This window comes from Anabrus simplex, chromosome X (assembly GCF_040414725.1).
Source record: "Anabrus simplex isolate iqAnaSimp1 chromosome X, ASM4041472v1, whole genome shotgun sequence".
Lineage (NCBI taxonomy): Eukaryota > Metazoa > Arthropoda > Insecta > Orthoptera > Tettigoniidae > Anabrus > Anabrus simplex.
This window is the reverse complement of record NC_090279.1, coordinates 106,032,407-106,950,981: the sequence shown is the minus strand read 5'-3', so window position 1 is coordinate 106,950,981 and position 918,575 is coordinate 106,032,407. Positions and strand designations below refer to the sequence as shown.

General features: G+C 38.9%; 3 protein-coding genes across 5 annotated transcripts; 1 reads left to right on the top strand and 2 right to left on the bottom strand.

Moving 5' to 3' along the window:
* Positions 1-4,907: 4,907 nt before the first annotated feature.
* Positions 4,908-20,811, bottom strand: LOC136885974 (peptidyl-tRNA hydrolase 2, mitochondrial). The gene is made up of 3 exons (XM_067158681.2): positions 20,635-20,811; positions 20,320-20,406; positions 4,908-5,324 (listed from the first exon to the last, which is right to left on the bottom strand). Exons 1-3 carry the CDS (start codon positions 20,800-20,802, stop codon positions 5,040-5,042), a joined length of 540 nt encoding a protein of 179 aa, XP_067014782.1. The 5' UTR covers positions 20,803-20,811; the 3' UTR covers positions 4,908-5,039.
* A 46,230-nt stretch (positions 20,812-67,041) lies between these two features.
* Nipsnap (protein nipsnap) lies at positions 67,042-116,509 on the top strand. Its single transcript, XM_067159325.2, has 5 exons — positions 67,042-67,301; positions 67,445-67,627; positions 67,704-67,866; positions 97,427-97,694; positions 116,253-116,509. The coding sequence occupies exons 1-5, from the start codon at positions 67,228-67,230 to the stop codon at positions 116,399-116,401; spliced, it is 837 nt and encodes a 278-aa protein (XP_067015426.2). The 5' UTR covers positions 67,042-67,227; the 3' UTR covers positions 116,402-116,509.
* A 39,580-nt stretch (positions 116,510-156,089) lies between these two features.
* Positions 156,090-705,380, bottom strand: Tao (Serine/threonine-protein kinase Tao). 3 transcript variants are annotated; one of them, XM_067158891.2, is made up of 16 exons: positions 705,148-705,380; positions 704,522-704,705; positions 639,277-639,565; positions 626,627-626,822; positions 626,389-626,541; positions 564,821-564,996; positions 496,941-497,103; positions 415,458-415,621; positions 358,908-359,075; positions 337,027-337,343; positions 304,297-304,447; positions 285,718-285,957; positions 274,191-274,403; positions 231,566-231,748; positions 190,751-190,869; positions 156,090-160,516 (listed from the first exon to the last, which is right to left on the bottom strand). In XM_067158891.2, the coding sequence occupies exons 2-16, from the start codon at positions 704,536-704,538 to the stop codon at positions 160,396-160,398; spliced, it is 2,670 nt and encodes an 889-aa protein (XP_067014992.1). In that variant the 5' UTR covers positions 704,539-704,705; positions 705,148-705,380; the 3' UTR covers positions 156,090-160,395. The 3 variants fall into 3 exon arrangements, with proteins under 3 accessions (XP_067014992.1, XP_067014995.1, XP_067014993.1); XM_067158894.2 differs by having other exon boundaries at positions 415,476-415,621; XM_067158892.2 differs by lacking the exon at positions 705,148-705,380 and adding an exon at positions 704,845-705,094.
* Positions 705,381-918,575: the final 213,195 nt, after the last annotated feature.

Genomic DNA, 918,575 nt, shown 5'->3' with positions numbered 1-918,575 from the left:
CTGGATGACTGTATTGTAGTGTTTCAATTTGGTTGCTATTGAGAGACACTTTATTATATGTATTCTTGGTAACATGCTGTGCTGTAACCAGTTTATCTATTCTATTTTGCCATGCTGGTTTCTCGTTCAGGTTGCATATGATTATTTCACCTAAACATTTAATTTTTTCACCAATTTTTATTTCTTAGTCTGCCAGCTTAATTTTGTTTGCAAGCGGAAGTTGAGTTGGCATAATTTCTGTTTTTTCAAATGAAATTTTCAGACCAGTATTTTGAGTTTTTTCCTGTAAAGATTTTATTTGTTGTTTTGTTTCCTGAATACCGTTGGCCAGAAGAGCTAGATCATCAGCAAATCCTAGACAGTTTGAATGTATGTTATATGTACCATTCCCTCATAACGTACTCTAAAAGAAAAGGTGACAAACCATCAGCCTGTCTTAATTAAACCAGTTGTTACCAAGAATGGTTCAGAAAGTTTTCCTCTGAACTTAATTTTAGAAATTGTATTAGTTACAGTAGGTTCAATGAATTTGATTAGCTTTGGGTTAAGTCCGAAATGTCTTAAAATTTTTAATAATGATGGTCTGTAGATGGAGTCGTAAGCTTTCTTGATATCTATAAACGTTATTGAAAGGGGCTTGTTTTTTTTTCTGTAATATGCCATGACTAGCTTCAAAGTTATTATTTTTTCAGAGCAACTTGTCCAAGGTCTCAAGCCTCCCTGGTATTCACCTAACTCTTGATCAAGTTGTTCTTTAATCCGATTATATAGTATCTTAGAGAAAATCTTACATGTGCAATCAAGGATGGAAATCAAATGGGTATAATGCACTATTATCAAGAAAATCATCAACACAACTAAAAGACGTCTTTCTACTTTGAACAGAGAATCAGTAGACAACAGAAGTATTCCTCCTTCACATTCAATAATATAAACATATACCAAATTACTAATATTTCAAGAAACATAACCAACAAATAGCTTTTAAAACTAATAACCATTTTTCCAATTTCTTTACTACACGTACTGTCAATCTCCTCCTCTGCGAACCATGTGACCTTGCCGCGGTGGGGAGGCTTGCGTGTCCCAATGATGCAGATAGCCGAGCCGCAGGTGCAACCATATCGGATGGGTATCTGTTGAGAGACCAGACTAACGAATGGTTCATCGAAAGAGGGGTAGCAGCCTTCCGGTAGTTGCAAGGGTGGCAGTCTAGATGATTGACTAACACGGCCTTGTAATAATACTCAACATGCCTTGGCTGTGTTGATACTGCTACACGGCTGAAAGCAACGGGAAACTACAGCCGTAACTACCTCCCGAGGACATGCAGCTCTCTCTGTATGAATGATGTACTGATGATGGCTTCCTCCCGGGTAAAGTATTCCGGAGGTAAACTAGTCCCCCATTTGGATCTCCGGGTGGGGACTACACTGTTGAGAAGTGCATCAGAAAGATGGATACCGACATTTTGCGAGTCGGAGCGTGGAATGTTAGAAGTTTGAATCATTGTGGTAGGTTAGAGAATCTGAAAAGGGAGATGGGTAGGCTAAAGTTAGATGTAGTTGGTATAAATGAAGTACGTTGGCAGGAAGAACAAGATTTTTGGTCAGGCGACTACCGAATTATCAACACGAAATCAAACAGGGGAAATGCAGGAGTTGGTTTAATAATGAATAAGAAAATAGGGCAGCGGGTAAGCTACTACGACCAGCATAGTGAAAGAATTATTGTCGCCAAGATAGACACCAAACCAATGCCCACCACAATAGTGCAGGTCCATATGCCTACTAGTTCAGCGGATGATGATGAAATCGAAAGAATATATGAAGAGATTGAAGATTTAATACAATATGTAAAAGGTGACGAGAATCTAATTGTGATGCAAGACTGGAATGCAGCGGTAGGCCAAAGAAGAGAAGGTAGTACAGTAGGAGAATTTGGATTGGGACAAAGGAATGAAAGTGGAAGTCGGCTGGTTGAATTCTGCACTGATCATAATTTAGTCCTTGCCAATACTTGGTTCAAACACCACAAACGACGGCTGTATACGTGGACGAGACCCGGAGACACTGGAAGGTATCAAATAGACTTAATTATGATTAGGCAGAAATTCAGAAACCACGTGTTGGATTGCAAAACTTTCCCAGGAGCAGACGTGGACTCTGACCACAACTTGTTGGTCATGAAATGCCTTCTGAAGTTGAAGAAATTGAAGGAAGGAAAGAATACAAAAAGATGGGATCTAGACAAGTTGAATGAAAAGAGTGTGAGGGATTGTTTCAAGGAACATGTGGTACAAGGGCTAAATGAAAAGGCTGAAGGAAACACTATAGAGGAAAAATGAAATCAGCAGGGCTGCTGAAGAAATGTTAGGAAGGAAGAAAAAAATCAACTAAGAATCAGTGGATAACTCAGGAGATACTAGACCTGATTGATGAACGACGAAAATACAAGAATGCTAGAAATGAAGAGGGCAGAATAGAATACAGGCGATTAAAGAATCAAGTGGATAGAAAGTGCAAGGTACCTAAGGAAGAATGGCTGAAGGAGAAGTGCAAGGATGTTGAAGGCTGTATGGTCCTGGGAAAGGTAGATGCTGCATACAGGAAAATCAAGGAAACCTTTGGAGAAAGGAAATCTAGGTGTATGAATATTAAGAGCTCAGATGGAAAGCCACTTCTAGGGAAAGAAGACAAAGCAGAAAGATGGCAGGAACATATCCAACAGTTGTATCAAGGTAAAGAGGTAGATAATTTGGTTCAGGAACATAAAGAGGCTGTTGATGCTGATGAAATGGGTGACCCAATTTTGAGGTCAGAGTATGACAGAGCTGTGAGTGACCTAAATAAGAACAAGGCACCTGGAATTGATGACATTCCCTCTGAATTACTGACTGCCTTAGGAGAAACCAGCATGGCAAGGTTATTTGATTTAGTGTGCAAGATGTATGAGACAGGAGAAGTCCCATCCGATTTTCGGCAGAATGTTGTTATACCTATTCCCAAGAAAGCTGGTGCTGACAGGTGTGAAAACTACCGCACCATTAGTTTAGTATCTCATACCTGCAAAATTTTAACACGTATTATTTACAGAAGAATGGAAAAACAAGTTGAAGCTGAGTTGGGAGAAGATCAATTTGGCTTCAGAAGAAATGTAGGAACACGTGAAGCAATCCTGACTTTACGTCTGATCTTGGAGGATCGAATCAAGAAGGACAAGCCCACGTACATGGCATTCATAGATCTACAGTAGAAAAGGCATTCGATAATGTTGATTGGACCAAGCTATTTATGATTCTGAAGATGATAGGGATCAGATACCGAGAACGAAGAATTATCTACAATCTGTATAAAAATCAGTCTGCAGTGATAAGAATCGTGGGCTTTGAAAAAGAAGCAGCAATCCAGAAAGGAGTGAGGCAAGGCTACAGTTTGTCCTCTCTCCTTTTCAATGTTTACATAGAACAGGCAGTAAAGGAAATCAAAGAGAAATTTGGAAAGGGAATCACAATCCAAGGAGAGGAAATCAAAACCTTGAGATTTGCCGATGATATTGTTATTTTATCTGAGACTGCAGAATGGTATGGATGAAGTCTTGGGTAAGGAGTATAAGATGAAAATAAATAAGTCCAAAACAAAAGTAATGGAGTGCAGTTGAACGAAGGCAGGTGATGTAGGAAATATTAGATTAGGAAATGAAGTCTTAAAGGAAGTAGATGAATATTGTTATTTGGGTAGTAAAATAACTAACGATGGCAGAAGTAAGGAGGACATAAAATGCAGACTAGCACAAGCAAGGAAGTGGCATGAAAACATTGGAGTTGGTACAGAGAGGGGTATTAGTTCATTGAAAACAAATTCATATCACCTTTCATACAAGTTGAGTTGAAGCGTCGTAGGCTGGAATCTCCAGACTCCGGTATGGTTGCTGGGCACGGCCTGGACAGGAACCACGCCCGTCCTGGATGTGAAGTTCTCGACGTTCTAGAATTTATAATACCAATATAATGGTCCGTTATTGGACATTATAAATTTTCCAGCTAACTCATTCTTGGTTGCCTGCGTTTCGCCCTCATGTGCTAAGTTAGGCTCGTCAGTTGGGACTTAGCACACCACCCAAGACGCAAGGCTAGTGCATACCGTGGAGGCCACTGCATAGTCTATTTGAAGCCACCAGCAGTGCCAATGCACTATGAGAGCTATGTCTCATTTCCAAAAATAGATGCCTGCCTGGCCATCAAATGATCTAGATGTTGATTCCCATAGTGGGTGGTGTGCTAAGTCCCAACTGACGAGCCTAACTTAGCACATGAGGGCGAAACGCAGGCAACCAAGAATGAGTTAGCTGGAAAATTTATAATGTCCAATAACGGACCATTATATTGGTATTATAAATTTACTCATTCAGGACAAATATTTTAGGTTCCCTATGGGAATCAACATCTATATCATTTGATATAGGGAATTTCAATCTCAAGTCATACTACGATCTTCATATGACTAATTAAATTTCCTTGAAACCACCTAATTCAAGAGAATAAGCATCAACTCACATAGACAGCATAAACATTGCATAGATTTCACTTAACCCAGATGTAAATAGGCTGGACTATACAACATTGCATGAAACTCTACAACGGAATTGCCGGAATTTAAAGAATTTTATACCACAGCATTTCAATTGTACCATAATTTTAACTCATCTCGTGTATCATTATAGATGCTAGTAATGTATTTTATAATGTGTTAAATTTTGTTTTAGGTATGTATATGTAATTGTTCAATTTGCATCTAGGGCTGATGATGGCATATTACAGATGCCGAAACTAGTACCTTTGTGATGTGATTGAATCACAATAAAAATGTTATTGTACTGAATAGGTGGTAAAAAACTTTCCAAGAATCTTACAGAAATATATAATTTTATTTCAATGTGAAGCGGCTATAATAATTTAATGTTATCATCGTAGAACACGTAGTAATTTAAAGACCAGGAAATTGTATACATCAATGAAACATACTAGGAAACTGTCATGGTCAATACAATTTAAGATGACCCGTCACTTTGTCCACGAGGTCGGCCGGCCCAGGACCGATACCTAGCACTGTCTTTGAGTTGGGCGCTATTTGTGTTCGGCCCGCATCCGTGATGAGACTAATGACGAGACCCATAGAACGTGCTTCCCTCGCCAGCTGCACCAGTTCTTGTTCAGTTTCAGTTTTCACCACGATCTTGGGCTGTCCGCATTCCTCCCACGCCCGGAGGATCTTGGGGCATTTTTCCTTTGCCTGGCGGTAGGCACCCACTGCTGCATGCGAGCACTGAAACATAAATGCATCAGTTTATATCAATCACTGTTACCAACGCTAGCAGCGAGTGCGATAATGGGCATCCCTTCTTTTGCTCAGGTCAGTAAATAACACATAACATACAGGGTGTTCCAAAAAAAGTAATTTAACAGTGCCACAGTACACCCCCAAGAAACGTGCAAGAAACATTATTTCCGTAACTGTGGGGCAGGTATTACTGGTATCTGCAGCAACCATTTCCAGAGACCCGCACCATCATATAAAACTGTCGTGTTCTGGCAAAAAGGATCTGTTGTAGTCATAAATCAGGATGTTCTGACAGAGTCTGCAGCACTAGGCATTTGACAATATCAGGCACGTTATAGATTACGCCCTGTAATCGCAAAACAAGAGTGTCTGGCGCATTTCCCAGGAATGCATTTGGAAACCACCACTTCCTTGTGAAGAAGTCATCATGTGGACAGTGAAAGACAGCACTTCATTCACGATAACAGTGCAAACATCAGAATTGAGTCTTTATCCCCTTCCATTGTGATCTACAGACCTTTTCTGATAATGATTTGTATGGGTGGGAACAGTGGCAGGAAAGTACTTGGAATGAGGAGATAAAGGCTAAGTTGGTGATAAGCACAATGTACAAAATGGTAGAATGAAGCCACTTCGGTAGTGGGGTGAGGTGTGGCAAATGCAGGATAATGGAAATGGTTCTGGACAGTAAGAGAAGTAGAGTCAGTGTTTAATACGGATAGTGACCATGTTAGAAGTGCATAGCACAGAGCCTCTCAAATGCAGAGCAAAGACGCAATTAAATATAACCAATGATGGTCAAGTTTCTCCTGAATTCATGAATTTTATTTACACCATTCAGTAGTTTGTAATGAAATCTATCTTTGTTAAATGCTGGGAGTTATGTTAATTTAACACAACAGCTGAGGTACTTGCTGTGGAAAGCACGGAAATAGGTGCATGATTTATATTATGTTATAAAAGTAAAACTATTAGAATGTAAGAGTTTTCCGTGGATTTTACGATGATACAGACCACTATCTGATCTGTAGTGAACTAAGTATCTCTAGGCCTAGGGAAGAGAAAGTAAAATCTGTCTGCAAATGAAAAAGGACGATGAAATTAGACAGAAGTACATGGATATGATTACTGAGAAGTTTCTAACAGTGGATAGTAAGCAGGTTCAGAATATAGAAAGTGAATGGGTGGCATACAGGGATGCTGTGGTAAAAACAGCAAGGGAATGCCTAAGAACAACCGTGTGTAAAGATTGGAAAAGGCGAACATCTTGTTGGAATGAAGTGAGAGCAACTTGTAAATGTAAAAAGAAGGCTTATCAGAAATGGCTCCGAACAAGGACCCAGGCAGACAGGGATTTGCACGTAGATGAAAGAAACAGAGTGAAACAAATAGTTGTTGAATCCAAAAAGAAGTCATGGGAAGATTTTGGTAATAACCTGGAAAGGCTAGGTCAAGCAGCAGGGAAACCTTTCTGGACAGTAATAAAGAATCTTAGGAAGGGAGCGAAAAAGGAAATGAACAGTGTTTTGAGTAATTGAGGTGAACTCATAATAGATCCCAGCGAATCACTTGACAGGTGGAGGGAATATTTTGAACATCTTCTCAGCATAAAAGAAAATCTTCCTTGTGGAGTTGCGAAAAACTAAACTCATGGGAAGGAGGAAAATGATGTTGGTGAAATTATGCGTGAGGAAGTGGAAAGGATGGTAAATAAACTCCACTGTCATAAAGCAGCAGGAATAGATGAAATTAGACCTGAAATGGTGAAGTATAGTGGGAAGGCAGGGATGAAATGGCTTCATAGAGTAGTAAATTAACATAGTGTTTACACTTTACAATGGCGAAAAATGAGGGTATCCTCCTATTCAATACATCATATATTCCAGATCAAAAATTAGGTGTATGGCTTTTCAGGCGTTTGCTCTATTAACCAGCATTTCGTCTTAGGTCTTGATCTGATTTTTGATATGCTCTATTGGTGGAAAAATATCTAATTCCCTCCATGGGAATTTAGAATTACCATCATATATTCCGTCATTAGACGGAGCAAACAAATTCAGACATGTTTCGGCTCGCTTGAGCCATCTTCAGTGAAAAAAATTAGGGGGTTGGAATAATTTACATAATATAAGTTGAAAAAATGCTAAAAACATAATGAAAGAGTAAACAAAAAAACAAAAGAGAGCTTAGACGGAAAACAAAATTAGCACAAATATACACTATTTACATCAATATGCAGAGCAAAAAACTTATTGCGACAAAATTCAGTGAAGCAGGTGTTAATTTGAAATAATAATTGATACTAAAAACTGCGTTAACCTAAGAAACAAGGGAATGAGAAAACAAATGATGCAGATGGAAACAAATAATAGTAGTGCATGGTGAGGTTGTGGACCTCATAGTTTACAAATTATTGGTTTAAAAATGACAAAACATAATTAGCATAGTGTTGGTAAGGTACCTTCAGATTGGACAAAAGCAGCAATTGCACCTATCTATAAGCAAGGGAACAGGAAGGATTGCAACAACTATCGAGGTATCTCAATGATTAGTATACCAGGCAAAGTATTCACTGGCCTCTTGAAAGGGAGGGTGGATAAAAACCAGTGTGGTTTCAGACCACAGAGGGGCTGTCAGGATCAGATTTTCAGTTTGCGCCATGTAATTGAAAAATTCTAGAAGAGGAATAGGTAGCTTTGTTTATGTTTCATAGATCTAGAGAGAGCATATGATAGGGTACCAAGGAAAAAGATGTTCGCCATGGAATTAAAGGTAGATTATTAAAGTCAGTCAAAGGCATTTATGTTGACAAATGGGCTTCAGTGAGAATTGATGGTAGAATGAGTTTTATTCAGGGTACTTTCAGGGGTTAGACAAGGTTGTAATCTTTCACCTTTGTTGTTCGCAGTTTACATGGATCATCTGCTGAAAGGTATAAAGTGGCAGGGAGGGATTCAGTTAAGTGGAAATGTAGTAAGCAGTCTGGTCTATGCTGACTACTTGGTCTTAATGGCAGATTGTGCTGAAAGCCAGCAGTCTAATATCTTGGAACATGAAAGTAGGTAAGAAATTCAACAGAATTGAATGTCAGATTGGTGATACAAAGCTGGAACAGGTAGATCATTTCAGGTATTTGGGTTGTGCGTTCTCCCAGGATGGTAATATAGTAAGTGAGATTGAATCAAGGTGTAGTAAAGCTAATGCAGTGAGCTTGCAGTTCCAATCAACAGTATTCTGTAAGAAGGAAATCAGCTCCCGGGTGAAACCATCTTTACGTCGGTCTATTTTCAGACCAACTTTGCTTTACAGGAGCGAAAGCTGGGTGGACTCAGGATATGTTATTCATAAGTTAGAAGTAACAGACATGTAAATAGTGAGAATGATCTGGTACAAACAGGTGGGAACAATGCCAGGAGGGTACTCAGAATGATTAGATAAATGAATGAACTCGATGGACGAAGCTGTACGCATAAACTAGCTTCGGTGGTAGGGTCATGTGAGGCGAATGGAGGGGGTTTCCTAGGAGAATAATGGACTCTGTTATAGAGGGCAAGAGAGGTAGGGGGAGACCAAGATGACGATGGTTAGACTTAGTTTCTAATGATTTAAAGATAAAGAGATATAGAACTAAACGAGGCCACAGAGCTAGTTACTAATAGAGAATTGTGACGTCATTTAGTAAATTCACAGTGGCTTGCAGACTGACTGCTGAAAGGCATAACAGTCTATAATGATGTATGTATGCGCAGATAAACCCCGTTATACGCGGATTCGTTATCAGCAATTTCGCATATAGCAATTTTGGGTTTAAGTCTAGTGCTGCCATCTGTTAACAGTACGTGGAAGCTGTAATGCTTTAATGCGTGCTGAAATCTGTAACGTACCCTAGGGCGTGCACCAAGGTTAAACGAAGCAAGCGCATCTTCTGCTGAGTTTGTCAAGACGTAAATCGTCAGTTTCGGTCAGTAGAGCTGCGAAACAGGTTTCGTATTTACGATGCCGGGTAAAAGGAAATATAGTGTGCCTGTCAAAGGAAAGAAGCGTGTACCAAAGTCGTATTCATTACAAACACAGAAGTTTTGGATCGCTATGAGAAAGGTGAGCGTATTGTTGACATTCAGCGTGCTTTGGGACTTAATGAATCCACTGTGAGGACTATTTGTGACAATGCAGAATCAGTTTGAAAAACTGCTCAATCTTCTACTAACTTAAGTGTGATTAGAGTGACCAAATCTCGCTAGCAAGCGATGGATAGAAAGGATTGGATTTAGCATCACACATGCCTCTCCCTCGAGCTGCTATTCAAGCTAAAGCCAAGAGCTTAGTTTATTATTGTGTGTATTCAGTGTTAAATTTTTAAGTGTATCGAGTTTGCATTAAAATGAGTTTCACAAACATGGTAATGGTTATTTTCTGTCATATTAAGAATATCTGCTATTTTAAACTTAATATGTTAAAGGGAATCTAACCCTATATTTTACATATAAAATGACACTCGGTTTACAAGAGTTTGGTATGCGCGGCAATGACGTGGAACGTAACTATTGCGTATAACGAGGTCTACCTCTATGTATAAAAGTAAATATATTTCTAAGGACGGGCTGATGGGTCCCTAGCATTTGTGAAGAACGCATCACTCTCCTACTAGTATTGCAAGGTAGGATGTACTTCATTTACCCTTCGCTACAATGTAATTTATGCTGCAGAGCCCTTCTGCTGATATTGGGTACTTGCAAGGGGGTAAAAATGTTATAGAGGAAGGTAGGTGGCAGTTAGCAGCAAATGGCAATAAGATGACAGGGAGTTGAACTCTCAAAAGCCTAAATACTCTTATAAGCATATGAGGAGATCTGTAAAGTTTATTTATAATCCTGTTTATATGATTACCCCATACAGTAACTTACAGTGATCCTTATCTGTGATTCCAGTTCTTCCATCATATCACATAAAGGTCAAATAATACTGCACTGTGGAACCCTCTTAGTCATTAGAGGATCACCTACTCTAATACTCCGAGTTCCATTTTTATCTAGAAATTTAGCCACATATTCACACACTCTGTCCTACAGCTCTCATTTTTGTCCGCAGTCTTCCATGATCTACCCTATCAAAAATCTTGGACCTCTCCCCGTGCAAGCCCCACCCCACTCGCAAGTTTGTAATCACAAAAAAAAATTATGTTTTTACAATACCTGAAGTAGCAGAGATGCTTGTATAGGATCCACCAATCCGTCCCAAAACGTATTCTTACTTATACAGAAGGATTAAAAGTGAGACATTGTAAAGCAGGAAATTGCAATGCTACACGTCGCACCATGTATGACCACAGGCCAATCTCTGTGGACAGGCGTCTGTAAGATTGCCCAGAAACAGAAGACTGCGATGCATACAGTCATTCAGTAGCTGTGTATAATGCCATGCTGGATCTCTAAGAGTACCACACAATACCTGAGAGAGAAGTGTAATGCCAACAATTACCAATTTATTCCAATAATAGCAAACATACAACAATGCAGTCAACAACCCTCGACCAATCAACGAAGCCAGATTTAAAACTACTTTACCCACAAGCAGAAACATTTGAATCTTGTTCTATGCAATCTGTTTTCCTTTCTGCTAGTAGATTTACTACTGCACCAACACACAAGTTATTGGCAACACAAGAATAGGAATCGGCTAGGATTGGCCTCAAGTATTGGCTTGTTGAGGAAAATGGGAAAGCATGGAAAACAATCTTCAGGACTACTGATAGTAAAATTCGAAACTACCATCCTTCAAATGCAACCTCCCAGCACAGCGTATACAAGAAAAGTGTGACAGCTTCTTCGCTCGCCCGTAAACTTGTTATTGTCTACGGCAGGTACCACAGCGTCTGGCATGGCAATTGCTAGTTAATACCTCCTATTGCATGTCGAAGTTCAGTTTATTTTTAACGTTCGTGGACCTGTGAAAGTTCATGTAACATTCCCTTGATTCGGACCTCCACAGAGAATAAAATGAAGGTAATCCAAAGGTCATTGTTGTATTGTTTATGCATTTTGAAAAGCTGAAACGCCAACTCACCACTCAAAAACCTCCAGGTTTTTCAATAATGGTAATGAATAATTCTTATCTCTAGGGCCGGTATTCATAGCTGGCGACTTATTTCTCTAATAAGAACGACTTAACAAAGCTGTACTTATTCACGAACTCGACTTAAACATTTCTCTTATTCATAGTCGTAGGTCAAGTTCTACTTTGTCAAGCTAGACTTCATAAAGCGTTACTTATATGCAGATGCTCTGCACAATTAAGTCGAACTTTATAGTATGAGAAATAGCAAAGCCATCATCACAACAGTTGAAAACGCGAGTCATCCTTCAGACACAGCCAACTAGATCTACGCTGAGCACCTTATTCCGAATGTATTTGTTTATCCTTTTACCCGTCCCTGTTGTAACCTCCTCTGGGGCTTAAATTTTAGGTACTTTCTCTTAAATGGATACAAAAAAAACCGATGCAAGCATTTTACTTCAATTGAAAAGGAAGTTTTCAAGGATATATTACTGAAACATTCTTGAATTATAGAGAATAAGAAGACGGACGTGGTATCTTCTAAGGGAAAGGAAGAGTATTGCTGAAGAATTCAATTCCTCAATACATACTGTAGATAGAAAACTCTCCTGTGTATAATTTATATGTTATCTCAGTTCAATATGGACCAACAAATGAAGTTCATAACCCTTGTCACAAAATATATACACTAAAACTTCTCCACACTCGATCATGTTTGGCACTTGAATATACAGAATGTATATCACATGTGAATCACCAGTGAAAGCAGGAGTGTATCAGCACAAGAAAAGTTATAACACAAGGTTACAATCATCAATAAACTTATTGATCACAGCTATCATATCTGGGGTAGGATAATATAACAAACAAGAAACCCTTGTAGGGAAAAGTTGTTTGAGTTTTACTAGATGTTGCAGAAACTTCTTTCGAAAAAATAAATGATCGATGTCTCCGTCCCCCTCACCACAAGTGCAGTGGGCCGAGTCAGCAAGGTGAAACCTATACTTATATTGGGGTGTAAGAGCATGATTGAAGCATAAACAAATTATGTTAGTGATATGGCGACAAGAATAAGACCCTTTCATAAACCATGATTTCTGTGTAATACAAGGTTGTAAATTACAATAATATTATCCTTTGGTTTTAGCTGTATTTTGCCACTCCTCTTGCCAATCATGATATGCCTCGGCTTTTATGATTGTAATAAAATCGGTTGGGGGAGTTGCAACATTAATGGGAGATGGAGAAGTCCTAGCACCATTGGTTGCTAAACAGCCTGCCTTTTCATTTCCAGGTATTCCAGCATGCCCAGGCACCCAAACAAAGATAAACCCCTGATTGATCCAACCTGTACATAAGTTGTTTAACATTATAGAAGTACCAATTCGGAGAAAGGGGCAGGAAGGATAGGGATTTTAAGACACTTAATGCAACCGTCTGAATGGTAAACTTATGATAAGCGTGGTCTTTTAGCAAATAACAGAGCCTGTCATATGGCAAATAATTATTCTGCATTGAAAATGGAGAATGTATTTGGTAACCTATGTTGTTCAGTGACGTTGATGTTAGACGCAAATAATGCAACTCCAACATCATTCTTGGTCTTGGAGCCATCCATATAAATGTCTATATCTTGATCCAAATGGGTGAACCTCATTTTTTTTAGTAACCATCCCTGTATGTACCGTAGCACTTCCAGCTCGGATATAATTATTAACGGAAGGAATAATGATGTGGGGAGTGTAGAAGAGTATGGGGAAAGAAAAGGTGTAAGAAAGTAATGTGAAACTCTTTAATATTGAGTCCCGATACGAATGTAGCGAATCATACCCGAAGTGTAATGCTGGCATTCGGCTTGATCTACGTTGGTGTGCAGAGGTATATTCATGAAGTAACTGCAATTTGGGCAAAAGCATATTGGAAGTAAGGGTAAATCTTTTCAGAAGATTTTTTTTTTGGCCAAAGTTATTCGTTGTATAGATAACGAAGGTTCACTCGATTCCACCAATAGAGCATTTGTAGGAGTGGTTTTCAGCACTTGCAAACAAATGCATAGAGCCTGGTACTGTACAGTATTTAGTTGAGCCAGATTGGATACTGAAGCTGTGTCAAAAAGGTGCGCCCCATAATCTAGGTACGCGTGAATTGTTGCCTTATACAGAGAGATGCAAACAACTGGATTCGCGCCCCATTGCCATCGGATAACAGTTTCTAAGACATTGTTATATTTTGACTAATGTTTTTTCCAATTCAGTTTATTCTGAAGAATTAAACCTAGCTACGTATGGTGCGTACAAATTGATATTTTGAAGTTATCAAATTGAATAGGAGAATTATTATGGTTCCGATGATGGGTAAAAATAATTGATGAACATTTATGGATCAAAAGTTGTAGACCATGTGCATCTAACCACGCACATGCTTCGCACATTACTTTGGAAAGATGTTTTCGAGAGGTATCTAGGCAGGCATGAGAATAATAAATGACAAAGTTGAGAGATTTGTCAAATGTTTTCCAAGTTGTTCTCCTTTTTTGTATTAAAGACTTGTCAGGAGTAGGCTACGTGTTTTTTAAGCCTAAAATAATTGGCTGGAGTGAGAGTCTATAAGCTCTGAAAAGCCATTTTCTAATTTGTATTAATGTATGGCATTCTCTGTCCCACCAATGTATTTTTTGGGGATGGGGTAAAGGATTCTTTGAGGGGATGATACATGTTTAGGTAGTCTAGAAGTATCGTGAGTAAGGATGAATAAGTTAGTTTATTTACAGGTAGGAGATTAAGTTGATTGGTAATATAATGACTATAATTTGGTACATCAAAGTTTCGTAACGATCGAACATTACTCTGGCCATCGCCCTCTAGTATACCTCTCAGCCTTCCCACTTCGCTCGGCTTGCGTGTTTCTTTGCGAACATCACGTAGGGACTACTTTGGCCGCTGTGGCGCTAGAAGCGTGGACGAGACCCGCGCTGAAGGCACGTTAGGAACAAGGAAGAGGGAGTAAGTACAGACTATTTATTTCATCATAAGAAGGTATGTAATGGTTGTAATTTATTAAAAAAAGTAATTACAAGGCATGCTTAAATCTCGCGCACCATTCGAGTTTCTCATACCCTTTTAATCTAATTTCTTACTTCACTGAAGGCTATCGTAACGTATTTGATTTAATTAGTTATTGCTTACGATCTTGCCATAGGCTACATGAACTTGGCATATTAATGTCATATTGCAGGTTTCTATCTATCAATAGCAATGGTGTATTGCTGCGTGCCTTGCTGCACAAGCCGGAGTAGTAAAGTGAAAGGAGTATCATTTCACGAATTTCCCAACCGAACTGACCTCAGAGAACAATGGCTTAAAGCTATATCAAGAGCAGACTTCAGGCCCAATTTAAATTCTAGATCTTCTGCGGTATGTAGCCTTCATTTGCGTGAGTCTCCTGACTATCGACCTGGATTGAAAATTAAGAAACTGCAGGATGCGGCTGTTCCCTCTGTTTTCCCTTCTTATCCATCTTACAAAGTCCAACAGATCAAAGCAGAACATGACCAATTATAAAACATTCAGTCATTGCCAAAGGTAAGAAACGGAAATATGAATCAACTGAGCCAAGCTGTGACAAAAGTAATTCTTCAGGTGTTTCCCTGCACGAGTGTCCCGCAAATCCTGACTTTCATCGTTCTGTTGATGTCCAGTGCGACATTTTAGACGAGAATCTACTCAAAATAGAAACAATTGCGACTAAACTGTGGAGAGCGCGGGCTAAACTTTCACGTCTTGAAAACTAACTGAATAAAACTAATCAGGAGTTGGAGATTTATAACAATAATTATCATAAAGCCTTGTCACGAATAATTAAAGCAGCCGATCCCTCAAATGCCAAGTCTTCATTCCTTCTTGAGCAAACAGCGAATTTTGAGAAATGCTCTCCGAGATGGACAGAATCCACGGTAAAACACAGTATAGTTTGGGAATGCATATCGCCCAAAAGTTATAGGTATGCTGGGAAAAATATACTAAAGTTGCCTTCTAAGAGCACATTGTCCAGGTATTTGGGTGATACTTCATGCGACACAGGAGTTACGAACCTTGTGAAAGAGAGATTAACCTTAGAATCTGAACGTTTGAATGAGGCTGAAAGAGTATGATGCTTGATAGTGGATGAAATGGCAATAAAACAACAACTGCAATATGACAAAAAGCTAGATACTTTTTCTGGTCACAAAACCACATCTGTTCCAGATAATACTATATCCGAAATTAAAAACGTCAAGAATGTGAGGGAATCTGAAATTCTCGCCAATAATTTGCTTTGTTTTATGATAGCGGGGTTATGCACTAAGTACAGACTTCCAGCCGCGTACTTCTTTACCAAACGAATCTCAGGCAAGGAACTGTATAATCTGACACTGTCTGTTAACAAAGATTGAGGCTTGTGGATTTCTTGTAATACATCTAGTTTCCGATAATCATAAAACCAATGTTAATATGATGAGACGACTTTCCAATAGCAAGATTTTGAAGCCACAAATTACTCACCCAAATGACCCGAACCGACCCTTATTTCTTGCATTTTACCAATGTCACATTTTAAAGAACGTAAGAAACACATTTTTAGAGAAGACCATGTTTGATGGAGAAGACACAATAAGTGGCTCTCATCTGAAGAATTTATATGAACTGCAAGCAAGTCAAGTGGTAAAACATGTTCACTTTCTGACTCGAAAATATGTAAGCTCAAACAAGATAGAAAAAATTAATGTGAAACAAGCGAAGGACACATTTTCTACACCAGTAATAACAGCTCTGGAATATCTCGAAAAACATTCTGGACATCCAAAAGCCCACTTGTTCCAAGACTGCACAGCGACTATATACTTCATGAAAATGATTCAGAAATGGTTCAATATCCATGATGTTAGCAGTCACAACAACGCTAAGTTTTGCCCTGACAAGGTCCATTTTTTCAACACAGATGATGACAGGCTTCACTGGCTGGAGAGTGAGTTTCTGGTATATCTTGAGGATGTAAAGGAAGTATGCCATGAGCAAGGAGCGAGTTTTCTCAGCTATTTGGCTAACTACGTGTTCTACAGTTCTCTGTATCCGATACTTATTGTTGTCTGGCTTTCATTTTGTGTTAACTAGAGTATTTAACAGCGATTCCCTAGAAATGTTCTTTAGCATTTTGAGGAGAACTTCAGGCAATAATGACATGCTGGATTCAAGGGCTGCAGTACTTGCCCTCAACAAAGTTTTGAAGATAGGAATTCCTTTGAAACGGCGAAATCAACATACTCGTGAGATGAATGTTATTAGCTTTGTCAAGTCATTTCAATCAGTCCCAACGGAAGTGATCCCTAACATTCCAGGAACAGGGACAGAAATCCTGCAAAATCTTCACAAGCTGCATTGTACGTATACTCACTTTTACAAAATTTATTTACTGTTGTTTATTAGATAACAGTATTCTAAATTTTTTGCTAGGGGCTTTACGTCGCACCGACTCAGATAGGTCTTATGGCGACGATGGGATAGGAAAGGCCTAGGAGTTGGAAGGAAGCGGCCGTGGCCTTAATTAAGGTACAGCCCCAGCATTTGCCTGGCGTGAAAATGGGAAACCACGGAAAACCATTTTCAGGGCTGCCGATAGTGGGATTCGAACCTACTATCTCCCGGATGCAAGCTCACAGCCGTGCGCCTCTACACGCACGGCCAACTCGCCCGGTAGTATTCTAAATAATAACCATACTGTTATTATGCAGTAAACTTAATACCTTTATTTCTTTTACAGGTCTGGAGGCAGTGTCTATTAAACTTGCATCGCTTGCTTTCCTCAGTGGTTTTGTTGTGAAGGAAATAAGAAAAGAAGTAACTTGTGAATCATGCCATAGCCTAATTCAACAAGAAAAATGCAGTTCTCCACTAATGGACATAATTTTTAAGCAAGATAGGTGTAATGTCTTCTTCTATCCATCAGAACGGTTGGTGTGGATTATAAACATTGTTAATGATTTTGTGTGTGAAGCTGCAAAATTTGTTAATACAGGAGCTTGTACGACTTTAACTACCATACTGCCTGTTTTGAAGTGTTCGGAGGTTTAAATGTGCGACTTAAATGACAGTTCTAATCATGCTGAGAAATTAGGTCAGGTAATCTGCAAAACTCTTATCCCGAGTATCTTAGAAAACATTGGAGATGAAGTGACTGAACGTTTTGAGAGGGTGAAATACTTAAACAGTAAGGCAATCAACAGGAAAATCATCAGAATGGTGGCCTAAGAGCTGTGGGGAACTGTGTGCCGCTTGTTCTGACTGGCCACGCTTGCAGCGCTCCGGTGGAGAAAGTGAGTACTTCTTGATGTTCGCATGTATTCTTAAAGTGGGGAGGCTGATGTATACTAGAGGGCGATGCTCTGGCAAGCTGGGGTGGTACTAGATAAGTTAGGCCTATCTACTCCAAAAGTAATTAATATTGGAAAATGATAATTGAAATATGTGTCAGATAATGTGTGCCAAGTAGTAAGATGGACCTTATTTCTCCTCCAAATGGTTAAATTGACAGCACAGGGGGGGTTTGAGGCAGAGTTAATCTAATAGGTGAGCCATCATTAAGGAGGATCAAATCGTTATCATGTAGGCTACCGCAGAAAGGAGACGAGAGCCTTTAACTGTGTCAGAATTACCTCCCCAGGTGGTATGGTGGACGTCATAATCTCCAAGGATAATGAGATACTGCGATGAATCAAACTGATGCCAAAAAAAAAAAAACAACCATTGATGTTTAGTGATAAAGAAGGGTACACAATCCCGCTATCTCCAGTTCACTTGTAGGCGCCGGCATATGCTATTAGATATGTTCATTAGGGTACAAGGAAAGAGTAGAGGTGCGAAAATACTAGGTTTTTGTACTATTACTTGACATATAGAACACACTATCGAAGCAATCTCTGGTTTTCTTTTTTTGTTATTAAATTCCAGTATTTTAATGGTTCATTGTGATTTATATGGTGACTTTTATATCATCAGTATGCAATATGTGATGTGAAGTGCTCATTTTCTGTTGTAATCCATGGGATGCTTAGTTGGTGTTTGTATGTAGCCTACATTTAAACGTCAGATGTTGGCTCGTGACATCATAATTTCATCATGGCTGACCTTCCACAGGTTGAAGAGATGAACTATAACGTCATAAACATGGCTACCCTGACAAGAGAGTCGTAGCGCTTGGCACATATTGGCATTTAATTATTACTTACAAATTGCAAAAAAATCATAATTTTTGCATCTAAGTTTCTTTTTTGGACATTGTAGAATTCGCCCTTTAGTTTAAAAAATTTCTGCAATCTGAATTGGAGATAGTGTGTAGTAGTTGCATTAATTTTTAAAACTAATTTGTGTTCTTTACTTAATACACTCCTAGCATTCCACGGAGTGACCCTGATCATACAATGACAGAATACTGTATATACTATCTCTTAAGTGATAAATCACATTCGTCATTGAGTGTTATTACCCAAGAGTTGAATAAGTTGCACTGATATATTCTGTGCCCTTTGGCATTGTAGGTTACCAGCCGATGGAGGTTTGGAAACACAGCCGGACATATCCTCCAGGAGGTGAATTAGAAGAAGTACCTAACAGAAATAGATGATTGTTGGGGCTTAGGACTTGCGAGTAGTTACAAGCAATATTCCGTCAATAGATTGACATAACCTTCCCCATCACACCCTGGAGAAAAAAAAGGTCATGGCCTCTGCATTATAACTTGGGTAAATTTTATTTTGCGATGGTTTTCAATTGGAGAAGGGGCAGAAATTGCTGAGGATGCATGTCTGGTTGATATTCAGGGGGAAGTAGTTTTCTAGCTGCTTTTTGGTATGATGCATTATCAGTACTCATGATTTTTTAAATCAAAGTTTGTTGCTGTTGCGTAGGACAATTTAGGGATCCCGTAACGTGGCGCCCTTGGCAGTACACACACTTATGTTTCTGAGCAATCTGTCCTTAAATGTTGTAACGAGCAGAGTCCACAGCGAGGAGCTTTGGTGCGACAATTTTTATCGGTATGGCCATACCGTTGGCATTTTTTTGCACAGATTAGATTAAGGGTTGCACATTCAAAAACACACGATATAGTGAAACTTGCTGGGGTAAGCATTGAGCTCTGAACACCACCTTAATGGAACCTGTGGGCACACATTCTACATGGTCATCAATAGATACTTTTCAATTTAACCTCTGAATAGATTTGACCGGAACTGGTGATTCAAGATTGTTGAGAAGGTCAGCGTCTGTTAGAGTTTTTTCAACTCTGCAAATAATACCCACTCGGAACACATGGGAGCTGGGTATAAAAGCTTTAAGTTGTAATATCTTTAGAATAGGGTGACTCAAAAACTTGTGGGCTTGCACTGTGTAATTGAAATCCACCTGTACTCTATTTTGTACTCTACGTGAAATAGATTTGAAACCAACAATTTGCTGCTCAAAGAAGATTCAACCTAGGGCCACTCGATGTAGGTTACCAATATTTTTTTAATTAGTGGATTCTACATAAATGACATATGGCCCATAATGTACTTCTGATCAACTTGTGAATTATGAGTAGCCAGATTAACATCACTAGATTCAACAGGAGATTGAATCCCAAGATTAGTTGGAACTCATATCCCCTACCATTAGAACAATCTCCTCCCAAATAACGGGAATGTTTTGAGGGCCAGGCGCCATATCACTCAAAAAACACTAAGTTTATAAGAACAGTGAAACACAATCCTTCGTACACAACACCGAGAGACACTGGCATATTCGCACACACTAGTAACACACAAGTACTCGAAAGAAGATTCTCCCCTATTATATTCAATTTCATCCAGTATCTACACAACAGTTATTATAAGAGACTTGCACATAAAATTTACCTGAGCGGCTACCTTTCCTTTTCCCATTTTTAGATCGTTACGTACTACAAGTATCATCTTATGTTCTCCTTCTGCGTGATTTGCCACCTAAAACAAAACAAGAGTGAACAATTTTATAGTATTTTTAACGGTCGTCATAACCTCATATGTTCCCCTACCTTTCAATAAATACATTTTAGAAAGAAATTACACAAAAATAACAAAGAAATCCACAAAGATACATTGAGAAAACTACAAAAGTACGTCCCTCCTGCTCAAATTCGCTAGATAAATAAACCGGGGTTCTACACGCGTGGTAGTCATGTCAAAACTTACCGACTCTGGTACAGGGTCATCAACGTCCTTAAATCCCATTCCTGTCCCAGTAGATTTCATGACAGCCCATGCAACACAAAAGCCGCAACCAATCCCTATTCCAGTAAAGAACATGGGATTAAATCCCTGTTTATCTAACAACCATGACATTAACCCACCATCCTCCATGTTTTGCTGGTGGCCAAAACAAGCAAAGAGAATATGAAAACAAGAGACTAGCTCCTGAGGGAGCAATAGTTTCATGCACCGCCGTCTCGATCGGCGGTCATTTCATGTTTCGCCACATAGCGCTATATGAAAATAATGGGCGTGTATCTGTCAAAGGTTGCCACCAGAGTGCAGCATAACCACAACAGGTCCTATACGTAATGCGGCTTCTTCTTCTTGGTTAGTTTTTGGACATCGTCGTAAGACGCTACGTCCAGTCACTGGTTTGCGGGAGAAGTAATGTCTGGGAGAGGTACCAACATTAGAAGAAAGTAGTACACTACGAGATAGTAGGGTTAGCTATGTAATGAAGCTAATTACAGCCGGCAATAATGAAACGGAGGAAAGGACCAAGAATATGGAGGCTAAACTATCAAGGCATAACACAAAAAACACTGGGACACAGGGTTCTAAGGCTTCACGTCTGTGTGGTCTGCCACGACGTCTTACTACAAACAAAGTATGAAGTCTACAACGCAAAAGTCGGTTGAAACACTAAACACGAAACATTTAAAGGCAGTTGGTAACCCGCAGGAAGAAATTTAGCTATGAATTCGCGACGGTGATGTTCATATGTCTGACACTGAAAAAAGATATGATTGACAGCACCTACTGCCCGACCGCATGGACATAAGGTACTTTCGAGAAGATTAAGACGATAGAGATGAGCAGGCGTACACACATGATTGAAGCGAAGCCGTATGATTAAAGTAATAGGACGCCGAGTGTACTTACCAAAGGCGAACCACGGTTAATTAGGAATATCAGGCATAAGCGTGAATAAGTGCTTACCTTTCAACTGGGAAGTTCAGCGCCATTCTGCACACCACTGATCATGGATGAAGTGACGACAGTGTTCCCATAAGTCTGTGTGTGAAACTGCGATATAGGAGTCCAATCCAATACCCTGGGCGGCCTCTTTAGATAGGATATCCGCTGTGACGTTACCGTGTATTCCAGAATGGCCCGGAATCTATGCGAATAATACGTGAACATGACAGAGGGACAAGTCATAACTTAATTGGCGTAAATTGTGAATGTACCAATGATTGGTATGTTCGGGATTGGCTAAAGCCATTAAGGTGCTTAAGGAGTTAGTACAAATGAGAGTTATTAATATTCCAGAATATGTTACGATATTTCTTATTTAATATGCTCCGACAATTCCATTGCAGTATCCGCATGTTTTACTTGGCAGTAGGGGAAAATCCCACGGATCGAAAAAACTCATCATATACTAATTTTAACTTATGCTTCCATGGGTCATTTGGGCCCATGTCTGCGAGTACATCTGCAAGGTCTTTAAGGGCGTTTCGACACTGTTCATCAGAAATAACGTTTGATTTACAATATAAAGCCATGACAGAGGGAGATGCCGATATTGGCTCGTGGGGAGCTGACGGTTGCCCTTGAGGACTTGGCTTCCGTGATGTAGATGCAGGCTCGTTAGAAGTGGCAGGTATCAAACGCACGACTGGAGTGCCAGAATGTTCTGGAACCGTCTTCGGATTACTGATCAAATTAAGATATGATGCCCTGTCATAACCTGGTTTAACGGGTGGGCGGGAAGGGTTACTAACCACCATAGTAAATTTACGCTTTCGAGGGAGAGTTTCGTCCGATTGAGATGGTCGATTGGGTAAAGGAGGAAAATGTTGGGGCATCAGAAGGGGGTTAGATAGGGACTGTAATGGGGCAAAATAGTTTTTCACTTCGAAATATGATTTGTTTTCAACACTCATAATGCGTTTAATTTCTTTTTGTTGTTTGTGGATGTCACAATGTTCTGCTCCCGCAGGATGATTTCCGCCACAGTTAGCGCATTTAACGACTTGGTGATTGCAATCTTCAGTAGAATGATTAAGGGAACACTTTCCACATCTCGGCTCCCGGGAACGACAATTAGTAGCGGTATGTCCATACCGCTGACATCGTTTGCATAATAAAGGAGAGAATATAAAGGCCTGAACCTCTAAAATGACTTTAAAAATGGACACACTTTTCGGAAGTTGTTGACTTTCGAATAAAACCTTCACAGTACCTGTAGGGATATATTCAATTTTTCCTTCTTTGGATGAACGTCTATTTAGACGTTGTACTTTCACTACAGGATAGGGTGAGTCTAAATAGGTGAGAATGTCGGATTCGGAAATAGTAGTGTCTACTCCCCGTATGACCCCTACTCGCTGAATATTCGAAGACGGAATAAAAGCTGTCAATTTCTTTTCTGTAAGAATGGGATGAGAAAGAAAGGCGTTTGCAGCCTTACTAGACATGAAAGTAACTTGAATTCTATTTCTTCCCTTCCTATGGATGGCCTTGACGTCACCAATTTGCCTCTCGTAGAAAATCCGACCCAGAGTCATAGGGTGAATATGTCCTATTTTATTTTGAGATGCAACGACAAAAACTATGTAAGGGCCAAGATGAGTGTTAGAATAGGTAGGTACAGGAACGTGCGAACGCTGATCCATGTCACGTATGGTATTTTGAGAACTGTCTCGTTGGGTATCAGTATTACTAGTGTCCATGTGTAAATCCTTACTCACGGCATCTTTACCAATATCAGGAGGTCGTCCTAACGGGCCCCCGCCACTATCTACAGACATAGTAGTCCAAAAGGGGATTACACTATACTAGCTCCGAAACAAACACAAAAGAAAAATGACTAGGATACAAACACAAACATAAAACACTCTACTTATCTACAGACAGGAAAAAGCCGCTGCACCAGTGACCGGAGCGAGACGTGTGCACTGCACAACAGCCGAACACCGAATGACGTAATGCGGCTAATAGCGAATGTTGTCTTGTCTTGCGGATATTTATTTGGGAACCAATATATTCTTTCCCAGTCATGAGCCCAATGAAATTTTTCACTTGTATCACAACAGTACACGTTTACATCATTAATAACCAGTTTTAGCACGATTACACTTAGATAAATAAACTGAAAGAAGCACTATGATATCGTGTATATGTAAGTTCATAAAAGTAGTAAACTATCTGCACTGGTCGAATACACAGATAACCTATTAATCTTGAGCAATAGAAACGTGTTGCACTGTACAAGATTGGAGAGTAATAAAACACTTGGCCCGAGATCCACTCACCCGGAACATATAGAAATGCCACTTCACCAACATGTCGGAAAAAACAACTGAAAATCTAGATCGTAATTACAATTTGATGTGAGTGTTATCAAGTTATTCGTTAAAGATAGCAATGATCTTAGGCGAAGGTTGATACAACAAAGCTGAAAGTCGTGTAGGGAAAGGTACGTGGACATTAATTAATTTCTGCATTAAAATGGCCTGTTGGCGTGCATATTGGGGGCAATGAAAAAACAAATGGTCACTATCGCCCTGAGGTTCGCCACAGGAACAAGTTGGATCGTTCGTAATTTGAAATCGAGATAAATATACCGGGGTTAAGGCATGATTAAAACGTAGTCTGATGATGTTCGTAATGTGACGTCGTGTATACGTACCATTTTCAAACCACGGAAGTGTGGGAATATTCGGTTGAATTTGATAGTAATAATGGTCTTTCGTACTAGCTGATAAACGCCATTTTGTACACCATGTGTGTTGAGCTTCATTTTTGATATATGGAAAGAAGTCAGAAATCGGGATTTTGATTTGTAATAAGTTCGCGGTATCTGCACTGGCTTCTTTTGCTGCTATATCGGCCATATCGTTGCCTGCGTGCCGGTTATGCCCTTTAATCCATATTAACGTTATAACAAAACCGGATGTTTCGAGTTGTAAAATAAGGTGTTTAACTTCGTAGACATATGTATTTTGGCTATGGGCGAAGGATCCTGGTAGTTTCTACTAGTAAAGCGTTAGTTGGTGTTGTTCGGAGGGCACCCACACTGATACGTAGTGCTGAAAATTGAAGACGATCCAAAGCTAGTAAACTGTGTTTAGCGGTTAAATCAATAATATGGGCGCTATACTCAAGTATGGACCGAATGGTTTCACGATATAGTTGTATTGCTGACAAGGGGTCAGCACCCCATGCACGTTTCGTTACCGTTCGTAAGATAGTAATATAACGATCAGATTTCCGAATTAAATACCGTATTTGGGGTTGCCATGTAAGTCTTTGGTCGATATATATGCCTAAATATAAGTTTTGTGGGACAAAGGGGATGCTATAGGCATCAAAGTTAATAGGGCTTTTATCAAAGGTTCGTTTATTTGTAAAGATCATCGCTGCACATTTAGCGATTGAAAGTGAAAGACCATGGGTTGTTAGCCACCGAAGGACTAAACTTAAAACGCGAGATATTGTGGTTCTACAATGATCAATGTTGGAGTGAGAACAATAAATAACATAATCATCCGCGTAAGCTAGAATTCGAGCGTGTGGAGTCACAATAGATTCGAGATCTTTCATATAAAGGGCAAACAAAATTCCACTTAGTATCGAACCCTGTGGTAATCCATTTGATGTTTAGCGGCTTTCAATTGTGTGTTGAGTTGATTTAATGGTTAACCGGCGATTGGTAAATAGTTGATTTAAAATAGAAAGGAATTTGATGGGAAATCCATCAATAAATAATTTCTCCCAGAGAATATGCAATAACACAGCATCATAGGCACCTTTAATATCCAAAAAGACTGCCACGGTAGATTGTTTCCGCCATTTTGCCAATAAGATGTCGAGTAGGAAAATAATGATAGGTTCCTGTGTACTATTACCACGTCTAAAAGCGAACTGATACTTAGGTAATAGCGAGTGGTATTCCAATAACCACGCCATTCGTTTCATGAGGATTTTACAGAAGACTTTCCGCATACATGATCCCAAAACTATGCCACGAAAATTTGCAGGTTCGGTAGGTCGTTTTGTCGGTTTCAATATAGGAGTTATGAAAAAATCGTTCCATGTTGTTGGTACGTGTAATGTCTCAAGAATACTATTATAATGTTGTAGTAAAGAATTTGGACGTGAAGGGGTAGGGCCCTGAGCATGAGATAAGTAAATGCATCAGGTCCTGGGGACTAGCTATTAACGGTACATAATACAGATTGTAGTTCGTTATATGTAATTGGCTTTAATAATGAAGTAAAAGAACGTGAATTGTCCTGTGAGGTGGGTAGAAATGGCGGGTTTACTGATAATGGGGTGAGGGTATATAAAAAATCTTCTAAAACTTGTCGCGGATAGGAATAATAAGTTTGGTATTGGAATGTTCGCGTTATCATGCGGATCACGTTCCAAAATTTCGCTGCTGGTAATTGAGGAGTTAATGTAGAAATAAAAGACTGCCAAGCTTTTCGTTTTTTTTGCATAAAGACAAGCTTTGTTTTTGCAATATGCTTTCGCAATAGGAAATTATGCTGCTGAGTCATTGATTGGCGGTATTGTTTAAATATTTTTTTCGCTGTTGAATGAGATCATGACATTCTTTATCCCACCATTTTGTTTCGTATTTATGTGGGTGGGTCGTCACGTTAAGCGGTCGACACGGATGAAACATATTTAATATTGGGTTAAATAAGGGGGTAAGGTTGGAAAGGTAATCGGTGATTCGTGTTCCTGCTGCAAGATAGGATTGAGATATGATTGATAGTTTGAAATATTGAAATTTTTATAAGATCGGACATTACGTATACATGAAGGTGTCTTAAATTGGGAAATTATTGGGCGATTACCATATGTTATGATGATGGGGAAGTGGTCACTGATGTAGGTATCAGATAATGTGTGCCAGGTGGTGACAGGGGCCATGGTTGGACGACATAAGGTAAGGTCAACGGCACTGGGTGGAGATCCAGGCGGAGTTAAACGGGTCGGAGAAACATCGTTTAAAATAAACAGATTCTGATGATTTGAGGTAGCAAGTAAATTGGATCCTTTTATTGTATCTATGATATACCCCCATTCAGTGTGATGCCAATTGAAATCTCCGAGAATGAAAAGGTGTTGGAATGTTGCAAATTGTTGGAAAAATTGCGTCCATTGATTCTGAGTAATGTAAATGTGGGGGGGGGGCAATATATATTTTTAAAACAAGTATTATGGGCTAATATCCCTACTGCATAAGTGTGTGGAATGAAATATTGCAAAGGGAATTGTGTAAAGGGTAATGAAGTTTGTACACATGTGGCGACTCCATCAAAACCGTTACCATCGTATCGGAATACTTGATAACCTCGTAATCTGAAAATGAAATGTGGTTGAAACCACGTTTCTTGTAAGCAAATAATATTAGCTTGCGTTTCGTTTATTAATATTTGTAATTCATGTCGTTTAGAGGTGGCACTTCGACAATTCCATTGGAGTATTGTAATCATGCAAGGATGTTCATGATACAGTAGAATCTCGTAGTTTATATAATACATGGTGAATCTGAGGCTCGTGGCTCATACTTTGGATTAACATTACCAGCAATTGCTGGATTTCTTGTTGAAGCCGTTCCTTGGTAGGAGGATAGCTTATGTCTTGGGGGGCTGCGAAAGGTTGCTGCCCATTAGATGGTGACGAACTTGATGGGTATGATAAGTGCAGAGGTTGTTGCATGGCACTCGTTGACGGGAATGAATTTACTGGAACCGAAGGTTCATTTCGCAGGATGGCCATGTATCCTTGCCGATCAAAGCCTGGCTCGGGTGTAGGAGGGGGAGATTGCATGATGACTTGAGTAAACTTACGTTTACGGGGGTTTGGTGTCGGAGGAGATGAGGGATTCGATGGTAGTGGAGGGAACTGATGTTCTTGTTGTTCGGAATGGTAAATTGGAAGGGCAATGCGAGATTTAGCCACGGGAAAAGACAGGTATTCAGTACTCATTAACCTTTTTAATGTTAACTTGATACTTGTGTTCAGGACAAGTTGAGGAACCCGTAACATGATTTTTCGTACAGTAGGCGCACTGCGTGAATTGCTCAGTACAAGCCTGGGTTTCATGTTGCTGCGAACATTTCCCACAACGGGCGAATTGTATGTCCATAGCGCTGGCTTTTACGACTGCGAATAAGTGAAAAGATGTAAGGTTCAACTGCCATATACACCTTATATAAGGCTACATGGGATGGGATCGTTTGAGCCCTGAAAACTATTTTTATAGAACCTGTAGGAAGGTATTGGGTTTCTCCATCTTGAATTGCACGACGATTAAGACGTTGCACGCTTTTAACCGGTGCCTCAGATTCCAGATACTGTAAAATTTCATCATTCGATAGGCCTTTTTCAACTCCACGAATAATTCCTACTCGTAACACTTGTGAAGATGGTATATAGGCTTTAATTTTGAGGGTTTCAAGCGTGGGGTTACTCAAAAAGGCATTGGCTTGAGAAGCCGTATGGAAAGTGACTTGTAGTCTATTGCGTCCCTTACGTTGGATAGATTTGACGTTGAGCTTAGTTTCATAGAATCGGCGACCAAGTGCCATAGGGTTTAAGCTGCCTATGTTTTGATCGTTAATGGATTCAACGAATACAAAGAAGGATCCATGATGAAAGCGATTATAATATTCCGGGGGAGAAGTTACTGGGGACACCTCGGATTGATTGTTAAGTTGTTCTGGATTAGAACGGTCTGCCACTTCCGTACTACGCTTATGTTCAGTAGTCTCAGATACCTGAGAACCTTGCTGTTGTGTCGTATGACTGTGAATCCGTTATGGATTCCTCATCCATGGGGACGACAATCTCACGCTCCACTCGTAGGTTATGCCCGGCTACTTTCAACGTTCCGCCACTGTCGGTCTCCATGACTTCTCACTCCCTCACCACACATAAGCAAAACACAAGTGATTACCACTACCGCGCACCACTGACTCGCACAACTAAGGTAGTGTACCGTACAACGATCACTGCGTGACTGAATAGCGAATGTTAAGTAAGTTTTATAGTTCATGACATTTACAAGCGTGAATAATGCCAAGTACGTGCTGCTCTGTACCACTGTGTAAAAACAGAGGAGGGCATATGTTATATCCCAGTAGAATGCGCGCATGTCGACCACAGCATTTATATAGAAACTGTGTTATTCTTTGTAGAGGTTCCTTTATGTCAGTGTATCACGAGACACTTTTCAATACAGTGTTTGTGTAAGCAAGGTGTTCATGTTTAATTATAAATGTCATTCGTGTATGGTCATAACAATTGGCGAATACAAACATGTTCTGCGATTAGTGACTGAACGGGAATACGTATACGTGTTACCTATATAACCTCAACTACGTAAATGCCATATTCCTAACCTTTAATTATTTTTGTGGGAGACATACCTCAATCATTTCTCCATGGATGCAGACCAGTTTAAGCAATTTTTGGCAGCAATGCATGCCAATCAACAGGCACTCTTAGATCAACTGAGAACTCAAGCACCAGTTCAATCTACTCAACCTATTATTAATTCCAATACATTTCTAATTCCACCCTTTGAATGTTTCAACCCACAAGCAGAGAACTTTCGAAATTACCGGCAACGTTTCGAAAACTATCTACAATTGAAAAATGTGTTCACCAACAAGAAATACGCCGCTCAGATGCTACTTAATTCGATTGGATCTACGAGTTATAACACATTATCTGCATTAGTGGCACCAAAAACACCTAGTGATTTCGATTATGACAATTTAATTGAAACCCTAGAAAAACATCTTTGCCCTAAGAAGAATGTTCTGGTAGCCCAACATAGGTTTTTATCCACTTACCAGCTTGAAAATCAACCTATTGCTGACTATGTTGCTACATTAAGGCGTGCTACAATTGATTGCGACTTTAATTCTACATGTGAATGTAAGGTAAACATTGCAGATGTATTTCTAAGAGCACAGTTCATTAGGGAAATTTATGACAGTTCAATTCGTGAACAATTACTCCAGGCAAATGTTCAAGAATTTAACGAAATTGTAACAAAAGTTATCGCTCTTGAAACATGTAAGTTAGACAGCAAGGGACTATCACCATCAGCTGTATTCAAGGGTACATTTAATGATTCTGTTCAAAAAAATCAATCACAAATCAAGACAGGACGTATCTCACGATGATCAAAGCCAAGCAACACCTGTAAGCAAGGCCAGGTCAAAAATTGACTACAAGGAATTGGAAATTCAAAATATGTGTTCACGTTGTGTTAGAGACAATCATCTAGCGAAGGACTGTAGGACTGATTTTAACAATCTGAAATGCAGTTCATGTGGGAAATTCGGCCACATTAAGAAAGTGTGTATACGTACTTTGTTAGCAACGAGAAGGAATTCCAAAATCGACTCTCATTTTCTCCAGGAAGAAGATATTACTCAAACATTACGTGTTAGCCATATAATAGACATTTTTCAATATCACGAATATCTAAATGCGAAGAAATTTTATGCTCCAGTTCTTATAGAAGGAATACCCCAGAGATTTGAAGTAGATTCTGGAGCCGGTTTTACCTTGCTATCACGTTCTAGTTTCAAAGCGCTTGACTTACGTGTACAACTCCAGAAAGCAGATGTTGCATTTCGTTCTTATACTAAGAATGTGTTTTTACCTGATGGCAAGGTTAAGTTACTGTTTCTTATCAGAATAGAACTTCATCTGAAGAGTTATATGTAGTACCGGACGATTTCGAACCGCTTCTGGGGATTGTCTGGATCCGTCACCTTGGTATTAACCTTCAAGAAATTGACCGCGAAGAGGAATCAAATACTAGTCATATCGATATAGTCAGTCGGTAGTATTACTGAGATAATCAAGAGATTTCCAGAAATTTTCGAAGAAAAGATAGGGTGTGTGCCAAATTTGAAAGAGTTTCTTCAGCTCCGAAAGGATGCCAAGGCAGTCTTTCATAAAGAACGTGATGTTCCATATGCCTTACCGGAGAAAGTAGAAAAAGAATTAGACGATTTAGAAGCAGGTGGGATAAATTCAAAAATCAATTACAGTGATTGGGGTTCGCCACTAGTAGTGATTCCAAAGTCCGATGGCGGAGTTCGACTTTGCGTTGATTACAAGATAGGCGTCAATGACAAATTAGTAGCAGCAAACTACCCAATTCGGAAAGTGGATGACATCCTAAATAGCTTGAAGAACTCGAGGTACTTTTGCCGAGTGGACATATATAAAGGATATCTTCATCTCCAGGTTGATGATGAGAGCAGCAAGATCCAAACCATATCAACACATCGAGGTACATATCGCAAGCATCGTCTTTCCTTTGGTATAAAAACAGCTCCGTGCGAATTTAATAGAATCATAGATCAAGTTTTATCTGGACTATCAAAAACTCATTCATATTTTGATGACATTATTATTCATGGTTTTACAAAAACAGAATGTCAACAAAACCTATTTGCCTACCTTCAAAGGCTCAAAGAATTCGACTTACATCTAAATCAAAGGAAGTGTGCTTTCTTTGAAACCATCATCGAATATATGGGCTATGTTATTGAATATAATAAAATCATGAAGTCACCAGCCAAAGTTAAAGCAATACTTGAAATGCCTCGTCCGGTCAATACAGATGATGTTCGAAGATTTCTTGGAATGATAACATATTATTCAAGATTCATTCCAAATACTTCAACTATGACCTAACCCTTGAGGCAGCTTCTCCGCAAGAATAAGGAGTTTCATTGGACTAGTTCTTGTGAATCAGCATTTGCCAGACTAAAGGACGAGATCGCAAGTGATCGAGTGCAGATACCTTATAATGCAGATCTACCACTGGTTCTAGCTTGTGACGCCAGTCCAACAGGTATTGCTGGAGTCCTGTCACACATTCTTGATGATGTTGAAAAGCCTATCGCATTTGCTTCAAGGTCCTTGTCTTCATCTGAACGTAACTACAGCCAGCTGGATCGCGAAGCTCTAGCAATTATGCTCGCTGTCAACTATTTTATATGTACACTGACTGACAGAGCAAATGCAACACCAAGAAGGAGTGGTTCGAAAGGGATGAAAGTTGAGGAAAAAACAGAGACGGCACGGACGAATAATTTATGTTTATTTCAAACCGATATGCAGGTTACACAATGCGCATGGCATCGACTCAGTAGGATGTAGGACCACCGCGAGCGGCGATGCACGCAGAAACACGTCGAGGTACAGAGTCAATAAGAGTGCGGATGGTGTCCTGAGGGATGGTTCTCCATTCTCTGTCAACCATTTGCCACAGTTGGTTGTCCGTACGAGGCTGGGGCAGAGTTTGCAAACGGCGTCCAATGAGATCCCACACGTGTTCGATTGGTCTGAGATCCGGAGAGTACGCTGGCCACGGAAGCATCTGTACACCTCGTAGAGCCTGTTGGGAGATGCGAGCAGTGTGTGGGCGGGCATTATCCTGCTGAAACAGAGCATTGGGCAGCCCCTGAAGGTACGGGAGTCCAACCGGCCGCAGCACATTCTGCACGTAGCGGTGGGCATTTAACGTGACTTGAATACGCAATAGAGGTGACGTGGAATCATACGCAATAGCGCCCCAAACCATGATGCCGCGTTGTCTAGCGGTAGGGCGCTCCACAGTTACTGCCGGATTTGACCTTTCTCCACGCCGACGCCACACTCGTCTGCGGTGACTATCACTGACAGAACAGAAGCGTGACTCATCGGAGAACACGACGTTCCGCCATTCCCTCATCCAAGTCGCTCTAGCCCGGCACCATGCCAGGCGTGCACGTCTATGCTGTGGAGTCAATGGTAGTCTTCTGAGCGGACGCCGGGAGTGCAGGCCTCCTTCAACCAATCGACGGGAAATTGTTCTGGTCGATATTGGAACAGCCAGGGTGTCTTGCACATGCTGAAGAATGGCGGTTGACGTGGCGTGCGGGGCTGCCACCGCTTGGCGGCGGATGCGCCGATCCTCGCGTGCTGACGTCACTCGGGCTGCGCCTGGACCCCTCGCACGTGCCACATGTCCCTGCGCCAACCATCTTCGCCACAGTCGCTGCACCGTGGACACATCCCTATGGGTATCGGCTGCGATTTGACGAAGCGACCAACCTGCCCTTCTCAGCCCGATCACCATACCCCTCGTAAAGTCGTCTGTCTGCTGGAAATGCCTCCGTTGACGGCGGCCTGGCATTCTTAGCTATACACGTGTCCTGTGGCACACGACAACACGTTCTACAATGACTGTCGGCTGAGAAATCACGGTACGAAGTGGGCCATTCGCCAACGCCGTGTCCCATTTATCGTTCGCTACGTGCGCAGCAGAGCGGCGCATTTCACATAATGAGCATACCTCAGTGACGTCAGTCTACCCTGCAATTGGCATAAAGTTCTGACCACTCTTTCTTGGTGTTGCATTTGCTCTGTCAGTGAGTGTATCTAGTTAGATGCAAGTTTAAGTTGATAACAGACAATAGCCCACTTACCAGAATCTTCCATCAGAATTCAAGATTACCAGCTATGACTTCTGCTAGATTATTAAGATATGCTTCATTTCTTTCGGGATTTGACTATGAAGTTGTATATAAAAAAGGTTCAGAACATACCAACGTTGACTGCTTGTCAAGAGCAGCGATCATTCAATCACACATTTCAAAGGATATAGTGTTCAGTGACGAAGTTCATAAACTCTGTTATTCAACCATCGCTGAAATAGCAACCAGGGAATTAAATCCTGACAGTATTCGAATTTCAACAGAAAACGATGAATTGTTATCAAAAATCAAAGCAGAGCTCATGTCATCTGAATCCATAGACAATGAATTCACGCTAGATGATGGAATCTTATTCAAAGGTCAAAGAGTCGTCATTCCGTCAAAACTCCAGCCATTAGTCCTGAAGGAATTACATAGCACACACATATGGATTACAAAAATGAAACAATTAGCAAGGCGTTATTGCTACTGGAAGAATATTGATAAGGATATTGAGAAAATGGTAAAATCTTGTCAGGCCTGCGCTGACATTCGATCCTCTCCAGCGAAAGCACCGATTCACCATTGGGACGTCACTACAGACAACTGGAGCCGCGTCCACATGGATTATGCAGGTCCATTTCAAGGTTTCTACTTCCTTCTAATTGTTGATGCAAAATCCAGGTGGGCAGAAATCAAAGTAATTCGAGAAGCTCCGACATCTGTGAAGACAATTGAGCTATTAAGAGAAATATTTTCATTTCATGGATTCCCAATAGCGATAGTCTCTGATAACGCTACAATATTTGTAAGTGACCTATTCAAATCGTTCTGTAGCGAACATGGTATATTCCAAAAATTCACAGCTCCTGGACATCCCGCAACTAATGGAATGGCTGAACGAAACATCCAGACTCTAAAACGTCGACTAAAAGCCATGTCGAATGAGCCCTTGTCTATATCCATAAAAGTGCAAGAGATCCTTCTGAAATATTGTGCCACCCCTCTAGAGTGTGGAAAATCACCAGCTGAACTGTACCTGAACAGACCATTACGGATCAAACTAGACGTTATTCGCCCAATCAAACAGGAAGGAAATCAAGAGGAGACTCATGCACATCGCAATCTAAGCGTGGGAGACAGAGTCCAAGTGAAATTCTATGAAGGGAATAAAATGTCATGGAAGTATCGAGTAGGCATTGGAAAGTTCGGTCATTTACATTACCAGATTCAGCTAGACGATGGTTATAGCCTCAAAAGACACATTGACCAAATACTTAGAACGGGGGTTCCGAAGAAGACAGGTACAATCACTGATCAACAATTAGGCCCAAGTCAACAAAAACAACATCCTGAATATAAACAACCTTTCATCTTCACTGACTGGATGAATGAGCCAATCCCCGGGAGTAATCAAAGTCTCGAGGCAGAAGAAGACATGCAAAATCGAAGACTTGAAGCAGAAGAAAATGGGCCTCCACCCCCAAACCTAACCTACCGACCAGATAGGACACGCCGTCCGCCGCAATACCTTAAGGACTATGTTACTTAAATAATCACCAAAAACTCTTCTTCAAAATTAAGCGTGGGAGACTGTTATATCCCAGTATAATGCGCGCATGTCGAGCACAGCATTTATATAGAAACTGTGTTATTCTTTGTAGAGGTTGCTGTATGTCAGTGTATCTCAAGACACTTTTCAATACAGTGTTTGTGTAAGCAAGGTGTTCATGTTTAATTATAAATGTCATTCGTGTATGGTCATAACAGCATAGGTTTCCAAAGGATCCCAGTTTGAGAAAACAATGGATAAAACAAATTGAGCGGATTAAATGGAATAAAACTCGGAGCAGTGTTGTTTGTTTCGAACATTTCGCACCCTAGGATTATATAAGCTCTACTTGGCGAGGTAGGACATGTAATTCAATCATCAGTAACATAGTTTAGAAACTAATGGTCCCTTAAATGCCTGATTGTTACTTAATTAATTGCCTCAGGATTTTCCTATTTAATTCTAACCTTTAATCCTGTACATATAACAGGAATGTGCAGTAGGCCTATAGTTATTGCCCTTTATGTTAGAAAGATCTCCAGAAGTCATAGCTACTCTTAACTTATTTACATTAAATCTTAATCCCAAAATACGACCTGCAATTCCATAACATACCACAATGTGTTCATTTTCAGGAGGCAATATACCTCTTAAGAAGACCTTGCAAAAGACAGCTGTGCCTTCAGTATTTGCATGGACAGAAGCAAAGGAGGGCAGTGAAACAGCAAAGAAACGAAAAGAGAGACATGGCAAGAGACGGTTACTGTTAGTCCAAGAAGGCAAAGATAGCAGTGTCTGTGTACCTCCTGCTAGTAGCCAGAATGATTTTAAGGTTATTGACGACATTTGTCTCTTTCCAATTGGTGAATAATTAGAGGTTTCTACTACTAATCATCCCCCTAACCAAAATATAGCAAGGCTACAATCTACGAGTACAAGTACTGTAACACAGACTGAAGAAATAGGCCTACAGTTAAAAAGTGAAATTTCTAGAGAATCTCACTTCACCCAAACTAAAAGCAAATTTGTCCCATACACTATAAATAATGTTGAAGGAAATGACAACATGCTGCACTATTACACTGGTTTAGAAAGTTATGTGAAATTTATGTTCTAGATTTATTCGTTTTGACTATGACGATTCTAAGAAGGAATTTACCGGTACCCTACAAAGGGGTGAGTTTCATGTTTTCTACTTCTGTCTCTCAAGCCTCAAACATTTTTAACACTTGGATAAGATTCATGTATCTCCAGTGGCAAGAGGTAGATTTATGGCCTTCAAAACAGCTGGTGAGGTATCATATGCCAACTGATTTTAAAATTAAGTATCCAACCACACGCTTGATCATAGACTCAACTGAATGCCCCATCTCTTCCAACAGCTCAACAAGCAACATTCACCACTTACAAAAATAGAAACACAATAAAAGTTTTAGTTGGTTCAAGACCAGGTGGATTGATTTCATATATTTCACAATGCTATGGAGGCGCAACTAGTGATACACAGATGATGAAAAGAAGTGACATTCTGAAAAAAAATCACTTTGGTGATTCCATTATGGCTGATAAGGGATTTGATATAGGCCTACCGTACAAGATATGCTTGTTCCTCATGGTGTCCCTGTTAACATCCCATGATTTTTTAAGATAATGGATAGGCTTCCAAGTGAAACTTTAAGAAGAGACAGAAAATAGCCAGTAAAAGGGAACATATTGCAAGACTAATAAGCTTGGGTAAAACATATAAAATACTGCAATCTCCAATGAGTCACTCACATACTTCCTTGTCATCAGAAATCATATTTATTTGTTACATGCCCTGCAATTTTAGAAGAAATATTGTTGGAAAGGATGCTTGATTAGTAACAGTGAACTCAGTTTTAAGTAACTTTTAAAATACAATACCTATAAAAAACAGAACTTCTAGTGATGTGTAGCAATTTCATTATACTTGTAATCAGTTATAGGCTTACAACCTTTTAGGATATGAGCACAGGTGCTTATTATTTTAGGAATTAAGTTTTAAGAACAGAAATTATGTAACAAGATAAATTAAATGTATTAAATTGTGATTTCATTTAAGTTAAGTAATGTTGCAGCATTAAGATTACAGAACATTCCTTGTGTTATACAATGTTCATGAACTCATCTATTATTCACTGCCTAAGTGATATATGATATATGATTTGTGATAGTTATTGTGAATGTGTTTTAGTGAAGAAATCATGTTTAATAAATTCTTCATTCCTATGAACAAAGATAACTTTCATGTCCCTGAAGGTGTATGTTACAAGTCTACAAAGACTCCTGTCGGCACAGTACAGCTGCACTTGTATCTGCTAGTAGGATGAGTGATCAGTTTTCAAGCCAGGTTTCCTGATGCATCGCAATGATACAAGTATTCCACAGTTTCACAGGAAACCATTTCATCTCTGCATGAGTATGGACACTTGATTTCAAGAAGTTCATTCTCATCCAGAACTCGGTCAGGTGAAGCACACAAGTATGGATGTTCTTTGCTTATAAACAATCTACACTCATGTGCCTTCATAGAATAAAGTTCCTCAAAAACTTTTACTGCTACAGCTTCATACTTTTTTCCATGAACAATAGCAGGTGTAGACAATTCATGACTTGATGTTAGTTGAGCTAAGAATTGTTTTGTGTCAGTCCTCTCGGTAAGGTGACAAACACGTTTAAACAATGAGATAGGTATTCTGATGGAGCGTTCTGTGAACCAAAGTGGATTTGCACTCTGTCCCCTAGTTTTATATTCCACATCAGTACAGTCCCCTGGAGAAACATCTTTCAACTTTCTAGATAGTAAAAATTTCTCCTCACCAGATCCAAAATAATCAATATCATTATAAACAGCTTTAAGATGTGCAGAGGGACACAACTGTACGATTGGCATGGGATTTGGGAATGGGTAATTTGCAGTGAAGTTTACGCATACATTTCTGAAGTACTCATTGTATGAAGAAGTATTTCGGAACTGGTGTGGCCGGGGATCATGACTTCTCATATCTTGAACAGATGACTTGACGTGGACTGTCTTTAAAACTAGTGCATTAGCCTTAACTGGGGAGGCTTTAAATTTTTTGCACTTGTGGAAAGATTGTAGCTGGCTAGTACAGGTTTCCTGGCAGATGAAGGTCTTGCTGGTATTGAAATCTAACAAAGCATGTAATGTAGTACGTACATGTTTCCAGTGAGCAAATGGTCCCATACAAGCACTACATTCACACCGGCACCCCTCAGTTAGGAAGTCTGCTATTTTTAAGTCTACATGGTATACCACATTTTTCCTATACACTGATGCAACTCTGCCTTTTAAAAATTTAAAATCGCCTTGCTCTTCCCAACACAAGCACAACCCATCTTTGTACATTTTACTACCCACACCTGAATCACGTTGCTCATAGTTCTTTAAATACCTTGAAAAACACTGCGCTGTCACAGTTGGAAGGTCAGTGCTTTCATTAACGTCCTTGTGTACCACTGCACTTGGTACTTTCATCATGAAAATATCCTCCTCCTCATCCTGCCGATTTTCCACATTAAATGTGGCATCATAATCTTGGAGCCTATAAAGGATAAAATACGAAATATTACGCCGATATTGACGATTAAAGCATCCATAAAATTGACATTGTACTAGGCCTAGGCCTATGTCAGGTTAAGAAAATATACAGCAGCTATAATCCAAACAACAATATCTCTTTATAAGTTCACTCTTCCTTCCATGAATTTTCGCATTTCTTCTTCTGAGTTCCACCTTCAACTGAAATAAATTCCAGTTCCCATAATTATTTTTTCACTCATTTCTATGCCTGACAGAACAGCTGATTGCATTAGAAAGAATGAAGCATGTCCGCCCATTCGTATGCGCCAGGACCCCTTCGGTCCGTACTGCACTCTTGTGGCGGCAACACGAAGTTCGCCAAGAACACTCCCATTCCTTTTGTATCACAAGTTAAGAATCTCGGTTTTATCATGGACAAACGCATGACATGGTCTCCACATGTCTTACATATCTGTCAAAAAGTTTACTCAGCATTATATTCTTTATATAAATATAAATATATATTTCCAATAAAGCTTAAAAAGAAATTAATTTAAGCTCTCGTAATGCCACATTTTGACTATTGTGATGTTGTTTTCAATGAAGTGCGGCCGCAATTATCCCTAAGGCTACAGCGCGCTCAAAATGCATGTGTGATATATATATGCAATTTAAGAAAATATGACCACGTGTCACCATATTTCTTAAAATTAGAGTGGTCGAGAATCCATGTTCGTCGTAACCATCATATTTTGTCTCTCCTCCATCGAGTTCTTAATACATCTTCCCCATATTACCTTTCTTCGCGTTTCCATTACTTCTCAAATGTTCATGACAGACATACAAGGGCTCAAACATCCAACCTGCTCATCATCTCTCACCATCGAACTGCCGCATATAACAGCTCATTCTCGGTGTTTGCCGCACGAGAATGGAATCGTTTACCGGACGACGTCAGAGGAATAATAACTACAGTGTCAGGTACAGCACGATGCCAGTGAGTAGTATAATTGGATGGTTCGGCAGCCGCCTCCCGCGGGAAATTTGAATTGTGGCGGGAAATTTGAATTTTGGCGCGAGATTTGAATTTGTAAACAAAGCCACGTGCTTTTTGACAGCTGTCATCGACAACAACGCATCGCTAACCTCACTGCTGCCATCTTGACGGGCTTAAACCTCAGTGATACCAACTTAACCTAACTAGCGCGAAGTAAACAAATCCACGTGTTTTTGACAGCCACGTGCTTTGTTATAGACAACAACGCATCGCTAACCTCAGTACTGCCATCTTGACGGGCCTAAACCTCAGTAGTACCAACTTAACCTCACCAGCGCGAGATTTGAATTGGTAAACCAATCCACGTGTTTTTTGACAGCCACGTGCTTTTTGACAGACAACAACGCATCGCTAACCTCAGTACTGCCATCTTGACGGGCCTAAACCTCAGTGGTACCAACTTAACCTAACTAGCGCGAGATAAAAAAAGCCACGTGCTTTTTGAGAGCCACGTGCTTTTTTGACAGCTGCCATCCGCCATCTTTAAACTACAGAGCACTGTCTGCCCTCTTTATCGCAGTAGCTGCAAATTCGTCACCTGTCATCTGCAGTGCTGCCATCTTAACGGGTCTAAACCTTAGTGCTATCAACTTAACCTCACTAGCGCGAGATTTGAATCAGTAAACAAATCCACGTGCTTTCTTGACAGCTGTCAGTCGCTATCTTTAATCTATAGAGCACAGTACTGCCCTCTTTAGCTACTTACCTTTGAAATGTGGTGGCGGTTAATTTGAAAAATGCTTTTTGACAGCAGCCATCTTTAATCTAGAGATTACCGTGCTACCCTCTTTAGCTAGATACCTTTGAAATGTATTGGCAGGCAATTCCACATGACAGCAGCCACCTTTAATCAAGGGAGCACCGTGCTGCCCTCTATGTGGTGGCGGCAATTTGAAAATTCTACATGCTCTTGTTTGGAAACAAACTCACGCGCTTTTTTGACAGCCGTCATCCGCCATCTTTAATCAACAGAACACAGTGCTGCCCTCTTTAGCTAGATACCTTTGAAATGTGGTGGCGGCAAATTCCACGTGCTCTTGTTTGGAAACAAAGCCATGTGCTTGTTTGACAGCTGTCATTCGCCATCTTTAATCAACAGAGCACCGTGCTGCTATCATGCGGGCAATTTCGTCAGCTGCCATCCGCCATCTTTAATCCACAGATCACCGTGCTGCCCTCTTTATGGCTACTACCTAAAGCACGTAGTAGCGGGCAATTTGAAAAGTTCTGTTAGCTATCATCCGCCCTCTTTAATCAAGAGAGCACCGCGCTGCCATCCTTAGCTAGATACATTTGAAATGTGGTGGCGGCAAATTGAAAAATTCCACGTGCTCTTGTTTGAAAACAAACTCACGTGCTTTTTTGACAGCTACCATCCGCCATCTTTAATCAACAGAGCATAGTGCTGCCCTCTTTAGTTAGATACCTTTGAAATGTAGTGGCGGCAAATTCCACGTGCTCTTGTTTGGAAACAAAGCCATGTGCTTTCTTGACAGGTGTCATCTGCCATCTTTAATCAACAGAGCACCGTGCTGCTATCATGCGGGTAATTTCGTCAGCTGTCATACGCCATCTTTAATCTACAGAGCACCGTGATGCCCTCTGTAGTAGAGGGCAATTTGAAAAGTTCTGTTAGCTGTCATCCGCCATCTTTAATCAAGAGAGAACCGTGCTGCCATCTTTAGCTAGATACCTTTGAAATGTGGTGGTGGAAAATTTAAAAAGAAAAATTCTACAGCAGCCATCTCTCGACGCTAATTGCATAAGATGGTGGCTATACATGACTCCTTAAGTGTGCTTACGCAAGATGGCTGCTATACATAGGTTCTTATGAGACTCCCTTGGGATGCTTGCGCAAGATGGCAGTTATGCATGACTCCTTATGAGATGCCCTAGGGATGCTTGCTCAAGATAGCGGCAGCTCTTATAGGACAGCTTAAGGGTCCTTGCACAAGATGGCTTGAGACCCCCTAAGGATGCTTGCGCAACGTGGCGGACACAAGATGGCGGCTATACACAACTCCTTATGAGACGCTTTAAGGGTGCTTGCGCAAGATGGCTGCCACTCTTATGAAGAAAGCTAGCTTAGAGGCTAATGTGTCGTGCCAGTTCGATTCATTAAATTTAGGGCTTAAATGCAAAATGTTAAACATCTCGAAAACGGTGCACCGTAGAGCAAAACGGACAAAATTTTTCTGCCCAATACCTAGGTTCGCTGAATGAGGAACAAGAAAACCATAGTCTAATGATGGGATCAACGGTTCGGTTCGTGCTTAGGCCCTTTGGCATATGCTCTGTTTTAGCTTGTATTGAAGCGAGTCTTCGTAACATGATCAGGTCTAGCTATGGCAGAGAGTATAACGTACCGTGCTGGTTCGATTCATTAAATTTGGAGGCTTAAATGCAAAATGTGAAATATCCCGAAAACGGTGCATCGTAGAGCAAAACGGACAAAATATTTCCGCCTAATACGTAGGTTCGTAGTATCAGGAACGAGAAAAACATAGTCTAATGATGAGATCAACGGTTCGATTCCTACTTAAGCCCTTTGGCATTGGCAGCTATCTATTTCTAGAAGATGGTGGCTGCTCTTATGAGACACAAGAAGACTTGAGACGTCCTAGGGATGCTTACGCAAGATGGCGGACACAAAATGGTGACTATACATAGCTCCATATGAGACAGCCTAGGGGTGCTCGCACAAGATGGCGGCTACTCTTATGAAGAAAGCTAGGTTAGAGGCTACTGCGCAAGATAACAGCTGCTGTTATGCATGCGGTGGAGGGCAATTTGAATTCTATGTGCTTAATCAACAGACCACCATGCTGCCCTCTTTAGCTGAAATGTGGTGGCGGATAATTTGAAAAATTCTTTTGACATCTGTCATCTTTAAACATTGGCGACTATACATAGGCTGTTAAGGCCTTATCATTCTCCTCCTCCTCCTTTTCCTCCTCCTCCTCCTCCTTCTCTACCTCCTCCTTATCCTCCGCCTCTTATGTCAAGGCATAGCTTTATATCGAACAAGTTTAAACCTGCATCCCGAAGGCAAGCGTTTGCAGCAATAACATTATTGTGCATGTTTAGACTTTCGAAACATAAGAAGAGTAGAATCAAACGCTGTACTCGATACAACATGTGATCAGAACATTGATTGATGTGTTCAGAACGGAATGAAATGAAATGAAGCAATGTTAACGCAGATTGGTAAAAGTTGCGGTATGGTTGATTGGAAAGCAATGACGGAATAAGATGGCCGGTTTGGTATGCAATCATGTAATGGCTGGTTTGGAATGCAACCTGGTAATGCTGCTGTGGCAGCTTATGCTGGAGTAGGTCAGGGAACAATAGAGGTGACGAAAATGCTGAAGTAAGAAGGTTGCGTACGTGAGAGTGATAACAAGCATGGAGTTGTAACACCAGCAGTAGAATGTAAACATTGACCAGGCTGTTGTGAATTGATGTAGATGGAGCTGGTTCTGGTATAAAACCGGGACGGTATTGTTCATTTCATTGTATGTTATTTAGTATATAGTGGAGAGGGGTGGCTCAGGTTGGACTATTCTTATTAATCTTATTAGTTATTTATTATTATTATTGTGAACAATGTATTCGGGGCTGAACGCCTGTTTTGTTCACTAATAAATACAAATACAGATGTGTTCAGAAAACAAAATAAGTGATCAAGACAAGAATCGAACACTGTACTCAATACATCATGTGTTTAGAATATGTCAGGGGATACCCTTGTTCCAAGAAGATCAGATTGAAACATAACAAGACTAGAATAGAACACTGTAATCGATGTTGTTAACTTCAACATGTGATCAGAACATTAATTGATGTGTTCAGAACACAAAATTAGTGATCATGACTAGAATCGAGCACTGTACTCGATTCAACATGTGATCAGAACATTGATCGATGTGTTCAGAACACAAAATAAGTGATCAAGACTAAAATCGAACACTGTACTCAATACAACATGTGTCTAGAACATCTTAGGGTGTACCCTTGTTCTAAGAAGATCAGAATGAAACATAACAAGAATAGAATTGAACACTGTAATTGATGTTGTTAACTTCAACATATGATCAGAACATTGTTTGATGTGTTCAGAGCAAAAGTACAATTTTGATGATTTGCTTAGTGTAAAGTCAAAAACTATGGAAACACACTGTGCACATATCGCGTAGCTAACTCGCTCAGTAAGCAATATTGCAAAACTACAACTTCAATGATTTGCCTAGTGTAAAAATCAAAAACACACTGTAACCATACTGCGCAGCTAACTCGCTCGGTAAACGATATAGCAAAAGTACAACTTCAAATTATTTACCTTCCATCATTCGTCTTGTGTGAAAATCAGTTGAACAAGTTATCGCATAAACATGTAACGTGAAATATCAGTCAATCTGTTGGCATGGGTTACAAGCATGTAGCTTATGCGGGAAGTAAAATTAAACAGAACGCTAGTGCTATAAGGAATACTGTGCTTACATTTAAGTCCCTAGCTGTTGAACAAGTTATTACATAAATATGTAACATGAAATATCGGTTCGGAAACATATTGTTTCAATCTGTTGACATGGATTACAAGCATGTAGCTTGTGCAGGCGAGGGCTACTATGCAAAATTCTGAGCCGAAAAAAAAATCGTGATAGGGTATGGAACCCAGGGGTTACATCTTATCAGAAGGGCAAAAAGGATGAAAGGACTCTTCCTCCTCCTTACCGCACATTCCTTGTAGAGCTAATTGGCCAAAGGGCTAATGGGCTAAAGGGCTAATGGGCAAAAGGGCTAATGGGCTAAAGGGCTAATGGGCTAAAGGGCTAAAGGAGCAACAACCTCATCGACCGCTATCAGCAAGAACGCTTGTACTTTGTTAAGTGAAGAGAATTAATCTTTATTGGTAAATGGTTTTATGTTCAGAACAAGGAATGGAACCAAGGGGTTACGTCTTACCTAATAAAATCCCCGAGGTGCGATGAGTTACGTTTTTCTAACTAGTGTTTGGAACACTGAACTTTTCAAGATGATAGCAGAGAGGTTAGCAATGTTCTGTTGTTGGATTTTAAATTCTACGCTATAACATGCATAAGGTGGCAGCCTTGAGGTTTACCACCGCAAAGGTGGCAGCAGTGAGGTTAGCGACGCTCTATTGTCCTCCAAAGTGAGGTTAGAGTTCGTCAAGGAGACAGCTCTCAAAAAAACGTGGCTATGTTTACCAAACAAGAGCAAGTGGCTGTGACGTCACGGTCACGTAGTATGCTGCTTCAGCATGCAAAGTTCAATGTCTACACCTACGTAGTTAACACTCTGCTATGTTCACAAGATTTTTACACATAACTATTCTTTATGTTTTAAGTTCGTGCACATAGATCATGTTAAGATAGCAGCACACGTACAAGCGATGGTCGCACGCTCGCGAAGAAGTTGTTTAGTACGATAGTTGATGTATGCATTATCAAAAGGTGATATGTACACGCTTTTAAACCTTGCTATTCTTAATGCTACTATGTTCTCAAGATTTTTAAACATCGCTATTCTTTGTGCTTTAAGTTCATGTGCATAGGTCATGCTAAAGTAGCAGCGCAAACACATGTGAACGTTGTACATTCTAGCGGAATGTGTTTGGTATAATAGCTGATGCATGCAAAGTCGATAGGTGATGTGTACACGCTTTGAAACTTAACTATTCTTCGTGCTTTATGTTCGTGTACGTAGGTTATGCTATGATAGCAGCACACTCTAGCGGGAGAAGTTTAGTACTCTAGTTTATTCATGTATAATCGATAGGCAATGCGTACACGCTTTTAAAACATTGCTATTCTTACTGCTGCTGCTATGTTCACAGGATTTTTATACATCGCTATTCTTTATGCTTTAAGTTCATGCGTATAAGTTATACTAAGTTAGCAGCATGGTTATAAGTTTGTCGCACGCTCTAGTGCAAGAAGTTTAATACGAAAGTCTATGCATGCAAAATCCATAGGAGATGTGTACACGCTTTGAACTTGGCTATTCTTTGTGCTTTAAGTTCCTGCACATAGGTTATGTTAAGACTGCAGCACACACAAGCGATGATTGCACGCTGTTGTAGAAGAAGTTTAGTACGATAGTCGATGCATACATCATCGATAGGTGATGTGTACACGCTTTAGAACATAGCTCTTCCTTGTGCTTTAAGTTCGTGCACATGGGTTAGGGATACACAAAAGCAATTGCTACATGCACTAGCGGGAGAAGCCTAGTACGATAGTCGGCGCGTGCAACATAGATACGTGATGTGTACACGCTATTCTTTATGCTTTAAATTCACGCACATAGGTAGCAGCACACAATTGTGATCGTTGTACACTCTAGCGGGAGAAGTTTAACTTTATACACATACGTTAGCAATACACATATGCGATCGTTGTACGAAAGTCGATGCATGCAAAATCGATAGGTGATGTGTACACGCTTTGAACTTAGCAATTCTTTGTAGTGTAAGTTCATGCGTATAGGTTATGCTAAGATAGCAGTACAATCTAACGGAAGAAGTTTAGTATGAGAGTCGATGCATGCAAAATCGATAGGTAATGTGTGCACGCTGTGAAACATAGCTATTCCTTGTACTTTTAGTTCATACGTATAGGTTATGCTAAGATAGCAGCACAATCTAAAGGAAGAAGTTTAGTATGATATTCGATGCATGCAAAATCGATAGGTAATGTGTACACGCTGTGAAACATGACTATTCTTTGTACTTTAAGTTCATGCGTATAGGTTATGCTAAGATAGCAGTACAATCTAGTGAAAAAAGTTTACTATGATAGTCGATTCATGTAAAATCAATAGGTAATGTGTGCACGCTTTAAACATGGCTATTCTCTGTACCTTAAGTTCATACGTATAGGTTATGCTAAGATAGCAGTACAATCTAGTGAAAAAAGTTTAGTATGATATTCGATTCTTGCAAAATCAATAGTGAGTGAAATGGTAGTGTAGGGGAGGGCCTAAAAATAATTCTCAATTATTTATATTATTAGTGGTCCTATCGATAAATACTACATAACTAAAGTTATATTGAATTATTTTTCCGATCATTTATGTCATACATTGTTACCGTACGGCCTTTTATAACACATATATTCATGAATTTGTATTTTTGTTGCCAAGTCCACATCAATGCCGAGCCACGAGAAAATGGGTTAACAGAATTTAATGAAAGTCGGTATATAGAGTTGGGGAATAAGATAATACAGACTATGTTATAAACAATTTTGTTCGCCCTATATGAAATTGTAGTTCAGGGGAAGGAACCTAAAATTTAATTTTTAAATACCTATGTTATTGGGCCTACCGAAAAGTACCGCATAACAAAAGTTTTAGATAATTCAATTTCCGACCATTTATGTTTTATTCAATTTCACCGTACCGACTATGATAAGAGTGGTATTTCAGAGTCGGAAGAAAACTAAATGTGAAGGCCTACAATATTGAAAGTGCATAACATTGATCAACAGCAACATTACATTGACCATTGTTTGTGGTGATGTTCTTTGTCTCTTATGCTGCCCTTCAACTCGGTTAGATGGAATTACTACTGCGTACCGAGTATAACAGCCTGACTAAATACTGGCGGGAAATAGCTGGGGAGTTAGAAAACTTTCTTCTTTAGCGTGTCATTCCTCTGGTTCATACATATTCTGATACCGTTCTACTGTTACGTAACTTACTGGTTCATCATAGTATTCCAGCCATTCGATCCCTGCTCTGACATGCTGGTTTGAATGAACAGTGTGCAATATTAAGGCAAAGGATCACGTAGTAGTAGTAGTAGTAGTAGTAGTAGTAGTAGTAGTAGTATGACCTGGACTAGAATTACAATTTAGGCATATTCCAAATTATAGCACCACAATTCACAAAGTAACTCAAAATTCAACCCTGAAGAAACCGTTTGTTAAAAAACAGCTTCTTCCTATTCACTTTTATTAAATTCTACTTTCATTTTATTCAAAATTAGTATTGAAGAGGGGGTTTCTCCTCTGGCTTGGAGGAAAAATTTGCCTCCAAGTCAGATAGATTTTTCCGCCGCCAGTGTAGTGAATTGAGATTTTCCGACTCATCGGGTACTCCTAGGATACAGATTAGTAAAAGGACATAATTTTTGCCCTGGGAATCTTCACTATTCGACCGCCCCGAAAAAGAGACTAAGAGGGTTCACGTATCACGGCTGTCTGCGGCCTGGCCATTTCAGCTCTGAAACTTTGGACTGTTACATCGGCAGCGTAGTATTGCTTGTTAAAAATGAGAAGATGTGTGGTTTCTCATTTGACCGAGTATTTCATGTGAAATCATTGCTTTAACTCGCGCCATTCCTACTGACGTCATTGTTCATTTCAGTTGTGAAAACCACTAAGACAATCTTTCTGTGGATGTAGAAAGGAAGATGGAGTGTGTGTGACATTTAATGAAAACTCCCAAACCTAATCGTTAATGATGGTAGGCAAGCTATGCAATTTAATACAGTCTTGCTCACAACGTGTGCTCTACCTAACCTACAACTCTGCATACAATGTAGAATACCATAGCGTAGCACGGGTACATCAGCTAGTTGTATATAAACATTCTACTTGGTATTCTTCGTCTAATAAACTATTCTATTCCTGGGTCGTAGGTTACTAATGCATCTTGTTGCTGTAGATTAAATCTATAATCTGGCGTTATTGTCTTCATATATTTATATTAGAACAAAATATAAATAATGTAATTGGTACGTTTGGCGTACTTTCCACTTTTCTATAAAATTCACTTTTGACGGTTTTACCTAAAATGGGTAATTTTGGGGGAAAGTAAGCAATTTTTTGGAGGCTGCCGCGAGTGGAATTGCAGAAAATGGAAAATACGGTGAACCTACCCACTTACTACTAACAGGTTACCCACAACGACTGGCTTGTGGTCATTGGCTATTCGAGGGTAACGTCACACAGGTACCTACTCCCTGATCGCGGGAGCGCTTTCCAAAGGAATGTAGTGATTTCGATATGTTTAAACTAAATAATTATTGGCTCGTGTGTCCCCTATACCTGCGAAAACTGACTTTGTAAATAGTAGATAACGATCACATGTTCATGTTCATGTCATTGGCATATAATTGTAAAATTATAAAGAAGTAATATTATATTATGAGAAGGCGGATGTATGCTGTAATCCCGCTTGCTAAATTTAAAAGTCCAATAGCGCAAGTGTCGATTTTGGCGGATTTTGCACCAGAACGGAGGCAATGCAATCTTCCACTCTAGACAGAGAAGTGTGCGACAGAGCTACACAAGATTACGTTGGCAGGACTTCTCAACCAGCGAATCGCAAGGGAGTGCGCGAGGAGCGAAGTGAGGTAACATCAGTGACAACAATATGAATGCCCTGTAATTAGTTGAAATCCACAAGAAAATATTATATGAATGAATGAGGTCTACATGGTTAGAAAATTGAACTGAAATATCCTGGTGAAACAGGTGAGGGGATTCCCCGGATGCTGCGCCAAGATATGAAGAAGACATCTTAGGAACGCGGACCTGAGCATAATCCGCCGCGATTATTCCCATAACGGAATTCGCTACTCAAATCATCATAAATTTGAAATATTAAGTAGCAAGCGCCGATAACCTGTTTGTCGTGCAGATATAAACGTGACTCTAAGTGAAGTTTCGGGACGTGTTTTGAGTGCAGCTTGGTGTGGAGTTGCGGATATTAACCAGTGACCATCTATAGACGTTACAGTAGATATTTTGAATTTGTTCATCGATAAGCGATTTTATTTGACAGGCTAATAGTATGTACTGCTAGTTACGTTATATCTTTTATATACTTCGTCAGGTAATCTGTTTCGAGCTTAGTTTTGGGATTAGGCACTTGAATACTAAAAACGCTAGTAGCAGGCAATGAATCAAGGATAATATGAAACGAGAGATCATTAAGAATATTGAAGGCAAAGAAATTAAGTGTTCTTGGAGTAAGATAATATAAATCCTGGTGAGATTCGAACCAGTGGATATATGGATTATATGCTAAACGCTAAATAACGTGTGTAAAGGAATAATTGAGATTATAAGCTAGTAGAGGCTACGTTATGTGGAGTACGATTTGAGAGGTATTATTTTAAGTTGAGTTGACAGATATACCGCTGGAGACGCGAATAAAATAAATTAGCTCGTGTTTCAATATAAGATATTTTTACTGCTCTGCGTTCGTGTTAAAGAACAAATTCCGTTGGAATAGGGTCACCAAGAGATTGTTATGATGTCATTTATTATTTATTTCAGAGAGAATACTTAGGTAACAGCACATAGAAATTTAAAGATTTAATATTATTTACAATGTTTCAATTAAAGTTAGGAATTTTCAGAGCACTGTAATGTCACGGTCCTGATGGTTGTCACTTCGACTCTCGACCAGCTCAATGGACTTGGTATTTCCTCATGGTTATTATGCATGAATGAATTTATTTTGTTGGCATATGCGAATTGTTTTATTGTATATCTTGGCAACGCAATTTCTGATTTTCATGTACTGTTTTTATTGATGGATTTTATTTCAGGTGGTTGTCATATTTTGAAGCAGAGGTTTTGCCCTACTGCAGTAGACTCAGTGTAGATAGTAGCTTTTAGTGAGACATTGTATTAGTTGTAGGGCCATTCGCTACGAGATTGTTTTCGTGTTTAGTGTAAAATGTAAATAGTTCATTCATTCATTCATTCATTCATTCATTCATTCATTTATTTATTTCAATTAATTCCAACGAGCCTGCAAGCTCATACATAGGAATTGTACAGGACATTACATAATGGCGGGCACTTACACATCAAAATATAGTTTGTGGATTATTAGTAAATGGTTGAGTATATAAACACATACAATATATAAAATATGTACATCATCAATTTGAGGATTACAGAGACTTATTTATGACTGTATTAACATTTACATAACATGAAAGTTGTAAAGGTACAAGAATAGATTACAGAGTATTTTCATTTACATAAGATAAGAGTTGCTGACGTAGAATAATTAATTACAGAGTATTTACAGTACATATACATTACACAGAGTTGCAGAGGTACAAGAACAGATTACAGAGTATTTACATTTACATAACATAAAAGTTGCAGAGGTACAAGAATAATTCCGGACAGTTTGCAAGATTGTTTGGGAGAACGACTTAAATGACAACTGATATTTTGATTTAAAGAGCACTGTACCTTTCCCAAAAATAATGTTGACTCTTTGTTTGAATTTTGCTAAAGTTGGTGCTGTTTTTACCTCTACAGGGATGTTATTAAATAACTGGATCGTAGAGAACTTCAAGCTGTTTATACCAAATTTATAAGAGCGAACATTGTATAAGGCAAAGTCATTTGCGTGCCTAGTACTATATGGATGGTTGTCAGAATTCAGAGTATATGTAGTGTTGTTGTGTATAAATTTATGTTTTATTTTATACATGAATACAGCTGTATTGAATTCTGTACTCATGCCTAGGGGTGGTATTTTAGCACTTAGGTATAGATATTTTATTGGTGTTAAGTAGGGAAGATTAAGTATATTTCTAACAGCTCTATTTTGTACTACCATTATCTCATTCAAGTCAGACTGCTTACAGCGCATCCAGATTACAGTGCATTCAAACATTGTAGGTGAATATGAATTAAAGAGTAGTAGATCTGTTTTAGAAGATGTTGTGGGATAAGATAAATAAGTTTCTTTAAAATTCCTGCAACAGGTGTGATCATTTTAGTAATGTATTCAACATGGTCTATCCAGTTCAAGTTCCTATCAGTCGCCAACCCAAGATATCTGACAGTACTAACTAGTTTTATTTCAGTATTCTGGATATATATTTTACTGTGTGGGATTTCATTCTGACCTTGTTTTGTTATTATCATATAATTAGTCTTTTGCACATTAATTGTTAATTTATTTGCTTGAAACCAAAAGCACAGAGTATTGAGGTCTTCCTGCATATCTTTAACAATGTAGTCTATATTCCAACCACTATAGAACAAGTTTGTGTCGTCGGCATATAGTGTGATACGTCCTTTTAAACGGCAAGTTGCAATGTCGTTGATGTAGTCTAGAAAGAATATCGGCCCTAATACCGACCCATGTGGAACGCCATGTGATACCCTAATTGCTGAGCTCCTACCGTTATTCAGCACTACATACTGTTTTCTATCAGACAGATAATTATCTAACCAAATCAAAGCAACAACACGAACTCCTGCTCTCTTTAATTTAGCTAAAAGTCTTTAATGGTCCACTGTATCAAAGGCCTTCTTTAGGTCTATAAACAAGCCACCAGAAAAATTATTAAAATTTATTGACTCTTGCAGCAGATTTATGAGATCTACGGTTGCTATTTCAGTGTTAGAGTTCTCACGAAATCCATATTGTGCATTGTAAAAGAAATTATTTGTTGTTGAAAAAAGTGAGTAGTCTGTTATTAACTGTAGTTTCTAATATTTTGGAGATTATGGAGAGAATGCAGATAGGCCTATAGTTACTAGGATTCTTCCCATACCCACCCTTGAAGACAGGAACTACTTTTGCTACTTTTAGCTCACTAGGTCATGTACCAGATGCCAAGGATTCGTTAATGATCTCTATTAGCATCCCGCTTAAAGAATCCTGGAAATCTTAGTTGATTATGTATGTGTGGAGTTAAATCTGAATGATATTCTCGTGTATTAGTGTTCGAAGGTACTCATCGTTCTGAATTCGTTTTTCGTTAGTTGTTTGTTGATGGGAGGTAAAGCCACAAGGAAGGATAATAATGCAATATCGATGTAATAATTCACGTATAGAAGTACTGTGGTTCGGATTGAAATGTCACTCTAAATTAAGTTGTGGTATATAACCTGGGTCAATGATATATTTTTGAAATGTTAATGAGTAAGTAATTATGAAACCCGATAAGTGATAATTAAATGGATGAGTTAATTAATTTCATGCCGGCGGTATTTGTTATAACGGAGTTGTCAATACAAATTTGTTAAGTGATAACATATTCCAACTTAAAAATGCATGTATTTGAACTTGGAGTTTACGAAGGAAGATTGTTATTTTTGTTAACAAATTTATGAGTAAAATGGAATTAAACTGAAATTAACCCGACTTGTGAAATTCAATAAATGAACGCATTGGTGCTTACTTGGAATAAATAATAAGTAGACCTGATACATTTTATGATATTAAATAATTAGTAAGTGTTTCAGTTGACCTAGTGTGCGAGTAACAAATTTATATATCGAGGTGTTGTTCATGTTTTAAAGGATGTTTTTCGTATTTTACTTTGCGGAAGTTTCTTTCGTTTTTCTTTAACAAATTAGTTTGCATCAAAAGTTCTCATTCATAACCTTTTTTTTCGTCTCTCACCCTTCCTGCTCAGTCATTTAAGATTGGTTATTTTACTCGAAGGTAACTCTTGGTCTTACTCGTGTACAACCCTGGGATTTTTCTGGCGCTATATTTCAAAGGTTGGAAGGGTAGAGGGTTGAATACAATACAAGAGCTAATCGTGTCACAAGGCCGTGGTTATTGCCAATAGGATTTTAGTGGCCACACTACGCTACTGAAATGCAATAAAGTATTCTGAGTTAAACAAGACTGAGCATTAAATATGACCAACAAACCAGCAAGCGAAGAAAATAACGAACAAACAGTTCTATTATAATAAAGTGAATCTTACTTTAACTGGTAAGTTTCTTCATTTTCTGTATCTTCCTGACTTTCACCTCCATAACGTCGACAAGTTTGCTCCCACTTTTTCGTTTTTCCTCACGTTTGTCTAAACATTATATACGAGCATGTCCTCGTTTTCAGAAATGTGGCTACCAGATCACCAATTAAAGTAGGATCACTTGTACATATTAAAGAAAGTAGATTCTGTATTACTCCCATCCCTCCTCGGACTGTAAGTCCGTGATAAGAACACCAACGTTTCTCCATATCCCGTACACTTTGTGACCACTCAGCTGTGAGCTATGTAAAACCTCCGTATAACAGACATCGAACCCAGGACCCCGAACAATACGTACTGCCGTATATTTGGGAACCTGGGTATGGATGAGTGCTTTCGTGTTTTAGCCATACAACCAGCAATACAATTCAAACCTTCCACCTCCATTTCAGTGTCAGTTTCACCGGCAAATGTTAGAACAGTATCATATTTGCCGTCTTCAAAATAGCTTTCAGCAGGAGGATATTCTAACTCACGGCACGTTTTCCTCATCACTTGTGATGAGAGATCTTCATCAGAGGTTTCTGTTCGCGTTTTCTTGTGTTCTCTATTTTACCGATATTATTTCCGATAATGATCACCCGAAGACGGTAAAGAGCGTTCGGATGTGTAGGGTGGTCGTATAATCCTCCTCGAGAACGGATCTGGGAAAACAAATTCTCGAGTGAATCTTAGTTCAGTCGGTGGGTTAAAATACACTTCATTATTAGATTCTGAACTTCTGAGATCAGATGTTTCAAGGAGGACATATTTACAAGGATAGCTTTTTGGAACACTTGCCTAACACTTTTACACTTGCAGGTCATACTGCTAATAAGGCCACACATTTTATCTAAAATTTCGCCTAGTTTTAACTGAAGAACTTACGCATTTTAGCTAGGGACTTTAGAAATTGCCTGACTGCAGGAATTCACGAGATTGTACCAAATATTAACAGTTTCAATGAATTCAATCCTGCTTTCAGACACAGTTGCATCATCTCCTAATTTGAAATGACGTAATGCTGTAGCTGCATTGTGTGATATTAATTCTGCAGCTTTTCTATATTCATCATCTCTGTGCCCCTACAGTTTAGATGAACGACATCGATTTTTTCCATTCCTTAATTTCGTGGCTGTCATTCTTAACCAGAGCTTCCAAAAGTTGCTTCGAGACAACTTTACCATCAGAAAATTCGAAACCGATGTCGAGAAACCAGTTCCTAATTCCTTTCAACAGGTGAGGGGTATCTGCAAAGAAGTACACTTCTTGACGTCCGTAGGTTCAAAAACCATATTTTTGTTTCATTGATTCCACATGCTTTCCACAAGCCTTGATTTGCTGCGCTCATGCCACTGATTACTCCGATTGCTATTTCCGAAAGATGAGAAACCAAATTGTCTAGTTTGTCTTTTGTCATCTTTTTATCGAAATCGGCGTAAATTACTTGCTTCGAATTCTTGAACAGTCATCTCAGCATCACAACTTGCAATTATGAACTGGGGCATGTAATTTCATCATTGAGGGGGTTATATTCGAAAGCACTTTTAAGGCGCATTTCATAAAATTTCAGTCGTCTTTATAAGAGACAGCAGCAATCTGCATCATACGCAGAATATCTGCCGGGACATGGATATGGCAGTGGATTCCGTTTCGCAAGTCAATTTTTGAAGTGCATTTTTCTAGCGTGGATTGTCCAGGCAGATATTAATGCAGTATTCGTCTCATATAAATGTAAGTTTTCCCTAGATACCTTAAAGTGAAAGCCACCGATATGTCCTCATCAGTACAATTGCCGCGTTTTTTCTCTTTGTGAATATCGTCATTTGATTTTCAGTAAACTTACCTTTCAAACCGTTCGACAGTTTTGTATGATTGATCTGAACCGAACCTCCTACATTTAATTATCTCCTTACTCAAATTACTCACAGATACGCGGCTTTGTTGTAATTTGCTTCGCACTGTGTCTAATTTCAGTTTAAGGACGTCGTTACTTTTTCTTTCGTCGTCTGTTTTTTAATCTTTCAATTTCTTCAATCAGGGCCATAGTGTTATCACAGACTTGGGTAGGTGCAGTGGCTGGAGGTGGTGGTAAACTTGCAATAATCGTGTTATGTTTTGAATCCCTTAACAATTCGTCAACCATTTCCCTGTTGCCCTTCTTTTCCTTCCTTCTTAAACTATCATGTGACACTTATTGTATGCTACGCAAAACACCCGGATTTCCAGAGGGAACAGCGTCTTTGTAAAGGCCGCGTTAGGGATGAAGCCCTAACAATTCGCCCTTTAGATCCCTTTAAAAATCGCTATCAGAAAAATGTTCGGAACACACCCGGCACGAATCTGCGTTCCACTTTACATCACGCCTACATCTTAGGATCCTCTTCTTCCTTAGTCCCTAATTTGTTGGGAAACTGAAAGTATTTTATATGTCTTTGGAGGGATATTTCCTGGTTTTCACCCAGCTGTTCGTGCACACAGCAACCGTACACCTCGTACCAAGCACGTTTATATGCAAAACGAGACAAATAAATCAAACACAAAATAACACTGGCTTATTCACTACAAGGACTAGGAGCACGGAACTTGCACAATCTACTGGCATACAGTATTACTAAACAGACTTTTAGCGAGACTGGCGGTCAAGTTTACTAACCTTGGCGATGGGTAACTGGCTGACGTCATAACCGAGCTTAGCCAAAGCACTCCGAACGCTGAAACCCGTGTTATATGCTGACCCTGGGGATGTTTTGTTCATATGTTGTATTCCTTTCCTCATGTACCTCATTGGGTTATGTTTGCGATGTCTCGAATCTGATTGTCGGATCTTTTATAAAGTCCTTTCGGTTGTCTTTGAATGCTATTATGTCAATTCGAAGGGTACTGTCTGTAACAGAGAGGCCGCGAACCTCCCCAAAGTCTGCAAGGCCTAAGTCCCTTAAGGAATGACAGGTCGTCTTTTATGATGTTTGTTGACCTTCTCCATGCCAGGACGTGAACCAGAGTTTCTACAACGTTCTGGCAGCGCAGACTTTTATCGAGCAGCAGCTTTTCGTATCACATGTATAAAAATGTAAATATTCGAAGAACTTGAAAAAGGGAGCAGCCAAGTTAGAAATAGCTTAAATTATTGCACACATCACGAGTGAAACGTTCACATTTGTCTTGAGGCAGTTCTGATCATTATGGACTGTTCTCATCACAAAATCAGTTTCAGAATTAATCTTAGTGTATATCAGAAAAAGTATGGTACTCTTGAGGTATCAGTGCCTTCATTTGCTGTATGTCCAGACATTTGTCCCTTATTTACGAGTACAAACGTGCGTTGTAAAGATTTTTCCACTTCCACTGTTCTTTCTTTGTCGTTGAAGAATTCTCCGCAGAACGAAACATATAGCAGAATTTTACAATGGACAAAATATTATACAGAAATAATATAAATATATTTAACCCAAATGAAACGCACCTTTGAAATCCGTCTTCATCCTTACTTACAAGTCTGGATGGGAGTGATGCTGTAGAGGCAAGTAACAGAAGGATATCTTTTTTGACCTGGAAGAAACTCTCTTCACGGAACTGTAGTCCTCAGAGAAGGATGTGCCGTTGTATGGTTTGGGTTTGAATCTTGCAAATTTATTTGCTGATGTACTGTATATGATGTAGGTATATATGTTTATGCCTCATTTTTTCATTTGGAGTGCACTGAATCCCACTCTATTTGAATGTGTCATTTAGCGAGGAACTTTGGAGTGATGGTGATGGTTTTCTCATGTAATAACCGAAACGAATTTGCCAGTATACAGTTTTCATAGCCACAGGCGTTTCATGATTTTTAAGCAACATTTTTCAATATGGAGACACACACTCAGTATCCCCTTTGAATTGTTAACTACACCATTTACCTTCGTGTTCTTCGACAGTCGAAATTACTATCTATAAAGTAATCGGAAACGTTACATTTTCCAGATTTTATACGGCATTTGGATGGAATCATATCGCTGCTTGGAGTTGTACTCTTGAAAAATCTATGTATAACTGTCCAAAATCATGGGGAGGTTCATCTGTGCTAGTGTGACTGAGAAGGAGGAAATAGAACGAACACTTTCTTCCTGAAGCTGAGCCCATCTGATCTGCATGAACGATATTTTTGTTTGGCTTCCGCAGGTTCAGTCTCAGTGTTTGTAAAGAAGTTCCTCAAACCAATACTTTACAGTCATGCAAAAATATTACAAATGACACAGATTTCGTGAAGAACTTCATTGCAAAACCTCTAAGTCGTAAACTGCTAAAATTATGATTACCATTATGCAGCAGATTATTTACTGGTTTTAACGTCTATTATTAAAACAGTTACTTATAAAATGGTGAAGTTAATGTTTCCTTATTCCCATAAATGCGTAATATGCATTAATTCAATTCAAATTTAGTTTATTACGTATCCCCACTTAATAAAACCGTACGGCTGAACAGGTCTAAACAATTGCAGTCTAGCGGTGCATTCTCAAACAACACCGAGCCGCTTTTCAAAACGGCTCTTTGATGGTGGTGGTGGTGGTGGTGATTATTGTTTTAAGAGGAAGTACAACTAGGCAACCATCCTCTATATAACACTAATCAGAGGGAAAAATAGAAGGGATCCGACACTTCGATAAATGAAGGTGTCGGCCAAAGGAAGACAATGACCACGAAGGGCGTGAAAATGAAGGACTCCCTAGGCCTCCATACGTAATACCTTCGGGGTCGGAAAAGAATAAGAGTTGACCAAGGGAGGTCGAATAGGATAGATGAAAGTGAGAAGCCTGGCACAAGTAAGTGGAAGCAATGCTAGGACTCAACTAAGGACCCTGTAATCGCCAACCCACGCTCCAAAGTTCAGAGCCACTGGGCCCCTTTTAGTCACCTCTTACGAAGGCAGGGGATACCGCGGGTGTTATTCTACCTCCCCAACCCACAAGGGGTTCTTTTATGGCCTTGTGAGTGTATAACGTAGGCAACGGTCATAGTTACCTCCATCTGCGGCATACAGGATGAGCATTTAATAAAACATGAAGGCCTAATGCAATTCAATAAATGTTGACCCGTTCCTAAGCTCGAGCTAATAGTTGCTGCATTTAAGACAGAATATGTGATTTCATAATCACTAACAAAATCATCAATTTCTGACAATAACTTCAATACAGAAGAGAACTGCACAACTAGCCACTGATTAACTTAAAATAAACTAATAACGAAAATAATATTCAGAAAACAAACACATGAATACATAAAGCAGCAACAACTAACACAATAACACTCCGAATAATATCACAAACGTGATGGAGAGCAAGCCAACCCACGTGCTGATAGTATCTTTACATGGGGCATCGTTGTCATCGTTCCCATAGCAACAGACCATTTTCGAGAAGCGTTAGTCAACTTTTTGTCGCAACATTCCATTCGTGGGCCTTAATATAGTCGAGACAGAAATTTTTTTGTCTGTAATTCAACGGATGTGCAATATATACCCCGGTCCGCTTCCTTTAATTTGGCCGGTCTAAAAATCTCCTTCTCGCCTGGTTTTGTTTCAGGTTGTTTACACAAAACTCCATGAGTATCATAGAGTTAGTAAATAATACACCGTGTGCGAGAGACTCACTGTGGCGCGCGGAGCAGCTGTTTGGCAAAAAGCTCACTCCGCTGTAAATAGGGGACTTGTAAAACTGTATGGATATAGGTATGGATTAAAATTCTTACATGTAAACATTCTCAGGTACTACAGTATAGTTTCCATGGTTCTCCCCAGTAAAAAGGAAAGCCCAAAAAGAAAAGCGTGATAAAAGAGGACGTTGTTCAGATGCAGTTCGTATTAAGTGTTCTAACAACATACGTTTAGAAGCAAGGTACATATATTTCGTTATCTTTTGTGTAAATGACCAGGATTTTGGTATAGTTATGTCCTACGACCGACAATGTCCTCTTTCGTACGAAGCGAACGAGCGACTTTTTGGTCTAAAAGCGTTGGTGAGATTTTGGGATAAGTTGATGAAATATTGTCATCGCCGGTTTAGACGTTGTCCCTCTGAGCCAAGTTGGCTGGTTCAAGGCAGGCTCAGTCCGGTGATACTTGAAGGTGCTCAAATGTGTCATCCTATTTACCGACACATGAAAGAACTCCTGTGGGGGAAAATCCGACACCTCGGTGTCTCCGAAACCCGTGTAAGTAGTTAGTGGTACGCAAAGCCATTATTATTATTATTATTATTATTATTATTATTATTATTATTATTATTATTATTATTATTATTATTATTATTATTATTATTATTATCGATGCTTTCTAAACGCGATTACAAGTAGAAATATGACACTCGGTTGTGGTTTCAGCTTATTATGGTGTTTTTATTTAGCTTTTCCTGAAATTTATTGTTTGCTTTAAGATTCTAACTTGTAAAATGATTTCCGTTAATGGAAAGGGAGAATGGGAAATTACATAACTGAAGAGAACTGATAAAATACTTACAATATTTTTTACAGTTTGCCTTACATGGCACCTACGCGACGATGGGATAGGAAAGGACTAGGATTGGTAAAAAAGCGCCGGTGGAATTAATTAATTAAGGTACAACCCCGGCATTTGTCTGGTTTGAAAATGGGAAACCACGGAAAATCATCTTCGGGGCTGCCGACGGTGGGGTTTGAACCCACTATTTTCCGAAAGCAAGTTTACAGCTGCGCGGCCCTTATCGACGGCCAGCTCGTTCGGTTAATAATTGATTATGCTTGTATATGAATGACATTTAAAGGAATAATGATATTTACGACAGTAAAGGTCTCAGATGTGCACACGGTGTAGCACATTTAGTTTCTAAATTGTAAAAGTTGGTAAGGTATGAATGGGGGACTGCTGCACGTATTGTACGAAGGGAAAGCAACGAACTGTATATGCTGGAAATACATTCAATAGCTTTTATTACTATAAATACACACAAAAAGTGAAAAACGGAACACAATTCCAGGCTATCGTGCATATATTTTCTTATTTTCCTTTTTGTACCCATTTGCTTTACCGACACAGATAGGTCTTACGGTGGCTAAGGGACGGAAAAGGGCTAGGAGTGGGAAGGAGACGACTGTAGCCTTAATTAAGGTACAATTTGCCTGGTGTAAAAATTGGAAACCATCTTCAGGCTGTCCACAGTGGGGTTCAAACCCACTATCTCCTGAATGCAAGCTGACAGCTACGTGACCTAAAGCCTGCAGCCACTCGCTCGTTATGATGCACACGGCCATTGTCTTATATTTGGCCTTATATTTCCTAAAACATTAATTTCAGTCTTCAAGGTAAGATCCAAAGAAACTGATTCACGCCGACAGGGGAATCGGTCGCGGAGTCAGCCCAGTTCACATGACAATAAGCGTCACGCAGAATATTACTCCCGCACGGAAATGAATTTCAAGGAAACATATCCACGAAATGATACGCCATTGCCCTTTATGAAAATCTCCTTGCAGCCATGAGCTGCACAGGAGACTGGCATTTTCGTTCAGAGAAGTACATACTTCAATATATCGGGAAGCACCAGTAGTGACTGTGCCAAACAGCACCAAAGGGCGCGCTCGCTCAACTTCGCACGCGACTGCAGCGCCAGTGCTACCTCTAGTGTATTATCTACTAACTGTATGATAAGTATCACCTCTGGATCTTCTTGCTTTATCTTTTCACTTCTCTGTACTTTATATGCCGCAGACTGTAGCCGCCTTTTAAAGCAGTTTCTTTCTCCTTCAGTGCTAACTGAACTTCCGCATTGTATCACCAATTTTCTATTTTGATGAATCTCCATCTGCAGTAGCTGCTGGGTGCACCGTGTAGTTCGGTAATCATTGTCGCCGGGCGTCAGCGAGGAAAACTTCTTTTCAAATGAAATGCAGATAGCCCGTTAAGAAAACATCAAAATATTATTATTGCTCAGGTGCAGAGCTGGTTTTAGAATGAACTAAGTACCCCAATCTTTTCTTTTGAAACTCGAAAACGGCCTCAAGCTTTTGGTCGCTTGTAATATTGTGTTTGCAACAATTAAAACGTAGTGCTAAAACCTTTTCGGCGATTTGATTTAAATGCGAACGTAAAACTTTAAGCTCTTCCTGAGGCAGTTCACGAACACGATTGGTTTGTCTGTGTACCAAACTCATACGATAGGGAAGAGGAAAATATTGATTGAATGTTTGTGATATACAAGGCGTCATACTTACGATTAAACATCAAAAAGCCTTTAATGAGTTCAGAATTTGACATGCCCTGATTTAAATATACTTTCCTACTAATTTTATAATGATGTGAAGTGCACCGACTAAAGAATTTGTGAATTCAATGTGACAGGCTATCACTCACTGACGAGTATGAACGTTACTGGTAAGTCTGTGAGTTCTGAGGTGGTTGTGGAGGCCAATCCTCTTCCACAGCGTTGAGGGTTATTCATCCTGAAGAACGCCCGCTCTTTCCGAGCAATTCTAGTCTCAGTTTCAAATCTCTGGCGTTGTTGTTCCAAGTTCTTACAACCTTTGTGGATAAAACGACGCAATGCCTGGCGGTTAGCTGCTTTTGTTTCCCAGTTAGTGGTGTCGACGGCCACCCTTCAGTTGCTTTGGGTGGCGAAAATCAGGCATATGAACGACAAGCTTCTTCCAGTATGACGAGAGAGATAATCCGCCACAATTAGAGAATCAAAAGATGGGCCTAATAATCAGTTCATATGAATAATATTAATGTTATATAATGTTTGGATTAAGCAGGGCTCGAGTCATAACTCACCACCATCAGGCAGATTGTCTCTTTCAGATTTTATTTGTGAAAGAAAATCCAATACATGATTCTTCAGGTTAGGTATTACAAGTTGTGTCTCACAATCGCCAATGAATTAATCAACGCTGAGTCCGCTATGTCTGGATAGTAGTGTCCAGAATTTTGCTTATTCTTAAGAAGTTCAGTCATTAAATCTGAATATGTTTAAATTGTAAATATTTCCAATTTTAAATTATTTTACGTTGATTATTTTATGGTGTGGGCCCCTGGTGAACCAATTCCTACATCCGAATCTGCTCAGTTGTTTTGAAAAATACGAATCCCAACAGCTTCAAACGAGGTTAGTAACAGGACCAGCGGAAAGCGTTAGGATATCAGTCCCCCGGCCGAGACAAGACTGTGATGATGATCTGGAGGGTAACACCCAAGAAAATTAAGACAACCAATATTGAGCCTAGACGTTCAGCCAACTTCACGAAGATATAGGGATGTAGCGTTGGAGAAGAAAGAGAAAGATGCGAGCTGTTCCTTGTAATAGGGCTGCCATGACCTGACCACATCTTTTCAAAAAAGAAATCAGAAAATGATATCATTATGATAAAATAGAGTTTGAGGGATGTTACACCATTCAACACATTGTAAAATATATTAAATTTATTTGGTGAAGACCGGTTTCGACTCCCTTGGAGTCATCATCAGTTCTTGTTGAATATCAAATCAAGAGGAATCTGATAACAATCATCGTTAGCGTTGCCTATATACAGCTCGATCGATTGACTTCATAATAAATAATTATGTATATAAAGGTGAAAACACATCAATGGTTTGCAAAACATCTTGAAATGTAACGTACACTTGGAATTTAAAAAGTTCTTACTTCTGGCTTAAACTTTCGTGTGTTAATGGAACACGGAAACACTGGAAATATAGCACTGGTTGGAAATACACACAAATACGACAAGAAACACTTACAATGATACGAAACACATAGCCCTTTAACAATGTTCTTGGACTTGATAGTCTTGTTTCTATCTGAATAAACTGGATGAAATATATATACATTAAAATTAAATGTACAAAGACTTACACTACTTGGCACTTAAAGACTTCTTGGTTTTGGTTTAAAAAAGTGTCGTGTGTTCGTGGAGCACGGAATATACCAGCAATTTCTAAATGTTCCATTGTCAAACGTATTTCATTTCAACTATGCCATATATTCACGTTGATGGAAACAGGACCGACAATTATTTTCCGAACATACGGCAATAATCTTAAATCAGATTCAAGAACTTTCTTAAAATACCAAGCATTTCAATCTAATGTATAATTTCAGCTGATTCATGTATACATGTAGATGAAACGTCCAACAAGTCTATTCCGCATCTTCATACACACGTGCAATGTTTTAGCCCAGATCCAAGAACTTTCAAAAACTCCCAAACGTTTCATGTGATTGTGTGGTATAATTAGTCATTAAGTTTAGTTTCGAAAGGTTCACAGGTTTCAGATGATTGTGGCAAGACCGATTGATAAGTCTATGCCGAGTTGTACAACATACGACAGTATATATTTTTTTACCCAAATCCAAGAACAAGTGCCATGTGTTTTACATCAATGTATAATTTTTCGTCAATGTGTATATTCTCAACTATGATAGGGCATTTGTTTCCAATAGACTGAAACAAGACCAACAAGTATATTCCGTGTTCCACGAACACACGACACTTTTTTTAAACCAAAACCAAGAACTTTTTAAGTGCCAAGTAGTTTAAGTCTTTTTACATTTAATTTCAATGTACATATATTTCATCCCCCTACAATCTAGGCTATAAATCATTTTATTCATGCTGAGTGAAATGGTAGTTTAGGGGAAGGCCTTAAATTTAATAATCGAATATATATATATATATATTATTAGCGGCCCTATCGATAAATACTATATAACTAATGTTATATAGAATTCAATTTCCAGTCATTTATGTCTTATACATTTTTACCGTACCGGCTCTGATAACACAGATATTAATTAATTTGTATTTTTGTTGCTAAGTCCATATCAACGCCGAGCCACGAGAAAAAAGGTTAACAGAATTTAATGAAAACTGCTATATAGAGTCCGGGATAAGAGAAAACAGTTTAGGCAGTAAATAATTTTATTTTCCCCGAGATGAAATGGTAGTTTAGGGGAAGGCGCCTAAAATTTAATTTTAAATACCGATACCTATGTTATTGGTGGTATAGAAAAGTACGGCACTACATAACAAAAGTTATAGACAATACAATTTCCGATCATTTATGTTTCATTCAGTTTTACTGTGCCGACTATGATAAGAGTGGTATTTCAGAAGGCCAACAATATCCAAAGCGCTTAACACTGATCAACAATTACTTTACATTGACCATTGTTTGTTGTGATGTTCTTCTTAACTCCGATAGATGGGATTACTACTGCGTACCGAGTATAACAGCCTGACTGAACATTGGCGGGAAATAGCTGGGGAGTTGGGAAACTTTCTTCTTTAGCATGCCATTCCTCTGGTTCATACATTTTCTGATACTGCAGGAACGTAACACACTGGTTCATCATAGCATTCATGTAAAGGAGCATGTAAAGGAGAGTGCATATAAGTCTCTGGTAAGACCCCAACTAGAGTATGGTTCCAGTGTATGGGACCCTCACCAGGATTACCTGATTCAAGAACTGGAAAAAATCCAAAGAAAAGCAGCTCGATTTGTTCTTGGTGATTTCCGACAAAAGAGTAGCGTTGCAAAAATGTTGCAATGTTTGGGTTGGGAAGAATTGAGAGAAAGAAGAAGAGCTGCTCGACTAAGTGGTATGTTCCGAGCTGTCAGCGGAGAGATGGCGTGGAATGACATTAGTAGACGAATAAGTTTGAATGGCGTTTATAAAAGTAGGAAAGATCACAATATGAAGATAAAGTTGGAATTCAAGAGGACAAACTGGGGCAAATATTCATTTATAGGAAGGGGAGTTAGGGATTGGAATAACTTACCAAGGGAGATTTTCAATAAATTTCCAATTTCTTTGAAATCATTTAGGAAAAGGCTAGGAAAGCAACAGATAGGGAATCTGCCACCTGGGCGACTGCCCTAAATGTAGATCAGTATTGATTGATTGATTGATTCACCAGTATCCAGTAATCGCGAGATAGTGGGTTCGGGCCCCACTGTCGGCAGCCCTGAAAATGGTTTCCGTGGTTTCCCATTTTCACACCAGGCAAATGCCGGGATTGTACCTTAATTAAGGCCACGGCCGCTTCCTTCCACTTCCTAGGCCTTTCCTAACCCATCGTCGCCATAAGACATATCTGTGTCGGTGCGACGTAAAGCAAAAAAAAAAAAAAAAAAAAAAGAAAGAAAAAAGGAAAGAAAAAAAAAGCATCTTAGTATTCGAGCTATTCAATCCCTACTCTGAGGCACTGATTGGAATGAGTAGTGTGCATTTTTTTTAACGGAATAATGACAGAGGAGTGTTCATGGCAGTCTGCGACCTGGTTGTTCCAGCTCTGGAACTTTGGACTGTTAGATCGGCACCGTAGTACTGTTCGTTGAAAGTAAGAAAGTGTGCGGTTTTTCATTTGATCGAGTATTTTATATGATAACATTGCTTTCAATCGCTAAATTCCTACTGACGTTTTTGTAATGATCTATGTTGAATTCAGTTAGGAAAACCACCAAGTCAGTCTTTCTGAGAATCCCGTAGCGAAGCACGGGTACATCAGCTAGTCAAACTATAAATCATCTTTAGCTGAGGAGAACGGAAAAAGTGGGGAAAATCTGGGGAACAGTGGATCAATGGTGCGCGAAAGAGCATGGCTAGAAGATAGACAGAGGTTTTGGAGAGCTATGGGTTGTAAAAAAAAAAAAAAAAAAACTACTGTAGTGACGAAAACTCCTAAAAACGAAAGTGCTAAATGCCGTTGAGTATGGTGATGATTTTTATTGCAGGACAGAAGCTCTGCAGACGTCTGCAGCATGGAAACGATGAAACTGTGCATACTTGACTTATTGCAGCAAGATAATGAGAAATACAATTACGAAAATGTTGCAAGTTAATCATGCACACATTACTCCGGCGGTTTTTAATTTAAAAAGAAAGAAATTCAGACAGAACGAAAGGCATATGAATAAGTATGCTTATTGGTGTAACTAATCTTGGCTCCGTATTTCAAACCGTCTGTTTTTTTAGTCTTCAGCTTAACAGCTGTGCCATCATCTGTCATAGGTGGCATTGAAGACGCGTACTAGGACAGTGAAGAGAGAGGTAATGCCCTGTTGCTTTCCTAGCCGAGCCAGAAAGTGCTATTACTTAAGAGTCTCTTAAATTCACACAGCAAGCGGCACTATGAGCGATGGGCTGTATAAAGTGTGGCATCGCTCACTTTGACAGTGTCAAGGACTGAGACAATTAACAAAGAGGACACAGGTAGCGTCTCACCAAAAGTGGATCTCCGAATTTAGCGACACTCTCGGACATGCTGTGCTCTAAAATTAAATCAAGCAAAGCAGTGTTGTACTTCTTGATGCTAGGTTAATACATATGCCATCTTTTAATCTCATAGGAATTAGAAAGATGTTTCTGAAGACTTACATCTGAGGCGTAGCATTGTATGGAAGTGAAACATGGACGATAACTAGCTCAGAAAGAAAGGAAGCTTTTGAAATGTGGTGTTGCAGAAGAATGTTTAAGGTGATATGGATGGATCGAATCACGAATGAAGAGATGCTGAATCGAATTGGCGAAAGGAGATCTGTTTGGCTAAATCTGACGAGAAGAAGAGATAGAATGATAGGACACTTTCCAAGGCACCCAGGACTGGTTCAGTTGGTTTATGAAGGAAGTTAGGTGGTAAGAACGGTAGGGGTAGACCAAGGTATAAATATGACAAGCGATTAGAGCAGATATAGGATGCAATAGTTATGTAGAAATGAAAAGGTTAGCACAAGATAGGGTGGCATGGAACGCTGCATCAAACCAGTCTATGGACTGATGTCTCAAACTACATGATTATGACAATACTGGATCCGGATTTGTTATAATTAAACACTTTCTCCGATGATGAAAATGAAATACGTTGTTTATTACAGAATTCTCTCCGGAGGAACTGCTTGATGGTTATTAACAGTATTGAACTATAATTGTCAAGGAGCAGTAGGCGTAACTTTTCACAAACAAATCCTTCAGTGATTAAAACGATATGACGGAGAAGTTGTCAGCTAATCTTACTTTGTAAGGTAGTTTCAAACTGAGAAGCGTAATATCTGCAAGTGTGACTGCAGGACCTGTGGAACCGTGATGCCATCACCATCATTTTTTAACCAGACCAACACTTTGGTCCAACATGGCGGCAACGTTGGCCAAGTTGAGGAGCTTGTATACTTCCAAACCTGCCTCTTTTACTCCATTATCTATTAGGTATGAAGTTTATAGTAATTATATTAATTAATGTGTTAAATTTTCCGAGCATAACACTTTAATTTAACTGATTTTGATATTTCACCTTGTACTGGGAGGAAGGTCAAAAGGTAGGCCTAACTACTGCCATTGTGACCAATTAGGTTATTGTCAACAAGTTCAGCACTTCAAGACACTCATGAAGGGTGGTTTTCCAAACTGCTGGTTCGTCGAATCGAACCCACGAAAGAGTCCCACTCTCGATTATTGTCGGACAAGGAGGTCATCTACGAACTTCAGACTCACAATGTGAGGCCGGATTCGGTTGATAATTACTTGGAGAACTAGTGAGTATCAAATAGTATGGTTATTTTTGTCCGATTGCTATACATTTCACACTCTGTAGTTCTCTTTCTGATTTAGCAAGGAAAATGTCAAGTTGATTACATCAAGGGACTTGCATTGTGAATTGGTGGGCAGTTGGACCGTGCAAGTTGGAGACTTGGACCAGGCTTTGCATTTGTGGCGGTACACAGGGGGCTTTGCTAGCATCGACAATGCCACAAGAACTCTCTCTCAAGATAAGGTGAGTGTTCCATTGTATTTGTCCTTGTTATGTGTTCATTCGTTACCAAGAGAGGAGTAAGTGAGATTTGAGAGCTGTTCCAGGTTTTGTAGGAATCTTTGTTTGAGATAGGTGTTATTTTTACATTCTCACATTATTAAAATGTCAATTATTGACTGTACCTCTGTAATACTCCCAAGTGGTGAGTGCTTTTGGCTACCACTGCTAACTAACAGTGATATTTAGGTAAAGCTTTTGTTGAACCTTCGCAGAAGATAGTCTAGAGATCCCAATATGGCATGGCTCAGATATCACTGAGCACTACACAAGGCTGCCAAATTAGAACTTAGGTCTGGATTGGTTAGGCCTGGTTAGTGACAAGACCATTGGGCTGGGGGGCAAGCAAAGGGGGCCCTACGTTATAGCTGTGAAGCGGCCAACAGGCCTCTAGTATCCTCTAGAGTCCTGCTAAAATGTTGCATAAAATAAGATGTTGGGTGTACGCATGACAACTTGAAATTGTGACGTTTTCTTATTTTCAACTCTAACACATGATGTGGGCTCCATCAGAAACAATAGACAACTGACACAAACTGGCCAATAGCAAAACAGAAAATGGTCGCTCACACAGTCTCAGTTTTAATTCTTCTAGGGTGGTTCCCTGGAAAGCATAAAGGAAGGATTTGTTCTCTGCACTACTTCAGGTATCATTTCACACAATTTTTATATTATTTCTCATCCACATAGGTTCATCAGAAATATCACCACCAATACACAGTCATTTGAGTTCATTGTAAGCAATCATAGATGTACCTGTGAACAGAGCAGTTGTTGGCCTGACCAAGTGAAGTCTTATTTTAAACGTAGTAAGCCAACCAGTGGCAGAAAACACCGTCTAAGGGTTTCATGAACAAGACTTTGACTTACACTTAGACTTAGAAGGCGGTAAGTCGCCATTTCCATTTTATAATTGCTACTTGGAGGTAAGTAAACTTGAATGGCGACTTTACTCCCAAATCGCCGATGTTCCGTACTTAAGTAGACTCTGAGATCAGAAAAATAATAGAATGGCCGATATTACTGATGTAGTTAATTTTGTAGACGAAATTGAAGAGATCCAGGAAATTATTCAGTACGTTGTGCCTAATCCTCGGCGTATTATAAGAGATGCACGGAACCCAGTTGAATTTTATACAGAAAATGAGTTCAGAAAAAGATATAGATTCGACAAACGTCCAGTATTAGATGTACCAATGATGTTTTAAGGTGAATTACAGAAATATAATAATAATCGAGGATCACCCATACCTTCAATAATACAGGTGCTAATTTTATTTTGTTTGTTTGTTGCTATTTGCTTTATGTCACATCGACACAGATGGGCGACGATGGGATAGGAAAGGCTAGTGTGAAAATGGGAAACCACGGAAAATCATCTTCAGGGCTGCCGACAGTGGGGTTCGAACCCACTATCTCTCGGATGCAAGCTCACAGCCGCGCGCCCTAACCGCACAGACAACTCGCCCGGTCGTTAAGATATTATGCTACAGGTAAGAGTAAAATTATTGTTACTATAGCGCAAAGTTTTTGCACTTTCTACTCATTGTATTATCTGGTTAGGTTAAGGGATGATCAGTACAGATCAATGTATTCTTATGGTAAATACAATAACCTTTAACACTTCCTTGGTTTTCAGGTAACTTCCAAATTGATTCTGCTGATTTACGAGGAGTATGTAGAATAATCAGAAGAATATAGATTCTGACTGCCTGAAAGAGACCACAGTTTGTTTCGTTCCCAAATTAAGTGTGTATGAAAGATCCCGATTACCTGGAGTGGTTGGAGTTATTGATTGCACCCATGTACCAATAATAAGTCCAGGTGGCAACCATGCTAAAGTTTTCCGTAATAGGAAAGGAATTTTTAGTTTCAATAGTCGGGGCATATTCAACAACGAGATGAAGTTTATTGATTTCGTTTTCAATTATATCTTTCCCCTCTTTCACTAGTTCTAGTAACATCTCCCTTTCATAGTTGTTGAAGGTTGGCAATTTTTTCCTTCCATCCATCGTCGAGAAATAGAAATTAACTGTATTAACTGGATTGGATTGAGTTTAGAATTCAATGCGATCTATAATGCAGGAAGCAGCTGAATTTCTTCTTCTTCTGCCCCTTTATTAATAAAAAACATTGAGTGATGGGAGATGCTACACTGCTCTTCCATTGTTTTCATTGCCAACTTCATATCTAATTCTTCACATTGTAACTTACCAAAGTCTACTTACGCCAGAGTCTACTTTGTAAAAGTTGTGTCTATGAAATAGACTTCCACAAAACTCAACTTACGTAAGTCGAAGTCAAAGTCAAAGTCTCGTTCATGAATACGACCCTAAGCTCTTATTCTTTCCTTATACTCTCAAAGGAGACCAATAGTTTTGATGGCAGCATTACCCAGCACCCACCTTCAGAGAGTTTTACTGCTTTGTCTATACAATAAATGAGTTTTTATGGCAGATGTATACACTAACCGTCTTACTAATAAACGGTGTATAACTTTTATACAAGGTTTATACGCCGTTTATGTGAAATTCGTTACTACTAAACCGTGTTTAAGCCTCCTGTGTATACATCTGTTATAGTTATTCATTGGATTGCTTATACAGACCAGGACCCTTGTATAAGCGTTGTATAGCAGCGAGTAGTGGAAAAAGAAACGAGTGAGCAGTTTATTTTTGTGGTACTTATTGTCTAAAGTAATATAATCGTGGTGAAATATTCGACTTATCCATTTAACATTGAAAGAAAGGACGATAACGTTGACGATCTTCACGATATTTTAAACACAGAAGACATACACCGTTCAGAGGTTATGGACGCTAGACATCTTCGTAAAGTAAAACACTTTAAAGAGACGGAATGGCAATGAATAACTATAAAATAAATTATGGTTGGGCGTATTTTTGTGTAATAATGTGTTACTGCTTAATAGACTTTTTATATTGCGAGTTTATTATACATTATCTGCCACTACAAAGATCTTTCTCAAATTTGAGTACCTATAAAATGGGACATATTCCTCGAGATAAAAAATGGCATAACTTGAAAACCATACGTAATATGATTTCCATACTTTGTAGTTGAATACTCAGAAATATGATGTAAAAATGCCTAATAGAAACGTTTTTGATCAAACCTTTCTTTTAAGCTACAAAACTGTTTTTCTTTTCTCCTAAAAAGTAAGGATTTTGGAATGTGTAACCTTTTCAACTCGCCGATTCAATTACAGTTGCTTACGTTTTCCGTACTACCCCAGTTAGGAGCTTTTGATCTTAGCTTTTCCATTTCTTTTTTGGCGTTCATTACACAAGCAAGCTGAAGAAATGTTGATATCAATATAAGTCAATTTCCAGCTGTCTCATGGAATGACAATGAATAAGTTATAAAAGAAATGATGGTTGGGCGTATATTTGTGTAATAATGTATTAACTGCTTAATAGACTTTTGAAATTGCGAGTTTATTATACATTATCTGCCCCTACAAAGATCTTTCTCAAATTTGAGTACCTATAAAATGGGACACATTCCTCGAGATAAAAAATGGCATAACTTGAAAACCATACGTAATATGATTTCCATACTTTGTAGTTGAATACACAGAAATATGTTGTATAAATGCCTAATAGAAACGTTTTTGATCAAACCTTTCGTTTAGCTACAAAACAGGTTTTCCTTTCTCCTGTAAAGCAAGGATTTTGGAATGTGTACCCTTTTCAACTCGCCGATTCAATTACAGTTGCTTACGTTTTCCATACTACCCCAGTTAGGAGCTTTTGATCTTAGCTTTTCCATTTCTTTTTTGGCGTTCATTACACAAGCAAGCTGAAGAAATGTTGATGTCGATATAAGTCAATTTCCAGCTGTCTCATGGAATGACAATGAATAACTAAGTTATAAAAGAAATGATGGTTGGGCGAATGTTTGTGTAATAATGTATTAACTGCTTAATAGACTTTTGAAGTTGCGAGTTTATTATACATTATCTGCCCCTACAAAGATCTTTCTCAAATTTGAGTACCTATAAAATGGGACACATTCCTCGAGATAAATGGCATAACTTGAAAACGATACGTAATATGATTTCCATACTTTGTAGTTGAATACGCAGAAATATGATGTATAAATGCCTGATAGAAACTTTTTTGATCAAACCTTTCGTTTAGCTACAAAACAGGTTTTCCTTTCTCCTGAAAAGTAAGGATTTTGGAATGTGTACCCTTTTCAACTCGCCGATTCAATTACAATTGTTTGCGTTTTCCGTACTATCCCAGTTAGAAGCTTTTGATGTTTTCTTAAGCCTTTCCATTTCTTTTTCTGGCGTTCATTACACAAGCAAGCCGAAGGAATGTTGATATCAGTATAAGCCAATTTCCAGCTGTCTCACTTCGTGTTGCCACTGCCTTTTCGATATGCCGTGCTACTGTGCGACTTTCCGGAAAGTTTTGCTCGTAGATAACCAGCAGAATCGATCATAAAGGCGGTGAACGTGCGAAATACGTCGGTGAACTGCAGGAAGAGATTCCTACGCCTTGGAACGAGTGTATACGTGCTGTATAGTAATACAATGCGTATACCTCGTTTATTAGTAAGAAAAATGTAAAACGCTTATACAGGGTTTATTCACTGTTTAACTAAACAAGAGTTAAACAACTGTATAAGGACTTTTTATTAGTAAGACGGTAAAATGATTCTAAACTTAAAAAACCAGGACCGATTGCAGAAACGGTATTTAGACAATGTTCACGGTTAAACAACACCAAAGTATAGCTGCCACATTGCAAAGACGTTATTTATGAGCGAGACACTGTCTGTTTAACATCACATTTTACGAGTGGATCAGAATTAGAGGTTATGTACCATGAAACATATGACACAAGGGACAGTCCGGTAACTGTCAACTTGACTACAGTTCTTGGCAACCAATGTATTTTATTATCATACGTGTCACGATCGTCAGAGGACTGTTACATATATCAGCTGGGAGGGATTACACATAATAGTGACATTAAAAAGTAGGTTGTCTGTGCTTTTTTTTTTTTTTTTTGCGGATAATCTTCGCGCTAATTCAGGTAAGTTTTTGGGAACTATGAGATAGGAAAATGCAAGGATTGGGAAGGAAGAGCTGTGACCATAACAACCCCAGTATTTGCCTGCTGTAAAAATGGGAAAATTATGGAAACAATCTTCAGGGCTGTCAATGGTATGTTTCAAACATATGATCTCTAGAATGCACGCTACATCTATATGGCCCATACATCTCCTTTGGTTACACAATAATATAGTTTCATTTTCCCTTCCCAGAAGCTATTTCGATTACACTGACCGTAACAACACTATAATCAAAGCTACACTTCCTTGTACAGTGACATGTCACTTGAGTGTCCATAATATGAGATTTAATTTCCACCGAAAGCGATATTCTTATCTGTGGGCAAGTCGTGCTCATGCTTAGTCATATTCCAGTAGTGTGTAGGAAGACACAAGCTGACTAACGTTTGGCGCGCGCACCGATGAGTTTATGAGTTTGGGAGATAGGTGAAATTATTTCTTTCCAATATGTGATGGAACCGCACAAAATAATGAAAAGTGTACTCATATTTCCCATGTGTTATTAACAAACATATTCACATACAATATATGTTAAAAAATCTGCCATCATAATTTAAAACATAAAAACGTCTTTGCATTTTTTCTGTCTTTTGCATATCACAATAATTCTTGTTTTCCGAAGCCTCACTCTTGCATGGTAAAACGTTGACTGATTTAAAAAGTAAGAAACAGAAGTTATAACTTGAGACAGTTGCTTGGTGTGGACGGGCTGCTATGTGACCCGAAGCACACAGCCTCAGATATACTCCAGTCATTTCCTAATACATCAAAGTAGCCTCATTAATTAAACAAAGAAACCTTTGACTAGTTTGGTTCGCACAGCTCATGTAAACACATGCTGTGAGCTGCTTGCTGATTGAGGTTAATCTTTCATTCATTTTGGAATTGTGATGCAGTTAAAAGAACACAGGTAAATAAGAAGTGACTGAAAGTAAAAAGGATTGAGTTGAATGGACCTTTGGCCATAGGTGTGTTCTCTTACTCTATTGCAGTAGAACCTCGATTATACATTCCCGGAAGCTACGTTTTCCCATATCATCCATTCAAATTAAGTGGTCCCGCGAGCATCCTAATTAAATCACGTTGTAAAAATCGTGCATTATCCATTCCTCAAAGAAACGATTTCCCGTATCAACTGTTCAGAATTTCAGTCCCATCAACGCTAAATCCTCGATCATGCATTTTTCAAGAAACTGTATTTCACGAAAAGACGGCAACGCATACTTGCGGATCTTGGTGTAATTGCGGTAATTTGAGGAAGCGTAAAAGCGGTCGGCGGTGAACTTGCATAAGGGACTATCTTAGCATCGCATTCGGGTGGTATTGTTTCGAGAATCGAAATCACAAAGCAGAGAGTGTCCACAACAATTGGAATGAGACAGAATGCATTTCGACAGCTCTACTTGAAGATGGAACGAGTTTTGTCAAATGTTCGTACTTGCAAAGCGTCTACATTATGTCCAGGGTAAGATGTTTACTTTTTTTTCCCGAGTGTATCGCTGAACAGGTTTTCGGCACTTCCCTCAGGACAATGTATAGTCACTGAGCTTTCAGGCAGGAATCGAAACTGCTCCTTCTTAAGTAACATAAATTTAGTATTTTAATATTATCGCATACAATTACGTTATCGAGACCAGAACAGATGTTTGCACCTTCTTACATACATAAAGCCATGGGAGATTTTGGGATTGCCTATTACTGTTTTGGTCCTAATGTAAGATTAGGAATTTAACGTTATTGTGCTAAAATGTTAAAACCGCAGTCTTTTTATTTGCGCACGTTACATGTAAAAACTTTTGCATCATTTCACACTCATACCGATTTGGACAGCGAGCGTGTTTTCCAGCTGAGGTCAAGGTCGCAAATAACCGTAAATTCGGAAGTTTTGATGATATTTTTTTTCTCTTTCCAATTTAATCGTGATTAGTGACGGACATAATTGAATATAATGCATTCGAAAACTTGAGAATTGATACTTACATTCCAAACAATATTCTCGAGTTCAACATAACCTTTAAAAGTCGATGTAGGCCGTAGGCCTAATTTGCGCAGTACAAGATTTCCACAAACTGACTACGAACAGTATAGCCTACCGGTGACCAAATTACAATGGAAGATTTAAAGAAAAAGAGATTTCACCATTATGTTGAGCGCTTTTGTATCCAATGTACTTTATTTTCTTAGATTAGAGAATTAAAAACTACTTGTGGTCGATTGTTTGGCTTGATGTTATTAGGTTTTCCGAACAGTTTGACCGATCAAAGTTGCTGAACTGAAAGAAGTTCTCAGAGGAAACTGACGAAGTTTCCCCAGTAAAACTGAATATAAAGTTTCTAGACTTTTAAGTTGCGTACCGGTAATTAATGTTTGAAGCGGGCCCCGCGGTCGAACTTGCCTGCCTCTCACCCGGAGGACCCAGGTTCGATTCCCAGCCTGGTCAGGCATTGTTACCTGGCTATGAGGGCTGGTTCCAGGTTCACTCATTCTATGATTACCTTTAATTGAGGCGCTATTTAATGGTGAGATGGCGACCCCGGTCTAGAGAGCCAGGAATAACGGCTGAGAGGATTAGTCACACTGACCATGCGTCACCTCGTAACCTGCAGGCGTTCGGACCGAGCAGCGGTCGCTTGGTAGGCGGAAGGCCCTTTGGGGCTGTAGTTTGGTTTGTTTTATGGGTGTTTGTAAGATTTTAAGTCTTTTTTGTGATGTTTAGCCAAATTGTTCATGGTTCATTGATTCCCGGATTTTCCGTTTTCCCGTGTTGTACTTTTTTTTTTCGGTGGTCCCTCCAAAAACGGAGAATTGAGGTTCCACTGTACACGCTCCACCAGTGGCTGTGAAACCCCTGTGCTTCACTTCTTGAAGTCACTTTATGAACGGTTATCTGTTCTCGTAGGTGAGCAGCTGTTTCTTGACTTACTTAATTTCTGTTCTTCCTTGTGGAACATAGGGCATCAACGAAGCATCTCCATCTGAACCTGTTGCCAGCCAACCTCTTCGCCTCTCTCCAGGTCTTGCCTTCTTCCATTGCCTACATGTGTACAGATCTTCGCCATGTTTGTTTGGGCCTTCCTCTCCTCCTTTTACCCTGCGGGTTCCAGTCCAGTGTCTCTCTCTGAATGGCTTCATTCCCTTTCCTCAACATATGCCCTATCCATTTCCGCAGTTTATCTGTATGGCCATCTCGGTTTTACTCGTCCTTCTCCATAGTTCAGGATTGGAGATTACGTCTGGCCAGGAGATGTTTAGAATTTTCCTTAAACAGCGGTTGACAAAGGTCTGCAACTTGTAGGTAATCACTTTAGTCACTTTCCAGGTCTCGGACCCATATAATAGAACAGCCTTGACATTACTTCGGATAATGAAAAGTTTGGTCCTGATAGATATTTTGTTGTTCTTCCATACGGGATAGAGCCGAACAAAGGCACCATTTGCTTTTTGTATACGTTGAGAGAAGACCTGTACTGCTCCTCCATCTTTGGTAACTACACTGCCCAAAAGGTAAAACTATCCACATCCTCTATAGGTTAATCACTGAAGACAAATGGGTCTAGTTTCTTGGCCTTGGTCTTCTTTGAGTTGATCATGCCCAGCTACATTATATACTATTTTTCTGGCTTGTCCCCTTAATGGCTACCAGACTTCAAAGTTGCAGTCATAACTGAATTCAAATCAGTAGAATAAAAACCAGTAAAGTAAAAGCTATGTGAGAAGGGATTATAGGATAAAGAAAGAAAATGTACGTAAAACCAACAAAACGGCAACAAAACGCTGTGTCACAGTGGCCAGATGTCGCCCAATGTGCAGGTTTATAGCTCCTTGGTCTTCGGTTCGGAGGCCCCCTGGTTCAAGGACATGTTCCTCTGTGAGGCTGTAAAGCGCTCCTTACCACAGACACAGTATGTGACAGTGAGCACTTCCATAACAACTCGCTCATGCTGCAGCACAAACCTGGTTTGTATTCACGTGTGTATCTTGGTTGTAGCACTGGCAGGGAGTGGTTTTCAGAGCTAAACATTCGTAGTACTGTATTTGTGGTACCGACACAAAACAGTAATGAAGACTCATTTACGGTGGAGTGCTTTACCATCGCATGAACTCTGAGAGGTTTTTGCCTACGTAGGTTTGGGGAGGAAGTGGTTGTGGCCTTGATTAAGGAACAGACCAGCATTTGCCTGGTTTTAAAATAAGAGATGATGGAAAATCATTTTAAGGGCTGCTAATGGGGAGGTCTGAACTCGCGATCTCCCAAGTGTAAGCTGTTTTGGCAGACTGAACCTTGGGGACACGCAATGATCATCTGAAATAAGGAAATCAATATAAATAACAAAATTTTGATAAAGAACAATCAACTGAAATAGAAAAAAAAAGTGATTACAAGAAATCAATCAGAACATTAAATTCAGTATTATGGAATAGGGCACAACATTAGTACCATGCGCCACCACTTGAATTAAAAAAAAATTATTATCAAATACATCCCAAATGGGAAATATCCCTGTGGAAATGGTCACTTTGAAGAGCTAAGAATAGTCAGCAGGTGGGGAACTAGTGAGAGGAAGTAAAAGAAGCTATACGGAAAGTAAATAAGAATTACCTACTGTCTGATAAAAAGACAAAAAAGAAGAAGTGGATGATGGACTTAATGGAAGAACGCAGAAAAGCTAAGAACAATAAGGCTCAATACTGTCAGATACATGGTCGAATTAAAAGAGAAATTAGGAAGGCAAAACAAAATTGGATGATTGAAAACTGCAGAAACATCGAAAATTTGGAAGAAAAACACGATACCTTCAATATGCACAAAATTATGAAAGAAGTAACTGGAACTTTCAGAAGAAAGATGCCTCTTATTCTAGAAGATAATTCAAGGAAAGATAATATACATCATTTTGACAAAATTAGGATATGGGAAGAATATATAGAAGAACTCTTCTATGATAATGGACCGACATTAAATGAAAATCATGAATGCTCAAATGGACCGAGCATTTTGAAATCAGAAGTAATTCATGCAATAAGACAATTAAAAGATAGGAAAGCTTTAGGCCCAGATGAAATTCCAACTGAAGTTATTAAACTTATCAATGAAGAACAAATTAATAAGATAGTGGACCTTTTTAATAACATCTATAACTCCGGAAAATTACCTTAAGATTGGCTGACCTCTACTTTCATTCCCCTTCCAAAGAAAACAACCTCAAAAAAATGTGAATATCGTCTCATCAGCCTAATGAGCCATTTGTTAAAATCTTTCTTGAAAGTTATCCATGCTCAAATAATAACGAAATGTGAGGAAAAGGTCGATGATGATACAACGGACTACATAGAAATCCGACGAGGAGTTTGTCAAGGCTGTGTTTTGTCTCCGTTATTGTTTAACATCTGTTCAGATGCCATATTTAAGGCAGCATCAGGTGATTTGGAAGTAGGAATTAAAGTAAATGGACAACTGATAAGTAATTTGCGATATACAGATGACACAGTAATTCTTGTTAATAGTGTTGAAAGTTTGCAACTATTCCTGGACAAAATTAATGTAGTTGGGGAAGAGATGGGTCTAAACAACAACATAAAAAAAAACACCTAATGGTTTTCAGCAGAGGAAGAAATAACGCTGCTCTGAAACTCAAAGACCAACACATTCAACAAGTAAATAAACTTATATATCTTGGTTGTTGGGTAACGGATGATTTAAACCCAGACCTAGAAATTAAGCTGAATAGAAATTGCAAGATCAACATTCAGAAAGATGAAGATATTGTTGTGTGATGATTTATTAAATTTAAAACTTCGGCAGCCTATGGTGAAATGTTATATTTGGTCTACTCTCCTTTATGCGGTTGAAGCTTGGACGTTAAAAGAGGCCACCATCAAAAGGCTGGAAGCCTTAGAACTTTGGCTTCATAGAAGAATGCTTAGAGTCTCGTGGATTGACCATGCTACCAATGAACAAGTATTACAGAGAGCAAAATACAAAGAATAACTGGTAACCACCATCAAATGCAGAAAAATTGCATATCTAGGGCATGTTTTGTGTGGTGAAAAATACGCAGTTTTACATCTAATTTTGAAAGGCAAAATTGAAGGGCGCCAAGCAATAGGCTGAAGGAGAACTGGACAGGCACCGAAGAACTGTACCGTGTTGCAGAAGACAGAAAAGCACTCTCCACATTGATCGCCAATGTCCGGGAGACTGGGCAAGGCACATAGAAGAAGAGAAGAATGGTCACTTACAGTAGTGTAATAATAATAATAATAATAATAATAATAATAATAATAATAAAGTTAACATAATTACCAAACAAACAAACAAACAAACAAACAAGAGTACAACAAGCAAATAAATGGGAAGAAAATATTACAAGATATACTAATAGTTTAACATTCTAAATCCAGCAGCATATACAAATTCACACACAGCTTAAGTATTTCCAGTACTTAACCATACGGCTTACTACACTACAAGTGACAGTAAAGTAAAGTTGAAAACACAACTACCCAACAACTACAACAACATCATCATCATTTCCCGGGTGTGGTGTACAAGTGCTCGCCACCTCCTTTTCCAGTATATCCTGCCATTTGTATCCTCTCTTCCACATCTGATCTTACAGTCTCTATCCAATGTTTTTTTGGTCTTCCCTGTGGTCTTCTTCCTACAAGATGGTCAAAATATTTTCTGGCTGGTCTTTCCCTGTTCATTCTCATTACGTGCCCATACCACTGAAGTCTGCTTTTCTTTATGACACTTATAATAGGAACCTCAATACCAGCTACTTTCCTATTCACTTCATTTCTGATCTTGTCCTTTCTGGTAGTTTGGTTCATGGTTCTAGTGAATCTCATTTCAGTTGCTTGGATTCTACTGAAGTCTTTGTTTAGTAGGGTACATGTCTCTAAACCGTATGTGGTATATTATTGTTTTCGCTTTTTGTGGTATTTTGCAGTCCGAGTGGAGATTCCTGACTTCACTGTAGAAGTTTGGTGCTTTCTGTGTCCTACTGAGTATTTCCTGCCTAACAGTGTTATCTTTCGAGATTGTGCTTCTGAGGTACTTGAAGTGGGAAGCTGATTCGATTTTTGCTCCTTCCAGAAATATATTTGAGCTTGTTCCTTCCCTGTTGATGGTCATTTCCACTGTCTTTGTTTTGCTCATCTTCAGTCCAAAATTTTTGAATGTGTTGTTCCATTCATTAAGTTTCTTCTGAACTTCAGCTTATGTCTCTCCCCATAAAAGCACATCATCAACAAATACCAGGGTGTTTGGTTCACTGTCCATTTTCTTGATAGATTTGATGACCTTGTCCTTTACTATTATGAACAGGAGTGGTGACAGAGCACTTCCTTGTTGGACACCTCTCTTTGTTTCAGACCATTTTGATCGTCCGTTGCCTATCTGGACCCAGCTGTAGCACTTCTGGTATAGCATCTTGACTTTGTCAGTTAAGTACTTTGGCACCTTTAGGTCTTCCAGACATTCCCATATCTTCTAGGAACACTATCATATGCTTTTTCAATGTGCACAAATGCAATCACAAGATTTTTTCCGTTTTCGCGGTACTTTTCTGTCAGCATCTTTACTACTATACTCCGCACGGCCTTACAGCGCGCTACGCCTGCGAGAACAGCTGATGCAATATGACCGCGGTAAACAGCCCTTTAAAATTGTAATACAGTACTCAGAAAAACGAATGAATATGGATTGAAAACAAATTCACAAGAACTACACTTTCTAACAATATCTGGCACTATAAGAGAATATATTATTAACAATAAAAGAGAATGAGGAAATAACACATCATTAACGGCTAATGGCTGGCACAGAAAGGAGGTTATGGCCTACAAAGGGACACTCTACTGATCTCAGAGTCGCTGGAACCCTCCAACAATATGAAAAACGCACTAAATATTGAAGGAAAATACAAAAGATCGCGAACCGTACCGAATACCAAACACGCTGAGCGAGATAGGTTAACCACGTGGCGAATGTAAATATTAGAGTTGGCAACTAAGTTTCGAGATCGTGCTCTGCCGATATAAATCGATATGAATGGCAGCTTGGGATTGGTTGGATGTCTATGCTTCGGCACATAACCACCAGACAGAGCCAAAATCTGCTAAAACGTCAATTTAGAAGTAGAGCCGTACGGAGTATAAGATAAGATCCACACCTTTCCTGAACCCGTGTTGTTCTTCCTCAAGCAAAGGTTCCACTATCTTCCTAAGTCTCATTTCTATGATCTTTTCCAGCAGCTTCAGTGAGTGTGACAACAGTGTGATGCCTCTGTAATTTCCACATTTCCGTTGATTGCCCTTTTTGAACAGTGGGATGATGACTCCTTTACTCCAGTCTTCTGGAATTTTGTTACTTTCCCAAATCACTGATAACACTCTATTTAGCCAATTCAAGCCTGGTATTCCAGCTGCCTTTATCATGTCTGAGCTGAGATCATCAAAGCTTGGGACTTCACATTTCGCATGCTCTTTAGTGCTGTTTTTACCTCAAGCCATGTTAATGGGTTTAATGCTGTCTTCACTCGGTCATTCCACCAAGGTGTTTCCTTCTCTTTTGGTGTGGCACTTGTTTTTCCCACAAATTTCCGTGGTTTCTTTTACAAGGGTTTCTTTGAATAAGGACCATTCTTCTTCTACCCCTTTCTCAGTTTTGGGTAATTTAGCTGTTATTGCTTCATAGTTTCCTTTCTTCTCCATGTCCTTCAACAGCCATGTCTTAACCTTTGGCATTTTCTTTTGTTTAATTTTGGGCATATGAACATCTTTTAGGTCAGCGATTAATAGCCGATGGTCGCTATCTAGGCACTCGCTGGGTATGACTTTAACATCTGTAACATACTGACCTGCTTTTCTATCAGTGATGATGAAGTCGATCATAGTCTTGAGCTTTCCATTCCAGCTGTATCTCGTTATTTTATGGCTGTCCCTCTTCTGATACCATGTGTTCTGGATGGTTAAGTTGTTTCGCACACAGAAATCAATCAGGTTCTCTCCTTCAGAGTTTCTGTTACCATAGCCATGGGGGCTAACTATCTAGTCTAGTCTTTCTTTACCAACTTGGGCATTCAGATCGCCCATAATGATTGTGTTCTCCTCTGTTATTTGTTCCTCAAGTTCGATAAGGAATTTCTCTTTCTCTTCTGTGGTACATCCTATCTGTAGTGCATATACACTGAAGAAAATGGAAATTGCAACACCCAGAAGGAGTGGTGCTACATTGCTGCAATTGAACATTCAGGGCGAGTGTTTGGTTGTGATTCGATGATTACACTTTCAGGTTCCTCTGTCCGCAAGTTTGAATAACAATCAATACAGGATGTGCCCACCATGAGCTGAAATACATTGATGAATTCATCGAGACATGGAGTCAATAAGGCCCTGGATCGCTTCTTGAGGAATTGTGGCCCATGCTTGCTGCACTGCATGGGCCAGTTGTTCCAGAGTTGTGGGTGTGGCTGAGGACGGTTGGCCAGTTGTCGACCCATCATGTCCCACGCATGCTCAATAGGACTGAGATCCGGGGATCTGGTGGGCCATTCTAAGGTTGTGATGTCGTGGAGAGCTTCTCTGGAGATGCGTGCAGTGTGAACCCAGGCATTGTCCTGCTGAAACATCCCATTAGCAATGTTCGCGATCATAGGGACAACCACTGGATTGAGTACCCTGTCAACGTACTGTCGAGCAGTCATAGTGCTCTCAACAAGCACTAATTGTGATTTCACATTGAAACCAATAGCTCCCCAGACCATAATGCTTGGTGTTGGCCCTGTGTGCCTCTCGACAATAAGATGTGGGCGGCCCCTCTCCCCGGTACGTCGGCGCACACGATTCCGGTGATTACTGCGGGCAAGACAGAAGCGTGATTGATCACTAAAGACAACCCTATGCCATTCGTCGACCCATGTCGATCTTTCTCGACACCAGGACAGCCTTACACGTCGCTGTTGTGGGGTCAATGGAACACCTTCTTCAGGGACACGGTCTTGTAAGCCAGCTGCACGCAGGCAATTACCAACTGTTTATTGTGTAACGTGGGGTCCCACCGCTGCTCGAGTTTGCGCTGCTGTTGTATGGGGTTCCATCCGGGCCATCCGAATGATGCGGTGATCCTCTCTCACAGTTGTCCGTCGCGCTGAGCCTGTGCCTGGTCTACGAGTGTGGGTACCTTCATTTGACCACTGCTGCCATACACGTACCGTAGATGCCTGTCGGTCAACACGTGCAGCGACAGTCCTTAGTGATAATCCAGACTCGCACAGCCCAATTATCCGAGCCCTCTCAAACGGTGACAGTTGTTGATAGCGTGCTCTTCTCTGTCGTCGAGACATGTTTGACGGGGAACACTTCACTGCACAGACTGCAAGTCAACTACGCTACACCAGAGTCCGTATACTGGAGTTGATTCCTCCGCGACGAATCACGTGGGGAGACCTGTAGCAACATTCCAATGGGTCTGAAACTTTGAGCGTCTACATACCTACATAGCATCGTTCCATATCTTGAAAATCAACACAAACTACCAATGCCTTCATGGTGTTGCAATTTCCATTTTCTTAAGTGTACTTGCAGGAGAGCATTACCAACACTAGATGATCGTATCACTGACATATTTGACATCTGTTTGCGTGTCTATATCTTTATGAAGGAGGAAGCGAACTTCATTTTTGGATTCATCATTGTTCCCACTCCAGTACAGCACATATCCATTTCTCAAGGGCTTCTTCCCATATCCTTTCCATTTTGTCTCAACCCCAACTTGAGCTTACGCCTCTCCATAAGATTCACAAGTTGGTGAGAGTAAGGATATTTTCAGTAGCTCCTTCATGTCTTCTGGTATCTCCGACTACAACAACGCGAGTACAACAAGAGAATACCACTAATTTCACAATCTAAACCAAGCAGAAAATCACAAATTCAGTGTCCGTAATTTACAACTTTCACTTTTCACTTCATACTAGCACTAATGGTCTTCTTAGGGCCGGTTGCGTAAACCGTTTGATCTTGGATCAGAGACGAAATTGATCTCAGTTCACGCTGAGCTCGGATTTTTTGTTGTATAAACTTTAATCTGAGATCAATTCGCACTGAACTAGGATTATCTTTGGCTGGAGAAATTTCTCCGATTAAACTCTTTGATCTCAGTTTAAGGAGTTGTTTTCTTTTCAAGATACAAGAGCAGCTGATTGTGAACATTACCTGTGTTGTAAAGATATATCATAAGAAAATACTCGAAAGACTAAGCTAATACATTGTTAGCTATAGTCGTTGTCTGTATATAAGCTATATTACGCTTTGTATAACGCTGTGAAACATAATTCTACAACATAACCTCTATGAATTGCTTACTCTATGTTTGTGTTTTACAGATGTCTGATTACCGAAATATATAGGGTTATTAAGCTAAGTTGTTAGTTGTCCATCTCAAATAACATTATGGACCGTTCAAGGTAGAATGGCGTCAATATCCTCTGAGATAATGCTATTAACTTTGTTTCTAAAATGGAACTGCACTGTTTTTACACTTAGCCTTAAATCTACAAAAATTACAAGTTCAGCACTGTGATTATTTTGAAAATCAATCCAAGTATTTCTCGAGAAAATGTCATGTATTCAAACGTGCTGGGAACTGCTCTGTTCGATTTGCGCTGTGTATTGGCTTGCAGAGTTCCTGACAGCTATGTATTTGCTCTGCTGTGCTCATAAAAGCACTATGACCAAATTTATGATTTAAAATCTCTTTAATATCGCCGTAGCTAACAGGTACTGTAAAGGAGAAATGAACAAGCGACGGGTTCTATGTGACAACATTTTTATCCTGGTGTGATATTAAAGCACACAAGACCAAACAAGCCCTAGTGCAACATGTTAACACTAATAGATTCTTCAAAAAATGAATAAAATAATAAATGTCCATGAAGGTCATGAAAATGAAAGCCTCACTAGGCTTCACAAACCCAATACGGTATCAGAAAAACAAAAACAAGGGTTGACTGAGGGAAGTCGGATATCATTCATGTGTGTTCGCTGCAAGAAAAGCATATGAAGAAATTCCAGTACATGCTGCAAATGATGTGCATTTGTCGACAGTGAAGGCCATTAATTCAATAATTATTATTACAGCTCAGTTAACGTAAGAATTTTTTTTTGTCCATAATGATTGTATTACAGCTCAATTCAATCTGTATTATCCAAGGGGCAAAGCAATTTCGTATTTCATTTGTTGACAGTCACGGCCAGGTCAATCCCACCATTTAAGTATTATCCAAGGAGCAAAGCAATTTTGTATCTCATTTGTTTTGTGGTGTTGCAACCAAGTTAGTTTTGTACAACACGACGAAGTTATAATCTCAGTTCATTTTCAGAACTAAGTTCTAAATTGATCTCCGGTCAGAGGTCTTTATGCAACCGCACCTTAAATGACTTGATACCAGATGGAAATCTATCAAAGACTCATCATCATCATCATCATCATCATCGGTTTGCCCTTCCAGCGAGCCGGGTAGGGTGTTTGAAAACGAGCGTCTTCCAAAGTTGCCTATTCAGAAACACATATCAAAGACTGATGCAGGTAATTTATTCAAATCCCTTATGATCCTGTTTACGAAGAAAAATTTGCCCACGTCTGTATGCTGGTTTTTGGCCCTAATTTTATGCTTATGATCATTTCTCGATAAGTATGAGGGAGGTTCCAACCTATTTCTAATAATATTCCAGGCAGCCCTTCCTGTATAGCTCTTATAAAGACCACACAGGCGAGCTCTAGTTCTTCTATTTTCAAGACTATCCCAATTAATGTTATTCCTTCTATTCCCGGTTACGAAATGCATTGCTCTTCGTTGCACTTTTTCTATGGAATTTCTTAAACCCACCCTGTACGGATCCCAGCATGCAGATCCATATTCGAGAATCTGTCTTAACCAAGCATTTATAAGCTTTACTTTTGGCATCAGAATTAGCTTTCTTGATATTCCGCATAATAAAATGTAACGATCTCCAGGGTTTCATAACTACATTTTCCACTTGCTTTGACCAGTTTGTCTTTTCTAATAGTAACACCTAAGTACTTACAGCTATCAACTTCAACACTTTCCCCTCCAATTTTGTAATCCCTCATTCCTGTCATTTTTTTTTTTTTTTTTTTTTACTGAAACACAATTTCTCGCTTTTTCCGCTGTGGATTTTCATTCGATTTTCACGTGCCCATTTTTCAATCGTATCTAAATCCTGCTGAAGCAATAGTTCATCCTCCTCTGTCTTTATCTCCCGATACATGATGCAGTCATTGGCAAAGAGGCGCACTTCCGATTTTATTGAATCAGGCGTATCATTTATGAAAAGTATGAAAAGAATTGGCCCAGTAATGCTACCGTAAGCCACACCAGACGTAATACTTATTGAGGAAGATAGCGTTTCTCCCACGTGCATCCTCCGAGTTCTTCCATTGAGGAGTTCTCGTATCTATTTCACAACTCTGATGTCAATGCCCGTACACGATAACTTGTTAAAGAGGATGTCATGTGGCACAAGATTGAATGCCTTTGCAAAATTAATTACTATTGCATCAATCCTTGACTCACTGTCGAGCTTATCCGATATATCTTGACATATGGAGCAGAGCTGACTTTCACAGGAGAAGCCTTCCCTAAAGCCATGCATCCCCTTAAATATCATTCCAGAAGAGTCCCATTTTAGCCTCAAATAATCAAATAATAATTGCTCCATTTGTTTGCATACAATTGACGTCAAACTTACCGGTCTGTGGTTGTTCAAGTCGCTCTTGTCGCCCCCTTTGTGAATAGGAACTACAATGGCCAATCTCCAATCTGGAACCTTCATATTGTTCAGTGATACATTAAAGATTCTTATTAAATATGGTAGGATGCTTCACTGCTGAGTTTAAGTGCCTCTCCGTAAATAGAATCTGGCCTACAAGATTTACTTCTTCTGAGTTTAGAAAGACCTCTACGCAATAAAGAAGGTTTAATTTGGAAATCATTATTCGTTTTTGGAAAACTGTGCCGCCGGATTAAAAACCTTTCCGTAGTGCTTATTTAATGCTTCTGCTTTATATCTGTTGTCGCCAATAAATCCCCTCCTATACAAAGAGAAGGAACTGAATTGTTCTCTCCCTTCAGTCTTCCTATAAATTTAAAAAAAGGGTTCCAGGAATTTCAATTTTCATTTAGGATATCGTCAAGATATTTCTCTTCAGCCACTTTCTTTTCTGCTAGCAAAAGCTTTACCAAACTTCTATACTCTGCTTTGCACGCATCGTTATTTCTTCTGTTGACCACTCTCCTAAGCTTACGGTTAAGCTTCCTGATAGTCGCGGTGTAGTACGGCGGATCTGAATTTTCCTAATTATCCTTTTGGGAACAAATTTATTCAGTCCATTATTTAAAATGGTTTTGAAGTTCTCCCAAATGTCGTCCATCCCTTTGCCCTCCTTAAACCAGTTAGTATAGCACAACCTACGGAGTCTCCCCTCGCATAGCACCTGCCACATGCCTCGTATTACAAGTTTCAAAAAGTTGCAAACAACTAGGTGCGGTTTGACTGTTTGTTTGTTTGTTTGTTTGTTTGTTTGTTTGTTTGTTTGTTTGTTTGTTTGTTTGTTTCTTTCTTTCTTTCTTTTTTGTGTACGACTTGATAGTGTGTGTACAAGGCTGGGACAAGACGATTGCTGTACATTGTTAGGTGCAAAATGACCTTTTATCTTCCTGTGTGTGGTGGTATGCGCCGCGGCCTTTTGAAGGGATGGTGGTGGTGGTGGTGGTAATGATTACTGTTTTAAGAGGAAGTACAACTAGGCAACCATCCTCTATGTAACACTAATCAGAGAGAAAAAATGAAAAGGATCCGACACTTCAGAAAATGAACGTATCGGCCAAAGAAAGATAAGGGTCTCAAAGACTCCCTTAGCCCTCGGAAACCTATTAGCGTCGGGGTCGGAAAAGAGCAAGAGTTAACCAAGGGAAGTTGGATAGGATAGATGAAAGTGAGGAGCCTGGCACAAGTAAGTGGAAGCAATACCAGGACTCAGCGAAGAGCCCCGTGGTTGCCAATCCACGCTCCAAAGTTCAGAGCCCTTGGGGCCCCTTTTAGTCACCTCTTACGACAGGCAGGGGAGACCGTGGGTCTTAATTCTACCGCCCCCACCCACAGGGGGACTTTTGAAGGGAATGTGGCCCCAAAGAGGGCACTGTTCCCATGACAGAGACAGGTCTGGATGTGTATACACCACAAGAAAAATGACAAAAAGATTTTTACACCATTTCACTATTTAAGGGACCGGTTTGAACGCAATAATCCTAAACATTGGCAAGTTATACAATGTATGTACAATCATTAAAATCCTTTACGGTATACATTATGATAAAACATGAAACACATATAAAAGACACTTAAAACACCAGATGTGAAATTCAAATAAAAGTCTTGGTAAATTAACCACTTCTAAAAAAGTTCTGTTTGACTGGAAGTTATTCAGTCTCCTCCATATATCAAAGTGTTGGCAATCTGAGGGGTGCTGCGCTGAATTGCTGGTTGAGCTTTTAATTAACCACATCACTTCGGCCAACATTTTAAAACATTATTTAAGAAGATAAAGTTTTAACTTTGTGTAAACTGGTACTATCAACACATGGGAACACAACACAAGGAATAGATACTTATTTATTGAACATTGAACAATACAGGTGATCAGCCCTATACATAATAATAATAATAATAATAATAATAATAATAATAATAATAATAATAATAATAATAATAATTGGATACCCTAAATAAAACTAATCTAGCCCTTCTCTATCCTTACATTCTACACACAGCAATTACAACAGATCGTTGCTGTGAACCGCCGACTTCACGTTTCAACAACTTCAGCACTTCCTACACAAGGAATAAATGTGAACTGTATAACTTGCCAATAAGGCTGAGGATGACCCCTGGTTCCTTAAATAGTGAAATGTTGTTTTACTTGTAGTGTACTGAAAGGAGCATTCTCCTGATTAGATGTCAGTATGGATCATGGAAATTCTTAACTTACGTGCAAAGATAGATTACTGCTACTAAATGACCTTTTTTCTTGCCCTGGAGACAGTGTGCGCCATGGCCATAGAAAAGAGCCTTTACTTGTGTTTTTATTCTGTGCAGGTTGGTAACGGAAGCTGTGAGTTTTGATTTCTGAGAACGACGTCATGTCAGACAGTTGTAAGAAACAAATTTTGTTGTTAACCCGTATTGTCTCGTGTTATTAGGATCGGCCTGAGCACTGTGGTGATAAGGCCGGCACTGGTCTGTGCATTTTTTAAGACAAGTTCCTCGTACAGCTCACAATATTTAACACATTCACGCCCATCATCTGAGCGGCTATTTAGTGTTTCACTAATAATTTTATTTTTGAAGCACACTTGGCACCTTCTTCAGGGGAACTTGACTATATTTTATGGTGGAAACTTCAAGTGAATATGCTCTTGGTGTTCCTTTAGATCTTTTGGTACACCCCTATTTGACCTATTGTTCCAGCGCTCTGTTCCCATAATTGTTTCACGAGTCCAACGCTATTTGTAATAATTGTCCATATAAACTGTATACCCATGGCCAAGATAATTTTCAAGCAGCTGAAAAACTGTGCTTTGTAAATTCGCATCACTTGCATCATTTATATTGTCCCTACACGCCATGGTTACACTTCAGAACGCAATTATACACACGCTTGTGCAATCACAATCCAACTACGCAGCTAGTTGTGCCAGCGCTAGGCTACCTTCAGAAACAAAACAAAGAAAGTGCATTGGGAGGGAAAATCGCCGTGGCCATGTGGCTACAGGTGAGTAGAAGCATTCATACTTTCATCTCTCTCGCACATATTTGTGACCAAAATAGATCCCAGCTGCCTAGGAACGGCTCCAGTTCAAGGTTGCGCTTATCCGGGCTAAAGATTCACAATTAATTTTTAATTAAAAATTGCCTTAAGCAATCATTGTATCGACTAGGTGGAAAATAAATAAATACTTAATTGTGAATCTATTGAAGTGCGATAAGCTGATTTTATGTTATCCGGGCTAACTCGGATACGGTCCACAGCATGGTCATGCGCTATAGGCAATAACTCGGATATGGGCGTGAATGTGTTAATAGAATCAGCCTTCAGCTAAAAAGGAACTCAAATTTTTCAAAGATCAACACACCAAGAACTCGCTCACTCGTAACACTTGCATAATCCAAACATCATCAGTTTGCTTTTAGTCTCTAAGTTTTCTAAATGCGTGTTTGGGAAACGATTTCTGTATCCAGCTTTACATATTTGAACTTATTTTGCACCGGGCTGAGTGGCTCAGACGGTTGAGGTGCTGGCCTGGCGAGTTGGCCGTGTGGTTAGGGGCGTGCAGCTGTGAGCTTGCATCGAGGAGATAGTGGGTTCGAACCCCACTGTCAGCAGCCCTGAAGATGGTTTTCCATGGTTTTTCCATTTTCACACCAGGCAAATTAAGGCCTTAGCCGCTTCCTTCTCACTCATAGCCCTTTCCTATCCCATTGTCGCTGTAAGGCCTATCTGTGTTGGTGCAACGTAAAGCAAATTTAAAGAAAACTTATTTTGCACGTTTAGCATATTAAAAGCAGCTGATGTCCTTTAATTGGCATCTTGACAGATTCGTTAGCAGAATCGCCCAGTGTCTCTTTTAACTGTTTAAATGTTCCTTGTTTCAATTTGTCTTTTAACTGTGGCAACGGTCTGTCAACAAGGATGAGCCCAGGACCAAGCGAAGTGGCTTTGCTCCAGCTGATGATGAGAGTTGAATCGTGGCTGACAGTCGATATTATGGATGCGGAACTGGAGTGTATAGGAGTGGGAGGGGAATTTGTAAGCTGTAGAAAAGTTAAGGATGAGAAATATAAAATTATATTTGTAATGCTCATGTCTAAAGATAAATAGGCAGATGATGTTTTCGGGGCGTGTAATCCTGCAAGGGGTGATGCAGATGCAGAAGTTAATATTAGAGATAGTGAGGCATAGTACTAGAAGGGGAGATTGAAGGAACTTATTAGAACATTTAATTTAGAAGAAAGAAAAAAAGAAAAGAAAGAAAGAAAAAGAAATCGTCTAAATATAACGTGTTTGCAAGCATAATTTGCACTCGTGTGAATTTTAATGAAAATTGGAAGGAGATGTTGAGGTACTTTAAGGCAGAAACAGGTTATTAATGAACAAGTGGAGTGTATAGACGAGGATTTTGTAATTATGTTAAGTATTGGAAAGGAACAAAGGCAGAACAAGAAAATGAACCCCTAATAGGATGAACAAAATTGCAAGTCCCTTGAATCGAGTATGTCTCATACTAGCCAAGTAGTGAAGTTGAGCTATGATAATAAAGATACAAGAAAGCCTCCGTGGCTCAGGCGGCAGTGCATTGGCCTCTCACCACTGGGTTCTGTGGTTCAAATCCCAGTCACTCCATGTGAGATTTGTGCGGGACAGGTTTTTCTCCGGGTACTCCGATTTTCTGTGTCATCTTTCATTCTAGCAACACTCTCCAATATCATTTCATTTCATCTGTCAGTCATTAATCATTACCCCAGAGGCTTTGGCAGCCGGCACAATTCCTGTCCTCACCGCAACATGACTGGAAAACAGGTTGTAGATACAAGCAGGGGATATACTAAAGGCAGTGCATTTATTCATTGATTTATCCAATGATGAACATAACAATGTTCACAATACACAGTGCAGTTAGTTACAGTACTAAACATTAACTGGGAAAAAAGAAAAGAATACAATGAATACCTAAACAATTCAAAGGTTGGTAATACAATAAAAAATATACAGTTACTACATTAATAATTATTTTACAGTGGTGCCTAACACAAAGTTACACATTCAGTTATACAGTCTTAGTCTTAAAACATGACACATTATGCAAAATAATATTCTAAAAAGAGAAATAAAGTGTTTAATTTGTAGGTCATTTGAAAACTGTGAATTCAAATAGAAGAAGAGAAATAAAAGAACATCTGTAAGAATGAAGTAGGACATGTACAGAAAGCGGAGTATGTGTATTATAGGAAAGTATCACACGCCAATTCAAAGTTGATTTGATTCATGAAAATGATATCCAAATTATATATATTTAATTTATATAAAGTTTCAGAATTTTATTAAGAGGAGAATTCTTATGGATTTCTGTGTGGCATTTCTTAATGTAAAATAAATTCTTGAACCTGCCAAACTTCCGAGGAACGTAAAATGGTATAATTCCAAGTAACTCTTCATCATTAATTTTAATATTTAACCCGTTAACGCCGTGCGTGTCCATATGATCACGGCCTGCATTCCTTCATTTAGACTGCTCTCAGTGCTTTGTATAGCACTGGAATTGATTGCTGACTGTGTAGATCAATTCAAGAAGATTGTGGCAACTGTGTGCGAGCATATTATTACGTGATACATATCGACTCATTGTTTCGGTGCACTTTCGTTTCGTGTCATTGCCACAGCAGCTGAATCATGATGGCGCGCTTCAAGTAAGTTTGATATTTCACATATATTTATGTTTAGATTACACAACTAATATGCTTAACAAGTTTGGGAGTGATCTATGTTCACATTATGATGCAGTTAATTTACATTTAACAGTAAATATTACTCCCGTAGGCACTTAAAACATTGCGTGATCGTATGATCACGCTAGGCGCTTGTGTTAGCTATTCACCCTGTGCGTGTATTTGATGGTGGACGTTATGCTACCTGTTACTATTACTGTTATACATCAATTTTCATTGAACAACTTTATTCAATTTACGGTCATCTATTCTACATTTAAATAAATTGCGACTTGTTAACATATATGCAGCTACAAAACCTTGTTTCCCTTTTTACAGGGACATTACGCTCCAAGAAGTATCAGATATTCTTGAATCGGACGAACCAATTGGAGAGGTTAACAGCATTTTTATTGAACCTCCGGAAGCTAATATTCACTCCGACGAAGATTCAGGAGATGAAGATGTTGGTGGTTTGGTTGATAACCTCACAGGTCGCCAGCTTTCAAGTAAGGTAGAAATTGTACTTTCTGGCAACGATCATATAGGAGGCGCAGCCGATGATCCCGTTTCAGCAGGAACAGATAGGATGGACCAGAATGTGTCGTACTACAGAGTAGGCATACGTGGAAAGAAATGGTGGTGGTCGCTATTCACATGTCTCCTGGACGTATCCATTCACAATTCATGGTTACTGCTAAGGAGGTCTGGATGTGATTTGTCACATCTAGAATTTCGTCGCCACATTGTGCAAACATATCTACATAAGTTCAAAATAACGCCAGTAGAAAGAGGCCGCCCTATCACCTCGAGATACAGTATCCAGCAGAGTAGTGTCACTGATGATGTACGACTTGACGGTATTGGGCACCTCGTAGCACCCTGCAATCGACGACGCTCTGCTGGAAAGGAATGCTCCAGTAATGTTCGCACCGAGTGCACAAAATGTAATGTTGGACTCTGTGTTCCATGCTTTGTCCTATTTCATACAGTATGAAGCATACAGTTCTTATATTTGTTCCTATTCGGTAATTTCTGTGAATTAGATAACTTGAATGTAATATATTACGAATATCTTGAGATTTTTATTGCTTTATTTATGTATGTACATATTGTAATTAATGTATATTCTTCATAAATTATCATCTTTAGTTTATTTTAGTGTATTTTGTTCATAATTTATCAATATCAATACATAAAATCTATAAATACCAAAGAAATGCTATACAGAATGAAATGCTAACCCATCCGCCTAGCGTGATCATATGAACACGGCACCTAATGACGAAACCGTGAAAAGTATGAGCTTAATATTTTGTAGTTATGTTATACTATGGACCTGGGGCCTGTTCCACAAAAGTATGGTCTTGTACATTACAAGTAAATTCTCTAGTAACTTGTACAAATACCAGAGTTTCCGTTCCACAAAAGAATTTTCTACAGTTGTACTTTACTACTCCATACTTACAAATTACTAGTGAATTTTTATAGGCGTGTTCCACAAAAGTACTAGTACTTGTAACTTACTAGCGAATTGAGAAGAATTCTCTACCAGTGAAAGGACAATAATATATAAATGTACTAGTGCTATTTAAATACGCTTATTTTGGATACATTTTGATAAATATGTGGTCTAGCAGTAGTGATAGTGATGGTGATGAAAATGAAAACTATCGTCTGTACAGGGAAAGAATAAACTTCCAGTTTAACACTGTATTTGAATACAATGAACGTTTTAGGTTAAGCACAATATAGTGGAAGAACTTTTGATAGATATTGGCCATAGCTTAAAATATCCTACGAACAGAAATAAAACTCTCTCTGCTAAACAACATTTACTAACAACATTACATTGGCTTGGGATGGCAAAATATTCGGTCTGTGGTAGCTGCAATAAATGATATAAAATTTCCTCAAATTGTTTGTTGGCCTGAAAATACTGAAAAAAAAACATATGCCAAGAAGGACATTCCTGGAATCATTAATGAGCAGAATATCTCTTACATACGTCCAACTTTTCCCCTCAAAAGCTCCATGAGCTTTTCCCAAGTCAAATATTTCCATCCAACCATTTATTTTGTCTTGTTTTTTCAGACTCTCGCTGAATCCACCGAAACGAATATCTTTCCTACCTTCTATTTCCTTCAAAATGAATAACTGTGTTTCTCTTGACATCATTTTAACAATTCATGCAGAGTTTGCAATTTCGTAACAATTAAGTTTGGCGGCCGAATATCGTTATTAGCGGCATCTGATTCCTAATGACAGACCAAGGTAGGTATGTTAGACTCTCGTAGAACATACGCGAGGATCGCGGAAGAACAGAATGGGTGATAATAACGGAGTAATTTCCTATCATCAAAGAAATAAACTGAAAATTAACATCGTAGCATTAAAAAATTCACAGGAATATTAGTTCTTTCAATCTTTGCTGCATAAGTTACAGTAAAATACGATATTACGATAAATGAGGCAAGCATAACCTAATTCAACGAACGGAATACGAAGATAAACAGCTGATTCGTGCTATGACGTAGTATGTTTATTGATATGTCGTCACTTGTAAAACTTGTAACAATTCACTGGTAATATACAAGAGACTATCAATCTTTTGTGGAACAGAAATGTACAACTCCATACATTACAAGAACCCACACTAGTAACTTGTAATGTACAAGACCATACTTTTGTGGAATAGGCCCCTGAAGTGATTTAGACGAATTTCAAAGAAAACGGACGAAAAAAATAATTTCAGCGTTAAAGGGTTAATATCTATATATGTAAAAGCAAGTCGGTCTGGAGCGATGTATATATAAATACGTAAAAATGAAAATAGACATGAATTAATGAGGCACTTCCAGAAATCTCAGAAATATGAAACTCGATACCGGAGAAGCTGATGACCCCAGGATACCCCCCCCAAAAAAATCCAAAATTCTCAAAATGCCCTGAAGGGGGGCATGCTGTGGGGCTTCAAATTTTGGGCTCAGCGTCAGAACGCAGTCATATAATTTATCCAAAGCGACAACCTACAGGTTTTATGGGCTTAAAAAATATTAAGGAATTTCCTAATTTTTATCCCCTTTCCCCCAAATCAGTATGGTGGCACAATGTGTCAGGCGAGCTAGAAAATGGAAAATTTGACAAAATTATAGCTTTTAGCCTCCAACCGACGGAAACATTCCATGATGTTCCAATTTTTCACTTTTTACCCCCAAAGATATCGAAACATGGAGGCAATTTTAATCTCTGTGCAGACATTCCTTTTGAGGTATTTGTTGGCTAAATGGTAAGTCTTATCACAAAACACATGGCACAATTTCAGTTCAGTTTGGAGTGATCTACAACTTTGGTCCTATGACTTTTTGTCGTATCTCTTTCCCTTAAACGTTAGATTTGGCTGTATTTCTGGATTGGTCGTACTTTGGTGATATTTACAGGTATATTTTATTGTTTGACACTTATAGGACAGATAGAGACATCGAAGGTTAAATGTGGACGAAATTTCATGATTCTTGCTTATGCATAAGTACGCAAAAAGTGATGTAAAGCATTAAAAATGTACCCAAATTTCACTCTCTTCAAATTTTCGAACTCAGTTTAACCCATAAATGTGGGAGATGCGAGGAAATGGTTTAGAAACAAACATCTAGAAGGATAAAAAGGGGTTTGGGCCGATGACCTTCGATGTTAGGCCCCTTAAGACAACAAGCAACAACAGGATAAAAGGGGCGTCTGATGGCGCAAACTGTTTAATATCATGTAGCGTTTAGGAGTAGTGAATCTCGATGTGGAGGTCTGCAGTTTTAAACGTGCTCATGTTTATCCGTCATCTATATAAATAAAATCGTAACGAACGTGTGTCTGTAATACGGTAATACAGTTTTAGGGATTTTTATTTGTCTTAGTTCCACAATCAGTAATCTATGATCACCTTCCATAGTTTCACTGGGGATTATCTTCCCCATTCTCGGTCTGTTATTATAAAATCGGTGAGTGTTTCATACTGTCCATCCCAACTATATCTTGATAAACCATGTGTTCTTTATTATCAGGTTATTTCTGATACAACAGTTTCTCTCACCATATCCATGTGGGCCAAGAACATTCTCATATCCCACATGAGAATTGTCATAATCCCATCTCCTACAATGTGTGTTTCTTTCCTCCACGCTATATCCTGTCTGTGGAGCATATTATCTTCAGTACATGTGTGTGTATTATTTTAATTCTTTCATTTACATACTCATTGGTTCAACATTCTGATTCACTACAAATTTCACTCCATTTCTTTTCTCTTTACTGTTACCCATCCAGTACTAGGTGTACCCCTTAATTCCTTTCCCTTTCCATTTTACTTCACTTAATCCCAGGATGTTGAGTTTTCATCTCTCCATTAGGTCAATCAATTCATTTTCCTTCCCGTTCATTGTTAAATATTTATTGATCCAAATCGGGTTTTGTTCTCTGATCTAACATCAGCATTACCATCATACTGTGCAACTGTAGCCAGAGACTTGTCAATTCCATTTCCATTTTTAAACTTCCACCCGAGGCTTGTATTCTAGTTGAAACCAAATACAAATTTACTTCCTTAGCCTTTGAAGATCCCTCTTCTTCACAAGGCAGTGGTTTCCTCTTCTCATCTTCCCCAGAGAGGACGGGTTGCCTCATCTACCATCTTCACCATTCCGAAGGTGTCCTTCTTTGCCTAAGACGCTGTTAAAGTTGAACATGTGGGTTTTTATTGTCATCACTACTCTGTGTTAATTGTTTTTATCACATTCTTTTCAGCTTACCAACAAGTGTTCAGTATTAACACCATTGATTTTCAAAATTCTGTTTTTAGGATTTTAGAAAACTTCAACTGGAGCGGGGTAAGATGCTCCGATCACGACACTTGCAGTACCTGCTCGCGTTCAGCTATTGGCCAGCCATCCAGCAACGGTCCGGGCACAACATCTACGAGATCCGCAGTTACCGTTTGAAACCGGGCACCATGATCGAGTGGGGCAACAATTGGGCTCGCGCCATCAACTACAGACGGAACAACGATGAGCCGTTTGCTGGCTTCTTCTCTCAGATTGGTCGCCTCTACAACGTGCATCACATGTGGTGTAAGTATTCCACCGTATCAACAACAGTTGGCTGGTGGCAGTGACGTGTTCTACAAGTACAGAGGTCCTGCCAACATCCTAATTGAACCATATTTTAAAAATCCTGTATTATCTGTCCCTTGAAGAAACAATTTCCCACATCATCCATCCGGAATGTTAAATCCTCCTTCAAGTGTCTTTCAAGAGCGGCGGTATCGAATATACATTCAACAATTTGTGAATGTCTAAACCATATTCTCGAGTTCAGCATGACATGACCTTTAAAAGTCAAGTATTACTAAAGGCAATTTATGCGGTACAAGACTGACAAAACTACTACAAATAACGGTGACCAAATAACGGTGACCAAATAACAAGGGATGGATGAACATAGGATATGATTTGATCCGTATTGAATTGTGATCACAATAGTAATTATTGAATTAATGTCGTAATGGTCCACCTTTTCAATACTATAATATGCAATATTTTTTAATTACATTATTAAACTAGGGACTAGTTTCGGCCTTGGCTGGCCATCTTCAGTCTTAATGTAATACATCTAATAACTAAACAAATGTACACACACACACACACACCTGACAACTGGGATGAACTATGTGTAAAATTTGAAAAATAAATTAGGCTCTAAATTCTTAGCATCCAGACTCTTTCTTGCATTAATATTCATAGAATTGTTAGTTCCATCATTACAATTTGAATTGCTTGACGGGAACTGGTAAATGTTGATTCTGTAGTCAGATCACGAAATCTACTTGAGTGGTGTTAGCTGTAAACAACCACCAGCTGACGCACAACTGCTAGATGGTGCTTGTTAAAACCATGCTGAAATGCTGTTGGACATTGTCAGGACGGCACATGAAGATACTGACACATTCTTAATTTGTGGCTGGTAAAAATTCGCAATTAGCAGGCCCCGTGGTGTAGGGGTAGCGTGCTTACCTCTTACCCGGAGGCCCTGGGTTCGATTTCCGGCCAGGTCAGGGATTTTTACCTAGACCTGAGGGCTGGTTCGAGGTCCACTCAGCCTACATGATTAGAATTGAGGAGCTATCTGACGGTGAGATAGTGGCCCCGGTCTAGAAAGCCAAGAATAACGGCCGAGAGGATACGTCGTGCTGACCCTTATTGCTCGGCATGGCGTTACTTAGTAGCATATTTTTTGACGAACTTGGCTGATTAAAGATACGGACTTGAAATTGACCTAGTTTCCTTACTAGAACTGATTTAAAGTATCAAGATTTTAACTCATGTAATTTATGTAGGAGTTTTTGTAAGATTGTTGATGGTTTTAATTTGTTCCCGGAATTTTCGTTTTCCCGTATTGTATTTCTTTTTTTTTTCCCTGTGGTTCCTCCGAAAATGGTGAATGGAGGTTCCAAACTCTGTATGGCAAATAGTGAACATTTGAGAAAATTGAGGTGCGACATACGGACGGTCAGAATTTCAAAGAGTCAAAAATTACAAATGTTGAACATCATGAGATGCTGGAGCCCCAGTGGTCACACTCTGTGGTACATACAGTAAAAGGTCCTGCAGGGGACAAGGGTATGTACGGGTACAGTAAAAGACATAATCTATCTACCATTTCTAAAGAGTATTAACCCTCAGCGGACGACTGTCGGGCATTTCCTGACATCCTACTTTCCTGTTCTGGACGTATGTTGGGATATACCTGCCAGCTGTTTCCATGGTAAATATATACATGTGTGAAGCAATTATGCGTGCTGCTGCTACCTATAGTTATTGTATAGAACCTTTAGGAATGTCACAGCCTTCTAGATGCATTAAAACTTTGTTTCACGAGTTTTACAGGTAAAGAACGAGCTGTCGTTTACATTACTTAGCTGTGAAAATTGCGGCGCACAGACAGGGTAGTGCTGCTTCGTATAAGGTGGCCATAGAATTTTTTTTTCGAGATCTTACTAACTTACATATTATTGAAAAATCAATGAACGCCATACAATTCAACCAGATATTCAAAGACTGGCATATAAGGAGTGTATGATTCTTACCTGCTAAAGTAACAGGTGATCTGCAGTACACACCTGAGTGGAGGTTGAAGGATCATTTCTTTTGTTGAGGACTGTAGTTGCTCAAACATCGCGACAAAACACGTGTGAATGAGATTTTGAGGAACGCAGTAAACAGGGCTATTCTTTCGAGTATTCCTCCCTAAATTTTTGAACTATTTTTAGTTTATTACTAGCGTCACCACACGTATTTTCCCGCACAAGAAATCGCTTCATTATTTCAAACCTTTTGCATTTTGTAACGCACGATTAGCATATATCCTAGAAGAGCAATATATGTAAATTTGGCAACCAAAATCGCAATAAATACTTCTTCAACAGTCACGCACACAGTATCCACAATGAAACAGAATTAGTCACCACTTTACCGCCAAAACAAAGACAAAAGAACTCGCATACTTGCATGGAAGTCGGGTCATGTGATGAACAGACAACAACTCCGCAAGATATACCACTTCACCGAGCCTATTTTTCCGGTACTGGAAGCACACACTGTGTTCGGCGCGTGAAAACTTGAAATATTCTTAAATGAGGGACAGGAAAGGGGTATAAATTATTACTGAGAAATTTGAAAATAATATTCTGAGAATTCAAGTTGTAATGGCATTCCTTGTGTTTACTTTTGAACACTTCATACACTTAGATTTAAAAATCAACAAAAAATTATAATTTGTGATGTGTGATTCGTAAAGGCGTATTGTGATGGGTGATTCATAATTATTACGATTGAATCGTAAAAGTTGGCATCTGTGTTCATTTCACAATAAATGGCCACGTTGTGGCTGCCAGTAGTTTGAGCATACCTGTCACACAAAATATGCATAAAATACTAACTACTGAAGATAATTCACTCAAATTTCACATTCCTGCCATTGAAAATTATGACTTGCCCATACTTCATGTACTCTAAAAACATCACAGTTCGGATGGTGGGCGGAATGTAAATATATTGTATTTCTGAAATGCTGTTGTATCCACAAAATGGATATATATCAAGATTGTTGTCTTAATTCTCCAATTTTCAGTCACTAAGATTCTTTTGCGTCACTGGCCGCGTGTGTTTAGAAGGACCTGGCACGGCACTCTCACTTTCTTCAGTGCCCTTCGCATTCGAGTAACTGTCCCTGTCGCTATCACTACCCTCGAAAACATACAGCATCGTTTGCCAGTTCATGCCTTACGGTGTGAGTTGAACTTGTCATTTGATTTATGCGCCAAACACCGCACATGACCACAGTTTCTCAGTTGATGCGAAGGGGTGAAAAGGCATGAGAAAGGCGAGAGGAATAAATACAAAAATAATTTCCACTGGAGCTTATTAAATAACAACAGTGTAAAACACCAAACAAGTATCTAAACATTTGTACTGGTGCACATAAAAGTAATATCTGCTATTATTCTAAAACAGGTGAAGCCTTGTATTTCGGACTAGCGGGTTATTTAACACACTCTTTGAGGATGAATTATTTGGAGGTTAAACTCGGTCATGTGCAAGAGAATGACTTTGCCCCTTATCTTGAATGTGACAACACTTTGATCGACTTGAGTCAAAACTCAAAGGTGCGAGTTTCAATATATGTGCCACCGCTGAAAGATGCGGATGCATGTCTTCATTAGTAAGTGATTTCACGGTTTTTGCAGTATCCACAACTGGGCTACATCACGCTAGTTAGCTATGTTTCTAATCCGTAGGTAGGCTATCAGAATTAATTTCTGACTTCTGAATGGAATGCGAAATACAAGCACAAACAGGCAGCAATATCACTGAAAACTGGCAAACGAAATTGAACATTCCTGATGCTTGCTCCCCGAATGTGTAAGTTCGGGAATTCAAGGTGTTTTCCCGTTTTCGTGCTTGCCTTCTGTGGTGAGGGCTCTCATTCCTTTCATAAAGGATGACAAAAGAACATTTTCACGGCTAGGACCTACCATGTGGTACATACTCTAGATGGAATCTCAGAAACAGCCCCAATGCGGCAGGAGGCCAACTAACTGATGAGGCTGCAAAATGCTGATTATTTCATGATTCACCGGGCGAGTTGGCCGTGAGCTCGCATCCGGGAGATAGTGGGTTCGAACCCCATTGCCGGCAGCCCTGAAGATGGTTTTCCGTGATTTCCCATTTTCACACCAGGCAAATGCTGGGGCTGTACCTTAATTAAGGCCACGGTCGGTTCCTTTCCATTCCTAGGCCTTTCCTGTCCCATCGTCGCCACAAGACCTATCTGTGTCGGTGCGACGTAAAGCAACTAGCAAAAAAAAAAAAAAAAAAAATTCATGATTCAAGGACATGACACAATACTGCACAAATCTACAAGAAAATTATCTTTACAATGAAAATATCGTAAGAAGTCAGTAAACCGCACTACACCTTGTTCTTAAAGATTCCATTCTTCAGCTGGGATATCACCTGCACCAGGGGCTTTCCCATGCTTCATTTTGTAGATGACCGTCGGAGAGGATGATTACATAGTTGTGAAAACCAAAACCAAACCCCATGGCACTACTGCCCTTGAAGGGCCTTGGCCTACCAAGCGACCACTGCTCAGCCTGAAGGCCTGTAGATTACGAGGTGTCATGTGGTGAGCACGACTAATCCTCTCGGACGTTATTCTTAGCTTTCTAGACCTGGGCTGCTATCTCACTGTGAGATAGCTCCTCAATTCTAATCATGTAGGCTGAGTGGACCTCGAGCCAGCTCTCAGGTCTAGATAAAAATCCCTGACCTGGCCAGGAATCAAACCCAGGGCCTCCGGGTAAGAGGCAGGCATGCTACCCCTACACCACGGGGCTGGCGATTACATAGTTGTACTTCCTCTTAAAAACAAAAACCACCACCACCACCACCACCACAGCGGACACTTCTTCCGTTGTGATAGTGTGCACTGGGCCGTAAATGGGATCAGCTGTAGGTAGAGGTGGATGAGGAAACTCCTTATTGCATGTCTGATAATTAATTGTCGAAATTCCAATATGAAGATAATGAGAAAATAGTATGTGTTAATAATATAAGTTTTAGGTGTCAAGTCCTGGATTGAAATGAAAAATTTCGAATAACAGCACAAAAACAATAAAATAAATTAAAAATGAATTACAGAGAAGTTTACTCAGTAACCTCAAATAAAGAATAAAGTATTAGACTAGAATTAAATTCTCAAACCTGAGAAGATGACTGATTGCTTCTCATGACACACTAACCGACTCATAGATACTGCTACAGTAATAATAATTTCGTAGCAACAACAACAATTCAACTAGATCAAACTTTAAGAAGATTTGTATGGATGTGATGTGTAAAAATAACAACTTGAACCACATTACAAGAAATTAGAATCATTCTCTATTGACGGTTTTCACTTTACAAGGTAAAATTAAGTGTATCCTCCTAATTCAATACATCATATAATTCCATCATTAGATCCAGTAACCAAATTCAAACATGTTTCGGCTCATTTGAGCCATCTTCAGTGAAAAAAGGGAGGGGTTGAACTATTTACATAACACAAGCTAAAAATGTCCCAAAAACACAATGAAGGAACAAATGAAAAAACAAAACAGAGACATGACGGAAATAAAAACAACCCAGTTTACAATATTTACATCATGTGGAGCAAAAAACAACTTGCTGCGTTAAAATTCAGTGAAAACGGGTTAATACAAAAAACAATTGAATCTAAAAACTGTGTTACCTAAGCAGAGATGCCAGCTATTACGATTTAATCGTAATAATTACGAATTACCCATCATAATTACGCCTTTAGAGAATCACACACCACAAATTACGATTTTTTGTTGATTTTTAAATCTAAGTTATGAAGTGTTCAAAAGTAAACACAAGGAATGCCATTACAACATGAATTCTCAGAATATTATTTTCGGATTTCTCAGTAATAATTTATACCCCTTTCCTGTTCCTCGTTTAAGAATGTTTCGAGTTTTCACGCGCCGAACGCAGTGTATGCTTCCAGTTCCGGAAATATAGGCACCTGTGAAGTGGTATATCTTGCGGAGTTGTTGTCTTTGTTCGTCACATAATCAGACTTCCATGCAAGTATGCGAGTTCTTTTGTCTTTGTTTTGGCGGTAAAGTGGTGACAAACTCTGTTTAATTGTGAATACTGTGTGCGTGACTGTTGAAGATATATTTATTGCCATTTTGGTTGCCAAATTTACATATATTGCTCTTCTAGGATATATGCTAATAATTGTGTGTTACGAAATGCGAAAGGTTTGAAATAATGAAGCGATTTCTTGTGCAGGAAAATACGTGTGATTACGTTACCGTGATTAGTGACGCTAGTAATAAATATACCGTAGTTGAAAAATTTAGGGAGGTATACTCGAAAGAATGGCCTTGTTTAATGCATTCCTCAAAATCTCATTCACACGTGTTTTGTAGTGTGTGTAGCCGCGATGTTTCGGATGCGCATGATGAAGAAGAACAAGACTGAATTTCGTGCTAATATGAACTCCAAACTGTTAAGTGCTCTGTTAGTGCAGAGGATGCACGTGATATGAAAAGAAAAAGCTTGTCACCAGTGTACGTTTACCAAACAAGCTTTAAATTAAATGATAGGTAAGTTAGTAAGATTACGGAAAGAAAAAAAAAAATCAGCGACCCCCCCCCCCCCCCCCCTTGCACTAACGGCTGCATTACGAATTACCTTTCTTGAAAGTTGGCATCTCTGCCTAAGAAGAAAAGAAAGTGCACATACCTCTGAGTTTTCGACACAGTTATTTCATCCTGTTTTGAATTGTTATAAAACCAAATTTTGTAAACTAACAGGTCCGCAACCTTGCTATGTGTTCGTTTCCATCTGTATCATTTGCAGATGTGCCAACTCTCCCAATTTAAGCAGGAGACTGCCGATTTTTCATCATTCTTTCTGATCTCCCGATCGCCCAGACTAATCCCCCGATTTTCAGATCAGTTTCAGTAATTTTTGTATTATTTTAAACTCCCGTGCGTTTCCTTGTTTTGAGTATGGTTGGATGGCAGTATGGGGCACGGTGGCCAGCCATGTGCTCCTCTTTGGTCTATAATACAGTCAAATTGCTTAATAATAGGAAGTGGAAGTCGCAAGCGAGTAACCTAACCTTATAAGTAGCACGCCATAAGTGCTCGTGTTACGTCATGTAGTAGTGCTTCTCGGTTGTACGTCTTAATATTTGTTTTGGTCAAAATGTCAAAAAGAAATATGATGCAGTGCTTTAAATCACTTATAGGGAAGAGTTCCCGTGTTTCTGTGAATCCAGGAAGGGACCAACGTTCACATTCTGTACGATATGTAAGTGTAATTTTTCAGTTGCGCACGGCAGGAAGTGCAATATACCCAAACATGCAAATGAAAAAACTGAACTTTTCATGCAAAAACCAAGATGTAAATCCTGTGACGAATGCCAAGGCTTTATATATATGCCATTTATCGTAGACCATAACCTGCCTGTAAATTGTGCCAACTACGTGGGGCCTTTGTTTCGCAAAATGTTTCCAGACTCGGAAATCGCTAAACGATATGGGCGTGCTAGAATGAAAACAGCGGATATCATTACAGAAATGTGCATGGAAGAAAGGGCGAAAATTGTATCACTTTTGCAGGTGAATGCATTTTCTGTTGCTACTTATGGTAGCAATATAAGCGACTTGAAAATATATCCTATTGTTGTAATATTTTTAGGCCTGAACTCAACAAAATTCTGAGTTGTCTACTCTCTGTGCCTAATTTAGAAGAGGAATGCTACTCGAGCTGACATTGGCAATGTTTTCAGGAATTCTGCATTCCATCAAAAAAAATCTCTCTAGCTCTTGGTGCTGATAATGCTCCGGTAATGGTAGGATTAAAGAATGGTGTGGGAGGATGTTTGAAGCGGGAAAATACTAATATAATCATCGTAGGCTGCTCTTGTCACCTAATTAATCTTGTTGCAGACAAGGGTGCGGCGTGCTCGCCTGTTAATTTAAATGAAATGAATTGATATATTTTATTACGTGGAAAGGAGAGCAAAGAGGAAAGAAAAGTTCAGAGAATTTCAGACTTTACACAACACAGACATCATTAAAATTCTGAAGCATGTGCGTACTCGATGGTTATCACTAAGAAGGTGTTTAGATAGGATTTTGCTGCCGTGGGACCCTTTGATTACTTTATTCAGGAGCGAAGTTGTGAGTAAGGTTTCTCAGATGGGAACTTTGAAGACTTACAAAGTTCCTAAGCACAGTCTAAGTGCAGCTGTGTCTGAAATGGTGAAGCATTGTCATAACATTTCGCCACACTCAGTTAAAAGAAATGAAACTATTGATGACACTAAGAGCCATGCTTTGTCACGTGAAGAACGACTGTTCACGTTCCTTTCATCAAATTTACATAAATCTTTTTGCCCTTTCCCCTCAAGTTTTATGGATATCTTTGAGAATCCAAATGTAGCTCTTCAGTCAAGTATGCCGCACATCCACTTACTGAGGTCAGTTTTGGAGGAACTATTGAAGAATGTGAAACCACGCGTTATTAAAAGCTCCTAGTCTCTCCTTGATGTAGATTATCATACTCCAGCAAATCAAAAGGATGATTGTGATTTGATGATAGGGAACTCCATGTTTGTTTTGGTGAGCACTTTAAAGTATGAGGAAGAGTGCGTATTCTGTTAGAAAGTGTGACTACATGGTACACAGATTTCCATACATAGATGAAGTTTTAATGAATGCAGAAGTTTCAAATAAATAAGGCATCATTTTCTAGCCCTTTTCATTTTTCATTAACAAGTTTCCGAACATTCTGACTAGTAAAACGGAACATCTAGATAAAGAAATTGATATTCAGCACTCCTAGTTCTGTAACTTTCAGCTCGAAGAAACAGTCCTGGCAAAATTGGTAGGTCAGATGAAATCAGCTGATGTTGTACTTAAATATGACAGACTGTCTAAGGTGATGCTTGCTATTTTATCAATTTCACATAGCAATGCAGAATGTCAAAGGAGTTTTAGCAGTCAGTTCAGATCCTTGCTGTCTGAACAAATTTTGGAGAAACTTTTAACCTTAAAATCAGTTCAGCAAGGCAAGTTCTTTGAGAAAAAATTTAGTTCCGAGTTTGAAAAAGTCTGGTCCTGCAACAATCGAGCAAACGTCTTCTGCCCTGGCGGCACATACATGGTATGTATACGACGACGATCATATCAGTGCAACCTATAAGGGTATTAACTTCAAATTGGACGTTAAGATGGTAGATTGCTAGTGGCATTGACAAGGTACATGTTACCAGTGGCTGACTCAGCTAATTGTTCCATCCAGGGTGATGATACACGTTGTAAGAGTGTAAAGGATAGGAGGAATGAGTGGACAATTCCATGTCTTAACAGGCATTATTATACAAAAACAGCAATGTGTACATAGTGTTGAGGTTAAACAGCAAAATGCTTAATGTTAATGAGATGAGATGTTGTATCTTGAGCCTTGGATAAGCTAGATTTTGATGTAAATACGCTGACAAAGGGCTCCTGAAACATGTATGTATAAATTATTCAAATACTAATATATTGACAGGGCGGACCAAACAATCACCTGTTGTACATTATTATTTCTGAATAGGGCTAAGTCCCTGGTCTAAGGAGTTGGACAGCCAAAGTAGGGGACTGCCTGTAGGGGTGAAGTACAGTGGGGACTTCGAGGGCCCTGGGACCGCTACGGTAGCTGTGAAGGCCCTTCAGGAACTCTGAAAAGTGGTGGCAAAAGGGGCTCTGGTTAAGACGCAGCAGGTCGTTATGCAACTTAGGTTCCAGAATGGGTTAAAAAAAAAAAAAAAAGTAAATAAATGCAATGCAAAGTTTAATCTTATACCAGTTGTATAGTATCATTTGAAGTAATTCCACATACTGTATATCAGTTGACTATATTTGTAAGTAGTACAGGAGATATTATAAGTAGAATTTTGTAAACAATATAAATTTGTTAGGGATGAGCTGTGTGTTTAATAGAAAAAATTGTTAGCGTAAATTGTATTGTATTGTAGGAAAATTTTCTTCTCTTGTTAATTTAATATTTAGTGCTTGACAATAATGTATTTTAGTGTACCATTTGCCACCGAGGTAGACACCTCATTTGCAAATAAAGAGATTTTTATTTGATTTGATTTGAAGTCAGCTACAGGTGTATTGAACATCAAATAGTCATAATGTGTTCAGCATGTCACATGTTCTTAAAGTTCAGATATGTCCATGATTTAGTATTCACATATTATATATATGTAGGCCGAACAGAGTTGTTAATATATTGAATTATAATGAATTAGTACATGTTCTGCCATCAGTGATGTATCCTAATACGTCGCGATTCCCTGTCAAATTTCTCTTGTTTTTTTACTTTCAAAAGTTTTCATTTCTTTTCTTCTTAGGTAACACAGTTTTTAGATTCAATTATGTTTTGTATTATCCCGTTTTCACTGAATTTTAACGCAGCAAGTTGTTTTTTGCTCCACACAATGTAAATATTGTACACTGGGTTGTTTTTATTTCCGTCATGTCTCTGTTTTGTTTTTTCCTTTGTTCCTTCATTGTGTTTTTGGGCACATTTTTAGCTTGTATTATGTAAATAGTTCAACCCCTCCCTTTTTTCACTGAAGATGGCTCAAATGAGCCGAAACATGTTTGAATTTGATTACTGGATCTAATGATGGAATTATATGATGTATTGAATTAGGAGGATACACTTAATTTTATCTTTGTAAACTGAATCACATAGCTGAAAACTAGTAACTGCTTAATCCAAACATCATATAAAATATTATTCATATAAAGTGCTTGGGCCGATATTTTGATTCCCTCGTAGGGGCGGCTATTATGTGGATTATCTCTTTAAGTTTGAACCTTCGCCGTCACCAATTCGTAAAAGTAAATTTTACGCATTTAGAGCAACATTTATTTATTGACATTTTAAAGCATCAGCGGCACAGTGACAAGTGTGCCATCGGACTCTTCTTTTGTACTCAGTACAGTATTTGTATAACAATGTGACGAATCGGAGAGCAAATTGTTGTGTAGAAATCCGGTAAACAGGCAACGTGGGTGTGAGACTGCCATGGCCCCGGTGTTTTTGATGTTAATCTTTACATTTTTAAGTTAATATGCGGTGGAAAATTGCTAGTGAAATGGCATGGAAGAAAAATATATTTTAGGGCCATGAAGGAAAAACTCAAGTTTTTGCTCGGCGCTCAACATGTTAATTCTTTCATGAATTTTCAAAATGCATAATTTCTTCCAAAATGCAGTATGGTTTATCTCAAGGCCCTACAACAAACGCAACTACATTTATAACATATCGTATAGCTGTTGCGTTCTGAAACCTCACATGGACAACTGTGTAGCCTAGCTGAGGTAAAGACACTTTCAGTGTCACTAAGAAACGGTTAACATTTTTGCAACCTGTTCTGTCTTGCGAAATTAGAGCGAGCGGTCGCGTAGCTGTCAGCTTCCATTCAACAGCCCTGAAGATGGTTTTCTATGGTTTCCCATTTTTGCACCAGGCAATTTCTAGGGGTGTACCTTAATTAAGGCCACAGATGCTTCTTTCCCATTCAAAGCCCTTTTCTATTCCATCATCGCCACAAGACCTATCTGCATCAGTGCAACATATGAAACAAATGGTAAAAACAAAAAAGTCTTGCGTAAAACTCAGAGTATGAAGTTTATATCATAACATCTCTCTCCTTTATTTAACTGAAATAACAAGTACACTCTCCTTTCCAGACAATCCGCCAGGGCAGAATGTAGATCACTAGCCACAAATTGGAAAAGAAATCATTTAAGCTTTTGTTTTATATGTATCTAGTTCAGCTGCAATGGTGTGGTGACACAGCCTTAGAACTCTCTTTACTGTAAAAATTGCCAGTTTTAAAATTAAAAAATGAACACCATTACCGTTGCTTCTGTGTGCAATGCTAAATTCTTATTTATCGGGACTGGTCCCAACCAAAAGTAAGTTTCTGCTTGTTAACATGTTTGCTTCTTTCTCGATCCACAATATGCAAGATTAAATAATAATAATTAACAATCATATGGTCTCAGTTGCCATGGCCTGCCTACCAATTTTGACATCCTGATTGCATCGTATGGCTTTTAGTGCTGCGAGTGTCCGAAGACATGTTCGGCCCGCCTAGTGCAGGTCTTTCAATTTGACTCCTCTGGGCGACCTGCACGTCTGGATGTGGGATGATGATAAGGTAGGGAGAGGGTAAAACCCGGTATCGGCATGTAACCTACTCCTGTCGAATAACACCAAGGGCTCTGCTCAAAGCTTTACGTCCCCATCCAATGGACGAATCATTACCATCAATAGCGTCATATGCCCTCACTCCATATGAGCACTGCGTAGAAGTTAGGAATTTAATCCAGGCTTTTGGCACGCAATCTATTGGTCAGAAATTGTTACCAACACATTCACTAACCCACCGACCAACATTCTGATCGTAAAAATCTTTTCGACCAACGGGATTTGAAGTGGCTAACAGTGGTGTCAGACCAGATAGACTTCTACGCCTTGACAATCACGACCACTGGACGGGCGGTGGTGCAACGCTGCATCCTCCAGCGGTGTGTCAACAGTGGCTTGTTGATGCCAGAGGTTAATAATAGAGGCTGTCGTGCATTGTTTGGAGTTACGTTGCTGATGACGACGCCAGTGTTTCGCTGCACATGGCACTGCGGAATCGTACCCCGGTGCTGACTGCACTTCACCGAAAGCACAAAGATTCGTGGTTCATCACATTGACGGCTGAGTGCATATAGGTACGCAGATTTCCTATGGCACGTGTTTGCACAGTCGAGCCGAGACAGGCTGTTGGACACCCTGGGGCCCATCATTCCGGTCCACCAATCAGCTATCCGGTATCTGCACATTATTGGGAACGTGTCAACAGTGTTCACGAACAGCCACACTGCCTGCATTGTGAAAGAATATACAAATTTCCCGCAGCGCACATCTCTAGGAGTTTCTCCCCATAGCTGTTGATAATTTTATCCTCACTACTACTACTTTTCAACATACACCTTCCATCCTCCCTACCATATACTGGGCTCTGTTCCCCTATTCTAGCATTCCAGTCTCCGAATAACAACATATCCTCTTCTCCTGCAAACTTCTCTCTTATCATACTAATATCCACCAATAAATCTTCAAAAAGATACTTATTTGCATATGGTGAACTACTAGGATGGCAATATACGAACGCTAGATTTATTTTCTTCTCCCTTCTCTCTACCCCTCCCATATTCAATCTCTTTCTTTCATATCTTTCATATCTGTCTCTATATCCTCTACCAGTTCACTGATTTCTTCCCTAATTAATACTATCATCCCTCCTGGTGCGCGTCCCTTAGTCCTCTCCTTTCTTCTATATTTATATTTAATCACAAACCCATTCCCATGAGATCTCCCTCCCTGTTTCTAGCCAGGTCTCCAAGAGTGCCACAGCATCGAAAGTTTCTATTACTTCCCGAACTTTATTTCCTAATTTGTTCATTTGTATATTCTGAATGGATGGATGAATGGATGGAGTACGACAGTACGGGGAAATTGACCTATATTACTGAGAAGGGAGGTAGTGTGATAGATATGGTTTTAAGCTCGGAAGGAGTGTTGGAGAACAGTGTAAGGATGGAAGTAGGCGACTGGATGGAAACACACCATTTCCCTTGTGTGGGTTATGTTGAAAAGGGGGGAAGAGACGCATATAAGGAAGGAAGTTGAGATGAAGGATAAACTAGGGAGTGGATATAACGAGTACAAATGGTCAGAGAAAGTGGGACGGGATTGGGATAGGGTAGTAATAGAGGAATTACAATTTCTGAAATATGGTTGGGAAGGTGCATTAGAGGAGAATAATAGTGATAAAGCCTTGGAATTGATGCTACATCCAATAAAGATGATAGCACAGAAGGTAGAATGTAGAAGGAAGAAAAAGAAAGAGGGTGAAGAATGGTTTAATAGAGAGTGTGAAGGAATGCGGAGGAGGGTGCTGGGTGCGTTACAAGAGTATAGAAAGAAAGGTGGGAGTGCAGAAAGAGAGGTTTTCTGTAAGTTGAGGAAGGAGTATAAAAAGAAAATTTGTGAGGTAAAAAAGGTGTGGTTAGAGGAACAAATTGAAGCCATAAATAAAGAATGTAAGACTAACAGCATTGAAAAGGTTTGGGAAAGGATTAACAGAATAATAAAGGGTGGAAGGAGTCTAGAGGTAAAGAGCATTGAAGATGTACAGTGGGTGAGCTACTTTGGTGAATTACTCGGGGGTAAGGAGGAAGAATGCTGGAGGAAGATGGGGGATGAAGTGATTTGGAGAAATAGAAGAGTGGCAATTTACAATCTGGACAAGGAAATTATGAGGGAGGAAACCTTAAGAGTGATAAAAAGAATCAGGGGCAGGTTGGCAGAGGGTTGTAATGGGATCAATAATAAGTTTTGGAAAGAAATTAGCAAAAATGAGACAATGATAGAGGGCATAGTGAAACTATTTAATAAGATCTTTGAGCAGGGGAAGTACCCGAAGGAATGGGAAAGAGGAATTGTATGTCCAATATATAAGGGGAAGGGTAATAAAAACAGTTTGAATAATTATAAAGGAATATCTCTGTTAGATTCCTTAAGTAAAATTTATACAAGGGTGTCGGCGAACAGGTTGAGTGAATGGGCAGAAAAGAATGAAGTATTGTCTGATTTCCAAGGAGGATTTAGAAGAAAGAAAAGAACAGTGGATAATATAATGATAATGATGACCGTTCTGGAAAAGTATAGGAGCCTGTCAAGAAGGAAGGTGTATGTGGCGGCAATCGATTTTGAAAAGGCGTTTGATAAGGTGGATAGGAAAGCTCTATTAGAGAAACTGGGAAGGTTGGGGGTTTTGGGAAAGATGATGAGGGCAGTAGAGGGGATATATAGAGTAGTCAGGTTCTGTGTAAAATTGGGAGACGATAGGTTGAGCAGACCATTAGAGTCCATGGTGGGCTTAAAGCAGGAGTGCAAATTATCGCCAATTTTGTTTATTTTATTTATTAACAATATCTTGGAGGGGCATGGGGAAAGCAATTGGGCAGTGCCGGTAATTAATGGGGTGGAGGTCCCAGGATTGATTTTTGCTGATGATGTGATTTTGATGACTCTAACCCCAGGAGGGATGCAGAAGGCTTTAAATGCAGTGTCGGATTTTGCGAAGAAATGGGCCTTGAAAATTAATGGGAATAAATCTAAAATGCTAATAGCCCAGGCACACAAAGGAGGAAGGGATGACGGGAAATGGGTTGTGCAGGGAGAAAGGTTGGAACTGGTAAGCAAGTTAGAATATCTAGGAGTCATTATTAATAGTAAAGGCACCTGCAATGATCATATTAGGAGAGCGAGGAACAGAGGGTGGGCCGCCCTAGCCTCAGTCAAAAACTTGCTAGCGTAATATCCGGGTATCAGTTATAAAACACTGATGTTAGTTCTAATATCGGTGATTTTTGGGAGGGCATTGTATGGCGCGGAAGTATGGGGGTTGGATGACAAAAGAGTTGAGTTAAGACGAATCATTACTAATTTCGGTAAGATGGTGATGGGGCTCCCGATGTGCACAGCCAATGCAGGTGTGGAATTAATGTGTGGGGAGGATTTGGAATCTGAGTGTGTGAAAAGAATAGTAAGATACTGGATGAATTTGAAAAGACAGGAAGGAGGGTATTACAGACCGCGTACGAACAACAACGGAAGAGTATGTATAAGGGATGCTGGCTAGATAAAATTAAGGGATACTTGGAGATGATAGGCCTGGGGTACATGTGGGAAGAGGTGGCGACGGAGATAGAAGCTAGAGGGATGAAGGTACTGGTAAGGAGGATTAGAGATCCGGGTCGGCAGAAATTATTGGCCGAAAGTAGATTAAGAAGTTCCCTTAGTGTTTTTAATAAAGTTGAGGAAGTAACGGGGATAAATATTAGATACGTTGATAGGTTGAGAAGGAGAGGGTTGGTATGGTCGTTGTTGGGGCTACATAAAAATACGGGGTGACTAAGAGGTAGAGATAAGGCGGTATGTATACTTTGTGGGGCGGAGAACGGTGATTTTCACTTATTAGGTAAGTGTGAAGAAACAAATAAGATTAGAAATAGTTTACTGAGTGCCAAACATCGCAAAATTTTAGATAAAGGGAATGAGCAGGGTATTATAAGGTGGGTTATTAAGGAATGGGAAAACGGAGGAGAACTGAACGGGTATTTCTGTGCGGTGAAAAATTCCTGTGTGAAAAAAATAGAAGAGGAAGGGGCATAGGACGATATGTCAGGATGTAAGGGAGAAGTGGTTAAGAGTATGAGGATATTCAGTCGTTGGGGTTTGTTGGAAAATTTAGAAGGTAGTGAAGTGTGGGTGATGTGGATATAGTGAAGTAGTTTGAATTCGAGCCTGGAGGCTAAGTAAGACCAAGTGATAACAAAGGTTGTTGAGGTGGTGAGGTAGTGAGTGAGTGAATGTTTTGGTATTTTGGAATGTAGATGCCTTACCGATTGCGATATTTTCATTGTATGTTTTTCATTATTTCTTCACATTTGCTTTTATTATTATTAATAACATTGTGAAAGAAGAACTGGTTCGAGAAACTTGATAGAATATTTGTTATAATGCCGTGTGCATTGAGACGTTCATGAGCACAATGTAGCTGTGGAGTTGTCTGTCCTATTTGAACACACTGGTTTCTCAGTGTCTCCCTTTCTTCAGTTTATCTTGGAATGTGCTTACAAGAATGACATCATGTTTATCTTTCCACTTCATGTGTTTCTTTCGATACCTTTGAACTCTCATCAGTCTGTAATTTTGCCTTCTTCACTTTCGGATAGTCTCATGGTCCCGACATCAGGTCTTCGGTCAAAAAGCTGAACTAATTTATCGATTATGAAGCAACAAACGGTATTCTCTATCCGGTAGATCATTATTGAGCTCGGCTGTTATTTTTGCTATTGTACTCTCTCCTGGATATACCGAATCCTCGCCAGTATACACGATGAATTTCCAAAGATCTCCAGAATTGCACTTGAACAATTTTGTAGAGTTTCATGCCAACTTGTCCTCTTCAGAGGACTTAGCAGTTTAGTTGTAGGAAGATGGCTGTATTTTGCTCATTTTCTTATTATGCATTGAAGGATCAAACAATTATCTGGAAAAGGTGGAATCACTTTTCAAACATAATTTTAGAGAAATATGGAAGAGCTATGTTTTGTGAAATAGAGACGATTTCCTGGTGTTTGCATAATGTCTTGTAAAAGCAAATCTTGGCCTTCTACACCATTCAGAATGAATTGACGTGGCTGACGTACTTGCTGAGCCACTCCACTTACTGTACATTTAAAGGATCATCTATGTCAGGACCTAATAAACAAAAATACTCATCCCTGTCCACATCTAAAATTGTCAAAATACCTGTATAATCAAACTGATCTAATTTACCTATGGAAGCCATGTTCCACAACATTTAAACTGCTTTGCAGGAATTTTATGCGGTGCAACAAAAATATGGAGTTTAGAAGGTCATGACTGCCTGTTGTGCCAAATAATACGCGTGTCATGATCTCGTGGAAAACATTGACTAATACAATAGACTCTATAGCGACATTCCACCCCATCATCCCTGAAGTCCACAATAAATTTAATAATCAGGTTATGCCGTCATACACACGAGATGTTGCCATTGGTTGTTCGTTTCTCTGTGAAACTTAAAGAATTTCACCTGATTTTCTTGACACGGCATTTGGGGCAACACTCCTGTTTCTTTTGTCCAGAGTTCTGCCAGCTGGAAACATGTAGGTGGATTGGGGCACTCATTCATTGTGTCCTCTCTCATTCACATGGCATCATCTATCCACGAGACGAGTTGTAAGTAAAATAATGAGACAGCCAAAGAGCTGGGTGACCAGGGCCACTGCTTCCAGTGCTCCTATCCAACCTCTTGTGGTCAACTCTTGTTCTTTTCCAACCCCAATGGTATTAGATGTAGAGGCCTAGGGAGACTTTACTTTTGACGCCCTTTGTGGCACTTGTCTTTAACTGATACCTTCCTTTCTTTAAGTGTCAGGCCTCTTCCATTTTTTCCCTCTGATTAGTGTTAATAGGGAATGGTTGCCTAGTTTGTAGCTTCTCTGAAAACAATAACCACCACTGCCATCACCACCATAGAGCCAGGTAATTGATGGTTACACCTACAAATGAAACACTATATTCAGAAGGAAATGGGTGCAAATCTTGCTGTCAAAGGCCCTCAAGATGTTTTTCAATGGCTGTTCATTTTCTCGCCAGGTAAATGCCAAGAGTTGTTAAGAGCACGACCATTACCTTTCCTGTCCCATTGTTATGAAAAGCTGGATGTGATAAAACAATGTTAAATAAATCAAAACGACTGCTAATAATATTTATGGAATTCTGCCCTTGTAAAGACTTCCTATATCCTAATTCACTACGAAACAACCCCACGTGCATGCAGATACAGGTTCCTATTAATGTTGTCAACTTGTGTCATTACAGGTTACAAGGACCTTCAGACCCGCAAGGAGACGCGTGAAGCAGCCTGGAGACTGCCGGGCTGGGACGAGTGCGTGGCATACACCGTCCCTCTGATTCGCGAGATGCACACGCGCATCCTCCTGCCCACGGAATTCTCCCCCACACAGTGACGGATATGTTAAGATAAACTTGTACATACGTTTTTACTGCCCTGTCTTATTATTTACAGGTTCTAGTCTTCAGTTGTGGGAAGTGTCAATATACTTGCTGTTTGGTAATTCTCTATTATTATTGTCCTACTTCACATCCTTGATCCTCTTTCATTTTCAGCCATTCCGATGGAAGAAACACAAAAATACTTGAGATGTAGTGCCCAAATGAGGACGAGCAGTTTTATTTCCAACCTGTGTCTGTGTTGGTACATTTTAGACATTGAAAACAATATTTTATACCACCCAGAAAGTTTCTATTTTACCATGAAACCTTTGAAAGAACTGCAAACACCTGGAACACACCAGATAATGGTGCTTTATTCTAGTTTTGTGGACAAACTTGGGGTTGCATGTTATTTTCTGCAATGATGAATGAAGTTTAGGTTATAGTAATAAGTGCGTTGCAATGAGCAAGTGGCTGTCTGGTTTGGGTCGTGCAGCTATCGGCTTGGGGTTCGAACCCCACTGTCGGCAGCCCTCAAGATGGTTTTTCGTGGTTTCCCATTTTGACACCAAGCTGTACCTTAAACCCACGGTTGCTTCCTTCCAACTCCTAGTCCTTTACTATCCCATTGTCGTCTTAAGACCTATCTATGTTGGTGTGACATAAAAAAATATATTTAAAAAAACTTGGATTCTTTCAGCATGTTACAGAAGGGCAGTGGCAGGTTTCTAGCGCATCAAAAACCAGCACAAATCCCGATTGAATGGCGCAGTAATAAGGTCTTTTCCACACATAATCCTCGACAGAATATTGGCCCACGTCCCAGTTTGGGATATGGTGCACAAAATCGTACGGAGGTTTTAGTATTTTATCATTGTTGTAACTTGAGAAAATAGATTTTGGTTGATGTACCCATCAAAGTGAACCGTATGTTACAGAAGAAATCTGGGTGTGCAAATGTCGTAGCCGGTAATACTCATTTTGCTGAGACACTGTGCAACTTGAATGCAGTATTCAAATCCACCCAGCTCTTTAAACGTCCACCAAATAGACCTATTGCTCAAACCAAGTTTCACTGATGTTTATCGTAGAGTACGATTTGGAGACTGTCCATGATAGTCGTTTGTGGTGATGGTCCTGGAGGCCTCTTCCCTTGACACAAGACTGATCCCAGACCATGGAACTTTTCGCTGACAGCTAACGTTGTATTACTCTTTAAATTTGTGCAAGCTCGGTCCATTCTGACACCCCAGTCCATGTGACCAGAAATACAGTTAACCTTAGCCAAGCGTTACCGGTGTTTATCTGGAACTCGTCTGCTCCCACGAGAGCGATAGACTATTCGGATTTTTTTGCGTTTGTATGTTTTAGATTATGCTTGTAATATTAGGCATGGATGTCCTGGTAGAGAGTCTAAAATTCTTATACGATTTGTTTTTAAAATCGAATTTTATGTATTGTCTCTTTTCTTTTTTTTAGATGTAGGATATTAGTTTTAAGAATTTATCCTTTTAATATATCTGATTTATTTCATCTTAATGTAATCTCACCATCCTTGTGTTATTATTAATTTACTTTGTATTAGATCTAGTTATTGTAAGTAATACAATGTAATATATGTATATTTCAGTTCCTGGTTAGATGGAAGAGAAGGCCTGAAGGGCTTAATCTTGCCAGGTAAAATAAAACATTACTAAACTAAACTAAACACAAAGATTTGAAATGAAAAATTAGAGAATTTTGCTAAACACGATTTCCATGGTGATGTTCTTTTCAGAAGTTTGTAGACATTGCAAACGTTCATGTTTTAGCTACTATAGACATATCCCGAAAAGGAATTCAAAATGAGTCTGAAATAGAATCATAATTACTAGATAGGTACTGATGATTACTCAAAAATGAGTAATAATGGGTGAAAAAGTGAAAATGATGAAGTGAGTGTGAGAACAACACAAGTGACAGGACAGATTCAGATGGTAAGCACTAAGGTATTATCGTTGGAATTAATCATCAGAATTTGACACAAAATCAATAATAGTGATAAGGAAAGAATAGAATGGCATAAGGTCACAAATCAGGATCCAGTTCTACTTTACAACATAAATAAAGTTTCAGCTTGCTTCTCATTTCGACACATGTAATTCATCATCATCAATGTCCCACTCCAGTCACCCAGGTTTGGTTAACAAGCCTCCTCCACTCATTTCTGTCCTTCCACTTTTCCTGCTCCATTACTTCCGCCACATCCAATACAGCTTTTCTAATGTCCTTCCAAATCTGATCCATCCACCTTCTTCTCGGTCTTCCAACTGGTCTCTCTCCCTTCACTTCTTTTTCCAATTCCCTTCTTGCTACCCATTCCTTTCCCATTCTTTTTACATGTTCGAACTTTCTCAGTCTTGCTTTCTGTATGTTCTGTACTAACAGTTCTATTATTTAGCTCTTCTCTGATTTTAAATATTTTCAATTCTGTTGACTTGATAAAATGTTGAACCTTTACTTAGTCTGTTATTAATTTCAGGGTTGATTTTATTACTTCCATTAATAATGCTATCCAGATATGTAAATAGTTCATTCTCTATTTTTTGCTATTTACTTTACGTCGCACCGACACAGATAGGTCTTATGGCGACGATGGGGCAGGAAAGGCCTAGGAATGGGTAGGAAGTGGCCGTGGCCTTAATTAAGGTACAGCCCCAACATTTGCCTGGTGTGAAAATGGGAAACCACGGAAAACCATCTTCAGGGCTGCCGACAGTGGGGTTCAAACCCACTATCTACTGGATGCGAGCTCATGGCTGTGCGCTCCTAACCGCACGGCCAACTCGCCCAGTACATTCTCTATCTCTTCTCTGTCTATGTTCACTTGGCTTCTCTTTTCCACAGTGCATCACTACAGTTTTCTTTTTACTAATTACCATTCCAAACTCCTTCAGATTTTCATTCCAAATGTCTAGTCTCCTTTGTACTTCCATTTCTCCCTTTCTCCAAATCACCACGTCATCTGCTAATACCGAAGCATTCACTTCATCACTACTGATACTCTGATTATTTCATCCATCAATATAATAAACAATAAACTTCCTTTTTTGAGCCTTTCTTTTTGTAGAGATCAGGCCACTAGGAAGACAGGCGGTGAGGGGAAGTATGCGAGTGAGAAAGCAGAGCCGTGGGAGCGAGAACGCTGACTTCCCCTTCTTGCTCGGTGCTGTGGCGATGTACAGTTGACATGTAACCCTCCGCAGATTTTCAGTTAGTGGAATTCCCTTCCAGTTGTAAATTACAAACATATCTAGCCGAAATGAATGAATTTAGAAGTGTTACAGATGATATGTAGATTTACGGAGTTAGAACATAATTTAACTTCTTATTGCTGTCAAAATCTTTTTCGTGTATCAATTTGTGTAGCCATCGTTTAAAATTATAATTAGATGTAAAATTAACTTCGTGACACTACAGATGTATGTGGTTTGGTATAACAACAGGCTTCATAACCTGAGTGACATGAAGAATGATAATAATTACTTTTGCTACAAGGCGAGAAAGCAGGGTTAGACTGTATGATCATTTGACCTTAGCCCCTTAAGGCCAAGATTTTGTTTTCTCTTGTAAAATAAGAAGTGTGATATAATGATATAATGGTTCTCAGGTACAGAAACAAAATATAATTCATAAAAAGAAACACCATAACGTCTCTACATATGCTGAGTAAAAGGCAACAACGTATGTATACAGAGTAAATAACACTTGAAATAATTATTTATTTGGCGCATGATGAATAATGACAACCTATAAACTATTTACACAATCAGTGAACGGTAAGTAAAAAGTAAATACAAATTATCATATCTATACAGTCAAAGCAATTTACAAAGTTTGAAAGAACAAAGAAAACACAATATATTTACATCACTATCCACCTATCAACTCTGACAGTTCATATATACACATTGAGTGCGAGTGATGTGAATGTCCAAACCCGCCACCCACTTCACTGCTTCGGGTGTTACTGAGTTGAGGTCTTCCATGGTGCCGGTGAAAGCACAGAGTGGACATTCCTGCACTACAGGTTTCATTGTTTGGTGAACCTCCCCACAGTCACAGTATGGTGGTGTGTAAAGTAGATGCTATTCTACCTATTCCGCATCTCATGCGATTTAGTCTACTCCAGGTGCAGCCTGCCAGTTTTGTCCACTATTGCCCGAGGTGGGGATAAAGACCACTCTGGTGGAGTTGAAGTCGCTGGCGAAACTGTCTTATATCCTCATGAACAGGTAGATGTTCATTTTTCATCATTCTGGTTGTTGGTGACACGATCTGAGTCTGATACATGTTCTTTGGATTGTCATTTATTTTATTTGCATCTTGTTATTCTTATGTTTTTTATGTAAAAATAAACACGGCTCTGCACAAGCATTTTTTGGTCCTCGAAAGGCCGGATTGTTCCGGAATTTGGTTAGAATTTGGAGTTCGGAGATAATTTTTAACGGTATGTGGATAGTGTTATTTGCTATAGACTGTAAGCATCAATATTTGCGAGTGCTTATTGATAAACTACTAATTCTTTCATGATTCGTGTGTGCAATGCATCTTCAAGAGACTGAATCATTGTGTGACATCAGCCTGTGATACAATCATATATCTCAATATATCAATACAGTTCTCTGGATACAATCAACGACCTCTAGTGCGGATTGGACCCATTAGCCAAAGAGTACTATAGAACTATACGAGAAAACGTTTGAATGAGCCTACGCAGAGCCATCTGTATCGGACATCCAAAGCTGTTGTATTAGCACTAAATACTTACGTGAGTTAATGTGGTTTATTCCTTGTTTTTCAGCACTCCTTCCTTTCTACAATGGAAGAAGCTCAGAAGAGAGCTCTTATAAAAAGACGAGCTACCATCAAGGCCCGTGTAACTAGTATAGCTACATTTGTTAATAATTTCTCTATGGGCTCTAATCTTAACGATATAAAAGTAAGACAGAAACACTTACAGACTAGTATAGAGGAATACAACGAGATTCAGACACAATTAGAAGTTAATGACCCCAATGAACCTCATGATTTAGATCGAGAGGGATTTGAAGAATTCTATTTCGAGTTGCAGTCAAAGATGGAAACATTATTAGAGGTTAAAAAGCTGTCATCTATTAGTGAAAGTAGTGACATAACGATGGCTTTCTTTTAAAACCTCGTATGTCCAAATGTTCTTCCTACCCATTATATTCCCTAAGCCTGGTCACGCCTCCCGGTCATATATTTGGACCTTACCGTACCGTATTGTAGGGATGTTGATTGCATGGCAAATTTACACACTCCTACAGTATAATGTATTTAAGGTTCATTTTCCTTTACAAATTGGCAGAGGAAAATGACCATAACGAAAATTATTCTTTTGGACTCCATATAAATATGAGACTGGGAGGCGTGACCAGTCTTAAGGAATATAATGGATAGGAAGAGTATTCGGACTTACAAGGTTTTTAAAGAAAGCCATCGATAAGCCATAACAATAATAGTGATTTGAAATTGCCTGCCATTTCACTTCCTAAATTTAATGGGCCACTGTCAGAGTTCATGCATTATCATGATACGTTTAAAAGTTTAGTAATTCATAACGATGCCCTGACAGATATTCAGAGGTACCACTATTTACTGTTGTGCTCATCAGATGAGCCACATAAGTTGATAGAGAATTTACCAGTTACACAGAATAACTTCAAATTAGCATGGGAATTGATCTGTAACCGATACAACAATCCTAGGTCGATTCTGGATATGCATGTTAGACAGTTGTTATCGTTGCCCTCTGCCAAGAGTGATCATCCAACGGAGCTGAGGGCATTAATAAACCAAACGTGCAGTAATTTAAGTGCCATTGAAGTAATGAAAGTTCAAACCCCTTTACATGAAATTATAATGTCTCATTTCATTTTAGAACGAATCAGTGTTAAGTCTTAGAAAACAATGGGAGGTCAAAACCTCAGGCCAACCATATCCTAGATTGAAACAACTAATATCATTCCTTGAAAGTAGTTGTCAAACTTTAGAGCTAGTCAGCACTAATAAACTAACGAATGAAAGACAACCTCAAGGAACCAGATACAGCAGTAGTAAGAAGGAAAGTGTAGGCCAAGCCTTTTGACCACATCATCAACGTGTAACCTCTGTGACGCTCCCCATGTCTTATTGCAGTGCTTAAAATTTAGGGATATGGGAATTAATGACAAATTAGAGTATGTAAAACGGCATAAGCTTTGTTACAATTGCTTGAAGAGTGGTCATCAAACCAGCCACTGTTCCTCTCGAAACTGCAAACTGTGCAACAAAAAGCATCATACATTACTACACAAGGATACCGGTAACGTTTCCCAACAACAATCATATTGTTCTTTAAAGGGAAAATACCACACCTGTGAAGTGTTGCTATCAACTGCAATCATTAGGGTTACCGACAGCCAAGGTCGCACTCATGACTGTCGCACTCTTCTGGATAGTGCCTCACAGATGAACTTCATGTCGAAAAAGCTTGCTGATAAATTAGGATTAGCTCTCAGTCAACTCCACGTTCCTATTCAAGGAATTAGCAACTCAAGTGCTGTAGAGTCGTCACACATTTGCCAAATTCACATTTCATCTAGGATGCATGATTATTAGAGCCACCATATTGTTCAGTTTTGCCCACAATTACTGGACAGCTTCCTTCTTCTTACATCGGCTGTACAGATTGCCATTTACCCCCTGACATTAGCTTGGCAGATCCAATATTCAGCGAACCAGGAGAAATCGACCTACTGCTAGGAGCGAGCGTATTTCAAGAAGTTTTGCATCCAGGCCAGTTCACCCAAGGACATCCTACGATCCAGAATACAGTATTTGGTTGGGTGCTGGTAGGTTGCATACCTACAACAAACATAAGTCAGAAAAGATCTGCTGCCATAAGCTGTGTAGCAACTCATGACTCTCTTCAATGTTTCTAGCAACAAGAAGAGTTTCAAGGCCCTCCACTCTCTCAGGAGGAGAAACTTCGCAAAGAACATTTTATGAAACACACGATTCAATACGAAACGGGAAGATATACGGTGAAATTGCCTTTTTGAACCCAGCCAGAGCAAGTTGGAGATTCCTTCAACAATGCCATGCATTGTTTCAAAAATATGGAAAGGAGACTGAAGCCCCAATCATCCATGAGGAAATCCTATGTTGAGTTCATGGATGAATATGCTGCATTAGGTCACATGGAACCGTTGAAGAATTTGGCCGAGTCAATCATCGTACTACATGCCACATCACGCTGTTATCAAGGAAGGTAGTACCACCACAAAACTTCGTGTGGTATTCAGTATGTCAGCTAAATATACTAATTCCCTCTCATTAAATGACATTCTGATAGTGGGCCCAACAGTACAAGAAGACCTGTTGTCCATTATTTTAAAATTTAGAATGCATAGATATGCTCTCACTGCAGACATTGAAAAAATGTACAGAGGAATAAAGGTGCATCCAGAAGATCAAGATCTGCAAAGAATGATTTGGAGAAGCTCATATCAAGAACCTATCAAAATCTATAAATTGAACACCGTGACATACGGTACTGCAGCAGCACCTTTTCTGGCAACCAGGTGTCTTGTGCAGCTGGCTCGTGACGAACAAGAAGTATATCCTCGGGCTGCAGAAATCCTGAAGAGAGACTTTTACGTGGACGACCTACTTACAGGAGTGGACACAATTCAAAACGCAGTTGAGCTGCAAAAGGAGTTGGTGAGATTGCTTCACAGCGGGGGTTTCACACTTAGAAAATGGTGTGCCAACCACCCCAAGATCATTGAAGCCATCCCTAAGGAATTTCAAGAAACTAGACTTCCATGGAGTCTTGACAGTAAAGAAGAATGGCACCCATCGAGTGATCAAATCCAGTTTGTCGCCTCTAAGCATACAAAAAAAAAAAATTGGACAAAACGGAAAATACTGGCCAGTGTAGCTGCAGTATATGACCCACTTGGCTTACTAGTTCCTGTCATAGTAAGATGCAAGATAATTCTTCAACATTTGTGGGAATTACGAGTAAATTGGGATGAAACATTGTTATGAGCTCCAAGAACAGTGGCAGCAAATACACAACACACTTTCATCTCTTAAGGATATACACATTCCTCGTCATGTTCTCGGAAGTAGTAATAGCACTCGTACAGAGCTTCATGGATTTTCAGATGCTTCAGAGCAAGCCTATGGTGCTTGCATTTACTTGCGATGTGTACACACCAAAGGAAACACAATTGTTTCATTGTTAACTGCAAAATCTCAAATAGCACCACTGAAAAAAGTATCCTTGCCACGTCTTGAGCTGTGTGGTGCCTTACTCCTAGCTAGGCTAATGAAGAAAGTGAGAACTGCTATCAAAGACAGAGCAGAACGTGAATTCTATTGGACTGATTCTAATATAGTCTTAGCTTGGATAGCTGGACCACCTAACTCATGGAAGACATGTGGGAAATTGTGTTTCTGAAATACAAGAGCTGTCTGATACAAAGAATTGGAGACATGTTCCTACTCAAGATAACCCTGCCGACATCATTTCAAGAGGAGTTATCCTCAAAATTTGAAGCTAACTCGGCTGTGGTGGGCGGGACCTTCATGGCTTAAGGAACCTCAAACCACTTGGCCAGAATTACAAGAAAATGAAGCGAAGGAAGTACCAGAAAGAAAACATGCTAGCATCAGTCTACTTACATGTTATAAATCTCATATTATGTTCCGTTTTGAAATGTACTTAAAATCAAATAATAATATTAGATTAAAAATTCCACCTGTTCAATACATAAGTGTTTTTTATTTAAATTTAAGATATAGTTCTTAAGATATTACATACAGGGACATGTTTCACCCATGTTGAGGGCATCATCAGCCTAAAAAATCTCAAACCTAAAAGAAAGATAGATCAGGATCCTGATTGTTTTTATACTTAAGTAAGATGTACAGTTTGTATAGATTTTTGCGAATGTCTTGTTTTTTAAAATGTGGTAACAAGTGGTTGGTTAGAAGTTTAAAAATAATACGTAAAATTGCTGCGCTGAATTAAAATTTGGTAAAATATGGTGCCTTATTCTGGAGATGGCAAAAGTAGCTTATAATAGCTTAATAAATTAGGAATAAAAAACACTCTTAGTGGTAGTAAGTTGTTCAAGTGCTTAGGAGCGAAGACAGGTTAGCTGGTAGATAAAATTGCTGCGCTGAAATAGAATTTGGTAAAATATGGTGCCTTATTCTGGAGATGGCAAAAGTAGCTTATAATAGCTTAATAAATTAGGAATAAAAGTCACTCTTAGGCCCGGTTTCACAGTATACGCTTAAGCCTTGGATCGGGCTTAAGCGGGAGCTTAAACTCTGGACGAGTTTCACAGTGGGGAATGCAAGTGGTAAGCCGAGCTTATCTGTGACTGGCTTAAGCTGTATGAAACTGAGGTTTCAGCTAAGGATTCAGTTCAGATGGTAGAGCGCTGGCCTTCTTATAGCCCAACTTGGCAGGTTCGATCCTGTCTCAGTCCTGTGGTGAAGGTGCTCAAATTCATAGTTAGTGGGACGTAAAACCAATAACATTAAGATTAAATAACTTATATTTCTGAATATATTTCGAGGCTCGTGAAATAATACAGTTTCCGTGTTCCGATATACAGTAAAAGAGACAAAAATGTCAGTCGGTCACTTGCTTTCTTGGCTTACGCTGCGTGAACCATCAACGATAGACCCCAAGTGTAAGTGTACGAATTGTAGAGCACAGAAACCTCTACAAAAAAGTCCGCGATGATATATACCTATTTCCAACCGTTTGCCCTTTAGAAGCGATTTTATGCTATACTCAGCGGTAAAAATATAACTCCTTAACATTAAACAAATATTTCGATATTATCCTCGAATTCCTCATCGAAATAAATTGTTTGACCTCCTCCAGTATTTTATAAGGATTACAATAACCTTGTCAGGACATTATTTGCATGAATGGTTCAGAAGTTATGGCCATTTTAGACTGTAGTGGTACTACGTGTCAGCAGGACGGGCGAGTGACCTTTTTTTAAACTTTATTTTTGTTACTATTATTGGAATCACATTTTTCGTTCATTCTTCTAAATTATCTCAGCTGATAAACGATGTATAACCTACAAGTCAATCAATCATAGGCTACGGATGTCAAAGAACTTGGAATACTCTAGTACGGATGTAAACAAAGATGAGAACTGAATCATTGCGCATGCGCAAGCATTACCAACTTCGGAGATGTTCAGCTTAGTAAAGCTGCACATGGTCCCCCTACTGTGAAACTCGTAGTGTTTAAGCCAAAGAGTAAGCCTTGCTTAAGCGGCGTGCGTGGCTTACTAAAGCTTCGGCTTAAACTCAAACTGTGAAACCGGGCCTTAGTGGTTGTTCAAGTGCTTAGGAGTGATGACAGGTTAGCTGGTAGATAAAATTGCTGCGCTGAAATAAAATTTGGTAAAATACGGTGCCTTATTCTGGAGATGGCATAAGTAGCTTATAATAGCTTAATAAATTAGGACCGAGCTCGATAGCTGCAGTCGCTTAAGTGCGGCCAGTATCCAGTAATCGGGAGATAGTAGGTTCGAACCCCACTGTCGGCAGCCCTGAAAATGGTTTTCCGTGGTTTCCCATTTTCACACCAGGCAAATGCTGGGGCTGTACCTTAAGGCCACGGCCGCTTCCTTCCCACTCCTAGCCCTTCCCTGTCCCATCGTCGCCATAAGACCTATGTGTGTCGGTGCGACGTAAAGCAACTAGCAAAAAAATAAAAATAAATTAGGAATAAAAGTCACTCTTAGTAGTAGTAAGTTGTTCATGTGCTTAGGAGCGATGACAGGTATTCGTCGAAAAACGTAGCTATATTTATAATAAAATTAGCTGGTAGATGTGGTTGTAGCTTCTTGTATTAAAAGTCAAAAGGAAACTATATGAGGTTGTGTAGACCTTGAGGTGTTATGTTTCTTTGACAGTTGTGATGTGAGTTAAAGAAAACATGTAGTGTGTGAATACAATCTGTATGCTTTCCCAACAATGTCATCAACATGACCCTTCCAGTGCAAATTACAGAAAAATATGGCCAACTGGACACCAGTGGGATCCGAACCCACAATCTCCCGAGTTCGCGTTGGTAGCTCTACCAATTGAGCTATGGTGGCCTCGTTCTTTTTTGCTCTGTTGGAAATGATCTAAGCTACAGGCTCTATCCTCTACAACCCTCAGTGACTTCTTGTCTTCGCATACAAAAGTAGCCAAACTCCTATGCAACTTATTTTTTTCCTGCACTGTCTCATCCATACGTAGGAATGGAATTACTTTCACGATGTGCAACTGTATTTGTCCCATGTCCTTACGATACGCCCGTTTTATGTGATTCCATAAATTTGACGTTCCTCCACCTGTACAATAGATTTGATTGCAAATTTTAGAAGTAGCGGATTTTCTACCTGGACTGCTAGTAAAATACTGCCATGCTTGGGAGGACTGTCATGGCATTATTGCTTCTTTCTTATTACAAATATCGGTAGAAAATATAGCGCAACAACTTTAAACAAAGGCATATGTAGTATAAGGAAATACAAATAGAACAGACGTCTCAGTCTGGAGTCTGAACAACAGCACAGTGGTGTTGCGAGTCTAGCCTGGCTGGAAGGTTTACTGAAACACCCGCAGTGCTATACGGAGTATTCGAGTTGAATCGGTGTTCCGCTGTGACGTCACGAAAACCTGAAGAACCGAGTTACTCTCCAGTTCTACTTGCTCCGTCCCCACCTCTATGTATGATCTGTGAGTGCTTGACGTCTCTGATCCAATATGGCAGCCTCCTTGTTTGTTTATGTCTGCGTGTTGTGATTTTAAAAAATAATTTTACATTCTAATTCACGCATTTGAGTTATTTATCATAATATACTGAGTTTACTATTATTTATACTGTAGTTATAGTTACATAGCAATTTATTTAGGTCATAAAGTTGTAAATAGTACATTTATCACAACAAGGCATGTCGTCATGTAGGCCTATTTCGGGAGAAGAAATTGAGGAACTTTTGGCTTGCTTTGAAGATGTAAGCGACTGTAATTTTAGTAAAAGTGATGATTATGATGTTTCAGAGTCTTCAGAGAATGATGGAGCCAAGCGACTGGCTAATGAGCTTACAACATTTCGTGCAATGTCAAAGAGTTATAGTGACAGTGCTAATGAAAATGACAGTGACAGTGTATCAGATGTTTGTTGGACTGAATGCATATTCCCTGAAAGTAATGTTGTCCATCCCCACCATATTTATGAAATCCCGGGGCCAAAACATGTAGGCCTACCTCGACCTGATGCTCCACCCATTAGAATATTTCAATCTGTTCTTAACACTTTCATTCCTGACATTATTAGTTGTTGTTCTGATCTTCTGAACTGTTCTGTAGTAACAAATACTGCTACTGGACACACTTTTCTCAAATAATTACTATTACTCCCCCAAAATTCATAAAATATCCAATCATTGACAGGTTACACTGTTGGTGTCTTTCTCTCCACATGCTCAATGTTTTTGGAAATTAGTTTATAAATTGGAAAGTAGACGTACATTAACAATTTAAATTGGTATATATGACCCCAGATAACAGTTAAGATTAAATATCTTCACTTAGTCACTTTGTATTTAGTGTAAAATGTGCTAATTAATTTCAGATTATGATTGTTCCTTTTAAAAAATAAAAAAGAATAATATTTTTTGCACAGTATTCCAAGAAATTTTGTTTTTCGAAACGCAAGTCACATGTTTATTTCCTTGGAGTATATCAAGCTCACATACCAAATTTCACCTCCATATCTTTTAAACTGAGACATAAATATTTTTTTTAATACAGTGATGCAAAATCCATTGAAACATGCTTGGCATTCTATGCATATGATACCCTATTATGGGTCGGCATCCAAAGGGTCAAGTTCATTTGCTGTGATGTCGTGACTGACTGTAGGGTGGATTTTACTACTAGCATTTGACTTTTTGCTACTATAATCACGGACAATTGTTCCTGCTCTAATTCCGTAATCTTGCCTTCGTAATATATGGCATCGTTCTCATCCATCGTACTGAATAATGTTTTTGTGATGGTACCTATTGCATTTATCAATCCACGTTTTTCATTTCCTGTTGTCTTCCGGCGTTTCGATCCTAGTAGTTTTTCTAATCAGGTCATTGATCCCTTGGATTCTTTGAAATTGATGTTCTACCAACATTATTTCGTGTTCGCATTTAATGTGTAGGTCTCTTTCTATTTGTACACATAGGGTTTTGGTCCTTTGTAAGGCTACAGAGAACAGATCTGCTAAACGTGTTAGGTTAATATAAGTGATCGACTTCCACTCTATAGTATACAATTGTGCTTCTCCTTGATGCGATGATCAAAATATACGCTGGGTGTGTTTTCATAATGAATCATCTTGAAATCCATCTGGCTGGTGAATGTGGACATCCACTGTAATATTACAGCGAAGGTCAATGCTCTCCACATCGTGCGGTACACCATCCTTTCTGTCTGGTCCACTCACCTGGCTGCAAGGTTAAACAACAACCTTCACTTTCCATTCTGCGACCTTCACACACTTTACTGTTAAGTGTTTATGAAACCCTCATTCAACTGTTTGTCTGTACCTGGCTATGCACTCAGTGTTAACTCACTGTCTTACTGTAATCACTTCGGTCATCCACCCGTACTGTTCACTGGTTATGCATCTTGTTTTAACAAGACAGTTACTTTGACTTACACAGTAGGCTGTCCACCTGTCCTTAGGGAATTATCTCTACCACTAGTCTGTTAGTATTCTCTTGAATACTCGGCTACAACACGAATTCGCTCTCGTGAACTTGCACATCTGTGAGACTTCACTTTCTGGGCAGATCTAACAAGTTCTTGGAGCTATTGCTAGCCCGCTTAAAAATTTTTCTTTCTGTGTGACGTTCCTGCGTCACTCCTCCTTGCCTGACGGCTATATGGAAAACGTCATTGACACTTAATCCCACGTGCACTGAGGTAACAAGGTCTGTACTAAGGGTCTGTAGTAAGGTGTTAAGAAATTCTAAATGCACCTGTTAAAGTCTGTAGAAGATTTGCCAGAAGGAATGGACACAGAAGTTCAAACACAGGTGTGGATCGACTGAGGTGACCGCTGTATCGTTGTATCACAATGAGATGACTTCTCTGAGATTGTACCAGTACCCTCGGGGTCACATCTCGTGGGATGGTCCTCAACCTAGCGAGAACACCCCTTTCAGCGGATTCCGTTCCCAAGGGAATCACACCGTTTTGGGTAACCACCGGCTCAATGGTGATATACCCCAGGTAGGATCCATCCCACGGGAATCCATGCCTCACCCAGGGCGCCTGTACCAGCGCATGAAGGGCTAAATACAAGGCCATTCCCTGAGTGGATCCTTTAGTCACCTATGACAGACTGGATCGTGTCATGGTGTTATTCTGGATGTGTAACTGTATGGGATGGAAAAGTATCAAAATGTAAGTATTGTTTGCGTCAATCCCCGACACCACACAGAGTTTTCCTCAAAACAACGTCCCATGACCAACTGTTGTCACCTGGATCGTGTAAATATGTCCACATGTGAGAGATTACGCTGTACAAATGAATGGGTTTCATCTGAGTGCACTTACGCCTCTTTTATAGTAATTACAAGCAGATCTTATTCATTTCATTATTCAGCGCTACCTTAAATTGCCTATCTCATTTTCTAGTGACAGTAGTGAAAGTTTCCCTAAAACGTGCACAACGTATTTGCAGATAATTTTAATCCTTACTTAAGAATCCAAACTCTATGCTCAGTTCCGACACTGGGGTTCCTCTCTGACGAGTTGACATCTGGACATACAGTCTCGTCACCTGTAGTCTCTCTGATGGGTACGTAGGATGTACTCGCAATGGTACTCCCGTACCAAAATTCCTTGGTTCCTCAATCACTCAGGTTGAAATTTCTATTACTTTTCTAATTTAGCACATGACCTGATGGAGTATTTCAGCTAACTCCATCAGCGGCCATCGATAATCCACAATGCCATTAGAGTGAGGGAAAGTGTAACTCACTGCGGCCGAAATAGGAACCGATTCTCACACCTTCTTCTTTAATTGACTTACATCTTCAATCTATTCTTATGAACCCTGATTTGTTTCCCACGCTTATTTACCTGTAGCATGCAATTTACTCCCGATACATTAGCTATCTTATAGGGGCCGTGATAGGGTGGGGAAAGTTTTTTGAACGACCCTTCCGTTGGGCATCATTGCGTAATAACACAAGATTTCCACTTTACAATGGCGAAAAATGAGAGTATCCTCCTATTCAATACATCATATATTCCGTCATTAGACGGAGCAAACAAATTCAAACATGTTTCGGCTCGCTTTAGCCATCTTCAGTGAAAAAATTAGGGGGAGTTGGAATAATTTACATAATATAAGTTGAAAAAAATGCTAAGAAACATAATGAAAGAGCAAATGAAAAAACAAAAAACAAAAGAAAGCCTAGACGGAAGCAAAATTAGCACAAATATACAATATTTACATCAATATGCAGAGCAAAAAACAACTTATTGCGACAAAATTCAGTGAAACAGGTGTTAATTTAAAATAATAATTGAAACTAAAAACTGTGTTAACCTAAGGAACAAGGGAATGAGAAAACAAATGATGCAGATGGAAATGCATAATAGTAGCACATGGTGAGGTTGTGGACCTCATAGTTTGCAAATTATTGGTTTAGTGAAAATGACAAAACAGTTTGAAATTGCTGTCAAAATCATCCTAGTGGAAACCCATCACATCAAATTGGTCAGGAGGAGAGCGGGAGCAAACATTTTTGAGAAACGAAGCCTGATATAACCTGCAGGCGAAAAGCCTGTGACAAGGAAAAAACACCAATGAAATTTAAGGTTTTAGAAATAGCAGCATTCTCAATATCTTCTCAATTTAGCGGTCCCTTTCTTCATTATTGTTTCATAATGTTGGCTGGTGTCTTGCCTTATTATAAAGGGGTCGGAAGGGTCGTGTATTAAAATTGAGAAGCTGTGTTAGGTAGAAAACAGATGCACAGTAAACTGTAAGTAATCTAGTGGAAACCGTCAATGAAGTTCTAATTTGTAATGGCAAAAAATGAGGTTGTATGAGAAACATGGGTTGATAAGTAAAAAGTGTGGAATGGTTGTGAAGAAAGCTTAAACTTACGGTGTGCAGTAGGTGGTTGTCCTTATCATAGTATTCCTTGTCTCTCTCTTTAGTTCTAAATCAATGTTTTCCTAGCTATCTCGTGGCTCTCTTGCAGTTGTCTGGTTAATTGTTCCAAGACATTTTGACATTCTAGACATGACGGTGTATAGGCTTTTGGGCTTATGCCGTGTCAAGAAAATAAGGTGAAATTCTTTACGTTTCGCAGGGAACTGTGCCCTGGATCCTCAGAAGAAATCTTGACTATCCACAAGAAAGGCTTCCTAAACAATGACTCTTTAAAATTTTAGACGTTATAATAGAAGTGGAAATGGTACATTCAGTCGCCACCAGATGGCTCCCAGGACGTGGCACAATGCTAGCGTTCGAAGCGGAAGCTGACTGAACCATTAGACTAAGCGGTTCACATAACATGTGTACGTAACATATGACATTGACACAAGCCTGGAATGAATCATCCGGTGATGAGGAACCTACGAATTTGGAAAACACCGAGACGAAATAACAATAGAGAAGGGACAGGGAAGGGAACTACCTACGTAAATGCTTAATGGCTGGCAACCAGGTATTACTTTATCGATATTACTTAATCCCTGTTGAAATTGGTAGGATTTCTACGTATTTTCACAGCTTCCGGTATAATCCTGGACCTGTAGTGTCTAGTGTGGGTAAGAGCTTGAGCATCTTGGAACGTGATAGAGCGTGCTCAGCTATTGCCGATTTGTCTGGTTGGTCGAGATGAATATTACGTTCGTGTTCTTTGATACAGGTACCAATAGACAGGCATGTTTGGCCGATGTATATCTTACCGTAAGTACAGGGAATTTCGTATACCCCAGGATGTAAAAGTGGGGACAATTTGTCCTTGGTTTTACTCAGACTGTGAGCAATTTTAGTGGCGGTGCCAAACACGGTTTTTATATTGTGTTTGCAAAGGACCTTGGCAATTCGATCTGTGGTATTGTGAATGCAAGGCAAGTAGGCATTTCCCTTCACTACTTCTTTCTGTGAGCTTTGCTTGGTCGTTTCTCTGGGATGTAGGGCTCTATGAATCTGCAAATCGCTGTAACCATTACCATTGAATGCGACTTTGAGCATCTTGCCCTCTTGGCGAGTGTCGTGAGAATGCCTTGTTTTTGTGCTGGATGGTGGTGAGAATCTGCATGAAGATAGCGATTGTGTGGGTAGGCTTACGATAGATGGTATGTCCTAAGGAGCCGTCCGGTTTCTTTCTTACTTACATCCAAGAAAGGAAGGCATCCGTCCGACTCCATCTGCATATTTAAATCTAAGAATTTCATTTTTGTCCGTATTGAACTGAGTATGGAAGATAGGATACAAATAAATGTTATAGTTTATTTACAACATATATTTATTTACACTTGGAACTAGTTTCGACGCTGTTTGGCGTCATCTTCAGCCAAAATGTGGGAAATAGGCTAGCATGTAGACATTTATATTACACATGGTGTTACATCAGTGTGAATAAATGAGGTAACATGAAGACGCAAAGTGCAATGTCAGTTTCAAAGTGGTCATGAAGGGTGAGTCAAAATTGTATAAACATGAGATAACATAATCACTTAAACAATAAACATATAAACTGTAACAAAACCATGCGGAAGTACGAGATGATTGGTATTGGAGATTCAAATTATTTCAGACACTCTTCCATTGAATGTTGCCTGCCGCGAGTGTAGTACAAAACATCGGTTATATTTCAGTAAACACAATCTTCTCAAAAATGCACATAACATTATAAAATATTTGGGTTGAGATGAAATTTGGCAGTTAGGGATTGAAATCACTTATTCAATAAGCGTCAATTCAAAAAACAGCTGTGAAGGGTTAGACAAGAATTGCACAAGCGTGAGTTTGGACTCGATAAATGCAAAAAACACATGAAACACACTCGAAAATGTAGGTTCGCGATGGATTTGGCACAAAAGGTCTGCGTTTAATCATTCATTGAATGGCACCGGTGCGAGTGTAGTTCAAATGTGAGGTAGGATTTAACAGCTTCTTAGAATTGCACGTGACATCTGAACTCATGGTGCGAGATGAACTTGGCAGTGAAGGTTCGAATTGTAGATATTCAGTAATGTCAATTCAAAACAGCGTCAAAACTAGTTCCAAGTGTAAATATATGTTGTAAATAAACTATAACATTTATTTGTATTGAAAAGGTGGACCCCTTTTAAGTTTCCTATCTTCCATCTGCATAGTGAATTTTATTGAAGGATGTTGCTGATTAGGTGGTTTAGAAATAGATGAAGTTTCTCAGGACCTTCTGTCCAGACCAGAAATGCATCATCAACATACCTTTTACATATCATAGGTTTGACGGGCGCCGAAGCAATAGCCTCCTCCTCAAAATGCTCCATAAAGAAATTAGCCACTACGGGCGAAAGTGGACTTCCCATAGCCACTCCTTCCGTCTGTTTGTGAAAATTCCCACCCCACAAGAAATAGCTGGAAGTCGTGCAGTTGAAAAATAGCTTAGTAATGTCCACAGGGAACAGGTATTCAATGAGAGACATGACCGAGTCAATCGGCACTTCAGTGAACAAGGACTCCACACGGAAACTCACCAAAAGTGCATTAGGTTGAGGGGTTATGGTTGACAGCTTTTTGACGAAATACCGAGAGTCCCTGACGTATGATTCAGTACGTCCTGTGTGTGGATGAAGCAATTTGCTTAGGTATTTAGCCAGAGCATACATAGGAGAATCTATCGCACTAAAAATAGGTCTGAGAGGAACATCTTTTTTATGGATCTTAGGCACTGCATCCCTCTGAGCCAGATGTTTACCCTCCTCTTTTGGAATTGAAGATTGCCTAAGAGCTTCACGGTGGCGTTGGACACACGACTGGTGGGGTCACGTGAGCTCAGTCTGTAAACAGGCCCTGACAATATAGCCGAGATCTTATTCTTATACTCGTCAGTGTCCATAACCACTGTCGCATTACCCTTATCAGCTGAGAGAATGATCAGTTCAGAATCATCTCTAAGTTCCTTCAGAGCTCTCCTTTTGCCTCTTGTTAAATTGGGCGCGGGTACAACAGCAGACCTTATGAATCTCACACATTTCTGTCTTAACTCCTCAGCCTCATCCGCAGGTAGTTTGTGGATGGCTGCCTCAACGGAAGTAATTAACTCCTCAATGGGAATTTTAGAGGGAGCGAGAGCGAAATTAAGACCCCTAGCTAGAACTGCCGTTTGGTTCTCGTCCAAGGATTTTTTTTGGAAAGATTGACGACAGTTTTACTAGCATTCGCGTTCGTGCGAGAGACCGCCTGTTTCTGAGGTAGATGGAGGAACTTTGATTTTCGTCTGATGAATTTTCGTTCAGCCTGTATAGCAGTAATGCGATCGAAAGTCAACCACAATTCCCGCGAGAGAGTGTAGCTTAACAGCAGGTGTAAACGAAACAACTCTCGGGAGACTGAATCCAGTTCCTGACGAGTGTTATGCACTCTCTCGATCACAAGAGTCTTGCTAGCACGTTGATATATTCTCCTGGCCTTCGGTGTATTTAACATTTATTTGTTTATTTATTTATTTATTTATTGTCTTGTTTTATATGGCGGGACTCAGGCTATGAAGCCTGCTATTCTGTCCGACCATACATACACCTACACGAAGAGTTAAATGCACACTAAATTATCTACAGTTTAATATCTTAAGGTAGCAATTAAATGTTTTAATTAATCTAGCTATGATCTACTCCTACTATGTTATAAGAAATCATTATTATTTATTAACCAGGTTTGACAGAGTTTCTTAAAGCGGAGGTGGTTTGACACGCTCCTAATTTCAGCGGGTAGGGAATTCCAAATTCGGCTGGCGGCGACTATAAATGATCTACTGTAGCCAGTTGAGCGGTGAATGGGAATGCTTAGTACTGTGGTGGATGATGATCTGGTAGGAATACTAGAAGGTGATGCTAGGTAATGGAATTGTGTGGCAAGGTATTCAGGTGTGTTAAGGTTCAGTATACGATGTAACAGGGAAAGAGTGTGTAAATTTTGTCGCTCTCTTAAGCGTAGCCATGAAAGCCTGTGCTTCAGCTTCACACAGTTGGGAATGATGTCATGGCAACATTCTGACATTCGTTATAATTCGGTTCAGGTTTCCTTTGGAGCACACCTGGGATATTTGCCTTGCGTCCAAATATTAATTCAAATGGTGTATAACCTGTGCTAGTGTGTTTGGTCGTGTTATACATCGCCATGGGGAGATAATTATCCCAGTCATCTTGGGAACTACTCACATAATGTGTGAGAGCGCTCCAGACTACCGGTAGACTGCAGCTGCAATGCTGCCGTGTGGATTTTCTTAATCCGTAATATTCTACACAATTTCTTAAAAGCATCTGACATAAAATTTGCACCCTAATCCGTTAATACGACGTTTGGTATTCCGAAAATGCTAATTATTCTATTAATCAGAGTTCGTGCTATAGTTTCGGCACTTTGGTCTGGAGTAGCACTTTTAATTAAGTACTTGGATAGCTGATCTTGGCAGGCGAGTATATATTTGCTCTCTGCTTCGGTTACATGTAGAGGGCCCACTACATCTACAGCAACTTTCTCGAAAATTGCATTCACTGTGTCAGTAATTGTCAGTGGTGCCCTCACTTCTAGCCTGGTAATCTTATTCTTTTGACATGATGGGCACGAGCGAATATACTTTTCTATGTCCTTTTGCATCCCTTCCCACTGGATGTGGTCCTTCATCCGGGCATATGTTCTTGCAATGTCCTGGTGGCCTGACACGTGACTCATGACATTCTTTAATAATTTCTAACTTTTCTTGTTCCGTTAGCTCTGTGCTAGTGTTCCTAGCTTCTTCAGGTGGGTCCTCCCTATCATCAACTACCTCATTCTCGCTCTGAGGCTCTGATACCTCTGCCGTAGCGTCCTCGGATTCAGAGCTGAGTCCCTGTGTTCGCGCATTATCACCTGGGCTAACGGGTGAAACTAGTGTCCTACTGGCATTACGTTCCTCATTCCTAGTCTCCTGGTTAGTATCATCAGACCTAACCATTCGCACTTCCTGTTCAGGTGCATCGTTCCTAACCGGAACGCTTGTCTTCTTTGTACACTATCTCAAAATCATACTCGGCTAATTTTAACCGGAATTTAATCAATCTAGATGATGGGTCTTGGACATTAAATACCCACTTCAAGGGTTTGTAAAATGTCGCCCGAACAGATACGGACTGAAATACTTCACACTCCAGACAATCGCTAGTAATTCTTTTTGGCCTTATTTAAGGTCCTACTAGTGTAAGCTTTTGGTAAATCCTTACCTATCTGTCCTGATAACACGGCCTCATTACTTGCGTCTGTTGTTAATATAAAACGTTTCTCCTCAAAATCCGGGTACTGCAGTACTGTTAGCATTTGAAAGGCATGCTCTTGTCTTTCCGTCCACTCGTATGGTACTTCTTTCTTAAGTAGCTCATACAGTAGTTTCGCTATCTTACTGTAGTTTGGAATGAATCTACGATAATAGCCTACAAGCCTAGAAATCCTTTCAGCTGTTTCGTAGTGGTTGGCTGAGGATATTTGCTTATTGCTTGAACCTTCCGGTCATCGGGCTGAACACCATCTTTAGTAATTACATGTCCTAAGAATGCCACTTCTGTTCTTAGAAATTCACACTTGTCTGGACCTAATTTGAGATATACTTCTCTCCATCTTTGGAAAACATCACGCAGTTTCTGGTTGTGATCCTCTACAGAGCTACCATACACGATCAGATCATCCAGATATGCCAAACATTTAATACCTTCTAACCGTGTTAATGCTGTCTTCATTAAGCGCGTAAAAGTTGCCGGGTGTCCCTCAAGCGCATAGCCGTCCTTTTGTACTGATAATGCTTACCTAGGACAGAGAATGCAGTCTTTTCTCTGTCCTCAGGTTTTAACAGCACCTGATGGTATCCACTAACCAGATCCATGCCAGAAAAATACTTCACCTTCCCTAGGGCATCTAATATTTCAGAAATTAACGGAATAGGGTCCGTAGTCCCTATGGTAAAGTCATTGAGAAGACGGAAGTCAACTACCACGCGCCATTTTTGCTTGCCAGACGCGCCCATTTTCTTTGGAACTAATAAGATAGGACTCGACCATGGGAGTCGAAGGAGTTATAATATCGTCCTCCAACATTTTATTTATCTGCCGACCTATCTCTTCTTTCTGGGCCTCAGGTACCCTGTACATGTATGTACATGTTCCCTACGTCCACTAACTTGATAACAGAGCTTCGCAAATGCCACTCCTTGTCAGTGGTGTTTAACATGCTAACGAGAGCGACATAATCTTTGGCTCTTGTTAAACATTCAGCCAGGTACACGCCTGGTTTTACCTCTTGCCGTTCTATCAAGCCTTCTGCTGCTTGCTTGTCTACTTCTACTGCCACTACCTTCTCTACTCTCGGTTCGAGTACTACCCACATAGCTTCCTTCGCTCCCAGTGGGTATTTTTTACCAGGCATCACAGCATAGCCCTCTTTATAATTTAGGACGCTATCTCTTTCCGATAATTCCGTCCTGTTCCAGGTTAAAATCATTGCCCACTACATGAAAGTATGGGCATCTACCTCCAACAGGGATTCGGACCTTTCCCTTGGTACGCCTCGATACTTTAGTAATTCTTTTCAATTCAAGAATTTCCTTTCGATTAATCCATGCGCCATAAAAACACTACCTTCCTTAATAAGAGATACGTCACTACCTGTGTCAATTGAGAATCTTAGGGCATCTCTACGCCCTGTTACCGCTACCAGCACGGTCCCCTCTTGCTGCCTAACCTTACTGGGACTGATGGTCCTTGGAGGAGCCCCAAGCGTCCCTGTCTTGTGGCTCTGGGCTAATTTAAATCCTCTCTTTTGGCATTGAACCAACACTTCTTAGCTGAATGTGACCATCTTTTACAGATTTTACACTGCGCCTTCTCACGTGCCTTATCACAGGGTTTATTCTTCTTCTTATTATTATTCTGGGTGTCCCTGTACCGACCTCTCGGCGAGCTCCCCGCCCTGCACTTAGGCTTGCTATCGTATTTGGTACGGCACTGCCATTGCAGGTGGCCAACTTTGCCGCAGGCATAACACCGCCTGGGCTTTGACTTCGGACCTCTCTGCGGGCACTCCACTTTTTTGTGTCCTCTCTCTTTGCGCTTAAAACATTTCGGCTCCTTACAATTCGCACGCTGTTGGTAACCAGAGGTGCGCACGATATTCACCTCGGTACCTGCAGCCTTATTCCTGTCCTGGTCAGCTAATCTCTTTTTACACCTCCGTGCCCAATGGCCAAGCTTACCACAGTAATTGTACCTAGTTTCTTCCCTGGAGTTTCCTTTACTCCTCGGGCCTTCTTTCGCGTCTGAGCTCCGCTTTTGAGTCTACAATCCTTGGCCATGTGGCCCTCTTTTTTACAATTAAAGCATATCAATAATACTTTATTGTTTTGGGGAGGCTTACCTAGTTTTTGTGTTCCCTGTGTGGCCTTGCCTTGCCACTGACTTCGTGTGGCTCACCGGCTGACTATACCAGCCCCCCTTTCTCAGAGCTGAACTATTCTGGAGAAGTGCCTCTCTCTCCTTTCTGAGAATTGATTAAGGCCTCTTCTTGTCGAGCAATCGCAACAGCTGCCTCGAAAGTTTGAGGGCTGCAATCTTGCACTTTACTCTGAATTCGCGCTGTGTGTATCCCCCGGATGAATCCCGCTATCGCTATTTTCACTAGAATTCTGCGCTGACCTGTTCGATACTCCACCGGTTCATTTTCCAGAATTGAATTTCGAAACAATACCGCTGTTTGTTCAATCCTATGTGCCCATTGTGCTATTGTTTCTTTCGGACCTCGGCTTTTCTGAAATAAATGACACAAATACAAATCAAACGTGCCCTGTTTACCATAATATTAGCTCTTTCCCAGCTAATTATATTGCCCCAGGACAGTAACTTTTCGCGAGCAGAACCTGTCATTTTCGTCAGGATATATTTATAAAACAATGGTTGGTCCCTATCTCTAATCATACTCTGTGCGGCATCCACATTGGCGATAAACTCACGTAACTGTTCTGAATTACTACCATTGAACTCATGACCAATTAGGCAATATCCTTCAGTGACCGACACATATAAATGTCCATCGTGCGCGTCTTCCACACTACCATAATCAGACACATTTTCTGGTACATCATTAGGAACATTTGAATCTGCCATATTCACAACACTTTATGGGTACTTACCACTGCCCGAATATCTGCAATCTTCTCCTCGCAACCAGATGCTGATGCTACTCCAAGTGCTGTCCGCTTCTGGGTTGCTTCTTTGTCCTGGTGTCTGCTACCTCCTGCATCGGCTGGAACAGTAGGCCTCTCGACAGATGCTCTGGAACGGCTCTACGACAACTTCTTGCTTGAACTAGCCTCTTCTGCGGGGCTCTTAAAAATCTGCCTCTTCACTGAGGTGAAATCGAACCCAGTACCCCATATCTGACACCAAACAAGTTGGTGGTCTGGTGTAACACTGGTTATTCATGATGTAGAGTGTTACTAAGATTGCTCCCCGAGCGGTTTGGGAGGTTAATTCTATGGGCCTGGGTGATCTGCTATGCGTGAAGAGAACTGAAGTCCACAGCTTCCCTTTACCACATTTAATACCGATAGTTGATGATATGTACAGTACATACAAGCGTCTCCACAACCTCAAAATGATATCTACTTCGAAGACCTGGCGTGGTCGACTCTCAGTGGTATACTTCTAAGTCCCAACTTGAAGAGCTTTACGTTATTATTATTATTATTATTATTATGTGACGATCTCAAAGTGCTGGCGACAGAGATTCGGCTTAGAACTGCCCGGTAGATTTGATCCAAAGACCCCGTTTAGGGTGTGCCCCCTGGCTTTATACCTTCTCCTCGACACGCCTGAGCTTCCAGAAGGGAATCGAAATTCTCCCCTCTGTGGAAACTGAGTTCAGTCAATCAGAGGGCTAAAACTCCCGTGTTCGTTCAACGAGACTTGTACTTTCTGGAATACAATCTACGCACCTGGGAGGGTGCGGTACCCTGCCTACGTTCGACCAAGCCATTTCCTCTTATTGTACAACTATGCTGCCTTTCTACACTTCATACTCTAAAACCTTATGATCTCTCCTCTAATATTATTCATACTATTTTTTGTATCATTACCATTATATAGGTATAAATATATACACATATTCTCCCCTTTAATACCTGGTCATGTCTCAGTGACACCATTCCTCCTACGTTCCTGAACACAGGTTCGATCCTCGGAAGAGTTGTGATCCTGAACTCAAGTCTGGGGTAGACACGACACTTAATGACTCCCAGCGGTTGTTAGATTCAGCTTTTTTTTTTTTAACAGATGTGGTTCAACATTTGGAAATGCTAAACATATACGTTTTTCTCTTCCTTGAAGTATTTTGAAAATCTTAATAATGAGGATGACTGCTTGGAGGAAGAAGGAGATAAGAAGATGGAGAAAAAAGAAAAGCAATAAAGCAAGTGGAAAAGACGAATTCAGTGCTGATATGATAAAGGCAAGGAAGAGAAAAACGTATTTGTGATTTGGCCCAGACTGTATTTAGCTTTCATAGCAAGTTAAAGCTTTTTGGGAAAAACTTTCAGACTAAAGCATTTGCTCACTTCAAATGTTTGAAGAAAATTACTGAAAGCTTTTGTGACGTTCAGGTGGAAACTGAAGATTAAATGAGTAAAACATCTGGCCTTGCTGAAGAAATCAATGGCAGATTTAATGATTTGAGATCACTTAAAACTGGAAAATCCTTTTGCTGTTGATATTGCGGGCGATGTCTGTCCTGTTTCAAAGGATACAGCAGCTGTAGAGTTGGAGCTACTAGAACTGCAAGAGACGAAGGACTAAAAGGACTCAAATGAAGTGGCATTTCTACCATAGAATTTTGGAAGAATGTTCCAGGAGAAAAATATTCACTAACAAAAGAGTGTGCCAAGAGACTTATCTCAATCTTTGGGACTACTTATGTGTGTGAATTACAGTACTCAACACTTAAATCCGTGTTGTGTGGAAAATAAATTTTCCTTAATTTGTTATGAAATCAAAAACTTTTCTTCCTTTTGTAAACCATTTTTCAAATACACTTCCAATTTTTTCTCTTAAATTTTGTGGCTCCCAAAATTAAGGTTTGTGGCCACCCCTCGTCTATAACGTTTGAGATTGCTGCACGAGTCTGATTCTTTAGTACCTTACGATACAGGCTACTTTTGAAGCATTCATTACTGTCACAGATAGGCTTACCACCATTAACCACAGTTACTACACAACGCGACAGCTGAGTGTAAACTTGTAGCAGGAGCTCTGTTAGGAGGGGATGCGCTACGCTGGTTCGTCCTAACTGGCCCAATCTCTCTAAAATGTTTCAGAGTCAGCACTCCCCACTTGTACACTGCTTTTTTCTCATGATACATTTTTATCTTGTTAGTTAATGATTTTGGTACAATCTTTTTCAGTAGGCATTCTCATAAATGTTTTCTCTTAACTGTATCATAAGCTTTTTCCAAATCCAAAAATATGAAGATGATTTCCTTGTTCTTTTTCAAATGTTATTCCATTATCGTTCGCACTGTAAATATTAAGTCTATTGTTGATCTTTCTGGTCTAAAGTCATACTGTTCTTCCTCTAACTGTGTTTCTATTATATCCCTCAGTCTTTAGTCTATGACTTTCTCCAGTATTTTTAGCCCATGTGATAATATAATTTTCACATTTCTTCCTGTTTCCTTTTTTTGAACAGCAGTGCAATACTTCCTTGTTGCCAATCTTCAGGTATCCTTTCATTCTTCCATATGACATTGAGGGTCTGGAAAGCCCTTCCAATGCTTTCTGCTGCCTTTATCATATCAGCACTGAATTCGTCTTTTCCACTTGCTTTATTGCTTTTCTTTTTTCTCCATCTTCTTATCTCCTTCTTCCTCCAAGCAGTCATCCTCATTATTAAGATTTTCAAAATACTTTGCCATCACCTTCTGAAGACCCTTTTCGTCATGTACTATGAATCCATCTTCCCTCTCTAATGCCTTGTGTTTTTCTTGATTTATTCTTTTCGATTTTATTACTCTGTATAATAGTTTCTGATTTCCTCGACTATTTTGCTCAATTTTGTTGGTAAACTCTTCCCAACATTTCTTCTTTTCTTCCTTGCCTCATCCACCATCTTTGCCATTCCAAAGGTCTCCTCTGCCTAAGATGCTGTTAAGGTCTTCACCGCTAACCCTGGGCATGGGTTCCACGTTATACCCTGGGTCCCTGCCTGAACTTAGCTCTCCTTTACACCGGCCTACTCACCCACCCCCACACCATGGATGCGCCAGACAAGAATTACTGAAGTGAAGGATAGGGAAGATGACCCTATCTTGAGCCGGGTTAAAAAAATAAAATAAAAAGCTATTTGTTCGGGGCATCGACGTATAGAGATCTTTTGCCCCTTGATCCGTGTTAATGGTTGTGTATGATGCCACAACCAATGGCCAATAAATTATGCTGTAGTATTAGTGACAAGTAGGCAAGAAAGTGAATTATAACCAAGCTTTGTGGACGTAAAATAAAAATAGTGTTTTGTGAAGTTATTAAAAACTACTGTATAGCATGCCTTATGTCACTTTTGCACGAAAACAAGAAGTTGAGCATGTATTTCTTTGAGAATAAATGATACCTGCATTAAATGAGGCTTATTTTATGCAAAACTACTTATATTTTCAGAGAGTTTCTGTCAACAACAAAAATAAAATCATGGGAATTCTTGAAAGAACATTATCAGATAACCCTTTGTAAATTTTACGACGGTAGGTAGCAGAAAGGCCTGCCGCCATTTTGTGTAGCTGATTTTTTCGATCAGTTATTGATTGTGGCATGTGCGATTGTCGATATCTTTGCTCATTCTTGTAATACGTGGGTGTGTGTCGGTTAGTGATAGTGTGAATTCTTGGGATCTCACAACTACTCTGTTTTTAACTGATTTAAAGGTACGTACGTTATTATCACGATTTAAATGGTCACTTACGGTTTCTTAAGTATATACGTATTGTTTTTAAGTCACTATCAACCCTGTGTCTGTTATAATAGCGCATTGCAGAGAGCAATCTGAAGATGAAATGGCTACCAGAATACTAGAGAAAATAATTGGAGAAGACTAAATAAACCGAGGAAGATGAGGATGTTTTCCAGTGCATACCCGAGTTGTATAAAAATGTATTTTCAGAGGCATGTAAACAAATTAGAACTACATTTATACTTATTTATTTTCTTTGTGGTTTTGGTTTCTTTGCAATGTAAATAACCCACATTCATAATTTTGAGGGTTTATTTGAATATGTTGTGTTATAAAATTCATTTCTTATAAAACGTGTTCATTTAATATTTTTTGTGTGTCAAGTTTTCTATATTTAATAAATAATCACCTAAAATTATTTAATACCGGGCGAGTTGGCCGTGTGCGTTGAGGCGTTCCTATCCCATCGTCGCCATAAGACCTATCTGTGTCGGAGCGACGTAAAGCCCCTAGGAAAAAAAAAAATTAAAATTATTTAATATCTACGTATTTTGATTCATGTTAAGTTCACAACACTCTAGGAACTCTAAATAACCAAAATCTTGCTAAATGTAAGCTGTTACGTAGAAAATATAACAATTATAAATGGTAATGTGTGGCAAAATAGGGTTAAATTCATGTTTGAAAGTTATAACTTCTCTCAGTGAAGTGCTCTCTCATTAAACTGACAAGGAGAGAGGACGTACTACTGAGCACTTCACTGAAGGCCATGATGGACTGTACTTTATGTCAAGATAATAGTAGAAACTTAAAACATGACCAGCTCACTTGCATGTCATCACGACAAGAGGAGAGAGCAATTAACTTCAATTGTTTCTCTAAACCGCAAATCTGATATCAGATTTGTAGTCAGCCTGATAAACTTTTAGGAGATGTGAGTTCACCCTGTGTTTCTGCATCAGAGGGTTGGTATGTCCCTGGTCTGAGATTCATGAAGGTTAAGCATTACGCCACACATCGCGCTGTCAGAAATGCCAGGAGGGAGGGGTAGTGCAATGTCCACTGCCGCCATGTCACCGCGGCCTCAGCCATCCAGTTGGAAAAGTTTCGCTGCAAGTGATCTTTAAATAGCTTGTTCACCAACACGTCCCAAGGTTGCAAGATTGATGTAAGATGATGATGATGCTTGTTTTAAGGGGCCTAACATCGCAGGTCATCGGCCCCGATTGATGTAAGACCACTTGAAATTGCAGCAAGAATGGTTTTATTAGCTTTGAGCTCTTGCTTCACAGCACCAACAAGGTGGCCACCATGTACGGTCTGCATTGGGAGCAGCGTGCAAGGTCTTCGCTGCCACACACACTGTATCCAACCTTCAACCTGAGCACGTTTGTGAATATCAGTTGAGGATGTGATTTTCTTCAGTACTGTCCTGCCCAGGGGATGACCTGGGGGAGTCATTAAATTAACCTTGTGACTCTGGCTAATAAATGGAGGTGAGATGCGAATACAAGAACTCAACAAGAGAGTTCTCTTAGCCTCTCTCTCACCCTAATTCTCCACAATTCTACCTACACGTGTTCCCCCTGTTAAGCTGAGCAACCCAGCGGAAGGTTGGGTATCAACCCCGGCGTGAATCTGGGTCAGCGAGCCGACAGGACGTGGAGGACGGTGGAAGGCAACGGGAAACCACCACTGGCAGTATCTCCCAAGACGTTCACGAGATGGACCTCTTTGTACAAGATTCCGGAGGTAAAGATCCGCCTCATTCGGATCTCTGGGAGGGGTGTAAGGTTTTTAAAATATGGAAGGAAGGAGGATAAGAAAGAGAATTATTGTGGATAGGGATGTGGGATGTTCTAACCCTTTCACAGGAAGGAAAATTAGAAAACGCTAAATATGAGATGAAGAGAAATAATTTGGATGTACTTGGAATGTGTGAAGTGAGATGGGGTGGATGTGGAGAACTAGAAAGAGGTGACTTTCAAATGTACTATTCCGGTGAAGATAAAAATGGATTGTATGGAGTGGAAATACTGATTGGAAAACGACTGAAGAACAAACTTATGAAGGTTGAATATATCAATGGTAGGATTATGATAAAACTGAAAGGGAAAAGAAAAGACTTAGTGATCATTCAAGTTTATATGCCGACCTGTAATCATTCTGATGAAGAGGTAGAAGAGTGTTATGAGAAGACAGATCAACTCATTGAGAAAGAGGAAAAGAATGCATGTATTGTTGTAATGGGTGATTGGAATGTGGTTGTTGGTGAAGGATCAGATGGTAAGACCGTTGGTAAATTTGGATTGGGAGACCGAAATGAGAGGGGAGAAAGGTTGGTTGAATTCTGTTATGAAAATTGCATGGTGGTTGGAAACACTTTCTTTGACAACCACAAAATGAGAAGGTATACTTGGATATCTCGATTAGATGACAAGAAATATCAAATTGATAATATAATGATACAACAACGGTACAGAAACTGCCTAAAGAATGCTAAATGTTACCCAGGAGCAGACATTTATTCTGACCATATATTAGTTGTAGCAGAGGTACTGATCAAATTGAAAATAGTATGGAAAGGAAAGAAGAGAGAAGAAATTAATATTGAGAAACTGAAAGACAAAGACAAGTGTAGAGAACTAGAGGATGAGTACTGTAACAGTAATACGTTAGGAAATGAAGCAGAAAATGTAGAAAGGAGATGGGAAACTTTTAAAAATGGGATAAAAGAAGCAGCTAAGAAAACGCTTGGAGTCAAGGAGGGGAAAAGGACAAAGAAGGAATGGATAACATCAGAAATGATAAGTAAAATGGAGGAATGTAGGAAATGGAAAACAGTAAATACAGAAGAAGGAAAGCATAACTGCAGGAAGTTAAATAATGAATTAAGAAGAGAAACAGAAAAAGCAAAGAAGAAATAGTTGACAGAAAGGTGTGATGAGATAGAGCAACTGGAGAAAGAAGAGAAATATGACTTGGGGCCATTTTCTCCAAATCGAGTTTAACCTGGTATAAATTAAACCCGTTTAACTTTAGTACCTAGTTTAAACTTGCATCCGTTTTCTCCACCAATTTCTGACACTCGTTTAGTTTAAACGGGCGAGCTGTCGTTGGCGCTAACGTTGGCTGCACTGAAGGAATAGTCGAAGGCATGGTCGATTGGAATTGGCCAATCAGAGCCAAGTAATTCAATGACCGACATTTTTGTAATAATATCAGCTGTTTGTGGCGAATTAATGCTATCGTGCGTAGTGAATAAAGAACAAATTCGGAGGGATATTAGCTTTACTGATAAATAAATTGTTTACATTTGTGCGAAGTGCTGTGTCATATAATTTTGCCTATTGCTGTCTACAATTTCTTGCTTAAAGTAAATACAAATTTTTAATATTCCACCTTCTCAATACTAAAAAATCATTTGATGTTTTTACAAAAACATTACAATGATATTAAAAGGTACTAGTTTCGGTCCGCTGTGGACCATCATCAGCCTAGCCAAATTACAACAGTAAAAGACATAGTGATAAAAATAGTGTGGAGAAATGAGAGAGGATCTAGAAGGATGGGATGGTGGTGGAATGACAGATAAAAGTGAAAAACTGTATTTGCGAATAATGATAAAAGTAACAGAAGTGTTCACAATGACAAGTAAAATCTTGTGAAGTCACGTAAAAACTCTTGATGAAATAGTCTTTGGTTAGCAGTTACTCCTGTGTTGCACGATTGACATATATAACTACGTATATGCGTCTAGAAAGTTGTAGATGTAAGTTCCACTTTTGCGTAGAGGGAAGAATTGTCCGATGAGACCAGCACAAGATTAAAAATTGACAAAGTTGAACCTGTTCTATGGTGGAATGAAAGGCTTTCTGTGTTAAACAGAAGTAGTCTCAGTTCAATCGGGACCTCAATGAACCTGGGGAAAGAAGATAGTATTAACGCGGGTAATCGGATAGAGAACAAGCGAGGCACCGGAAAATATAAACGATGACTCACCTTGCGCTGCGTGGAACAAACTTGCTGTATTGAATGCAACTTACGGAGTGAGCATAGCGCGGAGTAGATCAGCAGGAAAGGGGTAGGTGAATACGGAGGGGAGGAATGACGTAAGTAGTGGGGGGTGGGAGGGATGGGAAAGGTTCAAGGCGGGGTGGACGGGAGAGGAAGTGATGGTGTTTGTATTGTCGGGGGACCCTTAATTAACTTAGAGAAAGAATTTTGAACGACCGATTTGTTTTTTCTGTAATAAGTAATGAAAAGGTCAAATAAAATATTGGGTTTCTCAAAGGTTATAGTTGGCATTAAAGTATTGATCTAAATGAATGTAAAAGTTCTCTATTATATTGAGTAGAGGTCCTTTCTTAGCTATTTTGAGAATGTCCATGTCTGTTTCAATATTCGTGAATTTGTGGTTATAGTCGACCATATGTTGGCCGATAGCTGAAAATTTGTTGTATCTGACTGCATTGAAATGTTCTAAATATCTAATGTTGAAGCTCCGGCCGGTTTGCCCCACATAAGAAATATTAGAGCATGTATTACATTTAATCCTGTAGACGCCTGTGGTGTGTTATGTAAGATTTGTGTGTTGTTGTTGTTGTTGGTTTTAAAGGCTATTTTCATACCCTTTTTTCTTTAAAACATTGGTGATCTTGTGAATTCCATTGACGTAAGTGAAGATGGAAAAAGAATCATGTTTAGGCGGTTCTTTTTTAAGTGTGGTCTTGGGGCGAAATTTATGTTTGTTAATGATGTTTTCTATGAAATGGCTATTGAAGCCATTGAATCTGGCAATGTAGCGGATAGTATTCAATTCGGTATGAAGATCTTTTTTATTCATAGGAACGTTGAATGCTCTATGTACAAGACTGTTATATGTTGCTTTTTTATGGGGGAGGGGGTGAGCTGAATCTTGTCGGATTGTGACGGCCGATTGGGTGGGCTTTCTGTAGATCTTGTAGGTTAAAGATTCCTGTTGTCTAGTGATCGTAAGATCCAGAAAATTGATTTTTTGATCTACTTCCGACTCCAGTGTGAATTTAATATGCGGATCGATGTTATTAAGTGTTTGAAGTGTGGTGTGAGCATCTTCCAAGTTCTCGTTGATAACTACTAGGACATCGGCGACGTACCTAGCCCAAAGGAGAATATTGTCGATTTTAGTATTCTCGAGAAAGTCCAGATAGATTTCTGCGAGAATGCCTGATGCAGGTGAACCCATTGCCAGACCGTTTTGTTGATAGATGGTACCATTAAACGTAAAAAAGTTGTTATTTACGACTAATTTCAACAATGTAATGAAATGAAATCTTGAATTTCCAATTTACTCAAATGACTGTTTTCGTGTAAGTTACTTTTGATGATGGGAATTAACACAGAAAGCCTTTCATTCCACCATAGAACAGGTTCAACTTTGTCAATTTTTAATCTTGTCGCTGGTCTCATCGGACAATTCTTCCCTCTACGCAAAAGTGGAACTTACATCTACAACTTTCTAGACGCATATACGTAGTTATATATGTCAATCGTGCAACACAGGAGTAACTGCTAACCAAAGACTATTTCATCAAGAGTTTTTACGTGACTTCACAAGATTTTACTTGTCATTGTGAACACTTCTGTTACTTTTATCATTATTCGCCAATACGGTTTTTCACTTTTGTCATTCCACCACCATCCCATCCTTCTAGATCCTCTCTCATTTCTCCACACTATTTTTATCACTATGTCTTTTACTGTTGTAATTTGGCTAGGCTGATGATGGTCCACAGCGGACCGAAACTAGTACCTTTTAATATCATTGTAATGTTTTTGTAAAAACATCAAATGATTTTTTAGTATTGAGAAGGTGGAATATTAAAATTTTGTATTTACTTTAAGCATAGTCTCAACTCAATACGGAACCTAACAATGAAGTTTATTACAATTTCTTGGAACGCACTTTTATACCGGCATCTTATTTTTCTCTGTCATGCTTTACCATAAACAAGTACCGTGGGCCTAATACGTGTCTTTTGATGTCTGTATTGTCTTACGGAATACACGGGAACATTGAAATATTAAAATCCTGGTCTTTCAGCAATAGACCTACGGTATTCCTTTCTTCAGAAGATCAACATTTATGTGAATTTCAAGTAAACAAATTCCAAGCATGCTCGGGATCTATCTCCTATTAAAATGCATCGCCCTCGGCCGGGATCAATCTCACAAACCTTGGATCCAGCAGACAGACCACTGAGGATGTATTATTTGGAGATGTATTACTTGATTCCATATTTGTTTATAACATAACCAAGTTTGCGATATGCCGTACTGTATGCATAATCCTCTTCTCCCTATAGCATTAATATTTCTATTGCTGGTATGCTGGCAATAGTTACGATGAAACATTCTTAACCATAATTTATTCTATTACAAGTTTACTAGCAAGCACGAAACACTTTATGGTTTTCCTGATCCTATAAGTATATAATCTACCGGTAGCGATTAGAAATTGTATACCACCGCCTCTCCTACCGTGCCGGTCAACATTCTGATGGTAAAAATATTTTCGACAAACTGGATTCAAACCGTCTAGTCACGGATTCGGACGATGCTGACCTAATGATTTAGCGACCACACCCACCAGGCACCGCATGAAGAGCGGACGTATTACACGACTTATGTAGGAATATTTTTATGCTTCACATTACAGTATTCATACCACCAACAGTATTTTACAGTATATAATATTATAAGGAGACTGCAGTTTAAGGTCTGTGGTCCCTGTTTTTTAGTATGTTTTCTAGTAAAGTGCTGCAGTACTGGTAGTCAAAACTAACCCTTCTAGGCTACTAGGAAAATCACAGATACGTTAATAAAATGTCAAGAAGGTTGAATATAAACAGCAGTTTAAACCAACAATATAGAAGGTTTAACTTTGAACCAAGTTTAAACTTGATACAAAGTTTAAACCAATATGGAGAAAATGAATGTTAGTTTAAACTCAAGACTTAAACCAGATTAAAATAAACCTGGTTTAAACTCATTTGGGGAAAACGGCCCTTGATGTACAAAGAAGCAACAAGTATAGTATTCAAAGGAAAGAGAAGGAACAACAGCAATAAGGAAATAGAGGCTACAGATAGCACAATGATATATGAATCCCAAGAAATAATGAAAAGATGGGAAGAATACATAGAATGGCGATATGATCGGGACAATTGACCAAATGAAGAACAACTTGAATTAGACGAGGAAGATATAGTTAAAGGGGAAACCATACTGAGAAGAGAGATCGAAACATCACTGAACGAAATGAAAAATAGAAAAGCAGTGGGAATAGATGAGATTCCTGTTGAACTGTTAAAAGCATTAAATAACAAATGAAGAAAGGAGTTGATTGGATTATGTAATCAAATATACATGACAGGAAAATGGCCAAAGGACTTCAGTGAAATCATCTTACAATAATCCCTTTGGAAAAGAAAAAAAAAAACAGCAAAAAATGTTAAGAACATAGGACATTGAGTCTAATTTCACACACAGCCAAAGTCTTACTGTGGACGCTCAACAGAAGGATATATGGAAAGCTGAATAACTTTATAGGTGAAGAACAGTTTGGTTTCAGGAGAGAGGTACATAGAGAAAAACAGGAAGGTTTATGCTGAATTTATTGACCTTGAGAAGGCTTTTGACTGTCAGATGGGACAAACTGATGACAATCCTGAAGAAACATGGAGTTGATTAGAGGGATAGAAGGCTAATAAAGAATTTGTATTTAAACCAGAGAGCAAGAGTGAGAATAGGAGATGAGTGAAGAAATTGAATTAGGAAGAGGTGTAAGACAGGGCTGCTTTTTATCACCGATACTGTTCAACATCTATCTCGAAGAAATAATCAATGAAAGTTTTAATGGAAAAAGTGGAGTTTGTGTTGGAGGTACAAGGGTAGAATGTATAAGATTTGCAGATGATATGGTTGTGTTGGGAGAAAGCGAACGTGAAATGATACAAATGTTAGATAAACTCAACATGAAACTAGAAGAATATGGAATGAGAATTAATAAGAAGACCAAAAGTATGATAATTGGAGGAAAAGGTAGAAGTTGTCATATTAGTATAGGGGGAGAAGAAATAGAGCAAGTCAGTAACTTAAAGTATTTGGGAAGTATGATCAGAGATGATATGCATTGCACGACAAAAATTAAGAAAATAATTGCCATAGCAAAAGAAGACTTTAAGAAAAAATCAAAATTACTTTGTGGACCACTAAACAAAGATTTGAGGAAAAGACTTGCTAAGTGTTATATTTGGAGCAGAGCGTTGTATGGCACAGAGACTTGGACATTGAGAAAGAAGGATGAGAGAAGATTGGAGGCACTAGAGATGTGGGTATGGAGGAGAATAGAACGAGTGAAATGGGAAGACCGGGTAAGGAATGAGGAGGTATAACGAAGAGTTGGAGAAGAACTAAGTATGTTGCAAATCATTAGAAGGAGAAAAATGAACTGGATCGGACATTGTTTGAGGAGGGACTGTTTACTGAAAGAGGGAATAGAAGGAATGGTGAAAGGCAAACGAGGAAGAGAAAGGAAAAAATGTCAAATGTTGGACAAAATCCAAGGAAATAAATATTCGGACATGAAAAACTTGGCGCAGGATAGGCAACAGTGGAAAAGGTTCATCCCATGACAAGACCTGCCATAAGGCAGAATACCTAGATGATGATGCCCTGCCTTTACATATAACGAACCAAAGTAGTTTACGGGTATCAGCAGCAATTGCCAACATGTAACTTTTTGTTGCCAGTAGTTCTCTGTTCTCACATACAGTAGTGTACAGAGGGTTTGGTAACCATTGCTGATCTGTGAGAGGTGGTACAAGTTCTGCTGCCCTAACCTGATCACATATTTGTGGAACTCTTAACTTATTGGTGCAGTCTTTAAGCAGTTTTTGGCACAAATGTTTTCTGATGCAATGAACAGTTATTATGCTGCATAAATAGTCACCCAACTGTGACTTGCCTTGAAAAAGTTTCCATGAATATTGTGGGAATGTGCAATTTCCCCTGTGGGAAACACCGCAACAAGAGCAGCAATTGTCAACATGTAACTTTAGTTGCCAGTAGTTCTCCCTTCTCACATACAGTACGGGTTTGGGTAACTCTCCCGTTCCAGTATTACTTCCTGAACACCTGGGAACTTGCAACGTTCTGGGCCAGGAAAAGTATGCCTGGATGAAATAGTGCTTTTTAATTCCGCTTGCTGCTTTCTCCTATTCCTAACTTTTTTTTTTTTTTGCGAACAGAAAACTCGCAACCTGTTACTGATTGAATTTTCTTCTGCAAATATCACAACTTTTAGTTTGAATGAAGCTGTTTAGCGGTTAGTTTTTCCCACAACATACATTTGCTAACAAGCCCGTGAAATGGATGTGTGGCTCTTACCCGGGGTAAATATTTTGGTCAAAAATTAGGGATGCAGCTGACATGGGAGTAAACTGGTAAGACTGAAGATTCCTGCTGAAGCCTTTTAGTGAATGGAGGAAGAACTAAATTAAGAGGCCAAGGACCTGGATGTTGGGTGTCTTTAACACTGCAGTGGTCGCGCCTCGTAGCATTACGTGAATGGTCGTGCGTTCTACTATTGTAAACTTGTTAAAATAACTTTACCAATTATTTTGGACTTGGGTGTGTAAAATATATGATGAATTATATATTATGAATTATAACTTTTTCTTTTTATCACATATAATTAAACAAAATTACACGATAAGTGTTTTTTAAGTCATATCAGCATTATTTTTACTTAATACAACTAAAAGGTCCAAAGATATCCAAAATTTAAAAATAAACCTTTCTTTGTAATGCTACTTTGAGGAGCATCTTATTGCAGGTTCCATCAATTAAATGCCAAATCATTCAGAAAATTGCCTACGACTTATATTTGCATCGTTCTTGTTGGCTTTGTAAATGTTGATAGCGTTCACACCCGCAACATTCATAACATGAAAAAAGTCTGTTAGCGGCCACCTGCGGGAATTCCTGGACACATCAAAATGTCTACTTATTTTATCTGAAATGTCCACTCCATGCTAAACATAGATCTTGCGTCTGTATGTATTGCTCCAACAGCGGGCTGTATTGGCACGGGTTCTTCATCCTCTTCTTCTACTATTGGTACTGGTGTGTCCTCCGTATCACTGTGTTCTTCAGTTTCTTCTACAAAATCCTTCTCTAGTTCGTCTTCATCCTGAATGCCGAGCACACTTTCATTATCACTTTCAGCCTCCTCCAACCACATTCGCACTTGCTCCCTGCCATGTTCCGACATTTTCAATTTTATATAATCACTCAATTGTCAAAAAGGACATGGAGAGAAAAAACTACACGTGAGAACTACGAAACACAAATGGTACGCGAGTGGTCGCGTGATCTACAATAGTAGAACACTACATTGTTGTTCAGCTTAAGCTGAGTACGTGACAGCTAGACGCGCGAAACTGCACTTGGGTACGTGGAAGGGTGTGGGGGGGAAGGTATATTGACCGTCAAGGCCACAGGTGTTGCCAACCACTCAGGGCTGGAAAAGATATTGACCTGTTCTACAATAGTAGAACGCGCGACCACTGCAGTGTTAAACAACATGCAGCACCTAAATTAAGTTGAACACAAAGTGTTTTGTAACAATTCCGAGGAGTAGCATGCTGAACACAGAAACTCAAGGGGTTATAAAAGCCCTTGAAGCAGCTCAGGTTCCTTGGCTTAACTGAACTAAATTATTTGTCAATTTACAGGTGTTGCAAGTTATAAATCTCATTCGGTATTGACGGTTGTCACTTTACAAAATCCTTGTTACCAATACAAATCAACTCTCTTTGTACCGCAATAAGTTTTAAATTCATTAATCATGATCACTGTCATTTCACTTCAAGATTTTAAATTTGTTTGTGTTATGTAATAACTGTTCTGCTACTGAAGATGGCCTTGAGAATAGGCTGAAACATGTATAGACTTTGTTCCATCTAACAGACAAGGATTTTATAAATATTTTTATTGGAAGGGTCAGGGAAAAAAAGCAGGAGAGTCAATATTTGTACAACTTGAGGAAAAGCAACTTTTGTGCTAGACTTCCCTAGTTCTTTCCCCTAACAGCGAAACTTTGAGTGTTAATTTCTCCCGACTCGCCTGATTTTTTTCCATTTCCGACCACTCAATAGATGCGCATGATCACTCTGAAGCGGGCTGTAACAATATCTCAATTTCGATGAAAAAGTGGCTTACCTGGTTTTTTCCCCCCCGACCCTTCATTTGTAAATTTACAGGTGTAAACAGGTATTTTTGGAGTTAAGGAATGGAGGGGATACAAGACAAACAAAAACAGCTCAGTTTTAGATGATTTATATCTTTTTGCAATTATCAATATTATTACACAAAATGTACAAACAAAAGAACTGCAATCATCTGTTCAAATCACTCTCGTCTGCCTTCCTTTTTATAAACGATGGGAAAAAAGGAAAACAAAGAAAGAAACAAATTTGTATAATCATTCACACTACTTCCTCATAATATATTTATAAGATAGTTATACATTAATACATTTGTAGTCTATTGTTTACGATAAAAAAAGGTTTCATCAGCTTCCTCAAGTTTTTTTGGTAATTTTCTGTTTTCTTCACCATATTACAAAGTTTTATTTTTTTGCAAGTTAGTTTATAATACCTATTTTTTCTCAACCTATTGTTGGTTTGGTTTTGTAAAATCAGTATTAACAGTAGTTCCTGATGTCACCTGAAGTCTTGTGAACATACAACAAGCAAACTTTACCTCAAGTTTCCCTCTAGATTGGAAGTCGAGAAACCCAAGAGAAGTAACAATGGCCCAGCTGCTTCAGGCTCAAGGACACATTTCTTTGTACCACTCACTAAAAGCCATTTGTAGTTTAGAGAGGCACTTTGTTTGACAGCAATTGGCAAAAAGAGTGGTCCGTTATAGCCTGAGCAGTAACTTTCACCTCATCGTCCAGTCTTCCTCTCTCATCGCTAGTGGGACATAACAGTACTTAAGTGGTCATTGGTATTGTTTTTGAACAAGTTCTGCTAAACAGCAGTCATGTTGTTAAAATATATACAGAACAAATTTTGGATCTAATAAGAAACACAATATTCAAGTCTGGAGACCTATTCTCTAAACTTCACAGACATATTCCAATGAAATAAAGATTTTATCTCCTGCTTCCGAGTTCACTTTTACTTGCTGTTACCATAACAGCAGCCTGGGAGTTGTTTCCTCAATGTCAGGTCTTAAAGCCTGAGTGGGCCATACATCTGTATGAAAGAAGCACAGTTTGATATAACCATATTCATACCTCATTATCTGCCATCGGTCTTATAGCGGAATAGTGTTCCACAAAGCTTCTTCACATTAAACTGTTTCACTGTTGTGATTGAGTTAACTTTATTTACTTGAAACATGCTTGTATGCTGCTGCAACGTTTTCAATTACCTAGTGATGCTGGTGATGATTGTTTAAAGGGGCCTAACATCTAGGCCATCGGCCCAACTACATAGTTTCTTTGTTTATAGATAAATGACTGTGTAATAAATACTTTTATCTGTTACCTGAAACACCAACACACTGCTCCGCACCATGGCTTCCGTGTGCGACCATAGTAAGCGCCCTGATAAAATTATTTCATTCTCGGAAGAATTTAATTTGGATGCTAATTTCAATTGTGGTGAAGTGATGAGGGGATGCTGGGGAAGTTTTAGAAAGTAGGAGGAATGACGAAGTAGGGAAAGAAGTAGTCCTGATGTTAATGATGTGCCTTTTACATGGTCTCATGGCGAGTTTAATGTAACAAATTTTAATGCGACTTAAAAAATACTCTAGTTATGGGGATTCTGAACTTTTGGTAAACGAGAACATAGTAATATAGAACATGGTGACCGACGGTACATGGATTTGGGCTATTAGCTACGGTACAATATGAAGAATACGAGGTCTAGTCATTTACCTTCCAGACTGAACTTCCTGCTCTGTAGTTTGTGTGCATTACATTCACAACTGCGTGCTCTCAGTGAATGTGGACAGTGTGTTTGCATCAAATTCTGCTTCAGGGTAAGGAAAAGAGCTTTCAGAATAACATTCCCAAACAGTGAGAGGTTTTGCCACTTTAAATGCCGCAATGTTGAAGGCAATGAGGGTCAATCTGCACTCAACATGAAGCAAGTGATCTTAAAATCAAAATGGCAATCTCCTCAGACCAACATCAATTGACAAACATCTGCACCTTTGATTAGAATGGAAGTTACAGTGTGCCAAGAGGCCAAATGAACACCCTCTCTACATTCAGCAGATGCAATCCTAAAACCTTAAAGGAGTTTCTGTCTGTGTGGTTACAACCTCTGGCTCGCAAGTGTAGACAACCTGCGATGATGCTCAGGAAATTTGCAGAAATTGGGATACCTAGGCAATAACAATTACTATAATATGTACATCTTACTCCTGTAACCAGCACTTTGCAACTAGCTCAGTGTCATTCTTTGGATTTCTATTATTTTTTCTCTGTACATAAAAACTTTACCTTAGTAAATATATAATGTAATGTGTTTCATTATGCTGCAATGTTCCGATACAAATACAGAAATAAATGGCTTCATAACGTACACCAGAAGAGACATGGTACAAGCTACACCAGACCAGTCACTGTGACGGCTCATTCAAGGCCAGATGTAGTAGCAACACCACAGACTCGTACAGAATTCTTCAGATAAACATGGCTTGTACGAACCTTCAAAAAAGAACAAAAGCAGAAATATGGAATATGAATACCAACAAATATTCAAATAGGGATTCAAAAAGAAAAAAACTGAGAGCAGCTGGTGACCACTTGTAAACACGGATGAACATAAAATCTTCTATTTCACAGTTTTCAGCGATATGTATCAGCGTGCACAGTTAAATAACAAGCGGTATGGAGGTAGCACTCCTCTGCAAAGAAAAGTGCCACTGCTTGTAAAAACAATTTACATTCACTCTGGACTGGACAATGAGGTGACAGTATGGGCCATATTAATACTGAACTAGAACAACATAAAGCTCTCTCTACCATCACAATAAGATCAAAATAAACAACACAACATTCTTATAGAGAAGAGAGACAAAGACACGTTGGGTTAGAGATGCAGGGTACTTCATTTGGTGTCGTATGAAAAAGTTTCTACATTATAACACAGTAGATTCTTTCCAAAATCAAGAAATAAATAGCTTTAAGTATGGATAAACTAAGAAGCTTTATAAAACGCATCTTCAAAGTGTCTTTATGTATATTATTTACTTATTTATATATTTATATATAGCAGTGATCAACCTCGGACGGCAGCGACAGACATTCAAAGACACGAGTGACACATCCTCCAGAACTTTCACAACTTCAAAATTGAATTAATTTTTACATTAAAAAAAAAAGTCAATTATGGGTAGTTGATTTGACGACCGCTATCCTTCGGAGATCTACTTTTTACTACTGAGCTGTAATTAGAGACAAAAATGTATTTTTAAATTCCTTCACAACTAAGGAAATTAAAAATCAACACACACAAGCACAACTATTCTGTCACCTTCAGAGCATTCAGAGACATTTACTGCGGTCTGTAAATGTTGGATTTTCAATTTCCTTCATGTAGGAATTTCCCCTAAGTACAGTGCCAGTCGATACTGTGTCATTCACTCAGTCTCTTGGGTTGATGGAGTGGTCTATATAACACATGACTAGTATAAGCAACATTGGCCAAATGATTCTCCATGTCCCAGACGACAAAACTGAACAGGAACTACACAAGCCCGTGTCGAGAATGTCCACCCAGACGTCCGTCACACTGAGGCCGTATGGAACGGATGGAGTTCCACAAAAATGTGATTGAGCGTTTCAAAAATAGACCTACGTTTAGCAGTTAAAGAAGAAGCTAGGAATAAAGATTATTTGGGGGATGCTATCAATCGGGTGGGGTTGGGAATATATATAATATATATATAATATGTACATAGCAACGGGCATTTGGTATAAAACATGGAGGAGCGGAGAATACAAGACACAACAAAGCAACAAATAAATAATATTCTTTAAAAAAATAAAAGTAATAAAGAACGTTCATCACTAACAGCATATGATCGACAAGGGCAAGCTGGCAATAATTCTACTCCCAATACACGAGCCTTACCCTAAAGGATCTCACCGAAGAGTGTGTTCTACAGGTATTTCAAAATAATGAATGGATGATGATGTTCACAGTATTGATGTATTAGATCAACAGAACACTGTCACTCTGTTTACTTAGATCACAAAACTTGGTGGAATATCAGAAACTGGAAGACAGGTTTCTTCCCATCAAACTTTCTGGTGATGGGAAGTTGTTAGATAATTGTGGGATATTATGTTCACCATAACAGCCCAGACTTCTCTAACAAGAGCTCTAGTTCCTTCATCAACAATCTTCGGGGAAACAAGGAGTAAAATTAATGCCAGTTTTTACTCTGGGTCGCTAGAGGAACGAATGTTCACTGTGATGAAGGAGAAAGGGCCCAAGGACTGGTGGGCAGCAGAGGTAAAAAAAAAGCGGAACGACGCGGGCGGGAGGGGGGTACGACGCAGCCCCCTCCATCGAACACACTATGCGACTACGGCGAGGGCTAAAGACTGCCTGGAGGGAACGACGTCGAACTGTTGCTGTGGGCCAGGCTGAGCATGCTGCCCGACAAGCTCTCTTCGTCCGGGTAGGCCTCCTTGGGAGCCTCCGCGATCGCCAGAGCACTAGAAGCAAACAAGAAACAGGTTAATTAGGTTAAATATTTTCACTGACGTTCACGCCTGAAAATGAAAGAGCACGCAAATAGTTATAGTAACATTTTACTGTAACTACAGCTAGTATCTCCAGTCTTTCCAAACAAATGAAATAATTTGCAGCCGATTGAGCAAAATTCTAGCAACAATAATATACCCTGAACAAACACCTTTTTGGAAGATATAACTAGTAGCATTTTTAAGGTCATGAGGTATTTCTCAGGTTTGCCAGATTAAGAGTATAAGCATATGAAGTCTGGTCTTTATAGAGGCAGGCCTCTGCTTTGAATCAATTCCAGAGGAATGTTATCTGGGCCAGGAGCCTTGCCAGGTTTCAGTTAAATTTCTTGAATGTTGGTGGGAGAGCCGTCTATGGTTGTAGGGGATGTCGAGGCACATCCTTGAGAAAGAAAGTCTTCAGCTGCATTTGAACTCCGATTGAGAAGGGTGGAGAAATGTTCTTTCCAATGCCCTAGGATTTCTTGACTGACAGTAATAGTGGTAGCATCATCAGCAGCTTTCAGTGTCCCGGAGGAGGAGCGAGTTGGCCATATAACTCTTTTATTCCTGCACAGAAGTTACACAGGTCTTGGGCATCAGAAATACTTTGCAGTGGTTGAGTTTTCTGCTGTCACCCAGTTGTTCTTTATCTCCCTTATTTGCCTCTGACATTTACGGTTGAGTTGGAGAAAGTGCATTTTCTTTGAGCCTGAGGATGGATCTTGAAGAAGGGATACACGGGCTTCTCATTTAGCATTGATGACACACAAAATTTCTTTGTTGTCATCAAACCAGCCTTGCCTTACCTTTTTCTTAAAACCAATGGTTTTCTCAGCTGATTCTGTGATTACTTTCCGCAATGTCGCCCATTCCTGTTCTATGTTTTTTGTGTCAACTGGAGCATTTGCCTGGATGTCAGATCATGTTGTGGAAATTCATGGCAGTGGGACTATCCCCAAGTTTAGATGCATCATATTTCTGCCTGGACGGGGCTCGAAAATGCCTGGGTGGTTTATGGCGAAGACTGATCCTAAGTCGAGAGAATAGTAGCTTGTGATCCATCCAGCAATCATCGATACTTCTAGCTGTCCTGGTGATAAGGACATCCTTCTTATCACACTGTCGAGTGATGATATAATCAAGGATGTAATGATGCTTAGAGCGCATCCATGCATCCATGGAGGGTGGAGAGTGTTGTATTCATGGTGTTGAATGTGCCATCCCAACTGCAATTAGTGAGACTTATGAATGACTCATCTCTGCTTATGCTTCTACATCAGATGCTGATGAAGATGTTAATCTCCACAATGATCTCAATCTCCAACGTACCAACTAAAGACTGCATCCATGTGGTCTTGGAGCGATTAGGTAGGCGAAACTGTGTAATGAAAAGTTCATGTTCAATACATAGACCGACAAGCAGCAATCTGTTGGCATTGCAAATACCGAGTCCGTGTTTGCTCATCACAGTTTCCCATAACAGATTATCCTTCCCGACAATAGCATTGAAGTCCCCTAGCTGTCTCACTAATTGCAGTTGGGATGGCAAATTCAACACCATGAATACAACGCTCTCCACTCTCCATGGTATATCCTGAACTTCGCCTCAGCTGGATGATCTTTTTTCAGTCAATATTCAATCTAGAAAGCCTGTGGGCAGGCCTGTCACTCCGGACAAAAATGTGGCATTCGATGTTTAGCCCACTTTTTCTAGGGCCTTGTCCATTTGGGGTGGGAAGCAGTGATCCTGAATAGGCCTGCCCAAACACAGGTGCAGGTCCAAATTCCCAAGTGGTCACAATTCTGAGAAAGATGACCATACACACCTGCTGCCAGGCTTCCAGTTTCACCCAAGAACCTACCTGCACCATCTTTATCCCATTGCTGCTGGACTTGGAGGGGAAAGTGACAGCTGGTGAAAGTGCCACTCGCATGGATTTGTTTAAGGTGGATCGCAGCTTGCCAGGAAGTGACCCATACACCATGGGCCGATTGCAGAAACAATATTTAGACGATGTCTATGGTTAAACAATGCCTAAGTATGGTTGCCGCATTGCAGAGACGTTATTTAACACTTAGACACCGCCTAAAACCGATGTTCAACCGGTCATGTTTCAACACTGCCGAGAGCACTGTTTAACCTCAAATGAGAGGAGTGAATCACAATCAGAGGTTATGTACCATGAAATATGTAATTTGTATTTTCATGTTGAGACGATTCCGGGCAGAAAGGTTAGTGTGGGTCGCCCGCTGCTAAATCGCAGCAATTCGTTTGACATGCACGGGGAGATAAACTTAAAATAAGGTTTTGCTTTACGAGAGACTTGTTTCTTGAGAGTGCCAAAGGGACAGTCCGGTAATTGTCAATTTGAATACAATTATTGGAAACCGATATATTTTATTATATACATGGGGTAATTTCTATGGAATTATATGTCACTTCGAGTACATACATATCCAGAGTTACGTGTCCCGATCGTCAGAGGGCTGTCACATACATCAACCAGGAGAGATTCACTTATATTTACTGCCAAGTAAATACATATAATAGTGAAAACTAAAGAGTAGGTTGTATGGGTTTTTTATATATATATTTTCGTATAAGTTTTCGGCAACTATCAGATAGGAAAAGGCAAGTGGTGGTGATTATTGTTTAAAGAGGACTGGGGAAGAAGATCCACGGCCATAATAACAGCACTAGTATTTGTCTCATGTAAAAAATAGGGAAACTATGGAAAACAATCTTCAAGGCTGCCGATGATGCCCGTACAACACACTCGGTTACACATTACTACTGTTTCATCTTCCTTTCATCGAAGCTACCGTATTTATGAGTAGATTACACTCACTGGTAACAATACAGTGGCGTGTCGCGATACTCTTACTTGTGAGCAAGTCATACTCATACTTAGCCATATTTGAGTTATGTGTAGCATTCGGCGTGCGCACCGATGAATTTCATTGGTTGTGAAAGCAAAGATACTTCTATCTCCATTTTCAAACCAATATTGAAACTTTAAGCATTGTCTAGTTAAACATCGAAGGAACATTGTTTATGCAATGGAAGACGTTGTTTAGGTAGATGTTGTACTAGTCATCGTTTCTGCAATCGGCCCTATGATTTCAGAATCATTCACAACACAAATGCACGAGATGTGTGGTGTCAAACACCAAAACTGCAACGGACTGCCGGACTCGAGAAAAAATGAGCAGCACCTCCATAGTCAGTCTGTCTGGCATTTTCTCTTCCGCTTTACTCGCTGTACCAAAGCCCGTCTTCTCCACTGAGTAAACCATTGAGTAATGGTATTTCAGTAACCTCTATACAGGGACCATCAGCCCTCCTAAAGATCCTCTTCTGCCCAAAGCCACTGGCTTCTTTATACTGTACTCTTATTTATCACCGAGTCCAGGGCTGCTTCTTCCACCATCTCCATCTTCTCCGCTGTAGGCACCGTTCATGTCTTCACTCATAACCCTGAGCTGGGACCCTTAACAGATGATACACACAATTTTTTGTGGCGACAAAGCCCACAGAGCACTTTTCACCATTTTTTGACACCAAAATTTTGACATAATTCACCAGGAAACAGTAATTCAGGAAAAAAAAAAAAAAAAAAAAAAAAGGAAACAGGCAACACCTCCAACTAGAAGTTGTAGAATCAAAGACAGGGTCATCTCAGACACTATCTGATATAAGGGCATAATAACTTAATTGTTGAATGATTCTTACGCCTTTTATGCATTAACATGCTGCCGCAAAAAAAAAAAAAAAAAAAAAAAAACAACCAACTCTATAATATCCTATGCACCTCTGCGATGGTGTACATCCAATTTGTGTGCAAGTTTATAGCTAGTGTTCAGTGAGTTTTAATTTGCCACATTCACCCGCATAGGGTTAAAAAATGTGTAGACCTTTCCTTGCAATGCAAATGCCTGGCTAACAACTGCAATATATCTGAGCAATATTTACATGTGATGGATGCTCAGAACAGGAAGATTTCGCTGTATGTTGACCAATGTGCAGCACATCGCACTGACATGGTCGGTTTTCCCCCATTAGTTAACTTGATCAGGGAGTCATCAAATGCGCAAAACAAAATGCCTCGTTCAGAAGCTGTTGGCATCTCTTGAAACAACAGCACTGGACGCGACGCAAATTGTAAAATCTGCTTGGGATTCAGTTGAACTGAACACCCATCCACACGGGCAGTTTCTGTGTGGTGTTGGAGGGGACTTCATGCACGTAGACGGAAACCTTGTGACGACTGATGAAGGGCGACTTGTAGCAAGCGAAGACTACAACACAAGTTATGATGCTTATATAGACTGTGATGACATGGTCTGTCAGTCTATGACAGACAAAATTCTTGATCAGCAGGTGGCAGGAAGAAAGTGAACCCACATTATTGCCTACACTTTCAAAAGTGCTAGAAGCAATGGACAGTGCGACGATGTCGGAAGTTTTGTTGTTGTTGATGACAACATGGCTTTAATGTCGAAGATGGAATTCGTTCTATGTAAACTTGGACAAAAGGAAAGGTTGTCCACTCTGGATACGTGTTTCAAAGCTGTGTGATGTGCAGTAGTTGGAATACAGTAATTCATTTTCACTTTTAACAATGTTATTTATTCCCTGTGTTTATGTTCTGACTGTAGTAGTGCTTGTTCTCTGCATGTATATGAATAATAATTTTTTTTCCAAACTCTAACCTTATGTCTACTACTCAGGATCCTTGTGGTCACATAGTATGTGTATTAAAAAAAGTATAATTTAAAATCCTTGTACTTTTGGAAAAAGTATTATTTGATATCAAGAGATAATATCGGCACATGGACAATATCAGCATTTGAATGGGAATTGGAAGTGGATTACAGGTTTCAATGAGAAGTATTCACACATTTAATGCGGCAAGTTAAAATGATATTTTCCTATGCAAGTGCGCAGCAGTAACGTCAAGTTGAGAGAGAACGAGGAATATTCTGAATTTCTTGTACGGTACAGTTCCTGGTCCGAAGTTGTGTGAAATTCTCTGTGGTTTTCACGTTGCACATCGTATCTCTGACCATTGCCGTGGCGCTCTGATTATACCTCCCATATCCGTCATATTGAAAAGAGTAAAATAGCTACAGTGAAACCTCATTAACACGTTAGTACGTCGTAAAATTGAAGTCCCGACGCCCATCGTATTAAATCTGTATAAGAAATACCTAACTTAACGTGTCACGATTTTTTGCCTTTACCGCTTAGTACGATCATATATTCCCGGGACCTGAAAATGATCTTTGTCATCCCTTGTGTACGGAATGTGATTTCCAAGAGAGATAAGAGCCCTTGCCACGGATCGGTCGGAGAAAGTTGTGCGATAAGAGGACCTTGAATTCTTGAACACCGAGTATATTGTGCATTCGAGGGGCAAGCTCTTAGCTTAGGTAAAGTTGAGTTTTGTGTCACTGATTGACAGCAAAGATTTTACACTAGAACAAGACAAGACAGTGCTAAGTTAAAGCACAGTAATACATTCCACTGCAGCTAGGAGTGCTGAATTCAGTTTTCACACGTTTTTTTCTTTCAAAGCTGTCCTGCTGACATTGGTAGGAGTCATCCGAAATTATGCGTCACGGAAGTTACCGCCACAAAATGTGTAACAGAAGTGTAACACTAGCAACTGTGCAGCCCCTGGTGGATGGTCATGACCAAGATCATTTCTCAAAGCGAAAAGTGGTTTATTTTTTGGTCTATGTTCTTTCATCATCATCATTTAACTTTATCCAGCTGTAGCTGGGTAGCAGGTAGGGACCCTCTTCGGAGGCAGCCCTACCCAGGGAGTGGCGCCCCTGCCTATGTGAGTCCCAGAGCACACTGACCCGGTGTGTAACATCTGGTATGGGTCCCAGCTCAGGGTTACGAGTGAAGACCTCAACGGCATCTACGGCGGAGAAGGTGGACTTCGGTACGGCGGAGATGGCATACCCATAGCGTCTGTACTCCAGAGGAGCCGCTACGAAAGGCGTCTGTCTCCATGTTAGGGGCGGCCTAATTTTGAACCTGGCAGTAGGTATAAAATGCCTTTGGGTGTGACGAGCCCATCGTAACAATAGCCTATATGGACAAAGCAGATATGGTGCCTCGGAAAAGGTTAGGGCGTCCCCTGCTAAAAGCGACGCGCAGCTCTTCAGGTGCTGGGGGAACTGTGAAAAATTGGCAACCAGCACCAAACTACATCAAAATTGCAACAGTTAATGTACTGACACTGACAGGAAAGACAGAAGAACTGGTTGACTTCTATGTTCTTTGCTCTATGGAAAGGTCTGTGTCAAAAATAAGAAACAATGTTAGGTCCAATGGTCCACCCAATCAATATACCTCACTTTACAAGCAAAATTATTTAATATAAAAACATATTAAACATATCCTGGAACATGTTTTGTCTCATTTGAGATTTCAACCATAACAGGATGGCTGGTACGTCATGTTTCAAGAAGTGAGGACAATTTGTGTAAATAATGTGTATATTTTATCTTTATTATAAACGTTTCATGGCGGTATAATTTAAAAGGGACTTGTATAACTACTGCCATCTATGACTGTTAGTATGTGTGTAACAGTGTTGCCAACATAGCGGATTTTCTGCTAAATTTGGCGGAATTAGAAGACTGTTGGCGGAGAAATATACCATTTAGCGGACAGCTGAATTTTTGGCGGAATTCTAGATTTATTATAGCGGAATTTAGCATTTTATCCATTTTACAAAAAAAAAAAAAAAAAAAAAAAAAAAAAAAAAAAAAAAAAAAAAAAAAAAAAAATGTACTCCAGTCTGTCTATGAGCTATTCTGTATTTTTTGTGAGGAACTAGCAGTCACATGAGGAAAACATGTTCTTTGGATTTGATGTTATGAGATCATGGTATCATAAATTTGTAATGCATGGGGAGAGATTACTTATGTCTTAGTTGACGAATGACGAGAGATAATGAAACTGTGAGTCAGTAGCATTTATATTTATGCTATGAAGGAAGACCATTTAATGAACTGGCCTGTTCTGTGTGTGGCCCTTGAGGTAGGGGATTCACCTAGTTTGCACCCGGCACTAAAACGCCTACAAGGTTTAGATTTCTGTAAAATATTTTCACCGCCTTGTCAATACTTATACATTTTATTTTATTTAATTACCGTACATGTACGGTGCCAAACATTAATTGATCCTTGGACTATGGTACAATGGTATAATATAACAAGTATATATGAATTTTGAAAATTGTTACAACAATTTCTCTTAGTTTCACCTTTCCTATTTACCATGTCATTTGTTACAGATTTTACTGGACATTTCCTAACTAACGTAATCTATTAAATTAATCTCTATATGTTAATGTATGTCCTTATTTACATCTTAAAGAATAATTATTTCTTCTTGTCTAAATTTAACATTTACTTGTCATTTAGTGGAAATCCTTAAATAAATCAATTTGTAAAATAATAGATAACATCTATAAATAGTCTTTATCCTAAAATTGTAAAATCATACATAATAAATATCAATTCGTAAAATAATAAATAACATCTATAAAATTAGTTATCCTTTAAAATGATTCTGCTCTCTTCTTTCTTCTTAAAGTCTGCTATAATTTTCTAGACCTCTCATATCAGAATATCTTCCCTTAATCTCGTCCAATTCCTTAAATAAATAAACCAAACAAACTAACTTTAAAGACCTTTTGCGAAAAAAGACGGTTACTCAGATGTCTGGAGAAATTATTTAGGCCTGCTTACTTCATTCCATCTAATTTATCCAAAAATTAAAATGATGTGATATTGGTCAGAACCCAAATAATATGTCCTCCTTCCTTCCTTGTTGTCAATCTGTTACTCTGCTACTGGTCACGCGATGACCATGCTGGTCGCTTTCTAACCGTCAAACTCCTTAAAATAATAATAAATCAAAACTAATCTTTAGCGATGTGTTTATAAAAGAACGATATCTCGGATATTTAGAGAAATTTGTATTTACTTACTTCAGCTCGACTGGTTGCCAAAATTTAACCTTGACCGAAGTATTGTTGTACTAGTTTGAATAACATATGAATAGTAACAGTAAGGTTTCCACCTATTCAGTACTAATATGTATTTACAATGTTATAAATTACATGGAACTAGTTTCGACCCGCCTAGGGGTCATCATCAGCCATATTAAAGCATACATAAGTATTTTGTCGAATTCTAAAACATGTTATTTTTAACTGTATTAATCGTATGGATTTTATAATTTATAAAGTGAAGTTTGGTAATGAGATGAGAAATGTTAGTATGGTACAGGTGAGTAGTAAATAATAATATATATACAAACGAGTTTGGAACAAAGTACTAGTGGGGTGCTTAGAGTTGTAAAATATAACCTCGTGGATGTCAGTAGTCCTCGTACTAAAGAAACAATGTAAGATAACACATATAAACATATATACAAGTATGTACAAAGTCTGGAGAGTAAAGAGTGATACTCTTTTAATGTCGAGTTGGCTTGACACTGATCACTTAAGCGGAGAAATTAGGTATTTGGTGTATTAAAGCTGTGTTGGTCAGATGCGTTGTTGATTGTTGGACGTGAAGTTGTTTTTGAATTTCTGGTTGAGAAGAAGGTGGAAACTGCGCGTGGATATATTGATTCTCAGTTCTTAGCGGAAACCAAATTGGACCTGTTTAAATGGAGAAAGTCAGTAAAAACAAAAAATGGAGATAGGAAAAGGTTAACATAAAGTGAAAGGACGCTTACCTCGCGCTGCGGTGTGTGTAGTATAGCTGATGGTGTGCGTTTGGTGGCGGGGAGAGAAGTGTGGGCAAGGAGGAGGGCAGGCGCGTGCGGGTTAGGAAGAGTGGGGGTGGCTTGGGGTGAGGTGGGGGTGGGGAGCTTTTAAGGCGGGGCTGAAGGGTGCGGGAAAAAGGGTAATTGTCTCGGAAAAGTACCTTTGATTAGACTTAGGATTGAGTTTTGGTTGGCTGCATTATTGTTTCTGAGGAAAGTGATGAATAGATCGAAGAGTATGTTGGGTTTCTCTGAGATTTCATTAAGATTGTGACTGGCGTTGAAGTATTGGTCTAGGTGTATGTAGTAATTTTCCATTATGTTGAGTAAAGGGCCCTTGTTTGCTAATTCGAGGATGTCCATGTCCTGTTCGATATTGGTGAAATTATGGTTATAATCATGCATGTGTTGGCCGATGGCTGAAAACCTGTTGTATTTTATTGCATTAGTGTGTTCGTGGTATCTGGTATTGAAGTTTCTACCGGTTTGTCCGATGTAGGATTTTTCACAGGTGTTGCATTTGATCCTGTAAACTCCTGAATTTACAAAACTGCTGGTCTTGTTGATGTGTGAAGTATTGTGTAAGACGTTCGTGTTCTTATTGTTGGTTTTGAAGGCTATTTTAACGCCTTGTTTCTTGAAGATATTGGTTAACTTGTGGATATCATTGTTGAACGTGAAGGTGGAAAATGTTAGAGGTTTAGTCACTTCTTTTTTGAGGGTAGTTTTAGGGCGATGTTTGTGTTTATTGATTATCCTTTCTATAAAATGATTGCTGAAGCCGTTGTATTTTGCAATTCCGCGAATTGTGTTAAGTTCGTTCTTTAGATCTTTCTTGGACATAGGTATGCTGAAGGCTCGGTGAACTAGGTTGTTGTATGTGGCTCGTTTGTGGGACTGGGTGCACTGAATCTTGGCGAATGGTGGAGGCTGTTTGAGTAGGTTTTCTGAATATTTTATAACTGAAAGAGTCTAAGTTTCTAGTGATAGTTAAATCTAGGAAGTTGATTTTTTGATTTGATTCGGATTCTAGTGTGAATTTGATATGAGAATCAATAGTGTTGAGTTTTAAGAGGGTGGTGGAGGCATTAATTGATTGCTCATTCATGATTACGAAGACATCGTCAACATATCTGGCCCAAAAGAGAATGTTTCCAAATTCATTGTCAATTTTGGTGTGTTCGAGGAAGTCCAGGTATATTTCTGTCAAGATGCCTGAGGCCGGTGGCCCCATTGCCAAACCATCTTGTTGATATATAACATTGTCGAAAGTGAAGAAGTTGTTGTTGATGATTAGTTTTAATACTGTGATAAAGTCTTGTGTTATATTTTACAACTCTAAGCGCTCCACTAGTACTTTGTTCCAAACTCGTTTGTATATATATTATTATTTACTACTCACCTGTACCATACTAACATTTCTCATCTCATTACCAAACTTCACTTTATAAATTATAAAATCCATACGATTAATACAGTTAAAAATAACATGTTTTAGGATTCGACAAAATACTTATGTATGCTTTAATATGGCTGATGATGACCCCTAGGCGGGTCGAAACTAGTTCCATGTAATTTATAACATTGTAAATACATATTAGTACTGAATAGGTGGAAACCTTACTGTTACTATTCATATGTTATTCTCAGTTCAGTACGGACCAACAACATGAAATTCATAGTTTGAATAAACAAACGTGTTCTGCTCTCTGCTGTCAATGACCTTGTTAGGCTCGCTGCTACCTGTCGTTGTGCTGCCGGTTATGTAATGTATGGGATGGAGGGGGCGCGTACTTGTGACCGGAACTATTTCTTTCGCTCCCTCTTTCTCTCCCTTCTTATATGATTGTATGCCAATTGGTACATTGCATTTTCTTCATTCAGTGGTTCGTTTAAGTTATTTTCATTATCGTTTCTCTGATCAATATATGTATTTATTTTCTCTAAAGCATCCATTAATTTTCCTTTTGTTGTCGTGTGCAATATTTCCATATCTTTGTCTATTTCCGTAAAATTATGTTTGCGTTCTTCCATGTGTTCTCCCATTGCTGAGAATCTCCTGTGTCTCACCGCATTCACGTGCTCCTTGTATCTCTTCTCTAAACTCCTCCCTGATTGTCCAATGTATTTTTCCCCACAATTTTGGCATTTGATGCAATATACTCCTGATTTATTAAACCTGTCGGATCTATTAACCTTATGCGAATTAAATAAAATGATCTTATTATTAAATGTTAAATTTAGACAAGAAGAAATAATTATTCTTTAAGATGTAAATAAGGACATACATTAACATATAGAGATTAATTTAATAGATTACATTAGTTAGGAAATGTCCAGTAAAATCTGTAACAAATGACATGGTAAATAGGAAAGGTGAAACTAAGAGAAATTGTTGTAACAATTTTCAAAATTCATATATACTTGTTATATACCATTGTACCATAGTCCAAGGATCAATTAATGTTTGGCACCGTACATGTACGGTAATTAAATAAAATAAAATGTATAAGTATTGACAAGGCGGTGAAAATATTTCACAAAAATTTGAATATAAGTCAATACTGACCAACATGGTGAAAATAATCAATTACAAGTTTTAGCTCGCCGGCAGGGGGTCAATCCCAGTGAAACTCACAGATCAGGTGAGTGCAGACATTTATTATTATTATTATTATTATTATTATTATTATGTGCGTATTGACCCAATGGATCACGCAATGCTCTAATGATTCTGTTTTCTGAGTTGCCGAACAACTCTCATCCTTTCTCCGTGTATTATTTTTCGTTCTTCTGTCCACTTTGCTCCAGTCTTCTTTTTCACTTCGTTCTCTGGTTGCACTTTCCATCCATTATTTTTTTTCCTATAGAGGTTTTTGTCCGCGGTGTCATTTGAGGTCATCTGGGCTTTTTCCAGATCCTTCTTCACTTCCAGTACCCATGGAATATTTTTTTAGATGTTCTATGTAGGTGAGAATCTTGTGTGTCAGTCTACTTGCCGGCAGTCTGCGGACGTGCCCATAACATTTCAGACATCTTTCGCGGATGTCTGCTGCAATGTTGGAAAGCTCTTCTGTCATTTTGCGTGACCTCAGTCTATATCCATCTTCTGTTTTTCGGGGGCCGAGAATTTTCCTCAGATTATTATTGCTCATTATTTGAGATCGTATTTCTTGGCGGAATTTTAGCGGATTTTTAGTAGTATTGAGCCGATCTTGAAAATATAAGTTGGCAACACTGGTGTGGAATTTAAAATTTATCATTTAACAATGTGCCATGAACTGCTAAACAGCAATTGGCTGCAATTTGTTAATTGTGGTACATCTTATATCTTGATTATTCCTTGTGTGAGTCAATTATCGACGTGCGTTGACTTGTGGTCCTACTCTGTGAACGGGGAGTCTGCATCCGATTGTCTCCAACGTGGCCATGTTTGAAGAGACACTGTCTAGCCATCACGGCTAGGGGAAATGATTACCGTCCACCCTCATTAAGGTGGAGCCTTTATTTATCTGAACCTACCTTGCTGAGTCATCTGCACTCTTAAAGTGGCTGATTAGTGTTGTGTAGTATCAATTCCTTCTGTAAACTAACAGTGTGTAGGAGTGCTAAATGCGCCGAAAATGATTATTTATGGACCTCTTCATCGGTAAGTTATGTAAACTTGGACAAGGTAGCTCGTCTACCATGACTGTGTTAACACAGGGAGTTTCCACGAATTTAAACATGTCTGACTGAAATATTTGGTATACAGTGCTTTGGTGATACGTTAATATTACCTGGGCTATTGTGTGAAAATGGTATTCATTGGCAGAAATAATATTTGTAGCAGTTTAAAAGTGTTCCCCTCTAAATTTCAAGGTGATATCCAGTATGTTCTTTGACGGCCTTAAAACTAAAACAACATTGTGGTCTCCATAATTACAGTAAGTATTCTACAAGTAACTAATCTCATTTTGTTCTGTATTGAAGATACAATAAGTAAAATTCTTTCAAGAATAAAATTACTGTGTCCACCTATTCAATACAATTATATTTAGTAGTGATTAAATCCTATATGAATTATAAACACTAGTTAGGGACATGTTTCATCGTAATTTTGGGCATCTTCAGCCTAATACTAATCTTAAGGTCAAGTCTTAAATCTAATAAACATTGGAACTTAATACTAAATACAATGGTCTTATGCTAATTTTTTTTTTTTTTTTTTTTACAAAAGTTATGGTTTAGGTGATATTTACATAGTTTACAATATGTACATTAATTAAAAGCCAGAATTTGTGAATAAGGAAGCAACTAAATTATTTTATTTTATAATGACTAGACAATGTCCAAAGTGTAAATTAAGATTTCTCCTACTGTATGGAAGAAAGTTTATGCAGATGTGTTCATATTGACTAGAGATTGATCACAGCATGAATTGGAGTTTCTCCAACTGTATGGATGAACATTAGGTTGAAGGTTTTACAGTTGGTTCGTTTAAAGGTGGTTATGGTCACCTATGTCTTGAGTATATTCTTACAAAACCGGAACCGTGGTATAAATCCGATCATGTTGTGTTTGAATATTCCTTTAGAAAGAAGCATGGTTGGACGGTAATATTTTATAGGTTAAAACATGTATGTTGGAAACATATTGTTGATATCATTCATCAGTGCTCATCTGATAACATTGTTTGGAATATTGTGCCATTCTTGTCGATTAACGTTCCCGTTGGTGCATTGTTCAGCCTTGGGAGGAATTATGAGTTGTCTGTAACTGAATAAGAGAAAAAAAGGATTTAGAATGATGAAGCCCAATATAATAATTGTAAAGTGAAAGTTTTTACCCCATAAAAGTGGACGAACTTACTTGTCCTGTCAGATGTTAGCTGGAACCACTTGTTCCGGTTATGTCTGAACGACTAACCTTGTTACTTCTAGTGAAGTATTGATGCGGTAACCTAGGGGTGGAGCGTAGAGGAGAAGGGGGAGTGAGTTTCAATTTGTGCGTCTGTGGTATTGCTTGAGAAGCGTTACTCGAATTGGATTGGGCGGGCCCAGCCTTAGGCATGGCAACTGGAATGCATGCGTGCTGTGAATTAAACATACTGAGGACTTTATTCTTATTTATGGCCTGGATTAACCTCGGAGTTGCCTCATATAACAGATTTTTGTTGTCAATGACGTTGTTAAGATTGATGTACAAGTTTTCCGTCTCGCTCAATAACTTCCCCTTACCTAGGCTTGTAACGATTGTCAAATCTTTCTCTATCGAGGTGAATTTATGGCCTGTTTCACTCATATGCTGGCTCATGGCTGAATACTTGTTATGCTTGGAACTATTGTAATGTTTCAGATACCTTGTGTAAAAGCTCCTCCTGGTTTGACCAAAAAACGTGAACCCACATTGTGTACATTTTAACCTATAAACACCAGATCCTGAGTAAACATTATTATTGACGCTACTGTGGTTGAGGAATATGTTCCGGTTATTATTTACTGTCCTGAAGGCTATGTTGATGTGTTTTTTAATAACATTAGTAATGTGATGGATAGCCGGGCTGTTATACATAAATATGTCGTAGCCATTTTTCTTTGATTTCTCTGGGACTAGGTTGGAAAATTTTTATCTTACTAATTAACCGATTGATTATATTTATTTTAAAGCCATTGAACTGAGCTAACTGCCTTATGTAATTCATCTCTATTTCCAAACTTTTTGGCAAAAGAGGAATTTTTAGTGCTCTATATATTAGACTATGATAGGCAGCTACTTTTTGGGTCTTAGGATGCACGGATGAATCTTTAATAGTTATGGGTGAATGAGTAGTGTACCAGGAAGGCATAGGCCCTGGCACATGAGTAATAAAATCTTTATTTATGAGCGAACGGCTAAGTTACGACGTACGAACACCTGTGCGAGAGAATGTTCTTGTCCCTACTGCACTGCGTGAGAAAGACAGCATGAGAGGGGCAAAGTCGAGTGACGTCAGCACTGCTTGTAGCTTACCTCCCCGCAGAACAGTCTCGAAACTATTGTTAAAGCTTCTCAACGACTGGACAATAAATATGAGACTACACCAAATTGTAGCTCACATTTAAAAAGTACAACCCTGAAAATTTGAGACTAATCTGTCCAGTGGTTTCAAAGATATGACGAGTTGAAGTTTGGGAAGTATTATTACCCCTCCGTCACCTGACTTACCACTCCGTCACCTGACTCAGAGTGCGGCTCCCAGCCAGATATAAATAGGTCAACGAACCGAGGGTACAGTCAGTGTATCTTAAACTCTACGATCATAACAAGACGTCAGTATGCTCCGTCGCGCTTCGCGAGAGACATAAAAGTTACACTCTAGAACTTTTGAAATTATGCGAGGACGTCACAAGTGAAGTTTCAGCCGCGTTGAGGCGTGAAAAATGTTATAAAATTTTCTCCGACTAAATCGTCATTGTATAAAATTTACGAGTGTCTTAACTAAATGAATTTACGATAGAGAATGTGCATAAGATAATTGGGAATTCAAGTGTTTAGTTTACCAGTTGGCGGTATTGTGGACTTTGTCAATCTCTCGTAATTTTGAACTTTGTCACTGACCGTAACAGCATACGAGGACATTGTGTGTGATAAACTGAACTTCCAATTTATGACAATTTAATTGATTCTGAGATGCATTTCTCGTATACTAGTACGATTGTGATCTGTGTGAAATACCATTCCACTAAATGTTCAACAAATGACAGGACTAAATGTGACTATTTTATCACGTATTTTCTCGAACTTTCGATTATTACCCTGAAAAACTAACTGAATGTTATGGACTTTTTATGGCAATATTAGGTCATACGAACTCGTGTCATGCAAATTCAGCCATAAAAACTTCTTAATCTATGAACATTACTATTCCAGAGACTGTTATAGGAGTGATATTAATGGCATTTTCTCGAGTGTTTCGTGGACTGTAATGATTATTTTACGATTGAACCTAAGACATAATCAGTGACTGTTATGAACTGTGACAGTGTTCAATTTTTATTCTATAAACTGTGAGTGAAAGACTGCGTTTTCCATTTTGAGAACAACTGTAGGTCATTACTGCATTAACTTGACTTATGGATCGTACTATAGCATAGACTGTGATATTCTGAGTCACGTATTTAACATCGTAAAACAAAAAGCGACAATACGAACTTGTGTCAATGTAAAATACCAATCGTAATGATAATTAAGAGTTCTACAAACCATTATATTGTGCCAATTGAACTTTCCGCGTTTCAACATTTCTCTTTGAAAAGAACATCGGAAATCTTGGCGAAGTGTCGTGATATTACACTGCGTAGAACATCATTTCCAGCGTGGGATTAAACGTGGTTTCTTCAATCATGGTATCCAGCGAGGGAATAATTGTGATTTCGACGAGGGATAATAACGTGGCGTCTTCATTGAACGGACGTGTCACGCTGCTGGTAATGAGTTCGAGTCTTGGCTGCACGCTGCAGATAGTTCCAGTCACCAAGCCGCAGGACAGTACTTCATCAATTCTTACAAGCAGATTACAGGTGATATTAGTGTTTTCATATATTTTTGAGTGAGTAATTCTACTTAGACACTAACTAACTTTTAACAAAGCACTAAATCATTTATAGTGCTACATTCGTCAACAGAAAAGTGCTTCGTGTGAATTTTACTATTCCTAATAATTCAAAAAGACTCTATGTCTTGTTTTGAACTGTAGATTTCCTTTAAAATCTTTTATAAATTAGAGCCATTTCACTTAGACGAACTATAGGGTTTGCCATAAAGCAAGTGCACCATTTTATTTTCTTATAAAATTGATTTAGATGGACTGTAGGAGTATACAGCAAGTGACTGAAAACTTTTACTTGAACTATCAGATTATTAATAGAAGTGTGTGTTAATATTATGTTTAAAAATCTTAGAAAAACTGTAGGTTTGCATCACAAGTGATGGACTTGGGTTTTTACGAAATTTGGTTAAATGAAGTACTATGTGCAAAGTGTTATTTTAGAATTTAAAGCTATACAAGAGATCCTAGACCTGCCTCCGTGGCTCAGATGGCAGCGCGTCGACCTCTCACCGCTGGATACCGTGGTTCAAATCCCGGTCACTCCATGTGAGATTTGTGCTGGACAAAGCGGAGGCGGGGCAGGTTATTCTCCGGGTACTCCGGTTTTCCCTGTCATCTTTCATTCCAGCAACACTTTCCATTCTAATTTCATAGCATCTATCACTCATTAATATAAATCACTTTGGGAGTGGCGACCCCATCGTAATAACAGCCTATATACGATTCATTCATCACATCCCTGACCCGGTCAAAGACTGGAAAACAGGTTGTAGGTTTTCATTTTCATTTTCAAGAGATCCTAGATGAACTGTAGGGTATGATCTCAGAAAATTTGTATTCCTTTTGGACATTTTTAACATCAAGTGGATGTCTCAGAATATAACAGTGCCGATATTTCATTTTTGCATTTTGAAAAGATTGACTGAAAATTTAATTTTGACAATTCAACTGCAGGGTGATTTACATGAAAATTTCAATAAATATTGTCAAAAAGATTTTACCATCTATTATTCGCCCTGCAAAAATATCCTTCTCTGTACCTGCTCCAATAAATAACCACACACTACCCGAGATCCTTCCCTGCTCTGGCCCCATAATCATTTCCCGGTACAGTAGGTTTCTTAAAAATTTGAAATTCAAAAGTAATATTCAAGCGTGTAACTGTTAAATCTAAAAAATGTAAAGAATTATTAACCTCATCTTCTTTGGTAAATTAGTGAAACTAATATATTGTCACTGTCAGTAATGTCCTTATTGATGATCACAAAAGTATCGTCAACAAATCTTAGCCACAAACAAATACCCTTTATTTGTGAAATGATTTTTGTATGTTCTATCGAATCCATGTAAATATCTGCTAGAATGCCAGAAAGAGGGTCTCCTTTCTGCTGATAATATTTACCATTAAAGGAACGAAATTCAATATTTTCAAGAATTCTTCAATTTCCATCTTACCAAGGACGTTGTGTTTATTGATGTTATCATGGATAATTTTAATGGTTTCTTTAGTAGGAATGCTTGGAAACATGTTTGTGACATCGTAAGAACATAAAATATGGTTGGGTTGCAGTTCAAATTTTTTCAATATTTTGCAGAAATTAATTGAATTTCTTAAGGGGGATTTGTTGTTGAAAACATAATGCTTTCTTAAAAACCTATGAATGAATTTTGATACTTTATAGGTAGAGCTATTCCTACAATTTATAATGGGACGCATTGGGGTGTCCTTCTTATGAATCTTCGGCAAAGCTCTGGCGGTAGGGATATTGGGGTTCATGTTGAAAGTCTTTGTTGCTCTTGTTTGTTGAAAAGAAAATTAGAACTTTTTATTAAAGTTTTTAAATTTTGTGTAATTCTTACAGTGGGATCTTTGTTAACTATCGAATAACTTGTACAATTAAAAAATACTTCTGTTTTTTGAGTGTAAAACTGTTTGTCTAAGAGGGCCATGGAACCTCATTTATCTGCCTTTGTAACAATAATGTTATTGTCATCTATTTTTGTTTTTCATTTCTGAATTTGTTTTTTATGATTGAAATCAAAATTAACATTTATCTCTTCAGCCAGTTTAGGTAATTTCTTTTTTACTTCAAATCTAACATCGTTATGAATCTCAATGGGGAGTTTCGAAATACTGGTTTCTATCTCTGCTACAGTATTGATGACATCTGTTGTTTTATTTCAGCTACACCAATTATACTTTAGGCCCTTATTCAACATTCCATCCTCAGAAAACTGAACGTTCGTCAAATTGACTACTGTGGATGTGTTATCGTGTGGGAGATCGTATCTTAGACTGTACTAGTTGGGAGAGATTTTTATCAAGTGTTGCTTGTTTCTAATGCAATATTCAATTTATAGTCTATATGTAGTTGGAATGAATTCCATTCCAACTGAGACAACTTTTGGGCCAAAAATAAATGATTTAAGATTTAAGAGAGCTTTCTTTTTGTACGCTGCTTTAATTTAATTTCTTATCCAAATCTCATTGACCTTGTTCTGAATTCTATTCGTATTGGTTATATCTTCCCATTGCATGGGTCTTAGAAATTTTGGAAACAATTTTTGCTCTAGACATTGTTTTAAATACGGTATATCTTTTGTTAAATTGCCTATTTTGACCTTAAGATTCAAATATCTGTTTAAACGATAATTTGCCTGGTTGGCTATAAAGTTACAAGTAACTAATCTCATTTTGTTCCGTATTGAAGATACAATAAGTAAAATTCTTTCAAGAATAAAATTACTGTGTCCACCTATCCAATACAATTATGTTTTGTAGTGATTAAATCCTACATGAATTATAAACACTAGTTAGAAACATGTCTCACCCTAATTTTGGGCAACTTAAGATTTAAGACTTGACTTTAAGATTAGTATATTGAGAAAGTCATTGAGGAATGTAAAGAGGAAATGGAAGGGATAAAGATAAGTGGAGTAGAAATAAAAATGATAAGATTTGCTGATGACATAGCTGTCATAGAAGAGAACGAGGAGATACGAAGTGCATTAATAAGAATGAATAAGATATTGAGAGATCAGTATAACATGAAAATTAATACAAAAAAGACCGAAATTATGGTATGCAACCGCCAGCATATTGCAGTCAACATCAGAATTAGTGATATACCACTAAGGTAAGTAAATGTCTTTACCTACTTAGGAAGTAAAATCACTCCAGATGGCAAAAGTTCAGTCGACATAAAGAGCAGAATTTCCCAAGCAAAAATTGCTTTTTACAAGAAAAGGATACTACTTACATCAGGGACTTTAAATGTGGAGACCAAGAAGAAATTTATTAAGCGCTATGTCTGGAGTGTGGCCTTGTATGGTTCAGAAACGTGGACTATTAGTGCACGTGATAAACGTTTGGAAGCATTTGAGATGTGGTGCTGGAGGAGGATGGAAAAGATCTCATGGACAGAAAAACTCACCAATGTAGAAGTTCTTCGACGAATAGGCGAAAAAAGATCCTTTTTAGCAACATACCTGCCAACTTTAGAAAACCAAAAATCAGGAGATTTTGATTTGAAAATCAGGATAAATCAGGAGAAATCAGGAGATAAAATTGGTCAAAATTGCTTATTCTTCATGTCTTGCGCAACACAGTACTACGATATATTTAAAAGACTTATTGTCTCAAAGCCCAACTGTTGCTATACGAGACTACAAGGCTAAAAATTACACATCTCTATTCCCTCACAGGAAGTACGTGAGTGGGATAATCGGTCTCTGATAAGCCTACCGAAAATAGTATGAACTCATGCTCCACATGTGTGAATCAGTCATGCACTTAGATGCCATTACTTCTGTCTGTCTGTTAGGTCATCAGCCCAGAGGCTGGTTGGATCCTCAAATAGCACCACCAAAGGTTATGCAGTTATAAGGAAACTCCAAAAACCAATGGCAGCACCAAAATGAGGCGTACTAGGCAAGATGAGGAGTGAGGTAGTTTCCCATTGCTTTCCTCACTGGATCAGAAAGTACTATTGCAGCACGACTGACCCTATAAGCAGCACCTTTCATAACACTCAGATGCACCAGTCGTGCTTTGAATGTCATTACTCAGCACTACCCATACCCCAGCAACTTCCATATTGTCACAGCCATGGATGTTGACTGGGACTGCGGTGGAAGCTACACTTTACTCTGGCCTGTGCCAAGAGATGGATGCAAAAGTACTGTATCCATCAAGAAATGACAGCAGGCAGGGCCATTACTTAGAAATGCAAAAATTAATATATTGCATCAAGTGCCCGCGCAACTATGTGAAGCGCAATGCTATTTGGATCAAATAACTAGCTGATGTTCCCGTGTTTCGCTATGGAATTCTCAGAAAGACTGTCCTTATAGTTTTCCCAACTGAAGTCAACATGTCATTACGATGATGCCAGTATGAATGTCGTGATTAAAAGCAATGCTTTCATACGAAATATTCGATAAAATGAAAACAGCACATTTTCTCACTTTTAGCGAAAAGTACTGCAGTGTCAATCTATCAGTTCAAAGTTTCAGAGCTAGAATGACCAGGCTGCAGACAGCCATGAACATTCCTGTGTAATTATTCTGTTTAAGTGTGCACACTGCTCATTCAAATCACTACCTCAGAGTAGGGATCGAATAGCTGGAATACTATGATGATCCAGTGTGTTACGTACCAGTAGTATCGGAAAATTTATGAACCAGAAGAATGGCATGCTAAACAAGAGAGAGATCTAACTCCCCACTCCCCAGCTTCTTCCCGCCAATATTCAAACAGGCTGTTATACTTGAAACGCAGCAGTAATCCCGTCTATCGTAGATAAATGGCAGCAGAATACACAAAGCACATCACAACAAACAATGGTCAATGTAATTGTTGATCAATTTTATGAGCTTTCTATATTGGAAGCCTTCACATTTAGTTTTCTTCCGAATCTGTGATATTAGAGCATCTAATGTAAAGCGAGTCGTCCTTTCTTTCATGACTTCCTCTTGTGTTATTATTCAAGCGATCGTTCCTTCATGACTTTCCTCATTTTTATAATCTTCAAAATTTAATCACCATCACCACCAATATTATTGTAGTCGGAACGGTAAAACTGAATAAGCAAATTATCACAAAAATAATTTATTCCATTATTACCACCTATTCAATACAAGCCACGTGCTACGTGGATGAAATCTACGTAATACTATATACACTTCTCAGGGACATTTTTCGCCCTTTGTTAAGGGCAGCATCAACCTTTAGGTAACCTTAAGGTCACATATCTGAAACATTATCTATTCATACATGGATTACAATGAAAAGTATGTTTCAGATTTGAACTTAAGGTTTCCTAAAGGTTGATGATGCCCTTAACAAGGGGCAAAAAATGTCCCTGAGGAGTGTATATAGTATTATGTAGATTTCATTCACGTAGTACGTAGCTTGTATTGAATAAGTGGTGATAATAGAGTATATTTTTGTGATAATTTGCTTAAGTCAGTTTCAATACGAATCAATCATGAGAATTGTCTCTCGCAAAACTGAATAAGACAAATAATCAGAAATTGCATTCTCTGTAACTTTTGTTATGTAGTACAATATGACCACTAAGATAGGTAATTAAAAATTAAATTTTTGGCACCTTCCCCTCAACTACCATTTCGAACAGAGTGAATAAAATTATTTATAGCATAGACTGTAGTTCCTTATTCCCTGACTACTTAAAATTGTGTTCACCCATTTTCTTGTACCTCGGCGCTGATACGGACTTAGGAAAAAAAATCCAAATTCATGAATATCTCCGTTATCACAGCCGGTACGGTAAAAATGCATAAGACATAAATCATAGGAAATTTAATAATATATAACTTTAGTTATGTAGTATTTATCACTAGGGCCAATAATAACATAAATATTTGTGAATTAAATTTTGGGCCTTCCCCTAAACTACCATTTCACTCAGCGTGAATAAAATTATTTATGGGCTAGATTGTAGCGACTTATTCCCCGACGTTATATACCGATTTTCATTAAATTCTCTTCAGCCGTTTTCTCGTGATGAGCCTGCGTACGTACAGACATACATACATACAGACAGAAATTACGGAAAATTAAAACGTGTATTTCCCCCTTGTTACTATGGTCACGACCGGTACGGAAATATCATTCTTTTTAAATTCTGAGCAATGTACAGACAAAACATTTTATTTATACTGAGATAAATTACAATTAGTCAGAATTGTCTCCAAATGGCTCCTAAAATCTCTAGAAAAGTCACTAGTCGTTATCATTGAAATTATGTCACTAAATTACTAAGAAAGCGACTAGTCTCTAGAATCGACCAAAGAGGATGGAATCGAGTAGACTGATGTGAACGAACACGAACATAGCAAGTGAGAACGAGAGATTGACAATCGATATACGCGTCGCGATATACAGGTTTCAATAAACATCGCACATTCGGGCACATTTCTCCCATTAATAAACTTCGATATTTCGTTTGAAAGCGGCCAATGAGCGAAGGACTTCCGGCCACTGGCGTAAAAAAGCTGAAATGGCGGGATCTGAAATCAAATGTTTGAAGTTCACCAAAAAATAAGCTAAAATCGGGAGAAAAGATAAAATAATCGGGAGGCGGGAAAAACTGTCGAAAATCGGGAGTCTCCCGCCTAAATCGGGAAAGTTGGCAGGTATGTAGCAACAATAAGGAAAAGAAGAGACCAATTAATTAGCCATTTCTATAGGCACAATGCTTTCATAGTTAATGTCATGGAAGGAATGATTCAAGGTAAAAGAGGAAGAGGAAGACCTAGACTGCAATATTCAAGACAGATCAGAGATGATGTAGGAACAGGCTCATATGTGGAAATGAAGAGATTAGCGGATTACAGAGAAGAGCGGAGAAGACGAATTGCTGCCAACCAATCTTAGGATTGAGAATTAAGAAGAAGAATACTTCAAGTTGTTGTTCTCAGATGTGTTCTACTTAACTTAATTTTCTTGGGTTATTATTATTATTAGGTCTTCTTGGAACTCATTTATTTTCTATATAATACTGAAGGTTCTTATCCTTTTGGAGCCTTAATTTGCTTTAACGTTACGGATGTATTCTACGTCTGCTACGCTTAATTCTTGCTATGGTTGTTGTTGCTCCATCTTACAATGGTTATGTCATTGTTATGTGGGTATTGATAAGATATGACATAATTTAATAAGCATTACATCCCCGTTATGAGTTGATTGTGGATCAGATGCTTGTATGGTGTAGAGGTGATGACTGTGGTTTATTGTACCTCATATTAAATCACATCAGCGATGTGATGTAAGGAATGTGATCGCTACAATATTTCTACTGTTTAATGTGTGATGTGATTTTGTGAAAATTATTTTTGGTGTGAATATATCGTGGTTTGACATGTCGCTGACTTGTGAATTTTTCTAGTTCCTACTTTGCCTTCTACCACTTGTGGTATTTTGAATTAGTATATTGGGATGCGTTTTCTTCCCTTCTGGGTTATCCTCTTAATTTTATTTCTTGTGTGACCGTTAAATGGTGGTGTTTTTTAAAAATGCTCTTCAATATTGTAGTAGGAAAATTTGGTCTACTAAAAGGGGTCCCTGTTCTTTTATTATGAAGTTAGCTGAGAGCTCTCAACCCAAAATAGTCATATGACCACTGATCTAAAGGTTTCCCTTTAAAAAAGGAACTGCAGTTCGTGAGTAAAATATACATTTTTTAAAGGTATTACACGATTTGTGATTTAATATGATTCCAGTGAATGAATTAATTTTTTCCTCTTCATACTTAGTTTATTTAGTTACATGATGTATTTTTAAAAAATTTATGGATTATTTATTGGTGTTACTCTCCTCCTAAAAATATTTATTAAACTGTCTTGTGGTTAAAATGATTTAGTGTTTTAGGGTATTTCACATGAATTGCTCTATCCTTTTCACCTGGATCCACCCTCTGTTGAAGTTCCTTTTTGACCTTTGGTTCTGCCAAGATACCATTGCTTCCCAGTCCTGGGTGCGAGTTTTTATCGAGGCCTACCCCAAGTAGTTGGCGTGATTTCGCGCTGGGATGGCCTCTTGTCTCTTTGGTGGTTGGGCTAGCAATCAAAGACCTGGGCTGCGGTGTTGTGCCTTCATTTATTTGATTTTCCTTTTCTTCGGTTGTTGGTATGCCACAGTTTGTTATACACGGTCTTTGGAAAGACCTAGGGCTGATTGCAGAAATGGTATTTAGACGATGTCTACGGTTAAACAATGCCTAAGTATGGCTGCCGCATTGCAAAGACGTTATTTACCACTTAGACACTGACTAAACCTGATGTTCAACCGGTCATGTTTAAACACTGCCGAGAACACTGTTTAACCTAAAATGAGAGGAGTGAATCACAATCAGAGGTTATGTACTATGAAACCCGTAATTTATATTATCATGTTGAGACAATTCCAGGAAGAAAGGTGCATCGCCCGCTGCGAAATCGCAGCAATTCATTTGAAATGTACGGGAAAGTAGAGCTTAATATACGATTTCGCTTGTTTCTTGAGACTGACAAAGGGACAGTCCGGTAAATGTCAACTTTAATACAATTCTTGGCAACCGATATATTTTATTATACATGGGGTAATTTCAATGGAAATATAGGTCACTTCAAGTACATACATGTCAGAATTACTTGTCCCAATTGTCATAGGGCTGTCACATACATCAACAGGGAGGGATTCACTTATATTTACTGCCAAGTAAGTACACATAATAGTGAAAACTAAAGTAGGTTGCATGTGGTTTTTATGTATATAATCGTCGCGCAAATTGAGATGTTTTCGACAACTACGAGATAGAAAATGGCAACTGGTGGTGATGGCGGTGATTGCTGTTTAACCCATCCGCTTACCTTATAAACATCAGTTCTGGATCTTTAAATTACCATTTAAACGCTGGTGTTTATAAGGTCCATGCAAGACTGCGCTTAAATGATATCACTGCAACTACTGGCTCAAACGTTGTCTAACTTTCATAGAAATACTAAAAAATAATCATTTCAATTGAATGTGCTACATTACAGTGAGAAAAAACCTCTGCACTATAAACTCGCCTAGAAATTCTTACGGTGCGTCGGAACATTTACGTTCGTAATATTTACATCTGCTTCTTGACTCTTATTACTACCACTAACTTCACTAAGCACAGATAATGTATCCACATCACTAGATTCACAGGTAGAACTTTCCGATATATTATAATCTCCTTCACAATCACTATTCAGTAAAATATCCACGACTTCTCGCTCGGCAATAGCCTCGCACGGGCTCATCTTTACTCACTGAACACCCGTGACATCAGCTCAATGCTATCTTCAATTTATGCGGTTAATCTCCTTCTTCTTCGTTTTGCCTCATGGCTGAGGCGTCGCGACTATCATAATATTCAGCCCTAAACAGGACTCAAATACAGCGGAAGAGACTTCCTTCAGATATGAAGAATTATTGTAAAACCATCTGTTGAGTTTTTAACGTACTACCCAAAGAGGATAGAATAGAAAAGAGATGTAACTCAATGATAAATTTCAGTACCAAGCCGCTAGGCGCTAGTAGTTTCAGTCCCCGATGAGAGATAGCTCCACAGTGCGCATTTTGTGCAATACCTTACTGCTATTATCAACAGATAGCACAGAGAAGTAGCATCCGGCGCAGTGACGCACATCCGGTTATGCTTACAGCACCCCCTCCCTTCCCCTGCCCCCCCACCCCCACACCCACCCGTCAATAATAAAGCAGTTCTACTACTTCCATGCCCAATACATTGTAATTCATAAATTTTTATTTCCAAGTACTATGTTGTAAATAATGATTTGATACCCCTAGTTTATATGGCATACAGTAGAGTCTCGCTCATCCGACCTTCGCTTATCCGACACTCCGTGTTATCCGACACTGGTAAACTTAATTTGAACTTTTGGTGGAGACTAAATTCAGGGACACCCAGTGTGGAAGGTTCGACCATGGGACAAGCACTGGCCTGACCGCTGGTGGTAGGACCATTTTTTCTCAAGGACAGGTGCAGTGAGTCTTCAGTCATTGTTCATTGTAGTATTGGTTGGATGCGGATATTATAGTTTTCATATCATCTGTGAGTATGGAGAGTAAATGGAAGAAAGTGATTGTTTCTATGGAAGACAATTTTAGTGCTTTAAAGAGACTGGACAAAGGGGAAACTCTTCAGATTATGGTTCAGATTATGGTGCTGGACGTGTTACATTGGGAGACTAAAAAAAAAAAAGAGGGAAGAAATTGAAAAGTGGTGCTCTACCAGAGCAGAGAAAAACAATGAAAAATGTGAGTATGAAAAGTAAGTGAAGCACTATTTCTTTGGTTCACTGAACACCGGGGAAAGGGCCGGCCAATATCTAGCCCCATTCTGCAAGAAAAGGCTGTGTATTTCCAGGAGTTTAATGAAGGGGGTCCTAATTTTACTGCCAGTGCTGGGTGACATGATCAGTGGAAAAAAACGGTACGGCATTAGGCAGCTTAATATCTGTGGTGAAAAACTGTCAGCTAAATCCGATGAGGTTGTGAAATTTAAAAAGGAATTTCATGAAATAATTCTTGCTGAAGGGTTAACCGGTGATCAGATTTTTAATAGTCATGGGACTGGGCTAAATTTCAAGATGCTGCCATCAAAAACTCTCGCAGCCGAAGCCGAGACGTGTACTGTACCGTAAAACACGTCATTGTTTGTTTCAGTTCATTTTCAAAGTTATTCTGCATCATCCGACGTACTCCAGGTCCCGTTTAGGTCGGATAATCGAGACTCTACTGTACTATGTTACTGAGAACATAACTTTAAATGAATGATTGACACATTAACACAAAGCTGATATTATAACAAATAAGAAATACCTTTAAAACAAAGACAGCAGAGCACACCATATGCAATCATACGCAAGAGAATGGGGTATCACATCAATATCCAAGTATGCACTGAGACAGGAAACACATAGAACTACATTAATATAACCATTCAGCTTTCAGCCCCTGAGGTGTACTCAAAAATGAAATACAGGATTTCAGGAGAACTGGGAAAGATATATTTCTAATAAACAAGCACAAGGAACAAAGTTTTACAGCACAAGCACATGAATTCAAACAACACAAATACTGTAGCATCATGGGAACTATCGCTTAAAATCGATATAAGTTCAATGCAATCCAGCAATATTATCTCCATAATACTTGACGTGATACCACTAATTCTTTGTTAGAAGGGCCCACTGACTTGAAATACTTATTTCGAGACAAACTGCCTTTAATTAATAATATCACTCATTTCATGCCTACTTGCGTGCCATCTACAGAACCTGTATACAACTATCTACACGTTATGAATGACCTCCAGCGCTATCTAAAACCTGAAGCTAGTTACAGATTGGAACCACAAGCCCCATTAAACTTTCACCGGGGTGGTACTACCTTCACTTTACCATCGATAAAGCAGGACGCTGCACTATCCCATCGATTCGACGGTTAGATAAGCCGATGATGAGTTTTAAACCTACGATCTCCAGAATGCAAGCTACATCTATATGGCCCATACAACACATTCAGTTACACTTTACTATTGTTTCATCTTCCCTTTGTCGAAGCTATTTATGAGTAGATTACACTCGCTGTAACAACGCTATAATCAAAGCTACACTTCCCTGTATAGTGTTGATAATATTACGAGATTTAATTTCCACCAAAAGCGATATTTTTATCTGTGGGCAAGTCATGCTCATGCTTAGCCATATTTCAGTAATGTGTAGGAAGACAAAAGCTGACTGGTGTTCAGCGCGCACATCAACAAATTTCACTGGATGCGACAAGCGGAGAGTTATTACAAGTGATTATTTTCATTTTGACCGTATTGAAAATCAATTATTAAATGTTGAACATTAATTTATTGAAACCACCTATTCAATACTGGTTAAGTCTTTGAGTTGCATGAAAGATACTTCTATCTCCATTTTCAAACCAATATTGAAACTTTAAACGATGTCTAGTTAAACACAGGATGAATATTGTTTATGCAATGGAAGATCGTGTTCAATTTAGACGTTGTCTACGGCTTAAAACTAGTAATCATTTCTGCAATCGGCCCCTAATGTTTATAAGCTATAAATTTCATTTTTGTTCTGTACTGAAGTGCAATTATAAGAAATAAATTGACAAGAGGGTCATGGAGGGCAGGGGGAGACCAAGACAATGACGATTCGACAGAGTTTTCAGGGATTTAAAGGTCAGATCCACCTTTGGAGTGGTGGGTAGAATAACACCCACAGTATCTCCTGCCTGTCATAAGAGGCAACTAAAAGCGTCCCTAGGGCTCCAAACTTGGGAGCGTGGGTTGGCGACCACAGGGCCCTTAGCTGAGTACTGACATTGCATCCACTTTCATCTATTCTATCCGACCTCCCTTGGTCAAATCTTGTTCTTTTCGACCCCGACGGTACTAGGTTGCGAATCCTAGAGTGTCTTTCATTTTCATGGCCCTTGTCTTCCTTTGGCTGATATCTACACCTTTTGAAAATCGGACCTCTTCCATTTTTTGGTGATGATGATGCTTGTTGTTTCTATTTTTTCTCCCTGATTAGTGTTATGTAGAGGATGGTTGCTTAGTTGTACTTCTTCTTAAAACAATAATCGCCACCAGCACCACTTAAAGGTCAGAGGTGTAGAACTAAATGAAACCAAAGAGCTAGTTGGGAAAAGAGGGCTTTGAGTAGACATAGTTAACTCACAGAGGATTGTAGAAGGGCATAACCATTTATAATGAAGATACATGTATTTTATTGATGCTTTTACTTCCATGGTACTGTATTGTCTCCATTAACTGACAAAGGCCTAGGCAATTTTAAGACTTATGTGGTGGTAAACATTGTTTGTGTACATTGTAATGAAACTACCAGCTCGGCGCACAGCCCTAAATGCAGATCTTCTTTCATGTACATATCCTCTCTCTGAAGGGAAGATCAGTTTCATCTGCTTGTCCTGTTGACATTTATAATGTTTTCAATGTATTAATTTCCATTAACTTCAACAAACTTGCAGCCAGACCACTAGGAGCACTGCGGTCATCTTTGTTTCCAATCTCTAACATGGACTGTGCACTTCTGTCATATATTGGTGTTCTGTGATGTATCCATTCAATTTTAGACTGGCCTCTGGACCTTTGAACATCACAGAGAATGTGTAAGCAATGTTAAAATGAAGGTAGTTCGATGTGTAAACAAATGCAGATGAGTCTGGGAAGATCTCATCCAGGACGAGGACTATTTCTGCAACAGGGTTCCAAGCTGCAGAGAATCCAAAGAACTTGGGAAGTCCAAGGAAACATTTGCATGCCAGTATATTATGCTTAATGTTCTTTTCCTCTTTATTTTGGGTAAGGAAGACAGATTTACCATCCAAATATTAATGTTCTTTTGTGTTGCTTTCGTCTGTGCCACAGATCTAAAACTAACCCAAGGAGTTGTTAGATACAAATACTTACCCACTTCTTTCCTACATTGCTATCAGGACGATTGAAAGAAGGCAACTATACTGTTATACGGAAATAAAATTCTTAAAGAAGGGAGAAGGGTTCAAACTTGCTTCCTTCTATGTGAAAGAAGTAAGTTCCAGATGCCTGTGCTATGGCTCAGGTATTACCAGTTCTTCAAGTAATTTTACAGTGTGTATACCAAAATCGTCTGCAGCATTACTGAAACATGAACTATGGGAATTCTGCGACTATACCATTACACATTTCTACTGCTGCACATGGTCAACTTCAAAAACAAGAACATGAATAGTTCTAGGATAAAGGATAGATACCTGAAACCAAGCCGAGCCGACTCCTCGTCAAATTGCTCGAGCTCTCGTTCCTGTCGTTCGTTCAGCAGGCGGATCCGCTCTGATCGCTCCTGCAGGAACTGCTGCGTCTCGTTCTCCATCTGGAAAGATAAGAACAACAGTAAGACTGGAGGTGCAACTTACTCAGATCCTGCTGATGTACAAAGAAGTAAGAAGAACAAATTTTCTCATTAAAGGAATAGTGGTCACTTAAATTTCAGTTATCCAGTGGAAGTAAGAAAAAGCTGTTTATGCTGATGAAATGGGAGGCACAAGTGAAAGATCAGAATATGACAGGAACAAGCGGGGACAAGACACCTGGAATTGATGATCCACACTCAGAATTGAGAGAAACTGGCATGGCAAAAGTACTCCAATTAGTATTTAAGACCTACGATACACAGCTGCTATTTAACTCTGTGCAGACACGTAAGAAAACTACTGCATTATTTGTTTAGTATCTCATGCTTGCTTAATTTTAACTCACACAATTTACAGAAGATTGGAGAAAAGTTGAAGCCAAGTTAGGTGAGTGTAAATATGGCTTCAGAAGAAACGTACAAATTAGCAAAGGACATACACACACACTCACACACGGCTTACCAACGTCAGTACATTTAATAATAACAATAATTTATTTACACCGCTTACGCCCACATTGGTGCAGCAAAATCAACCTTATACAATAAAATCTTTAAAATCTTTAAAAGTTGATAATTTCTTCTTTTCCTAAAACTTCCTCATTCTAGACAATCTTGCAGACCGTTCTTCTGCTAATATACTGCTTACGTTTTGATGTTTCAAGTGGTAATTTGTATATTTGTTTTTTTTAGAATCTTCATCTCTTCTCTATTTTCAATTTACTCTGTAGAAATTTTCAATTCATACAAATCCATTTGTATTTCTTTAAATCAAGTATCTATTTTTACTATTCCAAAAGAAATCAAAAAGCTGTTTTAGGAGTCTAAAATTTGGCAAACGGTATATGTGCCCAAAAAAGACAATCCTCCATTTCCTCATCGTGTCAATAAATGATTCCCTTTCCTTGTAAATTATGGCTCGATGCCGTAAAGTAACAGTCAGAGAACATCTTGAGGCAAACAAACTTCACAATCTCATTTATCACCTTTCCAGATCACATCTGGAATTGCAAACCCTGACCATAGTCAGACACCTGATCATTGATCAATCAACCTAATATTAATAGTTCATGGTGTGGGTTACTGTAGTCACGTCCTAGTTCGTGAACCATGGGCAACGGCTGAGTGGCCTAGTGAGTGGTTCTGAGTGTCGGGATACCAGTTGTTATGGAATGATGTGAGCATCTCGGAAATATTCTGAGTCATGGCCCTCCTTGTGCTCAGGCGGCTAGGACTATACAATAACCCGTTAAAGGAGGGATCCTCACTTGGACTATGTTGTAAGTAGGGTAGCATCCTGCTTCATGAATTTACCGAGCTCAGAACATTTTTAGCAAGCCTCGGACCTATAAAAGTAACGGAGTCCCACTCCAATTTGACAGGCGAGGGACTTCTTGAAAACAACTTGAACAAAATGAAATTTGATGGGGAGCTATCAATTTTAATGGGGCTTGTGGAAGAAAGAAAGTAGAACTGGCTGAGTCAGCAAAGATGCATCTGGATGTGCTAGGAGTAAGTGATATTAGGGTAAGGGGAGACAATAAGGAAGAGAGGAGATTATCAAGTGTACCTGATGGGTGTTAAAAAGGGAAGTGCAGTCTTTGGTAGGACTGTTCATAAGGAATGCTATTGCACACAACATAGTTTCTGTTAGGCATGTAAACGAGTGAATGATGTGGACAGATTTGGCAGCTGGAGGAATTAGGACGAGAACTGTCACAGTGTATTCGCAATATGAGGGTGCAGATGAGGATGAAATTGACAAGTTTTATAAAGCATTGAGTGACATAGTAGTCAGGATAGTGCTAATGGGAGATTTCAATGTGAGAGTTGGAAATAGAACTGAAGGATACGAAAGGGTGATTGGTAAATGTTGGGAAGATATGGAAGCTAATGGGAAGAGTTTGCTGAACTTCTTGGCTAGTATTGGTTTAGCAGTTATGAATACGTTCAAGCATGGGAGGCTAGAGGTACCAGATACATAATAGACTATATCTTAACCGACTTCGAATTCAAGAAGTCTGTTAAGAATGTATGAGGTTTTTTTTGGATTTTTTGATGATACAGACCACTATCTGATCTGTAATGAACTAAGTATCTCTAGGACTAGGGTAGAGAACATAAAATATGTCTGCAAACGAAGACATCTTGGTGGAATGATAAAGTGAGAGCAGCTTGCAAACATAAAAAGAGGGCTTATCAGAAATGGCTCCAAACAAGAGCCGATGCAGTCAGGGAATTGTACGTAGATAAAAGAAACAGAGAGAAACAAACAGTTGTTGAATCCAAAAAGAAGTCATGGAAAGATTTTGGTAATAACCTGGAAAGGCTAGGTCAAGCAGCAGGGAAACCTTTCAGGACAGCAATAAAGAATCTTAGGAAGGGACAAAAAAGGAAATGAACAAAGTTTTAGGTAATTCAGGTGAACTCATAATAGATCCCAGGGAATCACTGGACAGGTGGAGGGAATATTTTGAAAATCTCAACGTAAAAGGAAATCTTCCTGGTGGTGTCGCGAATAACCAAGCTCATGGGCAGGAGGAAAATGATATTGGTGAAATTACGTTTGAGGATTTGGAAAGGATGGTAGATAAACTCCACTGTCATAAAGCAGCACAAACAGATGAAATTAGACCTGAAATGGTGAAGTATAGTGGGAAGGTAGGGAATAAATGGCTTCATAGAGTAGTAAGATTAGCATGAGCATTGGTAAGTAACCTTCAGATTGAATAAAAGCAGTAATTGCACCTATCTATAAGCAAGGGAACAGGAAGGATTGCAACAACTATCGAGGTATCTCATTGATTAGTACACCAGCCAAAGTATTCACTGGCATCTTGGACGGGAGGGTGCAATCAGTGGTTGAGAGAAAGTTTTATGAAAACCAGTGTGGTTTCAGACCACAGAGGGGCTGTCAGGATCACATTATCAGTATGCGCCAGGCCACTGAAGAATTCCCTATGGGAATCAACATCTATATCATCTGATGGCCAAACAGGCATCAATTTTTGTTAATGAGACAGTCTCTTATAGTGCACTGGCACTGCCAGTGGCTACACTTAGCCTACGCAGTGGCCTCCACGGTATGCACTAGCCATGCGTCTTGGTAGGTGTGCTAGGTACCAACTGATGAGCCCAGCCTAGCACACGGGGGCGAAATGCTGGCAACCAGGAATGAGTTAGCTGGAAAATTTATCATGTCCAATAACGGACCATTTATATTGGTATTATAAATTTACTCATTCGGAACAAATATTTCAGATTCCCTATGGGAATCAACATCTATATCAACTGAAGAATGTTACGAAAAGAAAAGACAGTTATGTTTGTGTTCTGTAGATCTAGAGAAAGCATATGACAGGGTACCAAGGGAAAAGATGTTCACCATGCTGGGGGACTATGGAATTAAGGGTAGATTATTAAAACGAATCAAAGGCATTTATGTTGACAATTGGGCTTCAGTGAGAATTGATGGTAGAATGAATTCTTGGTTCAGGGTACTTACAGGGATTAGACACCTTTGCTGTTCGTAGTTTACATGGATCAGCTGCTGAAAGGTATAAAGTGGCAGGGAGGGATTCAGTTATGCGGAAATGTGGTAAGCAGTCTGGCCTATGCGGCCAGCTTGTTCTTAATGGCAGATTGTGCCGAAAGCCTGCAGTCTAATATATTATAACTTGAAATAGATGCAATCAGTATGGTATGAAAATTAACCTTTCGAAGACTAAATAATGATGTCAATAGGTAAGAAATTCAAAGAAATTCAACAGAATTGAACGTCAGATTGTGATACAAAGCTGGAATAGGTAGATAATTTCAAGTAGTTAGGATGTGTGTTCTCCCAGGATGGTAATAGATCAAGCGAGTATGAATCCAGGAGTATTAAAGCTAATGCAGCGAGATTGTAGTTGCGATCAACAGTGTTCTGTAAGAAGGAAGTCAGCTCCTGGACGAAACTATTTTTTACATAGGTCTGTTTTCAGACCAACTTTGCTTTACGGAAGCGAAGGCTGTGTGCACTCAGGATATCTTAATCATAAGTTAGAAGTAATAGACATGAAAGTAGCGAGACTGATTGCTGGTACAAACTAGTGGGAACAATGTCAGGAGTGTACTTGGAACGAGGACATAAAGGCTAAGTTAGGAATGAACTCGATGGATGAAGCTGTACGCATAAACCGGCTTTGGTGGTGGGGTTATGTGAGGCAAATTTAGGACGATACATTACCTAGGAGAATAATGGACTCTGTCATGGAGGGTAAGAGAAGTAGAGGAAGACCAAGATGATGATGGTTAGACTCAATTTCTTACAATTTAAAGATAAGAGATATTGAACTAAATGAGGCCACTGCACTAGTTGTAAATAGAGGATTGTGGCAACGTTTAGTAAATTCACAGAGGCTTGCAGACTGAATGCTGAAAGGCATAACTGTCTATAATGATAATGTATGTCATCATCATCATCATTGTCCCACTCCAGTCACCCAGGTGAGGTTATGTATGTACGTATAATAATAATAATAATAATAATAATAATAATAATAATAATAATAATAATAATAATAATAATAATACCCAACGCTGCGCATTTAAACCTTGCGCCTAAAACAACTCCTCTACTGGAGAAACCGTGAAACTGAAACTAGACAAACTTATAAATTTACTCAGAAGATGTCACCACAGAAATCTGATGTAATTTTGTTATTGTGAAGTTTCCTGAACTGACTGTATTTCTACTTGTTTTGTTTGCCATTCATCAAGAAGTTTGGACTTTCTTCCATAGATGTCACTACAAAAAACTATGATCATGCACCCTGGTGCGAAGTGAAAGAACTTTTGATTTAAAGAAGTTTTGTATTCATAAGTTTTTTTACTAATTGATGTTCATTTATTTTTGGGTTGGCAATATTTATATTTTCTTTCCGCCAGTTTTGAATCTAGCCAATCCCCAATTTCTGTAATTAATTTTCTACCAATCACAGTCTTCTTCTTCTTCTTCGATCCTGAGAGTTACTTCTGAAATCTACCAATGAACTTCTGTGGGCGTGTCTTGATTATTCATGAATGATCTCGAACTTTCCCCGAGGGTTTATAAACTGCGGATTTTCTCGTCTCTTGGCCACTTGATCGTCATCTTATTGAGTGTGTGTGTCAAAGCAGGAGGCCTCTTTCATCAGGCAGCTGTTCTTCGACAAGGTAATGGCCACATAACATCTTTATTTCTTGCTAGTTCCACAGTTTAACCTGAGGGAAAGGTCCGAATCATTAACTATGTAACCTAGTTTTCCTAAAAATGTAACTTTCTGCTGGCTAATGTAGAAACTTCATAAAATCTTTAACTGTAAATCGGGGATACAGTGTGATGTACCCTCTCGAGCTCCCCTTCATCTTGGTTTGAGACGACTACGTTTGTAACTGGCTTTCTTCCTTTCCGTTATGCATTAATTTATCATTATACGAGTCACCTCAGTAGTTTGGGAATAGCCCATATTTCACCAGCTTAGTGCCCTTTAGGTTTTAAGTGCTCATATCTAGGAGTGCAAGCATTCACCTCCATTCATTTTGTGTTCGGGCCATTTATTTAACCGTTTTTCCTTTTTACATCATGGCCCAATAGGTTGGGTATTAAATACCCCTGTATAATCATTTTCCTATTGTGAATTGTGCCTTCAGAGGCCAGAATTTGTAAGTTGATGTTGCCTTGAATATGCTTGGAAAACTGAGAGCCTGTCAGCTCTTTTTCAAAGTAAGATTACTGTATGCCTCTTGAAGGCTAGATGATGTATTTTGGGAGCAATTGCTCCATGTATCGAGGGATTTCTGCACTTGAGTCAATTTGTGCTCTTTTGTAAATTTGAGCTAGGAGCTCAAGAATTGTAAAGCGAGGGGCTTGAAGCCCAGATTTTAAACTGTCACTAAATTTTGAATTATCTTGTCTTGTCTAAAATTGGTCATTGTACCTGACATTTCATTGTTATGAAAATTTGCTAAGGTTGAATTTAAAAAAATATAACCTTTAGTTTAAGTTTTTAAATTCTTTTCTTGACATTGTAGTTAGACCCATTCACCCTGGCACCTTCTTTCACCTCTGCAGTCCACAAATACCCCGGAACGACGACAACAACAACAACAACAACAACAACAACAACAATAATAATAATAATAATAATAATAATAATAATAATAATAATAATAATAATAATAATAATAATAATAATAATAATAATAATGTAGTACCATCCAACACCACTCCTGGAGAACGAGTCGATTAAGTTTTATTGGGACACTGCTGTAGTGATAGACAAAAGAGTCAACCATAACAGACCAGACTTCATACTGGTAAACAAGAAATCTGGGACAACTTTCATTATTGACATTGCAATCCACAATGACACCAACACTGATAGGAAGTACCATGAAAAAATCTACAAGTACAAAGAACTTGCAGAAGAGATCAAGAGGATCTGGAAGATGAAACTGGATAGTCCCTGTGATTCTGTCAGTCAACACCCTCATTCCGCACACACTTTACAAGAGTCTGCAAGAACTGGGTCTTCCACCGAACATCTACAAAATTATTCAACAATCTGGCCTCCTGTCAACGTGCAACATTGTGTGATCGTTCCTCTCAGAAGAATGAAGATCCCACGATCTAGAGTTTTGTATATACCTGTACATCAATGTTTGTATTATAATGTGTATATACTTTAATTATGTAAGCACTTGGTGCATCTCGTGTCCCGTTACTGCCCATATTTCCTGTTGAGAAGTACATGAATAAAATAATAATATTAAATATATAAAATAAATAATGAAAAAGTACTAACATATAAAAAATAAATAAATGTTCACACTCAACATAAACTCACTAATGACACTTGGCAAACTGAAACATTTAACACATATAATGGATCAACATAAAATTTTAATAACAGCGCTTCAGGAACCTAGGAATACAGATCAAGATCCAATAGAATCTGGTGGATATCGCCTTTACAAAGGCCCTCCAGGAAAGAGAGTACTGTCCATAACAGTATAATACACTCGATCAAGGACTTCTCATCAACCTCTCCAAGATTAGCAACATTAACAATTAAAGGAGGAATAAAATTTATACTCTGATAAATGTCCATGCTCCAACGAATGACCAACGACAAAAATGCCAAGGAAAACGAAGAAACGGATAAATTTTGGGAAGAACAGGACCCTCTATTATTAAACATCCCTGATGTAAACATTAAACTGTTGCTTGGAGATTTCAATGTAGAAATAAGGCAAGAGAGAAAATATCGTACATTAGTGGGAAGATGGCGAGCTCATAAATCCACAAACAAAAATGGGCAAAGATTAATTGAACTTTGTGAGGATCATGGACTTGCCACAAGATTTAAGAGACAACACAAATGAATGGCTTAGAAATGTCTTAATGTAAAATTGGGGGAGTTTCAAACTGACCCTGTAGCCATAGATAGAAATTACTACAAAGAAGTTTATGATGTGAAAGTCCTCGGGGGAGGGGAATCGACATTGATTCAGATCATGATATATCAAAAATAAAGTTAGCACCTAAACAGAGACAAAAGAAATCTCAATGCACTAGGCAAAGAAATTATGATCTCAGTTAATAAATAATAAAATATATATGGAGATATCGAAAACACCCCTCAGTGACAAATTGGGGACGATAATTAAGAGACAGACAACTGTAGCTGAGGAAATTGCTCCCATTAAACGGAGAAAGAAACATGCCTGGTGGAGTCGCCGGTGGTGGGACGGAGAACTGGAACTAAGCATTGTATGTTGAGAAAGTAATTACTGAGTTTGGAAACGTAAATTACTAGTTACCCTTTATTTGAAAATCATTGATTATAGTGTTTCTTAATATGTGCACCATTTTATTATTGGACAGAATGAACATTGCAAGATGCAAGAAGTATTTTGCAGTGAGTTTTGTATTCAAATTTTATGTAACTAGAAAATAAATATAATTTAGGGAAAAGACAGAAGGCAGGTTTTATCGGTCAAAAAATCCATTTTTTGTTTTATGTCTTAAATGATTCGTCGTACTTTTCTCTACAAGCCTATATATTTTTTTGGTTGTATTTATCCGTTTAAATGGCATACGTTGGGTTTCCTCATTCCGGTGTCTTGTTCTCTCGGTATATTTTCTCTTTGAACATTTCACTTCTCACATAATACATGTATGGTAAATGAACATTTTCTGTGTTGGTACTGGCCTTATGTACAGATGATAGTGAAGGCTGCATTTGTTTAGTTACATGTAGTTATTGTTTGTTTTGATTCCATAGAAACGTGTGCTGAAGACTTATATTTCTTTTATGCAAAACGTATACGTTTATCCGTACTCTGTGTTACTATTCTATTGTTTTTGTGATGGGTAGAACAAAGAGGTTTGGTAAACGAAAATTTTACGGCAATTTATACATTAAAAAATCAGGCAGTAGTACTGATAGAGATGTAAACAATAGCTCTAACCTCACTCCAGTAAGTTGTTCATCTGAAACAGTGTATTAATTTGTTTGAAGACACTACAAGTAGAAAGGGACTGGCCACTAAGTTAACTATAATCTGTAGTTCATGTAGGGCTTCAGCTTCATCTATGACATCAAATAAAGTGGATAGAGTATCAGGTGCATAGGAAAAGGTGGTAAGTCAGCTAAGACTCTTTGGGCTATGATGGATTTGCCACTTCCACCAAGATTCTCTCTTTTTACTGACATACTTCACAAGGCACTAAAGGAGGTAGCAGAGGACTCTATGCTTAGCGCAGTGACTGAAGCAGTAGCCCTGAATGATGACTGTAAAGATATGGCTGTTGCCTTGGATGGTTCTTGGCAAAAGCGTGGTCATACATCACTGAATGGTGTGGTCACTGCAACTGCTTTAGAGACTGGGAAAGTGATTGATGTTGAATGCTTGACCAAATATTGTCATAACTGTACAAGGGATAAGGAACATAATCACAACTGTGTCAAAAACTAAGATGGGTACAGTGGGGGCATGGAGAGTGAGGGTGCAATGAGAATATTTCAGAGATCAGAGACCACACGTGGTGTCAGGTACATACACTATCTGGGGGATGGTGACTCCAAGGGCTTTGTAAGGGTGAGTGAGGCAAATATATATGGCCCAGAGGTGAAAATTACCAAACTTGAATGCTGTGGCCATGTTCAGAAACGAATGGGAGCAAGACTGCGAAAGCTGCGCAAAGACATGCAAGGGGAAAAATTATCGGACGGGAAATCACTGTCTGGACGGGGTCGACTAACTGATGCGCAGATTGATCTGCTGCAACAGTATTATAGAATGATAATAAGGAGGCACACAGGGTGTACAGATGAACGTGAAATGAGGGAGGCAGTATGGGCTACTTATTTTCATAAGTTATCGACTGATAGTAACCCAAAGCATTATCTTTGCCCAAAAGGTGCTGACTCTTGGTGTGGCTACCAAAAGTCAAAAGTGACAGGAATGGAATACCATCATGAACATTCTCTGCCATTAGCTGTAAGGGAAGCAATCAAGCCAGTGTACAGGAATCTAAGTGATAGGGACCTTCTTCAAAAGTGCTAGCATGGGAATACCCAAAACCCAAATGAAAGTTTTAATCATTGTATCTGGGAAAGGGTACCCAAAACAGTATTTGTTGGACTGAATACTCTAAAAATAGGTGTACTGGATGCAGTTATTTGCTTTAATGATGGAACTGCAGCCAGAAAAACTGTGTTGAGGAAGTTAGGCATAAATCCTGGAGAAAACTTGACAACAGCTCTTCACGCCATTGATAAACGACTCATAAAGGAGGAAAAAGATGCTCAGGCCCTGACTAAGCAATCAAGGACCAGGAAAAGGATGCAGAGAAAGAAGAAAGAAGAAGAAGAAAGCTGAATACATGGCAGGAATGTTCTAGATACTTGTCAGTGATCTTTTTTTTTTATTTCTTCATTTACTCAAACATTGAGTTTTCAGACATTCAGGCGCACATTTCTCAGTAACTACTGAAGGTAAAGATCTGATTTTTTTCTATGTTGTACCTTGGAACCACCCTTAGAGAGGTGAACATAAAATTATGCTACTGTAATCAAAAATATTTGAAATATATATAAAAAAAGAGTAATTTTTTATGGTAAATTAAATTGTGTACTTTAAATTTTTTAAAAAATAAACAGTTGGTCACTTTAAAAATAATTTTGTGTTTAGTATATCAAATTTCTTGTATTATATCCTATCAAAAAATTAGGTACCTGTAAGAGTTTTACTTTTAGAGAAAAGTGCACCCAAAGACGAGAATGCGTGAAACAAAATGAATTTCATATGTTTTCAAAATAAATCGATTATGAGTGATCAAATTAATTCAGGATTTTGAAATTGTACAATAACAGTCAGAAAGACACTACAAATATGTGGTATAAATGTAATTAGTATGTTATGACTAGGATCCTGGCTGTATTCGTTTAAAATTTGCCCAGAATAGACTGCCAAATGGTGATTACCTGCCTTCTGTCCTTGTGTACCATTTTATTATTGGACAGAATGAACATTGCAAGAAGTATTTTGGAGTGTTTTGTATTCAAATTTTATGTAACTAGAAAAGAAATATAATTTAGGGAAACCTCAAGAATGGGACCTATAAACTTTATTGTTAACATTGCAAGAGTGATTAAGTGATGTGTATATCAACAATTGCAACTTTGGAACATTTGAAAAATTTTGTAAGGTGCTTTAATTTTGAGGCATCCTATACCGCACGTGCAGTTACCACTGTTGAAACAGGTGTCGCAATAGGAATATTCGAGAAATTGCTGTCTTAATATGACCATATATGGTCATGCAATTGGACGGGTGAAAAGAACAGGAATCTAGTGGAATGTGTATCGTATTGGCTGTTTGTGATTTGTCAATTTACGGCCTTCTGCCGCTTCGCGTGTGTTATGCGATTTGGCCGCGTCTGTTCCATCTGACCATTCTCGAGAGCGGACGCGCTCGAGGGCTCCCCTCGGGAACCCTTCTCCTTTTATCGGTAAGTGCTATTTCTATGCTATTTCCATGTTTAATGTAATTTTCAATGTTTTAAATTCAACGTGTCTGAGTTTGCCCTAGATTCCCATCGTGACTAATTTCACTTATGTTTTCGAAAGACAGTCACCGATTGACAAGATTTTGTAATTCAGTATAAACTTACGATGTTAAATTTTTGGTTTTACAAATTTACTGAAGTATCCTGATTATGTTTTCATTTTGTTTAGTGGATCTGTATCTGTCGTTTAAGGTCTAGTTAAACATCCTTCATTTGTGACTTTAGTATCAGTTGTTATGTTATATAACTTGTTTCTTGTAATTTTTCATTTCTTATTTTCAATATATTAAGTCAAGGGTGATTCATCGTAAAACCTTTTCTTCCCCATAACTAGAGGCATGATTTTTTTCGCATTAATTTTTGAACGATTTCGGGAGAAGGATACTTATTTTCATGTTATTTCGCGAAAGAGACATTACTGTATCGCTTTAATTTCGCTTTAATGAAATTCTAAATTTAATCATTGTTTCCTTAGTTGGTTGGCTGTGGGAAGGTTTCGAAATCCTAACCAATAGAAAAAAAGAAAAATCTTCATCAGAAAGAGGTCTTAGAAAACCTAGTCTTACTATCACTGATCGTTGATTGTGGAGGTTTAATTGATGGACTGTATATACCTGGTACATACTTTTGAAGCCATTTCCGGACTGCAGAGTCGTCTACCTTCTCCAGCGGGATGTTGGCTTTGAGTAGCATCGCTGCTGTTTCGTGAATAAATTCTATTTTTTCACTCTTAGCTTTCTTCTGCATATCTAATGGGAGTTCTATTGTGGCCTGCCGTTTCACTGTTGGAGTGCTAAATTTACGTTCTGATGTTCCTTATTTTTAAAACAATGTTTTGAGACAGTATCTCTTTTCTCCCACTCGCTACGAACATTACAAAATCTACACATTAAAATATTGCTTTCCGAAACGCATAAACCTTCACTCGCAAACTGTTTAGCTCTGCTGTGCACCGTAACACTTGTTGAGCGACCCTCTTCGCTACTGTCTGTGATCACTTTCTTACTTTTACCTGACCACGAAGTTGAATTATACCAGTCAATTGTGCTGCTTGTAAACGTCATTAGGGATTACAGACTTGCACAATGCCGTGAGGAGTCAGGCTGGGGTGGGATTACCAGCCCCCACAAGAACAACATTCCAAACATTTCGTTTGGCAGAAGCCTGGACCCAAGCCGTTTTCTTTGAAGCCATATCTTAAAGAGATTATCCAGAACATTAATGATAACATCTTTCCTGTTGATGAATCTTTGTTCGCTCTTCCTTTTCTTTTCATACATAATCTTGAAACAAAATGTCAAGTTTGTTATTCACTACAGATTTCGCTGCAATATCGCGCTTATCGCGAAATAATTGAATTTCGCTTTAAAATGGCCTTATCGCTTTAATTCGCGAACATAATATCCATATTTTCTTAACCAGAAACATATGATTCATAAAGATATCACAAAGTCGTTTCAAAATATTTTTTGTCGTGTTTATCGTTAATGCGAAAAAATCATGCCTCTACCCATAACGCATACCTTCCTGCGGACCTCAATAGGGCTCCTGCATGTTCCACATTCCTGTCCTTAGTCGTCGTTTATTAGGCCTGTAAGTTTTCCTTTGCATATGGTTTGACTTTTACGTTTTTATTATCTACTGTCGTATTTCCAACTTTTGATGTGTAACCACTGCTACTGTGTCACTTCGCTATTTCCCTATTCATATTATTAAGTGTCAATATTAATATTATTTTCGGTTTTGTATTATTATTATTATTTTGTGTGGGCGTATATCTCGTCTAACGCTACATTTGGTAGCATATCGTGTGTTATGGAATAACGGAAGGTTCACGACAATCATTCTCGGCTAACCTTGTAAAATTATTTTAGATCCTAATTTTGAATATATTCCTAACACGTTTCTTTTATAGGATGTAATTGTTACGTGTGTATTCTTAATTCCTGGTTTTTGTTTTTCATGATTCTTGCTTGAGTTCGTGTTGCTGTGTTTCACCTTGTAATTAACAGCGGGAGGAAATGATAAGTCACTACCTGTAACAAGTTTTTTTCTGATTCCTTGTTAATTTTCATTATAATTTCTTTGGTGGCAAGCCTTCTGCTTCTTAAGGTTATAGTATGACATTGCGTGTGCCGTGTTCTAAATTAAGTCTTCGGTGATCAATTTTAATGTTTGGTTGTTAACTTACAGTAGTTTCTTCGATCCGCGTTCCGATTGGAACATCTGTGTAATTCCCGGTTGCTTTAAACTACGTCGTGAAATCATGCTTGTCTGACTGCATGTTATTTTTCAAACAGCTGGTGTGCTTATCTGTTGAAGACAGATGATTGCTTGACCTACCCCAAGATTATGAGCGTTCAATTCAATCTTATAAAAGTTACTTGTGTCGTGCTGATCTTGTTCTTCTTCCAGATGACGTAAATTGTGTGTGTTATAATGATCATTGTGTTCTGGTCAAGTTTTAGCACGATATCTCATTAAGTTTTCTGAAATTTCTGTTTCCGCAAATTTTCAGCAATAATTTTGAGGTTAAAGTTCATAATTTTTGTCTATTTTTCAAGTGTTTTCTGTTTGCAAATTCCGTGTTTCGGCGAAGTATTATCAAAATTTTGTTTCTTGTTACCTGTTGTGTTTTATTTGGCAGTATTCTATGTGTGTGATCTTCTAAAATTAATTTTTGTCACATTTTAGCTCGGTATATATTTAAATTTCCGGTCATGTGGTATTGTGTTTGGTCTTTTGCTGTATCTGGGTTCGTTTCCGAGTAGATATGGGACTATTTGGAGTGATTCCCAGTCAGTTGGTAAATTTGCCAATCAGATTACAGAATCTCTTAATTTGAGTGAAAATTTCCTAGTTTGTCTTATTGAGCTTTTCCATCGTGTGTCTGTTCCCTTGTCACGTATATTTACTTACCCGTGTGTTCCTATACTTGGTAGGGAGGGTCTACATTTACTGTGATAGTCTTGTAGGGTGAAACGTGCTCACCACATTAATAGTCCAGCGTTTGCTGAGGCCATTTTGGCAAATTTGATCTGCACTTGTGCTTATGACATGTTTGAAATCTGGTGCGTCTGGTATGAGATTCCTTGTAATCTTTTTCTTGGTATTAGGTGGCTAGATGGAAAATGATGTCCCTTGGTACAGAAAATTTTACTACAAATGTTCATTTCAGTGTTATGCTGAGCTATTAATTTATGTTAAATTGGTAGTCGGTCTGCAGGTCATCAAGATTTTCGTTTCGGTTATGTTAAATTTGTCACTAGTGAAATTTTGGAGGTGTTACGATTTAGCTACGCCAGTCAAATAATTTTTCTGCTTGTTTTGTTTTAGTCGATTTTATCGATGTTAACATTTCTTGCATTACAGGTTTCGTGTCTTCTAAATCTATTTACACAGTTTGCGGGAGTGTGGTATCTAGTCGACTGAGTAAGGTTCTAAATTTGTAGCCATGCTGTATCTGTCCTACTTTCATAAATAATTGTGTGTTTGTCTTGGGTGCCTTGGGAAGGCATATAAGTGTGTATACTAAGACTTAGGGCTTAAGATGCTGAGAGGCCATTCCTCTCATGGGAGTATGATATTGGCCCTAAGAGTCTCACTGTTGTGTGATAAGTTTGAGTGTACTTGAGGTCATATTCTGCCATTTGTGGTCATGTTTTGTCCTTTGTCTTTCTGGGTACTACTTGATGTGTCATTGCACGGGTGTTTGATGTGTGTGTGTACTGTGTTCTTGTGATGCTGGGTGATGGAGTCAGTATTGAGGTTGGTTGTGCCTTTTACCATTGGTTGGTTATGCTGATTCAGAGGTCATCACACTTGTCTTGTGTGTGTTTTGGTGGTGTTGTGTGTATCAAAGGACAGATAGGCTCGGTAGTCTTGTGTGTCGTGCTGTTATCTGATAATCTCTGGTATGAAGGTGTTACTTGTGCCTTTTTATTTCTTATATCAGCAAATTGGATTTCTGTATGCACACTCGTGAATTATTTTATGGTTTCATTTGGGATTTTCTGTTCATGGGCAAAGTAATGTGATTTCGATTTTTTATTCCTGGCTTAACCCTTAGCCCTCTTTTTCTTCTGAACACTCCTGCCTCTCCAGCTCCATTTAAGAATCTGCTTGCAGAGGGATAACAAAGACCACAAACATACTGACAGCATATTTATAAAAATCAGCTAAAGCAAACACAAAATGAATATAATACAAGTAGAATACAGTATTCAGGTGCAATGTTTAGCATTTTCAAACCTGAAATTATCTCAGTCAGTCACTTTTTGTCTGTAATAGTGCATTGTGTGAAACCTCCCAGAACACTCACTGGGATGTAATCCAGGCATTTTTCTGCAAGTATTTGCTGGGGAAAAAAAAACACCACACTCTCTCGCATCGTAATTTAGGCTTGCTCTTCAACGCCATAATTAGGACTACGCCTAAAAATGTTTCGAATTCAGGAAAAGTAACATCTATCCACGACCTCCTAATAGACTCGCGTGCGAGGGGCGTAACCTTTTGAATGTTTACACTAGCATACCAGTTAGTTTAAATCTAAGAATTTCATTTTTGTCCGTATTGAACTGAGAATGGAAGATAGGAAACTTAAAAGGGTCCACCTTTTCAATACAAATAAATGTTATAGTTTATTTACAACATATATTTACACTTGGAACTAGTTTCGACGCTGCTTGGCGTCATCTTCAGCCAAAATGTGGGAAATAGGCTAGCATGTAGACATTTATATTACACAAGGTGTTACATCAGTGTGAATAAATGAGGGAACATGAAGACGCAAAGTACAATGTCAGTTTTAAGTGGTCATGAAGAGTGAGTCAAAATTGTATAAACATGAGATAACATAATCACTTAAACAATAAACATATAAACTGTAACAAAACCATGCGGAAGTACTTCATGACCACTTTGAAACTGACATTGCACTTTGCGTCTTCATGTTCCCTCATTTATTCACACTGATGTAACACCTTGTGTAATATAAATGTCTACATGCTAGCCTATTTCCCACATTTTGGCTGAAGATGACGCCAAACAGCGTCGAAACTAGTTCCAAGTGTAAATATATGTTGTAAATAAACTATAACATTTATTTGTCTTGAAAAGGTGGACCCTTTTAAGTTTCCTATCTTCCATACCAGTTAGTCTCGCACACAATTTCCGACAATAACTCGTCAGTCAATAGTAATAATTGGAAAAAGTCAAGTTCATTCAACCTTGCGGTGGTTTATAACCTGATGTACCTGTGAATGAGCTTTTGAAATCCAAGTCAGTGTCACGGTATTTCCTCCATCCATTTAGCATAATTTTCTCATCGGGATTTTTACTACTCAACTCACCAACACCATCTCATTCCGCAATATCTTCCTCACCACTTAATTGAAAATCACTCCCACTATCGCTGAAATCAACGTCACTTTCACCCGGAACAGCCGTCTGAGGACGTCTACATTAAAATGCTGGACACACTGAAAAATAAACTTTCGGTTGAACTTTCAATTCTTGATGTGGATCGCTGCCACAGGCTAGGCCGCCGAAATAGAACGTCTGCTGAAGTGGTCTCACAGGGAAATCGGCCTATCATTATAAAGTTCCTACGATACCATGATCGTGATCGAGTGTGGCGTGCGAAGCGAGCTTTGAAGGGCAGTGGGCTCATGCTAACTGAGTCCCTCACAAGTGCGAGAAAACATATACTTAATCAGGCAAGGGATTTATGGGGACTGCAGAAATGCTGCACTCAAGATGGACGCATTTGTGTATTAAGAGAAGATGAACCAAATCTCAAATATCCACGATGGCACAGTTAAAAAACATTGCAGGGAGTAGGATGAACTCGTGAAAATGAGAGAAAGAAATTATGTGTGTAGTACCGATAATTAATTTATATTTGTGTGTGTGTGTGCTTGTGAAAGTCAGTGAATCTACTCATCAGGTTGCTGAGGTAAGCTTATTTTACATCTTACTTAACTTTTGTTTTTCATACTGCTTACTTTCATATGATTGTTGACCAGCACAACGGTAATACTATTGACCTGCATTCCTCTCCACAGCCCACACCCTCCCCTTCTCTTTCGTCCCTACCACCTTCAACAGGACTTGTGTTGCAAGAGCAGCTCAGTAGCCACCCGCGATCGTTACATTGTTGTCACCTAAATGGCCAGTCATTATTAGCTCATATAGAAGAGGTTCAGGCTATTTTTGAAGTGAACAATGTACATATTATTGGAATCAGTGAAAGCTGGATGCGTACAGACATGCCGTCATCGGCAGCTAACCCTGACAGATACTCAATATTACGCCACGACCGCATTGACAAAATAGGCGGTGGACTTCTACTTTATTACAGAAATGACCTGAAATGTAAGACAATTTCAATTTCCACTTCTGACCCACGACTTACACTGCGACCGGAATTTATGTTTGTAGAATTAGACTGCCATAAAAGGATATTGATAGGGATTGTATACAAGCCGCCTAAAATAAGACAGACTGATGATTTTGAAGAGGCATTAGCAAATCTTATCTCGGCATACGACATTATAATCATGGGCGACTTTAACACTGACCTTTTGAAGCAGACTAGTGTCGCGAACAATCTACTGAATTTATTTATAGCTACAAACATGACAATTTTACCCCTCAACGCTACTAATCATGTTCATTACTCTGACCGGACAAGTCATACCTTAATAGATCTTGTGACAAATCAACCTCAAAAAGTAATTAAGCACGGACAGATCCCCGCTCCTGGCATCTCTTCACATGACCTATTGTACGTGTGTTATTCTACTCGAATACCGAAGTACAAACCACGCTACATTACAATACGGGACTTACGACATATGGACCGGAATAAACTACGCTACGATGCATATAACTTGCCTTGGGATAGTATACGTAATTTTCAGAACATTAACTCTAAAGTAAACAAATTCAATTCACTGGTACTGGAAATATTTGACAAGCACACATCAAAGAAACAGGTAAGAATCACCCGCCATTCTTCCTCTTGGCTAACGGCCGAGATAAGGTCTGCTATGGCCGGTCGTGACAAACTGTACAGACAATACAGACAGACGCATGACACACATGATTTCCAGCGATACAAGATTCTGAGAAACAGAACCAAGCAGTTAATTAGGAATTATAAATACAAATACTTTCAGGAACTGATGAACAATAACAGCCTGAGACAAAAATGGAATAAATTACGCACGTAAGGTATAGGTAAAGCCGTAGAGCAACATGTGCCAAGCATATCGCTAGATGTTTTAAATGATCATTTCACGCGGCCAAGAATGGCCTCTACTTCCTTCCCAGAAAATTCACTACCCTTGTTACAAGAGCAGTCTGTATATGAGCAATTCTCTTTTAGAAAGGTCAGCTCGAATGAAGTTAAACGTGTGATATACGCTATAACATCTAATGCCACAACAGGTAATGATGACATTCCTATATCGCTTATTAAGGATATCTTAGGAGCTGTTCTGCCAATACTAACTCATATATTTAATGTTTGGAAAGATGCACTAATTAGACCCATCCCGAAGAGCTCCAAGTTGGATTCTCCTTCAGATTATCGTCCAGTATCCATTCTACCACCCTTATCCAAGGTGCTTGAATGTCTAGTTACTGAATACCTTACCAAGCATTCCCTCTTTAATCCCTTTCAATCCGGCTTCAGGAAAGGACACAGCACTGCGACAGCTTTACTACGAGTGACAGATGATATCAGACGTGCAATGGACCAATGGGACGTGACTGTATTGACATTATTAGATCTCAGTAGTGCCTTCGAAACTGTTAATCCTCGGTTACTACTGCAGAAACTTCGAGAGCTAAATTTTAATAGTGTATCACTTCATTTCTTTTTATCTTATCTTGAAAATCGCTGGCAACGTGTAACAGTTGGAAATTTGAGTTCAGGATGGCAAAGGAAGACCCTCGGCGTCCCTCAGGGGTCGGTTCTCAGACCACTGCTATTTATCATCCAAATTAATGATATATCAAAAGCTCTTAAATTCTGCAAATTGCAAGTGTACGCGGATGATATACAGATTTACTATCATTCAAAACCGAGTGATATTGATACTGCAATTACTAAAATAAATTCTGACCTTCAACATCTTAGTGACTATGCAAATAAAAATAGTTTATTAATGAATCCAAATAAGACTCAAGTTATTATTATTGGTACCAGTAAAAACCTTTATTCCCTCAAGCAACAGAACATCCCCCCAATAATTTTAAACAATAAAATCATACCCTACTCTACTTCAGTGACCAACTTAGGAATTATCATGACTGAGACTCAACAGGTGATAAGCACATGCAATAAAGTACATAAATGCTTATATCCCCTGAAACGGTTCGGTAATATATTCTCTGTTCGACTTAAAGTACAAATAATTCGCTCTCTCATACTACCTATATTTGACTACTGTGACACTGTGTTGACTGGAATAACCTGGGACAGTAACAAGAAACTGGACCGGAGCCTGAACAGCTGCATAAGATATATCTTTAATCTGTGATATGATGCTCATATATCACCTTATTATAAGGAGCTGTCGTGGCTTCGAGTGCACCAGCACCGTGAACTTCACATGCTATCACTTCTGCACAAAGTTCTTTGCACTGATACTCCTGACTATCTGTCTTCATCTTTTTCTTACCTCTCGTCCTATCATGAACACAATACAAGATCTGGTTCCTGTCTTGCCATACCTGTAAACCGCATTGCTGTGTACAACCGCTCCTTCATAATCTCTGTGTCTAGATCATGGAATTCGCTACCTGCGAACATTAGAGAAAATCCTTCTCATCGCAAGTTTAAAGTGGCTTGCCGGGAGCATTTGCTGGGTAGATCCCGCTGACTTGCTGGATAATTGTTGAGTGAGTGGTGGTGATGGTGGTGGTGGTGATTATTGTTTTAAGAGGAAGTACAACTAGGCAACCATCCTCTTTATAACACTAATCAGAAGGAAAAATGGAAGGGATCCGACACATCGAAAAATGAAGATATCGGTCAAAGGAAGACAAGGGCCACGAAGGGCGTGAAAATGAAAGACTCTCTAGCCCTCGCAAACCTAATAGCGGCGGGGTCGGAAAAGAACAAGAGTTGACCAAGGGTGGTCGGACAGGATAGATGAAAGTGAGGAGCCTGGCACAAGTAAGTAGAAGCAATGCCAGGACTCAGCTGAGGGCCCCGTGGTCGCCAACCCACGCTCCAAAGTTCAGAGCCCCTGGGGCAATTGTTGAGTGAATGAAGGAATGAATGGAATGAATTAATGGATTACTGCAGTTACATAATTTAAGTGTACGTTATTTTGTGTATTTTAAAATTAAGGATTCTTTCATTATTATTATTATTATTATTATTATTATTGCTATTGGTATTATTTGTTTTATTTGTATTCAAAATTATAAGTTATGTATATGTATACTCATCTAGTGGTTAAGTGTAAGAGAGGGCCTCGAGCCCTAACTTCGCCACCAATAAAGGCATTATCTATCTATCTATCTATCTAAACTACCCCTCCTTCATCTCCCTATCTTATCCTTCCTCAACACCATTTAACTTCAATTTCTTTTATTCTTTATTCCACTATTCCTCTTCCTCTATTAATTTATTCTATCTTTTCTTAAAAAATAAATCAATTCCACCTTCATTTCGGTTCTCATTCATATTCAACTCCTGCCTTGCGCCGATTTCGACTACTTCAAAAATGACTGAATTTTTTACGTTTTTAAAAAATGCACACTGTGCATATACGTTTTCATTTGTTTCCGGTATTGCTCTTTTTACTATATTTTTTTCTCTTCACAATTGTGTTTTTCACGTCAACTGTTCTAAGAATTCTATAGGAGCACAATTACTTATTCAATTATATTATATTTATCTATATACTTACTTTCCCGCAACCAAAGAAAATTACTGGATCATCAAGCTATTCTCCATTTTACTTTGGTGTTTGAAACAACATTGCCTAATGTTAAATATATCGCGCTGATCACCTGGAGCTGGCAAGTTACTTCAATAGATCTACTCATCTTCAACTCCTGCACGATTATGGATCTTCGTATGTGTTTGATTATGATATGACTTTGTGCCTGACAGTGTTTAAAAATTAGCTCATTTAACCGTTCTCCACTATTCATAAACATTATAAGACTTTGCCTAACACTGCGTGTGCCATGCTGCCGCTCAGAAAATTACGCACTGTTTTCTTTTAAGTGACTTACAATTTACTTCTTCTGAATTTTACAGTGTCTACCCCTGTTCATTTTTATATAGCCTCTTCTACTGATCCGGAGTGTACCTGATCTTTTATTTCCTTTTCCTATGCATTGTTTTTCATGTTTTAATCGGCTGATGATGACCCTGACTAGGGTTGAAACCGGTACCACTTCTACTTATTATTAAATAAGAATGTAATTTACTACATTTCTTATTCTTTTGGACTGAATAGGTTGAATCTCTTTATCAATTATTTCAATTTTAACTGTAATATTCTTCAATACGGAACAATGTAATTTTTAACTTTAAATCTAAAAGTCTCACGCTGCTCGAACGACGCCATGTTGCTAAGCAACGTTTGTTTACAAACTCTCATGGTCTGCAAAGAATGTGCATAAAACCTGATTTCAAAGTGATTATAGCTATACACTGCTTCAAATTTTCGAAGAAGGTTTGCAGTAGCTTACAGTACCTGTAATTCATGCACGCGTTACCCGACAAAGGAGCTATATAGGGAAGAAAATCGTATGCCCAACATAGGATCTATGCGAGATACTCTCGCTGTCGGGCATGGCCCGCCGCATGAGTGCTAAGGGTTAATTGCGTTTTAATTGGACTGGTGCGGCACGTGATACATAATGTGAGTTTTATCTATTGTATGTTAAAACTTTTATGAGTACATGACATGGTAGAATAGTGACTTACTAACCTCAATTAATTGAATATTGTAGTAAAGTTGCAAGCTAACGTAAACGAATAGTTATTTCCCTGTTTATTTTGCTAAATGCCAGGAAATTAAGAATGGACACAGTAACTTAATTTAGTATAAGCAAATTTTCTTTTGAATAAAAGGCTGGCAGGCAATTTCCTGGATTTTATAGTTCAATTAGGAGTATTAGTTGTAATAAGGTTGGTCGTTGTGACCATGCTAGGTACATTCTAATATAATGTGTTCTGGGGTAAGATTAGAATATGTTATTAATGTGCGTAGTCGGGATTTTTGGTAAAGTTTTGGTACTAGGGTAAACTCAGGCAGATTTTCATTTAGTATTTGAATATTTTCCTAAATTTTGAAATAGCATTTTCCAATGGGGCTGGGGTATCCCAGAACTATGGAATGGGACCTCCCTAAGGAGTGTTGTTATTTGTTACAAAAAAGCAATTAAAAAACCCACCCGTGAAACTCAACCTTTAGTTCGATAGTTCAGGCCAGTGCCTTATTTCTTCAGTTCGACGTTTTCTGCTGTGCCTGCTTATGTTCCAGTGACCGCAATACCACAGCCCCTGTTCAACGTATGGAGTCTGCTTGGAGCCTGCAATGTACCTACTGGCCACTAACATCCGATGGTGGAATGGGAAGGTGTTTCTGATGGCGGCAGTCGGCAGTGCTGCGCCAGCATCCTTCGCCAGTTATGGGTCAGTTCACTAAGCTGGTGGGCTGTGCTGAGGCTGCAAAAGAGCAAAGGTGGGACTGCAATATTGATGGAGATCGTGGCCAGCGCCTTCGTTTGGCAGCGATACCAATGCTCTACTTGTGATGGTTTTTACCTGTACAGACGTTCCTGAAGAGAACGAAGATAAAAATTTGTGGTGTGGTGCAACTGTGGTGTTGCGAGAGTCTTCAGATCTCTATTAAAACCTCCATTTAATATCATTTGTGTTTATCGAGCAGAGCTCGAAATTGGGAAGCGGAGGATGTCGCCGGTGGTGGGACGGAGAACTGGAACTAAGCATTGCGTGTTGTGAAAGTAATTATTGAGTTTGGAAATGTAAATTACTAGAAGTATTTTGGTGTGAGTTTTGTATTGAAATTTTATGTAACTAGAAAAAAAAATGTAATTTAGGGAAACCTCAAGAATGGGACGTATAAACTTTGTTAACACTGCAAGAGTGATTAAGTGATCTGTCTATCAAGAATTGTAATTTTGGAACATTTAAAAAATTTTGTAAGGTGCTTTAATTTTGAGGCATCCTATACCGCACGTGCGGTTACCACTGTTGAAACAGGTGTCGCAATAGGAATATTCGAGAAATTGCCGTCTTAATATGACCATATATGGTCATGCAATTTAAAAAGAACAGGAATCTAGTGGAATTTGTATCGTATTGGCTGTTTGTGATTTGTCAATTTACGGCCTTCGCCGCTTCGCGTGTGTTATGCGATTTGGCCGCGTCTGTTCCATCTGACCATTCTCGAGAGCGGACGCGCTCGAGGGCTCCCCTCGGGAACCCTTCTCCTTTTATTGGTAAGTGCTATTTCTATGCTATTTCCACGTTTAATGTAATTTTCAATGTTTTAAATTCAACGTGTCTGAGTTTGCCCTAGATTCCCATCGTTACTAATTTCACTTTCTGAATGACTATGTTTTCGAAAGACAGTCACCGATTGACAAGATTTTGTAATTCAGTATAAACTTACGATGTTAAATTTCCATCTAATGATGGAATATATGATGTATTTAATTAGGAGGATACACTCAATTTTTTACCCTTATAAAGTGAAAAATGTCAATACGGAATGATTCTAATATCTTGTGAAAGAGAATCAATTTGTAGCAGAACTATGGAAGAATGCAAATAAACAAACCCTTCAAAATTTACATAAATATATCACAGACATCTGGAATACTGAAGAAATTCCTGAGGAATGGACTACAGCAATAATCCAGCCATTGTACAAAAAAGGTGATAGAGCAGATCCCAGTAATTATTGGGGTATATCTCTCCTTGATGTTACTTATAACATTTTATCTACAACAAGTATAGACTACCCTACACAACGGTTGTATTATGAGCCTTGGTTAAATGTTGGGGGTACAGCCCATCAGAACCCCTAGAATTTATATAACTCCTGCTGCATAACGGAAGAACGGACTAGAACTCGCTTCCTAGTAACTAAATTAATTTGCACTCTAACTTATTACTGTACAAGGGCCATGAAGGGCATGAAAATGAAAGACTCCCTAGGCCTCCATACGTAATACTGTCGGGGTCTGAAAGAACAAGAATTGACCGAGGGAGGTCGGATAGGATAGATGAAAGTGAGGAGCCTGGCACAAGTAAGTGGAAGCAATGCCAGGACTCAGCTCAGGGCCCCATGGTCGCCAACCCACGCTCCAAAGTTCAGAGCCCCTGAGGCCCCTTTTAGTTGCCTCTTACGACAGGCAGAGGATACCGTGGGTGTTATTCTACCGCCCCCACCAACAGGGGGATCTTAGGTGAAAACCTGTGCCCACCTATGACATTTTAGATCTTTGTTTGCCATGGATTTGGCTGGGCATCGCACACATGAACACAGATAGATAGACAAGACATCATGGATTGAAGGAAAATGGCTTCCTATTCCACGGACTTACAATGGCATCCTGACTGATATATGTATTAGTCCTTGTTTATTAATATCGTCTATCTTGTGTCATATATGTTTCCTCCAAATGTATACGTGTCCAACCCTTATCCCCTTTCTCTACGGGGTTTGGGTACGAAGTGAGATGAATCTTCGTAGTGAGTTTTTACGACCGGATGACTTTCATAACGTCAACCTAATCCGATAAGTTAATGAGATGAAATGAATGGCATTACATATGATAGTAAGAATGAAGAGGATGAAACCCGGCACCAGCACATAGCCTACTCCTCTCGAATTGCTCAAGACTTTACGTCCCGATCTGGCGGACGAATCACCATCAACACCGTCATATGCCCTCACACCTTATAAGACCAAAAACGGTTTCCTACGCCATGGATGTAAAATGGCTCCTTGAATATTGTGTTCTCTACCTATCTTATGTACGTTGCCTAGCGACAGCGACTCTTATGCATTTAATCTTGGTGACGGCACGTTGGATTGTCATATTTCAATGCAAGTTTTCCTATGGTTTTTCGTTCATAACTCACCAACGAAAGCGAAAATGAAAATTCCGGCTTCGAGGTGCATTCGGACCCCTTTCCATCTGCCGATGTTCAAATTTCAGATCTCAGTGTGCTTTTGCTGGGCATCGCAGTCAGACAGACAGACAGACAGACAGACAGACAGACAGACAGACAGACAGACAGACAGACAGACAGACAGACAGACAGACACTTCGTTTTATTATTATAGATTATACTACAAGAATCAGGAACAACTTGACCAGGAACTGGGAGAATATAAGGGAGGATTTCGACAAGGACGAAGCTGTCCCGATCAAATCATTCTTAATTGGATCATGAAACACCACAGAGGTGAAAACAATTGAGTGTATCCTCCTAATTCAATACATCATATATTCCATCATTAATAATACTTTATTAACGGTAATACCATTTTACATAACAGCAGAGATGAATAAACAAAACAAAACACACTAAAAAGAAAGTTCAATGGAGTATAAGTAGAAAAATATGTACAGATATATACACAGGTTATATTACAAGTAATCACAGGAAAGAAATAGTCAATTCTGGAGATTATGTAAGTGATTTCTCAATTTTGACAGCGAGCAGTTAAATATATCAATATCCAGTTTGTTTAGAGATCTTGACATTCGTTCAATTGGCCCATTGAATGCATAGTTAGTTCTATGCCAATTTGTAGACAATGCATTCTTGAACCTTGTGCGTCTGTCTGGTACATGTATGTTAATTTTTGCAAGGAATTGTGGACAATTCACCAAGGAATGAAGCAATTTAAAAATGAAGAGTGTATCCAATAATTCACGGGTTGTGACAGGCTATGCATATTTAAGGACTGTTGTAAGGATGTATAATCAACATTATCATATGAGAATCCTGCTCTAAATGAATATAAACGAAGAAATTTATGTTGTACTGAATCTAATCTATGGATAGAGGTCTGATGAGAAGGGTTCCAAACAGGTGTACAGTATTCTAGTATAGGGCATACCATAGACACATACAGCAATCGATAGGTAGCTAAGTTTGAAAATTCTCTAGAATAACTAGTAATGCAACCCAATCTTTGAAATGCTTTCTTACAAATATTTTCCCTCCTCTGCGAACCATGTGACCTTGCCGTGGTGGGGAGGCTTGCGTGTCCCAATGATGCAGATAGCCGAGCCGCAGGTGCAACCATATCGGATGGGTATCTGTTGAGAGACCAGACTAACGAAGGGTTCATCGAAAGGGGGGGTAGCAGCCTTTCGGTAGTTGCAAGGGCGGCAGTCTAGATGATTGACTGATACGGCCTTGTAATAATACTCAACATGGCTTAGCTGTGTTGATACTGCTACACGGCTGAAAGCAACGGGAAACTACAGCCGTAACTAACTCCCGAGGACATGCAGCTCTCTCTGTATGAATGATGTACTGATGATGGCTTCCTCCCGGGTAAAATATTCCGGAGGTAAACTAGTCCCCCATTCGGATCTCCGGGTGGGGACTACACGAGAGGGGGCGATCATCAGGAAGATGGATACCGACATTCTGCGAGTCGGAGCGTGGAATGTTAGAAGTTTGAATCGTTGTGGTAGGTTAGAGAATCTGAAAAGGGAGATGGATAGGCTAAAGTTAGATGTAGTTGGCATAAGTGAAGTACGTTGGCAGGAAGAACAAGATTTTTGGTCAGGCGACTACCGAATTATCAACACAAAATCAAACAGAGGAAATGCAGGAGTTGGTTTAATAATGAATAAGAAAATAGGGCAGCGGGTAAGCTACTACGACCAGCATGGTGAAAGAATTATTGTCGTCAAGATAGACACCAAACCAATGCCCACCACAATAGTGCAGGTCTATATGCCTACTAGTTCAGCGGATGAAGAAATCGAAAGAATATATGAGGAGATAGAAGATTTAATACAATATGTAAAAGGTGACGAGAATCTAATTGTGATGGGAGACTGGAATGCAGTGGTAGGCCAAGGAAGAGAAGATAGTACAGTAGGAGAATTTGGATTGGGACAAAGGAACGAAAGAGGAAGTCGGCTGGTTGAATTCTGCACTGATCATAATTTAGTCCTTGCCAATACTTGGTTCAAACACCACAAACGATGGCTGTATACGTGGACGAGACCTGGAGACACTGGAAGGTATCAAATAGACTTCATTATGATTAGGCAGAAATTCAGAAACCACGTGTTGGATTGCAAAACTTTCCCAGGAGCAGACGTGGACTCTGACCACAACTTGTTGGTCATGAAATGCCATCTGAAGTTGAAGAAATTGAAGAAAGGAAAGAATGCAAAAAGATGGGATCTAGACAAGTTGAAAGAAAAGAGTGTGAGGGATTGTTTCAAGGAACATGTTACACAAGGACTAAATGAAAAGGCTGAAGGAAACACTATAGAGGAAGAGTGGAGAGTCATGAAAAATGAAGTCAGTAGGGCTGCTGAAGAAATGTTAGGAAGGAAGAAAAGATCAACTAAGAATCAGTGGATAACTCAGGGGATACTAGACCTGATTGATGAACGACGAAAATACAAGAATGCTAGAAATGAAGAGGGCAGAAAAGAATACAGGCGATTAAAGAATCAAGTGGATAGAAAGTGCAAGATAGCTAAGGAAGAATGGCTGAAGGAGAAGTGCAAGGATGTCGAAGGCTGTATGGTCCTGGGAAAGGTAGATGCTGCATACAGGAAAATCAAGGAAACCTTTGGAGAAAGGAAATCTAGGTGTATGAATATTAAGAGCTCAGATGGAAAACCACTTCTAGGGAAAGAAGACAAAGCAGAAGGATGGCAGGAGCATATCCAACAGTTGTATCAAGGTAAAGAGGTAGATAATTTGGTTCTGGAACATGAAGAGGCTGTTGATGCTGATGAAATGGGAGACCCAATTTTGAGGTCAGAGTTTGACAGAGCTGTGAGTGACCTAAATAGGAACAAGGCACCTGGAATTGATGACATTCCCTCTGAATTACTGACTGCCTTAGGAGAAACCAGCATGGTAAGGTTATTTCATTTAGTGTGCAAGATGTATGAGACAGGAGAAGTCCCATCCGATTTTCGGCAGAATGTTGTTATACCTATTCCCAAGAAAGCTGGTGCTGACAGGTGTGAAAACTACCGCACCATTAGTTTAGTATCTCATGCCTGCAAAATTTTAACACGTATTATTTACAGAAGAATGGAAAAACAAGTTGAAGCTGAGTTGGAAGAAGATCAATTTGGCTTCAGAAGAAATGTAGGAACACGTGAAGCAATCCTGACTTTACGTCTGATCTTAGAGGATCGAATCAAGAAGGACAAGCCCACGTACATGGCATTCGTAGATCTAGAAAAGGCATTCGATAATGTTGATTGGACCAAGCTATTTATGATTCTGAAGATGATGGGGATCAGATACTGAGAACGAAGAATTATCTACAATCTGTATAAAAATCAGTCTGCAGTGATAAGAATCAAGGGCTTTGAAAAAGAAGCAGCAATCCAGAAAGGAGTGAGGCAAGGCTGCAGTTTGTCCCCTCTCCTTTTCAATGTTTACATAGAACAGGCAGTAAGGGAAATCAAAGAGAAATTTGGAAAGGGAATCACAGTCCAAGGAGAAGAAATCAAAACCTTGAGATTTGCCGATGATATTGTTATTTTATCTGAGACTGCAGAAGATCTCGAGAAGTTGCTGAATGGTATGGATGAAGTCTTGGGTAAGGAGTACAAGATGAAAATAAATAAGTCCAAAACAAAAGTAATGGAGTGCAGTCGAACGAATGCAGGTGTTGCAGGAAATATTAGATTAGGAAATGAAGTCTTAAAGGAAGTAGATGAATATTGTTACTTGTGTAGTAAAATAACTAACGAAGGCAGAAGTAAGGAGGACATAAAATGCAGACTAGCACAAGCAAGGAAGAGCTTTCTTAAGAAAAGAAATTTGCTCACTTCAAACATTGATATCAGAATTAGAAAGATGTTTTTGAAGACTTTCGTGTGGAGCGTGGCATTGTATGGAAGTGAAACATGGACAATAACTGGCTCAGAAAGAAAGAGAATAGAAGCTTTTGAAATGTGGTGTTACAGAAGAATGCTGAAGGTGAGATGGATAGATCGAATCACGAATGAAGAGATACTGAATCGAATTGGTGAGAGGAGATCAATCTGGCTAAATTTGACGAGAAGAAGAGTTAGAATGATAGGACACATCTTACGACACCCAGGACTTGTTCAGTTGGTTTTTGAAGGAAGTGTAGGGGGTAAGAACGGTAGGGGTAGGCCAAGGTATGAATATGACAAGCAGATTAGAGCAGACGTAGGATGCAATAGTTACGTAGAAAGGAAAAGGTTAGCACAGGATAGGGTGGCTTGGAGGGCTGCATTAAACCAGTCTATGGACTGATGACTCAAACAACAACAACAAATATTTTCAATATGTTCATGAAACGATAGGTTATAACTGAATAAAACACCAAGGTCATTAACTTGTGAAATAGGAGTTAGAACGTTATTACTAAATTTGTACTGAAATGATATTTTCTTCTCGTTTTTAAAAAACGATATTATTTTACATTTCTCATGATTAAGTTTCAACCCATTTTGAATGCAATACTTTTCCAGATGTAAATTTTCTTGAAGTTTTAAACAATCAAGTGGACAATTAATTTGCATAACATTTTTTGCATCGTCAGCAAACAAAAGCAATTCAGAATTCTTCAGTATATTTTTAATGTCATTTATGTAGAGAGTAAAAAGTAAGGGCGCAAGGTGAGACCCTTGAGGAACTCCACTGGTAACAATAATAGGTGCAGAAAAATGATTCCTTATTTTAACAATCTGCAGGCGGTTTTTAAGATATGATTCAAACCTCGAGAGAAGAGGCCCATTAATTCCGTAGCCTGTTAGTTTTTGCAGCAAGATATCGTGGTCGACAGTGTCAAAAGCTTTTCAGAAGTCTGTATAAATGCAGTCCACTTGGGAGTGGTTCTCTATTGTATCCAAGAGGAACTGATAGAATAAAAGAAGATTACTATAGGTTGACTCTCCTGAAAAGAATCCATGTTGCTCATCAATGATGATGTTTCTAAAGAGAGGTGTGATTTTGTCAAGAATTATTGAGTCAAAAATTTTGGAAATATGAGAAGAAATTATAACTGGTCTATAACTAGACAGCTCGTTTGAGCCATCTTCATTGAAAAAAAGGGGGGGGTGGGGTTGAAATAATTTACCTAATACAAGATACAAAATGCCAAAAAAATAATGAAGGAACAAATGAAAAAACAAAAGAGAGCCTAGACGGAAACAAAATTAGTACAATATACAATATTTACATAATCACGTGGAGCAAAAAACCCCTCACTGCAATAAAATTCAGTGAAACAGGGGTTAATGCAAAACATCATTGAAACTAAAAACTGTATTAACCCTTTTCTGCCTGAATTTGTATAAAAATAGTATCAAAGGCTGTTATGGTGCGTTTCTACAATATTTTAATGAAATTATTTTAATATGCAATGTAATGCCATATATGGCATGCTAGGCAGATTATACAATATAAATATGTCAAACAAATTACGACACTGAATTCTTTATCTTTAGTTTGTTTACCACAGTTGCCCTATTGGGTGTGGAATGGTACAAAACATTCTATACACAGAACTATTGCACATTTCATGCACATGGTACAACCTTGACAGGTTTCCGTTTCTTATCAGGAACCATGGCAACTAGATGGTTTCTCCCATCATATCTGATGTCTTCTTTGATGCAGATGGATCCTGAAGAGCTTGCAGTATGACCTGGCCCTCTCGGTAGCATTGGGTTGGATGTCAGGTAGCACTGCACAATATGTCTTCTAAACTGCAGCTGGGGAAGATTATTCCCCGTTTTCCAGTAGAGGACCCACACATTGTGAATGGACACATCTATTAACCACGTAAATATAGGCCACCACCACTTTTTCCCTCGGATGTGTATTTTATACAGTGCGGTGTTTTCGTCCATTCGATTAGTTCCACCCATATACTGGTTATATTTTCCAAATGCACATAGGCGAGGGAAAATGATGTTCTTTTTATGCTGTTTCGAGTACCGAGACACACCAGAAGCTGGCCGAACTCCATGCATTGTTGAAGCAATAGTGACAGAAGAGTTGTCCAGCCACCACTCTCCTTGCTACTCCTGTACTCATAGTAGCCCCTCTCTTTCTTCCTAATCATTTGCTTAGAAGGGATCAGTTCACAGTTTTTGGGGATGCGCTTTTCGCGGACTGTTCCTGTACCACCATAGCCACGTTCTCGTAAGTGTGTTAGTAAGGCACCAGACGTAAATAAGTTGTCAAAATAAAAAAAAATCTCGAAGGTTTCACTTCCTCCGGAAACTTGTCAATCACTTGAATGAAAGGTGCTGTAGCCTTACTGAAAGCCTTCTCATACTGTTCATTTTTATGAGGATTTTGGCCTTGGTACACTTCAAAATTTACAAGGTACCCTTGTACACTATTCAAGCACCATACCTTATACCCAAATCTAACAGGTTTGCCTTTTAGGAATTGTTTGTAGCCATGTCTGCCATAGTATTTTATCATGCATACTTCATAGGACAGGTTTTGCTCAGGGTGGATATTTGAAATAAATTTCTTTTTCAGTCTGTAAGTGACTGGAGTTTCCACATTTTATCACAATCGTTTATTTTTGTATTATCACATGCGTGCAAAAACCTCATAATAGTGTGGAAACGGTCTCTTCTCATGGCGCAGTACTCAAGTTCATTTCTCATGTCAGCACTTGAATCCCAGTAGCTCCTGCTATTCGGAAGGGGACTGTGCTCAGACAGAGTAAGGATACCAATGAAACATCTCATCCACTGATATCTTTGGATCAGCACAGTTTTTAAAGAGAGCATAATTAGAAGCCTCTGTTATCAAAAACTCTGTAAGCTCTATATCCCAAAACAATTCAAATAATTCAACAGGAGATAAGTTTCTATAGGTTGTGTAGTCACTAACGGGGAATACCGGGCTTGTTTCTTTGAGATCCTCTACTTTCCAGTCACTGCATGTCTTCTTATCAACAGCAACAGGCGGATGAGAACTCTGATTGCGTACTTGTGGGTCAGCAGATATGAGAGAAGGTGATGAATCATCGCCTAGGCGTTCCTTGTTCCTGAATACTGCTTCTTCTCCCGCCTGTAGTTGACGAGGTCCAAGATTATTTAGCAGTCCACCACAATCCTTGTCTGCCGAGTCCTCATCTGACTCAATACTTGGGTCAGGAGGTTCTATGAAGATGGCATCCACCTCAATTGCATCCTCGTCTTCTTCTAGTATTGACAAAACTTCATGGACAGTCATCCTAAACCAATCCAGAAGTAAACATGAGTAATCTGCCTAGTGTGCCATATATGGCACTGCAATGTACTTTTGTAAATAGCTTGGTCAATTATAAACAATCAGAAAAATCATTACAATGCACCTAAACTATGGCCTTTACAGTACATTATCATGAGAAAAAATTTCTGCAGAATGGTTCATATTGTTCATAAATAATTGCATACCTTTCTCGTGCATTCATTTCCTCTCATCAAGGCACACATCTCACTTCAATAATGCACGTAGCTGTTGAGTCACAGAGTATGTGCAACCAACAAGGGAAAATGAAAATTATCTTCATTCCTAGTGACAATCATACCAAAATTACACTGTGCCATACATGGCACTCTAACCCCTGTTTCACTGAATTTTATTGCAGTGAGGTGTTTTTTATTCCACATGATGATGTAAATATTGTATATTGTATTAATTTTGTTTCCGTATAGGCTCTCTTTTGTTTTTTCATTTGTTCCTTCATTATGTTTTTTGGCATTTTTTAGCTTTTGTTATGTAGATTATTTCAACCGCCCCATTTTTCACTAAAGATGGCTCAAACGAGCCAAAACATGTTTGAATTTGATTACTCCGTCTAATGATGGAACATATGATGTATTGAATTAGGAGGATTCACTCAAATTTTTTTCACCTTTGTAAAGTGAAAACCGTCAACACGGAATGATTCTAATATCTTGTAACACCACAGAGTTTGGAACAAGAGATTAATCATCACTTTTGTTGACTTCAAAACAGCTTATGACAGTATTCATCGTGAGTCACTACTAAAAGTCCTTAAAGAATTTGATTAACACCAAAAACTCATCAATCTTACTGGAATCATTCTTAAGAATACTAAGTCGAAAGTCAACTTGAGAGGTGAACTGTCTGAGCCATTTGAAATCTACACTGGACTTCGACAGGGAGATGGACTCTTGCCATTATTATTTAACTGTGTTCTGGAGAAAGTAGTGCGAGAATGGGTAAAGAAATGTCATTCAAACATCCAGATAGGCAGAAATATTAAACTTAATTGCCTAGCATTTGCAGACGATCTTACATTACTAGCAAGTAGTATGGAAGAAGCTATATTTCAAATTGAAGAACTCAAGAAAATTGCTGCAAGAATCGGAGTGCAAATCTCGTTTGAAAAGACTGAAATGATGCCGACCTTCAGAATTGAAACACCAGCCATTCACCTCGACAATGTCAAATAAATTAAGATTGCGAATAAGTTAAAATATTTTGGGGAAATTATAACTTGTAATACAAAAGAGATAACATTGATTGACAGCAGAACATCTAAACTGAAAACAGCACTGCGAATTACCCAGCCAACTTATTAAAAAAAAATCTCTCTCCATGAATGCTAAATTTTGACATTACATTACAGTTATAAAACCCGAACCAAATTATTCTAGTGAAAAACTCTTCAAGTTGAACACTAAATCAACAACCGATAAATTGCAGAAAGTAGACAGAAGAATCATCAGGACAATCATCAATAAGAAACTCCAAGTTGATGGCCAATGGAGATTATTACCTAATAAAGTGGTATATCGTGAAAGCGAATCTATAATAGATACAATGCGGAAAAGGAGAATTGCCTTTTTTTTGTTGTCAAATATTCAGACTGCCAGAAACTCAACTAGTGAAGCAGTTATTTAGTTACTTCTGGAAAAATAATACAAAGAACACTTGCTTCACAGAGATCATGAATGATTTAGAAGAATAAAATTTATCAATGATCCAAACTGAAGTCAAAGAAGAGAAGAGGATTCTAAGGAATAAACACCTACGATTCAAACTCATAACATTTGAATGAAAGAAGTACACCATTACTGACAACCAATGGGCGGCCAGGTCCAACAGAATGAAGCAGTTTTCGGAGTGGAAAAAGAAGAAGAAGCTGAAAAGCCGACTATTTAATACTATTAGACTTTAATGTATATGACTGATTAAAGTGCTCCAATGGGGGCGTAAACTATGTTAAATAAAATAAATAATCATAAATAAATAATAAAATAAATAAATGAGCCTCTGTGGCTCAGGCGGCAGTGCACTGGCCTCTCACCTCTGGGTTCTGTGGTTCAAATCCTGGTCACTCCATGTGAGATTTGTGCTGGACAAAGCAGAGGTGGGACAGCCTTTTCTCCGGGTACTCCAGTTTTCCCTGTCATCTTTCATTCCAGCAACACTCTCCAATATCATTTCATTTGTCAGTCATTAATCATTGCCCCAGAGGAGTGTGACAGGCTTCAGTAGCCAGCACAATTTCGATCCTCACCACTAGATTGGGGCTTCATTCATTCCATTCCTGACCCGGTAAAACGACTGGAAACAGGCTGTGGATTTTCATTCAAAATGAATAAATAATAATAATAATAATAATAATAATAATAATAATAATAATAATAATAATAATAATAATAATGGGACTACTCGGCTAGGGTATGGCAACCCTGACAGAAAAGCCTCTGACCCTCCAAGTTGGGGGTCGCACAAAGGGTTAACGGCTCTGTTGCGTAAAAAATTGGTCGTTACGAATATCTCACATTTGCCTCAGATGAATAAGAATGGATATCAAAATATGACGACCCTGCAATGGAAATCGGCTTTACGAATAGGAACTTGTAATACAAGAACCCTGTAAAAACTTGGATCCTTCAAAATACTCAGTCAACAGTTGGAGAAGTAGAATGGGAATTGTTGCAATTCAAGAGACTAGATTATTTAGGTAATGGTATACAGGACATGGAAAAGTATACACTTTTAAAGAGAGGTAAAGAAACTGGATCCACGAATTTGGTACTACATTTTGTGTCCAAAATTCACTAGTATTATCAGTGCTGTCCTTTGAACATGTGAATGAAAGACTATGCTATTTGAGGGTACATTCCAAATGGCTTAACATATCACTGGTGAACCGTCATGCCCCTACGAACTACAAGGATGCTTACGATAAAGACTAGTTTTATGAGGATTTGTTAGAACTGTGGAATAAATTACCCAAACATGTCAAAATGATTTTGGGTGATTTCAATGCAAAAGTTGGAAGAGAGAAACTTTTGTGCCAACAATAGGAAGGTAAAATCTATATGACGAAAGCAATGATAATGCCATTAGACTAATCAATTTTGCTACATCCACAAACATGAATGAGCGGGGTACCACTTTCCTACATAAACAAATACATAAGGAAACATGGTATTCGTGTGACGGAGAGAATGCTAAACAGATAGATCATGTACTAATTGATAACAGGCATAAAAGCTCCATAACTGCTATCAGAGCTTACAGAAGAGCTCTGAGGTAGGATTTGATCACAATATGATAATTGCTTCTGTTAAAATTAAATTGAAAACCTCTTGTAAATCACAGACTGAGGAAATATGCAAAGTTGACACTGAGAAACTGAAGCAGGAGGATGAAAGAATAAAGTATAATGTGGAAATTGCAAACTCTGGGAGAAGATCCTACAGAAGACATTGATGAAACAAATGACAAAGTTTGTGAACAAATGTGGAATAACGCAAAACAAATCATGACAACAGTAGTAATGAAAGTGATACTAAAAGGTGTTAGTAAGAAAATGAAAAGGTTTGATTAGGCATGTCAAGATACGGTTAATGAAGTGGTAATAAGTGGTTGCAGAGTAATAAGAATATAGATGTTGAGGAAATATACAGAGAAAAACAGAAAGAATGAAGTAAATTAATTTGTAGAAAGAAAAAAAGTCTACCTGAGACAACAAACAGAATCAATCTAAGATGACTACAGAAATGGGAACATCTGCAAGATGTATGGAACTGTCAACACAATTAAAGAAGGATTTCAACCAAGATCGAGTATTATGAGAGATAAGTCTGGAAATTGAATTGCTGATCAGGACAAATTATTAAATTACTGTAAGCAATACTTCGATTCCTTGCTGAATTGTGAAGATCCAGAAACCTGTATTGGTGATTTGGGGAAAGGGAAAAAAGGAAGTACAAAGGAGACTGGACATTTGGAAAGAAAATCTGAAGGAGTTTGGAATGGTAATTAGTAAAAAGAAAACTGTAGTCATGCACTGTGGAAAAGAGAAGCCAAGTGAACATAGACGGAGAGCTTTTATGGGATGACAAAGTACCCAAGAGAACGAAATTAACATTATATAAACAGTATTTCATACCAATTGTAACAAACGACTAAAAACACTGGTAACTAATAAGAGACAAGATAGTTAGATCCAAGCAGTAGAAATGAAACTTTTAAGAACATCGGTTAAAAAGACAAGAAGAGATAGAATTCAAAATATTAAAATCACAGAAGAGCTAAATATAGAACCGTCAGTACAGAACATACAGAAAGCAAGACTGAGATGGTTCGGACATGTAAAAAGAATGGGAAAGGAACGGGAAGCAAGAAGGGAATTGGAAAGAGAAGGTAAGGGAAAGAGACCAGTTGGAAAACTGAGAAGAAGGTGGATTGATCAGATTTGGAAGAACTTTAGAGAAGTCGGATTGGATGTGGCGGAAGTAATGGAGCAGGAAAAGTGGACAGACAGAATGGAGCGGAGGAGGCTTGTTCACCACACCTGGGCGACTGGAGTGGGACATTGATGATGATGATGATGATGATGATGATAATGAGTGTGGAATTTGTAACAAAAGAATTAAGAGAACATGTCCTTTTGGATGTGGGTTTTGATGCTTCAAATAAAGGAAACCAAAAATGTTTCCCAATAGCTGTGAGGTATTTCGACAAAAAACTAAGTATTTGTAACAGAATTATAGCCACAAATACTTATAAAGTTTTTAGAACACCTATTTAAACAAAACAACGTTGCCCGAATGTATTACAACATATTACATTTGTTCTGGTGATAGCGTGATCGACATAATTTAAACCTTACTTCAACATGTATGGCATATCAAATGAAATTTAGTTCATAATAGGCACTATTTAACTCAATAATGGCACACGCAATTCTTCACAACAACATCTGTACATCAAGATAACTTCATCACCTGCATACTAGCAGTAGTCAAGGAAAATTGGAACGAATGAAAAACAATTATAAGCCTCAACTTCAGCATACATACACCGTGTACTTACCATTTTACAAGTACAATGCAGTAACAACAAACAGTACAAATTAGAACAAAAATTGGACCCATTTTATTTGTTTTTACCATTTCATCCATTTTTAACCGGCCTGTTACATCGGGTGTAAAACATTTTATGTATACATATTTTTAAAGACGATAAATGCTGTAAATATGTAACAATTTTACAAACACCAGTGTAAACAAGTGTAAACTTCATTTGATGTTCATTAGATTAGGCACAATGAGGTGATATGCCTCACATAACAAGTACTTTTTAAGCCAATGAAAAAAGATCCATTTTCTATTTTAATAAGCAACTTTTTAATGTTTGGTTTAATTGGGTCAGTTGTATGAAAGTGTAATGTCTTACATGTGATGTTTTTGAAACCAATTTAATGTGTGTCAGCTGAGGATGACCCCATAGGGGTCGAAACCAGTACTGAATTTACTGCATTATAGTAAATAAATATTGTATTGATAAGGTGGAGGCTTCTAAATTATTTTTATGTTGTAGTAGCAACCAATACGGAAATTAAGCTAATAGATTATGATAGCTCTACTTGAAGACGGAACGAGTTTTGTCAAATGTTCGTACTTGCAAAATGTCTACATTATGTCCAGGTTTACTTTTTGTACCCTCGAGTGTACCGCCGAACAGGTTTTTGGCATTTCCCTCAGGGCACTGTATAGTCACTGGGCTTTCAGGCAGGAATCAAAACTGCTCCTTCTAAGGTAACACAAATTTAATATTTTAATATTATCGTATACGATTATGTTACTGGGACCAGAACAGATGTTGTACCTTACATACATAAAGCCATGGGAGATTTTGGGATTTCCTATTACTGTTTTCGTTGTAATATAAGACTGGGAATTTCATGTTTATGTTAAAATGTTATAAAAACTGCAGTAGTTTAATTTGCGCACGTTACATTTAGAAACTATGTATCTTAGCAGTCGTACCGATTTGTACAGTGAGCACGCTTTCCAATTGAGCTCAAGGTCGCAAAGAACTGTAATTTCAGAAGTGTCAATGCTATTCTTTCTCTTCCCAATTTGCTTGTGACTATTGACAGATAGAATTGAATATAATGCACTTGAGAACCTGATGATTGATACTTACATTCAAAACCATATTGTAGAGTTCAACATAATTTTTAAAAGTCGATGTAGGCCTAATTTACGCGGTACAAGATTTCCATAAACTGACTACGAACAGTATACCGGTGACCAAATTTCAATGGAAGATTTTAAAAAAAAGAGAGAGATTTCGCCATCATGTTGGGCGCTTTGGTATCTAATGCGCTTTATTTTATTAGATTAGAGAATGAAAAACTACTTGTGGTCGATTGATGTTTGGCTTGGCGTTACGGGTATTAGATTTTTCAAACAATTGGGCCGATCAAAGTTGCTGAACTGAAAGAAGTTTTCAGAGGAAACCGACAAAGTTTTCCCTATAAAATTGAATGTAAAGTTTCAAGATTTTTAAGTCGCGCACCGGTAATTAATGTTTGAAGCCGGCCCCGCGGTCCAACTTGCCTGCCTCTCACCTGGAGGGCCCGGGTTTGATTCCCGGCCAGGTCAGGCATTTTTACCTGGATATGAGGGCTGGTTTCAGGTTCACTCATTCTACGATTACCTTTAATTGGGGAGCTATTTAATGGTGAGATGTCGACCCCGGTCTAGAGAGCCAAAATAACGGCCGAGAGGATTAGTCACACTGACCATGCATCACCTCGTAATCTGCAGGCCTTCGGAAGGCCCACTGTGGTTCAACCCGTGGATCTGGGTGTTTTAACAACGTTTAAGAGCTACTATCTCCACAGAATGTTCATGCAACTAGTTGAAGAAACAAATGGAAACAAAACTAGTGTCACATAACTTTGAAAGAATTTCACCATCAAGAATGCAACATTGGATATGCATCAGCAGAAGTTAAAGAATCTTGTATGAAGGGAATTTGGAAGAAGATTTAGTCTCATAGTGCCAATTCTTTTGATTTTGATCCTGAACCCGAACTTACCAGCTCAACACATGAGGACGTAGCCGAGGTAAACATGGATTAACTTCTCCAGTCCCACTCAGCAGAACTCACTAGTGAAGAGCTTCTTGAATGGTGAAGAGGAAGAGGCTCAACTTTGTGAACCTATTAAACAGCATTATAACAAGACAAATGGTCGAATTTTTAAATCACATTCATAAGGCAATCAAAATTATTGAAGAGAATGACCCTAACGTGGACAGAAGTGTTAAAGTTGCCAGCGAGATTCAGAATTCTGTACCTTGCTACAAAGAATTCTACAGGGAGAAGTATCAATCCTTAAATTGCTGTCCCACGACAGAACCAGAGACTCACCAGACCTAGTCATTTAATCATCAGACAGAAGACTCAAAGTTAAGAATATACATACTGTACTGAAGGCATTAATAATAAAATCTTGTACATATTGTAATAAGGGCATGAATAAAAAATCTTGCACTTGTTTAAAACTCATAGGTTTTTTATTTTTTACTTGATAAGTCCCTCTCCTATCTAACCCATTTTATAATACAGTCACTTTACACGTTTTCGTATTATGTGATGATTACTCAGAATGAATTAATCGCATAAAGCGAGGGATACCTGTACTATATACAGTATGTACTAAACTCTGTTGCTGCTGATATTTTCTTCCTGCAATATTTACTTCTGTACTGTACGTAATATGGATGAAACAGTAGTATCACTTTCAAGGAACAAAGGTCTATGGCATTCCGACTCAGCAAGCAATGACGGCTTTGGAGCAAGTTTTCACAAAACTTGCGAAATTGAACTTGACCATTGTTCGGAGTTAGTCTTCAATTCAAAATTGCTCTTGTGCAAAGCCAGGGCATGAGGCTAGTTACGTTATTCAGATTTTAAAAAACTTTCACTTTTAAATAATATCACGCCACTTAAAATAACAGCAGAAATGATTATTAGCTAATGTAGTCATTACTCACCTTCTGCTCTAAGAGTGCACGTCGCACAGAAACCCGGTCTTCCAGCTCCTTGCGCTCACGATTCCGCTGAGCCTCTGCCTGCATTTTGTTCTTTGACTGGTAGGCCATAAGGATCTCCAATTCATAGTGAAGTCTCTCCTTCAAGTGATGGCACTCCAACTCTTGCGACTCATCCAGACGAATCTGCAACACAGACAGTATAGTATTAACTATTTCTGTTTGAAGAGGAATGGGATAGTTTAAAATACACTCTTGGTAGTGGGGGTAAACACTGCATACATACTTCATTACAGACTGGGTATTATGCCTTATTGCATTCAGTTGCAAGCGCCTGCCTCCACAAATCTCCATTTGCAACTAGCTATGTGGCCATGTTTAGTTCCACACCTCTTATCATTAAGGGCCAGTGCTACTGCAGTTTTGCTATCTGGAAGATAAATCTTTACTGGTGTTCTACTAGGGTTTTGTACTAATTTTACTGCACTGGTTAGCCCACTGTTATACCCATTGATTGTACAATGATCCCAAGCAAATGGCAATTTTCTATCTCAAAATCTTTTACGTTCCAAGCTGAATTTAAGCATTTCTTAAAAATATATTTTATGAAATTCTGATAAAGAGAAAGAGAGAGAGAGAGAGATAGATTTATTAAAGAAATAAATCATCCGTCCTCCAATGAGGATGACCATTTGGATCCGGAATACAGTTTCAATTTCAATGGAGTTTAAAAATATCAAGAAATGAAAGGCAAGCATGGAACATAAATAGCTTGCTTTTCTAGGTCCACATCCCGAGCCTGATCCAGGTCCCTTTCAAAGCAAATGGTGGGATCTAAGATCACTGCTTCAATGTCCTCTCTGTTGATGGCTACGATGTCCGCCCTCCGATTAGGGTCATTGGTAGAGACGTAATGAACCTACTCGTGCACCTCCCATCCATGCTGTCTCAAGCCTTGAGCAATCGACGATCTTACACAGTGGTGGCGGTGGTTGCACATTAGTTCAGTGCTCTGGCAGAATCCCAGCACATGTCCAAGGGTTTCTGTCTCGTTGCAGCCATTTTGGCGACAACGGGTTGTGTTAAATGACTCCGGGAACCGACCTGACTGCGGTGAGGTTGCATGTCATCTTCACTGCATTTATGTATTCAGAGGACAGAGGTGATTGATGAGTCATCCAGGAGTTTGCTTTCGGGCAGTCTGAATATAACACTACTCCTTTTCCTTTATGTGGTAGCTGACACCACGACTGAAAGGATCGATATCTCCTACTTTTGCGTAGTTTTCTTCCGTCAATCTTTGGGGGGGACACTTTCCTCTTTTATGTCAAGTCTGTGGAGTGCCATACCTTGTTCTTCAGGTAACTTCCTTACGTATGGTAGGTGAACATCCTGAACATGGAGTAAGCGATTACAAATATTGTAATGCTGTATATTAGCTTCTCATTCTGCGCAAATTATTCCCATCCCTCTGAGGCACTATACAGCATCGAGTTTGGAGTATCATCAGGCAGCATCATTATTTCTTTTACAGAACTTCTTATAATTTTGTCCAGATCTTTAAGAAAAGTGTTTGATAGTTGTGTCAGACAAATTATTTACAAATGTACTAGCTTTATTTTGTGCAATGATATATCAGAATAAAATTCCTGAAACGTCATATCCCAGAGCATGTAGATACTCATAATTTCCCCATTATCCTTGTATTGCTAATAATAGGGAACATTGGTGATCGCAACCATCACTGCCTTATTTAAACACCTGGGGAATACTTGTAAATCCTATAGTGACTTTGGGTCAGGAGGTAAATGTGCTTGCCCTACACTCTCAATGATGCAATGCTCCTTCTCTGATGCTTGGCCTTACATTTTCCCCAATCTGAAGCATGTCCGCAGTACCTCTAAAGTACCTATGGTCAAGTATAACTCTCTTCTGCATCTCCTTTCCTATGCTATGTGTATATGAACTCTTAGTAAATGAGTTTGGGTTTCTTCCTTTCAGTAGTCGTCAGCCTTGGCCGATCCATTCACTGATAATATGCTCATTTGTACACTTTGAATTTAGAAACAACAATACTGTAACCATGACGAATAGAATACCGCTCTCTTAATGTTGTCCCCTGCCGGAGTGTGGACCTACAACAACACGTGCCCCTAATTGCTGACGTAAGTAATAGCGTGTGTGAAGTCATGGTAACAATTTTTAATGCCTATGGAGGGAATTTGTTTGTTTTGATATTTTCTGAAGCCTGCACTAATAACAGCGCAGTGCTTTTTGTGTGCAATCAATTAGTTTTATATTATTTACAGACAATGTCGTACTGTTCCGTTCCTGGTTGTAAATTAGGTTACGGAAGGAAGCCTGATGTAGACGATTTTTATACTGCCAGAAGAAAATAATCTGTTTGCAAAGTCGACGAGAGTTTTTCTGTGGAAAGATAAAGCAATTGTCAGCCAAAAGCAGAATATGTGACCTGCATTTTTTGGTAGATTTAATTAACTTAAAAGGGCGGACAGTTACGTTGAGAGCGGTAAAAACGTTGAACTTCCTTGTGCGAGGTGGAAATTTAAACCAGGAGGGGTGCCTAATATTTTTCCAAATTTACCGAAGTATCTATCCCCTGAGGTAAAATCGCAAAAGGCACCCAGCAGGAAAAGGAATGAAGACAGTATCAAGAATCACGAAGTGAGTGAAGCAGTGATGGCAACAGTGAACGATAACGTTCAAGGTCAGCCTAGTTGTAGTCAAATTCACGGCCAGTCTAGTTCTCTTACTGATGTCCAAAAGCCAAGGCAACTAATGTATGCAACTCATAATGCGAGCTAAATGTCATTTTCCTCAGTCAAAGCTAGGATTAATTTCCTACAGGGGGAGATTAAAAACATGGAATTTTTAATGTTTTATGGGTTCTGTTATTTTTTTATTTTTTGGGTGTTGTATTTGAGAATTTGCGTACTAGTGTGACCTTCACAAAAACAGCTGACCATGCAGTGTTGGTGTTAGGCTCCATTAGCGTGCTCTGGGGGAGGGAACTTGAACTCTGCGAGTGATCTCACTAGGTATTCTATTCGTCATGCTGTAACTGTACATTTGGTCAAATCCATCTATTCAATGCAATTTATGTAAACAATTTTTATGAGTACAGGCTTCACACCGTTTTGTGTCTCCTTCAGCTAATAATCATAGAGTTAATAGTTTGAAAAAAACTTTTTTTTTTATGAACAAGTCCTAACGTGCAAACTCCACTATCTTAAAAAGTCCTTTATTTAATTTAAAATACACATCACAATAACATCATCCATAAAAGTTACGAATTCATCATTAAAATTACTTAAACACCACAGAAAAGAAGATAATTAAAATACAGTCAACTGCCCTAAATGCAGGCCAGAATCAAATGACATCGATTGATTGAGGACATACAACGGTGATCAATGTGATTTGTCCATCGAATGGAGATGTTAAGGGGGTTGTCACACTGGATCGATTGAACGATTGCGACCAATATAATATAATCTAACCTAACAATCATCTTACAAAAATAATTATTGAAACTAATAATTTCATAAACAGAAGGTTTGTGTCCAGAGTAAAATTTAGCTCCAATTTAGAAGGATTCCAATAATGTGTTGTTCATTTTTTTCAGTTCTGTAACAAACACACCTATGGAAGTGGCACCTGGTGTAGGAGAGCCTTCTCATCAAGCTGAAATGGAGGAAGATGAGGAGGCAGAAATAGAGTTTGTGCTGGAGGGGTCTAACTCCTGCAGTTCAAATATTATTGAAGGGACTTCAACTTCCAGTCCAGTGACTTCTGCTTCTACAAAAAACTCAGCCAGAAGTTCAAGAAAGGAAATTTGAAAGTGACAGTGATATGTTAAGTAAATATTTAGAAAAGATACTGAATACAGGAAAGAAAACATAATGCTATTTTTAGAGTGTCTTCATGATGACAGGGAAAGACTGAGTTGAAGTTCAGGAACTGTTGTATACAATGTTAGATCAAGAAAGAATCTAATAAAATATATGTCCTTGAGAAATGTTCTCCTTTTTTAGTTAAATCTGTTTTCCTTCTACTTGTCTGGTGGTGGTGATGATTTTTGTTTTAAGAGGAAGTACAACGAGGTAATCATCCTCTCTGAACAAATTAGTGGAAAAGAAATTTAAAATAAAAACAAAATTATTTATTCAACAAAGGAATTTGAAAACACAGTACAAAATAAAACAAAAATTTATTGAATTAGGCCGAAAAATTACTAACAAATCAAAAGGGAATGTGCGTTCCTTGGGTAACAGTACATTTGTAATTTATATACCCTTGATTAATCCACTATCATGCATAAAGAGGATGACAAGATCAGCAGTAGTTGCGTTATCGGCTAGTATGTGTTCAGGTGTTTCCTGCAGACCGAGGTTCCATCTTAGGCCAGAGAGATCGGCGCACTCTGTGATGATGTGGGCCACGGAGAAGTCAGCACCACAAGAACACACTGGGGGGTCTTCCCTCTTTAGGAGATAGGAGTGCGTAGATCGTAAATGACCTATCCTCTGAGCCTAAACAATACTGTGGCCTCTCTCCGTGAAGGTCGGAAAGAGGACCGCCACACGGTAGTTGTCTTCTGAATTGATCTCAGATTGTTGGGAGTTCGGATAACTAGCCATTCTGATTCCCAGGACGCCAAGATGGTTCAACGTAGCTGAGAACAAATATATTTAGCAGGTACATTGACAGGTCTTGGGGGTAAAATTACCGCTTCCTTTGCAGCTTCATCCACAAGTTCGTTTCCCGCAATCCCAACATGGCTTGGAAGCCACGTAAAAGTGATTCTGGTGCCAGCATCCCTTAACCTGGCTAGAAGGTCACAAATCTGCTGCACCAGTGGGAGTTACGAGAAACAGGCTTCAATAGACTGTCGAGAGCTGAACGAGTCCATACACATAAAGTGGCTTCTTTCGTCACCCAGTGCAAACTGCAGAGCCTCTAAGATGGCATAAAGCTCCACAGTATACATGCTACATAACCAGGAAGCGAGATCTTCGTCCTCATATCATCGGTGACGAAAGAGCAACCAACATTATCTCCGATTTTAGAACCATCCGTGAAGATCTGAGGCCGGATATTGGTGAACTAAGTCCGATAAACGGATGAATCCGTGTTCACCTTGGGTCCACAGAATATATCTAAACATATATCCAGTCGCGGAACTAACCACCGAGGTACCTCGCTAAAAGCGTGTTCGAGACAACTACCAATATCAATATTCAAATCACGACACAAACTCTCAATTTGAAACGCAACCGGTCGTGTGGCATTCGGCCGGTCTTGGTACCTCTGGTGGTATTGGGTAATAAAGATGCATTGATAACTTGGATGTAGCAGCATTTCACGAATTTTGGCAGCGTACGTGAGGAGTAACTGCTGCCTCCTTATCCATAAAGGTGGAACTCCCACTCCAGCAAGTAGGCTGGGAATGGGGCTAGTATGGAAAACTTCCGTTGCCAGCCTAACCCAACTATGGTGAATACTGCCTAAAAGGCTCAGCGTAGATTTTGATGCTGAGCTATAAGCTGCAATTCCATAGTCAAGTCGGGAGAGGTATTAAATTTTTTTCTATTTGCTTTACATCGTACCGACACAGATATGTCTTACGGCGACGATGGGATAGGAAAGGTCTAGGAATTGCAAGGAAGCGGCCGTGGCCTTAATTAAGGCACAGCCCCGGCATTTCACTGGTGTGAAAATGGGAAACCACGGAAAACCATCTTCAGGGCTGCCGACAGTGGGGCTCAAACCCACTATCTCCCGATTACTGGATACTGGCCGCACTTAAGCGACTGCAGCTATCGAGCTCGGTATATTCAATGTTGCTTACTATACTGCCATCCTGGGAGAATACACATTCTAAATACTTACTTGAAATTATCTACCTGTTCCAGTTTTGTATTCCCAACCTGACATTCAGTTCTCTTTAGGTGTCCTCCCTACTGCCATCACTTAGTCTTGAAAAGACTAATTTTTATAGCCATTGCATTTTTTTTTTTAAAGTTGCAAGATATTAGATTGCACAGTTTCAGTAGACCAAGTCGTCCGCATAGGACAAACTGCTTACTACAGTTCTACCTAAGTGAATCCTTCCGTGCCACCTTATACCTTCGTAACTTAGCCTTTATCTCCTCATTCCAAGTAACCTCCTGCCATTGATCATACCTGTTCGTACCAGCAATCATTCTCACTACTTTCATGTCTGTTACTTATAACTTATTAATAACATATAGGCCTACTGAGGGCATCAAGGTAGACCCATTCTTCTATTTCTTGTGCTGTAGATCCATGTAAACAATGAAAAACAAAGGTGAAAAATTCATTTGTAACTAATTTGACAGGTGTTTCTACCAAAGTTTTGTAGATTTCAAACTAAAAATTAAAAAACTGCATTTTGTGTGATGTGATATAAAGGGAATATGATGGCAGAAAATGTATTTATTAACCCTCGAACCAGTAGCTGATGACAGATTGGCAGGTGTGCGCTTATCTCAACCGCTGCTGACGATAGATCGTCAGGTCTACTTTACCAGTAAATATAGCTAGAAGAATTTGTGAATATTTCCGTTAGATGGCAGCATTCACCAGGCATGTTTCCTCCTTGGAATGTGGAATGTTTCGGTGTTAAATACATCCATTTATGTGTGTAAAAGTAAAGAAGAACTCTTAAGGTTTCACTTTACTTTTTCCTGCCTGCTGGCTCTTCAGAAATGTGTGCGCGTGCGTTTTGTATTCAGGAATCATTCAAGGTGAATATTTTCGCACTGCAAGATGTGTGGTTAAGGTTATTTTTAATATTTATAACTTTTGCTTTCTCAACGATTCATTTGTTTCTACATTCGTCCCTGTTTTTATCTCCTCGTAAGATGTGTATTGTTTAATGTAACGCCTTGTGTAATATAAATGTCTACATGCTAGCCTATTTCCCACATTTTGGCTGAAGATGACGCCAAACAGCGTCGAAACTAGTTCCAAGTGTAAATATATGTTGTAAATAAACTACAACATTTTTGTATTGAAAAGGTGGACCCTTTTAAGTTTCCTATCTTCCAACCCGATTTATTTCAATGTGTTATTCTGTCCTTGTCTTTTTTGTGCTTTTTCTTGAATATTTTACGGCTGATGATATCTACAAGTTAGACGAAACATGTCCTGTCATATTTTAAATAATGTTGTTTAAATAATTAGACAATAAACTTTTGGTATTGTAAAGGTGGAATATTGACTTAACCTTAAAGTATACATACAACAATACGGACTTTACAATGAAATTTATTTTATGTAATAATTCTAAATCTGTACGATGTAGACATGTAAGAATCACCAATGTCCCGAAACCAGTAGGCCTAAAGAAATATATTTCCACTGTTAATTGCAGTACCTTCAAATTATAAATTCAAATTTATGTACATAAATGCATCCATTATTTTCAGTCCTTTTTTCATCAATACTTTATCAGCACCCTGTAGAATGCAAAGAGATGTACTTGCCACTAATATCTTATTTGATATATTTTGCCATGGGGCAAAGTTGTTTCGGAGGTGAACATCACTTCTGTTACAAGTGAACTATGTAGGATGAGTGGAATGTAATTTTTTTAAAGACTTTATTGGCGAAGTACCATATAATGTTTTATTTATCATGACCTAATCTGTACTGTTATTTGTAGAGCATAAGATAATTTAATGACCTAACCTGTACTGTATAATGTTGTAACATAGGCATTTGTAAATAGTAGAATTCTGTCTATAGTTCCTGGAAAGATCTAGAAAGTTACATAACTTTTGTACTGGGTGTGTTACTTTGTTGGTATGTCTTCTAGAAAGTGTGTTCTGTTTATTCTGGAAAAATACGACTTTCACGATCGTGCGTATTCTAGAATGTTAGGCAAAGTTCACAATCGAAAGTAAGATTGTGATTGGTGAGTCTAGGTGGCGATAGGGAATACGTGCACGCTGATATTAAACTATAATATACATATTTTAGTGAAACAAACGGGAATGCCTCGGAAAACGAACAGGTAAGTCTAGCAGAAAAACTAAGGCGTCATAAGTAACTAATTTGGTGAATCTAGGCGAGGTTAGGGCAGACTCCTGTATGAAAACCAAATCGGAACATTAGGGAATTTTTAGCAGGAACGGAATTCAAGAGTGCTTACCCAAGGAGTGTGCCATCCCGAAAACCGAGAGACGTCATCCAGATAGCCTGCTCGCAGACAGATAAACCGAGACCGACAGAAATCAGGATACAGAATCTATTCGAACACTACCTCGCTCACTATATATAGGAAATACTGGCCTTGGAGGCAACCAATCAGCGTGCACGTATTCCCTATCGCCACCTAGACTCACCAATCACAATCTTACTTTCGATTGTGAACTTTGCCTAACATTCTAGAATACGCACGATCGCGAAAGTCGTATTTTTCCAGAATAAACAGAACACACTTTCTAGAAGACATACCAACAAAGTAACACACCCAGTACAAAAGTTATGTAACTTTCTAGATCTTTCCAGGAACTATTGACAGAATTCTACTATTTACAAATGCCTATGTTACAACATTATACAGTACAGGTTAGGTCATTAAATTATCTTATGCTCTACAAATAACAGTACAGATTAGGTCATGATAAATAAAACATTATATGGTACTTCGCCAATAAAGTCTTAAAAAAAATTACATTCCACTCATCCTACATAGTTCACTTGTAACAACTTCTAACTTTAAACCTTAAAAAATCATTGTGAATAATGAGTTTAACAATACTGTCAGCCTTTCCTGAATTTGTTCCTGTAATTTGTTTGCCTGATGTCTGTTAGTGACTTCATTTTTTTCCATCAATTCCCTGTAAGTATTGAAGTGGAATTCTCCAAGGCTGTCACGTTTAAGGAAAATTTGCCTTGGCTACTGCGATCATCTGGTTCTTTCCTTTCTCCTAATAAATTCATACATTAGAATAATATATTTTCCCGAATTATCACTTTCACAACACATTCTTTTCCGCTCGTGAATATGAATAATGGCAGTTGGTTGCACCTGACTGTTCGATGCTCTGTGTGTACCTCATGCAGACGTGCAAGTGTCAAATAGAAAGACCTGCACATGTCCTCTATCTCGGCACGATACCCTAAGGTACAGTTTGATCGAGTGCCCTAGTATCACTAGCCCTCCAGGTAGATCTGTGAACTCTGGAGTTAACATTTAATAAAACAAAGTTGATACACCATCCACCTCGCAGCAAGAAAAATCTTTTCTGTTCTGAATGCCACATATCCTGTACAGGCTCACCTATCACTAAACATGGTTCAAGGTGGTACTGCAGCCAACTTACTGAACACACGTCTTCCTTGGAGCACAAATGACAATACTGCACAATCTGATTCAGTAGAAACTTGGAAGAAACATGAAGCTATGAGTAGACAGACGGGAATGAAAACATTACTAAAAGACTTGAAACAGATGGCTGGAGAAAAGAAAAAACCATGGCACTACAGCTCTTGAAGGGCCTTGGCCCACCACGCGACTGCTGCTCAGCCCAAAGTTTTGCAGATTATGAGGTGTCATGTGGTCAGCACGACGAATCCTCTCGGCCGTTATTCTCGGCTTTCTTGACCGGGGTCGCTATCTCACCGTCAGATAGCTCCTCAATTCTAATCACACAGGCTGAGTGGACCTCGAACCAGCCCTCAGGTCCAGGTAAAAATTCCTGACCTGGCTGAGAATCGCACACGGGGCCTCCGGGTAAGAGTTAGGCACGCTACCCCTACACCACGGGGTGGGCCTGAAAAGAACACTGGTCTTCAATATGAGCTAATAGATTTAATTTCCTTCTGTATGTGGCATCACAATTTGAAGTTGTAACTACTCCTACAATATACTTTAACTTGGTTGAGCGCCAGTTGCTGTAATAAGCAACAAAATTCGGAGAGCATACTTCTTATCTAAATTATTCTCAAGGCGTGAGGTGATAAACTCACACATCTGGCAATAACAAAGAATATGGATCAGGACAATTGCAGATTATTGTTGCATTTCCACAACTGAGGATTGTACTTGGAAATACAAGTGCAATTTATTATTATACAAAGAAAACTGAATTCATGACTATAGTTTAGATCACAATGATCTTGCATTGCCATACTTCAACACTAAAAAATATACCCTGTGAGATTTGTTGCTACATAAAAATTGATCTAAATTTAAAAAGCTGTCATCATTCAGCATGAATTAATTGTGAGATCGCCGCTGATTATATTCTTCTTCACGTTATTTTATGCATAACATGTCTAATGCTGTAATTACCTGATGTCGGCACACACCACTGTTGAACTTTAAATTCCTGAAAAACCCTAGGGTAAAAGTCTGAAGCCGTCTGCTGTTATCTTCTTATGTAACCTGGAGCTGACCTACTTTCCCCTCTCCGAGTGTAGTAAGTTCCAATGCGGTTACGTCCAGTCAGTATTTATTGTAAGAAATTGGAAAACGCTACAGAAAAACCTGTAATATTCAGGCATACTATCTAGTTTCACACGTCTTGATAGCTAATATAGAGACTGTTGAAGTAATTACAACAGTTCTATGCGATATTAGATGTACCTACATTAGATTCAATTCTCGAACATAAGTTCGCGAATTACATAGTAGAATTCAATAAAGAATTCGAAGTACCATGATGACTTAACTGAATATATCAGTTAAATTCAATATATATTTCCTATACCTCTGCAGACCACGGTGAATCTATTGAAATAAACTTACATAGCAAAGTCCTACCTCGCAATTAGATGCTGCTGCTTCACTATCAGCCCAGTACAAGTCTCTACTCAGATCAGACCACCACTCATACCTCTTTGACGATTCTTAGACCACCCCTTAGCTCACACAACTATCCTTACATCGACTTATATAAACTCGTGATGACACCTCATCTCCCTAGTATCTGGTTATCCCTTCCACATCGACACACGGTAGCTGGCGAATATGTACACACTATCGAACCACGTGGTCACGCACTCTACAAAAGTAGTCGTGTCTTAATAGCTTCCCCACACATACAAACGATGACTAGCTAGATGTGTCAGCAGAAAATTTACTTGCCTAATACAGTCTCGGTTAAACATAGCCTTGGTTGCAAAATATCATGCCAGCTCATTTGCCCACAGTTACAAATTACAGTATAACTACTTCAAATCAACAAATCTCACTCATTCATGTACAGAATAATTTTTTTTAAAAATTTCCTTATCCAATGATTAAATGGCATAATATGCACGATACCTAATTATATTACAGTCTAAATGATAAAATCTAATGAATCGGGTTAATTAATGCTGAATGAAATCTGTAACCATGTTGTACAAACTAGACAGCCTTGCAAGTAGAGTTTTTGTTTCTGTGTTAGAAAAGAGGTGTTGTTTGCATGTATGTTGTGGGCTGCGTCTTGCATCTTACAAGTGGATAAAAAGGAGGGAATATTCAACATCTCAGAGCAAATTTGTTAAGACTTCCTTTCCAGTGTAACACCACCATGTCCATCAATGCTGCTGCTTTAAGTTCCTAAAACAAAATGAAAACGCTAACCTTGCAGTTTTATAGTGTTTCACATGCACAGGAATGTAAATTCTCCCTTGCTAAGAAGCCAATGTCTTGAATACCAGACATGTACCTTAGTGGACTCCCAGGATTAAGGAAATGTATCCAGCTATTTCTAATTACAAGAGACATACATTTAAGTTAAACAAAGACAACAGTTACCTGTATTTCCTATATCCATGGGTCAGACATGTCAAATGACAGCCATTAAACAACTTACATGACATGCACCATCAAGGACCAAATACAATTTAACGTATGAGGGTCCTTCGTGGCTCTCAGCACATGTTTATACATATAAACATGTTACAGAGAAGCTATTCCAGTTCCTCATACAAACATCACATCAATGACATGAACTTTATACTTAGAGAGAACGCTTCTGGTCAATACAGTGCACGCGCATTCGGCGCAGCAGTCTGCTCGCACCATGCAGCAGAATGATGCAAGTGTGGAATTAGAGAGTGGGTGAACTGCATCTACAGAAGATTTTCACTGAAATATTATTTTCAGAGTATTTTCAATGTGTGTAATCATAACAACATCAGCAGTAATATAATTCATACCTGAATAAAATATGTACTACTGTAATATATATATTACAATTTAATCCAGAACTAGGTACAACTTTCTAATTTTGATACATAAGAGAATATAACTCTCATCCCTGTTTACACTACACCCAAATCACAGTTGCACTCTCATCATCTACACAAATAATGATGACTTTTGGTGGTATAACAGTGCACCCAGGGCTGCACGAATACCGTATAATCCCAAATACCACCCGCACTTTCCCCCCAAAATATTGGTTCTAAATCTTGGGCGTGGGTCGTATTCAAGCTGTTCATTCTTGTAAATATTTACTACGTTCACATGGAGTATTGAAAGAGATTTGAATATGGTTACTGTACTCAATATACCGCATGTAAACGGGCATTCAGGTCTTATTGTGTTTTAGTTGTGTTCTAGAAAACAAGATCGATTTTTCCTCAATACGGTTACAGTGGCATGTAAAAGCAAAATGTAAGGTAATGAAATATGGTAAATCAATGAAAATGGGTAAATATGCGGTAAATATGAAAGCTGCTGCTGCGGATGCTCGATCATCATCTGTTTCACAAGTGTTGCTGGCATGCTGGGGCGCGAATAGCTGATCTTGCGGGATATCGTACTTTGCAAGAGTCGAGACTGTTGGTTACGGAAGACTACCTCGCTCACATTCGAGTTCCGTATCTGTCCCATAAAAGTGCTGTCTCGATAGTAAGCGATGGATTCAAAACGGCGTCTGCGGTCATTTACTGTGAGTGAGAAACTTATTGTAAGCGAAACTGAAATATACGGAAATCGTGTCGTTAGCAGAAAGTACGATATTGATGAATCGTGTATTCGTGATTGGTGGAAGAAGAAAAACTTCTCAAAAGAACTCAAAACACAGGGTTTTACTGCAAGCCATGGATGGATCCAAAACTTTTATCAGAGAAAGGGATTGTGCATTCGGAGACGTACACCTATTTCACGACGTCTCCCCGGGGCGTATGAAGAAAAATTAATGGCCTTTCAGCATCACATTATTCATTTGAGGAAGCAAAATTCTTATTTGCTGTCGCAAATTGGGAATGCTCACCAGACACCTGTTCATTTTGAAATGCTGTTGGAAAATGCAGTGGATACGAAGGGTTCTAGAAGTGTAACCATAAGAACAGGTGGTAACGAAAAGCAACGATGCACGGTAATGTTGTGCTTATTAGCGGATGGAACCAAACTCCCTCCATATGTGGTTCTGAAAAGGAAAACACTTTCGAAAGGAAACTTGCCGTCTGGAGTTATTGTTAGAACACACGAGTCCGGCTGGATGGATAGTGCATTAGTTGAGGACTGGGTGAAGTGCGTTTGGCAATGTCGCCTGGGAGCTTTGTTACAAAAATGAAACAGGCTTGTGTTGGACAGTTACCGAGGACATACAACTGACGCTGTACAAGATATGAGGAGGAAAGGAAAAACCGATCTTGCGATGATTCCCGGAGGACTCACTTCTATTCTACAGCCGTTGGACGTGTGCGAAAATAGGCCTTTCAAAACTGCAATGAAATAGTTGTACACCGATGGTGATAGTGATTACGCGCTAACACCAACCGGATGAGTGAAGAGGCCTGAAGTGAGACTAATATGCAGCTGGATCAAGACCGCATGGGTGCGCATTCCCAATGATCTAGTGACCAAAAGATTTAAGAAATGTGGAATTTCAATTCAGTGGACGGTAGTGAGGATGACTATTTGTGGAAAGATGCCAGTGTTGAAAATTCCTATGGTGAAACTTCAGATGACGACGGTGAACTGTGAACAAACTAAGTATTGGACCAATTTTATTTACGATTTTTGTGATTTATTAAGTGTATGCTGTTTGAATTTATATTTGTGGTATATATGAAGAAAATTAAATAGGTAAGTAAGTTATTTGATTTATTTTTTCCGTATTTTGTAGTCTCAAACTGCCCAAATTATTTTATTTGAATTTTTCTGTAATGTTTTGGGATAAGTAACTTCAAATGGATCTAAAACAACTTAAAAATAAGTTATTTAAAACATTTATTGCACAGAATTGGTGAAATTGAATGTGTCCATATGGACACACTGGGCACTTAGTCACTCTATCATGTTAATCATGATTTACCCTGGACTGATTCTAAGTATCATACAGATTTCCTGGTATAAATTTATCACACGAGATTGTGAAAATAATGCACCAGAGAGACACTGTTGGCAGAAACAATCGATTTTAACTGTATTCTGAGAGTTCCTTATTATTGTAAAATCAAATAAACTGATAGAAGATATTAGTTAACTTCTTGCTGCCTGCATTGAAGATCTGTCATACATACAGTCAGTCCATTGGCATTCGTGGTAGTTCGCGAAACATTCCACACAGAGTCCAACTTTACCACAGCCGATGATTTTTTTTTTTGCACAGCACGCTCCTACACACCTTCCCTTCTTTTCATTCTTTACAATGTAGTGTTTGTAGCCATCGTACCTGATGTCGCTTGGAACTCGCTTCTTAGATGTGGAATGTAAGCCAGCAGATGGCCTTCCTGTTGCACTGATGAGATTCTTGTATCGATTCAAGTAAGTTAGTACAATTTCTCGCCTGAAATCTAGTTGGTTTAGTCTGATTCCTCCTTGCCTTTCCAACTGTCAAGCATTATGGACCGATACAGCAATAAGCCATAACAGAATCTGCCAGTACCATTTCTTATTTCTAATGTTTATCCTGTATGTGCCAGTATTCTGATCCATTCGGTCCACGCCACCCATAAACTTGTTGTATCCTCCAACCATATCAGGACGTTCAATGCAGATAAACTGTTTATCTTTTACCGAATATCTCTTTACTGAAGACAATGGATGTACACCAGCGCAGGTTGATGCCACGGCAACAACAGAGTTATCCACCCATTTTACTACCAGAGCCCCATCGTCCTTACACAGAGACTGTTCAAAATGTCCCCTCTCTTTCTTGATCATACTTTTATTGGGAGGTAAAGGACAGGTTTTGGGAATCTTGTTTTCCCTAATTGTACCTGTTCCAACATATCCTCCTTCACATAGAAATGACGACAAGTCAAAACCTGTAAACAGGTTATCAAAGAAAAACAGGAAGGGCAACCTTTTCATTTCAATACTGAAGTCATCGATCATTTGAATCAACAGCATGGCTGCCTTTCCAAAGTGGGTCTCATATTCGCTGTTGGGATGGTGACATTTTCCTTGATAGATAGAAAAATTAACCAAGTATCCAGACATTGGGCATAAACACCATGCCTTGTACCCAAACCGGATTGGTTTGCCCCTAATAAATTGTTTGAGAGAATGTCTCCCAAAATATTTTATCACTGATTTATCATAAGACAGCTGCTGTTCAGGGACAAAGTGTTCTCTGCATTTTAGTAGTATTTTGTCAAGGAGAGGTCGAAGTTTCCACAGCTTGTCATTTAGATCAATTTTGTTGCTGTCTATACAGTGGAGGAACCGAAGGATTTGTTCAAATCGGCTTCTTCTCATAGCATTCGTTACAAGCTCGTAACTCATAAGATAATATAATCTTTTACTAGGGATAGGGTTGTAACCACTTAAAATAAGGATACCAAGGAAGCAATGCATTTCTTCACAAGTTATCAACGAATTTGGACAGTTTTTGAAAACAGCATATTTGTTTGACTCTTCAACCAATAATTTAACAATATCATCATCGACGAATTCTTCAAAAATATGAACTCTAGTTTTTGCACAATAAATACTAAAGTCAGGATCAGGAAATGTCCTAAGATTACACTCGAAATCACCATTTACCCACTGTTTTTGCCTGTGTTTGGTCAAGTAATCAAGGTTTCGTGGCTCAGTTTCCACTTCCTTGTCAACTAGTCTCACTTCTGCTTGAGAACGAAGTTGCCGAGAATTTAGGTTGTCAGGTATACCTGCAGCCTAATCGCCTGAATCTTCATCCGTCAAAATTGCTTGATCAGGAGGTGCTATGAACACTGTATCTGTTTCTGGGGTACTGTCATCTTCTTTGAAGAGAATGTCGAGAGCCTCCTGAACTGTTAGATCAGAATTTAATATCCTTGACAGCGACCTATGGAGATAATAGAACAGTAGTACAGTACTTCGGTAGTACTCCGTCATGTTCGTGATAATAGTAATAATAAAATTTATATTATTATATGTGCTGTTATATTTATGACTGAATACATATTATGCAATTAACACAACTGCAATGAATAGAATTTGTGACTCTACATCTGCCCACCGTGTCCAGGACATGGTAGGATAAACGAGGTCCTGAACACTAGACTAATTGATAATTTTCCATTTAGGCACATAGCCTGTAATAACTACAATGTTTTATACTGCCACAAATAACTAAATAAGAAACTTAAACAAATATGAACTAAGAAAGCTACTTACTCTGTGTCAATGTCCATCATTTCCACATCAAAGTTTAAACTCCCAACTCAGAAGCTCATAACTGCCACTCAACAATGAACCAGCAACAGAAAATGAAACATTAGATAGATTAAACTTTCCCTTTCCAGTGTGAATTGTTACCAACCCAAATTGTGAAAGACAAAAATTACAAATGAAGAATTAGGATGATATTACATACATGTCCATATGGACATGCAGGGAATTCAAGAGTTAATTTGGTGGCGGGTGGTATTCTGGATTATACGGTAATATATTCGTCCTTAGTTTCATCCATTATGCGTATTCTTTCGCTACTCATAATAGTGACTTCTCGTTCCTCAGTAATGTGCTGCCTTTAGTATTGACTTCATCACTAACATCTTGTGAACCATGTGACTATGCAACAATGGGGAGGCTTGTGCGTCTCAAGACGCAGATAGCAGAGCGATAGATGCAACCAAACATAAGAAATAAACATGAGAAATGCAGGAGTTGGCTGAATACAGAGATGCCAACAGTTAAAGGTGGTCACCAGTAGTGAGAATCTCAGAAGGGATGGTGAGGAAAGCGACATCTCTCGAAAATTATAATAAGCAATTTTAAACAATGTCAGCATGTTTTTCTATTCCTACGCGTTACAGATACTAACATAATTAAGTTAGTTTTCTTGCAGCCCCTTCACAGTTGCTTCTTTTGCCTCAGATTCTTCTCAGAAAACTGCTTTTAATAGCAGATCTCATTACAAAATATCCACTTCATGTCCATACCGATACAACAATCTGACAATCAAAGAAATATTTAGCCACCTAATCGATACTTTTACGCATATTTGCCTTCAGCAATTTTATAAAATCATTAATAGTACATGTTTTGCAGTCATCATCAGCTATATTTACATAAGTTTAGGTGTAAATAAGGTAAAAGTATGCACATTATATGTTCTCGTATTAGCCTTGATAATTTCAAATGGGAAAATTAAAAGTTTTTGTCTATTAGGGGAGGATGGTTGTGGTATGGGGGTGTTAAAAATTTCTCCTCTTACAATTAGAAGGTAAAAACATCTTTTAAGTCTCTTTTTTAGCTTCTGCTTGGAAACATATTTGAAAAACACTGATTATCTTTTCACCAACTAACTACTTAAGATGATGTTAAAGTGTAATTAAAACTTATTCTAAATTAAAATATTAACAAATACATATGCCCGCTTCCAATCAAGGAGTTAAAATCGTCTTTTTAAGTCCTATTCATATTTGTGTTTGCAGGCTTGTGGAAAAAGCTGATCAACCTGCTTTTCTTATTGCCAAAGAAAGATTGCATCTCAGTGTTGGGACATGTTCAGAAGTTATTATGTCCACAGACCATATAATTAAGCTGCTGGTAACATGATCTGCAACCGGCAGAAAATAGGTGAAAATAATTTAAAATTTCATTTTCGAAAGTGTTGCATTTAGATCTCTTAGGAAAAAAGAGAGGGTAGTGTTTTGAAAAATCCTATCTTACCCCTGTCTGGATTCTGTGTCCTCCGTCCTCGATCTGGTATAGTAGCGATGTGTTGTAGCCTGCTTGCTAGCACGGTTCGGCGGGGAGAGGGGAGACAAGGGCATGTTGTCATGTTGTTGTTTCTCGACAGAAGGGGGTTGCTAACTGTGACTTAGAGATGTCATACTTGTTCGGTTTATTTGCTAAGCTTGTCTGCTTCCTTTCTAATAATTCCATACATCTTAAGTACTGTATGTGTTCATGTAGAAGGTTTCTTTGTTAGTTTGTATCAATTAAATTCTGATCCTTATTCGTTAACTTATCAAGAAGGATGTTTATGTTTCTAAATTATTCATAAGTCTTCCCTTGTTTATCCTGTCTTCAAGGTCCTGTTTAATGTTGATGAATTTATGTCCAGTTTCCTTCATGTGAGCCCCCATTGTGGAGAACCTTCTATATTTCTCTGTGCTGACATGCTCCTGATACATGTTTGCGAAATTAATAACTGGTTTGACAGAAGGCAGTTTGGGTTTAGGAAAGGTTATTCCACTGAAGCTCAGCTTGTAGGATTTAAGCAAGATATAGCACATATCCTGGATTCAGGAGGCCAATTGGACTGTATTGCGATTGGCCTATCTAAGGCATTTGACAGGGTAGATCATGGAAGACTACTGGGAAAAATGAGTGCTATTGGACTAGAAAAAAGAGAGACTGAATGGGCTGCTATATTTCTAGAAAATAGAACTCAGAGAATTAGAGTAGGCGAAACTTTATCTGACCCTGTAATAATTAAGAGAGGAATTCCTCAAGGCAGTATTATTGGACCTTTATGTTTTCTTATATATATATCAATAATATGTGTAAAGAAGTGGAATCAGAGATAAGGCTGTTTGCAGATGATGTTATTCTGTACAGATTAATAAGTAAGTTACAAGATTGTGAGTGGCTGCAGGGTGACCTCGATAGTGTTGTGAGATGGACGGTGGGCAATGGTATGATGATAAACGGGAAGTCAGGTTGTGAGTTTCACAAATAGGAAAAGTCCTCTTAGTTTTAATTACTGTGTTGATGGGGTGAAAGTTCCCTTTTTTTTTTTTTTTTTTTTGCTAGGGGCTTTACGTCGCGCCGACACAGATAGGTCTTATGGCGACGATGGGATAGGAAAGGCCTAGGAGTTAATTAAGGTACAGCCCCAGCATTTGCCTGGTGTGAAAATGGGAAACCACGGAAAACCATTTTCAGGGCTGCCGATAGTGGGATTCGAACCTACTATCTCCCGGATGCAAGCTCACAGCCGCGCGCCTCTACACGCACGGCCAACTCGCCCGGTGAAAGTTCCTTTTGGGGATCACTGTAAGTACCTAGGTGTTAATATAAGAAATGACCTTCATTGGGGTAACTGCATAAATATGATTGTTAATAAAGGGTACAGATGTCTGCACATGGTTATGCGGGTATTTAGCGGTTATAGTAAGGATGTAAAGGAGAGGGCTTATAAGTCTTTGGTAAAACCCCAACTAGAGTATGGTTCCAGTGTATGGGACCCTCATCAGGATTACTTGATTCAAGGACAGGAAAAAATGCAAAGAAAAGCAGCTCGATTTGTTCTGGGTGATTTCCGACAAAAGAGTAGTGTTCCAAAAATGTTGCAATGTTTGGGCTGGGAAGACTTGGGAGAACGGAGACGGGCTGCTCGATTAAGTGGTATGTTACAAGTAACAACTCTCATTATTGTTCTGTATTGAAGATGACGTTAGGCATAGAATTTCAAGGATAATTTAATAAAAACCACCTATTCAATACTTTATTTGCTAAGCTCGTTTGCTTCCTTTGAATAGGGTTTAAAAAAAATTAAATTATCCTTGAAATTCTATGCCTAAGTGGTATGTTCCGAGCTGTCAGTGGAGAGATGCGTGGGAGGACATAAGTATACGAATAAATTTGAGCGGTGTCTTTAAAAGTAGGAAAGATAACAATATGAAGATAAAGTTGGAATTCAAGACGACAAATTGGGGCAAATATTTGTTTATAGGAAGGGGAGTTAGGCATTGGAATAATTTACCAAGGGAATTGTTCAATAATTTTCCAATTTCTTTGCGATCATTTAAGAAAACACTAGGAAAACAACAGATAGGGAATCTGCCACCTGGCGACTGCCCTAAATGCAGATCAGTAGCGACTGATTGATCTTATTGAAAAATTTCATCCGGACTGTCTGACATATGAAACCTTGTATTGGGAACAAGTCAACTACTACTACTACTACTACTACTACTACTACTACTACTACTGCTGCTGCTGCTGCTGCTACTACTACTTCTTCTTATTAATATTATTATGAGAATATTACACAATGTGCATGCATACAGACTTATGTACACAGTTGAACTAAAATTAATATTAAAATTAATATAAGATTGACAACATTAAAACAAACAAGAAAACTCAAGAGAAAATATCCTAATGAATATTCCTTTCTTTATAATTCATAAAAAAAGGTCAATTTATAAATTAAAAACTATGCAATTTATAAGGAATTGTCGAAATGAAGAAATCCAGATATCACAGTGTGGCTCTTATTCCTCTTGGGAATCAGAGAGCCTCGTTAATGTTCTCCAGCAGACACTTGATAGCAGGTGTGGTTGACGCCCTTTTTGGAAGCCAAATTGCTCGTCAGGTATCATTGAGTCCATTAAAATTGATAGGCGGTTAAATATTAATTTGGATAGAATTTTGAGCCCTTATTCTCCAAAGCTATTCCTCGATAAGAATTTGGGTCATCTGTCTTGCCTTTGCATGTCAAGACATTAACCTTGTGAGCGGCAGATCAGGAGGGGAGAAGGCATTTAAATATCGAATCCGGTCCCATGTTGAATAAATGTTGTGAATAACATCTTTACAACACGTAATTAGTATTGAATAGGTTGAACTTTATAAATAACTCATCTCTGTGACCTCAGTTCAATACGGAAACAAGAATGAAACTCACATCTTTGAATAACGAAGCTTACCAGGCAAAACTCAAGGCCTATCATTATAGGAACCTTAAAATAAAAATTGCAAAAATGGGCACGGACATTCATTTCTTAAAACAGTGCTTAGAACATAACCTAACGCCTAACTTCCTCGAAGCGAACACCAAAAGACAACAAAAATCACCTCAACACAAGAGTACACAAAATAAAGTTACAGTGAAACCTCGTTAATTCGAAGTCGTTGGGACTAAAAAATCGGACTTTGAATTACGTGATTTCGAATTAACCGCCAATTCGCAATTCAGAAGTACCAACCCTTGCCGCGATACAAAATATTCTAAGGCCCGTTACTGCATGCAGTTAACCTTAATTCACAGTTCATACCTTTCAAATGCCATGAAAAAAGAACTACAGTGAAACTCTTAAGAAGTTTTTCAAGGGACTGCAAAAAAAAACACTTCTTAAGCAGGAAACTTCTTAAAAGGGGTAATGCCCAAAAACTTATTATGTACTTTGAAATACATGTGAAACACACAACCAACAGATTTCCTTGTTTGTGAACAATATCGAAATAGGCTGATATATAAGAGCTACTAACAGAAAGCTACAATATAAAAATTCGATTATCATGACAATATTTTTAGAGATAAAGTAAAATAATTGAACATACCGTATTATAAATATATTTGATAAGAGAAGGGAACATATTAAGTTATATAAAAACATTGCAAGGTTTGCTAATTTTAGCAGGCAGAACCATTTTCTTCCACGCTTTCCTTTCCTCCGCACTTACAGTCTCTGCTTCGCAACAAATTGTTTTGTAAATGATGCGGCCTCGATTTTTAAAGCCACCCGTTCGACGCGGTAAAAGGTACCCTTAATTTGCGTGTGGCTTTCTCCTGCACAATACTCCCACTGAAAGGTATGTTTAAACTTCGCTGCTGTTTAAACCACATTAGCAGAGCTTGTTCTATTTCATCGTACTTTTCAGATTTAACTTCCTTACAATTTGCTGAAGTATTCCCTGCAGAAGAAGAGATCTCTTTTTTCTTCGCTATAATACCGTTCAAAGTAGACGGCGGCATCCCCAGCTCCTTTGCCAAAGCAACACGGGAAAGTGTAGATGACTCCACTTTCCTTATAATCTCCACTTTGTCTTTTATTTTTAGTGCCTTTCGCTTGATCTCTTTCCTCTGAATCCCACTCATTTTCACTTGAAAAGTTTGTACGTTGATATTACAAGTACAACTAACTTCACCGACTCCTATTCATACTAATTACGATGCTACACTATGCTTGGCAATCCGTAGCTTAGGCTTACAAGACGCAAAGACAAGACGTGTACTATAGTTTGTTAGCTTGTGCTTTCTATCTTCCTCACACCCCTGACACCTGCTTCAAGGATAACGACAGCAAATGGGAAATCTAGCAACTTATTCTTAAAGATCTTAGAACCTAGGCCTAAATCGCCCCTGCATGCCTACTGGTTGTCACGGCAACGGGCGTAGTTTCTGGCTGTTTCACAAGTATCGCATGGCCAAGCCAGTATCAAATTTATTTTCCCGCTTCAATCCTCTTCATGCTATAGGTAATGAAGAAAAGAAACACAGGTTCGAAATTGCAAAAATGAGTGCATGGAAAAGTATCTGGGGTATTACGTGGGAGTGATAAAGGCGCAGTAGCAACGCTAGCACATCGAAACGTAAACAGTTTATTTCCCCGCGAGAATTTTATTTCATGTCTCCTCATCCTTGTACTACGTTCTAATAATGCAATGTAATAATTATGAGTGACACGATAATACAATGTTTAGCTCGTATAAACATAAAATCAAAAATAACTTTCAATTTTATGCCAACACGTGGTATTGCAATGCGTCTGTGTGCCTCCCACCAACACCCAGTTGGCTATCAACATTCGTTCAACTTCGTAAATGATCGGGATCTTTCGACTGGCTGTGGCGGCATGTGTAACAGCTGGCAAGTCGGCTGTTTCCTGCATAGAGTCGGGAAGTTGTTTTTATTCACCTCACTAATGATGGACATGGAAAATCTTATCAGTTTAGTTCAAAAACGTAATTTCCTCTACGGCAAGACCCATAAGTATTATTGCAACAACAATGTAAGAGAGAATGCCTGGAAGGAAATAAGCAAGGGAATGAAAAATCAAACAGGGTAGAATATTCAATTTTGTGGTAGATTAACAGTAATGTTGTGGACAAATACACTTTACGGTTTTTAATTAATGTTTAGGCCACCTCAGTTAATGACTTCACCCTGTCGCAGCCCGCAAATTACTGCATTAAAGATTTTTCGAACCATCCATTGCGTGCTTTATGTTTCCCACGTAGAATCCCGTTCGATTCTATTCCGCAAGATGGAACGGTGGATTGGAAATTTCGATTGATGGATTCGATTCCACAAGGTGAGAGTGAGCATCTGCTGTCCAAGACCAACAAAGACCAACTACAATATTGTAATTGTAGTTGGTCTTGTGCTGTCCGTTTTGTCATAGCGTGACGTCATATGGCCTTGGCAGGCCCGCACATGTTCCGTGACACCAGACACACACCGCGAGCCCCCGCGAACAGTCTAACACAGGGTGCAACTTGCGCGGAGACTGGAGGATTCTAACTATGGGCTGCTTTGAGCGGACGTTTTCTATCTCAAGGGGCTCTAAAATCTGAACTGTTTAACCGGGAAATATATTTACAACAGAACACTTTAAACGGGAAAAATATACATATATCTTAATGCAACTGATCAAGGGACCAAGAATATATCACTTCTTAGGCGGGAACTTCTTAACCGAATTTCACTGTATTCCCAAAATGTATCCAAGAAGGTGCATTTACAGTATTCAAATAATGCACTCGGATATCTCACTGGTAAACATAACCTCACGCAACGAAAGAAAAAAAAGCATGATTCAAAGCCGAGGAGAAATCTATGCTGGCTCCCATGTGCAAGTGCTTTATTAATTGGATTACTATACTGTATGCATTTTAGATGCCTTGTATTTACACAAAACGTACCCGATGCCCTTAAAATAGAACTTTCCTAAGACTCTATCCTTGTACGATTTCCCGCCATGGCACTTACCTCGTACTTCAGAAATGTAAACACTTGCCGCGTCACAAAGTAAGGTATTCTAAAACCCATTCATACATGCAATCACCTCGATTCACAGTTTAAACCTTTCAAATGCAATGGAAAAGTACAATTTCCGAAATGTATCCAACAAGGTGCATTTACAATGTTCATATAATACACTTGGATAAATCACTGAAAACATAACCTCGTGCAACGAAAGAAAAAAAATCACACAATTCAAAGACGATAAATTATGCTGGTTCCCCTGTGCAAATGCAGTTTTTTGGATTTCTGTACTGTTTGCATTTTTAGATGCTTTGTACTGGCATGGAAAGTGCCCGACGCCCTTAAAACATTTGGCTTATAGAACTTTCCTATGACGAGGGGATAAAGTTTCTCGCTTCCATGTGCATTGTAACGCACTACAATTACTCCCATCTCCCACCCTTGTATGATTCCCCGGCTAGCACTTTCTCCTTTAAAACCATAAGACTGTTTGGGCTCGCATTAAAATAAAGCAATGCAGTTTCGTCAGCAATGACGATATTGTTCGGTGACTACGAATTTATTATATGAGCCACGTTTTTCTGTCAACTGTCGGCATGCCAGTGTTCGCGGATTCTGTATTCCCGCACACTGCCTGTTGCGTGATATTATGGCGTTCCTTAAAAGGTTGAATACAAAAGAATTCCGATTTCATTCGACTTATCGTAATCTATAATTTTCATTTCCGTATTGACAATTGCACAATTAAAAATAGGAGAGGATTTCCACCAATCAATACTTATTTATTGTATATATTAAATTACAGGACCGGTTTCGACCTCATATTCAAGGTCATCTTCAGCTGAACCATACATACATATTTATATAATGAAGCTTTGATTAAGGTTGTGGTGTTGAAGGAATGCCATATGATGATGATGTACATTTAGTTACATACAAATGGGGCACGTCTTAGCGTGAACTGGCGTATATGTCATTCTGTACAATATTGCAACTGTATGTCTAAAATGTTGAAGGTCTTAAAACTAGTGTATCATATGGCATTCCTTCAACACCACAACCTTAATCAAAGCTTCATTATATAAATATGTATGTATGGTTCAGCTGAAGATGACCTTGAATATGAGGTCGAAACCGGTCCTGTAATTTAATATATACAATAAATAAGTATTGATTGGTGGAAATCCTCTCCTATTTTTAATTGTTCATTCGACTTAGCAATCATGAAGCGCACTGTAGACCCACCGAAGTGTGTGTAAGTGCGGAAAGCTACCCCTCCACGTTCCGGAACGTGCGTTCTATTATGACGCGGAGCGGATAAATTTCGAATTGAAATTACTCTGTAACATACTATTGTTTTAAAATGTAGAGGCAGTTTCGAATTAAAAGTCTGAATTTCGGTAATGGGGCCGACATTGTACTTCGAATTATGAATTATCCGTATTTCGAATTAAACAACAAAATAACATGCAAAATTGTATCTCATGTTTCCGGGAACGAGAGCTGCTTCGAATTAGGTGGGATTTTGAATTAACCGATTTCGAATTATCGAGGTTCTACTGTAATAAGATATGGATTGAAACGAAATTAAATTCTTATATTAGAAAAAATCTTTTCTAAATAACCAACTGTACGCGACGCACCTTGAAGCAGCGTGCCTCCTTTCTGAAGCTCAATGGAACATTTTCCTTGACGAGATTAATAGTAAACTGTTTGAAGAGTTACCTCAAAAGCAGCTCATATTAGACAAGAAGCTCAACACACTTAAGGCTAACGCGACGAAAAACCGTAATACAAAAAGAGAAACAAAAACTCAAAACAACTTAAACAACTTGATTGTAGAATTTCACCCTCCCGTTATAAATCTGTCAAAAATCAAAATCTCTTTATTTGCAAATGAAGTGTCTACCTCGGTGGCAAATGGTACACTAAAATACATTATTGTCAAGCACTAATATTAAATTAACAAGAGAAGAAAATTTTCCTATAATACAATATTATATAATTTATGCTAACAATGTTTTCTATTAAACACACAGCTCATCCTTAATAAATTTATATTGTTTACAAAATTCTACTTATAATATCTCCTGTACTACTTACAAATATAGTCAACTGATATACAGTACGTGGAATTACTTCAAATGATACTATACAACTGGTATAAGATTAATATTTACATTGCATTTATTTATTTACTTTTTTTTTTTTTTTTTACCCGTTCTGGATCCTAAGTAGCATAACGACCTGCTGCGTCTTAACCAGAGCCCCTTTTGCCACCACTTTTCAGAGTTCCTGAAGGGCCTCACAGCTACCGTAGCGGTCCCAGGGCCCTCGAAGTCCCCACTGTACTTCACCCCTACAGGCAGTCCCCTACTTTGGCTGTCCAAACTCCTTAGACCAGGGGATGGAATTAATTTATTCACGCACATTTTTTAAATTTACAATAACCTCCACTGGTCGAATGCCCTCTAACACTTCATTTATTTTCTCTGTTGCTGTTTATTCTCTTCTTGAATATCTGTACAGATTTTGGAAAAGGATCAAACACTACCCCTGGTAAACTGTTCCACTCCTTCACACCCTTCCCAATGAATGAAAATTTACCCCAATCGCTTCTGCTAAAATTCCTTCTAATTTTATATTTGTGGTCAGTCCTGCCGATATAATTATTTTCCAACTGAAGCCTCTCACGGATATCTCCCCATGCTTCTCCTGTATAGGCTCTATATAATCCTATAAGTCTAGTTTTCTCCCTTCTCTTACTTAAAGTTACCCACCCAAGTTCCTTTAACATTTCTGATACACTACTCTTTCTCCTGAAATCCCCTGTTACAAATCTTGCTGCTTTCCTCTGCACACTATCTATTTCTTTTATTAGGTATTCTTGGCGAGGATCCCAAATACTGTTTGCATATTCCAATAATGGACGAACCATACTCAAGTAACTTTTTTCTTTTAATTCTTTGTTGCATCCTCTAAGTTCCCTCATTATGACATGTAACGATCTGTATGCTTTCCCAACAATGTCATCAATATGACCCTTCCAGTGCAAATTACTTTCAAATCTCACACCTAAGTATTTGCACTTGCCATCTTTTGGGACAACTACCTCATCCAAAGTATATTCAAATTCGGTTTTAAAGCTCCTGTTTGTAAAAGTTGTAACAGTTGATTTGCCTCCATTAACCTTCATAATATTTTCTTCAACCCATTGTTGGATACTTTCAAGGTCCCTTTGTAATTCTGAACAATCCTCAATGTTGTTTATTTCCCTATAAACAATTATATCATCTGCATACAATCTTATTTTTGATGTTATATTGTTCCCTAAATCATTTGCGTATATTAAGAAAAGTAACGGACCGATTATACTACCCTGTGCAATTCCCTTCCAAACTTTCTCTTCCTGAGATACATTATTTCCTACTTTGACTTTCTGAACCCTTGAATTTAGAAATGTTTTTATCCAACGTGTAACCCTTACGTCCAATCCTATTCCCTCCAATTTCTTTAATAATATTCCATGTTCCACTCTATCAAAGGCTTTGGAAAGATCTATGGCTATGCAATCTAACTGACCTCCTGAATCCAACTCATCTGATATGTCCTGCTGAAATCCCACGAGTTGTGCCTCACAAGAAAAGTTCTTTCTAAATCCATACTGGCTCCTCATGAACCAATTTTTATCATCACATATCCCTCTGATGTACTTCGATATTAAACTCTCCAGTATTTTACAAACTATACTGGTCAGGCTGATTGGTCTGTAGTTCTCTGGTTTCCTTTTATCACCCTTTCCTTTATAAATTGGTATTATTATAGATTCCTTCCATTCCTTCGGTATTACACTATTATTTATGACATAGTCAAAGAGAAATTTTAAATAAGGCACTATGTACCACCCCATTGTCTTTAATACCTCCCCAGTAATTGGATCACTTCCTGCTGCTTTTCCTTGCTGAAGCAGTTGGATTTCTCTGAAAATATCTTAGTTTGTGAATGAGAAGCTTCTTGTTTCCCTCTGTCTCTCTCCCTCTCTATCTTCTGTTTCGGTTTCCAACTCTTGACAATCATCTACTGAATCTCTAAATTCCCTACTAAATAGGTTTGCTTTCTCAGTATCTGTTAAATAGTGTTCACCCCCTTCTCCCACCATTGTAGGAATTTGGATTCCTTTTCCTTTTTGATTCCTGATATATGAATACAGCTTTTTCCATTTCCCTTTGTGGTCATTACCCTCTTGAGGTATGCCATTCATATAATTCTCTTTTGCTTCCTTTTTCACTCTATTCAGTTCCCTCATTAACTGTTTTCTAGTTTCTCTACTCTCCCTACCCTCTTTGATTTTCCTGTTTACTATTCTACATTTTCTTTTTAATTTTCTTATTTCCCTTATATAATAAACAGGGTCTGAGGTCATTTTACCCTTCTTAACAGGTACAAATCTCTTCTCTCCTTCCCAAATGATTCCTTTAAATTTAGCCCAAAGTGTATCCACGTTACTCCCTTCACTTATCCAACAACTGAATTGTGATTTAAGGTAAGTCCCAAATTCATCAACTTTAGTTTTTCTGTACAATTTCTTGTCTTGTGTAACCCTCTTATTAAGCCTTTTTGGTACGAGTCCTACATCCATTATTACAGCCTTATGGTCCCCTATTCCTTCAATTACCTCAGTTTTATCAACAATTTCCCATGGTTTAAACAAGAATACATCTAGTAAATTATTGAGACGAGTCGGTTCTTGTACTACTTGTGTAAATCCTCCCTCCCAAATTAACTTATTTGCCAGTTTCTGTTCATGGGCTTCACTTGCAGCTCCTTTCCATTCAACTTCAGGCAAATTTAGATCTCCCCCAATTATTACCATATCATTATTATTGTTTTTACGAGTATAATCTATTATTTGCTCAAAGATTTCCATGTCTCTTTCCTCTCTTCCAGGCCTGTATGTTCCTATAATTCCCACCTCCTCCATATTATCACAAACTAATTTTATCCCTAATATTTCATCCCTTTCATCAGTAAACCATTCATGTGAACAGTAAGTTTCCTTCACCAGAATAAACACCCCCCCTCCCTTTTTATCTCCTCGGTCTCTACGATAGACTGTGTACCCTTCTGGAAATACTTCTCTATTACCCACCCCTTCTTTCAACCACGATTCCACTCCTATCACCACATCAGTCTCATAAGATTCCATCAATGTACCGAATTTTAATTGTTTATTTACTACACTTTGACAGTTTACCAAGAGCAATCTCAGACCCCCTTCCTCCCTAAAACTTGACTGTTGCAATTGGGTAACTTGAAAGTCCTTACTATCCTAAGTTTCTTTTTCTAGTTGACTGAGCCAGCTTGAAGTACAGCTGGCTCTTTCTACTAGTTTTCCTGGTCAGTATTATAACTCAAGGGAGTTGCCTGTTTTACAGTACATATCTTAAGATTAATAAAATCTAGAACAATATTTGCTATCTTTCGTTTATCTGAATTGTTTAGATGGAGGCCATGTTTTGTATAACAGTATCTCTCAAAACTGCTGCATTCAATAACCTGAGTATTCCGAAAATGTTTACAAATTTTAACAATATCTGTATTGACCTTGTCCACTTCAATGTTCACACACGAGTCTCTACGCAAATCATGCCTGTAGGGCACGTTCACTACAAAGACGTTAGTGTGGGTCAGCTTCCCTAGTGTATGTTTAAGTTGTGATCTTACATTCTTGGCGTCGTCGTGAGCTACGTCGTTCGTCCCACCGATGATAAGCACTGCATCGCTGCTCCCGAAGTTCCTAGTTGCTGCTTCTACGTTTTCCACAACACTGCTGATAGAAGCTCCTGGATATATTTCTCCGGTTGCTGCTATATTCTCGTCAATCACTCCCGCAATTCCCCTTCCTTGGCTATCACCAAACACAGCTACCTTCGCTGATTTAGGCCTAACTGGGTCTTGCATCTGAATTCTAGGCCTAAATTTTAAACTCGGCACGGCAATGGCAGCGGATCGCGATGATTTGGTTTCACGCGCGCGATCACTTTCTTCCAGAATTAAATTATTTAGGGCAGAAAACCTATTTCTGATGTTTATTTCCGGAAATTCAGTTGTAGATTTCTTCTTAGCCGGCCATCCACGAACTACTTGACACCACGTGCTCGAGTTTGTTACTTGTACTGGTATATCACTCGAAGAATGGTCAGTCCCAAATTCTAGCGATCGCAGTCTTTCTTTTAATTCTTGATTTTCAACTTTAAGAGTCTCATTGTCCTTTTTTAGAATGTTTATAATTTCTAATGCACTTTTATATTCCTCATCGACTGTTTTCGGTGCTTTGTCAACGCCGTCCCCAACAACAACATTCCGAACACACTGCTCACAAATCCAGTCAACACTTTCATTCGTTTTTACGTCTCTAGGGCAATTTCCGCACTTATAATGCCACCATCGATCACATGAATCACACAACATTCTATTTTTCACTAATCTTCGATATTTTCCGCACTTTTCGTCACATTTTACGGTTAATTTACTTGGAGAATAAAACACTACGTCGTCATTACCGGGTGCCATTTTGAAAAAAAAAGACAGTACTAACAGAGCAGGACAACAAGATTCTAGAAAGAGGTCCGAAACACAATTGGCCGAACACTAACATAATCAATGCCACTACCAAATTAATTATTGAATCATAAGTAGCTGTTAATAAAATGCCCCTGGAAATACAAGATGAGGTCAGATTTGATATTACGAGGAAACTGAATAAAACCCATGCATCAAATAGAAAACCACTACTTAACTATAGAAACCAAGGATATTCTGTAGAAAGGGAACAGATAATTAACGTCAAAAAGAAAATTAAAGATATGAACCTTATTGTCACTAGGGCAGATAAAGGGAACACAACAGTAATAATGGATAAAACTGATTACAATGGAAAAAAAAAAAACCTGAAGAATTTTTCATCAAGAATAGCTCTTTTTTGGTGATAAAAAAAGATTGAAATAATAACATTAATTTATTTATTAGACCACCTAATCAATACAAAATCGTCTTGGATGATTTACATAAATTTGTTAACTATGTAAATTTGTTAACTATGTAAATCATCCAAGATGATTTTGTATTGATTAGGTGGTCTAATAAATAACTTAATGTTATTATTTCAATCAAATATCATCAATACGGACCAAAAATGATATTTATTACATGTAAGTTTAAAAAGATCGGACCCAAAAATTACAACATCTCCTGAAAGCAACCCTAAAAATTATGTAACTTTTATTAACAGAACAAGAAACGACGAAACTAATAACCATGAACCCAGGACTACCAGTATCAAAAGCTTTACCCAAGATCCATAAGACCAGCGTCCCCATATGCCCCATCATAAATTATAAGCCAAATCCATTATATAAGCAATCACAATTCATCCAGAAATTTCTATAAAAGAACTATAATTTTCTTTCAAATACCATTGAGTTAGTTAAAAAACTAGATGACTTTGAAATGCAGCCTTTCCACTCAATGCATTCTTTTGACATAACAAATATGTATCCGAGCATCAATACTAAGAAACTTTTTCCAATAATCCAAAACAATCTAAATAAATATAGCAACCTCAGTAAACTTAAGATCCAAGATTTCATGAAAATTTTGAAACTAGTAGTTAAGAATAATTTCTTCAGTTTCAATAATTACATATACCAACAGGATGGCTTAGCTATGGAATCACCGGCTTCAGGGATATTATCCGAGATATATATTGACCATTTAGAGCATACAGCAATTAACAACAATAGTGACTTCGCGAACATAAAATTTTGGGCCAGGTTTATGGATGACACACTTGTTGTCCTTGACGAAAGAATTACTGATGCAGCTACCACTCTTAGCAATTTAAATAATATTGATCCGCAGATGAAGTTCACTCAGGAATCTGAGTTGAACAGAAGCATAAATTTTGTGGATCTCACGTTAAACGGACTTCATCAATAGAATACAAAATTTACAGGAAACCGACACAGACAGCCATAACAATGAAGAAAAATTATTTTCATCCCAAAGCATACAAGAATGCTTCCTACGACAGTATGGTACACAGGGCATTCAGTGTACCACTTAATACAGTAAATCTAAATAAAGAATTGAATACAATCTGCATTATAGCCAAATATAACGGTTATGACAATGCGTTTATAGAGTGCATTATCAACAAACGAAAATATCGCCTAAATTCAACTCTAACTAGAGAGAAAACTAAACCTGATTATTATTATACCTTCACGTTCAACGAAGATATTTACAGTGTTACAAATATTCTGAAGAAACACAACACCAAATTCGCACATCAAACTAACAATAGAAATATGGATATCATATATAACACCAGTTCAATTAACAAGACTAACATTTACCAAAAATCGGGAATCTACAGATTCCAATGTCAAAACTGTCAATCCTCATACATTGGTCAAACAGGGAGGAACTTCAAAATCAGACACCTGGAGCATGTAAATGCTACAAGATACAATAGATACTTGGCAGTTGGCCAGCACATTCAAGATTCAAAGCATATCTTCAGTAACATACAACAAGATATAGAGGTGCTCATGAATATGGACAACGGGCCTATTCTTGACATCACAGAAAATTGCTTCATTCACTTAAACCAGTTCTTTAACTCCAATTCGAACCTGAATGAAATCTCAGAAAGAAACCAACATTCTTTTTGATTTTTAAATTAAAGTCTTTAGGTGTGTTGATCTTTCGAGTAGGCAGTCAATATTAAGCGCGATACACAATACCCTATCAAGTTACAGACCCCCACCACACTGTTCACAAGACCCACCTTAAACCCACTACTCCCCCAACACGATTCTTCCCCCATCCCCCCGCCCCCACCTCCACCTTCACCCCTCCTCATCTACTGCTCACAAGGTTAACGTCTCAACATGCTGTTCCAAAGCCGATAGATTTCTTCCAAATTGAACTGAGAAATTTTTTTTGATCATCTGTACTGTAAGAAAAATACTGAAGGACAATCTATTACCACTGACTATTACTTATAATTTCATATACATCAGTGTAAATTTTAACAGTTAATTGTATACCAAATACCAAGTGATTCCAATAAGTTCTTGACGTTTTGTTTGACACACAGCGTAATATGGACATTTTAATGACTTTTAACTTTGGAAGTGTGTCGGAGCCTTCTATTGACTTAGATTGGTAAGAGGACCATGTAAATATCTCAGTGTGTCATTACGCCGGATCTGATTATTGTGGTTTAATTAACACGGGATGTGAATGGGTGTACAAAAACTTCTGTGCTATGACAACATATCAAGTAACCTTCTTTTAATCTTTGAATAGTGAGAGGCTATGTACATACTTCAATGTGTCACTGCGCCAGTTTTATTATGCCGTTGCTCTTTTGTTTTGACGGTTTGTTTGACACATGGTGTGAATGGACGTGTAAAGACTTTTAATTTACATATTTCAATGTGTCACTGTACCAGTCTTAATTAATGTGTCCTTGCTCATTTGTTTGTGATTTGTTTTATGGCAGATAATGACATTTAAATGTCGAAACCGGTCCCATGTTGAATAAATGTTGTGAATAACATCTATACAACATGTAATTAGTATTGAATAGGTTGAACCTTATAAATAACTCATCTCTGTCCTTTATGAGTTGTTTTGATATCTAGAAAGTTGAGGGAACATTCTCCTCCTTCTTCTTATTCTTCTTCCACTGTAAACTTTATATTTAGGTCCAAAGTGATTAAGATATTTAGAAAATTATGACTATTGTTAAATTTCTCATTTATTTATAGCGTGTAACCAAAAATCTAGCCCTTTAATGTGACCTAAGATCCGAGAATGTTCGAAGTGGTCCAGGTATATACTGGCTAGAATGCCTGAGGCTAGAGCTCCCATGGGGAGGCTGTTCTGCTGGTATATTTGGTTGTTAAAAGAAAAATAGTTATGGTTAAGCACAAATTTTAGGATAATCATAAAATCCTCCATTTCTGGTACACTACTCCGTATGTTCTAATCAGTTTGTTGTAATGATCTCTATAGCTTCTTCTATGGGGATGTTGGTATTCATGACTTTGATGTCGAAAGAATATGTAACATGCGAAGGAGCTAGTTTGAAATCCTTAACTGCCTTACAAAAATCAATCGAACTTCTAAAATAAATTCATCAATATTAAACAGGACCTTGAAGACAGGATAAACAAGGGAAGACTTATGAATAATTTAGAAACATCCTTCTTGATAAGTTAACGAATAAGGATCGAAATTTAAATGATACAAACTAACAAAGAAACACATACAGTACTTAAGATGTATGGAATTATTAGAAAGGAAGCAAACAAGCTTAGCAAATAAACCGAACAAGTCACAGTTAGCAACATGACAACATGCCCTTGTCTCCCCTCAACACATCGCTGACACAATCCAGACAGGGGTAAGATAGGATTTTTCAAAAAAATATTTTAATTATTTTCACCTATTTTTGGCCGGTTGCAGATCGTCTTACAAGCTGCTTAATTATATGGTCTGTGGACATAATAACTTCTGAACACATCCCAACATTGAGATGCAAGGGCATTCTAAGAATCTACCTTTGGCAATAAGAAAAGCAGGTTAAAGAGCTTTTTTCACAAGCCTTCAAGCACAAATATGAATGGGACTTAAAAAGAAGATTTTAACTCCTCGACTGGAAGCAGACATATTGTTGAGTCATCAGTCCACAGAGTGGTTTGATATAGCTCACCATGCCATCCTATCCTGAGCTAATCTTTTCATTTCTACATAACTGCTGCATCCTACATCTGCTCTAATCTGCTTGTCATATTCATACCTTGGTTTACCCCTGCCGTTCTTACCCCCTACACTTCTCTCAAGAACCAACTGCACAAGTCCTGGGTGTCTTAAGATGTGTTCTATCATTCTATCTCTTCTTCTCGTCAAATTTAGCCACAGCGACCTCCTCACACCAATTCAATTCAGTACCTCTTCATTCGTGATGTGATCTATCCATCTCACCTTCAGCATCCTTCTCTAACACCACATTTCAAAAACTTCTATTCTCTTCCTTTCTGAGCGAGTTAGTTATTGTCCATGTTTCACTTCCATACAATGACACGTTCCAAACGAAAGTCTTCAAAAACATTTTTCTAATTCCTGGCTGAAGAGTCTTGATATCCATTTTTAATTTTAGTTTATTACGTGCATATTTGTGTTAAATAATGTAGATTTATTTATTTATTTATTTATTTATTCATTCACGAAGTACAAGATACAGCTACACTGAGCAAATTTCACTTGCACTGTCAACAGACTATTTAACAAACGTAAACTTTCATAATAAAATATAATAAACATAACAAAATATAACAAGATAATTTGTTCCATATGGAATATATATATTCCTATATCAATGTTTGAAATGAGCAAGTTTATTTTCTTAAGAAAGGCCTTCCTTCCTTCCTTCCTTCCTTCCTTCCTTACTTCTGCCATTGTTAGTTATTTTACTACCCAAGTAACAAAATTCATCTTCTTCCTTTAAGACTTCATTTCCTAATCTAATATTTCCTGCATCATCTCCCTTCGTTTGACTGCACTCCATTACGTTTGTTTTGGACTTATTTATTTTCATCTTGTACTCCTCACCCAAGACTCCGTCCATACCATTCAGCAGCTTCTCCAGATCTTCTGCAGGCTCAGATAAAATAACCACATCTTCGGCAACTCTCCGAGTTTTGATTTCCTCTCCTTGGATTGTGATTCCCTTTCCAAATTCTTCTTTGATTTCCTTTAGTGCCTGTTCTATATAAACACTGACGAGGTGGGGGGAAAAACACTAACTGCAGCCTTGCCTCACCCCTTTCTGTATTGCTGCTTCTTTTTCATAGCCCTTGAATCTTATCACCGCAGACTGATTTTTATATAGATTGTAGATAATTCTTTTCTCTGTACCTGACCTCGATTACCTTCAGAATCTCAAATAGCTTGGTCCAATCAACATTATCAAATGCATTTTCTAGATTTACGAACGCCATGTATGTGAGCTTGTCCTCCTTACTTTGATCCTCTATGATCAGGAATAAAGTCACGAATGCTTCACGTGTTCCTACATTTCTTCTGAAGCCAAACTGATCTTCTCCCAACTCGGTTTCAACTTGTCTTTCCATTCATCTGTAAATAATAAGTGTTAAAATTTTGCAGGCGTGAGATACTAAATTAATGGTGTGGTAGTTTTCACACTTGTCAGCACCTGCTTTCTTGGGAATAGGTATAACAACATTCTGCTGAAAATCAGATGGCACTTCCCCTGTCTCATACATCTTGCACACTAAATGGAATAACCTCGCCATGCTGGTTTCTCCTAAAGCAGTCAGTAATTCAGAGGGAATGTCATCAATTCCAGGTGCTTTGTTCCTATATAGGTCTCTCAAAGCTCTGTCGAATTCTGACCTCAAAATTGGGTCACCCATTTCATCAGCATCAACAGCCCCTTCTTGTTCCAGAACCATATCATCTACGTCCTTACCTTGACACAACTGTTGGATATGTTCCTGCCATCTTTCTGAGTTGTCTTCTTTCCCTAGAAGTGGCTTTCCATCTGAGCTCTTAACATTCATACACCTAGTTTTACTTTCTTCGAAGGTTTCCTTGATTTTCCTGTATGCAACATCTACCTTTCCTAGGAACATACTACTTTCAACATCCTTGCACTTATTCAGCTATTTCTTAGCAGCCCTGCACTTCCTAGCCACTTCATTCTTTAATCGCCGTATTCTTTTCTACCTTCTTCATTTCTTGCATTCTTGTATTTTCGACGTTGATCGATCAGGTCTAGTATATCTTGAGTTATCCATTGATTCTTAGTTGCTCTTTCCTTTCTTCCAACATCTCTTCAGCAGCCCTACTGACTTCATTCTTCACGACTGTCCATTTTTCTTCTACTGTGTTTCCTTCAGCCTTTCTATTTAGTCCTTGTGCAACATGTTCCTTGAAATAGTCCTCCACACTCTTTTCTTTCAACTTGTCTAGATCCCATCTCACTAGATTCCTTCCCTTCTTCAATTTCTTCAACGTCAGATGGCATTTCATGACAAACAAGTTGTGATCGGAGTCCACGTCTGATCCTGGCAAAGTTTTGCAATACAACACCTGGTTTCTGAATCTCTGCCTAATCATAATGAAGTTATTTGATACCTTCCAGTGTTTAAAGATAAAAATTTCATTGTTCCGTATTGAAAGTATTAACGTTAAAAATTAAATAATTGAAAAAGAGGTTCAACCTATTCAATACATAAGAGAAAGAAATGTAGTGATTACATTCTTATTTAATAGTAATTAGAAATGGGACTGGTTTCGACCCTAGTCCAGGTCATCGTCAGCCGTTCAAAACATAAAAAACATGAACAATGCATATGAGAAAGAAAAACATTAAGTGAACTCTGGGTCGGTATAAGATGAAATATAAATTGAGGTAGAAATTGTGAGTCACTTAAAAGAAAACAGTACGTAATATTATGAATGGTAGTACGGCACACGCAATGATAGGTAAAGTCTCACAATGTTTATGAATAGTGGAGAACGGTCAAATGGGTCAGTTTTTACACTCTGTTAGGTACAAAGTCACAACACTATCAAACAACATATGAAGATCCATAAATATGTTGAAGTCGCAGATGAATAGATTTATAGAAGCAAATTGCCAGCTCCCGGTGATCAGCGCGGCACTTTCAAGGTCATGCGCTGTGGTCTCAAACGCCAAAATAGAATGGAAAATATCCTGAAGATCCAGTATTTGCCTCGGTTGCGGGAAGTTAAGTACGTATATATAGAAATATACAACGCGATTCATTATAATTGAATGAGATTCCTCACACCCACAATCACATAAATGTGCCACTTACAACGGTATGGTTAACCACGCTTTCAAAATACCTTTATCTAAAGAAAATTTAAATAAAGAACTTAATATTATACGTTCCATCGCTAAATTTAATGATTACAGCAGATTTTTTATTGAACGAATAATCAATAAATTTAAACACCGAATAAACACAACACTATCAAATGACAATCCTAAACTAGCAGCATACTCTACCTTCACTTTCAATGAAAACGTCTACTGCATTGCCAATATCTTCAAAAAACATAATTCCAAAATTTCCTTTCGAACTAACAACAGAAACATGGATATAATGTATAACTCCAAATCTATAAACAGAACTAATATATTTTCAAAATCTGGCGTATACCGTTTTAAATGCAACACCTGTGATTCTTCTTACACTGGAGAAACTGGACGCAGCTTCAAAATTAGATATTCAGAACATGTTAACGCGATAAGATACAATAAATTCTCAGCAATAGGACAACACATGCAAGACGTAAAACATCATTTCACTACATTAGACCAAGACATTGAAATTATCAGTACCCTAAACAAAGGCCCTCTTCTTGATATCACTGAAAATTGTTTAATACACCTTGATCAATATTTTAATCCTAACCAAAACCTTAACGATTTGTCTGAGAAACCGAACATTCTTTTTGACTTCCTTATTTTAGTTTTTAAAAGCTTCAAGTTGACCAGTAGGCATTCAATCTTCCACGTAATACACAACACCTTCTCACGCTACTTGCTCTTACTACAACACCCCCCTGACCCACCTTAACTACTCCCCTTACTCCCTTACCCCCTCCTATCCCCTACCTATATTCAATTTTCGGTTCTTACTTCCTCTTGTATTTCATGACAAGGCTAAATTAAATGTCAACCTCATAATAATACTTACCTTACCATTTTCACTTTTCTATTTCTTATTTCTTTCCTTTCCTTAGATATCAAAAAATCCATATCAGTACTAATAGTCTCATATTTTTATATATACCACTATCCTCCTTTTGAAGTACTAAAACAAAATTATATCATTTGTTACCTAGCAACCAAAATTTTATTCCTTGAATAACAACAATTGTGAACTATACTACATCTTTTTAACCTCAAGATCAGCAAGAGCGCTCAAGAACCTCTACATGAACTTCTATTTTTAATTCAAGAAAAGTGTCATAAGTGCTACGATGGTGTTAACTTCTTGCCATTTTTTTGTGTAGGCTGATGAAGACATGGACAGATGTTGAAACCAGTCCCTTAATAAATTAAATATGTTGCTACATTGATTCGTGCAACAGTGTTATTGTATTGAAAAGGTGGAACATTTTTCCTTTTTAAACATTGTTACTATTTGTTCAATACAGATCAGTTATGAAGTTTTTAACTTTAAATATAGGATGGAGAAGGCCAGAGGGAAACCACTTCATTAAAGATCCACTGGATATCCCTTGTTATGCAGCAATGATGGTGGGCTTTGGAACTAAATGTAATTCCGCAGGTAAAATAGACCCCAATTCGGATCTCCGGCTGGGGTCAGGGACAAAGCGTGGAAGAAACACAAGAAATATTATCCTAGGAACTTGGAATACACGATCTCTCAACATTTGTGGTAAGCTAGAGAACTTAAAAAAGGAGATGGCTAAACACGACATAGACATATTAGGAGTGAGTGAAATAAAGTGGCCTGAGAAGGGGGAGTTTTGGAGTGATAACTTTAGAATTATATACTCTCCAGAAAAAGGAAGCCGTGCAGGTGTAGGAATAGTATTAAGTAAAAACGTAGGTGTATGCGTTCAGAGCTATGTACAATACAGTGATAGAATAATTATGGTGAGAACAGAAAATGAACAACTTGACATGATAATAATACAGGTGTACATGCTAACAACGAATCGTTCAGATGAAGAAGTGGAGCAGGTATATGATCAGTTAGAGGAGATGATGGATACGATTAAGGACAACGAAAATCTTATTTTTCTTGGAGACTGGAACGCTTCTGTTGGTGAAGGAGAAGATGGGAAGACTGTAGGTCAGTATGGTCTTGGAGTAAGAAACATCTAATAGACTTTTGTAAAGCAAAAGGACTAATAATTACAAACACCTTGTTCAAACAGCTCAAGAGAAGATATAACTGGACTCCACTTGGAGATAAAGCGAGATACCAAATAGATTATATTATGGTAAGGGGAAAATACCATAACCAAGTCAAACAATGCAAAAGTTATCCAGGAGCTGATGTGGCGAGTGACCACAACCTAGTATTGTTAAAATCTGATTTAAGACTAAGAAAGAAGAGGAAGAACACAGAAAAATATTGCAGATATACTGTCAGGAAACTAAAACAAGACAGAATCAAGGAAAACGATCACACACTGGTGAAATAGAACGTCGCAGATATACCCAATGGCACAATAAATGAGAAATGGAAAACACACTATCATAGAAGCTGCAAATCAAGTAATAGGGAAAACGATGAAACAAGCACAAGAACTATGGGTTACAGATTATGTGCTTGAACTAATGAAGGAAAGGAGGAAATTTAAAAACTCAAAGAGTGAAGAAGGAATCAGAAACTATAAAAGAATCCGAAACCTAGTCAACAGAGAAGCAAACAAGGCTAAGGAAGAATATATAATGAGACAATGCAAAGAAATAGAAGAAAGAATGGAGAAAGGAAACATGGAAACTGCTTATGAATTGATTAAGAAACAATTCAGAACAGTCACTGGCCATAGTAACAATATATTAGGTGAAAATGGGAAACTGTTGCCTGAGAGCAAAGAAGTGGGAGAAAGATGGGAGCGATACATAGAAACATTATATGAAGATCCTACCGACATAAATGACCTTGAAAATGAAGACAAGATAACAAGTGATCAACTGGGACCCTCTTTAACAAAAGAAGAATATCTTAAGGCTGTGAAAGAATTGAAACCTAATAAAGCGCCAGGATGCTATGAAATAACTGGAGAAATGATACAGAGACTGGATGATGAAACACACAGCTATATTTTTAAACTGATCACGGAAATATATGAAACTGGAGAAATTCCAGAAGATTTTAAAAAGTCTCTCATAATCCCTGTACCAAAGAAACCTGGAACTCTAAAATGATGAAGAACATCGCACCTTGAGTCTATTGTCGCACATGTCAAAAATATTGATAAGAATAGTATATAACTGAATAAGCAATAAAACTGAACCACATTTGGCTGAAGATCAGTTTGGATTTAGACGAAATAGAGGCACACGAGAAGCTATTCTAACGTTACGACAGGTTATAGACAAAATGCTAGACGTAAGAAAACGTTTGTTTATTGCATTCGTGGATTTAGAAAAAGCTTTTGATAATGTGAACTGGAATATGTTAATGAAGATTATGACTACTGTTGGTCTAGATTTTAGAGATAGACAAATAGTATATGAACTCTATAACAACCAAAGAGGCATCATAAACATAAATGGTGAAGTATGGGAGGCTTATATAAAGAAAGGAGTACGACAGGGATGTAATTTGTCACCAGTGCTTTTCAACCTATATAATGAGAAAGGTATTGAGGAATGTAAAGAGGATATGGAAGGGATAAAGATAAATGGAGTAGAAATCAAAATGATAAGATTTGCTGATGACATAGCTGTCATAGAGGAGAACGAAGAGAAACTACAAAGTGCATTAATAAGAATGAATACGATATTGAGAGATAAGTATAACATGAAAATTAATACAAAAAAGACCTAAATTATGGTATGCAACCGCCAGCATATTGCAGTAGACATCAGAATTAGTGATATACCACTAAGGTTAATGTCTTTACCTACTTAGGAAGTAAAATCACTCCAGATGGCAAAAGTTCAGTCGACATAAAGAGCAGAATTTCCCAAGCAAAGGTTGCGTTTTACAAGAAAAGGATACAAAGGTTCCGAAAGAGAGCCGCCTGTAGTTGTCGCAAGAGGAAATTCCTAATAAACCTGTCACTGTACGGAGTCTGGCCTATGGTATTATGTTACCAGATCTATCCGTTTCAATACCTTGGGTGTAATATAGTTAAATATTTTACAATATCCACGTATAACCATTCGCGGATGCTGGTAATATTTTGTATTGTGACACTTTTAGGAGGATCGCACACACCATACTTTCTCCTGAATGCCCTTTGCACGGCTATGATGGAGTTTGTTACTGCATCTTGAATGAATGTGCAGCAAAACAACAAGCAAAATTGAGGAAATAATTTATGCCTAACAAAGAATAACTTGTGTATTGCTGGTAAATCTCCCAGAGTTTCTTCACATTTAGAAAGCAATCACATCTTCCTATCTGCTATCAGACAGAAATCACCCCGTAGCGGAGCCAAATGCTAGACAATGTGGAAATTAGGAAGTGCTTTTAACTACAGGGTAAGAAACCTGCTGTGGAGTAAAGGTAATCCCAGTGACTTGGCCTATGGAACATAGCCCAGAAGACAATCAGGAACTAGGCTGGACACACCATACGGATGAGCCCCAATCTAGGATGAACTGGAGAACTGTTCACATGTATACTCACCGACTGTTTCTGCAACATCTCTGCAATGCTCTGCTCATACTGATCTCCCAGAAGAGCCAGTTTACGTCGTTGCTCCTCCTTCAGCTTCTTGATCACTGCTTTCTGCTCATCTTTGGCGGTTGTCTGCAGGATCTGGGCCTTAAGAGCCTTGTATTGCCTGGTTTGGATCTTGCATGTCTCCCGAAACTGTTTCCTGATTAACATCTCCTTTTGCTGCAACAAACGAATCATCATAACGATGAACAATGATACATACACTCAATGAATATTTAGTTTTCACAACTGCAGTGTACTCGAAATAAACTTTCAATGCATCAGTTTGTGTTCAGTACATATCGAAAAGATGTTAACTGTTTTTAAAAGTTTTTAAACTATGTTTTATGTCACACTGGTACAGATAGGTCTTATGTCGCCATGGGATAGGAAAGGACTAAGAGCTGGAAGGAAGTGGCCGTGGCCTTAAGGTACAGCACCGGAATTTGCCTGGTGTGAAAATGGTAAACTATGGAAAACCACCTTCAAGTACCAAGTGTATATATGTGACACTTGCAACGGTGCAAAATATGGGTTATAATATTCAATGTGAGATTCCAATTACAATCTATATTTACAATAGCCATCTCTTAGTAAGGCAGAGTACTGTTTAAATGGAAATGTTTACAAGTTCTGTGTAATGAATGACAGATAACAACCAGAATAGAGTTACTGTTCCAATGCATGAGCTCACTGCTAGTATTACCTAGGATGAGCGATGTCCATCATCACCATCAAGGGATCGTTCCAGCGGGCCGGGTAGAATTCGAGTGGACGATATGCCTCCATTAACCCTTACCCCTCGAAAAGTTCTCTGTGCTGTCTCTACTACTCTTATTTTAAATGTAAATTTTTATCTAATATGACCTGTATTCATATTTCACGATTTTGGAGATAGCACTTGCTTTTAAATGATGTAGTTAGGCTACACATGTTTACAGCAAGCTATACTGGAGCAAATGAAAGCAATATGTGGAATTTAAGAAAAAATATTTTGCATTTTTATTATTATTATTATCATCATCATCATCGTTATTGCATACCGATTGGTTTCTTTAATAATTTCAGTGTACAAATTATCACTAAAAAGCAATTGAAAAACTCTATTCAGTCTCTGGTTTCATATCTCGCGGTAGTTTGTAGGCTGAAACCACTGTAAACGGCGATTTCTTGAAATCTGGATCTGTTGATTTATAATTGTGCCAGCCGTCAGCATCAGGTACATGTTGGGTTACGGTACACAACCTGACCATCGTCAATTCACTTTTAGGCATCGTGAAATGCTATTAGATATATTCATTAGGAGCAGAGGTGCGATAATACTGTGGTTTTGTGTGTTGCCTGACATATACAACATATATGACTAGAAGAGCACATGGCAACCAGGTTTGTTTACAATCGCTCAAGTTTTCGTGTGCGTTAGTGGACAGCTGATGGCTACACTGCCATTTAAATAATAAATGTTTGACTGACTGTCAAATAGTATCTGGATTCTACAAAGTTCCACGTAGAACCAAAAGATGGCAGGGCAGTATATCATTGTGTGTATTGTGGGCTAAGAGACGGCAGACGAGCGGTGGGCGATACGGAACGGGAATATCACAATGTCAGGCCTCACCCAACAAACGAGTGGTAAGGGTTAAACTATAGACTTCCCCTCCTTTCATATCTTTTAATACTGATAATCTTGTTAGAAGACGATCTTTAATTTGGTCAATCCACTTTCTTCTGGGACATCTAACGGGTCTTTTTCCTGGCACCTTCCTTTCCAAGTACTATCTGGGAATCCTTTGTACAGGGCCAAACCATTTCAGCCTTTCTTCCTTTGTTAACCATTTGGGATCCAATTGATTTCCTGCCTGCATCCTACACAGGTCCAATTTAACATTAGGCAAGTAGGGAAGGAAATACAGAAGTAAAAAGCTGAATTTTTACATTAAAAATATGAACTGCAAGTTTATTCATTATCAGTCAGTTAAACACATTATCAGCAATATTTTTTCACAGTAGGGTACTTCAGGAAGCACTTGTTTGGGTGTAGTCCTGGGTTAACTGGACAGTTCTCACAAAAAAAGGATGTCTCCTTTCTGCCTCCTTTCGCTTTCCTGTTGGAACACAACACAGTCCTTGGTTATTTTGTCCTCATGAGCATCTATGATGTGTAGATTACCGTTCAGTTGAAATTCTTCGTCACAGCTACCCCGTTGGCCTCGTTTATGGGCATTTTTGTTCCTAATGTCCCCAATAAGCCCCATGATAACCTGGTCCCTGAAAGTCTTGCGATTCACCTTGGGCTTATATTCTGCATTTTGTTGCAAATTATATATTCATGAAAATTATTCACCAAACCTTGCTCCAGCACCCAGAAGTACAATTTCCTCCACCACTTCAAGCTTTTCACTACAAAACCGTAAGATGAACAAACAGCACGACATTACCGCTTTCAGCACTATTTTCCACCTCAATATCCTCCTCCTCTCACTCGAAATACCATTCTCAGATTCGGGAATACTAATGTCACTATCAGAATCCGTCAACATCGCCAATGTCACGTAACTGTTCGTAAATATTGCCAGGCTCAACACCGCGCCATGTTGATAACGAAAGTAAACACAGCAATGACAGTGAGGAACCATCTCCAAAGAAAGAACAATTCAGCTGATGGCAGTAGGTAAGAGAGAAATGCCACGGCTGTATACTGCATAAAGCTTGACGCCATTTCTGCTCCAGCGTACGAAATATATAACCTTAAAGTTGTATAGGACCGGAACTGAAAATCAACAATGTCGGACTGAGCCCTATGCAAGATATGATTCACGATACACTCAATGGGCTGATAATCTCACTGATTTTAATCACTACCCACATATAATGAACAAACAATACTACAGGCGACTGGATAGCCGTTAATCTTTTGCAGTCTGGGAATGTCAGCAACATATGGTACAAGCAGCTCGCACATTAGCACTAGCCTATTCTTGATGTTGACCCTTACTATGATGTCACACAGTGCCTCATCCTCATCTGCACCCTCACATAGCGAATACACTGAGACAATTCTCATCCTAATTCCTCCAACTACCCACATCATTCACTCATTTACGTGTGTAACGGAAACTGTACTCCACAATCTTTACAATCTCTTCCTTGTTACCTCCCCTACCCCGAATATCATTAACTCCTAACATGTCTAGGGTGACTCGGCCAGTTCTACTTTCTCCCATACGCCTTGATAGCTCCCCATTGAATTTCATTTCACTCACCAAGTTGTTCCTTGCCTGTCAAATGGGAGTAGGACTCCGTCACTCCCATAGGTGAGTGAGTGAGCTTGGTGAATATTCTGGGAAGCAGGAGGCTACCCTTACTTACACATACTCACGGTGAGGATCTCTCCTCTAATAGGTTAGGGACCACAGTGGATTGCATAGTCCTAACCGCCTGAGCACAAGGAGAACCATAACTCAGAATATGTCCGAGATGCCCACCTGGTATCCCGACTCTCACGACCACTTACTAGGCCACTCAGAAGTTGCCCATGGTTCACGAACTAGGACGAGAAAACAGTAACCCATACCACTTCATTCATCTGTGCAATTATTCCTGGTTAACTAGGGGTTTGAAGGTCAACTGCATTTTCCAACCAATTTTAAATTAGGCTATGAAGTCCAGTAATCTTTAAAACCTTTTTAGGACAGGGATCCCTAGTCTATTAATTTTACTTTTAAAAATTTTTCAGTGATTTATTCTTTTATCACCCTAATGCCAGTTAGTGAAATTGCATTAAAATTCCCAATTTATTGCTGTAATCAATTTTTCTTATCTAATTATATTCTTATTAAAAGAAATGTATTGTTTTCATTTATGCATTTTAAACAAGGCATTTCCTTTACATTTTTGCCATGCCCTCTTGGGTTTACTCCTTGGGAATGGGTCTGTTTCAATATTGCTTCAGTTGGAATTGCCTTTCGTGATGATTCTTGTAAAGGCTATTTTTCTTGTTTTTAAAGATTTATTACGGTTATGTTTTTGCTTCTTTGTATGTTGGTTCTGTTTTGATTTGTTTCCCTTCTCTAGCTCTAAAATACAAATTAATACTACTAATCACACTCAGTACTAATAAGGGGTAGCTTAGCCCTTGGTGCTGGGGTGATGCAAAATATACACGCAATCTCCCCAGAGTGGCGACAGTAGTGTAATGTTGTCACCACATAATGTACATAGACTATCAAGAACAGATGCAGGAAAAGGATAAGTAACATAAGCAGCATATACGTCAGGATATCTCAACACACTAATTCTATTCCAATATTATTCAGTGAAGTCATAAAGAATTGTAAATGTTTCACTTGTACCTCATGTATCCAGACGATCTACCTATAATGAAGGAGAAAAGGATGGATCTGCAAGCTAAGCTGAAGTACCAGAAGGACGAGAATATATGATTTTAAAATATAGAAATTCACTCTCAGTACAAGGTTTCATCTTTTGCATAATGAGACAGGGGAAGTGTTCTTTGTGTGCAGTTGAGCAGGTGGTATAGTGAACAATGTAAGCAGCAGACAGTGATTAACGCCGTGGATCCTCTTCTCGTGTAGAGGTGACGTAACTCAAAATTGGCTGCTCTTCATTCATCATTGTTCATGGCGGGAGTAGTAAAGAAGTCTGGGCCTATTTCTGCAGTTTTCTGGAGCTGTTCATCTAGGAAGCTTTTGGTAACTGGGGTTGGTGTCAGATTATAAGTTGTCATCAGGTCTTCTATGAAGGAGGATATTCCTGTTTGGTGGTCGATTTGGTGAAAACTTTGAAATGCCGAATGCTCTCTTTAGTTCTGTCCAAAAGTTCTCAGATTTCTGTATGAAATCTGGCTATGTTATCTCCTCGTTCAAATTTCAGCTTGAATAATGACACTGCTATTTTTTGTGAAAGGGGTTGGAGATTGCAAAATCTCCATCGCAGCCACTGATCTATCTTCAATGTGCCTTGTGAAAGTGAATCCAGTGTCTTATAGAGTAACCCCTAAATATTTGAAAATTTTGATTATTTTAATTTTTTTGTTTCAGCAGGTAAATATATCCATTGATGATAGTTCCCCTCCTTTTCAGAACTTCATGACCTTCGTCTTACTCTGGTTTATATGCAGACCATTCCACTAGTCTATTAAGCGCTTCCTGTAATGAGCTCTTGTTGTTGCTCAATATAACCATATCATCAGCATGTCTCCAGCTACTATTTAAAAAAAATTTAATTATTTAATTATTAGATGCAGCCTATGGAGGGCCATTTTAAACTAATAATAAAAACTTTAAGTATAAAAGATTGTGAGAGAGAATCTGGAAAAGGGAATGGATGAAGAAGTAGTATAAAAGATAATAATCGGTATAAACAACAATATTAAGTATCAACAATAAATTATTAAATTATTATGAACTAAAAATTACAGTGGTAGACCTAAGAAACAAAACTGACAAAATCAGGAAACTCACAGACAAGAAAACCAGACTGCAAACCAGAATCAACAAACAGACAATAGGAAGGGTGATTTCCAATGAAGAAAGGAGGATAAGATCAGAGAGAATGAAGTACTGGGCTGACAGGAAACTGAAAAATTCTTTGTATAAAGTCGGCTAGAGTGGTCCAATGAAAGCCATAAAATGTAAATAATAATAATTGTACCGGGAGGTACACCTCAACTCTGCACATTCAAAAGAAGCGCCTTATGAACGCCTCTATTGACCAAAACCTGAAATTGCTACTACAGGAAGTTGGAACTTTTATCAGAAGATGCCACTACTGAAGTTTTAAGTAATTGTGTTATTGTGAAGTTTCCTAAACTGATTGGATTTCTTTTGGTTTTGTTTTTGCTGTACATCAAGAAGTTTGGACACTTTTCCACAGATGTCACTACCAAAAAAACTATGGTCATGCACTCTGCTGCAAGATAAAGGAAGTTGTTATTGAAAGAAATTTTTTGTTCATGGGTTTTCTTTTGTAAATTAACTTTCATTTGTTTTTCTGATATATTTCAAGGTTTGTAACACTTACTTCTCAGTCCGCCAGATTTGAAGTTAGCCAATTGGAATTTTTTGTAATTATTTTTCAGCCTATCACAGGCTTCTTTTTGGTTCTTTGGGTGTAGCTTTTGTGTCTGCCAATATAATTGAGAGGCTGTGTCCGGACTAGTCCAGAATCCTCGCCGCAACTTATCCAAGGGGAAGGTCTGAATTTCTAAGTATGTAACTAACCTTTTCTAAAATGTAAATTTTTGTTCGGCTAACGTAAAAATTTCATAAAATCTTTAACTGTAATTCGGGGACAGAAAGTACGTTACCCTCTCGAGTTCCCCTTTAACTTGGTTCGAGGTGACTACGATTTTGGAACTGTTTTTCTTCTTTTCTGTAATGCCTTAAAGTAACTTTCATTCGAGTCACCTCAGTAGATTGGGATTAGCCCCTGTATCACAGGGCCGATAGCTCTGTTAGGATTTTATTTTTCATTGAGGAGTGCAAGGATACGCCTCCATCCATTTTGTGCTCGGGCCATTAATTCAATCTGTTATTCCTTTTCCACAAAGACCCAGTCAGTTGGGTGCTAGATACCCCTGTGTAAAACTATTTCCATCGTAAATTGTGCCTTGAGGGGACAGAGATTGTAAAATATTGATGCAATGTTGCCTTGAGTAGGCTGTAAGAAATTGAGAGCATGTGAGCTCTTTTCTAAGTTTTTGTTATAGTGAGGGGTGCCTCTGGAAGGCTAAAAATGTAAATTTTGGAGCATGTGCTCTTAAATTGGGATATTTCCGTCCCTTGTCTGAACACTGAGGTTTCGCAACCTTGTAAACTGGATCCAGTATCTCAGAATTTGTAAACTAAGGGCTTGAAGCCCCAAATCTGTAAATATTCACTTGTCTTGGATTGTTTCAAAATTGCTATTTTGTACCTGAGATTTCATTGTTATTTCACCTAGTGAAAATTTGTTAAGTTTTTTTTTGCAAGAAGTATAACCTTTATTTAAAGTTTTAACTCAAATTTCTGATATCGTAGTTAGACCCATTCAACACTCGCACCTTCTTTCACCTCTTTCTGCGACCCACCAAAACACGGTAATAATAATAATAATAATAATAATAATAATAATAATAATAATAACAACAACAATAGCAATGTTACAACAATGGCAACAATAACTGTCAAGTGTCGGTTACAGAATTAGGAAGAAGAAAGGTCGAGGGTTGGATGGACGGAAGAAACTGGAAACCTGGAGAGGACTTAAAAGGAATCTTTTAATTTTTTGTTTGAAGGATGCGAAAGATGTGAATATGTTGATAACTGATAGTGAATTACCAAGAGTACGGAGACTGTGGAAGACAGAGCATTGTTGTAAGGTTAGGCGTGGATGGGACACATGATGAGCGCGCCGGTTGCGTGTTGGGCGGAGAGGAACGTGAATAGGGAAGTTCGAGGGAAGAGTATTACATTTGGCGTAGCCATTGATTATTTTATGAAGGTAACACAGATCGGAGAGCTGTAAACAGCTTCTCAGGTCAAGTATACCCAGATAGTTCAAAATGTCAGATTTAGTTTTATTCTTAAAAAAAGGATTGCGAGTGAAAAAATTAAAAATGCTATTTAATTGAGATATGTTTGTGACAGCAGATGAGGACTAAATAAGGGAACAAAAGTCAATAATGGGGAGAACATACGAGACAAAGTATAATTTTAAGGCGTTAATATTATTAATTTCAGTGAACCTGTAAAGAATGCCTAGGGTATGCATAGCATGGGATTTTATTAACTGAATATGAGCAGAGACCGAGAGGAGTTTGACAGGCTTCGGCAGCCAGCACAATTACTAATCCTCGCCGCTAGATGGGGGCTTCATTCATTCCATTCCTGATCCAATCGAATGACTAGAAATAGGCTGTGGATTTTCATTATGAGCAGAGAAGGTTAGTTTACAGTCTATTATAACACCTAGGTCTCTTACCTGAGAAGCTGATTGCTATGTGTTTCCCTGGATGATATAGGCAGTGTTCATTCCTTGCTTTAGCAATGAAAAGGAGATTGTATTATACTTCTTAACATTGGGAGAAAGACTCCATTCCTTAAACCAGTCACCACACAAATTGAGAACAGTCTGTAATTCATTACAATCGTCCGACTCGTTGGCTGAACGGTCAGCGTACTGGCCTTCGGTTCAGAGGGTCCCGGGTTCGATTCCCGGCCGGGTCGGGGATTTTAACCTTAATTGGTTAATTCCAATGGCACGGGGGCTGGGTGTATGTGTTGTCTTCATCATCATTTCATCCTCATCACGACGCACAGGTCACCTACGGGTGTCAAACAGAAAGACCTGCACCTGGCGAGCCGAACCCTTCCTGGCACTAAAAGCCATACGACATTTCATTTCATCAGTCGTAAACACTTCCCTTAAGATTTTCAGGTCGGTGTACAAGAAAAGGGAACACCGACTCTTTTGGGTGCAAAGAATTATGACATCGATATAGAGAACAAAGAGTAGGGGCCCAGAATACTGCCCTGAGATACACCCGATAACACAGATAACCATGATGAGGCAGATTCAGGGACCATGGATATTAAATCTGGTAGCGAGCTTATGAAGAAGTAGTGCAGGATCCACCGAGTTGAATGCTTTGGCCAGATCTACAGTGGAACCTTGATTCTCCGTTTTTGGAGGGACCAAAAAAAAAAAAAAATCTCTCGGTTGTGTTCGTAGTATTTTTCCATTAACTGACGGACTGTAAAGATTAAATCAGTTGTTGATCTCCCTTTCCTGAATCCATACTGTTCTTCGAAGAGGTTCTCTTCAATAAGGGGTCTGATTTTATGCTCTATAATTCTTTCATAAAGTTTACCAACTTCAGATGTTAAAGTGATGCCTCTATAGTTGAAACATTTCTTTCTATCTCCTTTCTTGAAAATTGGAATTATGATGCCTGTTATCCAATAGAGTGGTATGTCCCCTTCTTTCCAGATCTTATGAAAGAGTCTGTAGATCCAATGTTTCCCAGAAATGCCCGTAGCCTTTATCGTTTCTCCATTAATTTCATCAGCACGAGCTGATTTTCCAGTTTTGATGTATTTCCAGGCATATTCTATATCAGTCCATGTTAAGTCCAGCCCGCTGACAGAGGCAGACCTGCATGAGGTAGTACCGGGTACTGTCTTTTTTGTGTAGGCTGCATGCAATTCACATTTAGCAATTCATCAAAGTAATTCCTCCAAGTCTCTTTGATCTTCTCATCTTCAGTGATCAGATTTTCATTATCATCTGTTAGGTATTTGGAGTGTTCTTTCTCTTTTTCATTATCCCATATAACATTTTCTTATTACCATTAACATCCTCTTTCAATTCATCACTCCACTAGTTCAACCACTTCTCTCGTTCTTCTGTAACAACTTTGTTTGCTTGTTTTTTTAGTAACACTGTATAGTTCCTTATTATGGTCAGCCCGGTCCTTGAAATATTTTCTGAACATGTTGTTCATGTTCAGGACAGCAATTCTTGTTCTGTCATTCCATCATGGAGTTTCCTTCCATCTTCTTGTGCCACTGGTTCATCCACATAACTTCTCAGTTATCATTACTAGATTTTCTTTCAGATCCTTCCATTCCTCCTCAACTGTTCTTTCATCTGTCTTTGGTCTTACTGTTTTGATGTTTTCTTGGAACTCTATTATTCTATCATTGTCCTTCAGCTTCCAAGTCTTGAGTCTCTTTACCTATGTGGTTCTTACTTTTTAACTTCTTAAACTTGAAAGTATCCAATGAGGAGTCTACCCCTTTTCTCGATCAAAAAGTGATCTATAAGAGATTCACTTTTTCCATCCCATCCATATCTTGTGACCTTATGGCTTTTTTGTTTTTGATACCATGAGTTCCCCATTACAAGGTTGTTCCTCAGACAGAGATAAAGTAGTTTAGTTCCTTCTGCGTTTCGTGGACCCCATCCATGTGCTCCTAGAATACTTTCATATCCATCTCTCATAGTTCCTACTAGAGCATTCATATCCCCACTTAAAACATACATCAAATATAATATTTAAAAAATTGGTTCAACTCTTTTTTTGGTTATCGTCATTTGGCGTAATATTCCGATAGGAGATTTTTCATACAATTTACAAACTTCTTCGTACAGATGCATATTGATACAGTTAAAACTAAAAAACACTATTAGGTTTTGGTCCATCCAATCATTCACGTCACTTTACAAGTGAACTATTCAATTAAAAACATATTTAAAACATTTAGGGATTTGTTTCGTCTCTATTCGAGACTTCATCAGCCATAAAATCACGTGGCAGATTACAAAACTCAAATCAGAAACTGAACAAAATGTAAATACGGAAGAACTCAATATCTTTTAAAGACTATTTGGGAAATGCAAAAATATAAATATATATACATTATTTACACAAATTGACCTCACTTCTTGCAAAAAACTTTTGTCTTCAATGTTAGAAATGAAATTAATTACAAATTGACAAGCCTGCCATAACGTCTCGTATGGAATAAATGTCCATTGTTGCTGTTCGTATTTGAAATGGAAGTTCCATTTTTAAACTATTGAGAAAACATAGAACAAATTACATAGAGGTAACTTAAAACTCTTGCAAACAATCTTACAGCTGAGTTACATATGAACGATCTTACTTGAAAAACTTTGCAAACATTGTTAGAATCTGGTAGTTTCAGTGTGTTGACTGGGGAGATCGAAATTCTGGCCTTGGAAATGATTGGTACTAAATCCATGCCAGAACAATTAAAAGCATAGACGTATAGAAAATTCATTCAAAATTTAGTTAATTTGGTAGAAGAAATCTGAAGCGTTATGAGATTGCCTGTCGTATGGCAAAGACCAGCACTGCATGACCACCATATTCGTGGCTTAAATTCTATGAATAATCCTTTTAGAAGGTCGTAAATGACACTCCCTATAGCTGGTTTAGAATGAGCCTCGCTCTGACTTGCTTCTCGCCATGCTACTGCGTGTGTTGTAGTTGTGTTTTCTTTGTTCCCCCGGGCAAAAGAGGGAGGGAGGATGTAGTGTTTGATCAGCCAATGTGGGAACGAATTAGTCCAATAGAGTCCACATCATTTTGAACAGTGAAGGAGGCACAAATCTGACAGAAGAGAAAGATCACTTCCAAAATTGGTTTCTTCAGCCATCTACGAACAAGGGTGCCTAGTTGTACTTCCTCTTAAAACGTTAATCACCACCTCATCAGAAAAAAAAGGAATGATGATGTCTACGTAAACCTTTATTTGACGACAATATCAGCAGAAAACTAGGTTTAGAGTGCTGGTCACTTATGTTGCACTAACATACAGGCTTTTGGTGCCAATGAGAAGGGCAGGACTAAGAATGGGAAGATTAGAGCCTGGAGTGAAAATAGGAAACCAGAGAAATCTATCTCCCGAACTACCAAGTATCTGCTAACAACAAGCACTGATAAGTTTGAGAGCACGATGCTTACCTTGAGACTCTTTGGCTGTTGTTTCAGCTCCAGGGCGTGCTTTTTGCGCAGCTCCCTTTCTGAGCGCTGCATGTAGTCCTGCTGGTTTTGCAACTCTGTCGAATGTTGCCGCTGGATCTGATCCTCTCGCAGCTGGTGCACGGCCTTTTGTTGCCGATACTCCAGCTCCTGAGTTTTTTCGTGATGTCTCAACAGCATTGCATGCGCTTGCTCCAGCTGCTGCTGACGTTTGTTTAATTCCTGTAAGCACCACAACTGAGTTAGAAAACATATGCAAAACACCTTTAAGCTGAGCTTCCATAGGATGCCAATGATCTGAGCATCTTTTGCACAAATAATGAAAATAATGAGCTTCAAGATAAAGGTTATCTCTACTCAAGTGAAACAATTAGGTTACAATGAATGAAGGCGGGAATAAATAAATAAATAAATAAATAAATAAATAAATAAATAAATAAATAAATAAATAAATAAATAAATAAATAAATCATCGAGTATGGTGATCTATATTCAGAAAACTAACCATTCTTTAACTCTAGAAATGGCAGCATAAAATACTGTGGCGGCCATGTTTTATATGTTCATCATCATCATTGACCAACTCCAGTTTCTCAGGTGTGGCATACGAGCCCCTTCCATTTTGTTCGGTCCATGAACCATTCTTTGTTCACAATCTACTTCCAATCCTGACCTCTCTCCTCTACATCCTTCTTCATTAAGTCTGTCAATTTTTCTCTAGGTCTGCCCACTGGTCTCTTTCCCCTTATTTCTCTTTCATACTCCTTTCTTACAGACCTATTGGCATTCATTCTTTTCACATGACCAAACCACTTCAGTCTTGCCTTTTGGATATTCTGGAGTAAGGAGTCTTCTAGTCCTATGTCTAAGAAGACATTTAATTTCTTTTCATTCCTGATTTTATCCCTCCAGGTCTTCTGGATCATTGTGCGTAGGAACTTCATTTCTGCTGCTTGGAGTTTCGAGTTGTCCTTTCTTGTTAATGTAGTGGTTTCCAGGCTGTATGGGAGGATAGGGGTGTAGTATGATTTATACAGTGTCATCTTGGTTTTGAGCGGTACTTATTTCTCCCATAGTAGCTGTCTTAGTTGGAAGTAAAAATGTATTGCTTTGCTGATTCGACTGTTTACTTCATATTTAGCTAAGTTATCCTTGGACATTATACTACCCAAGTACTTAAATTCTGTGACACTGTCCAGCTTAGTGCCATTTACCATGATTTCTGGCTCTTCTGTACCTTCCAACACCACCGTTTTAGCCTTGTTGATGTTTAATCCATATCACTCAAACTCTTGACTCCAACCCTGCAGTCTCTCTTCCACATCTTTCTCCGAGTTACCCCAAATTATTACATCATCTGCAAATGCAAATGCTTTTAAGTCTTGTTGCCCCTTTTCTTTTGGCACCTTTAATATGGTATCCATTACAATGATAAATAATAGGGGCGACAAAGCACTATCTTGTTGTACTCCCTTTTTTGTCTCAAACCAGTCTGACAGTCCAGAACCAACTTGTACACAACGTCTGGTTTTCTTGTAAAGCACCTTAACTTTTGAAATTAGACTTTCTTGAACTTTGACCTTTCTTACACACTCCCAAATAAGCTCCCTTGGTATGATGTCATAGGCCTTTTTGATGTCGAGGAACAGTAGATAAACAGGCTTCTCTTTTTCCCAATGTTTTTCCATTAACATCCTGACAGCAAATATAAGATCTGTTGATCTTCCAGGCCTAAAGCCATATTGTTCCTCTTCTAAAAGTGGTTCTACAATTCCTTGTGATCTTCTACTTCTTCATCCATTCCCTTTTCCAGATTCTCTCTGGGTAGGGTAGTGTGCCAAAGCCCTCCACCTTACTTGATCTTTCCACCATTCCTCTTCTAGTACTTTATTGCTATCGACTCCTCTATTTGCAATACAGTCCACAACAGAGCTCCGCCATCTCATTCTAGGACATCTCCTTGGCCTCTTTCCAGTCTCTGTATCCATGAATGTTCTCTTTGGTATTCTCTCTCCTGGCATTCTCATTATGTGTCCAAACCATTTTAGCTTTGCTATATCAATCTCTTCTTGAAGTTTACATACTCCCATGTTTCTCCTTATTTCCTCATTTCATATTCAATCTTGTCTTTCCCTATATGCTCCTCAAGAACCTCATTTCAGCTGCTTGTATCTCACTTTGGTTTCACTTAGTTAACGTCTAGGCTGCTGAAGCATAGGTTTATAATAGGACGAGTATCAAACCTTCTTGCAATTCATTGGCACATCTTTGTTCCATACAATGTCTCTCACACAATGGTAGAAACTTGCAGATGCTGTATTTTAAATCAATTTCTCCATCCAAATTCCCATCTTGTGATATCACGCTGCCCAAATATTAAAAATTTTTCACTACTTCAAGAGGTTCATTTCCTATTTTCATCACTCCTCTGGATTTTCTGTTACCTCTTGTCATGATCATTGCAGTACTAATCTTCATTCCAAAATTTCTTATCTCCTCATTCCATAAATCAACTTGTGTCTGTACTTCCTCTTCATTATCTCCCCAAACTACAATGTCATCAGCAAAAGAGCATAGACTATTTGCTCGTCCATCATCTTCTCCTTGATATTATGTAGAATTCTATCCATGATGATAATGAAGAGTAAGGGAGACAATGCACTTCCCTGTCTTAAGCCTGTCTCAACTCTGAACCATTCAGTTTGACCCATTTTGGTTCTAACATAGCTTTTGCAATTTCAATACAATGGTACTACCATCTGCATTGTTTCATTCCCAATCTGTGCCTCTCTCAATGTTTTCCATACCAAATTCCTTGGGACATTGTCATATGCCTTTTCAATATCTAGAAATGTTACTACCATCTCCTTTCCATATTCCCAATACCTTTCATTCATTTGATGCAATGTAAATATTGGGTCAAATGTGGACCTGCCTCTTCTGAATCCATACTGGTGTTCTACTCTGTCTCTTATTCATCTATCCAAGATCTTTCAAGGATCTTAGCTGTATGAGGTATCAGTGTCACTCCCTCTGTAATTTTCACATTGCTTCCTGTCTTTCTTGAAAATTGGTATAATGACCCCTTTTGTCCACTCTTCTGGAACATTATTTTCTCTCCATATCACTCTGAAGAGTCTATACAACCACTGTAGACCATCTGCTCCTGCTGCTATTATCATTTCTATGGTGACCTCGTCAATTCCAACTGCCTTACCTCATTTCATTCTTTTAGTGGCCCACTCAATCTCTGCCGTGGACACCTCGTTTTCCTTTTCTTCCATCTGCACTAAATCTGGTTCTTCGATTTCTCCTTGTACCGAGGTATTTTGCACGTTGTAAAGCTGTTCAAAGTATTTTTCCCACCTGTGCAATATATCCTGCTTGTGTGTCATCACTTCCTCCTGTTCATTTTTAATGAAGTTAGCACCCTTACCTGGGTTTTTCTTTTTCTTAATCCACTGGAATAAGATCTTTTTGCTTCTGGTTGTATCTTCTTGCAGAGATTCAGTGAATTTTTGCCAGCATTTCTTTTTCTCTTATTGAACCACCTTGGAGCACTCCTCCTTGCAGTGCCTGTATTCTGTTTTGCATTCTATTGTTCAGTTTCTCAGCCATCTTTTCAAAGCTTGTTTCTTCCCTTTGAATATATCTTTTAGCCTGTCTTTCCACCAGGGCGTTTCATGATCTTTCTTCCTTCCTGATACTCTTCTACAGGTCTTTTCTGCAGACTCGACCATGACTGTTTTAAAGTATGCCCATTCTTCTTAGACCCTTCCGATGTCATCCTTAGGTATACTCATTTTAATGTCTGTATGGAACTCTTCATTTATTTCCTTCTCTTCATTTATTTCCTTCCCCTGCAATTTCTGCACCCTTAGCTTTCTCTGCCTAATCCCAGTCATCTTTTGTATCTTTTCCATCTGTAACTCCTTCCGGTCTAACTGCGAGCAGTGGCCGAAATTATGCTCAGGCTACGCTGCGGGCATAGCCCATAGTAAGGTTTGACAAGTCACTAAAAATCGAGAACGAGCTATGCACGCATTCTGCTGGTTACATCGTGTTTCTTCATGTATTAGTTACAAGAGTATTTAAGCAAATGGCAGTATTATATGTCTAAGTCAGAGAATTTACAATATTTTCAATGAGCATGCATCAGTAGATGATGTCACTCAGTGAGCTCTAAGACGCGGCTTCTCGCAGCAAACATGTGCTTGACGAAAGTGATATTTTCGATATTTTATGATATACTATAAGTTTATGCGCAAATGAACATATTATTGACATACGAATTCGAAACAACTTCTTACATTTCATTATGATTGAAGTTTGTTTTACAGCCTAGCGCATGTTCCCGCGTATTTCATATTTGCACGAATACGCAAGATTGTCTACATATTAGTGAAGTTGTATGTTTAGAAGACTGTATTTTCTCTTCCTCAGAAGTCTTTTGTGGTAAATGGAACAATAATTTTACATCTGAGTAACTTTGCACAAAATTTATCAATTAAAATAAAATTTCGTAAGAGCTCCCATTTTCATTATTGTCATTATTACTATTATTATTGAAAAATTATTTTTTATATCGCACTCTTCTTCTTCTTCTTCTTCTTCTTCTTCTTGAGTTCCGGCCTTCTAAGGACCATGTTAAAATTTCAATTCTTCCTCCTTAGTTCTTTCCTTTTCTTCCAGTATTCTTTCATTATTTCACTGTGCTTCTTTTTCCTGTCTTCAGTCCACTTTGTGCCTGTTTTCTTTTCCTTCCTCCCTTGAAATCCTTCCATTTGTAAGACTTTCTTCCTAAACACCTTTCTTTCCAATAATTCTTCTTCTCATATGTTGTTCCTTTCCAGATCTTTCTTGACTTCTTGAATTCAGGTGGTAGTTGATTTCTTTTCCCAAAGGTACTTGAAGATTCGTTTAGTTAGTCTATTGTCATCCATTCTGTAAATGTGTCCAAGAAATGGCAAGCTCCTTTTTCCTTGTTGTTTCTGATATGTTTTCTATGTTCTGGTAAATTTCATTGTTACTTCTTAATTTCCAAAACTCTGCAATTCTTAGAGGACTTAATATTTCCCTTATAATTCTTCTTTCTAATATTTCTAATTTATCGAGCTTGTAGTTCAGGGCTAGACATTCGCTGGCATAAAGGCATTCTGGTTTCACTACTGTGTTGTAGTGCTTTATTTTAAGTTTTCTTGATAAGCACTTTTTGTTGTAAGTATTTTTAGTTATACCGTAAGCTCTTTCCATCTTTTGTATCCTCTCCTCTATAGCAGATTTTTTAAAACCATTTTCTTGAATTGTCTCACCCAAATATTTGAATTTCTTTACCTTTTCTATCTGACCAATATCCGTTACTAAAAACTTTGGGGCACCTTTTATATTCGTCAAAAATTTTGTTTTCTCGGCAGAGGTTCTCAAGCCTGTCATGTTGGCTGTCTTTTCAAGGAGATTGATGTGCATTGCTGCATCTGTAAGGCTTTCTGAAAGTATGGCAAAGTCATCTGCAAATGCTAGGCAATTTATTGCAACACCTTTGTTCTTCTTCCCCAGCATGAGTGGCAATATTTTGGATTCTTTCAGTTTTTCATTCCAAATTCTTACAATTTTCTCCATGACACAATTGAAAAGGAGTGGAGATAGACCATCGCCCTGCCTGACACCTGTATTTATTTTGAAAGGTCGAGATATTTCACCCATAAATTTTACTTTCGAGATAGTGTCTAAGTGTTTCACGAATTAGGTTCGCCAATATAGTTTTAACTCCAAATTCCCGGATTACTTTATCTAGGGTTTCCCTTTCAACAGAGTCAAAAGCTTGTAAAAATTATTGTTGTTGTTTAGTAATTGTAATGCTCATTTTATATTAGCAAAATAGGGTAAATATAACAGTATTTCAGAGAACTGTACTGGCTTAGTTATCCGTCAGACCTTTTTTCCATTTGCAAAGCACAGTATAATGTATAAACAATTTTAAAATCTCAAGTGATACTTGACATGATACAGAGTTTTCCAAAACTAGATGCTCAAACAAGCACAAAGAAAAAAGAATCATGCAAATATCTCCTACAGGTACAGAAATATGTTTTAAAAATCCTTAGAAATGCCCAGTCCAGCACGTTTGTTAGGGATATTAAGGCCCAGACTGGAATGGGTTAACTTACCTATCACAACTCTGTGATCTCCTTCGAAAGATTCACTTGGGAGGGCTGTTATGTTTACCAACATTTTCCTGTTACCTTTCTCGACCAAAATGTAATCTATCAGAGTTTTGATTTTGTTATCCCAACTTTATATTTTTATCTTCTGACTGTTTTTCTTTCAAAACCATGTGTTACCAATGATCAGCTCATTTCTACAAAAGTCTACCAAAATATCTCCGGCCTTGTTTCCCTTCCCATATCCAAGTGGACCTATTATCTCTTCATGTCCTTTTCTTTCCTGACCTACTTGGGCATTCATGTCTCCTATGATCACAACCTGTTTGTCCTGTATATGGCCTTCCAGATATTCAAGGTATTCCTCTAGATCCGTATCTGTATTTCCTGTTTGTGGAAAATACCCTTGAATTATATCTATAACACCAGTTTCAAGTCTCAATCTGACCCTAATCAATCTGTCATTTATGTTTTCCACCAATTCTAGGTATTCCTTTAGGTCTTTTCTAATTATGAGACCTACTGTACACCATTTTTGGCTTCTCTTCCTCCACTATAGTATAAGGTGAATCCTTTCTTAAGTTTCCCCTCACCTTTTCCTTTTCATTTGGTCTCACCGATTCCCAGCAATGCTATATCTTTGTCAACCATAAAATCTTCTCGTAATCTATCCTCTATAATTTTTCCCAGAATTTTTAGTCCATGGGAGAGTAGTGATGCCACGGTAGTTGGTACATTTCCGTCTGCTGTCTTTCTTGAATATAGGTACAATTATACCTTTCTTCCAGTCTTCTGGGATGGTATATTGCTGTCATACTACATTTAGGAATCTATATAGCCATTGGATTGCTCTCAACACTTAACTCATCTATTCTTGCAGCTTACCCTTTCTTCATACTTTTAAGTCTCTTCTCAATCCCCAGCCATGTGATTGGTGGCTCCATATTTTCACTGGTCTCGTCACCTTTTCAAGATTCTTCTCTGTTTTGAATCACATTTGATGCCTCTCCATTCAGGAGCTTGTCAAAGAAGGTCTTGAATTCTCTCCTGATTCCACCTTCCTCTCGTACTACTGATCCATTGTACCGCTGTATTACCTTGATGTTTTCTACGTTATTTCACTTGTTTTTAATTACTCTGTAAAGAAGTTTGTTTCCTCTGCTGTCCTCTTCCAAATCTTCCACAAACTCATTCCATTTTTTCTCTTTCTCTTCTTTTACTATCCTCTTAGCTGTAAGTTTTTTGCCCTGTGGAGTTCCTGTAGTTTAGTCATTTCTTGGCCACCTGAATCGAGTGCATCTCTACTTTTCTCTGTCTAGCACTTTTTTTGCCCAATTTCTCTCTTTTATAGCCAATGTGACTGTCATCCCACCAAGGTGTCTCTTTTTCTTTCATGGTCGATCCTGTTACTCCACTTCGGTCTTTAGTTTCACCCACCAAAGTTCTTTAAACATTTTCCATTCTACTGTATTCATTTTCCCTTTTGGTAAGTGTCTCTGTATCCTTATTTTATATTCTTCCTTCAGCTTGGTTTCTTCTAATTTTCAAGTCTTCACTTTACATTTCCTTTTTCTTTTCTTCGGGGTTGTGTTAGCCACATAATTTAGGTCTGCACTCAATCTATGATCACTGTCCATACTCTCACTGATAACTTTGACATCAGTTACATATTCCCCTCCTCCTTTGTTGATGATATAGTCAATGAGACAATTATGTTTTCCATCCCAGTTATATCTTGTTATCTTGTGGCTTGGAATAAGGTATTTTTGATGATCAATCTATTTCTTCTGCACAAATCAAGCAGTTGTTCACCTTCTGCATTCCTGTTCCCAAACCCATGCGGTCCAATGATTTCTTCATAACCAAGTCTGTCTGTCCCAACTGGTGCATTTAAGTCCCCAATGATGATGACATTTTCTTTCCATTCTTCTTCTACTGTATTCATTTCCCCTTCTAGATCTTGACAGAATTGTTTCTTTTCTTGAGCACTACATCCAACCTGTGGCGCATATACCTGCACTACTATGTAATTTGTGGACTCCAGCTGCATAGATAATTTAATAATAATAATAATAATAATAATAATAATAATAATAATAATATTTGCTTTACATCCCACTAACTACTTTTAAGGTTTTCAGAGACGCCGAGGTGCCGGAATTTAGTCCCGTACTTCTTTTACGTGTCAGTAAATCTACTGACAAGAGGCTGACGTATTTGAGGACCTTCAAATACCACCGGACTGAGCCAGGATCGAACCTGCCAAGTTCCTCAGCCCAGCCATAGATAATTTAATGATCCTATCATTCTTATAGAATACTTCAGTAATGGTGTCCATGTCTTCTGTTATCAGGAAAGCTACACCATTGCTGGCCTCTTCCTCGTGTCCACTCCATACTAATTTGTAACCATCTCTGAGAATCTTACTACCTGCCTTTCTCCATTTTGTTTCACTCATTCCCAATATGGATAGATTTTTCCCCTTCATTCTATCAATAAGTTCTTCAGTTTTTCCAGTCAGGGTCAAAATATTCATAGTCCCAATTCTTACATTGTTCTTCGCACATATCTGTCTTTCATCGGAACCATGTTGGCCGTCATACCTGCCAGATCTGCTCGAAGACTTCGTCAATTTCTGTATTATTTTTGATCTCCATCCGAGGCTCGTTTGATTGTTGTAAGTAATTCAAAGATGCTACCACCGGCTTGCTAGGCCTACCATGGATCTTCGCGTCGATATTTTGTTATGCACTAGATGGTCGGTGGCTGACATGCATTTCCTCATGTCAGTTAAGTCTATGGTTTACCCGCAATACTCAGGAGGCTGAATGCAGTGGCTGCCCACTGGGCGATGGGGTCACCACATCTCAATGTTTTATATGTTAGAAGTTAAAAAACAAATCTGTTATATTCTGAAGGGTCTATTAAAAAGCTAAAACAATGAGGAGTGTCATGTTCTTACCAAATATTAATATTAATTAACCTAAAAATGCAAGAACCTAAATTAAAAATAAATGACAAAATCAGATTATATGTAAACAAATGTGAAGCACATTAAGAATAAACCAAGATATACTAAATTTCAATAACGTATCTGAAATGAGCTATACAAAACTTTCTGCTGTCTCGCTTAAACTATCAGGGAAGTGAAGTAGCACTAGTCCTTCAACGTGGAGATGTATATTTTGAATCCAAATTATTACCAATTTGTAATAAAATAATGCACAAATAATGAAAATAGTAATTCAAACAAACAACTCACACACAAACTGTTAACTAAGATGCATGATGCTAAACAAGCAGCTAAGCACAGAATATGATTTGTTTACAAACAAAGCCAGCAATGGCACTAACTGGCATAAGAGAAAATAAGATGACACTTCTAACATGCACAAAAAAAGTTAAGGAAAGAAGCTGCAGGGTTACATATCAGGAGGACAAATGGACTCTCATATAACAATTAATATTGCACCTTTCATACATAAAGGCATGGGAGGTCATGAGATTGCCTATTACTGTTTTGGTCCTAATGTAAGACTGGGAATTTATGTTCTGTGTTAAAATGTCATAAAAACTACAGTTGTTTTATATGTGCAAAGTTGCATTTCCCACTAGTACTGACTTGTGCAGCAAGCACACTTTCCAGCTGAGCTCAAGGTCACCAATAACAGCAATTTCTGAAGTTTTGATGATATTTTTTCTCTTTCCAATTTGATTGTGACGAGTGATGGGCAGAATTGAATATAATGCATTCGAGAACTTTGAATCCAAAGAAATTCTCAAAACAATTTCACTGAAGAAAAAAGGAGATAGGTATTCCTGTACATTTTACTGTACCTTAATTTAATCATTTTTGAAGAATAAGTATGAATAATGTAATTCCCAATCAGTAATAATAATAATAATAATAATAATAATAATAATAATAATAATAATAATAATAATAATAATAATAATCATCATCATCATCATCATCATCAATGTCCCATTCAAGTCGCCCGGGTGTTGTTAACAAGCCTCCCCCTACTCCTTTCTGTCCTTCCACTTTTCCTGCTCCATTACTTCCGTCACATCTAATACAGCTTCTCTAATGTCCTTCCAGATCTCCTCCATCCACCTTCTTCTCGGTCTTTCAACTGGCCTCTTTCCCTTAACTTCTCTTTCAAATCTCCTTCTTGCTACCCGTTCCTTTCCCATTCTTTTTACATGTCCGAACCATCTCAGTCTTGTTTTCTGTATCTTCTGTACCAACGGTTCTATATTTAGCTCTTCTCTGATTTTAATATTTTGAATTCTATCTCTTCTGGGTTTTTTAACTGATGTTCTTAAAAGTTTCATTTCATTTTTTTTTTTTTTTTTGCTAGTTGCTTTACGTCGCACCGACACAGATAGGTCTTATGGCGACGATGGGACAGGGAAGGGCTAGGAGTGGGAAGGAAGCGGCCGTGGCCTTAATTAAGGTATAGCCCCAGCATTTGCCTGGTGTGAAAATGGGAAACCACGGAAAACCATTTTCAGGGCTGCCGACAGTGGGGTTCGAACCTACTATCTCCCGAATACTGGATACTGGCCGCACTTAAGCGACTGCAGCTATCGAGCTCGGTAAGTTTCATTTCTACTGCTTGGATCTTACTATCTTGTCTCTTATTAGTTACCAGCGTTTCTAGCCATATGTTACAATTGGTATGAAATACTGTTTATATAATGTTAATTTCGTTCTCTTGGGTACTTTGTCATCCCATAAAAGCTCTCTGACTTGATGATAAAATGTTGTACCTTTACTTAGTCTGTTATTAATTTCAGGGTTGATTTCATTACTTCCAGTAATAATGCTACCCAGATATGTAAATTGCTCTACATTCTCTAACCGTTCTCCGTCTATGTTCACTTGGCTTCTCTTTTCCACAGTGCATGACTACAGTTTTCTTTTTACTAATTACCATTCCAAACTCCTTCAGATTTTCATTCCAAATGTGCAGTCTCTTTTGTACTTCCTTTTCTCCCTTTCCCCAAATTACCACTTCATCTGCATTCACTTCATCACTACTGATATTCTGTTTTACACGTTTTATGATTTCATCCATCAATATAATAATGGCAACAGTGCACTTCCTTGCTTGAGGCCTTTTTTTGTATAAAATGTTTCAGAGTCCACTTGTACACTGCTTTCACTCTCATGATACAACATTTGTACCTTGTTATTTCATGATTTTGGTACATTCCTTTTCTGTAGGCATTCCTATACATGATTTCTCTTAGAGGCACCTGTTTGTGTTGAAAATGTTTGCCTAATTTAGTAGACTTTTAGCTACTTTTATTTTATTTCATCGAAAATTTCGCTAAGTTCCATTTCCACTATTCAACAACAAACGGTAAACCAATAACTTAGTTAATAGCATATTTGCAGTATAACAATGTTGTATTTTTCCACCAGTATATAAATACATGAATTATGCTTCTGCTTAAAGCACACACAGTATTACAAATAGTGGAACCTCGATTCTCCATTTTCGGCGGGACCACGGGAAAAAAACGTACAACACGGGAAAACGGAAAATCCGGGAATGAATGATTCATCAACAATTTGGCTAAACATCACCAAAATGAAATATGTATACTTATCTTACAAACACCCCTAAACCAAACCAAACTATAGCCCCAATGAGCCTTCCGCCTACCAAGCGACCGCCCTTGGTCCGAAGGCCTGCAGATTACGAGGTTACGCATGGTCAGTGTGACAAATCCTCTCGGCCGTTATTCCTGTCTCTACAGACCGGTTCGCCATCTCACCATTAAATAGCTCTGCAATTAAAGGTAACTGTAGAATGAGTGAACCTGGAACCAGCCCTCATATCCAGATAAAAATACCTGACCTGGCCGGTAATCATACCCGGGCCCTCCGGGTGAGGGGCCGGCAAGTCAGACCGCGGGGCCAGCTTCAAACATTAATTACTGGTACGAGACTTTAAAATCTTGAAATTTAACATTCAGTTTTACTGGGGAAACTTCGTCAGTTCAGCAACTTTGATCAGCCAAACTCTTCGAAAAATCTAATACCCATAACGCCAAGCCAAACAACAATCAAACAAGTAGTTTTTTATTCTTTAAGTTAATAAAATGAAGTACATTAGATACAAAAGTGCCCAAAATGATGGCAAAATACTTTCTTATTTTAAAATTCTTCCATTGTAATTTGGTCACTAGTATACTGTTCACAGACAGTTTATAGAAATCGCCATCGACTTTTAAAGGTTATGTTGAAATCGAAAATACAATTTCAAATGTAAGTACCAATCCTCAAGTTCTCGGATGCATTATATTAAATTCTGCCCGTCTTTAATCACAATCAAATTGAAAAGAGAAAAAAAATATCATTAACACTTCCGAAATGACGATTATTTGCGACCTTGAGCTCAGCTGGAAAGCGCGTTCGCTGTACAAGTTGGTACGAGTGCGAAATTATACAAAGTTTTAAAATGTAACATGTGCAAATAAAACGGCTGCGATATTGATAACATTTTAACACAAAAACGTGAAATTCTCAGTCTTATATTAGGACAAAAACCTCCCACGGCTTTATGCATGCAAGCTTCTGGTCTCGATAACATAATCGTATACTGTTGATAGGTTAAAATGATTGTTTGATCCGTATCGACTAGTTTGAATGTAGTACAGAATCAAATAATTTTCTTTCCTTAGTAAGTGTATTGATAAGGCTGATTCAAATGTAACTATTTTAAATATTTCAGTACTACATAATCGTATACAGTAATACTAAAATACTAAATTTGTGTTATTGTACTTAAGAAGGAGCAGTTTTGTTTCCTGTCAAAAAGCCCAGTGACTATTCACTGCCCTGAGGGAAATTCCAAAAACCTGTTCGGTGACACAATCGAAAAAAGTAAAAAAATTAACATCTAATACTGGACATAATGTAGACATTTGGCAAGTCTTTCCGTCTTCATGCAGAGCTATGGAAATCCTATGGGAATCAACATCTATATCATTCGTGCAGAGCTGTTGAAATGTGCTCTGTCTCCTTCCAATTGTTGTGGACACTCTCTGCTTTAAGATTTCCGAGGATTCTCTAAGCAATACCACCCGAACGCGATGCTAAGATGGTTCCTCATGCAAGTTCACCATCGATCGCATTTTCAGTACAGTATTTTCTCAAATTAGCGCAATGACTGGATGTTAACACCAAGATCCGTAAGTATGCCGTAGCCGTCCTTTTGTGAGATACAGTTTCTTGAAAAACATCATCATTGAGGATTTAGCGTTGATGGGACTGAAATTACTGGGCGGTTGATCCGGGAAATTGTTTCTCCGAAGAACGGATAATGCGGGATTTTTACAACGTGATTTAATTAGAATGCTCGCGGGACCACGTAATTTGAACGAATAATACGGGAAGATGTAGTTTCCGAGAAAGTATATCAAGGTTGTACTGTATATCAAAGCATGGACGACTGGTATCGGCTGTCACTCTAACAAGTATACAAGTATACAATCTACATATCAGCCTGAAAAAAAGACAGAGATACAAGTTCCATATTACTGGGAGTCAGAGCTGTTCTCCTGTCAGACATTACATTACAATAAGTTGAGAATAATACCAATAGAAATGGTCCATTATTGGACATTATAAATTTTCCAGCTAACTCAATCCTGGTTGCCAGCGTTTTGCCCCAGTGTGCTAAGTTGGGCTTATCAGTTGGTAAATAGCACACCCACCAAGACGCATGGGTAGTGCATACTGTGGAGGCAACTGATGAGCCCAAGTTAGCACACTGGGGTGAAATGCTGGCAACCAGGAATGAGTTAGCTGGAAAATTTATAATGTCCAATAAGGGACCATTTATATCGGTATCATAAATTTACTCATTCGGGACAAATATTTCAGATTCCCTATGGGAATCAACGTCTATATACGTTGAGAATGCCGTCTCACAATCAACATTACTGACTGGGATCCATAAGGCTTTCACTGCTTGTATTCTGGTTTCAGGGAAAGAAGAATGGCAATCATATCAATATCTCTACCTGCTCTACATGATCCCTAAACACTACTTCCATTATGCTTCTTGGATAAAAAACTTTACCAAGAGAAGAAATGACAAACTCTATTAAATGGTTCAGCTTTTTCAGGCTTGCTCTACCTACAGATTGAAACAAAGATGTTAAATGCATCTGCATTTGTTTTGGTAGTTTGGAAAGTTTATCCAAGGTTGTCTAAAACAAAAATGCATCATCTACTAATTTAAAAGCCCTTTGAAAGGTCACTAAGCTTAGATTTAATTATGTGAATTAATGGCATGTTGGAACACTGTAATGTGAGCAGCAAGATACAACATTTTGAGCAATGCTCAACAAGAAAAATAGCTACGTAATGAATTTTTGTTACTTCATTTGGGGTCAAGGCTTTCAAATAGTTCACAGCAACACTCTCACCTTCAATATCTTCAATAGAGTCTACTAGATCATGACGATATTCTCCGAGGTACTCAACACTTTTAAAATCATGAGTTCCACTAGGTGATCACAGGAATAGGGAAGAGTTTAGCTTTAGTGGGTTCGTCTTCATATTTCTGTTTCAGGAACTGAATGTATGCATGCTTTCGGAAGATGTGTTTTGCCTTTACAATGTTACACTGCCCACCAAATTCAGTTTATGAACCCTTCTGAAACTAGAACCCTAATTGCGTTTATACACTTGCCCATGGAACATGCTGAATCTGAAGTTATAGAAACTACCTTCTGGTACTGAATTTCAAGTTTGTGAATTACACTCATAATTGCTTGTGAACATTTCTGTAGCATTAGCATTTGCAACAAGTTTCACTCCCCCCTACAAATAACTTGAGAACTGTACCGTCGCCACAACTAGCACTTTTATCAGAAACATAAAATACACATTGCCCTTTTTTATCAGTCGATTCATCACAAAGAATTGAAACTCTCTCAACTTTCATAGCTTCTTTTAATCCTTCCTCCTCTCTGATGATTCGAGGTACAGAACCTTCCCGCAGTCTTCCAGATGTGGGCAAGTCACCAGCATCTTTAAAAAATCAATAGGCCTAATATTAGAGGGCTCTTTAACATCATTTGAATGAATTAAATGATTTATAATTGTAAGTAAAGGAGGGATTCAGCATGCATTATCTAGGCGTAAATGTCATTAAACGAGGAAACTAGCATAAGCTCACATCTCTTCCTGTATAGTATTGCACAAACCTGGTCCACTCTCTCAGCTCTCTTTGCCGCTGAACTGTGAGACTAGCTTGTGTTATGATGCCTTGTCCTTGTTCTTGTTATGTGAAACTCTGTCCCTTCTCTGCTCCTCAATTTGCAAATTGCAGTATCTTTCTAGTTTTATCAAACACGTAAAATCTTTCCAATGCAAATTCTTTTTCTTGATCAAACACTGTCGCAACCATTTAAATAAACGGAGCACACAATAGGAAATTAAACACAATGATCAGCGGCAATTTTCAACAGGCAAGAGGATATATACCATCACGTTACACACAATTATGAAAACTTAGTACGATAAATTTCTCATTTCACAGGAAGCTAATTTAGCGATGATCGATATACTACATCTTAGCTTTCGGTATATATCGAAAGGGTTATGAACTTCATGTTGTTGGTCAGTACTGAACTGAGATAACATATAAATTATAAACAGGAGAGTTTTCCAGCTATTCAATACATAGTTGTATTTAAAATGTTATTTACATTACATGGGACTAGTTTCAACCCTACTCGGGGTTATCATCAGCCACATTAAAACATACACAATATTTGGCGAAATCCTAAAACATGTTTAAAGCAGTAAGAACCTTATGAATATATAATTTACAATATGTGTGGTTGAAATTAGGTAAGGGGATATGGCGCTCAAAATGTTGCAAATGGAAGTGAAATATTTCGAGTGACATAGGTGAGCAATCCATAATGCAAATACACTAAACTTGCTAAAAAGACTGGGTACGAAAGTGCATTTTCTCATCTCTTTCTTCCTCCGAGCAGTCATCCTCATTATAAAGTTTTTCAAAATATTTGATATCACCTTCTGAAGACCCCTTTCGTCGTACTATGTATCCATCTCCTCTCTCTAATGCCTTGATTTTTTCTTGATTTATTCTTTTCGATTTTATGACTCTGTATAATAGTTTTTGATTTCCTCGACTATCTTGCTCGATTTTGTTAGTAAACTCTCTCCAACATTTCTCCTTTTCTTCCTTGGTACTCCTCTTTACTGGTATTTTCAATCTTTTGTATTCCACATGTAACCTTTCTATCTAATTGTCATCCCTCTGATAATTTGTTGCTTTTCCTTATCCATTTCTTTCTTCAGCTTGTTTATATTGTCTGTCTACCACTGTGTCTCCTTTCCCTGAACCTTTTCCTTTGCATACCTCAATTGCTGCTTCCACAAATGCCTGTCTTAAATTGTCCCACTCTTCTACTCCACTTTGTATTTCTGTGTAAAGCAACTTCCTTTTTATCCGATTTTGGAATGCCATTCTTATATCCTCCTCTTCATCCTCCTCCAATTCCCAAATTCTGATCTTTGGTTTCTTCTTCAGTACAATTTTAGGGATTTTTACTTGTTTTAATTCCACAATTAATAATCTATGATCACCTTCCATACTTTCACTGGGGATTATCTTTGTATTCATGACGTATCTTCCCCATTCTCGGTCTGTTATTATAAAATCAATTAGTGTTCCATACTGTCCATCCCAACTATATTGGCTGATCTTATGGCTATTCCTCTTCATAAATCATGTGTTCTTTATTACCAGGTATAATAACAGTAATAATACAGACTATTCTGTAAACAAGTAACAATGTCCTGTGTTGCAGTAGGTGCCATTTAGTTTAGGACGCACGTTTTTGTGGGACCACAACCACACTCTATTTGTGATTTCGAACGTAGGAAACCTGTTTCTGAACAATGCTCCTGCATGATTAGCTGCACTCAATGGCATGTTGTGTTCCACTAAAAATTAAGTAAACAAATAATTGGCCTTGATTACATCGTAAACATAATCTCCCACTTCAGCAGAAATTTTTTTTTTTTCTGATTTTCTCCCTTAGATATCAAATTACCAAGATATTTAACACATTTGACATGATTAGTCAGGTCGTTCTTACCGCCATGTGCTATGTTAATATCACACGAGCAAATTTCCCTAATTTCCTAGATTTCAGTATAACGGGAAACCCAAAGAACAGGTTTCCATAAACACCTGATGATAATGCTTTCCGTATATTTACTCATGACTACCGAAAAACAACACGATCATAAGACAAGATTAGCAACAAACATAATTCATGTTACTTCAACTACACAAGTTCAGCTCCGCAACATGTGGCAATACATATGAAGCCCATTAAGTCACAAACATAATTCACATGTTATTCTGAAACTACAATACAATGTATGCTTTGTAAACTGTGGTGAAGAACAAAAGAACTATCCTTTATACTGGACGGTAAAGATTATCCAACAAATGAACTCATTAAAGTGAACAGTCATCCATTCAACACAAACAAATTGACATCAATGGTCTAGGATTCAAGACGCATCTCGTATTTGCAATCAAAGACTTTAGCAATCAGACGAATATACTGTAAATTAGAGCAATGTATCACACGTTCGCTGGTCGCACAACAAGTATCGACAGCCTGCAGAAGCTTGTTCTGGTGCAAATTTTAAAAAGATGATCTTGGTAGTTAAAATTGTAAGATAATATAGTTCATCCATAAAACCATAAAATACACTGCCTTTCTGAAAAGTTCACGGAGAAACCGTAAAGGATAACAGGTATAAAGTTCAGAGGGCCATGGGAAGGGCCACAAATTAATTAAATAAATACTGATTATCAATTAAAATAGTTTGATCAGAGAGAGAGAAGAATTTTCAATGATCCTAGGTGTGGTACTGGAAGATGAGTACCAGAGTTGTCACAATTCAGAGCTCTACTCCCATGAAAACATGTGGCAAAATCATACCCCAACAGACTGACCAACTAACCGTTCATCTTCTGGAGAAACAAGAAAGTCCATACCACCTGGACGACGGAGACTTGAGGAGGACATAAAAGATCTGGGGCTGACACCCTGCTGAAAGTCTGACCACAGAAGAAAGGAGCTGCACTGGAAGACGATGCGACAATACTGGCCCAACGGTTAATAATAATTGATGCTCAATTTGTCCTAAGCATATGCAGAGTCATTCTACATCAAAACTGAAAATGTGTTCTAAGGGTAATCTCTAAAGGATCATTATGCAGACTTCCTTGTCGCCATATCTACAAGAGAACAATGACAGAGATAACCATTTGGAAGGTTTTGTATTAGAACAGGACTTGGTAGTAAAAGCACTCACCTCCCGCAACAGTTCTTGTTCGAGGTTATGATAAATGAGCATCTTTTTTCTGCGGAACTTGCGAATCTCTAGGTCAAGGTATTCCTTTTGGCCACGGATCAATCGCTGTTCTTCCTGGGCCTCTATGAGCTTCATGTTGTCCTTCTGGCTCCTGGAACACACCAAACATTAAGAAAGTCAAGGTCCTAAATAAGAATGATGGTGGTGGTGGTTATTGTTTTAAGAGCAAATAGAACTTGGCAGCCATCTCAAGGAGAGAAAAATATTGAAGGGGACCGACACTTTGAAAAATGACTGTATTGGCCAAAGAATAGCGTGAAAATGAAAGATTTCCTAGGCCTCGGAAACCTACTACCGCTGGGGTTGGAAAAGAAGAAGAGTTGACCGAGGGGGGCTGGATAGGAGAGATGAAGTGAGGAGCCTCATTCAAGTAAGTGGAATCAATGCCAGGACTCAGCTAAGGGCCCCATGGTCGTCAAACCACACACCCTAGTTTACAGTCCCTGATGCCCCTTTTAGTTGCCTCTTGCGACAGGCAGGGGATACTGTATGTGTGTTATTCTACTACCCCCCACCCACACGGGGCTAAATAAAAATGAGATGAAAAGGTTGGATTGCTGTGACGAAAACATGTATCATTTTTAACGTTGTCTCTTAATCACTCACTCGCTCCGTAGGCTTCTGAGGGACGTGAAGTTCCTGTGCCGATCTAACAATCCTCTTCCATTCTTTTCGATATTGAGCCTGCTCTTCCCAGTTATCAATTTGGAGGGTCTGGCATACCTTGTTGATCTTCTTCCAGGTACTTCGGGGTCTTCCTGAAGGTCTTTTCCCATTAAGAAATCCCTTGTATAGATCTACTGGTGCTCTGCTATCCTGCATCCTCAGTACATGTCCAGCCCAGCATAGTCTGTTGGATTCTATCACACCCATTATAGTGTGTTGTTGAGAGAGGGTGTAAATCTCATAATATTAGATCTTTTCTGCCAGTTTTGAGAGATAGGATCGAACCATGGGCCAAGTATTTTTGTATAAACTTTATTCTCAAAGGCTTGCAACTGCTGCTGCTCTTTCTTGGTCATACTCCACATCTCGGAACCATACAGAAGTACTGGTCGAATGATTGTATTGTGGATAATCATTTTTGCATTCCTTGTTAAAAACTTGGAGCCTAATATAGGGCTCAGAGTAAAATGCATTATTTGCATTCTTAATTCTAGCTTGGGGTTCTTGTTGCCTTCGGTTTTGCCCATCAATTAATACACCAAGGAATTTAAACTCCTCTGTTCTTTTAAATATATATTTCCCCATCTTCAAAGGCAATCTGTCAACCTCCTCATGATTCGGTCTCTGTACAACCATGTAATATGTCTTTTTATCATTTACCCGTAAGCCAATTTTTGCTGCCATTTCCTCTAGTTCCCCAAATAACTGCCTAATTTCTAATTAATTCATTGCGGCCAATAAGAACAATATCATCCGCATTTGCAAGGACTTTATGTTGTCTCCCCGATATGATGCCAGCAGGTACAAGAGCTAATTTCCTGATAATCTTCTCCAGTGCAAGTATCCCCTTGTCTCAGACCAGTTTTATTCTGGAAGGAACTTGCTTTTCTGCCCTTCAGCAAAACACAGCTAACATTACCATCCATGGATTGAATCATATGCCTTGCTAAAATTCAAAGTGCAGGCAAGACTGCTTCACAATCTCCTGTAGATTAAACACGAATAGCTCCCTCTGTGGATCAGTGGTAGATGTGGATTCAAACCAGCAGACTCCATTCAACGCATCAAATTAAAATGTCTGCACATGGTAGCTGAGGGCAGTAACCACATTGCCGGTGTTTCCAGTCTTCAGAGTGGGTTGCGTTCTTGTACATCCCAATCTGCTGTAGGTCCAAGTTGGCTAGGTCTTCTGATCTTTAAAATAGCTAACGATCTGGTTCAATAATCCTGTGGGTTTCATTCTTAGCAAGTGGCCATAAAACGCAATTCTCCACAATTCTTCTGGACATGAATATACAGCTCATGGTCAACGCAAAACTCAGACATTGTAGCACTGTCATAAGACCAGGTGCCTTGCTATGAACAAGAAAGGCCTGATAGATATTTATAGGTAGTGCTCAGAAATCTAGCATAAAGCTCTATTTCAGTAGAAAATCTCATTCCAAATGTTATAGAGGAAGGATTCTCCTTGCTTTCTAAATTTCTTCATTTCCCAGATTCCGACAAAATTGAGAAACAAAAGAATATCTAGAAAGTAATGCCTGTAGTACAACATTTTAAGAATCAGTTTCTATGGAGAGGGCTTTCTGTGCTCAAGTCTATTATAATGGAAAGGAAGACCGTCTTGGCAACAGTTTTTGCCACTAAAAAGCATACAATCTGGTATAAAACTGTTTGAACTACGTTATAGCACCACTGAGTATCCCTGTTGTAACCCGTAGTGGGTGACACAGTACCTGAGCTGCAGGAAAACGTTCAAGTTTCTATTCTGGATGAATAGAACTATTGGACGGCGATCTCAAGAGTGTTTTCTATACATCAAGAAATAGTAATTTTATTTTGATTTCTCAGTGAAAATTTATTTGTAAATTATGTTATAAAAAAATGTAGTCACTTGGTGTTTCAATGAAGAAGGTTGTGTGAAAATGTTTTGTGTATCTCGAGAAATTGTTTTTCTTTCTTGGCAAAGACTATCCGAAAATTATTTCGAAAGAAAATTATTGGATAAGACTGTTAAAGAACCTTTTAAAAATTTATTTGATTGTTTCAATTATTCCAGTGATATCTAGAAAACTTGAAGATTGTATAATTTGGTCTTGCTGATTTTATGTTTTAAAATTTTGGTCCAGTTTGAAAATGAACTCCCTATACTGACACGTGTAAGAAATTGATGGATCAATTATTACGTCAGCAATTTCTTCATGGCTTGTCGTTTGCTTGATGCCCATATAAGGTCAGGGTTTTTGTAATTGGTTGTAATTAGAAGTGTTGTAATTGGTTTTACATGGAGGTGTTTTCCGATTGGCGGTTTGATATCGAACGATTTCCCGTATGATGTGATGTACGCGTGTGCTTCCGTTTTCTTGCGGCTTTTCGTTTTCGATCTTTGAAGGGGTCGGATGCGTGGTGCGCGCGGTCCGGACCTACAGGGCCAACCTACCCTAAGGTCAACATCATCATCGGTTTGCCCTTCCAGCGAGCCAGGTAGGGTGTTTGAAAACGAGCGTCTTCCAAAGTTGCCTATTCAAAAACATTTCGTTGTCCAAGACAGATTCCCAATTCCATCCTCTTCTCTCCATGTCTTCCCTCACTTGGTCCATCCATCTTCTTCTTGGTCTTCCAGCTGGTCTTCTACCAGTTATTCTCTCTTCCAAATAAGCACATGGTAACCTTGTGCTATTCATTCGTTTAACATGCCCAAACCATTTAAGTCTAGATGACCTAAGTCTTTCCTCCATCGATTCATTTAGACCTAGGTTAGATCGGATCTCATCATTTTTCACATGATCAAGTCGGGTCTTTCGGAGGGCAGTTCTAAGAAATTTCATTTCACAGGCTTGAATCCTACTATAATCCTTTGATGTTAGTATGCAGGTTTCCAGAGAATATGTAAGGATAGGAATGAAATATGACTTGTACAGGGTCATTTTTGTTCTTTGTGGGACTTTCTGATCCCATAGTAGGTGTCTAATGATACTGTAAAAGTTAGAGCCTTTGGTTACTCTGTTTGTTATTTCTCTCTCAGCTCTGTTATTACTAGCGATTACGCTTCCTAAATAACTGAATTGGTGTACTACTTCAACTTGGTGGTCCTGTATTTTTATGTTGCATTCTGTATGTCTGCTGATTTTTAATGCTACTGTTTTTGATGGGTTCAATTTCATTCCATAGTCATCAAACTTCTTATACCTTACCCTAAGGTAAGCACCTTTAATTATCTTAATATTTTGTAACATGTGATTTTTTTTTCCTCTTTCTAAATTTAACTTTCGTGTTTTTCGGCCTTTCTTCTTAAATTTAAAAAAATGTAAATGTTCTTATCCTGCCAGGAAATCACCTCGGATCTTAGTTTGGGCAACTTCCTTTATGCCTATGTGTCACACGAGGCCACCTTTTGTTTGGAGGTTTTCCTGTTTTAAAATTTCTTTTATCCTTAATGTTGCAATGTGTTAATTTTCCGTCAGGTTGCCTCCAGTAGCTCTGTGTAAAGAAATTATGAGAAAAGTTTGTAGTCGTCCTATGATGGACCATCCAGAAGATTGTCTGTTATATCCTATCTGGTTTATGGTTCGAGATTCAAGTTGCAGTTGTATTTCTGTTCCTTTTTTCACGATCTGTTTTCTATACGTTTCTTTCTTTTCTTGGTTTCTCTAATTAGATTTTATACGAAGGGTATGGGCGAGTACGTTCTTTTCCTTACAACATCCTACGACCTTACAGCCTCACAGGGTCCAAGTCCGCTTTCCACACTATTCCTGTATGTAGTTGTCATTTAGAACCTTAAGTTTTTAAGTATCCTAATCCGCATCTTTTATGTTATTTACGATTTTATTTTTAATGTATGTAGCCATCCTTATCCTTGCTTCCGTTGTTTTGATAACTTGCGCGATACCGTTAATACCGTATTGCTGGTATCGGGATGATGGTGATGATTATTTTTTTTATTATTATTACTTCGACGTTCACATTTTATGCATCTTTTTGGCCACGAAAATTAATCCAGGTAACACTGTAATTTCAACATTTATACAGGCGCTGGAATGTGATCTGACAAAGCCTGAGGATCCACTATCCACTAAAGTTGTGTTGTGCCTGGCTAAATAATTATTAGATGTAGGAAGATGTATTTAAACGCATAGTTTTTACAGTAACCGTGATCTGTTTATGCAGTCAATTGAAAACCGCACTGACACTGCAAGGACTGTAAAGGTTTCAAGAAAGAACATGCCACAGAAATTGAGTGTTCAAGAAGGGAAGTTGATAGCATGAAATGGATGGACAAGCTTGAGGTTGCAATCGTAACTACGTGCAATGTGGACACACCACTCTATCAAGGTATGTGGGGTGGGGAAACGAGGAGGTAGAGAAACCTATTTGTTTAGGGGTGGGGTACATCTTAAGGATCAAGTTTCAGAGGCATTCATTCCTTTTGGAAAAGAAACAAACTAAAGTTTAGAACAAAAACTCTTCCGATATTTCATGAATGGACTGATACTTAATACCTACATTATGTATCATAAAGCAGGACTCAAAAGTACACACTTCAATTCAGAATAACATCGGTAGACCAAATGATCGCAAAATACTTGCACAGCAATGTTGGGAAAAATCAGGCAAACCATCTGATGTGGACCATGATTTGACCCGACTTATGTGACATTTTCCGGCTGAAAACCATGGAACTACAGTAGAAGTCCGTTATAGCAAGAATTAATAACAGCGAAAAATTTACTCGCTATAACGGACTGTCGTTATATCCGATTTCGTATAAAAGTCGGAAAACCCCCCATGCACATTAAAATCAGTATGAAACAGCAATCAGTTTGTTCAAAACTTGCGTTTCCGCAGATATTATAGATACTACAGCTTACTTGTATGTTATATTTCGAAATCCGATATTACGTGAAAGTGTATGTTTAATTTCATCCTGAAATAAATATAGTACCGTATTTCTCCGAATCCAAGATGAACCCCACTTTTTCCTTCAAAATTTAAATGAAGCTCAAAAAGTACTTTGTAAAATCATATGAATGCCTTGTTGTACAGTAGGCCTACGCATTTTTAGACGCCGACCATTGACTTTCGACATGCCGTATTTCTTTTTTCGGCTGCATAATTATTCTTTATTTCCATGGGTTTAATGACCATTAACTTAAAATTGGCATCATAATACCGAAGAGAACCCGTTGAAAATTTGCCGGTAATACCCATTCCAAGTGTGTCTACAATACGACGATCCATCAGGTAATTATTCTTGCTGTCTATAAAACTGTTACTTTTACTTAGCGTCAGATATAACTGGCTACCGTTATTCGCACGTCTCGCTTGCCGGGTTCGGCCAAATTCAGCGGCTCGAGGTATAGGCCTAATCGCGGACGTTGAAGGTCAACGAATGAGTTTATTGCGCCACGGTATGTCCATTCCGCCCTTAAACTTTTCGTGCACATACCTTACAATTTCATCTTCGACTTCTTTAAAGCGTCCTTGTTGCGGACTACTGAATGCATTTTTTGTACAGTACGCATTTTTTAGCTCTTTGTCTTCACGCTAACGCCAAATATTGGCTTTAGTTAGGTCTATACCGTATTTTCTTGCGGCTGCACAATTATTCTACATTTCCGAGTGTTTAATAACCATTAACTTAAAATTGGCATCATAATATCGACTAGAACCCGTTGAAAATTTGGCGGCAATATCTTTTCCATCTTTACAATACGACTATCCATCACGAAAATATTCCTGCTGTCTATAAAAACTTAATTTTACTAAGCGTCAACTACAATAGATGCGTTATAAGTCTGCCAATGAGTAGCCATGGCCTTTCTAAGAATTCGAAGGGTCGCATGTTTTGATGCCATTCTGCAGATTTGAGAAACGTTTTTGTAAGAGGCTAATAGAACACCATTCTCTCTTAACTATTTCCTGAGATCCAGCGACGTTACACACCGGCACTGTACAATAGGTTGTCGCGGCAAGCGATGTATAGTAAAGAAGCGGTCGTTTATTGTCAACGAGTTCTGTGCGCGGGTGGAAAGAAGCAGCGTGGTTAGCGCGGTAGTTGCCAGTGTATCCATTAACTTACTGTTTTCGCATGAGATTCTGAGAAGAAAAAAGTACTGGATTCGTAGAAATACGGTATCACTCCAGAGGTCACAGTGGCAAACACCTCAGCTTTCTTCTTCAAACAGCGTCACCTAACCTAACCGTATATGTACGGTATCATGAAAACATATTTGAAACGCATGTAGAGAAATGATAACCTCCTCGCGAAAAATTTACAAGTAAATAGCCTTTCCGAAATTTAACTAGGCACGAGAAGATATGAAATATCCTCTGAAATCAGTGATGTACTCTGCCATATCTTGAGGTATATCACATTCTTACTTAATTTCCGTATATAACATTAAAATTAAGATATTGTTTACTTCAGTCTTTATTTTTAACGAGTTAACAACTGCTATCGGCCATGTTACTTACGCATTTACTACGAAAACGTGTTATCCTCTTTCATTTGGAATTTTCTTTAGAGAACAGCAGTTGAAGGGTATTACCAATCAACTCCAACATAGCCTTTGAATGTCAACGAGAGAGCTCACAAATGCACAAAGTGAGAAAACTATACTGTATCGAAGATGATCGATTGCATTTCGTTGCAAACGTTTCATTTTCTTATTCAAACACGGTCACCTATCCTAACTTAACCGTATTGTGCATATGATGAAAACATACTTCAAGCGCCAATAGAGAAATGTTAACCTCGCTATAAATTTTCATTATAGCCTTTCCGTAATTTAACCAGACGTGACAAAATATAAATTAACCTCTGAAATCAATTAAGCACTCTGCCATATCTCAAGGTGTATCCCATTCTTATGCCTATTCTTCTTCTTCTTCTTCTTCTTTCTTCTTTTCTAGCCTATTTCAATCCACTGCTGGATATAGGCCTCTTCCATGTGCTTCCATCGTCTTCGGTCTTGAGCCATTTGGAACCAGCGTGTTCCAGCCAACAGCTTTATGTCGTCGAGCCATCTCTTCAGGGGTCTTCCAATGCCTCTCTTATGTCCCCATGGTCTCCAGTGAACAATCCTAGAGGTCCACCTGTTGTAGTCTTGTCGAGCTACGTGTCCTACCCATTGCCATTTTAGTCTTGCTACTATCTCTAGAATGTCTGTTACATTAGTTCTTCTCCGGATGTCCTCTGGACGGATCTTATCCCTAAGGCTGATCCCTAGCATCTGTCGCTCCATGGCTCGTTGTGTTTGCTGAAGCTTACGAGCACTTTCCTTCGTCAGAGTAATCGTTTCCAGACCGTAAGTTGTAACTGGCAGCACGCACGTATTATAAACCTTGGTCTTCAGGTTAATTGGAACATCCTTGTTGGTGAGGATGAATCTTAGTTTTCGGAATGTAGTCCAACTCATGCCTATTCTGCGAGGAATTTCTGCACGTTGGTTGTCTTTTCCAAGTTTTATCTTGTGTCCAAGATAGATGTACTCATCGACAGCTTCTATATATTGGTTTCCCATTTTAAGTGGTCGACTCTCTGGGCTTAGAATTTTCGTTTTATTAATGTTCATTTCCAAACCAATCTTAGCAGAAGCAGATTCTAGCTCATCTAGATTTTCACTTATGAGCACAATGTCATCGGCAAAACGGAGGTGGCTCAAATATAACCCGTTTATTTTTATTCCTTTATTATCCCAATGAAGGGTTTTGAATACATCTTCCAAGGCAAGGGTAAACAGCTTTGGAGAGATTGTGTCACCTTGTCGAACTCCTTTGCCAACTGGGATTTTATTGGTGATGAGGTCTTCGTCCACTCTGACTACCATTGTTGCTTGATCATAAATGTTTTCCAGAAGCTTTATATACCTTGAGTTTATCATGGCATTTTGAAGTGCCTTCATGATTGCCCAGATCTCCACTGAGTCAAAAGCTTTTTTATAATCAATGAAGGCCAGATGAATCTTGATGTTGTACTCAGTGGTTTTCTCAAGAAGACGACGAATAGTCTGGATGTGTTCAACAGTTGAGAAACCTTTACGAAATCCCGCTTGCTCGGCAGGTTGATAAAAATCCAGTTCTCTTGTGAGGCGGTTGGTTACAATTTTAGTCAGGAGCTTGTAAAGATGTGATAAACTCACAGGACGATAGTTCTCTAAATTTTCCTTATCACCTTTCTTGAAGAGAAGTATCACTTCAGCATTTTTCCAATTTTCTGGTATTCTTCCAGAGTTAATACACTTGTTCATGAGTATTCTCACGGCTTCTAGCAGATCTCTTCCACCTAATTTCAGCATTTCATTCGTTATTTTATCCTTCCCAGGGGATTTTTTATTCCTTAGTTGTTTAAGAGCATTTTCAATCTCAGCAGTGGTTACTTCCGGTGTTACTTCATGTGTATAATTCTGGGCTAGTTGTTCATCACTGGATGGTTTATTAATGGTTGATGTATACAGCTTGTAGTAGAAATCTCTAATAACTTCAGTAATGTTTTGCCTATCTGAGACTATTTCTCCATTTTGGTTCTTAAGTTTTGTAATTTTTGGTCTTCCTGTAGACATGCTGTTCTTTAAAATCTTCATGTTTTTATTTTCTTCAATTGTCTGCATGATCATGTTATTATTAAATTTCCTTAGATCTTTTCTTATTTCCTTGCGAATGGTCTTGTTAAGATTTTTGTATTCTGCCGTATCCCTGTCCATTGTCTTCCTGTCCTTAATGAGCTGCATGGTATTGAGTGAAAGTCGGCTCTTCTTATTAGTTTTCTTCAATGGGATCTCCTTTGCTGCATTTTGAATACTGACTAATTTTCTCATTAAGTTCGTTCACGCCCAAGTATTTCAAATCTTCTGTTGGGTTAAGTTTTTTGGTAAGAGCTTGTTGAAATGATGATTGATGTGTTTCTAAGTCCTCTACTCTTGGAAAAGTGCACCCCCTTGTCATTTTGGACCGTTCAAGTTTGAGGTCAAATGTAAAGGTTGCTCGAACTAGCCTATGGTCGCTTACTGCATCAAATCTATTGAGAACAGTAACATCTGTACAATATTTCTTCTTGTTGGTCAGGATAAAATCTATCTCATTCTTGGTTTGTCCATCGGGGCTCTTCCATGTCCATTTTCGTTGGATGGGCTTTTTAAAGAAAGTATTCATGCAATAGAGATTTTCGGCTGCGAGATATTCTAGCAATCTTTCTCCTCTTTCGTTTCGATCGCCTAGTCCAAATGTACCACGTTCTCTGGGTCTCCTATTTCCTTTTGACCCACTTTTGCATTGAAGTCTCCAATGATGATACAGAGTTGTGTCTTTTCTGAATTTTTCGCTTTGGTGATATCTTCATACAGCTGTTCCACTGCCTCTTTGTCAGAAGTACTGGTTGGAGCATAGACATGTATGACTTGTATGGAGAATTTACTATTCAATTTGAGGACGATATATATCACTCTGAAAGAGACACAAATCATCTTGTGTATGAATTCTTTGATATTTTTATTGACAAGAATAGCAACCCCATGTGTAGAAGCATCCCCGTTATTACGTAAGATGACATGACCTGATGGAAGGGTCTCAGATTTTTCTCCTTGAAGGCGAGTCTCACAAATACCCAGAATATCCCATTTTATGTCATGCAGTTCTTGTTCTAGCCTTTCAAGGTCTTCAGCTAGTCTCATAGTTCTTATATTGTATGTGGCTATTCTTACTTTTTTAGTCGTTCTTTTCGAATTTTTGCCTCCCCCAGAATCCTTGAGGCAGACTGACGTATTGTCAGTGTGAGATTCTTGAGTCTTTCACTCTACTCACCTGGGGTAGTTTCGTTTGAAAATTCGAAGTCATAGGAGTTTATGGAAGGTGTTCGGCAATAAAACACCACGCTTGCCAGACGTGTTGGTGAGTTGCGATTCAGCCGCCCCTAACATGGGGAACAGACGCTGTCGAGGTACCGTGCCTATTGCTCACGGTAAAATGATTCGTAAAATTTGTGGTACAATTAATTTTATAAAAATTTGGTGAAAACAAGTTGTGTTACTCATGGTAAAATTATTTTATAAAATCCATGGAAACATCGGGATTACCACCTATGAACTCACTTCGGAAACAAGATGTATATGTGCTGCCATCTATCGATAAACTTATAAACCAAGAATCAGCTGTTCAACTTACAGTGTGTTTGAGAGTATGGCTCCAATAAACAAAGCAAAACTTGCTGCTTTAGCTGCAATTATATGTTGTACGGTGTTAAAAAGGAAGAAAAGAAATGCCAGGAAATGCTGGACTCGGGATTGGATCAAAAGAAGAGAAGAAGGTAGAGGATTGCTGTCGTTGGTCGAAAATTAGTTGAGGTTAGAAGACCGGCATTCATATAGGAATTTGGCGATTGTGTTTTCTGCCTCTCTTCTTGCATTTTTATTGTCGTAATGTGGCGTTTTAACTTTGTACAAATATGGATGTTTCTGGTATTCGTCCAGTAAAACACTAACAGCTTCCTTAGTCCACCCGGGTCCTGCCATTTTACAAAGAAGTGTTTGTTTACAATCAAGCTTCACAATCTTCTCACGACGTAGCGCCAGCATCATCGTGATGTCAGCTTCGCTGATTGGTTCGTTTCGTAAAATTAATTTTACGGAATAGAACATGTCCTCCTCCTCATCATCATCATCATCATCATCATCTTCATTTCCCTTTATCCAGCTGTAGCCGGGTAGGGCCAAATATGGTTCCTCTCCACTTTCTTCGGTCTTTCCACCACTCCTCCTCCAACACTGTGTCCCAGTCCAGGTTTCTTTCTATAATGCTGCGTTGGATGGTATCCTTCCATCTCAATCGAGGTCGTCCACGGCCTCTCCTTCCTTGGATTTGCATTTCCATCACCTTTTTTGGCATTCTTTCGTCGCTCATTCGCTTTATGTGCCCAAACCATCTTAGTCGGCTCTTCTCTATTCTATCATTCATTTTTTCCACTCCAATTTCTTCCCGGATTTTCTCGTTCCTTATTTTGTCTCGTCTACTCTTCTGTATCATACTCCTCAAGAATTTCATTTCGGCTGCCTGTATTCGACTCTCATCCTTCTTTGTCATTGTCCAAGTTTCTGCTCCGTAAGTTGTTATGGGTACGTAATACATCTTGTACATAGTATCCTTTGCTTCCATTGGCACATCTTTGTCCCATAACATATTTCTTACACTATGATAGAAACAACTTCCAGCTTGAATCCTTTTACTAATCTCAGCATCCAGTCGAGCATTCTCCATTAATTCACTCCCCAGGTATTTAAACGTTTCCACTACTTCCAGGGGCTTGTCTGCAAGTCTAATCTGACCTTTCCCTTCTTTCTCCCCTCTCGTCATAACAAGAGTTTTACTCTTTTCTACACTTATTTTCAATCCACATTCTTCAATCTTCCCATTCACCACATTCAACTGTTCTTGAACCTTCCTGTCGTCTTCTCCCCAAATCACAATATCATCTGCAAATAACATCATGTTCATTTTTCTTCCTCCATATGCTGCTTTTGCTGTTCTCATGATGTCATCCATTACTATTGTAAACAGGATTGGTGATAGAACACTTCCCTGTCTCAGCCCACTAGTTATTTTGAACCAACTTGTGTTTGCACGCAACTACAACATTCCTTATACAATGCCATGATCATTTTTATTAATCCCTGTCCAATTCCTTTTTGCACCAGACTGTCCCAAACTTTCGTCCTAGGGACACTGTCATATGCCTTTTCAATATCAATGAATGTCATCACCATATCATTCCCGTACTCCCAATGCTTTTCCATTAGTTGTCTCATAATGAAAATGGGCTCTATTGTTGATCTTCCACTTCTGAAACCAAACTGATTTTCCTGTATCTGCTTCTCAAGCCTCAACCTTATTCTACTTTCCAGTATTCTTTCCATTATCTTAGCAACATGGGATATTAGAGTAATTCCCCTGTAGTTCTTCAAAACTTTCTTATCACCTTTCTTGAAAATTGGGATGATTATTCCTTTTTGCCAATCCTCAGGGACCTCATTCTCCCAGACATTCCTGAGAACCCGATATGTCCACTGCAGGCCTACAGCTCCAGCTGCCTTTATCATCTCCACTGAAATTTCATCTATTCCAGCAGTTTTTCCATTCTTCATCTTTCTTACTGCCAATTCAATTTCATTCATTGTAATTTCTTTATCCATTTCTTCGTCAACTAATTGTCTTTCCTGGTCGTCCATTGAATGACTGTCATCCGTTCTTATGTTCAGCAGCTTCTGAAAATACTCTCTCCATCTATTTCTTATTTCTTCTGGCTTTGTTAAAATTATGCCACCTTCATCCTTCACAAATCTGGTGTTTACTTGATCTCTCTTTTTGTTTCTTAAGATACCATACAGTAATTTCTTGCTGCCCTGCGTATCATCTCTCAATTTCTGTGTGAATAAGGCCCAGCTTTTCCTCTTTTCTTCCTCCACTACTTTCTTGGCCAAATTCTTTGCCTCCACATATTTTCTACTTTCTTCAGTCTTAGATGTTTTCCATGCCTTCCATGCCATTTTCTTTTCCTTCACTTTAATCTTTACCCTATCATTCCACCAGTGTGTTTCTTTGTCTTTCACATTTCCTGATGTTCTACCACACACCTTTTCTGCACATCCAACTAGTGCTTCCTTAAATCTTTTCCATTCCTCTTCAACATTCCCCACCTCTGTCCTGGGTACCAAGGGTATTATTTCCCTTTGAAATTCTTCTTGTACGCTTTTCTCCTTCAACTTCCATACTTTAATTCTTTTCTCTCTTCTTAATTGGGGTTTTTCAATCTTTCCAACTTTCAATTTTCCTATCACAACTCTATGATCTTCACCAAAGGCTTCTTCAGGCATGGCTGTTACATCTACAAGGTTCTTCCGGTGTTCTTTCTCTACGATTATATAATCAATCATGGTCTTTGTTCGTCTGTCTCCCCAGCCATACTGTTCTTCTTCCTAAACCAGGTGTTTTCAACAATCATTTGATTCCTCATGCAAAAATCCACCAACAACTCGCCTTCTGGATTTACATTTCCATATCCAAAGGGCCCTACAACATCTTCCTTACCTTGTCTTTCCATTCCAACTTGTGCATTTAGATCTCCCATCAATAGTACTTCCTTATCTTCTATCTGTCTCTCCACTTCCTATGAAAAGTTTTATCAAAGGTTTCATAAAACTTGAATTTGACCGTGAGCAACAGAAATTTTATAAAATTAAATTATTGTACAATAAATTTGACAGAAAATTTTACCGCGAGCAACAGGCATTACTTAATTGCAGTACAGGTAAACCCTGTTATACGCAGATTCGTTATCCGCGATTTTGGTTTGAAGTCTATTGCTGCCATCTGTTAACAGTACGTGGAAGCTGCAATGTCTTAAGGTTGGTACACACATGCGTGCCGAACTCTGTACGTATCGTACACTACATCGCGCGCCAAGGTTAAACACGGCAAGCGTATATCTACGCGCATCTTCTGTCGTTCTTGTCGAGACATGAATCGTCAGTTCCGGTCAGTAGAGCTGTGAAGTTGCACTTTACAGGTTTCGTATTTAAAACGCTGGGTAAAAGGGAAGAAAGTGCGCCAGTTGAAGGAAAGAAGCGTGTACCAAAGTCATATTCATTAGAAACAAAGTTAGAATTTTTGGATCGCTATGAGAAAGGTGAGCGTATTGTCGACATTCAGCGTGCTTTGGGACTTTGTGAATCCAATGTGAGAACTATTCATGACCGTGCGGAATCAATTCAAAAGACTGCTCAATTTTCTACTAGAGTGACCAAATCTCGCTCGGAAGCGATGGAAAGCATGGATTGGATTGAGCATCACAGCCAACAACACATGCCTCTCTCTGGAGCTGCTATCCAAGCTAAAGCCAAGAACTTGTATGCAGAGTTTAGTTAAATTATTGTGTGTTTCAGAGTTACATTTTTAAGTGTATAAAGTTCGCATTTATATGCATTTCAGAGACATGATAATGGTTATTTTTTGTAAAAATACTAAGAATTTCTGCTATTTAAAACTTAATATCGGACACATAAACGCATTTATTACGAAAATATGTTCTCTTTAATTTTGAATTTTCTTTACGGAACAGCTGTCGATGGGTATTACTAATTGACTCCGACATCGCCTTCGAATGTCTACGAGAGAACTCGCTATTGCACATAGCGAGGAAACGATGCCGAAGGTAATCGATCGCATGCAATAACATCACTGGGGTGCATAAATATCGGTAACGGAAAAAATCGTCCGCGCTTAATCGCTCATAATAACGGATGCGTCAGTGATAGGGCTCTCGCTGTAACCGAAGGACGATACACAGTTTAATATGGGAATTTTGAAGGGACAGAAAAAAATCATAACTATAACGGAGTTCTCGTTATATGCCGTACACGCTATAGCGGACTTCTAATGTACGTACAAATCCATTGGGAGGAAGATATGTGTAGTGTGTACAAAGAAGGGACAGAGAAAGGACACCAAAAACTGCCCAGGACAACCACGGCTTTGTGTGGACCTGTGCTTTGAAATGTATCACACAAAGTTCTAGTATTGATGTGCAGCTGTCCAGGGATAACCAGGTTAGTATATGTTTATAATATTGTGTAACACGTCATTGTTGTGTTTCTCTTTGATAATTTTTCGCCCACCCGTTTGGAAATTATAGCAAATTTCATACAATACTGCGGTCAGCTAGAATTAACGCATGCTGTGGGTGGAGCAAGGAGTTTTACAATGTCACACTTAAGGGGTTAAGGCTTTCACACACACTGTGTGGTAGTGGTACTAGTTCGTTGCTAAACTCCAACATTCATTGGGACAAACAAAAAGAATTACTGTATCATTTTCAGATCCCATTTCGAGTTCCTTCTTTGTTTTTAAATTTGCTTTACATCGTGCCGACACATATCTTATGACAATGATGGAATACAAAAAGGCTAAGAGTGCGAAGGAAGCGGCCGTAGCAGTAATTAAGGTACAGCGCCAACATTCGCCTGGTGTAAAAACGGAAAGCTACGGAAAACCATCTTCAGAGCTGCCCACTATCTCCCAAGTGGAAGCCGACAGCTACGCGACCTGAAACAGCGCAAACACTCGTTCGATTTTCCAGTTCTCTCCTGGATCAGGTTATCAATCAAGATTCGTCTCTCCATGGCTCTTTTCCAGCTTCCAATATTTCTTCTATCTTTCCTCCTGTCTATACTCCCCTCCACCTCTTTCGAAGCCTTCCTTGTGGACTCTCTCCTGCAAATATTTTCTTTGGATCTCTGTCTTTTCCCATTCACATCATGTTCATACTGTCCAGTAGTTCTGTCATCTCATCCACCTGAACTCTACTCTCACTTTGCTCTTTCTACTCTCCTCAGTTATCTTCCACATCGGACTGTGATGAACTGTTTCCACTGTTCCTCCGTACTGTGATGCTAATACCCCGGACTTAACCTTGCATATTCATTTCAAAACTACCTTCTTCCGTCCTTGTTCTTCGCAATCAGCTGACTCTCCCGCTCCCCTGACGTCAATTCTACTTCTCGTAACTTCTCAAATGAACTCGCCACCGGGCCTAACCTGGCAGGTTACCTGGTGGATGTATGAGCACACGATCTTTCTCTGCTTCATGGACTGTAATAATTTTCCAGGTGAGACATAGAGAGCAAGTAATGTGAGATATCTTCCTTTGTTATCATATTTGTCATTCTTGATGGAGTTGGAGGAGTCATCAAAGTATATAGTTCAGTTCTTATGAGATTCGACTTGACATCTGAGCGCTGCCTTTTGGCGAAGGCTAAGTGAATTAATAAACAGCCAATCGCTCCGATAGTGCGCGTTAGACTCTAGTTCCGATTGCCAGTGTTGTCTGTCTGTTGATTTCTGTAACCACGTGCTGTGTATACTGTGTATTGTATTGTGTTCAATTCTTTCCGCAGTCATTGTCAGTTCATCATTATTTATAAGTTTCATTTCCGTATTGATTGGATGCACGTACATAGAGACAAGAAAGATGTTCCACCTATGAATACTATTTATTATGAACAGATTCACACCAGTACATACCGGTTTCGACTATTTATAGTCATCATCAGCTGATCTATTACATATAATAAAATTCTTCCGGGCTGTTATGCCGTGGTCCACTCCTCTCGCTTCTCCCAGACGTTTCGACTACTGCTGCGGTAGTCATCTTCTGCCAGGATCCCGCCAGGATACAGGAGAGCGTATCTACACGACGCCACAGAAGATGACTACCGCAGCAGTAATCGAAACGTCTGGGAGAAGCGAGAGGAGTGGACCACGGCATAACAGCCCGGAAGAATTTTATTATATTGACACCGGCCGTGAAAGCCTTCATACTTTAATGATCTATTACAATTTTACAACCATAAGACACTGGTATGTGCCACAAAGATGTTATGGTTCATTAGAGCATCCAGATGTCTAATGGGGTTGTGATATTATTTGTGACTGTGCGGTTAAAATTGTGTATAAAACCAATATAGCAGTAAAAAGATGAAGTAAACCAAAAACAATTTGTATGGATACATTAATAACATTAATAAATACATGAAACATATATATAAAACACCTGAGTTTGAACACATTAAAATATAAAACATGTATGTAAAAAACACTTGCTGAGTTTAAAAGTTTATGTTTTGTGAAGTTCTTTCTTCAGGCTTCCATGTTGGTTCCTGTACATCTATATTTACGTTGTTTGGTTACATAAAATAATCCTTCAGATGTTCTATTTGACTAGTACATGTCATATGTGTTCGCAGTGAAACCCATGTCGTAGGATGGTTAAGTAATATTGTAGTTCAGCTATTGATGTATTTTGGTGAGCTTTTGAAGCAGACTGTAGTGTCTTGAATATTTAAAATTCAATTAATAGTTCGTTGGTAGCAACCTCCCTCTTGTCTGTATTTGTGTTTCGAGCTGCTATTATCTGTAAAGATAAATTAGTATGAGTGCAGTGCGAGTTTGAAGGAATGCCTGAAGTTGTGTGTGGAAGTGAAATAGGTACTTACTGCTGTTGTTGTTGTTGTTGTGGTCGTGCGGCGTTGTGTTTAAGAGCTTGTTACGTACTGCTACGAGTATGTCTGGGACTTGTGATCGCTGTAGTGAGGGGGATGGACAAAGACACAATTTTAACCCCACATAGTCACAAATAATATCACAACCCCGTTAGACATCCGGATGCTCTAATGAACAATAACAAATACCAATGTCTAATGGTTGTAAAATTGTAATTTATCAGCTGATGATGACTATAAATAGTCGAAACCGGTACTGATGTGAATCTGTTCATAATAAATAGTATTGACAGGTGGAACATCTTTCTTGTCTCTATATACATTGTCAGTTCACTCGCTCATTGTTGACAAAGCACTAACACTAGCGGCTAGAAATGAGTTAATTAAGGAGCACGTTTGCAGTAACAAAGACTTTTTTTTTGCTAGGGGCTTTACGCCGCACCGACACAGATAGGTCTTATGGAGACGATGGGATAGGAAAGGCCTACGAGTTGGAAGCGGCCGTGGCCTTAATTAAGGTACAGCCTCAGCATTTGCCTGGTGTGAAAATGGGAAACCACGGAAAACCATCTTCAGGGCTGCCGATAGTGGGATTCGAACCTACTATCTCCCGGATGCAAGCTCACAGCCGCGCGCCTCTACGCGCACGGCCAACTCGCCTGGTGTAACAAAGACTTGTGAAACAAAACGCCCTAGTAGGTGGTGGATGAAATAGCCAGGAGAGCGAAACCTCAACAGGCGATGACAATGCCAACAGTGACTCGGATATGAGTAGAGAAATCTAATCTCTCAGCAACGCAAGCTCTTCAAGATGGTGAGTAGAGATTTCATTTCACTTTCTCGCATTTTATCTCTTCAAACATTGTTTTTTTTTTTAAAATCTTATACCCTTATCCTAAATATGTTATGTGTTATTGTTATCTTATGTGAGTTATGCATTTTACTACAAAGAATAATTGATGCTGGACTTATATTCAAGTATATACATTTCCATTTGTGTTGTGTGTTGGGAATCAGCTGTTTGTACTCGTAACAATTTGGCACCAATATCTGACTCCGGTTAACTGTCAAGTCGAAACACATAGGAACGGAACTATATGAGAGTATCTTTTTTCTGTGTCAACGAACTACGGACTTTGAATGACTCTAGGGGTCATATCCTGATTCAGTGGACTCGAACTGTTCTAACCTTGAATCTATTCTCGTGTGTTTTGGTTCCCACTTCGGAGCCTCCGCCTCCATCGTCCGATGCGTGATCCTCGGCTAAAAAATGCTGAGTGAGAGCTTGCATGCTCACTGCCAACTAATTCACCACAGCCAACAATTCTTGGAGAGTCAGTGGCTGGTCTTGAGGCGGCTGTACTGGTGGTTGTTGTGGCTGATGTTCCTACTTCTAGTGTAGTATCGATCTTGAGAATGAAATGACATCCACGTCTTCATGAAGCATTTTCTGGTTACACAAAATTGTTGTCTGACCTACCTTCTTTTATTTGGGTAATTTTAGCAGCATTTTCAGCAAATTCTTTGATGTTTTTTAGCGCTTCTCGACATAGTATAATTTTTATCCAATTTCTAAAGCATCTTAATCTATACTGCCTCCAATTCGACTACGTATTTTCATCCTAATTTTAAATACTGGACTCCAACCTGATCAAATACTGTATCTTTTAACTGTATTGTTCTTATCCTGTGAAGCCTTGGTTTTGATATTCTGTTCTCCAAGCGTGATATATATTGTTCAAGCCTTTTATAAAAAAGATCCATTTCAGAGTCAGACATGGATTATTTTTTTAAAAAACAATGTGTGACAATTACTTTTAGATGAACAATTTTTCAAAGTGATTTTAGTATAAGTTCTGTTTTATTCAATATTTTTGTGCTGTAATCATTATGTAACCACAGTATCAACACCTGTAAATGTTCATCAACACGTTTTATGTAAATTATTAAGATTCCTCAGATCAGTGTGTGCTTTAAGATTGAATGAGGCTGATGATGCCCAATAAATAGTGGGCGACACATGTACCTTTAAAATTCTGGTAATTTCTATGTGTATTTGACCACACAATAGTGGAATAAATTGTATTGAATAGGTGGTATTAAAATTACTCCTTGTGTAAACTTTGTGATCGAAAAATTACTCCTCGTGTAAACTTTGTGATCGAAGAACAATGTCGGTCCCATTACCGAAATTCAGAATTTTAGCTCAAAACCACCTTTACATTAAAAAATTAGTATTTTACAGAGTAACTTAAATTCAAAATTTATCCACGCCATGATAGAACATGTCTTCCGGAACGTGCTCGGGTAGTTTTCTGTACTTTCACTCACTTCCGCGTCTATAGTGCGCTTCATATTTGCTAGGTTTGAGTAAACTCTTAACTCTTTTGTATATAGTGTTTTAAGGAATGCCACAATATCACGTAGCAGGCAGTTTGCGGAGAAGCAAAACTGGTGATGCTGACAGTTGGTGGAAAAGCGTGACTCATATAATGAATTCGTATGCACTGAACAATATATCAAATCAAAATCTCTTTATTTGCAAATGAGGTGTCTACCTCGGTGGCAAATGGTACACTAAAATACATTATTGTCAAGCACTAAATATTAAATTAACAAGAGAAGAAATACAATATTATACAATTTACGCCAACAATTTTTTCTATTAAACACACAGCTCATCCGCAATAAATTTATATTGTTTACAAAATTCTACTTATAATATCTCCTGTACTACTTACAAATATAGTCAAATGATATATAGTATGTGGAATTACTTCAAATTATACTATACAACTGGTATAAGATTAAACTTTACATTGCATTTACAGTGGAACCTCGATTATCCGTTCCCGGAATATGCATTCAAATTACGTGGTCCCGCGAGCATTGTAATTAAATCACGTTGTAAAAGTCCCGCATTATCCACTCCTCGAAGAAAAGATTTCCCGGATCAACCGTCCAGAAATTCCAGTCCCATCAACGCTAAATCCTCGATAAATCATTTTTTTAATAAACTGTACCTCACGAAAGGACGGCTATGGCATATTTATGGATCTTGGCGTTAATGCCCCGTCACAATGATAATTAAAGCAAGTACTGTACCGGTCCTGGAAAAGCGATCGGCGTTGAACTTGCATAACGGACCACCTTAGCATCGCATTCGGGTGGTATTGTTTAGAGAATCTCGGAAAATCATAAAGCAGAAAGTGGCCACAACAATAATTGCAAGGAGACACGGCGCATTTCAACAGCTCTGCTTGAAGACGGAACGAGTTTCGTCGAATGTTCGTACTTATAAAACGTCCATATTATGTCCAGGGTTAGATGTTTATATTTTTACATTTTTTCGTTTGTACTGCTGAAGAAGTTTTCGGCACTTTGCTCAGCGCACTGCAGAGTAACTGGGCTTTCAGACAGGAATCGAAACTGCTCCTTCTTAAAACAAATTCAGTATTTTTTATATTATCGTACATGATTATGTTAGCGAGACCAAAACATTCAAAAAACAGAAAGCCATGGGAGGTTTTGGGATTGCCTATTACTGTAAGACTGGAAATTTTACGTTTTCGTGTTAAAATACCAAAAACCACAGTCGTTTTATTTGCGCACGTTACATTTTAAATGGTCGGTATCATTTCAAACTTGTACTGACATGTGCAGCGAGCGCGCTTTACAGATGACCTCAAGGTCACGAATAACCGTAATTTCTGAAGTTTTGATATTTTTTTTTTTATCTTTCCAATTTGATTGGATTTGTGACGCGCAGAACTGAATATAATGCATTCGAGAACTTTTAAGAATCGGTACTTACATTTGAAACCATGTTTTCGAGTTCAACATAACCTTTAAAAGTCGATGTAGGCCTAATTTGCGCGGTACGATAATTTCAGAAACTGACTACGAACAATATACCGGGGACCAAATTACAATGAAAGATTAAGAAATGAATGGATTTCGCCATCATTTTGGGTGCTTTTGTATCTAATGTGCTTTATTTTATTAGATGAGAGAATTAAATAAAAACTACTTGTGGTCGATTGTCGTTTGGCTTGGCGTTATTAGATTTTTCAAAGAGTTTGGCTAGCCTAATCAAAGTTGCTGAACTGAAAGAAGTTTTCACGGGAAACTGACGAAGATTCCCCTGTAAAACTGAATATAAAGTCTCGAGATATTGAACTCTCGTACCGGTAATTAATGCGGTTTCGCGGTCTAACATGCCCACCTCTCATCCAGAGGGCCCGGGTTCGACTGCGACCAGCTCAGGCAATTTTACCTGGATATAAGTCTGGTTCCAGGTCCACTCAGCCTACGTGATTACCTTTAATTGTGGAACTATCTAATGGTGAGATGGCGACCCCGATCTACAGAGCCAGGAATATCGGTCGAGAGGATTCGTCGCACCTCGTAATCTGCAGGCCTTCGGGCTGAGCAGCGGTCGCTTGGCAGGCAAAGTCCCACTGGGGCTATAGTTTGGTTTGGTTTGGTTTGGTTTAGGAGTTTTTGTAAGATTATAATTATACATATTTCATTTTTGTGATGTTTAGCCAAATTGTTGATGGTTTTCATTCATTCCCAGATGTTCCGTTTTCCCGTGTTGTACGTTTTATTTTCAGGGTCCCTCGAAAAACGGAGAATCGATTTTTCACTGTATTTACTTTTTTTTTCTTTTCTTTTTTACCTATTCTGGAACCTAAGTAGCATAACGATATTGTCAATGCCGATTGAAATGCACTGTTTTTTTTAATGCTGAGCCCAAACGGACTTATGGTTTTAAAGGAGAGAAGTGATAGCCGAGGTTGGGGCGGGGGGGTCAACATACTGTGTTGCAATACACACGGAAGCAAGAAAGTTCCTCCCGTCATAGGGAAGTTTGATAAGCCATGAAGTTTTAATGGTGTCCGACACTTTCCGTGCAAGTACAAGGCACCTGAAAATGGAGAGCATTTGCACAGGGGAGCCAGCATAATTTGTTCTCGTCTTTGAATCGTGTGTGTTTTCCCTTTCGTTACGCGAGATTACTTTTTTCTGCTAGTTGCTTTACGTCGCACCAACACAGATAGGTCTTATGGCGACGATGGGACAGGAAAGGCCTAGGAATTGGAAGGAAGCGGCCATGGCCTTGATTAAGGTACAGCCCCAGCATTCGCCTGGTGTGAAAATGGAAAACCACGGAAAACCTTCTTCAGGGCTGCCGACAGTGGGGTTCGAACCCACTATCTCCCGGATGCGAGCTCACAGCTGAGTGCTCCTAACTGCACGGCCAACTCGCCCGGTCGAGGTTATCTTAGCCTGTGATTTGTCCATGTGCATTATTTGAATAATGTAAATGCACCTTGTTGAATACATTTCAGAAATAGCTTTTCCATGGCATTTGAAAGGTTTAAACTGTGAATGAAGGTGACTGCAAGCATTAATGGGTGTTAGAATACTTTGTGACGCGGCAAGTGTTGTCATTTCTGAATTACGAGAGAAGTGCCAAGGTGGGAAATTGTACAAGGATAGAGTCACTGTACTGTGTTGTAATGCAGAAGGAAGAGAGAGACTTTCTCACCCCGTCATAGGAAAGTTTGGTAAGGCACGGTGTTTTAAGGGCATCGGGTACTTTCTGTGCAAGTGGAGGGCATCTAAAATGCATACAGTACAGTGAACCAATAAATACAAGACTTGCACAGGGGAGCCAACAATGATATCTCCTCATCTTTGAATCATGCATTTTTCTTTCGTTGTGTGAGATTATGTTTGTCAGTGTCGAAGTACATTATTTGAATTTTTCTGTAAATGCACCTTGTTAGATACATTTTGGAATTTTTCTTTTCCATGGCATCTGAAATGTTTAAACTGTGAAACAAGGTTAATTGAATGCAGTAACGGGTTTTAGAATATTTTGTGACGCAACAAGGGTTGGCATTTCTGAATTAAAAGTTGGCGGTTAATTCAAAATCACGTAATTCGAAAATCATTTTTGTGTCTCAACGACTTTGGATAAATGAGGTTTTACTGTAGATATGAAATAAAGCCTAGACTTGTTCTACAGACCCTGACTGATACACACTCCAAAGTTAAATTCAGAGGCAACATGTTGGAAAGCTTCGAGATCAAAACAAGAGTCGAAGTGAATGATTTCCCACTCTTGTTCAACTGTGTCCCACAAAAAGTTGTGAGGGAATGGCACAAAGAACTGGTCAACTTGGGTGTCCAGAGTGAGGTCTACCTGGGTCACAGGAGGGGAGGTCTGAGAGTAGATTACCTGACCCTTGCAGAAAAGGCACTGATCGTCGATTCTCTGGAAATAGCAGTGAACCAGGTCAACTGTCTCCAAACACAAAAAGCCAAAGTGGGACTCCAAATGTCACCGGAGAAGATTAAGTACTTGACGAACATCAAAGAGGCTAATGGAGAGATGTCACTAGAAGAGGGTAATAGAGAAATCTACTTCAGCTGTCTTCTCCAGAAGATTTAACAAGCTGGAATTGGGCTAGTGACCGACTCAAAACATGCACACCAAGCAATCCATGTCATGCAATATGAAGGCGACACACTACAAAACAGATTCTTCTCTTTTTAGAATTTTGCTGTACGTTGCACTGACATAGACATGTCTTATGGCGACGATGGGATAGGAGAGAGCTACGAGCGGGTAGGAAGCGACTCTTGACTTATACTCCGCATGGCCTTACTTCTAAATTGAAGTTTCGCAAAACAAATGAGCATTGCCTTTCCCCTCCTGCCAGCATGCTACGCCCACGAGAACAGCTGATGCAATACGACCGCGGTAAACAGCCCTTCTAAAATGTAATACCGTACTCAGAAAAACTAATGAATATGGATCGAAAACAAATTCACAAAAACTACACTTTCTAACAACATTTGACACTAAAATAGAATATTTTATTAAGAATGAAAGAGAATGAGGAAATAACACATCACTCACCGCTAATGGCTGGCACAGGAAGGTTGTTATGGCCTACAAAGGGAACACACTACTGATCTCAGGGACACTGGAACCCTCCAGCAATATGAAAAACACACTAATTACTGAAGGAAAATGGGAAAGATCGCGAACCGCATCGAATAGCATACAGTGAGATAGTGTAACCACGTGGTGAATGTAAATATTAGAGGTGACAACTAGTGAATTGAGGTGGGATAGGAATGTAGAAGAGTTTGAATTGAGTGAATTAGGATATGTACAAGGTTTAGGTAGGATAGCACGAGGAATGTAGTGGACTGTAGGTATAGGATACGAGGTAGGTAGCCGGTTCATATCACTGGATTCCTGTGGAATTATTAACAAGATATAGTTACACACTTAAATACACAATGCAGGAACACTCGCTACACATATGTAACTTCACATAAACTCCGAATGTGCTAGTTGCATTGACTACTATGTCATCGTCCTCACTACGCGACAGCCTGTCCGTATCCCCTTCATCTCACTCACTCGCCGAGTCTCGTCCCCGGAAGTGGCAGGTAGTCTACCGCATCCTGGTGGCAATACAAATAGCATTGTCATCTGACCTCTGGCGAGGGCTTGCTAAATTAGGGCTAAATTAGAGTGGAAGCAAACAGGCAAATTTGAGTCTGGTGATCAAACATGCCGCCCACCAAAAAAGGGTTAAACACTTTTTTTCACACAGAAAGCACAAAAGGAACAATTATAAAGGAAACTACAGTACAACACACAATGTTCAGATATAGTCTCCTTGAGAAGTGGGAAGTAGACAAAGTTTTGAAATGGGCCTTTTAAATACTCCAGAAGAAGTACGGATAGTGGTGATGCGTACTAGTCCATCAGCACCAGGGTAGACCTGATCAATTACTGCGAGCTTCAAACACAGTGTCGTCTTCCTTGACAATTACTAGTGTAAAATGCTTACAATACAGTAATTATTTCAATCCACCTATTCAATACAATTTTGAATACAATAATACAATACAATTTTGAATAGGTGGATTGAAATAATTACTATATTGTAAGCATTTATAGCAAATTTCAACACGGGCCTAATCATGAGATTAGTTACGTGTAATTACTAATGTGACAGGTTGCACATCATTGTTTGATAGTGTCCATTTACTCCGCTGCTGCAGATGGGAGAGGTAGTCTGTTGACCACGTCTTCCAGAATCCCTGGAGCTGCCGTTGTAGTTGTTGCCATCTAGACAGTACATTGAGGCGTACATTACTCAGATCTGGTTCGGGAAGGGTAGTGATAGGTCTTCCAATAAGAAAGTGACTGGGAGTGATAGCAACTAGATCGTCAGGATCATCGGATAGGGGGACTAGAGGCCTAGAGTTAAGACGTGCTTCGATTTGTGATTTGAGTGTTGCCAGTTCTTCAAAGGTAAGGTATGCCGTTCCCGTCACTCGTCGAAGATGATGCTTGAATGATTTGACACCAGCCTCCCAAATGCCTCCAAAGTGTGGAGCCTGAGGCGGAATGAAGTGCCACTGAATGCCTTTAGTGCTAGCGAAGGTTGAGATCTCTCGATGATATTCTTCGTCGAACAATCTCTGCAGTTCCCGAAGTTCCTTGTCGGCGCCTACAAAGTTTCTGCCATTGTCCGAATATATGTGCGCAGGTCTCCCTCGTCGTGAGATGAAGCATTTGAGAGCAGCAAGAAAGGCCTGGGTAGTCATGTTGCTAACAATTTCCAAGTGAATAGCCCTAGTAGCCAAACATACAAAAACTGATACATAACATTTCAGCTTTGCACTGTTTGTACAAGAGCCTGATTTCATACACGGTGGGCCAGTGTAGTCAGTCCTGCAGTGTAGGAATGGATTGGCAGGTGACACTCTGTAGCTTGGCAACTGCCTCATTAGTTGCTGGGCATTTTTTGCCTTGAGCTTATGGCAGATAAGACAAGGGTGTATGATTTTCCGAATGGTATTCCTTCCGTTTGTTATCCAGTATTGCTGTCGAAGAGAAGAAAGTAGCAATTGACACCCAGCGTGTGACATTCATCAATGTTCGTTCTCGATAATCAATTTAGTTAGATGGTGACTTGGGGGTAAGATTATTTGATGCTGTTGGTTGCAATGGAGCTCCGATCGTTGTAATCTGCCCCCAACTCGAAGAAGTCCTTGCTCGCAGACAAATGGATTACGGGATATAAGCTTGCTCTTCTTACTAATCGCCTTTGTAGTCCGAAGGGCATCAATCTCTCCACCATATGCTGATGCTTGGCCACTCTTGATACATGCATATAGTCCACAACGTAACTCTTGAAGGTCTAATTCGCCAGTCTTCCTTTCCGCAGGACGAAGTTTGGCGTTGGCGGCAAATCTGAGGCAGTATGCTGTCACCCTCTGCAGTCGTGCAAGCTCAGAGAATCGCTTCATGAACTCATCTTCAGGTTGAAGCGCTAAGAGACTGACCACTGGCTTCCGCTGTTCTGGGATGTCCTGAGTCTCCGCAGAAGGGATTGAATCAGGCCATGACAGAGTATCCTCCACAAGCCACGGTGGTCCATTCCACCAGAGTGATTTAGCGATAAGGGTGTCTGGGGTGAGTACTCGTGAAATCAGATCCGCAGGATTATCTCCTGAAGCAACATGCTTCCAATCAGCAATTGATGTGCTGTCTTGTATCTCTGCAACTCTGTTGGCAATAAAAGTTTTCCACCGTGTAGGCGATGCTGCAATCCACGAAAGAACTATAGTCGAATCTGTCCATAAATGGATGCTGCTAATAGACAAATTTAAGATTGATGTCACCTTCTTGAGAAGATGAGCTAGAAGCAATGCTCCACATAACTCTAGACAAGGAAGGGAGACCTTTTTCAATGGAGCGACCTTTCACTTAGCACACAGTAGCCTTGTGATACACTCACCCTGTTGATTAACCCTTCTCAGATGCATCCGAAAACCCATGCAATTGAATGTTAGTGACAATGCCCTCCGCCAACACTAGTCTGTCGATTTGAATTCGACTATCAAGATGAAACTGATTTTGCAGTTGCTCCCAGAAATGAAGTAGTTCTGTCAGTAGCTTCTCATCCCAACCTAAGCACAGTTGCCAGAGTTGCTGCAGGAAATATTTGCAGGAGATGATGAATGGACCCATCAGTCCCAACGGATCGTGTATTGATGCTATGACTGCAAGTACCTTTCTTTTTGTAACAGGTCCGTTGACGTCAGTATACCCAGTACCATTCACAATCTGCAGTTGATCAGTGGCAGGATGCCACAAGAGTCCTAAAGTTTTGACATTATTGCCGTTATCGAGTTGAAGGGGCAACTGAGCTTCTCTGTATTCCGGAGGAACAGCTTCGAGTAGTCGTGGATGATTGAAACACCACTTTCAAAGTTGGCAACCTCCCCTTTGAAGGAGATCGATGAGTTGTTCTTGCATTCGTACAGCTTCCTCAAGGGTTTCTGGCCCAGACATGCAGTCGTCCACATAGAAATCTCTCTGGAGAATTTCTGCTGCCTTGGTTAGACTGATAAGACTCCTCAATAGCGAGCTGGTGAAGGCACCTAATAGCGAGAAAGGGTGCTGAAGCTGTTCCGTACGTGACTGTTTTCAGCTAAAATTTTCATTTTACTGTAATCCCAGTTCAATACAGAACAAAATGAAGTTTATAACTTTCACTGTTTTCAGCTGCTAATGTCTTATAGGTTCTTCCGGTGATCGGCGCCATACGATTCTCTGAAGGTTGCAGTCACGACTATCAACATTTACTTGACGATACATCTGGCGAATGTCGGCTGTAAAGCACACTTGGTGAGTGTGGAATCTTGTAATGATGGACCAGATATCTTGCTGGATAGTCGGCCCAATTCGGAGGATGTTGTTGAGTGATTTCCCACTAGCAGTGGTGGCAGAAGCATCAAATACAACTCTCGTCTTCGTAGTAGAGCTTGCCTCTTTAAGAACCGGGCGATGGGGCACGTAGTAGCTATGTTCATTAAGTTGCGACATGTCGATGGCTTCCATATGTCCCAGAGCTTCATATTTCTCTAAGAAGTTCACGTAGTCTTTCTCGAGTTGGGTGTTCCTCTTCAGTCATCTCTCAAGATGATGAAGCCATGACCTAGCAATTGTGAGCGAGTTACCAACTTCTGTTGAATCCTCGCGAAGTGGAAGCCGTACAGTGAATCTTCCCTCAGCATCTCGCCTGGTGTTGGCAGTAAAATGTTTCTCACACTCCAGATCACCCTGTGATCTGATTGGCTGATCGATGTCCTCTAATTCCCAGAAACGTTGAACCAGATGGTCAAGGGAATTGTCACTCGTGGCGAAGAAGGTCTGTATGGTCTGTGGAGGTGCTTTAGCCGTTCTGTTTAACTGAAACCGCCCTGCAAGTATCCACCCAAGTTACGTGTTCTGGAGAACAGGATAGTCACCTCGTCTCACCCGTCTCTCCGGTCGAAGAAGCTGAAAGAATACCTCTGCACCAATTAGCATGTCAATACGCCCAGGTTGGTTGAAAGTCGTGTCGGCTAGAGGGAGCTCTTCCGGTATACACCAGTCAGCAAAGTTAATATACGATCCTGGGAGATCAGCCGAAATTCTTGGCAACACAGCACAGTTGATTTCCACTTGGTTATCGCTGTGCATGGAGTGAACATTTAACGGTAGCGGTGACGAGATTTTGTAGCAGCGTTACTTATACCTTGTATTGGTATTCGGTTTCGAACCTTCCTTAAGCTGAGATGTTCTGCACAGGCATTTGTAGTGAAGTGTGACTGGCTACATGAATCTAGGAGCGCTCTACAAGTTTGCAATCTTCCATATCCATCACGTACTTTAACCAGGGAAGTGGAAAGTAATGGGTTTGAGGTTTTGCCTTTAACGAACAATACGTTGTTGTAACAGTTCGTTGCTGGTCGACATCAGCGCTGCTGTGTCTTCCAGGCAGGGCTTCAAGTTGCCTTCGCGGGACTGGTTGATTGGCTCGATGAAGTAGAGTGTGATATTTCAAGCCACATGAATAACAGGAGCCTGAAGAACAGTTACTAACGATGTGTCCAGGCCTAAGACAATTTGAACACAATCTATGCTGTTAGACAAAGTCCATTCTTTGTTGGACATTGCTGCTAGAAAAATCTAAACATTTGTAAAGTGGATGAACACCATCACAAAATAAACAACTATTGCCAGTAGAGACATAAGCCTGTCTTACTGCTTTGGTGTGTTTGATGTCAGTAGCATGCCGTAAGTGGATGTCTGATCTGATTTAATGAGTTAAAGAGCATGGCACCTGTCTTCTAAGAATAGACATAATTCGTCTAATCTCGCAAATTTCAATTTTGATGACAGCTCCCATTGTTTTCTGCTGGTCTAATAAATTTGTTGCAGAATCAACTGTGATATGAAAATTTCATGCAAAGGAATATCAAGTTCAAGTGCCTCAAGTGCATTTAGATGACTTGAAACTTGATTCAGAAGTGACCGTAGATCCGTCGATGACTCTTTACTTACAGATGGAAGGTTTAGCAGGTTCTTAATGTGAGATGTTGCAATAAGTTTGGGGTTATTGTATCTTTGAAACACTGTTTGCCACGCAATCTTAAAATCTGTGGTGGTTATGGGAAGATTCTTAATTTGGTTATGTGCTTCACCAGTAAGTGAGGATAGCAAATAATGGTGTATATCTTCAAGCGAGTCATTGTTTATAACTGAACTGGTAAAAGTATCAGAAAAATGACGAAAATCAATAATATTGCCCCCAAATGATGGCAATTTAATAGTTGGAAGAGCTAGTTCTCTCTTGGATGAACCAGAGTGAATATCACTTGTTGCACCAGAAAAGTTGCCTTGTTTCAACCGTGCTTCTGCACTCTCTTCTATTAATGTTGTAATTTGATCTACTACGGCATAGTACGATTCTAAATTATCACGATCTTCACTATGATCTTCAGTTTCATCCTCCAGTTCTCTTTTATCTTGGGCATTTTCATACCTTTCTCGTATTCTGGGTAGATCGTCTAGTTTTGCCTTGATTGCATTTATACTTGACCCTGCTTTAAAGTTAACTACGAAGTTGTGCACACGTGTAATACTGGCTTTCGCTAGGCCTCTAGTCTTAACAAGGAGTTGTTTTTCTTTGGAATCCATAGTGGGAAAGAATAGGAATCAGAAACTGAGTTTGTACTTACAGTAGCTGCGTAGGGTACTGCATCGAAGTTGGTCTGCGTGGCTGTCGCATTTCCTCTGGCGCTGACAGATCACTGGTTGACATAAACTGGACCAAAGATGGCAACGTCCGAAGTGGAAATCACAATGGCGGACAAACTGACCGGAGTTGGAACAAACATGGTTGCAAATATGGCTGCTATCAGGAGCAGTTGTATTCTTTGCCAAGATGGCTGCTATGACGCTTCGGTCCCGCCACAAACACGCGTGTTGCACGTTGACGAAGAACCCAGTGAAATCCGGTCTACGAGGACCATGAATTGAGGTGGGATAGGAATGTAGACGAGTTTGAATTGAGTGAATTAGGATATGTACAAGGTTTAGGTAGGATAGCACGAGGAATGTAGTGGATTGTAGGTATAGGACACGAGGTAGGTAGCCGGTTCATATCACTGGAGATCTGGATCTGTGGAATTATTAACAAGATATATTTACACAGTTAAATATACAATGCAGGAACACTCGCTACACATATTTAACTTCACATAAACTCCGAATGTGCTAGTTTCATTGACTATGTCATCGTCCTCACTACACGACAGCCTGTCCGTATCCGCTTCATCTCACTCACTCGCCGAGTCTCGTCCCCGGAAGTGGCAGGTAGTCTACCGCATCCTGGTGGCAATACAAATAGCACTGTCAAATTGTCACTGCTAAATTAGGGCTAAATTAGAGTGGAAGCAAACAGGCAAATTGGAGTCTGGTGATCAAACAACTAGGTTTTGAAATCATGCTCTGACGATATAAATCGATATGAATGGCAGCTTGGAATTGGTTGGATGTCCATGCTTCAGTGCATAACCACCACACAGAGCCAAAATCTGAGAAAACGTCAATTTTGAAGTAGAGCCGTATGGAGTATAATTGAGGTACAGCCCCAGCATCTACCTGGTGTGAAAATGGAAAACCATGGAAAAACCATCCTCAGGGATGCCGACAGTGGGATTCGAACCCACTACCTTCCGAATACAAGCTGATAGCTTGCTTGGTCTACTAAACAGATATCCGTCCTGAAGCCCTGTGTGCCATGGAGCGTCTGTCACTAAATTGTAAAGGCTTGACTGAAAACTTGTAGTCAGGAAGAGAAGAATTCTCCATGATCCTGGGCCTGGTACTGGAAGGTGGGGAATACCAGACATGTTATAATTGTAGACAGAGAGGTTCTGACTGCAGCAGGAAAAGGAAAGTAGCCTGTTCACTTTCTGGCAAAACAAAATTCATACCACATGGCTGATGGACACTGAGAAGGACATAACTGTGGAACAGATGCTGAAGAAACTATATGGTCTTCAGGAAAAAGAAACACTGAGGAAGAAAGGAGTTCTACTGGGAGAAGATCAGACAGTTGAACAAGCCTGGTTCGAAGTAGGACTATTCAAAAGAAGAAAAATGTCAGAGTCTCCAGTACAGACCCCCCATGATCGAGGTGGTGAGATACTGCATACAACCTAGTAGTGACGTACAGTACATTGTCATGTTCTATGGCTATGCAGTGTGTCACAACCTTAAATTAACGAGAAACTATTTTGTTCCTACGGTGTTTGCTCCCATTATATTTCTGGCAGACTGCTGATGTATTTACATGTCTTTTAGAGAATATGTACAGTTTTTGATGCAGAAAATATACTTCGTTTGTGAATCATACTTGGATTGTTGTGTGTTGCGGAAACTTGTCTTTTAAATGGTGCTACAAAATGTCAAAGACCCTGTACTACAGAAACTATAAATAACAAGAGAACAAAGAAGATCATAGGCTGGGAAGTTCAACACAAATGAATTAATTAGTAGAATGAAACACAGACTACTCACTGTAAGGTGGCATCGCGCTGTCTCTTCGGCGTCGACTCATCGAGGCTGAGCTCTCTCTTCCAGCGCTCCTTGTTTGCCTTGTACTCCTTCTTCTTCTGTGCCTCGAATGCCTTGCGGTCCTGCTCCTGCCTGCTGGTGATCTCCTTCTGTAGCTTCTTCTCGGCAGCCATGTTGTGTTTCAGCTTGCGCTCCAGCTCTTGCTGATGCCTCAACTGAAGCTTCTCCAGCTCCTTACTGAATTGCTGAAGCAATGACTCGTACTCTTTGTCCAGCAACTGCTTATGGCTCTCCATCTCCACTTTGCACCGCTCCTCCAACTGACAAGCACAAAAACACCACCATAAAACAACAAAAATCTTCCAACATAAAAATTTAGTATTTTGATGGAACTCAAGGTTTCTCCCATAACTTCAAACAGTGTGCCCTGATCTCAACTCTGGAAAAGATGCCTGCAGTAGAATGACTTGCATGGCAGTCTCGGGAAGACAGGCAATCTACTGTACAAGCCTTTAGTTATCTCCAAAGAGTTGAGAACAAAGTTTTAAAAAGAAATTACTTCAAACATACAGGATATTTCATAACTCCCGACAAACTCCCCCAGACAGTCCCACGTGACGCTCAGAAATCAAATAATCTATCAGTGATAACTTAAAACTTTTACAATCTTTTATTGTCAGCTAAATGCCGTACATGTTTCAAGAACCTATATGTTCTCTTCTTCAGCGGCTGTATAATCTACTAAGCATTCCCAAGACTTGCTAATATCTTGCCTTACAAATAAACTAGGAAGACACAGTTTGATACACTAGTAAATAACAACTGTGAGAGCTGCAAAGTTTGACAATTGAGTTTGACACACACTGTATTTGGTACAGTATAGCTTTCGTGCTATGTGCATTTGCGAGCTCTCTCGTCAACATTCGAAGCCGATACTGGAGTCAATTAGTAATACCCGTCGACTGCTGTACTCAAAAGAAAATTTGAAATGAAAGAGGACAAGACGTTTTCGCAATAAATGCATAAATAACATGGCCGATAGCAGTTGTTAACTCGTTAAAAATAAAGGGTGAAGTAAAGGATCTCTTAATTTTAATGGTATACGTATACTGAAATTAAGTAAGAAAGTGATACACCTCAAGATATGGCAGGGTACTATCACTGATTTCAGAGGGTAGTTTATATTTTCTCACGTCTAGTTAAATTTTTAGTAAGGTTATAATTTCTCTACATGCGTTTAAAAAAGGTTTCCATGATACATACACGGTTAGGTTAGGTGAGCCGTTTGAAAAAGGAAACTGAAATGTTTGCCACAGAAACCTCTGGAGTGATACCGTATTTCTTCGAATCCAAGACGACGTTTTCTTCTCAGAATCTCGTGTGAAAAATCAAAGGTTGTTTTGCATTCGTGATCTGATTAGTAATGAACACTAGTGCTGGCAAGCGAAGGCGGTTCTCCGTTGATTGAATCAGAGATACGATTGAAATGCCCCATCCGTTTACCTCCGGTACTACCGACGAACGGCGAGCATATTTACGGAGGGGAACGGAGAGCGGTGGTAGTAAGAAGGGTTGGAGAGGTAAGGGCATCCGGAGGCGAGTCATACGATTCGTCACTAGCCAGTGCTCGGAGACAGGTTTGCGAAATATAGACCAAGTAACTTACAGCTGGGCACGACAGTAAACAGTAGAACGGATTCGTGCAATCGCTCGTTGTGTTAAAGGTACATCTGGCATTTTCCAATGCTAAAACGGAAATCGGAGGTATGGCATTTCTTTGAAAGAGAAGTCAGTAGAAAACAGGCAAAATGTTCTTTACGAGGTCGGTTATATGCGACAGGTGGGGGAACATCGAATCTTCTGGACCATTTAAGACTTTTCCATAAGGAAAATATTGAAGCAAATGCTGATAATGATAGTGGTAACACCGTAGTGATGTACTGCGAAGATAGCGAGGAAAAGAAAAAAGATTGACAAAATGCTAAGGAGATTCATTGTAACTGATATGTTGCCATCTATTCTGGGTTAAGGAAAATACATCGAAAGGTCTAAGTGACGTAGCCCTCTGGTATCTTCCTATTCCAGTCACCTCTGTACCTGCCGAAAGAATTTTTTCAATGGCTGGGCTGATCATAATGGATCGGCGAAATGCACTCTCTCCAGAATCAGCTAATAAGTTTTATTTTTCTGAACGGGAACAAAACGTATTTAACCGAAAAATGCACACAGTTCGTTTGACTTATGCACACACCTAGGCCCATGCTTATTTAATTTTTCAAAGTCAGCAGTAATGTTGACATAACATTATTTTTTAATTCACTGTGATCTGTATGTAAGCTACTTGGCCATCTTGTAATTCAGAAATGCCAACCCTCACAAGTTTTTGTGGATTCTGCTTTTCCGCGTACTGCCTGCTACGTGATATTGTGGCTTTCCTTAAAATGCTGAATACAAAAGAATTACGATTTCACTCTATTTTCAACTGTGAAACACACTATAGACACACCGAAGGAGTGAAAGTGCGGAAAGCTACCCCTGCACATTCCGGAAGACGTGTTCTATCGTGACGTGGAGAAATTTTGAATTTAAATTACTCTTAAACTACACTACTATTTTAAAAAAATGTAAAGTCAGTTTAGAATTAAAAGTCTGAATTGTTTTCTGTTTAAATATGACATATGGGTACAGTTTTCTTCCATCTACACTTGCACAAAGCATAACTGTACACTCGGCATCGAAAACTAGGTGAGCCAGGAGCGTGTTGGCAACCTTGATACAAATAAAACCCGCACCCCAATTTCGTGCCTCGAATTTTTTTAAAAAATATGCGGGGATTATTCGCGTAAATACGGCATTAATACATCTAAAACAAGTAGTTTCAATGGCTACAGTATTTCCCAGATCTTGTAAAAATTATGTCTGAAAATTTTCTGCATAATAGTTGCATAATAGTTGGGACCTTAAAAATGGCATAAAAAGTCTGCCAATATGCGAGTAAATACGGTATTTTATTATATTATATATGATTTTATATTAAACTAGCTGATGTACCCGTGCTTCACTACGGAATTCTACACTGTATACAGAATTGTAGGTTAGGTAGAGAACACGTTGTGAGCAAGACTGTATTAAATTGCATAGCTCTTAACGTTACCCTGGAAACACGCCGGAGAAATCACCAAATGTCTTTTCTCATATGAAGACTGTGTTAGGGAATTTTCATTCTAATGGTAGGTCCGCCTGCCTACTATCAGTCACAATTAGGTTGGAGAATTGCATGATAATGACAGACACTCACTCTTCACCTGCCTTTTTACATCCTCAGAAAGACTGTCTTAGTGGTTTTCCCAACCGAAATGAACATAGGTCATTACAGCGACGTCAGTAGGAATGGCGCGAGTAAAAGCAATGATTTCACATGAAATTATGCAACAAATGATAAACCACACATTTCCTCACTTTTAACGAACAGTAGTACGCTGCCGATCTAACAGTCCAAAATTCCACAGCTGGAATGACCAGGCCGCAGACAGCCGTGATCCGTGAACATTCTTAGTCTTTTTTTCGGAGGGGAGGGGGTCGAATAGTGGAGATTCCCAGGGTAAAAACTATGCCCTTTTACTAATCTGTTTCCTAGGAGTACCCGATGAGTCGGAAAATCTCAATTCACTACAATGGCGGTGGAAAAGCTACCTAACTTGGAGGCAATTTTTTCCTCCAAGCCAGAGGAGAAATCCCCTTTTCACTGCTAATTTTGAATAAAATGAATGTAGAATTTAAGAAAAGTGAAGAGGAAGAAGCTCTTTATAAGAAACGGTTCTTTTCAGGGTTGAATTTTGAGTTTTTTAGTGAATTGTGATGTTATAATTTGGAATATGCCTAAATTGTAATTCTAGACCAGGTCATACTACTACTACTACTACTACTACTACTACTACTACTACTACTAAGTGAGCTCTGCCTTTGCACACTGCTCATTCAGCGCGTCAGAGTAGGGATAGAATACCTGGAATACTATGATGAACCAGTGAGTTATGTAACATTAGTACGGTATCAGAAAATGTATGAACCAGAGGAATGACATGCTAAAGAAGAAAGTTTTCTAACTCTCCACCTATTTCCCGCCAATATTCAGGCAGGCAGTTATTCTCGGTACGCAGCAGTACGGTAACCTTATCTATCGGAATTGAGCGGCAGCATAAGAGACAAAGAACATCACCTCAAACAATGGTCAATGTAAGGTTTTTGTTGATCAATGTTATGTGCTTTCAATTTGTAGGCCTTCACATTCAGTTTTCTTAAATACCACTCTTATCATAGTCGGTACGGTAAAATTGAATAAAACATAAATGGTCAGAAATTGTATTCTCTATAACTTTTGTTATGTAGTACTTTTCGATACGACCAATAACATGGGTATTTAAAATTTAAATTTTAGGCCCCTTCCCCTAAACTACAATTTCATACCGGGCAAATAAAATTGCTTATAACTTAGACTGTAGTTTCTTATTCCCTGACTCTATACACCGACTTTCATTAAATTCTGTTAACCCATTTTCTCGTGGCTCGGCGTTGATATGGACATGGCAACAAAAATACAAATTCATGAATATCTGTGTTATTAAAGCCGGTACGGTAACAATGTATGACACAAATGATCGGAAATTTAATTGTAAATATCATTATTTAAGTAGTATTTGTTGGTAGGACCACTAATAATATAAATATTTGAGAATTCAATTTTAGGCCTTCCCCTAAACCACCATTTCACTCAGCGTGCGTTAAACTATTTATATCCTAGATTGTAGAGGCTCATCCCCCGACTTCACATACCGATTTTTATTAAATTCTCTTCAGCCGTTTTCTCGTGATGCGTGTACATACAGACATACAGACAGACAGACATACATTACGGAAAAGTAAAAATTGCATTTCCTTGTTACTATGAACATAACCAATACAGAAATACCATTCTTTTCAAATTCTGAGCAATGTACAGACAAAACTCTTATTTTATATATATAGATATGGTATTTTATGGCATTATTAATAGAAGTAAATCAACCCTGAAATTAACAGACTAAGTAAGGTACAACATTTTATTATCAAGTCAGAGAGCATTTATGGGATGACAAAGTACCCAAGAAAACAAAATTAACATTATATAAAGCATATTTCATACCAGTTGTAACATATGGACTAGAAACTCTGGTAACTAATAAGAGACAAGATAATAAGATCCAAGCAGTAGAAATAAAATTTTTAAGAACATCGGTTAAAAAGACAGGAAGAGAGAGAATTCAAAATATTAAAATATAGAACCGTCAGTACAGTACATACAGAAAGCAAGACTGAGATGGTTCGGATATGTAAAAAGAATGGGAGGGGAACGGGTAACAAGAAGGGAATTGGAAAGAGAAGTTAAGGGAAAGAGACCAGTTGAAAGACCGAGAAGAAGGTGGATGGATCAGATTTGGAAGGACATTAGAGAAGCTGGATTGGATGTGGCGGAAGTAATGGAGCAGGAAAAGTGGAAGGACATAAAGGAGTGGAGGAGGCTTGTTAAAAACACCCAGGTGACTGGAGTGGGACACTGATGATGACGACAATGATATTGAGACTGGAAATTGGAACACAAGACCATATAATAACTTCCAATAATTTTTATTAAACTGACATATAATAATGTTATTTCTTATGAGTTATGATAAAATATATTTTATTTAAAATGACAAATAATTTGTCATTTATTTGTATGGCAAGAAAAGATAGTGATGTTAACAAGTCCTGGGAAAGCTTGGTAGATTACAAGCCGCTGAAGAAGAGAACATATCGTCATGCCAATACAAAAAGCACAAATGTGCAAAATTTGAGATTTTCACTTAAGTGCATCTTGAGAATTCTTAAGGTTAGTAGATTCTAATGCCAAAGTCACAAATGTGGAACTATATACAATTTCCACGCTGCCTGTGTAACATACAGACGACCGGGCGAGTTGGCCATGCAGTTAGAGGTGTACGGCTGGGAGCTTGCATCCAGGAGATAGTGGGTTCGAACCCCACTGTCGGCAACTCTTAAGATTGTTTTACGTGGTTTCCCATTTTCACACCAGGCCAGCCACTTCCTCCCCATTCCTATCCCATCGTCATGTTGGTGCGGCTTAAAACAAATATCAATAATCAATAACACACAGACAAATCATGCATTGGCAAAACCACCAATATGTTACATTCATGTTTTTGGTATTGGTAACTTTATTAATAATGCCGTGGCAAAATAACCGATGTGTCACTTTAATGATTTTGCTATGTGGATATTACGAAGGTTGTGGAAGTGATGGTAATAGAGCAATCTGTTTACTTCATTACCGAGCAGATGGTGACTATGGAATAATTTTCCCTGTCCCCTGTGATATAAACTAAGGCTGGGCCGCTCTGCATATTACTGATGTGTTAAGTGGTGCAATCGTCATCCAACAACTAAAACAACGGGACGCACTTGATGCTAGACTTCTTTATACACTTTCTCACCAAGTTGCTCTCTTGTAAATATGTATATAAGCTGTGATTTCTCAACTGTTCAATTTGAATTGCAAAATTACTGTATAGTTACCCTGTCAACCTGTAATCGTTCAACCAACGGCAGTAATTAATGTTACGAACATTCACGCCAGATACTTATACCCTTTCTCCCCCGACTGTCTCAATGTAAATATTTGTATAAACTTTATAATTTCCAACGATTTTCTAACGAATGTGTCAATTATTCTTCGGAACACCACTGCTGGACTCTGCTAAAATACCCAGCGATTTTACGCATTGGTGCCGACTACTAAGTCTATAAACAATTGTTTAACTGTATCACCAGTGAACAAAATTTTTTCTTGGTTGCTTAATTTTGCCCATTGTAATGTATCTTAATGTTTATAGTTTTATCACTAATCAGGTACCTGATTTTTGCCTTGAGGAAGTAATTTGACTGATGATGCCCTCAATGAAGGGCGAAACATGTCTCAAATGGAATTAATAATAAATTCCTAATGTTTAAAAATTTATATGTATTGAATAGGTGACACATTAAACCCTTTTAGCATCCTACATTTTCTTTTTATGTCGATCATAGCAATGAAGTTGCTATTTTTCCGAACTAGAAAAAGAATCTATTAAAGAAACTATTATAGTTTTATTTTGAGTCCACCTTGTCAATACACCTTAATGATAGAAAATTATTAATTTAACATACATGTTCTGGGAAAATCATCCATTACCTTCATCAGTGATGTCAGTTCAAGGAATAAAACATATAACACTAACTTTTGTTTTTCTTACAATTTAAAGAACTTCCTCATTTCACCATAGCAATGAATAAAGAATATAATGAAATATTATAAAATGATCATTACATAAAATTTAATATTTTGTTGAACTGAATGAGAATACCTAAATACATTTTTTAAGATCTTCAAGTTTTCCTTCTTTTTTTATTCTTTTTCTTCCTTAAAAGATCAAACGCTAGTTTGTACAATGGGTTTCTCTTCTGGACTCAAGGTCATTTTTTGTGCCATATAAATTTCTAAACTTTCCAAAACATTCATGCTTTTTTCCTTTTGGGCCGAATGTATTAACTCCATGTCATTAGAAATGCCTGTAAATTTATAAATCTTCCCAACCATATGCTCTCCCATTGCCGAATGCATTAACATGTTCTTTGTACCTTATAGCCAAACTTCTTCCAGACTGTCCACATGTTTGGCATGTCAATTTGTATATTCCTGATTTTTTAAATATACATTTATTCTTGATTTTATCTGAATTGAAAATTATCTTATTAGTATTATTATCAGTCTTGTATGGACATTGATGTTGTTTCTGATAATAGTATCTGTCACTTGTTTCTTACTGCTCATCTCTTCAGTGACCAGTTTGAAAGCATTGAGCACTTTACAAACTTGCTTAATCTTTTCAATGTCATGTTAGCTGCAGCAGATCAGGGTAGTTTAAGGCAATTGTTGAAATTAGAGTTCCTTGGACCTCAATAATCCTCTCGAGCATAACGAAGGTGGAATTCCACCTCGTTACCACATCTTGTTTAATACTTAAGACTGGTTCACCCAACTCTTCCTGCATTTTTCACAGTTTGCCTTCAGCTTGTGAGCTGCGTTTGAAAAAGTCCACATTTTTTTTATGTCTTGAATACAGTGGAGTCCGCACTTCACAACTAAATTTAAATAATGGGCAAAACATGAGATATGCCTCCAGGCTGTCTGATGTATTGCAGCCACAATATTTGCAGCGTTATCGCTAACAATACACACGATTTTAGTCTTCACTTTCCACTCACAAGCAACTCTTATGAGTTCTTCAGCCAAGTTTTGAGCCGTGTGCTTCTCGTCGTATTTAAAACATTCCAGTAGAACAGATACCAACTCGACTCCCTTGATGAAATGAGCCGTCACGGACAAGTAGGAATCGTTGTTCATAGAAGTCCAACCATCAGTAGTTAATGTCACATAGACTGCGGACTCCAATTGTTCTTTGACAAATTCTTTCGTCATATTATACAAATGCGGAAGAATTACTTGCGAAAGAGTTTTTCTTGTGGGCAAGTTATAAGCATTATTGAGTTTATGAATCAGTGTCCTAAATTTTTTACTTTCAACGACGTGGAATGGCAAGTAATTTTCCACAATTGTCTCCAAAACTAAAAAATCAATTTCTCTATTCCTTTTGTTGGAAAGAGGTCGGTGCATGTAGGAACTAATGCACGTCTGACCTGAATTCCGGTGCGGCGTTCCACTTTGCTCAGCTGATGCTGGTGTGACTGCACAATCATCTCCATTAGAAGTTGCAATCGAAGCCATTCCTGACCTACAATCATCCGAAATTTCTTCTGAAGAGGGAAGAGCGGGCGTAAGCCATTCTGTAGATAACAACATAATAGGATGTAAATTTCAAACATGGCGTGAGAGATTGAATGTACTGCCACTTTTATACGAAATCTGTTTTGAGCAAAAATTGCACTTTGCTTTCCCATCGCCTAAATCTTTTAAAAAATTCCAAATGTCACTCTTTTTCTTTTGCCTTAAAGCCATGGTTTCCACTGAGCACTGTAGACAAAACTGACCATAGACCGATATTCGACAAACTCCAGTTCACAATGGATCATTGGTGCCAATGAATAAAACGGAAAAAGCAGATAATGCTGTCTACTCAAAATTTTGACACATTCGTTTTAGTATAAAATAATTAAAGAAAGACAAAGGAATTTGTCGCGTTATGGAAGTGATCACATTCTGCAGAAGGGAAATGACTAATTTTTTCAGTGTACACGGGAATTATGAGAATTAATTTATTAATAAATGGTTTATGGGTTGAGTTGGTCATAATGCCTTTATTGCAGGGGTAGGTACACTGAGAGTGACACATCTAGTTAACAGATGTTGATACCCTGTCTCTTCCTGTGTATGTGTTTCTCACAATTTGTCGGGTTTCCAAGAAAGATATTCTTCGAGAAGAACCATATTGCAATGGCTATTTGATGAATTACTTCCTAAACACAGTTTGTAGTAAGGGGTGGGGGTGAACAAGGGTACAGCCTACCAACACAGATTGTTTGTCGTCTTTATTTTAAAAATATTTAACAGGAAAAAATATTATTCTTGGAATTATATCATTCTAATATTCTATGCAAGGACATACTTTAGAATGTATTTATTAATGATATAGATTTTCAACCATTTCCTTCCTATCCTTCTCACAATGTTGTTGGCAGCAGTGGCACAGACGCACAGATCTTTAAATAAGAGAAGCAAGAGCGATACAATGCTTGGAGCATGTCGAAGGAGCGAGTGAATGAGGGGTGGGGTTGTGGAAGAGGCTAGGCTCCTCGAGCCGTGCGATGCTTGGAGCAAACCGCTCCTTCGAACGACTCCCCGGAGCTGACTCCATCTGGAGAGCGGAGCAAAGGAGCGCGCTCCTTTCTTTGAACGACTCCGACCCAACTCTAAGTACAACGCTATCCAATAGGATAGAACATACGGTCAAGAACCATAAGGAGTTGAATAAGAATATTAAATTATTGAAGAAGAAGATAGATAATAATAATAATAATAATAATAATAATAATAATAATAATAATAATAATAATAATTATTATTATTATTATTATAATATTGTTGTGACAAAAGCTGATAAAGGTAATACGATTGTGCTGACAGAAAGACAAGATTATATTGAAAAGACTAAGAATCTTAACTGAACCAAAAAGTTCTCTATTGACTGGTAATCGGGCTGCTGCTTTTTGTGCACAAATGTGTATGAGATGACATGAACAACCTGGGACATAAACAGAAAAATGCCCGTTCTTCACAAATTTGGCAACACCTTTATTTGCCCCTATCACTGTGTATGTATTGTCAGATGAAAAAGAAATGCAATTTTACCACCCTAAAGAAGACAATTCACTATTAACAACAGAGAAAACCATTGCTTACGGCACATTATAAATATCAGATAGCCTGAAATTATATCCAATGACGAGCTATGGAGAACAACAAACTGTGACCGTAAGTAGGTCACAGCTGACTGTGTATGTGTTGGTGTGCGGCCCGAGTTCACTTGTCGGCGAGGAAGCGCGTGCGGCCTCGACTCGGTGACAGAGAACTGGTTTCTGACGTGAAGAGGGTGGCAGTACGGCCGATAAAAAAAAAAAAAAAAAAAAAAAAATAATAATAATAATAATAATAATAATAAAGGTGGACGAGAGATAAAAAGCAACTAGCGCGTGTCACCTGTAATTACATGCAACAAAATGAATGAAATGTTTATAATATCTTGGTGGCGTAACATGTATAACTATGGAATGCTCATGGATCATATTATAATAAACTGGATTAGTAATTGCACGTGTAGATAATATAAATTAAAAACTAAAATTTTTGAATTAATTTCCACGACATTTGGCTAAAATGATGATAAAAATGATATAATCATACCGCAGAAGAATTCAGTACTTAAGTTGACGTCACTTCCGTTCATGAGCGCCAGACACGATATTTAAGTCAAGTCATACGAGTACATACACACACATGCTGATGTGTTACTGAACTATTATCATCAGTCACTTCGGAGACCTTGCCAGCGGATTTTCAACGCAGAACACCTTGGAATACTATCATCAGGGATAGTGGCTTCGTTCCTGTGCTCTACACTTCCTACGATTATGTTAACCTACGACTTGGAATAGTGCTGTGATCAGACGTCGAATGTGCAGATATTAATTCCTAATGTACGTGTTATTTCCAACATACAATTACGTGGTTGTTTAGAATTTATTGTAACACACTTTATGTAAGTTTCAGCAATTTCACGAGTGAACGTGAAGGAGGACCTCTACGTATCATCTCCAGGAAAAGATGGAATGGATGTGAAGACATCTCCTAAGTTAAGTCAATTACGTCTTATTTATATCTGTTCTATGTAGCTTTATTCCATTCTTTCTTTCTTCTTAGATTTGCCCTTCATTATCTAGTAATTTATTTTCTAGACATTTTTCTGGTTGTCTCTTCCGATGGGATATGTCGTAAAATTAGCACACTTGGCTGATTAATGACCACGTGGCAATAAGTTTGACAGCAAGGGTTCTGATAGAGTTATCCATGTGTTATCGAAACCATCCTTGCTTATGGTGTGAATTTTGTTACGAATGTGAGCTAATCTATGTCTGGCGACTTCGATGAGGTAATATTTTGATAATATTTTCGACATTTTCATGGAAATAGGACTTCTACTTGTACCTCACATTACATGTATGAATGTAATTAAGAGTACGTGCATTGGAGCATGTGATAATTAATTGGATCAGTTAATCATCGAGACGCACTTAAGGAGAATATTACGTATTTTTAGGACGATGATGGGTCCTTATGTTCGCGACTACACATGTGTGATATTGGGATACAACAAGTTAGAGTCGTCATTGTGATGTACTGTACGTGTAAATTAGGTGGAATAGTTGCGTATGATATGAATCTTCGTGAAACTGAGTTTTTCACACGTTAATGTTGTAATACTGTTGTGCCTGATGCTGATCAGGATGTAATGAAAATATGGAATCTTCGAGACGTTATGCAGTGTAGTTAAGATGATAGTGTCTTCAGATGATAAAATAAAGTCCATGTTACTCGATGTACTCCCAAATTCATGATAATATTCCAATCGTGTTTAGGAAATGTAATAATTTCGAGTTAAGGTATGGGTTGATGTTCATGAAGACCTTAGGTCTGGAGAACAGATCTTCAATTAAATATTTTAATAATATTCGGTTCGTAACCAGGCATGCTCATTCTTCAAAGTAGTATTTCGCACTCATGTGGTAACTCGATCTTGTTGGAACATAATGGAATGTGTTAACAGGAGAGTGATAAGATTGATCGACACTCGACGATGTGTAAATATTGTATATATTTTCTTCTTGATAATTTCAGTAGTTAGTAGTAGATGTAGTGATTTTCTAGTTGTAAGATAATTATTTTCTATGTGTTTTGATGTGCTGATGTGTGACACTTTGACAGTATTGATGGATTGTGGATGGGATTTCCACACTGATGATATTTCTCCATTTATTAATTTTCGCAAGCTCCTAAGGCGTGTCATGTTGTTCAGTTAATAACCAAATGATCATAAGTTCTGTATTAGTTCTCACGAAAAGAGATGTGAGACGACATGAACAGATATATCCGACGTCACGGATTAACTTAGAAAAATAAAGGCAAATTCAACTTTTCATATTTTTTTTATGTCAACCAAAATTTTGATAAAACGAATTTCAATCTTATATTGCCATGAAAGTAAAAACTAATGAATCTAGGATATTTCTTTTACACACGTTATTGAAATTAATGCATTTTTCCAGATTGTTCGAGGAATGTTTGGTCAAGACCTCATTTTTTTAAATAACAAATTTCAATTCGACTTTAAATTACTAATTTAATAACATTAAATCAAAGAAAAGAATACACTAATGTAAAATACTCTGTTAGAATGGTAGGGAAAACAACTTACCTGTACCATCCCATTTGTTTGCATTTGATTTTGTTACATCAAGAGCCACAGTAAATTACGTAAAGTAGTGATCATATCCATTATCACAGATTGCAGGATGGCTAATATCTCATTTTATTCAATAAAAGTGTCATATTTGTTCTACATTTTGAACATGCTTATTTTTCGAACCCTATGTAAATCCTGCCACATTCATTTATTTTTATAAGCCTACAGCCATCGAACTGAGCACCCCTGGGGTGTCTCGTGTTCGCTGACTGACTCGTCGGGGACAAACCCAAGATCCAGTCGCAGTGGAAATCAAGAGGAGGAAATGGAAATGGATAGGTCATATTTTGAGGAAGCCAGCGGGATCTATAGAACTCGCAGGATTGGAATGGAATCTGCAAGGGGCACGGAGAAGAGGTCGTCCTAGGAAGACCTGGAAGAGGACTGTAGAGGAGGAGGTTCTTGAAGCAGGGAAGACTTGGAAGGAAGTTAAAGCATTGGCAAGTCGACGACCATAATGGAGACGTTTAACGCATGCCCTATGTTCCAGTGGGAACGAGAGCAATTAAGTGAAGTGAAGTAAGTAACGGAGAAAACAATTCACAATTAATAACAGAGACAATTCTCTCACCTGTATTGTCGGTACTCTCTAACAATGACAATAGAAGAGTCGATATTTGGCCTCTCTGAGCATTAAAGATAGAGACAACTATAGGATAAAGTTTAACTGCTTTTGAATCCGTACTACCATCAGTAGCCAAAGAAAAAGGAGTTATTTGCAAAATTTAACTTATTTCCTTTTTTGCCTCAGATGCCGCGTATTGAACTAAAGCAGAGATATTTTAGAGTCGGGGAACATTGATCTGAACAAATTTCCAGCGTGATCTGAAACTGACAACGGAATATTTTTCTCCAAAAGAAATTATGTGAACAGCAATTCGGCATTCGTCATCGCAGTTTCATTACCTTTTACGAAGAACGAAGAAACAGACTGGTTTCAGAATTTTGATTCACCGTATGTGTGATGTTTCTTGGATTCTGTGTGTTGTGTGCAATCATCAGTCCACCGTGAGCCACGAACACACACACTGCAGAACACGTGGTTTTCACTAACACGAGAAGCAAGTAGGCATGACCATTCCTTTGTGTAACCGTCTTGATACTTCTGTAACACTGCTGTCTTCTTAGAAGAAGATGCAATTTGACAATTGCTCCGCTTCATTTTACAAAACCAATCACTTCTTTTCGAATCAACAACTAGGATAATTAGAACTGAAATGCGCTAAATATACCACTCGTTCTACGCACACAAGACAGAGAGCCGAATGCGCGCACCGGAGAACCAAAGAGAATAGGGAACATGCATGATCCGGGGTTTTAATTATAAATATGCTAATCTGATTCAAAATTGCATGCAGAATTCAAAAATGTGATCAGAATGTACAAATAATAACTCCAAATATGATAAAAATCTACGAAAATGTCACGTCACGCAAGTACGCGATCTCATTGGCCTGACGTCATCGTACAGGTTGACTGAATTAGCAGACGAAATAACACATAGTGTGCTGTGAGAAGCAGGATACACTTCGCGTATTTCTACTTTACGTTAGTGTCTAGTATGGTTAAATTCGAGGTCTATACATTGGATAATAATCTGAGTGGTATATTTTAGACTTAAAATGAATCCTGCGCAGACAGTGAGGCAGAAAACTTATAAATGGTGTAGAGTTCCGATGTGCAATAGCACTTCGCATACCATACCAAACAAGTTGTTTATAAACGTTCCAAAGACGCTAAAACTAGGGAGAAATGGATTTTGGCGAGCTGGATAAATGCTGGTGATATATCGGAAAAGTCTACAGTTTATTTTTTTGGAAGATTTTAACGTAAGATGAATTTGTTTGAATTTTCAAATCACTTTTCCATGTCAGCTGTTCTAGTGGTAAAACTTTAAATTTTAATGTATGATGCTTTATTTAAATGCTTCAATTACATCTTGGAATATGAAAGTAATAAACAGTGCATTAAATAATGCTGATTATTAAAGTATTCTCCAAACCTAACCTATGTTTTGGGTGATCCATGTCAAGATAATAAATCAAAGGGGTTATGAACCATTTTGACAGCTCTAATTCTACCAATATATCTTGGCATGGGACAGTTATGTATGTCTTTATTGAAGAGCTTAATTGGTAAAGAAATTTAGGCTATATCTAAATACTCTATAATGTAACAAAGAATAGGCGTGTACATCATGAAATGAAACAACGTGAATTTAACAAATGTATAACTCCACACAAAACCAATGCTTGTCTGTTGGGGTCTTATAAGTTAACAATGCTCAATTATAATAATTATCATAATATTAATGAAATAAATAACATAATTGCACACAGGTGAAAATAGTGATGTAGGTGTTTAAAATATTATCCAACTTAGCCTAAGTTTTAGGTTATACAAGCCAAGTCAATAAACCGAAGGGTAAAAATACCGCGCGAGTTGGCCGTGCGGTTAGGAGCGCGCAGCTGTGAGCTCGCATCCGGAAGAGAGTGGGTTTTGAACCCCACTGCCGGCAGCCCTGAAGATGGTTTTCCGTGGTTTCCCATTTTCACACCAGGCAAATGCTGAGGCTGTACCTAAGGCCACGGCCGCTTTGTTCCCATTCCTAGGCCTTTCCTGTCCCATCGTCGCCACAAGACCTATATGTGACGGTGTGACGTAAAGCAAACAGCAGAAAAAAAAAAAGTCACAGCACCCACCACAGACATTCCTGTATTGAGCGACTAAAATGTCACCAGGACACTTTACTTTCCTGGTATGCTCAGCTTGTTAAAAGCCAAATGTAATTAATGTTACTGGCTTCACGCCCCGCTAACTACTTCTACGATTTTCGGAGACGCCGATGTGCAGGAATGTAGTCCTGCAGGAGTTATTTTACGTGCCAGTAAATCTACCGACACGAGGCTGACGTATTTGAGCACCTTCAACTACCACCGGAATGAACCAGGATCGAACCTGCCAAGTTGGGGTCAGAAGGCCAGCACCTCAACAGTCTGAACCACTCAGCCCGACTTGTGAAAACTAGATGAAGTCATATTTATCTTTATCATGTTTAACTTTTTCCCTCCACAAAGATATTTAATTCTCTTTCATGGGCCCCGGAAGTGGGTAGGCCAGTTGTCCCAACCATAAATATATATTTTCTGGGGAATGATAGATTATAGCCCTATAGTACTATGATCTTTCTTTCCTTCTTTCTTTCTTTCTTTCTTTCTTTCTTAATCAGTTTATCCTTCAGGGTTGGTTTTTTCTCGGACTGAGCGAGGGATTTCACCTCTACCACTTCAAGGGCAGTGTCCTGGAACGTGAGACTTTGAGTATGGTGATGAAACTGGTGAGGAGGGCCATTACCTCACCCAGGCGGCCTCACCTGTTATGCTCAACAGGGGCCTTGTTGGAGGATGGGAGGATCGGAAGGGATAGACAAGGAAGAGGGAAGGAAACGGCCGTGGCCTTAGGTGCCTGGAGGAGAAGTAGGAAAATACGAAAAACCACTTCGAGGATGGCTGAGGTGGGATTCGAAACCCTTCTACTCAGTTGACCTCCCGAGGCTGAGTAGACCCCATTCCAGCCCTCGTACTATTTGTTTTCAACTTTCATGGCAGAGCCGGGAATCGAAACCGGGCCTCCGGGAGTGGCACACATTAACCACTACACCACAGAAGCGGACTAGTACTATAATGCTACCTATATGTTTATGTTTAGTGCTGAAATCCGATTTCTTACTTTACTAATGCTGAAAGCCCGAAAATGTAATGTTATTCTTTAATAGGGGAATCAGTCTAGAAGGAAATGTTGAAAGTGATGTGATATCTATCCAGGTTCGTTGTTATCCTAATACTATGGGTTACAGTACATTGCACGTATATAAAAGACGCCACTTACAAACTTGCTTGTTATCCGCGAATTTCTGCGGCCACAAAAGTCACTATTTTTCAAGAATGATGACATTTACACATGATAGATTGTCTGATTGTGCTGTTTTGAACCTTTCTTCTGTCATTTTGAAGTTATTCGCGATCATGAATAATAAACAATCGGCTTTTAGCAACGGCTGATGCACAACGGCTGGTAGAGCTCCATGCGGTACTGGATCGTGACGTCACAGCGCGCCGCTTACGTCAGAGGCCGTTTCGCTCGCCTTGCGGAAAGGCACTATTAAATATTTTTTTAATGGTAGAAAACAAGACAACATACCACAATCTAATACGTTTACGTACTATTTCATTGGTGTACTTTTCAAAAAAAATATTTCTGAAAATGATGCATGTTCCCAATTGCAGCAGAGCAAGGAGTAGTGAGTAGCAAGGAGTAGAGCCTACATCACGGCCGACTTGATGCGTCATTCTAGCTAAGAGAGCAGTGTATATCTATGTAGCTGGCCGTGATTTCACAACGCTCGCGGAAAACAAAAGGAAGTGATGACCAAATAACTCCCAAATATGTTTAGTTGCCAACTTACAAACACTGAAATGAGGAGGGTTGACCAGTAATGCTCTAAGGGATTGAACATTTTTTACTTCCTTCCTTTTTTTTTTTCATTAAAATTAATTTTTATCGTGACAATGTTGCTTTTCCGCAATAATTTCCCCTTCGACTGTAATGCCGTAATCATGAAGTGAAATTCGTAATCATTACGGACAACCTGTAATAGTTGGCATAGTCCTTAACGAACAAGAAACCACAAAGCTGACTATAATGAACCCCAAACTGCCGTATGCGAAAGTCTACCCTAAAATCCACAAAGACGAAGTACCCATGAGACCGGTCATAAATTATAGATCAAGCCCAGCGTACAAATTATCATGCTTCACACAAACATTTCTCAAAAAACACTACACACTGCCACTGCGTAGACTACTTGGAGCCACTGGAGCCACCAACTTAGCACACGGGGGTGAAACGCTGGCAACCAGGAATGAGTTCGCTGGAAAATTTATAATGTCCAACAACGGACCATTAATATTGGTAGTACTGGCAATTGGAACTGAGCATCTGCGGTGTGGTGCCGTCAGTTGTTTCGTCGCCCTTGTGTTTGATTGTCAGTACATCACAATATTGGAGATGCTTTAAGAGAATTGATAAGGAAAAACTGATCTGTCAATAATTCCTGGAGGGCTGACCTCTATGCTACAGCCATTGAATGATTGTGTGAACTGGCCTCTCAAAACTGCATTGAAACAGCTCTACACCGAGTAGATGGCATTGGCTGGCGATCACGCACAGACACCAAATGGACGACTGAAACGACCTGAAGTGGAACTCCTATGCAAATGGATAAAGACTGCATTTGATCGCATCTCCGATGACTTGGTGTTTCCAGAAATGTGAAATTTCAAATTATCTGGATGGTAGTGAGGACGACTGTATGGGAAGATGACACTGATCGAAGTTCTGATTGTGTTCTGATGTTGAATCGTGACTGATTTGTACATTGAACTCATTTTATATCTCACTGTGGTGTTTTTAGTGTTTCTATTACTTGTAGTGTTTTAAATTAGCAATTCTGTTAAAATGAACGAAAGGTACCCAATGCAGACACTTGGACATGTCTTAGGATTCTGTAAAAGAGGAACATTACTATGTAAATCACGCCATCACCTGGCGAGGCCTAAGAGGTGTGTTTTTTTTTTTTACAATTTGCTTTACATCACACCAACACAGGTCTTACGGCGATGATGGGATAGGAAAGGGAAAGGATTGGGAAGGAAGTGGCCGTGGCCGCAATTGAAGTGCAGCCCCAGCATTTGCCTGGTGTTAAAATGGAAAACCATCTTCAGGGCTGATGACAGTGGGGTTTGAACAGGCCTAAGATGACTAATGCTTTCCAACAGAAAGGGTGGCAAGAAATCCCATAGGTGTATATTCTAACACCTCTATGCATGGCATAATAATTTACCCTTCCAACTTAAGGTGTTTTGTCATTGTTGTCTTCAGGCCCCATCACAAGTGACAGTACCAGGTTTACTCTAACATATGATAGCTTTTGTTTTTATTATTGGAAGAAAATGCATCGCTACATTTGTATATCACAAAAAACAACCACCAAGAATCATCCTAGAATAAAATGAGAGATGACTCACTGTTTCACACAATGAAAGTACAATACAGCTGTTTACAGTACATGTTTCCAAACATTTCTTAGCACAAAGGTATTTTCTTTAAATTTCTAGCAGTTATGTCTTTCTACAAGGCAGCTCGTAACTCATTGTCTCCACTTACATGTGAAAGGTTTGTTCCTAGCTCAAGTTGTTTGAGGTCTACAGTTTGATATTGGGCTGGATTGTGGATTATTGATCGCCATCTCGACCATCTTTCCACCATTATTTATCAAAGATGTCTTGAAAGTTTGCCGCTCTGATTATTTCCTCAGTCTACCTCTTGGTCTATTACCCTCGAACCTCCAGTTCAAGCACACTGACTTTGTGATTTTCATTCCTCTCATTCTTTTCATTACCACCTCAGTCTCGTTCATTCTGCTCTCCATCCCAATCCGCATATACCTACCATCTCTTGGTCCTGTCTTACTTCTTACGGCTCTGTTCTGGTTGTTACCCAAGTTTCCTAAACACTCTGCTAAAACCCTCCCTTTAAAACAATGGCTGTTACAATTGCACCAAAATACAGTAGAGACAATACGCGACACTTACGGATTTAGCCTTGTTAAAATGGGAGACAATTCGATGATGGCGCTCCTAGTGACTTGACCTGAAAAGTCGCGCTAAATTCAAATATCAATGGAAATGCATATATGAAAATGGATAAATAAATTAGTCTGGAAAGAAAGTATTATTGAGATATTAACTTCGAAGTTGCTAAAGCAATTCTGGACAAATGAATGAAGAATTATTTAAAAGGTTATTATTTAAAGACTGAAATTAGACGTATAAACAAGATGTGAAATTGGATTGCTGTGAAATGGCTTGATCTTTCATTTATACATTACACTTTTTGCTTTAGCTTTCCTCCCTGAACTTTTACGGTTAGATTTGTCTTTTTTCTCATTTAAAAAACATTGTATCATCACATTAAGACACTTGTCATTAAAAATATCGGCACATTCCTTACACACATGATGCAATGAATTAACATTTAAGAGCTGGACAATTTTCCTCTTAACACAATGCTGTCCGCTCACGTATCAATACGTGTTTCCAAGCACGGCGCTCTGCAGCCGATCACGTATAAATACGTGTTTGTGCAAGTCTGCTTTCTGATGCCATCTAGCGGTTATTGAGGAACTATTTGGAGATTATCGTTGATGTGCCTAAATGGTAGAAAAACTATGCTTCTTTTAGTACTGGTTTTGCCCGTTTTAGTGCGTCAGTTGCATTTGTTTTTGCCTTCGAATATCTTCCGTGTATCTATCAATGCTAGTAAACAAAAATGGCAGCCCCCGTAAACAAAAACACTGGACTGACTCCTGGTGATATTATACATGAATTATACGCTGATAATTTGTCATATGTTTGGCGTCATTTTGAGGAGAGTGAAGATGAATTGTCTTATGATAATTCTAGTGCTAGTGTCATGCATTTATGTGGAAGTGATGCGTTGAATGACACGTTTATTGCATCATGTGAGCAATGACCTGATGCTTCAGATAGCAAAGATGGTCTAGATGTAAGTACTGTTGATAATATTCTCCCTATTTCTGGCAGTGAGTGGCCTAACAGGATATTATACTGTTTTGGGAGTCTTTCTTGTGGACGCCTGGCGTTAACATTTCGCCGCGTGAACCTGAAAATATACGTAGTGATGTCAAGTTGTTCATTTGTAATGATTTGTTGGCATATATGGTGGAGGAATCAAACAGATATCAATACCAGAATGAACCGAAATATCAAATCTCACCAAAAACTTTAAAGTGGACAGATATAACTGTGAATGAACCTGCAATTATTAAATTATTATACCCTGCAATAACTCCACGTCTCTGCCAAAACCTTCCGGCCACAGGGGCCAGTTATACGTCAGATGGGCCGGACAGCAATGTGTTAACATAAAGCCTACTAACAGAAAGGAAATCTATAAAATCCCGGCTTTAATCTGAAAAGAGGGATAAGAGAAAGAAAAGTATGAAAATGTTGTCGATAGTGATGCTTTGAGGAATATTTATGTACAATTAGAGTAAAAATGTAGCATACCCTTGGCTGTATAATTGAGGATTTTAAAAGTTGCTGGCCTGGAAATGATCTGAACAGATCTTATAATTCTTATATAAGTGTAACGTCCCTTCTTTCTTGTACACCTTATCCAAATAATTTCTGTGACATTTCAAAACCCACAGATCACACCTACACCACATCGGTGTCGAAGGTTAACAGCTGCACTATACAATAAAATATGCGTATTATATTTTAAGCCAGTTAAAATATGGGTCGAGCAGGTCAGAAGATCATGAAGTACTATAAAAATCTCTTTGTCAATGGAAGAATACGTATGCAAACACAATATTACTTACATTTTCTTGTCACGAGGGAGGCGAAAGAAAGACCGTGTATTATTCTCTACTTCATAGTTATTGCAGCCAAACACAGCACATACCTTTCTCCTCATGTTGAGAGGAGATATCAAGGAATGACACACGCTACTATTTAATTATGTCAACTCACTGAAAACAAATAAATAACACCAAAAATTTCACACACAAATACACGTGCTCTTATGACAGAATCAGTAGTTCTCGGGTCTAGAGAGAGCTCTAATAGCTGTCCCTCGATATCTCGCTGAGTGTCACATATTGTCTCTACTGCATTTGATTGCACTCACCTTGAGGAGAGCAGCCTGATGCTCCCGACGCATACGCTTGTAGCCTGTCATCTGTTCGTGCATTTCCTCCTGCATATGTTCCTTCTGCTGCTTGGTCACGATGGATGTGGTTCGGATCGTAGCAAAGTTGTTTGGGCCATGATCAGCGATTGCATTAGAGTTCATAGGCTGGAAATAGAGAGAAATGTACAAGTTAGGGAGAAGTTAAAATAGCTGTCAGTACAGTTGGTCTATAATAAAACAAGAAATGTAATTGCTACTAGAGACATGTATGAGATGGTGGAGGTACATGTCATATGCTGAGTGCAAGTTGCAGAGACAGATCCCGAACCATAGAAATTAACCATCTGTGCTTAAATACCTACAGAAACCCAGGACCCCTTGGATTCAGTTATGGGGCAGGGCATGATCCAAAGTGGCATGCACTCAAAGCTGTGGCCGAATTCCCTATCAGACAAACTGCACAGCAAACCACATAACAATTACAATTAGATTATTAAGGAAGGTTCAACCTTTTCAATACAAAACGTGTTGTATAAGATGTTCACAACATATTATTTATTATATTATTAGAACCGGTTTAGACGCTTATTGCGTCATCACCAGCTACAAAAATCACAAATGGGCAAAGTACATATCATAAAAATTGCATAAATGACTCTTGCATGGCTGAATACAAATGATGGACTGCTTTTCTCCTTAAAGGCTAGAAGAAAATGAGTAAAATATGATGATGTGATGCGACACTTAAGAAAGTTCGGAGTTAAATTGTATAATAAACATTGTTTTAAGAAGCGAATGTCCTTGCCCAGTTTTGCAATCTTTATTCTTAGGCCCATGTATCGATGGACTTTAAATTTTGCTTGGTTAGCTTTGTCATTATGAGTTAAAAACTTCATTTTCCCATATTGAACTGAGATTCACAATTAGATTATTAAGGAAGGTTCAACCTTTTCATCAGCTGATGATGATGCAATAAGCGTCGAAACCGGTTCTAATAATATAATAAATAATATGTTATACTACACGTTTCGTATTGAAAAATCTGACGTAAGTTTGGCTCAGGCAGTTGCTGTAGCGCAGAGTCTTAGTTTATACGAGAGACCCTGTATGCCTTCTTCAATGATTGCCTTTCCAGTAGACAGTAACAGACTCCGTTATCTGCCTTTCCAGTAGACAGTTCCTCTCTGGCTTTATTCTTGACAACGTAGTGCTTGGGGTCCATCTTGGATCGAGATACTTCTAGAACCTCAAAGACCTTGAATGTAATGCCCTAAGAAATTCCGGTTCACCAGTCCACACCTGTTAAGTCGATCTATATTTTAAGAACACTAGCAAAGACGGAACATTATGTGTATGAATACTGCACAAGAACATTATATAATGAAATAAGAATTTCATTCTATTCAAACCCCAAAACAGAGTGAACCTGTAATCAATTCTAACAAGGAACTGTTTTGCCCACTAAAAAATCTTTACTCAAGGGACCTATATAATGGACAAATAATGTTTTAAAGTCTAAAATAATATCAGCCGAACTATCATTTTACTCGATTTGCTGTTAAATAACCAAACTGCATTAACGGAAGATATTGAGTTACCAAAGATTTATACTGTAACATATCTCTACACCTAGTACAAATAGGTTACTGTTTCCAATTTGTTAATGGGTGAACTAATTTTAATACATGTCATTTTTAGGTATTTTTGACCAAAATGCACAATTACATTTAAACGCCTAGTAGTTATAAAAACTGTCATCAAAGATTCAAAATTTTTTTTTTTAACTGGATGCTAAATCAGCATTTTGTAATATTTAAAGAACCTGACAAAGCTTTAACTTTAGTAAAAAATCGTATAGAAGTAATAAGTCATAATACCACAACAGCAGATGGCGCCGATCGCAATGAACTGTTCAACAGGTATTTCTTCTCCAACTTCTCCCCTCCCTTACAAAACCAACCGCTCCCTCCCGTTGGTACAGCTTCAAACAGAACGCTATCAAGCATAACTACCACACCAAGTGAAGTTCATAACCTTCTTCAAACTCTTCGTACCAACAAAGCTACCGGTGCCGACACTATAGGTCCTCTTTTCCTAAAAAATACTGCCAGCACTCTTTGCGTCCCTCTCTCTAAATTATTTAACAGATGTTTTGCCGCGGGCTATTTTCCTATTACCTGGAAACAGGCAAATATTGTTCCACTTCTCAAATCAGGCAACAAATTTAATGTTTCATCTTACCGACTAATCTCTATTTTCCCCACACTATCCTTTATCTTAGAAAAAATTATACACCAGCGTCTCCTCGCATTCACTTTGCCGTATATCTCAACCAAGCAGCATGGTTTTCTACCAGGTGGCTCTTGTCTAACAAACCTGGCCACTCTGCATAGCTTTGCATCACACGCCATTGCAGCTAAATCGCAGCTGGATATCTGCTACGTAGACATTTCGAAAGCTTTTGATTCTGTTGACCATACTCTGTTGCTCCATAAACTCTCCGAACGATTTAATATACATGGCAGTCTACTGACCCTTCTTGCTGGCTTCCTACATAACCATTGGCAGAGAGTGGTAATATCAGGCACTTCATCCTCATGGTTACCAGTCACCTCCGGTGTCCCACAAGGCAGTACTCTTGGCCCCTTGCTGTTTTCTTTGTTTATGGACGATCTGCCATCCGAACTCAACAAAACAGCGAATACCCTACTCTTTGCTGATGACTGCAAGATATTTAGGGAGATCAGGAATCCAGCAGATGCAGCTCTGCTACAGTCATCGCTTAATGCCCTCTCGAACTGGTGCCGTACTTGGAAACTTATCCAAGTGATAAAAATCATTGTTATCCGTATTGAAGATACTGAATGTAGGATGCTAAAAGGTTTGTTTTTTCCCACCTATTCAATACATATAAATTTTATAAATTAGGAATTTATTATTGATTCCACTTGAGACATGTTTCGCCCTTCATTGAGGGCATCATCAGTCAAAATATCACCTCAAGGTAAAAAATCAGGTAACTGGTTAGTAGTTGACATGTACAAATGAATACATATTATTAATACACATACAAAAATTAAGTATGGGAAATAGTTGTACAAAAGTGATGGTTGAACATGTAGGTTTATAGATGAAAAGTCAGCACCAATGCCTAAAATTAACATAGTAGAGTTCGGCAGTGGTGCTCTGGAGAAACAGTTGACGCAATCATAGGAAAATAAAAAGTTTAAAAATATTTACATATAACAATTAAGGGAGAAAAGGTGTAGTGTTCGGCGTCAATGTTTGTAACCAAAAATTAATGTCAAAGGTTGGTAACTATACAGTATTTACATTGTTCAATTGAACAGTTGAGATAAAGTTTTAAAAATATTTACATTATAACATTCAGCGTAAATGTTTGTAATAAAAACTAATGTCAATGGTTGTTAACTATATAGTAATTACATTATCTAATTGAATAGTTGAGAATTTACAATTATATACATAATTACACAAGAGCAGCTGGTGCGCAAGGATAAAAAACTTTAGTAGCAAGTGCGTCCTGATGTTTTAGAGGTTGGAAGAAGGAATTAGCATTGACATTTCAGAAATATGTAGAGCAGTTTATTTTAGTTAAAAACACCGGGGGTAGGGAAATATTTCATAGCCAAATGAGGTTTTATAGGCATCAAGCTGAAAGTTTTCCAGTTGGAGCGCCGAGATCGGTACGGAGACTGGTTAGTGTGGATGGAGATTCATGGGTATTCCGTGCGTTTGAACGGCAACAATGGTGACAGTTATTAGTGGGTAATTGCTAATTAGGAAAATGTTGCGGGTTGAAACTTTCGCTTGTTCTTTTAGTTGACTTCTGTAGCATCGAATGTGATGTGAAGACATCGGTGTGAAATGCCGGTGAGACAAATTGATATTGTTCCGTGGAAAAAAGTATGGCGGACTTCGGGATGAAGTTATTGTTCTTTACTGGTCTGGTGAGATAGAATAGAGTTGCTTGTGTTGTGAACTGCTGTGGAGAGATTAGAATGTATACGGCAACTGCAGATTCAGAGCGTTAAAGCTGGGGTGAGGCATCTTCTCATTCTGACTGCGAAGAGGAGCCGTAGTGGCACGCCATATTTGTGCCGATGTGCGCTGGGTTCCGGCGTGTTGTTGAAAGTTGTATTGTATGAAGTGGAAGTTATCTGTAATTGAGATGTTAATAGTATTAGTTGGTGTGTAAGAAAGGTTTATGGTAAGTAATGAAGAGTGAATGTTATGTTACATACCTGATGTGTCGCTGAGAGGTAATTGTTGATGAGTATTGGTGGACTATGAAGGAGGCTCAGTCGGTAATACGCACATGCGGTTAGCAATGGCGGCGGGAGGGGTGGAGAGCTTTGGGAGGGAGGGGCATGGGCGGAGTCATGCGCAAAGGTGAGCTGTCAGAATGGAGGAAGGTAGAGTGGAGGGGCGAGCTTGTTGTGTATTGGGAGTGCAGGTTGACGTAGTATTGGTTTATAAAAAGAGGGGGGGTATAAGGAACCGAAAGTTACGCGGATAATATTGATGCCTTTTTGTTAATGTGATGAATGTTAATTGCTTGTGTTGGGTGTTGTATTGTTTTTGAAGGTCGAGTGGTTCTTATTTCTCGTGTTGTATCGGTGGGGTCGTGGTGGAGGGGGAGGTGCTTGGGTGGGAGGATGTGTGGGCTTGCTGTCGTGTGTGGGGGAATTGATCGGAAAGGGGGAGGTGGGGGCTAGGGGGGTAATTGTCGACGTGCTGGGTGAGTTAGTTAATGTGGTATTGAAGATTTTAGACAAGTTGTTGCCTTGAAAATTTATTTTTTGTAGTAAGGTGGGAATTTGTTCATAAAGGGGGTTTTTTAAATCTATTATCTCGTTGAGGTTTTTATCCTTGTTGAAGTGTTGGTCTAGATAGATGTATAGGTTCTCAAACTCAGTCATTAGTTTGCCTTTCTCGACTTTTTTTAGGATTGTTAAGTCTTGTTCTATTGTGGTGAAGTGGTGGCCAGTGTCCGTCATGTGGGTGCTCATTGCGGAAAATTTATTATGTTTTTGGGCATTGTAGTGTTCTAAATAACGGGTTTGGAAGCTTCGGCCAGTTTGTCCGATGTACGAGGAGTTGCATTGTGAACAGGTGAGTCTGTAAATACCTGAGTCCGCGTAGTGGTTTCTTCTTGGGTTGACAGAGTTCTGGTTGAAAAATATGTTCTGGTTCGTGTTCTGCGTTTTGAAAGCAATGTTGACCTCGTGCTTTTTTAGGGGGTTGGCTATCTGGTGGATGACTGGATTAGTGTATGTGAAAGTTGCGTATTTGTGTTTATTGGGTAAAAAAAAAGGTAAAAATCGGCAAAATTTCAAGAGACATTAATTTCCTTAACCCCTCAGCGCCGACCTCTATACGTGGTATAGACCCATACAGGGTTTCACATTTACGGCTATAGCACGAAGAGTTTTGGAGTTACTGATATGCAAATTATTTTGTTTCCAAGAAGACATTTTCGGCTTTATCGGTGTTGTAAATAAGAAGTGAAAAATCGTTATAATGTAGTTGTTTTTGCAAGGATAATTATTTGTCAAATAAGTCTGAGCACTAATCTCTTGTTCTTTTTAAAGTCCGTTTGCTTCATTTTTTCCCACTGAATAAAATAAAGAAATGATGATCTGAGAAGTTTGTCTTTTCGTGTGATGTTCTTTGCTCTATTTGTACATTGGGAGTGCGATTTATTTATTATATTTTTCTTTATTTTTCAGCTTGTAATATTTTCGTAATTCTCCACGAGCGCTCTGTGTAGGCATCAATCAGTTAGTGTTGCTTTCTGTCATACGATACGAGAACCAGTTGTTCATGGTATATATCTCGTTTGAAAGACGTTGTCTCGACCTTTTATCTGAAATATGTATCGAGTTGGTTTGTTTCGTCATAAATGTTATTCCCCTCATTCAGTTTCGTCCTGTTGCTTTCGGTCTCACTGCAGCTTCATCAGTCCGTGTCACGCACGGCGCTCAGCTGTGGTATGACTGACAGTAACGTGCTTGAAATATTGTATAATTCAGATGAAAGTTTAGTCGGAAGTAGTAGTGATAGTATAAGCAGCAGTGATAATGAAATAGATGATGTACCAGTGGTAAATGATGAGAGTGACGATGAGGAGGAAACAGTACTTGAAAATTTCGTGTAAGAGACTATAGATAATTATACAGGTCAAACAGAAGTTTTCAACGGTGAATACTGATTGCTAAATTCTCTAATAATACTCACACAGGTCACAGAGACAAATATTGAGCAATTACCTTATCGGGTTCAGCTGGTGAAAGGTTTGTTTACAAAATACGCTCGCTCGGGAGGGGAACGAAATATTTAAGGCCGACGCGCATCAGATAATACAGTTCCAAGGTTGCAGGAAAGATATTTTATCAGGAAATTGCACCCAAGAGTTGGAAATCCAAACCTCAGAGACATTGTATCCTGTGTTCAAAACACGGCGAAAAGAAGACGTCAGTGTACTGCTGCCAGGAGTGTGACTTGAGTCCCTGTCTCAAAGAGTGCTTCGAACTCTATCACACGGAACTAAATTACTAAGGAAATGTGAAACAATTATGTAATTATCTGCATGTACATAGTTCTGTCATAACGAATTCCAAATTTCGTGAAAATCGGGCTACTCTTATACTTGCAGTAACGCTTTAAGTGAATCGATGTATTTCAGTCGCGCGTACTTGAAATCTTATCCGGCCGCGGGGTAGGAAGCTATTTAAATGGCTGCGACGCTGAGGGGTTAAAGAATGTGTTAAGCTAAATTTAGTACCCAAATTCTTGAGACCACTGCAAAGGAAAAGCATTCCGTTTCAAAACTCGACTATCACCCAAAACAAAGTCAACAACATCTGGTTGAAGGACGAGATTAAACAACTATACAGGAAAAAATCATTCTTAAATTTACAGCTTTATCGAACACATTTAACCCTTGCACAACACTTATCCCCTCTTGAATGGCAATCTTTCCTAAGACATACTGACAATAAATTAACCAACGTACTAGAAAAGAAACAAGATACATTAAACCTCAAACTAGCCCATCTGAAGGGAACCAAACCAAGCACATCAAACCACAATAAGAACAATAATACTACATCCATTATTTCAAACAACACCCCTACTACCATCAATTTGACACCACCTTCTCTGACATAGATGTGAACCTCCTAAACAGAGGCCTAAAACACAATTGGCCTAACCCCAATACTATCGATGACCTAACCACCACTATTGCAGAAGTAGAATCCAACATTAGTAAACAGATCACCATAGAGAAACAAAATGACGTCAGACACGAAATAAAAAAGAAACTGCCCTCCCCAGTCAATGAGTTAAAAACCAACAAAAACACTACCCTCTCAAAACAAATCCATGCTTTAAAGACCAAAATCAACACCAATAACGTTATAGTAACAAAAGCCGACAAAGGTAACACAACTGTACTCATGAACAAACAGGACTACATCAAAAAAACTGAAGAATTCTTTTCTGACACAACCTACACCACCATCAACAAGGATACTATATCAAAAGTACAACGCAACTTGAAATCCCTTCTCAAAAATTCAACTTTCCTCTTAAATGACCATGAAATCTTTAAACTAGTCAACATGAATCCAACTTTACCCACAGCCAAGTCCTTACCCAAAACCCACAAAAAAGACATCCCCATCCGACCAATTATCAACAGTAGAGGCAGTCCAACATACAAAACTTCAAGATTTCTACACTACATTCTCAAAAAACACTACAAATTCAACAACAAAAACCCCATTAAGAACTCAATTGACCTATGTCAAACCCTGAATAAATTTACACTGCAACCAAACCACATTCTATGTTCCTTTGACATCACCAACATGTATCCGAACATCCCAGTTCTCGAAACCATCAACATCATAAAAAACAACCTCTCCAAACACAGTGGACTAAGCAAAATAGAAATTGATGAGTTCATTAAAATATTAACCTTTATATTGAACAATAATTACTTCACGTTCAACAACAAGATTTACCATCAAAAGGGCTTAGCTATGGGAGACCCTATTTCTGGCATTCTAGCGAACATCTATATGGACAACTTAGAACACAATAAAATTATAAATTCCATCAATGGTATTCATCTTTGGCTCCGCTATGTCGACGACACACTAGTGATCATCGATAAACAGTGCAACAACAGCGACAACATCCTCACATTCCTAAACACTTTAGACAACAACATAAAATTCACAAAAGAAGATGAGGACAACGGCTCCATCAATTTTTTTAGACATCAACATCACATGAATGGACAACGCTTTTGAGTTTCGAATACACAGAAAACCCTCCTTCACCCCACTAACAATAAACAATAATTCCTTACACCCAAACTCCCATAAACAAGCCCCTTACTACAGTTTAATATACAGAGCTTTAAAAATTCCCCTTTCACCTACCAATCTGAAAAAAGAACTTGATTACATAACAGATATTGCCAAGTTCAATGGCTTCAACACCAACATGATCAACAAGATCATCAACAAAGTAAAACTAAAATTAATAACAAATCTTTCCCCAATAAAACCCAATAAACACAAATACGCAACTTTCACATACACTAATCCAGTCATCCACCAGATAGCCAACCCCCTAAAAAAGCAAGAAGTCAACATTGCTTTCAAAACGCAGAACACGAACCAGAACATATTTTTCAACCAGAACTCTGTCAACCCAAGAAGAAACCACTACGCGGGCTCAGGTATTTACAGACTCACCTGTTCACAATGCAACTCCTCGTACATCGGACAAACTGGCCGAAGCTTCCAAACCCGTTATTTAGAACACTACAATGCCCAAAAACATAATAAATTTTCCGCAATGAGCACCCACATGACGGACACTGGCCACCACTTCACCACAATAGAACAAGACTTAACAATCCTAAAAAAAGTCGAGAAAGGCAAACTAATGACTGAGTTTGAGAACCTATACATCTATCTAGACCAACACTTCAACAAGGATAAAAACCTCAACGAGATAATAGATTTAAAAAACCCCCTTTATGAACAAATTCCCACCTTACTACAAAAAATAAATTTTCAAGGCAACAACTTGTCTAAAATCTTCAATACCACATTAACTAACTCACCCAGCACGTCGACAATTACCCCCCTAGCCCCCACCTCCCCCTTTCCGATCAATTCCCCCACACACGACAGCAAGCCCACACATCCTCCCACCCAAGCACCTCCCCCTCCACCACGACCCCACCGATACAACACGAGAAATAAGAACCACTCGACCTTCAAAAACAATACAACACCCAACACAAGCAATTAACATTCATCACATTAACAAAAAGGCATCAATATTATCCGCGTAACTTTCGGTTCCTTATACCCCCCCTCTTTTTATAAACCAATACTACGTCAACCTGCACTCCCAATACACAACAAGCTCGCCCCTCCACTCTACCTTCCTCCATTCTGACAGCTCACCTTTGCGCATGACTCCGCCCATGCCCCTCCCTCCCAAAGCTCTCCACCCCTCCCGCCGCCATTGCTAACCGCATGTGCGTATTACCGACTGAGCCTCCTTCATAGTCCACCAATACTCATCAACAATTACCTCTCAGCGACACATCAGGTATGTAACATAACATTCACTCTTCATTACTTACCATAAACCTTTCTTACACACCAACTAATACTATTAACATCTCAATTACAGATAACTTCCACTTCATACAATACAACTTTCAACAACACGCCGGAACCCAGTGCACATCGGCACAAATATGGCGTGCCACTACGGCTCCTCTTCGCAGTCAGAATGAGAAGATGCCTCACCCCAGCTTTAACGCTCTGAATCTGCAGTTGCCGTATACATTCTAATCTCTCCACAGCAGTTCACAACACAAGCAACTCTATTCTATCTCACCAGACCAGTAAAGAACAATAACTTCATTCCGAAGTCCGCCATACTTTTTTCCACGGAACAATATCAATTTGTCTCACCGGCATTACACACCGATGTCTTCACATCACATTCGATGCTACAGAAGTCAACTAAAAGAACAAGCGAAAGTTTCAACTCGCAACATTTTCCTAATTAGCAATTACCCACTAATAACTGTCACCATTGTTGCCGTTCAAACGCACGGAATACCCATGAATCTCCATCCACACTAACCAGTCTCCGTACCGATCTCGGCGCTGCAACTGGAAAACTTTCAGCTTGATGCCCATAAAACCTCATTTGGCTATGAAATATTTCCCTACCCCCGGTGTTTTTAACTAAAATAAACTGCTCTACATATTTCTGAAATGTCAATGCTAATTCCTTCTTCCAACCTCTAGAACATCAGGACGCACTTGGTACTAAAATTTTTTATCCTTGCGCACCAGCTGCTCTTGTGTAATTAAGTATATAATTGTAAATTCTCAACTATTCAATTAGATAATGTAATTACTATATAGTTACCAACCATTGACATTAGTTTTTATTACAAACATTTACGCTGAATGTTATAATGTAAATATTTTTAAAACTTTATCTCAACTGTTCAATTGAACAATGTAAATACTGTATAGTTACCAACCTTTGACATTAATTTTTGGTTACAAACATTGACGCCGAACACTACACCTTTTCTCCCTTAATTGTTATATGTAAATATTTTTAAACCTTTTATTTTCCTATGATTGCGTCAACTGTTTCTCCAGAGCACCACTACCGAACTCTACTATGTTAATTTTAGGCATTGGTGCTGACTTTTCATCTATAAACCTGTATGTTCAACCATCACTTATGTACAACTATTTCCGATACTTAATTTTTGTATGTGTATTAATAATATGTATTCATTTGTACATGTCAACTACTAACCAGTTACCTGATTTTTTACCTTGAGGTGATATTTTGACTGATGATGCCCTCAATGAAGGGCGAAACATGTCTCAAGTGGAATCAATAATAAATTCCTAATTTATAAAATTTATATGTATTGAATAGGTGGGAAAAAACAAACCTTTTAGCATCCAACTTATCCCCAATCCACAAAAATGCAGCCACATGACCATAACACTGCGTAAATCTCCTCTACCGACATCATATTACCTACTCGACACGCCCATCACCGTGGTTACGCAACAGCGTGACCTAGGTGTAATATTCGATACAAAATTACAATTTAAGACCCATATAGAAACATATACAACCAAGGCTATGAAATTACTAGGCATTCTCTATCGCTTCACCGAAATTTCTGACCCCGTTGCTCTTCGCCACTGCTTCCTCACGATCGTTCAACCTCTCTTAAACTACTGCTCTCCGATTCAACAGCCGCCCCCTCCAATATCAAGCAGTTAGACAGAGCAGTGTCCTTCTTTGCTGCAATTGTAAGGAACAGAAACCCCAAGCTCAGAAATCTGTCTACGCAGCAGATATTAATGGCAATTAATGTGTCACCGCTGCACATCAGGCGACAGGTAGCTGACCTGAGTTTCCTCCACGAGATCTTAAATGGACATTACCGCTCGGAACATCTTGTTTCTCTCTTCTCTCTCCGCGTTCCTTCCCGCTCCACCAGAACCAAAGACCTTCTCCACATTCCCCACACTCAGCACTCAATACTTCAACAATCTTTCCTAATCCGCCTCCCAACACTCTTTAACAATATTAATAGGAGACAAGAGCTTGATATAGCATCAAATAAAAGTGTATTCGAGACGTGTGTAAATAGTATCTTAAAGATAAGTTGATGTGAAGGGATTATACCGCCATCTTGACCCACGACGACTTGGCTATGAACATGGACATTCTCATGGTTTTCGATTTGGACAGTTATTAGTAGGATGTGTACCTGATCTTGTAATATTTTGTTATGTTTGTTATATTTTATTATGAAAGTTTACGTTTGTTAAATTGTCTGTTGACAGTGCAAGTGAAATTTGCTCAGTGTAGCTGTATCTTGTGCTTCGTGAATAAATAAATAAATAATATGCTACCAATTTTAATCTTAAGTTTTAAGGACTACACCAAAAATTTTTAATAGTAGTGTAAGAATATGGTCAATTTTTATATATATTTATGTTGTATGTTATGTTAATATTGTACTTAAGCCTTGTCACAAAGTTTCCTATGGCTGATGATGGCATACAAATAATGCCGAAACCGGTCCCAATTTTTTGAAAGGTAAGAAATTCGTGATGTGTTAATGACGTCACATTGTATTTGTATTGAAAAGGTGGACATAATTATCCTCGATTTACAGGTTTGGCTGGAAGTTGAATCCCTCTACCTTCTTTGTAGGATCTTCAACCAGGTGAGCATTGTTGGGTGGATGTGCGTTCCAACGTTGTTGCCATTTGGAGGTCATGTCGAAAGAATTGATACCTTCTAAATCAATCCAGGGTGGCTTTCATGATTTCAAACGCTTTGTTGGTGGATCTTGCAGCGCATCATACAATGGAGGGTTCTTATGAGAGGTGATCTTCTTGAGCAAGCTTACCTCAGCTGCTTTCCTCCTTAGATCTTGCGGAGCGATATTAGCTAGGACTGGGAGTAGATCTAACAGTACCAGTAATAACCCTCATGGTCTCATTGAGTTGCACATCAATCTTAGTGGTATGAGCGCTGTCTTAACATACAGCGGCACAATATTCACCAGCAGAATACACAAGAGCGAGTGCAGCAGAACGTAGAGTATTAGCGTCTGCACCCCAGCTGCTTCCAGCAATCTTGCAGAGTAGATTCACTCTTGAGCCAAGTTTCTTTGATAACTTGATGCACTATTGTTTGAATGCCAAAGACCGATCCAGAATAATTCCAAGATATATTCAATTGTAGTTATGGGGTACTTTGATTCCGTCAAAAGTCACATGTAGCTTCCTTTCATCATCATCATCATCATCATCATCATCATTATCCAAAGGCTTTGCCTTGTTGCTGCAACCACTGATCTTTTCTCTCTGCGATCCTTTTCATCTCTCCATAACCTTGGCATCCCATCATCTCAACTACCTCTTCAATGATCTCCTTCCGGGTCAGGAGAAGTAATTATTGTTTAGAACGATGTCACGATGTTTCCAAGCATTCCTACTAAAGAAACCATTAAAATTATCCATGACAACATCAATAAACACAGCAGCCTTAGTAAAATGGAAATTGAAGAATTCATGAAGATATTGAATTTCGTTCTAAACAATAATTACTTCTCCTTTAATGGTAAATATTATCAGCAGAAAGGCCTAGCTATGGGAGACCTTCTTTCTGGCATTCTAGCAGATATTTACATGGACTCTATAGAACAGGGATGGCGAACCTATGCCATGCGTCACCTAGTGACACGCGAACACGATTTCGGTGGCACACCACATGAACATAATATTTTATATATACGTCTTGCACTGCAGAAAATACACATAAAGCTTCACGTGTAAGAAATAAATATCGAAGATCTAAATACTAGTTCCATTCGGACGTGCAATATTGCAACAATGCTACACTGATAGGTCCGAAAGTCAAGTGAAATAGTGTCGTTTTCTGATGGTTTTGTATACAGACATCGCAAACATGTTTTCGGTGCCGAAAAGAGCAAAAACATTACGATGGTTTTCCGTGGTTTCCTATTTTCACACCAGGCAAATGCTGGGGCTGTACCTTAATTAAGGCCACGGCCGCTTCCTTCCCACTCCTAGCCCTTCCCTGTCCCATCGTCGCCATAAGACCTATCTGTGTCGGTGAGACGCAAAGCAACTAGCAAAAAAAAAACAAGGTGGTGACCATATTTTTCAAGAACTCTGGCCAAGGGAATTCGAACTGATAAAAAGATGGGTTGCCTGTGTTCGAAAACAATTGTATCCTCCACATTTAATGTAAAGCGCAACTTCGAGACTGATCATTCCAATATTTGTTCCATTTCAAATGAAGAAAGAAGAGAGTTTGTTTTTACAAAATATCGAACATTGCACAAAACAAACTAATTCTTTTGTATCATCTTTTCGGCCAAGGAATAATATCAGTGCGGCTGTTTCCATCTGTCTCACTGCATAGTACAGCATGCATGGGAAACTGATTTCTGACGGTGAGTTGTTGAAACAAAGTTTCTTATTGATGTCCGACACATTAAAGGAATGCCAGCCAGCTGAACTGCTGTCAAGGATAGAATATTAAAAATGAGTGAAGAAGTTTCGGAGCAGTTGAAAGCTAATTTGGATAACTCCCACATGTATGCAGTATGTTTTGATGAAAGCAGAATGTGACCTTACTAAAAAGGATACCTGTGTTTTTTAATTTTAGATTTCTTATGGAAATGTGATGAGGGAGAAATTAGTTTAATTGTTGAGCATACAAACTACAACATGGAATGATAATGAAGCTAATGGAGGAAGTTAAGTCCATTCGCAATATTAGTACTTTTGGATTTTGTATCTAATAACTATTTTTTTACAATTTGTTTTATGTCGCACCGACATAGATAGGTCTTGAGGCGAAAATGGGATTGGCGTACAAGTGAGAAGGAAACCGCCGTGGCCATAATTGAGGCACAGCCCCACGGAACATGCAATCAAATGTATTTACCAGATATATGTATAATAGATAAATAAATAAATCTGTAAATGAATAAATAAATGACATATTATGAAACATAATCAGGAATTTATCAAGGAAGTGCGGGGGGGTTTGTAGGTTGTAGACATCCCGTAATGGAAAATAACAAGTGGCACAGTCAACAGATGATAGTAATAAACCAGACTTAAAATGGGACACTAGTTGGAAAAGGTTCGCTATCCCTGCTATAGAACATACAAAAATTATTTCACAAGTAAAGGGCATTTGTTTGTGGCTAAGATTTGTTGACGATACTTTTGTGATCATCAATAAGGACATTACTGACAGTGACGATATATTAGTTTCACTAAACGAAATAGATCCTACCATCAAATTTACCAAAGAAGATGAAGTCAATAATTCTTTAAATTTTTCAGATATAACGGTCACACGTTTGGATAACGCTTTTGAATTTCAAATTTTTAGGAAACCTACTCACATTCACCCATAACTATTAAAGATTCATCCTTGCATCCTAAGACCCCCAAACTAGCTACCCATCCTAGTGTAATATATAGGGCACTAAAAATTCCTCTTTTGCCAAAAAGTTTAGAAATAGAGCTGAATTGCATAAGGCAGTTAACTCAGTTCAATGGCTTTAAAATAAATGTAATCAATCAGTTAATTAATATCAAAACTAGGCTATCTTCCGACCTAACCCCAGAGAAATCAAAGAAAAACAGCTACACCACATTTACGTATAATAGTCCGGCTATGCGTCAGATCACTAATGTTAAAAAAAAAAAAAAAAAACCACAACATCAACATAGCCTTTAGGACAGTTAATAATAACCAGAACATATTCCTCAACCACAACAGAGTCAATAATAATAATAATAATAATAATAATAATAATAATAATAATAATAATAATAATAATAATAATAATAATAACAACGTTTAAATCGCAGCACGCATGCGCTCCAATTGCAACGCCTAATGTTGGGCCCGCCCAATCCAATTCGAGTAACGCCTCTCAAGCAACAACACAGACACACAAATTGAAACTCACTCCCCCTTCCCCTCTATGCTCCGCCTCGCCATTACCGCATCAATACTTCACTAGGAGTAGTAAGGTTAATCCTTCAGACGCAACCGGAACAGATGGTGCCAGCTAACATCGACAAGACAAGTAAGTTTGTCCACTTTTATGCGGGAAACACTTTCACTTTACATTTATGATTATATTGGGCTCTACATTCACATTCTAAATTCCCTTTTTTCTCTTATTCAGTTACAGACATCTCATAATTCCTCCCAAGGTTGAACAATGCACCAATGGGAATGTTGTTATTATTTTATAAGTTTCATATTCCGTATTGACTGAATTCAATGTAATAGACAAGAAAAATGTTCCACCGATCAATACATTTATTGTGAATGAATTATTGCACTAGTACCGGTTTTGGCCTATCTTGGCCATCATCAGCTAGCACACAAATTTACAGTCATTAGACAAAATTACAAAGATGTTATGTTAGAGCATCCGGATGTCTAATGAAAAATGGAAGTAAAATATATTGCAGTATGTTGCGTTTAAATATCTCTGATTAAAAGTGGTGATGGTTATAATAAACTAAAACCTATTGATTGAGCATGGACATGAGTACATAAACACATTAAAATATATATGCCACATCATAAGACACTAAAAAATATAGCACATTAAACACATTAAAACAGGGTATATTTTAAAAAAGTCTATTAAAATTTGAGTTTATGTTGCGTTGCATTCATTCTTCAATCCTCTTGTATTTCTTGTGTTGATTAAGTTGTATTAGGTGAATATCGAGAATGTTCTATGGCTGATATACTTTGTATTGGTATGTTATAAGAACTCTTGTCATTAAAATTTGAAAATTGAGTACTGTGCAATTTAACTGTTGATGTAGTCCGGTTGTGTACCTCCACAGCAACAACAATAACAACAATATAACGTGCATAGACGAGAGAGGTGTCACCACCAACTGCTCTAAAATTAAACCCTATCTTACTGTATATATAAATCTTACCTGACTACATCAACAGTTGAATTGCACAGTACTCAATCTTCAAATTTTAATGACAAGAGTTCTTATAACATACCAATAAAAAGTATATCAGCCATAGAACACTCTCGATATTCACCTAACACAACTTAATCAACACAAGAAATACAAGAGGATTGAAGAATGAATGCAACGGTGGAACATTTTTCTTGTCTATTACAATGGGAACGTTAATCGACAAGAATGGCACAATATTCAAAACATTTTTATCAGATGAGCATCAATGAACAATACCAACAATATGTTTCCAACATGCTTTAACCTATTAAACATTACCGTCCAACCATGCTTCTTTCTAAAGGAATATTCAAATCCAACATGATCGACTTTAACCACAGTTCCGGTTTTGCAGCAATATACTTATGGTAATGGCCATAACCACCTTTGAATGAACCAGTTGTAAAACCTTCAACCTAATGTTCATCCATAAAATAGGAGAAACCCCAATTCACGCTGGGATCAATCTCTAGTCAAACAGTTGGAGAAACTCCAATTCACGCTGTGATCAATCTCTAGCCAATACGTACACATTTACATAAACGTTCATCCAGATGTTTTAGACGTTTTCTAGTCATTGTAAAATAAAATATTTTATTGTGTCCTTGTTCACAAATTCTGGCATTTAGTTAATGTACATGTAAAGTATGTAAATATCACCTAAAACTTTGTAATAAGCATAAGACCATTGTATTTAGTATTTGATATTAATTTAAGTTTAGTATTAAGTTCCAATGTTAATAGATTTAAGACTTGACTTTAAGATTAGTATTAGGCTGAAGATGCCCAAAACTAGGGTGAAACATGTCCCTATCTAGTGTTTATATTTCATGTAGAATTTAATCACTACAAAATATAATTGTATTGAATAGGTGGACACAGTAATTTTATTCAAGAAAGAATTTTACCTCATGGATATGGTGGAAGGAATATAGAAGGTGAACATCTCCTTGACTTCAGTATGCGGAATGGGTTGGTGGTGAAAAACTGACAGAGCCATAAGATAACACGATATAGTTGGGATGGACTTCAAAAGATTGTAATTGATTATGTCATCTAAGATGAGGAAAGGAGCAGAATGGTAACAGATGTCAGTAATACCCAGCGAGAGTCTTGACAGTGACTGCCGACTATTAGTAGCGGACCTGAGAAAATTCTATGTGCCAAAAGTACAGAACAGGAAAATGCCAAACATCAAAGTATGGGAACTACAGAAAACATAAGAGAACTGAGTATCAGAACCAGATAAAAACCCTGTTACCAAGAGATGAAAGGAAAAATGGAGAGGCAGAATGGACCAGACTAAGGGACACATTGGTTAAGGAAGCAACCGAAGTTTGTGGAAAGAAAAGTATGAAAACAAGGGAGAAGGAAACATCTTGGTTGAATGAAAGAGAGAGAGCAGCAATCAGGGAAAGAAATCTCTTGTGGAAAGAAAGGGATCGGGAGAAAAATAAACCAGACCTTACTAGAGGCAAGGCAAAAATCAGAAACCTCGAACAATTATACCGAAACAAGAAACTGAATGTTAAAAGAACAGTTAAGATGAAAAGACCAAGGAATGGAATATATTCACTCAGAAACTGGAGGAAGACAGCAGAGGCAATAAGAAACTTCTGTACAGTGTTATCAGAGGTAAAAGGAAACCAGGGAATACTATAAAGGCACTTGGAGATGAAAATGGAAATGAAATAGCGTATGGCTTTTAGTGCCGGGAGTGTCCGAGGACATATACGGCTTGCCAGGTGCAGGTCTATTTGATATGACGCCTGTAGGTGGCCTTTCGCGTCGTAATGAGGATGAAATGATGATGACGACAACACACACACCCAGCCCCCGTGTCAGTGTAATTAACCAATGATGGTTAAAACTCCCGACCCTGCTGGGTATCGAACCCCGGACCCCTGTGACCAAATGTCAGCAAGCTGATCATTTAACCACGTAGCCGGACATGAAAATGGAAATCTGGTTAGGACAGAAAGTGACATGAGAGAAGTCAGGAAGAACCATTTCGACTGCCTACTGAATAAACCAGTTCAAGAACAAAATACAGAACTGGAAATCTAAGCCTACAATGAGAACCTCCAAATACCTGGACAGAAAATGAGACCGTATTAAAATCTATGCCTAAAGGAAAATCTTCAGGAGCATATGAAGTGAATGCAGACATGATAAAGGCAGCAGGCATCCAGGGTGTACAATGGCTGCACAGAGTATGGTACACAAACCTTTTCTTGATCCCAATTTCCCATTCAGCACTATGGAGCTCAGGGATCAAGAAAAGGTTCGCTTACTATACTAAATGCCGCATGGACAGACAACAAAATGTCAGCAGATTGGAGCAAGGGAATTATAATTCCCAGCGCGCCGGCCTCTCACCACTGGGTTCCGTGGTTCAAATCCCAGTCACTCCATGTGAGATTTGTGCTGGACAAAGCGGAGGTGGGACAGGTTTTTCTCTGGGTACTCTGATTTTCCCTGTCATCTTTAATTCCAGGAACACTCTCCAATATTATTTCATTTCATCTGTCATTCATTAATCATTGCCCCAGGGGTCTGAGACATGCTTTGGCAGCCAGCACAATTCCTATCCTTGCCGCTAGATGGGGGCTTCATTCATTCCATTCCTAAACCGGTCAAATGACTGGAAACAGGCTGTGGATTTTCATTTTAAGAAAGGCAGCAGGTGGAAACCCACCAACTATAGAGGAATAACACTGCTGTCTCATGGGCTAAAAATTCTAGACAAGATCATAAAAAAGAAGATCGAGAACCAACACTGAACCACAGTTAAAGGAGGACCAATATGGATTCAGAAATAACAGATCAACAATGGATCTAATTTTTAGCACCCACATGCTGAGAAAGGCAAGAACCTGGTCATTGTATTTTCGGATATAAAAAAGACCTATGACAGTGTTATAAGAGACAAGATCTGGGAGTGCGTGAGGAAAAGAAGTGTGCCTGAAGGACTGGTAAGGAAAATTCAGATGTTGTGCAAAGACTGTACTAGCTGGGAAGGTTTGAGCCCAAGGAAGTGTACACTGTCCCCACCACTACTCATCACTGTTATGAAGAACGTCAAGGAAAAGTTAGGTGAACTGAATGCAGTGGCCTTTGCTGACATCATGATTTGGGGTGAAACAGAAGAAGTACAGACCAGAATCAACGTATAAGTGAGCGAGACCAAGACAAGGGTGATGGCAGTCAACAGAGAAGAGAGTCCAGGAAGTGTAAAACTAGGATACCATGAGCTAGAGTGTGTGGATAGTTTTCCTTACCTTGGAAGTGTAACCTCCAGTGATAATTTGGTCAGAAAGGAAATTACAAACAGAGTGCAAAAGGGATCAGAATTCTACCAAGTAACAACACTTTTATGGGATGTCACGATTCCAGAACCGGCCAAGCTGATGATTAGCAATTATTTCATACCAATATTGACCTATGGTATTGAAGCATGCACCCTCACAAAAAGAGATTCATCAAGACTGCAAGCATCAAGGATGAAATTTCCCTACACCCAGCATCCAGAAGACCAAGATGGACAAGTTAAGAAATGAGCAGGTGACGAAAAAAGCCGGAATAAAGACATCCCTATCAGACTGAATCGGCACATCCAGACAACGGTACGGGCATGCGATGAGGATGGAGCCTACAAGAACAGCCAGAATAAATTTGGAAAGACAGCTGGAGGGGAAAAGACCTGCAGGAAGACCTAAACCCCGATCAATGGACATGATCAAGATTGATCTAGTTACCACAGGATAGAAGTGGAATAGGCTCATTAACAGTACCTGGGAAACTGGAATTGTACAATGATTGATGATGACACCTGGATTTGCCATAAATGGAATTATACTAGATCATGCAGTATTTTCAGGCTTTCCTGCATGAATATAGGTATGTTCTGCATCTCCAACCACCACCACCACAAGGAAAAAAAAAATTTTCTTTGCTTTCAGTCCCATGAACTACTTTTACAGTTTTCGGAGATGTCGAGGTTCTGAATTTAGTCCTGCAGAAGTTCTTTTCAGTGCCAGTAAATCTACCAATATGAGGATGATGTATTTGAGCACCTTCAAACACCACCAGACTGAGCCAGGATCGAACCTGCCAAGTTGGGGTCAGAACGCCAGCACCTCACCCGTCTGAACCACTCAGCCCGCAATAACATACGTACACACATTCATACATTATCATTATAGAATGTTATGCCTTTCAGCGTTCAGTTTGCAAGCCTCTGTAAATTTACTAAACGTCACCACAATCCTCCATTTGCAACTAGTGTTGTGGCCTCATTTAGTTCTATACCTTTTATCTTTAAATCATTAGAAACTGAGTCCAACCATCGTCGTTTTGGTCTACCTCTACTTCTCTTACCCTCCATAGCAGAGTCCATTATTCTCCTAGGTAACCTATCCTCTTCCATTCACCTCACATGACCCCACCACCGAAGCCGGTTTATGCGTACAGCTTCATCCATCGAGTTCATTCCTAAATTAGCCTTTATCTCCCCATTCCGAGTACCCTCCTGTCATTGTTCCCATCTGTTCGTACCAGGAATCATTCTTGCTACTTTCATGTCTCTTACTTCTAACTTACTACTAATAAGATATCCTGCGTCCACCCAGCTTTCGCTACCGTGAAGCAAAGTTGGTCTGAAAACAGACCGAAGTAAAGATAGTTTCGTCTGGGAGCTGACTTCCTTCTTACAAAATACTGTTGATCGCAACTGCGAACTCACTGCATTAGCTTTACAACACCCTGATTCAATCTCACTATATTACCATCCTGGGAGAACACACAACTTAAATATTTAAAATTATCGACCTGTTCTAGCTTTGTATCACCAACCTGACATTCAATTCTGTTTAATTATCAGATACCACGAGCACACTAACGCAATAAAATACAACAAGTTTTCAGCCATCGGCCAACACATGCAGGATTACAACCATAATTTCACCAATATTGAACAAGACATGGACATCCTCGTATTAGCAAACAAGGGCCCTTTACTCAACATAATGGAAAATTACTACATACACCTAGACCAATACTTTAATGCCAGTCACAATCTCAATGAAATCTCAGAGAAACCCAACATACTCTTCGATCTATTTATCACTTTCCTCAGAAACAATAATGCAGCCAACCTAAACTCAATCCTAAATTTAATCAAAGGTATTTTTCCAAGACAATTACACTTTCTCCCGCACCCTTCAGCCCCACCTTAAGCCCTCTTCCTAAGCCATATGTAATTTTATATATGTCATTTCAATACAAGAACTTACTGATTTCCATGATTATAATTTTTACAACATCCCATTTAGACTTTATTCTTTGTTAAAAACCTCCTAGTATGTATATTCCTTGTATTATTAACTTTTACCACAATATCTCATTTCACTAGTTATTCTTTAAAATAACATTCTCTTAGGATTTCACCAAAAGTGATCTTTGCTCCAATACGGCTGATGATGACCTCTAGATGGGTCGAAACTAGTACCGTGTAATTTATAATTTTGTGAATATATTTTGGTATTGAAAAGGTGGAAACGTTTACGTTGTTATTATTATTACTTGTATATTATTCTCAGTTCAATACGGACCAAAAACATGAAATTCATAACCATCAATAATTTCTTACCTACTGACATCAATTTAGTCTTCGAGAGGCTAATTTTCATACCATACTCATTGCACCTATTTTCAAGTTCCAAGATATTACACTGCAGGCTTCCGGCACAATCTGCCATTAAGACTAAGTCATCAGCATAGGCCAGACTGCTTACTACATTTCCACCTAACTGAATCCCTCCCTGCCATTTTATACCTTTCAGCAGATGATCCATGTAAACTACGAACAGCAAAGGTGAAAGATTACAGCCTTGTCTAACTCCTGTAAGTACCCTGAACCAAGAACTCATTCTACCATTAATTCTCAATGAAGCCCAATTGTCAACATAAATGCCATTGACTGATTTTAATAATCTACCTTTAATTCCATAGTCCCCCAGTATGGCGAACATCTTTTCCCTCGGTACCCCGTCATATGCTTTCTATAGATCTACGAAACAAACACAACTGCCTATTCCTCTCGTAGCATTTTTCACTTACCTGGCACATACTGAAAATCTGATCCTGACAGCCTCTGTGGTCTGAAACCACACTGGGTTTCATCCAACTTCCTCTCAACGACTGATTGCACCCTCCCTTCCAAGATGCCAGTGAATACTTTGCCTGGTATACTAATCAATGAGATACCTCGATAGTTGTTGCAATCCTTCCTATTTCCTTGCTTATAGATCGGTGCAATTACTTCTTTTGTCCAATCTGAAGGTACCTTACCAACACTCCATGCTAATTTTACTACTCTATGAAGCCATTTCATCCCTGCCTTCCCACTATACTTCACCATTTCAGGTCTAATTTCATCTATTCCTGCTGCCTTATGACAATGGAGTTTATTTACCATCCTTTCCACTTCCTCAAGCATAATTTTACCAACATCATTTTCCTCCTCCCCATGAGCTTGGCTGTTTGCAACACCACCAGGATGATTTCCTTTTACACTGAGAGGATGTTCAAAATATTCCCTCCACCTCTCCAGTGATTCCCTGCGATCTATTATGAGTTCACCTGAATTACTCAAAACACTAACCATATCCCTCTCTCCCTTCCTAAGATTCTTTACTACTGTCCAGAAAGGTTTCCCTGCTGCTTGATCTAGCCTTTCCAGGATCTCTCCTCTAACGGGTTATGGACCACCGGTGAATTTTAAAGTCCTAGCCGCCCGAGCACAAGGAGGTCCATGACTGAGAATATGTCAGAGATGCCCACTCCCATTCCATAGCAACTGGTATCCCGACTCTCAGGACCACTTACTAGGCCATTCAGCCGTCGCCCATGGTTCACGAACTAGGATGTGACTACAGTAACTCACAAACATGAACCATGCCCGGCAATAATAATAATAATAATAATAATAATAATAATAATAATAATAATAATAATAATAGCAACACCACCAGGCGAGTCAGCCGTGCGGTTAGGGGAACACAGCTGTGAGCTTGCATCTGAGAGATAGTGGGTTCGAATCCCACTGTCGGCAGCCCTGAAGCTGGTTTTTCGTGGTTTCCCATTTTTTCACACCAGGCAAGTACTGGGGTTGTACTTTAAGGCCACGGCCGCTTCCTTCCAACTCCTAGGCCTTCCCTATCCCGTCGTCGCCATAAGACCTCTGTGTCGGTGCGACGTAAAGCCACTAGCAAAACAATTCAAAATAAAATAATAATGTTATTGGCTTTACGTCTCACTAACTACATTCACGGTTTCCAGAGACGCTAAGGTGCCAGAATTCAGTCCCGCAGGAGTTCTTTAACATGCTAGTGAATCTACTGGCACCTTCAAATACCACAGGACGGAGCCAGGATCAAACCTGCCAAGTTGGGGTCAGAAGGCCAGCACCTCAACAGCCTGAGCCAGTCAGCCCGGCCATCATCACTGTTTCTTCATTGTGGACCCAACATAAACTATTTTAAATAGTTTAATAGATTCATGGATCTTCTTCACTTTCACTATAAATACCAACATGATCATCATCCAAAGAATCATTCAATTCATTACTACTACTATCAGAAATGCTAATATTATTTAGAAACTCATATTCCATGTGTTAATATCTCCATTTCTTACTCACTATTTCCGTTTACCTTGTCAACTAACCAGAGATCGATCATCTATAAAGGAGAGAAGATGAGGCATGTTTTAGGCCAAAGGCTGCATGAATTCAACTGGGAACCCTCCTGCCATCTGTTCAGAATGCTGGTCAACATTTTCGAAAGAGATTAAAAAACCCATGGAAATTTTGGGCGATCACGAAATGATCACTGCAACTAAACAAAATTTCAGGGGCGGTCACGTTATGGGCAAGCTCACGCCGCCCGACATTTTATCAGGTGTGCCGCTGAAGAGGTTAATCGCCTTAATTATCTCTAGGTTGCTGATGGTACCGATAACCTTTGTCTGGTAGAACCTAATTGCCCGTTCTATTGTAGGTATTTAAAGTCAATTGCTTCCAAAGATTCATTCTTTGTGTCTTTAGCTCTTATCTTTTAATATTATCAATCTTTGTTTAAAACTTCACCGCTTGTTCCATCAAGTGTTCTTTCCATACTAAATCTTTCGATTAACCTGATGAGCTGTATATAGGATAATATCTTATGTTTATTTCCACCTATTCAATGCAATATAAGATGTTGGCATTTGTGTTGAAACATTTTTCAAATGAGACATGTTTCGCCTCCTACTGTGAGGCATCTTCAGTCATTATTATCAAAAAACCTTATTATTTTACCAGGCATCTGGTTAAAGATATTCTAAAATGTGTTTGATGATTATAAGAGAGATAAGATTTACATTTGTTATAAACATGTTCATGAAATAACTAAAAAACTAATATAGTGATAAAAACATATGTAGTTCTTTCGAAACAGACTTTCAACGTATTAAGTCGTGTTACGTACATGTAGTACGTGTTGAAGAGATGTTAAGTACAGAACAAAAATGGCCAGCCGGACACCAGTGGGATCCGACGCGAAATCGGGAGGTTGTGGGTTCGGATCCCACTGGTGTCCGGCTGGCCATTTTTGTTCTGTACTTAACATCTCTTCAACACGTACTACATGTACGTAACACGACCTAGTACGTTGAAAGTCTGTTTCGATTACAATGCGGTCGTGAAAATTCAAGATTCATATGTAGTTCTTTGTTGAATAGGACGTCGTATGATTGTACGGCTTGAAGCCGTAGTCATTAATAGATGTCTAATACATAGTGGAAGGCATATGAAATCAGTTCAATGAGAATATATAATACAATCAAATGATACATAAAAACTGGCAGATTCATAAGCAGTACATTTAAAAATGGAGGCGTTATGTGACTAAAATGACAGTTGTCAACTAGAAAAAGAAACTCAGGATAGTAAGGAATTTCAAGTTACCCAATTGCAACAGTCAAGTTTTAGGGAGGAAGGGGGTCTGAGATTGCTCTTGGTAAACTGTCAAAGTGTAGTAAATAAACAATTAAAATTCGGTACATTGATGGAATCTTATGAGACTGATGTGGTAATGAAATGGTGTATGGCTTTTAGTGCCGGGAGTGTCCGTAGACAAGTTCGGCTCGCCACGTGCAGGTCTTTCTATTCGACACCCGTAGGTGACCTGCGCGTCGTGATGAGGATGAAATGATGATGAAGACAGCACATACACCCAGCCCCCGAGCCACTGGAATTAACCAATTAAGGTTAAAATCCCCGACCTGGCCGGGAATCGAACCCGGGACCCTCTGGACCGAAGGCCAGTACGCTGACCGTCCAGCCAACGAGTCAGACCACTGATGTGGTGATAGGAGTGGAATCGTGGTTGAAAGAAGGGGTGGGTAATAGAGAAGTATTTCCAGAAGGGTACACAGTCCATCGTAGAGACCGAGGAGATAAAAAGGGAGGAGGGGTGTTTATTCTGGTGAAGGAAACTTACTGTTCACATGAATGGTTTACTGATGAAAGGGATGAAATATTAGGGATAAAATTAGTTTGTCATAATATGAAGGAGGTGGGAATTATAGGAACATACATACAGGCCTGGAAGGGAGGAAAGAGACATGGAAATCTTTGAGAAAATAATAGATTATACCCGTAAAAACAATAATAATGATATGGTAATAATTGGAGGAGATCTCAATTTGCCTGAAGTTGAATGGAATGGAGCTGCAAGTGAAGCCCATGAACAGAAACTGGCAAATAAGTTAATTTGGGAGGGAGGATTTACACAAGTAGTACAAGAACCGACTCGTCTCAATAACTTACTAGATGTATTCTTGGTTAAACCATGGGAAATTGTTGATAAAACTGAGGTAATTGAAGGAATACGAGACCCTAAGGCTGTAATAATGGATGTAAGACTCGTACCAAAAAGGCTTAATAAGAGGGTTACACAAGACAAGAAATTGTACAGAAAAACTAAAGTTGATGAATTTGGGACTTACCTTAAATCACAATTCAGTTGTTGGATAAGTGAAGGGAGTAATGTGGATACACTTTGGGCTAAATTTAAAGGAATCATTTGGGAAGGAGAGAAAAGATTTGTACCTGTTAAGAAGGGTAAAATGACCTCAGACCATGTTTATTATACAAGGGAAATAAGAAAATTAAAAAGAAAATGTAGAATAGTAAACAGGAAAATCAAAGAGGGTAGGGAGAGTAGAGAAACTAGAAAACAGCTAATGAGGGAACTGAATAGAGTAAAAAAGGAAGCAAAAGAGAATTATATGAATGGCATACTTCAAGAGGGTAATGACCACAAAGGGAAATGGAAAAAGCTGTATTCATATATCAGGAATCAAAAAGGAAAAGGAATCCAAATTCCTACAATGGTGGGAGAAGGGGGTGAACACTATTTAACAGATACTGAGAAAGCAAACCTATTTAGTAGGGAATTTAGAGATTCAGTAGATGATTGTCAAGAGTTGGAAACCGAAACAGAAGATACAGAGGGAGAGAGACAGAGGGAAACAAGAAGCTTCTCATTCACAAACTAAGATATTTTCAGAGAAATCCAATTGCTTCAGCAAGGAAAAGCAGCAGGAAGTGATCCAATTACTGGGGAGGTATTAAAGACAATGGGGTGGTACATAGTGCCTTATTTAAAATTTCTCTTTGACTATGTCATAAATAATAGTGTAATACCGAAGGAATGGAAGGAATCTATAATAATACCAATTTATAAAGGAAAGGGTGATAAAAGGAAACCAGAGAACTACAGACCAATCAGCCTGACCAGTATAGTTTGTAAAATACTGGAGAGTTTAATAGCGAAGTACATCAGAGGGATATGTGATGATAAAAATTGGTTCATGAGGAGCCAGTATGGATTTAGAAAGAAATTTTCTTGTGAGGCACAACTCGTGGGATTTTAGCAGGACATATCAGATGAGTTGGATTCAGGAGGTCAGTTAGATTGCATAGCCATAGATCTTTCCAAAGCCTTTGATAGAGTGGAACATGGAATATTATTAAAGAAATTGGAGGGAATAGGATTGGACGTAAGGGTTACACGTTGGATAAAAACATTTCTAAATTCAAGGGTTCAGAAAGTCAAAGTAGGAAATAATGTATCTCAGGAAGAGAAAGTTTGGAAGGGAACTGCACAGGGTAGTATAATCGGTCCGTTACTTTTCTTAATATACGCAAATGATTTAGGGAACAATATAACATCAAAAATAAGATTGTATGCAGATGACATAATTGTTTATAGGGAAATAAACAATATTGAGGATTGTTCAGAATTACAAAGGGACCTTGAAAGTATCCAACAATGGGTTGAAGAAAATAATATGAAGGTTAATGGAGGCAAATCAACTGTTACAACTTTTACAAACAGGAGCTTTAAAACTGAATTTGAATATACTTTGGATGGGGTAGTTATCCCAAAAGACGGCAAGTGCAAATACTTAGGTGTGAGATTTGAAAGTAATTTGCACTGGAAGGGTCATATTGATGACATTGTTGGGAAAGCATACAGATCGTTACATGTCATAATGAGGCTACTTAAAGGATGCAACAAAGAATTAAAAGAAAAAAGTTACTTGAATATGGTTCGTCCATTATTGGAATATGCAAACAGTGTTTGGGATCCTCACCAAGAATACCTAATAAAAGAAATAGATAGTGTGCAGAGGAAAGCAGCAAGATTTGTAACAGGGGATTTCAGGAGAAAGAGTAGTGTATCAGAAATTTTAAAGGAACTTGGGTGGGAAACTTTAAGTAAGAGAAGGGAGAAAACTAGACTTATAGGATTATAATAGAGCCTATACAGGAGAAGCATGGGGAGATATCCGTGAGAGGCTTCAGTTGGAAAATAATTATATCGGCAGGACTGACCACAAATATAAAATTAGAAGGAATTTTAGCAGAAGCGATTGGGGTAAATTTTCATTCATTGGGAAGGGTGTGAAGGAGTGGAACAGTTTACCAGGGGTAGTGTTTGATCCTTTTCCAAAATCTCTCCAGATATTCAAGAAGAGAATAAACAGCAACAGAGAAAATAAATGAAGTGTTAGAGGGCATTCGACCAGTGCAGGTTACTGTAAATAATAAAAAATGTGTGTGAATAAATAAATTCCATCCCCTGGTCTAAGGAGTTTGGAAAGCTAAAGTAGGGGACTGCCTGTAGGGGTGAAGTACAGTGGGGACTTCGAGGGCCCTGGGACCGCTACGGTAGCTGTGAAGGCCCTTCAGGAACTCTGAAAAGTGGTGGCAAAAGGGGCTCTGGTTAAGACGCAGCAGGTCGTTATGCTACTTAGGATCCAGAATGGGTAAAAAAAAAAAAAAAAAAAAAAAAGAAGTAAATAAATAAATGCAATGTAAATATTAATCTTATACCAGTTGTATAGTATCATTTGAAGTAATTCCACATACTGTATATCAGATGACTATATTTGTAAGTAGTACAGGAGATATTATAAGTAGAATTTTGTAAACAATATAAATTTATTAAGGATGAGCTGTGTGTTTAATAGAAAACATTGTTAGCGTAAATTGTATAATATTGTATTATACGAAAATTTAATATTAAGTGCTTGACAATAATGTATTTTAGTGTACCATTTGCCACAGAGGTAGACACCTCATTTGCAAATAAAGAGATTTTTGATTTGATTTTCGTTGGCTTAAAGCCGTACTCAATGTTTGAAGTATAGGTCAAATAACTGCTAATATATGGTAAAAAGATATAAGTCAAAATATAAAGCTTAGTATAAAAATATGAAGGAAAAACATTCCAATTGCTTGACAAAAGTTACTTGACGTTAGCGTGCATTTGTCCGTGATATTTATTGGTCAACAGTTCATAGGTTATTTTAGATTTATTCGGCAAGATTGCGTTGAGAAGAAGTTCACCAGATGTTTATAGTTGGCCTAATTTGTATTAATTCATCAAGAAAGTTGCAGAGATGATGATGGGCTGAAATTCTCAACGTTGGTATGGTTTTTTGCTGTGAAGGTTGGAGAACTGTTGTTTTCTTCTTCGATGACAATATATTATGGAAGTTTGATGGGGCTGTTGAATTATTGTTGTTATAGATTGGTTCTATGGCGTTGTAGGCCCGTTTGACATGCTGTGTGAGGCGCTGTTAGGATACCGACCATTTAGCCAAATTTTCAACTGTGTTTTGGAAGTCAAAGTGTTCAGAATTAACGGATATTCCAATTTTAGTATAGTCATTCCTATTGTTAAACTATCAATGTGTTCACAAAGTCCTATGTTTATGTATTTTTCTAATTAATTTTAGAATTACAATTAAGCACAAATTTGTCAAAGCAAATTAAATATGACAGATGATTACATAAGCTGAGGATGCTTGAAATCAAGCAAAACTTGATGCTAAAAAATAGTGTTGTAGCATTATGATTTTCTAACTCCACAAAATCAATTGTATTGAAAACGTGGAATAAAAAAAAATAATATTGTAAGCATATTATAGCAAATTTCAATACGGGTCTAAACAAGAGATTAGTTATATGTAATGGCTTTTTGAGTGCCAATTCGATCTCTGACAAGTTCTGCTATCTGTTTGGCATTATGTAGAACTAATTGATCAGAGATTAGAGCTTCGGGAAGTACCTTACAGAGCTTTTTGTGGAGTTCATCTGTGATGTGAACAAACATGGTAAAACAACAATCTAGTTGCTCTTGCAGTGATGTTATTTTGGATCACAGAATCTTTCAGTTATTAACCACAGCAGAAAATGATAATGGAGATGATGATTTTAATGAATTGTTAAGCGATGTTGAAAGTGAGAGTGATAGAGTGCCAAAAATATTGTATGTGAGAGAGAAACAGAGCCTCCTTCTAAAGGAAAGAAGAAAAACAGGGCGAGTACAAAAACTATTTTATCACTATTTTCATAGCGGACGGATTACTTTCCAGTAACTGTGACAGGCTCTGAGGGCCAAGTAGTGTTTGATGACAACCCGAAAATCATTGATTTTTTAAAAACTTTTGTGCCAGTGGAGTTGGTGCAGATAGTTGAACAAATCAGCATCACAAACAACCAATAGAAAACATTTAACTATCACAACATTCCAGGTTCAGATAGTATTTTAAAATATCAACTTAAATACTTCTAAGAAATGACATGTATTACTTGCCTACAGATTTTAGGAAATAATGTTATTTTGGGTTCTTTACTTTATATAAAGATAATGGACACATGCGCACGTAAGTGTAATTTTGTTTTCTCTCAAAATAATATTGAACATAAGTGTAAGATTTTCCATTTGCATTTAGATTTATAAACAACCAACATTTATAAACATTTTAAGTTAATAACCCCACTGATAAGTAAAAAATTGAGGCTTCTACAATTTTTTTAAAAAAATTGAGGCTTCTACAATTTTTTTTACATCATCATCATCATCATCATTTCCCTTTATCCAGCTGTAGCCGGGTAGGGGCAAATATGGTTCCTATCCATTTTCTTCGGTCTTTCAACCACTCCTCCTCCAACACTGTGTCCCAGTCCAGGTTTCTTCCTATAATACTGCATTGGATTGTGTCCGTCCATCTCAATCGTGGTCAACCACGGCCCCTCCTTCCTTGCATTTGCATTTCCTTCACCTTTTTTTGGCATTCTTTCATCACTCATTCGCTTTACGTGCCCAAACCATTTTAGTCGGCTCTTCTCAATTCTATCATTCATTTTTTCCACTCCAATATCTTCCCGGATTTTCTCATTCCTTATTTTGTCTCTTCTACACTTCTGTAACATACTCCTCAAAAACTTAATTTCGGCTGCCTGTATTCGACTCTCATCCTTCTTTGTCACTGTCCAAGCTTCTGCCCCATAAGTAGTTATGGGTACGTAATACAACTTGTACATAGTTTCTATTGCTTCCACTGGCACATCTTTGTCCCATAACATGTTTCTTACACTATGATAGAAACAGCTTCCAGCTTGAATTTCAGCATCCAGTCAGGCATTCTCCATTAATTCACTCCCCAGGTATTTAAATGTTTCCACTACTTCCAGGGGCTTGTGTGCAAGTCTAATTTGACTTTTCCCTTCTTTCTCCCACTTCTCTACACTTATTTTCAACCCACATTCTTCTATTTTCCCATTCACCACATCCAACTGTTCTTGAACCTTCCTGTCGTCTTCTCCCCAAATCACAATAGCATCTGCAAATAACATCATGTTCATTTCTCTTCCTCCATATGCTGCATTTGCTGTTCTCATGACGTCATCCATTACTATTGTAAACAGGATTGGTGATAGAACACTTCCCTGCCTCAGCCCACTAGTTATTTTGAACCAACTTGTCCTGCCAACTTGTGTTTGCACGCAACTACAACATTCCTCGTACGTTGCCATGATCATTTTTATTAATCCCTGTCCAATTCCTTTTTGCACCAGACTGTCCCAAACTTTAGTCCTGTCATATGCCTTTTCAATGTCGATGAATGTCATCACTGTATCATTCCCGTACTCCCATTGCTTTTCCATTAGCTGTCTCATAATGGAAATGGGCTCTATTGTTGACGTTCCACTTCTGTCAACTGGTAACTCAGCACTTAAAAGGTTAATGATAAGGATAACACACACCCACATCAATTCTGTTGTCATTCAGAAATGTAGTTTACTTCTCAAAGATCCTTCCGTTTTCATTAAAACCAACATCAATAAATAAATGAATATAATCATTCCAACATCTCGCTGCCACGAGTGGTCGCTATACGAGATTTTCTCTCACATTTTTTATTGTGAAATTACTTCACAGTGATGAAAGGGAGGTGACTGTTCCCTCTTCAAGCTGAGTTTATAACTGTCGTGAGTAGAACGATTCACACTTGAAGGGTAAGCACCCCCTCCCCTAGTCAGGACAAAGGTCCCCTCCCCTAGTCAGAACAAAGGTTCCTATATGTCCGTGCGCGCTGCACGAGAGTTTCTCTCATTGTACGACTAATGATGTTGGTGTTATGCTGAAGTGGAGCAGGAAACTTACTCCTGTTGTACGTGTTAGTATTTGTATTATGAGCACTTCTTGTTTTGTAGCGGTATAATTATGAGGACTATGTGGAATTACCACTACACCGGAAATTTGTTTGTGTGGAATTTAAAAGAAAAGGTGAAAGGAAACTATTTAACTTTGCCCAATGTAACGCAACTCTGCGAATACTAATTGTCATACATTTAAGGTTCTCATTGGTGTAAATTGTAATATAACGGTGGGCCGAGTCGTCACCATTGGATATTCCGTGGAGCTTTGTTGTTATGAAGTTGGTATTGGTTAGTGCGCCACTTGACTGTTTTCCACAGCGCCCCCTGCGAGTACCGTGTTGTTGTGGGCCAGATTCGCTTGAGGAAAGATGGCTTGAGTGAGGATTCCTGCTACAATGGCCAGCAAACAGTCTGTGTGTGTATTCGTCGCAAGTTGAATTAATATTAGTGGTGGGTGGTTGATGCACATTTTTCGTGGGCAGTCCTTATTTTAAAGGTTTTAATGTGACCGTTCGTTTCACCATCGAAGCTTGCCGTAATACATGGATATAACGTCGCTACGGTTGTAAGTTTTAAAATCTGTACATTGTGAAAAGGCCTCAGCACCGTGGGTAAGTCCAACCTTGTATACCATATATTTTTCCGCGACACTTCGTCATTATGCTGGTGTAAGCAATCCAACATGTCTGCTCGCCATGTGATAATTTTTTCTTTCTTTCTGGGTGGACTGAAGAACCATTCGCACTTACGACCGCGTTAAGGCATTGGAACTGAAGTTTTTGGTGGTTAAAATTGTTGAATTCCACCTATTTAGATATGCTCAACCTGTTATGCTATATTTGAACAAGTGAGTAATTTAAATTGAAAGGACATACTTCTACGTCACGAGAACCGTGTGGTTTTAAAATGACCTGCTCTTTTAACAGGAGCTGTGACAAGTCAAATTGTGTGAGTCTGTTGGTATAATTAGCCTCATAAAGGCGACTGAATATTTAAAATTAATGTAACATCTGCTGATTTTAAACCCAAGTGAATACTGAATTAAATTAAATTGAATTAAACTGAATTAAATTTTATTCCATTTTCTTCTATTGTTATTGTTATTAATAATAATAATAATAATAATAATAATAATAATAATAATAATATTATTATTATTATTATTACTACTAAATTTTTTCTTTCTTTAAATTTTGGTTTATGGCTACGGTTTCTGAAGCTACACTCCATTTAATTGCATTGTCTTTTTTTTTTATTACACCGGTTTGATTAGCTTGCATAATCGCGGCGTAGTTAGTGTTGTAACAATACTTGAGATGTTCTGACGCTCGTGTTGTGTGGTATACTTATGCCGTTGGTGTGATGAACTGGGTCACGAGATGAGTTTTAATTGCTTCAGCATTATTGTGTTTCCTTATTATTGATTTCTTTCAATCATTTATTGTTTCTCTTTTGTCGTGAGCTCTTTCTGAATTTTATTTTAGCCTACCTTTTGTTACTTGTGGACATTGTCGTTCTGTTGGGGAAGTGGGGACGGGGGGACGCAGATAGATGTTATCATTTGAAACGCTTTCATGTTCACTGAGGTATCTCAAACCATGTACTTTAAAAAAAAATTGCATTAATGCCTGTTGGCTTTTAATTGTTTATTAACAATTCCAAAAATTGTAAATGAGAAAATTAATAGGGGCGCACACATACCCAGAATGGTGCATCTAAGGTAGAAATGACATTTAAGAAATGAAACATTATATCTTCTTTTAAAGTGAAGGGGTTCACTTCACAGTAATTTATTATGAACTTTATGGTAAACTCAAGTTAATTTCTTCTGGAAAATATTATCGAACCTTTTAAAATGGTTGAGATTGTAGGTATTCTAGCCTGGTGACCCCGCTTGGTGGTAATTCTTTGAAATGAGCCTTGTCATTAGTTTTCCTTTTAAATTTAATTGATTGTCTTATATTGTATTAAATTTTGGTCCTTTAAGTGTGAGGGTGATTGTCATTCTTGTGAATTGCTCTAGCCCTTACTCCTTCCACCCTCTGTTATGGTCATCGACCTATTGGTTCTGCCCAGATTCCATCACTTCCCTATCCTGTGTTTGCGTTTTTTTTTTTTTTAAATCGAGGCCGTTCCCTCCGTAACTGGCGTGATTCTATGCTGGGAGGCGACACTTATCTCTTTGGTGGTTGTGCTAACAGTCGAAGACTTCGGCTGCGGTACTTTGACTTCAGTTTTTTTTATTGTCCCCTTCTTCGATTGTTGGTGTGCCACAGTTTTTGAAAATGTTATTCTCTTCAGAAACCTCGCTTGTGCATAAATATTACTAGATATAATACATGTGTGAGATTTTATTTTTTACAACTTCAGGACGGAAGTTATTTTTATGTACAGTGCACATGTTATTTTAAGTAGTAATTTGTGTCTTTAATAAACAACTTATCATTTTATTTTAATCTAAAATATATAAGGTAGAACTTGCGTTTCATATCAGTAGTAAATTTCAGCCTTTCACCAAACTGTGAAAAATGTCAATTATTTTAATGTGAGAGAAAGTCTCACACGCGACCAGTCACGTTACATTTCGGCTAGCGACTACTCGCGGGTTAAGAATGTGTACCCTTTACAATTTTCTGCGGATGACTATAAATATTTACGTAACAAGCTTACAGATATCCAATACATTGCACGTTGATCACTCTGGAAATAGCCTAAATTTCTTCAAGATGAGCTACAATGGATTGCTAGATTCTAGGGTTACTGACAGCTAATATCCATGGACGCTACGTGTGATGGGCAAGAGGGTGTTGTGGTGAGGAATAGAAGAGGGTATAAGCTCGTCTACTAACATGTGAAAATATCTAAACTAATAATGCAAACATGAAATAAGCTTTGCTTACCTGACCACTCCACTGAATAATCCACTGACTTACAAGTACAAAAAACAGATACAGGAATGTTAGAAAATGGGCTCATCCAAGTTCATGCTAAATGAAGCACAACCCAGGGTCTGCAGTTATCCCCTACTAGATTCCACAAAAGTTCTCTACATACACTTTTTCTACAAGTGCACAAGTGTGATGATATTAAAAACATTAGGACCAATGTGCTGTACAAATTGAAAAAATTCTAGTGGTTGAGTACTGTACTCATTTCCTAAGTAATAACTTGTCTCTATTTTCTCTCGTCTCTCTGAAAAAAATATCAGTCCTAGGCCCTTCTTAACAGACAGACCAAAAATTAATTCACACTCTTTGCTCTTCACAAGAATTCACCATGAACTTACATCATGAAATATTGCCAATGCTGTGCAAATAAGCATTTGCTATGAACAGATAGAGAATACATTGGCAGTGCAGGAATTTAACAGCTATCATATAACTAACTGCACTCACAGCCCTAACTGTAAAAAGAAGAAACATCATCCATGTGAAATCCCAATGCCGGCAGCCCTGAAGATGGTTTTCCATGGTTTCCCATTTTCGCACCAGGCAAATGCTGGGACTGTGCCTTAATTAAGGCCACGGCTGCTTCCTTCTCATTGTCGCCATTAAGACCTATCTGTGTCGGTGCGACGCAAAGCCAATAGAAAAACAGATTATTCTCTCACCCATCTTGTGAAGACAATGCCAACCTCCAAAGAAGCTATGAAAACTCTCCAGCCAACAAGATCAGGATCTTAGGTTATTCAGGAAAGTGAATGTACTTTTAGGACCAACTCACTTGACAAACAGGAAATCCAGGTTGACATTATGGTACCCACTATCTGTGTTGTCAACAAAGGTTGATAAAATATAAACAGGATTTTTGTCACTGTACATCAACAGTTGGTAGAACTGGCCCCGCGCTTCTGCTATGCTAAGGCAGGACCGTTAGGAGTGGGGAGAGTGTGCTCTTAGAAATTTCCCATCGCGTGAGTTGGCTGTGTGGTTCGGAATGCGCAGCTGTTAGCTTGCATCCAGGAGATAGTGGGTTCAAACCCCATTGTTGGAAGCCCTGAAGATGGTTTTCCGTGGTTTCCCATTTTCACACCAGGCAAATGCTGGGGCTGTACCTTAAGGCCAGAGCCGCTTCCTTCCCATTCCTAGCCCTTTCCTATCCCATCGTTGCCATAAGACCTATCTGTCAGTGCGACGTTAAGTAAAAGAAAAAAAAAGAAATTTCCCACCGTTTCGTCAATAATGCTCACAATGTTAGAGCAATAGTGCACCTCCCCACTGCGCAATGCATAATTATAAAATTTCTTGCTCGTGAAAGAATTACAGCGACAGAAATTTGACAAAGATTGACTGCACAGTTTGGTGATCAAACATTGTCAAGGATGCACGTGTTTGCCTCGCATAGTTCAAGGAAGTATCATAATCTATAATCTTCATTTCCGTATTGACGAATTACACAATTAGAAATAGGAAAGGATTTCCACCTATCAATACTTATTTATTGCACTTAATATGCTGAACCATACATTCACATCTCTATCATGAAGCTATGATTAAGATTACATTGTCTAGGGAATACCATATGATGATAAACATTTGATCACATCCAAATGGGGCATGTGATCTGGCGTGTATGTCACTATGTGCGACAATGCAATTGTATGTCTAAAATGATATGTTTTAGGTCATAAAATTAGTTTATAAAACACACATATATACTAGCTGATGTACCCGTGCTTCGCTATGGGATTCTAAGAAAGACCGAGTTTGTGGATTTCATAACTTAAGTCAACGTAGGTCATTACAAAATATGTCAGTAGGAATGTAGCCATTAAAAGCAAAGTTATCATATAAAATACTCGATCAAATGAAAAACCGCACATTTTCTCACTTTTAATGAACAGTACTACGGTGCCGATCTAACAGTCCAAAGTTCGAGAGTTGGAGTGACCAGGCCGCAGACAACCGTTAACACTCCTCTGCTATTATTCCGTTAAATATGCACACTGCTCATTCGAATCAGTGCTTCAGAGTAGGGATTCACAATAGCTTAAATACTATCATGAACCAGTGTGTTACGTAACAATAGTATCAGAAAATTTATGAACCAGAGGAATGGCATGCAAAAGAAAAAAGTTATCTAACTCCCCAGCTACTTCCCGCCAATATTCAGGCACGCTGTTACACTCTGTATGACTGGGCGAGTTGGCCGTGTGGTTAGGGACGCGCAGCTGTGAGGTTGCATCCGGAAGATAGTGGATTTGAACCCCAGTGTCAGCAGCCATGAAGGTGGTAATCCTTGGTTTCCCATTTTCACACCAGGCAAATGTTGCGGCTGTACCTTATTTAAGGACAAAGGCCGCTTCCTTCACACTCCCAGCCCTTTCCTATCCCATCGTTGCAATAAGACACCGGTGTCGGTGCGACGTAAAGCAAATAAAAAGAAATACTCGGTACGCAGCAGTAATCCTATCTATCGGAGATGAGTGGAAATAGAAAACAAAAAGCACATCACAACAAACAATGGGCAATGTAATGTTATTCTTGATAAGTTTTATGAGCTTCTATATTCTAGGCCTTCACATTAAGTTTTCTTTCGACTCTGTGATATTAAGGTGAATTATAAAATTATTTATAGCATAGACCGTAGTTCCTTATTCTCCGACTTTACATACAGATTTTCATTAAATTCTGTATACCCATTTTCTCGTGACTGGGCGCTGATGAGGACTTGGTTACTAAAATTCAAATTCATGAATATCTCTGTGATCATAGCTGGTAAGGTAACAATGTATAAGACATAAATGATCGGAAATGTAATACTATATAACTTCAGTTATGTAGTATTTATCGATATGACCACTAACATAAATATTTGAGAATTAAACTTTAGGCCTTCCCCTAACAACCATTTCACTCAGCATGAATAAAATTATTCACAGCCTAGATTATAGTGACTTATTCTCCAACTCTGAATACCGATTTTCATTAAGATAGTATCACTAATAACAAATATTTGAGTGTAAAACTTTAGGCCTTCCCCATAACTACAACTTTTCGCAGCGTGAATACAATTATTCATAGACTAGATCGTAGCAACTTATTCCCCGACTTTGTGTACCGATTTTCATTAAGATACGACCACTAATATTTGAGAATGAAATTTTAGGCCTTCCCCTAAACTACCATTTCACTCAGCGTGAATAAAATTATTTATGGCCTAGATTGTAGCGACTTATTCCCCGACTTTGCATACTGATTTTCATTAAATTCTCTTCAGCCGTTTTCTCGTGATGCGTGTACATACATACATACATACATACATACATACATTACTGAAAATTAAAAAAGTACATTTCCTTGTTACTGTGGGCACGACTGATACAGAAATACCATCTTTTTTAAATTCTGAGCAATGTACAGACAAAACTCTTATTTTATATATATAGATTATAAGATGAATACAATGTATATATAGGAACAATTCGTGCTCATGAACGTTCGTGTCTTGCGTGTTGTTCAATTCATCGGTTGACTTCTTTGTTCAAGTCTTATTTACATAGTTGTACACTTGCTTGCTATTCTGGGAGATGAAATGATATGATTTGCTTGTAAAATTGTCACATTGTATGGATAAAAGATTTTATCTTCAATTTTTAAAAAGGTGCCAGACATATGGATAGAATTAGGTTAAAATATGTTCAGCTCTGTTGTGTGTTGAATCTTGTTGCTATATGTTAAAATCGAATATGTTGTCCTGTAGTGTCCATAAAATTTGGGTGACATTGGGTTCAAAGTAGTGGCTCCTTTCCCATTTGTAGCTGTGCAGTGATGTTATATTATCTGTGGAAGATAAGATTGAGCTATGAGTGATATTTTATGCTGGAGGAATGTCTAAGGGTTGTGTGCACTAATTTGAATATGTACGGTACTTACTGTTACTGGTGTGGCTGAGTTGTGTTTGATATGCGAGCTTGTTGTGTACTACTTCGTGTTCTTCTTGGGCTCATACTAGCTGCTGTGTGGGGAAGGGAAGCAGTGGTAGGGAGGGTTGCTGGGGTGGGGGTGGAGCTAGGTGTGCTGTTTGATGTTTCTCTGTCGCGTGTCATGTTCTGTTTATTGATTATCTTGACTATTTAGATTGGATTCAATAGATTTTTGTTATAGAACGAAAGGATTAAAGATTGAACTATACCACATTCTCGCACCATTTGACATAATAAACATGTACCCCAACATCCCCACAAAACGAACAATAGAAATCATTGAATCCAATATAAAAAGTCACAGCACTCTAAGCACTTTCAAAATAGAAGAATTCATTAAATTACTTGATTTTGCCATTAGTAACAACCACTTTAAATTTCACGATACTATTTATCAGCAACAAGGGATACTGATGGGATCTCCCGCTTCTTATATACTCGCCAAAATTTACATAGACCATTTAGAGCACACATCAATTAGTAAAATATACAATATATTTTATTTGGTGTAGATTTGTTGATGACATTTTCGTCATCATCGACAATAGATCCACAAATGAAACCGATATATTAGATAAACTCAACACAATAGACCCCCATATAAAATTTACCACGGAAACTGAAAACAATCGCAATCTGAACTACTTGGACATAACGATAACCAGACATGAAGATCACCTTTCTTACAAAATATTCAGAAAACCCACGCATACTTCAAATACAATCAAAAGAGATTCCGTCCCCCCAACACACACAAAAGAGCAGCTTACTACAGCATGATACACAGAGCATTCAATATACCGTTAACAAAAGAGGATTTAAACAAAGAATTACAACTAATTCATGACTTAGCTAAAAACAATGGATACAAAAAAGAAATGGTCAACAAAATCATTCACAAAATAAAATCCCAACCCAAAACCAAATTAACAAAAGCAGACAAATCCAAGGAAGATTACGCACTATTCACCTTCAATAATGTACACATATACCCCATAACTAACGTTAAAAAAAAAAAAAAAAAAAACCTTAAGAATAGCATTTAAACGTACACACAACAGTACCAACATCATACACAACGCCAGGACAATCGACAGCAAAAACAAATACAACCACTCAGGGGTATACCGTATCAAATGCAATAACTGTGAGACAAGCTATGTCCGACGTACTGGTAGAAACTTCCTAACCCGATATAATGAACACACAGATGCGGTATAACACAATCATTTTTCCTCAATAGGCCAACATGTCGAAGACTATAAACACAGTTTCACGAACATCGAGAATGATATGCAAATCCTGAACATAAATCCCAAGGCCCCCTGCTCAACATAACAGAAGAATTTTACATCACTCTAGATCAGTATACCAATCCAAATTATAACATAAATTAAATAACAGAAAAAACTAACATCATTTTCCGCCCTAAAAAACTCTTACCTTAAGATAATCAATAAACAGAACATGACACGCGACAGAGAAACATCAAACAACACACCTAGCTCCACCCCCACCCCAGCAACCCTCCCTACCACTGCTTCCCTTCCCCACACAGCAGCTAGTATGAGCCCAAGAAGAACACGAAGTAGTACACAACAAGCTCGCATATCAAACACAACTCAGCCACACCAGTAACAGTAAGTACCGTACATATTCAAATTAGTGCACACAACCCTTAGACATTCCTCCAGCATAAAATATCACTTATAGCCCAATCTTATCTTCCACAGATAACATCACTGCACAGCTACAAATGGGAAAGGAGCCACTACTTTGAACCCAATGTCACCCAAATTTTATGGACACTACAGGACAACATATTCGATTTTAACATAAAGCAACAAGATTCAACACACAGCAGAGCTGAACAATTTTACAAGCAAATCATATAATTTCAACTCCAGGAATAGCAACCAAGTGTACAACTATGTAAATAAGACTTGAACACAGAAGTCAACCGATGAATTGAACAACATGCAAGACACGAACGTTTATGTGCACGAAATGTTCCTATATATATAGTATTTGTCTTATAATATATATGTTAGTTTTAAGTAGAGATATGTTTTATAAACTAATTTTTTAAGACCTAAAACATATCATTTTAGACATACAATTGCATTGACGCACATAGTGACATACACGCCAGATCACATGCCCCATTTGGATGTCATCAAATGTTTATTGTCATGTGGCATTCCCTAGACTATGTAATCTTAATCATAGCTTCATGACAGAGATGTGAATGTATCGTTCAGCTGAAAATGACTATGTAAGGGGTCGAAACCAGTCCAGTAGCATATTAAGTGCAATAAGTAAGTATTGATAGGTGGATATCCTTTACTATTTCTAATTGTGTAGTTCAAGGAAGGACGAGAACGTGTGGAAAATCAGCAACATGATCGCCGTCCTCGGACCAGCATTACAGACGAAAACATTTGTGCGGTCAATGACACATTACAGATGAAAACATTTGTGCGGTCAATGACATTGTTTCTCCGTGGCTCAGGCAGCAGCGCACCGGCCTCCCACCGCTGGATACCATGGTTCAAATCCCGGTCAATCCATGTGAGCTTTGGGCTAGACAAGGAGGAGGCAGGACAGGTTTACAGGTTTTTCTCCAAGTACTCAGGTTGTCCCTGTTATCTTTCATTCGAGCAACACTTTCCAATATCATTTCATTTCATTAATCATTCATTAATCATTGCCCCAGAGGAGTGTGACAGGCTTCGGCAGCCAGCACATTTCCTATCCTCGCCACTAGATGACAGCTTCATCCACTCCATTCCTGTGACCTGGTTGAATGACTGGAAACAGGCTGTGGATTTTTATTTTCAACGACATTGACGATCGACAGGTGAGAGTATCTGAAGTTAAGACGTTTGGAGGCCTGTCAGACGCTTACAGCAAGGTTTGACGAAGAAGGTGATATATTTTTGAGTCGGATTGTCACCCGCGATGAAACATGGGTCCACCACATCGCTCCCGAATCCAAACAAGCCATCAAGGAGTGACGGAGGAAAGGGGAGGCAACACCAATGAAGGCCAAGTCTCGACTGTCAGGTGGCAAGGTTTTTCCAACTGTTTTTTCGATCGGGGAGACATTTTGCTGATTGATTTTTTGCATGAGCGACGCACAATCAATGCTGCTTACTAGTGCGAGCTGTTGAGCAAGGCGAGGGTTGCATATCGCCGCAAAAGATGAGACCAACCGATTCAACAGGTCATCCTCCTCCACGACAACGCGCGGCCCCACACTACAGTTCTGTCTCCAAGCTAAAAAGCACTGGAGTATACTTGATCACCCTCATTACAGCCCGGAATTATCGCCCTCTGATTTCAATTTTTTTTCTGGACCGCTTACAGATGCTCTAGGAGGGCAACGATTTGAAGATGACGAGAGTGTGGAAGACTGTTGATAAACTTAACCATAATAGGTTACTGGCTGGTGACACGACCCTGTTCTTTGTACGATGAGGGCATCAAAAAGCTGTCCATACGCTGGGACAAATGCATTTCCAAAGCACGAAACTATGCGGAAAAATAAATAGTAATTGCCTTGGTTTTTTCAATATCATCATCATCATTTCCCCTTATCCAGCTCCTGCCGGGTTGGGGTTCTTATGGTACTTCCCCATCTTCCTCTTTCCTTCCATCATTCCTCTTCCACGATTTTGTCCCAGTCTAAATTTTGTCTTCTTATACCGCTCTTCACCAATTCAATCCATCTTGTTCTAGCTCTTCCCCTTCCTCTCAAGCCCTCGCACTTTGCCTCCAGCATCTGTCTTAGAATTCTATTCTCCCCCATCCTTTTACATGTCCAATCCACCGTAGTTTATTCTTTTCGACTCTCATTTCACTTTCCTATCCCAACTTCCTTCCTAACATCTTCATTTCTCAATCTGTCTTTCCTTGTTTTTCCTATCATACTTCTCAGGAATTTCCTCTCATTGGCTTGCTCTCTTTCCTGCTAGTCAGAGTCCAAATCTCAGCTGCATAAGTACATGGGTACATAGTACATTTTGTACATTATCTCTTTACTTTTCCTTGGTACTTCTTTGCTCCGAACAAGTTTTTCTTACACTTTGGTAGAATGCATTACCCTGCTGTACCCTCCTGCTAATCTCCATGTCCACCCTAGCATTTTACATTAACTCACTTCAAAGATATTTAAAGCTGTCCACAATTTCCAGACTCTGACTTCCAATTTTCACAGTGTCCTTTCCTTGCCTTTCCCCTCTCGACATCACCATAGCCTTGCTTTTCTCTGTACTGATTATCATGCCATACTTCTCATTTTTTTTTTTTTTTTTTTTTTTTTTTTTTTTTTTTTTTTTTTTTTTTTTTTCTGTTCAGTACATCTAGTAGTTGTTGCACTTCTTTGCTGTCTTTTCTCCACATCACATCATCTGCAAATAGTATCTTCATCTCTTTAACTCCATAGGCTTCCTTTGTTTCCTTTACAATTTTGTCCATGACCGTCATAAACGAAAGAGGTGACAGCACACTTCCCCTGTCTTAGTCCAGTCTTATTCCTAAACCATTCTGTCTTACCAACTGGGACCAGCACTCTGCTTACACAGTTGCAGTTTTTCAATAAATGAACTTAAATAAAAAATAAAATCCCCTTTATATATGATCCGCCCTCATCTATGCTCATACCACCTGCTTATTTGTATAGCATTGTCAACAAATTTTCATTTCATGATGTTGGCTTCACCGATGGTGTGCCGCGATGTGAGTTCATCATGTGAAGCTCAAAGAGTGTGTCTGTCGAGAAAGTTCCCTATTGATATTTTTTCAACGAGATAAGAGAAAGTACAGACAAGATATTACTAAGTACTCATTTAACCACTGGAAACTACTTGAAAATGTATCTGGCAATCTGTACATCACATAGGTCTTAATCGCAGGGTTCACTTTCATGTGCAAATGAGTTGCAGAAACAGAAACAAAAAGTGTGTCACTAAGGCTGTTGAATATGGAGGATGCTGGAGTACAGTAAGTTCATTTTATGCTGAAAACTGAAGCAATATTCCAGCCTTATAAAACAGGTGAGTTGGTGAGCAGCAGAAGGGCTTCTTCAGCCCACCAATCTGTTTAAACTAGTCAGATGCTATAGCAAAGGCCCGCCAGTAAATCCAAGGAATCATGAATGAAATCCTTGTGAATCAATCATTTTCATCCGTATTACAGCTATTTCTCAGTCTTTCTGCACCTTACCGTCCATTTCACCCTATTAGCAGCATAGGATGAGAACAGACAATGCTTGGGGTCGCTGTCTACAGCGCCAAGTTCAAGCACTTCTGGCTATGTGTCCAAAACATCTCGACTGGTATCCTTTCTCCCTCACGTCCCTTTATTACAAGTCAGTATTGCACCATATACAGTGGAACCTCTATTATCCGTTCCCGGAAAATATGTTTTCCCGAAATATGCATTAAAATGACGTGGTCCCGCGAGCATTGTAATTATATCACTTGTAAAAGTCCCGCATTATCCGTTCCTCGACGAAACAATTTCCCAGATCAACCGTCCAGAAATTCCAGTCCGATCAATGCTAAATCCTCGATCAATCATTTTTTAATAAACTGTATCTCTCGAAAGGACACCTATGGCATATTTATGGATCTTGGCGTTAACGCCCCGTGTTTGCGATAATTAAAGCAAGTACTGTACCGGTACTGGAAAAGCGATCGGCAGTGAACTTGCATAAGGGACCATCTTAGCATCGCATTCGGGTGGTATTGTTTAGGGAATGTCGGAAAATCATAAAGCAGAGAGTGGCCACAACAATTTCAAGGAGACACGGCGCATTTCGACAGCTCTGTTTGAAGTCTGAACGAGTTTCGTCAAATGTTCGCACTTATAAAACGTCCTTATTACGTCCAGGGTTAGATGTATATATGTTTACATTTTTCGATCGTACTGCCGAACAGGTTTTCGGCACTTTGCTCAGGGCAATGTAGAGTAGTGATGGGTCGAACTAGCTCTTTTGTGGGAGCTAGTTCATTCGCTCCCGCTCCAAACTGAGAGTCGTTCAAAAGAGTCGACTCTTGAGAGCGGGTAGGTTGGAGCGAGCCGAGGAAGTCTGTGCTCTCCGCCTCCAGGTTTGTTCGTTGATTCGTCCTTCCGGTTTAGGACAGACGGCTCTTTATGACTTCCGATCACTCTTCACGACTTCCGGCCGCTCTGTATGACTTCCAGGAACGAATGAGATAGCGCAAATAGTATACACTTCCCATACGAGATGGCAACAAAATGACCAGTTTAGAACGCTACTCTTGAAATAAAACAAATGACAACTAATATATGCACCACTGGCAACATTGGCAATTAATCTAACGATAAAGCTTTATATACAGTAACGAAGAAATGTATCACAAATATACAGTATTAATGGATGACATCTAATATTACTTTACCTAAGTTCCATTCTTCTTAAAATGATGTCTTTCAAGACTGAATGCACCGTAACGAGACATATTTTCGAGATATTGGCACTACTTACACGTTAATAAATAATTGTTTAAAAATGTAATGCGATGTAAGTTGCTATAGTTTATACTAAGGCTGAGTTATTTATTCATGATAACCCAAAAAGTGTTATTTTTACATTTTCTAGATTGCTCATGACTTCCGTTTTTATTTGTAGGAACGAGATAGCGCGAGATAGTTCACCTTTCGCACAAGAGATGGCAACACGATGTCCAGTTTTGAATGCTGCTCCTCTGGAAATAAAACAAATGATATATACACTGCTACCTTGGACAGCTAAAATGACCAATAGACGTTTTGCACCGTATGAACAAAGAACCAGAAATTCTCACTACCATCAAGAGAAGGAAACTAGAATACTTTGGTCGTATGATGCGGAACTCTAAATACCACCTTTTGCAAGTAATACTCCAAGGGAAAATTAATGGAAAACGTGGTCCGGGGAGAAGTAGGACATCATGGCTCGGCAACTTGAGCCAGTGGTTTGGGGTGACAAAGCTTACTCTGTTCAGAACAGCTATGAACAAACAACAGATCATGCTACTGATCGCCAACGTTCTGCGAGGACATGGCACATGAAGAAGAAGATATACACTGCTGGCAACATTGGCAATTCATCCAATATTAAATCTTTGTATACAGTAACGAAGAAACGTATCACAAATATACAGTGTTAATGGATAACATTAATAACACTTTGCCCAAGTTCCATTCTTCTTAAAATGATGTCTTGCAAGATGGAATGCACCGTATAATGGGACGTATGGTCGAGATATTGGCCTTACTTACATTCGATCCCGGCAGTCTATTAAGACGAGTCTCTATTCCTGTTCACGTAGTTTACATTTCACTCAACAGATGTCATCAGAATATCCTCTATCGACTGGAGCTACAGAAAGTTTTTCGCTCGCGTTGGAACAACAGATTCTTTCATTCAATAACGCAGCGTAGAAAATATAACTGATTACATGCGATCACAAATACAATCAGCACAAATTTACATATCACCATGTATAAAATCTCTTAGTACGGTAAGCACCGTATTTTTATCCTTTTTCACTTACAGTATGTCACACTCTCTTCTATTTTTTTTTTTTTCAAGAACGATTACACAGTATATATTAACACTCCTTACACGATTACACTATTACACTATTTCTTCTTCTACCGCTTTTCCCACACTTGTGGGGTCGCGGCTGCGAACTGTTTCGCACATGTGGATTTGGCCCTGTTTTATAATATATAATGATCTTATTGGCTTTACGTCCCACTAACTACTTTTACGGTTTTTGGGGGTGCCGAGGTGCCGGAATTTAGCCCCGCAGGAGTTATTTTACGTGACAGTAAATCTACCAACACGAGGCTAACGTATTTCAGCAACTTCAAATACTACCGGACTAAGCCAGGATTGAGCCTGCCAGTTGGGGTCAGTAGACCAGTGCCTCAAGCACCTGAGCCACTCAGCCCGGCCGGCCCTGTTTTACGGCCGGATGCCCTTCCTGACGCTAACCTCATGCGGAGGGATGTAATCAATATTGCGTGTTTCTGTGGTGGTTGGTAGTGTGGTGTGTTGTCTGAATATGAAAAGGAGAGTTTTGGGGCAAACACAAACATTTGGCCGAGAATCGAATCCAGGACCCTCTGCACCGAAGGACTCGATGCTGACCATCCACCTAAGGAGTCGGGCTCCTTACACAACTACACGTTAATAAATAATTATTTGAAAATATACTACGGTATACACTTTGGCACGAGTTATTTAGCCTATATTTTACAGCCAAAATTAGCGTTATTTTCTATTTCCCTTCATTCGATTTAAAACTGCGGTATATCATTGTATCCACTGTCCCGTAAAACCGAATAATTTTGGTAATATGTTGATTCATAACTACGAAACAGGTGAGGATTTGTCAGAGTATTTCTCAATCATTTCAGACAGAATAAAACTACGCCGTTTTTACTTGCCGCGTGGTATATTCAGTATTCTGGATAGTGACTGTTGTTCATGTTTTAGTTGAGGATAGTTAACCTGAAATTGGTGTCGTTTATTTGCTCTTAAAACCTACTGGATCTACAGTACATCCTTCATAAATTGTGGGTGCATACATGAAGTGAACTGGTACGTATTGCTCTATAACATGTTGTTTATTTCATTTTATTGTTTCAGCACGTTGCCAAAAGTATGGAAAAATAACGTACCTAACAGACACACCAGACACCACAACCACTGCACTCAGTGCACCGACTGACAGTGCGGGAAGAGGCTGGACGAAAGCGGTTTCTGTATGTCACGTGATTATCTGAAGCATGGTATTGGCCAGAAATGAACGAGAGTCGATGTGATGAGCTAGCTCTTTCTTGGAGTCGCACCTGATAAAAGAGTCGGCTCGTACCAGCTCTCAAGGAGCAGGAAGGGAGCTAGCTCATACAAGAGTCGACTCGTAATTGAACGACTAGCTCTCGAGGAGCTAGCTCTTACAAGAGTCGACTCTCAATGAGAGCTCTCTCCAATGAGTCGTTCAAAAGAGTCAGTTCATTCATGAACGACCCATCACTACTGTAGAGTAACTGGGCTTTCAGGCAGGAATCGAAACTGCTCCTTCTTAACACAAATTCAGTATTTTTGATATTATCGTACATGATTATGTTAGCGAGACCAGAACAGATGTTGCACCTTACATTTAAGAAAAAAAAAAAAAAAAAAAAAAAGCAATGGGAGGTCTTGGGATTGCCTATTACTGTTTAGGTCCTAATGTAAGACTGGGAATTTTACGTTTTCGTGTTAAAACACCAAAAACCGCAGTCGTTTTATTTGCGCACATTAATTTAAATGGTTGGTATCATTTCCAACTCGTACCGACATGTGCAGCGAGCGCGCTTTCCAGATGACCTCAAGGTCACGAATAACCATAATTTCTAAAGTTTTGATGATATTTCTTTTATCTTTCCAATTTGACTGGATTTGTGACACGCAGAACTGAATATAATGCATTCGAGAACTTTCAAGAAACAATACTTACAATCGAAACCATGTTTTCAAGTTCAACATAACCTTTAAAAGTCGATGTAGGCCTAATTTATGCGGTAACGGTACAAGATTTCCAGAAACTGCCTACGAACAGTATACCGGAGACCAAATTACAATGAAAGATTACGAAAAGAAGGGATTTCGCCATCATGTTGAGCTTTTTTGTATCTAATGTGCTTTATTTTATTAGATGAGAGAATTAAAAACTATTTGTGGTCGATTGTCGTTTGGCTTGGTGTTATTAGATTTTTCAAAGAGTTTGGCTAATCAAAGTTGCTGAACTGAAAGAAGTTTTCACGGGAAACTGACAAAGATTCCCCTGTAAAAATGAATACAAAGTATCAACATTTTGAACTCACGTACTGGTAATTAATGCGGTTTCGCGGTCTAACATGCCTGCCTCTCCTCCAGAGGGCCCGGGTTCGATTCCGACCAGATCAGGCAGTTTTACCTGGATATAAGTCTGGTTCCAGGGCCACTCAGCCTACGTGATTACCTTTAGTTGGGGAGCTATCTAATGGTGAGATGGCGACCCCGATCTACAGAGCCAGGAATATCGGCCGAGAGGATTCGTCGCACTGACGAAGCGCCCTCGTAATCTGCAGGCCTTCGGGCTGAGCAGCGGTCGCTTGGCAGGCGAAGTCCCAATGGGGCTGTAGTTTGGTTTGGTTTAGTCGTTTTTGTAAGATTATAATTATACACATTTCATTTTTGTGATGTTTAGCCAAATTGTTGATGGTTTTCATTCAATCCCGGATTTTCCGTTTTCCCGTGTTGTACGTTTTATTTTCATGGTCCCTTGAAAAACGGAGAATCGAGGTTTCACTGTAGTGTGATACACTTTAGATTTAGGAATCACACACCTGTTAACCAATGTCACTTTAATTGTCCAGCGTTAAATCTTGCCCTCTGAATCAAAAAATGTAGTGAGCATATAAGTCATTTGCACTTTCATTGGCCTCATCTCATCACTTCAGTAGTAGACTCAGTCTGGAAATTCAGAAAGAAATGGTAATTTTCTCCCTTTTCAATCAAGCTGTTGCAGATGCTTACAAGGTATACCTTTCTATTCGGCATCTGCCAGCCCCGTGGTGTAGCCTGCCTGCCTCTCGCCCGGAGACCCCGGGTTCGATTCCCGGCCAGGTCAGGGATTTTTCTCTGGACCTGAGGGCTGGTTCGAGGTCCATTCAGCCTACGTGATCAGAATTGAGGAGCTATCTGACGGTAAGATGGCGGCCCCGGTCTCGAAAGCCAAGAATGATGGCCGAGAGGATGCCTTGTGCTGACCACACGACCCCTTGTAATCAGCAGGCCTTCGGACTGAGCAGCAGTCGCTTGGCAGGCCAAGGCCCTTTCAAGGACATTAAGTGCCGTGGGGTTTGGTTTTTGTGGAGAATCTATTTCCTTTCCCACTCCTGTTCAAACACCTCTTCCACATCTCTCGGTCGTCTCCCTTATTTTTGTTTCAAATGCTTGCCTTGGTGTTCCCTTGCGCAGATGTTTTAGGGATGACCATTCTGCAAGATAAACAAAAGTAGGTCAGGATGGAGAGAGACTAAGGAGGCAAAAAATGAACATGTTGAGACTGCACTTCTCCTTTCGTGTTGCCACATTTGTCCTCACCTTTTTATCCCAAGTTTGTCTCTTGAGAGTGATCATAGGCTCCTTGTTACTTGTTTCAGGTTTAAAAAGTTCAAGGAAATAAGAACCATCCACGACAAGAAATTAAAGGTATGGAAATTGAAGGATAAAGAGAAAGTCACAGAATATCAAGAAAAAATCCAGCAGCGAATACCAAAACAGACACTGGAACAGTTGAAGAAGAATGGAAAAATTTCAAGGAATGCTTAAATAAGAAGATGTACAATATTATAGGGAAGGATCCACCTTTCAATACTCCGTAGTAAAAAGTAGTTACAACCTGTTTAATGGGACCGGTTTCAACACATTTAGAGTGTCATCATCAGCCAATTAGCGAAGATCTTAAAATAACTAACATATTGAACACAGGCAAAATATTAACATTGTATCGAGACAACAGAGGAGGCATGTGGAAGAACAAGTGGCAAAAGGAAATGGAAAGAGACACCATGGTGGAATGATAAAACAAGAGACACAGTCCTTAAAAAGAACAATACCTACAGAAAATATTTCAAAAGTCAAACAAATACGGACAAAGAACTCCATAAGTTGGCGAAAAAAGAATCTAAGCGAATTGTCAGAGCAGAAAGAGAAAAATGGTTGAATGAATGGAGTGATAAAGTAAATTGAGATGTAGATGGCAACAAAAATGTTGTATGGAATGACGAAGAATAGGAGGAAGGACAAAGAAAAGAATAATTATCAGACTAGTGGTATTCATTACACATGCCAGAGATCGAAGAAGAATTTTGATAAGCTGTTAAATGTGAATTATATCACAAACATTCCATTAGTTAATGATGAAAGACACAATAACAGATCTGACATGGAATGAAATAGAATACGCATAGAACTACATCAAAACAGGAAAATCTCCAGGCATTGTTGAAGTGTGTGGTGAAATGAACAGGTCTATGGGTGATGCAGGAAAGCAGTGGATGTACAGACTTTTTTACAAGGTATGGCAGAATGGGCAGATATCAGCAGATTGGAAAAAGGTATCATTCCACTCTTTAAGAAAGATGACAGGAAGAAAGGAAAATAAGACCACTGATAGAATTAAAGTTATCAGAGGAACAATACAGATTCCAGAAAGGATGATCAACAGTTGATCTAATATTTGGACTGCGTCAGCTAATGGAGAAGTATTATGAACATAATAAGGTCCTTTGGCTGGCTTTCCTGAATATCAAGAAGGCCTTTGATGCTGTAAACAGGGACAAAGTCTGGGAAGTGTTGAGAAACAGTGGATCAATAATGACATAATAAAACAAATTGTGAATTTATATGAAGACTTCAACAGTCGCATCAAAACACCATCAGGAGTGACGGAACCCTTTAGAATAACTACAGGCCTAAGACAAGGAGGAGTTCTGTCACCTCTTCTCTTTATTACTGTGATGAATGAGATTCAACAACAAGTATGCCAAAACGTTGGTGACAACGAAATGAAAGTCATGCTGTTTGCTGATGACATCTGTATATGGGGAGATTCCAAGGAGGAACTTCAGGATCAGATCATTGCATGGACAGTAACAGCTAACAGGTACGGCCTAAGATTTAGTCAGGAAAAACGTGAAGTGTTGGTTATGCAGAGAAATGGTCAACCTGAAAGTTACATTGAAATAGAGGGTAGACAACTCAAGATATCCAACAACTTCAAATATCTAGGAAGCATGATATCAGCAACAGGCTCCACTGAAGAGGAACTTACTAGCAGAATTCAAGCTGGAGGATCATTCTATTATTATTATTATTATTATTATATTATTATTATTATTATTATAATAATATAATAATAATAATAATAATAATTGTATGGCCTCAGCTACCATGTGCAGATGTTTCAAGCTAACGCCATCTGGCTGTCTGCTCGTCAATTTCGACGTTCCGTTTTACTCTAGGCCACTAGATGGCAGACCGAGTAAACTCTCTTGGGCGTCTATGGCTGAAATTGAACGAATTTTGTCGGATAAACACCAAATGTGTCACCAGGGATCTTTTACATGCCGACATCGTATGACATGAGAGTGTCGAATGGACTTTTTTCTGCCCTTCAAAAATCCGACTACCTCTGCCAGGTTTGAACTCGCTATCTTGGGATCCGAAGGCCGACATTCTACCACTGATCCACAGAGGCAGCTGGAACATTCTATAGAGTTGTCAGAGACCTAATATGGAACCCAAAAGTACCACTGAAATGCAAGCGAGCAATTTATCCGACTTATTACATGCCAATTTTGACGTATGGAAGTGATACCTGGACCATGAGGAAAAAGGATGAAGCAAGAATTCAGGCAGCTGAAATGAGATTCTTCCGAGCGATGGTTGGCAAAACAAGATGAGATAAAATACGTAATGAGAGCATCAGGGACATGGCTCAGGTTGGCAGAATGCAGGATAACATAACTCTGCGTAGACTCAAATGGTATGGTTACATGTGAAGGATGGATCCTGATCGCATACCCTGCAAAATGTATGATCGGCAGTTAAAATATTCAAAACCAAGAAGGCGGCCAAGAAAGCGATAATAAATAATAATAATAATCGTATGGCCTCAGCTACCGTGTGCAGACATTTCGATTTGACGCCATCTGGCTGTCTGCTCGTCAATTCCGACGTTTCGTTTTACTCTAGGTCCGCTAGATGGCAGAGTAAACCGGATCTCTCTTGGGCGTCTATGGCTGAGATTTAATTAATTTTGTCAGGTAAATACCAAATGTATCACCAGAGATCTTTTACATGCCGACATCGTACGACATGGAGTGTCGAATGGACTTTCTTCCACCCTTCAAAAATCCGACTACCTCTGCCGGGTTTGAACCCGCTATCTTGGGATTCGGAGGCCGACACTCTACCACGGATCCACAGAGGCAGCTAAGAAAGCGATACACAGACATGATGAAAAACGACATTCAGCAACGAGGAGGGGACTGGGACAGCACTGAAGGAGAAAAGTATAAAAAAAGATGTTGGTGGAGGGGCTTCATTCGCCGACCCATCATATAGATGGAATGACGTGGAATATGTATGTATGTTTTATAGCTCCCTTTTGCTGACCTGGCATTGAGTTTCTTTTTTATTTATGAGTTACTGTTCCCTTTCCAGCACTTACATTCTGTTAGAGTAGAACGCAGCCGGGAAGGCGGTTAGAGGAGGGTTGCGGAGTAACATTCGTGCGCTTTGTAGTATGACGTATTTTCCACTGAGCCAATAGAATCATTTCAGTAAGAGGTGCCTGTTTGTGAGGATACAAGTGACATTATTGAGTTTTATTTGTAAAAATCATAATCAACAAATTTAGGGAATTATTTGTATTTGTAAGATGGGTCTAGTCCAGCCCCGCGGTGTAGGGGGCAACGCGTCCGCCTGTCACCCGGCGACCCCGGGTTCGATTCCCAGCTGGGTCAGGGGTTTTTAGTTGTAAATGATTAATATCCCTGGCCTGGGGACTGGGTGTTTGTGTCATCCTTAACATTCCTTTCCTTACATTCAACACACTACACATCCTCCATTCCCATTACACGCAGATTCATATCACCTGGTGCAAGTAAGGGCAAAAGATCTCTATAGGTCAAAGCCCCGAACAAATAGCACATTAAAAAAAAAAAAGATGGGTTCAGGAAGAGCAAAAAGACAAGTATTGCATCGACAGGCAATGGAAATAGTATTTAGAGTGTATTTGTATTTTGTAAGCATGCAGCAGCAGGTGTTCAGAGGCAGTGAAGGTGAGGAACGCGATGATGCCACGCCTCAAAAGAAGACAGCACTCGCATGTGGTATTGGCCTGCGAACAGTATAGAGGATAACAAGCTACGGAAATAAAAATAATGCAATGTTCAGGTCGCCAGCAAAGAACCCCAAGAGGAAGAAGCCAGTGACGGACCTGCGTACAACAATATATGATATGTATAAAAATGGCGAATATCCTACAGCATTGAAACTGGCCTGAAAAATGAAGGCAGCAGTGGGATTTAAAGGGAGTAGAGATTCTATACTGCAGATTCTGAAAAACATGCAATGACGGGAGGAAATTCCTAATGGAAAAGGTTGACATTTTTGCAGCTAGAATAACCTGCTTGAGAACAATTCATAGAATAAGAGAAGCAGGAAAGTCTTTAATATTCTATCTAGACGAGACGTGGGTGAATCAGAATCACACCAAAAGTGCCGGTATGAAAATGAGTGATGGCTCTGGAGGATTGAGGGTGCCCGTTGGTAAGGGGGGATGCCTCATTGTGTGCCATGCTGGTGCATCTGCTACGGATTCATCCCACAGTGCAAATTAATATTCCACTCAAAATCCAAGACGAGAAATTCATACTACCATAAAGATATGAACTATTCACTTTTCAAGAAATGGTTTGTGGAAAAAATATTGCCAAACCACAATAATAATGGACAATGCCAAAAATCGACCGAGCTCCATGCACAAATACTCGGAAAGCTGACATACTGCCTTGGCCTTTGAGGTGCAATATTCTTCGCATTTCTTCCTTGAAAAGAGAAGAATTACTCACTGTGGTAAAATTATTGAAATCAAAAACAGTATCGTATGAAATAGACAGCATTGCCGAACAACAAAGCCACCACCACCACTGCCATTATCATCCAACTGAGCTAATTTGGGCCCAAATGAAATTATATGTTGCCGACAAAAACAGCACTTTTTAAATCGCCCACGTTGAGAGACTGGCACATGAGGCTATTGCAAGCATATCAACTGAGGCATGGGAAAAATGTGTGCGGCACGCAGAGGAATTACAAGAGGAAGATTATGCATGAGAGATTCCTAGGGATGAGGTAATGGAGTGAAGACGACTATGCCGGATGTGACGATTTTGGCGGTATCTCTGCTTCTAATTAATGCTCAGGTAATTTTTGTATTTATTAATTTAATTTGTTATGTTTTAATTTCGTTTTAATATTTACCAGTACTGTTGTTTTCATTCTGTGTTTATTGTTAACTTTTCTTCTAGATTTCAGTAAGGTATAGATAAAGGTGTGTAGCTCACGCAAGTTAGTTTCGTAATTGCATATTCATTAATTTCTACACGACTTGTGTACTGTGTTTTGCTTGAGATCCCTAAATTTGAAACCCCCCCAACTCGGCCTGCTTAGTGACTGTGGGGAGTTTTTTATTTTTCCAGTGATCGTGGACGTATCAGCTTCTCAACTTTCATTTACCTTCCTTAATATTTCAAAAATTTCCCTCAACACTTTCTCCGGGTTTGATGTTAAAAATTAATTTCGACTTGCAGGAAACGTTCAAGCCCCCGATAAATATAGGTCATAGCTTTGGAATTCAAGATATAACTGGAGGAAAAAATGTTTACCCTTGCGTGCTGTTATGAGTAACCAAATTGGCATCACCGCACCTCATACTTCTGTCACTCTCTGCGCAGTCAAAGATACAAAACCACCTTCCCTGCTGCGTTCTACTCTGGTAAGATGGCGACCAGTGGTCCTGAGCTAACAAATTCTTTCCACACTCACATTCTTTGAATATTTAGTACTACCCACATTCAAAGGTGATGAACAGTTCTCACTGTAAACAATTTCGACTTATGTTTCTGTTTCACTGAAATTTAAAGTTAAATTTGATTACAACTTCTTAACACCACAAGAAATACAAACTGAACTACGACAAGCAATTGATCCACTCACCTCGTGAACAACGCCTCCGGTTTCAACTACTCTCTCTACTCACCTTATGGCGATTGCGTACCGAGTCATTGCCGTCTACAGCAGGTGGAAGACTGTTGGTGGAGCTGCTCTGTGATGAGGCCGTATTCCCTATCGAATGGATTGAATGATCTGATGTGATGCTATTGCTCTTACTACTGTCACCACCAGTCTGCTCGTCTGGAGTGTCTACAAAAATTCAACATGACAAAATTATTCAGCTTTTAACAATTTAAAGCATTTACGAATAAATTACACAGGCATGGATTAAATAAAAATTAAAATATCCCAGAGTAACAGAATTAAGTGATATTGTTCACTGCAAACAAACTTGACGGTTTACCCCACACACGAGAGAAGAGTAAAAATTCTGATCATTCAAAGAACGGACTTGAATTACAAGTACAAAGCTTTGATCAAACACATTTTGTAAACAAATACAATATGATTGAAATAAAGATTTTATTTCATATGTATTGCTGTGAACCATCAACCAAGAAAAAGATACCAGTAATCAATATTTTGGCAGCTCTTATTCATGACTCTTCGTCTTTTCATAAATGAAGGTAGCAATGAGGCTGCTGATATATATGGTACCTAGCACCAGTTTGCCCAAGGTGTGCTTGTTATTCCTTGTTGTTTATATGGACCTTTCCTTTCTGGAAAACTGATAAGTTAGACATCTAACATGCCTTATAAAACTTCATTATTTATGAAACAGTATTTATTCATTATCTCTAAAGAAAGATTTTATTAGTACTAAGACTAATAACAGTAACGGGTGTGCCCAAGAATTCAAGAAAACTCGCTCTACTACACTGAGATTAATTTTTAGTGACACCACAGTAAATTTTCTTTCCAAGACTGAACATATAAGATCCATTGTCTCAAAACTTATCTCCCTGACTCTAAAGACTTTTGGCAATTTAACTGCATGGCACAACGTGATGCACACACACTGTAAATGAAATAATTGTCAAACCAACAACAAAAGACGACAATAAGAAGGTAACTCCCATAGAACACTTGCACTATAGAGTAGGAATCAATTTCTATGACTTGACTGCATAACACCACAAGCTGATACATTGAAAACCAAATATATAGACTGTTTCTTCACGATTGATTGATGGATGATGACCTTTGATATTTCACAAATTTCACAAATTGTCCAAAACCACAAGAAGAATGAAGTACATATATTTTTGCACAAAGCTACATAAAAATTCATGAACAAATGGGAAAACAACAAATTCGCAGTACTTCATGACTGTACAACATTCGCAAATGGTGCAGTAGACATCAAAACACTCTTAGCTACCGTACAATTAGTAAGAATTCAAAATCCTTTCTGAAATGACCAATCCCGCTGTGGAACACATTCCTCTACAATGATAATGATAATGAGATCATTTGCAGCTGTGTATTGAAGCTGGGAGTGTGATTCTCTAATTATCAATTCATTCATACTACTTTTATAAGGGCTGGAAACCTAATGAGAAGTCATGTTTTCAAATCTATCCTAAAAACAATTACAATGTAATTAAAGTTAATTAAAATATACATAAGGAAAAGGGCATTGGGTGGCGGTATATAAGCCGACTAACACTTTGGGCGGAAGGTGGGAGCTGATAGCCCAACAGGCAACATCTGTTCTCCAGGTTAGGGATGACAACATGAAAATCTTGCAGTTAGGTACAAAATACCTTTGACTGTGGTGAACCCACTGTAATAATAGCCTGTATGAAGCGTCAACTTGGATGAAGGCAAGGAGAGAGTGAAATAGAGGTCAATGAGCCACTGCCCAATCCGGGAGCCCTCTGGACAAGAGTGATGGAAGAGGAAATACTGCTAACACCAGTAAAACTAAAACCGTTCACAATCACTTTTCCAATTAACGTGGAACTTAAGCTGTACATAACTGGTTCATTTGCCCAGTACCACACTACTTGTGATAAAAAAGACGCATGGCAGATGGCTGCTGGATGTCATACTTGAAGAATAAAAACATTAGAAACTTCTTCAAGATCATTCTAATAGCAGTCAAGATGTTATGGACACGTAGCCAAAGCTGATGAAGTGCTTGGTAGACAGCGGCCCTAAGGATGTGGACGGATTATCTGTGACGTGCAGGTGTTCGCTCATCCTACACTGCAGACGAGGTGAAATGGAAGGTAAGGTGGAGAATGACTCGCCCACAAACTGATGGAGTAATAGCTGTTATGAAGATGCAAAAGGCCTGATTCACAGGAAATTGCTGTTGGGCCTTCACTACCGGATCTGACTAGTTCAGACTGGTAAGCTGTGAAAGACTTTCTGCTGCACACCAACTCACCTGTTTACACAACTGGAATTGTGCTTCAGTTTTCAATGTAAACTCAAATTTCTGTACTGCAGAGTCGGTAAGAAGTGCTTTTGGATACAATGCCTGTATAACCCAGAAAGGACAACACTTCCAGCATCTTTTATAAGAAGTTTTGTATTGTACAGACAGTATTTGAAGCAGGGAGTTTAAGAATTCACGCTGCATGCAACATGTGATAACAGGGAAGTGGACAAATTGGTCAAGTGTTAAAGCCTTCTATATTGTATAAATTATGCACAGGAAAGTTTTCCACCTATTCAATACCAGGTTGTATTTACAATGTTATTTACATTACAAGGGACTAGTTTCAACCCTACTTGGGGTCATCCTCAGCCATATTAAACATACACAATATTTGGCGAAATTCTAAAACATGTTTCTAAGCAGTAAGAATCTAATGAATATATAATCTACAATATGAAATGTGGATGAATTAGGCAAGGGCTATGGCGCTCAAAATGTTGCAAATGAAAATGAAATCTTACGTGTGACGTAGGTGAGTAATAAATAATACAAGTACACTAAAAAGTCTGTAATAAAATTATGAATGAGGTGCTCTGTGTTGCAGGTTAAACAATTTTGGTATGATTATAGACTCATGGAATTCAGTAGGTCCTGGTAATACATAACTGTTGTGGACCAAAGAATGAACACAGTGTAAACTGACACACACACACCAAGTGCCAAATTTTCCGCTTAAGCTGATACAGTGTATAGTCGACTCTTCTTCTAGAGAGTATCAACTACATATTTTGTTACTCAGACATTGTACATACTTGTATATTTTTATGTATGTGTCAGTTTACATTTTCATTCTTAGTACCATAGCACTCGGTCCACAACCATTATGTATTACCAGGACTTACTGGATTCCACGAGTCTATAATCATACCAAAAATTTTTAACTTACAACACCGAGCACCTCATTTGTACTTTTATTCCTGACTTTTTAGCATGTTGTTTAGTGTACTTGTATTATTTATTACTCACCTACGTCACACGTAAGATTTCATTTTCATTTCCAACATTTTGAGCGCCATAGCCCTTGCCTAATTCAACCACACTTCATATTTTATATTATATATTCATAAGATTCTTACTGCTTAGAAACATCTTTTAGGATTTCACCAAATATTGTGTATGTTTAATATGGCTAATGACGACCAGGAGTAGGTTGAAACTAGTCCCTTGTAATGTAAATAACATTGTAAATACAACCTGGTATTGAATAGGTGGAAAACTCTCCTGTGCATAATTTATATGTTATGTCAGTTCAGTACGGTCCAACAACATGAAGTTCATAACCCTTCTATATTGTAACGAGTTGGCGGGGTAGTAAGTAAATTAATACTAGATTGGTAGCTTCTATAGTAAAATTTATTAACTAATGCTAATTATCACTTACACCTCGGTACACAGTCAGGATTCACGACCAACATACTTCTCTAGATCTTTCTCTTGACACAATTTTTTTTTTACCATTCCGCTCCGACACTTTCTACTGTTCTTTTTCTTCTCTCTGTTTTACCGATCACGGAGTCTAAGAGTAAACGAGTGGACCAGATGGTGACGTCGCCAGACTCTCTCAAATTCCAACATGGACACGATAACCATTACACTATATATATATATATATATACTTTATTATACTTACTGTGCATTAACCCGATGAGTGCTACACCCGCCTATAGACGGGCTGACGCGGACGGTCCACCAGTGCTACGTCCGTCTATAGACGGTGCACGAGAAATTTAATATCCTTGAGTTTCCCGGTTCACTTTCGAGTGCGAATTTGATCTCTGGCATGTTCTGCCACCTGTTGGGCATTTTGTAGAACCAACTGATCAGAGATTAAATTTTTGATCTGACAGAGATTATAGCTTCGGGAAGTAACTTACAGAGCCTTTTGTAGACGTCTGTGGAGTTCATCTGTGATGTAAACAAACATGGCAGATCAACAATCTATTTGCTCTTGCAGCGATGTTATTTCCGATCACAGAATCTTTCAGTTATTAACCACAGCGGAAAGTGATGATGGAGATTATCATTGTAAGGAACTGTTAAGCGATTTCAAAAGTGAGAGTGATAGAAAGAGTGCCGAAAATATTGTATGTAAGAGAGAAACAGAGCCTCCTTATAAACGAAAGACGAAAAACACAGTGAGTACAAAAGTTATATTATCACTATTTTCGTAGCGGACGGATTACTTTTCTTCACCAGAGTTTCAAGTAACTGTGATTGGCTTTGAGGGCCAAGTAGTGTTTGATGACTACCCAAAAATCATTGATTTTTAGAAACTTTTTTGCCAGTGGAGTTGGTGCAGATAGTTGAACAAATCGGCATCACAATAAACCAGTAGAAAACACAACTATCACCCAATTCCAGGTTTGGAAAGTATTTTAAAACATCAACTTATATGCTTCTAAGAAGTTACAGTAGAAGTCCGATAGTCCAGCACGTTCGGGACTGGCCCGGTGCCGGGTTACAGATAATGCCGGACTATCGGGCGGTACCTCTTACTACGATATAGGTTAAGGTGTACAGCGAAAACAGCTGTAACATGGCGTTTTGCAGTAAAATGTTGATCAGCAGAATCATTAGTTTAATAACACACTCCTATTTTCAAACGTATAGTTTCTTATTGCCATTCCATAATAATGCCGGAGTTCATCAATGTCTTTATCTGTAAGTCTTCCTTTACCATTTAGAGTCTTTCCAACTACAACTTCTCTTTTCCTCCTGCCTGCTTCAGTTTTTGAAGGCATGTTCCCGTCCGTTTTTGAACGTGGCCCATACAATCAATTTTTGAAACCTGTTCTTTTATTATATGGTTGGCTTTCCAGTACTCAGTATAGCACACAGCGTGAATATTTCCAGAGAAGTCAATGCATAACAAATGGATTGTATCAGATACATTTCCACTATTAACTTTGAAATAATAAAAAATACACTTCAATTGGTTTCGACAAATAATGCATCAAATTGTTCACGAGAGATCATTATTAAGAGATAATAACATAAAAAATCCTGGAATGGTTCCGGACCATCGGGCGTTCCGGACTGTTGGAATTCTACTGCAGATTTTAGGAAATAATATTATTATGGGCTCTTTACTTTGTATAAAGATAATGCACACAGGGGCACATAAGTGTAATTTTGTTTTCTCGCAAAATAATAAACATAAGTGTAGAATTTCCTATTTGCATTTAGATTTATAATCAACCAACATTTATAAACATTTTAAGTTAATCACCCCACTGATAAGTTAAAAATTGAGGCTTCTACAAAAAAAATTTACATACGAATGAAAAAACTCAGCACTGAGGTACCAAACAGTCAACTGGTAACTCAGCACTTAAAAGGTTAAATGCCATACGACAATAATGTGCACTATCTGTCCTGTGTGGCTATATATTGCATGTGTTGTGTACTTTCAACACTGTGAGTATACAGTGATGCTGTTATATCAGTGATTTTAATCCATGACATGATGTTAATTTTTTATGAAAAGCATAGCAGTAAATGAAATGCCAGGCGAGTTGGTAATCTAGTTTGGTTAATGTAGATGTCAGCTTGCATTTGGGAGATAGTGGGTTTGAACTTCACTATTGGTAGCCATGATGGTGGTTTTTTGTGGTTTCCATGCAGGTGCTTGTACTCTACCCAAGATATGGCCACGACTGCTTCCTTCCCTTTTCTATCCGTCATTACGATACGATCTGTCTGTCAGTACGACATAAATGGCAAATGACTGTGCGATACACTTTCGATTTTAGGTAGGCCTACAGAGAAATCTACTGGTTGTGAACCAATGTCACTTTAATCATCCAGCGTTAAATCTTGCCCTCTGCATAACAAAATTAATGAACATTCAAGTCATATGCACTTCTATTGGCCTCATCACTGCCTATCCATTTGGCACTTTTGCCTTCAGTAGTAAACTCATTCTGAAAATGCTATAATGTTTCTGATCTCATTCGTAATGTCTTCTTTTAGCTTTTCCAATGTATGAGAATTTGTTTGATAAACCTTCTCTTTCAGTCAACTCCACAAGTAAAAATCACACACTATTAGATCTGGGAAGGGGTAAAGAGACCAACACTGATCACCCTGTTTGCAAACACTTCCAAGATTTCAAGAAGTGATTCCTCCGTGCAGTGGCTGAATCTTGTTGAAACCATCCAAGTGATTTTTCTTCTTCCATCAACTGATTAAAGAACTGTATCAAAATGTAAAAAAACCATGCAGATTTTCAGCACTCCAATGAGCTAGGAAACAGGCTTTTATGTAAATATGTTTTTGCTTATAGATAAAAGACTAACTACAACAAAAATTCTGAACTTAAACATTGTAATCTGTATATGAAATTTCCCCCCCCAAAACAAACCCTTCATATTTTATATATTTTTTGTATTACTAAACAAGCAATGCGAATTAATTTTGTAAACTTGTTGCGTAGTGAATGACTAACCTTGAATGGACATCTTTAAGAAACAAGGCGTTAAAATAGCCTTCAAAACCAACAATAAGAACATGAATGTTTTATACAATACTTCACACATCAACAAGACTAGCAGTTTTTTAAAATCAGGAGTTTATAGGATCAAATGTACCACCTGTAAAAAAACCTACATCGGGCAAACCGGGAGAAACTTCATTATCAGATACCACGAGCACACTAACGCAATAAAATACAACAAGTTTTCAGCCATCGGCCAACACATGCAAGATTATAACCATAATTTCACCAATATTGAACAAGACATGGACATCCTCGTATTAGCAAACAAGGGCCCTTTACTGAACATAATGGAAAATTACTACATACACCTAGACCAATACTTTAATGCCAGTCACAATCTCAATGAAATCTCAGAGAAACCCAACATACTCTTCGATCTATTTATCACTTTCCTCAGAAACAATAATGCAGCCAACCTAAACTCAATCCTAAATTTAATCAAAGGTACTTTTCCAAGACAATTACACTTTCTCCCGCACCCTTCAGCCCCACCTTAAGCCCTCTTCCTAAGCCATATTTCATTTCAATACAAGAACTTACTGATTTCCATGATTATAATTTTTACAACACCCCATTTATACTTTATTCTTTGTTAAAAACCTCTTATTATGTATATTCCTTGTATTATTAACTATTACCATAACATCTCATTTCACTTGTTATTCTTTAAAATAATATTGTCTTAGGATTTCACCACAAATGATCTTTGCTCCAATACGGCTGATGATGACCCCTAGATGGGTCGAAACTAGTACCGTATAATTTTGTAATCTTGTGAATATATTGTATTGAAAAGGTGGAAACATTTAAGTTATTATTGTTATTACTTGAATGGACATGCTGGCTTCCTTTGTCAAAGGGGAATCCCTCATGAGGTGCTGCAGTGTTCTTCAGTTCAGTCAGTCACTGCCCTCGGCAAGTTTGAACCACACCATAGTACCGGTATATTAAGTGAAGTGCAAAGCGATTGTGGTATAATGCCGAAAGGAAAGTCTAGTATATGTAGCTTCATTTAGCTTTACCCCTGTTAAAATTGTTCATTTGTGTTTGCATTTCCTGTTTTCCACAAATTTATTTACAAGACTGTATTGCACCATATCTGCTTTATCCGTATTGGCTATTGTTAGGATGGGCTCGCCACACCCATAGGCATTTTATACCTACTGCCAGGTTCAAAATTAGGCTGCCCGTAATATGGAGACAGACGTCTTACGTAGCCGCTCCTCTGGAGTACAGACGCTACGGGTTTGTCCCTTCCGCCATCTCCACCGTACCGAAGTTCATTTTCTCCGCCGTAGACGCCGTCGAGGACTTCCCCCATAACCTCCGGAGATAGGGTATCCCAGTATTTTTAAAGCTCCCCGGAATTGGGCTACCTGTTGGTCTGTGGGTTGTATTGGATATTTCAACCAGCCCTACATACTGCAAGGGCCCCCTACCTGCCACCTGGGGATGCGCTCTGTAGGGGTCAGGTTCCCCTGGTTACTTTCGTAAGTTAACCTCACCCACAAAGGCTGAGACAACTAATAAAAAACAACGGGAGTATAGGAATGATATGGTTATGACATTCATTGATATTGAAAAGGCATTTGACAGTGTCCCCAGGACTAAAGTTTGGGACAGTCTGGTGCGAAAAAGGAATTGGACAGGGATTAATAAAAATGATCATCACAATGTACAAGGAATGTTACAGTTTCGTGCAAATGCAAGTTGGCAGGACAAGTTGGTTCACAATAACTAGTGGGCTGAGGCAGGGAAGTGTTCTATCACCAATCCTGTTTACAATTGTAATGGATGACATCATGAGAACAGCAAAAGCACAATATGGAGGAAGAGAAATGAACACCATGTTATTTGCAGATGATATTGTGATATGGGGAGAAGAGGACATGAAGGTTCAAAAACAGTTGGATGTGGTAAGTGGGAAGATCGAAGAATGTAGACTGAAAATAAGTGTAGAAAAGAGTAAAACTCTTGTTATGACTACAGGGGAGAAAGAAGGGAAAAGTCAGATTAGACTTTCAGACAAGCCGCTGGAAGCACTGGAGACGTTCAAATACCTGGGGAGTGAATTAATGGAGAATGCTCAACTGAATGCTGAAATTAGTAAGAGTATTCAAGCTGGAAAATAGCAGGAATAGTTTGGAAGGATAGGCGCCTCTCGTACTAAATTTGTACAGAATGCAGAGCACTGATTTAGAAATCAATAGGACAAAGAAAAATGCCAAAATAAGAAGAGGAGTTAGGCAAGGATGTCCACATTCTCCTTATCTCTTCAATATGTTCATCGAAGAAGCCATCACGGTCATGAAGGAGAAAACAACTGGGACCAAACTTAATGGTAAACAAGAACATTATAACATTTGCTGATGATATGCCATACTAGAGGAAATAAGCAAAAGTATGCAGAGAATGATCAACAAATTAGCAGAAACTTTAGGCAAATGGAACCTCAAAATTAATACAAGAAAAACAAGAACCATGACAACATGTATATACAAGAAAACACTTATAATAACACACTTCAAAATTGGCCATGATAAAACTGAACAAGTGAACCAGTTTTGCTACCTAGGAACCATAATCACGAGAGATATTTTATAGACAAGCTTATAAATAATAATCACGAGTGATAATCGAAGCATATCAAAAGTCGTGAAAAGGATAGCAATGGCAAAGAGAGCCTTCTGCTGGCCCACAAACATATTCAAAAGTTGGAAGGCCTTTGTATGGAGTGTGCTTCTGTATGGTTGCAAAAGCTGGAAATTAGGAATGCAAGAAAAGAAAAAACTAGAGGCAATTGAAATGTGGATCTGGAGCACAGGATAAGTTGGACTGAAATGAAGTTCAATACTGAAGTCCTTACAGAGATAGGAGAAAAACTGAATCTGATAACTGAAATTGAAAATAAAATTTATTAGTCACATTCTGCGGTTGGAGGAGTTCCTTTGTAACATCACTGAAGGAAGAATCATTGAGGAAGAGGACGACCCAGAATGTCTTATTTCAAGAACCTGCTTCTGAGGATGAACTGCAAGACCTACACAGATTTGAAAAGACTGGCTCAAGATAGACAAGGCTTAGCCTTTAGAATATGATTATGATGATTCAAGCTGGAAGCTGTTTCTATCATAGTGTAAGAAACATGTTATGGGACAAAGATGTGCCAATGGAGGCAAAGGAAACTACAGTATGTACAGCATACCCATAACAACTTACGGAGAAGAAAGCTACTCAGAGTATGCCAAATCGAAGTTATACTCCATCTGTAGGCGTAGCCATGCATTAAACTGTCAGGTGACCCCTCAAAACAAAGTGAATAGCGGTGCATCCATGAGGTACACAGACTACTACGATCATCTGAGCACGTTGTACATCAGCCAGCACATTCCATGAGACATCTTAACGAGGTTCAAGTCGCAAGGCAGTGACAACCCCACAGGATATCCGACCATCTGTGCACTGTGGCATCGTTCAGCAACTGCCAGAGAACAGCAACAAGACCACAGGAGGGTCACTGGAGTCACGGTTTCTGACCAGACAGTAAGAAACAGGTTAAGAGAAGTTCCTTATACCCAGACATCCTGTTTGAATGCCCCGTTTAACGCAGCAACAACCCGCAGCTCGCCGTCTGCCTGTACCCACGTCAACTGGTAACTTCGCCAATTGAGATCTGTGTTCTTCACAGAAGAGTCCAGCTTTCCTGACACAGCGTGATGGACGTCAACGTGTATGGAGACACCGTGGTGAGCAGTGGAAGCCAAATGTCGTCCAGGAAGGCAACCGATAAAGACAAGGTTCTGTGATGTGGTGGGGTGGCATCAATACTGATGGCCGTATGGATCTTGTCGTCCGTGGTAATCTTACCACTGCGGGATACATCAAGCAGATACTGCTACAGCATGCGTTGGTTGCTGCATATGGTGTTGGCCCTGAATTCGTACTCATGCACGACAATGCCAGGGCTCATGTAGTGCGCATCACCAGAGCTGCCTTGCGAGAACAGGACACTGAAGAGAGGGAATGGCCAGCAGTGAGTCCCAACCTTAATCCTATCGAGCATGAGTGTGATAGGCTTAACAGAAGTGTACGTTGGCGTCCTGTTCCAGCACAGACTCTCCCAAGACCTCGAACGGTTCTCGAAGAATGGGACCTGATACCGCAACGTGACCTCTGTCAACTTATACGGAGCATGCCACGTAGGTGTCAAACTGTGATAAATGCTCGTTGAGGACATACACCATACTGAAGCTCTCCAAATGTGATAAAAATCCACCAAGGAGGACTGTTATCACTTTGATTTCGCCCCTACTTGGATATTTCTGTTTGTGTTCTGAAAATGAACGCAAATCCATCGATGTTCTTTTGTATACTTCAACGGTAAAGAATAAAGGTTTCGTTGGTAATATGCACGGGAGTAAGGTAATTGTTTTGTGGAGCATGGTATACACTAAAAAACATGTTCCCCTAACTTTTTTGAACTGTGTATTAGGTCATTTATTTCATCTAACTCCTTGATGAGCTTGACATCAGGAAGAGCTTCCTGTCATAAAATCTTACTTCATACTCAAACCCGTAGAGAAAAGGGACATACAATTTTATTGTATTATGCAATATTATCACGTAGACACTTAGTACAGACTTGCAGAAAGAACAATGACAGGCATAAGAGTTACAGTATAATGAGAGAGACTGTACACATACGTTTATTTTAAATACCACAGCTTCCATTTGTCTTTTTACGTGTGGACAGTATGATCAGCAGGGGCTGGAGGCAGCCTTGCCTGTGTGAGGTAAGGATCCCAGCTCAGAGTTACGAGTGAAGACCTAAACGAAATATACAGCGGGGAACATGGACTTTGGAACGGTGGAGATTGTGGAAAAGGCAGCCCAGTACTCAGGAAATAGTACGAGTACACTATTCACCAGCAGTATTTGTGCAGCATGTTAGGGGAGGCCGCATGGGTGTTGGTTCCCCACGTAAGGGGCAGCTTGAATAATTGCTGGCAGTAGCTCTAAAATGCCTTTGGGAGTGGTGATTCCATCGTAACCATAGCCTAAAAATGAGCGATGGTATACCATCAACACCCCGACCAGACAGGAGCTGGACAAGGGGAAATAAAAACGATGATGGCCGTAAAAGAATTTAATGGCCAGTCATTTGTCTCTGGCAGTTGAGCAGTTGAATTGTGCTGCCAATTTCCCTGCTACCGGCATAGTCATCCCAAATGACATTAACTTCAGTGCAATCAAGAAAATCTTTGAGAAACTTTCAAAAATAGCTTTGTTCCCCATTACAGAATCCAAACATTGAGAATCTATTTGCAAACGGTTTCTAGAGATCGTCTCTGTATTTTCCCAGTTAGTGTATGTGTAGCAGAAGTCACCCCTTCTGAGTAAAGCTGTGCTGTAGAAAGCATGGCAACCCACCAGTTGATCACTAGCAAATTTTACAAGTTGCATTTCTGAATGTAATACAGTGACCGGAACTTGAGATAACTGCAGCTGTTGAAAATTCTTTATTTTTAAGTGTATTTCATGTTTGTTCTGAATGTTTATCTCACAGAAACAGCTATAATTGAGATAGAGAGACTGCATCGTTTAAGTTCCACGATGAAAAAAAAACCATAATTATCCATATTTATGAATAATCTAAGTGTGGAGGTGAGCATTTTATTATCATAACTAGCTGATGTGCCCGTGCTTCGCTACGGAATTCTACATTGTTTACAGAATTGTAGGTTAGGTAGAATACACGCTGTGAGCAAGACTATATTAAATTGCGTAGCTCTTAACGTTACCCTGGAAACTCGACTAAGTTAGGGAATTTTCATTGTAATGGTAGGCCTGCTTGCCTACCAACAGTCACAATCAGGTTGGGGAATTACATTATAATGGCACACACTCACTCTCCACCTGCCTTTTTACATCCTCACAAAGACTGTCTTAGTGGTTTTCCCAATTGAAATGCACATGTCATTACAATGACGTCAGTAGGAATGGGGCGATTAAAAGCAATGATTTCACACGAAATACTTGATCAAATGAAAAACCACATATTTTCTCACTTTTAACGAACAGTACCACGCTGATGATCTAACAGTCCAAAGTTCCAGAGCGGGAATGACCAGGCCGCAGACAGCCGTGATCCGTGAACGCTCTTAGTCTTTTTTTTGGGGGGGGGGGGGGACAAATAGCGGAGCGTCCCGGGGCAAAATCTATGCCCTTTTACTAATCTGTTTCTTAGGAGTACCCGATAAGTTGGAAAATCTCAATTCACTACACTGGCGGCGGAAAAATCTAACTTGGAGGCAAATTTTTCCTCCAAGCCAAAGGAGAAATCCCCTCTTCACTGCTAATTTTGAATAAAATGAACGTATTTAATAAAAGTGAAGAGGAAGAAGCTCGTTTTAAGAAACGGCTCTTTTCAGGGTTGAATTTTGAGTTATTTAGTGAATTGTGGTGCTATAATTTGGAATATGCCTAAATCTTAATTCTAGACCAGGTCATACTACTGTACTACTACTATACTCCGCACAGCCTTACTTCTAAATTGAAGTTTTGCAAAACAAATGAGCATCACTTTTCTTCTGTGGCCAGCGCGCTACGCCTGCGAGAACAGCTGATGCAATACGACCGTGGTAAACCGCCATATATAGTAAAATGTAATACCGTATTCAGAAAAACGAATACATGTGGATTGAAAACAAATTCATAAAATCTACACTTGCTAACAACATCTGACACTAATAAGAGAATATATTATTAAGAATAAAAGAGAATGAGGAAATAACACATCACTCACCGCCAATGGCTGGCACAGGAAGGAGGTTATGGCCTACAAAGGGAATACTCCACTGATCTCAGAGTCACTGGAACTCTCATTATCACCAGCTCCCAAAGATATTATTAAACTTTCGACGGAGTTCTCCAGTACATCTTCATTTTCCCATGCCTCAAGTATTAATCTTTGTGTATTTCGCACAACTTTCCTCATCGGCACTGACATTCGCCACAGCTTCGGCTAACAGGTTTTCCACCTCGGGTACAGTAAAACGCTTATTTTTGTTGCAACATAACCGTTAACCTGAGCCCAAATCTTCTCTATTGCATTGAAATGGCAATGATAAGGTGGAACTCGAATAACTTTATGTCCATGACGTCTTGCAATTTCGTCCACGACATACACAGGAAATTGTGGCTTGTTTTCTTTCACAAGCTGCAACAGTTCACCTTTCTTCATGCCGTCCCGCACAGCAACGTTGTGCCACCGTAACCACTCAGCAAGAATCGACTTCTTTCCTGCCATTGTCGGAACTTTGTCTTGAATTACGGAATGGTAGGGGGCATTGTCCATTATTATTGTACAATTTTCAGACAGATTATTCATTAGTGTGTATTCAAACCAGTTCTTAAAAATTGAAACTATTCTTCTCCTCGTGGTATTAGCCAGTCTTCTTAGACCTCGGAACATATAAACAGTTAGGTATAAATCCATTTGCGGTACCGGCATGCAGCACAATAATTCTTCCCCCCCTTTCCAATGGGCCATTGTACCTTTCACAGAATCATCTTCCAGCCTTTTCCTACAGTATGGTTTTTATTAATCCATGTTTCATCTAACCACACAATCAAACCAAAATCTTCCTTCATAACGTCCCTTAAAAACCGGCAGCGCCACATCACAATATCACTTCTCTCCATTAACACTCAGCGACCGTTTAATTTCTTGTAACAGAATTCCAGTTCCTTTACCACAACATTCAGTGAAGTCTTGCTTCCATTAAATAGTTTGCTTTCCTTCAGAGACTCACGTAGCTTTGCAAGAGTAGGGTGGTCTTTTCTGCGGTAGTAGTCATAAATATGACGACGAATGGCATGTTTCTAGAAACTGTCCAAGTTCGTCACTGGTTTGGCCCCGATTCCTTTTCTTACCCGGCGTTTGAAATTTGGAGGATCCAGAAGATTGTTCCTCAGCATGGTATTTCTCCTTTCCAACTGCCACTTCTGTGTATTTACATACTTTGGTAGCGTCGGCAGTTCTCTGTAAGCTTGTGCTAAAGAAAGCAATGTAGCACCGTTCTCCTTTTCTTTCTCAAAGTACTCACGCACGTTGGACACAATTTCACGGGCCTGGCTTCTCAAGGTCGTGCCTTGTCCCACACCTCTCGATTTCTTGCCGCTTGTCTTTCCCGAACTACACTGAGACATGGTAAACACGACGAACTAAGTACACTGATACATGCACGTAAATAAAACTACAGCTATTTAATAATTAAACCTATACTGTACTTATGCTATGCTAAACTGTAAACTACGCTATACTATACTATACTAGAGAGATAAAACTTGTATGAAAAAACACTAATTACTGGAGGAAAATGCAAATGATCGCCAACCGTACCGAATACCATTCACGTTGAGCGAGATAGGTTAACAACGTGGTGAATGTAAATATCAGACTTGGCAACTAGGTTTTGAGATCGTGCTCTGCCGATATAAATCTATATAAATGGAAGGTTGGGATTGGTTGGATGTCTATGCTTGGGTGCACAACCACCAGACAGAGCCAAAATCGGCCTAAACGTCAATTTAGAAGTAGAGCCGTGTGGAGTATACTCCCACTACTACAAAGTGAGCCTCTGCCTTAAGAGTGCACACTGCTCATTCAAAACAGCACATCAAAGTACGGATCGAATAGCTGTAATACTATGATGAACCAGTGAGTTATGTACCAGCAGTACGGTATCAGAAAATGTATGAATGAGAGGAATGACATGCTAAAGAAGAAAGTTTTTCAGCTCCCCAGCTATTTCCCGCCAATATTCAGTCAGGCAGTTATACTCGGTACGCAGCAGTAATCCCATCTATCGGAGTTGAGCGGCAGCATAAGAGACAAAGAACATCACCGCAAACAAGGGTCAATGTAATGTTATTGTTGATCAATGTTATGCGCTTTCAATATTGTAGGCCTTCACATTTAGTTTTCTTCCGACTCTGAAATACCACTCTTATCACAGTCGGTATAGTAAAATTTAATAAAACATAAATGGTCGGAAATTGAATTCTCTATAAATTTTCTTATGTAGTACTTTTCGATAGGACCAATAACATAGGTATTTAAAAATTAAATTTTACGTGAATTCCCCTAAACTACAATTTCATACAGGGTGAATAAAATTGTTTATAACTTAGACTGTAGTTTCTTATTCCCCGACTCTATCTACCGACTTTCATTAAATTCTGTTAACCCATTTTCTCGTGGCTTGGCGTTGATATGGACTTGGCAACAAAAATACAAATTCATAAATATCTGTGTTATCAAAGCTGGTACAGTAACAATGTATGACAAACGATCGGAAATTTACTTTTATATAACTTTACTTGTGTAGTAATTATCGATAGGACCACTAATAATATAAATATTTGAGAATTCAATTTTAGGCCTTCCCCATAACTACCATTTCATTCAGCGTGAGTAAAATGATTTATGGCCTACATTGTAGTGGCTCATTCCCAGACTTCACATACCGATTTTCATTAAATTCTCTTGAGCCGTTTTCTCATGATGCATGTACATACATACATACAGACAGAAATTACGGAAAAGTAAGAGGTGCATTTCCTTGTTACTATTGACATGACCGATACAGAAATGCCATTCTTTTCAATTTCGGAGCAATGTGCGTACAAAACTCTTATTTTATATATATATTTTTTAATTTTGTACGTTCAAGGTCCCCATGTTTTTATGATTTGTTTGGTATCTCCAAAAACCATAAAAGTAGCTAGTGGGACATAAAAAATACAATTTGCTTTACGTCACACCTACACAGATAGCTCTAAAGGCGAAAGGCCTAGGAGCGGTAAGTGGACATGACCATCTTCAACACTGCCGACAGTGATGTTCGAACTCGCTATCTCCCGAATGTACGCTCATAGCTGTGCACCCCTAAACGCACAGCCAACTCACTCAGTATAAAAATACTATGGGCCGGTTGCAGAAACGGTGTTTAGACTATGTCTATGGTTAAACAATGCCTAAGTATGGCTGCCGCATTGCAGAGACGTTATTTATCACTTAGACACTGTCTAAAACTGACCGGTCATGTTTAAACACTTCGAATTATTATCATGTTGAGATGATTCCAGGAAGAAAGGTTAGTCCGACGGCCCCTCTGTGCGTCGCCCGCTGCTAAATCGCAGCAATTCATTTGACATGTACGGGGAGATAGATCTTAAAATGTTTCGGGGAAACGGGATGGCCTAGGGAGCGGTGATAAGGGAACAGGGAACTGGAAATCAAGTAGGGATGACATAAAATTGTTAGTGTTGAAATGTAGAAGTATTGTAAGGAAAGGAATAGAATTGAGTAATTTAATAGATATATATTTACCAGATATTGTAATAGGAGTTGAATCATGGCTGAGAAATGATATAATGGATGCAGAAAGTTTCTCACGGCACTGGAGTGTGTATCGTAGAGATAGAATAGGAAGGGTGGGAGGGGGAGTGTTCATTCTGGTGAAAGAAGAATTTGTAAGCTACGAAAAAGTTAAAGATGAGACACATGAAATTCTAGGCGTAAGGCTCATTTCTAAAGATAATAGGCAACTTGATATATTTGGAGTGTACAGATCGGGAAAGGGTAGCACTGACGCAGATTCGGAATTATTTGATAGGATAGTCAGTTATGTGGGAAACGACATGGAAAGAAATGTGATTGTAGCGGGCGATCTGAATTTGCCAGATGTCAATTGGGAAGGAAATGCAAACGACAGGAAGCATGACCAACAAATGGCAAATAAGTTAATATGGGAAGGACAGCTGATTCAGAAAGTGATGGAACCAACCAGAGGGAAAAATATCCTGGATGTCGTGCTGATAAAACCAGATGAGCTTTATAGGGAAACTGAAGTAATAGATGGCATTAGTGATCATGAAGCTGTTTTTGTGGTAGTTAAAAATAAATGTGAGAGAAAGGAAGGTCTTAAAAGTAGGACCGTTAGGCAGTACCATATGGCTGATAAAGCAGGCATGAGGCAGTTTCTAAAAAGTAATTATGATCGGTGGAAAACGGAAAATAAAAATGTAAACAGACTCTGGGATGGGTTTAAAGAAATTGTTGATTGAGGAATGCGAAAACAGGTTTGTACCATTAAGGGTGGTAAGGAATGGTAAAGACCCACCTTATTATAATAGAGAAATAAAGAGACTAAGAAGGAGGTGCAGACTGGAAAGAAATAGAGTTAGAAATGGCTGCGGAAGTAAGGAGAAATTGAAGGAACTTACTAGAAAATTGAATCTAGCAAAGAAGGCAGCTAAGGATAACATGATGGCAAGCATAATTGGCAGTCATACGAATTTTAGTGAAAAATGGAAGGGTATGTATAGGTATTTTAAGGCAGAAACAGGTTCCAAGAAGGACATTCCAGGAATAATTTATGAACAAGGGGAGTGTGTATGCGAGGATCTTCAAAAGGCAGAAGTATTCAGTCAGCAGTATGTAAAGATTGTTGGTTACAAGGATGATGTCGAGATAGAGGTGGAGACTAAGGCCAAAGAAGTAATAAAATTTACATATGATAACAATGACATTTACAATAAGATACAAAAGTTGAAAACTAGAAAAGCAGCTGGAATTGATCAGATTTCTGGGGATATACTAAAGACACTGGGTTGGGATATAGTACCATATCTGAAGTACTTATTTGATTATTGTTTGGTCGGAGGAGCTATACCAGATGAATGGAGAGTTGCTATAGTAGCCCCTGTGTATAAAGGAAAGGGTGATAGACATAAAGCTGAAAATTACAGGCCAGTAAGTTTGACATGCATTGTATGTAAGCTTTGGGAAGGCATTCTTTCTGATTATATTAGACATGTTTGTGAAATTAATAACTGGCTCGATACAAGGCAGTTCGGTTTTAGGAAAGGTTATTCCACTGAAGCTCAACTTGTAGGATTTCAGCAAGATATAGCAGATATCTTGGATTCTGGAGGTCATATGGACTGTATCACGATTGACCTGTCTAAAGCATTTGATAGGGTGGATCATGGGAGACTACTGGCAAAAATGAGTGCAATTGGACTAGACAAAAGAGTGACTGAATGGGTTGCTATGTTTCTAGAAAATAGATCTCAGAGAATTAGAGTAGGCAAAGCTTTATCTGACCCTGTAATAATTAAGAGGGGAATTCCTCAAGGCAGTATTATTGGACCTTTATGTTTTCTTATATATATAAATGATATGAGTAAAGGAGTGGAATCGGAGGTAAGGCTTTTTGCGGATGATGTTATTCTCTATAGAATGATAAATAAGTTACAAGATTGTGAGCAACTGCAACGTGACCTCGATAATGTTGTGAGATGGACAGCAGGCAATGGTATGTTGATAAACGGGGTTAAAAGTCAGGTTGTGAGTTTCACAAATAGGAAAAGTCCTCTCAGTTTTAATTACTGCGTTGATGGGGTGAAAGTTCCTTTTGGGGGATCATTGTAAGTATCTAGGTGTTAATATAAGGAAAGATCTTCATTGGGGTAATCACATAAATGAGATTGTAAATAAAGGGTACAGATCTCTGCACATGGTTATGAGGGTGTTTAGAGGTTGTAGTAAGGATGGAAAGGAGAGTGCATATAAGTCTCTGGTAAGACCCCAACTAGAGTATGGTTCCAGTGTATGGGACCCTCACCAGGATTACCCGATTCAAGAACTGGAAAAAATCCAAAGAAAAGCAGCTCGATTTGTTCTGGGTGATTTCCGACAAAAGAGTAGCATTACAAAAATGTTGCAATGTTTGGGTTGGGAAGAATTGAGTGAAAGAAGAAGAGCTGCTCGACTAAGTGGTATGTAATACCAATATAATGGTCCATTACTGGACATTATAAATTTTCCAGCTAACTCATTCTTGGTTGCCTGCGTTTCGCCCTTGTGTGCTAAGTTAGGCTCATCAGTTGGGACTTAGCACACCACCCAAGACGCAAGGCTAGTGCATACCGTGGAGGCCACTGCATAGGCTATTTGAAGCCACCAGCAGTGGCACTGTTTGGAAAAGATGTTTATTCTGCGCGGTCTAGAGGGTCTGTCTTTGAGCGCGACCTGGTGAAGTAACGATGTGATACAGTTTGACAGTTCATGGAAAGCTCTGGAGAGAAGGGAAGTAGAGTTTTATCGTCATCTAAAATAACATGTGAGGGAGGAGGGAGATTGGGCTGTGCTTCTGCGATGTCGTGTTTGATTATATCTCTTGTTCGTCTAGTCTGTTTCATTTCTACCCATTCTAAGTATTTGCTAATATTCTCATATAAGATGTTTTTATGCTCGTGGTCGAAACATGTCCTGTAAGTTTTAATTTTATTCAATTTTGCCTGAGGCATTAATAAAGTATCAATTAGGTGGTTATTTATACTTCTTGATTAAACATCGATACGGTCATGAAATGGACAACTTGTAAATAGATGTAACCTATTCAAAGACTGGCATATAAAGAGCATATGATTCTTACCTGCTACAAGGTAACAGGTGATCTGCAGTACATATCTGAGTGGAGGTTGAAGGATCACTTCTTTTGTTGAGTACTGTAGTTGCTCCCTTAGCAGCTTGTAGTTCCTGTTTGCTAAACGTACACTGGTGACATGCTTTTTCTGTTCATATCACGTGCATCCTCTGCACTAACAGAGCACTTAACAGTTCGATGTTCATATTAGCATGGAATTCAGTCTAGTTCTTCCTCATCATGCGCATCTCAAAAATCGCGGCTACACATACTACAAAACGTGTGAATGAGATTTTGAGGAACGCAGTAAACAGAGCCATCCTTTTGAGTATTCCTCCCTAAATTTTTGAACTATTTTTTGTTTATATTACTAGCGTCACTAGTCACGGTAACATCACACATATTTTCCTGCACAAGAAATCATTTCATTATTTCAAACCTTTCGCATTTCATAACACATGATTAGCATATATCCTAGTAAATTCGGCAACCAAAATCACAATAAATATTTCAACAGTCACGCACACATTATTCACAATAAAACTGAGTTTTTCATTACTTTGCCACCAAAACAAAGACAAAAGAACTTGCATACCTGCATGGAAGTCTGATCATGTGACGAACAAAGACAACTCCGCAAGATATACCACTTCACAGGTGCCTATTTTTCCGGTACTGGAAGCACACACTGCGTTCGGCGCGTGAAAACTCGAAATATTCTTAAATGAGGGAAAAAGGGGGTATAAATGATTAATGAGAAATCTGAAAATAATATTCTCAGAATTCAAGCTGTAATGGGCATTCCTTGTGTATCCTTTTGAACACTTCAACACTTAGATTTAAAAATCAACAAAAAACAATTTGTGGTGTGTGATTCGTAAAGGCGTAATTATGATGGGTAGTTAGTAATTAGTAATTATTACAACTGAATCGTAATAGTTGGCATCTCTGCGGTAACTGTCAACTTGAATACAATTCTTTGCAACAGATATATTTTATTATACCGTATTTACTCGTGTATTAGACCCCCTGACTTTTCCAGACGAAGAAAATGAAGAAAAATAAAAAATCTCGCGTATAAGACCCAAAACGTAATTCGTCAGAGAAGAACGATTCCATTTCTAAGCAGGTACAAGTCTTATTGCAGCTCTGATGACATCACACAAATTTGCGAATAGTTTCGTCCGTAGAACCTACGCAATGAAAACACATCGAATCCATGCGGTACATCTGTGTTTCATAGTTAAGAAATGTCGGCCTCTGTAGCGTAGGTCTACTGCAGCTCCGATGGCGTAGCACAAATAGGTGAATAAGCCTAGCTTCATGTCCGACCCGTGCATTGCAAGCATACATCAGTCGTGCTATATGGCTGTGTTTTGTAGTTAATAATGTCCGTCAGCGTATTGGTTAGCACAATTAGTTGCTGTTCTCGGGAGTCTGACTTTGCTTCCTGGTACCGTACTGCCAAAGATTTACGAATGGCAGGAAGGTTCATGTGCAGTAAAAGCGGTGTAACTCCCCCCTCAATTGGGGGTGTGTGTAAAATGAGCTGTACCACCTGGGGATGAGGAAACGAGTTTACTTTAGTTGAGAAATATTCGTGGTGTTGCTATTTATATAGCAGGCGAGATCATTAACAAAGTGGTCATTTAATATCTCGTAACCCGGGCCTATATAGGTATATATTTGGAGAGAAGTAAGTTTAAGTAAGTTTAAAACGATTGTTTCTCCCCAAAATACCCAACAAATAATAATAATAATAATAATAATTTTATGTCCCTACGTACTTTAAACAATTTTTGGAGACGCCAAACAAAACATACTAGGGTGTGCATTAATAAAAAAAAAGAGACAATGAACGTTCGAAATTAAACATTATGATAATAAAACGCATTACCGCGACACCTGTGCATATCCATAAATGCGGTATATTTTCCTGTTATTTATTTTTATTCTTTCCGTCGAGGAACTTTTGGCACTATCAGGGCGATAAATTACCTAACCTAAACAATGTGGTCTGTCTTATCTCATGGACAGCTGTTTATGTAAATCCTGATGTGATAAATGTAGAGAACAAGCACGAAATGTACTTAAAAATAAGGGTCTGTGTTTCAACAGCCGCAGTTATTACAGTTATTACCATGTATTACTGTATATTCGGAAGTACAACCCGTAACATACGCTAGTTATCAGCTGATAGTTTGCCATGCCTTCTACAGCACGGCTTTATTCAGGAGTGGCTTCTGCTACACATATACCAACTGGGAATATCAGAGACCATCTCCAGAAACCATTTGGGAATAGATTCATACTGTTTAGACTCTATAGTCGGGAATGAAATTATTTTTAAAAGGTTCAAAAAGACGGGACCTCATATGCTCTCGATTGCAGTGCATGGGTCAAGGAGAGTGAAGGATGGCTGACAGGACTGATGAGACGGCAGTGAAGATGACGTCACTCGGAATGCCGACACGCCGGTAGCAGGGCAGGGAAGTTGGCGGCGCAAGGCAATAATTCAAATGAAAGCAGTGATCAGGTTTACTGTGTGGTAAGCCTACTGCTGAAATGAGAGAGACAAATGACTGGCCATTAAATTCTTTTGCATCAATATTTAATTATGACAACACGATACCCTTATCCCTTTTTTTCTACGGGGTCGAGTATAAAGAGAGATGAATCTTTGTAGCGAGTTTTTACAGCCATATGCCCTTCTTGACGTCAACCTCACCAGAGGAATTAATGAGATGTAACGAATGACGTGATATGAGCAACTAAAACGGACTTTTATATGTACCGTAGGCCTAAAAGTCGTGTTCGCCATTTATTGTCTTTTTACGTTTAGAAATACTGCCTTCCGACGAAAATAGCAGTATAACTTAAATACATTCTTAGTTTGTTAAATAATAGTATAGAATGTTTACACGTACAATTTATAGCTCTTAACCCTTTCCGGCCCTTAGCGCCCGAAAGCGCCCGGCTGCATTATCTGCATTCGTCTGCGATCTGTGCGATAGTTTTCTTATTTTTCTCATCAGTGAAGTGTTTATAAGGCATTTATGAACACGCAGTGCAATCTACAAGTCTTAGGGAATAAAGGAAGAGAGATAATCTGTCTTGACGTTGCCTAGGCAACGGTCTTGAACTTCCGCAAGCGCGGGTCAGCTGTTTCGTTCGTGAACATGGCGGAATTGAATATCGCGTATATTGAAACTGAGCTGAATATGGGCGAAAAAAGTGACACAGAATCCCTGAGTAGGGGTGCAGGTGAATTTTTAATGAGTGAATAATGTATCAACGAAGATAATTTTAGTGATAACAGTGATATGAATTAAAACGAATATCGATAAATCGGACCTGATGGCGATGCCATGGCAATTCAGGTAACACAAATATTACGTTTAGTTACTCCGAATGATTAAATGGATGATGTTGAACCTGTGCATAATTCGGAAAGAGTATTAGGGGAAAGAGATTGTTTTTTACGTATGTTAGGAGGAGAAAAACTATTCAGTGACATAGCCTATTGCGCATATAACAATGCAGTCTTCAAACAGTCGCATTCCGGTAAGATAAAAACAGATTGGGAAGACCCTTGCCCAGAAGAAATAAAATCTTATATACATGGGCATCATTCCACTTCCAAAATCACGTGAGAGTATTGGTTTTGAGAGATTCAGACAACATGGGAATGTGACAAATGCAGACTCTCTCTGTGTCGAGTATCACGAGGAGGGGATGGGGTGAAAAACACATTATGACTCAATAAACAGAGAAATGGATGTGATGGTATATTTTCTGATGTTATTGAAAATTTGAATTCATTGTGATCAATAGTTTTTACTGTATTTAACTTTCTCTGAAACAATACAGTCTGTTTCAGTTTTTGCTAAATAATAGGTTGAAACCTGGGGATAAGCGGAGTGAAAATGCGGGCAGGAAAGGGTTAATAGGCTAGAAGACGTGTTCGCTGCACAAAATTTCGAGGTTTTCGCACAGTCGATCCCCTTTACTATTTTTGGCTGTAAAATGGGGGGGAAAAAGGTCTAAAACGCGAGTAAATACGGTATACATGGGGTAATTTCCATGGAATTATAGGTCACTTCGACTACATACATATCAGAATTATGTGTCGCGATCATCAGAGGGCTGTCACATGCATCAACCCAGAGTGATTCACTTATATTTACTGCCAAGTAAACACACATAATAGTGAAAACTAGAAAGTAGGCTGTATGTGGTTTTTATATAAATATAATCGTATAAGTTTTCGGTAACTACCAGATAGGAAAAGGCAAGTGGTGGTGATGGTGATTATTGTTTAAAGAGGCGGACTGGGGAAGAAGAGCCGTGGCCATTTTAACAGCCCTAGTATTTACCTGGTGTAAAAATAGGGAAACTATGGAAAACAATCTTCAGGGCTGCCGATGATACGTTTCGAACCTACAAGCTCCAGAATGCAAGCTATATCCATATGGCCCGTACAATATACTCGGTTACATTAGACATTACTATTGCTTCATCTTCCCTTCGTAGAAGCTAATGTATTTATGAGTAGATTACACTCACTGTAACAACGCTATAATCAAAGCTATACTTCCCTGTACGGTGGTGTATCGCTTTAGTGTCGATAATATTATGAGATTTAAATTCCACCGAAAGCGATACTCTTATCTGTGGGCAAGTCATGCTCATGCTTAGCCATATTTAAGTATTTTGTTGGAAGACAAACAGCTGACTGGCGTTTGGCACATGCACCGATGAATTTCATTGGTTGCGACAAGCAAAGAGATGCGTGAAAGATACTTCTATCTGCATTTTTTAAACAAATATTGAAACTTTCAACGATGTCTAGTTAAACATCAGCTGAACGTTGTTTATGCAATGGAAGATCGTGCTCGATTTACACGTTGGTTAAGTAGAAGTTGTCTAAGGCCTAAAACTAGTCATCATTTCTGCAATCGACCCTATAATATTATTATTATTTGCATATGGACCCTGTTGGTTCATGCATTACATTTATGATTTGCCTTTCTAACAGACCATATTGCTTTCATTCTTTCACTGTGTACCTGTTTCCTTTCTTCTGACCACTCAGTCTCCGATCTTTTAGGGACTTCATTCTCTGGCTTTACAACGCAACTATTTATCCTGTGATGTTAAATGTTGCTGTCTACTATTTCTGAAGGTTCTATCTGGGCGTTTTCCAGATCATTTTTAACATCTTGTATCCATGGTACATTCTTCGGTTTTTCAGTATATATCAAAATCTTGTGGGTTAGCCTTGACGACAATAGTCTGTGAACGTGTCCATAGAATTTCAGTCTTCGTTTCCTGATGTCTGCGGCAAGGTTGGACAGTCTTTCCGTAGCTTTGCGTATTACCAGAGTAATAATTTATACCCTCTCTGTAAACACTTTAATACTGGCCGCATGGCCATTGAAATTCGTGTCTTTAATATATTTACTCCTACGTTACTCATCTAGTGATTCATGGTCACATAAACAACGGTTTTCAATATTTATAAACATGAACTTCTGCCTGCTTAAAAGTTATTAATGTGCCCATCTGTGGTGTATGGCTAGGCAGTGCCTTTTTCAGTATTCTCCTGCATTCTAGTGTTGTTGGTATGAACTATCTCGCCACAGGCCCCCACTCCACCGAGCGAGTATGCACACGAAAACATTGCGAGTGTGGTCCGACTTGTAGGTTTCTGGGTAGTCGCCATTAACGTTTTGCCAGTGAGCTGTGATGGAAGGACGGCGTGCTTCTCCTCTTGGGGGGGATGGATAGAGTGATTATCATGGACCCTGGGTGAAGTTGGCTTGATAGGGCTAACGCCCTCGTGACCTTTGAATGTACTTTTTAAATTTATTATCATTTCATGTACCTCGCCTGGAATTTTGAGTGCACTCTAAGGATTACCTTTACCATATGTAAGTAAGGATACGATGCTGAAGCGAACTCATGACTATGGCAAGATACTACACTGTAAGGGTTTTTTCAACTCATCTTTAACTTATTCCAACTGGCGAACTGAATATTTCAAAATGTGAAGTGCGTACCACGACAGGATGTAACTTTGCATCAACTAAATTCTACGTTTTAGTCTTGTGGTGTTTGAACATTTTTCGAGTAAAAAAAACCAACTTATTTGTAAACCACTTTTGTTTCCTGGGGACTTGCGTCTGCTGTGAATTAATATTAATTCTTATTCTTGGAAATTGTAAATTTAATACTTAATGTTTGGTAGTGGCTTTCTCACCCTAATAATTAGGGATTAACGCAATGTTTTGGTAGGTTACTGACCAAGCGAGTTGCTACAAGGGTGTGGAATTTACGTTCGTTTTCCATCTTAACTTTCCTTCATTTCCTTCTTCTGGATTATATTTTTAAATTAATTTGTTTGGTATTTTCGTGATCTTTCAGCGTCCTGTTTTTCCTTTGTCTCTTAACCCCTTAACTGGGTATGACGTCTTTAGACGTTTTCACGCGGGGCTTCTACCGTGGGTATGACTGCATTAGTTGATCGTAAAATTTATCACGTATTTATATTGAGTGTGAAGGCATATGGCGTTGCCATGGAATCTATCGCATTAGTTGATATGTTTTCCACAAGATCACGCTGTGTATTGTTTTTAGAGCCGTCACAGCTTCGTGAAATGGATTTGTTTTGGCGCCTTGAAGTTCCCGCGCAGCCATTTATGAACCGAAGCATGGCTTCCAAACGAAAAGTAGATTGGCTTGATTGTGCGTGTATTTCGACAGTTTTAGAAATGGAGGAAATCTATTGGTATTTAAAAGATATCTTAGATCTCAAGAGGCGTTTCAGAATGTATGTAGTCTTTGTTAAGTTATTAATTTTTTCCACCCCCTCCTGATGTTACTTCATACAATGTTTCGAAACAAATTATACTACAAGCTTCAGAAAAGACTGCTGATTTCAGTGGTGTAACTATTTTCCATATAAACCATTTTAAATAATTATTAAAAATAAAATCTTGAACGAGTAAATTTAAATCCGTAGGATCATGTATTGAAAATTTCAGTAAGCGGCCAAGTTTTTATTTCTTCAGCCAATAAAATTTTGTCTGCGGGAAAAATGTAAAAAAATCGCCTGACTTATATTTTTTATCTGAAGCATATTTCTGTGAGTCTTATAATTTTCCTGGAAAATAGCTGGGAAAGCAATCATGTAAATATCGCTAGCTGAGGCAGCTCGGGGCGTACACACTAGCACAGGCTGCAGGACGCCGTAATTACTTACGGATTACAGATTAATCTGTATCAGTTTTATTACATTATAACTTTAAATATTTGAATACTGTATATCGTACTGAGTGATATAGAAAAAGAACTACTTAAAAGAATAGGTTTACATTAATTTACAATGAAGTAAGAATCGGTCTCTAGCTTCAAGGCAGTCTAAGATTTCTTAGTCACTGTCATCACTCATCTCACTATCTGCCAAGTCGTCTTTTACACTGATGATGATGAATGGCTCCATTCTTTCGTCCCTTACTATTTCCTTGGCCCAATCGTCTGTTTGAAGATTTTCCGCACGATTGAGGCACTTTTCCCAGTCTGCAACAGTCACACGGTCTATGGTTTCTGACTGAGTTTTTCTACGTCCTTTATTTTGAATGTCTTGTTCCTCTCTGCCCCTTCTCTCTTGACTTGAGCCCAAATCAATTCACATTCACTATCCATCTTTAACTGCACTTACGGTGCAAGCTCAACAGCTGCATGACAGGGAATGACTCGGGTACCCCCTGGAGTGGATGGGCTTCAGCTAGACAGCACTGCACGATCAGCGTTGCCAATCCGTGCCCGGAGGTAAGTGACTCTTGACCATCTGTCGCTTCGCCGTTCCCATATCTGACGACAGCGCAGTTTTCCTCACCCGCCTAATTTGGTGGCCGCGACAATAGTGCAATTCTTGTTGGTGAATTTATCAGCTGGGTATTTGCCTACGGTCTTTTGGTATTCTTTTCCCCTACCAATCTATGTATTGATGATGATGATGATGCTTGTTGTTTAAGGGGCCTAACATCTAGGTCATCCGCCCCTGATGGTACGAAATGAGACGAAATGCAATGACAAAATAAAAATCCAAAATCCTCCACCGACCAGAATTCAAAGCGTGAGGACGAAAAATGAACGGTTGGATATGAAGTTAAAAACAATCAGTGGAGCAGACCCGCAATGCCTCAGTCTTAGAAACTGAGAAAACAATAGTAATACTGAATTGATGATGCTTGCAAGCTAAAGGTGTCCAAAATATAGGTCATCGGCCTCTCATAATGGTACTTATCAGTTGGAAAGTAGAACCGTGGTATTTGACATGGCGCGGCACTAATCAAAAGTATTGTAGACTCGTGGTATTCCACACATTATGGTACTACTCTCAGGTAATGAAATTCGCACATGTAATACAGACCTATGGTGTTTCACACATAGTGGCGCCATTTACAGGCAACGCAAACATATGGTTTTCATCACATAAGTGCACTAACCACAGGGACTCGTACTATCCCGTGGTGTTTCTTATATAGTGGGTACTAATCATAGGCAAGCCAGAACCCTGGTGCCGCTCATTTAGTGCTACTAATCACAGGTACCGTAAACCCCTGACCACACGGTGCTCCTGATTGCTACTAATCACAAACCTATTTGGTACCTAACATAGTGGTACTACGCGCAAGTAATAACGACCCATGGTGTTCCCCGCGTGGTGGTACTAATTACAAGTAGTTTCATGGTTCTAATCCAATCATTCCCTGGTTGCCCCTTTTAGTAGCCTCTTACAACAGGCAGGTGATACCATGGGTCTATTCTTCGTCTGCGTCCCCCACCCACAGGGTGTTGTGTGTTTGGTCCGCGAGAGGTATTTTATTTCCCTCAAGTCCGCCGGCAAGCCGGTTAGGACCCCCCTATCTGCCACCTGCGACGCGCCACGTGGAAGTATTACCTCTCCCCCTGCTACGCCAGCATAGTAGGTTCGTGGTCTGTGTATTGAAATCACCTAGCAATATCTTTGTAACTTCTCTGGGGACTGTTGCCAAGATTTTTATTCGAGATTAGACCAGAATTGTTCTACTGTACTTTCTGCAAGTCCTTCTTGTTTTCAATGTTCGTGGGGGCATGTACATTAATTATTGTTTATTTTTTGTTCGCACATTGTACGCGCATAGTCATTACTCTATTACATATGGGAGTGACTTCTTCTATAGAATCAACTATGCTTTTGTGAACTACAAAAGCCATACCCAAAAGAGGGGTGCCACCTCTTCCTATTAGTTTGTCTGTTTTACTTTTGAAAATTTGATAATTAAGATAGTCTAGTGTGTTTTCATCCGTAAGGAGTGTTTCCTGAAGAGCTAGTAACTGTATCCTTTGTCGATTTAGTTCTGATGTTAAGGTGTGTAGTTTGCCATTATTATTATTATTATTATTATTATTACTATTATTATTATTATTATTATTATTATTATTGGCATATTGCAACAAGTTAGATACATATAAACAAGTACACACTATTTACAAATATACACAGACAATAACATGTTTCTTGGGAGCAAGGTTTGGTTATAGTAGAATGTCCAGCTGGCTGATCCACTGTATGGCTTCATCTGTTGGTTCCAAAACCTCACTCGGGCTACCTGTGTAGGAACATCGTACACATTCACTTACAATATGGGAGATCGTCTGCCGAGAGCCACCTCAGTTGCACTCTGGTGATGAAATGTACTTCCACTTATAAAGGAAAGCCCGTAACATTGATCAACAATAACATTACACTGACCGCTGTTTATTGTAATGTTCTTTGTCTCTTATGCTGACATTCAACTCCGATAGATGGGATTACTGCTGCGTACCGAGTATAACAGCCTGACTGAATATTGGCGGGAAATAGCTGAGGAGTTTAGATAACTTTCTTCTTTAGCACGCCATTTCTCTGGTTCATACATTTTCTGATACTGTTGGTACGTAACACACTGGTTCATCATAGTATGCTACCTCTTCGATACCTACTCTGACGCGCTGTTGTGAATGAGAAGTGTGCGCACTAAAGTCAGAGGCTCAGTTAGTAGTAGTAGTAGTAGTAGTAGTAGTAGTAGTATGAACTGGTCTAGAATTACAATTTAGGCCTATTTCAAGTTATAATACCACAATTCACTAAATAACTCAAAATTCAACCCTGAAAAGAGCCGTTTCTTAATAAAAGCTTCTTCTTCTTCACTTTTATTAAATCTACATTAATTTTATTCCAAATTAGCAGCGAAGATGTGGTTTCTTCTCTGGCTTGGAAGAAAAATTGCCTCCACGTCAGATAGTTCTTTCCCTCGCCAGTGTAGTAAATTGAGATTTTCCGACTCATCAAGTACTCCCAGGAAACAGATAAGTAAACGGGCATAGTTTTTATCCTGGGACTATCCACTACTCGATAGCCCACCCCCTCCCCCCGGCCATAAAAAGGGCGAAGATTGTTCACGGAACACGGATGTCTGTGTCTTGGTCATTCCAGCTCTGTAGATTTGGACTGTTAGTTCGGCTACATAGTACAGTTCATTAAAAGTGAGAAAATGTGTGGTTTTTCATTTGATCGAGTATTTCGTATGGAAAGCATTGCTTTTAATCGCGCCATTCCTACTGACATCATTGTAATGACCCATGTTCATTTCAGTTGGGAAAACCACTAAGAGAGTCTTTCTGAGAATCTATAAAGGCAGGCAGAGAGTGAGTGTCTGCCATTATAATGAAAACTCCCCAACCTGATTGTGACTGACGGAAGGCAAGATGGCCTACCATTACAATGAAAATTCCCTAACCCAGTCTTCATGTGAGGAAAGACGTTGGCGACTTCCCCGTCGTGTTTCTAGGGCAACGTTAAGAGCTATGCAGCTTAATAGAATCTTGCTCGCAACGTTTACACTACCTAACCTAGAATTCTGTATAAAATTTAGAATTCCGTAGCAAAGCACGGGTACATCAGCTAGTTGGGTTCCCTGTGGGAATCAACATCTTTATCATCTTCTTGAATCAGGCGGCATTATATCGGACAGAATTGGGAGCCAATACAGGGGTGTGGGCTGGATAGTACCAGATATTAACCACATGTTAGCATTCAGTTGAGTATCAATAAGTCTTATATATGGGCTATTCAGCCAAACGAGTGCACAGTACTCAGAACAGGAGAAAACCAGTCCCAAAACAGAAGATCTTAACAGTCATTGCTGAGAAACTCAACATGGGCCACACAATTTCTGAAGGATATTACATGTTTTTTTTGAAGTCTCTGTGGCTCAGGCGGCAGCCTCTCACCGCTGGGTTCCGTGGTTCGAATCCCAGTCACTCCATGTGAGATTTGTGCTGGACAAAGTGGAGGCGGGACAGATTTTTCTCCGGGTACTCCGGTTTTTCCTGTCATCTTTCATTCCAGCAACACTCTCCCATATCATTTATTTTATCTGTCAGTCATTAATCATTGCCCCAGAGGAATGAGACAGGCTTTGGCAGCCGGTACAATTCCTATCCTCGTCGCTAGATGGTGGCTTCATTCATTCCATTCCTGACCCGGTCAAATGACTGGAAACAGGCTGTGGATTATCATTATTACGTGTTTTGAGCTTTTCGGACAGATTCATAAGATGTTGGTTGTAAGATAGTGTGCGATCAAGTGTAATGCCCAAATATTTTGGATACCAGCTGTGCCGAAGTTCACAATGACAAAAACTAATATTAAATTTAATGCCAGCTTGACAAAGGTAAATTGAATTTAAGGGTTCCACCTTTTCAATACAATACAATTCTATTGCACAGGATTATGTTACGACATGTTTATTGTGGTACCGATTTTGACACATTTTTTAGTGTTATCATCAGCCTATCGCATAAACCGAGCAAGAGGACAAAAAAATATATATATACATACAACAATATACACACATTGATACAATTTATGTAATGAAAGTTCACACTTAAAAGTAAAAATTATATGTAAAATACGTAGCAGTGTTTACAATGCGTTAGCGGCATAATAGTTTTATGTAATCTTGATGTAGGTGTTGAAATCACTCATTCTAATGTTGAGTTTATGATTGAATGCGAGTTAAAAACTTGATAAACATATTAAAATCTTGATGGATGACTCATTGTGACATGGTAAAATGAGTCTCAAAGAGGGATGCAACTTTTGTACTGTTGTTGTGACAGAGTCTTCTAAGCTTATGTTGTACCGGCACGTCAAAAGGTGGATAGCTGTACACATGTGGATCCTATGTTCGTGTGGAGGACCAAGGTTTCTCAGTCCGATGCGGCACGTGAGGCCTAAAGAAAGAAGGAGACCTAATTTAGTATGCAGAAGGCTCAAAGAGGCAAGACAAAATAAAGCAAAAATAGTATGAAGCTCACCTTTCACAGCGTGCCATGAAGCTTAACGTGTAGAGAGGAGTTGAGAACTGGAGCAAGTGTGTATGCAAGGACGGAGCAGAGGTATAGGTAGGAGGGGAAAGGGGAATATGGGAATGAGGGGGAAGGTGTTTAAGGCGGGTCTGGAGGGCGATGTGGTAGGGGCATGTAGCGCGAGAGGGTGTTGTGTATGGCATGAAAGATCGAATGCCTATTTGTGAACTTGATGCTTTTAAAAACCGTGATGAGAAAGTCAAAGAGGATGTTAAGTTTCTCCGAGATTTTGTTTAGGTTGGAATTAAAAAACTGATCAAGGTGTATAAAACAGTTTTCAGTGGCACCAACAAGACGGACTTTTCCAAAAGCCCTGAGAAATTCTAAGTCTTAGTCCATAGTGGTGAAACAGTGTTTTACGTCATGTGTATGTTGCCCCATCGTCAAAAACCTATTGTATTTAATCGTATTAACGTGTTCAATGTACCTTATTTTTATGCTGCGTCCGGTCTGCCCTATCTAAGAAGAATTGCAGTCAGTGCATTTAAATAGGTAGACACCTGACCTTGAAAAGACGTTAGTTTTGTTCACTGAATTGGAGTTATGTACCATTTCCACATTCCTATTATTGGTTCGGAAGGAAATCTTAGTATTATGTTACTTGAAGATGTTAGTAATACTGTAGACGTCTCTATTGAAAGTGACGGTGGAATAAGTGGCAGGGTTTGAATTTTCTTTTAGTAGTGTTGTTTTTGGTCGGTGTTTAAATTTATTAGTTATTCTTTCTATAAAAAAGTCGTATCCATTAATCTGGCAATGTAACGGATGATATTTAATTTTTTATTTAAGTTATATTTGGACAACGGTATTTTAAAAGTGCAGTCAACCAAGCTATTATAAGTGCATGTGGGTGTGATGAATCCTGTCTTATGGTGGATGCTCTCTGTGTGGGTTTTCCATATACAGTGAAACTCTGTTAAGTTTTTCAAGGGACCACAGAAAAAAACTTCTTAAAAGGGGTAATGCCCAAAAACTTATTCTGTACTTTGAAATACATGTGAAACACACAACCAACAGATTTCTTTGTCTGTGAACAATACCGAAATAGGTCGATATACAAGAGCTGCTAAAAAAAAAAGCCACAATATAAAAATTTGATTATCATGACATGTATTTTTAGAGATAAAGTAAAATAATTGAACATATCGTATTATAAATATATTTCATAACAGAAGGGAACATATTATATAAAACCTTGCCCAAGAGATAAGAAGAAATACTAAGAACATTAAAACGGTAGATGGTAACCGTACATTATGTAAATTCTGTACTGCATTAGACATTAAATACATTTTTAAACACAAAAGTCTAGGCTCTTGCTTGAAAAAAGAAATTGTCCAGGGTTGACTGTTTCAAGCTTTTACTGCTTTCTTGAAGTACAAACTTCTCTATTTCCCACATGGCCTTTCATGTGTTCTGAGGCACACTGGCTGAACGTTCCATAAACCGCCTCAGTTTTTCAAGGCAGTACCTTGCCTCACTGCAATATGGTCCGACTCGTTGGCTGAATGGTCAGCGTACTGGCCTTCGGTTCAAGGGGTCCCGGGTTCGATTCCCGGTCAGGTCGGGGATTTTAACCTTCATTGGTCAATTCCAATGGCCCGGGGGCTGGGTGTTTGTGCTGTCCCCAACATCCCTGCAACTCACACACCACACATAACACTATCCTCCACCACAATAACATGCAGTTACCTACACATCGCAGATGCCACCCACACTCATCGGAGGGTCTGCACTCAGCTAGAAATAGCCACACGAAATTATTATTACTGCAACACAGTCTTGGAGGATCCTCTTGTGTACACGCATGGAAAAGTCCTGACTTTTTGAAACAAAGTGGCTTCCTAAACTTTCCTATCATCAGTAGAGGCAGCTTTTCAGTTCCTTCCATATTAGCACCAACCAATACCGTAACTCGCACTTTACTTAATTTTACCTTGTGGAAGATTCTCCCTTCAAAACTAGAGACTTATCAGGGATAAGCTGGTAAAAAGTGCCAATTCGAGATTGAAAACATTGCAAGGTTTGTAACTGCTTATTTTAGCAGGCAGTACTGTTTCCTTCCACGCTCCTATTTCCTCTGCACCTACACATTCTGCTTCACCACAAATTGTTTTGTAAACGATGCCGGGTCGATTTTTAAAGCGGTCCAGCCACCCGTTCGACGCAGTAAAAGGTAATGTAGTGCATTGGTACATAGTTCATTGGCTTCAAGTAGCCTATGCAGTGGCCTCTACGATATGCACTAGCCTTGTGTCTTGGTAGATGTGCTAAGTACCAACTGATGAGCCCAACTTAGCATATGAGGGCGAAACGCAGGCAACCAAGAATAAGTTACTTGGAAAATTTATAATGTCCAATAACTGACCATTATATTGGTATTATAAATTTACTCATTCAGGACAAATATTTAAAGTTCCCTATGGGAATCAACATCTATATCATCTGATGGCCAGGCTGGCATCAATGTTTGGAAATGAGACATAGCTCTCATAGTGCATTGGCACTGCTGGTGGCCTCCATGGTATGCACTAGCCTTGCGTCTTGGGAGGTGTGCTAAGTCCCAACTGACGAGCCCAACTTAGCACACGAGGGCGAAATGCAGGCAACCAGGAACGAGTTAGCTGGAATTTTTTTTTTGCTAGTTGTTTTACGTCGCACCAACACAGATAGGTCTTACGGCGACGAGGAAATTTTTTTTCTAGGGGCTTTACGTCGCACCTACACAGATAGGTCTTATTGTGACGATGGGATAGGAAAGGCCTAGGAGTTGGAAGGAATCTGTCGTGGCCTTAATTAAGGTACAGCTGCAGCATTTGCCTGGTGTGAAAATGGGAAACCACGGAAAACCATTTTCAGGGCTGCCGATAGTGGGATTCGAACCTACTATCTCCCGGATGCAAGCTCACAGTCGCGCGCCTCTACGCGCACGGCCAACTCGCCCGGTAGGAAAATTTATAATGTCCAATAACGGACCATTATATTGGCAGTAAAAGGTATTTAAAGATAAAAATTTCATGATGTTCGGTATTGAACTGTATCACAATTAAATTGAAATAAATAACATAGTTCAACCTATTCAATACAAGTAAATAAGAAATGTAGTGTTACATTCCTATTTAATTATAAGCGGAAGTGTTACCGGTTTCGACCCCAATCTGGGTCATCATCAGCTTAATAATATGCAAAAACAATGCATAGGTAAATAAGAAATTAAAGAATGAGTCTTTTACAAAAACAGTTGAAGAAGCAATATAAGATAACTGGGATTGGCACTGTGCGATTTTAAATTGTAAAATCTAGAAGTAGAAGGTCAGTCACTTATATGAAGTAAGGCACAATCTTCTGAATAGTAGCACAACACACGCAAAGTTCGGCACTGTGTCTCAAAATGTTTATGAGAAGAGTTGAAGAGTTAAGTGAGCCAGCCGGCATTTGAAAGCACAGTGCCGGATACTGAGTATGTTGCTCTGATCTTCAGGAGCTAGCAATTTGCTTCAATCAAGCGACTTGTCTTCTACACAGTTTTGGGACTTCATATTTATTAAATTGTGTTGTGACTTCACGCCTGATAGTATATGCAGGCTGGCTCACTTAACTGTTCACCTCTTCTCGTAAACATTTTGAGACACAGTGCCGAACTTTGCGTGTGTTGTGCTACTATTCGGAAGATTGCGCCTTACTTCATATAAGTGACTGACCTACTTCTTCTAGATTTTACAATTTAAAATCGCACAGTGCCAATCCCCATTATCTTATATTGCTTCTTCAACTGTTTTTTGAGAAAGACTCATTCTTTAATTTCTTATTTACCTATGCATTGTTTTTGCATTTTATTAGGCTGATGATGACCCATATTGGGGTCAAAACCGGTAATGCTTCGGCTTATAATTAAATAGGAATGTAACACTACATTTCTTATTAACTTGTATTAAATAGGTTGAACTACGTTATTTGTTATTCAATTTAATTGCAGTAAAAGGTACCTTTAATTTGCATCCAATTTCTTCCGCTTTCTCCTTCACAATAGTCCCACTCAAAGGTATGTTTAAACTTTGCTGCTGTTTAAACCATATTAGCAGAGGTTGTTCTACTTCATCGTACTTTCCAGATTTAACTTTCTTGCAATTTGCTGAAGTATTCCCTGCAGAAGCCAAATTTCTTCTTTCTTCGCTATAATGCCATTCAAAGTAGAGGGCGGCATCCCCAGATCCTTTGCCAAAGCAACATGGGGAAATGTAGACTCCTCTTTCCTTATAATCTCCACTTTGTCTTTTACTGTTAGTGCTTTTCGCTTGACCTCTTTCATCTGAGTTCTGCTCATTTTCACTTAAAACGTTCGTACGTTGATATTACAAGTACAACTAACTTAACCTACTCCTATTCACACTAATTACGACGCTATACTACGCTTGGCAATCCGTAGCTTAGGCTTACAAGACGTAAAGACAAGATGTGTACTACAGTTTGTTAGCATATGCTTTCTATCTTCCTCAACCCCCCCCCCCACCACACCTACTTCAAGGTTAACGGCAGCAAATGGGAAATCTGGCAACTTATTCTTAGAACCTAGGCCTAAATCGCCCCTGCATCTCCTACTGGTTGTCACGGCGACGGGCGTAGTTTCTGTCTGTTACGCAAGTAGCGCATGGCCAAGCCAGTATTGAGTTTATTTTCCCGCTTCAATGCTCTTCATGCTAAGGTAATGAAGAAAAGAAACACAGGTTCAAAGTTGCAGGAATGAGTGCATGGAAAAGTATTGGGGGCATTTCGTGGGAGTGAAAAAAAACAGTAGCAACACTAGCACATCTTAACGTAAGCAGTTTCTTTTCCCGCGAGAATTTTATTTCATGTCTCCCCATGCTTGTGCTATGTTCTAATAATAAGATGTAATGAAAAAAATGAATGAAATAGGAGACCCAATTTTGAGGTCAGAGTTTGACAGAGCTGTGAGCGACCTCAATAGGAACAAGGCACCTGGAATTGATGACATTTCCTCTGAATTACTGACTGCCTTAGGAGAAACCAGCATGGCAAGGTTATTTCATTTAGTGTGCAAGATGTATGAGACAGGAGAAGTCCCATCCAATTTTCGGCAGAATGTTGTTATACCTATTCCCAAGAAAGCCGGTGCTGACAGGTGTGAAAACTACCGCACTATTAGTTTAGTATCTCATGCCTGCAAAATTTTAACACGTATTATTTACAGAAGAATGGAAAAACAAGTTGAAGCTGAGTTGGGAGAAGATCAGTTTGGCTTCAGAAGAAATGTAGGAACACGTGAAGCAATCGAATCAAGAAGGACAAGCCCACGTACATGGCATTCGTAGATCTAGAAAAGGCATTCGATAATGTTGATTGGAACAAGCTATTTATGATTCTGAAGATGATAGGGATCAGATACCGAGAACGAAGAATTATCTACAACCTGTATAAAAATCAGTCTGCAGTGATAAGAATCGAGGGCTTTGAAAAAGAAGCAGCAATCCCGAAAGGAGTGAGGCAAGGCTGCAGTTTGTCCCCTCTCCTTTTCAATGTTTACATAGAACAGGCAGTAAAGGAAATCAAAGAGAAATTTGGAAAGGGAATCACAGTCCAAGGAGAGGAAATCAAAACCTTGAGATTTGCCGATGATATTGTTATTTTATCTGAGACTGCAGAAGATCTCGAAGTTGCTGAATGGTATGGATGAAGTCTTGGGTAAGGACTACAAGATGAAAATAAATAAGTCCAAAACAAGAGTAATGGAGTGCAGTCGAACGAAGACAGGTGATGTAGGAAATATTAGATTAGGAAACGAAGTCTTAAAGGAAGTAGATGAATACTGTTACTTGGGTAGTAAAATAACTAACGATGGCAGAAGTAAGGAGGACATAACATGCAGACTAGCACAAGCAAGGAAGAGCTTTCTTAAGAAAAGAAATTTGCTCACTTCAAACATTGATATCGGAATTAGAAAGATGTTTTTGAAGACTTTTGTGTGGAGTGTGGCATTGTATGGAAGTGAAACATGGACGATAACTAGCTCAGAAAGAAAGAGAATAGAAGCTTTTGAAATGTGATGTTACAGAAGAATGCTGAAGGTGAGATGGATAGATCGAATCACGAATGAAGAGATACTGAATCGAATTGGTGAGAGGAGATTGATTTGGCTAAATTTGACGAGAAGAAGAGATAGAATGATAGGACACATCTTAAGACACCCAGGACTTGTTCAGTTGGTTTTAGAAGGAAGTGTAGGTGGTAAGAACGGTAGGGGTAGACCAAGGTATGAATATGACTAGCAGATTAGAGCAGATGTAGGATGCAATAGTTACGTAGAAATGAAAAGGTTAGCATAGGATAGGGTGGCATGGAGGGTTGCATCAAACCAGTCTATGGACTGATGACTCAAACACAACAAACACAATGAAAAAAATGAAATGGCGTATGGCTTTTAGTGCCGGGATGTGTCCGAGGACTTCGGCTTGCCAGGTGCAGGTCTTTTGATTTGACGCCGTAGGCGACCTGCGCGTCGTGATGAGGATGAAATGATGATGAAGACGACACATACACCCAGTCCCCGTGGCAGGGGAATTAACCAATTATGGTTAAATTTCCCGACCCTGCCGGGAATCGAACCCGGGACTCCTGTGACCAAAGGCCAGCATGCTAACCATTTAGCCATGGAGCCGCAACACCCAGTTGGTTATCAATATTCGTTCAACTTCGTAGATGATCGGGATCTTTAGGCCGGCTGTTTGGCGGCATGTGTATCAGCTGGCAAGGCGGCTGTTTCCTGCATAGAGTAGGAAAGTTGTTTTTCTTCACCTCACTAATAATCGACATGGAAATTCTTCAGTTTAGTTCAAAAACATAATTTTCTCTACGACAAGACCCATAAGTATTATTGCAACAACAATGTAAAAGAGAATGCCTGGAAGGAAATAAGCTTACTTACTTACTTACTTACTTACCGGTCGGCGCTACAGTCCATGCCTCCCGGTCTTCGGCTTTCGTTCTCCAGCATTTAACTCCCATCTTTCTAAGGTCATCCTCAACATCATCAACCCATCTCTTTCCGGGCCTTCCTCACCTCCTTCTTCCTTCCGGTTTTCTTATAAAGACTTTTTTGACAGTACTGGTTTATCCCATTCTCTGAACGTGACCAGCCCAACAAATTCTTCCCTATTTAATTTTAACAACAATATCGGGCTGGCCAAACAATCCTTGCAGCTCTACATTTGTCCTCATTCTCCATCCATCCTGATCTCTAACTGCTCCAAATACCTTCCTCAATGTCTTCCTTTCTCACCGTAACAACCACTGTTCTTCTCTAGTAGTCATCACCCAGCATTCTGAGGCATACATCACTACAGGTCTTAGTTCTGTTGTGTATATTTTTATTTTAGTATTCCTACCAACATTCTTGGATTTAAACATATTTTGCAAGGAATAAAAGCATCGGTTCCCACTTGTTATCCTTTCCTGTATTTCCATACAGGTTTCATTGCCTGCAGTTATTATTGAGCCTAGATATTTGAAAGTTGTAACTCTGATATTCCTTCCCGTGAATTCTCACTGTGGTCCTTTCTCTTGCTCCCTCCGTCTCTCCCATCTTCATATATTTTGTTTTATTTATATTCACTTCTAGCCCTAAGTTCTGGCTTTCTCTTCTAACAAAACACAGTTCTCTTCAAGAGCTCTTTCGTTTTGTGCAATAATTGCCACATCATCAGCATATGCTATCACTTGTACTAATCTGTTCAGGATGGTTCCCCCTGGGTTAATAGGTAGTTGGCGTATTACTTTTTCCAGTGCTAAATTGAATAGTAGTGTGGAGAGAACATCCCCCTGTCTCAGCCCCTTTACAACTAAAAATCTCTGACAGATCCTGTTCCACTCTCACCTTGCATACTGTTGTTTTCAAGGTCATTTGTCAACCTAACCAATTTCTTTGGGATTCCAAACTCTCTCATAATTTTATAAATTTTGCCCCTATCTAAACTGCTGTATGCCTCTTTAAAATCAAGATACAGCTGGTGCAGATGCTTGTCATACTCATAAAACTTCTCCAGTAATTGTCGCAATATAAAAATCTGATCCAGTGTAGAGTGATTTTTTTTAAAACCTGCTTAGTAATCCCCTAGGATCCTTTCCATCTATGGTTCCGGTCTTCAGGCTAATATCTTACTGAAAACCTTGTAAGTTCCATCCAGCAAAGTAATCCCTTGGTAATTTCTGCATAATGCCTTATCTCCTTTCTTATGTATTGGACATATGCCCAATGTCCAATCCTTGGGCATTTCCTCCTTCATCCAAACCTCCTTTATCAACTCATGAACAGCCTTCTCTACTCCTTCTTCCCCATATCTCAACAGTTCTGTCTCCATCCCATCTTCACCTGGGGCTTTGTTATTCTTTACTGCTTTAATTGCTATCCTGACCTCTTCTAAATCTGGCTGCTCTATTAACTCTTCATTCAATTCTCCTTCTTCCCCATCATCACTGATGTTTTCCTCTTCTCTATCATCCTCATTATTTCCATTGAGTACCTTGTAAAAATACTCCTGCCATATTTCGAGCACTTTGCTTTTGTCACCAATGAGGTTTCCATCCTCGTCCTTAAAGAAAACAGCTCTTGGTTGAAATCGTCTCAAGAACTTTTGTTCTCTCATAAAACTTTCGTACCTCACTTCTATCCATTTCATCCAGTCCTTCGATTCCCTTTCTCTCAAAAGCTCTCTTTTTGGATCTACATATCTTATTGGCTCTTCTCCGCTTCTCACTGTACTCTTCCACTGCTTGCCTTGTCCTGCTTTGAAGCATTCTTTTCTTGGCTTCATTCCTCTGAATTAGTGTTAAGCATTCTTCATCAAACCATTCTGCTCTCTTTACATGTTCCTTCCTCCCCAAAGTATCATCTGCAACTTCACTGATATCTGTTCTCAGTCTCCCCCCACTTACTTTCCACTTCTCCTTTCTCCCATAACTCCTTTCTTATTTCCAAAGATTCTGCTATTTTCTTCTTGTATTTTTCTTGCAATTCCTCGTTTTTCAGACCCTCTACATTATGTTTTGTCTTTCTTCTTACTTTTCCCATTCCTGCCAAGTCTATTTTTGTCTGTATTTTATTCATACAAGATAATGGTCTGAATCAGCATCAGCACCTCCACTACTTCTAACATCCATGATGTCTGATGCATGCCGCCTGTCTATGATAACATGATCTATTTGATTTCTTGCTGCACCATCTGGTGATATCCATGTCTCCTTCTTTATGTTTTTCCGCAGGTGCCAAGTACTATTGATTATCATCTGCTTCCCACATGCAAAGTAAGTAAGTCTTAAACCATTACCATTACTGACTTCGTGCAAGCTTTCTTTCCCTACTATGTGTTTATACACCTCTTCTCTTCCAATCTTTGCAAGGAACATTTTCACATCATATCTTTGAACTTTGTTAATTTCATCCTCCAATTTGGTGTAAAAATGCATCTTTTTCCTCCTCTTCTGTAGGGGCATACACACAAAACACTGAAGAACTTTGCTCGAACTCTGACAGAGCACATCCCATTGTTGATCACGCTTTGCTTTACAGACTTTTGTATGAGGAATCCTGTGCCATTACTGCCTTCTCCTCCACTGGTGACCAGACATTATCATCCCTTTCCCCTTCCATTTTAGCTCCTGCAGTGCTGCTATTTTCATTCCATACTTATCCAGTTCATTCCTTAATTCCTTCAACTTGCCAGGTCTCTTTAATGTCCTTATATTCCATGTTGCTACTATGATATTTTTCCTTCTCTTAAGCCGTTTTTCTCACCGGGTCATCACCAAGTTATCCGCTTTTCCTGTAGTATGTCTTGAGGTATCTATAACATTTGTCTTTCAACAAGCTAGGGGAGGACCGGGGTACCACTCTTAGTCTGTCCGGCTTGGGATGCCCTACCAGGAGCATGTGCTCCCGCCGACATAGCCCTAAGGATCATTTGAACACGCAAGCCTCCAAACACCCGGCAAAATATATTCTGTCTTCGCCAAGGTGATGATACCTTCGGGAGGGAAGGGAATAAGCAAGGGAATGAAAAATCAAACAGGTTAGAATATTCAATTTAATGGCAGATTAAGCCTATATGGTATTTGGTTTATTTCGCAATTATTGGTGACCTTATTTCAGAATCATATTATCATGTTGGAGTCCACATACACTATGGTATGTCAGTACAATAATTGGCATTGGTTGGAATGTACAATCTTTAAGTGTTCATTATAATTTTTTTAAGTTGCATTCCATAGGTTTGTCATACGTGTATCCCTAACAAACAGTAATGTTGTGGACAAATACATTTTACAGTTTTTAATTAATGTTCAGGCCACCTCGATTAATGACTTCACCCTGTCGTGGCACGCAACTTACCGCATTACAGTTTTACCAAACCATCCATTGCGTGCTTTATGTTTCCCGCGTAGAATTCCGTTCGATTCTATTCCCCTAGATGGAACGGTGGAGTGGAAATTTCGACTGATGGGTTCAATTCGATTCCACAAGGCGAGAGTGAGCATCTGGTGTCCGTGTTGTCATAGCGTGACGTCGTAAGGCCTTGGCAAGCCTGGACAGGTTCCGTTACACCAGACACACACCGCAAGCACGCGAACGGTCTAACACAGGGTGAAACTTGCACAGAGACTGGAGGGTTCTAACCACTGGCTGCTTTGAGCGGATGTTGTCTATCTCAAGGGGCTCTAAAACCTGAACTGTTTAACCGGGAAATATATTTACAACAGAACACTTTAAATGGAAAAAATATACATACAGTAGAACCTCGATAATTCAAAATCAGTTAATTCAAAATCCCGCCTAATTTGAAGAAGCTCTCGATCCCGGAAACATGAGATACGGCTTTGCATGTTATTTAAATTGTTTAATTCAAAATACAGATAATTCGTAATTCGAAGTACGTCAGCCCCATTACCGAAATTCAGACTTTTAATTCGAAACTGCCTTTACATTTTAAAACAACAGTATGTTACAGAGTAATTTAAATTCAAAATTTATCCACGTCATGATACAACGCATGTTCCGGAACGTGGAAGGGTAGCTTTCTGCACTTACACTCACTTTGGTGTGTCTACAGTGTGCTTCATAATGGCTGAGTTGAATGAAATCGGAATTCTTTTGTATTCAACCTTTTAAGGAATGCCAAAATATCACACAGCAGGCAGTGTGCGGAAAAACAGAATCTGCGAATACTGGTGGTGCCGACAGTTGACGAAAAAGTGTGGCTCATATAATCAATTCGTAGGCACCGAACAATATCATCATCGCCGATGAAACTGCATTGCTTTCTTTTAATCCCAAGCCTAAACGGTCTTATGGTTTTAAAGGAGAAAGTGCCAGCCGGAGAATCGTACAAGGGTGGGGCTCATTGTACTGTGTTGCAATACACACGGAAGTGAGAAACTTTATCCCCTCGTAATAGGAAAGTTCGATAAGGGCCTCGGGCACTTTCCGTACAAGTACGAGGCATCTAAAAATGCAAAGAGTACAGAAATCCAAAAAATAATGCATTTGCACAGGAGAAACAGCATAATTTGTCTTTGAATTGTGTGATTTTTTTCTTTTGTTGCGTAAGGTTATGTTTGTCAGTGTTTTCTCCAAGTGCATTATTTGAACATTGTTGGATACATCTCGGAAATAGTTTTTTCCATAGCATACGAAAGGTTTAAACTGTGAATCAAGGTGATTGCATGCATTAATGGGTCTTAGAATACTTTAACGCGGCAAGTGTTTACATTTCTGAAGTACGAGAGAAGTGCCATGGCAGGAAATTGTACAAGGATAGAGTCATAGGAAAGTTCGATTTGCCACGATGTTTTAAGGGCATTGGGTACTTTCTGCATAAGTACAAGGCATCTAAGATGCATACAGTACAGTAATCCAATGAATAAAGCACTTGCACATGGGAGCAAGCATAGATTTCTCCTCGCCTTTGAATCGTGCATTTTTTTTTTTTTTCCCCCTTCCTATCTTTCGTTGCGTGAGGTTATGTTTGTCAGTGAGTTATCCAAGTGCATTATTTGAATACTGAAAATGCACCTTCTTGGAAACATTTTGGAAATAGTTGTTTTTTCATGGCATTTGAAAGGTTAACTGTGAATTGAAGGTTAACTGCGTGCAGTAACTAGCCTTAGAATATTTAATAACCCGGCAAGGCTTGGCACTTCTGAATTACAAATTGGCAGTTAATTCGAAATCACGTAATTCAAAGTGCCATTTTTGAATCCCAATGACTTTGAATTAATGAGGTTTTACTGTATATCTTAATGCAGCTGATCAAGGGACCAAGAATATCACACCTCTTATGCGGGAACTTCTTAACCGAGTTTTACTGTATCTTATACGATAATGAGGATGAGAGCCTGCTTATCATAAGATCTAAAAAGTTAATTGATTTGGTGGACTCAGATTCAAGAGTGAATTTACTATGGGGATCAATATTGTTAAGGTTAATAAGAGTGGAGGCCGCATTAATGGTTCTGTCATCAAGGATTTCCACAGTGTCATCGACATACCTAGCCCAAAAGAGTATATTCGCAGAAGTGTCGTTGTCGATTACAGTGTGTTCTAAAAAGTCTAGATAGATTTCCGCTAAGATCCCCGAGGCCGGTGACCCCATTGCCAAGCCATCCTGTTGATATGTGATATTGTCAAAGAAAAAAAAAAAAAAAAAAAAATGTTATTTTAGGACAGTCATAAAATCCTGAATCTCAAGTTTGAGTTTTTAACTCACATTCAATCATAAACTCAACATTAGAATGAGTGATTTCAACACCTAGATCAAGATTACATAAGACTATTACGCCGCTAACACGTTAACTCTCTACTACCTATTTTAGATATAATTTTTACTTTTGTGTGAACTTTCGTTACATGAATTGTATCAGTGTGTGTATATATTTGTCCTCTTGCTCGATTTATGTGATAGGCTGATGATGACACTAAAAAATGTTAAAACATGTTGAAACCAGTACCACAATAAACATATTGTAACATAATCCTGTGCAACAGAATTGTATTGTACTGAAAAGGTGGACCCTCAAATTCAATTTACCTTTGTGATTCTCAGTTCAATACGGAACAACTATGAAGTTTTTAACTTTGAATAATGCCAGCTTGGTGATTATTCAGATGAAAACATGATACTTCTGTTTCGTTAGGGTTAGGATTCAGTCACCGTTTCTTAAAGTACATTTCAAGTGCAATCATGTCTCTTTGCAGCTCTTCTTCTGTCACACTAAGGTCTCGATGTTTGAGTGGCTAGTGTTATATCATCAGCATTACAGAATTTTCGTGATGATGTTTCTGGGAGATCGGACATATACAAATTGAACAGTAGGGGAGACAGTACCGATCCTTGAGGTAATCCATTCTTGAGCTTCCTTACTGTACTCGTTCTCTTTCCGATACACACTTGGAATCTTCTGTCATTGAGCATATTATTTATAAGCTGCATGATGGTCCTACAGGGTACACATTGGAGAAGATTGTAAATTAATCCTTCCCTCCAGACTGTGTCAAAAGCTGCAAGATCAATATATGCGGTTGAGGTCTTGAGTTGTTTCTGGAAACCTGCTTCAATGTGGGATGTCAGTGAAAGCACTTGATCGCAGCAGCTGTGATTTGGCCTGAATCTGGCTTGATCAACTGGGTATATGCTGAAAAATAGTTGCGCTGATTCTGTTGTAGATAAGCCTCTAAAAAGCTTATAACAGCGACTGAGAATGGCAATTAGTCTATAACTGCTCAGGTCATCGACAGGCTTACCTGGTTTCAAGACAGAAATCACTTTTGTTCATTTGAATTCTGCCAGCAGTTGTCCATTCTGTAAAAGGTCGGTAGAAAACCTTGTCGGCCAACTTCTTGCATTCTACCCTGCATGAGTGAGAAATTCTGGATGAATTCCATCAAAACCTGGAGCTTTATTTGGTTTAACATCTTTGAGAGCAGCATTAACGTCTTGCACTACAAACGGTTGTAAATAGCTTGATGTGGGTGGTGTTCTTGATTTCAGAGTTTGGAGCTGGCACCGTATGTATTCAGTATGTTTCTTATCTGATGGAGTTTGGGAAGTTGACACAATATGAGATGCTACTTCATCCAGAGTAACTACAGGTAGTTGCTTCACCAAAGGTGTGCTTCCTCCAAGTTTTCTGAGGAGCCTCTAGCTCTACTGGAATGAGTTAGGTCGATATTCTCTACTGTTTCAATGCACTGTTCTTTCCGGGTACTATCCATGCTGGAAAGAAGTTCATCAGCAATGTCTTCACCGCCACTCTGCAGATTTTCATTATAGATTGCATCAATCTCAACATTCCAACCAGTAATGTATTCTTTTTTATGCACTCTAAGCATACTCTTCTTAGCCACCATCATAACCGCGCCTACGAAACTCTTGTAATTGTTGTGCTTGGGAGGAATATACTGAATGTATTTATCCAGTTCAGTGGTGAATGTTGACCAATTTGCTTTTCTGAAATTCCACCGAGCATGAAGTATTGCCCATTCAACAGGAATTTTGATATCAATATCCACTATAATGGGGCGATGTTTACTGTGGGGAAAATGTCTTAACACTTTGAGACTGGTACGTAAGAGCTGCCCTCCCTCATTGCAGCTAACAAAACACAGGCCAGGATAGGAATCCATATTCCAGGCAGCTGATTGGAAAGTACCAAGATCTGAGTCCAAAATCATATGGAGATTGTTCATTTCTGTCCATTATATGAGTTCCGTTCCACATTCATTGTAATTCGAGTACTTCCATAGTTCGTGATGGCTGTTGAATAGCCTATATAAACAGCAGGGTGTTATTTATTTATTTATTCACGAAGCACAAGATACAGCTACACTGAGCAAATTTCACTTGCACTGTCAACAGACTATTTAACAAACGTAAACGTTCATAATAAAATATAAGTAGGTAGAATAAGTAAGTAGAATAGTGCAGTGGTGGAAATATTTATTGCATCACCATGAATTACTTTGTCTTTTGTTTTTTTGCAGCTGTTTGCTTCAGTTTATACCAGTCCCATCATTGTTAAACATTGTTGACGTATTTTTGCCTTCGTAGTTAGACTACTTCTCAATTATGTTCCAACAATACACAACTCTTTGTTGTTGTTGTTGTTGTTGTTGTTTGTTTTTAGAATGAAGCCAGTGTTTATACAGTCATTCTGAGTTGAGACTTTGCAGCGAGAAGATGGGCGGGTCAGTAGAATTAACGCCACAAAAGAAACCTGCAATATTTGCTTATTCGTCTGTTAGCACGAGAGAGATAGCCTCTAATCAGTATACGATTTCGAGGTTACTGAAAAAATACAGGGAAAAAGGAAATGTTGATCGCGAGAAAGGAAGAGGTCGAAAAAGGGCGTCTACTGCCGAACAGGACAGGGTATTGAAAAGGCTTTCGCTAAACAATCGTCGCCTGTCATCAACTGAACTAAAGCAAGACTGGAAAGAAATGTGTGCCATCTCAGTAACCAGTAGAACTGTAAGAAATAGACTACTGAAAGCTGGACTCTCAGCCTGTCGTCCTAGAAAGAAGCCTTTATTGACCAAGACAATGCAACAACAGCGGCTAAAATGAGCAAAAGCACATGCGACATGGACACCAGAGATGTGGAATAGAGTGATCTTTTCAGACGAATCCAAATTTAATCTGCATGGCTAAGATGGAAAAGTGTTTGCGCGTCGAAGGAAAGGTGAAGAATTTTTACCATCATGTGCAACACATACAGTCAAACACCCACAAGGACACATGGTCTGGGGGTGCATTTCCAGTCACGGAGTAGGTCGTCTGGACTTCATAAATGGCACTGTCAACACGGATGCCTACATAAACATCCTTGGAAGGAAGCTTATGCCAATGATAAGAGACCAGTTTGGAGATGTTTCCAGTTGCATTTTTCAGGATGACTCTGCTCCTTGCCACAGAGCTTTGAAGGCGAGTCCTATGATTAATATTTGTACCAAGCAGGAAGCAGATGATGTTAATGGTTATTAATCATGTATTTCTACATTTCAGGTAAAATTCTTCCTTAGACAAAATGAGGTTCGAGTGTTAGAGTGATCTGAAAATAGCCCTGATCTCAATCCTAATGAGAAGTGTTGGAAGGTTATGGGAAATGCTACCAGCAAAAAAAGCCACGGAATAAACGGGAACTGTTGGAGACCCTTGTGCGTATGTGGTTTCATGAACTGAATGAGGAGTATATTAAAAAGTTAATTCTTTCAATGCCTTCACGATGCGAAGCGGTGACTAAGGCGTGCGGAGGAACAACAAAGTAATAAATGGCAACAGTGCATTTGTATGAGGCAATTGTGTATTTACAAACACTAAAATCAACCAGTGTTATGTTCGAACATTACTGTGCAGTGTTTCTTTCAACAATAATATTCATATTTCAGAAGAGCAAACAGAATAGTTAGCATATCCACTTAAACCCATTTTCAAGAAAGTGTTAAATTTAAAAAACAAAGACCTTTTTATAGAAACAAAACTGAAGAATAATATAAAATAGATAAAAATTATTGTGTATGTTCATTTCTGATAGAAGTAGAGAGAAATCAGGCCAATTTAGCTCAGTTATTCAATGATTATAACAAAAAGTGTTAATTATAGAAGGTGATGCAATAAATATTTCCACCACTGTACTTGGCCACTGTGCGTTTGGGGAGTTATAGATGTTAAAAATACAGTGGAACCTTGATTCTCCGTTTTTGGAGGGACCACAGGAAAAAATGTACCACATGGGAAAACGGAAAATTCGGGAACGAATGAATCAACAATTTGGCTAACAAAAAAGTGTATACTTATAATCTTACAAATACCCCTAAACCAAACCAAACCACAGCCCCAATGGTCCTTCCACCCACCAAGACACTGCTGCTTGGTCCGAAGGCCTGCAGATTACGAGGTGACACATGGTCAGTGTCACGAATCCTCTCGGCCGTTATTCCTGGCTCTCTAGACCGGGGTCGCCATCTCACCATGAAATAGCTATTCATTTAAAGGTAATCATAGAATGAATGAACCTGGAACCAGCCCTCATATCCAGGTAAAAATGCCTGACCTGGCCGGCAATCGAACCCGGGCCCTTTAGATGACAGGCAGGCAAGTTCGACCATGAGGCCGGCTTCAAGCGGTACGCGACTTAAAAATCTTGAAACTTTACATTCAGTTTTACCGGGGAAACTTCGTCAGTTTCCTCTGAAAACTTCTTTCAGTTCAACAACTTTGATCTGCCAAGCCAAACAACAATCGACCACAAGTTGTTTTTAATTCGCTAATCTAATGAAATAAAGCAAAATCCCATTTTTTAAAAATCTTCCATTGTAATTTGGTCACCGGTATACTGTTTGTAGTCATTTTATGAAAATCTTATACTGCGTAATTTAGGCCTACATCGACTTTTAAAGGTTATGTTGAACTCGAGAATATGGTTTCAAAAGTATCAATCCTCAAGTTATGGAATGCATTATATTCAATTCTGCCTGTCACTAACCACAATCAAATTGGAAAGAGAAAAAATAACATCAAAACTTCCGAAACTACGGTTATTGGCGACCTTAAGCTCACCTGGAAAGCGCGCTCACTGTACAAGTCAGTACGAGTGCAAAATGACACAAAGTCTTTAAATGTAACGTGCGCAAATAAAACGACTGCGGTTTTTATAACATTTTAACACACAAACATGAAATTTCCCATCTTATCATAGGACCAAAACAGTAACAGGCAATCCCAAAACCTCCCAACCTCCCATGGCTTTATGTATTGTACCGTTTTCATCGTCCTAATGTCGGAATGAAGGTCGTCATACGAAGTTATAAGTTTGCCATGCACGGTAATGATCGCGAATATTACGTAATTGGGCCATACGTCACAAAGGAATGCATATATTAAGTAAATTAGGCCGTGATTTCGAAGTGTATACATTTTACGAGCGTGTATATATTCAAGAAGGCCGTGCACGTGACGGCAAAGATATTTATTTGATGAATTAAAGATGCCTAGATCACGGACCGAGACGGAAAATTGTCAAGGATCCATGCGGCCGTGATAAAATAATAGAAGGTTTTTCAATATTGTTAAAACAAGAACAAGAAGCTGAACAATAAAAAAAAATCCGCAACGTAAAATCGAAATAAATTTATCCTCAAGAAATATAGCCAGTCTTCGTGTGAATAGAAAGGAGATATTATACAAGTTACCGAGTGGAGAAATCGCGAAGTGAGAGAATAAATTGGAAAACAAACATTCACAAAGGAATATCGTGAAGAGAGTTAGGAAATACCCTAACAGTAGTCGAAGTGGATATTCAAGTCCGTACAAGCAACCAAGTTAAATATTACGAAGTATAAATTGATGAGCCGAACAGAAAGGAGAATATTTACAGAAATAACTTGCAATAATTTAACTGTCAAATTGCTACTAAAGATTAATATTGAAGTATTGTTTTAAAAAACTGACATTAATTACAAGCCTGATATTTATTCCTGAGAGTATGGATATGAAACTAATTCATGGTTTGGAAATGTTTCTTTCTGTTATGATTGACTGCAACATCATGATGCAAGGCTAAACTGGATATGGAGCCGGCTGTCTGACGGATACCGCCCAGCTGTAACTGCTATTCCGAGTCCCGAGTCACAACCTGATGGTGACGTAGCAGAGGATGAAGCTGTTCGACGCAATCCCTAGATGACAACATCCAGTCTGAAGCCGACCATCTAACGTCAGTGATCACAAGATAAGTTCCAAAGAGATATTTTATTTTCTTGAAATTGATATGTAGTAAATTTGTAATGATATTATAGTGTATATTTGGTACGTTGTTTAACCTAGTTCTTCGTGATAAAATCACAGACGTTGTTATCTTCGAAATGAAATTGTCCATGTTGAGCTATTATTACTAACAGGGGAATAGGTACTTCTTCCAGATTCTACAATCTATGCCATAAGATAGGAATGGGTAAAACTAAACCAGGAGAGTTTTGGAATGTAATTTCTAACCAGTATGGGATAAAAACTTCGTATTTAAAGTGACGTAACCTTAAATATATTCTTGAAGAAGATAGTTGGTTTACGAATAACCTGAATGTGTTTACCGATACGACGCAATGAAATGTGAGTAGATATTAACTTATTTGATTTATATATGCATTTCATTTTTAAGCTAACGTGTTTACGCGTATGATATATGAATTTTAACCCAAAAGAGTACCATTGTAGTAAAGTAATGTGATGTTGGAATGATTTGCCGTCATGTTGGTGATGATATATGTTTACAGAGAGAATTTATGATTTGAATGGCATGTTTATGTGCAAATGTGAATAATTATTCGTCGTGATATGTTTATGAGATTGAATTATATGATATGATGGTAATTAATCGTAGTAGACGGAGAGATAGATATATTTATGAGTAATTTTGGCGGTAAATACGACGTAATATGGGCCGATGGTGATGATTACCATTTGCGGCAAAATAATAAAATGGTTATGAGTGGTATATAGGGTTAATGGTATACGCGTACGATGTAATACACCGCATATTTCGTATATTTAGGTTACCATACACTGTCTTCGGAAGAAATATCCAAATAGGAAATAAATGATGGGAAACTTGTCGTCTTCATAGTTAATTTATACCAACGTTGTACTAAATATTACTGGAAGTTTGTTGTCAAGAATGAATTTGATTCAAATAATAATCCCATAATTTAAAATCTTTACCGCAATTACATATAAGAGTTAACCAAATGCATTCCTACGGAATCAGTGATACCCGATTAATTAATGCTAAACCCTAAAACATGTTTGGTACAATTTCTATTAGAAATACAATGATAATTAAACTTTGAACGATACCTACATTTATTTAAGATGTTATCTGAATATTTTAATCTAATGATACTTTCGAGGAGACCAATATTTTTCAATTTAAGAACAAAATATATTTGAAATAGCCATTTTTGGGCCAAAATAATTTGGAACTTACTTGTGATTACTAACGTTAAGACGCCGAAAAGAGTGAATAATGAAATAATGTTGAAATGATAATGACGAAAATAAGCATTTTTTTTTTAAAATCATTTTTCTTTATTATTTTTTTAATTACCAGTTGATTATGTATAAAAGTAACAAGAACTGTTGGACTTAAACTAAATAATGTTATTAAGAAATTTAATTAGGATTAGGGACTCAGACTTATTTTTCAACCAAAAGATTTCTTTATTATAGAAGAAGAAGAAGATAATTGATAATGATAAATATTATTTTCTTTTGTGATTCCGGAATCAAGAAATAAAATATAGATTTTCTAATTTAGAGGTTATTATTTTAGGAGATAGGCTGATATTATTAAGATTTAGGTAATTTTTGAATTAATCCATTAAAAATATTTTTTTTTTTTTTCACTTATATTCGGATGACTGGACTTGGAAAACATAATAATGATTTTGGATGATGAATGGTACCGAGAATAATTTGTTGATATGGAAATGTGGTGCTTCAGTTGACCTCACGTTAATATAGTATTTTTCGAAAAAGTAATTTAATTATCCCTGAGAGGTGTCACGAGGCAAAGTAAGGATTACCACATCATATATTCTGATGGGAGAATTCTAAGTTACGATTTCGCTAGAATTTTATGAGGCGATAACTGCGTATTTGATGAATATTTAAAGCGAACTTAGCCAACGACACTTTGCATCAACTTTATTATGCATTCATCCATTAAATGAACTATTAGAGTGATGGGAGATTGAGGGGAAAATAGCCGGAGCAATCGTTACCCAAGTTAATGTTCATATTAAAAATGATCGTCCAATATGGTGCAAGGATGAAACTACCCCTCAGGATGGTGCAGTATGTAACGTGCAACATCTGTTCTGGTCTCGATAACAATCGTATACCGTACGATAATACTAAAATACTAAATTTGTGTTAAGGAGCAGTTTCGATTCCTGCCTGAAAGCTCAGTGACTATACAGTGCCCTGAGGGAAGTGCCGAAAACCTGTTCAGCGATACACTCGAAAAAATAAGAAAATAAACATGTAACCCTGGACAATAATGTAGACGTTTTGCAAGTACGAACATTTAACAAAACTCATTCCGTGTTCAAGTAGAGCTGTCGAAATGCGCTCTGTCTCCTTCCAATTGTTGTGGACACTATGATTTTGATTCTCTAAAACAATACCACCTAAATGCACTGATCACTTTTCCGGTATAGTACTTTCTCAAATTTCTGCAATGTTTCCAGGAACATATAATCAAGGTTCTACTATAGTAACATCTGCCACTCACACAGCAACACAATGGATGCCTTCGCCTTCAGTTTGAAAGAGCAGTGAGGCATCTTGGATATTATTACGGACGTAAGTAGCTGTAAAATATGCACTGTGATATGTTGCACCAACAACTGTGTGTGTAACCATTAATGCGGCCCCTTTTCCGAAACTCTTTTTCGTTGGCTGTATGGGTTTCCCGTATAGTCACAACATCTATATTATTATCCAGGAGAACTTTGGATAGATAGTCACATTTAGCTCTGCTGATGCTTTCTACGTTAAGCTGGAAGACACGGATGAAAGGTCCACTGTTTCTTGTCTGGTAGCTCTGAGAAAAGTAATTTCCATGAAATAATCTTGTCATTGCTGGGAGATCTTTAAAAGATAGGTCCAGCAGCCACAGTTATTGCTTTCTTAGCACCACCCGGGGGTCATGTGTAGGGCACTTCGAGGTTAAACCTACGGACATGAATCAAAATGTGATGGTAATATATACGCCCCTGCTGAATATTATATATAGCTGATGGGCCAGGATCAACATTACTCATATCTGTCCAGGCAGAGCCAGGTAAATGTGCACTATTGTCTGGATGGTCACTTGTGTTGTTCTCGCTTTCACTAAACGTTGCCAGAAAACCTCTCAGGAGACTGACCTTCACCATCACTAAATGACAATTGTGATTCTTCGCTAACACTTTAATTAACTCTCTCATCACTTGTGATTAGTTTTCTTTTAAACATTTTGCCAAAAATGCTGGGAAAAATAAAAAATGTGAAACAATATTCTGCAATCATGCACAGTCAACAAACTCAGCTCACAAAGAAATGTGCCTAACATAAACGTAATACCACAATCCAACTTTAAAATGCTTGGGAGAACAGCTTATGTCATCTGTTCACTATTAGTGTAAATATTTGAACTCAGAGAGCCATTAACATTTGCAAGTATTGGGTTTCTGCGCGCAAGAATATGGACAGGTAACCCATATACGAGTTTTCACTGGGTAAGGCAAGGAAGACAAGGAGGGAGAGAGTAAGAAATATTGAGGTCAAAAAAGAGATAGCAGTAGAAAAACTAAGTGATAGGATGGAGAAGAATAAATTAAGATGGTTTATTTGGACTTGTTATAAGGATGGAGGAGGGAAGGATACCAAAAAAGTGTTTGAGGTTAAGATAGAAGGAAAGAGCGCAAGAGGAAGACCCAGAACAAAAACAGTATAACAAAGACGATTGGACTGGACTACAATTACTGAAGAGTGATGACAGGAAAGGCAATGGTGGAGAAGTGCCATCAACACCCCGACCTGGCAGGAGCTGGACAAGGGGAAATGAAAATGATGATGATGGTTAATGTTATTTTTTTCTTGCTAGTGGCTTTACGTCGCACCGACACAAATAGGTCTTATGGCGGTGATGTGACAGGAAAGAGCTAGGAATGGGAAGGAATCTGTCGAGGCCTTAATTAAGGTATAGCCGCAGCATTTGCCTGGTGTGAAAATGGGAAACCAAGGAAAACCATCTTCAGGGCTGCTGACAGTGGGGTTCGAACCTACTATCTCCCGAATACTGGATACTGGTCGCACTTAAGCGATTGCAGCTATCAAGCTTGGTCCTGTAAGTATGTAAACAACGTAATGAGTGTATAAATACTACTATAATAGAATTAGGACACTATGCTGTATGGTGTCAATGTAATAAAACATTAAATTTGTTTTAAGATTGATACATAAATTTTATGTTTGGTACTATATTTCTCTGAATCCAAGAAGACATTTTTCTCTCAGAATTTCATGTGAAAATTCAAGGGTCACCTTTCATTCACGACCTACCAGTAATAAACAACACCGCTGGCAGCAACCACGACAACCACGCTGCTTGCCTTCATCCCCCAGAGCACGCATGCAACTTGTTGACCTTCGAAGTGAGAGCCTTTATTATACACCACAGCCAGCAAACAAGACATGTCTAGGGGCAACCAGTTGTAAAAGTAACATTTATATAGACAGCAGGGATATTTTCATGATGTATTGTATTGTAGACACATGTGGAACAGATATTACAAGCAAGTTTTCAACTTGTTCATACCTATATTATGATGTCAATTTTAAGTTAATCATTATTATTATTATATACATATGGTGGGAGTGAGGACGTGTGTGAATAGTGCTCCAGGACAAATGTGTTATTTTTGCTGATTGTGCTGGTTTCTTGACTTGGAGGCGTGTCTACCGATGTAGTAAGTTTCAACAAACAGTAATAACACTTAAGATTTGCTGGTAGATAGCCGTAATACTGGTTTAATTTGTATTCTTTATAAAGGATATTGTATGTAAACATTGGGCGGTCAGTGTTACAAACCCAACAAATTCAAAACACCGGAGTACGTTCGACCTTGCCTACACTTGCGATGAGCATCTGTTTGGAGTGTGGAAAATTCCCGTATCCAGGCAGGATACCACTGCTAAAATACAGTGTTCTAATTGCAGTAAATGGTTTCATTCTAAATGTGTGAATCTCCAAGACAGAGACTTGAAGTTACTCTCATCTAGTGATCGTAAATGCAGGTGCAAAGCTTGTCATAGTAAAAAACGATCGAGCGCTGTGAGTGATGAAATGTCAGTAGCTGAGATGCCATCTGTTGGTGACATCTATGAACTTCTGGTTACTCTGAAGGAGGATATGACAGCTCTAAGAAAATCTACTACTGATATTGAAAGACAGCTAGGTAACTCAATGTCTGCCACTAGACATTAGATAAGCATCAGAAACTTCTTGATAACAGCAAGTAATAATCACAAGACAGCAAACTATAATCGACAATCTGCTATCCGAAAATCAGCGGCTCCAGAAAAAAGTAAATGAACTTTCGATCCGATGTGATGAGAGTGAACAATATTCTAGGGTAAATACTCTTGAAATATATAGTGTTCCCGAGGTTCCCAACGAAAACGTTGTTCAGACAGTCATAAAGTTGCTAGGGTCTTAGATGTTGAGCTCAAAGAGGACATGATTGATTCTTGTCATAGATTGAAAAAGGTCAACAATCGTCCAACTGCAGGCATTATTGTGAATTTCGTTCGCAGATGTCATACGGAAGAGCTCCTTGAGAGGCAAAAAATCAAAAGAAACTTATCCACTTCTCACCTGGGCTTTACAGTTGCTAATCCCGTGTACATTAATCACTCCTTATCCCCAGGGAGGAGAATTCTGTTCGCTAAAGCAAAACAGCTGCAGCGCGAGAAGGATTATAAACATCTGTGGGTTAACAACAGTGGAAAAATAATTATCAGGAAAGAAGACGGAAGTCCTGTTCATGTCCTTCGTAGTGTCGAAGATTCTTTTATTTTCAAAATCTTCCTCCACTTGGAGGCTGCGAAAGACAAAGAATACACAAACAATTTCGTTCAAAAATAAAATAAGTAAATTATGTCTCAATCTGGCGACTCTCAGTCTGGCGAGAAAAGGTGGTGTCTAAGTATCAAAAGAGATCCCCTGAGCGCTTTCAGCCCCCAGTCAATGAACTCCTTGGTACTGATGTTGAAGGTCTTCATCAGTTCTATTGTCTTCTTAGAGATTGTCCCTCTCGCACCGATCATGAGACCCCTCACTTCTATGTCACCCAGTTCGTATTTGTTCTTATAATACGGCACTGTAGGCTGGTAGATAGACTTCTTTTCTTGGTCCACTTCGTCTGGTTGGTTGCAGTGTGTTTCGAACCTTACTGTGGGGTCTAATATATATCCTTTCTTCCCTTTGACTGTGATCATATCAATCCTTCTCGTGCTGCCATTTACTCCGATGCCATGGACTTCCACATGCACTTGATATCCTTTCTCACGGAGCATCTGTGCTATGGATGACCTGATTTTGTGATGTCTAGTGTTTCGAAGAGCGTCACCGAAGGCACAGGAACCCAAGATGTGAGGTAATATTTCAGTCTCACTACATCTTCTGCGTACCGGGTGAGTTGGCCGTGCGCATAGAGGCACGCGGCTGTGAGCTTGCATCCGGGAGATAGTAGGTTCGAAACCCACTATCGGCAGCCCTGAAGATGGTTTTCCGTGGTTTCCCATTTTCACACCAGGCAAATGCTGGGGCTGTACATTAATTCAGGCCACGGCCGCTTCCTTCCCACTCCTAGGCCTTTCCTATCCCATCGTCGCCATAAGACCTATGTGTGTCGATGCGACGTAAAGCTCCTAGAAAAAAAAAAAGAAAAAAAAACCAAAACCATATTCTGCAGCGGTTACCATCAACGGACCTTCCTAGTACAGCTCTTACAGGTGCAACGTTACATGCCATTTTCAGCGCATCTCTCTACTCTGTGCTAGAAAGGCCATCACGGTTTCTGACCCAGCGGTTTGCAGGAGGGAACTCCTTGTACAGATACACTCCCTGACCTTTACTTCTCAGCTGGCACCATTTTTCAAATTCAGATTCTCGTAGTTTGTTTCAGAGTTTCTTGGTGTCATGCTCACCGTGTCTGTTCTTCATATCCTCAGTTTTACCATTTACGTTTAACTCAGTTAAATATCTGTTAATTTCTTCGTCTAGGTTTCTGGTGGCTTCAATATATTGGTTCTCCTCCCATTTCAGAATGTTGCAGCTGTTTATATTCTGAATCAAGGCTTTCCAGCTTGCTCTAAAAACACCTAACCCTTTGTAGCGTTTATCTGAATAAATCATACAATCCGGAGTGTCAGTAGGAAGGGATAAGATCTCCTTTAGTGTATTCTTAACGAGTTTATCAGCGTCTTCCAGAAATCGCCGTGGTATTTTACTTGCAGGAACGCAGAGGAACTGGTAAGTCAATGTAGGGCAGACTGAAGAATTTGGTAAACTGTAATGCGTTTTGGTTTCCTTTACTACCCTTAATGTATGAATATTTTCCAATGATCAGTCATTTGAAAACTTCTACATTTATTTAACATTTTTATTGCCTTTTAAACGTCTGAACAATTTGTCAATTTATTACCAAAACGTCAGAGGACTTTGAACCAAGTGTGAGTTATTTCTTCAAAATCTCCTTTGCTGTTCAGTGTTAACTGAAACTTCTTGGTGAATGGTGTATTTGATAGTGAATTATTTGATGTTCGATATGTAGTATTTAGAAATGATAGGTACACATCACTAACAGGAAAGTCACGTGGAGGTGGAGTATTAATAGCTTTTAAAAAGGGATACCGTGTAAAGCTATCCTCTGTTTACAATAGTCAACAATGTGAATCTCTTACTCTTCAAATTCTCGGTAACAAGCGAAAGTTATTTATAAATGTTGTCTATATAACTCCTCCTTATGGCTACTCTGTATATCAGGATTACATTAACTATGAAGTCAAATATATAATAAAGTTTAATTATTTATTTGACTTCATTGTACATTTCAATATGGACCAAAATATGAGAATTATAACATGTTACATTAACTATGTCGAAAACATTGATCACCTTATAATGCATCATTATGGGTGGTTTTAATTTAGCTGAAATGAATGATGTAAATTATAATTTTACTGAAGGATCAAAGGCCAGTCCTAGTCTAGCAAATTTCATGTCGTATTTAGGATTGAAATCATATAACAACGTTCTCAATTTTAACTCTAGAACACTAGACTTGGTTTTGGCCAACATACCAATTAATATAAAACATGAATTCGTACTGGTACCAGAAGATTTGCATCATCCCGCACTTTCTTTATTATCGTTACCAACCAGAAAACTTCCCATTTTTAAGAACATATGTCGTGAATATTATGACTTCAAAAATGCAGATTTTAAGAAACTTTACTGTGAAGTGCGTGATTTTGACTGGAACCCGTTGTATTCTTTTGAGAACGTTGACCTTGCAGTGGATTTCTTTTACACCTCACTCTACAAATGTTTTGATGTATGCATTCCCAAGAGGAATCTCATTCAAAAATCCAAATATCCCGTATGGTTTACACAGGATATTATCCAAACTCTAAAGCGAAAAAAGAAATGTGCTAGGAAGAGAGAGTTTTCAAAAAATTATGACAATCGATTTAGGCAGCTTAGAAGTGAACTAAAATCTAAAATTAACATTGCATATAAAATATATATTCACAACTTAGAAAATGGAATAAAACACAATATTAATAATTTCTGGACATTTACTAGTAGTAAAAGAGTAACGCAAATAGGTGATAATGCCTATTTCTATAAAGACAACAGGTATGAAACTGGAAATATTTCTCATTGGTGTATACCATCCCGGACTTTAATTATAATAAGCAATAACATGGACTTGGATGAGATTCCTGTATTACCAACTATGGATGTGCTCAATATTACTTCTATATCAGAACAGGAGGAAAAAAGAGTCATTAATAGAAAACTAAAACCCAAAAAGGCTAGCGATCCAGATAACATTCCACCTTATATAATTAAAGGATATGCAGAATTACTGGTTCCAAATCTAACCTTCATTTTCAACCTTGCATTAAAAAAGTCTTGCTTCCCTGAAAGGTGGAAAATATAAAAAATTACACCAGTTCCGAAGGCAGGCATTCATGAAAATATATCTAACTACCGCCCTGTTTCCATTATTGACCCTTTAAAAAGCATATGAACATATACTATATTTTAAGATCTATAATCACATTAAGGCAGGTATTTCAGAATTTCAGCATGGATTTTTACCTAATAGATCTGTTATTACAAATCTTGTAGGATTTACGCAGACACTGTTTGATGTATTGGATAACAACGGAAGAACGGATGTTGTCTATACACTTCGAAAAATCATTCGACAAGGTAGATCATAAAAATCTTGTCCAAAAAATGCACCAGTTTGGGTTCTCGAAACCACTACTTTGAATGTTATGTACTTACCTGAAAGATCGACATCAGTTTGTATCTTTTAAAGGCGAAATCCCAGACAACTTCATCAGTTACTCCGGTGTTCCTCAAGGATCTAATTTGGGTCCCCCTCTATTATTAATTTTGATTAATGACTTGCCGAATAATCTTAGTCATGCCAGTTGTTTGCTGTTTGCTGACGATGTAAAACTATTTAAAGTTATACATAACAAGAAGGATGAGGATGAGCTACAGCAGGACATTGATCGTGTTGTACAATGGTGCGATATGAATCATATGTCTCCTAATGTGAAGAAATCTAAATTAGTAACTTTTACCAGGAAAAAGAAAGGTACGATTGCGGCGTACTATATAAAAGATACCAAACTAGAAACAGTTTCGGCAATAAGATACTAAGGAGTAATATTTGATGAAAAATTAACATTCAATGCCCATATTACAAAAATAACGAACGATGCCAACCGTACGCTCAAGTTTATAATAAGGAGTTCTAAATTATTTACTCAATCATCGATTGTTATTCAGTTATTTACTAGCCTTGTTAGGAGTAAAGTAGAATGTTTGTTGTGTTTGAGTCATCAGTCCATAGACTGGTTGGATGCAGCTCTCCATGCCACCCTATCCTGTGCTAACCTTTTCATTTCTACGTAACTATTGCATCCTACATCTGCTCTAATCTGCTAGTCATATTCATACCTTGGTCTACCCCTACCGTTCTTACCACCTACACTTCCTTTTAAAACCAACTGAACAAGTCCTGGGTGTCTTAAGATGTGTCCTATCATTCTATCTCTTCTTCTCGTCAAATTTAGCCAAATCAATCTCCTCTCACCAATTCAATTCAGTATCTCTTCATTCGTGATTCGATCTATCCATCTCACCTTCAGCATTCTTCTGTAACACCACATTTCAAAAGCTTCTATTCTCTTTCTTTCTGAGCTAGTTATCGTCCATGTTTCACTTCCATACAATGCCACGCTCCACACAAAAGTCTTCAAAAACATCTTTCTAATTCCGATATCAATGTTTGAAGTGAGCAAATTTCTTTTCTTAAGAAAGCTCTTCCTTGCTTGTGCTAGTCTGCATGTTATGTCCTCCTTACTTCTGCCATTGTTAGTTATTTTACTACCCAAGTAACAATATTCATCTACTTCCTTTAAGACTTTGTTTCCTAATCTAATATTTCCTACATCACCTGTCTTCGTTCGACTGCACTCCATTACTCTTGTTTTGGACTTATTTATTTTCATCTTGTAGTCCTTACCCAAGACTTCATCCATACCATTCAGCAACTTCGAGATCTTCTGCAGTCTCAGATAAAATAACAATATCATCGGCAAATCTCAAGGTTTTGATTTCCTCTCCTTGGACTGTGATTCCCTTTCCAAATTTCTCTTTGATTTCCTTTACTGTCTGTTCTATGTAAACATTGAAAAGGAGAGGGGACAAACTGCAGCCTTGCCTCACTCCTTTCGGGATTGCTGCTTCTTTTTCAAAGCCCTCGATTCTTATCACTGCAGACTGATTTTTATACAGGTTGTAGATAATTCTTCGTTCTCGGTATCTGATCCCTATCATCTTCAGAATCATAAATAGCTTGTTCCAATCAACATTATCGAATGCCTTTTCTAGATCCACGAATGCCATGTACGTGGGCTTGTCCTTCTTGATTCGATCCTCTAAGATCAAACGTAAATTCAGGATTGCTTCACGTGTTCCTACATTTCTTCTGAACCCAAATTGATCTTCTCCCAACTCAGCTTCAACTTGTTTTTCTATTCTTCTGTAAATAATACGTGTTAAAATTTTGCAGGCATGAGATACTAAACTAATGGTGCGGTAGTTTTCACACCTGTCAGCACCGGCTTTCTTGGGAATAGGTATAACAACATTCTGCCGAAAATCGGATGGGACTTCTCCTGTCTCATACATCCTCCACACTAAATGAAATAACCTTACCATGCTGGTTTCTCCTAAGGCAGTCAGTAATTCAGAGGGAATATCATCAATTCCAGGTGCCTTGTTCCTATTTAGGTCACTCACAGCTCTGTCAAACTCTGACCTCAAAATTGGGTCTCCCATTTCATCAGCATCAACAACCTCTTCATGTTCCAGAACCAAATTATCTACATCGTTACCTTGATACAACTGTTGGATATGCTCCTGCCATCTTTCTGCTTTGTCTTCTTTCCCTAGAAGTGGCTTTCCATCTGAGCTCTTAATATTCATGCACCTAGATTTCCTTTCCCCAAAGGTTTCCTTGATTTTCCTGTATGCAGCATCTACCTTTCCCAGGAACATACAGCCTTCGACATCCTTGCACTTCTCCTATAGCCCTTCTTCCTTAGCTATCTTGCACTTTCTATCCACTTGATTCTTTAATCGCCTGTATTCTTTTCTGCCTTCTTCATTTCTAGCATTCTTGTATTTTCGTCGTTCATCAATCAGGTCTAGTATCTCCTGAGTTATCCACTGATTCTTAGTTGATCTTTTCTTCCTTCCTAACATTTCTACAGCAGCCCTACTGACTTCATTTTTCAAGACTCTCCACTCTTCCTATATTGTGTTTCCTTCAGCCTTTTCATTTAGTCCTTGTGCAACATGTTCCTTGAAACAATCCCTCACACTCTTTTCTTTCAACTTGTCTAGATCCCATCTTTTTGCATTCTTTCCTTTCTTCAATTTCTTCAACTTCAGATGGCATTTCATGACCAACAAGTTGTGCTCAGAGTCCACGTCTGCTCCTGGGAAAGTTTTGCAATCCAACACCTGATTTCTGAATCTCTGCCTAATCATAATGAAGTCTATTTGATACCTTCCAGTGTCTCCAGGTCTCGTCCACGTATACAGCAGTCGTTTGTGGTGTTTGAACCAAGTATTGGCAAGGACTAAATTATGATCAGTGCAGAATTCAACCAGCTGACTTCCTCTTTCGTTCCTTTGTCCCAATCCAAATTCTCCTACTGTACTACCTTCTCCTCCTTGGCCTACCACTGCATTCCAGTCTCCCATCACAATTAGATTCTCGTCACCTTTTACATATTGCATACCTGCCAACTTTACAAAACCAAAAATCAGGAGATTTTGATTTTAAAATCAGGAAAAATCAGGAGAAATCAGGAGATACAATTGGTCAAAATTGCTTATTCTACATGTCTTGCGCAACACAGTACTACGATATATTTATAACACTTATTGTCTCAAAGCCCGACTGTTGCTATACGAGGCTACAAGGCTAAAAATTACACATCTCTATTCCCTCACAGGAAGTGCGTGAGTGGGATGATCGGTCTCTGATAAGCCTACCGAAAATAGTATGAACTCATGCTCCAAATGTGTGAATCAGTCATGCACTTTGTAGATGCCATTACTTAGCAAATGCATAGATTAATATATTGCATCAAGCACCCGCGCAATTATGCCAAGCGCAATGCTATTTGGATCAAATAACTAGCTGATGTACCCGTGCTTCACTACGGAATTCTCAGGAAGACTGTCCTTATAGTTTTCCCAACTGAAGTCAACATCTCATTACAACGACGCCAGTATGAATGTCGTGATTAAAAGCAATGATTTCATACGAAATATTCGATAAAATGAAAACAGCACATTTTCTTACTTTTAGCGAAAGGTACTACGGTGTCAATCTAACAGTTCAAAGTTTTAGAGCTAGAATGACCAAGCTGCAGACAGCCGCAAACACTCTTGTGTAATTATTCTGTTTAAGTGTGCACACTGCTCATTCAAATCACTACCTCCGAGTAGGGATCGAATAGCTGGAATACTATGATGATCCAGTGTGTAACGTACCAGTAGTATCAGAAAATTTATGAACCAGAAGAATGGCATGCTAAAGAAGAGAGATCTAACTCCCCACTCCCCAGCTTCTTCCCGCCAGTATTCAGGCAGGCTGTTATACTTGAAACCCAGCAGTAATCCCGTCTATCGTAGATAAATGGCAGCAGAATACACAAAGCACATCACAACAAACAATGGTCAATGCAATGCTATTGTTGATCAATTTTGTGAGCTTTCTATATTGGAGGCCTTCACATTTAGTTTTCTTCCGAATCTGTGATATTAGAGCATCTAATGTAAAGTGAGTCATCCTTTCTTTCACGACTCCCTCTTGTGGTATTATTCAAGCGATCGTTCCTTCATGACTTTCTTCGTTATTATAATCTTCAAAATTTTATCACCATCACCACCAATATTATTGTAGTCAGAACAGTAAAACTGAATAAGCAAATTATCACAAAAATAATGTATTCTATTATTACCACCTATTCAATACAAGCCACGTGCTACGTGGATGAAATCTACATAATACTATATACACTTCTCAGGGACATGTTTCGCCCCTTGCTAACGGCATCATCAGCCTGTAGGTAACCTTAAGGTCAAATGTCTGAAACATTATCTATTCATATATGGATTACAAAGAAAAGTATGTTACACATTAATCCATGTATGAATAGATAATGTTTCAGACATATGAACTTAAGGTTACCTATAGGTTGATGATGCCCTTAACAAGGGGCAAAAAATGTCCCTGAGAAGTGCAAGTTATACGAATCAATCATGAGAAGTGTCTCTTGCAAAACTGAATAAGACAAATAATCGGAAATTTCATTCTCTGTAACTTTTGTTATGTAGTATTTTTCAATATGACCGCTAAGATAGGTAATTTTTAAAAAAATTTTGGCACCTTCCCCTAAACTACCATTTCGAACAGAGTGAATAAAATTATTTATACCATAGACTGTAGTTCCTTATTCCCTGACTTTACATACAATTCTGTTCACCCATTTTCTCGTACATCGGCGCTGATATGGACTTAGCAAAAAAAAAATTTTAAAAAAATTAAAAAAATCTAAATTCATGAATATCTCTGTTATCACAGCCGGTACGGTAAAAATGTATAAGACATAAATGATAGGAAATTTAATAATATATAACTTTAGTTATGTAGTATTTATCATTAGGGCCAATAATAACAAATATTTGAGAATTAAATTTTAGGCCTTCCCCTAAACTACCATTTCACTCAGCGCGAATAACATTATTTATGGCCTAGATTGTAGCAACTTATTCCCCGACGTCATATACCGATTTTCATTAAATTCTCTTCAGCCGTTTTCTCGCGATGAGCCTGCGCACGTACAGACAGACAGACAGACAGACAGACAGACAGAAATTACGGAAAATTAAAACTTATTTCTCCTTGTTAATATGGCCACGACCGGTACGGAAATATCATTCTTTTTAAATTCTGAGCAATGTACAGACAAAACATTTTATTTATATTGAGATAAATTAAAATTAGTCAGAATTGTCTCCAAATGGCTTCTAAAATCTCTAGAAAAGTCACCCGTCGTTATCATTGAAATTATGTCACTATATTACTAAGAAAGCGACTAGTCTCTAGAATCGACCAAAGAGGATGGAATCGACTAGACTGACATGAACGAACACGAACCTAGCACGCGAGAACGAGAGATTGACAATCGATATGTGCGTCGCGATATACAGGTTTCAATAAACATTGCACATTCGCGCACATTTCTCGCATTAATAAACTTCGATATTTCGTTTGAAAGCGGCCATTGAGCGAAGGACTTCCGGCCACTGACGTAAAAAAAGCTGAAATGGAGAGATTTGAAAACAAATGTTTGAAGTTCACCAAAAAACCGGGAGAAAAGATAGAATATTCGGGAGGCGGGAAAAACTGTCGAAAATCGGGAGTCTCCCGCCTGAATCGGGAAAGTTGGCAGGTATGATATTGTATTAAATCTTCTATCTCCTCATATATTCTTTCAATTCTTCATCATCCGCTGAACTAGTAGGCATATAGACCTGCACTATTGTGGTCGGCATTGGTTTGGTGTCTATCTTGAAGACAATAATTCTTTCACTATACTGGTCGTAGTAGCTTATCCGCTGCCCTATTTTCTTATTCATTATTAAACCAACTCCTGCATTTCCCCTGTTTGATTTCATGTTGATAATTCGGTAGTCGCCTGACCAAAAATCCTGTTCTTCCTGCCAACGTACTTCACTTATACCAACTACATCTAACTTTAGCCTATCCATCTCCCTTTTCAGATTCTCTAACCTACCACAACAATTCAAATTTCCAACATTCCACGCTCCGACTCGCAGAATGTCAGTATCCATCTTCCTGATGATCACCCCCTCTCGTGTAGTCCCCACCCGGAGATCCGAATGGGGGACTAGTTTACCTCCGGAATATTTTAACCGGGAGGAAGCCATCATCAGTACATCATTCATACAGAGAGAGCTGCATGTCCTCGGGAGCTAGTTACGGCTGTAGTTTCCCGTTGCTTTCAGCCGGGTAGCAGTATCAACACAGCTAAGCCATGTTGAGTATTATTACAAGGCCGTATCAGTCAATCATCTAGACTGCCGCCCTTGCAACTACCGAAAGGCTGCTACCCCCCTTTCGATGAACCATTCGTTAGTCTGGTCTCTCAACAGATACCCATCCGATATGGTTGCACCTGCAGCTCGGCTATCTGCATCATTGGAACACGCAAGCCTCCCCACCGCGGCAAGGTCACATGGTTCGCAGAGGAGGTAAAGTAGAATATGCATCTGTAATTTGGGACCCGTGTTCTAAAGAACAAATACATACTATTGAAGTTGTTCAAAACAAGTTTTTGCGGTATCTGTATTATAAAACAAACAAACATTTTGCCCTTTTGATACATCAATACGGTATTTAAGAAGTAACTTTAACCTCACGTCGTTGCACAACAGAAGAATCGTTATTTCTCTAAAAACGTTAAATAAAATCTTAAGAAATAAATTTATTTCCATAGAACTGCTCAATTTTATCTCCTTTCATGTTCCACGAGCTGGAGCTCGCATGAACACATTATTTCAAGTTCCAAGGTCTAGAACATCTCATCACTTGAACTCGCCATTTATTAAAATGCTACGATTTTATAACACATTTGCTGCAGGAATAGATTTATTTTCAGAATCACACACTGTCATTAATACACATTTAAAGGCCCGTGTTTTCTAATTTATTAATTCAGACTCCTTTTTCTATATAATAGGTGCTCTTTAATGTATTTATTATTATAGTCACTTACTACTCTAGTTATATCCTTGTTTCAATTCCAGTATTTTTCGTGGTGTAGAAATAATCATTGCTGTACTCTGGATTGTCATTTTCTCTGTATATGTGTTTTCCATTCATTCTTCTTCCTTGTCTTTATTATCTTCAACATTATTATTATTATGTATTATCTTTACTTACATGTATGCATTATAAGTACTGTTGTGTTAAGAAGGTACTGTATTGGGCCTATTGCCTGTGTACTTTCAAAAAGACAGCGGTGGCATAAAGACAAAGATCAGTTAAGAAATGTCTACAAGGAAGGCATGCGACAAGGACGCTTTACAGAAGTTGAAGGTAAAATTGTGAGGTATGTGCGCAAAAAAGCACAAGGACGGAATGACCGTAACACGAGATGTGATACGAATGCGGGCTCACAATGGGGCGTAACAAGGAAAATTTCCCAGACCTACAAAGGCAGTATCAGATACCTCTCATAGCACTTTTTTAAGTCCGATTACATTTTTCGAAGGAAAAAGGGGTGGGTGTGGGGGGGGCAGTCTTGCATTCAGGGCTGTCTTGGATTCGGAGACATACAGTATTTAATAAAATACAGGCAGTCAGCCTATTACTGTCAGAAATTGAAAGGCCATACTATAGTGGTAAATATTATTGCTCTATATGCCAGAAAGCAAAATCGACCATGTTTTATACCAACTTCATTCCAATTCTCACCTATGGACTCGAAACATGTACCCTGCATAACGAGGCAAATAGTAAAATCCAGTCAACAGAAATGAAAGTCACCAGAATAATGAACCAAAAGATAAGATTAGAAATGAAACAAACAGGAAGGAGGCTGGCATCAAAATACCTGTTATCGAGCTTTTAGGAAGACGCAGGCTACAATTGTTTGGACATGTCATGAGGATGGACAGAACAAGAACAGCATATTTTGCATTTATCACAGAGAAGTGAAAGGGAAGAGACCAGTAGGGAGGACATAGAGGAACACTAACTATACTTTGACAGGAAGAAGTGGCGAGCGCTTGTACACCACACATGGGAAACTGGAGATGGAAAATGTTGGTGGTGATGATGCGTTATATCTGCAGGAATGCTGAAGAAAGTAAACTGATATACGAAGTCTTGTTTACACTTCTGCTTTGGAAAGCACTCTCCATGAATTACTTAATGGCATCTTACATCTGGTGATGCTGGATTCTGCATGTCATCACACTCTTTCTCAGACCCCAATAAAAATAATAAAAATCACTACAACCAAAACAATTATCCAGATAATCCATATCATCATTAGACTCTGTGGTTATTGCAATAAATGCGAAATATGTTGAAACTTTGTCAGTGTATGTGCCTTCGTCTTATATGACCCCTACGAGTGGTTTTTACAGATTTCGAATTAGCGATAAAATGCAAAATTGGTTCAAAATGCAAAATTATACAATTTATGCTAAATGAATGCAAAATTCTCAATTTAATGCAAAATAAACATATCCTTTTAAAAACTAGGAATTTTTCTCAAAAATAAGCTAGGTGCTTTATTTATTTCATGGGAAAGAATTATTACGGTGCCTTAAATCTTTCATTGTGTGGAATATCTTTCAACAGCCAAAGAGCAGTGCAAAGAACAACCAACCAAACAGCTTATTACACTTTCAAGCACACGTGTTCATTCACTTTGTGTTGACCCTTGATCATAGTCTGTTTATTCTTGACATAGGCGCTGAGAAGTAGTTCTCTAGTATCGATTTGTTGTCTGGGTAGAAGCGAAGTGACGATCAAACAGCATGCCGAGAGTTACAAATCGGAAGCGATATAGATATATTGATGTATCTATTTTTCAATAAAAGACTTGAAGGAGAAAGATGTTTCGGATAAACACTGCATGTGCTACTAAAGGCAAGATTTTTTTCTCAACCAGCATGTAAACAGCATGACATTAAGCCACAACATCAGAAATGGATAGAAAGGCAAAAAGCGAGAAACAAACGTTCATTGAGGATTCTGTGAAGATGTGCTTGCAGACTAATATCCCCATCCACAAGCTGGACCATCCTGCTTTCCGAGAATACCTTGAAAAGTAAGTGCCGATTTCAGAAATATTTTTGGGCGTTATTTATATTTGTGTTTAAAATACATTTCTACCATCTTGAGTGATGTAGGCTAACTTGCTGTGAAATATTCATAAACCAGCCTATATCAAACCCCCACTATCCCCCAAAAGGACCCCGTGGATACGTTTCCTAATATGACAACTTCACATGGAATTTTAGGTTAGGGTTTTCAACTTTTCGACCAAAAAAAAAAAAAAAAAACTGGACGGACGTTATTTTCAAATGTTACCATTTAATAGATGTAAAATAATCGCTTGTTTTCATGTACATAAATGAAAGTTCGGAAAAAGCTTCAAACCACGTTCAGTGATTTGCTAGACCAGCATGTATAAGTATTTCTCCTTATGTCTAAACTTTTTTAAAATTATTATTATTATTATTTAACAAAATTTTTTGGCCCCACAGGTTCGTTTCAGGATCGGGAGATCTGCCTCAAGGTAGTACTCTTAACAGAGATTATGTTCCACATTGCAGAGATTCAGCAACTGCAGAGGTGAATGTTGCATTGGGCAGGAAGGCCATTGCAGTAATCGCAGACGAAAAGTCGGACAACTGAGGCAGATGTGTCTTTGCTGTTCTATTCTGGACGATCATGCCAACTGCAGAACAAGAAGTTTATTTGGCAAGCTGTGCAGTTTTGGATGCTGCCAACGGGACAACATGCAGCCGAGCCATCATTGATGCTCTCAACGACTACAATACTGATTATGAAAACTTGCTGGGTTTAGTGTCAGACTCTGCCAGATACATGGGTACATGTTTCCAGGCATTACAGACGATAATTGGAGATCATTTTCTTCACTTCTAGTGTTTGCACATAAGTTGCATCTTGTGGCGATGTTATTCTCAAGGAACTGTCACAGTTGAACAATTTGGTTTCAAAACTTAAGATGGCTTTTCTCCACTGCAAGAAGTTGAACTCCTATCTAAATTTTTTGCAAGATAATTTCCCTGTTGTTCCCAGCTCTTGGTTTTGCTCATTCCAGTACTTTGAAGGTACTTCACAGCCCTGGTAGAATTGTTCAGCTATCTTGATGAGAATTCCCCAAATAGCAGTGTTGGATATGTTTAGATATGTTTGCCGAAAGTTCAGATCAAGTTTGTTTCACAGACATCTGTGAAAATGAATGCAGCACTCACAGTACTGGAGGGATTGTCCTACCCGTATGCTCACAGGTTGTGATATGATCTTTTGCACTATTTATTTATTGTATGGCATATATATATACATACATACATACATACATACATACATACACACACAGAAACGAGAAAGCAAGTACATTATATTTTAATGTCCAAAGTTGTTATCCATTCTAGAGGCCCTGTATTGGCCTCTAGAAAATCAAACCAATCTCCAGGGTAGGCTCTTCTGATACACTCCTTTACAATGTGTTAGATGGTTTGAAAAGGAGCACCACAGTCACACTCGTGGGATTGTATCTTTCCCCATTTATACAGGGACACAGTACAGACACCATGACCACATCGAATCCTATTAAGGATGGTCCAAGTTCTTCTTGGGAGATCAGACCTTGAATTAGGTGGGAAGAAAGGCCAGATATGTTCACCTGTTTTTGAGATCAATCTTCCTTCCATTGGGGATAGGGGTCGAAATTGACTTCTGTGAGCTTCTGAGCGAACTTAACTGGCGGATGTCTAGATTTCAATCGGTTCCTCTGAAGGTCAGGAATATTGGAGTGGATGGGCAAGTCAGGGTTCTCATTTATCTTGGAGTATTCTCTCAACAGTGCTTGTGCTCTATGGAATGACGGAGGCATGATGTTGCTCAAGACAGGAAGCCAGTGGGTAAGAGTTGATCTTATTACGCCTGAAATAATCCTCATTGTGTTGTTGAGTTGAGTGTCCACAAGTTTCACATGGCAGCTGTTGATCGACACAGGAGCACAATATTATGCCACAGAGAAAACTAAACCAAGGGCAGAACATCTCCAGGTAGTTGCAGAAGCACCCCAGGTTGTACCACACAACTTCTGCAGAATGTCGTTACGACTCCGAATCTTTGCTGCTGTATTTACTAGATGTTGCCTGAAGGAGAGTGTCCAATCTAATGTTATACCTAAGTACTTTCGGTAATTATTGCGTCTGAGGACCTTACCATTAAAAGACGCTTGGAGAGTACAGTTTGCCATTTTTTTTATTTAGATGAAAGCAGGATACCCCAGTTTTGCTGGTGTTAGGTTGGAGTCTCCATTTCCGAAAATAGTCACTAAGAATGGAAAGGTCATCAGTTAAAATGTTCTCCGTTTCTTTCAGGTTACTATGACTTGTAGCTAAAGCTATATCATCAGCATAGCAAAATTTTCTAGATTTCGTTGGTGGCAAATCTGATACATACAGATTGAACAGGAGAGGAGCCACGACTGATCTTTGAGGGAGACCATTGTTCAATCTTCTCAGCTTGCTAGTCCTATTTAAAGTTAAAAACTTCATCACTGATCCGTATTGAACTAATAATTACAATGCTAAAAAGAAAAAGATGTTCCACCTATTCAATACAATAATTTTGTCGCACGAATTAATGTAGCAACACATTTAATATGTTATGGGACCGGTTTCGACATATGTCCATGTCATCATCAGCCGACACAAAAATGGCAAGAAGTCAACACAATTGTAACACTTATGACACTTTTCTTGAATTAAAAATGAGGTTATTAACCTCAAGATCTACAGCAAGAGTGTTCAAGAACCTCTACATGAACTTCTTTTATTAATTCAAGACAAGTGTCATAAGTGTTACAATTGTGTTGACTTCTTGCCATTTTTGTGTCGGCTGATGACATGGACACATGTCGAAACCGGTCCCATAAGATATTAAATATGTTGCTACATTAATTCATGCAACAAAATTATTGTAATCAAATAGGTGGAACATCTTTTTCTTTTTAGCATTGCTAGTCCTATTCCCTAAAACAACCTGAGTCTATTATTAAACATATTTCCAATTAATTGTACTGTGGTTTTGCATGGTAATACGAGAAGAAGTTTATACAGCAGCCATTCTCTCCAAACCGTGTCATAAGCAGCAGAATAATCCAGAAAAACAGCAGAGGTTTTCAACTGTTGCTGAAAACCTGCTTCAATGCATGTTGTGAGTGCAAAGACTTGGTCACAACAGCTACGATTCTGCCTAAAACCAGCTTGGTCGATAGGAATATGTTGATTAATTACAATGCTAATTCTGTTGCATAGTAGTCTTTCAAGGAGTTTATAGCAACAACTGAGGAGAGCGATTGGTCTATAGCTTTGTGGTGTATCTTTTGGTTTACCAGGTTTCAATATGGCAAGGATTTTAGTCTCCTTAAACTCCTTAGGAAGAATACCTATCTGAAGTATGTGAGTAAAGAAGCACGTCAACCAACTTCTCACATTCTGTCCCATATTTACGATAAATTCAAGATATATTCCATAAAAACCTGGTGCCTTACCAACTTTCATGTCCTTTAATGCTGTGTCAACCTCATCAATTGTGAAGGCTTCAGAATACTCGTAAGAAGTTGGAGAGGTACGTTTAAGCATCCTTAGGTTCTTTTTCCACCATTTTTGTATGTATACTGTTGCTTCACGTCCGTAGGTTAAACCTTAAAAAGGCCTACACAACCCCTGAGTAGTGCTAAGGAAGCAACAACGTTGGCTGCTGGACCTATCTTCTAAAGATCTCCCAGCAAATATGCAAACTGTACGAAGTAATCTTTCCACTATTTGTGGAGAATTGAAGAGGTGTGCTGACGGATTGTTTCCATTGGAAACAAGTGATCTGTTGCAGAAACAATATAAAGAAAGAGGAAATTAAGGTGCAATTTAAGCAGTGTATGCATATCACAAACAGATGCTGCAGAACACTGACACTCTCCAAATGCTGATGGCACTTAGGTTAAAGAATACTTCCTTTGCCTCAGCAGCAGTGCAGTGCATTTGGGCCTCTAAGAACAGTGTCACCGGGCGAGTTGGCCGTGCGCATAGAGGCGTGCGGCTGTGAGCTTGCATCCGGGAGATAGTAGGTTCGAATCCCACTATCGGCATCCCTGAAGATGGTTTTCCGTGGTTTCCCATTTTCACACCAGGCAAATGCTGGGGCTGTACCTTAATTAAGGCCATGGCCGATTCTTTTCAACTCCTAGGCCTTTCCTATCCCATCGTCGCCATAAGACCTATCTGTGTCGGTGCGACGTAAAGCCCCTAGCAAAAAAAAAAAGAACAGTGTCGATGCAGAGAGGTATTTTAGCAAGTACAACAAGATTGTAACTGATAGGTAGAGTTTGTGGGGTTTTTAGCGTTTGCAATAAATGCGAAATATGTTTAAGCTTTGTCAGTGTATGTGCCTTCACCTTATATGACCCCTGCGAGTGGTTTTTAGAGATTTCAAATTAGCGATAAAATGCGAAATTAGTTCAAAATGCGAAATTACACGATTTATGCGAAACAGATGCGAAATTCTCGGTTTTATCGAAAATAAACACATATCTTTTTTTTTTAAATGAGGCATTTTTCTTAAAAATAAGATATATGTGTATTTATTTCAGTGAAATGAATTATTACGGCGTCGTAAATCTTTTAATGTGTGGACTATCTTTCAACGGCCAAAGAGCGATGCAAAGAACAAACAATCGCACAGCTTAATGCAGTACACGCGGCAATACCTACTCGATTCATAGTTTGTGTTTCAAAGGTTGCCAATGCGAATCTCGAAGATAACCGAGGTCTACCGATTCAGCACTAGCGAACCTAGGTATCACATTCAAGCACACGCGTTCACTCACTTCGTGTTGACTCTTGATCATAGTTGGTTATTCCTGACATAGGTGCTGAGTAGTAGTCCTGCTTTAAAGTACGGTAGCGATTTATTGTCTGTTAGCCATGTGTAGAAACAAAGTGACGATCAAACAGCGTGCCGAGAGTTGCAAATTGGAACATTTTTATATATGCGATAGATATATTGATGTGCTGACTTGGCAATCAAAGACTTGAATGGAAGAAGAAAGATGTTTTGGATAAACACTGCAAGAGCAAAAACCATGTGCTACTAAAGGAGCAATTTTTATCTCAACCAGCATGTGAACAGCGTGGAGTCAAGCGGCAAGCCACAATAGTAGAAATGGATAGAAAGGCAAAACAAGCAAAAGCCGAGAAACAAACGTTCATTGAGGATACTGTGAAGCTGTGCCTGCAGACTAATATCCCCATCCACAAGGTGGACCATCCTGCTTTCCGAGACTACCTTGAAAAGTAAGTGTCGATTTCAAACATATTTTTGGGCATTATTTATATTTGTGTTAATACATTTACACCATCTTGAGTGGTATAGCCTACCTGACTGTGCAATATTAATAAACTAGCCTATATTCCTCATCCCCCCACATGCGGATGGTTGTTTTGAAGTATTGCTATACAGCGTTGTTGAATTTTAGATTAGGTAAACTTTTTTTTTTTTTTTTTTGCTAGGGGCTTTACGTCGCGCCGACACAGATAGGTCTTATGGCGACGATGGGACAGGAAAGGCCTAGGAGTTGGAAGGAAGCGGCCGTGGCCTTAATTAAGGTACAGCCCCAGCATTTGCCTGGTGTGAAAATGGGAAACCACGGAAAACCATTTTCAGGGCTGGCGATAGTGGGATTCGAACCTATCTCCCGGATGCAAGCTCACAGCCGCGCGCCTCTACGCGCACGGCCAACTCGCCCGGTAGGTAAACTTTGAACCAAAAACCACGTAGATGCACGTTTTCGAATATGACGATTTCACGTGGAATTTTAGGTTAGGTTATTCAAATTTTCAACCAAAAAACCAAACAAACTTGGATGGACATTATTTTTAAATGTTTCAATTTAATAGAGAGGCTGCCTGGCCGAGGCGGTAAAGGCGTGCTCGGCTCGCCCGGAAGGACGTGGGTTCGAATCTCCGTCAGGAAGTCGTAAAATTTAAGAAACGAGATTTCCACTTCCGGAGGTTCATATGGCCCTGATGTTCACTCAGCCTACACCAAAAATTAGCACCAGGTTAATTCCTGGGGGCAAGGGCGGCCGGGCGTAGAGCTAACCACTCTACCCCATCACGTGCCGAGGTTAACAGTGATGGAAGCCTTTACCTTCCACTCCTCCAAGGGCCTTCATGGTCTGTACGGAGGTGACTTTGCTTTGCTTTGCTTTGCAATTTAATAGACCATCTAGGATGTAAAATAATAGCTAACCACTCTACCCCATCACGTGCCGAGGTTAACAGTGATGGAAGCCTTTACCTTCCACTCCTCCAAGGGCCTTCATGGTCTGTACGGAGGTGACTTTGCTTTGCTTTGCTTTGCAATTTAATAGACCATCTAGGATGTAAAATAATAGCTAACCACTCTACCCCATCACGTGCCGAGGTTAACAGTGATGGAAGCCTTTACCTTCCACTCCTCCAAGGGCCTTCATGGTCTGTACGGAGGTGACTTTGCTTTGCTTTGCAATTTAATAGACCATCTAGGATGTAAAATAATAGCTTGTTTTCATGTACATAAATGGAAGTTCATAGGGAAAAGCTTTAAAACTCATTCAGTGATTCGCTAGGCCAGCACTACACCAAATCTTTTAAATAAAATTTGGTTAATTGGATAAAATTGGATTCCACGGAATTTATTATTTGCAGTAAAGGGGAGAAGAAGAAGAATTGCAATAGATAGTACTAATGCAATTACTCCACCCAACTTATTAGGGACAGATCGTAAAATTGCGTATGCAAAAAGGAAATATCATTCGGGTTGAATATAGACAAGTATTTGTCCTTACCTCTAAACTTTTTTATTATTATTATTATTATTATTAGCATGTTTAACGAAATGTTATTGGCCCCATAGGTACATTCCAGGATCAGGAGATCTGCCTCAAGTCAGTATCCTTAGCAGAGATTACGTTCCACGTTGCGGAGATTCAGCAAAGGCAGAGGTGAATGCTGCATTGGACGGGAAGCCCATTGTAGTAATCGCGGACGAGACGTCGGGACAGCCGAGGCAGATGTGTCTTTGCTGTTCTATTCAGGACGATCACGCCAACTGCAGTACAACAAGTTTATTTGGCAAGCTGTTCATTTTTGGATACCGCCAACGGGACATCATGCAGCCGAGCCATCGCTGATGCTCTCAAAGACTATAATATTGATTATGAAAACTTGCTGGGTTTAGTGTCAGACTCTGCCAGATACATGGGTACGTGTTTCCAGGCATTACAGACGATTATTGGGTACCATCTTCTTCACTTCCAGTGCTTTGCACATAAGTTGCATCTTGTGGGGGATGTTATTCTCAAGGAACTGTCACAGTTGAACAATTTAGTTTCAAACTTAAGATGGCTTTTCTACACTGCAAGAAGTTGAAGAACTCCTATCTAAATTTTTTGCAAGATAATTTCCCTGATTTGAATGCACTGTTGTTCCCAGCTCCTACCATCACCCAGTCCAGTATCTTGACAAGTACCTCACACCCCTGGTAGAGTTCTTTAGCTCTCTTGATGAGAATTCCCTAAATAGCAGTCGCCATTCAGTGTTAGATCAGGATATGCTTCTGTTGCTAAAAGTTCAAATAAAGTCTGTTTCACAGATATCTGTAAAAATTAATGCAGCACTCACAGTACTGGAGGGATCATCTTACCCGTATGCTCACTGGGATGATCTTACCACTATTTGTGCAGAATTGAAGAGGTGTGCTGACGGATGGTTTCCGTTGGAAACAAGTAACCTGCTGGAGAGTTTCAGAAACAGTACGAAGAAAGAGGAAATTGAGGTGCAGTCTAAGCAGTGTATGCTTAAATGCATAACTAAGCCCTCGAAGCACATGGGCGTCAGTGATAATACTAATGTGTTTTTCAAAGAAATGTGCAATTTATTTAATCCTGCAGTTGCAGGGCAAAACAGTGCTCTGGAACCCAAATCACTTGTGTCTTTGAAGCATAAGTTGCCATTTCTTAGAAGTGTCACTGTTGATCAGTTTGTCGAGGGCTGTGAGGCATATCGCCAACAGATGCTGCAGAACATTAGAGTGGACAAAACCACTGACACTCTTCAAATGTTGATGGCACTAAGTTAAAGTTTCCTTCCCTTGCCTCGGCAGCACTGCAGTGCATTTGGACCACTACGAACAGTGTCGATGTAGAGCAGTTTTTTAGCAAGTACAACATGATTGTAACTGATAGGCGGACTCGATTGAAGGAGGAAAACATTCAAACAATTGGCATGCTGTACTTCAATCATCTTCCTTGTAGGACTGTTGTACTGTGATAAATGAATACGTTCAGAATAGTATTTTTCATTTTGAAATTGTGTTTGGAAATGTGTAAATATGCATATTTGCATGTGTGTTAATACTTCTTGCAGTCTTATGTTGATGTTTGTCTTATTTTCCACAGAGTATTCAAAATTCCATGACAAGCAAAATGTGATTAAAAAGTATTACTGTATTTTACTCCCAACTGTTGTGTGTGCAATTTTGCTAATTATGGATATTTTTTACCAATTTGCTACAAAACTCTAAATTTGAGAAGTTTAGATGCTACAAAATGCTACATCTCCGATTTTTAAATGCTATAAACCATAAACATCAAGCTGTACCCCATGTAACTACTGTTCAAAACACTTAGCCCAAAATATACACTATCATTACCATGTAACAACAAATATCAGCTGCTACCAAATAAGACCTGCACCCAGAATTTCTAATGAAAAAATTTGGCAGGGGGATCACATGCTTCCTGACCTATTTTCTTAAATTTCAGAAAATGGGTCACAAAATTTCTCATTTCAAATTCTTTACAAAAAGAAACCACCAAATACTGTAGGCTTTTTTAAAGCCTCTCAAAAATTCGTAAATTAACCTGTGAAATATAATATGGTTACAATGAGAATCAATCCATCTGTCCGTCCATCACTTTAGCAGTGATCATAGAACACCAAGTGATTGAGAGTGCATTTTTTTAAAACCAATATTTATACACTCCAGCATTTAAATTGAATACGATTATCTTCCATCTCGATTTCAGGCTAGTGCTCTTGCCAACATTTGAAAGCACTCACAACACTGCAAGCAGACGGGCAGGCGATGTGTGTAAGCTATTCAGCCAAGGTGACCTTATAGTTACGCCAGAGGCCGTGAAGGCCCAGTCACTGGCGATACCAGTGTTACAAAATAATGAAATAAAGCAGAAATCCGAGTCATTTTATGCTGTAAGAAAGAAGTTAAAATGTGACAACCTCTACAGTTTTAAGAGGCCTTTTAGAAACATTTCCAATATGGAGTTCAGGAGGTTTAAATTATGTGATAAACTCACGAACTGGGAATAACATCAGTAAGGTACAGCACAAGCAGCAAATACTACATTAGTCGCGACAAACTGAAAGAGATGCCTGTACTTACAGTAAATGTGTAACTAAAGTGATTTGGAACTTCGTAGCAGCACCTTAGTTCTCAAGAATCACCGCGTACGGAACCAATGTTGAGATTGGCGCATGTTCACCCTCCGCACCCCTTACCCTGACAACCATAGTAGATGCATTTGCAATGTTCTTGTACTTGAATCTTGTATAGTAAATACTTATGTCCTCACTCGTGATGAAACTCCCTGGCCATTTAAAGGCTAGCTACTATCATCGGACGCCTTATAAGTTTCAAATACTATTTTAAGATATTCAGTGAAAAGGGAAAGTCACATAACACTGAAACATTGTGCAAAATCAAGCAGTAAACTTCCTGAATTTTGTAAATATATTTTTTGCTGAATAAATAACAGGAATGTTTAAAAAAGTGGAAATACTGGCATTCCCATCCAAGGAATGGTAAATCATAGCCTGTACACTTAAACCCTGTATCTTTGTAAACTGTAACATAAAGTGTTAGTTTGTATGAATATAAGAAAATAAAACTGACTGTTTATATTGAACACAGTATAAATCACTGCAATATCTTGAAAAGGTCAGTTTCCTTGCTGTTAGAGTGTGCCCCAATCAACATTTTGCTGAGCAGTGGAGGAGAGTTTCGTAGTTACAATCGGACTTCCGTGCAAAGTGTGATCACTCACTCGCTTCACTGTGACGTATATTTGCTACGTCACGCCAGCCCGGCTGAGCACCTCTGCTCTAGACTCACCACTCCGACTTTTTAAAAGAAGAAAATACTCTTTTTGGAGCATTCATTTGAAGTTCAAAACGAGAGGAAAGAACATTTTCACAAATGCATAAATAACATGGCTGATAGTTGTTAAAGGCTGAAATACATGACCCCTGAATTTTGACAGCAGGTACTGAAATTAAATAAGAATGTGATACGTCAAGATACGAGAGTGTGCATACCTCATTTCAGAAGTTGGCACATCTGGTTGAATTTCAGAAAGACTGTTCTGCATAAATTAGCAGCAAAAGTGTTACCATAACTCTACTGGGGCTTGAAATTAGTTTTCATGATACAGGCACGGTCAAGTTAGATTAGACGGCACTATTTGAGTAAGAAAAGTGAAACTTTGCTACAGAAATCTACTAATGTATTTTAATTTTTAAGAATGAAAATTGAAGATAGAGTCAGAATTAGAAAATAACAAGCAAGCTGCAGTAGGTAATTTATCCACAAAATTTTAAACAAACTGACCTGACATTTCATTCCAAACCTTGTATCTTTTCTCACTATTACAAAGAAGTGCGGAAGTATCACTGTTGCACATACTGAACAGCAAATGTATATATCATCATGATATGAAACGCATCCGATTTTCAGAAGCAATATTTTTGCGGGAAAAATGTGTGGATGGTATTTGGGTTTATTCATCTACTGAACGATCAACTAAACTATACCTAATCTGACCAAAATAACCATGTAAATTACTGAAAAAGTTGTCAATAAATCAACAGAAACACATGAATGTTTACTGCCATTCACAGTGTGAACAAAATGACAAGCGCATGTTTCAAGTTCAAAGAAAATGTACAAAAACAAGCTGTCTGAAAATCCTATCGAGCATAAAGACAGAACTCCTTGCAAACTCGAGCCAACTAGCAAGTTAATACTGAACTAATTCAATGGCAGAGTAATGACCGATTGTTAGTTTCTGCATGAAACAGGGATAATGGCAGATTGCTACCTCGAAAGTGGAAGAGTGAAAGCTGGCAATCATTCAATGTTGATGTCTATTATGTTTCAACTTATTTATCTACCGAACTATCAACTAAACTATATATCTGACCGAAGAAACTATGTAAATTACTGCAAAAATTGTCCACTGCACCTACCGTCAGCGTCTGCCACCACACTATCGTTCTCATACGCCTCTACCATGAGAATTTTCTTCATCTTGCGGTAATTCAGGTTGTCGAGTTCCCGTACGGCCGCTTTGGTCCTCTGGATCAGGTCGATTAGCACGTGTGGAGACCGTGGTCGGGTCACCATTTGGTGCTGCAATCATACAACACCAAAGTAACAAGCTAGGACAGAAACTGAAAGACATTTGAAACTGAAAGGCGTTGGTGGAGAGTGGTTCAATGAACAACATGCAAATATATCAAGTCAGAAATATTTCTGCATTAACTCAGTAAAATTTACTAGTTCCATACCCTTCAACAACATGACAGACTCATAACTTTACAACAACTTGCAGTTTTACACAACTGCTGATCATGGCCATGAGCCTGGATATGACTTTTAATTTCAAATATCTCACATTTATTAACAAGGATTTGAACTGCAATTCCTGTAACAATGCCACTCAGATATCAGGCCCCAAACAGAAACTACACATACTTGCCACAGAATAGACTGAAAAGAAAATGCATTTCAAGCATTATAGGATACCTACCGTATTTCACGGCATAATCGTCGCCACCGCGTAATCGTCGCATCCTTTATTTTCAATACAAAAATCGGACTTTAAACCTGTAATTACATAATCGTCGCACGTCCAAATTTTGTTCACTAATCTGGTTAAAAGGTAAATGGAACTGCAACGTAAGTTGCACATGAATGCGCAATTTAAATACGTGTATGGTTTATGGGCAATTTGGCAACACAGTCACGTTTGCGACATGTTGCACAACGTATAAATAAATAATACCGGTATACTGTATGTACGACGCATGGCTTACCGGTAGACTATCGGCAGTTTGACAACGTGGTCGCGAGACAGTGTACTATTTATTAACCACCTACATATTATGAGTTCCCATTTGAAATACGTAAGGCTGTAAGATATCGCTTATCGGCAACGTCGCCAGGAAATACCGGCTAGGTAGGTGAATGGACCTCGAACCAGCCCTCAGAAACAGGTAAAATTCCCTGACCCGGCCGTGAATTGAACCCGAGGCCTCCGTGTAAGAGGCAAGCACGCTATCCCTACACCATGGGGCCGGCTCCTGTGTTATTGCGCACGAAGTGAAATCCAAGACGATAACGCAGATTTCCACGGAATTATTCAGCCGAATTATTTACGATGTCTCGGTTGTCATCGCTAGACTCTTATCTTACTACTACGTCATAAGTGTCCGGGCATGGGATGAAAACTTTTATCCAAGCAGTCAAGATGATTATTATCCAATGCTATTAAAGTTTTATTTTATAAACTCGTAGTAATGTAATGTAAAATCATCAATAACTGGGAAGAAATATTAACCTAATTACCGTATGTTTAAAAGAAATTGAAAAAAATGAATGTTTGTTACTGACGTCTCGGAATACAGTCAACTATACAGTAGATCTACACCGCGCTAGCTAGAGCTCCGGTTTGCGAGGTTTGCGCAAGCGCAGTAGTGTGTCGCAACCAACGAGCTAAACTGATAAATTGTTGCATGCTTCCTTGCTGCCTAACAGTATTGGCTGCTCTGGAATGGACAGATCACAGGTGCATTTATTTGTTTCAGATTTACGTGATTACTGTAGACATGTGTGCGTGAGAATTTAAGTTTTTAATTTGTGTTTTGGGTGTTTGCAGAAATAATTTGTTTTAATAGTGAACAATTACGGAAAGTCATTTATATCGCAAAACATTAACGTGTGAAGCATTTATAAGCGATTATGGATAAATATAGAAACTATTCTGCGGGCTTCAAGCTAAGCGTAATTGCCTTCGCTGAACAGCACGGGAACAGAGCTGCAGAAAGAAAATTTTCTGTGAGTGACAAGTTGGTGCGTGACTGGCGGAAAGTAAAAAACAAGCTAAAAAGCACAAACCCTTCTAGACGCGCGTTTAGAGGTCCTAAAACAGGGAAGTTTCCTATAATTGACGAAGAAGTGTTCAGGTACGTCAGTGAAATACGTAACAATGGCTGCAGTGTATCATATGAAATGTTACAAATTAAGGGACAGGAGGTAGCGCGCAAACACAACATACCGGTAACTCAGTTTAAGGCGACTCGTGGGTGGATTAAGGGGTTCATGCGACGACACAATCTGTCAGTGCGAAGGAGAACAACACTAAGCCAAAAGTTGCCTGCTGATTACACGGACAAGATTGTAAATTTTCACCGATTTGTCATACGTTTGCGCAAGGAAACTTCGTACTTGCTTTCTCAAATCGGTAATGCCGATCAGACTTCAATCTTTTTTGATATGCCTCGCAACAGCACTATTGCGCTAAAAGGATCACGGAGTGTATTAATGAAAACCAGCGGTAGTGAGAAGTTGCGATGCACGGCAATGCTAGCCATTACAGCTGACGGGAGAAAGTTGCCGCCTTACATCATTTTCAAGAGGAAAACGATGCCTAAGAATATACAGTTTCCCCGTGGAATTCATGTACGAGTGCAACCAAAGGGTTGGATGGACGTAGAACTCATGCTGGATTGGGTTAAAACTGTGTGGAATAGAAGACCTGATGCACTACTAAAACAACCAGCTCTGCTTGTTTTAGATAGTTTCCGAGGTCACCTCGTGAACGAAGTGAAGCAAATTCTCACTACAAATAAGACACGACAGATAGTCATTCCTGGTGGCCTAACATCTGCGTTGCAGCCACTAGACGTATGTGTTAATAAACCCTTTAAAGACCGTTTACGTCGATTTTACAACGAGTGGATGATGAGCGGCGATCAGCAATTGACGCCCGCCGGCAATATCAGGCGTCCACCCTTGGACTTGTTATGCTCGTGGGATCTTATACCACCTGAACTAGTCTCCAAGAGCTTCAAAAGGACTGGGATTTCGAATGCACTAGACGGTTCCGAAGATGACGCAGTGTGGCAGGGAAACGAAGAATCTGATACTGGTATTAACAGAGGCGAAGACGGCGCATCAGATAGCGAAACCTGCGATAGCGACACCGAAGATTTGGAATAAATTGCGTACCGGTAAGTCCGCATTTCACAACAAAGCGATAATTTTTTGCAAGTGTAATATTTTAACTTTAATACTCAAATTAATGACAAATTAACTTAATACGTTAATTTTTATTTTCAGGTTGGAAAAACGTTTGCCGAATTGTTGCGAAAAATTATGAATTTTGTTTTAGACTATTTTAATTATTTTGATGTATAAACGCGAGTATTATGTGCATCTTAAATTTGTATCAAATACAATTTAGTTATAAATACATTTTTTGAGTAATACAAATACTGGTATTAAATATTCATCGTATAATGGTCGCACCCTACAATTTTTTTCGAAAATTTTGGTATAAAAAGTGCGACGATTATGCCGTGAAATACGGTAATTTAAAAAAAAAAAAAAAAAAAAACACCACCACCACTAGTACCATTATATTTTCATAAACTGCACAAGTCATTAATAATAATAATAATAATAATAATAATAATAATAATCGTATGGCCTCAGCTACCGTTTGCAGACATTTCGATTTGACGCCATCTGGCTGTCTGCTCGTCAATTTCGACGTTCCGGTTTACTCTGTCTGCCATCTAGTGGACCTAGAGTAAACCGGATCTCTCTTGGGCGTCTATGGCTGAGATTTAATTAATTTTGTCGGGTAAATACCAAATGTATCACCAGAGTTCTTTTACATGCCGACATCGTACGACATGGAGTGTCGAATGGACTTTTTTCCGCCCTTCAAAAATCCGACTACCTCTGCCGGGTTTGAACCCGCTATCTTGGGATCCGGAGGCCGACACTCTACCACGGATCCACAGAGGCAGCTACAAGTCATTAAAGTTCCTAGAGAATGTATGTCCAACCCTTGACCCATTACTCTGGGGGGGTCGAGTATGAAGCGAGATGAATCTTCAATGTTGATAAACTTGACCATAATATGTGCTGTATTTATTCGTGTATTGACTTGTCTAAACCTATAAAAATTATTTAAAATAGCATTAAGATTGTCATTAAAAACTGTACAACACAAACAATATGTCATATCTGATGAAGAAAGGGCAGCCAGGTCAGCCAGAATGAAGAGGTTTTGGGAAAGGAAGAAGATGATGCAAGCTAAATCTTCAGTTAATTCTTTGTTAACGTAAATGTATTTGAGTTTGATTTAGGTGCTCCAATGTGGGCGTAAACTATGTAAATAAATAATAAGGTTGAATCCGCCTTGTCAATACACTTTTTATTCCCGACGTCAACCTCATCAGAGGAGTTAACGAGATGAAATGAGTAGTATAATTGGACAGTTCGGCCGCCACCTCTACCTCCGGCTCCCAGGGGCCCGCTCCACCTCCGCAGCCAGAGGCTTCTTCCAGTGCTGCCAACTTAACCTTACTAGCGGAAATTTGAATTGGTCTACAAGGCCATGTGCTTTTTTTGATAGCCACCTGCTTTTTGACACACAACAACGCATCGCTAACCTCAGTACTGCCATCTTAACGGACCTAAACCTCAATGCTGCCAACTTGACCTCACTAGCGCGAGATTTGAATCGGTAAACAAAGCTGCCATCCACCATCTTTAATCAAGCGAGCACCGTGCTGCACTCATTAGCTGAAATGTGGTGGTGGCAATTTGAAAAATTCCACATTCTCTTGTTTGGAAACAAACTCATGAGTTTTTTTGACAGCTGTCATCCACCATCTTGCATCACAAACCTCAGTGCTGCACGCTTTAGCTACATACCTTTGAAATGTGGTGGTGGCAAATTCTACGTGCTCTTGTTTGGAAACAAACTCACGTGACGTCTCAACCACGTGCTCTTGTTGGTAAACAAAGCCACGTGCTTTTTTGACAGCTGTCTTCTTGACGGACTCTAACCTCACTCTGAAGGACAATAGAGCATCGCTAACCTCACTGTTGCCATCTTTACGGCGGTAAACCTCAACGCTACCACCTTATGCATGTTGTAGCGCGGAATTTAAAATCCAACAACAGAACATCGCTAACCTCACTGCTGTCATCTTTAGAGCACTAAACGTCAAAGCTGCCACCTTTTGCATGTCGTAGCGTGGAATTTAAAATCCAACAACAGAACACTGCTAACCTCACTGCTGCCTTCTTGAAAAGTTCAGTGTTCCAAACACTAAAAACAATTAAGCAGATACTGATTTCTGTTAGAAAAACGCAACTCATCGCACCTCGGGGATTCTATTAGGTAATTCTCATAAGACGTGGCCCTCGGATTCCATTCCCTGTTATGTGTAGTATAAATGCCTTCGGTTCTGAACACAAAAAATTATTTACCAATAAAGATTAATTTGCTACACTTAAAGTAAATGCGTTCTTGCTGTTAATCGATGAGGGTGTTAAAAATGTACCAACTTCAGGTAACTCTTTCCGGAAGAAGGAGAGTGTGGTGAGGTGGTGGAGGAGCCCTTTAGCCTATTAGCTCTAGGAGGAGGAGGACGCAGTCAGGAGGAAGAGGTGGAGGAAACGTCCTTTTGTTCTGAACACATCAATCAATGTTCTAATCACATGTTGAAGTTAACGACATCGAGAACAGTGTTTGATTCTAGTCTTAATTACTTCTTTTGTAATCCAATCATCTTAGAACAAAAGCATCCCCTGATATGTTCCAAACACATGTTGTATCGAGTACAGTGTTCTATTCTAGTCTTGATCACTTATTTAGTGTTCTGAACACATCAAGCAATGTTCTAAACATATGTTGTATCGTTCCGCATGAGCTACACGCTTGTAACCCATGTCAACAGATTGACTAATATTTCATGTTACATGTTTATGCGATAACTTGTTCGACTGCTAGGGACTTAAATGTAACCAATGTATTTCTTATAGCACCAATCGTTCTGTTTAATTTTACTCTCCGCGTTTGCGATAATAGAACAGGGTTTGAATCTAGGTTTCTTCTATTGTAACTAAATCAGATTATTGTTTACCGAGCAAGTTGGCTACGCAGTATAGCTTTTTCTGTAGTTTTATATTTTCGCAAAAGACGAATGATAGAAGGTAAATCATTTGAAGTTGTACTTTTGCTATATCGTTTACCGAGCGAGTGGGTTACGCAGTATGTGCACAGTGTGTTTTTTATTTTTTACACTAGGCGAATCATCACTTTTGCAATATCGTTTACTGAGAGTTAGCTACGCAATATGTGCACAGTGTGTTTTCGATTTTTACACTAGGTAAATCATTGAAGTTGTACTTTTGCAATATTGTTTACTAAGCGAATTAGCTACGCGATATGCGCACAGTGTGTTTTTTATTTTTTACAGTAAACAAATCATTGAAATTGTACTTTTGCTCTGAACACATCAAACAATGTTCTGATCACATGTTGAAGTTAACATCGATTACAGTGTTCGATTGTAGTCTTGTCATGTTTCAATCTCAACTTCTTAGAACAAAGGTATCCCCTAACATGTTCTAAACACATGTTGTATCGAGTACAGTGTTCGATTCTAGTCTTAATCACTTATGTAGTGTTCTGAACACATCAATCGATGTTCTGATCACATGTTGAGGTTAACGATATCGAGTACAGTGTTTAATTCCAGTCTTGTTATGTTTCGCAAGTCCACATATGCACAATGATGTTATCGCTGCACACACTTGCCTTCGTGATGCTGGTTTAAACTTGTTCGATAAAGCTATTCCTTGATATAGGAGGCAGAGGAGGAGGAGGAGGAGGAGAATGATGAGGCCTTAACAGCCTATGTATAGCCACTATTGTTTAAAGATGACAGCGGTTAAAATAATTTTTCAAATTGCCGCCACCACATTTCAAAGGTATGTGGTTTAGTACTATAAAGATACCTGCACGATGCTCTGTTGAATAAAGATGAGAGCTGTAAAAAAACAGCACATGGAATTTTCCATACGAGAGCACGTAGAATTTCAAATTGCCCTCTTACCGTACGTATAACAGCAGCCGCCATCTTTCGCAGTAGCCTCCAAACTAGTTTTCTTCATCAGAGCAGCCACCATCTTGTGTAAGCACCCCTAGGCCATATCATAAGGAGCTATGGATAGCCGCCATCTTGTAGAATTAGATAGCTGCCAATGCCAAAGTGCCTAAGTAGGAATCGAACCGTTGATCTCATCATTAGACTACTTTTTTATTATGCTATCATGTTCCTGATACTGCGAACCTAGGTATTAGGCAGAAAATTTTTGTATGTTTTGCTCTACGATGCACCATTTGAGATACTTAACATTTTGCATTTAAGCCCCAAATTTAATTAATCGAACCAGCATAGCATGTTATACTCTCTACTATAGCTAGACCTGATCATGTTACAAAAACTTGCTCCAAAAGAAGCTTAAACAGAGTAAATGCCAAAGGGCCTAAGTAGGAACCGAACCGTTGATCTCATCATTAGACTATGTTTTACTTATGTTATCATGTTCCTCAAACTGCGAACCTCGGTACTGGGCAGAAAAATTTTGTTCATTTTGCTCTACAACGCACCGTTTGAGATATTTAACATTTTGCATTTAAGCCCCAAATTTAATGAATCGAACTAGCATGGCACGTTAGGCTCTAAGTTAGCTTTCTTCATAAGAGCAGCAGCCATCTTGCGCAAGCACCCATAAAGCATCTCATAAGGAGTCGTGTATAGCCGCCATCTTGTGTCCGCCATCTTGCGCAAGCATCCTTAGGGCGTCTCAAGCCTTCTTGTGCAAGAACCCTTAAGGCGTCTCATAAGAGCAGCCGCCATCTTGCGCAAGCATCCCAAGGGCGTCTCATAAGAACCTATGTATAACAGCCATCTTGAGTAAGCACCCTTAAGGAGTCATGTATAGCCACCATCTTGTGCAATTAGCGTCGAGAGATGGCTGCTGTAGAATTTTTTTAAAATTATCCGCCACCATATTTCAAAGGTAAGTAGCTAAAGAGTGCAGCACTGAGGTTTGTGATGCAGCTGTCAAAAAAGCACGTGAGTTTGTTTCTAAACAAGAGCACGTGGAATTTGCCGTCACCATATTTCAAAAGGTAGAAGCTAAAGAGTGCAGCACGGTGCTCTGTTGATTAAAAATGGTGGATGACAGCTAACGGAACTTTTCAAATTGCCCGCTACTATGTGCTTAAGGTAGTGGCCATAAAGAGGGCAGCACGATGTTCTGTTGATAGCTGACGAAATTGCTCACAAGATAGTAGCACGGTGCTCTGTTGATTAAAGATGGCAGATGACAGCTGTCAAAAAAGCACGTGGGTTTGTTTCCAAACAAGAGCACATGGAATTTGCCGCCACCACATTTCAAAGGTATGTAGCTAAAGAGTGCAGCACTGAGGTTTGTGATGCAACATGGCAGATGACAGCTGTCAAAAAAAAGCACACGAGTTTGTTTCTAAACAAGAGAACGTGGAATTTTTCAAATTGCCGCCACCACATTTCAACTAAAGAGGGCAGCACGGTGCTCTCTTGATTAAAGATGGCTGCTGTCACGTGGAATTACCTGCCACCACAATTCAACCAACGAGTGCAGCATTGCGCTCTGTCGATTAAAGATGGCTGCTGTCAAAAAGCATTTTTCAAATTATCCGCCACCACATTTCAAAAGTATTTAGCTAAAGAGGGCAGCACGGTGCTCTGTTGATTAAAGATGGTGGATGAGAGCTGTCAAAAAAGCATGTGGCTTTGTTTACCGATTCAAATCTCATGCCAGTAAGGTTAAGTTGACAGCACTGAGGTTTAGGCCCATCAAGATAGCAGCACTGACGTTAGCAATGCGTTATTGTCTGTCAAAAAAGCACGTGGATTTGTTTACCGATTCAAATCTCGCGCTAGTGAGGTTAAGTTGGCAGCATTGAGGTTTAGGTCAGTCAAGATGGCAGTACTGAGGTTAGCGATGCGTTGTTGTCTGTCAAAAAGCACGTAGCTTAGTTTATGAATTCAAATTTCGCGGTAGTAAGGTTAAGTTGGCAGCACTGGAAGAGGCCTCTCACTGTGGAGGAGCGGGCCCCGGGGAAGACCCCTTGGGAGGAGGAGGTGGAGCAGGCCCCTGGGAGCCAGAGGTGGAGGCCGAACTGTCCAATTATACTACTGAAATGAAAGACGCGATATATATGATACGAACGGACAGGGTGAAACCGGGTGCCGACACTTAGCCTACTCTTGTCGAATAGCACCAAGGGGTCTGCTCAAGACTTTACGTCTCCATCTGATGGACGAATCGCCACCAACAGCATCATATGCCCTCGATCGACTTGAGCACTGCGGAAAAGTATAGAATTGAATCCATGCTTTTGGCACGCAATCTAGTGATTAGCAATTGTATAGTGCCACCACTTCTTTGAATGATTTGGCACCACGTTTTGTGTGGTCTGCCTAACTTCTCTGCCTGCCTCTGGGTGGCTCCGAATATCGACTGTCTGATAAGCAAAGAATATGGCCTCCTAGATGCATGTGACGTTCTGCCACACTATCTTGCGATTTCCTGGAGCTACTCTGTCTCAAAATATCCTCACTGGTGACTGTCACGGCAAGACATACCCAAAATTTTGTGTAAACAAATTAGGTAGAACATGCTGAATTTCCATGCTGTCTACGCCTTAACTTTTCCACGTTTCACTGGTGTAGATAGCTGTTGGCATGACAAGTGTTTTAATTAGTTTGAGTTTCATCTTTTTACCGACTTCTTAAGTGGACCACATGAATCACAAGCAATGAAAGACTGCGAAGGCTCAGACAAATCTGTAGCCGACACTGTCATCGTGTGATGAAATGCATAACAAAATCAATGGTAAGGATAAACAGCAAAGGAGATAAAATAGTCCTGTCCGACACGTATCAATAATGAAATTTGCTATCCTACTACTGGCCCTCACGCAACAGGTGTTATGATACAGGTTTTTGAAGGCATTGACAAATCTGGGATACCACAGCTTCTTATGATGGATGTTCTATGAGTACCAATGTATGCTATCAAAAGTTTTCTTGAAATTGACAAAATTGAGAGTAAATATCTTTTTTGGAACTCCATACTTGGCGCCAGTTATTGCAGGTACTAAATTTGACTTTCTTGGGGATATTTCCATAAACACCTTTCTGCCAATTGTCAGGGCACGTCATGTGCACCTAGTCTGGTATACTACCACATCTTCTCCCACCAGCCTTCAAGAATTTTGCTGGAATCTGGTCTCTGCCTGCAGCTTTATTGTTCTTCGGAGCTCTGATAGCACATCTTGATTTCATTGGTTTCAAACATTCTCAACTCAACGTTCAATGGTGCAGTGGTGTCCGCAGTGCTGAAGTCTCGGGTCACGCCTGGGGCTGGTTGGTTTAAACCTACTAGAAATGCTTCACCCACCTCCCCTCCTGTTTTCAATCAATCAATCACTCACTCACTCACTCACTCACTCACTACTGATCTGCATTTACGGCAGTCGCCCAGGTGGCAGATTCCCTATCTGTTGTTTTCCTAGAAACTGGAAATTTATTGAACATCTCCCCTGGTAAGTTATTCCAATCCCTAACTCCCCTTCCTATAAATGAGTATTTGCCCCAGTTAGTCCTCTCAAATTCCAACTTTATCTTCATATTGTGATCTTCCTACTTTTAAAGACACCACTCAAACTTATTCGTCTACTGATGTCCTCCCACGCCATCTCTCCACTGACAGCTCGGAAAATACCACTTAAGCATAAAATCACAAGGATAATTTAATAAAACCACCTATTCAATACTTTCCATGTTTAATGTGGTTTGAATCTACATTAATTTATGTAGACTTATCAGGTACACGTTTCACCCATTATTTGGGCATCTTCAGCCTGTATACAACCTTTAGGTCGAGGTTCAGGACCTTATTTAACCATATATAGTATAATATATGAATGTTAATTATCTCTTAAGACTAACATGCGAGGATAATAATTTTAAAAATGAGAACAATACATAAATGTAACATAAATTAATGGTGTTTTAACACAAAACTTGTCGGTCCTATTCTATCTAACTTAAAAATATGTCCAAAACTAAAATGGATCTCCTCTAACATAAGTCTTGGGTAAAGAGGATTTGACCCACCTATATCATTTTCATGTTCTTGACGTAACCAATGTTGAAATGTGTTGTCAACCACAAGTGGAGATTTAAAACTGATTGTTATATGTAGACTCAAGATTGTTGTTGTGAATGAAACTATAAGCGTCTTAGCTTCGGATCTTATGTGACAACAAGGAATTTTAAAGAGTACAGTCTTAGGCTGTTTCTTAATTTTAGGCTGCTGCTTAATTGGGAAGGAACATCCTAGAAACTTAATACAGTCTTGTATGAATATCAGAATGATGTGTTGCTTGGCCTTTGGGAGGGATCTTAAGATTATCTGTAATGAAGTAAAAAAAAAAAAAAAAATTAATCGACAATTTAGAGCACGTATTCATACCTGCCAACTTTTAGAACCCAAAAATAGGAAGATTTTTTTAATTCTTGGATTTCATCACGTATATTTCACCAGTCAACGTGAAAAATAGGTCAGGATAAAAAGCATACATATCTACAGTTACAACGCGAATTGATCATTAAATTTAAAATCTTAAACTATGAAAACATAAAAAATGGTTACAAGAAAATGTACCTAATCACTCTCATTTATGACACATACGAATAATAATATTTATGTCACACCGGCACACACAACAAAATCCATAATACCATATTTTCTCGCGTAATTAACGCACTTTTTTTGACGAAAAATACAGGCGAAAACTGTGGATGCGTAAATTATTCAAGGAATTCCGATCTTTACAAATTATTTATAATTCATTTACATTTAAAAGATACATCAAATATAATATAATAACAATTGGTTCAACTCATTTGCAATTATCGTCATACAGCGTAAAATTCCGGCGTGAGATTTTTTCTGAAAAGTCAAATAGGGTACATTAGGTAAGTTAGACACGTGGGTTTGAAGTACCGACACTAGAAAATATTCTTCTCATTACGAGCTGAAAATACGACCTGAATGGCATACTGAAAAAAAAAAAGAAAGAAAACTATCCAACACGAGAAGGACCGGGCATCGAAGGAGGGACCCTGCTACATTACCCCAAACCGTTCGTATCCAATCTTGTACGAGTGACGTGTCCATCCACCCTTTCTGTTGAATACGAACGTGGATCACTCGCGGAAATTTTGCTTTAGGCATTGTTTTTCGTTTTAGAACAATGTAAGGTGTAAGCTTTCTGCCATCAGCAAGCATTGCAGTACATCATTGTTTTGGGCTTCCGATAGCGCGTACGATAACACCATATGTTCCTTTCTTATCGATTGTTTGACTTTGTGGCGTACGGAAACTGATTGGCGTCTGACGTGCGCTTCCTATAAAGGGAGATCAAATATTCCTTCATTTCACGCTTCTTAATCACAAAGCGATGGCAATGGTTGAAATCATTCGTCATTTTTTGGCATAATGTTGTTCTTCGTCGAAGAGAAAGTTTATTTCTCTTCAGAAAATTAATGAAGCCTCGGCTAACCTTCAAATCTGAGATACTGATTCCATGTGCCGCGGCTATTTCTCATTCTTTAAAACACAGCATTTCGTGAGAAACGGCTTATCCAACATTGCGCAACAAAATCATATATTTAAGCAGATAATCCTCTACTTGCAGAAACTTGCCGCTTTTTGGTCCGCGAAATGCTTTGGGAGACTTGTTGGCCACGTGAAGTGCACTTCTGTTACCGCGGTAGCGCACGTTTCATTTGGACACTGAATACTTGCTGCCCGCTGCTCTATTTCCGTATGTTTCGACGTAAATGATCACCGAGAGTTTGTATGATGCAGTATTACTGGAATACTGTGGACTGAAACAATTTTGAGATCACAGAATGTCCCGTACCCGAAACACTCGTAAAACTAGTGCAGTGGGATTTCCTGACGGCTACAACACGTTGCCCTGTGTGTGGAATGCCTGTTTCGCGATAGGAAGCCTGCTACTTGAGTAGTTGGCATCTTTATTCGAAACGCATCCGGAGCTGAGTGATGGATGTTCGAAGTTGTGGGTGCGTCAAATACGTGGAACATTTCTTTTTCTCCACTTTGGACCCAAAATGATTGGGATGCGTAAATTATGTAAAGGCGTTAATTACGCGAAAAATACGGTAGTTTCCCTTAAACGGTAAAATGAACGGAAATTTATAGGTATCTCTGAACACTTGGAGATAACGTTTGTTATATTTTTTGGCCATAACGAGAAAAGAAAATGCCAGAAACTGTCATCGACAAGAACCCCCTTAAAAACATTCAATTCATTAAAATTATGCACTTAAATACGCGAAACTACCACATGCAAAATAATTCAATATGTCCCATACATTATTAACAAACGACTTTGACAGAGGGGGGAAAAAACACGTGGCCTACCATTCCGACGAAACTGCGCACAGAAACGCTGTCAACAGCGCGCGAACAGCACAATAAACTCGTTCTTTCGTCCCGATTAACTGAGTCGCTAGCGCGCGATAGCCTCTTGCTTGCAGGACGATTGCCGCCCCGAATCCCCAGCTGCATAAAGCGCACACGCTGTTGTGGTGAGCGGGAAACACGATATACGAAGGCGACGGACGAAACACTCACGAAATAAAGCAACAAATAAATACGCTTGAAAATACGGTTTAGTAAATTACACAAGTACGTAAGAATTTATCCTTTATCGAAGGGGAAGAGTATTGGCGGTACTAGAGGTTATATTAGTCAAAAATCGGAAGAAGTAAAAATAAATCGGAAAATCGGAAGACGAGTTAAAACCGGAAAGTTTCCGGGTAAATCGGAAGGGTTGGCAGGTATGCGTATTGTAACAAAACCTATTAAACTAACACATCATAACTGCAAAGTGACTTCAATTCATACCAGGTGGACCTGTCTGTTCTGGCAGCGCCTGCTTTACTAACATTTCTACTCCTGGTGTTATATCGGTGCGGTAATGGAGGGGCGGGGCATGGAGAGAGAGTGGGGGTAGGCTGGTCTATGGGCGTAAGTGCTTTTGCTGGAGGGGAGTTTCTAGAAGCGGTATGGATGGGCTTAACGTTTGGCATGGTGGATGAAGCATTTGAGTGTGGAGATTTAAATAAATGAGGGATTTTGTTCTGATTTGAATTCAGGATATTAATTTAGGTGTTAATTGGTACAAAGGATTTTAAATTTCATTGACATCATTGAGATTTTGATTTTTTATTATAGGTCTGGTCCAAAAAAAATTTGTAGATTTTCCACTTCATTCATTAATTTACCTATATTTCTAATGATGGTAAGATCTTTCTCTATGGATGTAAAGTGATGACCCGTTCCTCTCATATTATGTTTTATGTTTTTAAGCGTTATAATGTTCCAAATATCTCGTGTGAAAGCTCCGACCAGTTTGACCTATATAAGAAAATCATACTTGTAACATACCACTTAGTCGAGCAGCTCGTCTCCTTTCTCCCAAGTCTTCCCAGCCCAAACTTTGCAACATTTTTGTAACATTACTCTTTCATTGGAAATCACCCAGAACAAATCGAGCTGCTTTTCTTCCTATGCCAAGAAGATTTTGCCATTCTTGTTCATAATGGGAACATGTGAGCTGCTTCTTTCATTGGTTAATTTGTGAACAATACAACAGAGCGTCTTGGTGCCATTCCCATAGGTTGCCTCTTGTGCTTCGGCACCCTCCTCCTCCATCCGCGTGCTCATGTCAGCCCAGCAGCTCTCCTTGACCCACCAGTTAAGTTTCGGTATTCATCCGCTGCTACTATTCCTTTGAATAATGTCTCTGTTTTCATCTCTCCGACATATCAAGCCCTCAATTAAAAATAGGAAAGAATTTCCACCAATCAATACTTGTTTATTGCTTATATTAAGCCACAGGACCGGTTTCGACCCCATATACAAGGTCATCTTCAGCTGAACCATGAATACATATTTATATGATGAAGCTTTGATTAAATTGCATTGTCAAAGGAATTTCATACGATGATGTGCATTTAGTCATATACAAATGGGGCATGTCTTTACGTGAATTGGCATATATGTCAGTATGTACAATATTGCAACTGTATGTCTAAAATATTATGTTGAGGTCCTAAAATTAGTGTATAAAACATATCTTCACTTAAACTAACATATATATATGTACAGGATAAAATACAATATATAAAAAACATTTCGTGCACATGAACATTCGTGTCTTGCTTGTTGGTCAATTCATCAACTCTCGTATTTAAGTCCCATTTGCAGTTGTACACTCAGCTGCTGTTCTTGGAGTTTAAAAGATATGGTTGTAAAATTGCATGAGTAAAAGATTTAGTCTTCAAGTGGGATAAAACAGTTTCCAATTTAAAAAAAAAAAAAGTTGCCAGATGTATGCATAAAATTCTGCTAAAATATGTTCAGCTCTGCTATGTATGTTGCCTTATGTTAGAATCAAAACTTGTTGTCCTGTGGCGTCCGTAAAATTGGGTTCAAAGTAATGGCTCCTTTCCCATTTGTAGCTGTGCAATGGCGTTATGTTTATCTGTGGAAGATAAGATTGAGCTATGAGAGATATTATGTTGGAGGAATGTCTAAAGGTTATGGGTGTAAATTTGAATATGTACTTACTATTGTTGGTGTAGCCGAGTTGCGTTTGACGTGCGAGCTTGTAGTGTACTACTTCGTGTTCTTGGGCTCATACTAGCTGCTGTGAGGGGAAGGGAAGGAGGGGTAGGGAGAGTTGTTGTTGTTGTCGGGGTAGGGGTGGAGCTGGGTGTGTTGTTTGATGTTTTTCTGTTACGTGTCGCATTCTGTTTGTCAATTAACTTAAGGTAAGAGTTTTTTAGAGCGGGGATAACTGTATTGAAGATGATGTTAGTTTTTTCTGTGATTTCATTTGTTGTAATTTGGATTGGTGTACTGATCTAGAGTAATGTAGTTTTTGTCATCATCCATAATAGGTCCACAAATGAAACTGATATATTAGATAAACTCAACACAATAGATTCCCATATAAAATTTACCATGGAAACCGAAAACAATCGCAATCTGAACTACCTGGACATAACGACAACTAGACTTGATGACCACCTTTCTTACAGAATACACAGAAAACCCACGCAAACCTCAAATACAATTAAAATGGATTCCGTTCACCCCAATACACACAAAAGAGCAGCCTACTATAGCATGATACACAGAGCATTCAATATACCGTTAACAAAAGAAGATCTAAACAAAAAATTACAACTAATTCATGACATAGCTAAGAACAATGGATACAAGAAAGAAATGGTTAACAAAATCATTCACAAAATAAAATCCCAACCCAAAACCAAACTAACAAAAGTAGACGAGTCCAAGAAAGATTATGCACTATTCACCTTCAATAATGCACACATATACCCCATAACCAACATTTTTAAAAAACATAACCTAAGAATAGCTTTCAGAACTACACACGATAGTACCAACATCATACACAACGTCAGAACAATCAATAGCAACAACAAATACAACCACTCAGGGGTATACCGTATCAAATGTAATAATTGCGAGACAAGCTATGTCGGACGCACCGGTAGAAACTTCCTAACCCGATATAACGAACACATAAATGCGGTAAAACACAATCATTTTTCCTCAATAGGACATGTCGCAGACTATAAACACAGTTTTACAAAGATCGATAACGACATGCAAATCCTAAACATAAACCCCAAAGGCCCCCTGCTCAACATAACAGAAGAATTTTACATTACTCTAGATCAGTACACCAATCCAAATTACAACAAATGAAATCACAGAAAAAACTAACATCATCTTCAATACAGTTATCCCCGCTCTAAAAAACTCTTACCTTAAGTTAATTGACAAACAGAATGCGACACGTAACAGAAAAACATCAAACAACACACCCAGCTCCACCCCTACCCCCACAACAACAACTCTCCCTACCCCTCCTTCCCTTCCCCTCACAGCAGCTAGTATGAGCCCAAGAAGAACACGAAGTAGTACACTACAAGCTCGCACGTCAAACGCAACTCTGCTACACCAACAATAGTAAGTACATATTCAAATTTACACACATAACCTTTAGACATTCCTCCAACATAATATCTCTCATAGCTCAATCTTATCTTCCACAGATAAACATAACACCATTGCACAGCTACAAATGGGAAAGGAGCCATTACTTTGAACCCAATTTTACGGACGCCACAGGACAACAAGTTTTGATTCTAACATAAGGCAACATACATAGCAGAGCTGAACATATTTTAGCAGAATTTTATGCATACATCTGGCAACTTTTTTTTTTTTTTTTTTTTTTAATTGGAAAGTGTTTTATCCCACTTGAAGACTAAATCTTTTACTCATGCAATTTTACAACCATATCTTTTAAACTCCAAGAACAGCAGCTGAGTGTACAACTGCAAATGGGACTTAAATACGACAGTTGATGAATTGACCAACAAGCAAGACACGAATGTTCATGTGCACGAAATGTTTTTTATATATTGTATTTTATCCTGTACATATATATATATAAGTTAGTTTAAGTGAAGATATGTTTTATACACTAATTTTAGGACCTCAACATAATATTTTAGACATACAGTTGCAATGTTGTACATACTGACATATATGCCAATTCACGTTAAGACATGCCCCATTTGTATATGACTAAATGCACATCATCATATGACATTCCTTTGACAATGCAATTTAATCAAAGCTTCATCATATAAATATGTATTCATGGTTCAGCTGAAGATGACCTTGTATATGGGGTCGAAACCGGTCCTGTGGCTTAATATAAGCAATAAACAAGTATTGATTGGTGGAAATTCTTTCCTATTTTTAATTGTGTAATTCGTCAATACAGAAATGAAGATTATAGATTACGATATCAAGCCCTGTAATTGTCAATAAGTTTCCGTCATCTTGAATCCATTATTCCCTATTTGTGTCTCGCCTTCAACCAACAGCTTCCTCAACAATGGCTCGTTTGAAGTCCATCCATTGACCCCTGATCCTGCAGCGTTGGATGAAAATGTTTGGTTACTTTGAATTGGAACTGATTAAGAACAGCAGGATCCTTTATTTCCCCGACGGTGAAGGGACATACTGATTGGTGTTGTACCTTCTTTGGCCTGAAGCAAAATGTAGTAGTGACTAGATAGTATCGTCAGCCAGTCTCCCTTTGATGATACAAATGGCCAGTCGAACAGTTGATCTTGTCTGTGTGTTGTAAGTGTTGAACAGCGATTTATATATTGAGACTTACATAATTGTGTTATAATACATTTATGTTATTATAGTGCTACTTTGTATTACTATTATGGAACCCTGCCGGAAGAAAGGAAAGTCTATCCACAGCGAAGCTAGGGAGGTTATCAGACATGTTATCCAAGAATGTGATGAAGAGGCACGAGAAGGGAAACTGTTTTGTGTGTCACCAAGAAAAGTGACATAGGGACACAAGGATTGATGAAGCTAATTTAGGCCTACATACTATTGTTTTAATGTTATTTTATTTCATAGTTTTGTCTATCAAAAAAAGTGACATAGGGGCACAAGGATTGATGAAGCTAATTTAGGCCTACAGACTATCGTTTTAAATGTTATTTTATTTCATAGTTTTGTCTATCAAGAAAAGTGACATAGGGACACAAGGATTGATGAAGCTAATTTAGGCCTACAGCCTATTGTTTTAATGTTATTTTATTTCATAGCTTTGTGTGCTACTAAAAAAAAGTGACATAGAAACACAAGGATTGATGAAGCTAATTTAGGCCTACAGACTATTGTTTTAATGTTATTTTATTTCATAGTTTTGCCTATCAAGAAAAGTGACATAGGGACACAAGGATTGATGAAGCTCATTTAGGCCTACAGACTATTGTTTTAATGTTATTTTATTTTACAGTTTTGTGTGCTACCAAAAAAAAGTGACATAGAAACACAAGGATTGATGAAGCTAATTTAGGCCTACAGACTATTGTTTTAATGTTATTTTATTTCATAGTTTTGCCTATCAAGAAAAGGAAGTAAGATGGCGACTACTGTGTGGGAGTCTGTGATATCCGTAGTAGATAATGGTGTAAGATGCAGTGAAAAATGTGGCAAATGCAGAAGAGTAGTTAAAAATGGGATTCTATGTCGTAAGTGTGATGAATGGTACCATTTTCGTTGTGCAAATATTGTAAATAGGACTGATATTGAAGAAAGTGAGTGGCTGTGTCCCGAGTGTAAACAAACCGATAGTGAGGCAGAACAACAAGAACGAGAGACATATGAAACTATAATTAAGATTTTAGGAGTGCTACAAGAAGATTTATGCGCTCTGAAACATGAAAATGAAAGCTTAAAGGACAGAATAAAGAAACTGGAAGATAAAGAAGACATTGGAGAAGAAAGATCGCCATGGACGGAAGTGACGCATAGCCATTTTAGGCCTAATGTTAAACATATGGGAGAAACTACGTACAACTTAAAACCGGGAAAAAACTCTTTGCAGTGCCAAAATAGATTTCAGTTACTTCAGCAAGTTCCAGAAGAAGACATACCAAGTTTTCCAAATAATTTTAAATCCAGTGGAGGTAACCTACAGAAGAAGAAAACCAACCGATAGTCAAGATCGCCAAAGATTCATCTCTACGCAGACAGTCAAGGGCGGGGTATGGCAGAAGGCATCAAGGATGAGCTGCAGAATCCAGAAACTGAGGTTTTAGGACTAATAAAACCAGGTGCCAAAACTGAAGACGTCCTTTCAAGTTGTGATCCTGTGTTAGAGAAGGACAATTATGTGGTAATTGTGAGTGGTACAAATGACATTGCTGCAAATGAAGGTGAGGAACTAATTATGACTCTCAGAGGTAAGATTTCCAAACTACCTGACTCAAAAGTAATTGTAGTTAATGTGCCACCTAGGTATGAGGACTCATGTGTGAACAAAGCTGTACATGATGTAAATATAAAAATCAAGAGATTATGTAAGAGTTTTAGAAATGTCTATGTAGTAGATACTTTAGGTCTTGGCAGGCAAATGTTTACTAGGCATGGGTTACATCTGAATGGTAATGGAAAAGCAAATCTCTGTAGACAAATTGCTACAATTATCAACAGAGATTTGCAAACTAATCTGTACTTAAGAAAACCCATACCACTAAACTGGCACATACAGGGAAACTTGCCAGAAAACCCAGACCCTTAAATCAAGATCTATGTACAAGGATCTGCGTTCCAGGGACGTTCTCAACTCATGAGTCAAATGTTACCCAATTGCAACAGTCAAGTTTTAGGGAGGAAGGAGGTCTGAGATTGCTCTTGGTAAACTGTCAGAGTGTAATAAATAAACAATTAAAATTCGGTACATTGATGGAATCTTATGAGACTGATATGGTGATAGGAGTAGAATCCTGGTTGAGAGAAGGGGTGGGTAATAGAGAAGTATTTCCAGAAGGGTACACAGTCTATTGTAGAGACCGAGGAGATAAAAAGGGAGGGGGGGAGGGTGTTTATTCTGGTGAAGGAAACTTATTGTTCACATGAATGGTTTACTGATGAAAGGGATGAAATATTAGGGATAAAATTAGTTTGTCATAATATGAAGGAGGTGGGAATTATAGGAACATACAGGCCTGGAAGAGAGGAAAGAGACATGGAAATGTTTGAGAAAATAATAGATTATACTCATAAAAACAATAATAATGATATGGTAATAATTGGGGGAGATCTAAACTTGCCTGAAGTTGAATGGAATGGAGCTGCAAGTGAAGCCCATGAACAGAAACTGGCAAATAAGTTAATTTGGGAGGGAGGATTTACACAAGTAGTACAAGAACCGACTCGTCTCAATAACTTACTTGATGTATTCTTGGTTAAACCATGGGAAATTGTTGATAAAACTGAGGTAATTGAAGGAATAGGTGACCATAAGGCTGTAATAATGGATGTAGGACTGGTACCAAAAAGGCTTAATAAGAGGGTCACACAAGACAAGAAATTATACAGAAAAACTAAAGATGATGAATTTGGGACTTACCTTAAATCACAATTCAGTTGTTGGATAAGTGAAGGGAGTAATGTGGATACACTTTGGGCTAAATTTAAAGGAATCATTTGGGAAGGAGAGAAGAGATTTGTACCTGTTAAGGGTAAAATGACCTCAGACCCTGTTTATTATACAAGGGAAATAAGAAAATTAAAAAGAAAATGTAGAATAGTAAACAGGAAAATCAAAGAGGGTAGGGAGAATAGAGAAACTAGAAAACAGCTAATGAGGGAACTGAATAGAGTGAAAAAGGAAGCAAAAGAGAATTATATGAATGGCATTCTTCAAGAGGGTAATGACCACAAAGGGAAATGGAAAAAGCTGCATTCATATATTACGAATCAAAAAGGAAAAGGAATCCAAATTCCTACAATGGTGGGAGAAGGGGGTGAACACTATTTAACAGATACTGAGAAAGCAAACCTCTTCAGTAGGGAATTCAGAGATTCAGTAGAAGATTGTCAGGACTTGGAAACCATAACAGAAGATAGAGAGGGAGAGACACATAGGGAAACAAGAAGCTTCTCATTCACAAATGAAGATATTTTCAGAGAAATCCAACTGCTTCAGCAAGGAAAAGCAGCAGGAAGTGATCAAATTACTGGGGAGGTATTAAAGACAATGGGGTGGTATATAGTGCCTTATTTAAAATTTCTCTTTGACTATGTCATAAATAATAGTGTAATACCAAAGGAATGGAAGGAATCTATAATAATACCAATTTATAAAGGAAAGGGTGATAAAAGGAAACCAGAGAACTACAGACCAATCAGCCTGACCAGTATAGTTTGTAAAATACTAGAGAGTTTAATATCAAAGTACATCAGAGGGATATGTGATGATAAAAATTGGTTCATGAGGAGCCAGTATGGATTTTGAAAGAAATTTTCTTGTGAGGCACAACTGGTGGGATTTCAGCAGGACATATCAGATTAGTTGGATTCAGGAGGCCAGTTAGATTGCATAGCCATAGATCTTTCCAAAGCCTATGATAGAGTGGAACATGGAATATTATTAAAGAAATTGGAGGGAATAGGATTGGACGTAAGGGTTATACGTTGGATAAGAACATTTCTAAATTCAAGGGTTCAGAAAGTCAAAGTAGGAAATTATATATCACAGGAAGAGAAAGTTTGGAAGGGAATTGCACAGGGTAGTATAATAAGTCCGTTACTTTTCTTAATATACGCAAATGATTTAGGGAACAATATAACATCGAAAATAAGATTGTATGCAGATGGCATAATTGTTTATAGGGAAATAAATAACACTGAGGATTGTTCAGAATTACAAAGGAACATTGAGAGTATCCAAGAATGGGTTGAAGAAAATAATATGAAGGTTAATGGAGGCAAATCAACTGTTACAACATTTACAAACAGGAGCTTTAAAACTGAATTTGAATATACTTAGGATGAGGTAGTTATCCCTAAAGATGGCAAGTGCAAATACTTAGGTGTGAGATTTGAAAGTAATTTGCACTGGAAGGGTCATGTTGATGACATTGTTGGGAAAGCATACAGATCGTTACATGCCATAATGAGGCTACTTACAGGATGCAACAAAGAATTAAAAGAAAAAAGTTACTTAAGTATGGTTCGTCCATTATTGGAATATGCAAACAGTGTTTGGGATCCTCACCAAGAATACCTAATAAAAGAACTAGATGGTGTGCAGAGGAAAGCAGCAAGGTTTGTAACAGGGGATTTCAGGAGAAAGAGTAGTGTATCAGAAATGTTAAAGGAACTTGGTTGGGAACCTTTAAGTAAGAGAAGGGAGAAAACTAGACTTATAGGATTATATAGAGCCTATACAGGAGAAGAAGCATGGAGAGATATCCGTGAGAGGCTTCAGTTGGAAAATAATTATATTGGTAGAACTGACCACAAGTACAAAATTAGAAGGAATTTTAGCAGAAGCGATTGGGGTAAATTTTCATTCATTGGGAAGGGCGTGAAGGAGTGGAACAGTTTACCAGGGGTAGTGTTTGATCCTTTACCAAAATCTGTACAGATATTCAAGAAGAGAATAAACAACAACAGAGAAAATAAATGAAATATATTTGAGGGCATTCGACCAGTGCAGGATATTGTAAATAAAAAATGTGTGTGATTAAATTAATTCCATCCCCTGGTCTATGGAGTTTGGACAGCCCAAGTAGGGGACTGCCTGTAGGGGTGAAGTACAGTGGGGACTTCGAGGGCCCTGGGACCGCTACGGTAGCTGTGAAGGCCCTTCAGGAACTCTGAAAAGTGGCAGCAAAAGGGGCTCTGGTTAAGACGCAGCAGGTCGTTATGCTACTTATGTTCCAAAATGGGTAAAATATAAATATGTAAATAAATTCAATGTTAATTTTAATCTTATACCAGTTGTATATTATTATTAGAAGTAATTTCACATACTGTATATGAGTTGACTATGTTTGTAAGATATTATAAGTAGAATTTTGTAAACAATATAAATTTATTAAGGATGATGTATGTGTTTAATAGAACAAATTGTTGTTGTTTGAGTCATCAGTCCATAGACTGGTTTGATGCAGCTCTCCATGCCACCCTACCCTGTGCTAACCTTTTCATTTCTACGTAACTATTGCATCCTACGTCTGCTCTAATCTGCTTGTCATATTCATACCTTGGCCTACCCCTACCGTTCTTACCCCCTACTCTTCCTTCAAAAACCAACTGAACAACTCCTGAGTGTCTTAAGATGTGTCCTATCATTCTAACTCCTCTTCTCGTCAAATTTAGCCAAATAGATCTCCTCTCACCAATTCGATTCAGTATCTCTTCATTCGTGATTCGATCTATCCATCTCACCTTCAGCATTCTTCTGTAACACCACATTTCAAAAGCTTCTATTCTCTTTCTTTCTGAGCCAGTTATTGTCCATGTTTCACTTCCATACAATGCCACGCTCCACACGAACGTCTTCAAAAACATCTTTCTAATTCCGATATCAATGTTTGAAGTGAGCAAATTTCTTTTCTTAAGAAAACTCTTCCTTGCTTGTGCCAGTCTGCATTTTATATCCTCCTTACTTCTGCCATCGTTAGTTATTTTACTACCCAAGTAAAAATATTCATCTACTTCCTTTAAGACTTCATTTCCTAATCTAATATTTCCCGCATCACCTGCCTTCGTTCGACTGCACTCCATTACTTTTGTTTTGGACTTATTTATTTTCATCTTGTACTCCTTACCCAAGACTTCATCCATACCATTCAGCAACTTCGAGATCTTCTGCAGTCTCAGATAAAATAACAATATCATCGGCAAATCTCAAGGTTTTGATTTCTTCTCCTTGGACTGTGATTCCCTTTCCAAATTTCTCTTTGATTTCCCTTACTGCCTGTTCTATGTAAACATTGAAAAGGAGAGGGGACAAACTGCAGCCTTGCCTCACTCCTTTCTGGATTGCTGCTTCTTTTTCAAAGCCCTCGATTCTTATCACTGCAGACTGATTTTTATACAGATTGTAGATAATTCTTCGTTCTCGGTATCTGATCCCCATCATCTTCAGAATCGTAAATAGCTTGGTCCAATCAACAAATTATTAGCGTAAATTGTATAATATTGTATTCTAGGAAAATTTTCTTTGTCTCTTGTTAATTTAAAATTTAGTGCTTGACAATAATGTATTTTAGTGTACCATTTGCCACCGAGGTAGACACCTCATTTGCAAATAAAGAGATTTTGATTAGATTTGATTTGATTTGAAGTGACAGAGACACAAGGATTGATGAAGCTATTGTTTTAATGTTATTTTATTTCATAGTTTTATGTGCTACCAAAAAAAAGTGACATAGAAACACAAGGATTGATGAAGCTAATTTAGGCCTACGGTCTACTGTTTTAAATGTTATTTTATTTCATAGTTTTGCCTATCAAGAAAAATAACATAGGTACCCAAGGATTGATGAAGCTAATTTAGGCCTACAGACTACTGTTTTAATTTTATTTTATTTCATAGTTTTGTGTGTCGCCAAGAAAAGTGACATAGGGACACAAGGATTGATGAAGCTAATTTAGGCCTACAGACTATTGTTTTAATGTTATTTTATTTCATAATTTTGTGTGTCACCCAGAAAAGTGACATAGGGACACAAGGATTGATGAAGCTAATTTAGGCCTACAGCCTGTTGTATTAAATGTTATTTTATTTCATAGTTTTGTGTGTCACCAAGAAAAGTGACATAGGGACACAAGGATTGATGAAGGTAATTTAGGCCTACAGTCTATTGTTTCAAATGTTATTTTATTTCATAGTTTTGCCTACCAAGAAAAGTGACATAGAAACACAAGGATGTATGAAGATAATTAGGCCTACAGTATTTTAAAATATTTTGTGATTAAATAAAATTCTATAAAATTGAGTTCGTCAGTAAACTAACTCGTCGAATAATGAATAAATTCCCTCCCCTCTCACCCATTTCAGATGGTACAGCACTGGATTTCTGAGCGTACAATATGTCTGTGGGTTCGACCTCGGCTAAGTGCAATGGTATCTGAAGGTGCTGAACTATGTCAGCGTCGTGTCGACAGCTTTATCGACACATAAAATAACCCTTGCGGCACAGAATTCGTGACGCACAAGCGAGAACATTGTTATACAGAATAGTAGAATAAAAATAAAATAATCCCATCCCCTAGTTCCGGATCTCCTGGAACTGGGGACAGAGTAATCACTTATTGCTATTTTTTCATATGAATGCTCTTCTTATATCTATTAGTACTTTAAACATCATAATTACTCCTAATCACTATTTAGCCTACACCCAATCTCTAAATTGTAGTTTTTTAAAATTTTATTTCTTTTTGTCCTAGACATTAACAGTGTTATATTGTCTAGGACAACACGTATCTTACCGGTACTCCTATTATTAATTAGTGTAATTTGTTTTAAGAGTCCGAACATATTTCTCCTTAGCTTACAATAGACATTATATATTGTCTGAATGAGTGAATGACTAACTGCATGTCTGGATGAGTTGAATGATTGGATCGTAATCATAAAATTGTTATACGTGCACATATTCAATCTGGTTCATTATTATTATTATTATTATTATTATTATTATTATTTTCTTCACGTAACGAACACACCGGGACATATGTTTGAGAGAGAATGCATTCGTAACTCGGCACACTGATGAACGAAATTGACCTGCCTTTAGTTCACTTCATGAAACTAACTTACATCTGAAATACAGGAAATAAATATCGTCTTCTTCTAGTAATGTAACCGTCATCGGAAGTTGGCGATCATTTTGTAAAAATATGTAAAAAGTATTATAATAATTAATACAGTATAGATATTAAAATAAAAAATAATAACAGAAGCTCTTTCGATTCGCACCTTGAGGATGGACTCTGCCCGTGATAAAATCTAATTCTGAAGATGGCATAAATTCCCAGTGTCACTGGAAAATAACCTAGATTATTATTAGTTGGAAACTGCCTTGTCTTAATATTTTGCTGGTCAGATGTAGTCTATTAATAGATGAATAATTTTGCCCACCTGCGGTATACAAAAATACATCAAGTGCCTTGCAGGAAGAGACCACCTGAGGACACTGCAACTGCGAGGGCGAACGTTTCCAGAAACGCAAGTACATACACCAGCTTGGTGACGATAAGCCAGGGACGAGGGGAGAAGCGAGGGCTAATGCATTCCCGGCCACATTCCTAGTGAAACTCTTCTCTTGAGCTCCCATCTATACAATATTTATATTTGCCATGCACGGTAATGAGATTACAGAGATTATATATTTGAGCCATACATCTGAAAAAGATACGGATATATCGAGTTAATTAGGCCGTGATTTCATAATAATAAAAATACGGACGTATAAAGTCAAAGAAGCCATGTATATGTCGGTAAGGATGCTAATTTGGCGGATCAAGTAAGCCTTGGTCACGAAGTTAGACATACAGGCATGTAGGATCCATGCGGCCGTGATAAAAAAAAAAAGTAGAATGTCTCTAAATTGTTAAAAGAGCAAGTGAACAATTTAAAAAAATTTGACGCTGAACATCAAAGCAAGATTATCCACGAAACAGAAGTCGTCACGAGAAGAAGAAAGGAGTTATTTGCGGAGCAAGAGCTGAAGATTCAGTACATCGAGGAATTTTAAAGATTATGCCGATATCCAACCAAATATCGAGACGGATAAGCAAAAGAAATTGAAAATATTTGATCAGTAGCCGAAGCACAAAATGAAAGTCGTCGTGAAACGTTAAATGAAATAAGACATCCCATACGTTGAATATTTGGAAAAAAAACTAAGAACTAACTAGATTATTTATTTTTAAAGTCTGTTACGAAGAGTTAGCATAGAATCTCTGCTAGAAAAACCTGCCACAGAACAATAATTTAGATACTGCATAGTATATTTTGAAGGCTATGTTCGTGATACTAATGACGATGCTGGAAGTGTTTCTTTCACATGTAATCAACCGCTACAACATGAGAGACCAAGTCCGACATAGGGCTGTCATCCGATGGAAATTGCTCAGCTGATTCTGCTAGCCCATATCTGGAGACCATTGCCTATCGATGACGCAGCAGATGCTTGGAGGCCATAGATGACCGCATCGAAGCCTAGCCCAGTCCAGTAACATCAACAGTTGCAAGTTAAGTTCCAAGATTTATTTTATATTCACGGTATTTATGAATTTTAGATGTAGTGCATAAATATTAGCGATAAAATTTCTGTGTGAGGGTTGTTACAAAGGTCTTCGTGATGAATTTTCAATTGGTAGTATCTTCGCAATGAGATTATTCTAGTTGATTTATAAACACGGAGGTAGGTAATCTTCAAATATGTAAATCAATGCCATGACATAGGAATGCTTAAAGTTAATTATGGTGAGATGTGAGATGATGTTTCCAATGATTATCAAAGTAAAACGACGTACTTAATATAATATAATCCAGCTGCAATGCAAAAAGAAGATAATTGTTTTCTGAATTATTAAGACTTGGTTACCGCTAAACTACGACTACATGTGAGTAAATATGAACTTATTTTGCTTATACGTGTTTCCTTTTTCAGAACAATTACGAGTGAAATTTAACCCAAAAGTGCACCGTTGTAGTTTGTTAATGAAATGTTGACATGATTTGCCGCGTAGGTGGAAGTGATTAATATTTATGTAGGAAAGTAAGGATTTGAACGACATGTTGATGAGGTTATATGTATAAATATTCGTTGAGATATATTTATGGTTATGAATGACGCGATATTATAACCTTTAATTACTAAATATGGAGAGATAGATATACATATGAATTACTGGTAGTAAATACGATGTGTTACTAACCATGAAAGTTATTTGACGTGTGCAGCATGGTTTTTAAATAACAATATCAGATATGTTGGGTTAATCATACATTTATACAATGAAATGCGTCACAGAATTCGTAGATTGGTAGCCGTATACAGTCTTCAGATTAAAATCCCCAAATGAGGAATAAATAAGGGTAAACTAAATATCTTCTCGGAGAATTTCCAAAGTTGTAATGAGTGTTGTTTGGTCTCAAAGCCATATTTTGATGGATAAAAGCGACTTCTCAATTTAAATCTCTGCCATAATTAAATGAATAGTATCACCAAATATATTCCTAAGAATTTTATGGTATTTAATCGAACATAGATGCAATCACGAATCATGATAAATATAATTCCTGATAGAATAATGATAAGAACTGATCATTAGACGATACCTACATTTATTTTTAGGATGTAATATGGTTATATTTATCAAATGACATGGTGAAAATATTTTTATTGTAACGATCAAAATATATTCAAAGTAGCCAATTAGAGCTATTATATTTGGAGCTTCACTTGCACTGCTGACGTTACAATTTTGGAAAATAAGCATTTTTTTATTATTATTAACAAAAGCCGAGGGACATTAATTAAGCACATTTACTTTACATTTCCTAAGGCTTAGGGACTTTTTATTAACAAATGTTAATTTATTTGCTAATTAACTTATCATTTCAACTAATGTGATAATTTCAACGAATATCTGACAAGATCTTTATCAAATGTGACTGATATCTACGTCTTATGAAGTTATGAGAATTTTTCTTTGCTTTTATGTTGCGGATAACATAATTATTTGACAAGAAGACTGAGTCGAATCATAAATAATTTTGGTTTATATTTTCAAAAAAATGAGTGTTATATTATATATATATATATATATATATATAATTCATGAATCGTGAATAAAAGTGGGGATTTATATAATTAAGATAGCATTTTTGGAATTAATTTACGTAATTATAGCAGATAAGTTTATCTTGAGATATTTAAAAAATATATATATATATTTTTTCTTCTTTTGAATGTATGGATGTGGATGATGACTTAGCATCGGTTCCTATGGATGAATGATATTGTTGTTAATTATGCGAAGGAAATGCGGGTTCCCAGCTGACCTCACGTTAAAAAATAATCTTTACAGATGCATGTTAATTATTCCTGAGAGGTGTTGTGTGGCAATTTGGAGAGTATTTCGACGGGAAATGTAACACGTGGAATGGAGATAGCTGCGTTATTTGAAACTTATTTTGGCGCAGCGAGTTATTTATTGACTGATTAGCAGAAGCAAGAATAGCTACCGACACTTAGCATTGTTTTATTAAATGCATTGATCCATTCAATTGATCCAAAGAGGTGATAGTCGGAGGAGGGGAAATAGCCGGAGCATTAGATAGGTTGCCCACGATGGTGCAAGAAAACGATTCCCCGCAGGATGGTGCACTTGCATCACTAGAATCCTATCCTAAATTATTTTCAAATTCGTCACACTCCACGTCTGAAACACTTTTCACACGGTCTCTCTTTTCGGATATTAAAATGCCCAGTGGTGGATAATTATTTTCGTGAAATGTAAACACTTGGAGACACACGGGCAAACACTAATGTTAGTTTTGCGATACAGTAACACCTCGTTAATTCAAAAACTTCTGAACGCAAACATCCGACTTCAAATTACATGATTTAGAATTAACTTCCAACCCGAGCTTCAGAAATGCCAACCCTTGCCGCATTACAAAATATTCAAGATTCGTTACTGCATACAACTAACATTGATTCACAGTTTAAACCTTTCAAATGCCATGGATTTTTTTTTTTTTTCCAAAATGTATCCAACAAGGTGCATTTACAGTATTCAAATAATGTACTTGGATAACTCAGTGACTAACATAACCTCACGCAACGAAAGAAAAAAAGTAACACGATTGAAAGACGACAAATTATGCTGGCCCCCCTGTGCAAGTGCTTTTTTTTTTCTTTTTTCTTTTGGATTACTGAGCTGTTTGCATTTTTAGATGCCTTGTACTTGCATGGAAAGTATGCAACGCCCTTAAAACATCATGGCCTAACGAGTTTCCCTATGGCGAGGGGAGGAAGTCTTTCACTTCCGTCTGCATTGCAACACAGTACAGTGACCCCATCTCCTTTAAAAACGTCCACTTTGCCTAGGGATGAAAAAAATGCAGTTTCGTTAGCATTTACAGTATTGTTCGGTGCGTACAAATTGATTATAATTATCAGCCACGCTTTTTCGCCAACTGTCAGCATCGCCAGTGTTCACGGATCCTGCCTTTTCACACACTGCCTGTTACATGACATTGTGGGGTTCCTTAAGACGGTGAATACAAAAGAATTAAGATTTCACTCGAACATAGCAACTACAAAACACTGTCGACACACCGAAGTGAAAGACAGTGCAGAAAGCTACCCCTGTACATTCCGGAAGACTTCTATTGTGACACAGAGAAATTTTGAATTTAAATTACTCTGTAACATACTATTTTTAAGAAATATAAATGCAGTTTTAAATTAAAAGTCTGAATTGTTTTCCACTTAAATATGACATATCGGGGCAGTTTTCTTCCACGTGCGGTTATACAAAGCTTAACTGTACATGCAGCATTGAAAACTTGCGAACCTTGATGCAAATAAAACCCGCACCCCTATTTCATGCCTCAATTTCTTTTTAAAAGTATGCAGGGATTATTCGCGTAAATACGGTATTGTACCGGAAGCTACACCTGCCCCATTGATTTAAATTAAGTGCCTTGGAGAACGCTATCTATTATTTAACATTCGCAACAACTAATAGAAGAAATCTGGACACTTCTCTACAGATGTCTCTACTATAAATTTACGTTATGCCCTCTGGTGTGAAGATTGACTACTAAAATTATAAAGTAATTTTGTATTCCAAGCAGGTCCCGATTTCAAGTAGTTAGCGCCCTGGGCAAACAATATTTACCCCCCAACCACTTGTTTTTCTGTTCCTCTAAAAAATAATTGTTTACAAATTAAAATTTACAGTTTTCAATATTATGAGTTTTAAAACAGTACATTGTGCACATTCTCATAATTAAATTTATCAAGCCAAATAAGATTCAGGCTGTTTTTATTTTTATTTAAAAAGCTGTTGGTTCAGTTTGACAGTTTGTTTGTCTGCAAGTAAATAATTTTAGAAATAAGACACATATACATTATTCATTTCTTGTAATTAATTTTGATCACATTTAAAAATACAAGTTTTGTTTATAGGCCACTTGTATATAATATTTTTCCTAGCAAACTCTTGAACAATTTCATGAAAGTTGGTTTTCAAATATACGAGGTGCATTCAAATTCTAAGGCCTCCGATTATTTTTCTAACTAACTACTCACCCGAAAACGATGAAACTGGCGTTACTTCTCGACGTAATCACCCTGCAGACGTACACATTTTTCACAACGTCGACGCCATGATTCCATGGCAGCGGCGAAGGCTTCTTTAGGAGTATGTTTTGACCACTGGAAAAACGCTGAGGCAATAGCAGCACGGCTGGTGAATGTGTGGCCACGGAGAGTGTCTTTCATTGTTGGAAAAAGCCAAAAGTCACTAGGAGCCAGGTCAGGTGAGTAGGGAGCATGAGGGATCACTTCAAAGTTGTTTTCAGGAAGAAACGTTTGCGTAACGTTAGCTCGATGTGCGGGTGCGTTGTCTTGGTGAAACAGCACACGTGCAGCCTTTCTCGGACGTTTTTGTTGCAGTGCAAGAAGGAACTTGTTCTTCAAAACATTTTCGTACGATGCACCTGTTACTGTAGTGCCCTTTGGAACGCAATGGGTAAGGATTACGCCCACGCTGTCCCAGAACATGGACACCATCATTTTATCAGCACTGGCGGTTACCCAAAATATTTTTGATGGCGGTGAATCTGTGTGCTTCCATTGAGCTGACTGGCGCTTTGTTTCTGGATTGAAAAATGGCATCCACGTCTCATCCATTGTCACAATCGACGAAAATAAAGTCCCATTCATGCTGTCGTTGCGCGTCAACATTGCTTGGCAACATGCCACACGGGCAGCCTTGTGGTCGTCCGTCAGCATTCGTGGCACCCACCTGGATGACACTTTTCGCATTTTCAGGTCGTCATGCAGGATTGTGTGCACAGAACCCACGGAAATGCCAACACTGGAGGCGATCTGTTCAAGAGTCATTCGGCGATCCCCCAAAACAATTCTCTCCACTTTCTCGATCATGTCGTCAGACCGGCTTGTGCGAGCTCGAGGTTGTTTCGGCTTGTTGTCACACAATGTTCTGCCTTCATTAAACTGTCGCACCCACGAACGCACCTTCAACACATCCATAACTCCATCACCACGTCTCCTTCAACTGTCGATGAATTTCAATTGGTGTCACACCACGCAAATTCAAAAAACGAATGATTGCACGCTGTTCACGTAAGGAAAACGTCGCCATTTTAAGTATCTAAAACAGTTCTCATTCTCGCGGCTGGCGCTAAAAATCCATCTGTCGTATAGTGCTGCCATCTCTGTGACGTTTTGACAACGAACGCGGGCTCCTTTTAAAACAATGCACATGTTTCTATTTCTTTCCAGTCCGGAGAAAAAAAAACCGGAGGCCTTAGAACTTGAATGCACATCGTAAATCTTTTTCAGTGCACATAAAGACTAACGAGCTTAACTTTCCATTAATAAGAGTTGCCCTCTTGGCATTTTTTACTCTGCATAAAACTGAAAAACCCCTTTCTGCAGTACAGTTGGTTATTGGTAAGGTCAAACACATCCTAACACCAATTTCAAGGTTGGAAAAAGTACTTGACAAATTGTTTTACTTAATGTAAGAATACACTTTAGGCAAGTTTTGGAATCCCTGAAGTTCAACATACATTTGAAAGTGTACACACTCTTTTACAAAATCTTGAATGATGTCTTCAGGGCACAGCAAACTAAGCTTCAAAACAGCATTCTTCACCTCTGATGATTCGGATGAGAAAATCAGTAGTAGAGGTAACACTTAAAATCTGGAAGCTTCAACTTCATATGCTTCTTTCCTTCTTGGTAAGTTTCCTGTAAGTGTGTCCATTATTTTAAGGAACACATTATTTTTGAAATTTGTTCTTGCATCTAGGTCTCCTTCAATCCCACGCGTTTCATCCACGAATACTTTCCATTTTCTTAATCTTGAGTAGCTTGGAACACCTATTTTCGAAGCAGATTGCTCATCTATATCAAACTCATCCCTTTTCGCTTTGATGAATCTTTCCAGGGTTTTCAATTGTTTTTAGAACACTTACCAACTCTTTCCAAAATGTAATTCCACACAACTAACAGAAAAGTGGTCTCGAAATTCTGAAATTTAGCTTCAAGGTTTTGTGCCTCAAGTCACAAGCAGGCTTTACACTGGAGTCTTCAGATAGCTACCTCAATGACTGTCATATTTCTTCATAAGCTTTTACCAAAGCTCTGACAGCGTCTGCTCTTGGAGACCATCTGGTTTCCGATAAAGATTTTACCACTGGCGTACTGTTTTTTGCCAAGAATTGCTTCAAAATATTCCACCTGTACGTTGACACAGAAAAGTAATTATACAACTCCTGGACGAAGCCAACGAAAACTACTGTGGAAGCGCAGCACTCTGTGGCAGCCGAACCAACAAGATTTAATGAATGTGCTGCACACGGTATGTATTCAGCAAGGGGACTTTGCTGCTTTATTCGGGTCTGAAGACCTGAGTAAGCACCTGACATATTGGAAGCATTATCATAACTTTGGCAGCTACAATTCTTGATGTTGATTTTGAAACTCACAAGACACTCAACTACAACATTTTTTTAGTCCAGCAGATGTATGTGATATTCCAGGCAGAAGCTTAATGAGTCGTTCTACAGGCTTTGGCTCTGTTTGAGGTACATAAAAAATAATAGCCAACTGATCAGTGTGAGAGCAATCAGGTGTCGAATCTACAATGAGAGAGTAGTATCTAGCTTCTTTTACTTCATCAATTACAATTTTAAGCACACAATTCCCCATAACTTCAATAAATTCATTACATATCTGAGAAAACAGGTATGAGGTGTGCCTTTGACCTTTATTATCATATTTCCCGGTGTGCTGGGCAAGGAAAGGGTCATATTCACTGATTAACTCAAGACATCCAAGATATAAACCATTTGAAGTTGATCCAAAATCCTCATTGTCTCCTTGGAAAGGTAAACCCCTAACTGCCAAAAATCATAGAACAGAAGCTATTCTTGAGATTATACTTTGTCAGTATTTCACCTCTTTTTCATACTGTATAAACAGAATTTTATCAACATTAACTGTTTTTGTCTAGTGATGTACGTAAGAACATTATGCCCTTGGTCAAGAGAATGTTCATGATGTTTCAGTAGTTCGTAGCTGTGCTTCCAGTCATTGAAACTGGTAGAAAAATGTGTTTTTGAATTGTCTGGTTGAAATAAACAGCACTGAATACAGAATACTTTCCCAGTTGACTGTGAATACAATAACCAATCTCTTAAAACAACGTCTCCATTAGGAAGAGTACTCTTAAACATGTTTTGAGACAATGTTCTTTTACCATCATTATAAGTTCGCGGAGATTTTGAAAACTCCACCTATCGTCGCCATAGGATCTATCTGTGTCGGTGCGACGTAAAGCAAAATAGAAACAACAAAAAAATCCACCATTACGTTTTGTTTTGGACAATGTTTAATAACATTCTCAACTACTGAATTTAACTTTACATTACAAGTAGCAGGATCATCTATAAAAAATGAATTAGGTACCGGTAAGGTTATCTTAGGTTGTGATTGTGAAACAGTTCCAAACGGCTGCTGGACAACTTCAGGCTCATCATTCAATTTAATACTAACACAGGACTTATCAGTCTGTATATATCTAGGCCTTGTAAGTCTTCTTGTGTAAAATTAAATGAGACTGGCAATGAGTATTCTAAGTTCCTTGATCTTGGCATTCCGATTCAGAGGTTGGAGTTGAACGAGTCAAAGTAAAGGAATTTCCCATTTTAAGCACTTTCTAAGTAGTTCAAGTTCGTCACTCTGCTTTTCAGCAGCGCGTTTTTTGTATTCAGCACCACTTCAGTTTTTATTCATGGTTAAATACTGAAAAACATGCAAGAATTACACGAGACAATGAGTTGGCTAGGTGAGGTTATCAGGTTGATGGCGAGCGGATGTAAACAACAATGTAAAAGTTTTAAACAAATTTATTAAAAAACCACCATTCCAATACTTTACAATTTAACGTAAGAATTTCATTCTTCAGGTTCCGTATTGAATCAAGATTCACAATAAAGAAAGAAAAAGATAATATCCACCCTTTCAATACTATATATTACGTGAAAATTTTACATTTTTGTTAAATCATCACGTTTTTTGTACAGGTGGATATTATCTTTTTCTTTCTTTATTGTGAATACTTTACAACCTTTAAGATTAAGATACAAATATTATATATATGTTAAAATGGGACATGTTTCGCTTAGGCTTTGTAAGCATCTTCAGCCACATTTAATCTAAAGCTAAGTCAGGGCCCTGAACTGGGTTCCTCATTCAAGTATAATACAAGATAAAACAGTCATAAAAATCTAGTCTATGGAGAAAGCGATTCTTAAAAGCAACTAAAATTCAATAATGAATTTGTCATAGTATTATATGTACAAGAAATGAATACTAGTGTTTGTCTAAAAAAGTACAAGTTGGTTATTTGTAGAACTGTAATTCTACGTACCTGATTCTCAATCAACAACGTTCTCTCTTTTTTTTTTTTTTTTGCTAGGGGCTTTACGTCGCACCGACACAGATAGGTCTTATGGCGATGATGGGATAGGAAAGGTCTAGGAGTTGGAAGGAAGCGGCCGTGGCCTTAATTAAGGTACAGCCCCAGCATTTGCCTGGTGTGAAAATGGGAAACCACGGAAAACCATCTTCAGGGCTGCCGATAGTGGGATTCGAACCTACTATCTCCCGGATGCAAGCTCACAGCCGCGCCTCTACGCGCACGGCCAACTCGCCCGGTCAACAACGTTCTAAGATTTATTTTTTGAAATTTTAATTAATCCACGCTGCATTAATATCAAATAATATGTACAATTCAAATGTATGTCAGATCATTGTAACTATGTCTCGTTTTGGGAAAAACCAGAGGGTTCTTGCCTGCTTGTCATATATTTTTATACTAAATATGGAAGGTCCTAAACTGATTTTTCTAACAAAATTAGCTATATGTTGCACAGGAAATTCAAGGTTGTTCAACATAAAAGGCCAACAATTGAACAAAAATCGAACTAATAATTAAAAATAACAGTAAAAAGCTCAACTTACATGTTTCAGTGGCTACAGGTGGTCCTAGCTGTCCACTTCCAAGCACCAATATATAACTAAACTGAAGACAATAACTTCAGGGGTGTCTAAAATGAGTAAAAATGTATCTAAATTTTATGGTAAAATATTATTCAAGATAAAACACTGAAAATGTATTAAAAATTCCTACACACCTTGGTTTGATATCAAAATAAAAAATGGTCCAGACCAGTTAATCAAGGGTTGTAAATAACTGGTAATTCCAAAACTATGGGTAGCCTACATTTTTTCAAATCACATGTCTTCTTTGGAAGTGTTCATTCGCACGAAAGAAGTCCATCTCCTTCAGTACCTTACTAGGGTATGGTAGTTTCCGAAGCAGGGGTGTACACAGAGTCCACCGTCGCATTTTTCACACATATATCTACTTTCTTTCCTCTTTTTCTCAACAAGCGTGGTGTTTGCACACACATGGCAGTACCTGGCAGGAAATCTCTTCTTCGGGGTGGGTGGCACAGGGGAAGGAAAATGTCTCTCCGTCAGTCTAAGAAGTTTGTCCCCGGCTGGTTGGACAACTTCTGTACTTTCATTATAATTGGTGTCATCACTATCATCATTATTCTCGAAATCACTGAAATCGGAATATTCATCTTCCGATTTTAATGTGGATAGCACTCTTACAACCTTGGATTCGGTAAGACCGCACGCTTTACTGGCGGTCGACATACTGTAGCTTGCTCATCCCTGACGCGGACCTCACTGCTAGATTGCACGCCGGGCATACCGCAGAGCAGCTCGTAAAGCAGAGTATCGTATTTATCTCAATAACTCATGAATGAATCAACAGATTGTCATTACATAACCTCCTATCTACTGCAGAGAGATGCCTGTATCTGCCCACGGAGTTTGAATGACTTCTTATGTCAACATTGGGAGTATTGCGTTGATAAAGTCAGAGGAACGTCACACTTGCAATATTACGGTTAAGTATGGCTGAAGATGCTTACAAAGCCTAAGCGAAACCTGTCCCATTTTAACATATATGTAATATTTGTATCTTGGAATGGTAGTTTTTTTATAAATTTGTTTGAAACTTTTACATTCTGTACTCCAATACGGCTATCATAATGAGACTCATAACATGTAATGTAAACAACAATACGCACACAAACCGTCTCGAGCCAATGACATACAGGGCAGTGGCTGTCGAGACTAACAGTGTTGCCAAGCCACCAACTACAATTGCCCACTCAGCACCCGCATGAGTTAAATAATACCTTTCTTATTGTATAGTTATTTAATAATTTTTATAAAATTTAAACATATAGATTAAATTCAGGTTTTAAAATTAGAAGAGTTTGAAGTGTTTTATATAGGCTAATAAAATAATTGGAATAATTTGTGGAAATTAAGAGGCTACTATGTAGTGTAATGAATTTAAGACGTAATTCACGCAGGCCATAATTACTCTATCCGCCGGCCGCCGCTCCTAAAAAACTGGCACCCTGGGCAAATGCCCAGTCCGCCCATTTGTAAATCGGGGCCTGATTCCAAGGTTTAATAAACTGAGTTGATTATTCTTTGTTTTTGTTGTGTTAAAGTTTACAACACTTATATCTATTCCCACGAGCTTAAGATGTTGGCCAATAGAAAATTGTGTATATTTATTTTTCAGCCAATGAAACTGTGTCTAGTATTTAATCACCCAATCAAAATTGGGGGCGTGTCGGGCCTTAGTCCAGAGTTTTTCGAACTTCCCTCTCGGGTATAAAAGCTGGCACATTTTCGACCAGGTTCTCTTATTCATCTCACCAGTCTAGTGTGTGTGTTTGTGAAGAGGGGCGGAGAGTGCCTCGTCCATCATCGAGAAATCCATCAGTTCAAGGTAATGGCAGTCCTGGTTTAACTAGTTGATAGTCTTTGAAAGCTAGCTCAAGGGGAAGGTTTCCAATTTTTAATAATGTAACTTTAATTTTCTAAAATGTAAATTTCAAACAAGCTAAAGGGAACTTAACCATAATCAGGGAATAGAGAGTGAGCGACCCACTCACGTTCCGTATAAACTTAATTTTGAGGCGACTATGATTTTGTGTCCTTTTTCAGTTTGTTATCTTTGTAACTTAAATATTTTCTCCATTTAGTCACCTCAGTAGCATAGGCTTAGCGTCTGTAACTTCGGGCCATAAGCCCAAATAGGGTTTTATACTTTTCAATTTTCAAGAGTGCAAGTGTCCGCCTCCTGTGACAGTAACTTTAACCTGTTGTTTTTCACAAAGGACCGGTAGAATGGGTATTTGATACCCCTGTGAAATTCTATTTCATTCCTTTTATGTAAAGAAGTTACACTGTTGAGCATATTGCTTAAATTTGTAAAATGTAGGCTGTGCCTTTGATAGGCCTGGAAATTTCTGGAAATAAGATTCCTGACTGTAAATTTTATAGAGCAAAGACACTCTTTCTATTAACCCGATGAGTGCTACGCCCGTCTATAGACGGTGCGCGAGAATTTTAATTTTTTTGCATTTCCTGGTTCACTTTTGAGTGCGAATTTGATCTCTGACATGTTCTGCCATCTGTTAGGCAATATGTAGAACTAACTGATCAGAGATTATAGCTTCGGGAAGTAACTTCCAGAGCTTTTTGTAGACGTCTGTGGAGTTCATCTGTGATGTAAACAAACATGGCGGAACAACAATTTATTTGCTCTTTCAGCGATGTTATTTCGGATCACAGAATCTTTCAGTTATTAACCACAGCGGAAAGTGATGGAGATAATCATTAAGGAATTGTTAAGCGATTTTGAAAGTGAGAGTGATACAGAGAGTGCTGAAAATATTGTATGTGAGAGAGAAACAGAGCCTCCTTCTAAACTAAGGAAGAAAAACACGGCGAGTACAAAAGCTATTTTATCACTAATTTCGTGGCGGATGGATTACTTTTCTTCACCCGAGTTTCAGGCAACTGTGACAGGCTCTGAGCGCCAAGTAGTGTTTGATGAAAACTAGAAAATCATTGATTTTTTAGAAACTTTTGTGGCAGTGAAGTTGGTGCAAATAGTTGAACAAATCGGCATCACAAACAACCAGTAGAAAACAATTAACTATCACCACATTCCAGGTTTGGAAAGTATTTTAAAATATCAACTTACACACTTCTAAGAATTTACATGTTTTAGTTGCCTACAAATTTTAGGAAATAATATTATTTTGGGCTCTTTACTTTGTATAAATATAATGTACGCATGGGCACATGAGTGTAATTTTGTTTTCTCTCAAAATATTATTGAACATAAGTGTAGGATTTTCCATTTGCATTTAGATTTATAAACAACCAACATTAATAAACATTTTAAGCTAATCATCCCACTGATAAGTTAAAAATTGAGGCTTCTACAATTTTTTTTTACATACGAATGAAAAAACTCAGCACTGAGGTACCAAACAGTCAACTGGTAACTCAGCACTTAAAAGGTTAATGTAAAGGTGCCTTTGGAAGGCTGTAATGTCATAAGGTAGAACAAAGATGCACTCACTATGGTGTTAACGAAATTGGGAGATCCATCTCCTTGATTATGGAGTGAATGGAGAAGTAGTACTCAAGACACATTTGTAAATTGGGAGCTTTAAGCTCAGACTGTTAACTGGCAATTTGTTGACCATTCTGACTTTTCCTACATTGTACCTTAAACTAACGAGCTAATTCTGTACTTGAAAAACATCTGAAAAGAAACAAAAAAATAGCAGAGAAAGAAATATAGCTCTAATTTTAAAGTTTTAAATCTTCTAATTGTCTGGAATGTCAGATTGGTGATACAAAGCTGGAACAGGTCGATAATTTCCAAGTATTTAGGTCGTGTATTCTCCCAGGATGGTAATATAGTGAGACTGAATCAAGGTGTAGTAAAGCTAATGCAGTGAGCTCGCAGTTGCGAGCAGTCGTATTCTGTAAGAAGGAAGTCAGCTCCCAGACGAAACTATCTTTACATCTTTGCTTTACGGGAGCGAAAGCTGGGCGGACTCAGGATATCTTATTCATAAGTTAGAAGTAACAGACATGAAAGTGTCACAGGTGTAGAATGTATTGGAAGTGGAAAGTGTTTATTGAAGACTTTATTTGTAAACCTTCCGTAGTACTTACTGTATGATCTGAAGTGTGGTGATATGTTTTATTTGTATTCCATGTAACGACCTAACCTGTACAGTGTAATATTTTGGTAACATATGGTATTTGTAAATAGCAGATTTCAGTTCTATATTTACTGGAAGTATCCAGAAAGTTGTTACATGAATTTTTGAACAGGGTGTGTTGCCTTTTGTTGGTTATGTATACTAGAATGTATTTTCTGACTGTTCTGGAAATGGAAGATTCACGATCGTGCGTATTCGAGAAAATTATTTAAAGTTCGCGACTGAAGTAGGAGTTGTGATTGGTGAATCTGGGTGGCGATAGGCGGGCTCATGCTTTCTGATTGGCTACTCCAAGGCCAGGGTTTACCTTTTAAAGAAAGCGAGGCAGCATTTCGTGGACTTGGTCTGTCTGTGGTCTGTGAACTGTCTGTCTGGTTGTCCGAAGTTTTGACGTCGTCTCGCTACCGGGATGGGCCATTTAGGAGTAAGCACTTTTGATTTCTGTTCCAGCTTAAATTTCCTGTAATGTTCGCTTGCTTTTCATGTAGGAGTCTGCCCTAACCTCACCTAGATTCACCACTTAATTATTTATGATGCCTTAGCTTTTCAGCTGGGCTTGCCTGTTAGTTTTCGAGGCATTCCCCGTTCCTTGATTCGCTAAATATGTAAATTGTAGTTTAATATATTAACCTTGGGGTTTTGCCTCTGGTAGTTCCATGTCACTTGATGTACGCCAGAGTTTTCAAAAGTACGTTTAACTTCACTGTAAATTGTAATAGCGTATTACTTTTCTTCTTACCTACTAAATTGCATTGTACAACTGGATTTGTAACTAGATGTATCGTTTGTTTGAATCTTTGAACTTATAGGAAGCTATTGTCAAAGAAAGTGTATTAATAATTGGTGTGTCTCAGCAGAACATGTAGGAAGCATTTTACTATCTTTGCGTGTTGGTATCTTCCGCATGGCTTTTATTTGTGAAGTCCATTTGTAAATAATGTTTTGAAAATTAAGGATCACGGTTGATTATTTCTGAAACTGCAACCTAAGCCATATCCATGCCCTTGGTAGGTTCCCAGCTCCTTCCCACCTTCCTGGTTAATAATAATAATCGTATGGCCTCAGCTACCGTGTGCAGACATTTCGATTTGACACCATCTGGCTGTCTGCTCGTCAATTTCGACGTTCCGTTTTACTCTAGGTCCGCTAGATGGCAGACAGAGTAAACCGGATCTCTCTTGGGCGTCTATGGCTGAGATTTAATTAATTTTGTCGGGTAAATACCAAATGTATCACCAGAGATCTTTTACATGCCGACATCGTACGACATGGAGTGTCGAATGGACTTTTTTCCGCCCTTCAAAAATCCGACTACCTCTGCCGGGTTTGAACCCGCTATCTTGGGATTCGGAGGCCGACACTCTACAACGGATCCACAGACCTGGTTTATTGTCATCTAGTTGGTCCTACTGATATTTACTAATATTGTTATCGGCGGAGCTCCACGTCGTTTCAGCTGATCTTTCACTGAGTGTGTAGTGGTTTTTGGTACTGTGTAATTGCACTTAATTTCCTTCCTTTACTGCGTTTAGAGTTTTGTTTAGTGTAACCACTGTAGTAACAGTTACAGAAAGTAACAAGAATGATTGCTGGTACAAACAGGTGGGAACAATGGCAGTAGGGTATTCGGAATGAAGAGATAAAGGCTAATTAAGAAATGAACTCGATGGATGAAGCTGTACGCATAAACCGGCTTCGGTGGTGGGGTCATGTGAGGCGAATGGAGGAGGATAGGTTACCTAGGAGAATAATGTACTCTGCTATGAAGGGTAAGATAAGTAGAGGGAGACCAAGACGACGATGGTTACACTCGGTTTCTAACGATTTAAAGATAAGAGGTATAGAACTAAATGAGGCCACAACACTAGTTGCAAATCGAGGATTGTGGCGACGTTTAGTAAATTCACAGAGGCTTCCAAACTGAACGCTGAAAGGCATAACAGTCTATAATGATAATGTATGCATTGTCTTATATCGACCCATTCATGCCCGCATCTTCTTTCACCTCTCTGCTCCACAAAAACACGGTAACATATAATATTAAAAGAATGTTTTCTTATTTCATGTCAAGTTTACTAAAAATTTACTGCCACTGAACTACATTGCTATACAGTACAGTCTCGATTATCCGACTTAAACAGGACCTGGAGTACGTCGGATCACCGAAAATGTCAAATAATACAGAATAACTTTGAAAATGAACTAAAACAAACAGGAAGGCTATACTGTATTACGTACTATGTTTTACGGGACTCTATTTATTGACTTATTAATTCAATTGTACAGTAGATGCAGTACTCTTTTCTTACTACGCCTGTAGTCAGGTGCAGACGTCTTGGCTAGGGCTGCAAGAGTTTTGATGTCATCATCTTGAAATTCAGCCCAGTCTCATCACAACTAAAAATCTGATCACTGGTTAATCCTTCAGCAAGAATTATTTCTTAAAATTGTCTTTTAAATTTCACAACCTCATCGGATTTAGCTGACAGTTTTTCTCCACAGATATTAAGCAGCCCAATGCCGTACCGTTTTTTCCACCGATCAAGCCACCCAGCACTGGCAGTAAAATTAGGGACCCTTTATTAAACTCCTGCTGAATATATACCACCATTTCTTGCAGAATGGGGCCAAATATTGACAAGCCCTTTTCCTGGTTTTTAGTGAACCAAAGAAATAGTGCTTCACTTTTTCGTACTCACATTTTCCATTTTTTCTTTCTAATTTTCAGTGCATCACTTGTTGCTCTGGTAGAGCACCAGTAGTATAATACAGGGATTCTGCGGCCTCCTCCTCCTCCCGCGGGAAATTTGAATTTTGGCGGGAAATTTGAATTTTGGGGCGAGATTTAAATTTGTAAACAAAGCCACGTGCTTTTTGACAGCTGTAATCGACAACAACGCATCGCTAACCTCACTGCTGCCATCTTGGCAGGACTAAACCTCAGTAGTACCAACTTAACTTCACAAGCGCGACATAAACAAATCCACGTGTTTTTTGACAGCCACGTGCTTTTTTGACAGCTGTCATCTGCCATCTTTAAACTACAGAGCACCGTGCTTGCCCTCTTTATCGCAGTAGCTGCAAATTCATCACCTGTCATCGGCAGTGCTGCCATCTTGGCGGGCCTAAACCATAGTGCTACCAACTTAACCTCACTAGCGTGAGATAAACAAATCCACGTGCTTCTTTGAAAGCTGCCATCCGCCATCTTTAATCCATAGAGCACCATGCTGCCCTCTTTAGCTACTTACCTTTGAAATGAGGTAGCGGATAATTTGAAAAATGCTTTTGACAGCAGCTGAGCACCGTGCTGCACTCTTTAGCTAGATACCTTTGAAATGTGGTGGCGGCAATTTGAAAAATTCTATGTGCTCTTGTTTGGAAACAAAGCCACGTGCTTTTTTGGCAGCTGTCGTCCGCCATCTTTAATCTAGAGAGGACCGTGCTGCCCTCTATGTGGTGGTGGCAAATTCCACATGCTCTTGTTTGAAAACAAATCCACGTGCTTTATTTTGACAGCTGTCATCCGCCATCTTTAATCAAGAGAGCACCGTGCTGCACTCTTTAGCTACTTACCTTTGAAATGTGGTGACGGTAAAGTCCACGTGCTCTTGTTTGGAAACAAATCTACTTGCCTTATTTTTTTTTTTTTTTTGACAGCTGTTAGCCGCCATCCTTAATCAACAGACCATCGTGCTGCCCTCTTTAGCTAATTACAGTTGAGGCGAGCAATTTAAAACAAAATTCTATTTGACAAGCTGCCATCTTTAACCTACAGAGCACCGTGCTGCCCTCTTTAGCTACATACCTTTGAAATGCGGTGGCGGACAATTTGAAAAATTCTATTTGACAAGTTGTCATCTTTAATCAACAAAGCATCGTGCCGCACTCTTTAGGTACATACATTTAACATGTGGTAGTGGATAATTTTGAAAAATTCCGTCAGCTGTTATCTGCCATCTTGCATCGCTTACCTCAGTGCTGCTATCTTTACGGTACTAAACCTTATCGTGGTGGCGGTGGTGGGAAATTTAAAATCTACATGCTTTTTTGACAGCTGACAACCGCCATCTTTAATCACGAGAGAACCGTGCTGGTATCTTGCGGGTAATTCTGTCTACTGTCATCTGCCATCTTTAATCAACAAAGCATCGTACTGCTATCTTTAGCTACATATATTTAATATGTGGTGGCAGATAATTTGGAAAAAAAACTTCCGTTAGCTATCATCCGCCATCTTTATTCAACAGAGCATCGTGCTGCTATCTCTAGCTACATACATTTAACATGTGGTGGCGGTAATTTGAAATTCTATCTAGATGCCATCTTTAATCAACAGAGCACCGTGCTGCTATCCCTTTGAATTGTGGTGACGGATAATTTGAAATTCCGTTAGCTATCATCATTAAACATTAGTGCATTCGCTAACCTAACCTCTCATCTACTATCTTGAAGGAGACTATACGAAACCTCCTCTACCTCCTGCTCTTCCTCCTCCCCTACCACCTCCGCCTCCTCTGTCAAGGCATAGCTTTATCGAACACGCATCGCGAAGGCAAGAGTGTGCAGCGATAACATTATTATGCACGTTCAGACTTGCGGATTACGAAAGAAACATAACAAGACTAAAATCGATGTCGTTAACTTCAACATGTGATTAAAACATTGTCTGGTGTGTTCAGAACACTACATAAGTGATCAAGATTAGAATCGAACGCTGTACTTAATACAACATGTTAGGGGATACCTTTGTTCTAAGAAGATCAGATTGAAACATAACAAGACTAGAATTGAACACTGCACTCGATGTCGTTAACCTTAACATGTGATCAGAACACTACATAAGTGATTCAGAACATTGATTGATGTGTTCAGATCACTAAACAACTAGAATCGAACACTGTTCTCGATGTTATTAACTTCAACATGTGATTAGAACATTGTCTGATGTGTTCAGATCACTAAACAACTAGAATTGAACACGGTACTCAATACAACACGTCAGGGGATAACTTTGTTCTAAGAAGATCAAATTGAAACATAACAAGACTAGAATCGAACACTGCACTCGATGTTGTTAACCTCAACATGTGATCAGAAGATTAATTGATGTGTTCAGATCACTAAACAAGTAGAACCGAACACTGTACTCGATACAACATGTTAGGGGATACCTTTGTTCAAAGAAGATCAGATTGAAACATAACAAGACTAGAATTGAACACTGCACTCGATGTCGTTAACCTTAACATGTGATCAGAACATTGATTGATGTGTTCGGATCACTAAACAAGTAGAACCGAACAATGTACTCGATACAACATGTTAGGGGATACCTTTGTTCTAAGAAAATTAGATTGAAACATAACAAGACTAGAATCGAACACTGCACTCGATACAACATGTGATCAGAACATTGATTGATGTGTTCAGATCACTAAACAACTAGAACTGAACACGGTACTCGATACAACATGTCAGGGGATACCTTTGTTCAAAGAAAATTAGATTGAAACATAACAAGACTAGAATCGAACACTACACTCTATGTCGTTAACCTCAACATGTGATCCGATACAACATGTTAGGGGATACCTTTGTTCTGAGAACATTAGATTGAAACATAGCAAGACTAGAATCGAAAACTGTACTCGATACAACATGTGATTAGAACATTGTTTGATGTGTTCAGAGCAAAAGTACAACTTCAATGATTTACCTAGTGTGAAAATCAAAAACACACTGTGCACATATCGCGTAGCTATCTCGCTTAGTAAACGATACAACTTTAATGATTTGCCTAGTATGAAAATCAAAAACACACTGTGCACATATCGCATAGCTAACTCGGCAACACTTCAAATGGTTTGCTTAGTACGAAAATTTAAAAAATCTATACCGCGTAGCTAACTCGTTCACCGCACTGCTAAGACGCTTAGTAATTGCAAATACACTGATGTATGTCATGCGAAAATCAAGAAAGCACACTGCGTAGCCAACTCGCTCGGTCACACTGCAAATACATTACGATAGGTTACTCTTTTTTTCTCGGAACACACACACACGGATAAGAATGTTCCGAGATACTACATACTTACATGTTAAAAAAAATTGGGGGAGAAAAAATCATAAATTATATGTAGACATGTTGTCTCCTCCAAGTTGTAAGACGAAATGGACGCAGTACTGCGAGTTTCCGCTATAGCTGGCGAACGGAAGTACCATGATATCTCAGCAAAAAAATACGCGTGAGCTTGCATACACGCAAGTCAGACACAATGATGGATACCGCGATTCAAATCCTAGCAACTTATGCCGTCAGGAAGGGCATCCGGCTAGATCATGTAATTACACGTTATGACGATCGCGCAGGTCCCTCGCCTAGCATTTGCTATTTTTACAGCTTCCGACAGTAGGAGTTCGAACCCGCTATCTCCAGAAGAAGCAAGAATGATTGCGGGTACAAGAGTGTTGATTGTGATTCATCTGTCGGATGGAGGTGATAAACCTTGTGCAGGCTCTTTCGGCAGGAGTAGGCTATGTACCGACACCAGGACATCTAGTTATAAAACCCGCTACAACAGATTTGTCGTGTATACTGCGATTTAAAATCCTAGTCCTTTAACGTCAGGAATGGTAACCGGCCGTAAAACTATGGTGTATGATGTAAGAGGCTAGATACTAATAGTTTATGCGTCAAGAAGGGCATCTAGCTATTAAACAGTAGTTTGTGGTGTGGGACACAAGATACTACAATTTAAAATCTTGTTTCTCTCATCAAAAATAACACCCGGCTGTAAAATTAATTCTTGTGATTTAAAATCTTAGTTCTCACGTTAGGAAGGGTATCCAGCAGTAAAACAGATTCTCGCGAGTTAAAATCTTAGTCCTCGCGTCAAGGAGGGTAAATAGCCGTAAAACTATGGTGTATGATGTAAGAGGCTAGATACTGTAATTTATAATCTTATTTCTTGCATCACGAAAGGTAACTAGTCTTGAAACAAATTCTTGCGATTTAAAATCTTAGTTTTGCGTCAGGAAGGGCATCCGGCCGTAAAACAATAGTTCGTGATACAGCTATTTAAAATCTTAGTTCCTGCACCAAGAAGAGCATCTAGCTGTAAAACCCCGATTCTCGTGTTAGAAAGGGCAACTAGTTGTAAAACAGATTCTTATTCCCAGTTCTTTGACGTCAGGATGGGCAACTGGTCGTAAAACAGTAGTTCATGACGTGTAACACTAGATACTGCGATTTAAAATCTAAGAAGTGCATCTAGCCGTAAAACCCCGATTCTCGTGTCAAAAAGAGCATCTAGTTGTAAAACAGATTCTCAATCCGTTCTTTGACGTCAGGAAGGGCAACCGACCGTTAAACAATTGTGTATGATGTAAGAGGCTAGGTGCTGCTAGTTTTGTGTCAGGAAGGGCAACCAGTCGTAAAACAGTAGTTCATGACGTGTAACACTAGATACTGCGGTTTAAAATCTAAGAAGTGCATCTAGCCGTAAAACCCCGATTCTCGTGTCAAAAAGAGCATCTAGTTGTAAAACAGATTCTTAATCCGTTCTTTGACGTCAGGAAGGGCAACCGACCGTAAAACAATAGTGTATGATGTAGGAGGCTAGATACTGGAATTTTGTGTCAGGAAGGGCAACCATTCGTAAAACAATAGTTCGTGAAGTGTAACACTAGATACTGTGATTTAAAATCTAAGAAGTGCATCTAGCTGTAAAACCCCGAATCTCGTGTTAAAAGGAGCATCTAGTTGTAAAACAGATTCTTAATCCCAGTTCTTTGACGTCAGGAAGGGCAACCGACAGTAAAACAATAGTGTATGATGTAAGAGGCTAGATACTGCTATTTAAAATCCCAGAAGGGTATCCAGTTGTAAAACAGATTCTTGTGATTTAAAATCTCGCGTCAGGAAGGGCAACCGGCCGTAAAACAGATTCTTGCGATTTAAAATCTCTTGTTAGGAAGGGGCACTCGGCTGTAAAACATATTTTTAATCCCGGCCCTGTTACGTTAGGAACAACATCTAGCTGTAAAAACAGGAATTCCAAACATTTACAGTGTTAAGCTTTAGTAGCAGGCTATGTGCTCACACCGGGTTACATTTTTTTTTGTTCCGCCGCATAGAACACTGTCTTTGAAGTTGCACCTGTGTAGTCAGAGCGAGGTGAAGAATGCATGCGTTGACTGAAATTGTACACTCGTCTTCCGGCTGTACTAACCTTGAACGAGGACACTGCGTGCTGATAAGCTACTTGTAACTCACGGAACATTTTCTTAGCCGTGTAGCATTTAGCTGGTGTAAGTTCCTAACATAAAATATTATGATTGTATGGAGAGGTTAAAACACAGTGCCAGCACATAGCCCACTCCTATCGAAAGAGCTTACACGGCGCTGTCACATAGGCTACTCCTGTTGAAGGAGTCTGTACAAGGTTTAACACCCCCATCAACAGCCCTTACTTAATGCTGGCTTTTTCCACACCCTCTGGTTATTCGAAACTGCCTAAGAATGTAATATACAACAGTAGGGAGAGGGTAAAACACGGTGCCGGCACATAGCCTACTCCTGCTGAAAGAGCCTGCACAAGGCTTAACACCTCCATCCGACAGATGAATCACCATCAACATCTTGTACCCGCAATCAGTTTCGGAGAAGCCTGCACAAGGTTTAACATCCCCATCAACAGCCCTTACTTAATGCTGGCTTTTTGCACACCCTCTGGTTATTCGAAACTTCCTAAGAATGTAATATACCACATTAGGGAGAGGGTAAAACCCGGTGCCGGCATACAGCCTACTCCTGCTGAAAGAGCCTGCACAAGGCTTAACGCCTCCATCCGACAGATGAATCACCATCAACACACTTGTACCCGCAATCATTCTCGCTACTTCGGGAGATAGCGGGTTCGAACTCCTACTGTCGGAAGCCGTAAAAATAGCAAATGCTAGGCGAGGGACCTGCGTGATCGTCATAACGAGTAATTACATGACCTAGCCGGATGCCCTTCCTGACGGCGTAAGTTGATAGGATTTGAATCGCGGTATCCATCATTGTGTCTGACTTGCGTGTATGCAAGCTCACACGTATTTTTTTGCTGAGATATCATGCTACTTCTGTTCGCCAGCAATAGCGGAAACTCGCAGTACTGCGTCTATTTCGTCTTACAACTTGGAGGAGACGACATGTGTACATATAACTTATGATTTTTCCCCCCCCCTATTTTTTTAACATGTAAGTATGTAGTATCTAGCAACATTCTTATCCGTGTGTGTGTTCCGAGAAAAAAAGAGTAACGTATCGTAATGTATTTGCAGTGTGACCGAGCGAGTTGGCTACGCAATGTGCTTTCTTGATTTTCGCATGACATACATCAGTGTATTTGCAATTACTAAGCGTCTTAGCAGTGCGGTGAACGAGTTAGCTACGCGGTATAGATTTTTTAAATTTTCATACTAAGCAAATCATTTGAAGTGTTGCCGAGTTAGCTATGCGATATGTGCACAGTGTGTTTTTGATTTTCATACTAGGCAAATCATTAAAGTTGTATCGTTTACTAAGCAAGATAGCTACGCGATATGTGCGCAGTGTGTTTTTGATTTTCACACTAGGTAAATCATTGAAGTTGTACTTTTGCTCTTAACACACCAAACAATGTTCTAATCACATGTATCGAGTACAGTGTTCGATTCTAGTCTTGCTATGTTTCAATCTAATGTTCTCAGAACAAAGGTATCCCCTAACATGATGTATCGGATCACATGTTGAGGTTAACGACATCGAGTGTAGTGTTCGATTCTAGTCTTGTTATCTTTCAATCTAATTTTCTTTGAACAAAGGTATCCCCTGACATGTTGTATCGAGTACAGTGTTCGGTTCTACTTGTTTAGTGATTCGAACACATCAATCAATGTTCTGATCACATGTTAAGGTTAACGACATCGAGTGCAGTGTTCAATTCTAGTCTTGTTATGTTTCAATCTGATCTTCTTAGAACAAAGGTATCCCCTAACATGTTGTATTAAGTACAGCGTTCGATTCTAGTTGTTTAGTGTTCTGAACACACCAAACAATGTTTTAATCACATGCTGAAGTTAACGACATCGAGTACCGTGTTCGATTCAAGTCTCGTTATGTTTCAATCTGATCTTCTTAGAACAAAGGTATCCCCTAACATGTTGTATCAAATACAGTGTTCAGTTCTACTTGTTTAGTGATCTGAACACATCAGACAATGTTCTAATCACATGTTGAAGTTAACAACATCGATTTTAGTCTTGTTATGTTTCTTTCGTAATCCGCAAGTCCAAACATGCATAATAATGTTATCGCTGCACACTCTTGCCTTCGCGATGCGTGTTCGATAAAGCTATGCCTTGACAGAGGAGGTGGAGGCGGAGGTGGTAAGGGAGGAGAAGGAGGAAGAGCAGGAGGTAGAGGAGGTGTCGTATAGTCTCCTTCAAGATAGTAGATGAGAGGTTAGGTTAACGAATGCACTAATGTTTAATGATGATAGCTAACGGAATTTCAAATTATCCGTCACCACAATTCAAAGGGATAGCAGCACGGTGCTCTGTTGATTAAAGATGGCATCTAGATAGAATTTCAAATTACCGCCACCACATGTTAAATGTATGTAGCTAGAGATAGCAGCACGATGCTCTGTTGAATAAAGATGGCGGATGATAGCTAACGGAAGGTTTTTTTTTCCAAATTATCCGCCACCACATATTAAATATATGTAGCTAAAGATAGCAGTACGATGCTTTGTTGATTAAAGATGGCAGATGATAGTAGACGGAATTACCCACAAGATACCAGCACGGTTCTCTCATGATTAAAGATGGCGGTTGTCAGCTGTCAAAAAAGCATGTAGATTTTAAATTTCCCACCACCGCCACCACGATAAGGTTTAGTACCGTAAAGATAGCAGCACTGAGGTAAGCGATGCAAGATGGCAGATAACAGCTGACGGAATTTTTCAAAATTATCCACTACCACATGTTAAATGTATGTACCTAAAGAGTGCGGCACGATGCTTTGTTGGTTAAAGATGACAACTTGTCAAATAGAATTTTTCAAATTGTCTGCCACCGCATTTCAAAGGTAAGTAGCTAAAGAGTGCAGCACGGTGCTCTCTTGATTAAAGATGGCAGATGACAGCTGTCAAAATAAAGTACGTGGATTTGTTTTCAAACAAGAGCATGTGGAATTTGCCACCACCACATAGAGGGCAGCACGGTTCTCTCTAGATTAAAGATGGCGGACGACAGCTGTCAAAAAAGCACGTGGCTTTGTTTCCAAACAAGAGCACATAGAATTTTTCAAATTGCCGCCACCACATTTCAAAGGTATCTAGCTAAAGAGTGCAGCACGGTGCTCAAAGATGGCTGCTGTCAAAAGGCATTTTTCAAATTATCCGCCACCACATTTCAAAGGTAAGTAGCTAAAGAGGGCAGCACGGTGCTCTATGGATTAAAGATGGCGGATGGCAGCTGTCAAAAAAGCACGTGGATTTGTTTATCTCGCGCTAGTGAGGTTAGGTTGGTAGCACTAAGGTTTAGGCCCGCCAAGATGGCAGCACTGCCGATGACAGGTGACGAGTTTGCAGCTACTGCGATAAAGAGGGCAGCACGGTGCTCTGTAGTTTAAAGATGGCAGATGACAGCTGTCAAAAAAGCACGTGGCTGTCAAAAAACACATGGATTTGTTTATGTCGCGCTTGTGAAGTTAAGTTGGTACTACTGCGGTTTAGGCCCGTCAAGATGGCAGCAGTGAGGTTAGCGATGCGTTGTTATCTGTCGAAAAGCACATGGCTGTCAAAAAATACGTGGCTTTGTTTACCGATTCAAATCTCGCGCTAGTTAGGTTAAGTTGGTAGCACTGAGGTTTAGGCCCGCCAAGATGGCAGTAGTGAGGTTAGCGATGCGTTGTTGTCGATGACAGCTGTCAAAAAGCACGTGGGTTTGTTTACAAATTCAAATCTCGCGCCAAAATTCAAATTTCCCGCGGGAGGAGGAGACCGCAGAATCCCTGTATTATACTACTAGCACCACTTTTCAATTTATTCCCTCGTATGTTTCCAGTCTCCCACTGTAACACGTCCAACACCATAATCTGAAGCCATTTTTGGAGAGTTTCCCCTTTGTTCAGTCTCTTTAATCCACTCTACTTCTCTTCCACAGAAACAATCACTTTCTTACGTTTACTCGCCATACTCACAGAGGATATGAAAACTATAACATCCGCACCCAACCAATACTACATTGAACAATCCTACCGCATGACTGCCAGTGCTTGTCCCACAGTCGCACCCTCCACACCCCGTGTCCCAGAATTGCATCCACCTAAAGTTCAAATTAAGCCTACCAGTGTCGGATAACATGAAGTGTCGGATAAGCGAAGTCGGTTGAGCAAGACTCTATACTGTACTTGCAAAACAATTGTCGAAGATGGCCAGGAGGCAGTGACTTTAATGCAGGAGGAAGCTGATAGCATAAATGCAGCCTGTAAACTTACCTTGAATCTAATGACTATGAACAAAAGCTTGAAAAACATTATGGTGCGAAATGTTATAATATCTCGTGAAAGTGGAAAGGCTGACATCATAAGATTAAGAGACTGTGCTGATCAAATTCTTAGATCATACCATGCAAAGTCAAAAGACTGATCCTGAATTACAAGAAAATACATGTAGTAGAGGCAACTGCGAGACTAATCAAGAGTTATGTGAAAGCTTATGAACTGGCAAAGATGCATAGCCATCAACAGATTTTTCCCACAACGCAAAGAACCCTGGATTTCCTTTGTTGCAGCTTAAGGTTCCTCTGTGTAAAACTGTATGTGGGGACAAATGTCTCAAAGTTGGTGCAATTGGCCAGAGTGTTGTGCAAGCTACAAGCCCGAAAGCTTTAATATGCTCATTGCAGATAGGAGACTCACTACAAACACTTTGTCATCGAATGTTAGTGGAAAAAGTTGCAGCAGCTAAAATATTTGTAGCACTGCATACTGGCCACCTACAGATTTAACAGCAAAGTTCCACAGTTTTCGTACGTACTACCAGATCAGTGTTTGAAACAGTTAACTGCTACAGAATATGGTTGGTTTGTTAAGGGAAACTCTTATACCCTACAGTGTCCGACGTACCACCAGCGCTAGAGTTGTTACAGGAAATCATTCATTCTTTTTTAAGACCAATGCCCAAGAATGCAATGTGGATGCAAAGAGAATGAGTTGCCTCTTGTGGAGAGTGTCAAGTCACGGATGTTGTAACAGAAAAGGATTGTGATTAAGATGCCTAGTTTTGATAGGATCACTTATTTAATCACATCACCCTTGATAAGTCTCACAGCTGCTTCTGTTATGTGTATTTTTTGTAATTCAAGACCAGTCTTTTGACTTTGCATAGTGGATCTAAGAATTTGATCAGCACACTCTCTGAATCTCATGGTGTCAGCCTTTCCACCTTCATGAGATAATGTTCATGTGACTTCGATCATATATGCTTAAAGATACTCTTCCAGTTGAGGAATAAGATCCACAATGAGTGAGTAACTGTTTGTCATCAGATTCAAGGTAAGTACATGCCACCAGGAAAGTGTCTTGTTGCTCTTCACTGATTGGCCGCTCTTGTTTGCCTCTTTGAGGACGGTTCGACACGTGCATACTCCTGAGGAATATTTTCCCCACTATGAAAGTTTGCACTGGCATGTGTGGTGGTACACGCAATTGGCAGCAAGCAGATCTGAAAAGAAATATGCAGTGTGTCCTTTTACCACAAAAAATTAAAAAAATGAATAAAAAAATAAACCAACACATTCAACGCCAGCATTTCTCACAGCATTTTTTGATGGTCTCAGCAAATTTGGATGTATGTACCTTGCAGAAAAATCCACATTAGTTCCACAAAACAAGCAGCCAGTTTGAGCAAAAAAGCGTCCTTCAGTTAGACAGAGACTTTTCTTTCCAATGCATCTATTAGTTGTTGATTGTGTTTGTTCCATGTATCAATCCTTTTCTTATCAATGTACGTTCTTATGCATAACACATGAACTCCGCTGCCAGCACTTACAATCACATCGCTTCCACAGAATATACTGACTGCATTTATGCCATCAGCGTCCTTTTGCACTGAAGTCACTGCCTTCTGGCCATCTTCGACAATTGTTTTGCAAATACAACAATGTTATCCAGTCGCAGCCATTTTAGTAAACTTCCTAAAACAAGAAAAATGTTCTTTTAACATTATACAGTCCCTGGCCAAATTATTAGGCCACTCTGAGATTTAGAAAAAACAAATATATCTTGTTTTATATTTTAATTTTCTTATCTTAAGTGTACAAATAACATTTGTAAACATTTATGAACATTACACATTACAGTTTTAAAGTGATTACACCATGTTGAGACTAACAGCCGCCTTTTGCTGTAATTACTTCTTGAATTCGTCGAGGCATGCTGTCTATATTGTTTACAGCCATTTGTACCAAATGTTCATTTGAATTCCAATTCCAAGTGATTCTCTCAACCAATGTCACTCTGCGGTTCTTTCTTTGCCAATTTGACGCTTTAGCAGCTCCCAGACGTTCTCAATGGGGTTTAGATCAGGTGAGTTGCCAGGCCAGTCTAGTAACGGTATTTTATTGTCAGCCAGAAACTTTTTCACAGATTTTGCAGTATGACATGGGGCGATATCTTGCATAAATATTATTTCTTCATCATTTGGATACCAATCGTGCAGCTGAGGGAGGAGTTGTGTTTCAAGCACCTTTTTATATTGCACTTGATTCATCATCCCTTCCACCACGTAAAGGCGTCCAAGTCCCTTAGCACTTATCACTGACCAAATCATTACAGATAGAGGATGTTTCACAGTTTGTACAATACAGTCTTCATTATATTTTTCATTAGGCCTGCGTTTCACATACTGTTTCCTGTCAGACAATACCTCGAAAGTCAATTCATCGCTGAAGCACACCTGCAAAACAAATTACAGAGCATGCTAGACTTAGCTATAATCAATATATTAATGTGAAAATAGTTTCCCGAACTGATACTCACCTTCCTCCAGTCATCAGCAGTGAAGTTCCTGTACTTTTTGGCCCACTGGAACCTTTGATTCTTCATCCTTTCTTTGCTGGCCTGCAGTTCTTGATGCCAAGCTTCTTCAATGTTCGCCGAACTGTTCTTTCAGATGCTGGAATTCCCACCTCATTTAAACTATCCACCACATCTTTATTCGTTGCAGTTCTATTTTCTTTAATTATTTTTATTAATTTACGTTCACCTCTTGGCGAAATGATCTTTTTCCAACCACAGGAACCTTTCCTCTTAGCGCTCAAAGTCAAGCCCTTTTCTAACTTCTCCTTTATTCTTCGGATTGACTGTTGCGAAACATTGCATTTTCGGGATATTTCTATTATTATTATTATTATTATTATTATTATTATAGTACTCTTTTGTTAAAAGATGAGTTATTACAGCTTTTTGTTCATCTGTTAGGTCTTTGGGCTTGCCCATGTCAATATTCAGAAATTCCTCTGAAAATTTTGTCCTAGTGAGGGAACTGCCAAAACTTATTTGAAAGAAATTGAAAGAAACTGCGCCAATGAACTAAATCACAATAATTTCACCAAAGCCAACTTCACAGACCGCACTGATACGCTGACACTCAGCTAAATGATACTAAACAATGAACAGAACATTTTCAGGGAATAGATATGTCTAGACTACTTTGTTAATTTGTTACATTACTGGCAGTTTAAGAACTGGTCAACAGTCAGGATTACATATTATTGGCCAACAATAAATGAGTGATGTATTCCAAGTGTTAAATGACCATAAACTTGACAAGAAATATGGAAACTAAAAGCATACTGTATATTTTACATCTTTTCTTGGAGGTGGCCTAATAATTTGGCCAGGGACTGTATCTATTAAAATTACGCATTAGAAAACATTTCATCTTATAATAGCAAACAAATACAATAATTTAGGGAAAAATCAGCCATTTTGAATTTGAATTTTAGGTACTTTCCCATGTTCAAGATTTTGGCAGATTTTGGATATGTTAAAAAGCAAAATTTGTTGACTTGAATATGAATTGAATTGTTTCTGAAGTAATTTTGCCCAGGTTTATGGGTCATTTTAGTTTGACAAACTAATGAGGATGTCGCCAGCCATATAAACAAAGCCAAGGATGCCTTCATGATGCATAGTGTCCAATGCGAAACTCTAGGAATGATCACATCAACTACTGATCAACCAGCAGATCAAAAGAAGGCAATGGTAGAGGATTGGACAAATATTGCGAAGATCTACAGTGGAATCCCTAAGGGCGGAAGAGAAGAGGAAGATCTATAAGGACATGAAGGAGAGTCTACAGATGGGTTATGGTTGAAGAGGCCTAAACCTCTGTAGTTTAGATGGCGAAACCTGGCTTCAGCCCTATGCTCCTCCCAAGAATTTAAAGGAAATAAATATCTGTTTCTTAATCTGAACAACTGCAGCACTCATAAAACTAACAGCACAAATATAAATCTTGAATTAGTTCCGACAACTGGAAGACAGAACAACAAAATGGCATCCTATTTAATAAACAAGCTTTTAGTTTTACGACTGTGAACAGTATGTCCTGGAATTGTCCAGATGTTTGAATATTATGAACAGTGTATCAAACATCCTCCAGCTTCACAATGAGGAAAACTTTTGGAAAGATACAGGAAAGGACAGCAGGTTGGGTTGAAAGTGAAAATGTCGGCGATCTTGTTGTGCACCTTAATTCCTATCTGGTAATGAGACATGTCATGAGAATTAATTCCTAGAGCTCCATCATGACAATGTTGGTTATAAATGAATATCCACCCTATTCACCCGACCTAGCCTCCGTGCACTGAAAGGGCAATTTCAGTAAACTGAAGAGATCAGACAAATCACAGGGAACCACACTGCTTTTAGGTATAAACATCTCAAGGATAATTTGATAAAACCACCTATTCAATACATTCCACGTTTAATGTGGCTTGAATCTACAAGAATTTATATAGACTTATCACGTACATATTTCACCCTTTTTGGGCATCTTCAGCCTGTGGACAAACTTAAGGTCAAGGTCCGGGATGTTATTTAACCATCTATAGTGTGAAATATGAACATGCCATAACAATATTTAAGAAAATGTGAACAATACATAAAAGTGAGATACCTAAATTGATGATGTTATTAACACAATTAAAACTTGTCAGTCTTATTCTATCTAATTTTTAAAAATGTCCAAAACTAATTAGGTGAAGAGTATATTCATCCGGGGGCTCATTTGACCCACATAAATCATTTACTTGACGATACTAAACGTTGAGAGACCAAGAAGAGATTTATTAAGTGCTATGTCTGGAGTGTGGCCTTGTATGGTTCAGAAACGTGGACTATTAGTGCACGTGATAAGAAACGTTTGGAAGCATTTGAAATGTGGTGCTGGAGGACGATGGAAAAGATCTCATGGACAGAAAAAATTAACCAATGAAGAAGTTCTTCGACGAATAGGCGAAAAAAGATCCTTTTTAGCAACAATAAGGAAAAGAAGAGACCAATTAATTGGCCATCTCTATAGGCACAATGGTTTCATAGTTAATGTCATGGAAGGAATGATTCAAGGTAAAAGAGGAAGAGGAAGACCTAGACTGCAATATTCAAGACAGATCCAGAGATAAGATGTACAATATTATAGGTTAGGATCCACCTTTCAATACTCCGTAATAAGATGGTAAAAAGTAGTTACAACCTGTTTAATGGGACCGGTTTCAACACATTTTAAGTGTCATCATCAGCCAATTTGCGAAGATCTTAAAACAACTAGCACATTGAATACAGGCAAAAAATTAACATTGTATCATAACGTAGCAATTCAGTAAATGTTCAAAACACAATAATTATTAATAATTAATGTGTTGAAACCGGTCCCATTAAACAGGTTGTAACTACTTTTTACCATCTTATTACGGAGTATTGAAAGGTGGATCCTAACCTATAATATTGTACATCTTATTTCTCTATTCAATACGGAACAATAATGAAGTTTTTAACTTTAAAAAAAAAAAAAAAAAACAAGATCCAGAGATGCCGTAGGAACAGGCTCATATGTGGAAATGAAGAGATTAGCGGATTACAGAGAAGAGTGGAGTTGACGAATTGCTGCCAACCAATCTTAGGATTGAGAATTAAGAAGAAGACCAATGTTGAAATGTGTAGTCAGCCACAAGCAGAGACTTAAACCAATTGTTATATGTACTGGATAAGATTGTTCAACACTACATTAAATTTTGTTGTGAATGAAAATATAAGCATCTTGGTTTCCTGTCATATGTGATGACAATGAATTATGAAGAGAAAAATGTTGTAGAGCCCTCTGGATATGGAAAGATAAATCCAGAAGGCGAGTTGGTGGTGGATTTTTACATGAGGAACCAAATGAATGCAGGAAACACCTGATTTAGGAAGAACAACAGTCAGAAGATTGCAAGGTATGGTTGGGGAGATAGACAAACAAAAGACCATGATTGATTATATAATCATAGAGAAAGAACACTGAGAGAACCTTTTAGATGTTACAGCCATGTCTGAAGAAGCCTTTGGTGGAGATCATAGAGTTGTGATAGGAAAATTGAAAGTGGGAAAGATTGAAAAACCCCCTTTAAGAAGAGAGAAAAGAATTAAAGTATAGGAGTTGAAGGAGAAAAGCATACAAGAATTTCAAAGGGAAATAATACCCTTGGTACCCAGGACAGTGATGGGGAGTGTTGAAGATGAATGGAAAAGATTTAAGGAAGAGCTGGTTGGATGTGCAGAAAAGGTATGTGGTAGAACATACGGAAATATGGAAGACAAAGAGACATACGGGTGGAATGATAGGGTAAAGATTAAAGTGAAGGAAAAGAAAATGGCATAGAAAGCATGGAAAACATCTAAGACTGAAGAAAGTAGAAGAAAATATGTGGAGGCAAAGAATTTGACCAAGAAGGTAGTGGAGGAAGAAAAGAGGAAAAGCTGGACCTTATTCACACAGAAATTGAGAGATGATATGCAGGGGAGCAAGAAATTACTGTATGGTATCTTAATAAACAAAAAGGGAGATCAAGTAAACAGCAGCTTTGTGAAGAAAGCCAGAAGAAATAAGAAATATATGGAGAGAGTATTTTCAGAAGGTGCTGAACATAAAAACTGATGACAGTCATTCAATGGATGACCGGGAAAGGCAATTAGTTGATGAAGAAATGGATAAAGAAATTACAATGAATGAAACTGAAATGGCAGTAAGAAAGATGAAGAATGGAAAAACTGCTGGAATAGATGAAATTTCAGTGGAGATGATAAAGGCAGCTGGAGCTGTTGGCCTGCAGTGGACACGTCGAGTTCTCAGGATTGTCTGGGAGAATAAGGAGGTCCCTGTGGATTGGCGAAAAGGAATACAGTAGAACTTCGATAATTCGAAATCGGTTAATTCAAAATCCCGCCTAATTCGAAGGAGGTCTCATTCCCGTAAACATGAGATACAGTTTTGCATGTTATTTAAATTATTTAATTCGAAATACGGATAATTTGTAATTCGAAGTACAATGTCGGCCCCATTACCAAAATTTAGACTTTTACTTCGAAACTGCCTTTACATTTTAAAACAGTGGTATGTTACAGAGTAATTTCGACTCAAAATTTATCCGCGTCATAATAGAACGCGTGTTCCAGAACGTGGAGTGGTACCGTAGCTTTCCGCATTTACACTCACTTCGGTGGATCTACGGTGCGCTTCATGATTACTAAGTTGAATGAAATCGGAATTCTTTTGTATTAAAACTTTTAAGGAACGCCGTAATATCACGCAACGGGCAGTGTGCGAGAAAACAGAATCCGCGAACACTGGCGATGCCGCCAGTTGACGGAGGAAAAAAAAAAAAAGTGGCTCATATAATAAATTTGTAGGCAACGAACAATATTGTCATTGCCGATGAAACTGCACAACTTTATTTTAATGCAAGCCCAAGCGATCATATGGTTTTAAAGGAGAAAGTGCTAGCCGGGGAATCGTACAAGTGTGAGGGATGGGGGTCATTGTAGTGTGTTGCAATCGCAATGCACATGGAAGCAAGAAACTTTATCCCTTCGTCATAGGAAAGATCAATAAGCCACAATGTTATGGGCGTCGGGCACTTTCCATGCCAGTACAAAGCATCTAAAAATGCAAACAGTACAGAAATCCAAAAAATAATGCATTTGCACAGGGGAACCAACATAATTTATCCTCATCTTTGAATTGAGTGATATTTTTCTTTCGTTGCGTGAGGTTATGTTTGTAAGTGATTTATCCAAGTGCATTATTTGAACATTGTAAATGCACCTTGTTGGATACATGTTGGAAATAGTTTTTCCCATGGCATTTGAAAGGTTTAAACCGTGAATCGAGGTGATTGCATGTATTAATGGGCAAATGTTTACATTTCTGAAGTACAAGAGAAGTGTCATGGCGGGAAATCGTACAAGGATAGTCATAGGAAAGTTCGATTTTAAGGACATCGGGCACTTTCTGTGTAAATTCAAGGTTTCTAAAATGCTTACAGTATAGTAATTCAATGAATAAAGTACTTGCACATGGGAGTCAGCATAGATTTCTCTTCTCTGAATCATGTTTTTTTCTTTCTTTCTTTCTTTCTTTCTTTCTTTCTTTCGTTGTGTGGGGTTATGTTTGCCAGTGAGATATCCAAGTGCATTATTTGAATACTGTAAATGCACTTTCTTGGATACATTTTGGAAATAGTTCTCTTTTCATGGCATTTGAAAGGTATAAACTGTGATTCAAGGTTAACTGCATGCAGTAACAGGCCTTAGAATATTTTGTAACGCAGCAAGGGTTGGTACTTCTGAATTGCGAATTGGCGGTTAATTCGAAATCACGTAATTCGAAGTCCGATTTTTTAGTCCCAACGACTTCAAATTAACGAGGTTTTACTGTAATCATCCGAATTTTCAAGAAAGGCGATAAGAAAGTACTGAAGAAGTACAGGGGAATTACTCTAATGTCCCATGTTGCTAAGATGATGGAAAGGATACTGGAAATAGGATTAGGTTGAAGGCTGAAAATCAGATACAGGAAAATCAGTTTGGTTTCAGAAGTGGAAGGTCAACAATAGAGCCCATTTTCATTATGAGACAACTAATGGAAAAGCAATGGGAGTATGGGAATGATATGGTGATGACATTCATTGACAATGAAAAGGCATATGACAGTATCCCCAGGACTAAAGTTTGGGACAGTCTGGTGCAAAAAGGAATTGGACAGGAATTTAAAAAAAATGATCACCACAATGTACAAGGAATGTTGTAGTTGTGTGCAAACATAAGTTGGCAGGACAAGTTGGTTCACAATAACTAGTGGGCTGAGAAAGGGAAGTGTTTTATCACCAATCCTGTTTACAATAGTAATGGATGACATCATGAGAACAGCAAAAGCAACATATGGAGAAAGAGAAATGAACATGTTTTTTGTAGATGATATTGTGATTTAGGGAGAAGAGAACATGAAGGTTCAAGAACAGTTGGATGTGGTAAGTGGGAAGATCGAAGAATGTGGATTGAAAAAAAGTGTACAGAAGAGTAAAACTCTTGTTATGACTAAAGGGGAGAAAGGGGAAGGTCAGATTAGACTTGCACACAAGCCCCTGGAAGTAGTGGTGATGTTCAAATACCTGGGGAGTGAATTAATGGAGAATGCTAGACTGGATGCTGAGATTAGTAAGAAGATTCAAGCTGGAAGCTGTTCCTATCATAGTGTAAGAAACATGTTATGGGACAAAGATGTGCCAATAGAAGTAAAGGAAACTATGTACACAATGTATTACGTACCCATAACAACTTACGAAGGAATAGAGAAGCTTGGTGGAAACTGGACATTACATGGCAAGGCAAACGACTTGAACATTGTCCAACACCTGTGTATCTAAGTATTACTCTTGAACACTGTCCTTCAAGAAACATTGCCACAACACCAGGCTGAAAGTTAGTTCACGGAACAATATTTTCAGAAACCTCACAGCCACCACTAGGGGAGCAAGCCCTCGCTCTTGCTTTGTGTGTGTCCGCTGCAGAGTACGCTTCACCTGTGTGGAGTGCATCCAATCACACCAAGCAGGTTGACATTGCAATCAACGAGACCGTACGAATCTTGTCGGGATGTCTGAAGTTGACAAACTCTACCCGATTGTTGGAATAGATCCCCCCACTATCAGAAGGGTTGTTGCTGCTGGTGCAGAGAGGATGAAGCAGACTAATGATTCTCACCATCCACTGCATGATCACCAGGCTGTAGTCTGTCGACTGAAGTCGAGAAAGAGCTTCATCATCAGGACTCAACCACTGGCAGGAACATCGGAATCTAACCACAGCATCAGGTGGAAGAGCATGCTGCCATCTGATACCCCTGCAAAGGAAGAGCTAGCTCCAGAAAATGACCTGCCCTACCCTATTTGGAGATCACTTAATCGTCTTAGGGTGGGCGTCCCTCTTTGCAATACCAACATGCAAAAATGGGGCATACTTCCAGCTGATGAAGAAGCATCCTGCGAGTGTGGTGTAAGATCCGAACCACTTAACAACCCTGCACTACACGGGACCTGTTCGAGGCGAACAACAACGCCATTGGAGTTGCTACATTTTGGAAATGTTGACCGGACACGGAATGATGATGGTGAACAACTTACGGAGCAGTAACTTTGACAATGACAACGAAGGATGAGAGTCGAATACAGGCAGCCGAAATGAAGTTCTTGAGGAGTATGATACCGAAGAGTAGAAGAAGCAAAATAAGGAATAAGAAAATCCGGGAAGAATTTCTAGTGGAAAAAAAATGAATGATAGAATAGAGAAGAGCCGACTATGGTGGTTTGAGCACAGAGTGACGAAAGAATGCCAAAAAAAGTGATGGAAAAGCAAACACAAGGAAGGAGACGCCGTGGACGACCACGATTGAGATCAAGGGTTATGAATTTCATGTTGTTGGTCCGTATTGAACTGAGATTATATATAAATTATAAACATAAAATTTTTCCACCTATTCAAAACATAGTTATATTTACATTATACGGGACTAGTTTCAACCCTACTCGGGGTCATCATCAGCCATATTTAAACTCTACACAATATTTGACGAAATCCTAAAACATGCTTCTAAGTATGTAAGAACAGTATGAAACAAATATATTATTAACACTATGATGTATGGTTGAACTAGGTGAAGTTCTATGGTGTTAAAAATGTTGCATATGAAAGTGAAATATTACGAGTGACAATAGGTGAGCAATATAATACAAGTACACAAATACGCTAAAAAGTCTGGGTATAAAAGTACAAATGAGATGCTCTATGTTGTTGATCAACTTGAGTCAAATTTTTTAGACACATGGTGTTTCAGATAGAATGCAGTAGGTCCTCGCAATGCATTACGATTGTGGGCCGAGTGTTATGGTACTAAGACTGAACACAATACGTGACACTTATAATAAAAGTATACAAGTAACAAATGTGTAGATGATACTCTCTAGAAGAATCTGTGAGGAGTTGATTATACACTGTACCAGCTTAAGCAGAAATTTTGCTACTTGCTGTATTAGGTAACCAAGCACTAGAAGGATGTCACATTTACATTCCTTACACAAATCAGCCAATAAGGTCTCTTTGGCACACGAAAAACCCTGGATGTTTATCGAGACTATAACAAGTGGTCATAAAAAAGACCCTTTAGGAGGATTACTATTTCTGTGTTGAGCGGTAGTGGAAGAATCCGCCGCTGCTAATTTGCAACGTTGCTCAGGGTGCGCCCGATTGTACCGATTTTTCATGGCGTAATTTATACAATCTTCGGGGAGGCTTCTTCCGTGCGAGTGTGGTGTAACACAAGAACCGAACCACCTGCTCATCTGTCCTTTGCTAGAACATCCCTGCACTGATCGAGGCGAACAAGGCCATCGGAGTTGCTACATTTTGGAAATGCTGACCGAACATGGAATGATGATGAGGTAACCATGCTATGTTGACATGGCTGCAGGATAGATTGTTGGAACTGTGCAGACTGAATATGAAGTTTTAGAATTCTTCTGGAGTTGTAAGGAGACACTGTGCGTGGTGATATTAATGGGTGGAACTCTCAGTTCATAGCAGAACAAATGGGACCTATTAAAATTGAGAAAAAGCCAGTAAAAATGCATAGTACGTGAAAAAAATAGATAACAACAAAGATAATAGACACTCACCTTGCACGGCAGTGTGTGCAGCTTAGCTGGTAGTGTGCGACTGTTGGTGGAAGGAGATATACGGGAGGGGAAGAAGGTGAGGGGCAGGCGCATGCGGGTTGGACAAAGTGTAATGGCTTGGAAGGGAATGTTGGTTTGGTGGGGGGGAGTGGAAGAGGGGGGAATTTAAGACAGAGCAAGAGGTTGTGGGAGAACGGGTAATTGTTTTGAAAAAGTACCTTTAATTAAACTTAGGATCGAATTTCTGGTTGGCTGAATTATTGTTTCTGAGAAATGTGATGAATAAATCAAAAAGGATGTTGGGTTTCTCTGAAATTTCATTAAGATTGTAATTGGCATTTAAATATTGGTCTAGGTGTATGTAGGAATTTTCCATTATGTTGAGTAAAGTACCCTTATTTGCTAATTCAAGAATGTCCATATCTTGTTTGATATCTGTGAAATTATGGTTATAATCTTGCACGTGTTGGCCGATAGCTGAAAATTTATATTTTATTGTATTAGTGTGCTCGTGGTATCTTATATTGAAGTCGTTTTATTTTTTGCTATTGGCTTTACGTCACACCGACACAGACAGGTCTTATGGCGACGATGGGACAGGAAAGGGATAGGGCTGGAGAGGAAGTGGCCGTGGCCTTATTTAAGGTACAGCCCCAGCATTTGCCTGGTGTGAAAATGGGAAACCACGGAAAACCATCTTCAGGGCTGCCGACAGTGGGGTTCGAACCCAACTATCTCCCGAATACTGCATACTGACCACACTTAAGCGACTGCAGCTATCGAGCTCGGTATTGAAGTTTCTTTGGGTCTGCCCAATGTACGACTTGTCACAAGCATTGCATTTGATCCTACAAACTCCTGATTTTAAATAACTGCTGATCTTGTTGATACTGTGTATTGTGTAAAATGTTCATGTTCTTATTGTTGGTTTTGAAAGCTATTTTAACGCCTTGTTTCTTACGTGAAGGTGGAAAATGTTAGAGGTTTAGTTATTTCTTTTTTGAAGGTAGTTTCAGGGCGATGTTTGTGTTTACTGATTGTACTTTCTATAAAATGATTGCTGAAACCGTTGGATTTTGCAATTCCGCGGATTGTATTTAGTTCATTCTTTAGATCCTTGTTGGACATAGGAAAGCTGAAAGCTCGATGAACTAGGTTATTGTATGTAGCTCGTTTGTAGGACTGGGGGTGCATTGAATCTTAGGAGGGTGGTGGAAGCGTTAATTGATTTTTAGTCAATAATTACGAATACATGTCAACATACCTGGCCCAAAAGTGATTATTTTCAATTTTGGTGTATTTGAGGAAGCCTAGGTATATTTCTGCTAAGATGCCTGAGGCTGGTGATCCCATTGCCAAACCGTCCTGCTGGTATGTGACATTGTTGAAAGTGAAAAAGTTATTGTTTACAACTAGATTTAATACTGTGATGAAATCTTTATCTCTAGTTTGTTCAAGTGGCTGTTTTTGGTTAAATCGTTTTCGATTATCGGAACTAATTTTGATACTCGTATGTTTAGGTACATATCTACAATATTGAAGGAGTGAATAGAGTAATCAGGTTGCATATTGAACTTGTTTAGTTTATCTACTAGCTCTGATGTGCTTTTAATAGACTTTTTAGATAAAAGTTGATAGTTGTTTTCTTAAGAAACTTTGGATGAATTGTGATATTTTGTATAAGGGACTTTGTCTACAGTTGATGATTGGGTGAATGGCAACGATTGAGATGGAAGGACACAACCCAACGCAGTATTATAGAAAGAAATCTGGACTAGGACACAGTGTTGGAGGAGGACTGATGGAAAGACAAACAAAAGGGGAGAGGAACCATATTTGCCCCTACCCGGCTACAGCTGGATAAAGGGAAATAATGATGATGATGATAATCTTAGGCTGCTTCTTAGTTTTTAGGCTGCTGCATAATTGGGAAGGAATGTCTTAGATATGAATTATCATACCCATTGACATGTTACTTGGCCTTGGGAGGGATCTTAAGATTATATGTAATAAAGTAAAAAAGAAATTTTAATTGACAATTTAGAGCATGGACTCATGTTAGATGAAGAAGATCCATTTTAGTTTTGGACATTTTTAAAAATTAGATAGAATACGACTGACAAGTTTTAACTGTGTTAATAACATCATCAATATATGTCACTCACTTTTATATATTGTTCACATTTAAAAAAATATTGTTATGGCATGTTAAGTTTAAGAGGTTATCAATGAGCAACATCAACGTTCATATTTCATACTATAGATGGTTAAATAAGGTCCCGGACCTTGACCTTAAGGTTGTCCACTGGCTGAAAATGGCCAAAAAGGGTGAAACGTGTACCTGATAAGTCTATATAAATTTAAGTAGATTCAAACCACATTAAACGTGGAATGTATTGAATAGGTGGTTTTATTAAATTATCCTTGAGATATTTATGTCTAAGGTCATCTTCAATACGGAACAATAATGAGAGTTGTTTCTTGTAACCACACTGCTTACCAGGACTGATTTCATAAGTGGAAATGGTGTTGGAGCACTTCAAAGAAGGCTGCAGGTGAACCCCAAAAGACATTTTTTGAGCGAGTCTCATAATCGGTTACCAACATGGTACTGCAATACCTATACGAATTATCAATAAGTATACCTGTTTGGAGTCTGAAGACACTCACCGATAACAATTTGCCAGAAGTGGGCCTTTCGTTGGGGTTCTTCTGCAGACATGACTCCACAAAATGTCGAAACACATCCGACCATTCGGATGCGCTCAGTACTGGGGTATCATTCTGGGCGATGTGGTAAAGGGCACTCATTGCATTCATGTTGAAGTAGGGTGGCTTCCGTTCAGCTGTAAATCAAACAAATACACCATGTGAATTGCTCTGTGTGCCCTTCATCTCCACAATTCTTCAAGGCCAAGCACATGTTTAAAATGAAACAATGGAACCCTCTCTCTTATAATTTACACTAATGAGCCATCCTGATGATAGGCCTTATTCCACAGATAGTGCCCCAAGAGCAAAGGTATGGAAAGTCAAGGAACAGAGAGAATTTGTGTATGTGTAAGTAATGTACAACAATCGTTACAGCACTGTCCAGATCCCGGCGGGTAGAACAGAATGGTTTTGAAATGTAAGTAGATTAAGAGAAGGAAGTTTGCAGTGACCATTGTTGTCCATGATGGTAATGGATGGAATTGTAAAAGACACAAAGAAAAAATATGGGGATAGAAAGCAGAATGTGATCTTCGCAGATGACACTGTGGTACATACATATCCCACATCGTTCCATCTGTACGATGGGTCGGCGAATAAAGCCCCTCCACCAACTTCTTTGTACTTTTCTCCTTCTTCAATGTTGTCCCAGTCCCCTCCTCGTTGCTGAATGTAGTTTTTCACCATGTCTGTATATCATATTCTTGGCCGCCCTCCTGGTCTTGAATATTTTAACTGCAGTTCATACATTTTTCCGGGTATGCGATCAGGATCCATCCTTTGCACGTAACCATACTGTTTGAGTCTACGCAGAGTTATGTTATCCTGCATTCTGCCAACCTGAGCCATGTCCCTGATGCTCTCATTACGAATTTTATCTCATCTTGTTTTGCCAAACATCGCTCGGACGAATCTCATTTCAGCTGCCTGAATTCTTGCTTCATCTTTTTTCCTCATGGTCCAGGTATCACTTCCATATGTCAAAATTGGCATGTAATAAGTCGGATAAATTGCTCGCTTGCATTTCAATGGTACTTTTGGGTTCCATATTATGTCTCTGACAACTCTATAGAATGTTCCTCCAGCTTAAATCCTGCTGGTAAGTTCCTCTTCAATGGAACCTGTTGCTGATATCATGCTTCCTAGTGTACCATCTCATTGCCCTGGTAATTTCCAATGGTGGTGTTAAAATCAGTTTTGCCGTGAATAGCGATAAAGTGTCGGAAATCATGCGGCAGAAAATACGAATTATAATATACAGGCATATAGAATCAAACAGGCCGTAAATGTGAAGTAAGAAAGTACAGACCAACGGAATCCAAATGGCCATGATTTAGGTGAATGCAGCGACTTTTAATTGGAAGAACCAACAATAGGAACAGGGGAACATCGCATGAAGTTACCAGAAAAAGATTTACGAGTGGATTGATATGCAACAAGAACAGAAGATTTAAAAGGGATACTTCCTCAATTGTGTAGAAACCAGATTGCGTTATAAAGTTATAACAATACATCTTGCGTTGCCGTAACAGAAATCCCAAGCGGAGTATCAAAAAAAAAAAAAGAAGTAAATAGTGGAGCGCAGATCACTGGAGATGTCGTAAATTGATCAATTAATATATCTAATCAAAACAGGGCAACATTTAAGATACCTCTTAGATCACTCAAATTAAAATATTGACGTTTGTCACGTCATAACCTACTCAGCTCAACATAAGTATAGTTCAAGGAAGATCTACAAGTAGCATGATTGTCAAACTAATGACATTTTCAAATATGTGTTTTATGCATGTCTTCGAGAGCTACACGATGACCGACTAAACTGAAGATGGGATTGAAGTCAGACGGCAACCTACCAACCATTCCTACGGACCCAAGGATCGAGACCGCAGCCCAGTCGTGATGCAGCCATCCTAGTCCAGAAACGCAGACAGATTAGGTTAAGTTTCACAAAGTTCTTTTCTTAAATTTTAGTTATATGTATTTTATTTGATATCAAGTTGTCAATGGTGTTTGTACAAGAGCTAGGTCGATATGTCTTCGAGAGATGAGTTTCAGCGCGAATGAACTAATACTGAAGTTTAACTGATGGATTTAGGTAATCTTCCAAAACTTATAATCACTCCCATGTGTAGGAAAGATAACACTCGCAAATGATGTGCTTTGCTAGCAATATTCAGGTTTCTTTCAAAGAATATTGCCGTACATAATGTGATCTTAGATATTTGAAATGAGAATATGTAGCACATTGAATTGTAGGTTATCGAGCGGATACGACGTCAACTTTTTGCCAAATGTAAATAGATACAGGCTTAATATGTTCGTACTTTGATAAAAGAAGTGTGCGTCGATATAAATGATAGTTGTGGATCCATATAATATAAATTGGGTTGAGATATTGAATCTATTGAATTGAGCGGTACTTTGAACAGAGTTAATAATGTTTATATTATCAGTGAGGTCATATACATCAGAAATATTGAGGTAAGATTTGTGAATGTTATAAATGATATATGCATTGAGATATTAGGCGTGGAATTATGACTAATACGACGAATAATTAGGAAGGAATTCAGAGTATGGCTAATTAATGTCAATTTCAAGCAGTTATGGATCAGGATATATTTGACGCTTATAGCGACATGTAATATGGCTTGTCTTATTATATGAGTTATTGACAGTTGGTTAGTGAACTTGCAGATTAATAATAAAATACGATCTTCAAAAATAACCCTAGATAACCTATAGTAGAGTATAATGACGGCATTTTTATTTTAGAAAATTTTACCGGTTACTCAATATTAAAAATGGCGTAAGTAGGAACAGCAAATCATTGACGGTAGTGTCTTCATACTGTTATGTTACTGCTATTTGCGAGTGTGGAAGTTTCATCTACGGTAGTCCTTGACCATTAGCATTCAGTTGATTGGATTTATAAAGCATTACGACCTTAATTTAACCCAGACATAAACTTGTTGAGATTTTATTGAAGAATTATTACATACTTCTTTGGGAATATTTTCAACATGTTCAAGTATGATAATATATATATATTTTTTTAAAGTTCATTGGTATATCAGCTTAGGTAGCAATTGAAAGGTACACATGTGAAACATTGCTTACTCTGTCTACGTTATTGATGATAGAGTCATAAATATGAAATAATGTTAGGATGAGACACCAAAAAGAAGCATTCTTTAAATGCATGATTGAACAAACCTTTCAATAATTATGTACATATGTAAAACATATTATGTAATCATTTAATATCTTGATAGAACTTAACAAGTTACGATTTGATATTTAAGGAGAATTTGAGAGTTCTATTCCCGGATAATTTCATTTTAGTTTATTCTTAATATAACAGTTCGTTAATTTTGAGTTAGCCAGAAGGAATGATGGAATTATTTATGTTAGTTTAGTGGATTGAACATTTTAATTTTCTTTTATATGAGACTGAGGAGATGTAGAAGGTAATCCACGTCAGGTCAGGAGAGCTTCCTGAAATAATACAATTCCGCAGAGAAATTGAGGAAGGTAATTGTTTATGGGAGTAGATGAGACCGTGGATGTTGAGAAAAATATTGATAATGTGAAATGGAAACTAATAATTAGCATGATAACTTCAAGGCAATCACATTTTTTAAATTTTTGATAAAATACCTACATGTACATAAGAATTATTTCAATGACAACTTATCCTTCGTAAAAAAATAATTTTGAATAAAATTACTATTTAAGAATTTAACTTATTAATATTATTATTTATAGGTTATAAGATTAATTTAAGATAATTTCGTAATGGAAATAGTTGAATTTAAGATTGATCGCATTTTTGATTTATTGACCTGTTAGTCATGCAGATATGATGACTATATTAGAGGCACATATCTCAGTCAGATTCATGTAAAAACAAAACAAAAAAAGAAACAACAATAATTTAGTTTGATATAGGATAATCCCCGAGTTGTACAGCATAGCTAGCTGGAGATTTTCTTGAACGCTGGCGTGTAGTTAAGTGGAAGAAAGAATACGTCCCATACGTGGGACAAGAAAAGAAGAAAGCCGCCGCGGCACTCAAAACGTGGTTGCAAAAATTAGTGTTGAGTTCAAGAAAATTGTCGGCCCAACTTGGTTCAAAAAAAAAAAAAAAACTGTCTTCGACAGTGGGGCTTGAATAGGAAATTAATACCGCAGTCAAGAGCAAGGCAGTTCACTAGATATTTGAATTTGTTGGACGTCTTGAGTTGTTTACCCTCTGCAGTAAAACTCTGTTAAGAAGTTTTTCAAAGGTCCACAGAAACGAAAACCTCTTAAAAGGGGTAATGCCCAAAAACTTATTCTGTACTTTGAAATACACGTGAAACACACAACCAACAGATTTCTTTGTTTGTGAACAATACCGAAATATGCTAATATATAAGAGCTGCTAAAAGAAAGCCACAATATAAATATTTGATTATTATGACACGTATTTTTAAAGATAAAGTAAAATAGTTGAACATACTGTATTATTAAAACACTTGATAAGAGAAGGGAACACATTATATAAAACCTTGCACAAGACATAAGAAATACTAAGAACATTAAAATGGTAGATGGTAACTGTACATTATGTAAATTCCGTACTATATTAGACAAATACATTTCCAAACACAAAAGTCTAGGCTCTTACTTGGAAAAGAAATTGTCCAGGGTTGACTGTTTTAGGTTTTTACTGCTTTCTTGAAGTACAAACCTCTCTATTTCCCACATTGTCTTCCATGTGTTCTGAGGCACACTTCCATAAACCGCCTCAGTTTTTCAAGATACATGCTTGCCTCACTGCAAGATGGTCTTAGGGAATTCCCTTCCTCCACTTCTTCTTCTTCTTCTACGGGAATTTCCTTGCAGATCTCATCGATGGTCTGCTCCTCGCAAGTCGTTACCTTATCATCAACGGCAGTGAAGTCGAAACTACTGGTAATCTCCAGCTTCTACTGTATAGTTTTCCAGCACCCTGGCTCTTCATCACCAACTTCCATAACAATGCTGTTTGTACCACCACCGAAGCCTGCTTTCTTGAAGCAATTTGCTATTATTACAGGCTCCACTGAATCCCATGAAAAGGCAATGAAATGCATTGTGTCCAAAAGAGATGTTTTGTAGATGGGTTTGCCTTCTTCCATGCATAGCAGCATATGGCCCACAACTGATTTTCGGTACCTCTGCTTCAATACCTTCTTGATTCCTTGGTCCATGCGCTCTAGTACCGATGTAGTATTTGGTGGAAAAAATTCTACCTTGATGTTCCTTATATGGGGCCACTCCTTGAGATGAGCAGGGCAGTGGTCGATGAACACCACAATCTAATGCCTGGATATACTTTTCAAACAGGGAACTTGTCATCCAAGCTGACTTGTTGCTGGTGTACTTGCATGGTAAAGTCCTAACCTTTTTGAAATAACGTGGCTTCCTAGACTTCCCTATCAGTAGAGGTAGTTTTTCAGTTCCTTCCATATTAGCACAACCAATACCGTAACTCGCACTTTACTGAATTTTCCCCTGTGGCAAGAGTCTCCCTTCAAAACTAGAGACCGGGCGAGTTGGCCGTGCGCGTAGAGGCGCGCGGCTGTGAGCTTGCATCCGGGAGATAGTAGGTTCGAATCCCACTATCGGCAGCCCTGAAAATGGTTTTCCGTGGTTTCCCATTTTCACACCAGGCAAATGCTGGGGCTGTACCTTAATTAAGGCCACGGCCGCTTCCTTCCAACTCCTAGGCATTTCCTATCCCATCGTCGCCATAAGACCTATCTGTGTCGGCGCGACGTAAAGCCCCTAGCAAAAAAAAAAAAAAAAAAACTAGAGATTTAGAGATAAGCTGGTAAAAAGTGCCAATTCGAGATTAAAAACAACGCAAGGTTTGTAACTGCTTATTTTAACAGGGAGTACCGTTTCCTTCCATGCTCCCGTTTCCTCCGCACTTACACTCTCTGCTTCGCCACAAATTGTTTTGTAAACAATGCTGACTTGATTTTTAAAGCAGCCCAACCACCCGTTCGACGCGGTAAAAGGTACCTTCAATTTGCATCCAATTTCTTCCGCTTTCTCCTTCACAATAGTCCCACTCAAAGGTATGTTTAAACTTCACTGCTGTTTAAACCATATTAGCAGAGCTTGTTCTATTTCATCATACTTTCCAGATTTAACTTTCTTGCAATTTGCTGAAGTATTTCCAGCAGAAGCCAAATTTCTTCTTTCTTCGCTATAATGTCATTCAAAGTAGATGGCGGTATTCCCAGATCCTTCACCATAGCAACACAGGATAGTGTAGATCGTTCCACTTTCCTTATCTCCACTTTAATTATTAGTGCCTTTCGCTTGAACTCTTTCCGAGTTCTGCTCATTTTCACTTAAAACGTTCGTGCGTTGATATTACAAGTACAACTAACTTCACTGACTCCTATTCGCACTAATTTCGACGCTACACTACGCTTGGCAATCTGTAGCTTAGGCTTACAAGACGCAAAGACAAGAAGTGTACTACAGTTCATTAGCATGTGCTTTCAATGTTTCTCACCCCCCCCCCCCCCCCGATACCTGCTTCAAGGTTAACGGCAGCAAATGGGAAATCCGGCAACTTACTCTTAGCGATTCTTAAAACCTAGGCCTATATCGCCCCTGTATTCCTACTGGTTGTCACGGCACCGGGAGTAGTTTCTGGCTGTTTTGCAAGTATCACATGGCCAAGCCGGTATTGAGTTTATTTTCCCGCTTTAATCCTCCTCATACTATAGGTAATGAAGCAAAGAAACACAGGTTCAAAGATGCAGACATGAGTGCATGGGAAAGTATCTGGGGTATTACGTTCTAGTGATAAAGGCGCAGTAGCAACACTAGTACATCTAAACGTAAACAATTTCTTTGAACTGACCACTGATGAAGGGAATGGTTGACTTCCCGAAACATGTAAGGTTAAATAAATAGTTTTCTTTCATTAATAAGTGTATTGACAAGGCGAATTCAAGTAAGTCTATTTTAAATAGTTCTGTAATACATTCAGACTAGTCAATATGAATCAAACAACCATATTAACCTATCATAGTTAAGTTTATCAACAATTTCTTTCCACATGAGAATTTTATTTCATGTCTCCTCATCCTTGCGGTACGTTCTAATAATGCAATGTAATAATTACGAGTGACACGAGAATACAATGTTTAGCTCATATAAAGGTAAAAGTAATTTTCAATTTTATGCCAACACGTAGTATCACAACGCCTCTGTGTGCGTGTGTCAGGCCTCCTCCAAAAAACACCCAGTTAGTTATTGGGATCCTTCGACCGGCTGTTTGGCGGCATAATGTGTAACAGCTGGCAAGCCAGCTGTTTCCTGCATAGAGTCGAGAAGTTTTTGTTTCGTTAATAGTTTATTCACCTCACTCATAATGGACACGGAAAATCCTATCAGTTTAGTTCAAAAACGTAATTTCCTGTATGACAAGACCCATAAGTATTATTGCAAGAACGTAAGGGAGAATGTCTGAAAGGAAATAAGCAAGGGAATGAAAAATCAAACAGGTTAGAATATTCAATTTTGTGGTAGATTAGGCCTACATGGTACTTCGTTTATTTTGCAAATATTGTTGACCTTACCTTTAAGTGTTTATTATACAGTATTTACTTTGAACAATTTTATAAGTGGCATTTCCTATGTTTGTCGTATATGTATTCCTAACAAACAGTAATGCATAAGGAGCTGCTCTGTTGTGGACAAATACGTTTTATGGTTTGTTTACCGGTAATGTTGAGGCCACCTCGCTTAATGACTTAACCCTGTCGCAGCACGCAACTTACTACATCAATGTTTTATCGAACTGTCCTCTGCGTGCTTTGTTTCCCGCATAGAATTCCGTTTGATTGTATTCTGGGGAGCCGATGACCTAGATGTTAGGCCCCTTTAAACAACAAGCAGCGATTCTATTCCGCTAGATGTGAATGGTGGAATGCAAATTTCGACTTATGGGTTCAATTCTATTCCACATGGTGAGAGTGAACATTTGGTATTCATGTTGTTATAGCATGATGTCGTATGGCCTTGGCAAGTCTGGACAGGCTCCGTGACACCAGAGGGTGCAACTTGCATGGAAACTAGAGGGTTCTAACCATAAACTGCATTGAGTGGACATTTAATATCTCAAGGGGCTCTAAAATCTGAACTGTTTAACCCGGAATTATATTTACTACAGAACACTTTAAATGGGAAAAATATACATATATCTTAATGCAACCAATCAAGGGACCAAGAATATCACACTTCTCAAGCGGGAACTTCTTAACAGAGTTTCACTGTATTTCAATGTACCCTTCAGGTGGACCATTTCTCTGCATAACCAACACTTCACCTTTTTACTGACAGAATCTTAGGCCGTACCCTTTAACTGTTACTGTCCATGCATTGATCTGATCCTGAAGTTCCTCCTTGGAATCTCCCCATATACAGATGTAAGCAGCAAATGGCATGACTTTCATCTTGTTGTCACCAACGTTTTGGCATACTTGTTGAATTTTGATCATCACAGTAATAAAGAGAAGAGGCGACAGAACTCCACCCCGTCTTAAACCTGTAGTTATTCTAAAGGGTTCCATCATTCCTGATGGTGTTTTGACACAACTACTGATGTCTTCATATAAATTCCCTATTCGTTATATAATTATTGATTCCACTGTTTCTCAGCACTTCCCAGACTTTGTCCCTGCTTGCAGCATCAAAGACCTTTATGATATCCAGGAAGGCCAGCCAAAGGACCTTATTATGTTCATAATACTTCTCCATTAGCTGACGCAGTCCGAATATTAGATCAACTGTTGATCTGCCTTTCCAGAATCTGTATTATTCCTCTGATAACTTTAATTCTATCAATGGTATTATTTTCCTTTCTAAAATTCTTTCGTACAACTTTCCCACTTGGGAAGTTAATGTAATTCCTCTGTAATTGGAACATTTCTTCCTGTCACCTTTCTTAAAGAGTGGAATGATACCTTTTTTCCAATCTGCTGGTATGTCCCCATCCTTCCATATCTTGTGAAAAAGTCTATACATCCACTCCTTTCCTGCATCTCCGATAGACCTGATCATTTCACCACACACTTCATAAATGCCTGGAGATTTTCCTGTTTTGATTTACTTCCATGCATATTCTACATCATTCCATGTCAGATCTGTTATAGTGTCTTCCATCCTTCCAACATTAACTAATCTATCTAACGGAATGTTTGTGATATCATTCACATTTAACAGCTTATCAAAATAATTCTTCTTTGATCTCTCTGTCATCTGTAATGAGATACCCACTATCACTAGTCTGTTCTTTGTGCCTCCTCCTATTCTTCGTCATTCCGTACATTTTTCTGTTGCCATCTACACTGACTGAGCAAACATCATGGGATAGCGGAGGACTGATGCGCAGGTGTGTTGTCTGCGCACCACACACCCCCTGTGCCAGCGGCAGTTGTATACGAGACCTTGTGAGCAGTGGCTGTGCATGTAACATGGAACGTTGTCACGAGCTGACAGCGTTCGAATGGAGTATGGTGGTCGGTCCCCGAAGGATGGGAAGTGCGATTTCGGAAGTGGTGCGGGAATTCAGCTTTATACGATCAACCGTGTCCTGGGTGTATTGTGAATGGTTGAATGCGGGTGTCACCGTCCAGAACAGACGAACGACCGGCCTTCCTGCCACCCTCGATGACCGTGACCGGCGACATCCGAGACGGATTATTAATAGTGACAGATGGGCAACCATGCAACAAATCACGGCTCAATTCAACACAGGCTGCACTACACACGTTTCCCAGTGGACAATCTGTAGGAACATAGGTTCTATGGGGTATGGGAGCCGGCACCGCACATGGGTGCCACTGTTAACCCAACGTCATCGGGCACAACGACGCGCATTTGTCGCCAGTCACCAGGGATGGACACTGGAACAATGGCATAACGTGATATGGTCGGACGAATCACGATTTCAACTGCACCAAGCCGATGGGAGGCACCGTGTATGGCGCAGACCACATGAAGCGATGGATACCGCCTGCCTCGAAGGTGTGGTCCAGGGCGCTGGTGTCTCTGTTATGGTCTGGGGTGTATTTTCCTGGTTGTTCTGGAAGAGACTTTGAATGGTACGCAGTATGTTGAGCTGCTCAGAGACCATTTCCACCCATTTTTGGCCTTTCAGCGCTCAGACGGTTCTGCGGTGTTTCAAGATGATAACGCGCCGCCACATCGCTCCCATGTTGCCCGGGAATGGTTCCAGGAACATGTAGTGGAGGTCCCAACGACTGCCATGGCCACCCAGGAGCCCCAATAGGAACCCTATCGAGCATATATCTGGGATGTTCTGGAACGCAGCCTCCGTGTCATGGATCCTGCACCCACGAACAGACCAGCATTGGCGGCCGCTCTGCAAACGATTTGGCGTCCAGAGGACTACCAGGGACTTGTCGACTCACTTCCACGGCGTCTCACTGCAGTTCGCAGGGCAGAGGAGGCCCCACACGCTATTAGGTGACTATCCCATGACATCTGCTAAGTCAGTGTACATCTCCATTTACTTTATCACTCCATTCATTCAACCATTTTTCTCTTTCTGCTCTGATAACCTGCTTGGATTCTTTTTTTTTTTTTTTTTTTTGCCAACTTGTAGAGTTCTTCGTCCTTTATCTGTTTGACTTTTGAAATATTTTCTGTAGGCATTGTTCTTTTTAAGGACTGTGTCTCATGTGTTATCATTCCACCATCGTGTCTCTTTCCATTTCCTTTTGCCAATTGTTCTTCCACATGCCTCCTCTGTTGTCTTTACCAAGCATTCCTTGAAATTTTTCCATTATTCTTCAACTGTTCCAATGTTTTTGGTACTTGCTGCTGGATTTTTTCTTGACATTCTGTGACTTTCTCTTTATCCTTCAATTTCCATACCTTTAATTTCTTGTCGTGGATGGTTCTTATTTCCTTCAACTTTTTAAACCTGAAACAAGTAACAAGGAGTCTATGACCACTGTGAAGAGACACACTTGGGATTACTTTCACATCCAGCAACATTTCTTGTATATGTTTATCTAACATAATATAATCAATGGTGGACTCCTGTTGCCCATTCCATCCAGATCTGGTGATTTTGTGACTTTTCTGTTTGTGATACCAGGTATTACCAATAAGTGTGTTATTTCTCAGACACTGTCACTGTGGTATGGAGTAAACTGGAGAGGAAGTAAAACATTAAATGGACACATTGGCAAGTATATTTGTAATTGTGGAACTACACTTTGTACACTTCTGTTTAAGCTTTCACTAATACCATGATGAATATAAGAACCAAGTGTGATGACTCAACTGTTATAGCGTGGTAGTTTGTGGACCCGCCACTGAGAGCACTGCAAACGTCGGTGTCCAACACGTGCTTCAGTAGACAGGCAAACCATGTGTTGAAAAGTGCAGGAGACGTTGTTGTGCGAGATATTTCAAGTCAACAAGTTGAATTTCCTTTGCTTTTAGTTCCTAAACTTTGTTCATTGTGTGTTGTGCACTTAAAGCACGTGTGTTATGTGGCCTGATTAAATTAATAGTTCAACATACCGTACTGTTTTGTGCCTGGCTGTAAGACTATGGTAGAGTAGTTAATGGTATAAGATTCTTTTCACCACCGAAGGATAGAAATAAATTTGAAAAATGGGCCAGAGCTATTCCACGAAAGGATACTGTGTTAACGCGTAATAGTAGAATTTGTCAACTTCATTTCTCTGATGATTTGATAGTAAAATCAGACAACTTTATAGTGAATGGTGAAAAAGTGGTTATGCCTCGTGACAGATGGAAATTACGTCCACGAGCAGTGCCTCACATTATCCCTAATTTGCCGAAATACCTTTCAAGTGAGATTAAGTCCCGTGAAACTCCCAACAGGAAAAAGAATCTAGACACCTCTAGGAGAAGAAGAAAGAAGATTGAAGACGGGAGTGTAGCAGCGAATGGAGAATTAAAAGGTCAGTCTAATGTTGATCAAAATTTGGGTTATTCTAGTGTGCTTTCTGATGCCGAAAAGACAATATTATCGCTCAAAAGGCGCCTAAAAAATGCTAATCGAAATTTAATTCGAGCTAGATCCAGTCTAAACTCAGCAAAATCGAGAATTAATTTACTGGAGAAGCAGGTTAGAAATACACAGGAATTTAATTATAGAGATAACGAACACCTTAGTAAGAAGGAAAAGATTATAATTAATACCATGCTTAAGAAATGCCAGGTGAAATCTTCTAATGGAATGAGGTATAGCAATGAATTCATTTCAGAAGTTTATTGTTGAGAATAAAATCACCGAAAGGATTCCGTCATTGTCGGTGACATAACCTCTTGCCTCTGCCCTCAGAAAGTCACTTGAGAAAACTTTGTAAAGGGCTTAAGTGCCCTTATGGAGTTAATTCGCATAGCATAAATGCTATTTCAGATTTTCTTAAGAATGAAAATGATAATTCACGTTATGGTGTTGTTATTTTTGATGAGGTTAAGCTAAGAGAAGAAATCCAATTCAATAGTTTTTCCCATAAAGTAGATGGATTAGGTGATTTAGGTGAACACACGCCAGACCTCCAGAAGAACTTGCTTGCAAATCATGCTCTAGTGTTCATGTTCGTACCTTTTATGCATAACTGGGTGCAACCAGTTGCTGTTTATGCATGCAGAAATGCTACTCCAGGAGACATTCTCGCAAAAATTCTAATACAAGTGATTTTGCAGTTAGAAGAGGCTGGGGCGAGGGTAGTTGGATTTACTTGTGATGGTAGTCAGACCAATAAAAAGGCCTGGAAATCGTTAGGAATCAGTGGCAAGACTAGTTCTCTACAACCTCACATCATTAATCCTGCAGATGTTAAGAGAAAGATCTGGGCTTTCTCAGACTTCGTGCATGTATTGAAATGTATAAGAAACCACTTTCATGATAAAGTAGAACTTCACTATAACGACGAAATCATTAATTTCTATTTCTATAGGGAACTGTTCAAAGAAGATCTATCAGGATATGCTGGGCTTAGAGCCTGCCCCAAGCTGACACTTGCTCATTTAGACCCATCATCGTTCCAGAGAATGAATGCTAGACTTGCCTTCCAACTTTTTAGTGACAGAGTTGCCAAAGGTATGAAATTTTATCGCGAAATGGGACTGGCAGGATTACAAGGTAGTGAGGACACTGAAACATTTACCAGTGATATAAATATTGTTGCTGATGCACTCAGGCTCTTCGTAGAGGTTCACCTTCCCATACAGCTCTTGTTAATTTTCTTCAAATTGTGAGATCTACTAATAACACCTCTGCCTCCAACAGAATCCTACAGAGTACTTTGGAAATGTGTGAATGGCTTTGGGAAAGAGGTTATAAGTATGTGTTAACAGGAAAGCTCACCCAGGATCCCTTGGAACGGCACTTCGGAATTATGCGTTCTTTCAGTTCAGATGATCATCCATCGACAATAGATTTCCTTCATTTGCATCTACTTCAATGTGTCTACGTCCCTATAAAGCAGGCTTTAAATGTAGGAGGAAATGGGAGACGATCTTGACCTCGTATGTTAATCAGATGCGTATGTTAGTCTGGAATGTGGAAATGCATAATGAGACAGTGAAACAATCAGTGGAAACTTCCATTAAGCAAAAAATCGTGGTTCAAGATGCAGTAAATATTGAAGACTGGGAAAGCTCTGTACCTGAATTTGATAGCGCTGTTCGAAACTCTTCGATTGAGAAGTGTTTAGTGTACCATTTGGCTGGGTACGTTGTTAAGCACTCTTCTAAATTTATTAAGTGTTCGCCCTGTGCCCATTCTCGACGTGATAATAATCAAAGTACATTTTCAGTTCTCTCCGAAATAAAAGACTACGGTTCAAGCAATAATGAAGTGTTTTTAACGCGCCCTTCGAAAAGTATATGTGACATTCTTTTCCAGGCCGAGAAAGTAGTTAGTGAAAAACAGAACTCAAAATCGATGTGGAGCGAAATATTTTTTGATTGTATCGATTCTATAGACAAAATTTCAGTTGATCCTTCAGGTGCTGGCTGTTGTCTTCAACATGTTATGGATATAATTCCCAGACTTGTTTATCATTATCTGAAGTGCTGATTTTTCTTCAGAATGAAAGAAATCCGGCGAGATTTAGAATCTCGAACATCCGCCAAAGCTTCACGCAAGCTTTTGAAAGTCCAGTAACTGACAAACTGAGATGGTAGGTAGAGTATTATCTTTAAATAGTTCATGGGTGTTTTTTTAATATGCTATGTACGCACGAGTGACTTGTGCTTTTCTCGACATGTGATGAAGGTCGTAGGTGTTATTTCCGTGTATGATATTTTTCCATTGTTCTCTGCCGTGGTATTTTAATTGTAACCTCTCATTTTTTTATAAAAGACAGTGTATATACTTATCAGTTACGGAGTAATATGTTTCCTGTGTCACCATTCCTAAGACCAGCTGATCGGTATTGTGGAGCTACCACACTCTAGCGATGCCTGGCGGGGCGCGCCTGAACTCGATGAGTCACCACACTTGGTTCTTATATTCGTCATGCTAATACTATTTTCACTGGTTGCTAACTTGAAGACGTACTTCTATCTCTTAATTTCAAAACATCAGGTTCACTGCAACTTCTTTAAATACGGTCCAATTCAACACAATTTTACCTAGTTCGCCTGTGCCTACCGAGATTATAAAGCAAATTTGGACCTTATTCGAGCCTCATGTTGTCACGCCAATTGTGTCTTTTTAACAATGACTTAAAATGTAAAGTTAATTGTAACTCGCTTGAAACTACTATTAACATCTCTCTACCTGAAGGGAATTAATGATAAGAAAATTAAACATACAAATATTTACCCCCCTCTCCTTCTCCCAGGTCGACGATCACATGCCGATGAGTTTGCAAATTTGCTTAGAACCTTACCAGACACTTATCTGGGTAGAATGCCAGGTTTTCATTCCACCAATAAAATATCATGTATAAGCTGAATATGATTCCAAGGTAATCGAAACCCATACTTATTCAGAGATGCCAACTATTACAATTCATATGAATAATAACACAGTAAAGGTTTCCACCTATTCAATACTAAGATGTATTTACAATATTTTAAATTACATGGAACTAGTTTCGACCCACCTAGGGGTCATCATCAGCCATATTAAAGCATAAACAACTCTTGGCGAAATCCTAAAACATGTTATTTTAACGGTAAGAATCTTATGGATTTATAATTTATAAAGTGAAGTGTGGTAGATGAAATGAGAGATGTTAGTATGGTACAGGTGAGTAATAGTTAATTATTATACAAGGAATATACATACTAAGAAGTTTGGAACAAAGTACAAATGGGGTGCTTAGTGTTGTAAAAATTATACACTCATGGAAATCAGTAAGTTCTCGTAATGAGAATACAATGTAAAATGACACACATAAAAAATATAAAAATATATACAAGTATGTACAAAGTCCGGAGAGTAAAAAGTGATACTCTTTATATGCCGAGTCGGCTTGACACTGATCAGCTTAAGCAGAGAAATTAGGCAGTTGGTGTATTAAAGCTGTGTTGACGGGCAGCATTGTTGATTGTTGGATGTGAATTATTTTTGAATTTCTGGTTAAGAAGAAAGTGGACGCTGCGCGTGGAGATATTAATTCTCAGTTCTTAGCGGAAACCAAATTGGTGTGTAGTTTAGCTAGTAGGGTAATATAAAGGCAGTTAAGCCTAAGTGCAAATCAACGTCAGATCCAAGGACTTGCTCTACATGCCAACGGATAAAGAAAACCCGGGCAGAAATAATTTATTTTCACCTGTTGCGAGTGTGGTAAAATTATGAGATTAACATCTAAATAAGTTTCATGAAAATCGGTCTATTGGACGCGAAATTAGCAGATTACGTAATCAAGCTTAGTGGTGTGAGTAGCGTCACTCCTAAGACTATAAAAGAAACCCCCCTCTGTATATTTCTCAGTGTCGGTCTGGGTTCTGAAGCAGCGGAAGCTTACGCCCGTCGTCAGCAGAAAATTGTATAAGATTAATCTACAAATAACTTAGTACATGTTCGTAGCTGAGGTCCATATCTTCTCTTAGAAAGGGAAGGTGATAGAAATATTTCTGAACTTTTGCCGACAAACTGTGAAAGCATAGACGTCTGTTAAAGTACATAGCAGATTTTATTGTATCATCTCATGTGTGTTGGAAAGTGCTAAGGGAGTTGGGAAGCTAGTCAGAGTAGTTCTGATTTCGTTATCTGTTGAACACCTGTTGTATTAGGGTGACAAAGCCGACTCTGGGGAGAAGGTAGACAGTCGCAGTCGACTGCAGAACGAAGGTGGTTTGCTGTACAAATTATAACGAAGAAAGTGCGTGATTTGTGCTGTCATTTAATAACATGTGAAAAGGCAGTATTTGTAAGATTGATATGTTTGAGAAGATGATGTTCTTTGTACCAATGTGCGGCTAAGCACGAGGTCAGCTGGCGAAAATGTAGCGAGAATACTGGAGATGACGTCAATGCAGGTCTGTCTATATTTTGTATTATGTTGTAGTTAGACTTTTTTGTTTGTCCCAACCAATTTTTTTTAAGACGTGTGTCGGGTTGATATTTGTAATTACCAGGCGAGAAGTGTTATAATTTCGGTCAGCGTGTGAAAATTTTAGTTTTGCAAATTTCACGTCAAGAAACTGTAAAATGCGACGTTTAAATCTGGTGTTAATGTTCTATGAGATAGTGTCCAAAGTGAGGAAAATTAGGAAAGCAATAATGGTAAAGTAGTCATGGCGAATGTCTTAATTTCAAATATCGTTTGAATTCAGAAATTTTTGTCGAAATTAATAATAATAATAATAATAATAATAATAATAATAATAATAATAATAATAATAATAATAATAATATCTACCGCGGGATAAAATTTTCCTATGTTGAAAGTGCATTTAACAAGTATGTTTTACAAGGATCGCAGGCACTTAGAAATTTCCAGTGAAATTCGATATAGTTATGTTTTATTCATGGGAAGTAAAATTTTGTGACATCGTGTATGTCGATGATATGGAAAATCGCGGTGTGTTCTTGTATTCTCGAGGTCCGAAAGTTGTAGTAACAGTAAAATAAAGAGGTGTATTTTATAATAGTTATTGTTTTCACAAGAGGATTGAAATACGAAAAGGGTCTTGGAAATATAAGAAAGATGGATTGAGAGCGAAGAATTTATATATGTGGAGATGAGAGTGATAGGAATACTGAAGGTGAAAGGGAGCCTGGATTTTAAGTAATACCGCTGGGATAAGGCGAGGAGAATGAGTTTTTAGACAGGCTATGTTTGCCGAGGAAGGATTTGTGTGACAGGCTGTATTGTGGCAGACTGTAGTGTTTTCCGCTAACAATCCGAAAATTGAGACGACTACTGTGTGAGGCACTGTAGGTTTCTAGTAAGATCCCAAGCGAAAACGATTCTAGTAAAGATTAAAAGTCTTGGTAGTAAAAGTCAAGTGACTAGTTACGTAAAGTCAGTATGAATATTAAGATAATGTGACCTCAAGGATAAAAGAGCATTTAGAATACACGGTCGGTATTGTATTGAATTTCGTTTCACTGGATAGTCATAGATATAAATATTTGAAATTGACGGTAGGCGATTTGAGGGTTTCCAATGCGGTAGTGATGATTATTATTTTTGAATACATCCACTAAATGGTAGACGTGTGTTGGGAATTATTATATTTCTTCCCTAAAACTTCACTGCGCATGCTAAGATCGTGTTTGAGTTGTGGGATTGTTCGTCATGCATATTTATTTTCGAGCTCACGTTTTGTAACGAGATAGAGACTTACTGCATTTTCCGACTTGCGTTTGTTTAATAGTAAGAGACGTTGTTCCGTTATGTGTTATTAGTCTGACCAGGTTTACAACTGAAATGTCCGAGTTTGTTTGAAATTGCTGGTTCGCCTGATATACCAGGGAAAGCGTAATACGACCCATTTTTCCGCCCGACAATAGATTTAGGACGTCACATGCTATCCTTGGAGTATACTGATGATGAGACGTCCTAGTACACGCTCGACGACAGAATTAGGAAGCTAACGTGTACATAGAGATTAGTGTTAGGATGTACAGATTTTAAATAAGCCCGACGATAGGTCTGGGATGTCAGCTGTACATACTCAAGTCTCAGATTAAATGTTTTTTTGTTTTTGCGAAGTGACCTGGGCGAAGGTAGCATCTACAGTAAAATATGAAATATGGAGAGGGTTAGATCGGTAATAATGAGGCCAACTTGTGCGCAGATGCTGGAAGGTGCTCCCTAAGATATGGGACCGTTATCGGTGAATGAGGGTTCCCCAACATTGGATTTCTTCTAAATGGTGAAGGAACAGTTTACTGTAATTCTCCATGCGTGTTGAGTTTTAATGACTTCGATATGTTATTTTATTTTACGGACTTAATTGTTTTGTCGTTCTGACGTCCGTTTCGTTTTGATAGTGTGCATATTGACACTCAATGTATTAGTGTGAGACTTGAGCTGTGAATGTGGTTTCGATTCGTCAGCCGGTAATATTATTTTTGTTTTCAATCTTTGTCGTTCTTTCATTCTTATACGTACTTGAGTTCGATTAAGTGCTAACTTTGTAGGTAGGGTGTTGGGACACACAATAAGTAGATGGATCTGTAATGGTAATCATTGTTTTAAAAGGAAAGAATTCCTTAAGTTTGTTGTATTTTTCAATGTGGACTGATATTTTTATTAAGCGTAACATAACAATTTCTAACCTGAAAATCGGTTTGATAATACTTTTCAAGTGATTTACCACTTTTTAATTAACTTCAGTGTTTGGCATTTCTTCTAAATGCGTGATGAATAAGTGTTTCCTGCATTTCGCAGTTTTGTTCCTTCAGAACGACATAACGTAAGATCCTCGTGGATCATGTTGTTGTTGGTTCCTTCCGAACAGTTGTTTGGGGTGATGCACATTTAGCATCGGGATTATTTTATCACTTAAGGGTGTCATAAATGACAAATACATGGTGGAATTTTATTTCAATTGTGAATGATGCTGTTAACTCGTAGTGAACACCATGCTTTCCCATAATATTTCCTAAACTATCCAAAGCAACTGATAGTCAATTTGGTTCGATTAAGGGTCCATTCGGCGGGTGTTCCGTATCCGTAAGGGTATTCGACTGGTGGATAACCTTAATTGAGAGGAAATCAGGCGTTTTACTTGTTGAATGTCAGATTTTCCACGGATCGTGTGGATTAATTCTCTGTTCTCGTTTGGAGTAATAGGTGCCCGGTTTTCAGGTCTTTCCTTTTTCAGTTTCGCTATCCACTATTTTATTACTTTCTCCAAAGCAACTCTTCGATATTGTGAGAAATAAAATCAACGCTATGCAATGTGACTGCGTTTGAAACATTCAATAATAAATGATTTATAATTTTTTTTATTTCAAGGATTTATATTAAAATAACAATGTTGCCATGCCATTTCAAATTTAATAAAAGTTAGTAAGCACATATTTGCTCCTCATTTCAAGTAGTTAGGCTCTCTTCTGAACCCCATCGTTTGGTTAAGATCGTGACCGAATTTCTTCCCGCAACGACCCATGATTTAAGAGTTCTATATTGCTCTGCCGTAGCAGCTGTGGCCGACCAAAGATGGAATGGTAAGTTCAAGGGCTCAATACCTCGATTTCTCAGAAAACACAAAAATTGACAATAATAATAATTTCTCTAATATCCTCTTTTGGGCCAGATGTGTTGACGACACATTAGTAATCTTAAATGAAGAATCAACCCATGCAGCCTCTACAGTTCTTATTCTCAACAACATTGACTCTAACATTAAATTCATCCTTGAATCAGAACACAACAAAACTCTTAGTTTTCTAGACTTACCTATAATGAGACATCCTTCTTCTTTAACTTATAAAATTTTCAGAAAACCAACCCAAACAGCAACCACAATACGGCAAGATTCTTCACATCCTCAAGCACATAAATGTGCTATAGCTGAGACGAACTACGCGTACCCAGCGGCATTCAAAGAGTTCATTAAGGGTTATAAATTTCATGTTGTAGGTCCGTATTGAACTGAGAATAACATATGAGTAACAACACAGTAAAGGTTTCCACCTATTCAATACAAATATATTCACAATATTTTAAAATTACATAGAACTCGTTTCGACCCATCTAGGGGTCATCATCAACTACATCAAAGCAAAGCCGTTGAATTTTGCGATTCCGCGGATTGTGTTGAGTTCGTTCTTTAGATCATTATTGGACATGCATATCTATGCCAACGGCTTCAGTAACCATTTTATAGACAGGATAATCAACAAACATAAATATCGCCCAAAAACTACCCTCAAAAAAAGAAACAACTAAACCTCTAACATTTTCCACCTTCACGTTCAACAATGATATCTGCCAGTTAACCAATATCTTTAAGAAACAAGGCGTTAAAATAGCCTTCAAAACCAACTATAAGAACATGAACGTTTTACACAATACTTCACACATCAACAGGACCAGCAGTTTTTTAAAATCAGGAGTTTATAAGATCAAATGTAACACCTGTGGAAAATCCTACATCGGGCAAACCGGTAGAAACTTCAATATCAGATACCGCGAGCACACTAACGCAATAAAATACAAGTTTTCAGCCCTCAGCCAACACATGCAAGATTATAACCATAATTTCACCAATATCAGATACCGCGAGCACACTAACGCAATAAAATACAAGTTTTCAGCCCTCAGCCAACACATGCAAGATTATAACCATAATTTCACCAATATCGAACAAGACATGGACATCCTCGTATTAGCAAACAAGGGCCCTTTACTCGACATAATGGAAAATTACTACATACACCTAGACCAATACTTTAACACCAGTCACAATCTCAATGATATCTCAGAGAAACCCAACATACTCTTCGATCTATTTATCACTTTCCTCAGAAACAATAATGCAGCCAACCAAAACTCAATCCTAAATTTAATCAAAGGTACTTTTCCGAGACAATTACCCTTTCTCCCGCACCCTTCAGCTCCACCTTAAGCCCTCTTCCCCTCCTAAACCACTTCCACTCTTCCTAAGCCATATATAATTTCATGTGTGTCATTTCACATTGCATTCTTCATTATAAAAACTTACTATTTTCCATGATTATATAATTTTTACAACACTAAGCCCCCTTTTATACTTTGTTCCAAACTTCTTATGTATATTCCTTGTATATTTATTAGCTATTACTCACCTGTCCCATACTAACATCTCTTTTCATTTACCACATTCACTTGTTATTCCATAGTAATTTTACTGTTATAATTAACATGTTCTTAGGTTTTCGTCAAGAGTGATCTTTGCTTTGATGTAGCTGATGATGACCCCTAGATGGGTCGAAACTAGTTCTATGTAATTTTAAAACATTGTGAATATATTTGTACTGAATAGGTGGAAACCTTTACTGTGTTGTTACTCACATGTTATTCAAAGAGTTCGGCAAATGTTTGATCTCCCTGGCCACTCACTTGCCTAGTAGAGGGTGATTTATGACTAGGGTCCTTATTTTTTGGTGAAATAAAACGGTTGATTTCGGTGTTAAGGGTTATGAATTTCATGTTGTTGGTCCGTACTGAACTGAGAATAACACAGTAAGGTTTCCGCCTATTCAGTACTAATATGTATTTACAATGTTATAAATTAAATGGAACTAGTTTCGACCCGCTTAGGGGTCATCATCAGCCATATTAAAGCATACATAAGTATTTTGTCGAATCCTAAAACATGTTATTTTTAACTGTAATAATCGTATGGATTTTATAACTGACACTATTTCGGTATGTATTTTGTGAAATCATTTGTTATACTGATCAATGTTTCTTGTGAAATCTTTCTTGTAGTAGCGTATGGGGTAGATGTAACTAACTTTGTGATAAGGGGTTTGAAAGTAAACTTTTGTAATGTATCATTGTTTTAAATCTTAGAAAACCCAATTACGCAAATTGTTATAGAAACAAATACATTACTCACTGACACTTCGAAGTGAAGTTAGGTGATCTGCCCTGTGGTATGTATTTATACATAGCCTACATTTTTAGACTTCGAATTACTTGTTTCTAAAGTACAAACTAAGCATGGTTTCAACATCAGGATGCAGGGTTGTGCGATAGTCAGAAAGTGCCTTTGTGTAAGCAGAGAAGCTCCTCTCGTTGACCACATTACACGTCGGAAACCATAATGCTTGCGAACATTTTGATGCAAATTCACTGTGGTCTTTTATAAAACCTCCTAAAACTTTGCTAACACTGTCTTCTTTCACTTCCTCAACCAGATGTGCTTTCATTGCATTTTGCAGTCATATAGCTCTGGAAGATGTTCATGGATATGCTCTTTTTCCCCGCTCGTGGATGAGTAGCTCAGATGGTTAACCCCAATTTGGCAGGTTCGATCTTGGCTCAGTCCGGTGGTATTTGAAGGAGTTCAAATAAGTCAGCCTCGTGTCACTAGTTTACTTGCACGTAAAAGAAATCCTGCGGGACAACATTCCGGTATCTCGACGTCTCCGGAAAGCAAAAAATTGGTTAGTGGGACATAAAAACAATAACATTATTACTACTCAAACAGGCGATTTATTTACAATAGGCATACCAATACAGTCATATTTTACAGTAAAGACAGTATTATTTATCTTTCCTTTTATATTCATTCTTTTCCTCATGCCAGGATTATCCTATTTTTCTAGAACAATGTTGGTTTGCATGAATGCTTTTTTTTGGTGTCTATTACAAATTGCTCTCTATAATTTTTCAACGCCTTTACGATCTGTAAAGTATCACCGATTGTTATTTACCACTTATAATTAAATTCATTTGTTTCATTCTGAATCTCTGCAGTGTACATCGCACGTTTCAACTTTACGAATATTACCGGTACACTACTGATACATTAGAATCTTTCTTGCAGCATCAGATACATAGAATCCCTCACTGTTGTATTCTTCGGCCCTCAAAAAATCTGTTGTGACTTCAGTTTTCGGCATTTTAATACCTAAATGTTGGACATGTGCCGATAAATGTCGGCAAGTAACGAACTCTCATTGCGCACTGCTGTATCTACGACCGGCCTTGTATCTTGTTACGACCACAACGCTACTTGCTGTAATCGATAACAGAGATTGATTTTTATCGACTGCCTTAAAGAGCAATATATAAGTAATAATAATAACAACGTAAACGTTTCCACCTTTTCAATACTAAAATATATTCACAAAATTATAAATTACACGGTACTAGTTTCGACCCATCTAGGGGTCATCATCAGCCGTATTGGAGCAAAGATCACTTTTGGCGAAATCCTAAGAAAATGTTATTTTAAAGAATAACAAGTGAAATGAGATGTTATTATGGTAATAGTTAATAATACAAGGAATATACATACTAAGAGGTTTTTAACAAAGAATAAAGTATAAATGGGGTGTTGTAAAAATTATAATCATGGAAATCAGTAAGTTCTTGTATTGAAATGACATATGGCTTAGGAAGAGGGCTTAAGGTGGGGCTGAAGGGTGCGGGAGAAAGGGTAATTGTCTTGGAAAAGTACCTTTGATTAAATTTAGGATTGAGTTTAGGTTGGCTGCATTATTGTTTCTGAGGAAAGTGATAAATAGATCGAAGAGTATGTTGGGTTTCTCTGAAATTTCATTGAGATTGTGACTGGCATTAAAGTATTGGTCTAGGTGTATGTAGTAATTTTCCATTATGTTGAGTAAAGGGCCCTTGTTTGCTAATACGAGGATGTCCATGTCTTGTTCAATATTGGTTAAATTATGGTTATAATCTTGCATGTGTTGGCCGATGGCTGAAAACCTGTTGTATTTTATTGCGTTAGTGTGCTCGTGGTATCTGATAATGAAGTTTCTCCCGGTTTGCCCGATGTACCACCTGTAAAAAAAATGTACATTTGATCCTATAAACTCCTGATTTTAAAAAACTGCTGGTCTTGTTGATGTGTGAAGTATTGTATAAAACGTTCATGTTCTTATTGTTGGTTTTGAAGGCTATTTTAACGCCTTGTTTCTTAAAGATGTTGGTTAACTTGTAGATATCATTGTTGAACGTGAAGGTGGAAAATGTTATCGAGGTTTGGTTATTTCTTTTTTGAGGGTAGTTTTTGGGCGATGTTTGTGTTTATTGATTATCCTTTCTATAAAATGATTGCTGAAGCCGTTGAATTTTGCGATTCCGCGGATTGTGTTGAGTTCGTTTTTTAGATCTTTATTGGACATAGGTATGCTGAAGGCTCGGTGAACTAGGCTGTTGTATGTGGCTCGTTTGTGGGACTGGGGGTGCACTGAATCTTGGCGAATGGTGGAGGCCGTTTGAGTGGGTTTTCTGAAAATTTTATAACTGAAAGAATCTGAGTTTCTAGTGATGGTTAAATCTAGAAAGTTGATTTTTTGATTTGATTCAGATTCTAGTGTGAATTTGATATGAGGATCAATATTGTTGAGTCTTAAGAGGGTGGTGGGTGTGTTAATTGATTTCTCATTCATGATTACAAAGACATCGTCGACATATCTGGCCCAAAAGAGAATGTTTTCGATTCGTTGTCAATTTTGGTGTATTCGAGGAAGTCCAGGTATATTTCTGCTAAGATACCTGAGGCCGGTGACCCCATTGCCAAACCATTTTGTTGATATATGACATTGTCAAAAGTGAAGAAGTTATTGTAGATGATAAGTTTTAATATTGTGATAAAGTCTTGTATCTCTAGTTTGCTTAAGTGGCTGTTTTTGTTTAAACTGTTTATAATTATCGGAATTAATTTTGATACTTGTATGCTTGGGTACATGTTTACAATATCGAAAGAGTGGATGGAGTGATCCGGTTGCAAATTGAACTTGTTTAGTTTTTCTACTAGCTCAGATGTGTTTTTAATAGACTTTTTGGATAAGAATTGATAATTTTTTCTTAAGAAACATTGGATGAATTGTGATATTTTGTATAAGGGACTCGGTCTATAGTTGATAATTGGCCGGATGGGAATTCCGGTTTTGTGAATTTTGGGAAGAGCTTTAGCAGTGGGGAGTCCTGGGTTCATATGTATGAGTTTGAATTTTTCCTGTTCGGTAAATAAAAATGAAGTGTTTTTAAGAGTTTGTTTAAGTAGTTTTTGAATTTTTTCAGTGGGGACTTTTTTGATTATGGAAAATGAGCTGTCTGTGAAAAAGTTTTTTGTTTTTTCAATATATACTTTTTTATCCATGATAACAGTTGCATTGCCTTTGTCAGCTTTGGTTATGATGAGTTCGTTGTCTTTCATTTTCTTCTTGAGGGCGTATATGCGCTTTTGTTCAGCAATTTTTTCTCTATTATTGAGGTTATTTGCGGGGTTGGTTAAATTGGGGAGGATATCAGTCAGTTTCCTTTTAACATCGGTTCTAACGATGTCTTTGTAATCATGAATGAGAAATCAATTAATGCACCCACCACCCTCTTAAGACTCAAGAATATTGATCCTCATATCAAATTCACACTAGAATCCGAATCAAATCAAAAAATCAACTTTCTAGATTTAACCATCACTAGAAACTCAGATTCTTTCAGTTATAACATTTTCAGAAAACCCACTCAAACAGCCTCCACCATTCGCCAAGATTCAGTGCACCCCCAGTCCCACAAACGAGCCACATACAACAGCCTAGTTCACCGAGCCTTCAGCATACCTATGTCCAATAAAGATCTAAAAAACGAACTCAACACAATCCGCGGAATCGCAAAATTCAACGGCTTCAGCCATCATTTTATAGAAAGGATAATCAATAAACACAAACATCGCCCAAAAACTACCCTCAAAAAAGAAATAACCAAACCTCGATAACATTTTCCACCTTCACGTTCAACAATGATATCTACAAGTTAACCAACATCTTTAAGAAACAAGGCGTTAAAATAGCCTTCAAAACCAACAATAAGAACATGAACGTTTTATACAATACTTCACACATCAACAAGACCAGCAGTTTTTTAAAATCAGGAGTTTATAGTATCAAATGTACGTTTTTTTACAGGTGGTACATCGGGCAAACCGGGAGAAACTTCATTATCAGATACCACGAGCACACTAACGCAATAAAATACAACAGGTTTTCAGCCATCAGCCAACACATGCAAGATTATAACCATAATTTAACCAATATTGAACAAGACATGGACATCCTCGTATTAGCAAACAAGGGCCCTTTACTCAACATAATGGAAAATTACTACATACACCTAGACCAATACTTTAATGCCAGTCACAATCTCAATGAAATTTCAGAGAAACCCAACATACTCTTCGATCTATTTATCACTTTCCTCAGAAACAATAATGCAGCCAACCTAAACTCAATCCTAAATTTAATCAAAGGTACTTTTCCAAGACAATTACCCTTTCTCCCGCACCCTTCAGCCCCACCTTAAGCCCTCTTCCTAAGCCATATTTCATTTCAATACAAGAACTTACTGATTTCCATGATTATAATTTTTACAACACCCCATTTATACTTTATTCTTTGTTAAAAACCTCTTAGTATGTATATTCCTTGTATTATTAACTATTACCATAATAACATCTCATTTCACTTGTTATTCTTTAAAATAACATTTTCTTAGGATTTCGCCAAAAGTGATCTTTGCTCCAATACGGCTGATGATGACCCCTAGATGGGTCGAAACTAGTACCGTGTAATTTATAATTTTGTGAATATATTTTAGTATTGAAAAGGTGGAAACGTTTACGTTGTTATTATTATTACTTATATATTATTCTCAGTTCAATACGGACCAAAAACATGAAATTCATAACCATTAATGCCTTAAAGAGATCGCGGAACTGATTACACGTACTTTCGATACACAGTGCGTATCGCTTTGTGTGCATCTGTGTGGAGAATATACAGCGCTATCAAGCAAAAGAGAAGGAAACTACGATAGTCAAGTTCTCAGAAGCATTTAAACGTTTCTTGGAGAGCTCTTCCGGTGCCATTTCGCATTTTTCGCACCAAGTGGTATATATTTTGTGATTATTTGCACAATTCACGCAATAAATCAAATTTCGCGATATTTCACGAGTTCATTTTGCTAAAATACGGTATTTTTAGTACCTGGGAAGTCATATATAGACAAGGAAGAAGATATCAAAAAAACTCGTGCATATCGTTGTTACCAAAAAATACGGCCCCTATTTATGACGGCAGTGGGCTTTAAAACGGAAGTTCACATTCCCATTCAGAAATCCTCACAGCTCTGTTGCCAATGCACCTCTTGTTAAATAGACGTCAGTCTCTCTTTTCAGCTCAGACAATTCACACTTGCTTTGTTCGCCGTTTGAAAGTTTTGGATTATTTCTTTGCTTTGTTAATTAATATTTGTGAAGTGTGTTGTTTTTCACTTCGCTTCACGCAGTAATGTGGAGGCCGTGGGAATCACACCTGGAAATTATCGCATCAGAAAATCCTGAATTAAATCTGCCAGTGCAGGGAAACGATCCTCAACTGAGCACCGATAACAGTGATATTCGACCGAGTAGTACTGGTTCCGCGCCCGTGTCCGCAGTGGTTCCGGACCCGCGAGTGATATTCAGCTGAGCAGCAGTGGTTCCGTGTCCGCGAGTTATACTCAGCCGGGTAGCAGTGGCTCTGTGCCCACGGTTGATATTCAGCCGAGCAGCAGTGGTTCCGCGCCCGCGAGTGATACTCAGCCAGGTAGTAGTCGTTCCGCGGAGAAAAGAAAGGCGACTAAAACTTTAAGTAAGCAAAGTCAACGGCTGGTATGTAACACATACGAATACGTTATGAAGAACAACGTTCGCAAGGGTTATATTTCTGAGACAGCTAAAATGTTGAAACTTAACAGGAAAACTGTAAGTAAAATAGTAAAGAGGGGACCTACAACTCGGAAAAAGTGTGGTAATAATAGGGTTATCTTTAATAAAATTGATGATTTTTGCTGTGACTTGGCAAGACGCGAGGTATATGCATTCTTTACTAAAGGTAAGTCACCAACCGTACAGGAACTGTTAAAACATTTGAAAAATGTGTGTGGCTTTCCTTATGAAAAAACTACTCTACAACAGCTGTTGAAAAAACTTGGGTTTTGTTTCCGTATTCTGAAGAAAAAACAGATTGTAATGGAATCTGTTAGAATAGTAGCTTGGCGATATAAATTCATAGACCGTCTCCGGAAGTTGCGATCCGAGGGATGCAGAGTTGTCTATCTAGATGAAACTTGGTACGATACTCATGACATTGTGAAGAAAGGGTGGGATGATGGAACTTGTAATTGCATACTGAAAGCATCAACATCGCGAGGCAAGCGTATTATGGTATTGCATGCTGGAGGCAGTGAGGGCTCGGTTGAGAATTGCCTTTATTTATCGGCTAAAAACATTGGAGACTGCAAAGCTGACAGCCATGACGAAATGACAGCTCAAGTTTTCGAAAACTGGTTTAGGTCTCATCTTCTAGAAAACCTACCATGTGACCGAAAATGTGTAATCGTGATGGACAACGCAAGCTATCATTCGCGGCAGCTGATTAGGTTTCCTTCCATGAACACTAATATTAAGGACATTATTAAGTTTATGGAGTACAATAACATTCCCGTGCAAAAACCTGTACCCATCAAGGCAGTTATGTTGCAGGAAATCAAATCACCCAATATCAGTAAAAGGTACGCTGTAGAGGAGATTGCAGCCTCACATGGATACAAAGTTTTGCGACTCCCTCCATATCACTGTATTTTAAACCCCATAGAAATGATCTGGTTTCAACTGAAGACGTATGTTCCAAACTCTCCAGGATGGCAAGTGATAGAATTTTGTAAGTCACGGGTAGCAAAGATATTCCTCTGTAGTTGTTGATGTTCTTCATGCTGCCTTTTTTGTGTAGTGGATGGATCACAGCTATTTTCCAATCTTCGGGTAGGGTCTCCTTGTTCTAAATTTCTTCTATTTGCTTTTGCAAGATATCAAGTGATTCCTCTGGGGCATATTTCCATAGTTCTGCTACTACTGAGTCTTCACCCGGCGCTTTATTATTTTTGAGACGGGCAATGTGGCGCTTGATTTCATCTCTGTCGGGTGGTCTGGAATCTGGGTACCTGAGTAAGGGTTCCTTGGTCTCAATGGCGCTTTGCGGTTTAGAGCAATTAAGTAAATTCTTGAAGTAATCTGCATGAATGCTGCAATTTTCTTCATTTGACGTCGCCAGTGTGCCGTCCTTTCGCTCAAAACATAGAGATGGTGGTTTATAGCCAGTGAGTTTGCTTTTGAAGGCTCTGTAGTACTCTCTGCTTTCATTCTTCCTAAAGTATTGTTCTATCTTTTCAATGAGAGATTTTTCGTATTTACGTTTCTCCGTTCTGAACACCCTAGCTGCTTGGGCACGTTGGGTTTTGTAGGTTTCCCAATCATTTTCTGATTTCGTAGAGTAGTACTGTTTCCATGCATTGAGTCTTTCTTGGAGGGCTGATTCGCAGGTACCATTCCACCAGGCATGCTTTTTGCTTCTCTTGATTTCTGCAACGTCTTTGGCAGCCTCAACAAGGAGACTTTTGGCATTGTTAAAGACACAGTCATTTGGTCTAGCCTTCTCCTGGAACTCCTCGACCTTTTGCTGAAGTTTATCATTGTCAAAGCATGTGATCTGTTTGGTTGTCTTCCTTGTGTTTGCGGGAATTGGTTTGAATTTGATAAGAGACATATAATGATCTGAGGCCACATTGATGCCTTTCTTTACCTTCACATTCATAATCTCAGGGCTGTTTATCCTGGAGATTGCAACATGATCAATTTGGAACTCTCCGAGAGCTTGGACGGGAGAACGCCAAGTCATTTGCTTTCTGGGTAGATGGCGAAAGTGGGTCGACATGACCTGCAGGTTGTGATTTTCGCAAATGGACACCAGTCTTTTGCCGTTGGAATTGGTTCTTTTGTGAGCAGGGTAATTTCCTATAACTTTCTTGTACTTCTGATCACGACCTAGTTGGGCATTGAAGTCACCCAAACGAAGCTTGACATGGTGTTTGGGGATTTTGTTTAATTTTTTATCCAGTAGGTCCCAGAAATTATCAACTTCGTCTGCATCAGACTTGTTCTTATCGTTTGTAGGAGCATGTGCGTTAACTAGGGCGTAGGTTTTGTTCGCGCATTTAATTGCGAGTATAGACAATCTGTCATTCACAGGTTCGAAATTTGCAACCGATTTAAGGATCTTGGTTCTAACAGCAAACGCGGTTCCAAGCATCACAGCTCCATTGAGGATTCCTCTTTGCGCTTTGCTCTTGAAAAATCGGTAGCCTTCGGATTCAAAAATCTCTTCATCTGGGTACCTTGTTTCCTGTAGGGCCATTATGGATATCTGATTTTCGTGAAGAGCTTTGGTGAGGGTTTTCAGCTTGCCAGTTTGTGTAAGTGAATTTATGTTGAAAGTTGCTAGAAAGGTTTTAGATTTTGGCCTGAGTTTTTGACTCTTCGGGGTACACCGAGATGCTCAGACTCGTCTCTTGCACGATGTCGAGTTTCCCCCAGAATCCGAACGAGACTCGTGCGCCGTGGCATTCACGACGAGGGATTTATCCGAATATTTACCCCCTGGGGTATGTTTCTTGAAATGTTGTGCCATCATGCTTTTTGACTTGACTTTGCTTTGGACGGGTACCCATCCTTTTACAACTAGGGTTGTTAGCCCAAGAGGTTGCCTCAAGATGTTTTCTGGCTTCTGGTCATTTACCAGTCTTCACCATAACCCTGGCAAAGGACCAGTTTTTTTTTCACGGTGGTATTTTATTTCCCTACTACCCTCTGACTCTGCTGGCGGCAGAGCCAGCGAGCTTCCCCAATTCCAATGGGACGCGCCCAATGGAGGTAACCGGTAAATCCCCACACGGGTATTATTGTTGTTATTATTATTATTATTATTAATCTGCTTACCCTCCCAAGGTTGGTTTTTCCCTCTGACTCAGAGGGATCCTACCTTTACCGCCTCAAGGGCAGTGTCCTGAAGCGTGAGACATTTGGTCGGGGGATACTACCGGGAAGAATGACCAGTACCTCGCCCAGGCGGACTCACCTGCTATGCTGAACAGGGGCCTTAGTGGGGGATGGGAAGATTGGAAAGGATAGGCAAGTAAGAGGGAAGGAAGTGGCTGTGGCCTTAAGTTAGGTACCATCCCGGCATTTGCCTGGAGGAGAAGAGGGAAAACACGGAAAACCACTTCCAGGATGGCTGAAGTGGGAATCGAACCCAACTCTACTCAGTTGTCCTCCCGAGGCTGAGTGGACCCCATTTCAGCCCTCCTACCACTTTTCAAATTTCGTGGCAGAGCCACGAATCGAACCCTGGCCTCCGGGGGTGGCAGCTAATCACACTAAACACTACACCAAAGAGGCGGACAATTATTATTATTATTATTATTACTATTATTATTTTTATTATTATTATTATTATTATTATCCCAGTCCCTAGTTCGTGATTTTACTTTTCCTTTGCCAGGCGAGTTGGCCGTGCGGTTAGGGGCGCATAGCTGTAAGCTTGCATCAGGGAGATAATGGGTTCAAGCTCCACTGTCGGCAGCTCTGAAGATGGTTCACCGTGGTTTCCCATTTTCACACCAGGCAAATGCTGGGGAAGTACCTTAATTAAGGCCACGGGCACTTCCTTCCCACTCCTAGACCTTTCCTAGCCCATAGTCGCCATAACACCTATCTGTGTCGGTGTGACATAAAACAAATTGTTAAAAATTGTTGCACTTTTCATTTCTTTACTGAAAGCGAGACACTGATATTAGCAGCATACATACATACATACATACATACATACATAATCATTATAGACTGTTATGCCTTTCAGCGTTCAGTCTGCAAGCCTCTGAGAATTTACTAAATGTCGCCACAATCCTCGATTTGCAACTAGTGTTGTGGCCTCATTTAGTTCTATACCTCTTATCTTTAAATCGTTAGAAACCGAGTCTAACCATCGTTGTCTTGGTCTCCCTCTACTTCTCTTACCATCCATAACAGAGTCCATTATTCTCCTAGGTAACCTATCCTCCTCCATTCACCTCACATGACCCCACCACCGAAGCTGCTTCATGCGTACAGCTTCATCCATCGAGTTCATTCCTAAATTAGCCTTTATCTCCTCATTCTGAGTACCCTCCTGCCATTGTTCCCACCTGTTTGTACCAGCAATCATTCTCGCTACTTTCATGTCTGTTACTTCTAACTTATGAATAAGATATCCTGAGTCCACCCAGCTTTCGCTCCCGTAAAGCAAAGTTGGTCTGAAAACAGACCGATGTAAAGATAGTTTCGTCTGGGAGCTGACTTCCTTCTTACAGAATACTGCTGATCGCAACTGAGAGCTCACTGTATTAGCTTTACTACACCTTGATTCAATCTCACTTCCTATATTACCATCCTGGGAGAACACACAACCTAAATACTTGAAATTATCAACCTGTTCTAGCTTTGTATCACCAATCTGACATTCAATTCTTTTGAATTTCTTACCTACTGACATCAATTTAGTCTTCGAGAGGCTAATTTTCATACCATACTCATTGCACCTATTTTCAAGTTCCAAGATATTAGACTGCAGGCTTTCGGCACAGTCTGCCATTAAGACCAAGTCGTCAGCATAGGCCAAACTGCTTACTACATTTCCACCTAACTGAATCCCTCCCTGTCATTTTATACCTTTCAGCAGATGATCCATGTAAACTATGAACAGCAAAGGTGAAAGATTACAGCCTTGTCTAACTCCTGTAAGTACCCAGAACCAAGAACTCATTCTACCATCAATTCTTACTGAAGCCCAATTGTCAACATAAATGCCTTTGATTGATTTTAATAATCCACCTTTAATTCCATAGTCCCCCCGTATAGCGAACATCTTTTCCCTCGGTACCCTGTCACATGCTTTCTCTAGATCTACGAAACATAAACACAACTGCCTATTCCTCTTGTAGCATTTTTCAATTACCTGGCGCATACTGAAAATCTGATCCCGACAGCCTCTCTGTGGTCTGAAACCACACTGGTTTTCATCCAACTTCCTCTCAACGACTGATCGCACCCTTCCTTCCAGGATGCCAGTGCTTACTTTGCCTGGTTTACTAATCAATGAGATACCTCGATAGTTGTTGCAATCCTTCCTGTTCCCTTGCTTATAGATAGGTGCAATTACTGCTTTTGTCCAACCTGAAGGTACCTTACCAATACTCCACGCTAATTTTACTACTCTATGAAGCCATTTCATCCCTGCCTTCCCACTATACTTCACCATTTCAGGTCTAATTTCATCTATTCCTGCTGCCTTATGACAATGGAGTTTATTTACTATCCTTTCCACTTCCTCAAGCATAATTTCACCAACATCCTTTTCCTCCTCCCTATGAGCTTGGCTGTTTGCAACACCACCATGATGATTTCCCCATAGGTCCGAGGCTTGCTTAAAATGTTCTGAGCTCGGTAAATTCATGAAACAGGATGCTACCCAACTTGCGTCCAAGTGAGGATCTCTCCTCTAACGGATTATGGACCACCGGTGAATTGTACAGTCCTAGCCGCCTGAGCACAACGAGGGCCATGACTCAGAATATGTCCGAGATGCCCACTCCCATTCCACAGCAACTGGTATCCCGACTCTCAGGACCACTTACTAGGCCACTCAGCCGTTGCCCATGATTCACGAACTAGGACATGACTACAGTAACCCACAAACATGAACCATGTAACTAAATTTATATAGTATTAAATTTGCGGTCATTTTTGTCTTATACATTGTTACAGTACCGGCTATTATCACAGAGATATTCTGGAATTTGGATTTTTGTTACTAAGTCTTGAGAAAATCGGTATGAAGTCTGAGAATAAGGAACTACAGTCTACGCTATAAATAATTTTACAAGACGCCCTAATATCACAGAGTCGAAAGAAAACTAAATGTGAAGGCCTACGATATAGAAAGCTTATAAAATTGATCAACAATAAGATTACATTGACCATTGTTTGTTGTGATGTGTTTTGTGTCTTCTGTAGCCACTCATCTTCGATAGATAGGATTACTGCTGCGTACCGATTATTTTTGAAATTTCCTTTACGTTGCACCAAACGATGGCGACGATGGGATAGACCTTAGTTAAGGTACTGCACCCATCATATGAGCCTGATTGGGGAATTTAATTTTTACTTGATATTGGATGGAAGTATTCATGTATGCTATTAAATTTATAAAATTACGGGATACTCAGGAGGCCAATGTATATGAACAAAGAATCATCAGAAGCCCACGCTTCCTTTCTTTTCTGGAAGAAAACACTATCTCTGTAACGTAAACAACTAACATACGGTCTGTTGCGTCAGAAATGGAACTACGCAGTAGAAGCGGAAAATTCCACTGGAAGAGTGAGACAGAAAACTACGAATCTTACTACCAGAATCCCCTTGATTTGGAATGGACTCGTCCATATAAATGAATAGCGAATATATGTGGTCCAATCAGGTTGCACCATTCAAATAATTTTAAAATCAGTGGGACACAATATTTAATTAATCTGCAGTCAAGGCTAATAATTAATATGGATTTTATTACAGCAAGATATTAGTATTGACTAAGTAATTTTTGGACCAAGTCTATGTATTATTGGTAATGAAATATAATAATTGCGCACATAACTTTCGGATAGCAACACAGGTGTGCAATCCCCGCCAACATGAAGTCGGTTCAACAGTGTGTAAGAAGAAGTAATCCAACTAACGCTACCAGTATTATACGAAAAGTTACGAACAACTTTGAAATCACGCAGTACTAGTATGACATGCATTTTGTGGAATTAAGTGAGTAATGCATTTCATCTCTGAAGCATTTTATTAGGAGACGCACTCCGACGGGGATTTTTGTGTGTCAAAAATGATACATCCTTCCGCCAAGAAGTGACTGCCACCACGCAACCCCGATTCTCAACATTCAGTCATCTCAGAAGGGTCGTGACGATGAGACGTGTGTCGGGCAGCGCTCCGTATTTGTGAATACCCACAAAGAAAAAATGTATTTATCTAGGTATTAGTACGAAGCTAAGTTTTAGACACACCAAGTGCCTATGAAAGTGATTTTAAAAATACCAGGGAACTTAATAATGATAAACATACTCTCGGAATCAATTTTACATATCACCGACACGAGATTTTGAGTTATGTAGTAACGGAAACACAGTTGTAATACGGGCTTATGATGCTCACTAGTGTCGGGAATCAGCCATTCTAGCATACGAGGAGACCACTCCAGGCTTGGGAACACTTTCCTTTTTCTGTTGTACTAATTCAGCTGGGGAGGAGATACTTGTGGAAACCTACACTTTCACATTCAATTTACAAAGTATACATTTATTATACACCTATTCAATACCTACAGCCCCACGTTTTGTAGTTACATAATCATAGAAGATTGAAAAGTTGTGGACATATTTCACCCTTCTTATTGGGCATCATCAGCAACATTAGATAATCTTAAAACAAACAATTTTTTTAAACTGAATACACTATTGTTTATGAAAAATTGTAATGAGATATGTTGTGATATTTAAAAAAAATTATCTTTTGGAACAGTAGACCAAAGCTGCTAACAAAACAAGATAGATACTCGCACGGCATTTAATTTAACAACATTCTATCCTGTATATAGGATAATATCTTTTGTTTATTTCCACCTATTCAATACATTACAAGAGTTGGCATTTACTTTAAAACATTATTCAGGTGAGACATGTTTCGCCTCTCACTGTGAGGCATCTTTAGTCATTATCAAAAACCTTATTATATTACCAGGCATCTGGTTAAAGATATTCAAAAATGTGTTTGATGATTATAAGAGAGTTAAGATTTACGTTAGTTATAAACATGTTCATGAAGTAACTAAAAATCTAATATATTGATAAAAACATAAGTAGTTCTTTGTTGAATAGGACTTGTTTGATTGTACTATATAGTAAAAGAAGGTGGCTTGAAGCCGTAGTCATTATTAGATGTCTAATACGTAGTGGAAGGCATAAAATATCAGTTCTATGAGAATACACATTACATTCAAATGATACTAAAAACTAGTGGATTCAAAGGTAGTACATATAAAATGTTCAATGAAATAACTGTAGATCTAATAAAAAGATAAACACATATGTAGTTCTTTGTTAATTAGGACGTTGTAAGATTGTACGGCTTAAAGCCGTAGTCATTAATAGATGTCTAATACATAGTGGAAGGCATATGAAATCAGTTCAATGAGAATATATAATACAAACAATTGGTACATAAAAACTGGTAGATTCATAAGAGGTACATTTAAAAATGAAGGCGTCATGTGACTATAAGAGACAGTTGATGGCTTAAAGCCGTAGTCAAAGTTTGAAATGTAGGTCAAATAACTGCTAAATATATGGTAAAAAGATATAAGTCAGAATATGCAGCTTAGTATAAAAAATATGAAGGAAAAACATTCCAATTGCTTGACAAAAGTTACTTGACGTTGGCATGCGTTTGTCCGTGATATTTATTGGTCAACATTTCGTAGGTTATTTTAGATTTATTCGGCAAGATTGCGTTGACAAGAAGTTCACCAGATGTTTATAGTTGGCCTAATTTGTAAAAAGAAAGATGCAGAGATAATGACGGGTGGAAATTCTCAACGTTGGTATGGTTTTTGGCGTGAAGGTTGGAGAGCTGTTGTGTTCTTCTTCGATGACAATATATTTATAAAACGTTGATTGTAAATAATTTATACTATTGAAGAGTATTTTGGAAGTTTGATGAAGCTGTTGAATTATTGTTGTTATAGAATGGTTCTGAAATGAAGAAAAAACTGTAATTAATTTTTACGAGAATGAAAGAAAACATGGGAAGGTTTTGTTTAAGTGTTGTTAGTGAGAAAATGTTGGTGCTTACCTATGGCGTTGTAGGCCCATTTAACAAGCTGTGTGAGGCGCTATTAGGATACTAATGGTCACTAACGGTTTTTACTCCTTGTGTTGTACGTATTGTCCCCTTCAAAATTGGTAAAAATCATTTATTGGAAAATATTTTATTTCTGCTATGTGTTGAAATATTATTTCGTAAACCAGGAAGGGAGTTGTATCACATCGAGCTGGCTAAGCGAGATACGCCAGGTGGCTGGGAATTCCACTCAAGGACAAACGAGGGGAGAGCGCAGATACAGCTAGCCAAATAACCTTCAAATCAGCCGTGAATGCCACGTGACCAGGCAGAATGTATGTCAAGTGCTCGATCGATAATTGTGAAGGTGCATGACGTCTGACTATGGCAGCCAATCAAGCGATTAATTTGGTGCGAAGTTAATAAATTAACCAATCGCTTATGAGGAAAAGACGCACCCCTGTCTTAAGACAGTGAATAATGGATTTTCCTAGGGAAAATTTACTCAGAAATTTCTACCTCTGAACACGTCGTGTGGAGAATTACTCTAGCTTCAACTACGGACGGAAGAAGACGCACTTCGCTTGCTGAGGGAACTTCGTTATTCAGAGCCTACAACTTGTAACAACGGCAGTTCAGATATTTACGGATCCCACCTATAATTCAACAGATTTCAAAAGTTAAGTTTCTTTACCATCTTATCAAACATCGGTGTGAGTTTTGGGCCTTGTCTTAGACGTGATTTTTAGTTTCAGCTTCACAAGAAATTCCACAGAAGAGATCACCGGTTCGAGTTCAAGTCAGGATGCCAGTCTTCTTTCTTGGTGAATGGTGTGATTTCCAGCGCCCCAGCATGTCTCCAATGCACGAGTAAAATGTAAGGCAGTCCAGGCGGGCATGACCAGGATCGATGGTGCGTAATGTGATAATGCACTAGGTCATCAGCCCGAGTTCTACAGCCGACAGTCACCACCAAGTAATATTTAAACTTTGTTATTCTTTCTTTCCTTTTGTAATGTAATTGTAATGACATAGCCTCTACGTATTTGTTTAGAAATTTTCTATTAGTTAGAATTTTTCATCTCTTCTTTCTTGGTGATGGTAGATTGAGGATGTGTGAGTATTTGAACCTATTAGTTTGTTTGAGTGGATGTCTTCGAGAAGTGTTTCAACTGTCCCGAGTTCATTGTGGCAGGAGAAATAAATGTAAAACGACCTCAACGTTAAACTAGGACTATTTGAATATTTTTAAACTTTAAATGAGATCAAATGGGACAGTAATTTCGTGGATGTCAGAGTTCATTCTTCATTATGCGACGTATGGTTGAATTTGTGTGCTATAGAGTCATCTGAAATATTATTGTGCAGTAGCTTCCGCACGTATGATCTTACGCGGCCAGGGAAAATAATAATAATAATAATAAAAATAATTTAACTAAATTATCGCGTAAAAGAACACCTAAGGTCATGAGCATAATATTAGTTATTATTGAAAATGGTTGATGTGCGCTCATTTATTGTAATTTAGGCCTGGGAAATGGCAGTATCTGACCGATACAATTTTTTATATATTTGCTGTGTTGTGATGATAAGTTGACTGATAGATGGATATTATTGAATTCAGCAGTCGAGCTGTACATCCATTAGTGAGTCAATTTAAGAATGGAATATGTTACTTGATGTAATTTCTTCGTTGTGAGTGCAGATCGATCGAGAATCACAATTATAGTGGAGAAGTAAAAATAAATATCGTAGCTCATGAACCGCGTGCGCGGAATGTTAATTCTGGCCTATGTTTAAGCGATTTTATCGATGATTTTTGGATGATTTTGTGTTCGTAAATTTTCTCTGAACATCGTCGTATAAATGTGTTCCTTAATAAAGTGATAGTCATTGCTCTGTCACATTTCCAGTCGATGAGAGGAGGTCACCATGATAAGGTCATCATGAGAATAATTTCCTAACTTTGTCTAAACATAAAAATTAATAGTCAAGGGCTAGCGTTCGTGTAAATATGTATATAATATTTCCGTGTATCTTTGTGTGAGTGTAGTGTGTGTGATTTGACTGTATTTTGCTTAATGTAAGTTTCCAATCCATATTTGTGATGATGCTCTTCATTACGTCGTGAAATTTTTGGCCTAATTTACGCCGACTTTAGTGGTTCACCATTTGAATGAATTTAAACCTTTAGTGAATTTTATTCATTTTTAAGGAAGAATAGGATCTTATTTAACGAATACACATAAATGAGTATAGGCCATGTCAGTGGATTGAACTCACAAAATTAAATTGTAAGCATCAATTAATTAATTATTTCAATTAATGGATAAACAACGATTGACATGAGGTCAAGTTCCGAGCCATTATGTGAGAAGCAACTACTAAATAATTATAAAGTTGAGTTTATTAATTAATTTAAAGGTCAAGGAAGACGATTTAACCATTATTTTATGAGAGAAAAATTTTTATTTAATTTTCAAAGAGGAATGAAAATGATCATTTTCAAACTTGTTAAAAATCAAATCTATGAAGGAAGGAAGTTTATTTTCAAGTCATTAAATTATCAATGGGAGAGATCATCTCAAATCAATTATTATTAATTATTTAATTAATTTTCCACTAAAATATAAATATTATACTTGCAGATTCAGCCCTTTTGCTGTTCGATTTTTCGATGAAGTGTCTATGTGACTACGACATAAAAGAAGACTAATCATATAAACAAAATACCTAGATTTTGTAAATTATTGTGAAGTTTATGAAGAGCAGTAGTTGTAATAAATGTGTAAAACCTATTTAGTTTCTCTCATTTGCCACTAGTTCATCATCTATCCCTGCACTTTAAAATTTTCGCACAGCCGATAAGCGAACGATCTACACCCTGGAGATCTTCGCTCACCGGCCGAGCTGAGCCCGGCATGACGGGTGCAGTATGTCGTCTGGCTAGAGGGGGGTGGGTAGGAGGGGGCGGAATTGTAGGCTTGTGATTCGTGAACGGGAGGGAGTTGTGAATGGTAGGGGAAGCGGAGGGGCGTGTATCTTTTATTGGTTTGAGAATGGCGCGTGGAGGGGAATTACGTAAGATGGGAGGGGGAGGGGGGTATGATGTATTTGTTGACGTAGGGGTGTTTGTTGATACTGTTTTGAAAATATTAAAAAACTTTTTGTCCTGAAGGTTTACATTATTGAATAATGTTACTATTTGGTCATATAAAGGGCTTCTATTGTCTATTGGATCATTTAAATTCTTATTAGCATTGAATTTTTGGTCCAAAAATATGTATAAATTTTCGAATTCGGTCATAAGTCTACCTTTCTTTATTGTTTTTAAAATTTTAAGGTCCTGTTCAATTGTGGTAAAGTTGTGTCCCGTTTCTTTCATGTGATTGCTCATAGCTGAGTGTTTATTATGTTTCTGCGCATTGAAATGTTCTGTGTACCTAGTTATGAAGCTTCTTCCTGTTTGTCCGATGTATGAGCTGAGGCACTCATTACATTTTAATCTATAGATACCGGAGCCTGAGTATTTATTATTTTCTGAATTTATTGTATTATGGTTGAAGGACATTTTTTGGTTTGAATTTTGAGTTTTGAAAGCTATTTTGATCTCGATTTTTTAAGGTGTTGGTTACTTGGTGTATGATTGGGTTGGTGTATGTAAAGGTTGCGAACTTTGATTTTTCATTTTTTATTGGGGAGAGGTTTGTGGATAGTTTTAATTTAACTTTATTAATTAGTCTGTCTATGATAGAGGGATTATATCCATTAAAAGTGGCTATTTCTTTTATTGTTATTTCTTTTTTCAAATTGGTCGCTGAAAGGGGAATTTTTAGAGCTCTGTACACCATACTATAAAATGAAGACTGTTTGTGTGATTGTGGATGAAGGGAACTTTGTTTAATAGTTATAGGTGTGAATGAGGGTTTTCTGTAAATTTGGAAATCAAACTTATTGGAAGTTCTTGTTATTGTGATGTCAAGAAAATTAATTGATTTGTGGTTCTCGTCCTCTTTAGTGAATTTAATATTGTTATCCAGATTATTTAAATAAGTTAATATGTTTTCACTATTGTTGAGATTTTTGTCAATTATTACTAGCGTGTCATCACATAGCGTAGCCAGAGATTTAATCCATTGATGTTATTTATTATTTTGCTGTTTTCGAGGTTTTCCATATAAATTTCAGCAAGTATTCCGGATAAAGGGTCTCCCATGGCCAGGCCTTCCTGTTTGTATATTTTATTGTTGAAAGTGAAAAAGTTGTTTTGTTAGACAAAGTTTAGTACTTTTAAGAATTCTTCTATTTCTATTTTGCTTAAATTGCTATGTTTGGAAAGATTGTTTTTTATTATTTCTATAGTTTTTTTTAGTAGGAATGTTTGAATACATGTTAATGACGTCGAAAGAGCACAATGTGTGATTAGGTTTTAAGTTAAATTTTTTTAGAGTTTCACATAGTTCTATTGAATTTTTGGGGTGTTTGTTATGGAATTTAAAATGTTTTTTAAGAAATTTCTGGAGGAATTGTGAGGTTTTATATGTCGGGCTATTTTGGCTGTTTATGATTGGTCGAATGGGAACGTCCTTTTTATGTACCTTCGGTAGTGATCTGACGGTAGGTAGTTTGGGGTTCATATTAATGAGACTTTGGTATTCATGTTCATTAAATAAAAATGAAGAGTTTTTATGTACCAATTGTTTGTATTATATATTCTCATTGAAATGATTTCATATGCCTTCCACTATGTATTAGACATCTATTAATGACTACGGCTTTAAGCCGTACAATCTTACAACGTATTAATTAACAAAGAACTACATATGTGTTTATCTTTTTATTAGATCTACAGTTATTTCATTGAACATTTTATATGTACTACCTTTGAATCCACTAGTTTTTAGTATCATTTGAATGTAATGTGTATTCTTATAGAACTGATATTTTATGCCTTCCACTATGTATTAGACATCTAATAATGACTACGGCTTCAAGCCACCTTCTTTTACTATATAGTACAATCAAACAAGTCCTATTCAACAAAGAACTACTTATGTTTTTATCAATATATTAGATTTTTAGTTACTTCATGAACATGTTTATAACTAACGTAAATCTTAACTCTCTTATAATCATCAAACACATTTTTGAATATCTTTAACCAGATGCCTGGTAATATAATAAGGTTTTTGATAATGACTAAAGATGCCTCACAGTGAGAGGCGAAACATGTCTCATCTGAATAATGTTTTAAAGTAAATGCCAACCCTTGTAATGTATTGAATAGGTGGAAATAAACAAAAGATATTATCCTATATACAGTTTATGAAACTTTCAATACGGACGAAAAATGATTTTCATCACTTGTAACATTCTATCCGTCGAGATTCCTACAACATCTGGAAGATTACACTTATATGTGAAAATCAACATAACTTCCAAACATAGTTAAATCTCCAACTTACACTCCATTTCAACGATTACGCCAGAGTGTATCTCAAATCACTTCAACTCAACGAAGGAACACCATTTACTTCTTCATCTAATTTCAACAATTGGAACGTATAATTTAAAACAAAATTAATCCACTGATCTACTTAGCAGCGACCGCGGCAAATATTACTGACTTTCACTAAGAAGAGGATCCATTTCAGTTTCATATACATGCCGATTATAAAAACTTCTTATCATTACAAATAATTTTTTAGACAATATTGTAAAATATACTACAATAATTTTATCATGTGCTCGTACTTTCCATGTCAAATTTCTTTCAAAAGATTTTTTTTAATATCGCAACATATCTCATCACAATTTTTCATAAACAATAGTGTAATCATTCTTAAAAAATTGTTTGTTTTAAGATTATCTAATGTTGCTGATGATGCCCAATAAGAAGGGCGAAACATGTCCACAGCTTTTCAATCTCTTATGATTATGTAACCACAGAAACGTGGTACTGTAGGTATTGAATAGGTGTATAATAAATGTATACTTTGTAAATTGAATGTGATCACTGTTGTCAATAGGACCAAAAAATGAGATTAATGACTTGTAACCTACACTTTCACCGATTAGCTCTCTTCAAGGCCGAGCGCAACCCCATATTTAACTGTTCTTTTGTCAAGATCGAGGGGAAGGCTGGCTACACGAAGTATTTGACTGCGTGTCAATGTAACAAAAGGTACGTCCAAGACGACAAGCAGTAGTAACGATCTTTCGCGATTGAGCATGAAATAGGATGTGTACATATTAAATGATTAGTGTTCTAGTATTTTATATCATCGATACAGTGATAATATTGTGTGAAAGTGTATCTGTGTTAGTTATAAGTAGTTATTAAGCAATATGGATACATCAAGAAAGATGAAGAAACTAAATTGTTGTAGAATGGATTACTAACTTCCTATGGCCGCACCCTCTGATGGGTGACGATGGGTTGCTTGATGTGAGTATTGTTCTCATATTACTATGTAGAATCTAAAACATCTCCTTAATGTAATATAGATAGGTGCGCGAGGCATAGATTTAGACACGAGAGCACAGTCGAAGTATGTAGGGTATTGTTGTCGTATTTAAGTGTTTAGATTTTTATTATTATTATTATTAGTATCAAAATGTTGCTATTTCAGGTTATTTGTAACAATATTTGCGAGTGTATGAAGCACTATTTTAGCCTAGTGTGGTGTCGTAAGCACGTCTATTTTGAGATATTTATAGGATCGTCACCGGAGAATTTATTATTATTAGTTAATTAATAATATTATTTTTGTGTGTGGACCAGTATATCAAATTATGATTTTGGTAACGTAACTAAAGGCTATAATCAGAATTTATGAGAATCACTATCATAATTTCAGTAAAGATGATGGTGATTTTTTTTTTTTTTTTTTAGTAAAATCTTAATAAGTAGTTGGGTGATTAATATTACTATAAAATCTTATTTTCTCTAGTAAGAATTATTTGACATAGAAATGAAAACCAATGTTGAGTGACGATAGCACTCTAAGATTGGGTAAGGTCCGTATGTAACAGTATAGTATGATACGCAACGTTACTCGCAGAGATAAATTCAAAGATTTGTGTGTTAACATGTTGACTGGAAATAAAGAGAAATCAGCGATGCAGCTGAAATGCAGTGAATACCGGCATTATGAGGCCGAGGTTACTTAGTATTGAGAAGTAGATATGACGGTGAACCAGTCGAAATATTAAATATTTGAAAGGACCTAATGATACTTTTATGGGCTAATTGTGACACAACATCGGTTATTGGTATGTAAAGTTTTGTTGAATATGTAGATCGCCACTGAAATACTGTGTTGGCATACTGAACACCCAATTGGTTTATTAAGAATGTCAGATTTTGCTTACCTTCAGGAACTTTTTTTTGTGTGACACTACGTATTATTATTATTATTATTATTATTATTATTATTATTAAAAATATTTATTTTCATTTTCAGCATTTTTGTTTTGTTTGCTACGGTCCTTAATGTTGACACGAACCTAATTTCATGAATTGATATGATGACTGTCATTCTGGGTCAGGCCGAGTAAACCACGAGATTAATTGGTTTATGGCCGTGGTTAACGGTTGTTTCAGTGAATTACTACCATTTGGACACTGAAACTAATCCAAAATTATATAAACAGAAATTTATTAACCTGAGATAATAATTTTTCTTGGAGAATTTTCGTGAATATTCACGTTTAGTGTATATTTTGTACACAATCAATGGTAGTTTGCTGTTCTTAATTTTGGTTGACGTGTTAGGCTATTATATTTGGCTGAGGTTATTAGTTATTTTTAGGACCTATTTTTATTTAAGTGGGAGAGTACATTCTTCTTTGGTGTAATGTAGAATAAGTTAGTGTAAGACTCGCGCACAATATAAGAAAATGTTTTAGATTCTCAAGCAACAACAACAAACCCATGAAAGTAACATGTTACTAAACCAGATGGCCTGAATTAACATTTATGTATTTTAAAAAGTGTATGTTGCGGAAATCAAATTATAGTTAAAAAAGTTCAGTAACCATTTTTTTTTTTTTTTTTTTTTTTTTACATCATTATGCCCTACTTAGGAGCACGGTTGAACTTGCTTAGCTGAAGTGTTGGCCTTCTTTTCCTCCCAAAATCTCTTCATCCTCTCGCTGAGCTTCTTCCTTCGTTCTTCTGTCCAAGTTATAGTAGCTCTAGTGTTGGGTTTGTCTTCAAAGTGGTGATTGTCGATTTTGGTTCTGAATTTACATCTGTCCTGTACAATGTCGTCTGAGATGTTGATTTCCTGGAGATCTGTTTCAATTTCTTAAATAATAATAATGCTATTTACTTTACGTCTCACTAACTACTTTTGCGGTTTTCGGAGACGCCGAGGTGCCGGGATTTTGTCCCGCAGGAGTTCTTTTACGTGCCAGTAAATCTATCGACACAAGGCTGACGTATTTGAGCACCTTCAAATACCACCGGACTGAGCCAGGATTGAACCTGCCACGTTGGGGCCAGAAGGCCAGCGCCTCAACCGTCTGTTTCAATTTCTTGTTCTTGGTTTTAGACGAAAGGGCCAGGTTGAAAATTCTTTTAGTTAGCCTGTTAGTGTTCATTCTGATAATGTGTCCATAAAATTTCAATCGTCTTTTCCAAAAAGTGTGAGAATTTTTTTCAGAATGACAATATATCTCCTGGGATGATTTTTTTCTCCATATTCCATCTATACAAACTGGCCCAAAAATTTTTCGTAAAATTTTCCTTTCTTGTTTCTCAATGTCTTTGGTTAAACATCCACCACCAATGATTAAGGTTTCTGAGGCATATAACGCTTCAGGTTTTATCACTGTATTATAGTGTCTAAGTTTTGCATTCCGAGATACTGATTTTTTTATTATACCTGTTCCAAGTGATCCTGTATGCTTTCTGTAATTTGGAAATTCTTTCTTTATTTGCTTCGCGGTTTAAACCAGAGGGCTGAATAATTTCTCCCAAATATTTAAATTGGTTCACTTGAACAATTTTGCCAAATTTAGTTATCATAGGTTGTCCATCTAAGTATCGTGAGGCTCCTTCCATGTACTGAGTTTTCTCATATGAAATTTGAAGTTCAATTTCATGCAGTTTTTCAATGGAATGAATTGCTTCATGCCTATTATTGGAAAGGATTGCTATGTCATCAGCAAAGGCCAGACATTGCACGTGAATTCTGTCTTTACGTAGTCTTCTAAGGGTTATTCCTTTAGTTTCTTTTTCCCAGGTCCTGATTACTTTCTCAAGTACCAAGTTAAACAGTAACGGCGATAAACCATCCCCTTGACTGACCCCGGTGTTAACAGGAAAAGGCTCAGATATTTCGCCTAGGAATTTAACTTTTGAAGTTGTGCCAGTTAATGTTTGTTTGATTTCAGTAACTATTTAGTTCATCATCATCATCATCATCATCATCATCATCATCATTATTATTATTATTATTATTATTATTATTATTACTTGGAACATATGCTTTAGGCAGTTGATATCTTTTTCTTTACACAGTAGACAGTTTCTTTCTTGTGAGTTGAAACAGGTCATGGTAATTAACATTTAAAACAAAGATTTATCAAATTATAGTATTGAGAGTAAATTGTAATCACCAGAGATGTGATATACTGGAATGTGAATGTTCTGAATTCTAAATTACATATACACAGTGGTAACGAATTATGGTGGACACCAGTGGCTAATTTTTATTATTATGATGATGATTATTATTATTATTATTATTATTATTTTAGTATGCTATCACTATGATTTATATATTATTTTGGAAGGCCTAATGAGGCGTGGTATTAATCATTCAAACCAGTTAATTATGCATTTTAAAATTAATTGTATTTTAATTAATTAAATATTAACATATTTATTTTCATGTAACTTCTGAAATATTTTATAATCGATTTTTATTGAGTTTGGTGGATGATTATTAGTACTTCTGATGACTGATTTTGGTTAGCTACTTTAACTTCATTTAGATAAAAATTATTATTATTATTATTATTATTATTATTATTATTATTATTATTGTCCACTAATCATTACATTTGGACATGGGTATTATTACCATATTACCGTGCTGGTGTGTACATTTACACAGATATTTTATAAATTTTATGAAACAGATCTGAAAATTAATTATAAATTTTTTTTTATAATTAATTATTTCAAGAATTAATCAGTGATGTGGTAACTCATTTTCATTTATAAACAATACTTTTGGACATTGTGATAATGTAATACTATGATTTGAATCTGAATTTACATTACATTAATTAGGATTCGGTTGATTCCATTCTTAATTTTTCTTAATTTTCATAAATAAAATTTTATACACAATTTTTAAAAAACAGTCTGTGTCATAATTTTATGTAGTTAGAAAACTATCCCTAGTGAGCTATACCTATGCATCCATATTCAACGACAGGGACTGATCGCGACTGAGAGGGGTCTCACATCTTTGGTAACTATATTATTTTCAGGGGCAGCTGTGGCAATGTTGGACTTCAAGTCTACACCGAAGAAGCTCAAGAAGGGTGCAGTACAGCCTCAGCATTTTCCTGGTGTTAAAATGGGAAAACACTGATGAATACCATATCAGGGCTCCCAACAGTGGGGTTCGAATCCATTACCTCCCGGATGCAAGCTCACAGCTGCGGCCCCCTAAACACACGGCCAACTCTCCCGGTCGTACAGAGTGTAACAGCCTGCCTGAATATTGGCGGGAAGTAGCTGGGGAATTAGATAACTTTCTTCTTTAGCATGCCATTTCTCTGGTTCATGAATTTTCTGATACTACTGGTACGTAACACACTGGTTCATCATAGCATTCGAGCTATTCAGTCCATACTCTGAGGCACCAATTGGAATGAGAAGTGTGCATATTTAACGGAATAATGGCACAGGAGTGTTCACGGCTGTCAGCGGCCTGGTCCTTCCAGCCCTGGAACTTTGGACTGTTAGATCGGCACTGTAGTACTGTTACACGTAATAAATATCATTTTTGGTCCGTATTGATGATATTTGATTGAAATAATAACATTACGTTATTTATTAGACCACCTAATCAATACAAAATCATCTTGGATGATTTACATAAATTTGTTAACTAATAGTGGTACATGTTTCGCCTTCCTTGAAGGCATCATCAGCCATAGTCTTAACCTTAAATTAAAAATAAGCGTCTAAATAACATGTAATAATGAAATGAATTTTAAAATCTTGAAGAGATTTGAAGTAAAATAACATTAAAAATAACAATGATGGTTTAAAAAAATACAATGTGATGAGATATAATAGTGGAAGTATTAACAAAATTAACATTAGAAGGCTGCTAAAATAAGTGCAATGGATAAAACAACAGATTGTTATACCACAAGTAGTAAGATTGCATAAAAATAAAGTTGATAGTCTGGCGGTTATAATTAGACGATGGCGAAAAATCGTATATAATCAAAGAAAAGAAGAGAGAATAAAAGTCAAAGTTAGTCGAGAGATCAGAAGTTAATCATGATCTTGAAGATAAAAGACGAAAGTCAGAGGTATATGGTGAAGTTGTAGAACACGTTGAGGATATGAAGTTGTAGAATAGAAGTTGAAGAACAGTTTCAAATAGGATCTCTATGGACCATCTCAAAATTTGAAGTAATGCTCAAATGTTGAAAATTGTGAGTTTGTAGATATTCTAGTTGAAAAAGCATATAATAGTGGAATCTGTAAAAGGAAGCAAGAAACGTGGAGTTAATTGTGTGAAAAGATATTTGAAAATATTGAAGTAGAATCGTGTGCACTTACCATTTGACGGTGACAAAGATAGCCCGTAACGTTATGAGTTAGAAGTATTTGCAACAGTAGACTTCTTGCTACGTGTGTTATAGCTGAAGGTTTGTGCTGGAGGGGGATCTGTTTGCGTTGACATAACTATTGGAGGGGGGCTGCTATTGGTGGGAGGGAAGGAAGAGAGCGTATTACTGCACGTGTTGTATCGGTGTAAGGCTATTGGAGGGAGCGATGTTACGGTGGGTGTGGTTATGGGTTTATTGGTTGTATTTGAATTAGTGGTACTAGCGGCGGGGGGAAGGGAAGGGGGTATATTGGCTGTAGGGGAGGTGGGAATGCTAATTGATGTGAGGTTGAAGATTTTTAAGAATATGTTGGTGAGGGGAGTTGATTCTCGTAATAAAAAAAGAATCTGTTCATACAAGGGGCTTTTTTTATCAATAGTGTCATTTTATTAAAATTTTATTAATAAATAACTTAATGTTATTTCAATCAACTGTAGTACTGTTCGTTGAAAGTGAGAAAATGTGCGGCTTTTCATTTGATCGAGTGTTTTATATGAAAACGTTGCTTTTAATCGCTACATTCATACTGACGTTTTTGTAATGACCTGTGTTGACTTCAGTTAGGAAAACCACAAACTCTGTCTTTCTAAGAATCCCGTAGCAAAGCATGGGTACGTCAGCTAGTCCTAACTATAATATAAATGACATTACAAATGAAACCAATATCACACTCGCCCTAAAAAATGATTACCTCAAAATAGTAAATAAACAGAACACTGCACGTTCCAAAAAACCGCTGAATGACAAGCCCAGCTCCACCCCTACCCCACAATAGCCACAATACCCCTCCAAACCATACCCCTCACTACAGCGAACATAAGCCAAAGACGAACGCGTAGCAGTACGCAACGAGCTCTCAAACAGAACATCACCCAAACACAACAACAGCAGTAAGTACAAATTCACTTTCGCACACAACCTTAGGCATTCCTTCAAACTTACAACACTTTACTCATATTAGTTTATCTTTCACAGATAACCATAGCACCAGTACACAAATATAGACAAGGAGGAAGTTACCACCAAAAATCCATAAAACCAAGACTTCATCATCTGCTTCAAAACTTAAAGAACAACTCTACAGCTGAGCAACATATAGCCTTTGTCCACAATACTGGAACATTTAATGATTTGTGTTTTCATTACAAGCTCACATGAATACATCTTTCAGACAAATAGAACATTTTCAAGAATCTATACCACTGTTTACGAGCTCAAAATTAACATAAACATATACGCACAAGACTCTAGGAAGTCCAAAGAAAGAATACGCAAGACATGAACTTTTAAGTCCACCAAGCGTTTTATGTACATGTTTGTAGTGTTTTTTAATGTGTTTAATGTGTATGTACAATTAGTTTTAAGCGTAGGTTAAGTTTTTACTGCCAATCTTAAATCTCAAAACAATTTTACTTTTACAGATTCATTAATGAAATGACGATAATATCCAACTCATATCCTCATTAGATATCCGGTTATACTAATGCATGACATCTTTTTAGATAAGTAACACAAACTAATATTAACAGATATAATACTATGTCAGCTGATGGCCAAATAGGGTCAAAACCGGTACTGATATTTACAATAAACAGTACTGATAAGGTGAAATTTCTTTCTTATCCATATACGCGTAATCAGTCAATATGGACATGAAACTCATAAATAATGAAAATATCCCTACCTAACGACAAGTTAATAAGCTACAATATAATGTTCTACAGTAAAGAATTTTTAAAAAAATTTGCTTTACATAGCACTGGCACAGAGAGGTCTTATGGCGACGATGGGATAGAAAAGGCCTAGGAGTGGGAAGGAAGCAACCGTGGCCTTAAGGTAAACCCCAGCATTTGCATGGTGTGAAAATGGGAAACCATGGAAAACCATCTTCAGGGCTGCTGACAGTGGGGCCTTATAATGGTCATTTTCTGCAGCTTCTATGACAATTAATAGAACCAGGCAATATAAAAAATAACATGAGATAAAAGATGTGTGGCAATGTTCAATCTTCTGAGAAGTATTTTGAGTATGAAAATTACGATGCATCCAGAGAAGACCTTGTGTTCAGGCAAGAGACTCCTTTAAAACATAAATTATCATCGGTCACTTGTGAATTCATTCAGGATATTCATAAAAGCAGGTATGAGCGTACTTCTTTTGGTCTTTAGTTACTAGATGAAACACTGAGGGGAGATGTCCAATTCCATGCTTAGCAGAAGTACTTGGTGTCATGTTTCCACTCGCAAGGACACAACTTCATCCACCTATTTACACAAGCTCAATTAGGAACCAAGTTGTGACCAGAGTTCTGTCCCCAGCTTACAGAGTAGCTGCAAGCTAGGTAGGAACCCCCTGCAGTGGTATTCACAAACTTTTTATTTGCTACAACAGCTATAAATAGCAAGTAAAGTTGTGTATCAAAGCTATAAATGATACATTGAGGCTTCTTCCTCCATAAATGTTAGGTTCTTCAGTTTGTCAAAAACAAATTCAGGATAGAATAAAAATGTAGAAAATTCTTAAAAAAGAAAACATTAAATAACCTGAAGAAAGATAACAAGAAAACAATGAATACTAAGAGATTATGGTATATTTTTTCAGGTAGTTTCTATTTTATCCTGAATCAGTTACCAGCAGAATGAAGAACCTTCTTCCTCTGTTGATGATAGAGCTGGAAGCAGCAACCCTCACAGTTGTCGCCAAAAGAATTCATAGCACAATGGGAAAACGCCACAAACAATTTCAGAAGACTTGAGGCTAAGAATATACCAAAGAAGAGTGCATCTTTAAGTCTAATGAGCTCCTGGAACAACTCATACACTAGCGTCAGAAAGTTTAGATTCGCTATCATTCTGCGATGCAATTTGACGTAAATAAATATCACACAAGAACACGTTCACTACCTTGTATAAATTACTTTTATTTACACGGTAAGTCACAACACACAATTATACATACTAGCAAGTGACACTGCAACTCTTAATAGCGGAGTATCCTGAAGTCGATTCTGACAAGTACAGATATCAACAACGACTTGCGCACTATAACATACTCTCTCTTGAACTCCCCGACTCCACCTCGGAGCCCAACAGTCACTTGTAGTCCATCACTTGCCTTCGAGTCCAACCTGTCTGAGTCCTACACTCACTCCGAGTCCAACACTGACCGAGTCCTGACTTGACTGTCTCACTGACTGACAGCTCGATATATATACTATTCGATCAGCCATCTAGAATTATCGATTTATGGAAGAGTTCTTACAACACTCTAATGGAACACACTCGAAACATTGATCGACCAGCTAGTCTAGTGGAGTACTCCAGGAATGGATCCAACTCGAACTTTCGTTTTCTGTTTACTAATACACATAGAAATCTATACAACATTCCTAATGTCTCTGGATTTATTTATGTATTTATTTATTTATTTATTTATCGTATGGCATATATATGAACAGTACAATAAATTACAGGTTTATATCTACATTATTTACAGAGGTAATCGCCTGTGGTGTCGCCAGGAAAAATTCCCTTGTTTCTCCAATGAAACGTCTCAGTGGGCATTTTTGTGTGATGTGCTTCACAGTTTGCCTCTCAGCACCACAGTCGCAGCAGGATGACTTTTTCTTCCATTTATACAGGACGGACGGACGGGCGCGCACACACGCACACACGCACACACACACACAATGGTTAGTCCGGATCCGGTTTAACTTGCACCATACTTTCCGCGGTTGTTCAAAGCCTGGTACCTTCTGTGTAATGCATGGCATATTTAAGGATTCTGCTGAAGCAAATTGTCTCCACTCATTAGACCATCTCTCAGTCAGATTGAAATGACTGGCTACAAGGTTCTCCGCCGTACAGATGGGTGGACGTCTTGACTTAAGTCTGTCTATATGTAGGTGGATAATAAAACCTTGCAGCAAGTTTCCAGAACCCTTCATATATACCAAATTATAGTACAGTAAGTCTAACATACGAACATTATGGAATTTTCTACCGCTTTCGACTATGTAGATTTTGAGGTAAACTTATACACAATACATATTTGAGGTTATACAAATTTATACTACATATTTACAGGGAAACCATGTACTAGTCATGTTTAACATTTAATAAAAGATAATTTAGCATTAAATAAACTATAATTAGAATATATTAAACATAATAATGGAAGGTTTTACACCAGTTACGATGTCGTACCTATGACATCGCCCATGAATTTTCACCCACCATGAAAGATATTTATTGAAAATCAACATGCAAATACCTATGTTTTTAGAAGTAACTAGTTTTATTACATATTTCACTAGATTTTCCTTTACACTGATCATTCACAGGGAGCTAGAAACACAATCACAACATCTTAAGCAATCACACTGCCTGTTCATCAATGTGTCTACCCTTTGCTTTGATTACTGCTTTAGATGCGTGGCATTCTAGCTGTTGATTTTTCCAAAGTCTCGGTATCTATACATCTCCAGGTTTCAAACAGGCGCCTTTTCTTTCACTTTCCTGTCAAGTTCTCCCCACAAACGTTCAACAGGTGCCAGATTGGGTGATTGAGGAGGCCAAACCATTAATTCCAATTTTCCATCAGCCTGTTTCCTTTCCAGACACTGCTTGCACAAATGAGAGGTGTTTTTAGGATCATTGTCCTGCTGTAGAACAAATCCTTCACCAATCAATCAACTTCATTCCAGATGGCACGGCATTGCGCGAAAGGATACGGTGATGATGTTTCTTTTCCAGTATGCCCTCTACTTTTATCAAATCACCCACCTGATTATTTCCAAAACATCCCCACACCATCACATTTACTCCATGCTTCACAGACTGACTTACGCAGGATTCCATAACCCTTTCGCCGGGGCGGCGACAAACGTATTGGCGACGCTTGAAACCGAATTTTTCAAATTCAGATTCATCTGTCCAAAGCACCCTTTTCCATTGTTCAGCGGTCCGGTCCAGTTAGCATGCATTTTGGCCCACTGTAGCCTTTTCTGCTTGTGTATGGTTTTGAACAATTGTTTCCGTGCTGCTACGCGACCAAACAATCCTGCCTCAAGCAGACGACTTTTCACAGTTGTCGCAGACACAGGCTGTCCTCGTTTTATTTATCTCTGAGCCAATATCTACCACTGTACGCCTTCTGTCACGCTTGCTGAGGATTAAAATACGGTTATCTTCAATTTTAGAAGTCTTCCTTGGATGTCCACTGCGTGGCCGATCCTCATGATACACGTTTCCTCTCTGCATTTCACTGCGAAAGCTGCACTCTGAAATTTTCAATTTCTCACAATTTTTCAGTATGACCACCCAATTTCTTTGTAAGCACAACCATTGGCTCTGTTTCCCCATATTCGATTGTTTGATGTGTGTTGTTACCGGAGTTATGCCCAGATAACAACAATGTAGAAAATAAACAATCTGGTACAGAGATTAATATACAGCTGCACAGGATAACTTCTGTAGGCTAACTGTCGACTTCAAAGACAGCGAGGAAACAAGAAGGACAAGTAATCACCTGAGAGATCTACCGCACCATATCATTTTATGGTACGTTTACTTTTTCTGGTGTCTTCACGTTCCTAGCGAACTCTAGTATCTATGAACTATTACTCTTTCCCATCATGTGTTGTTACCACTATGTAATCCTTCTCTATTCCGACAGAAGGCGTCTTATACGATAGGATAGGTCAAAGCATTTCTTTTTGGCCCGTCTTGTTGGATTATCTTTCTGATGGACTTTTTTGAGATCTTTCGACTTGAGAAGATGGAAGTCGCCTTTATGGCTTATAAAAGGTATTTTAAGAAATTCAAGATGTCTTTGTACACATCTCGACCTTTTGAGTATGCTGGTTGCTTATATAATCGAGGTATTTATTTTTCTTTAATTTTCTTTTAGTTGGGTTAGAAAGGCTTCCCTCATTACGTGTTTTTCTGATTTATTCATGTGTTAACCTTGATTTTCTTTTATTGATCCACTATGTTTATTTTGAGGATAGAAAGTAACACAGATTCATGTGTGTGTATGAGATTGTTTGCTGTGTGCGACCGAGACCTTTTACCCATGTCGCTTTATTAACATTCCGCTTGAGCTCATGTCGTATTATTTTATCGCGTGTTCTGTATATTTGATGTCCACTTCATTGATCTGGTATGAATTCAAGCTAATTACGCGATTTGCCTGCTTCTGTGTGTTTTGGTGTTGGAGACACTCCGTCTCTTTTGATGGACCACTTTCTGGTTCATACTGCCTGAGCTCGAGAGCGGTTGTTTATTTATTATGTACTGTACGTCGACACTCTTATGCGTCCCTTTATTTGCGACAACCTAACCTCTTGGTCTCTGTGTGAGCGTGGGTGGTTCCGACTTTTGATTCGTGATACCTTTTGTGCTTAATTTAGCTGTTTATTGATCGTTTCATATCGCCGTCATTGGCTTTTCTTACTTATTTTCTAGTTTAATATGTTTTATTCCCTGAGGGTTGTCTTTCCATATTTTCTTGTTGTGTTGCGTGAATCCATGGTAACCAACACTTTTCCTTTTTCTGTCTGGTTGAATTTTAAGAGCTCGGTGCATCCTTCCCTCTTCTGCACTTTATGCTCCTTTTACTTAATGTTATTGTATTCTCGGGGGATGTGATTTTTTTATTGTTGAGAGTCTTGATGCCGAATCGAATCAAATGAGAGTATGTTATGATGTGAGGCTATTACTCTCTAATCTTATGACTGCCTTGACCTGACGTGCTATAAAGAAATGTTTTGTACTGTCTAAATTCACATGCTTCAGCTAATTTATATAGATGCCATATCTTTATGCTAAACTTTGCTTCACGTCCTTTACGAAGGTAAACGTTTGTGAAAGTACTATTACCATTGAGTCTGGTGTATTTTAATCACGGTCCACATATTATTTACATTACCCATTTGATTTTTGGCCCCCTTGTTTTACTTACACTATTTTCTTTTGATTTTCTATCCATAATAAATTTATGTTCTTACCCTTATCACCGTTATGTTTTTTTTATTTCTTTGCGTCTCTTATATGTTTCTTTTATCTGTAAGAGGCCCGAGTCCAGTTCCTAGCAGTTTTCTCTTCGCTAGTTTTGACCAAATCCACTACACTGGGTCTTCATCGTATCCTTAGTTTCAGTTCAGAGAGGCATGTTTATTAGCTGGGAAAGGGCCAAAGTTATACAGATAGAAGCAGGCAGTAAAAGCTGGGGACCATAAATCTGTCAACATCTTTGAAAAGATTAAGTAAAATCTTGCAATATGCACTGAAATAGCTTCATAATTTAGACCTAACCGTACTTATGGTCACCAACATGTTTTTAAACACCACTGAAGAGTGGTTCAGACCGACCGACCGTCCGTCCGTCCATCCATCCATCCATCCGGATACCGGAACGTGGCACCCTACTGTCTGAATAAGTCCGTCCGTCCGTCCATCCATCCATCCATCCATCCATCCATCCATTATCTAAAGGCTAAGCGTTGTTGCTGCAGCCACATCCCATGGTCTTCAGCAGTCCTTTTCAACGTGACATAGGAAGCAAAAGCCAACTGAGTGATTATGTTCCTAAGGTATGAGAGACGTAGTCTTCCTCTCGACTTTTTCCCTAGGACCTGTCCTTCGAAGACATTCTGGAGAAAGGTTTCATGTCGTAGGATGCGTCCAAGAAATTTAGCTTTCCTTTGCTCTATTGAATAAATTAAGGTCCGTTTCTCATTAACTTCATTAAAGATTTGGATATTAGCCTTTTTTTCTGTCCAACTCGTCCCTGTCAGTCTTTTCCACAACCACATTTCAGCAGCTTCTTGTCTTGATTGTGCTTGTTTTCCCAAAGTCCAGGTCTCACAACCATAAGTTAGAACACTCCAAACAAATGTTTTGACAAATTTCTTCCTAGTTTCAATTCCTATGTGCTTATTTAACAATATAATTTTCCTGCTCTGAAACACTTGTTTTGCCATAGCAATTCTTCTGTTGACTTCTGTCAGGCACTGATTATCATTGGTAATAACACTACCCAGATACAGTAAAACCTCGTTAATTCGAAGTGGTTGGGACTAAAAAATCGGACTTCGAATTAACCGCCAATCCGCAATTCAGAGGTACCAACCCTTGCCGCGTTACAAAATATTCTAAGGCCCGTTAATGCATGCAGTTAACCTTGATTCACAAGTTATACCTTTCAAATGCCATGAAAAAAAAGAACTATTTCCAAAATGTATCCAAGAAGGTGCATTTACAGTATTCAAATAATGCACTCTGATATCTCACTAGTAAACATAACCTCACACAGCGAAAGAAAGAAAAAAAAGCACGATTCAAAGACGAGGAGAAATCAATGATGGCTCCCATGTGCAAGTGCTTTATTAATTGGATTACTATACTGTATGCATTTTAGATGCCTTGTATTTACACATATAGTACCCGATGCCCTTAAAATCGAACTTTCCTATGACTCTATCCTTGTACGATTTCCCGCCGGCACTTCGCTCGTACTTCAGAAATGTAAGCACTTGCCGCGTCACAAAGTATTCTAAGACCCATTAATACATGCAGTCACCTCGATTCACAGTTTAAACTTTTCAATTGCCATGGAAAAAAACTATTTCCGAAATGTATCCAACAAGGTGCATTTAGAATGTTCAAAAAATGCACTTGGATAAATCACTGAAAAACATAACCTCACGCAACGAAAGAAAAAAAATCGCACAATTCAAAGACGAGGATATATTATGCAAATGCATTATTTTTTGGATTTAAGTACTGTTTGCATTTTTATTATAGATGCTTTGTACTGGCATGGAAAGTGCCTGACGCTCCTAAAACATTGTGGCTTATCAAACTTTCCTATGACGACGGGATAAAGTATCTCGCTTCCATGTGCATTGCAACGCACTACCATGGATCCCTCACACTTGTACGATTTCGCGGCTGGCAATTTCTCCTTTAAAACCATAAGACCGTTTGGGCTTGCATTAAAATAAAGCAGTGCAGTTTCACCGGCAATGACAATATTGTTCGGTGCCTACGAATTTATTATATGAGCCACGGTTTTTCGTCAACTGTCGGCATCGCCAGTGTTCGCGGATTCTATTTTCCCCGCACACTGCCTGTTGCGTGATATTACGGCGTTCCTTAAAAGGTTGAATACAAAAGAATTCCGATTTCATTCAACTTAACAATCATGAAGAGAACTGTAGACCCACCGAAGTGAGTGAAAGTGCAGAAAGCTACCCCTCCACGTTCCGGATCTATTATTTCGAGTTGAAATTACTCTGTAACATACTATTGTTTTAAAGTGTAAAGGCAGTTTCGAATTAAAAGTCTGAATTTCGGTAATGAGGCCGACATTGTACTTCGAATTACGAATTATCCGCATTTCAAATTAAACAATTGAAATAACATGTAAAACTGTATCTCATGTTTCCGGGAACGAGAGCTTCTTCGAATCAGGCGGGATTTTGAATTAACCGATTTTGAATTATCGAGGTTCTACTGTAATAAAATTCTCTAACCTGATCTACGTTTTCACAGCCTAATTTAATATTTGTTTTCAATTCAGTCTTCTTTTGAACGACCATTATTTCTGAACTTCTCTAATGCGTTGTTTAGTATACCGAGCATCCTAGAAATTTTGTGCTCTGAATCAGCTATCAATTCAATACCATCTGCAAAGCGAATACTATGAATTTGTTTACTATTAAATTTTATCCCTTTGGTTGTTTCTTTTACTTTTCTAATAGCAAATTCTATGAAAATATTAAACAGATAAATTGATAAGGGACAGCCTTGCCGCACTTCTCTTCTTATTCTTGCTTCTCTTGTCGTTCCATTGATGTTTATTTCTATGCTTTAGGCTCTACACAGGTTAAAACGCAAACATCTATTCTTCCAATGAAGACTCAATGTTGTCAGAGTTTGAAACAAAAACTTAATGATCTGTGCTTACCTCATTGCTGTTTAATTTGTATATTGCAAATATACACCATACTAGTTTGCTTATGATGATGATCTTGCAACAGTTACCCAACAATCTACTGTAGATAAATAGAGACCTTGGCATTTTATAAGAGTACTGTACTTTGATAAGTGGTGTGTAATTTCAAGCACCAGTAAAACAGAAACCTGTTTCTTCCATCTAAATAACAGACAAGCAAACATTAACTTGAAGTAACTCTCCTCTACCACATAATCCCAACCCAAAGTACCTTGGGCAGAGCCGCTAAACTCACGGCAAGGATCAATATCATTCAAAAACTTTCAGGATCTGCATGGGCAGTCTTGGAATACACTGTGATCTTCAGCAATTGGGTTGTTATATCCTTCAGCTGAGAATTATTGTTCTGTTTGACTGAATGGGTTAAGAAGATTAATACAGTCTGAACCAGACAATGCACAGAGTCAGTGGTGCAGTCAAACCTACTCCACTTTTTTGGCTGCCGTCTCGAGTTACATATCACCTCCAAGAATACAAATCGTGACTTTAGTAAAATATTAACGAACCAAGCTGCCCCCATCCATGAGGACTAGCCTGTTAAGGTTTAAGCGCTTGAAACCAAGATCTCTTTTCATTCATACTGCCAGGGAGTTAGTCAAAAGGTCTTATAATGGATTTCATGAGTGGACACTGGAGTGGTACAAAACAGCTCGAATTGAGCCACAGGCCTTATTTAGTGTTCTGCATAAACCTGCTGGTGTGGCTCTCAATACGGTTCGCACCAATCATGGACGTTGTGAGACCTGGACTTTGGGAAAACAAGCACAATCAACACTACAAGCTGCTGAAATGTGGTTCTGGAAAAGACTGACAGGGACGAGTTGGACAGAAAAGAAGACTAATATCCAAATCTTTAATGAAGTTAAAGTGGGGTACGAGATCCTCCCAAGTGCGACTGCAGTGAGGAAAAGCAGACCATCTGGCATATCACAACTAAATGCCCAAGGAGATCATACTTGGGGCCATTGGAAGACTTTGTGTGAGCTACAGATGAGACTATTCAGTGATTGGACAATTTAGATTTACATTTATGAACTCTCCACGATTTTGCTTGATTTAGTGATTTTTTTTTTCTTTTTTTCAAATACTTTATATTTTAACACTTTATTATTTCTTTAATATTTGTGTGTTCTCCCTAGGACCTTTTTAATGGGTGCTCCGCCCTACCACTTTTGCAGACTGCCTAGCTAGCATAACCTAGTTACGTGCTAGTTACATAATATTAATACATATTTGAGTCATTGGGTGCTGCAAGTTAAAATGTCAATACCATAAAACCGTCTATTTAAATGATAAATCTTCATTAACGTCAGCATAATGCTTAAATGTTTAGCTTGAATATCACATACTGTTGTGCTCATGCCGTGTCTGGATTACCGTGGAATTGCATGCAAGCACTCTATTCCGCGGGTCGTCACAAACCCATATGGCACTCCACACAACCAAGTGGTAAGCCTCGGTGTTACATGATTATGTATGAACAGTAAAACACTAGAAGTTCAAAATACTCTGTTATGTCTTGTTCATGATAACACTAAAATAGTTCAATTTTGCAGTTAATGCTTACCTGCCTGATATTACTGTTAATGCCCTGAGGGAAATTGAAATGTTATCATGTTCATTTATTATGTAGTATTCCCCACCTGGCTACTCATTCCTACCACCTAGCTGACGAAAATTTCTGGGGAGAACACTGATTTGTACATAATTTATAACACTAAATAAATAACTTGAAATCATATAAGAACCCGTCAACAGACCTTTGAAGAAATATGCAAACAGCAGTCACACCAAATTATTTTCATGGACTACAAAATTTTCACCACAGAAGAAACACTTAAGAAATAAAACCTCGTACTTATGTTTCTGACCTTGGAAAGCCATAGCCAACTTCCCAAAAATGGAATGAGGTCACCACCCAGTATTAGTGGCTGGTGGGCAGCGTATTATGACAGTGACACATCACTGTATTTCTGCAAAATAGAACTACCAAGCAAAATTCTGAAAATGGTTGTGAAATCCTTACGCCCTATTGCATTTGCAGGTAAGCAATTTGACTCGGTGCCTATCCACAAGGCCGTATCGACAATGTTGGCTTGAGCGCAATGTGCCCACGTTCAATGTGATTTATTGAAGCTCTGACCTTAATCCACTGAACTATCGTAGCAAAATATTTTAGAGAAGGCCTGTTTTAATACCCACCACATTGTCAAGTCTTTCAAAGCACATTTGGTGAAGGCAGCAACCTCAATGCCGCTAGAACTGGTGCTTGCGAAGATATACAAATGGTCAGATTGCTTCAAGAAGTGTCTAATGACAAACAGTAGATATTTTGACTAATTTGTATAAAGTATACTGTCTGTAGTCGACAATGAATAAATATCATACATGCACTTGTAGTTGTCCACTAGCTGCCTTGTGTGAGGAGCAGAACTTAAAAGCATGACTAGGTTGGAGGAAGTATGACAATCATTTGTACCTTAGGAACTCTTCGGTATATACAAGATTTAATTCAAAAAGCTACTTGCATTTTATTTCCAACAAAGATAATTCATTCTTGATATTTTGTTACCAAGATATGAATGGAGCTCAGAGAACCAATAATGACTCACCAAGTTCAATGCAGGTGATGCCCAAGGACCAGACGTCGACTTTGCCATCGTATTGACCTTCGTCCATGGCCAGTATCACCTCTGGAGCCATCCAGTATGGTGTCCCCACAAAACTATTGGCTGGGCACTTTATACTGGCCGAGCCGAAATCAGCTGCGAACATCGAAAAATGTGTCTTACACTTGTTATTAAGCTGTATGTATGTACAACAGGCAGTAACAAACTGCTGCAGACTTACCAAGTTTAACGGTGCCATTCTCTGTGAGGAGAATGTTGCCCGCTTTGACGTCCCTGTGAATACGCCCCAGCGAGTGCAGATAGTGGAGACCGTGCAACACCCCTTCACAGATGGCAGCAATTTCCTCCTCCTTAAGGGGCCTCTTGTGCACTTCGATGATATCCGAGGCTGACCCTAAGCAGTACTCCATCACTAGCTGCACAAAAATTAAGTAACACTTCAGAACCAACATTCAGAACAGGAATGGGAGCCAGAAGACAATAGATTAAGTAGGCGATTCAGAAAATAAAGAACGCAACCGGTCTCACGTGAGCTGTGTTGAGTGTTATGTACATATCTGCCTAGTGTATTTTCTGGTTTGCAACATATTCCAATGTCGAGTGTACTGATCTGATGAATCCCCGCTGACTGTGGAGTTCAATCAGTGCTAACAAAGTCAGGCCTATTGATATATTCATGGGAGACTTCTTGCAGTCTATCGAGAATTTTAACCTGTTTCCATAGAAGCACGACGACAATGCAAGGATGCAACGGACTGGTTAAAGCAACATGCAGCATCTTTCTGCAACGAGGAACTACTTAGACTGGTCTTCAAGTATGACAAATGTCTAAATGCCACACACAACTACGAGGAAAAGTAGGTTAAGGTACAAGAAAATACTTGTGTATTTAGTTTCTTTCTTCTTTCTTTCTTTCTTGCAAACCGGCCAAACTTAGGACCACGCCAATACCACTTCACTTCCTTCTAATCATCCCTTCTTCCTTCCTCTTTCTCCACAGTGCCTTCATTCTTTCAGAATGTTGCGCTCTTCTCTTCTTTAATATAATAGCAATACAATTTTTTATGGAAACATGTTCTTTATTTTCCGAATCAGCTTAAGATTGAAACTTAGTGAGCTGCAATCGGCACTTCTTTAATGAGAGTGTCAATATCTGAAAAATGGCTAGGTTAATCTTCACGGAATGAACTTAAGCTTAAAGAAAAATAAATTGTATTGAAAAGGTGGACACCTTCTGAGATTGTTTTGAATAAATATCATGCTGAATGTTCGAAACTGTTGCTTGACATCGTACTGGCAGGTTTTTAGAACAATGTTGGGGGATGTTTGACATGTTCAGCGAACTTTATTCCATGTTTTATCACATATCGTACGTTCTGTCCCAGCATCTATAGTCGTGTAACTTAACTTTTTATGCGATTGTGCTACGAATTACGACAACACCCGAGAACTGTTTTCTATTATTGTTTCCTGATAGTGCATTGCACAACTATTCCTTGACAATACATATTATTTTTCTTTTCCCTCACCTCTGCTTTCTGTGGAAACAAACATACACTGGTAGTAAACAAATACACTTTTTTTTTCTTTTCTAGTTGCTTTACGTCGCACCGACACAGATAGGTCTTATGGCGACGATGGGACAGGGAAGGGCTAGGAGCGGCCGTGGCCTTAATTAAGGTACAGTCCCAGCATTTGCCTGGTGTGAAAATGGGAAACCACGGCAAACCATTTTCAGGGCTGCCGACAGTGGGGTTCGAACCTACTATCTCCCGAATACTGGATACTGGCCGCACTTAAGCGACTGCAGCTATTGAGCTCGGTATACATGGTATTACCCAGCCAGCGAATTGTTTCCGGTGGCAGAAGTCGGAACTAATGCGCTCCGCCCAGCCACACGCCTGCGATAGAAATGCAGTTGTTGCTAGCGAAACTTCATCGCATGTCGTGTGAGTGAATGATTCATGCTGGGTCATGCATTGTGTGTTGTAGATTAGTGAACCAGTGTACGTAAGTGAAAACAGTTAATAGACTATATTGTTCGTTGAGCAGTGGAGTAGATGTACTTTAACATATAGTACATAGTACGAATAATAATAATAATAATAATAATAATAATAATAATAATAATAATAATAATAATACGTCCAGGGTGAAATTCAGGGGAGAAATTACGAACGTCTTTGAAATCAAGACTGGTGTTAGGCAAGGGGATGGACTATCACCGCTTCTCTTCAACTGCGCTCTGGAGAAAATCATTCGGGAATGGCGCAAGGAGATGTGCAAGGAAGAGGTTGAGAATGGCCTTAGAATAGGATATAAGAAAGATGATCTTATCATAGACTGCCTAGCTTTTGCAGATGACCTAGCGATCTTTTCTGATTCCCTGGATACTGCTGAAAAACAAATTAACCAACTGAGAATCCAAGCAGAAAAAACTGGCCTCCAAATCTCTTTCCAAAAAAACAGAGTTTATAACCAACATCAAGCCAGCCCCCAGAGAGCTCATTGTGGAACAGGGAAAAATCAAGCAGGTGGAAAAGTTTAAGTACTTAGGCGAGTGGATAGTACCTAACAACTCTGAGAAAGAAGCAATCATGTGCAGAATCAACAAGATGGAGGTGGCATATAAGCTGTCTAGGAATGTCTACAACAAAAGATCAGTGTCCATCAACACCAAGCTTAGGCATTATTGTTCGGTTGTACGCCCGGAAGCACTGTACGCAGCAGAATGCCTTGCAATGGACAGAAAAGGTCTGATGGAGAAGCTAGAAGCTAAAGAAAGAAAAATCCTGAGAAAGATTCTTGGACCAATCAAAGAAAATGGTGAATACAGGAGACGACACAACAGCGATCTGTACCAGCATATGGAGAGGATAACGGACACGATTCGGAAAAGGATTAATTTTTATGGCCATATAGCACGCATGAGTACACAGAGACAAACCAATAGGATCTTTCCCTACTTTCTTAACAAGAAAACCAAGGGACCCTGGTTTATCGAAGTTGAAAAAGACCTTCAAGAAATAGGAATCACACTCGAAGACATCCAGAAACGTGCTCCTCTCCAGAAAAAGCTCCAGGGATACAAGAGGTTCCAAGAAAGGCCAAAGTTGAAAACAGGCAAGAAGTGGACTGATGAAAGGAAGGAGGCTCACAGAACGAGAATGCGTGAGTACTGAGGAAGAATTAAAGCTCAAGGATGCAAACGGTTGAAATAACGTGGTCCACAGCAGGCCGAAACGAAGAAAGAAAAAAAATAATAATAATAATAATAATAATAATAATGGAAACTCCGAAACAGAAAAAGGGGGGAAATGGACTCATTCGGTGGAGAATAAAATGATATAAAATGTTGTGCAGTTTTGTAAGCAAGAGAAAAAAGAGAAAAAAGTAATTATACCTCTTCAAAAAGCAATTTTAAGGGCAGCACATATGGTTGGTAAGTCCTAAAAAAAAAAAAAAAAAAAAAAAAAAAAAACGTAAGAAATATTTTGAAGGACATTGAAAAGGCGGAGCATACCGGCGGAAAGGTTACACCACAAAAAAAAACGGTCTGAAAGAAAAGTGATTTCTATAGATGACTTTGATAAATGTCGTATTCGTAGAACATTCCTAGAGTATTATGAACAAAAATTCCAACACTGCGGAAACTGCTCGTATTTGCAAAACATGAAATACAGTTTAAGGGAGGAAAGGAAACTTTCTGGAAAATTGTAAAAGAAATGGGGTGTTATTTCCAGAAGTGTAAAAATAAACGAACTATCCTCGCGGAAAGGTCAGACATTGTTGCTAGACGTGCGGACTACTTACGAGCTATAAGAAATAACGTGAAGGGTCCAAATAAAAAAGTAGTGTACACGGATGAAATGTGGATTCATACACACTACACTGTAAAACAAGTGTTGGCAACATGAAGACGTCGCAGGGGTTATAATGAATCACAGTCCAGGACAAAGAGCTATTTGTTGTCCACACGGGAGGGAAAATGGGTTTCACAGAGGGAGCAGATTTAATTTAAGACTCAAAATCCAAATCACAATATTACCATGATGATATGAATAGCTGCAAGTATCAGAAATGGGTAGAAGATAAACTTATTCCAAATATTCCAACCGAGAGCATAGTTGTTAACGATAATACGTCCTATCATACTGCGCAAGTCAATAAAGCCCCCACTAATGCATCTCGTAAGGCTGAAATGGTAGTCTGGCTTACTCAGCATAACATATATTGTAATCCCACTTTGAGATGAAATGAACTTTTGAAACTTATAACACGTAATAAGCCAAAACCGGCATATAGAGTGGATACAATGTTAGAACAAAAGGGGTCTTAAGGCTCCCTCCATACCATTGTGACCTTAATCCGATTGAACGTATTTAGAATTTGTTAAAACAAAAGATTGCTGCTAAAAATGTCTCTGCTATTAGCTTAAAAACCCTAAAGGAACTGACCAACACTTCTTTACATGAAATCACTCAACAGGACTGGGCAAAAGCTTGGGAAAAAGTACGAACAATTAAGGAAAGTTATTGGTACAGGGATGGGTTAATGGAGGAAGCCATAGAAAATATCATCATAAATGTTGGCCTTAACAGTGACGAAAGTGATGATGAAAATAAGTGTCGTGACAACACTGAACAAAGTGATATGGATACTGGTACTGCAAGTGAACCTGGTACGGACAACAGTGAGAATAGTGAGACCGACAGGGCTGGTGAAGAATCTGGTATCTATCCTTTGTGTGCAGGACCTTCATCGTCTAGTACAATGTAACTTCAAGCAGGTTAGTGGTACTGTTCTCACTGTATGGCTGTACATGCGTTCCCCCTCTTGCCCCTCTCCCATCCGCGGCAGCCATACCGTGGCGAGCTGACGTAATGTATACACAACAGCCCCGCTCCATGTCTAGCGGTAACAATTCCCTGGTGGAGTAATAAATGGCGGGATCAAGTCGAAGATATGGGCTCGCTACATAAGATATTAGTAATACAAGAGAAGTCCATTATAGCGAGAATTCACAACGGCGAAAAATGTACTCTCTATAGCAGGTTGCCATTATATCAGAGTTTTCGTAAAAAGCTGGGAAAAACCCTATACACATTAAAATGAAACAGTAATCAGTTTGTTCAAAACTTATGTTTTTGTGGACGATATCGTCCCTGCTCTGGCAAACTAACGAATCTGAAAATTGTCAAAAGGTTAGGAGAGCTGAAAGAAGTTGTGATTACTCATGTCAAATCAATTTTTATATTTAATTATTGGTTTCATGTGTTAGGCATACAGAATGAGCTGCAGATGTGAGACTTTGTCAGAGGGTAGACAATATATAAATAACAAAATCTAGACCAGAACTTCAGAACTACAGATTCCTTAGTTTGTCAGTTTCGCTAGTTTGCCAGAGCAGGGACGATATCTACACTACGATTTACTCGTTTGTTATTTTTCAAAATCCGATACGTGAAAATGGATGTTTAATTTCATTCTGAAAAAAATTATAGAATCACTCCAGAGGCCTCTGTAACAAATGTTTCAGTTTTTTTTTTCAAACAACGTCACCTAACCTAACCGTATACGTATCATGAAAATACATTTCAAGTGGACGTAGAGAAATGATAACCTCCTTGCTACAAATTTACATGGGAATATCTTAAATGTAGTACAGAAATATTTAAAATAGTTATATTTGAATCAGCCTTGTCAATACACTTATTAATGAAGGAAAATGATTTATTAAACCAAACATGTTTCAGGAATTCAACCATTCCCTTCATCAGTGGTCAGATCAAAGAATAAAACAACATTAACACAATCTTTTGTTTTTACAAGTCAAACAAGTATTGTGTAATAATACACCATATCGATGAGTGAAGTAAACATATGAAATATTATAAAAATGATTAATACATAAAATGTTGTTGAATTGAATGAGAATACTATATAAAGATCAAGGGAAAAAAAAAACAACTCATTGATATGGTGTATTAGGACAATACTTCTTTGACTTGTAAAAACAAAAGATTGTGTTAACATTGTTTTATTCTTTGATCTGACCACTGATGAAGGGAATGGTTGTTTTCCTGAAACATGTTTGGTTTACTAAATAATTTTCCTTCATTAATAAGTGAATTGACAAGGCTGATTCAAAAATAACTACAGTGGAACCTCGATTCTCCGTTTTTCGAGGGACCATGAAAATAAAATGTACAACACGGGAAAACGGAAAATCCGGGAATGAATTAAAACCATCAACAATTTGGCTAAACATCTTACAAAAACTCCTAAACCAAACCAAACTACAGCCCAATGGGACGTTGCCTGCCAAGCGACCGCTGCTCAGCCCGAAGGCCTGCAGATTATGAGGTGACGCATGGTCAGTGTGACGAATACTCTCGGCCGATATTCCTGGCTCTCTAGATCGAGGTCGCCATGTCACCATCAGATATCTCCTCAATTAAAGGTAATCATGAAGGCTGAGTGGACCTGGAACCAGACTTATAACCAGGTAAATCTGCCTGACCTGGTCGGAATCGAACCCGGGCCCTCTGGATGAGAGGCAGGCATGTTAGACCGCGAAACCGCATTAATTACCGGTACGCGAGTTCAAAATGTTGATACTTTATATTCAATTTTACAGGGGAATCTTCGTCAGTTTCCCTTGAAAACTTCTTTCAGTTCAGCAACTTTGATTAGCCAAACTCTTTGAAAAATCTAATAACGCGAAGACAAACGACAATCGACCACAAATAGTTTTTAATTCTCTCATCTAATAAAATAAAGCACATTAGATACCAAAAGTGCCCAACATGATGGCGAAATCCCTTCTTTTCTTAATCTTTCATTGTAATTTGGTCTCCGGTATACTGTTCGTAGGCAGTTTCTGGAAATCTTGTACCGTTACCGCGTAAATTAGGCCTACATCGACTTTTAAAGGTTATGTTGAACTCGAAAACATGGTTTCGAATGTAAGTATCGATTCTGAAAAGTTTTCGAATTCATTATATTCAATTCTGCCCGTCACTAATCCAATCAAATTGGAAAGATAAAAAGAAATATCATCAAAACTTCAGAAATTACGGTTATTCGTGACCTTGAAGTCATCTGGAAAGCACGCTCGCTGCACGTCACTACGGTATGAGTTGGAAATGATACAAACCATTTAATGTAACGTGCGCAAATAAAACGACTGCGGTTATTGGTATTTTAACACGAAAACATAAAATTCCCAGTCTTACATTAGGACCTAAACAGTAATAAGCAATCCCAAGACCTACCATGGCTTTCTTTTTTAATGTAACGTGCAACATTTGTTCTGGTGTCGCTAACATAATCACGTTCGATAACATTAAAATACTAAATTTGTGTTAAGGAGCAGTTTCGATTCCTGCCTGCTCGGTAGTACGATCGAAAAAATTTTAAAAATATAAACATCTAACCATGGACATAATGTGGACGTCTTATTAGTGCGAACATTTGACGAAACTCGTTCAGTCTTCAAGCAGAGCTGTCAAAATGCGCCGAGTCTCCTTACAATTGTTGTGGCCACACTCTGCTCTACGATTTTCCGAGATTCTCTAAACAATACCACCCGAATGCGATCCTGAGATGGTCCGTTAGGCAAGTTCACCACCGATCGCTTTTCCAGTACTGATACAGTACTTGCTCTAATTATCGCATTGACGGGGCGTAAATGCCAAGATCCATACATATGCCGTAGCCATCCTTTCGTGAGATACAGTTTATTAAAAAACTATTGATCGAGGATTTAGCATTGATGAGATTGGAATTTCTGGACGGTTGATCTGGGAAATCGTTTATTCGAGGAACAGATAATGCAGGATTTTTACAACGTGATTTAATTACGATGCTCGCGGGACCACGTGATTTGAACGCATATTCCGGGAAAACATAGTTTCTGGGAATGGATAATCGAGGTTTCACTGTATTATAAATATTTCTGTACTACATTCAAACTAGTCAATACGGAACTAACATTCATTTTAACCTATCATGGTTAAGTTTATCAACAGTGGGAATATCTTTTCGAAAATTTAACTAGACGCGAGAAAATATAAACTATTCTCTGAAATCAGTGATGTACTCTGCCATATCTTGAAGTGTATCACATTCTTACTTAATTTCAGTACCTAACATAAAAAGCTTTTATATCTAACAAGTTAATAACTGCAATCGGCTAAGTCATTTAAGCATTTATTACAAAAACGTGTTATCCTCTAATTTTCTTTTAGAGAACAACAGTCAACGGGTATTTCCAATTGACTCCAACATCGACTGTTTTCCAAGAACTTAGCAGGAGCACAAATACTCATTCAATTATACTGATTTGCGTTGTATATTTCTATATACACGTACTTAACTTCCCGCAACCGAGACAAATTGTGGACCTTCAGGATATTCTCCATTCTACTTTGGCGTTCGAGACCGCAGCGCATGACCTTGAATGTGCCGCACTGATCACCGGGAGCTGGCGGTTTGCTTCTACAAATCTATTCGTCTGCGACTTCAAATTATTTATGATCTTCATATATTATTTGATAGTGTTGTGACTTTGTGCCTGACAGAGTGTGGAAACTGACCCTTTTGACTGTTTTCCAATATTCATAAACATTGTGAATCTTCGCCTATCATTACGTGTGCCATACTACCATTCTTAATATTACGTATTGTTTCATCTTATACCGATCCAGAGTTTAATTAATCTTTTTCTTTTTCATATGCATTGTTTTACATGTTTTTACGGCTGACGATGACCTGGACTAAGGTCGAAACCGGTCCCATTTATTTTTACTATTAAATAAAATGTAATCACTACATTTCTTTCCTATGTATTGAATAGGTTGAACCTCTTTCAATTATTTAATTTTTAACGTTAATACTTTCAATACGGAAAAATGAAATTTTTATCTTTAAATTTTTATCTTTAAATCACCTCTGAATGTCAACAAGAGAGCTCGCAAGTGCACATAGCAAGAAAATGATAGCGTAGGTGGCATTTTTTGGCAAACACTCGAGTTTTTTTAAATCAAACAGCACCACCTAACCTAACTTAACTGCATGTGTACCATGAAAACATATCAAGCGCCAGTGGATAAGGAGGAAAGCAACAGGAAACGACCTCGCTCCTCATTTCCCTAGTACGCCTCTACAGCGATGCCTAGGCTATCTATGACAGCTGTTGGTGGAACTGTGGAGGATCAAACCAGCCTTCAGGCGGAATACCCAACATACATAGATACACAGCGGAAAAGTGATAACCTTTTCGCTACAAATTTACATGGGAACAGCCTTTCCAAAATTTAACCAGATGCAAGAAAATATCAACTAACCTCTGAATTCAATTATGCACTCTGCCATATCTTGATGTGTATGCCATTCTTACTTAATTACAGTATTTAGCATAAAATTAAGCGATCATTTACTTCAGTCTTTATTTTTAACGAGTTAACAACTGCTATCGGACACATTATTACAATTACAATAATGGCTGGGTGCATAAATATCTGTAACAGAAGAAATCGTGCACGCTTAATCGCGCATAATAACCGATGCGTCGGTAATGGAGGTAACCGAAGGATAATACACAACTTAATATAGGAATTTTGAAGGCACAGACAAAATCCGACGTTATAGCGGGGTTCTCGTTATATGCCTGCAGATTAGGCAATCATTTACTTAAGCCCTTATTTCTAAGGAATTAACTGCTGTCAGTGCACTTATTGCAAAAACATGTTCCCCGAATCAAAGAGAATTTGTAGCTTCGAATGTTTGTTGACACTAGTTGGAGTTGTGATGTATTGACGTCGACACCACGTTTGTGCGTTTGAATGTCTAAGAGCTTTCTCCTTCATATACCAAGGCAAATATTTTCGCACTGCAAGTTGTGTGGTTAAGCTTATTTTTAATATGTATAACTTTTGCTTTCTCAACGTTGCATTTGTTTCTACATTCGTCCCTGTTTTTATCTCCTCGTAAGATGTGTATTGTTTAATGTAACACCTTGTGTAAAAAATGGGGTTAAATGAAGGAGTTATATCATGTTCAAGATCATGTTTTCACGTCTCTGCACAATATTTAAAATGAAATTTACCGTTGGTATTTATAGCTATTGTTGAGAATGAAGGAGAATTTCCTGCTGTGTATGTTTATCAGGAACTCAAGGGAGACTTCATTAGTTAGTCGGAACATAGAAAAAATGATGAACTCTTCTCAGAAGAACTCTTAAGGTTTCACTTTACTTTGTCCTGCCTGCTGGCTCTTCAGAAATGTGTGCGCGTGTGTTTTATATTCAGGAATCATTCAAGAAGAACACTTTCGCACTGCAAGATGTGTGGTTAAGGTTATTTTTAATATGTATAACTTTTGCTTTCTCAATGATTCATTTGTTTCTATATTTGTCCCTGTTTTTATCTCCTTGTAAGATGTGTATTGTTTAATCTAACGCCTTGTGTAATATAAATGCCTACATGCTGGCCTATTTCCCACATTTTGGCTGATGATGACGCAAAACAGCGTTGAAACTAGTTCCAAGTGCAAATACATGTTATAAATAAACTATAACATTTTTGTATTGAAAAGGTGGACCGTTTTAAGTTTTCCTATCATCCATATACCAAGGAATCGATAAGGAAGATGATAGATCGCATTCAATACACATGCCGGAGTAATGTATGAATACTGATAACAGAAAACCTATTGCACCCAAATTTGTTCGTAACAACGGATGAATCAATGAAAGGGTTCTCATTGTAACCAAAAGATACTGCACAGATTAATACAGTAACTTCCGAAGGGCATAACAATATTATCATTACAACAAGGTTACCTTCTACTGTACTATAACGGCCAGTTTAGATGTGTATGCGAGCCTGACATCAAAGCGCCCACGCTCCAAATTCCTCTTCTGACTTGCATCATCCTTATCAAGCCTACGACATCTCTTTCACAGGCTCTTAATGTCCCATAATCACAAATAAATACAGTAAAACCTCGTTAATTCGAAGTCGTTGGGAATTAAAAATCGGACTTCGAATAACGTGATTTCGAATTAACCGCTAATTCGCAATTCAGAAGTACCAACACTTGCCGCGTTATGAAATATTCTAAGGCCCGTTACTGCATGCAGTTAACCTTGATTCACAGTTTATACCTTTCAAATTCCATGAAAAAAGAACTATTTCCAAAATGTATCCAAAAAGGTGCATTTACAGTATTCAAATAATGCACTTGCATATATCACTGGCAAATATAACCTCACGCAACGAAAGAAAGAAAAAAAAAAAAAAAAGATTCAAAGACGAGGAGAAATCTATGCTGGCTCCCTTGTGCAAGTGCGTTATTCATTGGAGTACTACACTGTATGCATTTTAGATGCCTTGTATTTACAAAGAAAGGACCCGATGCCCTTAAAATCAAACTTTCCTATGACTCTATCCTTGTCATGGCACTTCTCTCGTACTTCAAAAATGTTAACACTTGCCGCGTCACAAAGTATTCTACAACCCATTAATACTTGCAATCACCTCGATTCACAGTTTAAACCTTTCCAATGCCATGGAAAAACTATTTCCGAAATGTATCCAACAAGGTGCATTTACAATGTTCAAATAATGCACTTGGATAAATCACTGACGAACATAACCTCACGCAATGAAAGAAAAAAATCACACAATTCAAAGACGAGGATAAATTATGCTGGTTCCCATGTGCAAATGCATTATTTTTTGGATATCTGTACTGTTTGCATTTTTAGATGGAAAGTGCCCGATGCCCTTAAAACATTGTAGCTTATCGAACTTTTCTATGACGAGGGGATAAAGTTTCTCGCTTCCACGCGCACTGCAATTGCAACGCACTACAATGACCCCCATCCCTTACACTTGTACGATTCTCCGGCTGGCACTTTCTCCTTTAAAATCATAAGACCGTTTGGGCTCGCATTAAAATAAAGCAATGCAGTTTCATCGGCAATGACAGTATTGTTCGGTGCCTACGAATTTATTATATGAGCCACGCTTTTTCGTCAACTGTCGGCATTGCTAGTGTTCGCGCATTCTGTTTTCCCACACATTGCCTGTTGCGTGATATTACGGCGTTCCTTAAAAGGTAGAATACAAAAAATTCCGATTTCATTCAACTTGGCAATCATGAAGCGCACTGTAGAGCCACCGAAGTGAGTAAGTGCAGAAAGCTAACCCTCCACGTTCCGGAACACGTGTTCTATTATGACGCGGATAAATTTCGAGTTGAAATTACTCTGTAACATACTATTGTTTTAAAATGTAAAGGCAGTTTCGAATAAAAAGTCTGAATTTCGGTAATGGGGCCGACACTGTACTTCGAATTACGAATTATCCGCATTTCGAATTAAACAATTTAAATAACATGCAAAACTGTATCTCATGTTTCCTGGAACGAGAGCTTCTTCGAATTACGTGGGATTTTGAATAAACCGATTTCGAATTATCAAGGTTCTACTGTCCTTGAGAACTGTAACGTCTCCTTAAGCCAAACGCGGGTTCTGTCCTAATGTGAATTATGTTAAATAGAATATAAAACTTTATGGAATAATTCGTAGGACTTGAAATTTCTTCCGTTACATGTGGGTTTACACTAAATTGAGGTCACGCAAAATTGGGGTTGTACTATATATTTGTATATACTGAATTCTGCACAATACATTAACATGAATTTATATTTTGATTTTGGAATTTTATTTATTAGGTTTTTCACACTTTATTTACTTTCTAGCTGGAATTTAAAATACTATATTCACAATAAAGGCTTTCAAGCACAATTTGTTTAAACAATGAATTTCTGCACGGGCTACAAATTACCTTATAGACTTACCCAGGCCGTATGGTCACGTAGAAAGCAGCCCTTGTACTCTATCGTGTTCGGATGGTTGAGTTGTCTCAGGAACTTTATCTCTTTTATGATATCCTGCCACTTTTCCAGGCTCTGTTTGCCAACGTACGACATCTTCTTAATGGCCACAATCTCCTTCGTGAGCAGGCACCGGGCGTAGTACACGGCACCAAAACTGCCATGACCGATTTCTCGCAAGTCTTCAAAGATTTTCTCGGGGTCATCCTTGTCAAATAATTCTGCAATTTCAGGGTCCTTCAGACTGCCGGGTCTGTCACAAAAGAATAAATTAACACATTAAAGAAATCTAAGAGAAAATAAATTCCACGAGTTACACTTTGTATGTGATATTTGAAACCAACTCAGTGAATTTCCCTGTTAGGTTCTTCAGTCTGTTGAAACTAATTTATCAATAAATAAATTTTGAAACTACCCGAGAAAGAAAACATTTGATAACACAATTATACCTGGAAAAGAAGAAAATTAAAAACAGAATGATTTCATTAACCCTAGAACTGGCAATGTTAAATCTTGTGGTAATAATAATAATCGTATGGCCTCAGCTACCGTGTGCAGACATTTCAATTTGACGCCATCTGGCTGTCTGCTCGTCAATTTCGACGTTCCGTTTAACTCTAGGCCCCCACTAGATGGCAGACCAAGTAAACCGAAACTCTCTTGGGCGTCTATGGCTGAGATTTAATGAATTTTGTCGGGTAAACACCAAATGTGTCACCAGAGATCTTTTACATGCCGACATCGTACGACATGGAGTGTCGAATGGACTTTTTTCCGCCCTTCAAAAATCCGACTACCTCTGCCGGGTTTGAACCCGCTATCTTGGGATCCGGAGGCCGACACTCTGCCACTGATCCACAGAGGCAGCTAATCTTGTGGTGGCAGCCATATTTGGCAGCTTTTACTTGACTAAATAAAATACAAAACATCCACAAAATAAGCAATAAATCTTCAAAGTTTTAGACGTAAAGTTAATACATCGAGGAATGCCCTGGTGACACAAAATTGCATAATTGTTTTCACTAAAAAATGTACAGTCTGTTCAAAAAGTAATTCCTAAATTCAAAATAATAAAATTTTCGTCGTATGTACACAAAACTGAAACATGTCACAAACAGCCTGATATATACTGATTGTCAATAATACAACTGCAATGCACTAGCAAAAGTTTCATCACTTTGAGAGGCATATCCTTCAAAATATTAGGAAAACTGTATTGGCATGCAATCATTTGAAGGCATGATCATAAACCACATTGCTTTATGGGAGGTTCATCATCACTTTCCGATATTTGATGCAAACAAATAGTTGATGAGCATTCCAAATCTAACTCTTAACCTATCCGTTCATTCTCTGTAACCTTCCATCTTCCAAGAAATTTTGCACTACTTCATTACCCATTTTCCATAACGAAGTGAAGATGCCATATTTAGACACACAATGTACTAAGAACAAAGAATGTAAATAATGAGAAGTAAATAAGTCACACCAAATGGAAAATTACAGAACAAAATCACACAGAATAGCAAAGCAGAGAGTTTGTTTACAAACACTACAGAAATGGCGCACAAACAGATCGTCGGAAAACTGCACTCATTTATTTCTGTGAAATTGCGCCCAAAGAGGTTGTAAATATGAATGAAACTGAACTCACAGCTGCTGTGGACATTGGGAATGACAAAAAGTAGACAGTCATGTCATCTGTTGAAGAAATGAGGAAATTACAAGAAGAAATTCGAACATGTGGAATATTTGACAGTTGTCAGTTCTAAATAATAATAATAATATGAGTAGTTCCAAAAGAGGCACTGACATCAATGGAAAATGACATGATGGAAAATTACTAGTAAACCAGGCCATTTGCATTTGCTGGCGAGATGTAGTGTTTACAGTGCACTATGTCTTCTGGTATGGGCTAGAATTAATATGTTACTTTCATTGATCTGTTTCAGTCTTATCCTTGGCTTTGACAATATGAAAGTGACTGAGGTAATGCCATTCCTTATGCAGCCAGTCCCTGTTATGAATGGTATGAAAATATCACTCATAGGGTCAGTTGGTGCATGCATTTCAATAGGGTTGGCAGAATGATATGTAACAGCAACTTCTGACTCAGTGAGGAAAGCAACGGGAAACTACCTCAATTCTCATTCCCCTAGTACGCCTCTTCAGCTATCTACGACAGCTGTTGGTGGAGCTGTGGAGGATCAAACCAGCCTCCGGGCTGAATACCCAACATACATACATACAAACAGCCCACTAAATGCTCATCAAAGAACCTGTACATAATTTTTAAAACAATTAAAATACAATAATAACAATAACAGCTATAGTGATGGGAGGAATAATAAAACCTAAGAGTACAGTTCAGGAGCGTCACATAAACTGGACTCATGCCAGTCTATGCTAGATTAGAAAGGAGTGAGGAACCACTCACTGTTGGGAGGACTCAATTATGATAAGTTCCAACTTCAAGTATTTCTAAATATAGTAATAACGACAACTATAGTGATGGGATAGGAACAAAATAATTGGCGCACCTATTCAATACAAAACAATGCTATAATATTAATTACAACATTTAATTATTTGCTGGGACCGGTTTCAACGCTTATTCCGCGTCATCTTCAACCAGAAAACTTTCAAAAACTGACATTGACATATTTAAAATAAAATAGCAATGCACAGTACACATGAAAATATAAAAATCTTGTGAATGATTAAGTGTGATCTGAAATCATTTCTTACAACACTAGTTTAATATTAACAAAATTGACACCTTTCATTAAATCACTGCTTAGTCCTGATAGTAACTTGATGTTCTTGGTTCACATTTGCATCGCCAAAGTTCAGTGTACAAAAAGAGATTGTGCCAATGTTCGAAGAACAAGCACATGTTTTCTAGACGAAACATACGAAAACAAATAATAAGACCAAATGGCTGTATTGAAAGGTTACGTGCCTTGAAATTTAAAGTAAGTAAGGCCTTATATAATAATGAGTGAAAATAATCTTAAAAGAAATTTCACCAAGTCTTGAATTGTCAGGTAAAAGTTACAATTTTAAGGAACTTAAGTCCAATTTCAAAGTTCATTTTCAAAATACTGAGTATATTCCAGTTTAAAAATATATATTGTGTTCCTTCTTAAAAACACAATGTACCACTTTTAAGCCTAAAAGAACTTAGAGATTCCAAGTTCTACTTTACGTAAAGTGTGAGATGACTTCTGTCAATTTTTGCAGGTAAGAAAAATGTCTTCTCTAAATGAAAAAACTTCAGTTTGACGAACTTTGGCTGAAGTTGGCCTCGATGAAACCTTCTTCTACGAGTTTTAATTTTACTGTAGCCTGTAAGAGTTAGGCAAAAAGGACACCATATTTTGCCCCAGGGTACTAGGTGATATTTTTAGTTCAAATGGGACCTGAAGTAAAATAGAAGAAAAAGAGGAAGTTACAAAAATGGAAAAAAGAAGGAATTCCACTTAGAAGTTTAAGTGAATATGAGACTCACCTCTGGCGGAGTGTGTAGACGTGTTAGGAAAGACACCAAGTGTCGTAAGATACCGAGACCAGTACGTGCTGTGTGTTAGGGTAGAAGGGGGAGGGGAAGGATGAGAATCAGGGGAGGTGATAGGAGGGAATGGGAGTAGGGACAGGGGAGGAGAAGGAAGGAGGAGGGAATTTAGGTGGGGTAATGCGGTGAATGAGCATGGTGTGAAAATGTATTGTGTATGTTTTGAAAAACTGATTTGCTATTGGAAATTTTTCTAATCCTAAAAAATGCAATCAGAAAATCAAATAATATTTTTGGTTTTTCAGAAATATCATTGAGTTTAAACCTGAATTGAAATACTGGTCTAGGAGAATGTAACAACTCTCAGTGATGTGTAGCAAAGGACCTTTGTTGAGAACTTGTAGTACTGTAAAATCTTGTTCGATGTCAGTAACATTATGTTCAAAATCTTTCGTGTGCTGGCCTATTGCTGAAAACGTATTATATCTGACCGCGTTGACATGTTCTGCATATCTAATCCTGAAATTTTGCCCTGTTCGTCCCAGATACGATCTGCTGCAGTCTTGACAGCGGAATCTATATACTCCAGAATTGTGAAAAACATTACTCTTGTTTACCGAGGTAGAGTTGTGAAGACTATTGGTGCTTCTGTCACCAGTTCTGTAGGATATCTTCATATTATATTTTTTTTAAACGTTAGTGATATTGTAAATTTCATTAGTAAAAGTGAAAGTTTAAAAGAACATCCGCTTTAGACTTATTTCTCAGTAGGGTAGTGTTAGGGCGATGTCTGAACTTGTTGATAATTCTCTCAATAAAGGCTTCATTGAATCCACTGTTTTTATTAATTTATTTATTATTCATTCTATGCCTTTGTATGTGGCGAAGTTAGGGCTCATGGCCCTCTCTTACACTTGACCACTACGTACAGTACATATTCACATACTTTGGTAAAATAACATTAGCAGACCCTAGGAGCTACCTAAATTTATGGAGTAATATTATAACAGATTATAATTGTTATTTTTAATGATTAATATCATCTAGCCTATCTACATCTACATCACCTAACAATAGTTCTAAATCACACTTGCAATCATACACACTAACATTCATACAAGCTGGTCACATATTTAAGAGGAAATCTCGACAAGACCGTTTAAATGAGACTATTGAAGTGCTATTACGTATACTGACTGGGAGTGTGTTCCATAGCCTTGCCCCAGACACTTGGAAAGAGTGGCTGTATACAGATGAATGATTAACCGGTATCATAAGGGTAGAAGTCGATTATGTCCATGGAAAGATGAGAGGAAGTTAAAATGTGAGGATAGGTATTCAGGTGTAGATTCGTTCAGAAGTCGAAAAATTAGTGTCGCAGTATGTAAATTCCTTAGTTGATCAATTTTCAGCCAGGATAGCTTCTCATAATAAGGGGAAATGTGTCCTGAAGTTCAAAGAAAATATAAATTGTATGCAAGAGTTCATTGCCCTTTGAACTTTCATAGTTTGTTCTGCAGTTTCTTCGGTTAATACGACATCACAGTAATAAATTATTGGAAAAATGAGAGTTTGAATAAATTTTATTTTCATGCTGTGTGGAAGAATGGATTGTTTCATTTTTAGGGGGTGAAGAGATGCATATACTTTTCTGCAAACACTTATTATATGGTCATTCCAGTTTAATGTGTCATTCATGACAACGCCTAGGTTTTTTACAGACTTCTGAAAAGGTATAGTAGGTTTTTTACAGACTTCTGAAAAGGTATAGTTTCACCACAGAGCATGAGGTTAGGCTGTTGTATGATGTTTAGCGTATTTAAAAGTCTAGATTGTCCTATTATGATTGCTTTCGTTTTCTTCGGGTTAATTAATAGGCAGTTCTCTTTAGCATACGAGCTAATTGAATTTAAAGTCGAGTTCATATGGTGGATTGCTTTGTCAATGTCGGGGACCTTAAAGTGTGAGTATATCTGAAGATCGTCGGCATAAAGATGATAGTTGCAGTCGTTCAGATGAGAAGAAATGTCATTAATATAGATTAAGAATAAAAGAGGTCCAAGAATAGGCCCTTGGGGAATGCCAGATAGCTTAGTCCTCCATTCTGTTTGATACAACTCGTTGTCGTCTGTTTTTGAGGTATGAGTCCAAGAGCTGAATAGCAGGATGAGCCATGTGAAGTTTTTGTAACTTAGCTAACAATATGTCTATATTTACAGTGTCAAACGCACTGCTAAAGTCTAGAAGGATAAGTATAGTCAGTTTTCATTCGTCCATAGCCCATCTAATGTCACCCGTGATTTTGATTAGTGTAGTTGCAGTACTGTGTCCTTTCTTAAAACCAGACTGTAAGGGATCAAGTACAGAATGTTTTTTCCAAGTATTTAACAATTTGTTTATGCATTATCTTCTCCAGAACCTTAGAAAGTGCTGTGAGGATGCAGACAGGTCGGTAGTCAGATGTATTGCTTGCAGGAGAGATTTTTGGGACAGGGACATTGAGTGCATCTTTCCATTTAAATGGGATTTTGCCTGAAGTAAGACAGGTATTAAGTAAATGCGTAAAAATGGGCAGTATTATGTCGATTATGTAAGTCACAAATGAAATGGGAATTTCATCAGCTCCTGTTGCGTGAGATTTTATTGAATTAACTTCGATTCTTACTTCGTGTTCTGTAACGGTATCAAATTCAAATACAGGACGGTCTGGGGATTGTTGCCTTAATATATTGTCAATGGCGTTTTGTACTGTCGTTGTGTCAGGAGTGAGACGTTCCGTGGAGAAACATGTATTTAACTCGTCAAGGGACACCTCAGGATCAGTATGCTTTGCAAGGGGTTTGCCAATACCCAGTGACCGAAGTTGACGCCATGTGGAACCAGTGTTAATGTTTTTGTTTAAATGCTGGAAATAATTAAATTTCTTATTACGAATTACAAGCTTAATTCGGTTTCAAAGAACACTGTACTGCTCATGTACGTCAGCTAGTTGAGTCTGCTTATAGCGTCGGTGTAGTGCGTCTCGTTCTTTCATCAGCAGTCAGCCGAGGGCAGGGTGGACGAGTTACTCTCACAGAACGTTTTGGTGCATGTTTGTTGTACAATTCATGTAAATGGGAATTAAATATTTCCACTTTCTCGTCAATGTCACTCTTCATCATTATGTCATACCAGGGGCAGAGTTGTGCATCTTGTCTCAGTTGTATTAAATTCATCCTTTTAAAGTCTCTAAACGTTACATATTTTGGTCGGTACTTCGGCACGCGAAGAGAGTATGCTAAGTATATGAGGTCATGTTTAGATATGTCATGAACAGATACTTGACCGTGGTGAAGGATTTTTTGAGGGTTAGTTGTTATTACTAGGTCTATGAATGTATCAGCGGAAATAGTGGAAGTATGGACGTGGTGGGTGGGTTTAAGGGGTAATATAGTCATGTCACAGGATTTAAAAATACTTTGTAGTCGTGAGGCGTCGTTGTTCAGAGTTAATAAATTGGTGTTAAAGTCTCCAAAAAGTATCACGTCCTCGTATGATGGTAGCAGTCTCAGTAAGCTGTCTTCTAAGTCATGGAAGTCTCGCACTGCGTCAGGAGGCCTATATACTACACCTACAAGTACTTTTACAGAATTGACAAGCACCTCTACAAACATATATTCAGAAACCGTTTTTACAGCAAGAGTAGACCTGTGAACAACTTTGCTCTTGAGCATTGATTTACAATATAGGGCGACCCCACCACCTCGTCTGTTCGTCCGATCACGTCTGTTAATATCATAGCCCGATATGTCAACCATGCTTGCGGGAATCGAACTACGGAGCCAACTCTCGCTTACAGCAGCGATATGAATTGGACTGTCTTCAAATATCATCTTCAGTTCGTCGAGGTGAGCAACGATGGATTGGCTGTTGACATACACACACAACAGGGCACGATTAAATGACATCAGTTCCTTCTCTAAAATGGTATGGGTAGAATAGGAAGTAGAAAGTGTTAAGGAACGGTCAGTGGCAGGTCGTGTTCTTCCAGACGTATGTTCCGGTGAAAGGGCTGTGGAGGGAGAGTGTTGGGGATCTGTCCTACAGAGGAATGCTGAGGGGTGAGGGAGGGAGCAAGAAGGGGGACTTTCAATAGCACTTCTCAACTCAAGCATGCTAACGGAATATAAAACATGCGGCTTACCTTAATTTCCTCGTATATACAGTGGCCAGCTGATTCACACAAACACACACATTCACAACTATGCACTAAATTAAAAATAAACTACACAGAATGCACATTGTTCATATGTTGCTTTCACTATATTGCCTGATTAGTGATTGTAATTCCGCAAGTGAGTTCACTTGGAATTTCTTGCCGGATACGTGAATGATTATCCTTCCATCTTGGCTGTATGTGTTGCGTAGTCCAAAAGTGTCTTGTGCCTTATTCAAGATGTCCTTTCTCAGCCTAGTGAGGGATTCAGTTATAAGTAGTTTGGAGCCTTTCAGCTATCGCTTAGCGCGCCACACTTGATCCCGCTGGTGGTAGCGGAGGAATTTTATTATGATAGGACGATTACCCTCATTCACTACGTCCGCAGTCGATCTACGCTGGCGTCCCAGTCGATGACAGCGATCGATGGAGTCCATGGACAGTTCGATTTTTAGGTTATCACGGAAAGTTTCAACGACCTTTCCATAGATATCCTCATTAGGCGTCTCACTCACTCCATGCAGAATGAGACAATTACGCCTACTGTACTGTTCCGCTTCGTCACTCCGAGCCTCCTGAATTTCGAGTTCCTTGTTTAAGTTCTTTTTTTGACAAGGGTATTCTTAATGCACGGTCTACCAGGCTGTTCTAAGTAGCAGTTTTGTGAGCTGAGGATGAGAAGAGTCATACCTTATGATATTAGCCATTCGAGTTGGTTTTCTGTAGATGTTATATGTGAAAGAGGAAAGCGATCTAGTAATTGAAAAAAAAAAAATTAATACGATTATTAGTCTCCGATTCTACAGAGAATTTGATATCTCGGTCTAAACTGTTAAGATTGTCAAGGGTAGACTGTGCATTTGTGGAACGTTCGTTAATGATTACAAATGTACCGTCCACATACCTGGCCCAGAGCTGTATATTATTAAGCTTTAGATTGTTATCTATAACAGTGTTTTCCAAGAAATCGAGATAAATCTCGGCCAGAATCCCTGTGTTACTTAAAAGTAGTGGAGGTGCTAGATGTTAATTTAAGATTTTTAAGAATGTAATTTTGTTTTAAATTTAGTGTTTGTAATAATTTGGGTAAACTTTCGTATAATGTGTTTCCTTGTAATAATACTTGAGACAGAATCCCCAAGGCCGGTGACCCCATTGCTAGACCATTCTGCTTGTAAATAACATTATTTAACTTGAAGTAATTGATATTGATTAGCAAGCTTAGAATGTTCATGAAGTTGAGAACTTCTAGATTGCTGGGTTGATTATTGGCGTGTAAATTCTTTTTGATGATAGATAAGAGAATTGGTATGTATACTAGGGTACATGTTAACTATTACACGTTATAATTCTCATGTTAGGTCTGTATTGAAATGTACATAAATACAAAGTATGTTACAAGTGTTATTTTAATAATCACCTATTCAATACCAAGAGATCTAGTAAATTAAGAATTAAAACTTGCCATAAAAAGTTACAAGGGACATATTTCGCACATTTTAAAGGCATCATCATCCCCAAACTCAAACCTGTAAGGTGAATAATCAGGATCCTGTTTGTTCTTACAAATTGTAAAAAGAGGATATCAATGTAGGTGTTTGTCTAACAAAGTTATTAGAATGTCCTTGGTTAAAACCGTAGTATCAAGCTGCATATCACAAGTTCACAACATTACACTCTCCGGAGCGCTGAGTCAGTGCGCCCAAAACCTGTTGAGGGTGGAGCGATAAACAGCTCAATCGTTATAATGAAGTAGAAATGTGTTTCCTTGAATACTCCTAGTAGAGGATAAGAAAAAAGTAAATCTGATAGACTGTTAAAGATGTTAATTTTGTATATTAATATAAGACAACAGCCTTCTTTAAGTAGTTGTAGGAGCAAGGAAAGATATTCGGCTGTCTATAGTCTTATTTATCTGGCTTGAAGGAGCAAAAGCCGAAGGTATATTGACATTGATTAGAGCTTTTTGGTGTAAAGCCTGTAACAAGAGGAGAGTGAATGCTTAGGAAAAGTATTTTTGAAGAGAAGGTGGGTTTAAAAAGAAAAAATGGAGAATGTATAAACACTTACCCTTTCGTCTGTAAAGATGTAAATCAGTTATGGAAAGGTTAGCTGAAGAAGACAACGTTATGTGTATGTTCATTTATCTCCTTGACTGACACTCGCTTCTAGTATTGTATCAATGCGAGATTGGTGGAGGAGGGTGTGGTGGAGGGGAGGGGGTAGGCGGGGCGTTAAGTTTATGTGTTGTTGGTTGCGAGAGATTTGCGTGGTCGAACAGGGAGGGAGTCTTGTTTAGTTGCGGGAGATTTGTGGGGGCAGACATGAAGGGACCTGTGTTACTTAAAAGTAGTGGAGGTGCTAGATGTTAATTTAAGATTTTTAAGAATGTAATTTTGTTTTAAATTTAGTGTTTGTAATAATTTGGGTAAACTTTCGTATAATGGATTTTTGACTTCAATTAAATCATTGAGGTTTAGATTTTTGTTGTAGTAGGGCCTTGGTCCAAAAATATATAGATGGTTTCAAGTTCATTCATCAAATTTCCTTTGTCTACTCTTAATAATTGTGAGGTCTTGTTCCATCGTTGTGAAGTGATGTCCTGTTTCTTTCATATGGGAGCTCATAGCTGACAATTTGTTGAGCTTATTGGCATTATAGTGTTTTAAGTACCTAGTTTCAAAACTCCGGCCTGTTTGACCAATATAAGAGACTAGCTGATGTACCTGTGCTTCGCTACGGAATTCTACATTGTATACAGAATTCTAGGTTAGGTTGTGTACGCCTTGTCAGCAAGGTTGTATTATATTGCATAGCTCTTAACGTTACCCTAGAAAGGCGACGGGGAAGTCACCAAATGTCTTTTCTCATATGAAGACTGGGTTAGGGAATTTTCATTGTGATGGTAAGCCCGCTTGCCTACCATCAGTCACACTCAGGTTGGGGAATTTTCATTCGAATGGCAGACACTCACTCTCCATCTGCTTTTGTACATCCTCAGAAAGACTGTATTAGTGGTTTTCCCAAGTGAAATGAACATAGGTCATTACAATGACGTCAGTAGGAATGGCACAATTAAAAGCAGTATGAAATACTCGATCAAATGAAACACCACGCATTCTCCCACTTAACAAACAGTACTATGGTGCCGATCTAATAGTCCAAAGTTCCAGAGCTGGAATGACCAAGCAACAGACAGCCGTGATCCGTGAATATGTCGTCTTTTTCGGCGGGGGATGGTCAAATAGTGGAGAGTCCCAGGGCAAATCTATGCCCTTTTACTAATCTGTTTCCTAGGAGTACCCGATGAGTGGGAAAATCTCATTTCACTACACTGGTGGCAGGAAAATCTGACTTGGAGGCAAATTTTTCCTTCAAGCCAGAGGAGAAAACACCTCTTCACTGCTAAACTGGAATAAAATGAATGTAGAATTTAATAAAAGTGAAGAGGAAGATGCTTTTCTTAAGAAACAGCTCTTTTCAGGGCTGAATTTTGAATTATTGGTGCTATAATTTGGAATAGGCCTAAACTGTAATTCTAGACCAGGTCATACTACTATTACTAAGTGAGCCTCTGCCAAATGTGCACACTGCTCATTCAAAACAGCCCAGCAGAGTAGGGATCGAACAGCTGGAATACTACGATGAACCAGTGTGTTACGTACCAGCAGTATCAGACAATGTATGAACCAGAGGAATGGCATGCTAAAGAAAAATGTTTTCTAACTCCCCAGTTATTTGCCGCCAATATTCAGTCAGGCTGTTATACTCCATCTATCAGAGTTGATGGCACCGTAATATTCAAAGAACATCACAACAAACAATGGTCAATGTAGTGTTATTGTTGATCAATGTTATGCACTTTCGATAATGTAGGCCTTTACATTTAGTTTTCTTCCGACTCTGAAATACTACTCTTATCATAGTCGGTAAGGTAAAACTGAATAAAACATAAATGATCGGAAATTGTATTCTCTATAACTTTTGTTATGTAGTACTTTTCTATAGGACCAATAACATAGGTATTTATAAATTAAATTTTAGGCGCCTACCCCTAAACTACAATTTCATCCAGAGTCAGTAAAATTATTTATAGCTTAGACGATAGTTTCTTCTTCCCCGACTCTATATACCGACTTTCATTAAATTCTGTTCACCTATTTTCGCGTGGCTCGGCGTTGATATGGACTTAGCAACAAAAATCAAGATCATGAATATCTGTGTTATCATAGCAGATACGGTAAAAATGTATGAGACATAAATGATCGGAAATTTAATTATATGTAACTTTAGTTATGTAGTATTAATCAATAGGACCATTAATAATATAAATATTTGATAATTGAATTTTAGGCCTTCCCCTAAACTACCATTTCACACAGCATGAATAAAAATATTTATAGCCTAGATTATAGTGGCTCATCCCCCGACTTCACATATCGATTTTCATTAAATTCTCTACAGCCGTTTTCTCGTGACGTGTGTACATAAAGACATTTAAAGATAAAAATTTCATTGTTCCGTACTGAAAGTATTAACGTTAAAATTGAATAATTGAAAAAGAGGTTCAACCTATTCAATACATAAGAGAATGAAATGTAGTGATTACATTCTTATTTAATAGTAATTAGAAATGGGACCGGTTTCGACCCTAGTCCAGGTCATCGTCAGCCGTTCAAAACATAAAATGAAAAACAATGCATATGAAAAAGAAAAAGATTAAGTGAACTCTGGATCGGTATAAGATGAAATATAAAATGATGATGGGGGTAGAAACTGTGAGTCACTTAAAAGAAAACAGTACGTAAAATTATGAATGGTAGTACGGCACACGCAATGACAGGTAAAGTCTCACAATGTTTATGAACAGTGGAGAACGGTCAAATGGGTCAGTTTTTACACACCGTCAGGTACAAAGTCACAGCACTATCAAACAACATATGAAGATCCATAAATATGTTGAAGTCAAAGACGAATAGATTAATAGATTTATAGAAGCAAACTGCCAGCTCCCGGTTATCAGCGCGGCATACTCAAGGTCATGCGCTGTGGTCTCGAACGCCAAAGTAGAATGGAGAATATCCTGAAGATCCAGTATTTGCCTCGGTTGCGGGAAGTTAAGTACGTATATATAGATATATACAACACAATTCAGTATAATTGAATGAGTAATTGTGCTCCTGCTGAGTTCTTGGAAAACAGAAATAATTTAAAATACCGGTACTAATATCGAGATCTTTATTGATTATTACGAATGTGTCATCTACATACCGAAGCCACATGCTAAGGCCTTTTATTTTAGTTATTATATTTAGTTATTAGTTATTATTAGTTATTTAGTTATTATGATGTTCTAAAGAATCCAAATAGATGTCAGCTAAGATGCCTGATAAGGGATCTCCCATAGCTAGGCCATCCTGGTGGTAAATTTTACCATTAAAAATGAAATAGTAGTTTTTTAGCACAAAATTTAGGATTGTTATGAAGTCTTCTAATTCAAGTTTGCTGAGGTTGCTGTGTTTTGCGAGGTTTTCTTTGATAATATTTACAGTTTCTTTTCTTGGTACATTAGAATAGATATTAGTAATGACAAAAGAGTACATAATGTGGTTTGGTAGTAAGGTGAATTTTTAAAAATTTCACAGAAGTCTATTCAATTTTTAAAATTTTTTTGTTAAACCTGCAACACCTTTTTAGAAAATAGTGGATATATTTTGAGGTTTTATATATTGGACTATTTCTACAATTGATGATTAGGCGTATGGGTGTTTTTCTTATGTAATTTAGGCAATGCTCTGGCTGTGGGGGTTTTAGGGTTCATAAGGATTAGTTTTTGTTGTTCTTGTTCAATGAGTAAAAATGTGGAATTCTTTAATAGTGTTTTTAAATTTCATTGGATTCTTATTGTGGAGTCTTTATTGACTATTGTGTAAGTCTCATTTGTGAAAAATTCCTGTTTTACAATGTAATCTTATCTATTAGCACAGTAGTCCCTCCTTTATCGGCTTTAGTTCCTATTATGTTATCTTTTATTTTGTTTTTTACTTCTTTAATTTTGTATGCTTGAGAACAGCATTTTAATTTAAGCCTTCAATGAATGTTGGAAGTTTATTTTTTATGTCATATCTAGTGTCATTTTGTAACTCCAGAGGGAGTTTTGAAATATTTGTCTCGACTTATGCTATGGTGGTGATAACATCGTTTTCTTTTTGTATACTAGGCCAATGTGTTTTAAACCTTTACATAAATGATCCATTTCTTTTTCTGAGAAGCTTGTGTTCGATACAATACTAGAAGCACAAGTGTCACGTCATTTCAATGCTACCATAGCAACTGATTATTATTATTATTATTATTATTATTATTATTAATTAGTCCGCCTGGTGGCCATGATCGTTAAGGCGCTGAAGTCTAAAAACGGTCTAACACCGAGGTTAGCCGGTTCGAGTCCCGTTGGTCGAAAAAATGTTCACCATCAGAATGTTGGCCGGCAGGGTAGGAGAGGTGGTGGTATACAATTTCTAATCACTAGATTGCGTGCCAAAAGCCTGGATTAAATTCCAAACCTCTCCGCAGTGCTCATATGGAGTGAGGGCATATGACGCTGTTGATGGTGATTCGTCCGTCGGATGGGGACGTTAAGCCTTGAGCAGACCCCTTGGTGCTATTCGACAGGAGTGGGCTATGTGCCGGCACCGGGTTTCACCCTCTCCCTACTATCATATATCACGTCATTCATTTCATCTCTCATTAACTCCTCTGATGAGGTTGACGTCAGGAAGGGCATCCGGTCATTAAAAAAACCGCCACGACAAATTCATCTCACCTCATACCTGACCCCGTAGGGAAACGGGTTCAAGGGTTGGACAAACAACATTATTATTATTATTATTATTATTATTATGCATATGGAATTTACATAATGGACAAGTATATACCATATTATACACATAACGTTGTTGTCTTCAACTAACCTTTCCGTAACTGATTTATATATTTTTCTTTTTAAACCCACCTTCTCTTCAAAAATACTTTTCCTAAGCATTCACTCTCCTCTTGTTACAGACTTTACACCAAAAAAGTTCTGATCAACATCAATATACCTTCAACTTTTGCTCCTTCAAGCCAGATAAATCAACATCAATATACCTTCAACTATCGCTCCTTCAAGCCAGATAAATAAGACTAGACAGCCGAATACCTTTCCTTGCTCCCACAACTACTTAAAAAAGACTGTTGTCTTATCTTAACATACAAAATTAACATCTTTAACAGTCTATCAGCTTTACTTTTTTCTTATCCTCTACTAGGAGTATTCAAGGAAACATATTTCTACTTCATTATAACGATTGAGCTGTTTATCGCTCCACCCTCAACAGGTTTTGGGCGCACTGACTCAGCGCTCCGGAGAGTGTAATGTTGTGAACTTGTGACATGCAGCTTGATACTACAGTTTTAACCAAGGATATTCTAATAATTTTATGTTAGACAAACGCCTACATTGATATCCTGCTTGTACAATTTGTAAGAACAAACAGGATCCTGATTATTCACCTTACAAGTTCCAAAAAATGAAGAGCCTTTCCAACATCCATGTATTTTGACGTCTTTCAATACCTTATAAAATACGACGTAATCTTCTTCGAATATACAACAGCTAAGAAGAAGCCAGCATTCAACCTACTCTTCTTCTTTATTACATCATTTAGTGCACAGTGGTCTTTTATAATATACGGCGCACCGAACTTTACATAACTTCCGCTCAGTGCTTCGTCAATTGGAAGAGTTATTATTTTTAATATATCTCTACTCAACTTCCCACATGGTATGTACCTTTAAAAAGACTGTACTTGTGTTTACATTGTTTATGTTTTCTTCGATATTTACGCTTTAATTTACTTCAGGCTGATGATGACCTATTACTAGGTCGAAACTAGTCCCTATGTAATTTTAATTTTCATTTTGTATTGAAAAGGTGGACCAATAATAATATATTATTTTACTCTATTGTAATCACAGTTCAATACGGATCTATCATTATGAAACTTATTTCTTTTAATTAGGGATGATGATGCCCTTAAAATGGGCAAAACATGTCCCTTGTAACTTTTTATGATTAGATTTAATTCTTGATTTACTAGATCTCTTGGTATTGAATAGGTGATTATTAAAATAACACTTGTAACATACTTTGTATTTACATGTTAACTATGTTGAAGGAATGTACAGTGTGAAAAGGTTGATTAAAATTGTCCAGCGACATATATCATAGGAAACTCAGAGTATAACCTAGAGATAAGGAAGGCAAAAAGAAAATCTTGGAGACTGTTCTGTGAGGAAGTAGAATCATAGACTGAAACAGCAATGCTCCAGAAGGTTCTTAAAGCAACCCATATAAATCAGGTGGGGACAATGGAGAAACCAGATGGGTCCTTTACCCAGGTGGGGAAGGACAAGCTGGAGATGCTAATGGCGTGTCACTTTCCTCAGGCTGAGGAGATGACAGAAGAAGAAATGGTTGGAACAGGGAGCAGAGCTCGAAGAGCAGACTGGAACTGTGCCAACAGAATAATAAAACACAACCATGCAAAATGGGCAATCAACACGTTTCACCCTATACAGACTCCGGGGCCAGATAAGATACTTCTGATACTCCTACAGTAAGGATGGGAGATACTCGTCAATGCCCTGACGGACCTCTTCAGAGCTAGTCTAGCTTTAGGGTACGTGCCAAAATCATGGTCTGAAGGTAAAGCAGTATTCGTACCCAAGTCCGGAAGGGCAAACTAAGCCCAAGCCAAAGCCAAAGCATACAGACCATTATATCTAACCTCCTTCATGCTGAAAGCAATGGAGAAAATTCTGGATAAATATATCAGAAGAACGGTGCAACTGAACTCAACGTTACATGAAAATCAGTTTGCATATAGACCTAGCAGATCCACTGAAGTAGCACTCCACCAGTTGGTTTGTAAACTAGAGGAAAGCCTAGAATATAAAGAAATTGCACTGGCAACATTTCTAGATATAGAAGGAGCCTTCAGCAATACAACCTATGACTATAATCAAAGCATTGGAAAAGAGCAAGGTGAGTAAAACCGTCATCAAATGGATTAAATCCATGTTAGATGGAAGGAAGATAAAAGTAACCCTGTTTGAAGAAACGTTGACGGTTAGAGCCACCCGAGGCTGTGCTCAGGGAGGAGTTATTTCGCCTCTGCTGTGGTACCTCGTGTTGAACAAAATCATAGCTATGCTCAATGAACAGTGTTTCTATACACAAGGATACGCACATGACATAGTGATTGTGGTACGAGGTAAGGCGAAGAGAGTTATCCAGGACCTCGTGCATAGATCACTCAACCTTGTGGAGAACTGGTGTCGGGAAGAACTATCAGTCAACCTGAACAAGATAACTCTGGTCCCTTTTACAAGAAGGAGAAAATGAGAGGGAAAGAGATCACTGAAGCTCTTTGGGCAAGATATATACATCTGGAAGAACAGGCACTGCACCTAGGTGTAGTGTTAGATAAAAATCTTACCTGGAATCCTCATATAGAAAGGAACATAACCCGGGCTAAGAACTTGCTGTATGCATGTAAAAGAGCCGTTGGGAAGACATGGGGCATAAGACCATCAATGGTAATGAGGATATACACAATGATCATTAGACTGTTGGTGGCCTATGCTGCAATTATCTGATGGCAGAAAGTAAGTCAAGGAAAAGTCGGAAGTAGATTGGATACCCAACAGAATGGCATGCATAGCCATAACTGGGGCAATGAGAACTACACCGAAAGAAGCCTTGGATACTCTACTAGACCTCCCATCACTATGCAATTTCATAAAAGGACAGGCTAAAATGTGTTCATATAGATTGGCACAATCTAGGACACTGTAAAATTAACAGAGTAATAACAGAGGAAGTTCTACACATGCCACAACTTTGAAAAACCGTTTGAGACCCATATAATAAAAAAAGAAGACTGGGATATCAACAAATGGAATACTGAAAAATAAGATATAGTGTGGTGGTTGCCAAATGTAACTAAGAACGAAATATTACTGCACTAGTCTGAATAAACAAACATGTTCTTTCTCTCTGCTGTCAATTGACAGCCCCCTTAAGGTCTGTTGACAGCAAGGAGGACATATTGTTTGGTTCAGTCCAGTATTACATCACTTTAATTTGTGGATAAATTTAGATGAAACAAGCATTGGACGGTTAAAATGGCTAGCATGGTCGGACGGGATTAAGAGGAGGAGATTCCAATTCATGTGAGGTCTCAGAAATTTTTTTTTATTTTGCTAGTTGCTTTACATCACACCGACACAGAGAGGTCTTATGGCGACGATGGGACAGGGAAGGGCTAGGAGTGGGAAGGGAGCGGCCGTGGCCTTAATTAAGGTACAGCCCCAGCATTTGCCTGGTGTGAAAATGGGAAATTACGGAAAACCATTTTCAGGGCTGCCGACAGTGGGGTTCGAACCTACTATCTCCCGAATACTGGATACTGGCCGCATTTAAGCGACTGCAGCTACTGAGCTCGGTGGTCTCAGAATTATCACACACTTAAGGAAGGAAGAAAAAATTTTCAAGAAGAGAGCAGAAAATATTTTAACATAGTGACTAACTTAATATGTGTTATTTATTTATTTTTACAAATTGGAAACTATTTTATTTTTGAAGTGTTTTACTAAAAGCAAAGTAAATATAAATTTAGACACGAAGAAACATTTTATTCTTTTTAGATGTAAATAAGGACATAAAATTAGCATATAGTGATTAATTTAATAGATTTTATTATTTATGCTTTGAAAATTTCTACTTTAAAGTCCATAACAAGTGACATAGTAAGTGAAAGGTGAAACACACAGAAATATTTTAACGATTTCAAGATTTATATAAAATTGTTCTATTTGTACCAATGTACCAAGTTCAAAGATTAACTGATGTTTTGGCACCGCTGAAGAAGGGAGTAGTTGGCTCTCGAAACATGCACGGTAATTAAGTATAATAAAATATGTAAAGTATTGACAAGGCGCAAAAGTGTTCTGTAGAGATTTGAATATAAGTCAATACGGACTAACATGGTGAAAAATAATCAATTCAGAAATGGCCATCAGTAGAATGTCACACAACCTTCAAGAGGAACGCAGAGTTGATGTGAAAAAGCAACTTAAATAAAACCTTCCTGTCTAAAAACTGTACAACAGCCCCCAATACTAACAAAAATAAAGGATTGTCTATGGAAAGAAAGAAGATTCAGAACCCCGGAAAGAAAGTAACTGATAATCATCTCATCAACACGAAAGCCGATAAAGGCAATACAACAGTAGTCATGGACAGAACGGATTACATTCAGAAAAGCAAAAACGTTTTTATTTTCAATCACTAAGAAAGACCCTACATAGTCAATCCAACACCAGTCAAAACAAATATTAAAAAATACATCCTCTCTCTTCACCGAACAAGAAAAACAAAAAACTAATAATTATGAATCCGAGCTTGCCGACTGCTAGATCACCTAGTCCTCTTTAAAAGTTAGCAATTCATTCCGATATTTCTTCAAATAAATCCATTCAGAACATGACGGAACTAATTAAAAGATTAGACAATTTTAATCTTCAACCTTTTCACACTATACATTCCTTCGACATAGTTAACATGTACCCTAGCATAAATACCAATTCTCTGTTACCTATCATCGAAAAGAATTTACTCACCAATAATCAACCCAGAAGCTAGAAGTTCACAACTTCATGAACATTCTAAGCTTGCTAATCAATATCAATTACTTCAAGTTAAATAATGTTATTTACAAGCAGAATGGTCTAGCAATGGGGTCACACGCCTCGGGGATTGTAGATTTATCTCGATTTCTTGGAAAACACTGCTACAGATGACAATCTAAAGTTTAATGACATTCACCTCTGGGCCAGGTATGTGGACGATACATTTGAAGGGTCAGCGAGAAAAGTGCTTTCAGTCCACAACTTACTGTTTTGAGTTTTTGACGCTGGTACATAGCTCAGTACAGTCTCTTTGGACCACAAGACTCGCCATTAGCAAAAACACTCTCGGTCCACAGTAATAGAAGGAGAAAGATGTGGCATAAGCGGGAAGAATGGTTTGAGTCACAGCGCAGATGGAAGAACGATCACAGTCCTAAGAATGTGGTGGAGAGGCGCAGCTTAGCAACAGACAAGCAGTAGCGTGGCTGACCTTGTTCAGACACAGTTCATTCTTTGTGCGTGTATTCACGTTAGAAGTTATTATTGCATTAAATTTACAGTTGTGTTGTGATGGAGAGTGTGTTTGAAAGTGAAGGAACTTCAACCAAAGAAGGTGAAAAGCTCGTTTCAAGAACATCAAAGAGAAAAAGGTACGGTCGTGTCAAAGATGTGATGAAAAAGATTAGGTTAAGCAGTCATACTACAGGCGAAGATTGCAAGTGCCAAAGGTTAAAACGCTTTGAAAATGGTTCATTAGATGACAGACAAAGAATAATACAAGAGTCTAATGAACTAGAGTCATATGATAAACAAAATGCATACTTGGGAGGCCTTATTACAGCTTTGCCTGTGCACAGGCATAGGAACAGGAAACCACACAAAGAAGCAAGGTTTAACCACAGTGGTATTGATGTTTAGACAATATCTTAATCCACTGACTAGTCCTTGAAGATTTTCAATGGTATCAACGACTCCACCTTGCTCAGTATCATGCAAGGATTCTTTGAAGATGTATTCGGCAAAGAGGTTGAATAGGAGTGGTGTAAGTATGCAACCTTGGCGTACTCCTCTTTTGATACTTCATTTCTGAAGTTCTTGTTTGTACAATCTTGATTGTGGCTCGCTGTATGATGAGGATTGAGCCATGTATTTGATATTCTCTCCCCTCCTATACTATTTATTGTGCCTGTTTTAATGCTTTTCAATTTTTGTGCATTATTGTGTTTTTCGCCCGTTGTTGTCCCTTTGGGCAAATAATAATAATAATAATAATAAAATTATTCCTAAAAGATGCTCCCAGGGTAAAGGAACTATTTCCGCCCTGGGAACGGCCCGGCCTGTGCTGCCTCCCCTCTGCCTTCCCTCCCGTACCCCTGCGGATGCCCCGAGCTCTTTACGCAGACTCACCGTGTCGCCTCGCGTCACGGCTACTCTTGGCCAGGCCGTGCGGCCTGGCTGGGAGCAAGTGTCATTCTTGCCTCGCTCTCTGACTTGAGCATCTCACGCACCGCATTCGAACCCCGGACCGCTAGGGGGTATGGGAGGTAAGCATCCAGGACTTGCTTAATAAATATAACACTACGGGAGGACATTATTTGATTGTAAACCACTGAATAGGCGGTAGAGTTGTTTCAAGTTGTTATAAAAGCACAGTTGCCTCTAAGTCGTAAAGTATGCGTGAACCTCTTGGGACCGTTTATTGCAGTCTTACTGCAACTTAATTTATTGGGCGCTTGTGCCCTTAGTGGTTGAAAGTATATATATGCATATGGTATCATGGTATGTCATGTTAAGGAAAAATTGCGCTCCTCCTTGAGCCACCTGAGGTGGCGCTTTACCGAAAAGTCTTATCCAGAATTATCTTTTACACTGTTCTGTAGTGATGAACTGTGAACAGGGGCTGGATCCCTGTAAATTACAATAGGGCACGTGTCGGAGGGACCTGAGTAATGTTGGTGTTTAAATATTTTAATTTTTTTACTTTTCTCGGTGTTTACCTATTTGTTTAATAAACTTTGTTAACCTGATTTCCTCGGCTATCTGTGTTCTTGCCCTCTGGGTTGTGCTATATTCTCGGGAAGTCCAGACCCTATGGAGGCCACACCTTCTGTAGGTTTTGCCAGTGATAAATCACGGTACAAAACTGGTAGCAGAGCGTGGTTGGATCTGGACTTGTTTTCGATTAGCCGAGGAATTTGAGCCCGTAACATTCTTTCCGTTTCCGGGATTTCTCTAGTCGTCGTGTGGTTTATATCAATTCAACCATGTCCATTCGAGACATACCTTATCCGGGTTCCCTGTGGAAGGAGGAGCTTTTGTAAGAACTTGGGATACGTAACTTAGAGTCTAAAGGCACCGTCAAGGCCGATGAAATTTTGTTATGGAATAACTTAAATAGACCGATTACGGTACCCCATTATACTGAAGGTCAGGTCGCTAGCGCGCTGTCCCTTATTCAGGCTAACCTTACTAATATTGCATCTGTGATGGATTTTCTGGAGAATGATGTGGCTTCTCCTCATCAACTCAAGAGACTACAGGGTAGATTAAATCACTATTGTCAACGAGTGGAAGATCTCCTTTCCCTGGAATTGAAGGAAGAGATATCGGGTCAGGTTCTCGAATTAAAGGACACATCAGCTGACCTTTTAGAGAAGGTGGAGGCCTGGTTAGCAGGGCTTTCCATTAAATCTAAGCCCGTTCTTCCCCCACCTGCCCAGGTGGAAGGCGAGTTGAATCAACAGTCTCGTAGCTGTGAGCTTGACGAGGAGAGAGCTTCGCTTCCACCACGGCAGTCTGTTCATTTAAATGCTCCTGCTGATTGTCGCCCGCTGAATCAACAGTCCACTGTGCCACCTTTTTCGAATATGCCTCATCCTTTGAATATGATGTTGAAAGGTGTCCCTCGTTACTCAGTAAACTCGGCAAGCGATGTGGTTTCTTTTCTTCGGTTTCTGGTTGAGTTTTTGGATCATGCCTTAGTCTTTGGGTTAACGCATGCTCAAATTCTACAGATTATTTATCCATACACGGTTGGGGTTTTGTCAAATAAAATAGGAAATGCTATTTCGAGTCAATCCTCACTACATCAGTTTCATGCTCATTTATTGGCTCAGTTCATTCCTCCTAGGGCTCTACATTCGTTAGTCCAGAAATTTTATTTCAGAGTGCAGCGCCTGGATGAGTCTCTATCGGAGTTTATTTCGGATATCAAGTTTTATGCCAAGGTTTTTGCGCTGAATTTCACTGAAGAGCAAATTGTAGCTACAATCGTGGAGGGTATTTCTCCCTTATACCGTTCATGTTTATGCTTCGCGTCCCAGCCTCGTAATTTTGAAGAGTTGGAAGCGATGGTTGTGTCTGCGGAGGGTTTTCGGCATGCTGATTCACTTTGAGTTGAGAATACTTCTTCCTTGTCCTGTGATAATTCCGGTTCTTCGTTGGTTAATAAACCTGCCCCATTAAAAAGATGTTTTGGTTGCGGGGCCTCCGATCATCTTCGAAATAAGTGCCCTGCTCGTTCTACTAGCGCACAGGTGTCGGGTGCCAGTTCGGGCACCAGGGTTCAGTCTAGGCCTTCTAGCGTTGTATGTTTCAGGTGTGGGGTTCCTGGCCACGTGGCGCGGCAGTGTTCGCGTAAGCCAAATGTTAGCTGACTAGATCGGGAAGCGGGAAGTGTTGGCCTCCCAGATCTAGCGCCTGTAGAACCAGGTTATGTTCGCCCTTCTTCCCGCGAATATTCTCTTGGGTGTCCTGATCAGTGTTTAGCCATATTCACCGAGGTCAAGGGATTAGCCCCCTTCGTCAAGGTAGAGATAAATAATGAACCGGTATCGGCCCTTTTGGACTCCGGAAGCGTAGTCTCGTTTATCAGTGAGAAGTGGTTTGCTCTCAATAGTTCTGTTTGTAAATTTTCTGATGTACTGCCTGTACCTCTGTCGTTTGTTGCTGCAAATTCTTCCAGAGTGGAAGTTTTCGGCGTGGTAAAGTGTAAAGTTCGACTGGCTAATTTCTCCTGGAAATTTCCCCTTTATGTAACTAAAAATTTGCCATATCCTATAATCCTCGGTTCTAATTTTTTTGCACATACTGGGCTCCTGTTGGATATGCAGGAGGGCTCCTGTTGGTTTAAATTCTGTAAGGCTACTAAGATACCCTTATTTATGTGTAATTCCTTTTCTTCATGTGTTGCCTCACCTCCTCAGGACCAAATGGCATTAGACCTTAGTCATTTGCCCGAGAATCAAGCTGAAGGTATTAGAGAAATATGTGATGACTTCCCGGACGTTTTCACCGAAGAATTGGGAATGACGAATCTTTTAGAGTACAAGATCGAGGTCACGGACTCGGTTCCGGTTAGGTCACCGCCCTATCGCTTGGCTCCTCCCAAAATGCAACCGTTAAAGGAGATAGGCAATAAAATGTTGGATCAGGGCATTATTCGGCCGTCTACTTCTGCCTACTCCTCCCCCATCTTCCTTGTCCCGAAGCCTCAAGGTGGTTATCGTCCTGTGTTGGACTATAGGGCTTTGAATAAGAAAGTCGTATTGCAGTCAGTTCCTCTCCCTGATCTGCATTTTTGCTTCTCATGGTTCAAGAAGGCTAGATATTTTACAGTTTTAGATTTAAATCAGGCGTATTACCAGATTCCGTTAGCTGAAGAGTCTCGTCACTTGACAGCCTTCGCTACGGACTGGAATCTTTACGAATTTTGCCGTTTGCCTTTCGGTATTTCCACTGGCGCTGCTGTCCTCACTAGGCTGCTCGATCAACTGTTTTCTGACATCAAGTTCAACTATCTTTATCACTACCTGGATGATGTCGTAATTTTTTCCGAAACCTTTGAGGATCATCTCCGCCATTTGAGGGAAGTGTTGTCCCGTCTTCGCAAGGCTGGTCTTACGGTCAAACTTTCTAAGGTATCCTTTGCCAAGCCCCAAATGTCTTTCTTGGGACATATCGTGTCATCCAATGGCGTCTCTGTTGATCATTCTCGTACCGAGGCCATTCGCCAGTTTAAACCTCCTCTGGACGTTAAAGGTGTTGCTCGCTTTGTTGGGATGGTGAATTTTTTTCGAAAATTCATTCCAAATTTTGCCAATCGAGCCGGGCCCCCTAACGCCATCCGACGTAAAGGGGTTAAATTTGAATGGGGGCCCTCCCAACAAGCTGCCTTTGATGATTTAAAGTTGGCCATATCTAACGCTCCGGTGTTGGCTATGCCAGACTTTTCCAAGTCTTTCATTGTTCAGACCGATGCGTCCGCGTCTGCCGTTGCGGCCGTCCTGTTGCAGGAGTCGGAATTGGGGAGACGTCCCATTGCATATGCTTCTAGGACCTTGTCTTCTGTCGAAGCCAAGTATTCTGTATACGAGCTAGAAGGATTGGCGGTATTGTTCGCTTTAGAAAAGTTTCGTATTTACCTAGAGCATGAAAGGTTCGAACTCGAGACCGACAATCAGGCTCTGAGTTGGGTTTTGGGGAAACCTAGGAAAACCGGCCGTCTGGCCCGTTGGGCCATTAGGATTTCAGCTTTCCAGTTCACCGTACGTCATATCCGTGGTTCGGACAACGTAGTCGCCGACTCTCTCAGTCGTATGTTTTCGGATCAGCCTACTCAGGAGGGCGAATCGTCAAGTTCTGAGGTTCCCTTGTCATTACCCTTAGCGGGGGCTATCTTGTCTGATACCCCATTACTGTATCATGACGTTGCTAAGTTTCAAGTGGAGGACCCTATTTTGGGACCGATTGTTCAAGATCTTAAGGAAGGGAAAATTATTGATCCTTATGTGTTAAGGAATGGTGTACTGTGTTGTCCCGCCCGTCACGATCATAAAATGAAGGTCGTTATTCCCTCAGTCCTGGTGCCTATGATTTTTAAATACTTTCATGAAACTCCTCTCGGTGGCCACCTAGGAGTATTTAAGACTAGGGAGAAGATTAGGGAAAATTTTATTTGGAAAGGGTTGGACGCTGAAGTACGGGAGCTTGTTAAAGCATGTAAGGTTTGTGCGCTCAGTAAACCTTCTCCTAACACACATGTAGGCTTGCTGTCTTCTAGCCAAGCTACCTTCCCTATGCAGCGGCTCTATATCGATTATGTAGGTCCCTTGCCGAAAACTAGGACTGATGGTAATAGGTTTGTTTTCGTTTGTGTGGATGGTTTTACCCGTTTTTCCTGGTTGATTCCGACGAGGTTAGCCACTTCTGAGACTACTATTAGATGTTTGAAGTCTATATTTTCGTCCTTTGGTCCTTGCCAGTACTTGGTCTCTGACAACGCCAAGGCCTTTACATCGAACCTGTTTAAGAAATTTTGTTTCAGCTTGTCCATTTCGCATGTAACCACATCCGCCTATTACCCACAACCTTCTTACGCCGAGAGGGTTAACCGAAATTTGCGGTCTGCTCTCATTGCATTTCACCACGACGATGTTTTGAGGTGGGACACGTCGTTGCCTTGGCTTGCATTTGCTTTCAATTCTGCGGTACACGAAGCTCATAAATTTTCCCCTAATTCCCTCGTTTTCTTTCATTCCTAACTCTCCGCTCACCAACTTGTGGAATATAAATGAGTTGTTGCCTGAAAAGATTGATCCCCCTAACATCAGGGCCGTTTGGAGAAAGGCCAAGCAAAATCTGAAGGTCTCATATGAGAAGAAACGGGAGCGCTATGATAAGGGGCGCCGTCCTACCGATCTTGCCGTCGGTGAGAGGGTCTTTGTTAAGAATTTTGTTCCTTCTGGGAAACTCGCTCCTCGATTTCGCGGGCCCTGCAAAATTGATTTCTTGACACCAGTCACCCTGTTGGTGAAAGATCCAGATACGGAGAGAATGTTCCGAGTCCATTTGTCCCAGGTTAAGGCTGCCTAGTGCTATCTAGGTTTTGTGGCATTTTGTTTGCTATGAGTATTTTTTTCTGTCTTTCTTTTCCTTGTGTTTTCCTTCCCTCCGGTTCCCTTGACACGTGTTCTGCCTAAAGAGGAGCTATTTTCTTTGCATTTAAAAATTTTAGTGGTATGTTTAATGATTATGTGAGTCCTCCCGGAGTCCCGTTTCTCCCTTATCACTCCCATACCCCGGTCCGGTTCTTCGAACCATCTCTTGCTTGCATCTCCCCAATGTGCTGGGCATCTATTCGACACAATTGCTGGCGCTTGATTTGTTTTACAGTGTTCTGGAGTGACTATCTTCGCCCGTGCCTGCATGGGAAGGGCCCCCCGTGTGGGCTGCCTTGGCGTGCCTCGTCTCCAGCTCCCGAGCCCTACGACCTTTGCTCTTGTTGGACTATCTACTGCCAGCCTACTGCTGACCTAGTTTGTGCAGGTCGCTACTGCCTTTCGTCACGTGGCGTGTGTCTGCCACGAGAACTGTCCAGCTGTTTGAGAAGATATTTTTGGTTGTATTGGTGATGGTGTGTGAGGCCGGTCTGGTCTCAAAAATTTACTGAGATGTCACTTGGTGAAGCTATTAATTAACTAACTGAATTAAGCTGAAGCTGTTACTTGCCTACATCCCGGGATATTATGACAAGAATTTTCGTCTATTATACTACAAGAATTTTCGTCTATTATACTACAAGAACTGTCGTCTATTATTCAAGAATTTCTTTTATTGTACTCCAAGTAATTTATATAGCTTATTAATTGTAAGGCAAGATTTTTATTATTATTAGCCTATGGGCAAGTGAATGGACTATACTGCAAGAGTATTTTATTTATGAAAATTTGTTGCTCACCCTGGTTGGTGCTTTAGGGGGGGAGATCTGAGCCATGTATTTGATATTCTCTCCCCTCCTATACTATTTATTGTGCCTGTTTTAATGCTTTTCAATTTTTGTGCATTATTGTGTTTTTCGCCCGTTGTTGTCCCTTTGAGCAAATAATAATAATAATAATAAAATTATTCCTAAAAGATGCTCCCAGAGTAAAGGAACTATTTCCGCCCTGGGAACGGCCCGGCCTGTGCTGCCTCCCCTCTGCCTTCCCTCCCGTACCCCTGCGGATGCCCCGAGCTCTTTACGCAGACTCACCGTGTCGCCTCGCGTCACGTGGTCTCGCGTCACGGCTACTCTTGGCCAGGCCGTGCAGCCTGGCTGGGAGCAAGTGTCATTCTTGCCTCGCTCTCTGACTTGAGCATCTCACGCACCGCATTCGAACCCCGGACCGCTAGGGGGTATGGGAGGTAAGCATCCAGGACTTGCTTAATAAATATAACACTACGAGAGGACATTATTTGATTGTAAACCACTGAATAGGCGGTAGAGTTGTTTCAAGTTGTTATAAAAGCACAGTTGCCTCTAAGTCGTAAAGTATGCATGAACCTCTTGGGACCGTTTATTGCAGTCTTACTGCAACTTAATTTATTGGGCGCTTGTGCCCTTAGTGGTTGAAAGTATATATATGTATATGGTATCATGGTATGTCATGTTAAGGAAAAATTGCGCTCCTCCTTGAGCCACCTGAGGTGGCGCTTTACCGAAAAGTCTTATCCAGAATTATCTTTTACACTGTTCTGTAGTGATGAACTGTGAACAGGGGCTGGATCCCTGTAAATTACAATAGGGCACGTGTCGGAGGGACCTGAGTGATGTTGGTGTTTAAATATTTTAATTTTTTTTTACTTTTCTCGGTGTTTACCTATTTGTTTAATAAACTTTGTTAACCTGATTTCCTCGGCTATCTGTGTTTTTGCCCTCTGGGTTGTGCTATATTCTCGGGAAGTCCAGACCCTATGGAGGCCGAACCTTCTGTACGTTTCGCCAGTGATAAATCACGGTACAAGGATGTCTTTTATGCCTAACTGTTTGTGCTGGAGAATCTGTATCAGTTTTTCATGTTTGATTCTGTTGAATAATCAATGAAACATGCAAATACATCTTTATGGTTTCTCAGCATCTCTGAAGGAGAACTGACTAGAATGCCAAACAGCAGAGGTGACAACTGGTAATGTACAAAGCACCAATAGTTTCTCATATAAATATTCAAATCAATTCAGTGCTTCTAAAGTTCATTTTTAAATCTTATACTAGTTATGAATAAGCCTATGTTACTTTCAATTACTCATTTTGACAAATAGTTTAATCTAACAGTAACAGCTGCACCGACAACTGGCAGGTGTCTCTTGACCCTGACACTCGACAGTACAGTATGGTACGTGTGCTAAAACCAGACTGAGTGTACACTGTACTGCAGTGCAGTGCACATTACCGTGAGGGCTGGATGTTTGTGTTCAGCCAACACATCGTAGCAGTAGCACTGCCATAAACAGCTGCCCTTACCAACAATGAACTTACGCGTTGATAAATAACAGTTAGACCATCATACAAATGTAGTACTGTACACTGTTGTTGGTGTACATATTTAACCCATGAGGAGCGCCGCGGTCTTTTCACTGCAGTATTTGTTTGTTCGCCAGTTAAGGGACTGTTGTACAGCTCCCGCACCCTAACCATATCCTATTAGGAGGTATTGGGTAGCACATACAACACTGTTATCCCTCAGTCATGATTGTGTCAATGCGGTAATTGAAAGCGTATATTAGCGGTGCTGATTATTTTCACCATGTTGGTCCGTATTGACTTATATTCAAATTTCTGTAAAAAATATTTTCACCACCTTGTCAATACTTTATACATTTTATTTGATTTAATTACCGTAGATGTACAGGTTTTGAGAGCCACCGCTCCCGAAACGAACATGTACGGTCACGCCCTGTGGCATACCGAGTTTCTGACTTTTATTTTACTGCTTATTCCTGTATTTTCGTTGTTTTATTCAGTTGGCAGATTGCATCTTTGACTTCATAATGGATCAGAAAGAATAGGAAAGAATAAAATTAACTTCTTGTGTGTGTTGAAAAGGAGAGACAGAATGAAGCACTAGCAAGAGAACAGGGCGCATTTCACCGGAGGCCTTTTGAAGATGTTATCAGACAAAATTCTGCGGGTGTTTCAGAAGAGAAAGTAAATGACGAAGATGATGTTTTGAGGCCAGCGATCATAACACGGAAACTGAAATATCAGCTGAATCCAAGGATACCAGTGAAGTGCTCCGAGTAGTCAACCCTGTTGTAGGCCCTCACTACACTGGAAGAGACTGTCAGACAAAGTAGGATATACATAGCACTCCCTCACGTAATTGTACAAGCAGACAACATTGTAACTCACTTTCCAATTCCAAAAAAATCAAGGACGACATGTTACTTTACCTTTACAGTCATGGCAGCTGTTTTTTTTTTTTCAAAAAGAAGCATACAAAACATTGTTTCATACATCAATTTTTGGATTCAAAAAAAGAGAAAGAACTACTTGAGATCTCGTGATGCTATAGACAAGAACAGTGCAAATATAAAAGCAATGATTGGGCTACTCTACTCAGCAGGTGTGCTGAAATCATCACATGTGAATCTAGAAGATCTAGGGTCGACTGATGGAACTGGGATTAACATTTTTCTCTTTTTCTTCTCTTTTAAAATTTGCTTAATGCCACACCAACAGATAGCTCTCGTGCAATGACGGGATAGGAAAGGTCGAGGAGTGGGAAGGAATTGGGCTTAAGGTACAGCTCTGGCATTTGCCTGGTGTGAAAATTTGAAACGACAGAAAACCATCTTCAGGGCTGCCGACATTGGGGTTCAAACTCATTTTTCAAGTCACCATGACCCTAAAAAGGTTCAAGTTTCTTCTTTGTGCTGCATGATTTGACAATATCCATTAACGAAATAACTCTATAGACTTGCTCCAACTTGGGAGCTTTTCAAAGATTTTGTTCAGTGCTGCAAAGATAACCTTTCGCAAGCAGTGTGCGTTTAAACAGTACATTGCCAATAAGCTGGCTAAGTATGTGCTGAAGATTCATGCACTGAATGATGCTAGAACTTCGTATACACTAAATATGGAGATATAATCCAAAGAAAAACCTGAAAGGCCTTTCCGATTAGACAACAGTGGAAAAAGCGTCATGGAAAGGCTAGTTCAACCTATGTCTGGAACTAGGCAAAATGTTAGTCGACAGCTGGTACACTAATGTTGTTCTTGCAGATCACAGACTTACACTTGTGGGTACCATAAGAAGAAATAAAGGAAATCCCAGCAGTCTTTGATGAAACAAAAGGAAGGCCCATAAAAGGCAGTGTGTTTGGCTTTACGAGAACTCTCACACTACTGCCGTACATTACAAGATAAACAAGGTTGTGCTACTATTGTCTAAGCTTCACTACGATGACAGTATTGATGAAAACGCTGGTGATTCAGTGAAACCAGAAATGGTGACATTTTATCATTTAACCTAAGGGGGCCTAGATCTAGTAGATGAAATGAAGGTACCTACTCTGTTTGAAGAGTCAGCAAGAAATGGTCACTCACCCTATTCTACACACAACTGAATATTGCTGGCGTGAACAGTTACATCATTCTTCGAAGCAAATCTGACTTAGCTATGACCCAAGGAAGTTTTTTGAAGGATTTGGGCAGAGAATTGTGACAGGAGTATATGCATTACTAAGTAATACTTGAAAACGTTCCTCAAAAGTTGAAGCAAGGTCCGGAAGTTTCTTGCACTCCAGCCAGAAGCAGCGCTTCCGTCAGCATGAAATAAAGCCCCAGGAAGGTGTGCGTATCGTGACAGAATGAGAAACAGGAAGACCACAACATGTGCGAAGTGCTCTCATTTCATCTGCAGGGAACACACTGTCTTTTGCTGTGTTATTCACGGCACAGGAAAAAATGTGAAGAGGAGGAATTATAAAACCATTATAGTATACATAGTTGTGCATCATGAAGAAAATTATATTCTCTTGTTTTAAATCTTAGATTAACAATAAGTATTTCTAGCACGTAATGTCATATTCAAGGTTGATTTATTTACAGTTTTCACAACTATTAGTAATTTCATTCCATAACTTTTAAGCTGATTATCACCATACAAGACATTGCTATAGTAGTTTGACATACCTGATTGTAAACTTATACAATGCTGCTGAAATAAAAGAAATAATTTGTATGAAACAAAAGAAATAATTCCTCCCCCCCCCCCCCAAAAAAATGTATAAAATGAGAAATATACAACAATATCGACTGCGTGCGCCCTCTCCCAACAAGTGGCCACGTGGTTTGGTTCACACAGCTTCAGCAGCCCTCAAGATGGTTTTCTGTGGTTTTCCGACCTTAAATACAGCTACTCCCAGCCCTTTCCTATCCCATCATCGCCATAAGACCTATCTGTGTCGGAGCAACATTAAGCAAATTATCATCATAACTTATAAGTTTCATTTCCGTCTTAACGTTTGACTTATGTGATAGGAATCAGTCCTTGATGGTTATGAATTTCATGTTTTTGGTCCGTATTGAACAATATATAAGTAATAATAATAATAACTTAAATGTTTCCACCTTTTCAATACAATATATTCACAAAATTACAAAATTATACGGTACTAGTTTCGACCCATTTAGGGGTCATCATCAGCCGTATTGGAGCAAAGATCATTTGTGGCGAAATCCTAAGACAATATTATTATTTTAAAATAATATTGTCTTAGGATTTCGCCACAAATGATCTTTGCTCCAATACGGCTGATGATGACCCCTAAATGGGTCGAAACTAGTACCGTATAATTTTGTAATTTTGTGAATATATTGTATTGAAAAGGTGGAAACATTTAAGTTATTATTATTATTACTTAGGAATCAGTCCACCATTCAACACTTTATATAATGTGCATCATTTATAGCTTTAATAAATGAAGAGTAGATTCAATTCTCTTGGAATAATCATCAGTTCAAACAAATACATATATCAGAAAGGTAACATTCAGACAAATACCTCCTTTTTGTGGTTCTCAACGGTCGTGGAGGTGGATGAGTTCGTGCCAGACGGACTGGCTTAGAGTCTGCGGCATTCCGTTGCAGCCATAGTGCTAGAACTTGCACGTTGCATTTCATTTGTGCCGCAGGATCAACACACATTTTACATAAGATTTGCCTTAAAAATACACTTAAAATGGTGAACATGAGTTGTACATCATTTATAAATGATACACATTAACTCCACCATTGTCCGGTCCCAAGTCCAAAATGGGAAAGAAGGAGGGTTGGCTGACTTGGCAATCGGCTGTAAAAACTGCTAACGTCAAGCGGTGGTAAATAACTCGACCCCCCATAGGGGTCCCTCAGTGTAGGATATGACACTGGAACCCATCATCTGTGTTTATGGCACAATGGCACAATAAACCAAAGGAACCTCCTTTTGTGGTTCTCAACGGTCATGGAGGCGGATGAGGTCATGAATAGAGTAAATTAATATATTATTTTGGGTCCACCTTTTCAATACAAAATGTAAATAGTTTAAATTACAGCAAACTCAAGAAGCCAGCATTCAACTGATAATTCTTCTTTATAACATATTTTAGTGCACACTGGACTTTTAATGCTATACGGCGCACTGAACTTTATTCATAAATAAACAACATAACTTCCGCTCAGTGCTTCGTCAATTGGAAGAGTTATTATTTTTAATATATTGCTGCTCAATATCCCACATGGTATGTACTTTTAAAAAGACTGTACTTGTGTTTACATTGTTTATTTTTTCTTCGATATTTACGCTTTAATTTACTTCAGGCTGATGATGACCTATTACTAGGTCGAAACTAGTCCCTATGTAATTTAAACTATTTACATTTTGTATTGAAAAGGTGGACCCAAAATAATATATTAATTTACTCTATTGTAATCACAGTTCAATATGGATCTATCATTATGAAACTTATTTCTTTTAACGAGGTCATGAAGACGGACTGGCTTAGAGTCTGCGGCAGTCCGTTGCAGTCATAGTACTAGAACTTGCACGTCGCATTTCATTTGTGGCCCAGGGTATAGTGGTAAAATGGATGAATTGTGCTTACCCTCAAGATTGACTGTTAAAATGTGTAGCCTCTGTGTATAATATTTTAAGAAAATTTGGTTGGGTTTTTTTTGTGTGTTTTAAGTGAAAATTTTTTTGTATGTATGTTTTAACGGGAAACATTGATAATTTTAGGGTATTGGTTTTTTGGCAATTTTATTATGTTACAAGTTATAAGTCTCATTGTAAAACTGTATTGGATTTCAGAATAATAAGTTATTATATTAATAAAACCACCTTTCCAATACACAATAGTCCTTTATATTTAGGATAAAACCATTTAATTTATTATGTGTAGATAATTTTTTACGTAAAGGTATATTGTCTTTATTAATTTCAGGCATGGTGTAGTTGCATGAGCAGGGTTTGGTAGGATGCTTCAAGTAATTTCTGGTTGCATCAGAATGGAAATTTCTTGAAGCTACGTCCGGTATGCGGTCATCAGTTTTCTCTGGGCCCTTACTGGCAAAAATAAAATCTTTTTCTATTGGTGAATGTAAGAAATGCAGGTGCGCTAATTGGTTGCTTCATGATTTCACCACTTCCGGCGGCTGGCCGCTTGGCCAGAGCCAAGCTTGTTCCCTCTGTCTTCTCGTTTTGACCAGCAGAGGGAGAAGTTGTCTCCTTCATCTGATGGGTCTCCCAGCCCTCCGAGGTAGGCACTATATACATTTCTTGTTTTGGGTTTTTAAGTTTCAACTGTAATTTTTAATTTGATTTTCTTTAACCTCCGGAGTTCACCCGGGATTTCTCCCATTTGCCAATTTTAATTTCAAATGACTTGGTCTTCGTGGCTAGTCATACTCATTTTGGTTTTAGAGGCATTTCCCTATTATTTTTGGCTTTATTAATTGTGTAGAAATTGTCTAAATTTTCATTCCCCTTTTCTGTTGTTTCTATTGTATAAAAAATGTAAATTTTAAGTTTCCCTCGGGTTGCCACTAAGTAGTTTTGTTTCGTCTTAGCATACTCGCGTTCAGGATAAGCTCCTTACTCGGAAGTGTTTTAGAGAAGGTTGCTTCCTGAGCGGGCTCTCGGTTAAAATTTAATTATTTTCACCTTTTCTTTCCTTCTTTACGTATTAACATGGAGTGATTTGTGAGCGTGTGCTCCTTCTTTTAAATGTATTTGGTTAAAATATTTCTAATTATTTCTGTATGTTATTTTGAACTCACCGCCATGAAGCTTGTACTAATGCGATGGCTCCAATTGTAATGTTTTTAATTATTATTATTTCAGTAAATGTAGTACTTTAATTGAATCACCGCTAATTTCGTTTCACTGGCAATGCCAATACATTCCAACGGCCCAGGTAAGGTCCCAACCGCTTCCCATCTCCATTCCTTTAGGTGTCATGTTGCCTAACCTGGTAGTTACATTCTAATTGCATTATGTTTTCCGGTACTTATCTTGCGTGAGTTTTCAATTTGGTTTGATTGGGTCTGAAAATTATCATTCTCCTTTATTACGTCAATAATAATTATAATTATGTTATAATTTTTGTGTATGTGTACACCGATTTAAGGTTACACAGTGAAGGTAAACTTACAGAGTTCAACTCAAGTTACACAATCTTCTGGAAGGGAAAAGATGAGGGAGAACACCACATTCATGGTGATGGATTCGCTGTGAAGACCACATTGGTGAATGATTGTCAGCTAACTCCAAACACTGTTAGCGAAAGAATTATGACTCTCCGAATCCGACTCTCTGAAGCTAAATCTATGACACTCATCTCCGCATATGCTCCCACCTTGGATGTTGATGTAGAAGCTCAAGACCAAATCTACAACCTGCTGAGCACTACCATCACCAAAGCGCCAACAAGAGACAAGCTGTTGCCATTGATGCTTTCGCGGCCCGTGACTTCCAGATATTTCTTGTGGGGTGGGAATTTTTACGAACAGACGGACGGAGTGGCTATGGGAAGTCCACTTTCGCCCCAAGTGGCTAATTTCTTCATGGAGCGTTTTGAGGACGAGGCTACTGCTTCAGTGCCCATCAAACCTATGATCTGGTGGAGGTATGTTGATACATTTGTGGTCTGGACAGAAGGTCCTGAGAAACTTCATCTATTTCTAAACCACCTAAAACAGCAACATCCTTCAATAAAATTCACTATTGAGATGGGAGTCTGACGATGCCTTCCTTTCTGGGATGTTCTAGCTAGAAAAAAACCTGACAGCTCCATAGGACATACCGTCTATTGTAAGCCTTCCCACACAAATCGCTATCTTCATGCACATTCTCACCATTATCCGGTACAAAAACAAGGCATTCTCATGACACTCCCAAGAGGGGAGACAAATATGTGAGCCATCAAATATCCAGTTGGAGATGGACACACTCAAAGTCACGTTCAAGGGTAATGGTTACAGCAACTTGCAGATTCGTAGAGCCCTGCATCCCAGAGAAACGACCAAGCAAAGCTCACAGAAGGAACAAGTGAAGGGAACTGCCTACCTGCCTTACATTCACAACACTACAGATCGAATTGACAAGGTCCTCCGCAAACACACATAAAAACAATGTTTGGCACCGTCACTAAAATTGCTCACAGTCTGCGTAAAACCAAAGACTTTTACATCCTGGAGTATAGAAAATTCCCAGTAATTGTGGTGAGGTATATATTGGCCAAACATGCCGGTCCATTAGTACTCATATCCAGGAACAAGAACAAAATATTCGTCTCAACCAGCCAGACAAATCAGCACTAGCTGAGCACGCTCTATCACGTTCCAGGATGCTCGAGCTCTTACCCACACTAGACACTACAGGTCCAGGATTATACAGGAAGCTGTGGAAATATAGAAATCCTAACATTTTCAACATAGAAACTGGCTATCAACTAAGTAATACGCGGTTGCCAGCCATTAAGGATTTACGCAGGTAGTTCCCTTCCCTGTCCCTTCATTACTGTTATTTCGTTTTGGTGTTTTTCAAATTCATACGTCCTCATCGCCAGATGTTTCATTCCAGGCTCGTGTAAATGTCATACCTTCAAATGTGCGTACACCTGTTATGTTATATGACCTTCTCAGACTGATTCTGATGGTTCTGTGAGCTTCCGCTTCGAACGCTAGCGCTGTACCGTGTCTGGGGTGCCATCTGGTGACAAATGAACGAACCACTTCCACTTCTATTATAATGTCTAAATTCAAACCTCATTGCTTGAGAAGCCTTTCTCGTGGACAGTCGAGATTTTCTTCTGAAGACGGAGAGCAAAGTTCCCTGCGAAACATAAAGAATTTCACCTTACTTTCTAGACACAGCATAAGCCCTAAAGCCTATATCATGTCTATAAGCTCTTACTACTTGGTAACTTCAACACCAGAGTTGGCAAAGATCACCAATTATGGAGCAATGTGATGGGAAAACATGGACTTGGCAACTGTAACACCAATGGCCTACTGCTCCTTGGTCTATGTGCGGAACATGAACTCTTTATTACTAATACTCGGTTCCGCCTGCCTAATCGCTAATAGACCACTCGGATGCATCCTCGCTCAAAGCACTGGCACATCCTTCACTACATCATCATAAGGCAACTTGATAAAAAAGATAGCCTTGTTACAAGGACCGCAAGAAACGTTTATTACTGCTGCATTTTCGCCGGTTGAGAATCTCAATCTGTCGCAAACCAAGAAGATCCATCCACAACCTGCCAGAAAGAAATTTGATACTTCTAAACTTCAAATTGAATCCATTGCTATAGATTATAGAAATTCAATCTCAAACAAACTGGCTAGTGATCCAGTCAGCAATAATAGTACAAATCAGGAGTGGGTCATGCTTCAGAAGGTCTGAATGATGCCAAACGAGAAGCCCATCTATCCTATATTCAAGATCCGTCTTCCAATGTGAAGAAATCGCATTTCTTGGAACTTAAAGAAAATGTCAGGCACAAATTAGGAAAATCAAGAAGAATTGGTGGGAACAAAGCTGAAGAACTGCAAAGACTATCTGATGCCCGTGACCTGCAAAACTTCTATGCTAGCATAAAGGAGATATATGTGTGCATGCATATGAAAAGGGACCACATGTCGGGTACTGAGATAAAGGTTCTGTCATGTTCCATAATATGAAATTAATAACATATCATTGAACTGAATGCCTCCGAAAGAAATTAAGGCCTTAACCCTTTTGCTCTCAGGCTATTTTCACCAGTCAAGCCCAAAACACTCAGGCCATTTTTCATGATTATGCATGTTAAAATGTAAAAAGTTGCCATATAAAGAAATCCCCAGTTACAAAATTGAAAAAAATCACAGTAGTACACTATTTAATATCGTTTTAGGAAAAAAATATCCCAAAATTGTTCATGGCATATTTTCCTACAAAATAAATTTTGAAATTTGAAAATATATTACGAAAAATAAAAATCGGTTTTCAAATACTAAAAAAGTAATATGTTCTTTAGTGATATTGTTGTTCAGTCATTCTGAAAATAAGAGCATTTAATTCTGTATAACATGATATAATTTTGTTTTCTGTATTCTTATTTACTCATGAGTTATAGCACCTGACGTAAAGAACTGTACACGTACCTTGCGGAGTCAGCATTTGTGTTTTGGAAAACATTCTCCTATCATCAGTACCTGTAAAACCCGAATCACTCTTCTTCTTTATCTACAGCTTTTCCCACACCTGTGGGGTCGCGGGTACGAACTGTGTCGCACATGTGGATTTGGCTCGTGTTTTATGGTCGGATGCCCTTGCTGACGCCAACCCTATATGGGGGGAGGTAATCACTATCGTGTGTTTCCGTGGTAGTTTGTAGTGAAGTGTATTGTCTGAATATGAAGAAGAAAGTGTTGGGACAAACACAAACACCCAGGCCCCAGGTCAGAAGAATTAATCAATGGCGATTAAAATTCCCGACCTGGCCGCGAATCAAACCCGGGCCCTCTGAACCGAAGGCCTCAACGCTGATCATTCAGCCAATGAATAGGACTGAAATACGAATCAATATTGGCTATAACGTCACTGTCATCATCTAAAGCATCTAAATAATCTCAAATATCGGAATTATTTAGCCTAGAACTTGGCCCAGCCATGTAAAAAAATTAGGCCTACTCGTGGCACGAAAATATAATAACACGAAATGTTAAACTAAAATTCACTTGAGAACATTGATAAATGTAGAATTTAAACAAAATATAATAAACAATAATCTATTATTAAAATGGAAACAATAAAACAGAGGAAAACACGTATTTTGAAGCTTAAATGAGACTGTACTCGCAAGCAGCACACTTCAACTCGCCATGCGGTGAACATACGCGGTTTGATAACTTCATTTGTTCCAAACAGGTGAGCTTAGTGTCTCTATCTCTCTAGAAAAGTGAAAACTAAATCCAAAAGCTACTATTGATGTCTTTTCCTGACATCTGGGAGTCCATTAAGGTACTTATACAGCCATCCGAACACAAAGCCGATAGATTGGCACGCTGAGTGTTTTAAGCAATACCACTCGAGCAGATAGATCGGCTCGCTGAGCGTATAAGAGTTAAAAGGCATGTAATGTTACAACATAAGATTTCATAACTTTTTAGTAGAGCTGTTTAAAAATTTGGTTACCTTGTGACACAACCTATTTAGAAGTTACGCTGGCGTTTACATTTTCATGTTCACCAGTATTCTGACAGAATTTTTTTAAACAAAAATTACCAAAATTACACACACCTTAATTATCATTAATCTCAGCCAGCATAAGACAGGTATATCAGTTATTCATGCTGAAGCCTGCGTTTTGGGCATATTATATGCCCTTTCACCATTTGGTCCTGATGTCCTACCTCTCCACAGTAGCTGCAGGTGGGTCAAGACCTCTTCTTTGGGGAGAATTTTCTTGGAGTTGGTGGTTTTTTCTTCTGAGCCTTACTTTTTTAGGTGTTACACTTTTTGAAGATGATGATGATGATGCTGTAATTATTGGCAGAGGAGGAGAAACAGAAGCCAGCTCCATAAGATTTTCACTTGAGGTGGTTGGTGGCGGCGTTGTTGGAACAGGGAAAGATGTTACAGCAGGACATAGTACATATTTCTTATCTTCTGATACGAAGGGTCCAAGTTTTTCATGGAGATACATCTGTCTATCGATGCTAAGTCCTTGAGGTTTTATGACTTTCAGAAGGTCACTGAAGTCAGGTGGTGGATCTTCTGGAAGGATAGTGTAGGGTTTTCTTTGTCAACACTACACCAGGGTACTCTTTCATATACACAAAGTGATGTATCTGGGCTATTTGTGGAATGTTTTTCATTCTAGCACGGAACTTGCTTTCCCAGTCGTAAGTAGGAATTGTTACATTTCCGGATTCTGTGCCAACAGCGACAGGAATAACAGAGCTAGAAATCTGCCAACTTTTACAGGCGGCATTAATTACATCTTCAATAACTTCACTTTCATTTTTCCGGAATGCTCTCTCGAAACAACCAAAATACTAATCAGGTTGAAATTTTGTGTGTCCCACTGGCAAAAGTGAAATTTTACAACTGCTGTTCTTTCCTGTCATAACTCTCCACATGAAGTATCTCATTAAGAAGACTGCATCAGTATCAGAAATGTTTGGAGCAGAGAGGATGTTTATAAAACCTATTACCTTTAATAAAAGTGCCCAGCTAGGGTTTATTTATCTTAAGATAAGATATCTGAGTCATCTTATCTTATGCTCGCGCAGCTATGAGCGGGAGCGACTAAGTGTGTGGACCCTCGCTTACGATGTGAAAAGTGGTCCCTTTTATTAGTATTAAATAAACCTCATGTTTCAGCAGTGATTACTGTCAGAGGGCTTTTAAATTCACGCAGTGAACAGATGACGATCTAAGCAATAGATAGGTATCAAAAATGAAAATTCGACATTTTACTCCCTTGAGTGGTTTTGTACGATTATTTCGTGAACTGTTGACCGAGAAGTGGTCCCTTTTCTTGTGTATGCACACGTATGGTCCAATTTGTTCTTCATCGGGGTCACTGAAGACTGCTAACAACTCATATAATTTTAACTGATAATGGAGAAATTTTAGAGCTTTGGAAGGGACATTTCTCTGCGCTTCTAAATCGTACTTCCAATGTCGCACTTTGTTCGTAATGTCCATCCGCAGCCCCAACAACTATGGATGGCAGTTCCACCCACACACAGAGACTTTACCAAAGCACTCAATGGTCCTGATAACATTCCTCTGGAACTGATACAACATCGAGACCCTTGAAGACTAGACTTTTCACACTCATCCTCTTGATTTGGGAAACTCGAGAAGTACGTGACGACTTGAAGAATGCTACCATCATCACCATCTTCAAGAAAGGCAATAGCAGTGTATGTGGGAACTATCGTGGTATATCGCTTTTGTCGACTGCAGGTAAGATTCTTGCAAGAATTCTATTAATCCGGTTCCAAGTTATCTCAGAGAGGATTTTGCCTGAGTCTCGTTGGCTTCCAAACCTCCAGAGGCACAACAGATATGATCTGTGTTAGACAACTCCAGGAAAAATGCAGAGAGCAACTGCAGCCTCTGTATTTAGTTCTCCATGATCTGGAAAAAGCCTTTAATTCATTACCAAGATCTGCTATGTGGAAAGAATTGAGACATTTTGGATGCCCTAAACGTTATGTGGAATTGGTTCAAGCTCTTTGTGATGGCATGTCTGGACAAGTTCTTCATGGTAACTCAGTATCAGATTTGTTCCCAATCACTCGTGGATTGAAACAAGGCTGTGTGCTTGTTCCTACACTCTTTGCATTGTACATGGCTGCCATGCTGCGTGAATCATCTGCAAACAACTTAGGCATGGAGATTGGAGGCCTTTTCAATCTGGCAAGACTTCGCTCAACAAAGACGTACTCTCGTTACCCGGGCGACAGAACTGCAGTATGCTGATGACACCGCATCTCCTGCTCTAACACCTGCAGAACTACAACAGTCAGTCAACTGTTTTAAAACTGCATGTGATCGCTTTTGTTTTGACATTAATGCGGGGAAAAAATTAAGGTACTTCCACAACCTGCCCCAGGATTAACCTTTCCTGAGTTCAGCATCTCCAACTCAGACACAACACTGGAGCAGATTGATCACTTTTCAGATCTTGGAAGCATCTTGTCTAAACGGTGTACCTGCAAACAAGATGATGATAAAAGAATTGGGGCTGCTCATGCAGCATTTGGACGGTTAATGCACAGTCTTCATGAATAACGACCTAAAACTGCATACCAAACTCATGGTGTATAAAGCGGTTGTCATTTCCACGCTACAATATGGCTGTGAAACCTGGACACACTATCGCCGCGATATCAAAAAACTTGAGCACTTCCAACAAAAAATGAGGTACATCTTGAATATCAAGTGGGCGGACTATGTGAACAACACTGCAGTTCTCGACAAAGTTCAGCTAAATAGCACTGAGGCAACAATCATCGCTAATCAACCGAGATGGTTAAGCCATGTTCACCGCATGAGTGGTACCAGGCTTCTCCGCCAAACTCTTTATGGTGAACTTTGCTCCGGCAGTAGACCTCATGGAGCCCCTCTTAAGCGTTTTAAGGACCAACTGAAACACATCATGAAAACAACTGGTATAAATATACAGATATGGGAAGAATGTGCTGTGGACCGTTCACTGTGGCGGAACACTACATCCACCGCTGTCAACTTGTTCGAAAGAGAACGTCGCAGACATCAAGAGGCCAAGCGACAAGCAAGAAAGCAAGCTCCGTCAATTACAACCCCGCCCTCCTGCATCCATTCAGTGTGAATTGTGTGGGCATATGTTTTATGGCAAGATTGGTCTGTTTAGTCATCACAAACACACCCATAAACTGAGTTGAACTGCTCACTTTATGCAGGAAGAAGTTATATATACTCGGATTGAGTTAACCGACGAAATGAAACATTATATAAAGTGCTGAATGGTGGAACATCCCTCAACTTACTATCATATAAAACAAATTGAAAACCAAAATACCGTATAATCTCGAATACCACCCGGCATCGAATAGATTAATCATTTTTGGAAGAACATCTGATTTGGTTGAACTGGCACTCATTTGAAGATTTTACCTAGGATGTTCTGTGATTACTATTTACGAAGATTTGAAAAAACAGCTACCGGATCCCATTTTCCATCTCTGTCTCAGAATTTCCACTATTTCACCATTAATAATGAAACTAAACTTTGGAAATTTTGGACAAGTTTGGATCCAAAATGCAGATCACAGACGTGACTTTTATAGCAACGGCAGATCACTTTGAGGAATAGCAATGTCATTTTCTATTTGACACTTCATCGTGACCCAACTCGTAACATGGGATATTCACGTGCGGTAGTTATTTGAAACGTATGCCGAAATATTCATCCTACTTCCCCTGTAAGAGAACTCCCATATTTTTCAATTTGCAAAAAAGATACCGCCCGCTGTTTCACATAGGCTAATTACTATTACCACAACAGATCAGAGAATATTTACAAACAAATTGCTGCTTTAAGCTTCCTTGCATTCGTGGTGACGGTAGGATTGCCTATTAACATGCAATTCAGCGAGTCATCACACTAGTCATTTTTATTCTTCCAGGTAATAGGACATTTTGCATACTAATGAAAATGATGAAAATCCACAGCCTGTTTCCAGTCATTCGACCAGGTCAGGAATCGAATGGATGAAGCCCCCATCTAGCGGCGAGGGCAGAACTGTGCCGGCTGCCGAAGCCCGTCGCACTCCTCGGGGGCAATGATTAATGAATGACAGATGAAATGAAATGATACTGGAGAGAGTTGCTGGAATGAAAGATAACAGGGAAAACCGGAGTACCCGGAGAAAAACCTGTCCCGCCTCTGCTTTGTCCAGCACAAATCTCACATGGAGTGACGGGGATTTGAACCATGGAACCCAGCGGTGAGAGGCAGGCACGCTGCCGCCTGACCCACGGAAGCTCTTTTGCGTATTACTACTACCTGAAAATAATGTCTCAACAATCTTATGAAGAATAAGAAACTAAGCTTTGTCGATTACAAGAAATCATCATCATCATCATCATCACCAATGTCCCACTTCAGTTGCCCAGGTGTGGTTAACCCCTCAGCGTCGCAGCCATTTAAAGAGCTACCTACCCCGCGGCCGGATGAGATTTCAACTACGTGCGACTGAAATACATTGATTCACTTAAAGCGTTACTACAAGTATAAGAGTAGCCCGATATTCACGAACTTTGGAATTCCTCATGATAGAACTATGTACATGCAGATAATTACATAATTGTTTCACATTTCTTTAGTTTCATGTGATAGAGTTCAAAGCACTCTTCGAGACAGAGGCCCAAGTCACACTCTCAGCTGCAGTACACCGACATCATCTTTTTGCCGTATATTGAACACACGATACATCATCTCTGAGGTTTAGATTTCTCGCTCTTTGGTGCTAATTTCCTGATGAAATGTCTTTCCTGCAACCTTGGAACTGTGTTATCTGATGCACGCCGGCCTTGAATATTTAAAGATAAAAATTTCATTGTTCTGTATTGAAATTATTGATGTTAAAAATTAAATATTTGTAAACAAACCTTCCATCAGCTGAACCCGATAAGATAACTGCTCAATGTTTGTCCATGTGACTTGTCTGAATATTATTAGAGAATTTAGGAATCAGAATTCACTGTTGAAAACTTCCCTTTACCTGTATAGTTATCTATAGTCTCCTACAAGATATTTCCAAGTACTGGTTCCTCCTCCTCATTTACCACTGCAGCTGCCACAGCCATTTCATTTCATTATCACTGCTGCTAATACTGTCACTACTACTTCCGACTAAACTTTCATCTGAATTATACAATATTTCAAGCACGTAACTGTCAGTCAAACCACGGCTGGAGCTAGCCATTGAGCGCGACGCGTCACAAAAACTGATGAAGCTGCAGCGAGACCGAAAGCAGCAGGATGAAACTGAATGACGGGAATAACATTTATGACTAAACAAACCAACTCGGAACATATTTCAGATAAAAGGTCAAGACCGTCTTCCAAACGAGATATATACCATGAACAGAGATGCCAACTTTCAAGAAAGGTAATTCGTAATACAGCCGTTAGGTAACGGGGGGGGATGTGACTGCGCGGCGGCCGTAGATTTCCCCCCCCCCCGAGATCTTACTAACTTACATATCATTGAAAAATCAATGAACATACATTTCAACCAGAAGTAACATATTCAAAGACTGGCATATAAAGAGTGTAGGACTCTTACCTGAGAAAGTAACAGGTTATCAGCAGTACATATCTGAGTGGAGGTTGAAGGATCATTTCTTTTGTTGAGTACTGTAGTTGCTCCCTTACCAACTCCTGTTTGCTAAACATACACTGGTGACATGCTGCTTCTTTGGATATCATGTGCATCCTTTGCACTAACAGAGCAACTGAGCACTTAACAGTTCGGTGTTCATATTAGCACGGAATTCAGTCTTGTTCTTCCTCGTGCACATCTGAAATATCGTGGTTACACACACTACAAAACACGTGTGAATGAGATTTTGAGAACGCAGTAAACAGGGCCAATTCTTTAGAGTATTCCTCCCTAAATTTTTGAACTATATTTTTTATTACTAGCGTCACTCATGGTAACATCACATGTATTTTCCTGCACAAGAAATCGCTTCATTATTTCAAACCTTTCGCATTTCGTAACACGAATAGCATATATCCTAGTAGAGCAATATATGTAAATTTGTCAACCAAAATCGCAAAAAATACTTCTTCAACAGCCACGCACACAGTATTCACAATGACCAAGCTCGATAGCTGCAGTCGCTTAAGTGCGGCCAGTATCCAGTAATCGGGAGATCGTGGGTTCGAGCCCCACTGTCGGCAGCCCTGAAGATGGTTTTCCATGGTTTCCCATTTTCACACCAGGCAAATGCCGGGGCGGTACCTTAATTAAGGCCACGGCCGCTTCCTTCCAATTCCTAGGCCTTTCCTATCCCATCGTCCCCGTAAGACATATCTGTGTCGGTGCGACGTAAAGCAAATAGCAAAAAAAAGTATTCACAATGAAACTGAGTATGTCACATCTTCGCCGCCAAAACAAAGACAAAAGAACTGGCATACTTGCATGGAAGTTTGATCAAGTGACGAACAAAGACAAGAACTCCGAAAATTATATTCTGAGAATTCAAGCTGCAATGGCATTCCTTGTGTAACCTTTTGAACACTTCATACACTTAGGTTTAAAAATCAACAAAAAATCGTAATTTGTGGTGTGTGATTCGTAAAGGCGTAATTATGATGGGTAATTCGTAATTATTGCGATTGAATCGTAATAGGTGGCATCTCTGCATGAACAACTGGTTCTCGTACCGTATGACAGAAAGCAGCACTAACTCGTGCCTAGACAGAGCGCTCGTAGAAAGTTACAAAAATATTACAAGCTGAGAAATAAAGACAAATATAATAAATAAACTGCACTCTTCATATAAAATTAGCGCAAAGACCAACACGCAAAAAGACAAACTTCTCAGATCATCATTTCTCTTATTCTGTGGGAAAGAACGAAGCAAACCGACTTTAAAAAAAGCAGAGCTTAGTGCTCAGACTTACTTGACAAATATTTATCCTTCCAAAAACAACTACATTTTAACGATTATCAATTCTTATTTACAACACTGATAAACCCGAAAATGTGTTCTTAGAAACAAAACAATTTGCATATCCATACCTTCAAAACTCTTCATGCTATAGCCGTGAATGCGAAACCATGTATGGGTCTATACCACGTATAGAGGTCGGCGGTTAAGGAAGAAAAGAGGGTCTATACCACATATAGAAGTCGGCACTGAGGGGTTAACAAGCCTCCACCACTCCTTTCTGTCCCTCCACTTTTCCTGCTCCATTACTTCTGCCACATCCAATCCAGCTTCTCTAATGTCCTTCCAAATCTGATCCATCCACCTTCTTCTCGGTCTTCCAACAGGTCTCTTTCCCTTAACTTCTCCTTCCAATTCTCTTCTTGCTACCCGTTCCTTTCCCATTCTCTTTTCATGTAAGAACCATCTCAGTCTTGATATCTGTATGTTCTGTACTAATGGTTCTGTATTTAGCTCTTCTCTGATTTTAATACAGTATTTTGAATTCTCTCTCTTCTTGTCTTTTTATCTGGTGTTCTTAAAAGTTTCATTTCTACTGCTTGGATCTAACTATCTTGCCTCTTATTAGTTACCCGTGTTTCTAGTCCATATGTTACAATCGGTATGAAAAATTGTTTATATAATTTTAATTTTGTTCCCCTGGGAACTTGGTCATCCCATAAATGCTCTCTGACTTGATAAAACGTTGTACCTTTACTTAGTCTCTTATTATTTCAGGGCTGATTTCATTACTTCCATTAATAATGTTACTCAGATATGTAAACTGTTCTATATTCTCTAACCGTTCTCACTTATCTTCACTTGGCTTCTCTTTTACGCAGTGCCTGACTACAGTTTTCTTTTTACTAATTACCATTCCAAACTCCTTCAGATTTTCTTTCCAAATGTGCAGTCTCCTTTGTACTTCCTTTTCTCCCTTTCCCCAAATCACCACATCATCTGCAAATACCAAAGCATTCACTTCATCACTACTGATACTCTGTTTTACACGTTTTATGATTTCATCCATCAATATAATAAACAATAATGGCGACAGTGCACTTCCTTGCTTGAAACCTTTTTCTGTATAAAATGCTTCAGAATCACCACTACCCACTTGTACACTGCTTCTACTCTCATGATACAACATTTTTATCTAATTAATTAATGATTTTGGTACATTATTTTTCAGTAGGCATTCCCATACATGTTTTAACTGTATCATAAGCTTTTCCAAATCCAAAAATACGAATATGGTTTCCTTGTTCCTTTTCATATGTTTTTTCAATTTTCGTTTGCACTGTAAATATCAAGTCTATTGTTGATCTATTCGGTCTAAAGCCGTATTGTTCTTCCTCTAACTGTGTTTCTATTACATACCTCAGTCTTTTGTCTATGACTCTCCGTTATTTTTACTCCATGTGATAATAGGGTTATACCTCTATAGTTTTCACATTTCTTCCTATTTCCTTTTTTTGAACAATGGTACAATGCTTCCTCGTTGCCAATCTTCAGGTATCTTTTCATACTTCCATATGGCACTGAGGGGTCCATATAGCCACTTTAGTCCACTGCTTCTTGCTGCTTTAATCATATCAGCATTGAATTCATCTTTTCCACTTGCTTTTTCTTTGGTCATTGCTTTCACTGCCCTTTCAAGTTCCAACCATGTTATCACGTTCTCTTCTTTTTCCCCATCTATTATTTCCATTTTCTCATCGCCTCCTTCCTCCGAGCAGTCATCCTCATTATAAAATTTTTCAAAATACTTTGCCATCACCTTTTCGTCATGTACTATGGATACATCTCTCTCTAATGCCTTGATTTTTTCTTGATTTATTCTTTTTGATTTTATTACTCTGTATAATAGTTTCTGATTTCCTCGACTATCTTGCTCAATTTTGTTGGTAAACTCTACTGAACATTTCTCCTTTTCTTCCTTGATACTCTTCTTGTAGTTTCCATTTTTTTGTATTCCACATGTAACCTTTCTATCTTATTCTCATCCCTCTGATATACGTTTTTTGCTTTTCCTCATCCATTTCTTTCTTCACCTTGTTCCTTTCTTTTATTTCTCTTTTTATTTTGTCTGTCCACCACCGTCTCCTTTCCCTTTACCTTTGCTTTTGTTTTTCCGCATACCTCAATTGTTGCTTCAACAAATGTCTGTCTTAAATTGTCCCACTCTTCTTCTACACTTTGTATTTCCGTGTTAGGCAACTTCCTTTTTATACAATCGTGGAATGCCATTCTTTTATCCTCCTCCTCCAATTCCCAAATCCTGATCTTTGGTTTCTTCTTCAATAAAAATTTTAGGGATTTTAATTTCACAATCGATAAGCTATGATCACCTTTCATAGTTTCACAGGGAATTATCTTCGTAATCATGACGTATCTTCCACATTCTCAGTCTGCTATCTTTGACTGGTCCATACTGTCCATCCCAACTATATCGGCTGATATGGCTATTCCTCTTCATAAACCATGTGCTCTTTATTATCAGGTTATTTCTGATACAAAAGTCCAACAGTTTCTCTCCATCTTCATTTCTATCGTCATAGCCATGTGGGCCCAGAACATTCTCATATCCCATTCTATCAGTTCCCACACGGGCATTCATATCTTCCATTATCATAATCCCATCTCCAACCATGTGTGTTTCCAGTTCATTGAGGAACTCTTCTTTTTCTTCCATGCTACATCCTGTCTGTGGAGCATACACCTGCATTATCTTCAGTAGTTCCCCGTTTACATGTATGTGCATTATTATAATTCTTTCATTTACATTCTCAATTTCTGCTATTGATTCAACATTCTGATTCACAACAAATCCCACTCCATTTCTTTTCTCTTTACTGTGACCCATCCAGTACAAGGTGTACCCCTTTCTTAGTTTCTTTATTCCTTTCCCCTTCCATTTTACTTCACTTAATCCCAGGATGTCGAGTTTTCATCTCTCCATTAGATCAATCAATTCATTTTCCTCCCCATTCATTTTAAAAATATTTATTGTTCCAAATCGTGTTTTGTTCTCTGATCTAACACTTGCACGAACAACAGGATTACCATCATACTGTGCAACTGTAGCCAGAGACTTGCCTATTCCATTTCCATTTTTAAACTTCCATCCAAGGCCTGTATTATATTTGAAAGCTAGTACAAATTTACTCATCTGCTGACCTGCTAAGTCTAACGCATCTGAGGATTTTTTTCAGGGTTTACTCCCTTAGTCTTTGAAGATCCCTCTTCTCCACAAGGCAGTGGTTTTCTCTTCTAATTTTCCCCGAAGAGGATGAGTTGCCTTATCCACCATCTTTGCCAAAGATGTTGTTAAGGTCTTCACCCGTAACCCTGGGCATGGGTTCCACGTTATACCCCGAGAGACTGAGTCCTGCCCGAACTTAGCTCTCCTTCACACTGGCCTACTAATGTGGAGAATCTCCACCCCCGCAACATGGATGCGCCAGACAAGAATTACTCCTCAAGTGAAGGATAGGGAAGATGACCCCATCTCCCTTGAGCCAGGTTAATTAATTTCATTATTACCCATACTGTCAACCTTGAACAAGTGTTAAGGATTATTGGAGGATAAATTCCTCCTTACAATACTTAAAATGATTTTATTCCTTTTCAGACTGGCATAAAAGGGATATGTTTCGTCTTTTTGAAGGAGACATCTTCAGCCAAAGAATAAAAATATAGTAAAGATTGCAAAAATTCAGAACAACTTACATTTTCCAGCGCACGCATCTAGGCGCGATTGCACTGTCATGTGTTTCTCTCTCGCTCACGCCTCGCAAAGGGCTTGATTGTGCGGTGGACAAAGCTGCCAACTGTTCATATAAAGAACTAGTCCTAGTGCAGCGGCGCTCCTTTTGAATTTACAAATCTTGTGACAAAGCCATTGGTCTGGATCAAGCAAAAAGGGTCTGGGGGCATAAGCCCCCAGGTTAGAAGCCACGAAGCGGCGCTAGGCATCTAGTATCCCGCGTGACACCTCCATTGGTCTGGACTGGTTAGACCATTAGTCTGGATCAAACAAAGGGGGTCTGGGAACATAAGCCCCGAGGTTAGAAGCCGCGAAGCGGCGCTGGGCATCTAGTATCCCGCGTGACACCTCCATTGGTCTGGATTGGTTAGGGTAGGTTAGTGACAAAGCCATTGGTCTGGATTGGTTAGGCCGTCAGTCGGCTACTTGGCAGAGTTCCTGTTTAAGACGAACTGTCCTGCTGACACAAGGGTGCACAAGTTTTTTTAAAGCTGCAAGCGTGCTGTACCCTCCCCTACATTAAGGTGAGTTGAATAGAGTTCTTTCTTCACAGATTGCATTCACTTGTGTATTTATTCTGCAGTTGTGTATTTCTTGTGCGCAGGTTGGTAACGGAATTTATTTTACTTCATTGCTGGGAGTGACATCATATTCCATTGTGTCTCACCCAATGGAAATGCTGGTACGTAGTTAGGCGATGGACTATGGCGCATGATAAATTATATTACGTTATAAAAGAAAAATTACTTCTGTGGGACAGCGGGTGGGTTCTTAACTGTCACAGTGAACACATCTCTCCTCTACAAGGTATTTCACTGAAGATTTCGAACATATTACATCCTTATCATGCTATAAAAGTAATGTAAGTCTTACTGAATTTCTACCGTAAAGATACATGATTTTCTAAAAAAAAACTATTTCTTAAATAAAATGTCTAAACTTCTTGAGTTATACACCAAGAACTCTAGTCAAATGCCACAGTTGAGACTCATCTAGGCCTACACAAAATGCCAACACAATAAAATAGAACTTTTCATCCCAGGGCCCAGAAGAAAGAAACTTTTTTTAGTTTAGTTCATAGAGCATATAATATTTCTTTATCGGTGAAAAAAAAGAGAAGAACTCGATTTATAACTTGGCTAGCAAGAACCCATTTAAAAAGGGTTTTACTGATAAAAGGGTGAACAGAATTTTTTTTAAAACCACATTAATTTACCCTTATTACTGAGCACAAAAAGAAAAACGGAAACTATGTCACTTTTCACTTTCAACCATGAAAATATGTATCAGCTCACAAATATATTCAAGTAGCAGAATCTTAATATAGCATTTAAAACAATTAACAGTAACTCTACCATATTTTACAATCATCACAGCATTAATACGTCAAAATTTATGAACTCCAGTCTATAAGTTGAGCTGTACACAATGCCAAGGAAGTTACACAGGTCAAACAGGACACAGTTTTATAACCTGTTGTCAGGAACACACTAATGCCAAAAAACACAACAGATTCTCAGCTATGAGTATCCACAAGTCTGATTTTAATCATTCCTTGTCAACTATAGAACAAGACATTCCCATTCTCAAAATAGCTACTAAAGGTATCCTGTTAAATAACTATCATAACATTTAAAAAAAAATATAAATCAAAGAAGAAACCCGAATGGTATGCGTAGCCTTTCTACTGCCTCTTCCCTTTCAATTTCCCCTCAATCCCTCCCTCTTGCCTCCGCTCACATGTCTGCTACTTCCAGCAGACGATCAGCTAATTTTATTGTACGCAGGTCTACTGAAGTGTAAGTTATGCCACACACAAGTCGGCCAAGCCGAGAGAGAGGGGAGGAAGTAAGTACTCAGATTCTTCAGATTCTTTCCAATTCATTTTTTAGACTTCTCTTACTTCACAAAACACACGGATCCATTAATTAAACCAACCCGGCAATTCAACCATAATATTTCGAGAGAAGTTCCACCTAATTTAAGCCTAACTTCACACTCAGGCCCTAATATTAGAATATCAAGAATAATAAATCATCAGCTAAGTGTTGGACTATCATCCAGTATTTTTAGCTGATCATTTACAGGGTCTGCAAAGAACTATCAATATGATCCAAAAGCAATGCAATCATTTTAACCTTTTAGTTTCAGGTTAACTTTAAAATCTTCTCTGAATTTAATTTTTAAAAATGCTTTTTGATTCCATTGTAAGCTGGTCTACTGAAGTGTAAGTGGCATTTGACTTGAGTTTTTAGGGCCAGTCTCATCAAACTTCATTAAGGGATTGTAAACAGAATGGATGTTTCATCAAACTCTATTAACGCAGCATTACACTCCCCGTAGCACGTTTGTCCTGTTAAGCTGCTTAACGTAGTGTTAAAAATGGCTGGAAGGAACTTTATGTTTCGTGCTCAGTTATTTTATTTACAGACATGCCAACTTTCAAAAGTGAAAAATCAGGAGAAATTTCGCAGCGAATCGCGACGTATTACGAGACATCACTGATGGCAGAACATGTACAAATTCTTTATAATTCAATACATTAACAATTCTATTTGCCCATATATATATTTTTCATCATTTATGTGATTGGTGAAACTAGGTGGGGATGGGCGGACTCATGCATTCTGATTGGCTACTCCAAGGCCAGGGTTTACCTATATATAGAGAGCGAAGCTGCGTTCGTGATAATTCGGTCTGTTTGTCTGTCTGAAGTTTTACGTCGTGTGCGACGCTTCGCTACCGGGATGGGCCACCTTCGGGTAAGCACTCTTAAATTCCGTTCCGGCTAAAATTTCCGTAATGTTCGGTTGCTATTTCGTATAGGAGTCTGCCCTAGCCTAACCTAGATTCGCCAAATTAATTATTTATGACGCCTTAGCTTTTCAGCTGGGCTTGCTTGTTTGTTTTCGAGGCATTCCCATTTCTTATTTCACTAAATATGTAGATTGTAATTTAATATATTTACCTTGGGGTTTGCCTCTGGTAGTTCAGTGTCACTTGATGTACGCTAGAGTTTAGGAGAGTACGTTCACTTCACTGTAAATTGCAATTGCTTTTCACGTTGCTTTTAACCTACTAAATTGCATTGTACAACTCTATTTGTAACTAGATGTACAGTTGGTTTGAAGTTTGAAACTTGTAGTGAAGTCATTATCAAAGAACCTCTAAGATATGTGTATCACGGAGCTTATAGTTCATAAGTTGCAAGTTCGTGGATTTTGTTTCGGAATGTATTTGTAAAATTCCACTTGTAAATAATATTTTTTAAATCTAAGGATCACGGTTGATTCATTTCAGAATCTGCAATCTAAGCCATGTCCATGCCCTCAGTAGGTCCTAGCTGTTTCCATTTTCCTGGTTTATTGCCCACTAGTTGACCCTACTGACATTTACGGATGTTTTGGTCGGTGGAGATCCGCGTAATTTCAGCCAATGTTTCTCTGAGTGTGTAGTGGTTTCTGATATTGTGTAGTTGCTCTTACCTTCCCCCCTTTACTGTTTTAGTGCTTTGTTTTGTGTTACCACTGTAGTAGCGGTTACAATTTACATGTGAATACTAAATACTAGACATACCTGAACTGTAAGAACATGTGACTTCTCATCCTTCAACATGGTGATCCCATTTCGACCAATTGTTCTTCAACACACCAGTAGCTGACTTAGCCCTCTTCAGAAACTCGGAACTAAATTTTTGCTCAAAGCACTTGGCCTTGCTGAACTGATTTCAAGGTTAAAAGTTTCTCCAAAGTTTGTTCAGACAGCAAGGATTGGAACTGTGTTTTTGTCTTTGTGACTCTGCTAAAAATCCTTTCACATTCTGCACTGCTATGTGGAATTGATAAAATAGCAAGCATCACCTTAGAAAGGCTGTCATATTTAAGTACACCATCAGCTGATTTCATCTGACCTACCAATGCCCATTGAACATCAATTCTTCCTTTTGCCAGGTCTGTTTCTTCGAGCTGAAAGTTACAGAACTGGGAGTGCAGAATATCAGTTTCTTTATCCAAATGTTCCATTTCACTAGTCAAAATGTTCGGACACTTGTTAATGAAAAATCTAAGGCTAGAAAATGATGCCTTACTTATAGCAGAAATATTTGCAACTTCTGTATTAATTAATTAAAACTTCATCTTTGAATGGAAATTTGTGTACCATGTAGTCGCACGATGAAGAGAAAACACTTTCAAACGACTTAAATAATATGCACTTTTCCTCAGACTTCAAGGTGTTCACTAAAACAAACGCAGAGTTCCCTATCATCAGATCACAATCATCCTTTTGATTTGCTGGAGTATGATAATCTACATCAAGAAGAGAGAAGGATCTTTTAATAACGTCTAGTTTCACAAACCTTGTCATCACATTCTTCAATAGTTCCTCCAAAACTGACCTCCGTACAAGAATGTGCGGCATACTTGACTGAAGAGCTACATTTGGATTCTCAAAGATATCCATAAAACTTGAGGGGAAAAGGCAAAAAGATTTATGTAAATTTGATGAAAGGAACATGAAAAGTCGTTCTTCACGTGACAATGCATGGCTCTTAGTGTCATAAGTAGTTTCATTTTTTTTAGTGAAACTGATGACTGGGTTTTCTTTTTAACTAAGGAGTGATGTGAAATGTTATGACAATCCTTAACCTTTTCAGACAAACAAGACACATCTGCACTTAAACTGTGCTTAGGAATTTTGTAAGTCTTCAAAGTTCCCATCTGAGAATCCTTACTCACAATTTCGCTCCTGAATAATGTAATCAAAGGGTCCCACTGAAGCAAAATCCTATCTGAACACCTTCTTAGTGATAATCGAGTAGGCACATGCTTCAGAATTTTCCTGATCTCTGTGTTGTGTAAAGTCTGAAATTCTCTGAACTTTTCTTTCCTCTTTGCACTTCTTTCCAGATAAATCATCTACATTTACGGGCAAGAATGCCGCACCCTTCTCGGCAGCAAGATTTAATTAGGTGGCAAGAGCAGCCTACGATGATTATGTTACTATTTTCCCGCTTCAAACATCCATTCATTAATCCTACCATTACTGGAACATTATCAGCACCAAGAGTTAGGCAGTTCTTTAATGGTATGCAGAATTCTCAAAAAGTTGAGAGCAAAAGATTGGCAATGTTAGCTCCAGTAGCATCCCTTTCTAAATTCGGCACAGAGAGTAGACAACTCTGAATTTCATTGAGTTCAGGCCTAAAAAATGTTACAACAATGAGATATATCTTAAAGTCGCTTTTATTGCTACCATCAGTAGGAACAGAAAATGCATTCACCTGCAAAAGTGATACAATTTTCGCACCTTCTTCCATGCACATTTCTGTAATGATAGCCGCTGTTTTCGTTCTAGCACACCCATATCGTTTAGCGATTTCCGAATCAGGAAACATTTTGCGAAACAAAGGTCCCACGTGATCGGCACAATTTACAGACAGGTTATGTTCTACTAAAAATGACGTAAATAACGCCTTGGCATTCGTCACAGGATTTAAATCTTGGTTTTTACATGAAAAGTTCAGTTTCTGGTTTCCTTCTAGACACTGGACACTCTCCTTATGTTTTTTCGTTTTCATATGCTTGAGTATATCGCATTTCCTGCCATGCGCAACTGAAAAATCACACCTACATATAGTACAGAATGTGAACGTTGGTCCCTTTCTGGATTCACTCAAACATGGAAACTCTTCCCTATAAGTAATTTTAAACACTGCATCGTATTTCTTGTTTGACATTTTGGCCAAAACAAATATTAAGGCACAACACAAGCACTTCTGCAGGTCTTGCCCTGGGTAGAATGACTATGGTGAGCTACTTCTGAGGTTAGGTTACTCCAAAGAGAGTGTTACTCGCCTGACTCGCTTGCAAAGAGAATGACTATTATAGATAACAAAACAGCACATGACTGGCCACTGTGCCCCGTACTGCCATCTGGTATCATTAGAACTATCAACCAGCCATACATCGATAGAACGAGGAAATCCGCGGGAGTTTAAAATAAGTAAACTCTTTCAAGATTAAAAATATTGTGTAGAATTTAACCACTAAAAATATATATTTGTATTGAATAGGTGGAGACAATATTTTTAATCTTGAAAGAGTTTACTTATTGTATTTTCAATACGGAACAAAATGAGGTTAGTTACTTGTTACTTGTAAGTTTAAAATAATACGAAAATTACGGATATTGTTCTGAAAATCGGGAGATCGGACCAAGCGATCAGGAGGAATGATGAAAATTCGGGAGTCTCGAGCTCAAATCGGGAGACTTGGCACGTCTGTATTTATTAGACTATTTTCACAATGCTGAGATACAAAAAGTTTTACGCAGAAGTAATAGTATGCTTTACCTCACAAGAAAGCAATTTTCAGAGTGACAGGCTTATAGGTTACAGAAGTCTAGAAAACTGTCTGAAGAGATAAGAGAGAGGTTAGTGTACCCTAAAGAAAGAAATTCACCTCTATCTCCAATGCAGCAATTGCTGATTGCACTGAGAAATTATGCAACGGGGTCATTCAGATCATTATGGGAGATTCATTCATTTATTTATTTATTTATTTATTTATTAGTGCCTTATTCAGAGGAAAAGTTAGGACTCTATACCACCTCTTACACTTAACCACATTTTGATTGCAACCTAAAATAAAATTCAATGCATTAAAGTGTAGAAGAGAGGGAGGTAGACCTATTATCGGCACACTTTATATTGGTGCATTTGTGTACGGGGGTGAGGAGTAAGTAGGGAGCTGTCCCGGTTCCGATAGTGCTGCCAACTGAATGAAAATGAAATCTGAATTGAATCGAGAATATGATCAATCGATATGAAGTTTCTAAACCGTTATTATCTTAAGTCAACAACTATGTCACATATACATTATATAACATTTCTCGATGCGAATCTTGTTCCTAGCATGAATTCTATAGTTTGGCTTTGCTGTGTAAACAACAACAGTACTAGTACGTAAAGTGTACGCCAGATGTCTCACAACGATGCTTAAGCGATTCATAGTTTGTGTTTCAAAGATTGCCAGTACGAATCTCAAAGATTACCGAGGTCGATCAATTCAGCACCAGGGTGTAAATGCACCAAGATAAAGTGTGCCGATAATAATTATACCAATATTCCAGCAACTTATTAATAGAGCCCTGCGCGAATATACAAAATAATATCCGCATCCGCTCCGCATTACTTTAATCCGCACCCGCATCCGCGAATGGTTATCCGCATCCGCAAAAAGGTTATCCGTGGATATTGTAGATATTTAAATGCAGTATATTACACCCAAGATATTGAAACGGATAGATCTGTTAACATCTGGCACCAGAACCCCTACAGTCACAGGTTCATGAGGGACTTCCTCTTGCGAACACTACCGACGTATTGACCTTTGTTCCTTACTTCCATTAACTGAGGAAAGGAGTCAGTTAGGCTTAGGTTAGTTTTTCGGCTTTATGGCCTCAAGGCTCGTTATATATCACTGTTATCCCATACCAGTGTCAAGGGTCACCTAACCACAAGAAAAAATAAGAGTATACCCGAGTGAAAATTAGTAAACGTCATTATTTAGCAATTATCATCAAATTATCTGCACTGCCATACAGTTTGTATCCGCCAAGACATTAACTTTGCGGGTATCCGCATCCGTGCAGGGCTCTACTTATTAACATGTAAGGAAACGCTGCATTTTGTATTGAAATATAAATTCAAAGGAAGGGAGATCATAATCACACCATGCACTGCATAACATGGTAGGCCTAATTTCTAATATGATTGTGCTACTACAGTTTTTAATGACTTTACAGCTTAAAAACCTCCAAATGGTAATATGAAGGAGGCACCTCACACAATAACAATGCCTTAAAACCAAAGCATCATTTCATATAACGATATTTCTAATGTCTCATGATAAAGGAATAAAGGTGACTTGCCGTGATATTCTGTATTACAGTAGACATCATTACAAACAGGCTCAACTTCGTTGCCAATTAATGCAATCATCTTCAAAGTCATCTATTTAAATGCCAGAGTAAATTTACCCCCCCCCCCCTCGTGGACCGCGCCAACATGTCCTTTTTAATTTTTTCATATTTTATTATGCTTCTTTTCGGGTTGACGTCCAGGAAATTTGTTTTGCTGACCGTCTGGTCACATTCAAGTGACTATTGAATTCATTTACTAACTCATTGCATCTCTTTTCTTTTCCCTTTAGGGATGTACCATCCCGATCCGTCTTTTTACATTCTATAATGCTTTATTTTAAAAGTACATTGACAAACTTTTTTCTCCAGTGAAACAAAAATTACTGCAGCGAAGATTTTTCGTCCTGTCTTCTTCCATTATGACTATTTTTCTTCTGTGCATAGTCTAATTTACTATCTCTTCCTATCAACAAACAGTGTTCTCTCTAGGACCTTTTTAATGAGCACACCCCCCTGCTAACCTAACCTAGGTATGTGCTAGTTACATAGTGTGTATGTGTATGTTTAGTCCTCAGCCCGAAGGCTGGTTGGATCCTCAACAGCTCCGCCATCAGCTGTAGTTACATAATATTAAAGCATATTTGAATGATTAGGTGCTTCAAATTAAAACTAAAATACTGTAAAACTGTTCATTTACATGATAGATCTTCATTACTGTCAGCATAATTGTATCAGTTAAATGGAAATTTAAATGTTTAGCTTGACTCTCATGTAGTGTCGTGCGCGAGTAGTGCGTGGAATCGCATGCAAGCATTCGATTCTGCACGACGTCACAAACTCGTTGGCATTTCCCCATGGATATAGGCGGTAGAATAACACTCACGGTATCAATGCCTCTCGTATGAGACAAGTAAAAGAGGCCGCAGGGGCCTTGGGAGCATGGGTTGGCAACCAGGAGCCCATACGCGAGTCCTGGCATTGCTTCCACTTACTTGTACCAGACTCCTCACTTTCATCTATCTTGGTCAACTCTTTTTCGTTTAAGACCCTGACGGTGTTAGGTCTCGAGGTCTAGGGTCTTTTTCATTTTCACGCCCTGTGTGCCCCTTGTCTTTCTTGGGCCGATACTTTCATTTTTTGAAGTGTCGGACCCCTTCCACTTTTTCACTCAGATTAATGTTAATAGAGGATGGTTGCCTGGTTGTAATTCCTCCTAAAACAATGATTACTACCATCACACTCCGCAGCAACCGAGTGGTAAGCCCCAGTGATACACAATTACGAACGAGCAGTAGAACACTAGAAGTTCAATAATAATTATTAGTAATGTTATTTGATTTACGTCCCGTAACTACTTTTACAGATTTCTGAGACACCGAGGTGCCTCAATTTAGTCCCGCAGGAGTTCTTTTGCGTTCCAGTAAATCTACTGATACGAGGCTGACGAATCTGAGCACCTTCATATACCACCCGACTGAGCCAGCGCCTCAGCCTGAGCCACTCAGCCCGGCACTAGAAGTTCAAAATACTCGTATGTCTTGTTCGTGATAACACTAAAATAGTTCAATTTTTCAGTTAATGTTCGCCTGTCCGATATTAATGTTAAAGCCTTGAAAAGAATAAACTGAAATTTTATCATCGTAGTATTTCCCACCCGGATACCGATTCCTGCCACCCGGCTGACCAAAATTTCTGGGGAGAACACTGAACAAGTATCATTGCCGTGAGACCTATCTGTTAAAAGAAATAAGTTTCATAATGATAGATCCGTATTGAACTGTGATTACAATAGAGAAAATTAATATATTATTTTGGGTCCACCTTTTCAATACAAATGTAAATAGTTTAAATTACATAGGGACTAGTTTAAGAGTGCTCAAGGTGGTGGTGGTGGTGGTGATTATTGTTTTAAGAGGAAGTACAACTAGGCAACCATCCTCTATATAACACTAATCAGAGGGAAAAATTGAAGGGATCCGATACTTCGAAAAATGAAGATATCGGCCAAAGGAAGACAAGGGCCACGAAGGGCGTGAAAATGACAGACTCCCTAGCCCTCGCAAACCTAATAGCGTCGGGGTCGGAAAAGAACAAGAGTTGACCAAGAGAGGTCGGATAGGATAGGTGAAAGTGAGGAGCCTGGCACAAGTAAGTGGAAGCAATGCCAAGACACAGCTAAGGGCCCCGTGGTCGCCAATCCACGCTCCAAAGTTCAGAGCTCCTGGGGCCCCTTTTAGTCGCCTCTTACGACAGGCAGGGGATACCGTGGGTGTTATTCTACCGCCTCCACCCACAGGGGGATAAGAGTGCTCAAGAAGCCAGCATTCAACTGATAATTTTTCTTTATAACATCTTTTAGTGCACACTGGACTTTTAATGCTATACGGCGCACTGAACTTTATTCATAAATAAACAACATAACTTCCGCTCAGTGCTTCGTCAATTGGAAGAGTTATTATTTTTAATATATTGCTGCTCAATATCCCATATGGTATGTACTTTTAAAAAGACTGTACTTGTGTTTACATTGTTTATTTTTTCTTTGATATTTACGCTTTAATTTACTTCAGGCTGATGATGACCTATTACTAGGTCGAAACTAGTCCCTATGTAATTTAAACTATTTACACTTGTATTGAAAAGGTGGACCCAAAATAATATATTAATTTACTCTATTGAGACCTATCTGTGTCTGTGTGATGTAAAGCAACTTGTAAAAAAAGAAAAAAGAACTACCAAGTTCAATTTCAAATGGAACCTCTTATTCCATGCAAAAAGCGCACAGGAGAAAGGTGACAAATGAATAAGATTATGATCGGCACCGTTTAGAAAAGCAAAATAATGTCAATGCTACGCACTGCTGACTTGAACGTTAAAGCCACGTTAGTTAATAAGCTTGTTATAGTGTTCTGTTACATGCGATTTCCATAATGCCATGTCAAAAATTTATGCTCCATTAACAAAATTTTAACAGTGGTTGATGAAACTGGCCCTTAGGCATGTTACTTAAGAAATAGTGGAGTGTTTTTAGAAATTCATGTGTATCATTACAATATCTTTATTCTTTGGCTGAAGATATCTCCTACAAACGTGTCCCTTTGATTCTGTCTTGAAAAGGAATTAATTCTAAGTATTGTAAAAGTGAAATTAATCCTCAAAAAAATCCTTAACACTTGTTTAAGATTTGTCGGTTCTGATCAGCTTGTTTGTTTGTCCAGACAAATCACTGGTTGATCCCACTACTTGGTTTGAATTACCTACAAGGTCAAGCTGACAAAATCTGTTTTAGTATAAGACAACAGAAGTCATGTGTCCCAGCGCCTCTTACAACGGTTCTCCAAAAATCACCAAAATAACTAGCTCCGGTCTTTCAACATCATCACACTCTGAAATAGTATTTCCTTCAACTGCCAACATATGACAATTCAAACATGCAAACAGCAGGAATTTTTAGCCTAAAAAAAAGTTTAAACCATTCAAAGGGAAATTTGTGCAAATCTCATGCGCTTTTTTATGTCATGATGATTTAATTTACCATCGAGATCGAAGTTGTGCATACTTCGGTAAACAGGTTACAAGTATCCCAAGATATAGTGTTCTGTTACAGGCAATTTCCATAATGCCATGTCCAGCATGGGTGTCAAGATTTTCACACCTGAGCAACGATTGTCATTTGACTTTCACACAATTGTCATTTGTTTACACGCTCGCGGCCTTCTCAGAAAGGATGTTGTCAAACGGTGCTCAGTGCTGACAACCTCTGCATTCAGGAACTAATGAGCGAGTGGTGCTTCGATAGCTGGAGGGAAATGCAAAGGTTAGAAGCCTCCACTTTTGTGTGGAAATACGATTGGTCTGGACTGGTTCTTGGCATGCTGACGGTTAGGATAGGACCTGGACAATACCACTGGTCTGGAAAGGTTCTTGCCGTGCGGACGGTTAGGATAGGATCTGGACAAGACCAGTAATATAGGGACAAGCAAAGCGGATCTGGGGGGGGGGGGGGGTAAGCACCCAGGTTAAAAGGCATGAAGCGGCCCTGGGCCTCTACTTTCGTGTGGAAGCACGATTGGTCTGGGCTGGTTCTTGCTGTGCGGACGGTTAGGATAAGACCTGGACAAGACCAATGGTTGGGGTTGGTAACGGATTATGATTAACATTATCGACGGGAACGAGATCATGTGCCATTTCACACTGGCCAATAGGAATACAAGTAGCTACTTCAGAAACGAAAATGCTGTGTAACAGTCTTTATTAGGTTATAAAAGCAAATGTACTTCTTCAGGCGGGATGGTGGGTTCCTGAACATTACAATGAACACATCTCTCCTGTGAGATGTTCTCCAAGTAAGATTTCGTTAATTTCCACTTAATATAACATGACTCGGGTCCGGTACACAATCCAGCTATCTCCAATTCTGGTCTCAGAAATTTTTTAACCTAAAGGGCGAATTCTACCATGTCCAAAAAAGAAACTTAGATGCAAAATTTAAGAGTTTTTGCAATTTGTGCGTAATTATTAAATGCCAATATGTGCCAAGCGCTACGACTCTCTTGCCAGGGTAGCCATGTTGATGACGTCATAGTTCATCCCGTCAACCTCTGGAAGGTCAGCCATGATGAAACTATAGGGTCACGAGGCAACATCTTTTAAATGTACATACAAACACAAACTACACATCCCATGGGTTACAGCAGAAAATGAGCACAGCAAATCACAGATATAAAGGTACCGTGTAAAACTGTACATTCCACATCCGAACGTTTATAACAGTACAAGGAAGAGAACACAATGCAAACAGCCGGCATACCTATGATATACATTTACCCACAGCACAAACTTTACCTTCCGCAGCCCACCGGGTATAACATTATACGGACGTGAAACGAATGTACATTGTACGTGGAATTTCTTTTAGAGGAGAGATGTGGGCCTAGGGCCGCTCCGCGGCTTCGACCCAGCTACAGTATATGGCACATGCACAGAGTACCAATAGGAAGTAGTGTGTTCTCACGGTACTCACCGATTAATACAGGCGGTCCTTTTGGTATCCATTGCACGTACGGCCGGCCATTGTCTACGAAGCCAGCTAGCATACGTTAATATAACAGCACTCACGAGGTTCGTTCCATCGCATGTTTCTACACCGTAACACAACTACAACGCACATAAACCGCCATGGAATGTACAAATCAGTCGTTCCGGAGTTAAGTACACGATATCGCACAATGTTTATATATGAGCCATTAAGGACATAAATATCCGAAACGTGCATTGACAGTACTGGCACAGGTTTCACGACCACGTAGTAATGGCGACTGGAGCTCCAGCGAATCACCGCCCCTTCACCTTCGATCTACATGTGATCAGATACGTACCAACCTCAGGAACCTAACCACTTGGCGATAGAGGACATGCCGTCACTACGTATGGAACGGCGGCCTGTTTGAACAGCATTGAAGCAGAATGCACGACATTCACATAATATAAGCAGCGTACTCACCTTCTACTCCTAACAGTACTACTTACCTGTTGATTGGCGAAGAACGGCCATCATATGATTGTTTCCCGAATAGTTTTAGGCCCACATCTCACCTCTACAAGGACTTCCAAGTAAGATTTGCATTATTTCCACTTCCTGATACTGTTATACATGTTGGGCTGGGGAATGTATAGTTTTACTTAAAGTAAATGTATATAATAGGTATGGATTCCCGAATAGTTGTACCTAAACGATTCACATGTATACACCATGATTATGAATTTTCTTTCATATTCCTTTATGTGCCATGGATATGTACATATTTCGATGACCCCACACACATCAGGACAGCTGGTGTTACGCCCCCTTCATTACGCGCGGAAGGGTTGGCGGCCCTGTCTGACGTCACAGCTCTCGTCGCCATTACCATGTCTACCACATGAGTTATCTCTAGAGGAACGGGGGTGTGACGACATAATTGTTTACCAGGGGTAGTGTTTGATCCTTTTCCAAAATCTGTACAGATATTCAAGAAGAGAATAAACAGCAACAGAGAAAATAAATGAAGTGTTAGAGGGCATTCGACCAGTGCAGGTTATTGTAAATAAAAAAAATGTGTGTGAATAAATTAATTCCATCCCCTGGTCGAAGGAGTTTGGACAGCCAAAGTAGGGGACTGCCTGTAGGGGTGAAGTACAGTGAGGACTTCGAGGGCCCTGGGACCGCTACGGTAGCTGTGAAGGCCCTTCAGGAACTCTGAAAAGTGGTGGCAAAAGGGGCTCTGGTTAAGACGCAGCAGGTCGTTATGCTACTTAGGATCCAGAATGGGTAAAAAAAAAAAATAGTAAATAAATAAATGCAATGTAAATATTAATCTTATACCAGTTGTATAGTATCATTTGAAGTAATTCCACATACTGTATATCAGTTGACTATATTTGTAAGTAGTACAGGAGATATTATAAGTAGAATTTTGTAAACAATATAAATTTATTAAGGATGAGCTGTGTGTTTAATAGAAAACATTGTTAGCGTAAATTGTATAATATTGTATTATAGGAAAAATTTTCTTCTCTTGTTAATTTAATATTTAGTGCTTGACAATAATGTATTTTAGTGTACCATTTGCCACCGAGGTAGACACCTTATTTGCAAATAAAGAGATTTTGATTTTGATTTTGAAGTCACGATCGTCCTTCTTGTCCACAGTGAAATGTTAAATAATTAAATCAGGCGCACATGCGCAGTAGCAAAAATTTATCACCCCTCCATCACCAAGTAAACATGGTTGCCATGTGCTCTTACAGTCCTATATAGTGTCCTTTTCAGTGTTCTGTATGGCAGGTAATAATACAAAAACCTTGTATTTTCGCACCTCTACTCCTTCCTTGTACCCTAATGAACATATTTAATAGCATATGACGGCGCCTATGAGTGAACTGGAGATAGCCGGCTTGTGTACCGTAACCCATTACAAATTAGACGACAGCCGGGCTGGAGTAATACCCCAAAGATCTGTAGATCAAACAAGTATGCTCCATAAAAAGTCTTTGTAAAGCTCTTGAATGGTGAGAACCACTGGCTCAACAGTCATAATTAAATATCCATTGTCAAGTCACTGGAGATATAAACAGACCAATGGTGGTGAATTAATATTACATGAAGTCTAGCTCATTATACCTTGAAGGTTGACGACTGTGTTACGCAGCATCTGAATGGTACTACTCACCATCCAAGAGTTTTAACAAAGTTAGCGAAACCGACTTTCAACCTATTAGGTCGTGTTACGTACATTTAGTACGTGTTGGAGCGATGTTAAGTACAGAACAAAAAAATTCATTTTAGCAAAGTCTTCACAAATGAAAGCAGTACCTAAGAAATTAAAACTCGAATTGTATTCCACTTTTACTACACAGTACAATTTAAACCTATATCCATTGTGTGGTGACATTTAGGAATTACATGTTGAAGGTGTTACACATCCTGTGTCATGCTCAATAACTGATTCTGAATCATGCAATTTGTCCACACTCGAGTAACTAAGCTATCTGAAGTCAGGTCAAGTTAAATGTCTCCATACCTTGGCACGGATGGCATAGTAGCCAACTTGACTCCAAGCTTCCCACACTCGTGCACCCGACACTTCCCAACTTGCAGCACTCACTGGTGCAACTAAAATTAGGTCTCCGTCGCATGCAACAAGGTCGAGAAAACTCACTCCAAACTACCTGTGGCCATTGTTTAATATCTTTGGTCTCTATAACCTAGAAGAGAAAGTAACATTTTAATACATTAACTTGGGGTGCAATGAAATTAAAGAAGTAGTACAATAACAATGACATATTGACTTTCTTCCTAGCCTCTCAGTCAGGAAGAAATACATCAGTGCAACAAATCACTTACTTTTGAAAGATACACATTCATTGCAACTAAAGGTAGGAGGCTAGCGACCAATCAGCATATGGTCATCACTGACAACTTCATGAATCACATACAAGTCTCCTTAAACCCTGTCTCAAGGGAAGTGAACAGCTCTCCATACAAAAGCAGAAGACTACAGATATGTAGCGTGGCCGTCTGTATATCCAGGTCACAATTCTCCAAACATGTTAGACAGCAACAGGACTGAGTGTTCAAGTCATAGATATTGTACAACAAATGATACTGAAAGTATATTTTAAATCCGTCAGTAATAATTCCACTTACCATCAAATTTTCACCGTCAAAATGGCGTCTTCTGGGCATGCGCAAAAGTACTTTTTACGTCTGAATGATCTGTATTTTTGGTTTTTAAAGCTTTGCTGTAAAACACTGGACGATAGTTACACATCAGACTGCTCTGGAAGTCCTCTACATGATCCGCAATATCGCATAATCAACAACAGGGAACACATTTATTAATATACGTCAAATTATAAAGGTACAGTGCCTCACCTCCACAAAACTTAATAAACATTGATTACATAATTTGTAGAATACAACTGCACAGAATTTCCTGTCAGATGGAGAAATGACATAATTCACATATTCCACCGCTAGATGCCTCACTCATTCTGCATAGGGACCGTAACAATAGCGTCAACTCTTAAATGTTTGCAACAACCATTGACAAATACAATTACTGAGTACAAGTATACTCAAGGATGTCATCATTGATCTGCATCTAAGACTGCCGCCCAGGTGGCAGATTTCGTATCAGTTGGTTACCTAGCCTTCTCTTAAATGATTTCCAAACAAGTTGCATATTTATAGATCATAGCCCTTGATAAATTATCCCAGTCCCTAACCCCTCCTGCGATAAATAAATATTTGCTCCAATTTACTGCGGTAAATCATTTAGTGAGATAACACTGTCTCTCATTCATCATCCCAAATATCTCGCGATAAAAAAATCGCCTGTAACACATGTGTTTCCTTATTTCTCTGTACTGCCATTTCCTAGGTGATACACGACTCCCACAGTGTTCATATCTTAAAATATGAATTATTATTTCCCCCTTTTACATGTAAGAATCTCAGGTAATCAGACTTAAATACTAAAATATGTAATTGCTATATCTGTGAATGAAATGATAAGAGACGCTGTTACTGTGATTCGTCCATCGGATGGGGACGTAATAGCCTTGGCGTTATTCGAAAGGAGCAAATTATTGGCTACATGAGTGAATTAAATGTGGCCTTGACGCTTCATTTAGTTTAATGGAATTAGGAACGCATGGTGTAAGAAAAGGCAGAAAGAAAGGGCAAGTTCCGTACTGTGTCGTGTTGAAGGGTATTCCAATAGGTACAGAAAGATGGCAAAAATGGATTCAAGCAGTGAATTGTAAAAGAAGTACATTTTGTTCGCTAATTAATAATTTAGAAAGAAATTACAGATCTACACAAAATAATACTTTCTTCTTTTCTTTAACCCAGATGGTTCATGTCGGGAACCAACACCACAGCCATATTCCTCACATTTATGTATCCTAACCAACCTCCTATGGATAACTTTTGTTCTTTTCGGACGCCGACGGTATTAGTTGTCGAGGTCTAGAGAAACTTTCATTTTCACGGCCTCCGTGACCCTTGTCTTTCTTTGACCGATACCTTCATTTTAGAAGTTTCGGATCCCTTCGCCTTTTTCTCTCTTATTAGTGTTAATGGAGAATGTTTGCCTAGTTGTACTTCCTCTTAAAACAATGTTCACCACTTCCATCACTCTTGTACAATTCGGACGAAGGGATAATTGATACGTTGAAGGTCACCTCTTGTTAGAGAGGAGATATGCGCATTACATTTCATTATTTTTCTGGGAAGAGCTCCTCTATTCACTATCCATTTGAATATGTTTCTTTATCAATCTTGGTAACACAAGGTATCACCCGACATTGTAACAGACTAATCTTGGAGAAGGAACATTCTTTGTTAATATAATCAGATACACTTGCTATCTGATCCTCCTCCTCACATAGGACAGGAACATTCCCCACTTAAAACATTGCGTTCCGAATCAATCTAAACAAATTCGAATGAAAATAACAATTAGACGTTTCATATCTACTTATTCAAGCATGTGAAACTGATATTAAAATATACACAATTATACAGTTACCTAGAGTTTACTGTGTACGGTGGTAGTGCGACAGGCTTTTGCCGTATCCTATTTGCAGAAATAGTTGACACAACATCGCTTCTTATTTCCTTCGCTTCATTCGCATTTTCACTTACGCACAAATGTTCACCCTTTGAAAGAGACGCGAAACCTATTTTGTACTTTTGATGAGTATAAGTCCCGCATTCACTGCTCAGAACTATAATTTCTTAATATCACTCAGGAACTTCTCAGTAGACAAAAGTTCCACATTTAATTCGCCTCAGAAACTCTACGCGGCGCCACTAGTTCTACACGTCGACACCGGATCTCTCACCCTCCCTGTATCTTCATCCTTCACAATCAGTCACGGAGATCACCCATTGGCATCAGCTAGAAACACTAGCAACGGACCCCTCCAACTGCTACACAAATAGGGGTTCAGTTGAGCCTGGCATTACTTTGCGAAATTGACCTAAAGGGGATTGCTAAATAATTTGGGTCTAGCTTAACAAAATTCTTAAATTCAAGTTCCTTCATCTACAATTCTATACTACATATGTAACTCATATTCATTCTACGTGTTCTAGTCCCCGTACAGTCGTCTTGTCCGTGTAACATTTCGGACCGAAGTTTCTATTCCGAAGTTTCCTGCAAGGCACACGGTGATTTCTGTTGTTCATATTTTGTTTTGCAGTTCGTAATGGAAGAAAAACTAATGCGAATCCATGCGTGTTCGCGAAGATCTGTATAATACAAGCCACGAAGATTAGGTACTTCAAAAGTAGCTGAAAGAAGTGGGAGAAGTGGCCAAGAAAACCGGCACACGAAGTAGAATTGTGAGCCCAGGTTTCTTCAACTCTGTGTTAAATTTTACTTAAGAAATGTTAACTAACAATTGTTCTTAATATTACATTTCGGTTACCAGTACCCTGTTTCACGAACAATTAGTACTATGGGCTGGACGGTTCTGGATCATGAGTCAGCATTTTTTTGCTGAATTAGCACCCGAGGTCATTGACCCCAACAAAGGCGAATGAGCCCGTGACGTCAAGACCAAGTCCTCTTGTTTGTAAACAAAGCCACGTGATTCGCCACGGAATTTTGACAGTTGTCAACTTGAGAGCTGTCACCTTGACGGACACTAACCTCACATTTCCGGACAAGTGAGCATCGCTAACCTAACTACTGCCATCTTAACAGACCCTAACCTCATTTTTGCCACCTTAAGCATGTGGGGGAGCGGAATTTAAAACCCACGTCTTTTTGATAGCTGTCAAGATGACAGTTCCTAACCACGCGAGCGCCGAATTTAAACTCCATGTGCTTTTTGACAGTTGCCATCTTGACAGGTCCACAACGTGGGCGCGGAATTTAAACAAGTGAACGTAGCTAACCTCACTGCCTTTCGGCAAGTTGCCCTTCCCGACGTGGATTATACATAAGAGTGCATGCCTAACTTCACAGTCGCCTATCCTGGGGAGGTCTAACATCAGTTTTACGTGCAGATGCCCTTCCCGACGTGGACAGTCGCCATCTTGCAGGATCCTAACCTCAGTTTTACAAGCAGATGACCTACCCGACGTAGACAGTCTCTATCTTGGAGGGGACTAAAGTCCCTCCTCCTCAGCAGTCTGCCCTTCCCGACGTCAATTGCACAAGATTGCGGCTATACACGGGCTCTTACGGAGAAATCTGGCCCAGAGGCAACTGCACAAGATGGTGGCTATACTAGGCCTCTTATGGAGAAAGCAGGCACAAGGGAGACATAGGACTTAAGGAGCCGTCCTAGGGGCGATTGTGCAAGATGGCGGCTATACACAGGCTCTTATGGAGAAACCTACCCCAGAGGATACTGCGCAAGATGGCGGCTACACATAGGCTCATATGGAGAAAGCTGGCTCAGGGGAGGCATAGGATTTAGGGAGATGGGCTAAGGGTGATTGCGCAAGATGGCGGATATTCACGGGCTCTTATGAAGAAAGCTGGTGCTGAGGCGGCTGCGCAAGATAGCGGCTATACATAGGCTCTTGTGGAGAAAGCTGGCTCAGGGGAAGACATAGGATATAAGCAGACGGCCTAGGGGCGATTGCGCAAGATGGCGGCTATGTGCCAACTTAAATACGTGAAGCGAGGAATTTAAAATAGACGTGCATTTGACAGCTGCTATCTTGGCAGGTCACAACCAAATGGACGGAGGTCAGCTCAATTCCATCTCCTCCTCACAGTTAGGGAAGTCAGCTCATTCCCCTCCTCCACCTCACAGTTAGAGAGGTCAGCCACGTTCCCCCTCCTGAGAGTTTTACGGAAGTTGCCCTCCCGCACTAGATGACCCTTCTCCCCCTCTACTATCTACACAGTTGCTAAGGCTTTACGTCTCTCTCCGACGCCTGAGCTCTCCTTCTCAACAAGATAAAACATGTTGTTAATCAATCCTGTTACAGAGAACCGGAAAAATTGCATTGTGCTGTGCTACTCTACAAAAGGAAACATTTTATGTTTCGAACATAGTCTGTTATTATCTTACAGTAAAGATTTGGTAATAGTCAGCATGCATTCCCTATCGTATTCTGAACAGAAAAAACACCGTAGTTTTAAGGCAAGTTGCCCTTCTCGACATGACCTTCCCCGGCACTATTATAGAGAAAGGATTAAAGTTTTAAAGCAGGCTGCTCTTCTCGACATAAAGCAAGCTTCCCTTCTCGACGTGGGCCTTGTCCGACACTAGTTTTGGAGAGAGGATCGTAGTTTGAGTAAAGATTTGAATAGACATACATTTCCTATCGTGTTCTGAGCAGAAAACTAACCTTGCTTATAGCGCAAACACAATAGTTACCGCAACAGAATAAAAATATCGTGGGATTCGTACTCTGTTCCCTTTCTATTCAGCATTAATAAAAATCTCAAATATATGCATTATGGGATTCGAACACTAATATCTTTGTTTAAAACATGCCATACACGATAACAAACGCACTTCTTTATGTTATATATGCAATCAGCACACATGCAAAAATATGGATTTGATTGTACGACAAGCAAATGCTGTATGTCTCCATCCGACAAGACAAAACATGTTGACTATTATACATTATACATTTCCTATCGTGTTCTGAACAGATAGGAGGAGGAGGACGTGCGGTATCATAATCTAGTTTTATATAAATAGAAGGAAAAGGAAGACGAATAGAAGTATGATTAGTGTACAGTTGTACTTCCTCTTAAAACAATAATCACTACCACCATGCAAAAAAAATATTTTACTCGTCTAGTTACTACTTAGCAGGATATACCATAAAAAATACCTGTCCTGTCTATAATTCTACACCGTATTCTGTTAAGGAAATGGATTTGTGCGGATTGGAACACTGACACATTGTAACGGTTCAAATCCCGTTACAAGGTGATATCTGCGTTATTATTATTATTATTATTATTATTATTATTATTATTATTATTATTATTATTATTATTATTATTATTATTATTACCGTGGCTTGGTGGATTAGCAGAGGTGAAAGAAGGTGCCGGGGTGAACGGGTCTAACTACAAAATCAATGTTAATTTAAAACTGTAAGAAACGTTATTATTTCTCTCTCTTTAAAAACAACAAGTAACAAAATTTTAAGTCTAGGAAAGACAAGATTGGTGGAATAAACGGAACTTGGTATTCAACCTGAGCTCTCAGCTCACACAACACATATTTACCAAAGGGCAGAAATCCCATCCATACGTCGAGCACTTACACCCAACTTTAAATATCAAGCTTCTCTGAGGCACTTTTACCATAAATAAAAGAGCTGACCCGCTCTCAATTGTCTGAGCCTATTAAAAGCCACAACAGACTTTACCATTAACTGCTCTCAAGGCACACTTACAAGGAAACAGGGGTATCTTGTACCCATCCTACTCGACCTTAGCAGAAAAGAACAGGTTAAGTAAATGGCCCAAAATACAAAGATGAATGGAGACGTGTATTGTACTCCTATATGAGACTTCTTAAAACCGAAGAGGCACTAGGCTGATGAAACAGGGGCTATTCCCAAACTATGGAGGTGACTCGTATAAGAAAAATGTTAAGGTATTACAGAAGGGAAGAAAACTAGTTACAAAACGTAGTCATCTCAAACCAATATGAAGGGAGCTCGAGAGGGTAAAACACTCTCTATCCTCGAATTGCACTTACAGATTTAATGAAGTTTTTACATCAAACGGCAAAAAATTACATGTCGGAAAAATAGTTTACATTTTTGTGGATAACTAGTTAAACTCCAGATTTACAGTGTTTTTGTTGCCGTAGAATGCCAACTACAGAGATGAAAATTTTAACGGCAAGACCAGCCGGCGTTGCCGAAGTCCGTCGAGGTCCCCCGGACCCCTCAAGTACCCTGAGATACCACTCTCCCGCTACTATGAGTGGGGTAGTCGTGGTGAAGGACGCCGCAGATGCGAAGTTTACTTACACTCCCCAGATAAGCTGGCGGGTGGTGCGCCGCACATCAGCCTTAACCGGGATATGGACTCCGGCGCGCCGTACACAGGAAGACATCAGGGGAGTGGTGTGGGCCGTACCCCACCTCGGTGGCGATACGGCGCCGACCGGCTGCTGGGCGCTGAAACAGTAAGATCTCGGCGGAAGAATTTGTTGGTGACTTATGTTTTTAGGGTGCGATCTTGTTGGTGAGGCTGAGGGGCCAGCGGCGTGGAAGGGTTTTTAGCCACTGGTATGGTTTAGCAGGATACGGGAACTTGGTAATGGCCACACAGGAACAGACAGCAAGAAAACCAGAGGGAAAGATCGTACATCAAATACATATTTTTATAACACTTACAATGAATTGGGACAGGAGGCCTCTTAGAAAAAATATAACCTTCACACCATTGCACAACGCAGATGGCTAAGTTAACAATGACATTACACAGGTTACACCTGAGGCAGGTGAACCCTAAAAATCCTCTCGGTGGCTGGATTGCTCACAAATAATTTAACAGGAGTTAGGATATCTAAAATAATGCACGGCCCATGAAATTTGGGGGGCAAGCTTGCCCGGGGGAACAAAGTATTTTAACCATTACTTGATCTCCTACTTTTAAATTGGTGGGCCTCCGTCCACGATCATATTTTTCCCTAACCTTTTCATGCAAAAATTTAAGATTGGCTTTAGCCTTCTTCCAAAAGATCTCTTGTCTCAGGTAGAATATCACTAAGAGACCAAAGGTTAGAGAGCGGCGTGTTGGGTACGAACTTAAACATCAACGAAGTTGGAGTGAACTTATGAGATTCATGAACCGCCGAATTCAAAGCGAAGGCCAACCAATGCAGAGAAGTGTCCCACCTGGAATGGATCATCATGATGATAGGCAATAACAGAGGATCTCAGATTACGTTTGACCCGCTCAGCCAGAGATGGTTGGGGTTAATATTCCGAAATAGTTACGTGACAGATGGGCAGATCAAAACAGAATTTACGGAAGAGATTGCAGGTAAAAGCTTTAGCATTATCAGAAACAATATATTGACACGGACCAAAAGAAGTAAAGATGGAATTTAAACAAAAAATGGTGGATTGAGCGGTACCAAGCTTAGTCGGAAACAAACAGGAGAATCTTGTGAAACCATCTACACACAAGGATGAATTTGTTGGCATTCCCCTTTGATTGGGGGAATGGTCCTACGTAGTCGATACAGAGGCGTTCCATGGGGCGCAACGCTTGATGAGAAGACAATAAATAGTCCTTGCTTAGTTGGCATGGTAGGTTTACTAAGCCAACAAGATTTACAGGCTTTTACCAATTCAAGAATTTCACTGTCCATACTTTTCCAAATGAACATTTCTCGAATCTTTTTCCTGGTATTGAATATGCCTACATGTCCCCCTAATGGGGTCTCATGGTAGTACTTGAAGATCATGGGTACAAGAACAGCTGGAACCACAACTTTCATCTTCTTATCTTGCCCCGACGGGCAACATAAGACCCCATTCCTCAATACATAAGGGACGACATGTTCCCCAGAAGAACGGGTTTCCATAATAGGAGCCAGCAAGGGATCTTCGCGTTGATATTTTTCAATGTCCATAAACAGTATGGGGGCATCAGTTAAAATGGCATTTACCCCAGGAGGTATGGACTCGGGAAGAGAAGACCTGTCTTCCTGTTCAGAGGCCTCTACATCAATCGAAAACATCCGGCTTAGACCGTCCGCCACAACATTTTCAGACCCTCTTATATACCTAGCATCAAACTGGAAGGCAGAAATTCTGATGGCCCAGCGGGCTATACGGCCGGTGCGGCTTGGCCTAGCTAAGACCCTACTTAAGGCTTGGTTATCAGTTTCCAAGTCGAACTTGGCGTGTTCCACATAGAGGCGGAACTTCCCTAGCGCAAATAAGACTGCCAAACCTTCAAGTTCATTGATGGAATTCTTGGCCTCTTGAGCCGATAAAGTCCTAGATGCATAGGCGATGGATCGCCTTCCTAGTTCAGTCTCTTGAAGAAGGACTGCAGCCACCCCCGACGACGACGCGTCGGTTTGGACGATGAATTTCATCGAGAAATCGGGCATAGCAAGGACAGGGGCGTTACAAAGAGCTAATTTGAGGTCTTCGAAAGCGGCGGCTTGTTGAGAAGGCCTCCACGCAAATTTGACGCCTTTCCTACGAATTAAGTTCAAGGTCGCCGCTCTGTTAGCGAAGTTAGGGATAAATTTCCTGAAGAAATTCTCCATGCCTATGAACCTGGCAATACCTTTGATGTTCTTAGGAGGTTTGAAATCACGGATAGCCTGTGTTCTAGAAAGATCCACTGCGACACTATCGGGCGACACAATATGCCCTAGAAATGACCTGGAAGGCTTAGCGAAAGCAACCTTGGATAAAACCACGGTTAACCCTGCCTTACGAAGGCGATTAAGGACCTCTTTCAGATGATCTAGATGTTCTTCAAAGGTTTCAGAAAATGAGACGACATCATCTAGATAATGGTATAAGTACTCAAACTTGATATCGGAGAGACCCTATCTAGCAGCCTCGTAAGCACAGCTGCTCCCGTGGGGAGACCAAAAGGCACGCGGTAGTAGTATAATGGGAGAGTTGTAGCGCCACCTCCGCTTCCGGCTCTCGGGAGAGGCCTCCACCTCCCGCGGGAAATTCGAATTTTGGCGGGAGATTTGAATTTTGGCGCGAGATCTGAATTTGTAAACAGCGCCACGTGCTTTTTGACAGCTGTCATCGACAACAACGCATCGCTAACCTCACTGCTGCCATCTTAATGGGCCTAAACCTCAGTGGTACCAACTTAACCTAACAAGCGCGAGATTTGAATCGGTAAACAAATCCACGTGCTTTTTGACAACCACGTGTTTTTGACAAAAACAACGTACCGCAAACCTCAGGGCTACCACCTTTACGGGCCTAAACCTTAGTGCTGCCAACTTAACCTTACTAAGGCGAGATTTGAATCGGTAAACAAAGCCACGTGCTTTTTCGACAGCTGCCATCCGCCATCTTTAATCGAGAGGGCACCATGCTGCCCTCTTGCAGGTAATTTCGTCAGCTGTCATCCGCTTCTTTAATCTACAGATCACCGTGCTGCCCTCTTTATGGCACGTAGTAGCGGGCAATTTCCTTGGCTGTCATCCGCCATCCCTAATCAGGAGAGCACTGTGCTGCACTATTTAGTTGAAATGTGGTGGTGGCAAATTCCAGTGCTCTTGTTTGGAAAGAAACCCACATGCTTTTTTGACAGCTGTCATCCGCCATCTTTAATCAAGAGAGCACCGTGCCGCACTCTTCAGCTGAAATGTGGTGGCGGTAAATTCTACATGCTCTTGTTTTGGAAACACAGCCACGTGCTTTTTTGTCAGCTGTCATCCGCCATCTTTAATCAACAGAGCATAGTGCTGCTATCATGCGGGCAATTTCGTATGTCGTCATCCGCCATCCTTAATCTAAAGAGCACCGTGCTGCTCTCTATATCGTAGTAGTGGCCAATTTATACGTCACAGCTGTCATCCGCCATCTTTAATAAACAGAGCACCGTGCTGCTATCATGCGGGCAATTTCGTCAGCTGTCATTCGCCATCTTTAAACTACAGAACACCGTGCTGCCCTCTTTATGGCATGTAGTAGCGGGTAATTTCGTCAGCTGTCATCCGCCATCATTAATCTACAGAGCACCGTGCTACCCTCTTGCGGGTAATTTCGTTAGCTGTCATCCGCCATCCTTAATCCACTGAGCACCGTGCAGCACTCTTGCGACCAATTTCGTCAGCTGTCATCCGCCATCTTTAATCAAGAGAGCGCAGTGACGCACTCTTTAGTTGAAATTTGGTGGCGGCATATTCCACATCCGCCATCTTTAATCTACAGAGCACCGTGCCGCACTCTTTAGTTGAAATGTGGTAGCGGACAATTTGAAAGAACATGTCCAGGAATACCTTTGTTCTAAAAGAAAAAATAATAAGACTACAGTTCTGAACAGCTTGCGTAAGATAGCGATTGTTATACCCTCCTTTCCCCCCTGCTCTGTCAAGGCATTGCTTTATCGAACATACAACGCGATCTTATGCATAAGACAGCACACATATCGCGTATCTGCAGTGATGCACGTGTAGACTTGAACACAGACTGCTGTTCAAAACCTATAGTTCGATGTTATTGAACACTGCAATGCATGACTAGAATCAAACACTGTTTAGAAAGAAAAAAAATATCTTCTCAGCATACTTACTAAACTGCTCTTCTTCCTCTGTCAAAGTACATCTCTATCGAACATGCATTACAAAAGCAAGAGTGTACAAGTTTAGACTTGAACACATACTACCGTTTAAAAATATATATACATACTAGAGTTCGATGTTGCTGAACACTGCATTGCAAGACTAGAATCAAACACTGTTCAGAAAAAAACTTTCTCTTCTCAACATACCTACTGAGCTAGAAGATAACATACTTACGAATCTGCTCATCACCTTCTTTCTTGACATACTTACTCTTCTTCCTTTTGCGATATAGTATTGAACAAAACTCTATCTTGCAAATAAGGAGCGGGGGGAAATAATACCTAATCTAAAATAAAAGAATATGCCAATTCTACATTATTTATCTATTTACATCTTGTATGTACAAGTTTTATCTCGAATCATTTTACCGTAGTGATGTTTGCGTACTTTTCCTATTCTCGACGCAATTCTTGTATGTACAAGTTTAAACTTGAATCATTTACCGTACTTCGCTCTCAGCGTACCTCTTACTATCTTTATACAATATGTACAGTGAATTGTGATCTAAGAGAGCTTAACGTATATATTACAAAGTACACACCTCTAGCATAATGTTTACACACACACACACACATATCTGCCTTATGTAAAGTAGTACATATCAATACCACTATGCCCCCAGGCTAGACTGTTGGTAGAATTTGGAATGACAAACCGTTTGCAATCATCTTTATTAAGGGCTACCTTACTAATTAAATGAGTGTACAACTGGTGCTTCTTGCTTCTAATGACAGAAATTTGCTTATGAAAAATAGGTGGATTACTTTTAATACAATTTTTATAATTTTCTATACTTAGCTGATTCTGAACTACATTCTTTTTAATCCCCTTCAATATCTTTATTTTGTGGTTTATTTAAGAGTTTTATGCAATATGACTTGGATTTAGTGCGTACAAATGAATCGATAATATTTCCAACACATACATCTTTCATTTTACCTAGAAGCTTTTTGTTTACTAGCGATAAATGATATTGATTATTTGCAGGACAGTTACTTGTATCGAACCTACCCAGGTCTGGCTTTATATCATTGTAATAGTTATCAGTTTTGATTTGATAAATAATTGAATCGGTATCTGTGTAGAGCAATTGTAGGATTCCAGCAAGATATAGCAGATATCTTGGATTCTGGAGGTCAAATGGACTGTATCGCGATTGACATGTCTAAAGCATTTGATAGGGTGGATCATGGGAGACTACTGGCAAAAATGAGTGCAATTGGACTAGACAAAAGAGTGACTGAATGGGTTGCTATATTTCTAGAAAATAGATCTCAGAGAGTTAGAATAGGTGAAGCTTTGTCTGACCCTGTAATAGTTGAGAGGGGAGTTCCTCAGGGCAGTGTTATCGGACCTTTATATTTTCTTATATATATAAATGATATGAGTAAAGGAGTGGAATCGGAGGTAAGGCTTTTTGCGGATGATGTTATTCTCTATAGAGTGATAAATAAGTTACAAGATTGTGAGCAACTGCAACGTGACCTCGAAAATATTGTGAGATGGACAGCAGGCAATGGTATGTTGATAAACGGGGCTAAAAGTCAGGTTGTGAGTTTTACAAATAGGAAAAGTCCTCTCAGTTTTAATTACTGCGTTGATGGGGGTGAAAGTTCCTTTTGGGGATCATTGTAAGTATCTAGGTGTTAATATAAGGAAAGATCTTCATTGGGGTAATCACATAAATGGGGTTGTAAATAAAGGGTACCGATCTCTGCACAAGGTTATGAGGGTGTTTAGGGGTTGTAGTAAGGATGTAAAGGAGAGTGCATATAAGTCTCTGGTAAGACCCCAACTAGAGTATGGTTCCAGTGTATGGGACCCTCACCAGGATTACCTGATTCAAGAACTGGAAAAATCCGAAGAAAAGCACCTCGATTTGTTCTGGGTGATTTCCGACAAAAGAGTAGCGTTACAAAAATGTTGCAATTTTTTGGGTTGGGAAGAATTGAGAGAAAGAAGAAGAGCTGCTCGACTAAGTGGTATGTTCCGAGCTGTCAGCGGAGAGATGGCGTGGAATGAAATTAGTAGACGAATAAGTTTGAATGGCGTCTATAACAGTAGGAAAGATTACAATATGAAGATAAAGTTGGAATTCAAGAGGACAAACTGGGGCAAATATTCATTTATAGGAAGGGGAGTTAGGGATTGGAATAACTTACTAAGGGAGATGTTCAATAAATTTCCAATTTCTTTGAAATCATTTCGGAAAAGGCTAGGAAAGCAACAGATAGGGAATCAGCCACCTGGGCGACTGCCCTAAATGCAGATCAGTATTGATTGATTGAATTGCGCATTATGAGCGTACTTCTTCATCATATAATCGTAATGGAATTCATACATGACTGTTTTAGCCAATTCAAGTACTGCAAAGCCGACGTACGTAGGTTTGTCGTACTTAACCTTAACACGATTCATCTGTATAATAACTAAATGTTCATGTATGATACTACAGCTGTGGAAATTCGGTTTACTTATTAAATAGTTAGCACCATACCTTTTCTTAATATTTTCCCAGTTTGTAATCAATTTTACATCAACGCGTTTGTCAACATTTTCCATAGTCTTACCAAACACACTGTTATTCATGAGCTTGTAGAAATCTTTCTCAAACCCGTTAACTGCTTTTTGTTCTTAAATTATTATTGAGATCGATATATGGCTTTAGCCACGGTGACTGATTAAATTCTAGTACGCGATGAATTTTTGATAACTTCAAACCATTCTGCAAACACTGTTTTAAATTTCGGTAATGAATGATATACTTAGATTTATCACACAAATTAGCAATTAGCATTTTTGTCGTTGATGTTATGTACCGGGCTTCATACTTTCCGGGCAGAACGGTAAGTCATTATGAGAAGTGTGTAACTCTTTAGGATACTGTAAGTCAACTTCGGGGAAATGGCCTTTATTAGCTTCATCGTCTAGGGCGTGCATCCGTAAATCATCAATTTCACACTGCGTTAGCCAGCGGAAACCACTCACCGGCAGATGCTGACTCATCGCCCACCCATACTGATTGTTAGCATCGAGATAAACAATATACTGCGATTCCTGACTAGAATCGAAACTCGGCATGTACTTATTATTTGCCTGAGAATATCGCCCACTGCACTGACTTATACCGCCTCGAATAGACGATTTTATAAAGTGCACCATATAAATATCAGTTAGCAGTTCCAAATTCACCTGCGTGTATTTTAACATGGCATCCCTACTTAACCCAGGTGCTGTAAAATACTGACATGGATCAAGGCTGTAGGTTTTCTTGCAAACACAGCGAAAATTTTCGAAAACATCGGCTAACAAAAGTACATCCGTCTTTAAATATAAGTCAGAGTATTCACCTAGCGTTTGAATGTGGAACAGCTCCCAGATACGTTGTGCATATAAATAGTCATCATCACTAATATCCGCTGAATTCAGCGAGCTGTAAAATGATTGTTTTGATGGTAAAGCATGTTCTTCGAGGCGTTCTAAGCAGTCAAGATATTCATAACAAAAGACACCCTTACGCCGAAGTAAACTAAACTGCGCTTCTTCAGGAAAAACGCGTCGAATTTCTGTAAATTGTTCTAGCTGCAAATTACTTGAAAGTTTATCGAGGCTACTCGCCATAAAGCGAAACGAGTCAAGGAATCTCAGTTTTATCGAATGCTCCTCATCTACTTTTACACACTTTGTAAATGCAATGTACCGTTCTTTGTTCTGAGGGATTATATCTACTTTTTCATCTGAAGCTCCAAATTGTGAAATGATGAAATGTGAGTCGTAACCAGATAAGTTATGATAATTACAGGAATAAATTTTGGAACTCTGTACTTAAGATTACAGCTATTATGAGCGGGACAACTGTACAAGCCAGTTAAATGATCATGATGGAAAATGTTGGGTCATTTTCGGAAAATTCCCCATCACAAATACTACATTTTGTAGCACGTTCATGTTCATGTAACTGAATTTCGGTGAGCGGTTACATAGGAGCATTAGTATTTAGAATACTGTTAAGTCGTACTGCATCACTTGCAAGCCTTTCTAAAAATACTTTAGCAGCATCAGGTCCTCGATACAGCTCTAACTTGTTAAGAGTACTATCATAACTACACTTGATGTAATACGCGAAGCTATACGGGACATGCATATGTGTAGTATTAGTGAAAGAGTTGTCAGGATTAGGCGAGCATGTGCTGCATGGCTTGAGGATGGCTTCAAAGTCTGCGTAAATCAGGAAAGGTTCCCACATCTGCTTGTTATAATTCGTGAATTTTAAAAAAATATTGCCTGTAGTAGGTATCTCTGTACATACATGATTGCAGTCATTCTTGGAATGATTCGTTAACTGATCTTCAGTTCTAAAATACTGCAAGCATCCATCGCATAGCCACTTTTTGTTACACCTGTTTGACAACTGACTACCAACAAGTCTACTCAAAGGTTTAATCAAACAAAAGTGGCTATTCTCACTGTTTGCGATATAGAGTAAGTTAACATGAGTACTCTGCTTATTACATGTATAATACAGAGGACCCACTACAGACTTTTTGTCTACACCATACACATTAATGCCAATATTATTTAGTTGTTCAAAGCGCTTAATGTCCTTTAACTGCATAGGAAATTCTATACTATCTAACTTTAGTTGTGTTGAATAGTGAGGATACGATGATGTTCTATTCGCTACATTCGATTTCGCAGGATTTAAAGCCGATGCCACAGCCCACGCAAAACACGCCTCGTCAACGTTTTGGATGTTTACAACAGCTTATCTTCGCTGAATCCATGTCGGCAGCTCGATGTGCGAAGATCCTCGCATGGGATTGTACTTATTGATGTTAACTTCCAGATACAAAATTTCAACTAAAGCCCACCCTGATTCCTTTTCCTGAAATTCCTCGTTCTTAGTTGAAATAATGTTCGAGACATCACTAAGTACATCACCAAAATTAGTCGACTCACTTACTACAAAATTATTTGTATTAAATGATTTAATGTCAGTTATTTCGGATTCATCTGTGCTCTTAATATACAACGCAGAAAGTTCGAAATTAACTTTAAAAAAATTATGATTAGACAAAGTTTTGTAAAGATGCTGTTGTACATCCGGTTGAACACAATTTTAAAAAAATTCAGTACTTTGAAACTTCTGACTAGCACGAATTCTGCAACTAGAAATCCTACTTTTAAATGCAGTATTAATTTCCTCGATGTTTGTATTACTACCACTTCTACAGGCATTATTTTTATGCGCATTACTCCGTAAGTGTCCTTGAAAATGTTAAGATGGTACATCAGTGTTACAGTGTTCACAGTGTACAGTTTGAAGTTCTTCATTTTTCGTTGGTTTTTTACTACTACTACTTTCTACATCTACATCCGTATTTACACGCTTTGTTCCTACTACCTGAGGGTTATAGTTGTAAGTAGATACCTGATGTATCTCTACTAAGTGAGCCTGGTATTGCTCCGCATTAGCGAAATACACCACACAAACTTCACATAAAGCAGATGTTATGCTAGGGTGTTTTTTTAAATGTCGTTTGAGGTTATCTTCTCTCATAAATGTTAAGTTACACTGCTCGCAGTGCAACGTATCCATTGCCTCATGTTTGGTTTTTAGATGGCGCGTAAGGCTATCCCGTCTTCCGAATGTTATGTCACACTGCGAGCAGGGAAGCATGTCTTCAAGTTCTGAAAAGAGAACAACCATTTATCAATAGAGATTAGCCTAAAGTTGTAATGTTCGGAAGAAACCAAGTTTCAACCTATAGAGGTCAGACATTGTCGCGAGTTTTGAAAAGCAGACAGAGAGAGATGAATATTCTATATCTAACAAAGTAGAAGCACTCTTGTTGTTAAAATGATAGTAACTCAGTATCCTTCTCTCGAGTCGCAAAGAAAAACGAAAATTCAATTAATAACGATCAACCAGCATGGAGGATTGAAGAGAACAACTATTTATCAATAGAGATTAGCCTAAAGTTGCAATGTGCGGAAGAAACCAAATTTTATCTTATAGAGGTCAGACATTGTCGTGAGTTTTGAAAAGCAGACAGAGAGAGATGAATGTTCTATACCTAACAACGTAGAAGCAGTCTTGTTGTTAAAACTATAGTAACTCAATATCCTTCCCTCGAGTCGCAAAGGAAAAACGAAAATTCAATTACTAACGATCAACCAGTTTGAAGGATTGAAGAGAACAACTATTTATCAATAGAGATTAGCTTAAAGTTGCAATGTTCGGAAGAAACCAACTTTTAACCTATAGAGGTCGGGCATTGTTGTGAGTTCAGAATTACACGATTAGCCTATTCTATGTCTGTGCCTTCTAATTCTCCTATCTTATAATGCTAAAAACAATGTAAACATATAAGATCGATAGAAAATTTCCAAACATACCTTAAAATGTACGCGCTGCAAACTGTTACTCGGATGAATAAAACGTGAACGTTCAAGCCTTAACTCGAACGATAATATTCTTGTTGTACCTAAAAAGAACAGAAAATATATGAATGTGGTGCAGAAGCACTTGTGATGATAGGGTATGAAAGGGTAAGTCAGCTAACCTAGCTATCTTTACACACATACAACTCTCAAAGTTCGAAACATACCTTAAAATGTACGCGCTGCAAACTGCAAACTGTTACTCAGATGAATAAAATGTGCACGTTCAAGCCTGTAACTCGAACGATAATATTCTTGTTGTACCTAAAAAGAACAAAAATATATGAATGTAGTGTAGGGATATGATAGGGTAAGTCTGCCAGCCTAGCTATCTTTACAAACATACAACTCAAAGTTCGAAACATACCTTAAAATGTACACGCTGCAAACTGTTACTCAGACGCTGTATTCGGTAATAATACTTTTGAATTAGAGATGACCTAGCTCGAGCCGGAATGAAATTAGCCAATAGATGGGCGTGGAAGACTTCTATAGAGGATTGATTACCTATGGCTCTTACTATTTTGTTTGAGAGGACACCAATGGAATAGGGATAAATAATCTGAAGAATTTGACACGGGGAAAGATAAAAGACAAGGGCGTGATCCTGGAACTCGACTAAAAATCTTTAAAATGAAATGACATCACTAGTAGAGTTAACGGAAAACTTAGAAATACCCCTAAGCAACATCGCTAAAGGATGAGGCAAACTGCTGAACCCGGGTGACATAGTAGGTAAAGGTCTAGGGGTCGGAGAAGCTGTTTCAGAGAGTGCATTATTCAAAACAAATGGTGGAATGGTTGTACAAGGACCGCACTCGGTTTCTAATGGGGCAGATGTTTGTTGGACTCCTACGGATTTCCTACTTTCTTCCCCCTTGGGGGAATCCTCCTTACTTACGATATTTACCACCGTGGGCTGGTCGGTTTTGGGAGTAGCAGACCCAGATAACAATTGAGTAACCTTACTAGACATTTTAGAAAGGTGTTCAACCAGAGCACTAGCCTCCTTCCCCTGAACGTCATTTAATTTAAGAGACAATAGATCACTAACCCTATGGTAAAAATGAAACAGTCAAGCTTGCACACGTTTAAGTTGATTTGGAGATGGATCACTCACTTCAAAAAAACTAACTACAGATGCTAGCTCAGTAGTATTATCAGTGATAGTCGAGAGAGCCTCATCAATACCTTTCTCTCCCAAAGTTCGGATACTAATTGGCAATGCAAGGAATTGTTTAAGCTTGGTGATATCGGCCGCAACCGTGCCTCCAGATTGAACATATCTAATGGTTAATTCATAAATCAATTCCTCCTTGCGCAAATAGCCGTGGTGGAGGATTTCGCGAGAGCCGGAGGTGATGACAGAAGTTCACAAATTTAGAAAAATATGAAGGGAAATTCCAGCAACAGAGAAAATTGTTAGATTTCAAATTAAATGCAATGTTTAGCTGTCAAAAGGGGCTTAAATGATACCCATTCATCACGCTCTGCTACCTCTAGTTACCGTGGTTTGGTGGATTAGCAGAGGTGAAAGAAGGTGCCGGGGTGAACGGGTCTAACTACAAAATAAAAGTTAACTTAAAACTGTAAGAAAAGTTATATTTTTTCTCTCTTTAAAAAACAACAAGTAACAAAATTTTAAGTATAGGAAAGACAAGATGGTGGAATAAACAGAACTTGGTCTTCAAGCCCTCACTTTACATTTCCTGAGCTCTCAGCTCACACAACACATATTTACCAAAGGGCAGAAATCCCCTCCATACATGGAGCACTTACTCCCAACTTTTAATATCAAGCCTCTCTGAGGCACTTTCACCATAAATAAAAGAGCTGACCCGCTCTCAATTGTCTGAGCTTATTAAAGGCCACAACAGACTTTACCATTAACTGCTCGCAAGGCACACTTACAAGGAAACAGGGGTATCTCGTACCCATCCTACTGGGCCTTAGCAGAAAAGAACAGGTTAAGTAAATGGCCCAAAATACAAAGATGAATGGAGGCGTGTACTTGCACTCCTATATGAAACTTCTTAAAACCTAAGAGGCACCAGGCTGATGAAACAGGGACTATTCCCAAACTATGGAGGTGACTCGTATAAGAAAAATGTTAAGGTATTACAGAAGGGGCGAAAACCAGTTACAAAACGTAGTCATCTCAAACCAATATGAAGGGAGCTCGAGAGGGTAAAGCACTCTCTATCCCCGAATTGCACTTACAGATTTAATGAAGTTTTTACATCAAACGGCAAATAATTACATGTCAAAAAGATAGTTTACATTGTAAAGGGATTCGGACCTTTCCCGAGGGTTAAACTGCTGAGCTAGCAAGAAATAAAGATATTAAATGGCCATTACTTTACTGAAGAGCTGCTGCCTGATGAAAGAGGCGCTTCCCGCCTCCTGCTACTAGTCCATACACTAGGTTAGATGTTGATGAAGTGGCCGAGAGACAAGAAAATCAGCAGTTTTTATACCCTCGGGGAAAATTTGAGACCTTTCATGAATAAAACAGCCACACCCACTCAATTTTATTGGTCAGTGTAGACAGTACACTCAAAATCGAAGAAGAAAGACATGACTGGTCAAAAATTAATTACAGAAATTCTGCATTGGCTCAATTCAAATTAATATTGCCAACCCACAAATTAATGAACGAAATTTAGTAAAGAGAAAACTTATGAATACAAAATTTCTTCAAAAAAGTTCCTTCACTTCGCACCAGGGTGCTTGCTCATAGTTTTTAGTAGACACATCTATAAGAGAATGTCCACACTTCTTGATCAATGGAAAACAAAACAAGTTGAAATCCACACAGTATTGACAACTTCGTAATCACAAAATTTACGGTAGTGACATCTTCTGAGAAACGTATGAGTTAATCCAGTTTTTAAAGTTCGGAGTTTCTCCTGTAGAGGAGGATTTATTGGCGCAAGATTTAAAACTGCGGCGTAGGGGTGTACCGCGCTGTACTTTTATTATTGTTATTACTATTATTGTTGTTGTTGTTGTTGTACAATTCAATTCTGTAATGATTATCGCTTGCACGATTATATGTAATTTATTGTGTATATATATGCGTGTGAATATTAGCATTTAACCATGTAAAATAAGAGTTGCTGCACAATATCAGATATAGATGTATTATGTGAAATAACTTCTGACATTGCAACATTGTGCAATGCTGCTAGCATAACTACCGAGTCATCGCTCTGTAATTGTGTGCATTTAGCGATCAGCTCATTTTTGGAGAAACCTAGAGTACCCGGGCAATTTCAACATAGTATGTACCATTTGCAGTTGGATGGGAGTAACATTATATTTATTTTTGGAGATTGCGTAGGTGTGTCAACTAATGTATATATAAGCTGGCTGTATATTGTAGCGTCAGTCAATTGGAAGATGAGACCTCAGTCGGTCAGTTCAGTTGGAGGGAGATACTTGCCATGAAGTCATTGGGAGATCGAACCTCGCTATACGGAATACTACTGAGATGATAGTAGTCAGTCATCTGGATGGAGAAGCAGCAGTTACATAGATACTTAGTCGCCAGTCACCATATGGAGTAAATATTCGGAGTTTGAATCTAATTTCAAGCCACGCTATATCTCGTCACTGACAAAAAGGATACATCACCAAATTAGGCTTGAGACACCTACAGCAAACACCAACTCAGAGGAATACATCGTAATTACACTCAAAGTGTTGATGGTACAGTCAAGTGAACAGTGAGAGATAAATATCTTGTATAACTTTTAAATATCCGGTCAAGAGGAATTAAAATTTAATGCCCAGTTTCTTTCTGTTGTAATATCATAATTTTATATTTTCATCTGATTTATCGCAGCAAGTCTTACTATTTTCAGATACAATTTTAAAGATTATATTTTGTTCAGTATCAAATTAATTTATCGTTTTATTTTAATGGTAGAAAAAGATAACTTCAAATTTAATGGGGGAACAAGACGCCAATCTCCTTTTCTTAGAACCTCTATGTTATGCCGTCCAAGTAAGCATATTACCTCACACCCTAGAGATATTCAAGACTGTCATTTCTTTATTGCTGCATTGAGTTGTAGTTGGCGCCCATCAAATATTGTATGTGTAAGTAATCACGTGAGAACTAAGTGTGAGTACAAGGTCCAACGATTGAGTTGTTTATTTAGTGAATATTATTTTCATATGCCTGTGCTGGCGAGATGTAGTGTTTACAGTGCAGTATGTCTTCTGGTATGGGCTAGAACATTGACCTGTCTCAGTCTCATCCTTAGCTTTGACAATGTGAAAGTGACTGAGGTATGAGTGATGGCTTATACAGCCAGTCCCTGTTATGAATGGTGTGAAGATATCGCTCATAGGGTCGGTTGGTGCATGCATTTCAGTGGCTTGGCAGACTGATATGTAATAGCAGCGGCTGGCTCGGTGAGGAAAGCAACGGGAAACTACCTCACTCCTCATTGTCCTAGTACGCCTCTTCAGTGACGCCTAGGCTATTTATGACAGCTGTTGGCAGGGGATCAAACCAGCCTTCGGGCTGAATACCCAACATACATATATTATTTTCATATTTTTTCATTATTAATTCAACTTCATATTTTTTATATTTGTAAATAAGTGAGTCTAGTCGAAATGATTCAAAGTGCCACCGCAACGTGGGACTCGAATAAATTCAGAACTTGTTCTGAATGACAGCATAACATAGGTTGATTTTGAGAAGAATATGCACATATAAGCCAACGGAATTATAACCGGTAAATGTGAGGAGTGTAATATTGTGTTACATATTTTTATTTTGGAGGATTAGGAGGATTATCAACGGATTTAAAGAGGGAAATTAATTTATGGCCGCGCACTATTACTAGTGAAACAAAGTTGGACAAGGAGATTATTGCCCCTGCGAACATCCAAGATGGAGTTGAAAATAGTGTGCTGATGAACACGATGGAAGTTTCTGTGGTAATTCAGGAAAGTGCAGAAATTGAGAAGCACACTGAAACTCAAAACGAAGTCCCAGGGGGTATGAACTGAGATTTTTATTTTAATTTGCTGATGGCCAAAATGGACGAGATCAGCGAATGTAATAAACACATTGATAGTAGTTAAGAAAATTTAATGAACTGGTTAACTCTCTAAGTAGCAAAATGGATCAAATAATTTTAATAAACAGGTTATCTCTATAAGTAAACAGATTAACAGTCTCTCTTTCTTAGCATTAATCCCAACTTGCAGGGTCTGCTGCTTTGCTACATCTCCTCCATTTCTGTCTTCTGCAGGTCTTCTTCACTGATACTTATGGTACCTCTGGTTTGGGGGCCACATTCCAGGTATTCTATCTTCTGGATATTGAGGTGCAGTCCATTTTCAGCCAGTCTGTCCTTCCACGTTTGAACCTGATGCTGGAGTTCAGGACGGGTTTCTTGTGCAAGTACCACATCATCGGCATAAAGAAGGGTCCAGGGATGTGAAGTCTGTATGTCAGCTGTTGCCGTATCCATGCAGAGGATGAATAGCAATGGTGCAAGGGCAGAACCTTGATGAACACCCACAGTGATATCGAAAGGCGGAGAGATTCCAGCAGGACTCCGGACAACACTAGTGGAATTGCGATACAGAAGTTGCACCCAGCTTACATTCTCTTCAGGGACGCCATGACAGCGAAGAGCTCGCCAAATAAGTTCGTGTGGGATACGGTCAAAAGCCTTTTCTAGGTCTAGAAATGCCATGTGTACACTCTTCTGTCTCTCTCTGTGCTTTTCCATCAAGAGGCGTGTGGCATGGATTGCATCGATGGTACTGCATGCCTTAACAAATCCACACTGGTTTGGTGTTACAGAGACAATACATCTGAGTCTGCTGTCAAGTACACGTTCAAAGATCTTGAAAGTATGACAGAGGAGTCGTATAGGGCGATAGGTCGAGCAATCACTCACATCTCCTTTTCCCTTCCAGATTGGAACTGTTGTGCTAGTTGTCCATGTGTGTGGAAGCTGTTTCTCGGCGATGATTTGGTTGAAGAGTGAGACAAGGAAATCTGAAGCAGGCTTTCCGAGCATTTTCCAGATTTCCGCTGGTAAGTCATCTGGACCAGTTGCTTTTCCATTTTTCATTTTGCTAATGGCAAGCATTACTTCCTCGGATGTAATTGAGGGAACAGGGCCTACGATAGGATCAGGACTAGAAATTGGTGGATGCGTAAATTCTTTGTTGCTGATGTTATTAAAGTAATCTGCCCAACGCTGGAGAATGGATTGTTGATCTCGTAGCAGTTTGGCGTCGGCTCCCTTGATGTGCATTACGTGTCCAATGTCCTGAGTTGAACGGTGACGGGACTTAGCAAGACGATATATATTGTTTTCTCCAGATGGTGTGTCAAGCTGGTCGTATAGTGACTGGTAATAATGGTCCTTTGCTGCAGCTACAGCTCTTTTTGATGCAGATATCAGGTCGCGATATTCCTGAAGATCAGTATCAAGACGTGAGTTCCACCAAGTCTTGTAGGCTACCTTTTTATCCTTGATTGCTTGCTTGACTTCGTCTGTCCACCACCAGGTTTGTTTATCAATATATTTTCGTCCTGGTATGGTTTTTCCCAACGTTTTTGTCGCCGCCTGATGTATTTGTTCCACAGCATCTTTCCACATGTCTTGAACCGATTGATCGGACTTCACGGAGAATTTTGCCAAGGCTGTCATCAACTCGTTTCGTTGGGCATTCATCCGCCACCACTTAATTCGGTCAGGCCCAGTCTTAGGTTTAGGTTTGGGTTGTGTAACATTGCTACGAATATCGAGGACAAGCAATCGGTGTTGAGGGGCAATGCTGTCATACGGAATTACTTTAGTGTCCGTTACCAGCTTAAAATCTTGTTGACGGATTAGCCAATAATCAATCTGAGTAGCATGACCACCGCTTGTATAAGTAGCCAGATGTGTTGGCCTCTTTTTAAAATATGTGTTGGTAACAATCAGATCATGAGCCTCTCCGCAATCGAGTATCCGACATCCGTCATCGTTTCGCACACCAAACCCATGTCCTCCATGGCATCGCATATATCCTTCTTTGTGAGACCCGACATGTCCATTTAAATCTCCTCCAAGAATAATGGACTCATCCTGGGGAATTGCTGGAAGGAGGGCATCCAGACTGTTCCAAAATTCATCCTTCTCATCCTCAGTGCATCCAGTTTGAGGTGCATAGCAAGATACAATGTGGGCAGTGATGGAAGTTGAGTCAATCTTGATAGACATAATTCTATCTGACACCCTGTAGACACTGGTGACATTGTTGCGGTAGTTCTGGTCGACGACTATTGCTACACCATTTCGTGTACTGGTACCATGATAGATGAGTTTGTAGCCATCTCCGATTTCTTTTGCCTTTGAACCTTTCCACTTGGTTTCCTGGATGCAGGCAATGTTGACACGTCTGTTTTTAAGCATTTCTGCTAGTTCACGATGTCGGCCTGTCAACGTACCAATATTGAGAGTAGCAAATCTCAGTAGTTGTTTGGGTTGAACTACTGTAGCTTCTTTAGCCTACCCCGTCCATGAGTAGGTAACCCTTGCTCATTTATCACGTCACTCGGGCGTAAGTGGCGCGCGTCGCTTTGATGGGACGCCCTAGTACGTTCCGAATTTAGAAGAGACGTAGCCATAGATGCGACAAATGGTTCCTCAACCGACGGGTCGCTTCGTCTGTCGTTGAGGGCATTTTATAGCTACTGCCAGCATATAATTAGGCCGCCCCTAACCTGGAGAACAGACGCCTTTTGCAGCCACCCTTCTGGGGTACAGACGCTGCAGCTCAATGGTATTTCAGCGGCATTTTCTCTGCTGAGGGCCCATTACCCTCCCACAAGAGCTCATCCTCCCGAAGCCGTTGGCTCTTGTGGGGAGTCAGGTTATTTTCCGCCGCCCAACACTCGGCGTCGAGTCCCTGGCTGTACGGTCTACTCGGTTACCGTAGCATGGCAAGCATGGCCAGACAGTTAAGTAAACAGATTAACAGTAACATGGAAAAATTAATTGATAGTAACAATGCGATCATTAGTAATATAGATACTAAGATATCTGAGATAACAGATCAAACATCTGAGTTAGAAAGTAAGTTAGATAGAAAGTGTGTTGAAATTGAAGGTGAAGTGGAGTTGAGTCGAAGCAATCGTCATACTGAGACCGAGCAAGTCAAGGGAACATGTATAGAGGACACAGTAACAATATCGTACAGTTAGGCAATCCGATGTCTAGTAATCGCGAAGAAATTCATGAGGTGGTCGTGAAAAGTTTGGAAAAGATTTACAAGGCAGTTGGAGAAGATGTGAGGGAACAGGTTAGTAGAACTGAGCAGATTGAAAGAAGGCTTTGGGGAGGGGTCAGAGAACTAAGGAAGAAGCAGGAAACGCTATCATAGGAGAGGACGGAGGAAGAAGAAAAATTGCAGGAAGAAATGGGAATAGTGAAAGGGTGTCACGTTGGTGACGAGTTTTAGCTCTCCCTAACCATATTTCGAATCTGCATTCGTGGTATAGAAATTGGTGTTATTCGGAAATTATTTCCGTCTTGTATTCTACTAGTACTTTCTACGTCGCCCTGCCCACTTTATTTATTTGGTACCATCTTCGTCATTGTAGCCATGAGATTATATTGCTTTAATGGTTTCTCCTGGAATCAAAGCTTGGTCTGGTACCATTACGTGCCCTAAGTTGTAGTGTCTCCTTGAGGGCGAGTCTATTACTTTCTCTTTCCGCTCGGTGGGGCCATACTGTTTATTGGTCTGCCTCCATGAGTCGTGCCTTGTGTAAGATGGAGGAAGGACGTGTGTTTGCTCCGCTCTGGGATTTGTTTCCCAAGTACGACATGAAGCCTGGATAGGTGGAATTTGTGTGAGGGCTTGCCCTCAGAAATCTTCTTAACAGTTTTTTCAAACTGAACGTCCTCTTATTTATTTACTTTTCTTCTGGATATGGTAAAGTACTTAGTGCCTCTACGTGAGTAGACGATGGTAACGTGTTTCTGCAGCTTGAACCAACATGTAAGTCTCTTCACAATTCTATTTCTTTTGGCCTCTGGATTCTATGGAAGATGGTGTACAAATCTTCGTGTCTCAGGATTTCGGGTGTGTGAACTTCTAAAAGCATCCATCTTCGCATTATTTTGATTTTAGTTAGGGTATTCTTTAAATCGGGCTCCTTTATTGTATCTTGATTATATCACCTAACTGTTTCTGAAAAGTGAGGGTAGTGAATTTTAAGAAGGTTACTTCCAAATAAGAATTATGATTTCGTATTTCTTATTGTTTGAAAAGGCAAATTGGTTTATACTTATCTAACATTTACGGTATGTGTTTGATGGTAATGAGTTATTTTTGCTGTTGCCATTAATTTTCTTGCCTATGTTTAACTTCTGCTGCTGATAGTCGGTAAGGCGGCAGAGTTTAGTGGTAGCAGCTCTTTGGTTATTTTGTTCGGGTGTTGTAGGATCCATGTAGGTTTGTTGCATCCTCACTTTTGCAATCTGGTCTGTTGGAGGTGTCTGTGCTGATAGTTGATTATTTTGTGTGCCGACTGCTCATATCTACTGTAGGTTGATTGCACCCTTCCTAGGTTCTATATTTATGGTACGGCATTAAGTTGTTGAAGGACTGGCAGAAAAAACAAATATTGTGATATAAAATTGTAAAAAAAGAGTGCAGCGATCTTGTCTAATATCTTATTTGTTTGTTTCGTGTGTCTGTGATATGGAGTCCCCTGTTTTACTTCATCTGCATTTATGCTGGGCTGTATGATTTACCGATTTGCTGGTTATGATTTTGGAACCCTTCTGGTAACTGTGCGGTGTATGCAGCCTCTCTTCTTGGATGCTTTGAGGTGATCTGTAATATTTTCTTCCTTATTCTCGGTGGATTTGATTAGTGACTTAATTATCCTTGTTTGGTGGAAGTTGAAATTAGTGAACAACTTGTTGTTGAGTATGACTTGATTGGCTCAGGGGTACAAGTGTACCACCGTTGGCTACATGTTCGGTATTGTGTGTGCTGGCTGTCAGCTTGGTATTTTTGCTATCTACTTGTGTACTGCATTTGCGATTTCGGTGAGAATTAATTTTATCTTAACTGGGTGTGCTTATCTGATCATTTACGTTTGGGTGGAGTTCTATTTGTTACTATTTGTGGAGTGATAGTCTGCGAGCTGGGAGCATTTTATTGTGTTATCTGTTCTGGCCTTAGTTTTGGCTCCCAGACCTACTGTTGTTATTATTATTATTATTATTATTATTATTATTATTATTATTATTATTATTATTATCATGGTTTCCTATATTGTGCTACGGTGGTGTACATGCTAACCGTTAATTTATCTTCTTCTAAATTATATTTTCAACTGCGTTAGTTCTGGCGTGTCAAACTGATGAATAATTAACCTAACCACTAAGCATGTCCAACTATGTCTATTTATATGTGTAATCGGTTATGTACTGAAGTATATGGTGATTCATGGTACCCTCCCATAGTTACTATCTGTGACCTCCTTGTCCTGTAAACCTTAATGAATTTATGTAGTTGGTGGGTGTTAATTTTACCTGAACTTGTATTTTTCTGGTACTACCAGCTTGTGGCCTAACCGCTTTTATTGTCTTGCCCGTACTGGTTTTTCTGAAATTATTATATCACAACTCTCGTGAATTATTTATGCAGATTATGAATTAAATGTGGCATATGATGTTTTAGTAATCTTTGGCTTGTAACTGTCCCTGTATGGGTTAAACGTATTTACATTACTGCGGTAATTTGTGGTTCGCTCACATAATTATTTGTTCACTTGTGTAATATCTTGACAAGGTGTCGAACTTTAATCAACCTGTTGGTGACTAATCCTGGTGTTATGTGACCTAGCGCTGGCGATATGTTCCCATTTCTGTTCAGCGATTGCTGATTGAAGTTTATCGTGTGGCTCGCTGTTGCTTATTGCATGAATGGTGTTCACATTTTTATCCTGTTTTTACGGTTAATGTCGGTTGGTTTGTTGCTGGGTGGTTGGAGGCATTTCATCTGTTGTCTGGTATTGAGTGGTTCTCGCTTTTTGGGTTGAGCTCTGCTAATCAGTGTTAGTATGGGTGACTTGTCGGCCTCGTGCCTGAACCTTTAGAGTTCTTACTGGTTTTCCCTTTCCTAATTTTTGGTTGCATGTGTTTGACCATTTCTGAGGTTTCGTGGGCCACTTTCTTAGTGTAATCTAACAACTATTGGTAAAGTATTAATCTGATGTCTGGGCTACCTCAATTTTTCCCACTCGTGATTTTCCTGTTGTGTATTCATTAACCTATCTTGTCTTTTCTGAGCTATTGGTTTTGTTTTCATCCTGGTGTAAACGTTACTTGGTGCCTTGGTGTTTTTTTTTGCCTGATTGCTCTCTGCATTGTTGGTATTGTGCACTGCCGTGGTAATAATGAACCTGGAATATGTGTTTAAGAATGCTGCTAACCTATTGTTATTTATCTAATTCCTTTGAGTTGTGGGTTCCATGTTTTCCCTACCATATCTGCTTATTGTGGTCTTGCGTTGTGCAAGTGAGGATCGTTTGCCTGAGGGACGGAATGCCTCTTTGAACCTAAACGGTTTGGCTCTGGTTGTGTGTTAGGTGATTATGTTGTGACGATACCGCGGTTTGTTTCTGTGGATATATTTTGGGTGGCATGGTGACTTCACGGCATGTTTTTGAGGATGGTTTGTGTTCCTTTTATCCCTTTTTGGGGCTAATGCATGTCCGTTGTAGTTTATCATGGTGGTGTTATTTGTATTGTGTAGTGTAATTGGGTGGTGATGGCACCTTGGTATGGGCAAGTGTCTTGTCTTTAACTTACCTCCGTGTCCTGTGGATATGGCCATTTTTCCTTACATGAATTTGCTACTCTCGGAATTAGCTTGTCTCGTTACGAGTAATTCGTTGGTTTCGTGTGTTGTGGTTTCTACTTTTCCTGTCTCCATGCATTTCCTATTTATATGATGTCGTCGTGTCTGTAATGCTTTTTCTGTAAAGCTCATTTTTATTTTATCTGCCACTCTATGGTGTTTTTTTCTCAGTGGATCTTCTAGTGTCTGTTGACATTGTTCGTTGGTCATCCTACCGTTCTGCGGGTTTGCTTGTTGGGTATGGGACTAACCAGTACCCCCCTAGTCGGTACTAGAATCTCACTGCTGTTAGGTTATGGGGTCTATTAGTAGTGTACTGCCTTCTTCATGTTGTTTTGAGCATTTTCCATGGACTTGACTTGTATTCCACCAGTTATGTTTTATTTGCCTGCTCTCCTGGTGGATAGGAGAAGGTGCCTGTTGCCGTAAAGGGACAGTGTGATGTGGACATCACGTATTTATAGACAAGGTAATGCTGAGATCCTAAGGGATAAGCGGTGGTATATGTAGTGTAGGTCATTGCTAGTTATTTTCCTTTTGGATCTTCTAATCTGAGGTTTTTCATTGCCTTTTAATTTGATTGGATGTCCATTGTGGAATGAGTCGTGTTTGTGATTCTGTGTAGTAGGTTAGTTATCAGATTCCAGATTGTGTTCCCTCCTGAGTTTCTCCTATCCCTATTTCTGTACTGTTTATTCCATGGAGCTTATTATGATCCAACGTTGTATTACCATTGATCTGGAAATTTTGATATCTTGGTGTTAGTTGATCTGTTGTTGATGACAAACCTGATTGCGCATCCTCCATCTTGAAATTGTAGAGGTCTCCAACTGATCCTGCCTACTCTTCTCTTGCTATACATTTTTTTACCTTTTAAGCCTTGGATTTTTCATGTTTAATCCCCTATTCCTGGTTACTTGAAGCATGACTTATTAATTGCGTATTGGTTGCTTGTCCTTATTCTTATTCAGTTAGGTGATGTATTGTATATGGGGAGTTGAACCGGTGTTAGTTCAAAATTTATTTAATGTCCTTGTCAGTTTATGTTGGAAATTTTTTGAACGATTAATTATTCACCGTGTCGTAGTCCTGTATCTGCTAAGTTCTAAACATTGAATTTGTTCCTACTTTCTTGGATTATACCTGTGTAATGACTTCTTCTCTGGGAAAATTTTTCCTGATCTACGTCCAAGTGACTTACGTTTATCTGGTTCGGGTCAGACGTTGAACTACCTCGATTGGTATTTCTGTGAGTATCAAGTTAGGACTTCTATGGGGTGTTGCCATCTGGTACGGTGTTAATGGTACCTTGAGTAGTGTTTAATGTTCTCGATAATGGGTTATGGTTTAATGGTAATTTTGAACCTGCGTGTTCGGTTGTTAACTGAACGGAGTGTTGAATTTACAATTACCTTTTAACTGTGGAGATATGAACTTTAATTGTTTGTCCTCTTTCCTTTATTGTAGGTATACCCTGTGCTTTACTCATGCTTCCTCTGGCGATAAACCCTTGTATGTGTGCCTTCGGTGCTCTCTGTGTTTTTGAGTGGTATACTTTGGCCCTGACTCAATCAAGTGTAACAAATCTATGTTAGTAGAGTAAATTCAAGAGTTCTGGACCAGCGCTGCGAGAGAAGAGTTCTGGTCCAGCGGCAGCCACTGCGCATGCCTATGCGCTTCACTCCCTGAAGGGGCCGCTTACTTGCTAAGGCACGTGCGGATGGCGCCTCTCGCTGTCAAGGCTACACACAAGTGTGGAATGTCGCTCCTTGCCGTAGCTTTCTACTGCTATGCCTAGGTGGGTGGGCGTGATAGGTAACATCACTTGTTATAGTGCGTAATTGAGTATCTTTTACTGAAAGGTATAGTAAGAGAAAAACAAGTTCACTATTAACCTTACTCTCCTAGTAGAGATTTTTTTTATAAAAACCTCTATTGAGTGTAATTAACTGCTTAGTTCATTAATTCTTGAAAGGTGTGGGGCAAGGTGCTGTGACTGGATTTGCATTAAAAGGTAACTTGCTGGAGTAGCTTTCATTGGCTAAGGGGATCAACCACATTTAGAATGAGGACAACACACTCAGAGGTCTTTATGTAAGAGGTAATTAATTTTCTTGAAAGGTTACTCTTGTGGCCAAGGTACAGTAAATATGTGGCAACTGGATTCGCTTTAATAGGTCACTTGCTGGTGAAAGCTGAACAGGATGTTAGTTTATGTAAAAAAATTATCCCTCACTCCTCTCTTACTGTGGGTGAGGGGGAAACACTAAGGAGTGCTACAGTGCAGCTGTTACTAGGCAAGATCCGCTTTCTAACTTATTGAAGGTTATCTCCATCACGAACAGGATGTTTATTGTAGGTTGTAATTTAGAGTGAAGGTGAACTAGTGACAAGTCCAGCCTACTGGTGAGGAGTGAAGGTGGTGGCAGGGAGTATTTAAGGAGCAGAGCACAACATGAAAACTATCATCTAGTTGGAAGAGTTCTCTACTACTACTACTACTACTACTACTACTACTACTACTACTACTTTTCTTTCCTCTTCAGTAAGTGTAAGTTTATTTAGTTTGTTAATTTTAAAAAGATATAGCAGCTTCAACAGAATGGATATGTTAATGAAATTAAACAAAATTGCAAAGGCACCACAATTTTATAATAGAAAGTTATGTGAGTTGCAACTTAACCATCCATTTAAGGTTAAAGCGCTGAGAGCAGTGGGAGGAAAATAATCGTTGATATAGAAGGGGAAGATGAGGAGACTGTGAGTGTTTTCCTGCCGGCGCAATTCTCAAAACTTACAGCAGAAGAAATAGAAGAAATAAATTCTTTAAAAAACAACTTGAAAATGATGTACAAAGGCATGGAGAGGGGCTACCATCAAGTGTGCTTCTTACAGTATAATGTCAACAGTTACGACATCTATTTTAACTAAGTAAGTATGCAGAGAGTATTTTCGTTCTTAATGTAACTTTTTTCGCCGTATTTGTATAATTGTTTTGTTAATTGAAAATAGTATGTGCTGCTTCTTTTCAGGTCCGAGGTGTTGCTATGATGAAGTGGAAGAAAGTTGAGATTAAACCAGGAACTGAACATCAAGCATATTACAGAGTCGTCGTCTGCAAGTACATCGTGAGGAGGATGTGGTCGCTACTTCGCAGCCTGTTGAAGACGAAGCGGGACAACTGAGCGCACAACAACAACAATAAGAAGTGAGTGCTAATTGTATTGAACTATGGAACAGAGGGGCTCCTCTTTTTAATTATACAGTATATGTGACGAACCTGAGTAAAGCTTACGAAAGCCAGCAGGAAGTGACAGCTGCTGTAGTGCGATTTCTTTTGAGTGAATTTTCAAGTAATGAACATTTTTTACTATTTCTACATTCGAAGAAATTTATAAAATTGAATTTTCCTTTTCTTCACAAGAATCGAATAAAATTTCCTATTACCGGAATACATTGTTAGGGAAGCTTCAGGACGAGTTTCCAAGCGAAGCTGTACACTGTTCATTTGATGTAGCAGGGAGTGACCTAGCTCGATGGTTATACTGTGTAATGACGGATTGTACATTCTTGATAAGTCGTCGCTACAGCAACTGCTGGACTTGTCTTGAGAACGAAGAAAAATTTAGCACCAAAACGTAATTTTTTTTGTAGTCATGGAGTATCCTTCGAGCAAACGTAGAAAACTAGACATTAATTTACAGACAGATGAAGATGCGGGAAGAATGCAAGCTCATTTTGATAGAGCGTTTGAACGCATTCGCGAGTTTATGAGGGAGGTAAATGGATCAATAATAATTTCATATCTGTTCGAACCTAGCGAGGAGCGTGAAGAAGCTCAGTTCAAGCTGATTGAAAATCTTAGCGAGCTAGAGGAAATGCGTAATCAGATGTTAGAAATTTAATTTCACGCTCGCCCTGTTAATGGACTAACTTTTCAGATAGAAGATTTGTCTGCTTTCCAGTGTAAACAAATCGAGGAAGCTTTTCGGCGCAGAGTGTACACACTAGCGGTGGTAAATGTTAACAATGATTTCTTACTCCCCGAAGAGTTTCTAGATAAAGCTTACGTGTGGTTTAATAAATACGTGAAGGAAGCACTCAAGACACAAGCATTAAAAGTAAATACCGTTCTCTGCACACAACATGTCCTTCACGATAAAATCGATAACAATTATTTTCATTCAAGGAACGCTGAAATTACTGAAGGTACTAAGTTAAGAGAATGGTACAACGAACATGTAACGAAACCGATTCTGAAAAAATTATCAGAGTTCGAGGCTAGTGATTCGGGATGGTCTCTGCTACGAATTCGCGAATTGCGGATAAACATGAATAAAAATGTAGGTTTTCACGTGGGCAAGTCGCCAACTAGTCTAACGTTGCCTACAGCAATTCGAAACAAGAAAGCAGTTATTAATCTGCAGAGCACACAAGATGCTTGCTTTGCGGGGAGTGTAGTTGCTGGCTTAGTTCCAGCTAAACATCATGTAGATCGCATTTCTTCTTATCCACATCATAATGCAATTTTAAATTTAAAAGACATACCAATCCCGATGGAAATGAGATACATGAGAACATTTGAAGATCAAAACGAAATCTCCGTGAATGTATTCGGAGCGCAGTATGACGAGAACAACTGGGTGTGCATAGGACGGAATGATGACAAAAAAGAGTTTACTCTTGTACCTTTGTACATTTCACATAAAACGTGTGAAAAGATCGTAGATCTTCTAATGCTTCAGATTGGCCACAGTGAGAAGTATCACTTTTGTTTGATTAAGAATCTTCCACGTCTTGTGCACTCATCTCTTACGAAGAACCATAATAGAATTTATATTTCCAGACGGTGTTTGTCTTACTTTTCTAATAAGGAAAAATTAGTTTGCATACTAATAACTGTATACAATTTCAGGTGGGCAAAAGTATAATGCCTTCGGATAGGGAACGGCTAGTGTACTTTACCGAGTATAAGGTTAAAGAGACAGTGCCTTTTATTGTGTATGTTGACACAGAATGCATAATGAAACCTGTGTCTACTTGTTTTCCAAGTGATAACACCTCACATTCAACTCCAATTCACGAAAATGTGCCATACAGCGTAGCATATTATTTACACTGTAGTTTTGACAGAGATTTGTGCTCTTTCAAACTCTATCGAGGTAGTGATTGTGTAAAATGGTTCGTAGATGAGATGTATAACTTGGTGGACACGCTTGCGCCCTATTATTTTGAAACGAAACCAATGTTAGTATTAACTGTTGAGCAAGAAAATGAATTTCTCTCGTCTACTTTATGTCACATATGTGAGAAGGAAATTGCAGATAATGAAATTAAAGTTCGCGATCATTGTCATTTAACGGGTGTTTACAGGGGATCAGCACATCAATTGTGTAACTTACAGTATCGTAAAATTTCTATCTTGCCGGTAGCATTCCATAATTTAACAGCCTATGATGGTCATTTCATAATTAGAGAACTGCATAGGAAGGGAGGGGATGTTGTGACAAATCTCAGAACGAACATTAAACTATTAGCAGTGAACATGGAACGATACAAAGGATTTTCAAACTTTATACGTTATAACCAAAGACAATGTGTTGAACTAAGATTTATAGACTCTTACAACTTTATTCCTTTTTCGCTAGACAAAATGTCCCTATTACTTAGTGACTAGTCAAAGCTTGTAACGAGACGGTATTTCACCGATGATTTACAGTTAAAACTCGCTTCTCGGAAAGGGATATTTCCATACGAATATGTTACTAGTATGGAGGTGTTAGACGAAACTAGTTTACCGTCAAGGAGTTCATTCTTTAGCTCTTTAAAGGGTGAAACTCATTCGGAAGAAAACTACGCGTTTACTCAGCTTATTTGGAATAATTTTAACTGTAAATCGTTGGGTGAATATTTTGATCTTTACTTGAAAATCGATACTTTACTCTTGGCCGATGTATTTGAAAACTTTAGATTGAGTGGAAAAGAGACATGGTATTGATGCCGCTCATTTCTACACGGTACCGTCTATGGCATGGAGTGCTATGAAGAAAATAACAGCTGTCCAGCTAGATTTACTTCAAGATGTCGACTTGCTGCAGTTTTTCGAACGCTCCATACGCGGTGGTAATGTGCAATGCGTTACGCGGCATGCAGTAGCAAATAACATGTACATGTTAACATACGATGAGTCCAAACCGAAAACATACATAATGTACTTTGACGTGAACAATTTGTATGGATTCGCTATGCAACAGTTTCTTCCAACGGGCGGCTTTCAATGGGTCGAAAACGTTGAGAATTTAGACATTATGAATGTAGGAGACGAAGCGGATGTTGGGTTTATGGTAGAAGTTGATTTAATCTATCCGCCAGAACTTCATGATAAACATGCCGATTATCCATTGTGTCCTGAAAAATCTACGAAACTAATGAGCACTCTTTACAACAAGGAACGGTATGTTCATCATTATAGGCTATTAAAACAGTGTGTAGAATTAGGTATGAAAGTAGCTCGCATTTACAGAGCGATTCAGTTTAATCAGAGCGCATGGTTAAAATGCTACATTGATTTGAACACAGAGAAACGAAAGTTAGCAAAAAATGAGTTCGAGAAATGTTTCTATAAATTAATGAATAACGCAATTTTTGGTCGTTCATTAATGAACGTAAGGAAGCTGCGCGACGTCAGATGGGTCACACAGTGGGAGGGTCGTTCTGGTGCAGGTACGTTGATCTCAAGAGCAAACTTCAAACATCGTATTATAGTAGACGAAGAGTGTATGGTTATTGAAATGAAGAAACTTCAAATTCTTCACAATCAACCGGTTTACCTCGGTGCTACAATTTTAGATTTGTCAAAAATGAAAATGAACGATTTTCACTACAACGTTATTTTGAGAAACACAGATTCAAACTCACAACTACTATACACTGACACCCACAGTTTGATATACAATTTTTCATTTGATATATATGAGTTTATGAAGGAAAATTCAGTTTTGTTTGATACAGGAAATTATGATGAAAATAATCCTTTCCAAATTGAAAGAAAAAATTCAGGTGAAATAGGTTTGATGAAAGATGAAAACGGTGGAAGTATTGTTGAAGAATTTGTAGGTTTGCGACCAAAGATGTATGCTATTAAGTTGTGTGAAAGAGAGAAACCTACATGTAAAGCTAAGGGTGTCAAAAAATGTTGTCGATCACCTTACAATTGATCAGTATAGACGTTGTCTGTATGAAGGTGAACAAGTAACCAAACTACAAGTGTGCATTACTTCCAATTCTCATTCTGTGTTCACGGTTCTTCAATACAAACTAGCACTCACAGCTAATGATGACAAAAGATACATCACAGATAACAAAATTAATACATTACCATTTGGACATTACAGTCTTGCAGAGAAAAGAAGTATAACTAATGTATAGCTATCTTGCAAAGTAGGTTTGCTTTTTTTGTGAGCACCTCCTCCACTTTGTCATCAGTTTACCCCTCTGTATGTAAAATAATGTAATATTCTCTGAAGGTGAATATTAAGTAATAAGAGGAGAAGCTCCTGTGATTACTTTAATCATTTAATTTTTAGAAACTTTTGTTTCATTCTGTAATTTATTAAAGAAAAAATGTAATCTTATAGAATTGCAAACTAGATAAACATTTCACTCGCTGTTTCTTTTATTCGATGTATTGTACTTTATTTATACTTTTAAAGAACATTGTATACTATTATCTTTATTTAATTATGAAAAAGTAATCTTATAGAATTTCACTCGCTGTTTAAGTACATTTTATACTATTGTACTAACTACTATTGTACCGTAAGTTAACTTTCTATCATTTATATATTAAAGTGCATTGTAAACCTTTATTTAATCTTTTTTCTTTTCGAAAAAATAAAAACTCTACACTAGATGATCAAAAAGTTGATTTTCTTTCAACTATCCTGCGCAGCCTCTCCTTTTATTCCTTGTACTCTAACTAAAGTAGGAGTAGGAGAATGAAAAAAAGAGAACATATTTCTTTTTTGCAATCAAGTTTATTGAATAGGAAACTACAGAGGTTTTTCAAAATATAAACTTTTGATTGAATTTGTAACTGCAACCACGAGGAGAGATCTGCAGAGACTGAATCTTCGACCGCCACCAGAGGAGAGACCTGCAGACGGGGGAAAAAGAAAGAAAAATTAGTTGATAGCAGCATAAAACAGAAAAAGCAAGCAAGAAAAAGGAAACTAATTTTTTCTTTACCTTAATAATTGATGAAATAGTAACTAATATCAAGCTCGGACGTTGTTGTTGTTGCCACTATGAGGAGAGACCTGCAGAAGAGAAAAAAATAAATTAGTTAGTAGCTGAATAAAACTGAAAAAACAAGCAAGGAAAAAAGGATGGTACTATATCTATTTATTCACCTTAATAATTGATGTATTAGTAGATGATATTAAGCTCGGACGATGTCGTTGTTGTTAGCTCCTGAATCCTGACAAGCCTGGTGTAAGTTCGCCTTCAGATGATCTAGTAGATACTGCCAGAGCGCACTTAACTGATGTTGTTCGTAAATAGATAATATGTTTTCAGGTAAGGAAGCCCACTCAAATTTATTGAATCTGCTCACACCTTCTTTCTTAAATTTGTTTATCACTGAACACACTATTCTCATCACACCATCTGACGATTTTAGCCAACTATGAACTGCGTGAACGTTGAACATAGCACAGCTGCCTGAATGTCTTGCAACATGTGGTAAATGGCGCGGACAGTCAACAGGGAAACACTCGTTACGCATTGTTCTTAAATCAGGTACACCTTCTATAGTGTTCAAGTCAATTATGCATGTAGGAGGATACTCTCGCAGTGCTGATAGACGTAACTCATTAACACAGTTGCACACAACCAGATATTGGTATTGTTGTTCACTGAGAAGATTGAAAAACGACGTAAGCGTGAAATCTATATTAGGTACACTCATACTGTGCCCTTCTCAAGGCAACAACTGCGGTGAACTCTTCCTTCTTCTGTGCGCCGGCTGCTCCTGTAATAAATGACATTTAAATGATACTCACCGCTGCATGTAGACTCTTCTTCCTCAGTCGTGACCGTCCGCTATCCCCGAAGAGAGGCCACCCGCCGATCAAGGAGTGAGGGAATGAAAAGATGGGGTAAACTAACTATAAATGACGGTACCCAGAGACTGAATTAAAATTTAAATAAAAGACTGATTTATTTAATAAAATGCAAAATGCCAAAAATGAATGTAAACTGAACTGGTGAAAAATGAACACAACATGAAATAAATGAGATTAAGAAAAATTAAGATTGAGATTCTGCCTTACAATAACACCACTATCTGCCTAATAAACTGACTGAAGGTCAATCACATTAATTAAATATTCCAGACTATGTTAACACTGTCTTCAAGTTGATAATGTGAATCAATTTAAACTCTGGTCAGAAAGACCACCTTCTTTGAACTACAGAATTATATTACGTAAAAAAATATCTCTCAAAATAAATTAAAGTAGTGGAATCATAATAAAGTAATTAGTTACGTCATCAAATCCACTGACTCAGAGGAGTTATCAAATCTTAAACACATGTGGCTCATTTGGGAAAACACCCAACTTAAAAATAATCATGGACTGCACTAACCAAGTGTATCACATAAGGAATAATTCGAAGAAAACAGCCATGAACATCACACTTCATTTACCCCATAACCATTGTCTTATTCAAACACCTCATGATTAAACAAAATAAATTATTGAAACATAAATCTGAGTGTTACAACCACTCATCTAATTTTTTTAAACTTCACTTGCATGTCTGTGATAGACTGGACTTCTTAAAAATAATCCAAAAGATTAGGCCAAGTGCCTCATGTTAACATTTCAAATGACAGCGATCCTTGTACATTAAAATTTCTATTGAATTTGCCGCTAACTGCATTTCATTATCAACTCATTATTTGTGGTACCACCACTAGATGGAGGCAGATGCCATCTTGTTCACCTCATTCATTGCGGCAGTTTTTATACAATTGGTTTACTAAAGATCGCTTCATTTTCTAAATAAAATGTAGTGGATTTTAAAAGGTTTGGTAATTACTAAATCTGGTATGAGCATACCACTACTATGGTTTTGACTGTGATCTAATCGATGATCCATTAACCTAACATCTGAAATCTTATTTACATCATTAAATCTGTTAAATGGAGAAACACTGCTCCGACAAAGAAAATACAGAAATCAAAACTAGCCTATCTACACCTATCTATTTACATCAGATCAAATATAAATAATTCACATACGATCACGTCCTACAACAAAGTACACTCAGAAAGAAAAACAAATAAGCAAAACTAGATCCCACCATCGCGGCCTACTGGAAATTAATAAGGATGGAATGCGCAAAATAAAATTGGAGTCTCCAGAAAAATTATTTACCCCGCTGCGAGTAGCAAAATATAAATATTGTGAATTTGACGGCAATCTCTAACCTCAGACGATAAATGTCTGGACATGATTCCACTTAACCTTTATGGACAATAATTACTGTTATTTCATGTCATCCATGACTTTACATGACTATCGAAAAACACATTGACTCGTCGCTCTGCTCACATTGTACAATGGCTAGCATATTTGCCGAGCATCTACTTTCCCTGGAATTATTTAAACAAATACAGGCTTCTGCCTACAATCATAACCCATGTCGTAACACATTTAACACTCTTGGTTAAATTATTCATTTCACAATTCTATTTACTCATTAATTCTCGACGTCATTATTATTCATTATTCCCACAATACGGCGGGCGAAATATCTGTCGTGCATATCACTATTTCTTACGACAGTTCATGACATGGTCCAAATCTCACATTTCCATTATCAACGTAGATCATCAGGGATATTATTCATCTAGCTCGATCTCTCGATCATTCTCTGCTTCACATATCACAAAATATCAGAGCTGACTCATCAATGGCTTCCTGGCACTCACTGTTTCTTAAAAAAATGACGAGATTGCCTCTCAAAACACAGATATTGAAAGATGTGTAACCGCAACTACACAGAAATAAATACTCGCGTCTACCAAAAATCGTCGCAAAAATACACGGGATAAGTACTACCAGAAACGGTCACCTGAAAGATGATCCCACAACATAAACAAACTGAATGCGCATAAAAAGCAAAAATAAACATTAAAAACAACAATGCGGCGTCTACTAGATCAAAACTCCAACAAAATATGACTCAAAACCAACGATATAATAACATGATGAATATAATTATAAATAAATCGGCGTTACACTCATAGATCAAATAACATAGCTTCCTAAACTGTCAAAGTGACATACTACAGAAATAATCCATGACAACACGCAAACAACATCTACCTCAACGAAATGCACAAATAACTCTAGCTGAAAGTGCGACATTATTATTATTATTATTATTATTATTATTATTATTATTATTATTATTATTATTATTATTATTATTATTATTATTATTATTATTATTATTATTATTATTATTATTATTATTATTATAGTAGTATTATAAAACTGTGAATTATTTACAATCCTACCTAATACTCTAAGCTACATTTTGATCATCGATTAGTCACGGTCCTACATATTTATTTACATTATTTATTGATGCTCATACCTGGGTGATGGAGGCATGCTGGCTCACCCTCCGGACTCGGTCATGGTGAATTAGAATACCATCTTGAAGCTGCTGCGGTATTCCAAATTTTCACACACGCAAATTTGACACATTTTTGTCATGCCGTAACACACGCTTACATTAACATAAAACACTCGCATTTCTCGCACTCCAGTGAAGGTTAGACGATAGCACTGTAGACTCCTGTCGTGAAGTTGGCCGGTCGTCTCCGCTATCTACCTGAAAATCACCTGTTGGTCTGCACTCTGGTCTCTCAGCTTTTGTTTACATAGGGCTTACCGAACATTAACCCCAACGGAACGTAACTGTTTGCTTAAGGTCTACCACTGCGAGCTTCATTAAAGAAAAGTCATTCTCCTCCCTGTCTGCCTTTACTAGTCTCTCCCCGTAAACATCTCGCTTGCCAAACAGTTTATTAAGTGGTAAAAGCAAGCTAAAATAAAGTTTCAAATGTTGTGGAGAAGTTTATGCTGATAACAAATGTGAAACTACCCGTGGGTTAGAGAGGTTTCATGTAATTATGCTGAAAACATGGACTTGTTCCTCTCGACTCATAATGTGAGTTCATTTAAGCCAAGTGTTGAAAGTGTATCTCTTGCCTGTTATTTCTGCATAAATAGTAAAAGTCTGTTAAAGTGTTCTTTTCTGAAATGTTACTCTCCCAAGTAAAATAATACAAGGCTTTCTCAAAATGCCTACAAGTGTCTCTACTCGCTTTCTTACCAGCCAAAAGTAAAGCTGACTAACTGAATTAGCTGTCACCTCTGTCACACTGTCGCTCTGATTCACACTGTCAAACTGAAGTTTCACTGAGAATGCTCAAGAATCACTGAGGAGACTGAAGAAACACACCGAGAATTTTGAAGAATCACACTGAGAGTTCAACCCCCTGGTCGCTGGGTTTTGTAAAGAGTTCTCCCCCCACCTTGAAAATAGTTCTGTGGAAGGGATGTGGCGTAGTGATCTAGCCCTCGGGAGCGCTTTATCGTACATCCGTAGGTTAAAGTTTTCAAAATTTATGTGCAAAACTTCCTAATTTCGGTCTGACTTACATGTAATATTGCGCCGTGGGAAATGATCACAGGATAATCCACACGATGGCGCGCGTCACTGGTGTTATTTTCTTCCGGTGAATGGCTCCATCCCGCCATGACACTTCATTCTTCTGGGCACTATTACCCCTCCGTGTGGAGTTAAATTCTATTAATTAGGCACTTATTAACCACAGATTCGCACTGATAAATTTCCAAATATTATAAAGAAGTCAGGACACTGTTTTTCACCACCACACCGGGCTTCAGATAGCGAAATACTGACTGTAGATTCCCGCTATGACAGTTCATTCAAATTTAGAATTTTGTGATTGGCTGAGACTTTCGCGCTCTTCGTAGCGTGGATGCTTCCATTTCCTCCCAAGGATTGGCGGGTATTGTCGTTGTCCCCTTTGTCCTAGCTAAGTAGGTCAGGCCTCAACGCGTGATTTTCTCGTGAGAACCAAACAGAAAGTCGCCACTCCTAGGCGGTATCATAAAATTTATTGGAAGGAGTACTCAGGGCGGTTTACAAGTTGGTCGTGCTCTAAGAGGAGTTTCGAGGATTCTACTTGCCTTCACACTGGCGCCAGAAAGTTCCTTTGTGACTGCTAGTTTCCCAGCCTCCTGTAGTATCCCATATGCGAAATATTGAACTTTTAATTTGTAAATTAATTAGGTAAATTCGCTTATGGGTGCAATACCTAATAGAGCAGTAGATAACACATTTGTAGACGAATCTATATTACAACAGGCTATCTCGTAACCTCCAGTAGGTAACCTCTGAATGTCAACTATCACTCCTCTGGGTTTTGCACTCATGGTGTGCTTGATATCGAAGAACTGAAGCAGAGAATCTTCACTCTCTCGTTTATATACACTATTAGAAAAAAGGAAGAAAAACTCGCGCAAGATTATTGGAAGAAAAATACTTCATTCGTTAGTGGTATATAATTTATTATGCGATCATGAATAATAATGCAATGCAGAGTAGTGTTGGCTGGAATGGGTTCGTTTGTTTCAATTTCAACGCGAACATCTACAGAGGAAGATTTTATCGATTCAACCTGTTCCATACAATTAATAACAACAATAGGACAATGCGACTGAAATTCACTTCGTGATATGTTCGGTTCGGAACGATTATCATCAAGCTGATAGTACGCATTACGAAACTTGATGAACATATCATACAATTCACTGTAGTCGCCATTGTTAAAATTAGCTACAGCCTTTTCATAGGGATAAAAGTTTGAATTTAAGAATACGGCAACGGATCGAATATTACAGTGATCAAACAGAGAAGAAGAAGCATTAATTTTCTTACGAACGGTTTGGAAAGCAAGCATAAAAACTCTCAGTTTTTCTATTTGTGACGTAGTCATAACAGTCCAATTAATTTTCGTTGAATGTGGAATAGTAGGCAACTCGTGATAACTCCACGATCGAAATGCTACAGGAATAGAAGGATTTTTTGGATTAACTTTATGCGTTTAACTTCTTCCTCGTCGGACAGTATTAGAGTTGGTAGCTTTATATACATTTTTCGTACTTTGACCTTAGCTGTATCTTCCGCGTTGGCTGAAAACAGTGCACATTTGTCATCTCTAGAACGAATAAAGATAAATTCAAGTTTACAGATTATGAATGGTTTCCTGTAGTCTTCAAATAAACCGCAAAGAAGACGCAGTGGGATAATTGCATGGAACACCTTTGTAGTTGCGTGGGCAATATTAGCTTCGTTTGGTGGTGTAGAAATTGATGGAAAATAGCTAGCATTTTGCAGCGCTAACATTTCATTTTAGAATAAGAGGCGAAAGTTTTTATAGCACTAGTCGTGCCTACACGTCGAGTTCTTTCAATCTCTTTCCCATTCAATTCAATACGAATTTCATCGAAGAGATTTGCTGCAAAGTTTTGATCGGGAGCGGCTGTAGCTGAAGGTGTATTATCTGCGCTTGATCTAACTATTTCACCTTCGATGTGAACATCAGCTTCAGAGGGTAAAAAGATATGTTCTTGGTTGTGTACAGGAACTCGAATTTCATCGTTGTTTTCATATTTCGTGCCCGCATATGGATGATAGCTCTTTACTTCCCGCCTGGCAACTCTGTTGTCAAATATAACTTTGTCCGTTACGTTGAACATATTTCTCCTTGATGTTACCGTGATTGTACACAAAAAGAAACTAAAGTAGTTTTTAGTAGAGAAATAGAATTTATATGCTTTATCCTGTGGCAGTCGGTAGCATTGTAAAGTGATTACACACGAAAAGAGAGTAATGTTACCTTGATTACACACGAAAGGAGAGTAAAGTATTTTCCGTAGGAGAAATAGAACTTATAGTAGTCGGTAGCCTAGCGATTGTAAAAAGTCTTTATTGTTTGCGGTTAATTTTTTCTTGTCGCGTACACGATGAGATTGCTTTTTTTAGCTTTACTCTATATTTTACTACTCTAGCTGCTTCCTCTTTTAATCCTCGGTTTTTTGACTGGTTGTTGTAAATTACTACCATGATGTTGTTGTTCAACTGTTCCTTACTCGAATGATAGTACATAAGTGTACGCTTTATGTTATATATGATTACTGTATTTTTACTGGACGAATAATTAACTCTACTGTTACATCCTAATTTTGGAAGTCGATTGGGTTTTCGAACTGATCTCCGAGTACGACGGATATATGTTGAATAACACTAGTGTTTACCGGTAAGAAGCTTATAGTTGACGGTTGAACTACGATAGGATAGCCTGCTGGAACAAGCGGTTTAAAATTGTATAACGAATGTGTTTGTTTACCGTTGAGGTAGGAACCGGAACCTAACAAGAGATTACAACATACACGAATCGAGTTCACGTTATTAATTTTAATAATCTTCCCTGAAATATGTAATTAATTAGCATCATATTTTCGACGTGAAAATCCTAACAAATCAGCAATTAAATCGGAAACATCAAAGTCTACGTCTAGGTTGGAGGACATTTTACAGCGTAGATAGGTCTTTTCATAAGTAATAGTAATAAGTTTACTATCTCCATCTAGAGGGTCATTCTCCTCTTCGAGAATAGGAAAGTTGTTAATTATTGCTTCTTGAACTAGAGCTCCTATTTCCGAAAAAGTGTAACTACCTTCCGGTAATGTGAGTACAGTTGTTTTGTCTCCCTTCAATTTAATACCAATCTGGTTATTTGTGCTATTAACGATCACGTTATCTATTCCATTCAGCTGTGATTCATGGTTAGTATATTTCTCATATACATTTAACAGATAACCTAAGCTAGTACCAACACTGTTCGGTACATTCAAATCAATGTCAAACGGAGAATGCATAGTAGGTTTGTTGTTAATAGTCGAGATAAAAAACTAAGTTTTGGAGTGTACTCTTGCAGAAATAGTTTCACATTTTAATAGTTAGCAAATTTCTATTTTTGCAACGAGACCTTCGAATTCATAAATGCCTTCTGCCACACACAAAATATTTTTTCCATTCAAATATATAGCAAACTTATTATATTTACTAGTGACATTTCGAATACTATTAGATGTAAATAGTGCGGCAAGACCTATTCCATAGAAAGAAGCTCTATTCAAATAAATCGGAGTTTCTAATACTACATCAATTTCGAGCCTCTACCCTCGAGTGTAATCCGTCTTTCATACGGCATCGTGCACACTGAACACAAATACTAAGGTCGTGCTTTATTTATACAGTATAAAAATAGTAAACACAGATGACCAAAAATTGATGAATTAAAAGTTTGATAAAAATGAAATTTATATCGAATGTAACAGTTTCTTAAATATTCTAATACCTCATTAGGGGGACGTAAATTACCAAAACTATCGAAGTAGTAGACATACGCACCTCGTTTACTGAACGCAACCCAGTGCGAACCAGATTTACTTATCTGATCTAAATTCAAAATACAACTCTCAGTTTTACGAGAAATTTTCGGTAACGTATCTCGCATAAACACACCTCTGAAGTAGGGAATTTTTAAACGAAATGCGTAACGATATAGATCTATGTTAGTTAATGCTCTATTCGGAAGGCCTTCCATTATCTTTTGTATGCTGGAGGATTTAAGTAAATGCCTTTCCTTTGTTTCGAGTAGAAAGCCCTTTCCCACGCATCGCTTCTAGCATTCGATTGTGGCGCTTCATTTCTTTTAATTCTTCCTGTGCGGCTTTCGCCTTGTTTACAGCCGATGCTATGCCCGCAGCTCCACTTGCTAGACCGCCCAAGCCCGACAAGGCTGCAAATATCGGAAGGAGTGGAAGAAAACCACCTTTCTTTTTTTACAGCATGTTGTCTTTTTTCGGTTTTACTCGCTCTCTTCGATGTTTTGATTTTCTTCTTAGTCTACCGCCACCTACTTTAGTTCTCGCTTTCATAATACCCGTAACTGCTAGTGCAGCTGCTCTTTCTCCTAATGATGCGTCCTGACAGTTTACACGAGACCAAGCCTTAGACTCTAAGATTTCATCTGGTTCTTTCCTTCTGTTCTGGTCTTTGTATGTAGCGTAGGCGATATCGTGTTCCTTACATGCCTTATCTAATAGATTTATTCCTTGATCACCACGCTTAAGTCGTTTTTCTAACTTTGTCCCAGGTCTACAGAATTCATAACCCGGTATGTGCAATTCTACTGGTAAATTATCTATAGCCTTATTAAGAACTTTGCCTATTATTCCTCCTTTCCATACTCGTTTACATGGATCTGCTACAACGTTGCGTCTTCGACGCAGCATACTCAAATAAGAGCTCCTGCTATCAAGTGTGTTATTATATATGAATTACATTTTTACATGATGTTCAACTGTTGAGTACTAAAAATGTATGTATATTTTTATTCTTTTTTGAAAGGTAGAAAGATATATATATAAATAAGAGAGATATTTTTCTGCTCTCCTCATTTTACAGCGACATGGCGTACATTCCTCGTCCGTTAAATTTAAAATCTGAGGTAGATCGGATAAGGACTTTCGCTAGATGGCGTGTGCCGTGGATAGACCCCGTAAGTTTAGCTAAAGCTGGATTTTACTTCACGGGATACCTAGACGCAGCTAAATGTATTTTTTGCGGAATCGTATTATTTTCGTGGGATAAAGATGATGAACCGTTAACAGAACACAGCAAATGGTCACCTTCTTGTCGGTATATGAGGGGTTGTGAAGTTGGCAACATATTATTAGATCACTATAACAGGACAGCTGTTCCAGCACTTCTTAATACTACGTGTAGTGTGATGCACGAACCATTTTGGAACTAGATAAGTAAAACAGAAGGTAAAAATTTCGTGTTTATTTAGTAATCAACAATAACTTTGATAAAAAAGAAATCCACCGTACGTGTTGCTCCTGTGCACTCGATCGTTGGAAATTATCATCAAAAGAAAGTGATGGTAAAGACAATAAAACAATCGATATCTTTACCTGTTGCAAATCTGAACGACACAAAACGTTCAGTAAGAAAGAAAAATAAACATAGTAAACTGTTGCCGGACACAATATGTTGTCTCATATGCGGTCCATCGAATGCAGGGAAGACTAATGTAATGATTAATTTGTTATTGCAACCGAAAGGGTTACGTTTTGAGAATGTGTATGTTTACCCAAAATCATTGTCGCAGAAGAAATATATTGAGCTAGAGAAGCTTTTAAAATTATTAAAGAAATAAAATGTAAGTTTTACTCTGATCGTGAGCAAGTAATTCCGCCAGAAAAAGCTCAAAGAAATTCCGTTTTTATTTTTGACGATGTAGCAAGCGACAAACAGCAGCACACAAAGACTACTTTAGTAGAGGTCGACACCATATCGTGGATGTTTTTTACTTATGTCAGACCTATTCCTGCATTCCCAAAAAACTTATTAGAGACAACGCTAATTTCATTATTCTGTTTAAACAAGATGCAAGAAATCTTCGTCATGTCTACGACGATCACGTGAACACCGATATGAGTTACAACCAGTTCACTGATTTATGTTATCGTTGTTGGTCGCAGTCGAAATTCAGCTTTCTCGTTATCGATAAGGATAGCGAAATAAGCAAAGGTCGATATCGAAATGGATTCGATATATTTTATGTGATATAAATACGACAGTGTATACATTAACGAACTCATTTTCGAATTGTTAAGTAGGGAAAGAACACCACGATGGCATCAAACAACAGAACCAGTAACGTGTATGTAACGCGGCCATCATCACGACATGATATTGCTACTAAATCATATGTAGATGAAAAAATGATGGTTAATTCAAATTTCGTAAACATCAACATCTGACGGATTCATGGTAAACGTTTAAAGAACGTCGGCAATCCTATAAACATGGAGGATGCTTGTAATAAAAATTATGTGTTAAAAACCGTTAAGGACAGTATTAATAAAGAAGAAATACAACGTGATATTTTAGATCTTAAAAATGAAATACATGACATATGTGAACTTGAAGAGGATGCAGTTGATTTTAAGAACAAAAGGCTGAAAGGAATAGGTCCAGCGATGAATAGAAACGAAGCAGTTTCGCTTGACACAATGCGTACGCAAACTAACCATGTGCAGAAAAATTCAGAAAAACGAGTTAACGACGTTTCTGCACGCATAGAATATGTTGATTCTCTTTTACGTGATATTGTGGATGATCACCTTCCTGTAACTGACAATAACCTCAACATGAAAAACAAGAGAACATCGGGTGTGGCAGATCCTGAAGAGGAACAAGATGCAATTTCGCTTTTACTTTTAGAAAAGTATAAAAAGGTAGACTACTACAACTGAATGACGATGAATCGATAGATGTGCAAAATAAACGAGTAACAAACATCGGCAAACCTATTCATTCGACGGATGCGATTAATAAAGCATACCAAAAAAAACATTCAGCAGCGCATGAAGAACTCGAAAAACTGAAGAATGAAATAAGCAATCAACATAAACTAAACGTTGATGTGGGTGGTATGTTGAGTATGGAAAATAAGCGAATTACTAACGTACATAATCCGTTAAATGAGAAAGATGTTGCAAATAAAATCTTTGTAGAACAGTATGCAGCTACGCGGAGAGGAGTTGACGAGTTAAAACTTGTCATATCTAAACTTCAGGAATATTATCTACCAGTAGAATCTAACGGAGAATTAAATATGAAGAACAAACGAATTACAAATGTTGATTCACCTATCAACGAGCAAGATGTTGTTAACAAACAGTACTTAGAAACGTTTGCTACTGCAAAAGAAGAGTTTGAAGTGATGAAACAGGAACTGCACAAAAAACCAAGAAAAGCACTTTTTCAAATTAACATTCTACCGTCAAATCAGTCACCAATATATATGCTACGAAACTGTCGACTTATGTATAAGCTTCCTTACACGGGTACACTCACACCGTTAACAGTTTCACGTGGTTCTCTGGTATATGCGATGATTAATCACGTGAACAATCCAATCGAATTAGAAGTAAGTACACCAATTGCTGTAAATGAAGGTGATGATATTCAATTCCGCCTAAAAAATCCAGAACAATGGAATACTATCGATCTTCCGCTCCATATACCCTTTGAATATACTATATATGAGTAAAACAATAGACGTTACACTTCAGTTATAAAAATGCAGGCGAACATAGTGGAAAAAAGTCGTGTAAAGTATAAACTAGCAAAATTAAGAAAAGTTGTAAAAATATATAACTCTCTTAAAGCAGATATGGCTTTAAACCACCTAAAGTTAGAAGAAACATTTAAACCAATAACTGCACCATTAAATAAACTACAGCAGCTTGCAGTTAATTCGAATGGATTAAATTCAAAGACAAATCGAAAATTAAATAGTTATATAAGTGATTAAGAAGAAGAAGAATCAGCAGCAGAAGAAGAAGAAGAAGCTCTGGACAGAAAGGTTACAACTCTCCTGCAAAATTATCTTAACCCACAATTGAGACACAAAGTTGATAGAATATTCGGGGTTCGAGTAGTTCATGGAGAACACTATTTAGGGGGTAAAAAAGTACTGTTTCGCGATAACAATCTTATAATTGACAATTTTAACTATCCTTTAACTGAAGGTCTCCTTGAATTAATATTTCAGAAAGATCTGGACGCACAGTTGTATGATAATAAGGATCTGTCAGCTTACAGTCATATATTAAATTACACTAACTGCACAGGAAACGGTATGACGCAGGCAAGCTAATGAGAGGCACGTAATCGCTCAAATTTCAAAAAATTATCAAGCCATTAGTAGAAGATGCAAAAGTGAAAAACGAAGGATCACACCAAAATTTGTAAGTGTACACAAATACAAACGTACAGGAAGAGGATCAAAAGTAGCTAAGTGGAAAAATGAACAAAGAAAGAAGATCGAATTAGTTCATTGGAATGATCCAAACAATCTAGTGGAGAGACTGAAAAAGTTAATAGCATCTAGAAGTGCTGGTCATTCGTCACACGAAAACGAAATCTTGTCAATCGAAGAAGAACTTCGAAAGTCGAGGTACATCGAATAAATGAACACTGCGCGGTGGGGCCGAACTTCCGTTCGCAAATGTATTTAAAGCGGTTAGATTCTCAAAGGATATTTCAGTAATCTATGAAATTGGATGTGAAGACAGAAGAAGCAACTGGCAACAACTGTCTATAGATCGACTGCGATTCAAGAAACGAATAAACGACACAGAACGAATTCTTTTACCTATACTTTATGAACAAAATCAGAGAAGAAATAGCGAAAGAACTCCACGCTCCAGTGCGAAAGAATTTTGAAAGACGGAGCGTTATTAGCCTCGGAAGAGATGATTTACATCAAGCGGATCTTGTTGATATGTCTCTGTTTTCGAAAGTTAATAGTGGATATAAATACATGTTAACTGTTATTGATGTTTATTCAAAGTATGGCTGGGCAGTTCCACTTAAAACAAAAACAGGAAACGAAGTAGTGGAGAATATGGAACGCATCTATTCAAAATGTAAACGCTATCCAAAACATCTGCAAACTGACAGGGGAAAAGAATTTTATAATAAGATTTTTCAACAGTGGATTACAATAAGAAAAATTAAACATTATTCGACAGGGAGCAGCTTGAAGGCAAGCGTAGTTGAACGCTTCAATCGAACACTGTAGCAGTGGATGTGGAGGAAATTCTCGGCGTGTGGATCATACCACTGGCTTCACATGCTACCAAAACTATTAGATGAATATAATAATCGAAAACATCGTACGATTGGTATGAAACCCATAGACGTCACAAATAATCTACAACAACTTGCTACTGTGTACAAATTACGGGAAATGAAGAAAAAGAAGTCTCCTTATGCACCAAAATTTAAAGTAGGTGTCACAGTACGAATAAGTAAAATTAAGCGATATTTTACGAAGGGCTATACTCCTAATTGGAGTAATGAATTATTTACTGTAAGAAAAGTAAAAGAAACATCACCGAGAACTTACATGCTTCACGACTATCAAAATAAACCAATATATGGTGCGTTCTATGAACAAGAACTGCAGGAGACAAAACATCCTAAAATATACCTCATTGATAAAATTTTAAGAAGAAAGAACGACAAGGTTTTCGTATCGTGGCTAGGATTCGACGCCACGCATAATTCATGGATTCGGAAGGAATATGTATTCTAAAAAATCAATAGTAAGTACGCTAGTACAATATATTTTTAATTTTTTACTCTAATGTCTGATAGATTTACCATCTTATAGTGTCCTCTCTCTATTGTTGCAGACTTCCCTTGCTCAAGAAACTGTGCTGTTTGTTTTGTTGATGGCAACGTTGGACATTACCTCAAGCAAGAATATATTTTCACCTCAACTCTGCATAATTAATTCGAAACATTTGTGTAACATGTATCTTAATAAATTATATTAAACAAAATTTAACTAAAGATAACCTCTTATAATTTTTTAAATAAAAAATTAAACTCCCTCCTTTTTCCTACTCCTTTACGTATCTGTGTTAGTGCGATGTAAAAAAATCTCTTTAATTAGATTATCTGTCTAAGAGCAGAAAAGAAAGCAAGATCAATAAAATATATTTTTTGCACTCACCTATAACGGTTCAAATAAATTAAATTCTCCTCCTCCTCCTACTCCAGGCTCTCTCACTTCTTATTCTTCTGCTATATGGAAAGAAAAAGTTAATGTAAAATTAAAATCTTTCGCAATCCTACAATAGACGAAGTCTTGAAATTAAAAAAGTTAAAACTCAACAAAAATATCACCGTCACTTCCGTGATCGTCCATTAACTCTCTAAGCTCAGCTATCATAGCGTTGCAAGGAAAAAAGCTGAATTTGTGAATGAACAATAGAAGAAAGTTCGGACTTTCGCGTCGTAAAAGAATACGAGTATGCACCATAACGAAGAGCCGAAACTCTTCGTTAGTCAATTGTCGTATTCTATTAACAATCGCTCTTTCATGCGCCCTGTACTTCCAATATATTGTTTATTTCACACATTTCTTGCAATCTAACTACTTCCCGCAGCGCTAGAAGATTTTCGTAGAGAGTTTGTTGTACAGGTGGCATTTCAAAAGGTGTTTGAAACTGTAACGTATCTACAGCAAGCGATTCGCAGTATATATACCCGTTCTAACGGCGACATGTAATTTGAAAAAAGTTTCAAAAAACCCTGCTTAGATACAACATCTGCTAGTAAGCTGCGTGGCGTCCCGGACTTCAGTTTACGCATCCTTTTTTGTAGCCTTGACGAAACCGTGGTCAAAGCACGGCCATGACCAGCAATGACCGCGAAAGAAGTAAGGCGTTAACCGCTTTATGCGAAAGCTGCTTGCAGGAAACATCCGGGATAGATATACACTACAAAGCAATGTTCTGCTTCAAACATATGTCTACAAAATAATAATTTTACACACAATAAAGTCGCGTCTGGTAATATAATGTGAGATTATCTTACACCTAGCATTACATTTTTTATATAAAGCAAGTGAATTCGCTCACATATAGATGAGTACAAGTTCGATCCTCCACGTTGGCAATCATAAAATTATTCTCTCTAGTTCGCTATTGTCACACTAGGCAACTGTTAAGGGAAGTATACCTTAAAGCTAACTGGACTATACGCCATATCAGTGTGACGTAACGTAAACTGTAGCACACTATTTAAAAAAGTGTGTGAATAAATATTAGGGTATTGTCCTTGTTGGCAACAGTGTGTGCGTGTCATCAGTCATGGAGCGACAAGTAAAGAATGAGTTTGGTGAGAAGAGAAACCGTAACATCCAGTGTAAATGTGGACTTTGTACACCAAATATTAAGCCTGATCCTTTACGTACAATATATTTCTCACTAGTAAGTGAGGCTATTATATCATACTATACACATGGTAGTTTACTTCGAATGCCACAACATCTAATTCACTATTTACCATCTGGGTTTCTCTCAACATATGCTGCTAAAGATTTAGATGAAGCATGGGAGAAACTTCCCTTCTACACAAGATCGAAAATTGAAATCGCGGTGTGCAGACGATGTGTCAAGCACTATTGCTACAGAGGACAAGATGAAGTTGATGATATTGACAGCCCTAATCCAATGATTAAGGACTGTGAGGGATGCAAGAAAGAATTTAATCATGTATTTTGAACTAACAGGTAAATAAAACAGTGTGATGTTCCACTTATTATTCGAGTTGCTTGTATAATTAATCCTAACATATATATGCATACACATATTTTTTTGTTTTTACACCAACCAAATGCTATAACCTTGAATCCTTTACCAGATTTTATTTTTCTATCATCAAATCACCAACATGTGTAGGTGTGACAAATTATAGCTCTCACTCGCACACTGTCTCAATTCAGAGCTAGATTAAGAAATAATTCGTAATATTTTATTTTAAAAGAAACTATGCTTTACAGTTTTTCAACCAATATTTCGGCTACGTAGCAGCACGTCCTTTTGTTTTGTGAAAACACTGTCTTGTTTGATGTCTTTGTTCACTGAAGTTCTTTGCTGTTGTTTTATGACGTGCCCCTAACTGATTCATTAGACGATTTATTATTTCATCTTCCGTGCTAAACATATATATATATATTCGATATAATTTTTGATGAGATAGCACATCATGTGTTAGCCTAACTAATTTATTAGTTCAGAGATCATAATGCATTTTTTAAACAAAAAATATTTGTGTTAGCCATCTTGGACAAAGATAATAAGAAATCACAGACATGACACTCTCATGTACGGGCTGTTTGACCTCGAAGAGTACAAACAGTTGACGATGTATCCAACAAACAAAAAATGACGAGCTGTTTCTTGTTTTATTCCGTATGTAAAAATTCATACTATCGCGTTCGTAACGACGGAATTTCTTAATCAACCTCTGATTTCAGACTTTATCCGAGTTTTTTATTTGTTTTTACCTTGTACAGTGATATTTCATAGATGTCATTTACTTATGTAAGGTTAGTAAACAATGCGTGAATCTATCGTCAAGAATTACAGCTAGATGTGCGTCCTGTCGAAAAATAATTAAAGGGAAGTAGTCGAGAAAAATATTTTTATTATTGAATTAAACTAAGCACTTTTGTGTCGCCCTTCACTCATCACCAGTTGGCTAGACTCGTTAGTAGCTAACCTTCAACAGACAGCAAAGCAGGAGGAGAGGAGCGATTCTTTTTACAAAAAAACTCATATCCTGTTCACTTTTCGCCAGCAAGTAACCTTGTAAAGCAAATCCAGTTGCTGCAATTATTTTACATGTAGCTGCCTCACCTTGAGCAGTGAGAGGAACTCCAGCAAGTAACTTTTAGAAGCAAATCTACTCACAGAACCTTGCCCAAACACCTTTCAAGAAATATTTACCTCTTACATAAAGACCTCTGGGTAAGTGTAGTTAACATTTCCTACATGCACCCTAACAAGTAAAAGACCTCTGCAAAAAAAATATAAATTTAGTACCATATCTAACATGATGATTTATGTCTAAATGTTTTTCTTGTCACCAACATTAACAATTTATGAGGTAATCACATAGGCAAGTAGGATAGAATTTTTTTGGTAATTGAACTAAGCAGTTAATTACACTCAATAGAGGTTTTTTAAAAAATCTCTACTAGTAGAGTAAGGTTAATAGTGAACTTGTTTTGCTCTTACTATACCTTTCAGTAAAAGATACTCAATTACGCACTATAACAATTGATGTTACCTATCACGCCCACCCACCTAGGCATAGCAGTAGAAAGCTACGGCAAGGAGCGACATTCCACACTTGTGTGTAGCCTTGGCAGCGAGAGGCGCCCTCCGCACGTGCCTTAGCAAGTAAGAGGCCCCTTCAGAGAGTGAAGCTCATGGACATGCGCAGTGGCTGCCGCTGGTCCTGAACTCTTGAATTTACTCTACTTATGTTGATGTAAATTTTAAATTTGGTTATTCCGTAGTTTTCTATCACCAATTGCGCCTCTTGTTGCCCTGCTTTGCGCCTTTGCGTTTCCTTTATCTTTAATCGATGCTAATTGATCTGCCATGAAACAAGATGTTGCGCTCTTTTATCACGGAGACCCGATAGATAGGATTAATATTATGATGGTATGTCGAAGCCTTAAAATGGACGCATGTCGATAAGAAATTTATGATGAAAGAAAGAAGATATAAACTATTGGTGCTGATTTTTAAGGTATATGCAGGACCCGTGTGATGTTAAATTAAAAAGGCGTGGTCCTTCTAACAGCATGTCAGAACTTTTGAATGCCTAGCTGCTGATTACTCTTTTGTTACCTATGGATAACAATTTGGTGTACCTAAGTAATTGAAATCTACTGAACTTTAACACGTAATTTAACATTCATTTGTCACAACAAAATATATCGAACTACAAGGATGTGTATTGTAGAGCTTTCTTAATGGAACTCTATGTTCACAAGGAAAAAGATATTGGTGTGCGATGGGTTCAAAAAAGGGGTTATGTAAATTATGAACTTAAATTACGTCTACAAAGTATGCTGAACATTTGACCTTGTATTACATTGTAAATGGTCTAAGTACGATGAGAATGGTGGTATATTATACATCTTGCAAGCATGAAAAAAACCAATTAGTTCTGTGTTCCTTCTCTCATGTGATTGGTACTACTAAAAGATTTTCTTGATTCTTTAAGCACTGTATGGTAAGAGAATTATGTGAAGATTCGGGAACAGAGGCTGTCACATTGGTGACCAGTTTTAGCTCTCCCTAACCATATTTCGAATCTGCATTCGTGCTATAGAAATTGGTGTTATTCGGAAATTATTTCCGTCTTGTATTCTACTAGTACTTTCTACGTGGCCCTGCCCACATTATTTATTTGATACCATCTTCGTCATTGTAACCATGAGATTATATTGCTTTAATGGTTTCTCCTGGAATCAAAGCTTGGTCTGGTACCATTACGTGCCCTAAGTTGTAGTGTCTCCTTGAGGGCGAGTCTATTACTTTCTCTTTCCGCTCGGTGGGGCCATACTGTTTATTGGTTTGCCTCCATGAGTCGTGCCTTGTGTAAGATGGAGGAAGGACGTGTGTTTGCTCCGCTCTGGGATTTGTTTCCCAAGTACGACATGAAGCCTGGATAGGTGGAATTTGTGTGAGGGCTTGCCCTCAGAAATCTTCTTAACAGTTTTTTCAAACTGAACGTCCTCTTATTTATTTACTTTTCTTCTGGATATGGTAAAGTACTAGTGGCTCTACGTGAGTAGACGATGGTAACGTGTTTCTGCAGCTTGAACCAACATGTAAGTCTCTTCACAATTCTATTTCTTTTGGCCTCTGGATTCTATGGAAGATGGTGTACAAATCTTCGTGTCTCAGGATTTCGGGTGTGTGAACTTCTAAAAGCATCCATCTTCGCATTATTTTGATTTTAGTTAGGGTATTCTTTAAATCGGGCTCCTTTATTGTATCTTGATTATATCGCCTAACTGTTTCTGAAAAGTGAGGGTAGTGATTTTTAAGAAGGTTACTTCCAAATAAGAATTATTATTTCGTATTTCTTATTGTTTGAAAAGGCAAATTGGTTTATACTTATCTAACATTTACGGTATGTGTTTGATGGTAAAGAGTTATTTTTGCTGTTGCCTTTAATTTTCTTGCCTATGTTTAACTTCTGCTGCTGATAGTCAGTAAGGTGGCAGAAGGGAATGCTGTGAGAGTAGCAGAAGTTTTGAGTTGCCAGAGAGTGCAATGGCAGGAATTTAGAGGCCAGACGGCCGGAGAAGTGATAGTGGCGAGTGTTTTGTTCGGTAGGGACCAGGATTTACCCGGGCTTTCTGGAAAACAGTTCAGTCCTATGGAATTTGTAAAACTATTTGAGAAAAGATTTGCAAGTAAGTTGGGGATAATATTATCGAATGGGTATATGTGTGGGAGTTCTTGCCAAATGTTTTAATTGGAAAAAGTAAAATTAGGTTTCATGTATACTGGAATAATATGTTAGAGTTAGGAGAATTTGAAGAGAAGTTCATTGGCAGGCTTTGGGAATTATGTATACAGGATCGCGACAGAGAGCTTATTATGTCTAGTGAAAGTAGTACAGTAGCGGGAGGGGGAAAATGTCAGACAAGTATCATAGGTAAGAGAGTAATCATGATCAGCGGAAGAATAATTGTAATTTTCCTTGGGATAGGGGTCAGCAGAGTTACTAGAGACAATCCGAAAATGGGAGGCGTATGAATTTGAGTTGTCAGAGAGATAATGATAGGCCGAATAGGAATGCTATTCTGGAGTCGTTATCGAGCCAGCTAGAGGGATTTGGTTGTACGGGTGATTAAGATCAAGGACGGTAAAGAACTTGGCTTTCCGAAACCATGAAAAACAAGAGTGAAGATCAGGAAGGGGCACAGATTGTAACACCACCTTACGGTTCAATGCCCTATAATCAATCACAGGCCTGAAGCCACCTTGGGGTTTCGGCACAAGAAAAATGGGCGAAGAACACGCCGACTTCGAAGGTCGAAGATTGATTATTTCCTTAAGGGCCTTCATTTTAGGTGGATATAGCCTATAAGGCGGAAACCTAATCGGAATCGAATCCGTATCCTCAATCTTGTATTCGATTACGTCAGTAACACCAAGAGTCTCAGTAAATACATCCTGAAAAGACTATCACAATTTACGGATACCTTCAGCCTGCTCCTAAGGTAGATGTCTAAGGTCTAACAGCCTCTCATCCTGGGTAGGCGAAACAGATGAACATGACACAGAGTTACACTTTAACAAAGGAATTTTACAATTATTAGCAAATTTGAAGGTGCACAACTTGCTCTGAATGTCGAGCACGAGACCAGTAGAAGACATGAAATCCGCCCACAAAATTACAGGGCAAGACAAGTGTTTAGCCACAAACATTTTTATTTTCCATGTGAGTTTATAAATGCGAATTTTAGCAAAGATGAAACCCAAAATTCGTAATGGAGACGAGTTAGCAGAAACGCATTTGACTGAAGACGAACAAAGGTAAGGAAACTTGCACACAGTTTTTAATGTAGAATACCATTCAGCTAAAATCATGGAAATCCCACTCCCTGAGTTTAATAGAGCCGTGACGTGTTCATTACTCCCTTTCATTATGAGGAATGGCACAAGCGCGATGGTCTCAGCCGCAATTCTGAGGCATTCTTTAGGGCCTTCAAACGATAGATTGGAGGAACCTTTACGCTCACCCGAGCATTCGCTAGGTTCAACAGGGTCTGAGCCTTGTGAAGATGAACATATCGACTCAGCCAATGACACTAGTCACTTCCTATTATTGGTGTTCGGGGAGGTTGCACCAGAAGTTGAGCACGAGGTGGCGCTATTGACATTATTGCACGTCTTGGCGAGGTGAGTAAACAAGCCACATTTGAAAAATACTTGAGATGACCCTGCTCCATTCATTGTCCCACTCGATTTTATCAATGAGCACTTATTGCGCAAATGTTCCGTAGACCCACAAGCATAGCATTTGCGGGTGGTGAAGGTTCGGCGAGGTGGAGGCCGAAAACTATTAGAAGATGGAGGGGGCTCCTTTGCAACTTGTAAAGTGTCGGCATAACTCACTCCTTCTGCTGACACCGCCATAGCCTCTAACTCTGCAAAAGTTTGGGGACGAGACGCAAAACATAGGTAAGACCTATAAGGCGGAGAGACACCTTCCACAATATTTTACACTATTTGGTCTTCCGAAAAGTTGAGTGCGAGCACCCTGGTATAGAATTTAATGTCTTGGTTGAAATCGGCGAGTTTCTCATCCAATCGCAGTACTCTGAAATAAAACTTTTGTATTAAAGATGACATTGCCCTAGCCGGAATGAAATATTCCAAAAGGTGGGCGTGGAAGTCTTCTATGGATGATCTATCGGCTATGGCCTTAACTATTTTGTCTGAAAGAACGCGTACGGAATATGGGTACATAATTTGAAGAATTTGAGAATGAGAGAGGGAAAACACTAGTGCGTTATCTTGAAAATCAAATAAGAACCTTAGAAAATAAATGACTTCGTTAGTGGAGTTTACTGAAAATTTAGACATTCCCTTCAGCAACATAGCCAATGGATGGGGCAAACTACTGAACCAAGGTGACATATGAGGTGACGATATAGACGGTTGAGAGGTGTCTAACACCGCATTGTTCAAAAAGAAAGGTAGAATCTGTTTCGGATGACCAGACTCAGTTTCCAATGTGGCTGATGTTTGTTGAGTTGCCAAAGATTTTCTACTTTCTACCACTTTGGAAGAATCCTCCTCACTTGGTATGTTTATCACAGGGACCTGGTCGGTTTTGGTAACAGCTGCCCCACTCAAAAACTGACTAACCCAATTTGACATTTCTGAAGGATGTTCAACAAGATTACTAGCCTCCTTAGCATGATCTCCTTTTAATTTTAGAGACAATAGGTCCCTAGCCCTGTTATAAAAATGAAACAGTCTAGCCTGTACTCTCTTAATTTGGTTAGCAGATGGAACGCTTACTTCAAAAAACTTACTACAGATGCTAGATCGGTGATTTTGTCAGTGACGGTGGCTAGAACCTAATTAATTTCCTTTTCCCCAAAAACTGAGATACAAATAGGCAATTCTAGGGATTCTTTAAGTTTGGCAATATCTGCCACAACCGTGCCTCCAGATTGGACCTTCCTAATGAATAACTCATAGATCAATTCCTCCTTCCGCAAGTACCCAGGAGCGAGGACTTCGCGAGGGCCAGACATGATGATAGAATACTACAAATTTAGGAAAAATTCCCAGCGACCGAGAAAATTCTTAGAGTTTGGCGCGGATCTATATTTAGCCGTCAAAAGGGGCTTAATTTAGATTCATTCAACCACGCTCTGCTACCACTTGTTCCGCAGTTATCCGTGGAGCAGAAAGAGGTAAAGAAGGTGTTGGGTTTGAATGGGTCTAACTACGATATTAAAGTTTGAATTAAAACTTTAAATAAAGGTTGTAGTTCTTTCAAAAAAACAAATTTTCACTAGGTAAAATAACACTGAAATCTCAGGTACAATGCCAATTCAGTTACAAGTGTGGAACACCCCAGAATAGAGAATTTAACAATTTTGGGCTTCGAGCCCTCAGTTGACACGTTTACAATTTCAGAAGAGGAATTGCTTAGACAAAGATAGAAATCTCCTCAATTCAAGAGCACTTGCTCCAAAAGTTACAATATTTAGACTTCCGGAGGCACCCCTCACTATAACAAAAACTTCTAAAACAGCTTACATGCTCTCAATTTCTTACTGCCTACTCAAGGCCATATTACACAAAATTTTAAGTTCTCTGGCCTTTCTGGGCGCAATTTACAGTTGACAAAGTTAGTATACAGGGGTATCTAGTACCCAAACTACTGGGCCTTCGTGGAAAAAATAACAAGATAAATTATTGGCCCGAACACAAAATGAATGGATGCGTATACTTGCACTCCTAAATGAAGAATAAAATCCTAACGGGGCTCTAGGCCCTGTGATACAGGGTCTAATCCCAAGCTACTGAGGCGACACGAATAAAGGTTAATTTAATGCATTGCGGAAAAGAAGCAAAACAGTTACAAATTCGTAGTCAGCTCTAACCAACTTGAAGGGGATCTCGAGAGGGTAACGCACTCTCTATCCCCGAATTACAGTAAAAGATTTTGTGAAATTTTTACATTAGGCGAACAAAATTTTACATTTTAGAAAAGGTTGGTTGCATAGTTAGAAATTCGAACCTTCCCCTCGGATAAATTCGGGGAGGCAGAAATAAAGATAGAATTTACGTGGCCATTACCTGGCTGTTGTTCTGCCTGCCGAAGAGTGAGGCTCCTCGCCTCCTGCCTTAACACACACACTCAGAAAGACGGCGAACAATAGACAAGGTAGCCAGAAAAGCCTCAGCTTATATACCCGAAGGGGAGGTTCGAGAGGATTCTGGACTAGTCCGGACACACCCTCACAATTTTATTGGTAAATTCAAAAGTTACACCCAAAAAATAGAAAGAAGCCTATGATAGGCTGTAGGCTGAAAAATAAGTACAGAAAATTAGTGATTGGTCACATTCAAAAACTTTCGAATTAGAGAGGCGTTGCAAACCTTGAAATATATAAAAAAAACTAAATGAAAGTTTTAGTTGAGAAAACCTATAAACACACAACTTCCTTCACTAACAAATAGTTCTTCCTTGCACCAGAGTGCATGACCTTTATTTCTGTACTGCCATCAATGGAGAAGTGTTGAACCTTCTTGAAGTAAACAAACACAAAACACCTAAATCCAGTCAGTTTAGGCTACTTCACAATAACACAATTACTCATTACTTCAGTAGAGACATCTTCTGAGAATTTCACCTTTTGGTCGATAGAGGAGTTCATTAATACGCTTTTTTGAATGAGCGGGGTTGAGGTTACCTCCCGGTACACAAACATCTAGTAAGTAGTGTATGCGACCTACAATGTTTGAGATACCAGCCTTGATACTATTCAACTGGTATTTCGATGTTTCAACCGACTTAAAATTATTACAAATTTCACCAATTTCTAACAAAGAGTTCTAAATAAATGTCGTATGCTCCCATATGTCTTTGGGGCTAAGTTCAGGATTAGCAATAGGCGTATCTCCGACACTGGACAGCAATGCAGCATCAGAAGCAATAATACCAGTGCTGCTCAAATTACGGATCTTCAGCTGGTAATCAAGCTCAGCACGCCTCAGCATACGAGGATCTAGTACTGGTCTGGCAGGCATCGTGGATAAATAAGTAACACAAGTTACCAGAACGATAAGCGGGTGCACCCAGCCAGTAAATAAATTTATACAAGATATAAACAGTTACCCACAATGAATTTCCCCACCAAGGTAATGGGTGAGGTAAACACATAGGTTTATTAAACAAGGGTAGTAAGAAAGAGAGAGCGTACCACCTTTTACTGAATTTCGGTGGTGTTCATTTCTCAATGTGAAATGCTGCTCAATTTGGTAGCCATAGCAACCAGCGTAGGTGAAATCACGCGATCACTGCATCCACTTACTCTCTGTGGCGTACCAACAACCTAATACTAGGACAATCGAGGAACTGACGGCACAAGGCCGAAAAACTCGGTTTCGATAGCCATTACTACCACCAAAGAGAAAAGAGGCCATCCCAGCGCAAAAACTCGCCAACTACTGAGAAGTTCTTGACTAACTGACTTAATTTCACAGTATAACATTGTATTTAAATTGAAAAATCTGAAAATTTAGATTCATTAAATAAAATACACAATCGTCGGACCTTGTACTCACACTTACTTCTTACTTGCTTACTTACACAAACGTTATTTGATGGGCGCCAGCTACAACTCAGTGCAGCAATAATAGAGTGAGAATCTTGACTATCTCTAGGGTGTGGGGTAATAAGCTTACTTTTGACAACATACCATATAAGTTCTGGGAAAAGGAGATTGCTGTTCGGTTTCCCCATTAAATGTGAGGTTATGTTATTCTATTTTGGAAATGAAACGCTAAATCAATTTGATCGAACAAAATATATTCTCGAATTAATTTCAATAAAATAGTGAGAACTGCTGCGATTAAAACAGACGAGAATATGAAATTGTGACATTGCAACTGAAAGAAATTAGGCTTGAATTTGAATTTTTCTTGACCGGGCATTTAACAATTTATACGAATTATATCCTTCACTGGTTCACTTGACTGTACCTTCAACACTTTGAGTGTAATTACGACGTATTCCTTAGATCTGGTGTTTACTGTAGATGTGTCACGCCTAATTTTGTGATGTATACATGTGACTGCTTCTTCTCCATATCATGTGACTTCTTGGTAAGCCTGCAGGGTATGACTTCATTGCAAGTGCCCCCTTCTATGACTCCATCACTGTTCACCATCCACTTTACGTCTTCTCTCTTCACCTTCCGTTTAACTAATGACTCCCGTTGACTGACTGAGGCCACTCCACCTTGTTCACTCTCCGACCAACTGTGACCTCTGCTTCCAATTGAATAATGACTGACGCTACACTATGCAGTAGCGTTGGGCAGACCGTAACATTCACTTGTTCCGCAACATTAGGAATTTGAGGCGGAGTATTTCGGTACAGAGTGCCGAGACACGGGACGTGCTGTGCCAAGGCTGCACTAGATAGATTAGTTGGCCTTGGCTGTGTCTGCCTCTCGATACCGGCTGTGTGCCGCCCTGTGTTGGAGTGTCAACATTTTTTCATCCAGTTATATCTTTAATTCCAAAGCGATGACCCGTATTTTTCTTGGGCTTAAATGTTTCCTTAAAGTCCAAATTAATTTTTAACATCAATCCCCGAGAAAGTGTTGAGGGAAATTTTCGAGATATTGAAGAAAGTAAATGGAAGTTGAGAGGGAAGGAATTCGAAGTGCAGAGAGAGCATAAGGCGGGGCGCACATTGGGACGCAGGCGAAGCAGCTAAAGCAGTGCAGCGCAGGGCAGATTTTTGTAATCCACACAAATCATTGCACCATCGCAAGTTGACAGACAGGGCAGGACAGAGCAGAGGAGGCCGGTTCTGCACGTACTTCCACCTACCACGCGATGTTTTCGGAACACAGTTTCCTGCGCACGTGTCACGCAGTTAAGAAATGGAGGAGAAAATTACCACAGCCATTCAGTCTCACCATGTTTTGTAGGTACTATATGAATCATGTGGACTGCAATGCAGTATGTACGTATATATGTATGTATGTATCTATGTATGTATGTATGTATGTATGTATGTATGTATGTATGCATGTATGCATGTATGTATGTTCGTGAGAAAATGGCTGAACAGAATTTAATGAAAATCGGGATGTAAATTCGGGGAATAAGGCACTACAGTCTAGGCTATAAATCATTTTATTCACGCTGCGTAACAAGGTAGTTTAGAGAAAGGCCTAAAATGTAATCCACCGAGCAAGTGGCCGTGCGGTTAGGGTCGCGCATCTGTGAGCTTGCATTCGGGAGATTGTGGGTTCGAACCCCACTGTCGGCAGCCCTGAAGATGGTTTTCCGTGGTTTCCTATTTTCACACTAGGCAAATGCTGGGACTGTGCCTTAATTAAGGCCACGCCCGCTACCTTCCCAATCTTCCACCCTTCTTCCGTCGCCGAAAACCTTCGATATGTTAGTGCGGCGTTAAACAAACAGCAAACAAAAGAATGTTATCCTCATATATCTATGAAACAATCCATGACCCAAGTTCTCGCAACATATAGAATTTAAGACAAAGATCTAATGCTGATTATGGAGAGCATCATCGCGAACTCCGTCGCCGTCATCCATCATCACATTTATGTGAAGAGATAAATACGGAAAATCATTTATCATGTCTTGTCAAATATAAATGCAAACGCGTTCACAACAGATTGTCAATGTTGATTGATTTTAGTATCTTGTGTCTTGTGACAACTAGATGAAAATCTAGCAGTACATTTGTAAAGACATATTATTCCCTCTCCCCCACTGTGATACTATTAATGAATTTACCATGCAAGTTGGTCGTGCGGTTAGGATCGCCTTGCTATGAGCTTGCATTCGGGAGATAGGGGGTTCGAACCCCACTGTCGGCAACCGTGAAGATAGTTTTCCGTGGTTTCCCATTTTCACACCAGGCTAATGCTGGGGGTCTGTACCTTAATTAAGGCCTCGGTCGCTTCCTTCCCATTCCTAGCCCTTTCCTATTCCATCGTTGCCATAAGACCTATCTGTGTCGGTGCGACGTAAAAAATATATAAAATAATCATGAATTAAATTCTTTGCTTAGTCCATATAAACGCCGAACATCGGTAACATAGAAATAGTGTTCAGTCTTGTAAACTGGCGAAGGTGGTTGTTTTTATTGCGATTGTCTTAAGCTAAATAACCGCGTTGCCATCAGCACAAGGGAAATTGTGAAGATGACTAACAAAATGAGAAAAATCGCGAATGCTTGAAGAAAAGAAAAAAGAGCCTCTTTATACTGGATGCCCCAGTATCACAGAGTCTAAAGAAAACATGTTATTTCTGAGAGCCTGCGTGGCAATGTGCGCTCACGTCCACTTCGCAATTTCGTAAGCTGCTCTGCTCTTCCCTGCTCTGCGGCCAACTGCTTCTCAATGTGCGCCCGGCCTAACAGCAGGAAAGTACAATGTATTCATCCAGTTATATTTTTAATTCCAAAGCGACGACCCGTATTTTTCTTGGGCTTAAAAGTTTCCTTAAAGTCCAAATGAATGTCTAACGTCAATCCCCGAGAAAGTGTTAAAGGAAATTTTCGAGATATTAATTACTCACTAATTATTCACAATACAGGCCAATACATTCAACTGGTGAAAATATTCTTGAATTGGTTAATTTTAAACACCTGCACTGCCATTGTAACCGTGTTATGTGTATTTTATATTGACCGGAAAAATCTTAACCTAAAAGCAGCCTTTGAACGTGATTAGTGGGCGCGAATTTCAGTGTTCCGACTGTTCGTTCACGTTCCCTGCAGCTTTATGCTGGACCATGGCCATAACTACACACAGGCACACACCACACAGCACGTTCCGTACAGGCACACTCCCAGTTCCCACTGGCGCGGAGCATGTAATGTTGCCTCTCGAAGTTCTCTCTACACTGCGCAGTTACAGTCCCGCGTCCCGCGCGCCCGCTGCACAGTTCAGCTAGTAGGCGAAGGGCAGTGCATAGTGGCGCTTCTGATGGGACAGCGAGTCAGTGTCTCCGGCTCGCTTGAGAATGTTTCGGAACAATTGACACCCGGTGTTCTGGAACAGCGGAACATAAATGTGCACCGGCACCTTGTGCCGAAACAGGGACATAGTGCCCAACCCTACTATGCAGCCACCATTTATAGACGTTGGTTGACGCACCTACGTAATCTCCAGAAATAACTATGATCTACTCCCACCTCGCGACAATTATTACATGCTATGGCGAAATCGCCGGCGGCTCCCAGTAGGTACCTCCAAGAAGGTGAGCTCAGCGCTAAATACGCACGATGACGTAGCAATGACTTAGCAGTAACTCCAGCAGTATTGCACAATGTAGGAATGTCACATCCACATCTGATATACAGCAACTCTCACTGTACATGTCTTTAGTGTTAATCTACACACACGTATATATGCACACATTTAACTACAATCACGCAAGCGACAAGCATTGCAGAATGGAATTGAATAATAATTATAATACAATAATAGTAACCTCACAGATAAAATAATAATAGTACGGGCATAATAATATTAATAATTGTTACCGTGGTGTGGTGGACTAGCAGACGTAAAAGAAGGTGCGGGGGTGAACAGGTCTCAAAATACGAAATTAAAGTTAAGATAAAATTTAACAAGGTTATATTTTCTTTGCAAAATCAAGAAATAACAAATAGAACAGGTACTCAGTAGCCGAAACACAAATCGATAATGTACAATTACAGAGTTACAGAATTTGGGCTCCGAGAGCCAGACACACAATTCTTGAGCTATAAGCCCAACATTACGATATACAGAATTCAACAAAGGGGCAGAAGACCCCAATCATGCCCAAGAGCACTTGCTCCCAATTACACAGAAAAGCCTCCTGGAGGTGCGCAGAAAACAAAATTTTAGAAAGAGCAACCCGCTCTTAAGTTCAAGCCTATCAAAGGCCACACCAAATTCCACTTTCAAGTTGTCCTCCAAGGACATGAAAACAGGGGTAAAAATACCGAACCTACTGAGGCCTATTAAGTAAAGAAACAGGACAATTACATGGCCTCTAAAATACCAACTTGAGAGGAGGCGTACTTGCACTCCTAATACACTTTATATAAAACCTACTTGTCACTAGGCCGTTACTGCAAGGGCTAATCCCATACTAAAGAGGTGACTTTTAGAAGGAAACAATTTACATTACATTAAGGAAGAAACGGTTGAGAAAATAAGTTCACCTCAACGCAATATGAGTGGGAGCTCGAGAGGGTTAAGCACTCTCTATCCCAATATGTAGTTTAAAAGATAGAATTGATACTACGTGTCTTTACATCTTAGGGGAAAAGTTACATGGTAGAAAGGCTTCGGACCTGCCCCGAGAGTTAAACTGCTGAGCTAGCAAGAAAAGAAGTTATTAAACGGCCATTACCTGGTGGCTGAACTGCTGCCCGAAGAAAGAGGCGCTTCCCGCCCCCTGCTACGTACTTTACACACTGATAGATGTTACTGAAGTGGCGCGGAGACCCGAAAATCAGCAGTTTATATACCCTCGTGGAAAGTTCGAGGCGTTTCAGGAATGAGAACACCCTCCCACAAGAATTTTATTGGCTAACAACGAAAACCCCTACACAAGATGAAGAAGAACCACATTATTGGTGGAAAATTAATTACAGAAATTTCTTATTGGTCAAATTCAAAACTGGCGGAAAGAAAGGGTTAATATTGCCAACTTAAACAATAACTGAAAGAAATTTAACAAAGAACAAACTTATGAATACAAAATTTCTCCAATAAACATAGTTCTTTCACTTCGCACTAGGGTGCATAATTGTAGTTCTTCAGTAGTGGCATCTGGAAGAGAATGTCCACACTTCTTACTACAGGCAAAACAAAAATACATCGAAAACGACCCAGTTCAGAAACTTCAAAATTTACAAGTAGTGACATCTTCTGAGAAACTTGAAAATTAACACAGTAGATGAAGTTCAGACTTCCTCCAGTAGAGGAGTTTCAACTGGCGCAAAGTTTGAATTAGCGGCGTGGGGTGTACCACCCGGTACAATAACAATAATAATAATAATAATAATAATAATAATAATAATAATAATAATAATAATAATAATAATAAAGTACAGATATCACCTTGTAACGGGATTTGAACCGTTACACTAGTTAGGGAACGTCTCGATAAAAACACAGACACAGGACTGAGAAGCGATGGAATCTGGACAGGAAAAGGTCAAAAAGGAATCTCAACAGAGGGTGGATCAGAGGAATAGGATAGAGCAATTCATGTGAAATACCCTGAAACACAAGATCGTTTTAACGACATGAAAATTTATAAATAAGAATATTTTTGGAAAGGAGAGTAACACTCATAAATAATACGTAAAGTTTATAAAAAAGAAATTAATAAAGAATAAGAAGAAATCAATCACTTACTGGAATGATATTAAATCACAAACCTTTCTTGTATATTTTGCACGCAAACTGCAGTTCCTTTTCGGGTAAGGCGAAAACCTTAAATTGCGACGCCACCCCGAGATGACAAAGAATGATGATACGTAAACAACGCATAGGGTAACGTGTACGACAATGATAGAAGGACAAAACAATAATCAATACAGCATTTCGGGTAAATAACTTACTATACATAAGTGGAAGCAAGTATCTGCGCTGAAAACCCAGCCCATTACAAAAGAGCCTTACATCCCCGATAAATTCTGAGCCAGGCATAAAAATAACACCAGTTTTCAAAAACGCACTATAATTAAACATTATGGAAATGATAACAAACAGATAAATCTGAATGAATTAATAGTTTTGAAAATAAAAGGAAATTTGAAGGTTTTTCATTGCTTTCTAAACTGAAAGGGAATTTTAAAATATACTGTAGGTAAAGAGATTTGTAATAATATAATAAAATCTTTGTCAACTAAATTAATAAAACCATGAAATTAAAATAAATATAGTAGTTTTAAAATAAATGTATTCAGTTCACTAAACAGACTATGTAAGTAGCTCCTTAGACTAACTTAAATTTTTTACCCACACGAATCCTTTCTTTTTATATTAAATCAGATTTAGGAACATAAAATATGGGACGAATAGTTAGGCAGAGTAACCGTGATTGGCTTACAACAACCTTCAGTGGAGGAATGATACACACGCAATGCGGTGGGAAGCATAGTTCCATAACTCATCACATGAAACTAACGTACCTCAAAAATATTTAACACACAACCAAACAAGTCGGACACAAATAATAATAATAATAATAATAATAATAATAATAATAATAATAATAATAATAATAATAATAATAATAATAATAATAATAATAATAATAATAATAAAATTAAAACTTAAAATCCCACAACAAATTTAATGGATAACAAATCAACTAAATTAATATGCACAGTCAGTAAAATAGAGCGCAAGGCAGGACAGGTAACCAAAACACGCTCTCACTTCAAGACCAAAACAATTAACCATAACATTACCGACGCCACGCAGGAACAAGAACAAATGGATCAAGCTCTTTCATTTCAGCTCTTAACTATTCATTATTGATTATGAGAAAAGTTATTAGTGCACATTCAATTTGACGTCTCATTTCATCTTTTTTCTCATTGAAGAAATCATATCTTTCGTTCTAATTGAGGTACTTTGTTCATTTTGGTCTGAAAATTTTAAGTAAATTAGTGTTTTAAAATAATAAGGGTAAATAAGATCTTATCAAACGTGAACTAATGAATAATAGTGACAACCAAACCATATAAATTTTAGGCATCTTAGAGAATATTACCACAATGAATTTAAAGTTTATGAAAACTAATACACTGATGATAAATGTGACATGAATATAAGCAACCCTCATTTATTGGACATTTATGTATTTGTGTATGGGGAATTTATTTCCAATTATCAATTATTTGAATTGCCGTTAAATTGAGTGACGGAACTATGCCTATTTAAATGTGTAATCTGCAATTATTACGTCAATAGCTGAGCCACATTATATTGGCTATTATCGTGTTGACATGTCAGTATCACTGTAATGGCGTCTTGCCACTTCACTTGATATGGATTTAATAGTACCACGTGTGTGCGAGAGCTGGCGACATCTCGATGTTCAAACTCACCGCCACCTGTTTGGTTGTTGTTATTTGGGGGAATGTAAAGAAATGGCTTCCCTGCACATTGGAGCAGCGTTTTCGACTTATAAGAAAGTTTTTAAACGTTTCATGTGCATCTGTAACTACCTTTCGTTTTCCTGTTTGAGTCCTTGATAGCACCAGATATTAGTAAGTTATTTTGTATTTGATATTGGGCTTTATTTTCGATATGCAATGTGTCAGCCTTCTCGCGTGCCTTTACCATCAGAGTGTGATTGCCATCATCGCGAGAATTCTCTCGCCTTGTACAAATCGCGGTCGTGATGGGATTTCTTTGGTGCGTTGTATTGCACCGTCTTGCTACCGTCTTCTTCGTGCATACACACGTTCCTGTGCCCATCTGCGTAACCCTTGGGTGACCTTTGGGTCACGATAATTACGAAATTATGTTACTGTTGGAGATGTGAATCCTGTCTAATATTTGCATATCAGTACCGAAATGTATGGAGGTGTGGATGAGTGTGTAGGTGGATATGTGTCATATCGATTGCCGTTTCGATTATTCATTTCCATTTTATCTGTGTTTTGATGCACATTCGAGGCTTGTAGTTTCGTGCCTGTGTTGGCCTCTTACTACATTATTCCTTTTATTGCCAACATGTTTAATTTCTTTGGTGCTTACTTTGTTCGCACAGTTTTTACCTCAGTCATTTATTTTGGTTTGTCTTTGCTGAACGATCTCTCGGAACAAATATTACTCTCGCTTGTTCCTTGGTGCGTGGGCGGATAACGAAGGGGATGGGCTTGTTTAAATAATAAGATGTATGCGGGAGGACGAAATTGTATCTTCTTGAGCAATGATATATCCGCAGTGAAGCGTGACCTTCGTTAATCTATTCTGTAATTTTAATCATGTACTAATCCACAGCCCATTGCATTGAAAAGCTAAAAAATACAATTGGAAAACATTTTGGAATGTCCGCTGGAGAATGGTGGTGGGTACTACACAAAGATCGACGATTGAGTTACGTTTGTATTTGACACAATTTATATTCTTGTTTCAATTTAATTCAGTCCTCCTTAATATGCTTTACTTTGATTGAATATACCTAGTTGTTTGCACTTTTGCATTTCATTCGAGTAGCATTTGGACTTAGTATTATTTTAAGAACCCGATTTCCAGTTCAGGGTCTTAGAATTTCGGCCTTTCCCAGTCACGGTCCATGGTTTTATGCTCGCGTATTGTATTTCGCCGACATTTTTTTGGTTGTCGGGGAGATACCTGTGGGTGGGGTCCGGTTCATAGCTTCGTGCGCAGATCTCTCTTTAAGTGGGCGCTGTGCTGCACCTTCTTGCTTCCCAGCGAGGCGAGTCGTCTCTAAGGATGAACGCAACTACTCGTGTCTGTTGGAAGACGCGATGGAGTCTAATACTCCAGGCTAATAGCCATATAAATGAAGGATTTTGCCTTAATTCCATTTCTGTTTTTCATGGTTCATGTTTCTGTTCTCCATTGCACTGTTATTAATGTATTGAATGATGCTGTGTGCTAGTTTAATTTTCGTGATAGACTCATTCCTTTACTCCTTTCAGGAATGGTTTTCTGACTCATTCGCACATTACCGATGTTCCAGGGCCTCCTAAAATTTAAATTCAATAACTGGCATTTTTGTCCTCTGTTAATATTTTGTTAGAAGAAATGACAAATTAAAAAACTATACACTTATATTGTAATATCGTGGTTGTAGGGACAGAAATTTGTTTCTCCCATTCCTTAAAGATATTTCCATTTTCGCTCCTCAGTCTATTCAAGTCCGTGCTTTCTTTTCTTTCTTTGTTGCTTCACATTTATTTAATGTTATCTCCCGTTACATCATATTTTGGTTGGCTTTACCAGTTGTTAATTAATTATGTTAGTTTGGGTTTGAAGCTGTAGGCTTCATTGTGTGTATCGTTATTCAGTTAATTGTGGAATATTAATATTGTTTTCCCTTCGTTATTTGTAACTTATTTGGGGAATATTATTATTTGGTTTCCTACAATTTTCTAGTCTGTTCATTTAATTATTTATGAGTGTAAAATTGTATTTGCTGTCGTTGCATTTTAAATTTTGTGTGTGACCGTGTTTCCTGGATGACTGAAATGCTTATGTAGAGGGACTGGAAACAAATTTATCTTTAGTCAGATTAATTGTGGGCCACCTAGTTGAACTTACTGGCCAGTGGTATGATTAAATCTTAACGTATGGACCCGTTTATTATTTGATATTTATTAGTTTTGATGCGAGCTGCAGACTTCGCTTACTTTTCGATACATTGTAAGAATTAGAGTAGCTTGCTCTCTGTGTGTGTATTCATAATTTTCATTATTTTAAAAATAGGCATTCGTCTGTTATTTGAATGAATTAATTTAGCAAGAAATATTTTTTGGGTGTAAGTTCTTCAACTTGCTTATTTTTGTTACATCGTAAGAATTACTTAAGGTCGCTATCTGAGTGTACACTCATAAATTTAATAATTTTAAAAATTGATATTTAATGCCTTCTTCAATGAATTAATTTTAACATTAAACTATTGATTCTAGATTTTCTTTATTTTTCAACATATTACAAGACATTTTAAATCTTATTTAAGTACGGTACCATTCATGAATTTTTTCTTTCCTAATTTTTAAAGTAAAGTTTGATTTATTGATTTTTAATTTCGAATCTTATTTGGTAGTTAGCGATATTGACCTGGTAACCCCTCAAGTAGCAATTTAAGATCCTGTCTTCTTTATTCCTTAATGTTCTGGGCCATCCACTTCGAAAATTTAATGGTGCTGCCACCAAGGTATGTAATGCTTTGCCTTGTGCACATATCGTCATTTCATGTGTGTTAATTGTTGTGTATGTCCTCGGGCGTTGCAATAATAATACTAAGAAGAAGTAAGGAGAAAAACTATGACAAACAGTGATTATGCAGCGCATAGGTCAACACACGGTCGTTACGTAGTCGAAACCAACGGAATGAATATCAATTATCCAGAACGGAATAACAAAATGAAAATTAGCACCAACACGGGCAAAAATTACTTAGCAAAGACTAGCAATACATTTTAAATAGCAACAACACACGCGTCAAGGAAATAAAACCAGCAGAATAAAAATTATGACAGGGGAAAATAAAATTTTAAAATGCCAAAAGAATATCACAGTTACCGGTGAACAATAGGCATACCATTTACATGGTACAAACATGGTGCACAAACGGCGTACAGAAAAGAGAATACGACCCAGAAAAGCTTACCACAAGGAGCACATAAAATACATTAAACTACAAATAAAAGTAATGTTACATTATCAGAAGAAATATCATAACATGAGTATTTACATTCGTAGCGAGGTATCCAAGGTAACTTACCGGTATCGACGGAAGCACCCAAAGGAAAGTTTAAACTAATTAAAAACTTTACCAGTAATAATAACTACACATTAATATTGAGAACAAACAATAAACTAATCCCTAAACGGGATACACTACTACATTTTAGCGAACACCAGTCGGATGGTCCTCCACATCGGAAGGTGAAAACAGACATCGCCCCACACGTCCACACGCGAGCAGTTCCAATAGCCGACAGTCTCTTTCCCAAGTATCCTGCGCGAGAGCGGTAATATCTAGCGATCGTTGTGCGCTCTACAGATAAGAGTCCGTAAACAATAGTAGTTACATATTTCATGGATAGAGGGCGTAAGAGTTCGCTTTGCCGTCTCATACACAACACATACTGGCAACACGGAGAAATGTTTAAGAATAATTCGGTGATGATATGCCACAATAGACTCATATGAAATGAGCAGGAGAAAACGTAGACAACAGTACCATGCATCATAACCTTTAAGATTAGCTGTCACATACAGGCAGGTTAATTAATTATACGGCTTCTCGAATAGAGTCAGATCCAAAATTATTTATACACGTTACTGTAATATCGTCACAAATTCGATGGTCATACGACTATAATGGTTTGAGAGCCCTCAATTAGCCTTTTCTTAAAGAACGTGGTGAGCCTTTCAGTAGACAAAATTTTTCTACTAGAATATTGAAAAGAATTTAAAATAACAACACACTTTGAAGGTCACGCTGCCCCACCAGCTAGATCACACGAACCAACCCAGATGATCGGCAGTACCACTGCACTATCGATAGGTAATGCAAAGCAAAGCAAAGCAAAGCAAAGCAAAGTCTTCCCCGTACAGGCCATGAAGGCCCTGGGAGGGGTGGAAGGTAAAGGCTTCCACTATCCGTAACCTCGGCACTTGATGGGGTAGAGTGGTTAGCTTTGCTCCCGGCCGCCTTTGCCCCCAGGAATTAATCTGGTACTCATTCTTGGTGTAGGCTGAGTGAACCTCAGGGCCATATGCACCTTCGCTAGTGGAAATCTCATTTCTTAAATTTTACGACTTCCTGACGGGGATTCGAACCCACGTCCTTCCGGGTGAACCAAGCACCCCTTTACCGCCTCGGCCAGGCAGCCCCTATCGATAGGTAATGGGCCGTGCAAATGAAACCAAACAAGAAGCGTCACATTTCACTACACACCCAGAACAAAATGAAAAATATTGAAACAGAGTAAACTTACCTCCAGCTGGTAGAGAACAACAACAAACCGGTGGATAAAGCTACCAACTGTCAGTGTGTCAAATAGTTATTGATCAGAAACAAGACAAATCTTTTCCTTTTTTAAGAAAAATATAATTCATAAACTTTATAAAGATCCCCGAAGATTTGTATTACTAGATCTTTTCTTTTAAATAGGTTACCTGAACTAAAACAAAATCAGTTAGAAATCGAAAATGAATCAAATTATCTTTAAAACAACAACAGATTAAATTAAATTAACTTGTTTAAATGCACAGTAAAACGCCAAAGGAATACAAGTTGAACTGAACACTTTCATTAAAGGAAGATAAACTGAAAACTGCCGGTTGGTAAGAAAGGAATTAAATAAATGAAAAGGTGCAAACAAACCTTAGGTCACCTTTGCAACAACTACAAATCACTTCTAAACGGAAAAATTATACCTTTAAAATTAGCCAATGGCCTTTGGTAGGGATTTGTAATTACAACCTTTATCAACCTTTCCAATTACATCTAGAGATATATTTTCTTACTTACTTGAAACTCCCCTTTTTCTTACTTAATAGAGAGAGCAGATACACTGGGAGGTCCAGCACAGGATATCAGATCATTTTGTGAAATACACAAAGGGAAAGGAAAAATCCCAGCAACACAAACAGGAAATGAGCGTAAATGAGCTCCAAGCACCCAAGACGGGTTTCACATCAAAATCACAGAGCAATATGACAAGGGGTTGTCCGCCATATTAAAACACGATTATCTCATCAGCGCTGATACCATAACTAATTGTTATACATGGCGAGAACCAATCCCGTGGGTGGACCAACAATGGTAGAAAAAATGGAGACAGGTAAGCAACAACCATCCGCAAAACACACGCCCGAACAAAGTAGAAATAAAGTAATTAAACAAAGGAACAAGAAACAATTTTAAAACGAAAGATATCCCACCCTAATAATCCTTACTGAAACTCCCATGTATTAACCCAGTTTTAAAACCAAGATATTCGGAACAGAAGCAACATCAAAAGCTGGTAATAATAATAATAATAATAATAATAATAATAATAATAATAATAATAATAATAATAATAATAAGGCACCTTCCCTTCGCTTTCTAAGGAAAGATAGAACTCTTGCAACATCAAATGAAGAAAACTGCAAAATCTTAGCTAAGTATTTTAACGACCTTCTAAACTGTGAAAAACCAGCCAACCCCATCAAAACAAACAAACCAGTGAGCCAAAACCTGCCATCTTCTCCACCAAATCGCGATGAAATCAAACGCCACATAAAGAGACTGAAAAATAACAAGGCTACCGGTGAAGACTCCATGATTGCAGAACTGTGGAAACATGCCCCGGAAGAAGCAATTGACATCCTACACCAAACCATTGTAGATATATGGGAAAACGAACAACTACCAGAGGACTGGAAGCTAGCCTTGATCCATCCTTTACACAAGAAAGGAAATATAAGAGATGTGAACAATTACCGTGGAATTTCTCTTCTGCCAGTAGCCTACAAGATCCGTCACTATCCATCCTTGAAAGACTAGAACAGCAAATTGAGCACAAACTCGGGGAATACCAAGCAGGTTTTCGGAAAGGCCGATCAAGTGCAGAACAAATACTTAACCTAAAAACCATAATAAGATACCATATGCTGAGAGGTCGAACCTATGTATCTACATTTGTAGACTTCAGGAAAGCATACGACTCCATCGACCGTGATGTGTTGTTTAACATCCTTGCAGAAATGGGAGTCGATAAGAAACTGCTGGCGATAATAAGGGCAACACTAACCAATACCAAATCCAAAGTAAAATTCCAAGGATGTCTCTCTGAACCCTTTGAGATCAAGACAGGCGTTCGACAGGGAGATGGGCTGTCACCTCTTTTGTTCAACTGCGTACTTGAGAAGGTAATACAGGAGTGGCGAAAGACGTTAAAAGAAAGAAACCTTTACAAACCCGTAAGGATTGGGACAAAGAAAAATGGAGTGGAAATAGATTGCTTAGCGTTCGCTGATGATATAGCCCTTATGGCAGAAAATTTCGAAAGTGCAACAGAACAGATCAATGTGTTGAAGGAAGTAGCAGAACAAACAGGTTTACAAATTTCCTTTCAAAAGACAGAAGTAATGTCAAATATCAAAGATGATACGGCACAACTAAACACCAAATATGGAACGATAAACCGTGTTAGTAAATTTAAATACCTTGGGGAATGGATTCAGCAAAATGGACTTGACAAAGAGGCCATAGCAGCAAGAATCAAGAAAATGGAAGTCACTTTCCAAACAACCCGCAACATTTACAACAAAAAGTGCTTTTCCCTGAACACAAAAATTCGTCACTACAACACTGTCATCAAACCAGTATCACTGTATGCATCTGAATGCCTTATCCTGTCCGAGAAATGTTTGCTTGCGGATTTAGAGAGGAAAGAAAGAAAGATCTTACACACCATACTTGGTCCAAACTACAAAAATGGCATCTACATTAGAAAATCCAGGCAAGAAGTATACTCTAAGATAGAGAAGATCACGGACACAATGCGTAAAGGCAGAGTTCGCTTCTACGGTCATATACAACGGATGAACGACTCTCGATGGACGAAACGTATCTTCAGTATATTTGACGCAAAACCAAAAACGGCAATGCCATGGTACGTTAATGTCAAGAAAGATCTTAAAGAACTGGGCCTAAAAGCAGAAGATGCACAAGACCGAAATCTTTTCAGAGCAGCCATCAAGACTTTTGGGACTTTCCGGGACGAAAAACGGGCAACTGGTGCTAAATGGACAGAAGAACGTCGTGCTAAACACAGTGAGCTAATGAAGACGATGTGGATCAAGCGAAAGATGAACAAATGCCAGAATGTAAAGTGAGGCTTATCGTGGTCCCTAGTTGGCCGATTAGCGAATTTGAATGAATAATAATAATAATAATAATAATAATAATAATAATAATAATAATAATAATAATAATAATAATAATAATAATAATAATAATAATAATAAAGTTTGATTCTGTAATAGAACAACAAGCGCGTTTAGGGGGAAGGAAAAATGCAATATTGGTGAGTGAAAATTACTTAAATAACAAAATCCCAAAATATAAGCCTACACCTTTAATAAGATCGACACTAGAGTATATCATTGGCTTAAGAAAGTACCAAGAGGAGAAGATGCAAGCGTTCAAATCAAGACGAATTATTATTATTATTATTATTATTATTATTATTATTATTATTATTATTATTATTATTCAAACTTCCCATTTCTTACTTTTCTTTACAATTTCGCCTAGTAACTATTTAAATTCCATATCGTGTAAGATTGCACACTAGGGGTATAAATAAGCAAAACTAATAAATTTTCAACCCGATGGTAGAAGTACCGTATGTTCATTAGATTTTCACAAGAAAGTTTATCATCTTTTTCCGCCACACACCACGAATTTCATGATAACAGGCTCTCTTCGAAGAAATTACAGAAGAAGTTTCACTCCGGGTGAAACATACAAGGTAATTTTAAAGATGTGGACTTACATTTTGCTTGCTCCAGCAGTAGAAATGTTTCACACATGGCCAAGCCATGTTAGCTTACCAGACCAAGATCACCAAAAATAGAAGATAAACACAAATTTTCTTTGTGAGTATGAAAACAGAAAGCACCTGAGGGTTTTTGGAGCACAACCCTCCTTCTACTTGAAATTAACCATAATTCATGCCGCTACTCCAATGCATAACGTAGCGACTCAAACACAAGCGTCTTCTCTTCATGATGGGAACTAGCCGGGTACAAGCCTTTGCTTCCGTCTCTCCTTGGGGTCGACAGTTTCCAAAATGGCCGCGACTTAAGCGTTTTGATTGGCCAGAGCAAGACGAAGATGAAGAGTGACAAATAGTTGTCACTATAGCAGAAAGATAGCAGTAACAATCAGAGCTTACAAGTGCTCGCAGAATTAAACATCACAAATAATTGTGAGAACACAGTTTAAGTTGTAGAATAATTGGCACAAATTTCTATGCCGTAACAGCCCATCCCAAAACGTAGATGTAGAGGAGACTAATACGAAACCTCTGATTCAGCCTCCCCCATTTAAGGTTTTCATATTTCCATTGTCATCCCTTTGACGTAGTCCAGTGTTTAAAATTAAACTCATTTTGGTGTTTCAGTCCACAATAAATAACAATCACTGGTACCGAGTCCCATTGTATGCAGAAGTGAAGGCAATGTTCCTAACTCAAGTACTCAGTTCAAGGTCCCAAAGTTAACAGTTACCTTTAAACTTACACTGTGCCGCAACACTGCTTTTCTTTTGAAACCCACTTTTCAGGAACAGTTCAGGTTTCAATGTTCCAACATGTTTTACACTAAGTTCGCTTTAGATTTACTTTTCACATAGAGTTTCATAGTAGAACCATTATTATTCCCCGAGTTCATCTGGAGTTTGATAAGTTTTGAAATTTTTCACACAACTTGAACAAATGTTTTTCGTTTGCTGAGTTCAATCGCCTAACACACTCTTGGTTATAAGAGAAGTTAAAAGGGCCATTAAAGATCAATTATTTAACTCCACTACAGTTCAGGATTAACCACCTAACACTTCTTACAATACAATTCCAAACTTTAAACCTTTTTTTACTAATCATGGCCATCTAGTAGGTCGTTTATAAACAATAGGAAAAGGATTGGCCACAATTTACATCCATCTTTCAACCCAACTCAATCACTCCACTCACCGCCCATTCTTCCACACTGATGCTACAATAGACCTTCTCATATATACTTCTGATCACTCTTCTCATCTTCTCTCCCACCCCAACCCTCCCCATTCTTTCAAACAGGGCCTTCCTGTTCAGTGTATCAAACGCCTTCTGGAAGTCAATTGTGGCAATAAACACTTATGCTCCTGCATTTCTTACATATTTATCAATTATGGATCTCACGATCATTAAATTATCAGCTGCCATCCTCCCCTTCCTAAATCCATTTCCGAAACACGATATAATTGAGTAATCCTCTGTCCACTTCCGCAGTCTATTTGCTAGAATACCTGTGTACACATTGCTCAGGGAGTCCATCAGGGTTACTCCTCTATAATTAATGGGATTAGTCCTGCCCCCTTTATTTTTAAATAGGACATATAATCCCCTACTGCCATTCTTTAGGGAATTTTGCCCCCTCAAATAACTTGCTGAAGAATGTTACCAGACACTCTATCATCAGCTTATTTTTTGCTACTTCCTTCCAATACACATTAGTTAACCCACTTTCCCCACCCGCAGTCCTGGTCTTCAATTTTTTATCATTATCCTCACCTCCTCACCTGTTATTCTCCTTTCCAGCTCTTGGCAGCCCCTCTTTATCCCCCTATCTACTTTATCACCTCCGTCGACCTTAACCCACCCTTCATGTCCTCCTAATAATTCCTGGAAGTACTCTACCCATGTTCCATACCCGATTTTCGATTTCGTCACTCTACTTGTCCCCCTGTTCATTTTTAACTCTCGCCCAGAACTTTTCTCCTTCCCTATTCTTGCACTCCCTATTTAAAGCTTCCGTTTGAGCCTCCTGCCAAGCCTTTTTCTTCTCTCCTATCATATTCTTGAATTCTTTCCTCATCCTGCAAAATTTTTCCCTTAACCTCCCCTTACCATGCTTTCTGAACTCAGCCAACCCTCTAAGCACTGCCTTCCTTCTTTCTTTACCTTCCTTATCGAACCAACACTCTCCCACCTATCTATTCTTATTCCTATATGATTTCTCCTCAGCTACTTTCCTCTCCGGATACTCCAGAAGCTCTACAGCTCTGTCAATATTATTACCTTTCACTGCTGCCTCAATCCCCGCCCTGATGATCTGGAATTCATCCTCCTCCAGACATTTGCAGACCTTCGCTCTCCCCTCCTCTGTCCAGATATACTTAGGAACTCTGCGGACTCCCACACTCCATTCTCTTCCTGAACTCTTCTCTTCAGTACCCCATCCCTATTTACGATTATATATACCGGGGAGTGGTGGGATTCCAGCCAATCCATCACTCCCATCCTGTTAATTCTGTCCAACATATCATCCGAACTCATAATCAGATCAATAACACTACCTCCTTCGAATGTAATAGTAGTATAATAAGCGGGTTCGGCGGTCGCCTCCGCCTCAGGGCTCCCAGGGGCCCCTCCGCCTCCGCCTCACAGGGGGCCCACCCAGAGGCCTCCTCCGCATCCGCCTCACGAGGGGCCTTCCCAGAGGCCTCTTCCGCCTCCCGCGAGAAATTTGAATTGGTAAACAAAGCCACGTGCTTTTTGACAGCTGTCATCGACAACAACGCATCGCTAACCTCACTGCTGCCATCTTGACGGGCCTAAACCTCAGTGCTACCAACTTAACGTCACTAGCGCGAGATATGAATTTGTTAACAAATCCACGTGCTTTTTGACAGCCACGTGCTTTTTGACAGACAACAACGTATCGCTAACCTCAGTACTACCATCTTGACGGGCCTAAACCTTAGTGGTACCAACTTAACCTCACTAGCGAGAGATTTGAATCGGTAAACAAATCCACGTGCTTTTCGACAGCTGTCATCCGCCATCTTTAAACCACAGAGCACCGTACTGCCCTCTTTATCGCAGTAGCTGCAAATTCGTCACCTGTCATCAGCAGTGGTGACATCATAACGGGCCTAAAACTTAGTGCTACCAAATTAACGTTACTAGCGCGAGATTTGGATCGGTAAACAAATTCTCGTGTTTTTTGACAGCTGTCATCCACCATCTTTAATCCATAGAGCACAGTGGTGCCCTCCTTAGCTACTTACCTTTGAAATGTGGTGGCGGATAATTTGAAAAATGCTTTTTGACAGCAGCCATCTTTAATCCAGAGAGCACCGTGCTGCCCTCTTTAGCTAGATACCTTTGAAACGTGGTGGTAGGCAATTCCACGTGACAGCAGCCATCTTTAATCAAGAGAGCACCGTGCTGCCCTCTTTGTAGCGATGGCAAATTCCACGTATTCTTGTTTGGAAACAAACTCACGTGCTTTTTTCTGACAGTTGTCATCCGCCATCTTGCATCACAAACCTCAGTGCTGCACTCTTTAGCTAGATACCTTTGAAATGTGGTGGCGGCAATTTGAAAAATGCTATGTGCTCTTGTTTGGAAACAAAGCCACGTGCTTTTTTGACAGCTGTCATCCGCTATCTTACATCGCAAACCTCAGTGCTACACTCTTTAGGTACATACCTTTGAAATATGGTGGCGGATAATTTAAAAAGAAAAAATCTACAGCAGCCATCTCTCGACGCTAATTGCACAAGATGTTGCCTATACATGACACCTTAAATGTGCATATGCAAGATGGCCGCTATACATAAGTTCTTATGAGACGCCCTTGGGATGCTTGCGCAAGATGGCGGTTAAACAAGGCTCCCTATGAGACGCCCTAGGGATGCTTGCGCAAGATGGTGGTTGCTCTTATGAGGCTGCTTAAGGGTCCTTGCACAAGATGACTAGAGACGCCTTAAGGATGCTTGCGCAAGATGGCGGACGCAAGATGGCGGCTATACACGACTCCTAATGAGACGCCTTATGGGTGCTTGCGCAAGATGGCTGCTGCTCGTAGCTTAGAGGCTAACGTGTCGTGCTAGTTCGATTCATTAAATTTGGGGCTTAAAATGCAAAATGTTAAATATCTCGAAAACGGTGCATCGTAGAGCAAAACGGACAAAAAATTTTCTGCCCAATAACTCGGTTCGCAGTACGAGGAACATGATAGCATAAGAAAAACATAGTCTAATGATGAGATCAACGGTTCGGTTCCTACTTAGGCCCTTTGGCATTCGCTCTGTTTTATTTGTATTGAAGCAAGTCTTCGTAGCATGATCAGGTCTAGCTATGGTAGAGAGTATAACGTGTCGTGCAGGTTCGATTCATTAAATTTGGGGCTTAAATGCAAAATGTTAAATATCTCGAAAACGGTGCATCGTAGAGCAAAACGGATAAAATTTTTCCACCTGATACCTAGGTTTGCAGTATCAGGAACAAGAAAAACATAGTCTAATGATGAGATCGACGGTTCGACCCCTACTTAGGCCCTTTGGCATTGGCAGCTATCTAATTCTACAAGATGGCGGCTATATATAGCTTCTTATGAGTCAGCTTAAGAGCGCTTGCACAAGATGGCTGCTGCTCTTATGAGACGCCCTAGGGGTGCTTGCGCAAGGTAGCAGCGACAAGACGGTGACTATACACAGCTCCTTATGATACGGCCTAGAGGTGCTCACACAAGATGGTGGCTGCTCTGATGAAGAAAGCTAGCTTTGCATCGTGCAGGTATCTTTACAGCACTAAACCTCATACCTTTGAAATGTGGGTGGCGGGTAATTTGAAAAATTCTTTTGACAGCTCTCATCTTTAAACAATGGCGACTATACATAGGCTGTTAAGGCCTTATCATTCTCCTCTTCCTCCTCCTTCTCTACCTCCTCCTCTTCCGCCTCTTATGTCAAGGCATAGCTTTATATCGAACAAGTTTAAACCTACATCGCGAAGGCAAGCGTGTGCAGCAATAACATTATTGTGCTTGTTTAGACTTGCGAAACATAAGAAGAGTAGAATCAAACGCTGTACTCGATACAACATGTGATCAGAACATTGATTGAAGTGTTTAGAACACTAAATAAGTAGAACCGAACACTGTACTCGATACAACATGTGTTTAGAACATGTCAGGGGATACCTTTGTACTAAGAATATTAGATTACCGCACATTCCTTGTAGGGCTAATAGGCTAAAGGGCTAAAGGGCAAAAGAGCTAAAGGGCTAAAGGGGCAACAACCTCATCGATCGCTATGAGCAAGAACGCTTGTACTTTGTTAAGTGTAGAAAATTAATCTTTATTTGTAAATGGTTTCATGTTCAGAACAAGGAATGGAACCTAGGGGTTACGTCTTACCTAATAAAATCCCCGAGGTGCGATGAGTTACGTTTTTCGAACTAGTGTTTGGAACACTGAACTTTTCAGGAGTATAGCGGAGAGTTTAGCAATGTTCTGTTGTTGGATTATACATTCCGCGCTACAACATGCATAAGGTGGCAGCCCTGGGGTTTACCGCCGTAAAGATGACAAGAGTGAGGTTAGCAATGTTCCGTTGTTGGATTTTAAATTCCGCGCTATAACATGCATAAGGTGGCAGCCTTGAGGTTTACCGCCGTCAAGATGGCAGCAGTGAGGTTAGCGACGCTCTATTGTCCTTCAAAGTGAGGTTAGGGTCCGTCATGACCACAGCTGTCAAAAAGCACGTGGCTTTGTTTACTAAACTAGAGCACGTGGCTGTGACCTCACGGTCACGCGGTATGCTGCGTCAGCATGCGAAGTTCAATGTCTACACCTACGTAGTTAACATTCTGCTATGTTCACAAGATGTTTTACACATAACTATTCTTTATGCTTTAAGTTCATGTACATAGGTTATGTTAAGATAGCAGCAGATACAAGCGATGGTCACGTGTTCTAGTAGAAGATGCATGCATTATCAAAAGGTAGTGTGTACACGCTTTTAAACCTTACTATTCATACCGCTGTCATGTTCACAAGATTTTTAAACATCGCTTTTCTTTGTACTTTAAGTTCATGCACATAGGCTATGCTAAGATAGCAGCACAAACGCATGCGAACTATGTACATTCTAGTGGAATAAGTTAGTACTGCGATCATCATGGACACATGATGTGTACACGCATTTAAACATTGCTATACTTAATGCTGCTGCTTTGTTTACAAGATTTTTATACATTGGTATTCTTTATGCATCAAGTTCGTGCACACACAAGCGATAGTCGTACGCTCTGGTAGGAGAAGTTTAGTACGATAGTCGATACATACATTATCGATAGGTGATGTGTACACGCTTTGGAACATAGCTCTTCTTTGTGCTTTAAGTTCGTACACATGGGTTAGGGATACACAAAAGCGATTGCTATATGCTCTAGCGGAAGAAGCCTAGTACGATAGTCGATGCATGTAAAATCGATAGGTTATGCTAAGATAGCGGCACACTTACACGATTTTAGCACAATCTAGTGGAAAAAGTTTAGTATGATAGTCGTTTCATGCAAAATCATTAGGTAATGTGTACACGCTTTGAAACAAGGCTATTCTTTGTACTTTAAGTTCATGCGTACAGGTTATGCTAAGATAGCAGCACAATCTAGCGCAAGAAGTTTAGTACGAGATTCGATGCATGCAAAATCGATTGGTGATGTGTACACGCTTTAAAACATGGTTATTCTTCGTACTTTAAAGTTCATGCGTATAGGGTTAGGCTAAGATAGCAGCACAATCTAGCAGAAGAAGTTTAGTACGAGAGTCGATGAATGCAAAATCGATAGGTGATGTGTACACGCTTTGAAACATAGGTATTCTTTGTACTTTAAGTTCATGGGTCTTAGTTATGCTAAGATAGCAGCACAATCTACCTGAAGAAGTTTAGTACGAGAGTCGATGCATGCATCATTGATAGTTGATGTGTACACGCTTTGAAACATAGCTATTCTTTGTACTTTAAGTTCATGCGTACAGGTTAAGCTAAGATAGCAGCACAACCTAGCGCAAGAAGTTTAGTACGATATTTGATGCATGCAAAATCGATAGGTGATGTGTACACGCTTTAAAACATGGCTATTCATTGTACTTTAAGTTCATGTGTATAGGTTAGGCGAAGATAGCAGCACAATCTAGCGTAAGAAGTTTAGTACGTGAGTCGATGAATGGAAAATCGATAGGTGATGTGTTCACGCTTTGAAACATAGCTATTCTTTGTACTTTAAGTTCATGCGCATTGGTTATGCTAAGATAGCAGCATAATGTAGCGGAAGAAGATTTAGTACAAGAGTCGATGCATGTAGAATCGATAGGTGATGTGTACACGCTTTGAAACATGGTTATTCTTTGTACTTTAAGGTCGTGCGTATAGGTTATGCTAAGATAGCAGCACAATCTAGCGGAAGAATTTAGTACGAGAGTTGATGCATGCGAAATCGATAGGTAATGTGTACACGCATTGAAACATGGCTATTCATTGTACTTTAATTTTATGGGTATAGGTTATGCTAAGATAACAGCACAATCTACCTGAAGAAGTTTAGTACGATATTTGTAGCATGCAAAATCGATAGGTGATGTGTACACGCTTTGAAACATGGCTATTCTTTGTACTTTAAGGTCATGCGTCAACGAGCTAGAATAACATAGAGAGGCGGAAGCGCTGCCTGGGTGAAGCTAATAGAACGAAAGTCCGCCATGTTTCCTGTTGTCACACAAGCAAGGGGGCATGGCCTTTAAATGACGAAAAGTGTAGAAAATACGCATTTTAGAATCACTGCGGGAGAATTAAAGACCGTTGCCGATAGCTTGAAGCATTAAAGCGAATACCGCCACTTCATCATATTGCGGCACGAGACCAACATCACGATCAGTTGATTGTAGGGTAGTTCGAAATCATCGCACAGTGACATACGAATAGGCCTCGAAATCGGAACAAGAGCGTTACCCTGCTTGGCTGTTGTGGTTAAGCGTAAATTAGAATAAAAACGATGGACATAAACATTTATGACAGGAAGCCTTAAAATCATAGGGACCTACAATAAGTTACAACCTCATTCTGTTCATATTTTAAAAATTATTGCATCCTCATGAGTACTGTGTTCCTTTCTTAATCTGTTTACCCTCCCGGGTTGGTTTTTCCCACGGACTCAGCGACGGATCCCACCTCTACCACCTCAAAGAGAGTGTTCTGGAGCGTGAGACATTGGGTCGGGGGATACAACTGTGAGGGAGGGCTGCACCTGCTATGCTGAACAGGGTCCTTGTGGGGGGGAGAAGGAAGCGGCCGTGGCCTTAAGTTAGGTACCATCCCGGCATTTGCCTGGATGAGAAGTGGGAAACCACGGAAAATCACTTCGAGGATGGCTGAGGTGGGAGTCGAACCCACTTCTACTCAGTTGACCTCCCCAGGCTGATAGAATACCGTTCCAGCCCTCGTGCCCCTTTTCAAATTTCGTGGCGGAGCTGGGAATCGAACCCGGGCTTCCAGGGGTGGCAGCTGCTCACGGTAACCAGTACACCACAGAGGCTGCCCATGAATACTTTACCACAATAATCGTTTAGTGTAATTATTTATTATAATATAGTAGGGGGGGATATCATGTTTCTCCTATTACCATATCATACTGGGATTACTAGCTGAAAGGTAAGCTTGAAAGTTGTCCATTATGAAGTGTGGCATAGTTTTAAAAACCAAGGCAACAGACATCTACAATAAAGGCTGTATACATTTCAAAAATAGCAGTAAAATACTGTATTTACCATACTTGGTGTACGTTTGAACGAAATAAGTGTTTTTTTTTTTGTGGTTACGTTTTCTTGGTGGTGGGCGCTCCATTTCCTTTATTTGTAAATGTGAATGAAAATTAAATAGGGCTGGAAATGTACAGAGCATAAGCAACTGAATTGAGTGGGATACCATTTATCTCTTTTCGCCCTCACAACGAATTGTTCCGTTAATTCCTTGTTCTTTAAACGAAATCTGAAACAAAATTCGACAAATAATTACCGTGGCTATCCGTACTTTCGCTAAGTAAACAATAAAATGGATTTAATAACAAACAGAAATTACAAAAAGGAATCTCGGCTATAATTCAGTAATACTTACTTAAAGTACGATGTATCCTTGGTTTTATTATTCCGATTAGAATAACATACGCTGAGCTTACGGCTGGCATTCTTGAAAGTGAGAATCTATGTTTTCACTTCTTAAAACTTAGGAAATTAAATTGTCATGCACGATCTCCCTGTCACCTCAACAAATGCTCTCGCGCCAATTCGCTTTGTTTTGACAACCGTTAACATGGCTGCCCCTTATCAACTTGCTTCAAGCAGGGAGCGCTGATGACAGGCATACAGCCCCTCTATGTTATTCTAGCTCGTTGTCATGCGTATAGGTTATGCTAAGATAGCAGCACAATCTAGCGTAAGGAGTTTAGTACGAGAGTCGATGCATGCAAAATCGATAGGTAATGTGTACACGCTTTGAAACATGACTATTCTTTGTACTTTAAGTTCATGTGTATAAGTTATGCAAATATACCAGCACAATCTAGCGGAAGAAGTTCAGTACGAGATTCGATTAATGCAAAATCAATAAGTAATGTGTACACGCTTTGAAACATGGCTATTCATTGTACTTTAAGTTCATGTGTATAACTTATGCTAAAATAGCAGCACAACCTAGCGGAAGAAGTTTAGTACGATATTTGTTACATGCAAAGTCGATAGGTAATGTGTACATGCTTTGAAACATGGCTATTCTTTGTACTTTAAGCTCATGCGTATAGGTTATGCTAAGATAACAGCACAATCTAGCGGAAGACGTTTAGTACGAGAGTCGATGCGCAAGCAAAATCGATTGGTAATGTGTACACGCTTTGAAACATAGCTATTCATTGTACTTTAATTTTATGGGTATAGGTTATGCTAAGATAGAAGCACGATCTAGCGGAAGAAGTTTCGTACGAGGGTCGATGCGTGTAAAATCGATAGGTGATGTGTTCACGCTTTGAAACATGGCAATTCATACTGCTGCTCTGTTTCCAAGACTTTTAAAAATAGCTAATCCTAATGCTGCTCTTAACGGCGTCGAGCTAAGGATTGAATACGTGACCGTGACGTCACAGCCACGTGCTCTTGTTTAGTAAACAAAGCCACGTGCATTTTTCACACCTGTCGCCTTGACGGACCCTCACTTCACTTTGAAGGACAATAGAGCGTCGCTAACCTCACTGCTGCCATCTTGACGGCGGTAAACCTCAAGGCTGCCACCTCATGCATGTTATAGCGCGGAATTTAAAATCCAACAACGGAACATTGCTAACCTCACTCTTGTCATCTTTGCGGCGGTAAACCACAAGGCTGCCACCTTATGCATTTTGTAGCGCGGAATTTATAATCCAACAACAGAACATTGCTAAACTCTCCGCTATCCTCTTGAAAAGTTCAGTGTTCCAAACACTAGTTCGAAAAACGTAACTCATCGCACCTCGGGGATTTTATTAGGTAAGACGTAACCCCTAGGTTCCATTCCTTGTTCTGAACATGAAACCATTTACAAAAAAGATTAATTTTCTACACTTAACAAAGTACAAGCGTTCTTGCTGATAGTGATCAATGAGGTTGTTGCTCCTTTAGCCCTTTAACCCATTAGCCCATTAGCCCATTAGCCCTTTAGCCCATTAGCCCTTTAGCCCTTTTGCCCATTAGCCCTTTAGCCCATTAGCCCTTTAGCCTATTAGCCCTACAAGGAATGTGCGGTAATCTAATATTCTTAGAACAAAGGTATCCCCTGACATGTTCTAAACACATGTTGTATCGAGTACAGTTTTCGGTTCTACTTATTTAGTGTTCTAAACACTTCAATCAATGTTCTGATCACATGTTGTATCGAGTACAGCGTTTGATTCTACTCTTCTTATGTTTCGCACGTCTAAACAAGCACAATAATGTTATCGCTGCACACGCTTGCCTTCGCGATGCAGGTTTAAACTTGTTCGATATAAAGCTATGACTTGACATAAGAGGCGGAAGAGGAGGAGGTAGAGAAGGAGGAGGAAGAGGAGAATGATAAGGCCTTAACAGCCTATGTATAGTCGCCATTGTTTAAAGATGAGAGCTGTCAAAAGAATTTTTCAAATTACCCGCCACCACATTTCAAAGGTATGAGGTTTAGTGCTGTAAAGATACCTGCACGATGCAAAGCTAGCTTTCTTCATCAGAGCAGCCACCATCTTGTGTGAGCACCTCTAGGCCGTATCATAAGGAGCTGTGTATAGTCACCGTCTTGTCGCTGCTACCTTGCGCAAGCACCCCTAGGGCGTCTCATAAGAGCAGCAGCCATCTTGTGCAAGCGCTCTTAAGCTGACTCATAAGAAGCTATGTATAGCCGCCATCTTGTAGAATTAGATAGCTGCCAATGCCAAAGGGCCTAAGTAGGGGTCGAACCGTCGATCTCATCATTAGATTATGTTTTTCTTGTTCCTGATACTGCAAACCTAGGTATCAGGTGGAAAAATTTTATCCGTTTTGCTCTACGATGCACCGTTTTCGAGATATTTAACATTTTGCATTTAAGCCCCAAATTTAATGAATAGAACCTGCACGACACGTTATACTCTCTACCATAGCTAGACCCGATCATGCTACGAAGACTTGCTTCAATACAAACTAAAACAGAGCGAATGCCAAAGGGCCTATGTAGAACCGAACCGTTGATCTCACCATTAGACTCTGTTTTCTTATGCTATCATGTTCCTCGTACTGCGAACCGAGTTATTGGGCAGAAAAAATTTTGTCCGTTTTGCTCTACGATGCACCGTTTTCGAGATATTTAACATTTTGCATTTTAAGCCCCAAATTTAATGAATCGAACTAGCACAACGCGTTAGCCTCTAAGCTACGAGCAGCAGCGATCTTGGGCAAGCACCCGTCAGGCGTCTCATAAGGAGTCGTGTATAGCCGCCATCTTGCGTCCGCCATCTTGCGCCAGCATCCTTAGGGCGTCTCTAGTCATCTTGTGCAAGGACCCTTAGGCAGCCTCATAAGAGCAACCACCATCTTGCGCAAGCATCCCTAGGGCGTCTCATAAGGAGCCTTGTGTAACCACCATCTTGCGCAAGCATCCCAAGGGCTTCTCATAAGAACTTATGTATAGCGGCCATCTTGCATAAGCACCTTTAAGGAGTCATGTATAGGCACCATCTTGTGCAATTAGCTTCGAGAGATGGCTGCTGTAGAATTTTTCTTTTTAAATTATCCGCCACCATATTTCAAAGGTATGTACCTAAAGAGTGTAGCACTGAAGTTTGCGATGTAAGATGGCGGATGACAACTGACAAAAAGGGCGTGAGTTTGTTTACTAAACAAGAGCACGTGGAATTTTTCAATTTGCCGCCACCACATTTCAAAGGTATCTACCTAAAGATGGCAGCACGGTGCTCTCTTGATTAAAGATGGCGGATGACAGCTAACAGAACTTTTCAAATTGCCCGCTACTACAGAGAGCAGCACGGTGCTCTGTGGAATAAAGATGGCTGATGACAGCTGACGAAATTATCTTCATGATAGCAGCACAGTGCTCTCTTGATTAAAGATGGTGGATGACAGCTGTCAAAAAAGCACGTGGCTTTGTTTCGAAACAAGAGCGCAGAGAATTTTTCAAATTGCCGCCACCACATTTCAAAGGTATCTAGCTAAAGAGTGCAGCACTGAGGTTTGTGATGCAAGATGGCGGATGACAACTGTCAGAAAAAAGCACGTGAGTTTGTTTCCAAACAAGAGTACGTGGAATTTGCCACCGCCACAAAGAGGGCAGCACGGTGCTCTCTTGATTAAAGATGGCTGCTGTCACGTGGAATTGCCTACCACCACATTTCAAAGGTATCTAGCTAAAGAGGGCAGCACGGTGCTCTCTGGATTAAAGATGGCTGCTGTCAAAAAGTTTTTTCATATTATCCGCCACCATATTTCAAAGGTAAGTGGCTAAAGGGGGCACCACTTTGCTCTATGGATTAAAGATGGTGGATGACAGCTGTCAAGAAAGCACCTGGATTTGTTTACCGATTCACATCTCGCGCTAGTAAGGTTAGGTTGGTAGCACTAAGGTTTAGGCCCGTTAAGATGGCAGCACTGCGGATGACAGGTGACGAATTTGCAGCTACTGCGATAAAGAGGGCAGCACGGTGCTCTGTGGTTTAAAGATGGCGGATAACAGCTGTCAAAAAGCACGTGGATTTGTTTACCGAATCAAATCTCTCGCTAGTGTGGTTAAGTTGGTACCACTAAGGTTTAGGCCCGTCAAGATGGTAGTACTGAGGTTAGCGATACGTTGTTGTCTGTCAAAAAGCACGTGGCTGTCAAAAAGCACGTGGATTTGTTTACAAATTCATATCTCGCGCTAGTGAGGTTAAGTTGGTGCCACTGAGGTTTAGGCCCGTCAAGGTGGCAGCAGTGAGGTTAGCGATGCGTTGTTGTCGATGACAGCTGTCTAAAAAGCACGTGGCTTTGTTTACCAATTCAAATTTCCCGCGGGAGACGGAGGAGGCCTCTGGGCAGGCCCCTCGGGTGGCGGAGGCGGAGGAGGCCTCTGGGAGGGCCCCCGGTGAGGCGGAGGCGGAGGGGCCCCTGGGAGCCCTGAGGCGGAGGCGGCCGCCGAACCCGCTTATTATACTTCTTGTAATATAAGTCCTTACCACCCAGCCACCACACAGTTCACACGCCCCGCATACTTGTGACCGTAAACATTTCCCACTTTTCCTATCTCCCATCTTTACTCTCCTTACTTCTTTACCATACTCTGGACTAGAGCTCCCTATTCTTGCATTTAAGTCCCCTAACAAAAGCTGTCCAACCTCTTCGTACCTTCCACTAATAATATTTATTTCCTCTATCAGGTCATCGAAGAAGTAATCATTCGCATATATTGATCCCTTTGGAGGGTTGTATATAAAACCCAAACACACATTCTTTCTTTCCACCCTCCGCCCCATTTTAAACCTAACCATAATACCTCTTCAAGCTCATTTTCTATATCTATGACTTGATCACTTAGTTCTTCTTTAACTAATAATGAAATTCCGCCCGAAGTTCTCCCCTTCTTTCCCCGCTTTTTCATCGTTTTATTCCTTATCACGAACCCCTTCCAGGTTAAATTTGTCCCTTGTTTAGCCATGTCTCTAGGAGGGCCACTATGTCAAAACTCTCCACTATATGGAAGAACCTGTTGATTCCCCAACGTACCAACGTACTTCCCACCCCTTCAATATTTATCACGCCTATCTTGCACCCTAGCTACCTACTACCCTCCCCTACCCCCTACCCCCTTCTTATCTCCCTTATTTGTATTTATCTAGGCAGCGTTATTTAACTTACTTCTAGTTCTACGAAGACCTTCTGTATCCTCTCTGTTCTGTCCCTTCTTAACCGCCCTTACAGACTCCTTGTTCCCCCTCTCCTCCTGCCCTTTATTTCTCTTCCCCCATAGATCTTTCAGACTTACACTTCTAGTCCTGGTCATTACCTCTCTCCGGGTACTTGCCACCTCTTCCACTCCAGTACTTCCCGGTGGTGCATGACTGTTGACGTCATGTTCCACTCCCTGATCGTCCTCTTCTTCTTGCCATCCATCTTCACTCTTGCCTCCTCTTCTTTCTTCACCCTGGTCGTCGATCACCCTCTCGCAAACCGCCGTTTCTCCCTGATCCACCACCGAGCTATCCTCTTCTCTTGTCACTCCTATCGCTCTCTTTTCTGTAATCGTCCGTAAATAATTTTGGTCCACATGTTGCAGCCTTTCTATTGACCATTCTCTTGCCCAGCGGCCGTTTCCCACCACCAACTTGGCTCCCCTAATGAACGCCCTCAAACCTTCTTTCCTCGCACGCCACGTGTCTTCTTAGCTTTTTCAAACCTCTGCTCGCTTCACTACCTATGTCCTGTCTCAACCATACCTTCTCTTCCTTTAAATTCCCTGCGTTCTTTAGGATAATGTCCGCCATCAGGGTAGATATCAACGTGAGCTTGATTGGTCTCCCACCTCCACCTTTCATTCTTCCCACTCTCTGTGCCTCATCAATATCTACTTCACTAAAATTTATCTTCAATCTGTCCCGTGTCAAGTTCACTATGTTATAAACTGAAGCCATCTTATCTTCCTTCGCTGTTTCTTGCACTCTATATATTAAAATGCTTTTTTCCCTTTCGTACCTGGATCCCATCAGCCATTTCTCTCTTCAGTTTCGCCATCTGGACTTTCAATCGCATTTTCTCCATCTCCGCCTCATTTCTCCCCACCTTCTCCTTCAGCTCATCCACCTCACTTTTTACGCACTGACGCAATTCCTTTAACTCCTTGGAATGGTTACGTATCATCTCCTTCAGTTGGTCTATCTGACGCGCCTCCTTCACCACTTCTTTTAGCGCCTCTATCTCTTCCCACCCTACGGCACCAATTGGGCCTGGCCCTGGGTTTAACTCCACTCCACCTATTATGAGCAGCGCTGATAGCACCACCGTCACCAGCAGCCCTGCCAACACCCCTACTTCCTCACCCTTCATCCTCTAGCACAAGTCCGTTTTTTCTTCCTCCTGCAAAGCCAACTCACAATCCTCGCTCGATAGAGCTCTAGCGCTATCCCCATACCCGTCCTGAGACTGATATGGCTGATAAAGCAGGCATGAGGCAGCTTTTAAAAAGTAATTATGATCTGTGAAAACGGTAAATAAAAATGTAAACAGACTCTGGGATGGGTTTAAAGCAATTGTTGAGGAATGTGAAAATAGGTTTGTACTTTAATGGTGGTGATGAATGGTAAAAACCCACTATAGTATGACAGAGAAGTAAAGAAGCCAAGAAGGAGGTGCAGATTGGAAAGAAATAGAGCTAGAAATGGCTGTGAAAGTAAGGAGAAATTGAAGGAACTTACTAGGAAATTGAATCTAGAAAAGAAGGCAGTTAAGGATAACACGATGGCAGTCAAACAAATCTTAGTGAAAAATGGAAGGGTATGTATAGGTACTTTAAGGCAGAAACAGGGTCCAAGAAAGGAATTCCAGGAATCATTAATGAACAAGTTGAGTGTGTATGTGAGAATCTTAAAAAGGCAGAAGTATTCAGTCAGCAGTATGTAAAGAATGTTGGTTACAAGGATAATGTCCAGATAGAGGAGGTGACTAATGCTGAAGAAGTATTAAAATTTGCATACGATAACAAAGATATTTACAATAAGGTACAAAATTGAAAACTAGAAAAGCAGCTGGAATTGATAAGATTTCTGTGGATATACTAAAGACAATATGTTGGGATATATTACCCTATCTGAAGTACTTACTTGATTATTGTTTGGTTGAAGGAGCTATACGAAATGAATGGAGACTAGCTATATTAGCCCATGTGTATAAAGGAAAGGCTTATAGGCATAAATCTGAAAATTACAGGCCAGTAAGTCTGACATGATTTGCATTTAAGCTTTGGGAAGGCATTTTTTCTGATTGTATTAGACATGTTTGCGAAATCAATAACTAGTTCGATAGAAGGCAGTTCGGTTTTTGGAAAGGTTATTCCACTGAAGCCCAACTTGTTGGATTCCAGCAAGATATAGCAGATATCTTGGATTAAGGAGGCCAATTGGACTGTATCGCGATTGACCTGTCTAAAGCACTTGATAAGGTGGATCATGGGAGAATACTGGCAAAAATGAGTGCAATTGGACTAGACAAAAGAGTGACTGAATGGGTTGCTATATTTCTAGAAAATAGATCTCAGAGAATTAGAGTAGGCAAAGCTTTATCTGACCCTGTAATAATTAAGAGGGGAATTCCTCAAGGCAGTATTATTGGACCTTTATGTTTTCTTATACATATAAATGATATGAGTAAAGGAGTGGAATCGGAGGTAAGGCTTTTTGCGGATGATGTTATTCTCTATAGAAAGTTACAAGATTGTGAGCAACTGCAAAATGACCCCCATAAAGTTGTGAGATGGACAGTAGGCAATGGTATGATGATAAACGGGGTTAAAAGTCAGGTTGTGAGTTTCACAAATAGGAAAAGTCCTCTCAGTTTTAATTACTGCGTTAATGGGGTGAAAGTTCCTTTTGGGAGTCATAGTAAGTACCTAAGTGTTAATAAAAGAAAAGACCTTCATTGGGGTAATCACATACATATGATTGTTAATAAAGGGTACAGATCTATGCACATGATTATGAGGGTATTTAGGGGTTTAATAAGGATGTGAAGGAGAGGGCATATAAGTCTCTGGTAAGACCCCAACTAGAGTATGGTTCCAGTGTATGGGACCCTCATGAGGATTACTTTTCAAGAACTGAAAAATTTCCAAAGACAAGCAGCTCGATTTGTTCTGGGTGATTTCCGACAAAAGAGTAGCTTTTCAAAATTGTTGCAAAGTTTCGGCTGGGAAGAACTCGGAGAAAGAAGGCGAACTGCTCGACTAAGTGGTATGTTCCGAGCTATCAACGGAGAAATGGCGAGGAATTACATTAGTAGGCGAATAAGTGTGAGTGGCGTCATTACAAGTAGGAAAGATCACAATATGAAGGTAATGTTGGAATTCAAGAGGACAAACTGGGGCAACTATTCATTTAAAAGAGGGGGAGTTAGAGATTGGAATATGTTACCAAGGGAGATGTTCGATAAATTTACAATGTAATTGAAATCATTTAAGAAAGGCTAGGAAAAACTGATAGCGTATCTGCCACCTGGGCGACTGCCCTATATGAAGATCAGTATTGATTGATTTGATAAAAATTCAATTTTTTATGTATATCCTCTTTATTAATCCATGAATTTTCGTTGTTATTAAAACCAAGCCATTTGACACAGTTTATTTCCACAACGACGAATAAAACATTCGATTAAATAGTGATCGGGATATTTTGTTTCTGCAGTTCTTCGATGGAGGATTCTCCTTCAATAGGCTGTCCTGAAAGATCACGAATTAAATACGTAACAATTCTGATTTGAAAAATTTCTGTTGGATTGAATCCTTTTGCAAAGATAGACTTGCGTTTGCTGATGCGAACGAAATCACCTTTTTTAAAGCGATGGCGAAGCGGATTAGCCGTGTTGAGTACGAGATGAATAGCATCTAAGCGTGGTATATTCTTGGTAACAAGACGTGCCTTTGTGCCGATAGTGCGATGAGGTGTATCGTTGTTCGTAGACACGAGTTTAGGTAGCAGTTCAATCCAACGATAAGAGCTTTGAGCTGTAAATACTCCCAATATCATTGTTTTGAGTGTACGATTAAAGCGTTCCACAACACTTGCCTTGAGATTGCTGTACGTAGAGCAGTGATGAATGCCAAGAAACTTGAAGTAAGAAGAAAAATCCTTGTTGTAAAACATCATTGGAGAAGCCTTGGCCAGGGTTTCGATTCTTGAACAATATGTTTAAATGCTTCTTTGACTTGAGATGCTGTCTTATATCGCAGAGGTTGTGCAAGAGCAAACTTCGAGTACACATCGATAACAGTAAGTAGATACTTATACTCCTTCTTGCTAGAGGCATATGGAATCATTTCTACTAAGTCTGCTTGCCAGGGATCATCTTTTCCGCGTATAATAACGCGTCTGCGACAGTAGGTGCGACGTGCTGGTTAATGTAACTCGCGTGCAATGCTTATGTTTATGGGTGAGGTCTTATCTTGACGAGCCATTAATCAATAATACTCACATGAAGTAATTCTCTCTCTATTTCTAGAATTTCTGATTCGCAACCTGTGTGACCAGTATTTTGCGAAGACGTTAAAAGTTGTAATCGTTCTGCGGGTACGTTAGGGTCATTCAAGTATTTTCGTCTACATACGCCAACAAAGTCTTGTAGATAACACGAAGACCACATGCAGTCGGTTGATGTGATGGAAACAGCTTAGAAATAAACTCTCCATACTTGCGACTCTTATTTGTTATCTGTCCTGTAATTAGGTCGTGTTAAGTCAGTAGCAAAACGTATTGCTTTGTATTTAGTAAGATCATCTTGTAAACTTATATCCTTGCGGTATTCATCAGAAAATAATTTCTTAGAGTCCTTTAGTTAGTTTATAGGTAACACCTTTTACGATAGGTCTGTTGCTATCAACTTTTACATTTGCATTACCAATCCAGAAACAGTCGTCTTCATAGCGAATACCGAAGACTGAGTCAGTTTGACCTGTAAATAGTTTTTCTATATAAGGAGCAAAGAGAGATCCATAAGTATTTCGAATAAAAGTCCTAAACTGATTACGATACTTTGGCGTGACCAGTTGTAATACATAGCACCTTTTTTGTAGTTGTACCAGAACTAGGAACAAGATGTGGCACTATGTCACCAACGGGTAGTGTGCCTCGCTGCTTTATAATCTTCATGGTAACTGAATAATAAAAGTAGCCCATAGTAATATATATATATATATATATCAAACGAAACAAGTAACTGTCAGTTCATAAATCGCTCTTGAGGAGTAAAGTCGTGTACAGAATGGTGAAACAACGATATTCAAACGTTATGAAGAAGAAATCTAAAACTGTTGGATGGAAATATGCTGTAAAGGCTGCACGAAAAGCTGCTCGAGGGGAATACAATCCGCGAATAGCCGTTACTAAGGCACTACGCGTAGCAAGAGCGAGAAGTTCTCCAAAGTGCAGAGCAATGTTTTGTAAACGTGCATGAATTATTCTTGTACCAAAACGAGGAGGATTTCTTCCTGCGCTGTTTGCTGGACTATCAGCTATAGGGTTTATGCTGGGTGGTGCTAGTGCTGTAGCAAGAAATGTTAAGGCTTTAGAAGAAGCGAAGCAAAAATTTAAAGAGAGTGAACGTCATAACAAAACTATGGAGACAATTACATTACGAGGCAAAGGCGTGAAAATGAAGCTTTTACCATAACTCTAAAAAAACGTCTACTGAATGCACTGCCATATCGAGGTCTAACCTACGAAGAAGATTTTACGATTGATAAACAACTTGGAATTCATTATTTTCGAGGTATGTATATACGCTATCAACTACCAGGACGCCGACGTGAACGTGAGAGTGGCGTTATTAACTTAGGCAACAGTCGTGGACCTGGAACTCATTACGTTGCTTATGTCAAACGTAAATCTAAAGTATGGTATTTCGATAGCTATGGAGACTTACCTCCTGCATTTGAGCTCATAGGTTATTTCGGAAGCAGTGTAGACACTGTTTACAATAAAAACCATGTGCAAAAATGCAATACACCCATGTGCGGACGATTATCAAACCCCAGGACAGTAAAGCACGTGATGACCAACGGTGTAAGAACGCTCGTTGTACGCGGAGAAGGTTCTACTTTAATCTACCGATCGAACTCGGTCATCAGCCACATAGTCCTGGACTTGTGTCGTTTGAAAAATACAATAAAATCCATAATGTGCGTGATGGCGTAAACAAGTTCTATTACGATGAGTATGTGCTAACATTACCGTCAGACAGTTATTCGGTAGACGATGTTCATGACCACATTGAAACTGTGTTAACTGAACAGTGTGCTGTTGAGGGTAATAATAATTACAAGTTCTCAATTACTGTGAGCAACATGACACATAATTGTGTTATTGAGTCTTCATTCAAGATTGACTTCAAATCACAACCTGATTCGATTGGACCATTGCTTGTATTTTCACCAAGGGAACTCATCATACAAACATCACTTGTAATATTATTACAGGCTTGAATAGTAATCAACAACCTTCGCACGTCCTGCATGACTTTATTATTACAGAGGAACGTGGATATATTGTACTATTCGTGAGAAACCTACAGTTGCTCTTTATCATCCTGTGTCTGTAAAACACATTAATAACATCACTCTTAGGCTCGTGTATAAACATAATCAGGTCATTAATTTCGATAGGCATACGTTACAAACTTTATCTTAAAACAGGATGAAAAATCTATAAAATACGGTGTCATTTAGGAGATATACTACATGTTTGCAAAGACTCGACAAGTTAACAGATGGCCATAAGCAAGAATTTCCTAGATTTATTTTATAAGCTACTGCAACAAAATGGAGAATGCTAGACGTTATGAACACAGTAGAAAGTCATGAAGGTGGTAGTTCGATGTGAGCTTCATTCTCAATAACATTTTACGTTTGGACTCAATAACAATGATGAAATCCGGTTTATCAATCATCAGGAAAATGTGTACACCCATCCTCACGAAAGCTACCTCTATATTGAAGGACGCCTAGATGAGGCAGATGGAACTGGACCAAGCACATCTCAACAAAAGGAACATGGTCTAGCTTTTCTCCTTTCTGAAGCGCGTTATGAAGTAAGTAATGTGGAAATAGACAGATCGAAGGAAGGTCAATTAAACTCTACCCTTCTTGTAGTGATGAACAAGTATTACTTGACGGATTGCAGGATGGTGTCCGAAAGCTAATAACAAGTGGATGATTAATCTGGACGGTACATCATCTGGTAGGTTACCATTAAAACATTTTCTCCGCTTTGCTGGTGGTTTTAGACGTATTCTAATCAACGCAAAAAAAGCTAATTCTGATCCGTGATCAAAGTGATTACAATTCTCTTAAAGCAGCAGAAATACCAGTGGATTCGAAAATTACTCTTCATCGTATATTGAGGAGGATTCGTCATGTAACATTATCTGATCCACAAAACTTGATTGTCCAAGATTCTAGAAAATGATACACAATTACCTATATGTTTTTCGAAGTTGGCAGCTGCATGAGTATCCTGTGTTGCAACCTACAAACAAGCTTGCCTGGGCTGTTAAAACATCACGTTTTATTGAAAAGCGTTTGAATATTATTTATGGTTTTCAAACCATCGTAAATTAAAAAAATGGAAATTATAACTCACAGCTTGATCACTGTGAATTAGGAAATATTAGAATATATCTCAACGGAATTACCTATCCCTGCGAAGACATGGATATTAATTTTGAGAAAAATAAATTGGGGTTGCTCTATGACATGTTTTGTAAACTCCTATCATCGTATTATCAAAAAGAAGATGTCCACTGTTTATGTCTGAAGACTTTAGAGATAAAGCACTGATTGTAGTTATAGACTGCTCTTATCATGAAGAATCTATAAAAGAACGTCCTGTCGATATTCGCTTAGAATTTGAAACATCTGAAAATATTCCTTCTCACACAGAAGCCTATTGAGTGGTGTCACCATCCACTATCGAATACTGTTACAAGACTATAATAAGGATAACCCTTCATCATGATCATTAGTGTGTGCTTCTACATCAGTAGTATGGGCTAAGGGGATCGAGAGACAACTCTTCAGCATTTTTCTGCTGAGTCAGCACCCGAGTTTATTGACCCTTGCGGGTTCTGACCAACAAGTTCGTTGACCCCTTGTACTAGGGCTAAGTGCATTCGCGAATTTCCATAAGAGAGTGAACCTTACCTCACAGACGCCATCTTGGAAGGGCCTAATCTCACTTCTAACGTTAATTGCCCAACCCGACGCGGATTTTCCTAAAGAGAGCAAACCTAACCTCACAGTCATCTTGGAGGGGCCTAACCTCACTTTTACGGGTAAATGCCCTTCCCGACATGGACAGTCGCCATCTTGGAGGGCCTAACCTCGTAGAGTGTACTTTTACGGGCATATACCCTTCCCGACTTCGACAGTCGCCACCTTGGATGGGCTTAACCTTACTTTAACGGCTAGATGCCCTTTCCGACGCCAATCTCGCGACAATATTTTCAGTAGTAAGGCAATGTGGATTCGCGAAAGACAGAAAGTCTAACCTTATGGAGGGGCATAAACCCACATTCGCGGCTAGATGCCCTTCATGATGTCATCTTGAGTAGAAGGGCAATGGAGATTCTCGTGACGCCATCTTAAGTAGTAAGGTAATGAGAATTCACGTAAGAGAGCAAGCCTAACCTCATGGAGGATCGTAACCTCAATTTTACGATTAGATGCCCTTCCCGACGTCATCTTGTGTTGTAGGACAATAGGATTCTCGCGACGCTATCTTGAGTAGTAGGGCAATGACGATTCGCATAAGAGTGCACACCTATCCACATGGAGGAGCCTAACTACTCAGGGCCTAGTTTTACGGTCAGATACTCTTCCCGACGCCATCCTGTGTAGTAGGACAATGGATAATCTCACGACGCCATGATGAGTCGTACGGCAATGGGGATTCACATAAGAGACCATACATAACCACATGGAGGAACCCTACTACACAGAGCCTAGTTTTACGGTCAGATGCCCTTCCCGACTCCATTTTGGAGGAGCTTAACTACACAGGGCACAGTTTTACGGACAGATGACGTTCCCCGTCGCCATTATGATCCTCACACCGGAGGAGGCACATATGACCTAACCTAGTTTTGTGGTCAGATGCCCTTTCCGTCGTCATCTTGGAGGGGCCTTACTACACAGGGGACGGTTTTACGGTCAGATGACCTTCCCGTTACTATTTTGATCCTCCTACTAGAGGGGAAAATAGCTTTATGTCTCTATCCGACAATGACGGACAAGTCTAAGCATGCATAACTATGACGACGTAATCTTATGCTTAAGGATTTACGCCTCCATCCGACAGACTGCCTCCGACGGGACTGAGCAAGTGCCATACGAAGATTATTCTGTTTTTAACATGCAGCGATGACGTCGACATGGTTGTGCGTGTTTAGACTTGTTCGTTATCAAAGTTACTCTCTGGTAAACTCAAGCCTTTATATTGATCTCTGAGATACTGTGGTAGAGGGTAGAGGGCTTCATTCCATCACGTCATGAACATTAATAGTCGATGTACAAGGCTTCAAAGTAAAATACAACAAATTTGTGTTCAAAGAGGTGGCTGTGTTAGATTGCATTGTGTTGTGGGTGCCAAAACTCGTAAGTTTAGTATTTAGCCCACCTTTCCCTTCCTATTTGCAAGCAGATAAAGACAAAAGGCAGACTTAATGGATTGAAAAAATTAGGTCTGCAGTGGGAAGAAAAAGGAATACCTTATCGCTTTCTATCTTTGATCATGAACGCTTATTTGCCAAAAGGAGTTCTTGTTTTTAAACGGTTGTGAAAAGAAGGGGTGATTGCGTGAGTATGTACCACGAACGGGTGAAATTATCGACATGCTTGATTTAGGATGCATAGTGGAGAAACAATTAAACAGTCTTTACGACATGTGTGCATGCTTTTTGATTGGTTGTGTTGCAGTGCATGTCGGGAGGTGAACAACATATGTAAATTGCAGTGTCGAAATGACGTCTGTGTGAATGAAACATTTGTAGAGTAAAGACATCATGTCATTTCCAACTGATACTAATTGTAACGCAGTTGGAAATGCAATCGTATAGTTTATGCATGCAAAAAGAAACTAAACACTTTTACTGAAGAAGCATTTTTGGTTAATGTAGCTGCGAATGCTGTAAAGAAGATCCGGGATAAGGTGCCTCGTGAGTGGACTCAAGATCCTGTTTTGTCAGAGCTAGAAACGTGCAGTTTACTTCATGAACAAGTGAGTTTCGCTAGGAAAACTTCAGTGAGACAGTGTCGTACATGTCAACTCATTAAACTGTATTACGCACCTAAAACTAACGATTTGTCTTCGCTTATAAATACTTATTGAGGTTGCGGTGTAACTCCACATAAGGCTCGCCAGGATAAACAACATAGTAATCATGGCTGACGGTGGGCAAATGGACTCTGCCACTGGTTGAAGATTACGCCAATGAAATGTCGTTCCCAGAATTCAAGACAGCGAGAAGTTATGACCAACTTATGTGATATGAAAAGACCTAAGAGAATGAAGCAATGTGAAAGAATAAGCACAATAAGCATATTAAATAAATAAGAATAATAACATCTCGTTGACTTTAATTATGGGAGTGACGTTTCATAGGACAAATCTTCAAGCAACGGTAGAGACCATTCGTGCCACCGCCAGCCATGATTATATATGAACACCAAAGAGAAATAACAACATGTCGGAGTAGTTCAGACGTAGCGATGTAGTAATTACGATTCTGAACTCTGGAAAGCATAGATTACGCCACATATGCTTTAATATGAATAGGAAATGGATACCTAAAGACACGTTTGCTTGATCACAGAGTAGCGATGCAGTAATCACGATTCTGAATACTGGAAAGCATCGTTTGCGCTACTTGCGCTTTAATTTGAATACGAAAGGAGCGGCTTCTAACGTTTGCTTGTTCACAGACCAATGATTTTGTCACTACCCGGACCTAACCTATCGAGACCAATGGCTTTGTCACTAGCCATGCAGTAATTACGCATCTGTACACTGTAAAGCATAGATTGCGCCACTTATGATGTAATATTAATAAGAGCGAGAGAGGCCTAAAACCGCTTCGCACTTTCTAATATTTGCTTGTTCACAGACCAATGGTTTTGTCACTAGCCGGATCTAACGGATCCAGACCAATGATTTTGTCACTAGCCGGACTTACCTACCCAGACTAATCGCTTTGTCACTAGCCATGCGGTAATTACGAATCTGAACACTGTAAAGCTTAGATCGCGTCACTTATGATTTAATATTAGTAAGAAATAGAGGCCTAAATCCGCTTCGCGGCTTCTAACGTTTGCTTGTTCAGAGACCAATCGCTTTTTCCCTAGCCGGACCTACCGTATCCAGACCAATGTAGGGATGCAGTAATTACGGAATTGCACACTGTAAAGCATAGATTGCGCAATACTGGCACTCATGATACAATATCAATAAGAAACAAAAATAATGACATGTTTAAATGGTTCAGAGGCAGCGGTACGCAGTGGTCCAGGGAAAAGAAATGCTGAAAAATTATTCCATACACACACATAAATGTATAGAAAAAAGGAACATTTATACCGACATTGAACGTACCTTAATGGAGATAAGCAGCTGCCAGAAATAGATTGTGGATACTGTTAAGTAAAACTTGCACAAACAGCGACATCGATTTTCAACAGTAACTTGTTGATTACCATAGCAACGAAAAGAATAATTAAACATCGCGCACTCAGTGCCCTCTCCTTCATCGCAAAAGTTGGTAGTATTAGGATCTAAATTTAGTTGTCTGTGCGTCATACTTGAAACGAATTAAAGTTGGTACCAGGAACGAATTGAACTGACTTGCATCCCCAGTGACAAATGAACATTAGACAGCGGTTCTGCGCTAGTGAGCCTTAATGGGAGTTGTACCATGGCGGTGAAAAGAGTAAACAAGTTGCCTCAGAAAAAGGTGAAGAAACGTGCTGTGAGAAAGGTGAGGAAGCATGCTGAGCATCAATAGGGTGATTGATCTGCTTCCCTTTGAGCTTCATCTTCCTAGTTACCAGTACTGCAGCCCTGGAACACACTTGACGTTCGCTTGGTACGTGATGATCCTGGATTAATATGTTAGATGCTGCCTGCAAAGAGGATGATATTGTTTATCGTCAAAACATTTCAGAATTAAGACGCGTAGCTGATCAAAATCTGCTTCGTAAAGCTATGCAGCGTGTGTCGTCACCTAATGCCTCAGTTGCCGGGAAGATAGCAGCTCTTGGCGTTGCTGGTGCAATGAAAGGAAAACTGTTACTAGGCGGTGGCATTAAACAGCGAAGACAGAAAAATAATCTATGAAATAAAGGGTAAAACAGATTTACTTGATGAAAAAATGTATATATACTAAAATAAATACGAATTTTAAAACATATTGCAGGTGTTGTTTAATCCTGCAGCATGTCCTAAATTATCGAGTAGTAATAATGTTGACTTGCAAGTTTAATCTTGTCTTATGACGTAGAAGAATGAGAGATCGAGGCTTGTAAATAAAAAATACAAGATTGAATGTATATCCTTTTTATTAATCCATGAATTGAATTTGTTATTAAAACCAATCCATATTGTGCCATTTCCTGTCCTTTGTGCCGACTAGACCCACGGTTCGGTAAAGCGGTGGTCCTGTTCGTGAAGTGCGGGTGGTACTTAAATAATCTAGACTTATACTAATAAATATTTGACAGGATAAATATACATATACCTTGAAATGAGAAATAAATTGTGGGGTAAAATGGTTTTATTAATCCCGAAAAACAGAAAATGGCCCATGTTAAATGCAAATATGCACCATAATATATCAATTCGACCTCAATTTAGTCGTATAAAAATTTTTAGAATGCGATAAACGCTTACATGAAAAGCATTATCATACCAAATAAGTTACGACTCGTAAACATTTATCGTCCATATACAAGGAACACTCGTAGATAAAAATTACGTAGATTAATTAAAACTTGACAGATTACAATTGATCAATTAAGAGTTGACTAAATAAAAGCTGACGAACTTATAAGCTGATTAATTAAAAATTGACAAATTCAAATTTGACTAATTATAAAATGACTAATTAAAAGCTGGCTACTTAAAATTTGACCAATTAAAAGCTGACCCGTAGTATTTGAATGTTCAATTGTTCCAGATAAGTGCACTAAAATCCAATAAGATTGCCCGTAGGCATCGTCGTACACAAGGTCTTTATGATGAACCGGTAGTAAAATAGCTATGAGAATATATTTACAATCCATCCAACTGCGGATACAAACATATAAAAACACCATGACATAGGATGGCTCCCTAATATCACTTACAAACTAACACTGACTCGACTTATGAGCTCGCGGGCTCACACAAACACAATCCAGGCAGAACTGGATGACAATAAAATCAGCTGACGAGTTGACATCCCCAAAATTAACTCAACTAGACACAACAATCCAAGAAATCACACAAAAATAGATCACACCTGCGCAAAGAAACACACACACATATATATACATGAATGATGTGACATGGGGATCGAGCTGGTTGTCGGCAGGCTACATTGGTTTGCGTCCTTCAGGACACAAGATGGCCTCGGATCTTTAAACGACCAGCTGTAAGAGAGAAACACAAAACTTGGCTGGCGAGAGGGGACGGTCTCGGGGCAACTTTCACTTTTTTGAGGGGAAACATATTCTCTGCCAGTCGGTCCATTCACTACAAGACTACAAGGCCTTTAGCCTGTTACAAAACCTTCCTCGAGGTAAACACGCAAATAGCTCCCATTCTCAGCTCAGCGGGTGACTTGCTAGCAACTACCAGCTGGATAATTTGCACCCAAATCTATCCATTAATAACGGCATATCTTGCCTTAACACAATTACTTGGCCTCAATACATCCCTCTGCCATATCAAGCCTCTCCTTTCAAACATCATGGGTCCATTCCCAAGTTGAATCCCCTGATTCGCCTTCTCGCTAAACAAAATGAGCCTGTGCTATCTCAACGAAGGACTCTTCGCCAAAGCAATTCCCATAGCAACTGAATTAATATCAATACCGCATGCATAGAAATATCTGACTAACATTATGCTGCTAATTAACGTGTAGTTAACCAACGCTGATGGATGAAACGATCGATAGATCACACACACACAACGCATACGTACACACACACACACACACATACACACACAATCTGCTACCGAAAACACACACGCACATGCGCACACACATACATTCGCGCACACACTCTCACGTACATACACCGACAGGTCCGTAGATACTTACCTACTTACCTCTTCAATAGGCCGTGGACGGGCTGGAACAAACTAAAAGCCTGGAGCTGAACTCGTGCCTAATTAGAGCAAATGGGCAAAACAGGAATGGACTGAACCCAGAACCCTTCCCAGCAAATGAAAGAAAGGGGTCGAAAAATATGGGGTTTATTAACAAACATAGAACAAAATAAGACAAATAAAAATGAATAGCTTCAAACATTACTCACAGAGATATGCGTCGGAAAATTACCACGTAGACTTTACATACAATGATATTGAGAGGCAGATCGAACACAAATCAAGCATGGCCACACTCGCCTCTTACAATCCCAAATCTCATAACGTACGGTTGACGTATGACGCATCAATCCTCGTAGTAAATAATACGAGTGGACATACTTTGAAAGAAATACACACACATCAAAACATTAAATACATCCCGATCGCAACTCAGTGTGCCCCGCGTATCATTACGAGCATCACCAGAGACGCGGCTCTGCACAACAATCCCCCATCATGAATACACAGCATCCCAAGGAACAAAAGGTAGATAAAGATGGTTGCCATAGTTACGAGGCGGTGTAAACAATGAAAGCAAATACATTCAAAAGAACACAACAAACGTTACAAAACAATCAGGCCAGCAAATAACACAAAGAATGAAAATAAAGAAAATAAAAATAAAAATGAAAAGAACACTGTGAGATACGGAGAATATTATTAATCAGGCAGACAGACAGCACAAGCACACAAGCGCACATACCGTAGAGAAATGTATGTGATTCAGAATAAACCAGTATGTCAAGGCACATTACGACTATAATCCGTATAGCATGACGGAGCGCTTTCATGGACTCTTAAGCTCATTACAAGATGTGTAAGAATAATAAAGGTTTGCCGCATCGAGGCAATGCACGTCCCAACTTAACTTCAAATCAAATAAAATAAAATCAAATCAAAATCTCTATATTTGCAAATGAAGTGTCTGCCTCGGTGGCAAATGGTACACTAAAATACATTATTGTCAAGCACTAAATATTAAATTAACAAGAGAAGAAAATTTTCCTGTAATACAATATTGTACAATTTACGCTAACAATGTTTTCTATTAAACACACAGCTCATCCTTATTAAATTTATATCGTTTACAAATTCTACTTATAATTTCTCCTGTACTACTTACAAATATAGTCAACTGATATACGGTATGTGGAATTACTTCAAATGATACTATACAACTGGTATAAGATTAATATTTACATTGAATTTATTTACTTATTTACCTTTTTTTACCCGTTCTGGAACCTAAGTAGCATAACGACCTGCTGCGTCTTAACCAGAGCCCCTTTTGCCACCACTTTCCAGAGTTCCTGAAGGGCCTTCACAGCTACCGTAACGGTCCCAGGGCCCTCGAAGTCCCCACTGTACTTCACCCCTACAGGCAGTCCCCTACTTTGGCTGTCCAAACTCCTTAGACCAGGGAATGGAATTAATTTATTCACACACATTTTTTATTTATAATAACCTGCACTGATCGAATGCCCTCTAACACTTCATTTATCTTCTCTGTTGCTGTTTATTCTCTTCTTGAATATATGTACAGACTTTGGAAAAGGATCAAACACTACCCCTGGTAAACTGTTCCACTCCTTCACACCCTTCCCAATGAATGAAAATTTACACCAATCGCTTGTGCTAAAATTCCTTCTAATTTTACATTTGTGGTCAGTCCTGCCGATATAATTATTTTCCAACTAAAGCCTCCCACAGATATCTCCCCATGCTTCTTCTCTTGTATAGGGTCTATATAATCCTATAAGTCTAGTTTTCTCACTTCTCTTGCTTAAAGTTTCCCACCCTAGTTCCTTTAACATTTCTGATACACTACTCTTTCTCCTGAAATCCCCTGTTACAAATCTTGCTGCTTTCCTCTGCACACTATCTATTTCTTTTATTAGGTATTCTTGGTGAGGATCCCAAACACTGTTTGCATATTCCAATAGTGGACGAACCATACTTAGGTAACTTTTCTCTTTTAATTCTTTGTTGCATCCTTTAAGTACCCTCATTATGACATGTAACGATCTGTATGCTTTCCCAGCAATGTCATCCACATGACCCTTCCAGTGCAAATTACTTTCAAATCTTATACCTAAGTATTGCCATCTTTTGGGAAAACTACCCCATCCAAAGTATATTCAAATTCAGTTTTTAAACTCCTGTTCGTAAATGTTGTAACAGTTGACTTGCCTCCATTAACCTTCATATTATTCTCTTCAACCCATTGTTGGATACTCTCAAGGCCCCTTTGTAATTCTGAACAATCCTCAATGGTATTTATTTCCCTATAAACAATTATGTCATCTGCATACAATCTTATTTTTGATGTTATATTATTCCCTAAATCATTTACGTATATTAAGAAAAGTAAAGGACCGATTATACTACCCTGTGCAATTCCCTTCCAAACTTTCTCTTCCTGCGATACGTTATTTCCTACTTTGTCTTTCTGAACCCTTGAATTTAGAAATGTTTTTATCCAACGTGTAACCCTTACGTCCAATCCTATTCCCTCCAATTTCTTTAATAATATTCCATGTTCCACTCTATCAAATGCTTTGGAAAGATCTATGGCTATGCAATCTAACTGACCTCCTAAATCCAACTGATCTGATATGTCCTGCTGAAATCCCACCAGTTGTGCCTCACAAGAAAATTTCTTTCTAAATCCATACTGGCTCCTCATGAACCAATTTTTATCATCACGTATCTCTCTGATGTACTTCGATATTAAACTTTCCAGTATTTTACAAACTATACTGGTCAGGCTGATTGGTCTGTAGTTCTCTGGTTTCCTTTTATCACCCTTTCCTTTATAAATTGGTATTATTATAGATTCCTTCCATTCCTTTGGTATTACACTATTATTTATGACATAGTCAAAGAGAAATTTTAAATAAGGCACTATGTACCACCCCATTGTCTTTAATACCTCCCCAGTAATTTGATCACTTCCTGCTGCTTTTCCTTGCTGAAGCAGTTGGATTTCTCTGAAAATATCTTCATTTGTGAATGAGAAGCTTCTTGTTTCCCTTTGTGTCTCTCCCTCTCTACCTTCTGTTTCGGTTTCCAACTCTTGACAATCGTCTACTGAATCTCTGAATCCCCCACTAAATAGGTTTGCTTTCTCAGTATCTGTTAAATAGTGTTCACCCCCTTCTCCCACCATTGTAGGAATTTGGATTCCTTTTCCTTTTTGATTCCTGATATATGAATACAGCTTTTTTCCATTTCCCTTTGTGGTCATTACCCTCTTGAAGTATGCCATTCATATAATTCTCTTTTGCTTCCTTTTTCACTCTATTCAGTTCCCTCATTAGCTGTTTTCTAGTTTCTCTACTCTCCCTACCCTCTTTGATTTTCCTGTTTACTATTCTACATTTTCTTTTTAATTTTCTTATTTCCCTTGTATAATAAACAGGGTCTGAGGTCATTTTACCCTTCTTAACAGGTACAAATCTCTTCTCTCCTTCCCAAACGATTCCTTTAAATTTAGCCCAAAGTGTATCCACGTTACTCCCTTCACTTATCCAACAACTGAATTGTGATTTAAGGTAAGTCCCAAATACATCAACTTTAGTTTTTCTGTACAATTTCTTGTCTTGTGTAACCCTCTTATTAAGCCTTTTTGGTACGAGTCCTACATCCATTATTACAGCCTTATGGTCTCCTATTCCTTCAATTACCTCAGTTTTATCAACAATTTCCCATGGTTTAACCAAGAATACATCTAGTAAGTTATTGAGACGAGTCGGTTCTTGTACTACTTGTGTAAATCCTCCCTCCCAAATTAACTTATTTGCCAGTTTCTGTTCATGGGCTTCACTTGCAGCGCCATTCCATTCAACTTCAGGCAAATTTAGATCTCCCCCAATTATTACCATATCATTATTATTGTTTTTATGAGTATAATCTATTATTTTCTCAAAGATTTCCATGTCTCTTTCCTCTCTTCCAGGCCTGTATGTTCCTATAATTCCCACCTCCTTCATATTATCACAAACTAATTTTATCTCTAATATTTCATCCCTTTCATCGGTAAACCATTCATGTGAACAGTAAGTTTCCTTCACCAGAATAAACACCCCCCTCCCTTTTGTCTCATCGGTCTCTACGATAGACTGTGTAGCCTTCTGGAAATACTTCTCTATTACCCAGCCCTTCTTTCAACCACGATTCCACTCCTATCACCACATCAGTCTCATAAGATTCCATCAATGTACCGAATTTTAATTGTTCATTTACTACAGTTTGACAGTTTACCAAGAGCAACCTCAGACCCCCTTCCTCCCTAAGACTTGACTGTTGCAATTGGGTAACTTGAAATTCCTTACTATCCTGAGTTTCTTTTTCTAGTTGACTGAGCCACCTTGAAATACAGCTGGCTCTTTCTGCTAGTTTTCCTGGTCAGTATTATAACTCAAGGGAGTTGCCTGTTTTACAGTACATATCTTAAGATTAATAAAATCTAGAACAATATTTGCTATCTTTCGTTTACCTGAATTGTTAGATGGAGGCCATGTTTTGTATAAAAGTATATCTCAAAGCTGCTGCATTCAATAACCTGAGTATTCCGAAAATGTTTACAAATCTTAACAATATCTGTATTGACCTTGTCCACTTCAATGTTCACACACGAGACGTTAGTGTAGGTCAGCTTCCCTAGTGTATGTTTAAGTTGTGATCTTACATTCTTGGCGTCGTCGTGAGCTACGTCGTTCGTCCCACCGATGATAAGCACTGCATCGCCGCTCCCGAAGTTACTAGTTGCTGCTTCTACGTTTAACAGGACACTGCTGATAGAAGCTCCTGGATATATTTCTCCGGTTGCTGCTATATTCTCGTCGTTAATCACTCCCGCAATTCCCCTTCCTTGGCTATCACCAAACACAGCTACCTTCGCTGATTTAGGCCTAACTGGGTCTTGAATCTGAATTCTAGGCCTAAATTTTAAACTCGGCACGGCAACGGCAGCGGATCGCGATGATTTGGTTTCAACAACATTCATCATAACCAGCACGCCCATAACGCATTCATATCGCCTCGTCGTGGACGAACATGAATACCAGTCATAGCGTCAAAAACGCAGCATCACACATCAAGAGCTCGGCCATGAAAGAAATCGACGAATGACCAGAAGTGTTAGGTCTCAAAGCAGCATATCACTTGCACACAGATTTCGAAGCAGGGTACTGAATGAGGTGGGTGAATCAGTGGACCTTTTTCACTCACCACCGTCTAAAATCAGACGTGCACTAATGACCTCATGAATGTAAGGCCTTATCTGTAAGATATCCCTTAAATGCATAGTGATGCAGATCTACATCATTATATTTCAAAGCACATTTAGCTCATAGCTGACTGTTTACCTGTGTTGTCTTCTCTTAGAAAAATCGATAGTTTTTTTCGTAATCGATTTCTGAAACATCCAATCATGTTTCATCGCTCTTAGAAACTGGAGACCAAGAGAGTGGGGGCGGACCCAGCACAGCCTGTGACATGTGCAGCCTGGCTTCACCATCCAAGCATCGAACAGTTCTTGTGTTTTAAATTGGCGGTTTAGAGGTTATATGCGAGCTATGTGGTTATGTGCTGAGTGTGCTGTTTTGGAGGGCATGTTCTCCTTAATTTACGCGAGTTAGCTTTACATAAGTATTTATTCTCAAGATAGTAAAGGTATGTATTTCATTCTATATGCGTATATTTAAAATATTAGCTCAATAACTCGTTGAAATTTGAATTATTTATATGATGTAGAAATACATCACCATCCACTGTGGGTACTATCCGTTGTATATTTTTGTAGGATGGCTGGTTCATTACGAGAAAATGATATAGAGCAGTTATTTGCTGATCTGGAAGGTGATATATTTCTGAAGATGGATTGGATGATGATGATACACAAGTCGATTTCTGCGTGACTGATAATTAACTGATAGAAGATTTACAGGACGATCAAAGCAGTTCGGACGAAGAATATTTCCCACCAGAAGTTCAAGAGCAGCCCACAAATTCATCTTCCCAACCACCAGCATGTACTGAAGAGTTCAATAAGAAAAAGTTAATTTGGAAGAAGGCGAATTTAGTTTACAGTGACGCTGAAATTACATTTCAAGGCAGTACTGTAATGAACCCTGACATTACAAATCTAGATACTCCATACAGGTGCTTCCTTCACTTTTTCACCCATGATTTCATTCAAAGAATTACTCATGAAACCAATCTGTATTCTGCCGAGAAGAATCCCTCAAATCCATTTGTTGTGACATCAGGAGATATAAAGAACTTTCTGGAAATACTGATATTTATGTCAGTTCAGAACTTTGAAGTGTGAGATCGTTTTGGTCCACCAAATACGGCTCTGATCCAGTGAAAATAGTCATGCCAGTAAATCATTTCTAAAAAATTCTTAACTTACTTCATTTCAATAATAATGTCCGCCACTTACCTAAGGAGTATCCGGACCATGACAGACTCCATAAACTGAGACCAGTTATTGATCACCTGAACAGAAGATTTTCTACTATCCCTATTGACCAGAACATTTTTCACTTGACGAACAGTTGTGTGCGACCAAAAAGTCCCATTTTCTAAAACAATACGGTGCCTGGCTAATAAACCTCACAAGTGGGGTTTCAAACTGTTTGTACTCTGTAGTTTGAAAGGTTATGCGCAGAAATATGAAATTTATTCCGGTCAGGAGAACAATGCAGAGAAGCCTGTAAATGAGCCTGATTTAGGAGCAAAAAACAATGTTTTCCTCCATCTAGCAAGAGTAATACCAAGAAATGTAAATCATATTATTTATTTTAATAACTATTACACCTCTTTACCATTGGTTCATCACTTAGCTAAGGAGGTAATTCACTGTGTTGGGACAGTACAGCAAAATAGATTGCCTAATTGTGATTTGCCTGGTAAAAGCACTTTGATGAAGAAGAATATTCCTAGAGGAACAGACGAAGAACGGGATGCTCAATGTGATGGGGTTACTTTATCAGCAACAGTGTCGAAAGATAATAAGGTAGTCACTTTTTTATCTACCTATGTGGGAGCTGAACCTGCTACCAAGGTTCGTCGGTATGATAAAAAGTTGAAAAAAGGTAGAAATTCTGTGCCCGCAAGTAGTGCCGGAATGCAATATGCATATGGGTGGAGTAGACCTGATGAGCAGCTTTTTGGGACGATATCCATACCTGTAAAGAGTCGGAAATGGTACTTGATTTTATTTTATCACCTAGTAGATCTTGCGGTGATAAATTCTTGGGTTCTGTATAAAATTAATTGTGATGCAAAAAATGTTGCCACAAAACAGCAACTAAGTCTGGGTCAGTTTAGAAATGAAGTGGCCTATTCATTGTGTAATGTAGGTAGTAACCAAGAGGTCAAAAGAGGGAGATCAAGTACTGGTTCACTTCAAAAAGGAAATACAGGCAAAGAAAAGAAGAGTTCCTTCACATCCCTTGCCTTCCAAAGATATTCGGACTGACAATGTTTCCCATTGGCCAGTATTTTCCAACCGTTTGCGTTGTAAGATGCCGGAGTGTACTGGAACTGCTCAATGGTCGTGTGAAAAGTGTAATGTTATACTTTGTTTGAACCAAAAGAACAACTGCTTCAAAGCATTTCATACATAGTAAACAGAGAATGTGAAAAGTATGGCCCTTCTTGTAGTATCTGCTAATGTTACTGAAGCTATGTCTGTTTTGCATGGTGATGTAGATATACATCATACACGTTTTTAGTAAATAACAATGATTTTATTGAACTTAGAATTTTTAAATTATTTTTCCTTGATTCTGACGTATTATTTGCTTTCGATTAATTAATTTTATGAAGGGATATGTTATATGTAAATGTTACTTTACGTTGTTTAATAATGTCAATTATTTAAGGAGATTTAGTTTTAATTATTTATTTAAGTTGTTGAAAATATGCATATTTAGTTTGATCTTGGTTATTGTTTTAGAAAATTACTGTTATATATTTAAGGTGTATTTGTTGTATTTTATGTTTTATTGAATCATCTTTTATTGGGAAAATAACCTGTTGATGATAAATAAATATATTCTATTCTATTCTATTCTATTCTATTCTATTCTATTCTATTCTATTCTATTCTATTCTATTTGATCGAATCTGCCAGGTTGGGCTAAAGAAGGCCAGCGCTCTACCATGGTCGGTCACTTGCTTTCTTGGCTTATGCTGCCTGAACCGTCAACGATAGACCCCAAGTGTAAGCGTACGGATTGTAGAGCATAAAAACCTCTACAAAAAAGTCCGGGATGGTATAAACCTATTTCGAATCGTTTGCCGTCTAGAAGCGGTTTTATGTTATAGTCCGCGGTAAAAAACAAAACTCCTTAAGATTAAATAAATATTTCGCTATTATCCTCGAACTCCTCATCGAAATAAATTGTTTGACCTCCTCCACTATTTCATAAGGATTACAATAACCTTATCAGACATTATTTGCATGAATGGTTCAGAAGTTATGACCATTTTAGACTGTAGTGGTAATTCGTTCCTTTTTGTCTGCAAGCAAGTTGCCTCTACTTCGCCGCTAGAGGTGCTAGTGTCATCCCAGGTGTCAACCTTCCTGTTAATAGTACTTCGCGACTGTATATATTGAACTGTGTTATAGAGGAAGAAGAGGAAGAAAAAGTTATTCCTTTTCTAGTGAACTCATAATGTGCATACTACACTTCCTGATCACATGACTTACAGTATTTATATGTCATATACTCCAGATTATCCCTTTATCCAAGCTAACTTATTGGGCAAAATAAAATAAAGCCCAATCAACATCATAAAGAAAAAAAGAAGTAGTTTGTGTTTTTGTGATAAAATATTTTGTAAAACTAAATCTAACCACTGCCGACCGGATCTCTCACTGCGCGTAACGTGATTGCTGGAGCGACGCATCAAGTTGGCCGTGATCTAACTTCCGCTTTTTGTTCTGGCGCTGAGATTGAATGATTTTCGTATGATTTTTACTATTTTGTTTTCTCCACGCTTTCCACTGATGTTTTGTACAAAAGTTCTAGAACAAGGAACGTAAACCGAGGATTTTAAAATATCTGCATATTTCATTTTACCTGTTACGGAGGAATAACCAAGGAATCGTTATTTTTTTTTTCGATGTGACAGGTTAGTTTTTTGGCTGGTACAGAATTGTTGAAAACTTATCTTATGAGTTTAATTTGAGACCAAACTCAACTAGTTATATCTTATACGTTACACGTTGTAATATCCTCTTATACAGATGTATAATGCTATCATATTAACGAGCTTCCTTTTGAATCATAGGACCTCATAACTCTTGAGATATGCGTTACTTCATCCCCCGGAGCCTCGCCCATTACGAGTTTTATTTTTCTTTGGCACGCATATACATGACTTGATTTTTGTCAGTCAGTCACCATTGATCTACAGTTAGGGCTGTCGCCCAAGTGGCAGATTCCCTATAAGTTTGCCCACTTTAATGATTTTGAAGTAGTTGGAAATGTATCAAACATCTCCGTTGTTAAATGATTCCAATTCCTAATTCCTTTTTCTATAAACAAATATTGGCCCTAATATGTGCTCTTGATCTCTAACTTCATCTTGATCTTTCCTATGGTACCGTTCTTTAAACTCCACTGAAGCTCATTTTGCAGTCGCTCACAATCCTGTAACTTGTTTAATACTGTATACAGCATAACATCATCTGCAAGAAGCCTTCCTGTGATTCCAGTTCTTTACTCATATTGTATACATGTAAGAAAACACAGGGGTTCAATAATGTTGCTTTGCAGGACCCCACTCTTAATTACTACAGGATCAGATAATGCCTCACCTACACGTAACTCTCTGAGTTCTATTTTCTAGAAATTTAGCCAACAATTCCATAATTTTTTTGTCTATTCCCAATAACCCTCATTTTCCTCAATGATCTTCCATGATCCACCCTGTCAAACGCCTTTGATAGCTCAGTAAAGATACAATCCATTTGACCTCCTGAACAGTATCCTCTAACTGTCGTAAGATACGACTAAAAAGGGGCCCTAGGGTCCCTTAACTTGGAAGCATGGTTTGGCGACCACGGGGCCCTTTACTGTGTCCTGGCATTGGTTCCACTTACTTGTGCCAGGCTCTACACTTTTATCTATACTATCCAACCTCCCTTGGTCAATTCTTGTTCTTTACCAACCCCGACGGTATTAGGTTTGTGAGGTCTGGGGAGTCTTTCAATTTCACACCCTTCCTGGCCTTCGTCTTTCTTTGGCTGATACCTTCATTTTTTTATGTGTTGGTTCCCTTCCTATTTTTCTCTTCGATTAATGTTGCCTAGTTGTATTTCCTCTTAAAACAATAATCGCTACCACTGACCTCATGAATCTCAAATATCTGCTCTATCTTGCTGGAATCCTGCAAGTTGAGCCTCACAGAAATAATATTTCCTAAATCCAAACTGCCTTCTCAGGTGAATTAGTAATTTAACAAACGGGTCTAATATAATACAGTAGTAAAGAATGCTTTTGCATAGCATACATATAACACACATTGGGTTGAATGAATGAAAATCTACAGCCTGTTTCCAGTCATTCGACCGAGTCAGGAATGGAATGAATGAAGCCCCCATCTAGCGGTGGGGATATGAATTGTGCCAGCTGCCGAAGCCTGTCGCACTCCTCTGGGACAATGATTAATGAATGATAGATGAAATTAAATGATATTGGAGAGTGTTGCTGGAAACATTAGGCTGACTTGCCTGTAATTATCTGCTTTATGTTTATCACCCTTTCCTTTGTACACTAGCGTTAATATAGCATTCCCCTGTCAGTGGTGGCAGTAGAATAACATCCACAGTATCCATTAGCGTTAGTCACATCCTCTGCCCGGACATTATCTTTATATATCTATGTTATGTAAATTTTAGTTGTTCATTAGCATTAGCCACGTCCTCTACCCGGACATTATCTTTATATATCTATGTTATCTTATGTAAATTTTAGTATTTCATTAGCATTAGTCACGTCCTCTACCAAGACATTATCCTTATATCCAACCATCTTTACATACTGCTGACTAAATATTCCTGCCTTCTGTAAATCCTCACATATACATGCCCATTGTTCATTAATGATTTCTGCACTATCCTTCTTGGAACACATTTCTGCCAGTACCTGTACCTGTATCTCTCCTTTCATTCTTCACTAAAACTCCTATGATTGCCTATCCTTAACTCACTTCTTTGTTTGCTAAATTCAATTTCCTGAAATCTCCTTACTTCCACTTTTCCTAACTCTGTTTCTCTTTAGCCTACACTTCCTTGTTAATCTCTTTATTTCTCTGTTATAATATACTTGATGATTTAAATATTAATAGAAATAATATTTAAATCATTTCTTTTGTTGTACTCTGCACAATTGTGCGCACTTCCAATAACAATATAGTGGATCTTTGCTATTCTTTGCCAATTTTATAGGTAGATACCAGTGGCGAAACTACTTGGAGACATTTGAGGCTATGCCTACCCTAAGAAATACGATTAAATATAAATATCATAACAAATGTATCTGCTGTTGTAATTGTGCTAAAACTACAATAATCCCTATCTGATATGTGCAACATGATGACAGCAGATGATGTGCTCCACTGATCACCTGCTAGATAGCGATAGCAGACTACTTGTTCTGACAGGGAGGCAGGACCTAACTTGACTCACCCAGGACATTTTGTTTTGTTTGCGTTCTGTCAGCTTGGAGACTGGGAGCGGGGTGGCAGAGGGAAGTTAGGTTACCGCCCGCACTCCTTTCTCAGCAAGGTCTAGGCCCCAGTGAGGCATGACTCCGCTGCTATTCGAGTATGTAGAAACTCCCAGCGTGAAGGCGACAGTTAACTAAAGTATTGTTACTTGTGTGCTATTCTTTTGAATTGGTAATCAGTGCATTATTGTCATTATTTGTGACAATTCAGACATGGAAACAAGCAATTAAAATTCTGAGTTTTTGTTAGTTGTGTAAAATAAGACTTGACATTATCTGGTTGAAACTCGTCTTCAAATAATTAGTGAAGTAGGCGCCTTCGGGAACTTTACCACTATTTTGAACTCTTTAAAATGTAAACCATTATCATCTTGGACTTACAAAGAAAATTGTGAAACCAAAAATAAAAAGAAGTATGCCTAATTTAGAGTAAATTGACAATAAAGTAGTGAGAAATTTCAGTTTTCTTGGTATAAACGATATTCAAGGTTAACAGCCTGTTTCAAAAGCAAGAAGATTTTTGTTGTACAGTATGTGTGTTTTGTTTGGTGGTGAAAAGGAATGGACTTTAAAAGCAGTAATTGTCACAAAAATCTTTCTTAGAAAAGCAGAAAAACATCAAAATTCACATAAAAATATTCAGAATGAAGAGAGATTCAGTTTACTGGGGCGCAGGAGGACAGAACATTCTTTATCTGAAGGTGCAAGAATTCAAGCCGTTATTTATTTATTTATTTATTTATCGTATGATGTGCACAGATAGATTATATAAATAAGTATACAATATATACACAATATATACAAGCAGAAGCCTATAGTTCCAAATCAAGTCCATTGATCCATTTCAAGGCCTCCTCAGTTGCGTTATGAATGTCCTCCAAAGGACCTTGAAATGCTCTCCGTGGACACTCGGCAATTACGTGGTGGATGGTCTGTGAGGTAGCTCCACAATCACACCCAGAAGACTTCTGCCAGCCCCATTTATAAAGCGTATAGCCGCATCTTCCTTGATTGACTCTTATCCTGTTTAGAGTCCTCCATTGACGTCTGGGTAGATGGAATCCAGGAGGTTGAACATGAGGTAAAGTCACAAGATGTTGATTGGGAGCAGAAGACTGCTGCCATTGGTGTAACCAGGCGTTCGTGATGGAGAACCCAGATTCTTCCAGTGTAAGTGCAGTGCGCCAGGGTGGTGATCTAGACTTAAGTCGAGGAGGGGCAGGTTGAGTAATATCCTGGTGAACAGGGAGGTTGGAGTCCTGGCTGGTCTTCTTCCACAGTTTTAGAAGAGCTTCAGACCTTCTTAAGCAAGGCGGAGGAATATTACTGAGTGTAGGCAGCCAGGCCACGTTTGTAGAGCGAATACAACCAGTTATGATGCGCATTGTTTGATTTAGTTGAGCATCAATCTTCGCAGTATGAGCACTGTTCAGCCAAATTGAAGCGCAGTATTCAGCAACTGAATAGCAAAGAGCTAGAGCAGTAGATCTCAACACTTGGTTGTTTGCGCCCCAAGATGTGCCGGCTAATTTTTGAAGAATATTATTCCGACTTTTAATCTTGGCGGCTGTGTTGTTAATATGATGTTTATATGTTAGGGATCTGTCTAATGTGACACCTAAATATTTTGGGAAGGGACAGTGTTGTAAGGATTGATTTCTGAATGTTATTGAAGGCTTGTAGTTGGCAAATTTATTTCTGAGATGAAACACAGATACAACAGTCTTTTGGAGATTTGGACGGAGACACCACTTTTGGAAGTATGTATCTAGCTTTTCTAGATCTGCTGTAAGAATTTGTTCAGCTTCTGGAAAACTTGGTGTTTGGCTAACCAGTAGTATATCATCTGCGTAAATAAATTTCCTGGACTTAGTTGCTGGTGAAACAAAATCATCTTGTTATTGCGAGACTTGTTGACTGTGTTTTCTTGGGAAACAAGAGCTTGGATTTCGAGGTCATTTTGAAGGGGAAGACTCAATTAACAGGGGCATTTACCTAGAATTGCTAGATCTGCTTTCAGAAAAAACAGGAACAGTATATTCGAGATCATCTCCAGTCCACATCGGGCTTTAAAGGCACATCGAGCAAAATACAGAATGAATGAATTGAGTCTGTAACTGCCATAATTCAGAAGGCAAAGCAGATTTCATTGGTACAGTATTCAGGCAGATGAAACCTTAGATATATCAAATAGATCTCAAGTCAGTGTAGTATTCTGGTTCTGCTCAAAACAGGGCCCACAGAAAGATTCATAGGCTTTTATGATGTTTCGTTTGATAAGACTGCATCAGACTTATCAGAATTAATTGTCGATATTCAGCGAAAGTGGGGAGTGATTGATAAAGTCGTATGTCAAACAAACGACAGGTGCTCCACAATGGCAGGAAAGCATCGGGGTGTTCAGTATAACGTTACATAAGTTTGCCCAAGGGCAATATTTCTACACTGTTATGCACACAAATAAAACCTTGTCCTTTCCATTGCCCCAACACAATAAAATCAGTCATGCTCTTCATTCATAAAGGGGCTGCCTGGCTGAGGCGGTAAAGGCATGTTCGGTTCGCCAGGAAGGAAGTGGGTTCGAATCCCCGTCAGGAAGTCATAAAATTTAAGAAATGAGATTTCCACTTCCAGAGGTGCATATGGCCCTGAGGTTCACTCAGCCTACACCAAAAATGAGTACCAGGTTAATTCCTGGGGGCAAAGGCGGCCGGGCGTAGAGCTAACCATTCTACCCCATCACGTGCCGAGGTTAACGATGGTGGAAGCCTTTACCTTCCACTTCTCCAAGGGCCTTCATGGCCTGTATGGAGGTGACTTTACTTTGCTTTCTTCATTCATAATCTGAAAGCGTTTCATTCATTTTTAGTAGATCCTCAAAATAGAGCTCATCTGCTGGAATCCAAAGGGTTCAGACTTTCACAAGCATGCATTACCCGTTGGAGCTTTCCTTCCAGAGCAGCCCACACAGTATTTTCGCCCTATGAAGTTGGCCATGCGGTTAAGGGTGTTTAGCTGTGAGCTCGCATCCGGGAGATAGTGGGTTCAAATCCCACTGTTGGCAGCCCTGTAGATTGTTTTTTGTGATTTCCCATTTTCACACCAGGCACCTTAATTAAGGCCACGGCCGCTCCTTTCCCATTCCTAGGCCTTTCCTGTCCCATCGTCACCGTAAGACCTATCTGTGTTGGTGCGACGTAAAGCAACTAGAAAAAAAAGTCTCAAAATAAATAGTGAGATAAATGTAGATAACAGGATATTCCAAACAATCAAAATTTTTAACACGTGAAGTGCTTGACACATTAATTATGCAAATGGATATAGGCTATGATTTAGCGATTTTGAAAGCATCCATTTTGTTGAGTACCGAGCTCGATAGCTGCAGTCGCTTAAATGCGGCCAGTATCCAGTAGATGTAGATGTTGATTCACATAGGGAATCAGAAATAATTGTTCCGAATGAGTAAATTTATAATACCAATATAAATGGTCCGTTATTGGACATTATAAATTTTCCAGCTAACTCATTCCTGGTTGCCAGCGTTTCGCCCCCGTGTGCTAGGCTGGGCTCATCAGTTGGTACCTAGCACACCTACCAAGACGCTGGATAGTGCATACCGTGGAGGCCACTGCGTAGGCTAATTGCAGCCACCGGCAGTGCCAATGCACTATGAGAGACATTGTCTCATTATCAAAAATTGATGCCTGCTTGGCCATCAGATGATGTAGATGTTGATTCACATAGGGAATCAGAAATAATTGTTCCGAATGAGTAAATTTATAATACCAATATAAATGGTCCGTTATTGGACATTATAAATTTTCCAGCTAACTCATTCCTGGTTGCCAGCGTTTCGCCCCCGTGTGCTAGGCTGGGCTCATCAGTTGGTACCTAGCACACCTACCAAGACGCTGGATAGTGCATACCGTGGAGGCCACTGCGTAGGCTAATTGCAGCCACCGGCAGTGCCAATGCACTATGAGAGACATTGTCTCATTATCAAAAATTGATGCCTGCTTGGCCATCAGATGATGTAGATGTTGATTCACATAGGGAATCAGAAATAATTGTTCCGAATGAGTAAATTTATAATACCAATATAAATGGTCCGTTATTGGACATTATAAATTTTCCAGCTAACTCATTCCTGGTTGCCAGCGTTTCGCCCCCGTGTGCTAGGCTGGGCTCATCAGTTGGTACCTAGCACACCTACCAAGACGCTGGATAGTGCATACCGTGGAGGCCACTGCGTAGGCTAATTGCAGCCACCGGCAGTGCCAATGCACTATGAGAGACATTGTCTCATTATCAAAAATTGATGCCTGCTTGGCCATCAGATGATGTAGATGTTGATTCACATAGGGAATCAGAAATAATTGTTCCGAATGAGTAAATTTTTAATACCAATATAAATGGTCCGTTATTGGACATTATAAATTTTCCAGCTAACTCATTCCTGGTTGCCAGCGTTTCGCCCCCGTGTGCTAGGCTGGGCTCATCAGTTGGTACCTAGCACACCTACCAAGACGCTGGATAGTGCATACCGTGGAGGCCACTGCGTAGGCTAATTGCAGCCACCGGCAGTGCCAATGCACTATGAGAGACATTGTCTCATTATCAAAAATTGATGCCTGCTTGGCCATCAGATGATGTAGATGTTGATTCACATAGGGAATCAGAAATAATTGTTCTGAATGAGTAAATTTATAATACCAATATAAATGGTCCGTTATTGGACATTATAAATTTTCCAGCTAACTCATTCCTGGTTGCCAGCGTTTCGCCCCCGTGTGCTAGGCTGGGCTCATCAGTTGGTACCTAGCACACCTACCAAGACGCTGGATAGTGCATACCGTGGAGGCCACTGCGTAGGCTAATTGCAGCCACCGGCAGTGCCAATGCACTATGAGAGACATTGTCTCATTATCAAAAATTGATGCCTGCTTGGCCATCAGATGATGTAGATGTTGATTCACATAGGGAATCAGAAATAATTGTTCCGAATGAGTAAATTTATAATACCAATATAAATGGTCCGTTATTGGACATTATAAATTTTCCAGCTAACTCATTCCTGGTTGCCAGCGTTTCGCCCCCGTGTGCTAGGCTGGGCTCATCAGTTGGTACCTAGCACACCTACCAAGACGCTGGATAGTGCATACCGTGAGTTAGCTGGAAAATTTATAATGTCCAATAACGGACCATTTATATTGGTATTATAAATTTACTCATTCGGAACAATTATTTCTGATTCCCTATGTGAATCAACATCTACATCATCTGATGGCCAAGCAGGCATCAATTTTTGATAATGAGACAATGTCTCTCATAGTGCATTGGCACTGCCGGTGGCTGCAATTAGCCTACGCAGTGGCCTCCACGGTATGCACTATCCAGCGTCTTGGTAGGTGTGCTAGGTACCAACTGATGAGCCCAGCCTAGCACACGGGGGCGAAACGCTGGCAACCAGGAATGAGTTAGCTGGAAAATTTATAATGTCCAATAACGGACCATTTATATTGGTATTATCAGTATCCAGTATTCGGGAGATAGTGGGTTCGAGCCCCATCGTCGGCAGCCCTGAAAATGGTTTCCTGTGGTTTCCCATTTTCACACCAGGCAAATGCTGGAGCTGTACCTTAAATAAGGCCACTGCCACTTGTAGCCCTTTCCTGTCCCATCGTCACCATAAGACCTATCTGTGTCGGTGTGACGTAAAGCAACTTGCAAAGAAAAAAAAATTGTTGATTTGTTGGATCCAACTCACATGATAGTTAAAAAACTAGCTTCCCTGCTATTAAACTGAAGAGTCTTATGAACATTTACCCATTTCTTAATAGAGAAAGATTGGACAATGAATTGAGTAACATTTATTCCAATATAGAAAAACATATATCCTCTCAAAAACTTTTACATTATATTGCCCTCAATGACCTTGAACTAGTGTATATGGAAGTGTCAAGAAATCGATTAGTTTAACATTAACATTTCCTGTGACCACCTCTTCTTCTGAAAGGAGTATGAGCACTCTAAAGAGGATAAAATCATACTTGCATAATACATTGAACAATGAAAGACTCAAAATTCTTAGACTAATTTCTATTGAGAAAAAGCTTATGAAGGAATTGATGAGTGATCAGCTGTGTGATTCGCCATTTTGCAACCAGGAAAAATCGACGTTTGGAATTACTCTACAAGAAACGTTAAGGCAAGATTTCTTGCCTACCCATTCATTAACTAATAGCTTCGCCACTGGTAGATACCTGTTTTCACACTCTTTAACAATCGCTCTAAATCTATTCCAGAGACTGTTTATACCTTTATTTACTATTTTCCATCAATCATAATTACTTTTTAGTAAGTCCCCTCATGCCTTCTTTATTAGCTATACGGTACTGCTTAACGTTTTTAATTCTTCAAACTTCTTTCTATCATATTTAACTACAGAAAAAACAGCCTCGTGATCACTTATACCATCTGTCACTTCAGTGTGCCTCAGAACTCATCTGGTTTTATCAGCACCACCTCTAGAATATCCTTCCCTGTAGTTGGTTCTTTTACTTACCTCTGTCCTTTTCAGATTAACTTATTTACCATTTGTTAGTCATGCTTTCTGCCATTTGCATTACCATCGCAGTTAACATTTGGTAAATTTAGATCACTCGCTACAATCATGTTCCTTTCAGTGTCGTTTTCCACATAGCTGATTAATTTATCAATTCTACATTAGCATCACATTTTCCAGGTCTGTACACCCCAAAAACAAGTTGCCTGTTAACTTTGGAGATCAGCTTACACCTTGAATCTCATATTTCTTATTCCTCTGTGGGTGGGGATGGTAGAATAACGCCCACGGTATCCCCTGTCTGTCGTAAGAGGCTACTAAAAGGGGTCTCAAGGGCTCTGAACTTTGGGGGGCATGGATTGGCAACCACGGGGCCCGTAGCTGAGTCCTGGCATTGCTTCCATTTACTTGTGCCAGGCTCCTCACTTTCATCTATCCTATCTGATCTCCCTTGGTCAGCTCTTGTTCTTTTCTGACCCTGACAGTATTAGAGCATTTGAGGTCTAGGGAGTTTTTCATTTTCATGCCCTTCGTGGCCCTTGTCTTTCTTTGACTGGTACCTTCATTTTTTGACGTGTCGGGCTCCTTCCGTTTTTCCTCTCTAATTAGTGTTATATAGAGGACGGTTGCCTAGTTGTACTTCCTCTTAAACCAATAATCACCACTCACTAATTATACTGATTAGGTTCTGCTCATCTACTTTTACACAGGAGACAATGCTCACACAATGCTACCAACTGTTGCCAAACACCCTTTATGATTCTGCACACATCCTGGCTAGTGAAAAAACCCATTGGTCTAATACATCAGATTTTGTGAAGGGAGTGTGCATTGTTTTGTGTCAAGTCATTGGTCTAACAGCGAAGGCACTGTTTAGGAGTTTTTATTGTTTGATAGTTGACAGTGACACAGATCTGTGTTGAATTTTGGGAGTTCATTGAATGAATTTCAACCAGTAGCAATGGTTGTTCAGGCAGCTGTCTCTCGCATCCCAATATTTTACTCTTAAGGTAAATATACTTCTTTGGTAGATCCTGATATTGGCAGTGAACATAGCTGTCTCTCCTACATGTAATACGGGGAAATATTTCACGGATTCATCTTGCAAAATTGTGTATTTCAAGCATAGGATGCATTTCTAAAATCAACTGAAAGGTTTACAGGTTTACATTTTCTTGCCCCATTCGAGTCATACAATACACTGTTTTTTTTTTTTTTTTTTTTTTTTTTTTTTTTTTTTTTTTTTTTTTTTTTTTGTGCAAATGGTTCATGGTGTGTTACTGTAGTCATGTCCTAGTTCATGAACCATGGGCAATGGCTGAGTGGCCTAGTAAGTGGTCCTGCGAGTCAGGATACCTGTTGCTACGGAGCAGGAGTGGGCATCTCGGACATATTCTGAGTCCAGGCCTTCCTTGTGCGCAGGTGGCTAGGGTTACACAATCTACCGGTGGTCCCTAACCCATTGGAGGAGAGATCCTCACTTGGATTATGTGTAAGTAGGGTAGCATCCTGCTTCATGAATTGACTGAGCTCAGAACATTTTAAGCAAGCCTTGGACATATGAGAGTAACGGAGTCCCACTCCCATTTGACAGGCGAGGGACTCCTTGGAAACAACTTGGCGAACAAAATGGAATTCAATGGGGAACTATCAATATTAAAGGGGCTTATGGAAGAAAGAAAGTAGAACTGGCTGAGTCAGCAAAGAGGATGCATCTGGATGTGCTGCGAGTAAGTGATATTCGGGTAAGGGGAGATAACGAGGAAGAGATAGGAGATTATAAAGTGTACTTGACGGGTGTTAGAAAGGGAAGGGCAGAGTCTGGGGTAGGGCTCCTTATCAGGAATACCATTGCACACAACATAGTTTCTGTTAGGCACGTAAATGAGCGAATGATGTGGGTAGATTTATCAGTTGGAGGAATTAGGACAAGAATTGTGTCCGTGTATTCACCATGTGAGGGTGCAGATGAGGATGAAGTTGACAAGTTTTATGAAGCATTGAGTGACATCGTGGTCAGGGTCAACAGCAAGGATAGGATAGTGCTAATGGGCGATTTCAATGTGAGAGTTGGAAATAGAACTGAAGGATACAAAAGGGAGATTGGTAAATGTGGGGAAGATATGGAAGCTAATAGGAATGGGAACATCTGCTGGACTTGTGTGCTAGTATGGGTTTAGCTGTTACGAATACATTTTTCAAGCATAAGGCTATCTACCGTTACACATGGGAGAGTGGGTTACCAGATCCATAATAGACTATATCTTAACAGACTTTGAATTCAGGGAATCGAGGAAACAGACCACTACCTGATCTGTAGTGAACTAAGTATCTCTAGGCCTAGGATAGAGAAAGTGAAATCTGTCTGCAAACGAATAAGGGTAGAAAATCTCCAGGACAAAGAAATTAGACAGAAGTACATGGATATAATTAGTGTGAAGTTCTGAACTGTGGACTGTTAGCAGCTTCAGTGTATAGGCATACAGTGAGGGTGTAGTAGGAATAGCAAGAGAATGCCTAGGAACAACTGTGTGTAAAGACGGGAAAAAGCAAACATCTTGGTGGAATGATGAAGTGTAAGCAGCTTGTAAACGTAAAAAGAATGGCTCCAAACAAGGACCGAGGCAGACAGGGATTCGTACGTAGATGAAAGAAACAGAGCGAAACAAATAGTTGTTGAATACAAAAAGAAGTCAGTCACCGGGCGGGTTGGCCGTGCGCGTAGAGGCGTGCGGCTGTGAGCTTGCATCCGGGAGATAGTAGGTTCGAATCCCACTATCGGCAGCCCTGAAAATGGTTTTCCGTGGTTTCCCATTTTCACACCAGGCAAATGCTGGGGCTGTACCTTAATTAAGGCCACGGCCGCTTCCTTCCAACTCCTAGGCCTTTCCTATCCTATTGTCGCCATAAGACCTATCTGTGTCGGTGCGACGTAGAGCCCATAGCAAAAAAAGAAAAAGAAGTCACGGGAAGATTTTGGTAATAACCTGGAAAGGCTAGGTCAAGCAGCAGGGAAACCTTTCTGGACAGTAATAAAGAATCTTAGGAAAGGAGGGAAAGAGGAAATGAACAGTGTTTTGAGTAATTCAGGTGAACTCATAATAGTTCCCAGGGAATCACTGGAGAGGTGGAGGGAATATTTTGAACATCATCTCAACATAAAAGGAAATCTTCGTGGTGGTATCATGAACAACGGAGCTCATGGGGAGGAGTAAAATGATGTTGGTCAAATTACGCTAGAGGAAGTGGAAAGGATGGTAAATAAACTCCATTGTCATAAAGCAGCAGGAATAGATGAAATTAGACCTGAAATGGTGAAGTGTAGTGGGAAGGCAGGGATGAGTAATAAGATTAGCATGGAGTGTTGGTAAGGTACCTTCAGATTGGGCAAAAGCAGTAGTTGCACCTATCTATAAGCAAGGGAACAGGAAGGATTGCAACAACTATCGAGGTGTCCCATTGATTAGTATACCACGCAAAGTATTCACTGGCATCTTGGAAGGGAGGGTGCGATCAGTCGTTGAGAGGAAGTTGGATGAAAATGGTAATTGAAAAATGCTACGAGAGGAACAGACAGTTGTGTTTATGTTTCGTAGATCTAGAGAAAGCATATGACAGGGTACCAAGGGAAAAGATGTCCACCATACTGGGGGACTATGGGATCAAGCGTATATTATTAAAATCAATCAAAGGGCATTTATGTTGACAATTGGGCTGCAGGGAGAATTGATGGTAGAATGAGGTCTTGGTTCAGGATACTTACAGGGGTTAGACAAGGCTGTAATCTTCCACCTTTGTTGTTCGTAGTTTACATTGATCGTCTGCTGAAAGGTATAAAATGGCAGGGAGGGATTCAGTTAGGTGGAAATGTAGTAAGCAGTCTGGCCTATGCTGACGATTTGGTCTTAATGGCAGATTGTGCCAAAAGCCTGCAGTCTAATATCTTGGAACTTGAAAATAGGTGCAATGAGCATGGTTTGAAAATTAGCCTTTCAAGACTAAATTGATGTCAGTAGGTAAGAAATTCAACAGAATTGAATGTCTGATTGGCGATTCTAAGCTAGAACAAGTCGATAATTTCAAGTATTTAGGATGTGTGTTCTCCCAGGATGGTAAAATAGTGAGATTGAATCAAGGTGGCGTAAAGCTAATGCAGTGAGCTTGCAGTTGCGATCAACAGTATTCTGTAAGAAGGAAGTCAGCTCCTGGACAAAACTATCTTTACATTGGTCTGTTTTCAGACCAACTTTGCTTTACGGGAGCAAAAGCTGGGTGGACTCAGGATATCTTATTCATAAGTTATATGTAGAAGTAACAGACATGAAGGTAGCGAGAATGATTGCTGGTACAAACAGGTGGGAAGAATGGCAGGAGGGTACTCAGAATGAGGAGATAAAGGCTAAGTTAGGAATTAACTTGATGGATGAAGCCGTACGCATAAACCGTCGTTGGTTTTGGGGTCATGTGAGGCGAATGGAGGAGGACAAGTTACCTAGGAGAATAATGGACTCTGTTATGGAGGGAAAGAGAAGTAGAGGTAGACCAAGACGATGATGGTTAGACTCAGTTTCTATTGATTTAAAGATAAGAGGTATAGAACTAAATCTGGCCGCAGCATTAGTTACAAATAGAGGATTTTGGCAACATTTAGTAAATTCACAGAGGCTTGCAGACTGAACGCTGAAAGGCATAACGGTCTATAATGATGTATGTATGTATGCTCTTTCTTGCAATTTGCTTTATGGTGCTCTGACACAGATAGGGCTTCTGGCGATGTTGGGATAGGAAAGACCTAGGAGTGTGAAGGAAGCAGCTGAGGCTTTAATTAAGGTACAACCCCAGCATTAGCCTGGTGTGAAAATGGGGAAACCATCTAAAACCATCTTCAGGGCTGGCGACAGTGGGGTTTGAACCCACTATCTCCAGGATGCAAGCTCACAGCTGCGCGCCCCTAACTGCACGGCCAACTCACCTGGTGTATATTAAGTTCATGTTTTACCATCTTCTTATACATATGTAAAAGATGGAGAAATGGAGTCAAAGACTCTTACATACAGTATAATACATACGTCAGATTTCAGGGCTAAGTCCAGCAGTCCATACACATCCTACCATAAATATCTCTAGTCAGTTATTATTTAATGCTGATTTTTATTTAGCCTATCTGTTATTTACTGGTATGTAATCTCCTGATGTCTTCTTCTACATGTTAGAGCATCATCATCATCATCATCATCATCATCATCATCCACATTCACTCATTGTGTGGCTAAACTTGGGTCAAGGGGCCGTGGGTTTTATGCCTGGATGGTTATTACCTCAGCCGTGGTGACTGGCTGTTTGTGCCATGTTCAACATAAGGTACGGCCCCACCTTCACAGACACACAGGTCAACTGGAAAGAATCGGGCGAGTTGGCCATGCGGTTAGGGGCGCGCAGCTGTGAGCTTGCATCGGGGAGATAGTGGGTTCAAACCCCACTGTCGGCAGTCCTGTAGATGGTTTTCCGTGGTTCATCATTTTCATACCAGGCAAATCCTGGGGCTGTACCTTAATTAAGGCCAAGACCACTTTCTTCCCACTCCTAGCCCTTTCCTATCCCATTGTCACAATAAGATCTATCTGTGTCAGTGCAACGTAAAGCAACTAGCAATTGGAAAGACATTGATAATTGTACCGGGTGGTACACCTCTATGCCGCACATTTAAATCTTCCGCCTTAAAGTACTCCTCTACAGGAGAAACAGTGAACTTGAAACTGGACCTACTTCTCCTTTCCTCTGAAGATGTCACTGTGTGAATTTCGACTTGTTTTTGTTTACTATTTATCAAGAAGTTTGGATATTCTCTCACAGATGTCACTGCCGAAAAACTATGATCATGAACCCTGGTGCGAAGTGAAGGAACTTTTTTGAAGAAATTTTGTACTCATAAGTTTTGTTTCTTTACTAAATTTTGTTCATTCTTTTGTGGGTTGGCAATATTTAGCTTTTCCTTCTGCCAGTTTTGAAGTTAGCCAATCAATAATTAGTTTTCAGCCAATCCCATATTTCTTCTTTGATTTTGTGTGTAACTGTTTAATGTAGCCAATAAACCCTGGGGGTGTGTCTTGATTATTCATGAAAGGTCTTGAACCTTCCCCAAGGGTTTATAAACTGCGGATTTTCTCGTCTCTCGGCCACTCGATCAACATCTAACTAAGTGTGTGGACGTAAAGCAGGAGGCGGGAAGCGCCTCTTTCATCAGGCAGCAGGTCTTCAGTAAGGTAATGGCCGTTTAACATCTTTATTCCTTGCTAGCTCAGCAGTTTAACCCACGGGAAAGGTCCGAAACCTTTACAATGTAACCTATTTTCCTAAATATGTAATTTTCTGCCGGCTTATGTAAAAAATTAATTAAATTTGTAACTGTAATTCGGGGATAGAGAGTGATTTAACCTCTCGAGCTCCCCTTCATTTTGGTTTGAGGTGACTACGTTTTGGTAACTGAAATTATCTCTTCCGTAATGTTTAAATTTCCTTCTTATACGGGTCACCTCCATAGGTTGGGAATAGCCCCTGTGTCATCGGCCTAGTGCCTTTTAGGTTTTAAGAATGCATGTGTAGGAGCACAAATACTCGCCTCCATTCCTTTTGGTTTTATGGGTCAGTTTCTTAACCTGTTCTTTTTCTGCTAAGGCCAAGTAGATTGGGTACAGGATACCCCCGTGTCATGTTTGTAAGTTGTGCCTTGATGGCAATTAATTGTAAAGTCTGGTATGGCCTGGCATGGTAGGCTTGAAAATCTGAGAGCAGGTCAGCTCTTTTATGTATTGTAAAAGTGCCTCCAGGAGGCTTGATATTGTAAATGACGGAGCTCCATGTTTTAGGGGATTTCTGTCCTTTGAACAAATTTGTATTTGGTAATGCGGAGCTAGGAGCTCTAACTTGTAAAAACTAGGGGCTTGTAGCCCATGGGTGTTTAAATTCTGAAATCTTGGATCCTTCCTAGTCTTGTTTCTTCACTTAATAAAAAATTGTTAGATTTTTGTTGTTATTAATTGTTGCAACTCAGAAAATATAACCGTTGTTTAAGTTTTAAAATTTTGATTTGGTAGTTAGACCCATTCATCCCGGCACCTGCTTTCACCTCTGCTGATCCACCCAAACCACGGTAACAATAATAATACCATTTTTACGATACAGTAGAAAGAGGAAAAAAGAAAGGAAAGAGTCATTGGAAAATAAGAAGAATAAGAATGTACAAATATATGCTTAGGTTATAGGACAAGTAAGGACAATAAGGACTTTGTCTAGCAATTGTGACATTCTTTCAGTTGATCCGTAGCATAGTTAATTTCTTTCAAGAATAAAATTTACTGTGTCCACCAATTCACCTATTCACAGTAAATTTTATTCTTGAAAGAATTTTACTTATTGTTATCTTCAATATGGAACAGATATGAGATTAGTTATTTGTAAATGATTAAGTTCTACACCAATTTGTGGACAGTATGTGATTAAACCTTGTGCGCCTGTCTGGAATGTGGGAGATTTTTTCTAGGAATACCAGGTCATACATTGTTGTTGTTGTTCTTCTTCTTATTATTATTACTGTTACAAGGTTATCCGAGGAGCGCAGAGGTGAAAGAAGGTGCAGGGGTGAATGGGTCTAACTACAATGTCAAGAATTGAATTGAAAACGAAAACTGAAGGTTATATTTTCGAAAAACAACAACTTAACAACTTTTCACTTAGTGAGATAACAATGACATTTCAGGTACAAATAGCAATTTGGAAACAAGACTTAGAAAATCCAAGATTTCAGCACTTTAACACTCTTGGGGATAGAGAGTGATGTACCCTCTCAAGCTCCCCTTCATCTTGGTTTGAGGTGACTACGTTTGTAACTGGCTTTCTTCCTTTCTGTAATGCACTAATTTATCCTTATACGAGTTTTTCCCGTAGTTTTACAGTTTTTTAGCTCCCAGCTCAAATTTACATAACACCACCAATTTGTTCAAAGGGCAGAAATCCCCTAATTCATGGAGCACTTACTCCCTGAAATTACAACATCTAGCCTTCAAGAGGCATTCATTAATCTTACAAAAACTTTGAGAAAGAACTAACAGACTCTCAGTTTTCCAAGCGTACTCAAGGCAACATCAACTTACAAATTCTGGCCTCTGAAAGCACAACTTACAATAGGAAAATAATTATACAGGGGTATTTAATACCCAACCTACTCGGCCTTCATGTAAAAGGAAAAACGATTAAATAAATGGCCCAAACACAAAATGAATGGAGGCGAATGCTTGCACTCCTAGATATGAGCACTTAAAACCTAAAGGGCACTAGGCCGGTGAAACAGGGGCTATTCCCAAACTACTCAGGTGACTCGTATAAGGATAAATGAGTGCATTACAGAAAGGAAGAAAGCCAGTTACAAACGTAGTCACCTCAAACCAAGATGAAGGGGAGCTTGAGAGGGTACATCACTCTCTAGCCCCGATTTACAGTTAAAGATTTATGAAGTTTTTACATTAGCCAGCAGAAAGTTACATTTTTAGGAAAACTAGGTTACATAGTTAATGATTTGGACCTTTCCCTCAGGTTAAACTGCGGAGCTAGCAAGAAATAAAGATGTTATGTGGCCATTACATTGTCGGTGTACTGCTGCCTGATGAAAGAGGCGCCGCCCGCCTCCTGCTTTGACACACACACTAGTTCAGATGATGATCAATTGGCCAAGTGACGTGAAAATCCGCAGTTTATAAACCCTCGGGGAAAGTTCAAGATTATTCAAGATGAAACTAGCCACACCCTCTCACTTTATTGGTGAATTTAAAAATTACACTGAAAATCGAAGAAGAAGAAGAAGAAGAAGAAGAAGAAGAAGAAGGTGATTGGTAGAAAATTAATTACAGAAATTAGGGATTGGCTGGATTCAAAACTGGTGGAAAGAAAAGAAAAATATTGCCAACCCAAAAATAAATGAACATCAATTATTTTAAAAAGAGTTATGAATACACAATTTCTTTAAAATATAAGTTCTTATACCCCCCACCAGGGTGCATGATCATAGTTTTTGGTAGTGTCATCTATGAGAGATTGTCCAAACTTCTTGATGAAAGGAAAACAAAACAAGTAGAAATTCACACAGTTCAGCAAACTTCACAATAACAAAATTATATCATATTTTAGTGGTGACATCTTCTGAGTAAGTTTATAAGTTGGTCTAGTTTCAATTTCTTGGTTTCACCAGTAGAGGAGTTCTTTTAGGCACTAGATTTAAATGCGCGGCATTGGGGTGTACCTCCTGGTACAATTATTATTATTATTATTATTATTATTGTTATTATTATTATTATTATTATTATTATTATTATTATTATTGTACCGGGCGGTACACCTCCACGCCGCTAATTCAAAAGGTGCGCCAGTTGAAACTCCTCTGCTGGAGGAAATCTGAACTTGATTGACGGTATTAATTTTCTACTTTCTCAGAAGATGTCACTACCTGTAAATTTTGGAGTTTTAGAACTGTGTCAATTTTGATGTGTTTTTGTTTTGCTTGAAGTAAGAAGTGTGAACTTTCTCTTCTAGAGGACACTACTGAAGAACTACAATAGTGCACCCTAGTGCGAAGAAAAAGAACTGTTCTTTTGAGAAATTTTTATTTCAAAAGTTTGTTTCTTGTTAAATTTCCTTCTGTTATTGTTTAAGTTGGCTGTATACCCCTCTCTTTCTCCTTGTTTTGTAATCAACCAATCCCAAATTTCTGAACTTAATTTTCCACCAATAATGTGTTTCTTCTTCATCTTGTGTAGGGGTTTCTCTTTATTCCCCAATAAAGTGATTGTGGGCGGGTGTTCTCATTCCCCTAACGCCTAGAACCTTCCGCGAGAGTATATAAACTGCTGATTTTAGGGTCTCTGCGCCACTTCTGTTCCATCTTTCAGTGTGTAAAGTACATAGCAGGGGGCGGGAAGCGCCTCTTTCTTCGGCGACAGTCAACAACCAGGTAATGGCCGATTAATTACTTCTTTTCTTGCTTGCTCAGCAGTTTAACTCTCGGGGCGGGTCCGAAGTTTTTCCATTATGTAACCTTCCTTAAAAATGTAAAGAAACTGGTATCTATTCTATCTTTAAACTACGTATTGGGATAGAGAGTGCTTAACCCTCTCGAGCTCCCACTCATATTGTTTTGAGGTGAACTTATTTTCTCAACCTATTCTTCCTTAACATTATGTAAATTTGTTTCGTTTCTAAAGTCACCTCCGTAGTATGGGATTAGCCCTTGCATCAGTGGCCTAGAGCCAAATTAGGTTTTAAAAACAAAGTGTATTAGGAGTGCGGATCGCCTCCTCTCAATTGTTATTTTGGAGGTCATGTAATTACCCCTTTTCATTTAATAGACCTCAGTAGGTTGGGTATTTTACCCCTGTGTCTATGTCCAGTGAGGACAACTTGAAGGTGGAGTTTGGTGTGGCCTTTGAGAGGCTTAGAGTTGAGAGCGAGTGGCTCTTTTTTTTTGAAAATTGAGTGTTGTATGCCTCGTGGAGGCTTTTCAGTGTAATTTGGAGCAAGGGCTCCTAGGCATGAATGGGGTTTTCTGCCCCTCTGTTGAAACTTGTGTTCGGGGTAAAACTGAGCTGATTGCCCAAGCATTGTGAAGTCAGGGCGCGAAGCCCAAATCCTGTAAATATTGTAACTACCCTTTTGACTTGCTACTTTGTACCTGCCATGCTTGTTATTTCCTATATTTTGAAAAGAAAATATAACCTTGTTAAATTTTACATTAACTTTGATTCCGTAGTTTGAGACCCGTTCACGCCCGCACCTTCTTTCACCTCTACCTACCACTAAAACACGGTAACAATTATTATTATTATTATTATTATTATTATTATTATTCATACACTTCTCCACAGGAAATATGGGTAGTAATGGGGCACGGGATGCACCAAGTGCCTTACATAATTAAACTATTTACACATTATAATACAAACGTTGATGTACAGGTATATACAAAACTGTAGATCACGGGATCTTCATTCTTGCGAGAGGAATGATCGCACAATGTTGCATGTTGACAGGAGGACAGAATGTTGCATAATTTTGTAGATGTTCGGTGGAAGACCCAGTTCTCGCAGACTCTTGTGAAGTGTGTGTGGAATGAGGCCGTTGACTGACAGAATCACAGGAACTATTCGTACCAGTTTCATCTTCCAGATCCTCTTTATCTCTTCTGCAAGTTCTTTGTACTTGGAGATTTTTTCACTGTACTTCCTGTCAATGTTGGTGTCATTGGGGATAGCGATGTCAATAATGAAAGTCGTCCCAGTTTTCTTGTTTACCAGTATGATGTCTGGCCTGTTATGGTTGACTGTTTTGTCTGTCACTACAGCAGTGTCCCAATAAAGCTTAATCGACTCGTTCTCCAGGAATGGTCTTGGATGGTACTTGTAATAAGGGATACGCTCCTGAATTAATTGGTTTTCCTGAGCAAGTGCCTGGTGTATGATTCCCGAGACATGATTGTGTCGTCTCGTGTATTCTACGGGGGCAAGTACTGGGCAGCCCGCAGTGATATGGTCGATGGTCTCGAGATGAATGGAGCATCGTCTGCATTTGTCGGAGAGTACACTGGTGTCTTTGATGATGTACTTGTTGTAATTGTTTGTAGCTATTACTTGGTCTTGTATAGCAACTGCAAATCCCTCTGTCTCCCCAAATAAACGCCCACTTTGTAACCACATACATGACGCATTCTTGTCTATGCTCTGTTGGTTTAGATTGCTGTAGTATTTTCCGTGGAGGGTCTTCTCTCGCCATGTCCTTTCTTTCTCCTGCAGGGATACTTGGTGATTTGTATGTGGGTCAGAGGCATTGTATGGATACAGAACAGTGTACTTGTCAGTAAGTACTACAGCTTTATGGAGAAGGCTGTTTTCTTGCTTTTTATGGAAGTATCTCCGTAGGTTCTTTATCTGATTCAGGAGCATGACTTGAAGATCCAGTACTCCTCGGCCTCCCGATTTTCGTGGGAGAGTGACCCTTTCCATGCATGAATTGGGATGATGTAATCTATAGGTGGTGAGCAAAGTTCTCGTTTTTCTTTGTATGCTGTCTATTTCTGTAGCAGACCATTTCAGAATTCCGAATGAATAAACAAGGGTTGGAATAGCGTACGTGTTTATTGCTTTAATTTTGTTCTTGGCATTTAGGTAGCTGCGCAAAATCTGATGCAACCTCGATGTATATTTATCAGTGAGTTCCTGTTTGATTTTCTTGTGTTCCAGAGTTGTATTCTGAGCAAATCCAAGGTACTTGTATGTTTCTGTTTGTGTCATTCCCTCAATTAAAGATCCGGTATGGAGTTCATATGGTTGGGAGTTTGTGTACCGACCACGTTCAATTGTTAGCAGCTTGCATTTCTTTACTCCCAACGTTATTCCCACATCAGATGAGTAAGAGTCTATTATATTCAGCAGGGCGTTCATTTGTGTCTCGTTGTGGGCATACACTTTCAGATCATCCATATAAAACAAATGAGATATTCTGTGTTTCCCATTGTTATATTTAATATCAAATCCAAAACCAGTAGCTTTTAGAAGATTGGATAGGGGATTCATTGCAAGGCAAAACCACAGAGGACTTAATGAATCTCCTTGAAATATACCACGTTCAATTTTAATTGTGTCGGACATGATACATTTATTTTCTGTCTTAGTGCAGAGCATTGTCTTCCAGTTGTTCATAGTAACTTCAAGAAAATGAATTATGGCAGGACTGATCTTGTACAAATGAAGTACTTCTTTTAACCATGAGTGGGGGACTGAGTCAAATGCTTTCTGATAATCTATATACGCTGTGTACAGGTTCCTTTGTGAGTGTATTGCCTGTTGTGTTACAACGGAGTCTATGATTATCTGTTCTTTGCACCCTAGTGATGACTTTTTGCATCCTTTCTGCTCCTCAGTCAGAATGTTATGGTTGCTGATATGTTTATACATTTCTTCTGTGAGTATGGATGTAAAAAGTTTGTAGATCGTTTGTAGACAAGTTATTGGTCTGTAAGCTGATGGATCTTCTGCATTTCCACCTTCCTTAGGTAGGAGGTATGTAATTCCTGATGTAAGGAATTCAGGACACTCTTCAGGATGATGCATGAGATAAGTGAATTGTTGGGCTATTTTCTTGTGGACGCAAGTGAAATGTTTATACCAAAAATTTTGTATTTTGTCTGTACCTGGTGCTTTCCAACTTTGAGTTCTCCTGACAGCATTACTCACATGACTTTCTTCTATGGTATCAAAACTCATTTCTGCATAACCATTGTTGTTTTTCTCTTCCTTAATCCATGTTTTGTTTGTATTGTGGACTGTGTTGGTACACCAAATACGTTTCCAAAAGTCTTCCGTGTCCTGCATACTTGGAGGTTCTTCTGCCTTAGTTTGCCGATTTTGCTTGAGCGTTCTGTAGAATTGGCCCTCATTCTTGGAGAAAAGGTTGTTTTGCATTTTCCTAGCTCGAGACTCTTTGTACCTCCTGAGCCTTGCTGCTTTTGCACACAACTTTTGTTTTTGGGTGTCAATGTATTCTTTGACCTTTTCTCTGTGCTCGGGTTCATTTGTGTGGGTGTTGATTTTCCTGAACACATTCCTCAAGTTTCTGTTAGTTTTCGTTTTCGTTTTGTTACAGAGGTATGCAGAAAGTTGACCAATGGTTTTTCTTAGCTCTTGGATATCACTTTGTAATCGACGTTGCCATGGTGGAATGTATTCTGAATCTGCGTTCTTACAAGAGCTTCTGGAGATGGGTATTAGATTTTGGTTGTTCATCCTAACCACAGTTACTGCTGCGCAATAAACGAGGGTGTTTGTTTCCTCTATGCTACTGGATTCTTCTATATACTGCTGTAGGATGTTATTTACAGTACTCATAAGGTTTTTGCTCATTGGTGTTCCTCGAATTTTGGGAAGTTTTGGTCTATAGTTCACTTTGAGACCCACGAACTCCGCCATCGCCTCTTTAAACATGTCTTCGGCACGACGTGCTTCATCAGCACCTGAGAAATCACCAGTTTCTCTTATTTCCACAGATTTATCTTCCTGTGGTTCTTTTCTTCCAGAATCATCCTGATGAATTTGAGGCATTGAGATGGAGTTGCCTTCACTGCTCGGCCTCGTAGCTAGAATTTTAGCAGCTTCTTCCTTAAGGTTTTGAATTATTGTGGCAGGAAGTCTGTTGTTGGTTACTATTGCACGTCTTTGGTCTGCAACTCTTTGTTCTGTGACAAAGGAGTACTGGGGGAATTTGTCCACAAACAACCTGTGCATATCTCTCCTGTACGTTGTAAGGTCTTTCTCTAAGTTCGTAGTTATAAAGTAGGAGCGCATTATGAATTTATTCATATCATCTGTCCATTTCAAGCGCTGCCTCGGTTTACCTGCCTTGGTGGTCAGCTGAACTTCTGAAACATCTTCGGCAGGAGGAGTAGGTAGCTGTTGAGTTCTCCTAGCTGAATTGTCGGCTGTAGAATTTTCGGGTGACCCGACATGTGCCCGCCTGATCAGCATCATGTCACTGGTGGCTTGCCTGCTGTCACGCTCAGCACCAGCTCCAAGCGTGCCCCGACGACCCTCGGGTAGCGTCCTTTTCCGAGGCTCATTTCTATTATTCATTTCCTCCATCAATGATGGGTTGCATTTTATACCTACTGCCAGGATTTTAATGAGGCCGCCCCTAACATGGGGTACAGACGCCTTTCACAGCCGCCTCTAACATGAGGTACAGACGCTGCTAGATGGTTTGTGTTCAGTAAGTTCATCCGCCCTCTCCGCCATTGGGATATATCCTCTTCTGCCGTCGAGGCCGTTGACCATATTCGCATTCCCTCAGTTGATCCGCGGGTGCTTATTTGGCTAGGCCTTATTCACACCTGTCCTGCATATCTGCAGGAACTTTCCCTATCAGCCATTGGGACGCGCCGTGTCGGGGTTGAGGGCCCCCACCCCAGTGTCTCGCGTAGAGTTATGCCTAACCCCTACTCAATTCAGGGCTAGACCCCTACGCAAGCTGACAGGGCACGGTTATTATTATTATTATTATTATTATTATTATTATTATTATTATTGTACTTTGGACTTTTCTCCATAGATGTCTCTATTAAAGAACTGTTGTCAAGCACCCTGGTGCAAAGTGGAACAACTATAAATTTAAAGAAATTTTGTGCTTATAGGTTTTCTGAACTGAATTGACTTCCTTTGTTTTTGATACTTCAAGGTTTGCAACACTTCTTACTTATCCCGCCAACTTTGGAGTCTGGCCAATCAAACATTTTGTGTATTTAATTTTCTGCCAATTATAGGCTTCTTGTCACTTTTCGACTGTCCAATAAAAATGGGAGGGTGTGTCTGGTCTTAGCCGAGAGCTTTCTCGAACCTTCCTCTCGGGTAAAAAAGCTGACGCCTTTTCGAGTTAACTTGTCCTTCTGATCGTCGTGTTATTGAGTGTGTGCACTAAGAGAGAAGGCAGGGTCCTCACTCATCGGCAGGCAGAACATAAGCTACGGTAATGGCCACCATTTTTCTATCTCAGTAGTTATATCCGCAACCTGACTCGTAGGGAAGGTTCCAATTTTCAACTATGTAGCAGTTCTTTTCCTAAAATGTAAACTTCTCTTTCTTCTCATGTAAAAGTTCGAGCAAATCAAGTGTACTTAACTGAAATTAAGGAATATAGAGCATGACACCCTCTCGAGTTCCCTATTAAATTGTGTTTGGGTGACTATGTTTATAACCGTTTTCTATCTGTAGCCTCTTAACTTAAATTTCCTCCAGGAGTTTGGGATTAGCCTCTGCATCATTGGGCCACTAGCCCAAGTAGGGTTTTAATCTTTGATTTCAAGGAGCGCAAATTTCCGCCTCCAAACACTTTGATTTTTGGGCCAGTAACTTTAACCTGTACTTTTTCACAAAGGCCCGGTAGAATGGGTACTCAATACCCCTGTATTATTTCTTAAAATACAACTGCTACAGTCTTGTTAAATATAGGTTGTGCCTAGAAATGCCAGAAGTGAAAATTTTATTGAGCAAGACACTCTAATCACAAGTGTAAAAGTTAAAGGCTGTAAGGGTTTGGGAGCACAGTCTCCTTGGTAGAATTATAGACCATTTTAAAATGTAAAATACATTTGTGTGAATATTGAATGGTGCCTTTGGAAGGCCATAACTTGTAACCTTTGGAGCAAAGTGCTCTTGAAAATTGTGTTTTAAATATCCTGTAAAAGAAATTGGGAGATTCCTCTCCTCTGTCTATCTGTCTCAATGCAACATTAGTGATGTAGGGACCTTGTAAATAGGGAGCTGGAAGCTCGAATTTTGTAACTAACCTTTTCTAGGTTTTTCTGTTTCTCTGTTTTGTACAAAACTACCTTTGTTGTTTGTTAAAATTCAATATCTGAAAAGAAATATAACCTTTCTTTTAAAGTTTTAAATTAATCTTTGACAATCGTAGATAGACCCATTCAAACCAGCACCTTCTTTCACCTCCCTGTGATCCACAAAAACTCGGCAACAATTATTATTATTATTATTATTATTATTATTATTATTATTATTATTTCTTTTAGAAACAGGAAGACTCCAGGACCAGATGGTATACCTGCAGAAGTGCTAAAGATAATATCAGAACTCTGTCCAGAAATGTTGATAAATATATACAATCACTGCCTGCAAGCGGGTGTTTTTAGTCCCCCGATGGAAAATGCCACCCTACCCTAAGCTAACCTTTTCATTTCTACGTAACTATTGCATCCTACATCTGCTCTAATCTGCATGTCACATTCATACCTTGGTCTACCCCTACTGTTCTTACCACCTACACTTCCTTCAAAAACCAACTGAACAAGTCCTCTCATCAAATTTAGCCAAATCGATCTCCTCTCACCAATTCGATTCATTATCTCTTCATTCGTGATTCGATCTATCCATCTCACCTTCAGCATTCTTCTGTAACACCACATTTCAAAAGCTTCTATTCTCTTTCTTTCTGAGCTAGTTATCGTCCATGTTTCACTTCCATACAATGCCACGCTCCACACAAAAGTCTTCAAAAACATCTTTCTAATTCCGATATCAATGTTTGAAGTGAGCAAATTTCTTTTCTTAAGAAAGCTCTTCCTTGCTTGTGCCAGTCTGCATTTTATGTCCTCCTTACTTCTGCCATCGTTAGTTATTTTACTACCCAAGTAACAATATTCATCTATTTCCTTTAAGACTTCATTTCCTAATCTAATATTTCCTACATCACCTGCCTTCGTTCGACTGCACTCCATTACTTTTGTTTTGGACTTATTTATTTTCATCTTGTACTCCTTACCCAAGACTTCATCCATACCATTCAGCAACTTCTCGAGATCTTCTCCAGTCTCAGATAAAATAACAATATCATCGGCAAATCTCAAGGTTTTGATTTCCTCTCCTTGGACTGTGATTCCCTTTCCAAATTTCTCTTTGATTTCCTTTACTGCCTGTTCTATGTAAACATTGAAAAGGAGAGGGGACAAACAGCAGCCTTGCCTCACTCCTTTCTGGATTGCTGCTTCTTTTTCAAAGCCCTCGATTCTTATCACTGCAGACTGATTTTTATACAGATTGTAGATAATTCTTCATTCTCTGTATCTGATCCCTATCATCTTCAGAATCATAAATAGCTTGGTCCAATCAACAAAATCGAATGCCTTTTCTAGATCTACGAATGCCATGTACGTGGGCTTGTCCTTCTTGATTCGATCCTCTAAGATGAGACGTAAAGTCAGGATTGCTTCACGTGTTCCTACATTGCTTCTGAAGCCAAATTGATCTTCTCCCAACTCAGCTTCAACTTGTTTTTCCATTCTTCTGTAAATAATACATGTTAAAATTTTGCAGGCATGAGATACTAAACTAATGGTGCAGTAGTTTTCACACCTGTCAGCACCGGCTTTCTTGGGAATAGGTATAACAACATTCTTCCGAAAATCGGATGGGACTTCTCCTGTCTCATACATCTTGCACACTAAATGAAATAACCTTGCCATGCTGGTTTCTCCTAAGGCAGTCAGTAATTCAGAGGGAATGTGATCAATTCCAGGTGCCTTGTTCCTATTTAGGTCACTCACAGCTCTGTCAAATTCTGACCTCAAAATTGGGTCTCCCACTTCATCAGCATCAACGGCCTCTTCTTGTTACAGAACCAAATTCTCTACATCTTCACCTTGATACAACTTTTGGATATGTTCCAGCCATCTTTCTGCTTTGTCTTCTTTCCCTAGAAGTGGCTTTCCATCTGAGCTCTTAATATTCATGCACCTAGATTTCCTTTCTCCAAAGGTTTCCTTGATTTTCCTGTATGCAGCATCTACCTTTCCTAGGACCATAAAACCTTCGACATCGTTGCACTTTTCCTTCAGCCAGTCTTTCTTAGCTACCTTGCACTTTCTGTCCACTTGATTCTTTAATTGCCTGTATTCTTTTCTGCCCTCTTCATTTCTAGCATTCTTGTATTTTCTTCGTTCATCAATCAGGTGAGTTATCCACTGATTCTTAGTTGATCTTTTCTTCCTTCCTAACATTTCTTCAGCAGCCCTACTGACTTCATTTTTCATGACTCTCCACTCTTCCTCTATAGTGTTTCCTTCAGCCTTTTCATTTACTCCTTGTGCAACATGTTCTTTGAAACAATCCCTCACACTCTTTTCTTTCAACTTGTCTAGATCCCATCTTTTTGCATTCTTTCCTTTCTTCAACTTCAGATGGCATTTCATGACCAACAAGTTGTGGTCAGAGTCCACGTCTGCTCCTGGGTATACAGCCATCTATTGTGGTGTTTGAACCAAGTATTGGCAAGGACTAAATTATGATCAGTGCAGAATTCAACTAGCCGACTTCCTCTTTCGTTTCTTTGTCCCAATCCAAATTCTCCTACTGTACTACCTTCTCTTCCTTGGCCTACCACTGCATTCCAGTCTCCCATCACAATTAGATTCTCGTCACCTTTTACATATTGTATTAAATCTTCTATCTCCTCATATATTCTTTCGATTTCTTCATCATCCGCTGAACTTGTAGGCATATAGACCTGCACTATGGTGGTGGGCATTGGTTTGGTGTCTATCTTGACGACAATAATTCTTTCACTATGCTGGTCGTAGTAGCTTACCCGCTGCCCTATTTTCTTATTCATTATTAAACCAACTCGTGCATTTCCCCTGTTTGATTTTGTGTTGATAATTCGGTAGTCACCTGACCAAAAATCTTGTTCTTCCTGCCAACGAACTTCACTTATACCAACTACATCTAACTTTAGCCTACCCATCTCCCTTTTCAGATTCTCTAACCTACCACAACGATTCAAACTTCTAACATTCCACGCTCCGACTCGCAGAATGTTAGTATCCATCTTCCTGATGATCGCCCCCTCTCGTGTAGTCCCCACCTAGAGATCCGAATGGGGGACTAGTTTACCTCCGGAATATTTTACCGGGAGGAAGCCATCATCAGTACATCATTCATACAGAGAGAGCTGCATGTCCTCGGGAGGTAGCTACGGCTGTAGTTTTCCGTTGCTTTCAGCCGTGTAGCAGTATCAACACAGCTAAGCCATGTTGAGTATTATTACAAGGCCGTATCAGTCAATCATCTAGACTGCCGCCCCTGCAACTACCGAAATCTGCTATCCCCCTTTCGATGAACCATTCGTTAGTCTGGTCTCTCAACAGATACCCATCCGATATGGTTGCACCTGCGGCTCGGCTATCTGCATCATTGGGACACGCAAGCCTCCCCACCGTGGCAAGTTCACATGGTTCGCAGAGGAGGACCTGGTGGTTATAGACCTTTATGTTTCTTGGACACAGCTGGAAAAGGCCTGGAGAAACTTCTGCAGCCCAGAATTCTCTCAGGAGTACAACTAGTAGGGGATTTATCTGTTCACCAGCATGGCTTTCGGAGCGGGCACTCGACGATGGATGCAGTATGAGAGGTGGTGAATACAGCAGAAAGAGCACAAACGGGCAATAATCATTCCCATAAATTGACACTTGTGACCCTGGATACGAAGAATGCTTTCAATTTGGCAAGGTGGAGCGACATGTTGGAGGTTCTTGAAGAAACTTTCAAGCTGAAAAAATTAAATGGCATATGGCTTTTAGTGCCGGGAGTGTCCGAGGACATGTTCGACTAGCCACGTACAGGTCTTTTGATTTGACTCCCGTAGGCGACCTGCGCGTTGTGATGAGGATGAAATGATGACGAAGACAACACTTACACCCTGCCCCCTTGCCAGCAAAATTAACCAATGATGGTTAAAATTTCCGACCCTGCCGTCCGCCTGTGGGTGGGGGAGGTAGAATAACTTGCCTGTCGTAAGAGGCGACTAAAAGGTATCCCAGGGGCTCTGAACTTTGAAGCGTGGGTTGGCGACCATGGGGCCGTTAGCTGAGTCCTGGCATTGCTTCCACTTACTTGTGCCAGGCTCCTCACCTTCATCTATCCTATCCGACCTTCCTTGGTCAACTCTTGTTCTTTTCTGACCCCGACACTGTTAGGTTTCCGAGGGCTAGGGAATGTTTCATTTTCATGCCCTTCATGGCCCTTGTCTTCCTTTAGCCGATATCTTCATTTTTCGAAGTTTAGTTTAGTTTAGTTTAGTTAAGTTTATTGCCTTTCTTATATGGCGGGGCTCAGGCTATGAATCCTGCTATTATGCCAAACCATATCCTTCCATTCTTTCTCTCTGATTAATGTTATATAGAGGATGGTTGCCTAGTTGTACTTCCTCTTAAAACAATTATCACGACCACCACCTGACCCTGCTGGGAATCGAACCCGAAACCCCTGTGAAGAAAGGCCAGCACGCTATCCATTTAGCCATGAAGTCGGACAACTTTCAAGCAACCACAGTATCTTATGCACATAATGAGAGACTACTTCAAGGATCACACTCTGCTGTATGAAACGGAAGACGGACAAATGACAAAATGACTGACGGCTGGTGCAGCGCAGGGATCGATCTTTGGCCCAGATCTTTGGAACATCATGTATGTTGGCTTGTTATGTTTGGAGATGCCAGAGGATACGAAGCTTGTGGGCTATGCTGATGATGTGGCCGCCTTAATAGTGGCTCGTAATGTTGAGATGGCTCAAATCAAACTGAACCATGTGATGCAGCACACAAAAGAATGGATGATGAGTCACAGGCTAACATTAGCAGAACACAAAATGGAGATAGTTCTTCTGGCGAGGAAAAGGATCAAGACTTGTGCCATTGACTGTTGGAGAGTTAGTGATTGAAATGTCTGCGGGCACAAAATATCTAGGAGTGACACTTGACTCCAAGCTCACATTCTGGAATCATATGCAGAGAGCGACAGATAAGGCAGTAAAATACATGACTGCACTTAGTAGACTGATGGGAAATATTAAAGGTCCGAAATCCAGTAAATGATGCCTTCTCATGTCGACGGTTCAGTCAGTTCTTCTGCATGGCTCTGAAATCTGGGCTGTCCTTGAGATTTGCTTGGTATCAGAGAAGGATGGCTGCCATACAGTGGAGAGCAGCTTTACGCATTGCATGTCCATACCGCACAGTTTCTGAACCTGCAGTCCTCACGGTGGCAGCAATGGCCCCAATAGATCTACTTGCATTGGAACGGCAAGAAATCTGGCATACCCAAGGAGAGTTGGGAAAGAAATGTGCAAAGAAGCGTGCCTTCAGTCAACAGATGAGGCAATGGCAACTCAGATGGGAAAGTGACCCTTGGGGTAAATGGACCAAGCGACTGATACCACACTTCGATATCTGGGTTGAAAGAGTTTATGGTGAAGTCAACTGTTACCTCGCATAGCTTCTAACAAGACATGGATATTTTGGGAAACTCCTGCGTAGAGTGGGTGGAGCTAGTGATGTAGCATGCATATACTGTGACGACATCGACATACCTTCTTTGTGTGCAGCCATCGGATGATAAAGAGAAGATGTGTAGAAACTGAATTGGGAGAACTGACGCCAGATAATATTATTTCTGTGATGCTATGAAACCAGGAATCCTGTGATCGGGTGGCAGTGTATGTGGAGGATGTCCTTTGTCAGATGGAAGCGTACGAATGCCCGTAAAGGAGAAATGAAGAAAGAAGAAGTCTGAAAGACTAAGTAAGCATGACATCGCACCGAAGTAATGCGAGAGCGGTTCCGGGGTGATGATACTCATCATAGGAGAAGGGTATGTGGTTTTTAGTGGCTAAGAATCCTACACACTTGTGGAGTGTGGACCCTTTTACAAGTGACTTTTGAAGATTTTCCACAGTCCCTCGTAAAAATTATTATTATTCTTCTTCTTTCTTCGTTTCGGCCTGCTGTGGACCACGTTATTTCAACCGTTTGCATCCTTGAGCTTTAATTCTTCCCCAGTACTCACGCATTCTCGTTCTGTGAGCCTCCTTTCTTTCATCAGTCCACTTCTTGCCTGTTTTCAACTTTGGCCTTTCTTGGAACCTCTTGTATCCCTGGAGCTTTTTCTGGAGAGGAGCACGTTTCTGGATGTCTTCGAGTGTGATTCCTATTTCCTGAAGGTCTTTTTCAACTTCGATAAACCAGGGTCCCTTGGTTTTCTTATTAAGAAAGTAGGAAAATATCCTATTGGTCTGTCTCTGTGTGCTCATGCGTGCCATATGGCCATAAAAATTAATCCTCCTTTTCCGAATCGTGTCCGTTATCCTCTCCATATGCTGGTACAGATCGCTGGTGTGTCGTCTCCTGTACTCACCATTTTCTTTGATTGGTCCAAGAATCTTTCTCAGGATTTTTCTTTCTTTAGCTTCTAGCTTCTCCATCAGACCTCTTCTGTTCATTGCAAGGCATTCTGCTGCGTACAGTGCTTCCGGGCGTACAACCGAACAATAATGCCTAAGCTTGGCGTTGATGGACACTGATCTTTTGTTGTAGACATTCCTAGTCAGCTGATATGCCATCTCCATCTTGTTGATTCTGTACATGATTGCTTCTTTCTCAGAGTTGTTAGGTACTATCCACTCACCTAAGTACTTAAACTTTTCCACCTGCTTGATTTTTCCCTGTTCCACAATGAGCTCTCTGGGAGCTGGCTTGATGTTGGTTATAAACTCTGTTTTTTGGAAAGAGATTTGAAGGCCAGCTTTTGCTGCTTGGATTCTCAGTTGGTTAATTTGTTTTTCAGCAGTATCTAGGGAATCAGAAAAGATCGCTAGGTCATCTGCAAAAGCTAGGCAGTCTATGATAAGATCATCTTTCTTATATCCTATTCTAAGGCCATTCTCAACCTCTTCCTTGCACATCTCTTTGCGCCATTCCCGAATGATTTTCTCCAGAACGCAGTTGAAGAGAAGGGGTGATAGTCCATCCCCTTGCCTAACACCAGTCTTGATTTCGAAGACGTGTGAAATTTCTCCCCTGAATTTCACCCTGGACGTAGTGCTGGTTAAGGTCTGTTGAATGATAGCTCTCGTTTTGTTGTCTAAGCCCATTTCCTTCAGAATGCGGAGGAGAGTGTGTCGATCTATGGAGTCATAGGCTTTTTGGAAGTCAACAAAAGTAACTACAAAATTCCTATTCCTGGATTTTAGGTACGACAGGACGGACTTAAGGTTCATGATCTGCTCTGCACAAGATCGTCCTTTTCTAAAGCCTCCTTGGTATTCACCCAACTGTGAATCAAGTTGCTCTTCTGCCCGAGTTTGAAGGGCTTTGGAAAGAATTTTGTATGTTACTGAGAGAAGGGAGATGCTGCGGTAGTTGTTTACATCTGTTTTCTCACCTTTCTTATGTAGGGGATGAATCAGGGCTGCTCTCCAATCATTTGGGATCCTTTCTGTTTCCCAGATCTCGCGAATGATCTCAGTTAGTTTATCGATCGCCTTTTCACTTGCAGACTTCCAGAGTTCAGCAATTATCGCATCTTCTCCAGGTGCTTTGTTGTTCTTTAATGATGTAATTATCTGTTTGATTTCCTCTTTTGTGGGGGGAGAAGAGTCTGGGTTGGGATGTCTGGATTCTTCAAAGGTGAATTCTGATTCTGGTTCTTCGCAGTTAAGAAGAGATTCAAAATATTTAGCCAAGATTTGGCAGTTATCCTTGTCGTTGTAGGCAACCTTTCCATTGTGATCTCGGAAATGTAGACTTGGTGGGGTGTACTTCGTGAGGTTGCGTTTGAAGGTTCTATAGAAATCCCTAGTATTATTCTTATTAAAGTCCTGCTCGATCTGTGTCAGTTGGATTTTGTCAAATGCGCGCTTTACTTGGCGGATCACTTTCGCTGCATGTTTCCTAGCCTTCAGAAAGTCTTCATATCTTTCTGGATTCTTCAGGGAATTCCATCTTTGCCAAGCGATTTGTCTTTGTGTTATGGCTTCATTACATTCTTGAGTCCACCACGGATGCTTCTTTGGTTTCTTTAGCAATACTGTCTCCTCAGCCGTTTCAACAATGGCATTTTTCAGTTGTTCCCAATTTTCTGTGTTCAAAGACTGAAGTTTCTGGGTGAATTCTTCGCTAGTTTTCAGCTTTTCTGTATCAAATTTGCTAGTTTTCTTTATCTTAACTCTCTTGGTGTTTCTTGGATGAAGCTTAATTTTGATCTTGGATAGATAGTGGTCTGAGTCAAGGTTAGCACTTCTCAGGACTTTAACATTTTGGATCTCTTGTGTTGCTTTTCGTGCAATGGCAACATGATCTATTTGAAATTCTCCCAAGTGAGGATTTGGTGATATCCATGTCTTTTGTTTTCTCGGTAGATGTTTGAAGGCTGTTGACTTAAGAACAAGATTGAATGCCTTACAAAGCTCTATAAGCCTTTCCCCATTTCGGTTGGTTCGTTTGTGGGCTGGATAGTTTCCAACGATGTTTTGGAATTTTCTTTCTTTGCCAATCTGGGCATTGAAGTCTCCAAGCAAAATGATTGTGTGTTTGTCAGGAATTTTTGATATAACATCTTCTAGGTCCTCCCAGAATTTGTCTGTTCCTTCTGGGTCTTTCTTGTTTGCCTGGTTGATTGGCGCATGTACGTTCACAAGCGTGTGTACGTTGTTCATACTCCGAAAGCTAAGCATCGAGACCCTGCTGTTAGGAGAGCTGAAGTCAGTGACTGAATCAATAATTTTCCTGCTGACAATAAATCCTGTACCAAGGTGTGGAACAGTTTTCATCACACGTTTGCCAGTTTTCCCTTTGAAGATTCTATAACCTTGTGATTCAAACGCATGTTCATCAGTAAACCTTGACTCTTGAATTGCTGTAATTAGGATTTCATGATGGGAGAGGACATCCGTAAGATGTTTGAGTTTACCAACTTTCAAGAGGGAGTTGGCATTGAAGGTAGCAAAAAAATTTCGGTGTTTGTGGCTGATTTTGTTCCTAGGAGTCTCCGATACCTCCTTGCATGTAGGTGCAGGCTCCCCAGAATCCGAAGGCCTGCTTACGTCACTCAAGGCGACGGTGGATTGGTTACCACCTGGGGTACAATTTCCTGTTGAATTTTCCTCCATGCTTTGCAGTTGAAAACTTGTAGTTTGGGGTCGGTGTAGTTTTACATTATTATTATTATTATTATTATTATTATTATTATTATTATTATTATTATTATTATTATTAAAGACTGTCTTCTGTGTGCATCAACATTCTTAGATTCCTGAATTGACCACACACTTCTTGATGTACAACCAGGCCGTCATTTCCTTTTTTTCTTTGTTACGATTTCTTGGGCTGTTGTCACTGTTGTTCAAAATGTTGGTGAGCTTTACGAGAACATGAGTCGATCGGGCTCTTACTTCTGAGTTTAATTTGTTTCTTATTAGGGAAGCCCAGTACAGGTGAGAAAGTAACTGCCTAAATGCACTGTTGACAATATGTTACAAGCTCCTGGAAACACTTCTGTATAAATCCCATGGAACAAGCTGACTTCAGACCTCGGTGTAGCTGCAATGGCTCACTACTGACTACCTATATTGAAGCGGGTTTCCAAATGCGCTTCAAAACCTCTGCAGTATTTGTGGATCTTACATCTGCATACCATACTGTATGGAGACCAGGACCAATCTATAACTCCTTCACACAGTTCAGTGCAGAACAAACTGTCAGTCTTGTAAATTACATGCTAAGTGCCCGGCAATGACATCAGCAGACCAAGAAAACTGGACACAAGCTTCAGTTCCTGCTCCCCTTTCATTCAACTCGTGTACATCGGACTTGCCTGTAACAAAAGCACAGAAGTTTATGTATGCTGCTGACATTGCTTTGGCAATCGATATAAATGGATGGAACAAACTTAAGAGAACCTATCAGAAGACCTCACCCATCTAAGCAATTATTTCTGCAAGTGGTGACTGAAATCTAACTTACCCAAAAAAGACACAATGTGCTTCCATTTCAACAACCGACTTGCAAACAAGAACTTAAAAGTACACTTTAATGGCAATCTTCTTCAAAATAATCAGACTCCAAAATACTTGGGAATAACTCTGGATGAAATTCTGTCTTACAAAAGCTTCTGAAACATTTAGCTGGCAAACATAAAACCAGGAACAACATCTTTCACAGACTGTGTGAAGCCTGATGTACTTGGCAGCTGTTCAGTTGAACAGTACAGGAACCACTCCGCCACATAGCCTTTGGCAGGTTGCTTTGGTTTGTGAGCACAGGAAGATAATCTTCCAATACTGAAGACTGCCCTTTAGCAGCAGTCCAACAGTTGGAACAAGAGAAATTCCACATTACAACAAAGTGGATTCAAAAATGGAAAGAGGAAACAACACCTGCTCTTCATGATTTCCTGGATTTGAGCTTCCTCGAAAAACTCACCGGCATGCGACTGTGATGTGGCTCGACAGACTATCTAACACATAGTGGCTGAATGCCCTCAACGTTTCTACTATGGAGATCCACACTTCTGTGGATTGAGCATTCTACCTTTAAATTCTAATAGTTTGTTTTTATTGCCCAGTACTTTGAACATTTTATTTTTTAAATATGATAAATGAATAATAATTAGACTTTAGAATGTCATTTGTGGTTCTCATTCTTGAATAGAGGATACGTTACTTGCTTTGGAAGGCAGGGTTATATCGCGCATTCCTATCTACGAAATGTCACTGTAAAATTTGTCACAAATGGAACATAATAATTGCTTTTACTTAAATGAAATGAAGAATCTGCGGTAAATTAAGAAATACTGTCGTTATTAGAGAAATATAAATACATACTTAAGGCCTATATACAGGTCACCTTTATGTCGTATTTCGCTGCTGGTGCCGTCTTTGTTAATTTCTTGAGAAATGGGAGTGCTATGTCTATAAACTCTCATTATCTTTGTCCATATGACTAGAGCGGCCAGTTGAAACAGCAAAATGGAGGTCAATAGCATTCACAATAAGAAAAATAGCATGATCCCTGGACCAATAAATCGCTAGTCCACAGAATTCTTCTTATGTACATTGGCCATAGCTTTTTGTCGCCTATTAAATCTTGCATGTCACAATACAACTCAGGAAATTATGTCATTGACACTTGAAGCAATAAAACGAAAACAAAGAACTTCAGTGAACACAGACATCACACACGAAATTGTTGAAAGTGTAAGACAAACAAAAGACATACGTGTTACTGTGAGCGTAGCACGAAAAGTACTTGTAAAGTAGGTATACATGATATTCACCAAAAATAAAATATTTCTTAATTTACCACAGATTTTAGACTTCAACTGTGTAAAAGCAATTATCATGTTCCATTTGTGACAAATTTTACAGTGACATTTCGTAGATAGGAATACGCGACGTAACCGGAAGGCAGATAACTTGGCCATCCTATCAATATTGTAGCCTGATTGTTGATGCTATTGACCTCTTCCAAGGTGCTGAATTGTGCCAATGCTGGTGCTTCCTGCTTCCTGCTTCCTTTAACCGACTTCCTGGTAATGAATCAGTGACCTCCATTCTCTCATCTCATTCAAGCATTGCCCTTGGAATTCTCCCACCACCTCCAATCCCAGTATCCTCCTGTTTTTTAATGGCATGCTTTGCAGAAATTGTCTATATTTTGCTTTTCTGTGTGTTGGTTGTAACCCATGTTTCTGCTCCATATGTCAAAACTTCTCTGCATCCTGAGGGAACTCACTAGGTCTCCCACGCTCTTTTCCCTTGCTTTCCTCGCGCTACTTCGACCTATTTGTTCCAGGCTCCTCGCCTTCACCTGCCCTCCCTTGATCGACTCTTGTTCCCTTCCAACTGGAATATTTACACCCTTCAAGGTTCTTCTTTTTCTTTGGCAATACCTTCATTTTTTGAAGTGTTGGACCTCTTTCATTTTCTCTCTCTGATCAGTGTTAAGAGAGCAGTTGTAATCTCCACCACCATCACCTTAGTCATTGTTCCATCCTGTGGCACAGATATTTGAACCTCACGAATGGTTCATTATGTAATTTTATCTTGTCTTTGCTTCCTTATCGCCACCACTGGTGTATACTTCACCTTGCTTATTTTCATACCCTGTTCTTTAATAACTTCATTCCATGTGTTTTGGACTTAAATTTCAAGAAAGAAAGGACTTTCTCTTTCTCCACATGCAGTTCTTTGTGTTTGCAGGTCATGGCTCGCAAACCTAAAGCAGCTAAAGAAGAAGTGGTGGACATGGAGCGTGCTGCTCAAACTGAGCTGTTGCAACTCCAGCGACAGTTTCGGATCATGGAGCGGAACCGCGAAGCTGTTCCCCGCGAATTTGCAACTCTCTTAAACAAACAGAAGTACGTTGTAGAGGTATATCCAGGGCTCTTTTTTCTGACAGAATGCTTTAGGATGCCAAAGAAGGAAAACATAATCATTCTTCCCATATTTTTGTGATAAATTTAGAAAATGGATGTCATAATTTTACTTGTTGCCATATCTCTTTAGACGCGTTCTTGAATCACAGCAAACACTGGTGTTACTGGGGTTTTCAAAATGTTACTTTTACCTGAAAGAACGGAACAAAGGGCATATTTTGCCCCATAGTCCTCGAATTACTTAAAGAAATAAATTGTTATTACTCCCTGTGGGTGGGGGACGCACACGAAGAATACACCCAGGTATACCTTGCCTGTCATAAGAGGCAACTAAAAGGGGTGACCAAGGAATGATTGTATTAGAACCATGAAACTACTTGTGATTAGTACCATCACGCGGGGAACACCATGGGTCGCCTTTACTTGCGAGTAGTACCATTATGTTAGGTACACGATAGGTTTGTGATTAGTAGCAGTAGAGAGTGGTTCACTATGGGTTTACACTGCCCGTGATTAGTACCATTGTGAGAAACATCACGGGTCTGGGCGTTGCCTGTGATTAGTATCGCTATATGAGTGACATTGTGGGTCTGCGTTGCATGTGATTAGTACCCACTATATGAGGAATACCAGAGCCCGTGATTAGTTCACCTAGGTGAGGAACACCATGGGTTTGCGTTGCCTATGAGTGGCGCCATTATGTGTGACGTACAATACTTGTGAGTAGTACCATAATGTGAGTCTACGCTACTTTTGATTAGTACCGCAAGATGACAAATACCCTGATTCTACTTTACTAGCGTTAAGTACCATTATGAGGGGCCACTGATCTGGATTTTGGACCCTTTAGATTCGTGATTCTACTTTAGAAGCAGTCCCTTGGTCAGTAATGCTATTGTTTATATAGTTTCTGGGTAGGATGTACAGTTTGGTTTTAAATTCATATCCATCCATTCATTCTTCATCACATTTTTTTATTCTGGTCAGTGGATGATTTTGAACTTTTAAACTGTCATTACATTTCGTATCATTAGGGGCCGATGACCTAGATGTTAGGCCCCTTTAAACAACAAGCATCATCATCATCGTCAAAATTGTTATGAATTCAATTTTGGTTTCGGGGATTATTTTAAGGGCAAGAAAATTATAATATCCCTTGCTGCTCCTGCAAACACAGTTGCAAATGGCCAGTGAGTTTGAACATGGTGAGGCATGTCTATTATATCCTCAGTAACTTTTATTTTGACTGAACTATTCAATTGGGATTTGTGACCTAATTCTTCAGTGAATTATTTCAATGACTGGAGTTGAGAATTATTTTATTCTCGTTACACTAATATTCAGATACTAATTCCGTAATTGCCAGTCTCTGTTGTGAATTGATCTGCCACCTAGTGGCGAATCTGTGGAAGCAGCATGACTTTCTCATCGGACAGTCTGTTATTGCCTTGAACTTAAGCTGAGCTCTTCCACTACACTGCTCAAATGTTGGCAAAGATGGAGATTGCTCACCTCAGGGCGATGCTGCTTGATATAGCCTAATTGGCAGCGCTGCTGTAGTTCAGTTTGAAAGTTGCTGTGGTATAAGATATACAGGCCTACCAATCAGCAAGCACCAATCTTGTCACTGCATTAGTTGGAAAGGCCACTGAAAGGGCGTCACAATTCAAGCCGCTACAGGAATAGGATCCAGATATACAAATCAAAACCAGAATTGACATTGCAAAGAGTGTGTGCTGAAATTAAAACATCTTTTGTGCAACCTTGACCTTCAGTTCAAAACTTATGCATTGTTGAAGGGGGTTTGCTTTGAAATGTGGATGTATCACAGGATGTTCAAGATCCCATGGATAGGCGATGTGGAGCCGGGAAATCATGTGAAGTTTTAAGCAAGGTAAGCAGCCTAGTTTGGTTGCATCTTCCAAAATGGAACCAGTCATCCAGGATATTGGTATCTATTAGTAACTACATGCACCATGCTATGTTGACAGCTGCATGCCACACTGAAGCTGTACATGCAGCAATAACTACCTTATACTCTATTTTCTATGGCTACACTGTTTGAAAGTTATAATCTCGCCACCAGATTATAGCAACAATCATGGAAACATGAGATGCATAAAAACGAGAATTCTTGTAGCCCATCACCTACTATCGGCTGAGGAACTATGAGAATTCTCCAGGCCCAACACCCACGTATTAAGACTCATAATTTCTGATCAGACTGTAGAAAAGGAGAAGAAACTAAGATTTTAAGCTTTGAACTCACCTTGTTAATTACAGAAGTTGAATTTATTTTCAGTTCATCCATAAAGGCTACTCCAAGATTATGTATTTGTACTACATGCTTTAACAATGGAATGGTACATGTATCATCCATAACTAGTGGCTCTTCTTTAAGTTTATCTTTGAAGATGTTAAATGCAATTGACTTGCTTGGATTTACGGCAAGCCCAATTTCTGTCAATCTTCTAATAGCCATTTTTTTCAACAGTTCCGAGGTGGATTATTCTTTGTGTTTTTTCCTGTTATGATAATTCATCAGTGAAACCCACCACCATTACAGTCTTCTTGTATAGAGCGATAGGGGCTGAAGATTTCCTCTGTTAACTTGTCAAGTATGTGGTCTCTTGCGAGGTGGTGAGGGGTGGTAGAATAACATCCACGGTATCCCCAGAGGCTTTTAATCAGGGAGCGTGGGTTGGTGAGCACGGGGTTCTTGCTTAGTCCTGGCATTGGTTCCACTTACATGTGTCTGGCTCCTGACTTTACTCTGTTCCATCCAACGTCCCAACTCTAGTTCTTTTCTGAATTTGTAGCAATAGGTGTCAAGACCTCAAGGGAGTCTTACATTTTCACACTTTTTGTGGCCCTCGTCTTTCTTTGAAGTGTCAGACCCCTTCCACTTCTTACGTCTGATTAGTGTGAATAGAGTATGGTTGCCCAAGTGTACTTCCTCTTAAAACAATAATCACCACCGCCATCTTCCATTTTTTGCCCTCTGATTAGTGTTAATAAAGGATGGCTGCCCAGTTGCTTTTCCTCTTAAAGCAGTAATCACTACCATCATCACCATTATAGAGGGCCGTGGATAGGGATGATCCTTGCATTACACCTCTTTTGGCTTGTTTTCTCTGCACAGGTTTCAGTTTGTGTTAAATTTTCCTCCTGAAGGATATGATGGCATTGACAAGTTGGAAAGGGACTCCATGATTCTGCAGTGTCCTGGCCGAGTGATAGTGCCCAATGTTATCGAACGCTATTTGGATATCGTCAGGAGTTTAACATCATTCAGTATTGATGCGAGGATAGCAGTATTAGTATGTGTACCAGAGGTGACTGGTGAGGGTTAAATGTTACATATCCTCCAAGACGCATATTTAACACTGTCTCGATGATCCTACAGATATAATGGGCTATGAGTAGGTCCACCTGTTCAATACACATATAAAAATCATGTAACTATTTTCATAGAACATTCATTGGGGCTACTTTTGACCTTGAGTGTGAGGTCTTTCTCAGCTGTCAATATGGATGAATATGAAAAATAAATGGCGTATGGCTTTTAGTGCCGGGAGATCCCAGGACGGGTTTGGCTCGCCAGGTGCAGGTCTTTTGATTTGAAGCTCGTAGGCGACCTGCGCGTCGTGATGAGGATGAAATGATGATGAAGACAACACATGCACTCGGCCCCCATACCAGGGAAATTAACCAATGATGGTTAAAATTCCCAACCCTGCTGGGAATCGAACCCCGGACTCCTGTGACCAAAGGCCAGCATGCTAACCATTTAGCCATGGAGCCGGACGGATCAATATGAAATTTACTAAATATGATCCTACAGGTGACAGAACATATGGTTTTTCGTTCCAGTTGTCGACTTCATTTGGATCTCCACCTTTTAGGTATCCTTCAGACAGGGAGGGACTCTCTCAGTAGTGAGAATTCTCAAAGCGATGCTTGCAATAATGTCATAAGCTGTTTCCTCCTTTATTTCTCTGATAATTACGTGGTCTCTTGCGAGACCAACCATTAACCCAGCTCAAGGGAGATAGGGTCATCTTCCCCATCCTTCACTTGAGTAATTCTTGTCTGGCACATCCACGTTGCAGGGATGGGTATCCTCCACATCAGTAGGCCGGTGTGAAGGAGAGCTAAGTTCAGGCAGGGACCCAGTCTCATGGAGTATAACGTGGAACCCATGCCCAGGGTTATGGGTGAAGACCTTAACAGTATCTTAGGCAGAGAAGGAGACCTTCGGAATGGTGAAGATGGTGGATGAGGCAACCCGTCCTCTCTGGGGAAAATTAAAAAAGGAAACCATTGCTTTGTGCAGAAGAGGGATCTTCAAAGACTAAGGGAGTAAACCTCGAAAGAAAATCCTCAGATGCGTTAGGCTTAGCAGGTCAGCAGATGAGTAAATTTGTACTTGCTTTCAACTACAATACAAGCCTCAGATGGAAGTTTAAAAATGAAAATGGAATTATCAAGTCTCTGACTACAGTTGCACAGTATGATGGTAATGCTGATGTTCGTGCAAGTGTAAGATCAGAGAACAAAACCCGATTTGGAACAATAAATATTTAACAATGAACGGGAAGGAAAATTAATTGATTTACATAATGGAGAGATGAAAACTCGACATCCTGGGATTAAGTGAAGTATAATGGAAAGGGAAAGGAATGAAGAAACTAAGAAAGGGGTGCACCTAGTACTGGAAGAAAAAGAAGAGTTCCTCAATGAACTGGAAACACATATTGTTGCAGATGGGATCATGATAATGGAAGATCTGAATACTCATGTGGGAACTGATAGAATGGGATATGAGAATGTTCTGGGCCCCCATGGGTATGGCGATAGAAATGAAGATGGAGAGAAACTGTTGGACTTTTGTATCAGAAATAACCTGATAATAAAGAACACATGGTTCATAAAGAGGAATAGCCATAAGATCAGCCGATATAGCTGGGATGGACAGTATGGAACACTCACCGATTTTATAATAACAGACCAAGAATGGTGAAGATACGTCATGAATACGAAGATAATCCCTAGTGAAACTATGGAAGGTGATCATAGATTATTAATTGTGGAAATAAAACAACTGAGGCGTCTAGTATCAAAACCGGCCAAGTCACAAAATTTACGAAAATGAGTTAAGGTTATCAATTTGAAGTAGAAGTATAGCACTATCAGGTGAAACAAGAACATGCTTTAAAATAGCCCATGTCTTCATGTTATAGAGCACTGAATTCTCGGTCGTGCAACAGAATCGGCCAAGTCATGCAGCCAGTGAATTCAAAACCGGCCAAGTCAAGGAACGAGCGACAATCTTTATGATGCAGCATTATTGTCTGGAACCTTGTGTTGTTACATTAAGCAACAATGTGATATCAGTAGGCAAAATCGTTCCTTGTAATGTATATTCCTTGAAGTCATAATATTTTGTCTTTTATTCGTTTGCAACACTGATTTACGTATTCGCGGGCTTCTTACCGTCATTGGCGCCAAAGCAATCCTATTTCCGGTGTGCTCGTATTTTGTCATTATTGTGTGCTGTAACGTGGATATTGTTCCGAGTGGTGAACTGAAAAATTTACTTTCATACTTTGTGCCACATAATGGAAACATCAATAAATGAAACCCCCAGAAAGAGAACAAGAGATATGTCACAGTGGAAATCACAACAACGAAAACGAGAGCGGTAAGAATAATATTTCATTTTATTTTAGTACAGATTATCGAAGTTTCTTGTTCAATTCTTGAAGCAGTTAGGTTGATTTTAGGTTGATGTCTTTTCAGAAATTAGCCTCGCAGAACTGTCAAACCTAAAATATGGGTTTCTATGTTTCATTTTTCGAGATTAAAAAAGAATTCAAATGAGCACATTTGAGAAGAAAATAAGATGATCTAACTATGCATGTTTGTGTGTGTGTGTGTGTGTGTGTGTGTGTTCTAACTCGCATTAGAAACCATAGTAATAATAATAATAATAATAATAATAATAATATAACGTCAGAATTCTTCCAGCATTGCAGTTTTATAAAACTGTAATATTAGCAAGTGAAACAGCTTTCGTTGGTCATGAGAGTTCCAACACCGTCTCTGAAGTCTACATCAATAGTCCACGAGAAGTGCCGGATATTGTATTATAAATGAGAGCAAATTGAAGACTTTCAACAACAATATTACTTAGTATGTTTGAACAGTACCTATCCTAATAATGATTCTATTAACATAAGTGACTATTATTGACGATCATTTTATTTGACTGTGTTCAAGATCTAAGTAAACTATAAACTTTTATTGAGAGAAATCCTATTTCGTATTCTCCTCAGCTTTATGATGTTCTTCGTTTATTATTATCTCATTTATACTGAAATGCTTTTTTAATTGCAATAAAGAAAAGTAATTAAAGTGTCAATTTATTTTCATTTAATTGCCTTTTTTCACAAGCTTTTGTAATTTTAAAAGAATTCAGTTTTACAAAAACAGACTGAAATTGTACAAAATTGCAACAAAAACAGCCAAGTCAAAATTTAAATTAACAAAAAAGATGGGTTAATTATGAGTTAGATTTCTCAAAACAGCGGAACTTAAATATTAAACCATTAAGGATATAACTGTGAAAAAAAATCTTTTCTGACCATCATTGCTTTGTCTCTAAGTTTTTCATTCATATTGAAAAATATGCCTTGAGTGACTTGGCCGGTTTTGATACTAGACGCCTCAAGTAAAAATCCCTAAAACTGTATTGAAGAAGAAACCAAATATCACGATTTGGGAATTGGAGGAGGAGGATAAAAGAATGGCATTCCAAGATTGTATAAAAAGGAAGTTGCCTAACACAGAAATACAAAGTGTAGAAGAAGAGTGGGACAATTTAAGACAGACGTTTGTTGAAGCAGCAATTGAGGTATGCAGGAAAACAAAAGCAAGGTAAAGGGAAAGGAGACGGTGGTGGACAGACAAAATAAAAAAAGAAATAAAAGAAAGGAACAAGGTGAAGAAGGAAATGGGTAAAGAAAAGCAAAAAATGTATCAGAGGGATGAGAATAAGATGGAAAGGTTACATGTGGAATACAAAAGATTGAAACTACAAGTAAAGAGGAGTATCAAGGAAGAAAAGGAGAAATGTTCAGTAGAGTTTACCAACAAAATTGAGCAAGATAGCTGAGGAAATCAGAAACTATTATACAGAGTAATAAAATAAAAAAGAATAAATCAAGAAAAAATCAAGGCATTAGAGAGAGAAGATGGATCCATAGTACATGATGAAAAGGGTCTTCAGAAGATGATGGCAAAGTATTTTGAAAAACATTATAATGAGGATGACTGCTCGGAGGAAGAAGGAGATAAGAAAATTGAAATAACAGATGTAGAAAAAGAAGAGAACCCGATAACATGGTTGGAACTTGAAAGGGCAGTGAAAGCAATGACCAAAGATAAAGCATGTGGAAAAGACGAATTCAATGCTGATATGATTAAGGCAGCAGGAAGCATTAGAAGCATTGGAAGGGCTATACAGAGCCCTCAATGCCATATGGAAGGTTGAAAGGATACCTGAAGATTGGCAACAAGGAAGCAATATGAAAATTATAGCAGTATAACCCTATTATCACATGGGCTAAGAATAATGGAGAGTCATAGACAAAAGACTGAGGGATATAATAGAAACACAGTTAGAGGAAGAACAATATGGCTTTAGACTGAATAGATCAACAATGGACTTGATATTTACAGTGCAAACGATAATGGAAAAACATCTGGAAAGGAACAAGGAAATCATCTTCGTATTTTTGGTTTCAGAAAAAGCTTATGATATAGTTAAAAGAAAACATGTATGGGAATGTACCAAAATCATTAATTAACAAGATAAAAATGTTGTATCATGAGAGGAAAAGCAGTTTACAAGTGGGGAGTGGTGACTCTGAAACATTTTATACAAAAAAAAGAAAAAAGGTCTCGAGCAAGGAAATACACTCTCGCCATTATTGTTTATTATATTGATGGATGAAATCATAAAACGTGCAAAACAGAGTATCGGTAGTGATGAAGTGAATGCTTTGGTATTTGCAGATGATGTGGTGATTTGGGGAAAGAGAGAAAAGGAAGTACAAAGGAGACTAGACATTTGGAATGAAAATCTGAAGGAGTTTGGAATGGTAATTAGTAAAAAGAAAACTGTAGTCATGCACTATGGAAAAGAGAATGTAGGTCAGTTTACATATCTGGGTAGCATTATTAATGTAAGTAATGAAATTAACCTGAAATTAAAAACAGACTAAGTAAAGGTACAACATTTTATCATCAAGTCAGAAAGCTTTTATTCGATGACAAAGTACCCAAGAGAACAAAATTAACATTATATAAACAGTATTTTATACCAATTGTAACAGACGGACTAGAAACACTGGTAACTAATAAGAGACAAGATAGTAAGATCCAAGCAGTAGGAATGAAACTTTTAAGAACATTTGTTAAAAAGAAAAGAAGATATAGAATTCAAAGTATTAAAATCTGAGAAGAGCTAAATATAGAACCGTTAGTACAAAACATACAGAAAGCAAGACTGAGGTGGTTCGGACATGTAAAAAGAATGGGAAAGGAACGGGTAGAAAGAAGGGAATTGGAAAGGGAAGTTAAAGGAAAGAGACCAGTTGGAAGACCAAGAAGGTGGATGGATCAGGTTTGGATGTGGCGGAAGTAATGGAGCAGGAAAAGTGGAAGGACAGAAAGGAGTGGAGGAGGCTTGTTAACCACACCCGGGCGACTAGAGCGGGACATTGATGATGATGATGATGATGATGATGATGATACATGGTCAGACCCCTGAGCTTTATAAATCACATAGGTTTTCTTTATTGTCTTCAACGACATGTGGGGAATTAAAGTTAGTGTTAGGAATCCATTTGTCTGTCACCTGCCATTTCCGTGGAAGTGTTTTTCATTTCGCCTTTGTCATATCTCGTGTACTGTTTGATAAATTTTGACCATTGTTCATACGGATGAACTGGACTTAATGTGGATACTGATGCTATGGTTATACTGAAACACTTTTTTACAATAGGGGCATTCTTTTGACAAGTTGTGTGTATCAGATTTTAGGCTAGTAGCAGCTTGCAAAAGTTCACTCACATTAATAGTCGAATCAGTTCTGGAGTTAAGTGTACAGTCGACTGAAATTTCACTATCACACTACTCATCAGGCTCAGTGATCTGGAGGTTTGCATGAGATGGACTGAATCACTGGTGCCGGTAGTTGTTTGGGAGTGCACAGTAATTATCACAATGAGCTTTGCTAATGTGAATGATTACATGTTGTTTGAGTCATGAGTCCACAGACTGGTTTGGTGCGCCTCTCCATGCCTCCCTATCCTGTGCTAACCTTTTCATTTCTACGTAACTACTGCATTCTACATCTGCTTGTCATATTCGTACCTCGGTCTACTACTCTACTCTGTAATCATCACATTAATGGACATATTGGAATTGCATGAATAATGTGTAAGAGAAATGGCAGTTATTGGATTTTGTCATCTGGTTAAATTTTTATTCGACATCTGCTACAAGTAAGGCAGTGGAAACCCTCTCCGCTGGGGAGCAGAAACTTGTTTCATTCTGTCCAGTGCTCGAATGTTCCCGAGTGGAGTTGACCTGTGCAGCAGTGCGTTGGAAAGTTTCAAGGCTTGACCATCTGCGCAGGTGAAGATTGGAATGTTGTGGACGTGCTGGCATGAGCCAATAAGTTATTACTAATTTTTACAAGTGACCAATAGTGAACGTATTATGGACACACAACTCCATCACAGGAGGTAATATAAGCCGTGATGTGCAGAACTTCTTCTTGCTATTAGTTCTTTTACATTTGATTTTGCTTCTTTGCTACATACGAAAGTCTACTACAATTTTAACAGAGCTTGGATGAGATTTCAACTTGAACTTCGTGCTGTGACAAACACTTTATACAAACCGTGTGGCTCAGTCATACTTTAATGAAAAGTTTCAAACCTATTTCCTTCATAAATAATACGACGGGTGGATAATTTATGTGTTAGTTTTCAGAAAACGAGGAAACCACGCCACGTGGGAATTAAGAAGAATCCAGTTGTGCTAACCGACTTTGAAATGTATTAAAGTCTGAGGAAGACCACCATGAAGAGGAGTTTCAGCTAGTCCAACACAGTCAACATGTGCTTGTAAATGCATAGCGCTTCTCCATTGCCAAGGAGACCTGAACACATTGGACAGCGGATCAAGTCTCGTCACCTGCTAATTTAAGTACCTTTGTAAATTATGTCTCTTTCGATCTTTTAGAATGTATTACGATCCTTCCAGTTAGTAATTTTGGTTCTGTTAGATAGTATTCTAATGTTGTAACTCTTTCGTATTTCCTTTATTCTGGTTATGGTAGAATTTGACAGAATTTTGGGATATTTTGTGTGACTGTGGTTTTCAGTTATCAGAATTTAATGTAAGCAACATTGTGTCTAATAATCATAACCTAAAAATAAGACTCCCTCACATGAATCAAGATTTAAGTAATTTATTTGCTACTATGATGGTGATGAATTTTATTTTAAGGAAAGGAGCTAGGTTTTTCTAGAAATTATTTTACTACGTTATTGAAGGGATCATTTATGCATTTCTGCAATTTAATCCTGATCAGTCATAATAATAAGAACCGCTTAATAATAAATTTAATCACCAAATTTATGTGATCATTAAAAGGTGTTAAGTGTTCAAATTTATATTTAAGGCAGATTTGAAATGCGAAGTGTGCTCTAATATGTAATGGTGGAATAAACAGTAGGAACTGATATCTCTTACGGATAATGGAGGAGCTCTTATGCAACTCGATGGTGTTAATTATCACTACGTTGTAATTTCAAGTATATTAAATGTGTAATTATTCTCACTCACCTAGTTAGGTGATAGGCCACTATTTTACTCCAATGGATATTTACATTTTTTGCATATTCAACCACTTTTCTTCAAAATGTATTTAAGGGACATCATTGTAAGTTTATGGGAGTAGATGTGTTTAATTCTGTTACCACTCCACATTTGGTTTATTGATAATAAATAATAATAATAATCATATGGCCTCAGCTACCGTGTGCAGACATTTCGATTTGACGCCATCTGGCTACCTCTGCCAGGTTTGAACCCGCTATCTTGGGATCCGAAGGCCGACACTCTACCACGGATTCACAGAGGCACATCGGTTTATTGATTATGGAGGCATACAGATTATCTTTGATGATACTGTGAGATGTAATTACTTAAAAATTAGTAACGGTACATAAATTTAAAGAAGTTCATGGCCGCGTAATTAATAGTATAAAAGTGTGTGACTGATTTTGTGTGTTTTGGATGTTTCTAATTGCTATATTTTGTGCTCAATTCACTCATTTCTGTGATTATTTGGGAGTCGATTTTCCCTGTGTTCAGCATTGGTTAGGCTATTGTTCGATATGGAAAGAGCGTTACAGTTATTTATTTTTTCATATTGTGCCAAATTAAGAAAGATAATATTTTTATAATTTAATCTTGGACAGTTAGAGTATTATCTAAAATAGTAGGATCGTAATACAAACTGAAAGAGAGGCAACTCAAAAAATTGTGTGAAATTAAGATTAATTGTAACTCAACAAGATTGACAAGTACAAATGTGAAATTAAGATTAATTAATCGATTAATTGGTTGTGGCATCATATACAACCACTAACCCGGCTCAAGGGAGATAGGGTCATCTTCCCTATCCTTCATTTGAGTAATTCTTGTCTGGCGCATCCACGTTGCGGGGGTAGGTATCCTCCACATCAGTAGTCCAATGTGAAGGAGAGCTAAGTTCAGGCAGGGACCCAGGGTATAACCCCATGCCCAGGGTTACGGGCAAAGACCTTAACAGCATCTTAGGCAGAGAAGGAGACCTTTGGAATGGCGAAGATGGTGGATGAGACAACCCATCATCGCTGGGGAAAATTAGAAGAGAAAACCACTGCCTTGTGGAGAAGAGGGAACTTAAAGGCTAAGGGAGTAAACCCCGAAAGAAAATCCTGAGATGCGTTAGGCTTAGCAGGTCAGCAGATAAGTAAATCTGTACTTGCTTCCAACTATAACACAAGCCTCGGATAGGAGTTTAAAAGTGAAAATGGAATTGACAAGTATCTGACTACAGTTGCACAGTACGATGGTAATCGTGATGTTCGTGCAAGTGTTAGATCAGAGAACAAAACCCAATTTGGAATAATAAATATTTTAACAATGAATGGGAAGGAAAATGAATTGAATGATCTAAAGGAGAGACAAAAACTTGACATCCTGGGATGAAAAGGAGGATAATAAAACTTTGTTTTACACCTATTCACTACTTACTAGCATACAAAATTAGGATTTCATCCTTATATTATTGCATAGTGGTACTCACCACAGGCTATGTATACTCAGGGTGTTGCTCACATAGTGGTACCCATCACAGGCTATGCATACTCAGGGTGTTGCTCACATATTGGTACACATCACAGGCTATGAATACTCATGGTGTTGATCGCATATTGGTACTTATCACAGGCTATGCATACTCATGGTGTTGCTCACATTGTGGTACACATCACAGGCTAGGGATAGTCATGATGTTGCTCACACAGTGGTACACATCACAGGCTATGTGTACTCATGGTGTTGATCACATAGTGGTACACATCACAGGCTATGCATACTCATGGTGTTGCTCACATAGTGGTACACATCACAGGCTATGTGTACTCATGGTGTTGATGCATAGTGGTACACATCACAGTCTATGTGTACTCATGGTGTTGATCACATAGTGGTACACATCACAGGCTATGTGTACTCATGGTGTTGATCACATAGTGGTACACATCACTGGCTATGTGTACTCATGGTTTTGCTCGCATAGTGGTACACATCACAGGCTATGCAAACTCATGGTGTTGCTCACATAGTGGTACACATCACAGGCTAGGTATAGTCATGGTGTTGATGCATAGTGGTACACATCACAGTCTATGTGTACTCATGGTGTTGCTCACATACTGGTACACATCACAGGCTATGTGTACTCATGGTGTTGATCACATAGTGGTACACATCACAGGCTATGTGTACTCATGGCGTTGCTCACATAGTGGTACACATCACAGGCTAGGTATAGTCATGGTGTTGATCGCATAGTGGTACACATCACTGGCTATGTGTACTCATGGTGTTGATCGCATAGTGGTACACATCACAGGCTATGTGTACTCATGGTGTTGCTCACATAGTGGTACACATCACAGACTAGGTATAGTCATGGTGTTGCTCACATAGTGGTACACATCACAGGCTAGGTATAGTCATGGTGTTGCTCACATAGTGGTACACATCACAGGCTATGTGTACTCATGGCGTTGCTCACATAGTGGTACACATCACAGGCTAGGTATAGTCATGGTGTTGCTCACATAGTGGTACACATCACAGGCTAGGTATAGTCATGGTGTTGCTCACATAGTGGTACACATCACAGGCTATGTGTACTCATGGCGTTGCTCACATAGTGGTACACATCACAGGCTAGGTATAGTCATGGTGTTGCTCACATAGTGGTACACATCACAGGCTAGGTATAGTCATGGTGTGTTCACATAGTGGTACTCATCACAGGCTATGTGTACTCATGGTTTTGCTCGCATAGTGGTACACATCACAGGCTATGTGTACTCATGGTGTTGCTCACATAGTGGTACACATCACAGGCTAGGTATAGTCATGGTGTTGCTCACATAGTGGTACTCATCACAGGCTATGTGTACTCATGGTTTTGCTCACATAGTGGTACACATCACAGGCTATGTGTACTCATGGTGTTGCTCACACAGTGGTACACATCACAGGCTATGTGTACTCATGGTGTTGCTCACATAGTGGTACACATCACAGGCTAGGTATAGTCATGGTGTTGCTCACATAGTGGTACACATCACTGGCTATGTGTACTCATGGTGTTGCTCACATAGTGGTACACATCACTGGCTATGTGTACTCATGGTGTTGCTCACACAGTGGTACACATCACAGGCTATGTGTACTCATGGTGTTGATCACATAGTGGTACACATCACAGGCTATGTGTACTCATGGTGTTGATCACATAGTGGTACACATCACAGGCTATGTGTACTCATGGTGTTGCTCACATAGTGGTACACATCACAGGCTATGTGTACTCATGGTGTTGCTCACTTAATGGTACTCATCACAGGCTATGTGTACTCATGGTGTTGATCGCATAGTGGTACACACCACTGGCTATGTGTACTCATGGTGTTGATCGCATAGTGGTACACATCACTGGCTATGTGTACTCATGGTGTTGCTCACATAGTGGTACACATCACAGGCTATGTGTACTCATGGTGTTGCTCACATAGTGGTACACATCACAGGCTATGTGTACTCATGGTGTTGCTCACATAGTGGTACACATCACAGGCTATGTGTACTCATGGTGTTGCTCACACAGTGGTACACATCACAGGCTATGTGTACTCATGGTGTTGATCACATAGTGGTACACATCACTGGCTATGTGTACTCATGGTGTTGCTCACATAGTGGTACACATCACAGGCTATGTGTACTCATGGTGTTGCTCACATAGTGGTACACATCACAGGCTATGTGTACTCATGGTGTTGATCACATAGTGGTACACACCACTGGCTATGTGTACTCATGGTGTTGATCGCATAGTGGTACACATCACAGGCTATGTGTACTCATGGTGTTGCTCACTTAATGGTACTCATCACAGGCTATGTGTACTCATGGTTTTGCTCGCTTAGTTGTATATGTCACAGGCTAGGTATAGTCATGGTGTTGCTCACATAGTGGTACTAATCGTAGGCAATGTAGACCCACACTGTATCACACATTATGGCACCACCCACAGGCAACACAGACCCATGGAGGTCTTCATATAAAGGTTTATTTATTTAATCGTGTCAGAAACATACATATTAAACTTACAATTATACAGGACAAAAACAAGTCTGGTACTATAGTCATTTCTGATGATGGCAGATAACAATGTGATTTAAGCTGTACATAAATACAAAATTAATTAAATATGGTGTGACCAATAAGCGGCTAATTTTCATGATTCCTGCTTGTTGTGCCTCTGCATAAGTAGTCGGAATAGAATTCCATTACCTAACTGAATGTCAGCATTTCAGAAGCAATGCAGTTCATATAATGGTACTACTCTCCCATAGCAATCCTCCCCAGTTGATACTAATCCCAGACCCAACTGAAGGCAGTAGTGGTACGAGTTCCTCAGGTAGTAGTGATTTTTGCTTTAAGAGGGAGTACAACTAGGCTTATGTAGCAAGTAAAGTCGACCCATGGTGTTCATCACAGATTGTCTCATTGTTCTAAAAGTATCATCCCTTGGTCGCCCCTTTTATTTGCCTCTTATGATAGGCAGGGTATACCATGGGTGTATTCTTTGTCTGCATCCCCCATCCACAGGGGTAATAAAAATAACAAATCTTTAATTGATGTTAATATCCCAAGCACTGTTCAAATGTTGAACACTTATATATGTAATATAAAAAGCACTTCTTTAAATAATAATGAAATAAAATAAAGTTGCAGGGCCCTTAGTTAAGAGGCCAAACCTACTCCCATCTCCACCTTCTTCACATCCTTTACCTACCTCCTTCCTCCATTACATCTCCCCAAGCCGCCCAAATCTCTTGGCCATCTACGTGGCCCACCATACCCCTTCAAGCTGGGCAATGGAAACCTTTGTCAGTCATTCAAAGGGAATGCAAGGCCTGACAGGCAGCAGGAGACTAACTGAGTGTGTTTTTGGCTCATCATTTACCTGTAGAAGATGGCCGGGAAATAAAGAGCAGCGTGAGAAAAGGAGATGGAGCCCTCCAGCCACACCGGAGTCGAAACTGGCTTATATAATGAAGTTCATGGAACACACTAGAAGAAGGTGGAGTCTTCTAAGTGTTCTGAAAGTTGCAGTGTCGTAGAGAGGTCAGCAATCAGTGTGTGTACAAGGATGGTGAGTGGTGCTTGATCCGAGGGGGATGAGATTGTGGCCAGCAAAATGCAGCGTCGGAGTAGATGGCAGTAGAGTTGCCAATAATTTCATATGCGCAACCGTTATATTATGGTAGCTCTTGACAATATGAAATGACAGGCTTGTTAGTGCCCCAGTAGCATCTGAGGATAGGTGGTAGTTCCCTCTCACTCGGATGTGTGCCACTAAGACTTGCGAAGTGTGTCCCAGTGCGTTCAATCTTGCCAAATTCTACTAATCTGTAGGCCCTCTTCTTTCCTGTTGAAACATTCTGCCCACAGCTTCTTGGTAGAGACGAGAACTGTGGTTTACTCAAATTTCACTTGATGATCGAGGAAAGAGATGAGACAATATGATGCTCATGTTGAAACTGCATTCGGTGGTTGCAATATAAACTTTCCTACACAAACAGGGAATAAGCGCTGGAGAGAGAGCCCCGAGGGTTGTTACCTGATCATAACTGCTCGGATATTTTCTTTGTTGTTATAAAGGTTGTGACACTTATAAATCTTGCCAGTCTTATCCATAATCATTGGGGTGTATGGAAGGAATGCCTTTCTCTCATGTGTCTCCCCCTGTGGATGGGGGCAGTAGAATAGTACTCATGGTATCCCCTACCTGCCGTAAGAAGTGACTAAAAGGGGCCCCAGGGGCTCTGTACTTTGGAGTGTAGGTTAGCAACTGCAGGGCCCTTAGCTGAGTCCTGGCATTTCTTCCACTTACTTGTGCCAGGCTCCTCACTTTAATCTATCCTATCCGACCTCCCTTGGTCAGCTCTTGTTCTTTTCTGACCTGGACGCTATTAGGTTTGCGAGGGCTAGGGAGTCTTTCATTTTCATTGCCCGTCGTGGCCCTTGTCTTTCTTTGGCTGATACCTTCATTTTTCAAAGTGTCGGATCCCTTCCATTTTTCTCTCTGCTTAGTGTTATATAGAGGATTATTGCCTAGTTGTACTTCCTCTTAAAACAGTAATCACCACCACCTCTCTCACCTGTTTCTTTTTTCGTTTTACTCAGATTGTGGAGGAAAGTCAACAGCCATCGTGGTTAGAATTTTGTTATAAAGCCAAGAAAAGTTACTCTACTTTGCTCTGGTATAGATCTGGCTGGCACATTCTCCTGGTTCATTCAGACAGTGTTGTCATTATCGTCCATTTCTTTTCAGGGTGAGGGGTGGAGTCCTTGTTGAGGTAGTAAGCTTCCCATATACTGTGTGGGCTAGGCAGTAGTTTTCGAAGAATGGACGTTCTCCCTCCACTGTGAACTGGAATTTTATGTGGATGCCTGAAAAAACTTGAGTTGTGGTACCATCTGGTGAGCAGTGCGGACTATAAAACCTCATATTGTCGAAAACCATCAAAGCTTGTCAGTTGACATTGACTGTGAAAGCCTGCAGCGACTCAGTGACTGAGAAATTTGTGACTGTGACCTTTCAAATCGAGGGTAGTCTTGGGACCCAGCAGCCTCTTTTGATCTCCTTAAACTGAACTTCAAAACTGAAAATGAATTAGGAATGTAATTCAAGAAGCTCATAGCCGACTTGTAACCGGTTTCCAGTGGTTACATGATACACAGTTAAGAAAAGAGGAAAATAAATCAAATTACACGGTACTTTAAAACCTTCACATGCAATAAACATCAGATGAACTGCGCCAATACACACAAATAAACATCAGGTTGGGCAACATGACGACTATAATAAAGGAACGTGGAGCGGATCTGGGACCTACCAGGGCCATAGAGATACGAAAGTTGCAGGTTTCCAGAAAAATCAACTTTGATCGCTTGATTCAAGATATTATTTTTCAAAATAAACATTACAAGGTAAATTACGAACAAAATTCTTCTATCCAAACAATCCAGTTACACCTTTTTCCAAAATACAAATTAGATGTACTTTGCCCAGAGCTTTCAAGAGCAGTGACGAAGCTAGGGGGAATCTAAGAGTCTGAGATTCCCCAGATGAAATACGAATAATAAATTATTGATATAAGGCAGAAAAATTATGTCTAATAAACTTAATAGACTTCACGGCTCTCCGCTCTGCCGCGCTACTCACAGAGCACTGAGCCTGGCTTCAGCCAGACTCTTACTTTCCTGCTAGCGGGTGGGGCTTGTGCTGGTTGCTATGACAACGTATTACGTCATGCAGCGGTAAGTGCTCGCTTTGAAACCTAGCTGGGAGTCTAGTCTCCAAGTCTAGAGTTACAAGTTAATGTTTACGTTGTGATCTGTTGATCTGTGAGGTTTACAAATTATTATTAGTGGTCTGTGTTTTGTTGGGGGTGGGGGGGTGCCTGGCCGAGGCGGTAAAGGTGTGCTCGGTTCGCCCGGAAGGACATGGGTTCGAATCCCCGTCAGGAATCGTAAAATTTAAGAAACGAGATTTCCACTTCTGGAGGTGCATATGGCCCTGAGGATCACTCAGCCTACACCAAAAATGAGTACCAGGTTAATTCCTGGGGACAAAGGCGGCCGGGCATAGAGCCAACCACTCTACCCCATCACGTGCCAAGGTTAACAATGGTGGAAGCCTTTACCTTCCACTCCTCCAAGGGCCTTCATGGCCTGTACGGAGGTGACTTTGCTTTTTTTTTTTTTTTGCTTGTGTTTTGTGAAAAGAGTTGCCAGTATCTTTTAATTCTGTGTATAATGAATGAAAGTAATAATCTTATTACATACTTGCTTCAAACTCCATTTTCTTCTTTGTCTTTCGAAGAAAAATGTGCCCTGAAAGACAAGCGGCCACAGCCATTATTGGAAATTGTGCAAAAGAATGGAAACCAAATAAGAATTTTCCAGTCCCTATGGTATAAGGATATACATGGCTTACAGCAAGTGTGACAGATTGTAAGTTTTATTGTTACATTTGTATATTATTTGGAGGTGATAGTGAATGGAATGAGGGTGGCATCAGTACCCTAAAAAAATTTCATAGAAGAGCACGTAAACACCAGATTTCAAAACAACATATTCAGAACAGTGAGCGTTTTCTTCTTATCGGCAGGAGTAGAATAGAGCATGCTTTATCAGAAGCGGCTCGTCTTGCAGCTCTAAAGCATAATGAGTTAGTAAATTATAATAGACGGTTTCTTGGCAGGTTAGTTCAAGTGGTGTGTTTTCTCGGAGAACAAGAACTTCCATTCCATGGGCATGACAAGAGTAGTGACTCCGTAAATAAAGGTAACTACCTAGAGACCCTGGAATTGCTAGCATAAGAGGAACAATTCATGAAAGAGCATCTGGGAGCAACTTCAGGATTTAAAGAAACTTCAAGTGACATTCAGAATGAACTTATTGACTGTGTAACTCAAGTGATGAATGAAGAGATTCAGAAAGAACTTTTTATTTGTGAATTTGTTATCAGTTCAGGTGGATGAAACATTAGATATATCTTGTCAGAATCAGATGAACATTATACTTCGGTATTGTGTTGGCTATAACATTCACGAGAGGTTTGTGGGGTTCTACGACGTCTCAAAAGATAAAAGTGCCACTGGACTGTCAGCCATAATATTGGATGTCTTAAGAAAATGGGGCGTAGAAAAGAAACTAAATATGTCAGACTTATGATGGGGCTTCCATAATGGCGGGTTCTACAGGGAGTGTTCAAACTCGTAAAGCAAGTTTGCCCACATGCAATGTTTATGCATTGCTATGCACTTAAGCTTAATTTGGTACTCTTGTATGGAGCAAAAGCTATAAAGAAAGTGCGTCTCTTTACTTATGATTTGACTGCCTTCCATACATATTTCAGCAAGTCATCAAAGATAACTCAAGTCCTAAGAGATAACTTCCCCCGGCATGTACGACACGTTGGAACTTCCACTCCAGAGCAACACTAACAATAGCATCCCATTTCAAGGACTTGAAGGAAGCTCTTACACACATTGTTGATAAAGATGAAGAATGGTTGGCGAACCTGTTAATGGTGCCATGGGACTGGTTAAGAGATTAGATGACCCTAATTTCCTCTTCCTGTTGTGCGTCTTCAACAAGATATTTTGCTACACGGATCATTTATTCAAGGTGCTGCAAGCAAAATGCACATCTAATGAAAATTCTGCAACCATGAGATAAAGCAAACCATAAATAACTTAAAAAATCTGAGAAATGAAGAAACAGTGAATGAATGCATAGACACCAACAAACCGCAATGACAACAGAATCATTTGTAGTGCCAACCCTCACAGCATTAGCACCACCGTGGTACAGATGGAAATACGGTTCTGTGACTTTGAAAACTTCCATTTTGCTGAATTACTAGATGAGAATCAATTTAAGGCTTGCAACACAAGTTTTCCCTCAATGAAAATGAAGCAACTCCTGAAGATGTACAACTGAGAAACAAACTTGTGCATGTGTATTCTGATGAAGCTAAACATCTACCTCCACAAATACTGCTAGAATATATGTTGGATACTGGTCCGGGCAAGGTTTACAAACAAACAACACGTTTGGTTCGTTTAGTTCTCAAATTTCCTGTGACAACATGTTCGAGTGAAAGAAGTATGAGTGCGCTAAAACCTTCCTGACGAATTCAATGACAAGTAGACTATGTAATTTAAGTACACTTGCGATAGAGAAATCTCTATTGCACGAACTGTCAAATACCCAGAGCTTCAGGGACCGCGTTATTGATACATTTGCAGAGAGAAAGGAGCGCCGCATACACTTGCTTTATAAAAGAATTTAAGGTAAGCTTGAACAATATTCTTAGACTCCCCAAGTAATATAGCTAGCTTCGCCACTGGTCAAGAGGTTAACTAAATATACTTTAGCATAATCCAAGTTCTTCAATACAATTCTGAGGGTAAGTGGAAACACAATATTAAATGTAAGTTAATGTGCTTTCTAAGACATCTGAGAAATTTAGTGGCGAGTCTGGGCGAGTAGAGTAAACTGCTATGTGAAAATACAAGCGAACATTAAATATAAATTAAAGTGGAACTGAGATCAACAGTGCTTACCCCAAGGTAGTCCATTTCGGGAGCGAGGATTCGCCGACGTGCGTCTGATCGCTGGACTGACGAGGGAACCAAAGGCCACGAAATCTTGCCTCGCTCTCTTAAAAAGGCAAAGCTGGCTCCAGTGTGATTACCGAGTGACCAATCAGAGCACAGGAGCCTCTCTATCGCCACCCAGATCCACCAATCAAAACTCTTTATTAAGTTGCGATGTTTTCACAATATTCCAGAACATAGGCAGACATTAATCGTGAACTTTTCAGCTTCCAGAATTAGTAAGGACATGCTTCTAGAATCGACAGGGGCCAACACACCCTGTACCAAAAGTCCGCGTCATAATCTTTCTGGAATGTTAATAATAATTTACAATCTAGTAGTTACTCAAGTAGATAAAGGGGATACAAACAAAACATTCCACAATGATAATTCTACACCATACAGGCTAGGTATTAAAGGGAATACAAATAAAATATTCTACAACAACATTCCACATCATACAGTAAATATTCCTCAAAAGAGACTCCACAAAGGTCTCATCCTTCCTCCCACCGAAAATCGAGCTATGCTCGACAATTACCATAAGATTAGGGGGGGGGGGTGATCACACCCGGGAATTTGCACATCATAGCACAAATTTGTAAAACATAACATAATGGTTTTCACAACTATATGAAAATTCTAAGTTCCCATGGAGGGAATTAGATATTTTTCCACCAACAGAGCATATATATTGGTGGAAAAATATCCAATTCCCTCCATGGGAACTTAGAATTTCCATTTGGAATTGCTAGGCGGGCATTAATTCCATTGTGGAGTTTTATCTCCCGTATGCAGTTATCAGATTGTGCCTCTTATAATGGGCTTCTGATAAGTTCACCTGCATACACCCCAGCATCAGTGGGTAGGATCTGACACATCCCACTCTGACGAGTCTAGTGTCAGACCTAAGACGAAACGCTGGTTAATAGAGCAAAATGGCCCGGAAAGCAATCATGTAAATGTCGCTGGCTGAGGCAGTTCGGGGCGCGCGCGCCAGCACAGGCTGCAGAACGCCGTAAATACTTTTGGATTACATATTAATACGTATCAGTCTTATTACATTATAACTTTAAATATTTGACTACTGTATATTGTACTGAGTAATATGGAAAAAGAACTACATTAAAGAATAGGTTAACATTAATTTACAATGAATTAAGAATCGGTTTCTAGCTTCAAGGTAGTCTAAGATTTCTTAGTCACTGTCATCACACATCTCACTATCTGTCGAGTCATCATTTACACTGATGATGAATGGCTCCAATCTTTCGTCCATTACTATTTCCTTGGCCCAATCATCTGAAGATTTTCTGCGCGATTGAAGCACTTTTCCCAATCTGCAGCAGTCACACGGTCGATGGCTTCTGAGGTGAGTTTTTCTACGTCCTTTATTTTGAATGTCTTGGTCCTCTCTGGCACTTCTCTCTTGACTTGAGCCCAAATCAATTCACAATCACTATCCATTTTAACTGCACTTACGGTGCGAGCTCAACAGCTGCATGACAGGGAATGACTCTGGTAAGGTGGCCTGGAGCGGCTGGGCTTCAACTAGACAGCACTGCACGATCAGCGTTGCCAACCCGTGCTCGGAGATAAGCGACTCTCGTCCATCTGTCGCTTTACCGTTCCCATATCTGACGACAGCGCAGTTTTCCTCACCCGCCTAATTTGGTGGCCTCGATAATATAAAATGTACATATTAAATACAGTATAACCTGAAACATAAATTCTCATCTTGCTGCTTACGGCTTGACAAATCTTCACTATTTTGTTATAACCAGTACTGCAGTTATGATAAAATATGGAGAGAGAGAGAGAGAGAGAGAGTAAAGCTGTTTACATTTTTAAACAAAAAACCAATGGTAAGCAGGTTTGACTGTGCAATTCCTACCTGTAAAGCTTCACAGACAAAGAAAAGCTAAAAGTAAAGAATGAGGCACTATGGTGAGATGCTCATTAGCGGTGTTATGGTTACTCATACGCAAATTTCCAACAGGTATACAGGCTCTTAAATTTAAAGGGCACAAACTCTGTGGCACATATCATTGATCCTGTAGTTGGAACCTTCCATTGTAAGGCACAGGACTTGTGCCTTTGGAACTGTGAAGGTCAGCTGCGCACTCTGCTTTAGTGTTCAGAAAGCATTGCTGCGGTAACTAACTGAAACAACTTGCAGTGCATATCCAGATGCTGAGTATGCGCATTTCCAGTGTGGCGTGCAATCGATAAGACATGCCGGTACTCCAACCAGTCCAGAGACTGTACTAGCGAGGTAGTGTGCCATTGCTTTCTTCACGGTGCCAGATATGGATGACAACACTCAGATGCATACTCTGGTCTCTGCTAAGAGACATCAGCCAACATGTCAATATCTCAGATCACCGAGCTCGATAGCTGCAGTCGCTTAGGTACGGCCAGTATCCAGTAGTCGGGAGATAGTGGGTTCGAACCGCACTGTCGGCAGCCCTGAAGATGGTTTTCCGTGGTTTCCCATTTTCACACCAGGCAAATGCTGGGGCTGTACCTTAATTAGGGCCACAGCCGCTTCCTTCCCTCTCCTAGCACTGTCCTATCCCATCGTCGCCATAAGACCTATCTGTGTCGGTGCGACATAAAGCCACTAGCAAAAAAAAAAAAAAAATCTCAGATCAAGAAGGAGGTTCTTAAGAATTTGCAAGGTTGGTCAGAGGTTCTGTCAGATGAACAGCTCCCTGCTGGGTGACTTGGAAATCACTCAATAGACTTTGTTCGGGTGTCACAAACCTCAGGCTTCAGCGTTGATTCCAGTTTGTGTGAATATTGCAATGTAAAATTTGCCTGGCAGTTGTGGCATTTCAGTGGCCAAGATTTGCTCCTCAAAAGTATCATCCTGTGACTACATAGTGTTATCTGTGTATTTTCTGTAATTTTTAAAACGTGTCTCCTCCCATAAGTCCAACCCTTCGTCCTTGTCTGTGTATTTTCTGTATTTCATTTTTAATGTTTCCTCCCGTACGTCCAAATCCTCGTCTTCATCATGAGAGATGGGCAACAGCACAATGAAGGTGAATGCCTGAAGAAGTGAAGTAAGGACTTTGTGTTTGCTGGAACTGCTATTTTAGCTGTGAAGGTCCTAAAGGAACCCTGAAAAGCTTTGGTGAGGCCATGAAAGATGCGACTGGCTAAAACAGCTTTCAGAACTAAAGCAAGCCTCAGACATAGAAAAAAAAAAAAAATACAAGACATCGCAGTACTGTAACTCATGATTGTATGATGACAAAAGCCTGAAGCTCATCGGAGATACAGGATATCCGAGGAAGAGCGAATGAGAATTGGGTCGGTCATTATTCTCATTCTCACCAACAAATTTATGGAGTTCATAGACATTATTGACAGGTGCAAGCTTGCGATATTAGGGTTGAGTGAGACAAAGTGGAAATATTCTGCCAAGGATGTCTTATCTACTGCAATGGAGGAAGCCATCCTCCTTCCCATGGATGTAGACAGATGTCAAATATTTTAGCGATAGAATCGTTCAAATGAGACTACAAGTACTGGAAAGGAACACACAAGTATTATTTATCCTCCCTAATATCTCGAAAATGTCCCTCAACACAATCTCGGGTTTTGATGTAAAAACTTAATTTCTTCTGGGCAGTTATGAGGGTGGACAGAATGAGAATAGAGAAGTGAAAGGGGAGAGGCCAGTAAGGAGGCCAAGGAATTGTTGGATAGACACAGTGAAATCGGAGGTCAGCAAGAGGACATAGAGGAACAGAAACTATACTTAAACAGTTTGGAAGAAGTGGTAAACGCTTGTACTCCACACCTGGAAAACTGGAGCTGGAAATTGATGATGAGGAGGAGGAAACTTTTAAGCCTAGAAAAAGTATAGCTTTGGAAAAACAAATCCAACTGGGTGAAAGAAATACTTACACGTGCATTCTTATGTTGAGCCCTATTTATGAAACTCCACCCAACCTGGCTCCCTTGGAGAATACTGGGAATTTCCAATTTTTCTAGGAATCCTGAGGGCATCAACCTCTCTTTTACCAAGTTTTAAGTTTGTAGGATGCTTGAAGTGTCTCACTAATTCATGTCTTTTATATTTTTTGTGCAGATCCCTTCACACCCAGTTCCATTTATTACCATCGTTAAACTGTGACTGGCAGTAGGAGATGTGACCTGCCAATGTAATGAAAGATATCCAACATGATTGTGTCTAGGGCAGTAGACAAGGAGACCTGCCATTATAATGAAAAGACCCCAATTTGATTGTGACTGGCAGGAAGCAAGGGGCCTGCCATTATAATGGAAACTCCCCAACTTGATAGTGACTGCTAATAGGCAAAGAGGACTGCCATTGTAATCAATTCCCCCAACTCAACTGTGGTTTTCAATAGGAAAGGGGGGCACCTCTCATTATAATGAAGAATTCCCAACTCGCCTGTCACTGGCATTATAAAGAAAAGTCTCCAAGTTGATACTGACTGGTAGTAGGCAAGGGGGCCTGATATTATAATGAGAACTCCGCAACTTAACTCTGACTGGCAAAAGGAAAGGGTGCCTGACATTATAACGAGAACATCCCCAAGTCTATTGTAACTGGAAGTAGGAAGGGTGATCTGCCATTATTATGTGAACTCCCTAACTTGACTGTGACTGGCAGGAGGAAAGAGGGCCTGTCAATACATGAAAACTCTCCAAGTCGACTGTGACTGCAAGAGGGCCTGCCATTATAATTTATTTATTTATCGTGTCAGAACTACAAAGTAAACGAGACAAAAATTAAACAGAGGAAATTTTAAACATTGGTTGACCAAAAATTGGCCACGACAAGCCCATTTGGAGTTGCCCTCATTATATCTTTAACTAGCTGATGTACCCGTGCTTCGCTACGGAATTCTACATTGTATACAGAATTCTAAGTTAGGTAGTGTACACGTTGTGAGCAAGATTGTATTATATTGCATAGCTCTTAACGTTACCCTAGAAACACGACGGGAAAGTCACCAAACGTCTTTTCTCATTTGAAGACTGGGTTAGGGAATTTTCATTGTAATGGTAGGCCCGCTTGCCTACCATCAGTCACAATCAGGTTGGGAAGTTTTCATTTAATGGCAGACACTCCCTCTCCACCTTTTTTTACATCCTCAGAAAGACTGTCATAGTAGTTTTCCCAAGTGAAATGAACATAGGTCATTACAAAGACGTCGGTAGAAATGGCATGAATTAAAGCAATATGAAATACTCGATCAAATGAAAAACCACGCATTTTCTTACTTTTAACGAACAGTACTACGCTATGATATACTAACAATTTGTTGGTTATTTTGATCCACCTTTTCAATACAAATTACAGTTTGTGTTGCTAAGTTGTAATGTTACAACACTAATTTACCGGGACATGTTTCGCTTTTATTCACAAGCATCATCAGCCTATACAATTGCCTCAAGGTTTGTCATATTTGGGTTGTTGTTACAAATTTCATTACATTGAATGTAAATCTAATTTTAGTGATAACAATATTTAAAACAAGAATAATATACACATTAAAAATTATGACAATATGATTTGCAATGTTAAAATGGATTAACTCTTAATTCTAAAACACATTGACGTCCAAAACACAGTTTTTACAATTTGAAAATTTGGCTAAAAATTGTTTGCAATGTTAAAATAAAATTGATTCAACTATAATTTGGCATTAAAATTTGAGTCATAAATATAAATATAAATATTGGATGTTAATATATAGGAGCCATAGTTTCTGAAGTGCGTTGGTTTCTAGAATACAGTAACATTTCAGTATTGAGAATTTTAGTTAAGAATTGTGCTCTCTAAATAATGTTATTTAAAAAGACTGTAATTTTGCATTATGCGTGATTAGTCATGATGATAATCTAGAATTGAAGTCTTGAGTTCGTTGGAAAATGGCTTCTAGATTTGATGAGGCTTGCTGCTGAAGTTTGGCAATATGATCAGAGGAAGTATTGACATATTTAATTCTTGTTTGTAGCGACCAGACTCTCCGTTGGAAGTTGATTGTTTTGATGTAAGTTATGGTTAAAAGGGGCTTCAATCCAAATTTTGAGTACCGGTATCTGATTATGTCGGTCCTATTATAACTTAATAATATGTCCAAAACTAAAATGGATCTTCTTCCTCTATAATAAGTTTTGGATAAAGAGGATATTACATACCGGGCTTCATTTGACGCACCTATATCATGTACTTGTAAACATGAAGAAGTCGTAGATCAAATACGTAAATGTAGTACAGAGCAAGTTCTTGAAGAGTAGCAAGACATGTGTGCCGATCGGCACTGTGCTTCCAAAAATTTGTGGAAATCCCATGAAAAAATTTAAAAAGTTCAAGTATCAAGCTAATATGAGTGAAATAGTACAATATAGTTGTATGAATATATCAAAGTTAAAGAAATTTAGAAGTTAGATTCTTGAAGTTATTGAAATATATGACATACCAAAAACAATTGTGAAGAGAAAAAATACTAAAAAGTGCAAAATTGAAACAGCTGAGGAGCATAATGACATAATGTGTTATATCTTGAAGGTAAGAGTTGAGGTCGATTTTAGAATAGCGTAATGTATAAATTTGACAGTTAGAGGGGTCTAAAGCATTAGAGATGTTAGAAAATATAATTCAGTTAGGAGAGGGAAAAAAAGAAGGAAGGTAAAAAGGAAAGAAAAAGTTGAAGTAGAAAATAATGATTAAAATAAAGGAAAAATAGGGAAATAAATGAGGAGGTGTAGTAGTGGATGAGATGGACAGGTTATAGGAAGTGGAAAATGTCGGTAGGAACTATATAAGACCTGGAATATTGAATTTGGGTTTGTAAATTTAGCATTTTTGAAAAAGCAGTTAAGGAAGTTGAATAAAATATTAGGTTTTTCAGAAATGTCATTTAAATTGAAATTGGGGTTGAAGTATTGGTCAAGATGAATAAAGCAATTTTCAGTAGTGTTTAGAATGGGGCCTTTGTTAATAACATTAAGTATTTTTATGTCTTTATCAATACTGCTGAAATTATGATTAGAGTCTTGTATGTGTTGTCCTATAATAGGACACTCATCTCAACTTTTTTTTCCTGACATTTCCTGATCCCCTTTTTCCTCGTGTTTCGAATGAGAGCAGCAGTTAGTCACTGTCTGATTGCGTTGTGTCGTGTAATGGTTGTGTGAGGTGTAACCAGACAAGTTATCTCTCATGTTGAATTATGTTCAATCATTAATTCATTCATTCAAATGCTTTCATTCCCCACCCTGAAGGGGTGGGCCGGGCCACCTAGAGGGCAACACCCTCTCTCTGGCCAGGAGAGATGGTGTGGTGTGGGAGAAGTGATGGATAGGTGAGATGGATGGAATGGTGTTATGATTTCTGGGGTAATTTTAAGGGGTGCGTGGTTGAATGGGATGTGATGGATGGATAACTATATTACAGGTATGTGGTAATGGTATTTTTATAATTTATTATTTACTTTTTATTAAGATATTCTACAATCTTTTCTGAATTAGCACATAGAACAAATAAATAAATTCAGCAGATAAACAACAGACAATGATATGATGAAATTTCAATGCCAGGATGAGGATGACAGATGACTGAGCTATACGTACATGTTAAGTGTGATGGTACAGAGTTCAATGTTACAATAGTTAAAGGTGAATTGTAAATGGTGAGACAGTAAGGTTAATGGTGAGTTGTGCCTATGGTGAATACAGAACTGTATCGCCTGAGAATGATTGTGTGGGAGGTGTATTGTAGAATGTGGGGGTGGATTGAAGGTAAGGGTTTACCTCAGTACAGTCCGTCCCCTTGGAGGTGGCCGGTCTGTGGGCTGAGTGAGGATGCGGTGGTAGTGGAGTGGTGATAAGGTATGGCAGGGGGGTTAGGTTGGTCTGTGGGAATTGGAATGCGACCGGGTTGTTGGGATCAAGGGCCTTGGTGAGCAATCTCTGGAAGAGTAGGGAGATGTGGGTATCAAGCTTGGGGAAAGGGAAGATGTCATAAAGGTCCTTGGTATGAAATAAGGGAGGGAGTCGGAGGACAAGACGGACAATTTGGCGTTCTAGGGACAGGAGGGTACGGTATAGGTTGGGTTTGGTGTGGGCTACGGCTGCCCAGGCAGAGTGACCATAGGTAATGGCAGAGCGGATAAAGGATTTGTAGGTGAGGAGGAGGGGTTTGGTGTTGAGACCCCAGCTAGTGCCAGATGAGATCTTTTGGAGGATTTGGATTTAAGGTTGAGGAATTGAGGGTGGAATGTGAGGTACTTGTCTATTGTGATGCCTAGGTATTTGAGGGTTGGTTGGATACGCATTGGGGTCTCATCAAGGGTGAGTCTGAGGTTGGCTGGATTGTGGGTAATGGAGAAGCACCTTTTGGGAGCTCGGATTAGGATAGACTGCGTTTTGGAAGGATTGAGGTGGAGGAACCATCGATCGCATCAAGAGGAGATGTCCAGGAAGGGTGCAGAGATTGGTTGATGCTCTGGACAGACGCGAGCGGGGCTAGGATGGCGATGTCATTGGCAAATTGGAGGATTTGGATGGGTGGTGGTGGTTGAGGGATGTCTGCAACGTAAAGGATAAATAGCAGTGGGGATAGGGGTTAGCCTTGGGGTACTCCGACTGCTGTGGGAAATGGCGGAGAGATCAAATCAATCACTACTGATCTACATTTAGGGCAATCGCCCAGGTGGCGGATTCCCTATCTGTTGTTTTCCTAGCCTTTTCTTAAATGATCGCAAAGAAATTGGAAAATAATTGAACATTTCCCTTCATAAGTTATTCCAATCCCTAACTCCCCTTCCTATAAACGAATATTTGCCCCAATTTCTCCTCTTGAATTCCAACTTTATCTTCATATTGTCCCCGTTAAAATTGGCAATATTACGAGTATTTTAACAAGTGGAAAGCAAAAATTTTATTGTCTGCCTAGAACTGCAGCATATCATCTGGGAAGTAGTGGCGAGCCGAGAACGAGTTTTTTTTGTCGTTCAGAGGGGTGAGATTGCCGGCGAGACTGTGCCAAGGTCGGGCCAAACCACGTGACTGCCTTCGCACGCGCACAACCCAGCTTGTTTCTGGAATAGTCTGCGCAAATTAAAGGAGACCATTAGCCAATTACCGTTCTCGCTGAAGAACACGCCTCCCTGGCTAATTAGATAAAAGGCCTTGCTTCGAGTGAATCGCTCTCTTTATGCGCTTATTCTGAAGCTCTCTCTGAATATATTCTTCGCTGTGTGAGACATCACGTTACCGGACCACGTGGAAGGAAAATTTTCAAGTCAAAGTCGACGCCCGTTCTACCAGAATTTAGTCTGATAATTAGTGAATTCTGTGGAATAAAAACGCCTAGGAGCCAAGTTAAGTGTGACAGTGTAGACGAGCTGTTTATATTCTGCGTGTGCTTGTGCAAAATACTTAATTTTGTCATCTCAGTTACAGCTTGTGACCAGCAATCTACGGAAGACGTCTTAGAATTGAACACTTCAAGATGAAGAATTCCGCAACCACCGGCAACACAATTTCATCGAGGGACACCTGTTACAGAGCCTCCATGGAGCTGTAAAAATGTAAGGCGTCTCTGGTAATTGGAAGGAGACTGGCCGGAGTATGCTGAAATAACTGACTGTCGACGGGAATCGAACTTCACAAAAACTTGAGTACCTTTTTAATTTAATTTATCTGTCTTACCTTTTGTACAACTAGAGGTCTTTCTTCTTAAGTCATAGATCTATTAGTTTGCTGTAGTTAGAAATATTTCATCTTTTCTACTTCTTAAGGTGTCGTGGTAGACTAGGTACGTGTGAATGAAATTTTGGAATCTATTAGAGTAGACATGTAGGTTGTCTTTGAATGATTTCCCATGCTTAAGGAGCTTCATGTCTAATAATCACTGACCACACGATAAATCTACTTTCCTTGTAATATTGAAAGCTACCGGACGGAAAATTTGCGTGTACATTTTGAGTGAATAGGGTCGAACCTAGTGTCTTTTAAGATCACTTGTTGTTTTTATGATGAAGTCATCTAATTTTACGACATTCCATGAGGATCAGTAGATGTAATAATCACTTAAATAATAATAATATTGACTAAAGATCGGGTAAAACAGAAGTAAACGCTCGTGAGCCATAAAACTACTGTAGAGTTCCTAAATGAGATGGAATGTGCTCTGTTCATGAAGGGTCTGGAATATGGCCAATCCTGCGGGATATTTGTTGCATAATTGAGCAATTGATGAATTAATGGTGATATTTGATTTATTCTTGTGTATTTGGAGCGCAAGATGGATTATAATTATTGGAGCACGTGTTGCGAGTGTATTTCACAAGTAGGAAGTAAAAATAATACGAGTAAGGCTCACGCTTGCGGTAAATTCAACCTGTAGCCCACATGATGGTAGTGCTTATGGATTTTACTAGAATCTTCCATTATAATTTCATGAATTAGATGAACTTGCGTTGATATGTGAAATGTATTTCTGTCAAGTGATACCCATGACTTCGATCACTAGCCACCATTAATGTAGGAGAACTTCAGTGCACGGATTATTTCTGCTAGACATTACGCGTCCCGACCATCAATAAAAATCATAAATAAATTTGCCAAATCAGGATTCGATGTAAATAGTGTACATAAAAACGTGTTTCCCTAGTGTGAATGTGTGTGTGTGTAAATGTGTATATTTCTCTTGTGTCATGTTGATTTCATTTAATTTTGATCTGATCACGCACTCGCTGTGACGCAGATCACACTCATCGTTGTGTGTCGCCTTAAGAAATAATTTCATGCCCTTAAGGGAAAGTTTAATTGAGTTAAGTCAAGGAAGACTAGGAAGGAATTTATTTTCTTAATTAGCGAGATTTAAAAGGAAAGATCATCTCGTTACTTGATGAAGGCACTCGATTTGTAAATACAATTTATTTAACTAGCTCACACGTTGGTAATGTAAATTTCTAAATATCTGAAATACTTTAAGATTAATTTGAATAGAAATGAAATGCAAAGATCAGAGGTAGAAATTCGTTAGCCGCATGATTACTTTGAAACATTGTGAAAATAAGTAATTAATTATTAATTAAAAATCATTACACTGAAATGCTAATGATGATCATTAGGTAAATGATGCAGTGGAAAATTAGTAAGAACACGATCGTGTGACAATGAAACAGGTTAATTGAATGATAGGAAAATAATAATAATAATTAGAATAATAATTAATTAATTTTGAGAATTTTGGAAACAATTTTCATTTTCTACTGAAGTTCATGTTGGTGTCATTGACCAATATTAGATACTGTAAATGACAAATTCAGCTGAGTACATCTTAAAACCATGTGTTCAGACTACTTTAAATTGGTGAAGCTTTGAACACATGTTAATTTATTTAATTCTTTCAGTCAAATGTTTGGTTTGAAAAGGCAAGTGGCCTAATTACTTCTTTGGTTTCATTACAGCACAGTAAGGCTGGAGAATAAGGATACGTGTCACTCTAAATCGAGGAAGAAATCCAATATTATGAAAGTTCTATGTTATATTAAAAGGAACTAGCAAGAATATTTCATTTGTTTGTCTGCTTATGTGAATAAATGTCAGAGTGTTGTTTTAATATTTCTTTTTATCCTGCTTGGTCATCAATCCTTAACAACCCTTAAATGCCTCTAGAAAGTGATAGCCAACGATCAAACGGTCCACCTTGGGATTCCTCGCTCGATGGCTGGGCTTAGCTCGGGAAAAATGGGGGCAATATTGTGATCTTTCCTACTTTTAAAGACACCACTCAAACTTATTCGTCTACTGGTGTCCTTAAAAATTAAATAATTGAAGTTCAACCAATTCAATACATAAAAGAAAGAAATGTAGTAATTACATTCTTATTTAAATGGGACCGGTTTCGACCCTAGTCCAGGTCATCGTCAGCCGTAAAAACAAGTAGGCGAAATCACACAATGTTTATGAATATTGGAGAAATGGGTCAGTTTCACAGTCTGTCAGGCACAAAGTCACAACACTATCAAATAATATATGAAGATTATAAATAAACTTGAAGTCGCAGGCGAATAGATTTGTAGAAGCAAACCGCCAGTTCCCGGTGATCAGCGCGGCACATTCAAGGTCATGCGCTGCGGTTTTACCAGAGACTTATATGCCCTCTCCTTTACATCCTTACTACAACCCCTAAATACCCTCATAACCATGTGCAGAGATCTGTACCTTTTAATAACAATCATATTTAAGTGATTACCCCAATGAAGGTCTTTTCTTATATTAACACCTAGGTATTTACAATGATCCCCAAAAGGAACTTTCACCCCATCAACACAGTAATTAAAACTGAGAGCACTTTTCCTATTTGTGAAACTCACAACGTGACTTTCAACCCCGTTTATCATCATACCATTGCCCACCGTCCATCTCACAACACTATCAAGGTCACCCTGCAGCCGATCACAATCTTGTAACTTATTTATTATTCTGTACAAAATAACATCATCTGCAAACAGCCTTATCTCTGATTCCACTTCTTCACACATATCATTGATATATATAAGAAAACGTATAGGTCCAATAATACTGCCTTGAGGAATTCCCCTCTTAATTATTACAGGGTCAGATAAAGCTTTGTCTACTCTAATTCTCTGAGTTCTATTTTTTAGAAATATAGCCACCCATTCAGTCACTCTTTTTTCTAGTCCAATAGCACTCATTTTTGCTAGTAGTCTTCCATGATCTACCCTATCAAATGCCTTAGATAGGTCAATCGCAATACAGTCCATTTGGCCTCCTGAATCCAGGATATCTGCTATATCTTGCTGAAATCCTACAAGCTGAGCTTCCGTGGAATAACCTTTCATTGACTATGAGAAAGCTTTTGATAGAGTGAAACATGAAAAATTGATAGAGATTCTCCAACGAAAACATCTTGATGGAAAAGACATACGTACCATACAGAATCTCTACTGGAGCCAACAAGCAACAGTCAAAATCAACCAAACCAAAACATCAGATGTGAAAATCAGAAGAGGGGTACTCCAAGGTTGTATTCTCTCGCCGCTTCTTTTTTAATATGTATTCTGACATCATTTTTAAAGTAGCTTTGCATGATGTTGAACTGGGGGTGAAAGTAAATGGTGTTTTGATCAATAATATTAGATATGCAGATGACACTCTGATTCTGTGCAACACTATAGAAGGCCTTCAAGAACTCCTGAATAGAATCTATGTCAGAGGTTTACAGTATGGTCTCAATATAAATGTAGCAAAAACTAAGTTAATGGTATTTAGCAGAAATAGTAATGCAAATGTCACCTTGTCATTAAACAACCGTAAAATAGAACAAGTCCACCAGTTCAAGTACCTCGGCAGCATAATAACAGAGAGTATGGATCCAGATAAGGAAATCAGATGCAGAATTGAGAACGCTAGAGCTGCATTTCGCAGGATGAGCTCTTTGTTCTGTAATAATCATCTGAATCTGAAGCTCAGACAGAGATTAATGAAGTGCTACATCTGGTCAGTACTGTTATATGGAGCAGAAACATGGACCTTAAAAGCCGCAAGTATCAAACGACTTGCCGCCTTTGAAATGTGGTTGCACAGAAGAATGCTTAGAATACCCTGGACAGATATGATAACAAACGATGAAGTCCTAAGGAGAGCTAGGACAAAGCAAGAACTAATAACAACTATAAAAGTTCGCAAAACAGCTTATCTAGGCCACATATTAAGAGGAAACAAATATGGCCTCATAAAACTCATTCTCCAAGGTAAAATAGAGGGCAAACGGCAAGTTGGCAGACCAGAGATAACATGGTTACACAACATCAAGCAGTGGACCGGTATTGAGACAACTGAGAGACTCTTCTGACTAGCAGAAGACAGAAAAACTTTCTCCAGAGTAATCGCCGACGTCTGGGCATTCGGATATGGCACTTGAAGAAGAAGAAGAAGAGGAAGAAGAAGGAGAAGAAGAAGAAGAAGAAGAAGAAGAAGAAGAAGAAGAAGAAGAAGAAACCCAAACTGCCTTCTGTCAAACCAGTTTTGCAAACATGTCTAATATAATCAGAAAGAATGCTTTTTCAAGCTTACATGCAATGCATGTCAAACTGACTGGCCTGTAATTTTCAGCTTTATGTCTATCACCCTTTCCTTTATACACAGGGACTACTATAGCAACTCCCCATTCATTTGGTATAGCTCCTTCAACCAAACAATAATAAAATAAGTACTTCAGATATGGTAGTATATCCCAACCCATTGTCTTTAGTATATCCCCAGAAATCTTATCAATTCCAGCTGCTTTTCTAGTTTTCAACTTTTGTATCTTACTGTAAATATCATTGCTATCATAGGTAAATTTTTATACTTCATTAGTATTACTCACATCCCCTATCTGGACATTATCCTTGTAACCAACAATCTTTATATACTGCTGACTGAATACTTCTGCCTTTTGAAGATCCTCGCATACATACGCCCCTTGTTCATTAATTACTCCTGGAATGTCCTTCTTGGAACCTGTTTCTGTCTTAAAGTACCTATACATACCCTTCCATTTTTCACTAAAATTTGTATGACCACCAATTATGCTTGCCATCATGTTATCCTTAGCTGACTTCTTTGCTAGATTCAATTTCCTAGTAAGTTCCTTCAATTTCTCCTTATTCCACAACCATTTCTAACTCTATTTTGTTCCAACCTGCACCTCCTTCTTAGTCTCTTTACTTCTCTGTTATAATATAGTGGATCTTTACCATTCCTTACCACCTTTAAAGGTACAAAACTATTTTCACATTCTTCAACAATTGCTTTCAACCCATCCCAGAGTCTGTTTACATTTTTATTTACCATTTTCCAGCAATCATAGTTACTTTTTTTAAACTCCCTCATGCCTGTTTTATCAACCGTATGGTACTGCCTAATAGTCCTAATTTTAATTACCTTCCTTTCTTTCACATTTACTTTTAACTATGACAAAAACAGCTTCGTGTCCACTAATGCCATCTATTACTTCGGTTTCTCTATAGAGCTTATCTGGTTTTATCTGCACCACATCCAAAATATTCTTCCCTCTAGTTGGTTCCATCACTTTCTGAATCAGGTGCCCTTCCCATGTTAACTTATTTGCCATTTGTTGGTCATGCTTCCTGTCGTTTGCATTACCTTCCCAATTGACATTTGTTAAATTGAGATCACCCGCTACAATCACGTCCTTTCCTTATCGTTTCCCACATAGCTGATTATCTTATCAAATAATTCTGAATCAGCGTCAGCGCTACCCTTCCCCGGTCTGTACACTCCAAAGACATCAAGTTGCCTATTATCTTTAGAGATGAACCTTACACCCAGAATTTCATTTTTTTCATCCTTAACTTTTTCGTAGCTTATAAATTCTTCTTTCACCAGAATGAATACTCCCCCTCCTACCATTCCTATCCTATCTCTATGATACACACTCCAGTTCCGTGAGAATATTTCTGCATCCATTATATCATTTCTCAGCCGTGATTCAACTCCTATTACAATATCTGGTAAGTATATATCTATTAAATTACTTAATTCGATTCCTTTGTTTACAGTGCTTCTACAATTGAGCACTCACATTTATATGTCATCCCTATTTGATTTCCAGTTCCCTGTTCGCTTAACACTGCTCCCTAGGCCACCCTGTTTCCCTAAATGTACCTGCCTATAACCCTTCTAAACAAGTTTCCTAACTTATATGTACCACTGCAGTTTAAGTGAAGGCCATCTGAGTGCAGATCCCTGTCTCCTACCCACCCATTAGGATCTAGAAATCTCACTCCCAGTTTCCCACATACCCACTCCATAGTCTCATTTCAATCCCCAATCACCTTCCAGTCAGTATCCCTCCTACACAGTATTCCACTGATAACAATCTCCGCTTCCTTAAACTTCATCCATGCTGCATTTACCAGATACCACACATCCCCAACTATGTTGGTGCTTATACCTGCTTGCCTTACGTTGTTGGTAACAACATGAAACACTACCACCTTCTCCTTTCCCTCTTCTTTCTCTTCTACTTTTCTCAACATCTGCCTCAACCTGATTCCTGGATAACACTCTACTCTGGTTCCCTTTCCTCCACACACTTTCCCCACATGTCTAACGATGGAATCCCCCATGACCAGAGCCTCAACCCTACCCACCTCATTTGAACCCCTCCCCTCCTGTTCAGCCCTATCTTCTCTCACTGCTGCAGAAGCTACAGTACTTCCTCCTCCCTTTTCTCCCTCCCATGACCCTGTTCCACCTGTCTTTTCCTTTCCACTACACTACATTTCCCTTTCCTACCTTTTATCTTCCTCCTACTTCCACACATATCAGCAACAGTTCCCTGTTCCTCATCTTCCCTCGGTTGTTCTACCTGCAGTGACTCGTACCAATTTCTCACAGACACCTGTCCTGAATTCTGATCCTGAACAGAGCCCTTAGCCTGCAATCTCCTTCCCCTTAAAACATTAGACCACCTGTCTTCTATAATTCCCCTATTTCCTTCCCATCCCTCCTTAACACCTACTGTATACTGTACATTATTTGAGGGAGGCCTACTTTCCTTCCTGTCTTCTGAGAGAATCCTAATTATCTCCCTCAAACTCTCCAACTCCTCCCTCATACTCCTTTATGCCTGGCCACACTCACAATTCCTACACTGGCCGTTGAGTGATATGCAGGCGAGACGGTTGGCAGCATAGAACTGGATGTAGGAGACAGGGAACGTGAAGAAGTGGAGTTTGAAAATTAGGGTGGGATGCCATACAGAATGAAGAGCCAGATTAAAATCGAAGGTAATAAGAAGGGATGGGTGGGCTAGGTTGAAGTTATTGGCTATTGATTGGATTAGGCGGAGAACATGGTGTGAGGTAGAGAGGCCAGGATGGAAACCACGTTGGGATGAAGGTAGAAGGTGGAGTGATTGCAGGTAGGGGTGTATTCGACGGATAAGGATTTTGGCCAGGATTGTGATGAGACAGATGGGGCGATAGGAATCTAGGTCAGAGGGGTCCTTTCCGGGTTTGGGGAAAAGGAGCATTGTGGATCTTTTCCAGGAGGAGGGATAAAAGCCTGAGGTTAAGATGAAGGTATATAGGGATGCTAGGAGCATGAGGAGTTCAAATGGTGCTTGGGGAATAGGGCGGTACCGGATTTGGTCGGGGCCTGGGGCAATGTCACGGGTGCGGTTTAAGGCGTTGGTTATGTTGGCGGTGGTTATAGGGGTGCTTAAGGGGTGGGGTGGGAGTGTGTGTGTAGGGGAAGGTTGGAGTGAGGGGGAAGAGAGGATGTTCTGGTAGAGGTCGTTATCGGACGGTCGTGAATAGTGGTAGGGCGAAGGGCTGAAGCGCTTGTGGAAATGAGAAGAGAATATCTCCAGCTTTTCCTGGGTGTTGGTTGGAGCTTGTCCATTGTGGATGATGGGGTATGAAGGGTTGCTGTGTTGTTCGAGTAGGGAGGATAGCTTGCACCAAAATTGAGAGTGTGTGGCATGTAGGGAGTTGAGGGTCATGCAGGTCTGGGACTAAGTTTTGCGATGGTGAGCTTTTAGGTAATGGGAGACGGTTCACAGAGTCTGACGATGGAGGCGAAGGAAGTAGGAGTCACGTGTGCAGGAATATTCATATAGGTAAGACTGGGAGAGTTTCTGGAGACGGAGGAACCTGGGAGAGAGGCGGGGTTTGGATGTTGGATGGCGTGTGTAGTGAGTTGGGGATGTGTGTTTCTGAGGCATGGGTTATGGTGGTTTGGATGAAGTCGGCTAGGATGTCTACGGATTGGGCATCAGTGGGAGGGGGGTTGAGTATGAGAGGGACTTGGTGATGTGTTCACGGTAACATGACCAATTGGCTATGGCAAAGTTTGGTATCAGACCAGGGAAAGGTGGATTTGATCTGGAGGAGTGTGAGGGTATTTGGCGGAGGATGGGGAGATGGTCACTGCCGATGCTGGGGAGATAGGAAATGTTTAACAGTGGATAAGGGATTTGTGGGAAATGACGGTGTCGGGAGTGGTTTGGCTGGAGGGCGGGAGAGACCTGATAGGGGTATTAGAGGAGAGTCAGTACGGTTGAGAAAGGTGTGAAATTGTTGGACCTCGTTGAGTGAACGGCTATGGAGGTTGAGGTCAGGTAGGATGAGATAGTGCTGGAATGTGGTGTGAAGGTATCTAATGAAGTCCAGGGGAAGGGGGCTGCGCTGACGGGTGTAAATTGTGGCAAGATGAAGAATCCTGGCTGGGAAGTACACGGTAGCGATCACAGATTCACGGAAGGAGTGGGGATGGGGTAGAATGTGGATCCGGGTGGGGAGAGAAGAGCGAACATCAATAGCTGCACCCCCCGTCCAAAGTCCAGTGTGTGATCAGCTCGATGGAGGGTGTAGCCGGGTATGTGGGCGAATTGGTGAGGACGGAGCATGGTCTCGTTTAAAAGAAGGGAGTGTACAGGCTATTGCTGGAGGAGGGTTAGGAGGTGAAGGTGCTTTTTAGAAAAGGACTGTACGTTGAGTAATATGAGAGATGGGAGGGGAGGATCTGGTTCTATGGGGTCTATTAGCCATAATTAAACAAGGGTTTCTAGGCCGTGGGTGTTGAGACCGGAGTGAGCTGTCTGAAAGTGGAGCTTTAAGGCCTGGTTTGCTGCTGTGAGGACAAGTTGACAGTGATACGGGAAGATATTGAGGAAGGGTAGGGTGAAGAACCTGATGGTGCTGGGGCGAAGATGGTATTTGTGAGGGTGGTGGGAGGATCGATGGTTTTGAATGGGGCTACAAGATCGAGGCGGTTTTAGGGAGGAGGAGGACGGGCTTTGCAGAGTCGGGAATATGTGGGGTGGGCCCGACAACAGGTTTTGCAGAGGGGTGGGAACTGAGTGTTTGGGCACTTGTTGGTAGGGTGGGATTGTGAACAGTGCCTACAGACCGGCTTTTGAGCCCTGCATTGAACGGTACTGTGCTCGTTATAACACAGACACCACTCACAACATATGGGCTGTGGTGAAGGGGCCTTCGAAGGTTCTACTCTGTAATGTTGTTTAAACAGCAACACTCCGGTCAGTAACAGACGATCAACGTCGGCGATGGTAGGCAAGAGTATTCTGACTATGAAGGTCGGCCCGGACGAATTGCGAATGCGAAATACTTTCTTCACAGGGATGTTTTCAGCAAGAAGTTCTTGGTGAATGCCATCGTCAGACATGTCTGGGTCGACCGCCTTGATCACACAGCTGAACAGGCTGTACCGAGGGGGTGGTGGGGGTGTTTTGATGGGAGGATGGGATAGACGCTTAAAAGATCCCAAATGAGTCGCTCCGATAGTATGAGTCAATTTGTGGGCGGCTTCCTCACCATTAACCTTTATGATGAATCCATTAGATGTAGGGCGAATGTCGGTGAGGTCTTCTTGTTGCATGTGGAATCGATGAAGTGTTCTAAAGATATGTTGAGAGGAAAGAAACTCAGGTGTGGGATTGACAAGTAGGAAACTGTGCGTGACTTGTGGGCGGGGTTGGATAGTGTGGACGGAGGTGACTGGTCTGATGGCTTGTGAGAGAGGTAGGAATTCAGTGTTGGAGGCAAGGTTTGGTGGCGATGGGGGCGATGGCGTCCAGTGCATCATGCTGAGGAGGAGTGGAGTCGATCTCGAATTTCTTCTTGAGGCTGAGTTGATGGGCGTTTAGGTGCTACTCCCCTGCTGTAGTCTCGCTGAGGCGCTGGTGCAATAGGTAAATGGTGTGTCTGTGTGGAAGTCGACGGTGTAGGGTCAGGCACAGGGCATTTTATCCCTGTGTGGTGCGAAGGACAGGTTAGAGTTGCTGCAGTAGATGATGCAATGGCGGAGGTTGAAGTTGTCGTGGTTGTAGTAGTGATAGTGTTCAGCGTGTGGCAGGTGGCTCCCCTGTTACAGTGGCGCGGTGGGCGAAACCGAGAGTCACCCAGCAGAGTCCAGTGAAGAGACTGAGGATGAGACCCCTACAGTAGTGCTGTGTCCAGAGGTGAAACCACGTTGTCAGTTTCTCAGTCCGCCTGTTGGTCCACGTTTTCAAATGGCCAAGTTGAGCGTAGGTACTGGCTTTGGACAAGCGTTTCGAGCGAAAGATAAGAGCATTACACTCGTGGCTCTCTCATCCAAGGATGAAATTATGTTCTGAACCGAAGTGTTTTTGAATGTGAAGCTTCGCAAAGTGCACAAACGAGTTCCTGGGAGAGCAAACAACAAATAAATGGTTGAAAAGGGCTGAGAGGCCGAATTATTGGGAAAGAAAATTTTTAAATCTATTTTGACAGTAATAGAAGATAAAAAATTTGTAATAGATGACAAAAGGGGGGGAAGGCAGGGGTAAAAAACTGGTAGCAGCGTGACTCAAACTCACCATCTTCATAACTGAAATGGAGAACCTTAACCACTCAACCACCTTGCCACAGTCTCTCGCTAGATGGTACCTGGCATGCTAAACCTTGCGTAACTTTTTTCGACATTTTCAAAATAGCTTTTTTCGACATATTTTTAGACTTGCGTGCTACTACTTTGGCAGTGTGTATTTGTGATGTAGTACTACCAACCTCCTCCCCTGTGAACCATGTGACCTTGCTGCGGTGGTGAGGCTTGCGTGTCCCAATGAAGCAGATAGCCGAGCCGCAGGTGCAACCAAATCGGATGAGTATCTGTTGAGAGACCAGACTAAGGAATGGTTAATCAAAAGGGGGGTAGCAGCCTTTCAAAAGTTGCAAGGGCGGCAGTCTGGATGATTGACTGATATGCCCTTGTAATAATACTCGACATGGCTTAGCTGTGTTGATACTGCTACACGGCTGAAAGCAACAGGAAAATACAGCTGTAACTACCTCCTGAGGACATGCAGCTCTCTCTCTATGAATGATGTACTGATGATGGCTTCCTCCCAGGTAAAATATTTCGGAGGTAAACTAGTCCCCCATTCGGATCTCCGGGTGGGGACTACACGAGAGGGGGCAGTCATCAGGAAGAAGGATACTGACAATTTGTGAGTCGGAGTGTGGAATGTTAGAAGTTTGAATCATTGTGGTACGAATCTGAAAAGGCAGATGGATAGACTAAAGTTAGGTGTAGTTGGTATAAGTGAAGTATGTTGGCAGGAAGAACAGGATTTCTGGTCAGGCGACTACCGAATTATCAACACAAAATCAAACAGGGGAAATGCAGGAGTTGGTTTAATAATGAATAAGAAAATAGGGCAGCAGGTAAGCTACTATGACCAACATAGTGAAAAAATTATTGCCATCAAGATAGACACCAAACCAATGCCCACCACAACAGTGCAGGTCTATATGCCTACTAGTTCAGCAGATGATGAGGAAATTGAAAGAACATATGAAGAAATAGAAAATTTAATACAATATGTAAAAGGTGACGAGAATCTAATTGGGATGGGAGACTGAAATGCAGTGGTAGGCCAAGGAAGAGAAGGTTATACAGTAGGAGAATTCGGATTGGGACCAAAGAACAAAAGAGGAAGTCGGCTGGTTGAATTCTGCACTGATCATAATTTAGTCCTTGCCAATACTTGGTTCAAACACCACAAACGACGGCTGTATATGTGGATGAGACCTGGAGACACTGGAAGGTATCAAATAGACTTCATTATGATTAGGCAGAGATTCAGAAACCAGGTGTTGGATTGCAAAACAATTCCAGGAGCAGACGTGGACTCTGACCACAACTTGTTGGTCATGAAATGCCATCTGAAGCTGAAGAAATTGAAGAAAGGAAAGAATGCAAAAAGATGGGATCAAGACAAGTTGAAAGAAAAGAGTGTGAGGGATTGTTTCAAGGAACATGTTGCACAAGGACTAAATGAAAAGGCTGAAGGAAACACAATAGTGGAAGAGTGGATAGTCATGAAAAATGAAGTCAGTAGGGCTGCTGAAGAATTGTTAGGAAGAAAGAAAAGATCAACTAAGAATCAGTGGATAACTCAGGAGATACTAGAACTGATTGATGAACGAAGAAAATACAAGAATGCTAGAAATGAAGAGGGCAGAAAAGAATACAGGCGATTAAAGAATGAAGTGGACAGAAAGTGCAAGGTAGCTAAGGAAGACTGGCTGAAGGAGAAGTGCAACGATGTCGAGGTTGTATGGTCCTAGGAAAGGTAGATGCTGCATACAGGAAAATCAAGGAAACCTTTGGAGAAAGGAAATCGAGGTGTATGAATATTAAGAGCTCTGATGGAAAGCCACTTCTAGGGAAAGAAGACAAAGCAGAAAGATGGCTGGAACATATCCAACAGTTGTATCAAGGTGAAGGTGTAGATAATTTGGTTCTGGAACAAGAAGAGGCTGTTGATGCTGATGAAGTGGGAGACCCAATTTTGAGGTCAGAATTTGACAGAGCTGTGAGTGACCTAAACAGGAACAAGGCACCTGGAATTGATCACATTCCCTCTGAATTACTGACTGCCTTAGGAGAAACCAGCATGGCAAGGTTATTCCATTTAGTGTGCAAGATGTGTGAGATAGGAGAAGTCCCATCTGATTTTCGGCAGAATGTTGTTATACTTCCCAAGAAAGCCGGTGATGACAGGTGTGAAAACTATCGCTCCATTAGTTTAGTATCTCACACCTGCAAAATTTTAACATGTACTGTTTACAGAAGAATGGATAAACAAGTTGAAGCTGAGTTGGGGGAAGATCAATTTGGCTTCAGAAGAAATGTAGGAACATGTGAAGCAATCCTGACGTTACGTCTGATTTTAGAGGATCGAATCAAGAAGGACAAGCCCACGTACATGGCATTCGTAGATCTATAAAAGGCATTTGATAATGTTGATTGGACCAAGCTATTTATGATTCTGAAGATAATAGGGATCAGATACCGAGAACGAAGAATTATCTACAATGTGTATAAAAATCAGTCTGCAGTGATAAGAATCAAGGGCTTTGAAAAAGAAGCAAGAATCCAGAAAGGAGTGAGGCAAGGCTGCAGTGTGTCCCCCCTCCTTTTCAGTGTTTACATATAACAGGCAGTAAAGGAAATCAAGGAGGAATTTGGAAAGGGAATTACAACCCAAGGAGAGGAAATCAAAACCTTGAGATTTGCCGATGATATTGTTAATGTATCTGAGACTGCAGAAGATCTCGAGAAGTTGCTGAATGGTATGGACGAAGTCTTGGGTAAGCAGTACAAGATGAAAATAAATAAGTCCAAAACAAAAGTAATAGAGTGCAGTCGAACAAAGGCAGGTGATGCAGGAAATATTAAATTAGGAAATGAAGTCTTAATGGAAGTGGATGAATATTGTTACTTGGGTAGTAAAATAACTAACGTTGGCAGAAGTAAGGAGGACATAAAATGCAGACTAGCACATGCAAGGAAGAGCTTTCTTAAGAAAAGAAATTTGCTCACTTCAAACACTGATACAGGAATCAGAAAGATATTTTTGAAGACTTTCATGTGGAGCGTGGCATTGTATGGAAATGAAACATGGACGATAACTAGCTCAGAAAGAAAGAGAATAGAAGCTTTTGAAATGTGGTGTTACAGAAGAATGCTGAAGGTGAGATGGATGGTTCGAATCACAAATGAAGGGATACTGAATCGAATTGGCGAGAGGAGATCGATTTGGCTAAATTTGATGAGAAGAAGAGATAGAATGATAGGACACATCTTAAGACACCCAGGACTTGTTCAGTTGGTTTTTGAAGGAATTGTAGGTGGTAAGAACGGTAGGGGTAGACTAAGGTATGAATACAACAAACAGATTAGAGCAGATGTAGGATGCAGAAGTTACGTAGAAATGAAAAGGTTAGCATAGGATAGGGTGACATTGAGGGCTGCATCAAACCAGTCTATGTACTGATGACTCGAACAACAACAACAACAACAACAAGACACCAACATACAGAGTTTGAACAAAATTGGTGATGCGGACATCGTGACCTCCCCTTGTTAATTGCTTTTGTCGGACTAACTTGTTTAATCTACCTGTCCATGGGAAGGTGACCCTTGCACAATTCTCAGGTCACCAGGCACAAGTGGTGCACGTCACTTTGGGGGAACGCCCTAGCATGTTTGGAATTTTGAGAAGATGTATCCATAGATGCGACGAAGAACACCTGAACCGGCTGGTCGCTTAGCCTGTCGTCGAGGTATTACTGCCAGGATTGAACGAGGAAACAGACGCCATCCAATAGAAAGTTCCGCCATTCCCACCTTGTAATATATGTAGGAAATATTTTATTTTACTGCCTCCTATTCAATACATTGCATTCAAAACACTGTTAAAATACAAGTTGAGACAAGTCCTCGGTCAGTATCGAAACCTTAATTTTTGCCAGGTACCTGGTTAAAGATTATTCTAAAATGTAGTTGGACTAATCTATTGTAGGCCGACCATGAGAGTTTAGACCATCACTTGCTGTTGTGCACTTTCTTGATTGGTGAGGTAATTTGACGCGAAGAGATTGATGATATTTGTTGCTACAAATTGGACACTTTGTTGAGTAATTGAATTGATATCTTGAAAATGATTGTTTAATAGTCATAATTATTTTCTTCATTCACTTGACAAATTTTGTATTGATAGTTAGCTTCTGTTATTGAGGAATATTGGGGCTGTTGAACTGTGGTACGATTTCTTGTTAGTGATTAGTTCTTTGGTGTTGTTGTGTGGGAAGTTTTTGGAACACTTTTCATTACTTGTAATCCCCACCTTGACGGCTCGTACCTCCGAGGAAGTGTAATTTAATTCCTCTGACACCATTATAAGGTTTTCATTGATGCAAGGGCTATTACTGGGGAGGCAGCATCCGTGCCTGGTGTGAAAATGAAAAACCAGGGCCGCTGTCTGTGGGATTCAAACCCAGCATCTCCCAAATGTAACCTCATAGCAATTAAGAGATTATCTCCAATAGACGGGATTTCTGCTGCGTACTTAGTATGACAGCCTGCTTGAATATTGGCAGGAAGTAGGTGGGGCATTAGATCTCTCTCTTTTTTAGCATGCCATTTCTCTGGTTCATAAATTTTCTGATACTACTGGTACGTAACACACTGGATCATCATAGTATTCCAGCTATTCGATCCCTACTCTGAGGTAGTGATTGGAATGAACAGTGTGCACTCTTAAATGGAATAATCACAAACCTACTACATTGGCGTAGCAGGGGGGAGAGGTAGTACTACCATGTGGTGTGTTCCAGGTGGCAGATAGGAGGGTCCTAACCGGCTTGCCGGTGGACTTGAGAGAAATAAAATAGCTCTTGTGGAGCAAACACTCCACCCCCATTGTGTGTGGGGGACGCAGGCGGAGAATACACCCACAGTATTCCCAGCCCTGGAAACACGGCGTCCGCCTTATTTTCATGTAAAATAATTTTTTTAAATTTAATACTCAGCAGACCGAATCCAGCTACATTCTTAAGTTAGAGAAGACATGTATTTATTACGCAAAACAGTGTTTGAAGTTCCTTCATGTTCTTTTTATTTCTAGAAGTTTTTACGTCTTATGACCGGTTACGTTATTTTAACGACAGATGTTGATTCCCATAGGGAATCTGAAATATTTGTCCTGAATGAGTAAATTTATAATACCAATATAAATGGTCCGTTATTGGACATTAAAAATTTTTCAGCTAACTCATTCCTGGTTGCCAGCGTTTCGTCCTCGTGTGCTAGGTTGGGCTCATCAGTTGGTACCTCGCACACCTACCAAGACGCTGGCTAGTGTAAGAGACAAAGTCTCTCATAGTGCATTGGCACTGCTGGTGGCTCCAAGTAGCCTATGCAGTGGCCTCCACGGTATGCACTAGCCAGCGTCTTGGTAGGTGTGCGAGGTACCAACTGATGAGCCCAACCTAGCACACGAGGGCGAAACGCTGGCAACCAGGAATGAGTTAGCCGGAAAATTTATAATGTCCAATAACGGACCATTTATATTGGTATTAGACATTTTTTAACCAACAGTAAAATGTTTTCTTATTAATTGCACCTGTTATTTCAAGACTCAGTGGTTGTTCAGCATGAAAATCTTTTACACAAATAATCTTACGAAATAAGGAAATATGCTCTCGGACTTTTAAGTTAGTTAGATATTAGTTTTTGTTCTCGGCTCAGTTTATCTGCTCACATATTATTCAACGCTTTTAGATTCAGAGGACTCTTGTCAAGAGAACGTATATACAAAGTTTTAAGACAATTGGTGCTATATTTTTAGGTTTAGGTTGTAAGTTAATGTTTACGGATAATGTAAATTCATACCTAATTTTGTTATATTTGTGTACACTTTATGCATTGTTTTTGTACTTTGTCATTGTATGTTTTTCTTATTTTATGGCTGATAATGATGCACACCAGCATCGAAACCGCTCCTAAGAATAATAAAATGTTATAAATTATTTTATAACATTGTATGGTATTGAATAGTTGGACCCTTCTTGTTCTCATTAGATCCCCTGCCTGTCGTAAGGAGCAACTAAACGGGGTGACCTAGGGATGTTTGAATTAGAACCATGAGACTACTTATAATTAGTATCACCACGCTGGGTCGCTTTTACTTGCGCGTAGTACCACTATGTGAATCAGGGTGAGTTTTATAGTACCTGTGATTAGTACCACTCTATGAGCGGCACCATGGATCTGCCTTGCCTATGGTTAGTAGCCACTATGTGAGGAACAGCACATTTTGAATTCTGGTCAGTGGATGACTTTGGACTTTTAAATCGTCATTTCATTTCATCGCATTTAGTACCATTAGGAGCCGATGACCTAGATGTTAGGTCCCTTTAAACAACATCATCTTAAATGGAATAATGACACAGGAGTGTTAGCGGCTGTCTGCGGCCTGGTCATTCTAGCTCTGGAACTTTGGACTGTTAGATTGACACTGTGGTACTTTTCTTTAAAAGTGAGAAAATGTGCTGTTTTTCATTTTATCGAATATTTCATATGACAACATTACTTTTAATTGCGACATTCGTACTGACATCATGTTAACGACCTATGTTGACTTCAGTTGGGAAAACCATAAGGACAGTCTTTCTGAGAATTCCGTAGCAAAGCACGGGTACATGAGCTAGTTATTTGATACAAATAATTGCATAATTGTGTGGGTGCTTGTTTCAATATATTAATCTATGCATTTGCTAAGTAATGGCATTTAAGTGCATGACCGATACATACGTGTTCATACTATTTTTGATAGGCTTATCAGAGACCGATCATTTCACTCACATACTTCCTGTGAGGTAATAGAGTGTGTCATTTTCAGCCTTGTAGCCTCGTTAATGCAACAGTCGGGCTTTGAGACAATAAGTGTTATAAATATATCATAGTATTGTATTGCGCAAGACATGTAGAATAAGCAGTTTTGACCAATTGTATCCCCTGATTTCTCTTGATTTTTCCTGGTTTACATATCAAAATCTCCTGATTTTTGGTTTTGTAAAGTTGGCAGGTATGGGAATGAATAAATGTACAGAAATAAAATTAAAAAGGAGAAAAATTATTTATGAGTCTCACCTCTAATGTCTGATATAGTGTAACCGAAGGGGGGACAATTACGCTTACACATAATAATAATAATAATAATAATAATAATAATAATAGACAATAATATGAATAAGGAAATGGTAAATGACGGAGTGGCGGTGAATCGCATCAAAACGTGTAAACGTGACGAGTATCTTTCGATATGCAAACTTACATCAAATACTAGGGAACACTTACAGGCCTAAAAATGACAACTAAGAAAGGAGGGTAGAAGGTGCTTGGAAGCCTATGAGGTCCATGGGAAAGTATGATGTTATGGGGGAGAAAGACTTATAAGAAACACCCTCTAGCTCAACTATATTAAAATAACAAACGAAAAATTACAAAACAAAGTTAAATCACAAAGCAGCTGATACTTAACGCTTTTGACAAACTGATACAATTACGAATCCAAAACACAAATGAATGAATTGTTGAATTTTAAAAAAAGGTGAAAGACTTGAAATTATAAACAGCAGGAATCTAGGGCGAACTCGGATGTGTTAAATTTTAAAAATGACATAAACAAGGAAATACCGAAATGATTACATTAAATTAAACAAAACCAGAAAACATAGAGATTAACATTGAAATAACACTTACCGCGGAAAGGCAGTGGTTCCCGAGGGAAACCCTCGAGCTTGCGCTCGCTAGGGCAGGCGGATGTAAATGATGCCGAGCTCACACATGATTATTCTAAAGCCGGCAGAAAGTCCGGAAATGGCCCGATCACAACCGACCAATAGGAAACAATTTCCACTAGATTCCCTATATTTTCGCCAATAGGAAACCTTGATGATATAGATGTTGATTCCCATAGGGAATCTGAAATATTTGTCCTGAATGAGTAAATTTATAATACCAATATAAATGGTCCGTTATTAGACATTATAAATTTTCCAGCTAACTCATTCTTGGTTGCCAGCGTTTCGCCCTCGTGTGCTAGGGTGGGAATGTCCAATAACGGACCATTTATATTGGTATTATAAATTCACTCATTCAGGACAAATATTTCAGATTCCCTATGGGAATCAACATCTATATCATCTGATGGCCAAGCAGGCATCAATTTTTGATAACGAGACAAAGTCTCTTAGTGCATTGGCACTGCTGGTGGCTCCAGTTAGCCTACGCAGTGGCCTCCACGGTATGCACTAGCCAGCGTATTGGTAGGTGTGCTAGGTACCAACTGATGAGCCCACCCTAGCACACGAGGGCGAAACGCTGGCAACCAAGAATGAGTTAGCTGGAAAATTTATAATGTCCAATAACGGACCATTTATATTAATAGGAAACCTTGTTATTCTAACGAATGAAATTGCATGACCATATTTATATGGTCATATTAAGATAGTTAGCAACTTCTCGAGATTTCCTATTGCGACACCTATTTCACCACCCATAACCGTGCGTGCGGTACAGGCTGTTTCGAATTAAATGTTACCAAATTACATCATGATATACAGATCACTTAATCACTCTTGCAATGTTAACAATCCAATCTTGAGGTTTTCTTAAATTACATTTTTACTAGTTACATAATTTTTGAATCAAAATACTTCTTGCATCTTGCAATGTTCATTTACAGTTCCATATATCTTGCCTATTGGCTAAAAGAAAAATTATTACACACATATCCAAATTAATATTTCTTGCAGTTACATAAAATAATTCCAGTAGAGTCCAGAGTTCCAACCAAAAATGAAATCTTTCAGACACTTTAAATAAAAACTTTAAAATTATATTTCCACTATTGCAGTTCTCCGTCTCACCACATACTACATATAGAACAAGCACTGACTTGTTGGAGGAAGCAGGCTGTGTAAACAAAGGAGTAGATAAAGAGAGGAGGGGAGGGGGTAAAGAAGGGAGTGAGGGGAGAAGGAGAGAAGGGGTAGGGCTGAAGGATGGGGTAAGAAAGACTGCTGCTGAGAGGGGAATTTAAAGAGATTACAAAAGAAAGAATTATTTTTATCTGAGGCATGATCACTAAAGATAGGAATTAAAAGGTCAAATAAAACATTTAATTTGTCTGAAATTTCATTTTAATTGGAGTTAGGATTGAATAATTGTTCCAGGTGGTTAAAAGAAAAATTCTGTAATATTGAGCAGGGGGCCTTTTTGTATAACTTTCAGAATTTTCATGTCTTGGTTGATATTACTGAACTTACGGTTAGTATCACCCATGTGCGGTTCCATGGCCAAAAATCTCAGGGTGTTAACATGCTCGAAGTATCTTCAATGGAAGCTCCTACCTGTTTGACCAACATAAGATGTGTTACAATTATTACAATTGAGTCTATAAATGCCTGACTTGGTGAACTTATTGCTGTGATTATTAGAATTGGTGTTGTGTAAAATATCTGTGTTTCTGTTACAAGTTTTGAAGGCTGTTTTGATGTCATGCTTTTTAAATATGTTTGAGATTTGGTCATCATCATCATCATCATCATCATCATTGTACTGTTTATGAGCCTCTTCCACTTCTTCCTGTCCATATAGAACTTGTCATGGAGAACATCATCCACTGTCCATCCCCTCGTAACTAGATCAACTTTGATCATGTCCATCCATTGGATTTTAGGTCTTCCTGCAGGTCTTTTTTCCTCCACCTGTCTTTCCACACTTATTCTGTCTGTTCTTGTAGGCTCCATCCTCATCACATGCCTGTACCACCGTAACTGGATGTGCCGATTCAGTCTAATAGGGATGTCTTTATTCCGGCTTCTTTCCTCACCTCCTCATTTCTTAACTTGTTCATCTTGGTCTTCTGTGATTTGGTAGTCTTGTTTATTATTAAGCTTAAAAGTAGATAAAAAATTGTTGTGAGTCATTTCTTTTATAAAGGTGGTTGACGGTTGGTGTTTATGTTTATTAATGATTTTCTTTATAAGGGAGCTGTTGTAGCCATTAAATTTAGCTATACAGGAAATGGTGTTTAATTTGTTTTTAAGTTCTTTTTTAGATAGCGGGATGCTGAAAGTGCGATGTACCACACTATGGTATGCTGCACATTTATGGGCATGTGGGTGTACAGAATCTTGATGGATTATGTTAGCGGTTTGTGTTGATTTTCTAAAAATCTTATAGCTCAATGAACCAGGTTGTCTGATGATTGTTAGATCTAAATAATTGAGTTTTTTATTTTTTTCTGATTCTAGTGTAAATGTGATTAAGTTTGGATAGAGTGCTGATGGCACTTTTGTTCACGATCACAAGAGTGTCATCCACATATCCTGCCCAAAAAATAATATTACTAAAGATATTATTATTAAGTTTGGTGTGTTGCAAATTATCCAGATACATTTCAGCCAGGATGCCTGATGCCGGCAATTCCATAGCTAATGGATTTTGCTGATAAATGGTATTGTCAAATGTGAAATAATTGTTATTCAAAACCATTCTTTGAATAGTGATGAAATCTTGAATTTCTGTTGGGCTCACACCACTGTGTTTATTTAAATTGTTGTGAATAATGGGACAAATTTTTGAAATCGGGATGCTTGGTTACATGTTAACCCCTTAAGCGGGGAGTTCGGTACACACTAGCTCACTCTCAGGTGGGGAGCGATTTCCCTGTTTGAAGAAAATATTTAATTACTTGATTAGAAACAATCTTAGACTAAAATGAACTATTGAAGGGCCAAAATAGAAATATTTGCTTGAATATAATGTATTTAATTCTTGAAAAATTCTATTATTTTAATTTTTCAATACTTTGTGCAAAAACATACTAAGTGCTTTCACGCTGTGATATCGAGATTGCTACTTCCCAACAGCAAAGCTCTGGTTTTTGTTTATACAGTAACTTTCACCTGAATATTTTAGGCAGTTTACTATCAATCTCTGCCTGTAAATAAATGTTTCTGTATATGTAAATTGTAGATTTACAAAGTTTACATGTACTTAAAAGATGTGCAATGGAATAAATTATAATACCCACAAAATTTTTATTATGTTGGTTAGCACTTTCGAGGGATCAAGTTTATATAGCCTCCCTACAATTACTAAGTGACATAAATGGACTACAGTACACTACAATACAGGTAATATTTACAGTATTTACAGTCTTCACAGTGTTATGTCTTTTACAGCTGTTCATTATGATACACACGGAAGCAGGTCATGTTATATAACCTGTCTCGCCTCCGCATAATTTATATAATTCCATTCCGAAACGCAGTCATTTTCTTGTTATGTAAACTTTCCACCCTAGCCACCCTTTCCATAGCAAGAGGTTCTCACCAATTGACATTTTGCCATCAGGGGTATAAGCTTCCGAAAGGTTTGCTAACAGTTGGTTAAATACTGGATTTATCTCGTATATTTTTGGAGGAAGTTTTCCATTATTCACCTCATTGTCAGAGATATGTATAAAGCTGTGGAGGAAAATCTAATAATAATAATAATAATAATAATAATAATAATAATAATAATAATAATAATAATAATAATAATGATGCTATTGGCTTCACGTCCCACTAACTACTTTTACGGTTTTCAGAGACACTGAGGTGCCGGAATTTGATCCCACAGGAGTTCTTTTGCATGCCAGTAAATCTGCTTACAAGAGGCCGACGTATTTGAGCACCTTCAAATACCACCGGTCTGAGCCAGAATCGAACCTGTCAAGTTGGGGTCAGGAGGCCGGCCTGGCCATTCAATCTGGCGAGAAAAAAAATCTCTTTCTGTGTCATCAGCTCATAGAAAATAGGTGTAGTGAACAAGCGATTGTGAGAAATAGAGTCCTAATTTAGGTTCCTGCGGCAACAGTATAGCCATAAGAAGCCTTATTTCATCCTTATTTGTTCGGACATGGTCTTGATCTCGATTCCTTCTTTTCGTCTTACAAAACGGGGTTTTATGTGCGATTTCCTGCTGGGCATCTTTTGTCTGTTCAGCTATGTTCTGGCATATCTCATCATAAAAAAGTAATTAAAATATTTCGCTCAGTTTTGTTTTCCCTAAAACACTCTTTACATCACGATGGAAATTTGGATCAAAGCGGGAATTTCTTTGTCCATTTTCAGTATAAGTTGATGAAGAACTTGCAAGGTTGGATTGTAATCAGTATTATTGTCACAACGGGTCATGATCGCTACTTGAACTGGAATCGAACATGTGTTGTCTCTTTTGCGACTGCTGAACATTCGCATTAGCTACGCCCAAACCCTGTATATTCGAGCCTGCAGTACTTATTCCAGGTAATTTCCTGTCACTTACGAATTCCCCTTCGGCAGAACGTACTTCACTAATATCACAATTCTCCCCACTAAATTCCAACATTTCGTTTATCATGACCTGTAAATCATCTTACTTTAACAGTGCATGGGTGGGGGGGAAGGGGCAGTAATTCTTTATAGATATTTTATCAGAAAAAATGTAAGAAAAAGTATCGACTAGAACCCTGGTCTCAGCAGTTTGGACGGAAATCATAAAATATTACGGATGGGTACGATAATAAAATGTCGTGTAACTCGCGATAAACACACACTCCAGTCGTGAAGGAAGAGGATAATAAATCAGGTCACAGTTCTAAAATGTCATCAGAGAGATCATTTCAGTGTCATAATCTCTAGAAATCCCTTCAACAGCAATATTATTACATCCAAGGGACGATTAGGCGATGAGCTAAAGCTTCAGCGCAGAGCTATTAGGCCTTAGGTCGTTCTTGCCCGGACGTCAGTTGCGTTCTTTATGTTGCAACTCATGGATGACACATTGGTATTGGGAGAACATAGTTGAAAAAATTCATATCGGAGGGCAGACTCATCCAGAATACGCTGCTAAAAAGAAAATAAACCTCTGCAGGCAGGCAACTGAGGAAAAAGAACATAATTTGAATCGGCGGATATATCCGCGTTCCCCACCGAGCAAGCGACTTGTAGCCGCGGATCTTGCCGCATCGCCCACCCAACGGGTTAACAATATCGAAGGAATGGAGAGAATAGTTGGGTTGAATAGTAACATGATTTAGTTTTTAAACAAATTCATTAGTGTTCTTAATGGAATTTCCAGATAAAAAATAGTAATTTATTTTGAGGAAATGGATGAACTGTGAAGATACAAGATACTTAGAGCATATTAATGCCCTGAAATATAAGAGTTTTTTGGCCCTGGGACAGCACATGGGTGATACTAACCTTAAGTTCAGTAATATCAACCAAGACACGAAAATTCTCAAAGTTATACAAAAAGGCCCCCTGCTCAATATTACAGATTTTTTTTTTTAACCACCTGGAACAGTTTTTCAATCCTAACTTCAATCTAAATGAAATTTCAGAGAAAGCAAACGTTTTATTTGACCTTTTAATTCCTATCTTTAGTAATCATGCCTCAGATAAAAATCATTCCTTTTTTTTTGTAATCTCTTTAAATTCCCCTCTTAGCAACAGTCTTTCTTTCCCTACCCTTCAGCCCCACTCCTTCCCTCCTTCCCCTACCCCACCTCTCTTTACCCCTTCCCTCCCCTCCTCTCCCTGTCTGTTCGTTTGTTTACATTGCCTGCTTCCTACAGCAAGTCAGTGCTTGTTCTACATCCTACATTAGAGGTCAGTGTCGTAAATAATTTTTCTCCTTTTTACTTTCTTTTCTGTACTTTATTAATTTCTAATTCTGGCTGTCATTTCCAGATTTACTTCTTTGTCTGAGGTCCTAAGCCAACTTAGAGATATCATACTGTGACGAAAAGATCATAACCTTCATTTTTGTTATTATATATATTTTAATGTTATAATTATTCTTACAACGTTGTCTTTGTCTGGTATACATATGTTTTAGTTATCACTAATCTGTTTAATTTTCATTTGGCTGAAGATAGCCACTAAGTGTCTGAAACTAGTTCCAAGACTTATGTAATATCATTTACTTGATGTATTGTACTGAAAAGGTCAATTTATTCTTATAATTGCACTTCAAAACGGAACAAAAATGAAATTTATAGCTTATAAGAACTTAACTTTCGAGCTGGTGTCAGTCAATGTTTGATCAAATTTCTTGTTTTCTTATTTACTGTAAATTGTCCCAGCCCATGAAAAAGTGTTTGTCTATCTTTTTTGAAATCTACAAAAACTGTCACAGTTTGTCTGGTTTTACATATTTGTAAGATGGTTTTGATATTAAACATTTTTTCTACACATGATCTTCCTTTTCTGAAACCTGCCTACCTATTAAGTCGTCTGTTTGCTTCTCAAGTCTGATGATTAGTGCTTTGGTGAGAATTTTGTAGGTGACTGGTAACAGAGATATCCCCACACATCAGGTAGTTTTTTATAATCCAGATAGGCCTAACTTTTATTTACTTATATTTTTAAATTTGAGTGAGGCCTGAGCAGTGAGGTTAACCCTCATATTCCATTACCTCATGGACAAAGCTTATGATCAGTACATTTTATACTTTATTCCAGACAAGAGCACATTGATAGGAACAGTATTGATAAGCTGATAGGTTATATTACCACGCAAGTATTTGTGTTTTTGTATATATTTTTTAACGAATCCATTTACTACAGCATCTGTACTCTTAAGGAGCGGGTGCAAATGGTGTCTGTGCTCCAGTGGAGTGGCTGATATAATATCTGGCAGTTGGTATAAAATGTATGCAGAAGGCCACAGGAAACTATTGCATTATTATTACCAAAATTAGGAACCATGCAATTGTCAAATCAAGACAAATCATTTACTGATCATGTGGTCTGGAACCCAAGATCTAGCAGGAGAAGAATGGACAAGGCTTCTCAGGTTGTTATCCAACAAAATTCTTGCATTAAGAATTGGTCCTTGAGAACTGGAACATGCTTAAGAAGGTCTTTGTTGGGAGCTGGCAGTAGAATAGAACCAGCTAAAAACATGATGACAATAGGAAATGGATATCCTAGGATTGGGTGAAATTAGGTGGCAAGAGAGTGCAGATTTTTACAGTGGTGATTTTTGGATGATTTACAGTGGTAGTGGTAAAACAGGAAGTAATGGAGTGGGACTCCCGATTTGGAAAAAGCGGGCATTAAGTGTAATTATACATATTGAAAGGATATTAATGGTAAAACTTACAACAAATCGCAGAGACCTAGTGATAATACAGGTTTACTTCCCAATGTCAAACAGGCCTGATGAGGAAGTAGAAATGTGTGAAATCATTGATGATATTTGGATAATGTCATTGTTAAGGGCGATTTTAATACCATGGTTCGATTGAAGCCGGACAGAAAAGAAATGGGAATGTTTGGGTTAGGTATCAGAAATAAATGAGGGGAGAGGTGACCGGTACGCTATGCCAGTGAGCAACACCTGGAAAGCTCCAGGTGTTGTTGCACAGTATCAGAATTATTTCATCCTGATAAAGAGAAGATATTATAATCAGATTAAATCAAGTCACAGTTACTCAGGTGCAAAGTGACCATGTTCTGGTCATGGTCCAGTGGAGAGTTCAGCTTAAGAAGAACCAATATAATAAAACTAAAGCTTATGACTTGGACAAGTTACAGAATGATGACATTAAGAAAATATACCAGAACTAAATCAATGTGCAAGAAACAAAGAGGAACAGTATCAGAGGTAGCTCAGGAAACAATAGGAATGAGGAAAGCCATGGATTACTGAACAAATATCAGACTTAATAGCAAAGTGAAACAAGTTCACGAAAGAATCATATTATTACTATGCAGGAATGAAAAAGAGACCTGGATGAAAGAGAGAAGGGGAAGCTGACAAAGCATAGCATGCCAGTGCAAAACTAAAACAAAAAGCTTGATAATCAAAGCATCAGTGCTTGCTGGAAGTAATATCTTGAAGAGCTACATATTGGAGAAAATGTAACTGGTGAAACAAAGTACCTTGAACCAGAAGAAACTGTTGAGGAAGTTCATAAGGTCCATCAGTTTGAGGTAGCACTTAACAATCTTAAGAAAGAAGAAAGCTGCTGGACCAGATGGTATACAAGCAGAGCTTCTGAAGAACGTGAAAGAGATGACATGAAAGAACATTTGTTTAAAGTTATATAAAGGTGCAATGACAGAGGGGACATTCCAGACAATTTCATTAATAGCAGGACCATCATCATATCAAAGAAAGGAAATACTTTAGAATGTACTGGGTATGGGACTATAATGCATCTAAAATATTTCTACAGATAATAAAGAACAGGATAAGGAATAAAATAGATTTTTTGTTAATAATGTATTGGCAAGGCTCTCAATAGATGGACAGAAGAAGATTATTATATGTAATTTGAGTTGATATGGTTGATGATAAATAATAAGAAATGTATTTAATACTGTTCTTTGTCATAGCATTATTCAGATTAACTTTTTTCATTGTCTAAAATATTTTGTTTTTGAGATAAAGTAATAATAAGTTTTTGGTTTACATAAGTTTGAAAAGAATCCCACTCTAAAAAAGATAAATTTAATGGAGCCTCGAGATGTGCATTATATAGCTTGTTATCGAGACTGGTTTTCTTCATGTATATACATTTTATTTAATTTTTTATGCAAATTTTGTTTCTTTTTTGTTGTTTTCTTTTCACCCAAGTTGAATTAATATTTCTTTCTGTTAAAATTTAAATGTTTTGGAACTAAATTTTCTTTTGAATGTTTTTTCTGACTTTAATGACTTCAGTCTTGAGATTCATAAAGTAATTAGATTGTTTTCATGCCTGGTTAGCATTAGAGTTACATGTGATAAATTTCATACGAGTATTTCCATTCTGTATTGACTTACAATTAAATTCCTATAATAAGATCCACCTTTTCAATACATTTTAACAAATATATCAACTAGCACTCATTTTGCTCTACTTGGACCTTCTTTAGTTACATAACATGAACAAATTAAAACTTTAGATTAGGACAGTATGTCTGACTCGTTGGTTGAATGGTCAGCATACGGGCCTTTGGTTCAGAGGGTCCCAGGTTCGGTTCTTGGCTGGTTTGGGGATTTTAACCTTCATTGGTTAATTCCAGTGGCTCAGGGGGCTGGGTATTTGTGCTGTCTCCAACATCCTTGCAACTCACACACCACACTAACACTATCTCGCAACACAATAACACGCAGTTACCTACGTACGGCAGATGCTGCCCACCCTCATTGGAGGATTTGCCTTACAAGGGCTGCACTCGGCTAGAAATAGCCACATATAGGATGGTATGATGTTTTTGGAACCATTTTCTAGATTCTTTAAAAAGTTATTTTTATGACAGTTTCAAGAACTGATCTTTCTCATCATTCACATATCTTTTTGATGTTTTCATTGTTATGTAGCTGAAAAAGGTCCAATCAGTTTGAAACATGTACTAGTTCATAGATTTGTCGAAAGGTATTGAAAAGGAATTATATTACAATTTAATTGTAAGTTAATATGGAATGCAAATATGTAGTTTATTACAGGTAATGTCCTTATGCAGATCTCAGCCATGGGTTGCAGAATGTTGTTGTCGCTTGTTGTTGGCACAAATTTTATAATTTCAGGGATTTAGATTAGGATTTTCATCATACAATCATGTCCAAGTTTTAGAAGCACTGTTGAGTAATGTCGTACATCATCCATGGCTCGTTCTTATCCAACCCAAGTTCATGACATGCACTGCTGAGTCCACAGTCGGTATGAGACTAACATTTTCAGCCGCTAGATGGGATGGGTGCCTGAATTGGGAGATTTTCTTGCGTTCCCTCACAAGCACATTTCTTTATCATAGATATTGTCGAGCTATGTGATTCGATGCGATACTTCTGCGGCCTGTCTTTGACTGAGCCAAGCTTCTCTCAATCCAGTTGAGTGACTGCTTGTATACAATTATGCTTCTGTGTGATGCCTATTGTTGCAAGCTGTTGGTATT

Coding starts and splice junctions, on each gene's coding strand:
- LOC136885974 (XM_067158681.2), bottom strand. CDS start 20,802: ATGGAGGATGGTGGGTTAATGTCATGGTTGTTAGATAAACAGGGATTT. Junction 20,407..20,634: donor ATGACCCTGTACCAGAGTCG/GTAAGTTTTGAC, acceptor GTTTTGTTTTAG/GTGGCAAATCACGCAGAAGG. Junction 5,325..20,319: donor AAGGAAAGGTAGCCGCTCAG/GTAAATTTTATG, acceptor TTTATGTTTCAG/TGCTCGCATGCAGCAGTGGG.
- Tao (XM_067158891.2), bottom strand. Junction 274,404..285,717: donor AACAGCCAAAGAGTCTCAAG/GTAAGCATCGTG, acceptor CGTTTGTTGCAG/CAAAAGGAGATGTTAATCAG. Junction 231,749..274,190: donor AGATGTTGCAGAAACAGTCG/GTGAGTATACAT, acceptor TCTGTGTTGCAG/ATTCGTCTGGATGAGTCGCA.
- Nipsnap (XM_067159325.2), top strand. CDS start 67,228: ATGGCGGCAACGTTGGCCAAGTTGAGGAGCTTGTATACTTCCAAACCT. Junction 67,628..67,703: donor GATAATTACTTGGAGAACTA/GTGAGTATCAAA, acceptor TTTCTGATTTAG/CAAGGAAAATGTCAAGTTGA. Junction 97,695..116,252: donor CAACGTGCATCACATGTGGT/GTAAGTATTCCA, acceptor GTGTCATTACAG/GTTACAAGGACCTTCAGACC.